Source organism: Dermacentor variabilis, chromosome 10 (genome assembly GCF_050947875.1).
Source record: "Dermacentor variabilis isolate Ectoservices chromosome 10, ASM5094787v1, whole genome shotgun sequence".
Classification (NCBI taxonomy): Eukaryota; Metazoa; Arthropoda; class Arachnida; order Ixodida; family Ixodidae; genus Dermacentor; species Dermacentor variabilis.
Genome location: NC_134577.1, coordinates 38,660,177 through 39,743,345, shown reverse-complemented (window position 1 = coordinate 39,743,345; position 1,083,169 = coordinate 38,660,177). Strand labels below are relative to the sequence as shown.

General features: G+C 48.2%; 16 protein-coding genes and 4 long non-coding RNA genes across 53 annotated transcripts; 11 read left to right on the top strand and 9 right to left on the bottom strand.

The window, feature by feature from the left end:
• Positions 1-15,895: 15,895 nt before the first annotated feature.
• Positions 15,896-39,371, bottom strand: LOC142560365 (uncharacterized). The gene is made up of 2 exons (XR_012823354.1): positions 38,876-39,371; positions 15,896-16,271 (listed from the first exon to the last, which is right to left on the bottom strand). It is a non-coding gene; the product is annotated as an uncharacterized LOC142560365 (long non-coding RNA).
• Positions 39,372-42,597: 3,226 nt separating this feature from the next.
• Positions 42,598-53,862, bottom strand: LOC142559211 (putative peptidoglycan muropeptide transporter SLC46). The gene is made up of 8 exons (XM_075670841.1): positions 52,641-53,862; positions 51,980-52,208; positions 50,693-50,781; positions 48,461-48,619; positions 47,070-47,233; positions 45,006-45,242; positions 43,681-43,764; positions 42,598-42,758 (listed from the first exon to the last, which is right to left on the bottom strand). The coding sequence occupies exons 1-8, from the start codon at positions 52,961-52,963 to the stop codon at positions 42,598-42,600; spliced, it is 1,446 nt and encodes a 481-aa protein (XP_075526956.1). The 5' UTR covers positions 52,964-53,862.
• A 6,561-nt stretch (positions 53,863-60,423) lies between these two features.
• Positions 60,424-64,409, top strand: LOC142560364 (neprilysin-1-like). Its single transcript, XM_075672410.1, has 2 exons — positions 60,424-60,529; positions 61,791-64,409. The coding sequence occupies exon 2, from the start codon at positions 61,838-61,840 to the stop codon at positions 64,313-64,315; it is 2,478 nt and encodes an 825-aa protein (XP_075528525.1). The 5' UTR covers positions 60,424-60,529; positions 61,791-61,837; the 3' UTR covers positions 64,316-64,409.
• Positions 64,410-73,772: 9,363 nt separating this feature from the next.
• Positions 73,773-120,821, bottom strand: LOC142560363 (putative peptidoglycan muropeptide transporter SLC46). Of its 3 annotated transcripts, XM_075672407.1 has the most exons (8): positions 103,790-103,860; positions 103,592-103,685; positions 94,889-95,209; positions 91,641-92,376; positions 90,683-90,919; positions 85,851-85,934; positions 84,807-84,963; positions 73,773-77,429 (listed from the first exon to the last, which is right to left on the bottom strand). In XM_075672407.1, exons 2-8 carry the CDS (start codon positions 103,640-103,642, stop codon positions 77,345-77,347), a joined length of 1,671 nt encoding a protein of 556 aa, XP_075528522.1. In that variant the 5' UTR covers positions 103,643-103,685; positions 103,790-103,860; the 3' UTR covers positions 73,773-77,344. The 3 variants fall into 3 exon arrangements, with proteins under 3 accessions (XP_075528522.1, XP_075528524.1, XP_075528521.1); XM_075672409.1 differs by lacking the exons at positions 103,592-103,685; positions 103,790-103,860 and adding an exon at positions 120,349-120,821; XM_075672406.1 differs by having other exon boundaries at positions 103,592-103,888.
• Positions 120,822-121,281: 460 nt separating this feature from the next.
• On the top strand, positions 121,282-142,199 carry LOC142560362 (uncharacterized). Its single transcript, XR_012823353.1, has 4 exons — positions 121,282-121,447; positions 123,969-124,024; positions 126,694-126,719; positions 142,077-142,199. It is a non-coding gene; the product is annotated as an uncharacterized LOC142560362 (long non-coding RNA).
• LOC142560357 (putative peptidoglycan muropeptide transporter SLC46) lies at positions 132,050-144,514 on the bottom strand. Its single transcript, XM_075672399.1, has 5 exons — positions 143,472-144,514; positions 142,073-142,309; positions 137,472-137,555; positions 134,415-134,571; positions 132,050-132,549 (listed from the first exon to the last, which is right to left on the bottom strand). Exons 1-5 carry the CDS (start codon positions 144,475-144,477, stop codon positions 132,465-132,467), a joined length of 1,569 nt encoding a protein of 522 aa, XP_075528514.1. The 5' UTR covers positions 144,478-144,514; the 3' UTR covers positions 132,050-132,464.
• Positions 144,515-154,456: 9,942 nt separating this feature from the next.
• Positions 154,457-178,569, bottom strand: LOC142560356 (putative peptidoglycan muropeptide transporter SLC46). The gene is made up of 6 exons (XM_075672398.1): positions 178,399-178,569; positions 170,508-171,558; positions 169,099-169,335; positions 160,541-160,624; positions 158,588-158,744; positions 154,457-157,153 (listed from the first exon to the last, which is right to left on the bottom strand). Exons 1-6 carry the CDS (start codon positions 178,432-178,434, stop codon positions 157,069-157,071), a joined length of 1,650 nt encoding a protein of 549 aa, XP_075528513.1. The 5' UTR covers positions 178,435-178,569; the 3' UTR covers positions 154,457-157,068.
• Cln3 (CLN3 lysosomal/endosomal transmembrane protein, battenin) lies at positions 177,751-210,012 on the top strand. Of its 2 annotated transcripts, XM_075672402.1 has the most exons (15): positions 177,752-178,047; positions 189,202-189,247; positions 190,751-190,838; positions 190,905-190,961; positions 193,239-193,312; positions 194,682-194,767; positions 195,398-195,470; positions 196,555-196,586; positions 198,155-198,263; positions 199,022-199,175; positions 201,040-201,108; positions 201,200-201,255; positions 201,363-201,456; positions 202,721-202,861; positions 206,190-210,012. In XM_075672402.1, the coding sequence occupies exons 1-15, from the start codon at positions 177,987-177,989 to the stop codon at positions 206,310-206,312; spliced, it is 1,263 nt and encodes a 420-aa protein (XP_075528517.1). In that variant the 5' UTR covers positions 177,752-177,986; the 3' UTR covers positions 206,313-210,012. The 2 variants fall into 2 exon arrangements, 1 of the variants encoding a protein (XP_075528517.1); XR_012823352.1 differs by lacking the exon at positions 201,363-201,456 and having other exon boundaries at positions 177,751-178,047; positions 206,190-206,326.
• Positions 210,013-211,627: 1,615 nt separating this feature from the next.
• On the bottom strand, positions 211,628-223,759 carry LOC142560360 (inactive hydroxysteroid dehydrogenase-like protein 1). The gene is made up of 8 exons (XM_075672403.1): positions 223,219-223,759; positions 222,416-222,538; positions 222,232-222,342; positions 222,090-222,148; positions 216,297-216,376; positions 215,429-215,510; positions 214,287-214,514; positions 211,628-212,509 (listed from the first exon to the last, which is right to left on the bottom strand). The coding sequence occupies exons 1-8, from the start codon at positions 223,457-223,459 to the stop codon at positions 212,411-212,413; spliced, it is 1,023 nt and encodes a 340-aa protein (XP_075528518.1). The 5' UTR covers positions 223,460-223,759; the 3' UTR covers positions 211,628-212,410.
• A 393-nt stretch (positions 223,760-224,152) lies between these two features.
• Positions 224,153-226,726, bottom strand: LOC142560358 (cysteine desulfurase-like). The gene has a single exon (XM_075672401.1). It carries the CDS (start codon positions 226,587-226,589, stop codon positions 225,246-225,248), a length of 1,344 nt encoding a protein of 447 aa, XP_075528516.1. The 5' UTR covers positions 226,590-226,726; the 3' UTR covers positions 224,153-225,245.
• A 29-nt stretch (positions 226,727-226,755) lies between these two features.
• On the top strand, positions 226,756-242,594 carry LOC142560361 (E3 SUMO-protein ligase PIAS3-like). 2 transcript variants are annotated; one of them, XM_075672404.1, is made up of 4 exons: positions 226,756-227,123; positions 228,073-228,173; positions 237,013-237,532; positions 241,622-242,594. In XM_075672404.1, exons 2-4 carry the CDS (start codon positions 228,133-228,135, stop codon positions 241,997-241,999), a joined length of 939 nt encoding a protein of 312 aa, XP_075528519.1. In that variant the 5' UTR covers positions 226,756-227,123; positions 228,073-228,132; the 3' UTR covers positions 242,000-242,594. The 2 variants fall into 2 exon arrangements, with proteins under 2 accessions (XP_075528519.1, XP_075528520.1); XM_075672405.1 differs by lacking the exon at positions 228,073-228,173.
• A 73,267-nt stretch (positions 242,595-315,861) lies between these two features.
• Positions 315,862-328,291, top strand: LOC142560355 (uncharacterized). The gene is made up of 3 exons (XR_012823351.1): positions 315,862-318,939; positions 324,866-324,972; positions 327,076-328,291. It is a non-coding gene; the product is annotated as an uncharacterized LOC142560355 (long non-coding RNA).
• A 14,550-nt stretch (positions 328,292-342,841) lies between these two features.
• On the bottom strand, positions 342,842-358,786 carry LOC142560354 (uncharacterized). The gene is made up of 3 exons (XR_012823350.1): positions 358,552-358,786; positions 348,803-348,861; positions 342,842-344,348 (listed from the first exon to the last, which is right to left on the bottom strand). It is a non-coding gene; the product is annotated as an uncharacterized LOC142560354 (long non-coding RNA).
• A 6,926-nt stretch (positions 358,787-365,712) lies between these two features.
• LOC142560352 (uncharacterized) lies at positions 365,713-628,249 on the top strand. Of its 16 annotated transcripts, XM_075672383.1 has the most exons (5): positions 365,736-365,913; positions 366,273-366,401; positions 433,465-433,533; positions 518,014-518,098; positions 622,882-628,249. In XM_075672383.1, the coding sequence occupies exon 5, from the start codon at positions 622,918-622,920 to the stop codon at positions 624,604-624,606; it is 1,689 nt and encodes a 562-aa protein (XP_075528498.1). In that variant the 5' UTR covers positions 365,736-365,913; positions 366,273-366,401; positions 433,465-433,533; positions 518,014-518,098; positions 622,882-622,917; the 3' UTR covers positions 624,607-628,249. The 16 variants fall into 16 exon arrangements, 15 of the variants coding, with proteins under 15 accessions (XP_075528498.1, XP_075528497.1, XP_075528500.1 ...); XR_012823349.1 differs by lacking the exons at positions 366,273-366,401; positions 622,882-628,249 and adding an exon at positions 546,904-546,974 and having other exon boundaries at positions 365,713-365,913; XM_075672382.1 differs by lacking the exon at positions 366,273-366,401.
• An 8,946-nt stretch (positions 628,250-637,195) lies between these two features.
• On the top strand, positions 637,196-937,815 carry LOC142560351 (tyrosine-protein kinase transmembrane receptor Ror2-like). The gene is made up of 10 exons (XM_075672381.1): positions 637,196-637,847; positions 782,688-782,987; positions 874,067-874,194; positions 920,856-921,021; positions 923,865-924,255; positions 926,318-926,514; positions 927,465-927,553; positions 928,174-928,327; positions 929,919-930,292; positions 932,489-937,815. Exons 1-10 carry the CDS (start codon positions 637,730-637,732, stop codon positions 933,329-933,331), a joined length of 2,760 nt encoding a protein of 919 aa, XP_075528496.1. The 5' UTR covers positions 637,196-637,729; the 3' UTR covers positions 933,332-937,815.
• Positions 937,816-948,179: 10,364 nt separating this feature from the next.
• On the top strand, positions 948,180-981,858 carry LOC142560350 (store-operated calcium entry-associated regulatory factor-like). Of its 6 annotated transcripts, XM_075672374.1 has the most exons (10): positions 948,180-948,541; positions 949,503-949,681; positions 951,658-951,768; positions 953,961-954,013; positions 954,815-955,110; positions 964,994-965,104; positions 975,689-975,794; positions 978,911-979,014; positions 979,076-979,114; positions 981,699-981,820. In XM_075672374.1, exons 1-10 carry the CDS (start codon positions 948,475-948,477, stop codon positions 981,722-981,724), a joined length of 1,092 nt encoding a protein of 363 aa, XP_075528489.1. In that variant the 5' UTR covers positions 948,180-948,474; the 3' UTR covers positions 981,725-981,820. The 6 variants fall into 6 exon arrangements, with proteins under 6 accessions (XP_075528489.1, XP_075528495.1, XP_075528490.1 ...); XM_075672375.1 differs by lacking the exon at positions 979,076-979,114 and having other exon boundaries at positions 948,184-948,541; XM_075672376.1 differs by lacking the exon at positions 964,994-965,104 and having other exon boundaries at positions 948,188-948,541.
• A 1,452-nt stretch (positions 981,859-983,310) lies between these two features.
• Rrp45 (exosome complex component Rrp45) lies at positions 983,311-985,861 on the bottom strand. 5 transcript variants are annotated; one of them, XM_075672373.1, is made up of 3 exons: positions 985,812-985,861; positions 985,022-985,242; positions 983,311-984,918 (listed from the first exon to the last, which is right to left on the bottom strand). In XM_075672373.1, the coding sequence occupies exons 2-3, from the start codon at positions 985,199-985,201 to the stop codon at positions 983,788-983,790; spliced, it is 1,311 nt and encodes a 436-aa protein (XP_075528488.1). In that variant the 5' UTR covers positions 985,202-985,242; positions 985,812-985,861; the 3' UTR covers positions 983,311-983,787. The 5 variants fall into 5 exon arrangements, with proteins under 5 accessions (XP_075528488.1, XP_075528486.1, XP_075528484.1 ...); XM_075672371.1 differs by having other exon boundaries at positions 985,463-985,845; XM_075672369.1 differs by having other exon boundaries at positions 985,467-985,845.
• Positions 985,862-986,096: 235 nt separating this feature from the next.
• Positions 986,097-1,000,111, top strand: Mfap1 (Microfibril-associated protein 1). The gene is made up of 11 exons (XM_075672368.1): positions 986,097-986,301; positions 986,789-986,840; positions 987,266-987,442; positions 989,198-989,342; positions 990,450-990,509; positions 991,392-991,519; positions 993,204-993,312; positions 994,714-994,874; positions 997,974-998,133; positions 998,293-998,382; positions 999,795-1,000,111. The coding sequence occupies exons 1-11, from the start codon at positions 986,220-986,222 to the stop codon at positions 999,981-999,983; spliced, it is 1,353 nt and encodes a 450-aa protein (XP_075528483.1). The 5' UTR covers positions 986,097-986,219; the 3' UTR covers positions 999,984-1,000,111.
• A 17,841-nt stretch (positions 1,000,112-1,017,952) lies between these two features.
• On the top strand, positions 1,017,953-1,043,242 carry Hmgs (hydroxymethylglutaryl-CoA synthase). 6 transcript variants are annotated; one of them, XM_075672366.1, is made up of 9 exons: positions 1,017,953-1,018,029; positions 1,027,701-1,028,148; positions 1,030,797-1,030,922; positions 1,031,246-1,031,410; positions 1,032,589-1,032,745; positions 1,034,194-1,034,364; positions 1,036,348-1,036,580; positions 1,037,521-1,037,666; positions 1,041,730-1,043,242. In XM_075672366.1, the coding sequence occupies exons 2-9, from the start codon at positions 1,027,704-1,027,706 to the stop codon at positions 1,041,784-1,041,786; spliced, it is 1,500 nt and encodes a 499-aa protein (XP_075528481.1). In that variant the 5' UTR covers positions 1,017,953-1,018,029; positions 1,027,701-1,027,703; the 3' UTR covers positions 1,041,787-1,043,242. The 6 variants fall into 6 exon arrangements, with proteins under 6 accessions (XP_075528481.1, XP_075528480.1, XP_075528482.1 ...); XM_075672365.1 differs by lacking the exon at positions 1,017,953-1,018,029 and adding an exon at positions 1,019,293-1,019,568; XM_075672367.1 differs by lacking the exon at positions 1,017,953-1,018,029 and adding an exon at positions 1,020,149-1,020,173.
• A 4,983-nt stretch (positions 1,043,243-1,048,225) lies between these two features.
• Positions 1,048,226-1,082,923, top strand: LOC142560345 (DEP domain-containing protein 1A-like). The gene is made up of 12 exons (XM_075672360.1): positions 1,048,226-1,048,637; positions 1,049,135-1,049,292; positions 1,051,038-1,051,142; positions 1,053,169-1,053,459; positions 1,053,670-1,053,800; positions 1,055,349-1,055,396; positions 1,056,831-1,056,977; positions 1,058,746-1,059,672; positions 1,061,831-1,061,994; positions 1,066,646-1,066,825; positions 1,078,646-1,078,801; positions 1,079,800-1,082,923. Exons 1-12 carry the CDS (start codon positions 1,048,596-1,048,598, stop codon positions 1,079,923-1,079,925), a joined length of 2,475 nt encoding a protein of 824 aa, XP_075528475.1. The 5' UTR covers positions 1,048,226-1,048,595; the 3' UTR covers positions 1,079,926-1,082,923.
• The last annotated feature ends 246 nt before the right edge of the window (positions 1,082,924-1,083,169 follow it).

Here is a 1,083,169-nt window from a genome sequence, read left to right as displayed (position 1 = left end):
CTGGTTACGAGGCCGACGACGACGCCGACGACGACGCGAAACCCAGGAACGGACGCCAAAGAGCTGCGCTCTAAAAAAAGTCCGTGCGTACGTGCACCTGTCGCTAAACGCGCTTGTCAAAGCTGGCTTTTCCGCCGTACGAGGCGACGTGGGGAGAAGCCCACTTTAATAATTTTCAATAAGGTTGCCATGGTGCTAATAAGGTGCTATGGGAAACCATAAATATGATAAAAGAACGTAAGTGCATCAGTCGGAGGTCAAACCTGGAATATCTCGCTTTAAAGAATGCCTCTCAAACGAATTGCGCATCGGCATAGCTCGTAGCCTACATTAGCTAATAGAATCGAATAAATGGCGGCGCATCGTGAAACATGCGCCAGCTCGCCACATGCCCAGGCGACTTCAGCGCACAGTAGCGGAGTAATCGTGTCACAAATGCAGTGCAGTACACGACATGCAGGACAGTGCAGGTAAAGGCAGGTAAGGCTATCGCCTATAACGATTTACGTCGCAGGTCGCAGTAAACACTCCATTTGTTTTCGCCCTCTCATATATACAGCTCAGAACCGAAGAGAGGAGATGGGGCGTCGATAACAGTAAGAACGAGTGTACGGAGTCTTTATAAAAGCGCGTCAACTTGTTCTTAGGCCCTAACCTGAAGCGCACATATATGCGATTACGGGCACACATATGCGATTCACATATGTCCTCAGGTGCTGCCAGAGCGGCTCAGTATAGGAGCAGATCTTGTTTGTTTTTTAGGAAATAAAAATAAATGCATTTGGAGACGACGTGCAGCGTCATTTTTTTATAGTTATAAGAACATTAAAGTGGCTTAGCCTTCAAGTCGACAGTATAGCTCACTCCCGATAGTAACAGCGCCAGTAGTCTGTCATAGATTACCGGCGAGTTGAGATCGAGGAATGCAGCTCATCTTTAGATGCGTATATGTCTGTTTTGCCAGGTCATGTCAGTAGTGGTAATGGCTTTATTAGTATTTAGGTGTTTGCTTTACGAGTGGACCGTAGTGTATAGGCGCAGGAACCTGAGTATTGCGTGAAATCAGTGCTGTTGTGCTCACTTTACCAGTCTACCACGTGGAGACTGCAAATGTAGCCGATATTCCTCTCCGTACGTTCCCCACCTTCGCGTCATTAAACAGGCAATTCGCGTGCGTCATCTGTTTTGTAGTCGTCACCGCTTTCGGTGACGAATTCTGCGAAAAATTCGAGAAGTATCGGCAACACCCAGCATTCGGCTATGGAGGTGCGTGCACGTGTGCGTAAATTCGTGTCAAACAGCCAACCTGTGCAAATAAGGATCACCGTCGCTTAATTAAGATGTAATTGCGAGCGAATAAACATGACGTACAAACACACTCGTTTTATTTATTAAATTTTCTAAAATGTAATAAGCTTTATAAGGAGGACGGGCGTGTTGCTGGCTGAAAAATGATGCGAACTGACAGCTTTCGATTTCGAAAACGTGTGGGTGTGCTTGAATGCATGCCGATTTCAATTAAGGAATGTGCCTGTTCGGAATTTAACCTGCAGACAGAGGGTTACCGCTATTCCTCCTGTGCTTGATCGAAATGAGTTTGGAACCAAAGCGATGGAGTATAATCAAACCAAATAATTATTCTCAAGAAGACCATTCGTACATGCACAAGCAAGCGGTTCACTGATAACGGCGTCCTGTACTTCATCCCGTGATAGCCGCCTTGGAACGCAAGACTTCGTGTATACGGTGATCTCTATAGAACAAATACACGCACGAACACAGTTCAGTCGCAATTTCCAACTAAAAAGCGTTTGCACAAGAAATACACTGGTCACTGCTATCCCTCTATTTGTTTTCTTTTTCTTTCTACGCAGTAGGTCTGAAGACACTATAGCGTTGAACGTAAACTGTACAGCGCGTTTTAAGAAGTCAGCCAAGCTAACGGTGTAAAAAGACACATAGTGACACTTTTCTCTTCGCCATAGCTATGCGGCGTTGGTGTTCCAAGCTGTGAAAGTGTGGATGGGGGAAGTTGCGGGGGGGGGGGGAAGGGCAACGAGAGCTGGCGGAAGTGAAACGGGGCGCCGACGCTGCGGGCTGTCGGAACGGAACCAGGCGCCGTCAAACCGGATGCAGATAAGGGAACCAGCAGAGAACGGGGGCGGCATAGGGCAGAGACAAAGCCGAGCCCGAAGCTGTCTACGATACAGTGTACGCATCACAGTTGGTCGCGCGGCGCGAAATGCGCGGTGCGCTTCCGCGCGAAATGCCCTCTCGTGTTTCACGAAGAAGGAGATCGCGGTCGGAGGAGATAATTGTTTCCTCGCGCGGTCACTACATGTGGACAGCTCTGTCCGAAGGCGGCGGAGTGCCTTCAAGTTTGGGCCCCAGCTGGGCTGCGTAGAAGCTGGTCGAAATGCAGGAGACGGGCGTTGCTTGCTATGCGCCGTAGTGAAACGCGAGCTTCAAGAGCGGCGATAAAGCAAAAGGAACGACCATCGCGGTAATTTACGTGGTCTTCACGCTGTATCTTGGTGAATCTTTAAAATTATCCACCAAACTTACACTACAGCCTCAAAACTCCGCGGCCGTCTAGTAACCGCTTGTTTGTGAAATAACCGTGTGAACGCGACAAGGGAAATCCGTGACGTAGACTGCATGTTGCGTGGATGTGTTTGGTTAATTAAGACTTGCGCGCAGGCGCACATGCCGAAATCCCGGTACCAGCGAGCTGGCGGTGCCTGGGAACTGGCACTGTAAGGACATATCTGCCAGGGTGTGCCCGTTTGGAGTACAGCATTATTTCCTCACCGGAAGCGGTCAACACCGCCTAGATCACGATTATCTCAAGTTCTAGAACATAGCATCGTATTTTCGCGTATGTAACCTTCCAATGCAAGTAACTTTCACGATCAGATACTTTCAGTATTTGGTCGTGAAAGTCACACAGGAAGGAGCACGCACAAGCCTGGCGTAAAGAATAGCCTCACACGTTGCTCAAATTATTGCACAAAGAAACACGCATGAATAAGGTGGAGAGAAAGGCTCCAGAAAGAATTTCGTTTTGTATGATCAGTCATTATACCCCTCTCAATGGCGATTCCCGTTCATGCTTGGTATGGCCTTGCAGCAATGCTTGACGCATTGCCGTGAAGCCATACAAACACCAATGCCCACCCCAATTCAAAGCGTCAATTTAATTGGAACATAGAGACTACAGGAAGAGAAGCTACAGCGCTATTGTGACAATGACACAATATGTTGTGCCAACTGAATAATGCAGAACATGTACCACGTTGTATTCAAGCACAGAGAGAAAAAATGACACAATGAACCTACTACAGTTCTATTCGCTTTAAGTCTTTCGTAGCTGGCTCTTTGTCGCCACGGATAACAAGGACAGAGTAGTTTCGAAACAAGAAAATTGTACTTTCCAGGGATAGTGTTGAGACATCTTATAGCGAGCTCTGCTCATCAAAGCGTCATGCCAAGGCTGCAAACGAACCGGTTTCGACAGCTTTCACAGAACGACCCGACGATCTCGGTGGGTGTTGTGCGCAAACATCCGATAATAAATGTAAGCTGCGCGCTTATGGGAATTGGCAGTCCTTTTTTTTTATGTATGGAGGCGCCGATAATGCAAGAAAGACGCTGGCCTTTCCATTCAAACAACCCTAGCTGGTTCTCAAGCCTCGTCATCGCGCTTTGCAAGCGCATCATCGTGGACTGAGATCTACGCTCAGGCAGAGGGAGGCCACTGCGTTAACCGAACCTCGCAATTCAGTGGCACGCGCGAGCAACGGAGGGACGATTTAAAAAATGAAGAAAGTAAGAAACAGAGAACCACGCGCTCTATTGAATACGTGCGGAAAGGAGCTGTAAAGAGAGACACACTACTGCTTCTCCCGTTTTTAATCCTCGGCGATCCTTTTGAAAAACAATCCGTGTCCGCTCCTCCTCGGCGCGGGATAGAGTGGGACGGCAGGTCTCTCTCTCTCTCTCTCTCTCTCTCTCTCTCTCTCTCTCTCATCTTTTTTTTTTTTCTCGACGCACGAACTGCAACACTATCGCCGCCGCCATCTTCTTTGTACGCGCGGCGCTCTGCAGAATCGGGGGCTGCGACGTGGCACTGTCGATTGGCTTTGAATTATCGTGTTGACAGAGGGAAGGTCAGGCCGGTGGCTAATGGCCGCGAAATTGGAAAGGAGCGACCGCTCTTCCCTCAACGCGCGAACGCGCAGCGGTTGCACCCGTATACAGAGCGTGCCGAAAGGAACAGGCGGCAGTCAGTCTGCGCGCTCGAGTTCCCATTTCCGCTCGTGCGGGCGCGTGCGATCCGCAAGAGGGGGCGGCGGGCGTTTTCCCACGGCAGGAGACGACTCGGCAATAGGCGGCGCCGCAGTTCAGTGTGGCGCCGGCGGATTAGTTCGGCTTCTTCGCACCCGACAACGACGCTACCACCAGCTGAGCGACCGTCGTCAAAAGAATTTGTTTCTTTCTGTGCTCTCCCTGGTCTCCGTAGCTGTATCGGTGTGTTCCCTGCCTTTCGCTTTAGCCTCGTTGGGGTCGAGATATGCAAACGCACACGACCGGACTGGTCACGACGTCCGCCGCTAGGTGACGCGCGCAGCGCTTGCACTGCACCTGCGCTGATGATATGAGCAAAGAAACGAGTCGCACGCAAGCGCGGTATCGCGATTCGCATCGAGGTTATTTTATGGCGCGTGATCGCAGGGACGAGGAGAAAGCAGTAAATTTGATACGACTACGTAGCCCAGTCATGCGCGGAGGCGTGCGCTGCCACGCGTTGGCTCTGGGGCTCCGAGGATTTGTGCCTTCTCTGTCTCCGCAAACAAGCTGAACTTGAAATACGACTATTTATGCAAGCGTATAGTGAATAGGGAGATGCGGTGTCACGCGAATCCGCTGTATTACTTGGTCCTGCTGAATACTGTTAAAGTATCGTCATTTTAACACGTATAATCATCACTACTAGCCGTTTTGACGTCCGCTGCAGGACGCCCCAGCGATCTCCAATTGCCCCTGTCAGCCAGCTCTATCATGTGCATGCAAATTTTCTAATCTTACCACACCGCCTAATGCTCTGCCGCCCTCGGCTGCCCTACTCTCCCACTGGCACCCAATATGTTCGACAAACTAATACCGATCACCTGCTGCATGCATTAAATGACCTGCACAACTCCACTCCTTCACCACAATGTCAACTAGAATATCAGGTAGACGCGTTTATCCTGTAAGCTATACTGCCCTTGTCACACCGTCACGCTGACTGTTTTCTCTTGCACTAATCGCTGCGCAGTCTTTCTCCTCATATTCAAGTTTCTACGATGCCCTACGAGTTAAGCCCCATGTAGAGCTCGTGCAGCGGTCTGCTTGCGCGTGTGCTTTTCGTCCTCTGCAAGCTGTTTGTATCACTGTCGCGGAAAGTAATACAAAATGAAAAGTCGTAGCTTCGCCCGAAAGGCAAAGCATCGATTGCGATAGCAACTTAGTGAACAGCTAGCTATACGAAGTGAGGATGGTAGTTTTATCGGCCTTATAAACTTGTAAACATAGGCATACTAACTAAATTGCCAACCATGGTGTGACGTGCGCACAAACAAACATGAACACATCTCACTCAATGACCGCGGAAACTCGCAGTCAAAGCGCTTGAGTGAGAAAGCGCGGCAGCAGCAGCGAGCGAATTGACCTTCGGGCTGTGTCTGACATCCAATGCGAACTAAGCCGCGAAAATACAGCGCGCGGCGGTCTCTGTCCCTGTGGCAGATGGCTTTCAAGATATAGCGGTCCGGAATAGGACGCGCTCCCACCCCCCTCCCCCCGGATCCCTGACTCCTCAAGTGTATTCGTTTGGATGCTGATCATAATAATTATAATTCTGTCCGGCAAACGGGAGAAACTGTAAAACACAGGATTACCATAAAATACAGTAGGGGATGATACACAGTCTTGGCGGCGCTGGAACCCTCCGCTATGGTTATGGAACTTACGGTGTCGCCGGAAGGAATTCTTTATTGTGACCTGTGCGACCTTATTTCTCCCGGCTAACACGTGACAATGACATAAGCAGAACAGAAGGAGCACTTGGCGCTTCAGGGTGACCTTGCTTTCTGGTAGATAGATGGAGCCGAATGGTTCCAATCCTTAGAGATTGGACCAAATGCGCAGATTTACAGTTTTGAGACGCACAGGATATCACCCTGTAGTGACGTCGCGTACGACTCTCAAGCGCCAGCTCGCGCGGCTCAACAGCTTGAATATCCATACTACTATAACATAACCTGAAACGTACGAGGCTTGTGCCAATGTCCACAAAAGTTCTCTTGGCATGGAATCAACGAAGAAAATAATATTTCGTCGGAGCCACCGCATCCGAGCCATAACGAAAATGTGCAGTGTGTATTTTACCCGTGGGGAACATCACACTGCATGCATCCGTGACATCTAAGACACGCCACTTCTTCGGGGCTTCAGCGCAGCGAAATTTTTCGTGGTAGGACGTACCCCATATGCGTGATTACTTCAGACGTCTGTCCTCATACTTCAAACGGCTCCACAGAATCCAGTTTTTTTTTCGAGGAATGTTGTTCGAATCAATGCTAATAAATGCTGAACGGCTGTACTGGATGCGCTCTCGCTTATCCTGATTTGTTCCTCCTTCGCTTTGAGACAGTCTACGGCCAAACCCGTGGCCGGCATTGTCGGCGCGTGACTATGCATTGGGTAATACCCGTCCGCATTTGGAATCCAAGTATATACAGTATGTCTGTTGCACGTACAGGATACACCTCCGTGTTTATAGACAGGGTGATTATATAGCTAGCTCACTAACCACAGCACACGGTCAACATCTTATGTGAAATGGAGACTCCCACTTCCTCTCCCTGTTCATCAAAAAAAAAAAAAAAAAAAACGAGCGAACCAACAGGAAAGAAAGAACAGACGAAATTCAAGCCGGTTTTAAGGCCATTCGCCCAGACTTTCGCAATTCCGCACCGAACGAGCACCGGTATTCGTCGGGATGCGACAGGGTGCGCAGAGGCATGCTTCTCCCCGGAGCACCCCTTATCTGCCGCTGCCAGGCGCGCCAGCGGGTATCGATCGGCGCACGCTGCCGCTGCTTGAAGCGCCATTGGGGAAAGAGGGAGAACTGGTAGGAAGGAGGGCTGTCCCGTCAACGAGAACCATGGGAGCCAGCTGCGGGTCTGTGCCACGCACTGAGCGACGCAAGCGAAGGAATGAACATTCCGAGAGCAGACACCGAGTCATCATCACCATCAGCAGCAGCCTATTTTACGTCCTCTCCAGGAGAAAGGCCTCCTCCCTGCGATCTCCAATTACTACTGTCTTGCGCCAGCGGCCGCCGTCTTTTATGCTTGCAAATTTCCTAATTACGTCACGTCACCCCCTTCTATACCTTTCTCGACTGCACTTTTCATCCGTCGGCACACATTCTGCCATACGCATTGCATGGCCGGCTCAACTCCCACTTCGTCCTCTTAACGTCAACCATAGAATACCGGCCTACCCTCGCTCGCTCGCCAATCCACACCGCTGTCTTCGCCCGTCTTAGCGCTACGCCTCACTTTTTTTTCTCGATCCGTCTCATAATAGTTTCATCAAATACGTGGAGTATCGAACACAGCAGCAGCTGTTCGTATTTTTACGCCACCTGTCGGATTGTGTTCGGTGGCGAATGACACTCTGCCGCCAAGTACGAGATCTATTGCGGGATGCAATGGCAGAATTTAGACGTTGGCTAAAAAAAGAAAAGAGAACGCCCATATGTCGTGCTCCTTTGCGCAAGGTTTAAAGAACCCCAAGTTGTGCAAATAATTTCGGAGCATAGCGTTTCTGCCTCTCAAATGTCCGTGAGTTTCTTCCGAGACTTTATAAATACCTTAGTCATGTCCATACATAACCTATACGTATCATAACAGTGACGAAGTCAAGTCAAGATTAATACAAGTGCCTGTGTCGAAACACTGGCTCCAGGCTGAAGTTTCCCTTGTTCAGCCCTTTCTGGTCAGTATAGATATACTATTCCAACAGGAGGACTACAGACCCTCTGTAGGCCTTCTGTTTTAATTGTTTATCTCTCTTGAAATAGTATATCCTCTCGATGGCAAGTTGCCATCGGTAGGATGTGAGGTGTTCTCTCCTCTCGGTGACAAGGATGTGTCAAAGGATGGCAAGTTACCATCGAGAGGAGAGAAAACCTCCTTTCTGAACTGTTTCTCCGATGTACAAAGACGCGTGCAGCAGCTCCTGCACTACTTTTGAAAGGATGCTCATGCCTGTTTCCAGAGGGCATTATGGCCACGACAAGGAAGCTCTGTTTGGAAAGGTCTGTAAGTTATGCACGAAAAAAAAAAGCTGTATATAGAAAAGCAAGGTAATCTACAAGATGTCCGCATGCTGTTCTAAAGGCTGCTTTAGCCCTGTAATGTTCAAAGACAGTTAGACTTAAAGGAAAATTAGTACAAACTTCCACTGATGGAGGGTAAATTTGTACCAAAAAGTAACAGAATGAATTATTGTTTGAGATAAAACTGAAATTGTATAGCAAATAATCAGTAATTGGATCGCGGAACTGTGCATAACTGAAAACTCGTTCTAGTGTGCCAAAAACGCTCTTATAGGCTATACGTTAAGTTTCTCTAGCTCAAAACAAAATTTTGATATATCAAACTGAACTCAACATAACGGGTATTTTTTTCTAAGGTTACAGAGAATCTTTAAAAATCGCCTGTGGCGCTTGGCATAGCTTTAATCATTGAGCTTGGTTAATCAAATCGCCGTACATTACTTGCACAAGAAATCGAAATGCAAATGGACTAATTAACAAGAATTCACTAATTAAATTAGTAATTTATTATTCTACTGCACATATTGTACAACCGGTGCCATCCTTAGTATTAACTCCAGATGAATATGCCTCGCAAACGCACCTTCTACAATTCCCAAATTGCAATATGTGCCGTCAAGTGATCAATTTAAAAGCTAATTTCTGATTTTTTTTGTTTTTGTTTATTCGACAATTGCGCATTTCGATTTCTCGTGTGACTAACGTCCGCCACGTCGAGAAATCCAGTTCAAACGCTACAATTACGCTGTATGTCACTGGCATGTTTTTAAAATTCTGTATAATCAAAAAAAGAAAAGAAAAACACCCCGTGAATATACGCTCGACATTACATGGAAAGATCTTTACGAGAAACACCTAGTCGCGTCCGTATCACTCACTTGTTCCGGCGCTGGGTCGGAGGCAGACAGACCCATCACGACCGAGCTGCGGGCACCGCCTTCGGAAGGGGGCGCTGCTGCTGCTGCTGCTGCCCCGGATGAAGGACGGCGGTGGCCGGCAGGACGCGTACCGCCGGTGCCTGAGCGGCCTGCACCACCGCTGGCACAGCCAAGACGCCCCCGAGCTTCCACAAAGGCTCGGGGACGACGCCGCCAGCTGCTACCGGTTCGGCAGCCGAACCCGGTACCTCGGCTGTTCCGGCGGCACCCCCGTCGTCCGCACCTCGCTCGCCAGCCGGGGCAGGCACACTGGCACTACTCGAGCTGCTCGATTCCGGCGTAGGGTTGAGGAACCTGGGAGAAAAGGAGCGTTATTGCGACCGGGCTCAACTTTCGGCCGGCTAGTAGACTGATTTATTCATTTTATCCGCTTCAGTCACGATTTAGGTATGATATGAACTGCGGATATACTTGGTAATGTTACATAATTTTGTTACAAAGCACTGCAGGATGTGTGTGCGTGTGCGCGTGTGCGTGTGCGTGTGCGCGTGTGCGTGTGCGCGTGTGCGTGTGCGTGTGCGTGTGCGCGTGTGCGCGTGCGCGTGTGCGTCTGTCTGTCTGTCTGTCTGTCTGTCTGTCTGTCTGTCTGTCTGTCTGTCTGTCTGTCTGTCTGTCTGTCTGTCTGTCTGTCTGTCTGTCTGTCTGTCTGTCTGTCTGTCTGTCTGTCTGTCTGTCTGTCTGTCTGTCTGTCTGTCTGTCTGTCTGTCTGTCTGTCTGTCTGTCTGTCTGTCTGTCTGTCTGTCTGTCTGTCTGTCTGTCTGTCTGTCTGTCTGTCTGTCTGTCTGTCTGTCTGTCTGTCTGTCTGTCTGTCTGTCTGTCTGTCTGTCTGTCTGTCTGTCTGTCTGTCTGTCTGTCTGTCTGTCTGTCTGTCTGTCTGTCTGTCTGTCTGTCTGTCTGTCTGTCTGTCTGTCTGTCTGTCTGTCTGTCTGTCTGTCTGTCTGTCTGTCTGTCTGTCTGTCTGTCTGTCTGTCTGTCTGTCTGTCTGTCTGTCTGTCTGTCTGTCTGTCTGTCTGTCTGTCTGTCTGTCTGTCTGTCTGTCTGTCTGTCTGTCTGTCTGTCTGTCTGTCTGTCTGTCTGTCTGTCTGTCTGTCTGTCTGTCTGTCTGTCTGTCTGTCTGTCTGTCTGTCTGTCTGTCTGTCTGTCTGTCTGTCTGTCTGTCTGTCTGTCTGTCTGTCTGTCTGTCTGTCTGTCTGTCTGTCTGTCTGTCTGTCTGTCTGTCTGTCTGTCTGTCTGTCTGTCTGTCTGTCTGTCTGTCTGTCTGTCTGTCTGTCTGTCTGTCTGTCTGTCTGTCTGTCTGTCTGTCTGTCTGTCTGTCTGTCTGTCTGTCTGTCTGTCTGTCTGTCTGTCTGTCTGTCTGTCTGTCTGTCTGTCTGTCTGTCTGTCTGTCTGTCTGTCTGTCTGTCTGTCTGTCTGTCTGTCTGTCTGTCTGTCTGTCTGTCTGTCTGTCTGTCTGTCTGTCTGTCTGTCTGTCTGTCTGTCTGTCTGTCTGTCTGTCTGTCTGTCTGTCTGTCTGTCTGTCTGTCTGTCTGTCTGTCTGTCTGTCTGTCTGTCTGTCTGTCTGTCTGTCTGTCTGTCTGTCTGTCTGTCTGTCTGTCTGTGCGCTTGCACCAAATGCAGTCGTCCGTAGCAATACGGCGCAAGACTATTTGAAATTGATCCACTTTGAGCATGCAGGGAGCTCGATTTAGTCGCAGCGCCTTAGTGTCGGATGTTTTGTTGCTTACTACCACTGCAAACCGAACTGGCAAAAGCAAGACGCGTACACAAATACGTACACCGTGGCCATAGACTTTCCTGAAAGGGCCACTAAATGGGCTACCAAAGATGGAAAATAAAAGTAGTAAGAGTTGTACCAGTAGTGGCTTAGCGACTACGAAGTCTTGCTACTGAACACAAGATCTCGCGTTTTTATTACGTATGTTTATTTACACTATTTTTCACAGTGCCTTGTGGCATTGCAGTGAGGGATACATTAAAAAATCACCAGTGGACATCGTGCATGTTGAGCGGAAACAACAGTTAATTAATTAAGGGAAATAAGGGTTTCCTTTGTAGCAACTGCTAAGATTGGGTGGATGTCTCATTCTCGCTTAAGTAATTACTTCTCTCCACCTTGAGGGTTTCCGCAGAACTATTACGTCGAAAACAACAGTATATGCATAATGAGAACATAAAATATCTATACACGCAACTTTCAAGAGTAACACGAAAAGAAAACGACGGTGCGCATAACGTGAATGGCATATCAGACTCCAGAGATATGAAAAGTGAGAGCACCCAAGCAGGCAGTCGAAGAGACGCGACCAAGGACTCGCTTTTCCTTCACTAACGACTCCTTCAGGTAAGCGATTTCATTCATACACTACGCTAGGGAAGAACCAATTCTTTATTTAAGTTTTTTTTAAGCAAGCAAAATAAATTTTATATGGGAAGCTAGTATGCAAATAACCTTTTTCCCTCTATAAGCATATATTTTCTAGCTTATTCAATTGTTTAAAGTGCAGAAAATGGTTCATTTTATTTTTTGAAAGTAAATTTTGTAATAAAAAGTGGTGAAAGTGCTAGTCGCACCAGCAGTGCTAGTACGTTGCTGAGTTGAATAAAGCTTTGGTATTTCTGTAGCAAAGTGGGAGACCTGTGCAATGAACTAGGATAATTTCAATGTGATAAATATTAAGAAACTAATATATTAAGAAAGTAAATGTAAAAAAATTGCTTAAGTTTCTTTTGTTCTAGTTCATCGCACACATCTTTAAGCGAGGAATGAGTGTGCAAAATTGTATATAAAAATTTTCATTAAAAGTTATCAAAGTTTGCGTAACATGATATGGAGCAAAATCTAGTTTTGAGAAAAACGTAAACAAATCTTAAACCATGTGAAGGATGTCACAAACTACACAGACACCTAACGTGCTCCAACTTCATAGCCAGAGACATCATGAGATGCATTAGTCTCTGCTTTCGTTCGTGTGACCACTAGGTGAAAATATAAAAAAAAAAGATATTTTGGATAATATTTATATAAAACAAATAGTACTGATTTTCGATTTCTCAATACGAGGGTATGGGTTGGAAAACTCACTGTAACTCCCGAACTAATGATAGTAAGAAACATTTTTTCAACATGTTGCTGAATGTTTGTTTGGGCATACACAAAATGTAATGAACAAAAAAATAAGTTAAAAAAATTGACTTATCAACACAGAAATGGACGGTATCAACACCTCCATTGCTTCGCGCGCATCTGCACCCTCTCTGCAAAGAGTGCTTTTCTGTTAAGCATATGCGCTCCAAACGGAGCCACCTTTTGCGGTGCTGTACCATGCATACACTCGGACTTCTTTCGCTTTCATAGGTTTTTCAGGCTCCTTCAGGCGCTACCGGGGTTCTAATCATTGGACGAGCTGAGAGCGATAAAACGATTTGCTTTGCGTTATTCTGTGCAAGCTGGTTCAATGAAATACCCAACGTCTTGCCCACGTCAATTTACAATCTGCCTGCAAAAGATGCTTTGTTGTAGCACAGGAGTGTTTTTGCCAAAGCCATCTTTTCAGCGTATCTGCTCGGAATGTTTGCCCACAGAGTGTGTTCGAGCAGTGATCTCGTTAGAAGCAAAACCGTAAGCACCACTTGCACATCCACGTAAGTTTCTCATTTCCAAAATACTCATATTAGTCGGTGGCTCTAACATTTTCATAGCGAAATAACCACACCTGCTCTTGACGATCACGAACGTTACGTTGCAGCATCATCTGCGCGCTTCGCGGTAAAGGAGTTATGAACACTAAGTGAATTTGCCCGAAGGGAAGACGGGCTCTTTGGCCGTAAGAGTGCCTGGGGGCTGTACTTCCTGGCGACTGCTTCCGGGGACATCACTTACGCCCGTTTCCGTGAGGTACCGTGCAAGACGTTACGTCACGCAAAGGTCAAAGCGTTCCCCCACGAAGCAATCCAACGAGAATACCTCTGGCTCAGCCGTTGTTGGCAAATGCAGTAAAGTACACAGCGTTCAAACATACTGTGCGCGACGCTACCCTAAGCTCTTTCCGTGCCTTTAAATACTGTTCGGTGCAAAACATAGGAGCTTACTAACTGTCACGCCGCGCGTGGGCAAACAAACGAGTCAAAAAGGCAGCCTCCAATAGACCAATTTTACGACGAATGTCACTACGCCTGCGCTACCGCAAACCAAGCCGGTATTAGTCCTTAGAGGGCACAAATGCAACCAAGGTAAGAAGCTGGTTGTGCTTGTTCCGTTAATTTACAAAATACAATTCCGAAAGAAAGACCTGCTTAGAGCAGCCCCTATCGCGTATGGGCCTTCCTCTCTCGGTGATTAACATCTTATCTTTTGGGGCGAAACGGAACACCTGCTGCCGCCACAGGGCGCCAGGTTAAGGGAGAGGGCATCGCCGCGACGCCACGTCACCAGCGCGCTGTATCTTTCTCTCTCACCCCCATCGGGCTTAGCTATTGCGCGCGCCTGCCGGCCCAGGTGGCCGCTGCTGCTGCTTCGGTCTCTTGTCGCGCAGGACGTCGGTGGCGTGCGGCGTTGACACCGCAGGCAGCTGCGGCTCGGGCAGCGCGTACCGCTATGCAGTCTGAAGCATCCACATTTTCGGCGGCCGCAAACTCGGTGGTAGCGAAACGTGGCCGTCCACGCCAGTACAAGGCAGACGAAGTAAGGGAGCCCAAGAATGCAGCAAAACAGGACTCGAAGGACCGCACAGGGGTGTTCAACTGGAGATTAATGCTTTCGCATTCGCAACTCGGGAGAAATGCTTCGGTGTGCTGGGAATTTCGTCTTCAGTAGCCAGCCATGCTGGTGTTTCTGAATGCGATTCTTCGCCCTTCCTTAACACGGCGCGGATTGCCCTTTCTCAGCTAGATGTGCTGCTCGGCCGGGTAGTGTGCTACTGTGGGAAATTGAAACGTGAGCAGCCAAATATGCTTTCGTGTTTGAGTAGCCTGTAACCTCACTGATTGTTTTTTTTTTTGCGTTTAGGAAGAGATCAACACTATTCGAAAGCAAAACCTAGGCTCCGTGCGACTAGTAGGCTTTAGCCTACCTGTCGCATTTGCTATACATTTGCTACCCATTCGCTATACCAGGGTCTCGGCGCCAACAGCTCGTCCTCTGCCCTCACGCCTGCCCTCGCGCACTACATAGATGATAACGCCCCACTAATGCTTGATAAGTGTTCATCACACAGTGAAAAAACAAGCGCTTATGTAGGTCACAACAACTGACACAGTTACATTTTTTCTACAGAAAACAATCTTGTTTTTGCCAGTACGTTTCGCCACCAGTTCGAGGTGTTTCTCGGAAGTGGCGCCGCCAAGCATCGAATTCCAACAAAAAATCCGTTGCTAGTAAAGCAAAAGCTTGTGTACATGCTAATGAGTCATGAACAGAAAATTAAGGCTCATACTAAATTCGCGAACTCTATTTTATGAAAACCTCCACAGGCTTTAGTGACCTCGGTGACACCTAACTTTACGTAAATATTGCATTTGGAAACGCTCGCGGGAATTTAGGGGCCCACTCCCAGCTTATTATTACTACTTACCATTAAAGTGTTTATTTATAGTTTCTAACTTCTCCTTACGAAAGCGTTCAGGTCCGACTGACGTTATCAGCAATTGAAACAACGAAGCTACAATCATTAGTATAGTTCCAAAGAAAATGTTTCAAGGCCTAATTATATTGAATAACAGAAGTTGCGTTTTGTTACTTGTTTCCCTCATTCATCATTATCATGAGCCCGTTTTATGTCCACTGCAGGACGAAGGCTTCTCCCGTCGATCAGTTGTACTCGTGTCTTGCGCCAACTGAAACTATAACATGCCTAAAATTTCCTCGCACCACCTATAGCAATCTTCCGTCCTGCAATGCGCTTCTCTTCATTTGGCAATCATTCGGCAACCATCGGTGATCCGCCCGACGCATTATACGTGGCCTACCAAACTCCGTATCTTAGAATTTCCGCTATAACTCCGTTTGTTACCTAATCCACACAGTCTTCCTAGCTCTTAATGTTATGCGCATAGCATTTTTCATTCCGTCGCTCGTTGCGCAGGCATATAGCTTAATTTCTAACAAGCTTCTCTTCCGTTACTAGCGATAGTCAAAGTACAGGCATACTCCAAGATGAAAATCTTTTGTCACATCATAACGTACTCGGCACCTTTCAGAAAGCCGTTACAGAAATATTCGCCCGAAATCTGCAGACTTATTTTGAGTAATAATGAACGCTGCGCAGGTCAACGCACGCCGTTCTGAGATCTACGAAAGCACTTTTCTGTTTCCGTTACTTTCATTTTTCGCATTACGTACATCAAGCAAGACTACCATCTTCTCAAAATCGTTTGAAAACCGGGTTGCACATCAACGCTTCGCGACGACTGACATGAATGTAGTAAAATGCAGTTCTGCCATTCACGTGTACACGACGGCACAGAAAAGTCGTAAAGAATGCAGATGCGTCACCACCACCACACACACACACACAAACACAATAGACCAAGATTAGCTAGACAAAAAATGAACGGGGCCCCGTAAACGTGACGCTTCAATAATTTTACTCCCACGCCTGCCGTCCCTTTAACCGGCAGTTGGCGCGCGCTCCACACAACAGTGCGACGTGCGGTTTCCGCCGCTAACGTTTCTATCGATCAGTCAACGGACGAGCGCCGAGGTCGATTCGCATTGGTCGCTTCACCCTCTCCACAAAGCCGTATCCTATAGGTTGGCTAATTAACGAGCACTGCCATTGGTCGCTCAGGAGCCAATCGGCGTCGTGGGGAGACCTCGCCGGATCCGTCGCTCGACATCGATTGGGAAGTGTTGCGCAGCGCCGCCGCTGCGACTACGCCGGGTCGGAATTCAAAGTCGGGTGATCCCGGGTAGTTCCGGTGTCCCGCTGCCATTTGGACAAACCCTGTGTGACGAGAACAATGTAAGTTCTTCCTCGCAGTTGAATTTTTAGTTTTCTATTTTGTTACGCGATTAAGGCGTTATGCGTGAAGTTGCAAAGGGTGTAAGATCACCTCATATAGCCGCGGTTACACGAGAGCGCTATCTGCAGTTGCGGCGCGGCCGGTTTCTAAAGCATGAATATGATTTTGTAAAAAAACAAATGAATATGCATATAGTCTGCAGTCTTTGGTGGAAGCGAAGCGAAACAACCACTAGACCTACTCCAATGAACTTCATTGCATTTAAATGAATATGGGCACATTCTCATTACTGTTAGGTACTTATCTCGAATTTAAACCCTCAATTTTATTTCTCTAATAATGCAAGTTGTCATTGCTTGCTTCCACTGATATGCTAAAGTCCATATTTCATAGCGCCGGTTTCCGGGTATTCCACCTCAATCTTTAGCAGAAATGCTCTGGATTTGCGTCAGAAACTTTCGCACGAAATATTTTATTGCACACAGTGGATGAAAACAGCGAGGAACACCAGTGAATTTCCGCATTTGTGACAGATTTTGGGTACGAGTGTGTAGGTTGGGCCTGGTGCTAGTCTTGATTTATGTACGAAAAGGAAATAAGCACTGGCTGCAGCTTCAGTTCAGCAATTAAAGCACATGGTATAAGATATACTACATTATTACAACGAAGCTGTATATGGTTAGCCGATTCGTCCGTCCGTCTGTCGGTCGCCTGTACGCCGAAAACTCCTCCGACGCAATCCCATGTGCATGCGCGAAAAGAGAAAAAAATCGGCGCACGATTAGCCAACACCACCTAGATAGCACAAGGCCACTTTACTCCGATTCATGCCGTCACGCTACCTGGCCTGAAATTTACATTGACAAGGCTGGCGTGAGCAAAGCAATGACGTCATAATTACTGTTGCCTACTCGGGAACATCTCCATTAGATGCTATGGCACTTGCGCCAGGTAACATGATGGCATGGATCGGAGTTAAAAGGCCTTGTAGTATCTAGGTGGTGTTGAGAGTAGCTGCGCCAGTAGTGACGTCGTTGCTCTCCGTCGTAGCCGAGCGCGCGCGCACCAGTTTCTCCCCGGCTCCGAAATGGGTGGGTAACGCGTCATAGGTACTCCTGAGGAGCAGGCAGCTTTCGATCAGCAACGCCGCGAGCAGAACCGGGAACGAGCTCGTCTACGCCGTGCCGATGCCGCAGCCCGGGCACAAGAGGAGGCTCGTGCAGCCGAGCGCAAGCACCAAGGGCGTACCGAGGATCCGGCATCCTACCAAGCCTCCGTTTGATGAACCGTCGGGATTAACCCAGCGATAAACACCGGGGCCGCACGTTTTCGCTTCATCGGTTAACCATCTGTACGGAGTGCTTGGGCGGTGAATTTTTTCTTTGTCTCCGTCATTTCTTTCTGACTAACTCAGAAAGAGCCTGTTTGAGGGCGCTGCTTTATGATGCGGGTGGGAGCGCAGTCACGTGGTATTCGCCATATTTCGCAGGATTTATTTATCAGTCGGAAAAAATTAGTGCGCAATTAGTATGTCGGCGAAAATATCGCAGTTAAATGTCCCTTGGCTGTGCCTACAGATGCGTCATTGACACTTTGATAATTATGACATGGTTCCTCACTTTGACGTTCGTGTGAAGGAGTTTCGCCTTCACAACTTACGAAAAAGCGCGCCTTGCTTTTGTACGGGTCGAGGGTACACGGAGTATTAATATGACGTCACATAGCTCAAAATGGAAGTGGGACTCCTCGAACTTAACTGCACATGCGCTCCGTCCTTCCGCCTTGCACGAAATCAGCCCGCTCGCGAATCGTATACAATCACGAAGGGTGCGCGCCCCAGTGGCTTCAGCAGCGAGGAACACGTTGCGCTTGCGCACCTAAGATGGCGCAGGCGCCGGAACGAAGAAAAAAGCTCGCAGCGCAAACACGCAAGGCAGCCTTATTGAGGACTTCGAAAATGTGACCTGCATGGGGATAGACTATCCAGGACCTCCTTCCTAAAGCAGCCTCTTCGCCGAGTATCTTGCGCATCCCGCCTATTCCTTGTCAAAATTTCGGTCGATGTAGCAGAAAATTGCCTTTCTTCGGTCGTTTTAAGTGTGTGCATACATTTTAGGGGGTAACATACTTTTATATTAGCAGCACGTGCACGCACCCTCTTTTGCGAGAAATAAAAAAAGAGAAAGGCACCAAACTGGAGAAAGAAATGAAACGGAATTCGGATGCATATTGTGAAAGCTATAGCATCAGCAAGCGTAGCTACGTGTTACTCCTATATCACGTCTCCTGTTACCACCTCGACAGACTAGGCTTTTGCGACAGTTTCAGCGTTGAGTAGAGAGGCCATTCGCGGATGGGCGACGTATGGGTATATACGAACGCAGGTGGGAAGCAAACACTTTTCCAACAGCGCGGTGACGATATTTCGCGCGATTTATGTCGTACTGACCAGTAACAAGAGACAGGGTGGTTTATTTCACTCGCCGAGCACGCTTTCACGAGTAAAAACAGCTCAGTGAGAAAAATAGTATCGTTGAGAAAGAAGCGAAATCGTTTTTCGGCCATTACTGCGTGTTTGCCATTCGAAAATGCATACATTAAATATTAATCACATATATTTACCGCGAGCGTACCATTTTCTGTGATAAGTAAACTGTGCGGCACCTTCAGCGAAGAAAGGCTCATTATAACGATTTATTACGGTTGTCGGAATATATTCCGTGCACGTAAGCGGCATTACTGCAAAGAAGTTGTGCATAACTTTTTTTCCTGGTAAGTATTCATCAAGCACTTTGCATCAGTCTTTGTCCTTCTATACATATCTTGCATAATTTGAAGCTTTTAACGTATATACGGCATATCGTTTTTTTTATTTACATCTGTATAATGTGTATGTTTCTGGCAACTGCAATGCTGTCAAACGTACTCTTGCTGTCTGCGGTTTTGTCAGACTTGTCAGTCGGCTTTCGCCACAAACATTTCTGCTGTAACGTACACCTTTCACGATGATGAGCAAAACGAGAACAAGGTGGAAGCGGGGAGCCAACGTTTCGACAAGTGGACTTGTCTTTTTTAAGGCGACCATATGCTTTTCCCGACATATATACTGTGCCGAGGAAAGCCTATCTCGCCTTAAAAAATAAAAAAAACGAGTCCACTTGTCGAAACGCTGGCCCCTGCTTTTACCTTGTTCTCGTTTTGCTCATAGTCTTGAATTTCCATCTCCCGCTTTCCCCCTATTTTCGCTAAGTTTCACGATGGAATGTTATCGTCATCGATGCGGTATACTGGTATTATTAATATTATTACAGAGAACTGATAGCAAACAAAAGAAATCCCATTTAGACTAACTTCGCATGGGTCGCACTTGCGTTGTGCGTTCGCGCTTGCGCGTGTGGGTATAACCCGCCTGCAGCGCCACGCCTCCCCCGTGGCGGCATTCGTTTCGTTCCGTGCAGCCGCGAGCGGTGGCGACAGCAGAACGTGAACGGCGCGTTCGCCGACCTGCGCCGCCTGGTGCCCACCCACCCGCCGGACAAGAAGCTCAGCAAGAACGAGATCCTGCGGCTGGTGTTGCGTTTCGCCTGCGACACGTGGTTTTGCCGGCGCGACTGCGGCGGGGCGGCGGACATGTTGGCCCGATCGTCGTCGCCGCAACACTCATCGCCAGGTGTTTCCAGGCGCGACTGCGGCGATGCGACCGCCTAGGGATCATCCTCGCATTCCAGTCATTGTGCCCGAAACAGGCGATGCCAAAGCAGGGATCTCATTCCAGTCATTGGGCCCGAAACAAGCGATGCCAAAGCAGGGATCTCGTTCCAGTCATTATGCCCGAAACAGGCGATGCCAAAGCAGGGACCATCCTCTCAGTACAGTCATTGTGTCCGACCGGCAGCGCCACGACAGGGTGCTACGAGATCGTGCTCGACATGGTGCTACGGCATCGCTACGACAGTGTGCGTCACCATTAGCCCATTGTACATTCACGTGCTCGTCTTTTGAGGGGTTCCTTCTTGCCCTCAACTGCGAGAGTATAAAAACAGCTGCCCCCGGACGCCAAAAGGGAGGGCTCCGATTTCTTCTGTTGAGTGAAGTGCTCTCCCGTCTCTCTACTTCGGTCAAACCTGACCGCCAACTCTTTGCGATGTTAAAATAAACAAGTTGTTTCGTTGTTACCAGTCGACTCATGCTTTGCCGGGACCTTCGGATGATTCCAGTTGTACCCCAGGCCGCCAGGCCAACGCTACCCTTGGGGCTTGCGACCCAGGTACAACCACGGGCGTCAGCGCCGAGTTCCCAACAGATCGTACCAGCGGTCCGATCCAAACATCTGGTTGGCAGCGGTGAGATCACCTCCGACTTCAAACAACTGTCTGCCAGCGGTGAGATCGCGACAACGGAGGCCAGCAGCGAAGAGATGCAGTTGACTGTATGCTGAGCAGCTCAACGACGATCCGGGAGCAGTGCAACGAGCCCTGTGTGACGACTGGTTGCCTGCAGCGGAACGACTGCGCGGAATTCCTGCCTGCGAGGTTTGGTGAGTGCGGGACTTTCTTCTTCTGAGCTTTGCCAGGCTTTTTGTTAGTGTCAGAAACAGAGCTGGTAATTGTGGTTGTCGTTGCTGCCGGGTTAGTTTGCGGCAAGACAATAGTAAGCAGTAGAGAAAGCAGCATTCAGAGCAGCCATGGATTTGAAGTCGTTGCGCAAACCGAAATTGTTGGAGCTTGCAAGAGAGTTGGGTCTGGATGTCTCAGACAAACTAAGAAAACCTGAACTGCTAAAGGCTATTCTTGAGTTAGAGGCTGAGGATGACGAGCTGTCGGAATGCCTTGAGACTATTGAAGAGAGGGAGACTGCAAAAAGACAGGAGCGCGAACTTAAAGAACAAAAAGAGAAAGAAAAAGAAGAGCGTGACCATCAACACGCTTTGGAAATGAAGCGTCTCGAGATAGAGATGGAACGCGCTCGTAATGGAAGTCAGGCACACGGTGCAGGAGAACGCGTATTGTTCAAAATGACTGACCTAATGCGGCCGTTTAAGCTTGGAGAGGACATTGGTTTGTTCCTGGTTAACTTTGAGCGAACGTGCGAGAAGCAGGGGTTCTCTCGGGAAACGTGGCCACAGCGCTTGCTCACTTTGTTACCCGGCGAGGCGGCCGACGTAGTCGCTCGCTTGGATAGAGAGGAAGCAGAGGATTTCGACAAAGTAAAATCGAGTCTGCTAAAAAAGTACCGGCTGTCTGCGGAGGCGTTCCGTCGGAAGTTTCGGGAAAATGAGAAAGGCAGAAGTGAGTCATATACAGAGTTTGCGTATAGGCTTATGTCGAACATGCAGGAGTGGCTCAAAGAAGAGAAAGCGTTTGGTGACCACGATAAAGTTCTGCAGTGTTTCGGGCTAGAACAGTTTTATAGTCGGTTACCGGAGAACGTGCGATACTGGGTCTTGGATAGGCCAGACGTTTGTACGGTGGCTAAAGCCGCTGAGCTAGCCGAGGAGTTTGTGACGCGTCGAGCTCGCGGAGCTAAGGACGGTCAAAAGGGTGAATTTGGCTCGAAGTTTGAGAGGCCGAAGTTCACACCCATGAGAGCAAAGGGGAACACGCGTAGTGCGGATGCGAGTGAAAGCAGTCCGACCAGACGTAAAGAGACGGCGGCAGCCAAACGCAGAAAGCGGTTCGAGATGAGGCGAGCGGGCGTTTGTTATACGTGCCAGAAGCCGGGTCACTTTTCGGCGCAGTGTCCGGAAACAACACCAAAAGTTGTGTTCTTTTCAATAGGCAGCACTGACGAGAACATGAAGCTTCTCGAGCCTTACATGCGAGACCTCCTCGTGAACGGGAAAGAGTGCCGAGTGCTTCGCGATTCCGCAGCTACGATGGATGTAGTTCACCCGTCTTACGTAGAACCCCATATGTTCACGGGCGAGTGCGCATGGATCAAGCAAGCCGTGGAAGCTCATAGCGTGTGTCTGCCGGTAGCAAAAGTGCTTATTGAGGGACCTTTCGGAGCGCTTGAGACGGAGGCGGCAGTGTCATCTATGCTGCCACCCCAGTACCCGTACCTATGTTCAAACAGGTCCGATCACCTCCTGCGCGAGAAGGGACTTTTGTTTGGTGAAGCTAGTGTTCAGGCCTTAACCAGATCGAAGGTTCGGGAGCTCGCTGCAAAGGCGGTAGTTGCGGGGCCGACGTTATCAAACAACGAAAAAGGGTCAGAGGCGCAGCAAGCTGATATTCAGAGCACGCCCGAACTGAATAAAATTGAGTCTGTAGCGTTGAAGGCGCCAGATACTGGAGAGGAAAATCCCGATTCGGGAAAGTTAGAAGAGCTATCTACTGATTTGCTCATCGCGCCTACGTCAGACGGACTTGATAGGTTGCTAAAAGTCAGCCGGACGGCTTTGATAGCCGAGCAAAAAAAGGATGGCAGCCTGGAAAACGTGCGCTGCAATGTCAAAGAAGGTATCGCCAGGAAAACTGCGCGTTTTGTGGAAAGAGGTGGAGTCCTGTACCGGAAGTATCTAGACCGCAGAGGAGTGGAGTTCGATCAGCTGGTCGTGCCTCAATGCTATCGTCAGGATCTGTTGCGCTTGTCACATGGGGGTTCGTGGTCCGGACACCTAGGAGTTAAGAAAACTAAGGACCGTCTCTTGCAAGAGTACTATTGGCCAGGGTGTTTTCGGGACGCAGACCATTTCGTGAGGACATGTGACACTTGTCAGCGGGTGGGCAAACCAGGGGACAAATCAAGGGCGCCGTTGAAATTGGTACCTATCATAACGGAGCCTTTTAGACGGCTCGTTATTGATACTGTGGGACCTCTGCCGGTAACAGCCACGGGGTACAGACACATTTTGACTGTGATCTGCCCAGCGACAAAGTTCCCTGAAGCAGTGCCGCTTAAAGAACTCAGCTCAGTTGAGATAGTCAATGCACTACTGTCCATATTTGCGCGAGTTGGTTTTCCTGCAGAAATTCAATCAGATCAGGGCACAGTGTTTACTAGCGCTTTGACGACAACTTTTCTCGAAAGGTGTGGGGTAAAGCTGTTACACAGCTCAGTGTACCACCCACAGTCGAATTCCGTTGAGAAGCTCCACTCCGTCATGAAGCGCGTGTTGAGAGCCTTGTGTTTTGAACATCAAACTGACTGGGAGCTGTGTCTGCCTGGGGTGATGTTTGCTTTAAGGACCGCGCCGCATGCGGCTACGGGGTTTTCGCCAGCTGAACTGGTGTACGGTCGCTCGCTTCGATCTCCGCTTCGCATGCTTCGAGAATCATGGGAAGGTAGGGGCGACGACCCAGTCGTGGTGGAGTACGTGCTTAAGCTCCTCGAACGCTTAAGAAGGGCACAGGAGTTGTCAGGTGAAGCAATGACAAAGGCCCAGCAGAGGGCCAAGGTTTATTATGATCGGACAGCCAGGGCCCGTCGTTTTGAGGTGGGCGATGAGGTCATGATATTGCGCACATCGCTAAACAACAAACTAGACGTGCAGTGGGAGGGCCCAGCACGAATTGTTCAGAAACTGTCGGACGTTAGCTACGTGGTAAGTCTGCCAGGAAAGCGGAAAGCACAGCAAGTTTACCACTGTAATCTGCTCAAACCTTATAGACAAAGGGAAGCAGTGGTGTGCATGATGGTAAACGTTCCTGAAGAGCTTCCGGTCGAGCTTCCAGGACTAGGCTCAGTGACGAACAGGGAAGACACCGGTCAAGTCATTAGTGACCTTATCAGTAAAGCACCGCTGTCGCCCGAGCAGAAAACCGAACTACACCAGCTATTACAAGAGTTTCAAGGTCTGTTCTCTGAGAGGCCTGGTAGGACTTCGGTACTTACTCATGATATAGAACTTACCTCCACAGAGCCAGTACGATCCAAGGCGTATCGGGTGTCACCCCGCCAGAGCGATATTATGGAGGCTGAGGTAAAGAAAATGCTACAGCTCGGTGTTATTGAGGCAGGTGAGAGTGATTATACCTCCCCTTTGATTTTAGTTGAGGTACCGGGCAAGGAACCTCGTCCTTGCGTCGACTACCGCAGGCTTAATTCCATCACTAAGGATCAAATTTATCCGATCCCTAACATCGAGGAGCGCCTTGAGAAAGTTAGTAGCGCTCAGTTTATTTCCACCCTAGATCTTGTCAGGGGTTACTGGCAGGTTCCACTTACAGAAGAGGCTAGTAGGTATGCGGCGTTCATTTCACCAATGGGAACATTCCGTCCTAAAGTGTTGAGTTTTGGTTTGAAGAACGCGCCATACTGTTTTTCAAGTCTCATGGATAAAGTGTTGCGGGGACAGCAAGAATTCGCTTTACCGTATCTAGACGACGTAGCGATATTCTCCGCATCCTGGTCTGAGCATATGACACACTTGCGGGCAGTGCTAACCCGCCTGCGCGAAGCAGGCTTGACAGTAAAGGCTCCTAAGTGCCAGTTAGCACAGGCCGAGGTTGTCTACCTCGGTCACGTGATTGGTCAGGGTCGTCGCCGCCCCTCTGAAATAAAAGTGGCCGCTGTGCGAGACTTTCCGCAACCGCGCACCAAGACCGATATTCGGTCGTTCTTGGGTGTCGCCGGCTACTATCAGAGGTACATTCCTAGGTACTCTGATATCGCGGCTCCCCTGACGGATGCTCTAAGAAAAACAGAGCCTCAAACAGTCGTCTGGGACGAGACCAAGGAAAGAGCTTTTAGCGCCCTAAAGAGTGCCCTAACAAGCCAGCCTGTGCTACGATCGCCAGACTATACAAAAGGGTTCATTGTTCAGTGCGATGCTAGTGAGCGAGGCATGGGCGTTGTACTGTGCCAACGGGAAAATGGAGAAGTAGAACACCCCGTCCTGTATGCTAGTCGTAAGCTGACCAGTCGTGAGCAGGCGTATAGCGCCACCGAGAAAGAGTGTGCATGTCTCGTGTGGGCCGTTCAGAAATTGTCATGCTATCTAGCCGGCTCGAGGTTTATCATTGAGACGGATCACTGCCCTCTCCAATGGCTGCAGACCATCTCTCCCAAAAATGGCCGCCTCCTGCGCTGGAGCCTCGCTTTACAACAATATTCCTTTGAGGTGCGTTACAAAAAGGGGAGTCTCAACGGTAACGCCGATGGCTTAAGTCGAAGCCCCTAACGTAGGAATCAGCCTCAAAATTGTTTGTTACTGATGTTTTTCTTCCTGAGGCAGGATTTTTTTTTAACATATTGCTTTTGTTTAGTGTTTCAAAGTGATGATATGCTTTCTAGTGCAATTTTTCAATTTGTGGACGCGTTCTGAGTGATGCTAGACTACTGTAAGGAACTAGGCAGTGGTATAAAAAGGGGAAAGAGCCTGGCAGGGCTTAGTGAGGGTTGTGCCGTGCTTGCTGACTGAGCGGTTGAGTTTCAGCGTAGTTCTAACGCTTGCCGGGAACGAGAACAAAAATGTGAACTCTCCCGAAGTCACTTTGCAGTGTCCCGTGCGAACCTGAACGAGAGAACGAGGCCTTCTCTGTGCGCTGCGCTCAAGAAACGTCGAGGGACGCCCGACTTCGGTTATGAGCATCATCGAGCGACATCCCTCCGGACAGCGGATGCAGTCCCCTGTCCATCGGGATCTCCTTCCCCCGGCGGGGCGGTCTGTTGCGTTTCGCCTGCGACACGTGGTTTTGCCGGCGCGACTGCGGCGGGGCGGCGGACATGTTGGCCCGATCGTCGTCGCCGCAACACTCATCGCCAGGTGTTTCCAGGCGCGACTGCGGCGATGCGACCGCCTAGGGATCATCCTCGCATTCCAGTCATTGTGCCCGAAACAGGCGATGCCAAAGCAGGGATCTCATTCCAGTCATTGGGCCCGAAACAAGCGATGCCAAAGCAGGGATCTCGTTCCAGTCATTATGCCCGAAACAGGCGATGCCAAAGCAGGGACCATCCTCTCAGTACAGTCATTGTGTCCGACCGGCAGCGCCACGACAGGGTGCTACGAGATCGTGCTCGACATGGTGCTACGGCATCGCTACGACAGTGTGCGTCACCATTAGCCCATTGTACATTCACGTGCTCGTCTTTTGAGGGGTTCCTTCTTGCCCTCAACTGCGAGAGTATAAAAACAGCTGCCCCCGGACGCCAAAAGGGAGGGCTCCGATTTCTTCTGTTGAGTGAAGTGCTCTCCCGTCTCTCTACTTCGGTCAAACCTGACCGCCAACTCTTTGCGATGTTAAAATAAACAAGTTGTTTCGTTGTTACCAGTCGACTCATGCTTTGCCGGGACCTTCGGATGATTCCAGTTGTACCCCAGGCCGCCAGGCCAACGCTACCCTTGGGGCTTGCGACCCAGGTACAACCACGGGCGTCAGCGCCGAGTTCCCAACAGATCGTACCAGCGGTCCGATCCAAACACTGGCCATCCGCTACATCCGGCTGCTCAGCTCGATACTGGACTACCAGCGACGCCGAGACCAGCAGCTTCGCTGCCCTGCCACCGTCGTTGGAGGCGTCGTGGGCAACGGCGTGCACGGCCGAGACGCCAACCTGCTCCTGTTGTGCTCGGTGCGCGTGAAGCAGGAGCCGCCGGACGAGACGGCCAACGGACCGACGCCTCCCAGCTCAGCCTGGGCAGCATGGCCGAGCCGTGAACAGCGCTCTCCCGCGGGAGAGCGAACAATGTGTGTGTACAGTTGGTTGCATCGCGACGTAAGTACTAGGGGTTGTTACGATCGGCCTGCGGGGGCTGGCGATCTTCGGTGAAGCGACCTCCGAACCTTTTTTAGCCCTCTGCGACGACTCGCTTTGTAAAGACAACAATGCACCTCGTCAACAGCCCGGCGGCGCCGGCCTATCTAGCCCCGTTCGGCGGGCCGAGTATTGTTAGTTGATTCGCTGCCGCCTTCACGGTTTGCTTGGAGGAAGAGAACTCCTGGAAAAGGATGTTTTGCGGTGCTTTTACACGGGCCCCAGAAGTCGTCACAGTCAAAGGACATACGCGGCGCTCACTGAGTGCGGGGTCAGCTCTGGGATCAAGAGGCGCCTGCTCGGGTCAAGACCCCTGTCTACAAGAACCCTCTCACCACGGTGTGTTGAGTGAAACCAAAGTGCGGAAGTGAGTGTGTGAACCCTCCCCCTCCAGGGCGGGTCGGCTACGATGACTCTCCCATTTAACGAACGTTGAACGGCAGTTTTCCCTCACCTAGGGATCTAGGGAGGATAGAGTGTTTTTGAGCAGCCGTTGACGGCTGCGTAGTGTGCATTCTCTTTCAATTATGCTAGACTGATGAACTGTAATGTTCTCCACCCTTCAAATAGATATTGTAAATAAATTCCATATTCCTCGTCCTCATTGAGAACAAGTCCCTCCCTTCAACAACGTCCTTACCGTGGATGAGTCGGACGATAGCATGGGCTAGCTACCGCGTATTTCATGCCCATCCCCAATCCTTACAGGGTGTGCACGCGTTTAGCGATGTGTCATGCGCGTATGAAATACTTTTGCATAGAGTAAACACTCCTTATAACGGAGTAATATCGACATGAAAATTGACTTCGTTATTAAAAGTATCTCGTTCAAAGTGAATGAGTTAAAGGAGTGTCATAGGAACGCGAGAAAATGAAAGATTTTCGAATAAAGCGATTTCGTTATAAGGAAGGTTTGCTATATTAAGCTCGATAATGACATTGTAAATACCGTCCAGACTTCCAGACAACTTCCTTGTGGTAAGCATACGAGCAAATGTGCGGCAAAATGAGCTCACCAAAAGTTGCCTACCGTCATATATCTCTTTAGCAAAGTGGCCGGCCTTTAACAAGCGCCGCCAATCACAAGCTAGTTCTGAAACGTATGTACGCGCCGGAAGAATATGACCTAGAGAATAGCAGATTCGAAAGAATGACGCAGTACTGCTTCTGGTGCCTTTATTGGGCTCACTGTGTGTGCTGAAACGACAGGCCCGTAAGGTGCCTCTATTGCTATCGCGGAAGGGGGCCGGGTTCCCGGTCAGCATCAACGCTTTGATGCGATGACGTCAGTGCAGTAAAGCGTTTCATGCATTGTTTTTGGTTACGGATAGCTTCGAGGCGCAGTATAGCACATGTAAGTTCTTCACGGAACCCCCCCCCCCTCCTTCATTATTCCTTCACGTTCCTGTGAACTGCATGGAGAATGCAGATAAACACGTAAAAGTATACGTTAAGTAATAGTTCAGTGGGTCACCCACAGCGGATACTATAGGTACCAACATCACTGCGACGCACTTTAACCATACTTAGCTTCCTCTACTCAAACGAGATCTCTACAGTGCATCGACTTCCTTCGTATACAGCGTTTTTACGAGCATTACTTGCGACGCATCCTAAATAAAAAGAAAGAAAAAAGAGGCCGTGCGTGTGTGTACCTGTGGCTAAACGCCCTTGTCAAAGCTGGCTTTCCCGCCGTGCGAAGCTACGTGGGGAGAAGCCCACTTCCATAATTTTCAATAAGGTTACAGTAAGCTTCGTTGTGGGAAAACATAAAAATGATAAATGAGCGTAGGTGCGTCGGCCGGTGCTCAAGCCTGCAAGCTCTCGGTTTCGAAAATTCCGCTCAAACAACTTTCTTATCGGGACACTTCAGGCACGCAAGGCTATCGCCTACAACGATTTAAGTCGCAGGTCGCGGTAAAACACTCCATTTGTTTTCACTTTCTCATGCACACACCTCAGAACCGAAGAGATGGGGCCTCAGTAACAGGAAGAACAAGTGTACAGAGTTATATTAGCGTGTCAATTTGTGCTTAGGTCCTAAGCTTAAGCGCGTACGGGTACACAAATACGGTTCGCATGTGTCCTCAGCTGCTGCCAGAGCGGCTCCTTATAGGAGTAGATCTTGTTCGTTTTTGAGAAATAAAAATAAATAAATTTGGAGCCAACGTGCATCGTTATATTTTATATTTATAACCACATTAACGTGGTTTAGCGTTCAATTGTACAATGTGGCCCACTCTCGAAAGTGACACCGCCTAATATTCTGCCATTGATTACCGCCGAGAAGACCTCGAAGCTTACAGCTCAACTTTATATGCGTATATGTCTGCTTGCCCGGTCCTTTCAGAAGCGGTAATGGCTGCATTACTATTTAGGTGTTTCCTCTACGAGTGGACTGAAGTGTATAAGCTAAGGAACGTGGGCTGCCTAAAACATGGGCTGTTGTGCTCACTTTACCCCTCTACGACGTGGAGACTGCAATGTACTCCGATACTCCTCTCCGTACGTTCCTCGCCTTCGCGTCATGAAACGGGCTATTCGCGTGCGTCATCTGTTTTGTAGTCAGCACCGCTTTTGGTGACGAATCCTGCGAAGGATTCGGGAAGTTAGGCAACGCCCAACATTCGTGTATAGAGGAGCGAGCACGTGTGCGTGAAATCGTCTAAAGCAGCCAACCTGTTCAATAAGGATCGCCGTCGCTTACTTAGGATAAACATGACGTCCGACCAATCTCCTTTTATTTATTTTTTAAAAATCTAACAAAGCTTTATGTGTGTGGTGCAAGGGAAGCGAGGAGGAGGGGGTGGGAGATGTTGGCTGAAAAAAAATGCAAACTGACAGCTTTCCCTTTGGAAAACGTGCGTGTGTGCTTGAACACAAGCCGATTTCAATTAAGGAATGTGCCTCCCAGAACTTTCACTGGAAAACAGAGGGTTAACGGTATTCCTCCTGTGCTTGATCGAAACAGTTTGGAACCGAAACACTGGAGTATAATCCAGTTGAAATAGTATTCTCAAAGAGACCATTCCTATGTACAAGTAGGTGGTTCACTAATAACGTCGTCCTGTACTTCATCCAGTGATAGCCGCCTTGGAACGCAAGACCTCGTGCATACGGTGATCTCTATAAAGCGAATACACGCACTAACACAGTACAGTTGCAATTTCCAAGTAAAAAAGCGCTTGCACAAAAACACACTAGTCACTGCTATCTCTCTACTTTTTTTCTTTCTACAGAGTACGTCTGTAGATACCAGCGTTGAGCGTAAATCGCACAGCGCGTTTCAAGAAGTCACCCAGGCTAACGGTGAGAAGCACCCACAGACACTCATCTCTTCGTCATCGCTACGCGGCGTTGGTGTTTCAAGCTGTGTAAGTGTGGATGAGAGAGGTCGGGAGTGTGGGGGGAGGGGGGAGGGAGGAGGGTACGAAGGCTGGCGGAAGTGAAACGGGGCGTCGACGCTGCGGGCTGTCGAAACGGAACCAAGCGCCGTCAAACCGGACGCCGATAAGGAAGGCAGCTGAGAACGGGGGCGGCGTAGGGCAGAGACAAAGCCGTGCCCGATGCTGTCTACCATACAGCGCACGCATCAAAGTTGACTGCGCGGCGCGCAACGCCCTCTCGTGTTTCACGAAGAAGGAGATCGCGGTCCGAGGAGATAATTGTTTCCCCGTGCGGTCACTATAAGTGGACATTTCTGTCCGAAGGCGGCGGAGTGGCTTCAAGTTTGGACCCCACTTGGGCTGTGTAGAAGCTGGTAAAAATGCAGGCGATGGGCGTTGCTTACTTACTACACGCCGTAGTGAAACGCGAGCTTCAAGAGCGGCAAGAAAGCAAAACGAACGACCATCGCCATAATTTACGTTAAGTCTGCGCGCTGTATCTTGGTGAATCTTTAAAATTATCCGCTGAACTTACACTACAGCCTCAAAACTCCGCCGCCGTATAGTAACCGCTTGCTTGTGAAATAACCGTGTGAACGCGAAAAGAGAAATTCGTGATGTAGACTGCATGTTGCGTGGATGTGTTTGGTTAATTAAGACTTGCACACAGGCGTACATACCGAAATCCCGGTACCAGCGAGCTGGCGGTGCCTGGGAACTGGTACTGTAAGGACATGTCTGCCAGAGTGTGACCGTTCGGACTACAGCATCCTGATCGGAAGCGGTCAACACCGCCTAGCTCACTATTATCTCAAGTTTTATAACACAGCATCGTATTTTCGCGTATGTAACCTTCCAATGCAAGCAACTCTCAGGATCAAATACTGAAAAAGCACACAGAAAGAATCCCGCACAAGGCCGGCGCGAACAATAGCCTCCAACGATGCTCAAATTATTGCATAAAGAAACTCGCACGAATTAGGCGGAAAGAAAGGCTGGCTCCAGAAATTATTTTGTTTTGTATGATCAGTGATTATACCGCTCTCAATGGCGACTCCCGTTCATGTTCGATATGGCTTTGCAGCAATGCTCGACGCACTGCCGTGAAGCCGTACACACGCGAATATATTTGTACAATTCATCCCCAAGCCAATCCAAAGCGTCAGGTTAACGGGAACATAGAGGCCAGATGAAGAGAAGGTACAGCAAAATTGTGACAATGACATGTTGTGTCATCTGAATATCAAAGAGCATCTACTACGTTGTATTCAAGCCTATAGGAAAAGCATGACACAATGAGCCTACTACAGTTCTATTCTCTTCTCTCTTTCGTAGCTGGCTCATTGTCGCGACGGATAAAAGGACAGAATAGTATCGAAACAAGAAGAGCGTACCTTCCAGGGGCAGCGTTTATCACATAGCGAGCTCTGCTAGCTCATCGAAGTGTCACGTCAAGGGTGAGGTTCTGAGGAACTCGCCTCCACGGTTATCATTGAACGATCCGACAAACTCGATGGGTGTAGTGCGCAAGCGCACAATATGAATGTAAGCTCCGTGCTTATGAGAATTGCCAGCCTTTTTTTTTTACGGAAGCGCAAATCAGGCAGCAAAGAAGCTGGCCGTTCCATTCGAACAACCATAGCAGGTCCACTAGCCGTGCTATCGTGCATTGCACGCGCATCGTCGCGGACTGAGATCTCTGCCGAAGCAGAGGCAGCCCACTGCGTTAACCGAAGCTCACAATTCAGCGGCACGCGCAAGCCACGGTGCCACGACTAAAAAAAATATAGAACCTGAGATAATCACGCGCTCTATTGAATACGTGCGGAGAGGAGTTGTAAAAAAGAGACACGCTGCTGCCTCTCCCGTTTTTAATCCTCGGCGATCCTTTTGAAAAACAATCCGTGCCCGCTCTTCCTCGGCGCGGGATCGGGTGGGACGGCAGGTCTTTTTTTCTCGACGCACGAACTGCAACACTATCGCCGCCGCCATCTTCTCTGTACGCGCGGCGCTCTGCAAAATCGGGGGCTGCGACGTGGCACTGTCGATTGGCTTTGAATTATCGTGTTGACAGAGGGAAGGTCAGGCCGGTGGCTAATGGCCGCGAAATTGGAAAGGAGCGACCGGTCTTCCCTCAACGCGCGAACGCGCAGCGGTTGCACCCGTATACAGAGCGTGCCGAAAGGAACAGGCGGCAGTCAGTCTGCGCGCTCGAGTTCCCATTTCCGCTCGTGCGATCGCGCGCGGCCCGCAAGAGGGGGCGGCGGGCGTTTTCCCACGGCAGGAGACGACTCGTTCAGTGCGGCGCCGGCGGATTAGTTCGGCCTCTTCGCACCCGACAACGACGCTACCACCAGCCGAGCGACCGTCGTCAAAAGAATTTGTTTCATTCTGTGCTCTCTCTGGTCGCCGTAGCTGTATCGGTGTATTCCCTCCCTTTCGCTTCAGCCTCGTTGGGGTCGAGATATGCAAGCGCACACGACCGGACTGGTCACGACGTCCGCCGCTAGGTGACGCGCCCAGCGCTTGCACTGCACCTGCGCTGATGATGCGAGCAAAGAAACGAGTCGCACGCAAGCGCGGTACCGCGATTCGCATCGAGGTTATTTTATGGCCCGTGATCGCAGGAACGAGGGTGAACGAAGCGGTGAATCTGATGGGCCCGAGTAGCCTAGTAATTTACTGCGCGGAGGCGTGCACTGCCACGGGTTGGCTCTGGGGCTTCGACTCTTTGTGCCTTATCTGTCTTCGCAAACAAGCCGACCTTGAAATACGACTGCGCACACAGGCGTAGTGAATAGTGAGATGCACTATCATGTGACTCCGCTGTATAGCTTGGTCTTGCAAAATATTGTTCAAGTAAAATTTGAATTAGTGGGTTGGTTTTACGTGCCAAATCCACGATCTGATTACGACCGTCAAACGCCAGCTCGCGCGACTGAGAAGCTTGAATGTTGCTCCCAGGTAAGTATACACCTGCGCGCTGATGCGCACTGTTAACAGTTCGTCCTGTACTGGGGTTGCGCCCGTGGGAGCCCTAATTGAATATGTCCACACTACTATAGGATAACGTGAAAGGCATAAGCTGGTGCCAATGCGCACAAAAGCTTTCGGGTCACGGAATCCACGAAGAAGATATTTCGTCGGAGCCATAGCATCCAAGCAATACCGAAAATGTGCAGTGTATATTTCCCCGCGGGAACTTCACGCCGCACGCAGCCGTGACGCCTAAAATACACCCGTTATTCGGGGCTTCAGCACGGCGAAATTTTTTGTCGAAGTTCATACCGCTTATTCGCGATTACTTAAGACAGCTCCGTAGAATTCTGTTTTTTCAGAGCGCGTACTTCGAATCAATGCTAGCGAATGCTGAACGGCGATATAGGATGCATCCACACTTATTCTGACTTGCTTTTGCTTGATTTTGTGACATACGGTCCAACCCAAGGCCGAAGGACAGCCTACGCAGCAACGCCAGCCTACAAACAGCAAGGTTTACAGACGCCTTAGACATAGAATGTGTGCGCTCGTGGAAGCGCCAGTTACGACTAAAATTCCAACACTCAAAACCAACCAGGAAATACAACCACGAGGGAACCTTCCATCGACCAAAAGCTGAAGCGACTCGTAGCGTTAACAGCATGCCAATATAGCCATAAAACGAGAACAAAAATGGAACTTTTTTGCTCGATGGCCGAACTAAACGAGTGTGTTTAGTTCGGCTAAAAAAAAAGAGAGAGAGAGAGAAAAGAACAGGAAAAAACACCAAAGACGGAATTCAAGCCGGTTAAGCCCATTCGCCCAGCATTTCGCGATTCCGCAGTGAACGAGCACGGGTATTCGATGGGATGCGACAGGGTGCGCAGAGGCATGCTTCTCCCCGGAGCACCTCTTATCTGCCGTTGCCAGGCGCGCCGGCGGGTATCGATCGGCGCACGCCGCCGCTGCTTGAAGCGCCATTGGGGAAAGAGGGAGAACTGGTAGTAAGGAGGGCTGTCCCGTCAATGAGAACCCCGGGAGCCAACTGCGGGTCTGTGCCACGCACTGAGCGACGCACGCGAAGGAATGAACATTCCGAGAGCAGACACCGAGTCATCATCATCAGCAGCAGCAGCAGCCTATTTTATGTCCTCTCCAGGACAAAGGCCTCTTCCCTGCGATCTCCAAGTACTACTGTCTTGCGCCAGTGGCCGCCGTCTTTTATGCTTGCAAATTTCCTAATTCCGTCACGTCACCCACTTCTATACCTTTCTCGACTGCACTTTTCTTCCGTCGGCACCCATTCCGCCCGACGCATTACGTGGCCTGGGCCGCTATTTTGTAGCGATGCCTTATGCCTTATTCTATGCTATTCTTATCATCCACCACAGACGGCCGCCTGATCCCGTTGATAATGTGGGCAGACCGTCGCTGTGACCACTGGCCAAGCGCAAAAAGCCTGAAAACGCATAGAATCGGAAAAGGCATCGATACAAAATACCGGCCCTGCTCAACTCCCGCTTCGTTAATGTCAGCCATAGAATACCGGCCGACCTTAGCTCGCTCTCCAATGCACACCGCTGTCTTCGTCCGTTTTAACGTTCCGCCTCAAAGTTTGTTTTCGTTCCGTCTCATCTTATTGTTTCATCAAAGACATTGACTACCGAGCACAGAAGCAGCTGTTCGTAGTTTTATTCTACCTGCCGGATTGTGGTCGGTAGCAAATGACGCTCTGCCACTAATCACGATGTTGCGAGTTCGATACCAGGATAAAATGGCCGAATTTAGACGTGGGCGAAATAAAAAAAAAAGAAGAAACGCTCGTATACCGTTATTTATTGCGCAAGATTCAAAGAATCCCAAGTTGTGGAAATTAATCTGGAGTACCGCATTTATGCGTCTCCTAATGCCCGTGAGTTTCTTTGAGACTTTATAAATCGCTTGATAAGCTCCATACATAACCTACAGGTATCCTAACAGTGACGAAGTCAAGTCAAGACTAATACAAGTGCCCTTGTCGAAACACTGGTTCCAAGCTGAGGTTCCCCTTGTTCGGCCTCTATATATATATATATATATATATATATATACCATTACAACAGGAAGTGTTATAAGGAAGTGTCCTCTCCTCTCTATGACAAGAATGTGACAAAGGATGGCAAGTTGCCATCGTGAGGATGGAAAACCTCCTTCCTGAACTGTTTCTCCGAAGTACAAAGACGCGTGTAGCAGCTTCTGCACTGATTTTTTTTTAAAGGATGCTCATGCGTGTTTCCAGAGGGTATTATGGCAACGACAAGGAAGCTCTCATTGGAAAGGTCCGTAAGTTATGCACGAAAAAAAAAAAGAAGTCTATAGAAAGCCAAGCCAATCTACAAGATGATGATGATGTTGACATGGATTTTATTGGCCAGGGATGGCCAAAGAGTGCCAAGAAAAATGGCATTAAGCAGGCTATGAAGTGGTAAATTGCAGACGGTAAGTGTACTATCGCTGTATCGGTGTCTAAAAGATTCGCTCTAAATGGCGTAAAATAAGTAGACACTGAAATAATGAGAATGACAAGTAATGTGGGCTGTGATCATGAATAATATTCTTTAAGTGGATGCGGCAAGTGGATGCCTCGCAGTATGCGAGAGACAGGTACAGCATGGCTTGAACAAGGTGTCAGGGTGGGCAGAGAAAAATGGTTTTAAAATCAATCCTCAAAAAAGTTCTTGTGTGCTGTTTACAAGGAAGAGAGGCCTAGTTCCGGATCCTTGCTTACAAATGTGTGGACAACAGATTCCTGTAAACAAAGAGCACAAATTTCTAGGTATTATACTCGACAATAGACTCACTTTCGTCCCACACATTAAACAACTCAAAGAAAAGTGTCTGAAAACAATGAACCTAATGAAACTTCTATCCCAGACTACGTGGGGTAGTGACAGGAAGTGCCTAATGAATCTGTATAAGAGCCTCATCCGGTCACGATTAGATTATGGTGCCGTGGTATATAACTCTGCCGCCCCAAGCGCGCTAAAGATGCTAGACCCGGTTCACCATCTAGGCATCCGTTTAGCCACGGGCGCTTTCAGAACAAGCCCAATTGAAAGCTTATATGCCGAATCGAATGAATGGTCTCTCCACCTACAGAGATCATACAACAGCTTTATATATTTCCTCAAAGTACGCTCTAATCCTGAACATCCATGTTTTGATACCGTTACCGATATGACGTGCGCTACACTTTTCAGCAACCGTCCCTCCATAAGACACCCTTTTTCGCTGCGTGTGAAGGAGCTTAGCAATGAAATGCATGTCCCACTCCTCGAGCATCGCCTAATGCACACAATCAAGCTCTTACCTCCCTGGGAGTGGCAGGTGATACAATGTGACATATCCTTTATAAAAGTTACAAAGCACGCTCCTGAGGCTGAAATCAGAATGCATTTCCTAGAACTACAGCACAAGCACTCCTGTGCAGATTTCTACACAGACGCTTCGAAGTCAAATACCGGGGTATCCTATGCAGCAGTCGGCCCATCCTTCTCGCAATCCGACGTACTGCATCCCGAAACAAGCATCTTTACGGCCGAGGCCTACGCATTACTCTCTGCCGTGAAACATATAAGAAGATCAAAACTTTCAAAAGCAGCGATCTATACAGACTCTCTAAGCGTCGTGAAGGCCTTGATGTCAGTCTATACACACAAAAATCCTGTACTTAGTGAACTCTACACCGTCTTGTGTAAAGCGTACATATCTAACCAGCGTATCATTATATGCTGGGTGCCTGGCCACAGGAGCATTGAGGGTAACGTTCTGGCGGACGAGATGGCCACGTCAATCGCATCGCAAACTGTTAACCCTACCGCTGCGGTGCCTGTCACAGATCTGAGGCCTTTCTTGCGAAGGAGATTGCGGGACCACTGGCAACGCATGTGGGACGCGGAAACGAATAATAAGCTCCACCTGATAAAACCACAGTTAGGATTCTGGCCCTCTACTACAAAATCGCGCCGAACAGATGTCCTATTCTGTCGGCTCAGAATAGGACACACGTTTGGCACCCATAATTTTCTACTAACCGGAAGTGTGCCTCCAACCTGTGGTAGATGCGGGGAGAGGCTGACCGTGCTCCACGTCCTTCTGGAATGTCGCGAAGCCGAATCTGAAAGAACGAAACATTTTTCCTTAGCTTACAGACAGCACATCCCTCTCCATCCAGTAATGTTCCTCGGTCCAGAACCGCTTTTTAACACAGACACAGTCCTAGGTTTTCTGAGAGATGTGGTCCTACATGTTATTAGCCCCATGCATTCCTAGCGCTTCCTCTCTTTAGAGGACGCCGCTGGGATAGTTGTACGGTATAGCACATGCCTCCAGACCCTTGTGTTTCAAGGGCTCCAAGGAGGCAGTAGTGCTCTGGCATTTCTTATAATCGTGATATATTTTACTTATCGTATCATTCTTTTTATATGCATCTAAATTTTCATAGAACAAGTCATACGTCATCGCCATAATTTTATCATACAGATTTTACGCATTTTAGCGCGTATATTTTAAGGCCTCTTTACAGCCACCTCACACCAACTTCACAGCAATCATAATTACACCGCAAACTCATTACCACAGACATGGCGCTCTTTGGCCACACCTGGCCCTTGCGCCATAAAACTCCACACATCATCATAAGTGGATAATACAATAAAATGTGTCATTGCTAATGGCACAGCCGCCACACAGGGGCCCTTTAGCTCATGGACCCAGAGGCATGTGCCTTACTTACAGCACTAGTATCAAGCACCCTCTAGAGAGAGGGCGTGCTACGAATGTACAAGATGTCTGCACACTGTTCTAAAGGCTGCCTTAGCCCTGTAATGCTGAAAGACTGTTTCACTTAAAGTAAAATCAGTAATTGGATCGCTAAACTATACATAGGTAATACGTTCAGTTTCTAGAGCTTAAAACTAAATTTTGATTCTTCAAAGTGATCCTAACGTGACGGTTTTTCTTTCTTTGGGGTTATACAGAATCTTTAAAAATTGCACGTGGCCTTTGGCGTACCTTTAGCCATTGAGCTGGATTAATCAAATCAACGGACAATACTTGCACAAGAAATTGAAATGCAAATGTATTAATTAACACAAATTCACTCATTAACTTCTTATTCATTATTCCGCCGCACATACTGTACAATCTGTGTCATCCTTAGTATTCGCTCCAAGTGGATGTATTTTCCAAAGTCACCGGATACAATTCCCAAATTGCAATATGTGCCGCAAGATCATAACTTTAAAAGTTAACTTGTGATTTCTGTTTATTAGTCAATTATGTATTTTGACATTTCGTGTAAGTAATGTCCGCCGCTTCGAGTAATCCAGTTCAAGGGTACGAAATTAATTACGCTACCGGTAACACGCAAGTTTTCAAAAATTCTGTCTAATACTAAAAACAAAAACCGTATTGAATACGATCGAAATTACACGAGAAAATCTTTACGAGGAACACCTAGTTGCGTCTGTATCCCTCACTTGTTCCGGGGCGGGGGCGGAGGCAGACAGACCCATCACGACCGAGCAGCGGGCGCCGCCTTCGGCAGGGGGCGCTGCTGCTGCTGCCCCGGATGAAGGACGGCGGCAGCCACCTTCTGAGCGGCTGCCGGCAAGACGCGTGCCGCCTGTGCCTGAGCGGCCTGCACCACCGCTGGGACAGCCAAGGCACCCCCGAGCTTCCGCAAAGGCTCGGGGATGACGCTGCCAGCCGCTACCGGTACGGCAGCCGAACCCGGTACCTCGGCGGCACCACCGTCGTCCGCACCTCGCTCGCCAGCCGGGGCAGGCACACTGGCACTACTCGAACTGCTCGATTCCGGAGTTGGATTGAGGAACCTGGGAGAGAAAGAGCGTTGTTGGAACAGGGGTCAACTTTCGGCCGGCGAGTAGATTGATTGATTCACTTCATCCGCTTGAGTCACGATTTAGGTATGAACTGCCGATATATGTGGCAAAGCTACACAATTTTGCTACAAAGCACTGCAGATTCCCGTGAAGTAAAGTCAAGCCACTAGGAATGTGCTTTGTATCACTTGCAAGAAATGCCTACTTTGTAAGAAAATAGCAACTCTAATTTATAACCAAAGAGTATCCGGTCCCATCTGGTTTCGTAAATAAATACCTTCGGAGAGAACACTGCCGCGACTTGTGACATACGTTTTATAAAAAGGAAAAGCTGCGCACAAACTACGGGACCCAGAAGCTTGATTACTTAAAACCAGGTTTCGTACACAAACACCCCAATGCATTGTAATTTATCGAAAGAAGCACTTCTGTCCACGCTCCGAAAAAAACTATGCATACCTACCTATTATCATTTCAGTAGGGACGGACTGTTTTCAATATTGTTCATTATATCGTCTAGTGTTTGTATAGTTACTCTTGAAGATGATATATTGTGCATCCTTGCAGCTATTATTTGGTTTCCACTATTTTCCACTTTTTAAACTTTGAATTGCCGTATTTTTTACTGTTCTCTTCTTTTGTTATTCTCACTGAGTGTTTGTGCTTATGGGCAGCTGGCACTTCGTCAGGCATTTATTTGCCTTTTCGCCAGCGTCCGCGGAAACTCTGTACATGATTGTCCGAAAGTAAACAAACTTCAAACTTCAAAAAAGAAATATCTGAAAAAACTAATCGTCGCAGTCCAAGAGGCAAGGGCTGCGACACCGCCGAAATGGGAAACTCCTCAACGCAGATTCTCGAACGTAATCGAAGTGTTTTTGTTGACGGAGTTCGCGCATCTCCACTCGTGGACACAGGACCCGCCGTGTGTGTTATGAACGCTAAGCTTTGCCGTATATACTTCAGAAAGTTACGACCCCCATTTCCGGGCTGTTCCTCCGCACAGCCAGTGCTGAGAATATTCACCCCTTAACGGCTTGCACTGCTCGTGCTGCACGTTCTACACGGCATAGAATTAATAATCCTCTCCTCATGCTCTCCTGACGTCATCCTCGGCTGGGATCTTCTCTCGCGCCACAATGCCGTTATCATTGCGCATGGGCCGAAGGAGAACTCTCGCCGCTGTATAATATTTGCCGCTCATCCACATTTCTTCGCTTTCGAGGAAACTACTTGTCCAAGCCGACTCCCACTTTCCTCCGAACGCATAAACGGTCGTACCCATGCACTACAGTGGAATTTCAGACGCTGTTGCACTACTGTCTGCATCTGACCGCTTTCTCACTCTTAGATGTCTGCTGCTACCTTTTACGACAATGGACATCACACAGGGGCTCCAGCACCAGTTTCGTTTGTAACCCGTTCCCATACCCTGTGATGCTGCTCCGGGGGGAATGTCTTGGCTATGTAGAAGCGATCGAGGATGTGCAAGTTATGGACATGCCCGATGACCATCACTGTACTAGTTACAGCGCACTCAGTGCTGTTTCTGCGTGTGACCTATTGCCTAGTGATGTGTTCCCTTCTATTGCCGATGACCTTACACCGGTCTATCGGTCTCAGCTTTCGTGCCTCTAAGAAGAATTTCGTTCTTCTCTAAGAAGAATTTCGTTCTTTCTTAGATGTAGGGCAACCTTCTTTGGGCCGGACGTCCATTGTTACCCCTACGCGTCCTAATTTTCTCAAAGATGCACTTCGGCGCTGCCAGACTTATTTGTTATAGGACGAGCTAACAGCATGAAAATGCACCTTTTTCTTGTTTCCTGACTGCCCTAGTTATAAACAGGTTCAATGACACGGTATCAACACCACCATTGCTCTCCGCGTGTCTTCATCATCTCTGCGAATAATGCTTTCCTGGTAAGCACATGCGCTCTAGACGAAGCCACCTTTTGCAGTGTTGTACCATGCATACATTCTGGCTTCATTCGTTTTCTAGTTTCCTCAGCTTCCCTCAGGCGCTACCGGATTTCTAATCATTGGACGAGCTGAGAGCGATAAAACAATTTGCTTTATCTTATTCTGTACAAGCTGGTTCAATGAAATACCCAACGTCTCGCCCACGTCAATCTACAATCTGCCTGCAAAAGATTCTTTGTTGTAGTACAGACGTGTTTTTGCCGAAGCCATCTTTCCAGCGTATCTGCTCGGAATGTTTGCCCACAGAGTGTGTTCGAGCAGTGATCTCGTTAGAAGCAAAACCGCAAGCCACATTTGCACATCCACGTAAGTTTCTTATTTCCAAAATATTCATATTATTCGGTGGCTCTAACATTTTCATTGCGAAACAACCACACCTGCTCTTGCAATCCACGAACGTTACGTTACTGCATATCTGCGCGCTTCGCGGCGAAGAAGTTATGAACACTAAGTCAATTTGCCCGAAGGGGAGACGGGCTCTTTGGCCGTAAGCGTGCCTGGGGGCCGTATTTCCTGTCGATTGCTTTCGGGGACATCACTTACTGCGCATGCTGATTGGCTAAGCCAGCAAACGTCGACGTGAGAAAAGGAACTGTAGGCTTCCTGTGGGAATTCCGTCACGTCTTCCGGTCTTTGGAGCGCACAAACAGCACATCACTCGCGCCAGTGAGGTGCCGTACAGGAAGTGACGTTAGGAAAAGGTGAAAGCGTCCCCACAAAGTAATCGTACGAGAATGCGACTTCTGCGCAGCCGTTGTTGGCAAACGCAGTAAGGTGCACTGTGTTCAAGCATATGTGCGACGTTACCCCAAGCTCCCTCCATGTTTTAAGAACTGGTCACCCTGTTCGGCACAAAACTTAGGGGTTTACTAACTGTCGCCCCGCCGCAAACAAACAAGTTAAAAGGCTGCCTCCAATAGATGAATTTCACGACGAATTTCACTACGCCACCGCAACCACAAAGCAAGCCGGTATTAGTCCTTAGAGGGCACAAGTGCAACCGTGGCTAGAAGTAGGTTGTGCTTGTTCTGTTAGTTTGCATCATGACAAACCTGCTTAGCCCATGCGACCAAAAGGCACGAAGGTGAGATTAAAAAAAAATTCCACGTTAGGAGCGGGGTTGAGGAGTCTCACTCCCAACTTTCCCCTAAAGCTCACTGAAAAACAAACCAACAACGACATAATCCTCGGCGTTCCTTTCAATGTCGAAAACTTTAGTACAGCGAAAAAACAGGGATGACTGCCGCTCGTCATGGCGTCGTCAAGACCGACGCGCATGCGCTCTGAACGCGCTGGAATGGATATATCGAGGCGCCGTAAAGGAGCGTGTGTGGGTGGATGCTGCTCGCGAAGCGAAAATGACGCACTATGCACGCTCACCCCGTGATTGTGATGACGGGTATGGCCAACGCGGCACATACGATAAAGGGCAGGCCCGTGAAGATGGTAGATGCGATGTCGAAGGTGAACGACAGCACCACTCTGCTGAGCACGGTGAACACCGACTCGCAGGCGGTCACCAGGGCCATGAACTTGCCTGGGCGCGCGGAGAGACCGCCGACGTCCATAATGAGTCGGATACATTTAAAAATGAAAGAAGATTGAAGAGTTCAGAAAGGTTATTACGAGTTAAAAAGAAAATGATAAGAAAATATAGCTGGCGCAAAAAAAGGGGGGAGGGAAGGCTTGTAGTGTGAAAACTCCTAGTCCAGTGCCTGACGGCCTGAGTTGGATTTTCTCAGGGTTGATTCGATGGACTGCACCTAATACTGTCGGTATTCAAGGGCCGGCGGCTAGCTAGGGTAAGCCACTTAGACGTAGATGTTGAGAGATCGGGAATAGTTGTGGAGTGCGGATATATCCGAACATAACGAAAAGACCAGGGGGTAAGCTTGAGAGGATCCACTGCTTAGCGCGGTAGTCGCAGCTGCGGATGAAAAAGATGGATAATGGGAAAAGTACTGAGTGACATAGGCGCAGACGTGCCCTCAGATATTTGGAGGATGTCGCCCACATAAAAGAAATAAGAAATTACTTTACTCTTTTTTTTATTCTTAAGTAAAACATGCAATCCTGCTCGGCTATATTCGGTTACTAAAGTTTCATATAAACAATAAAGTCCGAAGCAAGTCGGCGTTTCAAGACTCGCCTGCATTAGCGCTGAAGCTATAGTTTGCAAGCTGATCCGTATTCAAACGCCGCCATTATAAAACCACCGACTTGATGTTATTGGAATTACTACCGCTTAATAAAACAAATTACATACTAAAGATCAATAGAACGAGGTTTTTAGTTAAACAACGGCCCTGAATGCCTCTAAAAAATGTTGAAGAAAAAAAAGCGGATTTTGAGAAGAATGTATTTACAACTTCATAACTCCGCAACGAAACACGTAAAAGATACGCAGGCTAACTTTATCGGAGCGTCCACTCAGTCGATTCGTATCGGTCGCCTCTTACCGCATTCGTCTGCAGGAACCAGCTTGGAGAAGTACGACTTGAGGCCCACCGGTGCGACTCCTTGGGGTACGGCCAAGATGTAGCCTGCGATAGAGCCGAGCCAACGTCATCACGGATTGTGCTGCACAGGTACAAAATCTGTTTGAAAAACTTAATCCTACAACATATCCACAACCGCTTCCCGAGCCTATATATACAATTCACGTTCATCGTCTTCATCATCAGCCTGTTGTGTCTACTGCAGGATGAAGGCATCTCCCAGCGATCCCCCTTCATTACCCCTGTCTTACGTCTGTCGATTGCATTTATATGCTCTGAAATTTTCTAACCTCATCTCATCACAACGCGTAAACCTCGCCTTGTCGTCGACTGCGTTTTTATTTCCATGGTATTTAGGCTAGTACTCTAAAAATAAGGCAGTTTAGCCTGAAGGACGAAGCACTGAGAGAGATAGCGAAGGTAAACAGGTCGAGCAAAGCTCCCCTGAGCCTCCTCGGACGGCGTCCTAACTAACACGGGCGCAACACGTTGGCGCGACGCGGATCCCGAAGCAGCTGTTGCTATGCAGAAGAACAACGTCCCGGCAGCTACCAGGCGTCTCACAATGTTGGGGTCATAAGGAGCGCCGCCAGTGGATTTTTCCAGGCGTCGCAACTCGGTGCGCGAGATGAGACCGACGGGAAACCATCGGCGTTAGCAAGTGTTCAGTATAAAATTAAATAACGCTATAGCTTGACCTTTACTGTCCGTTCCAGTGCATAACACATACAACATCTCAGCAGAAACGCTGGTGTCCTTCTAGTAACTTCTAGTCAAAACTTGTATTCTGGGCAACTTGGTCGATACTCTTTAAAGCAATCGTAGTGCAAATAAGACACAAAGAAGACAAAGCAGGACACCACGAACTTCCTTGGCGTCTCTTATTGTCTTCTTTGTGCCCATTTTATTTGCGTTACGATGGATTCAACAAATGTGCTTATAGTGTGGGCATGCACACAACGCTCTTTTCAGCCGCAAAAGAATGAACGATTGCCCGCGTAACTCAACCTCATCTACCCGACCTCTACTAGAAAGTCAGCTGCACCAGCTTTCTCTCTAACCCATGCCACCATCTTGCTCTACCTCGACGTTTTCTTTTTTTTTTTCAGCGTCGTTTGCTTTCTGATGATTCGTTGCGCTGTGCTTAGCCTTATCTCAAGTTTAATTGTCATTTTCCAAGTTTCAGACCACCTGTTGGGTTCAGGCATCGAGAAAGGCGCAAACATTCTGCATCGTTACGCATGACGCATAGGTACAGTATACATAGACGGGTGTGCGTGGCTCACTGATGTAGAACACCGCGGGCAGCTGCGCCACGCCGATGACGAGGTCGCGGACGCCTCCGAAGATGGCTCCGATGTTCATGAAGGTGACGTCGTTGACGCCGCCGATGCGCATGCAGCCGACGGCGAACACGCCGATCACGCCGACCAGCAGGCCGCCGACGGCCGAGACGAGCGCGAAGTGCGAGTACGACCAGCGGTACACCAGACGGGTGTACGGATACAGGATCTCGTCGGGACCTGCACCGAGAATAGGCGATGCGCACGCGTTGATTGTTTTTAAGAGGAAGCTTTAGCTCGGGCCCAACTCCGACGCGGCCTATTCAAATACATGTAAAACGCAAAAACGTTTTTATGAGATAACCCCTGGACCGATTTTGATGAAATTTGTCGCATTTGAAAGAGAAAGTTAAATTCTAGTGACTGTTGGAAGCGGAATTTCGATTTAGGGCTTGAATTTTCTTAAAACGATTTTCAAATATTTGACCGTTTGAATAAAATAGAAGCACGAAGTTTATAAATTCATAGCTCTGCATCAAGAACCGATATCGCGGTTCTGTGAACGGCATCCATTAGATCATTCAAAGCGGACAAATTCAATATGTCATTTTACATCTTACGTGAATTTGTTACGTTGGTTACAACGGTTTTGCAAAAGTTGTATTTCTCTACGATTACATTTTTTTTATATTCATGTGTAACATATCAATTTTGTCCGCTTTAGATGTACTATTAGATGCAATTCACAGAATTGTATTATCATTTTTAGTGGTTGAGTTACAGAGTTGTAAACTTGATAGTTTCGTTTTTTGAAAATTTTCGATTTTTGCCAATTCTTAATAAAAATTTGACCATCTAACTCAAAAATTCGAAACCAACTGTCACTATATTTTAAGTTTGTCTTTTAAATGCAACAAACCTCGTCAAATTTGGTGCAGTGGTTGCCGAGAAAAACGAATTCTCCTTTTACATGTATTTAGATAGGAGCACTTGAGCTAAAGCTTCCTCTTAAATAGACATCAAATATAAAAAATATAACTTCAGCTGTGTTAGTAAACTAACATTTCTACAATACAGCAAGCAAAAGAAACCCTCTTACGGTGAGAAGAAGCTTGTTAATTAGCGAGAAAACAAGCATAAAAAATTACGGGGTTTTACGTGCCAAACCCACTTTCTCATCATGAGGCACGCCATAGGTGGAGGACTCCGGAAATTCCGACTACCTAGGCTTCTTTAACGTGCACGGAAACCTAAGTATACGGGTGTTTTCGCCTCCATCGAAATATGGCCGCTGTGGCCGGGATTCGATCTCGCGGCCTCGTACTCAGCAGCCCAACACCATGGCCACTGAGCAACCACGACGGGTAGAAAAGAAGCATGAACGAAAGTAACACGTGCATTGGCGACGGCAATGCACATTTTATATTTGTGCTGCAGCCGCGTGCGTCGCGATGGGAAACAACTCTCGAGAAAAAAATTCATCTCGATTCTACAGCGCAGGGTGCCTCGATGAGCGCGGGCAAGACGGGTGGCGACGCCACCGCCAAGTTCCCGCACCATCTCGCCGTGACGTCACGGATATCGGCAGTATCTGCTCAGGCCTAGCCAATTTATTTTATCTGCAAAGATGGACTGGCATTGCACAATAAAATAGCCAAACAGCGCACTTAAACTTCAAGTACGCCACTAACTCTGTCGTTGCGAAGTGCCGTTATATACTAAGTGTGGGAAATGGCGTGAGACTAGGTAGTAACTACTGAGACTTCTTTTCTTATTTTAAGAGTGCACTATATGCGAGCAGCATTCCGGGCAAGTTGATAATCCATTACTCAAGTAATATTGCGCAACAACGACACGGACGTGTCTTCTTTTCTTACGTCCGTGTCGACTTTTGTTGCGTAATATTGCTTGAGTAATGGATTACCAACTTGCCCGGAATGCTGCTCTAGTTCAACAGGCCCTTTTCTAAATGTTCTTCGTGATCCCTGTTCGCGCTTGGCGTGTCTTCTTTTCTTACGTCCGTGTCGTTTTTTGTTGCGCAATATTACTAGAGTAATGCACACCGACCGTAATTGATGGCGGCTATGAGCGCCTGCAGCGCGAACAGCAGCTTGAGCGTGCCCCGGATGTGCCGGTGGCCGCCGAACATCTTGGCCGCCTCGCGCGCGTTGTCTGGGCTGACCAGGAGCCGCAGCTGGTTCGGCTCCGCCGCAGTGCTCGCCGAGGAGTCCCTGCGAAGGAGGCGATGACGCGTGGGACAGCGCGTCGCCGAGAGTCTTACAGAGTTCCGGCTAGTGAAGACACACCCAGAACCCCCATGTCCGATAGGCAAAAGGCAAGACTGCCATGCCATTATACGATACCGTGTTACGACTTCTACCGGGCAGGTACGGGCCGGACGGCCAGGAACGCTCACACAGGAACGGGAACGCTGCGCCCGTTTATTCAGCGACAGCCTTTCTACAGACGTGTTGAAGCAGCGCCGGCAGGCGCGATGACGTCAGTCTGACGTCACGGCGAACGTGTTTTTCTGTCCTCGCTGTCGCTTTCACTTTGCAGCATACTGATTAGCTCAAAGCAGACTATGTGACTATTTGTCGGCGCCCCGTTTCGAAGGGGAACGTCAGTAAAGATCATCGTCGTCGCGTCCATCCGTACGCCGTGCCTAGAAACTGTGGTCGCCACGGCACGAAAAATACGCACGCTGTCAGCGATAGAATTACTAAAATCAACAACAACAAAAGAAGTACCGGAGAGTAACAGTGTTCTATGAAACATTTCACAAGAGGGTTCTCTAAAATTAAATTCTGGGGTTTTAAGTGCCCAAACCACGATTTGATTATGAGGCACGTCGTAGTGAGGGACTCTGGGTTAATTTTTGACCACCTGAGTTTCTTCAAACGTGCGCCCAATGCACGGTACGATGCGCGTTTTTTGGTATTTCACCCGCATCGAGATGCGGCCGCAGCGGCCGGGATTCGATCCCGTGTCCTCGGACTTAGTAACGCCATGCCATAGCCACTACGCCACCACGGCGGGCAAGAGGGTTTTCTGGTTCCTCCTTTCCATAAGGGTTACCCGGTATTACCTGCATGTCTGTTCGCCATGTCTGTCTTTGACATAACACTGAAGTACCTTAGCACAACAGTATACCGCTACAGCTAACGCATTCCGCAAGGTGTCGCCAGCGACGCGGCACCCCGCGTCCGCGTCCTGCGGTATTGCGGCAAGCGTGTGTGTCCTGTGTGTGTTTGTGTACCGCGTGCGTGTGTGTACCATGCGTGTGTGTACCATGCGTGTGTGTACCGTACCTGTGTCCACCACTTTAACACTATCTGCTTAATCCCTTTCCGCCAGTCAAGTGCAAGCAGAGTCTTGACCTCACCAGATGTATCTGAGCGTTTCTTCCTAGTGCTCCTTGAAGCCACGTAAGCGAAGTCACCAAGCAGACTGCGCACCTGTGGAAGGGGCTCGCCCACATCGTCGCCAGCAGGAAGCACTGCACCCCCAGCGCCGTCCACAGTGACACGTGGTGGCCGAGGACCGAGTGCAGGAACCAGCCCATGAGCCAGCCCACGGCGTGGCCCAAGAGCGCGGACACCTCGAGGAGGTAAAACCTGAGATGCATGGAGCGACACCCCGAGGGTCAACGTGTCCTCGAAACTGTCGACGATACGTTCGCGACAGCTAACGATCTCAGCGAGATGTCAGTGCAGAGTTGCGAATGCTAGGAGGCCACGGCATGTCCGGTGTCCACCTTGTCAGGGACTTGACGAGAAAATAACGCTAGCTGCGCGTGCCCGTTCGCCAAGTTTGAGTCGTTAAATCCCGCTCTCGTTCGCTGCGGTACAAACTCAAACTTATCTTCAAAATCTGCACATTGTCTATTACAATATCCAGTGAACACCAAGCCCCCCCCAGATTGTTTATTAGAATAGATCTATCACAAATTGACGGTAAGAAAAGCTGCGGAGGGAAGGAAAATGGGGGAGGGGGGCATCGATCACACAGACTGTCCTTATTTTTTTCGAACAACTCAGCTTATTGTTGCACACAGAAACTGGAGCATATATATGAAGATCAAATATCTTAAACCCAACGCCGATTCCGGTTAACAACGCTGAAGTGGGCAAAGTCCTTTGTAAAGCCATTCCCATGGCGTTTAGTCCTGCCTCCTCCTATTGGAACGAAAATAAATCATTGATTGATTGATTGATTGATTGATTGATTGATTGATTGATTGATTGATTGATTGATTGATTGATTGATTGATTGAACTCTGCATTTCGCCTCATTTCCGGTTTAATTTATGGCAGCAGGTTCTCAACGCGATACCTGCCTCGGCTATTGTCACTTCAAATAGGCCAATACACGATTTTTTTGTTTAAATGGGATTGTAAAAGGTGTAGAACTTGATGCACAAGTTAAACTTACCGCTTTGATATTACATGAGCAATAAGGCCGCGTATTAGAATTTGATAAAAATAATTTCCATGGTGCTAATGTTGTTTGCACGTATTTTCTCGCGCCTTCTTGTGTCTCCTTCTGCACTGCTCGTTCGTGCAGCTTCGCATTGCTGCTGTATCGTCTCACTTGTGTCATTTTCCTGGCCGTCTAATCACAATTGATGTCTGTGTATTCACGCATCTTACGCAAATGGTAACAGGTCCCCGCTGCAGCTTAAGTACTCTGCGAGTTCTTTCTGTATAAAACCACACCACCCTTGCACCGGCCATGAAACAATAAACTGGTACGAACCTTACTGTCATGACATGGTCCGCACATATTCGCTGTTATCGCTCCACGAAGATGTCATATTTCAGACAAAGAGTGCGGAAATAATCACCAAAGCTTGAAAAGCTTTGCCCATTTTTCCTGCGCGCAAGTCGCTTGCTATGCGTGTACACGCAATCCGCCGTGAGGAAAAATTCGAGCATGAGTCTCACGACGTCAAGTTAGGACAAATCGCTTGACCCGAAAAGGCTCACTGGAATCCCGCACAATATTCTAAGGCCTGAGGTAGTCTCGCAGTGGTCCAGGACGGTGGGTGACATCTAACGCTGACGGCAGTCTAACGGACTTAGGTGGATGTCCTAACTGAATATAGCCAGTAACTAAATCAAGCGTCTGAAGGCATATATATATATATATATATATATATATATATATATATATATATATATATATATATATTGTCTGTAGCTCGGTCTTGCTTGAGCCATGGCCATAATACCATAATATACGTGATAGGAAGAGCGTCGTTTTATGCGGTTCATATTTCGCGTGGTGCCAACGCAAAGGTGGAAAGCGTCGAAGTACATCTGTAACAAAGCCGGTGATAGCCACAATGGGTATGTTGCATAGAATATTATAACGTTATGCATGGATTGCATAAGATTCCTAACTAGAGCCTTTGTACACAAATAACAAAGTCACTGCGCGCGTGATTGTTAAGCACCCTTTTGGTCGGCAAGCTGTCGCATCTGCATTGCTTCAAATATCGAGAAAAGATGGAGGTGAACCCTCGCCTTCCTCCTCCGCAGTTTTGGGGAGCAAGTGGTTCCACAGCGGGGAATCCACGACGTAGGATGGACTTAAAAAACGTCCATGCTTTAAGCTCTAACAGCGGCTTAACAGTTTGCAATGACAATGTTTCTATACCTCGCTTAAGAAACTGAGGGAGCTTATACCTGATGGTTCGAAAGAGCCTAGCTTCGGTGCGTTTCGTCACCACGTAGTAGCAGCAGGCCAGCATGAGCACGTGACCACCTGTTAGGCCCTGCGCAGAGATTGTTAGACGAACGGGATGTTCGATGAAATGTGTTTCCTCCAAGCGAATGGTCAGGCCCAGTGATGCCCGCAGCTAGATTCACACGATGGACCAAGTCACCGATCAAGAACGCCGACGAATCGCGGAGGACATCGCCAGCGCCGAATCACGACGTGCTAAATGCGCCTCAGAACAGCTCGCCCACAGTGCGATTCGGTGGCGCAGACCATCGGTCCGAGAACTGAAGCGGCCGTTAGTTCCGTCGCGTGAATCAACCTTGAGCGTAACTATTAAAATTTTACACCCTTTAGAGCGTAACCCTGTGTTCACGACGATGACTGTCAATTTTGTAGGTATCTACAACCGCTTAGACCCGGATACGCATACCTCTCAGGTATCCTGCACGCCTGAAACTTTCGCTGTAGTGATGTGCCGGGAACAGTGCGCTACAATAATAATGAAAGGCCAATAATGACGATTATCGTTGTCGGACAGAATCGCACCTTGCAGGCTGCAACATTCTTCAGCATAATTCAACTAGGGCGAAGAGGATGATTCGACGAATTAAGCATGGCATGGCCGATGATCAATCTGAAGCCCTTCCCTTCGGCGCGCTCACATACACACACAAAAAAAAACACGTGGCTTGTACGTTATGGGGCTTTTTTTAAATGCTATCGGAGCATCTCAAGATTGCGCAGATAAATTGCGCCTTGTTGGAATTTATATGCAGCGAAGCTTTGTTTTGAATGCATAATATAATAACCATAACAAATATAAACCTGCGTTAGGCTTCTGTGTTATTGCAATATCAGTGCAAGGTAATACCGCACCTTCCACGTTACAAGCTGTCCCAAACGCAGCCCCCTTCGCATCTACTCGGGTGCGCGCGCATGTGTTCTCGTGCTCCAGTGCTACACAGTTCGATCATCTCAAAGAGCCAATTATGACGTTGACACTATGGTAGCATACGTGCAATTGTGGCCTAATGATTAGAGTACTGGGCTGCTGTGCCGGGTCACCGAGGCTTGATCCTACCACGGCTATACCATAATGCCACCACGGCATACCTACCACGGCTAGACCATAATGCTATTCCGTAAGACAGCAGCAGCACTCAGCAGCAGCCCACGGTCCCGAAAATCCCCGGAGGGTTCGCAGAGCAAAACCTTGGCTCTCGAAAGACAAGCGGCGCAACGGCTCTCACCATGGGCAGGACCGCAAACACGTAAGCCAGCATGTCGCCGCTTCCCAAGGCGATGAAGACGCGCAAGAGAGTGGTGCCTGCGGCACCGGCGATGGCGAAGCCCACGAGCGTCCGGTGTCCGTACTTGTCGCACACCGGGCCCGCCAGGATGGCGACCACGGCGGAGGTGATCGTGAGCATGCCTTCAGAGAGGAGCAGGTAGCGGCTAGAGACCACGTACGCCTTGTAGCTGCGAGCGCGCGATACAGGTTTCACGGTGTTGGCAAACGATGATGTGAGAATATCATGCACCGTTTGCGAGGCAGGCAGCATCGAGCGGGCATCAAGAACGGGACGCACGCACCCACAAAAACGCGCGCGCACACACACACACACACACAAACACACACACACAAACACACAAACACACAAACGCACACACACACACACACACACACACTCCGAGTAGAGAGGGTCGGAGGCTCAGTTTCCGACTGCGGTGGCCGCGTTCCGATAGCAGCAATATGCATAAAGCGATTTAGCGGGCGCACTCAAGCAATAAGCGATTTAGAGGGCGCACTCATGATGGCGGCGGACACGTTTTCCCGTCTAGACCATCACCCAATCAAAGTTATCCACTCATGGCCCGCCAGCACGCGCTGACGTGCAAGTCGTCGCTCACCGCTCATATTCGTGCTTGGCGAGGTTCTCGCACACGCCCTTGGCGAACGACAGGCTTCGGCAGGACTGCTCCCGGAAGATGGCCGTGATGGCCGCGGCCGGCATGGTGGCCGCCGCGGTGTACGCGAACAGCAGCGCCTCCATCTTGCGATCCCGGAGCCAGGCGCCCAACAGAGGCCAGCAGGACCACAGGACGGCCGCGTTCGCGCCCTGCTCTTCGTTCTCCTCAGAACCGGCGGCGGCGGCCAGTTGGCGCAGCAGCCAGCGGAAGGGTTGGCACGCTGCCCTGAAGACGGTTCGCAGGACGTTCCGGGTACTCGACATGCCACGGGAGGAGAGGAGGAGGCGAAGTCGTATCTGCGGCACCCGACGACGCCTCCTCGATGCACGACTGGGACCCGGACTACCCGATGTTACGCGAGCGTGGTCTCGGCGGTTGAACCTTCTTCGCGAGCTTCTTCTGCCTGGTGCACCGGCGCGAGGCCGAACGAGGATGTCGATGACGATGTGACGGTTCCTCGTTCACTGGAACAAACCCACTTTGGAGGATCGGCCACGGACCTATAGTGAGATGATAAATGAACAAAACAATGTAAGGAAAGATATCAAAAAGGCAGTAATGAATAAAATAAAGTACTGTATAACAAGGATGATGATGATGATATGTAGTGTTTATTGGCGCAAGGGCCAAGTGTGGCCAAAGAGCGCCAAGGCAGTGTTGACGAGTTCGCAATGCAGTTATGAGTTCTATGGGGTTAATGTAAAGTGGCTGTATAGGGGCCTTAAAAATAGTCGCTCTAGAGTGCGTAAAATTTATCTGTAATAAGATTATGTCGATGACAAATGACGTGTTCTATGTGTAATAAAATCCATCGTGAAAGAGTGATGCAATATAGAAAATATATTACATGGTGAAATTACCTGGAGCACCACTGCCTCGCCAGAGCCCTTGAAACACAAAGGCCTAGAGGCATGTGCTATATGAAACAGCTATCACAGCGGCATCCTCTAAACAGAGGAGACGCTATGAGTGTGTGGGGCTAATAACATGTAATACAACATCTTTCAGGAAGCCCAGGACTGCGCTGGAGTCAAACAGCGGTTCTGGGCCGAGTAACATTACTGGATGAAGGGGGATGTGCTGGCGGTATGCTAAGGGAAAATGTTTCTTTCTTTCAGATTCGGCTTTCCGACACTCCAGAAGGACGTGGAGGACGGTCAGCCTCTCCCCGCATCTACCACAGGTAGGAGGCTCGTTTCCGGTGAGTAAAAAGTTATGTGTGCCAAATGTGTGTCCTATTCTTAGACGACAGAATAGGACATCTGTCCGGCGTGATTTTGTTACGGAAGGCCAGAATCCTAACTGTGGCTTTATCACGTGGAGCTTATTATTTATTTCCGCGTCCCATAGGCCTTGCCACTGGTTCCGTAGTTTCCTCCGTAAGAAGGGCTTCAGGTCTGTGACAGGAACTGCAGCGGTGGGATTAGCAGAATGTGATGAAACTGACGTGGCCATCTGGTCCGCCAGAACGTTACCCTCGATGCCCCTATGACCTGGCACCCAGCATATGATGACATGCTGATTACCTATATACGCTTTACACAGAGCAGAATAGAGTTCATTAATTACCGGATTTTTGTGGTTAGAGAATGCCATCAAGGCCTTCACAACACTAAGGGAATCCGTATATATGACTGCTTTCTGGAGTTTTGATTTCCTGATATGCTTCACAGCCGACAATAGTGCGTAGGCCTCAGCCGTAAAGATACTAGTTTCCGCATGCAGTACATCGGTTTCCGAGAAGGATGGCCCGACGGCTGCGTAGGACACCCCGTCGTGTGACTTCGATGCGTCTGTGTAGAACTCCGTGCAGGAGTGTTTGTGCTGGAGTTCCCGGAAATGCATTTGGATTTCAATCTCTGGAGCGTTTTTTGTAACTTCCATGAAAGATGTATCGCATTGTATCAACTGCCACTCCCAAGGAGGTAGCAGCTTGGCTGGATGCATTAGGCGAAGTTCGAGGAGTGGAACATCCATTTCATGACTAAGCTCCCTCACACGCAGCGAGAAAGGCTGTCTTACGGAAGGACGATTACGAAACAGTGTAGCATATGTCATATCATTAATGGTGTTAAAACAGGGATGTTCAGGATTAGAGTGGACTTTCAAAAAATATGTTTGGCTGATGTATGTTCTCTGGATATGAAGTGACCACTCATTCGATTCTGCATATAAACTTTGTACGGGACTCGTTCTGAAAGCTCCTGTGGCTAAACGGATACCCAGATGGTGAACAGGGTTTAGCATCTTTAGCGCGCTCGGGGCGGCAGACTTATATGCCACGGCACCATAATCTAATCGTGACCGGATGAGGCTCTTATAGAGATTCATCAGGCACTTCCTGTCACTACCCCACGTAGTCTGGGATAGAAGTTTCATTATGTTCATTGTTTTTAGACACTTTTCTTTAATATGTTTAATGTGTGGGACGAAAGTGAGTCTATTGTCGAGTATAACACCTAGAAATTTGTGCTCTTTGTTTACAGGTATCTGTTGTCCACACATTTCTAAGCAGGGATCCGGGACCAGGCCTCTCTTCCTTGTAAACAAAACACAAGAACTCTTATGAGGATTGATTTTGAATCCATTTTTCTCTGCCCACCCTGACACCTTGTTCAAACCATGCTGTACCTGTCTCTCGCACACTGCGACGTTACAGGATTTGAAACCTATTTGAATGTCGTCCACATTGACGGAATATAAAATAGCCGGTGGTAAGGAAGCACGAAGTGTTGTCATCTTAACAATAAAGAGTGTGCAACTGAGCACGCCACCCTGGGGTACACCGGTTTCTTGTATAAAAGGACGTGACAGCACATTGCCTACTTTCACCCGGAAGGTACGATTGGACAAGTAGCTTTTTATTACGTTGAGCATATTACCATGAATGCCCATTTCTGACAAATCTCTCAAGATTCCGTAGCGCCAGGTCGTATCGTACGCCTTCTCCATATCGAGGAATATCGATAAGAAAAACTGTTTGTGTAAAAATGCGTCACGAATATGTCCTTCAATACGTACAAGATGGTCGGTTGTGCAGCGCCCTTCTCGGAAGCCACACTGATCGGGATCAAGCATTTTGTTTTGTTCAAGGAAATGGATGAGTCGCCGATTTATCATTTTTTCAAAAACCTTACACAGGCAGCTTGTAAGAGCTATCGGACGATAGCTTGCCACCATGGATGGGTCTTTCCCCTGCTTCAAAACAGGGAGCACAATTGCTTCTTTCCATGCAGTTGGAAAGTATCCTGCAGCCCAAATAGTGTTGAAAATTGTGAGTAGTGTAACTTGGGTGTCATTGTGTAGGTTTTTGATCATTTCATACATAATTCTGTCAGAACCCGGTGCGGAGCTCTTGCATGATCTCAAGGCAGCTCTGAACTCGGCAATACTAAATGGACAGTTGTATGGTTCATTCTTTCGACATTTTCCTATGAGTGGCTTACATTCTTCTATTTGTTTGTATTTGAGAAAGGATTCTGAATAATTTGTTGAACTTGACACGCTCTCAAAGTGCTCCCCAAGTGAGTTTGCCTGGTCTTGCAGCATATCACCCTGTGTGTTTACCAGAGGGAGTGAATATGTTTGTCGCCCTCTAATTCTATTTATGCGGTTCCAGACTTTCGCCTCATCTGTAAACGAGTTAATACTTGATAAAATGTTCTGCCAACTTTCTCTTCTGGCCTGCCTGCGGGTTCTCCTGCCTTGAGATTTTACTTTCTTAAAGTTGCTAAGATTCTCTGCAGTGGGGGAAGCGCGTAGCAACCCCCACGCTTTGTTCTGTTTCTTACGAGCAATCCTACATTCGTCGTTCCACCACGGGACACGCCGTCTGCATGCCAAACCACTTCCTTCAGATATGCATTTAGATGCGGCATCTATTATGAACGCTGTAAAATACTCCACAGCGGCATCAATTTCTAGAGAAGACATATCAGCCCATGAGATGCTAGATAGATTTCGAAATTTCTCCCAGTCGGCTGTATCTATCTTCCACCTAGGAGCTTGTGGGGGAAATTCATTTTCTTTAGATGTTCTTAGCAGTACGGGGAAGTGATCGCTCCCGTAAGGATTGCTCGTAACTTCCCATTTGAGTTCGGGCAGTATAGACGCGGAAACTATACTAAGATCTATTGACGAAAAGGATCTGTTTGCAAGAGAGTAATATGTGGGCTCTTTCTTATTTAGAAGGCACGCTCCAGAAGAAAAAAGGAACTGTTCAACGAGACGACCTCGCGCATCGATGCGAGAGTCTCCCCACAATGTGCGATGCGCATTGAAATCGCCAAGAACAACATAAGGTTCTGGCAATTGATCTACATAGGATTGAAATTCATGTTTCGTTAATTTGTAATGTGGGGGTATGTAAAGAGAGCTAATGGTGATGAGTTTGTTTAGGAGAACAGCTCGAACCGCCACTGCTTCGAGAGGCGTTTGAAGCTGTAAAAGTTGACACGCTATGCTCTTATGGATAACAATGGCGACACCGCCCGATGATGCTTTCGCATCATCGCGATCTTTGCGATAAGTTATGTACTGTCGGAGAAAGTTTGTGTGTTTGGATTTTAGGTGTGTTTCCTGTAAACACAGCACTTTTGGATCGTGTTTTTGGATGAGTTCCTGCACATCATCTATGTTTCTAAGAAGACCTCTGATGTTCCATTGAATTATTTGTGTATCCATATTGGAAGTGAATAAGTGATGTGTGTACGGAAACGGATGTTATGCCTTAGGTTACAGAGCTCTTTCGAGGCCCTGTAACCGGGGTTCTGCCCTTTCTGGAGCGTTCGAGGGAGCCTCGCCGCTCCTTAGGCGCTTGGCGCGCCGTGAGGACAGGTGTAGTGTCCATTGCCTCTTGTGAGGCGCCGGACACATGCTCTTGCGAGCGAGAAGTTTTCTGTGAGGGTCCTGCCTCGGAAGGCAAGAGCCCTGCGCCCACCAGCCCGGAGGTCGATGGCGCTCCCTGAGGGATTTGGCTGCACCGGCTGTTGCCAGCGCTGGAAGGGGCCGGGGGGGTTGGGGCAGCCTCAGCTGCGCCCACCTTCGGGGTCTGCTGTGTCGGCGTAGCAGCGTTAGCTGCAGCCGCCGAGGGGGCGGATGGCATCACTGCCGCCTCACTGGGTGTGGGTCGGGCAGCCGCCGGAGACCGTTGTGGCGCTGCCCCCTGACGCGCCACATCGGCAAAGGTGTGCTTTGGCAGGAAGGATACCCCCCTGCGTGCTTCTTTGAAACTTGTTTTCTTTTACTTTAATCGTAACTATTTCCTTTTCTTTCTTCCAAGATGGGCACGACCGCGAGTATGCAGCGTGCTCGCCTTCACAGTTTACGCAGTGGAGAGAGTTTTCACATGATTCAGAAGTGTGCTCATTAGCACTGCATTTAACGCAGGTTTGGCAGCCTCGGCAGCTCTGTGAGCTGTGACCGAAACGCTGACATTTGAAGCAACGCAGGGGATTAGGGATGTATGGCCGGACACGGAGCTTGATATACCCGGCCTCGATGGACTCGGGCAGGACACTTGTGCCAAAAGTAAGTATCAGATGTTTGGTCTGTATTTCCTTGTTGTCACGCCTCATCTTAATTCGCTTAACGTTGATGACGTTCTGCTCACTGAAGCCCTCCAAGAGCTCAGCCTCAGTCAGCTCCAAGAGATCATCATCGGAGACTACGCCACGGGTGGTATTCATAGTACGATGCGGAGTTACTGTCACTTTGGCGTCACCAAATGATACTAGGTTGGGTAGGTCTCATATTGCTTCTTGTTGCGGAGCTCCAAGAGGAGATCACCGCTTGCCATTCTGGATGCTTTGTAACCTGTACCAAAAACTTGGCTCAGAGACTTGGACACGAGAAATGGCGAGATTGTTCGTACGGGTTTGTTTGGTATTTCGGAGTGGACTACGTGGAAGCGTGGAAAAGTTTCTTTTTGACGGGAGAAAAATTCAAAAACATCATCGGTGCGCCCCCTCTTCAGGGAGCGATCAGGTAATGGGGGAAAGGAAGTAGCCATAGGAGATTCTAATTTCGGCAGTAACGCCAGCCACCCACCGTGGAGTCCTACAAGGGGACGCTGCAGGGCATGTGAAACACGGCCTGCAAACGCCAGCTGTACATTACCACTATAACCAAATATGAAATAACCTAGGTTGGCTGTTCACACAAGGTTAACCCTTGCTGCCTGGAAAAATTGGAAGTAAGCGGAAGCTAGGAGAAGACAGGAAAGATGAAAAGTAAGAGAAAGACGAAGATTGGAGGGAGAGAGAGACAGGAAAAGGCAACTACCGATTTCCCCCGGGTGGGTCAGTCCGGGGGTGCCGTCTACGTGAAGCCGAGGCCAAAGGGGTGTGTTGCCGCCGCCGAGGGGCCGTAAAGGTCCGAACACCTGGCATTGGCTCAACCCCCAGGATCCCCTTTTCCCCGGACACGGCTAAGCCGCGCACGGCTACACGCGGGAGGGTCCAACCCTCGTGTGCTCGGGTACGTGGTGTCGCAACGCACCAAACGCCTGCTTGCGCAGACGCCCCTGCGGGGTATAACAAGGACTTGTGGGTCCGCGGCTGTGATGCTGTCGGTATTACAGCGATTTCAAATACGATCGACAGCTTTGTGAAGCTAGCGCCGTCCCTGATTCCAAGTGTCGCACAGTGGTAGCGCGACACTTGTGCGAGAACGGTTGCGAGTTACCTTGGAATCCATGTCATGCCGTCTATTACAGTTCGGCTTCTCTGCTGGCTTGAAGGAGCCCATATATAATTCTGTACCCTACGAGTAGTATACCTCATTGTGTTTGAAGCACACACATGGCGAGACTGAGCCGGCAGTTTACTTCTCACATCTTTCACGTCAGTACATATAGGAACAGCGTGCACCAATACCTTCTGCCTTTACTAAACGATTTTTAAGGAAAGCAGATACTCCGCAGTACGCACGTTTTGGCCACAATGACAGCGTCATTACTGCACTGCGCAAAATGGCCACGTGCCCGCGCGTTGAGGGCGGTGAGTCTTCACGGCCTCAACGGCCAAGCGGATTGCTCGACGCTGGTCATCTTCAGCCACGCTCTGGAGCAAGGCCTCCCAAGCTTCTCTGTTATAAAATTTTTCCTTGGCCCCTGGGGAGCCAGTACACTCCCATATTACATGGTCTAGCGTACCTTTCTCCTTACAAATTTTGCAGAGGGCGTCGTTATAGTTCCTCGTCTGAGTTAAGTAGGTCCAATATGGTGTTGTATAATTGTTACCCTGGATGCGCCGCCAAATGCGAGCGTCCTCCAGAGGTAGAGAGAGACCGATTCGGAGGCCGAAAATTCTTCTTTCGGCTTTGTAATGATCTACGATTTCCCTGTACGTGATGATGTTATCTTTGATCCCTGGAACTGGCTGCTCTAGAGTTGCCCGGTGGTAACGTGTTCGGGCGAGCTCGTGAGCGGCTTCGTTACCTGGAACTTCCTTCATGGGCCGGAACCCAAATAAAAGTTGTGTCCCTCCTAGGAGGGTTTTTGAGTAGAATTTGGAGGGCCTCTTCCGAGATTCTCCTTTGCCCACGCCTGAAATCGAAAATGACGCGCCAAAAACGTGTCTAAAATGACGTAGCGTGTTGCTGCTTGACAAAGACTGCACCGCTTGAGTCACGGAGGGCCACACGGCTTCTGATTGGCTGACGTAGCAAGCGCGTGCAGTCATCACGGCGTGCGCGAACGAAGAAGAAGGGCGAGGAGGAGGCAGGCGCGACTCGAGGCGCGAGGCAGAAGAAGCAGAAGAAGCGGACGAGTGAGCCCAGCGCGCTCGCTCCCCGGCACGGCTCCAGAGCTCCCGATCCAGGACCGCAACGTGAGCCCTCGGCACGGCCGGGACATTCTCCTCGCCCCTACGTCGCGCTGCCTTTGCCCGTTCCGCGCGCTTCCCCGGGAAACCGGGAACCTTGCGCTCACGCTAAGCCTTAAAACGCTCGTTGTCACGCGCGGCCGTTTGTTGCAAGCGCTTAAGCCTTGATTTCCCGCAGTTGAATGTATGTTGTGGCTAAACCGACAAACGCATAGACCGAATTGCTGACTTGTCTTTCCGCCGTGGCCCGTCGCGCGGTTCCTATATGCTGCAGTGTAATCAGTGCGGAGTGGTCATGGAGGAAGGAAAAAGGCTGCAAGGGAGCTTCGCGTGAAGATGTTGAAGCCCAGTCATAAAGGATATAAAGAAAAGGGTCGTGGGAAACAGTCCCTCACCCCGTGATAAGCACCACGTGATTTCTAGCCACTGAGCGCTCGCAGAGTTTGGCGAGTTGCGGGAGAGCGGGTGGCGAGGCCGACCGGGACGAGGGCGTCAGTAGGGGTTACCAAGAACCAAACGATTCCCTAGATAGGTACAGCACCTCGTGGAATGCCTATTTTTCAGGAGTCCCGCAGGAAAGGAGGGGCGGCGACAATAAAGACAATTCATCGCATATCGTTTTATAGCGTTCAATTTAGCGCTTCACGAAAGCTTCTCTTCACAGAGACTCCAACATCTGCGTTGGATCTACATTTCCTATTTCCTCACTCCTTGTGAGTGGTGTTCTGTATAACGCTAACCTACGATGAAATGCAGGCCAGTTGCGTCCGGCCCTGATAACAGCTTAAACATCTGGCGGTTTCAAATATACGACACGACGCCGTGCCACAGATGTGTTAGAAATGTCGTACATGTTGCTGTCACTTAAGAGCGTCGTGTTATAAGATCGTGTTTGATTCCTTCAATGGCAGTGTCGCTGTAGAACAGCGCCTAGAGTAAAGAAACCACAAAGAAGACTTCAAAAAGGGGCTGATCGGATGACATCTGGTGCAACTGAAGGTCCACGTAAGCATACTCGTCGAACAAAGGGCTCCATGATTCGCGAAATCTTACGCTCTTGTTTTGGTCAGCCCTTGGAATCTTACAACAAATACAACCTTGGGACACCGGTCGCTGGGACGGCTCCTTCTCAGTGACTAGGTCCAGCTCAGGTGTCCGCATTGTGCGAGGGAACAACGGCGTGAGCGACAGGGTGTTATGGCCACTCGTCACAAGGGGTTGCGCTGAAGTCGGAGAAGCTAACGGGTCTTTCACGCGCGCCTTACAGGCGGTGTGCGCCGCGGGCCCCCTCAGGCAACAAAAACGGCGGGCCCAATGTCCAGCAGCCATGGCTTGGAGCGCGGCGACACGCCGGAGCCGATTCCCAAGCAGCAGCTCTTCTCCGAGATCACCTACGAGAACCTGGACACGGCTGCTTCGGAAGCTTCGCTCCGGGGCCGCCACCGCCACAGCCCGGCCTCGTCGTCCACCACCTCGTCGGTGTCGGCGGCCTACGGCGGCTGGTCGCGCTTCTCGGTGGATCACGGCGGCGACGCCGCGATCCGCTCGGCGGCCGGCAACTCCATCTTCACCGGCCGCCTGTCCTTCAAGCGCAGCCTGCAGTGGAACCCGACGGCCTCTATAGACCGCAAGCTGCGCGAGCGACGCCTGTCTCTCTGGCGCTACGGCTCGCTCGAGGGTGCCGGCTCGTCGCACTTCCGCACCTCGCAGGCGCCACGCGGCGGGGGCAAGCTCGTCTGCTTCGCCCTGTCCTTCCTCTCGGCCGGCATCGCCCTTGTCGTGCTCGTCGTGTGCCTGAGGCTCGCGGCGCGAAGCGGGGACCCGCTGGACGCCGCGCCGCACATGCCCGAGCTCCCGTGCGACCAGTACGAGTACTGCGTCCAGGAGACGGCGGCCGTCCAGCGCTGGATCAACCACACGGTCAAGCCGTGCGACGACTTCCACGAGTTCGCCTGCGGAGTCTGGACGCGGTCGCACGGCGGCTACAGCGCGCACGACGAAGAGAAAGTGGACTGGGTGCTCAACACGCTCCTGACTCGAGCGCTGGCCGAGATGGCCGAGAAGCCATCGGCGGCCAACGGCTCGACGTTCGAGTTCGACCTGGCCAACGACGTGCTCTTCGAGCAGTGCATGAAAACGGACTCGCGAGAGCGACGCAGCCTGGGCGTGGCTCGTAAGCAGCTCGCCGAGTTCGGCCTGGGTGGCTGGCCGTACACCCAACCGCTCCACCACGACGTAACCTTCACCAACGTGCTGGTCACCGCTTCTAGGCTGGCGCTCAACCTGGGTCTCGCGGCTCTCGTGAGCGTGCGAGTCTTCGGCAGCCACAAAGACCGGACGTTTGAGGTGGAAGACCCAATTCTGCTGCTGCGGAAGGATGACCTCTCCGGGTTCGAGATGAAGGCCAGGGCCCTGGTTCTGCACAGGCAGCTCATCGCCGAGTCGTTCTTCTACTTCGCGCACACATCACGCGACGTCTACAAGGTCCAGGAGCAGATCCAGCTGGTATCCCTCATCCTCGCCCACGCCACCAGGAGGGCTTCGGAGCGCCGTTTCTGCACCTTCTCGCACGTGACGACCACGCTCGGCGAACTGGGCGTCCTGGAACTGTACATCAGAAGGCTGATGCCGGACAGGGCCAACGTCTCGGAAAACGCCACGGTTCTCCTCAGAAACCCGCTCATGGCCAGGGCGCTAGACTTCGTCTTCCGCTACCTCGGACCCGAGCACCTGCTAAACTACCTCGGCTTCCGGCTGCTGGTTCACCTGTCTCCTTTCATCTTCGAGATACCCAACAACATCGTGAGGGCCCGCATGTACCAGCTGACCGGCATCGACAAGATGGTCTGGCTCAAGGCCGAGGTCTGCCTCCGGCTCTCAGAAGAGGCACTGCCACTCTTCTACCTCTACGACCTCTACGCTACCAAGCCAGCCTCGTACTGGCAGAACATCGACAGCTTCGTCGGCATGATCAAGCGAACTGTGCTCACCCGAGCCATTGTTCCCTGGAAGTTCTCTGCAGAGGACAAGAAGAAGCTTTTGCGCATATTGATGCTGATGGAGTTCAAGACGTTCCTGCCTCACTGGATGCTCAACGACACCCTGCTGGAGGCCTACAACCGGCGGCTCCTTCCCAACCGGAACGCCGACGTCTTCCACATGTACTCGCATGTGTGGCGCCGACGCATGCTTGCCGCGTTGTCACCGCGACCTCTGGACAAGTACCTGACTGAGCCGGAGTGGCTAGGCTCGGTTTTCGACACCATGCCAATCTACTCGTTCGCCGAGAACACCGTGTACGTCCCCATGGCGCTGTTCAACACGACGCTGCCCGGCACCCGCGACGCCGTCTACCTGCACGCCGTGGCGGCCACCTGGAAGCTCGCGTACGCCTTGGCCCCCATCTTCGAGCTAAGCAACTACTGGGACAACACGACACGGGCCAGCTACACCGGCTACGAGGCATGCGCTGCGACCCGCTACGGTCCGTACCTGACGCCCGGCATACGCGACAGCGCGCTACACCTGTCCTACGCCGACGAGATCTCGGTGTTCTGGAGCGAAAGGCTGCTGCTCGTCCTCACGTCCACCTCCGGCGTGAACCCTCTGGTTGGCTACGACCGCGAGCGCTTCTTCTACCTGTACACAGCCATGAGCAAATGCAGGAGCTACGGCGTCTCGCTGCAGCCCACGTCGACGGTGACCAGTAAGCAGCGCGTCAACATCCCGTACCAGTACTCGGCCAAGTTCAGGAAGCTGTGGTCGTGCAAAAACCACAACCGCTGCAAGTAGTCCGGTCAAGCCGAGGTGACCCGCGCAGAGAACAAAGGGCCGGGTTTCACCGAGTCGTCAACCTGCCGCCGCAGTCAAATAAAGTGTTCCGTCACAGGTGCCTCATTGTCGTTTGCTCTTGTTTTAAATCAAAAGCGTGCCGACTATTGAAGGCCAGCGTGTCTAGAGGTGTGCACGCAAAGATAGAGTCTCAGCTATTTTTTTAATAAAAGCTTGCCAGTGATAGTGGAAGCCGCGAAGGAAACAATGACGCGAGGGAGACTGTCTCTTGTCGCGTAGCACGACCGCAGCCAGTGTTTGGCTATTGGCGACGAGGAGTTACGGAGTCGCCATCGGAAGCGCCTCGCTGGCGTAGTATGAGGGATCACGCGGCGCGCTCCTCATAGGTTTTACTTTCAGCGCTCACTGAAAACACCACGCGCGAGCTCTCCCGGACATTTCTGTAAGTACTTTCGAAACGAGAGAAGTTGTTTACTGTCCAAATAATAATCTTGGGCAAACTGAAAGCACACAATCGTTTACAGACGTTATCTCTTTACCGAATACGTACAGTGAACGCCACTGCTCGCGGTCGCCGCGATGGAGTCTCCCGAACCGGCTTCTTGCGTGAAAGGTAAGTAAACGCTGAGAGCAAACTATGTGAAATATGTTCTTATAGTGTTTGTACAACTAAATGGAGCGTAATAGAAACAAGCCTCAATGCAGCGATCGCGCAGATTCGCAGCGACCGACTGCGCGTCTGCATGCTTGTCCGCGCACTGTTTCGCTTTCTCCGCGCGCGCGTTCTCGCACCGTGCCATAAGCTTTAGGCCGCAGAATATGAGCATTTGACACTATACAAGCAACCATTGTTGCGTGGGAGCTATCAGAGCTGTTCAAAAATAACTTCATTGTGGAGACTTCGACGCCTACAGGGACTATGATGTGTCGTCGTGACGATTCAATCTTTTTTTTCTTCTATATTCTTTGACTTTTCAATATCATTTTTCGAGTTTCGTCGCACTGAATGTTTATCGGTGTTCTCAGGGTGCAATTTCCAGCTGCTCCTTTTTTGTAATCCAGTGCATTAATTCATAACACAAACATGACCATATGCCATGCTTTTTTTTAAATGTGCTTCTTACCGCTGCCTTTCCACTCCGCTTAACTTGCCAGTATCTATAGCATCGACAAGTTGATAGACCAAACCGTCACGACATTTGTCGGGCAGCGGACTCGGGCGAGCGTCTCAGTGCGCGTTTTCAGATCATCGCAGACCGGGCGCCGTAGTAGAAATCTTCCTCGCGTCTGTACTTGCTGCATACCCGAGTTGTAGCCGATGACTGTTTGCCGGTTTTATGGTTCGCGAGCCAAGCTTCACGCAGTTTCTTGTCCTGCGGCTACGTGTGAATAAGGCTGACACCGGCCTCCGTTACGTGCGTCCGGCCCTGCGGCACCGAGCAGTAGCCTACCATGTTGCGCGCTTTCAAAGGCAGCCACTACCTATTGTAGTGCTTTCAAGCGTTGTAAAGGAGACACTCGAAGCGGGAAAATTTCGCCACTAAATGAGGACCGCAGCGTACGAGGGAATTCAAACTCGTTTTCAGCTCGCTTCGGCGCCCCCGAAGCAGTCGACGCGGCCGCTATGTCCACGTGATCCCTCCTAGCACGTCACGCCGACGGTGGCGCCAGCCTTTCCAGTGGTGGAGCTCGAGGCCAATATTAACATTTTATGCCCAATGCTTTACCCGAGAGTACAGCAAAACGAATGCGAATGTAATATTGTTAGGGGGATATTGGGAGTACAGAAGATGTATTTACAATACATATACAAAATGAGTCGGAATAGTTAAGTAGTTAACCGCAGCAGCCAGCGTCCCGCGATTTTCTTCCTCTCTTCCTTCATCCTTCCGTAACAATATGCTAACTAGCTATCTTGTAGCTGGGCTTAGCACTTCTGACCTTGTCGATTGCGAAGCCCCCTCCCTCCCTCCCTCCCTCCCTCCCTCCCTCTCTTCCTTCCTTTTATAGCGCAGCTTCCGTTACCGAGTTGAGCGTCGGCGTTGGCGTAACCGCACGAATGCGCTCGTACCACTGCTCGCGCCTTCGTCGTCGTCTTCTACAGCTGGCTCCGATGCCGCTCCTCATCCCAGCGTTCCCATACTGCCCATGCCTCTGCGAAGGCGCTGACGGCACTGACCCACTTCCATTCTGTGCAGTGATTTCAGTCTCAAAATTCTTTGCCTGCAAATATCGCGAAATGAGAATACGTATAAAGCTGCGCTCAAGTTTCGTATTAGCGATTATCGTAATCGTCGGACAATTTTCATTCTGTACTCTCCTTTATCTTGTGTAGGGTAGCCAACCACACCGGTTACTTTCCACCCCACATTTTCTATCGGCGAAGCACGGAACTCTTCTCAAGAATGCGGCGATGAAGGCATATGTTATATTAATGTTGCGAGTAGAGAATTGGAGCGCATTCCTATTAAAATTAGTGCACGAAATTCTGCACAGGGGATTCTCCACAGGCACGAAAAACCAACTAAAAAAAAAAAAATTCGGGTATAATTGCAGGCTGCGCATAGCTTAAATTCTTCGTTGTTTTCCGGACAGCAGTTTCTTTGAATCGCAATGAAAGTGAATATTTTATTTGCGGATGTGACCTATAGTATTCCGGTTGTGTATGTGACGCGTGGTATTGTTTTTGCAGCCGACTCGCCGTCAAATTTAGGGGTAGCCTCAGAGGTCCAGCAACACATTTTTTTTAATTTGGCAACAATGGTAGCAGCGGTTTCTTTGCGAACTTCGTAGCACAAGACAAATGTGCAATTCCCTATAGCAGAGTTGCTACCCGTTGCGGCCGCAAAGCAAGCCTTAAATGAATGCGCTCTAATAGTAATTTACCAGCCATTTAAAATCAAAAGCCGTTAACAGCCAGAGTTTCAGTGGCTGCTCCCCAGTCATTTACGTCAGCGTTTCGCCTAATTTAACGCAGAAGTCGTCAACCGCACGTATCAAAAGGCAAAACAATCTTGAAGCATCTACCCCGAAAACACAGACAGCACGCACGACGATTGAAGTCCTTCCTGTTTATTACAGCATATTGTTAAGGAAAAGGAAAGGAGGAGGAGGAATAAACGCTTATTTACGAAACAGTGTCCCGGGGTGTGCCCCGGTTCTACTCCAGGTGGGAGGTCTCCTCATTTCAGGCACCCTCTGGCCTTCGCTAAATGAAAAAAAAAATGTCAACAGTAGTTTCGAAACTTAGGAAAGCACGCGTCTGTTACGCTGCAGCAAAACCACGCGCTATTTCAATAGGCGTTATGTACGGTAGCTTTCAGACACGCGTATACTTTTGCAACGCGTCCATGCAGTCAATGAGGCTCTGCAGTTTTTTTTTCTTTTTCTTGCTTTTCTATGACCTCCCTACAACAAGACACTGATGTGGGTTTAAACCCATACGCCACGACGTCGTCAGTTAAGCTTTAAAAAATTATGCGGATCCAACACACATGTGAAGCGATCGATGTGAAGCGAATTAAGTTTTCGTGAATCAGTTAACGAAATGCCATAAATTTTGCCCGTTCCTGGGTCTTCGGCGTGAGGAAAGCTTGCCAAGCTTGCTTAGTCTTTGCGTACCCATGCTATACAGAATGTGACAAATCTTATATAGGCTTCTAGTTCTTCATTTCCTCTTACTTATCTTAAATGTACTGGCAACTTTGCAAAATAACCCGTACCGGGTATGTACCACAGTATACAAAGCGTAATTATTATCAAGACTCGGCGATTATCACAAAGAGCTATGTTGTCGTTGGAACGATATGTACCACCCCCTTCTTGGCTATGTGCCATAGTAGGGCATGTGCCCCATAGTATGAAAGCCATCATAATCGACCCGCAGTCACGCGTCTTCTTGGCCGATCCCCCGGTTTTAGGTACAGACCATAGTATGGAAGTCATAATCATCAGCCCACGGCAAACATCTCAAAGAGCTAGTTGCCGTTGGCACGATATGTACCGCCCATTTCTTTGCCAGCCTCCTCGCCTCCCCCCCCACCAACCCCCGCCTCCCGCTGTGGGTATGTACCACAGTATGGAAATCATCATAATAATCAGCACGTGGCGACCATATCAAAGTGGTAGATAACGATTGCACGAGGGAAGTGTAATAGTTTTCAGTTTATGTTCGTGCCGTATCCATGTGCTGTTTCCTATGTACAAAAAAAGTGACAGTCACGTAATTATGTGAAAACATTACTTCTTTAATTGGCTACGTCCATGATACGCGACGTCGCACATTGTCACGTGTCCTTCCCAACTCTTGCCTTAATTCACCTTGCTCTAAATTGTAGCAGCCTTAATCCACCGTAGTTCACTTCACTCCACTTTAATCCTCTTTAATCCACCCTAATTCACCTTCATTCCCTTTGCCTCGCCTTACTTCACTTTACTCAAACTTGCTCCAACTTTAATTCTGTAGTACTGCAGGCGGAATACAAGACTGATGACACTCGTCGTGGTTGCTCAGTGGATATGGTGTTAGGCTGCTGAGCACGAGGTCGCGGGATCGAATCCCGGCCGCGGCGGCCGCATTTCGATTGGGGCGAAATGCGAAAACACCCGTGTACTTAGATTTAGGTGCACGTTAAAGGTGCACGTCGAAATTTCCGGAGTCCTCCACTACGGCATGCCTCATATTCAGAAAGTGGTTTTGGCACGTAAAACCCGATAATCTTTTATTAGACTCATGACGTCACTGATGATGATCTTTATGACCACTCGTTGCGGACAACGCCGGTTTTTCTGCCTCATGGGACACATAATGCTTTCGAATTAATAAGAAACAAAAGTGCGGTTACTTGTAGCCTAGTGGTTGTTAGAGCAGGGGGCGGACACTCCGTATACATCCCATTGGCCGTTTTCGAGCAGACGCTCTTTCGACGCTAGCGCTAAGGTCCCCTTCAGTTACGGCCCTAACCAATGGGCGACGCATTAAGCAAAATGGCGACGTTGTCATGGCAACAGCAACAGCAGCCGCGCGGCACCTCCTCTCCCAAACGTTTTTCTTTTCTTTTTGTTTTTATTATGCCGACCCGCTCCACTCCCTTTCCCCCTTTCCCCCATGCCGCGCGCGCGGCTCACTTTTTTTTTTTGGTTTACCCGTAAGCGGCGCGTTTTTTCTTTTTTATAGCGCGCTTGTTACCGCGTGCCACGCGCCAGCTCGCAAGCAATGCGCGCGCTACGCCGCGCATTGGCATTGCTTGCGAGCTGGCGCGTGGTGCGCCGTGGGCTATGCGTTGGCACGCACGCAGTCTTGCCCATACTTATATTATACCAGCACGTGCCGGGACATAAAAAAAATTCCACTTTCAACACAACAGATGTTTAGTCTCGCTTTATTGACTTCGTTTCCGAAAAGAGATTTTTCTTACAACGTGGTGTGATACACGCTCAAAAAATGAGCAAGAGTGAGAGGTGCATGACATATACAAGAGTACTAAAGACAAGAGTTCACAGATGGTGAAATAACAAAAGAAAGTGCTAGAAAACGCGAAGGCCATTTCATGTACATACATATAAAACAAGATTTTTATATAACGTCCTCAAGACCTAAATGTAGACGAGCTCCTGATATGTGCACTAAGATATTGCACAAAATTGGACGACGTGTATGACATAGTCATGACAACTATAAAAAGGGAAAACTCACTAGTAATGGCAAAAACAATGACACGCAAAATACCTGAAAGATAGAATAAAATGCTAACATTGTTTGATTGAGAGCCATACCAAAAGACAGCTTACTTATAAATCTGCACGAAACTATATGAAATGCTTGACATGTTCATTACTGCTGAACAAATTGAAAAAAAAACATGGCAGAAAAAAATAACATTGTACTAAAAACTGAAACACACATTATCACATTATTTTGCACTTGGCCACAACTTGAGTAACGGTGGCAAGGGAACAGAAGATAGTCGGCTTTTGCAGCAGCACATAGAAAACATTCGCAGAAAGGCTTATTCCTCAATCAAAGACCAGGTAAAACAGGCCAACACGACTTTTCTTTCTACCCGAATGCAATGCTTAGCAATAAAATTACGTCACTTAAGGCACTAAGTCGTACCTACTGGGCTCTCCCTTGTATAATAAACACGCACTGCAAAAATCTGCATGTAGGACACTTGCAATGCTCATGCTTTCCAGAGGGAAAAAAAGCGTATCATGCCTACACATGAAGGTTGTTCGCGCGGTTTTCCCATCGGGGGTTACTGAGATAGTACACAAACACTAACAGTAATTTTTCAGCTGTTAGTCGGTTTGTAGAACGTGATACACAGAAAAAGCACTGAGGGCGGTATGGAAAGCTGGGCAAGTTACTGAAGTTGCAGAATGAGACTTGGCACAGAAAAACACAAGTCACAGACCAGGTGACAATGAGGAGGAACATCTATTTGTCAGCTTTCTCTACCGGGAAGAGGCAAGTGTAGCACAATCAAGGCGCAACGACGTCCGGAGCCTCATGGAGTACACAAATGGACAGGGCTGTATTCGTGTATACATGCGCCTTCTGATGTCCTTGGGTCTGAGCGCTCACCTGTTGTCTTTAGGCACCCGGAACAACCTTGCAGGACTTGTTTTTGAGGTATTTGTGCACCACTGCACGATGCACGAGCGGTACGAGTCGTGAAACGGGTGAAACATCGCGGAGCACAAGCACACAGCTACCGAGGACCACAGAACTGACGAAACTAGCCACATCGGTCAACGCACAGCAGCGCACGCATCTCGATGACAGTAGATAACAAAAATAAAGCGTTACGTAGCGGACTAAGCAGCAGCCGGGCCGGCGGGGATGGCACGGCGGCGCGGACGCGTAGACAGTCGAGGGAGTTGAGAGGGTATTTCGAGAGAGGGCGTAGAGAGAGGAGTTGAACGGGGGGAAGGGCTTGGCCACCTGGATCGGCGCGCGTGCGCGCGACGATCTACGAGGCCGTGCAAGGGAAACGGATTTTTGCGTCGCCCATTACAGAGATGGCGCCAATTTCCTGTGCCACCGGAACCGGGGAGTGTCCCCCCCCTGGTTAGAGCATCGGGCTAATGCACTGGAGGGGCGAAGGTTCGAATCCCGCCGAAGGACGCGCGCCATCTCTTTTGCGAATCTACTCGGCAAGAACCCGACAAGCGACTGGCCGGCTGACCGACCAACCTAGGCGAAACCACGGAATGGTAGGCAAAGAAAGCTTCGCCTTATAACCACCGGGACACCGGACACACTGTGTCATTGTTGTTCTGTTACAACTCGGCAGACTCGCTACTGTTACAACTCTACTTGGCAGACTGTATATAGTCTGCCAAGAACTCGGCTAATTATCGGGCTAAACTCGGCTGAAATAGCGAGCTATAAACGCCCGCTATAGCGGGCGTTTATAGCGCGATGCTAAAATAGCGCGATGCTAAACAGCGCGATGCTAAACTGGAGAGCAGGACCAGGTAGGCAGCCACATGGAAAGCATAACGTTCGGCAACTCTTGTCGGGCATTTCATGTCTCGTTACAGCGGAGAGCTGGATGACTGCTCGCTCCACGGTTCATGCAACCTTCTCGGATGTTGAGGCGGTCTAACGGTCTAACTCACGTATAGGGAAACGCACCCCAACGTAAAGCCAAGCCTTGGCTTGGAGAGCGTTGAGATGCCGCAGAAGATAACGCCTGACCTGAAGGTGCCGAAGGAGACGCAATAGAGGAATGGCTACAGGCGTTATCCCGTGCCAGACTTGGTTAACCAAGCAAAGCTGTGGCATCACGTTAAGGCGCGTTTCTGAATACGGGAGTTAGACAACTATTTCAGGAAAGCAGTGCACCACGCGTTTCCCACAAGCGGTGCGTATCGTGTCAACTCAAAGTAGTGTGGTTTTTTTTTTTTTTTTTTAATGAGCATACAGTTGACGCAGTCCCTGCAAATATGTCAAACAGTGCGTGAAACGACGGCCTTAGCAGACATGCAAATCTTCGGCGTTACGTCCCTCGTTTTACGCGCTATTGGGTTGTCAAGAATAACTAGCAAGCTTGAAAATGCGCTCTAGCATACATGTCCTTATTCATATTTTTCATGTCATTTAGCCAAGTTCCAGCTTAGTTTTCACTGTCGCAAGATGCTTCTTGTCTTCACTACAAGTATAGGCCTGGACCATTTTAACAAATTTGTGTTAAAGAAAATTGTGTTTTTTAACGGGGAAGCACTGCGTCTCCGGTTAACACCAAGCAGAAAAAATGCTGTATATTCATTCCGACCCATCCACATCTAATAAAGTAACAAAAGCAATTGTTTGTTTCTTATATGTACACGCAGAGACAAGCACATGAGTGACATGCACAAGGGTGCACTTGCCTATAGCCAGAAGGGAGAAAAAACACTAAAAAAATGGTAACCAGTTTTTGAGATTGTGTGATGTCTTTTCTTTTTTTTTACAAGCCTGTGCGTTTCTTTGCAAATAATCAAAGCATTGAAATGTTTTACGTGCGTTAAACATGAGCCTACAAGAAGATAAAAACGTACACACAATTTTCTTTGTTGTGTGCAAACAACAAATAAGAATTGAGGCTACTTGAAAACAAACATTAATTGTCAATTAGTCTTATTGCAACATTGCTCACGCCGTAGTTCATCTTGCTCACGTCGTAGCTGACGAGTCGTAATCACTGAACAAATGGATCGACGAACCAGACGCGCCACTAGCGTGTTTTAGCACGGCGTATGCAAACCAGCGATGATGTGAACTGCAATACTGGAATACATAAGGGGCGAGCGTCGTCGCTAGTGGCGACATCTATAGCGGCGGTGTGTTAAACCGAAGAGCACGGCAATCTTCCACGCAACGGCCGACTCTGTCCAGCTTATGTGCCAGCGTAAACGTGCAGACAGCCGCACAATAGCAGGAGGAAAATGTTCTTTCTATCGCCCCTCCTTTTCGGTGCCGAGAGTCTTGCAAAACAAGGACGATTTTAACCAAGATGGATGCGCACAGGAAGATGAATACGAGGCGACGAACAATGGTCAAACGATGGATGTCGCTTGAGCCAACATTTCGACAAGGAGGGAGACTTTGTCCTCTGTCAAGCCTCGACCGAAACAAGTGCCTCTTGTCAACAAACGATGGCTCAAGGTATATCCATTGTTTGACCATTGTTGACGACCTAGACAACAACTTGGTGTAGTTTATCACAGTACCACACGTCGCCAGCGGGACCAATGTCCTCCGGGTACATCTCGCGGCATTCCGTCGTAGGTAGGTCTGCCGCTGTTATGTCACAGCCACGCTTAAATCTCACCAATATGCTGTAACAAACAGACGTCGAATTCGGCGAAGCTGGCCTCGCCCTTGGCAAGGCCGTGTCCAGCCCGTTGTGAAGAACAGGTTAGGAACATCCGATTTGTGCAACACGTTTCAAACATCACAACACCGGTGCCGAATGTGTTCACCTTTCTTTATTGAGTCGTTCCAATGATACGGGTAGCAGTTTATACAGCGAAACACTTAAAAAACGAATCGCACGCATGTTTGCTCCCTAAGGGTAACGTATTTTGAGGTTAGAAGTTGAGAGAAGGTCATCTGAACACAACAAGTAGATTGCGTTGGGATACACCCTAGATTGCGTTGGGATACACCCTTGATCAAAGATATACGGATCGAGGCTTCTGCCGCCAAACCCCAAACCTAGAATCGGGAGGCCCAGTCCAGGCTCAACTGCACTAGGCAATGTTGGACCGTGCGCGTCAGGTACAAAGAAGTTTTGTTTTTCATATAACGTTGTGGTCAGCATACCTTTCATCACGTAATTTTTTTGTTTGACCAAAGATTACTTCCTTCTCGAAGTAACGCAAAATAAATATGACACGAGTAGTACTGACGATGAGGTATTTTCAAAGCTCGGTCGACAAAGAACTACGTAGCCTACCGATAAAGCGCATCATAGTTCTTGCTGGTTAAAGTAACAAACTGCTCCTGTGACCGGACCGCGCTTCACATGGGCTGCGTCCATTCATAGTTAAACGCGCTGGGAACGCAAAGACGCAAGAACAAAACTGCTGCGATATTCTAATCGCCTGCATAAAAAGCAGCATAGATTTTTCTACAGAAGTGCACACGTGAGAGGACTGTGCCCGCGTAAATCACCGACGAGCAAAAATAAAACGCACAACGTACGAAAACTAAACATGGATAGAGCACACCCCGTCATAGCTATCGTGAAATGCAAGCAATGACCTTCGGAAAGTACCATCCACTGAAAGACGCTCTTCGTGTGTCCATAGGAAATTAAGCGTACGTTAGTAGCATGGCACATAATACAGCAAGTACGTTAAAGAAGCTTTTCTGCACATGGGGCTGACATTTTTCGTCAAATATACACGGGCCACTTCCCGCTCTCTACCGGATCTATCCCCGGGCCAAATCGCGCAGGTCGCGGGACGATCAAAAGCTGCAAAGCTGCGAGCATAGCTACAACTGGTTGCAAATGTGAAAATCATGGGCAGGCATGCAGAGCGCTGCTGTTGCATTATCTATCGATTACTATCTGGTGTGCATTTATTGGCTAAGCCAGCGGAAGCGGATGTGACGAAAGCAAATGGCACGCCTTCAATCAGCGTCCCTTTCCAACCTAGTATAGTACTCAAGTCTACTGTCTATAGTTTCCGAGTCTAGTGCGGTTCTAGAGTCTACCGTCGCTACAAAGACGAGTCGCGGCGTACCTTACGTCACACAACGGTCAACGTATTCTGTAATGTGATCGATGGAAAATACCACCCCACACGCGTATGTAAAAAATGGACGGATTTTTTTTCTTTTTTTTTAGATCTTGCGCGACAGAAAGAACATGACTAACGGAGATCTACGCACAAATCGTGGGCCCTTATAAAGAGTGCAGCTCTTGGGAAATGCTTTGGCGTAACGCATGCGATTCTTCGGCAAGCGTTCGCTGCACAAGAATGAACGCAATCGTTTCTTTTTTTAATACTCCGCGCGTAACAATGTCTGCGCTTCTGTGCTGGAGAGACACCACGCTTGTTTGCAACATGGCTTTTTTGGGAAACAACTCGAGTCAGGCTGCCATGAATCCTGGGGGTGCTCCGCGGTAAACAACGGTATGGCATAGAAATGCTAAAGGGATATCGCGGCGAATGACTGCGTGGCAGCTACCTTTAGACACGATTGCTGCACCTCCCTTAGGAACGTTTCTCTGGTGCCACTCTAGAAACTTACAAGCTACAAAACATTGCACTGCTTTGGTCTAGTTTAGGAACACTCGATCACATTAGCGAAGACTGTATGAAAAGTTGCCAATTATAGCCCACAACTACACAAAACAAGAAAGAAAGAAAATACCATGCCGCCTGCGACACCGATTCAGCCGTCAATTCCATTTTGTTTTAGAGTAAACCGCTGCATTGACTGGCACGGCAGCATCGGCAAAGAAACACGTTAAAACTGCAATCATGCACTGTTGATATTAGAAGGGTAGCGCATCTGCTGCAGAAGGAAACAGCTTTCACGCGTTGTAAGTCAAATTAAAGACAAACAGCGGTACGTAATCGTGACTGTGCGTAGTTCGACGATGGTGCCACGCGTCACACCAGTCGAGATGTGCGAGAAGCTTTGACCATTGCACCGGATGCCACGCACGAGGCATGTGCAAGCGCATCGGGATCGTAGCCAGCAGACACGTAAAGGTATAGGCAATAAAACACACACACACACCGTGTGGCCCACTGTTAATCGGAACACTCAAGAGCGCCGATCAAAGTTTGCGGGTGCTCCCCAACTGCGGGCCCTGGTGGAAGCGCTGCCAATGCGAAGAGCAGGCTCGTAGGAAGGGGCCATCGCCACGTATACCTCAAGTCGTCCGCTGCAAAGCCGGCAGCTTTCAGCCTTGACATATAGACAGAAACTCTCGCCCCATATCATGACTGAGTGTTCACTGAAACAGTGGGCCACACTTTACGCATACATTCGTTACTATATAGGTGCTAATGTGCGCGTCGTGCTCCTACTTGATATGCTTCTGTCCAGTGGCTCAGAGCCGAAACTATACCGATGAGCGTCTCGATCGCGCATGAGTCGGAAGCGGGCTTCATCGCTCCTCGAGCGACTGGCGTATATAGTAGCGATTGCGTCTGCGCGCAGACCTCGGAGGCAGCCAAGCGCATGCGCAGTGACGCACTTGGGTCTGCGCCAAGTGCGTGAGCGAAGCCGTGCTCGCAGGACCATTAACACGTCGCATTGCCCGACTCCTCAGGTCAACACGACGCGGCGACGTTCCCAGTTTGTAGGGTGTCGCGCGACGGTGACGGCGCGTCGTATAATGCGTCCGAAGCACCTTTACACCAGTAGTGTCGCACGCACCCTTTCACTAACCCTGCCCTCCCCACAGCCCCACACCCCCACCTCGCGACGTGTTAGCCGTTTACATGGATTCGCTGAAGCCAACTCGCACATCGAACAGGCGTAGCGATTCGATACGTTACTGGCGAATCCATGCAAACGCTGCAGGAGACGCCTGTGACATTAGAGCGTTTTAGCATAGCGTAACTATCGCTCCGCTTTCCACCTCGGAATGTACGGCACACCCACGCATGCGCAATCGGCGGCAGGGGCTTTCGTCAACAAGAACGGCGCAACGATAACGCTATGCTAAAATGCTCTATTACATACATTAAACTATAAAGATGAAGCCACAAGTAACGCGTTTCCGACATATTTTTTGGAGTTATGTCGTCCTCCCATTCACGCTTGGCCACGATTACGCGGTAATTTAGGCCTAACACTGTCCCCACGCGTTCGCACCAGCGACAGAAAGTACTTCGCGATGCGCACTTCGGCCGAGGTAACGTCGCCGTTCTCGTGAGGTATAAAAAAATATGGACGCGCGGACGCTGTAAGACGACACTCCCGATAATACGTCAGAAATGCGTTTCATGTGGCCGCCGCTATAATATCAGCTTTCGGCGTGATCGATAGGTCGGTCGCGCCGGCCCAACTCTTCAGTCGTTGATGGGTGCCGGCACCGCCAACTGTTTGGACATGTCTTCGTACTTGACACCCTCCCGATGCACCCTCGTCACGTAGCTGTAAACAAAAAATATGTATATACATACACATATACCTTAGCAGCACTCCAGGCTGCCGCTCATAATAATAATAATAATAATAATAATAATAATAATAATAATAATAATAATAATAATAATAATAATAATAATAATAATAATAATAATAATCGGGTGGGTTACAATTTTGCCCAGCATCGACGACAGTCTACTTTGACTGCTAAGAGGACAGCTTCGCTCCCGTTTGAGAAAGACAAAAAAAAACAAGCATATGTTATCGCTGTATTTTAACACTTTCCATGTGCCAACCTATGAGAAACACTACGTAGCTTACATTAAGAGCATCAGAAAGCGTAACGTTTCCATGCGTGCACGGGCGATCTTCCCGTCGAGCTTCCAAGCACCCTGCTCTGCCGCCATCTTGTTCGGACAGCGAGGTTGCATGCATCGTTTCCGAGTTGGTGGCCGTCATTAAGAAGCTCTTGCCGGATTCGTCAGTATTGGAACGAGACCCAAGATGGGCCGCCTTCCGCTTAGCCGTCTTTTTAACCATCTATACAGCGAGCATTAGAACAATGTCATCATCATCGTCGTCATCGTTGTTGTCAGTCCGTTTGATGCAGGACAAAGCTGGAGTACCCAATAACCCTTGCCATGTATGAAATGGAACTAGCCCCATGTCGACAGACTCTTTTGTAAGCGCAAGAGATGGGAGATGGAGTGTGAGGACAGCCCGACCATCAGCGTAAAAATTCGACGTATAGCGACGCACTGCCGTCAAATATGGTAGTCCTTACACAAATAATAATAATAATAATAATAATAATAATAATAATAATAATAATAATAATAATAATAATAATAATAACAAATAAGTCACAAATAAAAAATTACACCGTTCGGGACAAACATTGTCCCCAAACAATAATCATCTGTTTTGCTCGCCTCTTCTTGAAAACTCTGTACTCGCTACTCTCGCGTCAAGGGGAGCGGCAACCTTTTTCCTATCGCGAAGCGAAAGGGTCTTGGAGAGAGAGAGAGAGAAATAACTTTTATTTATATAGCCGGCAGATTCGTGGGGGGGCCAACCCCGCCTAGATGGCGGCCAGAAGCCCTTGAGCTCTAGCGGCATCCTCGGCCTGCTGGACAGCCAAAAGTTGGTCTTCGGGGGCCGAGCTGAGCAACACGGTCTCCCACTGCTTCCCATCCTGAATGTTTTGGCCCTGTCGGGGCGCCCGAGGGCAGGCCCAGATAATGTGATCCAGGTCCGCCCTTTCCTGACAAAGTTTACAATTGGCCGAATATTGGTCTGGGTAATAATGATTGTAAGTCACCGGATTCGGATATGTATTTGTTTGAAGGAGGCGCCATGCCACCGCCTGCTGCTTATTAAGTGATGGGTGTGCGGGAGGAAAACGCACCCTCCCCAATCTGTAATGATTAGTTATCTCCCTATAGCCAACCATCCGGTCCCCTGTCAGCCCCAACCGCGGCGCCCCGGTGGCTCGGTTTGTGAGTCCTCGAGCCACGGTGTCGGCCGCCTCATTGCCGGGGAGAGAGGAGTGCGCAGGCGCCCAGATGATATGGACAACCCGCTCACCGCGAAAGTTTTCCAGGATACGTTGTGATTCCGGCGAGATGCGTCCCTTTGCGTAATTTAAAATGGCGGTTTTAGAATCACTGACTATTATCGTGGCCAGTGTGGAAGCCATCGCGAGAGCAATGGCCGATTCCTCAGCCACCTCGGCTCTGTTAGTTTTAATAGATCCGTTGACCTTACGCTCACCTTCCGAGTTCACTGCAACGATACACATATTCTGAGTAGTCGTGTACTCTGCCGCGTCGACGTACACCACGTCCTGAGAGCGTTGGAATCTCCTGTGTATAGCCCTTGCCCTTTCCTCCCGCCTCTCCCTGTGGTGTTCGGGATGCATGTTTTTGGGTAGCGGTGGGATAATAAGCTGCTTCCTTATGTCGTGGGGAATGTCTACTTTAGTGCCATACTGTGATGCGTATGTTACTCTAAGCTTGTTAAGTATGTGTCTGCCAGTAGGTGTTTGTGAGAGTCTTTCATATTGCGCTATCGTATGGGCTTCTATGAGTTCTTCGAGCGTGTTGTGGACACCTAAGGCTAGGAGCCTGTCATTTGATGTGTTTATCGGCAAACCTATGGCTTGTTTGAATGATCGTCTAATGATGCCGTCGATTTTTGTCTTTTCTGCTATTTGGAGATTTAGGTAAGGGGTTACATATACTATGCGGCTGATGACAAAAGCCTGGACTAGTCGTACCAGATTGTTCTCTTTCATCCCATAATGGCGATTAGCTATTCTCTTAATTAGTCTCATTGTTTGTTGTGCGCTGTTTTCTAGTATTCTGATTGTTTCCCCGCTGTGACCGTTAGCTGATACGTGGAGTCCGAGGACTCTAATGCTGTCGACAATAGGTATTTGGTTGCCATTTACAAAAAGCGTGATGTTTGGTTTATCCGTAGAACTCTTACAGCCCCTCCGTGTCGGTCGGTATAGAAGTAATTCTGATTTTTGCGGCGAGCATCTCAATCCTTTATCCACAACATATTTCTCAACTGTATGCACGGCTGTTTGGAGGATTTCCTCAATCTGCCCATCACTTCCACCTGTTACCCAAAGGGTGATATCATCGGCGTACAGGCTATGCTGTAATCCTGCTATATTTTCTAGTTCTGCTGGCAGGCCAATCATAGCTACATTAAAAAGAAAGGGAGATAAGACTGATCCTTGTGGTGTGCCCCGGCTTCCGAGTTTTATCTCTTTGGATTTCACTTCACCGATTGTGATTTGCGCAACACGGTCAGAGAGGAAGTCTTTAACATACGCGTGGGTTCGTTGGCCCACTCCTAGGCCTTGCAAGTTTTCTAAAATAGCCCTGTGGGTGATATTATCAAAGGCCTTCGTAAGATCAAGACCAAGGATAGCTTTTGTATCTAGTGTTTGAGGTCCCGCGTCTATTATTTGGTGTTTGATTTGCAACAGAATGTCTTGTGTAGACAGTTTTGGTCTAAATCCAATCATGGTGTGCGGGAAAAAAAAGGCCGTTATCTTCCATGTAATTAGTTAGACGTGTGAGGATGACGTGCTCCATGAGCTTGCCAGCACACGACGTTAACGATATAGGCCTGAGATTCTCAAGTTGAAGTTTCTTTCCCGGCTTTGGAATCATTATAACCCGGGCGGTTTTCCATTGACGTGGAATATTACCCTGTTCCCAGCAGGTATTAATATACTTGGTGAGGGCCGAGATAGATTCATCATCGAGATTTCTCAGGATCTTGTTGGTGATTCCATCCGGTCCTGGCGTGGATTTCGTGTTGAGCCTGATGAGTTCCGCTCGAACTTCAGCCTCGGTTATGGGGCTGTCAAGATACGGGTTTTCCTTACCAGTGTACGGATGTTGTTGTTCTTTGGTTGTATTTCCTACGTATAGACTTTGTAGTTCCTGTAAAAGTTCTTCTTCCGTGCCTTTGTATCTGTGAATTATTTTGTACAGGCAGTGTCGTTGTGTGGACTTGCTGTTTTCCGGGTCTAAAAGATAACGCAGAAGATTCCAGGTTTTAGGTAGCCCTATCTGTCTCTCCATGGCGTTGCACGTGGCCTCCCAATTTTGACGGCTTAATCTATTCGCATAGTCCTCTATTTCCTTATTGAGCATGGCGATTTTCCTTCTCAGGTTTCTATTAAGTTTTTGCTGCTTCCAGCGTTTCTGCATACTGCTTTTTGCCTCCCACATATGTAGGAGTTTGCTGTCCGCCTCCTCTATCCCTGCTTTTTCCGGAATAGTCTTAGTGGCTCGTATCACACTTTGATGAAGTTTTTTAGTCCAAATATCGATGTCATGTATGACTTCATCAGCTTCCTCCTCCCGGATTTTGCGGAAGGAGTCCCATTCGACAATTGTTATTTTTCTGCCTTTCTTTCGTGATGGGCCTGCGTGTACAGTTGTTGCTACAATGAAGTGATCACTACCCAGATTTTCTTGCGTGTTTATCCATTTTGCATCAGGTGTGTTCTTTGTAAAAGTTAGGTCTGGTGTGGTGTCATTGCTGACACTGTTACCCATTCTAGTGGGCGCCTGTGGATCCGTTATGAGAGTGAAACCCTCCTGCTGAGCGTCTAGCCATAGATTACGACCCTTGACGCTCTCCAAACGGTATCCCCAAGCCGCGTGGGGTGCATTAAAGTCCCCTACAATTACCATTGCATTTCTTTCTGCTAAATTTAAAGATTTACGAAAAAGTGGGCCGAATCTCATCTTGTGTCGAGGGCTACTGTATACATTTAAGATGAAAAGGCTTCCTTCTCCCTTGCGCATGGGAATGATTTCAATCAGGACGTGGTCTACACCGGTCACGCCAGTGGTGTGTTCTATGACCGTAAGGTTTCTATGTACGAGAGTTGTAACAGACGCCTTCTCGTCGGAAGCACCGTATGCTTTGTAACCGGAGAATTTAGCCAGTCCCCCCGTTTCTTGCAGGGCGATGACGTCTGGGGCCTCCTTGCTACTTAGGAACTGCTGCAGGTGTCCCCGTTTCCGGCGATACCCGCGACAGTTCCATTGCCATATTATGTATTTATTACGCGGAGCCATGTTTAATTGTTTGATTCTCCCCGGTGACTTTACTGGTTTCTGTCACTACGGGTCGATGATATGGTTTGGTGGTCGCTTTTACCGGTCCCACTCCCGCAGGCCTCAAGTCCTTTTGCGCGTTTTCAACAACTGTTAATCGGGTTTCAATGCCTTCTATTCTTTGTATAATTTCCACGAACTGTGCTTGTAACCCGGCGAATTGTTGTTGTAGCGTCTTGGTTAACTCCACAAACATTCCCTCTACTTGCTTTTCTAACTGCGTTGAGACGCTGCTTTGCGCGTCTGGCGCGTCTTCGGCTTTTCTTTTGTGGGGCGGCGTCCCTGTCATTTGCGCGAGAGCGGGCGTTGACTCGCGGCTAGGCGTCTGTGCCGTACTGGCGGTAGGCGTGTGACTTGGCTCGTGTGTCCTATTCTGCTGAAGCCTAGCGTTTTCTTGCTTTAATTGTTGAATTTCCTCCCTCTGCTTAGCATTTTCACGAGTAATTTGCGCTAGTAATTTTCTAATTTGGATCATTTCCTGCTCCAGGGCGGACCCTTCTATTTTAGGCGTTATATTAGATGGGGAAACAGCGCCGGAGACCGTGTCTGCCCAGCTCACCTGCGTTTTGTTGCCGTCGTACCCGCCAGAGCCCTCCGGGGTTCCGCGTAGTGGGGATCCTCTCGATCTCGATTCAGACCTGGGCCGGGACTTGGAGTTGGAGTGGCCGCCACCGCCTCCACCGGGGAGTCTTGGGAAGGAGCTAGAGCGGCTCCTGTCGCGGTGTCTGCTGCCGTGGCTGTTGGTCCATGTCGATCCCTTGTGCGATTCGGTGCTGCCCGACCGCTCCCTGGACCGACTTGGGCGATTTTCCGCCATAGCTTTCTTCGGTGGATGTTCATTCCGTTGTTGTTGTTGTTGTTGTTGTTGTTGCTTCCACTGCCTCTTTCTGAGAAGATATGGGATCTTGAACCGTTCACGGCACTTTTTGTCTCCTGTGAGGTGTCCCTTCCCACACATGAAGCATCTTGGCTCGCACTGATGATCTTCGGGTGGATTGAGAGTTCCGCACCCGCGACATTTCTTGCTGTTCGGTGTCGGGCAGACATCCGCTCGGTGGCCGAGGCGGCCACAGGTGGTACATGTTTCGTACTGCTTACGATATAGTAGGCATCGGTATTCAGCTCCACGGTAGTACACGTAGTGTGGTACGTACGTTCCTTCAAATACTATCACAACCGAATCGGTGCGTCCCATGCGTCTTGCGTGTAGTATAGTCGGGTTTCTGCAGTTCACCAGGCTTTTTTCAACGTCTTCAGGCGTGTCGTATTCTGGTATACCGTGTATGACTCCCTTGGAGGTGTTCTCCGGCGCAGTAATGTAAGCGGCCGTACTGTATGTGTTCGATCCAAGTTGGATTTCCCGTATCTTGCTGTAGCGTTTCGCATTCTCCAGTTTCGGCGTACTCATGATCATGGTGTTTTGTCTCGGATTGATGCGTAGCGTATCTTCTCCGGCATTTTCTGGTGTCAATGCGGCTGCCAGCAGAACGCCATCCTTTATGTTGGCAATGCGTTGTTGCGCCATGTCGAGCCCACCTCTCGGGCGGATCACGACCTTGTAGTCATCCTCCGGTAGCTGCGGTTGCCTCGGGGCCATTGGTCGCTGTAGAATTCGTGCGTTCGTGGTTTTCCACGCCGTTGAGACCGGCGAGTCTCCGATGTTCTTGGATCGTTCATCGAGGTCTGGGCGTCTCTTGGCGTTACTGCGGCGTTCGTGAGCCGCAATCCAGCCCTGGTCGTCATATTCTTCCGGGGAAATTGTCTCCCCTTCCACTTCTACGACGTCCATCCTCGCGTCTCGTGGCGAAGCGGGGGCCCGACCGCACCCGAGACAGGCGGCGTTCCCGCCGAAGTGGTGGGAACAGTGGCGTCGTAGACCCAGCTAGTTAGGGTTAGCCAGGCCGCCGGCGTGGCAGTGTATTAAAACTGCCTTTGTGGCTCAAAAAATCGCCCACCTGGGATAATCCCGATGTCTTCGTAGTCCGTCGACCTTCCTGTGTGAGATGTGGTAGTTCTAGACTCGAGAACTGCCTTTTTCCGCCACAATCAGGGAAAGTTTTCGGAGCCCATGTGCATCCCGTCTTGACGGCTCGGCCCCCTAGCGGCGTTTTTTCAAGGGTCTTGGAGCTACTTTTTTTTGCAGCGAAGCTGCTTATGGCTAGGTTCTGGCGTATCTCTTCTCCGTGGACACAGACCAACAATTTTTCATACGTGAGCCGATCCCGAAGATAGTGCAATACCGGGCCGACCCGCGGCGGAGGTGAAGCAGGAGTTAACTCCCCCCACGTGGGCCGACCCCGAAGATAGCGAAATACCGGGCGGACCAGCGGGGAGGTGAAGCAGGCGTTAAGCACTGCCCATACGCGGGTCAGAGTGCAAGGGCACTGACCTTTGCGGCAGGCCGCTCGCCGCCTATCGGAGAGACCATTGAGGAGCGGCAGATTCGTTCACGCGGCGGCAAAGACGCTCGCAAGCGTTGCCATGGCAATGCTGGCGCGTTGTGCCGCCTGCGGCATACCGGGCGCGTTTTTTCCCCGCTAGTGTGAATGGGGCTTTAAAGAAACGCGCGCAAGATAGGAGGCTATTATTGTTTGGGGACAAGATATGCCCCGAAGGGTGCGAATTTTTTCTTGGAGACATGTATAGACAAGGTGTGTATACATACAGACTACTATTGCAGATTGCATGCATGCGTCCCTAGAATTCTCGAAAGAATACCGAGAATACGTACGCGATGAGTCCGGCAGAGATGCAGGTGATTCCGGCGGCCACCAGGTAAGGCAGCCCCGGCAGGAAGTCGATAGACCAGTTGAACAGTGACGTGATGAACACCTCGCCCAGGACGGGCACCACCGCGTCGAATGAGGCCAGGAAGGCGAACACCTTGGCTGCACAAGGATAACCCGACCACGGCTCGGACAGAAAGTCATGTGTGTGTGTGTATATATATATATATATATAGATAGATAGATAGATAGATAGATAGATAGATAGATAGATAGATAGATAGATAGATAGATAGATAGATAGATAGATAGATAGATAGATAGATAGATAGGCGTGTGTGTGTGTTTGACAAAAAAGCAGGCTGGATCGGTTGATGACGTAAGTGGAAACACGTTCTTTACTACCTTACGTTTCAAAAACATTGGACAGTAAAGACCGTGACCGCGTTTCACGTACGTCGTCTGCATTGTTATATATATGTTATATATGTTATATATTGTTATATATGTTGTGTGTGTGTGTGTGTGTGTGTGTGCGCGTGCGTGCGTGCGTGCGTGCGTGCGTGTGTGTGTGTGTGTGTGTGTGTGTGTGTGTGTGTGTGTGTGTGTGTGTGTGTGTGTGTGTGTGTGTGTGTGTGTGTGTGTGTGTGTGTGTGTGTGTGTGTGTGTGTGTGTGTGTGTGTGTGTGGCGTGCAGCAAGACACTCGCCCCCAGGACAGCCCCCTTCACCCCCCTCCCTTCGTCCCTTGGAGCCTACCCTGGATCCGCCTCTGGATCCAGAGCCGACCCTGGATCCGCCGAGGTTGCTGGAACAGACTGTACACCGTAAAACGTTCCCGTTAGTGACACGTCTACTATTCTTTTTATAAAAAAAATTTGAGTGAACTGTGTGGTGCTCGTCTGGCCTAACGCGAATTCGAGGTAAGATTACTTCCATAAAACGTTCCCGTTGGTGACACGTCCGCTATTCTTTTTTTGAGTGTGGGTCTGATGAAGCTCGGTTACGCATGCACACCTACTGCACAGCTTACACGACACTGCGTACTCACCCACTTCGTCCTGGCCCACCAGTTTGGACATGTGGGTCCGCACACCGACCTGGCCCAGGAAAGTAGGGATGCCGAACACACAGTCTGCGAGGAGACGGAGACCGCGCGCTCAAACTGATCAACGCGCGCAATGTTCGACGCAGAAATGTAATAATCCCTCCGCGTGAAACAACGATTAAACGCGTTGAGAAAGCGGCAGCATACAAGACAGCGATTCGAAACGGGGTCGATGACCATTGGTACCGCAGTTTCCATTACTTAACGGGAGGCTTGAGAACATATATTTTTTTTTGTACGAGAGCACAATGCAAACGAGAGAAACATTAACAAAGAAAAAAAGAGAAAGCGCTCAGTTATTAACAACAATGGTAAGAAAACGCTGGTGCGGGTGAAGCTAACAAAGCGAAACACAAACGCTGGTTAGCTTTCGGAACGCGGAGATGTACAAGATCATCGAACATTCAGCGCAATAATAGTGATTAGAGTATACAATGATTCACCTGCGAGAGTGATAATACGTTTATTTTACACAAAGTAGCATTTTAGTTTATCACGAAAACAATTTCGATCGCGGCATGTGAGGACGTAATCGGGGAGATAATTTCATTAGACTTCCGAGTGTGGAGCGATTGGATTCGATACTGCTATAAGGTTCGACCAGGGATGCGCATTAGGGAGTATACGCCGCGCCCTTTTTGAATCTTGCAGCTTTTGAGGAAGCCTTTTACGGGGCGTTGTGCTTTTTGGCACTGATCGCATCATTGTGCCAGCGGCTTTCCGTAACATATACTTCATTCCCTTCGAATAAACGTTATACCAATAGTCAGCGCGTGAGTCATCCACTTTTGCTTTGTTCGGTCTCTGACGCTGCTGTTGCAACGTCAAGCTCTAACCAACTATAGCCAAAAGTCTCTCGCACATGAAACAAGGAGACAAATAACAAAAAATTCTAGAGTTTCACTAGGGTAGTAGCTTGTGCGAATTGTTCTTTCACGGCAGAGCGAGCACAGCGCCAAAGACAGGGACGCAGAAAGAAACACCATCACGCGCGGCTCTGACTTCCAAACAAGGTTTGTCGGTCATGCAAAGAAGTTTGCAGGGACGACATGGCCACAACTAGTACATGACCAGGGTTGTTGGAGAAGCATGGGAGAGGCCTTTGCCCTGCAGTGGGCGTAACCAGGCTGATGATGACGACATCGATGATGATGATGATGATGATGATGATGATGATGATGATGATGATGATGATGATGATGAAAGACCGTCCCCCCAATAAAAATCGCTCAAGTCGTGCACCGCGGACGTCTTTCTTTCTGCGCGTCCCCGTACTCGGCTCTGCATACTCGCTTGTCGCGAGGCCCATATAACGTCCAGAAACGGGCACAGCGGGTCACGAGAAAACCCGCAGTTGGGAGGAGCTCTGCATGAATCGTCACCACCTGTGGTTTATTATTCAACGCCTAAACCAACGCGCAGTGCGCGAGCGTTTACACGAATTGCACACAAATATACGTCCGTCGTATACCGCGGCAAAAAAAAATAAAAAATTTACGCAAGGAAAGCTTCCACGGGTTCCGCCGGCATTTCCGATACGCGGCACTCTTGCGACTATCACGTGCCGACTGCCGTAACGGGCATTTCGCGAATTCGTCAGACAAAAGGACACGCCCCCCTCCCATCTACCCTCCGTGGGGCACGCGGCCGAGAGCTCGATGGCCCCGTGCCATTGTCACGCGGTGAAACAAACACGTACGGCAACTTCGATAAGAAGCGCGGTCGCGGAGAGACACGACGGATAAGGCGCAAGCGCCATTCATTTCGCGATCCGCGAAAAAAAAAAAACTTTCACGCTCGAGGAACCTTGCGGAGAGAGAGTAAACCACTCCAGATATAGAGTGGGCAGCGGAAGGAAAGATTACTCGAGGTGAATTGAATCAGGAGCAGTAGAGAAGCGCCGGGCAGTCGGCGACACAATTCACCGCCCTCTTGTTGCGAACTTCCCGGTGAGATATTCGGCGAAATGTGTGTCATCGTTCGGCGATTGCGTGGCCCGCGAAATATGTCGTTTGTCTGCGCTTCCCGAGCGGCAGTAATCTTCCGAGTATACATATATATATATATATATATATATATATATATATATATATATATATATATATATATAATATTTTCGCAGCTCCCGTGTATACACTCTGATAACAGTTTACGCCCTTTGGGGCGTATCTTTGTCCCACAAAAATAACTATACCATCTGTCGTACTTGCGTTTCCTTTCTTTAATACTGCGCACACCACTGGGTTTCCTACAAAAAAAAAAAAAAAACTTAGTCACTCAAGTATCCTTACGTGATTTGAATGCGAAAGCATGGTGACTTTTCCAACTGGCTACGTCCGTGATACGTGACGTCATACATTGTCACATGTCCTTAATCCACCTTGCTCTAATTTGTACCAACCTCAGTCCACCTTAATCCACCTTTCCCTAATTCGTACCAACCTTAATCCATTTCGCTCAAATGTGTGCCAACCTTAATTTACCTTAACCCACCTTAATTCACTTTAATTCACCTTCATTCATCATCATCATCATCATGGTTACGCCCACTGTAGGGCAAAGGCCTTTCCAATAGTTCTCCAACTACCCCGGTCATGTACCAATTGTGGCCATGTTGCCCCTGCAAACTTCTTAATCTCATCCGCCCACCTAACTTTCTGCCGTCCCCTGCTACACTTCCCTTCCCTTGGAATCCAGTCCGCAACCCTTAATGACCATCGGTTATCTTCCCTCCTCATTACGTGTCCTGCCCATGCCCATTTCTTTTTCTCGGTTTTTACTAAGATGTCATTAACTCGTGTTTGTTCCCTCACCCAATCTGCTCTTTTCTTATGCCTTAACGTTACACCCATCATTCTTCTTTTCATAGCTCGTTGCGTCGTCCTCAATTTGAGTAGAACCATTTTCGTAAGCCTCTAAGTTTCTGCCCCGTACGTGACTACTGGTAAGACACAGCCGGTAGGACACAGCTGGTAAGACACAGCTAGTAAGACACAGACACCTTTATTCACTTCACCTTAATTCACTCTGCTCCAACTTACGTCACCTTACTCTTATTCTAACTTCAATTCTGTATTACAAATGATGTCATACAAAACGGTGATTACGTCGCCGATGGTGATGATCTTTGTTACCACTCGTTGCGGTAAACACCGGCGTTTCTGCCTCATGGGACATATAATGCTTTCGCTGTCATAATTCTATGGCGCACATGGTACTTCCAGATTACGAACGGCATTCGCGTTATCGGCTTGACAACGCAAGCAAGGCAGATGAGGGTTATTGTTGTGGGACAAAGCTAAGCCCCTAGAGGTGGAAACTGTTTTTAAGAGTATATCCATGTGCCTGTTAATTGTATATATGTGTTCAGAACAAATTATAATGGCAACATACTGTTCTGCGCGAGCTCCGCGGCGGCCCACATTCTGATGGGGATGGAGTGAAAAAAGAAGCTTCACGTCTAAGAGTCCGGGGTGTCGATCAAAACTGCCGAGCTGAGAAAAAGAAGAAAAATGACAACCATTCCACTCTGTGAAGAGGTGATGGCAGCAAAACCTGACGACCGTCAAAGCTCTCAAACGAAAAGCAAAGTGCTTTCCCTGCCATTCCATCTTCACATAGTGTAATGGCGGTCTTTTTCTTTTCTTTTTTCTTTTTTTTTTTTTTTTTGCTTTACGAGTCTGGCGTCGTTGCTCGTTCGGAGGTGTCCGGGCTCGCGATTGTCGTTTTCGTCCAGTACCCGCCGCGGTTGCTTAGTGACTATGGTGTTGGGCTGCTAAGCACGAGGTCGCGGGATCGAATCCCGGCCACGGCGGCCGCATTTCGATGGGGGGAAATGTGAGAACACCCGTGTACTTAAGTTTAGGTGCAAGTTAAAGAACCCCAGGTAGTCGAAATTTCCGGCGTCCTCCACTACGGCGTGCCTCATAGTCAGAAAGTGGTTTTGGCACGTTAAACCCCAATAATTTATTTTCATCCAGCATCACTAGAACGTTCTTCGTCGGTGGTCGTTCAGCGCCGGCGCCGTTTACATTCTCGTTGCTGTTCACTCCGGCGCTCCTCGTACGCATGTTGTTCTTCGGGTGTACCAACTATACGTGTCCGCCACATCGATAACGCAGCTGTTATTAGCGCCGATACCTCTTCTGCTTATATAATGCGATAACCCTGACGTCACGCTATTGTTCACGGCGAGCGTTCTAATCTGTTCCGCAATCTGACATCTGCGCCGCCGCACCGCACCCGTATGGGTTCGTGAGAAATCGCTAGGCCAGTTTCTGTTGCCAGTCACCGAAGAAACTACGGAAGGTTAGTCATATACAGCTTTCGCTGTAAAATTGGCAGTTTCGCTCGAAGAGCGAATCGTTGACAGCGATAACAATGTGTATAGCAGTGCTTTCGAGATTGTTGGCCGGCGTTCTAACGATACGCGTGGCGACATGTTGGCACGACGCGGCACCCGAAGTAACTGCTGCTGCGATAAGCCAGTGTTGCGCGACGCTCGGTACAGTAGTTACCAGGGCGCTGTGCAGAAGAAACAGCGCCCTGGCAGCTACCAGGCGTCTCACAACGCTGATACGGTGAGGCGGGCTTCCAGCGGCGAGATGGCGCGCGAGACGCGTTCCACGGAAAGGCGTCGGCAGTGCGGAGCCACTGTCTGTTCAGACCATTGCATGCACCGTGGTGTACAAGGAAGTGCCTCCTTGGGCACGCTCATCGCTGCAAAGTATGCGCGCGCGCGTGTGTTGTGTGTGCGTGTGTGCGTGTATACGTACGCAGGTAGTAGAGCCAGTCCTTGAAGGCGAGCCCCAGAATGGTCATCTGCACGACGGCAAAGGAGACGCCGACGAGCGCCATAGCGGGGTCGCTGATCTTGAGCACCTTCACGAAGAGGAAGATGATGGGCACGCTCATGGCCACGTTGCTCACCGAGGATATTGCGGACACCGTCGCGTATTGTGCCACCGTCCAGGAGTACATCTTGCGCACGTAGTAGTACATGGTGCCCAAAGCTGCGAAGGTGCAACATGTATAACGCGCAGGTTAGAGTATAGCTTCGGGTCCGAAGAAGGTTGCGAGTTATACTACTGTCGTAAAGGAAGTATAGGGGTTCATAAGGGGAATGCGGGACCACGTTACGCGCAAATTGGTCGCCAATAGCTTTGGGCCTAAAGAAAATTGTGAGCTTATACTACTGTCGTAAAGAAAGCATATATGGGGCCCATATGGGGATTTCGGGGCCATGTTAAGCGATCACACGGGCCATGCACTCGCTGACCATCCTCGGCACGTCTCCTGGTAAACTCCAGTCTGCCAAACGACGGTAATCTATACCTTCGTAATTATAAATGCGCATTAACTTAAAGTCCATGCTTGACTTGGTCAATATAACGCCAGGCGTGAACGTGTCCGGGATGCTCATTGCCTTCCCGTGGGAGCGTTCACGTCAGGCGTCCACTTGACCATGTCAAGCATGGGCTTCAAGTTGAGGCGCATTTCTGAACACCAGGGTTAGGGCGCATCGTGGTAATTACAGTGCGCTGACATAACTAAATTGATAGAAGCCGCACGGAAGGAAAGAAGGTGTGTGTGTGTGTGTGTGTGTGTGTGTGTGTGTGTGTGTGTGTGTGTGTGTGTGTGTGTGTGTGTGTGTGTGTGTGTGTGTGTGTGTGTGTGTGTGTGTGTGTGTGTGTGTGTGTGTGTGTGTGTGTGGTAAACTGCTCGCTCACTTACAGGCCAAGTCGAACACGACGCAGCAGACGGCGCCAAAGAGGCACCAAAGCTGAGCCCTTCCCTTGTTCGGTCGGGGCTTCATCGATGTTCTGAAACCTTCGGCCAGGTTGGTCACATCGAAAAGGTTGCGGAACTTCACCCAGGGTCCGTCCATGGCGTGCTCGGGCTTTACCAGGTCCTTGATGGCCACTAAAACCCACACGATGGACAAGCTGGCGATGACGAAGGACACGTACAGCACCATCATCCACCCAAAGTGACCGTACAGCTGGCCTCCGCTGAAACCCGCCAGCGGGGAACACAGCGACATGGTGAAGTTTAGAGCGAAGAAGCGCGCCCTCCTGCTTTCCGAGCCGGTGGTCAGGGTGGCCTCGCTGTAGATGGCCGTGAAGACTACGATGAAGCCGCCGCTCAAGCCGTCCGGGATGGACGACAGGACGTTCACGTAGAGAGGCATCCACATGTAGTACACGGTCATCATGGTCAGCGCCGAGCTCAGGAGGAAGCCCGTCATGGCGCTGAGGAGCGGCGTCCGGTAGCCGTACTTGTCGCACCAGGGTCCGACGAAGATGGCGACGATGGCGCCCGGCGCGAGCGAGACGACGGTGCGCATCATGCTGGTCATGCTCGCGGCCTTCTCGGCCTCGTTCTTGATGTGCTCGTAGTCGTCCAGGTGCGAGCAGATGCTCTCGTTGTAGTGCATCCGGTTGAGGCAGGCCTTCTGGAGGAGCAGGTCCTGAAGCGTGCACGAGCGAACTTGGTCAGAGCAGTGTTCGGAACAGAAAAAAAAATTTCTACAAGAGCGCGAAGTTGGGCCAGTTGCGCGAACATGATACGGGGAAGCGGCTCTACAGCAGGACCACACGTAAATGAACAACGCCGAAGAGCGGCTGCTGTCGAAAACGTCCCAATCCAGTTTACCACCTTACATGACTTGAAAGGATAGAAAAAAGATAGACAAGACGAAGCCATTCATAACAATCACGAGCGCTAGACGTGCCTGTGTAGACTGTCACTCCAGTATCTTGCCTTCAGACATACGCTGGCCACCGTGGTGGCTTAGTGGCTATGGAGTTGTGCCGCCTATGCACGAGGTCCCGGGTTGAATTGCCGGCCACGGCGGCAGCATTGCGATGAGGCCGAAATGCAAGAACGCGCATGGTTCTACCATTTAAGGGCACCTTGAAGAACCCCAGGTGGTCAACATTAATCCAGGAGTCTCCCACTGCGGGGCACCTAATAATCAGATCATGGTTTTGGCAAGTAATAACCCAGAATTCAGCTTTTTTCTTTTTCAGGTATACTGCGGAAAGAGTGAGAAAGCACAAATGAAAGGCAGGGAGCTGGGCTAACCAGGACTGAGCCAGGTTAGCTGCCCTGCATTTGGGGAAAGGGGAGGGAAAGATTAAGATAAAGAGAGAAAGTCCCCTCGTGTGGCTTTCCAGGCTCATGATAAAAGTACGCTGGCGTTGTTCGAAGGCGTCACACTACTATGAAAATCTCCCCATGCTCGGCAGAATCAAACCGCACCGACAGTGCGCAATATGTATCAAACTACGTAAGTACCTCCACCTCCACAATTACATCCGATGCCCGACTCCGTTAACATCAACCAGAAGTTATGCGTATGCCGCAGTTACGAACCAACTGGAGCTGATACTCTGATCCGAAACCAACTTACCTTCGCAATCCTCCAACGAGATCGCCTGAACGCTTCGCCGCCGGAAAAAACCTCATCGCAGCAACTGGTACAAACCGTAACGCGCCATGGCCATCACTTGTACTGCGCTGCCGGGCACTAGATGGTGCACAGCGATTGTTCAAGCTTCCATGAGTTGGTAAATACATGACACAACTTCTTTATCGAAGTTACTTTTTCCCCGTCGCACAGTAGTCCATTTGATTGACAGGATGCCTATCGCTCCAGCGAGGCAATGCATAGGTCGTTACGTCGCTCAAAAGTTCCAAGTTATTCCCGAAAGTCATGGATCGAGGATGCGGCGGCTGCCTCCACATGGCCTATTACCTGCACAACTTGGGAAAGTCGGCAGGTGACAGCAGAGTTCATATACTACACGTCAAGTGTCATTTACATTTAATTCATCGAAGTTCGGTGAGACGAATCAAGTGGTTAGTAAATGTAGACAATGGACTAAAGAGGACGTGGACACACAACTGCCCGCGTTTGTTAAACGCACCAAACATCTCATTATGTTGAACCAGCTCGCTCAACTGGCAAGTTTTGACCAACTTTATTTCTTCAGTTCGTTCATTCATTTACCTTTCATCTGCTAAAAGATGGTTGAAGTTACAAAACCGATGGAAAATGAAAAGTACCGAAAAAGTTTGCTCGTTTTCTGACCACTGTAGCCCAGTAAATTTCTTTTGCTGCTTATTTATTGATTTATTTTACCCTCAAGCGGACAGAGCTTGACATAGGGTAGCGAGTACAGAAATATATACAAACCAAACGCGACAAAAATAAGAGCAAATGAGTACACATGTGCAGCCGCCGTCATACTTAGCCCGAACACACTTTAAGTGTCCTTTTGATTCTACATGCGGGGGGAGCTAGCGACTTCCGGATGGGTTGCTTCGAATTTCCTAGCTTAATGTGCATACCTTCCAAAACACTTATTGTTTGCTCCTTACAAACATTGTTCGTCCAAGGTACATCGTTTGAAATGCGTTTTCTTTGTTCGTGTTCAGTCTGATGGCGGCCGTAATTGCACGCATGGGAACGCAACTCTCAAAGCGCGCACACAGCTCAGAGAATTCAAATGCGATGCCCAAGTGCGATCTACAAATAAGAAAAAGAAACGTGATAGCATTATTCTTTCGTTCTTTCCAATTACTCCACACTGCACTGGTCATGTACGTTAGCACTCGGGGCGGCGCAATCTTGTGAGCACGCGATGCCTGGTTACTTATGAATACATTGTTGCGCCAAAAAAAAAAAGGAAAATAAGGACTTGGTAGGGAGAGTACGAAACGACAGATTGAGCGCTAATGGCGCAAATGGTCGATGTAGCTTGACGTAGACATGGTAGAAAAGGGGCCCATTGTACTAGAAATGTAGTTGAGTGGTTGTGATCTAATGAATACATTATTGCGCAAAAAAAAAAAGGAAAACAAAGACTTGGGAGGGAGAGTACGAAACGACAGATTGAGCGCTGATCCTGCACCTCTCTCGTCCCGCACCCATCTCCTGTATACGCTCTTGCGCAGTTAGTGAATTGCGTGCGTACCTGGATGGGAGTCATGGTCATGAACCTGGAGACGATGAACAACGCGAGAAAGATCTCCAGCCTGACCAGCAGCACGGCGTCCAGTATCCGGCGCCATACGGTGGGCCCGACGACGCCGACGTCTTCGACCCGCGTGGTCGCCAGGATGCCCGAGTCCGTGCTCGCCTCCATGAGAGATCCGACCTGCAGACTGTCGCCCGCGGAGCGCGGGTAGTTTTCGGCTCCTCGATCGTCGTAGGGTGTGTACCCGGCTACGCCGCCGCTCGCGTGCTGGCTCATTTCTAGCGTTGGGATGAAGACGACTCCCTCACGGCCTTCGACCTGCATGTAGGGCGACAGAGGGTGAACGAACGAAAACGAACGAACGAACGAGCAAGCGAGCTTGCGGCCGGCCTACCGACCGACCGACAGACGGACGAATATGTATTTGTATTGAATTTGTATTCGTAAATCATTTGTATTTATGTGTTAGTAAATTTACTTACCCTAAGGATGTACATACGTCTGCATTTTTCGAAGAGGGCAATTAATGCAATAAATATATATACATGAGCAATAAACATATGGCAACGTAGGGCTCAAGGCATCAAAGAATAATGGAGGAAAACTCATTATAAACATAAAACATCCAAACGGCAACCTGGTATTGCGCAAGAACTAAGACATTAATAACTTCGTTACTACGTTTTTGAGGAGGCCATGGTCCGATATACTGGTGCAGGAAAAAGACCGGTTGTTCTAATCGGAACTTGTTCTTTATGAAAAATGAACTACACGATAACTCTGTTATGGGAGGCCCCCTATATATACGACATATAACATTACAAGCCAATATATAGAGAGAGATCATATAGTAGTAGGGCCAAATATATTGTAATAATAATATTTGGGGTTTTACGTGCCAAAACCACTTTCTGATTATGAGGCACGCCGTAGTGGAGGACTCCGGAAATTTTGACCACCTGGGGTTCTTTAACGTGCACCTAAATCTAAGCGTTCTAATCCTAATCTAAACGTGCACCTAAATCTAATCCTATGCGTTCAGCAGTTCTCATTCCAGAGCTGCCTTAATTTGCGTAACGCTGGTTGTTCTACCGTAGTTATTTACGATGAAACGGGCTTATTAATAGTATAAACGAATTAATAGCATAAGGAGGGTAGAAGCTTGGTCCATCAAACCGCAATATAAGACGGGGGGGGGGGGGGGCATTCGCAGTCGTTCGATCAAACCCATCTCGCAAATGTGATCTCACAGGGACCGAAGAGCATGCAGGGTGACATGAAAGTGATTTCCATCACAAGAATTGTGCAAACGAAACCGAACATATATATATATATATAATAGGTAAAGAGGAATTCTTCATGCTACCTTTCAAACGTAAAGAACTTGAGCGGTGCTACAAGGTAAACAGAACAAGTATTTAATTTCAACAGTTTCGATCGGTGGACCGATCTTCATCAGGGTTTACAAAAAAATGGCAGTTCGGCCCTGGTAGTGAAGACACCAGACCTCAGATACGTTCTCAGATACACCAAACCGAGAGGGACAGTTGTGACAGTGATTGACTTTCTCTCGGCGCTTTGGCAGGTTTACAGCTGCCTTTGGCAAGTGTGCAAGACAAGAGGAAGGCGGAGTCCCATGTATGTAGAGGAAAGAGGTCAGTGAGAGAAACAAAAAAGAAAAAGAAGAAAAGCACACAGGAGGAGGCAGACATAAGTCGGAGAGTGAAGGGGGCGGGAAGTAGCGGAAGCTAGGTTCCCCGTTGACACGAGGCAAGGAGGGAGAAAACGGTCGCTGCGCAGCACCAGTGCGCGTGCTGCCCGTTGTAGCATACATTTCCACTACGTGGCAGCACGTGGGCAACGTTTGTGCACGCAAAACCACCTACAGCCCGCAGGCGCCAAGTTAAGATGACTGGCTTGACAACAGCCGGGTTTGATTGACAGCCTCCGAACAGCCGCCTTCGTTGAACGCGGTTCAACGTGCACTCCGCCAGGCGCCCCAGCGGGGAAGGCGCCAGCGGCCCTTAGCTCACGGGAGCGCCTGCCACAAATCCGCGAGTCAACACGGCGTCCATCGCATCTTATCGCCTCGCCCGCGGCACAGAAAGCGTGCACACCCACGCAAATACGAAAACAAAAGGAACGACCTCCGTTTCGGCGACTCTGTGTTTAGTGTCGCAGGTCAGGTGCAAGTGCGGGACACTCAAGACCGCGGCGAAAACGCCCGACAGTGCGGCGGGCATAGAGTTTCTCACTGTATTTCCTAGAGAGAAATCTGGCGCTGCTGCGCTGTGGTATGCATGGGGAATGCCGGTATATTGCGACTTCGGAATCGGCGTCGTTCTCGGAGAGCCAGGACACCTTGAAGACGCGCCTGGCAAGCACCGTTCCGTCTGTCACAATGATTCATTTTCTACTAAAACAGGACGTAAAAAGCTGTTTTAGCTTTATTATTACACAAAAAACATGTTTTGTTTAACTATGAGAACTTGTTATTGCATCTACAATTATATGATACGTAAAAAGTATCAGCGGGCCGCTAAAGTTGGAGGACAGACGACATGATTCGTGCTCGCTTTGAAACAGTTTGTCGTCTGTTCTTGCTTTTCTTGGCTTGGTCATGCATTGTAGGTGAGTAAAGATGTAATATGCGTGAATGGAAACATTTTATGAAGATTTTACTTTAAGAACGCGTTATTTGTGTAGCCATATCCACGTTTTAGACGAAGCCTTTTACAACGCCCTCCAACAGAAGCCCCGCAGACACATATACCGTCATTCCCGTGACGGCACCAGCGCCCCTTAGGAAACTCCAATAGACGGTGGCGCCAGATTTCCCTCTAGGTGTTACAGTGAGAAACTCTATGGAGGTGGGAGAACGCAATATTCGTAAATTCCCGCGGACATCGAGAGGTCGCGAGACCGCGGCTCAGCCCGGCGAAGCCATCGGCTCGCCTCACGAAGTTTGCGGGCAGAGCCACACCAACATTCACGCAGGCACGGAACAAAACGAACTTACAGAGCACTTTTAAACCTGGCGGAATACCGTACCGAGAAGTTTCAGCGTGCGTCACAGTATATCCATATATTTGCAGCAATACTCACGCAGTTATGTAGGGTGTCCCAGCTAACTTTAGCCAGAGTTTAAAAATATACAAATGCCACGCAGCTGGACAGAATAAAGGTAAGGTCGTTTACCGTCGCTTGGAGACACTCAAATTATTATTTTCATTCCGCTTAGTTAGATAATTATTCGTGATAACTTAATAAACTTTTCGAATATTATATTTAGATGAAAATTGTCAATGAGAAAATTGTAGGGCAACATGAAAAACTCCCGATACAGCTTTCTGTTGCTCAATACATGCTACATAAAAGTGTTTTTCCGAGCGTGAAACAAGACCGCCAATGCACGCAAAATTGCCGAGCGACTAACTGGCCGCTCGAGGCCCTTCTGGGTGTATTCGCGGGTTTCTTTTACGTAGCCCGTATTGAGCAACAGAAAGATGTATCGGGAGTTTTTCATGTCGCTCTACAATTTCCTCATTGACACCTTTCATCGAATTGTAATATTTTAGAAGTTTATTAATTACTTAAGACGAATGATCTAATTAGGCGGAATGAAACTACTGTTGTTCTGCCCAGCTACGTGGCATTTGCATATTTTTAAACTCTGGCTAAAGCTATAGCTGTAACATCCTGTATAAGATTCCATATGAAATTACGCATCGTATATGAAACAAGATTATACAAGAATACGGATTCCATATGAAATTACGCATCGTATATGAAACAAGATTATACAAGAATACGAAGTGCTTACCGAAAGAGTATATTTATCCAAATTGTTGCTCGATACGCGCCAAAATACCACATCTCGCCTCAACCAGCACACACAATACGCAGCGCTGTATCATCCTCCCAAAATCAAGGCTCCAAAGAGTAATCAAGTGCAAAAATCTGACATTCGAAATCACTTTGCTTCGCTTTGGGTTCCACTGCATATGCCCTGCGTAACCAAGAGATTGAACCGAGAGGAAGCCTGACTTCTATATCGAATAAGGACAGGATCTGCTAATACACCGGCCTGGTTATTTAAGACGGAGCGAATCAATTCTCCGAACTGTAGGGCATGCAACGAGACAGGAGACATTGAGCACTTTTTGTGGTCCTGCCAGCAATTCCAAGATGGAAGAGACACTCTCCTGAAGAATCTGCAAAACAAGGACCTTCCGCATGCGCGCCTGCAACACCTTAAATTTCCCGAGGGATCAGTTATAGCCCGCAAAGAAACTTCACGTCTCCTCATCGAATTCTTAAGAGAGACTGGTTTGATGGACATATGGTGGAACCCTTCAGAGGTATTGTGCGAGACGCTCGGGCGGAGCAATTGCCGGCCTTGTTCGCCAGGCTAAACCCGCCTGTTGCTACAGTTCACCACCACCACCACCACCACCACCACCACCACCACCACCACCGCCACAGCACACACAATACTGGTTTGTTTCACGCCCACGTATAGTAATTATGAATTTCGAAGACTGCCTCAAGAAATACTTAAGAAATAAAACTTCCCATATACTTCACTGGCTTCATTGCCAGTTACTCTGTGTGGTTTTCAATGTGCAAGGAGAATATTGTGCCACTAGAACTGCAGTGTAACATATAAATTGGCTTGGAAGGGTTAAGCGGCGGCCGCAGTGGCAGGAGTTGGAAACAGCGTGCTCGTGAGTGCTGCGTATCAATTGTGGGGAAGGAGAAAGATTCACGAAATGTCGCTCAATATGCAAATGTCGCACGGCTCCCGCCAAGAAGTCCGACAAACCAATTAAGTACCACGCATGCGCTGAAATTAAGCCTCATCAACGTGCGATCAAGCCCGCAGGTTCTCGCAACCAATCGAGGGTAACATCTTAACGCGCCACTAAATATACAGCCGGTTTCCTCAAGTAGATGCCTCGGATGCAGCCAACGTGCCAGAGTCGAAATGACGTTCACACGCGAAAAAAACGACAGCTGCACGAATACCGTGGGTTTATCGGAAACGTCTTACCGCTACTCGAAGCCGCAAGCACAGCAGACTTAACGTGATTTACGTGAATACGTGCTTTACGTGATTTAATTACTTACGAAGATTTACACGCCTATGCGTACGCCTCGGCCGTAAAGATACTTGTTTCCGGATGTAGTACACCAAATTCTGAGAAGGATGGGCCGAAGGCAGTATAAGACACCCCGGCATTTGACTTCGAAGCGTCTGTGTAGAACTCTGCGTAGGAGTGCTTGTGCTGGAGTTCTAGAAAATGCATTCGGATTTCTATCTCTGGTGCGTGTTTTGTTACTTCTAAAAAGGATATGTCACATTCTATCAGCTGCCACTCCCAAGGTGGTAACAGCTTGGTTGGATGCATTAGGCGAAGCTCGAGGAGTGGGACACGCATTTCATTACTAAGCTCCCTCACACGAAGCGAGAAAGGCTGTCTTACAGAGGGACGGTTATGGAAGAGCGTAGTACATGTCATATCGTTAACAGTGTTAAAACATGGATGTTGATGATTGGAATGTATTTTCAGGAAATATGTAAGGCTGATGTAAGTTCTCTGTAGATGGAGGGACCATTCATTTGATTCCGCGTATAAGCTTTCAATCGGACTTGTTCTGAAAGCGCCAGCGGCTAAGCGGATACCTAGATGATGGACAGGATCTAGGATCTTTAGTGCGCTCGGAGCGGCTGAGTTATATACGACGGCACCATAGTCCAATCGTGATCGAATTAGGCTCTTATAAACATTCATCAGACACTTCCTGTCGCTACCCCATGTTGAGTGGGATAGAACTTTAAGTAAGTTCATTGTCCTTAGACATTTTTCTTTAATATATTTAATGTGCTTTATAAAAGTAAGCTTGGAGTCTAGTATAATACCTAGAAATTTGTGTTCTTTGTTGATGGTGCGCTACAGTCAATTCGGCCGATTGGCTCTATGGGAGTGTCCGCTCTTGTTGAAATTTCTTTCTCTATCATTGAACACCGACGGCGAATGGAATCGGCCTCGGCACTGTCCTCGTCCAGCGTTTTGGTGACGCCGAGCATGCCATTGCCTATGCCAGCCGTACGTTGAGCAAGGCCGAACAGAATTGCACCGTCACTGCGCAAGAGTGTCTCGCTGTCGTCTTTGCAGTCCAGAAGTTCCACCCATATCTCCGCAGGCGCCGCTTCATGATCGTTACTTCTCACCATTCACTATGTTGGTTGGTTGGTCTCTGCAACCCGACTGGCCGCCTTGCTCTATGGGCACTGCGTTTGCAGGAATTCGACTTTGCCGTCCGTTACGAGAGTGGCCGACATCATGCGGACGCCGACTGTCTTTCGAGGCTCCCTCTACCAACAAGGTGCATGTGACGCCAACAATTTTGACGAGTTTCTGGCCGCCATCGACGACATTCTTTTCCCCGACCTGGCCACTTTCCGGGAAGAGCAGCGTGACAACCGCAGCCTGGATGCCCTCTTCGCCTCAGTTGCTCAATCCACAGGTAAAAATGGCTTTGTCATCCAAGCTGGCCTACTCTACAGGAAGAATTATGCGGCTGATGGCACCCGCCTCCTCTTAGTGGTCCCTAAGAATTTGAGAACCCACGTGCTACGCACGACGACTCGACCGCTGGGCACCTAGGTTTCACCAAAACATACCACCACATTCAGGGCCGATTCTACTGGACTAGTATGAGACGGGATATAGAAAAGTATGTGGCCAGTTTTAATAAGTGTCATCAATTCAAGCGCCCTAATGCTGCTCCGGTCGGACTCCTTCACCCTGTGGCGCCACCATCATCTCCTTTCGAAATGGTTGCAGTGGACCTTCTCGGCCCATTCCCGCGCTCAACAAACGACAAACGTCGACCATCTGACGAGCTATGCTGAAACTGCAGCGATGGCCACGGCTTTTGATGTTTCGAGCTTCCTCCTGTCCTCAGTTACACTGCGTCATGGACCCCCTCGTGTTATTGTGAGCGATCGCGGTCGCCAGTTCGTGGCCCGACGTAGTCGAAGAGCTGTTGCGTCTCTGTGCTTGCCAGTTTCGCCACGCGACCCCGTATCACCCGCAGACAAATGGTCTCGTCGAGCGCACTAACGTAACTTTGACCGACATGCTTTCGATGTACACACGTCGATTCCAGGCACAAAAATTGGGACGATATCTTGCCTTTTGTTACATACGCCTACAATACCGCAAAGCATGAAACTACTGGCTACAGTCCTTTCTATCTTCTTTACGTCAGACCACCCCGGCAGCTTCCTTGGCACCATTCTACCTATTCTATCTGTTAAATCAAGTTGGTAGACTAAGCCAATGCACGAAATTCATAGCTGATTCGTGGACGTGGAACAAGGGAGCATTTGCATGCCGGTGACGGCAAGATGCGATATTTTAGCGTGAATTTTGCATGAATTTATTAGGGTACTTTGTTTCTAAAGGATATTTATAAAAGTACTGAAGGATTCCGCTTACTGCAAGCACTGAATGAAGTTTCGCTTTCTCTAGTGAGATGGGCATCATCTTCACTTGACTCCTACACGAAAGTGCGCTGCAGGTTGAAGTACACTCGACCCCAAGTACTACAATTTCCTAATATAGTCATTTCAATAAGTCATCTGGCACTCCCGTGGGATGCTTACAAAAGTTTCGTCCATACAGAACGTTTGTAGAAGACATTGCATGGTGCCTATAGATAGTCTACAGACTTATGGCGTTACTTTTTTTATCGACTAGTGTGTATCGACTTTCTGCCAACTGTCCTTACGGCAGACGAAAGAACAAGTTTACAAGAAAGCAAAGCGGTATACAAGAAGTTCATATAGTTATCGATTCTACGAATTTATATTCATATTGATATCCGCCAATTCATATTCACGAAGAGAATTTCGATGCCCCTACTAACAGCAGTTGTTTTGAGTCTATTGGCTAGGCCTATCTGTCCGTCTGCCTGCCTGTCCGTCTCAATCCAAATCAGATTTATCGCCACTTCAGTTAGTGCAGGATAGCCCTAGTTTAGGTAAAATACCTAATTAATATTCAACACGGTATACCTTCAAGATCAATTACATGGTATGGAAATGACGCACGGCGCAGATGCTTACTAATGAAAGCCAAGTCAGCCAAGTCTACAGGCTTTCGCTTCAAGTTAAGCTGTTACGAATCCTTGAACACTAAGGTACTTCCCGTAAATGTCAACGAGCCTGTATATCTTGAACGTCTCTCTAGTAAATGATTCTCTCCTCATTTCTATCTCTTAAAGCTTATAAATAGAAGCTACACTGCCTGTCGGTCTCTGTCTGTCTTGGTCTGCGCGCGTGCACGTGCATGCGGCACGTGGTTAAGGACACAAAGCTCAAAGCGCCAGTTTGAACAGCGACTGCTGTGCTGGATTGCATTAAACTTGGCCAGGGTTGTACGACAGCGACAACGGTGCGACGGCGGACACGACGGCGTCGCAGACACACGCTTTCTCTCGTGGCCCGACACGAGGAAACACGATTATTAATAAACGCGGCGCTGATACCAGCCGCGGATGCTACAAAGTGCGCTTGAAGTACACTTCACGAGCTGTCTCGGTGAAGTATAACGAAACGCTAATAAATTACGAGCATAACGCGCACCGCGAGCTCACCCGAACTCGGCAAGTTGGATCGAGAGAACTCACCGCGTCCTTGTTCAGTGCAGGCGCGTCCCAGTCTGAGTCTCCTCTCTGCATAGCCCGTCGGCGGCTTTACTTCAAAACGTTCAAAGGCCGCTTCCTGTGACGCCGCGGAAATCGGCAGTCTCAGATAGGCCCGGGCCCGCCGCACCGAAATCAGAATTTCTTTCCCCCCCCCGTTTTACGACCGCCCGAAAGACAAACCTTCGCGCCGCGCGTGAGCGCGCTCCGCTGTATTCTCCCTGCTCTTCGGACCGCCGTCGCAGGGCAAACGACAGACGCAAGTAGCAAACAACGTGTGCCGGAGAAAATAATCGGTACACAGGCAGCCAAGAGCCTCGGAAATGAGGGGAGGGGGAGGGGGGGGGGAACGTCGAACTACAGATGGAGCTGATAAAGGCTGGCGAAGTTATCGGCAGCGGTACGCGCGTCCTCGCTGATTGCAGCGTCCGCGGCCGTCCGCGTGAAGCGCGAAAGCCCCTATATACGTAGGTGGGCGCTGCAACGGAGAAGCGCGCGGCTGTTGTCGGCAAGCTGAATCGCGTGGCGCTCGCTGCACCTTTCGCAACTACATATCCTCCTCCCTCTCTCTCTCTCCCTACCTATCATCATCATCATCATCATCAGCCTGGTTACGCCCACTGCAGGGCAAAGGCCTCTCCCATACTTCTCCCCGGTCATGTACTAATTGTCGCCATGCCGTCCCTGCAAACTTCTTAATCTCATCCGCCCACCTAACTTTCTGCCGCCCCCTGCTACGCTTCCCTTCCCTTGGGATCCAGTTCGTAACCCTTAATGACCATCAGTTATCTTCCCTCCTCATTACATGTCCTGCCCATGCCCATTTCTTTTTCTTGATTTCAACTAAGATGTCATTAACTCGCGTTTGTTCCCTCACCCAATCTGCTCTTTTCTTATCCCTTAACGTTACACCTATCATTCTTCTTTCCATAGCTCGTTGTGTCGTCCTCAATTTGAGTAGAACCCTTTACGCAAGCCTCCAGGTTTCTGCCCCGTAGGTGAGTACCGGTAAGACACAGCTATTATATACTTTTCTCTTGAGGGATAACGGCAACCTGCTGTTCATGATTTGGGAATGCCTGCCAAACGCACTCCAGCCCATTCTTATTCTTCTGATTATTTCCGTCTCATGATCCGGATCCGCCGTGACTACCTGCCCTAAGTAGATGTATTCCCTTACGACTTCCAGTGCCTCGCTGCCTATTGTAAATTGCTGTTCTCTCCCGAGACTGTTAAGCATTACTTTAGTTTTCTGCATATTAATTTTTAGACCCACTCTTCTGCTTTGCCTCTCCAGGTCAGTGAGCATGCATTGCAATTGGTCCCCTGAGTTACTAAGCAAGGCAATATCATCAGCGAATCGCAAGTTACTAAGGTATTCTCCATTAACTTTTATCCCCAATTCTTCCCAATCCAGGTCTCTGAATACCTCCTGTAAACACGCTGTGAATAGCATTGGAGATATCGTATCTCCCTTTCTGACGCCTTTCTTTATTGGGATTTTGTTGCTTGCTTTATGGAGGACTACGGTGGCTGTGGAGCCGCTATAGATATCTTCCAGTATTTTTACATATGGCTCATCTACACCCTGATTCCGTAATGCCTCCATGACTGCTGAGGTTTCGACTGAATCAAACGCTTTCTCGTAATCAATGAAAGCTATATATAAGGGTTGGTTATATTCTGCACATTTCTCTATCACTTGATTGATAGTGTGAATATGGTCTATTGTTGAGTAGCCTTTACGGAATCCTGTCTGGTCCTTTGGTTGACAGAAGTCTAAGGTGTTCCTGATTCTATTTGCAATTACCTTAGTAAATACTTTGTAGGCAACGGACAGTAAGCTGATCGGTCTATAATTTTTCAAGTCTTTGGCGTCCCCTTTCTTATGGATTAGGATTATGTTAGCGTTCTTCCAAGATTCCGGTACGCTCGAGGTCATGAGGCATTGCGTATACAGGGTGGCCAGTTTCTCTAGAACAATCTGTCCACCATCCTTCAACAAATCTGCTGTTACCTGATCCTCCCCAGCTGCCTTCCCCCTTTGCATATCTCCTAAGGCTTTCTTTACTTCTTCCAGCGTTATCTTCGGGATTTCGAATTCCTCTAGACTATTTTCTCTTCCATTATCGTCGTGGGTGCCACTGGTACTGTATAAATCTCTATAGAACTCCTCAGCCACTTGAACTATCTCATCCATATTAGTAATGATATTGCCGGCTTTGTCTCTTAACGCATACATCTGATACATACATCCCTACCTATATCCCCACCCTTTACGCGTTTGCTTGGACGCATCTGACCGCGGCCTCAAGAGACGCTTCAGTTAACGAACTCTAGTCGACGATCTCTGAGGTAAGTGTTCGCCGCCAAAGGTACCACGCGCCTGAAGGCCAGCAGGGGGTGAAACATGCTGGACAAAGCGGTAGATTGGATGCTTTTACTCCATCAAGTACAGGGCGCACCCATGCACTGAGAAGCTCGTACGCCGCGGCCAACGCTACACCGTACTCTTAGTGACGAACGTCACCGGTCGACAGCTTCCCCGCCCTGCCCAGCCTCCCCCCCCCCCCTCCCCCCGAGCGATGGGAGACCTTGTTGTCCAACCCCGACCTACCGACCCAGCTCGCGCTGGCGGCTAGGGGCCAGGAACTGCTGGACGCATATGGGACCTGAGAAGAAGGTTCCACCCCATCTGGTGCCAGCGCGCACCAACCGTTACTAAGGGCTCAGTATAAAAGTTGATTCTCTCTCTCTCTCTCTCGACAGCTTCGCTATAACAAGCTTCAGCATGAGACGGAACACGTCCTTCCGATTACTATAAAGACGTCTATACGTTAACGCAACTGAGCCACTCAACGAGTATGCTTAGATCGTGGGAGGAAACTTATCGCACGTTGAATGATTTTTTTTTAACCCACACCAAATACCCTTCCGGAACAAACAGAGTGTGGATATTTCGAAGATTATTTGCGGCTCTGTATTGACTTTGGCTTGGATCTGTCACTTTCTTTTCCGCAATTGCACAGTTGCTGACTTTATTGAATCTCACGCAAGATACAATGTAAAATATTTTACGCCTTTAAAGGCGAACGAGGGTGTAAATGTGTCTATAACTCATACCCTTACAACTATAGCTCATCCCCTTACACCCAATGGGTGTAAGTGTTGTAGTTATAGACCAAATTACACCCTTATTCACTTTTAAAGGAGTAAATTATTTCACAGCGTAAGGGTCTTTTGCCGCTCGAAAACGTTATATGGATGTTTTCCGTGTGGCAGGGACAACTAAATATTGTAGAGAGCTTAAATTTGAAAAAAAAAATAACAAGGAGCACATTAAATGTTACGGGCGGGCAAAGACTCAGTCAAATTAAAGGCCAAATGAAAATTGCTAAACATTTGTTTTATGCCTGTTCAGAGGCGTTATATGAAACACGTAGAAAGTTTCCCCGGTCTCCTGCAGGGTGAAAAAAAAGGTGGCACTAACTTTAGATTAGGAGAGAAAGGGGGCAAACCTTTTCACTAGTGTGCGAAGTCTAAATTATAAGTTAGTTAGGGGCTTTGGAAATAATTACTAAGTGCTCGTGTTCTTTTTTCTATAGAGTTGAACGTTATACATGCTTCGTTTGCCCAATGTTATGGGAGACCTAAAGATGGCACTGAGATTAAGCTTGGATGCAGATGGGCGGTCATACTGTGCGTGATGCACGATGAAAGTTCAAACTGTGTAAGTTAATTACAGGAAATCACTTATACAAGCACTGCAGTGCATCAGAAGCGTGTTTTACGAACCGCGTAAAGATATGCTCGACAGCCTTAAAGAATAAATCTGCCATGGAGATCTATGCGTTTGGAGGAGATATAGGTTATGGGTGATGTGCTGGGAAAATTTCAAGAGCGTCAGCTAATTACAATCGTGACACAAAACGATTTATCATGTGCTCGAAAGCGTTCTCCTGCCGTTATACCGGTTGTCCCACGTAACTTGAGCGAAACATTTTAAAACATGCAAATGCTGCGCGGCTCGACAAAACCACGGTAATGTTGTTTGCAATCGCTTAAGATACTCGGATTATTTTTTTGCATTCCACATAATTACGTAATCAGTCTAAATTAATTGATCAAATTATCAACTATTATAATTAGATAAAAAGTGTCAGGGGGTAAATTGGAGAGCAACATGAAAAAACTCCCGATCCAGCTTTCTATTGCTCAATACGTGGTATTACCTCGTATTGAGCATATAATATTAACGATCAGGTATTAGGCTGGATTAAATGTTTTTTTCCCAACCGTAGTCAATATGTCTCAGTTAATGATTATGACTCGCCTCTTGTTTCCGTAACTTCTGGAGTACCTCAAAGTTCTGTGTTAGGTCCTCTACTGTTTTTAATTTACATTAATGCTCTTCCTGATAACGTTATCTCCCATATAAATCTGTTCGCAGATGACTGTGTGCTTTATCGTTCAATTACTGATCCCTCTGATGAAGCATGTTTGCAATCGGACTTGAACGCAATTTCTTCATGGTGAAGCGAATGGCTCATGACACTTAACACCACTAAGTGCAAACACCTGCGTATCTCCAGCCGTCCTCCTCAATACACCCCTCGCTATCTTCTTAATAACACTCCGTTATCATCCGTCTCATCGTACAAATACCTGGGTATTCACTTAACACACAATATGTCCTGGAAAATGCACGTCAACTACACATCTAACCAGGCTAACCGCTGTTAGGATCGGCCTGCAGCTATTTCAGCCCGCTGCATGTGCGTCGATCCACCCGCGGTGGGGGCGCCCTTCAGAGAACCAGCGAGGACAGCGCTAACCAACCGTGCACTTCCTTTGGAGAACTTCACTACGGCGGCGTTCATCCACCAAGCGCCTCGTTCGGAGAACAGGAGAAAGGCAGTTCTGGAATTTAGAGGCGCCGGCTGGGGTAGGGCGTGACCACCTGACTACGGGGACGCAGGACAATGGATACCACGACGTCTGCGCTGCAAAGGTCGTCTGCCCTCGAAAGAGCACTGAAACCTGTGCGGCACGTGTGTGTGAGCCCTCCTCCTCCAAAAGGCGGGTAGTCTGCTATGACGTCGAACGATGACGTCGAATGGAGTGCTTATGAGCAGTGGTTGTCGGCTGCTAGCGTGTGCTCGTCGTCGTGCTCTGTGCTCGTCAATGTACGCGTGAGCTGTGGGCTCGTTTGTTGTATGCTTCGTCTTGCGGGCTCCATTTGGGAGTCACGCTAGACTGTGTAAATGTATCCCATGTTCAAATGTAAATAATGTAAATAAATCCTGCTCGCCTAGTCCTGTCGCCCCAAGTTCTGCCGGTCGTCCTACAAGCCCGACTCCAAATCTTACAAATGGTGGCAGCGGCGAGATCGTTCGACAACTCCTACAACTGGTAACAGCGGTGGGATCGTCCGACGAATCTAATACCGCACGCTCGGATTCTTACGGCGCCATTTCATAGCTTCTAACAGCACCGTTAAGCTTCATCTATATAGGACGTTAATCAGACCTAAACTCGAATATGCTTGCTCCATTTGGGATCCTAATCAGATAACCTTAATTAACGCTTTAGAGTCTGTTCAAAACCGCGCCGCCCGTTTTATTGTTTCAAATTATTCCCGAACAGCGAGCGTATCTGCAATGAAATCTGCACTTGGTCTTTCCGTTCTTTCTCTGCGCCGTAAATAGTTTCGCTTATGTCTTTTTCACAGAATTTATTATACCAACCCTATTCTCAAAGATAAGTTACTCCTCTCGCCATCTTATATATCTTCACCCACTGACCACAACTTCAAGGTAGGAATACCGCAATGCCGAACTAGCCTTTGTATAAATTCATTTATTCCTCGAACTGGAAATGACTGGAGCCACCTTCCTGCCTTCATGGCTGCCATCACCGACGTCAACAAATTTTAAAAAACTACCGCCGATTTTGCATGCCCCTCCTCTCTGTAATGCCTCTGGCCCCGAGAGTACTGAAATAAATAAATAAATAAATAAATAAATAAAAGTGTTTTCTTTCTTCATTTTTCCAAGTATGAAAGAGTCCCGCGGTTTTAGGCACTTTGCGTGTCTTCGCGGGCTTCTGTCACCATTGCATGGAAAAAGAAAACATATGTACCACGTATTGAGCAATCCACATCTACACACGCCCCCCCCCTCCCCCGCACGCACGCACACATACACACACATACACACGCAATCGTGATTCACAGTTGCGCTATTGTGACGTCACACTCACTCGAACCGGCGGCACAATGGAAACGACGAAGTCCCTGCGATGAGGCACTCGAGGGAAACTAAAGGTCCTTATGGTTCTGCTTGCCAAGAGAAAGAGAGACAGATAGTCTAACAATAACATTAGATATAGCGCACTAAAACCATTTATCTCGTGAGAGCATGCTCAGGTGCATAGTGTAGAGAGGTGAGCTGTTCTTCTGACACACACACACGCATATATATATATATATATATATATATATATATATATATATATATATATATATATATATATATATATATATATCGGGAGAAGTCGCAGTACACGTGCATTTTATCATTCTTTAGACAAGCGCTGTAACATCTGCCTTTTGAATATATACGTTGTCTAAACGAACGTTAAAAGAAAAAGTAATTCAGCGTTGCTTTTAACGAGACAAGACTCCCAGGCAACGTCAAAAGGCGCACAGCAAGGAGTATTGCCCTTTTTTTATCGTTTGCGCACTACGTCAATTACCCACAGGTAATTGGTGGGGGTAGATGTCAGATGACATTGTATAACGAAAATGTGACATATAAGCAAACAACCAAACATTAAACCGCACAAAAAATATACAAATTCAAAATTAGAACATTCCTGTGCTCGTACAATCCTTAAAAGCCCAAATTGTATAGTAAACTCTAGTTATGACTGAGTTTCTGACAGATACGTAGGTCGTTCTTTAGCACTGTGTCGAACTTGTTACTGCAAGTAGATACCAAGACTTAGGGCAGTACGATTCCCATTAGAAATGGCGAACGGATTCTTTTTTTTTAATTGACAGTCACTTTAGCATACACCAAAGAAGGTGAGGGCGCAAGCCTGCCCGCTCAAGACACATTCATTAAATTACTTGACATACCCATTCAAGTGCGTCGTTACTTCTTTTTACTTGTTTTCTCCCACCAAACGTCTTGGGTTCGAGTGCCTTCATTGATGCTACTTTTATTAACTGCGCCCTAATTAATTAACATCGCCTTAACACCAAAAGTCTTGGGTTCGATCGACTCCCACGTAAGCTCGAAGGGTTCGATTTCCACCGAAGGTCGTGGGTTCGAGTGCCTGAATTAACTCTATCTTAACTAACTCTGCGGAAGGAGACGTCGACGAATACGCGAGCAATGGCACGAGCGCGCATCTGCGCGAGGCGAGCTCACGTGACTTTCTGCACCGCACGACACGTTTTCAAGGCCACCGTCTGATGAGGCCTTGGAGGCCTTCGCCTGATGAGGCCTTTGAGGCCTTCGCCTGATGAGGCCTTTGAGGCCTTCGCCTGATGAGGCCTTTGAGGCATTCGCATAATGAGGCCTTTAAGGCATTCTCCTGATGAGGCATTTAAGGCATTCGCCTGATGAGGCATTTAAGGCATTCGCATAATGAGGCCTTCAAGGCCTTCGCCTTAAATCTCAGGGCAGCGAAACTAATTTCTTTCTGGTATTAGTATTTCGTAGAGAGGCATGCGTGTCGGTTGTTTTAGGTAAGTGCGCCGGTCGATGTTTATACATTCGTGGCTGTTTGATCAAGTAGCATCGATCGTGTTCTCACTTTTACGTCACACTTTTTTGTCCAACCTTCCAGGGCGGTGACGCGGTTTTGCGACCAAGAGGTGCGCTATTAGATACGATGTAGTGAGTGGCTCACCATTAACATCTACAAACCGGGCGAGGACGCTTTAATGCGTTTCCATATCCGAACACGCGACCGTATATTCTGACCCTCATAGGAATGCCGCCGCAGTGCGCCCGGTAGTCGAACCCTCGACATCGTGCCCGCAGGCAGAAAGCCGCGAAGACTGCAGTAGGTGTAAAGAAGAACCCCGGAATGCTTATGGCCAGCCGCGGTTCTTTAACGAAACACTACCTAAAGGTAAACTACACCAGTTGAGACTAACAAAATGTTCCTTGCAAAAAAAATCGACGCTTGCTAATTTTGCGGTAAAAGGTGCATCATTAGAAGGGAAACTAAAGGACATAGTTTCATCGTGTGTGTGTGTGTGTGTGTGTGTGTGTGTGTGTGTGTGCGCGCGCGTGTGTGTGTGTGTGTGCGTGTGTGTGCGTGTGCGCGCGTGTGTGTGTGTGTGTGTGTGTGTGTGTGTGTGTGTGTGTGTGTGTGTGTGTGTGTGTGTGTGTGTGCGTGTGTGCGTGTGTGCGTGTTTGTGTGTGTGTGTGTACAGGCATATTTTTTTTCCGCGTTAAAGCTTCAGCACCGGAACATCAATGTGGTGTCACGAATTCGCATTATTGTTGGTTTAATTACTAGCTCGGTTCATTTTAGAATGGATGCCTGTGTTGAGGGAAAAAAAAGAGGTGCCAAGGACATCGCTTTATTATCGCATCTTGCCTATGTTCAAAGAATTTCGACCGCGTTCTCAGAAACACACTGTGTCAAAATTATTGCTGGAAGCGAAAGCTCAAAGCCAGACCACATTAATGTTTTATAACCACGTTTTTTAGCTGTTACTTGGGACACAGCGAATCCAGCTAATATATAATCTTTACTTGACAGGAAACGATTTTAAGGAGGGGTGGTGTTAGAGATGGATTTTCGAGCACCTCTCCTCAAAATCCACGTCTAACATTTCAGCACCGTATGAGCCAATTCGAACTGTATTTCAAGCCGCAAATTCGCGCAGTAAAGCCGAACTCACAACAATATTTTGCGATGTGGGTCTAAATTTTGTTTTAAATGTTTTTCTTCCTTAAAAGAAGAATTATCTTTTTATGACTTTCTGTGGAATTGTTTAGTGTCCTTCTCTATGATTGTCACTATTTGCTAGATATTTACAAGGACCGTCACACTGTTTTACTGACGCATAAAGAGGCCAAATGCTCTGCTTTCTTTTTTACGTTTATAGCGTGGTTTCCCGGGCCTGTTTCCAAAAATGGAAACACAAGTAAGTTTTTGGTAGATAATATGCTTTCTGGACATTCGTATGATAGAAAATATGCTTTGCGGACATCCGTGCGAACGTATTGTTCGGCTTTTGGATCCGATCACTTCTTAAATAAAATTAAATTCTCGGATTTTACGTACTAAAACCACGATTCGATTATGAGGCACGCCGTAGTGGAGGGCCTACGGATTAATTTTGACCACCAGGAGATCTTTAAGGTGCACCCAATGCACAGTACACGGGCGTTTTTGCATTTCGCCTTCATTTAAATGCGGCTACCGCGGCCGGGATTCGATCCCGCGACCTCGTGCTAATTAGCAGCGCAAAGCCATCGCCTGCTTTTTTTTTTTTTCGTGCCAAAACCACTTTATGATTACGAGGTACGCCGTAGTGGAGGACTCCGGAAATTTCGACCACCTGGGGTTCTTTAACGTGCACCTAAATCCAAGTGCGCGGGTATTTTCGTATTTCGCTCCCATCGAAATGCGGCCGCCGTGGCCTGGATTCGCTCCCGCGACCTCGTCCTCAGCAGCGCAACGCCATCGCCTGCTAAGCCACCACGGCGGACGACGGATAATCATTTTTTTTTTTGTATATAGCCTCCGAAAAACGCTATATGATAGTTATACTTAGGACGAAAGTACAGAAAGACAAATAATAAAATAGTGCTTAAGTTGTTTTTGATTAAAAGAGCCGTGCTTACCGACTGTAATAATGTAAATCAAGTGACAATAAAGGGAAGGCTCGACGTTTGGGTAATTTTTTTTTTCTTCCACGTGTATGGCGCCGTTTGAGAAAAATTAATATGACCCTCAAACATATAATTTTTTGTCACCGCTAATATTTTGGCAAAACGTTCTTTTTTCCTGTCATACTAATTTTCTTTCTTTAAAACAAAACCAAGATGTTTGGGACAGTCGGTGTGCAAGCACCCTGCTTTAGAAGAGTAACGGTATCTCATACTGTACACAGGTTGTCAAGCCCAGAGCAACGTACGGGCAACGGGGCCTTCGACTGTTTGCGACCGCCCTATTTTCAGACGTCGACCGAGCTGGCGTATATAGACAGTATACTCGGCGCACTGCAGAACGAGTGCGTTCCCGGCCGTTGGAAGCCTACGTGCCGGGTCCGAAGGCCGCACATTGCCGACCGAATGGCTGTCCTGCTGCGACCACGACTCGGCGGCTCCAACTTGCAAAACCCGAACAGCACGCAACGCACCGTTCCTCAGCGTGCTTCTGCTTGGATTCTCATTCCCAGCATATAGTGTTCCTTTACAGGCTTCCTTTGGTAGAATACACAGTAACCGCATAGCCTTCGGGGGCAAAGCGCGTTGCACGCCATGCGAAAGGCGTTCGCCACCCGAAGATCTGCTAGGAACATGTGGACACTTGTGCGGGCGTTTCATCGTCACCGCGGGGGGGGGGACGTCGTTTACGTTGCAGAGATGCCGAAGGCGCGAATCCTCAAAGATGCGCTCGCCGTCAGTTTGACGACCGTCTTTAACGCGGCAACGTTAAGGGCCACGTGGTCGCAGAAAATCGGGCATCGGCTCCCGGTGTTTAGAAGAAGTTTATTCAACAAGAGACGATACGAACACTGAGTCACAATCTCGGCACAATACCACCAGGACGATCACATATACAAAGTACGAAGCGCTGTATACACAGCACGTTTTGAAAGAAGTGTCCGAGTCCTCACTCACTAGACCACACAGACCCACGCAACAAACAGTTACGCAGAAACTAATTGTCACGTTGTATACAACGATGTTGATATATACAGTGTGCAAAATGGTTGTGTACAATGATGATGCGACAGAGACATTTTACATAATCTTGAAGTGTTTGTCGGACGTCGCTTCGACAAAAAAAAAGATTTTCTAACCACGCATACCCAACCACGCGGGCCCTCCACGTGGCGCGAGGAAGCTACTGAAGTAATCGAAGTTCCCGGGGTAAAATACGTAGAAAAATCGTAAAGTTACGACTTACACACAACCCACACGCCTGGCAGCGTCGGACTGTAATTTGAACATACGAGAAAACATAATTCTGTTAAGCGGAAATTCAAACACAAGCCCCTTTTAACGTGATAGCGCTTACCAGCTGCCGTTTGAGGTCTGTCTTAACAAGAGCGGCGTGACCCCCTCGGTTTCTTGCACACCATCAAAAAAAAAAAAAAGAACCACGAAGCTCGCCTTCGTGCATAACATTACGGTTACATAAGCTGCAGTTGCCGGGAAGCGTAAGACGCACTCAGGGATCTTTGAATGCTATCGCATTCCACTCTTAGAGGCGAAGCTTAAGCTACGCCCATTTTTTTTTATATATATATATATATACCCGCGAGTGACCCAAGCAAGTGTGGGCGCGATCGAAGAGTTGTGTGTACGGCCACTTATTTTTTTGAGAACGCACGACGGCGCCGCCGTCGCGGTGGCGTGGGTTCACTCGCCGTTCTGCGTCTGCATGCAGAGACGGACGAAGGCGGGAGCGAACGGCGACCAAATTACGGGAACATCGATAACTGCGGGAAAGATTACTGCAACGTATTGGTTCAGTGGACAACTATACGAGGAAAGACGAGGGCCAAGCTGAAGACCAATGAACAGCCTCTGGGAAAGACTATATACGACCAAGCTCGGGGAACAATGATCAATTCCTGGGAAAGGAGAACTGCCAATTGATTCGAAATTACTGTTCACTGTGGTAGGACAATTATTTTTTTTAAAGAGAATACCCTGCTTTTCAGGGGAAAAAAAAGAAAAGGCTGAACCAATAAACCCCACGAGAGCGACTTTGTGCGCGACAACGACGAGCGACGGATCGGGCTGTCGCTAGAACAGATCGCTCGGTCTTGTCGATTGATCGCTCGGTTACCGTATCTCGGTTTTGCAAAACTATAATTCGTGGCTCGTCGCCCGGAAGTGCTATGAGCGAATAGCCAATAGAGCGAAGCCGGAACTGGATGTACGTTACTCAAATACTACTGATTGTCGCATGGAACGAGCAAACGGTTGAGTTTTTATGCTGCTATTTACAGTAAAATACATCAACTTAAATTAGTAAAGCACGAGTCACGCTAGATTCGACGCGTAGTTGCTGCCCTCATGCCGGCAACACCGGGGAGACGTAGCTCGAAATCGTCACTCGCATGGGGTACGACTTGTAGGCGACGAGCGAACGCGACAGCCATCTGCATCGCATCGCTTCTCGCTGTGGCGCTCAAGATGGCTCGCATGAAATCGTGTTATGTGTAAAACAACCAAACAAAATCCGCATCACGCACCTTAATCTCCGTCTACATACATAATGTTGTAACACCGGCGAAATCGATTTTCTGTTGCGTGTCCCTCCAAGGAGTATATTGACACGTGTTTTCGAAGTTATAGAATATCTACCACGCGTTCTCGCACGTCATATAACTTAACAAGCACCAGACACTTATCAAGAATGACGATTGGGAAACACTAGTAAGATATCTTAGGCTGAAAGCGAAGTCGTCTCGAAACGCCAGACCTAGCGCCATCGACATTACCGCCATGGACAACGTGACGACATGACGCAGAGCTAAATTTGCTGACATTGTGTAGCAGTAAGGTTAGACACGGAGGTGTTGCTCGTCAGAAAACCGCTGAGCGCATTTCTCATGGCCGCGCTCGCGTGTTCGAGTATAGCAGAGATCATAGGAAAGGAGTGAGAAAGATGCATCGTGACGTCATGACGAATCCACCTGCTGGTTACTGAGAGAGAGAGAGAGAGAGAGAGAGAGAGAGTGAGAGAGAGAGGAAGGGAGGGAGGGAGAGAGATAAAGAAAAGGCAGAAAGGTTAAGCAGAAAAAAGTCCGCTTTGCTACCTTACACGGGGGAAAAGTGAAAAGTGAAAGGGGATTTCAATAGACAGGAAGGGAGAAAGGCGAGCACAGAAACGGGAATCGGCGGACAACATTGAAGCGGCCCACGTCCCTATCAGAGTCTGTCTCGCAGGGCGTAGACAGCAGCAAGCAAACTAACGCGCAGTCTATCTCGCAGGCCGCATTCTATTGCTTAGATTATTTGGACCTCTATGCACACGACGCAAAGGCTGTGTGTGTGTGTGTGTGTGTGTGTGTGTGTGTGTTTAGGAGAGAGAGAGAAAAAGACAGCTCGAAAACGTCATGTGTACTCCCTAATGTGTGTAATGTCACTGTAAATTTTAATATCGTCAAGGCTACTTTCAGGTCTAAGGAAAATTGATTACAAATATGCGAGCCTGCGTGGCTATAGCGAGATCCAGTTAGTAACTATAAAATGTAAATATGTATACCTTAGACAAGACTAGGTGGAGCGATGAAATTAGGAAACTCGCGGGCGCTAGCTGGAATCGATTGGCGCAGGACAGGGGTAATTAGATGATGATGATGATGATGAAAAACTTTATTTATCCCTCTTTAAAGGGAAGGGAGCAATGGAATAGAGGGTGGGAGGAGGAACTACTTGAAGTAGGCCTCCTTTATCCTCTCAGCCCACTCCAGGAAGGCCTCCTGAAGATCGGGCCTGGAGCTGCGCAAGGCAGCCTCCCACTGCTCCTCGCTAGATATTAATTGCTTGAGGAAAGGGGGAAGGGGGGTGCTTAGGGCACCCCCACATGATGTGGTTTAAGTCTGCTCTGGGAGAGATACAGAATTTACAAGAGGGAGAAAGGCAAATGGAGGGATGAATGCGGAGGAGGAGGTAAGGGGAAGGAAAGGTGCGAGTCTGCAGCTGTCGCCACAGAACTTCACACCTACGCGGGGATTTGCCCACGAGTGGCGGAAAGGTTAAGCGATCTAATCGGTAGTGTGTGCAGATGTCGTGGTAAGTAATAAGTCGATCCCGCGCTGTAAACGGCGCCTCCTCCGTGGCGAGGTCCGACACATCTGATGCCTGAGCCCGGACTGTAAATCCTCGGGCACTGGCATGAGCCGCCTCGTTTCCGGCAAGGCCCGCATGCGCGGGAGTCCAGATTAATGCCACAGTTTGATGGAAAGGATGGGCCAAGAGGAGAGAAAGGGCTAGCTTAGAGACTCTACCCGCTCCTAAGTAATGTATGGCTGCTTTGGAGTCGCTAACGATAACTGATGAATTTGGAATTGTGAGGGCCAGGGCTATGGCCGCTTCCTCCGCCTCTTCCGAGGAAGAGCCAGGAATGGAGGCGGCCGCAGCGACCTGGCCGTGAGAGTTAATGACTGATATTGCGTATTAGAGATCGCAGGGAGAGGCCTTCGTCCTGCAGTGGACATAGAACAGGATGATAATGATGATTATGATGATACAAGTTCCCGCATCCTGATTGTATTTATGGCTTAAGTGACTATTCGGAACATTCCCTATATACTCGCCTCCTCCCCCTACACACACACACACACACACACACACACACACACACACACACACACACACACACACACACACACACACACACACACACACACACACACACACACACACACATACACACACACACGCACGCACGCACACACACACGCACACACGCACGCACGCACGCACGCACTCACAAACAGTCAACGTTGAGTAGCAGGTCTGGATCCCACCGTTGGAGAGTTGTATTCTCACCCACTTTGATATCACTTTAGGTTATCATTTCTACGCTTCAATTAAACATACAAATAATTTCCCCCAATGATTTTCTGCTGTCTTCATATGTTTGAGGCGAACAAAAAATTGGTCCCTCAATTCGTCTTCTTAAATTAAATTATGGAGTTTTACGTTCCAAAACCATGATCTGATTTTGAGGCACGCCTTACTGGGGACTACAGAATAATTAGGATCACATGGGGTGATCTAACATGTGCCTAAATCTAAGTACACGGGTGATTTCGCCCCCATCGAAATGCGGTCACCGCGGCTGGGATTCGATCCCGCGACCTCGTGCTACGCAACCGAACACCATCGCTACTAAGCAACTACAGCGGGTGGAGTTTGCCTTCTTCTCGTATCGATTATATTAAATATATCCCTATTTTCCCATGACCTCTTTATCACATCGATAAGGATCATAATGTGGGCAGTGATTGTAGTAATGACAATGTTATTAGCAACAGGATTACTTGCTGCATGAACAATGTTATTACCAAAGCCTCACTTATTTCGCATGCTGACTGCAAACTTCATGTTTGTTTTTTGTTTGTTTTGTCGTTGCTGTTGTTTGCAACTTTACAAATTGCCAGTACACAATATCATCTATTTAAACCACATATTCAACTCTTTTAGGTGTTTCCTCTGTTTGTGTAGCGCCGTGAGGCGGTCGTATAGCGAACGATGTAGCGACGCACCGTGGCCTCCAAGATGCGAGGCTCAAAGAAGCGCGCCTATCACCAAGGCGATGCCGTACCCACGTGCCAACACAACTCCCTGCGTCGTCTGCTACCGCGCCTTGCTAGCACCACAACAGCAGGGCATTTCACATCTCATATTTTGTTATTTGTTTTGTAACAAACAAAACCGGAAAAAGTTATTTTCCACCGTGCAATTTATTGTGTAGTGACACAGCGCAAGCTTAAGTCGCCAGACAAACACGCAAGACAATAGCGAATAAATGCTTATTGCAAAGCCCTACATAACGCGATTATTAATCCTTGATCAGACTGAACACGGATTCATGGCATCTATTTATCTATTCTTAGCCCCTCTTGCTTTGGTCTCTGCCAAGACCTTACGCATACACGTACGTAAATAGACATTAGGGAGTGTATGCCGTTCAGTAATGGGCAGATGATTATGCATGCGGAAACGCAGAAGTTGGCAAACAGCCCCAGCGCGGCAACAGAGAACGAAAATGACTGCAACGTTGCAATCGCGCTTAGTGCGTCTGCGTCACGGTCTGCGTGGTGACCACACCGCTACCGAATCTACACCTACCGCAAAGGCTCGCTCATCGGCAGCTTGCGAGACTTGTGTTTGACCACTGCAACGCTAAATATACGGTCCGAAAAAATTATAGTCGAGATCAGTGGCGAACACACATAAGCTTCCAGTGCGAAAACGAAAATATACGCGTTATATATATGTCTTTTTTTTATAGAGTTTGCATGGCAACGATGAAATTGATGTCTAAATATTAACGGCAAAAGTCTAAATATTAATATATGACAATTAACAAAAGTCAAAATTCTATGCTGACACTCCTGCGGAACATTTGCCGCTTGTTCGCTACACACAGGTGCCAGAACACGCGGTGCGTACCTTACGGAAATTTTGACAGATGCGATTATTTAAAACCTCACGCACCCACGCAAGGAGGATCGAGAAACAAACTAAATTTGCTCTGACGATAGAAAGATAATCGACAGGCTCCCGATTCGTGGGGTTCTTTAATCTTTATTCGTCTATTTTTTTTCCGCCTGGCCTCTGCAGAGTGGGGAAAGCGCAACCCTTGGAACAACATTCCAATATTCTTGCTGTTTACGAGGCGTACAGACGCAGTTCGTGCCATCCTAACAGAAATCAGTCTCTCGATTTGAAGCAAGCAAGCGTCGTCTGATAGTAACATATGGGTACAAAAAAGAAATTGCCGAGAGGCGAGCATACCTGCAGAGAAAGTTTTGCTTGAGCGCTGCGCCGACGGTCATCCAGACGATATAAGTACCGAGTCAGCTGATCCCAGCTGCTCGTATGATCTTATCCTAAACAACGCCCCGATAAGTCACCGTATCACAAAGAGGGCGAGCCAATCTACTGCGGAGCTTTCACGATAGCTCGAGTTTGGAGACAGCGACACTGTCAGCGAGGCGCAGGCATATCGCGGAATATCCTTGGAATTTATGAACAGGCGAGAAGGCATTTCGGTTCTCGATGGTGTTGAAGGCAGCTGGCGCTCTTGAGAAAACGACAGCTGCGTGTGGAAGTGAGAGTTTTTTGTTTCAGTGAGCTTGACATTTGCAATACTCGTTTGTCAGTTGCAAAGGTACTCCGACTTCTTACATAAAGAGCGTCTTCTTGATTGGAATCGTTCACAATAGTGCGTCACAGTATCAACAATACGCGTAGAAAGCTGCCATGCTCACAGCTTTTCATTGTTGCTCGATGACTATTCGTGACCGCCGGTTCTCGGTAATTTTTTTAAACAGCAGTTTATTATAATACCGTTTACAATAACTAGTCAAAATTAATTTATTTTACATTTGAATAGGTGATGTCTAAAGTTTGGCATCTTTAAAGTGTTTCCGGCTTCAAAAGTATATATTTTTTTTCAACCCGCAATAGCATATATCAGTGGCCATAGAGTTTCTCACTCAGTGGCATAGCTTTTAGGACAATTTTACTTCAGCGTCGCCATCAAGTTTTATTCCTACAATTTTAGCCGCCATCTAACTCTACTTCACTCATGGAGGAATATCCAAGAGTTAACTATATATGTTCAGCACCATACCTCCACTGTCGCTTCCCAATTCGAATCGAAGGCTCGAATTATAAAATGTTGCATAAAACAGCATTTTCTGTTTTCACTACAATAATTCTTTACATTATTAATTTTGTAGAAGAATGCGCGAGATTTAAAAATAATAAAATAATTTTTTAATACGCTGCAATTGACTCAAAACTGTCGGCTGATGTTTACTCTCCAAAAAGCGCGCGCATTTGGCCTGGCTTGTTTACGTTACTGCTGGTACATTGCTACGGTTCACAGGTATGTATTTCTCTCTTTTAATGCTTTAACATGATTTAACGCTAGAAGCTTTTGCCCGGCGCAGCACTGACGCTTACTTAAACTTATGGTTCTCACTTTCTCGTGACAGTGCGAATGCTTCCAGGCATCGTACCGTCGCTCGCGCGACACTAGACCTTTTTTTCTTTACTAAGCAACAGTTGAACAGGAAATATATTTCCTTCGGGGAGGCGAATGTGTTCGCAGAAATTGAAGTGAAACAAACCTACTTCGGTGTCTACTAACGAAACATGAGGAAACTTACACGACGTCGGAATCTCGACGTGCTGCGCGTAGGCATGTTGAAATAGTTGAACTTGGTAAATGGAAGTCGGCGCACTCAGGCCCCGGTTCTCGCTCGGCGTTCTGGCGCTCTTTGTACTTCGTACACGCCCCCGTGCAACTTGTATGTGTGCGCTGTATTCGTTCGCCGGCCCGTGGAAGCTCGTGGAGCGTGATTTTTTATTGTGTGTTACAAGGCTTGTAAGTGGCAAAGTGCATGTGCGTACTCCCTAATTTGGCGCACTCATAACGTTCCACTACGCCTGACTCCGCTGTAAAGTGGTAGTTGTTTTAGCAATATAGTTTTATTTATTTCTTTAAACGACGATGCCGCATCTTTCAGAGAAGAAAACGAAACTTTTCCCGGCTCTTTTAATAGAAGCGACCATTTTCTATTCGCTGTGCCGATATAGTGTCCGCAAAGCTCTTCCTCCAGTTTTGCTAATTCGTGCCTTATTCCAAGAGATCACTCAGGCACTTGTTCAGCCCGCCAAGGTAGCCGCCTCATTGTAGCGAAAGGCTGCACCGCATATTAAATCGCACACACGAGAAATACACGCGCGATAAAAGTTACTTTGTCTAAGCGTAGCAAAATCTTGTTCTATTCCTGCCTATTTTTGAACATGCTCAAACTCACACTCATCCCGAAAGGAACCAGAACTTACCGCTTGTAATCGTGAAAGGCGCCTGGGAAAAAAAGTCGTGGAGCCTCGCCGAAAACCAGCCGTCGTCTGCTTGCAACACGAGTACTACACCGCGAGAGCGCCAGGCACCGCCCTGGAACCACGACCATTGTTTTTGCCCAAAGTCCGCCGCCAACTTATGTGATGCTCGATGTCTGCGGAGCACCCCCCCCCCCCCCTGCTCTTGTGACTCCATAAACTTTGTATCGGGACCCGCCGTGGTTGCTCAGTGGCTATGGTGTTGGGCTGCTGAGCACGAGGTCGCGGGATCGAATCCCGGCCACGGCGGCCGCATTTCGATGGGGGCGAAATGCGAAAACACCCGTGTGCTTAGATTTAGGTGCACGTTAAAGAACCCCAGGTGGTCAAAATTTCCGGAGTCCTCCACTACGGCGTGCCTCATAATCAGAAAGTGGTTTTGGCACGTAAAACCCCAAATATTAATTAACTTTGTATCGGCATCGGGTAACGCTTTTGCCAGCAGGTCTGCCCGCCAAGCGCAGGACGTCGCCCAGTCGGGCGCTTTAAGCGGGTATCCACACGGGATTCTCAAGGAACAAGAAAATTGCGTATATACGTGGGGCGATGAAAAAAGCTGTGCGCACTCTGGCGTCGAAATTTATTTTAAACAATTTTCCCAAAAGGCAAATGCACTGCATTCTCAACGCTAAGAATTTCAATGAAATGATGAGCTTTGTCCATCTGTAAACACACAGAGCCCTACAGAATCGGTTCGCGCGTAGAAGCGATAGGAACTTCGATTTTTCGTGCATACTTTTGTCCAGCTACTGATTTGTGGCTGATAGTCATGGGGAAGCCATTGTCCTCACCATGGCTGCAATTTAACTCGTGCAGCATGTGCAAACCTGCAGAGCTGTGGCTCAACAACTTCATGCTGAAAACTTACAAGGAACCAAAGGACGGATAATTATGTACTCGCTCTCATAGATGTGTAAATAGACGGAAACTGCTGTACACTTTTGCGTAGACAGTAATTTTAATATGGGCAGTGCGACGCAACAGTGGTAATCAAAAAACAAGTGCAGAAAAGCCACTACACTCTCCTGCAAACTTTTTATTGAATACAGTAAAGAAATCAGATCGTAGTACAAAGCTGCTGTTTAATTCTATTGGTTACCTTGCTGAAAAGTTACATGCACAGTTATGTCAAGCAGCCGTGCACAAATTTACATACCTCGACTAAATTAGGTGGCAGTGAGCTTACACTTGCTGATATTTTGTATATGTATGCACTTTCCTTCACTTGCATGCACACACTTACTGAGGTACACTCCTGTTCACCAGCACTCCCTCTCACTCAAGACACTCGAATGAGTTTGAGTGTCACTGGTGGATTCAGAAAGGGGGTGGGAGGAGGGATGCTCAGGCCCATAACGTTGCAAGTGCTTGCACTCAGTGGCTAGTGTTCGCCATTGAGCGGAAATGGAAACATGTAGTGGAGTATATCGCTTAACAGTGGATGCAGTTTATCATCAGGAATTAATATTTACTTATGCAAAACACTTGCGTACTTACAGGAGCTGGTCAAGTGTGCTGAATTGAGTGGCTGAGGCAGTGACCACGGAGCAAACAGGTATCACTCTGGAAACCAGGGAACTATTGTGGCCAGCTTTACATTGGTGAAATGCACGTTAAGTGCACTTCACGACTGAAGTTATGTATCTGAAAACTTCTCCTGATTCCTTAACTTTGTGGCACTTTCCAAGATGATTTCGTTACCCCTCAAACAAGATTCAATACATTACAGAATTTATCAATGGCAACATGGTTGACCTCACTGTAGATTGAAACTAATGAAAGCAACCAGCTAATATGTTAATGAATTCAGGAAATATTTGCAATGGGCAGTACTGTGGAAAATAGTTTCAAAGTTGCTTATAAGCACAGAAAACTGTGCTGCTTATATTGAACAGAGTAACATACACAAACTGTGTCACATCTCTTGTTCACTCCATGTTTTTGATGAGCAGTGTACTCCTCTGCTGCTCCTGTGTTTGGTGTTTAGCCATTCATTATAGATTCTTGTATGTGTAATCCTTGTGAATGAGCTCAAATGGCCAGGAATGCAAGCTGATTGTGACTCACTTGGAAGTTAAGACAGCAAAAGAATGTAGAATGAAGTACACAAGGTAAGACAGACATAGGTGACAAATTTATTAGCACGGTTGACCTTTTCTGGCATTGGATTCTATCGTTTAAAATGTGGTTTGACCGAAGACTATTTCTGTCCTTCTGGTGCTTTAAATAAAGACAAGGCTACTTCATTTTGCTACTCTGCTGCTATATCCATTCCTCACAAAATGCTGAGTAAGACTATATTAAACTAAAGCATCGCTTACGCTTACGAGTGGAAGTGCAGGCCTTGCTTGTGCCAGAAAACACAGGGGCTCCTTGTGTGACTTTGTTGCCATTGAATTTTTATTTTATGCATCTTGGGAACACTGTTAAACCAGAACTATCACAATTCACCAACACTATAGTGACAGCTTTTGCTTCTGTGTTGCATAAACAGTTAGCTATATAACAAGCTGTGGTGACTCATAGCAGAGCGCACACTGCTCAAGGAAGTGTAAAGGGATGCCATCTAGCTTATGGTGCTCTCTTGCTTAGTTAAGTGTTCTATACAGATTAGAATACATTCACAAGTCCTAAAGTGTCCACCAAGTGCATATTTATGAAAAAATGTTATTCTTGCCTTGACCACAGTATTTTTCATAATCAGTAAGTTCATACTAGCTCCCAGTGATAGTTTTATCTCAGCAATGAGCTGTTCCACAGTTAGCTATCTGTTCAATCTAAAGCCTTTGTGAAACACCTGTCGCACTGTCTTTAATAGTAGTTCTTGGGTGTGTGCATTGTCCAGTTCCTTGAAATTTTAAACCCATATGCACTGCAGTGCTGTGTGCAGCTTTTACATTCAACCATGTCAAACTGATTTGAATAAAGCTTGTTTAGTCTAAAAGAAGATGCTTAGTACTGCTGACTATTACCGAGTTGATACTGATATACTTCAAAACTATTGTGGAATTTGCCCCAAAGTGAAGTTTCATAAAAATTGAAGCCATATCTTTACAACTCTAACACTGCGCCAAGAGCAGCTATTGGAGTTCATAAAAGTTTGTCTATCAGAGTGTCAAAAGTCTGCAAAGCTATTCTATGAGCTAGCAGGTTATGAACTAACAGGTTACTTTCTGTGCACAGGTTTTCAAAACATCCTCTTAGCCAATTATGAGTATATTGCCAAGCATTGTATACTATATCAGTTTAGTACACTTTACATTCTGCGATTGTGTGCAGTTTACTAAAATTACGTTTTTTTTTCCAGAGCTTCATTGGTTTGAATGTGATGCTTAATGCAGATTTTTTTTTCTTTAACCTTCCATTTGCCAACTGTTTTTCTAGATAACTGAAAGCATAAAGATCTGTTCCAACAGTAACTATTTTTGAACTTTCTTTAATGCAACTAATTGCAGTCGAATCGGTTTACCAATCATTCAGTTCAGCTCTCTGTGTTATGTGTGCTATTTGAATAGACAAGGCTAGAGGTAGAGCCTTCTCTTAATAGCAGAACCATATGTGACTCATTTTGAATGTAAAATACAGTTACACATCATACATGGGCCTCCTTGAAAAACAGATTTCTGGGTCAGGGTATAATCCACTGATGTCCACTTGTCTAATTCTCAGTCCTGCAAGCCTGTCACTCCTCTAGCTACGACTTTATTTCAGCTGGTGGTTTTATCTTCTTCATGATCAGCTTCTCTCTTTTCCTTTAGCACAGTGTTCTCATGCATAAAGACGACAACAATGACTATGGCCATTCCCACCCTCCAGCTATTTGCTACACCTCTGGAGCCTATCCTTGCCACTGGTGTTATGTGCTCCGGAGCATTATGGAACACCTAAGGAGAAGTGCCACATCCTAGTTTGGTCCTCCCTAAACTGATTCACTTTTATTGCCATTTTAGGTATTTACACAGTATTCATCTGCAAGAAGAGGTCTGGAATTCAAAAGTACAATGATACATCATGTACACGTTGTATGGATGAAAACAAGCTATGCGGAAATGGCACGGAGAGCAAAAATACAAAAAGAAAGAAGGTTTGACCTCAATTGAGCAAACATATGTAAAATAGCAAAAGTATTGCCACATGACTTTAGGTGTGTAGTGTGTAACATGTGTAGTAATTACAAATGTGCAATGTGAACAGTATTCATAAATATTTATTGCCTGTTTGCAGAAAACATAAAAAGAGTGAAATAAATGGTAAGTACGATCTGAGCATGAAATTTCAAATCAAACACATTGGATTTGATTGTTCAGCGTTATATTCAGTGGCTGCAATTGCTGTACACTATCGCAAGAAGTGCACAAGAGTGCTAATGTAAACTGGAATCTGTTGAAGAGTGGTTATAGGCCAACTGCTGTGACCTGTATGAATATTGCATAGTATCGTCAGTTTGTCCCTGTCAACATAACAGCAAGTTTGTAGTTGAAAACAAAATAAAAACATTGACAAAGTGATGGGTGAGTCAGCAGTTCATATCTGCATGCTTGCAGTGCAGAAGATGAGATGATAGGGGAGAGAACAGGATGGGCAAAGGGCTGACTGCCATCTGGACTTAACTGTTCGCTTCTTCAGAAATAACATTATTTGTTTGAATTTATGCGGGTGCCTTCAGAAGGGCGAACAATAAACCTCAGTTGATAATCAATGCTACAGTTCTCTATTTTTTCCAAGTTATCTGTGCTGATAGAGACTAGCAATGATACATATGTAATAAGATGATTTATTACGAGGCACTAGGCACAGTCTAGTAGCACTGGCAGTAGATGAACGCTGATCATGCGCACAGCCGACACAAGAGCGCCTTCTTCGTCTTTCTCTTCACCACAATGGCCCCCGGGAGAGAAGAGGAGCCATCCTGGCGACTTACGGCGTAGGTAGGATGAGGGGGTCATAGTACGGCTTAAGTCGGTTGACATGAACCGTGTCACGCCCGCGATGCCTATGGTCGGGTGAAGGTGTCACAGGTTCTACAACATAGGTGACAGCGGAGGGACGGTCTATGACGCGGTAGGGGCCATCATAGCGTGCAAGGAGTTTGGTCGAAAGGCCAGGGCTGTGAGGCGGGACCCACAACCAAACAAGAGAACCAGTCGGGAAAACTGGTGTAAGCGCGTCACTGTCACGCCGCAGCTTTTGACGACCTTGAGCAGCGGTCGTAAGGGTTCGCGCGAGCTGCCTACAGTCCTCGGCGTATTTGGCGGCTTCAGACACAGGCGTGCATTCGGAAGCATCGGGTCGGTATGGGAGCATTGTGTCCAAAGTACACGAGGGCTCTCGTCCATACAGCAGAAAAAAAGGCGAAAAGCCAGTGGTAGCTTGTGTGGCCGTATTATAGGCATACGTGACGAACGGCAAAACAGTGTCCCAGTTACTGTGATCCGAGGCGACGTACATAGTCAACATGTCACCGAGTGTGCGGTTGAACCTCTCTGTCAAGCCATTCGTTTGCGGGTGGTAGGCTGTAGACTTGCGGTGAACGATGCTGCATGCAGCGAGAAGGGCTTGGATGACTTCGGACAAGAAGACACGTCCCCTGTCGCTGAGCAGTTCGCGTGGTGCGCCATGTCGAAGAACGAAGTTCCGCAAGATGAAGAACGCAACTTCGCGCGCAGAGGCTGCCGGGAGTGCGGCAGTCTCGGCGTAGCGCGTCAAGTGGTCGACACCTACAATTATCCATCGGTTACCCGCGGAACTGCAAGGAAGTGGCCCGTATAGGTCTATGCCGACGCGATCGAAGGGCCGAGCCGGGCAGGGTAGCGGCTGTAGCTCACCAGGAGGGCGAGGTGGAATTTTACGCCGTTGGCACGCCGTGCAAGCGCGTACGTACTGGCGCACGAAGTGATACATGCCGTGCCAGTAGAAACGCTGCCGTAGCCGAGTATACGTTTTCAGAACACCGGCGTGACCATTATGAGGAGCAGCATGAAAATAAGCGCATATGTCAGAACGCATGTGTCGTGGTATCACCAGGAGCCATTTGCGACCATCAGGCAAATAATTTCTGCGGTAAAGAACGTTGTCGCGGACAGTAAAGTGAGCGGCTTGGCGACGAAGTGTTCGAGAAGAGGATGTGGCGGATGGGTCGTGGAGGAAATTCAGCATAGTTGAAAGCAGGGGATCCTTACGCTGCTCGTCCGGCATATCAGCGACGTTGAAGGCTGACATGGATGCGAAGAGCGGAGACACTGAAGCCACATCACAAGGTAGCGGCGATCGGGAAAGCGCATCGGCGTCAGAGTGCTTTCTGCCCGATCGGTAGACAACGCGGATATCATATTCTTGTAAGCGGAGTGCCCATCGCCCTAGGCGACCTGACGGATCCTTCAACGAGGACAGCCAGCAAAGTGAATGGTGGTCGGTGACAATGTCAAAAGGGCGACCATATAGGTATGGACGAAATTTGACGAGCGCCCAAATAATGGCCAAGCACTCCTTTTCGGTTACTGAGTAGTTGGCTTCTGCCTTCTTTAAAGTTCGGCTCGCATACGCGACGACGTACTCGTCATAGCCGTCTTTCCGTTGTGCGAGGACTGCACCAAGTCCGATACCGCTGGCGTCCGTATGTACCTCTGTAGGCGCTGTGGGATCGTAGTGTCGAAGAATCGGTGGCGAAATAAGTAGGCGACGTAGTTGCTGGAAGGCTTCGTCACAGGAAGTTGACCACGCGGAGATGCCGTTGGTAGCGGTAAGCAAATTGGTCAGTGGTGCGATGATAGTCGCGAAATTGCGCACAAAACGCCGAAAGTAAGAGCAGAGCCCTATAAAGCTGCGGAGCGCCTTAAGAGTAGTGGGCGTCGGAAACTCTGCGACCGCGCGAAGCTTGGCTGGGTCAGGAAGCACGCCGTCCTTCGATACAACGTGACCCAATATTGTTAACTTGCGAGCAGCAAAACGGCACTTTTTGATGTTAAGTTGGAGGCCAGCAGAGGTGAGGCAGGTCAGTATCTCACGCAAGCGAACGAGGTGCGTCGGGAAATCTGGCGAAAACACCACGATATCATCAAGGTAGCACAGACATGTTTTCCACTTGTAGTTGCGAAGGATGGTGTCCATCATACGCTCGAAAGTAGCGGGCGCGTTGCATAGCCCGAATGGCATTACGGTAAATTCGTACAAGCCATCGGGCGTGATGAAAGCTGTCTTCTCACAGTCATCATCTGCCATCGGCACTTGCCAATAGCCGGAGCGAAGATCCAAAGATGAGAAGTACTCTGCGCCTTGCAAGGAGTCGAGGGCGTCATCGATCCGAGGCAGCGGATAGACATCTTTACGAGTGATCTTATTGAGTCGGCGGTAATCCACACAGAAGCGTATTGACCCGTCCTTCTTGCGTACTAATACTACAGGAGACGCCCAAGGACTGTGGGAAGGGCGAATGACGCCACGGTGCAGCATGTCGTCGACCTGCTCGTTAATGATCTTCCGCTCGGCTGCCGACACGCGGTATGGTCGCTGGCGTAACGGAGGATGGGAACCAGTGTGCACGCTGTGAGTGACGGTTGCCGTACGCCCCAGAGATGGTTGGTCACAGTCAAACGACGAGCGAAAATTCTGAAGAAGCGCGAAGACTTGCTGGCGATATGGAGGCGGCAGATCGGCGTCTACGACAGATTCAAGAACGTTGGACGACGACGACGACAATGATGATGATGATGTGCACGGCACAGGAGAAGTGAGGGCGTCGAGTTCATAACAGGCAGTGTCGTCGGAAACATCGAGAATGTGAAGCGGGTCAAGGGGCTGAACACGACCGAGTGATTCGCCGCGCAGTAACGACACATGGTAGTGAGACGGGTTACACACAAGCATTGAGGATAATCCAGACACAGTGGTGAGGACGGCAAATGGGAGAGGTAGGGCCTTGCGACGTAGAAAAATTGGCGACGGTGTAAAAAGTACTGTAGCGTCTGGCGCGGTAGAGCAAGAGACGGGCACAAGCACACACGTGTCGGGTGGTATGTCCGTATCGGACACAATAGTGAGCTTGGAGGCTTTTTGTTCAGAAGGGTCAGGCAGCGGGGCATCGGCAAGCGGGAAAAGCGCTACTTCGGCCCGGGCGCAGTCGATGATGGCACGATGGTGAGACAAGAAGTCCCAGCCGAGTATAATGTCATGTGAACATGATGACAACACGAGAAATTCAACAACGTAGACAATGCCTTCGATGACCACCCTTGCAGTACATTGAGCGACCGGGGCTATATGCTGCGCAGTCGCGGTGCGTAGAAGCATACCAGACAACGGCATTGTCACCTTATGGAGGCTGCGACAAAGCTTTTCGTCGATAACAGAAACTGCAGCCCCAGTATCAATAAGCGCAATTGCGGCGGTTCCTTCGACCAAAACGTCCAATAAATTGCGTGGCGACTGTGCAGGCCTTGTAGAAGTCGCGAAGCTTGCAGTTCGTGCCTGCGGAACTGCAGCAACTAGTTTCCCTCGCTAGGTGACTGGCGGCGACGTAAGGGGGAAAGTGAGCGACGACGTGGCGATGGCGAACGATGGGTGCCGACAGGGCGTCGAGGAGGCGGCGAAAACTCGTGGTCGGGAAGCATCGCATGCCCGGCGGTATTGTGGGAATAGGCATATCCAGGTGGTGCGACAGGAGCGTTAGCAGCTGGCATACGACGATGGCAGAAGCGCGCAACGTGGCCGGCGACACCGCAAGCGAAGCATATGGGTCGGTTGTCGCGTGTGCGCCAAGAGGTCTGAACTGGGCGTCGAGATGGAACGGGAGGCGACGCGGGAGGAGGTGCAGCAGGAAGTCGCATTGGCGCCGGAAACGAGAACGTCGGCGGCGCAGGTCGCGCGGCGACTTCGGCATAAGTCAGAGGTGCAGCCACGGGAGGGCAGGGTTGGGCGAAAGGTAAAGACCCAGCAAGTTCCTCGCGAATGGCCCGCCTAATGGGAGCAGCCAGAGATGTGTCAGGCAGGGGAGGTCCATCGTTGAGAGGCAGCATAGACAATTGGCGCGCCACCTCCTCCCGAATGAAATCCTTTATCTCAACAGAGAGCGATGCTGCTGGCGTGGTGTTTGAGCGAAGCGTGAGGCCCGAGAGAGAGTCGCCAGGAGCGAGAGCGCTGCGCGCAAGGACCCTTTGTCGACGCAGCTCATCGAAGCTCTGGCAAAGAGTGACGACAGCTGCGACAGAAGTAGGGTTCCGCGCCAGGAGCATTTGAAATGCGTCGTCCTCGATGCCCTTGAGGATGTGCTTCACCTTGTCTTCTTCAGTCATGGTGGAATCGACGCGGGCGCAAATATCAACGACATCCTCTATGTAACTAGTATAAGTCTCGCCGGGCTGTTGAGCGCGCTGGCGGAGGCGTTGTTCAGCACGGAGTTTTCGCAAGTGCGGCTGCGAAGTTCCAGGGTGAGGTCGGGGAGTGCAGCACCTTCCACCAAATGTAATAAGATGATTTATTACGAGGCACTAGGCACAGTCTAGTAGCACTGGCAGTAGATGAACGCTGATCATGCGCACAGCCGACACAAGAGCGCCTTCTTCGTCTTTCTCTTCACCACACATATACAGAAGTGTCATGTGTTAATCTTTAATCTGTGCAAAGTCTGCAAAGGAGGGTATTGCCCAAACCTTGCTGCAGGAGGAGGAGCAAGGAACCTTTGTTAGTCCTGACTGAACAAGGGGCCTATTCTGGGCACAATAGGTTTGAAATCATGGCTTGTAAGTGCAAAGGCCCTTGTAAAAGAATTGGATAGCTGTCTCAACAGGGTAGCAGTATACGTGAGCCTCAAGGGTCAGTGGCAGAAACGCGCCTGCTGATGTGGTAGTTCGTGTGGAGGCCATTGCTCAAGTCCTTTTGGTTTGCCAAAAGAAGGCAACGAGGGAACACTGCAAGGTCTTGCACACTTAATGTTAGTTGCTGCCAAGCACCTGTGTGCATCTGTCTGGAGTTGTCCGTCAGTGCGCAGGTTGGCTGATGCCTCAGTCGTTGATCGGCCCAGAGGATATCTCTGACTTGGACATGTCCTGGTACTTTATGCTGTACCGGTGAACTTTGGTGACATATCTTCAAGTAAGAGAGGTGCACGTAGGTCAAGCATTGCTAATCATTGTACACCATTTATTTGAATTAGAAGAAAAAGGAAAGGTGGATTTTAGTGGCCATTCAAATGGAGTTTTATAGATCCTTAATTTTCTTCCAGATATTCACAGATCTAAGAATTTTTAAAATGTGATGCATCAAGTTTACTGCTGTATAACTCTACAAAAGCAGATACAGTTAAGCACCTTTATAGTGAAGTGCTTGGGACCTCCGAATTCATTCTTTATACAGGTCAGTTCATTGTAGAGGTCGCGCACCGCACAACTCAAAATAGAACTGGGACAAAATTATTCTTTCATTATGTAGGACATTTCATTATAGTGGCGCTCAACCGTATTGCAGTTCTGTCAGTTGCATATTTAGAACTTGTAAAGTAGACAGAATTAGTGCATTATACATTGCTCTAAAATTTACTAACAATTTGTTATTAGGAGATCTGCAAAACTTGCATCTCACCTAAGCTAAAGTGTCTGCTTTAGTAGCTACAGCAGATGCACTTCACAGAAAGAAGTTGGTTCAGCGATCAGCATGGCCACTTCCCTAAATAAGCCTCAAGCCATCTGTGAAACATTATTTTGATGCCATCTGTTTAGAATTCATAGTAGTTTAAACCATTCTCACAAGTTGCTGCTACCAGCACTTCTACTAACTGCGCTTGCCTGGGGTGCTATTCTGTACAGTCAAATTCCACCATCTTGTCAGCTCTGATTGGCCCAGAGGGCTGCTACGGCTTCTCTTATCGGCTCAAAATGCCACCATTACAGAATTTGACAAAACCCTGTTCTAATGTAACCCTAAGCCTCAAAACTCTTATATGCAATTAATAACTCCACCTCTGGTCTTTCCGATTGTAACTTTATCACATTTACTAACGCAAGTTGTACCCGTGGGTCCCACGCCTTGAACAGAGTACCTATTATGGTCATATTAACACATTTAACTACAGCTTTTCCCACATACAATTGAGCTTTGGATTTCTCTCCCTGATAACATTCATTCACTCAGTAAAAGATTTTGTAGCTGCCACTGGTAAGCATTTTGCTAAGATGTGTTTCTATCTTATCATTCATCTTTTTGTGTACGTTTGTGTTTTTAATGCGTAATGTATAGTAATGTATAATGCTCCCACTCCTCCTATAGCCCTATATCGGGCTGCAGCATATGTAAATAAATAAAAAATTGGAGGACGCTTAAGCTTCGCCTTCAAGAGTGGAACGCGACAGCGTTCCCGTCGAGCCGCCAAGGGGTGTAAGACAATGGGCTACAGCGCAGCGACTACGCGCCCCGCATCGGACGCGGTGAGCGTCGAGCAACGCAGCGGTCGGCGCGACAACGAAATGTGCGCCTGAGCAAGCGACGCGCGCCTGAGCCTACAGCTCGTTTCTAAGGCAACACCGCGTTCACTAGAGGCGCTTTTGTACCGCTTTCAAGCATCGAACTCGTGGCTCAGTGGTAACGTCTCCGTCTCACACTCCGGAGACCCTGGTTCGATTCCCACCCAGCCGATCTTGGAAGTTGCTTTTTATTTATGAACTGCCTGCCGTGATTTATCGCTCACGGCCAACGCCGCGGACGCCGACGACACCGGCTTTTCTGCGACACGAGCTCCTTAACGCTATCGCGTTAATAATGTCACAAGAAACAGCCCTTTAGGCTGATCTGTCCAGGTTAAGTTGCAGAACAGTTCTTTCCTTTTTTTGTGTGGAGTTCTTGATTTTAGAGCAAACTTAACCATCTTAATTGCGTACCAGCTGGTGCAGAGAACTCAACAACCATCTGCGTTTCTGTCATAGGAAAAAAATTGTGGGAGCGGCCTGTGGGGGGCTTACGCAGTGAGGCCGACGGCGATGCAGCTGATTCCGGCAGCCACCAGATAAGGCATTCCCGGCAAAAATCCGATGGACTGGTTTAATATAGTGGGGAGCAGCACCTCGCCGATGATTGGTACCACGGATTCAAACGTGGCCATTAGCGAGAACACCTTGCCTGCAAAACAAGCACAGGACACTTGTGGAGCTTGCCGTAAATTCAGAGTAGCTTTGTCTCATGCCTTTCTGTTTCAGTATATTTTGCCGTATTTATCCGGCTCTCTTTCATACTAATACTGACCTGTGAGTGTTCGAAAAAAATAGCACCAAGAGCGGAGAAAAGCGACTTTCATGATTTTAGAGCGCAGCTCTTTGGCGTCCGTTCCTGGGTTTCGCGTCGTCGTCGGCGTTGTCGGCCTCGTAACCAGCTCCGCCCCCCTTTCATCCCCCCAGCGCTAGCAGCGACCGACTGATACCGCTGGATGCCGCTGACGCCGCTAGAGAGTCAAGATAACGTGACTGCATAGAACACCGTCGCCGCCATGCAGAAAGAGGAGGAAAGGGTCCCCCCCCCCCCTGTTCTTGTGTGGCGGATAGGGTGCTCTTCAGTTGCCGACGCGCCGGTTATTTCACGTAGGCCCCGGCACGTCGACGAATACGTGACCACCTTCCCACGGCTAGACCTGGTTCTTAGCGCTGCGGAAGCGAGGGTATCATATTGTTTGTGTCGGCATCGGCGGCGTTGTCCCTGAAACCAACTCCGCAGCTGGGGTTGACTCACTATCGGCGTCAGCGGCATCAGTCAGTCGCTGCTATCTCTTCCCTCCTCCCTTTATCGTGTTGTCCGCTTGCTGCGCGCGCTTCTGCCCCCATCGTTTGCCGCTGGGTGTACACGCCGCCCCCCTCCCCCCTCTTCCTGCGAGTCTCCGGTTGTCAAAGCGCCGGCTCGAACTTAATTCCTTTCTTCGCTCCTCCTCCAATGCAACCTCTGTGCGGTGGCAATCAGAGAGCCAGATCGGTGGCGGCGGATCTGTATATGTGCACCGCCCGAGCCGAAATTGCCGCTGCCGTTCGCCCTGTGCGGTGGCAATCAGAGAGCCAGATCGGTGGCGGCGGATCTGTATATGTGCACCGCCCGAGCCGAAATTGCCGCTGCCGTTCGCCACTGCGAAATTATCTGCCAGTTCTTTCTGAGCCATGAGCGAGACGACCGATGGAAGTCCTCCGTCTGCTGCTGCTGCTGCTGCTGCTGCTAAACGAGCTGCCAGAGCAGAGGCCCAGCGCCGTCGCCGTCAGAATCCAGAGGTGCGTGCCGCCGAAGCAGAAGCTTACCTAGTGGAGTCTTTGTTAAAGGAATACGTGTGAAAAATAAAAAAAAATTCTGTGATAGCGCATACATGTGTTGCTCGATTTCTTTGCCTCAATCTATCGAAAAGGTGAAACAGCTTATTTGCTGCGCTCAAATTTCGCATTAGGAAGTAACGTAATCGTCGGTAATTTTTTTTTCCTCTGTTAATTTTCTTGAAGGTGTGGGAGGCTGTTGAAGTCACTGAATGAAACTTGTGGATGGACTGCGTTCCTCGTTGCTATGTAAAACAATGTTGATTTGTGGGTGAAGAACAACCAGACAGATGCTAGCGCCTGTTGTGCACAAATATTTTTTAGCCGAGCCCGCTCAATGACGCGGAAGCCTGATTCCGCCGATTCCACTGCTCGCGCACCGTCAGCGTGCTGGCCGTGCCGTGGTCGTCTTTTGTGACCGGACCATTGTGGCACGTAGCAGTGCGCTACAGATCGATATTTGACCCAGTCATAGCGTCGTGCGGCGTGAAAGCAATATACGAGCGAATACCGCGCCGAATATGTCCCTCAAGATTCACCAACGATTAGGGTACTCCCTAATGCGAAATTCGAGCGAAGCTGTATGCGTGCTTTCATTTCACGATATATTGGCTGGTGCGGACAGTCTGTCTCGTGCGGCACTTTTCAAAAACGGAGCGAAGTACGGCGCAACTGCCTCGGTAATCGGGAGATCACGAGAGGCGGCGCGCGAGTGACGCGTGGGCGCAATTCGCAGCAACCGCCGCAGACAGACGACACCTGCTACTCTGGCGCCATCTCGTAGCCAACGTCGCCGCAAAGCCCGTCTTGCGCGGCGCACTACCCTTTCTCACGCTTTCGCCATACCCTCCTCCACTTTCCGCCTCATGGTTCCGCTGCACCCTCCTCTGCTTTGCTCCTCGCGCTCTCTTCGCTATCGCCATCTTTCATCTCCCGCTGCGCTCCACGTTCGCTCTTTCGTTCGTTGTGCTCGGTTACGAGGGACGGCGACGCTCAACGGAGTAGCGGGTGCCCAAGAGCTGCACTATGAAATGCGTTTCATATTCCTTGGGTGAAATGTTTCATTGTTCTTGTGGTGCCATTCTGGGCATTGTCAAATTCCGCCATATTGTCAAATTTGGTGATAGCGGCATTTTGAACTAATCAGAGAAGCCAGCTGGGCGAGGCTGATTGGTTCAAAATGCCGCCATTACAGAATTTGACAATGTGCAGAGTTGTACGCTTGGGCTACATTTGCGCCAGCTTTCCCGCCTCTCGGGCTTGTTTCGAATTGGCCTTTCTCTTGCTATCTGGCAGCAAACCAGATACGCTACTTCGGTACACAATGCACACGCCAAAATCTTGAGCCGCTATACCGGATACCTGTCCGAAAAAGTCGCTCACGGGAAGACGGCGCTTGGTATAAGCTGAGTCAAAGTACTCTGGTATAAGGGCCACTGAAACGCAAGAGTAAATCAGCTTAGTATATCTAAAGTATTATTTCAAAACTCTGTTATCATTTGAGAATACAAAGGTGGACATAATCTACGAGTAAAACTTTCGATGGAACTGTGCGTTTACACTTCCCTCCCTACAAATTCTGAAATATACCTAAGTTCGCTTGTGTCTGTCTCTCTCTCACCGCGTGTTTTGCGGAGTTTGTGCGCTGTCTACCGGCCATCTTTAAAACGAGAACGAATCCTCGATGAAATTTTCGACAGTACGTATACGCGCCACGTCATTGAGCTTTTCACTTACCGACTTCGTCAGGCGCCACAAGCTTGGAGAGATGGGTTCTCACGCCCACCTGGCCGAGGAAAGTGGGAAGTCCCACGAGACATTCTGCGCATAAAAACGCGTTTCTTTATTTGGTGACCTTCGGGGGCGGTACATGCGTGCAGCCTCAACATTGTATTGTGTGGAAGTGTGTGAATATTTGAGACTTGCGAATAACAAATCGAGTATTGTCCTATTCGAATCACTCACTCGAATTAAATAGTCGCCATTCGTAGATACGAATACAATTCTGGGGCAGCCGCTCTACCATCCGAGCTATCCAGGCGGCTAGCAGATGGCAGGCGAAATCGAATTTATCAACTCAGAAGCAAAGGCAAGAGTTTGACGTAATAGTTCTGCGGAAACCCGCAAGGTGGAGAGAAGTAATTGTAAAGGGAAAATGAGACATCCACCCAAATGTAGCCAAGTGCTACAAAGGAAACCCATACGGGTTCCTCGAAAGAGAAGCTTCTCAGTTGAGGAAAAATTCGTCGTGGTCCGGGACTATAAGCTTGTGTGTTCTTTCATGGCAAAGCGAGCACAGCGCCAAAGACAGGGACGCAGAAAGAACCATCACGCGCGACTCTGACTGCCAAACAAGGTTTATTGGTCATGCAAGGACCGTCCCCCCCAATAAACATCGCTGAAGTCGTGCACCGCGAGCGTCTTTCTGCGCGTCCTCGTACTCAGCGCTGTACTCGCTTTTCGCGAGGCCTATACAACGTTCAGAAACGGGCACAGCGGGTCACGAGAAACCCGCAGTTGGGAGGAGCTCTGGACGAATCGTCACTTCCTGTGGTTATTATTTAACGCCTAAACCAACGCGCAGTGCGCGAGCGTTTTCGAATTACACATAAACATACGTAGTCGCGAATACCGCGGCAAAAAAAAAAAAAAGTTTACGTAAGGAAAGCTTCCACGGGTTCCGCTGGCATTTTCGATGCGCGGGACTCCTGCGACAATCAAGTGCTGACTGTCGTAACGGGCATTTCGGGAATTCGTCAGACAAGAGGCCCCCCCCCCCCCCCTCCGCTCCATGCGGCCGAGAGCCCGACGGCCCCAAGGCATTGTCGTGTGGTGAAACAAACACGGCAACTTCGATAAGAAGCGCGGTCGCGGAGAGACACGACTGATATGCCGCAAACGCCATTCAATTCGCGATCCGCTAAAAAAAAAAGCTTCTGAGCTAAGGGGCGGCTAGCAGACAGCAATTTTTCTTCAACTGCGGGGCTTCTCGAGGTCAGCAAAATCTGGGAAGGTTCGTCTAGAGAGCCTCGCTTTACAAAGGTACGACAATTTTTTTTTTTTTTCACTGCGTTTTAAAACCTCTCGAGGTCGAAGCCTCTGTGTGAATCGCGCTTGTCGGTGCTGTATTATTATTATTTTTTTTGAACACATATACACACGTACACAGTTAACAGGAAAGGGAAAGCGAGGAGCAGGCTGGCAACTGCCACCGGAAGGGGCACAACGCCTGCCTACTCTTCTGAAGGGAGGTGACAGCAACACAGAAATGGTAGATAGGAAGGAGGGGAGAAAAAAGGAAAGAGGAAAGGAAGAGCAACAGGACAAATCTAAAGACTTAAGATGAACTCTGCAGCCGAAATTAAAGCGACGCCGCGTCGAACAGCCTCCACAATTATCAAACACATCCATGGCTAGTTCGCTATGCGGCTAATTGTGTCCTCCACGATGAGAGGCCAAGTACAGCTGCACGTAATCACCGTTTCACCGGTAGTCGGTTCACAATATACACTGCAAGGTGTTTGAACCGGCCACCTCCCATCTTCGAAGGAAGAAGCGTTAGGGCACAGTACTGATCACACACAGTAGGGCCGGTCACTGAAGGTCACGCTTACTACAGAATGTTGAATGTTCATGCTACAAACGCGAACCTAAGTTAGTTAACTCTGTAAATGTTAGTAGGGCGCGATGGGCCTGATCACGTTTAGATGCACAACCACTGGGGTATAAACATTCCTCGAGTGTCGCACACCGCAGGCCAAGGAGATGATAGTTTCTCACTAGCGACATGCGCTGCGCACTAAAAACGGGACACTCAAATATAAGGTGCTGAAGTGTCTCGTAGCAGCCACAAGACGTACACAATGGACTTTCTACACGCCCTTGTCTGTATAAAGTTCACGCAACCAATCCTCAGCTTGAGCAGTAACTGTATAAACGACTTCCTGGCAACCCGCAGTATGTGTTGGTGTTAACCAAATGAGTAGGTGATCTGAGCCCCACGGGTCGGGTTCACATGACCAGGCTAAGCACACATCTCTCATTGTTATCACAAGGTCTATAGTGGTGTGCTCCTTTCCTCTACCTATAAATGTAGGTGAACCGTCATTCAGTATTTGGAGATCGTTCTTGATAATGAACTCGTTAATCTGTGCCCCACGATTGTCTTGGGGACGGCTACACCATCGTGGATGGTGAGCACTAAAATCTCCGCATAACACAAACGATGCACCACACCGAGACACTAAGCACTCAAAGCGAGGTATCGGAAGAACGTGTAGGCCTGTTGTATATGCTTGCCACCGTCGTACACACACCTCTGAGGCTCACAGTAACAGCTACACACTCAATCTCATCGTCACAGATGCTGTCTGTGTCAATAACCGCGAAGTCCAAGTCAACACGAACGTACACTGATGCTTTTGAAGCATTGCGCGTATGCGCCGCCTCCACACACTGGAAAGAGCCACAAGCTGGTTCCGCGCTGTTGCGTTTCGCCTGCGACGCGCGGTTTTGCCGGCGCGACTGCGGCGGGGCGGCAGACATTTTGGCCCGTTCGGCGTCGCCGCAACGCTCCCGCTGCTGCGTTTCGCCTGCGACGCGCGGTTTTGCCGGCGCGACTGCGGCGGGGCGGCAGACATTTTGGCCCGTTCGGCGTCGCCGCAACGCTCCCCGCCAGGCGTTTCCAGGCGTTTCCAGGCATGTTCCGATGCCACGTGTCTTCATGTGCGTGTGTGAGTGTATGTGCCATTGTGCCCGAACGGCGGCGATGCGACAGCAGGGGGTCACCCTCTCCTTCCAGTCATTGTGCCCGACCAGAGGCGCTACGAGAGCCGAAGTTACCTTCTCCTCCCAGTCTTTGTGCCCGACCGGCGGCGCTACGACAGTGTGCGTCACCATTAGCCCATTGTACAATCACGTGCTCGTCTATTGAGGGGTTCCTTCTTGCCCTCAACTGCGAGAGTATAAAAACAGCTGCCCCCGGACGCCAAAAGGAGGGCTCCGATTTCTTCTGTTGAGTAAAGTGCTCTCCCGTCTCTCTACTTCGGTCAACCTGACCGCCAACTCTTTGCGATGTTAAAATAAACAAGTTGTTTTGTTGTTACCAGTCGACTCATGCTTTGCCGGGACCTTCGGATGCTTCCAGTTGTACCCCAGGCCGCCAGGCCAACGCTACCCTTGGGGCTTGCGACCCAGGTACAACCACGGGCGTCAGCGCCGAGTTCCCAACAACCGATGCCATCGGTGGGATCCAAACAGCGCATAGAGTATTACTGTGGACACCCACGAAGACTGGCAATCGATATTCGTCTTTCCTTACGTTAGTTTCCTGAAGCGCTGTAACGTCTGGTGGAGTCCTCATAGCCATTAGTCGAAGGACTATATCAGCGTGCCGCGGTCGCATCCACATGACATTCTATTGCAGCACAAAGGGGCGAGGCTGCTGACAACTGTTAGAATTGTTTCCGGTAAAACGTCTAGCGAAAGGCCGTCGAGTACAGGAACGAGGACGGTGCTGTATATGTGACCGGAAAACAACTGCCTTGCGTCTAATGTGACTGCAGCGTTCTTTTTTTTTTTTTTTAGGTAACATGGTGCTCCGCGCATTTGCCATGCCGGATAGAGCACGCAGCTGACTTGGCGTTTTCCGGATGGTTATTCGTGTTGCACATATGTTAAAGGTGCGTCACGTATGAGCTGGAGAACAATGTTGTTGTATGCTTGTCAGCCAGTATTCGAAGCCTAACGTTTTACACGAAACACTGTGCCTATCCTCAGTTTCGAGAAATTTTATAGTCAAAATATGTACTCAATTGCCTTGTGCTGTTCCACCTATTTTACGTTTCCGCTCTTTCAAAACATCAATGTAGTGCGAATAACTGTTAACTAGAACATCAATGTATTTCGCGACGCGCTTTGTATTTCACGAAACAGGCGTTAGGCACAGTTTCCACCGCTAAGTCTCGAACTAAAACCTGGACCTTAAAGACTATATTTAAAGGTTAATTAGTGAAATTTTGTAATTAGTAAATTATAGGTCAAATTTTGATGTCTGTCACTGCTGTGAAGAATTATTCTGCAAAAATTATCTATATATTCTCAATTTATCTGCGTTTGTTCTGGGGACAGTCGTCGCAGAAATACGGTATACAAGGCACCGCGCGTAGTCAAATTTCCCGTGTTCTTCGTCGAGAAGGGCGTACGTCGCTCTTAGTTTTGAGTCTTCGTCAGCTTGTCCGCTCGCCGTGTATTCAATACTGTGTTTTCTCTTTCGCTCGGCTGCCGAAAGCCCTTCCTTTCACAACTTCGTAGAGTGTAGAACGAATTGGTGCACTTACGCAGGTAGTACAGCCATTCTTCGTAGGCGAGCCCCAGTATGACCATCTGCGCAGCCGCGAAGCAACAGCCGACGAGCGCCATGGCGGGGTCGCTGATCTTGAGGACCTTCACGAAGAGGAAGACGATGGGCACGTTCAGGACCACGCCCACCGCGGTGGACACGGACTGCACCGTCGAGTAGTAGGCCACCGTCCAGGAGTACATCTTGCGCACGTAGAAGTACGCGATTCCCGAGGCTGCGAAAGAGCACGCGCGGTGCCCGCAGTACTTTTCGCACTTCCGGCCCTGCGGGAGCTCCCTAAAAGCAGTGCTCCCAAAGTTTCCCTAGAGGTTACGAATTTGGGCTCTTTTTTTTTTTTACGATGTTATCAACGTTGCGTCGTTTTACGGCAAATGAGTTCTACTCGCGATAACAGTTTCGCTCGTCGGTGCGCAAACCTGACGTTGGAAGCCTTCTGGGGTGAAAGAATGCGCGAGAGAGAGATGTAGTTGTTTTGAGCAAGTTTATACAGACAAGTTCCTGGAACAGGTGCATTCGGTAACACCAGACTAACCGGGAAAAAGTCACTTTGATCTAAAAACAGTCTGTTTGCGCTTGTTAGTATTTGCTGTGCCAAGCTTTTCGCTGCTGGTGTTGCTGTCTAAACGTAAATCACGTTTAATAAAGGGCGTATGTGTCCCTGAAAAGGCATGTGCTTACGGCAAGCTTTTGAAAAAAAAAATGAAGTTTCATGCGCCCTGCACTTCAAGAAGTCATTCCAATGTTTGCGTACGGAACTATTGCACAAGCCTAACGCTATCCCCCGGTCAAGGCGCAGGAAATGCTGTCGGGTCGTCTCGCATGAAGCCTGCGCTGCGTGAAACGAATGGGAACGTGCAAATACCGTTTTGCTTCGCGGTTGACACGAATAGCAGTGTAGTTCCTCTTTAATAGTTTAGGAAGTGCAGGCTGTATTTGGACAGCGTGTTTCAGAACCAGATTCAATGGCCTGCCGAGGTAAGGGAATACTCAGAACCATAGAGTCTAGGAAACTATGCTCAAAACGGCGTTGACATATGCAGGTAGTGCGCAATCAGCGATGTTGCACTGCATGACGTCACCGGCGTCGTGGTGAGCGAAACTAGAAAAGGAAAGTGTGACCCTCGTTTTCCCCACCATGCAGTGTTATTTCCCCCAAAATAAATTCAAATTAGGTTTCAAAAGAATGAGTTGGTACTCTAAATGGTTTGTAATACAGACAACGCGTTCTTGACGCCTTGTTTATAATGTTCCCTTCCGCTGCAGCTAGTGCCTCAAAGCAGCGCGTCTCGTCGCCGCATTGCTTCAACTCTTACAGACCCACCTGCGATCGACATTCGAACTTCACGATTGATCGAAGGCTTCATACGTATACTCACACGACATGTCAAATATGACGCAGGAGGTGACCCCGAAGAGACACCACAGCTGCAGCCGTCCCCTGTTGGGCCTGGCTTTTATCGCACTTCTGAAGCTCTCGGTCAGGTTCTGCAGCTGGAAGAAATTCTTCAGCCTTAGCGACAGCCCGTCCTTCGCGTGCTCCGGTTTCGCGAGGTTCTTGATGGCGACGAATGTCCATACGAGCGCGAACGACTCAAGCGCGAAAGACGTGTACAGCACGGGAATCCAGCCGAAGTGGCCGCACACCTGACCGCCGACGTAGCTGCCCAGGGGACCGCCCAGCGACATTACTATGCTGAGCGCGAAGAACCTCATGCGCCTGCGTTTCTCCCTCGTCGACAAAGTTGCCGCGCTGCAGACGGCCGTGAAGATGCTGATGCGACCTCCGCACAGTCCGTCCGGAACCATGGACAGGATGTTCGCGTAGAGCGGCATCGCCATCTGGTACACGGTGAAGATGTCCAGCAGCGTAGTGGCCATGAAACCCACCGTGGCGATCACCAGCGGTGTCCGGTAGCCGTACTTGTCGCACCAGGGCCCGACGAAGATGGCCATGACCGCCGAAGGTGCCAGGTGCAAGACGGAACGCATCATGCTCGTCGTGCTGGCGTACTGTTCGGCCTCGTTCTTGACGTCCTCGAAGTTGTCCAGATGGGAGCAGACGCTGGAGTTGAGGGCGAGCGTGTTGAGGCAGGACTTCTGGAGGAGGAAATCCTGGATGACTGTGGTGCTCATCTTTCGCGCCACCACGTAGAGCGCCAGGTATATCTCGAGCCTGACGACCAGTAAAGCGCCCACGGCACGACGCCAACCGGGTGCGCTGTTGCTGACGACGTCGACGTCATCGACAGACTTGCTACTCTCTTGTCCAGTTGTGTCCCCGGTGCTGCATTCCACGAGAAAGGCGGGTTGATAACGGTCAGGCGTCTCGGGGCCGCAGTCCGGCGTTTGAGCCGGAGTTCCCGCATTAACTTCGGCGCTCATTTCGAGAGTCGGTGTTTGGGCTGTTCCGATATGGTTCTTCGCTCTGCTTGAAGCGGAAGAAAAGGGAAAGGAGTTACAATATGCAGCAGGCTGACCGAAATAACGTAGAAAAGGTATGGTTCGGCGGCAGCTCGAGCTTAAAATCACTGACTGCGGTTCGAGAAAGTATCACGCGAATATCGACGATGGGATCGTATACATACGTCTACACAAAAGACTGTTCTTATATAAATCTATACAGGGTGTTTCAGCGAACACTTTCAAAAGTCATGAAGGTGTCCTGTGGCAGATAGCACAATTCTGTTTCATGAAGTGGCCTACTCAAAGCGGTAGACGCTACCTGCATAAAAAATTAAAATCAGAATCAGCAAATTAACAGAAATTCACTAATGAAGTTTCTAAACGGTTACCTTATGGCCCGTATTCCAATTTGCAAGTTCTAGCCGCGGATTTCGCTAGACGGATCCATTTGGAACGAATTCTCAGGGTGACACCAGTTTCGAAATATTCTAGAAATTTGCGGAGAAATGCACTGGCATTCTAGTTACTTTCCTAACAAAACGTCGTTTTACGCGTTCAAGCACTATACAAAACACGCATACACACACACACACACACACACATATATATATATATATATATATATATATATATGTATGTATGTATGTATGTATCGAAATATGTAATGTCGAGTCATTATGGGATTGTTTGAATTAATAAGTCTCGCAGCACGTTCCCAATGCAGGGTTCCGCTTGTAACGAATATCGCTTTCACCGAATTAAACTCCGAGATGCTCATTTAGCGTTTTGTCTACTTTAATCAAGGAAGAATCGCACACGTACTCAATTTGCTGGAGTTGCGCCTACGAAAGCAAAGTAAATGCCAATAAGCCGTTGTCAGCAAATGACGGTTACGTATTTTGCGATAGGAGTTGCTTATTTCATTGTGACTGAGCACATTCTGAGTAAATGCGCTACATTGTTATTTATTTATGTTTAGCGAAGTGACCTAATTCGACCCTGTTAGCTTCGCGTGCACTAGCCTCGCTTGACGCGAACGCACCTGAGGTTCTTCTTAAGCCAGCCTGCGGACGTGCGACGCAAAAAGTACTGACCGCCTGTGCCGTCGGCTCGCTACTGGAGCTGGGTTTATCTTTCCGGCATGGTTTAGAGTGAGGGGGGGGGGGAGGATCGTGCGCCTGACGCACATTGAGTCACTGCAACCTATTCTCACTAGTGAAAGCAAAGGTAACACGATGAAAGCCCTTATCGATGTCCACTTCACTTTGAACAGCTGGATGAGAAAATATTTTATCGGTAATCCACGCAGAATACGCAGGTGTGTTATCGCACGCACGGCGTCTGTTCCGATAGCTTTGTGCTCGCATGTAATGCATACTTACTCTGCACAAAAAAGCAACATCTACAGGGTACTGCAATGCTCGATGTACAGTCAACAGCAAAAGTTTACGGGATGCGGTTGAGTTTACGGGCCCTTTGTTGAGTGCTCCAGAGGGATTGTTTATGCAATTCCCTTGCACCCTTGTGGGCAGCTCTACATTGGTCAAACTGAGCGTTGTGTGAATGACCGTTTAAGGGAACATGCGCAAAAACTAAAGAAGAAAGAGGATAAGGGCGCACATTTGGTGGCTCATGTTACCGCGTGTGGTTGCTACGCTCGATTTTCTGCAACAACTATTCATGGCAGGAGCGGCAACGCCTCTTCCAGGCTCGCTCTTGAAGCCTTCTTTATCAAGAAGAATAGAGATGTGTGAGTGAGCCTTCTATCACATTACTGGATGCTGAATTTAACTTCTTGCGCAACCGCCTTTGATGTGCATGTACCGGCTACTCTTCTGCTTGGTAGGCGCATGCGTGACAAGAGGATATATATATCCATGCACTATCCTTCCTTCCTTTAAACAGTTGTGAGTAGCGCTTGTCCTTGTCTGTCTTCCTTGTGTCCGTGGTTTTATTCGCGCTAAGCTACTACTTCAAATATGGACTACCAACTAGCCCAACAGTCAACTCTTCTTGGTACTACCTAGTTCAGGGCAGAGGGCGCTTTTTAGCACCATTTTCGCAGCGCCCCCTGGGCAATGCAAGAGCCCCATCGGATCCGTTAACAGCCGCCGATGGCCAGGAGCCGGCAGGCATAGCTCGCTGGGCCATCGAATCCGGCACCGGTTGCGCTTGTGACACGATCGCTTGCAGCTCGTATAACGAAGCGCCTATGTTAGTCGGTACAACGTGTACACAGTTATGTCACGCTTAAATTGCAGCACATTTGATTTCATTGGCGCCGACAGAAGCGAACGAGCATGCCAGGCAAGCTTGCGATCGCTGGGAGACGATGTAGGCCTAGCTCGCGGGCCGTCTATCCGGGGCCGAGGGTCCTTGCGATGCGCCCGCAGCTCGTAATAAAGCGCCTAAATTTGTCAGCACAATCAATGCCTGAACATTTATGTTTCTCTTAAGTGAAAATACGGTTAGTTTTCCCGGTGCCTTTAGTAGCGATGAGTAAACACGCCAGTCAGGCGGGCCGCTTCGTATACAGATGATTGCTGGCGCGTCTGTGCTTACCGCGTCCGAGTTTAAATCACGCCAACGATTTACTATTTCGCACAACGTTTTATAACTCGCACTCTTTCGAGGACACTTTATTCTAGAAGTTATTTCGTGTCAGAAACAAATTGTAGCCGACTTATGTGCCGCCGTCAGCGGCGAAAGAGGCCCGCGTTTCGACCAGGGAGAGAAAAAAAAAACAGACATGATCAGAGCGGCGAGGCACCCGCTCGCCGGCCCCGCCCCGCCAGGTCTACCACGTGGCCATGACGTTCACGCTACCGGCGCTGTCACTGGCTGCGATCGTCCGACCGATGTGGCAGTCGCACGACAGTATTGGCGGCGAGGAGTTACGGAGTCGCCATCTAGCGGAAGCGCCTCGATGGCCTAGTATGAGGGATCACGTGGCGCGCTCCTCATAGGTCTTGCTGTCAGCGCTCACTGAAAACACCACGCGCGAGCTCTACCGGACATTTCTGTAAGTACTTTCGTAACGAGAGAAGTTTTTTACTGTCTAAATAATAATCTTGGCCAAACTGAAAGCACAGAATCGTTTACAGACGCTATCTCTTGGCCGAATATGTAAAGCGAGCACCACTGCGCGCGGTCGCTGCGATGGAGTCTCCCGAACCGGCTTCTTGCGTGAAAGGTAGCCAAACGCTGAGAGTAAACTGTGTGAAATATGTTGTTAGAGTGGGCTGTCTGTATAACCAAATGGGGCATAACAGAATGAAGCCTCAATGCAGCGATCGCACGGGTTTGCAGTGACCGACTGCGCGTCTGCATGCATGTCCGCGCCGAATGTTTTGCTTTCGCTGTGAGCGCATTTTCGCACCATGCCATGAGCTTTAGGCTGCAGAATATGAGCATTTGACAGTGTACAATCAACCATTGTGGCGTGGGCGCTATCAGAGCTGTTCAAAATAATTTCATTGTAGAGACTTCGACGCCTACGGGGACTGTGATGTGCCGTTGCGACGATTCAATCTTTTGTTTTCTTCTAAATTTTTGGACGTTTCCATATTGTTTCTCGAGTTGTGTCGCACTGTATGTTTATTTGTGTTCTCAGCGTGCGATTCCCGCTGCTTCTTTTTTGTAATGCAGTGCATTAATTCATAACATGTACAAACATGACCATATGCCATGACTTTTTTTAAAGTGCGTCTTACCACTCCCTTTCCATTCCAGTGAACTTGCCAGTATCTATAGCATCGACAAGTTCATAGACCAAACAGTCATGACATTAGTCGGGCAGCGGACTCGGGCGAGCGTCTCAGCAGGCATTTTCCGAACATCGCAGACCCGGCGCCGTAGCAGAAATCTTCCTCGCATCTGTGCTTGCTGCATACCCGAGTTGTAGTCGATGACTGTTTGCCGGTTTTATCTTTTACGAGCCAAGCTTCACGCAGCTTCTTGTCCTGCGGCTACGTGTGAATAAGGCTGACACCGGGCTCCGTTGCGCACGTCCGGCACTGTGGCACCGAGCAGTAGCCTACCATGTTGCGCACCTTCAAAGGCAGCCACTACCTATTCTAGTGCTTTCAAGCGTTGTAAAGGAGACATTCGAAGCGGGAAAATCTCGCCACTAAATGAGGACCGCAGCGTACGAGGGAATTTAAAGTTTTCAGCTCGCTTCGGCGCTCTCGAAGCAGCCGACGCGGCCACTATGTCCACGTGATCCCTACTAGCACGTCACGCCGACGGTGGCGCCAGCTTTTCCAGTAGTGGAGCTCGGGGCCAATTCAGCAAGTTGGTCGCGCACGCTGGCTGCGCGTCAGAGCACATGTCATGGCTTTATGCGAACACGTGACCACTTTGTTTACATTCCCGCGTCTCCCGTCCCGTTGCTCTCTGGAACCGAAACTTCGACTGCTTGCTACAAAAAAGACTGCAAATAATTACCTGTCGCGCTCTGAAGTAAATGAGGTTTCATGCCGTCATTACTGGGTCATTAACTACTTATAACAGCAGAAAGAACCACGTGGATTTTTTTTGTGTCAGTACTCCTTTAACAATGATTTAACGCTAGAAATTTTTGCCCAGCGCAGCACCGACGCTTGCCTAAACTTATGGTTTTCACTTTCTCATGACAGTGCAAATGCTTCCAAGCGTCATACCGTCGCTCGCGCGGCACTAGACCTTCGTTTTTCTTCACTAAGCAACAGTTGAACATGAAATATATTTCGTTTGGGGAGGCGAATGTGTTCGCGGAAATTGAAGTGAAACAAACCTACTTTGGTGACTACTAACGAAAAATGAGAAAACTTACACGACGTCGAAATCTCGACGTGCTGCGTGAAGGCATGTTGAAGTAGTAGTACTTAGCAAATGGAAGTCGGCGCACTCAGGCCGTGGTTCTCGCTCAGCGTTCTGGCGCTCTCTGTACTTCGTATACGCCCCCGTGAAACTTGTATGTGTGCGCTGTATTCGTTCGCCAGTCCGTGGAAGCTCGTTGTGCTTGATTTTTTCTCGTGTGTTACAAGGCTTGTAAGTGGCAAATTGGATGTGCGTACTCCCTAATTTCGCGCCATCATAACGTTCTACTACGCGTGACTCCGCTGTAAAGTGGCAATTGCTTTAGCAATGTAGTTTTATTTATTTTCTTAAACGACGATGCTCGCCGCATCTTTAGGCGAAGAAAACGAAACTTTTCCCAGCTCTTTTAATCAACGCGACCATTTTCTATTCGCTGTGCCGATATAGTGTCCGCAAAGCTCTTCCTCCAGTTTTGCTAATTCATGCCTTATTCCGGGAGATCACCCAGGTAGTTCAGCCCGCTAGGGTAGCCGCCTCATTGTAGCGAACTACTGCACCACATATTAAATCGCACACACGAGAAATACACTTGTGATAAAAGTTACTTTGTCTAAGCGTAGCAAAATCTTGTTCCATTCCTGCCTATTTTTGAACATGCTCAAACTCACACTCATCCGGAAAGAAACCAACTTACCGCTTGTAATTGTGAAAGGCGCTCGGGAAAGAAAGTCGTGGAGCCTCGCCGAAAACCAGCTGTTGTCTGCTTGCTACACGAGTACTATACCGCAGTGCCAGGCACTGCCCTGGTACCACGCCCATTGTTTTTGCCCAAAGTCCGCCGCAAACTCATGTGATGCTCAATGTCTGCGGAGCTGCCCCCCCCCCCTCCAACGCACTCTTGTGACTCCATAAACTTTGTATCGGAATCGGGTAACGCTTTTGCCAGCAGTTCTGCCCGCCAAGCGCAGGACGTCGCACAGTTGGGCGCTTTAAGCGGGTATCCACTCAGGATTCTCAAGGAACAAGAAAATTGCGTAGATACATGGGGCGATAAAAAAAAAAAAGCTGTGTGCACTCTCGCTTTGAAATTTATTTTAGATAAGTTTCCTAAAAGGCTAATGCACTGTGTTCTAAACACTAAGCATTTTAATGAAATGATGAGCTTTGTCCATATGTAAACACGCAGAGCCTACAGAATCGGTTCGCGCGTAGAAGTGAACCAATTCTCGCCGTGATCATAATCAGAAAGTTAGTATATCTCATTTCAGTACTATCATGGGCGCAAATACATTCTTACCAATGACTAGCAAAGAATGGAACAGCTTATCCCCGTCATTAACAGGTATAATTAATCCACTTATGTTTAGAAACGCACTTGAAAATGAAATTTTGTAATATACTTACCATTTGTCTTGCCTATGTGTATGTACCTTTCTCTATTGCAGCATTTTCATCAGCATCATGATCAAAAAGTTAACAATGCATTTTGTAAATCCACTGTACATATTATGTTTTTGGAACCTCTTTACCATTGTGTACATCACATTTGTATTTGTATCTTTTGTACCTCTGTTTGTTATCATCGGATGTCAACTCAAAATTTCGTATTATTACTGCTGTTATTTATTTTCTTTGAGTTACTTTTACCGATGTTTACTTTGTATTCTCTTAGCCGCTCCCCTCTATAATGAAGTATGTACCGTGAGGGTAAAATAAATGAGAATAAATAAAAAATGAGAAGCGATAGGGACTTCGATTTTTCGTGCGAACTTTTGTCCAGCTACTGATTTGTGGCTGATACTCATGGGGAAGCCATTGTCCTCACTATGTCTGCAGTTTAACTCGTGCAGCATGTGCAAACCTGCAGAACTGTGGCTCAACAACTTCATGCTGAAAACTTACAAGAAACCAAAGGATGGATAATTTTGTACTGGCTCGCATAAATGTGTAAATAGAAGGACACTGCTGTACACTTATGCATAGACAGTAATGTTAAAATGGACAGTGCAACACAACAGTGGTAATCTAAAAACAAATCATGCAGAAAAACCGCTACACTTGCCTGGTAACTAATACAGTACAGAAATCAGATTGTAGTACAAAGCTGCTGTTTAATTCTGTTGGTTACCTTGCTGAAAAATTACATGCACATTTATGTCAAGCAAACATGCACAAATTCCCATACCTTGGTTAAATTAGGTGGCAGTGAGCTTACACTTGCTAATATTTCGTATATGTATGCACTTTCCTTCACTTGCATGCACACACCTACTGAGGTACACTCCTATTCACCAGCACTCCCTTTCACTCAAGACACTCGAATGAGTGCGAGTGTTACTGGTGGATTCAGAAAGGGGGTGGGGAGGAGGGCTGCTGAGGCCTGTAACGTTGTAAGTGCTTGCACTCAGTGGCCAGTTTTCGCGATTGAGCAGAAATGGAAAGATGTAGTGGAGTATGTGGCTTAACAATGGATGCAGTTCATCATCAAGAATGGATACGTACTTATACAAAACACTTGCCTACTTACAGGAGCTGATTAAGTGTGCTGAATTGAGTAGGTGAGGCAGTGACCACGAAGCGAACAGGTATCACTCTGGAGACCCGGAAACTATTGTGGCAAGCTTTACATTGCTGAAATGCACGTTAAGTGCATTTCACGACTGAAGTTCTGTATCTAAAAACTTCTCTTAATTCCTTAACTGTGTGGCACTTTCCGAGATGATTTCGTTACCCCTCAAACAAGATTCAATACATTATATATACAATTTATCAATCGCAATATGGTTGAACTCACTGTAGATTGAAACTGGTGAAAGCAGCCAACTAGTAATGAATTCAGGAAATATTTGCAATACGTAATATTGCGGAAAACATTTTTAGAGTTGTTTATAAGCAGAGAAAACTGCTGCTTAGATTGAACAAAGTAACGTACACAAACTGTGTCACATCTCTTGTTCACTCCATGTCTTTGATGAGCAGTGTACCCCTCTGCTGCTCCTGTGTTTGGTGTTTAGCCCTTCAATATAGATTCTTGCATGTGTAATCCGAGTTCAAATGGCCAGAAATACAAGCTGATTGTGACTCACTGGGAAGTTAAAACAGCAAAAGAATGTAGAATGAAGTACAGAAGGTAAGACAGACATAGGTAACAAATTTATCAGCACAGTTGACCTTTTCTGGCATTGGATTGTATTGTTTAAAATGTGGTTTGACCGAGCACTATTTCTGTCCTTCTTCTGGTGCTTTAAATAAAGACAAGGCTACTTCATTTTGCTACTGTGCTGCTAAATCCATTCCTCCCAAAATGCTGAGTAAGCCTATGTTAAACTAAAGCATTGCTTAAGCTTGCGTTGGAAGTACAGGCCTTGCTTGTGCCAAAAACACAGGGGCTCCTTGTGTGACTTTGTTGCCATTGAATTTTTATACTATGCATCTTGGGAACACTGTTAAACCAGAACTATCACAATTCACCAACACTATAGTGACAGCTTTTGCTTCTGTGTTGCATAAACAGTTAGCTATATAACAAGCTGTGGTGACTCATAGCAGGACGCACACTGCTCAAGGAAGTGTAAAGAGATGCCATCTAGTGTATGGTGCTCTCTTGTTTAATTAAGTGTTCTATACAGATTAGAATACATTCACAAGTCCTAAAGTGTCCACCAAGTGCATATTTATGAAAAAATGTTATTCTTGCCTTGACCACAGTATTTTTCATAATCGGTAAGTTCATGCTAGCTCCCAGTGATAGTTTTATCTCAGCAATGAGCTGTTCCACAGTTAGCTATCTGTTCAATCTAAAGCCTTTGTGAAAGACCTGTCGCACTGTCTTTAATAGTAGTTCTTGGGTTTGTGCATTGTCCAGTTCCTTGAAATTTTAAACCCATATGCACTGCAGTGCTGTGTGCAGCTTTTACATTCAACCATGTCAAACTGATTTGAATAAAGCTTGTTTAGTCTAAAAGAAGATGCTTAGTACTGCTGACTATTACCGAGTTGATACTGATATACTTCAAAACTATTGTGGAATTTGTCCAAAAATGAAGTTTCATTAACATTGAAGCCATATCTTTACAACTCTATTGTCAAAAGTCAGCAAAGCTATTCTATGAGCTAACTGGTTATATGAAATCATTACTCTGTGTACAAGTTTTCAAAACATCCTCTCAGCCAATTATGAGTATATTGCCGAGCATTGTGTACTATATCAGTTTAGTACACTTTACATTCTGTGATTGTGTGCAGTTTACTAAAATTAAGTTTTTTTTTTTTTTCAGAGCTTCATTGGTTTGAACGTGATGCCTAATGCAGATTTTTTGTTTTTCTTGAACCTTCCATTCGCCAACAGTTTTTCTAAATAACAGAAAACATAAAGATCTGTTCCAACAGTAACTATTTTTGAACTTTCTTTAATGCAACTAATTGCAGTCGAATCGGTTTACCAATCATTCAGTTCAGCTCTTTGTGTTATGTGTGCTATTTGAATAGACAAGGCTAGAGGTAGAGCCTTCTCTTAATAGCAAAACCGTATGTGACTCATTTTGAATGTAAAATACAGTTACACGTCATACATGGGCCTCCTTGAAAAACAGATTTCTGGGTCAGGGTATAATCCACTGATGTCCGCTTGTCTAATTGTCAGTCCTGCAAGCCTGTCACTCCTCTAGCTACGACTTTATTTCAGCTGGTGGTTTTATCTTCTTCATGATCAGCTTCTCTCTTTTCCTTTAGCACAGTGTTCTCATAAAGACGACAACAATGACTATGGCCATTCCCACCCTCCAACTATTTGCTACACCTCTGGAGCCTATCCTTGCCACTGGTGTTATGCGCTCTGGAGCATTATGGAACACCTAAGGAGAAGTGCCACACCCTAGTTTGGTCCTCCCTAAACTGATTCACTTTTATTGCCATTTTAGGTATTTACACAGTATTCATCTGCAAGAAGAGGTCTGGAATTCAAAAGTACAATGATACATCATGTACACATTGTATAAATGAAAACAAGCTATGCGGAAATGGCACAGAGAGCAAAAATACAAAAAAAAAGGTTTGACAGTAATTGAGCAAACATATGTAAAATTGCAAAAATATTGCCACATATGACTTTAGGGAGCATGTGTAAGTGAGAGGGTAGTAATTACAAATGTGCAATGTGAACAGTATTCATAAATATTTATTGCTTGTTTGCAGAAAACATAAGAAGAGTGAAATAAATGGTAAGTACAATCTGAGCATGAAATTTCAAATCAAACACATTGGATTTGATTGTTCAGCGTTAAATTCACTGGCCGCAATTGCTGTACACTATCGCAAAAAGTGCACAAGAGTGCTAATGTAAACTGGAATCTGTTGAAGAGTGGCTATGGGCCAAGTGCTCTGACCTACATGAATATTTCATAGTATCGTCAATTTGTCCCTGTCAACATAACAGCAACTTTGCAGTTGAAAACAATATAACAAAAATATTGACAAAGTGATGGGTGAGTCAGCAGTTCATATCTGCATGCTTGCAGTGCAGAAGATAAGATGATAGGGGAGAGAATAGACTGGGCAAAGGGCTGACTGCCATCTGGACTTAACTGTTCACTTCTTCAGAACTAACATTATTTGTTTGAATTTATGCGGGTGCCTTCAGAAGGGTGAACAATAAACCTCAGTTGGTAACCAATGCTACAGTTCTCTATTTTTTCCTAGTTATTTGTGCTGATAGAGACTAGCAATGATACATATGCAGAAGTGTCATCTGTTAATCTTTAATCTGTGCAAAGTCTGCAAAGGAGGGTATTGCCCAAACCTTGCTGTAGGAGGAGGAGGAGCAAGGAACCTTTGTTAGTCCTGACTGAAGAAGGGGCCTATACTGGGCCTCTCTGGTGGGCTCCTGGTGTGCTTAGGTTCTAGTTAAATTATTCATGCGCACCTTAAGCACATCCACTGCAGGTGCCCATTAGACTTATACTGTCTGCATAAGCATATTTACTGACTTTTGTCCCCTGTAGATTTCTTCATTTGTATATATAGTATGTATACAGTATATATATATCAAAATAAGGTAAAGCAACAAGCATATTGCACAGTAGTATGCTGTCTATAGACACTATAAATTATAGGAGGTTCAAAGACATTGTCTATATGTACTATGCATTACGTGTGTCATACAAGCGTTACACCCGCAAGGTTCCAGGCCGCCAACATCCCTGAGATACCTCCATGGACATTACCGAGACCATTAGCGAGGCTTCAAATACCCGGAATTACGAAGAAATCCCACATTTCTTCCATTGGCTTGAAACAGCTTACCGTGTCCCATATATTTACATTATATAGTGGGACTGTACAAGTATATACCAATGGTTCGGTCACACCATCTGGCACAACGGCAGCATTTGTTATCCCACAACTTGGAATTATTCAGCGATTTCAATTAGAACACAAATCAACATCTACGGCTGCTGAACTTAGAGCAATACGGGAGGCTGTCCATTTTATGAGAATGCAGACACCTCATAATTGGACAGTGTTCTGCGATGCCAAATCAGCGCTACAGGCACTAAAATGATTTTAAAAGAAAGGACCACATTATGTGCTTGTGCTGGAAATCGCTGAACTTCATCACAGGGCCGAGTTAGGTGGCCATGTCATCAATTTTCAATGGGTGCCTAGTCGTTGTGGTGTGATGGGCAATGAACTCGCTGACAGTGAGACAAGATCGGCATTCTCTTCCTCTGATTAAGTACAGATTGCCTACTCACAACCTGACACCAACTGTATGATCAAGGCACTCATGCAAGACCTTACAAAGGTATACAGAGGCCACAATGACAACATCCACAGACGCCTACATATGATCAACCTAGATGGTAAATTCTGTTTGCCCTCGAAGGTTACGCAGAGCAATATGTCACTGCTACACTGAATTTGGCTGGGCATTGCTTTCAGCCGTCACTACTCGCACCTCATCGGCCAGTCGAACAGCCCTGATTGTGAACACTGCCAGAGACCTGAAACGCTGGAACACTTATTGTGCGATTGCCCAGCATATATGCTGGAGTGAAGGACGTTCGAAAGTTCCCTAGTCTACGCTGGTAGGCAACCACTGTCGGAGGACGCTATCCTCGGCCAATAGCCTGATACTGCAACTTCAATGTGCAGAACTAAAGTGTGGTTGAAATTTCTGCAGGACACCAAGCTAGATGAGCGACTCTAGTGGGGCCACTGTCTAAGATACATAAGCACTCGCCACTTCTCTTATCATCCATCCCTGTACTTTCGCTCCCCTTCCCTCTTCCCTAGTGCAGAGGAGCAGACTAGAGCGCACTAGCTCAGGTCGACCTCTCTATCTTCTTGTCAGTAAATTCTATCTATCTATCTATTGATAGAGAGAGAGAGTTTCTGTAAATTAATGAAAGAAGCTTCTAAAAGCTGTAGTGCCTACTGAAGGATGTAAAGGACACTAGCCCAGCCTATAGACCTTGGGCAGCCTTCACAATAGGTTTGAAATCATGGTTTGTAAGTGCAAAGGCCCTTGCAAAAGAATTGGATAGCTGTCTCCACAGGGCAGCAGTATACATGAGCCTCAAGGGTCAGTGGCAGTAATGCGCCTGCTGATGTGTTAGCTCGTGTGGAGGCCATTGCTCAAGTCCTTTTGGTTTGCCAAAAGAAGGCAATGAAGGAACACTGCAAGATCTTGCACACTTAATGCTAGTTGCTGCTAAGCGCCTGTGTGCGTCTGTCTGGAGTTGTCCGTCAGTGTGCAGGTTGGCTGATGCTTCACTCGTTGATCGGCCCAGAGGATATCTCTGACTTGGACATGTCCTGGTACTTTATGCTGTACCGGTGAACTTTGGTGACGTACCTTCAAGTAAGAGAGGTGCACGTATGTCAAGCATTGCTAATCAGTGTACACCATTTATTTGAATTTAGAAGAAAAAAGAAAGGTGGATTTTAGTGGCCGCTCAAACAGACTTTTATAGATCCTTAACTTTTTTTTCAGATATTCACAGATATAAGAATTTTTAAAACGTGATGCATCAAGTTCACTGCTGTATAACTCTACAAAAGCAAATACAGTTAAGCACCTTTATGATGAAGTGCTTGGGACCTCCAAATTCATTCTTTATACAGGTCAGTTCATCGTAGAGGTCGCGCACCGCACAACTCAAAATAGAACTGGGACAAAATTATTCTTTCATTATATAGGACATTTCATTATAGTGGCGCTCAACCTTATTGCAGTTCTGTCAGTTGCATATTTAGAACTTGTAAAGTAGACAGAATTAGTGCATTATACATTGCTCTATAATTTACTAACAATTTGTTATTAGGAGATCTGCTAAACTTGCATCTCACGTACATAAGCTAAAGTGTCTGCTTTAGTAGCTACAGCAGATTCAGTTTACAGAAAGGGCTAAGAAGTTGGTTCAGCGATCTGCATGGCCACTTCCCTAAATAGGCCTCAAGCCATCTGTGAAACATTATTTTGATGCCATCTGTTTAGAATTCATAGTAGTTTAAACCATTCTCACAAGTTGCTGCTACCAGCACTTCTACTAACTGCGCTTGTCTGGGGTGCTATTCTGTACAGTCAAATTCCACCATCTTGTTGGCTCTGATTGGCCCAGAGGGCTGCTACGGCTTCTCTTATTGGCTCAAAATGCCACCATTACAGAATTTGACAAAACCCTGTTCTAATGTAACCCTAAGCCTTAAAACTCTTATATGCAATTAATAACTCCACCTCTGGTCTTTCCGATTGTAACTTTATCAAATTTACTAATGCAAGTTGTACCCGTAGGTCCCACGCCTTGAACAGAGCACCTATTATGCTCATATTAACACATTTAAGTACAGCTTTTTTTCCACATACAATTGAGCTTTGGATTTCTCTCCCTGATAACATTCATTCACTCAGTAAAAGATTTTGTAGCTGCCACTGGTAAGCATTTTGCTAAGATGTGTTTCTATTAACATTCATCTTTTTGTGTATGTTTGTGTTTTTAATGTGTAATGTATAGTAATGTATAATGCTCCCACTCCTCCTATAGCCCTATATTGGGCTGCAGCACATGTAAATAAATAAATAAAAAATAATGTCACAAGAAACAGCCCTTTAGGCTGATCTGTCCAGGTTAAGTTGCAGAACAGTTCTTTCCTATTTTTGTGTGGAGTTCTGGATTTTAGAGCAAACTTAACCATCTTAATTGCGTACCAGCTGGTGCAGAGAAATCAACAACCATCTGCGTTTCTGTCATAGGAAAAAAATTGTGGGAGCGGCCTGTGGGGGGCTTACGCAGTGAGGCCGACGGCGATGCAGCTGATTCCAGCGGCCACCAGATAAGGCATTCCCGGCAAAAATCCGATGGACTGGTTGAATATAGTGGTGAGCAGCACCTCGCCGATGATTGGTACCACGGATTCAAACGAGGCCATTAGCGAGAACACCTTGCCTGCAAAACAAGCACAGGACACTTGCGGAACTTGCCGTAAATTCAGAGTAGCTTTGTCTCTTGCCTTTCTGTTTCAGTAAATTTTGCCGTATTTATCAGGCTCTCTTTCATACTAATACTGACCTGTGAGTGTTCGAAAAAAATAGCACCAAGAGCGGAGAAAAGCGACTTTCATTATTTTTTTCCTCTGTTAATTTTCTTGAAGGTATGGGAGGCTGTTGAAGGGTCACTGAATGATACTTGTGGATGGACTGCATTCCTCGTTGCTATGTAAAACAATGTCGATTTGTGGGTGAAGAAAAACCAGACATGCTGGTGCCTGTTGTGCACAAATATTTTTTAGCCGAGCCCGCTCAATGATGCGGAAGCCTGATTCCGCCCATTCCACTGCTCGCGCACCGTCAGCGTGCTGGCCGTGCCGTGGTCGTCTTTTGTGACCGGACCATTGTGGCACGTAGCAGTGCGCTACAGATCGATATTTGACCCAATCATAGCGTCGTGCGGCGTGAAAGCAATATACGAGCGAATACCGCGCCGAATATGTCCCTCAAGATTCACCAACGATTAGGGTACTCCCTAATGCGAAATTTGAGCGAAGCTGTATGCGTGCTTTCATTTCACGATATATTAGCTGGCGCGGACAGTCTGTCTCGTGCGGCACTTTTCAAACTGAGCGAAGTACGGTGCGACTGCCTCGGTAATCGGGAGATTACGGGAGGCGGCGCTTGAGTGACGCGTGGGCGCAATTCGCAGCAACCGCCACAGACAGACGATGCCTGCTACTCTGGCGCCATCTCGTAGCCAACGTCGCCTAAGAGCCCGTCTTGCGCGGCGCATTACCCTTTCTCACGCTTTCGCCATACCCTCCTCCACTTTCCGCCTCATGGTTCCGCTGCACCCTCCTCCGCTTTTCTCCTCGCGCTCTCTTCGCTATCGCCATCTTTCATCTCCCGCTGCGCTCTGCGTTCGCTCTTTCATTCATTGTGCTCGGTTACGAGGGATGGCGACGCTCAACGGAGGAGCGGGTGCGCAAGAGCTGCACTCGGAAATGCGTTTCATATTCCTTGGGTAAAATGTCTCATTGTTCTTGTGGTGCTAGTATGGACATTGTCAAATTCCGCCATATTGTCAAATTTGGTGATGGCGGCATTTGGAACCAATCAGAGAAGCCCGCTTGGCGAATCTGATTGGTTCAATGTGTCGCCGTTGCAGAATTTGACAATAGAGGCTTTTAGTTTAGGGGACGCAAGCGGCTTGCGTACGCAAGAGCTAGGGGCCACGTTACTGCGCATGCGCAGACCCCCAAGTCTGGCTCTGCGCATGCAGTACTCTGGCTCTGCGCAGTACCGTCGCCCCCAGTTCCTGCGTACGCAAGCCGCTTGCGTCCCCTAAACTAAAGCTCTCTAATGTGCAGAGTTGTACGCTTGGGCTACATTTGCACCAGCTTTCCCGCCTTTCGGGCTTGTTTCGAAGTGGCCTTTCTCTTACTATCTGGCAGCAAACCAGATACGCTACTTCGGTACACAATGCACACGCCATAATCTTGAGCCACTATACCGGATACCTGTCCGATAAAGTAGCTCACGGGAAGACGGCGCTTGGTATAAGTTGAGTCAAAGTACTCTGGTATATGGTATATCATTTGAGAATAAAAAGGTAGGCATAATCTACGAATAAAATTTTCTATGGAGCTGTGTTTGTGCGCTGTATACTGGCCGTCTTTAAAACGAGAACCAATCCTTGATGAAATTTTCTACTGTATGTATACGCGATAGGTAATTGAGCTTTTCACTTACCGACTTCATCTGGCGCCACGAGCTTGGAGAGATGAGTCCTCACGCCCACCTGGCCGAGGAAAGTGGGAAGTCCCACGAGGCATTCTGCGCATAAAAACGCGTTTCTTTATTTATTTGGCAACCTTCGGGGGCTATACAAGCGTGCGGCCTCATTATTATATCATATGGAGGTGTGCGAATATTTGAGACTTGCAAATAACAAATCGAATATTGTACTGTTCGAATGACTCACTCGAATTAAATAGTCACCATTCATAGATGCGAATACTTTCCGTATACTTCGTGTTGTCATTTGGGCACAATCAAATTGAAAGAAAAATGCTTCTTCTTTATTAACTGTACACTATCCTGGTCATAATCAACATAACGTAGTAGATGAATGAAATGGAAGGTTGCCATCCATTCGAATGTAGCACGAAGCTACAAAGGAAACCCTTACGGATTTCTCAGAAAGAAAAATTCATCGTTGTGCTCGAATCGAAGCGGGGATCGACCAATGTATTTCCGGGGCCATCTCTCTACATTGTCGGCTAGCCAGGACGCTAGCATATAGCAGCGCAAGGCCAAATTGACAGCTCTAAGCAGAGGCATCGTGAATATGACAAATCTTCCTCCATCTTGCGGGCTTTCGTCGAACTGATTTGATATAACTTAGTATAGTAAAGGAAAGAAAAGTCGGTTCTACATGCTGTAATTTACGATCTAATTATATTATGAGGAAGGCAGTAGTGCGCGACCCCGGAATTATTTTGTCAACCTTAGCTTTATTAACGTGCACCCAATCCGCGTTTCCGCATTTCGGCCCCATCGAAATGTGGCCGCCAAGGCCGGGATGCGAACACGCGACCACTATTCCAGCATGCGCAACGCATGCTAAAATACGCATTTTGCGCAAGCTTTGCGAGAAATATGTAACTAGCTCATGATCGTCTTTAGACAATCATGATTCGCAGAAAGAATTCTCTAATGCCATAGTAACCATTGCTGCATTGCCAATATAGAATGTTCCTTTGATATTTGGGCTTGTTGGTAGATCATGAAGGTCTTTCGGTGTATAGCACAGCTAAGCTCTTCCTTTTTTGTCCATGTACTAGTTTCGCTACGCCAAAAGACGTTCCTGTAGACTTCACACGCATTGTAATGCGTAAACTGCACAGTATGGTCTTCGTAAGCCTTTGATTCCTGAAGGGTGTAGGACGGGTGTTTTTTTATTGAGGGTTACGCCCTTTAATAAACACTACTATAAGTCAAGGTGCGTTAACAGCGTTTTGTACGGCATTACACCCTGTAGAGTAAAACGTGTTACTGTGCGAAGCTTCAGATTGAGTCACTTGCGCTTTGGGCACCTGGCAAACGGGGGGAGGGGGGGGAGCAGTGCACGCCACACGCTTTGGGGCTCACCTTGTCCCACAAGAAGTGTAATCTGTCTTGCTTGTTTTTCTTTAACGTTGCGCGCCCGGTACTTCCAGGTCACGAACGGCATGTGGATTATTAGGGTCACATAGCCTTGTTAGGAAAGTAGCCAGCGCAGAGTTTTCAAGAAAGGAGGTGCAAGCAAAGCAGGTGACGATTATTGTTCTCGGAGATAAGCCCTAAAGGGTGCAAACATTGGAGTGCAAAGCACAAACAGTATTGTTTGGAGGGTGTAGTCATACTTGAATGTAGAAGCAGCTGCGTAGACGTACAAGACACTCGGCTCTAATTTTCCGGTGGTTCTGTCACACGGCGCTCTTACATAGCCTACTGAAAAAATTACGCATACAGACTGATTAATCAGTGTTTCCCATAGTAGTAAATCCCTATTAAAAGAAATAGAAGTCCGCGTGCATAACGATAGTGTTTTCAGCATTCATCTTAACAGAATCCACACCACTCTCGTGCTAATTACACGAAAAAAAAACGCATAGAATTCTTTCAGCTTACCCGCTCTTTACGGCAATACCGTGTTGCTGTAAACGTGGACACTGGCAATAGCCACATGTGACGCTTGGTCCAACACGTTAAACGTTTTCGTGTTACATATGGATTTTTCCGTCGAAGCAATATAAAGCAAAAGGGATTGCATGCCGATTGTACCACTGCCGACGCTTTACACCAGCAGATAAATAGCACGTGGTCAGTTACTGCAATAACAACTGTGTGTACTTGGGTTAAACTCAGCGCCACGAGATGGCGTTCATATTTATGCTTTGGTACGACTGGCCTCGAAGCCCTTGGGTTCAGCGAGAGCAGTGGAAAAATAAACATGTCCGCAATAGAGATTGGTAAGAGGCGATTGGAAAATTGGTGGAAGAAAAGTAAGGAAACGACAAAAAACGGAGGCGTACAAAAGCAAAGTTCGCAATAGGGGATCAGAAAATTTGGTCGTGGGAATTCATAGTGTTTTTTTTTTTAGGACAATAGGCACTATAATAGCAAGATCTTGGTGGCGCAACCCACCGCCCCGTTCCAAAGGGGACGCTCGTAACATCCATCCATCCATCCGGTATATATATATATATATCCACCCAGCTGTCGGTTTAGCCTCTTATAGCCTCCTTGAAGTGCTTGGGGTCAGAGATATATCAGGGGGGAAAGAAGGCGAAGTTTCGCCCGAAAGGCGAAGCATCGATAGCGATAGCAAATTAGTGGACATGTATACGAAGTAAAAGTAGTAGTTTTATCGGCCGTATAAAGTTGTAAACATAAGCGTACGAACTAAATTAACAAGCATAGTGTCACGCGCTCACAAGCAGACATGAACACATCTGACTCGATGACAGCAGAAACTCGCTGTCAAAACGCTGGAGTGAGAAAGTGCGGCAGCAGCAGCGAGCGAATTGACCTTCATGCTGCGTCTCTCATCAGCGCCAACTAAGCCGCGAAAACACAGTGCACAACAGGCTCTGTCTCCATCGCAATGGCTTTCAAGACAGCCGCCCGGGTGGGCGCACGCGGCTGCACGGGCGAGTAGAACGCGCCCCCCTCCCAACGCTGCCCGCGTTTTTTCCAATTGCTAGTAGGTACAGCGGGGCGTAGCGCTTTTGACGGCGCTCGACGTTTCTGCGCAGGCGCGAGTAAGAGCGGGCGCGAGAGAGAAAATCTGGCGGCTTTTGCTCTTTTAATATATGACAGCCTAGGCACTACGGAGGAGGTTTCTTAGAGCGCGTTGTATTCGTTTGTCCCCTAGACATGCCGGCATTGCGGAGTGCGGGCGAGTTGGTTTATACGCTCCGCCGCTGGCTGCCCGCGCGGTGAGGCAGTGGACGCGGACGCCGCTTGGTGATCGCTGTGTCTGAAGGGACAATGTTCTGACAGGTGCTGTATAAGTCGCGGGTCGCTTTTTTCGTCGCGACGATAGAACGGATTTTTTACGAGCACTGCTCCAGGAGGGCACATGTAACCGGCAAACGGAGGCCTCAGGAGAGCACTCTAGGTTATATTAAAGCAGGCGGCGCAGGATCTCCGGGGCACCCAAGCTACCGCTTGGGTGCCCCGGAGATCTTATAGGTAGTATAAGATCGGCTGTCCCCATGACCCCCTGGTAAGCGCAGGCCCCAACCCACGGACCAGTCCGGCTTCTAGCTTTGATGTCCCCGTTGCTGCTTTGGTGCCCTGGAGGCGCCGCCAATAATGCGAAATAGTGACACGTTCTTTTCATTAGTAAAAACATAATCGAATAAATATAATTGCGTCGAGCCGCCAACTTGCGATGCTAAGTGAAGCACTACCGCGACTTCTGCCGGCACGCCTAGGAGAAAGCGCATACAACGCGCGTCAATAAAATCCTCCGTAGTACCTAGGCAGAGTCGTATTTTCAAGGACCAAAACTTCCCACATTTCCTCTCTCGCACCCGCTCTTACTCGCGCATGCGCGCAAACGTCCGTTGTCTCCGCAAGTACCACGCCCCGCTGTACCTACCAGCAATTGGAAATACGCACCCTGCCCCCGTAGCCTCGCGCGCGACGGAAGACGGCGCGCTTCCTCCCCGCTTTCCTCACGCTAAATCAGCGCGCGCCGTTTGCGGAGGTGTGGCCAAGGCGATAGTTTCGCGGAATGCGAACGTTCCAGAATACGGGCCCAGCATACGGCACGCGGCGATGGTTTTATCGCCCTTGGACTTTATACGGAAACTCCTGGCGACGCTGACGGCAGAAATGCGCCTGGAATGTCCATGTAATTGCTGTCGCAATAATAAACACGTCCGCAATAGAGATTAGTAAGACGCAATTTGGAGATTTGGTGGCAGAAAAATAGGGAGACCACAAACAACGCGTACAAAAAGTTCTCTGTAGTGGTTCAGAAAGTTTCATGCTGGTAATTGTGTGTGTGCGTGTGTGTGGGGGGGGGGGGGGGAGGGAGTGTGCGCGTTAAATAGATAGGTATAGGACATTAAGCAAAATAAGAACAAGAGCTTGGTGGCGCTACCCACCACCCCGTTTCAAAGGGGACGCTCATGGCATCCATCCATCCGGTAGCACGGCATTCCGTGAACGCTAACTGCGTGTACGGACAAGCTAAGACTCTCTAGAACGCGCACGTAAAGCAGGGTTCGTGAGGAAGTCACCAAGGTCTGAATTACGCGTCAATAGTGTGCATGAATGTTACTTTAAGCATGGGCTTACTGATCCCTGTTCGGAGCCTTGCAGAGAAGTGCAAACGAGCTTCGTTTCTGAGCGAGCTCACCGCGGGAAGCTGTTCGCTCGCATCAGTTCTGAACCTCCGACGCGACGATTGGCATCCGCATGCACTGTCCTCGGTAACGACCTTCGCGTCCAAAGACAAAAGGACTGGTCTCTGACCATGCTGCTCGCGGCCAATACAGGAGCCAATCTTTGTTGAGAGCGGAAGGTGATAATGCTGCACTTTCATGTCTTACTTTGTTGTAGCGCAAGCTCAACAAAGACAACAGAAAGGCACATCTGACACACACAGCGTTGTGTGTGTCAGGTGTGCTTTGCTGCTGTCCCTGTTCAGCTTGCGCTACAACAGAGTAAGATATGCCGTACCAACAAGCCCCTATAGCTACACTCAAGCACTTCAATGGCCTCGGTTGCTTTCGCTTCCTGCCACCCGCTTTGTCTACGCAGGGTCGCATAACACTGTTATTTCCGATATATATATATATATATATATATATATATATATATATATATATATATATATATATATATATATATATATATATATATACATATACATATATATATATATATAACTGTGGCTTTGCTCTTGCTGAGGCAGCACCGTACATAGTTCTCCACTATATAAGTAGACGTACACAAACTAAACCGAGAGTGGTTCGTAGAGAGGCTACTATAGTCAATTAGTTAGGGCGCTCTGAGGCTTCCCAGTCATATTTCTTTTCAGGGCATCAAGGTGCGTGACCTTCATTTCACGCAATAAACACAGAGAAGTCCAACACCATTAAATGTCAAGCCAGTACAGCTTTCAAGATGTTTTAATAAATTGCCCACTGGCAGGCTCTCCTCAAGTGCGAACTGGATTTAGTAGGGTTCGTGCTGCCTTCATACATTACGCCATACGGTAATTCATTCGCACGTTACGCAATTAGTAAAGGTTGCACCATCACGGCCTCCAAGGTCGCGCTGCGCCCGCCGCCCTGTCTTGGAGGCTATAGGTTGCACACGCACAGTTGAACAGTTCCTCGCAAGGTGCCACCAGCACGTATCATACATCTGTTATCAGGTTATTATGCAGTAATGCTAACACGATCGAGCGTCATGTACGCTAAAAAACTCCAAGTGTATGAGCCCACGTGTGGTTCACAGGTGCATAGGCTTTTATAAACCACGACTTACGCGCGCACCACCTGCAAGAGAAAAGCGGCGAAAAAATGTGTGTCGGGGTAAGCAAGAAGCGTTATTTTTGTTATTCCTGTTATTTATTCCTGTGTTTTTGTTATTTCCTGTTATTCTGAAAAAAAAATTATGTCAATGCACATCTTGGAATCTGTGTGAAACGAACTTCCAGCGAAGTGGTTAAAGAAATGCTGCAAAACTGTCCTGCAACCCGTTTTCAGCAGCAGCTGTCCGGCAAATCGGCTATACGCGGAAAACCCCACCCCTACCGTCGATTACACCGTCTCCTGGATCGGCCCGTTCCATCATGCAACCTCGGTACAGTTTACTATTAGAAACTCCAGAATCCGTCACTTGTGCTGGCAACATTGTCCAAATAAACAAAGATGGCTGCGACATCCATGTTCACGGCGGCTCTCTTGCTTGGTGACGTGCTCAGGTTTCCCTTTGGGGCGTCGAATCGAGGTCTTCCGTAGAAGCCGAAAGGGTTCTTGCTGCCCTTCACCTTACATAGATCGGTCGCAAGCATTTCAGCCACGAAATCGCGGAAATGGTTGCGCTGTGCGTGCAAACGTCCGGCCTACCTAGCGAACCGCATCAGATTTTTTTTTTTAACGAAGTTTTTTAAGCGAGCGACCGGAGTTTTAAAAAAAGTGTTTGTGCGTAGCGAGCCTCTCCGAAATGTGCAAGCACTTCTCTGCGACGTTACTCCACTGCTACAAGTACTATACTTGACTGTTTTCGACCTTCATAGGCAACTCCGCGATCATCATCACTCCGCAAGCATCACACTAATGACTGCCGTGCTTTCAGAAGACACTGCACTGATCGGACGCGGCTATAAACTAAAGTTAACCGGTCAGTGTGTCTGGATAAATAAACAAATGATAGATAGTTCCGTTTGTGGGTCGGGGTGCACCTTCTTTATATACATAGTCTGCACGTACGTCATTCAATGATACTCCGCGACTTCCAGTTTACGGCAGCGCCATCTTGGGGAACCTATAGGCCTATGCGCGCGCCTGTTGATAAGGTACCCCAAGATGGCGGAAGGTAGCGGAAGCAGCGGATGTGAGGTCACGTGCATACTATGTATAGTTAGCTGATACCTGTGACAAAGCCTTCCGCGTCCGATGACTGGCACTTGTTCGTGTTCGCAGCATGCAGTGTTCGAGGTAGGTCGATCCCGTGCTTAGGAACACAGCAAACACCTACCGCCAGTAGAAATTCCCAAACCCGGTGAAACGTGAGAAGTGAATAACAACCGATCGGACGAAGTTGAGTTTCTTTCAACAGGTTTACAAAAACCATACGAAGGTTTTCTTTTGGCAAAGTCAGTTGTATTATAGTGTAAATGCCTTGGAAACGAAGTGAACCCGTTGTATTGGAATTTAGCTGTGTGCACAGCGTCGGAGATCAAACGGTGCTGTGCGCAGGTCGTACGCTCTGAATCTGGAACGAGTGCTTTTTGCAATTGCTTCTAAATTTATTGCAAGCGAATAAACTGAACTCGCCGCGTTGAATGAGAAAACAGCATTTTCAGCTTGCACCGCTAAACTAAAGCACGCTATTGTTTGACGTAATAGTTCTGCGGAAACCCGCAAGGTGGAGAGAAGTAATTAATAAAGGAAAAATGAGGCATCCACCCATACGGGTTCCTCCAAAGACAAGCCTCGAAGTTGAAAAATACGTCGTGATCCGGGACGCGAACCCATGACCACCGCATTTCTGGGGCAGCTGCTCTACCATCTGAGCTAACCAGGCGGCTAGCAGATGGCAATTTTTCTTCAACTGCGGGGCTTTTCGAGGTCAGCAAAATCTGGGAAGGTTCGTCTAGAGAGCTTCGCTTTGCAAAGGCACGGCAATTTATTTTTCTCCGCTTTTTAAAACCTTTCGAGGTCAAAGCCTCTGTGTGAATCACGCCTGTAGGGGCTGTATATGTGACCGGAAAACAGCTGCCTTGCATCTGATGTGACTGCAGTTTTTTTTTTTTTCCTTCTCTAAGGTGACATGTTGCTCCGCGCATTTGCTCATGCCGGATAGAACACGCAGCTGGCTTGGCGTTTTCCGGATGGTTATTCGTGTTGTGCATATCTGGAATGTGCGTCACGTACGAGCTGGAAAACAGTGCTGTTTTATGCTTGTCAGCCAGTGCTCGGAAGCCTAACGTTTAGAAGAAACATTGTGCCTAGCCTCAGTTTCGAGAAATAGTATAGTCAAAATATGTAGTGAATTGACTTGCGCTGTTCCAGCTATATTTTGCGTTTCCACTGTTTAAGAGAAAACGTTCAGTGCGAAGAACTGTTAACTGGAAGAGAAACGTATTTCGCCGTGCACTTTGTATTTCACGAAGCAGGTGTTAGGTACAGTTTCCAGCGCCATGTCTCGAACTAAAACGTGGACCGTGACGACAATATTTAAAAGTTGATTAGTGAAATATTGTAATTAGTAATCGTATTGGCGATAATAGGGCAAATTTTGATGCCTGTCACTGCTGTGAAGAATTATTCAGCAAAAATAATCTTCATATTCTCGAATCCTCTATGTTTGTTGAAGTCTGGGGACAGAAATACAAGGCACCGCGCGTTGTCAAATCTCCCGCGTTCTTCGTTGAGAAGGGCGTCGCCCTTAGCTTTGAGTCTTCGTCAGCTTGTACGCTCGCCGTGTATTCAATACTGTCTTTTCTCTTTCGCTCGGTTGCCGAAACCCCTTCCTTTCACAACTTTGTAGACTGTAGAACGAATTGATGCACTTACGCAGGTAGTACAGCCATTCTTCGTAGGCGAGCCCCAGTATGACCATCTGCGCAGCCGCGAAGCAGCAGCCGACGAGCGCCATGGCGGGGTCGCTGATCTTGAGGACCTTCACGAAGAGAAAGACGATGGGCACGTTCAGGACCACGCCCACCGCGGTGGACACGGACTGCACCGTCGAGTAGTAGGCCACCGTCCAGGAGTACATCTTGCGCACGTAGAAGTACGCGATTCCCGAGGCTGCGAAAGAGCACGTGCGGTGCACGCGGTACTATTCGCACTTCGGCCCTGTAGGAGCTCCCTAAAAGCAGTGCTCCCAAAGTTTCCCTAAGGTTACGAATTTGGGCTCTTTCTTTTTTTGCAATTTCACCAGCGTTGCATCGTTTTGCGGCAAATGAATTCTGCTCGCGATAACAGTTTCGCTCGTCGGTGCGCAAACCTGCCGTTGGAAGCCTTCTGGGGTGAAAGAATGCGAGAGAGAGATGTAGTTGTTTTGAGCAAGTTTATACAGACAAGTTCCTGGAACAGGCCTGCATTCGGTAACACCAGATTAACCCGGAAAAAAGTCACTGTGATCTAAAAACAGTCTGTTTGCGCTTTTTAGTATTTGCTGTGCCAAGCTTTTCGCTGCTGGTGTTGCTGTGTCTAAACGTAAATCACTTTTAATAAAGGGCGTATGTGTCCCTGAAAAGGCATGTGCTTGGGGCAAGCTTCTGAAAAAAAAAAAGAAGTTTCATGCGCCCTGCACTTCAAGAAGTCATTCCAATGTTTGCGTACGGAACTATTGCACAAGCCTAACGCTATCCCCCGGTCAAGGCGCAGGAAATGCTGTCGGGTCGTCTCGCATGAAGCCTGCGCTGCGTGAAACGAATGGGAACGTGCAAATACCGTTTTGCTTCGCGGTTTACACGAATAGCACAGTGTAGTTCCTCTTTAACTAGTTTAGGAAGTGCAGGCTGTATTTGGACAGCGTGTTTCAGAACCAGATTCAATGGCCTGCCGAGGTAAGGGAATACTCAGAACCATAGAGTCTAGGAAACTATGCTCAAAACGGCCTTGACATATGCAAGTAGTGCGCAATCAGCGATGTTGCACTGCATGACGTCACCGGCATCGTGGTGAGTGAAACTCGAAAAGGAAAGCGTGACCCTCATTTTCCCCACCACTATTGAGTTATTTCCCTCAAAATAAATGCAAATTAGGTTTTAAAAGAATGAGTTCGTGCTCTAAATGGTTTGTAATACAGACAACGCGTTCTTGACGCCTTGTTTATAATGGCGTTTTTCCGCTACCCTGCAGCTAGTGCCCCAAAGCAGCGCGTCTCGTCGCCACATTGCTTCAGCTTTTGCAGACGCACCTATGATCGACGATTGAACTTCACGATTGATCGAAGGCTTCATACGTATACTCACACGACATGTCAAATATGACGCAGGCGGTCACCCCGAAGAGACACCACAGCTGCAGCCTTCCCTTGTTGGGCCTGGCCTTCATCGCGTTTCTGAAGCTCTCGGTCAGGTTCTGCAGCTGGAAGAAATTCTTCAGCCTTAGCGACAGCCCGTCCTTCGCGTGCTCCGGTTTCGCGAGGTTCTTGATGGCAACGAAGGTCCATACGAGCGCGAACGACTCAAGCGCGAAAGACGTGTACAGCACGGGAATCCAGCCGAAGTGGCCGTACACCTGGCCGCCGATGTAGCTGCCCAGGGGACCGCCCAGCGACATTACTATGCTGAGCGCGAAGAACCTCATGCGCCTGCGGTTCTCCCTCGTCGACAAAGTTGCCGCGCTGCAGACGGCCGTGAAGATGCTGATGGGCCCTCCGCACAGTCCGTCCGGAATCATGGACAGGATGTTCGCGTAGAGCGGCATCGCCATGTGGTACACAGTGAAGATGTCCAGCAGCGTGCTGGTCATGAAACCCACCATGGCGGTCACCAGCGGTGTCCGGTAGCCGTACTTGTCACACCAGGGCCCGACGAATATGGCCATGACCGCCGAAGGTGCCAGGAGCACGACGGCGCGCATCATGCTCGTCGTGCTGGCGTACTGTTCGGCCTCGTCCTTGACGTCCTCGAAGTCGTCCAGATGGGAGCAGACGCTGGAGTTGAGGGCGAGGGTGTTGAGGCAGGACTTCTGGAGGAGCAAGTCCTGCACGACGGTGGTGCTCATCTTTCGAGCCACCACGTAGAGCGCCAGGTATATCTCGAGCCTGACGACCAGTAAAGCGCCGACGGCACGACGCCAACCGGGTGCGCTGTTGCTGACGACGTCGACGTCATCGACGGACTTGCTGCTCTCTTGTCCAGTTGTGTCCCCGGTGCTGCATTCCACGAGAAATGCGGGTTGATAACGGTCAGGCGTCTCGGGGCCGCGGTCGTCGGGCGTTTGAGCCGGAGTTCCCGCAGTGAATTCACCGCTCATTTCGAGAGTCGGCGTTTGGGCTGTTCCGATTGGTTCTTCGCTCTGCTTGAAGCGGAAGAAAAGGGAATGGAATTAAAATATTCAGCAGGCTGACCGAAATAACGTAGAAAAGGTAGGGTTCGGCAGCAGCTCGAGCTTAAAATCACTGACTGCGGTTCGAGAAAGTATCACGCGAATATCGACGATGGGATCGTAATCACACGTGTACACAAAATACTGTTCCTATATGCATGTATACAGGGTGTTTCAGCGAACAGTTTCAAAAATCTTGAAGGTTGCCTGTGGCCGGTAATACAATTCTAGTTCTTGAGGTGGTCTACTCAAAGCAGCGGGCCCTGCCTGCACAAAGAATTGAAAGCATAATCGACTAATTAACAAAAATTCAGTAATTAAGTTTTTAAATGGTTACCTTATGGCCCGTATTCCAATTTACAAGTCCTAGTCCTGGAGTTCGCAAGGCGGATCCACTTGGAATGAATTCTCAGGTTGACACCAGTTTCGAGATATTTCCGAACTTTGCGGAGGAATGCTCTGGCGTTCCAGTTATTTTCTTAACAAAACGTCGTTTAACGAGTTCGAGCTCTCTCTCTCTCTCTCTCTCTCTCTCTCTCTCTCTCTAGCTATATATATATATATATATATATATATATATATATATATATATATATATATATATATATATATATATATATATAGTACACATGGACTGTCTCTAAATAACTAATGTCGGGTTGTTTGAAATATGGGATTGTTCGAATTAAGCCTTTCGCCCGCTCGTAGCACGCTCTCAATGCAGGGTTCCGCTTATCGCGAATTATCGCTTTCACCTAAACTTCCACATGCTCGCTTAGCTTTCTTGTCTACTTTAATGAAGCAAGGGCCACACACGTACTCAATTTGCTAGAGTTGCGCCTATCGTGAGCAAAGTAAATGTCAGTAAGCCGTTGTCGGCAAAGGACGGTTACGTCTTTTGCGATAGGATTTATTTCATTGTGACAGAGCACATTCTGGGTAAATGCGCTACATTGTTATTTATTTTTAGCGAAGTGACCTAATTCGACCCCGTTAGCTTCGCGTGCACTAGCCTCGCCTGACGCGAACGCACCTGAGGTTCTTCTGAAGCCAGCCTGCAGACGTGCGACGCAAAAAGTACTGACCGCCTGCGCTGTCGGCTCGCTATATACTAGAGCTTGGTTTATACTTCCGGCATGGTTTAGAGCGAGGGGGGGGGGGGGGGGGATCGTGCGCCTCACGCACATTGAGTCACTGCTGCCTATTCGTACGAGTAAAAGCAAAGGGTAACACGAGGAAAGCCCTTATCTTTGTCCACTTCACCTTGAACAGCTGGATGAGAAGATATTTTATCGATAATCCATGCAGAATGCGCAGGAGTGTTATCGCACGGCGTCTGTTCCGATAGCTTTGTGCTCGCATGTAATGCTTACTTACTCTGACCAAATAAGCAACATCTACAGGGTACTGCAATGCTCGCTGTACGGTCAGCAGCAAAAGTTTACGGGATGCGGTCTCTCCTTCAAATGTGAATTCCTGCACTGTTAAAGGGACACTAAAGGTTAATATTAAGTCAACGTAGACTGTTGAAATACATTCCCAGAAACCTTGAAACGCTTGTTTCATGCGAAGAAGAGACTTATTTTAAGAAAAAAATGCGTTCTGAAGCGTCCGCGTACCCCTGGCGCAGTTCAAATCGCCCGCCCTCCGATTGAGGAGTGGCGACGTCATGGTCTCATAGTGACGCTGCGTCGCCGGTGAATAAAACGGCGCCCGCAGACGGCGCTACGGCTTTTCTGCGCAAAACGCGAACGCGCGGCCAGAAACAGCCAAGGCAGAGCCGACAGCAGCGCGAAAGCGGAACTATGGTGGCTAGCGGAAGGGAAAGCGCGCGACAATAGCTGGTTCTTAATTTCATGACACCCGCCGCGGTTGCTCAGTGGCTATGGTGTTAGGCTGCTGAGCACGATCAGAAAGTGGTTTTGGCACGTAAAACCCCAGAATTTAATTTTATTTCATGACGCCAACTTTGACGCTCGTTGCAATGGATGACCCTGACAACAACACATTGGCTCGCGATGCTAGGCTCGACTTCATTGATTTAAGCACTGATGAACGTGACCTGCTGCTAAGGGCTCGCGCTGCCGGCGTCGTTGCGGGTTACTACGACAGCAACTGTATGTCATGGCGGTACATATTCGCACATTTGTAGCTTTTCCTTCGTGAAAACCAAATGCCGCACTCACCACCCCGACCTGCAGTTCTTGCGCTTCGGGGAATGTAGGCAAGACCGACGGAACAGCGCTACGGGAAATCATTGCTTTGAAAGGCACTCCACACGACTTCAACAAGTCGGTGTTGAACCCGTAATTCTTTGAACGAAATTGCAGCGAGCACACTATGCGATTTTTCGGCTATTTGCCAACGCGCTGTGGCAGAGGTACGGCACTTAACCACTTCGATCGGAGAAGTTCACTCGTTCACACATGATAAGTAACGTTGGGTTGGCCGCTACAACTGCCCTTGGCCAAGCTCCGTGGACCGTTCGCGCATCCCACGACATCACGTGGACGTGGCATTCTCGCTGCTTGTTCCAAATGCAAGTTTCGCGCGCCAGCAGAACCAGCGCAGCACGAGGCGATAACGAAACAACTGAAACTCCAAAGCGCGCGTGGCGCGATTATACTGACGCCTCAGACGTTCTACAGCATTGCTTTATCACTTTAACTTTACTTCATAGTAACATTTAGTGTCACTTTAAGGCATGTCGCTTCGTATTTAATGAATCGCTGTGTAGGTTGCGAAGGCTGCTACATGCTGGAACACTTAAATCGAGGCCGTGTGACCACGCTTCGCGAGAATTCAGCTTCGTGGCAGATCCTGCGTGCCGTAAGCGTTTGCGGTTGACTGTACGCCCGGAGCAAGAAACATTTAGGAGTGGAAACTCCGCTGTTTGCGGCGACCAGAAAAAGTCACAAGCCCGCGGAGCCGTTATCGTGCTGGCGGCCTGGAAAGAAATTACCGCCGTGGATCGGCGTCGCCGATTCCTTCTGCTTCCAGCATTACGTCTCACGGAGAGTCCGTTTTCGTTAAACTATAGGCTGCGGCTAGCTCGCAGCGTGGTCGGCGTGGTCTGTGGGAAGTATTTTTTGCACTCGCAACAGGGCAGAAAAAAGTGCGAATCGACGCTAAACTCGGGCTCAATACTACCCAATACAGCCAGGGCTCAATACTACCCAAACTGGTACTACCCAGATAACGTTTCGCGCGCCGCCACCAGGCGCCGCTACTATACCTCAAACTCCAGCGCAAGACGCCCATACTTAGTGGACGGTGAAATTTCACTGTTGCCTTGATTTTAGGCATCAAACAGATAACATCCGTTTGGTTATTTCTACCCGCTTAAAGTCTATCTTCCCTCCGCTGTCCCTAAACCCCAATGCTTCGAAAAAATCAACCCCGTTGCTTTGAAGGGTAGGGCAAAGCCCTTTACAGGAAAGTACCAGGTGTTCAGCCGTTTCCTCGTCCTCTCCATGTGCAGCGCATAACGTGTATTTGACTCGGTTATTCCGCAATACTCCCGTCCTGGCTTCAAACAAAAAAGAGCTTCCTCTAGAATTATGGTAGATGTTTTCTTTGGCAATTTCCTGCTTGAAAGTTCTGTATGTTCTATCTCCCTCTTTACCGCAGATCTCCGTCAAACCCTGCAAATCTTCCTTGTTATCAGCCCTTCTATACATGGAGGAAGAAAAGCGTAGGAGAGAGAGAGAGTCTGTGTGAGTGATTATGAAGAGGAAGAAGCGTTATTTTCCGTAGGAGAGGCCCCGGCCAGCACGACGTGTTAGAACATTGGTTAGAAGTAGTGTGGCGGAAGTCACGTGCTGTTTTTTTTTGCAAAGGAGCACTTCGACTGGTACGGCAAACCTCAACGTTGCCATAGCAACCGTGCTCCTGAAGCACTGCTCTAGGCGTCAGAAAAGTGAGTTTTTCCGGCGCATGTCTTTCTCGCAGTACATTCTGTTCGCTTGAAAGGCTGACATTGGAGTGTGGTGTGAAGTTTGAAAGTTGTGTTTTGGGTTTGTGAGCGCGAGTGGGCCAGCCAGCAACAGAGACGCTGAAGTAATCACGGCGCGAGTCTTTGTCGTCTTCTTCAACCTGCCACAGAAAAACACGCGAGCGTGTCTGCTTCACTAAACTATTACAGAAGTTTCTAGCTTTGTTTTGACGCGCGTCTATAGCGCACAGTTCCGCCGATTCGTAGCAACACAAGATAGGTGTTCTGTGATGCAAGTTCAAAGCTCGCGCCTGTCTGCTCCGGCGAGCCGATTGGAGGCGCAAAGGGAGATGGCACATCAACATGGCTGCATTTTCTCTTTGCTTAAAAAAAAAAAATGTTGAAGCCAAGTCACCTCTATTATTTCGTCTCTACTCCTCGTAGAATTTTACGACAGTCATGATTTTTTTTTTTTATGGTTCCTCCGCGAGGCTGAAAATAGTTCCTACGTCAAACTTTCCCTGTTACCCAAATAAGGCGGTAACCAGAAAAATAGAATTATAAGCGAACAATTTTTTTACGTTTTCACTCGTATATTGTAGCGGAACGGTGAAAGCCTAATTCTTTAATGAACTGAAATAAAACGCTTGCTCCGCTGCAACTTATTGCCAAATTTCACTTCAGTTAGCAGTGAAGTTTCACGAGTGAAACTGGCTCAGCAGTGAAATGAACTGTACCGCGGACTTTTGAAGAGTGAAATTCTCAGACCCCATACACTTCGTCCATCTCTCTTCCACACCTCATCGCTTCCGCCGATGAAAAGACTTCAGGAACAGCAGATGCTCGGGAGGTATTAAAGGGACACTAAAGGTTACTATTAAGTCAACGTGGACTGTTGAAATACCATCCCAGAAACCTCGAAACGCTTGTTTCGTGCCAAGGAGAGACTTATTTTAAGAGAAAATGCGTTCTGAAGCGTCCGCGTACCTCTAGCGCAGTTCAAATCGCCCACCCTCCGATCGAGGAGTACTGACATCATGGTCTCATAGTGACGTTGCGCCATCGGTGAGTAGAACGGCGTCCGCAGACGGCGCTACAGCTTTTCCGCGCAAAACGCAAACGCGCGGCCAGAAACAGAGCCAAGACAGAGCCGACAGCAGAGCGAAAGCGGGAGTATGGTGGCTAGCGGAAGGAGAAACGCGCGACCATAAGCTGGTACTTCATTCTATGACGCAAATTTCGACGCTCGTCGCAACGGACCCTGACAACGACAGAATGGCTCGTGATGGTGGGCTCAACTCCAGCGATTTGAGCACTGACGAGCGCGACCTGCTGCTGAGGGCTCGCGCTGCCGGCGTGGTTGCGTACTACGACGGCGGCCTCGACACCGGCTCTACGGAGCGGGAAAGCAGCGAGGGCTTCCCACGACATCACATGGACGTGGCATTCTCGCTGCTTCTTCCAAATGAAAGTTTCGCGAGCCAGCAGAACCCTCACAGCACGACGCGATAACGAAACTACTGAAACTCCAAAGTGTGCCTGGCGCAGAGTCGAGCGAAAACGAAACCTTTCGACCACCCATATTACTGAAAGGTAACGCCAAATGTTTTTTCTTAGAATCGAATAGACGTAGACAAGTAGCATTTTTTCCGTCTTATAATCGAATGAAATGATCATTTTAATACGAGTAGTTGAGTATTAGTAACACAAATTATGAGGAGTGTTTCGTCATCGGGCTAGTACCGGAATGTCGCTGGGGGGTCTCAAATCGTGTCATGCATTTACCTCAATTTCTCGGTTACTAAAGCTCTGTTCGCGATTATATTGACGCCTTATCTAGAACATTGCTCTACCACTTTAACTTGAGTTTCTGGTAACCTTTAGCACGACCTACTGAACTCCAGACCTGCACAGATCTCCCTCCTCCAGCACGCCTAGTCTAGTTCGCCCCTTTTGCCGCTAGGGAATGCACGTACGAGCAAAGTGGCGCTAGTTATAACCTGTTCGCTGTCGTCTGCTTCTGCGTTCTGTTCAGCGCTTGTCTTGCCATTTCGACAGGCACAAAACGCTTCTATTGGCGGTAAATGAATAAATTCACAAATATACAAAAGAAGACATATTTACGAATGCTTTTTTGTTAGGTCGTGACCTTTAGTGTCCCTTTAAGTATGACGCCATTTTGAAAAGGCTGGCCGATTAATACAATCCCGCGCGGTCCGTATGCCTTGGTTGCCAACTGCTGTCTTTTTAGGCTGTATCCCACTGTAGCGCAATCGCTTCTCGAGTTCGTCGGGTTGTTTGCGTGTTGTTGCGTAATGTTGAATGCTGCGCGGAAGTACTGATAACACGGGAAAATGCAGCCCAGCCAATTGCAGAGCGCAGTGAACTATCCGTGCAGGGTAGCTTCACGGTTATGATGGTCTAGTGCCCTCACAGCTGTTCTGCCATCGACGAAAGCAGCGAAATGCCCTCGAACCCGTCGTCCGAACTTGAATACGGAGATGAAGTTCTGCCTTTGCCGAGAGGTTCACCAAGTTTTTCATTTTGTTTTGTGCTCTAGTGATCAAGCGTTGTTCAACGTAGCATCTGAATGTGTGACGAACGCGCTTTTGGGAGTTTACAGTGCGCTGTGCCACATGACTCATAAACAAAAATTGCAGACGCGTATTCGCGCAAGTTCGATCGCGCAAGTTGCGCCTCGTACGTTGTCATTCAAAGTCGAGGCTATAACTTCGTCGGCCACTCAAAAGGAACATGCAAAGCAGTAAAAAAAGTGTGCGCAGTGAGGTTGTGAGACAAGATGGGGTTGAACAAAAGCGCTGCAAGCGAAACTTGAAGATAAAAAAAAAAAAAAAAAAAGATGTAGAACTACTCACGAGGCGTTGGAAACTTGGTGCGTTGCGACTCAGCATTCCGGATACCACCGCGTCTTCCGGAAAACAATTTTGGACTTGTCTGTATCGTCTCGCGTCCGGCGTAGCGATCTTTTCCGCCTGTACGCGGTCGTTTTCTGCGCGCCGGGCTGCGAGCTAGAGCGCATCTGCCAGAGGCTCCCTGTGCTCGATCCATGAGTATGAACGGAAACGGGAGGAAACACGCGGATGTGCCAACAATAATGTCGTTTTATTTGTGCGTGGCTTGTGTGCTGAGCGCGTGCAGATTGCGGTGTCGCCGCGGTGAAGTAATAATTCATGGCCATTTGATCGGCGTGTGCGCATGGCACTCAGACAGATATAACACATGAATTAAACTTTTTTTTTTTGCTAGAGAGGCACGATCGATATATGCAACCATGCAGATATCACGCTGGCATATATTGAATTACAATTAAGAGCGACCTTGTCCGCGTAACAACTAAGCAATTAAGGTGTATCGGGGGCACAGAATTAAGCTTGAAGGAAACAAACGAAAAAACAAAAATAAAGGTAGCTGTCTAGTATAACCAAGTTCTGCCTGGCCAGCTAAATGTAAAACCGGTTAAGTTCGCCTTGAAACCGTAACCACTAAGCAAGGTGGTACAAATGTAAACCTTTTTCAACGAGGCTGACTTTCATTGGGACAGCCATGTGCCTCTCCAGTCAGGTTATAACGTATAACCATGCTTTTCAAATACATGTAAACAATAAGACAACTACGGGATGGTGCAAGCACATGGCATGGTGCCAGTTGTGTTGCTGTTTCTGTGCTGCCGTTACGCTCTCGTAGGTACTTACTGATCACTTATATGAGTAACACATGCAAATGATCCACTTCATTAAAAACGTGTGTGCTTTGTGCTTACTTTTGGTGCATAATTTTTGAAGTGACAACTATTGATTGTACTTAGTTGTATTATGAATGTTTCCACATGTACAGTGCATGTACAATTGAACTGTGATATATATGTAACTAATACATCCTCATAACAAATATCATAACATACTACTCATAACATAACATACGTACTCATAACAAATATCAGATGCAACGAAGGTTTATCTAAAGTTTGTAACAAGGCTTGACAGCATAAGTGAAGTGTATTGTGAAGACCATAAAATGTGGCAGAAGTGTAGCATAGATGTGCAGAGCACTGGCCGTTCATAGCAACTACATTGACTTCGGAGACGAATATTTTGGGAAACTGCCTCCTTTAAGTATATGCTTGACACATGCTGTCCATTCCAAACTAATAATTATCATTGGCTGGTCGTATTCATTAATATGTCCCACATCACGAATAGCTTGCATCTGCTCTTATTGACAGTTCTAGCATAAGAACTTTTATGTGATTATGGGTACAGGAAATTATTTATTTATTTAGCAATACTGTAAGCCTTTTACAGGCTCATACAGGAGTGGGTCACAATCAAAACAACTAAACATTGTTGGTCAAAACAGAAGAAAGCAATGAAACACGCCACTTATTACAATTCAAAGATATAACACGCAAACAAAACGACAGACCAAAGCAATTAGTACAAGGCATATAATACAGGGAGGTGGTAAGAGCTACGAACAATTCAGATGTGGTGGGAAACGGCCAAAACACAGTTGCGCAACACAACGTTGTAGCGAAGCAGTGCATAATCGGAAACAGACCTAATCATAAAAAAGTGCACATATCTTGGTTGAAAATACTTCGATGGAGTCAGCATGTGCAATTGCTTCCGGCAGACGGTTCCAGGCTTCAATTGCAGATGGAAAAAATGAATATTTAAATGTGTTGCAACGCGCAGAAAACTGTCTGACGCACTTACGGTGATTTGTTCTTTCCGAATGCTGGAAGGGTGGCCTAATGTACTTTGTTTTATCAATATTTATGTGCCCGTGATAAAGAAGGAAAAGAAACTTCAAGGCAGCGATACGCCGTCCTGATATTAGAGTTGGGATATGTGCTTGTTCACGTAAAGCAGTGACTCTGTCGTACGGAGAGTATCTGGAATAAATGAAACGGAGTGCCATGCGCTGTATTCTATCAAGTTTACCAATGAGGTAAGACTGCTGCAGGGACCATACAATGCTGGCATACTCAAGTATTGGCTGAACGAGGGTTTTGTATGCAGTTAATTTGACATCGGATGGTGCTGTTGCCAATTTCCGACGTAAGAAATTGAGCTGCTTAAATGCCTTTGCACATGTGATGTCAATATGAGTGTCCCATTTGAGCGAGCTCGAGAATGTCACACCCAAATATTTTACAGTATCTGATCTTATTATAGCCGTGCCTCTTATGTTGTAAGTGAACATGTTAGGTACCTTTTTATGTGTAAAAGTGATGCATGCTGTTTTACTGATGTTGAACTTCATTCCCCACCTATCACACCAATTGGCAATGCTGTTTAGTGAGGTGTTTAGTTTAATTTGATCATCCACAGACCGAACAGTTGTGTAGACAACACAATCATCTGCAAAAAGATGTACGGTTACGTTAGGCTCAACACATGATGGGATGTCATTGATATACACAAGAAAGAGCAATGGCCCCAGCACGGACCCCTGTGGCACACCAGAAAAGACTTCAAGGCTCTCTGACTCATTATTGTTTACTGATACATATTGTGATCTGAGTGCGAGGTAAGACGCTATCCACGCAACAGTGTTAGATGCAATTCCAATAAGTTTAAGTTTTTCGATCAGTTCACAGTGAGGCACGCGATCGAAGGCTTTGGAGAAATCAACGAATATGGCGTCTCCTTGTAGTCCGGAATCAATTATCTCTGCAAGGTCATGCGAAATTTCCAATAGCTGTGTCACTGTAGAAAGGCCCTTCCTGAAGCCATGCTGTTTAGGGTATATCAGGTTGAAATCTAGATGCTTTAAAGTTTGTGGAAAGAGAGATAGAGAGAATAAACTTTTATTCTGCGTAAACGTGGTGTGTGCCCTAGGTGGACGGCCTCCTTATTCCGGGCAGCTGCGGGCCATGGCCATCTCCTGTGCCCGTTCAATCGGGCTGCGCTGTTTCTTAGGGTCCAGGTCTGTTAGCTTGGCCTCCCACCGCTCCTCAGTTAGTATTTGGATGTCTACTGTGCCATGCTTTCGTACACATCCCCATACCATATGATATAGGGTGTCTGGAACATCAAAAATTATATTTCCACACCTGTTGAGCAAAGAGCTTGCATATTAGAGATGTACAGTGGACTAATTGCACACACAACTGTGCCCTTTGCCATATTATGTTGAGCTGTTTTTAGATGAGCTTCAATAGAATTTCACATTTTTGCAACACATGTGTCATTCCCACTCTTTCTTTCTTTGTTACGTTTACTAAAATGTAGCAGACAGGAGGTGACAGTGAAGCTTTTTGCAATTCTGCCAGTTGGTTGAGCAAGAACTCGTGTGCCTATTCCGCAACTTTCTTTTTTCTTTTGCTGCACAGAAGCACATTGTGAATGTAGTTGAATTTGTAGTTTAGTGTCATAGCAACAGCCGTCTTGCAAGTAGTGCCGCCAGCATATCAGACAGACATGATGGAAGCATTGAAGCAGGAAAGGCCAGCACACATACTGAGTCGCAATGCAAGCTATGAGCTGTCAAGTTAAAGCATGGCAGGCTTCCAGTGGCTGATCCAACAGCCTACCTAGGCAATACACTTCAATGGCATGAGATTTCATGTGCCTCCCTTGTCAGGTCAAGGTTGAGGTAAATGTGATACTGCTTGTGCAAAATATGCCATCTGTGAAGTAACTCTTCATCTGCTTTCAAACTGAAATGCCCGAGGTGGCAACATAGTTTGAGTGCAACTGTTTAGTGAAAGATACAAATGGGCAGGGGCTGGCGCCTCTGGTCAGATATTAGAGTAATTTCGCTGCCCCCTCTGTGAACGATATAAAGCTATTTCATGCAAGGAAACGTGGAAAGCAGCCATATCCAACTGGTGTTCACATTAATTTTCTATGTTGCATGGGCTGTAAGATGATTTGTTCAGGCTTGCAGGTTAGTGTCTATTATATACATAGATTGAGAAACACATCAAAGATGTCTTGGTTCAATATGGCAGGTCTATTCCGCAGGATGCGCAAAGTGGAGAACGCAAAAGGAAAATTGTCATCCACTCAATAGTAGCATAAAATTAGGCAAGGCTTGAGAGTGGACTGGCTGGTTTTCTGTAGCTAGTAGAGTTGAAGCACTAAGGAAAAAACAGGGACGAAAAGATTGACTAGTGCTTCTCTGGGTCCATGCCTTTGCCCCTGTTTTTTTCCTTTGTGCTTCAAGTCTGCTAGTAGCATAGAGCTACAAAGGAAAACCATATGGGCGTTCCCTAAAGGAAGTTTTGCAGTTGAAGAAAAATTCTATGCGGTCCAAGCATCTGACCCAGGGCCAACAGCTTTCTGGGATGGTCACTCTGTCTCCTCAGCCAACTAGGAGGTTGGTAGATAACAGAGCAAGGTCCAAATCGAAGCACAAGGACTAAGAACAATTCAAATGTGTTCAACAGAAATGCGCAAGTTGAGGCAAGTTTTGTGAAAGGAAAAACTGTCTGTCATGCATTTGAGATTAGCATATAGCTTCAAAGGACCTACATATTCTTTGTCCCTGTGCTTTTTAGTTTTTAACTAATCTGGCCTTGCTTGGTGATCTGCTTGCCTCCCGGTTAACTCAGATGACTTGGCAAATGCGCAAAAAAAAAAAAAAAAAAGACAGTTGGTTCTGGGTTAAATCCTTGGAACAGGATTAACTTTTCTTCATCTGTGAATGCTTTCTTTCTGAGAAACCTTGTAGCGGGCGCCTGTCTTTTCGCAGACCAGTGGCAGCAAAGACGACGATGAAAACATTGGCACGTTCAGTCCCTGTTCATAGCCTATCCCCCATGGTGGGTTCATGCCAATAAATAAGGTATCATGATCATCAATGCATGCTGTTCGCTCAGTCGGCATGTTTGGCAGTCCACAATGTCCACGATGTATATGTGAACCTTTGTACATGTTTTGAATAAGTGCATATTTTGAACCAAGCTCTATTTCCTACAACCTATATTGTTTCTTTTTGTTGCTTCATGCTGGTTTCGAGTGAATGGCAATTTTCCTTTACATATTTTGTTGCAATTTAGCTGTTCACAAATCCAAGCTCAAAATGTCGGACCTGTTCAAGTCACCATCACCATGACAACATTCTTACAACATTATGTGTCCAACACTGTGCTCACAATTACCTAAAGGCACTACTATACTGGGTACACTGCCAAGAGAACCATTAATCTTATTTAGGAGGCCTTGCAATGGAATTAATTAAGCTTATATAGGCTTAATTGCTGCCAATCACATCTGGCATTTGAGCAGCCAGGTTTCATTGCAGCTTTGTTGAATCGCTTGACCTGTGGAATGCTGCGTACAATTAACATCTCATAAGGATTCGTGCCTTTGGGGAAACAGAAATCTAAAAAATATATTGTGGCAGAATGATGGAATATCAAGTAGATTATGGGGAGCTGGTCCATTTGACACTTGCTACTGTGGTGCTTAAGGAAGTGTACATAACTTAATAAAGAAATTGCAACTCAGTTGTCTGATTTATGTAGTACTTCAAGAAAATACAGATGTTATGGCTTGTTGCATCTTGCATAATAAAATCTTTATTTTTTCCTTCTGCTTACATGATGCCTGTAAAAAGAGTTCTGCAGAGTTACCTCATCGGCTCAATGAAAGAAAATAAATTTATGCCTTTGACAATTAGTACAGGAGGTGATGGCTAGATTTAAACTGTTAACCCCTGCTATGCCCTAATGAGCTGGGATCATCAACACATTTCTGGCAAGAACAATCTATGATGAGCTTGGCTTATTGACAGTACTTTTTATTCTCTTGCATTTTTCATTTTCCTTCACTTTTTTTGTATAGTGCTCTTGAGGTTCGCTTTCGTAATGGATGAGTAGAGATATTGTTAGTAAACACTTAAAATATTGTGGCGTGGATAAAGATTAGGCAAAATTTACAAGATATATACAGAGAAGGCACAGCCAAGATAGTAGAATAACCACAAACCGCTAACGAGCTCTTTCGATTCTCCTCTTCATCCTGCTGAGCACCTTCTTCGGAATGCAGGAGTGGCGTGTAACATAGCTCCCGGCGGCCGGAGCACCGTCTCGGTGTTTAGACAAGGGAAAGGCTGTAGGCTGAAACGTATGGCTTGAGACGGGACACGTGCATGACATTGTTGGGGGGGCACTGAAGATGACGAGTGACCATCCAACGGGGCTATCGCATATGTCAACTCAGTGAGCTGGCGTAAAACCTTGTAGGGCAGAGTAGCTGGAAAAAAGTTTCGAAAAATAGTGCCGACGTGGTGGCAAGGGTTTCAGAGAAGGATCAAGGAGTCTGGCTTGAAGTCAACAGTTCTGTGGTGGCTATTGCAATGGGCCTTTTGAGTCAGCTGCGAGGCAGAGAGACCCTGTGCAATGTTACGAGCCGTATGAGCACGAGCAATAGCATTGTGAGCATAATCTGTAGCAGCGTGCGGAGCTGATGGAAGTAGTGTCTCAAAGGGCAACGTGGGGTGGCAGCCAAACGAGATAAAAGGGGGAAAAGCTGGCAATGTCGTGACGGTCGAGCTGTAGATAAATGTCACATAAGGCAAACTTTTGTACCAGTCACGGTGATCTGCTGAAACGTACATGGATAGCATCGTGATGAGCTTGCGGTATGAGCATGCGGTTGAGCCTTTCTGCGAATCCATTAGTCAGCAGGTGGTTGGCGGTAGTTAACTTGTGAGGTGTGGAGCTTGGGCAAAAAATATTTTTGACAATGTGTGAAAGAAAAGACCGGCTGTGATCTGTCCGCGGCTGCCATGGAGCGCCGTAATGGAGGATGATGTCGTGAAGCAGGAATTCGGCAACATTTGAGGTGCAACTGGTCGGCAGTGCCTGTGTGATGGCATATCATGTCATGTAGTCAGTAGCTATGGCGATCCACTTGTTCCCTGAAAGAGAAGTCAAAAATGGCCCAACTAGATCAGGGCCGATGCGGCAGAATGGACTAGTTGGAATGTCTATAGGCTGAAGTGGGCTGGCAGGCCGCAAGAATGAACGCTTGCGACATTGGCAGGACTTGCAACCAGAAGCGTACCGGCACACTGAACGGCAAAGGCCTGGCCAAAAGAATTGACGGCGCTTGCGGTCGTACGTACAGGATACTCCGAGGTGAGCGGCTGTTGGGGCATCGTGGAGCTGGTGGAGAAGAGTAGAATGGAGGGTCGTAGGTACTACGATCAGAAGTTTGGGACTGTCGGAGTTGATATTGTGACGGTAGAGAATAGGTGGAGGGACAGGTCGGCAGGATTAGAACACAGACGATTGATGATGGACCGCAAGTTTACATCGCTGAGCTGTTGATTGTCCAGCTGTTGAGCTGTCCAGGTTGTCGCCAAAAATTTGCCAATATCCTGAGTGCAAGTCAATGGATGAGAAGTAAGTAGACCCGTGAAGACAGTTGAAGGTGTCATCAATCCGGGGTAGTGGGTAAACATCCTTAAATGTGACTTTGTTGAAGTGCCGGTAGTCGATGCAGAAGTGCGAGCTGCCATCCTTCTTTTTTACTAGGATGACAGGTGATGCCTAGGGACTACAGGAAGGTTCAATGACATTTTTGGTGAGCATCTTGTCGACCTTGCTCTGAATCACTTGCGCTCCACATAGGACACACAATAGGGACATCGTCGGATGGGCCTGGCGTCTCCAGTATGAATCTGGTGAGTTACGACGGATGTCTGGCCCAACGGGGGGTCATCAAAGTCAAAGATGTTGCGATAGGACACCAACAGGTGCTGGAGATTAGCAACATGTGCTGGGATGAGGTCAGGTGCTATCTTATTGTCAAAACTGACATCGGTTGAACTGGACGAAGAGGTGGCCATAGGAGAAGATGAAGAATCATCTGCAGCGAATGCAGAAATGGCATGCTCATCGACAGAAGAGACGTTGGCCAGAGCCATGCCTATCGGGATAATTTGCGTGCAGCGGCTAAAGGATGGGCAGTGAGGCTGTGTTATTAGTGATGGTAATGAGGTTGGGAAACGGTAATATTTCGGGTCAATAGGACATATGACATTGGAGTTAACAAGTAATCACCATCGGAAATGGAAGGTAGGGAAGTCAAGTTCACGTACATGACAGCTTGAGGTGGCAGTCGAACGTGATCGACGGAGCACGAACATAAGCAACACCACTTCCACAATCGAACAGGGTGGAATGGGCTGATAGAAAGTCCATGCCGAGGATGAGCTCATGGGAGCACTGCTTGAGCACAGCAACTAGTACAGTCGTGGAGCGGTCGGCGACACTGATGCGTACTGAGCATACCCCAAGGACAGGAAGCATTCCACCATTGGCAGCACGGGTGATAGACAAAATGGGTGGTGTGAGCACCTTCAAGTGATGACGAAGCTCTGAACACATCACAGATATCTGTGCACCTGTGTCCATGAGAGCAGCAACGTGTACACCGTCCACTTTAACGTCTATTAGGTTACGTCCAGTCAGCAATACGGCCAGAGGATTTTACTTACAGGTCGTTAATGTAGTGTCACCTCTGGGCGTTGCATCATCTAGTTTTCCAAAGGGAGATGTTGAATCAGTGATGACGGGTGGTGGAAATGAGGTGAGCGAGGCGACGGGCGACAAGAGAGCGGAAAATGAGACTGGTGTCCAAGCGGAGATGGTGAGCGTCGATACGACATGGTGGGAGCGTCATTGCTGGTGGTATGCGATTGTGCAAAGTGAGGTTCGAAATGGTCAGGATTGCTCTCAGGGCAACGGTTATGAGCATAAGGTGCATGAGGAGGCCAAGACCAATGGCTGTTGCAATAGTGTGCAACGTGACCTATACGATGGCAGCTAAAGCAAATAGGCTGGTCATCGGCAGTCCTCCATTCGGCCGGATTGCGATGACCTAGCGGGGGCCTTGGGCCTTAAGCATAGGAGACTTGGAGATGGTCATTTGGGCATAAAGAAGTGATGGCGCACACAGAGTCCAAGCCAACACTGGACAGCTCCTGATGAATGATGGCTTGGACAAGTGGTATCATCGGGGACATAGACTCAACGGCACGGGAGCACATAGAAGCAGGAGACATGGCCTCAATTTCATGTCAGACAATCTTGGTGACATGCTCCGCAGTGAGTGGTACCTGTGGTGCAGGTGTGCGTTCACATGACGATGTTGCTGTTGTATTAGACAGTCACTTGAACTGCTGAGCGGTGCATCGGCTTTTGTCATTCTCAAAGCACTGGCACTCCCGTATGGTGGAGTCGACCGTGTTGCAGTCCTTGCAAATGAGCAGATTGAATGGATCATCTGCTATTTTTAAAACATGTCCAACTTTGTCTGACTCCGTCATCTCATCTTCTGCCTTGCGACAAAAGGCCAGCACATCCTGTGTATAAGAAAGGTAGGACTGTGTGGATGTTTCACCTTCTTTGCCGCGGCCGTATGACCAGTGGCCTTTCCAAACAGATCACGTATCTTTTGCTTGCAAGAATCCCAACATCCAATTTCAGCTTCATGATTTCCGAACCAGACCTTTGCTGTTCCTTGTAAGTAAAATACAACATTCGCCAGCATGACCGTATCATCCCATAAGTTCCTTTTACTTACACGCTCGTATAGAGCCAACCAGTTGTCAGTATCGACGTCATCGGTTTTGGAAAACATGCCCGGGTCTCTTTGCTGCGTATGGACAACCACTGATGTTGCCGCCGCTGAGGCAGAGGTGGGCCACCTCTTGTGCCATTGTGGAAAAATCCAAGTGACGGCCGCTGTGGAGCTCTGTCGTAACTAATTGTTACCCTGCACTTCTATGAAAAATGTGGCATCGATAAAGATTAGGGAAAAGTATATTTACGAGATATATACACAGAAGTCACAGCCAAGTTGGCAGAATAACCACAAACCACGAACTAAGCTCGCTCTTTCAATTGTTCTCTTGGTCGTCCTGCTAAGCACTTCTTCAGAATGCATGAATGGCGTGTAACATTGTATACATTGTTATTTGTAAAGATCCTGCAGTAAAAATTTTGGGCATTTCTGGTCATGTTTCAAGATAATAAAGTGGCACGGAAGGGTTTGCCTAATATGGTATTTTAATGTCCATGTAAGAAATAAAATTGGACAGTGTAGAGCAAATGAGAAAAATAAGAAAATTAAAATTATCTTTACATGGCTGTCCTTGTCTTTGGTTCAATCAGGTTGGTTGACAGTGTTGCACATTTTAAGAGACTCCTATGGCATAGCCTCAAACTTCAAAATTTGGTGTTTTAACTAAATACAAAGAATGCACTTGCATTGATGACGTGTAGTATTTTACGGCGCAAGGGCCAGTTATGGCCAGAGAGTGCCATGACAGGTGGTAATGTTAACAAGTATTGCAGATAGCATGGACAATGAATTCTCACAGTGAATGTCACATGGCTGTAAAAGGGACAATTCCTTGTTCATGTTCTTCTGTCATGATAAGATGAGAGGATCTTATATTTAAGGAATAAAGTGCTGTGTTTCATTTGCTCTTGGATGTAAATGACATTTTTAGCAAAAACTGCCATTGCAACATGTCAACTTTGCATTACACTATTTAAAAATTCTGTTCTAAAGTAGGACTAGGCAGTACTTCAACAACAATAAAAATGTATTTGCTGCTGTCATTTACATTGCAGTGACCTTGGCTGTAAATGACCCTCAAGGTAATGATGATCCTTTCATTTCATACCACAGATCATGGAAATAAGCTGAGACGCACACGCAACCTTGTTGGCTTTTGGTAATGCCTTTTTTCCTTTCCATAATAAGCTTAACAGAGGTAATGTTGTGAGAGGTGGTGTATTGCATAATTGCATAGTTGTGAACTTACTTTGCTGTAGCTTAGAGTGTGTATGCTGCCTGTTTAGCAGGGTTGCATATAGACACATGGTATTTATTGAAAGCTTCTTTGAAAGTTTTTACTGAAATGAACACCTGAGAGAAGGTTATGTTTTGTACATTTAAGATTGTGATGTGGCTTTTTTCACATAAAGCGATATTGTAGACTGTTACAACTCTTTCTAAAATATATTATGCGCAATGCCTTTTCAAAGTTAAAAAGGCCACATATCAGAAGTGCATTTGTGACCCCATAACTGCCTTCTCAGGTGTGTTGGCAAGTGTACATGTACTGAAAGATATGTTGCAAATAAGCTATGCTTATATAGCAAGCCCTGAGACAGCCTTTTGTCCCAGTTGGTCCTTCTTTGATGTTTTTTTTTTCTCATATTATTTACTCCTCAGTAGGCCCTTTTCCAAATTTAATTCTGTTGAGCTTTACAGGCTGTTTCCCGCTACTGTGGCTACGTCCCAGTTAGAGAATGATAGGTGGTCAAAATTAAGCCAGAGCCCTTCACTATCACATCTCTCATAGCCCCCGATATGTTACTTTGGTACATTAATACACATCAATCAATCTAAGAGTCTTAAGAAATAAGCCAAAACTTTTCTTCATTTGCAAGTGTACTTCACCACTTTGCACATTTGCTCAGTTGATGGTGGCATTGATCATTGCTGTTTAAGTGAATGTGCAATATGAAACTGTGCATGCTAAAATTAACTGTCCCATATAATGTTGTGGCAGCAGCCCTGTTACCATGCATACTATTCCATTTCATAAAATTTGCCAGTAGTTCAAACACATGATAATTAGAGCAGTTTCTTCGCTCCAATTAGCTTGGTACATCATTGTGCAGAAAAGCTAGCTTCACGATTAGAAGAAAAGGGTCTGTTGTGGTTTGGCAAAGCAACTTTCTTTTGCACTCACTCCGTCACTGGTTGTAGTGTTGGCAACTCCTGAGCACTTCAAAAAAGTAATGCAATATGACAATAAATCACTTAATGACATGAACATATGGATTTATTTTTCACCACTATTGGAGTGCATTTATTGCGCTCTAGTAGGTCCGACCTCCAAGGAAAATCGGTGGACGGTTGCACAGCGAGATTCTTGTAAACACCAGTTCAGGTGTTTACTAGAATTCAGGTGTTTACGAAAAACACCAGTTCAGGTGTTTTAGGCAAAAAGACTAAAATAATTTTGTTGGCAATTGAAAGTACTCCCAGTAAGAAAACATATAAGCTAAAAGCTAGGTAAATTTCGTGCCTAATTGTTTTTAAGCAACGCTTGAGCCTACAGGTCCTTATAGCTGCAAACATTGCACGCAGACATAACTTATTGCACAGACATAAATGTGCAACTTCTTACACATTGTTTATGTGTGCCCTAATGCCTTTGTTTCAGGTTGTTGGGGCTCTGTAACAATTATGCTTATGTTGTCATGCTCAGCGCAGCGTTCGACATCCTCAATAAAGAAGTCGGCCCTCATAATGTAAGAACTGCATGACTGTACAGGGTGCCCCAGTTCATTCTCTAATTACCTGTTGTACTCACACAGGTCACGGTAGATCCGCATCCACCCAACACTACAAGATGCAATCCAATGTCCACAGGAGTAAGACTCTTTTATTGTTACCAACATGTGATGATACAAGGCTTGCGTTACGAATGCCTGCAGTTTTGTAGTTCCATACTAGTATACTAAGGACAGATCTGACATTGTCGTCTGGATGCGCTAATCCACTGCCTGGAGTATAATGACATGTGTACCTATTTATCCTTTTCACGGGGACTGCATTTCACCCACTAACAACTTGGTTCTTGCTCAGCACAAGACGCGTCTGCATGATTTGGAACTTACTCAGATGTTATCGTTGATTCTGTGTGTTGTGTGTGTTCTCGCCGAACTTGTGTCGATTGGATTGTATGCACTACACTAATTGTGTAGTACCTTCTGGAAGGCAGGTGGGCACCAGGGATTATCCTGTAATTTTTGGCAAGTCGTATAAAAGCCGACATGCTTGATCCGCAGATCAGATTTTCGGTGATCACAGACTGTGCTTGACCGCTGCTTGTTTTTTTCTGGGCACAAGCTTGCCCAATAAAGAGTCACTTTTATTATTCACACTTTTCGCTCCTGTGCTTTTCACCAGCACTACAACACGACAGTAATGTGTATATTATTACAATGTGTATATATAAGGAATTGCCTTCTTCTTCTTTCTTCGTCACAGCAGTGTTGGCATTCATACAGCCGCGCATACTTTCTTTTTTTCGGCTTCAAACAAGCTTTAGATTCTTGAATTAACATTTTTAAGGCTTATTTCTTTATTGTATTACCATGCGATGCAAAAGTTGGTCTTATTTAGGCTCTAGTTTCCATCATTTTAGAGTGTTAATAACATTGCGTACAAAAATAAGCTCTTAAAATCTAAAAGATACTCATGCTTAGTCTAGTAGAACGGGCACATGGGAATGCAGAGACTTGAAATATCAACCGTTGTTGAACAAAAGACGTTCCTGGAGCCCTTGTTTCAACAAGTGAACTGATGAAGACAAGCCCGCTGACAAAATCTTGTCTGATCACTGCTAATCAATATGCATGCTTATTGTCGCTTGGAAAGCATAACCTACATTTAGCGACATGCATTCTTAAGTATATCACAGTATATTTATAGATTACAAAGTATGCAACAAATTGAACTCCATGTGAATGTAAAACATTTAATAACTATTTTAAAGAAATGTTGTGTAGCTATCATGCAATACAGCTGAAGTGCAAGGAACAGTAGTAGTTGTAATGGTGCTTCGTCAATGAATCCATGCCAAATAGTAGAAGAATCTATGCACTACCCATGTTTCCGATGGTTGCTGGATGGTCGTATAAGAAATTCTGTGTTCATGGTGACCCTCATGTGCAGTATTCTATAATATATATTTATGGATTGCGTGTTACTGCGTATGACAGGAAAGTCATGCATGGCAATTAGCTGTCCCTGACATACTCCAACATTTGTGCCAGTCAATTGTTCAGTGTACTATTTTCATTTTCCTTAATTTACGTTAATACGGCTGGTGATAAGCGGTGCTCTGTTGGAGTTCCAGAATTGGCGCCAAGAGAGGGGAATTGCAATCGAGGACAGCAGAGAACTAGGTGGTGGGATGAAATTAGAAAATGTTCAGGCATAAGATGTGGTCAAATGGTGCAGTGTTGGGGTAATTGCAATAAAACGCTGGGCGAGGCCTTTGTCCTGCAGTGGACATAAATAAGCTGCTGCTGGTGACGATGATAATGACTCCCTGCATTATAAATTCTAGTGACATACTCATCTCTTGTACTTTGGCATTTAGAAAACTGTTCCATAAACTGCCCATTCCATAGCTTTCTCTAATGAAGGAAGTTGTCCTTGAACCACAAACTCAAGTGCACACACAATAAAACCTTTTGTTGGCAGAGAGCGCTCATCCTTGTGTTCTTGTCCGTGTTTTTCTAGCGCTCTTTCACCGTGAAAAACTCTTCCAGCTGTTGGTTGTGAAAGCTGGCTTTATGCAAAAGCAAATATTATCGAATCGCGTTCACACGAGCTTACTGTTCATTATGTTCTGGTATGGTGTATGCAGCAATAATATTTAGGATTAGTTTATTCCATCAAACACAGCTACAGTTCGTTCGTCACCCATGCAGTTTACTATACTGTCGGATCAATTTCTTATGCAGTAAACATTGGCAATAAAATTATATGTGTCCCTGTTATTTCTCTTGTTTGATGGCAGCTCTTGCTCCAGCCTTACCTTTAGGTTTCCATGCAGATTGAGTACTCAGTGAAGTGTCGAACAGTGTTCTTGTAGCCAAAGGGTAAACTGTGACTTCTGCAATATTTCACTTTTCAAGGCAATCCTACTTGCGGATATCCTGCCTGCTCTATTTATCAAGCTCACTGCTCCTTTTATCAGCATAAATACAAGGTATGGTCACGTTGAAGAATTAGTATGTAAGTTCATAATGTACTCCTTTTACAGTATTTACGGTGATGAACTGCACAAATGGCTTGCCTTTTGTGTCGGCGTTTGTCTTGCGAAAAAATTGTGTTCAGCTTGAATAGCCTTGTGGAAAGATTGTGTATTCCTGGAGTAAATAAGCTCCACAGGACATTGTCAAAGAGATGTGTAGCTTGCAGGATTTAGATTATTCTTTGTATTAGTATTAGTATTAGTATTAGTATTACTATTAGTATTAGTATTATTAGTATTATTAGTATTAGTATTAGTATTCTTTGCAGCAGGCTACACAGTGTGGTGCAGAAAGAATGTGCTAACTCGTAGGTACGTGGTTGTACACGCACATTAAAAAAAAATTTGAGATTGGGTGTGCTACCTGACTTTGCAGGTGCAGCGCAATCTCAGTGATACATCTTGAATAAAAAATTGCAGGGAAAACTTTCATATTTGGAAAATTGTGTAACAAGTATCACATCATGTGAATGGGTTATATTCAGCACTGATTACAATGAGCATATTTCAAGACCTTATATGCAGTGTCCGTGCAGTTCACATGACCGTTTGAACTTTTTTTGTAGTAAAGTTTAATTATATGTTATGCTTTTGTTTTAGTTTGCGCCTGCCATGTAGTGTTATTGCCTTGTATGTGACAGCTTATTACTGCTACTACTACTGCTATTAATTAATTGTTGTTGTACTGCTTTGCCTTAGACTTCCCTTTCTGTTCTTGCAATATTGTATGGAGCCTGGCCCCTCCCATTTTTTTATACCCTCGGCAGATAGTCTTTGAGGCATCTTGAATAACTGTACTAATAAATCAGTAAACAAGCTTGGAAAAATCTTTGGAATTGGGAAGACATATTGTGGACCTTAGAGCATATAAAACACAATTTATGCTTTCCTAAACTAAGCAAGAATATATCTACATTGACCAGGCATGCTCAACTAACCATCTCATTTGGCAAGGCTGTCCTGACTTGATTCCTTTGGTATTTACCATTTACTCAAACTGGGCTACAGTGAGCCAAGCTGCGATTGCAGAAATGCCTCAACCGTTGTGATTGTGCAAACCATATAAATTTTAGTTCCTGCTTAAGGGCTTGTTTGAGGCATCGAACAATGCCTGAGGCTTACTCACCCTTATTAAGTCATGCCCTGCATACTTAGGTTGATGGCAGCCTTGTGCCAGCTGCGCTATGAACAAAGAACTTGTAAAGGCTCCAAAACATAATTAACTTTTGACCTGGTCTTGATTGTACCTAATTCTGTAACTGGGCACCATGATGGGACAAATATAAGCCTTGACTGCACTCCTCTGCATTTTTTCTACTGCCAGCATTCAAGTTGCCACAGTTGTCCTGCTGTCCTGTTCAAGTTTTTTAATAACTTCTTTTACTATAGCCAAATGGATGTCCTTCCTTGGTAAGTGAATCCTGAATGCCCCACATGGCTTATCTTTTTGCAACAGTATTGAAAATATTTTTCAGTGCAAATAATGTTACTAAGTGCTATGTGTGTGTGTTATGCATTTCATTGTGTAACACTGCTACTTGTTTTCTTGCAAGCGTGTTTGTGTATTCATTCAGCTTATTGTTATACAAGGTATGTGTAATGAATCAAAACATTAAACATAAGTTTCTTTTCTTTACAAGCACGCTTCTATTTTGAGCTTAACTGTTGCCAATGTGTAGTGCTTGCAATTATAAATATATGTAGCATTACTTTCTCAATACTAATGCTGGTCATTCTTTTTAACAAAGGTATCTCTCTGTAAGTGAGTGCTTTCTTTTTTGTGGCATCTAAAATTTGTGTAAACTACATGTTGCTGCAGTACTTATATACATATATCATCTATAATGATTATGGTGCACACGTTTGTTACTACTTAAGTTCTCTCTTGCATGCTGCTGTTACTATATTGTTTGCACTATGCTGCTTTCTAAGGTGGAATAGAAGCTGCCATGTGGGCCTTTGAGCTGATTTTTGTCCCTGCTTCTTATGTTTGTTGTCTTATCACTGAAATTGAGCTGTATACTGCTGAACCTACCGCAGGTGTTGTCTGCGCAGCCCTGGGAAGTGGCCTGGGTGAAATTACTTTCCTCGCCTACTCTTCTCACTTTGATACGTAAGTTTAATCCTTTATCACAACATGGCCTTGGGATGACTGATATCTATATCACCATTGCCACCACTTTCATCATTGTCATCATCACCAAGTACACCACAGGATGGAGTGGTCAACAATGGTCGAACAAGGGATGTCTGATGTTCGAGCCAACTATTCGACAAGGGGACCTGCCTGTCAGATCAACAAATGATGAAGTCAAGTCCTCTTGTCGAAATGGCTCCAGCCTGTTGCATCCCTGGTCTGACTGCTCTCGATCAATTTGTCATCATGTATCTGTGTACCTCTGCATTGTTTGGATTGCTGCAGTATTAAGGCATTGCTCGCTGACCTTCAGTTGCCCCAAACCTGCATGTTCACTGAATTCATACTGTGCCTACGAATTCCCGTAACTTGTTTATCCATCTAATCTTCAGTAGCTCTTGATTGCATTTCCCTTCCCTTGGCAACCATTTTGTTGCTCTAGTGGACCACCACTTTCAGCTGTTTCACTCGCTACTTGGCACACCTAACTCCACTTCTCCCTCGCCCAATGCCTCCTTTACTAGATGCCCGCCGCGTTGCTCGCTTTCCCATTGTAGCGGCGGTTCCCTTAGTTGAAGTTAGTTCAGCATAAATTCCGTTAGGCGGCGCTCGTTGCCTTTTCAACTTCCGGCGGATGTGGCAGCGGCGGCTGAATGCATCCGCCGGCGCGTTATATGCGCGGGCGTCTGTTAGCGGGCGTTATCGCGGGCCTCCGAGACGGTGACAGATGCCACATTAATCTCAGAGGCCGCAGCACGTGATTGCAAGTTGCAGGCGTCCGCCATGAGAGGCGCTCGTTGCCTTTTCGCGGAGGAGAGAAAAGGGAGAGGGCCCGGAACCGAGCTACCGGACAACGCGGCAGGCATCTAGTAAAGGAGGCATTGCCTCGCCCTTAATAAACTACAGAACATCATTTGTCTGCATTTGCTCTCTGATTCGTGTTGCCTTTCTACATATGTCCATATGTTACATGCCTACCATTTGCCACTCTGATAACTGTGTGCCAGACTATAAAGAATGGCAACAAGGTCGCTTTGCTCACGTGTGTTCTCTCCTGCAGGGATGTGATATCGACGTGGTCGTCAGGCACAGGTATGCTCACTTTTTGATGTACAGCTGCATTAACTACATTGCATCATTCTAGAACATATTTTTGAGCACAGCTCTTAGGTACCTGTTCCTGGGTCGAGCGTGTCCATTGTCGTCTTCTTCCACAGCTGGCTCCAATGCCGCTCATCATATTCCCATACTGCCCATCCCTCTGTGAAGGCAATGATGGCACTGGCCCACGGCCAGTCAGTTCGGTGATTTCGGTCTCAAATTCTTTGCCTCAATATTTTGCGAAATGGAAACATTTATCAAGCTGCGCTCAAATTTCGTATTAGGGAGTATCGTAATCGTCGGACACTTCTTTACTCTTCCCATTAAACCATTGCTTCGTAAACTTTGTTTTTCACTGCTTCAATGGGCGAATATTGTGAAGCATACTGCTAATTTATCGGAATCCCTCAATTTTCCCACCAATACCAGGTTTTTCAGTTTTAGAAAGTGAATACAATAGCTCGAACAATTGACATTTGAAGTTTTACTTGATATTGTATGCTTGTGTTGGGTCTGAACCTGTTACAGGAAGGAAAAGAGATTGTGGATTGTGAGAAGACCCTTCCCATAGGAGCTAAGGGAGTTTGTTCGCAACATAAGTTTTGCAAACACAGACCAAAGCCTGGACGTCACAATAATCTCAGATTGCTGGATCCATAAGGGTTTAATTCATGTGACGTGAAGCTTTCAGTGTTAGTCGAAGTTAGTGAGGCGCAGTTCATGACATATTCGCCAGGTAGGGTACCTTCGCAACACCACGGCCTTTCCTAAATGTGTTATTCTTAATGGCAGTGACCCAATGTATGGGAAGCACTGCTTTAAATTGACAAAGTGCTAATAAGTAGCCATGCTTAATGAGTGCATGAGCAACGATAATATGGTTACAGTAAACTAGTGTTATACTGGTTTACTGTAACCATATTATCATTCTCAAACATAGAAACATTAATGCATTGGAAGTATTTACTGTGTTGGACAAGTGTAACTCTGAACAAATTGGGTCTGACTGGAATCATCTCTACTTTCATTGCTGCTTCACTACTACATGTAATGTCAGAATGATTTTGGCTTGCATGCTTAATTTGTAGTCCACTCTGTCCTTGCTGACTAGATGGGTAGTAGTGTAAGCTAGCACACCTGTGAAACCTGGATTACTGACATTAAAATACTAATATCTACTTGACATTAACATTCATGTTTCCATTGTTTGCAATGGCACACCATTCAGGAATATGTTATGGTGTACTTGTTCCTGAACGGTGCCTGCGAACATTGTATTGTAGTCTTCGCAATAGATATTACGACCAGATGTGATGTCTTGTTATCTTGAGGGTTTGCTACAAGGTGGGAGCACAATTCGAATGAGGCAGTGATTGAGCATGGGCAATTTTCTCCATTCACCTGTGGCAGGATATCTTGTGTTCTAAAATATTTTACAAGAGAATAGGGTGTAGGTGCATTAAATACTGATGTACCTATGTGCTGTTGCTGTTTGTGCATAGAAAGTTGTTGGGCCTCCCATATATCGTATTGTAACCCTTCGCTCTTACGTGGGCCAGGCGGTGCTGGTGTACTTGGTGCCTTTTCCTACGCGGCCATGGCATCGGTCCTGAAACCCGAGACAACCCTCCTTGTTATGCTGTGTGTGCCAGTGCTGCTTGCAATAAGGCAAGTGCGACCACCACCCCATATTGTTTATAAACTACTAGCGGCAAAAAAAAAAAAATGCAGAGAACAAATTATTTTCAAGGTTTTAGAACTTTACTACATGCTTCCCTCACATAAATGGATGATGCTTAGCCAGTATGAATGTTCCAAGACACTTATAAAATATTTCAGTTTGGTACTATAGTTGGTCTCGAAATGCTATACCTCTCTTCACAGAAACTGTTGTGATGCTATGACACCACAAAATTTGCTGGCGTCAAGGCTGTGCGTGATTATGTTGTTTACAAAAAAGAAAGAAATCAAAAGGGCTGCATGCCTTTCATGTGGCTGCACTTGCATGTGCTGTGCGTAAATCTATCCACTTTTATAAGTTCAAATGACAGGTTTGCAGCACAGAATTTACACTGACTGGCAAGTATATTTATTCGTGGCTACATGAAGCACTGACATATGCGGACACTGCATTGCCCAATAGCCAACATACTAAGTTAAAAAATAAAGCACACATCTTGCACATTTCTTTTTCTCTATCTCAGTAGCATTGAAGTGTTTCTCGAAATATTCCACTTCTTCTTTCTAAGTTCTTTATTATTTTCTGCTATTGATGATGCACACACCTAGCTCACCAAGGCATGCACACAACCTGGCTCTCGTTAATCAGTACATAGACACCATCTGACATGAAAAATTTTTGCTAGTAGTTAGCGTCCTGTCAGCAAGAGTGTGGCAGGTCGGTGACCTGGTTTCTTGTCGCGCAGCTTCTGGGGAATTCTGGTCCACCCGAAGATTCGCGCACGGCAACCTGTCGATGTGGCTGTGCGCGATGAGGAGCCGCTCCTCCTGAGCTGCAGTGGCTGCTCTGAAGATGGGGACACTAAGCTCACTTTTATTCAAAAGCTCAAGCTCATCAAGGTCAGTCAAGCTGAAACCAGTGATTAATGTACGAGGGTATGAAGTGCTGACAGATTTTTATGAAGTATGTGATTGTCTTTGACCATGTGACATTCTCCTTGAGTGCACATGTATTCAGGGAAACTTCTCTTTTCCTTTCTCACCATTCCATTCTCTCTCCCTCTCCCCCCCACTCCCTGTACAGGGTAACCATACAAATACTTTTTTTTTAACTTCCCTACTTTTGTCTCTTTTCTGTAATGTAGGGGGAGGCCTAAGAAATAGAAATCCATAAATATAATGCTTTTTAGCCAAAAACTCGAGAGAAAGAAAACAGAGAAAAGCAAAAGGAAAAAGCATCCCCCCCCCCATGTTAAGCAAACACCAACTCGCCCAAGAAGAAGTAGTCCGAAAACCATAAAGAAGCATGAAAAAAAAAAAAGGTCTCCAATCCACACTGTGAAGGTGGTTGGACAGCGAAGCTGTAAACAACAATTAGCATGATTACCCATTGCGACGTAGGCTGAAATTATTCACAGGGCGATATTCACATGCACTTTACCTATTTATTAGCCTAAAACTTTTCGACAGCCTGCGACTTGGATTGCGCCGCTACTTTGTGCACCTACAAAGAGTGGACCAGAGACAAGAGAAATTCACCGTGCCTCGTGTGCACACTGTTCTTCAGAAGTCCTCATTGTACATGGCCTTCCTGTCACAACTCAAATAATTTGCTAGGCCGGTTCTTCTTTTACGTACGAAAGTGTAGTTAAGTGACTTCTTGCTTCGTATGCTACAGTCAAGTTGCCATTGCCATGGCAGCTTGTGCAACAGTAATCTTTACCGGGAAACATATGCAAAGAGAGCTACGTGCTTCACATTGCATGTGGGTGCAGGAGCACCTTGACATCAATTGTGTAGTTCGGATGCTTCTTTTGAGTTTGTTCTTTATTGAAATGTATGCTATTCTATGTGCAGTATGACTGATTCCAAAGAATGTATGCACTGTTCAATTCACTTTGCCAAGTGCTTGTAGCCTCTGCCTTACAGGGGTATGAGCCATTGCGTTTAGGGGGTGTGAGCCATTGATGATGATAGTTTTCTGTCAACGTTACGCTCAGAAGAAATCCCAGGATCCTTGCCATAGACAGCTTCACTGTAAAAAAATAAGGTCTGGTTCCTCGTTCTTTGCTGTTGTTGCCAAGTATAGAAGAGTCTTGAGTGTATTCCTCAAAGATTTTTTTTGACTAGTGCTATATTTTTTGTGTCTTTCTGGTGTGGAATAGAGTGTATTGGCAACATAATAGGATATTGTTGTCTTCTTTTAACCTTTTCTGGGCTGCAGTGATTCCTGTAGAAATTGTAATGTTCTGCAAACATAGACATGTTCTGAAAACATCTGACATAGAGAAAAACTGACAACACAGCTATTCTCAAAAATGCGAGTGTCAGCAATGCTAAACAAAGATAGTTTGTTGACTTTGTGCCGCATATAAATGTGGCTCTCCCTGATATTTCACTAATGTATATGCATCGCATTACACTGAGGTTAAGCCTCTGTGCTGTGTCTGTGGAGCCTGCCACCTAATGTGTGTCACCTGCCTTGGGTAGGACAAAAATGGTGCTCAAATAATCTGCAACCATATTTCATGTCATTTCGAGGCAACCGGTCAATAAACCCCTACATGCTACCTGAAGGCGTCAATGTTGCCGGATTCAACACCCTCGTTATGCAATTAACGGGAAGAAAGGGGGTTAACCGAGGAGCCCGATTTTTATTAACCATAGGAAGCCAACAAACAAAGACACCAAGGACAAAGTGTGTTACACATGCCTTTTGGTGTCTCATGGTGAACCTCAAAACTTTTCGCTGCTTTGATTCCAGCCACTGCTCAGATTCATGATTCCACTTGGGTTTGTCTACTTTGCGGAATACTTCATAAACCAAGGGCTGGTATGTGTGGATACTTCTTTCTTTGAGCCTTTTAAGCATGATAGATAGGAGCACAGTGTTTATATTCATTACATCCATTGTTCTATTACAGCTCGAGCTAATAGTGTTTAGAAACACAAAGCTTACACACAAGGAGCAATACAGATGGTGAGTACGTAGCTGCATTTTGATTGCTTGGCAGCTGTGAAAACACTCAGTTCAGTGCTTTGTGCTTGACACATATACTGTTTCCATGTGGTATGTGCTTGTTTCAGGCTACAAGTTATTTACCAAGTTGGTGTGCTCATTTCGCGATCTTCCGTAAATATTATACAAATACGAAAGCTGTGGCTGCTCCCGATATTGCAGGTTAGTGAGTAGCATCTAATTAGTGGTAGTGACTAGCATTAGCCAGTACCAACAAGTGTGCATAAGGTTGTAGTGTCTTTACAATAACCTATCTATCGGAGCATTGCCTCCAGATGTCTACCGGGTATGCTGTTCTAGAGCACATGTACATGTTCAAACATGTTTGCCATTGCAATAATGAGTGTATGATAGGGCTGCCAGACCAGGTTACTTACGACTATACCACTTAACATCGCACCACAGCTTTGGCTGCAACTTCTTACACTGATTTATTTGTGCTTTCTTGGGCAAGTAACACTTCAGTTCCAAGTGTGCATATTTTAGCAATATGCATAAGAAATGCCATCTGCTGCCTCCTTATCTTTTGTCGTGCCCACATATATGGAAAGCTGGTGGAGCTCAGTCCCATGCCAATATTTTCTTTAAAAGCCTTGTACTTTGTTCTCGCAGCTTCCGAATGGGAGGTAAACTGCGAAGCACTGCCTTTGCCAGCTGAAGGACGTGTCTTGTGTGCAAACATTCTTTAAATTATTTGGTTACTGATGGGTTTCTTATGCTAAATATACGCCAGATATACTATATAGTGTTTTCATTTGTCACACGTGCACATATGTCTATTTTAGCAACAAATGTGCTATTCTTTATTTTCTTGCTAAAATGTGTGCAGTCAGTGTCACAAGCTTATCGACCATGAAATCTGAGAAATTGTTAAATTTCAAGCAGTTTGTCGCTGTAACCAGTAACACCGTGCAACACTGTTGTTAACATACGCTATTACAAGCAAGAAATCAAAGCACTGTCAGGTTGTGTGCCCAGGCTTTGGAAATATTATTCATTTTTTTCTAAAATCCCATGGTCTGTAAATTTTTGACGTATACAGTATTGGATCACTTGCCCTGACATGATTCTTTGTTAGGGTAGCAGGCAATTTCTGATAAATATATAAATGCTCTTTGCGAACAAAACTTTGAGCAATACTGCTATGCATGTGGTAAATATATTTGGTTAGTAGTAAGTAAAGAAACAAGCATGTTTTGTAAAGAGACAAGCATGAAGCAATTAAATTTTGCTATTTCGTTCAAGTAAGATGATGGCCATAATTAGGTACTGTAAGGCAAAACATAAAGGCCAACTGGTCGTTGTCAGTAACTGACAGTTGGCTTTAACTTGTTTTGCAATAGGTTATAGATGTCAAGGTGTACTGTTCCGGCGCAGATGTTAATGTGCACTTATATGGTGGTTATTATCTCCTCTAATCTCATAGTTCGCCAATGTGGCCTTCATCTTTTCGGAGGCCTATCTCCTCTTCCTGCCAAGCTTCTGGATAGTAGTTGTCGTCGTCCTATACGAAGGTCTTCTCGGTGGTGCTGCATACGTCAACACTTTCTACCGCATATCGAAGGACGTGAGTTCATAGACCTTTGCTCAGCAAACATTCACCACTCCTTGAGCAGCTGTACGTAGAGTGATTGCATGCCACAGAAAACTATCGCTATGAAACTCTGTGTCGCACTGCGAATTGCAATAGGTGTTACTTCGAACACATTATGTGGAGAATGTTTGCGAAACTTCAAATGAAGGGAAGAACTGTGCAACAATCAGTGGAATGGAAAATGATAGGGTGTACACAAGAAGATCGAAAGATGAGGGCATGAATGGGAGAGAGATATTTATTACAGTGAAAAAGCCAAAACACAAAGAGCTGATATTTTAGTTGGGATTAAAGGTAAGAAATGGAGTTCAGCAAGTCACGTAACACATAAAATAGACATCCGCTGGCTTATCGGAGTGTCACATTGGGTACCAATGGAATGAGAAAGCACTTGAGTGCAACACAATCAGATGGATGACGCGATAAAAGAATTGGCACGCATAAGCTCAATTCGAGTGAGCCAGGACAGCGATTAAGGAGAAAGGTGACATTTCTTATGAAGTTTTAATCTCTTAGCCAACTCTAATTTCCCTGTTCAAAAACATCTAAAATGCAGGAAAGTTGTCATTTGGCAGCTCCTGAAATAATTCCAATTAAATTTGTTGCGTGTAAAACCAGAAGTTGAATTTTACTTACTGTTTAAATAATTTTGAGTTAAAGCCTCAGATATTTATGAAAACATGCCAAAAATATGTCCAAGACATTTAGAGGACGCTTAGGCTTCACCTTTAACAGTGCAACACAATAGCATTCAAAGATCGCTGACTACTTCTCATGCCTCCCAGCAACTGCAGCATATGTAACCATAATCTTTACCAGGAAGTGCTCGTGGCGAATGCTATGCACGAAGGTGGGCTTTCTGGTAGAAACGTTGCCTCTTGTGTCGGCTGCGATGCGGTGGGTGCGAGTGCCATTTGGAAGTGTTTCTAGGAAATGGGCTCGCCACTCTGTGGCTTCCGAGATATTCGCACGCTGACGGGCTCAAATGGCGGATGCCGTGGCCAGTCTATGAATGGTAGAAACGCTGAAAATGGGGTTTGTTTGAGTTTTCGCATGACAATTATGTTTTCTCGTTTATTCAAATTACAATCCGACGCTATCATGTCCGTAGGTTGTGTGTAAGTCGTACTTTACGATTTTTCTACGTATTTTAGCTTCACAAATTCAATTATTTCAGTAACTTCCTTGTGCCATATGGAGGGCCTCGGTATGGATGGTTCGAAAATCTTTTTTGCCGAAATGACGCCCGACAGCAGACGCCAACGCCGTTTCTGTGACATGGGGCCCTTAAAGGGTCCCTCACCAGGCCCCATAGCAAATTTTGGTCATATACTGAAAGTTGTTACGTGTCCTCCAGGGAGCGTTCTGGCACAAAAATTTTTCAAATCAGGTCATTAATAGTCGAGACAGAAATATTTCAGTGCCGTGAACCCATGATTTCAGGAGGTGAGCTCCACTGCATAGTGAGACACTCTCTCCACTTACCCCGTCTAGCCTCCGCAAGCAAAATTCTTTCCCTGCATTCTCCGATACCGGACGTCGAGGATCGCATGATGCATACGTCACGGGCCCTGCCTTCATTTTGTTTTTTCTCACTTTTTTTTTGGTGCTGCGCACGAGCTGTTGTGATTGTCTGGTTTTACACAGCGCGCATTGTGCACAAGGACACATGAATAGCGGTATTATTCAGTGCTATACGAATACTGAGGCACAACAAGCGGATCGCAGAGCATGATCACACGCTGGAACATGGTAGAAAATGGCATAATCTCAGTACCTGCGCACATGACTGCATGACCGTGCGAACAAGCAGACGAAGCGGAAGTACATCTCTCTTGCTTCAGTACGAAGTAAAACAAAAAACATGCAGACATTTCGTTTGTGTGTTTTATTATTTCTCTAACTTTCAATTCGTCACCACGAGCAACGTCACACTGTGGACCTGAGTACATAGGTGCAGGGACACGAGTACGTCACCGTCCGGCTTGGAGCGCGGTCGCCACGAGAGAACGGGAAAACAGGGTTCGGATTGAAATTTCAGACCTTTCTGCAGCACATAGCAATGTAATTCTCTGCAAACACGATAGTTGGTGCGCATTGTATGCTCTGTGTTTGTCAGCTAAAAATGGCCAGACCTGGTGAGGGGCTCTTTAATGCTAGCGTGTTAATACCAAAAGAATTGAAACAGTATGCTTACAACTCCAGTACTCTACGCCAAAAACAGCTATCACAATCCTGTAGACTGTAGCTATTAGAATGTACATAGCAGGCAAATTGTGATGCACTAGTTTACAGTTGAGGAGAAAGAGTTCATGATATTGTTTACTTGAATTTTGTAAAAGACCTACTAAAATATTTACATATTTGACTGTGGTGTATAATAGTACCTTCATTTGTTTCCTTCAGATGTCCTAACTATTCCAGTTCTCAGGGATTCCAATAGTTCCCATCGTGGAATTGTAAACTTGATGCTTCGTTTCTTCTTTTTAAATGATTTACAGTGATTTTCTAAAAATGTTGAAAGCATAAACAAAAAAATTTGCTCCAAATGGCTGGTAAATTACAAGTTCCTCTTTTTAAATGCTACGAACCTCATAAAATTTGATTCAGTGAACAGGCAATGTGATTTCTCCATATTTATGTATGTACATATATATCTATGAGAGTTCCTTATTTCCATCTAAAGGGACACTAAAATGAAACACTACCTCAGTTTATACTGATAAAATATTCTTTGAGCACTGTATTGTCATTAATTTTGTAATAATATGTTGATTATTCGAAAAGAAAAAGTCGAAGTTCAGTCTTTTGAATTTCGTGCAGAAAATTGAAAACTGGTATATCAGTGCGACATTGTGAATTTCAAGTTAATCTTTCATATTTGGGCCATGTTAGCTTAGCAGAAGTTTATAAAACTTGCCATGTCCAATCCTTGGCTCCTTCAGAACACAGTGCAGTCGATTTTTACGAGTGAAGAAATAACTAGGCCTTAGCAGGTGCCATCAGAATCCACGAAGTCATGGCAAGCTGGTGCGGGAACTTAAAAGTGGCGGTGCCGCCAGTCTTTTCTTTTTGCATCTTTCTTAGCTTACCAAGTATCTTCTTTCGGTAAGAGTGCTGTTTATGGTATTGTAGAGGGGCAATTTACTAATACAGGTGAAATCATTTTTCCCATTCGTGCCTCTACAAGAATGCTGGCTTTAGAACACCTAAAGGTGCTGCTTGATTACCTACTGCTACCATCTGCTACCACCTTGAGGCTATTGTCTGATTCGCCAGTGTTTATTTCTCCTTTTCCTAGGTGGCGCCTCAAAATAGAGAATTTTCTCTGCGCATTGCGTCACTGGCAGACAGCACAGGCATAGCCTTGGCAGGTGCGATCGCACTTCCAGTCCACGATGCAATGTGCCTTTTGAACTACTGATCCGAGGACCACCAGCAGCCTTGTGATTGTTGTCATGTTATAACTGCACAGCTAAGTTGAAAGACACGTTAAAACCTAAAAAGATGGACACACTCATATAAATGTGAATGATGATCAATGAAAATGACAATTATTTGCGTCATTCACGTTTCCATGTTTTTGTGTTCATCATTTAGTTGTAATCACATCTTTGAATGCCTGCCAATTAGGGCGAAAACATGCTGTTCTGACGACTACAGTAAAACCTCATTGCCATTGGCAGAAGTATCAAATGAGCTAATCAGTGTGCATTCATGTCATTATTGCACTATGTGGTGACACGCGCAAAACGCACATGCTATAACACAACTGGATGAAGCAGTGCAAACTACCATCTAGTCATACATAAACGCAAGTGTTCTCTCTTCCACTTGAAACACACCAGTTCGTGACTTGTGCTTAATTTTGCCCAGTTGTATTTCCTTTGCCTGTCATCTTGTGTATTAACCACATAATGCAACAATAACATGTCCCTCTGAAAAATAATCTTGAATAGACTTCATTCAGAAAAATGTATCCTGGATCCTGGCCAATGGGTCTAAATTGTATAATCCAGTATAATGGAGTATCGTCACTGCTGTCCTTTGCAGCTATGCAATTAGCAAAATCTTGCTTTGCGGAAATGTAGCAGTGAGGTTCTGCTGCGTTGTGTAGTGACTTTTGACATTGTGGTGTGATGTTGCTACGTTTAGCATAGGAATGAAATACAGTTAAACCTCGATATAACGAAATTCTCGATATAATGAAGTATTTAACTTTTCATAACGTTTTGTCATAGAACACCATGTATCTATAACCACAATATAACGAAGTGTGTGTGCAATTTCAGCATTTCCGCCGCAAAGGAATGCCAAGACTATAAATGGAAACTTCCACGGACGCAGATGGTCAATTGATTGAATTAGAAGCAGCTGCTTGCTAACGCACTTGCCAAATTGCGCGCGGCGAGACAAGACGAGAGCGATCGCCGAAGTGGAGCCGCATCATGTTCTCTATAAAGACCAAGTACGATAAGATCCTATCGCGCCCCGCGCACTTTGTGCTATAGGTGCGAGGGTAGTGGCTTCAGGAGTACCGCCTTCCTGCGCGAGTAAAGGGAAAGAGGGGGAGAGGACCAAGCTCACAATAATGCGATCAAGCGCGTGCGAGGGTAAGTTGGTGCACGTCGCGATTTCTGACGCGCGTCTCGGCCGTGACTGTGCATAACTTTAAGCGCGGCTGAGCACATACGCAGCAGCGCACCCTGCTTCAGAGGTAATGTACCTCGTGTGCAAAGAGTGGGCATGCGAAAATTGTGTGGTATCACATAGGCTGTAATCCAGCGCATTTAGTATTGGAGGTTGCGTAATCTCGAATTTTGGTGACCTGTTGGAGCGAGAAGCATGAAGCATTCACTCCCCGCTGCCGGCGGTTTTCATGATGGCGTCGCCCTAGTGGGGGTGATGCTATCTGTTGCGGGGGCGAAGTTCATCCACAAGCACGACTGGCGTCGCTTAATTCGTGCCTCCGATGTGAATGTATCATCGATGTGGCATGAAACTGTTTCATTCGTCGCCGACTCTCAAATTCATCAAAATGAATTGTTTTCTCATTCAGATTTGCTTTTTTTTCGATTGCTCAATTATCCGAAAAATTCTGTGGCCTCTTTCTGTGTAAGAAAAATTGATCGGCGGCTGCACTTATTTGCATAAAAGGTCAAATTTCAGTACAAGTGAATTTTCGATATAACAAAGCAAATTGCTGGTTTGCAGTTGTGAGTAAATGCTTCGTCCTGTCCACTCTCTTCGTTCTCGCCTTTGTGCACTTTTACAGTTTCAAGATGCAAGTAAACCAACTAGCCCAGTTGTCCATTCATTTTGTTGCAAGCAGCCACTTGTGATTCAACCATTTGACCTTCTGCGTCCACGGAAGTTTACATTTATTGTCTCAGCATTCCTTTGCAGCAGAAGCAAAATTTCTTTATATTGAAATCTCATGCAAACACATTTTCTTAAATTGAGGTTCCAAATACACAGGTGCTTTAAGGACAAGAGGTTCTGAAAAGTTTACTTCGTTATATTGAGAATTTTGTTATATTGAAGTTCGTTATATCAAGGTTTAACTGTAATTCTAAATCTGGAACAGTTCAGTCAATGTAAAAAGTTTATGGGAAGTGGGTTCCAAGAAAAAGACGAAGCTGCAGCACAGTTTTAGCGTGCAACCAGTCAAACAGTACAACACTACTTCAGCACGCATACGTTAGCACAGGCAGCGATTTGAATTCTTGGCTCCCATGCCCAGGCTCAAGAAATATTAAACTCTTCAGGTTAGCTTTTGATACCGTGTGTTCATCTTCCTAAATATTGCAGTGAAGACTTTTGCACAGGTGTTGGTTTCCTACAGTATTTTATGGCCGCTCTTGTTCGTATTGTAATACAGCATCATCATTGCAGAACAATGAAGTACTACAGCCCCACTTTAGCATTAATAGGACTGGCAACCAATTTTCGTGGTACCTATTCTTTTTAATGCAATGGAAAGCTTACCGGTCAGAGTGTCTAATCATGAAGTGGTAATGCAGAAAATCTTATGGAACATTTTTTATCCGAGTTGTTCAATCTGCATTGAGGATGTAGTCGTTCACAGGAAGCATGCTCAAAACAATGACAGGTGAGCGCGATAGCGATTATATGCCGGCATTAGTGGGAGGCATACGACAAGTATGGCCGTTACTGTGAAAAAGCATTATTTTGTTTATCAAGTCGATGTTCCTCCTGGGATTCATGTTTTCCAAAGTGTTAAAGTATTTCTGTGATAATAGCTTCGTGTTTTCGTGGTTTTCTGTCGAACTACTTTGGTATTTAACCAGTCAAAACAAAACGACGCTTTTACCTGGGATACGCAGTTCAGCGTCTTGCTGTAGCGATGCGTGCGCTTTTGATTTCTGAAGCATAGAATAAAGTGCAAGTATCTAATAACATAGCAACTGCAATTTTAAGGGATAATTATGTTGTACTAAATAACAGCCAACTTATGTACACTATAATCTCATCGACTACATCCGAAGCACCAAGATGTCACCGCCAGGCCTAGTCACTTACTGTTTTTTGAGACTTCCTTTGTCCATTTAAAATTGTAATTCCTACTTAGATCGCAAACAGCGCGCTGGGTTCTATCACTATAAATCATAGTCATTTCATTTTCATCAACATCTCACAGCACATTCTGGCCAGTTGTCATTCTCTTTAACATTCCATAGTTTGAAAATTTTACCAATTGTGCATGCGTGTTTGTCATAGCATGACTTTGAGATGGGCATTTTTGTAACGTGCTTACAGTATGGTCCACTCTTAAATGGAGCACCAAATCAATATTCCAGTGTTGATCATGGCTCAATTTTGACATGACTGCCTCAGCAATAACTTCTTACCCATATAGGTATATCTCATCAAAATAGTTCGGTGCTTCCTTCGAGTGTACAGTACTGTATGTATGCTTATAGTTTGCCTTCTTTGTTTTGTGTGGTGCCGAATATTGCTGGTCTTAATGCTGACTTCAGGAACAATCAATGGGGGTGCCCACATAACATACATACATAATGTGTACACTTTTTGTAGTCATGTAACACCAATGTCTGTTGAAGAGCAAGAATGATGTGTGGGTAGAGGTCTGTACAAGTGAAGAATTATTCAGGCTATTATGAGCAGATCTAAACTTTTTCAGGTATGTCTTCATGGCGCCGTTTCTTTGGACCAGTGCTTAGTTATTTGGGACACCACCATTGTGATGGGTGGTACTCTTAATGTGGCCCAATATTGGATTAACTGCAACCTGAAATGTGTCATTGTGGTAACACTAGCTCATTATACGCACATTGTAACTACACTCACTCGAGCCATGATTTGCCTTCATGTTTAGCTTCTTTCTTCTGCATTGTTTTCTTCGACCAACCTTTCAACATTGCTGCATGTAGTATTCTGTTATTGCTAAATATATGGCAGTGTCATGTAATCAAATGTTATTGCATAAAACGAAGGTATACTATATCAAATAATTAAATACTGAAAACACAATGCCAGTATGGTGCTCACGCTTCATTTCATTGGATCTTTCACTCCTACAGTGAAACCATAAGTTTGCGATCTTGTCTCGTAGCAATTAGAAAAATGCCGTCGAACTAGCCTGTGGGCTGTTTATAAACTTAATCATTCAATGATTATGTGGAAGTGCACACTTTGCATGCTAACATTATTCACAAACAGAATGGAATTGTCAGCCAGTCATTGTGCCTCCAAGGTGCACTTCTGCAGTGAACTCTGAAGCCATGGCTAATGGCTTGGCGCAGTAGTGTTTGTGCAGCTACAATGACTTCCATAGCTCACTATATTACTCGTGCAGTGAAATTCTGTGCAGCACATGAAACTGATGTTGAGCACAGCTGAACTAATAGACTGCCGATTTATTCTAATCAGTTTCTGTACTAATAGACATCCAAATACAACGAATGCACTGCTGCTTTAATGACACTACATGGCTTAAGCCTGAATGAATGGAATAGTGGCAAAGGACCAGTATTGATGAAAATTAGCAATCTGGGTGTTGATATATTTGTCATTTACCTTCACCGTACTGTCTTGCTGTCCTTGTAGTTCATGTGCAAACTTGGGCCTCCAGTCCTTGTCAACTTTAGAAACACCAATGGACTCGTGCGAACTCAGAGTTGAAGAAGCAGTAATGTTTGTTTTAATTATCTGCATTTAAAAAAAAACACGAATTATGCCTCCTAAGATCTACTACTTCTATTAAAGGAGTAGAACCTGCCGTAAAATCAAGATGCTGAGTGATTTGAAGTCTGAACACTTTGAAGCTTTTCCCAAACAAAGTGAAACAGCATGTATACATTGTATGAAAGGAGCATCACAAAACCAGTGCTCTCATTCTACACTTGACCTATAAATTTAACACCCTTGGTTGTGGACGAAGCAGACATAGAAAGGTATATTTAAGCTCTCATCTGAAAGATGTGTGCACCATATTGGAGAACACATTTAAGTGGCGGTGCTTAGGCCTTTTCATTGAAGCATGGTGGTTTCTTTAATGATGAAATCATTAAAATTTAGTACTTTTGTGTTGTAGCATATAATGGTTACATGCAAAAACAATGAATTATGCACTAGTACTTGCCATCACTTTCAAATTGTTTAGTATGTCCCAAAAGTATGCACCGCTTATTGGGAAAGATTAAAATCTTACACCTGGGTGCTGTAGCTTAAGCTGCAGACTTGACCAAGACGCTGTTCTTTTAAATTTCAAAATTGTGACGTTTATTTCTGTGCATGGTAGTCCATCATGATCGTACAAACGGGGGCCAATAATCTCTTCACACTCATGCTTGAGGGATAAACATGGCATCTTCACACTTTGGCTCCAAAAGATCATCACAGCAACAGTCTGAAGGCTTATGCATGCCACTCGGGCATGAGTTAAGTGCCAAAGTGCCGGCAGTTGATTGCATAAGAGAAATTCAGGATTGTGCATTCTGCAAGGCTTGCTGTAGGCAGACAGACATGAATTGCCAAATAGGCCTAGCTGAAAAATTGGCAAGTCACCAAAATGGCAGTTCACTACAAAAGCCAAACGTTAAGACAGTTCTTTATCCTAGCATTCTCCAAAGCTTGCTGCTGGCACCAAGACAACTCGCCATGTTGTCAACAATCAATGTTGATAATAATCTCTTGGTAATAAGCACTGGCAAATAGCTGGAGGCTTGTCATTGGCAGTCAAATGCAAGTTGTCAAGCAGGCCTCGCCAAAACGTTGGCGAGGCAAGTTGCCAAAGAGAAGAGTGGTATGATTTCTTAAACAGTTCCTTGTCCATAGGCGAGAGCCCATCCCCAGCACCAACCAAATAGCTGTATGGTTGACCACTGTTGTCCAGAGGATGTTAAAATGGTCTTTCACAGTCCGCTGCAAAGGTAGGGTCGGCACTGGCAGGGTCCACTGGGATGCGAGTGCAAACCTCGCTAGGGCATGAGGACAGGCAGTCGGCTACTATCAGTGAGCAGAGAGGCCAAGAGTTGCTCATGCAAACTTTGGCTTTGGTGTGTTGTCGATGGTCTTGAACATATACCACGAAGTCAAGTTCCATGCCCACTGCGGCATGTGCTCGTATGTCCAGTACTGAAAAAAAAAAAATACATGCTGGTAATGTCAGTTTACGTAATTGACAATGTCCCTGGGCATTGGTCATTTTTTGACAATCCAGAAAATCACAGAGGAATCTCCATTGATACCGAATTTTCAGAACCTCTAAAAATATCCATTTTATCAGAAATTTGCACGATCCATAACCATAACTGGAGGATCAAGGTGAATTTAAGACACTTGTTAATATTAAATTTGTTTACATATGAAAAGTGCACGATGAGTTTCTGGACTTTTCTTCTCACAATGTTGCGGGAAAGGCCCTTCTGGATGTCTCAAATCTTATCTCACCAGCACTCGCAGCATTCTAAAGTGCACAAATTTTTGCCAGGCTCATAGAACATCTGTACACCGTGTAGCCACACTGACCTAAATGCAACTTGTGGTGGCTCAGAAATTCGCAGCATCCATCGCGACATGAAAAAGCATTCAAATTGCCCCAAAGGACAACGGTGTACATAATGTATTTTGCCTGGACATTTTACGATTGCGGTACGAACCATAGCTGTGTGCTTAGGGCAGGGAGTTTTAGCGTAGCAGTAATGTGCGATCTACTACAGTGATGTGTTCTCAAGGTACCACATGCACACGCGTGGTGACTTGCACGGGAGTGCTTCACAAGAAAGGGTATCTATCGCGCTATGCTACTACATAAAACAGAACCGCGACATGCTGTTTGGAAAGGCCAGATATATTTGCACTGTGGTGTTCACATACAAGGATTCATGGGTGCTTAGAATGACAGAAAGCTGAGCTAGTTGGTAAGGATTCATTATGCAAAAAAGAGGTGAGGCGCGCAGACAGACACAAGAGTGGACAACACGGCGTTCGTGTTGTCCACTTCTCTACTCTTGTGTCCTGTCTGCACGACTCACCTCTCTTTTCATGGGTGCACTTTGCTGGAGTGAACTGGGCCTTCAGGCTGCTGTGCACTCAATGCATGCTTTACAATTCGTTTCCCTCTCGTTTTCTTGCAAACATGCACCCCTATATGTGCATCTGTATCCTACCCCTGCAGCATCAAGACTTGCTTGCACAGCTTGGCCATCTGGTGGCTGAGTTTACCATGTGCTAAAGGGGAAAGGCTACGGTTGGCAATAAAAGTGAATATCCCATATGACAATTCATTTCCATTAATTAGACCCTCGTAATTCAACCTTCATGGGACTGATGGGATAGATCAAATTATATGAAGGGGGGGGGGGGCAGTAAATAAAAGAAGAGGCAGAAAAAGTGTCCAATCACAGCACTGCTTTATTTGGCAGTGTTTACCAGATTCAAATGCACCCCAGAATATAATTACTTGACAATGCTGAGGGCAGACCGAAAATGTATTTTAGGAGAGAGATAGCATCTTGGTGACACATTTGCTGTCTTCCCTCATGGCAAAATCGGTTGCTGAAGCGATTGGGTTCATACTATTCAGACAATGCTTATTGACCAGTCATGTTGCAATTATCCAGTGAGAGCCAATTTTAGGATAAAATTAATGACAATCCTGGCTCACAGAAATGTTTGGGTGCAAGCCAGGTCCACAGTTTGGAATTAAGTGAAACGGAATTACAAAAAAGCTACTTGCAGATTATTTACATAATGGCATTATCATCATCGCAGAGCATAAAATGTGCCTTGATGCTGTGTGATGCCATGCCGAAAAAACCCCCAAAAAATGCACCGCACATAGCGGCCACTTTAAATAAACTTGTGACCTTTGAACTGGCTTATCAGTACCACACAAAGAAGGGCACCGAACCTGTAAACCATGTGTCCAGAAGCCTGTGGTCCTTTTGCTGCCACCAATGGTCTGCAGGGAGCTCTTGACAAACGTCTCTGCATCTGGAACAATGATGCTTGGCGTGCTCAGAAAGTTGCTGAAGCGCACCAGCTTTGTTGAGATGTACGAAGGGATCAGGCTCTGCACAATGATGCCTTTGTCCCGGTACTCGTAGTCAAGTGCCATTGAGAACCAGTCGACAAAAACCTAGGGAAAAGCACGACGATGTGTGCTGCCATAAGTCACAAGAACACGAGGTCAGAGCAAAACAGTACCTAGCAGCATGTCAGTACCTTTCAGAGGATGTAAGCAAGCATGAGGGGGCAGCACCATAGCTTAATAAACTCGCTTACGTTTTGGAAATTTGTACTTTTTAAAGACTCAATAAAAATGGGTAGTTAAGTCAGCTTCTTGGTCTGCGGACTCAAGTTTATGCGACACCTAATGGCACAATTGCAGAATGCACTTTGTAGTCTGTAATAGATCAGCTTAACACAGGTATTACATGGCCAAGGTCTTGTGTTGCTTTCTGTTTATAATGCTTCAAGGTAGTGCTGCATCTATGCATTTTAGTGCCACTAAAAATCTACACTTGATATATGCAGGTGATGCACCAATTTAGTCTGGATTTGTGATTTATAACAAGAAATGCTATTTATTGGCTAAAGTGCAAAAATGGTCACTGGGAAGTACTAGGCACATTTCAAAAGTTTTCTTTGTGTCTAGAAGCAAGCTTGTCATACGCTGGTGAATCTGAAGTTGAAGCAAGATGACCCTTTTAGGGTGGCAAACTGAAAATTGCAATTCAATTTCTTATGCATACACAGATGTTTGTTTCAGCAAACAGTCAAGATGATTTTGTTGTTAGTTTTGAGTCGTCTATGCGCACTTTTCAACACAAAAATCGGGAACAGCATGAATTTGATGTTGTACAGAGTTGCTGGAACCATGGCACAATTGGCCTAAAGTTCGTATGCCATTAAATTCACCCATGTGGCAGAGTATGAATGTATTCAATGTTTAGGCTCCTGTCACATGGACACGATGCTGCATAATGACCATTTGGAATTCTGAACATGCCTAGAAATTGCCTGGTCAAATATAGAAACTATGCGACAAACCTTTGAAGCAGAGTAAACAGCCATCAAAGGAAGTGGATAGAATGACGAAATTGACGAGATGTTCACAATAAGGCCCTTTTTCCTGAAACAGAAAGTACATAATAGATAGTCTTTGGCATATGTCTACTACAACGTAAACATCGAGATGCGGTAGCTCAAATGGTAGAGCATCGCACGTGAAATGCGAAGGTTGTGGGTTCGGTTCCCACCTGCGGCAAGTTGTTTCTTCATCCACTTTAATTTCCATTAATTTATCGTTTCATTACTTCATTTATTAGCACAAGTAATTTTCCCCTATGTTGTCCTTGGTGTCAGTGTTTGTTGGCTTCTTATGATATGACTAATAAAAATCGGGCCCCTCGGTTAACCCCCTTTCTTCTCGTTGATTACATAACGAGGGTCCCGAATCCGGCAACATTGATGCCTTTAGGTAGCATATGTGGGTTTATTGACCAGTTGCCTTTACCCAAAAAGATCGCGTTCTCGTGACACCTGCGGCATGAAGGACGTTCCACGTCCGCCGCCATGGTCTGTGAGTGGCGGCGCTGGCTAACACTCCCAGGGTTCTACTAGGGCACATAAATACCCAAGAAAGTGGATGGGAAAACAGCGCCGCGGTAGCTCAATTGGTAGAGCATCGCACGCGAAATGCGAAGGTTGTGAATTCGGTCCCCACCTGCGGCAAGTTGTTTCTTCATCCACTTTAATTTCCATTAATTTATCGTTTCATTAGCACAAGTAATTTTCCCCTATGTTGTCCTTGGTGTCAGTGTTTGTTGGCTTCTTATGATACAACGTAAACATGTAATTTACAAGGTGGCGAGTTATGCTACCCCTTGCTATATTCATAAAAAATCTTTCTGCTTACCTTTCAACCATCTGTGGCATGACAATATATGTCATCATCATGACGGCCATCATGTTGATGTTCACACTTTCTACAAGTTTCTGGAACAGAGGGTATTAAAGAGAAGGGTGTGACAAGTGGAATAACGAAAATTTACTTGATCCACAGCCTTCTATATTTTTACAACGCCTGTCCGGTTGTCTACAATGCATGTGTGCCATATTCAAACATTACATACAGTCTTGTTAAAGCATAAAAAACTGTTGCCAGGTGGTGCTGCCACTTTGTACCCTCTCCTTTGCCTCTGCATTATGAGACTCTAAAGGTTTCTACGATAAACTAATAAAGAAAAAAGTGGTACCATATAAGTAGGACTCCCCTCCCCCCATCCCCCTCCCACCTCAATATGCTGGTGTAATTGGGCAGGCATTCAAAAAAATACAAGAGTTTACAGTTAAGCATGTAAGCCAGGCAGTCACAGGCACATTAAAAAAAAATAAAAAATTGCACACAAAAGGGGATAAGTGCTTAACCTTGTATGGACAAGCAAATACCCAGAAAAAGAAAAAAGATTGTTTTCACTAAATGTGCAAGAAACGTTGAGAATAAGTAACCAGTGAAAAGAACAAATATTTAGCAGAACATTCTTCAGCAATAGAGGGAAACGCCAGGCCTAAAACTGGAAGTAGGCTTCACCCCAGGATACCAATGGTTTCGCTTGTAATTTTTAGACAGCTCTCTTTCATAGGTGAAGCACAGGTGCACATTTCATTTGTTCTACATGTGACACCACTGCAACCAGAGATCTTCTTGCATTGGCCTGCCTCCTTTGACCACGCACTTTCAAAAGAAATCGATTTGCATGCTGACCTTCTTTCTTATACCCTGTTCCTGCTCTAAGCCAACAAATGATGCTTGCTGCCCGTAATTCAATGCTGGCCGAAGACATCTAGCCAGAAACTTTATACTCAATACCAGAACTCAGTAGGAAAAAAAAAAGCTTTTTCCTATGTTGCCTGAAGGCAAAGCTAGCCCATAAAGGGTTAATCATGGCCATGTGCAATCTTGAGCTAACAAAATGTGATGCCAACTTTTTGTAAGCAGACCCTTTGTGCCTGTGCAAGGCATTATAGCACGAACTTTAATTTTTAATAGGATTGTCATAAAGACTAAGAGGTTATTTTTTTCAGCAGTATGTAGTCTATGGGGCCATTGCACTCTGTGTGGTGCCTTGTCGTTTTCGTGGTTGTTCCCTCTGTGCTATACAACACGATGTCCAGTGTTATGGCACGAAAATTCATAGGGAGTCTAACCCTTGACCTTTGCTGTCAATTAGGCGAATTACGCCATCGATTTCTTTATAAAAGCATGAATCCAAGGGGAAAAAGAAGCGTCAGCACAACCTGTGGTGTTAAGGCACTCGAACCCACAACCTTTGGTGGGAGTCGAACCCACTTGGAGATTTGGGTGAAGCGGCCATATCTCCAAGTTGGATTCCAAATGATATTGTGAAAGCAGAGAGTCAAACCCACTACATTTGGTGTTAAGCGAAATGAATTACAGCACAGTTAACTAAGATTTGGCTAATTAAGGCAGTCAAACCCACAACCTTTGGTGGGAGAAAACAATAGGTAATAAGTAACAACGCATTCAAATGAAAATGTCAATTAATGTAATGACTGTCTCGTGGGCATGCAGGCTTTTGCCTTCATCTTCTTTAGCGTAAGCTAAAGTAACAACTTTTTTAGCTGGCAGATATAAAATAATGTGTAGTCATCACAGGTTAACTCCTCTATTACCCCAAGTTACAAACTTGATTATTTACAATAGGACACATGTAACTGACCAATGCTTAAGGCATGTCACATAGTAGGAATACTGAGACTACTACCAGTTAGTTCATCATCATCATCAGCCTGGCTATGCCCACTGTAGGGCAAAGGCCTCTCCCATACTTCTCCAACTATCCCGGTCATGTGCTAATTGTGGTCATGTTGTCCTTGCAAACTTCTTAATCTCATCCACCCACCTAACTTTCTGCTGCTCCCTACTATGCTTCCCTTCTCTTGGAATCCAGTCCGTAACCCTTAATGACCATCGGTTATCTTCCCTCCTCATTACGTGTCCTGCCCATGCCATGCCCACGACCAGTTAGTTTGGGTTTAATGGCACAAAGGCAACTAAGGCCATGCTGCGCCAGTGAAAAGACAAACGGAAACGCAACGTAAGAGCAGGTAAACCTGCATTACATTATAGCTGGTGCAAATATGCAGTTTTCTATAAAAAGTCAGATTAGTAAATGGCACTAAGGGTTCTCCTGCCAGTAATAGGGCAGGGTGTAATGGTATATGTAAATTATACAGGTTGTGTAAAAATCTCCCCCTCTGTGCGTCGTTGTGTGGACATGTTATTAGGATGTGTATGACTGCAAGAGGTTCATGGCATTTTTCGCAAATTGGCGAGTCTTCTTTTCGGAGAAGGAAATTATGCATCAGATGTGTGTTTCCAATCCGAAGTCGACACAAGATCACCTCGTAGAACCGTTGCTGGTGACTGCATGACTTCCACTCATAAATTACAGGTTTAATAAGATGTAGCTTGTTGTTTAAACCCTACTACCAGTCCGTAACTCTTATCCTTATCCGTAACTAAATCCAGTCCGTAACTCTTACTGACCATCGGTTATCTTCCCTCCTCATTACATGCCCTGCCCATTTCTTTTTGTTGATTTCAACTAAGATGTCATTAACTTGCGTTTGTTCCCTCACCCAATCTGCTCTTTTCTTATCCCTTAACGTTACACCCATCATTCTTCTTTCCATAGCTCGGTGCGTCGTCCTCAATTTAAGTAGAACCCTTTTCGTAAGCCTCCAGGTTTCTGCCCCGTACGTGAGTACTGGTAAGACACTTTTCTCTTGAGGGATAATGGCAACCTGCTGTTCACGATCTGAGAGTGCCTGCCAAATGCACCCCAGCCCATTCATTTTCTTCTGATTATTTCAGTCTCATGATCCAGATCTGCGGTCACTACCTGTCCTAAGTAGATGTATTCCCTTACCACTTTCAGTGCCTCGCTACCTATCGCAAGTTGCTGTTCTTTTCCAAGACTGTTAAACATTACTTTAGTTTTCTGCAGATTAATATTTAGACCCACCCTTCTGCTTTGCCTCTCCAGATCAGTGAGCATGCATTGCAGTTGGTCCCCTGAGTTACTAAGCAAGGCAATATCATCAGCGAATCGCAAGATACTAAGGTATTCTCCATTAACTCTTATCCCCACTTCTTCCCAATCCAGGTGTCTGAATACCTCCTGTAAACACGCTGTGAATAGCATTGGAGAGATCGTATCTCTCTGCCTGACTCCTTTCTTCATTGGGATTTTGTTGCTTTCTTTATGGAGGACTACGGTGGCTGTGGAGCCGCTATATATATCTTTCAGTATTTTAACATATGGCTCGTCTACACCCCGATTCCATAATGCCTCCATGACTGCCGAGGTTTCGACAGAATCAAACGCTTTCTCGTAATCAATGAAAGCTATATATAAGGGTTGGTTATATTCCGCACATATCTCTATCACCTGATTGATAGTGTGAATATGGTCAATTGTAGAGTAGCCTTTACGGAATCCTGCCTGGTCCTTTGCTTGACAGAAGTCTAAGGTGTTCCTGATTCTATTTGCGATTACCTTAGTAAATACTTTGTAGGCAATGGACAGTAAGCTGGTCAGTCTATCATTTTTCAAGTCTTTGGCGTCCCCTTTCTTATGGATTAGGATAATGTTAGCGTTCTTCCAAGATTCCGGTACGCTCGAGGTCATGAGGCATTGCGTATACAGGGTGGCCAGTTTTTCTAGAACAATCTGCCCACCATCTTTCAACAAATCTGCTGTTACCCGATCCTCCCCAGCTGCCTTCCCCCTTTGCATAGCTCCCAAGGCTTTCTGTACTTCTTCCGGCGTTACCTGTGGGATTTCGAACTCCTCTAGACTATTCTCTCTCCCATTATCGTTGTGGGTGCCACTGGTACTGTATGAATCTCTATAGAACTCCTCAGCCACTTGAACTATCTCATCCATATTAGTAATGATATTGCCGGCTTTGTCTCTTAATGCATACATCCAATTCTTGCCAATTCCTAGTTTCTTCTTCACTGCTTTTAGGCTTCCTCCGTTCCTGAAAACATGTTCAATTCTATCCATATTATACTTCCTTATGTCAGCTGTCTTACGCTGGTTGATTAACTTCGAAAGTTCTGCCAGTTCTATTCTAGCTGTAGGGTTAGAAGCTTTCATATATTGGCGTTTCTTGATGAGATCTTTTGTCTCCTGCGATAGCTTACTGGTATCCTTGTCTGTCGGAGCTACCACCGACTTCTATTGCACAATCCTTAATGATGCCCGTAAGATGGTCGTTCATTGTTTCAACACTAAGGTCCCCTTCCTGAGTTAAAGCCGAATGCCTGTTTTGTAGCGTTATCCAGAATTCCTCTATTTTCCCTCTTACCGCTAACTCATTTATTGGCTTCTTACGTACCAGTTTCTTTCGTTCCCTCCTCAAGTCTAGGCTAATTAGTGTGCTTACTATCCTATGGTCACTGCAGCGCACCTTGCTGAGCATGTTTACATCTTGTGTGATGCCAGGGTTAGCGCAGAGTATAAGGTCTATTTCATTTCTAGTCTCATCATTTGGGCTCCTCCACGTCCATTTTCGGCTATCCCGCTTGCGGAAGAAGGTGGTCATTATCCACATATTATTCTGTTCGGCAAAGTCTACTAATAACTCTCCCCTGCTATTCCTAGTGCCTATGCCATATTCCCCTACTGACTTGTCTCCAGCCTGCTTCTTGCCTACCTTGGCATTGAAGTCGCCCATCAGTATAGTGTATGTTGTTTTGACTTTACCCATCGCCGATTCCACGTCTTCATAGAAGCTTTAGACTTCCTGGTCATCATGACTGGATGTAGGGGCATAGACCTGTACAACCTTCATTTTGTACCTCTTATTAAGTTTCACAACAAGACCTGCCACCCTCTCGTTAATGCTATAGAATTCCTGTATGTTACCAGCTATATTCTTATTATTATCCGACTCCTAGTTCTCGTCTCTCCGCTAAGCCCCGGTAGCACAGGACGTGCACGCTCTTTAGCACTGTATATGCTTCATTTGTCCTCCTAACTTCACTGAGCCCTATTATATCCCATTTGCTGCCCTCTAATTTCTCCAATAGTACTGCTAGACTCGCCTCACTAGGTAACGTTCTAGCGTTAAATGTTGCCAGGTTCAGATTCCAACGGCAGCCTGTCCGGATCCAGGGATTCTTAGCACCCTCTGCTGCGTCGCAGGTCTGATCGCCGCCATGGTCAGTTGCTTCGCAGCTGCTGGGGACTGAGGGTTGGGGTTTGATTGTTGTATTCATATAGGAGGCTGTGGCCAAGTACTGCACCAGGGTGGCCAATCCTGCTCTGGTGAGGGAGTGCGTTACCGGTTCTGGTCACCGGGATCAGGCCGCACTGCAGGGCTGTTTATGCAATTTTATCAACACGCGGATTTATTTTTCTTTTTTAGTCCGGTGGAAAATTGCACGGCACCGGGATTTGAACCACGGACCTCTTGCACGCGAGGCGGATGCTCTACCTCTACGCCACCGCTGCACTGCTGCTGATGTGGCTGTGTCTAAATGCCTAAACGAAACTGATGTAGCCTTTTTCCCCCGATGTGTGGTAAGAGCACAAAAACATTTTATGAAGTGTTTCTTAAATAAGAATGTTAACCGCGGCTGAATGGCCTATGGAAAAATCCTCAAGGTGCATACCTTCTCTGGAACATTGAGGAACAGGCTGGGAGAGTCGTACATTACTCCAGCATTGTTTACTGCACACAAAAGAATAGTTGTCAGCAAGACGTGGCAATTGGTAACATTGCATAATCACTTGCATGACGCATGGTTCACTCACTTAGTATGCCAATTTCCTTGCCTTCTAACTGCTTCGCTATTTCTGGGTAGATGTGCCGCCCTTCACTGAGGTCGGCTTCAATGATTTGGGTTCGCACGCGGAAATCAAATTCTGTAAAAAATAGAAATTAATATCAGTGAGAATCGTCTCACTGGCAGTCTTCGCTAAGAGTCAAATCACTTGCCTAGTTCCTGAGCTGTGGCTCGAAGTTTCTCCATGTTTCTGCTGATCAAAATAATGTTCAGGCCCTTTTTCGCCAGCTGTCGTGCATACTGCTTTCCTATGCCATCTGTGCCACCAGTGACAACTGCAAGTCGAGGTGAAAACATATATAAACATCACAATGAGAAAGAAAAGCAGGCTAGCAAATGTCTCCTGAAAGGGACATCACGCCCACCCGCTTACAGACGTTAGGACAGCATGAATCAAACTGAAAGAAATGCAACAGTTTATAACATGTAAAGTCACGTCAAATAATTGTCTGTACTTCTCAAGTGACAGTGTATCGCGATTGCATGCAGCAACTTGTGCACGTCGTTATAGCACACTTAAAGCACCGAGTTATGTAAATTAAAGCGCCGCCAGTTACTAGTGGTCAACTGTAACACACAGTCTTAATTCAAAGGGGCGGCAACGCAGCAGCGTAGTGTAATGGGTTGCTGCTGTTTTCATCGTAGCTAAATGGTTAGGCTTATCGATCAGTCTCTTCAGTTACTTAACGCATTTTTTTTCATCAAACACCGTGAAGGCGTCACGCTTGGTGACTCTCCAGGCAAAATGTAAATTCAGCTGCAGCTAGAAGTCGAGCGAAATGCGTGCCCGAGATGCGGACCCGTCTCCGTGCGCAAAGAGGGCGAGCGCGAAGGAAGGAAAAAGCGGCGTGCAAGCCGGTTCCTCGACGCTTTTCGCACGCGGTAGCAAACGGCCGCATGAACTCTGTCGGTCAAGTTCGCGAACTCTGCCGACGGGCGCGCACTGACAACATACCTGCCCACTGGCCGTAGCGCGTGAAGTCGTGCCAGCGGAACTGCGACAGCACGAACACTCGGATGCCCTCGAGCAGACGCGAGCTCACGGCGGTGGCAGTCTTCCCAACGTAGAAGAGGCCGACGATGGCTAGGATGCTCTCGACTCGCTTGAAGCGCCCGATAACTTCTTGTATCAGAAAGAAGCCTTGGTCGACGGCTGCCATCTTCAGCCTCTCGTACTGCGTTGATGTCGATGTCATGTCGGCAGAGTGTCCCAGCTCGGGTTCGGTTCTCGTTTTCGCACCCCGTTCTTTGACGCGACCAATGTGCGCGTGTCGCCGTCACGATGCCGTACAGAGAGGTGTGTCGTTCTGCCCCGCGGCTCTTTCCTCGATGCCTCGCCCAGTGCAAGGTTTGACCGTCTTTCTCTCTCCTTGGTCTTATTACCAACTGGCGGACGAATCGCGAAACTGTGCCCGGTGGCCACGCACGTTTTCCCGTTCACGCGAAACTGAGCTGCGCGGCCTACGCAAAGTAGATATATGTTTCTTTCTTTTTCCGCGCTAGGGATGTGCAAAAGCTGGAGGAAATAGTCCGCCGCTAGATGCGAAGTCAAGGGAAGACGGCAGTGTGGCGCTTGAGCAATCCTTTGTTTCGAGGGAGACACTTTTTTTTTTTTTTAAAGGTGTCCGTCCCAACCTCAAGGTTTTCCTCGTCTGACGTGTGCGCTACACGCAAGAACGCTGTCGCCCGAACGAGACGTGTCGGAGCGCTAAATTTCCCTGACCGGCCTTTTGAAGTGTTTGTACGGACGCTATCTCGAAGAGCACCATTGTTAAAAAGTGCTCGTCGCTGTCCTTCCATTCGCGGTTACCTTCAAATAAAGAAGAAAATACTGTAATCAAGCCGTGCCAAATTAAACTGAATCGTTTCCAGACAAGATAACTCCAATCTTCGGACCCGAAGGCATCTGGACTGTTTATTATTCGCATTACAACTTGCACATGTGGAGGCCTCAAAGCCATTCCATACCTTCTACTGCAGGGCAAACATGCTGCACTCAACTCGTACAATTACCAACACATACACGCCGTGTAATAATTTGCTTAACACACAATCAATGTGTAATGAGAAATAAACATTCAGCTACATCTGCACATAAAAAAGGGAATTCACTCACAGCTCTTTCTATCCTGCCAAAATATAATGGCTCAAGTGCACACACAGACTAGCATCACAGCCTATCATGGGTAAGCTACAGCACTGCGATATATGTACATGTACATTACAAGATGCAGCTTACATTCAAAGACGATACGAAGTTCTCCTTTTCAGAACATTAAGTGGTTTGAGACAAGCACTTATGGGTAGAGTTATCGCTGCTTGCCCTGGTGACAAAAGCTTTACATTTCTATGTAGATAGTCCTTCACCGAAGTGCACCTTCTATGCATTAAATCACAATGACAAAATGATTTTAGAAACGTTTTTTTCTCTTTGCCGATATATTTATGGGATGATATTCTGCTACTTTGAATACTTCAGAGGTTCCGAACGCAAATAATCAACGTATAGTTCTCTGGTAAGGTTGTCAACATGAGTGGCTTCAAATCGTGAAACATTTGACATGGGAAGAGCACTACACATTTTATTCCCTAGTGCAGCATGCAGTTCCTACATTATTACCTGCTCTGCATGTACGTCTCTCACAGCCAGGTCAGAGCGCATGTAATTCATGATACTGAAATGCAGCATTACAGGCCTATGCGACAGCAAACAATGCTTAACGGAGACCTTGAACAAAGTCACCATGGCTCCTTAAGTAAGGACAATTTGTGCAGCAAAATGAAGTTCGGGACCACATCACAGAGTGCGTGCATACTGCCACTGACACAGGCCTAATTGAAGGGCACAAGACATCAGCCATCAAGTGACACCAGTCAGCGATGTCACTTGTAATCATAGCACACTTCTACGTCCTCCAACTGTGTCCACTCAATTTTGCTACTTCCAAAGCTCTGACCTTGCTCTAAACAATCATAGCAGCCTCAATGCTGTGTCCATTGGATCGACTTGAGGTCGACGCCTTCCTGGACCATCTCCCAGAGCGGGCTCATCTCGCGTAGCTTCTTGACCTCCTGCACGCACTTGCGCGCAGTGTAGACCACCTCTTCCTCGGACGTGAAGCGGCCCAGGCCGAAGCGTATCGACGAGTGGGCCAGGTCCTCGTCCGCGCCGATGGCTCGCAGCACGTACGACGGTTCCAACGACGCCGACGTGCAGGCCGAGCCGGACGACAGCGCCACGTCCTTCATGGCCATGAGCAGGCTCTCGCCTTCGACGCAGGCGAACGAGAGGTTCACGCAACCCGGGTACGAGCGCTGCGGGTCCCCGTTGCGCACGACGTGCGTCAGCTCGCTCGTGACGAGCGCGATCAGTAGGTCTGAGAGCCGGCTCACGTGCCGATGGTCGTACTCCATCTCGCGGACGGCGACCTCGCACGCGGCTCCCAGCCCGACGGCAAGCGGTGTCGGCACGGTGCCGCTGCGGATGCCACGTTCCTGGCCGCCGCCGCTCTGCAGTGCCTCTACGCGCACGCGAGGCCTGCGGCGCAGGTAGAGGGCGCCGACGCCTTTCGGGCCGTATATCTTGTGGCCGCTGATGGACATGAGGTCAACCATCATGTCGTTAACGTCGACGCGAATCTTGCCCACGGCCTGCGCGGCGTCCGTGTGAAAGAAGACCTTGTGCTTGCGGCAAACGGCGCCGATGTCGGCGATCGGCTGCGTCACACCAATCTCGTTGTTCACCATCATCACTGAAACGAGTGCCGTGTCTGGTCGGATGGCGTCTTCGAGCTGCCGAACGTCAATGAGGCCGTTGCGGTTCACCGGCAGGTAGGTGACGTCGAAACCCTCGGCCTCCATGGCGCGGCAAGAGTCGAGGACGCACTTGTGTTCTGTCTGCGTCGTGACGATGTGCTTCTTTTTCTCGGCGTAGAACCGACTGACGCCCTTTATACTGATGTTGTTGGATTCAGTGGCCCCGCTGGTAAATATGATCTCTTTGGGCTGCGCGCCGATGAGAGCGGCGACTTGGCTCCTCGCCTTTTCGACGGCCGCCTCACTCTCCCAACCGTACGCGTGTGTTCGCGAGTGTGGGTTGCCGTAGTTATTGATAAAGTACGGCAACATAGCGTCCAAAACGCGCGGGTCGAGCGGTGTCGTCGCCTGGGCATCCAGGTACAGGGCTCTCAAGTCGTGCGCTTCAACGGTCATGGTCATGTCGTATTCGCCAAGGAGCTTCGAAGGTATGGCGCACAAATTCCTCTGCGTAGTGATTCTCGCCGGCGGCCACCAGACAAGCCGCACGTTTCTTAACAGCGCCGACATTATGAAGTTTCGATGACTTCTGCTACACGTGCGCGGTTGGTTGCTGTTGAGGGAGTCACGCGTCACCAACACGCATCACAACAAACCACACGGCGACCATCGGTACCATCGGCTGTATAGTGACTTGACAAACGGCTGCAGAGGGCTTGGCTACGCACTTGCCTAGAAGCAAGAAACTTATCAAAACCACGACCTCATTCATACTTAATCAAAACATGGCAATCATGACGTATTGTGATTTTTTGCAGTGGACTAAGGCATGGCCTTCGAGATTGGATTTTGTTAACGTCGCTAAGCTTACCGAACGATAGCGTGTCGACTGTAGCCTGTTCTAACGGAGGCGCGCGCGGTGGTGGTAATTGTATGGGTGTTCTGTGGTTGCGCCAGTTTAGCAGCTCAGTCTATGGCTCAGTTGGTAACCTGTGGCTTCTACTGACGGTTTCCGAGAATTTTTGATGCGGATATATTTGGCGGTTTCTTTGTTTGCAATGTGCTACGACTGCAAAGGAAAACGTTAACAGCTTACCACTTCAGGTTAGTGCACCGCAAGTGTCTTTCGCGCCATGTTGTCATTTTCAAAACCTTTTTAAAAGCGGGTTGTTGCACTGTCTACAACTTCGTAAGAGAACATCTAGAAAACCTGTTTTCTTGCTTTTGTAATTTGGATGAATGCACCGTTGACTACGTTGATTTTTGTGCTCTTTTTTTGTCAGTACTGAAAATTTTTCTTTTGTGTCGTTGCGCGCTGGTAAAGAAAAGGCTAACAAGTTCACACAGCCTTCGCGATGTTCGTCTGCAGGTCCAGCCCATTGCGTTGCGTTGTTTTCCTAACAATTGCAACGTCCTAACTTGTCAACCAAAACCTGAACTGTTTTAACATGGTCTATACCTGCTGAAAGTTTCGCATTCTGACACGCTGATATGTTGGCATAGTTTTGAGTTTGTTGTTAGCGATGCGGTGATATGTAAGTTACCGGTCGAGTGATGCCTGGAAGAATAAAGCAACATCCAAGTCACGCATTCTATGCATAGCCACCCTGCACGCGATGTGCCTATGAGCGTACAGTCTTATATGGGTGTCACATGGCGCACTTTCGATCGCAATCGAGCCCGATCGGGATCGAATGTCTCTGTCACGATTGACCCCTTTGTGCAAGCTTCCGGGAGGAGCCATTCGCGGTCGAGAATTTCTATCTGAGTCCGCGATCGAAAGTGCCTGTGTGACGCCAGTATTACACTAGGCATTAAATTACAATCGTGTTTTTACAGTTACTGCACGCAAGACTTTATATACGGGGGAAAGAAAAAAACTTGTACAAGGCGGTAAATATAAGCACCTTATGAATTTCTTGACAAGCGAAATGGGGGAGTCTGCTTACCTCCATTTCAAATCTTAGTGCAGTATTTGTGGCTTCCGAAAATTACCTTTGTGAAGTTGTTACTTTGAGCAATAAATGACTTCATAGTCAAACTATGTGTGCAGGAAGTCTGCAGTGTTTCATACCAGGCATAACAGTGACTGAATTTTTTTGGTCTCATCAGCATGAGAGGTGGAAAAGGAGTAACACCCCAAACTGCTTCCAGGTACTAAAAAGCATTCTTTCATGAGCTTTTACGCATGTGACAAGCTCACCATTCAGCATCTGAATTGGTTGCAGGGATAACTACACATCAAGTTAATGCATGCACTTTGGACATTTCTGTCGAGCATTTCCATGGCCAGTGTTTTGTAGCTATGCCTTTTTCGATGCTAATGCCTTTCGATACTTTTCGCATTCGTGAGTGACCACGTTCGACGCTCTGCCAGCATCTCTTCATCCGCTAGCGAATGCTAAACATACTGAAGGACACTAGCATTGGGAAAAGGCAGTGCTACAAAATACTGACCCATGTTTCAAAACAGAGGCTGCCACAAATTCCATGCATCCTATCATGGGACATCTTGGTATGTAGACATAATGCAGCTCAGTTTAAAAAGCCTTTTGCTTGTTGATCGAAATGTTACCAGCATGCTCAGTGTAATTGAGCCTTTCAAACATAGATTGTATCTATCTAGCGGTGCACTTAACTGATTTACCTGGCAAGTGATTGTGCGAGCTAACTTGATGTCTTTTACACCTGCTAACATCCAAAAAAATTCTGCCTCCCATAATAAAATGTGATAACAGCACAGTTACGGGACATGCTGGCTGACAGACTGATAGGAATGCACATAGTAGGGTGGGTTTCACACTGACCAAGCTGGGTCATGTGTGCTGCATTTATTCACTCGAAAGTGTGACTCCCCCTTGGCGCCAGAACGGCAACTACTCTCGCATCCTTCCCCCCTTTATATAGGGCTGAAATTAAGGTGGTTAAGACGAGTAGTGCAAAACAGGTGGTCACACCCTGGTGCTTCGACACAAAACAGGAATGCCGAGTGCTGTGATAGCAGGTTCTGAAGTTTCCCTTGGTACGCCTTCATCATAATCTTGCCCAGCATTTGTATGGTCAGGGCGGTCGGGAGATCACTGCCTTTGAACCAAGCTGAGGCTTGGAGCTACATTCGGAGCCACGGTAGTGTTGGAATCCCCGGTGTTGTGACTGCGGTATGCTGAATGGATGGCCAGATATTTATTTTTAATATTTAACAAATCATTAAGAACATGTTCTCTCCAGAGCGAATAGAAAATGGCTAAGGTAATCCCATTTCTCAAAGGAGGTAACAAAACTGACACTTCTAATTTCTGCCCTATTTCACTAACTAGTACAATATGCAAGTTGCTTGAGCATGCCATCCTTAAACACTTTGCTACCTACATAGAAAAAAAAAGCACTTTCTATCACCATTCCAGCATGGTTTCCGCAAAGGTCTTTCTATAGTAACTCAAGTAACTGCATTAACACACAAAGTGTCACAAGCCATTGACAACCAAAAACAGATAGGTCTAATTCTGCTTGACTTCTCCAAAGCGTTTGATTGGGTATCCCATAAAAAACTAACTATAAGAATTGAATCAATATTCGGTAAAGGACCAAATAGTGACTGGATCAGTGCATACCTAACAAATTGTACACAGCTCGTTGAAATTAGTTACCAAAAATCTTAAATAACCCAAGTTACATCAGGTGCGCTTTGCTGAATCTTCCCAGCACTCGGCGCAAGGTGGAGGCATCGTCGCACTTTTCTGCAATAATTACATCGTACAAATAGATCTGCACACCCGGCAGTCCTTGCAAAATTGTTTTCATGTGGTCTTGAAAGAGTCCTGGCACAGAAGCTACTCCAAACGGGAAGCGGGTGAAGCAAAAAAGGCCCTTCTGGGTATTCATCATCATGAGCAGCTGCAATTCTTCGTCTAAAGCAATTTGATTGTATGCTTCACAAAGATAGACAATTGTAAAACATTTACCACCGTTCAACGTTGCCATGATCTCCTCTACATGTTATTGGATCGTGCGGCTGCTTAGCTGACTGTAGTTCTAAAATCACCGCAAAAGTGAATGCTGCCATCACGCTTTGCAACTGCCACCATGGGTGCTGCCCACTCTGCGTGTGGGACTGGTGCGAAAATTCCGCTCTCAACTAACCGATCAGTTTTGGCCTTGACTTTAGAGTGTCGTGCATATGGCACCTGCTGTGCCTTGCAGAACCAGGGAACAGCATTGTCACGCAAAGGCAAATGGGCAGGCAGCGCCTTTATGAGCCTTAGCTCTGGTTGAAACAAGTCGGAAAACATTTCTAACAGGCCTTCAATGCCACTGCCAGCTTCGTTACTGGTTGAAATCTCATCTTCCATGTGTTGAGCTGAGCACCGGCTCTCCCAGAAGGTTAAGCACTTCTACGATGTCCTGGCCAGACAGGTTTGGCCTGGAACAACCCAAAACGGGCAGTGTGCCTTTCATAGTCCTCGACCCGAAGGAAACGTCGAGTTTCAACTGGCTGCGCACTGGTCGAAGGAAGGCTGCGCAACGGCAGTGGTCTAAGGAAGCATGCCAACTGGCGCGGTGATCCTTGCAGTTTTGGCCACGCATCTTGACGCTTTACGTAGGTGGGCCAAGTGATAATAGAAACTGGGGACCCTGCGTCTAGCTGCATCTTGACTGCCATTCTGCCCCAAAGTAGAGTGTACATTATTGCCTTTACAGCTTTATCTGCAGTTCCAATGAAGAACAGACTATCCGGTCCTGGATCGTTGATGTTCCTGACTGATGGATGCACCGCATTTATTTGCTGGTGCAGCCACATTCTAGGTTTCATTGTTCTGCTGTTTGCTCATCTGGGACACATCTTGCAAATGTGACCGCATTGCTGGCATTGGTAGCACTTCGCCAAGCAGAATCGGCACATCCTGGAGTTCTGCTTCATGTCTCTGCACCTAAAGCACGGTGGCCTGGCCTCCTGACTTCCACTTCTTGCACGCATGTTTCCTAACATGTGTTCGCCATCATCTTCAGGCACTGTCGTCACGTCCTTACATTTTATTCCGCCATTTTCACTGCTAGGGCGAGTTCCTCTGCTTCGCTTTTTGCTAAGGATGCCTTTGCGAGCAATTGACGAAATACTGTGTGATCCTGGAAGCCACTGACTATCCGGTATCAGAGCATCCTGCCTAATGAAGAGCTGAAGTTGCAGTTATGCGCTATCTACCGAATAGCCGCAAGAAAATCTTTGGCTGGCTCTCCTGATGTCTGGTTGCATCAGAGAAATTTGTAGGATTGGGTTGTTTCATTCTAGTTAGGCACGAAATTCTTCAGTAGGTTGAGTGCTTCGTTGTAGGTAAGTTCATTCAGCTTACTTGGCCTGCAGCGTCCGCTAATGATGGCCACAGTGTTGCTGCAAGCGATGCTTGCTTCTTTTTATTGTCTGTTTTTATTGTCTTTTATTGCTGGGTAGCCCAACTCTGGGCTACCCAGCAAGCCTTCGAGGTGGTGAAGAGGCAATACCTCGACATCCCCACTTGGGAGGCCTAGGCCCAGCCAACTAAACTGCTGGTTTCAATAAAAGTTTGTTCCTCCTCCTCCTGATTGCCAAGCCACTCCTCTGCGGCAGTTTGAAGCGAGTTCAAGTCGTCAAACCTCATTCCCTTGAGGTGTTTCTTTAAATTTGGAAATAAATAAAGGTCACTCAGGGTCTGGTCAGGACTGTAGGGTGGATGGTCCAGCTGTTTAAAACCACTCTCTCGAATGGCAGTCTGGGCAACACGTCAGGTAGGAGGAGGATACTTCTTGTCATTAATCCTCGGCGTTTTTCCACGAAGGCATTACGCAGCTTTCGAAGAACGTTGGCATAGTATTCGCCTGTAACTGTCCTACAGTTTTCAAGATACTCAACAAGGAGGATATCCTTTGCGTCCCCCCAAAAAAGTGTCGCCATCACTTTCCTCCCTGAGCGTTGGGTCTTGGAACATTTTTGGGGGAGGGGACCTGAATGGCCTCCACTGCATAGACTGCCATTTTGTTTCTGGGTCCCACTGATACAGCCAAGTCTCATCCCCAGTCACAAGGTTGGAGGTATTCACAAGGCTTGAATAGAGGTGCAAAAGTTCCCTTGATGAAAGCACGTGGTGGTGGTGATCTTGCGCTGAGAGGTTCCGTGGCACCCATCAGGCTGAGACTCGACATACCCAAAACATTGTGGATGATAGTAAAAGCACTGCCATGAGAAATGTTCAATTCTACAGCATCTTCGGACACCTTGATTGAGTGATTATTCAGGATAAGCCTCTTTGCTGAGGCTGAATGATCCAAGTCGGATGAAGTAGTCAGCCGCCCTGACCTTTGGTCATCTTCCACGCACATGGGCACGTTTAAACTCTTTGAACTACCGAGTCACTGTAGCATGTGAAGGACATTCACTGGCATACACATTCACCATCCTACTGTGGACTTCTTTGGCGAAACTTCCTTCTTCGCACGAAAATGTGTTAACACTCCGGTACTTGAGCTTGAAATTGTGGGAGGACATTGTTCGACTGACTGATGCAGACCAAGTAACGAACTGGAAGGCTTGATATTCACACCTTGCCAGGCTGCAGAAATGACCTAAACAAAAGGTAGAGGGGGATCACCGTTAGATATTTGGTTATAGCCAAATTGCAGAACTTTTTTGATCTCCCCTCATATAAAGCACTTAGCCAGGAAAGGTAAGGGATAGAAAGGGGGTAAGGGAAAGAAAGCAATAAGAATATAAACACTTATAGGCGCATGACGTCAATGCATTTCAGATGTGCAATAATTTTTCTGGTATATCAGTTAGTTCAGGAGGTACATGAAGCTACCATTCTACTGTTTCTGAACACAGTAGGGAAAAACTACTCGGCAGAAAACTAATTTATTTGGAGAGGTAGATACAGAACATGCAATAAGTGCAGTGCTGGAAGCAGTTCTTAAATGAAATCATAATCATTCTGTCGTTCAAAGTTCAGTGTTTATACCACGACTTTTGCGAGGAAGAATCGCATGATAAAATTATATGGGCCGGAGAGTGAAAATTTGCTCCCAGCACTACACGATATAATGATTGAGCTTTATGTTAAAGTGGCCCTGAAGCACTTCTCTCAACTAATCATAGAATAGCCTTACTATTAAAGTACATTGTCCCACGAATATTATGGTGAAAATTTTTTCGAATCCTTCAACTGTAAGTGGACTTGCCGAGCCAAAAGACTTGTCGATGGCACCTGTAGCGGCCGCGCTAGACTGCGCTACATAGCGTGCTGCTGCTATCTTGGAGGCCACGCATAGCAGACACAGCTACACGCAGCGCAAATATGAAATAATCTTTTTCTGCCTTCTTAAGATACAGACAGACATATCCAGTTAACTCAAAATTAGCAATTACCGATTGCTGAGATAATTCGCAATCACGAAATCGGGCAGTAGCTTTGGTCAGCCAACTGCTTTCTATCAGCTTTCAATGACGACATTGCAGATGCGAGGGCAAGCGGCTGTTCACTGCTTTGAACACGAGTTTGTAAGTTCCCTGCAGCATGCAGTGCCATAATATTTGCCTCGCATGTTTACAGATGGCCTTGTTAACAGATCGGCAGTGTTTCTTTACTATGTCAAAAAGCGTTTCAGAGCCCCTTTATAAAAAAATTGTAGCTCTACCTGTTCTGGATCATGAGGTAGCACATCAAAAAAATCTAAAGTGACCAAAAAGCATGTTAAAAGAACAGGTGCTATTTGCACGTCAGCTATTGTTCAAATTTGGCTCGTATATATCTAATGTAAAATTGTGGCTGAAATGGGGATCTTGCCAGTTTAAAATGAAGAATGGATGTGCAAGGGTAGCTGTAAGAATTCATGAATAAAATTTTCAAAAAATAAATGTTTTCTTTTTGTTTTTTGGTCTCGAACCCACATTCCCCCTTAAAGAGGCCCTGAAATGTATCCGAAAAACTTTTTTAGGCTGGAATTGTCACCGAGTGGCTATTTCATTCACTTGTGCAGCTGACAACGCGTCTGTAACGCAGCGCTGTGATCATGGGCAATGTAATGTGCGACTTAGGTTAGCATAATATTGCTAGTGCTCTGATAAAGCATTCTAGTTTGCAGCCATCTTAGTTATCATGTACTTCTGGAAACAAACAATGCCAAATTAATTTTGCACCAGGGCACACTAGTAGGGCTGGTCGCACCATTTCTTCAGCTGCTGAATGCATCCTTTTCTTCCGCACCGTTACTGCCCGTGTCGTGAACCAACCATCCCAAATGTGTTCATTTCTGCTTCAGTACTTGCATTGGTCAGGTGTACCACATGATTTTGTAGCGGCAGCAGCATCGGCGTCGCACGAGAGATGACGTAGACGCTCGCGTCTACACGAGGCACGAGCGGCTGGCACGCTCCGGCACGGGCTAGCGTTCCGAAGGAGATTATTAAAAAGAATGCTACGCTAAGAGATCGAGGTCGGTTCTTCCTTTCCTGTGAGAACCCGAGACTTTACCAGTCTACGTGGTTGCTCGTCGCCACAGTTTGGTGACCCGGACGTGATACTGCCATACGCTCCTGTGGTAGAGACGACCATGGACCAGACCGACGCTACGAGAGCTCAAGGCCAGAACCCTTCCGAGAAACGCGGTGAGCCCTCCTGTTCCACCATTGCGGTCCGCCTCCCACAGTACTGGGACCAGCATCCTTCGGCGTGGTTTCTTCAGGCCGAAGCGCAATTTCAAGTCGCTGGTATCCGCTCTCAAGCCTCGAAGTTCCATTACGCCGTCGCAGCGCTCTCGCCCGCCGCCATTGACGAGGTAGCAGATTTGTTGAACTCCCCATTGTCTGCCGCCTATGACGATCTCAATTCAGCACTGCTACAGCGCACAGCAGTTTCACAGCGTTCTCGCATCCAGCAGCTTCTGTCTGCTGAAGAACTCGGCGACTGACGCCCTAGTCAACTTTTTCGCCGAATGAGCCAGCTGCTCGGAAACAACACGAGATCCATCGACGACACGCTGTTGCACGAATTGTTTTTGCAACGACTCCCGGCTAACGTGCAGATGGTCCTAGCGACAGCCTCTACCATGGACCTTACCGAACTTGCCGCTTTGGCCGACAAAGTCATGGAAGCAGCCACCCCAACCATCGCAGCCATGTCACCGTCTCCGGGTGACAATACAACCGCTCTGCAAACCCTTTCCTGCTCTTCCGCAGTGCAATCTCCGCTCGACTCCTTGTGTGAGCGCCTGGAACGCATCATCTGTGGAGCGGAACATCGCCGCATGTCTCGTCGCCAAACTGTGGCGACGAGCGACCACGTAGACCAGTAAAGTCTCGGGTTCTCGCAGAAGAGGAAGATCCGACGTCGATCTCTTAGCGTAGCATTCTTTTTATTAATCTCCTTCGGAACGCTAGCCCGTGCCGGAGCGTGCCAGCCGCTCGTGCCTTGTGTAGACGCGAGCGTCTACGTCATCTCTCGTGCGACGCCGATGCTGCTGCCGCTACAATTTCATCCGGCATGCGAAGGCTGGGATGAAAAAAAGTTATTCTTTTTCCGTGTCGCCATTGGTCTACTACACCAATGGCTCGCAACTGTAGATCACATAAAAATAAAGTCCGCCTCACCCTCCCCCATAGAGCACCCCATATCTGCCGTAAGGCTTCGCCTATTAAATGCAGAAATAAAAACGCTTACAAAAAAATGTAAAGAAAATGCTCCCATTGTGCAGCTAGATGCAGCCAGCAGATCGCAAAGCCCTAGATCATCGTCTGATTGACTTGGATTACGATTGAGTAACTTGTTTGAGACAATTTCCTGATAAGCTTGTGATCGCCGATGTGCCGTGAGTTAAGTGGATGCTTTTCTGGTAGTATTGCCTCTGGAGATGTGTCACGACTTCACAAATTGGTCCTTTGCTTGCAAATAAGATCATAGCAAACATGCACAACTCTACCACTGCCTATTACCTTGTAACAATGTAATAAGGCACAGAGAAAGATTTCCCTAACATGAGCAAAGGCCTGCCAGACACACTACTTTCCAGCTCAATGGCGACTCGGTATTGGTCAGCAAGAGTGGTAGGGGAAAAGAAGGGGCAAGGATACAAAGACAACCTTATTTCGTAGTGTAACCAATACCTGCCAACTCTCCCAAATTTTCCATGAAGTTTATGAATTTCAGTCCAACCTATGATTATATGAATTTCGTGTCGAGTTTTAAGGGAGATAATTTCTGTTCCCAAAAATGTCTTGTTCATTTGTCTCCATAGCTTCCATTGGAAGTCATTAAAAGGTTGTTAAAGGAGTACTTGGTTTGAGCAAGCTTATTCAGACATGTTAGTGGAGCAGGTGCAGTCGACAACAGCAGTGTCACTGAAGAGGTCACTGCGATCTAAAAACTATGTGTCGCTCTTAAATCTCTGCTTTACGAAGTTTGCCGCTGCACTTTAAGTGTTCCAGCTAAATGTAAGTGTCTGTGTACGCCATAAAAGGTGTGTGCTTAGGATAATTTTTTTTATTGCCTGCTGTTCTCCCCTTCTTTGCCATGTCTGCCGGATTTCAACGAATTTTGATGTTCATAGGTTGACATGTGTGGTAATTTAAGCTTTTAGTTTAAAATGTTTCTTAAAATATTTTACAGTACCACGCAGTTTTAACCTCTAGCCTTGATTTTGTGCATCTGTAGAAGCTTAACTGTCACCTATGCCAGTATTCTATGACAACTTGTTATAAACAGCAGGAGCAATCTGTGCGACTCAAATTTCGAAAAAATGGAAGAAAGCTCTTTTTGAGGCCATTTGAGTAGTGTTGGATTTGATTATTCTCTAGGAATGTGGTGGCTTGCAAGTAATTTGAAATAAGCTACTCAAGTACTTCTCCAAACGACAGTACTTGGTTACTTCTTTTGCACAGTACACAGTACCTCAATTATGTTTTCTGAGTAAATTGCCAGTGTCTAGAATATCCTCTACAGCCTACTTTCTCCTCTGACTTCTCTGCATGCAGTCTGCACCAATCACAGCATTTCATCAGTTCTGGCTCCAGCGTGATGCTACCGCGCCAACCGTTCTACCGCCCCCTACGGCAAGTGCCGCTTATGGCAATCCCATCACCCGAAGACAATGGCCTTTACTTTAACTGTGGGTCATACCCGGCACAAAGCCAGAGTGTGGGGGCTGCGTCACTGCTGCTTATCTGCTTCACACCAGTTGTGGAGCACTCGTCTCTGGGCGGTCGCACAGCCAGCTTGCTCCTAAACGGTCATGCATACTACAACATGCCATTCACAATGGTGAATATCTCGCCGCTTCTCAGCCACACTGTGAAGAACTGCTTTGCGATATGGGACGAGGCCATCCCGACGAAGGTGGGGGTGCGTGTTGTTGAAGCCGCGAAGGTCACCGAGGACGAGCTGCTGTCCTCATTCGACGAAGGTGCACCTTACGCCATCAGGCGGGAGAACACGGAAGCACTTGTGAAAGCTCATTTTGCTGAAGCAGACGGCACCATCGTGGAGAATTTCCAGGTGCGTCTTTTATCTTGCCAACATGTGCAGTGGGCAGCGGCAGTGTTGTGTCATCACTACAGCATTATTTATCCATGTGGGTAAACGGCTAGCTCGTTTTCACATGTATTTTATGTGAGGGACACTTGGCATCCTCCTGAAAGCGTTATCGAGCTAGAAACAAAACCCATTCAGATTTACGACTCACCTGGGTGCAGTTATCAAAATTGGAACCACAGCTATTTTGCAATGATCGCTCCATACAGAGCAGGTGCCCCGACGAATGTTCCTTACCCCTGAGGAAACTGTGTGAGTTACCTTTTTATAGCTCTGTTCCAATTTTCAACTGGATGCCAACTGCTGCATTTGCAAATGTTCCTTTGCCTTGCAGATATATCTGCCCAAGTAAATGGTTTACAGGTTTACAGAGGCACGCTTCAAAAATACGTGCAACAGAAAACGTCTCTTTAACACGGGTGCATGACCAATATGTGCCACCAGAATAAATTTAAATGGGAACAGGAAAAATCTGATCAGATTGCATGGTATGCGTAATTATATGGATGTGCAAGCTGTAATCGCTGTGTTGCTCATTTCTAAGGATGGAATAGTAGTTTCAGGGCTACATTTTGGAGGCTGACTAAAGCCACTGCTAAAAATGCAAATGAACTCGAAAACGGAACGAAACGTTGTAGTAGTCTCGAGGTTGTTCACTTTTTAATTTATGCTGATACAGTACATAATAGCAATGACACATGTCGGGGGCAGTGTTCCTGTTTCTAGTGTCAGTGATGTGTCTGGTCTGATCACTGTTCTGAAACACGGCAATGCAAGTGTTAACAGTGCATACAGGTGGTACTAAACTGGTACATGCCATCAGTAGTACATGGATTTCAGCATATATATATATTTACAGCGCCATATAGTGCCATCACAGTTTTGGAGAAGGCATGATTTGTAAACACAAGCAGAGCAGACGGCATCCAAGCAGTTGTGGCAAGCTGCAAAAAAACTTAATAGTTGTGACGCAAATAACTAATTGAACATAAAAGATACCATTTCCTTGGGCAGTCTGTTCCACTCTTAAATATGCACGAGAAATTTAATTTTTGCATGAATTGGTTTAACAATACAGTCCCGAATTTTCATCATTTGTCTGAAGATAAAAAAGGAAAGAGCATTTAAAAAAAAAAAGAACAATCTTCAAGTTTCCGCATGTAAGATAATCTTTCTGGTTGTTTGAACAATAGACCCGCAAAGAAAGTTGCCAAACAAACACAGCCCGCCTTCGTGCTTCATGCTCGCTTCCTGCTGAAGGCTTTTGCTGAGGGCAAATTTTAAAGATGTGTATGCTATTGCCTCCTGCCCCATCGGTGTCATATTCGTGGGATTTTGCAATTTTTCATGTTCACAGGTTGGCAGGTATGACACTAATGTCTCTTATGACTTAGAACAGCAGGAAACACTATAATGTTCCTGATGCTTTGTGCTTTAACAAAATACCACAGGGTGTCACTGCCGTAGCTGCTACTGCCCTCCATGTCTCTGTTGTTTCGGTAGTCTGTAAAGTGCAATATGTTATTTATTTATTCTATTTCATTTATTTATAAAATATTGCAGGCCCTAGAGCGAGCCCCACTAGGAGTAGTAATAGTTACATTTAAGTGAGAGAAAGTACACAAAAAAATATAAATCGCAATACAAACTCTTATCACATACTGCAGTAGAAGCAATATCGGGATTCTGCAATAGCAAGCCTAGAAAAAAAAGGAGTGGTAATATTCGCACTATACAACTCAAACGAACAATACAACACCAAAGTAGAAGGAAAGTATTACAATGCCCTAAACAACCAGGTGTTTGATCGCTTCAGTGCTCGGTAACGAGGCCAACGGGAGATTTCACTCACTTACAATACGTACCTTTACTTCAAAGAAATTTGTCCTAGTTTTGAATGAGGTAAGGGACTCAGTATGATGATGCTTTGTTGTTTTCGATATGAGAGGTGAAATGTAATCAAGATTTAAAGACAGTTTAATATGCTCAAGCTGAAAAAGAAACTTCAGTCTGCATTTTTCGTCCGAGCTGCAAAATTTGAATACTGTGTAGCCTCATTAAGGAAGTTGGGGGAGTATATGCTGAATACTGAAGCATGCGCTGTTTTCAAGTTCTATAATACCCCGCTCGCTCTGCAAGTTTCTTGATTATATTTTACTGTGTGAAATTTTATTGTTGATTGAGCTGTCGCATTCAAAAGCGTTCTATTTATTCCTTATACATACTGTAATACTATATTACTCTATATTAACGCATTCCTTACCCTGTATTTTTTGTATATGTATTCACATGTGTATTCTAATTATTTTGTGTTATACTCTTTCATTGTACTCTCTCCCCTTACAAAATGCCTCTAGGGGCCAGTAAGGTGTCTTTAAATAAATAAATGATTCGCAATTTCGTAGTAAAGTTTATGCTAAAGTGATGCAGAGTATGTATATGGCTTAACATTTCATTCCATTTGGTGCATGCTTTAACTTACCGTAAAATCCCGAGAGATGGCCCACGTAAAATCAAGAGAAAATCAAGTGATAATATGAGGTGGGCTTACTTTCACTGTGGTGGTTAACTTTCAGTTTTTTTTAAGCCGGGAGCTTAGTCAGGGGTGGGTTATCTTTTGGGGGTGGGGCGTCTCCTAGGATTTTACCATTTATCTGAGGTCGAATATTCTTCCTCGAGTGTGGTCGTGCCTTTACAAAACACCCTGGCACTCTTCTGAGCAGTAGAAATGCAGGCCAGCAACAGCAGTTAGGAGATAGAAAGCTTTTATATCTCTTGGAGCCGCTAGCCTTTATGCTTCTGTGAACTGCAAAGGCGAACACAATGGCGACGCCTGATGCTGTGATTCTGACAAAGACGTCTTTTGATACGAAAAGCAGCTCTGCTTGGATTTGTCGTCATCTTCGGTTTTCGTGTGTGGTCATCTAATGATAAGTGCCACGTGGTGAGGATTACAGAGTGTGTTGACTGACCACAAAGCCATGATCTTTCAAAGTTCCTTTCAAAGACATCTTTTGCAAAGATGGATGCCAAGTCACTCAACAGCTCACAGATAGGAAGATTTGCATTGCATTATGCTACCGAAGTTCTGGCAGAAGGCTTCACCACAGTGTCTTAAGTCGAGAAGCAACATAGTATGGGCGCAATGCAAAAGAAAGCACAATTGAGGAATGCGAATGATCTATGCCACCATGGTAATAAGTTGTTCACTATGGGTTCACTATGGGTCTTTATAGAAATGCATCAAGTTGTAAACAAAGTGCCATTGTCTTTCTTTCTTCAGAAGAAATAATTTTTGCTCTTCCTTTACCTCCCCACTTGCATTCAACCCTCCCCCAGGAAAAAAAGGAAATCTGCCTTGTACCACTATTGAGTCTGTTTTTGCCTAAGAATAATTTTTCTCCTGCTCTCCTCCACTCCCTGAAAAAAAAAAAAAAAAGCACGCTGTCAGGTATCTTTACTGCATCTTTTCTTTGTTTTTTCTTTGCCAAGAAACCTTGTTTCTCCTGCCCCCCTCCAATTTCTTTGCTTTTGCTCCTCTCAAAAGCTAGCTATATGTGTGACCACCACTCAGATGGTGTAGTACTGAAACAACGCCAGGTTCTGACATAAGGGTAGTAACTTCATGGTCACTGCTGTGGCTGTGACACAATGGGTTTTCAGTTTGGTTACAAAAAAGCACTGACGACAATAATTAAAATCTTCAGTGCCCATCGTGGTTTCTTAGTGGCTATTGTATCGGGCTGCTGATCCTGGTCATGATGATCGCATTTTAATGGGGACAAAATGCAAGAACACCCGTGTACTTAAATTTAGGCGCACGTTAAAGAACCCCAGGTGGTCCAAACTATTCTGTAGCCCCAACTACAGCATGCCTCATTATCAGATCATGGTTTTGGCATGTAAAACCCTGTAATCTTCTGCAATACAATGTTTATCCGCAGTAGCTACACCATTGTACACAGTGCAACCATTTGCTTTCTTTCTCTTTAAAAGGTATGTGTATACGCATAGGCTAAAACTCTGCTGCTTGCAACACCTCTGGCTGAGCAGGTGTCCCTGGTCTGCCCGCTAACCAAGAGGAAGATTCGGGTCCCTTGCCGTGGTGCCCACTGCCAGCATACACAGTGCTTTGATGCCTGTGCTTACCTTGCCCTCAATGAAGGCACGCTGCATCCATCCTGGCGCTGCCCTGTCTGCAGCGATCAGGTCCTTCTACAGGACATCCGCATCGACCTGTTCACACTGGACGCCCTCCGCAAGGCTGACGACCACTGCAGCACCGTGAACCTCTTACCCAACGGCAGCTGGGCGTCGGTGACAGACTATGACGACCGCAGCGTCATCATAATTGAAGACAGTCCAGTCAACGAGACAGAAAGAATGTTACCAAATTCTTTCGTCATTGACTTGACGGTTGATTCGGACTGACGGTGGTTCGGTTATATGATCGACCTGTGTTCTGTGAGATATTGGCATGCCCGGGGCTTATGCCTACGGTCTGCTGGGAAGAAAATGGGACTGCATTCGTGCCACAAGTGTGATTCATAGTACTTCCCTTTTGCCAAAGATTGACTTTGTTAGCAGTTGCTTCCTTGGTTAGTTGCTCCACCTGTGTAGAAGCGGTTATGAAAATTGGAAGCGGTGTATGAAACCTTGAAAAACCTTGCACCTTTGCAGCTGGATGCGACACCCGCTGCTGCAAGCAATGACCTGCGTGCTTCAGAGTGATTTTTTATAAACTTAGAAAAGTGTGCTATTTTATGCAGCTGAACACATTTATAATGAAAAGCTTGGGGCTTCTGAAATAATTTGTTATACAGGTCACCTTGTTGTAAAGGTAGGCACCACACAGCTCACAATACAACTTGGACGGAATGATTTTGTCATTATACAAGTCATTTCGTTGCGGAATCGTTCGTGGTACAGGCGCTCGACTGTATTTTCGTATATTTTTAAATCTTTTCAGCCATTTTTATCGACAGATTTTATGCATTTTATGTCAATAAAATATATTTGTGCTCCAGAGCCGCACAATTTCCTCTGAGGCTCTATGGGACCATCTATTGAACCAGCTAGTTACCCATTTGAGGATTTTCACCAACATTTATTTAAAAAGTTCTCTTGTTTAGAGTTACCAATACCGGGCATTTAGCAAAGCAACCAGGATTATGACTGCAGCATTCCCTTAAATCATTTCTCTTCATTCTCTCTTCTCGTTCGCCACCTTTTCCACCATGATACCTGTAAGTTAAGAGCCTTTACAGAGTACCACTAGTACAACCAGCCCACCGGGTGTAGTACTCTTAGACGAAACAACACCAAATCAATATTTCAGCCCTGGTGACGCCTCACTTTTGCGTTAAGGCTCTCTGTTCTGTGTTCGGCATTCGATTCGATGCCTGCATGCAGCTCGTTTATGGTCCATAAAGCTGTGTGATGGCACAAGTTAAGGGCCTCAAATTTCCCCCTTTTTACATGGAAGAGCTTTTGCGGCCAACACGGCCCTGCTACAAAGAAAAAGGAGAATTGTGTGATGGCCTAAACCCGCACGGACTGTTCATCGGCACGCGTGGACACGATTCTAATTACCCAGTGGTGCCTGCAATCCCCAGCACTCTGCAAGAAGTGAATGTCTACAAAAAAACTGCAAGTACAAAATTACTTTGGGTGAGGATATCGGCGAAGTGCTTACCGGCCTATTGCTGCCACTGTCCTTGGCAAAATCAATGCAAGCAAGGTACTTTGCATGGCGGTCATAAAAACTTTTCTGTCTCATTACTCTTTGAACTGCTCCGTACACAGACGGCCCTGCTTGTCACAGGTCCAACCATACATACATGGCTTTTTTTTGCTTGCGTCTGTGAAACAAAAGCTACATAATCAAGCACAAATCAAGTGTTTGCTGCTTTCTTAAGTTACACTTTTCCAGTTGGCAGCTACTTCCAGTCTATAAAGTGCATATTTTGTTTCATGAAGCGCAATCAGCCCCAATATACTAATGTAATCTGTTCGGATTCTTTAATTCATGTTTATTTCGGCTAGGGGTGCTCAACAAGGCTAAATATTTGATCTATATGTGTACTTGTAATAATTGACAAATATATTTAACTTGTCATATTTTACAAAGTATGTCATTTTTTTATTGAATTTTTGTTTTTAAAGTCTCTACCTTATTGAATAAAGCTTTTGAGACCTTACTGACGTACAATAAGCAGCAGCCCATTGGAATTGATTGAAATCCTGGCCGTTAATCTATTCAAATTGCATGGCGGTAAAATTTGTGAACACAGGTTGTTCTCTTTGACAAGCATCATGCAGGTTCGTTTCAAAAAAAGCAGTTTTGTTTTGATAGAAATACTATCTTAACCAGTTTATGCGTCCAACATTTGATAGCCACCACCAAGCAGACGTGTTTAAATACGGTGAATTTTATCAGCTGCAGCATATTACTGGCTCAATGATTGCACAGCTTCCATAGTTAGTGATCTGCTGTGTCTGGCTGGGTAATGACGTGTTGCTTGAAAAGAAAATGCGCTAGCTAGCGTGAAAATTCATCACTGGAACCGAGCACAGTCTGCTTGGAGAGTACCCACGAAAGTGGATTAACCTTCCAGCCTCTGGGCAGGCACACCGGTGAGTAAAAAAGCACTGCTTCACATTTCAACTTTGAATTTCTTTGTATGTGAGGGGGATAAAACAGATTCCTGTAGTCATTTCTTTAAAAAATCTGGAAAATAATACTAATTATATAGTTGCTGCTGCTCTTCAAAGGCAATTCAAACGAGGCTCTTTTATTTTGCCAAGTTGCTAAAATTCCTAACGTAAGGTACATCATGAATAATAAATAGTTTTGGCTGTTTCTGCATAGATGATTCACTGGACTTTAGGGCCAAATGTACTTCCGTTAACATCTAATAGAGGCTTGAATAACCACAGCCCACAAACCTACACCATTGAAAGAAACGCACACAAAAAACTGCTGTGTATGTGTGCTTTAAATGCTTTTCTCTCATGGAGTGTTTTGTGCGCAATTTCTCGGACATGAATTGCAGACTCACTCATGCTTCCACCTTAGTAAATGAGGCTCTTCTTTAGACTCTAGCCTCCAAGACGCGGCTCATATTTGTTCACCTCTTTGGACTCCATTGTCTCTGGATGTACAAGTCAACAGTGAATGTGTCACCACTGGATGTGACAAGGGCCAGGATCCTCACAAGGTACGTTTCTGAATACTTGACCTAGAACCACAATTTGCTCATTTATTGCGCTAACTTTTGTTTCACCATTTCTTGCTTTCATGTTTGTCATGGCTACCTCATTTCTGTTTTCAGGACGACGGACACAAGATTATTGGTCTGCAAGCTCCCCATGCCAAGCCATAAAATGCTCAACAGTCACCCCAACGACAACAGGTCCTCTTGAACTCGTGTCTCACCATGATATGTGCAAGTTTATCAGGTAGAGGGTTGTGAGCCCTTTCAGGAAAGCAGTAGTCTACAGTTTTATATTACACCAAGCAGGAATGCTAAAATTTGACATTCTAGCTTATTTAATTTTGAGGCTGTTTTTTGATGAATTGGGGAAGTAGCATGTTGAGCCCCACTTGTTTCTTTTTTTTTTTTTTTTTAGTCATTACGAAGATGAGGACCCGAACGCAAACAAGGTTGGAAGCGGCCGCATGCTAATGCATAACCTTCATCATCTGCTCTTTGCGAATCAGCTTGGCAGGCAATACCGCCAAGTATCCTGTGTTCCCTCATAGCTATAATTTATTTGTTATATGAAAGTACAAATTTTACAACGATCAAAAGCGGTCAATGCAATTTTGATGAAATTATACCTCATGGTGATTGATTCTCTGGCAGTCACTCTTGCATGGTTCATGAAAAGTTAACGTGAAAAAGTTTTTAATTGTAGCATGTGAAGCCAACAAACAGACACCAAGGACAAAACAGGGGGAATCACTTCTCCGCAGCTGGCTTTTGCAATTTTTGGTTGCGGACTGAAATACCGAAAATAGCGTGATGCTCCCAAAGAGTGCCGATTGTCTTAAAAAGAAGGTAAGAAAATTGCACAGTTCTGCAAACAGTGATTATCACACTGTCGTGTGAATCGCGGAAATGCTTTTATTCTATTAATATTTGGCTGATATTGAAGTTAATTCCTTCCAGTGAGGGGGATGGCGCACAAGCTATAGTGAGATATTAATTAATAGAACAGCAGTTGTCAACCAAGGCACACGGATTGCACGGGGTTGTTACTCCGCCATGTCAGTGTCATGCCAGTGTCATGCGACCATTTCAAAATGGCCTCGTACTTGATACCTCCGGTGCATCTGCTGTTCTTAAAAAGTCTTTTCATGGGTGGAAGCGATGAGGTGTGCAACAGACGGGGACAAGGTGCATGACACTCTGAGCATTTCACTCTTCAAAACTCTACGGTACAATTTATTTCACTGCTGACCCCGTTTTACTCATGAAATTTCACTGCCAACTGAATTGAAACTTGGCAATAAATAGTTGCAGCAAAGCATGCGTTTTATTTCAGTTCAATAATGAATTAGGCTTTCACCATTCCACTATAGTAAGACGAGTGAAAATGTCCAAAATTATGCTCCTATAAATTTATTTTTGTGGTTCCCGCCTTATTTAGTTGAAAGCAAAATTTTGAAGTATGAATTATTTGCAGCCTCGTGGAGGAACAGTGGCTGGCGGTAATGAGGGCGTGGGCGGGGCTTCACTACAGACTTGATGTATCCGACCATCTATGATCCAACTATACAAGCTTCTGTGTTCCGTGCTCTGAAAATGACATAATCTGCACTACGTGAACATTAGATAATGCATCAACATATTTGGAAAAAAGGTGTGTAATCAATTTTAGATGTAAATATTGTTCGGCGCCCAATGGGGTCGCCGAACAGTTCCCGTAGCATTTCTTTGAAACTGTCCCAACTGGTTATTTCATCATCAGGCGATTGGTGCTACGCGCGCGTGGAGTGCCGCCGAGATAAAAGATGAAATTGGCGAGCATAATCATTGGGTCCCACCTGTTATTAGCACTGACGTGTTCATAGAGCTTGATCCAGTCGTCGACATCCTGTCCCTCCAGGCCAGAGAACACACCTGGCTCGCGGTGTGGGGCAACCGTGACGATTGGAGCAGTCGGACAAGCCGAAGCCGTTGCAGAGGCGGGCTCGTCACCGGGAGGCATGGTGACAAGCTCGGTGTGCCGACCACTTCGGAGTTCCGTGGTGAGGACGGGGATCGCTGACCTCCACCAGAATGTTGTGTGTGGAAAGACACAGGCGAAATATGCTATTTACACGCTATTTACACTGGAGCCAGGCAGCCAGGCTGACACTCACTCGTGCCAAGGGCACCGACCAACTTCTTCATCGTTCTCGCGGCAGCTCGTCTCTTGAGCATCGCTCGATGATATCGTAATAATATGTGTTACTTGGTAAAATTCTAAATTTTATTTTTTATCATACTTCTCAGAGCGAAGCGGCGCTCGCATCACCTTGGGCACTAGTCGAAAGCAAAACACGATAATGGGGGGCGACAACGCAAATTCAGTCTAAATGAAGTTTCTTTCTTTTCTTTTTTTAAGTGCTTTGTGGCAGTCTTCAAACGTTTGAACGCGTTTGGCACGTGTGCAAGTTCAGCAGCTTATTCTGCTGCTGATTTTGGTATGAGTGTTGCTTTGACCCGCACCGCTGGCCCACTGCGTTTGGTTCCTTATTCTACGGCTGCATCTGGCACGACTTACTACAGAGCAACCTGCAAAATTCATGTCTATATTTGGGCAGATTCCTTATTGGCATTGCATAATTCTTGCACGGTCGCAGTAGTGCTGCAGAAGTCGCTTGGCACCTTTTTCGTTGCAGGGTGCTTTTCTCGTCGCGACAACACGTTGCATTTTGCCCCAACCGAAGGACCAGCCCTGGCTCTAAGCTTTGGTGTTTCCGTTGCCACTTTGGTGTGCCCTGGAAGGGCCACCAATAATACGAAATAACATTTTGTTACAACTAGTAAATAAAAACTGTTAAATATAATCATGTCCAGGCACCAACTTGTGATGCAGCACTGCCGCGGCCGTGTGAGAATTACGCGATGCCAACGAGGAATCTACTGAAATTTGTTTAATGAAGCGAGGATGCTTCGCAAAATCTGCGGATACATTGAAGTCTTGTCAAGAAAGCAACTGCTTGTCGATGTGTGCATCCGGGACTATTGATGAGGCTGACAAGTGATGGCTCTTCCATGGATATCCTGACGAGTACTGCACTTGTGCTGCTGTCAAAAATATGAATGTGCACGGTCCATGAGTTTTCTCATAAGGCATGAGCGCCTGAGAATCTTTGTCGTCAAATGCCGCTTAACTACAACACCCTCCTACCGTTTTGTCTGTTGAATGGACTTTGCAGAGTTTCCACACTCATGCAAGCACTTGGATCAATGGTGCGCCTACTTCATTTGTAAACTTAATGTGCTAGATGTCTCTATTCTGTTGCTACTTACGAGCCTGTCAGGTGCATGGAAAATGATCTAGTCAACAATATTGCGGTCACTGGTGTGATGTTGGGAGGCCATAGGGCCAGAGCAAATAAATTGCCAAACGTACGTGAAGCGATTTGCTCCAGAGTACTGCTATCTTATCCTTACTGAGTCCTGTCATCCTAAAGCTGAGATTTTATTGACCGCACATTGGTTTTTCCACCAGGCCGGACTTGAGGATGCAGTGTGTTTACAATATCGCAGCTTTGCCCCACTGCTATCCTCGTCAAACCAATGCACACAATTGTCACCACATTCTTCATTAAGGAGTGTCACCACCGCCAGGTTCCGCATGCAGCGTAATAATATTCTTTGTAATGCTGACCTGTTGACTGTATTTCTTCAGCTGCTCATACCCTAGCACAATAACACCTGGCAAGCCCACATTGCTCTAAAGCAACGTCTATCAAATTAGCTTCTAAGGCTCCATTATATTTGAGAGCATTCTGGAAGGCAACCGTGCACTGTGGGAATCACTGGACATGAAGATTCCTTGATGTAGATTCTGGCTTTTATGCTTTTATACTGTTATGTTAAGTATATGCTGTGTTAATGAAAAGCATCTGGTGACATAGCTGGTGTTGAAGCAATGCACGATAATGAATTGCGCTTTCTTTATTTATAGGTTGAAATTTAAGGAGTCACTGCTTCACATGTCAGCATATCCATACCTGTGACAGCTTTGAACACAATACCGAGAGGCTGTTGGCATCACAGCGTAGGTAGAGTTGCAAGCATGAGTGTATGTACTAAGTATGAAATTTAACGTCTGAATATTAGCATGTTTAATTTCTTTCCGTAGACACATAACGAGGGCAAAAGATGCCCCCGGAGAGTCCGTATAATTCCTGTCACAGTAAATGTAGGAGACACGGTACAATTTGGCACATCACAAGGCGTCGGACCCAATCGCACCCGCGGAACGTCATATCAGATGCCGAATCGTAGCGTGTGTCTCCTACTCACGGCAGCAAGATCAGGGTGTGATCATTATGCGAGAAAGAGAAAAAACTTGCTTCTTGTCTGCATTCATTACGCTAGTGCCTTCATTATGGGAGTAAATATGGTAAGCGCAGAAAGTAAGAAAGTGAGTAACAAACCTAACAAAGGAAAGCATAATGAGATCACAACACAGACGTTTACACCCATCCACAGGTCATCGACTAAGGACCCCACTTGCTGTGAATGTGATAATCATTAATAAAACGAAAAGGTGAGATACTGAAGCAAAGTGAATCATGCATGGTACCACGCAGCCATCACTGAGCCGATTGCTCAAGCACATGGTCATGCTGTTACCAGGTGTCTCAAGGAAGACAGTTGACACTAATGTGCAATACTAACTCAAACATTAACAAAAAAAAAACTGTTTGACGTACTGAATTCACAAGGCATGAATGAGACAAGTGCAATGTTAAAAACAAACAAAGCCATTCTTGTGCAGTCTTGGCCCAAGCAGCTTTTTGTGTGTTCATACAGGGCGTTTCATGTAACTTGAGCCATAGTTTAAAAAATATGGAAATGCCACGTAGCTGGACCGAACCAAGGTAATGCTGTTTGCCATCGCTTGGAGATACTCAGATTATTTGTTGCATTCTGCCAAATTGGATAATCAGTCTTAATTAATTAATCAACTGCTCAATTATTATAATTATATGAAAAGTGTCGATGAGAAAATTGTACAGCAACATGAAAAACTCCCGATACAGCTTTCTATTGCTCAGTACATGCTACATAAAAGTGTTTTTCCGAGCGTGAAAGAATCCCACGAATACACGCAAAATTGCAATGCGACTAGCTGCTCGGGGCACTTTGCATGTGTTGACGGGCTCCAATCATGTGTGCCAGGAAAATAAAGATAGCAAGTCAGACCAGATGAAAGCAGAGGCTGCTGTTGCCTTCTTTGAGCACTCTCTGTCACACCATTGTTTACACTGCACCATGGTACTTTGTAATGGAGACAGCAGATATTTACATGCACTCTAAGAGGCCAAAGTTCATGGTTGCATAAATGTAGAGAAGGAGGACTGCATTGGACCATGTGCAGAAGCGGATGGGCGCTGCTCTTCACAGCATTATCCAGTAGCGCGAAACAGATCATGGTGAGAGTCTGGGTGGCAAAGGTCGACTGACAGGTGAGCTGTCCACAAAGCTCACCAGTTATTACGGCTGAGTACTGTAGTTTAATGTGGGCAACATACATGGTATGCACAAAGTGGTAAAGTAACCTACCACCACATATCTTCAGCTGATGAGCGCCGATATAACCTGTGCCCAAGTGGTGCTAACTCGCGGTGCAAACAGAATGCTGTTGCTGCTAGGGGAGAACCATTTCCAAAGCACCGGAGCTTGCCAGAGCATGTTAGTAAGGCACTCCTGCCGGTCTATAAATGACTTGCTGACAAAATATTTGCAGAACGGCCACAGAGGCAAGACGCAAAATGCAAACGAGTCTCTGCATTCTGCGATTTGGTCCCTCATGCTAAAGACCAAACGTGGCTTCCTATTTGCAGTAGAAACTGCTGTTGCAGAAGTAGTAATGAAGTGCAACGCAGGGATGAACGGAGCCTTGCCTCGTGTCCTACGAGAAATGCTAATGCAGCAAAGCAGCAAAGGCATCGAAAGAGGGGAAGAGAAAGGCTGTCACTGTTTCACCACTTGCAGCGTGAAAGGTGGCAGCTTTGGCCACCTTCCCTCGCGCAGCAAATCGGTGACACCAAGCAAAACGCTGCACTGACTATTCACCTGGGGCTAATATTAACATGTTAGCTATTAAATTAAGCTGTTTTGTTGGTTGCACAATTCTTGAAAACAATGCCGTGTGCATTTCTTTTTTTAATTCTGTTTCAGCCATTTCACAATTTTCTGATGGTATTTTCTCAGCTTCCACAATCCAATCTCAATAATTCTTCTTTCATTTTGAAGCTTAGTGTTTGCCAAGTGCTGTTATACTGCCAAATAATGCAAGATGAAGGTACCGCTTAGACAAGGGACAATTTTCATCGAACTAAATATACGTGCACTGCATACATGAACTTCAGATACTTGCAACATTTGTTCTGGACAAGTTATGACAAAACTCCGCTTGCGGCACTCCTTGATTTGAGTAGAGTATAGTGGTATAGACTTAAACAAAAGACTGTGCAGTAGGTTTTTTAAGAAGCTGACAAAAATATTTCACTAGAACATTTCTGTTAAAAAAGACCCCGCAGGGGCGTCTGCGTCAGCAGGCGTTTGGTGTGTTGCGACACCACGTACCCGAGCACACGAGGGTTGGACCCTCCCGCGTGTAGCCGTGTCCAGGGAAAGGGGGATCCTGGAGGTTGAGCCGATGCCGTGTGTTCGGACCTTTAAGGCCCCCCAGCGGAGGCAACACACTTCTTTGGCCTCTGCTACTCATAGATGGCACCCCCGGACTAACCCACCCGGGGGAAATCAGCAGTCGCCTCTTCCTGTCTCTCCCTCCTTAAGTCTTCATCTTTATCTCTCACTTTTTGATATTTCCTGTCTTCTTCTCTCTTCCATTTACTTCCTTTCTCCACGGCGGCAAGGGTTAACCTTGTGTGGCTATACTACCTTGGGTACACCATATTTGGTTATAGTGATGGCGTACGACTGGCGTCGTGCAGACTTGTATGCAAGCTCTACCACGTCCCCTTCGTTGGGCTCCATGGTGGGTGGTCGGCGCTGTTGCCGAACAAACACATTTTCCTATGGCAGCGCAAGCATCTGTAGTCTATGACCGGCGTCTGAAAAGATGCCGCACCGAAGTACCATTCCAATTCTCCTTTCGTAGCAACGCTCCATCTTTCCCCAAATACTGTGTAGTCCACAGTGAAAGCAGCATGCCTGTTAGAAAGCTCTCTCCATTCCTGGTAGCCAAATGCCTGAAAGATAAAATCGGACAGACATACAAAGCCTCCAAAATGTCTAGCGGGGACCTCCTCCTAGAACTGAATAATAAAGATCAAGGAGATAAGCTGTCTGAACTTACCAGTATTGGCGAGGCGACAGTGACTGTTTCAGCCCACAGAACACTTAATACAAGCCGGGGAGTAATATCTGAAGAAGACTTTATTGGTTTAAGCGACGAGGAACTGCTGGAAGGTTTCCAGGAACAAAATGTCACCAAAGTACAAAGAATAGTAATCTGCAGAAACGATCAAGAAATCCCCACCAAACATTTTATACTCACCTTCGGAACAAGCATAATGCCTACCCCTCTCGATGTCAATTATGTCAAAGTCAATGTGAGACCATATTTCCGAAGCCCCAGACGATGTTTCAAATGCCAAAGGTTTAATCATGCTTCACATGCATGCCGAGGACAAACAACTTGTGCTAAATGCAGCTCCAACGAACACCAATCTGAGAATTGCACCTCTTTGCCACATTGTGTTAACTGCAAGGGAGATCATCCAGCTTATTCGCGGTCCTGCCCTTTCTGGAAAAAAGAAAAAGAAGTAATTGCACTAACTGTTAAAGAAAAAATCTCGTTCTTCGAAGCCTGAAAGCAACTATCGTACCTTTCGCGACGCAGTTATGCCGATGTGACGAAGGTGGGGGCATCGTCACAGAGGCCTGAGGAGTCCTGCGAGCCCACGCACAGTGGTCCCGTAGTGACGCCTCCCGTCCCCGTGCTGGAAGCAGCCAGTGCTGCTCCATCATCTTCGCAGGCCCTGCAGAAACCAGTCCCGCAGGGCTCTAAGATCAAACGAACCCCAAGGCCCGAGGCACGTGTCTCGGCGCCAAACTCTCGGTCCTCCAGCGCCTCAAAGAGAGCGATGGAGGTTGACACAAAAACCCTGGTGTCATTGACACCGAAGGACAAGCGCTCTCTCGAACGCGGTAAGAATGACAAAATCCCTATAACCATCCAAAATAAGAAAGCTATAACCTAAAGGTTATCACTCATTTGTATTAGCCTCTTTAAATCCATGTCACCTAACACCTCACCTCTTAATTTTTCCGTAGTGCCATTTCTTATCTTTCAATTTTAAGATGGCTTTTATGATCCGTTGGAATTGTAGAGGTCTCATACACAATCTAGGTGACATCAAAGACATCATCAACGTCTTTTCACCAGTTGCTGTATGTCTTCAGGAAACAAATCTCGGTCCAAAAAATAGTCAATTTCTCAAAGGTTTCACCGTTGTCCGAAGGGACCGCGAATGTTCCAGCCGTTTGTCAGGCGGAGTGGATTTAGTCGTGCAGGGTGGCACTCCTACCCGAAACGTCCAATTGAATACATCCTTAGAAGCCGTAGCTGTCACCATTCTATCTTAACAAAACCATCACCATTTGCTCACTGTACATTCCACCCCACACCCACCCACAACTAAACAATTCGAAAATTTAACAGATCAATTACCGGAACCATTTGTCTTAGTAGGGCATTTTAATGCTCATTGTACTCTTTGGGGCAGCGTCAAAATGGACCAAAGAGGACAGCTGGTTGAAGATTTTATCTTATCCAATGATATCTGCCTTTTAAATTCAGGTGCCCCGATGTACTTTTCACCAACTTCCCACAGTTTTAGTTGTCTAGGTTTAGCTTTCTGCTCACCATCTCTTTTTAATGATCTTAAATGGGAAGCCATCGACAGGTCTTATGGCAGTGATCACTTGCCCGCAATCATCAAACTTTATCATCACCACTAACCTTAGTCATTAGGCCACGTCAGTGGAAATTACAGCTCGCTGACTGGCCGGCTTTTGTGGAAAACGCGAAACTGGAAGCTGTATTTTCACAAGAACTAAGCATTGACGAACTCATCAAAAAAAAATCACTGAGGTCATAATATCTGCAGCAGAAAAGGCAATACCGCAGTCATCCGGTATTTTGCGCAAAAGGCTATATCCCTGGTGGACGAACGAGTGTACCGAAGCCAAAAAGAAACAAAATAAGGCCTGGGGAATCCTGCGGAGGTATCCCACTTATAGCAACCTTTTAAATTTCAAGCAGGCCAAAGCCAAAGCACGATTTATTCGAAGACAAGCAGAGAAATCATCATGGCAAAAATACATATCTTTAATTAATAGTACCGTCACGTCAAAACGAATGTGGGACAAGGTGAGGAAATTTAAAGCAGAGTACACATCATACATAGGGTTATTCGTTTTCGGATTTTATATTTTTTCAAATTCGGGGGGTAAAAATCGGGCGTTATTTTTCGGCTTGATAATATGGGAGAAATCAGGCTTTTCGTGGAAAAATTCCGCAATTCGGGTTTTATCGGGTTAAATTTGCAAACTAATAATTTATTCGATTTGCTCTAACCGGTGGGTAACAATTAGGGCTAGACTTTGGGCTGCTTTCAAGAAAATATTGCAAAATTTGGCGTTTCTTTGGTAATTAATTATTACTCGCAGTGAGAGGCAACGGTCAGTTTTGAGAAAAGAAACATTTTATTCACGAGGGCTGGTCATCGACGTTCTACACGTCCTTATTAACATACATAATCATCTGCATGTACAACATCTCTGTTTCCATACGAGACCTGTCTGGTCTCTGCAGGTACCTTAGCTGAGAGAATGTTCGCTCAACGTCACAGCTGCCATTAGCTAGGCACAACAATGGTAACGCTGCATTTGCTAGCCTTGGGTAACGCACAGTTGCGTCGTTCCAAAAGCCCATCACTTCAACACCTTCATTTGTGGGGCTTGCTTCCAGCAAGTACCGGTTGAACTCCTCGCGAAGCGAGCCTACATCGTCCATCACGGAATTAAAGAGAGGTCGGTAGTCATCAAACGACTGACTCAGAAGCTGCTTCAGGAACGGATCAAGTACGGCTCCCAGTTTCCACAATGTCAACTGGTTTTCTTCTTTGTCTGAGACGTTCCGTTTCAAAGTACAGTCCCATTTTGTGGAGATTTTGGCGCAAAACTCTTCACAACAAGTTTTTACTAATATGGCAGTGCTCTTAGGCAACAGACAAAACACCTTTCGCCCGATCACTTTTACCGATCATCGTGGAAAGCTCGTTGACAGTCTGCTGTAGCTTGACGTTTACGAGGTGATCGAAGCTTGGCGTGAGGAGTTCTCCGCTTTCAAGCGTTTTCTGTACATCTAAAAGAGGCTTGAGTGCATCTCTCATTAAGACTGCCTTTGCATAAAGAACCTCTTTTTCAGAAAGTATCGCTCGAATAGCTTCCGCTTTGGTGCTATCATGCGAGCATTCAACAAGTTCTGTTAATGAGCTCCACATTTCTATGACGACAACAAGCGCTTTGTAGAAGCTTTGCCATCTGTTCGGAACTACAGAAGGAGGCTTCTTTCCATCAGCGCCAAACAGGCTATTAGAGGCACATATTTTGATGTACTTTTGGTGCAGCTTGTTAGCGTGCTCAAATAATGCTCCATACTTGATCACTGCGGATCGAACATCAGACACGCAAGGTGGCGAAATCGCATGGTCAACGCTCACATGGATCAAATGGGCTAAGTCCTTTACATGCAAGATGTGGATCGCTTCAGCTTCGCAGATCTCACGTACCATTTTTAGCATGTACTCCGCGGAATCTGTGGCTACGGCTACAACATCCTTCCACGTCTTGCCCGCAGTAAGGAGAGCCTTGCCGACTACCCGGGCCACTGTGTAGCTGTTTGAAGCATTAACCCTGTCGACGTCGACTAAACAAACCTGCTTCTTTTTTGCTTTTTGACTATAAGAGCACAGCAGAGTGTTAATGGTAGGCACTGCGGTTGTGTCAGGGGAGTCGTCGACGATAACACTCACTTTAACGGCTTGCATATCATCACAGATTTTCGCCATGTCCTTGTCAAAAGCTTCTTTCAGGTATTTAATCCGAAGTCGCTGTCCAGTCGGCATAGTTTTAGCGGCCTTGCAGTATTTGCATACGAAATCCCCCAGAGGTCCGTCCGCCTGATGCATGCTGATTCCACTGTACGCCAGGGCATGAACGACGTCGTGAATCACGCCATCCGCTTCATTTTCTCTCGCACGCTGCCTACAGGAAACATCGAAGAGCATTGGCTGAGATGTTCCCGCCTTTTCAGCTTCTTGGACCGCCATCTTCAACTTATGACGCGATCACATGAGATGCTCGCTAATTCAGTCGTAGGGCTTCTTCGCTGGATCGGTGACCATCTTGGTGTTGCAGTACTTGCACACCAGCACGCGGCTGCCTTCAGATTCTTTTGTTGTAGACTGTAAATCCTCGTGTTCTTTGCACCAATCATCCAATGTTTTTCGTTTTCTTCCCATCGTGAACGCTAGTCAGCAGTGCTGCGAATGCACGACGTGTAAATATCGCCGCTGCGCGTGCCCAAGCTACAGGCGCTGTGTTCTGGACTCCGACGTTAGATGGCGCCATGGGGCCTCCAGTCAACGATTGTCTGTCTGTCTGTAGGCCGCTTTGGCCGCCTCTCGCCTGCGCGCCAACTGGAGGCACAGCAATTCCGTGGGCACAGTTGTTTCAGAAATCGGGAAAAATCGGGTCTTACTCGAAAACGAACAACCCTAATCATACACAATACCACTACTCACATGTCCAGGCACACAAACACCACTACAGGACCAGGCCAACTTATTAGGCGAACACTTTTACAAGGTCTCCAGCTCAGCAAACTGCTCCAATGCTTTCCTAAATTATAAAAAGTCGGCAGAGAAACAGAGGGTGCCCACTACTGGGGCTTTAAATGAACCTTATAATAACGTCCTCACAATGCAAGAAATGAACAGGGTTCTCTCTGCCGGTAAAAAAACGGCAACAGGTCTTGACTGTGTCCACTACACAATGCTGGCACACCTATCTGAAGCATCAGTAGAAACACTACTTAAATTTTTCAACAAGATCTGGGAATCTGGAGTAATGCCTACAGACTGGAAAAATGCAGTAGTAGTGCCTTTTCTGAAATCAGGTAAACCCGCAACGTCCCCAAGAAGCTACAAGCCCATTGCGTTAACAAGCTGTCTAGCCAAATCGTACGAGAGTATCATAAACATAAGGCTCACATTCATCCTTGAATCAAGGAACCTAATAGACGTGCACCAGTGCAGATACAGAAAGGGCTGCTCGACAACTGACCACCTCGTATGATTAGAACATGAAATATGTAACACGTTTCTACACAAACAACACTGTCTCGCAGTTTGTTTTTTTTTTCGATCTAGAAAAAGCGTATGATACCACGTGGCAGTGTGGAATTTTAAGAGATCTGGCTGACTTGGGAGTGCGTAGCAGAATGCTAAACTGTTTATCTGATTTTATGGCAAATAGAACATTTCAGGTGCGTCTAGGCACAATACTTTCACGCACATTTACACAGGAAAATGGCGTTCCACAGGGTTGCATTCTGAGTATGACACTCTTCATAATCAAAAGGAACTCTGTTAATAAGATCATTCCATCCTCTGTTATGCACTCAATATATGTCAACGATTTGCAAGTGGCTTGCCACGCCTCTAATCTACCCACCTGTGAAAGGCAGCTACAAATAACCATAAATAATCTTACACAATGGGCTGACAAAAATGGGTTCCGTTTTTCAACAGACAAAACTGTTATATAGTTCTCTTCTCCCAGAAAGGAGGGTTACACTGCAATCCAGTTCTCACATTGGATGGCACAACCTTGCCGGTCGAAGACAACCACAAATTTTTAGGCGTAACATTTGACACAAAGCTGAACTTCCTGGCCCACATTAACACAACTAAAATTAAAGCAAATAAAGCATTAAACATCTTCAAGGTGTTATCGCACAAGCACTGGGGAACTGACCGAACTTATTTACTACGTATTTACCGGTCCCTTGTACGTAGCATCCTCGACTACGGTAGTGTAATTTATGGTGCAGCTAGGCAGTCATGCATCAAGCGACTTGATCCAGTTCACAATGTCGGCCTACGACTGGCAAGCGGTGCCTACAGAACATCGCCTGTCTAAAGTTTATATGTCGACTGCAATAAGCTTTCCTTACAGCAACGCAAAGCACTATTTACACTTTCCTATGTACTGCGAATTCGATCATCACCACAACATATATGCTACAGCATCGTAACACAGTGCAAATCACGGATACACTACACATACAAACCAAACATGATTCGGCCACTAATCTTACGACACAAAGAATACTGTCAGACTTCTGATGTTCCTCCTGAAGCCTTGCAGGTTGCTGAAAGGCCACCAAGATTGCCACCATGGTACAACTTTTCACAGCTATGTGACTGGACACTAACACATCTAAAGAAAAAAGACATTCCACAAGAACGCATAATACAAGAGTTCCGAGCTATTCAAGAAGAATATAAAAATTACATGGAATTTTACACTGACGGCTCCAAAACTCAAGAATACGTAGGTGTCGGAATAACAACCAAAAATTGGCAAAATAGCATTCGGATGAATAATTTTTCTTCAGTGTTTACCGCTGAAGTTTTTGCGATATGGACGGCAATAAAAGAAATTACCAGCGATAAGCAGATGAATACTATCGTATATACCGATTCATTAAGCGCACTCAGAGCTCTAAACCTTAACTCCGCGTCTGAACCCCTACTTCGTGATATCCTAGACATGTTGGCCTATAATGAATACGGAAGAACTTCACGATTCTGCTGGGTCCCAAGCCATGTTGGGATACCAGGGAATGAAGCAGCAGATAGATGCGCATTCATGGCAGCGCACAAAGGTATAACACAAACAACACTTCCATACAGAGACAGTGTCCGAACGATTCATAAGGCCCTGGCATCAAAGTGTCAACTAGTATGGGACTCTTGCATAAATTGTTAAGTTACACACAATAAAACCCCTGCTTAGTGAGTGGAAGTCGTGCAGTCACCAGCAACGCTTCTGTGAGGTGATCCTATGTTGACTCCAAATAGGGCATACACACCTGACACACAATTTCCTACTTCAAAACGAAAACCCGCCAACTTGCGAGAAGTGCCATGAACCACTCACAGTAATGCACATTATCATGACATGTCCACATATTGAAACACAGAGACGGAAGCTTTTACATAATCTCTAACACATACCTTTACACCCCGCCTCAATACTCGATGAACCGCTAGTGCCCTTCACAGACTTTTTCAGCTTTCTAGAAGAAACCGGTTTTTTATACAAACTCTAAAGTAACGCAGCTTTCGCTGCTTTAACATTTGATTTCTAAATATCTTGTGGCTGGCGCAGCACAGCCTTAGTCGCTTTTGCGTCATTAAACCCGAATTAATTAACTGTTAAGAAAGAATGGTATAACTTACCTGAATATAAGCTTTAAATTTTAGACCAGCACATAAAACTACGTAAACCTTGAAATTTTCCTGATTCTAGTTGAGATGTTAAGAAAAATCCTGCTGTATTTATTTATTTATTTATTTATTCAGAATACCCCTAAAGGCCTTCTCGCAGGAGGGTATTACATGGCGGGGGGGGGGTGCAGTAACGCATAAAGATTTAATAAGTGAGTAATAAGTTGAAAACAAAAATTGGGAACTGATAAACAATAATCACAAAAGATAATAATACAAGACCAATAAGATTATTGTGGTAGTAATAATAATCAGAAGTGTACAAGAAGAATATGTATTACAAACACGAAAAATGGAGGGTAATCTGGGTCATTGAAAGCACTCAGACCATTAATGTATAACAAATCAGTAAACAATACAACACGTAAACTTAAAAGAAAAAAGGCAAAACACTGCAATAAAAATAGGAACAATAACCAAAAAATATGCATGTTACATAGAGGACAAGAACATCTTTTAACATCATTCTTAGCAGGAAGAAAAATGGGGGGGGGGGGGACATGACACAAGAAAGGTTTACGCACTTTCATTAAGGATTAGAAATTTCTGGAATTCATTTATGCCGGTGACGGTTGCGATGTGTGATGGCAAGCTATTCCACTCGGTTATGGTGCGCAGTATGAATGATCTGGCATAAGTTAGTGTGCGACACGTGAAGCGTTCGATTTTGAAAGGGTGATCATGGCGGGGAAAGATGGCAGGGGGTGGCCTAAAGAAGTCCTCGCGAAGTGATGCATGATGGTAGAGCTTATGAAGAAGTGATAAGCGAGCGATTTTACGCCGACATGATAACACATGCAGTTCAGCACGATTCTTCAATGAAGTGACGCTGGTGTGACGTGAGTAATCCGAAAAAATAAAACGCACAGCACGGTTCTGCAGGGCTTCGATGTTTTTAATATTGTAGACTTGATCGGGATCCCAAATGGCTGAGGCATATTCTATTTTAGGACGGATTAAAGTGATATAAGCCTGTTTACGTAAGTGCGATGGGGTGCGTTTCAAGTTACATTTAAGAAACCCAAGTGAGCGGTTTGCTGAAGCAAGGGTGACGTTAATATGGTAATTCCAGGACAGGTCAGACTGAAAGTTAACTCCAAGATATTTGTACGTGGTCGTAAGTTCCACTGAAGTATTATTTAGCAAGTAAGACGTTGGAATTCGAGAAGCTTTTTTAGAGAAAGACATCAACTTAGTTTTTGAAGGATTTAGTGTCATTAGCCAAGTTGTGCACCACGAAGTTAAGGAGTCAAGGTCAGATTGTAGAGATTGGCGGTCAGCTTCAGAAGAGATGTTGCGTTAAATAACACAATCATCAGCGAATAGCCTAGCTCTAGATTTGAGGGACGAGGGTAAGTCATTTATATAAATTAGGAAAAGTAATGGACCGAGCACACTTCCTTGAGGAACACCGGATGAGACTGGGACGAAAGGAGAGTCGAAGTTATTGACGGACGTGAACTGTTGTCTATTAGAGAGGAAGGCTTGCACCCATGCCAGAACAAGTGGGTGAATATTAAGATGTCTAAGTTTTAGTAAGAGCCGGTGGTGAGGAACTCGATCGAACGCTTTTGAGAAGTCAAGGAATATGGCGTCAATTTGGATGCCGGCATCCAATGATGAGTGTAAATCCTGAGTAAATCCTGCAAGTTGTGTTTCACATGAGAAGCCCTTGCGAAAACCGTGCTGGTATTTGAAGATGATATTGTGTTCCTCTAAATATGTAATTACTTGTGAGTGTATAATGTGTTCCAAGAGTTTACAGATGGTACTAGTTAACGATATAGGTCTGTAGTTAAGTGGGGATGAGCGATCCCCTGATTTAAATATGGGCACTACTTTTGCTATTAACCAGTCCTGAGGAATTGTGCCTGACGATATTGATAGAGAGAAGATGGCTGACGTTTTTAATTTTCCAAGTAGAGATAAAATACCATCTTCGTCAATTATTATTTCAGTCATATTAATACCAGAAACAACATCAATGCTAGGGCATGTAGTAATATCCTCAAGAGTAAAAACTGTTGAGAATGAATCATTTAATAACTTAGCACATTCGGATTCAGTAACAGGAGAACCATTGGTATTAGCAAGAGTTACGTCGGGGTTGTTGCTGGGATTTATTGTGCGCCAAAAGTGCCGAGGGTTATTTATTAGCAAAGATGGCAAATCACGACTGAAAAAGCGACGACGAGTAGTTTTTAAAAGCTGTTGATATTCCTTGTCACACTTTTTATAGCAACACCACGAAGCCGATAGTCTGTTTTTGTCTGCCATTCTGAAAAGTCGTTTCTTTTTATTATTAAGTCGACGTAATTGCTGATTGAACCAACCAGTACTTTCTGGAAGAAACATGCTTTGCCATACATCATGCACTTGGTCATGTAATAAAGATGTTTATCGTTAAGGCATTTCACTGTATTAGGTGAAACTACTTCAGTTAATGCACCATGTTAAAAATAGTTACACCAATACTTTCCCATTGCGAAAAATGTTAATTTTGAGCCTTTGGCTTTCACTTGTGTTATGTTTTAAACCAGTGTTATGTGGAGAAGCAGGTGCTGCATGGAGTACAAGCACTCTTTGCAGCTATACTCTGTTTCAGTAGTTCCTCACAGCAGAGCCAAGGCTATGAGACCTGCATGCGCAGATTATTGTGCAGCGAAGTCCAATGTGCCATAGTTCGGAACCTGTTGCTTGACTAAATGTCCTTGACAAGCGGTCTTACCAGCCGAAGCTTACTTGGGAGCTTCTCCTCAGGTCGCAGCTGCAGCTTCTTGCGCAATGGTGCTTCATTTCGTAATAACATTTGCGGCCAATTTCTTGCCCTTACACAGCTCTGCTTGTACATTCTTGTTCATAGCAAGCCAAGTTTCTTCATCCATGTCATCCTGGACCAGATGACACCGCAATGACTGTGAGATTATCAGGCAACACGTAGGGTTACAAGGCTGACTTGGCATGGTCTACAGTGTGGCAAGCAGAGCAAGCACATTCTTTGCTGATCGTAGCGTCATCTGTTCCACTATATCAAGCCTTCACAACTGCTACCCAGCGGGATTTGCAGAGGATTTCTCGCCCTTACACGGCTGTGTTTGTACATTCTAGGTGAGTGTGTGAATGGTCGCTTAGACGCATTATATTTGTTCAGCTGCAGATCGCACTCGTGTGTAGTTAAAGTGTTTCCCCAAAAGATGGGCGCAGATGCTGTTGCTTCGGTTGTTTCAGTCGTCGCGTACAAATGTATTCTTTTATTGGTCCAAGGGTGCCAAATGCAGACTTCCACACAGGATTCGGGATTACGTTGGTTTTGTTTTGCTTGACATATCTCCTCTGCACTGGAGACATTGAAATCAACCTTTGCCATGACAAGGTAGACCAACTGCTTAGTATAGTCGGGGACCTAGCAACGTCAAATGAAAAATTCCAAAAAGACATCTGGGGCAAGATGAAAGAAATTCAGATGAACATTACGGACATAAAGGGACACCTTTCTAAACTGGAAGAACATTAAGGTACTGCCAAGAATCTTTGTGACAACCCGAACAAAGTTGGAACCGTGCTAAAGGAATCGTAATGCAAGCTAAACAGAATTGAATCCGAGCAATCTGGGCGATCACATCTTTGGGAATGAGCCAGTCACCCTTAAGTAAGCTGTGAGCCGTTTGACTGCCTGAGGCCAGCTCACGCGTCTCGAGCACAGGGTCCCAGCCTGGAATGGGTGGACACGTGTCTTAGAGAGAAGCGCACTCATACAGCGACACACGGTCGTCAGCAGATAGCTCTTTGTGCGTCTTAACTACGTCGGATAATGTCTTGCAGGCGGTTCTGAAGTGTTCTGCGTCGCCCAGGAACACACCGCTGGCGATGAGAATGCGCCACCACTTGTCGTAATCAAAGTAGATCGCTGCAATCAAGAGGTTGCATGTCGTCACATGGTCAAACCCCCTACACAACTTAAGCACATGGACCCCGTGCTCTAAGATGGCCTTGCGCCGCATGAAGCTGAGCATATCACCCATTCGCAGGTTTCGTATGGGCCTTAGTATGCGGAGAATAAAGACGTTGGGCCAACTAATCATCGTAAACGTCAGACAGCAGTTCGTCTATCTGAGAGTCACTAGGCTCGGAAGCCTTGGCTCCGTTCACTGGATGCCGTCGCGCCACTGTCTCCCACACCTCACGCACACTCGGACAACGCAACCACTTGTTGGGGAGCAGCGAAGTGTTGGCCTCGTACAGCTGCTTCAGGCAGTCCGGGGGCTCTTGGCCATACACGTTCGCGCCACCATACTCACAAGCTAGAAACGCTGGGTCGTACGCTAAGTTCCGTTTTGCACACATTGCTTCTACAGCTACAAATTCACTCAGTCTGCCATACTCCACGACCGCGCACACTACCTCGGCCACCACTGCACTGGCCTCGGCGTCGAGTTGCACGTCAGTGAAGTACGCAGGCGAATACTGGTGCTTTACTTTTGGGTCTATTTCGAAGTGTCGCCGCCATTGGGGTTGGGGGCCAGGTTGGACGGCTCCGTCTGACTGATGACTCCACCACTGTCGGCCAGATCGCCACTGGTGTGTCCCTGCTTCTTGGAGTCTTCTGTCTCTGACCCCCTCTGAGCGTTTCCCGCCAGAAATATGAACTTCTGGATTGTGGGGCCAACGGGTGGGCCATGCCCTGCTGTGATAGGGTATGGCTTCTTGGCGGGGTCGAAAGCCACGCCCGCGGACTGGCCGTTAACGCCGTACGTCAACGTTGAGACCCACGCGTCTGGATCCCCGTCGCACAACAAAGTCGTGACTTCGCAGGTCTCGAAGTCTTGCCACCCAGACCATATCGTCGAGAAGAATGGGTAGGGCCACGATCCTGTCTCCAACCAGGGGGGATTGCCGCTCCAGTCATCACGCCCACGCACAACTGCCACTGGCGCCCATCCAGCGTGGAGGGCCCCAGGTTTGACGGCGCCAGACTTGTAAGACCTCAGCGCGTAGCACGTTCGTTGACAATGAAAATAATTAAATGCGATGTAATAACTTGATTTTTAAAGGCATCCTAAAACAAACGTCCGAAAAATTGAAGGATACGGAAGAAGCTGTTGCAGACTTTTGTCAAGAAACCTTGGCATGCCAGCTGGTTAAATTGAGTGCACTCACAGAATAGGAGAGTGAACAAGGGATCACGTGTGCCCTATCATTGTGGAACTTCTGTATTTCAAGGATAACAATAAGATATGAAAATTAACAAAGCAAAAAAATCAGACATCCACCAGTTCGTAGCAATTGCTACAAAGGAAACCCATCTGGGTTCCTCGAAAGAAAAGCCTCAGAGTTGATGAAAAATTCGTCCTGGTCCGGGACTCGAACCCGGGACCACCGCCTTTCCGGGGCAGCCGCTCTACCATCTGAGCTAACCAGGCGGCTAGCAGATGGTAGGGCGAAGTCAAATTTGTTGACAACAGTCCCGGGTTCGAGTCCCGGACCAGGACGAATTTTTCGTCAACTTACCAACTTTTCGTCTTACCAGTCATGACACACTTGTTAGCCACTTATAAAGCACATTCTTATGAACATAATTGCTTGTGTTCTCTACTTTTAATACTTTCAATTGCGGCAATGCTCTACTCTCGCGCGTCTCCTCTAATCCGGCTTCTCCCTGTAGCTTGGCGCTGGTGGCAGTCAGTGTTGTTCCAGCATATTAGGAGAGATGGCGTGAGTGTTGCGCTGGTAATGCCACCTAATGGCAGGGCGTGACAAGGAGCAGGCTCTTTCTCTTGGGCTTAGGGTTGGCGAACACCGCAGACACTTCGCACGTACGCCGACCCACTTCACGCGACCGCCCCGGGAAAGGCTTGGGAGCATGACACTGGAGTGGACGAACCCGATAGTTCGAACGCGCAACCATTCATGTGACCGTACATGCGAACAATTAGGCGTTGGTGTTCAGCGTGGGAGCAAACTTATTATCTCGCTATGCGGTCGTAGTGAGTCGGGCTTCCTCGATTTGTTGTGCACCCATCGGTAGGTTCCGAAGATAGTAATTTGGCTAGCAGGCATTAGTGTATTAAAGGTGCAATAAATGCCTTTGTGATTATTCACACTACTTTGTTGTTCCTTTTTCCCAAGGGCACGTGTGAGACGCCCACATCTGTTGCCCAATGTTGGGGGTCTTGGGGCATTGGATGGTAGCTTTGACAGTTTTGCTCGGTTCGAGACAACCTTTGCTTCAACCGAAGCATAGGCCTAGTGTGGATTGTCAGGATCGGGGGCTCAATCCCATCGCTCGTAACCCATTGTCAAGATTGGAGTCCGGCATGAATTCGAAGGTAGCTGGCCCATGCCGTCTTCCAACTTATCCACGCTGAGGACGTTGATGAAGGGAAGGGCTGCTTCTCATCGAGAACGAGGAATATGGGTTTATTTACAGTATTTATATCAGTCTAACATGACTGCTTGAGAAAATACATCAGCCTAACATGACTGCTTGAGAGAGAGTGCGCCGAGCATCCTGTTGCAAATGGGTCGCAAGCCCCAAGGGTAGCGTTGGCCTGGCGGCCTGGGGAACAGCTGGAAGCATCCGAAGGTCCTGGCAAAGCATGAGTCGACTGCTAACAGAACAACTTGTTTATTCTAGCATCGCAAAAGAGCGGCCGGTCAGGTCGACCGAAGTGGAGAGACGGGAGAGCACGTTACTCGACGGAAGAATTCGAAGCCTCTCTCTTGGCGTCCGGGAGCAGCTGCTTTTATACTCTCGGAGTCGAGGGCAAGAAGGAGCGGCTCGGGATGAGGAGCACGTGACGGTGGCGCACGGACACGTTGAGACGAGAAGTGACGCATCCGCCGGGCCGGCGCCGGTCAGACCTCCTTGCTTCACAGTTGGGGAGCTCCTCTCCCCAGCTGCCGCGCTTTGACAAGCGTGTGCACCAACATGCACGCACACGTGCGCGCGCACACGAAGACACGTGGCATTGAAACATGCCTGGACGCGCTTGGCAGGAAGCGTTGCGGCAGCGCTGAATGGGCCAAAATGTCCGCCGCTTTGAACGAAGCCCCGGCGTCCATTGCATCCGCGCCGGCTATACCGCGCGTCGTAGGCGAAACGTAACAATCTGCACAACAGTGGTTTTTAAACACTCGGTCCTCCCCCGATACAAGGTGATCCGAACGTTCGTTTAGTCATCGTAAACTGGCCGCCTCTCTCCGGGGCGGCTTACACACACACACTCACACACACACTTCTTTGCACGAGATTCGTGGTCTGGAGCTGACGTCAGCCGGACTTCGTAGAACTCGGGGCTTGTGTCAGGAAAGGTGCCTTTTATTCCCCGAGCTGACCTCCGCAGCGCGGCCGAGTGTGCATTGTCTTGCGTCTGGACGGCGCATGGGAAGGAGCCTCGAACTTGGTTCCCTCGAGTGGGGGAGCGCTCGTGGGAACCAAGGGTGGCGGTTGGGGCACAGTAACAATAGTTGGCCCGCGGAGCGTGTTTAGTCACAATGGTGACGAGTTTAGAGTGTAACGGTGGCGTTCCAAGATGAGGTTGCCACCGCTTTCATAAATGGCTGGCAAACTTGGACCTCAGCTGGGCCGTTCTTAACAGGATTTTGATTGCTAGTCTCGGCGGCATGCCTTCTTCACCGAGACAATGGTTGCTGTTGTGTGCGTGAACTTTTCAAGATGCGAGGCCTTTTCCTAAGTCTTTTTGAAGAACATTCGTCAGTACGAGAGCCACATAGTCTGCAACTTGGGAGAGCGAGGCTTAGAGCCCGCGGAACATTGGCAAGCCTGAAGCAAATGAATATATAAGCCTCATGGGTGGTCCCGAGTTTCTTACGTACATAGCTTCTTCTATCTCTTTGACTCTGGAAGTCGTGACTCTAGGAGCCGGGATGCTGCGGGCTGTCTGGTATTGCAGTCTGGCATCAGTGCTCTGCCACCGTCTGGGACGGTGTGCACCGTCAACTCGGGTGCTGTGTGCACCGAGCAGAGTAGGACCATCTCAAAGAGCTGTCTCCTCAGGGCTGTCTGATTTGTGCCCATTTTGGGCATTGTTTTTGGATGCCGGTTGTTGTCAAGGTAGCGACACAAGCTGCCTCTCGCACATGAAGGGAATCAACCTTGTGGACTGTGGCATTGAAATGTCGCACTTTGCTTCCGGCATTGTGGTTAGCCTCGCACAAATTAAACATACTCGTTCGACACAAGAAAGCGAGCCTAGTTCACATTGGACTTAGCATTTGATTAGATGCCCGATCTTTTAATGTGGATGCAGAAGTCGTTTCCCTTGCACAACTTTAGTGTTTGTCGAGTGTGTTGAGTGTACGTAGCGTGAACGGGGTCACCCCTTGTTTGCTGTCACTTGCACATTGCCTGTGTGTTTGCCCTGGACTACAATTGAGCCACGCCAGGCAATGGAGATGCCTGTGGCCAGTTCGGCGCAGCGACTTTGGCTGCCGCCTTTGTCCGGCTCGCAAACATCAGTGGTTGGGAAAAGGGCCAGCAGTCACCAATGACTACTGCGACGCTTGCTCGTGTCGACTACTACATCGGCGTTTCCGGGATCGTGGCCTGGAATCGTGCGGTCGAATCTGCAGTACTGCTGCTGTGACCAATGGACGCCAGCGGTGTACCTCAGAAACATTGTCGGCGCGCATGTTATAGACAGTGCCTGGACAATTCCTTGGTGTGGCCACGGCCGCATATACGACCTCTTGTTTGGGAAGCAAAATCTCAGCGAATCACCTCAGCAAACACACAGCAATACCACCCGAGCACTGTTTACAATAGCCTCCATACTACGGCATATGCACCCGCAATGAAACAAAGCACAGAGAACAATGCATCACATTCTACACCAAGTATATTCAACGAGCCAACACTCAAACATACCTACACACCAATGCTACCATCACCAACAGCACAGCTGCCATAGCCATTACTGATTGCCACCGTACGATCATATTTATAGATTTGGCAAAAACCTGCTGGATACGTCGGAGCAGACAACTTCCCAAAGTTAGTGTGAGGCAATCCACAAACAACTTATTTGCCCACTGAGGTGATCTGGATATCGGGGCACGTGGGAATGGAGGGCAATGAAGGAGCTAACCTGCTTGCCCGAGAAGCACTGTGCCGGGCCCCCTCCATCCCCTGCTCAGATATATCCTCTCACATGGCTCCCTCAATGCCCACATAAGCGCCATACAGAGGAGACGGAAGACAATTTGCAACTCTCAGCCGACACCTCACGAGACAATGGGGCACACTCAATTGCCAAGCACAAACCCTGCGTACACCAGTTGGGCACCTTATCTGGGGCCTGTAACACAGCCTCCGCCACAGTGCGGGATCTGTGGTGGTCACCCAAATATTCCGCACATGCTATGGCACGGTGGGCGTCCTTTCCCAACACTTCTCAACAGCTCCACCCTCACCCTTCCCCCTACAGCGACTCTGCTGTTGAGGGATGTATGAAACAAGTATAATGAATTAGGTATCGGGAAATAAATATATTCAGCTGTTAATGGAGGAGACATCTGTTATACCGGTGGCGGGTGTTGTGTACTCCAGGGTAGCGTATCATACTGCTGCTGAGTTGTAGTGACGCCTGCTTATCGAAGCTCGACCGACGTTACTATTGGGTAGCGTGGCGTTGCCGGCGGGCTGCAGGCATCCGGTAGACCATGGCGACCGAGCGAGGACGAGACGATTTCTAGTGCGAAACTTGCACGATTTATTCAAAGTTGGTGAAAGATGATAAGAGACGATGATGAGATGAGAAGATGATGAGCATCTTCCTCCCCCGGCGGGGGAGGAAGATCCCGACGCATTGGGACCAGCAGCTGCTGTGCGAGGGATCGGCGTTTCAGTAGCAGAATTCCCCTAAGAGGTGACGAACCCTTAGTTCATAGCTGGTAGATTCTTGGGAGTTGTCATCATTCCTCGTGGCGCTCTTGTGACTTTTCTTCCTGGTCTGGTTCGGTGAAATTGGTCTTGCAAGCGGGTCTCGCAACTTTTCGTCTCCTGCGTGGGCAAGCATTCCTTACGCGCGTTCTCCCCCCCTGAACAATAAAAACAGCCATTTCTTGAAAGCGTTAAGACGTGGTTATTAAAATCAGCTAACAATCGACTACACTTCGGAAAAAACATATGAACGAACGTAAAAATGCCACGGAAACCCGGGTGAGCATGAGGCTTTCGTTACTCTAGTGGCAACGACTCAAACCATCGGCATTGCTGTTAAGCTTACCCTTCATGTAGCGAATATCGAAGGTGTACTGTTGAAGAGCCAAGCTCCAGCGCAAAAGACGGCCGTTTTTCGTAGATATGGACTGCAGCCATGTGAGGGGACAGTGGTCAGTCTCTCTGGTGAACCTTGAACCAGCGATATAGCAAGCTAGCTTCTGCACCGCCCACACTACGCAGGCACATTCTTTTTCTGATGCACTGTATGCTTCCTCACGAACTGAAAGCTTTCCACTGGCGTGCAGTACAGGGTGTTCATTCTCGTAATTTCTCTTTTGACAAAGCACCACCCCCATACCCCTGTTGCTGGCATCACCCTGAAGAATGAATGACTTAGAGAGTAGTCGGGTGCGTTCAACACTGGCTGACTTGTTAGTGCTTTCTTCAGCATACTAAAAGCCTTTTCTTTGGCGTCATCCCACTTTACCATTTGTGGTTCGGTTTTTCTGAGAGCATCCGTTAAAGAACTCGCAATCTCGGATTAACGAGGGATATATCTTTGATAATAACCCGCCAAGCCAAGGAACGACCTAATGTCCCGCTTGGTTCGTGGTTGCGGAAAGTTGTCTCTTGCGGTCAGTTTAACCTCGGAAGGCCGACGATGGCCTTGCCCTATTACGTGACCTAGATAAGCTACCTTCGCGCGCACTAATTGGCATTTGGGAGCCCTGACAGTTAAGTTGGCCTCTCGTAGACAACGCAGCACGGGTTCGCAGATGTTGCATATGGTCCGCCCATGATGAAACTATTGCTATGTCATCGAGATAGGGAAGTGCAAAGTCCTCCATTCCTCGTCGCACCTGGTCCATTAGGCTAGAGAAGCAATATGGCGCATTCTTCAATCCAAAGCTTAGAGCGTTCGGCCGAAAAGTTTCCATCTGGGAAATAAACGCCGCAAGCCTGCTTGCCCTCTCGGTCAACGGTACCTGCCAGTACCCTCTGACTAAATCGAGCATAGAGATAAAATTTGCACTGCTCACTTTCTCAAGCCTTTCCTCGATGTGTGGTATTGGATAAGTCTGGTCCTTCGTGATTAAATTGAGCCTGCGGTAGTCGATACATGGTCGCGGCTCCTTTCCCGGGATCTGAACCAAGATAAGAGGCGAGGTATAATCACTCTCTCCTGGCTCGATTACACCTAGCTCTAACATCCTGTTGATTTCAGCGGCCATGACTTGACGTTGACGAGGTAAAACGCGATAAGCTTTCGAACAAACTGGGTTCGACGAGGTTAACTCGATATCATGAACGATCGCAGTGGTCCTGCCCGGTGTGTCTGAAAATATGTCTTTAAATTCAAACACGAGTTCTCTCAGTTCGGCCCTTTGATTGGGATTCAACTCCGCCTGTTCTACTAACTTGTCAATGGTCTCGTGAATGTCTTTTGCCTCAGTCACTGCTGTTAACTCCGGAAAGTCAACAGGCATCTCCTCAGGTTGGTTAAGGGACATGTTCACAATGGCTTCCCTCTGCCGGTAGGGTTTAAGTAGATTGCTATGGTACACCTGTGGTGTCCTTAGTTTTCCCGGTACTGTGATTACATAGTTTGTTTCAGATAATTTCTGAATTATGTCATCTGGTCCTTTCCATTGAACCTCAAGTTTGTTCTTCAACGAGGGTTTCAGGGTCATTACCTTTCCCCCCACTTCAAAGCGTCGTGTCCAAGCCATCCTGTCATAGTAATGCTCAGCATTGTTCTGTGCCTTAGGCATTTCGTGCTCAGCAATCATTTTGGCAGGGCTTACGTTCAATAACATTCTCCTGCCTTCTGCCTCTCGAGACATTTCAGGCTCCGGCACTTGCCTGACCTCTTCCTTAGCTGGTTCACTTTCCGCATTATCCCCTATAGGGCTGTCCTGTTTGGAGCTGGTTGACGAATCCTCCGTCAAACCTGTTTCCTTCACCACTGTAGGTTTGTACACTGCCTTGGCCACGAGCTCCTTTGCCTTGGAACGGGTTAAGGCTTGTACTATTCCTTCACTAAACCCGATTCCCTTGCGTCGTAGCGAAGCCTCTGATTTGTTAGAAAACAAATACGGATACTGTGGCGGGAGATGTGCGCAGACGGCGACTTCAGTGTCCAGTTCTCCAAAAGGTCCTTCGATACAAATCTTGACCACAGCACGACAAACACTGGAGGCCTCTATGGCTTGCCTTATCGAAGCATATTCTCCTGCGAATTGGCCTTCCTCTATGTACGATGGATGCACTACGTCCATTGTGGCCGCCGAGTCGCGAAGCACTCTACAGGGTTTGCCGTTTACCACGAGGTCTCGAATGTACGGTTCTAGCAAGTTCAGATTTTCCTCGTTACTAGTTAGTGACATCAACACTGCTTTGGAATTTCTGCACCCCACGGAGATATGCCCCGTTTGCTGGCAGTTGTAGCAAACTACTGGTTTGCCTCGAAAGCCTTTTTTTTTTGCCTTTCTGCCCTCCTTTCGGGCAACTCCTACTTTTCTTCGCTGTCCTCGTCACTACTTTTCACTGAATTTGACCCTTCCATTGTTTTATATTGACTCGACTGTGACCATCGCTTTGGCTTGTCAGGTCTGTATTTATTCATCTCCTTCTTAGGAGCTTCATTGCCTTCAAACGCACGGCGGGTTACGTACTCCTCAGCGAGATCGGCCGCTCTCGTGATAGTGTCTACGCCTGGCCTATCCCGAACCCAATACTTGGCGTTTACTGGCAGCCGGCGGTAGGACTGTTCTAAAGCAACGCACTCCGTTTTCATTTCGGCGTCGCCGAGTGCACCCCCTTCTCTGAGCCATTCCTTCAGGTTTACCTCCAATGTGTATGCAAAATCTGAGTATGACTCACTTTTGGCCTTCTCGACTTCCCTGAATTTTCGCCTGAATGCTTCCGCGGATAATCTATGCTTTTTAAGCAGATTTGCTTTGACTTCATTGAAGTCCTCTGCTTCTTTCCCCATGTGGGCGATGATATCAGGTACATCACGTGGCATTAACGTAAGCAAGCGTTGCGGCCACGTGTTTCTCGCGAATTTTGCCTTCTCACACGTGCTCTCAAACTGTACCATAAAAAGACCTATGTCCCCTCCTACTGCGTAGGGTGCCATCAAGTCTGTCATTCTGCGCTCGCTTTCACATGCTTCTGTGCTAGGTCTTTAAGTATTTTGGGCTTTCAGAAGCTCAATCTCTAGGCGCTTCGTTTTGAGGTTGCGCTCTTCTTTGGCCTCACGTGCTCGCACTCTTCAATCTCCAGGCGCTTCATTTTGAGTGCGTCGTGTGCAGCACGGTTGCGCTCTTCTTTGGCCTCATGTGCTGCCCGCTCGCACTCCTCTTTTTCCTCTAAGCTCTTACGCTCTTCCTCTTTCTCTGCAATGCTCTCTAGGCATTCCTTCAGGTCATCGTCGTCTGCCCTGATCGCCTCAATGATCTCCGGCTTTCTCTTTGATTCGGCAATTTGGAGGCCCAACGCTTTGGCCAAACTCAAAAATTCCAGCTTCTTTAGTGCCTTCAAGTTCATGGCTGCCCTTAGTGCTGCTAACTCTTCACTCTATAACAACCTTGACATACTCGAAATTCCATCAACGGTTAAAGAAAATCACTGCACTGTACTTTCTAAAAAAATACGTAAAGCCAAGTGATATCTTAGTGAAGAAAAGCCATGCGCTCACCATATGCAGTCATGCATCCAGATACCTTCCTTACGAACGTAGTCACCAGGACGAAGAGGCTACGATCTCGTAGTTGTCGTCCAAGTTGGGGTCTCCAGGGTTGCGTATCCCAGTCGCTGCCAGCCAGTTTGTTGCGTACTCCAGGGTAGCTTATCGTACTGCTGCCGAGTAGTAGCGGCGCCTGCCTATCGAAGCTCGACCGACGTTACTTATTGGGTAGCGTGGCGTTGTCGGCGGGCTGTAGGCATCCGGTAGACCATGGCGACCAAGCAAGGGCGAGACGATTTTCTAGTGCGAAACTTGCACGGTTTATTCAAAAGTTGGTGAAAGATGATGAGAAGAGAATGAAGTGATATAAAAAAGTACATTTCGGAGCCCCTTAAATAGGCTCTCTATAATCGTGGGGGGATCTTGCTTCAGTCGACATCACGTGACCGGCACAGAGTCTGATTCGGGGAAAGAGGGCCCCTCCTCCTCCGCTTAAACCGAGCCTCTGGTTATATCGAGCCTGATGCAAGGAGGAGGGCGTCCCGCCTCCGGTTATACCAAGCCTCAGGTCCGGGAATTGCAGACGCTTGTCCTTCTCTTTTGGGCGTTGCTGGTTCGTGGAACTTCCCCTGTAGAGCTTGCCAGTTCGAGGAAAGAGTCCCTCGAACGTCGCACACACACACACAAGAGGCCTGTAAAGACTGCGGGGCTTCCGCCAGACCAGCAGACACACGAGATGGCCATGGCGAATTAGGAAGTCACTCTTCGTTTCGAAGAGGCATGGTGGGTGAAAGTCCTTTCTGCACGAGGTGCTAGACGCCAGCCGTAACACGGGCCACCCCATGGTCGAACCCACCATTCTGGTCTCCCCAAACTCTTCCCTCACAAGAACTAACCGTCATTACATTGGTGCTCTGGCATGACTGGTGAACATCAGTGGCGGCGGTAAGTCAACTCTTGATACATTTTGCCACGTGTTCAACTGACCCACATACGTAGATTATTAGCACAGCTCTTACTTCTTCACATGACACTACAGCTATGTGCAGAGCACTGAAGTGCACTGAGATTTCGGTGACTGTCTCTTCAACACCGACTACACAATCTCTGGCAACTCTTTATTTCAACTTCTTGAACAAGTAAAACAGAGATGGTAGTCATAGTAACATCAAACTTCCTTTGTGTGAAACCCTTTTACAAGTACCTATATTAATTTATTAATTACCTATATTATCTTTGTTCAGTGGTGATATGCACTAAACTGAACTAACGCATTTATTGCAAGCTTTGAAGGTACAGAACAGGGAGATGCCCGGTGCGTTCTGCCCAGTGAGGCGAGCGTTCCAACTACGCAGTAGTTTGCACGCCTCTGACTCTTGAGCCACCTGAGCCCCATGCGTTGCCCTCTGTATCTACGGGCAGCTGTGACGCTCAACATTCATAAGGCATGTTTGAGGCTGGACGACGTTGGTTGTTTTGGGCCAGAAAGGGTGCCTGTTAATACTGAAGCGCAATGATATGTGACTCCCGAGTCCCTACACTGTTTGTCTACACATCTTGTTCTTTTTTCGATCACCTCACGCTGTAGTATCTGTGCAGCTTCTATCACTGAAAGTGGCTAGTGCTGAATTCAGGTCCTGAAATGCAATGCTAAATAAAGGCTTTGCAGTAGGCACCTTGATTTAATGGGTCACAAATTAAGTTGCATGTTGATCTCACATTTTAGTGTGACAAGCTTTTCAAGTGCGCATATGTCAAGCAACGCATGAAAAATTGCACGCTTGCTGTAAAATAAGTGTTCAAACACCATTAATTTCGATACGGAATAGTTTGTCAAGAAATGTATTGGATTGTATTAAGTATGATGCGCTAAACACAACGCTATTGCAAACAAGTTTGGAAAGTTACTCAACTGGGCTGAAATAAGTTCACATGGTTGTACTGTCCCTTGAGGAGAAGGTGCGCAGTACATTAATACACACAGTATATAAGTAATTCACGTGATGAACTAGTCTACAATTCTGAAAGTGACAATTAATTATGGAGCTGGAGTTTCATCACTGTTAGGCAACATTCACGCTTGGTCTCGGAGCAGGCGGAAGCGGCAAAAACTTGACAAAATCTGCCCGCCTAGGCGGCGAAATGGGAAGAAAACCAGGCGGTGAGCCCTATCGGTCTCGGACCGACTAGATGCAGTGGACGAAAGTGGCAGTGGTTTCCACTGCAGTGGTGAAGCAATTGTGAACACCTTGGACATGCACGGAAGATTTTCCGCCCGTTTGCTGCTTTACAAGTGTGAACATAGCCTTAGTGTTGCCATAGCCCAGTGGTGGAACAGCTGCGCCATTTGCACCAAACTGCGTTGGGAGCGACCCTTTGCACCATCCGGCGCCAAAAAAGCACTTTAGCAGAAAATTGTAGCGACCCTGTGCCCAAGCATGCTTGAAAGCGAAACCCTCCTTCCGTTGATACTTCGCAGCTAGCAAAACTGAAATCAAAACTAAAAGCACGCTATCATCATCATAAAAGGAAGCAGAGTTCAGAGTTTCTCACTCTATAGTGGAGACACTCAATGGGTCCATCGGAGTCATTCGGTTCGTCGTTCGCCCATTTTTCTTTGACAGACGTGCAATATAGTGCCGCTGTAGCGTCTTGCGGCCGCTTTATTTCGGTGTTCATCGAACCTGCATGTTACCGCAGAGTTTGCAGAAGGAGGGTGTCACATTCTATGAATAAAGGGAGACACTCCTCGAAAAAACATTTCTTTAATGTTCGCACTAAAGATTTGAAAATCCACCCACTTATAGAGCATTTCAAGCAGATTTCAAATATGTTATTAATTTCTATGTAGCTGCTACAGTTCTTGAGTTAAACAATGACAAATGACTGTATTGTATAATAAATTTTTGCAAAATGCTTTGTGCTGTAGTTTATATAGCTCTCTGTAGACTGCAAATATTTTCACTTTCGCTGGCCTGCGAGGCGTCTGCGACTTGGAAGTGAAATCTTGAGAAAGTAAAACAGAATTTGGTGGCGTAGCCACAATATCTGCACAGATGCAAGGAACTTCCAGCGCTTGCACTCGCACCCCTTTTCCGTCGTACTGGCTTCTGAGCCACAGCTCCACTCTACGCGTTTTTGTGTGTGTTATGATTGATTGCTCACCAAAGGCAAATATTTTAAGCTCCTCTTCCCCTAGCACCTTTAATTGCAACTTTTCGGATAGGTTGCGATGGATGAAGGTTCGCTGACTGTCACCATCGAGAAGAAGCCTGACAAGGGCACGTTCATGGGGACCCTCTGTCCAAGCTCGCCCTGTCTGTAGGAGAAACTGCTCCTCTCCAGTGCACATCAAGTTATCTCCCGTGCCTAATGAGGACTTCAGCACTGCGGCTTGCTCAATCACTGGCGGCGAAGATGCATCCCCTTCATCAGTGTTGTGGTGTCTTCTAAAGTCAGGGTCGCACATTGTCATTAAGTGTCTGCTCTTGCAATGCGCACACCTGAGCCACTCAACTTTACGGCATTCTCTTGCCACATGCCCCCTTGTTGTGCACCGGAAACACTGATTGTCGCACTTCAGCACCTCTCTCTTACCTGCCACAGACACCTTTGCGTTGTGGTTGCCGTTCTCATGGCCATTCAAATTACAAAATAGAATTCCTGTGCTGTCCTCGATTGTTGTGTGCAGTGCCGCTGCAGTAGGCATGTTCGCCGCTTTAATGTTGCTGTTGTGCCTTTCCTTTACCAATTCGGCACTGTTGTCTCTCGGAGCTTTGGCCCGCTGTATGATCTCCCGAGTCGCAACCTCTTTTCTCAAAAAACACAGGAGCTCCTCCAGCTCACTTCCCTCGTTTGTAGCGTCGTTTTTTTTTTTTTTTTTTTTGGTATCCCAGACGAAGGTCGGCAGGCACCGCTTTCTTTATTACGGTCAGTGACAAAGTTCCATAAGTGCTAACACTCACGCCTAAAGAAGTGAGGCTGCGTACACCTGTCTCTACTTCGTCGACGAGACTGCACAGTTGACCGAGATTCCGTGAGTCACGCACTGGCTTAAGCCTAAGTGTTAAGTAGCCGTGACATGTGGTCTTCTATAATTACTTCCTTTCTGCCGGACCTCTCCTTTAACAGCTTAACATTGTAGTTGCCTTACGACAAGTCAAGTCCTGCTACTGCAGCCGCCGCCTTTCCTATCAAGTAGCTGTTGAGGTACTTGAATTTGTCTATGTTTGAGAGGTTCTGGTTAGCATTGATAGTTGACTCAAATTGACTCCAGAACCCTTGCCACTCTCGAAGCTCTCCGTTGAACTTGTTGATTTCGAGCTTTGGGAGCTTTACAGTGGGGCATATTTGCGAATCGTTTGCGCTAGATTCTCTTTGATCTGATGAGTTTAGTGTGCAATCTGATTAAGCATTTGTGCAGCTAAAGTTGCGTAGCATGCGTTGTAGCTTTGTTTACGCCACGCTGAGCTTTTTTCTGTACATTTCGGAGCATGCAGCTTCCTCTTCGAAAGCTTCATCTTGAACGCCTTTTTCTATCTCCCGATCTAGCTCTTTCAGTGAGTCCTCTTTAAGAGAAAGAAGATTTATCTTTTTTCCAGCTCAATGATTGATGCGCTGCCGTCCATGGTGGCTACTTCGTTGAGTAGTAGTGTAGATGTTTGCACCACGGCCTTTCTTCGCTTGATTCTGGCGATATCCATCTTTTGACATCGCTATTCCCAGGTTTCGGCACCAAAATATTGTGGAATAAGAGATGGAGAACTTTTAACTTATGGAAAAATGACAGACGTCCGTTTGCTTCTGGCACATCAACAAGACTCCTTTATTTTTGACTAGAAGGTATGGGAAAGGGGAGAGAGAAGGGGAAAGTCATAATATTGTAGCGAAGTGACGCAGCCGTGAGATATCAGACGCATCAACTCACCAGGGAGACGGAAGATGAATGGGGATGAGCTCTGGCAGGGGCAAGTCCAAATCCGCAGGTACGACGACGAGAGTAGCATTTGAACAACTAGATTTATTCTCTTGGTATTTACCTTAAGTTTAAACTGTACAAAATATCTACAAGCAAAACGATGTCATACCCGTCGTCGTCGGCCTGCCTGACCGGCCTGGTCTCCCCTGGTGAAGATGCGCCGTCTGCTGCTGTCTACTTGCTCACTTTCAAAACTACCCCAAACTATTCCTTAAATAAGTTTCCCCAGCATCCAAGAGACACTTTTCTCCACCAATGGGCTACTTCGTTACTCCGACCAATCAGGCAAGCCGACATCATCCAATAAGCGGCAGAGTTCAAGGGGTCAAGAAATGGTCGCGTCAACACTCCGTACACAAAAGCACTCTGACCATAACTAATCGGCTTTTGACAGCCGAGCGTGGGAAGACGACGCGACATGTGCAGGTGTGACGTCAGGGGCGGCGGCCGCGCGGCAGCACTGTCCGCGGCGCCGTCGAGGTCATTTGTGTACAAAGGTTTGCCCCGCGTCAAGGACCCCACAAAATTCCCCGAAAGAAAGCAATGAGGGCCGCGGTACACTCTCTTCGCGACAATATGCCGTACCAAACAGGCATTCTTGCACCCCGCACGTGCAAGAACCTGCTCCACACCTGGAAGGCACCACCGCACCGCCGATCGCTGTTCATTGATCGCACCCGCCAGTAATGCACGCAGTTTGAGGGGTATCAAGTGTCTAGCGCCTCTGAGGGGGGGAGTCCTCCTTGCTACATCGTCGGTGGACCCTAGCCGGGGGGGGGGGGGGGGGGGGTGCTTTGGCTCCAGAATGGAGGATATACAACAGCAACCGCTTTTAAGTAAGACAATAAGTGTTCTTATACTAGACTATTGTGTCTATGTTCATTTTTACAGCATTATTCTTCTGGCTCTCGTGGACCATAAGTACTTTTTCAGGTACATAAACGTGGGTGCCCCTGGAAGAAGCCATGAATCTCATGTTTACCGAATGTCGAGCCTCTCCCAGATGGTTGCAAGTCCCCTTTTTAAGGCTCCGGTTGCTGCAATTGGAGGAGCTGCCGCCCCACCTCTGATATTGTGCGACCAAGCCTTCCCACTAACACCAAATCTCATTAAGCCATTTGGACACCACAGTCCACTGAACGAAGACCAGAGAACATTCAATTACATCAGCCAAGCGAGACATATAGTAGAAAACGCTTTTGCGAGACCTAAAGCAAGGTTTCGCTTCACGTCAAAGAGAATGGAATGTGATATTGACAATGCCTGCCTGGTGATTCACGCATGCTGCGAGCTCAACGACAATTATGAGCATTTCAATGATGCGGCTCAGTTGCAGTGGCTCCAGGAAGTACAGCAGTCTGACAACCGACTGCCCCAACCAGTGCGTAGTAGTGATTCTGAAATTGGAAATGCAGCCAGTGTGCATTCTGCACTCATGGACTACTACAGACAGAGGATGTAGACCTAGGTAGCTCACTTCTAGAAATTGGGCCCCAACATGCAATGCTTTGTGCTGACACTCGTGAGTAAAACGAAGTGACCATTCTTTCTGCCTGAGGTTTTATTTTTAAAAGAAACTGGATTTGCGAGCTTTTCTATCAGCTGCAGATGTGTGTTTTGGAGCTCGAATTCGGTTTCTTGCGCCCGTTGAAGTTGTTCTCGCAGCATTCTCTGCTCAGCAAGCATTGCACTTGGAATTTCAGTTGCTGTGGTCATGGTCCGCCGTTGCTTCCTCGTTACACACACTGCTGCCCTCGTTTCGGGGCACAGAGCACACTGCATGGTGGGAGTAAACTTTCGTTCGTTCTTTTGTCCTCACTTCTCCGTTAGAACGTGAAGCTTCCCGGACGATGGTCGGCAGTTGTTGATCAAATGCAGACAGGAAGCGATGAAGATCAGATGTACAAGAAATATTTATACGTAAACTTTTCTGTATACACGGCAGGTAAAAACAAATACATTACAAACTTGAACAATTGAGAAACAAAGTCTCACCCTTCGACTGTCTCAATGACTGTTAGAGCCCAGACTCGTTTTAACGTACATAGTACGGAAACTCACTGATCTATCAGCAATTCTGATTTCAGCCAAGTCTAACGTATATGGTACGGAGCCTCATATCCATCAACAATCCTGATTTCAGCGCAGTCTAAGGGACAGACAGCATGTCCCGATTTTTATAGCCCAAATATACAAAGAAAAAGGCGGTAGGGGGCCGTTGGCCTGTCTCACAGGTTCAGTTGCCAATGAGAGTCAAACGTTTGTTGAGCCACAACCCAAAGGGTTGGGCTTACTCTTAAAAGTAAGCATATTGGAAAACAAAGCTCTTTTCCTTCTTCCCTAAAACTCCGTTGCCTTCTCATTTCTACGTAGTCAGCGACGGCCTCAGCAAAACACTCCAGGCCCGTACAAGTTATCGCTAGGCCACCTCAAACCCAAAGTGCATCTCTAGGCCGCAAATGTCTCGGAAGCAGGGGCATCGATACCACGTACTGCAGCTGCACTCAAGGTTTGTCCGCGTGGGAGATTGATGACCGTCCTTGTCCTTCAAACTTATTGTCTACAAGACGAAGTTCTCCAAGCGCGTGTTTACAAGATGCCGCCGTCCGAATGGGCTCCTCACATGCGCACCGCATCTCTACAGCGCACACTAAGCTGTCCTTCGACACTACACAGGCTTTTCTCCGCACCCAGCAACCAAGGCCACCGATTGCCTTCCGGACGCGTAGAAGAATAGATCCCCGCTCCGTATATGCAGCACGTGGTCAAGGTTGCTAAGCTCTTCTTAACCTCGGCGGCACCTCCAATTAGTCAGGTACTCGGGAGCCATAACCACAATACCGCGTACAGCAGTCCCCTTCAAGGCTGGTCTGTGTGGCCCCGTGTGGCCATCGGCAGACGGCCAACTCGGTGCATACAATACCGACTTCCCTGAATCGACATCTCTCCCCTCTGGCGCCTGCCGCGACGCGTCACCCAACACCGCGTGGTCCTTGTGACCCCTCATAACACTCAAATGGTTGCCCCTCTGACATGAGGGGGGGGGTGAACCCCCTCTCTATACACAAAGCACGTGGGCGACTCGTGACACTTAAGACTCGTGACCTGCTTAAGAACACGAACAATCAAAGCGACCTTACAGTGGGTGAAGGTGGTGGTGGCTCTTCTGCCGGCGTTCCTGGCACTGATGTGCTTTCACTGTCGGTCAAATCTGAAGTAAGTCCGCTTTCCATGTCAGAGATCAGCTGTGAACATTTAAGAAAGAACTGCTGCAAAGATTGCAAGCAAATTATTTAACCAGAGGCAGTGCATAGCAGCCTCTTCAGCATAACAGACACGGCTACTTCGTTATAGCCACAATCACATCTGTTGATAATTACATTGAAGAAATAAATTGTACAAATGAAGATAGAATTTTTTATGATGCAGTACAATGTTGCACCAAACACGACAGCCTTTCGGAGCATCTAGGAACATTCTTCAAAAAAGCAAGCTTAAAGTAACAAAAGCACCTTTATTATGCAAAGCAAAGGTCTCTTCAATTTGGCTGCACTCCTTGAATTAGCCAGAGTGCAGCACTTGCCACTTCGATTTGGCAGTGCAGAAAGTGACTTCAAGAAAGGACAGCCAAATCAAGGAGACCTAAAGTTTCACAACGCTCTCAAAAGAAATGTAAAGTTCTGTGAGTCAAATAATGGTAAAACATAAGCATGTACAACATTACTGGTGTAAATGCATGAGCATTTACTGATTGCTGGGAAGTTGCACAATAGTAATTTGTTCATTGCATAGCTTTTCAACAGTGTCACTGCTGCTGTTGCAGCAGCTCTCCTCCATGAGGGATGAGTCATTTATAGGAAAACACCCAATAAACCTCTTAATTTCGTCAAAGTATGGCCACGTCGGTGGCGGAGACCCGACTTGGCCTTACTTTGGTCTCGATGTTAGCTCTCGTTCATGTTTTCTAAAACAGACAAGCCTGAGACACTGGTGTCGTCAAGCCCCCATCGGTCTGAGGTCACATCGATTGTAGGTCTTTCGCACGTCGAGTGCCAGCGGCCTCACCTCAAAAGGTCGCTGACGTTAGTTTTCCAGTCGAGGGCTCGGAGATTGCCCTTGCGACATCCAACTTGTACCTCTCAGATAGAATGATTGTGGTGACGGCAATCGCGACTGGCGCCTTGATGACGGCGCGCGCTGTCGGCTGATAAAATTTTCAATCTCAGGTGGCCGTTGTCCAAAACAAGGTCGGAGTGAATTACCAGGAAACCCCTGGAGTCCAAGGCGGTGGTACTGGCACTCTCGGTAGACATGACCCGGCTCACCACAGCGGTAACAGAGCGGTCGTCAGTCGGGCACCCGCCAAATGTCCCATTTACATGCAGCTGGTCAAGCCTTTCCCAAGAAACTGCTTGCACTGACTGAAGCATGGCGTACGGGGTGATGGCAGGTAGCGACGCTGGTGCAGGGATAGGCCGCCCAAATGCATCGGCATAAGTCACACTCTGGTATTCGCTCACGGTAGGAGGTGTCGCCGGCGACAGACGGTGCCTCTTAACATGTCAGCGTATGTTGTGCGTCATGGTTCAGTTGAAGTTGTGAACACCCGAAGTGGTGGGGCGGCCTGAAGAGGTGGAGCGGCCTGAAGTGGATGCTTTGTAACATGGTACGCCAAGCGCATGCTGCACTTCGTCATGAACGACGCTAGCTATTAAGTTGGCTGAAGGGGGCTGCACCTGATGCAGCTGTCGCAGCTCATTGCAGTCTATCGATCGGATAAGCTCGCGAAGCGACTAGACGTCACTCGTGACAGCTCCTAGTCCACTGGTAGTACACGAGAGATTCACTTGCCAATCATACTGGTGCGAGCACTGGTGCAGGGCCTTCTCCATGGTGACGGCTTCAGTGCAACCGTTACTCTGCAACCGATACTCTGCAACCATTTTGGGTGGGCTACGAACGAGTACACCAAAAAGCTGCTCTTTCATGCCTCGCATCAAGTGACGCAGCTTCTTGTCTTCAGACATGGTAGAGTCAGCTCGCCTGAAGGGACGCACCAGGCTTCCATGTACATAGCCACACTCTCATTGGGTTTCTGAATGCAAGATTGGTGGGCCCATTCTGCTAAAACCCAGTGATTGGAGGTGGCGTAGGTGTCCAAGAGGCTGGAACAGAACTCACGCCGTGATGTCAGAACACCTTCGCGGTTCTGGAACCATGTCTGAGCACCATCCAAAAGGCTGAAGTAGATGTTTTGGAGCTTCGATTCGTGATCTCATCCATTGAACTCTTCTACGCGCTCAAAGTCCGCCAGCCAGTCTTCCACGTCTTTAAGAAGGTTGCCATTGAAGGGACTTGGCATGCATGGTTTTTGTGGCGTGTGATGAGGAGGCACCGGAGCAGCCGTCACAGGGATAGTTGTATGGGATGTAGCATCCATACCTGCCTTCGTTCTCATTGTCGTCACAGGTAAAACCTCAAGCACGGGGGCCAATCCCAGGATTCTCCGGCTGGCGCAGTGTACTGGCGTCAGCTCCGGTATTGGTCTAAGCGTTCCCGCTGCTAGGAGGGGGTCTGTTGCATGGGTCGAGATTACCCAGCACCTCCAGCAGAAATATGTCACGTTTAGTTGATAGACGACTTCTAAAAGAGGCCGTTAAAGTACGAGTCGTTGAAGGGGCAGTGCAGCACCGACCAATGGGCGAGGTGTGAGCTCGTGAGCCAGCCTGTCCTCGTCTTCTTTTGGGAGCAAGTGGCCCATGTGCGTGGCAATAGTTCCCGCTCAGTGTCCTCTCCAATCTTCACTTTAGCTTTCCTGTTTGCAAAAGACTCTGCCTGCAATAACGGCAGCTCTGTGCCCCTCTTAGAGTGGCAGGACTCTTTAGTCATGAAATGTCGACACAGCTTTAAAAATGTCCACAGCTTAAAACTTAAATCGATGCTTCGCCTTTCTGGCTAAACTGCGGCATTTTTTTTTTCTTTTCAGCGACAGTGCTGATCTCCCACTCATGATTTGGAAAGGCCTGCCATATGAACTCCAACCCATTTTTATTCTTCTGTAAATTTCTTTGTTATGGTCAGGGTCCACTGTGAATAATTGACCGTGATAAATGTACTCCCCTATAGACTCTAAAGGCTGACTAGTGATCTTGAATGCTTGTTCCCTTGCCATGCTATTCAACATATTGTTGTCTTTTGTATATTAGTCTTCAACCTCTATCTTGCACTTTCTCGGTTAAGGTCCCCAAAGATTTGTTGCAATTCATCTCCAGTGTTGCTTAACAGGACAATGTCATCTGCAAAGATAAGGTTGCCGAGATATTCACCGTTGATTCTCATTCCTAAGTTTTCCCAGTCTAATAGCTTGAATACCTGTTCTATGCATGCAATCACTTGCATTGGAGAGATTGTGTCTCCTTACCTCGCTTCTTCATAGGTAATTTTCTACTTGTTTAGAACCAATGTAGCTATGGATTCTTTGTAGATATTTACCAAGGCATTCACCTATGTTTCTTGTACTCCTTGATTACAAAATGCTTCCATGACTGCTGGTATCTCTGCTGAACCAAATGTCTTTCATAATTTATGAAAGCCATATGTAAATGTTGATCATACTCTGCAGATTTCTCCATTAACCCCTTCAGGCACTAATTAAATCTTTTCACAGGAAAAAATATTTCTTTCATTATCCATGATTAGTAGACCATAGAAAAGTCAAGCGTATAAAATGATCCAAAATTTTCATATTTGAGTGCATTTTATTCACGTCCACAAATGCGGACATGGCATCTCAAAGTGGTTACATGAGTGTAAGTACTTAAGTGTGTGTGTGTGTGTGTATATATATATGTATATATATATATGTGTATATATATATATATATATATATATATGTAATGCGGGTCTTGGATGCGCAGCCCTTGCGTCTGCATCGTTGTGCGCTTGGTGTATTCATAACTTGAGGCCAATGGTTGCTGCCATCCTAGCGCGTTGTGTTCGTTGGCAGCGCTTCCACATTGTTAGGCTTCTTAGCGACCACCGCTGGGCCTTTGTTGCTCAGTCGGCCCCTCTTCTTTGGAATTGTTTTGTTGCTTGCAACTAAGCTATTGGCAACGTCATTCTTAAATGCGAGCACATCTAATGTGCTCTTTTTCGGCAGTTGCTCGTTGTTCGCCTCTCTAATGTACTCCAACCAGCTGTTACTGAGTGCAAATGAAACAAAATGTGATGTCACCCGCACCGGCCATTTCATAGTTCTAGTCCGCAGTGGGTAAAGGGACATCAAAACATCCATCTTGTCAACACCCCCCCCCCCCATGTGCTTGTTGTACTGAACAGTGACCTGAGGGCATTCAATGTCAATGTGTGATTTTGATGTTTCACTCCACCTTTGCACTGTGCCTGCTTTGCCTATGCCCACAGCGGTTGGAGCCATGTCTACAGTACCGTTGTCATGCCAATGATCAAGAACAATGTCCCCATTTTCAGAAATATTCTGGTCAGAGCTTCCCCTTCCTTCCTTTTTTAGTTCATTCTCAGTTTTCATTGAGCAGCCTTACAACAGATTTGCCCTTATTGTTCCACTTGCCAAAATTCCCATCTCCTTCAGCTCAAAAAAGAGCTTCACGGAAGTGTAGTAATTGTCCATGAAGAGTTTTAGACTCCCTTTTTTTAGGCAAGTTCTCAACCAGCCGCATCACAATAGAGCCGCCAAGTCCAAGATGCAAATGTTCAAGGCTGGCACCTGTGCCCTTCCCCTGAAAAAATTTGAAATCGTGGGCTGGGCCGTCAGAGCTGCATTACGCAAACACCTTCACACCTTCTGGGTTCGGTTTCTCTTCAACGAAACGTTTTGCAGGAATCCGTCCAGCAATGCAATCGTTTGCTCGTCAGTGCTGCAGGGCTCCAAAGGCTCCAATTCCAGACGTCGCTGCCTGAATATCCTGAGAAGGGGTCGTACCCTCCAGAACTTGTCATGGGCGTTGACGTCCTTTGGTGCATTCGAGTCAGTAATGTGGAGCATAGCCCTGAGTTTGAAAAAGTGCTTTGCGCTCATAGAGTCAGCTATTGTACGGATGCTGTTGCTTTTTCTCAGTACATCCAGGCTCTTGGTAATTTCAACACTCCCACAATCAAAATCCCCAGAAACACCTTGATTTCTTCAGCTGTTGTTCCCTTTTCACTCCACTGCTTTCGAGACAATACATATTTGTATATGTCGCAAAATCTTCAGTGAGAGTTGGTGTGATATACCGAGAAAAGTACACCATCGGCTCTTGTGGCCCTGAACTTCCTGCTTGAGAGTTATAGTCGCAGTTAGTGATGGTTGGAGCAAACGTCCCCTCCATCCACTTTACTGAGAACTTGGTACTTGAGCTCTTGTATTCGGCATCTTTGCTGGTAGCCGACGATGTGCTGGATGCTGCTACCATCGCTGAAGGTGTGGAGCTGCCAGCATTTGGGTCCTAGAAAAAAAAACACTACAGAGTTAGTCAATACACAACATAGCTCAGTTCATCTTACTGTGTTTTCACCTTGCCATTCTTCCATTTCATCATTGGGGAAGTCTGTGTCGGAGACATCACCATTGGCAGTTCTCGTGAACAGCACTTTAGCGTTCGAATCATCCAATGTTCTCCTTGTAGATGCATGGTTCTGAATACCCGCACGTAACCAACCAGTTTCATACTGCTCTTGTCCAAAAAGAAGTAACATTGAAGACAAAATGCGCCACTTTATATTTTCGGCATTAGGGTGCTGCGTCCTCAATCATGGACGCAAAGCTCTGAAAGTTCTTTGAAGCAATTCTTTGTTTAAGATGTACTCACCCATTCCAAATAACAAAATGCCTTATTCACTGCCATTTGAAAAGAGCATGCGAAAGTAAGAGCTACTTACTCGTCCCGCCATAAAACGTTGCGACATCCATCTTTGCTTGCTGTTTACAAACACATTTCAGTGTATTTGCAAAGGATGGCGCCACAAGCCTTATAGGGAGGGTCCAGATGTTAAGGGCGCGAAATTAAAACGCAGATATTCACCTTGTATGCCTGGATACAATAATATTCAGTTCGCGTCCACGTACGTGGACGCAGCGCCCGAAGGGGTTTTCTGATGGGTGACATGGATGTAATTCATTGTAGAATGTCCCATCCTGAAGCCAGTCTGTTCTCTATGTAAGTGAATGCTCGCGCCACTGGGCTGACTCTAATTGCTGTCGCTCTTGGACGACTGCGCTAACTTTTGCTGTGCGTTAACTAAGCTGGACGGCGTCGGCCGTGCGCGCAGGAGGCTCGAAGGAAAGAACTTCACTCGTTGGGATCCGTTTTGAGACAGGTTTATTTACAAAAGATAGATCGAAGAAAGGAGAAAGGAAAGAGAGAAGAAACACAATGTCCACATTCTCTGTTGACCGCACCGACGCCTTCTTGCCTGTCGGGGGCGTGGGCGCCTCGCACTCAGTAGGCAGTTCGCCGAAAAGCCGGTGGAACGGATCAGTTTGCGGATAGAGGCACCGGCCGGGACGTGGTGCAGTGGGGCTGCCCTCGTCCGTTCGCCGGTTCCCTCCCTCTCTTGCGTCGTCGGGCCCCCAACCACGGGTGCAACAATGCTTGACGGTCATTTGCGACTTTCAACAATCTCCTGCAATGAGCGCCGGCTCATTCCCGGCCACCATTGTTCGCACAGGCTGGCACCTCGCTGAGCTCGAGTGAGCACAAGGCTTGCACGGGTCATCGCAGTTCCCTTTGGTTCGGGAGAAGGATCTTGCAAGCGCTTTTTCAGCCATCTCTTCCAGGAAAGGTCTCCAAAACACAACACATTTTCCACATCTGGCGTGGAGTCCGATCATCCCCGAGAAGAACTATGTCCCTCTCACCGATGCCTCTCCCTCTGCCTGGCTTTGTGATATGCGTTAAGCGAAGCTGCAGTAGGGATTCGCGTCTCCGCCGTTGCCAGAATGAGTCAACAAACCCGGTGCATTGCCTCCATTGGCGTGTTAGTGTCTCTGCTGATGATCTGACTTCAATGGTTTCTCGGAAAGGAGGCAACCATGTTAGCCAGCGACCAACGAGGAAATGGGCTGAAGTCAAGGGCATAAGCTCCTCCGCGTCCGAAGAGACGAAAGTCAACAGGCGAGAATTTACGGCAGCCTCGACTCGCGTTAGCATTTGAATTTCCTGCACCCGATTGCAAACAATGGTTTCCACCTTTGCGCAGAACTCCTGATCCAACTGAGTGCGACAGTTGGGTCTGTCCAACAGTGCACGGAAATGCCGTTAGCGTTCAGTTGCTCTTTCAGGTAACTTGCGAGCCGTGTACCAATTAGCGCTCCCATCAGCTGTAGCCACGGCAGTGACATTCGCTTCAGTGGAGTGACTCAAGTGCCTCGCACTCAGTAGGCGGTTCGCCGAAAAGCCGGTGGAACAGATCAGTTTGCGGATAGAGGCGCCGGCCGGGACATGGTGCAGTGGGGCTCCCCTCGTCCGTTCGCTGGCTCCCTCTCTCTCTTACGTCGTCGGGCCCCCAACCACGAGTGCAACAATGTTTGGCGGTCGTTTGCGACTTTGAACACTCTATGTTGATGGAAGTCAAGTGTTTTTTTGGAAATTACCTTGGTAAATACATTATGCAATAGTGTAAGCAAGCTAATGGGCCTATAATTGAATTTTTAGTGTTTTATGCCACCGTAAGCTATAGGAACTCAGTATCCGATCCCTCACAACCGTGTACTGCAAAGCCAGAAATAAAATTTTAAATCTTTATACAATGACCTTGTATTTACGGTGCGCAACTGATTGCTTGCCTCCACATGGCATGGCATATTTCTCCTACTGTTGTGCAACAATTTGCCATATATATAGGTCACAAGCATGCTGCAGAAATACATACTGGTGCCCGGCCTGGGTCTACCTTGATCTGCATATAAGTCAATGCAGAGGCCATTGTTGCTGTTCTAGTTATGAATATTCCAGCCACTGCCCAGTGGGCAGTGGGCATGCCGCAAGAATGGATCCAAACAGCAACTCGGTGTGTCTGATGAATGTGCAGCTTGTGATGAATAATGGCCTTTCTTCTCCTGACAATGTGTCAGCTTGTGCTTTATAGAAGTTCGAAAGCCAGCAATTCAAGAAAAACCTGAGTGCGAGCCTGATGCATGAGAAGATTGTCCAATGATTTTGGTTTCCTTAGTGGCACAACGTAGAAGATACTGTTGGAGCAATCTGGTGGCACTGAGGATGAGATGGAACAAAAAAATCTTATAAGCAAGCACAAAAGAGACATCGGAAGAACAAGCAGGAAATTGAAACGAAATAATGCAGCGTGATAACGTGGTATTGCCTGCGTACACGTTAAGGAAAAAGACATTGCTAGAAAATCCAGTTCGACTGATTAGCTGCTTATCACACGTCTAACTATAACTTTGATACAACGCTGCGTAGTGCATTTACTCCACTTGTGGCCTATCTGAATGAACCTACTCCACTAGGGTAGGGGTCTCCACTAGGGCTGGAGCACGTTCTTCGAAAGGGAGCCCAACATGGGGCAACCATAGAGTGTTGCTACTACTTTCTCCCATAGAGATGCGTACTCAAAATAAATATGCCAGAATCTCATCTCTATAGATACGTTTCCCTTGAACAAGTGTAAATATGGATATGATAATAGGGAGTTGAACGTGCCAAAGCAAGACCGATGGCTATGTAGTGCCATGGGTAAGCCTGTGGGTTCAATACATCCACCTGAGTTTCTTTAAAACTCGCCAAAAGCAGGTTACAGGACACTCGCTACCAGAAGGTGCTCAACTGTGGGATAGACAGGTAGTCACCGCAATGGATAAAGGAAGACGGAGCGATCATTGCAGTCGAAGTTGCACAACTTTCCGAAGTTGCACTTACCCCGTTGTAGGACGGCTAGAGGAAGGGGTCATCCGTCTTCTCCACGTCCTGAAAACAATCCAAGTATGCCGACATTAGGAGGTAACCTAAAACATGTAAAAAAGCAGACAGTACATGTTGTCTTCTCTCAAGGATTGGCTTCTAAGGTGGCGCATACTACTCACTGCGGGCGATTGGCTAAAATTTGGATGGTATTAGGAAATTGCTGTTAATACTGAACTTGAATAAATTGCTGAGAGGAAAGGAATAAAAGTAACATACAGAGAACTTAAAGAAATCTCACTAAACAACTATAAATTCCTCTACGTCTGAGCAAACATCCCTGAGGTAGCTTCCAAGAAAGGAGGTTCCTGAAGAAAGAATACTTAGAATTTCATCAACTACAGCCATAATTATTCATCACGTCAACGACAACAAAAAGACGCATAGAGACATGCTTACCAGCCTTTGTAGTTATAATAATCACTTGCATGCTCCTTTGGCAGTGATACCGATATGTGACAGCTGTCCAGGGCCCCGACGCCTTGCGGAAAGTCACAAGCTGCCTGGAATTCTTTTACGTGTGCTGGCATGTCATCCGGTGAAGGCATTTTCACCCATTCCTTTTCGAGGGTGGCAGCAATAGTCGCACAAAATTTCCTGTATATGAATTTCCTGTAAATATGAACGTTCCTGTATATAACGTTCACGGTAGAACAACCAATGCTGAAGATGTCCACTATTGCTCTGTCCTTCGCGCACGAGCACAGCTTATACAAGCTGACCGCCACACACTTTTCTAGAGCGACGCACTCGCACATATTTGTCGCTTGCGTTGCATTGCTGGCCGGCAGACGTCAACCAAGTATTTGAACGCTGTTTCCGATACTCTAAACGACTGTTTGAAATGGTGGCTGCCAAGGTTTGGTGATGTTCTTTCGAACCATTCTTCATGGCAACGATAGGCCCAGACCCGTCGCTGAACTGCGCGTCGCGATGAAGCGAGTGCCGTCAACAGGCAGCTGTTGGCTGCTGTATATCATGCACCTTTTTGCTTGATGCCTCGTCGTCCATTTCTAGCAATGCCACTGCAGTAATTGCCAGTGCTACTGCATACTTTTTTTTCTCACATCTTCAGCATCGTTCATCTTCACAATTCGTTGCTTTGAAAAGCAAGGTGAGAACACTAAACAAAGCAGCTGAAGCAAGGGCAACAATGAATAATCGACGCCAACATGCGGTGTGGCCATCATTACCATAAATACATCTGTATTTGGTAAAGTAATGCTTTTACTAAGCGTGCATTTTGTTTTGATGCTTCTATATATTAGAAAAAATAAATATTACTGAAAAAAAATGACAAATTTATTATATGCATTTGGGCCATAATTTTTTTATTACTTTCGAAGCTTCAATGGAGACCATCTGGAGACCGTGTAGCACCGACACATATTCCTTGAACTAATGTGCCTTTGAAAGCTCAATGCGCCTTAACTTCAAAGACCTTTGGCATGCTCGTGTGACCCTGATATTACTCCTTTTCAGGGAAGCGCTTCGCATGCTCACTGTAAGATGTGGAGCCCGCCTTTCCGCATTTGTGTCGTGCAAGAACGCTGCTTACATTCCAAAGCACTGACCGGTGCATTTGTTTACATCGGCAAGTACAGCATACCTGCTCGTTCGCTTGAGATGCTAGCCGCTCATCGTTGACATATCAGAAAATATCAAACAGGCACATATGCATGTAAACACCGTTGCTTTGCTCTGGATTGCACTGATATGAGTGACCACACAACTTCAAAAACAGCAAGTGGGAGACTGTAGTACGGGAACATTGTTATGTTGCCTCCTTATCATTCTGCGTATTCTCTTCACATACACAATATGTTCCATAAGGTAGAGACAGATGAGGATTTTGTGTGTATGATCGCTCCTTTAGAGAATGTGTAGTTTTCTCATGGAAATGGCGATGCCAGTATTGTTTGAGGTGCCAAATTTTCTCACTTCAACGATGGTGCCTGCTCTCCAATGCACCTTTTTCTGAAGTGTCTTCATCGTGTCCGAGTTGCACACCACGATGACACCATGGCAAACGTTTCCGCCATCTTGCCGTAGGCATCCGTGGAGCGAGACCGCTCTGCGTTCGGTGTTGACAGAAAAATCCCCAATCACTCGGTCTGCCGTCTCGAGGTCCGGGGTGTAGATCACAATCAAATTTTGTTCTCTCAAAGGGAGAATCGATGCAGTCTCTGCCCGCTCGGAACCGAGGTAAGCCGTGAAAGCGGTCCCGTAGCGGTTCTTCGAGAAGGCTTCGTGCAAGGAAATATGCTCACGTGGCTTTACAACGATCACGTAGTCATCCGGATTGGGTTTTAGTAGTGGGCGAGGGTTCCACTTCGTGAAGACCTTGCCCTTACTTCCCGCAGCGTGCGAGGCGGGAGGCTGCGTCTTGTCGGCCAGGATGCCGGAGGCCGGGGCGGCGGCGGGCGCTACCACCTTGGCTTTCTCTTGTAAGTGGCGAGCGGCCGTGTTGAGGAGCGCTTGGCTTCGAATACTCGAAGGAATCGCAGAATTGAGCTCCTCAAACATCGGAACCGTCGTCCAGGACATCGCGTCCGTAGCCACGCTGGGTTAGCGTAGAGTCGGCCATGTTGCCTCGAGAAGCAGTCTCCACGCCGCCGGGCATCGGCATCGCCATCAGGCTGGACGGTGCCGCCCACGTGGCGGGGTGAAAAACTGCTCTAAAATTGCCGAAAATTGGCCCACCTGGTTGAAATCGGTGTCCATGTGCGCCGGGTGGCTTGCTTGATCAGATGGTAACAAATTTGGTGGGGTACAGTGAAGTTATCTGTGGCTCCAGCCAAGAATTGGCAGAGTCGATGCATAGCACGTCTGAAGTGAACGCTCCGGTTACGGCGCCTCCTGCGGCTGGCAGCTTTCCTTGAAAACGGCAACATACCGATGTCGATACTGCTCTGTGTCGACGCTTCTAGCTTTTTGTGTGTGCACTGTACGAAATTAAGAATGGTCTATTTCAAATCCGTACGGTCAATACTGAACTACAGGAGGCGTTTTCTGCATCTTGATAGCTTGATTACCTTCAGGTCAGTCGCTCAGGTTTGCCAGCAGTAAACGCTTGGACTATGCTATTGTGACATATTGGCTTAACCTCGGCTGAACACTATCAACATGAGCTCAAACTGTGTGTGCGGATAGAGAGGGCAGCAGTTCTTGCGGCCAACCATGGAACACAACTTGCCTCCCATCTGTTGCTCATCTACAGTGAACGCAACTTCTCGTGACAGCAACTTCTCATACCGCGCACTAGCTGATGATCATCGACTCCTCGATGCCCTCATCACTGTCGTCTGCATGATCTCGAAACGCCCTGCACAGAGCACTCCTCATGTCATACACAATGTGGCCTGTAACTGAGGAGGAGGTAAGGTAGGGTGTTCGAGGCAATTCATAAAGTCATCTGTAAAAAAAAAAATATGAACAACTCTCAAACCTGCTTTTTTGTAGACATGATGGAAGTGTTCAGAGGAACGTACCGAATGAATTTCATTGACATCCGTTTACATCGAAAAATTGTCGGAGTTGCCCTTTAACATTTCTTAATAAGATGTAATAGAGTATGCCAGCTGGCCTCATCCTCGGTGGCAAACCATTGCATTGTTCGCTTGCCTGGTGGAGTCTTCTTTGGTAGTTGCACAGGCTTCAATAATCCTCGGCAGCTACAGTCGCGGGTGGGATGATCCTCCTTGCAGACGGCGCATTCGGGCTGCACTCATGTCCTTCTGGTGGGTCCTGTACCTCACACGCGGCACACAGACAAGTCTGGTTATGGCCACACATTCGTTCCATGGCTTACTCTGCAGCAGGTGTTCCACACCTGAGTTTAACTACGGTACAGATAGCAGGCCTTCTCTCTACCATAGTAGTATACGCATCTTGGTAGGACGTTTCCGAAGAAAGTAATCGCTGCACTTTGCGAGTCCAGCTGCAAGACTGCCAACTGGAATTCGGTTGGAAGAGGTTCCAGCTAGAACTTAGCTAGACCCACAGTCCGGGCTGGCACACAGCACCGGTCGCCACAGCTGAAAAATTTTGCCCCTAGAAAAAGGGATCCTAGCCCTAATGCTGCGGTCCCTCAGGTTAGTCGCAGACAGCTGATGTTAGCTGCTTTCAACTTGCTGGAAGCTAGAAAAAAAGTGCACTGCGGCATGTGGTTTTCACCAGCAGCTCATGTGCAAATAAAGGAACACTTTGGTGCAAGATGTAATATGTATTTCATTGAAAAATATCACTTCATACATGACTAGCTTTACTCTGTTGATCCATGCATAGCTGTGCAAATATCATATCATACATATAGTTTTTCTCTCTTAATTCATGCACAGCATTGCATTTAGTTAATGCGCAGCTTTCTCTTGCAGTGTTGATTTTTTTTCACTCGACGTACGCATGACGTGGTGGGCTAGCGTAGTATCCACATTGTTCACATTGCCCCAGTAGGCCAGGCACCCTGCAGGAAAGTATAATGAAATAATTTTGAACTTTAAACTCATTATAAACATAGCACAATATTATGATGGAAGAAAGACTAACTGTAAACAACCTCCACTTTTTCTGGTGTCGGCTGCTTGGATGGCTCCTGCCCACTGTTAGCTTTTGTGGGTGCCAACCGACCGCTTATGCTCCTCTGCGCAAGCGTGTCGCATCCCCACACAACTTGCAAATCATCCCTAACCAAAATGCTCGGTTTTTTGTTCTTGAATAGCTTAGCTGCTTGCTCTTCTGTTATGAAAATGTTCCTTGAAAGATGGAACTGAAAGAACAGAGATGCATGGAGAAAGAAAACCTCTCATTTTAAGCGGTAAAAGATCCTGTACATGTCAACTTAAGCTCAACTTTTGTTTCACTCACAGGATTAAAAGATGCATAGGAAAACAGTTTAGGAGTTGTACTTACCAGCCCACCATCACATGGGGAAAATTCTGCAGGCACCATCTGCTGAGTTGCTTGGTTTGCCGTAATGTTGAGAAGTACAATTCACGAAACATGAGTATATTGAAATGTGCATGTTCATGTTATCACTGTAACGAAATTTCACATACTGAAGTCCTTACAGCAAGCAGCCTATTCGGCTGCTTTCTCAGTGCAGTCATTTTATGATGCAGTCAATACAGCTGGTGGTGTAGGTGCAGCAGCTGAGGCCACTTGCATACTGTCCCCTGCACAAGTTTTTTTTTACTTGCAGTACGCTAACTTATAGCTTTAGATAGAGCAATGAGAGGACAACATACAAAGCCAACATGCACAAAAGCTCAAGATACACAATGTAAATATTTGTTCCATTACCACAGGGTTTCTCGTGGCACCTAGCACTTTCAGGTGCTGGCTCTGATGCTGCTTTTCTTTGCAGAATCGCGCCTGCAAGAAATAGTCTGATTAACACATTTAAAGATTTCCACATGACCTCTCTTTGTGAAAACCACGCTATTGTTTACATTATTGACGAGAGAGATGAGCCGCTCTTCAGACACCTTACTGTGTAAATGAAAGCGAGAAGTTTTCTGGCCTTAGAATCAAATTTTCTCATGACATATGTGGGGGATATCAGAACCATGTTCTCAAGATGAAAAAAAAAAATAAAAGGTCATGAAAATGTGCAAGGGCGGGCAAAATTTTGTCAAAGGAGACAAAACTTTCGCATGATATACACAAAACTTGTTCAACGTGAGCATTGCCACATACAAGCAACCTGAAAACTCCCCTTTTTACATGTTTGATTTTTTTTCTTTTGATATGAATAACATCAGCCTATTAATTTTAATGCAAATAACTCTTCAGGAGAAACAGCTTAGCAGTCATAACCACTTAGCTTGCAGCTAGTCTTAAAAATATGTTTGCTGTCCCTTTTGCAGAAATTTGTTGTGAGCTTACCATTCCCACACCGACACGGCTGGCTGACAAAATTTTACACTGTCTGCTCAACTGGGAAAAAATAGAAAAGTAACTTGTGAGCCCAGTTCATGTATATTATTACCACCTCACAAAATATTTGGTAATTCAACTTACACAAAGTCATCTGTTGCCCGATTTTTTTCTCAAGAAAGTCGATGTGCCTTTTTAAAGAGGCTGAATGTTGACACTCCAGTTTGAATCTACTTTTCCAGAACTTGGCCTCCTTCTCAGAATTTCTAAGTTCTGATAATGCGATGAGGCTCTCGTCATCACTAGAGTCAGAGTCTTTCTCCAAAGTCCTCTTTCTCTGCATAAACAAGTGAACTGATGAACTTCATGAACTGATGAGAGACTAGTTTTGTACTTCCAGGTGCTTTCCTAACCTTAAAGGCAGCAGTTGCCCTTAAATTCACACATGTTAATTAAATTGGGTTTATTGGCGCAAAAGCAACTTAGGCTTTGCTGCACCAGACAAAGGGCGTCAGTCAATGGTAGGACAGTAGAACTGGCATTATTTAAAGTCTGTTCAGTTTGTCTGAAAAATTCACTACATGTTTAAGAGGCCCAAGTGTATTGTCTCCCAAAATGAGCGGGGTGTAGTGGTAAGGGCAATACGTATAAATATGCAGGTGGCTTTCAAAATCAATTTCTTTATCCAATTACTACTGTACCGATTAAACGACAGCACTGATCTAGCTGTAGCCTAAGCTAGTGCGCATTTCCGAAAACTTTCGAGGACTTATTTTAGTACATAGAGAAGATGGCAAGTTGCATTACATTTATGACAAACTAGACTAAGTGCAATGCGAACTAAAGCCAGTTCATCTATTCCAGTAATTGTGCCATCAGTCAGCACTGAGGACAATGAGGCCTGATTCAACACAAAGCAATTTTGCGCATTGCTCTTACCCTTGGAGCTGCAACGGTTTTGCTAGTAGCCATGCCATTGTTTAACAGCACATGCTTCGTCTGCTGCTCGAGCAGTGCTGTCAGCTGTTGCGTTTTGGCCCACGCCTGATTTTGTTGTTTTCTCTTTGAATCCTACAACAGACAACATTAATGCCCAGTTATGCTGTCTACCGCAGGCATTAGTTTACCCAAATTACACAATAGCTTGAATGCATCTGAACAAATACGTAAGTTTTCCTGCTTTTCCCCTGACCATTTTGATACTGCATATTGGAACATATTCCTCATCAAATTTTAGGCATCTGCCAATGCTAAGTTTTCATGTACAATACCCATACGGAAGGCATTTAATTTTTCAAATTAGCAGGTTGCGTAGGGACCTGGGTTTCGTTCTGGCATCTCACCAGCTTATTTATAACATACACACCAGCTTCGTAAATTTTGAAAAGCTTGAGCACCCCAGTTGCTCAAGCAGTGAACACCGAGAGTTGCAAATCAAGTTTGGTATAATGTAGCTTAGATGCGCAGTCATTAAAATGCATGCAGCCCCAGTTATGACAGTAGTTGACAAAACAAAGGCTCTTTCCAAAGTTAACCTGCATGGCAGTTTTTCTGCTCATTCGAACATCATCTTCTCTGCTTGCATCCTCCAAATCGAACCCATGAATTGGAGGAACAGGTCTTTGTTTGTCCGACGGCTTCAGCACTTCTTTCGTTTCTGCAACAAGTTTATCCAGTAGTGCATAAGTATTCTTGTTGCAGTATTACACAGTATTGGATCAGTAGTGTGCTGTTGTAATAACGCGCATGTTGACATATTTTAATACATTCAGGTATGATAATGCAAGTTTGTCCATCACAGGCAGTGAGTTCACAGATATTGCAGTTAAACACACGCTCCAAGGGACTTAAAATAGCTTTGATAACGGAAATCGCTTCAAGATGAAAAATTTAAGCACGTGTCCGTGCATTCTAACTTGACGTATAGATCAGTAAACTTTGACAATGCAATTGTCAAGTCTAAAATAACAAAAATAAAAAAAAAAACTTCCAATAACCAAGATCGCATAATTAATTTTGATTTGCAATAAGAATTCTAGCTGCTGAGTGAAAAGGTGCACAAGATCGCATACATATGTTAGAAATTCCGTCCGCTAATGATTGGTTGTATTTAGGGGCTATGATGACAACTAAAGAACACTATTTACGATTGAGAGCAACGTCAACAGGATGGAATGTACTGGTACACGATCTGTACGCGCAGCCGACATGCATAGCAAATCTACAGCTCACGGCTTAAGTCACCGAGCCAGCCATTCGCGCTATCACACAATTGAGGTGATCCCGAAACGCTATAGACTTTCTGGAAACAGCAATAACGCATCACATTTCACAAATAATCATAAAACCACAAGGCAAACATACAATTAACACTTACCTGCCAGCTTGAGAATCTGGACAACATATTCGCCGCTGTCCTCCTCGATGTTCAGATCTCTCCAGTTAACGACGTATGTCACTTTGTTATCAAAGTCCAACACGTGGAGTGGGTCGAAGTCGTGTATATCTTTGACGGGTATGGCATATCTTTTCGTCTTGTTAATCTCATTCACGAAGCACACAAGCGCAAACATCGTTCACGAAAACTGGCCTCAGCCTGCGATATGATACACAATACTGACGACAATGCTAGGGCCTGTCGGACTTGTCAGGTTTCTATAACACGCACATGCTAAATGACAGACGCACACCAGACAACCAGGCCATGCCAGGTGCTGAAACATGCGCGTACATGTGCTAAAACACACGTGTGATGGTGATGGCGATCAGGCCTACCCCTGGCAATGGGCGGACATGGCTATCTCAATGCTGACGCCTTAACAAAAGAAAAGAGCAGTTTTTGCGAAAATAAAACTCTAAAAAGTGCAGTAGACAAGAATAACTACTTTTTATATAAAAATCAATAATAAAATTAGAAATAGCTGGTGACTAAAGTTCCCCAGCGCTTGCGCCCCAGTGATAGTGGGGTCTTGGAGGGAGTTGTTAGATCTCAGAGGGCTGTGCTTTAGCTACCTGAAGACACAGAAAACACGACCACTGCCGCCTTGATTGAGCATACGTGTAACCTCCATCGTTGGGCACCACATACCAACGTCACTTGCATCACTACACTAAAATTAAAAAAAAAAATAATCTTGCGAGTGTGGTGAGTATCCACCCAGCTAGCCATAACGCAGCCATTAGGCCATTGGGCTTTAGCGATAGCCAGAGTGCATGGTGTGTGCAAAGGTCACTTGGCTTATCCCTCGCCACTTGGTCATAGCATGGTCATAGTTTGCGCGAGCTTCAGTACGCGATGGCTCTGCCGAAAATGCGCAAAGTCTACCTCTACCCTGGATCAAGCGGCTGCGTGCCAAAGTCAACAAAATGGCGCCCATTGACTTGTCCAACCGTCTCCCAGCAACAGCTACAACATCGTTGGCTCCACAAGACTTGCCATGTGACGACCCCTGTTCATCTGAGTGTTTGCCTCCGGAACATTACGCATGTTCAGACACATCTTCATCTCTAGAGGCAAGCTGTGATGAAGACTGCTATGAAGAGCAAAGCTAGCCTTTACCAATTGTACCAGATGAGACGGTGACTTCCTGGACATTGCCGCAAGTATAGCATGATGAGCAAACTGGTCCGCACGAAAATCATTCAGGGAACACAGCTGCAGGAGTGAGCCACTCTTTTTTGATGCCAAAGATCTAGGTGGAACTGTTTATTGAAGGAGGGACGTTGACGCGTTCATATGATTGTTGGACATCGCTATTAAGCACGGGCTGTCATGGACAGCGATTGAAAGTATTCAAAGATTGTTTAACAACCTCTTGGAAAAAAAACATTCCCTGAAAGTAAGTACCAGTTTAAGAAATTGTTTGGCTTAGACCTGAACGACATCGTGTTCCACTTTTACTGTGCAGACTGCATGGCACTGCTTGCCGAGGCAAGAACTTTCGAAGAACACAAAGAACTGAAGGTGTAGCGTTCTGTGCGCCAGAAAGAATACCTGGGTAGCAACCTTGTGCACAGCGGCAGCTTCTTCATGAGTCTTCCTCTAGAGAAGCAGTTATCATCACTATTGTCAAGCAAGACTACCAGCAATGCAGTAATGGACACCTTGGAACGTGCTCCTGGCAGCACTATGCATGACATAACTGGCGGCCAGCACTACCATGCTACACGCACTGAAATTGGGATGACTGAGCATGATCTGACGCTCACCCTGAACTCGGATGGAAGTCCTATACCAGACCTGCCAACCCCACACTGCAACAAGTACTACAGAAGATGCCAAAATATACTAAAATTGCATAGAAAAATACTAAAATGCCATTTTATTTCTCCGAAACTCGCTTAGCTGAATAAAATACATAACAAACATATCACAAAAGAGGTACGCAAGGATCTGATATCTTGGAAGTGGAGGGCTGGGCTAGCACAGAGGCCATTGCAGCCTTGGCCTTCCTCAGACAGTCTTTATCAAACACCCGCTCATGGCATTTCCCCGGCTGGGCACATCTTGCAACAAGCAACTGTGCCACTGTCTTTTTTGACATGGAAGCATGGAACTGTGTGTGCCTTTCATGCAACATGCCTCTCGTAGACTGCGTTCTTTCTTGGTGCGAAACGTGCGTTCAGCTTCGCAACTGCCGTTTCATTGTCCGAGCCTCGATCCGGAAGTGTCAGAAAAATGTCGTGCACCGCATCTCCTGCGTAGTGTAGCAGCATAGTGCATTTGCGGGCTGCATTCTGTATGCTTGCTGCTAGTAGAAAGTTGTCAAAACGGGCTTGCCATTTCTTCCACCGCTGGGCGAGCGACGTCGGGTACGAGTACAGGTCGAATGGCAGGAAGGTGGGCAGCATGGCTTCCATCTTGCATGGATTTTTTTTCTTGATTTACGTCCGCTGATTTGTTTCTTGGCCTCTTCTGGTGCCATGTGGGCTTTTTAAGATTGGATGATCCTCGTCGCCAGTTTGTAATGTCTGCTGCCGGCGCGGGAGTTACCTCTGTTCAAGATAAGCAGACTGAACTCAGATAAAACGAAAAGGAACATTTATTCCACTCTGTCAAGCGCCGGGCTTCTTCCTTGCCCTGCTTCTCCCAGCCCAGTTGTCGCACCAGGATTCTTCCGTAATGCGCGTAGGGAGCACTGCTTGTAGGTTGGCTTTTCTTGGCGATGCTACACTAACCTACTACGTGCCTTGGCTGGTATCAAGAGAGCTCACTTGATGGTGAAGATGGGACTGCGGAGACCGCAACCATGAACTGGGGAAATTACATGACTTTGAACAAAAGTACACGGATCAGAGGCTCGCTGAGAAAAACGACCTGTTAAATTTACCACCATAGCAGAAAAAGAAAAAGAGGCAGAGTCGCTGGTCCATTTACTTTTGTCCAGTGTAGTGCCTTGTTTCTGTGCCTAAATAGTAACAATAAATATGCATTGAAACCAAGCAATCTAATTGTATAGTAGACATATTTAGGACTAGCAAATAACGCACAGTTCAAAAGCATAAGGGCAGGACAATCCGCAATTTCTTGCATATTGTCCTGTCGCTTCTTGTTTGCTTTACCGTCTCTTTTACTAGTCCTAAATATGAGATCTTTTATTTCTGAAGACCGAAAGCTTGACGCAGGATTTCCATTCACTCATCGTGCATCTTGCGCCGTTCTTCAAGATGTGCCTGTCGCTCAACCTGCCTTTGAGCTCTGCGATTCTTTTTCTCGGCATCTCTGGCTGCTTTCTGATACTCACGCTTTTCATTAATCGCCCTCATTTCAGAAAAAGACAGTTGCATGTGTTGCAAGCGTGTAGTGTTTGCACGCGGTTTTACATCAGCATTTGGTGACTGGCTTTCATTTTTCTTAATGTTATCTGCATTTGGTGAGACTAGTGCTGGAGATTTCAGCGAGTCCTTGAATATAACCCTCGAGACATCTCTTTGCACTTCTGGTTCAATGCTGTCGTCAACGGTTTCTATTTTATGAATCTCATCATAGAATGGCACAAGAGTCTGTGATGCCCCAGATCTGTTGTTGTTGTTGTCTGAGGCAGCTTTGCGACGTCTGATCACAGTTTTGTACCGGTTCTCACACTGCTCGGCTGTTTTTTTTGATGCCGAGTACAGCTTCAATGTCCATGGAGATTTGCTTGAAAGCCTGTTTTTTGTTTTTAAATTTCTTGAACGGGCCAATCTGCGGGAAGTACTTGTAGTAGTACTCTAGCAGCAGCTTCGTCTGTCCCTCGGTCCACTCAACAGCTGGAATGAAAATACATCTTAGACAGCGAATAGAAACGCTAAACGCTGAGGCGCTCACCACCACCACCTCTCCTGGTTCCCAATGGTCTGGCCAGAGCTGGTGCCTTCCCGTCACATGGTGCAGGTGCAATGGCTGATGAGCTTCTATGCAGAATGGCATCTCTACCACCTATAAAGATGGAAGAACAGTAAATGTAGGGCTTAAGAAAAAAGTAATAATACTTACCACTCCCAGCTCCATTGCACGATGATCCAGCCTCCATGCACCCTCCATCACTTACTGGCATATGCACATTGGCAGCAAAACTGGTACGAGGCACTGCAGAGGTTTTTGCACATGATGGAAAGCTATTCATTCATTCACATAACATAAAATAGGCCCGTAAGTGGTGAGGTACTTTAAATGCTCCCCGCAGGGGCGTCTGCGTCAACAGGCGTTTGGTGTGTTGCGACACCACGTACCCGAGCACACGAGAGTTGGACCCTCCCGCGTGTAGCCGTGCGCGGCTTAGCCGTGTCCGGGGAAAGGGGGATCCTGGGGGTTGAGCCGATGCCGGGTGTTCGGACCTTTAAGGCCCCCCGGTGGAGGCAACACACCTCTTTGGCCTCTGCTTCACGTAGACGGCACCCCCGGACTGACCCACCCGGGGGAAATCGGCAGTCGCCTTTTCCTGTCCTCCTCTTCAATCTTCGACTTTCTCTCTAGCCTTTTCATCTTTCCTGTCTTCTTTTCACTTCTTCTTACTTCCGAATTTCCTGGCGGCAAGGGTTAACCGTGTGTAGTATATCCAGTCTTGGTTATATGCATTAGGTTATAGTGGCGGTGCATAGCTGGCGTGTGCAGGTTGCTCACAACCTGTAGCGTCCCCTTGTTGGGCTCGGTGGTGGGTGGCTACCACCGCCGCCGAATTTCAAACCATATTATGGCAGAAGCTTTTCCGCGACTTCCAGATCGGCCTCTGAAAAGAGGCCGCACCGATGCACCTTTTCAATTCACCCTCCGAACCGACATAGACAACTTCCAACGTTACCACGTCTTGCATAGTGAAGGATCACAAAGCATGCGTAAGCTATCTCCTTTCTTGGTGGCGAAATGCCTCGTAGAAAAAATTGGCAAAGACTATAAAGCCTCGAAAATGACCAGTGGAGACCTACTTATAGAACTGAGAAACAAAGAACAAGTGCCAAAGCTGTCCGAACTCGCCAGTATTGGTGAAATCAAAGTCACGATTTCTCCCCATCGCTCCCTAAACACCAGCAGGGGCGTTATCTCAGAGGAAGATTTTCTCAGCTTGAGTGATGAGGAACTTCTCGAAGGGTTCCAAGAACAGAATGTCATTAAAGTACAGAGAATTACAATCCGAAGAAACAATGAACAACTCCCGACCAAACATGTGATCCTCACATTTGGTACTAGTATTCTTCCCACTTCTCTCGACGCAGGATACCTAAAGATAAATGTCAGGCCATATATACCGAACCCGAGGCGATGTTTTAAGTGCCAGAGGTTCGGCCACGCATCACAATCATGCAGAGGCAAAGAAACATGCGCGAAATGCAGTGCCAACGATCACCCATCTGAAAACTGTAACGCTCCCCCACGCTGTGTGAACTGCAAAGGGGATCATCCAGCGTATTCACGATCATGTCCCTGTTGGAAGAAGGAGAAGGAAGTGATTGCTCTCACAGTAAAAGAAAAGATTTCATTTTTTGAAGCAAGGAAGAGGCTTTCACTCTTACCTCAAATAAGCTATGCCAATGTGGCGCGACAGGGGGCAGCGCCACATCGGTCTCAGGAGTCTACAGAGGTCACAGTCAGTGGTCCTGTAGCAACTCCATCCGCCCCCTCGGTGGCAGCAGCTAGTGCTACTCCACCATCATCCAAGACGGCCCTGCAGACAGTCGTCCCGCAGGTTCCCAGGCTAAACAGAACGCCAAGGCCCGAGGCGCGTGTCTCGGCGCCTGGCTCTCGATCATCCAGCGCCTCAGAGAAGGCAATGGAGGTCGACACTAAAACCCCGGCGTCATTGACGCCAAAAGAACAGCGCTCTTCTGAGCGCCCTAAGAAGGACAAGGTCCTTATAACTCTACAGAAAAAGGGACAGGCAACCTGAACGGTTACCGCCCATTAAACGTGTACTGTCCCGTATCGCATGTCACCTTTAGTTTTTTTAAGTTCGCAAACACCACTACATTTTTCATTTTAGAAACATGGCTTTCATTGTTCACTGGAATTGCAGAGGTCTTATACACAATATAGGTGACATCAAAGACATTATCAACACTTTTTGGCCAGTTGCAGTGTGTCTCCAAGAAACGAATCTTGGTCCAAAAAATACTAACATTCTCAAAGGTTTCACCGTTGTCCGAAAAGACCGCGAACACTCTAGCCGTTTGTCAGGAGGAGTCGCCATAGTCGTTCAGGGCGGCACCCCTACACGAAATGTTCAACTGAATACTTCTTTCGAGGCTGTTGCCGTCACCGTTCTATCGCATAAAACCATCACCATCTGTTCACTTTACATCCCACCCCATACTCATTTTACTATTAGACAACTGGAAAATCTAATACACCAGTTGCCGGAGCCTTTTATTCTGGTAGGAGATTTTAATGCCCATTGTAACCTCTGGGGGTAGCGATAGAACAGACCAAAGAGGGCAAGTAATCGAAGATTTTATTTTGTCTAACAGCATATGTCTTTTAAACTCGGGTTCACCAACATATTTCTCACCAAGCTCACGCAAATTCAGCTGTCTAGATTTAGCCTTCTGCTCACCGTCTGTTTTTAGCGATTTTAAATGGGAAGTCCCCGACACTTCATATGGAAGTGATCATTTGCCGGCATTTATCAAGCTCTCATCCACATTACCTACAATAAACTCTAAGCCACGTCGCTGGAAAATACATCTTGCCGACTGGCCGCTTTTTATGAAACATGCAAAACTTGAAGATGTCTGTTTAAATGAACTCAATGTAAATGAAATTAATGAGAAGTTCACTACAGTTTTAGTTTCAGCGGCAGAAAAGGCAATACCTCAAACATCCAGTCTTGTGCGCAAAAAAAGTTTCCCCTGGTGGACCCCCGAGTGCACAGAAACCAAAAAGCTTCAAAATAGGGCCTGGGGTATGTTACGAAGACACCCCACCTATACCAACCTTTTATGCTTCAAACAGGCCAAAGCCAAGGCACGATTTATCAGAAGGCAGGCAGAAAAATCATCGTGGAAGAAATACGTATCTTCCATAAACAGTACAGTTACGTCTAAACGCATGTGGGAACAGGTAGGAAAGTTTCGGGGAGATTACTCATCTTACACAATACCGTTACTTACAAGTCCAGACACACAAACAACAATACAAGAACAGGCAGATATACTTGGCGAACATTTCCGTGATGTATCCAGTTCAGGAAATTATACGAAGGAATTCTTACAGTACAAACAGTCTGCTGAAAAACAGAAGCTACCCACTACTGGCGCATTAAATGAACCGTACAATTCCCCCCTCACACAACAAGAAATAAACAGAGTCCTTTCTGCAGGTAAAAACACAGCGCCAGGACACGACCGTATCCACTACGCCATGCTGGCTCATCTATCCCAGGCATCTGTAGAAGCTCTCCTTAAGTTTTTCAACATAATCTGGGAATCTGGTATAATGCCCGAAGAATGGAAAAAAGCAATAGTAGTTCCATTTCTAAAAGCCGGTAAATCCCCAACATCCGCAAGCAACTACAGACCCATTTCCCTCACAAGCTGTCTGGCAAAATCATATGAAAGCATTATCAATATTAGACTCTCATTTATCTTAGAATCAAGAAACCTCATAGACCCCCACCAGTGTGGATATCAAAAGGGCTGTTCAACTACTGACCATCTTGTCCGTCTAGAACATGAAATTCTATATGCGTTTTTACACAAACAACACTGTCTTGCAGTTTTCTTCGATTTGGAAAAAGCCTATGATACCACATGGAGATACGGAATTTTAAGAGACCTGGCTGACCTCGGCATCCGTGGTAAAATGCTAAATTGCCTAGCTGATTTTATATCTAATAGAACATTTCAGGTACGTCTGGGTACAGTACATTCTCATACGTTTACGCAGGAAAATGGCGTTCCACAAGGCTGTGTTCTCAGCACGACACTGTTTATAGTAAAAATGAACTCAGTTAATAAGATTATACCGTCGTCTCTTATGCACTCTGTTTACGTAGACGATCTCCAAGTGGCTTGCCGCGCCTCAAATTTGCCAACCTGTGAAAGGCAACTTCAAATGACAATAAATAAGCTTACGCAATGGGCTAACAAAAATGGTTTCCGTTTCTCCACACAGAAAACAGTTACTGTTTTGTTCTCTCAGAAACGAGGGCTACACAGCGATCCAGTTCTAAAATTGAACGACACCATACTGCCGGTGAAACAAGATCATAAGTTTTTAGGAGTAACCTTTGACACTAAACTGAACTTCCTAACTCACATAAAAGCACTAAAGATCAAAGCAAATAAAGCTCTAAATATTCTTAAAATTTTGTCCCATAAGCACTGGGGTTCCGACCGAACCTGCCTTTTACGTGTTTACCGGTCTCTTGTGCGTAGCCTTTTAGACTACGGCTCCGTGGTTTACGGTCCAGCCAGACAGTCCTACACCCAACGACTTGATCCGGTACATAACCTCGGACTGCGACTGGCAAGTGGTGCCTACCGAACTTCACCTATCCCAAGTTTAAACGTCGAGTGTAATGAACCCTCCTTACAGCAGCGCAGAGCATTCCTCACATTTTCCTACGTACTCAAAATTCAGTCATCACCCCAACACATATGCTACAACATCCTCACACAATGCAACACACGCTTACACTACACAAATAAACCGAACTCGATTAGGCCACTTGTCCTGCGGTATGAGCAATACTGTCGGGATTATGACATTCCCCACGAAGTCCTCCAGGTTGCCAAGAAACCACAACGGCTGGCTCCGTGGTACGATTTCACACACTTATGTGATTGGACGTTAACACATCTAAAGAAAAGAGACATCCCACACGAACACATTATACAAGAATTCCGTGCACTTCAGGACAAATATCAAAATAACATGCAATATTACACTGATGGCTCTAAAACAAAAGACCACGTGGGTGTGGGGGCCGTAGCGGAAAAGTGGGAAACAAGTATTCGATTACCACAACACGCTTCTGTTTTCACGGCTGAAGTTTACGCTATCTGGGTTGTTGTTAAAAAGATTATAACTGATAAACACGAACATGTAGTCATATACACTGACTATTTAAGCTCACTGAAAGCTCTACAGTTGAAATCTGAGTGTGAACCCCTGATAGGAGACATTTTAAACATGTTGGTGCTTAACGAATACGGGAGGTCAATTCGTTTCTGTTGGGTCCCAAGCCATGTCGGGATACCAGGTAACGAAGCAGCTGATAGCTGTGCATTGATGGCAGCATACAAAAATATTACAAACACGAAACTACCATATAATGATAGCATCCATGCAATTAGAAAAGCCTTCACGGTAAAATGGCAACGCGAATGGGACCGTTGTGCCGACAACAAGCTACATCTCACGAAACCCATAGTAGGCGAGTGGAAGTCATGCAATCATCAGGAGCGGTTCATCGAAGTAGTTCTATGCCGACTACGCATTGGGCACACACACCTCACGCACAATTACTTACTTACGAAAGAAGACACACCAACATGCGAGAAATGTCAACAGCCACTAACAGTTATGCACATATTACTCACATGTATGCAGACTGAAACACACAGACGAACACTTTTGCACAAATTATATCAATTACACATACCTTTACACCCCGCTCTAATTTTAGGGGATGATCCGCTAGTCCCATTATGTGACGTCCGTAAATTTCTACACGACACTGGGTTTTTACATAAAATATAGATTAACAAAGCCTTTTCCTTCATAAACGTAATTTTTAAACACCTCGTGTTTGGCGCAGCATAGCCTCAGCCGCTTTTGCGCCATTAAACCCCCATTTAACTAACTAACTAACTTTAAATGCTGATTTGTTGGGGGCGCAGGTCATACCTGCTGCCTGAAGGTAGCTTTGAATCTTGTCTGTAGCAGTTTGCAGTATATCTTGCCATTCTCCATAGGAGCCCTTGGTTGCCCATAGTGTAATGTCGTCCGTAAAAGGCACAGCCTAGGTTCGGTATATCCTCCAGTTGTAGGACTAGTTTCCCGAGGCCGATGTTAAAGAAGAACGGGGACAGGATGGAACCCTGGGGCATGCCTTTCAGTGGGAGGTCGTATGGTGGTGAGTTTGTGCCGGCCATGCCAATCTGTGCCTTGCAATTGTCAAGGAGTGCACAAACATAGTGGAATACGCGTTCCCCACATCCAATGGCTGTGAGACCGTCTAGTATGGTAGAATGCGCGATGTTGTCGAAGGCTTTTTTGATGTTGAGCGCAAGGAGTAAGTTGTTGAGGATACCTGGAGGTGGGTTGAGTACCTCCACTTTGAGCAATAAGAATATGTCCTGGGCAGACATCCCTCACCTGAATCCATACATAGATGTTGGTAGGAGCCCCCCTTCTGTGTATTGTTCAAAGCAGGCAAGTATAACTTTCAATGATTTTGCCCATGCAGGATGTCAGTGAGATTGGTCGTAGCTGATCAAGGCTTCTCCGCTTTCCTGGTTTGGATATGAGTAAAATCATCTGTGCCAGTGTCCATTCTGTGGGTAGTTTTCCACCCGGTGTCCAGATTTCCGGATTGAAGTGATCCGCGATGGCTTGTAATGTGTCAGTGCTAAGGTTCCGTATCATGGCGTTTGTAATGCCATCCAGTCCGGTTGCCGTGTTCCTTTTGAAGCTTTGTGGCACTGCATACACCTCCGCAAAGGTGACGAGTGCATCCAGCTCGTGGTTGGATGCTCCTTTGTATTCTTGACTTTTCATCGGATTTGCGGCTCGCTTGCGTTCTCCCATGTGTACCGTTGTTTCAGTTCTTGTATTAACTGATCTTGGTCCCCTTGAAATTCCCCTGCTAGTTGTTGTAGGGTAGCGTTTGTTTCAGCTCTTCTGACAGAGGGGTCCAAAAAACTCTGTAGGATGTTTCATGTCTTTTTCGTGCTTAATGTACCTCTTAAGGAGTTCTTGGGAGTATGCATTTGCTTCCTCTGTGATTTCCGCTATTCGGATTCTGAGTTTTCTATTTAGCATCTGTCGGCGCCACCACTTGGTAAGGCCTCGACGAGCTTCCCAAAGGTGTGTCAAGTGGTGGTCAATGGCGGGGCGTGTCTGCCATAGTCTGATATATTTTATTGTTTTCGTCCTAGATGCCCTTAGTGTAGTGAGTCCATTCAGTTATTGTTACTGGTTTGGGCCCATTTCCTACTTGCTGTTGCTCTCGATACTTAGTCCAGTTAGTGAGTTCGGCTTTTCCGAGCTGGCATCGTAGTTGAACTGTTTCATGGGTTATTTCCACTATATTGCGATTGCTTCCTAGGGTGTTGTCTAACACATTCCAGTGCATGACTATGGCATTGTTGGTGATTGTAAGGTCGGGTGTAGTATCCCTGTTTACACTCTTTCCCATACGGGTCGGCCTGCCTGGTGTAGTGAGGAGTGTGTAGTCATATAGCTGTATCGCCTCTAGGAGTCTTGTCTTTGGCATATCCTCATGTCGTGTGCCATGCGTTAAAATCCCCTGTGATATTTCAGCGGTCGCGGGGTTGAAGTTGTTGGAAGATGTGGCTAAACTCTGCTTTCCAGTCTTGCGGGGATCTATATAGGGTGCATATTACCTGCTTCGGTTGTATTGCATTCCCTCGACCCCTCTATGCAACTGCGGCTGTTACCAGGGCTTCTGCAAAATGAGGAAACAATGCTGTGCCGCTTACGCTTGGGCGTCGCATTCACCAATGCATATACGTTTTTGATTGGAATGACTGATAGCGCCGACTGTAATGCCTGCAGTGCCGAGGAAACTATAGAACATCTACTGTGCTACTGCCCATCTTTTCAAAACGAAAGACATGACCTCTGCACAGCTCTCAATCAGCTAGATAGAACACCGTTCACCTTGAAGAAGATCTTGGGACCATGGCCTCGCATATCGCGGCTACAAAAGGCCACAAAAGCTCTGCTGTGATATTTGAAGGCTACTGGATTGAGTCAGCATCTGTGATCCGGACTGAGTGACCGAACGATATACCCAGTAGGCTTTCTCTTCTTCTTTTAATCTTTCCATCCCCTTTTCCCTTTCCCCAGTGTAGGGTAGCCAACTGTGCTCAGTCCTGGTTAACCTCCCTACCTTTCCTTTATCATTTGCTCTCTCTCTCTCTCTCTCGGTTGTCCCTTTTTGCCGGCCAGATCATGACGATCTGGTGCGGAGCGTCTTCGTGTGGCACCATTGTAAGTGTTGCTGCCAATTCCTTCCGGACGAGTGTCGCTACCTTCGGGTGGTTTGGCTCTATGTGTAGTCTGTAGCCCATTATCGCCTTGGGCATAGCTCCCACCTCTTGCAGGCAGATTATGTCTGGAGGAATCAGCGCTGCCTGTATGTGTAGTGTGAGTGAAGTGTGTTTGTTGTGCAAGAAACGACAGTTCCAGGACCATATTGTGAGATTCTCTTTTGTTCGAGGCCGCCTATTTGCCATGATAAGAGGTGGTGGTTGTGCTTTCAGCATCCAAGGTTAGCATGCTTTTGTTATCGGACTCCTGGGATCGCTGTTTGCTATGCGTACGTTTACGCTTCGATTCTTTTTAAGGGTTTCATGAACATATCGCTTTAGTTCCCGAAATTCTACCAAGAACTGCTGCATTTGTACGTGAGTTTGCTGCTGTATTTATTGTTGAATTTGTTGTAGTTGTTGTTGCACCGTGAGGTTTGCTTCTGGTTGTTGTGTTCCTGTGTGAACTACAGTATCTCCAGGTGGTGTAGGTTGTGGTTGTATGTGCCCGTTGTCTGGTGGTTTTTAGTTTGGGCTACTTATTTGTTGTTGTGTATCCTGTACTATGGGACTTGTGGTTCCCATAAGCTGGGCCAGCTGTTTTTCGAGGTAGGCTATTTTGCTCTCATATCTGTCTAGGCGTTAAGTTGTTTGTTTTCCGGGATTACTCTGATATTCTACGTTTTGTGTGATGGGTTTAGTATATGCAACTTTGGGAGCCACGACCTCCGCCCAGCTTACCTTGGCTGATGGTGTCTGTTGGGTGTGTCCATGGCTGCCACCGATGCTTTTGCGACCTGCTGCTGGCGAATTGTTGTGGTGGTTCTTCTGCTGAGTTGGTGTTTATGCCTTGTTCCTTGGTGACGTTCGGAGTCGTCGGCCCGGGGACCGCGAGCGCAACCGGGAGCGGCGCTTGTCGTCGCCCGACTTGTAGGCTTCTTCCTCTTCAGAGCAGAACCAGCACATGTTCTTCGTCCTCTGTGGCTGGTTGTTGTTGTCCCGGGGGGTCTTATGGGTGTGGTTGGTGTTTATGCGTTGTTCCTTGGTGACGTTCGGGATCGTCGGCCCGGGGACCGCGAGCGCGACCGGGAGCAGCGCTTGTCGTCGCCCGACTTGTAGGCTTCTTCCTCTTCAGAGCAGAACCAGCACATGTTCTTCGTCCTCTATCTGTGGTTGTTGTTGTCCTGGGGGGTCTTATGGGCATGGTTGGCCTCCTGTTGTGGCTGTCGAGGTTTCAGTGGCTTAAGTCTTTTTTTGCAAGTTGGGTCCCCTGTGGGATGGGCCTCCCCACACGAGGCGCAACTAACAGCACATGGGTGTCCATCTGTTGGATCTGTCCGTCCACACTGCCAGCCAGTAGGGCGGTCCGGATTTGGGCAGACATCCGTGCGGTGTCCTTTCTCTCAGCAGACCTTGCGAACTTGAATTGTGGGTTTGAATGGGTAGCAACGGAGCTCCCTTCCATAATAATAGACTGTTTGAGGTAGCGTGGGACTGAAAAAGGTGATGGCTGCACTTTTGGTTGTGCCAATCATTTGGGCTGTGATGATCTCTACCCCTTGCATTCTCACTTGGAGATGGGCCATGAGAGTGTCTGTTGAGGTGTTCATCGGTACACTGTGAATGACCCCTCTTAGAGTGCCGTCTCCGTTTGCAGCGTAGGCGCTGACAGCATGGGCCCTGCCGTTCAGTACGAGCTTGCGTATCAAGCGTGCTTTGTCTCCAATTTCCTCGTGTTTGGTCGATAGGATCGCTATGTTTGATCCAGGATTAATTCTAAGGATGAATTGGTCATCCTTGAAGCTTGCGTGACATGCCTCTATGATTGCTTTGGAAGCGTGGGAGTGAGAATGCTTTTTAGAGGGAGGTCCTGGTTCGGGCGAATGACGATTTTGTAATCGTCCCTCGGCAGTGACGGTAGTTTAGGCAATTTCTTATAGGTTGACATACTCGTCTAAAACTAGTTTTGGGGCCCTGCGTCCCCACGTCTCCGCTCCAATGCCTCTTGCTTACGTTGTTTGGCGGATTTCACTGCCTGCCAGTTAGTTCGCGGGAGTGAGAGTTAGCGTCTCGACCTACCGACTCATAGCTTGGTCCATTTGGTCGTCTGCTATTCCCTCCTGTTGTAGGTGGCGGGATTTTTGCTCGGTTGCCACATTGAGAGTGGCTAGGCCCACTTCCGACGCGGGAATCCCCAGCGTCGATGAAGCTGCCGTCGGCTCAATGCGTCGGCGTTGCGTTAGCATTCACATGGTGGCGAGCTGTCTGAAATCGTCCTGTCCTTCCAAGCAGTTGTAGTCCCTTTTAGGTGGTGTCCACATGTTCCTAGGAACTTTGTAACGCTGGTGGTAAAGCTTTCCGGACGTTTTCAAGCTAAAAACCACTGAAAAATCATGAAAATGCAGAGCGCGGAGAGAGTACGTTGGTACAACTTCGCGCCCCCTGGCGGCGCTTCAGCTCAGTGCTTGAGGGTATCTTGGAAAAACAAATATTTGCAACACTGGATCAAAATATCCAACAGTGGACTTGCTCACCTATGGCATGAATTTCACATCAAAACTGAGATTCTTTATGGGAAGGAAGCTATGACCTACAACATGCACCAGGTCACCCACTTAGTCTAAAGCGTTCACCAATGGGGGCTCTTGTGGTCCCATTCAGCCTTTTCATTTGAATCCCGAAATGGTTCATTGAAAAGCGACCAGTGGAATTCTGCACCAAATCTGTCGCTCACTGCAAATGCAGAGTGCAGTCCATGAGCTTACTAAGCTGACTGAAGCACCTCGAATTCTGCCGTACTGCTCAGTCAAGTGTTTTATTGGAAGTTACCTTGGTGAATGCATTAAAACTATAGTGAAAGCAAACTAATAGGCCTATAATTGAATTTTTAATGTATTATGCCACCGTAAGCTATGGGAACCCAGTATCCAATTCCACACAACAGCGTACTGTAAAGCCAGGAATAAAATTTTAAATCCTTAAACCATGGCATTGTATCATACCCCCCTAATGGGTATGAGCCAGCATTTAGATATAATGGACGGACAGAAAAAACTTTAAGGGGAAAAGGACCTGCGAGGTTGCCAGCCCTGGCTCAGGCCACCCGGCCTTTATGTGCGGTGAGGCATAGCCTTTACACTGCTGCCCGGGGCCGCTGGATAGGCCATAGTTCGTTGTGTAGTTCCGAGCTAGTCAGAGCGCTTAGCCATCGCTCCTCGAGAGGGCCCGGTTCTATCTTGTTCTCTACATATACTGATCTGATCTGTGTGCACTTCCATAAGATGTGTGCCATGTCTGCGTGATCGTGTTTGCAGAGCTTGCAGAGCTTGCAGCTCGCATCTGGGTATTGTGTTGAACTTATTCTGTTTAATTGTACTGGGTTTCGGAACGTTCTGGTTTGCAACCTTCTCCAATCTGTTTCTTAAGACCTGTCGAGTTGTTTGTGGGGTTGTGGGTATGCTTCTCTGTTTCGTGTAGTGTGTCAGTATGTCGTGGTACGTGACCAGTCTGTCCCTGTCGTCTTCTATCGCTTCTTCGTCATCGTCGCTTCCTCCGTCTTCTCTATTGCCTCTGCCGCAGTCCTTCCCCCTTCCCCGGGGGTTGCGGGGTGTTGGGCCGTCACTGTCCGTGCCGCAGTGGGTTACTTCTTGCGCGGCTCGGTGGCTCTTCTTGTTGAGGTTGGGAGGGGCATTCATGGTTGCTTCTCCCATATGTGCCGGGATCCATTTGAGGTATTTGGGTGTAATTTTGCCGTTCTTAAGGTCCTCTGCTCTGCGGTTCAGGATTTTGGCCGCCTCAGTGGAGACCCAGCCCTTTGTGAAGTTCCTAATAGCCGTCTTGGAGTCGCTGATTATTGTTGTGTATTGTTGCCGACGGTTGATTACAGCCAATGCGATTGCCGTTTCTTCCACTGCCTCCGACGGTCTGGTTCTTACGGAGCCCGCAGTCACGGTCTTTCCTTTCGTGCATACGACCGCCATTGTGAAGAGGGAGTTACCTTTGTCAGTGCCGACACCACCATTGTCGTCCCGGTTTCGGGGGTACCGTGCGGCATCTACGAAGAGCACCCTCTCTCGCGCGCCGTGGTTTTTGAGAATCATTTTCGTGCAGCATTTTCTCCTCTCGACATAGTGCACGGGGTGCATGTTGTTCGGGATATTTTCTGTGTTTATTGCAGCTCGGACGTCTGGGTCAACCTGCGTCTTGGGGCCGTTCATTCCGTGGTAGTTTATGCCTATCTTTTCCATGATTTCTCTGCCCGCCTTGGTTCTGGAGAGTCTTTCGAGTTGCGCTATCCTCTGTGCTTCCGCGATTTCCTCCAGCGTGTTATGTACCCCGAGTTGTAGTAACTTTCATTTCTTGTGTATTGGGGGAGACCCAGTGCTGTTCTGTACGCTTTTCTAATGAGCGCGTCGATCTTGTCTTTCTCAGCCTTGTTCCAGTGGACGAACGCCACCACGTACGCGACGTGGCTGATTGCTAAGGCCTGAACGAGCTGTACGACGTTTCTTTCTTTAATGTTGTTGGAGACTCTGTATTAGCCGAATGGTTGCCATGACTTTCTTTTCCAGGCGTGTTATAGTTTCCGTGTTTGTGCCCCTGTCTTCGCTCCAGAGACCCAGGACTCTAATCTTTTAGACCATGGGTATCTCCGTGCCTTTTCTCGTGGTTGATCTGATTCCCCTTTTGTGTAGTTCCACTACGTCTCTGGACGGTTTGCCGAGCCTCCTGGGGCGGTAGAGCAGCAGTTCTGATTTCTCCGGCGAGCATTCTAGTCCGGTGCCCTCCAGATGATTTTCGGTTGCCTCCACCGCCCCTTGAAGTTTGTTCTCCATATCGCCTTTGCTTGCGTCTTTCGTGGTTCAAATCGTAATGTCATCTGCATAAACGGTGTGATTAATGCCTTCTATTCGCTCCAGTTTTTCTGATAGTCTGATCATGACGAGGTTGAAGAGCTTCAGTGACACGATGGACCCTTGCGGTGTGCCAGCGCTGCCCATGTCCACCTGGATACTCTCCTCCTCATCCAGTCTGATTCTGGCTGTTCTTCCCGTAAGGAAATTTTGCATATATTTATACATATAGTCGAGGATGGCCGTGTGCTTGACCCTGTCGAAGGCCTTCTTTAGATCAAGTCCAAGTATTGCCCTCAAGCCCCGCCCCTTGGTGTCTATGACTTGCTCCTTGAGTTGTATCATGGCATCTTGTGTAGAGAGCCCTCTTCTGAAGCCAATCGTGTTGCTGTGATAAAGGTCGTTTGACTCCAGGTAGCCGTAAACTCTACTCAGGCAAGCGTGCTCCATCACTTTACCAACGCAGGAAGTGAGAGAGATCGGCCGCATGTTCTGTATTTCTAAGTCTTTACCCGGCTTGGGGATGAGGATCACGTCAGACCTCTTTCATTCGTCGGGTATCCCGCCGTTCCGCCAGCACTCGATGATGTAGTCTGTCAAGCGACTCCTTGCCTGGTCGTCCAGGTTCCAAAGCATCTTGTTGGTCACTGTCGGGGCCCGGAGCCGACTTGGCCTTGATGGTCTGCAGGATCGCCTTGATTTCTTGCTGGGAGAAATCTCTGTCGAGGTCTTCGTTGGCAGAGCCCGAGTAGTTCCGGTGTTCAACAGCTGGAGGTCTGTCAAGGTACAGCTTGACGATTTCATCACCCATTTCACGTATGTTTCCTTTGTACTTGTGTCTGAGCTTGGTCATTTCCGCTTTCGCCGCTCTCTTCGTTCCCGACGGGTCGAGCAGGTGCTTGAGGATCTTTCACGTCTTGCCCGGGTTTATGCTGCCATCCAGGCGTCGCATACCTCATCCCAATCCTGATTGCATAACTGGAGTGTGCTTCGATGTTCTTGTTTAGTTCTGCGATTTTGCGCCTTAGATTTCTATTGTGTTCTTGCCCTTGCAGACGTTTCTGGATGGATTTTTTCTCTTGTACGAGGTGCGCGAGCCTGCTGTCCATCTGCAGAGAGCGACTACCACCGTAAGGTGAATGACTCAGGATAGTTCGAAGATGGTCTTCTGGATTTCATATGCAATGCTAAGCTTTACCATTCTGATGGATTATCAACTCTAGCAGAGCAGCACGAGCGAGGGACCCTTTCCTCCTGCCCCCAATGAGTGGTGTAAGTGCTACTTTGTAAAGACATGCTACTTCGATTCCAGTGACCATAACACTTTTCTTTAACTGTTGCCATGGCTACCTCCCTCTTTCCGCATGTCGTGTAAATCTGTTGATAAGCTTTAAAGAAGCTTAGGAGGTCAAACTTAACCCACAGACCTCCCTTATGGTATCTCATAGCCACCTATCTTCCTTTGTCATCTGAATATTTGCACAACTGCTCAACGGAAAGGTATTCATGGAGATGAGATTCTGGCACATTCATTTTGAGTATACATCTCTACGCGAGGAAGTACTGGCAACACTCTTGTTGTCCCATGTTCGGCTTCCTTTTTGAGAATTGTTGTGCACCCCTGGTAGAGCACGTTCAATCGGCCACGGCACAAGCAGAATAAACGTGCATTGCAGGGTTGTACAAAAATTGTCCAAGTTAGAGCTGGACATGGGATAAGCAGTTACTTTGTCAGATAAGACTCTAGCACTGCCTTTTACGTGAGCATGTATGCATCCAATAATACGTTAGCACACTGCATTATTTATTTCTCATTTCATGTTCTTCCAAAGTGTCTTTTGTGCTTGCTTATCAGACTTTCTTCGTTCCATCTCACTAACAGAGTTGGCCCAGGAGCCCCACAGTTTCCTCAGTTTTGAGTAACTCTTGGCGACAGGACGGTTGGACTGCCATGCTTGGGATGAGAAGTCTGCTGAGGATTTTTACCGTGTCATCGAGCAGGGACTTTCTCCGTGCGCAAGTTCAGGCCTACCCACCCAGCCTACAGGGACTGTACATGTTCGCATGTTCTTGTTTAGAGAATGTGGATCCGCTGGTCAGCAGCATGTTGAAGTTGTTGCTGACAATTCGACCCTATAAATACCCACGAATGTAGGGGATCCTCGCGGCTGTCGTGATCATGGGTCACTTCACAGTGATGGCCTGTGCAACTTTTGTAAACAATACGCTACATCCTTCCGGTGAATCAATATGTATTTGTGTAGCATTCTTGTGACCTGCTTTTGTGGCGAAATTCCACGCTGTAAATAGAAGGCAGTTGTATAAAATACTGTATTTAAATGTTGTTTCTCGTTTTGCAGTACACGGTTGTGTGGAATTGGATACCGAGTTCCTGTAGCTTATGATCACATAAACCTTTAAAGAATTGAAGAATTCTTTTAAAAATTTAGATCCACCCATGCTGTTCACCTCAGTTAAAGTTACACAAGCGTTTTACCATTTCGCTCCCACTGAAATACAGCTGCGAAATGACACGGTCGGAATAGAATCCACAACCTCGAGCTTAACACTGCGACACCAGAGCCTATAATTTACCGCGGCCAAGCTCTTAAGGCTCGACGAAGCCCAGGTGCGTCAGAAACATGCTAGATGGGATTGTGGCTGTGACTAGCCACGTATCGCCCGCAGAATTTTAAGTTAATTTCTCCTTTTGGTTGCCAACTTCTGCTTCATGCTTTCTGTCCAGGACATACAGCTGGAAATATGAGGTGTGTCATATATAAGAGGCATGCGGCGCAGAAAGAAAGGAAGAGGACTATGTGCACGTATCGGTCCGAACGGCATGAGCCCTTGAGGCATTATCGGCATGGCTCTGGGCCAATAAGGTTGTAGCGTCAGCATCGCACTGGCGATGGAAGCGATGGAGGTTCGGTCAAGTCCGTGACGCTGGCGGTCCAGGGTGTGGCCGTCGACCTCGGCGACGTTCGAGTGAGGCTCCTGGGACCTGCTTCAGCCTCTCATGCCAGCGCCGGGCACTCCAGCAAGGATTCCCCTTCAAAGGCAGACCAGCACGTGTGATAGTCCCCAGGGCGTCTCGTCGGCACTAGAAGTAGTAGCAGCAGAACCTGGAGTTAGGCCTAACTGGTGCGGCTGGGATGCCATGTCACCGACAGAGTTCGGGACACCTGCATCAGTGACGGACGAGTTGACTGGCCAACACCAAGGCAGCAACACTGGTGGAGAGGACGTGAACACTGACTGGATGAAGATCTGACAAGCACCGGACTCTGAGGTTACGTGCGACATCAAAAGTCTGTAAGAATGCTCCTTTCTATTAGTGTAGTGAACTAGAAGGGGGTAGTGGGGTCAGGGAGAGCCCACAGATGTGGCATCTCACGTCGATGCCACCAGATGGTGCCACTAGAGCATGGGCTGCACGGAACGCGAAACTCTGAGAATTTTCATCATAGAGAAAGCTGTGTGCGCTTGGTGGCGCGCCGAAAAAAAGAATTGCGTAGCTCTGTAGCATGTTTTTTGAAAACTTCCTCTGAAATTAAGCCAAGGCGTCGAGAAAGGTGGAAAGGCGAACGTTCTTCAAGCTTGCGTGAAAATAAAGCCGACCCAGCGAGTGTAGGCTAACGGCCGCACGACGATGCGACTGATTTCTAAACTAAAAGCTTGCAAACACCGTAGAAGAGGTAAATATGTGAATGGGTAAACTGCTTAGTTCATTTGCCATTAACAATTTTCATACAGGTCAGGACCCAATCACATTTACAAGTTCAAGTGAGCCAAACAATTGCGGCACATGTACTAACACATTTGTAACAGAGGCCCGATATGATGAGGTTTTAATCCTTTAAGTGCGATTTTGTTTACGAAAGCATATATCCACTGAAAGCTAGGGAGTTAATTAATCCTATGGCAATGCCATTATTATGCGGTCGTAGTGGTTACCAGGGATAGCGAAATTTCGTAACACAGCAAAATAAAGAGAACTCGTGGTGGCCAAAAACAACTCTTTATTGGTACAAAAGATGGGCAGCTACTTCTTTCTCAAGGTGCATGGCTGCTACGAGAGAGGCACTATGAGGAACGACTCATGTTCACGTGCAATTTGTTTCCATTTTCAGGGTTCACGGCTGCTACGAGAGAGGCACTATGAGCAACGGCTTATCTTCGCGTGCAATTTCTTTTTATGCCGTTCCTGTCGCTATTAGCTGATCCCTTTTACATAGAAGTGCAGCGTGGTGAGCACATAAAACTTGGTCAACTCTGTTGTGAGCGCATCTGAGTGCTGGCTGCAGCCTAAGGCATAGCCAAAGTTCTCCTTCACTAGCAACATTACATCCACTATGCGGTCATTGCAGAGTTTCTCTCGGCTGAAGAACACAGGGAAGATGTCCTCCAACTTCTTCACTGCCCTGAAAAGCTCCAGCGAAGGATATAACAACCCTCCCTTGTCGCATGTCACAGTGAACTCGGAGTTTCTGCTTTCCGTATTGGGGGCTTCCGAAAGAAAGGCCTTGCAAGGCATGCAGTCATAATGCTTCTGAAACTTTCAAGCAACATATCCTGCCATGTAATGTATTAGACAGTCGTCGATCTTCTGCTCCACCAACTCTCTGTGCTCAGCAGGAATACTACGAAGCATGCACTCGGCTGAAGCTAGGTTTCCTTCCTCAATGAGATGGTCGATTGCAGCAACCCTGGCTTCTTCAGCTAGAGCATCTTGCGCACTCAGGAGAGACCTCATTTCTCCATTAGCTCCATTAAGGTCAGCATTGCCTGAGTGTACTATTTTCGCAAGGTTATAAAAGGATAGGCAATTAACGACAATTAGAAACTGCGTTGGTGTTGGGTGGTCATTAGACTCACATAGTTGCCTGACTATACCGAAAAAGTTTTCCACCGAATTCTGGCTTAACCTGGATGTCATAACATACCTAAATCCCTGGCTGACAAGATAACCAGCAGTGATATTGTGCTGGATATCATCACCCCTAGGCCATCTGCAGTTGAATCGCTTAAAAATTCACCTACTCCTTTAGCATGACTCTGCCAAGAAGGAAGAAATTCAAGAAAGTCTTTCAGTGTCTGTGCCTTCTTGGAGAAGGGCCGCAAAGCTTCTGCTGCAAAGCAGGATGTCATCATCTTGATGAGGCAGTTGGTGGTCCTGAAAGAGTACAGAAAGGGAAATTCTTTTTGGAATAAGGGCTGCCACTACACAATTTTTATATTTTATTTTATGTGACCCCTTAATACAGTCAGTATACATGCTTATTATCAGCAAGCATATGGAAAGTGAGGTAAACCAGGTTCTCGCAAAACAATACAAGGTACAATTGCTTAGATATTTCCATGGGGCTAGAAGAGTTGAAAAGCAAAATTCACTCGCATCTTTTCAAAACTATTTGGCTGCAGATGAACGGATGAAAGGCCAGACATTGCTTTCAAAGTGACATTGGTGCAGTCGATTTCGAAAGCTTCCCTCAAAGGCTGGATAGAAACCTGAAAAAATGACCAAATAATATAAAACAGGTTAGCTCTTTATTTGTGTTATTGTACTTAGAAGCATAAATAACTCTCCACTGGAACGTCCACAAGATGAAAGTGAAATTATGAACTGTGTTACAAATATGAAATTTTTCCACATACCAAGCCATGAGGTGTATTCAGGGGATGCTTGAGGAGTGTGTTCCTGAGGCACTTCAGCAAATGCAGAAAATTGGACAAGAAGTGGAGATGCCTAGCATAGTCCACAGAGTGGTCTAGCTTGCAAGTGACTTTGTTTGACTTGACTCCAATTCCCAATATTTTCCACATCTGCCTATTCCAAGACGTGCCATCGCACGTAACAAAATAGACAAACAGTCCACTTGCTTCAGCAAGAATTGTTGCCTCAATTAATATTTTCGCAAGCATTTCTGCTTTCACGTTAGTGCTTGTCGCAAATGCACCATTAACCTGGCTCCATTTTCCAGCATATGGCACGAACATTACTGCCATGCCGTGGTCGCAGTTTACAGTTTGCCCTTCAGATGTGAAAAGGCCCATATCGACAAAGCCTTCTATGTGGCCCGAAGGAGTTACCATAAGGTGCTCAGACAGTTTAATTTTATCTATCAAAAGCCGCCACGTCTATTCATGCTGCTCATATGTTTTGTTCTGAGCTTTAGCTGGTTTAGCACTTTGTGGCTGAACCCAAATCCATTCTTCTAGAGCCTCAAGTAGCACTTCAATGTACTGTTGCTCGGGAGGGAAATGATGTTATGTCTGCGAAGGTGCTCGTACAATTTGGCACTTTTTATTTTCATTAGAATACATTCAAGAATCCAGTCTTTTGAATAGATGTTTCCTTTAGCATTTTTCTTCTTTGCAGCAGAGAAACAGTGCATAACACATTCGTGCTGCTTGAGAGGCAAAGTTTCAATCTGTGCTCGCAGGACTTCTTCTGGTTTTGAGGCGTTCTCCTGCTGCATGTTGATCAGCTGGTCTTTGAGGGCTGCAGAGCGAGATGCCAGTCGTTTGATTCTATTCTTTGCTGTGCGAAGCTTCTGTGCAGTATTTGAGACTTTCTTCTTAAGTTGTCACTTCAGCCTTGACTGCCACGTTAGAGGGGCCTTTCCCAGGTATCGACAGGAGATGCATGCTTGCCCTGAAAACCAAAAACAGCAAATGGGGCAGTTACCTGACCCGTTCTAACAGACAGTGCAGGTGTTAAAAAACTATGATGAAAAATTATTTGCGTGACAGTTATAATTACAGTCCTGCAGCAGTTAAACATACCTTCCAATGGTTCTTTTCCAGCACAACGCTTGCTGAAGTACATGCCCTCAAGGGTGGTCACTTGTAGCTCAAGGCCCTTAGTTAAGTCCGCCTGTGACATTTCTCAGCTTCCGCACCGCATGGGACGTGTCCTTGGTCGACCATACAGCCTCAGAGGAACACTGTATATGCGACGCCGAGCGTCCTCGTCTCCGCATCCGGCGAGAAGATCACCACCCTTTCTGATGTTACTTCTTGGTTGGCGTGCATCATCAATTTGCAGTACGGAATGCCAGTGTAATCGGGAACACGGTGGCAACTCCAATAGATGGAGGGAACACTCAAAGCCAGGAAATACTCAGGCGCACTGGGCTCACATTGAGATGTCGTCGCAGCTGCTTCATCGGCATCTGTTTCCGTTTCACGACAGTTGGATTGCTCATCACCGCACACTTTGGACCTTTTGTACTCACAACATAACATGTCGGCGCTGCTTCGCTTCCTAGGTCGTCTTGGCTGCGCCGGCTTTCATGACAAGTAACTAGAAGCATTTGGCAGCAACGTCGGCACGGCATCGGGGCAGGCGCTCCGGCTTTCCTCGTGGATTACGCACCTCTTCACCGTTTATTATGTGCACATAGTCTCGCACAATACACAATGGGTCGAAATGAAGTTCACAAACAGCACATGTTTCGTCGAGTTTTTTGTCTAGGCGGTGCAAGTTGCGTTCCCAAATTCGCCGTCTTTCTTCATCTTTCGGCGCGGTGAACAACGATGGCTGCTTTCCTTTTTTCCACTTATATCCTGTTTCACAGCCGGGAGCGAAGCAGTGTCGTTGCCGTTGACGTTTCGATATTCCTACTTGTCACGTGTTCGGCCGACTGCGCGCGAAACAGACTCGAACGGTAGGTTGAAACACCAAAAAACAGTCAACGTCGCGAATCAAGCCCGCATGAACAAGCGCGCGAAGCCCTGTATTGTATGGCGAAGCAGTGGAGGGAGCCAGCCCACGCAACTACAGTGCCACCACCAAAATCAGCGTACCATCCGCACTCTCCTGAGCCCACTACACCCTTCTAGAACGCCATACTGTTAGTGTGCAGCCATAGGCTAAGGTGGCCTGACTTTCGAATAGAAAGCGCCAAGGACTTATGTGGCCGGCAATAAGGACATGTTCAGTCACTGTTAAGTAGGTGGCATAAGTGCTGGTATCTCTTCATGGTGTTGTAGTTTACATGAGTTTTATTTTGAGTTTGGGGTAATTAAAACCCCATCTCTCATGGCATCCACATGCCCCCGAGATCGGTGACACACGACAAGGTTAATGAATGCGCAGTGACCATTCAAAATACTGCATGCATGCGAATAAGTGGGTTATTATAGACATTTGCTCTACTTATCTAGTTATCACGGCACTGCAGAAAAAATATTCCACGTATAATGGCAGTTTGTAAGCACTATCTAGTACCTCTACCATGTGTCATATAAAAGGGAAGTTGGGGAACTAGACAGAAAGCAGTTGAATGTAGGTGCCTGTATTGCAGCACATGTTCGCGTTTATGACCTTGTTTAGGTGAGCTGTTGGAGCTTAGTTTCAAGACGAAATGCCTAGACCTGGTAGATGTGATGTTAGAAAAGTGACATGATGGTATTTTTGCAACATCATCTCTGAGCGTGTGTAGAAGTTAAGAGCTGTTTAAGTGTTGGTGCTTTGTATTTTTGGTGGTTTAAAAGCAAAATGCTGCTTTAATTCCCACAAGTCCTAAGCATGAACTTTTGCTTTGCTAAACGTGTGCCAATTTGAAGCTTACCAGTGACTGCTGCTCCGGCTGACGCAAGCTGCTTGGTGTGGTAAAGGTCCCTTATCATGAAGGTGCATGTTAATTTTTATGTGCGCAAATTTCTTCATGGTTAACTGTAGCTGCTTCATTGGCAAATGCACATAGATATTTTGTTGTGGCTATGGCAGCAGTAAAATTTATGAAACTCAAGCTTCATAATTCCTCGTCAGTTTGAGAATTACCGACTTAATAACTCACAATCACACAAGTGACATATATACTGTGTGTAACTTGTACACTAAATGCGTATTCTTGACAAAGGACAGCACACCCCCTGAACTTATTTCAGAACAGCAGAATAAGATTCCAAAATTAACTGCATTAGCATTGCTTTTTGCATATGATACTTAATACATGTCAACACATTTGTTGAAATTAATGGTGTTTAAACACTTATATTACAATAAGCGTGATTTTTCATTATAGCCTCAAGTATTGTGCGACAGACGCTCACTTAAAAAGCTTCTCAGACTAATATGTGAGATCAACATAACACGTAATTTGTGAAGCTTCACACTGCAAAGCATTTATTTAGCAATGCATTTGTTGACTTGAATTGAGAGCTAGCCACTTTCAGCTAATATGTTACAGCATGCTTTCACAAATTTTCTCTGTCGCATGTTCTGTTGCAGTGGACAACAGTGACTAACAATTATCTGGATCGCCGAAATAGTATTCTGCTTCACTGGATGTATTTAGGAAGCATAAGACATCGTTTGGCTTGATTGGAAGCTGGTCGGTAAGTATTTGTGGGTATTTCTAATTCCATTGCGTTTTTGCAAACAGACTCATTTACTTTCTCAAACGTTTTCAATTGGCAGAAATTGTGCAGATCCAACGCGCATGTTGGAATGTATCATGTAGGGTTGTGCATTATCAGGTAAAACCCGATTTCACTTGATTTTGACACTCCAAACATGTTTCAGGAGAACCGAGTTAAACACGAATTCTCTCCTAATTCCAAAACCACCATACCAACCTTCTTTCTATTCCAAGACAACAGCTATCACAGTTTGTTTCCGACTAATACCAAGGGCGACTTGTTACTTCTGCCGGGGTGCGGCAGATAAGGCACTAGCTCAATCACAATGTTTTTCTTTATTTCCTTTATTTCGTTCTGGCTAATTCGGAGGGAGCCTGTGCTGGGGCGCTGCTTCATGGTCCGGGTGGAAGCGCAGTCACATGGAATTCTCCATATTTCACAGAGTTTATCAGTGGGAAAAAAGTTAGTACGTAATTATTACTTCGCTGAATATACCACAGTTAGATGTCCCTTGGCTGTGCCTGCAAATGCCTCATTGACACTTCGATAATTCGGATAGTATGTCTCGAGTTATATAATTAGTTAGAATTACCTCATTAAATCTTGGTAACGAAAAAATTACTGGCAGCTACTCAACTGTATTGGAAACAATATGCACTAGGTTTTCTTCGAGTAATGCATTGCCCTTTTTTTAAATCTTGATGCATGATAGTTCATTTGGACACCCTGCATATATCTATAACCTTTGCATTCAAGTGACGGTGTTTCCGACCCTAATAAATGTCGTAAATTATTAGAAATATTTTTTTTTTCATGAGTCGTTAGCATTGCTCACTGAAAAGAGAATCAGTACTGAGACGCACATAATTCACGTGCATTTCACACGGCGCTGATAAGACTCTGCCAAAGAGGTCACTGAAGTCTGTAGATTTCTTTTCATAATGAAGAAAGCATGCAAAGCAATTTGAAGCGAGGTGAACATACAGTAGCATATTCATTCTGTAGGCATAGGATATTTATTTATTTATTTATTTATTTATTTATTTATTTATTTATTTATTTACATATACTGCAGCCCAGTATAGGGCTATTGAAGGAATGAGAACATTACACGTTATTATACATTACATATTAAAAACACATAAACACAAAAGATAAATGATCAAAAAGAAGCCCTTTACATGTTAGTGAGGTGCTTATCATTGGCTGCTATGAAATCTTTTAGTGATAGTGAATGAATGTTACTGTGTAGAGAATTCCAAACATAGAGTTTCATATTACATGACTAGAGGGAAATCTGGTGCTGCGATCGTTCAACTATCATGCGAATGATGGGAAGTACAGGCTACAGATTGGTATTCTCTTGACTGGCGAACTAGTCTACAAGTATTTTTTGGCAGTTTTGGCTACGCTCCAAGTGCAGTTGCTATAACCCGCAGTGGGTAGTGTGACGCAAAGCTCTCTGCCTTTGCTCTGTTGCTCGAAGTGGCGATAGCGCGTGGGGTTAGTGGCTGGGCCGATGTTTGTGTCGCGGTTTGATGTCGAAGCCCTGACAAGAAAGTGACTGTATCGTAAACTTTAAAAGAAAGTGTTTTGGCCGTTTTGAGCTTGGTTGGTTAAGTGTGTTAGGTTGGCGCTGTACCGCTACATGCTTTATGGAACTTCAGAAGAGCAAAAAGAAGGCACTACTGATACAAGACATAGACAGTTGTACTTCTAGTGGCTTCACAATCAAATTTGATTGAGAGATTTGTTACGCATTGCTTGTTTACATGCTCATTGAAATGTGTGTTTCAGGACATTTAAGAACACAAAATTAATTGTGGTAGGAAAGGTTGCTGCTTCCTGGCTGTAGTCTGCTGTCGCAAAAATGAGCAAGTGCAAAGCCACACCATAACAGCTGCTGGCACACACTGTGCATCCTTTCTGTTTACACATCAACACCACTGTGGTCATTGTGCATGTCCATGTCGTGCATATTAAAACATTGTACACGCAATGCACAGAAAGGGAATAGCACTGATATGCTTGCGCAACCCGCGTTCACGAACTGAAGCGTGTCTTACCTTTTTCTTACAGGGCAACGTCTTCTTGTGATTTTGTGAGCAGGTTCTGACCATAATTCAGCTCCAGCGCTCTTTAGTTTTGACCCATGTTCTATATGAATAGATGTTTTTGTTTGCCTGGCATTGTCCATGTGCAAGAATGTGGGCCAATCCTGTAGGTAGTGTAATACTGGGCTGACCCGCAGTGGAGGTGAAGAAGGCTTCAAGCACTCAGCAGAGTGAAGCGAAAACTACGTACATTCTTTGTTTCAATAAAGAATAAGCACAAGACAAACATCCGAACTACTTGATGATAAGGCAACATGATAAGGCAGATGATAACAATGCAAAGCACGTGCATAGCACTTAAGGCATACGTTTTCCAGTAAAGATTACATATGTGCAAGGTGCTGCGGTGATGGCAGCGAGCAATGTGGGGAGTGACGTCACTAGCCTTTCGTATATAAAAGAACCAGCCTATCAACTGATTTCATTGTTGTTGCAGCACCGCTATGAGTAGCCAACGTATACTAGTTAAAACTCCCGAGAAGCGGCAAAGGGAAAATGAAACGGAGATACGACCTGCGGTGGCATGCAGTCAAAATTGCCATTACTACCATTGCTCTAATGCAATAAAGCATTGCATATCCCCTTATCAGTTGTAGTGGTGGTTTTTCAACAGGTGGCGAGTTAATTTTTCTTTCTAGTACTTCGCATCTTGAAACACAAGATGATGCAACCGGTGGTCCACTGCACATTGCATCAGGCAAAAGGATGCAAAAGCACACAAGTGTGAGAAACCATTACCGCTTCTACCCTGCTACTGTGCAATCAGCTGTTGGAAATGCTGCTAGGCGATGAACAATAGAGGTAAGGTGAGGTCTGCGAAAGTATAGTAAATGGCATATTATGGACTGAAATTATTTGTGTGGCCAACTTAAAGGCGCAAACACACGAGAGTTGTGCCATCTCTGCCTGTAGCTTGTGCACATGTGTGAGTTGTGGAAGAGCTGTCTGGGGACTGCACCTGGGTGTACTAAAAAGGAGTATGTACACACTTTGCTCTCTTCATCCCTAGGTGGTAGCAATGCACGCTACGCAAGAACTGGCAGTTAAGTTCCGTTCAAACGTGATCAAAGCGGTCAATACAAAGTCTGCAAACGGGGAAGCATACCAAACCAAATTCGCCGTAATCACCTGTCATTGTTTGTTGGTCTGCTGCTCCTAAAGCCGCACCTACCTAAGCCACCTCCTGCGGCGCTTCGCTCCCCTTGGCAGAAACCCTCCATGTCAGCCTCAGTGAGGAAGCATAGGAAAAAAACTGCAGAAGTCAAATGGGGAACGGATATAGTAATGCAGTTTTTTTTTTTTTTTCAAAATGAAAAACAAGGAAAAAACATGTGGCAACATGAATTCGAACGAACACCTGACCTGTCACTCACGATCGCGATGCTGTGACCACTACGCCACGAAAGAACGGAGAGAACCTTTGTAGAGTATTTATGCACAGTCGCGTTGTGCAGTGTGTGTTTATGTCAGTATAGTACCTACAAGGGCAGCATAGCCTTAGCTGCTTTTGCGCCATTAAACCCCATTCAACTAACTAACAACATTTTTCTCTCTCATATGCACGCATGTCCAGAAAATGCGGGCATTGTCGGCCAGCGGGGCCAGTGAACTTCGAGTCTCTCCTGATTTACTACAACGAATCAGCTTTGTGAAGCTGACAATGTGACCCATATCAGACAGACCAGCGGCAACACAAAAACGAGACAAGTTTGACGATTACAGGGTTGATTGATGCCACTGCCGTCAACGTTGACGCTAGGACCAAGAAAGTCCAAGAGTGTTCTACATCGCTTCCTTACAGCCGCTGCTAGTCATCAAAGCCAATCGACAGGCACACTAGCTGATTGCTGGGCCATCCCAGGAGCCAAGACGCGCCATTTAAGTAAAGCTTGACACCCCCTGTCTATGAGCATCCCTTCCTTTCTCTGGCGCAATGAACCGGGTGCACCTAGTTGTATTTCTATGCTTGTGTTGAGAGGACAAAGACGCCAAAGTGATTGTGCGCGCCCTTACCCTCTCAAGCCAACTGTGGACGCTCTGATTAGGGGAAGGTGGTGGGACAGATTTCCCTGGCCTAGGGATCTAGGGAGGACGGGGGATTTAAACAGACTTTTTTGGCTGCTCAGGTGTGCTTTGATTCAGATATCTATAGACTGTTAAGATGTAACGTTCTTTACTCCTCATGTAGATAGTGTTGTAATTAAGCCCAGTACTCTTCGTTCTTGATGAGAACCTGTAGCTCTCCAATGTTCTTAGCGTGGTTGAGGCCACGCTAAGAACATTGCCGACAGCATGGGCCACCTACCCTTTTCGACATGCCCTACCCTAACTCTTACAGAGTGTGTATCCCTTGTGTCAGATGGAAATATGCTGTACACAACAATGGCCTGTGTTGCCAGCCCTCAAGCATAACAAAAATTCGCTCATCCAGCAGCATAGTATTGCTAAGCTCCAGAAAAGTGACTTAGATCCCAGAATGTCGGCAAGAGTGTGTATTGCTCGTCACACGGTGGCAAAGGGAGTAGCGTCATTTCCTGGCGTAGTAAACTTCTCACACGCTATCTCCACACATCCACCCCAACACACTCAAAATTATCCTCTATCACTGTATTGGTGCAGCTTGGGGTAGTGTTTAGGCCAGGAATCCTCCAAGCACACTGCCGAGTACGTCTGGCAGTAGGAATGAAGGAAAAATTGTTTTTTTTTTACATTGTTTATACTGGCTCCAGATTTGGAAGCCCACACCATGTAGGAGTTCATATCGGGACACAATAGCAGTCTCGCTGCACTTCTTCCCTTGGAGACTAGACTAGGGAATCTGATGACTGTATCTCAGCTAATCACAATTGTCGAATCGGTTGAAAAGTCTCTCCCATGACGTCGCACCGTTCCGCCAGACTGCCTCCTATGTTGCACCATTGCGCCCTCGTACGTGGCAACCGCGTGCAATCTGGGAAACCGAGGTTGACGCAGTTCCCACGGTAGAGCACAACGTTGGCCCCTTTTATCAATTAGTTCAGCCTGTCGTGGTCAGGTTCAGGTAGAGTGGTCTTGGCTGTAGTTGCCATTTCCACGGAAGGTGGTGTTTACTTTGTTTGTACGTCAGTCTCTGTCTGGCCCCACCGCCGTCTTGGCGCGCGCTGTTAAAAGGACAGCCTCTGAAATGTCCAAAGTATGCTCATCGTCGTATCAAGACATAACAGTAACAGTATCGAGAATAAGAATGTAATCAATGTCCTGAAGCATGGGTGGTGACTACACCGACAGCACATAGAACATTCTTTTCATAACGGTCGAAAGAGCAAGCGAGCTACTATAGCGATAATATGTCTTTGCTACAAGTAAGCTATCGCAAAGTACGGAACAGGGATGTTCTAAGCCTTAATTGTATGTGATAGAACTAATCTACCGCAGCTGATTATGCCAGCAAGTGATCAGGGAGAAAATAACTTATCTGGTAGCGAGCGGACCGAGGAATAATACCGAGTAAATATGTGACAAGCTGCTGCTCCAAAGTGACAAATGAAGAGCAAAAGACACTATAAACCTGAACTAATTTAAACGCGGTAAGATTGGACACTTTGAAATACATTTATAGCCCCGCTTCTAGTACAACCAAAGTATACGCTGCTTGCACTGTTTGCACAAGGCATAATGAGCTGAGAAAGCTCACGTCCTCTGTAACTATGGCCAAAGCTTTTTGTCCAGCCAGTGGCTACATGCAGTATCCAAAAAATTCGGTATTCTGAGCTGCGCAGCTGCACGATGCGTGCACATCCATTATAAACACAGTGGCAACACAGGTAGCCAAAACAACCAATGGACAATCACCAATGGACCGCTCTTGACTTCATACAATCCGCATACAAGAAGTGAGAAGTGACCGACACTGTACGGCACTAGTAGACACACCATAGGGTGTGAGGTCCATTCACAAGTATGTCCAGTAGTAGGAATGAAGGAAAAATTTGGAGGATGCTTAATCTTCGCCTTTAAGAGTGGAACGCGATAGCATTCAAAGATCCCCGACTGCTTCTCACGCTTCGCGGCAACTGCAGCGTATCTAACCGTAATGTTTACCGGAAAACGCTCACGGCCAACGCTATGCACGAACGAATGCGGCCTCTTGCATGGGTCGCGATGCGGTAAAGCCCCGATGCGGCGGAAGCGAGCGCCATCTGGAAGTCTCAAGGAAGTGGGTGCGCCGCTCCATAGACGCTGATATTTACACGTCGGCGTGCGCAAATGGCGGACGCCGTCCGGTCTGTGCATTGTAGAAACGCTGGACAGGGTATTTTTTTTTTTTTTTACTCAAATTGCAATCCGAGAGCTATCATGTCTGTAGGTTGTGCGTATGTTGTAGTTTACGATTTGTCCACGTATCTTGACTTGACATTCAATTCAGTGAATTCCTTGCGTCATGAACGGCCAGGGTATGCGCGGTTCGAAAATCTTTTTGCCGAAACGACGTCTGACGCGGGACGTCGAATTTTCTGCGACATGGGCTCGTTAACGCTTTCGTGTTAAAATGGTTTATTTTACGTTATTTGCACTGGCTCCAAATACCCGAGTTCACATCAAGACACGTAAGCCCCCTTCACTGCACCAAAAGTCTCCGCTATTAATACCGTCGCCTTCTCTGGGAGACTAGATTAGGGAATCTGATGACTGTATCTCGACCAATTCTATTGTCGAATCGGTAGCAAAATCCCGCCCATCACCCGCCGCGGTTGCTCAGTGGCTATGGTGTTGGGCTGCTGAGCACGAGGTCGCGGGATCGAATCCCGGCCATGGCGGCCGCATTTCGATGGGGGCGAAAACACCCGTGTACTTAGATTTAGGTGCACGTTAAAGAACCGCAGGTGGCCGAAATTTCCGTAGTCCACTACGGCGTACCTCATTATCAGAAAGTGGTTTTGGCACGTAAAACCCCATAATTAAATTTTTTTCATTTAATCCCGCCCATTATCGCACCGTTCCGCCGAACTCCGCTTCCAAGGTTTCGCCTTCGCCCCTACATATGGCGCAAGCGCGCAGCATTCTTCGAATCCGAGGTCGAAGCCGTTCCCACGGTAGCATTCGACGTTGGCCCTTTTCTTTCTTTATTTTTTTTTTATTTCACAATACTGCAGGCCCTCATCGGGCCCATGCAGGAGTGGTTACAACATAGAATACAGTACACACACACAAAAAAAAAAAGAGATAGAAGAAAATGAAACTACTGTATCAGTCAGTTCAGGATATCAAGTTCAGGTAGAGGGGTCTTCTGTTGACCCGTCAACTTTCGGAGTCGACTTCTGGATAGGCCCTGATGAATGAATGGGGGGGGGGGAGAGGGGGGGTTGCCTTGTGGTAAATGTCTAAGGAATGCTTATCGCCTTATTCAAACGTAACAACACCATGACTGTCATTGATGAGCTGCCCGGATTGGCATACATTTGTTAATTTCTGGAGGTAATGTTTCTAAACCAACACGCGAAGTGCATGTAGGGACGCCATCTTGGCGGAATCGTAGCGCGGCGCGAAGGATACGCCGCAGCGCCCCGTATAAGTGTGGTGCCACCGAGGTTACACCCGTTATTACGTTCCGTGTGGCCATTGAAGCAAACTTCGCTATAGCGAACTAGCTCTCCGTTCGCGTTCGAAGCACCCGCGGCAAACGTGCTAACGTCGATCAGTTTGCGTGGGCGGGCTGCGTTTAAGGCCGGATGACCGTAATCCGTGTATTACGCATGCATGCTTTATTATAGTACTCTCGCGGGCCGCGCGTGCGGCCGCTGAAGACGGGAGAGTAACAAAAAAAACCAGGTATGTGCATGGCGCGTCGCCTCTCCCCTCGTGGGCTAATTATTACGATGCCGAACACTCCTCGTCGTGACCCTCGCAGGCCCGGCGGCGCGAACGGCAATATTTGCATGGCCCGGGTCAGGTGCGCGAATCCGTCGGCTTCGGGAGCCCCCCCCCCCCCTCCCCCCCCGTGCTTTAGAAGACAGGCATGCATGAATTATGCAAATCGCGGCCGACAGAAGCTCACGCCGCCAGCGCTGCTCGCGAGCTCGCTCGGTGCGCTATTATGAATGATGAATTGACCTGCGGCTTGACCCCTCCGCGTGGCGGTCACGTCTCCGGTGGTTCTCTAGGAACCGCCGCGCCGCGGCTTTGTTTCTCCGTGCTTGAAGAAGTGACGGCGGGCTCTTTTGACGACAGGATTTCCAGTGGTACTTAGGGAGGCGTCGGACGTCCCCTGCATTATCTTTTTCCTCGAGAGGGCCTGAGTGTCGGCTTTGATTAAGCGGTTTTGACGGTCGTCGCCGTCAAACTTCTGTCTGGCCCGAGCAGCCGCATCGCTTGTTAGAACGTTCTATCGGTCTTTGGCCAGAGCTGACGTTATTAGGGCACTAACGCTGTACTGGGTCCGGCTGCGGTGGCCATGCGGTGAATGCGGGTACCTTCCTGAATTGTTTCGTGACCCGGACGTTGTTCGAACTCGCAGCCTTCCGCCTTAGCGCTGCAGGTTATTATGTGCGGTATATACAATGTGCCGTTGAGAGGGTTTTAACAGTACGTGCCTGTGTCGTCAACGCTGTAGTCGCCAAATACCGGCAGCGCGGATCTAAACGTGCAACGTGGGTTAGGCGCTGGGTGCAACTCGCGGAGAACTTGCTTTTGAAATTCGGTGTCCCACGGTGTCACATCATGTGCGGGTGCCGTATGGCGCCCGCATTTTGCAGATGGCCACTGTGAAACCTATGGTGAGGCTTCTTTCGACGGGCATGACATTATGGCACTGGAAGTGCAGAGTGATCGTGTTTCTAGTATTTCCGGCAAAGCTAACAATATGTGCGATCATATAAAACGGCAAAGCAAGACGCGTCCGTACACGCTGATTTCCCCATTTGAAAGTTTTGGCGTAACGGAGATGGTGTCAGCTCTGATGGTGACGTCTACCGCCGCGATGTTCAACCAGCAGTTCGTGGCTGAAGAGGTTGAAATGGCTAAAAGAAACCGTGACGATTGTGCGGCTTCTGGCACGTACGTTACACGTTTACGCCAGATAATATAAGAGGGATTCCAGTAATTCAAGTAAACCGAGAAAATGGCTGGTCCGACGAGAATTATTGGCGGTGCTGGGTATAAGTAGCGTTTAGCGCTTTCCGGTTAAACAGAAAGGAAAGCTAACGTCGATTTTTTTTTTTCTCTTGGAATTCGGTTTTAATCTGAAACAGTCATTGAAGGCAAATTCACTTCACAGCTATAACACGGTGATCAGCGCGCAGCAGCAGGTCTGCCGTCATGGGCTTCAATTAAGCAATTAGCCTGGCGGGGTCATGGTCACGCCTCAGCCTGCCGCCCAACCATGCTGTACTTTCTTTTAAAGCGACGCTTTCTTAACCTCTTCGATTTTCCCGCCGATCTTCCCGCCGATACGGCTATAGTTGCTGGCTTGACGACATGGTGAGAATCAAGGTGGCCCGCGGCGACAGGCGATGCACCTAGGCGCGGACGCGAGCTCCAACTTCAACACACCGACGTTGTCGTGCCGTCGTCGGCATAAAATTCTGCTCAGTCCATTGTCGTAAATTCGTCGTCGTCATGCCGCTGTCATCGCGCTGTCGGCGCGGAGTGGCGTCATGCGGTTGTGGCCGTTCCATCTTCGTCATTTTGTTGTGGTTCCACTGTCATTCCATTGTCGTCGTGCCTTTGTTGCCACGCCGCCGTCGTCATCGTACAGTCATTACAGCATCATCATGCCGTCGCCTTCGTATAGCATCGTCATCCAGCATCAATATCACGCCGTCATCGTCACATCGTCGTAGTCATTCTGTCGTAGTCTTGTCATTGTCACCATTACATTGTCGTCGTGCAGTCATCGTCGCGCCGTCGTGGTCGTTCCAATGTAGCGATTTTGTCGTGGTGGTTCGCATTGTCCTCATGTGCTAATTTTATCACCGCCGTCCGGTTGTCTTCAAGCAGTGGTCTTCATTTCAGCTTCGTAATTCCCATCGTCACACCGTCGTCGACGTCATGCCATCGTCGTAATACCATCGGCATCATTTCAGCATCCATGTCACGTTACGCCGTCGTATAGCAGCGTCGTCATCACACGGTTGTCATGCTGTTATCACGTCGTCATGCCGTCGTGGTCGTTCGATGATCGTCATTCGTTCGTCGTCATCCTTTGCATGTGCATGATTCGAGCGCAACAAGTTTATGTTGAATGAGGTGGTTTCCAGTAAAATACCCGTGTCCAACTGGGTCATGTGCCGTGGTCTCTACATGCAGATGGTTGCTAAACTGTAACAGTGTTCTTCGCAAACATTCGTTCCCGCTTATTACATGTCGAGCCACGCTGAAGCAGCTTTAAAACATGTCTGCTCTCTTCGCCTCATGCTAGTTGAGTCGCGCATCTCGAAAAAGAAAGAAAAATACTTTACACATATTAAAGTAATAGAAAAAGAGGGAACTAATTAATATGCCACCGTTTGTTAATTCGACCTTCTGGATAATTCGACCAAAGCTTACGTGACTTCGCGGAATCTTACGCAAAAAAAAAAAAGTGACTGCGAGGGTCACTTTATTGCTCTGTGTTATTCGTTGGAGCTCTGCACTCGTATAAAGTCACGAATATTACCTTCCCTTCTATTTTTGTTCAAATATGAAATGCCCTCGCGTTTAATTCCTGCGTGGTCACATTCCCGTATGGCGTCGCGCCCTCGCTGTAAACCGCCTTTTGAAAACTTAGAACTGCTTTTCTAAAGCTGTTATACTCTGCGTATTGGGCACAACCGAAGAGCATGATCTGCAGTCGCGCAGTATGTTTCAGCGTCAACGTTATTAGTGAACGGGATATTCATCGAGGGAAAGTTCAACTGGTAAAATAAGCACCAAAAAAAAAAAAGAAAAGGCGGAACGCTCGTTTCGTGTGCATAAGTCGAATTGGTTGTCCTCGACTTGTAGGTCTATATATATGATCCACTCCTCGTGAGTATGGCAAATAAGCTCTGCGTCTGAGGCGCGAGGAGAATAAAGCTGGTATCTCCAGATGACTAAGACAATCGTGCCCTTTATCCATGCTGTTGTTTCTGATGTACCATCAGCGTCAAATGAAAAGTGAACAGCGGAGCTCGTGGCCCATGCTTAAGGGAAGGTAAAGTGCGCGCCGTCCAGTCATCACTATATTGACAGGCACGCACATTCGGTTTGGCCGCAGCGCGTGATCCCCGATAGCGAGATATTTTCGCTTCGTTTCTGGTTCTTACATTTGAAAGGGAGAAACTGAGATAACAGAATCTAAAATATTGCAGTTTACGGCGAGTATTATCGCACAGTTCGCAGAAATCATAAGCGCTATCGGCGCGAACAGCGGTGCGCGTGGTTAATGTTTGCACCTTCATCATTAGAGATAGATTCGCTCACGTGGTTTGCCGCTTGCGCGCTTCATTCTTTGAATCGGCAAATTTTCGCAGCGCGGTATCGGTGGCAGCCGCGACGGTGGCTGGCGTGGGTGTGCCGAGCGCCTTTCGCCGTTTGACGGTTCGACCCGGGTTCGACTCCCAAACGTGCGCCGTGCGGCCAAATCGGATGCGCGTGCCTGTCAATGGTGATGACTGGACGGCGCGTACTGTATTTTCACTTAGCCTTGGGCAACGCAGTCCGCTGTTCACGTTTCATGTGACGCTGATAGTACCCGGTCAGGATGGAAAGGGCGCAAGAAGGAATCGATATCGGGTTGAAGGTCTCGTACAAACAATGAATGATTGAATGAATTCATTCATTCGTACAAACAAGTGGGCGCGATAGAAGAGCAGCAGCTGCCAGGTTTGTCTTATGCGGAGGACATTGTGTTGCTTGCTAACAGGCACATTTGTAAGCGACGTCTGGCTAATATCTGTGGAGAGAAAGGCGAGAATTTAGTATTAAAATTCAGCGCTAAACATCAGGTCTTATGGTGTTCAGTGAAAAAAAGAAACAGGCAGTGCCAATACAAAGCCGAGAAATACCTCGGTTAAAAGAATACAAATACATTGGTATATGGATAAACTTGGGCAAAATATATTTGGGAAGACGGGAAAAACAAGTAATATCAAAGAGGAAGAGAAAAGCGGCCATAATGAAACAGAGTGCTATGGGGATACAATAGGCACGGAATGCTCCGGGGTATGTCGAAAGGCAAAGCGAGGTACCTATCAAGGAAGAGAAGCATGTGCTTGCTGTGGTAACGCTAGGGAAATGATGGAACATGTTTTATTAGAATGTGAAAATATCTACACAGCTGTTCGTCGAGACTCCGCGGACCACCTTGAAGTCCTTAGTTTCAGGAATAGCAGAGGGAAAGTAGACATGTCTGCAACAGAGAGGCAATTGGAAGTTTGGTGGCAGAATAGTAGGCAGACCACAAATAACAGATGCGCATGAAAACAAAGTTCCCAATAATGGTTCAGAACGTTTGACGCTGGGAATATTAGTATCAGCTGTATAAGGCTTTCCATCTGTGAAACCCGTTTGGGGTTTTCTTTGTGTTGGCACAGTCGGGTGGATGACAATTTCACATTTCATGATTTATGTGATTTGTGATCATGAATTATGTGATCATGAAATGTGATTTATCACATTTCATGATCTGCGCGCTTTAATTGTTCCCAGCGTCACACGATGTCGCCACCATCACTGCTGCCCCCCCCCCCGCCCTTACGAGTTCACGTATACGCTTGCATAGCCTCCGTCGCACCATGTTGCATTGTGCTTTTAATAAAAGAAAGCGCAATCCCACAGCCCTCGCGGAAATCAAGGTATGGCTCACAAGAATGTGTGGCTTGCAGGTTCGAGTGTTTTTTCTTGAGCTCCAGCGCTATTTCTCGATCCCCCTCAACCTGCCCTCGAATATATCGCTCTTTGTTCAGCAGCACAACGTAATTCCATCGCTCTAGACAGAAATGACGGGGACTGGACGTCTACAAGATGTTAACCACGATATTTCTCTGAACTGAGACTGAATTTCGTGGTCACGCGAGGCCCCCGGATAGGTGTATGCCCTTCGTGCGCACTGTCTGAGCGCTTAACAGCCCCAGATCGGCACGTCTTCCAGAAGGCTGCATTAGGCCTAGTTCGAGGGCGCTTCCGCGCTCTGACGTAATACATTGCGCCGGCAGTCACTATGCTGTCGCGGGTTACCGCCGCGGGTGGTCCGGGCGTAAGTGTCTGCGAACACCGCTCGGAAAGAATGGAGACGTCCCGAGTGATCCAGTTTGTTTTCTGCTCGTGCAAGAAGACACAAAAGAAAGCGGCGGTCGGCTGTAGCTGTAACGCACTGAATGTGGCGAGAGTGCATGCGCGATCATTGTGCTGACGGAAGATGACCCTGTGCGTAGGGGGTGACCGACTCTTCATGCAGTGTGGGTCGCGCTACGAAAGTGCGGCGACACAACCACAGGGCCTTCCCCCCTTTATCCGGTGTTGCACCCATACAGGTCTGATCAGTCTCGCCTGACATTCGTTGTCCCCTATATTATAGGGGCGTTTATATATCGAAATTTCCAAATCTAATCGAATACTAATATTCGAAAAAAGGACCTCCAGAGATAAAATAATTTCTCATTTCTAAACGTAGTAAAAAAAGGAGTCCGTTATACCTTTCTTTATAACGAAGTTGCATCATACACGAAAATGCCTTCGTTATATCAGATATTCCTTATAACCGTATTCGTTTCATGCTGATATGGGCGAGAAGCATTTGACACTTGCTTCGTTACATCCGGCTATTCGTTATATTCGGCTATTCGTTACGAGTGTTTTTAGTTGCATGTCACCAGAAGCACGAAGGGGTGCTGTAAATTAAATTATAGGGTTTTAACGTCGAAAAGTTGCGCACTGAGTTATGAGGGACGTCGTGTAAAGGAAGGTTCTAGATTAATTTTAACCATAGTTCTTTTTATAATGAAAATAAAGGAAAGAAATGTAGTTACCTTATAATGGTGACGGCTACTCCTTTTCGCATAGCAGAAACAACAATATAAAACAATATATTGTTACGTCCAAGCGCGTAAAAGGGATGCGGGGATCATGAAGAGAAAAGAAGAGAAGAACGAAGACTGTGCAGCGGCCATTCCTGTTGTTCGTAGCCTGCCGTTCCTGCTCTCGCACGCCTAAATAAACCCCCTTTCCCCGTGCTTGTAACAAATTGGTGGACGGTGCGGGGTACACCTCGTAACCACGGAGCCTACGCTGCTACAACTTCGCCGAAGCCGTCGACTTGCCGGACTTCCACCACCCTCACCTGACATGCTTGAATACGCCTGCCAGATTCCCGAAGGATCTGACGCGGCTTCAAGGCCAGCACCTGGTGTTCCATGGCAATACTACCGGGTGCCACTCACTTTCGGAGGAAAAGCCGGAGAAGATGTCGACGAGTGGCTCACGAACTACCGAAGGGTGAGCCGGTCTAACGGTTGGAACTCGACCGCACAGTTGTCCAATGTTGTGTTTTCCCTTACCGACACAGTGCTCGTCTGGTATGAGAATCACGAAGACACGCTCACTTCGTGGGAGCTTTTCGTCGAGGAGCTCAGAGCGTGTTTTGGAGACTCTAGCGCAAAAAAGAAACTCGCTGAACAGACGCTTTCGCAAAGAGCTCAGATTCCCGGCGAGACCTGTACGACTTATATTGAAGAAGTGCTGAAACTGTCTAAGATAGTCAACTCTCAAATGTCTGAGGATGACAAAGTTGGACATTTGTTGAAAGGATAGCCGAAGACGTCTACAATTTTTTGATCGGCAAGGAAAGCTTGGATTCCGTGTCTGACGTCATTCGCCACTGCAGGACTTTTGAGTCGCTGAAGACGCGACGGATAATACCGAAGTTTGGTCGCCTCGCTAATGTCACAACGGTGGCAAGTGTATACCCGAGCTCGTGTGTTGACCTTCCATCAACAATACGGCAGATTGTTCGGGAAGAGTTGCTCCATCGGGAAGAGATGTACCGTTGCACACCCGGCATCACTGGTGCGTACTTACCACACGAGATGAGAAACACGGTCGTTTCGACCGCATGGCAGCCCACGGTTCACTCAGCGACCGTCGAGTATAGATCTACCCCACAAACGAGAGGGACCACGACCTATCAAGATGATGACTACGACCAACGCCCTCGCCGCACGCACGCCTCCCGGCGGCCGGTGCCTAGCCATGATGAATGTGACCCACCTGCTGGCTATGCAGTCGACAGCAACATGCGTGACTACGTGGAAGAACATCGAAATTTGCGGTATTTACCGGTGTGTTTCCAATGCGGTGTCGCGGGCCACATAGCGAGGTTTTGCAATCGTCGCCCAACAACGTGGAATGGTCGATCGGGATCTTCAACAAGGACCACACCTCCTATGAGGACAGCTCAACAGCCGTACACCACCTCTTGGTCAGCTGATGTCCCTCCCGGCAACGATTATTGGCAGAGAAGCTACCGGAGCCGCTCGCCGGCATCTGACAGGAGTTTGACGCCACCGCCATCTTCTCGTGCACCGCGTTTACGTCAATCGCCATTGCATTGCAAGTGCGCCGCTCCTCCTCGCCTTCACAACAGGAAAACTAGCTCGCGCGGCCGATGGGGGTGAGGTCGCTCGACACGTGCTATCGACAGAAATGCCCCCTGCAGTTGCTATGATTAAGAACAAAGTGCATGTACTTGTTGATGGTGTTCCTACAATGGCTTTAGTGGATACCGGGGCAACTGTATCCGTAATGAGTCTCTGTTTTAAATGTCGGTTAGGGCGCAAAGTTGTATTTCCGTGGGACCAGGCTGCAACGTTTTGTGGAGTGAGCGGCGAGTCGTTGCGCCCTGTTTGTGTGTCCACTGCTGAAGTATCCCTGGCTGGTGGAGTTTTCGCGACGGAGTTTGTAGTTATTCCCCGATCGACGCATGAAGTGATTTTGGGCATCGACTTTTTGCGGCAGTGTGGTGCGACCGTTGATTGTCGCACGGGGGAAGTTTGCGTCGATGGCCGTGTTTCGTCAGGGCTCTTAGAGGACGCTGGCAGTCAAGGTGAGCTTTGTGTGTCTGCAGATACTGTTGTGCCTGCGTCCACCTCTGTGTGCGTGCCGGTTGTATGTCATAGTGAAGTTCCAGACAGTTTCGATACCTCCGTAGAGCCAATGCATCTAAATTGTGTGAAGAACGTTTTTGTCCCTTATTGTGTGGTATCCATCGGCAACGGGCGTGCTGGCTTGTGGACAGCCAACTGTTCGGCAGAACCCGTCCTGCTTCCAGACGGCTTGAAACTCGCCTACTTTACAGAATACAAGTCTTCGTCTGTAGCCGTACTAACAGACCCGCCGTGTGAACCTGCTGACCTTCGCCACGTCTCAGACAAAAAGCTTCTGTCTATGATAAACAAGTCGCTCAGCACAAGGGAGCGCCATACCTTGGTGGATACGCTTTCTAAGCATCTGTCAGTGTTTGACTTTGCGCAGCCGGACAAAGCGTTCTCGATTCCCGAGTCACTAACGCGCCATACTATCGATACGGGATCTGCGCGCCCGATCAGGCAAAAGCCTTATTGCGTGTCGCCTAAGGAGCGGAAGATAATCGGAGAACAAGTGAGTGACATGATGAAAAATGGTATAGTACAAGAGTCCTCGAGTCCTTGGGCAGCTCCAGTCATACTCGTCAGAAAGAAAGACGGTAACTGGAGATTTTGCGTCATTATCGCAGATTAAACGCCGTGACTAAGAAGGATGTCTACCCGTTGCCCCGGATTGATGATGCAATTGATTGCCTTCATTCGGCCTCTTCAGTGGACCTGCGCTCAGGATATTGGCAAATCCCGATAGACCCGGCAGACAAGGAGAAAACAGCCTTCATAACCCCGGATGGATTATTCGAATTCAATGTGATGCCATTTGGGTTGTGCAACGCTCCAGCAACCTTTGAAAGGTTCATGGACACCATTCTGCGTGGGTTAAAATGGAACATCTTGACGACGTTGTTATATTCGGGCGCACATTCAGTGAGCACAATACGCGCCTGCACTGTAAAAAAAATTTCTTCAGTTTACGGTCAAAGTTGCAGGTAAAACGTTGCCGGACACTTTTCCGTTAAATGAAAAACGGTGTTTCCGTAGAACGGACAGGCCGTAAAAATTATTTCCGTTAAATGGAAAATGGTGTTTCCGTAAAACGGACAGGCCGTAAAAATGATTTCCGTTAAATGGAAAATGGTGTTTCCGTAGAACGGACAGGCCGTAAAAATTATTTCCGTTAAATGGAAAACGGTGAGCTCCGTAGTTGTGATTACAGAATTGACCGTATTTTGCAAATAAGAAGAACGGTGAGTTCCGTAAAACGGAAATGCTGTAAATTGAGCCCCGTACTTGTGATTATAGTACATGACCGTACTTTGGTAATGAAGAAACGGGGACTTGAATGCTCGTGTTCTCGAGCCAAATTGTTTCGTTCATTGGAATAAGTTATTTTGGGCAATGAACCACCCAAGTCGTACATTACAACGTGGATAACTTGCAACATCATTTAAGATATAGCTGGAAATGGGGCAGAAATCATAGCACACAGGAAATACACCACACAGAACGTGCTGTGTTTGCATGTTTCCTCCTAGTGTCATTGTTTTCTACACCGCTTATTCTTCGTGTCAGTGTTGTCATGTTGCACTTGGGTTCTGCATCCAACATGTACACAGCATACATACAGATTTGTGTTCGAGAAACAACAAGCCACTTGAATCTGAAAAAAACCTGTGTTTATTCTGCTTTACTGAAAAAAGCAGGGTGTGAGACCGGGCTAGTTGGTATTCCATGCTGAAGTGACCAGCACAAGAGTGAACGGGGGACACTAAAAAGGTGACAAGAACAGGTGCGAACTTCCAATTGGTGTTTATTATGAAAAGGCATGTATATATACTCTTGTGCACTTGATCATAATCAGTTACAAGAGCGCACTAAGGCCGCCCCAAGGCCTAAGGCGGCCTCCCACATACAGACCCCAGGTATGCAAAGTTTTTAATGTCAACGCTAGGGATAATTTGCTAATGCAGTTGCCTTATGCGTTATCTGCCCCCTCAATGATGGGCCTAGTGCTTTCTTGCGCGTTGCTTGCTATTATTTCTGTTTTTTCAGAGTGCATGACATTTGCATGGGGAGTTTTGGATTCCAAGGAAACCCTCTCTCCCTTTTGTACTTTTGTATTATGTTCGTGTAGTCTCATATTTAGGCACCTTCCCGTTTGTCCCACGTAACGCTGCCCACAGAAAAGAGGTGTGCTATTCACTACTCCCCCTGAGCATTTCGACGAAACCTTTTCTGTGAGCAATGTGGCATGAAATTGATTCTCTGCTGACAGGGCTGGTTTTGGCACATAACTGAGATAACTTGTTGGGTGCGGGAAAAATGACCGAAACTCCCGCCCTTTGGCCTATTTTCTTTAGTTTATGCAAGATAGCGTGAATGTATGGGATGACTGCTAGATTCCTGCGAACAGTATCACATAGGTGCAACTAAAGAAAATAGGCCAAAGGACTGCAGTCTTGGTCATTCTTCCGCACCCCGCAAGCTATCTAAGTTATGTGCCAAAACCAGCCCTGTCAGCAGACAATCAAAATCATGCAACATTGTGCAGAGAAAGGGTTTCATCAAATGCTCAAGAGGAATAGTGTATAGCATACCTCTTTCCTGCGGGTAGCGTTACGTGGGACAAATGGGAAGTTCCCTAAACTTGAGACTACAGGAACATAATCGGAGAGTACAAAAAGGGAAAGAAGGTTTCCTTGGAATCCATTGCTCCCAATGCAAATGTCATCGACTGTTTGAAAAAACAGAAATAATAGCAAGCAGTGTGAAAGAAAACACTAGACTCATCATTGAGGCAGCGGCTATTGCAGAATGCAACTGTGTTAGCAAGCCATCCCTATAGCACTGACTGTTAAAGAATTTGAATATCTGGGGTCTGTATGCAGGAAGCCGCCTTAGGCCTTGGTGCGCTCGTTTATTTGTGATGGCCATGTTGACTTGCATGATTGTAACAGATTATGATCAAGTGTGCAAGAGTACATATACATACCTTTTTGTAATGAACACCGGTTGGAAGTTTACGCCTGTCTTTGTCGCCTTTTTAGTGTCCCGTGTCCACTCTTGCGCAAGTCCTTTCCGCATAGACACTAGAAATTGGCTGACTAGAGGAAGGATTGGTTGAGACTTGGAATGACTGGCTGCTTGCAGAGGCCTTCGGCTTTGCCTGAAAAGAAAGAAACACCAATCAATTAAGGCTGTTCAATTATTTACCATCATCATCATCACTATTGTTACTCAGATAAACAATGATTTCGTATTCACAACTGTTACTACAAGTGCTCTTGTCAAAAGAAATGGTTCAGACTCAGCCATGTTGGTATATATTCATTCGTAGCCTTATAGCATAAAAAGCTTCAGATAGAAAGGACCCAAGTCAATTGATGGTTTGCCTGGAACAGCCAAAGATGTCACGTGCACATTATGACATTCGGAGATTACTTCTCCCATATTTAGGTACAGCTGCCATGGCCACATACTGCAGACCATAGCTTTCAACTTTCACTGCTCTATTGCTCCATTAAACAACCTTGCAGATTTTACTGTTTCCCAAAACAATGAAGCACTCTTGAAACAAGCGCAAACCATGCATGTTGTTTACTTCCGACCCAGAACAAGCAAGCCAAAGATATTGTCCAGCTGACAGGCTGGTAGAATAGCAACAATACAAAAAAACCATGCTTGCACCACAACTGTGTCACAACAGCCGTCAGCCCCTTTCGGATATGGTTTGTGTCACGGAAGAAGTATCAATGTGAAATATTCTTTTTACTCAAGCAGTGAAAATTGAAAGTTACGGTTGTGAATGCATCAACATACCCTTCCCATCTTCATAAAAAGTTATAATATTGCACTGTGTTCACCGAAAAATTTGCCCTTTTTGTAAAGAAGCCTGCAATTATGCCTGGACCCCATACATGGCTCTGGCAGGCAGTACTGTTTATTCTGTCCATTTCTTGACTTGCAATTCCATAACGAAACAAATAATGCAACATATTTTTTCAGATTGCATTGCTTCATGTGAATGTGCTTAATTCGGGAAATTTCTGAAATGAATCAAGACTCTCCTAAAAAATTTTAAAGTAGAGTAATTCATTAACATGCCTAAACATGAGCACTTCCCGTAGATTTTGAGAGCCAATGAGGACAGAGCTATTTGCTCAAATTTCTATGACTCATGGCAACAGGATGGCCAAATTCCGTGCTGTTAGTAAATGCAAAGAAAAAAAACTTTGGTCAATTTATGCAATGTTTTTTTCCAAAATTTTTCTTCTTTATACCGTAGTGGGGGTACTCTGTGGTAATTAGTTGGAATTAATGCTATTGGCCTGCAGTCTGGTACAAAATATTTTTAAAGCCGCAGCGACAACACTATTTCCTGCGGATCTATCCAAAATGCAGATTCGGTAAAATACAGGGAGAATGCTTCTAACTAAACAGGTAATTCTATATTGCTTTTTGCAGAGACACCTTTTTTTTCTTGGGAAAACTAAGGTTAATTTCATTGTTGCCAGGCTCGGGCAGCAAAATAAATATTAAAATCAAAATTAAAAGTGATCGCCAGGCATGTCCAGTTGAATTTATCTGAACATGCCCTACTGTCGGCAGTACATATGTTGCCACTTTAAAGGCCTGCAAGAAGGCACCAGTTACATTTTCTAGGGCAAGAAGGCAATGAAGTATGTTACTTAAGGCAATTAGTCACAGGAGTCCTGGATGAGTAGAAGAAAATTTAAAGACTATAAATTGTTTAGAAGACTTAAGTCACATAAAAGTACCATCACTGCATTGTGCTAAAACTAACCTAAGAGACTGAAACCTGACATGATAAAAATGGAGCTTGAGAATGAAGGCTTGCTCAACAAGCAACAGAACGACAAAAAATGATATGCATGATAAATTAAAAAAAACACGCTGTTGAGGACGGTAAAGAACTAGGCACCATGACGAAATTTGTAAATATGCAAGCATAGGATGGAGTCAGTTGGCGCAAGCCATATATATTTACAGATTACTTGGAAAGGCCTTCGTCCCGCAGTGGACATAATGTATGTGAGAGCACTGTGCCCCTTCGATTATGCAGTCCCAGACTGTCCGCAAACCACCTGCGGCTTCTGGTCTGGCTTGCATTGACAGAAGGGCGCATCTCAGTCATGTGATCCCGCTGCCTGGGACTGTCCAAGGTTTTGTTTGAAAGCACCGTGATTGGAAGTCGCTCTCCTGGCTGCTGTTGTCTGCTATTAGCTGCTTAAATTATGGGGTTTTACGTGCCAAATCCACTTTCTGATTACGAGGCAAGCCGTAGTTGAGGACTCCGGAAATTTCGACCACCTGGGGTTCATTAACGTGCACCTAGATCTAAGTACATGGGTGTTTTCATATTTTGCCCCCATTGATATGCGGCCACCGTGGACGGGATTCAATTCCGTGACCTCGTGCTTTTAGCTACTTGTAGATAGCGCCCTACCCAGCAAATTCAGTAGCGTGGTCATCAAAATGGTGCAGTCTCAGAGGCCATGTCGCCGACACAACCATAAAGCTTGCATAATGGAATCGCAGCCTGAGCACATTGAACATGTTAACAAAGCTCAGTTTACATCGTGCTCTCGCTCTTCGGGCCCCTTAACCGCTGTATTTAAGCCAGCTCATTCATTTCCTGTAAAATTTAAGCATCATTGCCACACAAAAATAAGCAAAAACACGGTTGTGCCACATCACTGTTCACCCACAAAGCACAGGCCGATATCCTCAAAGCTCGTGAAACCGTCTACTAAAGGCCTGACGTGTGTCTAGGACAGAGCGCGTCTACACTGTCTACTAATCCTGCACATCCAAAAGCAAAATTCCGAATTTGGGTAACAGAAGGAATCAGCACACATGTCAACAGCAATCTGTGAAGCTCTGATTATACAGGTTGTCCCACGTAACTTGAGCCAAACAATAAAAATATGCAAATGTGACGTAGCTCGACAGAACCAAGGTAATGTTGTTTGCCGTCACTTGGAGATACTTAGATATTTTTTCATTCCACCACAATAAATATTTCATCTTCGTTAATTAATCAACTTTTCAAATATTATAATCAGATTAGAAGCGTCCATGAGAAAATTGTAGAGCAACATGAAAAGCTCCCCATACAGCTTTCTGTTGTTTGAGACATGCTGCGTAGAAGTGTTTTTTCGAGAAAGAAGCTCGCGAATACACAAAAAGTGCTGCGAATGGACAGTCACGCAACAATTTAGTGTGTATTTGCAGGCTTCTTTCACGCTAGGAAAAACACTTTTATGTAGCATGTATTAATCATAATATTTGGGAAGTTGATTAATTACCGAATAGTAATGATTTAATCTGGCGAAATGAAAAAGAAATGAGTATGTCGAAGCGAGGGCAAACAACATTACCTTGGTTCTGTCCAGTTACGTGGCATTTGCATATTTTCAATGTTTGGCTCAAGTTACGTGAAACACCCTGTATGCCACGCCAGCTACCAGCATTAAATATCTACATGCAATATGATATGTTTCCTCGTCCACCAGTTTCACTCATCTGAACAGCGAAATCTACCTGTTTACTATGCATATAGCAATGAGCATGACAGATGTCGCGAAACACATCAAGAAAAGCAAGCATTTGCGCCTGATCACTGTGTTTTGCCTTAAGGTTGCAGCAATTAGACCACTCATGAAACCCTCGCATTATGGCACACAAAGCATCGATTTAACAGAAGCGATAGCTGAGTGCATGATATTTGCTGTCTGGAACGCGCAAAGTACATATAAACACACAGCCTCTTTTAAAACATAGCATCAAGCCCGCATGCATCTTTTTAAGACAGCCGCTGTCTGGTAGCTACTTGCATATGTCTGAACAAATATCTGCTGACAGCTCTGAGAGTCCGCAGAGTCTGTGACTTCTGGTAAAATGAATGCGATACTGGCTGCTCTCGGACTGGTGGATGGGGCTTCCGAAGCCGATTGAGAAAATCGAATGCGGGACAGCAGTGCTAAGCAGTCCAGGACTGTCAAGGACTGATAATCGAAGAGGCCCACTAATGCTTTGTGTTCCTATCCTATGTAATCTCTTCATACTGATCAGCTCAAGCTGCATGGCAAAGTCTCTTGTTAGTGCTCTGAAGACAAGCCTCTGGCACAAACATTGGCTATAGAGACGACCATCGTTCGACAACTGTTGATCTGTTCATAGAAGTGAGAATTCCGCGACAAACTTTTCAATGAAGTAAGCAATATGATGATGAACTTGTTTCACAAAACTTCATAAGTACACCTGACCTTTGACTCATTTTTGCATGTAAGTAAATATTATGAAATTGTCGCTGTGAACAGTTGTCCCCGACTGCTGTACACTTGTGATAAAAAATTAACCGTATTTGAAAGTTTGTATAATTAGCCAGGAGAGCCGCACTTGCTGGATGGCTCATCATTTAATTTGGAAAAAAATTCAGCAGTGAGCAGCAATTGTATCACTAATGACCTTGAACATCTTTTATAATTATTAATTTGTAAACACCTGTTGTCGAACAGCCCACCTACTGAAGTTTTGAACACATTGTACACAACTATAGCACATACTACGCGAAATAAGATCTGTAATAGACCTTACCAAATACAATATTAGTGTGGCAGCAAGTCAAATGGCTCCTTGCAATGCTTGCGTCCTTCCTGGGAGAACAAAAAACGACATTAGGCTTACACTGACAGCACCAAACCACATAATTTAAGTTGCAAACAAGTGCCCCAGAACATAGGAAGTTCTAATTAGATATGGTCAACCTGCTTGACCATGTCACAGACATTGAATGACAGAATGTACTTTTATGGAGCCGCAACTCTATGAAATACATGCTAATACAAACATGCTAGTACACAGAATCAAATTGGATGCATGAAAATTCTCAGTAAACCTTTATTTCCTAGCAACCACAAGTTGCTCTTTGTGAAGTGCAACAAGTGAGTGTCTAACCTACACTAAGAAGGTGGAAAATTCGGGAGCCTTTTTGGTGAATAACTAACCATATCTCTACCGGTACCCAGCAATACAAAGGTGAATTGTAAGTATTATATTGATTAACGAAACAGTTCAGTGCTACCAAGCAAGTACAATAAATTATTTCGAATTCATCTTCATGTCAGGCTAATCAAGTTAATTTTCTTTAGATCACATGAGAGAATGGTTGGAAAAAAATATTGGAATCTGTCAACAATGTTGAAGCAATTTTATGATGGCCTGCAGTTGTTGAAATAAGACCTGGGGCAGGGGGAGAAAAGACAAAGAAGTGTGATAAAACAAAATGGGGCCTGTGCTGTGCAGCTACTAAATGCAGTTTTATTAAATTATGATGTGCAAAACAGCAGATGTAAGAGATGAGAGACCCTCAGGTGGTATTTTGCAATGTTGTTACGGGAAATTGTTTCAAGGAGCATGACTCCTTAACCCTTCAAGGGTCAATGACGTATATTTACGGCACTATCTGTAGGTTTAAAAAGCGCGACAATTTCCTAACCTTTTCTTTTCTGTCATGTGCTGCCATTATGTGGAAATGCAGGGAATTTCTTTTGCACGCCTCGCTCTCTCAGTTTTCGTTGCATGGTTTGTTTTAGCGCTAGTTTGCTCCTGCGCGTCTATGTACTACCGCTTGCGCATTGGCGTGCGCGTGGGCGGGTGGCGGTTGGGGTTTTGTTTTCGCAGGCCGTTTCGGCTTCTTGCGCTTGCAAAACTGATGGCTATCTCGTTACTAATCGCCTTGTTTCTCGCTCATTTAGTGCTCGCAGGGGTGCGCATAGGAAGGATGCTGCCGTGCATGCGCTTCTGTTGCTCCTTTTCTTTTTTTTTGAGACTCGCGAAAACTAATTGCATCTGGTTGGCGATAAGATGAAGATTAGTGGAAGTTTGTCACATGTTTTGCTTTTTTGATGGGCACACAACCGCACAGTTTTCTTGAGTGCATGCACCTACACAGTTCGATTACACTATGGATGTACTATCATAAGCAATATGAAAGGGAACACAGGAACGCGTGGCAAACAGCCTTGAAACAGACTCTGAGCGATACGCGGATGGCGCTGTGAAAAATGAAGGGGGAAAGGGGAGTGCTCTTCCACTAACTGTTGGCACTCCCAGCACGCTGGCATTTCTACAAAGGAGCAGCTTACGTCATGGATCGTCCGACAGCCGATAAGATGGTGATCGTCACCAGTGACTTACACCGATTCACTTTCTTTTCTTTCATTCTCTTTTTTTGTTCGTGCAACCGCTTGATAGTACTCCGAGAAAAAGTTTGCCCTGTATTTCAAACCGATTCTTTATTTGAATCGACGCACTCGGTTGTCAGTGGCACCTCGAACAGTGGCGACGCTCAAACCAATGACGACAGAGGAATAGAATAAAGAGAAATTAAAAAAAAAAGAACATTGACAAACTGTCTCTCGTGCGACTGTTGCACGAAGTTCGTTCAGAGAAAATTCACGTCGCACACTGCAGTGGCCCACGCAGAGCAGTCAACCCTGAATTTGCAGCCTCAAGATGCCTCGAGTGCCTCTTAAAGAGCGGGAAGATATAATAGAAATGTCTAAAAGAGGTTATACGCAGCGCAATATTGCTCTCGTGACAAGCCGCCCATTGAAAACGGTCAACCGGATTATCCAGGCTTACCGAGACGAAGGACGCATAAACGATGCGCCGCACCGCACACCACCTCGATCAACAACGAACGACCAAGACCTTTGCATCGTGGCTGCCGTCAGCGACAAGCCATTTCAAAGTGCAAAAGACATTCGAGGTGCTCTTGGCTTGAACAACTTGAGCGACAGCACGGTACGACGAAGGCTTAGAGAAGCAGGACTGCAAAGCCGCATCGCCGCACAGAAACCTCTGCTCACCGCAGCCAACAAAGCGGCTCGCCTGAGGTTCGCTACTGAACACCGCAGCTGGAGTGAGAGTGGGTAGAAGTATGTAGTTTTCTCTGATGAGTCCACGTTCTCGAGCCGCTGGGACAAATGAAAGAGAGTGTGGTGGACCGCAAACACACGCTTTAGTCCGCAGAATATCCAGGAGGTGGCCGCCAGTGGACGTGTGTCTGTGAACGTCTGGGGGGGGGCGATTTCCCACGCAGGCCTAGGCCCACTGGTGAGAATTGATGGGAGGTTCACCAGTGCTGCGTATTGCACTCTGCTCGAGCACCAGATGATCCCCTACGTGTTGAACAGGCTGCACCTGGATGGGTGTTATTTTTTCCAACAGGACATGTCTCCCGTTCACACATCGAAGGACGTGGCGCGCCTTTTGGAAGAGCGAGGGGTAATGCAACTTCAGTGGTGTGCGAAGGGTGCCGACATGAACATTATAGAGCACGTTTGGGGCCGTATGAAAGTGAACCTTTCGAAGAGCTCACTAGAATTGGCGAACTCCGACCAACTATGGGAAGCAATAGAACATGAGTGGAAGCCCGCCTTCAGCGTGATACCGCACTCATCGAGGCTCTCTACGCATCTTTGCCTCAAAGAACAGAGGCCATCGTTAAGTCGACGGTGGCATGACGCGTTATTAGGCCACCAACGAACAAAGCAAAGGACGAGGATAAGCTGCGATAACGCTACTACCTTATTTCATTTGCTTCAATATCTTTTTAATATTCGGCAAGCGCCAATAAAATTATTTTGAACTTACCCTTAAAGACAATTTTTTCCCGGTTTAGAAGATTTACCATAAATCAATATCGAAGTCCGGAACAGTGCTATCTTTTGTAATGATTCGACGCAAAAGGTTACCAGTGACGCAATATCGAACAGTGTTATCCCTGTCTGCTGGCGATGTGAAATTCCGCACTTTGCAGACGCATGGCGGGAGTGCGAACAGTTGTTAGAACAGCGTCCCCCTTTCCACTTTGTTTCCAACGGTGGCCGCTGCATACCACCCATATAGCTGGGTCTGAGGGTGTTTTCTACGCGTTCCTGTGTTCCCTTAGATATTGCTCATAATAGTACATATTAGTGTAAGAGCAGGAACATTTGAGTCTTGCAAAGTATTCTCGTGTGCACATTTTCAAAGCCTTGAACTATAACAATGTAACAAATTTTTTACTCTTATAGGTTTATTTCCTTTTTTATTATTGTTATTCATGAATAACGAGTACCGTATATACCAACGCAAAATAATTTTTTTGTGGCTTTACGGACACCCTAGAAAAATTACGGTAAATTTTTTTCGAAATAAGTCCCTAAGAATTGGAATCTGCAATAAAAAAAATCGACCCTGGGCGGTCGAATATGGCGAAAAAGATCGACCCTCAGGGGGTTAATTATATTCATGTAATATTTAGAAACGGATGGCATAAAGGAGATACTTGTTGACAGTTTTATAGCGAGTCATGAACACGATGCACGCGGGAGTTAAAGAAGCATCTTTAAAAAATGCTCTAGAAACTTGCAAAAAGCAAGTTTCTATAACCTCTCACAACACCGAGCTTCACCTACAAGTGTTGTAACATTTCCTTGCAACGTGCAGCACTGTTTTCACAGACATAGTTTGAATCACTGTGTCACAAGCTCTGGAAACAAAAGTGCATACATAAGTGCTAAACAAGCACATATGATGCCCTACCCCTACTGCACAGACACATTTATCTACACTAACACATGTAGATGGATTATGTCATCCATTTGGTAGCTTCTGATCATGTTCCAAAGCATGAATCTCATAACTGCAAATTCTATAAGAATGTGACAGCGACTGATTACTTGGGGACAACACGAAAAGATGGGAGAAGGCCAAACAACACGAGCGCAGGCTAAGACTTTTGGTTAATTGCACACACACACACACACACACACACACACACACACACACACACACACACACACACACACACACACACACACACACACACACACACACACACACACACACAAACAAACAAATATTAGGCCTATTTGTCCTGCCTAGTTGCAGCTGCAGGACAACGGGATGTTGTAAACAACCACACAGTTGAACTGCTGCATGTGCCTCTTGCTACACTTTGCGCCAAGGCCTGGTCTGATTCACCTTTTTGAACCCAGATTTTGAGACCATGGCTGACCTTCTGAACGTGATCTAACAGTGGTCACACCACTGTAGGCCAATGTTAGACCTGGGTATAGAAGTTCTCCTCGACTTGTTGAGGATGCTATTTCGTGCTTCTGTGACAGAGCTTCACAGCCGAACAGTGCGCTGATGCGAAAGGCAGAATTCCCTCCTTAAAAGACGGGGCATAGATGCAGTGCACATGACACTCACCAAAGAAAACAATGAGGTCAAGAAATGGAAGATCACTGTCTAGTTGTAGTTTTCCAGTAGAACACGTTGTGGGGACTACTTGGTGAAGAGCTTTCAGAAGATGAAGCGCCAACAGAGACAACACAGTAAGAAAGAACAAAGACAGCACAAGGTGCTACTTGCAACTGTTTATTGAGGTCAAAAGCAGCTGAATATATAGCCATGGGGAGAAGGGGAAGAAAAAAACAGAAGCATTGCTTGTGTGAAGGCGCACGCGCGAGAACACAGAAGATGAAGGGAATCATAAGATTAGCCAAAATCTAAAATTTATCTAAAAACATGCATTCATTTGTGTAAATATTCAGACACAGGCATGCTGACACAGGCATCCCCTCTATTCTTAATCTGGTTGGCCTCCAACAGCTCACGTGCCATAGTGTATTTGCTTTTAAGCACGATCGTTGTATCCTGAAGCCTTGCTTCACATACTTGCTTATTCTCATTCCTGCAGGCCTTGCAATGAAGTGGCAAGTTTGAGCCATAACTATTTTTCAGCGGAAGCTTGTGCTCCCACAGGTGTTCGCTGATACATCAGCCAGTTTGTCCGATACACTCTTTCCCACACTTCCACGGTATACGACCGCTTCTTTACACTTCACAAAAGGATTTGTATGTTTAATAGAACACTCTACTTTTAGAGTCATGAGATCCAATCAGGCGGCACAAAGTAGCAAGCTTTCGGGGCGCAGCAGAAACCACAGGAATTTTATATTTTGCGGCGATGTGTTTAAGATTACGCGCCACTTCGTGAGAATACGGTATCGCCACTGGATACGGCAGAAATCCTTGCGGGCACGAGGTCGGTATACCGACCCTGCAATTAATTGTTGCAATATAAGTCTATGCACTCCAAGACTGTTAAACGTGCGATTGCCACTATGTGCCTTGAATTTACCCTTAAAGAATTGTGCTGTCATAAGGCACACAAAACCTTTGACGAACAGATTTTGAAGTTGAAGAAAGCTGGCTTTCCTTGTTTGGTTTTGAGCAAAGTTTCGGAGGCGTTGTTGAAAAAGGTGCAAAAAGAAAGAAACTGAAGCAGTGAAGAAGGTCAAACATTGGAAAAGAAAGCTACAGTGGTGATACCGTATTCTCACAAAGCAGCACATAATCTTAAACATGTCATCGTCAAATACAAAATTCCTGTGGTTTCTTCCGAGCCCCAAAAACTTGCTGCTTTGTGCCGTCTGATTGGATATGATGACTAAGAAAGTAGAGTGATCTAGTAAACACACAAACCCTTTTGTGAAGTACGGAGAAGGGGTCGTATACTGCATACCGCTGAAGTGTGGGAAGGAGTAAACCGGACAAACTGGCCAATGTATTAATGAACGCCTGCAGGAGCACAAGCTTTCACTCAAAAATGGTTATGGCTCAAACTTGCTGCTTCATTGCAAGGCATGTGAGAATGAGAATAAGCAAGTACGTGAAGCAAGGCTTCCTAATACAACAATCATGTTTAAAAGCAATGACACTGTGGCACGTGAACTTTTGGAGGCCAACCAGACTAAGAAAAGAGGGGACGCCTGTGTCGACACCTCGTCTCCGACTATTTACAGAAATGAACGCATGTTTTTAGATAAGTTTTAGATTTTGGTTAATCTTATGATTCCCTTCATATACATCTTCCATATTTTTGCACATGCGCATTCACATAATCAGTGCTTCTTTTTTTTTTCTTCCCCCTCTCCCCATGGCTATATATTCAGTGCTTTTGACCTCAATAAACAGTTGCAAGTAGCACCTTGTCCTATCTTTGTTCTTTCTGACTGTGCTGTCTCTGTTGGCACTTCATCTATTGAAATGTAGTTTTCCCCTTTCCATGAGCTCATCTAGCACTGTAGAGAAGACAGAAAACAAATAACTCAACCCATTTAGTAGCCTTACTTCACGTCATATAGGGTAGAAAGTTTCCAATGAAGCAGAATACCTTTACTACGCTGGTTCTTACAGCAGCTAGTGTTTTACGACTAGCTGACAGTGTTCTCGGCAGTGAAAAGTCACAATTAAAGTGGTTGAGCAACTATTTAATGTCTCCTACAAAGTGCCACGCATGTTCAAGTAAGCAAAACTACTACTGAAAGGCAAGCTCCACTATCTGGGCCTGAAGATTTTCTGTGGTGAGCATCGAGCTGGAGCTATTCCCTGCACTCAAAGGTGTTTTTAACTTTTCTATTGGTGCACCTGAACACTGAAGCATGTTGTTGCTACAGGAACACCGGAGATCACATTTAACACTTGGTACCACCCCGACGTGGAGGGGAGCTTCCATAACCAAGTACAATGTTTGCTTTTAACAGTGCGTTCGCACTGCCTTTTAGCATGCATTGCCAAGAAGCATTTAATGGAGTTGAACGTAGCTGACGTCTTAGGTCAGACAACTTCGAGTAAGCCAAGGCCTATGACTGTTATGCAATCTGTACACAAAGGCAACCATCAATTCAAGCAAATTGTTCAGAGAGTTGAAACTACCTTTTTATTTTCAGTGCCAAGCAATCTGGGCACGTACAAAATGTTAACCGGACCAGGGCAACACGTGAAGTTTACATCAAAAAGTATGTGCTGGAGTTCATAGGTACTACGGTTGGTGCTGTTTACAATATCCCACTGTCCTGCAGCAGCAATTATGTAGGACAAACCGGCCGACGACTCAAGGATTATCTTACAAAAAATGCACAGACCCTTGACACAACATGGGGGAGCAACATAGCTATTGATGCTGCTTTGTGCAGTTGTACACCAAATTTTTAGCAGTGAAGTATCTTCATGACACATTTTCATAGCAGACTTAACTTTCAGAATAGCTCCCACTATGCTAGCGTGTCATCACTTAACCTGCCGGAGCATTCTGAATTGGGCTGCTTGGTGCATGTTTAGAAGGGAACCGAACAGGGCTACAGACAGGACAAAGGGAATATGTTGCTGTGTACAACACTGTCACTTCATACTGGCAGTAGCACTGTTCGTTCCCTTTTAAATATTCATATCTTTTGGTCGCCTGACCACGCAACGCTGCTGCGAGCTCAGGCTATAATTTTACATTGTTACGTTGCCTTCCAATGTTGCACTTAATTACATCATCGCATACTCATCTGTTATAGTTAGCTCAACACTAGCTCACAGTGAGCTTATTCGTGGCTAATCTTAGTTACCATGGAGCCCATGCATGACGGTGCTAACGATCAGTGTGCAGTGTTGTTGCATACTCATTAAGCCAACACTAGACAAACAGTTATTTTATTGGTGCGTGTTTTATCTGTTGCCTCAAATTTTGAACTCTGGCACTATAAGTGTTTTTTAAACACCACTCATATGTGCAACCAAGTCAGGTATGAAACAATATCCCTTTCAAGTCGACGTGCTCATACTGAACCAATTTGTTGCCACAGGAAAACAAATCATCAATTATCCTTTGAATGCATCTGCAAAAATTACTCTACTTGCATAGGACTCGTCATTCCACCAACATTTGCAGTCACTGTCTATTAAGACTGCATATGCAAGACAGATATACAATAGAATGGCACAGCTTTCCAGAACAAAGAGCACCACTAGACAGACTGCTGTGGCACACTTTCTCAGGCCCGCTGGCTGAGAAACTGCGCACAAACCGGCACACAGACATCCTTCACTGGTGCAATAGCTGCAATTGAAGCAAATAATATCAGGTATTTTCAGACCGGTCGTCCACAGTAAAGCAAAAACATTTTCATATACAAATACTCTTGCACATAAGCTTGTCACCGAATTACCGATTGCTGTGGTATCGTTTGGTGTCTTCAATTGTATCGTTCAACTCATTTAAAAAAAGACTTCATGAAGCACCTTCTATTCGGCAAAACAGCAGACATTTTGCTCTACATAACTCACAACATGTATTTTAGAATAATTATTGTATTGATGCCTATATGCTGAAAATTAGTCTATGCAACTAGAGACAGTCAGTATTAGAACCAGCCTTTAACATCAGTGTTGACACATCTTTTGATTTTTTATACCAGTTTGGAACATTTGTAACTTTGGATGTCCATTACACACTTTTTGGCACCGCTATTCTGTGTCAAGGTTACGTTAAAAATTACTTATCACATGCACTTGCTTTACAATTAAGCCGCAGATGGGCAAAATTTACGTGGCAATCCACTCCCAGATTACGTTAAATGCTGACGTATTGCGTCAGAACGTTGATAGTCACCCTGGTAGCTGTCTGAAATAAAAACAAAACAAAAACAAAAATTCGCGAAACATCTGGTGCCGATTACCAGCTAGCAAAATAATCAATTTCTTCTCCAGCGACCCTTAATGGGTATCACGCGGACACTTTCAAGTGCGATCGCGCACGATTGCTCGATCCCAAAGTGTTCCAAGGCACCGTGTTACACCAGTGTTACGTAACACTGCAGATCGCACGAGGTTACGGCAGCAAGCACGCTACACCGTCCATTCATTGTGATGTAGGGGCATCGCATGCAACATGCTCTATGAGGTCTTCATACACAAGCAGACTTTCAATTCCAGAAGCAGTCTTTCAATTACGGATATGAACACAGCGATTATGCACGCCAAGCACACTGCGTCCTAAGCTTAAGGAAAAAGAATTTCGCTGTGATGCAATGCGTCGCCGAATACGGCTAACATAGTGTTACACCGCGCCGTGAGAGATTGCTAAGGGGAACAGTAACTTCACTTTATTTTGGAATGCCAAGAACACATCACAACACATTGCAAAACTGGAATGCCAACGTCAGTAAACCAGCTGCCACATACAGCCGATAACGAACTGCTACAGACGACATCGTCGCTGATGTTGCCTACGCGCCTCAATGTACTCTATATGAAATCAGCACAACAAACGCTACACCATTTATCACAGACTCGCAATGCCGCGGCTTTATCAATCCTCATGGCCAAGCGGGAATGTCGTTACAGGGCACTGACAGGGCATGCTCACACAACACAGTTCAGCCCGTCACCGGCCATCGCGGTGCATTTCGCACGCGCGACGTGCACCAACAACAAAAAAGGACACTTAAATCACTTACTTGCGTAGCAGTCCATCGTCGATTCCTTCTTATTCTCTCAGTGAAATCCCAAATGCAACAGGTATACCACCACCGCACACCGCCATTTCCAGCCGCTGTCCACTCTGTACTGTTGAGGCGGAGAAATGCAACCCGTCGTGTAGAAGCGATGAAGGGTGGTAAGCAGCGCCACCGCTGAAACCTCTTCCGTTTGTGCGTGCGTACTACGATTCGCCTATGAATAATGTTCAAGCAGCGTTACCTATGGTGATATTAGGTAACTGCTGGTAAACGTGGGCGGTGTCTTTTCTTTATATTCGTTGCGTGTTTATTTTTCGCTCTTAACATGCTCAGTTGCCCTCCACATGAAATTACGGACGGTTCTCCGTATTTCAAAAACAGAGCTCACGTCCGTTTTTTTACGTAGAATTCCGCCGTTTTTCATGAAACTGAACGGTCTACGTAATTTTTACGGCAGGTTTGACTGTAAAATTACGGAAATTTTTTACAGTGTGGATATTGTCCTCGACTGCATCAAAAACGCTGGCCTGGTTCTGAACTCCAAGAAGTGTAAATTTGGTGACCGTCAAACCCTTGTGCTGGGTCATCTTGTTGACAAAGACGGTATCCGACCTGATCCCCTCAAGACGGGAGCTGTTGAGGCATTCAGTGCACCGCAGTCAGTGAAGCAACTTCGTAGTTTTCTGGGTCTTTGCTCTTACTTGCGCCGATTTATTCCTGGTTTTGCTGACGTCGCTTATCCTCTGACAAATCTGCTACATAAAGACGCACGGTTTGAGTGGACACCCGAGTGCGAGTCTGCATTTCGTCAGTTGAATGGAATGGAATGGAAAACTTTATTGGTTCTTTAAGATATTAGCGAGTTGAGGACGAAGTCTTCATTCTTGAAAACTTTGGGTCCTCTTCAGCCTTGGGTGGGCCCCTAGTCCAGTGCACCACTGAGTCGGGCCACCTCGCTTGCGTGTGCTATGAGGGCCCTTTGGACCCCTAGCTCTCGCAGCTGGTGAGCCGGCTCTCCCACTGTTCCGCACTTGGTGTTGTATGTTCGTGGAATGTCTTGTTTCGCTCGCATTCCCATGTGATGTGATATAGTGTTGGCCTTGCTCCGCACCACGGGCATACGGCGCAATATTGTGTGGGGAACATCCTGCTTAGTATGTAAAGATTTGGAAAGGAACCCGTCTGCAGTCTACGCCATCCTGCGGCTTCCTCCTTCGTCAACGCTTTGTGTGGTGGGGGGTATTGGAATCTTCGCCATCTATATAGGTTTAGCAGCTCTGAATAACTGTCCCCGCAAGTAACCTGAGGCTCTCCCGGGGGGACTGAGCCTCGAGCTAAGCTGTCCGCCCCTTCATTGCCCTGAATCCCTGCGTGGCTTGGTATCCAGATTATGTTGTGTGTTGGTTGTCCTTCATAGAGCGGTGCTCTACTAAGGATCTTGAGTGCCGTGCTGCTTATTCTACCCCTGATATAGTTTCGGCACGCCTCTTGTGAGTCTGTTAGGATGTTGAGGGATTTTCCTATCCTGTATCCTTCCTCTGCTGCCAGTGCGACAGCTTTTTCCTCTGCTTCGGTTATGTCTGCAGATACCGCTGCCGTGAGACTCGTGATTAGTTTGCTTTATTAGCTACTACCGCTACTGCGTGTTTCCTGTGTTCTTTTGGATAGAGGGAAGCATCTGTGTAGACTGTGTTGTCTCTCTGCCCCATCGTTCTTTCGTAGAATTCTGCCCTAGCCTGTCGCCTGCTGGTATGGAGATTGGGGTCCATATTGCGGGGGACAGGTTGTATGCGTAGTGTCTTCCTTAGCAGGTCCGGTATTATTGCCCTACTACTTTGCGGTTTTTCTATTTCCCAACCCAACTTTGTCAGAAGCGCCCTTCCTGTTGTTGTGTTACTGAGCCTTCGCGTTTGTGCCTTGAGCTGGCATTCTTTTAGTTCTTCAAACGTGTTGCTGATTCCCAGTTGCATCAGCTTGTCATTGGATGTGTTTCTTGGGAGATGAAGGGCTGTTTTGTATGCCTTCCGAAGGATTGCTTCGGCTTCAAAGGCCCCTTTGATATCAATGGCCATGACGACATTCTCCCCGTTTTTCGGCAGTTGAAGTTCCTGCTGACCTCCCGACCTATTCTTCGCCACTTCAATCCAACTGCGCCGACAGAGATCCACACAGATGCTAGTGGCGGCGGTCTGGGTACCGTCAGCACGTGATTGCTTATGCAAGCCGCGCATTGAGCAAACCTGAACGAAATTACACGGTGACAGAGCAAGAATGCCTCGCTGTAATCTTTGCAGTTTAGCGATTTCGCTCGTACTTGTACGGACGCCCATTCCTAGTCGTCACAGACCACCATTCCCTGTGCTGGCTCGTGAACCTTCGTGACCCTTGTGGTCGCCTTGCCGGGGACGTCAATTCACGGCGGATATCGTGGAAGAGCTTGTGCGCTTATGTAACTCGCACCTCAGGCACTCGACGCCGTATCATCCGCAAACGAACGGCCTCACTGAGCGCACTAATCGAACAATCGCCAATATGCTTTCCATGTATGTTGCGTCCGATCACAAGGATTGGGATGACGTTCTACCGTTTATTACTTACGCCTATAACACCGCCAAGCACGAGACAACCGGCTACAGCCCCTTCTTCCTTCTATATGCTCGGCCGCCCCGGTATACGCTCGACACTGTCCTTCCTTTTTACCACCACGACAATCCCACGGTCGCCGATACGCTATGCCTCGCTGAAGAGGCTCGGAGACTTGCGCGTCTGCGGACTTTAGCATCACAAGAAAACTCCAAAGCCCGCTACGACGCACGACATCGGCCTGTTACATATCACCCTGGTGATCTCGTTTGGCTTTGGACTCCCACAAGGAAGCACGGTTTGTGCCAAAAGCTTCTGGCAAACTACGATGGACCGTATATTGTCATCGACAAAGGAGAACGAAGACTGTGCAGCGGCCATTCCCGTTGTTCGTAGCCTGCCGTTCCTGCTCTCGCATGCCTAAATAAACCCCTTTTCCCCGTGCTTGTAACAATATGTTGTGAGAAAATCGTTACCAAATAATCGTTACCAAATAATCGTTACCAAATAATCGTTACCATTTACCAAATAAACAATGAATGAAAGGAAACCACGTCGTAGGGCGAAATCCACAGCACACAGTCCTATACACCCATCAACATACAAATATAAAAGGCAAATCCATGTCGCATCACGATGAGTTTGCAAACAAAGTCGCAAACACTCACAAATGGCGGTGATGTACACTGCGATGAGCATTTAGTTAACGCAGGTGCAAAGGGCCCATTCAACGCTGTGAATGGGCCCTTTGGGCACAGAGGTGCTTATAGTTGGATCCTGCTATTTATTTTGTTCTTGCTGTTGTTGACCTGAGTGGTTGTGGCGCATATCTTCATCAACAATCCTCATAGACATAGTTTTCTCCTCCTTCCCTCTGTGCAGAGTAGCAGACTAGAATATATTGCCCCAGGACGATCTTGCAACGTTTTCCTCTAATACATTCTGCTTTCTCTTGGGGACATAAAACCGTAGCAGCCAACATAAGCGCCTATGTGAGAGGTGGATCACTCGCTGTTACCCTACAGAACTACTACTTGTGGCAAGCGTCAGAAAAAAATGAAATCTGGACGTGATCTTCGGCACATTCGAAATGCATATGCGTCTGCTGAGGTCGCCGGGAACCGAACAATTTGACTTCATCCTTGACCTGTGTTAGGAGTGAAATCCTTTGTCGTATCGAGTAATTGTGCGGAGCGGAAGGCTTATCTCCTAGTCTCGTGACCAAGAGAACCCGCTTTGTGCGCATGCATTGTGCCCCGCACGGTCTCTCTCTCACACATACGCACGTACGCGCACGCGCTAACACAGATAACAGAAGAGGAAGCTAAGCGCAATCTGGAGCAAAGGATCGAGCAAGCAAGCGAACTTAAATATGGCTGTTCTGCCTCTCGGAATAACACTTCCACGTCGCACTGTCGACCCGAGGCGTTCGCCCTCGAATAATTGTTTTCCCTTCCTGTTACTCCTCCAAGCCGCACTTCAGCTTTTGCCACCCCCCCCCCCCTTATCGTCCTCCTCTTCTTGCCCCTCCCCCCCTTCCAACTTTACCTTCTGTTATTGCTGTGCCCGCCCCTCTCACTCCTACCGGCGTTCCGTTCTTCAGAGAAGGCAACAAGTACCAAGTGAAGTAGAAAGTGCGCTCGCACGCGGAGGGAAAGGAAGCCATAAAAGATGCGCATTAGGTCTTTGGTGACCCAGAAACACGTGGGCCACGGGTACGGGGACGCCTCCGCAGCGACGTCCATTATGCCTAGCGTCTCGCCGCGCACGCTCCAGGGTGAGTCCACGTGTGTTGTGCGGACAACACCGGGCCGCTCTTCTTATTCTTTGCCAGCGTAGGAAGGGGGGGCGTTGAGTCATCCCGGAGAAGAACACGAAGAAGTGGGGGAGAAGGGCGACCGGAGGATGCGTCTGCCGGCTGCTTCGAAGCGACCTTCTTCGATGAATCTGCGCAAGCGTATACGTGCACGCCTCCGTGGATGGTTACGGCGCGCGCTTAAAGTTTACGTCATGCGCGCGCGCTCGGTCAGTTAAGTGGTAAAGCTGGCGATGATAAAGTCAACGCAGCAGCGCGTGTCCACTTGGTGCAACCCGTAGTCATGTCTCTTCTCAAGGCAAACGAATATGCCTTCGCGGTGGTCGCTCTGAGCGCTTTCGTTCCGCTGTCCGGTGAAAACCGAAAGCCGTCGCCGCTTAGTTTCTTGCTTTCGCACGCTGGCATGCGTGCGCGAATTTTTGTGGAATCCGATCGCCCGTTTCTTCCAAGGACTCCCCTCCTTCTTTGTCACGACAATGCACGCACGCTTTACCTGTTTCTTCCTTCCTTTCTTTGCAAGACGAGGTGTTGCGAGTGTGTGGGCGTGTACCAGACGCCTATAGTGCTGTCGAACCGTGACAATTGAACCTTGGGAACTTTGCTACAGACCTTCACCTGCATCAGTGATGTTTTACAAGATAATCTTCGGCCCGATTGGAGTACGACCGTGCAAGGTTAACCATCTTTTAGTGACTGGCTGACTGACTGACTATCTGACTGAAGGCCTCATTAGAACTGACCTGAGGCGGGCTGATTGGAACGCGAGCGTGCAAGGTTGACCATCTTTCTGTGACTGACTGACTGACTGACTGTCTGTGTGACTGGAGGCCTGATTGGAACTGACCGGAATCGGGCTGATTGGAGCACGAGCGTGCAAGGTTAACCATCTTTTAGTGACTGGCTGTCTATCTGACCGGAGGCGGGATGATTGGAGCGCGAGCGTACAAGGTTAACCATCTTTTAGTAACTGGCTGACTATCTGACTGGAGGCCTGATTGAAACTGACCGGAGGCGGGCTGATAGGAGCAAGAGCGTGCAAGGTTGCCGCCTTTCGATGACTGAATGAGTGACTTGAGCTTACTTGACAGTCTTGACCGACCAACCGGCACTGCGCATATAAAAAGAGGTATCTGGAGTATGTGGAAACCTTTTCGAGGTACTAGGAACATTAGAGTTTCCTACAATGATCACCAGGAAGTCAGTTTAGTCAATATTTATAACGCGGTACTTTCTTGAAAATGATGAGTTTGCAGAAGGTCGAATTCATGCATTCCGATGTGATGCTCATTGATAGAAATGACGCAGTCAATTCGGTCTTGAAATAGCGTTGATAGTTCTAATCAACTGTTTCACTTTGAACGTCGTCTGCGTACCCTCCCCTTTTTATAGCATGGTAGGACCCACCCATCCTTTCTAAATGCCGTCGACTCTTATCACTCACAACACGCAATTTTAGAGGTAGTGCTCCCAAAGCACATATATACGCTGTCCAGGCTGTGTACACAATAACCCCAACCGAGTTCGTTTCCTGCTCATGCTCAGTGTCGCTGATGGCGCCACCTGGATGCGTTACATCGTCTTCCCCGTCTGGACTTTCAAAGACTCTTTTGAGCTCCCCTACGTCTCGGTCAACATTAAACTGCTACGAACATGTAGCATTGCGCGTAAACAACATGGACAAAAGAATCCCGGACGCATTTCGATGGGGCCGAACTGCGAGTGTGTGCAATGCGTTGGGTGCACATCAAAACTTCCTTGGTGGTAAAATTTCATCCGGAGCCCCTCACTACGGTGTGCCTCATAATGAAGTAGTTGTTTTGGCACGTAAAGCCCCAGAATTCAATACAATGCACCTATTAGTGACTATGTCTATTTCATTTTTGCAGTTCTTAAAAATCGGTGTTGTTTTGTAACCGACCGTTCCAAAATACGAATGGGGATCGCGGTGCAAATAAATAAATAAATAAAAATTGCTGATGTTCATGTACACACCGGCGAGACGAAATTTAGATCTCGCATCGATGACGCCCCTAGTAACCCGACGGGGGCTTGTTTCTTGAGTAAACCGCGCATCAGAGCCGGCGTACCGAAGCAGGGAAAAAAAATAATGTAGCAGTCAAGCGGACAGTCATTTTCGCGCTTTTCAGAAATAAGGAGAAGGAAAGGCGTTTTGCTAAGCTGGAAATGCCTCCGGACAGATGCGTCCTGCGGCGAGGAGCCGATTATCCGAGACGGGAGGAAAGAGCGTGGCTTAAAAAAATGCTCGACAGAAAAGAAATTTCTTTAAAGACGCCGCCAGTCGCGAGGCAGGTATAAAGAAGATGGGTCGTGCCAAGGACAGAAACAAAAGCACCAACAAAAAGAAAAACCAGTTTCTGCTTGTCTGGAATGCTGAGGGGAAGGGTAGCGTGCGCTCCAGGCGGCTCTGATGTTGACGTCGTCTGCTTCGCTGCTCTCATCTGTCCACTGGAGCTCTTTGGCAACCGTAGCTGCGGTCATGTTGTCAAAGTACCAGTTATTTCAAATGCCCAACGTTGTCTTCAGAACTCTTCAAACGAGCTCACAGTATTGCGTCTGCTTAAATGTTTCTGACGTCGTGAATGCTAATGAATAGGTAAATATGCATTATCTGCGCGTGTGTGAGGGAGGTTCAAGCCAGACCAATACAGGGATGGTCAAGAGCGCAGCGCCGCCTTGCTGCAGCGGCGCATTCCGAAGTCAACGTTAGAGGTCGTCCCAGTCGCCGCGAGTTTAGTGCCCCTGCGGCGAGGAGTCGCCACGGGCGATGGCGCGCGTTTCCTCTCAGTCGTTAGCTCGGTGTCTGCATCGTTCGCGTCAGTGCGCTGTTTTGTGGCCGTGTTTGCGTCTCCTAGCGTGCGAATTGTGCCTTTGACACTGCCTGGGACCTTTACACTGACCGCTTGCGGATCGCCCCCAGTATGACACTCGCGTTCAGCTAACCGGTAAGTGCTGCGATGCTGTGTGCGGGACGTTTTCCCGGCTTTTCCCTGAAAGCTGCCACTCCGCGCCGGCGGCTGTTCCGACCGCCCGCTTCGCCGCGACGTGTGTTTGACACCTAGTTTTGGAAACTTGCCGTCGCGCGGTTACCACTGCCTGTCCGTGGCAGGTCGATTAAATGACGGTAAACGAAAGCTGCATGCAAGCCTCAGACGCCACCGTGCTTCTCATAATTTTTCCGTGGTTATTTTTGGGTCTCGTGAGAGACTGTAAAGATCGTACCGGCTTCTTTGCCCGCGAGCGCGAAAACTCGCTAAACCGTGTGGTGGGGCTGGCCTTTGCGGCTTTCCTTTTTTTCTCGCAGAGACCGCGGGCTGCCGAGATCGGAAATCGCCGGTCGCCGCTAGTGAACGAGCTCGGCGCGTGTCGGGCTTGCTCCACTTTTGCGGCCTGGCTAGACGGACGTACTAGTACACGGGCCGAACAGCGCGAGGTACGCCGCACGAGATATCAAAGATTCCGGTTTGCCCGCCGCCTGCCTGCTTCGGGCGCCGTGTCGTGCACGCGTCCTGCCGACTTGTGGTTGTGCCGGCCGGTCGCTGGGTGCCCAACCTTGAAAACGCCGTCGCGTAACCGGGAACAAATTCAAGCCCGTCGAGGGGAAGACAGGACATTAGCAATTCACTGCAATACCTCTGTGCGGGGGTTGCGGAGGCGAGATTGTGCTTCGGTTTTTATGAGACACTCTGTGCGCTTTTTCGTGGTTGGAGTAGATGATCGGCGTAGGTGGTAGTACACTCGAGGGTGCACCACTTCTCTCGCACGGGCTGCGCGTTTCCATTCTCGGGTGGCATCGCGATTGGCTTACGAATTTACTCCGGTGAGTCGCGGTGGTTGGTTCTCATCTAGTCATTTAGTTTAATTTAAGGCAAGATTCGCGAACTTCCAAGATTCCGGCCGTCGTCGTGCAGGCGCCGTTTCGGCAACGAAACTTTCGACCGACGGATTCGCCTGCGACCCTACCACGTGTTGCCGCATCGCCAAGAAGCTGTTGCCTACTGCGTTAGCGATCGTTTTTCTCAGAACCCGGGGTCCGCGACGGTATTATGTACAACGTGGGCGTGGAAAACACCGCGCCGAGCCTGCCCGGATTTGCCGTACAATACACCGGGCTGCCGCACAGCTGCTAACATCGGTGGGGTTTCACGGAGCGTTTGGCCGGTTTGGCCCGTTCGGCGTCCTTTGATCGCGTACGCGGCAGCCGAAGCCGTCGACTACGAGCTCGAGCCTCGCTGTCGGAAAACGAATCTGGCGGGGCAAGGCAGGAGCTGCTACGTTTGCCGTATCCGGCACCATCGTTCTCCGGCCGTTGCTCCCTCGATGATTAGTGTCGCAGTGCTTTCTTATTGACGTGGATGTGTCAATCTGACGAATCGTACGATCTTGTATGGAATTTTTTCTAAACCATTGGCCTGCGAGTGTCGAGGTCTGTCGCCGGCCCCTTGGCCTCCTCGGATTCTCGCAGCTTCTAAGTGACGGGGCGTTTTACGTAGATGTCAATAGCTGGGCAGACAAGTCCGTTCACAGATCTTGTGGCTCAGAGATTTAGCGCAAGGACTGTGCGCCTTCTCGAGTCGTTCGAACGCCTTGCACAAAGTCGCTGTTCGACTGTCGTGCTTTTTTCAATTGGCAGGTCGTACAGTATATATCGTTCGATGGTTTCGCTGCCGCTCGAAACTAATATTGTACCTCTGCAAAACTAGTTCGAACGCCGTGGCCAGATTTCTTCGCTTGGGAGTAGCCTAGTTAACGCTTTAAAGTTCGCGTGTCACGAGAAGCTTTGTCCCCAACGTCGGCGTACTCATCCCGAATACGTGCGTGGGACCTTTTCTGCTTCTACACACTTCATCAATGCCTTTCCAACAAATTGGTTTGGTGACCTCGTTTGAAACTGTATCAGCAGCGTGCATGTTGTCTTAGTGTTGCTGTCAGGCTTGGCCTTCCAACTGCTTATCTCGACCGCACGCGCTAGGTTACGTCGTCGTATCTCTACACGCTGTGGTTCGGATTTCCAACGCCGCCATTTCCAACTCGCGGTCGCTTCTACTTTCGCAACTGCTGCAACGGCGTTTCGTCAGATTCAATTCCTCGGTGTATATTTCAGTGTTGTGAATGGGGCTTGAAAAAAAAAAAAGAAAAGAAACGCCTCCCGGGGCGTGTGCAGCACTACCCCGATCGTGCGCAGTTTCAGGAATGGGAGTGACAATGCGTGGTCCCTGATATGCGATTTAGAAATTTCTGTGCAGGTTCGGTGCAAATATACAAGGTGTTCTTTCTAACGCGAAATACTTTGAGACGAAAGAAAGGGTAAAGGCCGGAAGGTTAACCAGAGCAATACGTTACATTTGCTACCCTTCGCTTAGGGCAGATGAAGGGAAGACGTAAAGATCTGAAGAAGGTAGAGAGGGCGACAGACACAGCACATGGACACTACTACAAACGTTCGTTGTAGTCAATGCTAAAGTCGTTAGGTTTGTTGCCTTTAAGACTTGTAACAAAGCATTCGTAGCCCTCTTTTGCGACTGCTGGTGAAGTCGGTATACCGAAACGATTTGCTCTGACGGTGATGTGACGTCAATCAGCGTAGTTGCGTGGGATGGTCTCTGTGCAGACGCAGCTATAGAATACACCCCGCACTAGCCGTCAGGTTCTCCGCCTGGAACAACGTGAAGTTTTCAAAATAACCGACTGCGCCGCATGGACTGTTCGCTCTGCCTTTGCATCTCGCCAGGACTGCATGCCCTGCTTTGTCGGCTACGGCCAGGAATAGCCTTTACAGAATCTCCTACCTTCCGCATTGGAATGGCAGATGACGCTGCTCGTGGTGTTGGTAGTCGCGAGGAGACCATTAAACACGTTTTTTTGTGACTATTTTAAGTGTATTTAAGCCACTGCCGTTTTCACGGCTAGGCGCACGTTAGCAGCTACAAAAATTTTAATCGTCATCGGGGTAATTGCCTAGAATGTGCTGAGTATGTTTTTACTCAGTCACGTTATGCCACGTGTTGCATTGCATGATTGAAGTCTAGCTGTAGTGAAGTCATGCCCGCTTTCGAGCAATCCTAATCGCTACTTTCCAGATATCCGCCTCAAAATTTGCTAAAGAAATGCACACCTAATATCTGTGGCATGGCTTCACTACTGCTCGACTTCAGCAACCGGTGGCGTTGTGAAATATATCTACTTTTTTTCTCAGGCACGTGCTTGCTCAACCGGTATCCCAGGACCTGTGCAGTCTTCCGTACCGACATGGTCAATCGCGCGGGCCACACTCTTGTAAACCATATTGACAGTCTTCAATGAAAATGGGGCAAAAGAAATATAAAAATCTAGCGGCTTTGAGATGGTGATACGGAATTTTACGGAGCAGACCTCACGTGTTTATCAACTCTTAGCCTTTGCTCTGGCGTGCGTCGTAAAGGGAACGTCAAAAAAGAAACAATAATAAAATAAAGTAACGTATTACGTAAGTAAAATTACCCCTCCACAATACCAAAGAAGGCACTCTTACCGGGAGCGTCGATCTGGTTAAGCCGGAATAGACTGAAGAACGAAAGGCGAGTGGCGATACCATGACGTCATGGATTTTGATGGTGTCTGTTCAGGCCTAGTTAACTGCTTATCGGTAAAGATGTACTGTGTTATGTCCTAAAGTAGACAAAGAGAGAACGTGACAAGTATCAAGAACGGCTTCTGAACCACAGCTGCCAAAATACAAGATACATTTAAATCCGTGACGTCACACTGACCTACCGGTGTCGCGCTTCCGGCGTGCGAAATTAAAGAAATTGCATTTTGACCGTTTTCTCTTCTAATTAATGGTCAACGTGTTTAGCGAAATGAATGAAAATAGTGTTGAAGCAAAATTATGTTAATCCAAATAGCTAGTGTTTCGCTTCTGTCGTGTTGGCTAAACTATACTCGAAGTGGACGTTGCCTTGGCGACAAGTCAGTGCGCGTTATCTAGATACGAATTAACGTTGGAAATAATCATTTTAAGACTCATTTCCTTGTTAGCGATTTGAAGTCGGAACAGTATAACGGTGAAACCGAGTGCTTCAAGCGCGGTTCTCGAGGAACGGTACGCACCTTCAGTCGTCAGACTGAAGATGTGTACCTCCAGTTCACACTTGTCAGCGCTGCATTTCGCCACAATAGACATCGTTACGATATGTGCTGCCCAGAATTACTTTTATTGCCATAGCAACTATATGGACACTGCATGCGCATTTCTGCCGTCGGCGTCGCCGTGAGGTTCCGTATAAACTTCAAGGGTGACAAAATCGTCGCCGCGCGCCGTATGCTGTTGTGCGAGTGAAAGCTTGCGAGGTTGGGCCGGCGATCGCGGCTCGATCCTGCACACGCAGCGGCGGAAAGTGGAGAGGAAGCGCGCCGTCTTTCGTCGCGCTGAAGACTTCGGGGGAAGAAAAGGGAGCATTCTACTCCAGGCGGCTGCGCGCGCCCGGCCGGACTACTGTATCTTAAAAGCGATCTTCGACGAGCAGAGTCCGCGCTCCGCCGTGTTTTCGCGCTTTAGTTCGTGTTGACGCGAGCGACAACACGAAGGTCAGTGCGCTCGCTGCTGCTGCCGCGTTTCCTCACTCCAGCGTTTTGACAGCGAGTTTCCGAGGTGATCGAGAGAGGTGTGTTGGCTTGTGCCCGAGTGACAGCATGCTTTTTTTATGTAGTATGCCTGTGTTTACATGTTTATACGGCCGATGGAACTACTGTCCTTACTTCGTGTAGCTCTCCGCTAATTCGTCATCGCAACCGATGCTTCGCCTTTCGGGCGAAACTGCGATTTTATTTATTTTTAGAATTGCGCAACCTGCTGCGGGTGATCTTCGCCTGCTTCAAGTAATTAAACAAACTGCTATATACGAATGCAATCTGTGTAATAAGTATTTTACGACAAATGGCGGTGATTCCTGCAGCCACAATGAAGTGGCTATTGCTGTACACGCGGCTGCCTTGCGACGAACGGGAACAATTAAACTAATTTCTGGTGTTTTACATGCCTAAACCACGATCTGATTATGAGGCGGCGTCGTAGGGGCCGGACGGCGGATTCGATTTCGACCGCCACAGGTTAACGTGCACCGTAATTTTTTTTCGTATTTCGCGACCGTCGTAATAATGCAGGCGGGAGTTGAACCCGCGACTTCGACGTCGGCAGCGCAACGCCATATAGGCGCTAGCGCTATACCTCGTCGCCGGGTGCGCCGAGAGGAACCGGTGCCGCACGAAAGTTACTCGTTGAAAGCCAGCGTACCGATCGCACTTTTTACAGCAGGTGTGTGGCACCTCCGGCGCTCGCCGCTGCGGCTTGATCCGCTCGATTCGTTTGGAATCAATTAGGCGACGTCCCGAAGCCAACAAGCTGCTAAGTGCTGATCGGACGCGTTTGCCGGCGGATGGCGAGCGCCCGTAGCCGTAGCGAGTCGCGCGCTCTGCGGCTTCGCGCAGCTCGTCGTCTCGTTACCGCGAAGCTTCTTCTTCTTTTTTTTTTTTTGCGTTCTTGTATGCCAGCTGTTTTCCTTCGGCCTTCGCCAATGAGGTGTCCGATATCACGATTGGATGACATGTGCTCTTACCAAGAGTCGTGTCGCGAGGCCTTGTTTTGTGAATACGAGCCCTGATTTTCGCAAGTTTTTTTTTTTTCGTGAGGTGGTGTAGGTCGGGGGCGTGCGACGGCGGGGTTCGACGTGAACTGTTGCCGCAACGCAACGTGTGCGTCGGAGCCCCGCGAATTGCTTTGAAACGCAATCATCAATGATATTGTAATAAAAACTACCTTGCCTATATCCCATTCGTATAAGTGACAACCTATGTGTTCCGCTGTATATTTTTTTTTATATTTTAGTCCTGTAATTCGTAAATTCCGTTTCTCGTGCCGCGTTTCATCGGCTTCACGACGGAGGTCAGCTGAGAGCTTGTACGGCTGCGGCAGTGATAGCCGACGACGTGGTGTCTGAAGGCAGATCGCGTGGGAGCCGTCACTCAGGACGTGTTACAATAACGTGCAAGTTGTAGTTATGTGCGGGAGACAGAAACAACCGTCATTATTAGTCCCGATGGATCTAAGGCCCCGCTCCGGACCTCCTGGTAGACTGATGCCTCCTGGCCCAGCACGTTCCTGACCTGCTGCACCAGAATCGGCCCCCATAGTTTTTCAAACTTTCGCGGGAGAGTGACCCACTCCTCCCAGCTGCCCGGACGCTGGGTGGTGGGTGGTAGTTTCGAAAGAATTGTCTTTCTGAAGACAAAGACAATTGAAAGACAGACAAGAACAAACAAAATTAGGCGAGGGGACCCCCATAGTTTTTCACTTTCGTGGAATAGTGACCCACTCCTCCAAGCTGCCTGGACGCTGGTTTTGTGGTTGGTAGTTTCGAAAGAATTGTCTTTCTATGACAATCGAAGACAGATAACAACAAACTGATGTGAGGCGATCTATGAACTATGAACTAACGTATGATACAATATACTAGAAGACGCTTAATGGAGCTTCGCTGACTTTGGTGTTACTTAAAATGGCGCACAGCTATCTGTGAAGTGACTTTTTTTTTACAAGTGTATTCGTGCGTGTATGAATGCCCGCTTTAGCTTCACACTGTAAACGTTTTCTTTTTAATTTTATTTTCCGGGAAGGCGATTTCGGCGGAATGGAATGTTCAGAGGTAGTAAAGTTTGTAACCCGAGTGCCATAATTCGGTTGCAATGTTTACTCAACACCGTGAGTGGTATTGACAGTGCTGAAATTTTCATATACCTCTGCATGTAAGGATAAGCTTTGAATTATTCCTCTAAGTAATATGTATGTTGTTCTTGATATCCTTTCTTTCTTCTAATTTCTTCTTTCTTTCATTGTGCACCACATATAGAAGGCACGTGCACTGTTATTTTTTTTTAGAGGAGGGGGGGGGGCACATTCATAAACAAATGAATTCAATCGTCGTGTCGCGCTTTCGACGGAATACCCGACAACGACGAAGGCGACGACGCTCTACAAGGAAGCGCGCCGAGGTGGAGAGAGGATTCGCCCTCTGGGGCTAGGCTCCGAAAGCGTGGCAAAATGCCTCCGGAAATGCGGAAAGAGTCCAGGCGCGACGCGCTCGGCGGGGTACATGTAGTCACTACTACGCGAGAGAGAGGGTGGAGACGGAGAGAGAATTCCCTTTCCTTTCTTCCATGTTTCGGGAAGTTGGCAAAATGGACCGCATTCCGCGGGGCGTGAGTTTAAAAAAAAAAGAACGCGCCCGGTTGGTTCTGTTTTCTGCGTGGTCGTCTGCGTTTCGCTCGGTTTGCTGCTTTTTTTTTTTTTATTGGGCCGTCTTTTCTGTCATCTTCCCTTTGTTCTGTTCGGTTTCTTGTCTTTTCTTAACCTTTCCCGTAGGCGTTACCGTATTTGCCCGAGTAAGCTGGCCTAGGAAGAATCCACCCCGCTGTGATGGCCCAGTGGCTATGGTGTTGCGCTGCCGGGCTCGAGGTCGTTGGTTCGAGTCCCGGCGGCGGCGCCGCTGCATTTCGACTGGGGCGCGAAATGCGAATAAGAGAAGAAAGGTGTTCGTGTACTTGTTATTCACGTACGCGTGAAACAAGCGCAGGATGTGAAGATTAATCCTGAGCCCTCCGCTTAGTAACACATCGTTTTTTCTTCTTCTTTTACGTGTGTATCTCTCCATGGGGGCCAAATAAAGGTGAGCAACACACGATCTTTACATTTAATACATTAATGATACATTTAATGAAGGCCACAGGATAGGAAAAAAATTGCCTAAAAACTCGTTTCTCCAAAGGTTGCGACTACTCTTTTCAATACGAATAAAATAGGCGAGTTGGTACGAGTTATTCATGGGAAATGGCGCCACCGAAAAAATAAGAATGCTTTTCGCGTCCGTGTTTTATCTGCTGCGCCATGTACCAAAATTACTATTGAATCGCCGAACATTTTTTATTATTATTATCGCATAGCCTAATACTTACACCAAGTCCCGGGTTTTGTGTTCATTCTCGAATGTGAGCATCGGCATAGGATCGAGTAACTGCGATATTGCGGCATTCCATAGGAGGGGAGATGGGAGAGGGTAGTCTGTCCTCTCCTATAGGCCTCTCGAGGCCCACAGGTTGTCCGTATCGTGATCGGCCCAGCGTCCCTCAGCGGTCTGGAAGGCTGCTTATCTAAGTTTACCTGCCATCGCTAGATGTCGCAAGCGATAACGAAGGGATGAGAAAGAACGCCGGTATGAGCGCAAGGGATTTGTTGCTTTTTTTCGTGTGGATGGCGGTAGACGACGTCTCTCGCTTCAAATCGAGGACCTAGATTTGTACGAAACTGTGTTCTTCTGAGTTTATATGTAGAAAGAAGGAAAACGGTTGGCCCGAAACGAGATTGCTCTTCGCGGAGCGGTCAACCGTGGGATTCTTTTTTTCTGAGCGCGATTGCGTAATGTCGGCGTCGTTGGTGGAGGAAGAACATCTTACTTCCTGCGGAAGGAAAAAAGAAAAAAAAAAACTCAAAAGAAAGGGAACGACGACTCGTTACGTGAGCAGTCGCGCTGCGCGACTGGAGTGCATTCTTGACTGAAGACGTTTTACGGATCTTAGAGGACAGGCAAGTTGTTCATAGTGTTGCGAAACTGGGCGTTTCACTTGACACGTGCATGGACTAGCAGCTTTACTCGACAGATCGTTTAATACGCGTTTTTCACGACCTTTGGATCATTCAGGGAAGCTATACTTTAGTCTGTAGTTTGAACTTAAGGGCAACTCGGCAGCAACATGGCGCGCGTTTGTGACTATGGCAATAGAGTTCTAACTTGGCCGATAGTTTTAAAGTAGTAAACTGTTACGGATGATGCGTGTTTACAGATGAAAGCTAGCAGACGTGACAGACATGGAAAATATCCGCTGAGACTTGTTTTTGGTGCGGTTGTTGCAGCCTCAAAACATAACTCATACCCGCGATGTGGATAGGTCACACTATGGATAGGAACCCGTATGGGTTTCCTTTGTAGCAATTGCTACGAACGGGTGGATGTCTAATTTTCCCTTTATTAATACGTAACACTAGCGCAACTTTTCTGAGGGCTCATTCATAAACATAAACAGCGTAACATCCGGACGCATCAATGGACTTCGCAGAGCAGTGTCTAAATTGTGTCTAAATGACAGGCACCGAGGGACAATATTGTCACGTGGTAGTGACGGTGAAAAAAGCGAAACGGTGAATCGCGAAACTAGCGTTTTATTGGGCGAACTTGTGCCCCCAAAGGAAGTTACACTCAAAGGACAGCAATAGCGGCTAACACGATGGGCGGTCGTCAAAATCTGATCTACCGCTCAAGCGATAGTTATACACCATTCGCGTCGCGCATACATGCAATCAGATTACACATGGAACCATCGATAACATTCCAGAAACTTCCGATACATGCAGGCGGGTCCTCGCTGTGCGATAACATTTGTTAGGCGGTGAAACGGGGTCGCCCGGTAAAGATATAAAGAAGTATACGTGTCAATATGTTCGGTGGATCCTGCCGCTGTCTCTGATAATACCGGATTATCAAACGTTCTAGCGTGAAGATCCTGCTTGATCCATTTAGTACGACTGCCTGGAAAGGCGGCGGTGTACCGGGATCTGAACTTTAGGGCGAATTCTTCACTTGGAGAGTTATTTATTGTTATATTTTTATCTGTCTGATGAGCTCACGTGAATTTCTTTTGTATCTTCCTGGAGGCTATGCACTTAAGCTATGCACGGGTGTTTCAGGTAACCTGAGCCAAAGTTCGGCCTTCGACGCGCGCAAGAGTGCAGTGACGTCATTATTTTCGTTATTCGCGTTCTTTCTTCAATGCAATAAATAAATAAATAAATAAATAAAAGCAGCGTAAGAGATAACGTCATTCAAATAGCTTCATGTGGTGTTTCTAGGCACACTGTACAACTTCTCAAGTACGACTTATGCCTTAAAACGAATATTTACGTTTGTGCTTATTTAAACTTAACTAATTAGCTAATCGATCACGCTTCAAGAAATAATCCGAATAACTCGAGACGGCTGCGAGCAATGTAGCGTTTCGGAATGTCATCCCGTTTGGACCGAAACTGCCGTCAATTGTGCCATCTGTTATGCACCCATTCGTTAAAGATGTCTCTATCAGCAAGTTTCAAACTTCGACGTTTTTGAAGCCGTTTCTCTGCGGACCCTTCATATGTGGTTTTTCTTTGTAGCGAGCGCGTGCTTTCAGGGGCACGCCAGAGTTCCCATATTTTTTTTTTTAGAACGTCGTCGGTATGGAGTAGACATAAAGTATTCCGCGCGTCTTCATCTCGGATGCTTTGTCTGCTGACGTAAGCAATCACGATTGCTGCCATATGCCGTACCACCCTATATAGCATATGGGCTACTGCTTAACGCCTTCTCTCTCTCTCTCTCCCTCCCTTTTTTCTGGTTTGAGTGGCTGACAGCTTTTGACCCTGTAGAATCTAAGTGATGTTTCCTACTTTCTTCATTGCTTTTCTTTTTGCTTGAACCCGTTATGTATTTGCTTTACCGCATTTATGGTGTTTGTGTGTGGAGGGGAGGAGGGTAAGGTCATGTAGGAATGGAGTGAGGTGTTCGGAGTGGTAAATCATCGCCAGACAACAGCCGTGGCAGCAGCAACCAGGCCACGCAGTGTGTTCAAAATTTTTCATCCCCGCGACAGGCGCACAAAAGCTGGAGAGCGCGGCGGCGCCAGAAATCTCTCGCGAGCTGCCGCTTGCTTTTGCTGCCCTGAATGCTCTAGCCGAGTGGGGAGCTTCTTCGTCTTGGCGGCTCCAGGTGAATCGCGATGCGTGTCTGTGTGCGTCTGTGTGTCACACTTGGCAGTTAGGTGACTGTGGGAGTGTACGAGGCCTGGTGTCTCCTATAGAGTGCGCTCTAGAGAACGTGGTCCTTTTCAGGACGTTGGTTCCGAGAAGGTCTTCGTCGAGATATGAAGTGAAAGACACCAGGGACGAGAAAAATAAATGTGTATGGCTCGTGGAGAGAGGGGGCGCTCTCGACTTCCAAAGTTGGTTTTTACCGAGTAATTAAACGTACAAGTCTGAGCCGGAACGTAGATTGGGCCCCTGCTGTATGCATGCACGTAGGTGCAGGAGTAAGTTGACAGCGAATGTTTATATCTGAGTAATAGGCGTATGACCAGGTGCGTTATTCTATTTTTTTTTTTTTTTTTTTTTTAGTGTCGCACGCGACGGAGACTGCCTGTACTGCAAGTCTAAACAGTTAATAACTGCGCGAGATGCTTTACGAGCATGCGCGTGAAATGCGGTATAAGAGTTTTGCGAGGTTTTTTTTTCTCTTTCACCTTTTAGCGCGAGGAAGCTAGTTTCGCACTTTAAATGGTGTGCCGTTCATTTATTAAAGCCCCGCACCGATATGAAGGTATGCCCAGGAGGCTTCTATTTCGCGAAGCACAGTGGCCGCTATTCACAGTGCGGATGCGAGGTTCTCTTTCAGAGCCGCTTCCCTATACAAGCCCAGGCTTCACGCCGTGGGCGGAGCTTCCGAGCTTTCACTGGAAAGAAAGGCTGTGATGGCATTGTGTGACGTCACATCAGCACGTCTACAGTGACGTGACGGCAGCTTCGTTGCGCTGGTACTGTGCGCTTATATCGACGGCGACAGTTACTTCGGCTGTCATCTGCGACAGTAGGTTGAAGTCATTGTCGTACACGTCGACGGTCTAGGATTTGCGTCATTTGTGAATGGTACATATACATTACTTTTTATGCTCTTTCGAGCAACAAGCTATGCAGAAAGGCACCGCTTCGATTCTCGGTCCTTCCTTTTCCACGTGGTGTGTTTGCGCGACGTGAGAATCTCTCTAGATTCCCGAGCAAGCGTAGTTCTCGAAACACAGCAAGGCAACTAGTCTCTTCGCACGTGCATTATCATCGTTAATTGTTGCAATTTTAATGCGCTAGCTCGTTGAATATGGTCGCTTTGAACAGGCGCACCGTTTGAATCCAGAAGGACGGAGGTTCTAGACGAATACATGTAACTACCCCATCATTCCCACGCAGACCAAACCGCCATACTTGCAGCTGCCGTATACACTAGCGCCAAAGTTCCCTCTAGTAATTTTCTGTATAGGAGACGTCCATGGATTATGCGTGGCGTGTGAGATCGGCTGGCGTGCGCTGACCGATCTCGGAGGCTAGGCGTTATACGTCATTCAGGGGAGAGCTCCTATGGGCGGCCTTTGCTTACTTGTGGGTCTACGTGGTCCGCCACTTTCTCTCAGCGACTAGCACGTGCATTTTACACATACTAATGTGCAACAGTCCGGAGAGGAAGGGGGTTTTCCTGCACTCAAATGGAAAGGTCTCTTAAGTTCTGGAACACACGGCTTATAAGCCGCCACCTCGTCAAGTGTGTTAGTGTGTTCCACGGTCCACCCACACGTAGTGCGGTCAGGGCGCTCACGCTAGATGCTCGCGTGACGCATGGAGGACGCCCGCGCGCTCCCTTCAGCTTTCACCCCCTCCCCCCCCCCTTCCATTCTCGCCTCTTCACGCCGTAAGCGGAGCGGGACGCTCACGTAAAAGCGCACCGCCCTCGGCCTCTCCGAATGCGAGGTCGCAGCAGGTCTGCACGATCTCGTTTCTCCCAAAAGAAAACGGTGCGTTTCAGAAAAGGACAGGCATATAATACGATAGTTTTTAGCTTGTCCGTTAGCGTATTACATTCTACGGAATACCGGGAACACAGGAGGGCGTGTACCAGTTATGTCAACTATAGAAGAATATATGCTTTGACAACAAAGAAGACAGCTTCAAACCCCCGGAACGCATTTCTAAGACGTCTCTGCGACCCGACACTATCTCGCGTCGGCAAGAAGGAGCCAAGAAAACCACGTATTATCGCTATTTTCCGGCTTTCTTTGTATGCAGACCCATGAGAAACGCAGCGTAGCTATAAGCGCGTATAGGAAAACGTAACCACTTTTTCCTGCGACAAGACGACCTTTCCCGCCGGGTTTCCAGGCCATCTGCTTAGTCGCCATCTTGTTTGGACAGAAAAGTTATAACAAGGTAGCTTGCGATGTTTATTGCTTCGATACTGTCTTCGCGAAGCTGTCTCTTTACCTGTCGCTTAGTGGTTTAACGGCTGTGGTGTTGCGCTGCTAAGCGCGAGGTCGGAGGATCGAATCCCGGCCGCGGGGGCCGCATTTCGATAACGGCGAAATGCAAAAACGCCCGTGGTCCCGTGCATTGGGGGCGCGCTAAAGAGCCCCTGGTGGCCAAAATTAGTCCGCAGAGTGCCCCACTACGACGTACCTTATAATCGTATCGTGATTTTCGCACGCCAAACCCCTGAATTCAATTCAAGCTCTCTTTTGTCGGCTTCGTCGGAACGGGAACAAGAGCTAAGGCGGTCGCTGTCCGCTTTGCTGTCTATTTCGCCGTCGACTGCGAGCGTTGGAAACGAGCCTTGTTTTTTTTTTTTTTTTTCATACACTGTGCGCCGATTTGCACCCTTAAGTGTGTCCGATTGGTTTACAGTGTAGCAGGCAACGCTGCAAAAGCTACGCAAATATTGCGGTCACGGAAGAGTCTCACTTCGCGCGTTTTGCCCAGGGCACCTGTAATTGATCTGCGACACTTCCTGCGTTTTAACTGCATGCTACGTTTTACAACTTGTTGGACGTGAGGCGCTGTCCGCAGTGAGAGATTTCTGCTGCCGCAGTAATTGGTGTTGGAGCTGGAGGAATGGCCTACTGAAGTCTCCCGATTTTCATCTTTCGAGGATGCCGTTTTTCGTTGCGCTCTTAATACACACATTGCCGCAAGTTTACCCTCAGTAAAACTTGCGGGAGGAAGTTTGTTACCACCTGTTCCATATTAAGAGGACCTCGCGTATAGGATGGTGTGTGCGACCCACCCTTTTAACTGGTGTTCACCTGGTTCAACCTAAGGGTTGATCTTCAGGACATTAAATAAAGTTCATCATACCATACCATACCACACCTGGTTCCACGTCGGAAGACCATAGGACGAGGCCCTGCTGTGGCGCTGTTGGTATTTTCGCTGGGTTATTCGGACTCGGGGGGGGGGGGGGGGGGGGGCCTGCACGCGTGCTTTTGTGATGAGGAATAAACCCGGAGCGATCAATTTTCATTAGCGTCACGCCTTCCTCGCGAAGTATCGAACGAACGGCGAACGAACGTGACCGGGGTGTTTATTCAAATAGCACGGAGGCGAATGCTATAAGACGTACCAGACAGCGGAGGTAAAGAAAGAAAACGTATTTATATATGATGTATGTATCATGCGCCGCAGCAGTCAGTTAGAAGGTGTTGTTAAGGCTTTGTTATTATTTTACTTTGTAGCCTATTTTTCTTCTTTTCCTGCGTGTCATGGCGGTCTTCGAAATGGCTGTGTATAGTATTCACGCCTTGTGTGCTCGCTTTGCGTGTGTCCAAGAATAGCTTCTGTCGGGAGTTTTCGCGCGTCGCAGGAGTATAGAAGAGACGCGTCTCCGTCGCTCACTGCAGACATCTTCGCGTGCGTGCTTTCTTGGAGACGGCAAGATGCGTATGCCGGCCGCAGAAGGCAAGAGAAAGTGTGCTAAAGACCAGTAAACAACAAGAGCAGCGGCCAGCGCGATCGGTCTGGTTCGATGTGCAATAGGCAACAGAATGCAGCGTCGAGATATGCATACGGAGGGACGTTCTGGCAGCTCGTGCGGATATCACACTGCCGCCCCATTCTTTCCTGGGAACACGGGCATCAAAGAAAACGATGGGGGGAGGGGAGGGGGGAGCGACTAGAAATAGGCGAGACCGGAACAGGGCACGACACAGGGGTCGACCGGGGCTGTGCAGCACAACACGGTTGGGTTCTTGCCGAAGGCCCCGCGCCTTGACGGCAGGGCAACGGACCAGTGGCGTGTGTACCAATATAAAGCGCGTGTCTCATTGTGTGTCATTGGATAAATGTGCGCCAGTTTCTTCTCTTCCCGATTTTCCGTCTCAAGTCTTCCTATTGCGGTCGCCTGCGTGACTTTCTTTCTCGTGCTGTTCTCTCTCTTGATAGCGGTAAAACATAAAGTGAGGGGATGGGAGGGTAATGGGGGGGGGGGGCGGCGGAAGATGACAAGGTTGGTTTGGCAGAGGCGATCGCGCGCGCCCGATGGATTGCTGCCTTCCACGTGGCGTGACCACTTAAAGGAGGACGGACGAACGGCCCATAAGGCAGATCGTGCCTGACCCCTGCTTATACCGTACACGTATGACGCGCGGTGTGTCCTACAAGCGTGTGCGGTCGGGAGCTATATACATCGACTCGGCAGCGGCGGCGCGTTGGACAAAACAGCGCGAGAAGGGCGCGAAGTGCGACCGCTTGTTCGCGCGTCGCGTCGAAGGAAGAACACGTGATGTCGTTTGTCGTTTTTTTTGACACTCGAGGAAGGCGCGCTGAATAAGAAAAATGGCGGGAGTGTCTGTGGACGAGTGTATATATGTAGGAGTGTAGGAGAAACGCTTTTAAAAGACTGGCTGCTGACCGCTGTTGCGTGTACAGGGAAAGGTTTCTAAGCGTAGAGGCGATAGCGGCCCGTGTGTTTTATAGGCTTTCTTCGAGGACCCTAACGGAAACCGCACGAAGAGAACACGGTGTAGGTGTTGGAGAGAGCTCCGGGAGGAGCGCGGGCCCCGTTGTGTGTCGTGGTGAAGGAATTGAGCTTGTGATACACAAGGAGAATCGACCGCAAGCGCCGGTTCGAATTATTTTTTCTTCGTACCCCCCCCCCCCCCCCCCCCAAACGCATAATGCGCGAATGCATAGTTCGCGTGTTGCTTTCTAAAAGTACAACTTCCGCGGTCTCGACCCTTCTTTGCCTCGTGTGTCTTTTTGCTCAGCGCGCGGAATCGCTTCATGTAGCTGGACCGAATGGTATATACAACTTAGGAGCAATCTTGTAGCCCGCGTCCTTTTGGCACGTATGCAGTATACGCGCGAGCTTAATATAGCTCCTTGGCATCGTCTCAAACGATCGAAACCCCATGTGCCGGCAATGTGTAGTGGATGGCCTGTGGAACGTTACAGCCTTCGATTCTTGTCGGTCGTAGCGTTGTGCGGTTCGGTCCGCATGTTCGAGGGAGCGCCTCAACGCGCGGCTCTCACTTGGGTTGCGCCCTATCTCCAAGACCTGGGCTGAATCTGTCGGTGCGCACTCCGCATGGGTGCTGAGAGGTGCGAGCCACCGACCACGAGTCATCTGTTGCAAAGCCCTGCGGCTGTGAACTTGCCGGATGTGAAAACCTAGAAAACAATATGTATAGAGATGAGAAACACTCACCTACATTAGCGTGTTCCATTTAACAGTGAACCGCACTGTGCATAATGCGAGTTTGAGACCCGCGCGATATTGCGGGCTGTCTGCCAATGGATATTGTGTTCTTTAGCTTCTGGATGTTGCCACACGATGGAGTCCTTGATAGCGAGCTCTTCTATAGCGTCGTATATATACGTGCTACCGCATTCTCCATTTCAAGACCAACCACGTGGAGTTCCTTTCCAAGTTATCCTGGGGTGTCTGCGGGTTTAGGCCCCTTTACAGCCAGGTCACATTAAATTCACAGAGCCCATCACACCACGACATATTCATTACCACTAGCATGGCGCTCTTTGGCCATACCTGGCCCTTGCGCCATTAAACCTCAAACATCATCAACTCGCTACTATTGGCTGCCCGCGTGCGTCTCGAATGCAACGACACTCCCTCGCCGGCCGTATAGACTTCTTTATATACGCACGTCTTCCCCGTGCTCCACCTGCCGCTGACGCCACGCATTGTTCGTCCACCGAGGCGGGGACGCCGCGCGGCGTGTCGCTGTTGTCGCGATCGGCGTAGTCGTGGTCAGCGGATCACCGCGCCGCCGTCGCCTTCGCGTTCGGGTGATTTTGTGCTCCGTGCGACGGGGGACCCGGTTTCCTGAGGCACGACCCCCTCCTTCGTGTCGGCCGGCAGCGACCGAAGGGCCAGTGAATGCGTATCCCAGAATTACAGTATTAAAAAAAAAACGATACAGAAAAGAAAGGTCGGTGCCCAAAGAACCCCCCTCCCCGCGCTTTCTGTATAGAACCGAATACGTGATTCCGGTCTCTGGTGCTTTTGCGAGCGTTTCTTTTTTTCTTTTTTAGATGGTGTGTGCGATCGTGTTGTAGTTTCAGCGGTGAGTGGTGACGATTGAAAGATTGAAACGCAGTTGCATAAGCGAACTCATTTGGGCTGATTGGTCATGGCTTGTTGATTCATGATTGGTTGTTGACGGTTGTCACACCTTGGAGTTTCTGGCGGCTTTTCTTTCTCTGAGAGAAAGAAACATTTTCCCTTAGCATACCGCCAGCACATCCCCCTTCATCCAGTAATGTTACTAGGCCCAGAACCGCTGTTTGACTCCAGCGCAGTCCTGGGCTTCCTGAAAGATGTTGTATTACATGTTATTAGCCCCACATGTTCATAGCGGGTCTTCTCTTCAGAGGATGCCGCTGTGATAGCTCTTTCGTATAGCACGCGCCTCTAGGCCCTTGTGTTCCAAGGGCTCCGGTGAGGCAGCAGTGCTCCAGGTAATTTTACTATCTCTTATATCTTTTATTCTGCATCATTCATTTACGATGGATTTTAATGTTCAAAGTATTCGTCATGAGTCACTGCCATAATTTTATAGCACGTAGATTTTACGCACTTCACAGCGACAATTTTTAGGCCAGTTTACAGCCAAGTCACATCTCCATAATACATCGTCAACATCACCAATTGTCATGGCGCTCTTTGGCCAAACCTGGCCCTTGCGCCATTAAACACCACATATCATCATCATCATCTTTCTCTTTCTTTGTTTTTCAGAGTTTTCCCAACTTTGACTGGTCGTTTTAAAAAGGTTCGACAGCGTTGCAGAGGTCGCCGTGTAAAAGAGTAAGCACTCTCAGCCGGCCCCAACACGTTTAACGAAGGCTGATTATCGTTGGCTATAACCTCCCTGTCTTTCCTTCCCTGGTTATCGTTGCCATAAGTCCGCTCATCTCTATCAGCACGCCACTCTCTAGCACTTTGCCAAAGTAGACTAATCGAAGCTGCCGTTACCGTCGCTGCGTTGACTCACTTATTGCAGTGTCCTTCCGCCGAACACGAGGTCTCGGGTTCGACTGTCGGTCGTGTGACACCCGTATATATAGCCGAGACGCGCGCGTGGCTAACCGCCTCATCCGTTGGACGGCGCACGGGAAAGACCGACTCGCACTGTTCGGAACTCGAAGAGGAAACTCGTTGGATGTTTATGGGATATGTCTCGCTGGTACTAGTCGTATGATACATCGCGCGTTTTTTACCCACATAGGGAAGGGGGGGGGGGAGTAGTTCGCGCTACAAATGTACAGTGAACACATGTGCGTAATAATGTTCGGAGTGTCGAAACCCTCGTTGGGACGTGTTGGAAACTTTATGGAAGCTCGTTGGCGTGCCTCGTTGGTTCGGCCGGTCGTGTATGACCGATCTGGTGGTTCCTGCGCGCATGCATTTCGTGCACACGCGAATGTTGCTTCCGCGGCACCAAGGGAGTGAGTGAGTGAGCCTGCAGGGGCGACGCGTTCTTCCGGCGTAGGGTGGGTGGGGGGGGGGGGGGAGCCTCGTGATGCAAACGCACTGATTCTCGCGACCGACTGCGGCGGCGACGCAGTGATTGCACCGGCGTCCTGTATCGATGAGCGATCGGCTTCCTATCGGATCGACCTTCGCCGCACTGGCGCAGCGGCAGCCTTGCCACGCGCGCGGCCGAGGCGAGCGTATGTAACGTGGGCCCGTCGGCGCGCGCGCTCGTGTGTCGCCTTGTTTCGCAAGCGAGAACTCCCCGGTCTAGTCCCGTGCCCCTCCCCCCCCCCCCTCTGTCTCTCTCTCCAGATGCGTGCGACGCTGTACTGAAGCTATAGACCTGAAGGTGTCGTCACCCAATCAAGCGGACGAACCCTGAATCAATACGTGTCTCCGTTGCTCCAAAGGCGTACGCGTTCGCGTCTGTACGTCGTCTGCTGCGAGAACTTTTCGAAGATGAAGATGCAAAACGCGTGTCGTTATGGCAAAGCGCTTGACAAAGAAAAGATCGCTGCGAACTGCGTAATCATGTTTGCTTTCTTTTTTTATATTCGCGCTGCGCTAGGATACTTCGCAATAGATTCCTTGCACAGTATACGCCGTAGACCGGGCTGATAATTTATTGATCTCCGTACACGGTTTCAGCATCGTCGATGCGATGCACTATTTACGTTGCCAAAATAGAAATAAAAAAAAAGTTGGTTCGCATGGCGAACTAACTTTTTATCACTTACAGCTGCTAGGCTTCTAAAGAGAACTGGGCGCAGATGAAGCTGTGAAACGAATGGCGTGGGAAAAGTACAGAATTTTCAGCAATAAACGTTTACAGACCGAGAACCGTTTGACTGGTTATTCCAAGTGATTAGCACAGCCGAAACGGCGCGTCATTTGCTCTTTCTAAACATGTTAACGGTTTTCCCGCGTGGTGCACAGTGAATAAGTCAGCTTGTGGTGCGCGTGCCTGTGTGGGCCCGTGTGTGTCTAGATTGATGTATCCTGTTCTGCTTATGCTGGCTTCAGTATACGTCACAAACACCTTTGAGCATGGTGGCATCGTGGCACACACTTCGACGCTCTAAGCCTCCTCGGCGCGCACGTCGTAACTATTACAGCGCTGTACGGTTTTAGTAGTGAGACGCGGGAGTGCGCCCAAATCTTAGATGCGCGAGTTGCTGCTCCCGTGGACGAGGCATTGCCGTGAGTGACGTAAGACCCTTCCTAATAGTCTGTAAGTGGGCGCTGGCGCGTATGTATAATGGAACTTGCGTTGCGTTAGGCCACTAGGCGGGTCCTGCCGGACAATCGATGACCGCGTCGAGGTCGCCCGTGTTACGTGCCCTAGCTTGCTTCCTCGTAATTGTACAGCTCGCCTCGCTATTAGTTAGGCCAATTCTATTGTTCCCTTTCTTCGATTTGACATCCTTTCTTTTTCCTGCTGCTTGTTTTCGTTTAACATCGTTTACGTAAGATTTTTTTATTGCTTTCTTTTACGGGTGGTGTTAGGCGAGTCTTAGCCCCATTGCCTGAGTAATATCAGAGTAATATTGCTTGCTGTTTTAGCGGACCTGTTGCGTAAAGTACTTATCAGGTACGCGACCTCGTAGAGACGTACAAACCGATAACGCAATACGTGCGAATGTGTGAATTGTCGCATAGTGAGACCTTCTAGCTCTTCCGCTATCATGCAGGGAGCGGGAAACGGGGATAGCCAGGAGCAATCTCGTCATTTCTGCAAACGCATAAAATCACACGCAGTCGAGGTCTGAAAAGAGGGAAAGAGAGTAACAAGCAAAGGTAGAGCGGTCTGCCAAACCGACGTCCGGTTTGCTACCCTGCACAGGGAGAGGGGATGAGGGATTAAAAGAAGGTGAAGAGAGAAATTGTTCGCTCCCTGCGTAGTAGGTGCAACATGTCTTCAAGCGAATTTTCACATCTTATCGCATCCGCGGTGTCGTAGTGGTTCCGCGTGCCGGAAAGGCGTCTTCTTATTGTTGTGTTTTCAATTTTGCACCCCATTGGCATATATTGTACTAAATGGCAATAGCGGGTATAACGAAGTAACGAGGCTCGAGTGTAATTGTTTATCGGTAAAAGAGGACTGCATAGTATTTAAATAATTTATATATATATATACACTTTCTGCCGCCCCCTGCTACGCTTCCCGTCCCTTGGAATCCAGTCCGTAACCCTTAATGACCATCGGTTATCTTTCCTCCTCATTACATGTCCTGCCCATGCCCATTTCTTTTTTTTTGATTTCAACTAAGATGTCATTAACTCGCGTTTGTTCCCTCACCCAATCTGCTCTTATCCCTTAACGTTACACCCATCATTCTTCTTTCCATAGCTCGTTACGTCGTCCTCAACTTGAGTAGAACCCTTTTCGTAAGCCTCCAGGTTTCTGCCCCTGGAGGCTTATGACGTTTAGTTTAGGCGACGTTTAGTGATCTCTTATTTCGACGCGGTTGTATACGTCTCTCGGCGACGCCGGGGCTTTCCTGTTTCGGACTGCGCAGTTCGCGGCTTGTCGCCCCGTGCAGTGCAATTATCTTCGCTCGCGCAACTGTGACGCGTCCCCCGCCGAGCTGAAGGTGATGCCGACCGGATCTGCTCGCCTGCGGCGTGCGTGTGTATATGCGGAACCGGCTTCTAGGGGGTCGATTGCGCGCATCGTTCTTCGATGGCCCCCCCCTACCTCATCGCTGCACCGCGATGACGTGGCTGTCCGGTGCGCCAAGGGGTTTCTCCACGCCTTGGCAGCGGTCCCGCAGCGGTGTACATATCTGACGGAGAAACCGGCCGCGGTGTCTGCGGGGAGAGCGTGCTGATAATTGCCGCCCGAGTAATGTAACGCGATATTCATCGGAAACGTTTATTAAGCAGTGGCGATCTGTTCGTCCGAGGCGCGAACTTAGCACGCTTCCGCACGGCGCATAGGGCAAGGGGAAGGGGGAAGGGCTGTGGGTGTATGCGCGGATGGTAGACGGTTTGCGTCATCTAGATTAGCCGATGGGATTACGGGAAGAGCAGGCGGACACCGAAAAACTAAACGCGAGGAACAATGAAAAAGTACACGTACAGTCCTGGCCCGTCTTTCTCTTAGGTGTCCCTACAGTCTTCCTGCGATGTTTTCAGACCTTTACGCACGGTCACACTACAACTTGCATTGAACGCGTTCCACACAGCAACGTAGCCGGAATTGCTACTTTACAATCGCGCAGCAGCTTGCGGACTCGTAAATTGACGAATGAGAGGACTGTTCAGTTCGGGTCGGTATCAGCCGACGCACGTCTTGGCGTTGGCTTCTTGTCCAGTTGTGCCTGCTCGCGTGTTTCCTTTTGCGTCATCAGCAGCGACTCCGGCCATGTGCCTTGTTTTACTGCAGCCGGGAAGTCACGTGAGCTTCCTTCTATCTCGGTAGTGACGTCACGTAGCCGCCTATCAGGCCAATCGAAAATTCGTTAAGAGCTCCTCCGTCCCCTTCAAAGACCTCGCGGTCACTTCTACTTTTGAGCCATCGTTGGGCTCGTATGCTGTACGATATAGCCAGTCTACATTCTCGACGATATCCCGATCGGTTTTGTGAATCCGACGCGTTGACGTTTTGCTGCCCCCTTTGACCATGCGCGTGACCGCCATCTTTCGAAGAGACGGGCTGCCGCTCGTCTAAGCGGGCCATGTCTAGAGGGAAGAGCTTACTTCGTGGCTGTGCTCAGCCACAGGGTACCTCTTGTCTTCCAGCTCTTTTGTTTTCCAGCACCGTCTATACTGATTAAAAACGCGTCTGCCTAGCGATAAGCGCCACACGCCGCGTCTTTTGTCACGTTGTTCAGAGCTACTCTCGAAGCGTCGTGAAAATTAGGGCCTCAGTCTTCTTCCCGCTTTTTGTCCGGCCGCACTTCTGACCGGTTCCCTGCAGCGGGGGGAGGGGGGGGGTGCGGTCGTTAGCCCTGTGATTGTCTCACTTCTTGCGTCTGGAACCGGTGTGCAGCAGTTAAGGCGGCTACACTGAGTTAGACGGAAAGTAACACCGTGCCAGTTCGCCTTCTGCAAAACGCCGACGGTGGAACGCACTTTGGAAGGAAACGGATGGGGACTTTTAAGCACGTGCGTCAGTGCCACAGCCACGTGCTGTCTGCTTAACGGGCGCTGCGTACGTCGGCTGTCATTTGTTAGCTGCATGCGCGTTGAGTAGCGCAAGTTCGAGTCTGTAACTGACAGTGATGAGAAACACAAAAACAAAACCAAGAAACAATCGTGGTGTTAGAACAACACGATGGCTCTCCGCCGTGGCTTAGTTGCTATGGCTTTCTGTTGCTTGAGCGCGATGACCGGGGTTCGATTTCAGACCTTGGCTTGCGCTGCATTCCCACGGGAACGGAATGGAGAAACGTTCTCGTGTTGCATCAACCCCCCCCCCCCCCCCCCCCCGTGCAAGTGATCTTGAGCACGACGGCGACAAGCGACGCGGTGGAGATGGCTGTCGCGTTTGCTCGTCGCCTGCAAGTCAAACCCCACGTGAGCAACGACTTTTAGCGACGTTTCCCGTGGTGTTGCGGATATGAAGGCAGCAAACGCGCGTCGAAACCGCCGTGACGCGTGCTTTATTAATTTGAGTTGCTGTGTTTTACAGTAAAGAGCAGCATAATATACTCAAGCGAAACTTTAATTGGTTCTCCCGATTTTCCCGGGCGCTGCTGCTGTGGTCTTGCTCGCGCGCGCCGCTGTGTTCCCTGCAACAGCACCAGATGGCGCTCGTCTCCGCGCATCCCGGGCAGCGCCGCTGCGGCAGCGTTTCACAGTGTGTGCGTATGGCATGTGCTGTGCTTGCTTTTCTGTGCCGCAAAAATGCAGTTGCTGGGTTGTCCAGGTTGCGTGCTGGGCTTTGATAGTGTAAGCATTACAATCGGCCATAGCCTGAAGAGAGCGCTTAGAGCTGGCGCTTCAACAGCGTACTGGCCACGTATGCAGAAGGAGCACGTAAACACGCGCCATCAAAATGGCTCCAAAGCTATATACGCAGCGAAACATGGTGCGGAACGCGAATGTACGTATTGTTAAGAACGACCCGCCGAGGTGCAAGTTTTGCCAGCCAGTTGCGACAACGGGGTCAACTTTTCTTGGAAAGCCACCGTTACGCTCTAGCTTAGGCGCCGTTGTGACTAAACGCGATCGGTGGACCAACTATTGTTACTGAACCCGCCACCGCCGACCTGATCTGCTATCAGCGGGAGAGTTGCCGAGAGAACGTCTCCGGAGGCCCTTCCCACGCGCCGTTCAAGACGCAAGACAATGGACAACCGGCGGAGACAAATGGAGCACGCAAGACGAAGCATACAGCACACAGCTCCAAGCACACTGCTTGTTGAGCACGAGCACACTCTAGCAGCCGACAAACACCTGCTTAAAAAGCCTCGGTCCTCCCAGATCCCTAGGGGAGGGAAAAGTGCCGTCCAACCTTAGTCCAATCGGACCGTCCACAGTCGTTGGGGCGTAGTCGACCCGCCTTTGGGGGGGAGGGCTCACACTCACATACGCACTTTGGCTTCCCAGAACCCGAGTTGGGCGGGCACGCCTGGCCCCAGCCGGCGCCTCTTATTTCCAGAGCTGACTTTCTTCGGTAGTCGCCACGATTGTCAGCAGGCTGTGACGAATCCTGGGGCCCGAGGAAAAACGTACCGCAAAGCACCTTTTTGTTAGAGAAGCTCTTCTTGCTGCAAAGAGACCGTGAAGGCCACGGCAAATCAACCAACAATACACGGTCCGCCAAACGTGGCCAACCCTGCTGCCGTCGCCGACTCTCCGAAGAAGGCGCATGGTGAATTAACGTTGCCGCAGTCTCCAGTTCTCCGAAGGATGTTCATGTTCGTTTAGCGCTGTCGTCTTCGCCGGTTCTCTGAAGGGCGCCACCACCGCGGGTCGATCGAAGCACCTGCAGCGGGCTGAGATAGCTTTGCAGAGCAGTACCCCTGCAGGCCAATCGTAACACCCCATAATTCAGTTTAGCACTTCCACCACGATGTGATGTCATGTGAGGCAACGATAATGCTCAACCCTCTGAGATTATGAACAATGACGCACAGCAACGTCTCAAGCGAACACGTCTCCCTGCGTGTTTTGTGGACTACGCAAACGGCAGCGGTGCACGCAAAGTAGCGTTTAACATCAACTCGCCATTCTCGTGTTGGACTAAACGCTGAAGAAATTACACACTCGCCGCCAACATCACCGCTAATTATCGTAATTCAAAGCAATCAGCATACATAGCTTCACTTATATCGATTACTTCGCTTGCGTCGATTCGCTTTCAGTTCCGGCTTCGCGCTATTGGCTAGTCGTTCGTAGCACTTCCGGGCGACGATCGACAAATTCTATAGATTTCCGAAAACGAGCGATCGGGCGACAAGTACAAGCGATCTGTTCGCCTGAGGGTCCGTTTCGTCGCTCAAAGCCGTCGCGCACAAGATCGCTCTCATCGTGTTTGGGCTTAAAGGAAATGTTGGTTGAAAATGGACGGTGCACGCCACTCTATGTAAAATTTCGAGTGATAGGAGGGACAGGGGTAGAAGTGCGTTTCGTTGCGTACGACTCTCTTAACTGACGCATGCACATATTTCGCGTTTTCTTTCTTTCTTACTTTTACTTTAATATTACCGAATGCAACCGTGTCGTGCGGATTGCGTGTGAAGCCCGTGTACGCGCCATATGTGCTTCTGTAAGCACGTTTCTTCTCATTTGCGAGCTGTGCGGAAGCGCTGCGATTTCCTTTTTGTTTAAAAACGGACGTACACAGTCGTACTTTGTCGCACAGATCGATTCATATAGAGTGCCATCCCTTAATACTCCGAGAAGACGGCTAACTGCGCGAATTGGTGTGGAATTCATGGTTGGGGAAAGTGCGAAGGGACCAACCACGACGTCACAACAACGCAGGAAGAGCGCTCGCGTTATATCGGGCTTGTTGGCCCGCCCCTATCTTCGTCATAAAGTTCACGTACTACATATACGTCAAGCCTGCGGTTAAAAGGATGCACCGCATCCGTCGCCATGGCCATTAGTGGCTCTGGCTGACACTCCCACGGTCAAGTGTCGTACAGATACATACATCTAAAAAAAAAAAAAAAGGAAATGTGGGTGAGATGCGGAAGATGTGGCTTCGACGCCCACCCACGGCAAGTGGTTTCTTTCGTTCACTTCAATTTCCTCTTACATTGTCGTCGTCGTTTGTCACATCTACATTTCAACCATAGCAAGCTTTTTTTTTTAATGATTTGCTTGGTTTCGCTGTTTGTTGGCTTGATATGGCTGCGACTAATGAAAATCGCGCACCTCGGTTCGCCATCTCGGTTCCCCGTTCCAATTCTGTTGTTGCCGTCTTTGCCCCTTCGCGCATTCATGTCTCGCGTACGCGTGAATGTCGTTCTGCCAGCATAGATCACTTTTAGTTCGAAGCAGGCATCGTGCATTACCCGTCGTTACGAGGGCCGTATACAACATCGAAGATGGCCGGGTATATACGTGCAGTTTCGAAACCGTGGGGAATATAAAATAATCGCAACGCTTCGCTTCTACGAACGCAACGCCGACTCTCTTCTGTATGCGTGCACGCGCGAGATTGCGAATATAGATATATACGTATTCCGACGTCTTTCGTATAAACGCGTCACAGAAAACGTGCGCGTCGCGATGTCGAACTGCGTGTCGTCCGCGGCAGCTGAAAGACGCGTCGTGACACGTCCCACGAAAACGGAGTTAGAACGAAACAGCGGATGCGTTTTTTCTGGAAGACACTGTAAATCACGCGCATCGCTCACACTCTTCGCGACAGTTGGCTCTTCTTCGCCATTAAAGTTCGCTTCTTCCCAGAAGAACGCGAGGAAAATTCAACGCGCTCTTATTAATCGTCTCTGTGGAACGGGTTTCTCGAAGCAGTTATTTTGAGTTGCCAGTGCAAGCATAGGAGTTGGTAGCCACTGAGTTGCAGTGTGGCGTGTTTATTGCGATTCGAAAAAAATAAAGGACTAAACAAGCCAGTGCGATGCGTATGCAAATTTCTGACTAAATTTGGTTCAGGTGCACAGTGTGATCATGCACACGAGGACAAAAATAGAAGCAACGAAAGGCGAGCGTAAAGATGAAAGGAAGAGAGAAAACTCTTTACTGTTGCTATATTAAGTTTAGCTACAATAAGGACGCCACTTCTCACGTGTCGTACGCACAGAACCAATAGTCAAACGCACGTTAAGTTTAACTAAATAACTGTACATACACGTGCCATGCAACAATGCTGTGGCGACCGTGCCTTGATGGCCATACTTATTACATCCTTGGTAGTAATAGTTTTTTGTGGCATCCGAGAAGGTGTAGATGGGTCGCGCTGGTCGTCGACGTCGCCTGATGCTCCGTACTGAGAACCCGAGGAATCGGCGCACGTTGCCGTGCGAGTTGTGCTGTCACATGTCTTAAGCGCTCGTACGCCATCATCTAGTAATCACAGGTTTTATAGTGCGCTAAGTTTCGACGCTTCGATAAGGTACCACATTTATCACTGCAACCTCCTTCCTTTGCGAATGAAAAACCGCTACAGACAATGCCCCGCCAACTGGCCTAAGTTATACCTTGCTAAACTTTGTTACTTGTTCTTTTCGTCCTCACGTACACTCGTGTAATCCCGCAGTTTCCCCTCACTGAAATTCCCACGCGCGTTGGCGTCTGTGTTTGTCGATCTCGTTTAGTTCCCATCTCGAGCCTCGCGCTCTGTCACACCCCGTCGAATCGTAACTTGTGTTCGCCGCCGTAACACAATGCTCAGCAACTATTCCTTATGAGCGCGTTTCTGAGCGTATGCCTCAAAACTGTTCGGGGCGTGTTCGCATCACGCATCTGTATTCGCCGCTCAGCGGCGGTTAACGATCGAACGACTTCGCCGTCTCTCGCAACTTAGTTCCGGTTTCTGCGCTCACACATGCAGGCGGAACTAGCGCCTTTCTTGGGCCCTACGCCGCCTTTTCGTGCTTTTTCTTTATTTATTCCCGCGTCTCTTTCACGTCGTTTCGCTCTTCGGCCCTCTAAAAAGTCCAACCACCTACCGACTACTACAGATATCTTCTTCTCTATACCCCGTCATCTTCTATAGTCGTATAAGCAGCGGTTTAAAGTTACCGGGGGGAGTAGTTACGTGGACATCGCTGGTCTATAAAAAAATGCCCTGTGTGTATATTCCTGCAGCCACAACAGCTCGCCGGCCTCGCCGCTGAAGTGCCGGTGGAGGCGTGGAGCGGAAGATAACGAGCGATGCTGCAGCTTGGTTTTGCATCGTCTCTCAAACAAAAACAGACGCCGCGCGGCGTCGGCACGTTTTTGTATGGTTCTGCCCAGTCGACCGTGGGTCGATCAACTTCAAATCGTCTCGCACTGTGCGTATATACGTTGGCGCGTCAGTGTAGTCTCCTCGGGTACGCCGACCCGTCGGCCCCGCTGGTTTCTTTCTTTCTTTTTAGTAGCGGCGCGGGTATATACGCGTAGGTTCACAGGAGGATATATTATACGCGTTATCGCCTGAGAAAACATGCGTCGGGTGGGCTCCTGTTGTGTGCCGTGAAATAAATTTTTTGCGGCTTCTTTGATTTCGTTCGACGGACACGTAAAGCGTTATAGCGTCTGTTCGCCGCGGCTGCCATTGAGTGCCTTTTTTTTTTCTTTTTTCGTACGCCGAGTTTAACTGCACGTTACCTATTTGTATGCTCTCCGATAGGACGCGTTTTCTATACTGCATCTTAGTATTTGTTGGTTCTTCGAAGGAGATGTTGCATGCGCACAAATTTTATGCCCTTCTCTCCCTCTCTTACACGCGTACATGCAGGGCAAATTTAAGCGAGAACAAGGTGAAAGTCGGAGCCAGCGTTTCAACATGTACTTGTCTTTGTCAAGGCGACACTCAAACACAGAGTAACGGACACATGCGAACAACGGAACCAAATCGATCTCGTTTGAAGTTTGAAGCGCATTGTTAGCGTCAGAGACGAATTAGCAGATATCAATGCCCGCGTATATGCGCGGACCTGAATCAGTCAACTCCCGAACTTGGCACGATTTGGCCAGTTTGGCGGTGGCGCTTTTGTTTCGTTATAACGGGGCCACTGCACTAATGGTCACGGCGGGCGTGATGCTTATTGCTCGTAGTGGAGGTCGTAGCTACTGTACTGAGACATACGGCAGTAGCCGTAGGAGTATATTGCCGCTTACTGCAGCGCTAATAGCATCGGATATAGGCGGTATATTCATCAATAGACGAGGCCTGTCTTGGCTATTGCGTGCGCCGCGTCGCCACAACTCTGGGCACAGTACACGTGGCGTCGTTGCAGGTTGTGGCGCGGGCCATACATTTTCCTCTCCGTACGAGCCAGATATCGCCGTTGCCATGGCGACGCTGCGCGCGCGGCACGCCAACGCGCTCGCGTTGTACCGCCCGACTCGCGCCGCCTCATCCTTCGCGATGTTGGCGTGTACGCGGGGCCCGCACCACCGTCGCTTTTCGACGAGAAATACAAGCTGCGCGGAATCCTCTTTCGCTGCCCGGAGATCGAGCGAGCCGCCTCTCCGCTTTCGTAATTGCCGCGCGCGTTAATTCCGCCGCCATCATCACGCTTCGCCAATCGCGTCACGCTGCCGGTCACTCCTTTCACCTCCTCCTCCTTTTTCTTTCGCTCGCCTCCCCGAGGCCGCGTAGAGCGACCCACGAGGAAGGAGCAGCGCGCGAGCTCGCCTTGCCTGCCTGCCTGCCTAACTTACGTGCCTGTAGCTGCGTGCCTCCCGTCCGTATGTATACTATTACCGAATGTTCCTTTCTTGCGGCGGCCGTTTGCGCATCACGCGACGATTGCCGAGGATAGCCCATTGTCTCTTGCGGAGCGAGTGAGCTGCGATGGTATACGCTCGCTCAAACTTCCAGGCACATCTCTCGTTTGAGGGCCCCTCGTCCACCCCTCCTTTTTTTTTTTTTTTTCTTCGTGTTGCGCGTTTTCCGTTTGAGAAGACGGCACGTGGAATTTATTCGTGCAGGTGGCGCCCTTGGGTGGCGTAATAACGTTTGCGAGACGCTTTAAAGTTTCCGCGTGTTGCGCGTGTAGTAAGGGGGTTGAGGGGAGGGTGCTCGTAAAGAAGGCACGTAGCTCACGAAGCGTGGACAGGCGCTTTAGCCCCATGTTTCTTAAGTCATTGTACTGCTTCCCTCCTCCACGCCCTCTCTTGACACAATTAACGGAAGTTTCGTTAACATATTAGTGACTGGCTCCCTGCAACTATCACCAACGCGCTTCATAGCCAGGGTCGGCGTAACAGCCATCGGTATGTCATCAGTATGTACGTCGCGTCGAGCCCCCGAGTGCGCCTTGGTGTTTAGTTGGAATGCCGGAAGTCAGGTCGACGAGATCGATAGCTCTTCCTTCCATAGCCTCTTTGGTATGTGTGCGCCTTCGCGCCGCCAATTAACGGTCGAAACCTAGGAACGATACGTCCAGAGATTGTGCGCTTCGTGGCAGCAGGCTGGAAATATCGTTCCTTATAGGTGCTTAATGCGGTAAGCGATATTATCAATCTACGCATGAGCTCACTTGCCTGAGCTCACGCGTAGATACCTTCGATTTCTCCGCACGTTTACGGTGACTGCGATCGCTTATCGGAACTGAATTTCTGACCCACGGTAACTGTCCGCACAGCGTGCCCTCGATGTGATGGCGAATGGATCATACTGAGTGGGTGTCAGCTTTGAATGACTAATCGAAAAATCGTTGCAATGGGCGCTGCAGTAAAAATGCTGCATGTCGGTGTTGATCGAGGAGTCGGCAGATGGCCTCACCCAACACTTTGCACCTTGCACTTTGCACCTTGCACTTTGCACCTTGCACTTTGCTCCCTACACTGTTGCTGACGCGGTAGGTGTAGACGGCTAAACTTATACCCAAGTTAAAGCACACGTGAATGCGATGACGTGCGTAATTAGCAGTAGCTCGATGAACATTGGTGGCACATTTGCTTCAGCGGGCGTTGCGCTTCTGTGCGCTCTGTATAGTTGATGTCAGCGCTGCTAGTTTTTTAGGCCCTTTTACAGCCATATAACAACTACCATGATGAGTTCATTGTGCATGTCATCCAGAATACATCGTCAACATTGCCACCTGTCATGGCGCTCTTTGGTCAAACCTGGCCCTTGCGCCATAAAACACCACACATCATCATCATGTGAGCGCTGCTGTGCTTCATGCTGAAACGCGTGTGGGCGTTCTGTGCTTCGCAAACTGTAGTACGAACAGGCTAGCACTATATACTATATAACAAGTGGCCCGATTAGAAATGTGTACTTCGTCTGCACCAACCTATACGAAAAGACAGGATTGACAAGTCTTTTGTTTCGGCTTTCGCGGTTCCGTATATCCCCGTAAGCTGCGCAAGATTCACGTCTGTGGCGCCCGCTGCCGCGTCAAGAGAAAAGTCTCTCGAAAAACGTGTTCTGCGCCGCGGAACAGGATTCGGCAGTCGCGTATAAATAGGCGCCTACTAAACAACTCCTTCTCGTCTGTACAGGTAACGCGTATATGCTCTTTAAGAAATACAGGAAACCGAGGGGAAATCAGGTGCAGGTGAAGATATGTTGACGCAACGAGGGAGGCACGTGCCCACTTTCGCTGATACGCTGCGCGCTGCGGCGGGGTTCATTGAGTCTCAAGGTTCAAGTCCGGCGCCCATAGACACAAAAGGAGTGGGAACGAAGAGGGGGTGGATGCTTGAGCGCTTGGCTCTGTTTGCTTGTTGGTTTGCTGCTTGTGCTCCTCGCGTGCTCGTGTATATATAGCTTGAGACAGGCGGTCGAGTTGGGTTCGCGTGATTTCTTTCGTTCAGCTTTTAGAGTGCGTCGAATCAAGCAGCTGCTGCGCGATCGGCGATCGAGGCCTCGCAGAACTTGCGTCTGCGCTGCGTCGACACGTATGCGATGTATATATTACGTTCGCTTTAAAGCTGCTGCGACGTCACGTCGCCACAGAACGTGACCTACGCGACTGTATAGGCAACCTTGCTTCTTGCTGTCTCGGCTGTTGTTGTTTTATGGCCTGTCGCGATCGTGCCAGAGCGAAAACGACGGCGAAGGACCCTCCACGGATCGCGCACTGCCGTACGAAACTAAGCGTAATGCGTGTATATTTTGCATTATATTGTCGAGGTGGAGACGTCGAAACTGATGCAACTCTCGGGATTCTGTGCCAAGCAGATGCGACTTCGTTGTGCGGTCCGGACCGGCGTCCATACCCCTATTGCAACGCATGCCTTAAAGCGAATGATTATAGCGTTATTGAACTGGCATTGTTAATCTGATAATTTGGAAGGTTTATTAAGTAATCGAGCATTGCAACTTGTGCAAGCGAAGTGATGTCCGCTTCTAGTAATCGGTCTCTGCGGAATTGCGCTACGCAGTAATTAAGATATGCGTGTTACGGTTGAGGCTTGCGTGATATACTACAGTTGTCATCGCGCGTGTGTAAGCCAGCGTTCCTCGTAGACTGTAAAATAATTTACACCCTTAAGTGCGAAAAAGGGTGTAAATGTGTCTAACTCACAGCCTTAGGGTTTGAGTTATAGACACATTTACGCCCTTTTTCACTTTTAAAGGTGTCGATTATTTTACAGTGTACTCTATATTCTTTGTACGGAATTGTCATACCGAGCTATAAGCCGGTGTGGCCCGACCCATATCTTTCGAAGGTGCTCCCGCGTGTTTCCCAGCGCATGCGCATATCGTCATTTGACTTTTTCCTCTCCACCATATAGCGCGACCTTTGAGTTCATTAGTCGGCGTTCGCATTGTGATTGCCCTTCCTCTTTCGTCCGCGTTATCGGCGCTTGCCTTTGCAAGCCGAATTTGTGAGCCGTCAACCGCCGTATATAGCCCCCTTCCAAGCCGTGCCGGCAAACTTAGGGCAGGCGCCCGTGATGTGTGAGTGACATCCACAGCCTCGAAGCCGCGGAGCGTTCCCACTTGTCAGGGAAAGCAGCTATCCCTCAGAAGGAAGGCTAACACACATCGATAGCGTAGTGGCCCAGCGCTTAAGCCCCTTTATTTCGCCGCTAAGTTGCGCCCCGCGTCGATAAACTTGACTCAAAGAACCCATGCATTACTAACAAGCTTATACGAGAATTAGCCGGCAGCGCATGAGGATCGTGACCCCCCCACCGTCGGGCTCGATCGTGCGCGGTGAAGAGCCGCCTGCCTTCGAGATTATGCGAGACCTCTGCTAGGGAATACGATGCCGCTTGTACGCGGGTTCCATCGATTCGCGCACGCGGCCACGCAAGTTCGTGACTCGGACCACGAAGAGAGGAATTGGATGATTGATACGGTTGCTAATTGGTTGTTTTACTCCGCGTCGATGACCTTGCGAGTCGGGCTATTCGGGACTCTTTACTGCTTTTTTCTTCCATTTGTTGTATTCATTTTTTTTTCGTTCTTTTTGTTGTTTCGGCTGAGGACACGGCTGATTCGGAACCCACCCTGATGAAATTAACGTCGAAGTTCTTCAATTTCTTTGATTCTGTTTTCTCCGTACCTTTTTTTCTTTTTTTTTTTTCTTTGCCGGTTTTCTTTACCTCGCCATGCGTGCAGCTTGGGAAGACTCGGTGGATCCCGGCTAAAGAAAAAAAAAAAACGAGGAAAAAGAGGGGGGGGGGGAGTTAGGGGGAGGAGCGAATGAGCTCGATTTGAGCGCGCGTCGACGGCTTCGCGGGCAATTAACGACGTGCGCGTTAATCATTGCTCAATTTCGACCCACCGCCCTCCCGCGTGCATGCGTGCCTCTTCTCGGCGAAAAGAAAAACCTCCCACGGCATCCTTCGTCGTCCCGCGCGCGCGGTCATCGGCCTTGCATAATACATCGCAAGAAACCGCGCGGCCGATGATTGGTCGGGACGCTTCGCAAGAGCTGGTATTCAGGCCCGGTGGATATAGGTACAGCCGTAACTTCGCGAAGGTTGGTGGGCTTCTCTCGCTGGGCCAGTAGTTATCGAGTGGTACATTCGATAACCGTGGTTCAGCGAGCAATTTCAGCCGCTGGAGATGAACGAATGAATGAACGAATGAATGAATGAATGCATCAACGAATGAATGAATGAATGCATCAATGAATGAATGAATGCATCAATGAATGAATGAATGAATGAATGAATGCATCAACGAATGAATGAACGAATGAATGCATCAACGAATGAATGAATGCATCAACGAATGAATGAATGAATCCATCAACGAATGAATGAATGAATGAATGCATCAACGAATGAATGAATGAATGCATCAACGAATGAATGAATGAACGCGTGAACGAACGAATGAATGAATGAATGAACGCGTGAACGAACGAATGAATGAATGTGAATGACTGAATGAATTCCAGGGTTCTACGTGCCAAAACCACAATTTGATTACGAGGCAAGCCGTAGTGGAGGAACTCGGTATTAATTTTGACCACCAGGGGACCTCTAACGTGTCCCCAATGCACGGGACACGCATCCAATGTGGTTGGCTGCGTTTATTTCCCTGGGCATTATTGTGTCCGTTATTCCCTCCGGTGTTGCCTCATGCTGTGGCCACTCCCACGTCACATGTTTGGTCCTTTTGTATCCCTTTGTTTGGCTCGTAAATGAAGATATGCGGAGAGCAGCACCGCTGACAAAGGCAGGTAGAATTTTGTTCTCGCCAGGGCACTGAACATTAAGGATGCCTGCTATGCAAGGTGTCCCAAGCTAACGTTACCCAAGCACTTAAAGAATGTAATATAGAATATGCGAGGACGCTACTGATGGTATTCTGTCAGCAGTGGACGTACCGAACCAGGAGCACTATTTTCCTAATTGAGCTATGGATGAGTAGAATACTTCACGAACTTTTGAATTACTGAATCGAGGGCGCTAATGTTGATAGAAAAGTTATAGTTTTGTTTAAAACACCCGATTCAGTTGTTTCCAGTGTGCTATGTCTCGCGTAATTATTTTTTTTCCCGCGTTATAAAGGAAACGCGCGAAATTTGGAAATAGCCGCATGATTTAATTACGCGAGCGCGTACCGTGACACCAGCGGTCCCAGGCGTTACACGGGAGAATTAACTCTGTTCGATGCCTCTGTCCTCATCCTCCTCATCAATGCGCACTGCATTGGCTTCGCGCGGATACGATTCTGCAACAGCAAAGCGACCACTGTTATCGTGCGAGGAGGCTTCGTAAACCAGTTAAGAAAGGCGCAAAAGCGAAAAACCGGCCAACACGCCACTCTGAAGTTACCGCTCTATGGCTCGCTGTGACGTCATGCATTTGACAGCGTCTGCTACTACTCGTTGTCCAGTTGCACTCGAGCCTCGTTATAACGAAGCGGGACATAAGGAAGTAAATTAAATTCCACTTGAAATCCGGACGAGATCCATGTATGTAAAACCTCGATCTAACGAAGAGAAATTGTCCCGCTAGTGGATATAGCGAACAAAATTCTCCTTCGAAACGAGAAAACAAAAATGCACGACCGTTGCGCTCCGAGTACATCACTTTACGCGGCGTTCGGCACTCGTTCGCAGGTGCAGTTCAAAACTCCCGCGTCAAATACGTCGTCGAGCAACACGGGTCTCTCTCATCGCCCCGCGTGGATTATCATGATCATAGAGTTTCTCACTATAACACCTAGAGGGAAATCTGGCGCCACCGTCTATGGGAGTTTCTTAAGGGGGCACCGTGCCGCCATGGGAATGACGGTATATGTGTCTGCGAGGCTCGCGTTGGCTGGTGTTGTAAGAGGCTTCGTCTGAAACGTGGATATGGCTACGCAAATAACGCGTTCTCAAAGTAAAATCTTCATAAAATGTTTCCATTCACGCATATTACATCTTTACTCACCCACGATGCATGACCAAGCGAAGAAAAGCAAGAACAGACGTCCAACTGTTTCAAAGCGAACGCGAACCTTGTCGTCTGTCCTCCAACTTTAGCGGCACGCTGATACTTTTTACGTAACATGTAGTCGTACACACAATAACAAGTTCTCATAGTTATACAAAACAAATTTCGAGCGCGTGCATGGGCACCTGCGCACAAGCAGCACTTCACTATCGCACTTCTCTACTGATCTCTCTCTCTCTCTCTCTCTCTCTCTCTCTCTCTCTCTCTCTCTCTCTCTCTCTCTCATTCATGGGTGTGCCTGGATGCGCCACGCTGCGCGGCTACGCGCGGGAATGCGAAAGATTTACTGCGTTCACTTTTGCGCCTGGGCGCAGGTAGGCGCCGCTTGGCGTTACCTCCGAGATCTCCCCGGCGAAGTCGCCCTCTCTCTGTGGCTTACTGCGCTGCAGGTTGGCAGCTGTGCGTGGCCTCCGAGATCGCACTGGCATCGGTGCAGTCTCGGAGGCCCCGAGCCGGCCGAGGCAAGCCGGCGCGGCGAATTTCGCTTCCCTCCTCGGTCACGCTGTGCTGTGCGCCACGTGCTGCTTGACCACGAAGAGTACAGTGGAAGGCGGACGCGAAAGATCATCACAGTGGAATAGAAGGCAGTCTCGTCAGGTGCTAAGTTGCCTGTTGCACACGCCGAAGATTCTTTTGTTGCTTTATTCAAATTTTATCGCATCCGTGGTCGTGTAGTGGTTCCGCATGCCGCAAAGCCGTCTTCTTATTGTCATGTTTTTAGTTATGCACCCTACTGGCCTGGCCATAGGGGCATCCAGGGTAACGTTCTAGCGGACCAGATGGCCACATCAATTGCGTCACACACTGTTAATTCTACCGCTGCAGTCCCTGTCACAGACCTGAAGCCTTTCTTAAGAAGGAAACTGCGAAACTACTGGCAACGCTTGTGGGACCTGGAAACAAATAATAAGCTGCATGTAATAAAGCCAAAATTAGGTTTCTGGCCTCCTGTGACAAAATCACGCCGGACAGATGTCCTATTCTGTCGTCTTAGAATAGGACACACATTTGGCACGCATAACTTTTTACTCTCTGGAAATGAGCCTCCAACCTGTGGTAGATGCGGGGAGAGGCTGACCGTCCTCCACGTCCTCCTGGAGTGTCGGGAAGCCGAATATGAAAGAAAGAAACATTTTCCCTTAGCATACCGGCAGCACATTCCCCTTCATCCTGTTATGTTACTCGGTGCAGAACCGCTCTTTGATACCAGCGCAGTCCTAGGTTTCCTGAAAGATGTTGTATTACATGTAATTAGCCCAGACGTTCGTAGCGCCTCCTCTGTATAGAGGATAGCGCTGCGATAATTGTTTTGCATAGCACATGCCTCCAGGCCCTTGTGTTTCAAGGGCTCTAAGGAGGCAGTAGTGCTCTAGCATATCTTATACACTTATATATTTTTACACATCGTATCATTCTTTTTAACTGCATCTTAATGTTCATAGTACAAGTCATACGTCATCGCCATAATTTTATTATACAGATTTTACGCACTTTAGAGCGTATATTTTAAGGCCCCTTTACAGCCACGTCACACCAACTTCATAGTAATCATTCTTACACTGGAAACTCATTACCACAGACATGGCGTCTTTGGCCATACCTGGCCCTTGCGCCATAAAACCCCATACATCATCATCTACTGGCACGTAGTGTACTAAAGGCAATAGCGGGTATAATGAAGTAACGGATACAACGAAGTAACTTCGGCTTCCCCTTCAACTTCGTTATAACGAGGCTCGAGTGTAATTGTTTATCGGTAAAAGAGAAATGATCGAACAACACACACACACAGATACACACACACCCGGGAGCAAAAGTATACGGACCAGGTATTGCGCAATAAAACTCATTTTTCTCCTCTGTCTGTGAATGCAACTTGAAATTAGACTCCAGTCCAGGCTTGGCAATAGGAATTTTCTGCTGCACTCGTGAGTTTCCGTTTATGCGTCTTAAATACAAAGAAATTCTGTTTTTTCAGCAACCCCGTGGTCCGCATAATTTTGCTCGCGGGTGTATGTTTGAAAGCGTATACCGCGATGACCTGAAGCACGGGTCGTTTCCGAAAAGAAGACGGAAGTTCGCGCCAAATTATTGTTCTTTAGTACATTTCGATTCAGGCTGCGTCGTTGAGTTTTCGTTTGTCTCTCAGTTTTGCCCAAAATTTGCAAGTGAAATTAAATTTCTATATTCATTAACCTGTATCCACCTGCGTTTCGGCCAATACCCCTTAGTGGGTATGAGCCACACACGTTCAGAGGACAACCTAAGTCTCCGCACTACTCGCTTTGTTTTTTTTTTTTGTTTTTGTTTTTTTGCCCTCGCATTTGCGCTTCGTACCCTGTCGTGTGGTCACCTCGACCCCCGCTGATTGGTAGCAGCGAGGAGCAACGCCCGACTTCTTAACAGCTGTTCCTCCTCCTCCGCAGCCAGCCCGCTCTGGTGGGGCAAGGAGGAAGGCACGGATTGTTGCTAGGTCGAATAAAGCGCACCAGCCGTGTAATAACAATAATGGGACACGAAAGGAGGCGCTCGATGGGAACTGGTCGGTACTGGTGCGCGCCGGCATCGATGCATCGTTCTTTCACATTTTTTTCAAATCCCCCCCCCCCCCTCTCGCTCTCTCTACTGCCTTCCCGCGCCTCCTGCCGTTGCCTCTGTGTTGAATTCTGTGCAACGATTGAGTCGACGCGTGTGATTGTGATTGGAGTGTTTTAGCGTACCGTTGCCGCCCAACAGTTCCCGCTACCTGAAAGAAACATTTTCCGCTTGCATACCGTAATTACATCCCTCTACACCCGCCTATGTTTCTTGGTAAGGAACCGCTTTTTAACACCAAGGCAGTCCTCGACTTCTTAAAGGATGCAGTTCTGCACGTTATAAGGCCATTAAATTCGTAGAGCATCCTCGCTCCAGAGGATGCCGCTGCGATGATTGTTTTGAATAGCACATGCCTCCAGGCCCTCGTGCTTCAAGGGCTCTAAGGAGGCAGTACTGCTCTGGCATTTCTTATAATCTGCTATATTTTACCTATCGTATCATTCTTTTAAATGCATCTAAATGTTCATAGTACAACTCATACGTCATCGCCATAATTTTATTATACAGATTTTACGCACTTTAGAGCGTGTATTTTAAGGCCCCTTTACAGCCACGTCACACCAATTTCACAGTAGTCATAATTACACAGCAAACTCATTACCACAGACATAGCGCTCTTTGGCCATACCTGGCCCTTGCGCCATAAAACCCCATACATCATCATCATCATGCGCCGTACCTGACATGTATTTGCGCGCGTTGGGGCTAAGCCGCTCCGCCGGTATGCGTTTGCTGGCGCTAGCAAAGCTGACGGAAAGGCCGCGGGGCGCTGGCGTTAACGGTTGGGCGGTATGGTATGAAGAACTTTATTTAGGTCCTGAGGGATCAGTCTGGGACTGATGCGGGCCGCTCCCACGTCGGTACAGAGAGGCCGAGCCCCTCTGCCAGCACACGGGCGTGCTGAATCTCCCTAACTTGATTTTTTGGGACAGTTGGTACAGCCGTTCATAAAACGGATGCGTGTCTCGCTCTACTCCTTTAGTCATACGTGTGTTGCGCTATTTTAACTTTTTAACAGTTGATTGAAATCTGAGGACGACCGTCATGAGCGTGAGACGAAACTTGCGTTCACAAGGAAGTCCTTTTATTAAGGCCGACGGTGACAATGACTGACGCGCGCCGTGGTGGCTCGTATCGGCCACAGCATTTTGGTGCTGAACCCGAGGTCGCGGCTTTGGTTCCGAACCACGGCGTCCGCATTTCGGTGGGAGCAGAATGAAAGAGCGCGAGTTTGTGTAGCTTCAATAGCAAAGGTTGTAGACAGTAATCTGGAGCCCTCCACTACGGCTTCTCTCCTACCCTCAGCGTCGATTCTGAGTGTTAAAATCAATCAATCAATCAATCAATCAATCAATCAATCAACGTGATAGCGGCAGTACAGTCGCCGCTAACTCGGCTGCTTTGCGCTTACTGCGCCGAATTAGCGAGGCGCTTCGCGGCCGCATGAATATTCCAAAGCCTACCAGCGTTTTCTCCTCCTTTCCACTCTTTATTGCCTCCTCGCCGCATCTGCCCCGCGCATTCCCTTCCCCCTTTTCTTTTTTCCTTTATTCTTTTTTTTTTCTTTTTTCCCCTTAGTTCACCGGGTCAATAGAACCCGACGGCCGATTCAAACAGGAACGCCTGTGCTGACCGTCTGCTGCTGGCGTCTTGTGTGCGCGTCTATAATGTTGGTCGCGTATTTGTATGTGCGGATGCGTTTATGAGAATTCCCGCGGCGGCGGCCTGTTCAGTCGCTCTGCGCTCGCCGGTTGAGGCTGGAGGTCTTGAGGCCCGTTTCTATACGGGCGCTTATTTCGCCGGCGGCTGCCTTCACTTACCGGAAGAGTGGCAGCTCACTGCGCTTCATATTCTTTCGTTCGCGCACCGTCCTTGGAAGGCGGTTTCGGGAGGTGTCAGTAAGGTCTATGCGAGGGGCGTCGTAGGCTTCCGCATGGCGGTTTTCACGATGACAGATTGGAAGGACGTCGTGTAGGTTTCGCGAAGTGGCCCGTAAAACGGAAAGCACGTATGTAAATCGCGAAATAAAATTGCATAGAACTCATCTCGTCCATAAGCTTTCTAACAAGTTATCGTGATCAGTTCAAGGAGATTCCATCAGTTCTCCAACAACACCACGCCAGGTCTCGAACACGTTCACGCCAGGTGTTGAACACGTTCATATCCGATTTCCAAACGGTTCCAGCATACACTACTAGTTGAAGCAGAGGTATGTGCGGCAGGTCCGATGATTATGACGCTCGTGCGCTTCCCATTTAAATTCCCAAAGACATGTGCGTCAAAACCGTCTGACCCGTCGTACGACGTGAAGCGTCGGAAAAGTGTTGATATCTGCTGAAACCCTGCTAATACCACGAAATTTGTTTATTGCCTTGGTGGAAAGACTAGTAGGAAGGGTCTAATAGTGTTCACGCATATGCTTAGACATATGATACGGCAAAGCGTCCGGTAGAACGCGCAGCACGTATCCACAGCTTGCTTTAGGTGACTTTTGGTGTCCCAGCTAACTTTAGCAAGCTGTTCAACGAAAAAAAAAAGAAATCCAAAAAGAAACACCACGATGCAAGACACACATATAGAGCCTACGGTGTTCAATCGTATCTTGCACCCTGTTTTCTAAATTTTTTTTTTCATTTTTCTTTTCATTCAGCAGTCTGAATAAGTTAGTTGGGACAACCTGTATATAAAAGGTGGTCGCTGCGCCTCTTGGAACCTGTTGCAAGCATTTTAGATGCAGTTTCTGGTGTGCCTACTCGTGAGCAGTATCGATCAACGAATCATGCCATGTCTGCTGTTTTACTTCTGGATTTCTATCGACTGTCATTGGGACTTCAAACGGTGTCACAATGTCCTGTTATGGTATATTCATCTGGTCTTATCGTTGTCTCCGGTATCGGTCACGCGTTCGCACGGGTGATGGGAAATTAATAGATTCGAAGCAAAAGAATCCTTACACGGTGCGGCGCTTGCATTGGTCTACCGATATACGTATTTGTTCACTCGGCAACTGCTGAAGAATTTACGGCAGTGGAAGTGTTAGTTTTGTTTGTCCCCCACGTTAACAACGTCGGACAGCTTTTTCTATTCATCCTATTCTCATTCATTATGCGTGCGTCGTGTGTGTACAGTCGGCCACAGAAGTTTACGGGATGCGGGTTTCGCACAGCTTGCCCCCCGGTGGGAGTAGAAGGGATGATGTGGGGGTGTGGCTCTCGCCGGCGACAAGTTCTTTTCTTTTTGTACACTCTCATTTGCCTTTACGTTATCATTTCTACATTTCAACTTTAGAACAAACAATTTCCTCAATGTTTTCTTCTTGCATCATGTGAATGTGGCTTACTATATCATGTGCTGGGGGAGCTTTAAGAGCAGGGAGGTATAGCAAAGATGGGCACCTCTATAGGCGAGCTCTATATATAGTTGTCGTTCGGGCCCGCTTACGGCAGTTCGCGCTGCTTATTCTTCGCCGATTCGGTTCTTCCCCGCGGCCACTTGCGGTTGTAGCAAATCTCGCTAGGACTCGCGCGGCTTGATGCGGCAGCTGCCCGTTTCGACGCGGCGTCCAGCGGAGGAAGCCCGTTCGATGCTAATGGACTGCGAAGTGATCAGGAACGAGTGGGCGGCAGGATATAGCTGACATTTGCTGCGCGGTGTTTCCATGCCGTCTGGCCTGGTTAAGGGGGTGTTCCGCGTATGCTCGAACCTATCGGGCGAGACTGTTCCTTTTTGGACGAAAGCGCTCTGGACACTTCCTTCCGGGGATTGTGCACTCTTTGGAAGCTCAAAATTCCATCGTCTACGATTCGGTTGCCACGTAGCTGCACAAGACCGTGTTTAGGTGGTTGTAAAGTGGACCAAAGGATAGCGTACACTTTTGACCCTTCATCTAAAGGTACCATTATCCCTCAAGAGAAAAGTGTATAATAGCTGTGTCTTACCAGCACTCACCTACGGGGCAGAAACCTGGAGGCTTACGAAAAGGGTTCTACTTAAATTGAGGACGACGCAACGAGCTATGGAAAGAAGAATGATGGGTGTAACGTTAAGGGATAAGAAAAGAGCAGATTGGGTGAGGGAACAAACGCGAGTTAATGACATCTTAGTTGAAATCAAGAAAAAGAAATGGGCATGGGCAGGACATGTAATGAGGAGGGAAGATAACCGGTGGTCATTAAGGGTTACGGACTGGATTTCAAGGGAAGGGAAGCGTAGCAGGGGGCGGCAGAAAGTTAGTTAGGTGGGCAGATGAGATTAAGAAGTTTGCAGGGACGACATGGCCACAATTAGTACATGACCGGGGTTGTTGGAGAAGTATGGGAGAGGCCTTTGCCCTGCAGTGGGCGTAACCAGGCTGATGATGATGATGATCTAAAGGTACCCAAAAAGAGTTTCACTAATTCCCACGTGCTGCGCGTCGCACTGGAGTTACCTGTTGGACCGGCTCAGTGGTCATGGCGTTCTATAATGCAGAGCGTGAAGTCTTGGGTTCGATTCCCGGCCTCATCCCTTGGGGCAGGGTGTAAAAATGCTCGCGTGCCGTTCTAAAGAACCACACGGGTGGTCAAATATCACCTAGAGCCCAACACTGCGGCGTCTCTCAGCTCCTGTCGTGCTTTGAAGCGTTAAAGCCAATCACTCAAACACTCAGGGAATCAATCGATCGATTAAATCAAGATGTGTTTTCTCTACATTTGCCGGATTTTTCGTTGTTGTTAAGCGGAATAAAGCGATCGATAGTTCTAAACTTGCGTACCCGCACGTTCCCCGGTAAATTATCAGTGATAGAGAAATAATAGAAATGCGAACATTGATAAAGAAATGTTTCGCTGTGTACATTTGCCACAGAGTTTTCCTTAGACCTCTGCAGTTGGGCGTACTGGCGCGTCCGCTGTTTCTGAATTTCTGTCGTCTGTGCATGTTTTCCCGTTTCGACTAAGGATTATCTAAAGATAACAAAAACTAAGGATTGGCTGTGTGAACGTGTGCGAAGGTTTATACCGATAAGGACACGTGGCTTGTCCATCGCGTACGTCTTGCTGTTGCTGCGCGACACTTCAGCACGTGATGTTGGATCGTCCCGCTTTCATTGCGCAGCGCATGTCGCTATAGTGCACTAGCGACTTGCGCCCCTCATGAGGGGGCTATCACTTCCTTGGCCTGCAGTGCACAATACTCGACGTGTGTTTGTACCCCAGTGGTTGTGCGTCTCGGCGCGATCAGGCTCATCGTACTCTCCTCACTTATCTAGAAGTAACTAACGTAGATTCACGTTTGTAGCCTACTCCTGCTTTCAAATGACAAGACCTCGTACACTATTCTATCGTAACATTCTTTAGTAGCGTCAGCTACAGTGACCGGCCCTGCTGTGGGGGACCTGTACTGTGTCATGTTCGGCTTTATTATGTGAGATTCGTTATCTTGCACTTTCTTATCTCTTTCCTCCTCTTCCTATCTTTCATTTCTGTTTCCGTCTCCTCCTTTCCGAAGACTACGCAGGAGTTGTGCTCCTTCCGATGGCAGTTGCCAGCCTGCTCCTCTCTCCCCCTTTCCTGTCAAGTGTATGTCTTCAAAACAAATAATGCCGATAGTGATACACCATGTCGGCAGCCGAGCTTTCAGTGTTGCGGCGTCCTGCGGCGAACTCCATCGCCCGCGTGCCCAACCGCGGCCTCCCCATTCGCACTCGTGTCCAACCGGCTTACAATCGAGTGCGCGCGCAGGCACCGAGTGAGGCGCGGGCCAGTGATTTAGCGTGGGCGGATAATGAAAAGGACCATAGAGTTTCCCCACAGTTAAACTCTACGAAAAAAAAAAAAAAAAAAAGACGGCACGCTCCGTACGCTCGCCACGACTGACCGGTGTCGACGGTGGGGCGGAAGTGTTTTTTTGCACGGAACGCTCGAATACAGTGCGCGCACGTGTGTGACCGCTTGCATATATGCGCTCGGTAATTGCCTTCGTTTGACCGTTCGCTCCGTCTCCCCCGCTTAAGCGTCTTTCACGGTCATTTCCTGCACGCGGCGACCCGCTTGAAAGCGCTCGATTGTGTACAGGCGGCCGCGAAAGTTTCTGGAACGCGGGTTCCGTGGAGGAGACATAAATGCACAAGTGTGTAGCGAGATGTAGTTATCCAGAGGTAGCTAGCTAGCATCAAAACGGCAAGGTGGGCCAGTTGGTTGGGATTCATAGTAAGGTTCGTTACAGCGCAATACAAGTCGTCGTTTTATACCTTCTTCTGTCCTTGTCTTGTATTGTCTTGTATCTTGATAGCTGGATGGAAATGAACAGTTGGGTAGAGGTAGCTGCTTAATATCTTAAATCTTATGCGACGCTGTGACGGCCAGAGGCGCACTGCAGTGGCTGCGTTCGCACCAACAAATCTTCCTTATTTCCCCCCCCCCCCCCCATTCCGACGCGGCAGCCTCACGTGCGTGTTCGCGCGCAGCGAAGCTTAAAGGGTACGCGCGGAGTGATAAATATTGGTGACCTTACTCCTTGCGTAGCTTCCACTGCACTGTGCGGTAAGCATGAAACGGGTGTTTATGGATAGAGACAAGCGGATGACGCAGGCGGATAGGCATACTTATGGACATGGAATCTTTTGGAATCTTATGGAATCTTTTGTACACGTATACGTGTGTGCGCCTGTTTTTGTGCGCATAATGTGACTACATTTCCAGACAGCGCGGGTGTGCGTTCGGGTATACGCTCCGCATTGCAAACACTCGAGTGTTTCTTGCAGCCTGTTGTGACAATTCTGGCGGTTTTCTGTGAGGAAAGTGCCAGTCCGCGTTTCTCTTATATAGCCAGCTCGGGCACCTTGTTCTAAAACCCACTTGATAGCACGTTTTTGATGCGAAAGCGTCAAATGGCTCATTGCGCGAAAAAAAGCCGGCGTCCCACGTCTGTAGCGGCGAAACGGCGCATAAATTCCCACTGACTGCGACGCCACGGCCCAAGTGCGCCTCGACGGAGCAGAGCGGGCGAAAGGTTACTCCTACTGCCGCGCTATCGCGCCAAGTGTTTAATGAAGGGAGAGGGTGTTGCCGCGACGCCACGTCACCCTCGCTCTAGAAATCTAGTTCGTGTGTACGTGCGTGTGTGTTTAGGTTTTTTTTCCTTTTTTTATCCTTCTTTCTTTCTCATCTATTGCATCCCCTTGCCCCTCCCCCAGTACAGGGTAGCCAACCGGAGATAATCTCTGGTTAACCTCCCTGTCTTTTTTTTTTGCCTCTCTGTCTCTCTCTCTGTGCTATCCGCGCGTTCCTCTTCCGCGCAAGCTCTCGCACGCGTTCTAACTACTTTACAGCCAAGTCACATGTCCATAATACATCGTCAACATCACCACTTGTCATGGCGCTCTTTGGCCACACCTGGCCCTTGCGCCATTAAACACCACATATCATCATCATCATCATCGGTATAAGGCCAAATCAAAACGTTCCAAGTGTCTGAGCGCTCTCGCCTGTATACCCACGAGGAGTTCATAACTCGAAGAACCCGCTCAGCAGCGTTCAAATGGACACTAATGCTTTCGCATTCACTATTCTGAAGCGCTTAGGCGACCTAGAATTTTCTTTCTCGCATCGCTTCTGCTCTACTTTGTGTCGAGGTCCAGTTCCACAAAGCACGGGAGGTCGTGACACAGCCTTCTAGCTTAACGATCGATGCATGACCCATCGCTGATCTCAAGAGAGGCTTGATTAACTCCTTTGCGCATTCTCGGATTAACTGTTGCCATTATGCGGCCAAAGGCGGCCGACGGTCAGTGCGCGCGTTAGAAAGAATGGATTATGCGTGGCGCAAAGATGCGGTGGCTCGCACAAGCGACAAAGGCGGGAGTGTCCACAGTATGGAGTTCGGTCTCTGCGCGGTCTGCCGGTGAGGCATAGAGATATTCTGTTGTATGCCTTGTTCGCAGCTTGAAAGCGATCTCGTTTCTCTTCGTGTACATCTGTCAAGGTTCGGGTGGGAGCTGCGGCGATTTGTACACGTTGCGAGACAGCGGTGGGACTGTTGCTCTGTCTTTCTTTTGTTTGCTTCTTTCTTTCTTCCTTTCCTTCTTTCTTCCTTCCTTTCTGTCTTCCTTTCTTTCTTTCTTTCTTTCTTTCTTTCTTTCTTTCTTTCTTTCTTTCTTGTGCAGAGAAAAGCTGACCTGTGCTCTTTTTTATTCTTTTCCGTCATCTTTATCGTTGACTCAGCTGAAAGTACGAGCACGTTAGGCGTCCCCGTCTGCCATCCAACTGCACGTCTTGCCTTCCCCTCCTCGTTACTGCTTTTCCCAACCCGCCTTATACATTTCATGATAGTCAGAACTGGCTCCTGCTACAAGACGTGGCTGTATGAGCTAGTGAGACGCTAGCGTGACCTGTGCTGTCGCGTGATCCGAACTTCTTTCTGTTAACAGAAGAAGAAAGAGAGAGAGAGACACTGTTATTGTATTTCGTTATTTCTCTCTTTATTGATGCTGCAGTCGTACCGTCAAAATTCGCGACAGCACGAAATAAATTAGGCCTTCCTTTATATTAGCTTCGTTCAAGGCGATGACTGCCATTTGTAGGCGGTGCCGGCTATTCATCTACCGAAACATTTGGGCTTAACACGATGAAAATGTCAGAAGAGCAGATCAGAACAGAAGGTGACGTCAGTTATAAGGTTTCTGGGTAGGTGCAGGTGAGTTCCTTCACGAGTGCCGCTTTACAAGCACAACGTTTGCGAACACGCTGTTACGATCGGCCTGCAGGGGTACCGACCTGCAAAATTTTCCCGGCCCGCTGCTACGACTCGCTTTGTAAAGACAACAATGCGCCGCCTCAACAGCCGTTCGGCGCAGGCATGTCTAGCCACGTTCGGCGGACCGTGTATTGTTGGTCGATTCGCGGTCGCCTTCACGGTTTGCTTAAAGCGGGGGAACTCCTGGAAGTCTTGCGGTGCTTTCCCACGGGCCCCAGAGGTCGTCCCAGTCAATGGACAGACGCGGCGGCTACTGACTGTGGGGTCAGCTCTGGGATCAAGAGGCGCCTGCTCGTATCAAGACCCCTGTCTGCGAGAACCCTCTCACCTCGGTGTGTTCAGTGAAACCTGCGCGGAAGTGTGTAAACCCTCCCCCTCAAAGGCTAAGATGGCTTTGGACGCTACCATTGGTCGACGGTTGAACGGCCGTTTTCCTCACCTAGAGATATAAGGAGGACAGAGTGTTTTTAAGCAGCCGTTTTGCGGCGACTCAGTGTGAATTCTCTTTCAGTCATGCTAGACTGATCAACTGTAACATCCTCCACCCTTCACGTAGATATGGTAAAGAAATCCCATATTCCCCGTTCTCGATGAGGACAAGTCCCTTCCTTCAACAACGTCCTTAGCGTGGATGAGTCGGACGGCGGCATAGGCCAGCTACCATCTATTTCATGTCCGACCCCAACTCTTACAACGCGCACTAACTATACTGCCACGAAAACATAACGAGATGCGGAAAGAAGAATACGCTTTTCTTGAAGAAAAAGAATTACATCCGTAAGTTATAAAACGAGCTTAAGTACCGGTATAAGAGTTACTATCTTTTTGCTATTTGTGATTCCGAAACCAATCGTCTTCCATGGACGTGCCCTCGCCCAGCAGCTCTTATCGCCGCATACGCATCGTGAGTTCGGGATTGTCGCAATTTTGGCGCGTTTCGATACCTGTACGCTTTGTGAGACCTCGGTGTGCGTTTCTATGCCTACCTAGTGATCGAGCGATTCCTCTTCTTTTTAATGTTCCTTCAACAGTATACCGCCAGGTTTGCGACAGTGTGATGTATACGTTAGGCTTTTTTCTTTTTTTCCGCATACCTATGGGCTGTCCATCTTGCACCGCGACGGTATGGAAGGCATCGCTGCCTCTCATCACTATGCGAGCTACGATAAATGTACATACATATACGCAGATGGGTCGCAATGCCCCGAAAGTCGTTTAGGAGCATTCCTGTCGACGAAATAATAATAAAAAAAATGACGTGTGAGTAGAGAACAAGACGACTTAACGCAATCTGCGATGCTTATACGCGTCTATCGCATACGAAACTTCGGCGCTCCCCTGCATGAATAATTTTATCTCGGGGGCGCGTATATGCGTATCTCGTCGTCTTCCGTTGCGGCGCCCTTTTGCCCCAAGCTGTCGTCCCAGTACACACATGTACGTCTTCTCGAACGTCTAAGCTTCCTGCCTGGCTCGCGCGGCAGGATGGAGGTGGAGGTTGGTGGTAGGAGTTGAAAGGGGGCGCTTCTAACGTAACACGTGTGCAGTCCAACTTTGGCGGGCGAGAGAGCGCGCTTATGATGTTTCTCCTGTTGCGCTCGGTCATCCCCTACGGCGCGTGCTTAATGGCCTTTTGTCATATGTGCCCGTCGGGGATGAGAAAGAAGCGAAATTGTTAAGGCTAGCCCGGCGAAGTGTGCTTCCGAGTAGTCTTTTTCTCTGTTTTCTTGAGTAAGGCTTGACTTGTTTCTTTCTTAATTCCTTTTTTTTTTCTTGCCTCTTGCCCTGTCTGTCTTCCTTTTAAGAAGCAGGAAGCTGTGATGAAGACGCAAAGAAGAAAGGGGAAGAAATGTGAAAAAGAAAAGCGAAAGCGGCGCTAAAAAAGCTCGACGCTCGTTCTGACACGCGAAACCGCGCCGCCACGCGACTGAAGTGCCTCGCGGGCGCGTTTTGCGTGGTTACGCAGTTGACAGCGCGTTGTGCGACGGAGCGAGTTTCTGCGGGGTGCGGTTCTTGATAGCGTAATCAAGGCTTGCCTGCGCGCGTGCGCCTTCCTTTCGGGCGCGCCAACAAGCAGCAGGCGATGGCTGAGCGGCGATCCCTGCTCCTATACTTTGTCTACTGGTTTTTTGGTCTACATTGTTTTAGCTTTTTTTTTTTCTTGTTCCGCTGCTTGCACCTTTGCGGGTCTTTTGACGCGCACTCTAGGACTTCCTCGCAGCCTGCGTTTTCCTCGCAGCCTGCTGTAACAATTCTGGCGGTTTTCTGTGAGTTACGTGCCATTCCACGATTCTTCTTTTTTTTTTCGTCTTTTCACCAACTTCATCGAACTCATGATTACACTGCGAAGTCATCACCACGGACATGGCGCTCTTTGGCCATACCTGGCCCTTGCGCCATAAAACATCACATTCATTCATTCATTCATTCATTCATTCATTCATTCATTCATTCATTCATTCATTCATTCATTCGTCTTTTTTTTTTTTTGCCACAACTCGGACGCTTTGTCCGACACCCGCTTGTAAGGATATTTCTTGCTCCGCATCTTCTCTATTTCTTGTGTCACGCTCCAGCTACAAAGAAAGCACGGGAGGCGTGGCACAGCCTTCTTGGGGAACGGTTGGTCCGATGGACACACAGGGCTATCAAGAGAGGCTTGATTAACTGCGGCTCGCATTCTCGTATTCACGCAAGTCCTCGACAACTGCAGTCAGCTGTCGGTGGCAACGCAAGGAAAGCTGCACAGCGCACACGAGTGACGGCGCTCCGCAGAATTGGTTCGGAAGTCCCGTTCGCGAGCTCAACGCACGTGGCGTGTTTTCTATATTCGAGCTCAAGAGCATCTATCCGCAGAATTGACTGCTGAAAGATATGCTAATTGCTTTTCTTGGCAAAATTAATGGCAAAAAAAAAAGCGCATGACTGGCGGTATATGCGAGGCTACAAGTACGCTGTAATGTAATTTGCACCATTAGAAGTGAATAAGAGTGTAAATGTGTCCAACTCACACCCTTAATTAAAGCAAAATGAGACATCCTCTCATATTTCTTTAATTAATTACTTCTCTCCACCTTGCGGGTTTCCGCAGAACTTTTATGTCAAACTCGGAGCCTTACAGCCAAAGATGGTGTAAGGGTGTGAATTATAGGCATATCCACGCCTTTTTCAACCTGTAAGGGAGTAAATTGCTTTAAAATGGTGGGGTGCGAGCTACACACATATGTACCCCCTTTTCAATTTGTAAAGGTGTAAAATACTTTTAAGATAGTGTAAGGGTGTGAGTTACACATATTTACGCCCTTATTCACTTTTGAGGGTGTAAATTATTTTACAGCGTACATTGCATATCCGCATTGCGGACGAAAGGGTCTATTCCACGGCTCTTCTATAATCGGCAATCTCCTGGAGCGCGTCGGTCGCACTCGCATGTTGCATTAATTATACGCCCTGCGGAAGCGCGCCTCATGCGGTGCGGCAATCAGCACGCATGCAGTTCTTATGCGACCTCAACATCAGTCCTAAAAAAAAAAAAAAAGAAAAAGCGCTCCCCCACGGAGCGAGGGCTACGGAAGCCATACCTGCTCCGTGTCCCATCACGACGTCACGCAAGGTCAACACGGGTCGAGTTGCAGCAACGTGCGACTCAAGCTGCTATGGGAGATGATTTAACGTGCCGTGTTTTTTGATGTCTCCTGAATGATGCGGGGCGCGTTCAGCGTGACCCTGACGTTGAAGGTTTCCGGATTCGTTTATAGACTTAGTGGCTGTTTTCTTGGCCGCGGGCTCTCTATTGAGGTTCAGGTATCTTTTTTTTTTTCCCCCGCGCAATCTTCCGTTTCATGTGTGTACAACCAGATCTCGGGCTGCTTACCGCGAAACCGCTGTTGACGTTGTTATTACTGTTTGCGTAATAACGGAGACGCGGACGCTGTTGACGCCATGTTCTGTTCAGCTTAGCTGCTTGTGGGAAGGCGTTGACAACAATCATTAACGCGTGGCGACGTTTCTTTTTTTCGGTAAGGAGCTAAGGACGCACCATGCAGCACGTTATACCTGTTGGCGGGATAATTTCACGCTTAAGACGTTTGAAGCGCTACAACCATATCCCGGCCGGGTACCCATACGCTTGGCCGCGTCGCTGGGTTGTTTTCGCGCAGTTTAGCCCCCGCTTCGCGCAGCTTGCAACGCGTGACATTTCCTCCTCCTTTGCGTCGTTAGGAAGCACCCCCGGGGCCAAGGCGAGTAACAACTCCGCGCTCATGTTGCCTTCCGGCACAGTGGCGAGGAGGAAAAACAAAGAGAGAGAGAAAGAACTAAGTAGGTAAACACATTCATTCCCCGCGCAACTCGCATAAATATATCTTCCCCGCGGCACAATGTGTCTTTGTCGCTGCTGACTGTCTCCCTAATGAATAGCTTGCGGAGCCGTGATTCTTGCGCGGCTTATAGCTAAGCTCAGCCTCTCGTGCGCGGTGATGTGGAAGGGAGGGGTTTCGGCCTGGCGCGTTGCCACTTCGCGCTCGAAACGCCCGTTGCGCGGATCTTTTCCTCTTTCTTTTTTTTATTCTCCGCAGAAGCAGAAGTCGCGTAGTGCGCGCGACTTCTGCTTCGTGAACAGCACTCGGGTCTCCACTGAAGCCACCTCGCGCGTCCACCTGTGTATGCGTATACTCGCTCATTCCTATTGGCCTCGAGCTCCACCACTGGAAAAGCTGGCGCCACCGTCGGCGTGACGTGCTAGGAGGGATCACGTGGACATAGCGGCCGCGTCGGCTGCTTCGGGCGCGCCGAAGCCACGGAGGCCGAAGCGAGCTGAAAACGAGTTTAAATTCCCTCGTACGCTGCGGTTTTCATTTAGTGGCGAAATTTTCCCGCTTCGAGTGTCTCCTTTACAACGCTTGAAAGCACTACAATAGGTAATGGCTGCCTTTGAAGGCGCGCGGCATGGTAGGCTACTGCTCGGTGCCGCAGGGCCGGACGCACGTAACGGAGGCCGGTGTCAGCCTTATTCACACGTAGTCGCAGGACAAGAAGCTGTGTGAAGCTTGGCTCGCGAAACATAAAACCGGCAAACAGTCATCGGCTACAACTCGGGTATGCAGCAAGCACAGACGCGAGGAAGATTTCTGCTACGGCGCCCGGTCTGCGATGTTCTGAAAACGCGCACTGAAACGCACGCCCGAGTCCGCTGCCCGACTAATGTCATGATGGTTTGGTCTATGAACTTGTCGATACTATAGATACTGGCAAGTTCAGTGTAGTGGAAAGGCAGCGGTAAGAAGCACATTTAAAGAAAGCATGGCATATGGTCATGTTTATGTTATGAATTAATTGCACTGAATTACAAAAAAGGAGCAGCGGGATATTGCACGCTGAGAACGCCGATAAACATACAGTGCGACGCAACTCGAGAAATAGTATCGAAAGGTCAAAGAATTTAGAAGAAAAAAAAGATTGAATCGTCGTGACGGCACATCGAAGGCGTCGAAGTCTCTACAATGAAATTATTTTTGAACAGCTCTGATAGCGCCAACGCAACAATGGTTGCTTGTATACTGTCAAATGCTCATATTCTGCGGCCTAAAGCTCATGGCACGGTGCAAAAACGCGCGCGCGGAGAAAGCGAAACAGTGCGCGGACAAGCATGCAGACGCGCAGTCGGTCGCTGCGAATCTGGGCGATCGCTGCATCTATTACGCTCCATTTAGTTATACAAACACTATAAGAACATATTTCGCATAGTTTGCTCTCAGCGTTTACCTACCTTTCACGCAAGAAGCCGGTTCGGGAGACTCCATCGCGGCGACCGTGCGCAGTGGCGTTCACTGTACGTGTTCGGTAAAGAGATAGCGGCTGTAAACGATTGTGTGCTTTCAGTTTGCCCAAGATTATTATTTAGACAGTAAGAAACTTCTCTCGTTTCGAAAGTACTTACAGAAATGTCCGGGAGAGCTCGCGCGTGGCGTTTTCAGGGAGCGCTGACAGCAAAACCTATGAGGAGCGCGCCACGTGATCCCTCATACTACGCCAGCGAGGCGCTTCCGATAGAGGGCGACTCCGTAACTCCTCGCCGCCAATAGTAGATGCACCGTGCACACCGCCATGCGCGTTCCTTCATGAATCTCTCTCCCCCTTCCCCATCTTTCATCGCCCCCATCCCTCTCCCATGTGTAGGGTAGCATACCGGTTAAGCTAAACTGGTTAACCTCCCTGCCTTTCCTTCTCCACTTTCTCCTTCCTTCCTTCCCTCCTTCCTTCCTTCCTTCCTTCCTTCCTTCCTTCCTTCCTTCCTTCATGAATCAGTAGCGATGATCAACAGCGGCGGCAAGCCGGCATGGGTGCCTCGCGAACCGCCCTTATTCTTCAGATCAAGGGCGAACCAATCGGTCGATTCATTATAGGTCGGCTGCGCGACTCTGTGCGGGAGGCCCGGCTGTGAGAGCGCGTGTATGTGTGTTTGGCGCGGTTTGCGTGTGGCGCCCATATTGAGAGACGGGCTTACACAACGCAGGCGCATATGTCGGTCTTTGCGGAGATGTCGCTGCGCGCTAATGATGTTAACGTCTACATATACCCGTAACCGCGCGCTTCCCAGACGTAAGGACGTAATATATATATATATATATATATATATAATATTTTGTGTGTCGACGGAAAAACGCCGGATTTGGGCGACGTGTCGCTTCACGGCAATCAAGAAACATTCCGGCGCTCTTGATGATATCCGGTCTGTATACAACTCCGGAGACTCGCTAACAAGGTCACAAACGTCTCCAGGTTCTGTGCCAGGTGGCGCGCGCGACAGCTTCACTGCGCACGGGGCCGCCGCGCACGGTTCTATATAGGAGAGCTATACTTTCACTAAGCCTGTGCGACTTTGAAGCGAAAGCTGGCATCAGCCATATATACAAAGGTACAGACAGACTACGAGGTTTAAGCGGTGCCCGTTGCGGCTAATCACGGGCGGCTTTTAAGGGGAAGTTCCTTCGTAGAGATCCTTAAGACACATCTCCGTTGTTGAAGCGGACATGTTCTTACTGGCGAATTCCTGTGGGGAATTGTTTAGTGCAAGTTCGTGAGGCGTGGTGTACGTGTGGCCGAGTTCGGCCCTGTTGGCCGAGTTAACATTGGCAAGTCCCTAAGGGCAAGGCCTTATGTGTAAGCTCTCCCGAGGGAAGTTTCTTAAGCGGAAGCGAAGGGTTACCCGAAGGATGAGTAACTTAAACAAGACGGGACGTACTTAGAAGGGTCACGCATACGTTGGACCTACAAGGATCGTATGCATTTCAAAACCACAATATTTCCGTATTCGCGCATCTCAGTTAAGTCGCCTCTTAATTCTCCTAGAGATATTGTCTTGTTCGAAGGCTCTACCATGCACGTATTTACTAAATGACAAACAACGCACAAAACGAGTGGAATTTGAGCGAAACCGCGTTTCCATTAAATGCTGATGCGCGAACCGGCCTTGTGTGTGTGTGTGTGTGTGTGTGTGTGTGTGTGTGTGTGTGTGTGTGTGTGTGTGTGTGTGTGTGTGTGTGTGTGTGTGTGTGTGTGTGTGTGTGTGTGTGTGTGTTCTCTCGCTGTAAGGGCAATCTGCTGTTGCGAAGCGAGTTGGCATTGGCGCTGTCTGACAGACGACGTCGAAAACTCATTATATGCTCGAACTTCGCCGCGTTCACTTTTTTTTCCGCCCCCTCTTCCCGCTACGCGATTGGCCTGCGCTGGACGGCCGTTATCTTTCTCGGCCATCAGAGCGGGCAGATCGCTCCGAGATAAGGCAATGCAGCGCCGCTGAGTCAAGCTTGCTGCGCCTTCCCCGCGGAAAGCGGTGGGCGGTCCCGTGTGCCGGCAAACGGTCGGCGGCTGCCCGGGGAGATCTCTATCTCCCCACGTTCGAGCGCCAACGCTCGGTCGCGTGTTGAAAGTGGTACCGTTATATGCGCAGCTTGACGACGATCGTGAGCCTCTCGGGCAGAGATTGTCCTTAGGAGCTATAGCTGCGGAGACAATGGCACGGCGCACGGGGCCTATAAGGCCACTGAACAGGAGAGACTCGGTTTTAATCGGCACGGCTTTTGCAACGCTTGGTGGAGTCCCACCAATACGTCGGTGGGAGATAGTCGTTCGTATTGAATTGTTTGTTTGAGATTATAACGTTCCGTAGCGGCGCATGGCCTGTGGGAGTTCGAGATTTCCGTATAAGATCTGACCACATGTGGTTCCTCATGCTATCTGGGCTCGTGTACCGTGCTTTGGGAGCACGGTGCGCGCGTGCCCTTATCGTTTAGACGAGGCCGGGAGTCGAACCCGAGACTTGCTGCCCAGCAGCAGTGCTCCATACCTACAGAGCCACCGTGATGGGCTCACGCGTGCCCTTAGCGTTTAGACGAGGCCGGGAGTCGAACCCGAGACTTCCTGCCCAGCAGCAGTGCTCCATAGCTACAGAGCCACCGTGATGGGCTCGTCCACACGTTTAGGGGGAGAGGGCATATTTTCATTCAGGAGATCACGTTCCAGCGATCGAGGCTGACGCGCTTGGTATCAGCGCTTGGTATCAGCGCTTTGCTTGGTATCGAGGCACCCTAGCTTTCGCGCGCGCGTGTGTGTGTGTGGTATTTTGAATAAACAAATAAGCAAATAGATGCACAAAGAAATAAAATTTACTTACGGCACAGGAGTGACGTGTTTTTGTGTGCATGTGACGCATCGCAGAGATCGAAATGAATGTAGCGAGTGTTCGGTTTAAGTGATATGCGGCTACACTGCAAAATTCGAGACTTGCCAATCGGATAAGCGCGGTTCATCAACTGCATAGACTGATAGAGTGGATCTGTGCCATTGCGCCATCGGCGATATCGCATATCCATGTATATATACCGTTGCGTACGATTCGTGGCAGAGGGATCTTTATCTCCGCCCGTAAATAGCTGCGCGAGCACCCTTGCTTGGTCACGAGAGTGACTCCGTTCCGCAGCCAGCGGCGGCCACGAGTCTCCGGGGCACGTTGTTCTTGGCGGAGACAGCATCACGAGCCACGCGGCCTGAAGCTGCACGGGCCACTCGATCCAGTTTCTCAGTTAACGCGAGCCTTACGCCCTCACCAGTCTAAGCGAGACACCAATGGGAGATGTATTCGAAGGGTCCGTTCGATTCTCCCCGCGCTAGTTGGAACTAGTTCCCGCCATTTCAGTGCCAGTTCTTGCTCGTGCGCGGAACGGACAGGGCTCCTGCGGCGCACTACCTTTCTGACGAGCGCAGGGAGTGCTGTGAATTCGTCTTTCTCGAAGCTCGCACCGAGTGAAACGAATAGCGAAGTGTCAGCCCTCGTAAACTGTAGTTCAGAAAGCGCAGGCTAATCGAATGGCCTTGTGGTTTGCACGCGACGTCATGGATGCAGCTCCTCACCGTGGTGCGTTTCCCAAACATCCGCATATCTTTATTCTTTTCTCTTCGTTTTTTTGACCGTGACCGTTTTTTTATACTGGATTATTGCTTTTATCGATTTCTTGCTCTGTGCAAGACTTGTCTGCCGCGCTGGCAGTTTTCTTGTTTCTGCAGCTTCTCGACGCGCTAGTACCCTGAGAAGGCGGTCGTGGTGACGTCAGTGCAATTGCCATCAATATGCTATGCGCCCATTTACCGCGCGGTTGTCTTAATCTGGGCGACGTATATCACGTGACTCGTCATGGGGACAGTGCGTCTACTCTTAAATCAAATGTGTACTACTAAGGAATAAGTCCACTTCGTTTATATCACTAACCGATAGACTAAGGTTTGAACCCCTGCGTTGACAGTTTCGAAGCCTAGTGACTAGCCTAGTAAAACAGTTTATTTGATTAATTTGTACCACTCATTGAAGGTATCCTCTGGCAGATATCGTAAGTCTGTCTCGTTAGCTGAATTACTCCTAGAAGCCTGACATTGCTTGCACGACAAATCGATGTGTGATGTTAGGTGATTAAGTCACTCACTAGAGAACTCACTAGTTCACTTTGTAATTCTTTAGGTGACAAACTTTAGGACACGCACGCACGTCAAATCGTATATCAGTTCCGAGAAGGATATCTCAATACACGTTAACCATCATGGTTTAACTGAATCTGTACAGCATCAAAATATGCATGCGTTGAATGCGACCCCCCTCCCTTTACCTATCAGTTCATCGTCATTATCATCGGCCTATTTCATATAGTCCATTACTACCTGCCGCAGTGGCTCTGGTATTGCTCTTCCGAGCAGGAGGTCGCGGGGGCGATTCGTGGTCGCGGAGGCCAAAAAATCCGATGCGTTCCGTTCGAGGCCGAAAGAAAAAAAAACGCTCGTTCACATCGATTTTATGTGCAGATTAAAGAACCCCATGTTGCCAAAACATACCCGGATCCCTCCATTCCTCATGAGTCATGACCAACTGCGCAGCCTCGGGACCACTTGTTGACCATGCATCACCTGTTCTTCGTTTTCCTTCTCCCTTTTTCTCCATTTTTTGTCCGCTATTTCCTCTTTCAGTGTAGGGTAACAAACCAGGTGCAACTTATGCACCTGGTTTCAACCACGTTAACCTCCCTGCCTTTCGTCTCTCTCTCTCGGAACGGTAATTAATGCCTCAATTTAAGACCTCATATAATCCACTACTCGTTGCATCCATCGCTTGAACCCTAATGCCACATCTTCCCGGTTCGACCGGACTACTAGCTTTAAGCAACTCGCCTGCTGCGGCCGTTTTCGTTCTGTCCCATTCTGAACGGGAAATAGCAAGATGCAGAGCGTCCTGCGGGACTTCCTGCAGAAGTTGCAGAAACTGTAGGTGGCGCCTAACGCTGGCGCGCGCTCTCCGCATTGGGCGTGAAAATGGGGCCCGCGCGGCCTTCCAGCGACCTTCCGCAATCATTGTCGCCCAGCTCGTGACCCTTGCCACCGCCACCGCTCGTGCGGGGGTACGTCTACGAATGCGCTCTATGGTAGCGCCGTGGGGAAAAAAGAAAAAGCGCGTTGGTCGAGCCGCTTATTTTGGACGGACGGTCCAATCGATCGCTGCACCTTTCGAGGTTTGCGTCTTTCGAGACGCCCTACCTTTCCCGTTTAGTCGGACCCACCGAGCTCCCGTTCTTCCTTCCTTTCTTTCTTTCTTTCTTTCTTTCTTTCTTTCTTTCTTTCTTTCTTTCTTTCAGCAACACAAGTTCTTGCGAACTTACACCCGTTGGCTTGTGTTATTTACAGCTCCGCGACATTCTTCGTTTGTTTGTTTTCTACTCTCGCGTTCGTTGCCAGGGTGAAAATTGCCGGTCGCGCTATTCCGATCGATTCGATACCGTCGTCGAGTCGTGTCACGAGCTGGTCCTTCGAGAACCGGCTTAATTCGGCTGCCCTATACTCGCTCCGGCTTCTTTCTTTTTCCGTTCTCGTCTGTAGTGCTCATACTTTGCTTTCGATTTCACGTGCCGGCCTCTTTTATTTTTTTTCTCTGCTTATTTATCTCTTTCATTTTCTCTACTCTTTGCGGGTAGGCTGTGGGTGTTCCTATCGGGAGACAAATGCCAGCCCGTTTTTCTTTTTCGCTGTGTGTTCACTTATGTACGTTTACGCGCTTTATAGTAATTGTAATAGTAATGTCATCCATGAGCGTTCTTGCACTGTTTCTCCGTGTGCGCGACGCGACGAGGCCCACGTGACGCACTGCAGGAAGCCACGCCAACGATCGAGCCTCGATTTAGCGAAAATCCAACTCGCGCACTGCCCCGATTTAGCGAACGTTTCGCAATTACGCACAAAGAGCGTACAAAGCAGACAAGTCGAGTGTTTTTTCAACACAACGCATGCCTTGATCTCAAGAGGTGCTTCGCACCTCCCCTTGTCTTGCTGCGCGCTAGACTGAGAGAGGGGGATCGAGACAGTGAGAGATAGGTGAAAGCGTAATTTGCGGAGGAGTCCGGTGCATCGCGGTTTTAACAGCCGCGAGAGGTTAGTAGAACTAAACCATAACACAAGCTGAAACAAAAGGATGGTTGGTTTTACCCACGTTAAAGCAGCCACCGTGGGAATCTGCTACGTTTCCGTCCGGTTCTTTCCGAAATAGAATAACCTCGTGACGGCGCTGCTACCTCGCCGTGTAAAACGCCGCTCTGGCCTTCTTTCGTATTCGTGCGTTTTAATCGTCCCAGAATGGTTAAATTACGCTCGCGCCGCACTTCCGAGACAAAAAACAGGTTTAACTGCCAGCTTGGCCGTCTCTGCGGACGCGTTCGGCTTCGTTGCAAGGCCCGTGCCAGATGAGCACACGGTTGTCGCAGCCTCTTCTTCCGCTTCTTTCTTTCTTCTTCTGTTCTTTATTTTGACGTCCTCTCTTCAAGCTTCACTTGCGTCCGGCGTCGCGCCCTCCCCGTGTTGTGTGCGCTCGGGGCGTGGTGTCGTTTTCGCGCTTGCCCGAGCGAATAGCTGCACTGCCGCGTCGGGAGCGGAGCCGAGCGTGTCGCGGCGTCCAGCGGTGCAGAACGACGGGACTACTATATACAGCTGGCGCGCTGCTTGCAAGTTCGGCGTCCGCGAGTCCCCCCCCCCCCCTGTCGCTTCTTTCTGAGCGAAGATGTTGCGTGAGAAAGACGTCTTTATTTGCCTTTCAGATGCGCCGCTGCAGCATCAGAGGTGCCACAACCTCTGATAGACCTCTATTGCTGGTCGTCTACGAGACGTCTTCTTTTATCTGTCGGACGTCCGTCGCCTCGTTTACGGTTGCGCGCCCGCGCTGCTCCCAGCTCGTACGCGCCCCTGTCGCGTCTTTCTAAGCGAACATACGCTGCGCGGCTAGAGATCTATCGTTGCCTTTCAGAAAAGGCTTCTTCGCGGGGTTCGTGGTAGACCCCTGGTAGACCTCGCTTCGTAGTCGTCTACAAGACGTCTTTATCTGGGTGAAGGAACACTTAATTTCGCAATTTGGCCCTAAAGTTGTGATTGTGAAGTTATATAGTGAAACGTTGTTAGCGAACGTCAAACTGTGATTCAATATGTTAGTAACGTCTCCCTTTTCAAGGAATCCAGATGATCTGGCGGAATTTCGCTACCTGCCACTGATATATTTAGTGAACATATTTGGACTCAAAATTAGAATAAAGAGGTCACCTGGTATTAGGCCTCTGGTAGACCTCTGTTTGTAGTCGTCCACAAGGTGTCTTCTTTATCTGCACTAAGGAACACTAAGAAAATAACATTATGTCAAGCTGAACTGGTAAACTGCGCTTATAAAATACCAGAAAAGTCGCCCTTATCCAAAGCGGTGGCTTTAAGCCGAAAATGACGCGGGCTATATGTCGGTGGGTTAGTGGTGAATCGTAGGCGGTCGAAATTAATTCCGAGTCCCCCACTAAGGCGTGCCTCATTATCATATTGTCGTTTGGACGCGTAAAACTCCAGAATTATTTTTTTTATTGTTCGTTAAGATTTACCCGATTCATTACCGCATGGATCTCGATCGCGTCTTCTGGGAACTGGTTTACTGCTTACTGATAAAGAATTCGTACAACTTTTTTGCGCGCAAAAATGGGCAAAATACTATACGTTGTAGTTTAAATACTCGGCCTACGGTGCAAAATTTGGGAAGAAAATTCTTATAAGTACTAAGGACGAGAAGTAACGACTAACCTTTTTGGTTGAAAAAGATGAAGGTATGTAACGTGAGTCGTTCCATACATTGCTAGTAGAAATGACGTATGGAGCAGTGCCTGCTCGAGTGTCGCTCGAGCACTGTAACTTAATCTTGCAATAACGCTTTTACTTGTTTGCTTCTGCCTCTAGCACGATAATGCGCGATAAATGAAGTACGAGTAGGATTAAGGGCGCGCATTCAGCAGACGAGTGAACTTTTCCTTCCGTAGGAAGCACAAGAGGGAGGCGAATATGACGTTTTCGCGTGTCCGCCGAGAGATGTCCATCCTTCAAGGGGGAGAGAGAGAGAGAGTAAAACATCTTTATTAATAATATATGAATGGCGAGAGCAGTGTGGGAGGAACCCTCAGTCCAGGGTCCCTAAGATGATTCCGGCGATGTTTCGAGCCCGTTGTATCAAGGGGCTGACGTGGAGCATCAAGCTCTGCGGGTGGAAGTGTGCGTAGGCCGTGGGGGCGCACAATACTGAACGCATTACTACAGCCGTTACCCACCCTCAACATGTAACGGAAATTAGTACGCCGGAAAGATATATATCCGTCTCGGTGTTATACGTAATCTGCGCGCGTGCGCTACTGAGCCCGACACGTTACGAGACAAAACGAGAACCGGAAGGGGATTAGGCGCGGCGCACGCGTCCACATCCGGGGTATGCACTATGCGAACCAAACCGGCGCGGACCGCTTTTGGAATTCGAAACGGGGAAAGGAAGAACGTGCCGACCACGCGCAATTTGAGTGACGGCAGCGTGCCTCACTTGCTCTCTCCCTCTCTCTCTCTCTCTCTCCCCCCCCCTCTCTCTCTCTCGTTATCCGTATCTGTCTTGGCGCTCTTTGGCCATATCTGGCCCTTGCGCCACTAAACCACACACATTCATTCATTTTTTTTTTATTATGCTTCATACTAAAAAAAAAAAAAAGAAACCGTCCATCATCGCAACATCGTCCTTCAGGGCGAAGCCGGCCGATTCTCTGCGTCCCTCTGGGTCGTACATTGAGAAGCCGGCGCGCACGCTCGCGTCTTGTGCACCGCATGTGCGCCATGACTTCCTTTCTTCGACCGTTGGCCGGCATCCAGGAGAAAGATCTAGGCTGAGCGGCTCCGTAACGGGGTCTCTTCTTCACCGACTTCGTATTTTTTCTTTTTTTTTTTTTCATCGTTGAAGGGCCGGACGCGTGTTGGCGTGAAAAAAGGAGCGGCGAGGTTGTCGGCGAGGTGAACTTAAAAGGCACCTTTCCCTCCTTCCCCGCTGCTCCGCTGCCAAACGATCGTCCGTTCGCTCCCACGTTCGTTTGTTTCGGCGTCCGCGCGGTACCGCCGCTTTTTCACTGCCATCTAGACTCCGTCTCCCTAATTCCGTGCACTGCGGCGAAGGCTAGCGCTTGTGTTAGCAGTGTCAGCGGGAGAATGGAGGTCGGTAATAAGGGCGTGATGGATGTTTTCACGAGTTGGTGCTCCGTTAATTTGAAAGAGAGAGAGAGAAATAACTTTTATTTATATAGCCGGCAGATTGGGGGGCGGGGGGGGGGGCAGGCAACGCCGCCTAGATGGTGGCCAGAAGCCATTGAGCTCTAGCGGCATCCTCGGCCTGCTGGACAGCCAAGAAGTGACTGGCCGGCACAAGTTCAAGAAGTCAACACAAGCTTAGCTAAGTGTTGCATTCCTGAACTTGTCGCGGCCCTTCTTTCCATTTCTGTTTATCGATCGATATGGCTGCACGAAAAAAAAAATAGTTTGCGAAGGACGTCCCGAAGTAAAAACTGTCGGAGCGACCAGCTCCTATAAGATTAGTGTACTTCAGAATTGAGGTGATTTGACAAGTGCCGAGTAAATAAGGCACAGTGGTATTTGACATTTTATAGAAAATAAAAATGAGACATTTAATCATCTTTATGCATTTTATAAATTAGAAAAAAACAAGACATTCAACATTAACAGTAGAAAAGTGCTATACAATATAAGACATACACTGTGCGTTGCTTAAACTTACTTAAATGAAGTTACATGCTTACATGTTGTTAGCTAGAAGCGAGTTCGAGATAGGTATGATGGAGATATATGGCAGTGAATCTTCCGCAATAGACATCAATTCTGGGTAAAAATAGGTTACCTTGTTGGCCGATGCGGTAAAAAAACCTTTTGGTGCTCAGGCGTGGAGGGCTCCTCCGTTGTGCCCTACTAATCCTGCCGTGAAGCTTTCATTCAGCCGGGCGGTGGGCGATCGCGTGAGGCCAATGGAGGAGCCCTTCTGATTCTCATTTTTCACGTCGGCAGACGCGATCCGCGTAGCGTTTGCGGCACTGCACGGATATTCTGAGGCGGAGTATATGAACCCGTCCGCTCGCTTACTCGTCCGTAGTGTAAGATGTAGCCAGCTCGCTCGCTTTCCTCTCGAATTAGCGCGCGGGTGCCGGCGCTTGGCGCGTGATGGATGGAGATGCGACGCAGGAAGCGAGAATCCAGTGCGATGCTTGCGCCTCCTAGTGCGCTACGCTCGGAAAACGGGGGCGCATCCTTTCTGCGCATAAATAAGCAAGCGAGCGACGGGGGCCTTCCTGGCCTCCTTATTCTTCTCTCTCCCTCTCTGTTTCCCCCTTTTTTGTGGTTGTTGGATGAAAGCGGCATGCATGGCGTATCTGGTGTAAGCAGGATTAGGATTGGGCTTCCTGGACGTTCGTGTTAGGTTCGTAATTATGCGCCTTTATTACGCTGCCTTCCGAAATCTGCTAGCCCATTTCCGCAATTGCTGTTTAGTAACTTTTTAACTATTTAGTAACTATTTTGTATTAATCATTCCATTGTTTCGTATTTGCAAGAAATTGCGGCGTAACCCACCTAACGGTGACTGTCGACGGCAATGCGTTAGCATTGGATCAACGTAGCCACAGGGTGTATCTCCACTGTTGAAGCGAGTTTTCGAAACCATTTTTTCACTCTAAGGCTGTAAATTATTTAACATGGATTTTATCGTATTTGTGCTTCAACTTTGTTCGATTACGCACAGTTGACTTTTCGAAATGTTCGAGATAGGGTATTCGTGTTTACGGGACAGTGACTATTCGATTATTCGAACACCCAGTATATTGTCACGTGGTAGTGACGGTGAAGAAAACAGCAATACGGTGGAATGCAAAACTAGCTTTTATTGGGCGAACCTGTGCCGACAAAAATAGGCTACACTTATAGCACAACGATAGCGGCGAACACGGTCGGCGATCGTCGGAAGTCTGATCACCGGTTCAAGCGCGTCGGCTTTTATAGAGCAGTCGTTGAATGTTCCATGCTAACCGTTCGGACCCGCGTGCCTTCCACAAAGTTCTACACCATTCGCGTCAGGTGATGAAATCAGTTAACATAAGGTTCGGCGACAACAGCCAGCGGATAGAAGCATCGATAACTTTCCAGAAACTTCGGGTACATGCAGGCGCGTCCCACGCTGTGCGATTACATTTGTTAGGCGGCGAAACGTGGTTGCCCGATAAAGATAAGTACACGTGTCAATATGATTCGTTGTTCGAAAGTATTGAATATGCGCAAACCTCTAAAGAGGGTCGGAAGCGAGCGAGCGAGAGAGAGCGAGACTTTTTTACGCCAGCGTCCGACGCTCGTCGGTAGCGCGAGTATCGTGTCGCCGCCGGTGACGCCAACGTTCGACGCTCGTGGGTAGCGCGTTCGGTTGTGTCGTCAGTGGCGCTCGGCTTGTGGCGCCGCCGGAGGAGCGCGCACGCTTTGCAGGTTTCTTCTAGGCGGTTCTGGCTGGCGCATCCTTGGCACGGCGTAGCAAGGAGAGGGACCGCTCGGCTCCGGTGACCCCAGATTGGGAGGAACGATAGCCTCTCATGCTTCGGAGCCGCGATCGCTTCCCGGCTGGCCGTCCGCGACGGTCGGTGCTTGCGGGCGGGTAGCAGCGGTGGCAGCGTCGCATTTGGCGGCGATCGGCGGCGCAAAAGTTGCCAGTTCGCGATCGGCCAAGGACGCGAGTCGCGACGCCGGTCTCCTTCTCCCCGAGTCGTCGCTGTGCTGCTGCCGACAGTGAGCGAGGCGGGCTTCGCGGCGACGTCGATAGGATAAGGAACTAATGAATGGAAGGAAGACACGCAGGGTTGGTCTCGCTCTCACGTGGTCGTGTGCGCGGCGGGCGCGCGTGCCTGACGATCGTCGTGTCTGCGGCGATTGTCGAGGGTGACGAAACGCGCGTCGCCCGGTGAGGCAACAACGGCTTCCTCGACAAGGTAATGGTGCCTGCTTTTGGGCGAGAGAGGAGAGGGCGCGGGGGGGGGGGGGGCAACGAATAGGAGGTAGTGTTTCGCTGTAATTGAAATTGTCTCCCTACGCGATAAAACAGATCGCAGTGGCACCCTTTATTCATGATGTTGCGAGAAATGGTGCGATAGGAGCGGGGTTTGAGGATGTGCGCCGCGCCCAACGTCCCCGTAGAATCGGTAGAAAAAATACGCAGTGGCATTGTGCTCAGTATTCCCACCCTCACTGTCGTTTCGAACCCAGATACAGAGGCGAGGATTATTTATTTCAACAGACTGCAGCCCCGAAAGGCCATCGCAGGAGGGGGGAGTGCGAGATATAAAGACGGTAAAAGTAAGCAAGACACAATGCAAAGTCAATGGCTAACAATGTGTAAAAGGAATCGGCAGGCAATAAAGATCGGAATGTGGTAACGGCGCTGACTGGGCCGGAGCGTATGGGCGTTCCCGTTGCTTGAAAACGTTTTTTTTTTTTTTTTAATGGGTACTTCTGCTACAAAACATTCGTGCTCTACTGGAAGGAAGGGAAGAGGAAGTGAGGTGTCAAGGGTACGGTACCGAAAGCAGGAGGGTGATGCCAGAGTTTGGCTTCTCTACTCTTGCCGTGATGCTCATGCGACCATCTTCTCCACACGAACTTTCAGAAGGATCGTTATCATCATCCGATTTTTGTGTCCACTGCAGGACGAAGGCCTCTCCCAAGCGCTGCAACCGACATCCGACTCTACTGGCTGTGACCTTCTACTCTTAAACTGACGTTCCAGTGATATGCGCCACGATAGCTCTTCTTTTTCTTTTTATCGCTTGCGTGGCGCCTGTTGTGGCTTGTGAATTCGCGAGCTTCAAACGAGCAAGCAGTCGATGGGAGATTATAAGATACGTGAGAGGGAAGTCCTGAAGTGTGTGGAGCTTCGCTTCGACCGTCTGATGTTATTTTTTTATTACACACAAATTATGCTACACGAGCGTTCTTTCATTCCGCCGCCCTAAAAACGCGGACGCAGCGCCTGGTAATCGAACCCGCGACCTCGTGCGCAGCAACAAAACACCCGGTCAACTGCTGGGCCGCTGAAGAATGCAGCTACCATTCTGCCGACAAACGGTCTTCGCAGTGCATAGCAAAGCATTTGTGCTTTTTCTCAGGGAAGACCTGCAATTTTCTTTTGCTTCTACTTCCGCGCTCCCGTACGCCCAGTCAGTGACAAAGTAAAAGCACTTTTGCTCTGAGCGTGTGCTCATTCCAGCGTTGACAGCCCGTCTGTCTCGCCCGGGTCGAACACGGGGGGTCGCGTAATTTTTCGCCCTACAAGCAATAAAGGCAAAGTACGAGCGGAGGGTCTACATTGTCTTATTTTTTTTTTCATCTATTCCTCGTGGAGGGTGCTGGCGTGAACGCGGTCAACGACTTATTGGTTGCTCTAGTCTGTCTGTCTGTCTGTCTGTCTGTCTGTCTGTCTGTCTGTCTGTCTGTCTGTCTGTCTGTCTGTGGTCTAGTACAGGTGTAGTCACTGCAGACAGTACATAGTCGGCGCAGTAAAAAAATTACACGATTCGCGTTGTATACGTTACACGGAAGCGCGTTAAAAAGGAGCATTTGTCCCATATCCAAAAGTAGTGTGTGTGTGTGTGTGTGTGTGTGTGTGTGTGTGTGTGTGTGTGTGTGTGTGTGTGTGTGTGTGTGTGTGTGTGTGTGTGTGTGTGTGTGTGTGTGTGTGTGTGTGTGTGCGTGCGTGCGTGCGTGCGTGTGCGCGTGCGTGCGTGCGTGTGCGCGCGCCTTATTAGCTCATCAGCATTCAAGAATGTCCTTTTTCACTTGCACTGCTTCCTTATTCGAATCCACGCAAACCGGCCGCTAAAGCGATGCTGGTGGAGTTCGTCGTGTTCAGAAGTGAAGTGTCTTGCGACTATAGAGAGTTTAAGCTCTGCGTTTACAGTCCGCTTCGCTAGGACCTGTGTATTCTGACAAATTGCGCACAGCCACTGCGCGGGAATGCTATAGTGCGCGTGCGCATAATTTTTACTGTTTTTTAACGATGTTTACTATAATTATTTTACTATAATTTTTACGATGTTTTTTACTATGCCCTGTTGTTAGAGCATGTTTTTTTCTTCATTTGCTTCACTTGGTTCGCGATGCTCAATTTTGTTTAAATGGCATTTCTAAACAATGATCTACTGCCTTTGTGTTTGCTAACGCCGCGCAGACGCCAATGTGGGGGCCTGCGCCTTCGTCAAGCTATCCATGTGGCAGCTTTTTGTGCATGCCCTCGCGTCATGTACTGATGCAAATAAACGTCACTGTCATTGCCTGCAGTCGAGTGAAATGTGAGTGGAGCGTACTGTAAGCGGCGCCTATAGCTAAAGCATTATCATATTGGTACTTGTGTGCCCATTGACGTCATCCAGCCGCTTACCCCCAGAGAAACAGCAGAATGGGGTTTAACGCAGCAGAATGGGGTTTGACTCAGCAAAATTGGGTTTGACTCAGCAAAATGGGATTTGACTCAGCAAAATGGGGTTTGACTCAGCAAAATCGGGTTTGACGACTGTTCTCTGCTGCTTCAGTTACGTCCGTATGTAGCCTGATCGTATGGCATGTCTCTTTCAGCGTGCACCGACTGGCCGGTGCTGCGGAAACGGACGTGACGCAAGAAACCTGGGGGCGGACACTGTTTCTGTGAGTGTTCTTTTTTCCTCTCAGTCAGATTGTCGACAAGATGACGTCATTGACTTTGTCTCAGCTCTCAGCCCTCATTGTTAATGCTTTCAGAACATCGCGTGTTTAGTTCTGTGCAGTGATTTACCACTCTACATGCTGTGCGATATGGGCGTTCCAGATTTTGATTCAATCTTCCTGACTTTCCGTAGCGCGAGCGCCAAGATATATTAACGTGCGCCCTTGTGAGTTACGCTGGTGCCTGACGTAATGTCGTCACTTCGTTGCTGCCTGAAGATAATGGTACCTATAGCGGATGGCGCAGGCGCGTCTTTTTCACCGTGCGCGATGACGCTTTCGCAATTCCTGCCAAAATATACTTACTGTAAATTGAAGAATATAGCAGATACCTAACTCGGAAGTGCGGACGCTGCGCTGAAACGTGCATGACTATCGCGCGCTGTTAAAAGTGCGCGGTGGCGGCGCGAGAAGTGGCGCATGAAATACGTCGAAAGTGCGCTTCACGTAGTCTCCATTTCACGACACGTCCCAGACGTCACGACGACAACGCTCGTGCTGAGGGTCACCACCGGTGTGAAATGTCAGGTTACGCTCTATCAGAAAATTAAGCATTTGCAATTGCCAAAGAAATCAGTCAGTAAATCAAAATCGAATTTTGGTTACGTCACACCGCCGTACATCACGCGTCACATTGCCGTGCCGCGTGAAGTTCGAGAAGGAAACGCCCTTTGTTTTCCGCAGCAAATATAAGCAACTTTATCCCGCCAGAGAGATTGTGGACACCTTTACAGCCTAAACTTATTCACTGTAGCACTTCAGTGTCTCTCCGAGCTTCCCGCAGTGAAACGCTCCGCTGAGGGTTACTTCCGCAAGCTGGCTTCAAAGGGCGCATGCTGCGCAGCGCCGGTCTTGCATTGCGTGCGCGACCGCCGCGCGCGCGATGCTCACGCACTGCCGACAACAGCCGAATTAGCGCGTTCCTCGCGCACTTCCTTCCGTTTCCTGTGGGAGAGGTCGGCGGCGCCGGCGCCGTGCTCACACGGCCACGCGCCTCTATGAGCCACCGCTGGTGGACCGCGTCTTTCTGACCGGGCGATCAGCGTGCGACGTTCGCCCCCACGCATGCGTCCGGAGGAAAGACGAGGCAGGTTCCCATGGACCGCGCAGCTAGCGCTGCGGTCGGCGTTTGCGGTCCGCGACACAATAGAGGGGCTGCATGGGTCCCGCGCGGGCAGCCGCAGCTGAAGTGCTGCTGCAAGCCGCTAGATTGCTGGCTGGTTCCGCGACTTTCCCAACGTATAAAAGCGCGTCTAGACGTATATAGTGTACACACTACCGCGCTTGGGGCAACTGTCGCGTATGCTCGTTCGTGTCTTATCGGATGAGGGAGGGAGACTCGACCGAAAGGGGCCGCGGGGGAAGGGAAGGAGTGCGAAACAGGGGTGGACTTTGGAAACCCGAAACTAAATTTGGGCATGTGCGTGAGCCCAGCGCGAGCGATGAGGCGCGACGCGCCCGAAAAACCTTCTGGGACGCGCGTCTTTAGGTGCGGTGCGGTTCGTGGGAACGTGAGCATGTGTGTGTGTGCGAGTGCGTGCGTGTGTGAGGAAATATGCGCCCCACGCCGCATCGCACGCTGAAGAAAAATCGCGCCTTTATACATGCTGCCCCGAAGCTTGCCATGCCTGCTGTCGCTGTGCCCTATACGTGTCTGGTTGATAGATTTGTAGCGTGTATACGAAGCAGCCCCCCCCCCCCCCCTCGTTTGCGGTGTGTGAGGCCGCATGCAGATTCTGCGTGTTGCGTGGACTGAATTCTTGTGCGGGCGAGTGTTCTGACCAGGCGGCGAGGCGGATTAGTTTTTATATTCGCACGCGACTCGCGTTTGGAGTCCGCGCGGAATTGGGCGAGGAAAAAAAGTGCAACAAAAAATCTCTCTAGCTTACTTCGCGTCCAGTGGTTGTGTGCGCGTCCTTCCTTGTAGCGCTCGCGCGGGTCGGTATTTTGCTGTTTTTGGACCAAATTAGGAGGGCGATCTACGTACGCGTTTCAACGAAATTCGCGCGCGCGGTTTTCCTTGCTTTTGTCATCGTGTCTTGCGTGTATGCGTATCCGCAGTGATGCTTGATATGCACACTGTGATGCTTCGATACACTAACGCGAAGCTGGCGTGAATAGCTAGCCAGTACGCAGAAATGGCTCGTAGCCTTGTATGCATTGAGCGTCGTGTTTTCAAGCGTTGGCGTAGGCGTTCTCTGGTACGTGCCCCCATTCCCTCCCGCTTACATATTGGGGAGTTTTAGGTTAGGGAACGCAAGCGGCTTGCGTACGCAAGAACTAGGGGCGACGGTACTGCGCATGCGCAGACCCAGACGTAGGGGTCTGCGCATGCGCAGTACCATGGCCCCTAGCTCTTGCGTACGCAAGCCGCTTGCGTCCCCTAACCTAAATCTCTCTATTGATGGGCGATAGGCGGGGCGGTCTTTGGCACTCAAGACATGCTGTGATATTTAAACCGCCTTCATGGAGTTATGAAAGAACCCTAAGCACGTGCAGCAAAGTAGAACAAACTTTACGAGCAGTAAAACATCGCGTATGTCATTCACGTTTGTGGATGTGCGCCCGGTTAATCTGTCCCATGACCTGTTGCGGCGCGACAGATGGGTCACGGTTTCGGGTTCGAACTTCAGCACGAGGTGTAAAGTTTGATCTTCCAGCTGCGAAGGCCTCATTCCCTTGAGAGCAATAGTGCAAAAAAGAAAGAACAGCTCTCCCGGTGCCTGCTAAAGAACTAGGAATGTCAAAAATGAATCCGGAGCCTCAGCTACGGCGTTTCTCGTTGACCATGTGTTCCTTTGGACGTTGACCTCAAAATCAATCAATCGATCAATCAATCAATCAATCAATCAATCAATCAATCAATCAATCAATCAATCAATCAATCTCGTTTTGCAATAACGCAGTATTGTTAGCGTCCAGTGCTAATGAATTCCTGAAGCGAGCGCCTTTATCACAAGGGCCCTACTCCCTAAACGTCTGTGCTGGTCGCCAGCTGTTTCCTCCAACTTCTTATCGTGTCGTGAGGCAACGAGCCGTGGCCAGGCAAGGGAGAAAGCTTTAACGTCCACGAAGGAATCGTGTGTAGTGTATATAACTTCAAGCGTGAGAGCCATCGGCGCGCGATGCCGTCTTTCGTGTCTGGTCCTGCCCTCACGCAAGCCGGCCGGTGGTACGGCAACGCGAATTTTGCCGAAAGCGAAGGGGAGGGGGGGCCTCGCCCAGCCCGTTTGTCGCCTGCAAACAGAGCTTGACGGGTTGCGTGGAGGCGCGCGAAGCGGACATTCTTTAAATCTTCGAAGTGGGACTGCCCGCGCGCTTATTTCTCCCGGCGAGTCCTTTGAGCAGCAGGGCCGAGCCGACCGCTTCTTCATCTGGCCAGACCGGATTCGCTTTCTTTTCTTCTACGTCTGGCGTTCTGTAGCGGCGCGTCTGCCCGTTGTCAGTGACGGGCGCTTGCGTCAGCGACTCGCCGCTTTTAGAAGGTAAATATTGTCCTGTTCAATCCGGCTTGCTTTTGTGTAAAGGGAGGGGCTGTCTTTTTGTCTGGGAAACCTGTAAGCGCGCGATGTCGCTGGGCCTCACTTTTGAGATGTTGCCGAGCTTTCCTTGTGGACGTTGAGAATACACGTAGTGGGTACGACTTGTGCTACTGTCCGTTGGAGAGGAAAACACAGGCCAAGTTTCCCGAGCGAGGACGAACTTCAATTCGGCTCGAGCGACATTGGCTGCTCGGTCAAAGTCTGCCGAAAAAATGTCACTATCATTCTACCCCCTCACTCCCCCCCATAGACCCTCGTCCCCTTTCAACGCACCAAAGTACTAAAAAATGTTTTGTATTTCAATGGGTTGTTTATTCAGGACAACGAAAATTTTGCAGAGAAACAACATATTTTATATAGACTTCTGTGCAAGGTTACCAAGGCGCGGCGCGCAAGCCACTTTTGCACCCTTATTGCGTGTCGTGATGGTGGCGTATTTTGTACAACACTGCGAAGTTGTGGACTGATCGGTTGGTTGAGCAGCATCCAGGTTTAGGAAGGAAGACGGGAATACCCGCGAAAGGCAATCGGCACATATATCGTTCAGCATTCCAGTTCTGCGGTTGCTTGCGCTGTTCGTCTTCCCTGAGATTGTTTCGCGTTCTTTTCTTTTAAGGACACTTGGGACTTTCGCATGTAGATCGCGTGGAGTCGCGTCAGAAATCGGCAGTGGCAGTCGTACGCGGCGCTGTCGCAACTGCAGCTACCGGTGCAGTTAGTCCTACCATGAGAAGAGGAGGAGGAGGGGGAGGAGGAGGAGGAGGACAGGGCTCCTCTGACAGGGCTCCACTGGCGATCGCGGCTCGCCGTGCCTGATCGAGGGTCCCCAGTTGGCTTCCCAGGTCCAGTTCGGAGAGTCTCGCCTCCACGTAGTGAGTGTGTGTGTTGTGACTCGTGGCGAAATTGCGTCACCCGGACGGTCGGTACATTTGTGTGTTATGTGCGCGAGTGTCGCTGTGTGGTTGCTACACCAGGCACATGTCCGGGACGTATAACTGTCTGGGGAGATCGCGTGTAGACCGCTAGAACGGACGCGCTCGCGCTGTTGTTCGCCCCGACTCACGCGCAAGAAGGGCTCCGCGGTGTGCCCGCAAGTGCGCTCCGTCGCATGCCAGCGGGCCGATACATAAGCAGCGTTCTTCTCACGTTTACCGCGTCGCGTCGCGCTCTCCCCGTTTTCTTTTTTTCTTTTTTTTCCTCGCGGTTGAGTGGCGCGCGTTTGGGCCGCAGCCAGTCATACCGGCGCAATTACAGGCTCCCAGCTGCCGCAGCCGTCCTGCCTGTCGCGATCTCTCGGAGGGGGGGACACCCCGTCGCAGTAGCAGCAGCAGCAGCTGGTAGAGCGAGCTTCGTGGCGCTGCCACCCTTTCTGTATGCGTCTCGCAAGACGTATATGCGAGCCCGTCGCGCAGTGTTTCTGACCCGTGCTCGCCTTCTCAAGCTGAATGCCGACCTCGAGACCGACCCGCCGTTCAATCTCGTCGAACATGTGAGCTGTCACTCCCCCCTCTTTAAATGGAAACAATTGTCGAACGTGGGAGATCCGCATAGGCCGACAAAATGCACGTTTGCGACCTCACACTCACTTTCCTTCTTTTTTTTTTTGTAGGCTTTCACCACCTACCTTTCGCAGTTTGTGCGCCGTTGACAACTCCTTACCACCCACCTTGGCGCTATTTGGCCGCACCTGGCCCTTGCGCTAGTAAACATCCAATAACCAACCAATCAATCACTCAGGCTGTGTGTCATTTGTCGGTGCTCACTCACGTTCTAAATCTCGCGTGCACTCACGCTAAGTACGCTCATCCAGCGTTCACACATCGTCACTTCCGTTCGCTCTTACCGGCATCCGGTCACGTGCATTCGTTCACGCTCGCGTTCGTGCACTCATGTCCGCTCAAAATTACCGCCACCAACTTGAGGTCGTGCTCGCGCCCACTGACACCAGGCGGCACTCGCTAGCGTTCTGTCTAACGCCTGTGGAAATGAGTGTGGTAGCGATATATATCATGACCCGGTGAAGTACACCGGCCCATGGAGATACGCTCGTCCTGCTTTGGTGACGGCTGTATACGCGATGTCACGTAGTGGGGAAGGGAGAAGTATATTGTAACATCTATTAACGGGACGACACAGCTTCGCTAAATGTTCCGATGTGGTTTGACAGTCGCGGGAAGCCAAGAAAAAATAAAAGAAAATAAACGAGGTACATATGTGGTCGCAGGTATATGTACAAATACGCAGGTAAGATAATGTACTAATATAAACGATCTCCCCATTACGCTCGTTGCTCAATGTGCTTTTCAAAAGAAAAAAAAAGGTCGATAGAAGATTATCAGTGATAGTCATCAGCCTACAAAGGTTATCAGGCTTATCAGAAGCCTATGAGAAGCCTATTTTTGGTGTCCTTCCTAAAGGAACATTCGCTAGTTTTAGTACCGGTAGAGTAATAGTAGAGGGGGGCGGGGTAGTTTTTAGCGTTGCCTAATGAACGGTATTTTGTAAAAGCAAGATAAGCCATCAAGGCAACTCAGCCATCAAGCCGCACATATGTCTGCTTCTCTAAGGGGAAACATGAAGCGAAGAAGCTGTGCGCCAAATGGAAACTAGATGACCATAGCAAGCCACTCAATAAAAAGAAAAAACAAACAAGCCTTCAAATGCTTTTTAAAGCAAATACCGATAAAATGGACTGCCCGCTACGGGCACTTGTCAATGCAAGCGACACATGGCAGGTCCTGGTAGCCTTGTTCTTGCAGATCAGGTTAGGGTGCTGGAAGTTAACAACCCTTTCATTAAAAAAAAAGAAATAAAAAATCAGAGCAGGTAAGGAAACAAGGAAACACTTCCTGCAAGGAGACACTAGGAAGGGGTATTTGAATTACTCTTTCGATTTTAAGTAATTGTATTACTCCGTTCCACACAAAGAGTTCGCGTGCTTTGCATTGAACAGTGCATTGACAAATACGGATATGTTGCATTTCCGTATTTTTGCTCTCTCTCTCTTCCCCTTCCCCATCTTTCATCGCCCCCATCCCTCTCCCATGTGTAGGGTTGCACATGGAAATGTTGCATTTCCGTATGTGCTCTCTCTCTCTCTCCCCTTCCTCATCTTTCATCGCCCCATCCCTCTCCCACGTGTAGGGTAGCAAACCGGTTAAGCTAAACTGGTTAACCTCCCTGCCTTTCCTTCTCCCCTTTTTCCTTCCTTCCTTCCTTGCATTTTCAAAACGACTCGCAGACGTATGTCGAAGCCTTCTTGGAGTTGTTGTATAAGCATCTGGAGGTCCACCTGCGTGTTGTTCTGGAATGGGGACGACTTCATACAGAAGCAGGGCTTGTATGTCGCACCGGTTCCTAGTTATTAATTCCCGGCCAGCATTGACAAAACCCTGCAGGACCGCCTGAGGAATTCGCGGGTTGCTCGCATGTTCAAGTTTGTGGACGATTACTCGATACTAGTTAAATGTGATCAAAATGGAAATCAGTCGCCTCAATCATACGTATGAGGAACATTCACCGAGCTTCAAAAGCCACTTGCTCATCACATCCGAAGAGCCACATGGGACCTGTGTTATATTGCTCGACTTAAATTATGCCTTTTATCCGAGCCACTTGTCTTAACAATATCAGTCGCGCGCGAGAAAGTATACTTTGTCGTTCGAATCTGCTCATTCGAATCTCGTGAAAAGAATAATTACGCCGTGCCGAAAAAAAGAAGAAAGAAAAACGCATGCGTTAGGAAAATTGTGCCTTCGTAGCGTTGCTGACAGCTTCTGGGAACAAACACGTACGCTCATGGCAACAGGTTTTTCCCTTCCCATGGGTTATTTGTGGCACGATCGTTGCTAAAGGAAATAAAAACCAGCCAGCCGTTATATGCAGCCAGAAACCCATCGACCCAAGCAGGCGTGACAAAATAGCGGTGGTACCTTATACGTTCATTCGATCGCGTGCATGTTAGAGAAAATCGCTAAACATCGCAACGGTCGAGTGGTTTCTTTCTACCCCTGAAAAAAAAAAACATGTGCATGAAGGTTAATCGAGGTGCCACGACGGAAAAGAAAAGAAATGTTTGTGAAAAACAACGCCGCGAGAAGTTGGTCCAATTCGTACCGAAGGATTTGTATATTGTATTCCACTATCGTGCTACCGAAAACATGTTGGACAAAACCGGGAGATGTCCGATTTATAGGTTGAGGGAACACGATGATCATGTTTCAAGTGCTGTCAGCGGACTTCTTGGAATTCACGACATTGAAGCCCAAGAGGCATGGCACGGTTTGACATAGCGATGGGCAGTGTTTGTTAATAATCGGCTTTGATTGCTTTCTTCCATTTATTTGACCTGTGCTGTGTGTCCTACGTTATTTCTTGAGATTTGTCTTCTCGCTCTCTTTCCTCTCCTTCTTGCTATCTTCCATTTCTACGTTTCTGTATCCTCCTTCCTGAAGAGTAGGCAGGCGTTGGGCCCCTTCCGGCGGTAGTTGCCAGCCTGCTCCTCGCTTTCGCTTTGCTGTCAAACGTATCTGTTTTGACAAATAATAATAATAATAATAATAATAATAATAATAATAATAATAATAATAAGTTGCATGTAGCACTCTCTTTGTGTGTGTGTGTGTTCCTCTTTAATTCGGGTTACGTGCAATCATTTGTGCTTCCCGTTAGCAAGTATGTATGCTCATACCAACTCGCAGAGTGTTCAGCTTTAGCTACGTACATTATCACGAGCAATACCGCCGAAAAATGATTGCGTGTTGTCTTTATATCACGTGGTCGGCACACTCGCCTACCGTTTTGCTGGCTTCAGAACTCTCTAACCACTGTTACGATCGGCCTGCAGAGGCACCGACCTACAAAATTCTCTCAGCCCGCCGCAGCTGCGGGGGTGGCGATATTCGGAAAAGCGACCTTGGAACCCTCCCCAGCCCGCTGCGGTGACTCGGTTTGTAAGGACGACAATGCGCCTGGTCAACAGCCCGTCGGCGCCGGTATGTCTAGACGCTGTCGGCGGACCAAATATTGTTAGTGATGTCGCCGTCACGGTTTGTTTGGAGTGGGGGAACTCCTGGAAGATGTTTTGCGGTGCGGTCTCACGGGCTCCAGAAGCCGTCAGTCAATGGACAGACGCGGCGGCCATTGACTGCGGGGTCAACTCTGAGACCAAGAGGCGTCCGCTCGGGGCAAGACCTTTGTCTGCGAGAAGCCCTCTCACCTCGGTGTGTTCAGTGAAGCTAGTGCGAAAGTGAGTGTGTAAACCCCCCCCCCCCTCAAAGGCTACGATGACTTTGGACGCTCCGAATGGTCGAAGGTTGAACGGCCGTTTTCCCTCACCTAGGGAGGACAGAGTGTTTTTAAGGAGCCGTTGGCGGCTCCTCAGTGTGCATTCTCTTTCAGTAATGCTAGACTGATCAACTGTAACGTTATCGACCCTTCACGTAGGTATTGTAAACAAATTCCATATTCCTCGTTCTCGATGAGAACAAGTCTCTCCCTTCAACAACGTGCTCAGCGTGGATGAGTTGGACGACGGCATGGGCCAGCTACCATCTATTTCATACTACCCGACCCCAATCCTTACACCACGTTATACCCATCCCGCAAATTACGAGGACCACGGGACGCTCAAAAACGGCGTCGCCCGGAGGTTTTATTGGAGAGTTCTAAATGGGAAGGGGGGGGAGACGCAAGCGTTGCCCCCCACCCCCCGCCAGCGCCTGGATCCCGTTCATCTAAAACTCTCCATATTAGCGTCGGCGGGGCGTAGTGCGTGCGGCCTAATCCGACGCGCCTTCGCGAAGGCGACTGCAGCGCTCCGTCACCCCGAGCACCGCCCGACATTTCCATTGTTTACGAGTCGAATTGAGGACGTGTGCTCTCTGGAGCGTTACGGACGCGCGTGAAGAGCCCCCCCCCCCCCCCCCCCTTCCCCACTTTTCTGGAGGCCGACGTCGTTTTTATTTGGATGCGAATCCTCGTCGCGACGCGTATAGACGCCCGTTTTGGGCAGACGCGTAATTTTGAGGACACGAGAATCGCAGTGTCCAGAACTCGGGATGGCGCTAGGCGCTTTATACAAATGGGTGCTAAACGCGACTTCAGCTTTGAATAGGTCGTAACACAAGTCGAGTGCGAGTCGAGCCAAGAGTAAGAACGGGGCCTAGCTGTAGTAGTTGTAGTCGTAGTTATTAGTGGCACGCGGCGAGAGTGCTAGAACAGTGGTGCACGATGGTGGTTGGCGGTGTAAATTACTTCGAAACAGAGTCACGCATTTCCTTGTCCTCGTCGTGCGTTTTGTTTTTGCTTGTGAGCGTTTCAAGAGAAGACTGAAAAAAAAAAAACGAAGTGCTTCTCCACGCTGGTGGAGAAGCACCGCTTTTTTTTTTTTCCTTTTTCGCATACATGTGGCCCGTGATAGCTACTTGTTGCAGAAAAAAAAAACTGACGTAATAAACGAGCGACGCAGACGTAACTACAACCAAAACACACCCGAATAATGTCTATCATATAGCGCTAAACTGTTTCTGCTGTGCCCGCACCACGTCCCTGCGCCTGGACATGCCTACCCCGTTTTCTTCCTTTTCTGTCTTTTTTTTCTTATTTGACACCTGTCACTTTCGTTTACTCTCTGTCAGGGAAAGCCGCGCAAGAGAGGGAGACGCTCAAGTCGACGACGTCATCACCTTCGCCACCCCTCCTCTCTGTCGCGTATTGAATCGGGGACGCGCACTCGTCATGAGTGCGCGCGTTTTTGCGACGGGCAACCGAGCGAGCTACAGGCGTAATGAGGTGACGCGGGTAGGGACCTCCCCCTTGTGTGTGTGTGGACGTGTTGTATGGACACCCGCGGTGGGGCCAAAGACAAAAGACAGGCCGGTAGGGGTGTGTGTGTGTGGGGGGGGAGCGGCAGTGCGGGGAAGCGGTAGACGAGGAGATGGGGGACGTGCTTGTTGTGTGTTGTGCGGCGTGCCGCGAAAGGCAGCATCGCGGGGTCCCGTCGAGCTGTGCGCAGCCGCGCGTATGTAGTCAGCACAAGGGACAAACAACAGAAGCTCAGCGATGAGTTCTCGGCGCGTGTTTCCGGACGCAGGGCGTCCCGCACGCGTACAACTCGCGCGGGAGTTCATTGTTGTGTACGTACGCGCGGTGGTGTCGTGGCTTTGCCGCCGCCGCCGCTGCTGCTGCGCCCATGCCGGTCTAAGCGCTGCCGCATCGGTGACTGTCGAAGCGTTGTTCGGTTCGTCGAGGCCGTTTGCGTCGGTGAAAAGGAAAAGTTAGCACTGGTGCTCCAGCGCGGAGTTGAATCACGTTGTCCTTGGAGCAACTGTCGCAGTCGGTCTCTCTTTTACACCGGGGTTCGACGCGCCTGCTGAGTGAATGCTGTAGCGGGAAACAATGGTACGTCCTTTCGCAGCGCTGCCCTTACGCGAGAACGGTGCGGTTCCTCTGTGCTCCTTGCGTTGCGTTGGCGATAACGCGGCTAGCATCGGTAATCAGTGCACGCGGCTTTCGGAACACTGCTCTTTACGAAAAGTTGTTTTCACTAGGTCCTGAACGTCTGTGTATAGACATTTATAGTTTGTAGAGAGTCCGCAAGAAGCATACCGTTTATGGACAACCTGTATGAACTCGAGGCTGGGCACATTCAATTAACGACTGAGTTATACTTACAACTTCTGTGCTGGGTCCGTGTAGGGGCAGTGTAAATAGAACGTAGAATAATGCACTTCCGCCTCCTTTATAAGTATAGCATCCTTTGTTCTTATAGGCAGTTGTTTGTCGATAGCCGCGAAGGAGAATCGCACCGTACACGCATCTGTATGGAGACGCAGCGTGTTCATGGCGTTCGCCGTTCAGCGCCACCGAATCGCACGGTTCTGGCTACCGTGTCGTCCGTGCGAAAGCATCGGCTGGATTGCAGTGGCGCTATCTTAAGCCTCAGCCACGGCTTACGCAACGCCTTGCGAAATCTGAGAAATGCACTGGCATGGGCAGGTGTGTAACTGTAATCCATATCGGTAGGTTCGTGCTCGGTTATGGAGGACTAAAACAGACTGAAGTGAGACTTGCGTTTTTGTCTGCTTCGTCACGAGGTCTCGTCACGTATTCGTGCGTAGATCGGCCAGGAGCCCCGCCATGCACCGCTTTCCTCGTATACCCATATCTCTGCACTTCGCAGTTCATGCACTTTTCCAAGTCCTGCGCCGGCGGTCACACTTTCAGTTAAGAAACTCGTCTGCAAACCCGTTCTGTCAAGCGTCTGGTAGTTACCTAACGTGGCTTCTTACGAAGTCATCAACAGTCGGCCGAAGCAGCGCTTATACCTTCCTGCTCTCTGCAGTTCAGTGCATGCATACTTTTTCCGAGCGCCTGCCGTCTACTTCACGCTTCAGTAAAAAGAAAAATGAAAGAAAGAAAGAAAGATCGGTGGCTTGCTCGTTTCTGAAAGCTCCAGCGTCTTCTTACGTGACTTCTTACGAATTCATATCGACAGTCGGCGCGCTCACCACTTTCTTCGTACACCTTCCTGCTTCGCCCTTGAGCGCACGGCCTCTTTTTTTTTTTTTTTTTCATTTCCTATTATTATTATTTTTTTTTCTTTCCAGTACACTGAATCATCCTCGTCGCGCTTCAGTGACCGCGCGGGGCAAGATCGTACGACCGCCGCTCGAATCGCATGCACACGCTTTCACAGGCGCACCAGCGACTTAATGAATTGCTCGGCAGGGCTTTTATGAAACGTCGCCTCTGCGCCTGCGTAATGTAATGTATACGAAAGTTCCTCCCCCAGCACTCTCTCTCTCTCTCTCCCACGTGTCTCGGAGAAGCGACCTGTGTTAGGGAAGGGCGGATGCTGGTCGCATCCGCCGGCCGGACAGCATTCTTGGCTGCAGAGATTCGCCGACTCGCGTTCTGCATCACTTAGGGATCGTTCTGCACTGGCGCTCGTCTGAGTTCCTTCTTCTTTTCTTTTTTCTTTACACACGTCTCAACCTTCGTAAACCTCTAGTCGCTGCACCAGGAGAACTCGGTCTTTTCTGTTTCGCAGTGCAAGCGTTGTCACTGCACTTCATGCTAATGCCAGTCTTTCTCGGATCCTTCGTATTTTTTTTCGCATCCAGGGTGTTTTTGACACGCATCGGCGCATCAGAACGGTCGTAGGTAGAAAGCCTGTATTCGCGCACGCGTTTTTCGCGAGCGTCTTGCGACTGCACGAGGTGTCGCGCTGTCGGCGTCGTGTGCTGCCGACGAATCGGGCCAAGCTTATGTAATATTCATAGTCGCGTGTATTGTCATGACTGCAGGGCCCAAATAAGTTGCAACTCGGGTGTGTGTCAGGCCTCTCAAGGAGCGGTGTTACGGGGTCCCTACGTTCGTTTCGTTTTGATGAAAAGAATGATTCATTCGTTTCTCGTGCGCCCAGGACCAGTGGGGAGCGGGGGGGGCATGGGTCAAACGCACCCCTTCGGTGCAGATGTGGTGTAAAGTGCTGGCTTGGTGGTGGTGGTGGTGGTGAATTGTAGCAACAGGCGGGTTTAGCCTGGCGATCAAGGCCGGCAATTGCTCCGCCCGAGCGTCTCTTACAATACCGCTGAAGGGTTTCACCATATATGTATACGGCCGGTATCGGAAGTTTACTGGCCGCATGGTGAGCGAAATATAGCCGAATAAGTTGCGCTCCCTGGTGTGCGAATTTCCTACTTGGACTATAGTATATATATATATATATATATATATATATGTAATATAATATGCTAACTACGTAGTGTTGTACGATTTTACTCTGTACCTTCGCAAACTGCTCGGAAACTCGACATTTTCGTGGAGCCCGCTCTCCGCAACCTTCTGGCGCCGACTGTCGATGTAAGCGCACCTTCTGGTTGTCCTCTGTTCACCTGAAAACATGCTCAAGTCGGCGTTGTCACTTCGCAGTTAATTAACCGCGCAGAGCGTTAGCTGATGATCGTCTATATAGTCAGAGTATATATATTGCCCTTAAGGCATAATTCTTGGAGCGTATATGTGTATTATATGTGTGCTGTGAGGCCTGTGTTGCGTATGAATTGAAGCAGTGTTTTGTGGAATCTGTTCTCATGTATCCAGCGGTCATAGCTGGTTGTGACACTGTAGCGGAGGCCGGCTGTAGCGGAGACGCGAACTAGTCAGAGTATATACTCGCATACTTGGGTTTGGGGGCGCTTATCTAGCTACGCCGCCTTGCTGTGGACATTCACGCGAGCAAAAAAACAAAAAGAAAAGACGCTTTCGGTGAACTGCGCCGTAAACGGTGTCATTTTCCATGCGTCTTTGTGCGTCGCCGTTGCGCGGACACCCGTTTATAATTACACCCGAGATCGCGTATAAGTACGTCGCTCATGAAACCGTACGACCGTCGCGACTCCCGTGCTCGAACGCTTCGCTTTGTATATCTTGTGTATGCGGGCAATCTTTCCTTAAGGGCCTTCTTCTATACGTGCCGTGACGCGTAATTTTACGCCGTTAAAGACCCGTCCGCACGCGTTATACTCTCCGCAGTGTGTCCCTGGCGCTTGGCAGAAAACTAGCAGCTGTGCTTTGACTCTCTGATGACTAGTTCTCGCACACTGCGCGTTTGTTCGTTCACCTTTCTCTCTCTTTAATGACCTGCGCAATGTCATGAGCCGGCGTCCCAAGAGCGCAAGTGAGCACGTGAACTTGGCGTGAATGCGCTCCGCGTGTTAGGGAGGGCTTATCTTTTGTGTAGTCTTGAAAGTTAAAACCTTCGAGTTCTTTTTTTTTTTTTTTTATACATAAGCGTCTCTAACAATGCGTGGTTTAGGAAGAGGTTGACGACAAAATGTCTGGCAACCTATTTCCAACCGCACTCACATTCACTCTCTCACACTCGCCCGTTCATTCATTCATTCATTCATTCATTCATTCATTCATTCATTCATTCATTAACAAAACGCACCTTCCTCACCTGCGGACAAGGTCACACCTGTGCCCTGCGCAGAAAGTACAAGAAGACAAAGCCCACTTCAACTGCGCTTGTAGGCTGTTTGCAGTAGGAACGAAGGGCATAATGCCCGCACAGAATTTCCGTCAGACTGTCATTCCTCGAATACTTGACCGATGTGAATTGACACTGCCTGTGCGTCGCTCGCAACGAAAGAGCTGCTCATCTGAATCCTCAGTGACACTGATCTTAACGAGATACTATAGTTTATCGAGCGTTGTTGTGTGTTTTGCGTCTGTTGTGTATCTGTGACCGCGCGCATCATATTATTTTTATTCGTGCCCATCGGAAGTTGAACGCCGTAAGCACGCCGTCCGGCCGACTTCTCCAGGATCCGACGCAGAGCCCGTTTCTCCTCTTGCGGCAGTCACTGTGAAAAAAAAAAAATGAATAAGAAAAGTAGGGAAAAAAGGCAGCTATGTATGCATGGTGAACCAGCCGAAAACTTTCTTAAAGATAGGTCGCACGCGCGAGACCGGGACAGCATGCGGAAGTGTAATCTGCAGCGCCTCAGAGGCGGACTTCAAAATTTGACTTGCACATTTTTATTTCCTCTTTCGCGACGGAAATAAAAAAAAACTGAAAATCGCGCTGCGGTCGTTTCAGCTGCAGCCTTTAGCAGTGCCAGCTATTCCCTCAGCCGACAAACGCGGCAAATGTGACGGCGTAAAAAAGTTGGGAAAAGGTGTCCCGATATGCGCTTCAGGCACTTTCGCTGCGGATTCGCCGGCGATTTCGCTGGCGATCTTTCTTTTCGCGAAACCGTTTGCGACGGGTACTAATGTACATCAAGCCAAGGAGTGTGAAAAATAGCTCTCAAGTACAGTTTTAACGTCGTCGAAGTATGGTATGGTATGGAGAACTTTATTGGGTCCTGAAGGTCAACCATACGTTGACGCGGGCCGCTCCCACGTTGGGACTGTCAGGCCGAGCCCTTCAGCCACATCGCGGGCCTTCTGGACTGCCCGTAATTGGTCAGAGAGTGATTCACTGTGTAGCATTTGCCGCCACCAATCTTGTTCCTTGTCACGGTCTGTGAAGACCGCGGGGCACTGCCAAAGCATGTGGTCAATAGTAATGATGCCATTGCACTTATTACAGTTGGTTTGAATTTCCCTCTCTGGATAGATCCTGTTAATAAAATATGGACTTGGGTATGTTCTTGTCTGTAGCAAACGTAATGTGACCGCTTGGGCTCTGCAAAGCTTACCGTGTGGCAATGGGTATTCCCTTCTGCTTAAATAATAATGCTTCGTGATTTCGTTATATGTTAATAATCGATCCCTGTGTTCCCCGGGTGAAGTGTAAGTTGCTCGGTCTTGAAGAGCACGGCTAGAAAGTCCTCGTGCTGCTTCATTTGCCACCTCATTGAGGTTTCTCCGAGCTCCGTCCACCACCCCCAGATGTGCAGGAAACCAGCGGATTTCGATCCTCTCACTCTTGACCTTCTCTAATAATTTTGTTGCTATCCGTGTCACATATCCGTTGGTAAAGTTGCGTATGGCTGTTCTAGAGTCGCTGTAAATATGTGTCCACCGATTAGCCCGGATGGCTAAGGCGATTGCTACTTGTTCTGCTACTGTGGGGTCCTTGGTATAGACGGTGATGGCATCCTGTATGTTACCTTGAGTGTCTACGACAACGGAGGTATACGCATCCTTATTTTTAACCCAGGCAGCGTCAACGAACACCGCCTGCTGCTTATGTTGATCTATGTCTTGAAGGAGTGCCTTCGCCCTTGCCTTCCGTCTCTCGAGGTTATGTGTCGGGTGCATGTTCCTAGGGAACGGGGTCGTCTTTATTGTTTCTCGTAGTCCCGCTTGCAATTGTGTTAATAATTCTCCTTCGTTGGTGTGGTTGTTAATTTCTACGCCAATTTCTTCAAGTAGCGCCCTCCCAGGGCGTGTCCCCATTAGTCTCTCCTGGTGGGCCACCTGTTGAGCCTCAGCTATCTCCTCTAGTGTGTTATGCAGCCCTAGGCGCAATAAGCTATCATTGGCCGTGCTGATGGGAAGTCCTAGTGCAGTCTTTATAAGTCGTCTGATTAAAGCGTTTAGCTTGTTCTTATCGGCCTGTGTCCATTGTAGCATGCCAGCCACGTACGAGAAGTGGCAAAAGGCGAATGCATGTACCAATCTGATGGCACTATCTTCTCCTAGCCCCTTATGCTTGTTGGTAACTCTACGCAGAAGCCTAATGACTTCTTCTGACTTGTTAGAGATGTATTCTATCATCCTGCAATTAGATCCGTTCGCTTGCAGGAGAAGTCCTAACACTCTAATAGTCTCCACCTGCCTGATTGGTTCTCCATTCTTGGCGCATATGTCAATGCGGGGTTCTTCCTCTGGGATATATCCGTTCGGCCTGCGCCCACGCTTACTGCTCCGTAATACCAATAGTTCTGATTTTTTAGCAGAGCAGTTCAGTCCCATACCCTCAAGTGTTGTTTCTACCACATAAATGCTTTCCTGTAGTTTGATCTCTGTTTGTCCCATATTACCTTCGGCACTCCAAATTGTTACATCATCTGCATATATAGCAAAGTGGATACCCTCAATCTGCGCGAGACCTCGAGCCACTTTTGACATTGCCAAATTAAATAACATGGGAGATAGGACAGACCCTTGTGGTGTCCCACGATTCCCAAGTTCCAGGGTTGTCGATTGGAGTTCGCCTAACCTGAGACAAGCAGAACGGCCACCGAGAAAGGCTTTGACTGTATTGTGCAATCGCTTACCCAATCCCATCTCCGAGAGGATATCCAATATGGCCCTGTGCTTGATGCGATCAAAGGCCTTTTCTACATCTAGGCCTAGAAGAGCTCTCGTATGTAGCGGGCTAGCAAGAATAAGGTGATGCTTGATTAAAAGCATTGCATCTTGAGTCGAAAGTCCAGGACGGAAACCGATCAGGTTATGCGGAAGAACATTTCTGTTTTCTACATACTTAGTCAGTCTATTGAGTATGACATGCTCCATGGTTTTGCCCAGACATGATGTTAATGATATGGGTCTTAGGTTATCTAGATTGAGTTGCTTGCCTGGTTTGGGAATAAGAATTGTGTTAGCAATTCTCCATTCCTTCGGATAATCACCGTTTTTCCAGAGTTCGTTGAAAGTGTTTTCTTTTTTTTTACCAAAATATATTAACTGCGGGCCTTTCAATACAGTTTTCACGCCGTCGAAGTTTTTCTTTATTTTTTTACCAAAAGATATTAACTCCGGGCCTTCCAGGCGCAGTTGAGAATCGCCAATTTTCTTTCAAGGTAACAAGCGTGGCGTTGAAAATGTGTTTCTTAAACCTGCAGGGTTGTACAAGATGCCGCACCAGCTAGTACACGCGGAGCGCGGAATTTCTAGCTCTGTTAACGTTCGTGCTTTTTCTGACGGCTCGATTATGCACGATGTCAATTCTGAACGATGCGTATATTTAAATTAAAATTAGATTCCGGCGGTTATTACGTGCCAAAACCACGATTTGATTATGAGCGACGCCGTAGTGGGGGGACTCCAGATTAAATTTCGACCACCGGAGGTTCCTTAACGTGAACCCAATGCGCGGTACCCACGGACGTTCTTGCATTTCACCGCCATCGAAATGCGGCCGCCGCGACCGGGATTCGATCCCGCGACCTCGGACTTAGCTGCGCCACGCCACGGCAACTACGTCACCTCGGCGGGTAACAATACGTATATCTGTATCGGTCCGATTTTATTAATCTGGGCATATTTTTTAATTGAAACAAGCGTTTTATTTTATTTTTTATATTTAGTTTTGTCGGCAATAAATTGAATAACAGGAATGGATATCTATAGTTCTGAGCGTCATCGTCGCAGAGAGCCAAGGCTAGACTGGGCGGAATATTTGCATACGTCTTCTTATAGGGCCATCATTTTGTCTGCAAACAGCCAGAGTACTTATACGGCCTTCTCATTTTGCCGACCAATGTATTTGTAGACTGCGGAAGCAAACCTGTTGACAAGTTCGCAAAATATCCCAGAATTTTTCTCCACTGCATTTCCTTCCGGCCATTGAGTCGTAAAACACCACATGTCGCTACCATCGCCGGTGCTACAGTCCGCGCTCTGTGGTGTTCTATAGTATTCCACAAACTGCATTACGTGTATGCGTACAGGCTAGAACTTTCTAATGCGTAATGGTCAAGTGAACGAAAACTTAGCTAAATCATTACAGATATACGGCGCCTGATCTCGACTATACACACATACCGGCATGCTGCAGCCTATACACATACTGGCATGCTGCAGCCAATTAACGTTCCTTTAGCAACGCGTGCTACGGCGTTGGGATGTCTTGCTTGCCCGAACGGGTTGCAGATAGCGGTTATGGGCATTCGTGAAAACTTTCGAAAAAAAAAAAAGAACAAGAAAGTACTTTGCGTAGCATGGAACTTAACTCATTAGAGGAAGGAATTGCCCCCTTCCTCTGAGCCTGCATATATAGTGCATTATATCGTAGGATCACTGCTTGCTAGTCGCGTAGCGTGGGAAGCACAGAAAAAAAAAAGAAGATTGCTAATGCCTAGGATCTGAAAGTGGTGCGGCGCTACATCCACTTCGCGCTTTTAAGCACTGAGTGACCTTTGGCCACGAATGCGGCAGACGAGTAAAAAAAATATATAGAAGTAATAATCGCGTATGAGCAGTGAGGAAAAGAAAAACTGCAAGATCAGGTTCCATGTAGGAAGGACTGTTGGGAGGAAGTTATGAAAAGCAAGAAATAGAGGAATCCTGGGGGCCTCTTCCTTTTGCAGGAGCATGTATACAGGCGACGCGATAAGCGGCGTCCTGTATAGCGCGCATCTGGAGCACGGTAACCAGTTTTTTCTTTTTTTTTTCCTTGCGTTTCTTGCCGGATGTACCGCGGCGAACTTGCGTCGCTTATGCGTGTTCAACGTCGCACAACTCCGGAGCTTGCAGAAGCGTCGGCCGATATGTATCGGCAGCTATGGCAGCGGCGCCTGGACGACGCCGACCGGGCCTTGTCCCGTCCGGCCATCGACGACCGCTTCGCTCGCTGCCTGCGCCGTGGAAAGAAGTGCGTGTCTTAGCTGTAGAAAGGCCCTGGCCTCGCATGCGCTGTGTGGCGACCGGTATACGTGTGTGATCGCCTCTTCAGCGGCTCCAAGGAGCGCGCGGGAAGAAGCTTAATCGCCTCTTCTGAAACCGGGTCAGCTGCGGCGCGATGATGCCCTCTCACTCTCGTCGTTCAATCAGGGGGGGGGAAGACCTCGGTTTGTGCCTGCGAGTGTGTGTGTGAAAAGTCTCGGGGGCGAAGGGTGCGTCGATTGCTCAGTTCGTGATCGTTTTCCATGGTATACAGCCTTCGCGGTTGGGGATCGATTTCTTCTTCAGATTGCCGTTCTTGAAGAAGCACTTTATTCGCTGCAAGCGCTTGGCACGGTTGTGTACCGAGGTATAAAGCGGCTCGGTCTCCGTGTGTCGGTTCGCTTTGCACATCGGAAGCTATTCTGGGCTCTCTCCCGGCTCGAAGTGATTGACGCTCGGCGCAAACAGTAACCGCTGTCATCCGAAGGATGAGGAATGAATGAGAGCCAATCGGTCCTGTGAATGATCCGCGTGTATAGTAGTGTCGTTGTTTGTTAGTTGGTCTCAAGTAAAATGACACAGCGGTGGCGTAGAGGTAGAGCATCCGCCTCGCGTGTTAGAGGCCCGTGGTTCGAATCCCGGTGCCGCGCAATTTTCCGGATTAAAAAAAAAATCGGCCTGCGACGCTTTCGCCTTAATATGTGTCATCGTTTAAGGCGCCTAGTGCGATGTTCGGACATGCGGTAAAAGAGCTATATCGTAGACCATTTTTCGAGACCGGGATTTTCGCATTATTGCCCCCGTGCGTCGCAGGCTTGGAAAGTGAACGCGTGCGCTGCTCTTGCTTATGAAATCGACTGGCCTCAACGACCGACTGCGGGGGTTATTGGTAGCCGATGGTTTTCTCGCTGCTAATGCTTCCCTCTCTCTCCTGTCTTTCTTTGAATCCCTTAATCGGTTTCCCCTTTCTTAGGGTTTTCCCCTTTCTAACTGGAACTAACCCTCCGACATGCACTAGGTGTGGAAGTAGACTTACAATCCTTCATGTTCTCGTTCAGTGCCCATTATTAGAAATAGAGAGAAAAAAGTTCTTCCCTTCCTTATATACCTCTGCACCCAGTCTTCTTTTTAGGCAATGACCCTCTATTTAATTTTAAATCAGTGCTCAAGTTCTTAGAAGAAACTAATACCATAGAAATCATTTGGCCAGGCTATTTGTAGCACAGCCTCTGCTTAGAGGCTGTAGCTGCAATGAAATCACTTACACAGCACATGCCTCGCAGCCCTTGCACTGAAGGGTTCTGCAGAGGCACTGGTGCTGCTATAAATTAACATGTTTTAGTATCTTATCGTTCTCAACGTACTTTTAACAGCCATAGGACTCACTTTTCATTGACCTTATTTTAATAGATACATATTTTACGCCATTTACAGCGAATATTTTAGGCCAATATACAGCCACTCGATTACCGCCATATTCATCGATACTCATTGCCATTCATCACCAAATGTCATGGCGCTCTTTGGCCATTTCTGGCCCTTGCGCCAAGAAACAATATCCATCATTAGGGTAACAATAAACCGTCGCCCGTCTCGTTGACCTTCTCCTCCTCCTCCTTCCCCCATTGCCCCCTTCGCGAGTTCGTTTCTATGGCTAGCCACTTTCCTTGACACGAAATAATGTACTGTATACTTAGGGCTTTTACGATCGATGTACACGTTCACCTACAGGGCATGCAGGCACATCGGCTTCTTGAAACGTCGCGCTCGAGGGTTCCGCGGTAAACCGCATTTTGGAGGAGGCCCGGAGAGAAACGCGTGTCCGTTCGGTTCCGGCTGCGCGGGTTTCGATTTTAATCGATCGCCTATGCGATTGCTCGGATTCTCCTTGAGAAACCCCGTGCGGATTTGTAACGGAGTGAGGGTCCGTATTCGATCCCACTGTGCGTCCATATACCGTTATCGGTTTCCTCTAAGAGAAACCTGCTTGGCCTCCAGCTCGGCGCTGTGACTGATGGAGTATGAGTTTCGAACCTGTTCGGCAGGTATGGAGGAAAATAAAAGATAGCCGACGTGGTGTCGGACATGTTTGCAGAAAATTGTTGGAGTTTAGCACGACGCAGAGTTGAGCAAGTTTGTTGGGTATTGTGTTATGAAAGGCGGGCGCACGGACACGAGAAGGAACGCACACGGGCCTGGGCTCCGAGATAACGTGCGCAGCTCCTATCTTGGAGGTCATGCCCGTGTTCGTGTTTACTTGTGTTCGCGCGTGGTTGCGCGCCCACGTTCCAGTAACATGTCGCCGGAGCGTCGTACAACTGTGCGCTGGGCATGTTGGTAAGCGTACTTGTCAGGCATTTTAGCGTAAGTGGTCATGGGCAAGAGGAATGTGTATGGATGCCCAGGTGTCTACGCCTCGTACCTGTGTGCCTGTGCTGAAATGCAATTGCGTAATGGTGAATAGCTTTGACTTAGCTTGATTATCCACGCTCTCTCTCTTCTCTCTACTGCTCTCTGCTTCTGGAACGAAGCTCTTCGAAATAAAGGAAGTTCACTTTCGCACGAAGAACGCAGCACTTTTTTCTGTGCCGGTTTTCTGTGCCGGGAGTTATTCTTGAAAAGCAGTAGCAAGAATTCAAGCGTGCAGAAATTTTATATCTGATGCATATCATGTGCAGTGCGGACAGCTTGCCGGCCCTGCCACTCGAGCCATAGACGGCCGAAATAAGACCAACCGAAACTTCGCGCACCTTACAGAGCGCCGTTCGATAATTTGGACCCGACCTCTGCAGCCTCGTGCTGATTCAGCCACCGGCTCGAGCAGTAAGAGCGAAGTAGCCTGTGTCGATCTGCAAGTCGCCTAGCGCGCTCAAACCACGGGGCGAACTAGCTGCTACGGCCGGTTATTTGTTTTTAACATCTATAGTAGTGTTAAGAGTGTGTATGACCTATACTGCTGCACCTCTGCACATCTCTCTCTTTGAGCAAACGGAACTCCTGTTAATCGGAACATATTTATCCGGTCGTTTGAGGGTGCCGCTTACGCTAACGAAATTTATACTGTATTGGGGATAGTTTTTAAGCGACAACGCTCGATCGCGGTTGGCTTGATCTGCTTCACTCGGTCGCGCCGCTTGTGAATTGTAGCTCCCGTGTAGCGACGCCGTAATTCATGTTCGGACATAACAAAACGTAACACACTGACCGCGCGTACTGTTCTTCGAGGACAATGGAAGGCTGTGCGTCCGTGGAGCGGGTTTCCTGCACTGGCAGTGAACGTGAGCGATTGCGTAACCGAAAGGAGGAACATTGTTCGGTGGGCGGATGCACTGAAAAACAGTAAGAGCTTAAGAGGTCACGAGAGGGCGCTTGCTCTGAGCGCCATGCATTTGGTATCGCGCTGTACCCGTTTAGCCGGAACCGTTAAAGCCTTTTTCGCCGAACACTCGGAAGGTGTGGAATGCCTTTGTTTGAATGGAGCATCGCGACCACGCTCTGTCTTAGCGTTAAAGCTTGCTCCTGGAAGCCGACGCTATCCATTTGCGCGGTGCCTCATATATGTCGTACATGCATTCATGGGCCTTATTTCTTCTTGTTTTTCTTGTTGTTCGAAGTGTTCATTAGCACAGCGCTATAACAAACAGCATTTTAAGAAAGGCTAAGGTGTCTTTCTTTTTCTTTGTTCACGAAAACTTATTCGAATTTGTTCATATCATTACACGATTGCCAAACCTTCAAATATTTTTTTTTAATTTAGCTTTCTAAATTTATGATGCATTTGGACAGAACATACACACACACACACACGTGAGTGGGAAGAGAGCGGTAGATGTGTTGTTGGATAATGACAATTTATTTACCGGTGGTCCTTCGCATCTAATCTGTACAGCCATCAGAATTACCTCTGGTTAACCTCACTACATAATTTCTCTTATAAACCTATGACACTGAATATTAGCGAAGTGCTTTCTTTCGAAAGGGAAGACGGGCTGTGTATATGTATACGTGCGGACTGAAGAAAACACAAAACAGCGTATTACCAACACGGTGAGCCACATGCCACACGCGAGAGTTTGCCGAGTTACTCACTGCAGTCCAAGATCCTTCCTTCTCTACGAGCTAAAATCGTCCGTGTGCATGTCGAGAAAGAATTCTCCGCGAACATGTCCCGAAGCGCGCCGCGTGTTCCAGACTCTTGTATTTCGAGCTGAACACGCTCCGCAGGGGGGAGGGGCGCTGGACTGCTAGGCTCATCCGATAAAAGACCAGCGGGTTGCGCAAAGCCTTTCAAGCCAGCAAACAAGTCAACAAACAAGTCAACAAACAAGTCAACAAACAAGTGACCAAACAAGTGACCAAACAAGTCACAAAAAAAAGTCAGCAAACAAGCCAGCAAAGAAGTCACCAAACAAGCCACCAAACAAGCCACCAAACAAGCCAGCAAACAAGCCAGCAAGCAAGCCTGCAAGCGAGTGAGCGCAGCAAGCTTTAGCCAGATCGTGTGTGCCGTCAGAAAAACTCTCGGCGCGCCATTACTCAACACTGCTTCGCGTCGCTTCGGCACTGTGTGGGCGTGCGTATCGGAAAGAACGAAAGAAAGGCTTTGCGAACGTTTTCCGACTGGCCTCGATCGGGCCTGCATCGGACGTTGTGGAGCGTGGTCGTAAGCGTCGGGAAAACTAGCCTGGTCCTTCGCGGCGCATGCATTGGTGGCCGATTACACGTGCGAGGTGTGTCCGCGTATTCGTATTCGGCTCTGTACAATTGCTTTTGTGTGCGCTGTGTGGCTTTCGCGGGAAACTTACGCAACCACTGCGTTATACGGAGCACTGTGTAAGTCAGGCGCTTGCATCGCCCCTCGCTGGGCAAGTGTGCGTCTCGAATTGCGTTCAAGGGAATGTAGTATAAGCATAGTTCCCGTACCGGTGGAGATTATGGGACTGGAGCTTTCGAGAATAGCAAAGAAGCTCGGGAGGTAAGCTAGGAGCCGCGCTACAAGCAATGGGGCCAGTTATGATAGACGTAAGATTGCGAGCGAGAGAGGAAGAAGGTGGTGTAGATTAGATATAATGTAAAAATTTACACCCTTAAGGGTGTTTTCTTGTCACACTGGTAGCACCCTCGCCCTTAGGGTCTTACAAAAGTTTATAGAGGACGACAACGGAGCTCTAACAAGACGCGCGATGACGAAAGATGTAGTTGAACACTATGTAATCATTCTGACTGCCTTGGGCACACAGAAATATTCGACAAGAGAATTTCGCAGGGAGAGATATGAAACTCTCCTGTCCGATATTTCTGTGCGCCTATATGTCTGTCAGAATGATTACATAATTGTTAACTACATATATTGTCATCGCACGTCTAGTTAAAGCTCTGTCCTCGTCCTCTCAAAATTTTTGTAAAGCCCTAACGGTAAGGGTGCTTACCAGTGCGACAAGAAAACACCATTACGGGTGTAAACGTTTTTACAGTGATAGCATACAAGCGTAGTTGGATGTTTTAACATCAGCTGCAGTTGATGGTTTAGAAAGGAGGGTAGTTGGAGAATCGGAAGAATTCGAGAAAGTTGGGATATCGTGAGATGTCTCCTTACGAACTAAAAGCGTACGGGCTGTTGCTAGCTGCAGGTAGACCGAGCTTTTGAAGACCGCTGGCGATTGCTCCAACCGAGCTGCGCGCCACCTGTCAGCAGAGGTGGAACCAGAACCGCGACACGTACGTGAAAGACTATAACGGCGAGGACGGGACTCAAGCGTGGATGCAACATGCTGCGCACCCTCTATCGCACGTCGCCCTGCTGACACGGCGACACCGTGTCACCATTCGCACTCCAATTCTGAATGCGTAGGAATTTGAGGAGGAGTCTAAACGCCTCCTTCCGAAACAACCAGTGTCAACGCGGGAACGACATGTAACCTTCGCTTGTGTATCGAACCATTCTACGCTTGAGTCCATCATATATCTGTATCAAGGTCAGGACACTAACAAATAACAGTCAATGTCACCCAGAGCTGGTATGATATGAATTGCTTTAAGTCATCTATTATTCCGCCCCGCTGGAGTGTGGATGCAATAGAGGTGGGCAGCTTGGGTTCTGTGAGGTCGCTTAGCCGACTTACGTGCAATCCGCACGCGGCCGTCCGCACTTTTCCCGCACGCGTGCGGACGTGTTAGAAACTGCCCATGCCGCACACACGTGCCCAAATTCCGGTTTACACTAGGCCCGCACGAGTGGTGTGAACTGCAGTTGGTGCACATGCGTGCGACGCGTGCAGTTTTCCGCAAGTCCGCACGCGTCTGACTGCTGACGCTCAATCCGCAGGCGGACTTCCGCACGCGTGCGGAAGAAGTGCGGAAGGCCGCCTGCGGATTGAGCGTCGGCAGTCAAACAAGGTTGGTGCGGTGTAGATCGCAACGAACGAAGACAGGCTGCTCCATCACTCCTCGTTATGTGCTCCAGTCCTCGTTATATGTCACCAGCCTCCCTCATTGGAGGAAACTGCGATTTCCACCTATACTCGAAAACAGAATCGCATGGCCGGACGCGTATATTTGCGCGGATGTCCGATCTTCTTTACACTGTGCTCGCTGCTCGGAAACGTGGGGTGTCACCTGTTTCTAGCTTGGCTGGACGTTCTTTTTTTTTCATTTCTTTTATTTCTTTATCGGGGCGGTTCCCGGAATGACAGCTCCGAGGGCGTCGAGGTGGCGAGACGATCGCGATCCAGCGCGGGCCACTGCACGACCGTGAATGTCGCGAACCGGAAATACTTGTCGCGCCTGCTCTTTTTTCGTGTCGCGAACGTGCTGGCCCGACGCCCTTCCCCTGCATCAACCGCCCTCTCCCCCGCCCCTCTGTAGCTTATTTTTTTTTTTGTAGCGTTATCAACGAGCGTCGTGTGATAACGATCGAAGAAGTGAGAGAGGACAAGCTGTGGAAGTGAGCGGTGAACCGGAGCGGCGATACCTTTGCAATCAGATTAGGATGAATTATGCGTCTGGCGTCTTTGATAGTTTAAGCGATGCGTGACGTTAAGTAGCTAGTTATCGGAAGAAGCGAAACGATATGTCACGCCGGATCGGAAGCGTCGTCGTTATGATGCAAAGGCGCTTGGGGGAACGAAGCTGTCTCGGGTGATTATTAACGCAAAGCTTAACGAATCGGTAGGAGTGCGCGATGAACAATGTAGCGTGGATGAATAACGTGGCACTTGGGCCAAAGATCGAGGCACGCGACAGCCGATATAAAGGCAGTACATTATTGCGTGCAGTATAAGGGGCACTATTTCGCGTGGTATCAGTCGCAGAAACAATTCGAGGCAGCGTGGCCAGCGTATCATGTATACGCTGCGCTGTTTTGATACCTCAAAATTCTCGTTCATAATCATAACTGAGTTTCGGCACCTGAAATCCCAGAATTGTCTTTAATCTTGGAATTCTCAATAAAGCACGCGTAACTGAACACATAGCCTATCTATATATTAACGTTTGTGATATGTTGTAGAGGGATCTCAGTTGCCCACAGCTCAGTAGGCCAGTCATTCATTCATTAAAATACGAATTAATTACGTTGCAAGTCAAATAACATTTTATTGTTAGCTTTTCGTAGAAGTGTTCCCCGCGGTCGGAAATGCAGGCAAACAAGTTCCGATTTTGCCTCCTGCATTCACGCCGCGACTCCTGCGTCCGTGAGCTACGTGATCTACGTAATGTGGACCCGATCAGCGACTAGTTCCCCCCCTCCCCCCCGCATAGGTAGCTCATTGGCTAAGGCCTTGAGATGCGCCGAAGTAGCGTGTTCCATCCCGACCGCGGCGGCTGCATTCAGAGTAGGGATACCACTTATGTGCAGTGCATGTGGTGCTTGTGAAAGAACCCTAGTTGGTCAAATTTAGTCTGGAGTCTCTCTGTCTCTCCTTACGGCGTTGCTCCTTAATGAGACCGTTGTTTTTGGATGTAAGACACGAGAAACCCGCCTCTTTTCTTCTTTCTTTACGTCATTGGGTTGCTTCGCGTCAGTGCGCATTAACGTAAGGAGGAAGCTTAAGTGGTTGAATCGGGTTTATTAGCGCAAAAGCGTCACGCGGAAGCGCCTCTGCATTCCTCCAGATCTGCATCTAACGGAGCGAGTTCTTTCTTCTCTCCTTTTTTTTCGAAATTATCCGGGGTCTTTTGTCCAGACGCGCTTCCCGATCCCTCTCTCCTAACCTCCTTTTTCTTCTCTCTCTCTTAAAGTTTTGCTCGCGCACAAGTGCGCCATCTTTTTCACTCTCCAGCGAATCCGAACAGACCGTGAGCGCCTCGACTATGTATACAGTCAAGCGGTGGGGGCGAACTGACCGCGCAGTTATACTGCGTGGCGCTGGCAAAGTCTCGCGCGGCGCACAGAAAATGGGGTCATTTGGGCAGCAGTCGTCCGCTGACGTCACGACGAGCGGCTACCGCTCTTGGGACGACGCGTCCGCAGCGTTATAGCTTAGCCGGTGCAGATTCCATCTCTGCGAAGACTCGAAAAGAAAATGAAGAGTGAAAGTCGGGAAAGACAAAAGTATAAATGAAAGAGAAAGCGAAGAAAGTGTATAGAGGAAATACCGCGAGAAAGCGTGCCGCTTTTCCAAGGGACAGCAGCTTAGAAAAAAAAAAGAATTACTAGGGAAAAAATTACACTGCCCGGCACCTCGCGATTCTCGTCGTCTGCTCTCGAGTCGTCAGCGTCTGCTAATGTGGCCCGCTCGCATACGGCCCTGCACGGGACTCGCTCTTTCCTTGCACTGCCGCTCCCCCTCCCCTTCCACTCTATCTTCTAGACTACAGAACGCCCCCCTCTCGCTGCTTCGTTATCCCCCAACGCTTCGTATCGTCTTCCGCGATAAAGATCGCGCGTTGCGTTTTGCAGTGCACGTTTCTGAAAGCACGCACGTGGCGTTTGTTGCCTCCTGTAACAGGACTTGCCGGTTAGTTAGCGCCAATTATTGCGAGCTCCCGATTGCGATTTTCTTCCGCGAAGACTGAGATAACTGCACGTGGCTCGATGCTGTCGCGGAGATTGTTCTCGGGTGGGGCGGGCGTCTTTCCTTGGCGTCGCGTGGTTGTTTTGTTTTGTTTATCGCGCTGACCGATTTTAGTCGGCATGTCTCTCTCTCTCTCTCTCTCTCTCTCTCTCTCTCTCTCTCTCTCTCTCTCTCGTTGTTTTCAGGCGCGGCCGAAATTGAACCCGCAGGTATGGGCGGCGGGAATGGGCATATCCTCAGCTCCCGCGAGCTGGCTCTTTCAACGTGGATAATTAATCGTAGAGAGTTTCAGAATTGGGGGCCCCAAGCGCCTTGGGGACTCAATTCGACCCAACTGGTCAGCCGAGAGGGTCAACCGAAATACTCGAAAAATAGCGTGAGTTCTCAAGCCGCCTATAGGGTGACTCGAGCGAGCGACGAGCAGTCGCGTGATGCCAAGAGAGACGTACGAGTCGCAGCCATCCAGAGCGTGGATCGCTCCGTCAAGTTCTGGCGCTAAACATGAATGGCCACAAAGCTTCGTTCGTGTGCGCGGTCGCTTTTTTACACCAACTTAAATCGTCATTCAACAGTTGCTTGCACAGCAAGCTTGCCGTATTCCGTGAGATTTTTGGCATATTTAGAGGCAACAGACGCAGCGTGACGCAAGAAGACGCTAGCTGAGGTCGAGTCGGCGTCCTTCCTCCCCCCATCACCCCTCCGGCTTAGAAAGGTCAGAAACAAGGCGCACAAATAATAACATCGGCATTATTTTCATTGCAAACTTTATTCCAAACCTTCTTTTTGTTTGTTTGTTAGAAGATCAATTCTTATAAGTTTCGATTGTAAAAAGACTCTTCTTGTTTTTCCGCTTTCGAGCGTCTTCTGTTTTCACCACTGCGGCGTCCCGGGCGCGCAACCCAGCGATGCTCTTGTTCCAGTTCGACAACCGTGATGGTTCCTCCGAACCCGGGAGCAACCAACGCAATGCGGGTTAGGGCCCCAAATTCTTGGGGGCCCCATTGCTAAAAAAAACTCTCTAATCGCAGCCGTGTTGTTCGCGGGTTGCGATAGGAACTGCATGCTCTGAGACTTGTGTTCGTCAGTATAGGTTTTTTATTTGGTTCCGTTTTTTCGCCTGCCACATTGTCAGCGTCCTGAATAAATCCTCTGTGCGTGTATATATATATATATATATATATATATATATATATATATATATATAATATAATATAATATATTTCGTTGAAGGCGAGTTTTATGCCCTATTTTTAATGAAGGTTAAAGCGTTGGAAACGTCTGTAATCGGTATTCCTACTAAAGCGTGTGCATTGTCCCTTTGTCAAAGAAAAGTATTACTGCACCGTCTCTCCCACTGTAATGCGAATGTTTTCGCTTACTGCATAGATAGCGGTCTTTTTCTGCCAATTATCATTTACTGTTCAATAGATGTGCTCGAATTGTTTTAGTTTGGTCATCCGCTGATAGCTTCGCGTTATCTGGGGCGCGGTAGGTGTTTACTTGCATTTGAAGCGTTTAGGGCCCGAGCGCACAAATGAACGCAAATAATAGTGCAAAAGAACTAAAACCGCTTTGGTAATGATTACAATTTCTAACTTTTATGTATACGCCTTGCAAGCGGCCTTTAGGATAACCTAAATTTGCCTCAGTGACATTGCGAAGGAGCATCACGCAAGCTTTAACGCAGCTAGAACAAATATGGAAGGGGTGGTTTTGTTTTAAAAGGAGTGTTTCAGAAAAACTCGCATCTGGTATACGGACACACATGACGTTCAAATATCTTAGATGTGATGCGCGGAGACAGTAAACAGTCAAAAACGATGACATCATTCTTTTGGCAGAAATAGGGAAGAGAGGGAAAGAGAAGGAAAGGAATGCTCAATCAGCTATCAATTCACGTAATTACTACGTCGAAGAAAACCTCCTTTTTAGGTTAGCACATGTGTCCCCTGTTGCGTTTCGCCTGCGACACGTGGTTTTGCCGGCGCGACTGCGGCGGGGCGGCAGACATTTTGGCCCGATCGTCGTCGCCGCAACACTCATCGCCAGGTGTTTCCAGGCGCGTCTGCGGCGATGCGACCGCCTAGGGATTTCGTTCCAGTCATTGTGCCCGAAACAGGCGATGCCAAAGCAGGGATCTCCTTCCAGTTATTGGGCCCGAAACAGGCGATGCCAAAGCAGGGATCTCGTTCCAGTCATTGTGCCCGAAACAGGCGATGCCAAAGCAGGGACCATCTTCTCGTTACAGTCATTGTGTCCGACCGGCAGCGCCACGACAGTGTGCTGCGCAGCGCCACGACCAGGTGCTACGAGATCGTGCGCAGCGCCACGACAGGGTGCTACGAGATCGTGCGCAGCGCCACGACAGTGTGCGTCACCATTAGCCCATTGTACATTCACGTGCTCGTCCTTTGAGGGGTTCCTTCTTGCCCTCAACTGCGAGAGTATAAAAACAGCTGCCCCCGGACGCCAAAAAGAGGGCTCCGATTTCTTCCGTGGAGTGAAGTGCTCTCCCGTCTCTCTACTTCGGTCAAACCTGACCGCCAACTCTTTGCGATGTTAAAATAAACAAGTTGTTTCGTTGTTACCAGTCGACTCATGCTTTGCCGGGACCTTCGGATGCTTGCAGTTGTACCCCAGGCCGCCAGGCCAACGCTACCCTTGGGGCTTGCGACCCAGGTACAACCACGGGCGTCAGCGCCGAGTTCCCAACAGATCGTACCAGCAGTCGGATCCGAAACATCTGGTTGGCAGCGGTGAGATCGCCTACGACTTCAAACAACGGTCTGCCAGCGGCGAGATCGCGACAACGGAGGCCAGCAGCAAAGAGATGCAGTTGACTGTATGCTGAGCAGCTCAACGTCGATCCGGGAGCAGTGCAACGAGCCCTGTGTGACGACTGGTTGCCTGCAGCGGAACGACTGCGCGGAATTCCTGCCTGCGAGGTTTGGTGAGTGCGGGACTTTCTTCTACTGAGCTTTGCCAGGCTTTTTGTTAGTGTCAGAAACAGAGCTGGTAATTGTGGTTGTCGTTGCTGCCGGGTTAGTTTGCGGCAAGACAATAGTAAGCAGTAGAGAAAGCAGCATTCAGAGCAGCCATGGATTTGAAGTCGTTGCGCAAACCGAAATTGTTGGAGCTTGCAAGAGAGTTGGGTCTGGATGTCTCAGACAAACTAAGAAAACCGGAACTGATAACGGCTATTCTTGAGTTAGAGGCTGAGGATGACGAGCTGTCGGAATGCCTTGAGACTATTGAGGAGAGGTCAAAAAAACAGGAGCGCGAACTTAAAGAGCAGAAAGAAAAAGAAGAGCGCGAACACGCTTTGGAAATGAAGCGTCTCGAGGTAGAGATGGAACGCGCTCGTAATGGAAGTCAGGCACACGGTGCAGGAGAACGCGTATTGTTCAAAATGACTGACCTGATGCGGCCGTTTAAGCTTGGAGAGGACATTGGTTTGTTCCTGGTTAACTTTGAGCGAACGTGCGAGAAGCAGGGGTTCTCTCGGGAAACGTGGCCACAGCGCTTGCTCACTTTGTTACCCGGCGAGGCGGCCGACGTAGTCGCTCGCTTGGATAGAGAGGAAGCAGAGGATTTCGACAAAGTAAAATCGAGTCTGCTAAAAAAGTACCGGCTGTCTGCGGAAGCGTTCCGTCGGAAGTTTCGGGAAAATGAGAAAGGCAAAAGTGAGTCATATACAGAGTTTGCGTATAGGCTTATGTCGAACATGCAGGAGTGGCTCAAAGAAGAGAAAGCGTTTGGTGACCACGATAAAGTTCTGCAGTGTTTCGGGCTAGAACAGTTTTATAGTCGGTTACCGGAGAACGTGCGATACTGGGTCTTGGATAGGCCAGACGTTTGTACGGTGGCTAGAGCCGCTGAGCTAGCCGAGGAGTTTGTGACGCGTCGAGCTCGCGGAGCTAAGGACGGTCAAAAGGGTGAATTTGGCTCCAAGTTTGAGAGGCCGAAGTTCACGCCCATGAGATTAAAGGGGGACACGCGTAGTGCGGATGCGAGCGAAAGCAGTCCGACCAAACGTAAAGAGACGGCGGCAGCCAAACGCAGAAAGCGGTTCGAGATGAGGCGAGCGCGCTTGTGTTATACGTGCCAGAAGCCGGGTCACTTTTCGGCGCAGTGTCCGGAAACAACACCAAAAGTTGTGTTTTTTTCAATAGGCAGCACTGACGAGAACATGAAGCTTCTTGAGCCTTACATGCGAGACCTCCTCGTAAACGGGAAAGAGTGCCGAGTGCTTCGCGATTCCGCAGCTACGATGGATGTAGTTCACCCGTCTTACGTAGAACCCCATATGTTCACGGGCGAGTGCGCGTGGATCAAGCAAGCCGTGGAAGCTCATAGCGTGTGTCTGCCGGTAGCAAAAGTGCTTATTGAAGGACCTTTCGGAGCGCTTGAGACAGAGGCGGCAGTGTCATCTATGCTGCCACCCCAGTACCCGTACCTATTTTCAAACAGGTCCGATCACCTCCTGCGCGAGAAGGGGCTTTTGTTTGGTGAAGCTAGTGTTCAGGCCTTAACCAGATCGAAGGTTCGGGAGCTCGCTGCAAAGGCGGTAGTTGCGGGGCCGACGTTATCAAACAACGAAAAAGGGTCAGAGGCGCAGCAAGCTGATATTCCGAGCACGCCCGAACTGAATAAACTTGAGTCTGTAACGTTAAAGGCGCCAGATACTGGAGAGGAAAATCCCGACGCGGGAAAGTTAGAAGAGCTATCTACTGATTTGCTCATCGCGCCTACGTCAGACGGACTTGATAGGTTGCTAAAAGTCAGCCGGACGGCTTTGATAGCCGAGCAAAAAAAGGATGGCAGCCTGGAAAACGTGCGCTGCAATGTCAAAGAAGGTATCGCCAGGAAAACTGCGCGTTTTGTGGAAAGAGGTGGAGTCCTGTACCGGAAGTATCTAGACCGCCGAGGAGTGGAGTTCGACCAGCTGGTCGTGCCTCAATGCTATCGTCAGGATCTGTTGCGCTTGTCACATGGGGGTTCGTGGTCCGGACACCTAGGAGTTAAGAAAACTAAGGACCGTCTCTTGCAAGAGTACTATTGGCCAGGGTGTTTTCGGGACGCAGACCATTTCGTGAGGACATGTGACACTTGTCAGCGGGTGGGCAAACCAGGGGACAAATCGAGGGCGCCGTTGAAATTGGTACCTATCATTACGGAGCCTTTTAGACGGCTCGTTATTGATACAGTGGGACCTCTGCCGGTAACAGCCACGGGGTACAGACACATTTTGACTGTGATCTGCCCAGCGACAAAGTTCCCTGAAGCAGTGCCGCTTAAAGAACTCAGCTCAGTTGAGATAGTTAATGCACTACTGTCCATATTTGCGCGAGTTGGTTTTCCTGCAGAAATTCAATCAGATCAGGGCACAGTGTTTACTAGCGCTTTGACGACAACTTTTCTCGAAAGGTGTGGGGTAAAGCTGCTACACAGCTCAGTGTACCACCCACAGTCGAATTCCGTTGAGAAGCTCCACTCCGTCATGAAGCGCGTGTTGAGAGCCTTGTGTTTTGAACATCAAACTGACTGGGAGCTGTGTCTGCCTGGGGTGATGTTTGCTTTAAGGACCGCGCCGCATGCGGCTACGGGGTTTTCGCCAGCTGAACTGGTGTACGGTCGCTCGCTTCGATCTCCGCTTCGCATGCTTCGAGAATCATGGGAAGGTAGGGGCGACGACCCAGTCGTGGTGGAGTACGTGCTTAAGCTCCTCGAACGCTTAAGAAGGGCACAGGAGTTGTCAGGTGAAGCAATGACAAAGGCCCAGCAGAGGGCCAAGGTTTATTATGATCGGACAGCCAGGGCCCGTCGTTTTGAGGTTGGCGATGAGGTCATGATATTGCGCACATCGCTAAACAACAAACTAGACGTGCAGTGGGAGGGCCCAGCGCGAATTGTTCAGAAACTGTCGGACGTTAACTACGTGGTAAGTCTGCCAGGAAAGCGGAAAGCACAGCAAGTTTACCACTGTAATCTGCTCAAACCTTATAGACAAAGGGAAGCAGTGGTGTGCATGATGGTAAACGTTCCTGAAGAGCTTCCGGTCGAGCTTCCGGGACTAGGCTCAGTGACGAACAGGGAAGACACCGGTCAAGTCATTAGTGACCTTATCAGTAAAGCACCGCTGTCGCCTGAGCAGAAAACCGAACTACACCAGCTATTACAAGAGTTTCAAGGTCTGTTCTCTGAGAGGCCTGGTAGGACTTCTGTACTTACTCATGATATAGAACTTACCTCCCCAGAGCCAGTACGATCCAAGGCGTATCGGGTGTCACCCCGCCAGAGCGATATTATGGAGGCTGAGGTAAAGAAAATGCTACAGCTCGGTGTTATTGAGGCAGGTGAGAGTGATTATACCTCCCCTTTGATTTTAGTTGAGGTACCGGGCAAGGAACCTCGTCCTTGCGTCGACTACCGCAGGCTTAATTCCATCACTAAGGATCAAATTTATCCGATCCCTAACATCGAGGAGCGCCTTGAGAAAGTTAGTAGCGCTCAGTTTATTTCCACCCTAGATCTTGTCAGGGGTTATTGGCAGGTTCCACTTACAGAAGAGGCTAGTAGGTATGCGGCGTTCATTTCACCAATGGGAACATTCCGTCCTAAAGTGTTGAGTTTTGGTTTGAAGAACGCGCCATACTGTTTTTCAAGTCTCATGGATAAAGTGTTGCGGGGACAGCAAGAATTCGCTTTACCGTATCTAGACGACGTAGCGATATTCTCCGCATCCTGGTCTGAGCATATGACACACTTGCGGGCAGTGCTAACCCGCCTGCGCGAAGCAGGCTTGACAGTAAAGGCTCCTAAGTGCCAGTTAGCACAGGCCGAGGTTGTCTACCTCGGTCACGTGATTGGTCAGGGTCGTCGCCGCCCCTCTGAAATAAAAGTGGCCGCTGTGCGAGACTTTCCGCAACCGCGCACAAAGACCGATATTCGGTCGTTCTTAGGTGTCGCCGGCTACTATCAGAGGTACATCCCTAGGTACTCTGATATCGCGGCTCCCCTGACGGATGCTCTAAGAAAGACAGAGCCTCAAACAGTCGTCTGGGACGAGACAAAGGAAAGAGCTTTTAGCGCCCTAAAGAGTGCCCTAACAAGCCAGCCTGTGCTACGATCGCCAGACTATACAAAAGGGTTCATTGTTCAGTGCGATGCTAGTGAGCGAGGCATGGGCGTTGTACTGTGCCAACGGGAAAATGGAGAAGTAGAACACCCCGTCCTGTATGCTAGTCGTAAGCTGACCAGTCGTGAGCAGGCGTATAGCGCCACCGAGAAAGAGTGTGCGTGTCTCGTGTGGGCCGTTCAGAAATTGTCATGCTATCTAGCCGGCTCGAGGTTTATCATTGAGACGGATCACTGCCCTCTCCAATGGCTGCTGACCATCTCTCCCAAAAATGGCCGCCTCCTGCGCTGGAGCCTCGCTTTACAACAATATTCCTTTGAGGTGCGTTACAAAAAGGGGAGTCTCAACGGTAACGCCGATGGCTTAAGTCGAAGCCCCTAACGTAGGAATCAGCCTCAAAATTGTTGGTTACTGATGTTTTTCTTCCTGAGGCAGGATTTTTTTTAACATATTGCTTTTGTTTAGTGTTTCAAAGTGATGATATGCTTTCTAGTGCAATTTTTCAATTTGTGGACGCGTTCTGAGTGATGCTAGACTACTGTAAGGAACTAGGCAGTGGTATAAAAAAGGGGAAAGAGCCTGGCAGGGCTTAGTGAGGGTTGTGCCGTGCTTGCTGACTGAGCGGTTGAGTTTTCAGCGTAGTTCTAACGCTTGCCGGGAACGAGAACAAAAATGTGAACTCTCCCGAAGTCACTTTGCAGTGTCCCGTGCGAACCTGAACGAGAGAACGAGGCCTTCTCTGTGCGCTGCGCTCAAGAAACGTCAAGGGACGCCCGACTTCGGTTATGAGCATCATCGAGCGACATCCCTCCGGACAGCGGATGCAGTCCCCTGTCCATCGGGATCTCCTTCCCCCGGCGGGGCGGTCTGTTGCGTTTCGCCTGCGACACGTGGTTTTGCCGGCGCGACTGCGGCGGGGCGGCAGACATTTTGGCCCGATCGTCGTCGCCGCAACACTCATCGCCAGGTGTTTCCAGGCGCGTCTGCGGCGATGCGACCGCCTAGGGATTTCGTTCCAGTCATTGTGCCCGAAACAGGCGATGCCAAAGCAGGGATCGCCTTCCAGTTATTGGGCCCGAAACAGGCGATGCCAAAGCAGGGATCTCGTTCCAGTCATTGTGCCCGAAACAGGCGATGCCAAAGCAGGGACCATCTTCTCGTTACAGTCATTGTGTCCGACCGGCAGCGCCACGACAGTGTGCTGCGCAGCGCCACGACCAGGTGCTACGAGATCGTGCGCAGCGCCACGACAGGGTGCTACGAGATCGTGCGCAGCGCCACGACAGTGTGCGTCACCATTAGCCCATTGTACATTCACGTGCTCGTCCTTTGAGGGGTTCCTTCTTGCCCTCAACTGCGAGAGTATAAAAACAGCTGCCCCCGGACGCCAAAAAGAGGGCTCCGATTTCTTCCGTGGAGTGAAGTGCTCTCCCGTCTCTCTACTTCGGTCAAACCTGACCGCCAACTCTTTGCGATGTTAAAATAAACAAGTTGTTTCGTTGTTACCAGTCGACTCATGCTTTGCCGGGACCTTCGGATGCTTGCAGTTGTACCCCAGGCCGCCAGGCCAACGCTACCCTTGGGGCTTGCGACCCAGGTACAACCACGGGCGTCAGCGCCGAGTTCCCAACAGATCGTACCAGCAGTCGGATCCGAAACACCCCTCTTTCCTCGGCACCGCGTCTTGCTTGCGCCTTTTCCTCGCAATACTCCGTACCAACGAGACTGAATTTCTAACTTTCTCAAATCTGAGGAAATCGGTGGATACATGCTTCGTGTGGAGCACTCTGAAACTCACATGGAAGCAACGAAGACAGCAACGAAACCAACAACGAAACAACAGCAAAACAGCGACCATTCTATACGCCCTCCGCCGATTTCCCCAACAGTGACGTGTGCGCGTATCCGGGTGTCCGTGTCGGCGTGTGCTCCGTTGACCGTGGACGCGTCTCCCGGTCAGATATCGCTCGCAAACCTGCCCGCTTCACATGGAAATAGCCTCGCTTCGGGGATCCCGGCCCGCGACGCTTATTCGCAGCAGACACACTCGCCCCCGTAGCAGCGCCGTGAGAACACCGTCTTGCGCATTGTTGTCCGATAGGCATCGATGCGCAGCCGTTCGTTCAACCATGCCACGGGCGCGGGCGCGGTGCATTGGGACAGCCTTGTCCCGCCCTCATCGCCTCCGCCCAAGTTAAGTCCTTTTTCCGCGCGACCCGCCTGGCGTATTCAATCTCGATCGCGAGGGGCAAAAGAAAAATGAAAACGCCTAGGATATACTGTGACCGTACATGCGTGTACGCGAGACTAAACGTTTTTTGCGTGTTCGCGGTCAATTCGGAAGTCTGGAGGCGCGGCGTGTGTTTCCATCATCGCGTTGTGTTGCGTGTGTGCGCTTGCTTGCGGTCGCGCTGCGCGCCTGGTGGGATTTCGGCGTGGCAACGCCTTTTGTCCGGCGTGCGCGTGAAAGGTCTGGTCAAGCGCCTTTGGCTGGAGCCGCTGCCACCCCAACCCCGAAGAGTCCTTCAGATTTCTTTCTTTCTTTCTTAAATCCCTGTTCGAAGGTGACGCAGCCATTTGTGTGTAGTGCAAGGCGCGGCCCAATCGCGGCTTTGGTTCGTGCGTGCAGAAACGCGCTATATACCGCCTGTCGTCTTGCCTGACCGGGCCAGGGTCAGTGCTCGTGTAAATGGATACGGTGTATCGCCCCCCTGACGTCTTTTCTTTGGCGATGATATTGAGTTGTGCGTGTGTGTGTGTCCCGATTTGTAACGGTGAAGGAGAACGAGAACGCCCGAGTCATGTTCCTATAAAACGATTAACGGAGGGTAAAAGAAAATACCATCTCTTCAAAAACAGCACGAAGCTACAAAGGAAGGTCAATACGAGTTTCTCAGAAAGCCTCGCAGTTAAAAAAAAAAAAAAAAATGCTGCTGGTATGGGAATCGAAACCGAGACCAACGCCTTTCTAGGGCGATCACTGTAGCATGTGCGTGCATCCTCGTTATCTCAGATGCTAGAGTGAGCGTGCCGGAAAGGCGTTGGTCCTGAGTTCGCGCTCCCATACCAGAACAATATTTTTCGCTGTAGTTCAACTGAGAAGCTTTCTTTCCGAGAAATCCGTTTTGGGCTTCCTTTGCGGCTTCGTGCTACTGTCGACGCACAGGTGTCCTCTAAAAGAGTCTCGCAGTCAGGGACAACTATTAACAAATGTTACTCGGCTACAGTCGAGACTAGAGCTACGCTTACAAAACCTCACCGCAGCCGACCCCTGTGCCTCTGCGCTCCATATCGCGTACTTAGCAGCAGATGGACTTAAGGCGACATAACCTCGACATACACGTGTAGGGAAACAACGGCGATGACAGCAGCGGCCACTGCGACAAGAAGAGAAAGATGAGCGAGATTTTATTAGATTATTAGATTATTATTAGTCGTGGTTATGGCGTCGAAACCTTTAGCGGATACTCTACATTTCTACCGCGCCTGCACGTATACGCGTCGGCCAGTCCTCCTCCCGTCTCTAAAGCAAGCGGCGGAAGTGCAAATACAACATGTCTCTAGCACAAAAGAACCCTAACAATGGTACGGCTACGTGTGGTGTGTATGGGTATGTCCCCCCCCCCCCCTTCCCGTGTCGCGGCCACGCATCTCTCCGGCGGAAGTGCAAAGGAGTCGGCCATTAGAGCACCCGGCCGTCGCCGTGGCGTCTGTGCCGTGCGCAGTGCTAAGTCGACAATGGACGCGGCGCGTCGACGAGGTAGGCGATAAGGTTGCGTCTGGACGTGGCGAGGGTAGAAATGGAGGGGGGGGGGGAGGGAAGGACGCGTATGGGTGGCATTCGACCATAGTCGCCGCCGCCGCTTCTGCTGTTCGCGTCCGGGACACCGACACGATGGGTCTCCGATTACGCCGGCGCCTGTCCATTGTAACGCTTCGCCCGCCCGCTAGCGCGCCTGGTACGGGATACGAGACACGGGGGAGCGCGTTGACGCCAACGCCGTGATTGGCCAGGGTGCCGCGTCTGCATGCCGTGTGTCCGCGTTGTCGATGGTGTGCGCTCACTGAACACTGCGCGTTCAAAACATCGCCGTGTGTTCACGTGGAGTGCGTGTGTTCACGGGTACCATGTTACCGAAGTGCTATAGCGCCAAACAGACGACACAAGAAGAGACACGGACGAGCGCTTTTCTTCTTGTGTCGTCTGTTTGGCGCTATAGTACTTCAGTAACATGCACCAACTAGCCCAACAAAAAGTTCTGCTGGAATACCATGTTACCGTTAGAGGTTCACTTGATTGCACCCAGAGATAAGCAGAAGCTAGTGGTCATTCTTTATCTGCATCGTGTTTACACTCTGTGTGAAGAGCTGTTCATAGACGGGTACCCGTCTGTGCATTGCATTAATTGTGGTTGTGTGCCATGAGGTGCTGCATAGTCACCTCCCACGATGGACAATGCATGTAGCGATTACGGAGGCAAAATCATTAAACAATGAGGACACCGTGCGTGTGGCGACACACATTCTGCTTTCCTGTAGTGTAAAGAAATATGCTTCCTCTATGTGCTACTCTTGCGGACCTGTGAGCTATAGAGACAGGCGGGGAGCATCGCTTGGCTTTGCTACGATATACGGACACGTGAAGTTCAGTTGCTAGAGCACTTCAACGAAGCAAGCTTATTGGGAACTCTGACGACGAGTGTGGTTGCTTCAGAAGCACGCCCGAATCCCGGTGTGTGCATTCAGACGCCTAATGTCATCAAACAATGTAATCATCAAACTAATGTAATCATCAAACAATTTATCTCTGGAATCGCCGTCGAGCACCACAGCGTAGCATCCGAGATCGGGCAGCGCGCGCCGACAGATTTCGGAGGCAATTGTCTCTGAAGCGCGGTGACCACTCGAAGGGCGGTGCAGCCATGGCAGTCCATCAAGTATCATCTGTTTGTTGCATCAAGCATGTTGCATGTTGCATCATATCTGTTGCATCATCTCTGTGTTTATGCAAAGACGAGAACTTGTTTCCATAAGCTTTCTCGTCAGGTAGCAGAACGATAGCAGCGCCAGAGTTCCCTCGAGTAATTTTAGTATGAAACTCTGTGGCGCGAACCTCGGCCTTTGCACCGTATGCGATCTCGGAAGCCACGGCGCGAACCCTACACGCGTTTTTCCCCCGTTTCGTGGGAGGGCAAGTGGGCCCACGCGCGGCGCCCCTGTTCTTTTTTTTTTTTTTTTTCCTTTTTTGGCGTTGGGACGGGGGAAGTGCGGGTCGCCGAAGGACCATTGTCGCCCTTGCTCGCGCTGCTGTGGTGGCAGCAGCAGCAGCGATGCCGGGCTCTGATTACGCGAGGAGACCAGCGTCAGCGCGTTTTTAAGTGGGGGAGAGCCTCGGGCCAGTTCCGGTTTGGCATACAGGCCTTTTCTTGCTCTGTCGGGTCGCTTTCCTCGGGACTAGTCGCTTCCTGGCACTCGTCGTATTTGCCAGGAATGCGCGCTACCACACAACGGTGATCTGCGGTTGCCCGCGGGCTTAATCCTCGCCGTTACCCGCGGACGCACTACATTTCGTCTCGTTCGTCTCGCCTTCTTAGTTCGGTGCAATGCCACGGCCGATACGCGGGCGGCGTTTCAATGCGATAGCGTAAACGTACAGGTAACCCTTCTTATCGTCGACGCAACATAAAGCGGTTCGATCGAGGAGGCAGCGTACTGAAAGGCGCAGTGCGGCCGACGTCGATACCAGTGGATGTGTCTGCTTGCAAGAGTTTTGACGTGGTTTGGAACGCGGACCGATCCGTGAGCTCGAAAGGGCATTTTTTTTTTATTATTGCAGGTCGTAACTAGGGTGTAGCTTGAAGATATTGTAAAGCTGTGGTCCATCACTAGATGGAGACTAACAAGTGACCACCTAGTGTTCAAAACTTGCTAAACGCTGCTGTTGGGTGAAGCACTGCTCAACATTAACAAACACTATGCGGTGATCCAAACGTGCAGACGTGATCGCAGCGGCATTCAGTCAATTATCGTCGCCGAATATGGTTTTCCTGAGCAGCCTTTAGCAAGCGGCCCTAAATGAAGCAATGCAAAATATTTTGGACGAATTCGTATATTTCGCGCACCCGGTATATCGAATTACTTCCCATATCGAACTATTTTCGGTGTATATAAGCCTACCTTGGCTATAACGGGCTTCGACTGTATGTTGCGCTTTCGGAGCAGTGCACCCAACTACGACCGTGGTGGCACATCGACGCGTCTTCGTCCGGTGTTCGCGCAAAGACGAGACGTCTCCCGCGGTCCTCGGCATATCGTGTTCGGTGCAGGCGAGTGTTTTAGTTTTGCCTTGCCGAGTGGCTTGCGTTCAGCGACTCGGATGCGGCTTAGACGCCGGAGAAGGCATAGTGGCTGCGGCGCTTCCGGACCTTCGGATCCGTTGATATGCGACGAGGGCGGATTTCCGACTGAGATGCGTCTTGCGGCACATGTAGCCAAAGGTTATTTTTGTATCCACTGGCGCGAATGATGGAATAGTCATTGCAGTCGTAGCAGCAGCAGCAGGACTGGTTGCAGCTGTAACAGTATAGCAACTGTAGTTGTCTTAGAAGTGACTGCATTTGGCGCAAAATAGCCTTGGTTGCTTTGGCGCAACAAAGAAAATAAAAACGGCACAGTGCAAGTAGAAGTAAGGTTCAGAATGGAGGTGGACGGGGAGGTTGAAGGCACTTACATCTTTGCATATTCCGTCGCACTCCTATGTAGAATACGTAGGGAGAAGCGTCTCAGTGAGCTTAAGGAACTGGTGCTAAGCAAATCTCGTTGGCGTTCGTGCATTCGTGGTGTCGTAGTCGTCCACAGCGACTCGACGGTACACAACAACAAATAACGACAACTACATGTCCCGCCGTGGTTGCTCAGTGGCTATGGTGTTGGGCTGCTGAGCACGAGGTCGCGGGATCGAATCCCGGCCACGGCGGCCGCACTTCGATGGGGGCGAAATGCGAGAACACCCGTGTGCTTAGATTTAGGTGCACGTTAAAGAACCCCAGGTGGTCAAAATTTTCGGAGTCCTCCACTACGGCTTGCCTCATATTCAGAAAGTTGTTTTGGCACGTAAAACCCCAAATATTAAAAAATTATTATTATTTTCCAACTACATGGAAAATAAGTAGTGCAGTAGACGGGTTTGCGAAGAACTCCTCGATTTCGCTTCTCTGCGACGTAGTCGACGAGTGGTCAGAGTAGCAGGAAAAATATAGTAGCATTAATTAGAGCAGCCGGCTACAGTGCACTTCTCGAAATGAGAAACTGTGCATGACATGCTGAAACTCAAACTGGCGAAAAAAAAGAAAAATCTACGATCTGCAGTTGACTTCGAGTGGAAGTTCCTCGGCGTGAGTGGCCAGACAGCGCTGCTGAAATTTCCAGTTGTACAATTCTTCTAAGTGTGCAGAACGTGTGGACACTGTATCTGCACGCTTTTATAAAGCGTTCTGTGACCGGTTCGCTGCTTTTATAAATGCGAGCGAACGGGCAGGAAGGTTCGCTTTTATTTTTTTCAAAGTTCCTTTCAAACGTTTCCCCCATACTACAGAGAATTCATTGTCCGGTCTACTGTCATAAGAAACGGTATCTTCATTTGTGGGTTCATGATCTTTTGGGTTGCCAGGATGCGAACGAAGCGGCTTTGAACGCCATGGTGGATACGAGAAATTGAAGAAACAAAATATACTTCTTTACGGAATTGTATGCGCCCTTGTTGTGGAATCGTGCAGCCCGGCTACAAGACTGCATTCGAAGGCACCCAGGCGTTTGCATTATCCTGTCCTGCTCTGAATGCGCAGTGTCCACGGTGCTCCTCTCACGGCTACATGCACGCATGGTTCTCTGGACGAAACGGATGTCCTTTCCAGGCACTCAATAAACCCAGTTTGCGTTGCGTCTACCAAAAGTGGAAGAAGAATGAAAAAGATGATGAATGTTATTTTCTTAAGCATGGCGTTAGCTTCCTCGAAAGCAGGAACAGTTCCTTAAGACCCGTTTCTTTATGGCAAAGTTCATTTTTGTTCGTCAAAGAGACAGACACCATGGCGCGCACACACTTTTGTCCACCAATCTCGATCTCGAATCGCTCGTGTGCGGTTCCACGCTCAAATTAAAGTATCTTTTTTTTTTCTTTACTGTTTGAAAGGGCTGCTTCTTTTTGAGAGCGGTATTGCTGCAGGTGGGGCGGGGGGGGGGGGGGGGGGGGTCGCATGAATTGTACTGCCGTCGCGACGCTTGCAAGTGATGCTTTATAAAGCGCGAACGCGGAAGCACGCGCCCAGCATCTTGTTTCGTCAGAGTGACCCCTCCACACATTTATTTGATTCATTTACGCCCTTTTCACTATAGCGTATCGCTTTCAACGAGGACAAGTAACGACATTGCGAAACGAAATGCAGCCGCTTTTACGCCAATCCTAATTGCAGGGACCGGTGCGTCAGTCCGTGAATTAGTTCGCACGATAACCCAGCTGCGTCGCCACTGACACAGTTTCGTAATGAGGGTTTGTTAATGAGCCGTGCATGTTTAGGTTGCCCGTTCGTGCAAGGCAGGTTATACTTCGGACGTCCTGGGATGAAAAGTGAAACCTTCGCGCGTGCCTGGCGACATGTATAGACACGCGCCAACCCGAGGCAGCTTATGGGGCCTGTGTAGTTAACGTCTATCGCCTGGGGCCTGTGTTAGTTAACGTCTATCGCAACTTATGGGGCCTGTCTAGTTAACGTCTATCGCCTGCAGAGCGCTCGAAGCTTCCTCGTTAGGCTATCTGCGAGCACGCTTGCGTGACAGCGCTATTGAGACGTGGTTACGTGTACGCTTGCGATGTTTCGTCGGTAGAATCGAGCGCGCATGTATAGTTCCCCGTGTGGGATCTCACGCCGCTGCAGAATTTGCAGATGGCACCAACGTCTCGTGCTGTGACTCTGAATGAATGGCGGTTTTATGAGCCTGATGGCCTCCGATGGCGCGTTAAGCGCGCTCTTCGGTCGCCGTTGTTCCCCGCAGACATTCTGCCAGAGTGTACCGGTGATATCTCGCTAGTGTGAATGTAGTGTGTGCTGGAAACTGTATCCCCGGCAGCCAATGAAAACGCGCAATCGGAGACAATACCCGTGGGATCGCAGTCGTTTGGGCATCAAGCGAGATCGTGAATCAAAGCGCAACACAAGGCCTTGAACGTTTCTTTGTTTCGGCTGTCTCTACGCTATACGTAACCTGGAGCACGTTAATCAGTTGCCATCACGCTGAGGCAAAGATTAACGTCCGTAGTACTCCCGCGAAGGGGGAGCGGAAGCTTTTTTGTTCACATGGCAGCGGAAACAATCGCGTGGCGCCAATTGCGAACGATATACGTCGCGCGAAACGCGTCGTGATGTGTGGCACCTATACCTGTGCGTGGGTCGATGAATGGCGCTTGCTCGCTCACCTGGCATTACCCGGTGATCCTCGGCGACGACTCTGTGACAGTCAAAGAAAGAGGCTATATGAGTGCGCAGATTTTGCACATGTATCAGATCACCAAGAAGTCCGGAGTATAGTTTCTTCTTTCTTCATCGGTCTCAATTTCGACGCCTGCGGCGCCACTCAGATGCGGCATTGTAGCACGATATCAGCGAGAAACTTTGCAATGGCCTTGCTTAGCTTCTTTCCTGTTGTAAGAAGCGGAGTAACGCAATTACCGGGGTTGCATCTTTTCATTCTGGGAGACGCAAGCAACAGTTCTGCTGATCAAACGGAAAATGGTGAGGCTACTGCATGCTGTGCTGTTCGAAGGAAGCGACCAATCTTAATATGAGTGCCTTGAATTAGTAGCCGATGGGCTTTGACTTCTTTGCGCAACTGGCGTGGAAAAACACTCGGGTTGTGGTTTGCATATGCACTGAGGGTTTTTGTTTTGTTTTTCTGTTCGCTTGCTTGTTTGGCTGCAAGTCGTGCAGCTGACGTCAACTGTGGGGATGGTATGTTTGTAATTTCTTAGTCTTTAATTATTCCAGCGCTTCCGCAGCCGCTGGAATGCTGCAGAGTGTTCGCAGAGGCCGTGTACTAATCCTGACGACTACCTGACGAGGTGATAGGTTGCATAACACGGGACATATACCCGCTGTACAGGACGACTACCACGGAAAAGAAATGTTATCACTTGCCATCTAGCTATAGTATTTCACTACTGATACTGTAGTATCTCCAAGGTGCTATCAATATTGCAGACCAGAAAATGTTAAAGCAGCAAATGCGGGGCATCATTTGTGGTCACTGGTCAGTCATGCTTGTGCTAGGTACAGCTGTCAGTCAGCAAAACGTGCACGGGGTAATAATATTCACTATATTCGAGTAACCATTTGTCTGCCGTATGGTGTGTGTGTGTGTTCTTTAATAGCGTTCTGTGTGGATACGCTCTTCCCCTCATATAAAACTGTCAGTCCGCCGAAGGAAGTCAAGGAGATATACTTTTGTATCCTTATTTAAACATTAATAATGGCTGTAGAGCTGAAGCGTCGCATTTTTTTTTTTTTTTTTTGGATAATGAACCTCCACTGTACTTGACGTAGTCTTGTTGAAGCTACTCTGTTGCCGCATAGCGAGTCGTCGTCATTTCGCAAGCGCATGCGATGCCTCGTACCACGCCACCCCGTGTCCTTCCGTTAATCCAAATCGCGTCGAGGAAGGCGCGCCGTCACGTTCGCGACATAGTATCCACCGTCCTTGCCGAAGGGGTGCTGTGGCACTCGATGCCTTAAGCTCCCTCCCTTCCCCCCCCCTCTCTCTCTCTCTCTCTCTCCTCACCAACCAACTCATCGTCGTCAACGAGGTCAAGTGCGCGAGCGAGCCCCGTGCAAGCAGGGAGGGAGATTGAGAGAGGCTGGTCGGATATCACGCCTGGCCTTTTCCCTCTCTGGGCCTCCCTGCGTATGGCCGCACTTATAAAGGCACCGGCAGTCGGGGTGGCGGCTTTTGGGCTCCGTGACCCCTTGACCTGGTGCCACTTCATAGTGGCAGCCGTCCAGCGCTTAGGTCGACTCTGTAAGTACGATGCTGCGATAGCAGCGAGTTATGGCTTGTCTGTAAACGTATTACCGTTTGCGGACTATACCGGGTTTTGCCGGAGAGGGGTGCGGCAGTGACAACGCCGCTCGCGACATCAGGTAACGCGGAGTTTAAGCGCAGTACTACAGTCGCCTATCATATTCTACTTTGTTGCCAGCGTAAAGAGTCAGCAGCGACATAATCACCGACGTAGTCTTTCTACGATTCATAAATATTTGAAATGAATTGTAGTTGGACAAAGCGTCACGAGATGTCGCTACCAGCTTTCCTAGTGCCGTTCCACGGCTCCGGCAACGCGTAAACAGCACGAAATTTACGGACAAGCTGTAGCTTTCTTCTCATAAACGGATTTGAGAGGTCGAGTCTCCCCGTACTGACCGTCCGCAGACAGTTTACGGAATACTGCAAGAGCGGAGCCGTGAGCGACAGCGCAAGTGCTTGTAGCGAAATCTGGTGCTGGTTTGCCCAACCACAAGGCGTTAGCGACGTTCTTGTGTTACGCCTGTTCAAAAGATTATATATATATATATATATATATATAAACTAGACATCCACCCAGACGTAGCTACGTGCTACAAAGTAAACTCATACGGGTTCCTCGAAAGAAAAGCTTCGCAGATCAAGAAAAATTCGCCCTTGTCCGGGACTTGAACCCTGGACCAGCGCCTTTCCGGGACAGCCGCTCTACCATCTGAGCTAACCAGGCGGCTAGCAGATGGCAGGTGAAGTCGAATTCATCAACAACTCAGAAGCAAAGGCAAGATTGTAGTAGCATATAGTACTTAGCTGCGTTAAGGTAGATGTCTCATTTTCCATTGATATTTTTTTCTTCATCTTTAATAAACTCATGTATACGCTTTTAACCGTGATGCAGTGTTACATCACCATGGGCGCTCATCATCCTACTACCACTGTCACGGATTGCATGTTCCTCTCTTTCATTTATGTTATTTTTTTATTTCGCTTCTTTTTTACTGGACATCCTGTATTCTTTTTATTATCCCTGTCTGGCTTCCTCCCGCCGCCCAGGTCAGCAGTAATGGGATGCGGAACAGCAAAGCTTTGTTCCACGTCCTTGGCTCTTTTGCGTGGCCGGCGTTGTTTTGCCTGCGCGCGCCCCTGATTTGTGGCATTTTTTTCACCATGGTGGTGTGCCCCCCTTTTCTCCTCGCTCTTCTTCTGAGCTGGACAGGGTGGGAGCTGGCCACTTGCATGCGCTACTGACTTAATGCGCCGCAGTAACACTGTTGTCAACTGGGCGAGTCGGCGCGGCTATACGTACTTGAAATAAGAGCGCGAGGATACGTACGTATGAATAGAGGAAAGATGCGACGACTCATCCTGTCGGCGATGTCTCCTCGCACTTGCGTCGTTCTCGTGTTGATACTAAACGGACTATTTTTTTGTGGTTCAAATTCAAGAAGGGGGCCGACTGATGGAGTAGCACACTGTTGTATAGAGTGTACATAAATAGGGATAAACAAGATAACTATATGTAAACAAAAAGTACCTCAGAAAGATTGGCCTATGTTTCGATTGACCTACGTTTCTTTGTCACATCTGTAACGCGAGGTTTCTTGCGTGCCTTGTGACACGGAAAAAAGAAAAGGTAGACGTGTCATAAAGCCAGGCGCAGGAGACAAGCCCCCTCGCCATTTTTGTCATTGTTGTGGCCTCAAAGCGTAACTCTTATAGCCACGAGCAGAGCGAAGAGTGACAAGGGAAATGAGGTTAACCGGGCTGAGTCCGGTTGGCTACCCTTTACCGGGGAAGGCGCATACCTGGGAATTTCGGACATTGGCCCTTCTGCTGCCTGTCGAATTTCACTGTAACGTTCGGGCAGTGCCCCTGTAACACAGGGGCACTGCCCGAAGTTGCTGGACATGGAATGAAATATGACCAGAAGCAGAGAAGGTAAATTTCCCAGTATGCGCGCACACGCAAGCGTTCATCGTTCAGACAGTCACAGGCGCACATACCACTGGTGTACCTCAAGAAGCGCAGCACCGGTTTCACGGCGTTGTAGATCGCACAGCGAGGCACAATTGATTCGAGCGAAAGAGCTTACGTGATGTTCAAGGACGTACGTCAATCATAGAACTTATGGACTCGCATGACTGTGTATGGTGGAACACCGCTTTCGACAAAACCGTCTCGCCTCCGTGTTGCTTCTTTCGTTTCTCTCGGTTGATGTCTCGTTTTACCGCTGTATTACGAGGACAACGGACCTTCTATTTTCTTTCTTTCTTTCTTTTTCTTTTTCGTTCCGTTCCGCCGTCTCCGCTCCAATCCACGCGGCGGTGCTGTTGCTTCGTGCGCGGCCGCGTACTCGCGGGCGCTAAATGAGGCGTGAAATTGCGCGCGCCGGAAACAACGTTGTATGTAGCGCGCCGTTTCCTGACCCGACTTCGAGTTGAGTTTGGCGTCCGCTGTGTGGCGCCGTATCTACCCTCGTTTGCGGCGTCAGCTTGAAACAGACCGGCGCGATTCGCATCGCTGACGCTCGGCTCCGTTGTCTTTTCATTTGCGCTGGCGGCGTATATGGAAAACGAAAAAAGAAAAAATGGTTTAGAAGGAAGAAAGAAAGAAAGAAAGGTTAAGTAGATTGGTTAATGGGCACGTCTGCCTCTGTTCAATTTCATTTTTTTTTTTTCGTTCTTGGTTGCAAATGCGGGCACGCGCACAGCAGCGTCTTTGTGTTGACTTTATGTAACAACTTCTGCATGCAAATGGGCCGCTCTTGTTGTTACTGCCTCTTCTGTTTGCACAGCGTAACTTGATTGTCTGTTGGAGGGACGTTTGCTCCCCGTAACGCCGTAGTCGGCGGTCGCGTAATAGCCAATAACACGCTCAGATGTGTAACGCGATTTGCCCCGCTGCGCGTGCATTTCGAAGAACGTGTTGTCTTTTAAACAGCTCCAGGCTGTGTGTGGGATGTTGCCGTAGCGCGAGATTTCCAAGTCTTGTACGCATTTGTGGGGGACTGCGGTTTTTTGCTGATTCTCGTGTGCGATGCCACTGTACACGTCTGAACACTCGATCGTCCCCGCTGCAAATGCGGATGCAATAATGCTGCCGTGAGCACATGCGTACACGGTTACAGCGTAACATATATATTGTTTTTTTTTTTTAACGTCAAGCGCTGCCAAGTACGGGATATACAGAACAAGAACACATAGGACGTTTCGCGGACAACCAACAGAAGGGTTTATCGCGTGGGTATTACGTGCTAAAACCACCATATGATTATGAGGCACGCTGTAGTGGGGGCACCTGATTAATTCTGGAGCTTCTTGAATGTGCATCCAATTCCCACGGCGCGCTAGCGATAGGTGTGCAGCTATAGGTCGCCCAGTCGCGTTAGTGTGGCAGACATGGCTGTCTCTGTTGCCGAGTACATCACTGTTTCCTAGTTCGGATTGGACCCGCCGTGGTTGCTCAGTGGCTATGGTGTTGGGCTGCTGAGCACGAGGTCGCGGGATCGAATCCCGGCCACGGCGGCTGCATTTCGATGGGGGCGAAATGCGAAAACACCCGTGTGCTTAGATTTAGATGCACGTTAAAGAACCGCAGGTGGTCAAAATTTCCGGAGTCCTCCACTACGGCGTGCCTCATAATCAGAAAGTGGTTTTGGCACGTAAAACCCCAAATATTATTATTATTAGTACGGATTGCGGTCGCGTTGTAATGCCTTATTTTCGCGCGTCATCTGGTGGCATTTAAAATGTATAAAACTGTCATTTTTTGCCGTCGCTATAACGACGCAACACTATACGTCTCGCACAAAAAATGAATTTTTTCTAGAACCAGTGGCAACAAAATTATACGCTTGACATATCGTGTCACCTGTATCTAGCTTTATGGTGCCCCAGATTATTTTAGCTTATCGTTCCTGATTTAGCTGCGAAAGTAATGAAATCTGTTGTCCACGGGGATTGATTGATTGATTGATTGATATTAAAGCTAGGCGTTTCTCATCGCCAACGTGTAGACCTCGGACGTTACATCTCGTCCGATCAGTACATTGAGCATGTATTGTATGCTTAGCTGCACATACGTGCAGTTAACGCATACTTGGTAACGTTCGTTATGCTATTTGTGTAGTGCAGTCCCCGAATCTAAAGCTGCACGTGGAGCGGTTCTGTGTTCAGGAATCTCGTCAGGTCTTGATAATCTGGCGCCGGAGCCTTTCGCCTACATTTCTGCTGCTCTATTTCTGTCTTGGCGTGCACTCATACGGCTGTGAATGCGGTTTTATCTTTTCTTTCGTCTATTTCATTCTACCGTGCACGCAGGGGTGGCACGGCGGCACTCAATAATTCATTACGAAGCGTGGCGTCGAGGCTAATGGTTTTTATTTGCAGGCGCAATGCGTTGTATGCCCACCATCGACTGCCGTATTTTTTCGTTGTTTAAGGCGCGTATTTTTTTTTTTTTATATATAGAAAACTCCGCAGTGCATCTTATAGTTGCCTTTGTGCCAACCAACTAACCAAATTTACCCTAATGAATGTATGAGGCTGCACTAATGCTTTCGCGTGGACAGCATTCACTTAACGTGAAAAAAAAATTTGTACGTGCGGAAAATCGTGTAAGATCCTTTCTTTATTTTGTTCGGGGGGGGGGGGGTGCCTAAATCTCTCGTAATCAGCCGTGCGTAGGAGTAGAGCGGGTCATTATCCGGTAAGTACGACATGTGAACGCGTTGGTGTCTCGCTTGAAAGTGTGCACCTTTGTCTAAGACGTGCGTCTGATACAGGGTGTCCAAGCTAACTTTAGCCAGAGCTTAAACAAAGTATGCGAATGTCACGTAGTTAGACAGAACCAAGGTAACGTTGTTTGCTGTAGCTTGGAGATACTCGCATTATTTGCTGCATACCACCTAATTACATAATTAGTCTTAATTAGTTAACCACCTTCTCAAATGTTATAATCAGATGAAAAGTATCGATGAGAAAATCAGAGCGATATGAAAAGCTCCCGATACAGCTTTCTGTTGCTCAATACGTGCTATATAAGTCTTTTTCAGAGCGTGAAAAAGGCCCGCAAATGCAAGCAAAACTGGCACGCGACTGGCCGCTCGACGCACTTTTCGCGTATCGCGGGCTTATTTCACGCTCGGAAAAAGACTTTTGTGCAGCACGTATTCAGCAACAGAAAGCTGTGTCGGGTGTTTTTCAAGTCGCTCTACAATTTTCGCATTAACAACTTTTCATCTAATTAATAATTGCGAAGTTAATTAATTGATTAAGTATAATTATATAATTAGGCATAAGGAAAAAGGTAATTTGAGCATCTACAAGGACTGCAGGCAGCATTGCCCTGGTTCTGTCCAGTTACGTGGCATTTGCATATATTTAAACTCTGGCTAAAGTTAGCTGGGACGCCCCGTATACAGAGGTGCCTCTTACGATAAACTTTTTTCGTAGCTGTTTTTTGAAGGGTGGGACTACATACAAGGGCGCCAATTATACACCCGAAAATGCGGTATATAGCCATGACTGCCCCACCCACAACGTCGCGACTCTTTGGACCGCCGCCGGAAGCGGAGAGCATGCTGCCGCCGATCCAATTTGCATCCCGCAAAGCCGGGCGCGTCGTCGCCAACAGCAGCCGTATGCTTTTTTTTTTTTTTCTAGCAACATCAGTGCAAGGATATGACAGGCTGTGCTCCAGAGATGGCCATAAACGGTGTGCCATCGTTTGTGCCGTGCTAAGTCAACGTGAGCCAACAGGAAGCAAAGTCCACAAACATCTTGAGGCCCGACGACGGTTCCTGATTGGCAGGTGCCCGTACAATGTACGACTCCCGAAATGGGGTTAAGGTTGTCTCTCGGTTGTACCTTGTATACTGCCTAGTTGTGTCCCATTAATAGGTTACTTTTCTTAGAGTAAGCAACGCAAGTTCTGTAGAGCCTAATTAAATGTACAAACAAGTATGTTTCTTTAGGCAGTCTGAATGTATCCTATGAACTGTCGGCTGTAGGGACGTACAATGTTATACTGGTACATGGGCGATACGCAGTGTGATGGTTTATTTGGTTAAGCAAAGTAAAAGTCACTAGCTCAGCTGTCTTAAGACAGATGAGCTTATATATGGTCTTGTTCACGTGAAGTGGTAAGCCCACAGACTGCATGTAGACTGTCAATAGGGTAATTCCATGAGTAACTGACTCTTCGTCACTGACCTAAGAGGACAGTCCAAGAACTTGAAACTTCATGTGGCTGTGTAATTCATAAACTTTGGCGAGCTGGTGGATTGCAGCTCGTATAAGCACTCCTTGGACGTGCAGAAGACGGGCCATATAGACAATCGAATTAAGTCGTCTGTATATAGACAGCTTGTAGAGAGAGCAAGGAGCGCATATGCAAGGAGGTCAGCCTCTACACTGGGGGTTAAGGGGAAGGGGAATAGAAAGAGGAAAAGAGGGAGAGTTGAGCGCTGTGTGCACGTGGGAGAATGCACCGGGACACTGTAAGCGGAGCTTTTAAGCCGTTTCACTTCAAGTAGTGTGCTAGTGCACGAATCGCCTTTTGTTCCAGTGACGGGTGTGGGCCACGGTCCGAGTATCTTCGAATCGGAGAACGGCCTCTAGTCTTGTATGTTTAAGGTCGACAGTTTGTAGACCTTACATATAAACGGGTACGGGTTTTCTACAAACTGTCGAGCTTTCGCGAGGGGGAGCACAAGGCCGTGCTTCGTATAGAAGAGATCGCGATAGTATATCGCCACGCCATTCGTTCACCTTCTCTTTGATTAGAGAAGTCCCGTAATGGAGGCAACCGGCTGGACATCGTCTCCTGTCAACGGCATAGCCCTCTGCTGGGCCCTGGTGACCCGGTCAGCAATTCAGGAAGCTCTATACCACATTGCACGCTATTTCCGAGACGGAGGACGTACAGAGAAGCCTAGCTTCCGGGCGTTGTCCCGCCTTCTGACCCCTCGCGGTCCGGACCCCACCGGGCGTTGGCAGGGCAACCGACGTGTCTTCCCCTTCCTCGGTATATTGAATCCCCGAAGTCCCCCCCCCCCCCCCCCCAGGCCCATGCAGAACCCTCCCTTCGGCGGGTGTCATCCCTCCCTTTCTCTGTCACACGCGGCGCAGGCGAAAGCCCAATCGATTGGCGAGGAGGCTAGACCTTCCTCCCCCTGCCTCCCCTTCTCATCAGCTCTCGCCTCCGTGCTCCCTCGACGGTGTTTTGATCGGACCGCTGGTACGATCTGTGGGGAACTCGGCGCTGACGCCCGTGGTTGTACCTGGGTCGCAAGCCCCAAGGGTAGCGTTGGCCTGGCGGCCTGGGGTACAACAGGAATCATCCGAAGGTCCCGGCAAAGCATGAGTCGACTGGTAACAACGAAACAACTTGTTTATTTTAACATCGCAAAGAGTTGGCGGTCAGGTTTGACCGAAGTAGAGAGACGGGAGAGCACTTCACTCAACTGAAGAAATCGGAGCCCTCCTTTTGGCGTCCGGGGGCAGCTGTTTTTATACTCTCGCAGTTGAGGGCAAGAAGGAACCCCTCAAAAGACGAGCACGTGAATGTACAATGGGCTAATGGTGACGCACACTGTCGTAGCGATGCCGTAGCACCATGTCGAGGCGCTGCGCACGATCTCGTAGCACCCTGTCGTGGCGCTGCGCACGATCTCGTAGCACCCCGTCGTGGCGCTGCGCACGATCTCGTAGCACCCTGTCGTGGCGCTGCCGGTCGGACACAATGACTGGAACGAGATCCCTGCTTTGGCATCGCCTGTTTCGGGCCCAATAACTGGAACGAGATCCCTGCTTTGGCATCGCCTGTTTCGGGCACAATGACTGGAATGCGAGGAGGATCCCTAGGCGGTCGCATCGCCGCAGACGCGCCTGGAAACACCTGGCGATGAGTGTTGCGGCGACGACGATCGGGCCAAAATGTCTGCCGCCCCGCCGCAGTCGCGCCGGCAAAACCACGTGTCGCAGGCGAAACGCAACAGACCGCCCCGCCGGGGGAAGGAGATCCCGATGGACAGGGGACTGCATCCGCTGTCCGGAGGGATGTCGCTCGATGATGCTCATAACCGAAGTCGGGCGTCCCTCGACGTTTCTTGAGCGCAGCGCACAGAGAAGGCCTCGTTCTCTCGTTCAGGTTCGCACGGGACACTGTAAAGTGACTTCGGGAGAGTTCACATTTTTGTTCTCGTTCCCGGCAAGCGTTAGAACTACGCTGAAACTCAACCGCTCAGTCAGCAAGCACGGCACAACCCTCACTAAGCCCTGCCAGGCTCTTTCCCCTTTTTATACCACTGCCTAGTTCCTTACAGTAGTCTAGCATCACTCAGAACGCGTCCACAAATTGAAAAATTGCACTAGAAAGCATATCATCACTTTGAAACACTAAACAAAAGCAATATGTTAAAAAAAAAATCCTGCCTCAGGAAGAAAAACATCAGTAACAAACAATTTTGAGGCTGATTCCTACGTTAGGGGCTTCGACTTAAGCCATCGGCGTTACCGTTGAGACTCCCCTTTTTGTAACGCACCTCAAAGGAATATTGTTGTAAAGCGAGGCTCCAGCGCAGGAGGCGGCCATTTTTGGGAGAGATGGTCTGCAGCCATTGGAGAGGGCAGTGATCCGTCTCAATGATAAACCTCGAGCCGGCTAGATAGCATGACAATTTCTGAACGGCCGACACGAGACACGCACACTCTTTCTCGGTGGCGCTATACGCCTGCTCACGACTGGTCAGCTTACGACTAGCATACAGGACGGGGTGTTCTACTTCTCCATTTTCCCGTTGGCACAGTACAACGCCCATGCCTCGCTCACTAGCATCGCACTGAACAATGAACCCTTTTGTATAGTCTGGCGATCGTAGCACAGGCTGGCTTGTTAGGGCACTCTTTAGGGCGCTAAAAGCTCTTTCCTTTGTCTCGTCCCAGACGACTGTTTGAGGCTCTGTTTTTCTTAGAGCATCCGTCAGGGGAGCCGCGATATCAGAGTACCTAGGGATGTACCTCTGATAGTAGCCGGCGACACCCAAGAACGACCGAATATCGGTCTTGGTGCGCGGTTGCGGAAAGTCTCGCACAGCGGCCACTTTTATTTCAGAGAGGCGGCGACGACCCTGACCAATCACGTGACCGAGGTAGACAACCTCGGCCTGTGCTAACTGGCACTTAGGAGCCTTGACTGTCAAGCCCGCTTCGCGCAGGCGGGTTAGCACTGCCCGCAAGTGTGTCATATGCTCAGACCAGGATGCGGAGAATATCGCTACGTCGTCTAGATACGGTAAAGCGAATTCTTGCTGTCCCCGCAACACTTTATCCATGAGGCTTGAAAAACAGTATGGCGCGTTCTTCAAACCAAAACTCAACACTTTAGGACGGAATGTTCCCATTGGTGAAATGAACGCCGCATACCTACTAGCCTCTTCTGTAAGTGGAACCTGCCAATAACCCCTGACAAGATCTAGGGTGGAAATAAACTGAGCGCTACTAACTTTCTCAAGGCGCTCCTCGATGTTAGGGATCGGATAAATTTGATCCTTAGTGATGGAATTAAGCCTGCGGTAGTCGACGCAAGGACGAGGTTCCTTGCCCGGTACCTCAACTAAAATCAAAGGGGAGGTATAATCACTCTCACCTGCCTCAATAACACCGAGCTGTAGCATTTTCTTTACCTCAGCCTCCATAATATCGCTCTGGCGGGGTGACACCCGATACGCCTTGGATCGTACTGGCTCTGGGGAGGTAAGTTCTATATCATGAGTAAGTACCGAAGTCCTACCAGGCCTCTCAGAGAACAGACCTTGAAACTCTTGTAATAGCTGGTGTAGTTCGGTTTTCTGCTCAGGCGACAGCGGTGCTTTACTGATAAGGTCACTAATGACTTGACCGGTGTCTTCCCTGTTCGTCACTGAGCCTAGTCCCGGAAGCTCGACCGGAAGCTCTTCAGGAACGTTTACCATCATGCACACCACTGCTTCCCTTTGTCTATAAGGTTTGAGCAGATTACAGTGGTAAACTTGCTGTGCTTTCCGCTTTCCTGGCAGACTTACCACGTAGTTAACGTCCGACAGTTTCTGAACAATTCGTGCTGGGCCCTCCCACTGCACGTCTAGTTTGTTGTTTAGCGATGTGCGCAATATCATGACCTCATCGCCAACCTCAAAACGACGGGCCCTGGCTGTCCGATCATAATAAACCTTGGCCCTCTGCTGGGCCTTTGTCATTGCTTCACCTGACAACTCCTGTGCCCTTCTTAAGCGTTCGAGGAGCTTAAGCACGTACTCCACCACGACTGGGTCGTCGCCCCTACCTTCCCATGATTCTCGAAGCATGCGAAGCGGAGATCGAAGCGAGCGACCGTACACCAGTTCAGCTGGCGAAAACCCCGTAGCCGCATGCGGCGCGGTCCTTAAAGCAAACATCACCGCAGGCAAACACAGCTCCCAGTCAGTTCGATGTTCAAAACACAACGCTCTCAACACGCGCTTCATGACGGAGTGGAGCTTCTCAACGGAATTCGACTGTGGGTGGTACACTGAGCTGTGTAACAGCTTTACCCCACACCTTTCGAGAAAAGTTGTCGTCAAAGCGCTAGTAAACACTGTGCCCTGATCTGATTGGATTTCTGCAGGAAAACCAACTCGCGCAAATATGGACAGTAGTGCATTGACTATCTCAACTGAGCTGAGTTCTTTAAGCGGCACTGCTTCAGGGAACTTTGTCGCTGGGCAGATCACAGTCAAAATGTGTCTGTACCCCGTGGCTGTTACCGGCAGAGGTCCCACTGTATCAATAACGAGCCGTCTAAAAGGCTCCGTTATGATAGGTACCAATTTCAACGGCGCCCTCGATTTGTCCCCTGGTTTGCCCACCCGCTGACAAGTGTCACATGTCCTCACGAAATGGTCTGCGTCCCGAAAACACCCTGGCCAATAGTACTCTTGCAAGAGACGGTCCTTAGTTTTCTTAACTCCTAGGTGTCCGGACCACGAACCCCCGTGTGACAAGCGCAACAGATCCTGACGATAGCATTGAGGCACGACCAGCTGATCGAACTCCACTCCTCGTCGGTCTAGATACTTCCGGTACAGGACTCCCCCTCTTTCCACAAAACGCGCAGTTTTCCTGGCGATACCTTCTTTGACATTGCAGCGCACGTTTTCCAGGCTGCCATCCTTTTTTTGCTCGGCTATCAAAGCCGACCGGCTGACTTTTAGCAACCTATCAAGTCCGTCTGACGTAGGCGCGATGAGCAAATCAGTAGATAGCTCTTCTAACTTTCCCGTGTCGGGCATTTCCTCTCCAGTATCTGGCGCCTTTAACGTTACAGACTCAAGTTTATTCAGTTCGGGCGTGCTCGGAATATCAGCTTGCTGCGCCTCTGACCCTTTTTCGTTGTTTGATAACGTCGGCCCCGCAACTACCGCCTTTGCAGCGAGCTCCCGAACCTTCGATCTGGTTAAGGCCTGAACACTAGCTTCACCAAACAAAAGCCCCTTCTCGCGCAGGAGGTGATCGGACCTGTTTGAAAATAGGTACGGGTACTGGGGTGGCAGCATAGATGACACTGCCGCCTCTGTCTCAAGCGCTCCGAAAGGTCCTTCAATAAGCACTTTTGCTACCGGCAGACACACGCTATGAGCTTCCACGGCTTGCTTGATCCATGCGCACTCGCCCGTGAACATATGGGGTTCTACGTAAGATGGGTGAACTACATCCATCGTAGCTGCGGAATCGCGAAGCACTCGGCACTCTTTCCCGTTCACGAGGAGGTCTCGCATGTAAGGCTCGAGAAGCTTCATGTTCTCGTCCGTGCTGCCTATTGAAAAAAACACAACTTTTGGTGTTGTTTCCGGACACTGCGCCGAAAAGTGACCCGGCTTCTGGCACGTATAACACAAGCGCGCTCGCCTCATCTCGAACCGCTTTCTGCGTTTGGCTGCCGCCGTCTCCTTACGTTTGGTCGGACTGCTTTCACTCGCATCCTCACTACGCGTGTCCCCCTTTAATCTCATGGTTGTGAACTTCGGCCTCTCAAACTTCGAGCCAAATTCACCCTTTTGACCGTCCTTAGCTCCGCGAGCCCGACGCGTCACAAACTCCTCGGCTAGCTCAGCGGCTTTAGCCACCGTACAAACGTCTGGCCTATCCAAGACCCAGTATCGCACGTTCTCCGGTAACCGACTATAAAACTGTTCTAGCCCGAAGCACTGCAGAACTTTATCGTGGTCACCAAACGCTTTCTCTTCTTTGAGCCACTCCTGCATGTTCGACATAAGCCTATACGCAAACTCTGTATATGACTCACTTCTGCCTTTCTCATTTTCCCGAAACTTCCGACGGAACGCCTCCGCAGACAGCCGGTACTTTTTTTAGCAGACTCGATTTTACTTTGTCGAAATCCTCTGCCTCCTCTCTATCCAAGCGAGCGACTACGTCGGCCGCCTCGCCGGGTAACAAAGTGAGCAAGCGCTGTGGCCACGTTTCCCGAGAGAACCCCTGCTTCTCGCACGTTCGCTCAAAGTTAACCAGGAACAAACCAATGTCCTCTCCAAGCTTAAACGGCCGCATCAGGTCAGTCATTTTGAACAATACGCGTTCTCCTGCACCGTGTGCCTGACTTCCATTACGAGCGCGTTCCATTTCTACCTCAAGACGCTTCATTTCCAAAGCGTGTTGACGGTCACGCTCTTGTTGCTCTCGCTCTTTCTGTTCTTTACGTTCACGCTCTTCTTTTTCTTTTGCAGTCTCCCTCTCTTCAATAGTCTCAAGGCATTCCGACAGCTCGTCATCCTCAGCCTCTAACTCAAGAATAGCCTTTAGCAGTTCAGGTTTTCTTAGTTTGTCTGAGACATCCAGACCCAACTCTCTTGCAAGCTCCAACAATTTCGGTTTGCGCAACGACTTCAAATCCATGGCTGCTCTGAATGCTGCTTTCTCTACTGCTTACTATTGTCTTGCCGCAAACTAACCCGGCAGCAACGACAACCACAATTACCAGCTCTGTTTCTGACACTAACAAAAGCCTGGCAAAGCTCAGAAGAAGAAAGTCCCGCACTCACCAAACCTCGCAGGCAGGAATTCCGCGCAGTCGTTCCGCTGCAGGCAACCAGTCGTCACACAGGGCTCGTTGCACTGCTCCCGGATCGTCGTTGAGCTGCTCAGCATACTGTCAACTGCATCTCTTTGCTGCTGGCCTCCGTTGTCGCGATCTCACCGCTGGCAGACAGTTGTTTGAAGTCGTAGGCGATCCCACCGCTGCCACCAGATGTTTTGATCGGACCGCTGGTACGATCTGTGGGGAACTCGGCGCTGACGCCCGTGGTTGTACCTGGGTCGCAAGCCCCAAGGGTAGCGTTGGCCTGGCGGCCTGGGGTACAACAGGAATCATCCGAAGGTCCCGGCAAAGCATGAGTCGACTGGTAACAACGAAACAACTTGTTTATTTTAACATCGCAAAGAGTTGGCGGTCAGGTTTGACCGAAGTAGAGAGACGGGAGAGCACTTCACTCAACTGAAGAAATCGGAGCCCTCCTTTTGGCGTCCGGGGGCAGCTGTTTATACTCTCGCAGTTGAGGGCAAGAAGGAACCCCTCAAAAGACGAGCACGTGAATGTACAATGGGCTAATGGTGACGCACACTGTCGTAGCGATGCCGTAGCACCATGTCGAGGCGCTGCGCACGATCTCGTAGCACCCTGTCGTGGCGCTGCGCACGATCTCGTAGCACCCCGTCGTGGCGCTGCGCACGATCTCGTAGCACCCTGTCGTGGCGCTGCCGGTCGGACACAATGACTGGAACGAGATCCCTGCTTTGGCATCGCCTGTTTCGGGCCCAATAACTGGAACGAGATCCCTGCTTTGGCATCGCCTGTTTCGGGCACAATGACTGGAATGCGAGGAGGATCCCTAGGCGGTCGCATCGCCGCAGACGCGCCTGGAAACACCTGGCGATGAGTGTTGCGGCGACGACGATCGGGCCAAAATGTCTGCCGCCCCGCCGCAGTCGCGCCGGCAAAACCACGTGTCGCAGGCGAAACGCAACAACGGTAATTCGTACTGCGCCCACCAGTGTCCCATCGTTGTATGTCATGTGGCTTGGCGTGACTCAACCGGTGGCTCTCTCTTAAAGTGGACCTGTTTGCGTGCAGCGGTTGAGACGGACTATACGGACTCCAAAGTTTTAAACGCAGGTGTGTGGCTCTGCCTATATATGCCGAAATTATAAATGTGCGTGCGTGCGCGCGCGCGCTTATGATCGAGTGCTACTGCCCATACATGATAACTGCCCACCTGATCACCATGTGACTGAAGTAGAGTCCGATTTTTCAATCATAAAGCTGTTCTACCTATACTGTCGACATTTAAAGCGGGTATAAACAAACAGCGGATACGTTTCTTTGTGTGCGTGTGTTTCCGCGGCACGCGACTTTACGTCCGCTCGTGCGCAGAAGCGCCCCAGACGCCAAGCCGCGCAAAAACGTTATACACGGTCTATGGTTCACCGTTTACCCTCGTTCGACAGCCCCTAATAACTGGGCGCACCACTGTATATAACGTGTGATCGAGTATATAGGCGAGGCGACGGGCGACCGGCCGCTCTCGTCCATGCCGAATTACCCGCCGTGGTTGATCAGTGGTTATGGTGTTGGGCTGCTGAGCCCGAGGTCGCGGGATCGAATCCTGGCGACGGCGGCCGCATTTCAGTGGGGGGAAAACACCCGTGTACTTAGATTTACGTGCACGTTAAAGAACCCCGGGTGGTCGAAATTTCCGGAGTCCTCCACTACGGCGTGCCTCATAATCAGAAAGTTGTTTTGCCACGCAAAATCCCATAATTTAATTTCGATCCATCCCGAATTCTGTAGCGCATTGCGCGAAGTGCCCATCCACAAGGCGCGGGAAAAAGGACCTTCGCATCCATCGCCGATCCGAGAACGGAAAGAGTGTAGAAAGAGAATAGGCGCCTTGCATCTAAAACACTGCCGTACATTCGAACGCGTTGCGTTTTCCTCTTCAGCACGTGTTGCATACGTAACGTTTCCAAGGAGCTAACCTTTCTAATCTGGCCTGGTCTATTTGTTTCCATAACTTTCGCAACTTTTCTCTCTTCCTTCGTTTTCTTAAAAAAAAAAAAAATTACTGCTGTCAAGTTTCTACATCGTACATGCACCTCTCGATATCACCGCCGCGTACGCGATCCCTTCTCATTGTTTATCTCGCTGAACATTTAAACATAGACAAACGTGACAGGAAGACGGAAGGTACGATATATATGCAACTGCATTGGACGCCATGTTCTCGGCGGCGACGGCGCTATCCAGTTCGCATTCGTCATGCGTGCTCGGGTTTTTTCGCTTTCGCGTGGGTGTATATGCTTGTCCCACCACCCGGAGATCGAATGTGTTCGAGACCTCCGTGGAAGACACGTTTTCTTTTTATTTGCCCGTACAACGCGAAAAGAAAATTGCGTGTATATCTATATTTCCCCCACATATCGACCTGCAAGCCAGCGCCGCACTGCTGGAAGTAAACGCAGAAACTCTACTCGAACGTCCTTCACTGTCACGGACACACGCGCTACACTGCCGCAAAACTCTCCCAACTTTAATAGCCTTTCTTGTTTGTTTGTTTGTTTGTTTGTTTCGATAAGCCAAACAAGCGATCAAGTCGGGCACGCCACTGCGGAGGTCGCGGCAACCCAACGCAAAGCGATCGTTTGAAACGAGAAAGTTAAATCGAGGGACCCGCGGTCGCATCGGGTGAAAGCCACATCGCTCCGGCCCCCACCAGTCGTTCCTGAACTTCCCCGCAATTTTCTGACCCGCACGCACGCATACAAACACACACACTCTCTCTCTCTCTCTCTCTCGATGCTGCTGCTGCCTTCTTTGTTTTCAAACGACGAAAGTTTAGCGCGAAACTCGCCCGACTCGTCTAACCGCCAGCATCTCTTTTGTACCCCACCACTTTTCCGGCCGAATCTGTTTTTTTCTTTATTCTTTTTTTCTGCGGCGCCGCGTGGCTTGGGGAAATTGTCCCTTCGTTGCGTCGCTCGCACTGGCGTCGTCGCAGTCGTCGCGGGGTTGGCTGTGGCGCGCGCCCACCGACATCGTTAAGCTAATGGACGTCTTCGCAAAGAAGCGTAGGGTACAGAAAAGAAAAAAAAAAAAAGGATGCGGCGCCAAAGTTTGCGCGACCCGTGTCTGGCGCACCTCCGCCGCACACTGCTTGCTTGAAAATCCGGCCACCGCTGCTGCAGCGCGCCTACCGGTGGTCAGGCACGTGCAGCACGCACGAGTGACCGGCGGCCACTGTGTCCGGCCGGCGTTGCGGCCGGCGTTCCTTTTTCCGCTCGAACTCTTTCCCCGTGCACCTTTCCGGCTTCTCTCTCTCCGTATCTGATCAGTGATGAGGAAAGCGGGATATCTCGTTAGCGTAGTGGGCTTTCTGGTCATATACCTGCTCGCGTATGCATGCAGGTTGGGCGGCCAATCGCGACGCGCCCACTCCAGCTGCTTTTTGGTGCGGCCGAGTTATCGCGGACCGGAAATCAGCGCGCGCCCAACGGACCGCCCACCTTTCGTTTGTCTACGGCACGCGCAGTGCAGGAAAGAGAGAGAGATAGCTAGAAAAATAGAATAAATGAAATGCATTCACGTTAGCCAGGACTGAGCCCTGTTGGCTACCCTGCATCAGGGGAAGTGGATGATAAGATACAGAAAAGGCCAAGTGTTCTGGAATCGCCGACATGGTGACCTACAGAACGGTCCACTATTAAAGGGGAACCCATCGTGTGCCAGCGCGTTCCCGGTTTTTCTTCTCTCGCAAGAGTGCACTCGCCAAGACTTGCAGCAGATTATAATATTATTATAATAGTGTTTTAGTTGAGCGTCTTTACGGTACGCTCCGCTCCGAGCTGCCCCGCTAAGCCACAGCGGAGCGGCGGGCGATCTTCACGTTTTAATTATACGTTTAGCGTAGCGTAGCGGACCTTTCGTAGTTGCAGCGCCCCCTGGCCAAATTCAGGGTAATGAAAGAAAAGAAAAACACCTATATAATAGAAGACACTTTTCCATCTGCGTTAGCTGGTGCTGGTGATGTTGCGTCGGGTGGGGTTGGCCTGGCAAACCTGGCCGCCAAATGCTACGCTCTGAACGTCTTTTCCCGCGCCAAGTGTATGTCACCATGTGTCCATCAGTCTGGTCTCTCGCAGAAATCTGCGAATGCGCGACACATCCTTGCGTACTATTCTCGGTAGGGCCATCTGCGTTAATCGTCAATACCAATTCATTCAGCCACTGAATGAAGCTTAGACGTTAATGCCCAGGTTAACCTTTCTACGGGCATTACTCCAGTCCAAACTATGTATTTCATCTGCAATTTTGCACAACCCCGGCACCAGCAAAAAGGAACCCGCCACCAACACAACTTTAATGTTACCTTGCACCTTGTCCGAATTAATGTAACACTTCCTGTAAGCAAATACATGAGTGGAATAACTTGCCACAAGGTATTGCTATATACTTGTCAAAACTTAGAACACGCACTATAAGCACCCTTTTCGGTTTCCCATTGTGATAATTCAGCTAGTATATTGTGAACCGTGTTTTCTTTTTTTGTCAATTGTAATTTCGCTTCTTTTCTCTTTCGATTGGTTTCCGGTGCACGTTAAAGCTACAATAACAGTTACGGATGTCTTGGTGGCTGTGTTTTAGAGCGCAGCTCTTTGGCGTCCGTTCCTGGGTTTCGCGTCGTCGTCGGCGTTGTCGTCGGCCTCGTAACCAGCTCCGCCCCCCTTTCATCCCCCCAGCGCTAGCAGCGACCGACTGATACCGCTGGATGCCGCTGACGCCGCTAGAGAGTCAAGATAACGTGACTGCATAGAACACCGTCGCCGCCATGCAGAAAGAGGAGGAAAGGGTCCCCCCCCCCCGTTCTTGTGTGGCGGATAGGGTGCTCTTCAGTTGCCGACGCGCCGGTTATTTCACGTAGGCCCCGGCACGTCGACGAATACGTGACCACCTTCCCACGGCTAGACCTGGTTCTTAGCGCTGCGGAAGCGAGGATATCATATTGTTTGTGTCGGCATCGGCGGCGTTGTCCCTGAAACCAATTCCGCAGCTGGGGTTGACTCACTATCGGCGTCAGCGGCATCAGTCAGTCGCTGCTATCTCTTCCCTCCTCCCTTTATCGTGTTGTCCGCTTGCTGCGCGCGCTTCTGCCCCCATCGTTTGCCGCTGGGTGTACACGCCGCCCCCCTCCCCCCTCTTCCTGCGAGTCTCCGGTTGTCAAAGCGCCGGCTCGAACTTAATTCCTTTCTTCGCTCCTCCTCCAATGCAACCCCTGTGCGGTGGCAATCAGAGAGCCAGATCGGTGGCGGCGGATCTGTATATGTGCACCGCCCGAGCCGAAATTGCCGCTGCCGTTCGCCACTGCGAAATTATCTGCCAGTTCTTTCTGAGCCATAAGCGAGACGACCGATGGAAGTCCTCCGTCTGCTGCTGCTGCTGCTGCTGCTGCTAAACGAGCTGCCAGAGCAGAGGCCCAGCGCCGTCGCCGTCAGAATCCGGAGGTGCGTGCCGCCGAAGCAGAAGCTTACCTAGTGGAGTCTTTGTTAAAGGAATACGTATGAAAAATAAACAAAAAATTCTGTGATAGCGCATACATGTGTTGCTCGATTTCTTTGCCTCAATCTATCGAAAAGGTGAAACAGCTTATTTGCTGCGCTCAAATTTCGCATTAGGAAGTAACGTAATCGTCGGTAATTTTTTTTTTTTTACATGTTGCTTGTGCCTAGGTCTTGTCAATTTGTAGAAACCGTGACGTTTCTCTTTTGTTTTTAATCGTTCTTATTTATTTTCACGAGCCCCCTTTGGGGTCTTTCTGCTTGCACTTCCACAGAGATATATGTCCGCACTATCTCGTAGTAAATAATTTTCGCCGCGATTCTATCGCTCGCGGCTCGCATTGTACACGTACAGCTTCTTAGGGCGTCAATGCCTCTTGACGTCACATATCGCGCTAGAAGCCACTTTTAGCCGACGGCGTTCTATTTTCAACGCAGTTTTCGCCTCGGACCGTGACGTTTTCGCACGGAACAGGAGCGTCAACATCGCTGATCGTCCGTTTAAGCTATTTAGGCCCAATGGGGGGTGAGGGGAAGGGGAGAGAGATTGTGCAAACAGCGCGTAACCCGTAATCGTGCATTTCCACGCCAGAAAGGAACATTGCGTCTATTATCTCCGCGCCGGAATAAGAGCGGTCGTGGTTGCGAACGGATTGCGAGCCCAATAGGCGGCTCTCTGATGTCCCCTTGGCACGCAGCTTTCGATCGACCGGAACACGCTACATTTGCATCTAAAAGCGTGCCACGAAAGCTGTACGCTTCGTTGTGGAATTAGGGAGGTCGCGTCCGCCAACTTGGAATAGTCTGCGTGTGCGCAGCTGAAAAGTTTGACGTCACGAACAGGCCAGTGGGGGGCGAAAAATAAAGAGAGCGAGAGAGACCGGCTTTAATGATACGCGGGAAATGTTAGCCTGGCTGTTCCGCTGACATGATATGCAGTGATACTTTAACTCCCCTCCCCCGCAGGGGCGTCTGCGTCAGCAGGCGTTTGGTGTGTTGCGACACCACGTACCCGAGCACACGAGGGTTGGACCCTCCCGCGTGTAGCCGTGCGCGGCTTAGCCGTGTCTGGGGAAAAGGGGATCCTGGGGGTTGAGCCGAAGCTGGGTGTTTGGACCTTTAAGGCCCCCCGGCGGAGGCAACACACCTCTTCGGCCTCGGCTTCACATAGACGGCACCCCCAGACTGACCCACCCGGGGGAAATCGGCAGTCGCCTTTTCCTGTCCTCCTCTCCAATCTTCGTCTTTCTCTCTCGCCTTTTTCATCTTTCCTGTCTTCTCTTCACTTCTGCTAACTTCCTAGTCTCCCGGCGGCAAGGGTTAACCTTGTGTAGCTAGCCAGCCTTGGTTATGCTGTATTTGGTTATAGCGGCGATGTACGGCTGGCGTTGGCAGGGTTTCTCTAGCAGAAACTCCTGTCACGTCGTCCTGTTGGGCTCCATGGTGGGTGGTCGGCATCGCGGCCGAAAACCCTACTGTACTCATGGAAAACGCTTTTCCTAAACTCCCTGATCGCCCTCACAAACGAGGGCGCACCGAAGAGATCTTTCAGTTTTTCGGACGACAAGTCCAGAACTTTCCTAGATATCATGTAATCCACTCAGAAAACCCAGACAAACTAGTGCGTAACATTTCACCGTTCCTTGTTTCGAAGTCTCTAACTGAAGTTTTTGGAACAGGATATAAGGCGTCGAGAATGACAAGTGGTGATCTTCTCTTGGAGCTCCACGATAAGAATCAGTACGAGAAACTGGCGAAACTTGTCTCATTTGGGGAGACCCAAATAACAGTTACTCCGCACCGAACCATGAACACCACACGCGGCGTTGTCTCGGACGATGACATGCTAGAGCTAACTGAAGCTGAACTCTTGGAGGGTTTCAGTGAACAGAATGTCATAAATGTAAAGCGAATTAAGATCAGGCGAGACGGTAAAGATATCAATACGAAGCACCTGATACTCACTTTCGGTTCAAGTGTCCTCCCCGAGTCCGTCGAGGCCGGTTATATCAAACTTCGTGTTAGGCCATACGTGCCCAATCCTCTCAGATGCTTTAAGTGCCAAAGGTTCGGCCACAGTTCACAGAACTGTCGAGGCCGGCTGACATGTGCCAAGTGCAGTGACAAAGAACATTCCTCCGAAACGTGCCAGAACACTCCACATTGTGTCAACTGTGAGGGCGAGCATGCCGCATACTCGCGGTCCTGCCCGTCCTGGAAAAGAGAAAAAGAGATTGTCACAATCAAAGTCAAAGAAAATATATCTTTCAAGGAGGCACGTAGGCGGGTGTCATACCTGTCTAAGAGCAGCTTTGCCGATGTGGCGCGTAAGGGGGCAGCGTCACAACGGCTTCCGGCGGCTGTCCGACCCACAGGCAGTGAGTCGGCAGTTACGCCATCTGCCCCCGCGGCGGTTGCAGCTAGTGCTGCTCCGTCAACCGAGGAGAAGGGACCATCCACCCCGAAGGTGGGTGCAGCCGAGGCTGCCCCAACCTCCGAGGCCCCTTCCAGCGCTGGCAACGGCCAGCGCACCCAAATCCCTCAGGGAGCCCCATCGACCTCCGGGCTGGTGGGCGCAGGGGTCTTGCCCTCCAAGGCGGGACTCCCTCTGAAAACCTCTCGCTCGCAAGAGCGCTTGTCCGGCGCCTCACACGAGGCAATGGACACTACACCTGTCCCCAAGGCGCACCAAACGCCTAAGGAGCGTCGAGAATCGCTCGAACGCTTCAGAAAGAACAAAACACCTATTACAGGGCCTCGAAAGGGCTCTGTAATATAAGGCATCCACTCCGTTTCCGTAAACACAGCACCAATTTACCTTAAACATGGATACACAAATAATTCAATGGAACATCAGGGGTCTCCTTAGAAACCTTGATGATTTGCAAGAACTCATCCACAAACATAATCCAAAAGTGCTGTGTTTACAGGAAACACACTTAAAATCTAAACACACAAACTTTCTCCGTACTTATGTTACGTTTCGCAAAGATCGCGATGATGCCGTCGCATCATCGGGTGGTGTTGCGATTCTTACTCATAGAAGTATTGCGTGTCAACTTTTACAGCTACAAACGCCCCTTGAAGCAGTGGCGGTTCGAGTTGTCCTACTAAACAAACTCATCACCATTTGCTCCCTTTACATACCCCCGCATTACCAACTGAACAAACATGAATTTCACTCCTTGATCGATCAATTGCCAGAACCTTATGCTGTTCTTGGCGATTTCAATGCGCACAGCTCCCTGTGGGGCGACTCTCGTATAGATGCGCGAGGTCGCCTTATTGAACAGTTCCTTTTTTCTTCCGGAGCGTGCCTTCTCAACAAGAAAGAACCCACGTATTACTCTCTTGCAAACCGATCCTTTTCGTCAATAGATCTTAGTTTAGTCTCCCCGTCTGTACTGCGTGAACTTGAATGGGAAGTTACCGACAACCCTTACGGTAGCGACCACTTCCCTATACTGCTAAGATCATATAAAGAAAACGAATATCCACCATACGCTCCTAGGTGGAAGATTGAGACAGCTGATTGGGAGAAATTTCGATCTCTAACTAGTATCTCATGGGCTGACCTGTCTTCGTTAGGAATTGACGCTGCAGTTGAGTTTTTTACAGCATTCATAATAGATGTCGCATTTAAATGCATATCAGAAGTAAAAGGCTTGGCCTGCAAACGGCGTGTCCCATGGTGGAACGACGATTGTAGGATCGCTCGTAAAAAACAGAACAGGGCGTGGGGGTTGCTACGCGCTTCTCCCACTGCAGAGAATCTAGTTAACTTTAAAAAAGTAAAATCCGAAGGCAGGCGAACCCGCCGACAGGCCAGACGAGAAAGTTGGCATAAGTTTCTATCGAGTATTAACTCGTTCAGAGATGAGGCGAAAGCCTGGAACAGGGTCAATAGGATAAGAGGGCGACAAGCACATGCACTCCCTTTGGTAAACACAGAAGGCGATACCCTACAAGATCAGGCGGACTCACTTGGGGAGCACTTTGAGAGCGTGTCAAGTGCCAACCATTACTCGCAATCCTTTCTCAAACATAAACAAATAGAAGAATGTAAGCCACTCATGAGAAAATGTCAACAGAATGAACCATACAACTGTCCTTTTAGCATTGCCGAGTTGAGAGCTGCCTTGAGCGCATGCAAGAGCTCTGCACCGGGATCTGACAGAATCGTGTATGAAATGATCAAAAACTTACATAAAGACACCCAAGTTACACTAGTCACAATTTTCAACACGATTTGGGCTGCGGGATACTTCCCGACTACATGGAAAGAAGCCATTGTGATCCCGGTTTTGAAACAAGGCAAAGATCCTTCCTCAGTGGCAAGTTACCGCCCGATAGCCCTGACAAGTTGCCTCTGTAAGGTATTTGAAAAAATGATCAATCGCCGTCTCGTGCATCTCCTAGAGTCCAGTAAAATGCTTGACCCATTTCAATGTGGTTTTCGGGAAGGGCGATGTACAACCGACCATCTTGTGCGCATCGAAGCGAGCATTCGCGATGCCTTCGTGCACAAGCAATCTTTCTTATCTGTATTTCTGGATATGGAAAAAGCGTACGACACAACCTGGCGGTACGGAATCCTGCGCGATCTTTCCGCGCTAGGTATTCGCGGCAATATGCTAAATACTATAGAGAGCTACCTAGAGAACCGTACATTTCGAGTGAAAATAGGTCCTGCACTGTCGCGTACATTTATACAGGAAACTGGGGTACCGCAGGGTGGCGTACTCAGCTGCATGCTCTTTGTCGTAAAGATGAACACGCTTCGTGCATCTTTACCACCAGCTATTTTCTATTCCGTCTACGTAGACGATATACAAATAGGTTTTAAATCCTGCAACCTCACAGTCTGCGAGAGACAAGTACAGCACGGTTTGAACAAGGTGTCACAGTGGGCAGAGAAAAATGGATTTAAAATCAATCCTCACAAGAGTTCTTGCGTTCTGTATTCAAGAAAGAGAGGCCTGGTTCCGGATCCTTGCTTACAACTGTGTGGACAACAGATACCTGTAAACAAAGAACACAAATTTCTAGGTGTTATACTTGACAGTAGACTCACTTTCATCCCACACATAAAACATCTTAAAGAAAAATGTCTTAAAACAATGAACCTATTGAAACTTCTATCGCAGACTACGTGGGGTAGTGACAGGACGTGCCTAATGAATCTCTATAAGAGCCTGATTCGGTCACGATTAGATTATGGTGCCGTGATCTATCATTCTGCCGCTCCAAGTGCGCTAAAGATGCTAGACCCTGTTCACCATCTAGGTATCCGTTTAGCCACAGGAGCTTTCAGAACGAGTCCCGTACAAAGTTTATATGCAGAATCGAATGAATGGTCACTTCATATCCAGAGAACGTACATCAGCCAAACATATTTTCTGAAAGTCCACTCAAATCCTGAACATCCCTGTTTTAAAACCGTTAATGACATGACATATGCTACACTCTTTCGCAATCGTCCCTCCGTAAGACAGCCTTTCTCGCTGCGTGTGAGGGAGCTTAGTGATGAAATGCATGTCCCACTCCTCGAGTTCCGCCTAATGCCTCCAGCTAAGCTGCTACCTCCTTGGGAGTGGCAGATGATACAATGCGACATATCTTTCATGCAGGTTACAAAACACGCTCCAGCGATTGAAATCCAGATGCATTTCCAGGAACTGCAATACAAACACTCCTGCACGGAGTTTTACACAGACGCATCGAAGTCACGCGAGGGGATGTCATATGCAGCCGTCGGTCCATCCTTCTCGGAATCCGATTTACTGCATCCGGAAACTAGTATCTTCACGGCTGAGGCCTACGCAATATTGTCGACCGTGAAGCATATAAGGAACTCAAAACTCAAAAAGTCAGTTATTTTTACGGACTCCCTAAGTGTTGTGAAGGCTTTGATATCGTTCTGTAAGGGCAAAAATCCTGTTTTAATTGAACTCTATTCCGTGTTATGTAAAGCATATGTATCTAACCAGCATGTGATTATATGCTGGGTGCCTGGCCATAGGGGCATCCAGGGTAACGTTCTGGCGGACCAGATGGCCACATCAATTGCATCACACACTGTTAATTCTACCGCTGCAGTCCCTGTCACAGACCTGAAACCCTTCTTAAGAATGAAACTGCGAAACTACTGGCAACGATTGTGGGACCTGGAAACAAATAATAAGTTGCATTTAATAAAGCCACAATTAGGTTTCTGGCCTCCTGTAACAAAATCACGCCGGACAGATGTCCTATTCTGTCGCCTCAGAATAGGACACACATTTGGCACACATAACTTTTTACTCACTGAAAATGATCCTCCAACCTGCGGTAGATGCGGGGAGAGGCTGACCGTCCTCCACGTCCTCCTGGAGTGTCGGGCAGCCGAATCTGAAAGAAGAAAACATTTTTCACTAGCATACCGGCAGCACATCCCCCTACATCCCGTAATGCTACTCGGCCCAGAACCTTTATTTGACACCAACACAGTACTAAATTTCCTGAAAGATGTCGTCCTGCATGTTTTTAGCCCCACATGCTCGTAGCGGGTCCTCTCCTCAGAGGATGCAGCTGCGATATCTTTTTAGTATAGCACATGCCTCTAGGCCCTTGTCTTTCAAGGGCTCTGGCGAGGCAGCAGTGCTCCATGTAATTTTAACATCCTACATATTTTTGATTTTGCATCATTCTTCTACGATGGGTTTTAATGTTCATAGTAATCGTCATTAGTCATCGCCATAATTTTATAGCACGTAGATTTTACGCACTTTACAGCGACAATTTTTAGGCCACTTTACAGCCAAGTCACATCTCCATAATACATCGTCAACATCACCACTTGTCATGGCGCTCTTTGGCCAAACCTGGCCCTTGCGCCATTAAACACTACATATCATCATCATTAACTCCCCTCCCCTCTCTCCCCAGCGTAGGCTAGCAAACCGGATCTTCCTCTCTGGTTAACCTCCCTGCCTTTCGCCTTTCCTCTGTCTCTGTGTTTTTGCAAGAGGCACTGCTCACAAGCCAGCGGTAATATCCGAGGGTAGCGTATAATGCGTCAATTTCCTTTCACGTCTTAATCAGCGCAGTTTGCGGAATTGCGATATCGTTAATAATCACTAAGCTACAGAGTTGATTTTCTTTTTTGGTTCTTTTTCTAATATCGCAACTTTCAGCGACTGGAGTGCGAGGCACATGCATTCTTTCTATGCCGAATCGCTGTAGTATTCGAATGCAAACAGGCCGTCTGTCAATAATGTATATACAAAAAAAAGAAAGTAACGAAAATTCGTTAATGGATTACCTATATCAACGGTCATCGCCTAAGTTCTTATCCCTGCCGTTGCTGTGAAGTCTCGTGTGAGCTGGTTCTCAAATCAGCTATGGTTAACGGTCGTCAGGGGAAGCGCACAGTGCTGTGGATACGAGGGCACTCTTTATACGTATAGCCTGTGTATGTGCATAGTTACGAGACCTTATTTGCGTTTTTCGTAAACGTGTCTTGCCAAACTTAGCTTCGGCGCGCCCGTATATATATTGCACGCAACCCTTCGAGTGAAGCACGTCTGTCGCCACAGCAACTTCGGGAGGACAACGCACGATATGAAGCGTGCTCCTGCGACACAGTCCGGTCAGGCTTGTTTTCCCCGTAGGTTAGTTATGTAGTCCAGCGCGTAAACAGCAAGAAATGTTTGCACGCGTACATCCGGGGCTGTATAGTATGCTGTGTACGTCTTCGTGGATGTGTTTACATATTTGGCATGCTTGCGCCGACGTCTGATGCGCCGTGCGGGCCGGGGGTCAGGGGGTGGGGGGGAATGTTCGGGCGCCCGGGCAATAATTCCGAAGTGCTTTGTTCTCGTAAACAAGCTCAAGCGGCCTCTTTCGCGTTGACGTGCCCGCTGAGGAGACCCGCTGTTTCGGGACGCGTTCGATATTTACTTGTCTGGAGTGCACGGTGTGTGCCCTTGACAGAGCGTCGCTGTCAAGGGCTTCGGGCTGTATACGCGTCGGTGCTTGAATATATATTGTCGTACGTGCAGGGTCGCCCCTTCCCCCGCCCCCCGGCTCAATGAGGAAGCACGTAATTAGTGTTCGGTCCGATATAACGTCAACACTTGCTCAAGTGTATTTTGGGGAAGGAAATGGACGACGTGCCATCTAACACCCGTGTATACTGCTAACACAAATTGAAACATGATCAGAAAAAAAAAGAAAAAATAAAGAACAACGAATCCCAGACAGATAGACAGACAATGAACTTTCATTGAGGTCCTGAGGGACTAGCCGGCGGACACCCGTTGGGGCCCCCGGCTCGCCGCTGGCTGCTCCCATGTCGGAATCGGGAGGCCAAGCCTCTCCGCTCTTTCACGGGCCCTCTGGACGGCCATGGACTGGAGCTTGGCCGTCCAGAGGGCCCGTGAAAGAGCGGAATCCCAGGTTGTTTTTTTTTTTTTCCACCCACTTATATACGTGTGAATGCCGTCGAATAGCTCTGCAGTCGTTTTCTGTTAGAAATATAAGCGAACATGGATTTGATATTCCGGCGACGCGTATCGGTCTTCATTGGATGCGTACTTTTCGTTTGAAGTGTTCATAATACCTATTCGCAAACGATTCGCAGGCAGTTCTTCCACATTAGAGAGCTGTAATCAGTATGCATACGTGCCAATTACGCGTTTTTTCCTAACAGTTATCAAGCCCGCGCGCGCACTTGTTTAAATGTACGTGTGCGTGGGTGTTCGCGCAGGTGCGCGTTGAATGTATTAGCGTCTACGTCTTCCACGATCACATGTATACGCACTCCTTGCGTAACAATTGCTGCTTGTTGGTTGCTGTAACACCTTTCGTTGGCGGTATGACGATCCAAGCCGTTGAATTGATGCCTCTGCGTACTGGGGACGCTTTCTCTATACTGGCACTTTGTAGTCGCGATTAGCGCTGCGACCTCTCGCGATCGTCAGGAATGCAAATTGCCGGGTCACAATATTGTCTCTCAGACAGAAACGCGTGCTTCAACTTCAGAGTAACAACTGCAAGCGCAGCGTTACGGTGTGTCATGCGCGTCGCTCACAGAAGCACAGCTGTATTTCTTTTTTTCGTGGTGGCTGCTGTGATTTCATTGAAGCCAACCTATAAAACGACTGTCAGCTTGTATGTAGTATAGCACGGTATCGACTTATTACCCAGTCACGCAGTTTCTATGGCTGCAGTGCTCTCTGCCTTGTAAATCCTGTTGTTAGTGGTCAGCGCAACAGCGTTGTGCAAGACTTCCTCGTGAGCACGTTTTATTTTCTTTTAATTCTTCTTTCTTTCCCAGTTGCGTTGAGGTGGAGCTTTAGGAAGTCTTCGCGACGAGCAAAATCACCGCAACCGAAGATTTGTTTTCGTCTGCTGTGACTTTTCCGGAGAGCGGGATAAGGAAGGGCAGAGGGTTAAGGTTAAAAGCAGGCTTTGTCCAGTTTAGAGTCCCTACCAGTAAAGAGGGAAAAGGGAGAGTGTGTGGCCCGCCTGCCAAGGCGAATGGATGGAAGTGAGACTGTAGATTTATTCGGCGCAGTACAAGATTTAGCGCGCCGCGCCACGGTGCGGTAACTCGTACAGGGTAATAAGAAGACAAGGAAAAAAAAAACAAAAAACAAGGCAATGGATGGAGCAGGTTTGCTAAACAAACCACGGGAATGCTGGAGTTGTCCGGTTTCCTGAGACTGCGCGGGCATACGTATATTTCATTCGGAAGTTCAAACGGGGCCTCGCCTTCGCGCCGGCCAGTCTTCCGCAGCCGGTTCGTTTATTTGCGCGTCTCCTCCCGTCGGGCTCTTCCCCTTCGATATGCGTCGCCGTATGTATATATACGTGGCCTCTCTGCCGTGGCGCCGACGAACTGCTAAGTGCCGCGGGAACGCCATCTTAACCGGTCGCCGCCACGTGACCCGCCACACGTAGCCTACGTGCACAGTTGCGCGCGGTACGAAGGTCATGATGTTTAGGCTTAACTTTCTCAGGCTGGCTCTTTTTTTTTTTTTTTTTTGGAGGGGCGGGGGGGGGGGCAGGATCGAGCGGCATTTCATTTCAGAGCACAGTTCACTACAGTCTTTACTCCCCACCATCGCTGCTTCCGGTTATCACAGTTTGCTGCTTTGTTTATTATGGTATTAAAACGTTGCAAACAAATGTATCTCGTCTGCATCACCACGACGTTAAATTGATGTCTAAATCAAATGATGTGACAGGAATTGAATTCTTACTACTGTGAGCACTGTTCATTACTGTTCTCATCTTAATCTGTATCAATACCGTCACCATTAGGCACGTCGCTGTCTTCTTTCTGGACAGCGCTAGAATAAAACTGCTGCCTCAGAAATGGAGAACTGTTCATATACATACTATACTATTTTCCTATTCGCTGCCAGACTCTTCGAAGTGTCTGCTGTGGCTGGGAGTTGCCATCATTAACGCTTACGATACATTGACTGGAATGGCCGACAGTGCTGCGTGCAATGTCTGCGGCAGCGAATAGAACGTGGAACGTTTATTGTGTCACTGTGCTCGATTTTAGTCGCGAAAAGGCACTGCCCAACGCATTGCGGCGACCGCACCATCGGCCGCTGTCCGTGCTGTCCCCATCGCTCGTCGATCCATAAGGCAGTGAAGGCACTTTAGTGCTTCGTGGTGATGACGGCCTTGCGATGAACGTCTTTGACTTTGTGGCGCCGTGCCGCACGTGCTCTCTCTCGGCCAAATCAGTTGATGCTGGCAACGTGTTCATTGAAAAAAAAATAATCTATTCTTGTTATTTCCGTGGTAATAAGATTACTAGAAGAAGAAATGCTTTAAGTTTAGTGTTTTGAATTTCCCGCCAGAACAACAGCGCCGGCATGTCAGTGAAACGTCACGGACTTTCGGGTACCTTTCTCTTTTTCTTTCTTTCTTTCTTTTTATTTGGGAAGTTGAGCTTCCGTAAAAGCTGTAGGAATTTGCTGAATTGAGTCTTTGGCTGTTTTAGGATGCAATGTAGTTCACCTTTCCCGATAACAAACAACTAGGATCGAGCAGGTAGCGTCGAAATCGGTGATGTCATGGCGTATACTGGTACGGAAAATTCAAGAATGACGTCGTCACCCGTGTTCCGTTTATGATCATTTATTTGCAAAGCCTCTTCTCACGGTAAGAGTGGCTTTCTTTTTTCTCTTCTCTTTTTCTTTTCTTTCTCTCTCTCTCTCTCTTTGTTCTTGTGTGGGTGTGTGCTGCAGTAGAGGAGTTGACTAATAAAGCTCAAATATCATTTTTCCCCTCTGTTCGTTTGGGTGCTACCTGCCTGTTACCGAAACGTCTCGCGATTGGCTCCGTTCGCGCCTGCTCGGACCGTCATCGCCTCGCAAAATAAGCGTTGGCGTATACAGACGTCCTGCCGCATGCGCCGCTGATTGGCTGCAGTACCTTTGTGGCTGGAACCGAGAAATCGACCATGCAGCGAGCGACTTACCCCTATTAGTCGCTTTTCGACCATCAGCGGCTAAAGGAACCATTCACGATCGTCGCTGCGCGACAAAATTGGTCTTCCAGCATTCTTAATCCCGTTCCACGTGAGTTCCACAAAGTGTGACATTTCTTACAAATACGTTGCACTTACTCAGCAATCTTAAGTGAAACTCTATTAATAGTGTTACACAGCAGCAATGGCGAGAAGATATACAGACTGAAGGAAATACAGGGGTGGTCGAAAGTTCCAAAAGTAACAGCTTGCGCGGGCACGTTGACTTCGTGTCCGTGTGGCGCGTCATGTACCGGATAAGCAGAGCCCCCAAGGTTCTTGTGAAAAGGGTACGGGACACTGTCTCTCGCCAACCACAACTTCCGAGTGCCAAAATTACTGCAGGAGCTCCGCAACTTACTTGAGAGCGAACGTTGTCGAACACGCTGTGGCCTGGGGACTTTGGACCACCCCTGTACCTGTTGACGCTCAATGACAGTTCAATTCATTTATTTATTCAAGTACCAGGAAAGCCCGAAAAGTGTTACATATGGGGAGACACTACCACGAATAAAACAGGGTATAGCGTTGTTTTATGTTATTCCACATACGAGCGTTCCACTGCGCGATTCGCTGGCGTGAATGCCGCGTGAAGCTCTCCTATGGAGGGCATTGACATCCAGTGAGACTATAAAGCGCGATTCCTACACTATAGCAACGTTGTTACCCCAACTGCACGAGGCCCCGGCGCTCCTTTTGTGCAGTCGTGCACGTTAACGGCTATGGAGGTTGCACGACGTTACCGCGGGCGCCGGCGCAAGTGTTCTAATAGTACTACTACTAGTAGTAGTAGTAGCCTCGCAGTGTGCAGTTCCTGCACCCCGTACGGCGGAGCATTTTCTAAATATCGGTAGCAGACCTTGAGCAGTGCCTCTTGATGGCTCTGGTGTCGTGGGCGAGGGAGAAACGTGACGCGGAGGCGTGACGCTGGGCCCCACCCACGAAAGCTCGGCGAGTCCGCTGTCCTTGAAGGCGTCCCGAAGTCAAGTTCGATGAACGCTGCTTCGGACCTGCACCCCCCTCTATAGAGATGTGATGTATCCATACGCTCGATCTGGATACCGTAACTGCGCCTGGGAAGCTGCGACCCAGGAACGCCGCGGTCGCGTGCTTAAGTGACTCGCCGCATCTGGAGAAAAGGCGGGGAATGCGGGAGATGAAAATTCAAGACGATGAGCAAAACGTGAACAAGGTGGATGCTGGAGCCTTTCTTTTTTTTTTTTTAAGTTTTAGGCTCCAGCATTCACCGTGTTCACGTTTTGCTCATCGCCGCATCTGAGCAACTTCTCGGCATAGCTTAAAAAGTAGGTACCCGTATGTTCTACCCCGTACCAGGAGAAATAACTTTCGTAGCAGAGCTGACGATCGACCAAGTTGCTTGACGTCCGGCCTGGCTAATTCACCCGTTACGAAATACTCAGGACGTGTTCTTCTTCTTGTCCTATACGCGTTTCACTGCGCTACATCCATCACGAAGAAAGAGCTGCGTGAGGAAAAAGAAAAATTAACATAAATGGTAGGCACCGTAGTGGTGTACTCAGAGAAGCCCTTAGCCTGTCCGAAGAAAGCGAAATCCTGCACCAGTACTGTTACGCAGGCTTGCGCGAAGCAACACTAGGGTATTTCACCCCTTTTTTACTCGTTTTGCATATGAAGGGGCTCGGACAGCAGTGTCTCGCCATGATGTGTACCGAGCCCCGTGCGCATGCTCAGTCCAGCTGGACTCCTCCGCGCTCGAATGCGGAACGACGGCGCACACCGCGCGGCTTGCTTTGTGCGCACGTACCGCACCGGGAATGCCCACCCCGCCCGTCTCACTCGTAAATGTTGGATAATCACAGGATGCGCGGAATGAAAAATGACGCCGCTCGAACGTGCCGCAGTACGAAGAGAAATGCGGAGGAGGTGAAAGTTTTGGCGAAGGTGGTGGGGTGGGGTTGGAGAGAGAGGTATACAGAGTGGTCGCGCACGCAGTGCTTTCGAGGAAGGGTCGCGGGGGGAAGGTGCGGAAGATGGGAAGGAACGAAGGGGGTCACTGATTGCCCACTTCGCTTCACGGACGGACGGACGGTGCTTACGCGCGAGCCGACTAGTCTTGGTTCTAGAGACGCGACAGCGGCCGCGGCGGTGCAGGTGCAACAAAAACGCTAAGGGAGAAGACCGCGGGGCGATAAGACCGGCGAGCGGGAGCGAGCGCCCGGTCTTCCGCGCGCGCGCAGTCTGTGTTAGTCCGGGGCGATTGCTCGGTCATTAGGATGTCAGATCGCCCGAGGAGGAGGAGTGCCGGCGTCTGGAGGCGAAAATGCGCGCGCTGCGCAGTGCAATCGCGCTTGTATAAGGCGCGTGCGGGCGCGTTTGACTTTCGCGTTGCGCGAAGATTGAGCCCAGTTCCTCCTGGAGCGAAACGTGCCTGCTCTCAGCCTTCAGCGGTCCCCCCTCCCTCCCTCCCTCCCTCCCTCTCTCTCTTTTTCCCTCACACACACACACACACACACACACACACACACACACACACACACACACACACACACACACACACACACACACACACACACCCCTGCTGCGTTCCTCCTCTGCTAGGGCCCATTAGCGTGCGCAGGATGATTTGCGCCTCTTGCACGAGATAACTGCGCCCGCTTGAGCCGGCGCCGGAGAGCCTCCCGCTGTCTCGTATATAGATGTCGTGCAACGGCGCGAAACGGATTGCGGCGTTCATTCTTTCTGCCGGCTCCTCGTTGTGTTTGTGCGTTTGTTTGTGTTTTTGCGTTTGTTTTTGCGTGTTCGTGTGCGTGTCCGGGCCGTCTGCGGTGTTAAACGAAACACAGTTGCATGGCGTGTGCTTCGAATACCTTTTCGCTTGCTGCGGGCGGCCGGTGGAGCCAGTGTCGATGTACTCTTGACGGCAAAGGACGGATGGATGCACAGAGGCTATAGAAGCAGCCACTTCGTAAATGGTTGACCTGGGGCGGTGGTCGTGGCCTCCGTGGTCTTATTTCGTGTTTCGTTTTAAGTACCATAGCAAGGTTGTCCTTACCTTAGGGTAAGCTTACTTCCCATGAGCGAATAGACGTCGCCACAAAAATCACGCGAGATAAAATTCAGCTTGGACGCTACTCTGTGTTTTCTTGTCGCCTTGGCGCTGCGAGCCCTGGTATGGTGATGATGATAATGATTTAATGGCATCTCCTATGAAACGGGGCGGTCACACACAGTAACCTGGCCTGCTCGATATATGTAGCATTTTTCCATAAACCTCCTTGCAATGGGTAACCAGTGCCACCTACCATACATCCCGCGCCGCACAGCTGGATGCTGCCATGCTATCCACAGAGAGAAATGCGTTCGCTTCACGCGCGTTCCTGCGGACCCTCTAAGAATGGCCGCGATTTTGTTCTCCCGCCGTGCTGGTGCAGTGGTTATGGTGTCCAGCATGCTGATCACGAGGTCGCAGCTTTGGTTCCCGGTCGCATTTCACTGGGGGCGAAACGCAAAAAGCGCTCTTGTCCCGTGCATTGTATTGGGGGCGCGTTTAAAGACGCCGTCGTGGTCAAAATTTAATCCGGAGTATCCCCCCCCCCTCCCCACTACGACATGCCTTATACAAATCAAATCGTGGTTTTGACAAGTAAAACCCCAGAATTCATTTCTCATTCGCTCTTTCTCGCTCTCTGCATGTCTTTATTTATTACGATCCGACTCTCTAATCCCTGCCTTTCGAGTTCCTTCCATCGCTTTTCCTCCGACGCCCGGGGCGGCCTGATCGTGCCGGACCGGCCCGCGTCCGATGTCGATTTCGCGCTCGCGGCGAAATTCGCATTTCCGATGAGGCGGTCCCGGCGCGCGGCGTGTGGCGACCGCTTGTCGCGCGCGATAAGGTCTCGTTCGGTCGAGCAGCCCGTCGTCTGACCCAGTCCGCGTTCGTATTCGCATCGAGCGGCGTTCGCTCGAAAGGCCTGCTTGCGGTTGCCGCCGTGACTTCTCGCACGGGTTGGTGCATAGTTAGAGAAAACGAGAGAGATGCTGCAGATGGCTGGTGTCTGGTACCTCGTGCAGCGTGTCGAAACTAACCAGTACTAAGTAAATGAATGGTTCTGAATAGGTTATGCCGTGTGATCACTCCTTACACACAGGTACTTGGGGCTGCTTCAGGTAAATATAGATTCACTAATAAAGTTCTTGTCACTGTCACTCATAGTGTCAGCGTGTTGTGGCTCGAGATGTCCTTCATATTTCCTCATTATTCAGTCAGTCGCTGTGTCTCCGACTCAAGGTAAGGCAGTGACCTGGAATCCAGGTTGTTTATTCTTTTACTAGCTGCCCCCTCTCTTTCTTCCCCCTTTTCTTTGTTTCCCTCTTTATATTCACTTGCAGCCTGCCAACGCCATCTAGAGAAACTTGAGCCAATCTCTTCCGCCTTCTTAACACCTTCGTAACAACTCGTGGATCTGCCACCTGTCCGTCTCTGAACATGTTGGAGTCTAATGCCCCTCATACTCTCCTTCCTCCATCCACTTTCATTTCCCGCTCCCTGTCCCTTGACGACGCTGCGCCGTGCTCCCTCAAAGCTTGCAGAATTAAGCCTCATGTCCTCCTATACGTAACTATCATCTTCGTCTCGCATATCATAATGACGCGCGCGTCCGGCGTCCCGATTAAAATACCACAGCGCTAACGATTAAACGCTTGCTTTAGGGGAGTCGCCAAGCCCTCCGTCAAACCTTGCTGTCATATAGGTTGCGCTTGTATGTTTACGTTCGTTGCTTCGTTTCAATGGATATAAAGTTAAGCGAAATTAAACTGTATGCACTACCACAGGTATACCTTTGTCAGCACATACAGTAACTCTAGCAGCAGCAGCAGCAGCAGCAGCAGCTCCGCCGCGACGCCAAGCGGCGGACGCGCGCACTGTTGGAATGCAGTCCCACCTCGACTCGACTTCTTGTCTGGCGCTCTCGAAGCGCGTGTTTCGAATCTCCGTCGACGCCGCGGGAGCAGCATTCTTGAGTAAACGACAAGGCAGAGACAAGCACGCGAACTCCCTCCGGCACCACGACCCGTTTGGCGTGGCGGGTCGAGCGGCTCCGAACGATCTGCATGCGCGCGTTCCTCGAGAGAGAGACGCCCCTGACGCGGCGGCGGGCGGTTCGGATTGAAGGTGGAACGCGAGCAGCCCTTTACAGCGCTGTAGCCAATGGGCAAATACACGCCGACGGCCATTCCTACTCGTGTGCGTACACACATACACACTTCGAGCCCCGATGACGTTTGGCGTTGCGGGCTTGTTCATTTAAGGGAGGCTACAGAGCGAGACTAAGCGTGTTTCTTGGGAGACCATCATTTGCGCATGCGTGGTGGCTTTGCGCGAGCGTTTAAGATATTGTTCTGCAAAGATAAACCTCTGATGATGATGATGATGATGATGATGATGATGTGTGGTGTTTTATGGCGCAAGGGCCAGGTTTGGCCAAAGAAGCGCCATGACAAGTGGTAATGTTGACGATGTATTATGAATGGCGTGCACCATGAATTCCTCATGGTAGATGTCACATGGCTGTAAAAGGGCCTAAAATCTGTAGCTGTAAGTGGCGTAGAATATATAGTTGCTAAAATATTGACGGTGACTAGGCAGTGATGTGGGCTATGGCAATGAGCTGTCGTTAAAACATTATGCAATAAATTGACACTGATACCAGAGTTTCAAGAGAGCCCTTGAATGCAGGGCTGTTAGTCACGTGCTAAAAATTGCCTGGCCAAATGATTTTCAGAATGTCGGTTTCGGCTAAAAAATCTAAGACTATTTGCAGTTTAAAAAGCGGTTCGTCACTGTTCCTCTGTTCCTCTGTAAACCTCTGTTCGTAGTTTCCTTTCTGTGTGTCGTAGTGTCCTTCTTTTTTGTGGTCGTTCCATCTGCGCTATGCAACCTGATGATCGTGACCCAACAAGCCCAAATCCCCCCCCCCCCCTCCAATATCGTAGATAAGTTTCTACTTCGCAAAACAGGCTAAGACAGACGAGAAAGAGCTACTCTGAAGAAGTAGACACAAATAAATGAAAATGTAGTGAACGTAACAACTTGGCGATAAAGCATGCCGGGTAAAATTTATGCGGCGTTGCATAAAAAATGTATTTCAGAACTCCAAATCGTTCATTCATTTTGTAGCCAGTGCTTCATTGTGGCGTGACTCACTTAAATGTACTACGACTGACTGCAGTGTATGACTCATTTCGAAATCATACTTTCAAGTGAAAGTATTACGCGGAAAGGCAGACCAGCATGTGTTCTGCGAGACCGATGATGGATTTACGACTTGGCACTTTCATATGACGATCGGCATATATAGAACCTACTGCAAATCTTACCTTGAATAATGTGCCTGAAGGCTACCGGTAACCAATGGCAATGTGCTTTGTGCCGCCAGTTTGCTGTGGCTGACCTGCTTGCTTCATTCATCGTTTATTTATTTGCTTGCACAGATGCTCTCAGTAATTCAGTTCCGCCAATACTAAAGTCCCTGGACCTTTTTCGAAAGCTCTCCTGGAGAAATAAAGAACTAAAATAACTAAAAACAACAACAAAAATCTATAGAAATGCGATTGGACAAGGCGTGTGCATTGAGAGGTGAAACATGACGATGAGGACAAAGGATCTTTTCAGTAACTGCTTTTTCAATGCCTCGAGTCAAGTGTTGCGCAGGCACTCGATCACTGCGCACATCGCACAATCGGCGAGTGGCACATAAACGCAATTTGTGAGCTCTATATTTACAAAACATCTTTTCTTTCTTTTTTTTTCGTTCCGAACGAAGATGGTTCAATCTTGAAAGCAAAGCAAGTGCACAACATTGACATAGATTAGATCCTTGATTGATGAGGCTTGGCCGTAAAAGGCTGTTCCTTGCGTCATGTGGTGTTCAATGCACCTTATGCGGAGAGCGTTGAATGTCGGTCAAGGCTCTTGGTTGGTCTAGAGAGATGGAAAAGTCTTGTGGAAACCTGTGCTAACACGTTTTGGTTAATTAATTAATTAAATTGACTACAAATAATAATTTTAAATCATGCTTGAAGTAACCAGAAGTTTGCTCACCGCGACAGAGCTCTTGTTTTCAAGAACCGACGCCAGCCATGACTGTCATCTATTTTCTGTCCTTCTCAGTACCCTTTCTAAAGAGTGTTTAGTGCCGTTGAGGGTTGTCGTTGGAGTTGAGATAAATAAAAAAATGGAAGAGAAGCTATTGCGAGAGAAATGTTGGCCGTATTCGCAATATGTATGGCGGCAAAATTTACAACAAGGTTACTTGCTGTAAGAACTCGTTCATTTAATTTCCGTTTCCGTATATAGTGCGCTCTGTTTCTTGGCGAGTTGAATGAGCATATATGCTAACTACGAACGCTTTCTTTTTTTCATTGTGTCTTGCAGAATCCGCGATGGAGTCATCCCAGCGTCTTCACCGCCACCCGGTAGACGAGACGTGATGACGGAGAGGGCGGTCCTCATCATCAAGGTTAGTCCATACAGCCGCGAAATGTTAGCCGGTGACGAAGAGCCAGGGGTTGTGTTGCGGGCCCACCGGAGGTCAGGGAGTCCACAAACGCCTGCTTACTGCGCAGTTGGTCGCCGGTAGACTCTGCTGGAAAATAAGTTATCGCGGCCTTATCGTCGTTTATATTAGATTGCTTAGCTTTAGATTGCTAAGGGTGCCGTCAAAACAAACTGGCGCCTACAGAATTTACTCGATTGAACGCGCCTTGTCAGTTATCGCGCGAGCGCTGATAAGAGGGGCGGGGGAGAGGGGGTGACGAGGGGCGTTGCCCACCGTGTTTAGATTGGAAAGATGTTGACCCGAACTTGGCTCGTCTCGACTCGGCAACTCTTCGCAGTCGCGTCTTCAGCGCAAGTGCTTGACGATGCGCAGGCCACGCCGCGGTCTTTGGTTGCCAGCGGTCGTGCTTGCTTTCATGTGCTACATTTTCTTTCTTTATCGGTGCTTTGCTTGGTCGACTGTGTAGACAAGCCGCGTAACGGGACATCGTCATGTGTGTAAAGCGGCGCCGTTGTCGGTTTCAGGATAAGAAGAGACATGTTCAAGCACCCGAACAGCCGCCATGTGATGCGTATACGAGAGATATTTAACGAGTGTATTGATATTTTTGGAACACCGGTAACGCAGACGTTGACGGCAGCGCTGGTGGCGGCGCCTTGTGGCACTGAGTTCAGTAAGCGCGCAATGCTAATATATATTACAGTGTATGATATAGCTGCTGGCGCCAGGCAGTCGACGGCAACGCAATCTATACAGAGTGGCTCAGTTCGCTCCTTTCGAGAAGAGCAACATAAAATGCAGTAAGGTTACTGACGCCTTCTGCTGGTACACATGCCCAAAAGATTGCTTTTGGTAGTGCTCTTGCTGCCGTGCCAAGTCTGCGATCTTGCAGTACTCCGTAAACTGCACTGCGTGTAATACGGACAGGTTGTCCTTCTTATTGCCACGTTTTGCGGCGTTTGGCCCGATGCAGCAGGTCTAGGACATTAGGTAATTCGAGAATAACACTACAGCGTAGAACTGCGATACCGTAAAAGATACACTGTGGGAGCATGTCCGTATCGTTGAAAAAAATAAAGCACGAGAACGGCCCTGCAGAACCCTTTCAGTTTCGAACATCCGTATAACAAAATTATTAAGTTGTAATCAAAGCGCAACTTACATTCTGGAAAATCCCAGCCAATTTCACCTGAGGATTTAGGTTTGCGGATTGCATCACAGCGACGATCACAGCGACGACGAACCCGCAGCGTGACGTGCTCTAGGGTCTCTGATGCATTTGGACGCAACACCGACCAATCCTACCGGCGTAACCGTTCTCGAGAGGCGGTAGTATACTCCTTCGAGACAAGATTTTAAAAGCCTCCTTCCGATGCATGTCGTTCGGACGCGGCTGACAGCTGTGAAGCGCACTGTTCATGTATTTAGAAAGATGAGGAGCACATCCTCGCGGTTATCTTCGGTGATGTCTGGGTTAAATTCGCGAAAACGCGGTACGCCCTCTTGCTAGAGTCTCGCACCAAATGAACCCTCGAGGAGAGAGAGAGAGAGAGAGAGAGAGAAGTTTAATGATATGAAATGCTGAGAGGTCGGCCTGAGGTATATTCCTCTAGCCAGCTACTCGGCATTGGGGGAAGGGGAAGAGGGAAAGAAAGAGGGAAGAGGTGCATGATGGGTGACGATGACGATAGAAGGAAGGAGTAGAACATATCGCAAGCAATTTGGCATGCTCAAAGTCTGCAATCCAAGCCCGTTGTTTTTAAAAAGTTCAGTAATGCCTGAATGGCCTTGAAACCCGATTGAGGATCTGGCCAAGGGCCTAAAATAACGTCCTCCGACAACGGTGCGCTGTCGAGACACGTAAGGTCGTTGACCAACCTTTCACGCTCTTCCACGTACTTAGGGCAGTCACAAAGCACATGACCTATAGTCTCAGGCACAGTGCACACCTCACAGTGTGGAGACTCGGTGCGTCGCATGAGGTGCACGAAACTCGCGGACTCAAAAGCGGGGAATCTCAGCTGCGTGGCCGTGCGGCCCTCTCCTTCAGAGCACCTTTCTTCTTCGCTGCCGAGAGGGGCCGAGCGCCGTCTCTCTAGTCGTGCGTATACACCCCGTGTTTGCTAACTTCGGGGACTCGTTCGCAGTTGGCAGAAATCCCAGGTTTGTACTACAACCTCAACGAACGCCCTGGCGCGCGCTCCGCTGCGATACACCGACGCGCCCTTCGTCACATCTTGGCGGCTCACCGTTGGTCCCGCCGCTGTCAACGGTCTGCCCCCCCCCCCTTTTTTTTTTACCTTCTATCCTTCAACTCAATCGCGGAGGAAGCGCGCAAGTGTTGTTGTCCGAGCACCGACGGAGCTGTTTCGTAAGTGAGCCTACGTTTCCACGTCCGCATGCCCTTTCGCTTATACCTTTCCTTACCCGAGTTTCGGCGGTGAAGTTCCAACTTCGTAGCTACAAGCGCACGTTCTGGGGAGTTCAGCGGGGGGAAACAATGGAGGAACGCCAATGCTAACGGATTGCATTCCGATCTGAACGAACCAGTGACCCCACCGAATGAATTTCGGGAAGTCTATTACGAATGAACATGGCCGTAATACGAGCCAAAACTTTCAGATATCTGTGAGGTCATACTAACGCACGGGTGTTCCGTCTCGAACGAGCAACTCTAAAAAGAGACACGTAGCGTGGGTGTGTTAAGCCGGTAAGTCTGCGTTTCTTAAACGGCGATGGATAAAAAACAAATATACGAGACAGCAAAATCTGACTAAACCAAAACGGCGTTGGTAGCTCGGCTGCAATTACCGGTGTGCAGCCCCGAGTGCCAACAGCGCGGCTCGGTAGCGGCGTACGGGTGATCGAGCGTGACGGGAGTTTTCAGTAATTGCGCACTAATTGCGATAATTTTTACCTGCGCAACGATTAATGCGCGCTAGCGCATATTGATCGCGTCGTTACTTTGAAGCTTAGTCATCTGCCCAACATGTCGGAATGCGCCGGAGCTACCCACGTTGGTTTCCGTAGTAACACGGTTATAGCCACCGCAAAACAAGTGGGGACGTCGGCTGTATGTTTCTAATGTTTCTGGAAGCACAAAAAGCATTCAAGTCGTTCACATTTTGACGGCACTTTAAATACGAAAATGGATTGCGGACATGCGTGAAATTGTATTTGATCATTATTAATATAAGATTGTTACGAGATTGTTATGTAGGCAAGGTAACAAAATTTTAGCCGGAAGATTTACGCATTAGACTCAGCTGGTTGATTAGAACGCTTGGAAAGAGCAGTGAACTGTTTATTCGCCATTTTTGGTACCCACGTATCGCTGCGAAGGCTCGATAATGCATCTACTTCAGCATGATATCCTATAGCACGCCGTTCAATATCGAAACTTTAGGCAGCTGACCTCGGCTGGAAACAAGGAAACTCAGAGTTCGCCGACGATGCGTTTTCCTTGTTTTAATTTCTCCGTGAACAACGCTTCTAAAGCGAAACGTACGTGAGCGCTTGAGGAAAGAAAGGGGAAGGGGGGGGCTCTAAAGTGTTAGTGCGTTTGAGTACATGTAAGCACGTGAGCGTGTTTTGTTGCTCCTCGAAGCTGCTACCAAGTTTCTGAGAAGTAATTATCACCGAGTGCGCGCCTAACGCAATCCGAGATCGCGACTAGTCCGAATAAACGCCGTTTAGGGGAAATTTTTCGCAGCTGCGCCAACTCGCGCGGGTCATGCTTCTTCAATTCCTCTTACGTTTCTTTACTCCCGCGCGGTCGCTCTATGTCGCGTTCGGGAATCTGTCGTGCTAATCTACCAATTGGTGAGGTGTATTTAGCGAGAACGTTTATTCTTGTTGTTATTTTTCCTCCGTTCGTGATCGCAACAGACAGAAAAAAAAAAAGGAATAAAGGCCTGGTTTTTTTTTTCTTCCCACTTTTTTTTTTTTTTTTTTAAGCGCCCAGCCCTATGTTCGGAGAGCATTTCTGTTCTCTTTCGGCGTGCGCTCCACAGAGGTTTGGCAGCGTTTCGGAATTTACTGCGAACGTGACTCCTTCGGCGAGCGCCGGGTGCTTAAAACGGTCGTCGCATATTTGGAATACCTGCTGCTGCTTCTTCGTACAAACCACAGACAAAGAAATTTAAAGAAAGAGGGAAAGAATAGAAAAAGAAAAGAGAGCTAGAACAGCAAGGAAAAAGGCGCGTGAATACGGAAAGCTGGCGACGTTTCGCACGATTTATTACCCTTGTCCTTGCCACGTGCGAAAGTTGTTAAAATCGTCACCTCATCGAAAACCATTGAGCACGCGAGGCGCAAATGCGTTGACAAACGAGTATACGAGGCGATGACTGCCACACGAATAGCGTCTCTCGGATAGTTTTGAGAAAGCATCCTCGGAGGAATACCATGGACTCTAGCTGGTGTTTCTACACTGTACATTCGTTGGCTGCTGACTTGACTATCAATGATTCCATCTGGGTCACCAAGGTGTGAAGAAGCTCTGTCGTACCGCCAGCGGTTTCTTGTTCGCGATTACCGAGTCTTGTTCGTTTCTGGTTGTAGTGGCTGACAGCCCTTCCTCTGGTACTTGCGATTGCGATAAATGAATCACATTACCGTAACCTGTTGTGCGTGTGTGTGTGTTGGAGAAAAGGGGGGTTCGGGTGTTGCTTGAAGGCAACGCAAACGCCGTTAGTTTCCTGCTCTAGTAAATAAAGTGCCGTTATCTTTCAGTGGATTTGCGTAGTTAGTTTGTTTCTTTTTTCTTTTTTTTAATATCTTTTGCGTTCATATTTCTGTCCGGCGCCTTCTCCCTCCGTCGCGACGTCTGCGCCTGTTGCCTTTTTTCAGACACTTTGCCTGAGTCACGCCGCCGATTGTAAGACAGCTGCGCACACCATGTCTGTATGCTATAGGTCTCAAAAGCCCTCGAGTTGCTTCCCCCCCCCCTTTTTGCATAGGTTAATTCATGAGGGTCTCTGGTTGCTACTTCAGTCTTCCCTTACAGCCGGCACGAAAAACCGTAGCCTTCATATCCCTGTCTCTCTCATTACGCGTTGGGTGAGCGTAATTATTTTGAACAACAAGCAGGAAAGCACACAAGATGGGGTTCTCCTCTGTGGGCGCGTGCTGCTATGGGAGTAAATAAGCTCGAGGCCGAAAGAATCGCTCTCTCTTTTTGTTGTCGTTGTTTCGTCATGTTTCGCGTTTTTTTTTTCGTTTATTTCATCGGATCCTTCGGCGCCATTTCTATTTCGCCGCCTTCCCTTATAGCGTGCTCGGACCCCCCCGCCTCCCACTACGCGTATCTAACCTCACGCTTCTCGGTGGTGGTATTTTCTCTCGCGTCTACGAAACGTAAGGACGCCGTCCATCGTCAGCCCCTTCGTATAGGGACCGTGTATGCCCCAGAAAAGCGCTCGCATTTCACCTTCACCCTTGCATGCAAGCTCCTTCACCTCCAGCTGCACCTTTAATGATCTCTCCTCGCAAGCCCGCAAGGCCACGGTCGAAACAAATCGTCTAAGCGAAGTCTCTCTCTCTCTCTCTAACCTCGTCCTTTTTACTTGCGGATCAGGTCGTATATGGGCCCGTGTAGACACTGCATTTCTCGCAGCTGTTTGTGTGTGCGGGTGTCGTATGCACGCCTTCGCCGAAGCTTTCCTCTGCATCATTTTCAGTACGTTTCGTGGTCGTCTGTAACGCACGGCCGTATCAGTACTGTGCAGTGAACGTTAAAACCCGAGCTCGTGCATGGCCAATCCGGAGCCTAGTCCGCATCGCAGATTGCAGGTTCGAACACCACCGTGCAGTCCTGAAAACCGACTCGCAGCGTTCATTTCTGTAACATGTTTATTCCTGCTGTATCGCCTCCTCTTCAGTTTCTCGCACAAGCTGACGCTGAAGTTGTGGATGTTTGACGGCGTTTGTTCTAGTTTAGTCAACCTTTTATCGGTAAAGGCGCATACTACCAGATGCTCAATATATACAAGGCAAGTTCCGAGACCTTTTCCTGCACCGGAATTCCCCCACTACAAGAAAGCGCGTTATTATTATTTATTTTTTCATATTTTACACAGAATCCACTCTATTACCAACACACAAGTTGGGGATCCCCCAGCGAAAAAGCTGTCGCAGACAGCTTGACGGGACCTGGGGGCCTTTGCAATCCTTTGACATTTTTGACGTGCCGGCGCTGCAACTTCGACGCGAAATGCAAGGAAGTGGTCTTGCTCATTAAGGGGAACGTCTGGCGCGGGCCCAACTCCGATGCCGGCTATTCAAATGCATGTAAATTGCAGGAATGATTTTCCGAGATAACCCCTGGACCGATATTAAGGAAACCCGTTGCGTTTGAGGGAGAAAACTAAATTCTAGTGATTGTTGGAAGCGGAATTTTGATTTAGGGCCCGAATTTTTCAAAAGTAATTTTCATAAAGTGGTAAGGTTGAAAGAAATAGAAGCACGCAGTTTACAAATTCTTGGCTCTGCACCAAGAAAATATATCGCAGTTCGGTAAACTGCGTCTGTGAGAGCATCCAAGGGCGGACAAGTTGGATATGTCAATTGGTATGTTATGTGAATTTCTTATATTGTTTACAAGGGTTTTGCAGAAGTTTCCTTAAGATCGAGCCATGCACAATATATCAATTTCTTCCGCTTTAGATGTACTATTAGGCTTAGTTTACATAATTGCGATATCATCTTTTTTCTTTATTGCTGAGTTGGAGTTGTAAACTTCATAGTTTCGCTTTCTGAAAATTTTGCGATTTCTGCCAATTTTTATTAAAAAGTTTGGCTTCCTCAGTCAAAAATTTGCAACCAACAATCACTAAATTTTAACTTTTATCATTTTAAATGCAACAAACCTCGTCAAACCCGGTGCAGTGATTGGTGAGCGATTTCTCTTTTCCCGTGTATTTAGATAGGAGCCCCCGAGCTAAAGCTTCCTTTTAAACAACAAGGCTATGGACGGAGGCACTGATTAACTTGGCCAGCTTGAAATTCGTCATACTCTTTCTTTCTTTCTCTTTAGATTCGCACTGTAAGAAGTTCGTAATGTAAAACAGCTGGCCCATATACAATTTCTGGCGAATGTTCTCCGCTAGAAATCAGCCTTTTCCCGACAAGCGTAAAGAATAGCGTTTTAGAGAGACGCGTTATCAGTCTAACCCCATCCGTATATTGGAGCTGTGTAGCGTCCCTTTAATTGACGAGCGTATAACCTGTCTTACAACCGTGCCTGGCTTCTATTGAATAAATGCGTTGCCTGGTCTGCGTGCCCAGAAACTCGTTCGTGTTCATTCGGAGTTCTCGGTCCTTCTCTGCTCCCCCCCCCCTCCCTCCCTCCTTCCCTCCATAGGAGCTGCATGCGCGTGAAGCCAGGTGTTTTTTTCGAAGCGTGTCTTGGACGCACACGTTCGCTTTCCAGCGCTAGTGTGTGCGAAGCGTGGGTATTGGCTTTCCCCCTTTATTCTTCGGGACTTGATTTCACTACCAGCTCAGTTTATTTACCTGGAAGTCCGCGCGAGGTATCCTGTCTATTGAGAACCGTGCTTTGTTCTGCATATAGTATACGCCTCTCGTATAGGAACGCGCAACGGAGAAGCGCCTTTCCCGCCGTTCGAGAGCCTCGTAAAATGGACATATAGATGCATTTATATGCAGACTAGATAGGAAGATGCGCGAACGGTATGGCGGTCTTCTTGAATACGCTTTTCATCGGCGCCATCTGGGGAATTCCGGTTCGCAGCACCTCCTTCTTTTTCCCCGGAAAATGCGATGTATGTATTCTCATATTCTCGAGGAAAAAAGACGTGCGATGCCATTCAAGTGGAGTTTGTGTGCTTGCGATCGCATGTGCTCCGTGTATGATACCCCACGTTCGCGCGATGGCGTCTTATGCTTTACGCCTTCCCGATATTGCAATTATTTCTAGGCTACTTCTATTGACGGTTGATTAGCAAATGGTATGGCTCCCTTCCTCTCGATGCACTTGCTGTTCACGACATTTACCGACCGTCTGCTTTCATCTTCAGAGAAGCGTCTTTTTGCAATTTCTTTTTAGTACAAAGTATTGAAGAGAAAAGATTTGTTCATTTCTACGAAATGGCCAGTGCGTCGAGCGTGACCAGGTTCTAGCTGTGCAAAAGGGGGGGGGGGGCAGGGTGATGCGGAAGACAGGTACGTCGTACGTACTTGCGCGCGAAGCGTCTGCAATCATCGCACGTTTTAGTTCTGTCAGGCCGACGTAACTTCGGACGTGGCTGTTTTTTCTTTTTCTCTTTTTTTTTTAGTGCTGCGCCATTGATACTTGTAATATTTCTGATGTTTGGTATTTCGGTGACGTGTCTTAGTTCTTTCGGGCCAGCAAATTGTCACGCGTGAGTGGTTTCGACACTGTGTTTCAAACAGGCACAGGAGCAGACGCTGTGTACGAGAAGCGGATCACGTGATGTTCTGGGCTGAGCAGACGGCGGCGCCCTGACGCGTTCAGCTTGATTCCATGGCGTATTGCTGGGACCAGTGGTTCAGCACTTGTACAATTCGTTGAAGAAATCGCAATTGAATACTCATTGTCGATTACTAGAATATTTCTCGATGTTGCTGGAAAGAGTTTCTTACTAATAGGGAGTCTAAAGAAGAAAAAAAAGAGGGCTCCAAAGAGTTGCGACACGCGGATAGTTTGCCGCGCCTGGCAGAAATGGTGTAATTTATTATCCTCCTAATTTATGATCAACTTGAAACTCGACTGTATGGTTCGAAAAATGCCCGCCCTCGGCGGCTGCTGTCTTGCTCGAGTGAAATCACGCGCGTCATTTCTTTTTACTGCTTCTCGTAACTATATAGACACATTTCGCAGCGTGCGGAAACTTAAAAATTATGATATCGCACTTTTGCACGCATGCGCAGAATACTTGGAAAATGTAGAAACGTCAGAACCGGTATACTGTGGCGTGTGAATGAATTTTTGCTGCTTGAAGGCTGAAATGATTCGCACGCTGACACCTTCCCTCTCAAAAGTGAACCAGTCTGCTCTCAATGCACTACCCCGCAGGGGCGTCTGCGTCAGCAGGCGTTTGGTGTGTTGCGACACCACGGACCCGAGCACACGAGGGTTGGACCCTCCCGCGTGTAGCCGTGCGCGGCTTAGCCGTGTCCGGGGAAAAGGGGATCCTGGGGGTTGAGCCAATGCCGGGTGTTTGGACCTTTACGGCCCCTCGGCGGCGGCAACACACCCCTTTGGCCTCGGCTTCACGTAGACGGCACCCCCGGACTGACCCACCCGGGGGAAATCGGTAGTTGCCTTTTCCTGTCTCTCTCTTCCTCTAATCTTCGTCTTTCTCTCACTTTTTATCTTTCCTGTCTTCTCCTAGCTTCCACTTACTTCCAATTTTTCCAGGCAGCAAGGGTTAACCTTGTGTGAATAGCCAAACTAGGTTATTTCGTATTTGGTTATAGTGGTAACGTACTGCTGGCGTTTGCAGGCCGTGTTTTACGGATCCTGCAGCGTCCCCTTGTAGGACTCCACGGTGGGTGGCTGGCGTTACTGCCGAAATTACAATCTCTTATGGCTTCTTCTTTCCCCCCATTACCTGATCGCTCCCTCAAGAGGGGGCGCACCGATGATGTCTTTGAATTTTTTGCCCGCCAAAAAGAAACTTTTCCTCGTTTCCATGTAGTGCACTCTGAAACACCAGGCAAACCCGTGCGAACAATCTCTCCATTCCTCGTGTCCAAGTCTCTTACCCAAGTTTTTGGTACAGGTTATAAAGCATCCAGGATGGCAAGCGGCGATCTCCTCTTGGAGCTCCGCAACCAGAAACAATATGAAAATCTACCCAATCTAGTTTCATTTGGTGACGCCAAAGTAACAGTAACTCCTCATCGTACCATGAATACCACCCGTGGCGTAGTCTCCGATGATGATTTATTGGAGCTGACTGAGGCTGAGCTCTTGGAGGGCTTCAGCGAACAGAATGTCATAAATGTCAGAAGAATTAAGATGAGGCGAGACGGAAAAGAAATTGCGACCAAACACCTAATACTCACCTTCAACTCCAGTGTCCTGCCCGAGTCAATCGAGGCCGGGTACATCAAGCTTCGTATAAGACCGTATGTGCCGAATCCCTTGAGATGTTTCAAATGCCAACGTTTTGGCCACAGCTCGCAGAGCTGCCGAGGTCGCCAAACATGCGCCAAATGCAGTGCCCTTGAACACGCCACTGAAGCATGTAAGAACTCTCTACACTGTGTAAACTGTGACGGGGACCACGCCGCGTACTCGCGGTCGTGCCCCTCCTGGAAGAAGGAAAAAGAAATTGTGACTATAAAAGTAAAAGAGAATATATCGTTCAAAGAGGCACGAAGGCGGGTAGCATACCTGCCAAAGAAAACCTTTGCCGATGTGGCGCGTCAGGGGGCAGCGTCACAACGGCCTCCGGCGGCTGCCCGACCCACAGTCAGTGAGTCGGCAGTCACGCAATCTGCCCCCACGGTGGTTGCAGTTAGCGCTGCTCCGCCAACCGAGCAGACGGAGCCATCGACCCCGAAGGTGGGCGCAGCCGAGGCTGCCCCAACCTCCGAGGCCCCCTCCAGCGCTGGCAACGGCCAGCACAGCCAAATCCCTCAGGGAGCCCCATCGACCTCCGGGCTGGTGGGCGCAGGGGTCTTGCCCTCTAAGGCGGGACTCCCCCTGAAAACCTCTCGCTCGCAAGAGCACGTGTCCGGAGCCTCACAAGAGGCAATGGACACTACACCTGTCCCCAAGGCGCACCAAACGCCTAAGGAGCGTCGAGAATCGCTCGAACGCTTCAGAAAGAACAAAACACCTATTACAGGGCCTCGAAAGGGCTCTGTAACCTAAGGCATCTTTCCGTTTCCGTACACACAGCACTAATTTACATTAAATATGGATACACAAATCATACAATGGAACGTCAGAGGTCTCCTTAGAAACCTTGATGATGTACAAGAACTAATCCACCAACACAATCCAAATGTGCTGTGTTTACAGGAAACACACTTAAAATATAAACACACAAACTTTCTCCGTACGTATGTTACGTTTCGCAAAGATCGCGATGATGCCGTCGCATCATCGGGTGGTGTTGCGATTCTTACTCATAGAAGTATTGCGTGTCAACCTTTACAGCTACAAACGCCCCTTGAAGCAGTGGCGGTTCGAGTTGTCCTACTAAACAAACTCATCACCATTTGCTCCCTTTACATACCCCCGCATTACCAACTGAACAAACATGAATTTCACTCCTTGATCGATCAATTGCCAGAACCTTATGCTGTTCTTGGCGATTTCAATGCGCACAGCTCCCTGTGGGGCGACTCTCGTATAGATGCGCGAGGTCGCCTTGTTGAACAGTTCCTTTTTTCTTCTGGAGCGTGCCTTCTCAATAAAAAACAACCCACATATTACTCTCTTGCAAACCGATCCTTTTCGTCATTAGATCTTAGTATAGTCTCCCCGTCTGTACTGCCTGAACTTGAATGGGAAGTTACCGACAACCCTTACGGTAGCGACCACTTCCCTATACTGCTAAGATCATATAAAGAAAACGAATATCCACCATACGCTCCTAGGTGGAAGATTGAGACAGCTGATTGGGAGAAATTTCGATCTCTAACTAGTATCTCATGGGCTGACCTGTCTTCATTAGGAATTGACGCTGCAGTCGAGTTTTTTACAGCATTCATAATAGATGTCGCATTTAAATGCATATCAGAAGTAAAAGGCTTGGCCTGCAAACGGCGTGTCCCATGGTGGAACGCCGATTGTAGGATCGCTCGTAAAAAACAGAACAGGGCGTGGGGGTTGCTACGCGCTTCTCCCACTGCAGAGAATCTAGTCAACTTTAAAAAAGTAAAATCCGAAGGCAGGCGAACCCGCCGACAGGCCAGACGAGAAAGTTGGCAGAAATTTCTATCCAGTATTAACTCGTTCAGAGATGAGGCGAAAGCCTGGAACAGGGTCAATAGGATAAGAGGGCGACAAGCACATGCACTCCCTTTGGTAAACACAGAAGGCGATACCCTACAAGATCAGGCAGACTCACTTGGGGAATATTTTGAGAGCGTGTCAAGTGCAACAAATTATACACAATCCTTTCTGAAATACAAACAAACAGAAGAACGTAAGCCATTAACAAGAAAATGTCGAGAGAATGAGCCTTACAACCGTCCTTTTAGTATTGCTGAATTGAGAGCTGCCTTGAGCGCATGCAAGAGCTCCGCACCAGGATCGGATCGAATAATGTATGAAATGCTCAAAAATTTACACACGGATACGCAAGTTACACTACTCACACTTTTCAACACCATCTGGGATGCAGGGTACCTTCCAAACGCGTGGAAGGAAGCCATTGTGGTCCCTGTTTTGAAACAAGGAAAAGACCCTTCCTCAGTGGCAAGTTACCGCCCAATAGCCCTCACAAGTTGCATTTGTAAGGTGTTTGAAAAAATGATAAATCGGCGACTCATCTTTTTCCTTGAACAGAGCAAAATGCTTGATCCTTATCAGTGCGGCTTCCGAGAAGGGCGCTCAACAACTGACCATCTTGTACGTGTAGAAGCAAATATCCGGGACGCATTTGTACACAAGCAGTTTTTCTTATCCATATTCCTTGACATGGAGAAGGCCTATGACACAACGTGGCGCTACGGCATCTTAAGAGACTTGTCAGAAATGGGCATTCATGGCAATATGCTAAAAATAATAAAAAACTACTTGTCCAATCGTACATTCCGGGTAAAAGTCGGCAATGTACTGTCACGTCCTTTCATACAAGAAACTGGTGTACCCCAGGGAGGCGTGCTTAGCTGCACGCTCTTTATCGTGAAGATGAACACGCTTCGTGCTTCACTACCACCCGCCATCTTTCACTCTGTTTACGTGGACGACATTCAAATAGCTTTCAAATCTTGCAACCTCGCAGTGTGCGAGAGACAGGTACAGCATGGCCTGAACAAAGTGTCAATGTGGGCAGACAGGAATGGATTTAGGATCAATCCTAACAAAAGCTCTTGTGTTCTTTTTACAAGAAAGAGAGGACTTATCCCAGATCCTTGCATAGAACTGCATGGACAACAGATCCCTGTTAACAAAGAACACAAATTTCTAGGTGTCATACTTGACTACAGACTCACTTTCGTCCCCCACATTAAAAATCTTAAAGAAAAATGTCTAAAAACAATGAACATAATCAAACTTCTATCCCAGACTACATGGGGTAGTGACAGGAAGTGCTTAATCAATCTCTATAAAAGCCTGATTCGATCGCGACTAGACTATGGCGCCGTTATTTATCACTCTGCCGCTCCGAGCGCGCTAAAGATACTAGATCCTGTTCACCATCTAGGTATCCGGTTAGCCACTGGCGCTTTCAGAACGAGCCCGATTCAAAGCTTATACGCGGAATCAAATGAATGGTCCCTGCATCTACAGAGAACTTATATCAGCCTTACATATTTTCTTAAAATACAATCCAATCATCAACATCCATGTTTTACCACTGTTAACGATATGACCTGCACTACACTTTTCCATAACCGCCCCTCTGTAAGAAAGCCTTTCTCGCTTCGAGTGAGGGAGCTTAGTGAAGAAATGCACGTTCCACTCCTCGAGCTTCGCCTAATGCATCTAGCCAAGCTGCTACCTCCTTGGGAGTGGCAGCTCATACAATGTGATATATCTTTCGTGAAAGTCACAAAGCATGCTCCAGAGATTGAAATCAAGATGCATTTCCGGGAACTTCAGCACAAATACTCCTGCACGGAGTTCTACACAGACGCATCAAAGTCACACGACGGGGTATCCTATGCAGCCGTCGGTCCATCCTTCTCGGAATCCGACGTACTGCACCCGGAAACTAGTATCTTTACGGCTGAGGCCTACGCACTGCTCTCGGCCGTAAAGCATATAAACAAATCACAACTCCCGAAATCAGTTATATATACGGACTCCCTCAGTGTTGTGAAGGCCTTGATGTCTTTCAGTAATAACAAAAATCCAGTATTTATTGAACTCTACTCCGCACTGTGCAAGGCATATATATCTAACCAACATGTGATCATATGCTGGGTGCCTGGACATAGGGGCATCGAGGGAAACGTTCTAGCCGACCAGATGGCCACATCAATCTCATCGCATGCAGTTAACTCTACTGCTTTGGTCCCTGTCACAGACCTGAAGGCTTTCTTAAGAAGGAAACTACGAAACCACTGGCAACGCATGTGGGACGAAGAAATAAATAATAAACTGCATGTAATAAAGCCACAATTAGGTTACTGGCCTCCTGTAACAAAATCCCGGCGGACAGATGTCCTATTCTGCCGTCTAAGAATAGGACACACTTTTGGCACACATAACTTCTTACTCACGGGAAACGAGCCTCCAACCTGTGGTAGATGCGGGGAGAGGCTGACCGTCCTCCACGTCCTACTGGAGTGTCGGGAAGCCGAACCCGAAAGAAAAAAACATTTTCTCTTAGCATACAGGCACCACATCCCCCTTCATCCTGTTATGTTACTTGGTCCAGAACCAATCTTTGACACCAACGCCGTCTTAGGTTTTTTGAAAGATGTTGTGTTGAATGTTATTAGCCCCACATGTTCGTAGCGCCTCCTCTCTTCAGAGGATGCCGCTGCGATAATCATTTTGAATAAGCACATGCCTCTAGGCCCTTGTGGTTCAAGGGCTCTGGCGAGGCTGTAGTGCTGTAAGCAATTTAACGTCTCGCATATTTTAAACAATGCATCATTCTTTTACGATGGATTTTAATCTTCACAGTATTCGTCATTAGTCATCGCCATAATTTTATATCACGTAGATTTTATGCACTTTACAGCAACTATTTTTAGGCCACTTTACAGCCAAGTCACATGTCCATAATACATCGTCAACATCACCACTTGTCATGGCGCTCTTTGGCCATACCTGGCCCTTGCGCCATTAAACACCACATATCATCATCATCATCATCTCAATGCACTAGTTGCATGCTCCTTCTTCGTCACCCATCATGCTCCTCTTATCGCTTTCATTCCCTCCCCCTTCCTCCAGCGTAGAGTAGCTGGCTAGAGTAATTCCCTCCCTCCCTCTCTATCTCTCTCCATCTCTGTCTATAGTTGCGAGTGGCGTTCTTTCCTTTCCTGCTCTTACTTAATATTATTTCCCGTCCTATTACAAGTACGATCCAACTATATACAGAGGAGCGACAAGTTCTTATCCGTTAGCTCTCTTTGCCCATTTCCACAAGTAAACGTACAGCTGTCATTTAAATGCGTTATTCACTCTCTCGTTGTAATTTTACTTGGGTCTTGAACCAAGAACTGCCGTCACGGCGACGTTACTTTCGCGAACCGCTCAACAAATTTTACTACCGGCGTCTGGCTCTCCCGTGCGAGTGTACTCGCGCACCGCCAAAAACCACGCGCGTTCGAGGCGCCACACGCAGCACGGGGCAGTGCACCCACTTCGAGTAGTCATCACCCTCTTCGAGTAGATGAGTCATCGCCTTAGGCATTCGGCCTGCAAAGAAGCCCCAGATTCGCTGACCGTTGGCCTTGCGGCTATGTTGACCGAAGACGCCCCCGGACGGATGTTTTTGCTCCTCGAGAAACTGGGTCTTCCTCTCATCGACGTCCGGTGGGCCGGTTTGGCCCGCCTGCCGAAGTTAGGAAACCAAATGGCTTTTTCGCGTTTCCAAGAATCTGTTAAAAACGCGTCCTTCCGCCCGCGTGAAAAGGTTCTGTCGTGTCTGGCTCGAGCTCTCCTACGGTCAACAGGGCTTCTTCTTCGGAACCGCGTTAGCTTTGGCCGAGTGCGTTCGACTTTGAGCCATCTTTCTTTTTCTTTTATCTTTTTCCAGCTCCTGCGCAAACAAATAAACTTCCACGCGTCCATCTGGACGGCAAGTATCGTTCCATTGCTATCCGGAAGTTGCGTGCAGTGGAGCGGAAGAAGGTAGAAGCCAGACTCGTCCCATCTGTGAAACGCACGGAAGCTGTTTGAAAGGTTCCTTCACTCGCTGTTGCTTCTTCGGGTTGTTAGCGCCTCTTATCACGCCGCGGTTCCCCGAGCCTTGCCGGTTTGCCGTGATCAGTGTTGAATGCACGCACGAACTTACCGAGATTACGCATTTTCGGCCTGGAATTCAGGGCTTCGTAAACTTCATTACGCGCTCACTTTGTACCTCTCAGCTAGTGCGCCACAACGAACAGGAATAAGTGTGAAACTAGCGCCCTATGCCGTGCAATCTTGTATGGGAAACAACGGAACGCTGTGCCAAATGAGCGCTTAGGAGTTTCTCGCAAAGAGGCTACTGTTACACTTACTAAGGTGCGCTGATTACTTGCTACGTGCTTCTTATATACCTGAATGAACGTAGCTAGAAAATCTGGCGTAAGACGCGAAGCATCGCTGTTAAGGACTGATTGGTATTGCGCGAGACGGGAAATAAGACAACACATAGAGAAGGAACACGTAGAAAGCTCTGCTGTTTGTTCCTTCTCTTTGTGTTGTCTTTTTCCCGTATCTCGTTATCAGTATCAGCCTTTAATAATGCACCGACCAGGCCCGCAAGATGTTCTGCTAAGCATCGCATTCTTCCGTTCCGCCCTCGTCCACCTGTGATCCGCTCTCACGCATTACACTGACCTGCCCAAATCTGCCTCTTCACTTTGCATCTCGACTTAACATCGCAGCTCAACGCGTTTGCCGTCACCTACGCCGACTACCCGTTTGAACGTCGCGCCTATAGCGAAGCAGCGGCTGTGACTCTGCGGTGCCGATCACGAGGTCGCGGGTTCGATCTGGACCGCGGCGACCGCATTCCGGCGGGGGCGCGGAATGCAAGAAAACCCTCGTGTAAACCCCAACCGTGCATTGTATGGAGTGCGCGTTATCCCCATGTGCAGTCCGAAAATTCATATTCACACTATGCGACGTGCTTCGTAATCGGTTCGGCGTTCTGGCGCGTAAAACCACCAAGTTTTAATTTAATTTTGCTTTCTCGGACCGCTTGATGCATAACTGCTTTCCGTTATGGTGACCCCCTTCAACGCGAAAGCGCTATAGCGGTCCTCGGCGAAATACGCGAATGAGCAAATATATGCATATACAAGATCAAGAACGCAGTAAGGCACGTGCTCGAAGCCTCTGGCCGTTCATCCGTCTCCTACTTGAGATGTGAAGGCTCTTTTGGAAGGGAGGTCCACTCGCTCGCGGGGGGGCTTCTTTCCGTGCGGTTATTTCTCGCGTCTATAGCGGCTGCGGCGCCGTTCAAAGGGCTCGCCCGGCGAGTCTTCTCGCCGTGGCCGCTTCCTGTCGTCGTCTTCTCCGAGTGGACGGCGGGCGACTTGAACGGGCCCGCTCTTTTTCTCCCCTCTTCCGCGGCTGTATTAACATTTGGCTCGTGCTTTCTTTCGAGCGCCGACGGGGAGAAATAAATAACGTCGCGCCACGGCGCGTCTCTTTCAGCCGACGAGGAATCGTTTTTTTTTTTTCTCCGGCTGGCGAGACGGCGCATGCGCGTGGATATAAGCTCGGCGTTGGAAGAAGCGCAGGTAAAGGGTTATTCCTACTTTGCTTGTGCGTGTGGGCGGAAGCGAGGTGGTTTATTATTTTTTTTTTATTGGGAAAGAAAGTTGTTTAGTAATAGTTGGTGCTTCGGCGACGCGACATCGATGCGGCGCGGTTGAAACGTGAGTACACAGGACGTGCGAGGGTGTACTTATCGATGTGTCGGCACCGCAAGTGCGCTTGATAGGCCTGCAGTCTACGCAGAGTTGGGTAGAGAGAGAGAGAGAGAGAGAGAGAGAGAGAGAGAGAGAGAGCGGTCGAGTTTCTATAGTGTAGCGATTTCTTTTCTTTCTTTCTCTCTCTCTCTCTTGAAGCCTCGGTAACCGCTGAAGATGTGAGGTGACCTGGACCTTCGGACATTTCCAGTCCCACCTTGAGGGGTGCGGGATTCGCGCAGGTTCCTGCAAGCTCGTGTTGTTCGCAAGGGAGTCGTCGGTGTCCGTTGTTAACTACGAGCGCGCGTCACCAGCCGTAGCAATAGAGCGCGATTATCAGATAGAGAGCGGGAGGAGGAGGAGGAGGAGCAGGAGGAGGAGGAAAATCAGTGAGGGTGACGAGACTTCGTTCAGTTTGATACTTACACTCCTAGGTATACGTATAGAAGTGAAGGAGAGACACGGCTAGAGTTCAGATTATGTGTGCGCGTTTATATCAATCAGCTCGTTGGTACTGATGTGCTGCTCTCTGGCGCTGGGCGAAACGGACCTCATCTTGTCGAGTTTACATTGACAATGGTCGCAGGACAGTGGACTTGGCTCGAATTATAAATTGCGCGTTTATTTTGCGGCTGTATGGCGGCTCGATGCGAAGTCGTGGCTTGGATGTCCAGCCGCTGCGCTGCCGTGTACCTTGTGCGCACGAAGATGCGGAAAATGCACCCGGTACCTATAGTTTTTTAGGTGCAAGTGAAACAACTCCGTGTCGTCAAAATTTGGTAAAGGTCCTCCATATATATATATATATATATATATATATATACAACCGTCAGTTGAGCTTCTCTCCTTGATGAGGAAGGGCGTGTGTTGAGTGAACTCCTGACAAAGCACTATGTAATGTTGTGAATACATTTTAAATCGTACAGATCCGGGACCTTACGTCGCAATCTCCAAGAGGTTGCGACGTAATGCTAAAGCATTTCTCTCGCATTTGCGGCTAAATCGCGACCGACGGCTTTTTGTGCAACTTTCACTCTGCGTATATGCTCTGCCTTTTAGATGAACAGTTTGTGTTAATTAAATATCTAAAATGATTTCCTTTGAAGTAGTAGCCTTCTTTTGAACCACCTGTGAGTCTTTTAATATGATCAGCTGCTTGCATTAATTTACTGTGAAGGGCTTTCCCCTCCCTACTCCCGCCTCCTCACTTTCCTTCTTTCTCCTTTGTTTCTTCTGTCCACCTTCTTCTAGGACCTTTATTTATGTAAGCTGCGCCCTTGTCTTGTTCTTCCTCGTCCCGTCATTTAGCGACCCTCCGAGTTGGTCTCAAAATGTACTAACACACTCCGTTTCCGCCCCCTCCTGGTTTTAACATCATTCCTCCCATTCCCTGCGTGTAGGCACAAATACGCCGGCTAATCACTCTGTTGTCAATGCAGAGCTCTCTCTCTCTCTCTCTCTCTCTCTCTCTCTCTCTCTCTCTCTCTCTCTCAAGGTCTTATCATTTGAGGAAAAAACGTGGCGCTCCCGAATACCGCGCATGTGCTGCGGGAAACGTGATTTCTTATATGTGTGTTTGGAGTTTCGATGTGTCCGGTCCGTATGTGAGCGTTGGGTCATTTTCTTCTTTTTCTTGAGGATCGTTTCGTCTTCCACTTCCCGCCACAGCTGACCGCCTCGCTCGCGCGTGCGTTCGCCACGGCCGACCGAAGAGAGCCGTAACCTTTACTTCACGACTCCTCGATCGTGGATCCACGCAAACCAACCGGTGTGTGTTTTTGCGCACGAACCTATACATAACCCTGCCGCCGCCGGCGACGTAGCAGCTATGGCTGATCACGTTCGACCGCGCTGCTTTTGGACGTGTGTGTGTGTGTGTGTGTGTGTGTGTGTGTGTGTGTGTGTGTGTGTGTGTGTGTGTGTGTGTGTGTGTGTGTGTGTGTGTGTGTGTGTGTGTGTGTGTGAACACGCGCGCGATATTTATATATGCACATCTATTTCCAACCTTTGCAAGCCGGGATCTGGTTTTATACTTCCGCGGTACCTGCACTCGATCGCAACTACGAAAGTTCGTAAAGCGCGTCGCCAATTCCTTTGTACGCGCCGCGCGGCTTTAACGAAGTTTGAAGTTCGTTTAGCAGCGTTTGTGGTGTGCGCCGCGGGAGTGTGTATATTCCGAACCGGGACGGAGAAGGAAAATTTAGAGCTGCACACGTAAATCTTTCACCTATGTCGAAAAGAAAGGGTAAGTGGCTAAGCATACGGCCTCCGCGGCGTCGTGTTTTCCGTGACGATTCCAGCAAATTTCGCTCGAAGCTGGTGCGAGCTAAAACAAACTAACCACTTGAAAAGAAATCGAAGAAAAGTAAATGATTAAAGAAGCACATGAAGTGAAATGTAATATATATATATATATATATAATCTTCGTGTGGGGGTTTTTGTGACGACTCCATGAAATTTCGCTATTCCGCTCGAAATCACTGGCAGACGAAGAAAACAATTGAAGGTAAGGAAAGGAAGAAAAATAAATCGACATATAGCTGGGTCTCTTGAAAGAGCTATTATATTTCTCAATCGAATCGGATATTCTAAGAAAGTGACCTTTGCATATAGAGTCGAATAACGAAAATTCTCTCTTTAAAAAAAAAAAGGGGGGGGGGCAGCTAGCTTACATTAGCAACTGGACTGCCAGTCACATGAGTAGCTTTTAAATGAGAGACGGCTGGCGGAGAGAGATGGAGATAAGCCGCGTATAAAGGCTGGGAGGTTAACCAGATGTACTTCCGGTTGGCTACACTGCACAGGGGAAAGGGGGTATAAAGGGAGACGAGTACAGAGTAACCACGTACACTGTACAATAATATAGCGGATGGCGCTCTTAAAGGTATATTATGCTGCTATGAGATTGCATCTTGCTCACCATGACAATGGCAGTTGTGGAACGTGGTCACGTAGAACTTGGTACGTGGCTTGTCGACATATTAGGTTGCATTTTTTTTCTTTAGATCGAGAAAACAAATTTATAGGCTGCCTAAAGTTGAGGGTGTGTTCGCTGAATTAGAAAACTATTGCGCACAATTTAAGCTACTTTGTGCGGGCGCTCAGGAACTGCATGGTGTCTTCGCAGGAATCGCCGCTTCACTAAAGCATACTTAATGCCTGACAGTTGCTACTTGCATCGTTTTTTATCCCTGCAGGCTTCCTGTATATTGTGCCGAAAATCACAATAAACAATATGTGCGCTTGAGTGCTGCATGATCATCTATAATACCCAAAGCAATGTCATAGGACTGTTCCTTTTTTTCTCTCTCTCCTATATTGGCCATTTACAGCAATCGCAAATTTCTGCTCAACATCTCTGCAGCCATTAGTAATATGAATCGTGATTAAAACGCTGCAACCAGCCCGCTTTCCCATTTGTAGCCCTTGCGCCGTAAAACCTAATGAATAGGTGATTATTCCCTTACAAGCTGATAGCAACGAATATCGAAAAATTCGAATGGGGAATTGTCGAATCTAACACGAATCAAATAGCTACCACCACCCGATTCGTATTCGAAATTTGGAACATTCACAAATAAGTAGTTTTCGATCCTGCCAGCAACGAATGTCCAATAACTTCGAATAGTTATTCTGGAACTGAATGCTTATTTGAATGTCAAGGACTGACCATCCGATTTGTATTCAATACTTGGAACGTTCGCACACTAGTGTTATTCTTTAGTGTCTCTTGTTAATGAGTGCCGTTATCCGCGCATTCTGGCGGATAAGAATGCGGTTAAGATGAGTATACTCGATTCGTATTCGCAATTTCTAATATACGCTCAACCCTGTAAGTCAACGCGAGATGAAGACGCGCGTGCTTTCTTTTGTGGTTCTCGGCACGGTTGAGTTTTCTTTTTTTCGTTTACCCGTTAAAAAGCCCTCTCCTAACCAAGCCTACCCATACGTATACAGGTAGGCTACCAAGCCTTACCTATACGTGGCCGTCGAGTTCGTGCCACCCTCAGCTTGATTTACGGTGGACCCCGCGCGCACGCCGCCTATGGAGTCCACCACGCGCAGCGATCACGTCGCCGCCGTTTGCTGCTTGCTTTTTCCAGCCGTCGTGCTCGGAGAGGCCGCTGTGTTTGCATGCACGCCGGCGCCTTCGACGCCCGCTCGTGCAAACGTGTATAGAACGTGCCTCTTGTGGCGTGCATATGCATATCTACGTATCTGTACGCACTCGCTTCGGTTGCCTCGCCTTCGTGCTGGCTTGTATACGGTGTCCGGCCTGTCGTTTGGGTTCGCCTCGCTCATACGGCGCGAACTTTTTTTTTTTTTTTTGCTTTGCGTTTACCCGTGAGTTCCTACAGCAGACTCGAGAAAGAGTTCGGAAAGAACATATACTGGCTTTCTCGTTTTCCCATACCAGAGCCGGTCCCTCAGGTTATGGTATGGTATTCTAGAAGAGTTGATTGTTGGGCTAGGTGGTTTTCCATAATTGAAGTAGTAACTTAGCGCGATCAAAGCACAGAAACGAGAAAGGTGGACAAAGACGTACAAGCGCTTGTCTCTGTCCACCTTTCTTGTCTCTGTGGTTTTTATCGCGGTAAGGTACTACTTCAATTCTGGTGTGGTAGCCCTGGTAGAATTTACCAGACGGTGGGGGACCGGCACTGGTATATGCTAGAAGGCAAGGAAACGAAGGTCGCTTGCGGACGCTATAGCCGGAGCAAAAGCGCCTACGTTTGCAGTGAAGTTCGCCTCCTGGCAGCATGGCAACGCGTCTTTTTTTAATTTCGTCTGTCTCCTTTAGCAACGAACAAAATCGAAAAATTCTCGCGGTAAGACGCCACCTGTAGACGATATGTGCCCTACAACTTCCAGTGTACGACCAAATTTTGCTACGGGCCCGGTGAGGCGCCTTCTAAGGCGCCCTTTAATGTGCCAGTGTTCGTCAGTGCTTTCCATTGTGCCGTCGTTGTCATGCCGCCGACGTCGTCGGACCGTCGCTTCATCCTCAACTTCGCCCTCACAGTATATGGCAAAGAAAAGAAACGAAACTTCGCATACCGCCGTCGCTACTGGTACTCGAACTCGTGCTCCATGGCGGCACCATTTGCAGCTATAGGAGCCGGGCGCGCTAGCTGTAACCACTGAACTAGCCACGCAACGTCCGCGCCTATGGTAACTTGACCAGGCTACAGCGGGAAATAATGTTTACAGTGAGAAGCCTGCTCATCGCCAAGTTCTTTTCGAAAAGATTGCTGTGTCCGCTGTGAAAGAACATGCGGCTGTCGCAGTATAAACCGACTTCATATACGCCGAGAATTCGCTGAAGGTCGGTGTCTTCTTTTTTTCTTTTTGTTGCACCACGGGTGTGGGCGTCCAAGAACACTCCCGTGATCTTAAACCTAACCACTTGCTTCGTGTTAGCCCCCCCCCCCCCCCCCTTGTCGTAACGCATGCCCGCCGTATTTCACGTTCCGCCCGGAGTGGGCAAATTGCTCAACGCTTTCGGGAGACGTACAGCCAGAGATTACGGGAATACGACGAGCACGTAAGAGAAGCAGCGCGCGATAAATCTTCTGCGCAAGAGTTCCCCGTGGCAGGTATAGGTATGCGTGCTATATACTGCATGCGTTCCACGAGGCATCTCATCACCCGCGGGCCCGCAAATGGGATGCAGGCGAGCGCGCCCCTTTTATACCGTGTCATCTTTTCCTATTATTATTATTCTTTTGCAACCTCTTTCGTGTCTGGTCGTATGAAGACGCTGTCGTCCGTGGCCTTGAGGAATAGATAACACCTCTGCCGAAAACGGTACATTACGCGTTGCGGGAGCTGTGTGCGCTTTCACACGTGTCGCACCCGCGATCACTCTGGCAGGCGTTTACGCATGCATACGCTTGTAACTTGCTGTTTTGTCGTGATAGAGCGCCAACTTATAGCCGCGTCTTCGAAAGGCAATTTACAAAGTCGGCGCGTGCTATCGTAAGTCACTTACAGGGCTTGTAGGCTAATGGCCAACCTCCCGCGGAGTGAAAGTACACAGTCCGTGCATTGCATGCTGCGTGCCAACTCTTACCTGCGGCGCCGCGTATACTTGGCGGCTATCGAAGGATCTACTTGGAACGCTTACAGCCTCTTCCGGCTTGATGTCGCTACTTTGAGCGACCTATAGCGAATCTGAGTTCCTAAATTCGGTAAGCGCGCTTAAGCGAGGAGAAGCCCGATTTGGAGGTCGTGCTTTGTCATTTGTCAAAAAATATGTCGGTGTGTCGCCCTCTTCGACTCGCAAGACAACGCTCTGCGCGTGATGCTTCCAATACGGGCGTGAACGTTTCAGGAGACTGACGCGGCTGAATCCATTCATGTGCGCACATTCCAGTCATCGTGTTTGCAGTGCCTTTCACAGGCTGCCACCATCAAGGTGCGAGATGGTTAGCGCGGCAATGCAGAGTTTCACCAGAAAGTTGAGACATGAAGTGGTCAAGAGTGGTGGAACAAGGATTCCTAGTCTCCTTACGTCGGCTCTGACATCTACGGATGCATGGCCGCGCACATCGCTGGTGCAGAAAGCAACGAAGGTGTTGCTGTTACAGCATTTGAAGTCGACGGGTCTTTGCGACCGTCAGTAGACTTGCACTGCTCCTTCAAGTGTATGCGCAACTATTGTTTTCTCTCTCCCATTCCCTCTTTTCATCCCTCTCTCCCCATGACAGGGTAGCAAATCGGACGTCCGTCTGGTGAACGTCGCTGCTTTTCTCTTTCTATCTCTCTGCTCAAGCGACATCCCTTGTTTGACCAGCTTTGATCACAAGTTCATCTAGCGCGTCATCATTCTTTACTGAGTGTAATATGGCCGCCATTCCCACCCCGCAGTAATACAAAGCATTATAAGCAGCACTTATTAGCACAATCCGGGGTAGTCATGGGTCGCGCAGATATAGTTAATCTGAGCAAAAAAAAAAAAAAATTGATACCGACGCTTTCTTCACGCTTTCCCGAGAAAACGCAGGGAGCGGCACTTGTACTGAATATCTCATCTCGCAGTGACGTAAGCACTCTGCTGCCTTGAACTCTGCTCTTGTAACGGTACACCTAGCGTTCTGCTCGGAATTTCAAAGTGCGTCGCAAGCTCAGTGCCTACGAATGCGTTTGCGTACGCGCAACGCGTGCAATTCTCGAAACGAATCTCGCCGTCTCTATCTCTACCGTCGCTCGCGAAGTGCGATCGCATCGCTTTCTCCGAGTCGATTGCCGCTGTCGCCGTCGCGCGGGGAGAAAAAAAAAAGAGTAAGCGTTGGATGGATGCTTCCTATTAGATGCGCTTGTGTCGAAATGAAGGTGACTCCCTAGAGGAAGGCAGAGAAGAGAAGCTAAAGAAAAAACACTAAATTATGCTTAGCTTTTCGCATGTCGAGGCAGATCGCCAACCGCTTCGTGCGTGCGCAGGCAGCATGAACCGACGTAATGTTGTACGCTTCGTGGATCGTGCTTGCGTGCGCAAGATATCGCTTTTTCTTTCCTGGGGATTTCTCGCCGTTCTGACCTTGAAGAATCTTCGAGACGTTGCTTTTGCTGCGTCCTCCCCCTCCCTGTTGCATTCCTTCCTTCCTTCTTTCTTCATATTTCTTATTTTTTTTTTTTTTTCGCTGGCTGAATTTTTTCGTTCCGCGCGTCTGTGCAACGTGGGTACAATGTGGAAGCAAATATTGCGCCTAAATCGCGTAGCTTGGCCCTTCCGTTGTGGCATCTGTGGCGCACGCATGGATCGAAGCTTGGTATTTGCCTGAATTGTATTTATTTACGAATCGATTGGTCATGTGTATGGCCTTCAGTGTGTAAGACGCAGAAAGGTGATGATGGAGTAAGCGTCTCCTGCTGTCGTCGTTTAAACACGTGACAACAACCCTCTTCCTTAATTTTTTAAACTAGTAATGCCGTGTTTACTAATGGGTGATGATGATTTATTGGTATCCTCTTTGAAACGAGGCGGTGACAAATAGTCACCTAGCCTGCTTCATTTATTATGTTATGGCATGCATGGTTTTTTATGTAATAGTTTTGTGTGCATCTCCTTAATCTTTTTTTTTTACTTCAATATCTACCTTGTACCGCTAGCAAAGACTAAGAGGTCCGGTCCTATCCGGATCTGGGCCTGGACGCCATCCGCGACCTCTGGTAGTGGTGTTCTGAACCAATACTTGCGGAAATTTTAAGCTCCATGTAACCATACACTGCTATAACCTATAGAGTGATGGGCTCTGTATAGCTACGTATAGTCCTACAAAGACCCATTGGAGTCCTGTGTCTGGAGTCCCGAAGAGTCCTAAAAGCCAACAACGCTCCTCGGCACATTTTCCAGCCGTAATAGCTGGGCCGCCGGGTCATTAACGTAACCGGCCCCGAAATAATATAGCTTACGAAGTTTCGTATCTCTTGTGTTTCTTTAGTTTCTCAGTGCTAAGTCACAAGAAACAGCGTCCCCATACGCGGACACGCTGTGGCTTCGGCTAGAGCTTCGCTGTTTATTCAAGAGCACGCCGCGGTGTTAAAAATACCTCACCGGCGCTAATAGTAAATACCCGGGAACCGTTGACCGCCTGTATGTGGCCCCGGAGGCACGTGCGTGACTCACTTCTGGCGCAAATCGCGTGACCGTGACGCCAAGCGGCGCGCGGCTAATCAGATGCGCGAGCCATCGCTGCCGCGGCGTTTCGTGTTCATACGCAGCTTAGGCGGCGCTCGCTGATCGCGCTGAGAAAAGAGCGCCACAAGCAGCAGCAGCAACAACGACGACGACAACAAAAGAACAGCGTAGGAATCGCAGAGCGTCCTGCTGCGCGGGCCGTCGATGTTAGGTATACGGTGTTTCCGGCGTAAATGCGCATACATCCGTCGCACGCCGACGATCGACGCCCGCGCGTGCCTCCGACCGTCTCGCGTCGAGGAGCACGGCCTTGGCGGCGACCTTCCCCGCTAGCCTCTTGCCCCCCCCCTCCCCCCCCCCCCGGTAGCCATGCCGCGGCCGTGTCTGGCCGTGGCCGTAGATCCCACCCCCTGCTGCTGCCACGCGAGACGTGTGACCTACAAGCCTCCTGGAGGCCTTGCGTTAGTGTACAGAACTAAGGGGCTAACCACATGGGGACGCGTCTCGGCGCGCGAACGAGACGTCACGTTTCGGCGTTCGGCGCCTGCAGCCGACCTGATCGGCTGGCTTTCTTTTCGTGCGGCACATATATGCCCCCTGTGTCGTGTGCCTGCATGTGTACGGTCATCGAGGCGTTGCGTGGTGTGTAGGACTAAGAGGCTAACCACATGGGACGCCTCTCGGCGCGCAAATGAGACGTCACGTTTCAGCGTTCGGCGTTGCAGCCGACCTGGTCAGTTGGCTTTGGTGCGTCGTGTGCCTGCATAGATGCGCTCATCTAAGAGTTGCATATATCTGTAGTACTAACAGGCTAACTACACGGAAAGCGTCTCGGCGTCTCTTGAATTGGAGAAAAGAGCACAAGGACCGATACAAGAAGTGCTACTTTCAGCTGCTCGCTTAGAAGCATATTCACTTTTGCTTTGGTTAGCGGATGTATCGCCGTTACGTAGCGAAGGTCAATTCAACGAACGTAAAATGCCTCAAGCAATTCACGTGAAATCGTGTACCGAGTTTTTTTTTAGTTGTTGTTGTTGTTGTTGTGCGGAAATCGCAGCATATACAAAGATAACTCAGCGCTGTTGGTCAGCAAATGAGCTGTCGTCTTATTTGCAATTATGAAAGGTCGGGTTCCTGAAATAAGACGCTTGCTCCCAAGGAAAAGCCAAACGAAAAAACAAAATTGATTTAATCAGTGGACCCCTTTTAGTCAAAGTGCTTTCGGTTGACTGTCAGGTGTCTAATTGGCAATGCTTACATATATGGTAATGCACTTTCCATGATAAAGAGCTCTATTAACGTCGTATCTTCTTGTATTTATCTCTTCTCTTGTTGCTTTCTTCATATATACCAGAAGACATTGCAAGCAAGTATGACTACCAGTATTGGCGCCGCGTGTTCTCGTAATTCGTGCATTTGCGTCCCTTATCTTACGCCCGTCAGCAGACGGAGACCCTGCGATGTGCTAGCGTATTTATACAGCAGTAATTTAAGTCAGCATTTCTTTCTAATCACTGTTGCTTGGATGTGCAAAGCCGCCTAGACCTCTTACTTTGGATAGAGTCAGGAATCGAAGCCGTATCTTGCACACGCCCTTGCCTGGAAGACGGGCGAGGCGTCCGAGCTTTCTGGCTGTGCGGATTGGCTGTGCTTCGTGATTTTATCGCTGGTAATATTTCAAACCTTCTGTGCAGAAATATCTCGTAGCTTAGTGGGGGAAGGAATTGGGACGACGGGCCTGATTTATTTATTTATTTATTTATTTATTTATTTATTTATTTATTTATTTATTGAAAAGGTATGCAACAAACACAATGTGTTACCGGCTTCCCCACTACTATGAAATGTTAGGTTAATGAAGGGTGATGATTGGCAAAGTGAATTGCAAAACTTTCAGCTATATAACAGTTCCCAGCCAAACGCGGGGCTGTCAATTGCAATTAAAACATAGTAAGTAAATAAATAAATAAATTGTAAATAGGTTATATATTCCATTCCGCTTAGTCTGACGTGTGGACCAGAAACCCGTCATCTAATGTATACAGACACTTCACAGATAAAAAAAAAAGTTTTCGCACAGTTGCCACAATACCACACGAATGATACATCATCAGAGCTGAGCCACAGGTGTGAGAGTGCCGTGAAAAATACGTTTCCTCTTAAAGAACCGCTGATGGATCAAAATTACGACTAAGCTACTCTTATCACGGCACTCGCCGAATCATAAATAGCCGATAAACAACGAATTCGTGCCAAGTTTAATGCGAAGAAGAAGTTTAATACGCGGAGCGCGGCAATTATAATTAATCGCGCAGCTTCTGGCGCGCGTTAACTTTTTTCTCTTTCGTTTTCTTTTTTTCCTGCGGCGGCAAGGAAACGGCGTCGCTTGGCCGTGCATGGTGGTCGAAAGAACCCGAGTCACGGAGGAACAAAGGCAGGTGGCTGAAATTATACCTAATCTGTCTTTTCGCCGACGTGCAAGCCTGTCATTTTCCTCAGAACGGCGCGTTCGAATGCGAAGCGCGCTGCAGCTCCCGTCGTCGCGAGGTTTATAACAAGGCCGTATATAAAGCCCCCTCGCCGCTTTCCTTGGCTCCTTCATTCATTAGTTCGTCGATTCTTTTACTCCGGGAAGCGGCAGCGAAATAAAGGAAAGAGCGAGCGAGTGAGTGAAGGGGTATGTACGCGTGCGTTGATTGTAGAAAGTGCGAATGCCAAGGCCACAGCATCTCTCGCATCATCGGCGCAGCCCCGCGAAAGTTGGAAGGACGAGCACATGTATATGCTTGATGCGAGCGAGCGTGCGCGTATACATGCGGCCTTTCTTGTTAACGCTTACGGGTGCGCAAGGTTACGCAGGGTGTAGCCTGTCCCCCAACGTCGCCTTACAGCCGACTTCCCGTGAAATGCATTCACCCGCCGATAACAGCGCTATACCAATATAGCCTAGAGGTGCGCCGCTGTTCACTTTCCATTTCCGCCGCCCTTCGAAATCCCAGCGACGTCCGCACGCTCGCGGATTTTTGGCGCTTTGATGCGCGCGCAGGAAACTGCACTTCGTGCGCCGCTGGCGTCGCGCTTCCTGGTGTGTGTGTGTGTGTGTGTGTGTGTGTGTGTGTGTGTGTGTGTGTGTGTGTGTGTGTGTGTGTGTGTGTGGACATGCGCGCGCGTTCTACCGCACGCTTGTACTTGTTCGTCTGTTCTCGCTTCTGCCGTCTACTCGTCTGTTGTCGTTCGTCTGTTCTCGCTTCTGCCGTCTGCTCGTCTGTTGTCGTTCGTCTATTTTCGCTTCCACGAGTCACTGCGCAATTTGCGCATTCGTCTGCTCGTTGAGGTTCGTCTGCATGCTTTCGCATTTGTGCGCGCCGAATAACCGCATGCGTATCGGAGCGACGAAAGATAAGCATCGCGGTGGGCCCCGTCGGAAACGCGCGGCGGTTCCTGCTGGCATTGAAATCGGTGTAGAACAAAGATGCGAGGCAGGACGTGCGCCCTCAGCTTCTGTCTCTTGTATCGTTTCCCGACGCCGCTTGCGTAACAGAAGTCGTGCGGAGGCCACGCCGTCTCCCTTGTCGCGTTTCCGATCGCCCTTGACGACCCTAGCACCGTGTCGCTCGCTGATCATCACGCTGGCACGATGCGCAGCAGTCGCCCGCGTAGAGGCGGAGGAGGACAACCTGTACACGTGGAACCAGGTGCAACGCGAAGGGATTGTGCGTTGATTCTATGCGATCCATCTGGAGTAGCAGGCTATAGGCATGCCGCCAGGCAAACCTCTACACGATCAAAGAAATATCTCTCCTGGTGCTGGTGTAATCACAAGAAATAATCGGTGTAATCGGAACCAGGTATCACGCATTGTCGAACGGACGATCTAATTACTATGGACAGCCCTGCGAAACATAATTGGGCCTGCTGCTTTTGAACAATGACGTGTACTCGCGTAAGTAATTAAGGATAGCGCGTGTTTGCATGTTACGGTACTGGCCTTCAATAAAAACGAGTGTTTCCTTTTGCCTCTCGAGGACGCTTGATGTTACGATTCTGAGACACCTGGAAAAAACAAACAAAAGAAAAACAGGGCACGTACTCGAAGATTTCAAAAGCGAGGCACTGTTGCAGAGCGTCTCACGCCGTCGGCATCTGGCGCAAGGCGGCAACCAAATGGTAACGTATTTTCACCATTCTCACTGGTATAGGCGTTAGTGCGTTTATTCTACATCACGCGCCAGGCCCACTTGTAAAGACTAAATTGTGCGGTGTTGACGTCTCGAAGCTGCAGATGGGGTTATGAGGCATGCCGTGGGCGCGGGGAAAGGAGGGGGGGGATTAATTTTCACCACTTGGGGTTCTTTAACTTTGAGCCAGAACACGGCACCCGAGCGTTTTTTTTTTTTTTTTTTTTGTATTTCGCTTGCATCAGGATGCGGCCGCCGCGTCGCGGAGTCGAGCCCACAACCTCGCGCTCAGCGGCGCAACGACGTATACTCACGGTGCCACCAGGCCCAACTCTATTGTATGTGTACTGATTGACGGATGGATAGGCTAAAATGTGGGGGTATTGTGATTGATTGCTTCGCTCGATTGATTGATCGATTGATTGGGGCTGTAGTAAATTCAGCATTAACCTTGCAGATTTCTTCGGCAGCTGCCCATCCAGACGGACTCGTTATCGTACGCTAGAGTTCCGTGAGGTCGGCTCCCATGATTTCCTCGACTACGACGTCCTAGCGAATGCAGTGTGATACGCCTGGCGATGCCACCGAGGCGACCGCCTGGTTATAACTATTTTTTGCCGCTGCTTCTGCTATTCAACAGACAGTGCCCTGCAGTCCTTATAGAAGCCTGCTGACAACAGACGGTTGTGAGCCAGTATTCAAATGTGAGCGTCCACAGTTCGGCTGTCTTTTCCCATTGTCGTTACTCCTCGCTGCTGGAGGCAGTGACCCTTAAAATCGCCTTGCTCTCTAAAGCGAAGTCGGGCAGCGCGCACGCGAGCAGTGCCGAAGCCATTCTTATATATTTATCATTCGTCGGCGCACGTCGGTGGCCACGCGGCTTGAGCGCGAGGCATCATTAGACGGGACGTCCCATGTCTAGGGGGGAGTGCGTTCCGAATAAAAGGCCTTCGTATCTGTTTTTTTTTTTTCGTACATCTGTGAGCTTCCATGCGACGCGATGGCCGCTGCAGTGCAGCTAAGCTAGGCGGCGTTCTTTCTTCTTTTTTTTTTTTTGCCGTTGTTCTCGTTTCAGGACACACTGCGTGTAGGGCAGAGTACTCTTATTAAAAAAGCTCCTTGTACACTTACAGTATTCGCACTATTTACTTCCTTAGTATAACTGCAGCTTGTAACGATATTGCTAGTAAAGTTAGACTAAACAAGGTACTCGCGGTTACTAATGGGTGTCTCATGCTGGCCACCAATTCCAAAGGCAGTTAGCAACGACGCATATACTAAGTCGGACCCACTCTGGAACGTGTAAGAGCTGGTCCGTTATATGTGTTGTAGGCTTATAAACTTTCGTAACATTAGTGACATTGACTACCTTGTTCAGTCTGCTACCTTACTAACTCTACCGCTAAAACTGCAGTTATGCCCAGATAGTAAATGATGTGACAACTATTAGTGTGCAGGTGCGTACCATAATTATCACCCAGCACCTGCAGTAGCTTGCCAGTTAGCTTCTCATTTGAACCATCTCTCTCGGTCAACAGCTTACACGCTGTTTCAGGGAAAGCGAGTGAGAATCTGGAAGAGTGAACGGTTTCAATGGCGGGTTAAACATGCGTTGGCAAAGACGGCTCCTGGAGCCCTGATTAAAAATGTTTGTTATTCTCGTAGCAGTTAACACGACTTTTAATACGCCCTGAAGACGTGGCGGACCGATCGCACTACAGGCACAGATCAATCTCAAGATGAGCCCCCACAAGCGATGAATACGAGGAACCCGATGTGATGATAATCGTCTGCAGACGATGAAGAAATGCATAATAAATCCCTGAAAATCTGAAACACAAAGGAAAACGAAAGGACAATTACGTCAACACGTCGTCGAAGTAAAAGCAAAACCGTGTGCCGAGTTATGCTTTATTGTCGTCTACGTCGGTACCTTTGTTGTAAATTTTTTTTGGAATAGCTTAAAGGTGACACAAACGTCGACGCCACCCACGTGGTCGATCCACAGCATGTGCAGCCAAGGCCATCCGAACTTAGCCGAAGAGCAGCTGGACAAAGTTCGATTTTTCATGCTGTCGGATAAGCCCGTCGTTTGCACAGTTGCACACCAAGTGATAGCGTATAGCCTCGTGATATGTTGTTCCTACCACTGTATGCGCAGCTGGCCCAAAGGCAAACACGATCGAAACTGCGTGCCACCAGACGCGCTTGTCAGTTTTTTTGTCGACTCGGGAGGCTCGCGTCGGTTAGGTTGGTTCGGAAGGCACCGTGACCATAGTGCGCTTCGCATGATCACATAACTGGAAAGACGCTACCAAGTAACACGATTAACGCTGCGCTTATTATGGCGCACCATGTCTTTGCTAAGTGTAGAGCAATAAAAGAAAAGAGCACAATTTGAACGCGTTGCCATTCTCGTGATTTCAAGTTTGTGGCGTTCGATTTCATGTTGTATGCGTAGCTACAACGGCAGTTTCCCTTATTTTATTTTTCCCGGACCACATTCCGTATCTCTATCACGGTTGCACATAACTTCCAACTTTACGTAAGGATTTTTCTTTTTTTCGTTTTTCTTCCTTGAGGGGCGCGTATGTAGGCTGCTAATATCACTTGCCAAGGTACTCGGAGACTAGAAGGGGAAAAGAGACAAGTTTTATTTCGGACTCTTGTTGATAGTGAGACCACCTGTAAATAACGAGCGACGCATTATATGTATGAATACGCCGTGACCCTGACAGTAGTCTTAGCATACTGCGGGCGACTCTATACCGTTACCGCTACCGTTGAAACCTTTGCACGAAGTAGCCCCCTGGAGCGGGTTAGCGATAGCACGAGAGAAGCTGACAGGGTTTAGTGCACTAAAACTCCCTAATTACTAATCTGGGTATCATTCGTACCCGCAGCATCCATTGTGGTGTACAGTGAGGTACAGTGTTAAGGGGAACACGCGGGTGTTCAGCTTGTGCGAATTTTTCCCGTCCTGCGAGTACCGCTGGGATTTGCAGCAGATGACCTGTGGCTGGTGGCATTTACACACCTTTGTGTGTGTATCTCTGCAGTGTATACCGTCATAGCTTCAGCCGGCAAAGGCTGCTAGCAGCGCCGCAGCAAATAGAGAGCTGCACATTAGAACGTTCCCGTTGAACCTGGAAAGCGTGGCACCTCTAGCTCAACCCTCTTGCAGTGCAAGCAGTCTCGTGTACCCACGCAGAAAGTGGCTTGGAGAGTTCCGTAGACGTCATGACTCTTCTTATACCTCCTTCGCTGGCTCCTACATCTCCCCTCCCCGTATAAATATGGGAGACGACTGGACTAACGGCACTGCGAAGCTATTTAAACGAAGTGTGTCCGTGTCATCTCCGCTATGTGTAAACCGTCCAAGAGGAGACGCTGTCGACGATTTCGAAACGCGCTCGAGAGACGCGTTGGCACCGAACAGAACAAAGGATCCATCTTGGATTCTCCGCAACCTTCTGGCACCCGCGCGTATGATCCGCATGAGTCCTTGACAGGACGCGCGCGCGCTAGCCGGTAGCACCGTTTGCAGGTCGAGCCGATCTGTCATCCGCTTCCAACACTTATTGGATCTTCCACGGCATACCCCTCCCCCCCCCCTCTTCCTGGTCTTGACCGGCTTTGTACGTCCCGCCTTTTTTTTCAACGTACGTGAACGCGGCGAGTCTGCATAGGTGTGCGGAGCGAAAAGCGAGAGTTGGCTGACGTAACAGGAAATGACGGCGATGACACGCTAGCGAGCTTTCTCGTGGCCGTTGTTTTGGCTTCTCGGTGTTGATGATGCTGTCGTCGGGTGGCCTGTTTCTGCGGGCGTTCCACTCGGTGCGCTTTCGTATTCGTGACTCTCGGCTGGAAAGGAAGTTGACGACCGCACGACGAAAGCGGTGGATAGGATCGAACACGATGGGGACGTGTCGTCTAGAGATACTAAGATAGCAGTACCGATTAAGGATCAAATGCGGTTAATTTAAATTGTAGTTGATATTAACTTATATTGATAGACAGAATCACAGTTGGGCGGATATCTGATCCGTGGTACAGATAACCGGCGGTCTGTTAGAAAAACTGAACTGGTGCCAAGGGTCTAGGGTGTATGTAACTTAGACGGAGCGCTGAAATTGCAAGTTTGCAAGCATAGAGCGGAGTCTTTCGGCGTAGAACACGGGTAGTTGGGCATCTCTAAAAGCGGCACTTCATTGTCCTGCAGATAATCTAAATTATGTTGGTGATATGAAATATAGTCGGAGACAGCTGCCACTGTTGGTCCCAGTCGGCAAGGCTGGCCAGAGGCGTCGATAAGGATGAACAGTTCCAGTATGCATATATATATTTTTTTCCTTCCTGTCGCGATTGTTTTCTGACCATGCAGCGTGCATGCCCGAGTGTTCTCAGCATTCAGTTAACGCGCAAACTTGACTTACTCGTGAAGTCATTTGCTTATTCGGGCAGTGTGGGAATTGACGGCCATGCGTTCAGGCGTGCTGCCCACATGGCCAGCCGTGCTCCTACGCTCCTTCCTTTGTATACCTTACGCGTGGTTACTTTACGCTTAGGTTTCGCGTTGCGTCGTCATCAGCGGAAGCACAACTTTCGGGAGTTCACGCGTGCAAAACCACACCACCTGGCGTCACTTCTAAAGCCATGTACGTCACCAAGACTGACGCCACCAGCTTGCTGTAAATCGACCCTTTACATTCGGCTCTCGAAGGAGTTGGGCTATAACTTCAGGCCCGGTAAATCTAACAAACACTAGCGCGGGGTGGCGGAATGACTCTTTCCAGCAAAGAAATGCGCGCGTTTATGGAAGTTAAAGCGTAGTGAGGGTTGTATATATCGAGCGCATAATGGCCACTTCTCTTTCACGAGCTGCGAGTACGCAGAAATATTCCGGTTTCTCTCTTTCAAACGTTCCTCATTCGTGAATTGCGCTGACGGGGTACAGCGCCCACGAACAAAGCCTTGCGTCTTGCGGCTCGCGGGCTTTCGAAGCGAAGCTCATTGCGTCGTTGATTTACGGCGAGGCTCGACGAAAGAGAAAATGGAGCTCCGCTGACAGCGCGACGAGCGTGGTGCGCCACAAATAACAAAAGAGGACACACTCCACCCCTGCATCGGCAAGCGAGAGAGAAGCGTGTCGTTTATGAGCTCCCAGAATGCCGCGCACTCCCCCCTTGGCCTGTGAAGGGGCTTGATATAACGCGGTCTATTAGTGAATTACGCTTCTGCAATCGCGAAATGGTCACTCTTACCTTGCGAAAAGTATTAAAAGCCAGAGAGGATTCCGCCCTCCCCCCTTATCTTTTTATTCGCCCAGCCATAGGAGTAGCGTTGACGAACGCACATACTCCTATCGTTTGGGAATGGCCGAGAGCCCGATGTGCGTCTCCTGTTGGTGCGAGGAAAGCGTCGAGCACCTATTGTGTACCTGCCCTCGCTACGATGTACAACGCCTCTCTCTGCGGGCAACTTTACACCGACTGGACTCACGACCGTTCACCGAGTCGAAGACGCTCGGACCGTGGCCACACCCGTCACGTGCACGAAAAGCGATTCGTGCACTAGTGCAGTACTTGAAGTGCACCTGCTTAAGAGACCGTTTATAGTGTCTCTGTGTATAGTGTCCCTCCCACACGCGCTCAGTGCTTACTCGCTCCATTTCTTCCACTTTCTATTCCCCTTTCCCCCAACCCCGTATAGGGTAGCAAACCGGGTGCTCTTTGGTTGACTTCCCTGCCTTTCCTGTCCTTGCTCTCTCTCTCTCTCTCTCTCTCTCTCTCTCTCTCTAGTGTGTTGAACGTCATATTTGCAGAGTGAAAGTCTGCAGAGCCTTCGCTGTTTTTCCTTACTCGCTCCATTTCTTCCACTTTCTATTCCCCTTTCCCCCAACCCCGTATAGGGTAGCAAACCGGGTGCTCTCTGGTTGACGTCCCTCCCTTTCCTGTCCTTGCTCTCTCTCTCTCTCTCTCTCTCTCTCTCTCTCGTGTGTTGAGCGTCATCCTTGCAGAGTGAAAGTCTGCAGAGCCTTCGCTGTTTTTCCTGTATGCATCGCGGCCGCTGCTTTGTATACCAACGTGAAATAGCGCTTATCTATGTATATGTCGTTTATACAGCGCTCAAAAGCTCAGCACAAAGGTCGCGCGCGCGCAAGATCCACCGACACGCCTCTGGTCGCAATGCTGTCACGCCGAGAAACTTCCAGCAGAGCCAATCGCCGTCCCTCGACCCCTCGTGACGCGTCCTTCGCCCGGTTCTCTAACGCCGGTATAATGCGTTTCGTAACCCCGCGGTTAACCGCGACGTGACCAGCTTTTTCAGGGTTAACTGCAAGTGGTGACCCGAGGGCTGCCGGGTCTCTGCGTGCCGACTTGCCGTTTCTCGGGACACGGGAGTGCATGCATCCTGCCTCCACGCTCCATTCTGCCCGCGCATTATATATACGTACGATGGTCGTATACACGCCTCCATCGGTTTGCTCGTTGACTTGCGGTGTTTGCGGTCGTTGTGTTGTGTGTGTGTGTGGTCTGCGTGTTCTAGGCTGCGTGCACACTGTACGCGTGTTTTTGCGTGGATGTGTGCGCGGTCAGCCCCCGCTCGACGTATATACGATATATGCGCAGTGCGCGCCATTGCACCACGCGCTATCGAACGAGCTGTGTACGACAAAACTAACGTGGGCGGTAAACAGTCAACCCGGCCCGAATGTCTGACGCAAAGCTCCCGCGTCTGCATGACGTGACGTCGGTGACCCGACTGTTATATACGCGTACTGCTCTTATTGCATTAAGGTTCCCTGGTAGCTATTGAAGAGACACGTGTCTTTCGTGCTTCTGCGTGTCTGTACGTACATGTGTCTGTGGGAGGTGGGGGGGGGGGGGGGGGGGCTCTGCCATCCGTAAACGTATGGTAGCAATGATCTAGCAATGGTCTAAAGCTTGGTAAAGCTTGGTGTAAAGTAGTGTCGTTGGTTGGTTATCTAGATAGATAGATAGATAGATAGATAGATAGATAGATAGATAGATAGATAGATAGATAGATAGATAGATAGATAGATAGATAGATAGATGAGGGTTAAACGGAATACGCAATCAATATTGACATCTAACGTGTCCTTAGCATTTACTAGTGACTGCCGCAAATGTCTAGCGCAGTCTGCTGACACCTGAGCAACATATTTACAACACAGGAACTGGAAACTCCGCTTGTGGAGCAACTTTCGCGGGAGAGTTTGTCACCCGGCTCCGGCACACCAACACTGTTAGGTGGAATTTTGGTGAGCGATATGTTGATGCGTTAATCTTACGAGTAGGTATGCTCCGAACCTTTCTGCGGGATGACGAGAGTGCTGCGAAATTGCAAAGCTTTTGCGCATCTTGAGTGAGAAACTTATCAGGAGGACCCCGGGGCTTTGATATTTTTTGTTGTTGTTGTTGTTAGTCATACGATGCGACAGACGATGGTGCTAGAGAAAGCATAGAGGAAGTTGATTGTTTAATTGAAATGTAAAAAAAAATAATAATGTGTAGTAAAAAGAAAATTGACGCAGGTGGGGGCCGTGCCTCCGGCCACTTTCTTAGGCATTTATGTATAGATACATGATTGGCCCTGGGAGCGCTAGCCAGCGTCCCTCGCGGCCCAAGTTGTGCCACGTGGTACGTGAGCTTGGGAACCGGCAGCTGGCTTTAATAAACCCCCGTATACTACTGAGTCATGGCAGCAAAACTGCCAATTAAGTTGGAGGGCAACGATATGGGAAGAACTCCCCATACGGATATTCAGATTCTTGCGCCTTGACCTCTAAGCAGAAGCTGAAACGCAACATCCTCGAGGGCTTCTATATATGCTTGATCACTCTAATGGTTACTCCGACCGATTTGGCTCGCGTAATTTCTGGTTTGCAGGCTAGAAAACCCTGAAAACGTGTCAGAGGTAAACAGCGCGAAAGAAAGAAGGAACGAAGGCCGAATTGTTCAGCACAACGATGAGACAGAGCCAGATGGCGCGAGGCACTAGAATTGTACTGTATAGGCTCCCTTAGGCTGAAGGTAGCCCGCACAAAAACTCTACACGAGGCGCGATCCGGGTATATACCGACACCTTTGCCCTCGGTCACGCAGTGCCGCGCCAAGAAACACCCCGCGACATAACTAACCCAAAAGCGACACTGACCGCGGCTCGCCGCGCATACAAGCAAGCTCGCTGTCCGAGGCCAGTCACCGCATTACTGTTCCTGTCACGCGCGACACACCGAACGGGGACCTCGGCAACTGGAAGCCCGTGCCCGCGATCGTGTTCGCGAATGGAATGCCTCGCTCCCTTCTTTTGGCTCTCTCGTGCAGTTCATTCTTCTTCTTCCACTTCTACACGTTCACGTCGATCGAACCATCGCCGCCACGCAGGACATGCAGGGAGGCGCCCTGAGACTCGTTGTTGAAGGATTTGCGACCCACGCCTAATGGCAGCTCTGCGGTTCGTTCGTTCGAACGCGGCACGGAGCTTCGAAAAAAAAAAAAAAATACGGCCCGCAAAGGGCTTCGCGTGTCAGCTAGCTGTAATGAGGTAAATATGCGCGCGCTGTACTTTCTCTTCGCCAAGCGGTATGTAGTCGGTGTAAGGGCCGCGCGCGGTACCCGCGAAAGGCCAGTCATGGCCACGTGCGTATGACAGCGCCGTCTGGGTGATCGGCGGGATTACTGCGTTTCGCGTTCGTATACGCGTATGCAGCGCATTCGTTAACGCCTTCGGACGGCGAGGCGTCCGGCGCCGGATGCGCGTGCGGGGCCCGTTTGCAAACCAAATTTTTTTCTCGACACCGTTTGTACGCCTCCGCGCTTGGAGTTCACGACGGGAACGGCTCGGGTGTGCGGGATTGGGGTGAGCGCTGCGTGGCGTCCACGTCTGGCGGGCGTCGTCGTTACCGCTTTCTCCTGTGGCGGTTGTTGTGGTAGCCGTTGTCGTCATACGCTATGGCTCATACCTTTTCTGGGGGATTGGCCAAGAATCGGGTGGATAAGGCTTCAGGCCTGTATGGGTTCCCTTTTCTTGCTTGCGTCGTCGTGGTCTTTGTTTTTGTGGTAGTTGCTGTTGCTGTCTTTGTTATTGTCGCAGTTGTTTACTGCTTCCTCTTTTGCAGTCAGTGGGATCTTAATTTTCTGGCGAGGACTCTCCCTGGCTCTGTCTATCTTAACCGAGCGATCCCCCGTCTGCTTTCCTAATACATTTTTATTTTCTTTCGCTTTGCAGATGCATTGAGCTTTTCTCCCGCCGATCCATACATTTTCCTCAAAGAGCGCGCGCCTTCGCTTTCTAGCGAAAGCGGTGCTTTCAAGGGCAGCAGGCGGCGGCTATAGGGAAAACCAATTAAGTAAACAAAGAAAAAAGAAAGAAAGAAGAACGCATCAACTGGTGTGTCGTATCGTAAAGCTGTCTTGTCTGCAAGAACCATGGCCCGCTTTTAGATACAGGACGTAGAGTCTGAAGACAGGAAGGTGACCGACGGGCGTCCGTCTTTAAAGGTGGTAGTGGCATGGCTCTCTATGGAATTAGGCCTTGCTCTTGCCTTGACTTGCATGCGCCTCGGTTGCGGCTGTGCCTTGCGGTTAGCTGCTGTATTCGTGTCTGTATTCGTGCTGCGGTATTCATGTCTTCGATACCGGCGTGACCTTACACCGCGCAGGGCTAAAAATCTGTAGACGGCGATGACGCCGGGACTCGCCGACGACACGGCGCCGCTAAAGTGTTTCCGCACAGTTCTTCATGGCAACGTATATGGTCTCTGAATCGTGGCTCATAATTTGTGATCCATTGCCTATTCATATCTAGAGACACGGAAGTTGATCGCCGGGTATTATTTGCTCGAAATTCCTCCGCTACTTTGGCGACAAACTGTCCTCTGGTGTAAATGCAAGCTCCTGCGATCGCAATGGGTGGGCAAGTTGCCAGACTGGCGGCGAGGAGATGCGACGTGCTTTGCTTTACTGTGGTCCTTGTAATGATTGGGATCGGCCATGAAATAGATGGTAGCTGGCCCGTGCTGTCGTCTAACTCATCCACGCTGAGGACGTTGTTAAAGAAAAAGGCTTTTTTTAAACAAGAACGAGGAATATGGGATTTATTTACACTATCTACGTGAACGATGGAAAACGTTACAGTTTATCAGTCTAGCATGACTGAAAGAGAATGCACACTCAGCAGCCGCGCAACAGCTGCTTATAAACACTCTGTCCTCCCTAGATCCCTAGGTGAGGGAAAACGGCCGTCCAACCTTCGACCTGGGAGCGTCCAAAGTCATCATAGCCGTCATAAACCCTCCCTCTTTTAGGGGGATGGTTTACACACACTTCCGCACAGGTTTCACTGAACACACCGAGGTGAGACGGTTCTCGCATACAGAGGTCCTGACCCGAGCAGGCGCCTCTTTGATGCCAGAGCTGACCATTCAGACAATGGCCGCCGCGTCTGTCCATTGACTGACCACTTCTGGGACATGTGAGACCGCACCGCAAAACATCTCCTTCCAGGAGTTCCCCTGCTCCAAACAAACCGAGGCGGCGAATCCACTAACAATACTTGGCGACGGGCTGTTGACGCGGCGCATTGTCGTCCTTACAAAGCAAGTCGCCGTAGCGGGCTGGGAGCGTTCGGAGGTCACTTCTCCGAATGCGCCTCCTCCCCCCCCCCCCCCGCACCTTCGGTGGGCTGGGAAAATTTTGTAGGTCGGTACCTCTGCAGGCCGATCGTAACACCTTACGGCACTGGTTGTTGCGTCCGCCTTTGGAGGTGGTATTGGCGTGGCTGTTTAGCTGTGACTATGGATTTGAGTCTTAATTGCTCTCGCCCTGACTTGCACGCGCTTTGGCTGCGGCTGTGCCTCTGGCTGTCGGACTTGCTGAGGGTACAGTGCCGCGCACAAGTTTCGCCATACGCTCGATGCGGTGACGGTATAAGCGGAAAACGCAAGCGTGCGGCACTCAAGCGCGGCTACATTCGACGACGCGTGATTATTCTTATACATACCCTCGGAAGCGTTCTCCACGCAGTAATAAGATCGGCGCTTCACGCGTCAGCTCACGCAGGGAAGGAAAGAAAGAGAAAGAAAGAAAGCTCGTCACTGCGTTATTGCGCTTGCTTCAGGTTGCGCTGGCACGTGGTTCCGCGATCGCTAATTACTTTCGCCCGAGGAGCTATTTCTCGCACGCCTGTTTAGCTCTCCGAGGTCTCGTATTTCCGTCAACAGCTTCAGCAGCGCCGCTGTGAGCGTTTCTGACAGCCCTTCTCAACATCCGTCGCTCTAAGTCAGCGCGAAAAGTCTAACGATAGAGTTCGCCTAAAAGTTACTTTCTATTATTTATAACCCGGCAGGCTGTTTCAGTAGCCTTAAAGCTTTTTTTTTTTTTCTGCCCTCTAAAACCGGCGGTGTTCTTGCCGAAAGGTAGCGAACGTTTTCCAGGTGCCGCGTTCTGTACCCGCTTGCAGCTGCAAGAATAATAATTTGTGACTTAAAATACGATCGGAAAGAAAAGTGTTTTTATATACCTTTCTCAGTTCATTATTGAGACTCGCGGTCTAGCGAGAGCTCGGAATCGCCAAAAAATTTTCCCGGTCGTGCGTGTCCCGAGAATGAGGGCTGACATTCCCTGCGTTTTCTGGGAACGTTTCATAGGTTTATTCAATGCCTTGCCACCTAATTAGTTTTTAATTATGGCGTCCATGAACTTCCGGCCTTTTCTAAGCGTCGCTAAAACCAACCGTGCACATTAATCCTTTCTTCTATTGCCTCGCACTTGATTGATTGATTGATCGATCGATTTTACCGATCAATTGTTCCAGAGCGACTCGGGGACTAGTGTCAAATACTTGGGAATTGAAGACGGCGCATAAATTTCATCGGCTAATTTTGTTCTGTGGTTTTTAACCTGCTCCTACATCCAATTACAGACAATGCTATGGGCGTAGTTAAGTTCTGCCGCCATAGCAGTACGGCCGCTGTTGTTGGGAAACGAACCCGCGACCATGTCCGACAGCGTCACCTCCTGCTATTAACTTTAAGCCAGAGATGGCTACTGTTCTATGACTGAGAATTGTGTTTGCGCTGTAACGAGTAACGTAACCAAGTGTGTGTTTTTATGTACTTGATTGATTTACATAATGAGTTACGCCTCATTACTTTTCTCTAAGAAGTGCCGCGGGTCTCTTAAAAACTTTCCGAATTAAGAGAGTTGAAAATCGCCTTGCGCGAGAGGTCGCCGTCAAAGATCGAGAAACGGGGACTTCATCGCTGCAGTAGCTTTCACGTGAATTGTCGCTTGTGGTAATGTAATAGAAATTTCATGTGCAATTCACTTTTTTGCCAAAGTAAACGTTACGCAGCGCGTCGCCATACTAGGAAGCATCCCATCCCATTCCGTACCATCGACGAATATCCCCCAGTCGCTTATCTCTTGGCTTCGAGCGTTGGTTCGAGGGTTCTATAAGGAGTCGTCGATAGTGTCGTACGCGATAAGCGTAAGTGGCTATCGACATAGCCGAGTGTGTGTACAGAACGATGTCGGCGGCGAGTCATCTTAAAATAGCCGCTTTGGAAGCAACGCTAGAGCTCCGCTCGTGGGAAAAGCAGTGGTGCAGCCAAATTTTCTCCGTCTTCTCGACGCAAGTTTCGTTGTTTATGAACGTTAAGTTTTGACTATAGTGCCATTATGCATGGTGTTGTGCCTGTATGATCTAGCGCCCTTTTAATTACAACTTTTAGTTGATGAACCAGGCGGGCTCGAATTTCCGTAGTTACAATTCCACTTGCGGCCAGTTGTGTTTTCATCCACTTTCATTTCCCTTTACGTTGTCGTTTCGACGTTTCATATAAAAATAAGTTACTTACCGTATGCTTTCCCTGGTTTCGTTCTCTGGTGGCTTCATGTTATTGGTGTGTGTGTGTGTGTTGTGTGTGTTGACTGATTTTGATTGTTTGCATGAAGGATCGGACGACTGTAGAGGCCGATCTAGTTTTCAAATTTAGCCGGCGCACTCGGGCTTCACAGAGCTCATTCGTTCTCTTTAAGTCGGCCTTGCCCGTTTGCTTGCTTGCTTTATTCACTGAATCCGTCGCGCTCTGCCTCCCCCTCCTTCCCCGCAGGGGCGTCTGCGTCAGCAGGCGTTTGGTGTGTTGCGACACCACGTACCCGAGCACACGAGGGTTGGACCCTCCCGCGTGTCGCCGTGCGCGGCTTAGCCGTGTCTGGGGAAAGGGGGATCCTGGAGGTTGAGCCGATGCCGGGTGTTTGGACCTTTAAGGCCCCCCGGCGGAGGCAACACGCCTCTTTGGCCTCTGCTTCACACAGACGGCACCCCCGGACTGACCCACCCGGGGGAAATCGGTAGTTGCCTTTTCCTGTCTCTCTCTCCCTCCAGCCTTCGTCTTTCTCTCACTTTTCATCTTTCCTGTCTTCTCCTTCCTTCCGCTTACTTCCAAATTTTCCAGGCAGCAAGGGTTAACCTTGTGTGATTAGCCAACCTAGGTTATTTCATATTTGGTTATAGTGATGACGTACAGCTGGCGTTTACAGGACCTGTTCTTACAGTCTCTGTAGCGTCCCCTTGTAGGACTCCATGGTGGGTGGCTGGCGTTATTGCCGAAAATTCAATTCCTTTATGGCAACATCCTTCCCTCCACTTCCTGATCGCCCTCAGAAAAGAGGGCGCACCGATGAAGTATTTCAGTTTTTTGGACGACAAAGACCCAACTTCCCACGATTTCACGTCGTTCATTCAGAAAAGCCAGATAAACAAGTACGCACAATCTCCCCATTTCTAGTTTCTAAGTCTTTAACTGAGGCTCTTGGTCCAGGTTACAAGGCATCAAGGATGGCAAGTGGAGATCTCCTTTTGGAGCTCCGTGACCTGAAACAATACGAAAAGCTACCTAATCTAGTGTGTTTTGGTGACTTTCAAGTGACAGTGACTCCACACCGCACTATGAACACTACACGCGGCGTTGTCTCAGATGATGACCTGCTTCAGCTGACAGAGGCAGAGCTCCTAGAGGGCTTCAATGAGCAAAATGTTGTTAATGTGAAAAGAATAAAGATCAGGCGCGATGGTAAAGAAATTCCAACCAAACACCTAATTCTCACCTTCAATTCAAGTGTCCTGCCCGAATCAATCGAGGCCGGGTACATAAAGCTCCGTGTCAGGCCTTACGTGCCTAATCCACTCCGATGTTTCAAATGCCAGCGCTTCGGCCACAGCTCCCAGAGCTGCCGAGGCCGTCAAACTTGTGCTAAATGCAGTGCCAAAGAACACACCACCGAAACTTGTGAGAACGCTCTCCGCTGTGTAAACTGTGATGGGGAGCACGCCGCGTACTCACGGTCGTGCCCATCCTGGAAGAAAGAAAAGGAAATTGTTACAATTAAAGTCACGGAAAATATCACCTTCAAAGAGGCACGCAAGCGGGTTTCATACCTGCCCAAGAAAAGCTTTGCCGATGTGGCGCGTCAGGGGGCAGCGTCACAACCGCCTCCGGCGGCTGTCCGACCCACAAGCAGTGAGTCGGCAGTCACGCCATCTGCCCCCGCGGCGGTTGCAGCTAGCGCTGCTCCGTCAACCGAGGAGAGGGGACCATCCACCCCGAAGGTGGGTGCAGCCGAGGCTGCCCCAACCTCCGAGGCCCCTTCCAGCGCTGGCAACGGCCAGCGCAGCCAAATCCCTCAGGGAGTCCCATCGACCTCCGGGCTGGTGGGCGCAGGGGTCTTGCCCTCCAAGGCGGGACTCCCTCTGAAAACCTTTCGCTCGCAAGAGCTCTTGTCCGGCGTCTCACACGAGGCAATGGACACCACACCTGTCCCCAAGGCGCACCAAACGCCTAAGGAGCGTCGAGAATCGCTTGAACGCTTCAAAAAGAACAAAACACCTATTACAGGGCCTCGGAAGGGCTCTGTAATCTAAGGCATCTTTCCGTTTCCGTACACACAGCACTAATTTACATTAAATATGGATACACAAATCATACAATGGAACGTCAGAGGTCTCGTTAGAAACCTTGATGATTTGCAAGAACTCATCCACACACATAATCCAAAAGTGCTGTGTTTACAGGAAACACACTTAAAATCAAAATACACAAACTTTCTTCGACAATATGTTACATTTCGGAAAGATCGCGATGATGCTGTCGCATCATCGGGCGGTGTCGCAATTATAATTCAAAAAAGCGTAGCGTGCCAACGTTTACAGCTACGAACGGCCCTTGAGGCAGTGGCGGTTCGAGCTGTTTTCCTTAATAAACTCGTCACCATTTGCTCGCTTTACGTACCCCCACACTACAAATTAAATAAACATGAATTTCAGTCATTTATAGACGAATTGCCAGAACCTTATGTTGTTCTTGGCGATTTCAATGCGCACAGCTGCCTGTGGGGCGACTCTCGTACAGATGCGCGAGGTCGTCTTGTTGAACAGTTCCTTTTTTCTTCCGGAGCGTGCCTTCTCAATAAGAAAGAACCCACATATTACTCTCTTGCAAACCGATCCTTTTCGTCAATTGATCTTACTATAGTCTCCCCGTCTGTACTGCCTGAACTTGAATGGGAAGTTACCGACAACCCTTACGGTAGCGACCACTTCCCTATACTGCTAAGATCACATAAAGAAAACGAATATCCACCACACGCTCCTAGGTGGAAGATTGAGACAGCTGATTGGGAGAAATTTCGATCTCTAACTAGTATCCCATGGGCTGACCTGTCTTCATTAGGAATTGACGCTGCAGTCGAGGTTTTTACAGCATTCATAATAGATGTCGCATTTAAATGCATATCAGAAGTAAAAGGCTTGGCCTGCAAACGGCGTGTCCCATGGTGGAACGACGATTGTAGGATCGCTCGTAAAAAACAGAACAGGGCGTGGGGGTTGCTACGCGCTTCTCCCACTGCAGAGAATCTAGTCAACTTTAAAAAAGTAAAATCCGAAGGTAGGCGAACCCGCCGACAGGCCAGACGAGAAAGTTGGCAGAAGTTTCTATCGAGTATTAACTCGTTCAGAGATGAGGCGAAAGCCTGGAACAGGGTCAACAGGATAAGAGGCCGACAAGCACATGGACTCCCTTTGGTAAACACAGAAGGCGATACCCTACAAGATCAGGCGGACTCGCTTGGGGAGCACTTTGAGAGCGTGTCAAGTGCCACCCATTACTCTCAATCCTTTCTGAAATATAAACAAATAGAAGAATGTAAGCCACTCATGAGAAAATGTCAACAGAATCAACCATACAACTGTCCTTTTAGCATTGCCGAGTTGAGAGCTGCCTTGAGCGCATGCAAAAGCTCTGCACCGGGCTCTGATAGAATCATGTACGAAATGCTCAAAAACACGCACAATGACACGCAAGTAACACTACTTACACTTTTCAACACCATCTGGGACGCAGGGTACCTTCCAACGGCATGGAAAGAAGCCATTGTGGTCCCTGTTTTGAAACAAGGGAAAGACCCTTCTTCAGTGGCAAGTTACCGCCCGATAGCCCTCACAAGCTGCATGTGCAAGGTATTTGAAAAAATGATAAATCGGCGTCTCATCCATTTCCTTGAACAAAACAAAATGCTTGATCCCTATCAGTGTGGCTTCCGAGAAGGGCGCTGCACAACCGACCATCTTGTACGTATTGAAGGACATATTCGTGACGCGTTTGTACACAAACAGTTCTTCTTATCGATATTCCTCGATATGGAGAAGGCGTACGATACGACCTGGCGCTACGGAATCTTGAGAGACTTGTCAGAAATGGGCATTCATGGTAATATGCTAAACGTAATAAAAAGCTACTTGTCCAATCGCACCTTCCGGGTAAAAGTTGGCAATGTCCTCTCACGTCCTTTTACACAAGAAACTGGTGTACCCCAGGGTGGCGTGCTCAGTTGCACACTCTTTATTGTTAAGATGACAACACTTCGTGCTTCCTTACCACCGGCCATTCTGTATTCTGTCTATGTGGACGACATTCAAATAGGTTTCAAGTCCTGTAACCTCGCAGTCTGTGAGAGACAGGTACAGCATGGTTTGAACAAGGTGTCAGGGTGGGCAGAGAAAAATGGATTTAAAATCAATCCTCACAAGAGTTCTTGTGTGTTGTTTACAAGAAAGAGAGGCCTGGTTCCGGACCCTTCCTTAGAACTGTGTGGACAACAGATACCTGTAAACAAAGAGCACAAATTTCTAGGTGTTATACTTGACAATAGACTCAGTTTCGTCCCACACATTAAATATCTGAAAGAAAAATGTCTAAAAACAATGAACATAATAAAACTTCTATCCAAGACTACGTGGGGTAGTGACAGGAAGTGCCTAATGAATCTCTATAAGAGCCTAATCCGGTCACGATTAGATTATGGTGCCGTGATATATAACTCTGCCGCCCCAAGCACGCTAAAGATGCTAGACCCTGTTCACCATCTAGGTATCCGTTTAGCCACAGGCGCTTTCAGAACAAGCCCGATTGAAAGCCTATATGCCGAATCCAATGAATGGTCTCTCTACCTACAGAGGTCATACATCAGCTTTACATATCTCCTTAAAGTACGCTCTAATCCTGAACATCCATGTTTTGATACCGTTACCGATATGAGGTGCGCTACACTTTTCAGCAATCGCCCCTCCATAAGACAGCCTTTCTCGCTGCGTGTGAAGGAGCTTAGCGATGAAATCCATGTCCCACTCCTCGAGCATCGCCTAATGCACACAATCAAGCTCTTACCTCCCTGGGAGTGGCAGGTGATACAATGTGACATATCCTTTATAGAAGTTACAAAGCACGCTCCTGAGGCTGAAATCAGAATGCATTTCCTAGAGCTGCAGTACAAACACTCCTGCGCAGAGTACTACACAGACGCTTCGAAGTCGAATGCCGGGGTATCCTATGCAGCCGTCGGCCCATCCTTCTCGGAATCCGATGTACTGCATCCGGAAACCAGCATTTTTACGGCCGAGGCCTACGCATTACTCGCTGCTGTGAAGCATATTAGAAGATCAAAACTTCCAAAAGCAGCGATCTATACAGACTCTCTAAGCGTCGTGAAGGCCCTAATGTCACTGTACAAACATAAAAATCCCGTATTCAATGAACTGTATTCGGTATTGTGTAAAGCGTACACATCTAACCAGAACATTATAATATGCTGGGTACCTGGCCACAGAGGTATCGAGGGCAATGTACTGGCTGATCAAATGGCCACATCACTCACATCACTAAACACTTCTTCTGCAGTTGCTGTCCCGGTCACAGATCTGAAGCCTTTCTTGCGTAAGAAACTGCGACAACACTGGCAACGCATGTGGAACGCAGAAGCCACAGCTAGGTTTTTGGCCGTTCCCATCAAAATCACGGCGAACAGATGTCCTATTTTGCCGCCTCCGAATAGGGCACACATTTGGTACACACAATTTTCTTGTTACTGGAAACGAACCGCCAACCTGTGGTCGATGTGGTGAGAGGCTGACCGTCCTCCACGTCCTCTTGGAGTGTCGCGAAGCCGAACGTGAAAGAAAGAAGCATTTTCCTCTTGCATATCGTCATTGCATACCTCTTCACCCAGCTATGTTTCTTGGTAAGGAACCGCTTTTTAACACCAAGGCAGTCCTCGACTTCTTAAAGGATGCAGTTCTACACGTTATAAGCCCAATAAATTCGTAGAGCATCCTCGCTCCAGAGGATGCTGCTGCGATAATTGTTCTGAATAGCGCATGCCTCCAGGCCCTTGTGTTTTCAAGGGCCATATGGAGGCAGTAGTGCTCTAGCATTTCTTATAATCTGCTATATTTTACCTATCGTACCATTCTTTTTAAATGCATCTAAATGTTCATAGTACAAGTCATACGTCATCGCCATAATTTTATTATACAGATTTTACGCACTTTATTGCGTATATTTTAAGGCCCCTTTACAGCCACGTCACACCAACCTCATAGTAATCATAAGTACATTGCAAACCCATTAGCACAGACATGGCGCTCTTTGGCCATACCTGGCCCTTGCGCCAAAAAACCCCATACATCATCATCATCATCCCCCTCCTTCCCCCGCGCTTCCATTTCCTCGGGGCATTCATTCGTTCTCGTTAATGCAGCCCCGCTTCCCTCCTCTTTCTTTCGCTGAAATCGTTCTCTTATTCCTATACAGATAGATGAACCGTCGAGCCATGCGCGGACCTCCACGCGTTTTCTCTATCTCTCTCTCGTGTGTGTGTGTGTGTTCTTTCCTTTATTTCTTTTCCTTTTTCGTGCTCTATGCTGCGGAACCCGGGCTTTATTGCGCGCTCTCTCTCTCTCTGTCTTTCTCGCGGTTCTCCGCTCTCCCGTGGGGAAAACACCTGCTCTCCTCGGACGGCTATTTGCGAGGCGCCGGGAACGGACTTTGCGAAATGAAAAGCGGCAGCGAGAGGAGGAAAGGGGTGGGCGAGGGGGAGATGTGTTGAGTTTGTGTGGGCGTGTGAAGGAGGGGGAGGTGGTAGTAAGGGGGCGGTCATCTTTGACTACGCATCCAAGTGGAGGGCTTCCTGCTCTGAGCTCCGAAGGAGCGAGGCCAGCGCTCGAGCTATCGTCGGCCAGCCTCCCCCGAAGGCAATAGAGAGAGAGGGGGAGGGAGGGGAGAGGGAGGGCGTAGGGGCGAGCGCGAGCCGGCGCTCGGACCCAGAGACTTCTCTTTGCGAGGCCCAAACGCGTGCGCGCTCGCGCGTCGCTCGCTCGCCGATTCAGGGGGCCCGCGAGACACCTGCGTTTTTTTTTTTTTTTTCGCGATTCTATGGATTTGTGTAGCGCCGTGGCTTACGAAGTGTCCGTGTCTTCGCTTTCTGCGATGCCATCCGCCGTTGGAACTTCTTTACCGTTGGACTCGCGTGTGCTTCCTAGACTACCCTGCGGCAGCGCGGGCTTCCGAATGTGTTTCGGAACATGTAAGTGCTCGAAAAGTAGGAATTCCCGGGGTTTTTTTTTTTTCCTTTTCTTTAACGTGCCAAAACCCCGGTCTGATTGTGGGGCACGCCGTAGTGGGGGACTCCGAATTAATTCGGACCACCTGGAGTCACGTTACTTTCGTTCAGTGCAGGGTGGCCGGGCGTTTGCATAACCCGTCGCGGCGGATGTGTAAGTGATCGATGGCTATTTCTTGGATGATTGGCTGTAGCACTTATCATGGTTAACATTATAGTGGCGTAAAATCTTATTTAACTATAACGTCATGCTGGGACTGTGCTCTTGCGCTGTCATCAGTGTCTTCATTTCTTTCTTCCTGTGTGTGCCAGCTGCGTGTATGGTGCGTATGTGCGCGCGTGTGAATCTAAAGCTGAATCTAAAGGGCGTCAACGTTCTAAGTAGCATACACGGGTGCATGGCTGGAAATTCAGTTCACTGGTGCGGAAAACGTGCTTAGGTCGAACACTGTATCCGGACTTGACGACAGAACAACACAATACAACTTCATTTTCTTTATTCCTTTTCTTTAAACAGTATTGCAAGAGTGCTAGGCGTCATGTTAAGACATGTCAGCAAGTTTTCGTACCGGTCAACTCTTAGCGTCACCCTTAGGTATGAGAATGTGCACCTTCGTACTGAATGCCATGATGATCGTTCCACTGTGACGTTTTCTTTCGCCTCAGTAACGCGCACGTTCGCTCGTGATTACAATAATAATGTATATTTAAGGGAGTAATATCTGCACAAAACCGAGCAGCCTGTGTACTCTGGCGTTGTCGTATATGTATTTCACAATTCGCCCCGTCGCGTTTTCCCCCTTCCTTTGCGCCGTTTGCACGCATTGGAGACTGCTTAATGATGCCGCCGGTGTCCTTGCCCGGTAGCGCCATCACCGGATGGTCCTTACGTCCACTGCCGCCAGAGATTTCGCTACACCTCTGTTCTCCGTCAGCCGAACGAAGCTGGCGCTCTCAGAAGTCGACATTCTGTCAGTCCATGTAATTATGTGCCGTCCTATAGACCGAGTTCCTCCCCCTTCGACGTACTCATTCCCTTACTCTATAATGTACCGCGCCCATGTGGTCTACGTACGCATCGCGTGACCCGTTCCGACTTCTATTCTTCGTGTCAAACGTTGCGTTATGTGTCCATGTGTGTTTGCTTTCTGATGTGCGCGGTCGTCTTCCTGCCTGTTAAACGTTAATTGCGCCTATCATTTTCTTTGTCATTGCTAGTTACGCACCGTTCCGTTTCGCAGTAACCTGTCGACGATGACAGCGTGTCGCAAAAAGATCGATAGGTGGCCATCCAAAATCAAGAAGGCTGCCGACAGATGGAGTAGCACACTGCGGTGTAGAAGTTACATAAGCAGGGATAGAATGTATCACGAAGGCCGGCCTACGTTCTGATAGCTGAGCCTACCTTCGTCAAAGCCTTTGACAAACATAGGTCCACCTATGAGAACGTAGGGCCAGCTTTTCAGAGGCGCTCTATCCCTGTTTATGTAACTTGTGTACCGCAATCCGCGGCAAGTGATTCGTAATGCAATCGCTATGCGACGCGAGCTGCTGCTTGCGTACGGGTGCGCCCATGACTTCGATCTGTGCCGAGGTGGGCTCCATGCGAGATAAGTAACTATACTACTATACGTGGTCTGGAAAGTGAGAGTTCGTCATGCCGTCCTTGCTCGATAATTGGGCAGGTTATCATTAATACGCACGCGAAAGCGTATATATATATATATATATATATATATATATATATATATATATATATATATATATATATATATATATATATATATATATATATATATATTGCAAAGTTTGCGGTTTTCTTCGTCCGCACCAAAAATGAATCGAGACCGCGCGACAATTAATGCTTGGATGCATCTCGGCGCGCACCGTTTCGTGTAGGGAACCAGGTAAGCCTGAGCACTCGTACACGTGCTGGCTCTAACTTACAGCTCTGATCGAGAAGGCTGACGTCATAACGCCCCAATCACACGGCCGGGGCACCTACATCCGCCGCGCTGGCTTAGCGGCTATGGCGCTGCGATGCTAAGCTCGAGGTCGCTGGTGCAATTCCCGGCTGCGGTGGCTGCATTTTAATGGGAGCGAAAAACTAAGACGCCCTTATATACTTAGATTTCAGGTGCGTGTTAAAGGACACTGCCTGGTCAAAATTAATAGGAAGTGCCCCCATTACAGCGTTTCTCGTAATCATATCTGTTTTGCGACGCGTAAAAGAAAACCAGAATTTAATGTCTAACGGGGCTCTTTCGACCGCAATCGAGCCGGATCGGAATCGAATTTATCGGTCTCTATTCGCTCTTTTCTGCGAGCTGCAGAAGTGAGCCAATCGCGATCGAGAAATGCGATTCAGATCGAACTTTATCGCGATCAAAACAGGAAAGGACTGTCCCGTGTGGCTGGGCTATGTAAAGGCAGCCGTAGTTGCCCAACGTTAGTACTGCATATACGTGCGCTTAGCGCCCAAGCGAACTCTCCAATCAGCGCGTTTCCTCGCCGCCCGACACAAAACCTTACGGCCATGTTAGTCTACTACGCGGGTTGGTAAACTCGTTCGGAAAAAAAGTCTAGTTGGAAGAGTCCGTACTTTATACATATCTGCGTACAAACAGCCTAATAATAAACGTTAGAGGACAGAAATACTACTTCTCCTTAGACCGTCAAGAAACAATGTACGGGCTGTAAGCCTTACGCATGATAGCCCTGATATACGATGCCTCACAGGCGAACGTCTATATGTTGCGCTACTGCGAACTGATAAAATAAACTCCTGTAACGGAAGAAACGAAATAACCAGCCTACATACTCGATCGGAAGGAGGGAAGGCACAGACAAGGTTAGCAGTAACAGCGACGGTAGCCGAGGAAAGAAAGAAAAATAGAAGAGGGGAGCGCGAATGTAACGTGCCGAGCGGCCCGTAATCTTTATGGCCGCAGCCGTTCGGTCTGGCAACGCGTGACGCGTGCCCACATTTCGTGTAGTCGGTTCTTTTACAACTCTCGGCCCCCGCTGCTTGTTGCTGCCTCGACGACCGGACAGGGGGGGTCGGATAGATGAACGAGCGCAAGCCCGAGAAGGACCTCGTTGACCGCCGCCTCCTCTGCGTCGGGTGAAAACGTGATCCCGGAACTGGAAGAATCTCGCGGCCGTGCGCGTGAGTCGTCATCTGCGCCTCCTGGCGGCCGCTCTTATTATTATTATATCACTCTCGTTACGCCTTTGCTCGGTGTTGACGAGGAGGCCGGGAGACGTCTCGTTCGAGAGCAGAAGCGGCGAGGAGAAACCGTACCTGGAGGCTGTCGCTGTGGGGCAAGAGAGAGAAGAAGCGTTCGCCCTTCGTCGCGACCTGTGAGTTGTCGCTGTTGTTTTTCGCGAGCGGTGTTTTTCTTTTAGTGCGTGCGTGCGACGTAGCCTGCGCCGTGAGCGCGATGTCCCGCTGCTCCACTTCCGAATGCCCTTCTCTGCCGTTCGCTTTGGTTCCGTTGGTGAGTGCGTTGTAAGTTTTGTACAAGCGAAGTGTACGTTCGTATGTGCACCCGCCGCGGTGGTTCTCTCAAGACGGTCGCTTTGCTGTTGAGCGCGAGGTCGCGGGTTCGATGCCCGGCCGCGGCTGCTGCACTTCGATGGGGGTGAAATGCAGAAACGGTTGCGGTATACTTGTGTTTATAGGTGTACGTTAAGGAACCCCAGGTGGTCGAAATTTTTTTCAGAGTAGTCCACTACGCCGTTCCTCGTGACCTACTGTGCAGTTGCGAGACATTAAAAAAACCCCGCAATTTCAGGAGCTACGATGTCCAACGCCTCTCTTTGCGGGCAACTTTACGCCGACTGGACTCGAGACCGTTCACCGAGTCAAAAGATACTCGGACCGTGCCCACGCCCGTCACTGGCTCGAAAAGCGATTCGTGCACTAGTGCAGTACTTGAAGTGCACCGGTTTAAGAAACCGTTTATAGTGTCCTTGTGTATGGTGTCCCTCCCACACGTACTCAGTGCTTACTCTCCCTTTCTTCCTCTTTCTATTCCCCTTTCCCCCACCCCCAGTGTAGGGTAGCAAACCGGGTGCTGTTCTGGTTGACCTCCCTGCCTTTCCTATCCTGGCTCTCTCTCTCTCTCTCTCTCCCTCTCAGGAGCTTGTACGTGTGCGTTTCTTTCTGTGCCTGTATTTTGCGTCGACGCGTGTGTTTCTGTGTGTGTGTGTGTGTACTGCGTTTAAGCGCGACAAAGATGAGTCTTTTGTTTGCTTTTGCGTTTCTAGGGCAGTCCTGTACTTCTTGTGCGTCTGCCTGCCAGTCTGGCTTCTCTCATTGTGTTTAAGCGTCTGTGTGTTTAAGTGTGCGCGTTCTGTTTGGATTCCTCTGTGGTTGTATGTTCGTTTTTCCTGCGCGATTTCTCTCCTCCGTGTGTGTGTGTGTGTGTGTGTGTGTGTGTGTGTGTGTGTGTGTGTGTGTGTGTGCGTGTGTTGTGCACGCAGCCAAACGAGCACAGTGCGCATAGGAAGGCAGGCAGGCTCTGGAGTCACGAGCAGTAAATTGCCGCCTGTCACCGTGTTTGTCGGAAATGCGTCCATCAATCGCGTGCCGGTAGTTATACAGCCATTAAAAAGTAAGAAGCAGAGGTGAGGCGGCGAACTGGAGGGCACATGTGGAGACACCGGTAGGAAGGAACCCAGTTCCTGACGGGCGAATAGAAACTAGGCCCGGGTAATCTGGTTTTTATTCAGTGGACGATATGAAGGGCTGCTCTGAATGGAGTTGTTCTGTGTTGCGCCAATTCACGTCCCAGCGTGGATATCTTTTATATTGTCGTTTTGATTGCTTCGTGGACTCCTACGTCAACTTTCAATCAGTATTTGCTGCGAATATAGGTCACTGGGCATTATACTTGAGCTGAAATGTCAAATGGTATAGTTGCCTGTATGACCGCTTCGCCTTTCTTTCGTTTGATTCCACAGGTTAATCCGTACGTGTTATCCCTTGTTAGCAATATATTTTATGGATGTTAAAGTTGAGCATTATTGAGTGTGCATACAATAAGAGCTTACGATAAAAGCTTTGCAACCTCGCTAGCTCTTGCAGCATGTGCGACATTTCTTTAAAGTAATGAATGTTTAACAGAAAATGTACAATGTAAGAAAAAAAAATTAAGCTGCTATGACGTCTACGCTGCAGAAAAAAAATCAAGAAAGTGGGTAAGAAAGATAAATGGGGTGCATTAGCCGAATTAGAAGCCAAGCCGCCGGTCGAACAGAGTTTTTACTTGTACTTCGCATTATACGCTCAACTTCGCACCATATACGCTGATTGATGCGCCGTTTACCAAACCCGCATAAAAGATGAAAAACTTGCGCCGCGTTTCTTGTTACGGTAAGTTTTAGAAGCCCTGCGACTCGCACGGAAGTAAATAAATGGGGTACAGCGGCAGTGGAAAAAGTTAGGTGTAACGTTAAGAGAAAGGAAGAAAGCGGTGTGATTTCGAGAGCGAACGGGGGCAGCCGATATTCTAGTTGACTTTACGAGTAATAGAACCGGGCAGGGACATGTAATTTGTAAGACAAATAACCGGTGGTCTATTACAAGTTATGCCAAGAGGGAAAGAAGTCACAGTCGCAGACGGCAGAGAATTGGGTGTTCTGATGAGGCTAGGAAAGTTGCTGGCTTGCAAGAAAGGGGCAGTTGGAGATCCGGGCGAGAGACCTTCGTCTTGCAGTGGAAACAAAAACAGGCTGAACGATGATGATGGCGATGGTCGACAGGTTCTGCACTTGAATGAATGCGCAGCTTAAACAAAAGCAATCTCAAGAAAGAAATTCGCGGCGCCGGACACATCCGGGCGACGCGGTTAGTGAAGCTGGTAACGAGCCGTCGCGTCCTAAACGCCCGACTGGCGTGTTTAACTTCTTTCTTTTTTTCGTTCTTCTTTTATCTCTCTCTCTCTCTCTTTTTTAAACACCACAACCGGCATGGTGCATTTGAGGCATTCACACCCCCCCCCTTCCCGGCTCTCTATTCAATCGGCCTTCGGCTCTTCTTGCCTCCGAGACGGCGCGACCGACTCACTTGGCCGACAGTGCGTGCATACTTCGACGCCGCGAGGCGAACGACTCGGCCGTGAAGGCTGAATCACCCCCGCCGTATGGATACGTTGGAACGTGTATAGTATACGCGGATTGCGTGCGCCTGCGGCGACGCCTTAGTTCGCACTTGGTCTACTGCCCCCTGAAGGTGCATACCACTCCTGACCTCGTAGTATCTTTTTGTTGTAGTAGTCGTTGTTGTTGTTGTTTTTTGTATCGCGTTTTTACAACCAACGCCTGCGCCGTACATAGGATGTGTATAACCCTGCACTGTGCTTGCAGTTTTGTGTGTGTGTGCGTGCCGGCGTTTAAGCGCGACAAAAACGCGTATTTTGTTTGCTTTTGCGTCTCTTGCGCAGTCCTATAGTGCCCTCTGTTTGCTCGAAGCTCAAAATGTGATTTGAGCTGCTCCAATCGGCTCCCGAAAGCTTCCCAGTCTGGCGCTGCTTCGCATTTCTCGGTATAATTTATGCGGTTCGTGAAGATCATTCGCGCCCATTCTTACATGGTAGCAACAGGCATTCGTCGCTTTCAGGGACGTCGCTGCCTGGGTTGGAACATCTGATCTTTTCAGTCTGCATTTGCATCTGGCTGATGTTAGAAAGTGTAATCCCTAACCTGTGTGGTCGCGTACGAAGGACGTTTTAGAGAGTTTTAGCACACCGTTACCGGCCATCCGTTACGGCTACTGTCCCGATCGCTCGGCCAGCTTTAGGCTTTCTAGCGAAGCTGCTCTACTTATGCACCTCAGGTGACCCGCACGAGACTCGGCATCTCCAGGACACGGTTGCAGTGATGGTACAGAGTAGTAGTAGGGGCGCGCTAAAACTCTCTATTTCGGGCGATCGCTTTAACTGCTCGTAACGCACTTCTATTTCTCAGGTAGTATTACGATTCTGGGAATCGGATGAGGAAGTTTGTGTGCCGGTACGGCGCCGTCCTGGCTACTGCTTTGCGAGCGATTAGCTTTAATTACCCTTAAGCTGCTCCTGTACCCGGCTTACTTTTCCCGTTTCGTGTCTAAAGAACGCGTGTTTAAGTTAGGCCTGTTCTGAATCGGTGCGCAGCAAAAAGAGAGAAAGCTTCACTCCCACGCGAATTTGCCTCGCCCTTGATGTTTGCTCGAGGGAAGCCATGCGGAAGGCGGCACAGCGAAGTAGTAGAGTCCCCTAACGACACACACATGCATGGACGCGAACACAAAGCAATGTAAAAAAAAAAAAAAAAACGAGAATGCCTTTCTCCGAACTGGAATAACAAGTAAAAACGCGGCGGTGTGTGCGTGTATATACATATATATATAATTTGGGATGGAGAAGTTCTCGAGATTCTCCTAACGAGGTGTCGCATTAAGAAATCATTCCGCTTCTGCGAGCAGCCCTAAGGAAAAGAAGAAAACGAAAGAAAGAAAGTGTTGTGCATTCGGGCATCAAAAAGTATTCTCCTATTCCTTCGAGCCTTGTCACAGTCAGGATGCATATGGTGCCCCCGAAGCGCACAGGCATAGCTATGGCAATTAATCGCGATATGCCCTTCTCGGAACGTCGAGGAAGTGAAGAGCGCTCCTAGATTATACTGGTGTCGGCGTCGGCTTAACGAGCACGTGCATAATTGTGCATATATGGCTGAGGTGTATGTTAATGCGGCGCTCTCCGGGGCCGCTGGGCGCGCATGCTCTATGGGAATGTTAGAGACTAAGATAGACGTTGCGCTAAAAACGGAACTCCTTATGATTCTACTTGGCCCTGGGGAAAGCGTCGTCGAGCAAATTAGCCGAGCGCCCCAATCACGAGGATAGTGTAGACGCTGTTTGGTGTTCCTTCAATTTACGCTACACGATGTCTTTCTCCAAGTATCGAGCAACTGACACCGGAGCGAGTGTTCTGCTTTGCCCTGAAAGTGAACGAAAAGAAAGTAATTTTTGTTTCCTGAGCGCTGAATATCATATTCCTTAAACATAGATTGAAGGGAGAGCAACGAAAAAAAAAATAATAACGAGCTGTATTAGTGCTGAAGTTGAGTTTTGAAAACATTCATTGTGCCACAACGGGCGAAGTGCAAGAAAATAATTTGAAAGTTGTGTCGTCGCACTAGCGCATGCACCGACGCTGAGTTTTCGTCACGAAATTTAAAAAAAGAAAAGAAGGAAAAAAAAAGCTTTGACCATTTTTTTTTTAATTATATGTGCGTGTAGGAGACGTTGGTATCATGGGTGACGACCGCTGGTCCTTCTCGCTTAGGCATGGTAGGGTACAATGCAAAGAAGACAGTCCGGCTCAAGCAAACAAGAAAAACGGTAGATATCAAATATAGGCCGGCTCGAACAAAGAAGCGAGCGAGATAGAACATTAAAATGAAATGGAAATAAAGGTAGAAACGCGCGTACTAATGCGTAGTTCACATTAACTTCAAATGAGCACATTGTACGCCATGCACAGCACGCCGATTTTCGCTCAGCAAGTAACGTAAATTAAGATTGTAAATTGGTCACTTGCAGTTCACTTTTATTTCAAGGAAGCACAATGATACACGGTTACATCACAGATTGTAACAAACTCAAGATCGAGGCATACGTCGCGTGGAAATTTGGCCTGCATTTTCTCTTCTAACAACCAACCTCTTACCGCGAAATTACCCCAAAACAGAGCTCTGAAAGGTTACTTCATCACTCAAAATTGTTTTACTATTTAGCGTCCTATTAAGCTGGCAACCCAGATTGAGTTCTAATGACCTCTGTTCTTCACGAGGATGCGGAGCCCCGAGTTATGATTGCTCGCATGTCGAAATTCGTGGTTCGGGTGCAAAGATACCATCTAATCACTTTTCGCTCAAAAACGTAAACAGAGCTCCAGTTGTCGAGCGCGAACGATATCGGCTAATTACCTTTTCTTTTCTTTCTTGCTTATTCTTGTAAACGAACGAACGAACGAACGAACGAACGAACGAACGAACGAACGAACGAACGAACGAACGAACGAACGAACGAACGAACGAACGAACGAACGAACGAACGAACGAACGAACGAACGAACGAACGAACGAACGAACGAACGAACGAACGAACGAACGAACGAACGAACGAACGAACGAACGAACGAACGAACGAACGAACGAACGAACGAACGAACGAACGAACGAACGAACGAACGAACGAACGAACGAACGAACGAACGAACGAACGAACGAACGAACGAACGAACGAACGAACGAACGAACGAACGAACGAACGAACGAACGAACGAACGAACGAACGAACGAACGAACGAACGAACGAACGAACGAACGAACGAACGAACGAACGAACGAACGAACGAACGAACGAACGAACGAACGAACGAACGAACGAACGAACGAACGAACGAACGAACGAACGAACGAACGAACGAACGAACGAACGAACGAACGAACGAACGAACGAACGAACGAACGAACGAACGAACGAACGAACGAACGAACGAACGAACGAACGAACGAACGAACGAACGAACGAACGAACGAACGAACGAACGAACGAACGAACGAACGAACGAACGAACGAACGAACGAACGAACGAACGAACGAACGAACGAACGAACGAACGAACGAACGAACGAACGAACGAACGAACGAACGAACGAACGAACGAACGAACGAACGAACGAACGAACGAACGAACGAACGAACGAACGAACGAACGAACGAACGAACGAACGAACGAACGAACGAACGAACGAACGAACGAACGAACGAACGAACGAACGAACGAACGAACGAACGAACGAACGAACGAACGAACGAACGAACGAACGAACGAACGAACGAACGAACGAACGAACGAACGAACGAACGAACGAACGAACGAACGAACGAACGAACGAACGAACGAACGAACGAACGAACGAACGAACGAACGAACGAACGAACGAACGAACGAACGAACGAACGAACGAACGAACGAACGAACGAACGAACGAACGAACGAACGAACGAACGAACGAACGAACGAACGAACGAACGAACGAACGAACGAACGAACGAACGAACGAACGAACGAACGAACGAACGAACGAACGAACGAACGAACGAACGAACGAACGAACGAACGAACGAACGAACGAACGAACGAACGAACGAACGAACGAACGAACGAACGAACGAACGAACGAACGAACGAACGAACGAACGAACGAATCGTACCTCGAGCCGTACGCGTCATTAGTGAAACTGTATATTCAACGCTGTTAATATGTATGAGGACTAAAAAGAAAGCGTACAAGAAAATTGTCTGAGAAACTTTTTAGGCTGTAGCAGTGTTCCGGCGCAGAATCAACTTTCACACCGGAAGTTGCTTCCGCTTCCTTTGCTTGCCGCTAGGCGAGCCTCCCCGCGCATTTCAAGCAGGTTGTCCTGCGTTTTGTTCCCAGGACCCCCCACAGCGGTCATCGATATTAAAGAGGTAAGCGGCGGATTATCTATCGCTGCCCGGCGACCTCTGATCGCGGGGTCCGGGGTTCCTCTCCAAATTGCTCCGGAGCGGCTTTCCCTCGCTCCATACGCTCTCGTCTCACCTACTCCGTGCGCAGAATGCTGTACGGTCCGCGTCGAAGTTGTACACATGCTGCTGTTGAATTTCAGCATGTGATTCCGACGCTTTTTGAATGTAAAAGACGTTGCACGTCGTTGCACGTGGTGTTAGACTCTGTGTGATGCGTGTGGGCAGTGTGCTGTAGTGCTCGCAGTTTGCGGGGCCGAGACCTCGACCAGGCTCTCCGCCTTATGTCAGACTCTCTTCGTGTGAAATAACGAGTGTAATTCAAAACCAGTAAGGAAAGATGGCCACGCTGCGCCCCCTCCCTCCCTCCGCCCTCCTTTCCCTCCTTTCTTGATCCACTAGTTTGTTGACGCATCCCTTAAGGAGCGTTACTGTTAAGCTATGTAACGCCCTTATCAGACCCGGATATCCGGCATTGTTCCAGCCATCTAGGTAACAGGTAGAGTATGTTTGCGTGTTTGCTGATACCGCGGCGATGAATGACGCCTTCTTTTAGTACGGAGATAACGGTTTCGGGCTATCGTTGAATTGTGCGACAGCTTGGCCGAGCACTTGGTTGTGTGGGCTCGGGTTATCTCATCTGGAGGCCTCTCATGAAGTGTAGCATCCTACGTTGTCCCTTCTCCACGGCTCATGCTTTGGTACTTGTACAACATTCCGGGCAAGTTTTCTCCGAGAGATTACGTTTCCAGGCACAGCGAGGGCTGTATTGCACTTTCGAGGTTGTCCTTGAGGGTCGGTTGCACTGACCCGTGGACCGATTTCGCGTGCACGGTGAGTAGCGCTGTTAGCCGATTTTGTGGTTATACTGATCTACGCATAGGAACCGCGTAACGAGTGATGGAACGAAAACTGGTCGGCGTAAACGTTACGAAACAGTAAGGTAGTGGCATTAATTATTGAACAAACAAGCGTAGCTCATTTTCTTGTTGATCTGGAGGAGCGACAAATGCAGTTGTACAGGTAGGACAAGGTGCAATTCGACAGAGCAGATGAGCGACGATCCATCGGAGTAACACAGCAAATACCAAAGCATGGCAAATACATGGGCTGGATGCTCGTTGAGTTTGATATTCGCAAGCATATAGGTTGAGTAAGTTGGCGCAAGATGGTGGTTATTGGGGGGGAATTGGGGATGCGTTTGTTCCGCATTGGACATAAATAGACGGATGGTGTTATCCGCCGAGGTCTCTCCGTGCTTAGCGTTATGCCTCCGATCTCAAGGTCGCGCGTTCGATTTCTTTGCCGCGACGGCTCTTACTACGATGGGGGCCAAATGCACAACCGCTCGCGAAGCACGCTTTGGGTGGCCGGTAAATAACTCTAGGTGCTCAGTTATTCCAGAGCCCTTCACCGCGCGCGGTCTCTCATAGCTCGCGCGTTGCTCCATGTAGTTAATCCTCCCATCAGTCATCTGTAGTATATAGTATAATATAGTATAGCATGTGTACTCTAGCCTGAAGAGTCAGTCCGATCATGTATCCACTATACACGAGGCGCGCAGTGCTATTGGTATCTTCGCTATTTACGACGGTTGTACATGCCAATAGTCAGTGGAGAGTTTTAGATTAGGGGGACCTCTAGTGCTCGGGGCGTCAACGCTATTGAATTACGCTCTGAATTTCGCGTACATAGTGCACCTACTTGATTATATCTATGTGTGCGCCGGGAAAGTGCGAGAGGCAGCGCCACGGTACACCCAGGAGCGCGTTGTATTTGTACTTCCCATGTCCGCCGATCTGCGGCGAAATCTTCCTATCTCAAAGGTCCTAGGAGGTCGGCGCGTTTATCTCCCGACTTTACTGATTGGCGGCGGTGGCGGCATTTCGGAGGTTCCTTCACTAGGCTTGGACGCGTTCGAAACGAAAAGCGATCTTGAAAACCCTTCGAGGTTATCCGCAATACTGTGTTGACGAAGCTGCCTGAGATTAAGCGAAGCCCGTTTATACAGCCATTTGTTGGGAGCGAAGTGGATCTTAGCAGAACAACGGCCGCATTCAGTTCGAAGCACTATTCCGCTAAGCCCGCTGTTACGCTAAACACGCTAAATTAAAACTGTCTAATGACAGGTAAACAACGACGCGCTCGCTTCGCGCGCCATTTCCTCGCGCCTCTGGGTTACGCTTAGGTCGGTGACGGGCTGCTAACGGCGTTCATTTGGTCCCGTGCGCGACGACAGAAATCTATAAGTTGCAGCGCGACGCCCGAAACGCGCCTCTCCTCCCTTCCCTCCGCCACTCCCTCTTCCCCCCCCCCCCGCGTTCGCCTCTCCGCGTGTGCACCGACCTCTCCCCCAAAACCGTTGCTTGAACGCTTTGCAACAAAAAAAGCTTCGATTTGCCGGCGTCGCTCGGCCAATGCGGCGGTATACACAGCGAATACGAAATGGCGCGCGCGTACGCACACACACACACACACACACATTCAGTCGTCGTCAGGGAAACGGTCCGAGCGTCAAAAAATTGGAGGACGCTTAAGCTTCGCCTTCAAGAGTGGAACGCGACAGCGTTCCCGTCGACCCGCCAAGGGGTATTGGGCTACGGCGCAGCGACAACGCGCCCCGCATCGGACGCGGTGAGCGTCAAGCAACGCAGCGTTCGGCGCGACAACGAAATGCGCGCCTCAGCAAGCGACGCGCGCCTGAGCCTTCTAAGGTAACACCGCGTTCACTAGAGGCGCTTTTGTACCGCTTTGAAGCATCGAACTCGTGGCTCAGTGGTAACGTCTCCGTCTCACACTCCGGAGACCCTGGTTCGATTCCCACCCAGCCCATCTTGGAAGTTGCTTTTTATTTATGAAGTGCCTGCCGTGATTTATCGCTCACGGCCAACGCCGCGGACGCCGACACCGACGCCGACGCCGACGACACCGGCTTTTCTGCGACACGAGCTCCTTAACGCTATCGCGTTAAAAATGCGCCCGCGGAGAACGCGCGGCTCCCCCGGCGCGTGTGGCTGTTCGAGGAGCGGGACGCGTTCCTCCTGCACGCCGACGGCGGCGAGCGGAGTCGCACGTACGCGTGCTGTATCAAGTGTTGGTGCGACCCCCGGGAGTGGCTCGAACTTCGCGCTGCAGGCCGTGTGACTTACGCACTGCCTCTCGTTCCGGGGCAGTGCGGCTCTGTGGAGATCTGCGGCTCGCAAACTGTGTCGGAGTTGTTGAGCGGACCGGAACGTGTGCGGCGCACGGAGAAGCTGGATTAGATGTGAGTACGACGCGGATAATCCGATCCGCTCCGCTTCCCGTATGCGAACGCTTGGGTTGTTAAATTTGTTGTAGGGGTACTGGCGCGTGCTGTCGGAATTGTGTACAAACTCCCGCCACACTCTTGTTCCCGCACAAGAGGATAGATAGCACTCGGCAAGTGTTGAGGTCGGGAAGCACTTGTAAATATATTTTACTTTGGTGCTGCCCGTGAGAGGCCGTGCCCGCGGCGTCATCGGCGTTATCGTGACGTCATGAAACCGAGCGAAATTTGATGTCGTCGTGTATCAATAAGGGAACTACGTGATGACGTGGTATATCAGGGACAGAATGCTTTCGTTTCACCGACGTGCATGGAATGCATTTCAGCCCAGAAGCCGGCTTGTAATAGGAATCGAGCAGATTTGACTGGATTGGCCCCGCCCTGCGACGTCTAGAATAGGTTCTGTGTGGTTGACGGGTGACAGACGCTGTGCCATTGTCGATGCGCAGTACACCAAAATTGCGTTTTTTTTCTGGTATCCGATCTTTCCAATTCTTCACCTTTCTATTAAGAATATGCTTGACACAGTCTAGCATACATAGCGAATCGAAGGCTACCCTCGTGCAATAAACTCAAGGGTTATCCGGACATCCAACAGGCTGTAGGAACTGCCCATACACCAGAGGCGTGAAATAAATGAAATCGCGAGAAGGCGCAGAATTAAATCGCGAGCTCATCGGCGTGCTTCATCAAAAAAACTCAATCACGCGGAGGTAATTGGCGACAGGCAAGGACAGGACTACGGAAGACCGGCACAAGACGCGGTTATCTATAGATATCGATTTGAAACCCTGCACAGTAGTCTAAAATTAGTAAGGTTCTTCCAGTAAGTTCGTGCGCGACATATTCGATTTTTCCGTAATGGTTTCATGGTTGGTTCTTCTACTTCCTTGCCGTGAAGCATTACACTTGACGCAGCTGATCACACCGCAGACGCGCATTTGAGTCTTCGCTCGTTTGGCAGGTCGACTATATAAAGAACTTGGCACCCTCGAAATTACCTAGAAAAGTCCCGAAATAACGCCGCCGTCTCCTTGAAATTCGTGTTAAAACTTCTCAACAAGTAATCAGAATCGGGTTATTGAATTCACGCCAGTACATATACTCAAGCAGGAATTGCGAGGAATCGTTGTTTACTTCTTTTTCTGGTGACTACCAATGTTTCCTCTGTCCTTCTTTCGTGATCGCTTGTGACTCCGCGTTTTTTCGTTTGCCCATGAAGATACTGTATCAGGTCACCTTGGAACCCATCTTATCTTCCACTCGAAGACAGTAGCCCCCCCCCCCCTCCCCCGAGCTTGTTTCTATGGGCATCTTTTCCCATATTTCCAACCGCACTGTAGTATGCAGCCGCTGGTTTTAGCGGTATACTATATATTTCGCCACGTTTTTTACTCCAACACGCGTCGGTGTTAATTAAGACCGATCGGGAACGGCAGGCCGCATCCGACTGCGAATGGGAAACGTGCTCGAACTCGGACATGAAAAAAATGTGCATGAAAAGAAAGGAAGCGATGCAGGTTAACTACGTATAACTACGGCTTGGGAACAGTCAAGGGAAAGTGGTAATTACCGGGTGCTGCTAGGTAGTAAATGACATTGCTCCGCTTTACCCTTATAAAAATGAACGTTAACATTCTTTAGAACTCCTACCAACTTTCTATTTACTTTATTGACAGTCTATTAACATTCACATTCTAGTAACATTTGTTCATACACAGTCAAAAGACTTCCTTCTTACTTTTGTATAAAGAAGATTTTCAATACACCGTTAACAGACTTTGTTCTTACTTTTCTATAAAGAATATTTTCAATACACGGTTAACAGACTTTCTTCTTACTTTTGTATAAAGAATGTTTTAAATACACCGTTAAAAGACTTCCTACTTACTTTTGTATAAAGAATATTTTCAATACACTGTTAACAGACTTTCTTCTTACTTTTGTATAAAGAATGTTTTAAATACACCGTTAAAAGACCTCCTTCTTACTTTTGTATAAAGAATATTTTCAATGCACTGTTAACAGACTTTCTTCTTACTTTTGTATAAAGAATGTTTTAAATACACCGTTAATAGACTTCCTTCTTACTTTTGTATAAAGAATATATTTAATACACCGTAAAAGACTTCCTTCTTACTTTTGCACATAGAATATCTTAAGGTCCCCATCAACATGTATTTTTCTAACTTTTATCTCTATAACCACTTCAGTACTGCGTCAGAAGGCTTGTTACTTTTGTCTAAAGAATGTTGTACTATACATCATCGAACTATATTTTTTTTGTTTGAAGGACATGTATCCTCAGTACATCCACAGCTCGTACTGTTTGCCAAAAAATATTTAGAATGGGAAGTAACCTCAGAGTTTTTGATAAATTTTTCTAACACACATTAATGCCGATATATGACATACTCAGGAGTCAAGCTCTTTGTTTTAAATCATAGTCCCAATCCAAGTCGGTAGCCAATTGTTGACGGAGTGCTCCTAAAATGTTTAAAGAAATATGTTCGTAAATTGTTAGAACTAATCTTTTAGAGGATCTACTGGACTACGTGAGCGTGCGGTGACGTCAGCACACTCCGAGAAAATTTGCTCGCGCTACACCACCTGACCGGTGTGATAGCGGACTACTGTGCAGGCCGCGCACCAGTTGCAGAGCTTTATTCCGACCTTGGGGCTGGTTAATTAAAGGCCGATTTACGCTTGAGCCGTGACGCGTGCGGTCGTGCAGAAAACTGTACATTTCGCCCACTGGTTCACAGATTTTGGCATACACTGGGCTCGCACATGCAGTGTAAACCGAAATGTGTGTACCAGTCTACGAAATGTGCAAATTTTCACCCGACCACATGCGTGCGGGCAAGCGGGTGGTGTGGTGTAAGGCTCGAGCGTAAATTTGCCCTTACCACGCACTGCTATTGCAATGCCACCAATTAGCTTTGCAACGAGATATTTAGGTCAGTGCATTCTGCGATATAAATAGTACGCCCTAAGCTGGAACGTGTCAGCATAGTAGCGTCACGATATTTGTTAAAAAGAAGAAAAAGAGCCGAAACTCAGGGTAACACGGCGCTGGAACGTTGCCGCTCAAATGTCCAAAAGGCTGCAAAATACAACTACTGCTGAGTGAGCGCAGGTATTGACCTGAGATGCGCACAGGTCGAATAGAAAGAAAAGCTGAACTCTGTGCAAGCAACACTTTTCTGTGAAAAAATAATTAAATTACCCTTACAGTATAAAAAATGTAGCTTTCTACGCGTTCCTATTCGCACGCTTTCGTCCCTGCCTCCTACCGACGGCTTCTGCATATTAAAGAAAATAGGACCTTGCATCAAAGTGAAGGCAAAGTAACTATGTCAACTGATGTGCTTTATGGCGATGGTAGCTTGCTGTGTGTGAAAACAGATCGAAAAGAAATAATTATGCACTCTTAACATTCAGTGATCTTGCTTCACAACACGGCGACCAAATTTTGAGCTCCGACAAGGGGTCATCATGACATCCGTAATAGTGGCATTCCGTATACCAACAGCCAGGATATCAAAGGCCATGCTTTTGCCGTGCTTCGGGCGTCTGAAAACTGCTAACGTCATAGCCGCTACGCTTCGGACATGTATTTGACTATAAAAATAGTACTACAATCTGCTTCACCGCTGGGCGCCAGGGAGCAATGTTTTGTCTTTGAAAGCAGCAAGTGCTAAAGGATGCTCTTGCGCAAAATAGAATAACCACATAATTTACCTAATATGATTTTATTGTTCTATGTTTATTACATTTCGAGAAAAAAGTCGGTTTTCAGAAGAATAATTGTCTCGAAAGATAAAATTATACAGCCCCTAAATGCCCAACAAAATTGAGCCGGTTGCCTTCTCAGTTTTTTTTTTTTTTAACCTCGTCCATGAGGTACATTCCTCCCTCTAAGTGCAGTTCCCAGAAAGGGGTGCGTACACAAAGGCCGGCCACAGCTGTCACCAAGAGGCGAGGAATGTCTAGGTGTGAGTCAACCATCGCAAGGTAGCGGGCGAGGGGGGGGGGGCATGTTTCGGCTTAAAGAGGGGCTTTAGTTCCGCGGCGGTCCAGGCGAAGCAGGTGGATGGAAAGAATGTCACATGCCTCCCCGCGCATGCGCACAAATTTGACAGTTGGCCCAGTCGAGGCAAAGCGGGAGACCATCGCAATCGCCATCAGTTCCTTTGCGACGCCGGCATGGTACGGTCGGAGCGATGTAGGTGTTTCGTGGCGTATTGTAGCAGCAATCTAGCTATTTTTGCTCCTATTTATGCTTATGGTGTGTTGTGGCTAGTGGCTAATTCATCGATGCAAGCCAACCAGCAAGGTGTTTGCGAAGCCCACGGTGCTTTCTTCGTTCCGTGATGTGAGCGTTTCTGGAACTTCTCTGCCAGCTGCGATGCAGTGTCGTGTGAAGTGATTTAATATTGGCAAAGTCCGTGTTTTAAACTGCACAAATAGCGAACAGCTGTTCCTCAAGACTGCTATGCGCCGAAGTTCTCTCTATCTCCAAATTATAATAAAAGGTATGTTCTTTTCCATCATTCTTCGTAAAGATATTATTTTGATGTTATTTTATTTCAGTTTCTAATGCCGCATTTTGGCAGGTTATTATAGCGCGAACTGCAACGACGTGAAATGTTTTAAGAACAATTTTCTTACCTTCTTCAGCTGCCCCGCGTCATGGGGTTCGCTTGAAGTTGCTATAAACACGAAGCGTACAAATACTTCGTTTTCACAGCGTTCGCAATGACCTAAAGTCTGGTAAATATTGTCTGATCATGAACTCATTCTTTGCTCTTTCCTACTCTGGCTGCACAGGATGACAAACAGTAAAATATTGAGCGTATAGCTTCACGGTTCACAATTACATATTTTTCAGCGAACCGGTTCACAATGACATAGGTTGCACTGGATAGACAAGTGCGAATGTGAAAGAAAATCATTCGCACCTGTTTAACCACTGCAACCTATGTCATTGTGAACCGGTATTTTTTGAAACTCATATTTTGTTTTCGAGTAAAAATAAACGAACACGTCAAATTACAGAAGCGTTCCATATAATAAGGCGTGCTTAAAAATGCATCAGTCAGCCATTGGTTGCTATCACTGACAAAGCATTTGTATTCTTGAATACTGCTTCAAGCTCTGTCGTCTGTTTATATAAATATGGACGACACGTTTTGCACATGCTCGGTGCAGCTAGCTGGCTCTGTTACGTTCACTCCTTCCAAAAATAACCAGCTTTGAGTAAGCGCTCGCGTGTCCACCTTCTCTGCGTCCGTGTCTATTGTGCGTGCTACAAATTTCACGATGAATAAACCATGTAATTAACTTTTTCAGTGAGTAACTCATTTATGCAGGTAATTGGTAGAGAAACCCATTTTGTACACTTTTCTAATTTTAATAACACGTACACCCAACGCACAACGACAACGCAGCAAAGGATATGCATTGAATAATGTGCCCCATCCTTGCCATCTCCTCTGCAAGTAAACAGCGATGACGGTCACAATTTCAGCATTCATGTGAACCTTAAAAAGCTGTTCTATGTATGTGATATGCTAACCTGAACATGATGTTAACACTGACAATCTTGTTTCTGTGCAGGGTTGGTTCATTCTGCAAGCATTCTGAGACATCAGCTTGCATAATCGATGCTTGCTAGAGATTATGCGACAGCTGCCATGCAGTAATCAACTAAGTCATTATTCATTTATTTTTTTAAATTTCTCTACTACTTCTCTCACAATTCTGTGTAAATATTTTCGTGTGAATAAACTTCTTTCAGTGCAAACTTGCATTTGTTTTCCATTTACGAGCACCTTCTAGGTTGCATACTGCCTTTTACCAACATGTTCACACATACTGACAAATGTTTACACTATGCTACTAGGTCGTATGTGGGACAAATCTTACTAATAGTAAGGCGTCAATAGCAAGTACATAAGCACATGTGAGTAAAATATTGCCAGAGTGTTACTAAAGAGCCTAAAGACTTGTGTTGGTTGACGGTTAGTAGAATGTTTACAGACCATCTATGAACATGCTTCAGTTGAAGGACGGTAGCCAGTTCTTGATATGATCCAATTCTTGATAGGATGTTACTAGGGTGTATAAAGACAAATGTTAATAGGTGATTGGTAGGAAGTTGGCAGAACGTTTACAAACATTGTTCAATTGGAACAATGTTAATAGGGCATATTAAGAAAGCTTGTTAATAGGGGATTGGTAGGAAGTCAACAGAAAATATATGAACATTTCTCTTTTGAAAGAATGTTACTAGGGTGTATAAAGACAAATGTTTATAGGAAATTGGTAGGAAGTTTAAAGACATCCTATGAACATGTTTCTATTGAAAGTTGGTGGCCAATTGTTTCTAGGGTGTTACTAGAGCGTTGTTAGGATGTATAAAGACAGCTGGTAGGATTTCAATTGACTGTTGGTAGGTTCTAGTAACAAAAGTCTATAGACTGTCTAAAAAATGTTGCTAGAAATTTTTATAAGGGTATTGCTCGCCTGAAATTAAGTGGAGCACAGGGGGCACCGTGAGACGAGCTTTTGTCGCTGCATTAAAAATTTAACATTGACAATCAAATGTGCAATCTGTGCCTGCGCTTCCGACAACCCGCATTGAATATTGTGTTTGAACCTCGAAGTATGTAAAAAAAGTCATCTGTTCATTTTTTTTTTTTTTATCCGGCCGTGCAGAAAGACTATTTCTGGACACCAAATAATGAACTTTACCGATCTAACCTAAACAATAATACGCTGGGCTCGATCCATAATCGCGACGCTAGATTTATTTTGTCTACGTAGATCACTCCGGCATTAGAATTGAATTTCTGGACTGTCTTTGCAAAGTATATTCGTCGTGTTTCGCATTTCGCCCAAACAGTGTGGTACTGCCACGCGAACGCACTTTATCGTTCCAGCGGTGCTGCTTGTATTCATTGCTGGCGAATAGAATGACCTTCCCAACCACACCGCTCTTATCACCAAAGAAAAAGACGTGCGCAGGTTGCACTAGCGGTGCAAGGCGCCATCAACAGCGGAGCCTGTTATCACCCAGCTCTTCTTACGTGGCTTGCCAAGTTGTTTGTGGGTTATGCGACGTTATGCTAGGTTTTGCTCAGTTGTCGCCGCGAGCTTGACGCTGGCAGTTTTCGAGCAGTCGCAGGCCGGGATCGCTTTCTCGGCGACAGCGAGCGTTCAGGCGCCGACTCTCGCGTTCCCTGGACTGAAACTCTGGATCCTCGACTCGGCGTCGCCTCTTCTCGTTCTCGGCGTCGCTTCTTCTTTGGCAGTGCGGCCATTTTCTTTCTCTATGGTGCGGCGCTCTACCTGGTAAGCTGCTTCTTCGGTCCTCCCACGGCAGCAGCAGCACGTACTCACGGAGCAGAGGAGGCGAGAGGTGCGTCTCCGCGTTGGCTGTTCCGAGCGTTTACTCGTCTGTGACGTCACCACTCCGCCCTACGCGCGTGGGGTGCGAGGAAGTTACGTGGTTCGGTGCTCTCGCAGGCGGTTGCTAGGCAACGCGACGTGGCGCACAGCTGGGCCATAGTCTGAGAGAGAGAGAGAGAGAGAGAGAGAGAGAGAGAGAGAGAGAGAGATTTATAGAAAGGCAGAGAAATCGGTGCTATAACTTGCTCTGGCCTGCTACTCTACATCGGGGAGGGAAAGGAAAGGGCAATAATCTAGTGAGTTTTCTGGTAACGCTCCACGGCGGAACTAAAATCTTAAACAGCTTCGCTGTTAAAATGCCCGCTTCAATAGTATTAAAGATGCGGACGCTTGAAGTCACGCATACTTCACATTCACTCCAATCCTGCCATTACTTCTATATGTAACCTCATGTAACGTCCCCAAACAAGGGATCTTGGAGGTATTGTCTATCAATCACTTAAGTATTCAACCTGTCCATAACAAGACTGGCTGCTGTGAACGAACTAAATAAGGTAATATAAGCACTGCCACGATGAACCATTTCAACAGCGTCACTGCAGAACCGTAGGGATGAAAACACAAACAAACAAACGAGAATCAGAAAAGGCGATTCTGCAATTAAGCCAGGCAGTCGTCAATATTTCGAGTTTCCACAACATTGCTTTCAATTCCGTTATTATATTTTTATGTCGCGGCTACGGCGTCCCGGTGCTTTTCGCGGTCGAGTGCAGGTGCGAAAGTCGTCTAAACCGCCCACACAACGAAGAGATGCCGCCCAGTGCCGAAGAAGGAAGAAGTACAGGCGGCAGGCCTGCTCACCGTGCCTCTGTGCCCTACAGTTCATATGGCATAGCATAGAGGCGCGATATGGATCATGGAATCTGAGATGGCCGCGCAGACCCGCGCTGACAATCTCGGAGGCCACGATGTGTTGCTTCCCTCCCCCGGTAGATGTAGGCGCGTTCCACGCGGGGGCGTTTCTCGCGGTTCTTTTTTTTTTCCAGGGTCGGGTCGAGGGCGTCCCCGGGTCAGACTAGGAACGGTGCTTGCAGGCGTCATCACGCGCCGTCTCACGATACCCCGTCGGACCGCGCACCCTCGTAGTGGCCGGGGTTATGCCTCTCTTCTTCACGTGTTCTTCCTGTCGCCGTTGGCACGGCGTGAGCCCGGTGACCCGAAACGCCCCCGAGATCTCGCTGTCGGTCTGTTTTATCCGCGCCCTTTCGCTGGCGTTGAACAGTCAGGAAACCAGCCGAGTTGTGGCGTGGACTGATCCGTTGTCGCGCGAGGAAGATCATCAATAACGCTCTCCCGAATCTCGAAAGATCTATACCGCCTGTCGCGTGCTACTTGCAAATTAGTTGACGTCACTTCAGCGTCGTTTCGCTCCGACCTTTATTTACCATTCCCGAATGAATCTGCGATCGGTATGCGCGTGCGTGCCGAAGTGACAGACATGGTCGCGCTGATTCAATTAACTTTACAGGAATGGCAAGGTGCACGAACACAAACATGCGCCGTGAATACCCCGAGAACTTCTTTAAGGGAACGGTTCAAGCGAAAAGAGAGTTACTTGGAGTAATTAAGCCACGTCGTCATTTTGCGTGCTTAAATATAGTCGTGGGCAAACGCAGAATGAGGAACACGAGTGTTCGCATTGTTTCTTTTCCCCCGTTTGGTCGTTTTAGACATGCGCGGATCGTAATTATATTCAACCGATGACTGTGCAATGAGTGATCGCAGCCATTATTGTCGTGGTCTGATAAACGGATTTCCCGACGTGAAATCAGCGTTGCGGTGGTGTGTCTCTGCAAACTTAGCCGTATTTGTGGAGGGATTTTCGGCGCTTGAATGCAAACTGGATGTTCCGTTTCACACTGAACCCTCTCCCCCCTCCCGTCGTCCCTCTCTTGTGTACAGGCTTGGTTTTAAGTATAATACCTCTTAAGTATGCGGAACTGACTAGCTATATATAACGAGTCTGTTTTGATCTCATGCGCTTCGCATCAAGTACGCCTTTCAAGCCTATCGTAATGCGCATCTATACCGCGGCGGGTATGGTTATCGCAGTCACCAACCATATTGTACATAGCTCCTCATGTAAAGCGCCGGCAATGATATAGTAGTTAACATGTTGCCCCCTCCCCCCTTTTTTGTCGTGAACGAGAACAATCGTGTAACACAAACATTTCTAATGCCTTCTGGTTGGACAAAGCGTCACACAATGTCGCTGCCAGCGTTGGTATACTACAGTCTACGTTTCGGTTTGCGGGGCATTCCGTAAAGGACGTACACGGACAAGCGAAAAATATCGGGGAGTATTAGCCTCCGCACAAACAACTCATCACAGTTTACGCAGGAATGAAACACTGGTTACACACACGTACGTAACAACGCTGCTAGCGCCTTCATGTGACACTGACGTCACGCTCGAGCACACAGACGAATAATTACAGCGGTCATGTTCGAATTAACTGCTGGTCATAATGTCGTGCCATAAACAATTATTATGCCGTGTACTAGATCTCTTCTTTGTTCATATTCGAAGAGATCAATGACGCAACACAGACAGTTTTCTAAAGCGTTGCGCTTCACGTATAAGCGTCACAATTAAGGTCACGCTACCGACGCTGTTGCAGCCGTATTGACGTATCTGTTATTCCGCACTGTTCAGCTAAAACTGTTTGTTTTCGCCGACGATTTCGCGAACTCCGTGGGCTTTGCGTTTACAAGGGCGGTGACGTAGCAAAGCCGGAAATATTCGTTATCTCATCTGGCCCTTGCGCCAATAAACTCTACAAATCAATCAATATTCGTTATCTGCCCAAAGTTCCGAGAGAACTCCATACGTGTGTAGATCTTTAAAAAAAAAAAAAAATCGCACACTTGTGCGCATAATCGAAGCGGTGTTTTCCATCACCGCAAGGCCCCGGTGGTCGTTGCTCCTTGATGCAAACGGCGACTTGGGGCGCAGCCAAGAAATGATCTTGCTCATGCCACGCCGACAGTGTGCAATTCCGCGAAGAGCTTTTTCCGGTATACGCGGCGTCCCTCTTGCTTCCGCTTTTGGCGACTCCCTTCACACGGCTTCAGATCGGGCCGCAGAGTGGTGCCAACTTTCGTCCGTGAAAATTAGTTAGCTAGCGCAGGTCACTGTTCGCGCCATTCCTTTTTATCTCCGCAGCGCGCGTAAATACCGCACGTATTCGTACCTAACGTATCGTAACGTAGCGTATCTAACGTATAACGTATCGTAATGATGTCGGAGACAGAATTCGGGGGTTCGTTTCGAATCAAGAATTGCGCAATTGGGTTAGAGGCGTTTAGTATGGCCCTTGATGATAATTAATGAGCGAGCCCGAACGGATCGCTGAAATATGTGCGTCAGATAAACCTGAGCGTTGTCGTCGCACCTTTCGCAACATGGCTAAAAATAAGTAAATTGGTGGCGAACTGTATAGTGGGGTGAATCGGAAACAACCCTGCTAGCTGGCCTCGCAACCGTCTCCAAAGTAGCGCACTTGAAATACAACGTATACACACGAAAGCGTGGGGACTGCACATTTTGCGCGGAGCAAACTTCAAGCAAGCCATCACCTGGCTTCCACGAAGGTGACGACGACGGTGAGTGAGCTTTCGATTCGTGTCGTGCGAAACCACCGAGGTTGTCTGCGAGACCGTTTATAGATCTTTATAAGCGGTGGTCTGCGACTTGCGTGGCGTATAGGGTAGAGAGAGCGCCTTACTTTCGTTGATATTCCGGTCGGTACTTCATTTTTTTTTTTTTTATATTTTTCCTCTAAACAGGACGCCGACGGATAGGTGTTAGCACATTGTACGCGCGTTTCTTTCCTCCACGTCGGCGGCCCGCCGTAGCGTGTGAGTCAGGCCCGTAGCAAGAGAGCGGCCACCTCGAGGAGGCGCATAGCTCACTGGGCGCTTCGATGACAGGCGGCTCACGTGCCCACCCCGCCGCAGCGCGTGGTTGACCCTGGGCGTCCTGCGTACGTGACGTCATGCCGCCGCCTTTAACACCTCCCCTTCCTTCTCCGCCGTCACCGGCGGCTAGACGGCGTGGTGCGGATTTGGCGAAATGCCTGCCGTTGCTGCTGCCGTTGCTACTGCTAGCATCTTGTCGAGGGGGGGCGCCAGCCTGCGTCGGCCGAAGAATAAATGAAAGAGGGGGGCAGGTGGAAAGACAATGCGACGAACTTTCGCAGCCTTTCTTTATTTTTCGCCCGCACGTTCCCCTCCGTAACGGGAAGGCACGAGGGAGAGGGTAGGGAAGAGGAGAGAAAGGGGAACGAGCCGCGCCGCGGGCGTCGATTCCGAGACGGGACGTCCCGCTGGCGGATCTGGCGTTTGTTGCGTGCGCTGTCGTCTCGCGCCTCTCACTCCGGCCGCTGGCTATGCGCGCGCGCGCTCGCACTTTCGCTGTGTGATTCCTTGGCCGGCCGCGCTTGGAAGATTCTTAGGCCAGGACGGAAAAGCGTACGCCGCCCTTCACCGCACTTTTTCTTTTTTTCGTTAAAACTTTTTTTTTCTTTCCGTCATCCGTTCGTCTTGGATGTCCCGCGCCGCCGCCGGTGGCGGCGTCGGATATGTGGAAAGACCTTTCTTATTCCGTTTAAAGGGGATGACGTCGCACTCGGAGAGGGCGTGCGAGTTGTTTCTCCGGCGCCTTCGCGGGGCGCTGGGCACCGACTCGCGAGGAGTCCGAGGCGCTTCCTGGCAGTTCGCGTCGCGCGTTAATGCAGTGGCTGTGATTTCGTGCTCGCGACCGAGGCAGCTACTGCGGACGTTTGACTTGCTTGCTGCCCATGGATTGGATTTGACGATATAAAAGTGAGTACTCTAGATCAGTCGCCATAGCTTGGCCGTGAAACGCAGCGCGTTTGATTTGAGTTCGGAAAGTTGTGGCAAGATTCACCCTGCGTTGTCTTATCATGAGTTCCCTTGCCTCCCCCCCCCCCACCTCTCGCTCTCGTGTGTGTCTGTTTAGTCGTAGCCGACGATTTGAGAAGATCTTGTGTTCATTGCCGACGATTTCAGTTTTGCGCTTAGACCGGACTGTACGATGCAACTTCTGCCGGCTAAACCGCACGTGTGCCTCGTTTTACGCTCTGTCGTGATAACATCGGTGCAGACTGAACAAGCTTTTCACGCGATTTAACTAAATCCGGGCGTCGATCGACGATCGCCAATCTCGCTAACTCCCTGCCTCAGCCCTAACGCTGCCACGGAGCCGAAACTCGGCTGCAAGTAACGACATACCTTACGGGGCTTCCCTGACAGTGCTGGACCTCGCGTCCGCTGTATATCACTCAACAATGCGTTCTTCCTCTCTCTCTCTCTCTCTCTCTCTCTCTCTCTCTCTCTCTCTCTCTCTTTTTCGTTTCGGGCACGCGACCGCCCATCACGAGATTAACATGTTTTCGGTATAACCCCCCCCCCTCCCCCTTTTCCCCGAGAACCTCCTTACTCGTAAAGGCACGCGCATTGACCCCTTTGTTTGACATCGCCCCGCTAATCACATCACCACGCGCGCGGCATCCACGAAGGCGCGGGCTCGCTTGCAAAAACCGTACTCAAAGAGCGGCGATGAGCTGCGCTTGTACTCTTCCACGAAGCCTTTCGCTCCGGCGTGCCGCCGACGCCAGTGAAACGAGGCGATCGCCTCCCCCCGCTCGCGCCGTTCCGAAAGCACCGACCGACACGGCGATTTGTTCCAGGTACGGCTGCTATTACCCGGGGCGCGCAACCTTGCGTCTCTTCCATCCGTTCGCTGCGTACCCCCCCTCCCCCCCCCCTTGTTTCCACGCTGGACATTCCTTCCGAGAAAGCCGAGGGGGGGGGGGAAAGAAAAATTTCGGTGTTCGCTGTTTAGCATGCGAGACCCATCCACTCCTCCCCTTACCTGTAAACGCGGCATCGGCTTGTTTCACTCGCGCACGAAATCTGTCGCCCTTTCCGTTTCTTCCCCGATACACCTTCGCAGCATCCGAAAAACCGAAACGCCTTTTCCTTTATTTTTTTCTACGTGGCCGCAGCGTCGCTCAGACGGTCACGTGAGCCCGTGCACCGCCAACATCGTCTGTCATTAAAGCGCACTAATACCCGGCCATCGATGGCTATAGCTCTCCTGACTCGCTTTCTCGTCCGTTAACCTCTGGATTGCTTTTTCGTTTCCTTTTCTTTTTCTCTCTACTGATTTACCGTGTCTCTCGGCAAGCGACCGTGGATCTCGCTTCCTCGTCCTGTGGGAAGGCGTAGGAATCGCCGAACCTGCGAGCGGTGGTTTGGTCATGCCGTGGTCCTTGTTTTGTTTCTGCCGGCGGAACCCCTTTTATTTCGACTCGCGACCCTTAGTACCTACATCTACGGCTTTCTCCCTTTCACTCAACATTGGCTTCCCCCACCCCCCTTCTGCTTTGCCCTTTCCGGATCGTCTGAATGCGTTTGGCTTCGGTCAAACGCCGTTCATCTCATTTGCTGTTTTGCTTTTCGTGCTTGTCTATTTCGATTGTTTGCAGAAGCCCCGCCAGCATGCACGCACAACAGCCACACGCGGTGTCTCGCGGTCCCCGCCCAGTCAGATGCTGGCGTCCCCCCCCCCCCCCCTTCTAACCCCCTTTCCGACCATTCCCGCTGTATTAAGAGAGTGTGTGTGTGTGTGTTGGGGGAGGGTAGGAAGGAGGAGGAGGGGATCGACGGCGGCTCCCCCCCCCCCTTTCGTCTCGTAATGCATCAGCACCTCCCGGCGGCGCTCGGTTCGTTGTTCCTTTAAACCGATGGGATTCCCCCGTTCCTGGTCTCATCTCGCGCGGCGTCCCGTCTGAGAAAGAAAGCCTCGCCGTCTCGACTCGGACCGCGCGCTCCGTCTGCCGCGGCCTCCGCCGTCTGTGTTTGGGCTGGGCCCGCCTTTGAAACTCAGTGTCTCCTGCTGTTGCTGCTGGTCTGCTATTGCTGGTGGCGCGGTCTCTCGCTCTCTCTCTCTCTCTCTCTCTCTCTCTCTCTCTCTCTCTCTCTCTCTCTCTCGTTGATGATCGACGTCGCCGCTCGGCTATTCCGCGGCCCCGAGACGGAACCGACAGCTGTGCCAAGTTTCGCGGGTGCGTCTAGTGTGTGTGATGTGCCCTGGAGTACCCTGCGAAGTGGCGGTTTTCGTTCGACAGTGGTTCTTCAGGTACGTCTTTGACGGGCGCGTGATTACTCCGGCGTCTGAAATTTCTCTCTGGAGCACCGTAGGGTGAGTTGATACTGTTGCTGTCGTCGCAGGCCGCCGTCGAGATGCACCAAGCCGTCTTTGAAACAAAGTTCTTGCTTGTGTTCAGGCCCACTTCTTATTTCCTAACTGAACGTAAGCGACGACTTGAATATGACGTCGGTGGCCGTGAGCTTCGATTCCGTTTTCGGGGGCGTCCAGTGCGCGATATCTGTTCCTGTCGCTCTCCTCGTATTGGCTTTTCTTTCTTTCTTTCTGGTGTTGGGCTGCTGAGCACGAGGTCGCGGGATCGGATCCCGGCCACGGCGGCCGCATTTCGATGGGGGCGAAATGCGAAAACACCCGTGTGCTTAGATTTAGGTGCACGTTAAAGAACCCCAGGTGGTCAAAATTTCCGGAGTACTCCACTACGGCGTGCCTCATAATCCGAAAGTGGTTTTGGCACGTAAAACCCCAAATATTATTATTATTATTATTCTTTCTTTCTTTCCTTTTTTTTTTACGTGCAATCAGCACCGTTTCGCATATTCTGGACAGCAGTCGTCAGCGTTTCATCCACAGCGGCGTATGAGGGGTTATAAATCTGTGGCCGGCTGTATCTCGCTTTTTTTTTTGTTGTTGTTGTTGTTGTTGTTTATCCCCCTTGTCGCGTTGGCTTCGTCGATGGTACGTGCAGTATAACTAGCATTCCATCCGTTGCGCGGTCCGCCGCGTATATTGTCGACGCCGAACGGACGTCATATTTAATGTTCTTACGGCGACACAAATCAGCCTATCGCACCAGGACTCGCATCGACCGTTTACAAGGGTGTGCACTTCTATAACCGGCGCCAATAGTGGCGAAACGATGAGCACGCGCAGCTGCGTGCATAGCAGAGAAACCGGGCCTGTGTAGCCTTATAGTATAGTCGATCGACGATGCCGTTACGCGACGCTTCAGCGGCGGGGTAGCGTAGTTCGCAGCGCTGCATATGCACCGATTACCACCGGGTTGTTAGTGTTCATGACCCACAGATATGCAAAAAGAAACAAATAACGAATAAGGCAGGGTTGGGGAGGTCGTAACGGTGCCTCCACTGCGGAACCGTACATATGGGCTATGCAGAAAGACCCGTATTGTGAGCAACTCAGTGCGGCCTTGCCGCTTCCTTTTACCATTCTCGTTTCGCTGTGGCTGCGACGCGTTCGCGTGCGATTGATCCTCGCGCTTCGAGTGTAGGCGCCACCAACGCGCGGGCGCCCATTTCCCGGTTGCGACGTTTGTACACTGCGCGCCCCGTGTATAGGGTTATTATACGCGCATGGCGACGTCCTTAATTGCGCTAGAATGCATTATGGTGTCGTATGTTCAGCGGCGAGGGCGTTTCCCGCGCGGTGCCGAAACGTCGCCGCACTTGCGTCCTTTTTTGCACGATTGTGTGTGCGTCACTGAGTACGTGTCCTTTCTTTCTTTCCTCGTTTTTTTTTTCTTTTCGTTTTCCAGCGCCTGTGTGTATGTGTGGCAGTAATGTTCGCGAGCCTCGCGGAAGAGTACCCCGGGCCGCTTGTTCATTTCATTTTTTTTTTATTATTTGTGTCTTTTTGCTCACTTCATTATTTTTTTTTTTTTTCGTGCGGTATAAGCCGATTTGCTTACAACGTGCGACCGGCGACGAAATGATCCTTTGCCGGAACCTTTTCAACGTGCCGACCGACGCACTTTGTCGATTCGCCGCCGTTGGAGTGCGTACGCGAAGCGGTGACGTGTGCCGGTTCTTAATATATTTCCGCGTCACCGTGCCCATAACGCTACACAGGCGCCGGGGTGACGCAAATCAATAACGTCCCTTTGGGTGTCGCGTTGCGGCAGCCCCGAAAAGAGGTTGGGTGTTCGCAAAAAGGGAAACACGGTCACGCGCTTAGCAGTAATGACCCTGCATCCGTTTGGTGGCTGCGGCCTATTTCTTGCGTCCTGCACAATACGGTAAGCGTCCCGGGGTGGTCTCAGGTGACGGCACTTAATGGAACGAGCGTTTGTGGCGTTTTTCCAATCGGTGCGCGTATACCGTATATCCGTATGGCCCCATGCGTGCGAATCGCCTAATTGACAGGCTGTCGCACTTTGTATTGTGCCTGTGTGTAAAATTATCCTAGGGATTTTGACCCCGTGTACCGTTATTCGGCAGCGCGATGACTGCTGAGGCTTTATGCGTCTCAAGAAACTTGCTCAGTCCAATAGAAACTCTCTAAACGCTTTTCTGTGAAGTGTGTAGATTGATCATATGCAGTTCGTACATTTGTCTTTTTTTTTTCTTTTCGAATGATACTTGTATACTATGTTCGCATATGTTGTGTTGTTGCAGTTTATTCGTTCCTATGCGCTTAATTGTCTGGTAGTTCGCCGTGCACTCGCCTGCCTTGGGACCTTCCTTCTATGTAAATTATGTCTAATTACGTCTAAGAAATTCTGAACCGCGGGTCTGTGTACAATGTGCAGGAGGCCAAGGGGACTGTTAGACTTCTTGGATAATGGCTTTCGCTCATAAACTTTATAGTCGTACACTACGTAGCATAAAGGCCAGGATTAAAGACGGCCGTGTTGTACAGAAGTCTTTGCGGGACGTTTATGGTAAAAGAAATTCGATTTTAGAAGTGATCTTGCCACTGTGCGCGCGCTTCGTGTGTGGGCCCGCGCTGTCGGGCGCGGAATTTTCGGTGCCGCCTAATCCGCGAGGCGCCTTCGGAATCGCGACGTCGTTGCGGATTCTTTTGCGTCGCCACTGCTGACCCTTGCGCCGGTTGTGTGGTCCCACATCAGCACGAGCTGCCGTGTGAGGCGCTTGAGTTCCCGCGTGCGTTCTGCTCGATCGGGCATTCCTTTTGCCCCGGCGTAGCCCATAAGCTTTCGATTTTGGATTACGTGTTTCGTTCCTCTTCTTTGCCTTCATTGCTCCTGCCGTGCTCGCCTAGTCGCACCCTTGCATATATACGGACTTTCTAGAACATAACAAGAAGTGCAGAGGAGTGCTTGCAGGAAAGCCCCCATAGTGTGACCTAAAGCTGGCCTTTGCATGCCTCCTGTCGAACGTGTTCGTGGCACGTGCAGCACGGCCGAGATTTGCATCTCGATTGTCTCGCAGCTGAAGCTTGCGGCACTTCGTTGCTATGGTAACTTAAGTCGTAGCTCATACATACGCGTAATTTTTTTTTTTTTAACATGGAACGGGTGCGGGGAGCTTTGTTGCTTGTTTCGTTTTCCGTTTTTGGTACGGCATGTGCATTTTCGCATGGCGTATATATTTACAGACGGAAGAGCCGAAGGAACCGTAAAAGCTATCGCTGCAAAGAAAAAAAAAAGAATGCAGCTCGGTGGCAAGCATCTTCCGTGACTTGCATGGAACGCAGGTGCGTGAGGACTTTAGGTCGGGAGAGCAGTCTCGTGACGTTTTGTTTCGCGTCCCAATGTTATAACCCGAATCATTTTCCTGCTCTGAGCTTCAGCCCCCCCCGCGCCTCAACCCGCACTTTATTTAGACTGGGACTGCTGTCTCACTCTTAAGAAAGGCGGTGCGTGGCATTGACCGTCACTTCCCGAAGCGTTCGCCTGTTCGTCGCCGAACCGTTTGAACTCGCGAACCCGGACACCCAGACGCCCAGATCGGCGACGCACGTGCGAAATGCGGTGACCTTTCTCTCTCTCTTTCCTTTATTTGTTATTATTATTCCTTCCTTTCGGCGAAAGGTGGTGGTCGAGGCCAGGCGCATAAAACCACCTCTGGTATTGGCTGGCGAAGTTCGCTCAGTCGCAGTTCGAGCACAATTGAGGTCGCCGCAACCGTGCACCAACGGCAAAGCTGTTGTTGCAAGGACCGTTACGGGGAAAATGGAAAATGTCTTGGCGCTTAGAGAAGCGACGATAGGACTGTGTACGCGAGGCCGTGATTGCACTTTAAATAAGCCAGCCAGGGGTTTTGACTCCTGCAGGCGGTCAGCCGTTCTGTGACATTTAGACTGTGACCGTTTCGCCGGTTACGAATGGGCGGCTAGAGATTGAGACCTGTGCCAGAGGAGATAGCGGCTGCATAGTAACGGTCAGGATTTGGATGACTATTCTGAGAGCCGCAAAGACGACGTCGATGATCGTTCCTTTTTTCGTATTAAAGTAAAAAATTAAATTATGGGGTTTTACGTGCCAAAACCACTTCCTGATTATGAGGCACGCCGTAGTGGGGGGACTCCGGAAATTTCGACCACCTGGGGTTCTTTAACTTGCACCTAAATCTAGGTACACGGCGTATTAAAGTAGGTCGCGGTCCTGCACCCGGACCCTTTGACACCAAATGATTGTGTAAAGACCCCGGCCTTCTTTTTTTTTTCTTTCTTTCTAATGAACGATATTTATAGAGACCTTTATGTCAGTACTACAATACACCGGCCTATATCGCCTGTCATGTGTTTATCTTTGCCTAACTTATTGTGCTCCCCCCACCCTTCAGGCTTTTCAACCGTATGGAATGTTAAGCCCTGGCTTTATAGTATAAGGTGGACATTTCTAAATTCTGGGGTTCTGCGTGTTAGAACCACGATATGATTAGGAGGCACGCTTATTGGGGGATGCCGCATAAATTTTTACCACCTGGGGTTCTTTAACGCGCGCGCAATGTGCTGTGCACGGACGTTTTTGAAGTTGGCCCCCTGTCGAAATGCGGCCGCCGCGAAGGTGGACATTTCTATAGCCCTTACTGCATGTGCTGCACATGACAATTGGAAGCGGCTGTAAGAAATCTCCTTTGATATGTACATCTATGTTGCATACAATCTAATCTTTACGCACACCTTTTATATGTGCACATGATAAATCCTTGATATGTATCTTTGTAATTGTCACTTGTAATGTAGCAGTATTCCGGCGTGTCGCATTTATGAAGGCATCTGTGACGCTAGTCCCGCTCCTCTTCGAACGTGCATCTTGTGAAAAACGCGCACAGTCGCAACCGCGTGCAACGCATTTCGGATGTTACTTCCGCCACCGCAAGTTTCGGCAACTCTCGGTTTGTATTCGTGACTTGAGACATTGATATCCGTGTCGTCATGTCGTCACACTAACTCACTGACGCTCAGGTACCGGATTAACAACAACAACAACAAAAGTAATGCTCCTTATGTAATGCCCCTTCGGAGTGTCTTTAAGTAAATAATAACGATGATGATGTCAAGTGATTCATTAAGTCCACGGAGCACCAAGCAAACCCAGGCAGGTCGAGCCAAACGTGAGTTTTCACCTCGCGCACAGCCGCAGACCAGGGCCAGTATTGCTCTTAACAACGAATTCCAGCCAATCTTGATGCTGGACATATTATTAGCGAATGCTATCGGTCAGTAGCAAAGATCATCTACGAAATAAGTTATTTGTGCATTCGGCCCCAGAAAGGCATCTGCACATTACTACTACTACTACTACTACTACTACTACTACTACTACTACTACTACTACTACTACTACTACTACTGAACGAACTATTGAAGTACGGCCTTCATTTTCTCCATTAATAACTTACCTCTTCCCGAAATGTGTTCGAAAAAAAAAATACTTCACTACCAACCACTCCAAACTTATTGTAAGGTCGCTCTTTTCTGTCCCTTTAACGACTCTGTTAACGCGTTTTATTATCCCAACCAGCGAACAACAGCCTCCGCATCGATATGCACACCTACGCTACCCGCCTCACGCCGCACGCGTGCATGTGTACGTACACCCTTTGACACCGCTGTTAACGACTCTCGCGACAGCAGCGAAGACGTCCTCGCATCGACAGCGGGAGGTCCGTCATCCTTGAACTCCCTTCCTCGGCTGCCTGGCCATCCAGGACAGCACGCTGCACGTTACAGCTATAAACGCGCCCGCCCATCGACGGCTGTGACACTTCCTCGCCCGCGTATTGCTGCGCGTGTGTAGGTGCGCGTGTTTGCTTGCCGAAGAGCCGTGTATATGGTTGCGAACAAGACAACTGTCCGCATCGTATCAAGATGTGTTTGCTCGTGCGTGCCGTACTCTCACCAACGCCTGGTCGCCATCATATCCTGGCAACCTTGAGCGTGCCTGGAGGCAAGCGCGTGATCACCTTACGTGGATAAATTATTGTCGCAAAAATTAAGTTTTCGTTAATTTCGCTGTAAGGGGCTGATCACTAAGAGAGGAAATGCAGACTAAACTGCGTTTTTTTATACATTATTATTATTATTAGTATTTTAGTACCGCAGAAGTGTTCTTTCTGGATTTCTTCCTTCGTCCTCTGCTACACGACCGGTTTAGAGAGAAGAGAAGCATTGAATCCATATGTCGCGCGCGGACTCCACTGTTTCAACTCGACTTTTTCTTTCGCCTTGTCTGTAAAAATATGTAGCGCATGGCCTGGCGCGGGGCATCATTTTAACAAGCGTATGGACGCTAGCGCGGAACTAAGCTGGTCCACGCGACTGATAGAACGTCGAGGGGCGCTAGCGCCAACATCGTCACTATAATTCTGCAGCCTGGACCTGGGTGATCGCCTGGACCTCTCTGGTATTCTTCAGCACATCTGTCGCAAAAGTTACGCATCTTCAAAATTTCACTCCGTGATCCTTTATTCCATTGCCCTCGTTAAAGCTACACGATAGCTATAGCAACCAACCTGACGGGTTCTTGTACCGCGGGGTTTTTTGTTTGTTTTTGTTATGTCGGCTGTGCTTCATGGAAGTCGGGGAATTTCGATACTGTTCATGAGTACTCCTACTAGGTCCCCTGTAAAGCTTTCTCCACCCGCAAAGCCCCTTGGGTCGAAAGGGAAGAGTTCCTTTCTTATTGGAGCATCGTCAGTGCCTGACGCGTTACTCGCCAGGTCCCAGTCACAGATTCTGTCACTCATGTAGCCCAGAAACATTTGAGGGATTCTGCACGTTGTGGGCACGTTTACCCTGCTTTCGCGGTGTACACAGATCCACATCCTTCTTGCTCTCGACAGCACTCAAGAGCCGCGTCGCCGATTATCTTTGCTGCGACCCAAGCTTGCATGTAATAGATCGATGGTGCCTCCTCTTCAAGGGCAAGTGTGCGTGTGGAGCTGCACCATGTTTACGCTTTCGAAAACGATCCCGCCCCGTGTCCGCGTCTTAGGGGGGAGGTCTCACGTATACACGAAGCCGATCGCCCGTGCACACTTGGTATGCCCTTTAGAATGATCGCGCTCGGCGGTCGTTAACGTAAACACGTGATCCCCGTGATTACACGTGTATCGAGTATCGTCGCCCCCCCCCCTCCACTCTCTCGTCCATGTTCGTCAGAAATCATCATCCCTCGCGGCGCTCCCGCGAGCGATTGAGCTATCGCGTTTCGCGCCGCACCATGCATGTCGAGGGTTATTGTTTTTCGAGGCAGCTAGCCAGCCGCCGATCGTATCTTCTCTTAACGACTAAGCATGTACCATACGCACGCCCTTCGTATGCATGAAGATTCGTGGGGGTGCAGACGCGGCTCTCGGGTGAAGCGTGCTTGCCGTCTCGGCGAATCCGTGCAGTGGAGTGAAAGCTGCTGGGTGTGTGCCGTGACAGACGGAGGTTTACGTGCGCAAGAGCGCGTAGATCCGTCGTTTGGTGTCGTCATAGACAGTGAGCATAGCGCTCATATCGACATTTGATATTGTGCTGCCCACGTATTCTCTTTAAAAAAAAAAAAAAGAAACGCGAGGGCATAGTTCCTGGCCGTCGTGCAAGCAACACTGTTCCCAGCGGACTTCGAAAGCACGAGTGTTACGTCGTCTGCTATCACCAGCAAACGCCAGACGGAGTTGCGCAGGAACACCTAGTTCCGCCATTCAACTTCGGTCACACAGTGCGCACCTTACTTAGCACTCACGCACATTTGAAAATGTGCTGCTCATGCCTTTCCACCCCCACATTCTCCCGCCAAAAGAAGAGCTTAATTCGTGTCTATCATGAAAACACACACACACACACACACACACACACACACACACACACACACACACACACACACACACACACACACACACACACACACACACACACACACACACACACACACACACACACACACACACACACACACACACACACACACACACACACACACACACACACACACACACACACACACACACACACTATTGCCATCGGACTTTAAGAAGTACGTGTGTACGTCGTCGGCTTTGCCATCGCTAGCAGACGACGACACCGCCGCGTGTCAACACGCCGCGTGTCAACACGCCGCGGAAGGTTACCGTGTCGCAGAGTGAGTTCGTTTCTCTGATTGGCTGATGAGGCTCCCAGCTTTTGTCTGCGCTGCACGGAGCATATGTATCGAGTGCCACGCGCTGCAGGCCGACGTAGGTAAAGCGAAAGGGAGGATGGTGGGGGGGGGGGGGGGGCTGTTTCCTCCGGTGCGCTCGTCTTTTCGTGCATGCGTGCGCCTTCTCGTGTACCGCATAATGATCTTGACACCGATTTTGGCGAGGCGCGCTTGACACGCATTTCGCGAGGCGAGGGCGGAGGATTCGTCCTTCGGAAAGCTACCACCGCCAATGTAGTATGTATTACCAGCACCGGGGAGCGCGGTGATTAGCCCAGGGCGCACAGCGGGCTTATTACTTATTCGTTTGCTCTTCTTTTGTCTTTGTTGTCTTTCGTTGGCGCGCGACGCCTTCAGCGCGCTGCCTCTTCGCCCTTGCAGCTGTGCACACACTTCGCGTCGTTTCGCTCTGCACCAAGCGCGGAGTGATGAATGGCAGTGACTGATTGCCTGGTCCGTTTGTCCCCGATCGTTCGTGTCTCGGCAGATGCTTCTACACTATACGGCGCTTCGCTCGGGTTCGCGTTTTGGGCAGCTGCCAGAGTCCTCATGGGAACCGATGCGCGTTGATGTTATCGACATTGGGCCTAATTGCGACGGCGACTAGAGGGCGTTGCTGTCCCGGACCTGATTGGGGACCTTAGGGACTGATTGCATTGCATCGACGCATGCTGCGTCGAATGTGTCAGCTCGGCGGTACAAATCTACCTGGCCCCACAGAGTTTGCTTTACGTAATAATTGCTGCTCGTACCATGATCGTGCTTTCTTTGCGCTATACAATCTCAGGTCATGACAGCCGCATTTTCATCGAGGTAGAAAATCCGGTCTTCCGTCGACCGTTGTTTTTTTCCCCCTTTTTCTCGGACAATAAACGAAGACACTTGATACTCTGTCGCGATTGTTGCTTATGATTCTAATATCACATCAGCACCCAAAATCTCTGTGCCTTTCACCTATTCTTTGCGTAATGTCGTAATTCTACGCAATTTTGTTTTCTTCATCTCGTTCAGGAACGTAGTTCCATCTAATTCTTTATGCCTTCCCAAGAATCCTATCCCTTTGAACCTGTCAATCGTTCATAGCACGTAAAAAAAAAAAAGGAAAGTTTCACAACTAACATGTAGGCCAATAATAATAATAAAGGATAACAACACTTAAATAAGGGCAGTGAGACTATGATGAACTGTACAATTCTTACTGCTCCGTGTTTTTCTCCCTCTTTTATTTATTTTTCTTCAGCTCTTTCATCGTGCACGCGAGCGCCAGACTAGGGTGAAAGCAAGAATCTCAATAATCAAATGCGACAGCTCGCACTTGAGAGCGGCATACGCTTAGCCGAATTTCTCTCTCTCTCGCTCTCTCTCTAGGTCTGCGAGGAAACAGTTTATTTGGCAACGCTCGTGAGAATCGCAGCTGCGTTGCGCTTTGTGGGGGGTCTTTTCCGGTATTCAATCCGTGCGGCTCGCCAGTCTGGTTCACTAAACGCTCCAATTTCGCCAACGGCGCCACTAATCTCATCCGTTCCGATGCGGCATCCGCTCTGCTCCAGCCGAATGTAAATGCCATGCGATATCGTTCTGTGCCATGGAAGCCACGAAGCAGGTAGGGAGGCTTACATTTAGGTTTGGGGTTCGTCGTATGCGCGTCCGTTCTACGTGCTTTCGCTGTACACCGAACAGGTGTGCACGGCTTCATTGTGTGGCCAGATATCCCTGGGTTCATTTATAACGGCATGGGTGTTTTGAACCTTCTATAACGATGAGAAGCACGAGGTCTCGGGCTCGAATCCTGGCCACGGCGGCCGCATTTCGATGGGGGCGAAGTACGAATACACTCCTGTACTTAGATTTAGGCGTGCGTTAAAGACCACTTTGTTCTGACCACTTTGTGTAAGCAATACTGGGTGCGTTCCACGTCCCAATAGCAAACGGCGGGAATATGCGGTTAATTGGCCAACTATTGTCGCTCGCGATCGAACCCTTGTCGCGTCTCTTGTTGGTAACGACAATTAGCGAAACTTGAGCGAGGAACGGTTCTGTCACCGCCGTGTATACTTCCTCTCATATCTAATCACCTATACCGCAGTGACTTCATGCTGGTCCATCGCTACTGCTTTCTCGCGTATTGACAAACGTTCTTTTATTGACAAACGATTTACGTGCGCTGGTCGGAGACTCTTTAGTCCAAGGCCCCGCTGGCCTCGGCCGCCAGCTTGACCTGTCTTATGAAGGGCTATTGTCCCGCCAGGTCTGAGCTGGTTAGCTGTGCCTCCCATTGCTCCATTATGTGGTGTTTTATCAAACGGGTGTGATTCACAATCCCAAGTAATGTGTTGTAGTGTTGGTATGCCTTCGCACCACGGGCAGTTGGGCCTGTAGCGAGTGGGGAACATGGCATTCTGTAATTTAAGGTGGGGGACTACCTCAGTCTAGAATTTTGCGCCAGCTGGCGGCTTCCTCTCCACTGAGTTGTGAGTGAGGGAGAGGGTACTTTTTTCTGGTTGCACGCTGATGAGCGAGAATCTCCCGGGCATTCGTTGGATTGGGGTCATTACAGTGGCTACCTGGGACCGCCACAGTCGAGTCGGCTCGCAGACAGAGCCTCTGCTGCGAACTGCCTATAGCGATTCCAATAGCGGGGTAATTTTAAAACGCCCGTCTAGAGCCAGCCGCCATCACACTAACCGAATTATGAAAGCTTCATTTATCGTTGATCAGCTTTAAACACGCGCGCTGTGAGGAGCAACCACCGAATTACTTTGATGAAAGACGCGTTAAGCTGACTTTCTGAAGGCGCCCCAACGAGAAATCGACACATTGCGCAAGAAAAAGAAAGAAAAAAAGAAAAAAAGACGCTTAAGGCTTGTGTGTTAGATACGACAGTGATTGTGCGTTGCTTTGACTGTGCGGTAAAGCGACCTTAGGTTGTCAAAACTAATCTATAGTACTTTATAGCGCTGTGTTTCATAAATTTTATGTTGCTTTAGGTCATCAAACCCAATCAAGCAATCATTCAGTTCAATCAATCAATTAATGAAATTTACTTTTTGCCAAGTTCGAGGTTGTGCGTTTTTTTTTCGTTTTTTTCCTTGTGGTTATTATTATTATTATTATTATTATTATTATTATTATTATTATTATTATTATTATTATTATTATTATTATTCCGCCAAGCAAGAATAAATGCATCCCGTTCACTCACCGGACGGCTGCTGACAGACGGGTCAGCCGGCTGGGCCTTTGTCGAGGGGCACTGCAACACTTCCATCCGAACCACGACAGCGCAGACTTTCTGCGCGAATTGAAGATGCGACGGGAAGGAGAGGAAACCGTCCAGAAATGGGCGTGCGGGTGCGTCCAGGGCGAAAGCAGGCTGCGAAGCGAAACACAGCTTTCGCGCGGTTATCTACCCGGCGCAACACACGGCTACGTAGAGGAAAGAAGAGGAAGACAAAGACGCGGCCATCGGCAGCCACGGAACAATGCTTCGGAACGCAGGGAGGCTGCCGACGCTGCATCGTCTCCGCTCCGGCCCCCGCGAGTCCCTCCCCCCGTGCGAGCACGCCGGAATCAGCGGCCGTCCACGACAGACGCCTCCGGAGGACCCGCACTCGAGTCCAGACAATGGGCCCGGCCCGGCCCGGCTCCGGGCCGCAAGACAACACGAAGAGCGCTGGCTCGCGGTCGTGGTGGTTTCATCCCCGGAGTCTCGATCGGGCTTGAAGAGGCCAGCGACGGCTTTGTGAGTTAGTTCTGCGTCTATGTCTTGCGTGTAGCGCATTGCAGGCAGCGCATTGCAGGCTTCCGAATGAAACCCAGCGTTGTTGCCAAGCGTCTGGTGTTTTGGAGCCGAAGACGAGGTCACGGGGAAGACAGCATGGAGGGTGCGTTATGACTGGACGAGTAACGCGAAAGAAAAAAACAACGCGCATCGGGGCAGTTATTCTCGAGGACTGTCTTGCGATGTCCCTCATGCGTGCTCGCCTGAGCAAAGATATGCGGACCGGGGATTCTGTTGATCAAACCAATTTTCCTCTCCGCCTGAGCGCGTAAATTGAAATTGACGACTGCGGTAAGAACTAGTCATTGCAAACTTTCCATTGCATTCGTCAATATGTTTGTGCGACTGAATGACAAGTATAAGTAAGTCATTTCTTTCTTATTCCTTTGTGGCGAGCTTGAGGTTCGCACATTTTTCTCTCGGGTTTGCGCACTGTCTGTAGTTTTGGCGCGTCGATCCCACGAACTCAGTCTGTCGAAAAAGGCCCCGACAAACGCGTATCCGCACAACTATGAACAGCGGACGCCGTGTGTCTCCATGTCACGTTTGGAGCGGGAGCACCTCGATCTGTCGCAAAGAATGAGCTCCGGTCGAGTCTCGTTCATGTGGCCGGAGTGTTCTGTCGACAACTTAGATTCTAGAAATTCATTTTCATAAGAGTAGTATTTCTACTGCGCCGTACACGTCTGCGTCCGTATGTTGCAACATCTCCTCGCTCAGCCACACGCCGTTTACAAACCCACCGACGACCTCGTTCGTGGGGCTACGTTTAGTTTCATTAGGCCGCAAACCACGTTTAAACGTCAAGGGACTGTCAGCAGCCAGCTCGACTTTGGGCCTCCATTAACGTCGCCGCGCAATCGAAAAAGCGTGCGCCGGAACAATGGGGAGACCTGTATACCCGCCCCCCCCCCTCCCCCCACAGGTGCTTGCGCGAAGACCTTGATCTTTGTGTTCTTTTCTCACGGCAGTACGCGTTAAGCGCGAGCTTCTGTCATGGTCACCGCCAATGGGCTCACGTCACTTAGCTTCCTCTTCTTCCGAATCCTGGCTTTCGCGTGCCTTTGCTTCATCCGTCTTGAATGTGGCTATGTTCGCTGCGTCCGCAGGTATGCGGTTAGGAGACTTTTTCTTTTGCCCCCTTGCTGGCGGTGCAGCCTAGGCGGTGTCTAGATTCATATTCATAAAAGCGATTCATATTTATGAAAGTGGCATATACGAGTTCGTTTCACATTACTTCCATTTCATTGCCGACTGCCCCTTACTGCTAGACTTGCGGTTAGTAGCACTAAACAAGTCGCCAGCGTCGTTCGCGCGTTGGGTGTTTTCACGCCTGTCCGCTTTGTCGAATTGTCCATTGTTGCTAAAAGCTGCCAGCTTCGGACGCGCCCACGCTTGGCACCGTTTTGTGTCGCGTCGGTGACACCGCCGGCGTGTCATCAAAAAAAAAAAAAAAGACAGTCGCAACGGTAGCACCGGTGCTGGGACGCTGCTCTTGATGTCGCCGAACACAAAACCACGACGGGGTGTCATCCGCTTGGCGGAGCTGCCTACCGTAGCGCCCTCCTGACCCCCCTCCCCTGCCCCGGCCATTCACTTTCGTTGCACTTGCATCCACTCGTTCAAACATCCTTGGCTCACCACACACGGTGCATTTCAGACAGCCGGTATGGTGCGAAAACGCTCCGCACTTGAGCTCGTGCCAAGGTGAGTGCCGTTCCCGTTGCGAAGCATCGCGTTCACGAACTCTGTACTGCTCGAGCCTACGCGTAAAGGTCGGTGACGGTAGCACGGGAATGCCGCGAGGTGTTTCACGCGCGTAGTCGCTTGTTTCGAAATCCTGGACTAAACCACGAGCTCTCATCTATATATTGTGACCCCAGCAGCTAATCGACGGTGGGATATAGTTTTTTCATCGCTGAGTATGTCGGAATTGATCGTTGTGAAGAGACCGTATTTTGTGTATGTTACGTCCCTTAATCAAAGTGGGAACGTGGTTAACTTTCACTTGTAGTTTGATTCCCATTCAAGGAAAATGTGGTGACGTGTGTGTGGTCAAAAGCGTTTTGTCGTCGGCGCCACCCTGTTGCTTCGTATACTGCCGCATGACCATACGATTTTGATTGAGCGTCTTTCTGCCTAGTATTCGTGCCTCAAATGCTCGAACGACTTACCCAACGACAGCTTTCATTAAGCGAGCGTATATAGGTCATATCCTTGCTTTTATATGCGTGAGCATACATTGCCGACCCACTGCTGAGCATTGCTATAGTAATCTATCTGTTTGTGTGAACCTTTAGCAGGCCTCTTAATTGCATGTTATTTATAGAAATATACGGTGGCGGTGACCCGGACTTGGGTGCAGAAGTCGGGATCACCGTGACGTTTTGGTTCGATTGGCCTCGCGCCCCTTTTGTCCGCGTCAGGTTTCCATTGTTTTGATTTCAAGATTGACGCAAAAGCTGGCTGCGGCTTCCTAATGAGTGACGGGTCAATGATCCCGCCTCTCCCCTTGCCCTTCTTTTCCTTTTTTTGACAGCTGTTGTTTTGTAAGGCAGGGGTGACAGCACGCACCAAGCGTGCCCACACGAAAGGCGCTGACGCCTGCCGTCCGGGGCTAGCACTCCCGATATGAACCACAAACAAAACCACAGCGGGGTGCCATCCGTTTAGGGGGGGCCAGCCCGCGAGACCACCCGTCCTGTCCCGAGTGCGTCGTCCTCACCCTCGCACCCTCACCCTTCTATAGGCGCGCTTCACACTTAACCGCTCTGGAATTCCCCGCGCCAGCGCAGCGTTGGCCAGGAACCACGTTCGAGTGACAGCGTCAGAAAAGAGCGATCCTTCGCTTCTGCGCGGCGTTTGCCTGCGTGACGCGTGCGGAGACACCCCGCCGCAATCGCTTCCGACGCGCCGTCACGCCGAACAGAGCGAACTCGAACCAGTTCGCTGGCTGGCTAGCTAGCTCGCTCGCTCGTTCCTTTGGTCGGCGCGCCAAAAATTGCGGCTCCAGCATCGTCGCTGCGCACAGCTCGCGGCCAAACACGCGCGAATCGCAGTCGAACGCACAGCGGAACGACGCCGTTCACACACGCACGCGCGGCGCGACCGGAGACGACGCGCGGAGGGAGGGGTGCGTGCTCACGCGATGTTTCAGGAATGCCTGCTCATTTTCGCGTCTCTCTCTCTCCTCCCCTCCTTCTCTCGCCTTATTTTCCCCCTCTCGATTCGTCTGCTGTCGTCCCCCCCCCCTCCGCCCACCCCCCGTAGGGCTGCGCTGAATACTTTCATCCTGTTGTATGCTTTTCGGGGCTTCAAAGAGACAGATCACTTATCGCGTTTTACGTTCGTTGAACCGCGTGACGTTCTTTTTTTTTTCTTTCGCGCTTCTCTTCCCGACTTCGTTTGTTTCTTTTTCTGTTTTGCAAATCTGCGTTGACGAATCGAGGTGCTCGCGCATCGCCAATTGTTCGCGTGCGTATTCAGTGCGCGATGTTGCCGCCATCTATAGTGAACTCGCACGTCTAAAGCGATCACAGTTGCTGGTTCTTGTATAGGGAAATAAAGCTCATCCCGCGGCACCTTGATATTTGGCTTGCCAATCCAGTAGCCTTCCTAATGTGCGCGTGGCCCGGTCAACAGGGATAGCCTGCAGTTGCCAACGTGCATGAAACAAGGAAATCGTGGAGATTCGTTTGTTTTTTGTATCACTGCACAAACTCTCCAAATATTCAATGCATTTCGCAAGCATGGATCGACCAAGAATGATGCCTAATAACTTAACATCAATTTGGGCTGCAGCTAGCTTAGCTTAATGAATACAGTCGTAGTACAACGCGTATCTGCGCCGCGCGCTGTACTCAGAAAAGCGATCTGTTAGCTCATTTAACCCTTTATGTTCAAGATCTGAGAATTCGTTCCCCTAATGGAACAAAATAAAGTGTTTCGATGACTTATTGCTTATCCGTTAGCTTATGTCATCTTGGGTTGTCAATGGAGCAGGTTCTAACGTTCCGTCTTGGTTCCGATGAAATACTTCCGCTCGGTCGACTGACGATCTAACATCTGGTCACTCATCTGTTGTATCGATAAAACCTGAGCGCTGCGATGAGAACTTTGAAGAACCAAGTTGCACATTCAAAAAGGACAACAACAGGAAAAACCAAGTTGCGCTTTCAGAAAAGACAACCACAGGAAAGGCTCCGTCGCCTTTTCCTGTGGTTGTCTTTTTTGAATGCACAACTTGGTTCTTCAAAGCAATGCACCAACTATCCCAGCGAGAAATTCTTCTAAACTACGTGAATAAGAACTACATCCGCTTTTGTTCTTTGCTCTGAAAACTTCCAGAACCGTCGCTGTCAAGCACATCTACCCGTTGACTGCGGTCAGTCGATCTAAGTTTGTTGATTGCGCTACATTTTTTTCTTCGCTCAGCTTACCCCGTCTAAGTTATCTCGGAACACATCTTGTCTCACGCTGTAATGAGCACCCGCTGTAATTAACGCCCGGAGAGAGAGAGAGACTCGTCTACACGCTTCAGCGCCTTAACTTATAGTCGCATTGCACGCCGTCTAATTATTTCGGGATCGATCCGTCGGCAGGTTGTGACAGTACCCGGAATTCGGTGCGCGATTGATTACCTGCAAACGGCGCCGCCGTGTCGAGGCCTCACATCTTGAGCCTCTGCTTGGTAAGGTGGCCGGAGTTCAATAATCCCAGCTGTGGAGTCTCGTTTCGTTTCGTTCAATCTCAGAGAAAGACATGACATGTGGACGACACTGTTAAGTCGGAGATTCAATCATCTCTAGTCTCGAAACTTCACGTGAACCCGTGTTTTATAACGTGGCTAACAGCGTGCGGGGTAAGGGGAGTTCGCAGACGGTCGCGTCACCTATAGACAACAAAAGTAACTAAAACGCCACTTTTTCAGTACAACGAAATGAAATCTATGCGCGCGCTGTATAGCGAAGCCAGACAAACGGTATAGTCAATCGACACCTCTAGCTTGGTCAGTTAGGTTAGTCATGTTTCTTTTTGCAGCAGAAGGTGGGGACATTTCTCATCTTGTTGCTCACAGGTGGCGCGTCAGTCGTGTTGCTCGACACTCTTCTAGCTTTCTTATTTACCGACTTCCAAGTTTAGTTTCTTTAGTAACCGTTAGTTGTACCGGTCCTCCGCACGTATGTTCGCACCTTCAAGGGTTACTTTCAGGGTTACGGCAAACCCCGTTCGCATGCTTTCGTCAGGAATGGCGCGAGTCGTGGCAGCGCTTCCGAGACAGCGGCAAGTCCTCCCGACGAACGGTCGAGTTCTGCCAGTTGGGTTCGATGTCGGTGGCCGCAACGGGATAGCTGACGCTCGGGAGCTGCCGTGCCGTTCGAGCTTTCGTTAACACGGTATTGTTCCAGTGAACATTCGACGCCACAGCAACCATTACCGTTTTCAACAAATAACTCGTACACCAGTCTACTGTCACCTCCCGCCCCTTTAAGTATGCAGCCTAAGTCCTTAATCTACTCTTGCCTACACGACGTAGAGGGTTTTGATAAAACTATGGGCTGACAGGCCACAAGCGTGACGTCATGCGCGTGCAGACCCCTGCCGTGAAGTTTGTCCTGCCGGTACTTTCCATAGTTCCTCTGTCCTGCTTGATTTTAATTGAACGATTGAACTTGAGTGAGTTGGGACCGTGGTTGGGACCACCGCCGTGACGTCACGCAAAGGGGCGAACGAACCGCAGCAAGTGAGAAGCGTTCAGTTTGGCGCCTTTTGTCTCGAGGGTCGACGAAATGACCCTTTATCAAAACAGCCAATTAGCGTGACGTCATGGTTGTAGCCTCGGACGTCTTTGCGCCGTCGAGGAGGCGTTGGTCTTTATCCGTCAGCTTAGCCCCCAGAAAGGCTGCCGCCGCCGCTTTTCCTGTGAAGCCTCGCCCGAGCGGCGAAACCTCGTCAGCTTTCCTTCGCGGGGACGCGCCGTCGGCTCGCGACCTCGCAACACCCTTTGGATCCACGCGCCGCTAATTGCGCGAACGAGGCGTATAGTGGCAGCATTTCCTTTGCTTTTAATGCCGCTGTATATATACGCATGCAGGCAGCTCCGCTAAGGAGCCCCGTCGCAAAGAGCGCTGCTCCCTAGTGGGCTCGCCTGACTTGTGTGTGTGTGCGTGTGTGTGTGTGTGTGCGTGTGCGTGCGCGCGTTTGTGTGCGACACAGATTAGATAGATAGATAGATAGATAGATAGATAGATAGATAGATAGATAGATAGATAGATAGATAGATAGATAGATAGATAGATAGATAGATAGATAGATAGATAGATAGATAGATAGATAGATAGATAGATAGATAGTGCTAGCGGCCCGTGCTACGTCCCTACTCCGTCTCGCCAGTTCTGTGCAGTAAAGCGAAAGCTACTAGGGTCGCGTCAGCCAATCAGAAAAGGGACTCGTTCATTGTCACTCTGATCGCCCTCCGCTCCACGCCTATTCGATTGAACCTTCACGATCGCGTTTACTCCGTTTCATAGATAGCAGGCAACGTTGCGAAGGCTAGAGAGACTTCCCTGACTGTTCGGATTCGCGACCGAAAGAAAGAGTGCGCGCACGTATGAAAGAGAAGGCATAGGTATGCGTCATGTAGTCCGATGAAACGTTTAAATCTCACACTTTGTCCGAAAGTAGGACCTATTTACTGCGTGGAAGGCTTCGCAGATGGGTACCTATTTCACACTGAACGAGCGGAGTAACACGTTTCCCCGAGCAGCGGTCGCGGCACACCGCTTGCGCTCGCGACAAAATGTAGTTCTTGGCATAGGAGCAGCACAAGTATGTACAAATGAGGCGCGATTTCACGAAGCCTTATTTTCACAAATTGTCTTCCTAACACATGAAGTTATTCCGTATAACATTCGGAGTAATTTATTTCCTGTAAAGCGTTGCAAATCGAGCGCAACTGCAGGGCGAAATGCGCGGAGTGACACTTGTACAACCGCACTACTTTTGTATCTTCTACAGCTATGCTGGCCAAGTCTGCGAGGGACAATGGCCTCCGAGATTGTCCACGCTTGCTGCAAAACCTGGCAGCGCCCGCAATCTCGGACGCCATGAACTGAGCATAGTAGCGCCGCACTGCGCGAGCCGTACTTCTTTCTTCCTTTGTCTTTTCTTTTTTCTCCTCTGGCACACTCAGCCGGCTGTCGTTACCGATTGGCTGTCGCGAAACACTTGACGTGTTGGGCTGCTGAGCACGAGGTCGCGGGATCGAATCCCGGCCACGGCGGCCGCATTTCGATGGAGGCGAAATGCGAAAACACCCGTGTGCTTAGATTTAGGTGCACGTTAAAGAACCCCAGGTGATCAAAATTTCCGGAGTCCTCCACTACGGCGTGCCTCATAATCAGAAAGTGGTTTTGGCACGTAAAACCCCAAATATTATTATTATCGTTGTATACTGCGCAGAATTGGCGAGTCAGGAGTGCGCGATGCAATGCAACACGGGATACACACTCGAAGAACAGGCGGTTGTCTTAATTGCACCCCCTGCACCCGAGCGATAGATCTGGGCCTGTGCGTTTTGCTCATTTGGCTTCGACAGTCTTTTTCTCTCGCGATGTCATTCATCTTTGACTCATCAGAAGTGATGAGGGCGTGATGAGGGGAAAGAAAGCCGGTTCGTCGTCTTTCGACTGTTCGTGTCACTTTCTTTTTTGCTTTGTGTCGGTTTCGTTAGCACTATCCGCCATCCGCAGGGTAATTAACGCAGCAACACTGTATTCCTGGTAAGCGAATCAATCCTAGGAGAACTCTGGTAAACGGGTTGGAAGCCCCACTTTTGCGAGGCGCCAACCTTTCGGCAGAGAAACTAGTTTCGGTCGCGCTGGTTATCCTTCGGGCGATTTCCGTAAGCCTGTTTCTTTATGCGCCTCCCCCCCCCCCCCCCCCCCCCGTGCAGGAGGGACAAGTTTACTGAATAATGCTGTTACGTTGAGGCCGACCTGTGATGCGGCCTCTCGGAAAGTGTTACACACGCGAACGTATTATGTAAATTTCCGCACCCTCATCGCCTTCTGCAGTACCGCGTCGCCCGATGAGAAAGCGTTGCATACGTGCAAGCCAGTATCTCCCGCAAAAGTGTTAAAGGCCACCGGTCTCGGCCGCTTGAACCGCATTAGCTCACGGTTGGAGCGGTAACCTCAAGCTTTCTAGAACTTTCCGTGATATTATATCCGGTGCCTCGTGCTCAGCGTGTTAGAACGAATCCCTGCCTCGCCGCAGACCAACGTTGGCCGGCGCAGCGATAACGTAGAGGAGCTGGCATGCTTAGGCATTTACATCTTATGCACTATAGACTTTTCTTCCGCGTTCCGATTGTGTTGAGGTGTGCTTTCGCCAGAGCTTGCGCGCGTCGCACATTGTGAATCGCACTTGCCTAGAGTGGTCGAGTGTATACGGTTTTATGTCCTCCTGAGTTCCGAGGTGCATTAAATTCACAGATTTGATGTCCAATATATTGGACAAATGCCCCATAGCCAGAACTCGGGAGCACTGTGCTATAGCACGGACTGTGCTATAGCGCCCTCAGTGGCTACACAGCGACGTAGCTGCTGGCTTCCAGATCCGTTTGTATGTTTGTTCTACTGCGGCGCACGGACCGAGCATGCTGCATGGCCATGCATGAGCGTGTACTTTCACGAAAGATGGCGACCTATTGGCCACTGTAGACAAGCGTGACTCCCGCTGTGCCGGATTCAGTGTCTCGCTTAGTTCGGTTGGATCGCTTTTCTGTGATTTCCAGCAGATCTCTCGCCGTTCGTACGAGGCCGGTTTTGAGCAAAAGGACGGGTTTTAGGCAAATCCGCCAGCAGCGGCCGCCTTCCGGTGGCTGTCAAAATGCAAAAAAAAAAAAAAACTCATTTTACAATAGTTTGTGTGCACGGTAAAGAGTCGGAGGTGTTCAAAATGAATTTGCAGCCTCATATTAAACCGCTTTGGAATTTGTGGGCATTAAAGCCCGTTTTTTTTTTTCTTAATTTCAACACATTGCTGCACCGTCCGCAGAATACCATCGCCCTGCTTCGGTCTTATTGTCTGCGTCTTATTGTCGTGCCAAACTGCTCCCCGCCGGCCTTACAGAACCATACGTATCCCGTCGGCAATCTTAGCAAACGCTACTATACTCGGTCTGTTTGTTGGCGTAAGCCAAAGCCGAAGCTCCGCGAAGCTACAATGTTTTTCCCTGGGGCCCTGCGGTGTGCTATGTAGTTTCATCACTGTGACCTTATAGCGCCGGCGTGGCCCGACCGTATATTGGGTGCGTGCGATCCCTCAACCGGCTGATACTTGTTGATTGCGTCTGCTGCTTTACTGTCTGCTGTACGTGAGGGAGCTGTTCGGTGCAATCTCGCGAGGAGTTGCGACTATGCGACCCGAATATTGTATTCATCTGTACCGGTAGACGTCGTCGTTTCGTGCGTCGCTAACGCGCACCCTATTTGTTACTTGTCGTGCATCACTCTTCGCGCACTCTAATTGACCCCGAATGAACTCCGACCCTTTGGTTCATGCGAATGGGCTCTCATTCGATCTGTAGTTTTGCGTGTGACGTATTCTCTTTCAGCAAATATATATGTAGGTTACCTTGCGCAAATGTTCATTTGAAACCTCTGGGAGTTTACTGACGTTTGGTCCGTCAGTGATTCAATCATCGGCAGGTGTCATTCCGTTCTTTCTCGCGCTACGCTCGGCTTGGAAAGTTCCGCGCATCTTGTATAACAGACGCATCTGCTCGCTACATCTCCGTCGGAAGGCATATGTACCTATGCCCATGCTTTTCCCCCCAATGTTGTCTAGGCGTTCGTCTAACTTTGCATTATTTCTTCTCGCTTGCTTATTTCATAGTGACACTCGTTTATCGCGATTTGTAGTGATTGACTTCTGAGAACTGAAAAAAAAAAATTGGAAAAAGAAACGGAATCGCAAGGAGACCTTTTCGCCTTGTTTGCTTCCCATAAAGTACGTGTGTCTATCATCAAGATGCGTCTGCCTGATTTCATTAGTGAAGAATCCGCGACGTCATTCATGCCCGATCACATGCCATGCAACAGCTTCGATCATTTAGCACAGCGTTTCGCTTCATCAACGTAAGCTTCGTTTTCGTAATCTTCATAACGTAGGCTTCGTTCACGTTACGGGCACGCTGCGCGCGCTCGTGTTGCACGCATGTGATATAGTTATTGCGACTCCTTTCTCCTGTCCTTGTCATGCTCGAAGGTTTTACGGGCCTGCGTGCAATCTTTCATCTACAACCGTGAATTCCCCTTCTCGAGCGGGGCCTGATTGTTGCCGAGGCAACTGACACGCTGTGTCGCAGCCGGAAAGGAGCCGTGTCGCGCTTCCCTTTTTCGAGCGTTCGAACCTGCACCAACTCACTCGTCTGTCGATCCTATATACCGAGACAAAGAGCGTGATCATTATAGGCGGTAGCACGTGTAATGGATCTGTCATTCCTGTGCCGTGAATAGCGTATATGTCTGATTTATTTTGGTATTCCCCGGGGGGTTGACAAGAAAGCGGCAGATGTGGCGTGCTCCGGGGACTCTATTGCAGACAAGCACTGACTGAAAAAGAAAGTTACGAGTACTGAAAAATTTAAGCGATAAATGCAAAGGATATGGTGGTTGCAGTAAAGAGGCAAGATTGTTCTGCGGCAGCTTATACTGCACACTTGAATAGCCATGTTGTTGTAGGCGATAGCCTGCGTGTGGCCTCTTTGCACCAGCCATCGATGGGGCATTTTCTAAGCGTGGTTTTGCAAGCCTGCTGCCCCGAATCTAGTGCTTGATGTCGATGTCGACAACTCGTGTGCGACTCTTTCGTCACGTCCGCACAGCATGATGGTTGAGAGTGAAATATGCTTGTAGTTGGGCTACTGAGCAACAATTGTCAGTATCGTGTTCCTGAACGCGAGTCGAACAGTGTCGTGGCTGCTAACGTGCTTAACTTAAAGAAAGAGCTGTTAATTAAATGCACGATATGCACGTGCACAGCCCGTTCAGCCCACGCCTTGATTGGCACATATCTGCAAGTTGCTAGCGCAGCTACAGCACGTCTCGGCTGTAAAGCTTAGCGGGCGATAAGCGTGTGCCTTTCCTATAGCAACAGATTGTAGAAATCTAGCTAGCAAGCATACCCGGCGGCAACAGTTATAATCAAGATGCCTGACCGCTACAGGAATGCCGTTGTGCATGGCTCTTTCGTAAGGAGCTGTTTGCAGCAAGCGGCCTGGGCGTTTTACAGGATGAGCGGAGGCGTAAACGTTAACTGCCTGCAAGCTGAGGACACCTAGTGGCACATAGCTCAACTAGGCAAACACAGCTAATATTGCGGTAACCAAGCGTATCATACCTTGCTAGTGGTGTAAATATTCGGCAGCAACCCGATTACACATGTCGATACCTAGAACTTGTCACCGCAGCAAAGTAAAATACAGCTGGTTGCCGTAATATTTCCTGTGTTTGTCTGGTTGAGCTCTGCGTCGACAGGTGTCCTCAGCGTGCAGGCAGTTCACGTTCGCGCCTCCACTCATCCGGTAAAACGCCGAGTCCGCTTGCGTTTGCCGGGATACCGGACGCGCTAAAACTCTCCCAGCTTGGCCTGAACGCCGTGACTGCCAACCGGCACAACTAAAAACGCCCGGTAATCATTCTAATCGATAAACCCGTATGTTGCCCTTCACTGGAAATGCGAGAACGCGTACGTGTTATCGCCCTATGTGTAGCCGAACCTCGCCGCAATTAAAGAGCCGCGACGCATCTGCGGCGGCCGAGTGCCTATTGATACGAAATCGCCGTATCTTTTCTTTTACCAGATTGTTCGTAGCGAATATTTAAACATGTGCACGCCATGTACAGCCCGCGGTATCTCACTCTTACGCCTTGTTTGCGAAGCTAAAGCAGATATTCTCGCTGCTTTCTTTCTATATTTTTCTGCTCTCCGAGGATTTCTAGGAAGACCGGTGCTGCGAAAACCCTCGCGCTTCGGTGGCTATACAGGGGGCCCGCGACTAACGCTCGTTAATCGCCAGACTCGGGCGCCATTAACGGCACGCTTTGCCTCCGCTTTCCTTAACGCTGCACTTTCTTGCCATGAACGAGCGGCAGTTACCCGCTTCTCCTTGCCATGGGTGTATATATACACCACCGCGCACTTACCGCGCTACGCGGAAACTTGTTCGCGACGAAGCCCCGGCATCGACGACGAAAAGGGAGGCCCGAGGTATCGCCGCGCGTGCGCAGGTGGGCGGCAGTTGACATCAAGAAGTAATTACGACCCACGCACAGAGCGCGAGCTGCTACGGCACGAAGGCGACATCCTTCTTTAAAGCGAGCACCGATACGACTCTCGGCGCGTACGGCCTGACATGCAAAGGGGGGCCCCTCAGAGAAAAGAAGCCGTTAGCGTTTTATTTACGCCGCTCTCTGGCATTCGACTCGGTCGCTGAGACTGTTGTCGTGTACGCGCGGGTAGACTTTTATTCTTTCTACTGCGCGTGTCGTACCCGTTGACTGTCCCCGCGTCGCTGCAGCTCTTGGCCCTGTTGCTGTTAGCTGCCGCAAGGGGGCGCACCTGAGTGGCCGAGCTGCGCTTTGTGAGGCTAATGATTTGAAACAACGCTTCGAGGAAAGAGGAGAAAGAAGTCTCGAGGGACTGCAGCAGCTTCGAAAGGAAGCGCTGCGTTTGCCTTGTGTGTGGTGTCCTTCGCGCTTTGCCGCTGCGGTTGACGCTGTAGAGTGATGAACACTTCTTCCGAATGTTGTCGGCATCCGCGAGTGCGTGCGTGGAAAGATTCGAGTGCGGTCTTAGTTCCCTTCGGCGTGAGCGTGCGGATTGCCGCCTTTTGAGTAACGCGGAGACCGGCGAAGCTTGCGAGGCTGCTGGCGTAGCTGTGCGAGGTTACCGATCTGTCTTCGGCCTTTGTAAGTTCTGCGGCTTGACGATTTTCTTAGCGAGCGGCTACCGGTGCAAAGCCCGCAGAACGTTGCTGCACGTTCTCTTGTAGTGCGCGCATGCGCGAGCATTGCGTCGACGATGCACGAAAGCCAGTGAACCTTTTCGAGCTCTGTGTTCAGACTTGGTCTTGTCCAAATTAGGTGGACATTCCGAAGCGCTTTCTCATATGCAACCTGGGATTTTTCGACTCATTCGTGGGATGCAGGGACTGCAGGAATTTCAACTGAGGACGATTTTCTAGTTAGGGCGTAGTATGTCACGACCAGTCAAGTCGAATAGACGAAGTGGTGTATGAACAGTCGTTATATTTCTTTTCGTTCCCAGGCCTCCGATCATGCGTTGTTTAATGGTAGATCATTTGACCTCAGCGCACTGGTTGTTTGGGTACGTGTTTATTTTCGAGGCGCTAAGCCCGCCGTGTGAGGAAGCTTGTGCGATAACGAATTTCGACGTTTTCAATGTCAACGTCTAGCTTAGGAATCTGCAGTGAACTTATTTCTTCGCTTCCCTGTTGTTCGCAGGAAAGGCCGTTGAAAACCTGACCCAAGCCAGTGACCATGGCCCGCAAGCAACTCCTGGTGGCCTGGAAGGCCCTACGGAGGGTCCTTCTACTGGTCTGCGTCTGGATGGGCGTCTGCTACGCCGTGTTCCACTTCACTCACGGAGCCGGCAACTCGTTCCTCATTGGGCCCTTTCAGCGATCCTTGCTACAAACAGCAGCGCCTCCTGAACACCACGTACCCGTGGAACCGGTCAAATCCGTGCCCACCTCGAAACCCGAGTCCTCCACGGCTTCGCAGCGCGACACGACGCCCGACAGCAAAGCACTCCTAAACCTGCGTCCGCACGTCGACATATCTCCTTCCGTCTCCATGAAGGAGTTCCTGTCGAAGCTCTCGAACATGTCGAACATACCCAGGGCCTACTGGGAGAACGGTCGCAAGCCTTCCATCAGCTCCAAGAGTTGCGTCAAGTATCCCGAACTGTACGACCTGTCTTTCAACAACCTGTACTGGCAGAAGCTGTCCGCGCGGAACGGCACCTTCTACATCTACGGCGCCTACTTCGACAACCGGGTGCGGGTCGGCAACGTTCCCCTGGTGCGCATCCTAGTCATGGCCGACAGGATAAAGCCGCCGCCGACGTTGTGTCAGTTGTGGTACAACAATGGCGCCTACCCCACCATCTCCACCACCAAGTACACCTACGCCTGGTACTCCAAGTGGGGCAACTACCAGGACGGCATCCTGCAGCCGTTCATCGTGACCTGCAAGGCGCCCTACCTGAACCCGAAGCGCGAAGCGCCAATGTCCGTCTCCTTGGTTGAGAAGCAGTGCGACAAGCCCACCAACAACGTGCGCGTCGTGAACAACCGGCCGGCCGTCAAGCAGGACTTCGCCGTGTGCGTCAAAGGACTGGACTTCCTCAAGGACGACCTGAGCGTGCGCCTCATCGAGTGGATCGAGCTGCTCAACATCCTGGGCGCCAAGAAGATTTTCCTGTACGAGCTCGAGATCCACCCCAACATATCCAAGACGCTGAAGTACTACCAGCAGAAGGGACTGGTCGAGCTCACGCCGATCACGCTGCCCGGGGGCCAGCCCAACCTGCCCGGCCTGCGGCACAACTTCCTCAGCATGAAGCTCACGCACAAGCGCCAGAACGAGCTGATCCCGTACAACGACTGCCTCTACCGGAACCTCTACTCGTACGAGTACATCGTCCTGCTGGACATCGACGAGGTCGTGATGCCCGTGCAGCACCGCACCTGGAAGGAGCTGATGACCGACGTCGTGCCGATGGCCCTGCAGCAGAAGAACTACACGAGGGCCAGCTACAACGTGCGCAACGTCTACTTCCTCGACGACATGATGAACGACGATGCCAAGCACACCGTGCACGAGGTGGGCATCCCGGGCTACATGCACATGCTGCAGCACGTCTACCGCGCCAAGAACTTCACCAAGCCCGGCTCGTACGTCAAGTGCTTCCACAACGTGGAGCGCATCGTGTCCGTGCACAACCACTTCCCGCTCAACTGCTTCGGGACGTGCACCACGTACAGCATCGACACGCCGTACGCGCAGCTGCAGCACTACCGCAAGGACTGCGTGGGGCCCCTGAAGAAGAGCTGCAACAGCGACTTCAAGGTCTACACCGTCAAGGACACCACGATATGGAGGTACAAGGACGAGCTCATACAGAGGGCCACCAAGGCGCTTAAAGACCTAGGCTTTTTCTCATAGCATCTAGTGATCAAATTTTAACATTTACGCAAGAACACAAATGATACAACGTGCCAGGACCGCGTCCGAACCTGCAGTGATTCGAGCGCATTCTTTCCGGCTTCGACTTACTGCTGGAAAGCGGCGTCGCAACAAGTCGGGACTCGGCAGTGTAATCCACGCAGCGTCCTGTGATCGAGCGTGTGGTGTTGCTTGCACAGGGAGTCCCTGCCAGTCGTTCGTGTGCCTGCGGTGTGCGTGCGTGTGTGTGTGTGTGCTGTGCTTTTCCATGCGGCCTACAAGTGCGTATGTCTGTGCGTGTGCGCCGAGGGCACTTAAGGACATCGGTCGCGCTGTGTCGTAGCGTCTAGTGATTCTCTGTGTTTGTACGCGTGACGTCAGCTCGAGCGCCTCTGGTTTAGTGCCTATAACGTGCGGGTCGTGCCCTTTGCTTAGTGCGTGGTTACAGACTGCGAATGGTAACCCTGGGCTCTTAAGGGGGGGTACGCGCGTCGCTTCTCACCGACTGCCTCTAGTAATTGCGAAGCGTACTTTTGTGCGGGGAAACCTGCCTGGACGCTGTGTGCTATATCTCGTGCCCGCCTTATCTGGAGTGTATTAGCACCTTTATCGACGTGCTCTTTTTTTTTTTTTTTCATGTGCCATAGCGTTCCTGGTCTGCCGCGCGCGTGGTAAAAGTATAACGACTGATGTTGTCACGCGTTGAAAGGAAGCGTATACGTTTTTGGTTGAGCCTGGTGAACACTTGAGAACACTTGAGAATCTTTTGTTGCTAGTGCTGTCAGTCTTGTTTGTCAAGTATTTTTTTTTTTTCGCCAGCTGTATAGACTACGTCCCGTTTATGGTGCAAGTTGCGAATGGTGTTTTTTTGTCGCATTGTACAAAGACTAACACTCATTTGTGACGTAAGAGTCCTGCAGATTGCGCTTGGAATTATTGTTTTGCGTGAGTCGTAGCCATGATGCATTCATTCCGATGGTTCTAGATGGCATAACTGTGGTCGCGCGATCTTTTTTTTTTTTATGCCTTGTCTAAGAGCGCCTTGTAGATGTTTTGGTTTAGTTATCGCGTCGTTGTTCTCACTTAAGTGTGATCAGTGCGTCACACCATTTTTTTTTTCTTCCTCCGCCTTTCCACCTGCCGTTGCGTCGCAGATGTGTATTTATTACTGTGATTCCGAGCCCAGGACGTGGAAACCTCGGGCGGGCCTAGTTAAGGTTTATAAACTGGAGTGGCATCATAGCTACTCCTAGGAGCCCAGTATTCAGCGCCGATGTGTGGCGTTTTTTTGTACATAAAAGAAAAATACATTCAGGAAAATGTTCTTTCGAAGAAACGTGCTGGTCATAACTGAGTTAATCACTGTAGTATCCTTTTTTTCTTTCGTTTTTTTTTTAGGGGGTCGCACGATGTTCGTATACGAACATGTGTACGCAGGGGGGCGTGGCGTAATCGCGTGGCATCCGTCTCTACGAGTTGTCGCTACAATAAACGTTTCATTTGTTAAAAAAAAAACTAACCGGCCTGCTGCTGTGCCTTTCTTGTGCTGTGGCGTTTGCCAGTCGAACAGCTCAAGATATATACTGCACGAAGGCTAACAGTGAATCCTTTCCTCTCCCGTGTCGAGTTCTGTCTCGCTTTGATGCTACTCGACGTGTTTTATCATCAGAAAACGTGCGGATTGGACGAGCGCACACCACCGGCTGTGCGCGACTCGCACAGAGAAGTGAACAACTAGTCCTCAAAGATGTACTTGTGAGAGTATTGCTATGTAGACTCTAAACGTCTTAGAATAGTAGAGAACGACACTTGCGGACGCGCGTTTGGACGCACATTCGGGCAACGTGTTTTACTTTGCGGTCGATGGGAGTTGTCCAATTAAAACGCGACATCGTGGGCCGATTGAACGGTGCGTATGACTTTTTTTTTTCACCACTGCAACAACAATAGTCCGAAAAACGAAGCAAATAAAAGTATGTGCTTTTCTTTTTGTAATTGTGGACGCTTATTCGTCTTCACACTCGTCGGGGTGGCTGAATGGTCACGGCGTTGCGTTGCCCAGCACGAGGTGGCGGGTTCGCGTACCGACCGAATTCCGATGGCAGTGGAACGAAGAAGCCCTGCCGCACTGCATCCTGGGTGTGCGCGAAAGAACCCCGGGTGTGGTCAAAATTATTACTCGCTTAAGATGTGGTACAGCCACACGATTGCACACCGAGAACTGTCCATCGTGTAACGTTTCCATTGAATCCAGGCACGCTGCGGCTTATGCAGAAGTGACCTCGCCGACGAGTAGGCGACGATGGCCCACAACAGCGCCCTGCGAGTGACCGTCCAGTTTTGTTCTCGATCGGACACTAATGCTCTGGTGCGTACATTATTGCGCGAAGACCATGGAACGTACCGGACGCTGCCAGGTCGTATCATTGCCGTCTTCATGGACTCGACTCGAGGTGTACAACTGTAGATACCGCCCACCGTGCAAAAGAAGTAACGCAAGCTCGCTGCGCAGGTTACGACTTTGTGTGGCGTTCACTTGGCTCTACCGACATCTTGCCGACCTTGCAGGCAGTCTGGACAGCGAGGTGTGCGAGGTAACCGAAACTGCCGAACACGTCTTGTGTCTCTGCCCGCCATATGATGTAGAAAGACGATAAACTGGCAGATTGTTTGTCCAAGTTCATCCAATAACCATTGTTTGTACGAAACGGTTCTATTGAAGTGTGGGACCTTGGCCGGGTCCCTGTCGTCGGGGTGATATCCCAAATGCTTTCATCATTCTTGCAAGACAGTTGTGTAGATCTAAGACTCATCAACGCTTTTCTATCTCTCTTTTTCACTACCAATTTCCTTCCGAAATGCTGAGTAGCAGGTGACAACTTTGATTTAGGCGAACGACTCGGCGTTTCTATCATTCTCTCTCTCTCTCTCTCTCTCTCTCTCTCTCTCTCTCTCTCTCTCTCTCTCTCCAAGGCACTGCGAGTTGAAAAAAAAGGAAGACACGGAATGTGCACGGAATCTGGAACACTGCAATTGCGGAAAATGTGACTTTTTCCAACCTTAAAAGCAAGCAGTTTTGGAAAGGAGCCTGAAACCGGAGTCTCGTGGTCTAGGTGCGGCCCGAGAGATCGTCGTGCGGCCTGTGGCACATCTAGGGAAATCTACGCGGCTTCACCCTATCAAACTTACTGGACCTAATTTGAAATGTTTGTAACACTGTGTCGCATAGCTGAGGAAATAAACATATTGTGATCGTAGTACTGCGATATTAACGTGTCTCAGCGTGTTTCTCTTTAACCACCTCGCTTCCATTTGCAGCTCGCTGACCCGCGCAGTCCACGGAAACTATTGCGCTATATATATCCCACAGCTCTAAAAGGTTGCCTGTGCCGAACTAAAACATTCATATGTCGAACCTCCTTTTTCAGTGAAACTGTCTTTCTTCGGTAACGTAAAGGTGGATCTGTAGACATAATACATGGCACGAGCAGGTATACTGCAGGTTTTTGCCCAGTAAGGTGCAGTAAGCGCAATGAAATGTTCACAATAGATTCCCGAACAGGTACGTTCGTGCAGGGAGGTTTAAAATGTATTTTTTAAAACTTCCACGGTTTTATGCTGTTCTCGTCAGTACAAAAGAAAATAGCCTATACATTCACTCTTAGTTTCATGCAGCGAACTTTATGCATTCGCCACCGTATTTTTGTTGTACTAGCATGGGGCAGTGCGTCGTCCGTATAGCAAAACAATGGGAAAACCGTGGTCGCTTCAGTGATGACGCCACCAGAAAGGCGCTGCGATCGACCGGTGTGCACTATGAAAATTAAATATATTGTGCAAAATTTTCTGCTTTAACTAAAACGCTCTGAAAACACAATTGAAATTATTATAATTTGAAAAGAGAAATAATACAAAGTGTTTGGATATATCAATAACGCCGTCTAAGCAATCGTAAGTCATGCCGCGTTCCTGATCGTCTGCTCAGTGTTTCGGTTGCAGGAGACAAACGCTCTTCTGCTCGCTCCCGTTCGGTAGGCACGCAGCTATTTTTGTTGTGAAAATATTTCGAAAGACACGAGGATGAGAAGCCCGGAAGGAGCACCTGCGCAGTGGCAGGTGAGTTTCACGGGATTCCTTTCATGCTACATCAGCCAGAAATGCGGTCAACAGGTTTTGTTGAACAACAAGAACAAAAACAAGTAATGCTCTGTGAAGAATGCTGCTGCCATAGTTAGGACATTTCGCTCCGCAAGAGAGCGCCGAATGTCAAGGAAACATAGAGTTACTGTATATGCTACCACAGGTAGCAGAGTTGCGCGTAGGTCCGCCATCTTGCCTGGGAAGCAACCAAATCTGTGCGGCGAAGCCGCACTCCGTTTTTGCAGGCGGCATGCCTACCGTATCGCCTATCGACCGGTGGTGGTTTTGCATCGCTTTTGGACTGCTTGTCCGCCTAATCGCAAACAAAGCGCATCGAAACAGCTGACTGCATAAGATCGTCAAGAAAAAGGCGCCGAGATCGGTCGCCACCGAAGCTTCGGCCTAGCGTATCCGCCGAGTCCGTCTGCACGCTCTCGGCGCGTCTAGGCTCAGGAATCAAGAAGTCTAACACGGATAAATCACTCTATATTTCAGCTTTCGCATCGGTGTTCTTAAATAAACCATTTTTTCATGTTTACAGTGCCAGCACAAGTAGCGATGAGCGCCGATGTGACGCGTCATAAACACAGGTATATATGTGCTGTCGCGGAAGGCTCCCGGCACTAGCCTGCGCTTCTCTGACGAAGATATATGACTTGACAGACGTGTCGACTGAAAGGCATCACTGAACTAAGAAAACGTTGCATATCCTTCGCGTGAAGAACAAGAAACAGCTATCCAAATCAGTAGTAACAGCCCATACAGCGTCTCGGGTCGGCGGTTCATTTAGGACTTTTTTCAAAGGTAAAATGCCAGTCGCAAGTGAAAATAGATGTTGTGGCACTTCCGAGCATGCTACTGAATACGGACAGCAAAATTTTCTTTGTGGTACAGGCGTGAGTTTTATATGCAGGGCGATAGCGCATCTACCATGACTGAGCGAGACGTCTCTGAAACTAAAACTGCTTCTCGATCCTTGACATGGCATATTATCCACTCATGTTCTCCTCCTGGCGTGCGTGGCGCAGTGGTAAAGTACCGGGCTTGGGATCTGTAGGTCCGACGATCGAATCCTGGTCGGAGCTTTTCTTTTATTGCACCAAATCGCTCGCTGTTGCTTTTTGTATTCCAACAAAATATATACAGTGTCCAGGCACCGCGTATTTAACGCGCTAGAGTTATTTTTCGCACCAGTACTCATGCCTCGGTGTACGCCGTGCCTGCCCAGCATCCAGCGCGCGGCAGTGGGCCCATAATCCGGCACTGCACTGAACACTGGATAATGGGTACTCGGTTGTGCATTAGAGATACCTGCTTATGTGCCAAAGCTCTCAACGTGTAGGCAGTCTAAAACATTACTGGTGAATCAATGACCAACCATTAGTATTTCGACACTGGTACCCCATTAGACTTGCTGTAGAAACGTACCCACCTGGCACTGGATATCAGCCACACTGGATATCAGCCACACCTCCAAGTACCACTTCATTATGTGCCTTTTCACTGCAGGGATTCCAAAAGTAACCTTCTGTGGGAGCGTAGTGAAGGTTTTTCTCTCACAGGACTGACATAGCTACACTGACATAGCTATATAGCTATCTCTCCGCAGCTAGCCCGCACGCGAACAGCGAACGCCAAGGTCGGCCAGATTCGCTTTGAATTTGACTGGCGATAACTTGTGTCAATCCAGTTCGCTGCAGCGGCGGCGTCGGGAAATACAAAAATTGGCCCGAGCATCTGCTTCTCCGCAATGCACGGTTGCTTGACTACCACGTGATGACGCTCTGCCAATAGAAGCGTGATAAAACAGACGCGCAACTCTGCTACCTGTGGTAGCATATACAAGGAAACAGTAAATGCGCCCGATTTGAAGAAGGCTGGAGTTCTAATCGCTGCGCAGGACCTAGCACGATGCTCGGAAAAAGAAAAAAAAAATACTTTCGCAAATTCAGCGCTTACTGCGCACATAAATGTGCCAACGCGGCAGGAAAATCCGCAGCAAGCAATCCGAGCTCCGCACGGATATGCATGACCTCCGCGACAACCATAACTGCTGATCCCGAAGGTCATGTGTTGCACCATTATGGCTCCGCGTGCCAGCAATGACTCCAGGCTTCAGCGTCAGATGACGCTGCGACAGACTGCCCTATTCCAGTATGTCGTAGTATTGCAGCTGACGCCTTAATATGAATTTCGGATTGCTAGACACGTGGATGGCAGTAACAACGCTAGTAGCGACATCCTGTTATGGTTTGTCCAACCACAACCCCTTGGAAACGTTCTTGTGCTGCGGATGTGCGTGTCGGAGGAGAGAAAGAAATCGCTGCAGACGCCGTAATAATTATTTCGGGTTACAGGAAACTTAGATGGCCACAACGACGCTGGTAGCGACATTTTCCCCCTGGCGTAGACACTACCTTTTATCTATTTATTTATTTTAGGTGTGGAAGGGGTTGCGCCCACTTAACCGGGGACGGGGCCTGGAAAGACCGCATGCTGGCTACGAAATTTAGGGTGGTGTTCGGGGGCGTTGTTTCACCCCATGGCTACGCCACTGCATCTTGTGATGCTTCTTCCAGCCACAGCACGTTAGGAACGTTAGAAAGCCAACGCTGCTTTAGTCAAAGGAAAACTAAAGAGCGAAAAAAAACTATGTTCAAGGAATAATGACATGTTTTCTAGGTTCCGAAAACTGTGCCACACGGTCTGGGCATGTATATGGAACACACTTGTTTAGCATGAAGGCAATATAGCACGAAGGTGATACTAATGTGAGCGTCGAAATGCCAGAGTTAGCGTCGACAGAATAGTGACGTCGCGACACTAAGCGAAAATTGTATGCTTTGTACTAATGATGGTATGGAGGGTTCGCGAATAAAGAAAATATAGTGCTGCGTGTGTTTCTTGTTTCTTCTGGTTGCACTCGCGCCTGCCAGGCACAGCAATCACAGGAGTGGAGCGAGCCAGTATATATCGTGGCGTCATGAAGCGTCCGCCTCCTGGGCACTAAAAGCTTTTTTTTTTGTGTGTGTGAGTTAGTCCTATACCTTAGTAAAAGGGCTAATGTCGAACATGGTATGCCACTGCTTCATCAACCGTTACGTCACTTCCGATGCTTTGCACCAGCAGCAAAGTTGAATATTATTGGTCACTGCAGTAATAGCTCCGTGACCTCTTTGGTTCAAGTCTGCGCAAGAAGATGGCGCCACTAACGCGATTGGTCAAGTCTACGGACGAGGAGGAGGAAAAGATATAGAGGAAAGGTAAGGAGGTCGATGAGATGAACGTCCGGTTTTCTTCCCGATAAAAGTGAAATGAAAAGAAAAGGAGATGGGGGAAGCATTAGCACTGCTTGCATGTGGGGCTGCAGATCACGCCTGCAATCGGTCACTGAGACCATTTGATTTGATATAACTGAAGTAGAGCGCCCGTGTTGCTTTGCAATCCTGCGACGCATGGTCTAAGAATCTGTCTATCGGAAAGTGGTCTTGTCATTGTGATACAGTCCTAACGTTATTGAGCTCTGCCATTAGGATGAGGAATAGGTAGGCTTTCTTAAAAGCCACCAGTAACAAGAGGTGGCACAGTAAAGTTTCGTCACTGCGGGAACGGTTGTGTGGCATTTGCAGCTTCAGCCAAGGATCAAGTCTGTGTAGGCGGCAGTTCGAAATAGTCCGGGCCTTCCAAGAAGTTTACGTCTTGGTGCGCGAAAAGTAACGAAGATCCCTGGTCCGCGTCTATATTGGAAAAGGGCAAAGGAACTGCACGGGCCCTTTTATGGGCTGACCGGGTAGCATCGTAAGCGAGGTCGTTACGGACCGTGCCGCAATTGCCCGGCAACAATTGGAAGACGATGTCATGTCCAGGGGCGTACTGGGAGCATACACGGAGCCGGCCTCCCCCTCCCCCTAATTAAAAAAATTGTGTGTACCAGGGATACTTGCCATAAAACAACGTGCTACAACACACCTCTGCCCTCCTCCCCAGGTGGAGTGCGTACCCCCCCTCCCACCAAAAAATTTCTGGCTGCGCCACTTGTCATGTCCACTAGATAGGACTGATAGAAAACTTGATAAAGAATGGTCGACGAAATAAACGCGCGGCGGGAATTCCACCTATCATCGATCTGTAATTTAGTTCTCTGGAGCCTACGCTAGCGCGCTATACACCTACTGAGATTGTCAGTTAACCCTCAAATTATTCTTTACCACATGGGCTCGCATCGCCCAGCCTTCGTAGCGAGAAGGGCACTTCTACTCCGAGACCAGCGTCAGATGCTTTATGTGTTCCTGATGCACCGTCACTGCAGACTGGACACTGAGGCAAGAGCTGTCGTGCGTGGAGACACCATCAGTGCGCATTAATTTTTTTAAAGACCGGACGCGCACTCTCCATCTGCCTTCTCTATGCGATATGCAGCTTCACGTCCTATGGCTGGGGCGCAACCGGCCCGTTACCAAAGGCACGTTGACCTTGTTTCTGGATTATATTGTGCCGGGTCGGACCTTGTGTCTGGCGGACTTCACAGACTTTCGTGGTATCACGGTACTCTGACGAAAAAAATATGGGCCGATGCCGACCGGTAGTGCAGTCTAACACAGCGTGTCAAGGCTCTAGCTGTCGCGAGGGGGTAATGTGAAAAACGGGCACGTGACACACGCACCATACGCTTTAAAGAGCGACCTTGGCAGGAGAGAAGTATGCGCGTGATCGTAGCCTCATGGTTTGAGCGTGTGGCTGCTGTGCTGGAAGACAGAGATTCGATCTGACCATCGGTCACGCATTTCTTTATGGCGTTATAGGTGAACTTCATTCTCTTTGGAGGTACCTAACAGAAAAGTGGAGGTGTGTTGACCGAGGATGGGGAGGTTGAACGGGGAGGGGAGGCTGGGCATGACCGCATACTAACACAAAAAACAATCGGGAGTGGGCCACGTGCCCGATGTTTGTCCCCATCACCTCAACCCCAGTTACACCGCCACTAGATGTTGCAATAAGCGGTGCGTTATGATATCGAAGGCCACGGTTTCGGTGTACTGCCGTGTCGGCGATCGTGTTCAGACAAGTGCAAAAACGTTGCGTTCGAGATGAAATGCATGGAAAACGTTAAGTTCGTTCCGAAAATCTGACGTGGGTCTAGCGGCGAAGCACCCCTTGGTGTCAAGCTCAAGTGGACAATAAAGCGCTTGAAAATACGCATTGAAGAGGAAGGACTGGATCTCCTTCACAACGCGAGCGCTAACTTTCAACACATGGCTCATTTGAAACCGAGACACACAAATTAAATTCATTTACATACAAATAAGCCAGTCATTGAAAGCGGGCACTCGTGTGGTGTCACTGTCTGATCGTCAACGCCTCTAACTGTTATATGCGTTATACCTGTCGCCATGTGCGATACCAACACGGCCGAACTTAAACAGTTGTCTTATACACAATTTTCCAACGGCGTTCCAATTTGACTTGCATTAAAAAAATGAGCGATTCGCTCTTAAGATCCGGGGTGTCGAACCTAAATCTTCTCGGGTTCGTTTCGGCTTCGGGTTCGAGCTTTTCGGTTCGGTTCAGGCTCAGCTCTGGAGCGAAAATAATAATATAATAGTTCGAACCCCTTCGAAGCATCCTGAACCGGTTCATTCGGGTTCTAACGGGTTCGAAGAAAGAAAAGAAACATTCGCGTGCCTCCGGTTCAAAATGTGCAATGCGTTTAGAGAAACGTAGTTCTCTTGGCTACTATACCTATGACAGTCCGTCTTCTTTTGCACGGACATTAACTTGTAAACGTTATCACAACTATTGTAGATCTTGGGGTCGGAAATTTGTAAATTCAGTGAGCTTTGTGGCACCCCGGGCGCCTATGCTGTGGTTTACCCCGATACCAGTCATCGATACATGCCCCGAAATATTCTACTTTATTAGATTTTTGAAGTTGTCCGCGCTCATTCATCCATACTGAGCAAAGTGAATATCTATTCTGCTGTTAACTAGTCATGTAGTAAATAGTCATCATAGTAAAACGGGCTGCTGGGCTAGTTCATACACAGCCAAAAACCGAGCACAAGACAGGACGAATGAGGCGAGGCGACTGGAGTCAACTCACAACTACTTATAGTTCCGGTTCGGTTCTATCATGGAGATTATACTCTTAGAACTACAGAAAAGTGAGGTAGTTGGTAGGGGTTCATCATGGACGGAGGTGAGGCGTGCAGACACGGACAGACACGGAAGACACGGAAGGAAAACCAGACAACGACAACGCCAACTATCAACTGAAGGGCGCACTGTGGCAGAGATTAAAGTAGACACGAAACTTATCTGCACGTGCGGATCTGCTCCGAGTGCCCTTCAGTTGATAGTTGGTCTTCGTGCTGTCTGGTTCTTTCGCCTGTGTGCTTCTCCAACTCCAGGAAGCAATATTCGCCACCCCCAGCACCGCTCAACTGAAGGCAATTTTTGCGGTCGACCTCGAAAAGGCTTTTGATAACGTCCACCATGACAGCACATTGGAGGAGCTCCAAGCAACTGTGGAGCCAGGCTACATAACTACGTCCGTTGCTTTCTTCGCAGCCACATATACCGTCTCACCTTATAGGCGGCGCCACATCCCCAAGCTACGACCACCGCAACGTGGCATTCCACAGGGCTCCGCACTGTCGCCCACTCTTTTCAACCTCGCCATGTGCCACATACATCGAGCGCTGGTCGCCATCACTAGACTATATACGCCGATGATATTCCCGTTTGGATGAATCACGGCTCGGCAGGACACATACAAGGCACCCTGCAACATACTCTAAGCAGCATATATCACGCTGCTTCCCACATCGGCTTGAGATGTTCCTCCACCAAATCAGAACTACTACTATAGTCCATAACCAGCGATGGCAACCGCCACGCTTAAAGCTCGAACATAACGGCCTCCCTATACCACAGCCTAAAACTATTCGCCTCTTGGCACTCCACATCCAGCAAGATATTCGTGGCTCTACCACTGCCAATCACCTACGAAAACAGGGCGAGCAGGTTCTCGGCATGCTCCGTCGTATTTCCAATTCCTCTCGTGGGCTGAAAAAAATGGATATGTTCAGACTTTGCGACGCCCTATTAATATCCCTCCTCCGCTACCATCTCCCGTACACTCGACTTACGCAGCGGCAGAAAACCAAGTTGGACGCCTTGATACGTAAAGACACCATGATGGCTACGGGGCTTCCTCTTAATGCCAGCAACCAGCGCCTGCTCGAAATGGGCTATCACAACACGGTTGATGAACTTTTGGCCATCCACAGACGCCGTCAGGAAATCCGCCTTCTTCTCACACAACAGGGACGACACATTCTGACGCAACTAGGCCACCATGTTCCACCTCCACCCTCCTCTACGCGAAGCTACTCTTCCCAATGCTACTCGCTCACAACTTCACATATCACCACTGCCTCGGCACATGTATCCACTACTAAATTCAGCCCGACGTACCCAACGCACTGCATACTACATCGCAATCCACACCGATCTTATCTTTACACAGATGCCAGCACGTCTGGGACACATACGGCCATAGCTGTCACAGATCAATATTCGCGTGCCATCCACACAGCAATTCTACCTCGCATGGACCCATGCACGGCGGAATTGCACGCCATAGCCGCAGCCATCACCCACGCTCCTTCAGCTTCCACTACCTCGGTACCCATCATATTCACGGACTCCATGGCAGCTTGCCGGCGCCTGATACATAACTCGCTCCCCCACACGACATCGCTCAACAAATACAACGTGACCTACACTCGCATGTTGAAATCGTCTGGTTCCGCAGCCACCAGGCTATGCCGGGTAATGAAAGGGTTAACCTGTGCTCGCCCGAGAAACTCTTTTCCGGACTCCCGTGATCCCTGGATCTGCCCAGACGAGCACAACAGCCTCACCCTCCCTCGAGCCATACAAGCGTTCGCGCTGCTTATTCCCTGCCCTACACCCCCACTTCACACGTCAACACGGCACCATCATCCGCAAAGCACAGACAGGCACCCTTCCAACCCCAGCCTGCCTTCACCTCCTCCACGGTCTCACAGAAGATCCCCCTCCCTGCATACACTGCGGCGACTGGCCGAAATCCAATCACATCTTATGGATATGCCACCCGCCCCTCTCCTAGACTTCTTTATCCCACCTCATTATCCCTACCTCCAAATCCCGGGTGGCTGACTACAGCGACCACATATCAGGAACAGCAATACCTGGCAGCGTACATCTCAACCGCCATCAAGCACGCTGACAGAGGCGGCCTGCACTGATGCCACCTGCTTGGTAATCCACTGAGATACAATAAAGCTTTCTCTCTCTCTCTCTCTTTCTCGCCTGTGTGCGTGTCTGCACGCTTGACCTTCCTCCATGATGAGGTTACTTGGTTCGACTACCCTGCTACAATCAAATCGCGCGCTCACAGCGAGCCGCAGGACGAGCAGCTTTTTGCCTACGCACGTAGTGCCACCTACCGAGCGCACCGCCTAGCTCTGCAATGGCATTCCAAGGGGTGACGACTACTAGCGCCGCTAGGCGAGAGTTGCGGTTTTCGCTTCAGCTCTTCGCGTTCGCTAGCTCGTGCTTTCCCCGCTAGAAGCCGCGATTAGGCCACGCTTCCGCGCATGCGCGTCTGTCCCCGCCCCGCGGCGCCCAAAGAAAGGCGCGAAGGCAGCGCGTCAGCGCTCGCAGTAAGCAGCTGCTGGTCGGGCCAATTCGACGATGCCGTGGTGTGGAGAAGAGGCGGTTTTCTCGAAGTTTGTTCGGAGAAAAGTGTCCGCGACGGTGCTTAAGTCGCGCGTTGCGCGCGTGGAGTCAGAGCCGCGATGCCGCCGACAATGAGCGGGATCCGAACCGTGTGAAAAAAAAGGTGTGCTGCGGCCGGCGACCGGTGGTCGCGTGTGTGACTCATAACCGCCGACGCCGCGTCCCATGTGAGGAACAACCGCTGGTGGATGTTTTCATGGCGAGAGTCTCCGAGTTCCCCATCAGCCGCGGGACCGGCGTGACTGGTGCCATGTTGTGGTTCATGACAGGCGTCGTGCTCGCCGTGGCTACCTTGCCAGCAGCGACTGCGAAGAGTGAGTGCACGCGACAGGTTTTGCATTTGCTTTGCGCTGACAACTGGAGAGAACTGTCAGCGAGCGTCCCAACACGGGAAAGCGCTTCGAGTCCGGTATCAACCAGTGGGCGCTGCTCAATTTTCTAATTCTTTGAACCAGTTTCGGATGCGAAAGTTGTTTGCACTGAATGTTAATATTTGTGATAAAAAAAAAGTTACGGAGAAAAGAGGGAGGAGAAATTGACGCGAGTCAACTTTTGCTCCTCCGCATCGCAATAGGAAAATCCGCGCGACCCACATGCAAAAGCTGATATTTGATTCGGTCGCTTTCCGAATGGAAATATCGACTAAGCGTTCAGAGAAGCTTTCAATGAAATGAAAAAACGGATCAGTTGGCGGGAGGAGCGTCGCTCTGGCCTGCTGCTCCACACTTCGGCAAAGTGTAAACGCAGGAAAGTGTATAGATTAGGATGAGAAGTGATGATGGAATAATAAGAGATGATGACTTTCGGTACCAAAACGTACTTGATCATTTTCCCTGACGCCCTGCTGCACAAGAAAATACAAACTATACGCACTATATATAACACATAACTGCATATAAAAGTGTATAGAAAGATAAACTATCTTCATGTTCAGAAAAAGAAATGCAACTGATTGTAATCAATCACAGATGTCACATCACCAAACCAGAGCCACTTATCCAGGCTCGCTTCACGCGAGAAAGTGAAACAGCTTTTGCTATTCACTTACGAAATTTGCCGCATGTTTCTCATCACACAGAGGCAGGGAGCCTTGAGAGGACGCAGTGAGTGAGAGGATACTGTGGGCACACGCAAATCCATGGCGAAGAATGTCTCAAGAATAGAACACACGCAGCATTCGGGATCGTTGCGTGAAAACTATTTTACATGGACCAAGTATTGGGAAGACTGAATACCTTCCTTCGCATATCAGTTTTGCCCGCCGCAGATATGCGGTGCTTGGAGTGTACTCAGTGCGATGTCGTCTCGGCTCGACTGCTGCCAACGTTTTCTCGTTAGTGATTTCACACTTGTTCATCGTTGCAATTCGCCGCTTGCCCACCAAGCTGGCAAACTGAATGACTTCACATGCGCGCGCTACGACGATACACGCGAACGGTCCCAGCGCAAACAGGGGTGCGCGTGGTTTATGTCATCCGCCCTGGTATCGCGTCCACGGAGATATACGATCTCCTCGGGGGGCTCGAAGTCTAGCTGTACGTCTAGGTCCGAACAGTGCGGTGCCTCTGTGTTCGAACGCGTGCCCTTCGCTCTTTGGGGCGAAGAGGAAATGAGCTCCCATAGAAAGAAAGCGAGCTTCTGGTGCGGCCGGACGAAAGTTTCTGCAAGCAGGCCATTCATTTGCCTGTTTGCGTGGGATCACGCGTGTATTTATCTCTAGTTGTTTTCGCCGTTTACTCGAGTTCTAAGTACTTGATGTTGCGAACCACGCCAAAGGTTGTCCGCTTTACACGTGATCAGATTTTGTACGCAGTGTGTGTGTGTAGGGGGGGGGGGGGGGTAGTTGAGATGGGGGACACGGTTACGTGCTGATTGCTGCACTGCCGTATCCTTATAAAGATAGATTTAAAAAACCAATATGCTTCGTAAATTTAGCTTTTTTGTTTGCGCAAGACCTACACATCTGTGGACAGCGGTCACTTCAGTGGTAGCGTCGTCACTCTGAAGTCCACAATGTCTCCAGACAGTCTGTGGACATGTTTGCATCGCACGTTCTAGTCTTTACGGACGCAGCCCATCCACTCACTATAGAGCGTGAACAGGTTACATATATTGCTTAGAACTTCTAGTGGCCTTGTATCGGGAATGCTATAGCTTTTCTATAGACTGGCAAACGTTTTGTCAGCGCTGCCAGACTTTGCGAAGCCGATGACATTGGGCAGATGGCTGAACAGTCGCCACTTTTATCATCTTCCCATTTCTGCTGGACTTTGTGGGAGAGGGTACCTGTGGCGCACCTTAAGTATAGTCCTAAAGACACGGAATGTAAGGGCGTGAGTCCATGTCCCCCTTCCAAGGGTGCAATACGAACAACGCCGCGCTCCCCGAAGCCAGCTCTTCAGCTGCGCGTTCAGCGGTCTGGGAACTTTTGAAAGGCACTGTGCGGCACTATCGCGGGCGTATCTGAGCCGCAACGGAGGCGTATCGCTGCGCGTCACATCTGGAACTGCGAAGCGCGCATCCGTCGCATTCTGCCTGGATGATTGTCCGTATATATTCACATATAGCCTCCCCCCCCCGACGCTTGCCTACAAGAATTTGCAAGAGGGGGTCGTTTCGCTATAGCCGTCGTGATGAACTGACTTGCGCTACGATGTTTCTGACGAGACAACGCTCCACGCGCGAGTGATGCAAAGGTCGTACTTTATTCGGATCTAGTCCGGCTTGACGCGGGCGAACGTTACACGCTACGCCGGCGCCAAGTGGACGGTCTGCGCATGCGCTGTGCCAGCAGCTCATCGTCCACAAGTGCTACTGGCACTACTGGCGTCGCCGGCGTAACGTATACGTATAACCGACTTCGTCGGCCGCTGCCAGGCACTCTGGCAACGCGCGCAGGACTATGTCCGCGCCTTTGGACTCCGTTCATTTCTTATCATTCGTTATGCTGAGTGACTGGTGGATCCCGATGACTGTGGCGTCGCCGAAGCCCATGGTGAAGGAGAGATAGGAAAAAAAAAAATGTTAAGAAGCACATCCCGTGATTGCGCGCCGAGGTAGACTTCCGTGAAGACACGACTCGTATGCCGCGAACTCCGTGGGACACGCAGCTATACTACACGCGTTTCCGTGGTCTCGAAACCTGGCCTGCTGCTAGAAGATACCGCAGGAAGCCGACGCTGTTACAACGGTTAGAGTGAGCCATTTGGGAACGCGTGATAATAATGGCCAACTCTTCGAGCCTTTTGCCGGAACCTTCCGAGGTGCGATTTTTCTTTTTCCGAATTGAGCTATAGGAAATTGAAGTAAGTGTTCCTTTCAGATGAAGTTTAATTTTAGTACAAGCGCAGTCATCGCAGTTGTCTGATTCTTGATGTCGTCGTCATCGCAGCGTTGTGAGTTTATGGCGCAGAAGTGTTATACGGCACCTGATATCTGCTTTTAGGCGTTATATCTGATTAAATTTACTTCTCCCGCTGCGCCGTTTCACTTACTATTTTCTTGCTGCACTACTTCGCTGTCGGAAAAGCAATCCGCTGCGGACACTTCCCGTACATAAACGTCGCCAAACGCTTCGCACGCTTTACGAACCTTTCCTTTAAGGGGCCATTTGGTCCGCAGCCCGCCGTCCTCCAAGAGAAAGCAAAGGGGAGGCAACTGTCACTTCGTGATTCCTCGACGGGCTTACCCCGCAATATCCGTTTAATCCGTAACAGATCAAGACGGATGATTTCGCTCCGCAGCGATAACTTCCGCGTAGGTCCACCCCCTTCCTCTTCGAGGCGCTCCTTTTCGAGCCTTTGCGCAGCTTTCGCTTTGCCTCAGTCGAGTGTTTCCTCACGAAATCCTTCTTTCCCGACATCCCGCGCCTCAACCTCCGGCGTTCAGTACACCGCCAGGCCCTAGAAGCTCTTTTCTGTGTGTGTGTGTGTGTGTGTGTGTGTGTGTGTGTGTGTGTGTGTGTGTGTGTGTGTGTGTGTGTGTGTGTTATTGTTACTTTTATTCTCATCACCCTTTCGCCAATCTCTTCTTCTGGAGTCTGGTGGGAGTTTCCCGAAAGATGCAGAACCACTCCCCCCGCCCCCCTTCCCCAACGCCGAGGTGAAACGCGGGTTCCGGGATTGTTTCAAAACAAAACCGCCCGCGATTTCTTTCCGTCCATATCTGCGCTGGAATTGGCATTTGCTTCTCTCGTCTCGTTTTGCTTATTCGCCGTATATAGGGGGCGCGCCGTACGCTGTTGAATGCGAGGGCGCGTTGCGAAGTTCTCGCGGTGTCCCGATTGTGTGTGTGTTGCACTCTTATCGGCGAGGCCGTGCTGCTTCCCTCGGAGCGGCGTTCTCGACGAAAACGCAGAGTCAAAGTTCAGGAGAGCCAGCGGCGACCGCCTTCCTATTTCGATTCCTTTCCTTCTTTTTATTCTTGTCTGATTTGTTTTGCGGGAAGTTCGAGCCTGCGAGATTTGTTTGGAAGTCGACTGTCTCCGCGACTTGACGCTTCCGCCCCCCTTAAGGAAAACGAAAGAAACAGATCGAAAGTTTAGACTAATAACAAAACAAAAAGACAATAAGAGAAAGAAAAAAAAAGAATAGATTGCAGTTAGGCAAGCGAGAAAATTGAACGGCGGGGCACGGCAGCGCGTGTTGTTAGCTGCCTCACCGCGCTGTCCTGGTGCGAAGAATTTGCATACGCCGTGATTGATGGTCGATGCTCGATGTGCCGTATAACCGTAAGCGTGTGATTCTAAGAAAAAAAAGAAGAAAAAAAACGGTATTTCCGTATTCTTGGTCCCGAAGGTTTCTTTTTTATTTCCCTTCCTTTCGCAGATTGAATTTGCCAGTGTGGTATATGTAGCGGTTCCCTTATAGTGCGTCAGTGTTTTGTTCTTTAGTAGTCGAGTTACGTGACTCCCAGCCTGAATTCGACTCGGGATTCGTCAGCTCTGATTCGGACGGGCTGGTCGCGTCGACGAAGCTTCGAGTTTTTCTGACGTATGCTAATGCCTCGCGACGCCCTAGGCTATGCAGAGCGCGCAACCGTCGTGTGACCCTCGTGCGTTCTCGCACTTTGAGCGTGTTCCTGCACTGGCGCTTTCTTTTTGAAAAACAAAAGTTAAGAAATTAAAAAAAAAAAGTGTCACGCTTCTTTGAATCAAGCAGTGAGCGAGTCTTTTCCTTGACTAAAGAGTCACAGGGTAAAGGAATTGCGCGCGGAAATCCTCCGGGAGGTGAGGCAGCCGTGCTCTGAGCGACAACTTTCTCGAGTGTCGCTCGTATGACGCGCCCCCGTCAGAGTAACGTTCCCCTCGGAAACCGAAAGTTCGGTGAGCGGTGCGGTTGTTGTGTGGCCCCGTTGCATCTGGCGTTGTTTGTTGTCAAGCCCCCGGGAGTTTAGTCTTTTTCCGCATGTCGTTGGTCACGGTTCATGAAATCGCGACGATATGGCACGCATGCCTGTGTGTAGCCCCTTCTGGTTTTGGTTGCGACATTTCTCTCGTTCGTGTGAAGACCACAGAAAAAAACAACGAGAAAGAAAGAACCGTCGACGACACGTAAGCCGTCTGTTTCTTCGCCGGTTCTGGAGTCGATAGTCGCGCCGCTACAGCAGGAACTTGAACTTGTTTAGGTATGCAGAACAGCGCGAAGACGAGGATGGAAGACAGAAACTCATTATGAGTGTGGCAGCGCAAGACGAGACGAGGACAAGGAACGAAGCAGGACTTGTCCTTGTCTTTGTCCTTCCTTGTCCCTGTGTTGTCCCGCGCTACCGCACTCCTAATGAATCATTTCCAACTAGCCAGGTTTCCAGCTCTATTGGTATGCAGAAAGAAACAAACTGGGTTCTGGTTGAGTTCCTTTGACTCTGAGGGGCACCTGTCTTAACGCTGCGCTATCTAAACATGTTCTGTCACTGACTGGACCAAACCTGAAGTGTTCTCGAAGTTTGTTTAAATGACTTAGAGATGAGAGGAACATCTGAGTAATTTGCGCGCGGTTATTTGTTTTTTAACATGAAGTGTAAGCGTGTTTGCTTTGGCATCCGCTACCTCGATATGCGCGCGAATGTGCGAGCGTTCTAATTTATTATTATTATTTTTTTTTGTACAAGAACTTTCTAAGCGAAACCGGCGTGCACTGAGTCTCCACTGAGCAATCTGTCGTTCTACCGAGTGTACCGATGACATCCTCGCTCCCGCATTCGCGTGAATATGCGCGACATCGCTGTTATTTCTAAAGGAGACTCCTGGAGTTCATGTTTGCCAAGTGCCTTGCCCCTGTTTGGACGGGTGCATTAGAGAACGTCGGAAGCCGACTAAATGGATAAGTGAGCGGCCATCTGCTGAAATGCGTCCGTCGTCCACGCACCGCGACTACGGTTCGCTCTGCGTTGGCTGTTTGCGCGGGGTAATGTCGCGATCGAGCGTCTGCTTTGTCGCTCGCAGTTTCGAAAAATGCGCCCGCGCCGATCTTTGCACAGCCGTTTGTGCCAAATGGTTTTAAGAGCGGACGCGCATAGTCAGTAAGGTAGGCGCGTTCGAATGGCGGTATAATCGAATGCGAATGTTTGAGTGAATGCACCTTGGAGTACAGGATATCTTTACATTTCTAAATAAAGTGAAATATGAAGTCTAATGAAGTCCGCTTGGCAAAAAAAAGAGAAAAAAACAGCACACTCTTTTACTCATTCTTTTTCTCACACACTCTCTCTATATATCGATTGTATCGTGTGATGCGTGTAGTACTGTTCAGAATTGGAGGTCTAGTCAACTGCGGAGCCTGCAAACGAGAAGGAACTGAGATGTGATCGTACCGAGCTTGTCGCACTATCACAGTGACGGTAATGAAACGCGGGAAGGAGCCAATTAGCAGGTTCACGCAAAGTGCTGCGGTCGCTGATGGAGCGAAGCGTGATAGTCTACAGCTCTTCGAAAATTGTTTTAAATTTATGCAAACTTGGTGAGATTGTGCGAACGATAAACTGCTTTGCCTAACTCGAACTAAACAAACAAATAAATAGATAAATAAATAAATACAAAGTAATTGTAAGTGACTGGAAATTATTGAGCAGCAGTTTACTATGCTCCACCCGCTTGCTCAGCAGTTGCAGCCAGTACATCTGTGCAGCAGCCGCTGCTCCCTTGGAGGAGTACGATTCGGAATACAATCGCCACTTGGCATCTGTTTCTCTCCCAGCGCACTCCAATAAGCGTTGTTGTCCCTCATATTCGAATGAGGACGACTATTCGACGACTTCGAAGAGCGAATTTTCGAATCGGAAGCAACTCCAATGTCAAACACTGCTGTACATACCTATTCGAAATGTGTGTGTGTGTGTGTGTGTGTGTTTGTGTGCGTGCGTGCGTGCGTGCGTGCGTGCGTGCGTGCGCTTAACACGACTGCGGCGGGGGTCTCCGCATTGATGTGAAGTCACGCTGTGCAGCTTGACGCGGAGGCAAATATTCGTCGCGCCCCTGCTGGCCGCGAATCCTGGGGGCTCCGCGTCGCGCGTATTTATATCAAAGTGCGACGCCGGTCGGTGTTCGGTTTAATTGGAGCGCAGCGATACGCCCGCCGCTCCGCTGGGGAGGGCTCGTTCGTAGGAGGGGGGGGCGGCGGGGGGGGGGGGGGAGCTCAGTAGCGTTTTCTCGCTGGCGTCACGAGAGACAGATTTCCCAGGACGGCCCGTCCACGTCTCTCTCTCTCTCTCTCTCTCTCTCTCTCTCTCTCTCTCGCCGGGCGCCTAGCTTCCGGCGCACTTTGTAATCCGGATGGATGACGGCCGTCCGTCCGGAACGGGTGCGCAGTTCACGAGCTCGTGACCTAACCCCCTCCACCCACCTCTACCCTTCGACCGTCGCTCCTCCTGCTGGATCGCGGCGACAAATTGTGCCGGCGCGCGTTCTTGTGCGTGCGCACGAATGCGCGCGCACGCTCGCTCGCGCCCTTAGTGCGCGCTGATGTGATTTGATTAACGTGGTTTAACGTCCCTACATACAACACCGTGGCTATGGGAGACGCCGCAGTGGATGACAAATTTCGACCGTGCCGCGGGGTTCCATAACGTGCACCGAAATCAAAATGCGCGAGCGTTTCCTGTCTCTTTATTTCTTTCTTTTTTTACAAATTTCGGCCTCAGGGAGTCGAACCCGCTGGCCCTTGCTCCGCAGCGGCAGGTCATAGCCAGTGAACTATATACCGCAGCGGGTAGTTGTATGCGCGGATTCCATAGAGTTTCCTGCTAAGTTTGCTAGAAGGAAAGCTGGCCCATCTTTCGACTACCATGGAAATAAAGGACATTTTACGGTAGTTACTCGTTAGAAATGTCTGAACGAATCCGAATTCGTTTCAGCTTTGTTTTCTTTTCTCTTTCATTTTTTTTTGTCACGAGTTATTCGTTTTATTCGAAGGCACTGCAGACTTCATCGAAGGATAGTTACTACTACTTACTTACTACTTACTACATGTACACGCTATCATTATACTCATCATTACAGAGTGTAATTAAGTACTTGTATAGTGTGCGATTATTCGTATCATAATTTTTTAACAAAAAAAAAGCTGACTACTGTTCGGAGAATTACGAGAAAAAGAAAAACCCGCAGTGCGTCGGATACCTTGAATAAAACTTTGCACGCACGACCTCGGACACGGTCGCCACGCCTGCAAAAAGACCGCCGGCCGCGCTTACGGTCCAACAAGTCCCGCAAACGCCCAAGTTTCTCGCGCCGTCGCATCGAATTTGTTATAACGAGGGATTCGCTTAATACATGCGCAGCGAAGCGAATTACGAAGCCTCGGGCTACGCGCTATATGCCGATCCGCGGCTGCGCGCGCACAGTTCGCTGTACCACGCCGCCGGCAGCAAGAAGACAATGAGGAAATCTGCCCGCGTTTATATATGTGTGGCATCCCCTGCGCGCCCCCGGGGCCATACAGCTTTCCCGCTCTCCCATCTCGCCGCCGATTGAAATTAATGGGAGCAGCGCCAGCACGCTCTCGCGGTCTCTCTCTGTATACGCTCTCCGTGTTGCTCGCGCCGAGCGTTCTTTGCTCGTTACATATCGCTGTGTGGCGCCGCCGTTCCAGCTTATTTTTTGTTTTTGTTTCTGCGAGTTTTTTGAAAGCCGCCCTGCTCATTTCCTCCGCGACGACCACCGCGACCGGCTGCTGCTATTAGTTATCATCGTCGCTTTCGTTCTTTATTGTTATTGTTATTTATTATTTTTCACTTCCTTCTTATATTTCCTGTCTCGAATCTCTCCTGCTCCTGTCGCGGAATTCCTCTTTGTACACTTTGAACCCGACGCGCCTGTGCTTCCGAAGCGCTTTGTGTAGTTGTTGAACGCGTGTGCGTATACAGTTATAAATGCTTTCGTTAGTTGCATCTGCATGCATGCATATATGTATATATGTACAGCCTTGTGGGTGTGCGTATAGGCGTGCATTGTTGCCGAGGTAGCGGCGCGCCCTTTTGAGCACGGAGGACGAAACGCGATTACGGTCGGGTCTCGTTACCGCGCTCACTTTGTCTTCGCTATAACGAGGAAGTTTTCTCCGGCCGCGCGGCGCGCTTTTCGCTACAAGGCGTGCGCTGCGAGTCGAACGCCCCGCGAGGGCAGAGGGGGAGACCTTCGTGACAAATGTTTCTTTGAAAGGAACCGATATGATGTATCGAATCGTGGAAGCGCGCTGCGCATTCGAGGGCGTATAATTTCCGATGAGATAGATAGATAGATAGATAGATAGATAGATAGATAGATAGATAGATAGATAGATAGATAGATAGATAGATAGATAGAGAGAGAGAGAGAGAGAGAGAGAGAGAGAGAGAGAGAGAGAGAGAGAGAGGGGGGGGTCACCCAGACGGGCGTCCGGTTTGCTACCCCACACTGGGGGAAGGGAAAGGGGCAACAGAAAGAGGAAAGCGGGATAGAGGGAACACTGTGCATGTGTGCGCGCAGCAAAGCGCCTGCAAATCAGTGAAGTCCACGCAAGTGCTCCGACGAGAAGTTCTAGCTAAAGCTACCGTGTTGCAGAAAGCCGAAGAGTGGAACCGGATTCCGGAAGCATAGCAGCAGCCAGTGCAAATAGAAACTGTCGCGCGACCGAAAGGTTCGCGATCCGGTTGGCTGTTCCAGCTAGTGGGTGAAGAAGAGAGAAAGTGACTAAGCGAGACGTGGAGGGAGGAAGAGTGAATGAATGGCGCTATTGATTGAGCGAGGTATACTAGCGACTGAGCAAGCAGCAAGTGAATGGGATGCATGAGGTGTGGTGGTCATCGATGGAGAAAGTGAGGGAGTGAGTGAAAACGAGCCTGTTAGGGATTTAGCGACCTGATTAGCGAGTGAGAGTGAACGAGCGACGTAGTGACAAAACGAATGGGTGACTGATTGCGTGGGTGGGTGTATTCAGCGAGCGAGTGAGGGAATGGATATGCGCCGTTCTATTTGTTTCGCGATGTTGCTCCGTTCTGTCACTCCAGGAACATTGCGTCTAACGAGGAAATGGGAAAAAATTGTATATTTAAAATTCAAGTATACTGTATTTTAGCTGCGTCGTTATGAAGCGTCGTTGTTTTGCCCGCATACCAAATTGACGGACATGCGTGCCGAGTGATATGGCTAATATGAAACGGTTTTCTCATACGCTTATAGTGCTGTAGTTCAAGTCGGCGCATCGCGCTGTGTTCAAAAGCCGACGGCATTATCTGCGAATTTCACCGCTTGGCGCACAAGAGAAATGCGCGGTGCTTGGCTAATCCGGAATAGACTCGTCGTAATTAAGTCCGTTCGCGCTTCCCTTCGAAGGTGTTCCGTGCCGAGTCCGTCTAGAGGGCGCTTTGTTTGTTCTCAGTGATCTTAGCTGGCGCTTTCCTCTCGTTCCTTGGAAGCACCGCTTTTGAGACCTTCGTTAGCGGCTCAGGCCTTTGTTAACGGCTCACGCCTTCGTTACGGGATAAGGCCTTCGTTAACGATGCTGCCCTTTGTTCACATGCATCTTGCCCCCTTGTTCTATTCAGAGACGGGCAGTCACGACGAATTTCCTCGCCAGAAAAAAAAAAGAAAAAGAGAAGTGACAGTGGCGTACTGTTAAATAAGGAGCAAGCCCGGCCACGGCTTTTTATGAAGGCACTTTAAGCGTGAATTTTGATTGGACGAAGACGTTTTGTTGCGAAAGCGTCAAACGGCCCATTGAGCGAGAAAGCCGGCGGTGTTTGTAGCCGCAGCGAAACGGCACCAAGATTCCCGTCGGCTGCGCGACGCCACGTCATGAGCGGTCCTCGACGGAGCAGAGCGGGCGAAAGGGAACAACTGCTGCCGCGATAGCGCGCCAGGTGTTGCGTGGGGGAGAGGGTGTTGCCGCGTCGCTGGCATGTGGCGTTCGCACCACCAGGCTGCTGCTGCTGCTGCTGCTGCTGCTGCTGCCTGCTTGCTGGCTTGGGCACCACTTACCGCTGCGTTGCATTACTCGCATGCAGCTCAAAAACTCGAAGGACCGCGCAGCGGCGTTCAATTAGACATTGACGCTTTCGCATTCACAACTCTCATTAGAAGTGCGTAGGTGTCCTCGGATATATATCTTTTTCTTCTTAGTGCGCACCTCCGCTCTCATCCTAAACCCTACGCAAGGGTTTAGGATGCGAGATACGCGTATTATCGAGGTGGACGAATCAGCGTGTTGTTCGAAATCTTGTTAGGACTCTCGCGTGGGGTCGGAATCCTGGATCCACGTGAGCAAAGGTGGCCATGTCGCCGTGGGTTCTTGATAGAGCTTTACCCTAGGGATGTCTGCCCAAAGTTTGACAATAAATTTACCAGCGTATCAAAAAAAAAAAAGAAAAAAACTCCGAACCAGTGGCCGTTGCAATCTCCTTCACAACAAGCCGTCTATTGTCAGTTGAGGATCACTTGCATGGCGCTCTCTATACCGCTGCCATCGATACGTCGCTACCGCGAGAAGTTACCAGTGATAGTGAGTGATAGTGAGTGATAGTAAGTAAGTAAGTAAGTAAGTAAGTAAGTGATAGTGAGTGACGCACGCGACAACGCGTCGTCATACACTCGTCGTCACCTCAACGTCCTCGTGACGCTGTCGTCGTTATACCATCGTCACTTCGGATTCGCCATTGCGCCGTCGTCGTACAGTGTCGTCCTGCATTCGCTGTCACTGCGTTGTCGTGATGCAGTCGCGATCGTTCCATCATCGTCATTCCAACTACGTCATGCCGTCATCGTCACGCTATGGTCGTCATACACGCGTCGTGATCCCATTGTCTTCATGCCGTCGTCTTCTCTATGTCATCATTATGTATACAATCGTCAACGTTTGAGAATCGTCCTCCCATTGTCGTCGGGCCGAGCGAGCGAGCGAGCTAGCGAGAGAGAGAGAGAGAGAGAGAGAGAGAGAGAGAGAGAGAGAGAGAGAGGGCAGGGAGGTTAACCAGACGCACGTCCGGTTTGCTACTCTGCACTGGGGGAAGGGGAATGGTGACGAAGAGAGAGAAAGAAGGAGAGAGAGAGCACTTTCTCGCGCACGTTTGAAGGTTGGCGCCGAGTCTACACACGGTTTCCAACACCAGTTGACTTGAGGTACTTCAACAACGCTTTCACTGAACGTCATGGCAGAAGCATGACGTTCTGACGCACAGGCGATTTGACGAGTTCGAGATCGGGAGTGAGGACGCCCGGCGTGGCCCGGACCACCGCTGTAACGTCAGAACAGATGTGCGCTTATTGTGCTCTTTTGTCGGTCAGCGTCCTAGGGTTATACATAAGCCTGTCCGCTGGTACTAGCATTCGGCGCACATGTATAACCTTCCACAAACAAATCCGCCGAGCTACTGACCGATGTTTGGATCCGACTGCTGGTACGATCTGTTGGGAACTCGGCGCTGACGCCCGTGGTTGTACCTGGGTCGCAAGCCCCAAGGGTAGCGTTGGCCTGGCGGCCTGGGGTACAACTGGAAGCATCCGAAGGTCCCGGCAAAGCATGAGTCGACTGGTAACAACGAAACAACTTGTTTATTTTAACATCGCAAAGAGTTGGCGGTCAGGTTTGACCGTAGTAGAGAGACGGGAGAGCACTTCACTCAACAGAAGAAATCGGAGCCCTCCTTTTGGCGTCCGGGGGCAGCTGTTTTTATACTCTCGCAGTTGAGGGCAAGAAGGAACCCCTCAAAAGACGAGCACGTGAATGTACAATGGGCTAATGGTGACGCACACTGTCGTGGCGCTGCGCACGATCTCGTAGCACCCTGTCGTGGCGCTGCGCACGATCTCGTAGCACCCCGTCGTGGCGCTGCGCACGATCTCGTAGCACCCTGTCGTGGCGCTGCCGGTCGGACACAATGACTGTAACGAGAAGATGGTCCCTGCTTTGGCATCGCCTGTTTCGGGCACAATGACTGGAACGAGATCCCTGCTTTGGCATCGCCTGTTTCGGGCCCAATAACTGGAATGAGATCCCTGCTTTGGCATCGCCTGTTTCGGGCACAATGACTGGAATGCGAGGAGGATCCCTAGGCGGTCGCATCGCCGCAGACGCGCCTGGAAACACCTGGCGATGAGTGTTGCGGCGACGACGATCGGGCCAAAATGTCTGCCGCCCCGCCGCAGTCGCGCCGGCAAAACCACGTGTCGCAGGCGAAACGCAACAGACCGCCCCGCCGGGGGAAGGAGATCCCGATGGACAGGGGACTGCATCCGCTGTCCGGAGGGATGTCGCTCGATGATGCTCATAACCGAAGTCGGGCGTCCCTCGACGTTTCTTGAGCGCAGCGCACAGAGAAGGCCTCGTTCTCTCGTTCAGGTTCGCACGGGACACTGCAAAGTGACTTCGGGAGAGTTCACATTTTTGTTCTCGTTCCCGGCAAGCGTTAGAACTACGCTGAAAACTCAACCGCTCAGTCAGCAAGCACGGCACAACCCTCACTAAGCCCTGCCAGGCTCTTTCCCCTTTTTATACCACTGCCTAGTTCCTTACAGTAGTCTAGCATCACTCAGAACGCGTCCACAAATTGAAAAATTGCACTAGAAAGCATATCATCACTTTGAAACACTAAACAAAAGCAATATGTTAAAAAAAAATCCTGCCTCAGGAAGAAAAACATCAGTAACAAACAATTTTGAGGCTGATTCCTACGTTAGGGGCTTCGACTTAAGCCATCGGCGTTACCGTTGAGACTCCCCTTTTTGTAACGCACCTCAAAGGAATATTGTTGTAAAGCGAGGCTCCAGCGCAGGAGGCGGCCATTTTTGGGAGAGATGGTCTGCAGCCATTGGAGAGGGCAGTGATCCGTCTCAATGATAAACCTCGAGCCGGCTAGATAGCATGACAATTTCTGAACGGCCCACACGAGACATGCACACTCTTTCTCGGTGGCGCTATACGCCTGCTCACGACTGGTCAGCTTACGACTAGCATACAGGACGGGGTGTTCTACTTCTCCATTTTCCCGTTGGCACAGTACAACGCCCATACCTCGCTCACTAGCATCGCACTGAACAATGAACCCTTTTGTATAGTCTGGCGATCGTAGCACAGGCTGGCTTGTTAGGGCACTCTTTAGGGCGCTAAAAGCTCTTTCCTTTGTCTCGTCCCAGACGACTGTTTGAGGCTCTGTCTTTCTTAGAGCATCCGTCAGGGGAGCCGCGATATCAGAGTACCTAGGGATGTACCTCTGATAGTAGCTGGCGACACCCAAGAACGACCGAATATCGGTCTTGGTGCGCGGTTGCGGAAAGTCTCGCACAGCGGCCACTTTTATTTCAGAGGGGCGGCGACGACCCTGACCAATCACGTGACCGAGGTAGACAACCTCGGCCTGTGCTAACTGGCACTTAGGAGCCTTGACTGTCAAGCCTGCTTCGCGCAGGCGGGTTAGCACTGCCCGCAAGTGTGCCATATGCTCAGACCAGGATGCGGAGAATATCGCTACGTCGTCTAGATACGGTAAAGCGAATTCTTGCTGTCCCCGCAACACTTTATCCATGAGGCTTGAAAAACAGTATGGCGCGTTCTTCAAACCAAAACTCAACACTTTAGGACGGAATGTTCCCATTGGTGAAATGAACGCCGCATACCTACTAGCCTCTTCTGTAAGTGGAACCTGCCAATAACCCCTGACAAGATCTAGGGTGGAAATAAACTGAGCGCTACTAACTTTCTCAAGGCGCTCCTCGATGTTAGGGATCGGATAAATTTGATCCTTAGTGATGGAATTAAGCCTGCGGTAGTCGACGCAAGGACGAGGTTCCTTGCCCGGTACCTCAACTAAAATCAAAGGGGAGGTATAATCACTCTCACCTGCCTCAATAACACCGAGCTGTAGCATTTTCTTTACCTCAGCCTCCATAATATCGCTCTGGCGGGGTGACACCCGATACGCCTTGGATCGTACTGGCTCTGGGGAGGTAAGTTCTATATCATGAGTAAGTACCGAAGTCCTACCAGGCCTCTCAGAGAACAGACCTTGAAACTCTTGTAATAGCTGGTGTAGTTCGGTTTTCTGCTCAGGCGACAGCGGTGCTTTACTGATAAGGTCACTAATGACTTGACCGGTGTCTTCCCTGTTCGTCACTGAGCCTAGTCCCGGAAGCTCGACCGGAAGCTCTTCAGGAACGTTTACCATCATGCACACCACTGCTTCCCTTTGTCTATAAGGTTTGAGCAGATTACAGTGGTAAACTTGCTGTGCTTTCCGCTTTCCTGGCAGACTTACCACGTAGTTAACGTCCGACAGTTTCTGAACAATGCGTGCTGGGCCCTCCCACTGCACGTCTAGTTTGTTGTTTAGCGATGTGCGCAATATCATGACCTCATCGCCAACCTCAAAACGACGGGCCCTGGCTGTCCGATCATAATAAACCTTGGCCCTCTGCTGGGCCTTTGCCATTGCTTCACCTGACAACTCCTGTGCCCTTCTTAAGCGTTCGAGGAGCTTAAGCACGTACTCCACCACGACTGGGTCGTCGCCCCTACCTTCCCATGATTCTCGAAGCATGCGAAGCGGAGATCGAAGCGAGCGACCGTACACCAGTTCAGCTGGCGAAAACCCCGTAGCCGCATGCGGCGCGGTCCTTAAAGCAAACATCACCCCAGGCAGACACAGCTCCCAGTCAGTTCGATGTTCAAAACACAACGCTCTCAACACGCGCTTCATGACGGAGTGGAGCTTCTCAACGGAATTCGACTGTGGGTGGTACACTGAGCTGTGTAACAGCTTTACCCCACACCTTTCGAGAAAAGTTGTCGTCAAAGCGCTAGTAAACACTGTGCCCTGATCTGATTGGATTTCCGCAGGAAAACCAACTCGCGCAAATATGGACAGTAGTGCATTAACTATCTCAACTGAACTGAGTTCTTTAAGCGGCACTGCTTCAGGGAACTTTGTCGCTGGGCAGATCACAGTCAAAATGTGTCTGTACCCCGTGGCTGTTACCGGCAGAGGTCCCACTGTATCAATAACGAGCCGTCTAAAAGGCTCCGTAATGATAGGTACCAATTTCAACGGCGCCCTCGATTTGTCCCGTGGTTTGCCCACCCGCTGACAAGTGTCACATGTCCTCACGAAATGGTCTGCGTCCCGAAAACACCCTGGCCAATAGTACTCTTGCAAGAGACGGTCCTTAGTTTTCTTAACTCCTAGGTGTCCGGACCACGAACCCCCATGTGACAAGCGCAACAGATCCTGACGATAGCATTGAGGCACGACCAGCTGATCGAACTCCACTCCTCTGCGGTCTAGATACTTCCGGTACAGGACTCCACCTCTTTCCACAAAACGCGCAGTTTTCCTGGCGATACCTTCTTTGACATTGCAGCGCACGTTTTCCAGGCTGCCATCCTTTTTTTGCTCGGCTATCAAAGCCGACCGGCTGACTTTTAGCAACCTATCAAGTCCGTCTGACGTAGGCGCGATGAGCAAATCAGTAGATAGCTCTTCTAACTTTCCCGAATCGGGATTTTCCTCTCCAGTATCTGGCGCCTTCAACGCTACAGACTCAATTTTATTCAGTTCGGGCGTGCTCTGAATATCAGCTTGCTGCGCCTCTGACCCTTTTTCGTTGTTTGATAACGTCGGCCCCGCAACTACCGCCTTTGCAGCGAGCTCCCGAACCTTCGATCTGGTTAAGGCCTGAACACTAGCTTCACCAAACAAAAGCCCCTTCTCGCGCAGGAGGTGATCGGACCTGTTTGAAAATAGGTACGGGTACTGGGGTGGCAGCATAGATGACACTGCCGCCTCCGTCTCAAGCGCTCCGAAAGGTCCTTCAATAAGCACCTTTGCTACTGGCAGACACACGCTATGAGCTTCCACGGCTTGCTTGATCCATGCGCACTCGCCCGTGAACATATGGGGTTCTACGTAAGATGGGTGAACTACATCCATCGTAGCTGCGGAATCGCGAAGCACTCGGCACTCTTTCCCGTTCACGAGGAGGTCTCGCATGTAAGGCTCGAGAAGCTTCATGTTCTCGTCAGTGCTGCCTATTGAAAAAAACACAACTTTTGGTGTTGTTTCCGGACACTGCGCCGAAAAGTGACCCGGCTTCTGGCACGTATAACAAACGCCCGCTCGCCTCATCTCGAACCGCTTTCTGCGTTTGGCTGCCGCCGTCTCTTTACGTCTGGTCGGACTGCTTTCACTCGCATCCGCACTACGCGTGTCCCCCTTTAATCTCATGGGCGTGAACCTTGGCCTCTCAGACTTGGAGCCAAATTCACCCTTTTGACCGTCCTTAGCTCCGCGAGCTCGACGCGTCACAAACTCCTCGGCTAGCTCAGCGGCTCTAGCCACCGTACTCACGTCTGGCCTATCCAAGACCCAGTATCGCACGTTCTCCGGTAACCGACTATAAAACTGTTCTAGCCCGAAGCACTGCAGAACTTTATCGTGGTCACCAAACGCTTTCTCTTCTTTGAGCCACTCCTGCATGTTCGACATAAGCCTATACGCAAACTCTGTATATGACTCACTTTTGCCTTTCTCATTTTCCCGAAACTTCCGACGGAACGCCTCCGCAGACAGCCGGTACTTTTTTAGCAGACTCGATTTTACTTTGTCGAAATCCTCTGCCTCCTCTCTATCCAAGCGAGCGACTACGTCGGCCGCCTCGCCGGGTAACAAAGTGAGCAAGCGCTGTGGCCACGTTTCCCGAGAGAACCCCTGCTTCTCGCACGTTCGCTCAAAGTTAACCAGGAACAAACCAATGTCCTCTCCAAGCTTAAACGGCCGCATCAAGTCAGTCATTTTGAACAATACGCGTTCTCCTGCACCGTGTGCCTGACTTCCATTACGAGCGCGTTCCATCTCTACCTCGAGACGCTTCATTTCCAAAGCGTGTTCGCGCTCTTCTTTTTCTTTCTGCTCTTTAAGTTCGCGCTCCTGTTTCTCTTTTTGCTCTTTAAGTTCGCGCTCCTGTTTCTCTTTTTGCTCTTTAAGTTCGCGCTCCTGTCTTTTTGACCTCTCCTCAATAGTCTCAAGGCATTCCGACAGCTCGTCATCCTCAGCCTCTAACTCAAGAATAGCCTTTAGCAGTTCAGGTTTTCTTAGTTTGTCTGAGACATCCAGACCCAACTCTCTTGCAAGCTCCAACAATTTCGGTTTGCGCAACGACTTCAAATCCATGGCTGCTCTGAATGCTGCTTTCTCTACTGCTTACTATTGTCTTGCCGCAAACTAACCCGGCAGCAACGACAACCACAATTACCAGCTCTGTTTCTGACACTAACAAAAAGCCTGGCAAAGCTCAGAAGAAGAAAGTCCCGCACTCACCAAACCTCGCAGGCAGGAATTCCGCGCAGTCGTTCCGCTGCAGGCAACCAGTCGTCACACAGGGCTCGTTGCACTGCTCCCGGATCGTCGTTGAGCTGCTCAGCATACAGTCAACTGCATCTCTTCGCTGCTGGCCTCCGTTGTCGCGATCTCACCGCTGGCAGACAGTTGTTTGAAGTCGTAGGCGATCTCACCGCTGCCAACCAGATGTTTGAAGTCGTAGGCGATCCCACCGCTGGCAACCAGATGTTTGGATCCGACTGCTGGTACGATCTGTTGGGAACTCGGCGCTGACGCCCGTGGTTGTACCTGGGTCGCAAGCCCCAAGGGTAGCGTTGGCCTGGCGGCCTGGGGTACAACTGGAAGCATCCGAAGGTCCCGGCAAAGCATGAGTCGACTGGTAACAACGAAACAACTTGTTTATTTTAACATCGCAAAGAGTTGGCGGTCAGGTTTGACCGTAGTAGAGAGACGGGAGAGCACTTCACTCAACAGAAGAAATCGGAGCCCTCCTTTTGGCGTCCGGGGGCAGCTGTTTTTATACTCTCGCAGTTGAGGGCAAGAAGGAACCCCTCAAAAGACGAGCACGTGAATGTACAATGGGCTAATGGTGACGCACACTGTCGTGGCGCTGCGCACGATCTCGTAGCACCCTGTCGTGGCGCTGCGCACGATCTCGTAGCACCCCGTCGTGGCGCTGCGCACGATCTCGTAGCACCCTGTCGTGGCGCTGCCGGTCGGACACAATGACTGTAACGAGAAGATGGTCCCTGCTTTGGCATCGCCTGTTTCGGGCACAATGACTGGAACGAGATCCCTGCTTTGGCATCGCCTGTTTCGGGCCCAATAACTGGAATGAGATCCCTGCTTTGGCATCGCCTGTTTCGGGCACAATGACTGGAATGCGAGGAGGATCCCTAGGCGGTCGCATCGCCGCAGACGCGCCTGGAAACACCTGGCGATGAGTGTTGCGGCGACGACGATCGGGCCAAAATGTCTGCCGCCCCGCCGCAGTCGCGCCGGCAAAACCACGTGTCGCAGGCGAAACGCAACACCGACCTAGCAGTCACGCCAAACAAGGAGAATGGTCAAAGAAAGCTTTGCTTTAACGGTGAAGTCTGCTATACGAGTCGTATATATGCAAGTCCCTGTGAGGCCGACCCGCTGCAGAACGATACCCCCCTCCCCAAACCCGCCCCCTGCGTACGGGCGAAGTTACTGGGAGATTTAGATAAAGGGACGAAAGCGTCAGCGCGCGGATTACCGAAATCAGTGCCTGCCTCCGGACCTCCGAGAAAGGAGGGCGGGAAAGAGGGACGAGCTCGCGCGCGAGCCGCATTGTATAAACTCATACGTAAGAGAGGGGAAAGCTTTGATTTGCATTTTTCCTGCGTTCGTCGTATACCGCGAGCAGCGATTTGTCAGGGGGCGATTAACACGTGCGTGGGGCAGGCCGGCGAGGCCGGGAGGAGACGAGGACTAGTTCGTACGCCGTCATCTGCCCGTAATTTTCGTTTTCTTCTTTCTTTTTTTTTTAATAGCAGGAGCGCGACGCTGTCCCCAATGACACAGCCGGTCGTCTAGAGCGAGACGAAGTGAGAGCCGAGAAAGAAGAAACAAAATTGAAAGCAGGAAACACAAGAAGAAGGTTTGGGGAGCAAGAGAGTTTGCTTTTACCAGTTACTTTCTTCCATTTCCGTCTTCTTTTCTTTCTTTACTTTCCCCTATATTTTTGCGCACTTTCTGTGAAGGAGAAAGAAAAAGGGGGGAAAAGACAGAGAACGAACGTAACGGGAAACGACTGAGACGATGATCTTATAGCGTCGACTTAGTAGACTGTCGTCTGAAGCTTTGCATGTTCCGCCTCTTCCTCGTTTTTTCTCTTTCTTTTTTATTTCTTTTTTGTGTCCTTCTCGTAGGTCTTTCTCTTGCCGAGTGCGGGACTGTCGTTAACTGTGCGTGCGGTTATGTAGTGTGAGATTGGAGGGGCGTAAAGGCTGTGCAATTGGGTCGCTCTAGAGGAGTGAGCGAGGAGGCTGGCGGTGACGGGATTTCGCGCGCGGTTCCCCCAGAAGCGCGAGCCGGAGGTGCTGATGGAGATTTGACGCCGTTACTTGCACGCCGTCTCTGTGTCTTCCGTCTCCTGCGTCTTATTATTCTTTCTTCTTTTTCTGTGCGTTCCTCGGCCGCAATTCCTTCTGGCGCAGCCTCATCAGTAACTCCTTTCTTCTTTCTCGTCTCGATTATACCCTCGCGCGCTGTTGCTTGCGCTTTTCTGTACACTTAAGGCGATGTTACTTTCTTTCTCGGAATCTCCGCACAGTTGCGCGTGGTACGCCAAGGGGCGGGGCGAGTAGGGAGCGAGGGCTAACTTGCACGCGCGAATTCCTGCCAAGTCGTTTGCGCGTGCTGCGGGCTGGCAGCGAGGATACTTACGCGTGCAAATGAGTCCGATGGGCTCGGTCGTCGTCGTCTGCTTCTTCTTCTTGCTCGTGCGTCGCATGCGCCTTCTGGTCGAGAACATAGCGAAATAAAGAAGAGAGAGAGAGAGAGAGCTACGGAACAAACAACAGAGGACCTTCCAGCTTACTGAGAGTGAGAGGCGGGGGACGGGGGGAGGACGATAATGGGCAATTTGGGCCCGGCTCGTTCTTTTCGAATCGTCGATTCCGGTGGCCAAGACCTAAATAAGAGCCCGCCAGAGGCACGCGCATGCGCTGCGCGGGACGTGCGGGTTGCTTCGACGTAGTTTTATTGCTTTCGTTTTTTTTTTCTCGGAAAAGCGGGAAGAAATTAAGGTGCGCGCGTGAGCGTGTCTGTGTGCGTGCGCGCGCCGAGTGGACGGGGGTGCGTTGAACGCGCTCCTCGCTCGGTTTGGAGGAGAAGAGGGTCCTTCTAAAGAAATACTGCGCGCGTGGTTGGGACGCGCTAATTAGCGGCGTGAAATTCCTGTTTCAAGGTCGCCCGCTCGAAAGCCGCACGCTTTAGAAGGGAGCACCTGTGTCGAAAGCTGACGGCGTTAATAGTTGCGGGTCGGTTTTGTGTTTGTTTGGTTTGTACGTTTCGGGCTTCTGTCTGATTTAGATTTTGTCTCTACCGGGTCTATGTTTAGTTCGGCCCTGTCTAAACGGACGGGTCATCTCCTGTAGACCTGAAGGGGCGCTGAGTGTCTGCTGCCGAGCGCGTACGTAGCTGAAGCAGACATTTGTTCTGACGAGATAGCAGTGTAGGCGCTATATTCGGTGCTGGTCTAGAATCAAGGCGTTGTAGGTGTTCGCCACAGCAGAGGGCTAATGGTAATCCGGCTGGTATTAAACCTAGCGTGCTTTGCGGAACTGCATTGAAGGTTCCAGCCGATGCACGCGGATGTTAGGATAAAGAACTTACGATGTTTAGAGTGTGTACGAGCAATCGAAGAGAGAAGCAATGATCTTTTCGGGTGTTTTGTTCCCGTCACTCTTTCTTCTTTATATATAGGCCCGGTATAATCACGCAGATTCCGTTGGTAAGGAGTCCTTTCTCTGTGTACACCTGCCCCGTTCGCCGTACTTTCTAGTTACGCCACCTCACCAAGTCGGCCAATTGATCGACCAGTCCTTCTACCGTTCCCGAGTTGTTTCCAGTGCGAGCGCAGGCAGAACGGCACGCGGTCGTTCTACAACCGACTGTGTGAGAAAGTCCGCGCGCCTTGCTACCTGCGTTTGCAAAAGGAAGAGCGATACAGGAGAACGAGTTGTCCTCTCTTTGTCTCAGTCTCGTTCCCGCTTTCGTTTGATCTAAGAAGTACCTGTTTTTACCTCATCTTGGTGAAACGATGAAATGGTGCTTTTATTTAAGTATAGGCAATCTCTCACTTCTCTCTCTCTCTCACTCTCTTTCAGTTAACGTTCTCGTCATCTTTTCGCAAACAGTTTGTTAGCACCGCGTGGCATTGGCCTCGAGGCAACAACTGCGCGAAGCTGCCGGTCCCGTCGCTGTTCAGAAGCAGAATTACATACGCTGTAGATTAAAGAAAACGGCGTCGTCGATGCAGGGCCTCGCAAGTTCCTACACTGGGATGAGCCGGAGGAGCGCCGATGAGGTTGGTACGCCCGCCAAAGTCCCCGAGCCGTGACAGCACGACGGGGAACCCAATCGATCAAAAAGAAAAGGTGCAGACCGAGCAAGTCTTCTTCCTTCTTCTTCTTCTTTTTTTTTTTTTTTTTGCTTCGTCTCCCCTGCTTCGTGTAAACTCACACTCGCGAGAAAGAAAGAAGCGAAAGAAAGAGAAAGAATAACATGAAATAAGAGAAGGGAAGGGAAAGTAAGAAGAGTTAAAAGAAAGCGTAATCGTTGAACGATCCAGAAATAAGCTTGCGAACACGCATTTATTTTTATGCCAGGAAAACGCTTCCGCGGAATCTTCGCCGCCTAGCCGGCGCGCGACACAACCCAAATTGAAGGCGGGAACCGGTTGCCGGCCAAAAAAAAAAAAAAAAAAAAAAAAAAATATGGATAAATAAAAGGAAGCAAGTAAAAAAGACTGAATAGGAAGAGGAAAGATACGTGGCAATGGATCAAACTGGAAGCTCGGTATCCAGATTTGGCGAAGAGAAAAAGGAAGGAAGGAAAGAAAGAAAGAAAGAGAGAAAGATAGCTTGTAGGAAAGACAAGGCGCGTCGTTTGTATTGATTACGAACTCGAAGACACGCTTCTGCGTGTGTGTGTGGCGTGCATGTATATAAGGCCTGACGCCTTATATATATATATATACGCAGACTCGTAAGCAGAGCTTTCGCTTTCTTATGGGCGACTCTCACGCTTGTCTTTCTATACACAGCTCAGAGTGAAGAAAGAGGGAAGAACCAGGCATTTTTCCGGCACATTTTGTTCCTTTATTTTTCTTCCACTCAATCCTTGACAAGTCGCTTGTTGAAACTTCAGGGCTCCGAAGCTGCGCGATCTCGTCTCAAAGGGAGACAAATTGCGCAGCGTTTGGCGTCTGTCTGCCGAGCCTAAGTGTGGTTTCATCGTCGGCGGGCGGTGTAAATTTGTCTTCATTTTTTGGAGCTTTGTCCCGTGCTGAAGTCTGTGTACCATTAATTTTTTTTTTTTACTGCACGTAGCCGCTTTCACCCATTTTCTACAGTCCGTCGAACGCAGTGCAGATTACTGTGTCTTTGCCACCTTAGTGAGACTTCGTCCGTGTTTATTCATTTTGACGTAATATATTACTCACGATTGCCGCTGTGTTTATGTAGAGCCGCTGGAGCAACTATAGCTTCGAGCAACTTACCATTTTACAGGCACAGCGACGAGAACCAAGCAGGCCACCATGACTTGTCAGACTGCAACGAAATTATTGGACTTTGCCTAAATTGGTCATAACATTATTACTTAGTAGTATATACTAATGAAGCAATATTGGCAAACCTACAGGGCTGGTAACGATGTAATTGTCTTGTTTGAAGTCTTTAAATAGAACCTAAGCAGACGACTCGTGCACTTGGTGGTCAACAAATATGTCGCCAATCCCAGCACGTAGCCTCAGAGATTTTTCAGCTCGCTTCGCGGCCGCCGCCTAATCTCTGAGGAAATGGAGCCGCGAGCTCATGGAGCCGCGTGCTCCGGCTCATGCGTCACGTCCGGCCAGCGGTAATGTCGGCGTGCTCTTTTTTTTTTTTTCTGCCTAAAGTTTCGGTTATCAGAAACGTCTATTTCTGCGAGTTTTTCATGACGCATCCACTCGTCTTTCGAACGCATAATCTTTCACGGACAGTGCTACCCTATCTTAAGCTGTATCCTTTTAGGCAATCAGAAATTCAGTCGCTGTTTGTCGTTAAGTTGTGCATCTACACAGCTTCGGAGGACGTCGCCGCTAGCACTCGACTACGTGACGGTGATCAATCGTTCTCTCGCGTACGCGTGCACGAGTTGCATTTTATTTTCCAACATTCTACCTCATGTAGGCGGATGATTTATTCGAATTATAATAAAGGGAACTGTATACAACTCTACTGATTTCTGATGCTGATATTCATAACCGCTTTTAGAACTGTAACCTAAAGAGAGGACAACCGCTTTTAGCGCTGTAACCTAAAGAGAGGACACGGAGTGTTGCGAAAATGACGAACGTCTCCCGGGAAACCGTCCACACCGTATAGCTTGCTCGGCAAACGTTGCGGTGCTCCGTCCTCGAACGCGCGGCGTCCAAACATTGCTCGCTCTCTGCCACATCGGAGCTTCGAACCACCCGGAGAGAAAGGGGCGCGCAAGAAACCGCGAGCACGTCATTACCAAAGGAAACGGCAGCAGAGGGGCCGACGAGCACGGGAACGAGATGCTCGCTTGGCCTCATTGACGCGAATATCCGCTGGGACGGGTGTGTGTGTAGCACGTACATTTGTACGTATTGCGTAATTGCTTCGTTAGTGCTCGCCCGCCCGACCTCCCGGCGCACTGGGGGCGCCCCCGGAACGCTGCGGGCCGCGGTCGTGTTTCAGGCCCGAATTAGGAGCGAAACGCGATCCCGTCTGTGGACTTATGGGGTCAGGGTTTCGTTGCCTTTGGGGGGGGCGGGGGGGGGGGCACGCTGCAGGATGAGCGCTAGTTGTGGCGTTGCAGTACTTTGCTGAAATTTCGCGGACCAGTGTTTGCGCGGCCGCTGTGTGGTTCGAGTGTCACGTGTGACATGTGCGCAGTGGCCACGCCGAACAAGCGGCAGCAACGTCGCTGCCATGGTTGATGCGGAATTCGTCGCGGATCGCAACCTACTAAAGCTGGAGCTGGGATCTGCGTCTTCAAGTTCCTTATTTGTTTTACTCCTCACATGACAGCAAGCGGTCGCAGAAGGCTTTCCAATGCGCAGGAGTCTCCCTTGGAATGATCCAGTCGATTAATGTAACAGTGAGCTATGTGGCCCACCAAAGCACATGTTCGGGCGTGCGGGCAGGCCAGGAGGGAGAGAGAATAATATATATTGAATGATTCCTAGGTGGCTTATTTGGGGAATTGGGTAAGGAGAATGCGTGTAAGAGCCAAGTGCCATATACTCGCTGTGGAAGCTTCACTCACGAAGCTCCACGGTGAGGCGGACTGCAAACTGCTTCGTCATTTAGAATGTACGGCGAGCGCACTGCTTGCCTCGGAGATGTCAATGCGGTGCTGGCCGCTGCATGCTGCAGATGCCTTCGTCGCACGCGCAACGTGAGACGCATATTCCGATTCTTTGACGCTTGTTGGCGGGCGCAGGGTCTGTGCCACGGAAGTATAAGTGTTGCCACGTTTGCCACTGTTTTTCAACTTTCACAACCTTTTGCATCGATTAATCGATTAGCTTAATGTGCGGTGGCGGACATGATCTGCGCGCCAAGTAAAGGTGTTTCGTGAGTTCGTTGTATACGAGAGAAGATGGCCGCTGTAGTACGTAACATCGAAGCCTAGCTGCCCTATAGCGCCACGCGGTCTGTAAGCCTTATAGTGTTATAACCCTTAAATAAATGAACCTGTGCCTATCGTAAGCTTGTTCATTGTCGTTATTGGTTTAATAGAAAGTGAAATATTACCAATAGGACAGAGAAATTTCCTGTTCTGTTCTTCACAATATTTCGCTTCCTATTACATCCATAAACCTATATACACATTGGCAACAGGACTGTACTTTTGGCACAGGTTCTTTCGTGCTCAAGCAAACTCGGATAAATCATGTAGATGCGAGAATGAAATATTGCCGACACACATACAAGAAAATGAAGAACGCGACGCGCTGACCATGGCCTCCGAAAACTCGCAGATCTCTGCAGCCTTTGCGCGAATCACAGTCTTCCACTTAAACTACTAGAACAAACTCTGTCATTGGAAACGTTCAGCTGCCTCGGGCAAGACGGGTTAGTACAGTGAGTTGCCTGACATGGCTGTGGCTTCAGGCGTTCCTGTGGTTTTATTTACTTAGCGTTGTGTGAACTCAAATTGGTCTAAATTTCGAAGCAACCCTATTTTGCAGAATGCGGAAAGCAATAAGACTTTGCGAACGTGCATAATCATTATGCATTGTTGGATTTATATATAGCTCAACATCTTCCTTGAACATGACCGATTTGCAAAGTCACAAATCCGAGTGAAGCCCGAAGGACAAAGATCAGAAAATTCCACGAATTAACCATCATTTCCATGATGGCTGAACCGCCATCCTTGCATCTCCCACTGATAACGCCAGAGTTCCCTCAAGTACTTTCTTTTTTAGGACGTTCCGTGGTGCGAAGCCAGTGAAAGCAAAGGCTAAAGTCAACCGCGGTGCTTTTCACCAAAGCGTACGCTTTTAAAAGCGTCCCGTCATATCCTATATAAACCCACTTTTGGAGAGAACGCAATAAAGCGCCGTTTAGGAAAGCCTGAGGTACTGTTATGCCGCGTCTCTCGCGGCTTCAAAATTACAGAGAAAGAAAATATGACAGAAGAAAAGAGAAATGATCAACGTGGCATTTCAGAAAGAGCGTGAAGCACGGTGACGAGGTAAAACGAAAGAAAGAAACAATACGAAAAAGTATACAGATACGAATAAAAACAACGCGAATGAGGAAACTACACTTAGAAGCGGAGAGCACTCCCTCTTAAAAGGCCGTTTCAAACCAATTACTCTCTCGCTTTCCACCCGACAGACTTATTAAAAGCCGCCGCTGGTGTTTTGTTACGAGCGTATTCCCCGCGTGCCCGTCATTCTGGCCCTGCCTTTTCGTGTTATTTCTTTGTCATTCAAAGCTGTCATAGACGTCGCTGCGCTACGCAGAGTACGCACATTTGAAATTGGGCACGTTGCTATAAGCATTTGTGTGTGTGTGGGTGGCAGCCGGCCTTGCTGTGTGGCTTATGACGTTAAGAATTTTAGTTTGTGGGTGTATGCGTAACACCCCTGTGCGAAATACGCGGGTTACTTGAGATGCAGACGTGAGCATTCGCATTGTTGTCGCCGTCTTGTGGCGGTTGGTTTAACCGCAGTGAGCCCAGCGCCTAACTTTTGATACGGTGAGTTATCTAAAAATAAACGAAAAAAAAAGAGATTTAAGCGAAATAACCTTTACTCAGAGCCCGTAGTAACGTTCGTCTAAGGACAATGAACTTACTTAAAATTCTATCCCACTCAACATGGGGTAGCGACAGGAAGTGTCTGATGAGTGTTTATAAGAGCCTAATTAAATCACGACTGGACTATGATGCCGTCGTATATAACTCTGCCGCTCCGAGCGCACTAAAGATCCTAGATCCTATCCACCATCTAGGTATCCGCTTAGCCACTGGTGCTTTCAGAACAAGCCCGATTGAAAGCTTATACGCGGAATCAAATGAATGGTCCCTCCATCTACAGAGAACTTACATTTTTCCTGAAAATACATTCCAATCATCAACATCCATGTTTTAACACTGTTAACGATATGACATTGTACTACACTTTTCCATAACCGTCCCTCTGTAAGACAGCCTTTCTCGCTTCGTGTAAGGGAGCTTAGTGATGAAATGCGTGTCCCACTCCTCGAACTTCGCCTAATGCATCCAACCAAGCTGTTACCACCTTGGGAGTGGCAGCTGATAGAATGTGGCACATCCTTTATAGAAGTAACAAAACACGCACCAGAGATAGAAATCCGAATGCATTTTCTAGAACTCCAGCACAAGCACTCCTGCGCAGAGTTCTACACTGACGCTTCGAAGTCAAATGCCGGGGTGTCTTATGCTGCCTTCGGCCCATCCTTCTCAGAATCTGCTGTACTGCATCCGGAAACAATTATCTTTACGGCCGAGGCGTACGCATTACTGTCTACTGTGAACCATATAAGAAAATCAAAACTCCAAAAATCAGCGATATATACAGACTCCCTAAGCGTCGTGAAGGCCTTGATGTCAATCTATACACACAAAAATACTCTACTTAATGAACTCTACACCGTCTTGTGTAATGCGTACATATCTAACCAGCATATCATTATATGCTGGGTGCCTGCAGCCATAGGAGCTTTGAGGGTAACGTTCTGGTGGACGAGATGGCCACGTCAATCGCATCGCAAACTGTTCACCCTACCGCTGAGGTGCCTGTCACAGATCTGTGACCTTTCTTGCGAATGAGGCTGCGAGATCACTGGCAACACATGTGGGACGCGGAAACGGATAATAAGCTCCACCTGATAAAGCCACAGTTAGGATTCTGGCCCTCGAATACAAAATCGCGCCGAACAGATGTCCTATTCTGTCGTCTAAGAATAGGACACACATTTGGCACCCGTAACTTTCTACTCACCGGAAGTGAGCCTCCAACTTGTGGTAGATGCGGGGAGAGGCTGACCGTACTCCACGTCCTCCTGGAGTGTCGGGAAGCCGAATATGAAAGAAAGAAACATTTTCCCTTAGCATACCGGCAGCACAACCCCCTACATCCCGTAATGCTACTCGGCCCAGAACCTTTATTTGGCACCAACGCAGTTCTAAGTTTTCTGAAAGATGTTGTCCTGCATGTTGTTAGCCCCACATGTTCGTAGCGGGTCCTCTCTTCAGAGCGTGCCGCTGTGATAGCTCTTTCGTACAGCACATCCCTCTAGGCCCTTGTGTTTTAAGGGCTCTGGCGAGGCAGCAGTGCTCCAAGTAATTTTACCATCTTATATATTTTCTATTTTGCATCATTTGTTTACGATGGGTTTTAATGTTCATAGTATTCGTCATTAGTCATCGCCATAATTTTATACCACGTAGATTTTACGCACTTTACAGCGACTATTTTTAGGCCACCTTACAGCCAAGTCACACCTTCCATAATACATCGTCAACATTACCACTTGTCATGGCGCTCTTTGGCCAAACCTGGCCCTTGCGCCATAAAACACCACACATCATCATCATCAACGTTCGTGATAATTTTGAGCGAGATTTCAGTCGCGGACAGTTCAGCAAACCAACTGCTTATTAATTAATTTACTAATCAATATTTTAGTCAAATTACAGTTATTTCGTTTTTTTTTGTAGAAGTGTATTCGTCATGGGGGCCAGAAAAAAAAAAGTGAACAATTTTTCTATTTTTTTAACGTGTAATGGTGCCTAGACTTTCTCGGCTTAACCACAATGCACAGCTACATTCACTGATGAACCATAACCAACTTAGCTGCATGGTGTTTGTAAGAAGTTTAGCAGTTACGTGTTTACACGAGACTCGCAGGAGAAACCTAAAACGCGACGATTATCGTACGAGCGTGTGGACCCGATGCTTTCCCTTCCGGGAAAGGCCCACATGGCGAGCAGAACCGGTCCCTCTGCAAACTCAGTCAACCGAACAGAAAAGATCGGTTAGGCGTCTGAATTTTGTACATTGTTTCGATCCCCATAAGGGGATCGGTGGAGCGTATCCAGGCGTCCCGCAATCGAGGGTTTTTGTAACGCTTTGTTGACAGTGCTTCTATGGGCCGTATAGTAAAACTGCCCTTAGTGTTGCGAGCAGTTCCCTTGCTAGCAGTGTATGGCAACCTTCTTTTTCTTTGTGAGGTGATGTGAGGCATATTGCACCACAGACCCTTCATTGTTGTGCTGTCCGCGCTGTAGCAGAGCGTTATAGTTTTCTTCCCGCCTATAACCGGCGGCCAGACGTCGCAGCAAGATGACTGGAAATCTCTGCATACAGACCACCGTAGCTGGGGGCCTCAGTTACTATTTGACGCATTGTTTATGTTGCATAGCCAGAACATTGGGCTGAGATAGAGTTTTGGAGTTCAAGCGTTTCCCGATTCTCTCAGGCTAAAGTACACGCGCGTGTTTGTGAAGTCGGCCACAAAAGCTTTATGGGATACTGGATGAAGGAAAAAAAAAAACCCGAAATACCGCGACGCCTGGACAAAGGACCACGGATAGCCAATAACGTGTAAGCAGTGTGCCTTAACAGAGCAGAAATTTGAATTTTTTTGTGGAATCTGTGTCCCATAATCTTTTGTGGCCGACACACACACACACACACACACACACACACACACACACACACACACACACACACACACACACACACACACACACACACACACACACACACACACACACACACACACACACACACACACACACACACTGTTGCTGTGCTACTACACCTGCTCGTAAGAGAAGGCGCCAGCGAACTGTGACGTTGGACAGAGTATCACCGCGGCAGACAAGCCGATGGCAAGTAGCTCTTGCGAACACAAAGCTTCGCGACTTTGGCCCCGGCCACTTCGATGCTCGCTTTGATGGCCTCATAATGTATCTCTTAGCGCGAGCACGAAGCTCCTACAAGTTTATTGCATATCCGCACGTCAAGCAGAGATGGAAGCGTCCTTTCGTCTCGGCGCTCGTAGCACCTATATAGACTACACGCGGAGGCCGCATACGCGTCTCGTGTGCGGCGTAATAAGGCCCGTATCTCATGTCACGCGCGCGTCGAGAAACAAACAAAGCGCGTGGAGCGATGTGTGCCCTCCTCTGCGCGCCTCTCCCCCAAACGTTTCTCCCCCCGCTCCACAATGGAGTCTCTTTGTGCGCATCCGAAGCCACCCGACGTCGCCTTCCAGCGCCCACGCTCGCGTTCCTCGCGGGCAATGTGGCGTGCATTTTTCTGGGGGGTGCTCTTGTGTATTGCGTATGTTTCTTTGCCGTCTTGCGGACGAAAAAAAGAAAGGGGGGGGGGGAAGAGCCAAGCCACCGTTCCGTAGGTGGTTGGGCTTGTCGGGCGCAGCCAGAACCCGCACCACTTGCGTGCCTACTCGCCTTCCCCCTCTCTCCCCATTCTCCCCCCATTCTCCCTCCCTCTCTCTCCTCGTAAGCGCTTTTCCTTCTAGCGGCCACTCTGCATACGTGGATTCTCGTGGCAGTGGCCGACCCGTGTACAGCTGTTCCGACAGCGAAAAAAACAACCGATGTAAGGGGTGCTTACATGGACGCGGCGCCGAAAAAAAATAACGGTGCAGCGCGCTGCGAAACTTGCGACGGAAAATCACATTACGCGCGTACCTTCCGCGCATGCGCGTATACTTCACGGTGTTCTCGCAAAAAAAAAAATATATATATATATATGCAGTGGTGGCAACGTTTCCTTAGGCACCGCCCTGCCGTGAGATGCACGTAATGTGACAGTGCGATGAGACAAAGACGATATGCTGAGTATTCCTTCGTTTGTGCTCTTTGTCTTACCGCTATTACATAGAGAACCCCGCGTGATCAAAAATTAATTCGGACCCACACACTGCGGCGTCTCTTACAACACTGCAGTTTCGGGACATTATTCATCACAGTTCAATTAAAGAACAAAATATTTTGGGAATAATTCGTTTCAATAGTGAGGTGGACAAAGCAAAAGTTAACGGCCCTCGATGGTTTTAGTACGCCTCAAAAGTAATTCAGGGGTACTCTGCTTAATAGAGCGCGGCGGTTCGGATGCGTTGCCGGTGTTATTGTAACTTCCAGCTACAGGTTTCGCAAGAATTCGGTGATGGACTTAGTCATGAAGCGCTTCTTCCTTATTAGAAGAGTCCGCATCGACGCAGTATTTAGTTGCCCCAAATAGAAACCCCCCCGCACTTGCTAAGTATTCAAGGATTTCTGACGCTTGGCAGTGTAGAAGTCGGTTATCTACAGCTAACACACCAGCACGTGAGATCGAAGGACAAGGCAAGTTCGTAAGTGCTAAGAACATTGAGCTATGAACAAGAACACGAACGAATACGAGGGCATAAGAAGAAGAGAACAGGCAGGGCAACACTGAAAAGCACGGTGGTAAATTCCAACGTATCATACTTTGTAGTAGCTTCGAACCATACCTGCAAGTTTCCATTAGGGCGGTGTACGAAAATGAAACGTCAGTTTCACTTACGCGCCTAAATCGTGCACCTAAATCTAAGTACACGGGTGTTTTGGCATTTCGCCCCCATCGAAATGCGGCCGCCGCGGCCAAGATTCGATCCCGCGACCTCGTACTTAGTAGCCCATCACCATAACCACTAAGCAACCACGGCGGATAAAGTTTAGTTACAAGCGACCGTGACTGGTTTTTTTCTCTGCGCTGTACAATAAATGGAATTGAAAAAAAAATGTCGGCAGAATTCATATCGCGATGTTACTGTCGAGGGTAATGCGATTAACGTTGAAGCAATGTGACGACACACCATACTGCCACTGCCGAAACGCGTCACGTACGAGGCGTGTACTACAGCACGGCTCCTCTCTCGCGCTTGCCTTTGCGAACGCCGCGCCATCTAGCGCTGCCGCGAAGTGGTTTGCGTGGACTTCGAGATTCGTGTCGCGTCTGTGCGTGCAAACGCTAATAGTTCTCTCGTTAGCCGCATACCCAGTGGCACACATACCCAGTGTACCCAAGTTGGCGTGAGATTCATTGAAGAGTCGCACACAATAGTGGCGCAGCTCGCTAAATTGTCGTGCTGCTGCGCTTCGGGAACCCTCGTGGCCTGGGTTCGGTACGACCCAGCACTGCAGAAATTTTAGTGCTTCTATTTGTCGAGGATGTCGGAAAACTATCGGTTGGACACCCAGACGGTCGCAGAGCAAGAACTCCCTGAAGTAGCCCAAGAGAGCTTAATACTATTGCATTTACAAGAGCCGCGCTGGCAAGCCCGGCTGCGACAACGCTCGCTTTGGGAGAGGATCACCGCGTCGGACAGAGGAGGAGGAGAGCGGATGCGCGCACAGTGCTCAAGAGAAGCGTGTCTGCATCCACCGCCGTGCCAGCACGCGAGGCAGACTCGGCGTCGCCGTCCATTCTCTGGTTACGGATCCCACGACTGCAGCCGCGCTGCAAAAACACGAACAAGCGGGAAGACCGAGAGGGCGACCGCGGTGTACTGCGTAGGCGGTGGCGGCGTCGCAGCCACGGGGCGAAACGGCTGATGGATGGCGCGCGGAGGACCTGGGCCGTGCATCCGGTCCCTTCTGGGCCGGACAGATTTGCCCGCGGGGCTCGCGTCGTCCGTGGGCGCGTCGCGAGGCAACCGCGACTCGTCTTGTCTTGTCTTTGACCCTTTCCCGTGTTTTCTTTCTCTCTTTCTTTCTTTTCGCCGTTTGCCCGTTTGTTCGTAGGCACGCTGCATAACGTACGTAACCATGTGAAACCGAGTGGTCTGTCTGCCCGACGCATCTTTACCTGAACTACTTTCCGCGTGGTCGCCGTGCGAGGGCCTGTACACGGTGCGACAGTAACGACAGCAGTACAAAAGCGGTTTCCGAGAGCCTTCGTGAACTTGACCCTGTAATGGCCCAAGTGCTGTTGATAAATCAAGGAAAATTAGAACAGACATAGTCCACCTTTGTGTTTGTGCGAGTGTGTGTGGAGAGAGAGGGAAAGAGAGATAGAGGAACGGGGAAATGAAGAAGGCCGTAATGCTGACTAGAAAGCGTGTGATTGGCTACCCAGGGCTGGCGATGCGTGCGCATCCTATATAACGGCGAACAAAACGCGTGTGGAAGTATAATAGACTGCATGCAGAGTGTGTTTGACGCGGATCAAAAAACAGGGATTTCAGTTATAGACGACGCAGGTCCCGGCCGTAAGTGCAACGAAAGAATTAGTAGCAAAAACAGTCCTTGATAAGTATGCATATACGCTTGCGATAAGCTAGTGCACACCATAGACAGATGACGTCAGATGCAAAAAAAAGAAAGGGGGGGGGGGGCAATGCTACCGTATCACGTGTGTCTTGTGAGCTTCGTATAAACAGCAGTTGCCAACCGCGGCTGCGGGCGTGGGCGGTGCCCCGTAATTCGTGCTTATACGTACGCAGCCCGAGCTGTGCAACCGTGAGAGAGAGAGAGAGAGAGAGAGAGAGAGAGAGAGAGAGAGAGAGAGCCTTCGTCACTGTCGCAGCCAGCCCCGTCTATTTGGTACGCGCGGTCTTCTGTGTTTTTCAAAGCGCACTGAGCCCCCCTCGCCGGCGGCGCCTTTGAAGGCCTGTGTGTGCGGGCCAGACGCAACGTCGGCTGGGCCCAGCCTATCTTGTTTTTTCCTTTTTTGTTCCCCCTCTTATTCAGTTTGTTCTTTTTAGGGAATGGCGTGTATTTTATTAGTAATCGGTGCACTTGCTCGCAGCCGAACTTGCTGTTACGTTTGTCATTCGTTTTTCTCTGGCTGTCTTTTTTTTTTTTATCCAGCGAGTGGGTGCACTACATCCCCTTTCCCGTGTTTGACAAGCTCCCAGCCTACAGTAAATTTTTAATGCGGCCGTCGCGCCGCGCTTGTGTTGTCTGGCGCTTTCGCCATTGTAGCCGCGCCGTGTAATGCAGGGACGAAGCGGTGGGGTATAAATTGAAAAAGTATATATATGCTTTATGTTCGGTTGTCATCACGTGCTTGTTTTCGTGCAGATTTCTTTCTCTGCTGTTTCGAGTGTGTAATGCGACCTTGCTTGCTCAGCTTATACAGTCGCGCGGAAGAGTTATGTTATGCACGTGTCACGTCCAGGCAAGTCCACTGCTCGTGTATATGAATATTTCGGTCTCACGCGCTGAGCTATAGAGCCTTGTTCCGAGCTGCCTCCTTTAGCGAGTTGTGTCATATATCGTAAAGAAATTACCGCCTCAGCGTGGGCTACGAACACAATATGTGGAGTTTGATTTAAAATGCTTGGTTTTAGCCGCCTGTATATATGCACGAGCATAGATGCATGACTGGCGTCTTCCGGAATAAAAGAATGCTAGCTGATATGACATATCCGACTCTATTATTATTATTATTATTATTGTTATTATTATTAAATATGTGTTAAATGAATTTTCAAATACTTGAAACCACACAAAAAATACTGCTAGGTGTCAGCGCGCCCTAGCTCGTTCACCGTAATACTTGTTTTTCTCCAACCAGTTCCGATATCCAGAAGATGGCCGCGTAATGACGTCACGAGGCAGTGGCTCCCTCTAGCGGTTCCTGCAAAACCCCTGCCGCTGCCTCACGCCAGCGCAGTAGCCACCTATATCCCTATATTGCTATTACGGCATCGCCAGATTTTGCTCTGCGTCATGACTTCACGATGCAGTCGGGGACGTCTCATCCGACATTTAGAGACAAACTTCGACATCAAAATAAAATAGCATGGAAGTTTTTCCGAGCGGGTATGCTGCCTGTCATCTTTATGACATGCGGGAAGCGTATAGAGATCTAGAACTTCGAAAATGTGTGTCAGTAGTATTATACTTGGAAGTCTCGCGGCTGTGTAAGCGCTTGCAGAAACAACGGTGCCTCACGGTGCTGCACGACTGAACTGAGTAACACGACAATGCGGCGGTGACTCACGTGTTTCCGTTCGGCCAAGTACGTACGTACGAGACAATTATACAGGACGATCAATTTTAAGTGTTACGGAATTAAAAAATAATTGCCTTGAGCTGTGTTATTCAAAGAGGCAGACATCACTAGCACGAGGAATCGAAACACATATTTGATTAGATTAACTTAAATTCGCGAATTAACTTCTGAATTAATTAATTTCGGGCACATGTAGGAATTGTATCCGGTGAGCCTGCTGGACGTTTCCACTCGAAATGAATTTTCACAAATTGTAGGACAACGTACATGGCCGTTCCTGTTACTTTTGTACTTCAATGAATAAATGAGCGTTTTGTTCAATGAGTAAGTGGAACAACAGTGCATTTTCACGGCAAGTTTGATGGCGGATGTCTACAAATTGGTGTCATTCTGTAAATTCACTACAAGTGGATATGCCTTGCAACATCACCGGCTGCAATTCGTAAGTTGCAATATGAGCCATAAGATAATTAAAAAGTTAATCATTGAATTTTTGTTATTTAGTTAAACATTTGTTTCGATTTCACTTGCAAGTCCGCCTTTCTCAATAATCCAGTTCAAGTTCTGGAATTATGTTATCTGCAACAAGCATGTTTTTATAAATTCCGTAAAACTTTAAAACGATCGCCCCTTACACAGTTGGTCGGTGGTTGCGCTTCAACGCCGGCCTAACTTCGTGAATTTCGTCAACATCAGCGCGAATACATTCATTCCGCTCATTCTATGGAATATTCAGTGAACTTGAGGCCCTAGCCTACCCCTAACAAAAGTGTATATTATATTATGCGGTGTACGAACAGTTTATCTCTCTCTCTCTCTGTGTGTGTGCGTGTGTGTGTGTGTGTGTGTGTGTGTGTGTGTGTGTGTGTGTGTGTGTGTGTGTGTGTGTGTGTGTGTGTGTGTGTGTGTGTGTGTGTGTGTGTGTGTGTGTGTGTGTGTGTGTGTGTGTGGTCTAATGGGCTCCCCTACAGGTGTGGTTATGTGCCGCTCTTCCATGAACCACTTTCACGCCAACTTGGTCACTGATATATATATATATATATATATATATATATATATATATATATATATATATATATATATATATATATATATATATATATATATATATATATATTCATTTAAATTCAATAAATTTGCTGCAGACGAACTGCAGATTTAGGGCCTCACACTTTTCCTCAGCTAACGTCAGTGGGCTCATCACGGAGAGTGCGTCCGCACGTTTGCACGCCAATTGAAGTGAAAAAAAAAGAAAAATATTGGCTGGCGATTTTTCGTTTTGTACAGCGTTAAAGTTTAAATATACCCTAAGTGAAGCGTCTCTAAGAAGTCCATATGCGGTCTGCATGGAGTCTGTAGGCAATCTGTAGGTTGCGAAAACTTTTTTTCACGATCGATACGAAACCAAACAAGACAGTGGTGATAGCCTTCCTTCTTCACGGCGTTGGGGAGATTGCGTGCGACTCGTGTTATTGCTGTGTCACCGGCATCGCCGTGGCCTTGCGCGTGAAATGCGGCCATCCAGGGCGCGTCATTGGCATTGAGCAGATATTACAGGGTGTCTGCGCTGCGTAGCAAGTCCTTGTTCTTCCGCTGATACAGTGAAATATAATGCTAAACTCTTCACTAATTATTTTCGCAGTCTCCCAGGTCTCCCTGTGCATTATTTCGCAGCGCTATACGCGAATCCCGGCAACGAGCCGCGCCATTCTCAACTCGACTTTAAAGTCAATAGTCAGTAGCCGCGTTCACACGGACGCGACACTAGCGTATTGCGTTTCTTAACCCATCCCACTAATACTTACGCGACAGCGTTCACATGTGGGGCATGTTTCCCTTCGTCCGGAACAAGCTGGGACCTCTTTTCCTGTGATGTGCGTTCCGCCGCTGACCGGTGGAGGGGTCATGGCGGCATCAGTCTCACTTTTTCTCTCTCTTCCTCAACGCGATACCGCAGTGTTTTAACATACACCGCGCTAGGCGATGCGATTCGCCTTCCTTGCGCATTATCGCCGTTTACACAGACGCGATGTGCTAGAAATGCGATGCAATGCCAGATGGTGGTGGCCTTGCATGCCCCTATGCAGGCTACCCCGTAAATCCGCGTCCCTGCTGCCGCTAGTCGCATTCACGTAAAGCGACCTCGCGCATCGCTTCGGGAGCCGATGAGAGCTGGCTTTCTTTTCCCCTTTTCTGCGCAAGAGATGCGTCACAGCTCAGTCGGCAGACGCGCATCGTATAAGTCGAGCGTCGAAACGCTCCGCATTTCGCGCACACCGCATGGGGCAGCGAGCGCCCCTCATAGTTGAACACGCATTTCGGCCCCATCTGCAGCCGTCTACGTGACCCCGCATGAGCGTTCCTATATACACCTACGCGTCCGCCTTCGCAGCCGCTACCTCGTCGCGCGGAGAGACTCTAGGTATAGGCGAGTGCGGTGCGTACACGCGTCGCCAGAGACCCCCACTCTTCCTTTGTCTCAGGCGGCCGTGCTTTATTGGCCTGTCTGTCTCTCCGGTGTCTGCATACACTGCGACTCGCGAGCTCCGTGCAGTGGAGCGAAGGCTACGCGGCTCGTGCCAATGACGCCGGTCTTGCCGATGGTCTCTGAGCTCATGCCACGGCGCGGCTATAGGCATCCCTGCCGCTGCTGCTGCTCCTACTCCTGTTCCAAACTTTTCTCTCCCTCCCCCCTTGTGCAGCGCGGTTGAGGTGTCCTCTAATGAGGCAGTTACTGCGTTGCACTTAACCCCAGCTTTCACCTGCCCAGTGTAAGAATGAGAAGAGAACGAGGAGAAGCAACACGGCGATTCAAGACGTCGCGTGTCACGACGTCTACGGCTGCAGAACTCACGGCTCCGCGCAGTTCACTTCAGTTTATTGACACAGAGTCCCCGTGTATGGACCGTGTTTTCCGCTACTGGAGGCTTTACACTGTAGTACGTTCTCTTACGTGAATCTCACGAACAACCCTGTATATAGGCAGGCACTGTCGCCTTTTCTTTCTTTTTGCCCTGCTTCTAAGTGTGTAAACTGTCATTGTTGAACAAAGATTTCAATTTGAATTGTCCATGAATTCAGTACCCGCCGCGGTGGCATATAGCGGCTATAGCGTTGCGCTGCCAAGCACGAGGTCGCTGGTTCGATCCCCGACCACGGAGGCCGCGTTCCGATGGGGACGATATGCAATAAAACGCTCGTGTACTTAGATTTACCAGCAACAACCTCAGGTAGGCAAAAAATTATTCTGAAATCTCCCAGTACGGAAGGAAGGAAGGAAGGAAAAAGTGGAGAAGGAAGGCAGGGAGGTTAACCAGTTTTGCCTAACCGGTTTGCTACCCTACACATGGGAGCGGGATGGGGGGGATGAAAGATGGGGAGAAGAGATAGAGGGCACATAACACGGCACACACATCGTTGGTTACAGTCTGTCACTCTTGTGCGGTACGTGACATCACTGTCACAGCCGCTTGTCCAAGCCCGTATCCTTCATAAACCGAAGTAGTCCCAGTACGGCGTGCCCGATAAACATATCGGGGTTTTGGCACGTAACTGCCCCGGTATTTATGACATATTTTATTAAATTAAATCAGTAAGCGTCTCGAGGCGGGTGTCTAGGAGCGGACATTTGAAGAACCCTTCTTCTGTTTGAACCTACTGTTTGGGTAACACCGACCGTAGCTTTCGCTGCGCTGTACGCAATTAGCTGGATACGCGTACCAGGCACGCGGTGTCATCGTCTCCCTCTCGGTAAGCCGCGTCTCGCCTTCTCCGTCGACACCGGCGCTTCGCAGTTCTCTTTCGCCCTTCGTCTGGGGAGAAAGGCCGTTCTTTGTGTACGGTACGCGACGCCCACTTTCCTTCGACGCTGCCTTCTTTACGGCTTTGTGTGTCAGCGATCGCAGACGCCGCCGCGCTGCCGGGCAGCATGCGTCACCCTAGTTTTATAGTCGTTTTCACCCCTCCGCAGCGGCGTCGCGCTGCGTTCGTCTGCCTCGCACGAGGTCAGTGTTTCGATTTCTAGCTGGCAGGTTCGTCGATTAACAACAACAACAACAACAACAACAACAACAAGCAACTACCACGAGCGAAGGAGAGCGTATGCTGCTTGAATCCACGCAATCCAAACCAGTGATATGGCGACAGACGAAACACACACACACACACACACACACACACACACACACACACACACACACGCACACGCACACGCACACACACACACACACACACACACACACACACACAGGTCTGCACAATAGGCAGAAAGTCACTTCGCACTCACTTCCCGATATTTTCGCAGGCTCTCAACTCAAGTTCCCCCTACTCACGCTGATTCATACTCGCCAACGCTCACTCGCACTCTTCCATTACCTGCGCTCTCTCACGTAGACATTCTCGTCCGCTAACACTCGCCGACAGTAACTGGCGATCATAGACTCACGTCGGCGGCCTAAAATCACCTGTTAGTAACTGGCAGTCACTCTTGCTCATGCTCGCCTTCCTTTATACTGACGTCCACTGACGCCTTTCTTCACCCACTGACGCTCCAGTCTCACCTCAGGATGAGAAAAAATGATTAGCAATGTTTTCTCCTAATCACTGAGGTGATTTGTTTTCACGCGATTGGGCATATTAGAAAACAAAATGCTCAGATCCAACGTGCATGTTGGAATCTATGCGAAGCAACGCTATTTGGAGCAGTTAACTAAGTGCTGTGCAGCTAACGGTGATGCGTAGAATTGTCTTGTTGCCGCAATGGCGATTTTTTATGGAGGGCTCGATATCTCTCCCGCCGACTTCCGTTTACATCACCGCCCGACGTGGTTCAGCACGGGACAGCACACGTGTAACGAGTCGCCATAAACACCGCTACAGGCGTGTCGGTCACCGGCTGTGTTCTCTGCGGAATTGCTCAACGAAACAACAAACGTTGCCTGAATGTCCTCGCTGCAACAAATACGCGCCTTCAAAGGCACCACTCCGCGTTTCTTTTTCAGCATGCGTCATGTTTATCTCAACGATGAGGGGCCGGCATTCATACTTAACGGGAATTTGCGTATTCAGTATCTTAACGTGCCTTCGTTTTAGCGTGGGCGCTTGGATACGCACAAAAAGAGAGGGAAAGAGAGAGAAGGCAGGGATGTTAACTAGAAAATTGTCCGGTTGGCTACCCTACACCTGGTGCAAATGGAGAAAGAGAATGTAAAGGAGGGATAAACAGGTACAAGTTATGAATACTCGTTGAAACGCAAGACAGAGATTTGACGGTACCGAACATGGCTTTTGTGTCAGGAAGACAGAGAGAGAGAAAAAAATGTTATCCGCTTGGAGAGAAAGAGAGATGCACAGCCGAATTTAAAAAAAGAAAAATACAGGAAAACAAAAATGCCCTGGCCCAGGGATCGAACTCGGGACAAACGCCTTTCCGGTCGTCGAATAGCATCGGAGTACTGAAACTCCGCTGAGAGGAACGAAATAAAATTAGGGAAAAAGAAAAGTCAGTTTTGGAGCCAAACGTTCTTTTACTCTTGTTTCTCTGTGGCGCGCCCATTATATGACTCGACTTTCCATTTTGCCTCCGTTCACCTCTGAACGAGGTCTTTTGTTTCTTTAATCGCATCGACAAGGAAATCCTCCGCCCCTACTCACAAGCTCTCTTGCGGCGCGTACACCGAAGCGATGAAGAATTTTCTTTACTAATTGTTTCTCTTCTTCATTCTCTTTACTTAATCGCTTCGTTTTTCTTTCCCCTTCCTCTTTCTTTCTTTTCTTTTTCCTTTTCGAAGGGCGTAACACTGTGCGGGCTCTCTTCCGTCGTCTGCTCTTTGAGCGCGTGAACTCCGGCGCGTGTCTAATCCGATGTAACTCTCGACAAGAAGCAGCAAGAAGGCTTCTCCGCATGCAGGCGTACCCCCTCCCTGCGCGGTCTTTCGTCCTACCTCGCTCGCTTGCCTGCCCGCCCGGGCCGTCCTTTTGTTTCTACCTGTGAGATGACTCATTCAGTGCCTTCCTTCCAGTGCCGCTGCGTCGAGACGGGGCAGCGTTTTAAGCCGGATTTGCGCGCTGGAGCCGAATTCGGTAGCCGAAACGTCGCGCCGTCCGCGCGCGTGCGTGTGGGTTCACGCGCGGGACCCTCCTTCTCCGCTCCTTGGGACGCGAGAACCGGCTCCCGCGATGGAGAGGGGGAATGTGTGCTACGAAAATAATAATAATAAAAGGGAAAGGGTTGGAACGGAATCCATAATGGAGACCACTTTGGTACGGCGCTCGCGTACCGAGACAAGTCGGTCGATGAACCGAAGCGAAATGGAGGAGGGGAACAAGAATCTCGACTTCTTACTCTGCGCAGATGCTGTCGAACGAGAGGTATGCGTGTTTGTCTCCAGGGCTTTTGTTCCGAGGCTGTACAGTGGAGGAAGAACATACAGTGGAATTACACCATGCGAACGAGCTTGGCGTCTCTCGCTGCTTTTGGCATTCGGCTCCGGTGTGAGCGGTCACGCGCTGGATTTGCATAAGCTCCTCGGCCCGTCCGGAAAGCAAGATGCTTTTCGTTTGTTCTTCTCTTTCTTTTTCTTGCCCCTAGTGTATTCACGCACGCGTTATTTCCTTTCTTTTTTAACTTTACATTTAAATGCACGGATCGCTCTTGTAGTGGCGGCGTTGTTGCGTGTTCGAGCGTTCAGTTTCTCTCGCTCTGGCTTTCGAAATTCAGCGGCAACGAAACAACATTGCTGGACGCGCATACGCTGTTTTAATCTCCGATGATTAGTGCCGTTATTGCTGACTCGTTCGTTGGTTCATTCGGTAAATGTAGCAGTGCTTACGCGTCGCTTGTCGCGACGCGTAAACAGACCGTTCGCGTGCCTTTAATTTTCATTTGTGGGATTGTTAGTGATGTACCGGTAGGGTACTGGGTTCGACAGCAACACAGGAACTATGAAAAGCGCCGCAGAGGGAGGATCCCTGACTCATTTTGGGGATCTCGGCACACGAGCATTCCTTTAGCGATGCGCCTCCCGCCGTGGAAGCCGTGATTTCCCATTCAACAGCATAACGCTGTATCTAATGGGAAGCTGCTGCTACTGGTATAGTTCTCGCGATAAAGGTCACGTGCGGGGGACGGCTCTAATGAGAGGTCTCTTCCTTCCCAACAGAAAGATGCTTAGTTTATCTCAACAACCAAGCGAACGTGGAGTAAAACTAGAAGGTGAATTAAGTGACTCGCTTTTCTTTTTCCCCGAGCCTGCTCACATCTACAGGCTGTCGCGAACTTGAAATTCGGTACTCGGGACATCTGTGGACCATATCAGTTGTTACAGGACCTGTCCTGTTGCCAGTCCAGTTTGGTAATTAGTAGTACAGCGATCGTCCTGTAATATAGTCCTCGTCTTCTTTTTCTATTTTTTTTCTCGCTCGTTTTCGTCTTATAGCTGGTATGTGTAGTTCGCGGATTTACGTTCTCGAGTACATCTTTCCTCTACCGCTTGCGCCGGCCCCTAGATACAACTTTGTGGCGTAGCTCATGAACACGTTTACGTCTGCGCTGCAGTACGCGTCTCGTGTCCACTTCTCTCTTTCACTTTGTTTCGTTTTCTCCTCCCGTTTTGTCTTTCCTTTCTTTCTTTTTACTCCGCTGTTCCTATGTTCCACACGTAGCGCGTGCATATTGTGGGCGTCGCGCTTCTCGGGAGTGCGCCACAGCGAGCGGCCCATAAATATTCTTTTCGGCCCGAACGTTCGTGGCGCCATTCACCCTACGCCACCTGCGCGGCTCGAACTCCTCCGCGTATAGCCAAGCGAAGCCGGTCCGTACTTTGTACAGCTTGTCGAACGTGCTTTCAGCGAAGCGTCTTTTCGTTGTATATATATATATATATATATATCATATGCATGCGCGCCGTGTGGTTCCCCGATAGTTTTCTGGTTGTGTTATTGCTACGAACGAACTGACGCATAACTCAAAGAACGACACGAAGAAAGAATGCCTCGATTTCTTCTTTTTTTTTTTTTTTCATCTCGGCATTCGTCGTTCCGGAACGCGTCGTATCTATAGTTTGTTATTTTTTTTATTTGTTTCTTGTTCTTTCTCGGCGCCGCGAACGTGGAACAGTTGGCGCCGGATGCGAGCACGAGGAAAGGGCAATTCGCGTTCAAGCGAAGGTGCCGCGACTGAAGACGGCGAGAACCGTTGTACTTGTAGGACGCGTGCGTACGCGCGCGCACGCGCACAGACACACACGCACGCTTTAGCGATTCTTTTATTTTGCGTTCCAACATGTCGTCCCAACGGTCGGTATATCGTAACTTTCTTCTGCTAAACACGACAAACCTAACGTACACTGGTTCAGCGAAACTTACGATTTCTTCGTTCCCACGTATATTCAGATAGGACCTCCCCGAGGGCAATGCTTCGTTTGAAATATTCTTTTGCGAACTCAGCCGCTGGCTGCTTTAATTATTAGTTAAATCGCTGTTTTGTTTTGAAAAAAAATTCATTCGGGACCATCCGCTCGCTCCAACTCCGACTATCTCACACAGTCGCGCGCATTTCTCGCCATTGCGGCGGGTCGGATAAGAAACATCGTCTTCCCGAGGCGGAGTGAGCTTCGCGCGCTTCACTGGATTCGAGACTGCCGGGGCCTCTTCTTGCCGGAGCCGTTCAGCGGGCGTGAAAACGAGAGAGACTTTGTTGGGTTACAACATCCCGCAGAAAGAAAAATAATACGATAAAACCATTTCACGAGTCGGAGCGATGTGTCGGGCACGCGTCTTGACAGGCGCATTTCACTTCCGCGCCGTAGGCCGCCGCAGCGTGTCGGCCTTTCCAAGATTGTGTCGAGTGGGCGTTGCGACGAACATTGTGACACAGTTAACTCCATCAGTTAGGTCGACGCCCTGGTTTCTCTGCTTTCTTTATGGTGCGGATGCTATACTCATCACTTTATGTAGGCGCGAACGAACGAACGTGCTAACGAACGTGCGAACGAACGAACGAACGAGTGAACGAATGAATGAATGAATGAATGAACGAACGGACGGACGGACGGACGGGCGATATGTGGTGCAGTGCGGAATCTCACGTAAAAAAAAAATGACGAATCTTTTTTGACCTTAAACGTTGATGTTGCCCATCGAAGCGCGATTGCCAGTGGGAGGCCGAATCAGTCGTGAACTCGAAGCACACGGACACGGAATATTTCGGTTTCGCGCTGTGATGCGCTAGCCTCCTGGTTATTCAGCTGATAGAGCGACCCCCCCCCCCGCACCCCCCCCCCCCCCCGAAGAAACATATGTCGCCGGTTCGATCCTCGGGGACCAGGACATATTCTCCATTCTCCTCCGAGTGCGAAGCTCTCTGAGGAAGCCGTACGGGTTTCTTTTGTAGCTCGGTGACACTTTGTCACTTTATCGACACCACATAAGGCCGTTTTTTTCTCGGTTAACCTCCCTGCTTTTCCCGGTTCACCTCATTCTTTTTCCTCTCTCTCCTGCGACTTTATGGTTTGAAGTTCGGCCGTCCATCTCGGGCAAAACAAATACTTCGGGGGCGCCCGCGGCTGGTCTTTCGCAATCCCTCCGTGTGGACACAGCTCGAGATGTGTCACTCTCCGCGCAACCAAGGTACACACGTCCGCACGCGCAACTGCTAGTTTCACCCAGCGGCAGCACCGCTAGATGAGCCCGCGTACCTCATTATCGTCGCATCTTCCTGCCACCCACTGTCTCTCTCTCTCTTTTCGAAAGCGGCGACCGCTATTCAGTGTCGCCCCCGGCGCTGCCGTCTTCCCCGCATCGCAAACACAAAACGCGTACGCAGCGGTACGCGGCGAGGCGTGCGATTGGGTGCACTGCCCTCTGGCGCGGGCGTGGGCAGCCGGGTGTATTCTTATGTCTCGCGAATGCTGTGCACCACAACAAAGCCTACAGACCATGCCTCGAGCAATCAGGAACTATGCTTACGTGGTTCGCGTCGAACGGTTTCTTCTTGTCTCTCGCTTGCCAAAGTGAAATACAGTACTTTCGATTGCCCGAGGCAATCGAAAGTACTGTACCAATGCCAGCTTTTCTGAAGAAGCTGGCATTGCTGACGAATATTGGCTCTACCGCATCGCTCGTCTGTGCAAGTGAAATACTTAAATCTCAACTACGTAGTGCTAAAAGCGCCGAGGCAAGCTGAAGTATTACTTAGGGGTAAATTCACTTTCGACATGCAGCAAACAAACTTCTGTACCCCGGACTTTACTTCAATGAGAGTTTTTCGAGAGATACTTTTACGCTTAGCGTCGTTACATCTACGTCCGTTTTCTTTAAGTATTCTTTAATGCAACAATTTGCATTTAAGAAAATTGTCTTACATTACTTACCAAGGGAAAGGGGTAGCCGCCGTCAACAAATGGCGACAACTTCATTATTTATTTTCAACTCAATCATGAAAAAAGAAAGTTAGCTACACGGTTAGTCTTAGTTAATCACTAACAAGAGCCGGCTGCGCGTTCTAGAGAAGGAAGGAGAACTCTCCAATTATGCGCTTCTACGTTTCCGCGTCGCGCGGAGGGCGACCGAAGGCGGGTAATGGAGGAGCCCTCCTTGTGGCTCCCTCTACGGGTCGGCCAGCGCAACTCGTGCATCTATTGCCGCACTGCACGGAATTGGCGAGAGGAGCTGTAGTCCACGCGCCGCCGCGGCAGGCTATATGCCTCAGCGTGCTCCGAATGCAACGCCGCTTCGCAAAACAAACCTCCACCCACCTGGCGCTCCTGTCGACCGTGCGAGAGAGCGTCGGGCGGTTGGGGCCAGGCGTTCGCCAGGGTGTGAAAGCGAGCCAACGCGCGTGTACTGGAGGGGGCCGCCGTTGACGGGATAACGACCCGGCCGTCAAGCCGACGTCACGTGGACATTCATATCTGGGAGGCGTTGTTGGCCGAGCTCGTCGCTCGCGGCGACGGCAGCGCGCGTGTCGCTTAATCCCTCGCGCCCTCCGGGCGCGACGGCCACGACGGCAACGGACTTCAGTTTCGGCATTGTACATACAGTTCTGTGCAGTTTGACGTGATCGTACGGCCTGGAGAAGGGCATTCGCCAGAGGAGTAGTTTATTTGTAGCGCACACCATAGATTCCTGCTCAACTTCATTGAAGACAACTGTGTGTGCGTATATATACATATATATATATATATATATATATATATATATATATATATATATATATATATATATATATATATATATATATATATATATATATATAAATAGAGAGAGAGAGAGAGCCCGCGACAATACGGTTTTGGCAGCGGCCATGTCGATTGCAGATAACTTGCTGCGTGTGCTTGTCACATTGTCGTCCATGTAGTTGATTTAGGGTCAGGTTGGGAGCCTTCCTCCCTTGTGGTAGCTTGTGTAAACAATGCTAGCGCTACATCAAACTGCCTCCGTTTTTCATCCCTCCCTGCCCCTCCTTTTCTTCCCTTTCACTTCTTCCTCAACAACAAACTAGGGAACATGTTTTTTTTTAATACCTTACCGAATTTCCTCAAAGTTTGTCAGCCTGATGTGAAACCCACACATCACAACCTACCATGCATGATTCAGTTTGGAAAATTTGGCTGCATAGCCTGCTTATGTGAACACGTTGCAGCGGCTTTTAATAAGAATCGGAGATGCTGTCTTGACTACGGGCACATCATGGTGCTCCAGATGAAGAGCGGGAGATGAGAGAGTGCACATTGATATGAGACGCGCGGACGCTTGCACTCGCAGCTACCTGTTCGATGCAGTCGAGTCGCGACACTATGAGACCGTCGTTTAAACGAAGGCCATGGAAAAGGGGACCATTGCTATGTCTCGCTTATATGCGGAACCGGCGCCGCTCAATGCGTGCCTACACGGCCCACGAAAGAAACGTTTAACGTGACACCCTGTGATTCGCGTGCACTTGAGCATCAGATATTGGAGCACTTGTACGCCTCTCAGCTTGCAGTTTTTTTGAAAGGAAGTGCGTCGTCTAGACGAAACGAGTGTACTTTTGGAGCTTTTCTTCACGTGGATATTTTTCTTTTTTTTGTCCGCCGAGTGTTTAGTTCGCGGATGAGCTATCCTGAAAATTAGTGGCTGTGGAGATGGTCTTAATTAACACACTGCTTTTTAGTAGGCCTCCTTGAGCCTGTTTGTACGGTTTGTATTAGCCGGTGTTATGAAATAACAATGTGGGGATAGTGAGTGATACGGAGTAACACGTTTGTAAAGCAGCTTTCACCTAGAGCAGGCGTGCGAAGCAGTAAAGCAGACATGAACAGCTTATTTTCGGCACAAGCGCTATCGGAAGTGCGAGCCACAGCTTAACGAACTTCACTAGTATAAAAGAAAAGCCAGTGGGGGAAATAGGAGTTTAATTTCATTTGAATGGAGTGGAGGCGAGTGGAATTAGAGTAGAGACCATCGTAATTCAACAGGAGTAATCTGTTCAGCGAAAGGCACAGGAAAATTGGTTCCCATTGCGACGGTGGAGATCGATCAGATGGTGCGGTGTACAGGCGTAGCTGAAGAATGCTGAACATTCGCGTGACGCAGACCGTCGACTGGCGCATTTTCGGATAACTACGTCGTCCTGTACCTGTATCTTTGATGTTCACTCCTCTGAAATTCACTCCTCCGGATTGTTTAAACTCGCCGAATACATAAGCAAAATCAATGCGGTCCTCAATACAGTGACAAATACAAAGATCACGACGAGCATCGTCATCACCGCGCCGTGAAACGGCTGTTGCAACTGGCGGAGCAGCACAGCTAAAATTTTTCCAAGGTGTTTCCGTGTCCTTTTCCCCCAACTATCATGGAGTTTGGCGCTGGCCCTCTCCAGGAATCCGGACTCTACGCCGCTCTTGTTTGTTTGCTTGCTTGTTTCTTTCTTTTCGTGCGTTCGTAGGAGAACCACGTATCGGCGGAGTGACGGGGGCATGCTGCAAGCACGTGCGATACTGCCGCGGACGGCGAGCAAACACTCTAACGCGGTAGTTTGTATTCTCCCCTGCGGTGGCCCGGTCCTCCGCCTACTCTCGCGGCGAATACAGCGGGGGTCGTAAAACGCTTACGGCCTCGCCGTTCGGCCACCGCCCACGCCTTCCCACGGGCGCGTGTCCACTCGAGCGTGCCCGCACCTCCGGCGGCACGTCGACATCGGACAAACTCGGACTTTGGATCCCTCTCGATGCGAGCCCGCTTCGATGCAGTCGACGCCCCCCAGATAACCAGGTTAGGCCTCGGGCCCGGCGCCGTTCCCGAATCGCTTTCCAAGTCGTTCTCGCGCCGTCAGAGATGCGGGATCCCTTCTTTCGCAGTTCCGGAGTTGGCTCTCAAGAAACTTGCCTCTCGGAACTGCTTTTATTTTCGCGTCTCTTTTCGCAGTGCGCCTTGGCGAAAACCGTGCAGCGGTCCTGGAAGTTCTCGCGCGCGCAAGGCGGTTCAGTCGCCTATAGTGTTCTCAAGGAGCGTCGTTGGTAACACTCGTGGGCTTCAGCGGGTGCATAGAGAGAGAGAGAGAGAGAGAGAGAGAGAGAGAGAGAGAGAGAGAGAGAGAGAGAGAGAGATAGAGAGAGAGAGAGAGGGGGGGGGGGAGGGCAGGGATGTTAACCAGTCATTAGTCTGGTTGGCTACCCAATGATGTGGTAAGGGAGAAGGGAAGAGAGAGAAGGGAGGGAGAATGTGTAGTTGAGTTAAAGGCCATTGCGGAATCATAGGAAATGACGCCGATAAGGCAGCTCGGACGTCAAACCAAGAAGACCGTAGCGTCCCCATTCCTCTCTCAAGGACCGACGCCGCGAGACAACTTGGCGGTCTAGCACGCACGATCTCCTTAGCAACGGATGTGTAAGTGTTCTAAAGTTCAATAGACTCAATAAGATCACGATCAACGAGCGGGGGCGACAGACAAACGAGAGATTATATTGACAAGGCTAGAGCGTGAGAACAGCATGCCTGAACTTACTTAAAGTTCTATCCCACACTACATGGGGTAGCGACAGGAGGTGCCTCCTAAATCTTTACAGGAGCCTAGTTAGATCACGATTAGATTATGGTGCCGTAGTATATCACTCTGCTGCACCGAGTGCGCTAAAAATGTTAGACCCCGTTCATCATCTGGGTATCCGCCTGGCCACTGGCGCATTTAGAACAAGCCCGGTGGAAAGTCTATATGCAGAGTCAGACGAATGGTCACTACATTTTCAGAGAACGTACATCAGCTTTACCTATTTTCTCAATGTGCGCTCCAATAAAGAACATCCGTGTTTCAAGACTGTTAATGACTTAACGTGTCAAACACTTTTTAATAATAAACCCTCCATGAGACTTCCTTTCTCACCGCGTGCAAGAGAACTTAGCACGGAAATGGATGTCCCTGTTCTTGAACATCGACTAATGCCTCCAACTAAGCTATTACCGCCCTGGGAGTGGCAGGTGATAGACTGTGACGTATCCTTTGTAGAGGTCACAAAACACGCACCCGACATCGAAATCGCTATGCATTTCCGCGAACTTCAATCGAAGTACAGGTGCTCAGAATTCTACACAGACGCGTCTAAATCACATGCTGGTGTATCTTATGCTGCTGTTGGTCCCTCTCTTTCTATATCTGACTTACTGAACCCGCAAACAAGTATCTTCACTGCAGAAGCTTATGCAGTACTGTCTGCAGTAAGACATATACAGAAATTAAAACTCGACAGAGCAATTGCTCTGCTTACTGGAAATGAACCGCCAACCTGTGGTCGATGTGGTGAGAGGCTGACCGTCCTCCACGTCCTCTTGGAGTGTCGCCATTTCTTGCGCCATCTGCTCGGCTGCTTCGCCAAATGTCGATTTCGATGGCTTCGAGAAAGACAACGCAACAGGCGTGTAGAACTCCCTTCCGGATTACTCCGGACCCGTCAGGGTACGGCATGTCTTGAAAGATCGCTTAATGAAGATTTTTTTGTCCCAAGGAACCGCTTATACTGCACTTCTAATTTCTTTCCACGCGAGTTCCACTAAGAGAAACTTTTTTGCAAATAAGTTACACGCGTTTAGTGTTGGTCCTACGTGGAACAAGATTTAAGAGTGTATTGTCCTTGCGCCTTCCAAATCGCTGTTACTAGCTATATATTTGTGTCCTGCCTATGCGAAGTGCTCCGGCGTTACATCGACAAACCCCTTTGGTACCGTCTCTCTCCGTTGCTTTCTCTATCGGTTGCTTGGTTTTATAGAGGCATAGTAAAGTACGTCTTGGACTCACCTTGTTGTATGAATGAATGAATGAATGTTTGATGTTTTATGGCGCAAGGGCCAAGTTTGGCCAAAGAGCGCCATGTCCGTGTTAATGAGTTTGCAGTGAAATCATGAGTTCGATGAAGTTGTCGGAGGGCAACGGAGGCCGTCTACGGAGTATCGCTGCCCGCTGTTTCGCTTGCGATTTCCAGAAGCGTGGATTTTGCTACATATCCCTGCCTTGCGGGTTCTGCCCTGCGCTACGTAGTTTGTTCGGAACGCCTTCGGTTCAGTGCCTTCTAAATAGCTAGCGTCTTGTTCTGTAGGTTTATTTTTCTTCGCATCGAACTTGCCATCATGCAGGCGTTCTTTACGACAGCTAAACTTCTATTACACATTGTACGCTTTACAACTAAGGTCTTCGGCTTCAGCATTGGAAGTCGATACTTCTGTTCTTTAACCTATGCATTTATTGCCGCGTATAGAGAGGAGAAACCTAATTTACCACTTTACGCTTTTGTATATATCGGTGGAGGTTTGCGAAACAGCCTCATCATGATGAAGGGCGTTCTTACGGTAACAAGTAATTCTTCTGCGGCTGTCCGCCCCTGTACGCCCCGGTACGCCGCCTCCTATCGTTATTGAGAAAATGCCGGCTGTTACAGACGTTGAAGAGCGTTGCCAGCAACTGATGTACCCGGCACTGGCATTTGTGCGCACGCACAAGACCATGCAACTCCGCTTCGCTGCCGTTCACGGTCACTGTTGACCTCGATAGCAGCGGTCACCCATAAAGAATTGCCTTCTCTGCCTATTGTGGCTTTTTCTACGCCTTTCTCTATCGCGTCGTCGGAATGAACACTGTGCAGTATCTTAGGGAGACCGTGAAGCCTATTCACGTCTTTCAGTTTAATATAAAAAGAGCGGTCATTTTTTCCTACTTGGGAGGACCGGAATGCCGTCATAGGGGAGTAGTCAAGGGGGCTGACCTGGGAGTTTCTTATGCGGTCCGCTTTCTTTGCTCTCTGCGCATTTACGAGCCAGAAAGCCATAAAGGTAAAGCCAAACGAGATTGAGGCGTATTACGCCGCTCATAGCGACTACAGGCCATCAACATGTACACGGTGGTGCATGTAATTAGGGAGCAGGATCGCACAAACGTCGCCGTACATGCGGGCGAAGCCTTGCATGCAGCCCTCTCGTGGCTGTGTAACCGCAGGAACAACCTGCATGCGTCCACAACCGCTGATGAAACTTTCTTTTTTACAGTGGGGCGCAGACGGGTTGCTTGGAAGTGGGAGGAGCTGACTCGGTTCGTTTTCTTTGCTGTTGTTTGCGAACTGGATGAACAGTGCGGTGAACAGGGGGCACGTCGAGGATGGCGTCAGTCGCCGCCTTTGGTGGAGCGCGAAGTGCCCTCCAGAGGGCGCGCCGAGACGGCGGGATTCTTGGCTAGTTATCTCAGCCGCCAGTCGTGTTCACCGACAGTTAACCGGCAGGCGCCTCCGCGGCGCTCGGTCATTAGGCGCGCCCGCCGCGCCGTTCTGTTAGCAAGGATCGTTGCGGGTGTGCTCGCGATCCGATGGAACGAGCTGTTAGCCCTTCCGGAAAGTGGCTACTGCGTTTATCCGACCAGCCTTTACTGCGGGCGCAAAGCGAGGGAAGCTTGCAAGTGGTTTGCGCGCCTACGGGTAGCCCCCCCCCCTCCCTCCCTCCCCCCCCCCTCTCTCTCTCTCTCTCTCTCTCTCTCTCTCTCTCTCTTTTTTTTTTTTCTTCTTTCTTTTTGAGCGAAGCTTGCTTTGTGAACCCTCCCAGGTCTTCATGAACGTGGCAACTGGGCGTTGCTGCTGTCTTGCTGAGTAGCTTATACCTAAAAAAAGAATAAAAAGAGAAAAACGAATTACGTGCCTAACGGTGGGATCGAACCTCGATCCCTCGGCGCAGCACAGCAGCCCGATTCTCCGACGATTAGGCCACAATCGCGCTTTTTGTTTTTCTTTAACAGCTGGGGAAACCACTCACGGAAACAGCACAAACGAAAATTTTAAAAATCAGTGCATCGCGCACAAGTTACCTAGGAATCAGGCAAAGCATACGCGCGCATTCAGCGCCTCCATCAAATCTTGCGGCTGCTGCAGCGTGCACACTTCTTGTAAGGGCTGCAGAGACTCCCCCCCCCCCCCTCCTCAGAAGAAGAAAAAGAAAGGTAGATCTTGTAGATCTCGGGCTTCGTTCAACATGCCTACCACACATCCAGCTCCGCCAGTGGCTATGCGAGCCAATGAGTACAATCAAATCGTAAGGCAGGTCACCCGGATTCCTAAATGGCAGATAGCGAATTGCGCGTAGTCTTATGTCTACGTCTTTCATAAGTGTTCTCGGTAGGATGTCGCTGAAGAAACGAAAGCACTTCTGTCGAGCCAACGCCATCCTGAAATCGCCTGATGTGGAACATTGCGTCTAGCACGTGCGCGTTGGAGCACGTGCGCGCGAGAGCGCGTGCCAGTTTGCATTGCGCCAACGACACAGGGGTGAAATGGGCAAATTTAGAGCAGTTGATTAACGGCTTCACGAAAGCTCCGCTCGACATAAATTCCAAGGTGTGCGTTTGACCTGCTTATTATTATTATTGTTATCATTATTATTATTATTATTATTTGCATGGCTCTATGTCAGTGTACCGACCATCTCAGCAACTCCATCCAGTGCTGCGAAAGCTGTGGGGCGCGTCAGCCAATCAGAAAACAGAACCGAAAGAAAGGCTCCTCAAGTGTTCACCTCTGATCGCGCTAAGGAAGAAAAAAGGAGTGACGTGTGGCGATGCCGCGTTGTAATTTACGCGTCAGCTCGCTGCGACGCCATGGATTTTGAAACCGCCTGCTAGGGTTTAGCTAGCTACTGGGGTGTCAGTCAATGTGGACTGCATCGCATTCTAAAGGAGCCAAGGACTAACTTAACACAAACGAGTTCTCACAGCTTTCTCTGCTCCAGAATAACCCAAGATAGGGATACCTATAATCTGTGACGTCACACTGGCGACATACTGGGGCTGAGATTTCAAGGGGAGATGCGGAATATGCAAGTGTGGCGTTTTATGTTAATTACTGGTAATTGATTCCTTCCTGCAAAATGAATGCTGGTAGTTTTAAGGGAATACTTTACCACGCTAAGCTGTAAACTGCCGAACTAAATGACCACCTTATGTAGCAGCTTGCGACAGGAAGATTAGAATGAATGAATGAATGAATGAATGAATGAATGAATGAATGAATGAATGAATGAATGAATGAATGAAAGCATAAGCATGGCCCAAAGCTAAACGTAAAGTTTAAAGGAACAGTGTTAAGCAACCATTCCACAGCTCTCTAACTTGAGCGAGAAAGTATTATTTAACACTACATAATCTGATTACAACTACTGCATTTCGAAAGCTGGCCGCAGGCTGCGCCGGCTTCCGCCCCAGGTATTTCCGCGAGCGTCCCCTCCCTCTTAAAACATCCAATGCAATGCGGTGTTGAGCTCCCGGCGCGCAACGAAAACATTGCTTGCCCAATGCACCGTGTTTCTCGGGCGTTATGTAGGCCTTGGCTCCTCGCACAGCTCTGGGGTCACTCCTCAATTACGTATGCGTGACGGCCGATAGGTTGTTGACTCAGCAGCCCAGCTTTGTACGGGGTGCTTCCCAGGTCTTCCGCGCCGAGTCGCACTCGGTGGCCGCCGGTTCGTTTGGTGCGATTTGGGGCCGCAGCGTCGCCTCGTGCGACGCTAAGGAAAAAAAAAAGAAAGACAACGGCCCGACATCGCCTGAGGCTAGACGCGGTGGCACGCCGCGCAGGGGCCGCTGCGGTTGTAGACGTCCCTCCTTGCTTCAGAGGGGGAGGTGATAATCGGAGTAACTGTACGTTTCCATGGTTTAGATAGCGAAAAGAATGCAGACATGGACAAATGCCTGAAGAAAAATACGTCTTTACGAATACTCTTTACAAATATGCATAAGATTGATAAATATTATTTATGTTCAAAAGTAAACTTCAGTTTGAGGCGTTTGTCCGTTTTTTTTTTTTTTTTTTTTTTTTTGTTCGAGTCTGCGTTCTGACGGTCTATACTACGGCATCGAAGCAGCGACTCGCCCTAGAACAAGCGGTTAGCTACCCTGTACGCAGGGGGAGTGGGTAGAAAACGCGAGAAGACGCAAACCATAAGCAACCTGGTTAGACCCCCTCTCTCTCTCTTTCTCTCTATCTGCGTCGCGCTGCGTGTCCCGCTGGAAGAGGCAGGCCTCGGATAAGACTTCAAGCAAACAAACGACACGGCGCTTCGAGTCGCGCCGACAGGCGACGCGCTCGGTCCGCGATTCGAGCCGAATCCAATTAGACGCGGACGCAAACTGGAGTGGACGGCGCGGCGACTGCAGCAGCTATGGGGGCCACCCCCCGGCCAGAGTAGTTCGTGGGACGGCGCGCGCGCGCGCGCTACGCGTTGTATGGGGAGGGGGATGGGGAGGGGGGGGGTGTTCCACTGGTCTTTTATTTCGCCTCGGCCGCGTTTCGCGCGAGACACGAAGCAAATGGCGCCCGACGTTATCTGCCCCTCCCACTCCTCTGCCCTCGCATCGCTTCCGGTCGGCCATCAAAGCCGCTCGCGTGTTCTTTTGGTCGCGCTGACTCCCGCGCGGTGGTCTTTTATATGTTCTAACGAAAGCCCCGAAGATGGCTGTGGGAGCAGAGCTGCCTTTTAGTTTTTGTTTGTTTTTGTTTTGCGCTACAAGGCGGTGTTATCTATTCCACCCGAACAACGCCAAATACGGCGGCCCGTGGAAATGTTTGCGGAAGATTGACTCGATACTTCGCGGCCCGTCTTTTCCTGCGATGCGCTGTCTCGGTCACAGACGCCAGAGGGCGCCCGTTGCGAGTAAGAAACATGGGCTAAGTATGAAAATGCGCGTCGCGAATATTCTGTGTGAACCGCGTTCTGCGCACACCGCGTAGGAGAAATCAATCTGAGATGAGCCTAAATGATCAAATTTATTTATCTCTTTATTTGGTAGCTGCTTCGGCCTTTTGAGGAAGCACAGAGGTGTATATATGTGGACCTTATAATACAGATCATCATCCGAATCGAAGGCACATGCTAGATAGAGGCAGCATTGGAGGAAACGGGTTGATAGCTTGCGGTGCGTGAAAGAGAACTAAACGGTAGGGTTGAGCAGTAAGGTGATGCTTTGACACAGCGTTACATCTGACAAATATAATTACATCTGACATATCTGACAAATATATATTAGCACGCGCAAAGCAAGCCGCCAGGGCATATGACTGTGAACTACCATATAATGGTTACTACCAACGCCAAACCGTAGAGGACACAGAATAGACAGACATCACCTGGCTGTGGTAGAGATAAGCGGTGATGAGAATGTTAGACGCTCTCGCTGTAATATCGACCAGGTTAACAAACATGACAGATGGACTGACAAACAGAAAAGGCGGGAATTACGTATCTCGGCGAGCTAGAAATAAAGAGCCTCTCCCGTTAATGGCGGGCTAGCTGGCTGCTGTGTCGGTGACAACTCATCCATAGCCTTTCTTTCCTTCCTTGTTTTGCGCTGGCGACATATATTTCACAAATATATTAACCAACTTGCGCGCCTAAAAGCATTAGACATATATGTGTGTTGTTAACTATATATCTGCTTCGATAAATCTATTACTAAGAGAAGTGGTAATGCAATGTGAGGGCGCAACGAACTTGCTGCGTGCTTTTAGAATCCCCCCGAACGTTCCTGTAATGCGGCGCCAGCGCGTTTAGAGCGGAGACCGGAAGATGTTTGAAACTGATGACGGTTCTTCAGCCGCAACAGTGCGCGTTCCCTATATTTCTCGGGCGAATACTTCGGTAAATTTAATGGCCCTGTCTATATCTCCTTCCCGAATGGGGACATTTCGTCTTAGAACGTCGTCTTTGCTTCGTTTTGCAGCACGCGCGTTCTTATACCTTAGCCACTCTTGTCCACTTTATTTTCTGCGTGGCCTTCATTGCTCTCTCTCTCTCTCTCGAGCAATCTATGGCTCTCGAGGCGAAGCTCATTCTTGGACCGAGTCCTGAAGTCTTTATTTGGACACCGTCCGTGTCCCTTCGCTACTTCCTTTCTTCCCTCGGCTTTTTTCCCTTTCCAATGTACGAGCACATCAACGCGAAAAAAAAAATAAAACGCGTTCACTCACGTCTGTCTTCGATGGCTCTTAGCGCGATTGAAAAACGGGAACGCGCTGGATGGAAGCTACGGTACTCAAAACCCGCACACCCACCCCATCTCAGCGGCCGCCCTTGTACGGCGAGACGGACGATATTGGGATTAAAAGACATTGGGTCGTCTCCTCCTCCTCCTCTTCGACCATCGTTCGGCACGGAACGTTCATCCGTAGAAAGGTTCTCCTCAGACAAAGCCGCCGGGGGAGGCGAAGACGGCTGCCCTCGAGGGCCCCTAGTCGAAGCCGAGGAGGAGGGTTCCGTAACGGAGACAGCGATGCAGGCGATGAAGGAGGGAGAGAGAGAGAGCCAAGAGGGCAATCATGTTCTTCATCGACCTCTGCGGGGCGCCCGCGGCCCCGGTGTGGGCGGGGTCCTAACACGGGATCCTGATGAACGTTGCCGAGCACCGCGCACCTAAGGTCGACGTCGCGGGTCCCCGGCTTCTCCGCCTCCTCCCCTCGTTCTCCTCTCCCAGCTTTGTAGGCAAGGAAGACGTCGATGAGAACGATGGCCCGCTCCAGCCGTCCTCCCCATAAAGCTCATTCATGGAAGAGAAACAAAAGCTTCGGGCTCTGCCCCCCTCGGTGCTTAAGTCTCTTGTTCCACCTCACCCCCGGCTGTTGCAGCAGCGAGCGGCAGCTATCGGTGATCCCTCGTTTTGTAATAAATATACGCGCCGCAGACTGCTGCTTTTGTTCTGTTTCTACACAGAAACACGTGCGAGGCGTTACGCAGGCTCGCTCGCTGGCACTCCCCGCCGCGCCTCACTGCGTGTCAAGCTATCCATCTGCGCTCGTGTTGGCTCGCCCCCCGCTCAACTCCCTCCGTCTCGGGCAGCTTCTTGGCGCCTTTTGTCCGTGTTTCTGTCTTTGTTTGCGTACTCGGCTCTGTCTATAACGCAGAGACGCGCGCGAGCGCGCATATCACCTCGCTTCTATTTCCTCATAGTTGTCCTTGTCTGCGGCTCATCCTCCTCCGCTTCTGCGCGCGTGTGTTCCCGTGGACGCGTGCATCTTCTGTCGTCATCTGACGTCCCCGCCTCCCCGCGCCCGGCTCCACGCGCGCATTCGGAGAAGCTGCGTCCGCACACGCGTACACGCGTTCGTTGCCTCCTTGCCAGCCGCTCGCCCGCTGTATCGCCAGCCCTGTTTCTATTCCCGACACGTTTGCGCGCACGCTTCGCACTGCTTTGGGTGGGAACCCGCGTCAGCTTTTTAAAGAGAAGCACGGAGCGTATAGAGGCCGCTGAGGGTCAGTTTGCGCCCCCCCCCCTTTTTTTTGACAACTACAACGCCTGTCGACTAGTGCGGACGTCTCCCCAGCTTACTTGTTTCATTAGATGCCGTCTTTCATCGCGTTTGTAGTGCTTTCAGTGAGCACGCGGTGGCGGGCGAATTGGTTATACATGATTACAACGAAGGGGCCAAAAAAAAAAAAAAAAAACGGACGAAGGAAGGCGCGACACGGGCCAACCACGTAGGCGAACTAACCGAGCGTTTCATTTCTTGACACAGGAATAAATAGCTGCTGCCAAGGATCCTTGGCAGCAGCTATTTATTCCTGTGTCAAGAAATGAAACGCTCAGTTGTTAGTGCGCCTACGTGGTTGTCCCGTGGCGCCTTCATTCGTCCGTTGTTTTATTTGGCGCCTTCGTTGTAATCGTGCTTTCAGGAGACACGTGAACCCTTCTGCTGCAGCTGAACATCCAAGGAAGTCGTACTTGAGGCATCTAGCCACAGGAGTAATGACCTTTTCGCACTTGACGTGCCGTCGATCCCACCGCCGTTGACCGCGTTTCTGTTGCGTGAAAACTGCGGAGGTTTCCATTCTCCTCGTTCGAGAGGGGCTTGCTCGTTCGAAATTCAGGTGGGATTGCTGTTGTCTGTTTGGTACATTATTTGATTTCGTTTGATTTACTCACTCGTGTACTCGCCAGAGGACGACTAAAGGCACGTAACGTGACGAAGGACCCTAAGCAGTTTGGCCTAAGCCTATAAGCCCTAAGCCTAGCCAGTTTGGCGTACGGTCATCATATGTATCTTGAATTGGTGCACAGCAGTCATAATGGCAGATGTTAAACGGAAACGATGCTAAGCGTGCTCTTAGCATCCTTTGTAATTCTCGCGACAATAGAGTTCGTCCTTCTCTTGTATATGCAATGAATTGACTCGATACATACACGTATGTATTAATAGGCACAGTCCCGCACAGGTGAATGAACGCTTCTGATCAGATCTCTTCCATATTGTGTGAAAACAGGTCGTCGCGATGCGTTGTCCGGGAACAAATCGGTCGTTCTCTTTCAGACACTACAACGGAAGTAACGCGTATTCCAGTTCGTGATTTTGCCAGCGCAGATAAGAGGAATACGACTCGAGCTTATGCGCATATTCGCTGTTCAAATCGAAAAATTGTCAAAACGAAGCAAATACTGATAGCCTCAAGCAAGTACGAAAGTTACCGCTGCACTGGACGAAATTCATCTGAGCAGCTTAGCGATCGCCGGAGCTCGCCATCGACAAAGAAAACGCCGAACTTCGGAGAACTTTGTTTACTACGTTGAAGTGAAGAGGTGCGCGTAGCTGTCGAGAGTGGGCAATTTCTTTCCGCGTGGGATTTTATTCGTTAGGAGGCAAGCGGCGTCCGCGCCGTAACACTTCTGTTGTACAAAGAAAGGGCGGGCAGCAGCAATAACGGGGACGTAGCTGTACTTCAAAGCGCAGCTCAGGGGGCTTTATCGGACGTGGGGGTTGCCGGCTTGGCGAGTGGCCGCGTTCTTTATAAGGCCAGCTTATTCGCCTACTCGGCCACCACGCAGAGGTTCTTGTTCTGGCCCGAGCGAGATTGCTCTCCCGGCGCCGCATCTCCGCAAGCGACAGAGGGGGCAAGCCCTGTCTTGCCAGTTCGGTGCAGCGCCGAGTCAATCGCAGCGCGTGGGAGATCACGCGCGGATGCAACGTGTTAGGCAGCGTCAACTCGGCACGCGGATGGTGTTGTGTCTTGGTAAACTTATTCGTGGGGTGTCACGTGTCAAAGTAACACTGTGACTACGAGGGATGTCTGAGTAAAGGGTTCCGGGTTAGTGTCGACCATCTTGGATTAATTAAAAGTGTTTCCTAATCTTTGTGCATGAGTGTTTGTCGCATTTGTCCTTAGAAATGCGGCAGCCGCGTCAAGGATTCAGACCGTCGACACCGTGCTAATGCATCAGAACGCCGTAGCTGCTGAGCCATTGTGGCAGGTATTTTTGGAGTGTGCTGGTGGTTTTTGAAGCTCACTCACTCACTCTCACTCACTCACTAATCAGCATTCTGGCTTCGCTTTCACCGATTCTCTCATATAGCACTTGCTTATTCATTCTCTACACATTCCGGCTCATTCAATCTTAATGACGAGAGTTAATTAAACCCTGCGCATGTTTTCTTTCTCTTTTAAATTACGGACCTTCGAATTAAGGGAGGGTGCCTAGAAATAAAGCGAGCTTAAGTCTAGTAATGCACCTCCTATCTTTACATCTTTTCTTTTTCTCTCTCGAAAGCCGATCGTTCGTGAAGAAGGCGTTTCTCGGAATCGATGGCTGTTTAAACGTATATCAATACGTATAACTAGCCCAGCTTGTTTCCATATTGGCGCGGCACGCTGTGCTGCGTTGGAACCGCTCGGGGCTCGAGCCAGCCGTCGGGCGATGAGGACGACTTTTATGCTTCGCTAACAGAAGCACTGAGCAGCGGCTGAAGCGTGCAGCATGCGTTCGCCGATTTGTCTTGGCCTTTCTCGCTTTTACGCTGCGCGGGTAGCTACGCCCAAGCCTTTTCAAAGGACCGTAGAGTTGTGCCAGTCGACCCCTGTGCGTTTAGTTATAGACAAGTCCGCAGGCCGCTTACCGTTTACGGATTGGTTACCGGAGCCGTGGAGGAAAGTAACAAAGCTTGTAGCGACTTCTGACGATTCTGCAAAACAAGAGAGAAAAGAAAAGAAAGAAATATGAGCAGTTATGTACAATATGGCGGATCACTGCAGTATTATCTCGTGCGTGATGTCTGGTTAATCTCTGTGTCGCAGGATGTCGCTAACAGCGTTTTTCGTACGCCTTTCCGGTAACCGGCATTCCGCAAACTATAGCACGCTTACAGACTAGCTAACACTCTCTCGTGAAAAGAGAGAGGGAGGGAGAGGTGGTAAGGGAGAGGCAGGGACCTCAGTCAGGCTGAGCTAGGTTGACTAACCTGCTCTGGACAAGGGCGAAGGTGTCATTAAACATGAAGAGATAAGTTCACAGTATCCGCGCACACACGCACGCGCGCTTTAGTGAATCGTTCATTATTCAGTCAGCCATAAGCAGTGTTACAGGGTGGTTCATCTCGAGAAGCTCAACAGAGATTTTTTTTTCTTTTTTTGGCTTTGCGAATCGCACACACAAGAGGCTACAGTGGCCACTGTGCCAGGACCTTATCGCCGTTCCTCGCATGTCGTGATTTTATGTGGTACACCGTTTCACTTACGCAAGCGGAAAAAGATTTGCGAGATTTCGTCCTCTTATAGCCGGAACCTAGACGGACCGAGACTAACAGTGTAATCCAGGCGGTATGTGGCCCGTTGTTTTCCTCGCCGTGTCCTCGCACTTGCGCCTCTGCTGCACCCAACTTTCCCGACACTCGCCTTAGTGACGCCGTACCTCCGTGCTTTTTCTTTGCGAACGCTTTTTTTTTTTCCTTCCGCCGCAACTCGTCCTCTTCGTCGGGCTATATGCGGGCCACTTCTCGCCGAGGACGGGACTATGGGTCGGGCCCTGGGCTCGAGTGGCCATCGACGGCCTCGTTTTCTTTGCCACGGATCCTCGGGACCGCGCGATATTCGTCTTCATATTCGGGACCTTTCCGGCGGTTCTTGTTCCGAGCCCGGGATACGAGGAGATGAGCCGGCTTTGGCCCGCGGCTCTGTGGCCGCAGGAGCTGCTGAATTGATGCCGGCTTTGGCGGTGCGGATAGTGACCGAGGTTTTTTCTTTCCTCCTCTCCCGTTTCACTTGGGCGATGAATGTGCGCATGCTCCGTGCGGGATTGCGTTCGAAAGGACCGAGGAGCCTGTGTGTATACGTTCTGCGGCCTGGTTTTGTTCGTCCCCCTCTTTGGCTCTTTTTAAACACGTAGTTTCGTACTGTCTGTAGGTGCGTATCGATGTCATTAATTCACTGCCTCCGTCATCTGTTCCACACATCCCTGAGCTCTACATCTACTACGCAGATTACAATCAATAATAATGTTGTGTTCCCGTGCAGTATTTTACGTCCGATATTACCCTCTGATGGACTGCTACTTTCTTGCATGTATTTAGCATATGGGCCCCGCAACTGTGTAATTCATTTCGGGACGTGTTTCTGTATATATGTCTACATGTGTCACTGCCATTGATGGGCAAGCCCGACATGCGGCAAACTGTGCACGGCGAGCGATTTTACCAATGCTAGCGGGAACGCCGGCATGCAGCACTAAACTTTTGTGGCTCTTCTTTAACGAACCCCATTTTTGTTCTTAGCTGCAAATCGCACCGCACGAAGAAATTAGTTTCTCCGATAAGCGCATAACGCTAGTGCTTGCTTTGTTAGCAGTCCTGGTGCTTTTGTGGCAGACGAAGTTAACAGAGCCCTCCCCCCCCCCCCCCCAAAAAAAAAAGAGTGTTTGATTCGTTGAATTTGACGTCCCAAAAAAAGCAGTGGAGCTACGAGAGACGTCCTAGTGGTAGGATTGCGGATGGTTACTTTTTTACCGCCGTAGGTTTATTTTAGCGTGCACCAAATTTTGGTACGAGAGCGCTTCTTTCCTCCTTCTTCTTCTCGTCCCCGTAGCTATAAATGTGGGCGTCGCGGGGCGGTGGGGATTCGAACCCGCGACATCGATTTCTCGGCAACGGAACGCCATACGCAGACGCCGAACCGCGGTTACGCGGCCAACGTTGGCGCAACACGGAACGGGGCGCCGTTTTATCGCCTTCGTAATCCCCGTCCTCGCGTCGCCGCGCTGCGTTTACTCTCGAGCACGGCAACGCGTGCGAGTTATGCGCGCCATGCGCACTATACGGTGGTGGCATCGCAGACGCCCCTCGAAGTCTCTCGCCTGTTTGCGGACCTCGCAGCGCGCGTGCAGTTCCTCGAGAAGGCGTCCGGCGCCCGTTCTCGGAACGGTTTCCAGCCTCCCGCCCACGTGTGTAGTGCATGTATAAACACAGCGCGGCGCGAGCTCGCGCTCTCTCGGCGGGCGGGCGTGCATGCATCACGGTTGAGGAGCGCCGATGTGACACCTGATATCAACTCGCCCGACAGGATGACGGAGGACGTACACGGCTTGGCCCGCGGCCGAGAAGGAGCGCGCGTGTTTGGCGCGCCTGCGGCGCGAGGTAGAGCTTGAGAGAAGGACGGGGACGAGAGAGGGGGCGCATGTCGCGGAGCACGTTCTGTATGCAAATCACTGCGCGCGAGCGGTTTCTCCTACGTACGTGCGCGAAGACGATCTTCTCTCGCGCGATGCGCGTTTCTGGTCTGACGCTTCGCGGGGACCTGTTTCGCGTATAGGCAGTAGTTGCGAGCCGTTCTCTTTCTCCGCTCCGACGGACCTTTCCGTGCGGCCAGATTGCGCGGCACGTTGCCGTACCGCGTACGCTGTGCGTACTGCTAAAAGAGCGCGAGAGAATGAACGAAGGGGCGACGATGCGAGGGCGTTGTTCGCGAGCTTGCAACAGTCCGAAGGACGGATGCTCTAACCGGGAAGTGTTATTGTAAGCGTGCGTAGCGTTTCTCGTGTGCACCTGAATAGCTTCGTGCAATTCTTTTTTTATTTAGTAGTGGCATCTATAAAGCTGTCCTTTTGATACGTGACCGGTGAATGACCACGAGTGACCGCCGGTGAGTGTATACGTGAAGAGTTGGAGAACGCGACGACGCGACGTCGTCGCGCGCATACGCTTCGCCAAGCAATATGGGGAAGTCAACGGCGGCATGAGGATTATTAAAGATATTTCTTGGTGGGAACAGAGTTCGATGAGTGTTTCGTGATAACGCGGACTGTATAGGGCAATGCGTGTTCTGGTGCCTATGATCATCGTCATCATCATCATCATCATCATCATCATCCTAATTTATGTCCACTGCAGGACCAAGGCCTCTCCCTCCGATCGCCCATTACCCCTGTCTTGCGCTAGCTGATTCCAACTTGCGCCTACAAATTTCTTGATTTCATCACCCCACCTAGTTTTCCTGCACGGGCACCGCGTTGCAGCTCATACTGCACGCGAGTGTACATTTTCTCATTGTTTATCGCGATAAGAGTTCACATAGCGTTGATTGCTCATTTCCCTCAACGGCTGAATCATCCGCGTCTCTCATTGTTACGCGACTTTGCCTCTTGTTCGTGGCTCGCTCAGGCACGCCGCTAATATACGAGCGCGTACGCGTTAGCGCGACTGCTTCACCACAAAGAGCCTGCGTATATATCTATCTAGAGGACGCTCCTCGCTAACGTCGCGGGAGACTGTCGCAGTGTGCTGCTGCGTGCCTGCACGAAAAGGAGGCGGCGAAGGTCTCGCTTGGCAACAGGGCGCGCAGACCTCCTACTGGGAACTTCGGCGACACGCCTGTTTTACGTCGGCAGCTTCCTATCGTATGGGAACGGAGAAATCGTTTTGCTCGGCGACTGCTGCACCGAATTTGACGCGATTTATTGCATTTAAAGGATAACTTTCAAGGGTAACCAAAAAGAGAGAGAGACAGAAAAGATTATTTCTTCTGTATCAGTAGATTAGCCCTTTTACACTACCAAAAACACCACTCTTACCATGGTAAGACGCTTGGTAAGCCAGAAAAAAAAAGCGAAATAACAAAAAAGACAGCTGGCGACGATTCCTTGAAGTTCCAGCACCAGCTTGCTATGACGTCATGGGTATGACGTCAGGGACTTTTATGGCCTAGTTGATCCTTCAGCGGTCAAGATACACTAGGTTGCGCTTTAAAGGAACCAATTATTATACGTGGCGAGTTTCGGGAACTTTTGCTGAGCCAACGCGGCCTAAATATGAAAGCAATACTTTGAAATTGGCGACGTCACAGTGAAACAACAGCAACGACACTCATGTACCAAGTTTTCAACTCCGTTACTCAGTAATAAATAACGATATCGCAATTCTGTAAACTATGCCCACTTAAGATGTATAAAGGGGACGAAAGTCTTGAGTTGTATACACCACTGTCCAAGTATTCGGATAATTTGAGACTAACACTTTTACGAAACGCCTGTAAACAACGTAACAATCTCACGGCTGCATACACGTGCATCAAATGTCTCCGCTTTAGATGTTATAACGAACGCAGCTTATAGGAACTGCAATATCTGTTTTTTGGTACAATGTTAAGGCTTTGTTAACTTCATTCTTCCATTTTTTTTTGTTGAAACCTACCGATCTTCAACAATTTTGTAAAGTATGATTTCTTGATTATTTACTTATCTACTTCAATCTACACTGCAGTCCAAGTACCAAGCATGTGCGCGTACAGCAACATACAAAATATGCCACATACAAAATACTAGATTATACAACAGGCGAGGTCTTAATTAGTCATAATAATATTTTAAAAAATCTTTCTACAGTTACTTTCAAATGAAACAAGTTTCATTCGACTGGGTCTAGCGGTTTTCTCATTAGAGCGTTTCTGCGTTTTACACGTATTTGAATATAAAAATGGGAGTTGGCCCCGAGCTTAAGCTACCTCTCAAGAAGATCTACTGTTTGTCCTGTCGCGACCCATCACTTTTAAGGATCGCGCCACACATTGGCTGCCCGGCACTTTTGATTAATATGCTGAACATCTCGTTACCTGGTGCCACATATTATTTAGGCGAATCGGCGCAACTGACGGGCTCGTTTATTGGTAACCATGCATGCATATGAAGCCTACAGACGATGACGAGGAAAAAACGCGTAGGAGAAAATCAAGTTCTTTTTAGAGCGCGGACTTCAATTGACAAGGCGGCTTCTTATTACGCTGAATTTCACGTTCCGGAAGTTGGATTTAAGCGCAGGAAATCCACTGAAAAATCGATTGTAACTCAGTATAGGGAGTTTTCATTTGTTTAGAGATCAGCAGAGCAATTGCTGAATAATTAGTTACCATGCTAGTTAGTTTCTTTTTACTCAATTATAATTTCATTTTCTTTTTGCCCGAATGTACTTCCGCAAACAAGTGTGAAACGAATTACTGTTTCGATGCGAAGGCGTCAAATAGACCATTGAGCGAAAAAGCCGGCGTCTCTCATCTGTAGGAGCGAAACGGCACCTACGTAATTTGCCACTGGCTGCGACGTCACGTGACGAGCGCGTCTCGACGGAGCCGAGCGGGCGAAACGGCACCTGCTGCCGCCATGGCGCGCTAGGTTTTGCGTGAGGGAAGAGGGAATCGCCGCGACGCCACGTCACTCTCGGAAGCGTTCACAACTCGAAGGACCGCTCAGCGGCGTCCAATTGGACATTAAAGCTTTCGCGTTCACAACTCGTGAGATGTGCTTAGGTGTCCTCGGACTTTTTTGTTTCTTTACGTGGAATGACGTTGAGGTTTTCTGGAGTTAGTCGCCAAAGCGGGTTCACATCACATTTGCGATGAGTTTCGCGTTCTTAATAAGGAAGCGCGCACGCGCGCGCGCACACGCAAACTATGTCACGCGCTGCTGGAAACCCATCGACCGCACGCGTATAATCACTGTCATTATCATCGACATCCTCAACAGGCAGCACAGAGTGAACCGATCGCAGCGTCGCAAACATCACCAGCCGCGACCATTCAAGCTACCGGGGCCCCGGGTTTCGAGCGGTGGCCCGGCTTTCGAGCGGTGCCCGAGCCCTGGGTTGGGGGAGCTGGATTCGGCTGCGCTCTACACGAATGCTCCTTTGTGTGCAGACTTCCGCGTCAGCCGCGCGTCTACGCTCGTTCGCTCGCTCGTTCTTCCGCTCGGTCACAGTTGTCGTCGCCGCTTTAGCGAGCGCGTTTCTTTTTCGCGGCGACGACGGCCCGCGTATCTGGGCACCTGTCAGAAGCACTCGCGTCGCTCACCTCGCGTCGTCGCGTGCGCCAACGCTTTTGAGCTGCTTGCAAGGGGGGAGGGAGAAAGACCTGTTCCATTCGTTCCTTTCCTCTCCTTTTCGTTTTTCCCCCCTCGTTCCACCTTTTACCAGGCTACGTGGAATCGCGCAGCGTTATGGCTGTCGCTGTCGGTTCTCTGAGAGACTGCGAAATGCTCGGGTCCTCTATTGTACGCTTGCGTACGCGGTCTGCGAGTGCGTGCGTTCGCGTTCGCGCGTCTATTCGCGCGCATGCGCGCCCCTCGCAACTATCGGACTTCCGTTGTTGCGTTCCGCTCTTTCTTTGTTGCGTTTCTAACTGAGAGGTGGCGCGGCGTGTCTGTTTGCATTAGGGATGCCTTCGGGCGCACTGTAGCCTGTGCTCGTGTGTCTGTCCCGTTATGCACGCGCCCCTGTATAACTTGCGTCTGTGTTTGTGTGCTGTCTCGAAGTTTTGGGAATTCCTTTCTGCTGGCTGTCTGTTCGTCACGTGGGCGTGTGCTCGCCGGGTGAGAGTTCGCGTGGTGGCAATGCGAAATCCCTGCGGGATAACGGGCTTTCTTCGTGAAGTGCTGGGGGGCGTGTCCGGAACTGTTTTGCTCACTCCGGTTTCCGTAGAGCCCCCCCCCCCCCCCCCGTTTTTTTTTTTTTTTCTGCGGTGAAGACGTGTTGAATTCGGTTCTGGGTCTGTCGCTACGATGAAACGCTGCTTGCTTCGCGTGCTCGTGAACGGGGGTGTGTCAGACTGGCGGCGCGAGCGCTTGCGGACGACAGCTGCTGAACGATGCGCGGTTAACGCACTCCCTGGCGGTTCGTTCCTATTTGGCGTTTTTTCGTGTGTACATCGCTTGCTGTGCGTTGCAGCCGTTATCGCTTCATTGTATAAGGCTAGACCTGTTCACGGCAAAGTGGGGAAGACATTAAAGTGTCGGTTTTGTCCCGTGGCAACGCGTGGTGGTGGCTCGCATCTCGGCTCTCTTCAGTTGTGCCAGCCGATTCTTTAACACTCCACCCTCAAACACGATGCGCAGGCCAAGTAAGTTTTTGCGTAGACGTCGTGTAAGGTTTGAGCTTCGTCAGTTTTCATCGGAGACGTTTTGCGCTCTTCGAGGCTTAACGGAGTCTAAATGTTTGGGGTTTGTCAGCGGAGCTGTCTTCTTACCAATTTCGTTCACTCGGCAATGTGCTTGTGTTTTGCTCAGGTTAAGCGCCGCTTCAGCAAGGAAGTGTGGATGTCCCGCAACGAACAACTGTTGCAGCGATCATACTTTCCCTCCATACTGTCCGCTCATCGTATACTATTGTTAAATTATGGGATTTAACGTGCCAAAACCGCTTTCTGATTATGAGGCACGCCGTAGTGGAGGACTCCGGAAATTTCGACCACCTGGGGTTCCTTAACGTGCACCTAAATCTAAGTACACGAGCGTTTTCGCATTTCGCCCCCATCGAAATGCGGCCGCCGTGGCCGGGATTCGATCCCGCGACCTCGTGCTCAGCAGCCCAACACCATAGCCACTGAGCAACCTATTGTTATATACTATATTGTTATACTATTGTTAATTTCGCAACAAGTGTCATTGTTACTATTGTGTTAAGTCTTATCGTGACATATTTATTGTGACCGTTAAACAAGACAAAGGATTGGAGGTGCGTGATTACAAGCGAACGACATTGGTCTAACGAGGCCTATGTAGCTGGAGCCAACGTTTCGAGAAGTGGTCCTCGCTCTGATGGAGACACGCCCACTTATCAAAAACATTCACTCCACCAGCATCAGTTGTACGACCGTTTTTTTTTTTATTGTGATTGTTTATTACTGATGGGAGGAAGTGTTGCTAAGCGTGCGCGCGTACGCCGTGGTCAAAACGAAAGAATTACCCGCCGTGGTTGCTCAGTGGCTATGGTGTTGGGCTGCTGAGCACGAGGTCGCGGGATCGAATCCCGGCCACGGCGGCCGCATTTCGATGGGGGCGAAAATGCGAAAACACCCGTGTGCTTAGATTTAGGTGCACGTTAAAGAACCCCAGGTGGTCAAAATTTCCGGAGTCCTCCACTACGGCGTGCCTCATAATCAGAAAGTGGTTTTGGCACGTAAAACCCCAAATATTATTATTAAAACGAAACAATTCTGCGCTTTCGGTACCTCCTAATGACGTCATCAAGAATCGGGAATCATATAAAGGTCATCGCACTTCACTCTCCGCGGGCGGCGTATATGACGTTGCCGATGACCAGGTCATACTGCCGCCGGCAACTGAAAAGCTGCTGTCACTGCGTGAAGCCATAATCGGAAGTAGCTCTATCCTCGGACTAATATTGAAAAAAAAATTACGTAATAGAGAGCGCCACTTGCGTGCCAGAAATGTTCAGAGCATAGCACGCACTGCGGAAGTGAAAGTATACGTAGGTCAACCCGCGAATAGTTAGTGCGCCTGCTGGCTGGACGGGGTTCATATTCTGCGTCGCACTTAAAATGCGCAATTAAAGTGGGACGAAGTTTTTTTTTAACTTATAACAACAATTTGCGGCCAGAACACCAGCGACAGCGTCAACAACGGCGTCGAAAACAGGCAAAAGACGAAACTTTGTCTCTCTTCACAGGGAAGGTCACCAACCATTTGAGCCTATTTTTCAAACCCTCTCACGCCCTCGACCTCACTGAGTTTAGTAAGCTGCTACCTTCTTCTAGGCTCGGATAAAAAAAAAAAAATCATTGATTTTTTTTTTACCTTCTTCTAGGCTCGGATAAAAAAAAAGATCATTGATTTTTTTTTTTCTTCACCCACTCCCGCTTTCTCCGTTCTATCAGTCTCCACTGCCGAGCGGCGGTCCTCAACCCTTTTCCTTGCGATAGGTGGCGCAGCTGTGCTCGGGAGAGACCCGCTGGGACAGAATACACACACGCGCGCCCAGGTCGCTGCCTGCGCAGCCTGCGAGGCTTATTCCGCGAGGAGTGTAAACGCGCATGCCTGCTCGCGCAGCGGGGACAGGGGTGGCCCGCGCGTTGGCCTCATAATTAACTGGCACCACGCTCGAGAGATTACCGCCGGCCCCGGGCCACCGCCTGGCCTCGCTACTCCCCCCCCCACCCCCCCTTCGCGGCGTTAATTCGCGACCGAACCAACGGCGGCGACTGCAATGCTAGCGCGCGAGCGCGCGGTGCAAGTCTAATTGACGGCCTGTTGCCCCGGACAACGACCGAGGCGAGAAAGGCGAGGGCGATGAAGAGAGGGTTCAGGCTTCGCTGGAGGCATCGCAGCTCGGACCGACCTAGGTCACGTGGTCCTCGCAGCGGGATCACTATGCCCAGTGTAAGCTGGAGCGTTGCACGCGCGTCTCTCCCCCCCCCCCCCCCCCCCCAGACTTCTCTGCGAAGACGACGATGACGACAATGCTTTGGCAATCGTTGGCTGATTTGTTCCGCGCAGTTCGCATTTCCCTCCCCCCCTCCCTCCACACACACACACACCTTCTCGCGCGAATTGTGCCGAGATCGCGCATACTTGGATTCGTCCCTGATACGGAACAACTTGTGAACTGTCTCCAGATTCCCTCGGTCTGTTCTCCTGAGCCCTTTTGCCTCCGTCTAAGGTCCCAAATCGTTTTTCCGTCATTCTGTTACATAACCCGATTGTCAATGACACGCAGGAGAATAGTGAACTGGGCGCGATGGTATGATTGCATCATGAAAACCAGCTTGGTTTGGTTCGGTTAAGCGCCTGTGGGTATGGCGCAACCGACCTCGGCGGATAGGCCACGAATCGGGCGGCAGTAGCCAAAAAAGGCAGAAAACCTAAATGGAATTTTGTAAATCAGAAATGAGATAATGAGTAATATAAATTGTCAGGCTAGGTTGTTTTAAAGTTTGAAGTTAATATTTTTGTTTTCATGGTGAGGAAAAAACAAAAACGCCGATAAAATTAACATGGCAGTCTGATTACAAATACTGCATCACATACTTTCCTATTTTAGTATCCTAGTGCCGACGTCCAAAGAGTTATTATCACAGGAACCGTAATGACCGATTCTAGTGGGCGAAGGGGGCCTTCCGGAAGTTGTTTTCGTTGCAAGTGTATCCGACGACATTCTACAAAGAAATGTCCCATAGTTTCCGGTTCAAGATTCAGAGGTAGGAGCCATAGCGGTGCACGAACACACGTCTTCTCTTCGGCTTCTCTGTCTGTGTGTTTGTGCACTGCTTTTAACGATCTATCCGTGACAGTTCGTGTTACTTTTCGTTAATAATCCTCATCTTCTCACGACCCGAACTAATAGGTTTCCGCTCCCTCTTTAGATTTCGAGAGAAATACGCACGATTAATACTTTGTGTTAGTCTCACTTGACGTTACTGCGCAGAGCTTTGATGGCTGTCTTGGGAAGGCAGTATAGAGAAAGACCTAGAAATATGTGCTTACTCTGCGGCACATTGGAGTAGTCATTTAATCTGTTCTGTATTTCCTCCTATTGCATTGGTGTTGTGGTGCCTCGATGACGAAATGAGAGGCAGGTCTTAAGTGAGAAGAACGCCACTGTGGCGGATGTAAAGCTTCACTGAAACGTAGATCGGAACTGAATCGGTTGCTGCTATGTAGCAGCCCATCTTTTTCTGCTGTTTTCTTTTTCTGAAACGCCAAGCAGTCGGTTCTTCTTTCTTCGTCCACCTTTGAAGCAAAGGACACTTGAGCCAAAAGGAATATGTTATAATAAAAGGGATTGCAGGATACCTTTAATGGCTTGTGAAGCCCTTTCTTTACGTGTGTGGAGTTGCTGTTGCTTTCACATGTTTTGTTTCGTTTGTGTGAAGTGTGTTTTTCATGAGTTGTAGACTTTAATATAGCGAGCTCGGCTCTTGAGTTAGCATGTCATCTAATCATGTACTTCTATAAGAAACGACGATGAGTGCTTCACAGTGAGTCAGAAATTATTGAAACACAGAATCGCTCTTAAGCGAAGGCTGATCGGTCGAAGAAACTGTCAACTCTTTACGTGAATGCTTGTGGACAACGCGAGGAAAAAATAAAAGAAAAACCAACTGGGACAAGACAGTTTGAGTTGTCTGATCGCGTTTTTTCACGTGGTTATCAAATATTCACGTAAGAATATGCCCGCAAGTTCCTTTGTAATCATTTTTGCATAAGCTATATTGTACCTGAACCGGTACTGCGCTATTGTCACGTGGTGGCGACGTTGAAGGACACAGTAGCAATACTGTGAAAGACAAAACTAACTTTTATTGGGCGAACCTGTGCCCACAAAAACAGGTTACACTTATAGCACAACAATAGCGGCGAACACGGTCGGCGATCGTCGAAAATCTGATGAGCGGGTCAAGCGCGTCGGCTTTTATGCATCAGTCCTCGAACGTTCTATAGTAATCGCTGGGACCCGCGTGCCTTCCACAAAGCTCTACTTATTATTCGCGTTGCGCACACATGCAATCAGATTACACAAGGTTCGGTCACAGACAGCGGATAGAAGCGTCGATAACATTCCAGAAACTTCGGATACATGCAGGCGCGTCCTGCGCTGTGCGATAACACTTGCTGTGAAAACGTGTCGCGCAATAAAGACAAGTACACGTGTCACTATGTTACGACGCATTTTAGCTTTAATGAGGGTTAAGAGTTATATACGGATCGTTTCATTGTTTCTTTTCTTCTTCTTGTTACGAAGTTGTGTGGTTTCTTTTGCCGCCTAAGACGAAGTAAAACGAGGTTTGCCTCCTGTGTGGTACTTTATCTGTTTCCCGATTCTCCAAAGTTGGGCCTCTTAGAGCGGTTTCGAACAGAAAATGAGATTACGACATGCGCTTCTCGAGTTAGCTAAGACGCGGCGCTCTTATGCAGATCGACAATAAAAGAAGAAAACGGAAAACGACGGCAGAATTCGTCTGTTCGGCCCCTTCGCCAGCTGCGTACGGTATTCGAACCGCCCCACTCTTCTATAGCAGATGACGCAAGCTACGACAGAAGAAAAAGAAAAAAAAAAGCAAAATTAGGCTTAAGCGAGAACCTAACTAGGATTGCTGGTTGCTTTTCTTTCCTAGCTCTTTCATAGTTTTTTTTTTTTTTATCGTTTTCGGTTGCTGTTTGCCCCTTGTCTTCTCCAGGTATCATTGTCGCGTTTTTTTGTTTCTTTTTTTTTTTCGAGAAGCGTCTCAGTTAAACCGATCGTTGACGACGCTGCGCCAGTATAAGCGCAGCCTGCCGGTCCTGTTGTGATCCTCCTCACGTGCTTCCTGCTCATTTGCATATCAAAGGGAGCGGCGTGCGCGCCCGCGGTAAAAAAAGAAAAAAGAAAAGAAAGAGCGCATGTTGAAAACCTCGTCGAACAGCTCGCTGTCTCCTAGCTCTCGTATTTCCTTCTTTTCCTCTTTTTTTTTTTTTGACTCCTGTCTCTCTCTCTCTCTCTCTGCTTCAATGCTCGTACTATGATGTTTCGGTTATCTCCTGCTCATCGGGGCTTTCATTTTTCTCTCTCCTTTCTTTTCTTCTTTTCTCTCACCGCTCGTGCCGGCGCATTCTTGCTTCCTTTGTGCACGCAATCCCTTGTACCTGCTCCTGTACGCCCTTCGGCTCCCGTTCGAATGGGTCTTGCACCTGTCAAGGGCTTTGTATCGTTCTTTTCTTTTTTCTTTTCTTTCGTTTCGTCATGGCAACTACTTGTTACGGTGCTTTTGCTTCGCGCCGGGCCTTGTCGATGCTCCTTGAGCTTGTCCATCGGCTACGGCTGTGAACGCTGCCGTTTCGAGCTTTTGCTCCTGCCACAGGTGCCGAGAATGGGCGAGCCTTCGTTATACTAACCCTGAACGTGCCTTATTTCGTGTTCCTTTAGGTGTGTATACAGTCGCGTACTATTTGAGCTGTAACACGGTGGCCGCTGCCAACGTAAGGAAAATTGGAGATCTAAACGCCTTTCTAATTACTCGAATTTGTTACAGATCTAAGGAAAATAAGCGCACTGGAAGACACACACAACAGCCGAGAAAGACACTGGAAAGGCGAACATGGATATGAATATGCCCCGCCGTGGTTGCTCAGCGGCTACGGTGTTGTGTTGCTGAGCACTGAGGTCGCGGGATCGAATCCCGGCCACGGCGGCCGCATTTCGATGGAGGCGAAATGCGAGAATACCCGTGTACTTAGATGTAGGTGCACGTTAAAGAACCCCAAGTGGTTAAAATTTCTAGACTCCTCCACTACGGCGTGCCTCATAATCAGAAAGTGGTTTTGGCACGTAAAGCCCCAGAATTTTTTTTTTTGTTAATGAATATCAATTTTTCCGTATCTCGCCGCGGCCGTGCGGTATTGAGGTCCCTTCAACCACGCCCACCGCGTTGCAGGTCATCACTGCACTTTGTTTCTATCACTGATGGAAATAAAGAAGTTATTATTATTATTATTATTATTATTATTATTATTATTATTATTATTATTATTATTATCATCATTAGAAACCACTGTGCGTTCGTATTGCCTCAACCCTGGCTTTGTCCTGCCTGCATGCGGCCACGCTTACGTCTCTGGCCTTTCTCTGCGTTCCTTCCTCGCTCGCGCCACGAGTTTAATAGATGAAAGTGCGAATGGGAAAAAATGAAAGGCAGGGACTCTGAAGCGCATTCTCAACGCAAATCAAGGTACACGCCTGAATCATTACATTATGTGGATCTTTCTGGTGGTGAGCGCCAGGTAATTCTTTTTTTTTTTTTCAGCTACACCAAAAGTTTAAAAATTGCCTCTGGTGGATACGTAGCAACACCACTCTATCCATTCAGCTACATCATTCGATGAGGCGGCCGATGCTTCCACGAGAAAGCAAAAGGCTTAATTGAAAAATTGTCATAATTACACTAATTATCGTTTTGATTTATTTATTTACGGCACATACTTAAATTTGCGAGTTCTAACCGCTGAGTTCACAAGGCGCATACCCACGTGGAACGAATTCTCAGAACTACTCCAGTTTCGAGATATTGATATTCAAAGGGTAAGGCGCATACCCACGTGGAACGAATTCTCAGAACTACTCCAGTTTCGAGATATTGATATTCAAAGGGTCTGTCCAAAGTTTTATGAATGCGAATTTATTTTGAGCTTTTTCTACAAAAAATTAGTAACTGTATATAAGGAGTGCTTAAAAATCAAAAGGTGTAAAAAAATTTCTTCCTTTCGCGTGAAAAACTTACTGTGACGACGTGTGCTGTCAAACAGTTCACTCGGCTGTTGACAGGCACGCAAATAAAGTATCTAACATAGCAATACATCTTCAAACACGCTGCATCGTTTCTAACGTTTTCGCGTCCCAACGTGTAACGTTCAAGTTGAACGATATTGGGCTGCAGGCAAGGAGGCGTCGCTCACTCATATAGCCGACAACCGCCTTCTGACGCCTGCATGATTGATCCTTCCGAAGCACGCCACGTAGTTCTGCCGTCTTCAGCCTCGATCTGGCAGGTTACAAACTCGGCGACGACATCTCTTCTCGCTGTCACATCTGCAGTCGAAAAAAAGAACGAATATAGCGAGTGACGTTTGTCGACGATGTTTGTAGCGATGGAGAAGACGCCGAGTCCTTTCTTTATCGCAACGCTCACGCCGACGTTCATTTCACGGTTCTCTTTCTGTCTCCTCCATTTCTACTTGCTTCTCTACACGTGTCCTCATGCACAGCGTCTTTTTTCCCCCCTCATGTTTCTCTTCATTCATGCTCACTCATCTCGCTTTCACCTAGCTGCTACAATGTGTTCTTTTCTCTCTCTCATCGCTTTGCCAACCTCCTCTCGCGCGATGTCGTCTCTCCATCTGCGCCTCCTTCGCTCTCTTATCTCTCTTCTCGGTCGCGGCGTCCTCCTCTTCGTCATTTCTTTCTTTCTTTTGGATGTTTATCACGTCATCGCTCCTTGCTTTCTTCCAGCTTCCCATTCTTCTTCGCTTTCCTCGAGCAGGCGTTGACGCGCGTTCTCCTTTCCCTCGGCGCCCCAGCGCTTCTCGGAGCGGGCCGGCGGAGACTCGGCGAGCGAGAGAAGCCGACGCCAAACACATGCAAGCCAGGCGTCCGCGGGCGCCTCCATGTGGCTGCGGCGCGCGTCAACGCGCTCGCGTCGTGGCAAACACAGCCGCGCGCCCGACCGCCCACTTCGTCTCGCTCTCTGTTCTCATCTCGCACCTTCGCTTCTTTCACCTCCTCGGCTCGGTGTGTGCACTTCCCTCCTTTGCATGCGCGCCGCTGTCGTGTGCCCGCGTCACACTCCGGTGAGCGCGCAAGGTGCTCGCGCCACCGTGCAGCGCGTTGCTTCGCGCACTGTAAGTTGCGTGCAGTGAGGCTGGAGGCTGCTTTGCCTTCAAGACCCGTTTCTGTTCCCGGCTATTTGTGCGTGAGCTATGTGGCAACGGATACCGCCGCAAAGAGTTAACTTCATCTGGGTTCCATGTTCTTGCTCGTTGCTCTTTCTTTTCTTTTATGTACGCTTGCCTGCTTCTTTCAACATACACGGCGAGGGCCGCGGAATGCAAGAAATGCGCGTGTGCTGCACTTTGAGAGCTCGTTAGGCACCTTACATGATCGAAATTATGCCGGTGTCACCTTCACCGTTTCTGGCAGCCCTTACGTTCCTTTCGCAACAAAATTAGTGAGCATGTGAGGTTCGAAATTTATAGGCAGTTATACCGAAATTCATGGATCGACCCAACCGCCGTGGTCGCTTAGTCGCTATAGTGTTGGGCTGCTAATCACGAGGTCGCGGGATCGAATCCCCGCCACGGCGGCCGCGTTTCAGTGTGGGCGAAATGCGAAAACACGTGTACTTAGGATTTAGGCGCACGTTAGAGAAACCGCAGCTGGTCGAAATTTCCGGAGTCCCCCACTACGGCGTGCCTCATAATTAGGTCTTGGACCTCCGTCGAAGAAGATAGCCAGTGTGCTTAATGATGTCCTAGGCACGCTGTTTGTGTGTTCCGAACGTCTCGGAAAGGACGCAGGATTGAGTGAGTGAGTGAGTGAGTGAGTGAGTGAGTGAGTGAGTGAGTGAGTGAGTGAGTGAGTGAGTGAGTGAGTGAGTGAGTGAGTGAGTGAGTGAGTGAGTGAGTGAAATAAACTTATATTTGTGAACTAGAGAGAGAGATCCCCTCGTCCTCGGGTGGGCGGCTTCCCCTTATTCCAGGAATCCTTCGGCTCTTGCTGCCACACTTGGCCCGGTCCACTAGCTTTTGCTGGTCATTCAGGCCTGGGAGAGAAAGCGTGACCATTCACAGCTCATTCTTGTCTTCTGTCTTCCCTTCTGTGGTTGCGAGGGTCCCGAACACTCCATTACCACGTGGGGCAGGTTGCCCCGGGAACTCCGCTAAACTTGCAGTGGTACGAGAATTGCGTTGTAGACATCCTATGCGATAGGATACCGTTAACACAGGAATTCGTTTGTAATGTCCTTCAAGTAGCGGTGTTTTCTCTGTTCAGCTTCAAGTGAGACAGTGGGTACGTTCTTCGTTAGAATCTATGCTGCTGTAGAATATTGGGCGTATTTCTTCGGGGATGTTGTCCAGCCTCGTCGCCTTTCTGGTCCGCTCTGGCAGGATAGCCGATGACGAAGAAAAAAAGATTCTTTTTTTTTTCGTTGCAGCTGTGGTCATCATACGTTTTTCGAGAGTGAAATTTTTAAAGAGCGATGCACGTAACTTTTTAAACGTGCGGCGCCTCCGTTTCGGACCATCCGCCGAAACGCAGAAGTCGCGGAAGTAGCAGCCGCATGAAGTCGCACTCGGGCCTGCTGGCGTGCCGCTGACACGTAAACTATGCGCTGCACGCAGTCTTGTTCTTCGGGAACTTCGCACCCTTCTTACTTTCTGTTTTCTTTTTTTATTTTGTGTGTGTGTGTGTGTGTGTGTGTGTGTGTGTGTGTGTGTGTGTGTGTGTGTGTGTGTGTGTGTGTTTATTCGCCTTCCTCAAAAGCTCCCCGTTTTCCTCTCGGTCGGCCTTTGTGCTTGAACCGTTTTCGCTTCTCTTTGAACACGTTCTGTGCTTGCTGTCTGAACGCGCGCCGCGTCCCAACCTTTTTCTTTCATGAAGTGCCCGTCGAAGGGGAACGACTTATTGCGCCGAGTGTCTTCGCTATATAGCGTCTGTTTTTTTTTTTTTCCCCATTTCTTTCTCTCTTCGCGGCGACAACTCTTGTCATAGCTGCCTCGGGCAGGCTCGCTACAACTTGCTCGCAGCGCTCGACATGCGAAGTGCAGAATCTTCTGAGCAACGTCTTACGCAAGCTAGAACGGCTTACGACGTAGAACGCAAGCGCGTGCGTGCATTCAACCGTACGCACGCATCTGTATGCGTGTAGCTGAATGCGCCTGTTGGCGCTCTATGCATGCCTGATGTATGTTCGATATTGCAGCGTATAAAAGGACTTGATGATGAGCAAAAAAATAAATAAAGACGGGACTTGTGTGAGAGGATAGGACAAGGCACTGCACGGCCTCTTATGTCCCGTTTTTATCGCCCCTTTTCTCGTCACAAAGCCTCACGCGCAAATTTCCAGGCTTGTATGAAAGTTTAGACTTGTATTAAAGGGCTTTTGCATGAATGGACACTTCTTGTGATACTCTGCTCGCGGGACCGTTTTGCACGAAACCTAAGTGCAGGCACATTGGCGTTACTATGTGTGGCCTGCACTATTTTCTCTTTGTGCTTTAATTACAGTTCCTATTATGAAAAATAGATTAAGACAAGCAGATGCCTCTCGCCAATGTGCTGTGCATGCAAAGCCGGTAAATTAAATGTTCCCGTTCCGCGGCTGGACGCAGTTATTTGCAGGAATTGGCGCGCGTGCAGCAATGACTTTCTCGTCGCATCTAGAAAGTATACTTCGTGCACATCGTTTTCGCATGCCTTACTCTTAGACAGAGAGGGGAAAAGAAGCGTGGTTAACCAGATGCCAGTTTCCAGTTTGCTACCCTGTACTGGGGGAGAGGGGGATAGAAAGAGGAGGCCAGATAGATAGATAGATAGATAGATAGATAGATAGATAGATAGAGAGAGAGAGAGAGAGAGAGAGAGAGAGAGAGAGAGAGAGAGAGAGAGAGAGAGAGAGAGAGAGCTTTACTCCTGTTGCATATCCTTCCTCGCTACGACGTCCAGCGCGTGTGTCTCCGGATACCTTTGTAAACCGGCTGGAGTCGAGACCATTTTCTGAGTCAAAGATACTCGGAAGATGGCCACATTCGTCGCTGGCGCAAAAAGCTATTCCTGCAATATTGTACGTCTTGAAATGCACTGGGCTTAGGGATCGTTTATATACAGTTCCCCTGCACGTTCTCTCGCGTGCGAGTGCAATGTTTACCTTCTCCCTCTTCTACTCTTTCCGGTCCCGCTTTCGCTGATCCACGGTGTAGGGTAGCAAACCGGACGCTCGTCTAGTTGACTTCCCTGCCATTCTACTTCTTGCTTTCTCTATTCCTCTCTCTTCGCCCGAATGCCTGACGGTATTTGCGCAGGCGACGGTTTTCATTAAAAATAAGGAATGTACTTGTTCGTTCTGCCTAGTCATGTGCAAAAAAAAAAAAAAAAATAAGGAAGAAGAGGAGCTAGATGTTTGCTAGCTGTGGCACCTACCAACGCCAAGCTGAAGCGATTGTGCGCCAGAACTTGCCTAAAGTTACTCAACTCTAGAGCAGCCAGCCAATTGCGCCATTCTCGCACCGTGCATGGTAACTAAGCACACCGAGCCAATTTCCCAACCCCAAAGCAGCACATGGCAACGTGATACCGGCTCGGATAAAGAGCTGTGTAAATTAAGCTGATACTCTCTCTCTCTCTCTCTAAATGTCACTCGGAGTGACATCAGAACGCCAAGACAAAACGAAACTGTTGAAGTTGTTTCAACTTCAATGAAAAGTTTGTTGATGGTATAAGAGATAAATTTCTTTGGAATCAAAGGCGGAAATTCACGAAGCTTTTATTTCCTCACTGCTGTTTCCTTTTTGCCGCCCGCCTTTACTCGTATCTATAACACTAAGATTGAACCCTCAACTGTTCTTACGAACAGGTCTAGCGCAAAAACATTGTTTTGGATACCGCGGCAGATTTGTTCATGTGGATCGTTAGCTCTACATCTACGAACGAGAACCCTCGCGAATTCGCCTCCTGATGTGCGCGTGCTCGTCTGCTTCATATTGAGCCACTTCAAGGGTTGCTTAGCGGTGAGGAGGTCTGTTTCTCGCTACATATTTCATTCCGATGGCATATTTCATACGTAGGTTCTATTATACTGACGCCTTCACATCGCGGCCTAAGGCTAAGTAGATAAAGAACGATTCCTTGAGTCACGGGCTGCCAGCTCACAAGCTCGCACGTTCTCCTTTTGTCTTTCTTTTGTTTCATTCGAGGGTACGACGCCTCACGTTCATTAAGCTATTCAGAGACAATAAGCAGGCGAATGCCAGCGCCTTCAGCTGTGGTTATGGAAGAAGAGAAAAATGACGTGAGAAGTGAAAAAAAAAGGGGGGGGGGAGGGTTCTGTAATGAAGAAGAATGCTTCAGGTGCACTTGACAGGTCTCAAATATAGCCTCGCTTAGTCTCTCTCTCTCTCTCTCTCTCTCTCTCTCTCTCTCGCCCGCCCTCTCGCTCTGTACTGTACTTTTTTTAACTGCTGCGCGCCTTGTCACGTCGCTCCCATCACGCGTTTTAATAAGGCTCACAATTATTAAACCCCGTGGCTCTGGACAAAGAGACTGCGGCGACGTAGTTCCCGACGCTTCCACCGGTCGCGGCACTATTCGCGAAACCAAGCATGGTGCTTATAGCGTCCGCATATGCTCTTCTCGGTCTGTGCCTCGTTGAAGGGCACGGTGCAGATATTTCGTTTCGGCTACGACGCGCCGAAAAAAAAAAGAAACTGGTACTGTTTAGAAAGCTCTCACAAAAAGAGCTACGTTGCCGTGTGTGTTTTCAGCAGCTAGCGCTGGGACTCGTGGTCGTGCGCCGTATAATCTTGTGGCTTCCCCTCGATTTGCTTCTCGGTACCTGGTTGGCTCAACCGCGTGATGCTTCTCTTTCGTTAGGATGGATAGTTGGGCGTGTTGGTTAAGCATGATCTGGAGTGAAGGCGCGACAACGACGGTGGACGAAGAGAGAACGGAGAGTATTTGTGTTCTCTCTTCGTCCACCGTCGTTGTCGCGCCTTCACTTCAGCTTCTCTTTCGTATTCGCCTTAGCACCTTTGACCTGGGGCAACTACGGGTCACGCTTGTTGGGCGAATCCCACCTGGGGCAGCACACCACCAACGCCTCAAGGTAGTAGGATAAATATGGTTTAATTTGGTTGTGGGGGTTATAACACCATCTACAGCGGAGATTAATTCGGCGCCTTTAGAGACTGTGCGAGGAGAGAGGCCTATGAGAGAGAGAAAAATAATCACAGCTGCCAGGCTATAGGACCTGAATGTGACATAATCGTTCCTGTGTTATGCTGTTTAGTTCTTGTCATGCGATGCAATGCCCTGCCCATGCGTGACATGCACACATATGTATATATACTACGGAGCAATAAAGGTGGGAGGTTCCTTCTCGTTCGTGTTCAAGACGGTGTCGTTCGTCGCGGAAACACGACACTGGACAGACAAACAGCTTGTTACACGCACTGACACATTGACAACTTAGTCCTATAAAAGCCACGACAATTTCTTACATTGGAAAGGTCTGCATGCTTTCATTATTATGTAGCCAAATGCCTGCGGCACTTATACAGGGTGCTCTTATTTTTTTCTTCAGCTGCCCCAAATTTATTAAGATTGCCTGTGGAAGATAACACACTTGTACACCTTTGATTTAAATTACTCGAGGTGGCGGCCACTACTTCTACGAGAAATCGAGAGAGAGAGAGAGAGAGAGAGAGAGAAAGTCAAAGGAAAGACAGGGAGGTTAACCAGAGATTATCTCCGGTTGGCTACCCTGCTTAATCAAGTAATGAACATAATTACGATAATAAGTATCTTAATTATTTTACAGCAGATATCGTAATCTACGAATTGTAGCATAGTGAGTTCGCAAGGAGCATCCATTTGGAACGGATTGTCAGTACTGCACAAGTTTCGAGATATTTATTTTCAAAGCGTCCGACGAAAAACATTGGCGTTGCAGTTACTTCTTTGAAAGAAAACGCAGCTTTATGCATTGAAGCACGAAAGTAACTGGAACACCAATGCATTTTGTCGACACGTTCAAAATAAGTATATCGTAGCTGGCGCAGTCCTGACAATCCGTTCCAAACGGATGCGCCTTGCGAACTCACTCGCTGTAATTCGTAGATTGAAATATGCGCCATAAAGTAATTAATTAAAAAGCTGATTAGCGTAATTATGTTAGCTTTTCAATTGAGCGCTTCTACTTTTCGCAGAATTAATGACTGCCTCATCGAGTAATTTAGATTAACGGTTACATTTGTGCTAACTGCCACAATTTAATAATAATAATAATAATAATAATAATAATAATAATAATAATATTGTTATTATTATTAAATTCTTTATTTCCATCAGTGATAGTGCAGCTCAAAAAAGAAAGAAACGCACCCTGCATATACTATAGCAGGAAACGGTTGAAGGATCGGTCATAAGAATGTAGGGAAACCAGAGAGCAAGAGCAGCGCTACTTTTTCAGGACGTAAAAGTGCACAAAAGACACATAGTGCACAAGGCGTTTGAATGGTTAGCACGAACCACTGATCTTTAAGGTCTGGAATAGACCCTGCTGAAAGGGTAAAGAAAGTGTAACTTGGTAGGGAATAGCGACGGCACCGCTGATAAAATTCACTCTTCCGGTGTAAGAACCCGACCAATTGAAAGAAAAACTGAACAAGCAGTGAACCGAAAAGAGGCCATACCTTTCACGCTAAATGGATCGCGCGCCTTTCTCCCATTTTTCGGCCTCGCAGTTTCGAAGAGGGGCGTTGAAAAGCGACCAGGCGGGCTTAAAAAAACCCTGAGCGCGTTCCAGTTCATCGCTGGCTAATCGCCCGATTGGCTGGTATGTTGCCTCCCAATATGAAAACCGTCCATCCTTTTGCTATATCCGATTTTCTTTTTTCCCCCGTTGGGCTTAGAGAAGTGTATGAAACGCGGTTGTACACGAACGTATTACATCAACGACGCTTCATCCAGCGCCGGGATATATACGCGCTTTGAAGTGAAGATAGGAAGAAGCAGGTTTTAAAAAACCTGGGGGAAGGGGCTCAGCTAGCCAAATATCGGTTTCACTCACCCCGTCTTCCGCTCGCTTGATCTCGGCCTCCCAGTGCTTCGAGGCATGCCCGTCTGCGGTACCATCTTATACCGGATTATTTTTTTTTTCTTTCCCTGCTGTTTACTTAGTTCTCTGCTGGTTTACATTTTAACCGTAGTAAATGAAAGCGTCTGCCTATTTTCTTAGTTTTTTTTTTTTTCGTGTCTGTTTTCAGAACGATGGTACGAGAAGTTTTCGAGGGCTTCGCGATCGACCCGCATGCTTTTCTCTTAAAGCCCGCTCATCAAACAAATCGCAGCTTTCTTTCGTGTTCGGAGGGGAGATGGGAATCCTCGATAGCGCTCTTTTCTATTTCAATAAGCCTCTTTCTTTAAAAAAATAATAAATAAAGATAAAGGAGGAGAAAAAGAAAGATATTTTGGCACTTTAGCTTAGGACGAGCGCGGGCACCATAGATTTTTTCTTTAATTTTTAGTTTCTGCATAGCGAAATAGATTGGAACCCAGCCCGGGATGTTCTCTTGGCTGCTCGCAAGCGATTCTACGTTTTTTTTTCTCTCTCTCTTTCACATCTTACGCTTATACGCCGGAACGCGCTATTCGCGTTCACCCGGTCGATCGGTGTATTGATCTCCGTTAATTCAATGATGCATTGCGGTAATTTCCCACGCCGGAATGAAACTAAATGCCGGGGATGACGGGAAAAAAAGGAAAGAAAAGCAAGCCCGAGTCTTACCCGACCCAAGTAGCTGCTTACACTCACGAACGTCGCTTCGCATACCCGCAGGCAGCGTGTTAGAGGACGGCGCGCTTTAATCAGCGATTAAAAGAACGCTTACTCAACGCAGGGCGCCGACGCTGTAGCACGCACGAGGAAGCACCTCGTGTAGCAGCTCTGCGAGGCGAGATCAGAGGAGCCGGGCGCCTGGATTAAAAGGCGTTCAAGGGGAAACCGCGACGCCCAGCGTTGGCCCGTGCTGTATGGAGAGCGCCGCGGACTCTATAGTTTAATCGAGCCCGATCCTCTTCATCGGTCTCGGGCTTCGTTGCAGGCTTGGCTTCGGCTCGTGAATGGCCCGGCTGTGTTACGTACAGACGCGTTTCGTTAGCGCGGCGAAGCGATTTGTAAGTTTGCGTGCATGGAGCCGAAGCTGCTGCCGCGCGAGCCGGCGTTCCGTTACCATGGGAACGGCGAATTGGCACGTGGACGTGTCTGACCTTCGTGATTGTGAAGCAGAAGGGAGACGCGCTGCGCGTTTGGCTGCAAAAACGAGAAGACCAAGCGGACGCACGGTCACGACCTGCTTAATCGGATCTGCAGCGGAGCCACGGCAGCAGCGTCCTACCTTTCCTTGCTATAGCTTGAATGTTGTGTGCACTAGCACTAGAGTTCCTCCCCTGCATATGTTTGCACGCAGTGGTCTGAGAGGAGCGGACAGTAAAATTCCGCCTGAGGAGCATTTGCGCAACGCTAAAGCCTTGCTATTGATTTCAATACGAAACTGGCAAAATTTAATCGTGCGTCAACAGTTAATATACTAAGCGAGGAAAGCCGTATAAAAAAACGCTCGTTTCCAGTGGCTGCAACACGACACTCTGGGATACCTCCGCACTCAGTCTGGCAGTTGACGCGAATCTTCAACTGAATATTCGTTTCGCACGTATTGCATTCATAACGACACGTCGCAGAGACAAAGTATTTCGTTCGTGGCGTGCGCCTTTTACCGCAATGCACAGTCACACTACACACACTACCAATACGCATTACACGCTATACACGCTATGCTGTCAATACGCAATCACAATACTACCAATACGCAATCACAATATAGGTGAAACTCGATTTAACGCATTGATGACCACGCTCGTATTATTTCGTTAAACCGGGAAGTTCGGAGAGTCGAGCAAGGGATTTTTCGGTCCTTCGAAATCTAAAAGTGCAACGTAGGGACACCCAAAACGTACCGCGGCATTGTATTTGCCGCTAACCCACGCCTGCGCGTGTGAAAAGTCCGCGAAGGCGGCCACTGTACCGCTGCTACCGCCGCCCCCAGCGCCATCTGGTACGTAAGAACGATAGTGACTGCCGAGTCAATTGTTCCGTGCACGGCCACGGCGTGCAGCCTTGTCAAAATAAAGCCAGAGTCGTGACTAGCTAGGATGCCCGGATGTATGGGTATTTGCCGGGGAATGGAAATCTCTTCGTTAGATCGGGAACTTCGTAAAATCGGGTTTCGGTAGATCGAGCTTTAACTGTGCTACTAATACGCAATCACAGTACTACCAATACGCAATACACACTGCCGCAACACAGTACACCTTGCCACAGCTCAAAACTTTTGTTTTCGAACCATCTCCTCGGAATGTCTTTTCTTTTCTCTGGCGTGGCCTTCGTCCAAACATGGCCGCATTTCACCAGCGCACACTGCGAGTCTTTGCGGGTGACTTTCCACCGCTTTCCCTCTGCTTTTCTCCGCTTTTAAGTCGTTTTCTTCTCTCTTCTTTTCTTTCGGTCCACCGTCGTACCGTAAGCACGAGCGGAATTCCAACCAGTGCGCGCAGTTCATCGAACATACGTCTGTTTGCTCTCACGCGCGCGTGTGTGTTTGTGTGTGTGTGTGTGTGTGTGAGAGAGAGAGAGAGAGAGTGGGGAGGGAATGAGGGAGGGAGGGAGGGAAAGCGAGAGGCGAAAGACACTTTGCAAGCCGTGGAACGCTCAGCAGCGGCAACAACCTGCCGCATTCTTTCGAGCACGTGCATGTGGCCAAGAATTTTCCGAATCGAAGGAATGGGAACAGACGCAGGAGGTTTGGGAGCTAGCTGCCCGTGGTGGAGGTGGGCAGAACTGCCCCTCGGTCGACCGTGTACTTCGCTTCGTCAAAATCTGTGCAGCATTCGAATGGTGGTCTTATAGCAGTCTCTTTCACAAGTGCGACAAGTTGGGCGTGTTGGGAAAGTTGCAGGGTGATTGTTTGCTTGAGGGGTATATATATATACATACTCAAATGTTTTACAAACTTCGCCCACTCTTGTCGCGCGTGAAGGGACACTTACCAAGTTTAGAGGTTGGGAAACTGCTGGAAGATGTTTTACTTTGATGCTAAAGTCAGTTTCGAAACATCGGACCGGCGTAATCGACGTCACCGCGAGGTCGTGACAGCGAGAGAAATTTGTTGACGTGGTGTAGCAAGGAGGCTAGGCATACGATGAAGTACGGTGAAGTTAAAGAATGAAATAAAATAATGAAATAAAAGTTTGTACTGGACGCACTATAGCGGGTGTGGCCGCTGTATACCGATATCAAGAACGGAGCGAGCCGTTGTATTTCGATGTACCACCGCCAACCGCCATGAAAGTGCCAACGGAATCTTTAAATCATTGAACGAAACTTAGTTTTTAATGTCCTGAAACTGGTGAATACCGAAGCTCCATATAGGGCAACTCAATCTAGAGTTGCTGATGTGAGACGTGCGATACATAGGGCTTCACAATAGCAACAAGGGCCGCTACGAATTCCGTTTGAAGTGCGGATTTGGCTATCTTCCATTTCTATGTTTCTGTACCGTCGTTTCTGAAGAGTGGGCCGGCGTTGAACTCTTTTCGGTGGCAATTGCCAGCCATGCCTCTTTCTTTCCCCTTCCTCTCTTTCAAGTCTATGTATATTCTTTCGCGCAAATTAATAATGGCCGCTGAGGCGCCATCGTCGCCACAGAGGTTCTCCGTTAATTCATCAGCCGTCCCAGTTTTGGCTACATACGATAGTCAATTCACAAAGGTTATGGCTTGTAAGAACTGTACCCCCTACAGCGTACGAATAACCTGCATGCGTACGTTTGTTCGCGATCCTATCGCACGAACTGCTATGTTTAGGGTCGTAAGGCTCGCTTACATCGTCAATTGTAGTGACAGCCCTCCGGATATTTGCGGTTGTCGTATCTCTGCGGTTTGATTTCGAGCTTCCGAGCCGCACTTGTGTACTTTACGCTTGCAGTGGCTACACAATGGTAGCACGGATCAAGGTTGACGCCCTCAAGTCGTAGTTCCTATGCCTAAGAAGGTTGACTGCATTGCGCGTGACAACGCATCGTGATTGGCTAGCGCACCTTTCTCTCTCACAGCTACCCGACTGCCGTGATTCGTGACGACTCCTGCAAAGCTCAGGTTTCGAGTTCTCGACATGCGACGCAAGAGGGACACACATACGCACTGATCACGCGGCGTCATGTGGATCTTGCGTGCTGTGTTGAGTGCGATGTGTCTATGCTTTGCATTATGACGTAACAACTCCGACGTAGGACACGACTTGACGTCACGACTCGATTGTTGCGTTCTAGCATCTGTATGTGAATTCAGCGCCATATTGATGGCGACGCTAGCCTTAGCGTCCACGAAGGCTGCACGGTATTAGGGACAGCGTACGTGCAGACATTCGGGAGGCGAGCGCTGCTTGTGTATGTGTTTGCGCCCCGCGCTTGTCTGAGTTCATATCTGACAAAAAAAAAGGAAGGACAGCATGGCCGACGGGTCTGCTGTAGAAGAGAATCGCTGGAGTCGTGGGAGGGAAGGCGCGCTTAGGGACGGAGGCATTCGCTGAAGAGGGCGAAAGGGGGAAGCAAGATGGTCCCTAAGAAATTCGCCGTGCACGATTCGCACACACTGGCCACCCTCGCACCGACCTGCATTGCACGCTGTGAGGGTGCTTCTGTGTCCGTGGAAGTTCGAAGGAAAGAGAGAGAAAAGAGAGTTTGAACTCCACGTGAGCGAACGTGCGTGCTCCCTAAGAGCCACAGGAAGGGAGTCGGAACTCTCGAACCGAAGGAGCAAAGGGGACGTTAGGGAGGCACGTACTACGTGGAAGGAATTCCGAATCTCCCAAGAATGCCGTTGCGCCTGCGAAAACCGGGGGACGGGAGCCGGCAGTTCGCGTTTGCACTGCCTCTACTGTTGAGAAGACAGAGGAAAAATAAGTAATAATAAAGAAGGAAGTTAGGGAAGAAGGGAAAGAATACTCGCCGAGTCGTTCCCGCCTGCGACTCCCGAACGGAGGAGTGTCTGGAGATTGTCTTTGGGCCGTCTCGGTCGTTCTCTTTGCGTTTTCCGGGCGCGCGCACGCCGTGGCTTCGGTAAACAGCGGCGCGGATCCGATTCGCACCGCTGGTCGCGCCGAATTGGATTCGGTTGCCATAGGGTCCAAGCTCGCGGGACCCCCCCCCCCCCCCCCTTTCCCCGGTCGCATCGCGAGCGTGCGCGTTTCAGCGGTTAGGTAACGGCGGCCGGCGTTTTGAGCTGCATTGCGGAGATGCCTGCGCCTAGTCGGCGTCCTCTGCGCGTAATCATTGGTCCGAAACGCAATTCGATGTTTGCGTTCGCCGGTGCCCCGTCGGGTCGGCTTTTCGCGCCCCGCAGAGCGTTTTATAAACTCGAAACGAACATGCCTGCGGTGTAGTTCTTCAAGAAGCTTATATATCGCGCATTGCCCTGCTCATACACGATGCCGGATGTGGATGCGTAGCCTGCGGATGTTTGCGCTTCAGGAACGTCCTTTCAGGTCTTTTGATGTCCGGGGTCCCACTCCCCACCCGCGAATGTCGTTGGGGGCAGTCTCTTTCGGGCGAAGCTGCGTGTGGAACTCTGCGCTGTTCGCTGTTTGACCATGCGCTGGGCCTTCGCTGTCGTATAAATCTCGCGCATATCGGAGGCTAGCGTAGCTCGGCTTATGCGTTCTATATCTATCCTTGCATTGCCGCCACTTGCGCCGCCTACCGTGCGCCGTGTGTATTAGATGGGTGTAGCGTCCTGCTTTATTGCATCGGTCCGTTTCTTCGCGTGTTTGCGCCCGCATATTGCGGCGTTCGGTTTTCCGCCTTACTTGCCGGCCGGTTCGCCTATATTCAGGATTGCTGAGACGTTTAGTAATTTCCTTGTCACTTTGAATGTAGTGATGACGTGCCTAACAGACAGAAAGCCAACAGAAGAACTGTGATGGAAGTCAATGAGAACGTACGGCTTACAACCATACAGATGGAAAAGGGATATGAAGAGGAGAGAGAGTGAGAGTTCAGGATTATGGTGCCCGTACGAAGCACTATACAGACGGCCTATGTTATCGTGCAATTATAAAATAATATAGAGGCACATTACCCAGCTCTTCAGTTATCCAAGTAGTGATGCGTAATGAATTTCAGTGTTCATGTGTAGAGGAGAAGGAAGTGTAAAAACATCGTGTTACGTTACTACTCTTCGGCAACTAGTCGCTGAATATGAACACAGTGCCTTATATCCACGTGGATAAAGGGGGGGGGGGATACGTCTACTTAAAAAACGAGTCTTGCTGCCTATTTTGGCCCACCCGATTTTTTTTTTACTTTTTCCACTGCCTTCCTTGCGTCTCTCTCCTTAACGTACGAGTGAAAACAGCTGTCGTTCTCACCGCCGCCTTTTTCCCATCAAAGGAGCAAAGACCACAGAAAGGACCCGTAGCGCCACCTATTAGAAAGTGCGGAGAACTGCTAGAGCGACGTAATATGTGCTGCAATTTAGGGCTTCTGCGAGGCGTACCTAAAATGTTCTTGATCTTGTTAGAGCTGTGTACTTCTTGTATATATTACATTCTATATACTGTGCGTACTTGAACCAAATGTGGACTGTATGTGACCGTGATAAATGTTTTATCTCATTATATTTTTTAAAGACCTGTCGTTATACCTGCTTGCCAATTGTGTGCGTTCAGCTGTACGGCGCGCCACTTCGAACTTTCAGAGAAATACGCCGTTAGTGCGTCCATAGATATTTTTGCATTATATTTAAATGCTGTGTTGTGCGTTTGCTTGTTTCTCGCTTGTTAGCTTGAAATTACCTTGTTTTGATATGTACTGTTTCCCTAAGCGAAAAGCAACAGCTGGTATCACCCATGATGCCACCCTCTCCAACACCCAGATTGAGCAGTTAGAGCGAGAGAGAGAAAGAGAGAGAGAGAAAGAGAGAGAGAGAGAGAGAGAGAGAGAGAGAGAGAGAGAGAGAGAAAATGTTAGCGCCCGTTTTCAAATCCCGGTCCACCGCGCTCCTCATCGCGTAGCCGTTCTTGCGCAGGATTCCCATTTGTGGCACCAAGCGCAAAAATTACGACTGCAAATGAAGGCACAGCGTAAGGTCCTGCTCACGTGATTCCTGCAAGTAACGCCTCTCCAGCGACGCCGCCTATCTGTGCCACAGCGTTTCAAAGAATTACTAGAGGGAACTGTGGCTCTACTGTCTGTGGGAGCTGCAAGCAGGGCAGTTCAGCCAGCTGAGGAATGAGGGGTGTAAGTACACGGATTCGCCTAAGCTTCGTACTTCTGGTTTTAAAACGGCTCCGCGACTTTGCAAAGCGATTATTCTTAAGAAACTACTGTTTTAAATAATTAAGTAAACGTTATTAAAAAAATTTGCCCACGGCAAGATTTGAGCGCAGGATCTCCAGCACAGAAGCCCGATATCGAAACCACTACGCCTCTGACGCGCGGACGAGGGGAACCGCTGCAATTTGCAGCGATTACGCGTGCTTGCAGAGTCTTATTACTCTCTGCATTAAGAAAAAAACAACTATAAAGTGCTTAGAGGTCCCTCTGGTAAACGCAGGAAGCTTTACGCTCTCTGCCACCGTTCTTTTCGAGCGTGGCCGTGTCGGCCAAGCGCCCGTGTCTGTCGCACTCGGTGCAAGGTGCCGCGCCGCGCCCGGTCATCGCCTCCTGACGCGCTGCGCGCCATCTGCCGCCGACTCACCCGTTTGCTCTCGGCGTGGCCGCGCCGTATATCCGAAGGCAGCCGTGCATAGAGTTACTGCACATGCTACCAAAGGTAGCATATACAGTAGCATATACAGCAGCATATTTACAGTAGCGTATACAGTAACTCTAGTCGTACATAAAGCCCCTTTGTCGTACATGCAACGGTGCGCCCCCTGTGTGCCCGGCGCTGAATCCGTGTGCTGTCACGTGGGAGGGGGGGGGGGGGGTTCTGAATTTAATTTTAGGTCTCCGAGCCGGTATACTCGAAGACGCGGGCTTTACTTGCAGGAGGAATCGGAATTCCTAGTCGACAAATACACTCGACAGAACATGCATGCGCATGCAGGATGGCACAGGACATGTCAGGACAGCTTTCCTGGCGTGATCTATTCGGACACGTTCGGCGCCTCATTGAACACACTCGCGCTTCAGGCTCCGGCTTTCTTCGTCAGCACCCGCTTCCTGTCCTGCCTTTAGGATTTCACCCCTCGGAAGTAGCGAGACTGCGTCCTCACAAAAAATGGCGGCGAGAAAGATCAAAAGACAGGGAGCCGTCAACTTTGTCGCAGCCAACGAGCGCGCTGGAAAAGAGACCGCCGCTTGGACAAGAAATCGTCCCCCTCCTGTTTATTTTGCGCCTGGAGCCTCGGTACTGAGTTCTCGGCTTGTTCCGGTCCTCTTAGTGCTGTTTGTTTATTTCTATTTTTTCTTCTTCTTCCGCCTCTTCGAGTAGAGCACCGCGCTATCTCACAGCTCGTGCCTTCCTTCCTCCTGCTTCGCCAGCCATGTGCGATTCATTCCCGCGGGAGACTGAGACCCTCATTTGGCCGGCCATATACCAGCGGTTTGTCCAAGAGGCGACCGCAGTCGCTGCGGAGGGCCCTATGTTAGTGCGTATATACTCTGAAACGTGACGAAGATGAGACGCGTCCAGAGAAATTTTTTTGTGGGGAGCCCTTGGCGCGACCGAAATCTCGGGCTTCCTCCCTGCGTCGCAGGACAAATTTCCGGAGCCGGAGACCAAGCCAGTTTTACAAAAGGTGGGAGGACCGGAACAACACAAAAGAAAGGAGAAAAAAAATAGCGCTCCAGGGAGTCATCTTCCCGGCTTTGAAAGACGCGAGATGATGTCACGCTGGGTCCCGCAGAGAGAGCGAGTGTGTGTACAGAACGGGCCCTCCTGTTACGACAGCTCCAGCTATCTCGATTTTCTTCACTTTCCGGCTTTTTATAGCGGTCTTTTCTGGTAATTTATTTCTTGCTTTAGAGGTTGTTTGATGCGTGGTCCATTAGGCTTTGCTAATGTGCGCTATGCTTCTTCCGTTTTACTGGGGCCTGATTTTAGCTTTTGATTGCTGACTTGATTGCTGACTCGGACCGTTGTACCTTTTCGAACCCAAGAAAGAAATACAGAAAGAAAAAAAAAGCAAGAAAGAAAAAAAAAAGTTCCGTCACGAATCCCACATAGTGACTTCTGAAGTGCGCAGGAAGCCTGAGGCTTGTCACGTGCTCCCATTTCGGGAGCACGTGACTCGGGGACATTAATTTCCAGAAACTATGCGCGACTTGACTGTATTCGACTCGTCTTTAGTCGATGCTGTTCCGCCATGCCAAAACCTGCCTGCCTTCGAGGCTGATTATTTTTTTCTTTCTTTGCCCCTTGTCTTTGCTGCGATACCGTTACGACAAAGCTTTGCCAACTAACCCATCATTAGATTCTATAACTTTCTTCACCTCCGGAGAAGCTCGCGGAACTCTGGACTGCCAGCTCAGAAATGAAACGCGAGGCTTGAAGATATGAACGATCGATTTTCGCAGCGCTTCAGAAGCGTTCCTACGACCTGGCTGTGAGATATACCGTTTCACTATCCTACCGTGTGTTTCAGATAGTCCTTTTTTTTCACTTGCTTGAGTATTCACGATTATGTGCGTAAAGAAACGTTTATAAGATCCCAGGATTCGAAGCCAAAAAATACATTTCCACCCTGGCGGGAGCTTGCGTGCCTCAGTTGTAGCTGAAGTCTATAGGAAAAGTGAGCTTCCTCTTGCGGAAGCACAGAAACAATTGGCCACGTCCTATGTATCTGTCGCCAATACGACGTAGAACGTGAAGTTCTCCGGGCAGCTCTGAACCAGCTGGAACTCTAGACCAGTGGCGTAGCTAGATCGCCTGGCACCCGGGGCCGACAGAGGTCCCTTCTCTATCGAAGGGAGCTCTACGGAAGGTGTTTTTGTTAGTACAGTGCAGCGTATCTAGAACGTAACAAAAGTTTATCGAATTGTGCGTACGCTTATAGTGCAGCGCTGGTGGGCTTTAAGATGAACATTTGCTCGCTGCATTATGTGCGCGTATCGTCTCCATTCACTTGCCACGTTGGTCCAGTGACTATGGCGAACAGCTGCTGAGAGCGTGATCGCGGAGTTCATCCCCGGCCAGGTCAGCCGCATTCCGAAAGAAGCGAGGGGGGGGGGGGGGGGCAACGGGAAAAATGTACGCTTATGGATGCTAGACGGCCAAAATTAATCCGGAGACCTCTACCACGGCGTCTCTGGTAGTGCTGGGTTTGTTATTGGACGTTAGACACTTGTTTGAATTGTCCACGCTACACTGTACATGATTCAGAAGAGTTCGTTGCTTCAACTTTGGGCGCGGGCCTCGCCTGTTCTAGTCGAAATCAGGCACTCAATAAGGATTGTGCAAGGGTTAGCTGGTATTTTTTATCCGAGTAATTTGCGGTAGGCCGTTTACTAGAATAGAAGATGAACGGTAGAAGGAATCAAGACATGGTTGCGCACTCCGGCATGTTGTTCAATCTGTCATTCATCTCGTTTGCCGCTAACCTGGGTAACGAAAATCGCCCATATAGGGTTAAATACTGAAGCCAGCAACGCTTTCGTCATCGCCAGCGTTGTAGTGGTGCGCCAGTCCTGCAAAGATATCGCTTATCACACCGAGCCAAGAGCCGGGAAGAAGTCTCCACGAGATCGAATAGACCTACCCGTGCCAGACGTTCGCCCCGCGCTACTGAGGTGGATATTCGTCGGTAGTGTAATTTTGTCGAATAATTAACGCGGTCGTGCCAAACCCATTAGTGGCTGCGGTGTTCCCACCAGTCTCGGGGTTTCGGGGGAGAAAAAGCGCGCGGTATCTCCTTGTTGCAAAATTGCGCGGGCGGCGCGTGATCGTCTCAGACCAAGCGATGGTTCCCGTCACGTCGTTTCAATCAGCATCCTTGAGCTGCACCCTACGGTGTTAAAGCTGTCGTTATCTCACTATAATTCCGTGCATCGCTTCGAGAGCAGGCTTTTGGAAAGAATAAACGAGCATTAGAGGTTCTCTTTTGTTTCGGAAGGTCGCTTAGCGCAGCAAAGTGTCCGGCGTGTGTGTGTGTGTGTGTGTGTGTGTGTGTGTGTGTGTGTGTGTGTGTGTGTGTGTGTGTGTGTGTGTATGTATGTATGTATGTATGTATGTATGTATGTATGTATGTATGTATGTATGTATGTATGTATGTATGTATGTATGTATGTATGTATGTATGTATGTATGACCGAACACTGGTCAGTAATAAAACGCTATTACGTAGGAAAAGTCGCGCGAATGCGGACGATGAATTTTTCGGTGGCCTAGGCACGCACTCCGACATCGACGAGTCCACGGCGGGTTTGCCACAGCCGGTCTCGTGTTGCATTTGGTAAATTAGGGCTCATGCTGAGGACCCGCAGTCGTTCCTTTATTTTGACGGCACATACTTCTTTCTCCCGCGCGTAGATGCAGTCACGCTGCACGCAAACTACGCAGAGTTCATCGACGGGGCAGCACGCGCACTCGCGCGGAAGTGGAAACTCTGCGGGCGGCCTCCCGCGTCCCGTGGAACCCGCGGTGGGAGAGCTCTCCCGCACGACGCACGAGCAATGCGTGGCGGCCAGCGGCAGCGAGGGCCGCACCCGTGCGGTGGTTCCCTCCCAGCCCCGAAACCGTGCGAGCGCGCGCACATTCCGGCGGCCGATAGGCCGCTCTCGCCGACGGTGCCAGCGTTCCTCCCCAATCGTCGTCCCTGCTGCTATATACGCCACGTGCGCCCCTGGGCGCGCTCTCCCTATCACCCTCGTGGATCAAGTCAATTGCCCAGCCGTGGAACAGACGCCCCGCGTTCTCCCCCACCTGCTCCTTCGCCACGTCCTCCCGTACTCGCGGATTGGGGCAGAGGAGGAACGCTGGGTTATGGAAGGTACAGCGGCGTCGAGGTGGCTGCTCGCCGCCGTGTCCGTTCCCCCTTAACGGCACATGCAGATAAGGGTTCGCTCTCCCTGCCCTGCGGGCGCGCAACGGCACCTCCCGTTGGCCGTAATATGCGGAAGGACGCGCGAGCGTGCGAGCGTAACGGCCGCGGCAACAAAAACCCCGGTTGGGATCCTACGCTCTGCCTCCACTGAGAAAGGCGAGATGCTTCGTCGCGGTGCAGCGTCCGTTTCCCAGGTAGCCGAGAGTTCGGCCCAAACTTTTCTTCCCACCACCGACACGACCAGCTTAGAAGATAGCCTGCCGGCGGTGGCAGATTCGGGAAAGCCTGCAAGTTTTGCGACGGGTGTGTCGCGTTGCGCGGGGATCACGTATGGCCCACCCGACGAGTTTGCGTGCTAGATTTTTGTCCTGTTCGAGTCTCGCTATCTTGCCGGCGCGCAGTCATAGCGCACAAAATAATCAAATGAGGGAGACTGCCGCCCGAGAGGGAGCGCTTATCGATTGCTTTCGTGTTTTCGTTATGTGCGTTGCTCGGCGTAATAGACTTCGATGTTCAAGAGGCGCGCTACTGCTCTGAATGAACATGCCTCGTGTTGTTTTGATGGCGTTCTTTGGAATCGACCTGGAGCTGCAGAAAGAAAAAGAAAGAAGAGATGTGGAAAGCGGGAATCCGGGTCACACGCTGCGCATGATATTGACGCAAGTTAGGAGCTAAAGTGATACAAGATTGAAGGCGTTTTTTTCTCGCGACTGCCGGCTCAGTCTACGTTCCTATACGCGTCATCGCTTTCCCCGTGCGTCAGAGGCGCTTTTTGGCGTTGCCTAGCCCGATACGACTACACGAGGGATGTCGCTAGCGAACCAATGTGTCAACCTTTCCGAACATCGTTTCATGTTGTTGGTTGCGATGTGATGAGAGAGGAATATGCATTAGAAAAGAGAACGCGAGAGTTAGGCCTGGGCTAACAGTCCTCTAGCCGGCTACTCCGCTCATAGGAAAAGCGAAGAGTACAGAAAAAAAAAAAAGAGTCGCATGAGGAGTAATGTGATAAAGATTGTTCACTTACAGGCAGCTAGGTGACGACGCGCACACGACGTCACACAGGGAGCCTCGCATTCCGCACTGCCTCTCCTTCCTTTCTTTTTCTCTTCAGAAGAGTGAGAAATGTATTCTCGCCGCTTTCCGCGCAACCAGTAAAAAGCGGCTCGTTCAAAAGCCTGCGATAAAGTGCGGCCATCGCCATTGTAGCGTGCAATCACGCGTTCGTGTTTACGTATACGGCGGTATTTTTCTTTCTTTATCGCGCCGCATTGTGCGCGTTGAAATCGGTCAGAAACGACCGCCGCGTTTTAATGCCTTTCTTCGCAGCGCCTTCATCGCCCGTTGCCGCAATAGCCCGCCAGGCTCACACGTGGGGGCCTGTCTCCACCAAACGCCGCGCAGAGACCCGGTGCCGTAATGGCGCAACAACATGACTCGTTTGCGCGTCCATGGCCCATTCGTATTCATTGCTAACCGCAAATGGCTGGCTTCCGCTTTTACTGTTGCCGGATAAAAGGAGGAACTGGAAGAGGGAAAGTGGGGCGAAAGAAAGTGTGTGGGGTGTGTGTGCGAGGGGGGGGGGGAGGTGTCATTGAGGTTAGCTGCCGCCGATACCTCTCTGCAACGAAGCCCCTCTTTTGCAATGGAGGAGGTGAGGGAAAATGTCCAGCAAAAGCCGGGGGCTCGCGTCAGCTGGCGGCCGTTTACGTCGTTGCGAAATCCTTGTCATTTTTTTTTTCGAAGCTCGTTCTCCTGGTGTGCCGTGTGCACATCGCTGCTGTACGCGTAGGCGGCACACCCTGCGCCCGTATACCGATACAGCCTCGCCGAGTTCTGTGCAACGTACGAAAAAGGTGGGCTGAAGCTTTCTTTTTTTTTCTCCCCTGCACTCCAGGCGACACTGCACGTTCCCTTGTCACCATTTGCATTCCCGCGTTACAACCGCGTTTTCGAGGTTTAAAACATTCGTCATACGTCGCCGACTGTCGCATGTTGTCACGTGTCTTGAAAGCTGGAGTCGCGTTATCGGTGAATTTGGTTTCCGTGCGCGTTGATTCGCTAAGCCAATCAGCGACTTCACTACAGCGTGACGTCCCGAAAAAGTGAGAAAGTACCTCCGTAACTGACCTCCCGTTTATACGACCCCCCGGGTAATTCAGCTTGATCACGGAACAAAAATGCAGCCTATAAAGGAAAGCGGCACCTTCGCTTCTCCGATTGGCTCGTTTGTCTCCCCGGCTGCTTCTCGACTTTCGCTGCGATGCACCGTACTAACGACGCAGTGCGTCGGCTCTGATTACGAGCTTTGAAAACGCGTCCGGACGGAAAGTTCTTTTTCATTATTATTATTTTTTTACGGCCGGCAGACAAGAAGAAACGACCGGGGCTTCCGTACAGCAGCGTTGTGATGTTCTTGCTTTCCTGTCGTTTTGCTTTGTTTTTTGGAGCACTTCCTGCTGTGGGGAACATATTACTGCGGCTTTTGGCTTGCACTGCGCAACACGTTCGTCTTATTGCGTTGGTTCAGCCGTTTATGGCCACGCCGTCCACGTTAGGTAACTTTCCCGTGCCTTACAAGCGCGCGCTTGTAGATGGGTGTTTCAGGTAAATTTATGCCCGTCTCCATAAACGGACAGCCGGAAGGATAAACCGAGTGACGTAATGGAGTTTTCAGGCGTGCACGACTTGCCCGGGAAGGCAGCGCAGTGTTTAAAGGAGCGGTGCGAGGCAAAAAAAAAAAGTTTTAGGCAATGGATAAGGTCAGCATAGCTTTTTTTTTTTTCTCTCGAACAAAGTTCACTGAATGTTCGTATTAATAGCTAGCATAATCAACGGGACGATTATTTTTGAGATCTACGGGGGGGGGGGGGGCGTGAAGAGATAAGAAGGCAGGGAGGTTAACCAGAATCACGTCCGGTTGGCTACCCTACACCGGGGGAATGAGAAAGGGGGAAAACAAAGATAACAGGGAGAGAGAGAGGAGGGAAGGAAAGAAGGAAATTGCAGTGAGTTCGCTGACGTGTGTGGCCTTACAGAAATTGCACTAATAGTCACAGATGGTCGCACAAGCCCGTGAGATTTACGGGATTCTTAAGTAATCACCTGCGGTAGACAGCATTCTGCTGGAGTTCTGCTGGAGTAGACAGCGTGATTGTGTATTCATTGAGCTGGAATATTCAAAGAGGCGCTGACGCTGTATACTTGCACGAGAAATCGAAACAAATATAAACTAAGTGGGGAGTATTTACTAATTACCATCTTAATTACATTACGGTGCATATTGGAATTTGCGAACAGTAGCCGGCTTGTTTGCAAGGCGTATCCACTTAGAATTAATTTTCATGATGACACCAGTTTCGAGATATTCAGAGGTCGCGCGTTCGATCCTCCGACCAACCACGGCCGCACCCCGACGGGGGCAGGATGCGAAAGCGCTCGTGTACCGACCTTTTGCTCGGTGATAAAGAACGCCAGTTCAGGGTTAACGTTGTCATCCTGTAGTGAGCGTGCAGAACCCTAGGCAATGTCACAACCTTTGAGTTAAGAAACTAATTCTTTGTTGAGCGTACTCGTGCCCTGAATGAAAACGAGAAAACGAACATTCTAATTAGAACGAGAGTGGCGCCAGCGTAGTTGTCAGTCATCGAATTTAATTAATTCGGCGTGTCGACTGTGACCTCTATCTGTACGTGTCTCGCTGTACGTTCCGGAGTGGTCGCTAGTGCTGGCGTACATTCTAAAGTTTCACTCTGATTTCATTTCATTTATTTATTTATTTTCTGAAAGTGCCCAAGAAGAGCTTTACGCCTTAATATTGGTGTCCTTGTGTTACACAAAGAACATAAAGCTGAAAAACAAAACGGAATATCTCAAGCCACGGTGCTACAAAGTGCAACAAAAAATGATATAATCAAATACAGAAGTCAGATGCGCAGTGCTATTCGCAGTGCAGGTTCAATCTGCTCAGACACGCCTCCTTTGCTATCGGTAGAATTGGTGACGACGTTCGAGGAATACACGGCACCCTTTAGGCGCTTCTTGCGCACAGCGATAAGTTGACGACGGTGATGATCGGGGAAAAACGAACACCGGCAGAAAGTACAAGAACGACGCGTGTCAATATGGAGCCCTCTGCCACATGGCGTATCTCTCAGCTCCCGCGTTGATGCGAGACTTTTCAAGCCCCCCTCCCCCCTCCCCCATTAATCAGTCATCGTCGCTAGTTCGCAAATACGGGCTTCCTTATGTACCAGGATAAAAATTTAGCCAGGCATTTTACGCTTCGTTAAGGAACTGACTATCGGTGCTGCGACACCGACGCTCGCATGTACAGAGTTCAACGTGCTACGTTTTTATACTTAGTGCCGACAGAAGACAGAGCGAAAAGCAGGAGAAAGAGCGCGTGTGTTTGATGGGAGATGGGGGAGAGTGCGACGGTGATTGATGTTTGCCTTCGGTGCGGCCTCTGCTCGTTGTTGGTAAACATATAGCACCTCGTTGTTATAGCTTTCGGAGCGAGTCCGAAGAGAAGCAACTCCCTCGAGTGTTTCTACTATCCGCGAGGCCTTCTGCTTCTCAATCCTTCCGCGACGAATTTCGCCGTATCGCGCGCGATACGCTCTTCGCGCCGCTGTCTGAATCGCGGCGGCCCGTTCGCGGCTGCAGCCTTCCGAGGTGTTGCAACCCAAGAGGCGTAGCGTTCGCCGCCATAAAGCTGCACGCGCGGGAGCAGGAGCCGCCAGGAAGCGTAACTAACGCCGCCGCCGCTATGTGTGTCGCATTTACGCGCGTATTACTCGCCCCCATGTGTACAAACGAGTTCGTCAATTACAGCCCTTAAGAAATGAGTGGGGGGAGCGGAGGGGGGAAGGCAGTGCTTGTAGCCCGTGGAACTGAGCGCATGTAAAAGATGCAGCGATCTTTAATACTGTAATCTCTTAACAAGCCGCTACACATATTAGCACAAATGGCAACTCAAGAAGCAATTTCGTTTCCTTGTGTTCAGTCTTTACCACACTTACTGTGCTCGATATTCGAATGCAGTGCGGCTTCACGGCAGTGTGCGTCGTATTGCCGCGAAGCCGCATCTCAAGGTGGATTTCTTTTTTTTACACTGCCACATTTTGTATTTCCAATTATTGTTTTCTCGAACTTGCGTTGTAGGTAGCAAGCGCGAAAGTGCGGTATGTGCGCGGAAGGCGCGGGTTTACGCAGTAGGCGGGTGCGCGCCGGGGTACGATAGATGGCGCTACGCTCCGGTGACTTCGCCCGCTCGCCACGGACCGCGGAGTTTCCAAAACTTTCTTTCTGCAGCAGCGGGCGAGCTGTTCGTGGGCGTGGACGCCGGTGCTAAAATAGCATTACAGCCCGAGAGAGAGAGAGAGAGAGAGAGAGAGAGAGAGAGAGAGAGAGAGAGAGAGAGAGAGAGAGTAGGGAAGATGGAAATGGGGATGGGATGAAGATCTGGCTCTAATGCGCAGTGCATCGGTCTCTCTGGGCTTTCGCGTTCGCCGTGCTGTCTAGGTACCCAAGTAAGGAGTGAGAGGGGAGACTTGAGATTGGCCTGATAGCCTCTGCGGCCAACCGGTATATGCGCGGGCTCGATGCGCGTGTGTGCGACCGTTTCGCGTGTGAGACACCCTTGCCTTTTGTACTCTGGTTTCTTTTTTTCTTCTTTCGCGCGCGCGTTCTGTGACGCTCGATGCTTTGTTTTTGTCAGTTATTCTTCGGGCCTGCATCGCTAGTGCCGCGGCCTTTGCGAGTTGGCCCGTCTATACTCTGTGATGGATCCTCGCGATACGCCTCCCACTTGCCGCAGTATATAGAGCTGCGTGCGGTGGACCGAGACGAATATTAAATGTCCGAAGTTTCCTGCGCGGGAGATGACCGCGCGTCGGATGTTCAGTGATTATCGCGAATGGATCGTGCGGCAGCTGTTATGTATTCATGAGACCTGACCACAGGCACACCACGGTGAAGACGAAAGGAAGCAAATGCGAGTGACTGGGGCTCTGCGGGGTTAACGGTTGTCTTCCTGCAAGTCTGCGCTTCGGCTTCTTCGTAGCTGTGCTAGTGGAGTAGACGGTACAATGATCAGCGGACAGCAGCGGTATCTCACAGTGGACTGCGCTGCACTACCTTAGTAAGAATCGTTTGCAAATTATAAAGATACTCTCCAGGTATCATTAAACTTTCACTTTCTGTCTTTCGTCCGCTGCAGTATTGCCTACCGCGGCGTCAAAAGGCAGGCACAGACGCCAACGCTTTCAGAGCCAATCTGAAGCGCAGTAACCCTGCAAAAGTTATCAAGAGCGAAAGTTGCGTGACAGCCCAACGGTATAAGCGTGTCGAGTTGCCAACAGCGCATTGTTGCTGGGCCTCGACTACGAGCCCAAGTGACAGTGGTGGAAGCAGTTGCCGTTTTCTTCGACGTGTGGTTGAGGACGAGGATGTGGCCCGGCAACGATAAACAGGGCGCGACCGAATGGAGAGCCGTCTCTCCATTCGGTTACGTCGTTATCCTCATCAAAACCTGTTAACTGCCGTCGCAATGAAGTTCAGCCTGCGTGCCGCTCGATATCCTAACACGGCCACTTGTTCCAGCTTCTTTATTCAGAAGAAATGCACGCAATTATTTAGCTATAATATGTCGTATGGCGGTCTGCGCGGTAGAAAAAAAGAAGACATATTAGAAAATGGAAGATAGGTAATACCGTGCGTTCTCACGCCGTTCTTTAAGTATACCTAATTTCGCTCCTCAGTGTTATGCAGAAGTGTCTGAAATTGGTCAATCGAAGAAGGAGAGAAACCTAATAATGGCAATACTGTATACTTGCATCTATTAGAAAGTATATGGCTGTGTGACTTTTCACTGTGCAATATGGGCAGTCTACAGCCGACACATATCACCACGCAGTCCCTATTGGACTCTCTATGGGCACAACAGAAAACCTCCCTAAAGCCCGATCGTGTAGAAGAAATCTGCAGACTGTCGAAATTTATTCTTATAAGTCGCTCAGCCTTGCGAGGATGTGGCTGCTTCCTGTCGTTCGCCTACGCACACAGAACGATTGCCACACATGCAGGCAGCTTTCTGCTAGGGACTTTCGGGCACGGGTTATTATACAAGGACTGCGCTGCAACCTCAAGCGGCATAGGGCGTCGTGTGCACCGCGCGGCGAGTCCAGGAAACAGCGGTGGCACAACGTACCGCAACGACAAACCGCAAAGTGCTCCAGCAATGACAACGTCAGCAATAGAAAAAGAAAGATGAAATAAATAATAATAGTATTGCCAAAAACGCAACGCGCTGCAAAATAGCTTACTCAGAACAGGGACGCGCTAGAAAGGCGAGGTGGGGTTGCGGCGAACCAGGATTGCGCCGAAGCGAAGCGACGCGAGGCTTCCAGTGGGGGGAGGGGGGGGGGAGGGGATTTCTTCGTGCCTTTATGCACACAAGCGGCCGTGGCTCGCAGTCCCCCATGCTATATAGTGCCTCGCTTCATCGACAATGGCTTTATTACCTGTTTGTTTGTTTGTTCGTTCGGGACCGCTGCGTGTTTATCCGCAGCTGCGGCTGTGGCCCGTGTTTGTGGCGGCGGCGGCGGCGCCGGTCCCAAAAGAGGACCCGCTCCTGACTCGGCAGGCTCTCTCAAGCAGCGGTGGTGCGTGAAATTACGTGTAGCTTTCTTGCCGCTGCGGACTAGTTTGGACTCTTTTTGGCTAAGTCCTTGGCTGCCGCTACTGCTGTGTGCATCGAAAGCTAGGGATACTCTCTCTATCTCTCTCCTTAACATTTTACGCGCACTCTCTTGTTATGGTCCTGCATTCCGAATTGAATTTATGCATGCCACCGGTGAAAGGAAATCCGTGTGTCGCGGCCAGGTGTTGGTTCTGGAATATTCACCTGGGTCGAGTTTTCTTTTCTTTTCAGCACTTTTTTTTTTTCAAGAAAGACTACTTGCTTTTTGTGTAAGAGCCTCTTACTTTGTCTATGTGCGTTCGGAGTATTTTCCAAGTATCTTGCCAGCTCGTGTGGCTTATCGTTCCCGAAGGCCTCCCCATCAGATAGGCGGGCGAAATGCGGACTCGGCATGGAACGTGCGTGTTTCAACGGGTTCCGGTTTTCTACACTGACCGACCATTTCACTTACTATGTGATGGGCATTTATTGTTATGACTCGAAGGACAATAGGCAGACTCTCAGCTCGAAATTTGATTCTTTGTTTGCTGTAAGCACTTTCAATGACATTTCTGAAGACGCCAACGTAAAGTGAGGGACCGATTTGCGTTCAAGGTTTGTTGCAGTTCGCATAAGACTGCGATTTTGTATCGCTGGAATCGACACGGATATTGTTGCCCGTAATTGTACGTGGTTGCGGGAAGGCTCTCCTCCGTAAGAGATATTGGTCGCGCGGGCTGGCCGACTTGGCTAGGAATGCGTGCGCTCTTTGTGATTGGCTGGTGCCTGATCTTAAGAGTCACTCAAGTGTATGACGTCATTGGCGATAGCGGACGTTTACGTTGCCAGGCAGCATAGGGTGATGCCAAAGAGAAGGGTGCTCTTCGCAGCGCACCTTGCTAAGGGTAAAGTTTAGCTCGAGAGCTCCTATATAAATGGGAGTGGAGAAATCGTTTTTGTCGGAAACCATTTCACGTAGTTTTGTGAGATATGTTGAAAAAAAAGGGTAAAATGAAGATACTGCAATAGTAGGAAGTGAACGTTTGTATTGATACCATCGATATATTTATCAATATTCTTGAAAATTGCAAAATTTCAAAACGAACCCAAGTGTCAAATAGACAACTCTAAGTAAAAAAAAAAAAAAAACACTGTCACTATTCTGTAAGCGGCATCTAATAATACATTCAAAGCGGACAATATTTATGTATCATGCACCGTACTGAAGCTAACGTTAGACAAGTTGGCCAATGAAAAAAAAAATAAACATTTAAGAAAACATGGTGGAAGGTAGGATTTTAGGACTTACGGTGCTGTGTCGCACACCTATCACGACCGAACAACGTACTTCTTGTGACTGTATCTCGCACCGTGTTTTTAATTGTCCCCTCCCTTGGACGGCTAAGGTTAGCTGGGCCGCACGATTCATATGGTGTATTTTTGTTTTTTATCTGCACCAAATTTTTAAAAATTGCCTGTGACAGATAGCCCGATTCGCACCCTTGAGATAAAGTAGCCATTGCATCTACGAGAGATCAAAATCTTGAATCTAATAATTAGCATACTTACACTAGTTAAATTGATTGCTTTACGGCGCACAGTTCAATCTACAAATTGCCGACGATGGGTTCGCAAAGCGTATTCACTTGGAACGAATTCTCGAGATATGGCACCTGTTTCGAGATCAGCGTAGTCAAACGTGCGGCAAAAGCTGCACTGTCGTTCCACTTACTTTTTTAACTAAACGTCGCTGGATGCATTAAAACATAAAAATAACTGGAACGCCAATGCATTTCGTCTAACGCATTGAAAATTAATATCGCGAAACTAGTGTAGCCCTGAGAAATCGTTGCAAGTGGATACGCCTTGGGAACTCACCGGCTGCAATTCGTGTATTGAAATATGTGCTGTAAGTTGAATAATTAAAAAGCCTCTTAGTGTAAGGGTGTTAATTATTCAATTTATCGTTTTGATTTCTCGTAGAAGTAATGGCCGCCTCATTGAGATTTTCTGCTCAATGGTTGGAATTGTGTTGTCTAGGCAATTTTTAAATACTTGATGCAGCTGAAAGAAAATTCCCTGGTGTACTATTAATTTGTGAGTAGGAGCTTTTTGAAAAGACTCGTAAACATTGTAACATTCCCACGTAAAATGTGAATTCGTATATCACGTTTGTTTGTTCGAGGCACGCTGAAGGATGCAGTTTTGCGCGTCCATTTATTTTTTAAAGCTCACTTTACTTTCGGCAAGGGCGTCAGTGCCACATTTTTCGCTTTCACGTTCCCGTAATACACGTATAAAAAAAAAACACTCAAACGCTCAAGCCGTCATGTTGCTTCAATCTCCCTCAGTCATCCTCGAGCGTGGTATATTGTTGGCCTTGATGGATGGTGCCTCGAGTAGGCTGTTAAGTTGATTCGCTGACGTTCATGCGATCATATCGGCGTCTCGCGTCGGCGGCATACACGCTCGTTACGGTGCTTTTTTTTTTGTAGCATAAGTGACGCATGCGTGATGAGTTAGCGTATGTATCTTCGTATCTCCGTGTTTTCAGTATCTGCGAATTTCCGGACTGTCGTTGCAATTTTCGTAGCTATGCGCCGGACCGATTCCCCGCATTCTCTCTCAAACGATCCTCCGCTCCAAGCTCTTTCTCCATTCAGCCGAGTTGAGCACAGTGCGCCATCCCGGCCGAGAAAAAGACGCAACGCTCCTCAAGAATTGTCGTGGAGCGTCAGTGATGAGCGATGACAACTTCTGTCTCGGGGTGGCGCCACCATCCACTTCCTCGAGTCGAGGCGGAAGGCTGAGGTGGAAAGACATTCTGGAATGCGGGGGTGAATTATACATCGTGCTCGGAGACGAAAAGGCGCACCATCGGCACAAATTGAAAGGCGGACAGGGAAAAAAACAGAACAGTCTAATTGGTGTACCTGTTGCGCGCGATTGCAGCAACCGGGACGCCTGCCACGGGAACACGTGTTAAGCGTGTTACGTGCAATCACTATAGTAGCAAGCCTGTAAACGCGGTTGTAGACCCAAACGTACGTTTTGGAGCCCGGGTTGAACAAGCTGCGCAAACGCAAAGTGAGGCTGGAAGCAACGGCGACGCAATAATGTTCGTGCTCGACACGTTCGAATTTCAATTTACGCTGATGGTGCATAATTTTATTCGGCGGAACACACGTCACGCGCGGCAACCTTGTGTGGTTTTTGGCGAGGCAGCTCTCGACCGATGCTCCGCGGTGCGTAAAAGAAAGAAAGAAAGTTGTAAAGAAAAGAAAAGAAAAGAAAAGAAAACAAAAAAAGAACACCTTTGCGCTCGCTCGCGTGGTTGCGCGAATTGTCATTAGCGGTTCGCGTTCGCGGTCGTTCATCCGCGCGAAGCAGAATTCGTGCGGTCTCTCTTCGTACACGTACATACATCTCATTACCGCCGTCTCCCGTCGCTCACGTTTGGTCTGTAACGTTTCTCGCGATTGAAGCCAGGTTCGTGAAATTGTGTCACCGCCGAAAGCGCCCGACTTGGCAACGTGTATGACGACCGGACACTGGAAAAAAAGAAGGGCAGAAAATGAAATAATATGGGAATGATGTGGAGAGTCTGCGTTGTCGAGAGCGCAGGACCGTTCGGCCTGCGAGATGGGACGGGAGGCCGGAAGGGAGGCTGTAAGCAGATCCCGGAGTGGCTGTCGCGGAAGCCGTACACGTGCACGGGTGAAGCCTTCTCTACACCTTAACGGTATGACCGCCCGTTATACTGTTAGCGGAAAGAACCTCAGGTGTGGACGCAGGCCACTGTCTTTGTTGCCACTCGACAACCTCCGTGCTTGTCGATTACGCTCTAGCAATATGGACGCCGCCAAGAATGATAAGCGCTAACAAAAAGGCCAGACAAGCTCGCGTATCCCGGCGTGCAACAAGTGCATTTGCATTCGGGGAGTTATGAAATTAATATCAACCGTCAAAGCACAGGCAGCTGTACCGCTGCCATCGATGAAACATCTGCTGCATGGTCGTTCGGGAAAGAAAAAAACACCCGAAAGCCTGTAACACGTCAGGTTTGCTTAGCCAGATTTGCATATCGTCACTACAGGAAGCGTTCAAGCAGCCTGCATTTCGCTGATTGTTGATGTGGATGTAACGTGGAGAGTATTTGAGGCTTATTCCCGGTGACGCCACCGTACGTCTCACGCCGGATCTTTACTGCAACGTATCACAGCCGAAATGGTTTAGTCGTGGTTTTGTGAATAAAGCAGCCGACCACTGCATCTCGCGTCGGCCATTATGAAAGTGTGCTCACCGCGCGGTTAAAAGGAGACTGGTTTCTTTCCAGGCGACGGCGTGCGCTGGACACACCCTGAAAAATGCGCTTGGCTGTCAAGAAGACTGTCGTGCCGGAGCAGAAACGATCGTTTATTCCTTGTTTCAGGCATGTAGGGTTTATTATGTGGTCGGTGGTCTTTGTTTTTTCGACAGCTGTGCCACGCGGTCCCAGCCCGCTTAATGGCTTTGCTACTTTCGTGCCTTGGCAGGCTGCACCTTCGGGCAGTCTCATCCGCTCCAGACGCTCTCGTATAACCTGGTTGGCAGCCGGATCGTCGGGGAGACGTGGACGCTGTGCATGACAAAAGGGGTTGCGAAGTGATGTTTGGGAGGGCGGCTTGGCGGTCGGTGAGGGAGAGGTGCGGCCGGCGAGCGGAAATGGTCCGTGGAATTGGGTGGACCGACGGACGCCGACGCCGTCGTGCTGCATAGCGTGCCGTCGCTGCTTGTGCCGTTGGTCGTTCTTTGAGGCCGCTGGCCCAGCTTCGACCGCGCGCACAGCATAATGGAACGAACCGTGGGCTCCGCGAGCAGCAGTAGCTCGAGGAATGCGTATATGGCCCCGTCGAGGCTGGAAAGGACAAAAATAGCTAGGATGTATTTCAGAGGGTTGCGCTGTGACGCTGAGAGAGGAGAGAGAGGTAGACCTAGTGTCAGCGAAACATCATGGTGGCGTTCCGAGTCTCTTGATTCGATCTGTATTATTTTTTAGTCCGTTTAAGGGTGCCGTCCGACTCTAACTGCAGCTTCGAAAATTTCAGCAACATTTCTGGGCCTTGGGGCTTATCCGTGCTGCGCTCACTCTTTCCGGAAATATTCCGGAAGCACCTCTACGTTGATCGCGTGAGCACGGCTGGTGGTTTCAAAGTATCCAACCGAGTACGACTAGTATGAGTCCGTAGAGCTGGCGCACTTGTGTTGCGCTACTGGATCAAGCGCAGTGGAGCACTGGGCTGAAGCACTTTTGAAAGTCACCTCTTCTTGTGCGACACATGCGTTGCAGATAACGCGCCAGATACTGCGTCGTGTTGCGAACTTAGTATTTCCTAAGAAAGAAAAAAAATGAAACGCGAAACATGCATGTTTGCTTGGCTTTGCGTCATAATTTTCTTTTCCTTCTATATGCATATTTTGAAGAGTAACGGAGGATCGTTGATAGCAGTCGAATAGGATAGAATGAATGGTCGGAGAGAGCCATGCACTTGCCTCGCATAACTTGTTAAAGTTATCTCCATAACGATTCTATATTCCACCTGGTATTCCAGCATCATCCATTGATGACATTTCTGTATCTTCTTTGTAATATGTTTACATGCTTGAAAATGTGTTGACCAAATATCCAAGTACATACTTCTTTCCTTTTACTCGCAGCAAACTATATCACGCCATCTAACATATGGTCTTTTCGATATCCTCGACATGGTATTGTGAGTTAGTGGCTATGACGCTTCGTTCCTGTCTCGGGTTTTCTTTGCTGCCCTTCCAGTCGGATTCTCGCCAGGGAAGCGTCCAAGAACTCCGACGTTCTTTGTCAAAGACTGCTGGCGACAAGTTTATTCCACGGATACCTTATTGAAAATTATCAGCGTTTTGCTCTTGTGCACCAAGTGCTGTGACAGTGTGCGTATTTCTCTCCGCAATCTGCGCGTGACTCTCCGAATCCGTTTCGATTGGTCGACGTCGAAATACTGCTGAGGATCCTGCTGCTGCGCGTTCATTATCCGCCACGCTCGCGCGGCGCTTACGATAGTACTAACCACACTAGTACTGTACCACGCTAGTACGCTCTTTACTGTGCCTTCGCACCGGTACGATACTATTAAGTTTTTGGGGAATCATCGGTTGGCTCTTTCGTCCGTAGCGAATCTTGAGTCCGCTGCTCTGCGGCATTCCTGAATCGATGACGATGACGTCCCCGAAAATTCAAAACCATTTTACATATCGTGCGCAAGAACGTGGCATGTCTCTCGCGTTTGTCATTCGCCGTGCCGTGTCGGGCGCCTTTGCTTCGTTTCTGTGCCTCCGAAGTGGACCCTACAACTCTCTCTCTCTCTCTCTCTCTCTCTCTCTCTCTCTCTCTCTCTCTCTCTCTCTCTCTCTCTCTCTCTCGTTTTCTCTAGCTTTGGCATCGCGTTCCCTATCGGACTTCGTCGTCCGCTATAGATGCGCCTTCTTCGTCGGCCAGAGAAGATGGGGATGCGGTGGTGCAGCAAAAGAAGCAAACAGGGAAGGGTAATAAAGGATGGGTGTGTCCGCCTCCTACACTACGGGACTGTATATGGGAAGGGGGGGAGGGGGAGGATGCGACGCGATGCGCTTTGCCCCCTTCCCTCTTTTCCTTTATGAATGATAGGACGGTAATGAATTCTGCTTCCTGTGTACTCGGTTATGGCGGCTCGCTTCGTCGTAGCGCGGGAGACTGCTCGGCTCTTCGTGCTGCCTGGCTTTGCGTGCTTGCGTGTACGTTTTCGGGACGGCTGCCCCCTCGCACGCATCGTCGACTATTGCGTTTTGGTCCCCGTTCCCGGGGTCCTCCGTATCATCTATGCCGTCGCTGCTTCGCTGCTCTTCTGACTGGTCGTGCACATTGCCGGATGTTGCTTTTATGGCGCGATCGTCGTTTTCTTTGCCTTTCGTATTTCTTGTTTGTTTCACTCCTTTTGGCGAAAGGCTTGTGTTGGCGTCTCGATATTGGAACGAAAGCGTGAATGCTCGCGTGTCGCCAAGAAGATTCTGAATGTTGCAGTGTGGTGCCTTTCTTTCGCCTTTCTCGTTTGTTCTGTTTGTGTGTTTGCTTGCTCGCTTGCCCGCTTTGAATTTCGCTAATATTTTCAGCGCAACCTTTAAACGCAGTTGGCATAAAAAGTGACGGCAAGGCGGTGCACGAAGAATGTTAAAATCAGTGATCCCACGACAAACTAGACTAACGGTAAGACTCGGAAGAGGGCATTCGTCAAGATCATCGACTTTGAATGAATGAATGAATGAATACCACTGTTCACTGATAAATATGTCATCCACTTTATGAAACGACAGCGCCAAGTTGTAACTTTAGTTCCCTTTACGAACGATTCATAAGATGTCATTTCTATAGCGCTGTGAAGAGGGTGAGGAAATTTAGCCCAACAAAATGACAACGCATGAAGGAATAGAAGACAAAAGCAAGTGCTTGTATTTGACTTCTTTTCCTGTGTGTGTTTTCCTTTTGTAGTGGCAATTTTCCTATATATATATATATATATATATATAATGGCATCACCGTTTCATGTAAGGAATAAAGTTCGACAGCCATTCCAGAATTGCCGCGTAATATTGGCACTATAATGCTTGCTGTGTCAACCCTGACTATATATGTGGCTTTGTCCGCAGCCATTGTGTTCAGTCTAGCGAACTGAATAACGAGCACAATTGCTTCTCTCTGTGGCGACTTCCTTTTCGGTGCGCAACAATTCTCTTTTCGCCCTGACCCAAAAGAGTGCTCGCCTTAAGGAAAGTACACGTCGGACGCGCGTGCCGAGAGTGTTTCTGGTACTTTCTTTTTCTGCCCAAAAAGCAATCGTCTAGCGCGCAAAATCTGGGTTTCCAGCCTTGCGACACGCCATTCACTCCTTGCTACCGCCTGGAGGTGACTGACCGGCAAAAAAAAAAAAAAAAATGCATCAGACGAAAAAAATGAAAGGAAATCAGGGTAGTCTTGTATTGAGGACGAATAAAGCCACCGACACGAACTCCGGAGAAGCGTTCTTACTCACGCAAGGTCGCTCGGCGCGGAGCTCGCCGCGTCCCAGTTTGACATAGGCGGCGCGTATGGGTTTCGATCGGCGCCTGGCTTTCAATGGGCGCATCCTCCCTGGCAGCGGCAGCTGAGAGCAGCGATTTGCAAGAATCGGCGAGCTGGTGGCGTTAAACGCGGTTTCTGCACTGGAGGTGGAATGGGATGCACTCTTCTTTCGCTGTTTTATCGGCGTCGCCTTTCGTGCAGAATGTACCTCCCAATTGTGTCGATGTGGACACACACACACACACACACACACACACACACACACACACACACACACACACACACACACACACACACACACACACACACACACACACACACACACACACACACACACACACACACACACACACACACACACACACACACTGCAACTTTCTGTTTTTCTGTGAGCGCTGTCCCCCCCCCCCCCCTCTTTAATGCAGCGCAATAAACAGTGGTGTCAGTGTCCAGAAAGTTGATATAGGAACGATTAGTGAAGCTAGTCAGGAGAACAACATCTGCAAATGGCCTTTTAGGCTGTTTACAACCGAGTTTCTTTATATTAGCACTCCGGTGCCGTAATTTACGGCTTTAGAGACCTGTCATGGCAAAGCATTCACGAGACTCGAGGACCTTAGCGCATGCTCGAAGGCAAGCACTGTTTTGAATGCTCGGAGACGTCGCGAGGTTCCGCACAATTGTCAGCGACAAAGCCTCCGCCAGCGTGATGTAGTGGCACTGTCTCGCACCTGCACCCTTTCAGCGAGGCCAATGAATCCGGAAATCTTTTAACGAAGTCACGCACCGTCGCTCGTAGAATACGAGGCATCGTCGCCGCCTTCAGACAATGACCGAGTGGATTCGTACTCTCGCGAGCTCTGCACCCAGCGCGCACCTCGTTAACAACCTCAATGTTTACTCGAGCCGCGCTAAATCTAGGCGTCCAAGCATCGGGGCATAAACTCGACATCCTAGTTCGCGCGCCAATGCGACCTGGGCTTCAGTTTCGCACGCGGTAGCTGCAGCTCGTTTCTTTCGGCACCGCTCGCACTGCCTTTAATTCCGACGTCGTTACGCGATGTCTCGACGTAATCTCGACTTAAACGTGGACGGGCAAACTGCGTTCTTGCTCGGTAGTTCCACGTGGTGAATGGTTTCCCGGGCCGCCCGTATATATAAGACAGGCCGTGTTTATAACGGCTCCATGTCTCCCAGGGACCGTTTGCTTGGGAGGAAACCGAGTTCGCAGATGCGACTGTGAGGGCTAGGAACTAGGAGCAGCAAAGTTGTGAGGAAGTGCGCCGTTTGGACGTAGAGAAACGCCGGAGCTCCTGGTTGTACAAGGGGTTTGTCGCTTCGTTCCCAGGCCCTCGGGGTGGAGCCGAAGCCTTTTTACGATCGCCGGAGTCGACTTCATACGCGACATTAAACGTGTGAAGCTCCGGGCAGCGCTCTTTGCTTGGATCCCGTGTTCACTTTCTACGTTTTGCGATCTTTTCTGTTTTGCGTCTCAAAGCTAGAGCAACGCTTTTCGCTCTGTCGGTGGGGGAGGTGTAGCCCCTTTATGGTCTTTTGACAAAAGGGGCAGTTTTGTAGTTGGCACGCTTCCCGCGCGTCTCCTTTGAGTTGCGGCGGAGTGACTCTGGTGTTAAAAGCGGCGCGCCAGAAAGTACAACAGAACGTATGAAATGAGTACAAAAAAAAAAAAAGCCAAAACGTGATAACAGCAGGAAATCAGAAGGCATAGAAAAAGGAAAAGACGAGTAGAAGAGAGACAAAAGCAGTTGAGGCAGCATACGTGGCCACATATTTGGGAGCAGTTTAGGAGTAACGAGAAAATTGTAGCGGAGGCGAAAAAGCGAGCGGGTCATAAAATTTTATCTCTGCCACCCCTTCTCCCTCCCCCTTTTCCACATTTTCCTGTTCTCCCTTGGTTTGACGTTTGAGGCGTTTCCAGTGTAGCTAGACAACGAGGAGGCTGTTTCAGAGCAGGATTGAGCTACACAGGGACAGATAAAAGGCACGAATAACACAATATAAAGAATACAGAGCAGGGGAATTGCCGTGCGCAGACTGTTTTGAAGCTTCAAAGAAAACTGTTTTTGTGACAAAGAAGTGCATTGCAGCCCCCGCACAGGTCGACGAGCGGCTGCTTTTCCAGGGTGAACCATTCTGGTTTGTAATATCCATTGTTGAAGTTCTCTTGCTTGCAATGTGCATAACAGGCAGGATCTTTACGATAATGCATAAACGAGTGCTCAGGCACGTTCAAACGCGAGGAATTTCCAATGAACGAGTGGAATGGGACAGACGAAACCAATTTCGCACATTCAGCAATGTCATTTCCGTGTCGCTAAGCGAAGAAATCTTCCCCCCCCTACCCCCGTTTTGAGTTCTGTTGCTTCGCTAATGCAGTTACCTCACGATATTACATTTGCCGAAATGTGCGCTGGTGAAGGTAGCAAACATTTTGTAGGATTGCTATACACCGTTGTTTTAGTATGTTTTGTTTTTCGCCATACAACGCTGAATAAATCAGCTAGCGCGTTGAGTCGGCTTCTCCGTGTGCCGACTCATATTGTGGTAGAGCACGCTTTACAGTAAAGTACTCCACCGATTTTTCTATAAGTGTTGCCAAATGCGGCTTGCGTCAAATTATGAAGTACGAAATATAAAGTACAACTTTCTTTTCATTTAGGGCAGCCATTAAATCGTGATAGGCTACATTTATGTTTGTCAATTTAAAGAAAAAGAATTCTGTGGTTTCTCCGCGATGGTTGAAAACCGATCTTCCATAGCGCACGTGAGGAGGCAAGATTGATTTTTGGTTGGCAGCGTCTGCGTTGAGCTGAGGACAGAATGCAAGAATGCTCATCTTGAGAGCTTTGGTGCACTTAAAACATATGATGTGGCCTAAATTAACCCGGAACGCCTTACTACGTTGTTTTTCATAGACAGGTTGTCGCCTCGGGCCCTAAAACTCCGTAATTTCGTTTCGACTGGTGTAAAAGGCAATAGAAGCCAGAAGTACTAAAACACAGCATAAACCTTGCATTCGGAGATATCTCGTTAGCGTCTTGAGCTGAGACCATCTCTTTTCTAGTTGCGTATTTATCATCCACAGTTCCATATTTTCTTATTGTCCTCCGTTGCGCAGGCACGAACGATCTTTCTGCTCAAAGGTCTGACGAATGGCACCAGTTTCTTGCGCGCCAAATGATTTGATTTGTTTTTCTCCATCGACCATCGACCAACCTCAATTCACTGGCCGAACGGATGAAGCGAAATGCGTACACCAATGCCAACGCACGCACGAACACAGACACTCGCAATAGCTGCTACGGAGAAGCAGAGTACCTGAAAAACCCCTTCGGGAACCTTTCGGCGGCCGCTCACAATGCCGAGCTTTTCTCGTTTGATTATTTTTTCTTCGCCCCTCCCCGCTCTATCTGCCGCCCGGCCATATTTGTCTCGACTTGTGTCCGCGGCGTTTCTCTTTGCCGCTGCGGCAGCCGCGGGCTTCCGTGCCTTATCACCACTATCCTCGAGCATCCCCCCGCATGAAAGGCTCGGACGTACGTCAGATTCGTTTTCTCTTTTTCTCTCTCTCTCTCTCATTCTCCTCCATTCTTCTTTGCCTATCTTTCTCGCTGTCGTCCCCGTGCCCGTTCCCGAGATTACTGTCCGCCGCCACGTACCCTTCGTCTTTCCTTCTCTTTTTCTTTATCTCCCTCTCTGCAGCGGTTCCTTTTATCTGCCTACCACTTTGTCCGCTCTCGCTCCTCGTTTCTTAGCTGTCGGCGGACAGGTTTCCTGGCTCTCCCCCACCATCCCCGCTTGCGCCATACCGGCGGGCTCCTCTCATTGTGAGCCGCGGCCCCCGAGGTGATGATAAACATTTGCGCGCCTGCGGCTGCCGCGGTGACGCGGCGGGCGCCGCATCCTTGGGACGCTCGCTGAGAGGATGCGGGGGATTTCTCTGTGCTTGCCATTGTTCGGTAGGGTATGGCAAAACCAACGTGGTAGCATATATATATATATATATATATATATATATATATATATATATATATATATATATATATATATATATATATATATATATATATATATATATAGAGAGAGAGAGAGAGAGAGAGAGAGAGAGAGAGAGAGAGAGAGAGAGACGATAGAGTTGGACTGCTCCTCAGCGCACCTTGCGGACATTCGGGGCAGTAAGTGGAGTTGCGGCCCTACGGTCCTTGTCTCCCTGATGTCTGTCCTGGCACGCTGTTTGCGGGAACGTGGACAGGTAGTAGGAGGCAAGTGCACAGGCACGCAAATGTAAGGATAGGGGGTGGGCGCGGCGTTGCGCGCAACCTTGCGGCCTGTTTTGACGTTACGTGCAGTCTAAATCTGCGCAGCGGTGTGGAAACGGAGTTAGCGCAATTGTGCGGAATTTATGGCATGACGGAAGCAAAGTGACCAAACCGAGACTCTGAGGGAGGGAGAGTATGCAGATGGGCTGCTTGTCGGCGCACCCTGAGGATATTTGTGGCACTAAGCGATAGCGCGCCTCCCCGGGCCCTCGCCCTTCACCCTCTGACTTGCTTCCGTTGTAGCAACGTTGTGAACGAGTGCGAGAGTGTTAGGAGAGGGTAGCAAGCGCACCTTTTCCGCCACTCGAGGCTCAGTGTGCAATCCGCTTAATTCCGTGCGAAGATGTGTGATAGTAACACATGTGAAAGTATGTCTGCTGCTACAAAGGATGAAACAACCGATCGCTTTAGGGTGTGGGTGCCACATAAAATTTGACGCCTTATGTGCAGTTTATGAATGCGCGTTGTTGTTGCTGCTCCTGTTTTGTTGTTGTTATATGGCCTTGAACTAGTGTTGAAGGCCTACATTGTTCCACATTTTCTGACAGCACTAGTTGCTCGTAATCGTTCGTTATCATTCATTATCTGCCCGTATTCTTCTCCTCACTTTGTTTTGTCTATTAAATACAATGAGAAACCGGCTTTTCAACCCTATTACATCTGTGGTTGTTTATTAAATGACAACATTTTTAACCTATACGCCACCAAAGGGCAACGCAGTTTCCTTGTTGACGGAGTTGATTCGAGCAAATAAAAGTATGGATTCATAAGGATGAATAGGAGTTCTTACAGGTACCATATTCAGGAATTTCAGGTATGCAGAATTCGGCGATAAAACTCGAACTAAAAGCAACGGTTACAAAGTCAAGTTGGTTTACCATGCGTTCTCCGACACTACTACTACTACTACTACTACTACTACTACTACTACTACTACTACTACTCTCTGTTAATGTTACTGTCGAGCAGTGCGCAGTCATCGACCTTTACGACAGTGCACCGTAATGAAGAAGCCAGTCGCATAGGTGCGCACACATAGCTTCCCTGCTGTGTCCACCGCGAGAGCCAAGTGTGCTCGAGTCTGGAGAGGAGGCTTTCAGGAAGGGAGGCCATATTTTACCTCTCGAGGTAAGAAAGAGCACGGGACTTGGGTCTGGGAACGTGGGAGAGAAGGGGTGGCAGTGTGCGGCAGTCGCAGCTGGGATGACCTGCCGGAGCTTGCGGAATAATAAAGGATAAAATTGCGAAGAACAGGCGCCCTACAAAGAGGGAGGGCAGGATGTGTTGGAAGAGGGGACAGCAGGAAATAGGGAGAAAGACTTCGCGGCCGAACCGCTCCTTTTATTCTTCCTTTCCGCGTAGAAAGATAGCAGAGGCTCGGCGAATAGCTGGAAATGTAGCTGTTGTTCGCGATGTTTTCGTGTGGTAGTCTTCTTCCTTTAGTTTTCTCTCTTTTCTTTCTTGGCAGTTTTCCTTTGTTCGTTGCATGGTAGTTTGTCTCCTTTCTCTTTGAGGTTATGACGGGGCCAGCAGGTTGGCCGGAGATATATGACGATATGGCAAGGTTATTGAACCTCGTATTGTTATCGTTGCTGCGTCGGGTGGTGAGAGCGAACGGAGGAGTTGAAATGAAAGGCTCTTCCTCATGATATTTTTTTTGTATGGGTGGCCTGTTTTCGCCGCATCAGACGCAGTTGTAAAAATATAAACGGAAGTTGACGTGGCAAAAAAAAAAAAAGGAAAACACGAAAGAAAAATAAAACAAACGATATCATATGTGGCCCACCGCGAGGCGGTCTTCCACCGCACTTCCCGGAATTCCAAGTTGCTGTTAAACTCTACTGCTTGTGGTGTTCAGCTCCGCGCTTCCAAAATTGATTTCTTTTCGTTATCGTTATGAATTCCATTTCGTGCGACCGTCTGGTTCGTACGTCTGCAACCTTTTGCTCTTTACGATCGAAGCTCTTGGACATGGTTGCGCTGAACTTTAGTTTCTCTTGGCGACAGGCCGAAACTTATCGGCAACTGCTTGACCAGTGTGCCGCCGAGCGGGAGCCAGGCGAGTTTGCTGCCTGGACTCTTTCTCAAAAGAAGACTGGCCATGCTGTCTGCGATGGCCAGGCTGACTGCGTAGGCCAATTTCTTCGTTATGCGAAGATCCAGTGCCTTGGGAACTCACAAGCAGGAGCTCAGTTCGAGAGTGTTGAGACTGCCACGGGAACTGCACCACACAGCCGAAAAACGCATTTCGTGAAGGCGCCGTGTAGCCTGTGTACGTTTGAGAAAAAAACTGTACGTTCGGTATACCGTAAGAAATCGGAGTTTCTGTTCAACCGGTTGCTCATTTGCCGAATTGTGAATGCGCTTTCGCAGTTATTAAAATCAAATAACTAGCTTTCTGTAATTTGTAAGAGGAGATATTTCCTTGTCATCTTCTATGTGACGGACTTGAATGTACGTCAACGCAAGCGATCTGCTTTCTACGTTTATTTTTCGGCCGCTCTTGAGTGCTGTGCTTCTAAATCACCACAGCGTGCTTTTTATAAAGGAAGCGTGCGTGAGGTTATGTGCTGGGCGATTTCACTCGAAGATATCAATGCGCTATTCAGCGTTCGTTGCGAAAACAAACTTGTCACATTTTCATTTGGTCAAATGCATGGACATCTTGTTGCTTACACTGACCAGTCAGTACTTAGGCTGATCATGCGTGACATGGTGGACGCATTTCCTAACGGACAGGCCGCAATCACTCGCAACTAAAGCTTTTCATATTCTTTTCCTCGTATACCATATAAACACAGACCGTAAGGTTACGTCCGGCGTGCACATCCCAGATCGTTTGGCATTACTGTATGCGTAGTGCCTTTGGCATGCCACGAGCTCGCGCACGTCTTATCTACGCGTAGCTCTGGGATCCCCATTTCGAGCTCTATCTAATTAATCTAAGCGTTCTGGAAACTTGCCCGGAAGTTGGAGAGCAGGAGAAAAGGAGATGGAAGTGAACGGCGAACCTGTTGGTAAAGCCCTATGCAGCCGAGGAAAACAATTTTTTTTCACCAACATTTGGAAGGCACCTGGTAGGGAGATGGATATGAGTCTCGCGAGGGCTGGGTTATATGCTAAAAGAGGCTGACGGCGTGAGATAAGTGTTTTCGGCGCGGACGGAAAGGGTGCCGAGCTGGAGTGACGGACGCTCCCGGCAGCGAAGCGAGACTCTCCCGAGCTTCTAAGCGAAGCGAGCTCGAGGCCGGCGAAAGCACGCGCTCGTGGCTATCCGGGCGCCCTGCTCCCGAGATTGAGTTATGCAAACAATGCGGAAGGGCCTCCAGACGGCGGAAAACACGCGAGACGCGCAGGCGTCTCTTCAACTATTTTGATTCGTTTGTCCTTTTCTTTCGTTCTTTCTTTTTTTCCCGTGATTCCGTGCTTGTTCCTATATAATGGTGCTAACCTGTGCGCACAAAATGAGCAAACTTTGCCGCTTCTGACCTGCGGGCGAATCGTTTATTCGAAGCGGACCGTCGATGAATTAGTTTGATGTCGCTGCGTTTGACTTTGCCCGAAGGCAACCGGTGAATTTGAGAGCCCGCCTTCGCTGCAAAATTGTGGGCTCGGCAATAGTTATGGTGACGCCTAAACTTCGATTCAGCAGCGGCTATACGCGAAGCGATATGCGTATCTGCAGCCTTGCTTTAGGGAAAGGCTTCGGAAGTTTCACATCGTTCATGTCAGGCTGCTTGCATTAGCTGATGTCAGCGTTTACACATCTTCTAGTCGTTTGGCTATATTTGAATGCATTTAATTCTTGAGCCGCTAGCACTGTGAAGACGTGTGTGAGGTAATGAGTCAGAAGAGTTACTGATGGATGCGAAATTCTCGTCGATAGCATAGTGCTGTGGGCATCGCTACAACGCTTTTTTTTTTTTTAAGAGCGCAGCACTCAGGCGCCCGTTCGTGCGGCGAGTGTCGGAGTAGTCCGTCGGCCTCCTCGTAACCGAAAGCACGAGCTCAGCGAAGGGTGAAATAGCGAACACGCAGCGCGGTTGAACGATGGCGATAGCGAAGAGAGCGCGAGGAGGAAAGCGGAGGGGGACGGTATGGCGAAAGCGTGAGAAGAAAAGCGTGGTGCCGCGAAATACGGGTTTTGCGACATCGAAGGCTGCGAGATGGCGCCAGAGTAGCGCGCGTCGTCTGTTCAGCGATGACGCCACTGATACCATATATGGAAACAATGCGTTACAAGGCTGCCAACGCGCTGCTGAAATGTTTCGGCACGCAATCAAATAATTCCGTACATTTTCAAACGACATATATACCGTTTTTATGAAGTTGATATGGATTCTGCTTAAAGCTTCTAATTTTTCCTGCGGAAAATTCGAAAAGCAGAAATGCCGTAATAATGGACTGCGTGTGTAAAGTTTCGTCAGGGCGCTGTTCCTGCTTCCGGGTGCAAAGAGCGCTAGCTAGAAATATGGTCGCAAACGAACGCAGGCAGCGTGAAACTGTAGACATGGTTTCACCTGCAAATGTACACCCTACAATGAATGTACACCCTACAGTGAATGCAATGTGGACGCCCAATGAATGTACACCCTACACCGAATGCAATGTGGACGCCCGGCCGGCCATATCTCCTCTTTCTGTTCATTTTCCTGCCGCTAAATACTGGAAGAGGGAAGCACTCAGCCCCACCTCGTCCTCGCTTTCTCTCCCATAAAGCAGCGCGGCTGGACCGCGTGGCCCAGCGCTGATAAAAGCGGAGCGTGAACGCCGTTTTCCCCCGTCGCTCTCTCTCTCTCTCTCTCTCTCTCTCTTTGCTCCTCACTCTGTTTCGAGGAAGGCACGCGAACGAAAGGCATTCTCGTCGACGGAGGAGAGGAAAAGGTAGGAAGGGGTTTAGGCCTAACGGTTTTTCACGCGCACCATGAGGGGTGGGGGTGGGGGGCGGTTGCAGTGGCACGTGACTAGCCAGGGTGTCCACTTGTACGGCGTTGCTACGGGGGGCGGGGGGGGGGATTCAGATTCCGCGGAGAGGCTTTAAAAGGTGAGGGCCGCCCGCGGTCGTCCATCAGGGGCTGACCGGAGCGGATTGAAGCGGTGGCCCCGGTATAACTTCTAGACGCAGTGCTCTTGCCTTCGAAATAGGACCCCGGCGTCCGCGGTTGTAATGTATGTGTGCGACGTTAAATCTTGCTTTCAGCTCCGCTCTTCTTTTTTTCTGTTTCCAGTAGGAAGGTATAGCGCTTCAGACAACGTGGATGCTTTAGTGTACTTCATGTTATTTCCTCGTTTTGAATTTCAGAGATACCCAGGGGAAAGAAACAGCGGGAGGTGATGCGCAAGATGCTGTGTTGTTCCGGACAGGATTCGGTCTATTCCCAGGTGGCGCGGGGGAAGGAGGCAAGGTGGGAGGGAGGAGGTGTTGTACTCCTGTGTGAGTTGCGATTAGGAACTGTATATTCTTGCTGGCCGTCTCGGTGATGTGATTCTTGTGTGTCGTAGATCCTCATTAGTTCTCTCGTGAGTGAGTGAATAGCGGGTAATTGAGCTGTGATAGGCGTAATTTCTGTCCTCTTTCTCTTGTGCGTATCAATTATATTTATTTTTTATATTTTTATATTTATATTATATTATATTATATTATATATATTATAATATAATATTATATTATATTTAATTTATATTTTTACCTGGCCATTTACACCATTTTACAGAATTTAAACAAATAAGCTAATACGAAAATCATGTTCTTGGCGCATTATAGTCTGCACGGCTGCTGCGCCATAAAAATCCCAAATCGTCATCATCATCATCATCAACTCAGTGCTATGACCTAATTACTGCACCGAACCAACTATCCTTAAAAATCTGTACTCCTATGATAGGCGGTGTTAGCTTCGCTGGTTACTGCCGGCGGAGCTAAAGCACCTCTCGCGCGATGTTCGCGGTGGTGATGAGCTCTTGTCTTCGACGAATTGTAACAGCCGCCGTGACACCTACTTGCTTCCGCATCCTGGTCGCTGCGGCCGGCAAGATGAGAAAATTGAAGGAATCGCATCGCAATCGTCGCTATAGCACCTGCCTCGCCTATATAGGCGACTACCTTACGCAAGCATTCCTTCCGCGCTGGCGCAGGGAAGAGTTAAAATATCCTTGTTTGTCGTGTCTTCGTTTCCAGATCGCGCTGCACGGGGTATTCTTAGCGCGAGAATTTTCTTGCGCGCGGCGCCTCTTTTCAACTAGATTTCCGGGCCGACAATAGTGCCGCATAATTCTGTTCTACAAGAGCGCCGAACGCGACAGACTGAAAAAAAAAAAAGAAATATGAGAGCAGACGAAGCGTAAATGTGTTCGGCAGTTCACAATCAAATATCGCGCGCAGCGCGAACTTGTAATGAGACCGTCCCTGTACTTGAGCCACGTGCCTACCTGACTATACTCCGAAATATCGCAGCGAAAATCTACTCAACGCGCTCATCCTTTCTGTCGTTCTGCGCACCTCTCTGTGCAAAGCAATCAAAGGAAGAGGCTCGGTCGCGATGCGGCTCAGATTTATTTAATCCCCGGTACTGGGCGCTATTAGATTCCTCACTCGTGAAAGAACCCTCCTTTTCCATTAATCTCAAAGCGCAAAACGTTATAACGCTACACAAGTGCTGTAGCCTAGTGCCGCGGGCGGACTTAAAAGAGGCCCGTCAGCTCCGAGCTACGCGTAGGTGTATTCGGCACGTATCCGTTTCGCGTCTCGAATTGTCTCTCTCGCGAATTTAGAAACGTATGCTCCGTCTCAGCAGTTCCGTGCAGCGCTGCTAAATCTGTGCGTCTCGCCTGCCAACCAGAATGCAGAGTTAAACGTAGAGTCCCTCCCATTGCGCACCTCGTATCGCCCTCGGCGCGACTCTGACTGAATAGAGGCTGAACGGAAGGACTAGTAATGCACATTGGGCGAGCACTGTTTCCTTTACGGGAATACGCAGCCGTCTCTCGCTTCTGATTGGCTGACACGAGCCGTAGTCTTCGCCACGCTGCATGGAGTTTTTTTGAGGCCGAGTATAGGGACGTGGAGAGGGTATGGACGGAATAGAAGAACGTGCAATCGGAGCCTCTCTCGCATGCAGCCCGCGGTGGGCTCCCCTTTGGTCGTGTACTTTTAAACGGCCGTAAAAAAGCCAGCGCGACGCTGAAGTTGGGAGCGTAACCTACTACACCTGGAGTGCAGGGGGGGCTTTGCGATGCAAATGAATGCTCGTTCGCTCTGGTACCGTCGCTGCGAGGCCCGAGTCTATTGGATGGGAATTACGCGAACTCGCGAAGCGAGATTCCTTTGCGAGGAGGCTCCGACAAATTTTTGCCGTGGCACGAGCGCTGATTCAATTTCCTCCGTATGCCTCGGAGGCCGTTACATTATACTCCCGCGCATTAAAGAAGCAACGCAAGAAAAGAAAGGATAGTCCACTTAAGAAGTAAAGAATTTTTAATGGAGTGAATGGAAGGAGTGCTCCGTATGGCAATTCCCTGTGCGCACCTCTCCCGCTACGGAGAGACGCACGTAGCGGCGCCGTTGCATTAAGTGTATGACAGCGAGATGGGTAGGTAGCGGATGAGAGCCACTTCCCTGACCGGCGTTCGTAGGTCGCGAGGTGCGGAACTTGGAGAAGAGGTGATATTTCAAGAGAGTCCCTGATAGGAGGCGGGATTCTGGTAGCTGGAAGATGGCAACGAAGATCACCGGACGAGCAATTCGCATGAAAGCTGCAGCTGTATATCGCCTATGCGGGCGCCTTCAAGGATATACGCTCGCTCGTGCCAGCTTGTTCACGTTCGCCGCGTTAACCTACTACATCGGCTCGGCGGTTCAATGTCAGTAGGATCGCGCCTAAATATGCCTGGCGAAAGCTGTGCAAAAGAGCGAACAAAATGAATAGCGGTGGCTCAATCGTTATGGCGTTTTGCTGTATCCATCTGTCTGTCTGTCTGTCTGTCTGTCTGTCTGTCTGTCTGTCTGTCTGTCTGTCTAATCTCTCTCTCTCTCTCTCTCTCTCTCTCTCTCTCTCTCTCTCTCTCTCTCTCTCTCTCTCTCTCTCTCTCTCTCTCTCTCTCTCTCTCTCTCTCTCTCTCTCCCAATCTATCTATCTATCTGTCTAATCTAATCTAACCTACTTGAAGCTTTATCTCCACCACCTAAACTCTTTTCTGCGTGGCCTCCCTATTGAACAGGAGCCTTATGCTCGCTCTGTGCTCCATCAGCGTTACTTTTAATCAGCTTTTTTAATCAGCGTTACTTTACTTCGACGAGACGAGGCGAGGCATGTGTATGTATTCCTTAGGACGCCTTCCGAGATAGTCTTGCAGGCGCCGTTTGGGTTCTCTGCGCTTCCTGGAGTCGATCGTTGTCGCGGGGTCGCCGAATTTTTCTTCCTCCGATGTAATGGCCAATTTGCTAGGCGCCGCGCTTTTCCTCTTCGCCTTTCACCTTTCTGCCTCGCTTTTGCCCCCCATGCATGCGCTCATTTCGGCTGTAAGATGGAGTTATGGAGCGTGTCTGTCTGGCGACGCGCAGCTTCCTGTCGTACGTCTTCTCTCCTTTCTTCTTTATCTATTTCACTATGCACGTGTGCCGATGTGCCGATGTCGATGTGCTTCTACGAGTTCCCGGAGCCTTCGGAACGCCGACGGAAAGTACAACCGTAGTAGCATCGCTAGTTTCGATTGAGTACGCCGCTGATTTTTGCCCCCATTCGTTGTCGATGAGTCGGCGACTACGTGCGTGATTTGTGATGTACGAAACCCCTGCCATCCTTGTCACCTATCGAACCGTACGAAGGCTCGTTTCGTTCGCAGTCTTCTCTGCCCACACGAGAACGCGTACTCGAACGTCATAACCAGTGTTGCCACCATATATGCAGGTTTGTATGGACATTTCTATAGTATACGGGCCCAGGGCTCGTATTCATAAAAAAAAGAAGAAAGTGTTCAGTGCACAAGCACTTCTTATGCATATCCACCGAAGAAACCCGACCGCCCGTCGCGTAAGACGAATCGCTATCAAGAAATTAATGCATAAAACAAAACGCATTCCAAAGCGTTGGCGGTGGCGAGTTAACTGCTAACGCGCCCGAAACACAACGACGCGAACCCTGCACTAGCTACAGCTGCCGAGGACACGGCTCCGACGTGTGTGGACTGATTCCTGTGTCACTGCGATACCGGGCCTGCCCGCGTCATCCTCACTGCTGAATTGCCATGTTTAGCAATCTATCTTAAAGCGCTGTTGATCTACATCAATCGTTTTGTGATGCTCTGACTGTATACAATTTTGTGAATATATATGCCACTATGGTCCGTACTTATTGAGCAATTTATAGACTTCTTTTAATGCCCCTCTAGGAATGCTACTTTCAGCGGACGTATTGCTGATGCGTGCGAATTGGCCGCACAGCCACCTTCGACCTGGTGCCTTCGCATGTGCTCGCCGTTTTCGTATGTTGAAATGTGTGAAACGCTACATGAAAAACAGTCAGAGACGGCAATTATGAGTGGTCCTGCTACTTCGCGGTAGGAAAAGTCGGCTCCGTGCAGTTCATCAAGTCGGAAAGACATTAATACTTTCGGCAAACACCACTGTGGCGTTTTAAATGTCAGCTATATGTTACTAAAGCAGTCATGGCAAATCTGCAAGGCTGGTAATTGTCTAGTTTTCTTATTAGCAGCTTTCTTATTATACTTTTTTATAACGTACGCAGACGACCCGTGCACCTTATGGTTATAGCGGCTATGACGTCAGTTCCGGAGCGCATTCAAAAGAGACTCTTAAGTGCGACGCGAGCAGCCGAAGCCCGTGCTCGATCTCGGAGGCTATGCCGAGGACTCGCGTGATGTGAGTGAGGCGTCATTTCCGGCCAGCGGCTAATGGCAACGTTTCCACCGTTTTCTTTTTTTTCTCCTTCATATTTGGTATTGAAAACGCCAACTTTTGCGAGCCTTTCCTGACGCAGTTGCTCGTATTTCAAAGGTAAAACTTTGCTCGAAGGTCGTTCTGTACCTGCGCTATTTTAATCTATGCTTCTTCCGTGGCGCTAGATTTCGCTTCACTTGGCCTTTAAGTGCATGTGTTTGGTCTCATTTGGCGGTTCTTAACTTTGTCTTTCTTTTCTTGCGCCCTAATTCTAGGAGGTGATAACACGTGAAACCTAAATCTAGCAGCGTGAGAGAGAGAGAGAGAGAGAGAGAGAGAGAGAGAGAGAGAGAGAGAGAGAGAGAGAGAGAGAGAGAGAGAGAGAGAGAGAGAGAGAGAGAGAGAGAGCATAATTCTAATTTCTAGTACCCAGCAGCATATGTAATCTTTACTTTCTTCTTCCTCTGGCAAAATTCGTGTCTCCTATTTTTCAGCAAACTGCTAATTTTCTTCTCTGGTGTAGGGAAAGGTACAGGGAATGGAGGGGAGTCTTCTAACGCCAAGAACAAATGCCCGCTGCTTATTAGAACTCGCTCAATTTGCATAGCGGCGGCGCTCAACTTTCTTCGCCCTACGTCTGTTCTCCGTCGTTATCTTTCATTTTATCGGAGGTTGTTATTTTTCTATTTCTTTTTCTGCTCTCCGAAACGAAGTTATGATGCGTTACCTCTACGGCAAAGAAAAGGCGGAGCCTTTAATCTTGATCCCTGTGCGTCTTCAAAGAAGGGACATCTTCGTAAGTAATTCTGAGCGAAGCGAGCAGCAGTTGTGCGGTGCAGTAGCCTAATGAGCTTAAGGAAAAGGGGGATAGGGAGGGAGGAGGAGGAGGCGAAAGCACAATCGCGATCGCCTATCCCACTTCTTCTATGCGCACCTCTCCCTTCTCATTCAAAATGTCGCCGTGCCTCTTTTTCCCAGTGCTCCGGTTGCTTGCAACGAGAAGCGACAGAGAGCGTCGTTTGGTAGTGGCGGTCACGTGTCAGTCAGGGAGCCGGCCCAGATGGGGTGTCAGTGTGCACCGTTTACGGTTCTTATTGTTGCGGTTTTGATTGTTTGCTTCGATCCTACTTGGCCTGCTTGAGTGTTATTCTTTCTTCCGCTGTACAATGTCAAGTTGTGTACGGGCCCCCAGGCACCTTCAAGCTACATTTTGTCGCTTTTCGCCCCAACTATATTGTTAGAAATAAATCTTTAGGTTGATTGAATATCATACAGAATAATGCGAAAGCATGCATTCTCGCTTTTGGTTTTCTTTTATTTCGGCAGTAAACCGCGGGATTACCGCTGTCACATTTAAGGTACGCACGCTTTCTCCATCGTCGTGCATACACAGAACACCTGCGCCTGCGACGGACCCCTTTCGGAGTCGCCGCTGTTAGGGTTGGCTTCTGACACCACGTGGCGACAGGTCATTCACCCCACCCTCTGGGCCGGAGCCCACGGGCGACAGATCGTCTCCCCTTACCCTCTCATGGTCGTGGCACCGTGGGTGCTACGTCATCCCCTTACCCTCTCTTGGCCGGACCCGACGGCGCCGGAGAGGTCATTCACCCGACCTTCTCCCCGGATTCGTCGAAAAGAGGATCGACTTCTCCTTCCCGTGCTCTGTATTGCAGGAGGAGGGGCCCTCTCTCGGTGCCTGTCACGTGTCATCGACGGAAGCAAGATCCCGCCCACACTTGTAGAGAGCCTATTTAAGGGGCTCCGAAATGTACTTTTGATATACTTCATACTTCATGCTTTTCTTATTTTCTTTCAACTACCTTTGAATAAACAATGCAAGTTTCGCACTAGCAAATCGTCTCGCCCCTGCTTGGTCGCCATGATCTACCGGATGCCTGCAGTCCGCCGACAACGCCACGCTACCCAATAAGTAATGTCGGTCGAGCTTCGATAGGCAGGCGTCGCTACTTCTCGGCAGCAGTACGGTACGCTACCCTGGAGTACGCAACACCGCATACGGGCACGTCCTCTCAGCGGCAGCGTCAAGAGCTACTCGCGGTGTTCTCTTCCTTTACGATGAGGAGCCTCTCCTGTCCGTCTCTCGAGCGACGCCATTCGCATCTTGCGGAATCTCGATCAGCGCGTGTAACAGCGCGGTACAGGTGCGATAAACAGTCGCCCCTCCCCCCATCTCTTGTGTCTTCCCCTCCGCGTCTTTTTTTCTGCTCTCCCTCCACCTTCCGCTTCGAACCTTTCCTTCGGTCGCGTTTCCTAGCCTCTACCCTCACCCTTGCCGCCACTAATTAGAACCATTCCGGGAAATTGCCAATTAAGCGGAACGTATCGCCCGCGGACTTCGGGGGAGTAATGGCGAAGAGAAGATGGACTTGCGCCGCGGGAGAGGAGGGGGGCGAGGGTCTGATGCGCGCTCCACCGCCTATCGTAAGTCCTAAGTGGCTTATGCGGCAACCTCTCTCTCTCTCTCTCTCTCTCTCTGTCTGTCTGTCTCCTCTATTCCTCTCTCTATCTCTATCCCTCCCCACTCCGACAGGATGGGACGCGAGATGGCCCGCGGACATGCGCTGCGACAACAACGTCCTCTATGCATAGATGCGAGCGCTCACAGACTCTTTGCTCGCCGTCCGTTCTCCGACTGTTCCCCCCGTTTCCATTTTTTTCGATTAATGCCGTTTCCCCGTTTCGTCCAGAGCGCGCTGAGAATTCCGGCGGGGCTCCGATACAGATGGAGATATGTATATATACAGTCGCGCTATATCATCTCGGCGCGCGCGCGGGTTCCTCGATTGCGGCGTGGGCTTTCGGTGTATTGAGATTCGGTCGGCCGCATAAAAAGAGGCGAGGAGGAGGGAGGCGAGGAAGAGTTTGAGGTTAGAGGAGAGGCTAGCGCTCGGACCCGAATGGCCGGCGGGAAGAGTCGATTGTAACGAGCTCGGCAAATATGGCAATACGTGTTTGCAATCGCCGCGCTGTGTGCAGTGTTTGCGGTTGTGTGGGCTAACTGCTCGCGGCCTGCTGATTGAATCGACTATTGAAATTGCGCGAATTAAAACGTCTCCGGCGGCGGTTTGTTTGACCGCGCGAGAGATGAAATTGCGTTGGCCGAGTGCAGGGCTTTAGAAACGCTTTCGGGCTTAGAAGTGGGAGAGGCGCCGATGAGGGGCGTTGTTGAAACGAAGAGAGACGATTCGCGGAAATTGTGCGCCGCGAGAAAAAAAAAGAAAGCAGGTTTAAACCGCGACGCTCTCTTGCTAGTGCCGTAGACGTTTGCTTCGCAGTTGTGCGCACTGTCGTGGTCTAAATTAAATTTTGCTCTCATGTAGCGGCGGGCTAACTGCGATGTATCGCGCGCAGTTTTTTTTTTAATTTATTGCTGCGCTTGGCTGGGGTTTCGTCAACACACACGACCTCGCTAGCCTAATACACAGCGGCACACGAACGCACACGTGAGCAACCACGCACGCGCGTACACCAAGCATAGACCCATATGCAAACGTGCCCGCGCGCACGAATACGCACGCAAACAAACGTGGGCGCACGCGTAGGTCAATTTGTGTAGCGCGTTTTTATCTTTTTTTTCTCGTATTTCAACCAACATATTTCGACCGGCTAACCAACCGCAACGCATTGCTGAGCCGCCATGGCGCGTCGTGCATAGCGCGCGAGGCAATCTGGGCGGCATTGTTTAGCTACGAGATTTAGGCGCGCGCCATCTCATCGCGTGTGTAAACACCGCGTCGTCGCCGACGTCGCAGCGGGATTAAATTACTGCGGACGCTGTCAGCGCGTCCGAGACCGGCGGCGGTTGACTGACCTCCTAGTGCCACCACCGCCACCATGCACCGTTCTTAATTCACTCCAGCGATTGGCTGACGCCACAACAAAACAACCGCGCGCAAGTTCCTCCGGCGCGCTGGGCGCGTATGGGACAACAACCCCGTGCCTTAACGTCACCACCAACGCGGGCCGCTTTTCCTTACGCCCAGCTCGGTCACTCGCGCGCCCATCTCGGCCTCCTTCTCACCGCGTTGAGAACTCTCTTTCGAGCGCCGCTGCTCGGAAGCGTCCCACGTCTTACGGATCCTCCTCCTCCTGCCTCTCTTGCGTGCATCCCGGATTAGGCCCCAACAAAGCAGTAATGCCGCGCTCTATCACTTTCTTCGCGAAATCCCCTAATCAGCGAGCGCCTCTTCTCAACTTCCTCAACTGAATCTGAGCAGGCCTGCCCTGCTGCTAGCGAGGCGGGCAGCCAGATTAAATTTCCTCGCGCTCCGCGCGTGTCCCAACGTTAGCCTACAGCGTCTGACGCCCGCTGCGTTGTTTATCTCTCTCGCTCTCTCTCTCTTCGTTCAGGGCACAGCTCCCTTTAGCGCCTCGGCCGACGCCGACACCCTCGACTCCGTCGCCCCGCTCTCGCCTAATTCACCTCTGACAACTGGATTAAGTGCTCAGGCCGCGCGCCCGCGAGGTGACGCCAACAGCGACGAAGATGACTGGGAAGTGGCTCGAGCGATGAAGGATAGCGAGAGGACGAGGTGATGACGCGGGCGTTGGTTGGCGGTAGACGACCTCTGCGTTCCCTTCGTGTATACCCCTGCCGCCTAGCGTCTCGTAACGTGGAGCAACTTGCGCGCTTTATGCGTTGGCGAGCCGCGGCGCAGAGAAAGCGGCAAGCGCTGTCTAGGTTGGATATGCCGTATTTATTCAAATATAGCCACGCCGGTCTCGATTGCTGGCCGGTACTGGAAAGTCAGCCGGTAGGCTTACTTATTTATTTGCTCGTTGTTATCATTCTGCGACTCGCGTGTATTGTTTGTAATCAGTATATGTAGTCCCATTTGAAAGCCTGCACTTCTCCTTATCATGCTATTCGGTCTATGTCCTCTTCAAAAAGTCGCGCTGCTACATGAAGAATCACGTAGAACTAACCACGCAGCCTAATCTTTGACATTGCTGGTTCCGGCGTAGTCGGGAAGGGCTTCTTTTCAACCCGACGTTTTAGAAATCTAGCGCGAACGTAACGGGAAGTGATGAAACAGGCAGCCTGTATACACTGCGCTGAGATTCGGCGATCTTGCAGAAAGCCGAATCATCAAGTTGGATTTGAGACGCGATTGCTCCGATCGCAAGCCTACAAGGAAAATGTGTCGGCAAGACAGAAGGGAATCGCTAGTTCGGCGTGTAAGTTTGCTACATAGAAAGTTCTCTGGTGCAATATTTGGCACCGCATCTGTTGACTGTCGTAAAAGCAAGGCGAGGTGAAGGGATGAGCTATTATAAGCGCTGCCAAGGAAAGCAGCTGCTGCTTTAATGAAGGCTTCATCGTAAACTAATTTACACCCTTGTGCACTTCTATGGCTGTAGATTAGATTACAGTGGTGTCGAAACCTTGGCTCCTGGCCGAACGGCTTGTCTTCTTTGGACGTCACGTCGTGACGTTGCATTCGAGAAAATACGGTAGTGGTGCGCCAGTGGCGAGGGTCGCGAAAGAAACAGCTCGCGTGGCTGGTTCAATGATGTCGTGGGTGTTGACAGGTCGCCAAACCCACTCTCGACGCTCGCTTAACGCGATGAGAGTTGGTGGGGTTGCAACTCTACCGGAACAGTCCTTTCTTTTTTTCAGGCTGGCACGGTGAGTAGTAAGGCAGCGAGTGACGGAGCCCCGCCCCCATAATCCCAGTACCTTCGTCCATCTTTCCCAATTAGGCCAGATTAAATGACGCTGACGGTGCGTCGAGCAAAATGAGCGCGGTTGTCTCGTGCTTTCCCCGGTACACACAGGGCGAAGCGCCGACGACGTCGTTCACAGCGTGCACACGTGTTTTCCGTTGTTGCGTAATGACGTACAGTTATGAAGAAGACACACAGACACACCTCACAGGCGGTTCTTCTTTGTAAATGTGCCTTCGCGCTGCAATATGTCGTTAAGCAAACACCGACTAGGGGAACGGCGAGTCCTCGCGCCGAATATCCCGTTGTTGCCCAGACCACTCGGCTTCCTGCCGACGCAATGTGGGTAGCATGCCGACGGTGCTACAGAACCTTGGGTTGAGCGAATTTGTACTCGCTGAGGCGGGTGTTCAGTGCTGTGCACTGGCCGTCTATCCTTCACATTAGCGCCACATCATCATCATCATCATCATCATCATCATCATCATCATCATCATCACCACTACCTTTAATCACCTCCTCCCGCCAAATCGCCGGCTACCCCTGTTTCTGCTACACTGCTATTGCGTGGACTGTGCCTCTGCCGCCGCCGCCACCGCTTACGATCCTTTAGTGGTTGGTCAGTCTAAGATGGCGAGCCCGCAATGCAAATGAAAAGTGGAAAGTTAGGCTTGCTTGGTAAAGTACTTGACATGCTACTTGAGACGAAACCGATGACGAATTTGGAAGTTTGGAACGTGAAGTGGCTGCGAGGTCAGGTGAACTCGGCCACGTCCACCGGCTCGCGGACGCGGCTGCACATTTCATCGGCTTAGTTTTAAACAAGGAGCATTTTCGTGCAGTGACAATACGAAAGAATAAGGTGCGTATAGATGTTCCACATCGCACGTTTCAAGGCCACGCATCTTCCGCAACTCGTACGTGGGCTCGCGAATTCCCAATACGTCCCTACGCTGCTGCTCCGAGATCGGTCCAGACGCCACACCGTAACCGCCTCGGCCAAACCGGGAGAAACGCTCCTGTTCACTATATTATGTACATCTGCGCCCGCAGAGGGGATGGCTGTTTCTGTAGCACGCGCAGTTAGGCCGTCAAACCCAGACGGCGCGCCCCGGCCGAACCCAACTGATTGGGTTTTAATCGCCCAACTCGGCGCCGGTTTTGGCCCGTAGCAGCGTTCTCCCCCCCCCCCCCCCCCATGCAAATGACTCGAACACGCGCTCGCATACAGCGACGCTGCTGGCGCTCGCGTTACGTGTGCACGATTGGGTCGCGACGCCGCGTCCCCTCCCCCCCCCCCCTCCCCGCCTCCTCCCTTCGCACCCTGGAGTGTGCTGTGTGCGCGTGCTACGAACAGCCGGAACGAGGGACCGGCACTGCGGCGGTTTCCTGTGCAGAGCGGAGGATCGAGGCCGCGTTTCCCGAACAGGATCGTGTATAGAGTCTTTCGGGAACCGAGCTCGGTGCGGATCGATGTCCTCCCGGTTGTGTGTGTGTGTGTGCGCGTGTACACAGTAGGCGGTGCGACGCGGTATATAGCGTCCGTACCGGCACTCCAGGAGGTAACGTAGCGTAGTTTTTTTACAGGCTGTTAATTTGCGATAGGTCCCTTTGGTGCGCACCGTTAGACGCAGGGTGTTTACGGCTAACTGGTGCCAAAGCATTTAAAAACAAAGAAAGATCTTCGTGTGCGTTACGTTAATGCAAGCGATTTAGTATCGTTCGCTATCCTCTTGAGCAAACCAAGCTAATTTTGACCATGAGATATTTTTTTTCTTTTTTTTAAAGCGGTGTTTCGTTCTAAAGCGTCGATTGTGTGAACAGGAGGACGGCCCAACAAGTTTCGAACTTGTGATTTGATCACGTGTCCTCTGTTTATCGCGCAGCGTCGTTTCACCGCTGTTGACTTCAGTGTTTGTTGCGTTTCACACGACGCGGTTACCTGACTAAAACCTAGTCCCAAGGTTTGCGCTGATCTTTATCGCTAATCGCATGTTGACTGCTTCGGATGTTATATTGTCAAAAGAATGTTGTAATTTGTTTGTCTATATTTTTCTATTTTAACATTTGCGACGCGAGATAATTTTTTTTTTTCGAGGCTCGACAGAGCCATACCCGAGTTTCGTCTTCCTTCGCGCCAAAATCTCTGAAGTGCGTTCACGCCTCGCTCAAGTTGTTTGTTCACTTTTGCGCGTTGAACTCCGGGATAGCGGGAGGCCAAACACCGGGCTTCGGCTCCGGCGCGTGCAAAACACAAAGGAACACTGCGAGCTCGAAGGGTGTCGTGCTGAAAGGTTGGAGACGGAAAAAAAAAAAGAACTCTTCGTTCATAACGCAGTGGAAGTGCGGCGTTGTCAGGAAGCGACGAGAGTTGTTCATTTCATTTTCTTTTTCTTTCGGTTGCTGTTTTTTTTTTCTCTCTCTCTCGGCCGAACGGGCGTTCCGCAGTGTTTGCTCAGAAGGTGGTGCACAACTACTTTTGCGCTTGGGCAAATTTAATATCTCCCCCAACTTCGCGCACTTTCTTCTGTCTACGTCGCGAGAATTAAAAAAAAAAAGACAGAAGAAAAAGAAAAGACGCTCATACTTTTTCGCTGCACTCACGTGGCAGTTGGCTTAGCGCTGTAAGTGAAACAAGCGTGCAGCGAATCGCGCGGACGCTGGGCGAAATTAAAACGCTCGTCTATTTCGCTCGAGAGACTGTCCTGTACAACGTTGGGCAGTCGTCGATGGCCAACCGGAATCGGTACCGACGCACTGTGTCTACATTCGCATCTATAATCTAAGCTCCTTAACCAAGCGTGTTTGCTAACACTGAAAAGAAAGAAATAAAGAAAGAAAGAAAGACAGAAAGAAAGCACGAGATTGTTTACATACCAGTCTCCGTTGCGCTCATTCAGTCGTGCCAGACAAAGAGAAGCTTTCCTTTTGTTTGCTTCAACGTGAAAAACAAAAGACAGGTACAATAGCCTGTCTGCGTTGTTCGGTCGCAGCGGAATTAACGAAGTTTTTTTTTTTTTTTTAGCTCTTATGGTTCCACGTTCTCTCTGCAGAATAAGATATCGTGCCTTTGGCGCCCTTTCTCACTCGTCTCTGCTGCAGATGTTTATAGCTTGCAGTGTTTGCGTTCTTTACATTCTTCAATAGCGCATTAATATAACTCGCGCTTAAAACTTGTGCATCTCGGGCGTTTGGCGACCGTTGGTGCGAAGCTCCATTTTGTTTTATGCGCGCTCGCCAACCCTCCATGGGTGTAGATAACTTTTCTCCGTATCTGCGCTGAATAAATTTGATTCGTTCGACCAGGCGTTCGGCCTTTGTGAAACGGCGCTCCCGTTGACCTTTCTTCTTTCTCGCTTTATTTTTTTCTAATGCCTCTGTTCGAAATCGAAGAAAGTTGAGAGAAAGAGATGAAAAGAAAAACAAGGCGGATAGATTTGCATAGCGCAACGAGTGCTCTTAGGCCAGAGAGTATAAACGAAGAAAAAATAAAGATAAGAAAGAATAGTGTTGCCAAAGTATATATAGATTCTTCTTTATGGCGATACTCAATACAATTTCTTGTTGCTTCGAGGACGTTCACGTTCTTTCTTGTTTTTTGCGGCACCTGCATTTGCGCTGACCTCTTCGCATGAAAAATCGATCTCTCCTCGCGTCTCTGGCCTGTGCATATTGATTCCCTGGAGATTACGTCAAATTACCATGATCAGTAGTGCCTGTGGATGACAAGCTAGCTCTGCAGGTACTGAGGGTACACGTACGGAAAAACCCCGCTGCCTTCCCCCCCCCCTTTTTTTTTTTACTTTACAAAGTTTACCGTAACAGGAGTATACTATTATGTTATGTACTGTATTAATTCTAGCAAATTAAACAGTTTCCAAGCCTTGCAAGGGCACTGACCTGTACCAGGCGAGTGCGAGCGTACTAAGGCGGCGCACAAAAGGATGTTTTAGGAGCCACATTTATTACACGATCCATTGATTTTCGGGATTCCCTACGTCCTTTCTTTCCTCGCTGTCGTCTGCAACTGTGCTTTCGTCTGCTTTGTGGAACGCCCTGTTTTGGTGATTTTCGTTTATACTAGCGTTATGGGAACGTGAATAAGTGCTGGTGTTTGGAGGTCTGAGACGACCAAAACCTGCGTGGGCAGTGACAAATGAGTGTTTCTTTCCCTGGCGCCTCTGGTTTGTTCCGCCGTCGGTGCACGGTGATAGATTTGACGTGGTATCAACGGGCGCATTGATTGCCACAAACTCTAGCACTGCTGCTGTGATAAATGTGAAATTTATCGTCTTTCGCTGTTTGTGAGTATTGATTGGGAAATCTCGCTCTTAGGGTCTTTAATCTTGAGACCTCCTTCAGTATATATTTCATGCCTAAATGTACTTTAAATGTACTTTTAAAAATTATACTATATGCAGTACATAATATTAAATTGAAATGTTTCTTCGGGTACGGCTAGAAAACGAATTCAGTCCACTTTTTTTTTTCGGTCCTGTGATAACTCGCTTGCTGTGAAAAGGTACTTGTACTGTATTGTGCAATCTCACGAGAAATAGAATACAGTGAAAAAAAAAAGTTTTTAGAAAGGAAAACGGAAGACATTTGACTTTATTGCAGGGGTGGCACGTACAGCAGTAAAGCATTAGCCACCATAGAGAGAGATTCTGAATTTAATGAGAAGCTGGGCAGGTTAACCTACCTGATCTAGTTAGATCTATTTTGTCAGTTAGAACCTAGTTAACCTGGCATGTTATTTCGAGTACTGGGTGATGGATATAGTATAGACTACGACCATACAGACACACAAAGGTCACGTATACACCCACAGACACACATGTATACACACTGAAGCTGGCCACAAAACAGTCCGCAGTTCGTTGATGACATCGCAGAAGCCTACGGCTGAAGCGCTTCCTAGGAGACTTGTAATACTTGAAGTTCACCATGGCCAGAGGCACATCGACTTTAGTGATCATCAACCGTGCCGCTGGGTCCAGGTACTACATTTATTCCCATGCTATCCGGTTCTTAAACTTAACACGCCAAAAAGGTTAGATCGCAAGAATGCAGGGAAGGATTGCGAAAGTAAATCTCAAGCTTTCTTATTTCATAATGTACATACTTATATACACCACAGCGTCGCTTGTGTCGAAATTTCCCACTTTCTTACATTTCTCCACGCGTCGATCAGAACAATAAAGTCGGTATTAACGCACGTCGCACAAAGGCTTGCCTGTGCTCGCTCTTCCACGGACTTGGGAGGACTGGAATCTCCTTCATGGATAAATCGCTTCCATGCAAGACATTGTTCGTTTTTGAAATTTAAAATAAATAAACGAAAGAAAAAAAATGAAGCTGATATTGTGTGATCAGGAACGTTATCCTGTTAGCGCATTTCTAAGTTGTTAGACTCCTTTGTGTACTTGCACAGTGCCTTCGATAGCCTGAATGCTCGAAGCCATTACATCAACGAATGCCTAAAATAAACTGTATTTCTTTTTTATTTGCAAAGGGGGAGGGTTGTGAGAGGGACAAATAAAGACCGTTTCGCCACCGTTGAAATCTCGCTTGGCAAACGACTGACGACTTGCGCGAGTGGCGCGGCATTACGTCGTAAAGAAAAAACACCGCGAGAGAATCGCCGGCCAAACCGAAGCCGCCGCCGCCTCTGCGCGAAGTCAAGGCCTCTGGAATCCGTGATTTACACGGTGCTGCGGCCGGCCGTGGTCGGAACCCCCCTCCCCTCTTCTTGCTGCTCGCTCCGAAAAGCCGATAAAAACCGCTGCTTTCCTGAACGGCGCGAGCTATTAGCCTGAGTGCGCTCGTGAGACAGAGTGGCGGCGCCGGTTTGCCGGTGTATAGTGGTTCCAACTTTACGCGCGGAGACCGGAGATACGATGTGTTTCAAGGTGTTCGCCGCCAGGGATTCTTGCGTTCTTTCTTATTTCTTCTTTTTTTTTTTTTGCAGCGTTGCAGCTGCACTGAGTTTTATGGCTACAGTAATAAGCTGAAATTGGATTTCGTCGGGAGGACGGAGCAGAGGTATCATCTACATGCGTCCTTCGCGACAATGTTGGCTTGATTCGTGGTGGAATAGGTGCCGGAACTTCGCCTTGAAAATGTCAGCTGCGACGCCTCGTAGCCCGATTGACAGGTTCGCGTAGTGCGTCTTGCGATCTTTTTCTCGCGTTTGAAACGTGTTTCGACCGACCCATGTGCGTATTATTTCATTTATCTTCGATTCGATCTGGAGGCGTTCTTGCCTGTCTGTGAACCGCAACACACGCGTTTCGGTAGGTTCGATACAGCTCTGATACGATCGAGAAACTAATCGTGCGCTTCGCGACTTTCGTCCCGCCAGACCGCGGCGTATCCGATTTTTATATGCGTAGCGTTACAGGGCTAGTCGGTCGAAAAATTACGTGTGAAGCCAAAAAAAACCCATCTTCCGATACAGTGCTAGGAGCGTGGTTTATATCTGCAAGCCGGAGTCAACTGACAAACGACCCACTGTCTGCGATAAGATTAGGCGCACCTAGCTTAAAACATTCTACGAGTCCATGCACTTTCGCCGTTCCCCGTACGCCATACGTAGAAATAAGGCGTCAAACCCACGCCAGAAATTACTAAGCCTATACTAAAAGGGGAACAGCAAACAGTACGGGACGCCCACGTAATTTCCCAATCGGTGAGAATGGAAGGCGACTAAAGGGGACCCAAAACGAGAGGATACGTTAAGCAGAGGCAAAGGTGTGTTGAGAAGTGCCAATATGGGGCATCTTTCTGCTCGCGCTAGTCGCGCACATTATAAATAAATAACCCATATTGACTGAATGAATGTTTGATGTTTTATGGCGCAAGGGCCAATTATGGCCAAAGAGCGCCATGTCCGTGGTAGAAACCCATATTACATCCGCAATTATTATTATTATTATTAATATTATTATTATTATTATTGTTGTTATTATTATTATTATTATTTGTGTTGAAGACGCATATACATTTGACAGGACATGGAAAGCGAAGAGCAGGCTGGCAATCAACTGCCACCGGGAGGGGCACAAGTCACAACGCCTGCCTACTCTTCAGAAAGGAGGGGACAGAAACATAGAACTAGAAGATAGGAAGAAGGGGAGGAGAAGGGAAAGGAAGAACAAGGTGGCAAATCTCAAAGAATAAAGTAGAACACGCAGTAAAGTGTAGGAATGGATAGTTGGGCGTGTTGGTTAAGCATGATCTGAAGTGAAGGCACGATAACGATGGTGGACGAAGAAGGAACACACACACACAGGGAACCCTGTGTTGTGTGTGTGTGTGTGTGTGTGTGTGTGTGTGTGTGTGTGTGTGTGTGTGTGTGTGTGTGTGTGTGTGTGTGTGTGTGTGTGTGTGTGTGTGTGTGTGTGTGTGTGTTTCAGATCACGCAGTACAGGTCACACAGAGTAGGGCCAGCCACTGCAGGTCACTAAAGGATGTTAACTAAAAGAAATGGTGTCTGAGTTACAAACGCGAACCTGCACACACATCATTACCACGCGTAACACGCTCACCGCGCCATATAATGCTACGCGTATCTCTCAAGAAGCTGCTGCAAAGCCATGCGCACTGCCTACGATTGGCTTCGACATATCGACTTTCGTGTAGCCGCGTTTCCAGAATGCTGGCTTTCGCCGATAATTCGTGCCGCAACGATGTCTGGCTGACATCCGGTACGGTCTCGTGAATTCTGCACACGGCTTTCACGAATTTTTTACAGAGTAAAAAAATGTGTGATCTTGAGAGTGCTGGTTATTGCTAACACCCTTACCGTTACAGGTTAGAAAGAGAGACAGGGGTAGAGGGGCAAGGAATGGCAGGGGGGTTAACCAGACGCACGTCTGGTTTCCTATTGAACCGTTGATAGGGGGAAAAATCACCATTTTTTACTTAGTGGCTTTGTCTGCAAGTGACCACGAAAACTGCATGAATAAACAGACGACACGGTGGGTGCATGATATAAACTTTCATAGTTATCACTGTATCATTCTGGCGTCGGTATCACTCTTGTCCAAGATATATCGGTACGCACTAGGTAATTATTACAGTTTTAAACTACGGCTTTTTGCATCGCAAATCTAGTTAATGTGGCTTTGGTGAAATAAAGAATACAGCCGCTCTTAAGCGCGCAAACATTTTTACTGTGTATACAGCGTCCGAGTGAGACTTTAGCGCACGAAACTGTGGCGTACGAAACTGGGCTCAGTCTTGATGCCAGGTGCGAGCACAGTTTCGCGCGCCCAAAGTGCGTCTCGAGCCTTCCAATCGAGTAATACCTCTAAGCGACAGCCCCGTTAACCGAACTCGAGTCAATATACGTAAGACGCTACATGCAATCCATCCCACTAGTCACCGCATCGGGGAATCTTTTTGTATTTTATATTTCCTGGCAATTCGCATGAGCAAGCGTAATTTAGTTTCCTCGTTTATGGCGCCAGTGTTCGTGACTCGCCCCTTACGGTGGGCAACACTGTACTGCGCTATTACACCCTGTCCCGATATTTATTATGACCGACTCGCGTGGCTTCCGGATTACGCAACCTTTTTTCTATTTTTCGTTTTCGTTTTCTTTCTTTTTTTCTTCTTTTCGCGCTGTCTCATTTCTCTCGCACTGGCTACTTCCAGTGCTTTCGTTCACCGCTTCAGGTTCGCGGGTGTCGTAAACGGTTTACGACTTTCCTGTGGTACCGGTGCTTACTTTTGTCCCGCGTTCGTAGGAACGCTGAAAAAAAAAACCTGATAGAAGGGAACAAACGAGTTGTGTGGTGGCTTGAAGCGGTAACGTTTAGTTCATTGCATCAGGGGTGGTGTTCATTCTTTTTTTCCTCTGCGGAGTATCGCAATTACTCGTTTTCACACATCTCTCTCTCTCTCTCTCTCTCTCTCTCTCGATATTGCTTAAGATGAAATTACACGTTAGCATGACGAAGTGGACAAGTCGTTAGGACGATCAATTGCTGGGGGATATGTTGTCCCCAAACAACAGACGTCATCAATATTGCGTGTCTTTCTTCAACGCTGCGTGCCCGGTACTTACAGGTCACTGACGGCAAGCACGTTATCAGCGTGACACATCATTGTTGACAGGAAAGTAACAAGCTCAGTGTATTACAGTGCAACTATATATATATATATATATATATATGGTCGCTGGGTACATGACAACAAATACCACAATACACTGCTCCAATTTATGCGCAATACAAACCCTACAGCACATACAATACACTCCAAGCATTGTGCCTTAAGGCAAGTCCTCAATGGGTGCATGCGTTTCGACGTGCTGCCTCATTACGCGCTCTTTGCCCCAATCTCTACCTTCTGGCTTTGCCTCTGCGTGTACGGCGGAGTCGTACCAACTTTTCCTAATTTACCGGTTTCCTCCTCTCCTTTATACGAATACCCTTCGCCCTAGCGTCAACTCACGCAGTACTCCAAAGTTTGTCCTCCGCGCCCAAATTGCCTGTCCAGCCGGCGTCGCTAGCCTCGCAGAGTCCACGTATCCATCCCGCCACCCCTCCCATCTTCCCTCTCCAGTTCGAGAAAACCGCAAGCCTGTCACCCTACACGAGGCCGGTCTGTCGTTTCCACCAGGCCTTACAGCAGCCGACTGCCGTAAGGCCTCAAATGAGCTACGCACATCTAAACCTCCTGCCCTTCAGTGCAGCACAGGCTGAGGTCTGCCTTGAAGGGTTCATTCATTGTCGCGCCGAGATAGTTTCTTTTCGGCAGCTTTAGCAAACGTGGTTGCCGAGTCCCTGAGGGACCTGCTGTCGCACGCAGCTGACGCTCGCAAACAACGGGGGTCCACAGAGTTGTTTAGGCTTTGCGCGCAGCATGTAGTACGCCAGACAGCGCTACATCTAGAAGCGTAAAGCCAGGCACGCAAGGCAAGGAGGTCGAGGCACTCCTGTTCCACTGCCAATTACAAAAGGTGGATCTAGCCATCAGGCTCCCCAACGAGCCGGAGACAAGCTGTTCACTTTCCTCTAGCAGTTCCCGCGACTTCCGGGGCGCTGACCAAGTTTGACCAGCTTTTGGACAACCTTACTCCCCACTTCGCTCGACATCTGCGGATAATGGAGCCATCGTAACGAATGAATGCACTGTCTGGCTCGCTTTACTTTCGCTCAGAATCTGACCGACCGTCGTCTGCGTTACAATCTCGATCGCGTCTGCCTTTAGTTTTTAGTAGACTGTCCAAAACACTGGGCGCGTTTCACAGGCATCTTCAACGATCACCCCCCCCCCCCCCCCTGTCGCAGATCTGGTCACATTACCTACGTGCAGTGCGCCCTCTTCGTGGCGGTCTAATTTCGGCGCCTGGGTAAATGAGCCGCATTTGTGCCCGCGACTACTTTGCGGCGACTCTCTGAATTGCGGAACGTTGTGAACACAGCCGCATCGTCTTCCTAAGAGTCCACGTGAGCTTGCGGAAAGGGGAAATTGCGCGCACGGCCGCTGCGCCTATCGCCTTGGGGGGAAGGTCCTCATGTTACGTATGTATAGACGCCGCCTCAGTTTTCCTGCATTTGCACTCGCTGCACTCAACTCGCTCGCAAGTCGTTTGCTCACTCCTCCGGAAAAAACAGCGTCCGTAAGCGGGCGAGGAGAGCTCCCGCAGTGCGCGGCGTTAACGTTGTCTCCCAATCCCAGTTCCTTCCCTATAATTTGCGACTGGTAACGACTTCGTACGGACGGACCAGCGTGCGACCCGCGAACGCTCCCGAGCGCCGTTTGGTGGCGCTGGCAGCGCATGTTCCCGAAGCAAAGCGCGACTGCGGAGCCGTCGTTTTTGCCGAACGCTAAAGAGTGGAGAGGGAGTGAGCATAAAGAGAGGGAGAGCGAAAGGGGAGGCAGAAAGCGGGAAGAGGCGGAGGGGGAAAACCTGTGGGAAGGGAATTGGGGATGCGAGAGGGGCAGACAGCAACCGAAATGGGCTTTGTAATTAACGCTTTCGGCAGCGCGGATGGCAATGAAAAGGGTTTCGCCGGAGGAGTCCCCCGAGTTCTCTCTCCCTTGTTTATTTTTGCTTTTTGTTTCTTTATCCTTTCCCCGCCGCTACGGTCGTCGTCCGCGCACCCTCGACTACTTTATGGTACTACTCCCCCCCGTGTACTTCTGCCCATAATTATAATCAGCGTTTTGCAGGCGCCTCTGGTTCCGACGTTGACGACGATGGAACCCGTCCGACGTAAGCGGGATGTCGCGGCAGCGGGGGTTGTGAGGGCCTGTTTAGGGAAAGGGGCATTTACTTCCCGCGCGCACTCTCGGGTTTGTCCCTCTCTTTCCCTAAATCTTTTTCATTTCGCCCGTCATTTTTCTTTTGATTCCTTCGCGCGCGGTGCATTTGAATCTCCGCGCACTCCTGCTGACGACGTCTCTCCTCCGCGCACGAGCGCGCGCTGCTTCGTTTCCCGAACGCGACTGATGAATACGAGTCTTGTTTAGAGCTGGTGCGAAGGGCGCACGCTTTACTTGTGCACGTGTGTGTGTGTGTTTGCGTGAAAATTTCCTGGCTTGTTATCGGCTGCCTCGGCGTCTGAGAGTTTTCTAACGCCGAGCGACGCCGCTCGTTCGGCGGTGGCCCAGAGGAGTGCTTAAAACGCCGGCGCGTGTGTTCTTCGCGCTCTTGGCGCTCGGGAAAAAAGAGGCCGCGGGGGAGAATGAATGGATGTATCACTCGACGACGAGTTGTTTCCGAGACGCTCGACGGTATTTGATGGAGATTGCTCCCTAGAGTTAACCCTCGCACGCAGGCGAGCGATGGGAATGAACGCGGCAAGCGGCTCTTGCATCCGTCTTTCCGCGGCTGCTGCCTGCAGAAGTTACGGTACCGGCGTGAGCTGTCAGTTGCGGCTTTGGGTCTCGGGAAGGACGCGCGTATTTCGCTGACGTCGTTTTTAATTCCGTGGCAGTCGCCTCGCTTCTGAGATCTTTGAAGCAAGTCGTCTGTAGCGAGGGCGCAACGTTTCCTTCTGTACAGTTATTTCATTCCCCTTTTTTTCCGCTGAGCAGTTACTAGAACTGTGTAATTTGTCTCTGTGTTATGGGCGTTGCTTCAATTCAACCCTGATTTATCGTTACCTGTATACGGTAGACATTGCCAGTTTTGTAGCTATCTGTGCAGGGTTAGCCTCGCGAGACACTTTTCTAGCTTTCATGGTAATTGTTTAACTTCACCTACCCCACGCTGGGACGGTTTCTTAGAATGCTAAAGGATTGCCGGTTCTTTGTTGTATGTATATTAATAATATGGTAAATGACTTGACTCTTTAGCAGCCTCCTTTCAAAGATCGCGATTTCTCCAAGTCTTCTGCAAGTTGTATCTAGAGAGACCAATCTCAATAGTAAATCAAGTGTATTCGTTTATGGCAACTCCTGCCGTAGCCACGCTAACACTGTCGGTAGCTTGAGCGCGTAATTTCTTCATATATGCAGGCTGGCGCACGCATTAGATCCAAGAAAAATTGTGAAGCTGGCTTTTCCTTCCGAGAACTCTGCGTGTGGTGAAGCCAGCTTTGAGTAACACTTCCTAGAGAGAGAGGAATGGAAGACAGGAAAGGCAGGGAGGTTAACCAGACGCACGAACACTTCCTAGCGAGCTGAACGGACACGCAGGGACGACTGACGCGCTGCTAAGCACAGGCTATTTATTAAAATACATGTGCAGGATCAACAGCAGTCGAAAAGGGAATGCCAGTGCAACCAATGACAGGGAAACCTGTCTTCGTCAGTGCAACATCCCTTGTCGAAACCTTACGCTAACGACATTTAGCAATTTAGTAACTGCACAGTCGTGTCCACCAGCATTTGTTCACCGAAATCAGTACACTACAATCAATCGTTACTTACAGGCTACCACTTATAAAATGGTGCAGTAACAATACAGATGACAGTAGCTCTTCTTGTTGTATACGCACTCATGCCGTACGGACATTCTGAAGGCTGTGTTTATGCTTGTCTTTCATTAACGACACACGATTTGCGTACTCAACACATTGCGTCCTTCCAGGCGCGTAAATTAAATACCATTTTTATAGGGAGTGATAGTCTTTGACTACTGCTTTCTATTTAACGCTGTCAATCGCACACTCGTTTCCCAACTCTCCGACGTGTGTAAGCTGCTCAGCGTAGCATAAGGGCCAATGTGAAAACCCGGTAAATGAGAAATGGCATAGCGTCTATTCTGGTAGCCGCCTCTAATACTTCTGCGATATTCCATTGTAAGAGAGTGACAGGTTGAGGAAATCTCAAGATGTCAGTTGGTACTCAGGCTAACCTTGCTACTTCGGACGGGGGTGAGTGAGATTACATAAAAATATCTAAAGTAACATGTAAAAAAAATACAATATATGTTATCCCGGCTGATTGCCTGGCATACTACTCCAGGCGCAGGACGATGAATGAGCGCTTTGCTAGACGCGTCCTAAATGCTCGTATTTCTTTTCTGTTCTGCTGCGCAGAGCCGGTGATCGTTGAGGGACCCCGGAACCGGACAGTCTTGCTGGGCTCCAGCGTCACGTTGCCCTGTCTCGTGGAGCCATCGCCGTCGTCGAGCGGGGGCACAGCGGGGGCCACGAGCGTGCTGTGGTTGCAGGACGGGCGTAGCCTCGCCAGCCAGGGTAGCTCCCCGTGGCGGCAGCTGGACACCGGCGCCCTGCTCCTGCACCGGGTGGACGTGGCCGACGCCGGGTCGTACCGCTGCAGCGCCAGGAACGCCCACGGCGTCGCCTACTCCGAGACTGCGCAGCTCGTGGTGCATGGTGAGCGTCGAGTCTCTTTTTTTCGTACGCAGCGATCTGGCATTGCGCGTTTTTTCGCGCAGCTGCGGTTTCCGCGCATGCGCGCTTCACGGTACCGTTTCGCGAGCACCGATCGCGACGGCCACAATTTGTCGCGTTTGTGAGCAGCTGGTAATGGATTGAATTATTATTAGCGTCAGCCTACCTACCACCCAACCCTGAACGCTGCGCCGCCCCCTCACCCGCTCCGGTAAAAATAAAGCAAAGCAACTTAGAAGCTCTTTCGGTAAGACGTTTTTCGTGTTTGAACTGCTATTTCAAGAAAGAAAGAGCCCTTGCGCTCTTATTTCAAGGAAGAAAGAGCCCTTGAGCTAGCGCAGCAAAACGCTAACGCGTTGCGAGCGCCTCATTAGCACAGATGTTGTGAATGCTAATAATGAAAGGGTCTATCTACTACTAGAGAACGTTGACAAGCTCCTTTATCTTCGCAGCTGGAACTTCGATTCCGTCTGAGTGAGCTTGATGTACTTAACATGTCCACTCACGCAAGCGTCGCTGAGAGGCAACTGTAGATTCAAAAGGCACGTTTTACTTGCATAAATCACGAATTTTGTTGATCTTTTAACATCAAATTTTAGGTCTATGTGAAGCCCTAAGTCGAAAATCTTCACGATTATTTTTAAACCTCAGTGAGAGATAATTCCGCGGCTGGAGCCGAGTGCCAGTTCATGATGTTATCACTTCAAGTTACGTCACTAGCGATATCATCATTTTTAGATTGCGTGACTTGTGCGAATCGATTCGTTCTAGTTGCGTACTTCGCTCGCGATAACGCTGACCGGCCTGATAGCAGCATTGTTCTTCCTACAATCACAGATATGATATAACGACCTCGTGTCTTTGAAGTTAGAGCGCCTACGTATGACGGCTCATCGTTTAGTCAAGCGGATAAAAATCTCACTCGGAAAGTGTGCGTGCCTGCGGCGTGCCAAAATTAGAACACCTAACTGAAGCACCAGATAGGATCAATTATCGACAAGCTGGATTGCGCTGATTTCACTGCACTGTACGATTTAGGTATAGTTATAGGAGTGGTTGGTGGGGGGGGGGGGGGGGGGGAGGGCAAATCGCCGAAATGGTTATGTTCCAGACCATTGCGCCAGAGCGCACGCAGAATGCGCTATGTGCTGCTGGACCTCCGAGATTTGAAGTTTCCTTCAGGACGGTACGCCCGGTAGTTGCCTCTGCCAGGTCAACATCATCTATGCCAGCTCTAAAGCTCTGCGGCCAGAGATGATGATGTGTGCTGAGGAGGGCTGACGCCTGGATAAGAACCGAATAACTTGACTTATCTCGCATTTTTGCAGCCATTAGGCCAACAAGTAAAATAAATATAAATAAAGAAACACGGTACGACAGAAAAACGCGCGCTGGCTTGAAAAGTCTCAGGAGTGGCTTCCATAGCCGCATGCTCGCCGGTGAAGAGCACCCTTTGGTCAGAAGGACCGCCAGGCGCAGTAGCTCCGAGCAGAGACAGCTATCAGGCATCCGGCAGGCCGTGTCTAACAGTGCTAGGTAGCGCTCAACCCCTTGACGAGACGTGGTGGAGCGACGAAACTCGGTGCGCTTAACGAAGTGGCTAATGGTTATCGTACTTGTTGATCCAACGAAATTGACGGAAGAAGATAACCACTGCCAAACGAGGGGAAATATTGAAGCGCGGAGTGTAGAAGAAGAAAAAAAGAAGTAAAGATGATGGAGTGGGGCGTGCAGCTGGAACAGGTCGGATACGAGCCCCGCGGGATTCCTTCCCCATCGGAACTTTGAGCTTCCTCCCCTGGCATCGCCCGAGTTCATTGCGTTCACTTCCAGAGGTACTCCCTCGCCCGTCGTCTCGGTATAAAGAGCAAAGATAAGCACGTTTTAGGGAACGTGCAGCGGTGAGCGGGTCGAACCTTCCGCGCCGCTTCCCCGTTTCCCCCGTTTCGTCCTTTCTTCTGGTTGCCGGGGTCACGTGACACCCTCGTTTCTAATGGGACAGAATTAAATTACGAATTTTTGCCCCCCGGCACCCGCGGGACCCGAACCGCCGTGCTGAGTCCTCGGCGGCGGGAGCCTATGCTTTGGGAATGAAGGGGATGGGGGGAGATCTTAGGGGATAGGGAAAAGTGTGCGCAACGTTGGACCGGTACGCGCGCTTATACATAGTACGGCTCTGTTACGTCGCTATACCGTTCGCCGTTGCTGCTCTCGGGCTCGCTTCCTAGCCGCCTTTCGCTGTGCGGCGCCTAATTAATCTTAGCTGATTACGGCGGGCGCCTTGTGGAAGCTGGAGTGCACGCAAGGAAGGAGAGGGAAAAAAGGAAGAAAAGGAGCTGGAGCCAGTGAAGGTAACAACGGGGAATACGGGGAGAAATGGGGGAACGAAAGGGACGGCAGCTCCCGCGAGTGGCCTGCCACAGCGTCGTACGACAGCCGCGAAGGAGTCTTCATTCTTGTCGTTGCTATAGCTCGTGTACTGCGCGCGTTCCGGCTATACGCGCGTTTTTGCGTTCCCCTCGCCGGTTTCGCTGCTCTTTTCGCGCCTTGCATTTCCGCAGCGATGCGCAGCGCGTTAGAAAGCGCGCCGTGTGCTTAGTGTCACGCTTGAAAAAGTGGCGGGCGTGCTATGCTAGCAAGCTGCTGATTAGGATGGCGAGCAAGCTGTCATCTCCTGCCTCGCTATCTTTCTTCTCTAGGTGCTTGGCGCCCTCCTCCCTTACCCCCTCCCCCTTGTTTTTTTTAGCGGGTTTCGTTTCGACAGCATGAATTGCCACAGTCGACATACTAGTGATTGTGTCACGCTTCGTTTCACGTGGCACGTCGAAAGGAGAACGCCCGTGCGTGCTTCCTTAATCTGTGTGCAGTTAACAGCTCAGGTATATTGAAGCTTCGAGAGAGAGAGAGAGAGACAACTCATTGTATTCGGGAAAGCCGTCGTGGCCCAAGTGTGACGACGACAATGTACAGAACACGAGAAAAAGTGTACTGTACTCTGCAGTATTTCTTCTTCTTTTTTTTACAAATATTGCTCTACAATGCCTTTCCCGAGTATCAACCAACTTTCCCAGCAGCAAGTTCTCTTGAGTTAATTTCTGGTGCTAGCTCTAGCATTAGTTAGACTTGGGAAAACTTTTGTTGCATCGCGCGTGTTTCGAGCGGGCAAATTTGGCCTACGGTGTGTACATCGCTTTAGCCACTTGTCGGAACCTATCACCGATGAAGCGCATCGCTGCATATGTATTTTCGACACTCGTGTGATTGCATAAACGGACACCTAAATTTAATTACACGAAATTTCCTTCTATTATTATTATTATTATTATTATTATTATTATTATTATTATTATTATTATTATTATTATTATTATTATTATTATTATTGTTGTTGTTATTGCATCCCTCTTTGAAAGCCGCCACTGCCAGATGTCGACCCCACGTCCTCAGCAGAAAGCCACCGTCATTGGGTTACCAAGTAGGCTCAGCTGCAAGCTACATGTCTTTTTGTCTTGCTTTACTTTGTTGAATATGCGTCCAACGCTTTCTGGTACCCTTATTCTAAGCTGCATATTAATTTGCGATGCTTTGCGCTCTCGACGCGTCGTGATGCCCAGTGTTGCAGCAACAAACCTAGCAACGCTTCAGTTTAGCGAGCTTTTAAGATGTATTTCGCACGTAGCACCCGCATCTCCCTGGATATCTATGTGTACACGGAAATGTCGCACAATATTTTCCTAGACTCGCCTAAGAACGCAATTTGTATTTCTTGAAGCATTTCAGCGTCGAGGCGCCCCACAGTATAGTCTAGCAGACGACATCTTTGCGCGAGGACACCATTGAACATCCAGCACCGACGCATGCCCCTGCTCCTCCTGAAGTTCCTGAGTGATGTGGACTGGTAACGTCCAGCAGGCTTAATTCGGGCCGTTGTGTTGGAGGAGGAGGTGGGCGGGATGGCGCGGCCATCGTGCGCAGGGTGACTCGTAAGCCGCGTGCGGTCTTGCGTTCTAATCCGCATCGCTGTACGCGCCCTCTTTTGCGCCCGTCTCGCTCTGCGATCCTTCTCCTTCCTTCTCCGCGTGCTTCACGCGTGAAACCAAAGCTGTGCCTGTTTTCACAGAACTACGCGTAAGAAATCCGATCGTGTTACAGCAAAGAAGCAGAAGACGATGAATACGGTTTGAGTTCAAAGAATGGTCGTGCAATCCGCGAGCGCAAAAGGATTAACGGGGCGCGTTGAACAAACTAAGCATGTTATCCTGCGCTGTCGATCAGGACGACTAATTGCTCGCAATCGGAGGGTTTCTCGGTGGAACGCCTGCCTGCTTGTAAAGTTGTTGCAGCCACGATGCTTGTTAGCCCTAAGCTGCCGATGCTGCAACCTGTCGACGGATTAGGGCCATTCGGGCCTTCCAGAACAGGGATGAAACACACTGCGCAAGAACACTTTAGTTTACGGTTCACCAGTTCTCTGATTAACTATTTGTTATCACCATCCGCCTAAGCAAACACGCTATCGTGCCTTTGTCCTGTATGCACCTGTTAGCGCTCTCGCAGCCCTCCTCACATTTGTCTGCGCGCCTTTGTGAATTTGTACGTTGGGTCTGTCGGAACGGGCTCAGCGCAGCGAAATGGACAGTTCCCGTTTTTCTCTTCTTCTAGACATTCGCCTTAGAAGTTGGACTTGTTGGCGCCAGAACGTGTTTGTCCATTAATATTGAATGCAACAGCATCACTGGAAAGCATGCAGACTGTCAATCGAGAACTGTGTTTCTGCGCCAAATTCGTCTCTGTCGGTCTCGTCGTTTCTTTCTGCCGTTGTTTACATCTGTATCCAGAACGACTGACAGAGTTCAGTGTCCCGAACCTGCTCGCGCAGTCTGCGAAAGACGCCGCATTGACTGGTTGTGGGTTATTTGGGAGCCCCAAATGTAGATATTGACCTCGGTAAGCTAGCCCTTCTTTTTTGCATACCAGGCCCCGTCGAAATTCCGTCGCCTCCTCGTGCACGGAGACGAACAATCCAAGCCGTACTCGGCCGATGTGCTCTAGCCGCAAGGCCATCGCGGTGGGCGTGCGTTCCACCGTGGACTCCCGTCCCCCTGCGGAGATCCGACGGCCCTGCAAGCTCTTTCGTTTCTCTGTAGCCCACCCTTTCCTTTTCGTGTTTCTTCACCGTAGATGCGAACAAAACAAACAAATGTGTTTTACTTCCAAAGCCGCGCGGCATCCTTATATGGGGACGTGGCCGAAATAACCGTCACTTGTTTGCCGACCAAAAATCTCGCCGCCAGCTGCGCTTTGCCCAGATTTGAAGAAAGGAAGGCAAGAAAAGGAAAGGAGGCAGAGAGAGAGAGAGAAAGGTTCGTGCAGTTGGAAGCGCGCGCAATCGAATTGGGAGCCAGATTTGGAGGATAAAGGGTATATATAGGGGACGACGCCTGGCGCGTGGGTTCGAGCTTTTGAAAGCGCCCTCGTCGTAGCGGCAACCCTATCTGTAACCCTGCTCTCGTATATTGGCTATACGGGGGTTGGTGCAAGGAGCACGCTTTGGGGGCTGCGACTGTCTCTTTTTGTAGAACCTCCGCTTCTCTTTCTTCTTCTTTTTTTTTCTCTCTCTTCTGCAAAACCTTATTCTTTCTTCACTCCCGATTGAGCTTCTCTTCGGGCTCGGGCCCTTCGCTGGAGGAAGCGCGGGGACAAATTTGGAGTCGGTGCAGGGACTTGCATTCCTTGAGGGCGCGACGGTTGCCGCATCCTTGTCACACGCGGAAGTAGAGCGGCTGTCTTCGTTCGTAATTGTTTTATTACGGATAGATAAAAGCGAAAGGCAGACGGAAACGCGAGGAACAGACGACACGGTGTTGTTGTTGTTGTTGATGATTTTTTTGCTAACGAGGATGAGTTAGGGGCGAGATAACATAGGGGAAGTTACCTATAGAAATGTAGATAAGCAACCACTGCGATAGATCTAGTTGCTACGGATTCATGGCTAACAGGTAGTGCATTGCATATGGCAGAAGACGAGGGACAGTCGACACGAGCCCTACTGTTCCCGTCTCTCAGGCGCTACTTGGATGGCCATGAATCCTTTGCAACTGGACCGACCGCAGTGTTTGTCATTTTTCCGACCCTATATGGGATGGTAGTGCGTTCAGGTGTAATCGACTTCTGCAGCCTGTATCGCTCCGTAAATCGGTGCAGTAAAAGCAATGCTTGAGACGGCATAATACTGCGTAGAAATTAAGAGTTCGTGTCATCCGGCCTTCAAGTCATCTAGCTTTGCTGCAGCAACTTAACGACGCAGCGTATTCCTGAGCGTTGCCATTGACGCAGCGTCGGCGCCCTTATTTGGCGGCTTGCAATGTGACCTGCGCGCTACGCACGACCGAATTGAATTCAGGGCGTTCACTGACTAAACCTATCTTACTGTATTCCATGCAAGAAAATGCTGCACATTGCGTAGGAGCTCCACTAACGCGTACTACGGCCCTCTACGTTGGGACTAGTTTTCCATCTTCACAGGTACGCCATATCCCAAAAGATTATGCAGGCTTTTTTTTTTATTAAGCTAACTGAATGTTTATAGATGCATCATGCATGAGTCTTTCCTGAACAATGTTGAATATGCTAAATTTCGCTTTTCAAACGTGGTTGAAAGTTGTGCGCGATAAGAGGCCGTCAAGTTGCGTTTCACATTTGTAGACCACAGGCTTGCTCTTAAGGAATGTGTTTCCTTAAGAAATGTTCGGTCGTTAGCTGAGCGCTTGTGTATGCGTTTTTTTTTTCTCGTGTACCTTGTCTTGTGCGGCTGTTTGGTATTTGAATAACTACCAACTACCTCAGTTTACCTCCCTCAACACTGTGAAAGGTGGCAAACCGGAGACTCGCATGTGGTTAACCTCCTTGCCTTTCCTCTCTCCCTCCTTCTGATCTCACTTTTCGAACTGGAAATCGCTCTCGAGATTGTGATGGAAACTGAGGTGTTATATACCACGTGGTTTCACAGTATCGCGCCACCCGCGATCAGCTCAAGCTGATTCATAGAGCTGAGAAGATGGCAAGAACCAGCGGAGCCTTGTACTAGGGGCCCCGACCATTAGCGATTCTGATTATGCTTTCAGTAAAGTTTACCTATCCAATCCTATCCTATCCTTAACGCGTGAGCCGTAGCCTTCACTTCAGTAGCTCGTTATCTCTATAGAAGTAGAGCGGACTTAGTCGCCAGCCGTGGGTGCTCTCGGAGCTTCGAACAAGAGGACCCCGATTGGCTCAATACGAGGCCCGCAGCTTCCGCGGTGGCAGGCGCGCTTTTCTGGCAAGACCGATTGCCAGAGGAAAGCCGCCACGCTGAAGATGTAAAAACAAATCGCTTCGCGGAAGTCGCGCGCGCTCCACGCGACAGAAAAGCCGTTTACACTCGGCTGCTCGCACGGCGAGTCCGTAACGCGGTAAACGTCGGCAGCAACGCTCGCTTGCTTGCTCTCTCTGTGTAGCCAACGTATATACGCGCTAACGAGCTTTTGAGCCGAGGAGAAGTCCAAATTTGACAACCGTGTAGCATCTCTGCACGCTGTCCCATCGCCGCTAGCCGCGTGTTTTACGTTCGAGCCCTGTTTGTCTTTCGCTTTAGTACGTTGTCGAGCAGCCTTCGCCTTCCCCCGCGAGCGATTTCTGAGAGACGTGTTTCGTTTTTTTTTTCTTCTGTCTATTGGAGCGAGAAGAAGTAAGCGTTCGTACTTTCGCCCGCGTCGGAAGAAGCGCCGCAGCGTTGTGTTCCGCTTCCGAGGAGTACCCCTCCCCCGCAGTGGGGGGAGGGGGAGGGGGGAGTTGCCGGAAGCTTTTCGAATGAAAATCGGCTTACGCGTCGCGCAGCGACGCCGTTCCCGCGTACGCCTCTGCGCGCTGTTGGTGGCGCGGCTTCCGCGGCGGCAAATCCATAAGCCTCTCGGACTGAACTGCCACTCCACGTCTCGCCGATCGACCGTTCTTAAAATTGTTTCTTTCTCTCCGCTGCACAAAAAAAAAAAAAAGAGGAACAAAAGAACGGGCGCGATCCTCTTGTAAATACTTGGCCGAACACGTGAGCTGAGCTCTTAGGCGCGGAGGCCTATATCCTCTCGCCTCTGTTTCTTAACATTCATTCGGAAGGAAAGATAGTGCGATGCCATAGAGTTTAAGTGTTTCAGTTTATATACATGTGTATATATATGTATACACTATGTGGACAAATGTGTCTTGCAGAGCGCCTTGTCGGCTTACATCAATGCATTAAGAGCGCGAGAGTGCGCGCGACTGTCGTGACACGTCTTGGAAAGCTCGGCTATATTCTCCGGCTTCCACTGCCGTAGGGCGCCGCCCTGCCCGCTGTTGTTTCCATGGCAACAAATGGATCGCTTACGCCGTAGTGGGCATATATGAACGGGCTGCAGAGCTGACTGTCACCGATCTCGACGACAAAAGTGGCTTTGCGTTAAGAACTTATATGGAAATACGCGAGACCTTTAGTGCTGTCCAATGATCGCGGATAACGGTTCAAGCTCTGGAGGAACGAGAACAGGAAGCGAAACAGCGGCCGGAAGTGGAACGATAGGAAGCTGCAGGCAGCGGACAGGTATAATTTTTTTGCTGAATAGCTTACGGGAGCGGAAGCGAAGAAGAGAAAGAGAGGTGGGGGGATAAGGGAAGCACGGAGAGGTAAACCAGGCTGATCCCGGTTGGCTGACTTGCTCTGTGGAAGGGGGAAGTGTCGCTTCAAGGTGAAAGAGAAAACGTTTGCCCGGGAGTAATCGGCGCGACGGAACGTCAATATGTCGCCTGCGTGTAGTACGTTCGTTTACGAACGCCTACTCAATCCTCATAGGAATGGTGGACAGTGGTTACCGCCACGCAATATGGCCGTAGAAGAAACCGTAAAAGACCTCCTGCGTGATTTCCCGTGCATCGTGCGATGATGAGAGGCTTACCCTTCGGACGGCTTTAAGGCACTTGTACGACAGGTCTTTTGCGGGAGATCCTGAAACCGTGCCTGGTACGTATATGCGGCGTGTGAAGGCACTTAAGCGCTGCGGTTATTCTTGAGATGGACCAGCCTACAGTATGTGACCGCTTGTGATGAAATGAACAGTGAACTTCGCGTTTAGTGTATTCCGCGCAAATTGGGATCCTCACCGGGGCTAAACGCTGTACTTTCAAGGAACGTTCGTTCAACCGTACGCCGTTCATAGGGCAGTCATGCATTTTTGTTTTATCTTAAGAGAAGAAGAACAAGAAACTTTACTAAAAAGAGTGGTCCGGCAGTTTTTGTTGTGGAGGCCTCAGGTGGCGGCTCGAAGTCCTTGTTTTAATGCTAAACGATTTCTTTTAATCGTCTCTGGCATATAGCAACATTTTATTCGTTGAGCTGGATTACTCGAAGACGCCCATATTACTGACGCAATAAATGGAAATACAGTATTGGCCGATTAAGAAAATGTCACTAATTGACTTTGAACTGATTGCTTTCGGGTCAGAATGGGGCTGAAAATGCGGTCAAATCGCCTCCCCATTGTCACCGCCACCAAGGGAATTCTGCGAGCTTCTGTGTTCCTTCGCGGCATTAAACATAGTCCATCAATCTGTAAATCAACATGTGCGTGTGTCAGGACCACCAAGAGGAGTGTTCTTCCGTTTGGGGAATAAACAAAACCGCTTCGTTATTTTTCCGTCGCACCAGGCCAGCGTGCGCCTCGCCCTAAAACACGCTATATTTTTGCTTACTCGTTGAAAAGGACAACTCACCTCGTTATCCTAGTAACTGCCAGACAGAGTTAATGAAATGGCGAAGAGAGAAACGCCACTCCTTTCCATCGTGCTCCGCCTCCGACGCATTTTAACTGCGATCGCGAACCAACGTGGCTTCTTTTCTTTCTTTCTTTATTAAAACATAAAACACACAATCAAATATTTTATCAGCCCGCCAAAAGCAGTGATGCTTTTGAGCGGAACTGGGCAGTGCTCTGTCCCGAATGACACAGTCTCGTGCTCTAAGAGCAGAGGAAACAATAGGCATAGAGAAAAGAAATAAAAGAAAGTACAATAACAAAATTAAATTTCTTATATGTGCCACAAACGGTGACCTGTAGTCCGCGAAAGCATCGATGCTTTTATGCGGACCGCTGTGTATAGGCAGAATACAAGTACACAAGTTCAATCCCTCCTCCCTTCCATTCCCTCTCCCTTTCCCTCGGATTCAGGCCCGTTTGCTGGTCACCTCGTTTGTCCGCTCTGATTGAGGACCGAGCGCGCAAGTAAAGGCGAAAGGGGATTAGTTCGTCTTACGTAGTTCTGCGCCCGTCAGAGAGAGAATAAGAAAGGAAGAAAAAAAAAAAAAAAGACGCCGCTCAAACTCTCTTTTCCGCGTCGTTAGCAACGGCTTTCTTTGCACTCACTCGCGTCATTGAACCTCGTCCTTTGCTGTCTTTTTTTTTTTTTTTTTACTTCTTCCAGGTTTTTTGCGCTCGCTTCCGTAAGAGCGTCCGCGGGGCCCGAACCTGCGAGTTTTGGAACCGCTTGGCGGGCTCAAATGTCGTTGTACGCAACTAGTTCTTGCTTCTTTTCTTTTCTTTCTTTTTTCCTAGCAGACTCGAACGTTGCAGTCCTCGGCCATCGTCATTATGCCGAGCTGCGTAGCTATGACTAAGCGCCTGACATCGTCGGTCAGCGGCAGCGTTTTAACCGGGTTGAGTTTTAAAAATAAGTTCGACCGCATCGTAATCTCGAGGCAGCCGTGGGGCGAAGTTTAAAATGTCTCAGTGAAAATCGGAGGGGAAGGAGAATAAAAAAGAAGAAAAGGGAACGAAGAGAATGAAACAGCCAGACATGCAATACGTTTCGACGAAGCAATATTCGCTGCTTTTTTGCTCGCCTTCTGGAAACAGCGTTAAGTTCGACTCGCGTCTTTCGTTATAGCTTCGTCGCGCGGTGTAGTTACGTTAATGGAGGCTCCTCCTTGATCTAGTACGTCCCTAGTGCACGTGCAAATTTTTTTTTTAGTCGCGATCTTTCCTTTAGCTTTTTTTAAAACAAAGAAAGAACAAAAAAGAGAGCACGAACACTTCATTATTTCTATTTGAAGATGGAGGACAGCGTGCGACAAGGTTTAATAAACGTCCAAAGGATCCCGACATCGTTATCTCGGGGCTCATTAAAAAGGGGAATGGAGCGTTTCGCTTTTAGCGCCCCCGAGTGGCGCCAGTCAGGAACTTTAGAGGACGAGAAATGATAAAATTATTATTTAGAAAAATAAAGGGGGAAGAGGACGCAGAACACGAAAAGCACCGCGTAGCGGCATGTTTGAGCAGCCGCAATATTTCTGTAGATTTTTTTTTTTCAGCGAACTTTATCGATAGGGCCTGCTTCCGCATTCGTTGCTGTTATGTTGTTTTTCCCCCGTTGAACGCACGTGTATTCTGCTCTTGCCTTTTGAATTCGTGTAGGTTACACACACACACACACACACACACACACACACACACACACATATATATATATATATATATATATATATATATATATATATATATATATATATATATATATATATATATATATATATATATATATATATATATATATATATAGAGAGAGAGAGAGAGAGAGAGAGAGAGAGAGAGAGAGAGAGACATTAATTGCTAACGAACGCATCATTTTTTATCGTGCTACGGGCATTACGCGTGGCTTTCATAAGGACGCCGCGGGCTGCGGTCTAGACGTGGTGAAACATTGGTAACATTGCGCTTCATTGCTGTTGTCAACATCATGAAGAACACACAATAACTACTCGTACAGCTAAATGGCAGAGTAACAGAGAGAGAGAGAGAAAGAGATAAAGTCAAGCATGGATACCGGTAAAGTTTGGAGGAGGTCAATGTACTACGCAGATAAGGGAAAAAAATATCGAAAGCGCTTTATACAACGAGAACTCAACACTATTCCTCGGTGGGGTGCCATTATGTGGAAGCGGCGTTTGGAAGCAAAGTTGGCGCTGCCTGGCTATTAATACGACTTCTATTAAAATTTGTGCTCGCCTTTTTCTCTACAGCACCGGTGGAGTTATCCTGACTGCTTTTTGGATTTGGGATCGCGGTGTCCGCATTGCGATCAAGACGGAATGAAAAAAAAAAAACATGAAAGGAAGGGAAAAAAAAGAAAACACCGTTTATGCGATGGTTTCGCATCGTGACAGACCCGTAATCGCCGTCGCTGAGGAGTCTGTCACCGCGAGCGCAATTTATCATGACGTCAGGACCGGTCAGACGACAACATTCATAGCGACAAATCAATCTTGGCAAAGCTCTCGTAAGACTTACCTAAACGAAGACGTTCCTTCTTTCGCTAGAAGGGAATATGAAAAAAAAAAGACAAATGTACGTAAAGAAATGATAATGACCACAGAGCGAAAGAAGAAAATAAAATTAAAATTGATTCTCCGCGCACTTAACGACACACGAGATCACCAGAAATATCTCTAAAACGCTGTTTTCACTTGTATCTTAAGAGGAATCTGATATCTCGGTTTCGTCCACGCCGTTGTTTTGGCGGACTGGAGCCTCGCTCCTGTCTCATTAATACGTATATATTTTTTCTAAATATACAACGAAGGAAACGGCAACGTCCTGCTCGATTATATTGCTCTTGGCACGTCTGCGATGGCTAGAGTCAGTGTGCAGGCGATTGTGGGCGCGTTGCCCCAAATGAGCAAGCTCATCAGGACGACGGCGTGGCAGATGAACGCTCACAAACGGGCGAATAAGCGAGAGAAAAAAAACGAAACGTAAATGACCTCAGTTGATCTAAAATCACATGCTGTAGACTTCCTTGTCATACCCAAACAAAAGGTGGCGCGGCAGTGCCGATATCACACTCGCTGCAGAGAGAGAGAGAGAGAGAGAGAGAGAGAGAGAGAGAGAGAGAGAGAGAGAGAGAGAGAGAGAGATCAAATCAGGTTGTTTTTCTTGTATAAGGATGGAGTCGAGCCGCGAAAAGCTGCTAATTTCAGCAGCTTGGCGAGGCTGCAGCCCCGATACATGCGGCAGCAACAGACATATCGTACAGACGAGGTACAGACTCGCGAAAAACCCAGGCATACGGACGGACAGACGAACGGACTTACCGACAGACGCGAAGCTCCATAGTGAGTTAATTGACTCTGATTCGAGTCCCTGGTCGGATCAGGTCTTCAAACGATGTCACCTCCTTAGGCCGGTACATTTCCCTAAATGTCTTCAGTCCGTTGTACCCTAACACTAAGTGACATATATATTTGTTGTTGCCTCCCTTAAGCTTCCATAGTGCTTCACTTGCGGAAGTGATTGCGCTCGGTCGGGTACATTGCGTTGCCCTTGCCGCAGTCATGAGGCGACGATGCCGCCTGTCATGGCGTGCCCTCCTTTTGCCTTTGTTGTAGACACTTGTGGCCCTCGATATAGCCTTCTCGGAAGGGGGGCGTCTGGAACAGGGGTCGCAACCTGAAGATTGCGTGTAGACTGTGGCGTTTGTCGTCCTTTTTCATATTTACCTAGATGACTACGACCAAATGCAACTCTGCGATCCGTCCACCGCCAGAAGAAATACGAGTAGCACACGTGCTTTTCTGTTATTTATCAAGGTTTCACACAGGAAGCACATTGCGACCCCTTTTATTAGTAGAGCGCTCGAAGCTCCTCTAGTGTTCTTGTTTTACGCAATCTTAGGGAACGCTTCGCTTGCTATACTCCGTCTCTGAAGTCGTTTGCAGCGCTGTGGAACTAGCAGGACTGCTCAGCCAATAGGAAAGCCGAAAGCCCCTCGAGGTGTGTTCATCCGCGTCACGTAGTCTGCTGAAAGCCGCATCAATCCGCGGCATACGACGAGCATACGCAAAGGTCGTAACCAATAACGTATCGCTGTAACGTTGCATGTACCAAAGAAAAGTAAAGCTCTATTCCCGCCAATAAGCATTTAGGCCAGGAACTATATTCCGCTGCGCAGTGTTATTATCTGTGCACGCCTCGTTCCTTCGGAAATGCCCCAAACGCCTTGCGAGATGCGAGTATAAACTGACGTCAGCGAGCGAAAACGCATCGAAGGCTGTCCGTGAAAGCCCTTGCGAGACGCCTGGTGCATTATATTGCACATTATGCTTTCATTCGTTTTCAAAGTTAATTCGGTGTCGATAACAAAAAAATGTTATCCGGGGGATAAGGTCGCGAGCAGCTTGAACCGTTATGGAAAGGGTCCAAGCATGTTCTTGCCTGACAGCTTTCGTGAAAATTGAAGCATATGTGGCCTAGACAGTTGTGACGTAACACGGCGATAAGCATCTATGCCTACGTTTCGAATACCGCCATTTCACACGAAGGTCCAAGACGCAGCATCAGCGTGTCAACCTAAAGCACACGATGTTCATTGGAGTCACGCCTACAACGTACAAGAACGCGGCGCTTAGCCGAGTGATAAAAAAAAAAAAGAATCGTGAGCTGTTCGACTCTGTGAACGTGGTTGACCAGCGAAGCGAAGGTGAAATAATTTTGAACAAAGGAACGAACTCATTTATTTTCTTGATGGGTGGTCATGCATCGTCACGAAAGGTAGGCACACTCATTTATTGCCTATTGCCTAATCACATTCTTTGTTAATGCCAAGTCGATGCACGTATGCCGTTGGGTGGTCAGTTGGACCGGATCGGTGTAGCATCGCAAGGAATATGTCTGCGACACGGAATGCCTAAACTGCTCCCTTTTCGGTACCAACACATCCACAATGAAATCACCGACAACGACAATAGGGGTAGTGTCATCGCAGCTAATTCACGCAAAGTGACTAGCCATGGACCTTGCAGGACTATCAGTCATTGCATTTTTTCTTTGCTTACGGGGGTATGAGCCAATGATGATGACAGTTTTCGAAATGCTGTTATGTTGTATGCGTGATTAGAAAGAATTTAAGCACCGTTCGCTTAAGTTTGCTGAGTGCTTGTAGCATTTGCCTTGCGGGGCTATGAGCCATTGCATAGTTTGCTTGCTTACGGGAGCATGAATGCTTACAAGGGTATGAGCCATTGATGATGATAGCTTTTGTTCACGAAGAACAAAAATGCTTGGAACCCTAGTCATATACAGCTGTAAAACGCGTGACCTTCTCAATGGATTATACCCCCGTAAGCGATGACTCATACCCCGGTAAGGCTTATTAATTTTTAAATAAAGTGTGTTTTTGCTTGTCGCTAATGTGCCAGTCGGTATTAGGAACTGACTCTGAAAGTGATCATTAACTTCAGCTGGCTTCGGTTTTGAGAATGTTATAGAGGTTGCAATGCACCCATATCAGCAAGAAACGCATGGGTGCGGTCAGGAGAACGCGGCTAAGCGGCTGTGGTGTTGATAAGGAACGTCGCCGTGCTCTGCTAGTTCTTTTTCCTAGAAGCCAGTCTTGATAGTCTGCAAGCTCTTGATTAGCACGCATGTATTTGAAGGTCTTCGACCCCACGCGCCGCGCGCGTATTTCTTTTTCTGAAGTAAACCTAGGATACTTACCGCGGGAAAGTAAAAGAAATAAAAGAGGGTGTGTGGGGAAACGACGCGAACACTGTCCGCGCAAGAGTTACGCTGACGCGCCAGCGAGGTGTAACGGCGCTACCCGGTTCTTGCACCCCGTGCCCATACCCCAAATGCAGAAACACTATAGCAACCGTACACTGTCGGCCAGTGTATATCCTCTGCCAGTATCCCCCCTTCCTTGCCCCTTTTCTCGCCCGCCATCCCTCCTCCCTCTCATCCTTTTTATTTTCTTCGTCGCTCAGCACTTTCTTCCCGGACGCCTCTGGTCCCGGCAAGCAGCTCATTATTCTCCGCGACTTCCCCGCCCCGCCACCGCGCTTGACCCAACGAACCGAAAACGCGAAAATGATGCCCACCCTCCTTCCCGAGATCGGTCGTTTCTCTTTTTCACGCCCTCCACCCGCACCCACCTCCCCGCCCTTTTTACTTTCTTCTTCTCTTACACTAGCTGGCCGTCGTCTCACCGGACGCCAGCAGCCAGTTGCGGGCACATAGCATCGCGCTCTCACCACCTTGGATCCGAGGCAGTATATAATACCGGTCCACGTGAGTGCGTGTGGGGCAGTCACGCGTCTTCTAGTTTTCCCTGCCAAACTTTTCTCTTTTCCTTTTCCGCTTTCTTACGCGGAAATGACGCATAACCGTGATTCCGCTTTGCAATGGGCTGGACAATTTTTTTTTCTTTTTCGCACAGCCTTCTAACATCTAACAGTTATACCCGGACTCTCGACGTTGCTCTCGACCACCAGCGCCAACAGCACAGGCTCCAGCGGTACTGGCGCGCCATCGCTTATCCGCAACCCCTGCCGTACACACTTCTTCCTGCGATATTGCGACCGTTTCCTCCGTCTAACGCGCGACGGGTCCGTTCTTCGGAACGGATGCGTAAGTGTTATGTGAGCAACTCTTCCGTGAACAGGGTGGAAGAAGAAGATGATGATGGTGAGGACGATGGCGGGTCGTTGACCGTGTTCGTCTATGCTTCCCTTTCATCTCCCGAGCCCGCGGTACTCCTTTTGATTGCTCGGGTGCGCGCGCGAGCGAACGGAGGGAGTGTGTTCTTTCCCGCATGACTTTGGCTCATTGCGGCGTAAGTCATCCCCCGCGAAACTGCCGCTGGGCTGTACTCTCGGCTCACGGTGGTATATAGAGAGACCGTGGCACAGAATGGAAGTACCGCTACTCGTTATTTTTTGTTAGCCCCCTGCCTTGCAGCTTTGCGAAACGAAGATGATGTCTGGGTTTTGCATCGAGTGCCCGAGAGAGTGTATTTTCCCGTGGTGTTTCTTTATGGCGCGCCGGCAAGTGTTCACATTGCCGTCCTTCTTAGTGTCGAATATCCGTGTCCGCGCAAGGTTTAGAAATTGGCAACGAATGTTGGGTATTCTTGCGGGAGAAAGGCAGCGAAATCCTTCTTACCGAGGTGGACGTCGTCGACAAGGCGAACGCTTCAGAAATAGGCCGTTCTTTGTTATCTTGGTTTTCACTAGACCAATTGTCGGAATGCAGCCCTCGAGCCTTTCGTTTCCAGTCTGTCCTTGCAGTTTTGTTTGTTTGTTTGTTTCGCGCTAACACATCTAGAGATTCACAAGGAAACTTGACGGCAACCGTCGTCAGAGCATGACGTTTCAAATATGCGTCGCGAGAAGCCTTACCGATGTCAGTCTTATTACAAAGACGAAAATAGCACTGATGAGCAAATGTGGCATCTGCCGAAGATTATTGTTTGTTGGGTTCTAGTAACGAGGACGAAACGTAGTGACGACTTTGTCGCCGGCGTTTTCTTTTCACTTTTCTTTTTCAATTTACCTAGATTTTATGCTTCTATACGCTTTCTATGTTTGCAAACCTGCGACTTGTCTGTGCGTGACAAGCAGTGCCGCACTTTTTTCGTTATTCGAGCATGGCAATTTGCCAACATGCTTCTTCTTCAATTGTGCGCTGTACTCGTGTAGTGCATGCCCTTCTTATTCAGATTGCTGTGTCACTTAGGCTGAAGGAGAGCCTTGCTCTTGCGTTCTTGCTATTCCACCCGCCGTGGTGGCTTAGCGGCTATGGTGTCGCGCTGCTAAGCACGAGGTCGCAGGATCGAATCCTGGCTGCGGCGGGCGCGTTTCGACGGTGGCAAAATGCAAGAAAAGAGGGAAAGAAAAGAAAACGCACGTGTCCCGCGCATAGGGAGTGCGTCAAAGATCTCCTGGTGGTCGAAATTAATCCAGATTCCCCCACTACGGCGTGCCTCATAATCAAATCGTGCCTTTGGCGCGTACAGTCCCAGAACTCATCATCATTCATTCGCTCCCACTATTGTCACGCGCCCCTGAGCGTTTCGCTCAGTGGGCCCGGCCCCTCCGACAGGCGTGGGATCCTGGCTCGATCTCCGATTTCGCTGAGTGCGCGTAGCCCAGACAAAGCAAGTAGTTCCAAGACAAACAACGGCAAGCTATAGGGGAAAAGAAACGAGAAAGCTACAGCAAATGAAAACAAGCGGGTATGTGTAGGGAGAAGCGACTAGTCACGGCGTGGTCGAATAAATCCGCCGGCTGCGGTTTTTTTACCGAGGTTGCATCTTTCCTGTTCGCTTGAGCAGTTCGATGCGCTCGTCTTGGGTAAGGAAAACCGAGCAAGACTTCGATTGCGAGCATTCGAAGAAACAATCTCGGAAATGCAGAATGTGAAAGTTTCTATTTCATTTCTTTTTTCGTTCTGGAAGAGTAACATAGCCGTGTAGGCCACCCGAAAGAGGAGGTAACTGTAGCAGAGGAGTTCTGGTGTGCTTGGGACAGACGGCTTCAGGCACGGCGGTACAAAAACGTAATGCGCACCCAGAAAGTAAAAACTATTTGTCCAAAGGGGGAGCCAGACTTGCGGAAACTGAGCGAGCAGAAGCGCGGTTGTTTTCATTTTTATTTCGCTTGATTATGGGAAGCAAAGATGCAACTGGCAGGACAAAGCAAATTCTTTGTGGTGGCAGGGAGTAAAAGAAGTTGGCTCGCGGGCGGAGGCCTTAGCCATAACCTCGCTAGACAGACCAGAACAATGCGGAGGCGGCGGCGTCTGCGACTATCGTCCTTGGGCTTGTCTAGGCTCCGCGCCGTCTCGACGGCTGATGCTATGCTCCAAGTTACGCGTATTCTTTGCCTCAGAGCGTGGGCGCGCGTCCGCAAAACGCCGCGACGGCAAGCATGCAGCAACACCCGGGAGTTGATGATCCGGAAAGTGAATGTGGCCGTGGCGCCGGGTTCCGGTCTCGGCTGGGCTTGGCTTGGCTTGTCGTCTGTTACTTTTTTTCTCTGGCTGTGCTTTTTGCGTTGCGTGCGGCCGGTGAAAGCCTCTTGGAACTTGGAAATAAAGACCCTCCAGACGGCGGTTTCTCGCTGCCGGGACGGGGTGAATGAATTCATGCGACGTCTCTGGAGCAAATGGGTCTTTGCCGAGAGCTTTCATTGGATTTGTTTTTTTTTGTTTTTTCTCCTTTCGCCTCTCTTCCGTTTTCGAGATATCTTCATTTCTATTCGCCTGGTCGACTTGTACGAGGGCTTCCCCGCATTGCATCGCAGCCGTCTCGGCAAATGGACCTCGTGCAAACCGTACGGCCGACGAATATTGACGCCGTCTGCGTCGTTCACTTTCCTCCTTTCTTTCTTTCTCTCTTTCTTTCTTTCTTTCTTTCTCCTCTGAGTGTACGTGCGTTTGTTCCGAGTGAACTGGTCGGCATCCTGCGTAACACGAAAGCAGTCTTTTCTTTGTGTGCTAAGGAAAAACATGACATGAGCGCCGGACACGTGGCGCGGACAGTTGGAGAGAAGAAATCGAAAACGTGAAAAAGTGCAGAGAAGAAAGGAGTCGTTCTTAAGGGAAAGAAATAAAGCAAGAGAAAATAGCTAAAGCCGAGGTGCAGTATCACGGCAAATAAAGGGTCATCGACATGAATGCATCGCAGCTTGAAGAAAGAGGAAAGAAGGCTGGTGTAGCCATCAATATTTCTTGTCGCCTCGCCAATCTACATGGAGCGTGTTTTACGTAACTTGCGCGAATTTAAAAAAAATATATATAATACGCCAGTGCCATGTAGCTGGACAGAACCAAGGCAATGTTCTTTGCCGCCACTTCGAGCAGGTCAGACCATTTCTTTGTTTTTTTTTTTTTTTTTGCCGTTACGCAATTAGTTATTAAGGAACTTCTCGGATATTATAATCACGGCAAGATTGTCAATCGGAAAACTGTACGCCATTATGAAAAATTCCCGATCTATCTTTCTGTTTCTCAACGCGAGCCGCATAAAAAAAAAATTTGGAGGACGCTTAAGCTTCGCCTTTAGAGTGAAACGCGATAGCATTTGAAGATCCCTGACTTCTTGCGCTTCCCAGCAACTTATGTAACCGCAATGTTTGCCGAGAAACGCTAGCGGTGAACACTATGGTCGAATGCGAGCTTTCTAGTAGAAACGCGGCCTCTTCCGTGGGCACACTGCTACCTTGTGTGCTTCAGTGCATCAAACGACGTTTTGTTAACACATTCACTGGAACGCCAGTGCAATTCTCCGCAAAGTTCGGGAATTTTAATCTCGAAACTGGTGCCATCTTGACAGTTCGTTCCAAGTGGATCCGTCTTGCGAACACCGCGGCTATAATTTGTAAATTGCAATATGGGCCATGTTGTTATTGGTTAAAAACTTAACTAGTGAATTTTTATTATTTAGTCGATTTTGGATCTCTTCTCTTTTTTGTGCTAGTATTGTACGCCGCTTCGGGTAGACCAGCTCATGAACTAGAATTCTGATACCTGTCACGGGCAACTTTTAAAAGATTTTTGAAAGATTTTATTTTGAAACACCTTATATATATATATATATATATATATATATATATATATATATATATATATATATATATATATATATATATATATATATATATATATATATATATATATGAAGAATCCCGATGAATTTAATCAAGAACGGAGACCACTCTCAGCAGACGACGCGGCGCGGATAAACACATCTCGACGGGCGTTCGACGTTCCTGTTGGCTGAGGAGTCCTGCAGCCTCCGCAATGTTGGAAACGAGTTGTGAGATGCAGTACATGTTACAAAAAGGGCGTCGCAGATCGTAAACAGTTTTACGGGATGGCCACTTCGCGATAGGTTCGCTTCACATAGATTCCAACGTGTGCGTGAGATCTACCTAATTATTTCCTTCGTGCATAGTGCAATATCCTTGACCCTTTGTCTCGCTCATTTACAAAAAAAAAAAAAATGAAAAAAATAAGCGTCCCCAAGAAGCGAGGAGCCAGGGGCGCATCGCAAACATTGCTCTCTCTCTCTCTCTCTCTCTCTCTCTCTCTCTCTCTCTCTCTCTCTCTCTCTTGCACGCTTGATAGAATTTTCGCGGTGACACACCGTTGACGACGCGCGCGGGCGAGTTGTCGAACGCGGCCAGGGTGGGTGCTTCGAACGCGGTGATTTGATTTCGAGCAGCGCTTGCGCGTGACGTCGAGGGCGGAGAGCGAGGGGGAGGAGGGGTTGACCTGTTGGGCTTTCGGGGCTACGGGTTAGCACACACGAGCGCTCGCTCTCGCGCGCGGTCGTTCTTGACAGAACTCATCAGCGGGCGCGAAAGAAAAACGCGGAGTGGAAAACGAAATCTGAAAGGAGTGCGTTGCTACCTACGCAGGCCTCCGCCGTTGACGTTCGTCAAGGAGTTACGAATGAGGTTCTCTCTGCAGTTACAACGCGCATAGGGCGCGTGGACTGGGTTGTGTGTGTGTGTAAAAGGGTTCGGGGTCTGTGTAAAGAAGGAACGGCGCGTATGTGTACGTGCGTGTGCTCTGTGGCGGGATGTTGGAAGTGGGAGGGAGGGAGGGGGGAGTATTTTGTTCGGGGGATCGTGAATAAAATAAAAATGGTTGAGAATTGATAGGCATGGGGAGTATGTCGTCATTGCACTGTGCAGACAACCTCGCCAACAGGACAACCCGTGCTCCACTGGCGCAAATGAGAGCGGTGTGGGATGGACGGTATGTTAAAGGGAGACAGATGCGTCGTTCTTTTTAGCTTTGGCTGCGCACGCAGGCTTGGAGCGATGTAGACGAGAATGTAAGGCCGGGATAGACAGGAAGCTCGGAGGGGGAGGGGGGGGGGGAGTTCAGGACAGGGTCGTGTGGCTGATGAGCTGGGAGATGACTGATGGTGATGACGGCTGCCTTGACACGGGGGAGGGCGGTCCCCCGTCCCAATGCTCGTACGCAGTTCGCGTGCAACAGCGCAGCGTGCAACCCTTTGACCCGTCTTGAACCAAATCCCTCCTTCGACCGAACCGACCTTGTAAGGCACGTGTGGGTTTTCATTTTCTTTTTCTTTCTACCGTTTTCTAGTACAGTATATTCGAGGTGCTTTGTTATAATTGTTAGCTCTTTAATTTTTTCTCTCAGTATATCTTGCATTTCTTTTTCTTTTCACTTTTGCGATGTTAGTCCCCAAGTTTAACGTCGAAATTCTCATTTTCTTCTTGCTTTCGTTAGACGGGGCTGATGGTTGAATTTTCTGTCTTGTTTTCCATGCAGTATTTCTGTTCTGCGTACGCCTTTACTGAGGACAGTTACATGGGGGTGAGATTTGAGCGACTCCCCACCGCGCGTACATCTTCATTAGCCTCCCAATTTATGGTACTTCTTGTCTCGCCTTTGCTCTACCTTTATTTCGTTGTTTTCCCTGTCGTTCGTTTTGATCGCCGAGTCTCGCCAGGAGGGTCGCCCAATCCTACTCTCGTATGCGGGTGGTTTTGCATTTGCGTATGAAGAGGCAGCAGTTTTGATTGCGTCCTCCAGACCGCGTATCGCAAAGAAGCCATTCGCATTACGCACGTAAGGCGCCTTGCGCCTTCGAACTTGCCGGTCTCAATCAGTGTGTTGCTCGACTCTGTTCGCATAGCAGTCGCCGTCTTGAAGGCCCACGCTTTGCCACGCCTAATCCGGCAGTAATAAGCGATGTCTTGGTCTGATATGTGTGCTCGGGTGCCCTTACTATGAAATTTTTATGTCGACAGAGTGGAATTCGAGGCGGGAGAAGAGAAATACTTCTCGAAAGTTATTCAGCACGTGTGCTTCGCGAAGTCATGCCCCGAACACGTGAGCAAGCCCGGCGACTGAGATCGTCTAGTCATAAGCCATGCAGGTGCTCCCTCCCGTCGTGATGTTGCCATCTCCGGACACTCACCCCTGAACCGCTCTTCTCAGTCGCCCTTGCCGCTCCTGCTGTTTCCAGCACGAGTCGAATTTGCATACGCTACGTATAGGGCAACACTCCGAGCGCATGCCTGCCGTGCCGAGATTCACTTGTCTCTTTCGTCTTTTATTTTTTATTTCGGCGTTGTTCCGTTGCTGCTAAATTATTCGGCTTTAGTATTCGATGCATTTTTTACTTCGTTTCGTATTCGTTGACGACGCGTGCGAGCGTGCGTTTCCCGTTCTCTCTCTCTCTCTTTTTTTCTTTTCTTCTTAGTCGGCAAACTGTCGGGAGCTCCAGCGAATGTCAGTCATTGCGAATTCAAATGCTCTGAATATATAGCGCGATCTCTGCTTTTGCCCGCGCCATCACGTGACCGACCGCCGCGCGCGCGTTCTGGCATCGCGTATGCGCAGAACCACTGCACGCGCGCAGCCTGTTGAGAGGATTTCCCCGCGTTCCGACGACACACCTTCGTTTGTTTCATTTCTCTCTCTGTCGCTCTCTCTTTGAATACCTTATGACAAATGCGAAACCGCAAGTAGCTTGTCTCCCCAAAGTCTTCGGCTTCATCTATCTTAGATTTCTTAGATATCTTAGATCTTAGATACCTCAGATTTCTTTCTTTTAACTCCAAAAGGTGCCTCCCGACGTTCTGTTGTCCCGCCCTCTGCCTTTCCTTGAGCGCAGTGCACGGCTTTGCTTCCGGTTATGCCATGCGAGCGGCGGTTCTTTCGTGGCATATGCGTGCTGCACGCTTCTTTCTTTTTTTAACGCTGCGCTCATCTCTCCATCTGACTGGTGCCGTTTTTTCGTTATATGCGTTGTTTTCTCTCAGCACCGCTTGCGCCGTTATTCCGATGGCTCATTATTATAGAGCTCGCTGAATGAAGCTTGAGACTGGTAGCCAGCGTCGCCACAGCAGCTATAAATAATATAGAAGTGGTCATTACGACGTTTCAATTTCAATTACCAATCTCATTTCGTTTTTATCGTCAAACATTTAAAATGGTCGCAGTAATGTATAGGAGGAGGCCTCAGAGTTGAAACTATAGGCGAGACCTTCTACGTACGATTAACTGTGAGTACAATAAAATGAAGCATACCGGACAAAATGCATAAATAATGTGGAAATAAACTAGGACGTATAGCGTAACGTAGTGTAACGTGCTGTGTTAGTTAATCACAGCGAACAATTGTTTTCGTTCTTTTTTAGATTGGTGTCTATAGTTCTCAGAGTGTGTACTGAAACACAATGCAAAGAGAGTATCCTTTTAAGTTGAGCGAGCTTGACTGGAAAGCCGTTTTGACAAATAAAGCCCCCCCCCCCCTTTCCTTTTCTATTTTTTTCTTGAAGGCATTTCGTTGATAGCGATCTTTCGTTTATCTTGTCATTTGTTTTACGTTGAGCGCCGCTCATTTCGTGTTGTTTTGAGAAAGTTAAACGCTTGTCGGGGGCCCGGTTGCGTATGAGCACCCGTGATCACCGTTAACTTAGTACATTTGAAATGCCTCTCGGTGTTTTTGGGCAGCGTTCGCGTTGTTAGTAGCTCAGATGTTGACGTGGCTGCATTGGGAGCCACCTTATCATTCTTCCAGTTTTCAGACTCGCGGAAAACGAATTCGTCACTCTGTTTCTCCTCGGCTAGCGTTTTACTTACGATATTGCAAGTGTATAGCCTCTCATCTGAAGCTCTTTGCGTGTCGCATGTCTAAGCACGCAAAAATAAGGCGAAATCTCGGAAGACAAAAAATCTTTACTCGCCCATTTCGCGGTAGAGGGCGCCACAGTACAGCGCTGCATCGAACACACAGGCTATCGCCTAGGCGCGCACCAGCTTCATGACAGCGCAAGTTTGTCAACGTGTACCTGTTGTCGTTCCTTATTAAGTGACGAGCAAGTGGGAGAGTAGCGACTGAAGGGCCGGCTATCTGAATCGTCAAAAAATTAACTCCAGTGACTAAGGAATATATGGGGAAAAAACAAAACCGAAATGGTGATTATTGAGCAAGTGCGCATCCTTTATCGACACCGTGTGCGATGAGAGACCTCGGCTTATCATTGCAGGTCTTTTCAGTCGCTATATCAGTCTGTTGAAGTATCGTACAGGCTCGCGTCCTGGAAATAATTTGATGTATCGTGGAATCGGTATGTAGCCATAACTATAAATAAAGCTTTCGTTCGTTAAATACGTATTTAACATTTTGTTCCTTGTATACGTATTCGTTATTTGTAGTGCAAGAAAATGAGACAGGAAGGGAGTCCATTTCTTTAAAAACTGAATTATGCTAGCAGACGGTAATGTCTTCATGTCACTTCATGTCACTTCGGTAACTTCATGTCAACGGGCGCGTCGATTTCGATATATGTGAAGTCCAGTTCGCTATAACGGAGTTATTTCACATCAGCGTCAGCGAGCAAGTTTCGCGTGTTCATTACAGAGAGCAATTCGCTTATGCAGGTTCGTTGTATTAGGGCTCGCCTGTAGTCGTCGTTTTCGACAATTCCGTGGTACTACTAGCCGGATGCCGTTGTTCAACCCCCGGAAGAAAAGACGTGAAACCAAAATGCACGTTACCTCGAAGCGGAGAGAGTACTGCCGGGGTAGGAGCACCTGCACTGGCGCGCGACACACACTCTGGCATCGTAGGAAGGAGACAGCACGCCTCTTAAAAGTCGACTGAATATTTAATGAGCCTGGCGGAAAATTCTCGCGCGCGTGTTTACGAGTTTGCCTCCTTCTCAGAAATGCGCGCTGCTACATCGTAGCTGCAATAAGGCTACATTCCGTGTCTCGAGCTTCTTTCTTTCTTTTTTTTTTCGCCTAACACGTGCAGTTCTCGCCTGATGCAATCGACGCGCATTCGCCCGAACCGTTTTACACGCCGTGTATGTCTAATACCGTGCAGCATTGCCGAAGCTAGAACCAGAGCGGGCCAATCACGGGACAGAGTTCAGTGGTTATTCTGTGCCCGCCTACTCTAGCCGCACAGAGTTCCTCGAAAGTTCGCTTTTACTTCTTTATTATTTTTTTTCTTGCCCCTCTTGTACAATTACAGAATGCAATGCCTTCCTGGAAACGTACTTATGGATGATTATACAAGTAGTTTGGACATGCCTTGGAATGTCTTTTGCAGTAATGTTACCATGTTTTTTTTTTTTTTTGTCTTGCTATAAACTTAAAATTTGTTTCTTTTTCGTTGCTTTTTGTACAACGGCGCAAAACTTGAGTTCTGTGTACTTCCTTTATTTTTCAAACCCACCTGCTATGTCTTTCAATAGACTGTGGTATTCATATTAATTAATTAGTAATTAAAACAGGTACAACGCAGGAACCGGCCCCGACTCGCCGACGTCCTTGCGCTAGCAAATCTTGGTGGTCTTGTGAGGCAAACAATTATGGGTTTACCTGTTTAATGAACTTGCTCCGTATTTTTGAATGATTCTTTTTATTATTTATTATTATGCTCCCGTTCTTTGTCGCTTATTGAGTTCTTACGAAACGAAAATATTTGTTATTTCCGCCTGCGTATCGGAACACTGCGAATCGTCACGATTATGCTTTTCCTTATTCCTCTAGAAAGAGCTCCTAGTCGTGTCATTAATATAATGCTGCGAATCATAAGAGGAGGTTATAACAGGCTTTCACCAACCATTTCTCCCTCGGACCACATAGGGACCTTGTTAAATTTGCTCTTCTTGGCTCTATTTGTGCTTGATTTTCTAAACCCCTAACGTCCAAGTTGTTTTTTCTTTTCGTCATTGCTACAAAGAAAGAAGCAGTCGCCACCGTCTTAAAGTGATTACGCGCTTTCGTTTTCTTTTTAATAAAAAACTTATCTGCCTAACTCTACTGGTGAATGGAACCAATGAAGAGCAAACCGGACTACTATGGCCGACAGCCACGCCGGGAGGGTGACTTCAATAGTCATTCGATCTTTGGTGATATCATTGTTCTTACGATGCGAGCGCTTTGCTATTCGCATGTATTTGTCGCTTTTTTTTTTTCTTCTTCTACATCTAAATGGAGCGGGCCGCTTTTCTATAAAGGGCGCGTCGTGCAATGGTGCACTGATGGAGCGTTGTTTATGCCGTGGTTAGCAGCACAAACGTTTCCGTTGAAGAAAAAATAACTGGTACTCGTAACAAGGGATACAGGCCGGTTTAGTGTAAGCGTTTCCTTCGCTATTTTTCATTTCTCCATCATCCACCGCTCACTACCACCTGATCAGGGTTCACGTGGTGCCGTTCACCGAGCGGCAAGAACGAATAGAAATGAAAATTTCTCAGTGCCTCTTTCCTAGCTTCATTATTACTTATACATACATATATATATATATATATATATATATATATATATATATATATATATATATATATATATATATATATGTTTTCAAGGCTAATAATAATAATAATAATAATAATAATAATAATGATAATAATTGCCTTGATCCATTATTATGGACACTGGGTATGAACCCAGTGGTAGAGCAGCTGCGCCAATTGTGCCAAACTGCGCGAAAAGGGCATTTAAGCGTAAAATTGCGCCGAGCCTGCGCCAAAGCGTGCATAAGAGCGAAACCCTCCTTCCGTCGATGCTTCACAGCTAGCAGCACAACTGAATTCAAAACCAAAAGCACGCTATCATCATTATTACACAAGGAAGCAGAGGCATGTCCGTAGAGTTTCTCACTATATAGCGACAAACTGTGTCAGCCAGTTCGTCATTCGCGCATGTTTCTCCGACGGATGTAGCACAATGTACTGCCTGTTGCGTTTCGCCTGCGACACGTGGTTTTGCCGGCGCGACTGCGGCGGGGCGGCAGACATTTTGGCCCGATCGTCGTCGCCGCAACGCTCATCGGCAGGTGTTTCCAGGCGCGACTGCGGCGAGGCGACCGCAAAGGATCACCCTCTCATTCCAGTCATTGTGCCCAAACCAGGCGATGCGAAAGCAGGGATCATCCTCTCATTACAGTCATTGTGCCCGACCGGCAGCGCTACGACAGGGTGCTACGAGATCGTGCTCGACATGGTGCTACGGCAGCGCTACGACAGGGTGCTACGAGATCGTGCTCGACATGGTGCTACGGCAGCGCTACGACAGTGTGCGTCACCATTAGCCCATTGTACAATCACGTGCTCGTCTATTGAGGGGTTCCTTCTTGCCCTCAACTGCGAGAGTATAAAAACAGCTGCCCCCGGACGCCAAAAGGAGGGCTCCGATTTCTTCTGTTGAGTGAAGTGCTCTCCCGTCTCTCTACTTCGGTCAAACCTGACCGCCAACTCTTTGCGATGTTAAAATAAACAAGTTGTTTCGTTGTTACCAGTCGACTCATGCTTTGCCGGGACCTTCGGATGCTTCCAGTTGTACCCCAGGCCGCCAGGCCAACGCTACCCTTGGGGCTTGCGACCCAGGTACAACCACGGGCGTCAGCGCCGAGTTCCCAACAGATCGTACAAGCGGTGCGATCCAAACATCTGGTTGGCAGCGGTGAGATCGCCTCCGACTTCAAACAACTGTCTGCCAGCGGTGAGATCGCGACAACGGAGGCCAGCAGCGAAGAGATGCAGTTGACTGTATGCTGAGCAGCTCATCGACGATCCGGGAGCAGTGCAACGAGCCCTGTGTGATGACTGGTTGCCTGCAGCGGAACGACTGCGCTGGACTCTTGGCTGCGAGGTTTGGTGAGTGCGGGACTTTCTTCTTCTGAGCTTTGCCAGGCTTTCTGTTAGTGTCAGAAACAGAGCTGGTAATTGTGGTTGTCGTTGCTGCCGGGTTAGTTTGCGGCAAGACAATAGTAAGCAGTAGAGAAAGCAGCATTCAGAGCAGCCATGGATTTGAAGTCGTTGCGCAAACCGAAATTGTTGGAGCTTGCAAGAGAGTTGGGTCTGGATGTCTCAGACAAACTCAGAAAACCAGAACTGCTAAAGGCTATTCTTGAGTTAGAGGCTGAGGATGACGAGCTGTCGGAATGCCTTGAGACCATTGAAGAGAGGGAGACTGCAAAAGAAAAAGAAGAGCGTGAACGTAAAGAACAGAAAGAGCGAGAGCAACAAGAGCGTGACCGTCAACACGCTTTGGAAATGAAGCGGCTTGAGGTAGAGATGGAACGCGCTCGTAATGGAAGTCAGGCACACGGTGCAGGAGAACGCGTATTGTTCAAAATGACTGACCTGATGCGGCCGTTTAAGCTTGGAGAGGACATTGGTTTGTTCCTGGTTAACTTTGAGCGAACGTGCGAGAAGCAGGGGTTCTCTCGGGAAACGTGGCCACAGCGCTTGCTCACTTTGTTACCCGGCGAGGCGGCCGACGTAGTCGCTCGCTTGGATAGAGAGGAAGCAGAGGATTTCGACAAAGTAAAATCGAGTCTGCTAAAAAAGTACCGGCTGTCTGCGGAGGCGTTCCGTCGGAAGTTTCGGGAAAATGAGAAAGGCAGAAGTGAGTCATATACAGAGTTTGCGTATAGGCTTATGTCGAACATGCAGGAGTGGCTCAAAGAAGAGAAAGCGTTTGGTGACCACGATAAAGTTCTGCAGTGTTTCGGGCTAGAACAGTTTTATAGTCGGTTACCGGAGAACGTGCGATACTGGGTCTTGGATAGGCCAGACGTTTGTACGGTGGCTAAAGCCGCTGAGCTAGCCGAGGAGTTTGTGACGCGTCGGGCTCGCGGAGCTAAGGACGGTCAAAAGGGTGAATTTGGCTCGAAGTTTGAGAGGCCGAAGTTCACACCCATGAGAGCAAAGGGGAACACGCGTAGTGCGGATGCGAGTGGAAGCAGTGCGACCGAACCTAAGGAGACGGCAGCAGCCGAAGCCGAACGCAGAAAGCGGTTCGAGATGAGGCAAGCGCGCGTTTGTTATACGTGCCAGAAGCCGGGTCACTTTTCGGCGCAGTGTCCGGAAACAACACCAAAAGTTGTGTTTTTTTCAATAGGCAGCACTGACGAGAACATGAAGCTTCTCGAGCCTTACATGCGAGACCTCCTCGTGAACGGGAAAGAGTGCCGAGTGCTTCGCGATTCCGCAGCTACGATGGATGTAGTTCACCCGTCTTACGTAGAACCCCATATGTTCACGGGCGAGTGCGCATGGATCAAGCAAGCCGTGGAAGCTCATAGCGTGTGTCTGCCGGTAGCAAAAGTGCTTATTGAAGGACCTTTCGGAGCGCTTGAGACGGAGGCGGCAGTGTCATCTATGCTGCCCCCCCAGTACCCGTACCTATTTTCAAACAGGTCCGATCACCTCCTGCGCGAGAAGGGGCTTTTGTTTGGTGAAGCTAGTGTTCAGGCCTTAACCAGATCGAAGGTTCGGGAGCTCGCTGCAAAGGCGGTAGTTGCGGGGCCGACGTTATCAAACAACGAAAAAGGGTCAGAGGCGCAGCAAGCTGATATTCCGAGCACGCCCGAACTGAATAAACTTGAGTCTGTAACGTTAAAGGCGCCAGATACTGGAGAGGAAACGCCCGACGCGGGAAAGTTAGAAGAGCTATCTACTGATTTGCTCATCGCGCCTACGTCAGACGGACTTGATAGGTTGCTAAAAGTCAGCTGGTCGGCTTTGATAGCCGAGCAAAAAAAGGATGGCAGCCTGGAAAACGTGCGCTGCAATGTCAAAGAAGGTATCGCCAGGAAAACTGCGCGTTTTGTGGAAAGAGGTGGAGTCCTGTACCGGAAGTATCTAGACCGCAGAGGAGTGGAGTTCGATCAGCTGATCGTGCCTCAATGCTATCGTCAGGATCTGTTGCGCTTGTCACACGGGGGTTCGTGGTCCGGACACCTTGGAGTTAAGAAAACTAAGGACCGTCTCTTGCAAGAGTACTATTGGCCAGGGTGTTTTCGGGACGCAGACCATTTCGTGAGGACATGTGACACTTGTCAGCGGGTGGGCAAACCAGGGGACAAATCGAGGGCGCCGTTGAAATTGGTACCTATCATTACGGAGCCTTTTAGACGGCTCGTTATTGATACTGTGGGACCTCTGCCGGTAACAGCCACGGGGTACAGACACATTTTGACTGTGATCTGCCCAGCGACAAAGTTCCCTGAAGCAGTGCCGCTTAAAGAACTCAGCTCACTTGAGATAGTTAATGCACTACTGTCCATATTTGCGCGAGTTGGTTTCCCTGCGGAAATCCAATCAGATCAGGGCACAGTGTTTACTAGCGCTTTGACGACAACTTTTCTCGAAAGGTGTGGGGTAAAGCTGTTACACAGCTCAGTGTACCACCCACAGTCGAATTCCGTTGAGAAGCTCCACTCCGTCATGAAGCGCGTGTTGAGAGCGTTGTGTTTTGAACATCGAACTGACTGGGAGCTGTGTCTGCCTGGGGTGATGTTTGCTTTAAGGACCGCGCCGCATGCGGCTACGGGGTTTTCGCCAGCTGAACTGGTGTACGGTCGCTCGCTTCGATCTCCGCTTCGCATGCTTCGAGAATCGTGGGAAGGTAGGGGCGACGACCCAGTCGTGGTGGAGTACGTGCTTAAGCTCCTCGAACGCTTAAGAAGGGCACAGGAGTTGTCAGGTGCAGCAATGACAAAGGCCCAGCAGAGGGCCAAGGTTTATTATGATCGGACAGCCAGGGCCCGTCGTTTTGAGGTGGGCGATGAGGTCATGATATTGCGCACATCGCTAAACAACAAACTAGACGTGCAGTGGGAGGGCCCAGCACGAATTGTTCAGAAACTGTCGGACGTTAACTACGTGGTAAGTCTGCCAGGAAAGCGGAAAGCACAGCAAGTTTACCACTGTAATCTGCTCAAACCTTATAGACAAAGGGAAGCAGTGGTGTGCATGATGGTAAACGTTCCTGAAGAGCTTCCGGTCGAGCTTCCGGGACTAGGCTCAGTGACGAACAGGGAAGACACCGGTCAAGTCATTAGTGACCTTATCAGTAAAGCACCGCTGTCGCCCGAGCAGAAAACCGAACTACACCAGCTATTACAAGAGTTTCAAGGTCTGTTCTCTGAGAGGCCTGGTAGGACTTCTGTACTTACTCATGATATAGAACTTACCTCCACAGAGCCAGTACGATCCAAGGCGTATCGGGTGTCTCCCCGCCAGAGCGATATTATGGAGGCTGAGGTAAAGAAAATGCTACAGCTCGGTGTTATTGAGGCAGGTGAGAGTGATTATACCTCCCCTTTGATTTTAGTTGAGGTACCGGGCAAGGAACCTCGTCCTTGCGTCGACTACCGCAGGCTTAATTCCATCACTAAGGATCAAATTTATCCGATCCCTAACATCGAGGAGCGCCTTGAGAAAGTTAGTAGCGCTCAGTTTATTTCCACCCTAGATCTTGTCAGGGGTTATTGGCAGGTTCCACTTACAGAAGAGGCTAGTAGGTATGCGGCGTTCATTTCACCAATGGGAACATTCCGTCCTAAAGTGTTGAGTTTTGGTTTGAAGAACGCGCCATACTGTTTTTCAAGTCTCATGGATAAAGTGTTGCGGGGACAGCAAGAATTCGCTTCACCGTATCTAGACGACGTAGCGATATTCTCCGCATCCTGGTCTGAGCATATGGCACACTTGCGGGCAGTGCTAACCCGCCTGCGCGAAGCGGGCTTGACAGTCAAGGCTCCTAAGTGCCAGTTAGCACAGGCCGAGGTTGTCTACCTCGGTCACGTGATTGGTCAGGGTCGTCGCCGCCCCTCTGAAATAAAAGTGGCCGCTGTGCGAGACTTTCCGCAACCGCGCACCAAGACCGATATTCGGTCGTTCTTGGGTGTCGCCGGCTACTATCAGAGGTACATCCCTAGGTACTCTGATATCGCGGCTCCCCTGACGGATGCTCTAAGAAAAACAGAGCCTCAAACAGTCGTCTGGGACGAGACAAAGGAAAGAGCTTTTAGCGCCCTAAAGAGTGCCCTAACAAACCAGCCTGTGCTACGATCGCCAGACTATACAAAAGGGTTCGTTGTTCAGTGCGATGCTAGTGAGCGAGGCATGGGCGTTGTACTGTGCCAACGGGAAAATGGAGAAGTAGAACACCCCGTCCTGTATGCTAGTCGTAAGCTGTCCAGTCGTGAGCAGGCGTATAGCGCCACCGAGAAAGAGTGTGCGTGTCTCGTGTGGGCCGTTCAGAAATTGTCATGCTATCTAGCCGGCTCGAGGTTTATCATTGAGACGGATCACGGCCCTCTCCAATGGCTGCAGACCATCTCTCCCAAAAATGGCCGCCTCCTGCGCTGGAGCCTCGCTTTACAACAATATTCCTTTGAGGTGCGTTACAAAAAGGGGAGTCTCAACGGTAACGCCGATGGCTTAAGTCGAAGCCCCTAACGTAGGAATCAGCCTCAAAATTGTTTGTTACTGATGTTTTTCTTCCTGAGGCAGGATTTTTTTTAACATATTGCTTTTGTTTAGTGTTTCAAAGTGATGATATGCTTTCTAGTGCAATTTTTCAATTTGTGGACGCGTTCTGAGTGATGCTAGACTACTGTAAGGAACTAGGCAGTGGTATAAAAAGGGGAAAGAGCCTGGCAGGGCTTAGTGAGGGTTGTGCCGTGCTTGCTGACTGAGCGGTTGAGTTTCAGCGTAGTTCTAACGCTTGCCGGGAACGAGAACAAAAATGTGAACTCTCCCGAAGTCACTTTGCAGTGTCCCGTGCGAACCTGAACGAGAGAACGAGGCCTTCTCTGTGCGCTGCGCTCAAGAAACGTCGAGGGACGCCCGACTTCGGTTATGAGCATCATCGAGCGACATCCCTCCGGACAGCGGATGCAGTCCCCTGTCCATCGGGATCTCCTTCCCCCGGCGGGGCGGTCTGTTGCGTTTCGCCTGCGACACGTGGTTTTGCCGGCGCGACTGCGGCGGGGCGGCAGACATTTTGGCCCGATCGTCGTCGCCGCAACGCTCATCGGCAGGTGTTTCCAGGCGCGACTGCGGCGATGCGACCGCAAAGGATCACCCTCTCATTCCAGTCATTGTGCCCAAACCAGGCGATGCGAAAGCAGGGATCATCCTCTCATTACAGTCATTGTGCCCGACCGGCAGCGCTACGACAGGGTGCTACGAGATCGTGCTCGACATGGTGCTACGGCAGCGCTACGACAGGGTGCTACGAGATCGTGCTCGACATGGTGCTACGGCAGCGCTACGACAGTGTGCGTCACCATTAGCCCATTGTACATTCACGTGCTCGTCTTTTGAGGGGTTCCTTCTTGCCCTCAACTGCGAGAGTATAAAAACAGCTGCCCCCGGACGCCAAAAGGAGGGCTCCGATTTCTTCTGTTGAGTGAAGTGCTCTCCCGTCTCTCTACTTCGGTCAAACCTGACCGCCAACTCTTTGCGATGTTAAAATAAACAAGTTGTTTCGTTGTTACCAGTCGACTCATGCTTTGCCGGGACCTTCGGATGCTTCCAGTTGTACCCCAGGCCGCCAGGCCAACGCTACCCTTGGGGCTTGCGACCCAGGTACAACCACGGGCGTCAGCGCCGAGTTCCCAACAGATCGTACCAGCGGTGCGATCCAAACATGCCGCTGTATACCGTCTTTCTGTCGCTTCGCTGTTCATCGGACCCTCTTGGTACCGCGGAGTTTTATGAAGGAGGACGTGACATTTTAGGATTAAAGGTAAGCTTTTTCGATGTTTATGGGTGATAGCGGGACTTTGCGAAGCAGCCCCTACGATCAGAATTGTACGTGGTGCACAGGTAATGGTATTAGCGAATGTGGTACAAGGCGAGAGCCGCCACTTCGATGGGTTGCGCCATGTTCTTCGACGCAAAGCTTTTGCGTCGAGTGTGGGTCGCTGCGCTATATCGGTGAAATAGCGCCGCCGACGCAAACGCGAAACCCTATTTCCGTCTCGCGCATGCGCAGTAGCGCTGATGCTCTGCCTTGCGGCCGCAAAGCCCTTGCGGCTCCTATTCGGAAACTTCCTAATGTTCATGGCATGACATGAGTATCTTGCATGATGTCACGTTCATTGCAGGCGCTCGTACTCGATCGGTCTTGCGGTGAGCCTTTGCCCACAAGCCGTGACTTTCGTACTGTTGCATGCTAGGTTAATAAGCACGCGTTCGTTGACAATCTCTCTGTGCCGCCTTCTCTGCGCCGTGTCGATGAACCTGGCCGTAGCGCCCTTTCTGCGTCCGGTGTGCAGGAGCTTCTCGCCCTTTCCTGACCGCGCTTGCAGGGTAATCCGTCTCCACAACATATCGACCACATCAGTTAAAATTTGCGTGATATATGGTAAGCATACCTGCGTTCGACCCTGCGCCAAAAGTGCTTGCTGCTGCGTCAAATCGGCTTTTTTGCCTGCGCCAGGACCTGCGACGATAAATGGAATGGCTGTTCCACCACTGTAGGAACTTCGACATCGTTGTCTTAATGACGTGTAAATAAAAGAAACGATAAATGCAGTTTATTGCGAAATTGAATCGTTACATCATCCATCCCGGCCATGGAGTCCAAGGTATACGTTCCCAGCTACGCCAGTTAACCGAGATCGTCCCCTGACTATCCCACGCTAGGTGTACTTTCCGCAGCGATGCACCGTATTTCTGAGATGGGAGACTGACACTTCGCATTCATTCTCTCTCTCTCTCTCTCTCTCTCTCTCTATTTGTTCTTTCAACTGGCGACATCGCGAGAACATCGGAAGCCACTCTCCATTTTCGCTCGGCTCTCCCGCCTGCCCGCGCAACCTCGGCGGCTTCGGAAAACGTCTTTGTCTCGCATGCGCAATGTGCGGGGCGGGCGGTAAATTCTCGTTAATTTCGGGGTTCAGGGGCAGCGATACCTTCTCTTAGTTGTGTACGCGCCTGTGTGAAGCGAGTTTGCGTGCACGGTGAGCGTCCATGGGCGCAGTGCCAGCCCTCTGGCAATTCTTGTCTCCCATGCACGTGAAATGGCGTCTGCAGGGCGCGCGACCGGCGTCTCTCTTTGCGCGCTTGTGTTTTCTTTTTTTTTTTCTCGCGGGAAAAGAAGCGCATTCGAAATTCTTTTTCCTGCCGCTCGCATGCGTTTGCGCCGCTGAATAATTGAGCCCGTGTGCTGTTTGCAAGTGTGGCGCTGTCGAGCGTCTTTGTTGTACTAAGAGACCCTTGGTGCACACTTCGCTGCTTTTATGGGAGGCGGGTCCTTAATTCTGCTGACAGCTGTTCGGTGTCGCGTTCCCCGAACCTTTTCTGTTTTTAATTCAGGACACCTTGCCCTGGGGAATATGAGGGTACGTAAATGAAAGCGTGAAGGCCAGCCTCGCCATCCTTTGTGCAATACTCGATTCTTTCTCGCGAGACATCTATCGAAACATCTATGAGCAGAAACGTAGCTCTGACTTAGCTGTTTCTTACCGGTTGTTTGATAGAGTTGCGCTAACCTGATGCTTGCGCCAAGTTACGAGACTGATTTCTTAAGAACGTCCCATCGACGGGAACGAGGATGGGAGGGTGGTAGCCGGGACCTTGCTCGCATTGTTTGAGGAAGTGACGCATTAAATTTGATTTCTACGGCGTCCCCTCGGGATTGAACTTACCAAAATTGTGTGCTCGACAAGGCGTTGAAGGATATTCGTGATAACGAGCGCAGTATCTCCAGTAAAAAAGCTTCCTTCCAGTAAAAACTCACGTTTTTTTGTTTGCAAACGTCATTTCACGATGTTAAACATGCCCTTTAGCAATCGTCAGCCAGCCCTACAAAGCGCTCTTTCGCAGCGAAGTGTTCATTCTATCCATTATAAATATTTGTGCGCGATTGACATTATGGTATAGGCTGTGTGATGCCCCGTAATAATAATAATTAGAAAGAAAGCGTGCCTACTTGCCAACAGACTTGTATCATGAACAAAACTCTGCTATGAAAATTGCGTTCTGTATTGTATACTTCCTAAGTATCGCTTGGCGCTCCCCAGGTGCAGCCTAGATCGACGTACAAGCTGGGGAATTCAATTGCTTGCAAGGCTATAGTTTGATGCAACACGTTCAAATCGGGGCGTTTTGCAGTGTTCTGCATAGTGTCCTCTCTGCCGTTTATGCAGCCCCTAGCATACTGCACCGTAAACAAACAACAATGTACCAGGCATTTCCAGTCTTCCGTCTTAAACATCAGTAGTCCAGTTCTGGTACAGCTGTGCTGAGTACTCCAACGCGACGTCAGTTCCATGGAAGTGCCTTGCGCTTTATACGCGTGAATTAAAGCACAGTCTTGTCTGTACTCGCTACCCAAACTTCATGACTGTCCGGCGAAGGCATTCTTAACGTTCCTACACGTAGAAACACTCAGGCTACGTTGCCGCAACCGCACGCTCTACAAAAACTCCCGCCGCAGCTCGCGCTTGTCTCCGCGCGGTGTCCTCGTGCGCGCCAGTTCACGCGTTTCCTGCCTTCCTTCGCGCGAGCCAATTTTCTCTCCGCCGTAAAGTGTCGCGAGAGCGCACGCCAGAGCGCTTCTGCGGCGTCACCTTCACGTTGGGGGAGTCCGTATACCTGCACAGCCTGCTTTAGACATCGCACGGTGGCTGCTGTACAGCGAGCTTCGACGGTCCGCCGCCCCGCTCGTTACATCGTGCCATTCCTCGCGTCGGGTCTCCTCTTGTTCGCTGCACCAACGCCTCGCCTCGCTCGCTCGTTCTCGCGGCGACTTCCGCTCGGCTAGCGTGCTCGTGTCGCGGGGACGCAGCCGAGCGCGCGTAACAGGCTGGCGTGCACGCGAGCCCGCCCTTCGAAGCCTATGCGAGCAGCCGGCCTCGCTCTCTCCGCACGGTCGCGCGGGAACCCCTCGGCACCGGAGTACACGATGAGGGAAAGGACCGGCGAGCACACCAGGTCTGGTGACGCAATACACTAAAGGAGCGCCCCCCCCCCCCCCCTCGCAGAGCCGCTGGCCCTCACCTTCCTTTGTTCCCTCGTGCTTTCTGTGGGAAGTTAAGTGCACCACTAACTACGTACGCTGTACAAAGCGAGCGGTAACCTCGCGTGGCAGGTGAGTGGAGAGAAAAGTTTCCAAGGCTGCGGCGACAGCTTCAAGTTGGGCGAATTACTGCTAGACCGTGCCTTCCTGATACTTTGTTCGCAAAGAACGTGTGTTGGAGCGGGGGGAAAAAATGAGCACGCGCCGGTGCAACGAAAGCGGAACGACAACGTGAAATTGGGAGAATTGATTAAGTGTGCGCCTTCACGTAAGTCGGGCTCATTCAAAGTGACTCAACGGTCGCAGAAGGCATTGTAGTCAACCTGTCCCTGAAACGCGACCGCCCCTGCTGAGAATAGTCTCGGGGACCTCGTCTTCAACAACTCAATACCGCCATGGGGCTGTGTTTTAAAATTACCACTCAGACGCGACCCGAACGAAAACTCACGCTAGCAGAAGCTGTCGAGAAACTTGTGTCCGGTCGTCGAGGGCTTTATTAACGCTTTTTCTAGACTCCAGACGACTTGCGGCTATGCGCTACGCCCGTGTTCTCTACGTGGACTCTGCGCCCGTGTTCGGAAAGGAGTTCGTGCTTTGATATAGTTCGGAAGAACAAGCGCCGGCGAATCGCAATAACACGCATATTCACATAAGTTGCCAGCCCGATGATGAACCGTTCTGTACAACATGAAGATTTAGGAATTCAGCATCTAGTGCCAGTTAGTTTCAACCTGTATCGTAGGCTAGGCGAGTAGAAGCGGACTTGATAACAGGCATTTCAAGCGGGACATTTGTTACGTGCGAACAAAGAAAGCACTGCAGGTAAGAAGAGACAGATATATAGCTGCAGGGATACATCCATTCGCCGTCAGCTAGGGAGGGTTGTTTTCGAGCGATACATATCGCCTTAGGGACTCGTGGAGCTAGGCTACATGTCTCATCACGACATATAATCGAGATGCTACCTCTTCTCGCCAGCTTAGCTCTTCTGTGAGGTCTCATCTGCGGTAGAGTCTTCAAAGCTGGGCCTCAGCCACGTTAAACGAGTCGAGGAGACAGGGACAAAATAACACACTCCGCTCGTGCTCGACCAAACGGCAATAACATGGACGGAAATGATGACTTGCTAGAACGTACAGATGTGTGTCCTTGTTTGAGCTAAACAAGAGACGGGTTCACATGGGTATGGAGACTTCAAGTGATGAACAGTGGTCGAGCAAGGAATTTCGCACGCTGGAGTCCACTGGTAGGCAAACGGACTTGTCTTCCTCGGTTCCCTTGCGAAGGCAAGTCCCGTTGCCGCAGCAGCTGTCTCCAACCTGAAATATCTCTTCTTCGAACACTGTTGATCAGTTGTTGAAGCTGGTAACTTCTACCGTAGAAAACTTGGGCTTCCCACAGACGGTGACTCTCCTGGCTGCTCGCGCACGGGATACGAGCGACGTTTGCCCGACACGAAGCAGTCGCTGCTTTCGCCGCGCTGCACCGAAGCCACGCGGTGAAGTTTGGCTTCCTCGTCTGTCGTTCGTTTCTTACCCGCACCCACCACCGCCACCAATCGCCGGTCTTTTCCCTGTCCCCGACTTCGCCTTTCGACAGGAAACCGGGGTCGTTCACGTGATCCCTGCAACACAACCGGCGCTGCGTGCGCGCCGTGGGTTACTAACACCGAGCTCTGCTAACACGATGCTTTCCTATCCCGTCCTTCGTCTCATTAGAACACGCGTGGTCCCGTGCCTGTGTGTGCCTAGGGCGTATTTGCCTGATCTAGCAGCGCACCCTCCTCCCTTCCCACTATTCATCCCTCTCCTCGCCTATTCGCACAGCCTGCTCTTGGATTGTTGCAGCGCACTTTTCGTCCTGCTTCCCTTTGTCCTTTAAGCTCATTGTGAAGTAGGGAGGGTAAAAGAGGTTGGGAAAGGATATGGCGAGTGGTATGGGGGGAGAGGAAGCATGGAGGGAGGGCTTTGCTTCCTCGTCACGCACACCGCTGCTGAAGCTGTTCCCATGAAGAGGCGAAGCGGTGTAGCAACAACGCTGGTAGCTACATCTTGTGACGCAGAGTTTGACCAGAGAGCAGACAAAGCTAATACGACAGTGAACTATGATATTTTACGCAAACGCTGGTGTAAAGCCTTGGTAACGACATAATAGTTAACGTGAAGCCCTGTTATGATTTGAGGTTCTGGCGAGAACAGTCGCGTGACAGAAAAGTGTTTAAAAGGCGTTGTAGTTGGACAAGGCATCACTCTAATTCGCAACCAGCTTTGTTACTGCCGTCCGCGGCTCTAGTATGCCAGTAATCCGTAAGCTTTAGGACGTTTAAAGGGACACTAAAGCGAAACAATAAATCAGTTTAGTCTAATGAAGCATTGTTTGAGAACGCTGCAGGCAGTCATTTCAAAAAAATAGTTTGATTATTAGATGCGAAAATGAAGGCCCAAGTATCAGTATTTGAATTTCGCGCCGAAACCCCAGCGCCGATACGTCAGCGTGACGTCAGGGATCCGAAAGTACGTTTTCGCATTTGGGCCGCGTTGGTTGAATAAAGGTTCGCGAAACTTGCCACGTTTAATATTTGGTTCCTTTAGAACACCATGTAGTCAATCTGTACCGATATATATGGTTAGTAGGCCCTAGAAGAGGCCATCAAAATCCAAGACGTGACAGCCCCCAGGTGCGGGACCTTAAGTAGGCGTCGCCACCCGTATTTCGTTCTTGCGCTTTTTCTGGCTTACCAAAGGTCTTACCGTTGTAAGAGTGGCGTTTTTGGTGTTGTATAACGGCAATTTACTGATGCAAAATAAATCATTTTTCACTTTAGTGTCCCTTTAAGGACAAGCTAAAGCTATCTGGGAATAAGGGTTCACTGGGAAGCCTCGTTATCGGCTCATGTTGGGGTACTTGTACATTTTGCAAATCTGCACAAGATACATGCAGCCGTCTACAGGAGGACAACGATGGCACTGCAACGACAATAGTGGCATGACGACAAACTGACGATGATACATCGTTCCAAAAAAAAAAAAACGACACAACAGTGTTACTATAGGGTGTTACAATAGAGTGTTATGCCAGAGTGTTACTCTAGAGCGTTACACTAGAGCGTCACGCTGAAATTCAGTTTCCTATGGCATTACTGCTTTGTGAAGTAAAACAGCAGTGTGTGTATACATACAAACATATATATATATATATATATATATATATATATATATATATATATATATATATATATATATATATATATATATATATATATATATATATATATATTGTAACCTGTGCTTTTGCTTTGCAGCCCACACATCATTTCTGCCTTGTAAGAACCTGTGAAGTTCACGTGTGGAGTTCTCATTAAATGGATCACGATTATATGTGCTTACACGCGTACGTCAACTTAAGAGCCGTTTTCGCGTCATTCATCTTGACTTTTCTTCCACACCCGCTCGACATGTCAGACGTTTGTTCCCTGGACTGTTCCCTGAGGATTTCCTTGGAGAACAGAAAATCCAGCTGCGCCTAAATCACGCTGATCGAACGTTTTATTAGACTTTCGTTCGAAGTTTTCTTATCTTTTTCCATTCCGCATCAAGCCTTCTCAGCAGCAACGGAGTGCCACGACGCATTAATCTGGAGTCGACAGCTCACCCATCCCATCTTCGCCCTGCTGCATTGAAATGCTCAATTGTGGCGCAGGCTGCCGGCGCACATAACGTGTATTTCCGCCGAAGCAAGAAAAGCAAAAGGGTGAAAAAAGAAAAAAAGATTGAAGGAATACATCAGTAGAAAGCATAGGGAGCCAGCAAAGTACTTGCACACAAGAAATCCCTGTCGGGGCTTCTCATCCGGCTATACGGGCGCTGAAGCTTGGGCGTCGCGCCGGTGTCGTGACCGTGTCATCGACTCTGCCCTCTCAGGTCGCGATGGTCCTTCCCCGCGGCGTCTGGCTTCACCTTGTCGCGCGAGAACGGCGCAAACGAAGAAAACGAGGAGAAAGGAACAGAACGAAATGCAGACGCATATGAGGCGGAAGTACAGAAACGAGACGACGAAAGAACAAAGCGGCGCGAAGAGCGACGGGACCACTAGTGGGGGGAACAGCTTGGCCGAAAGAAGCCGGGCACGTTTTCCCTATTGACTCCTGTCGTGGGGTCAGGAAAAGAACAGCGGGATCTTTCGCTCCCTCTTTCTCTCGCTTTCCTCATACAAGTGCCCGGCACTGCCTTGTCGGGAGACGCCGCTACTGTAGGCAGCCGAGGCCCCCCGGAGAATAAGCTGCACAAGAGAGCCAGCAAGGCGCGAGCATGCAACTCGGCAGAAAGGCCGGAGAAACTTCGCGTGTAGTGCGAGGAAACACGAATACCATATAGACGGCTCGCAGGGGCAGCGTCGAGGTAGAGTTCCGCTTTTATGCTACGTATTCTCATTCCTTTTTTTTTTTTTTCGAGACAAAGTCAACGCATGCACTTTAGCATTGCGAGTGACAAGAGCATTTAAATTGCTCTTTACCGTTTGCTTGAATTAAAACCTCATTCGTTTCATTTCTCAGATTCTGTGCGGCGGTCTTGGGAATTGCATTATATGTATAAAATGTTTACACTCTCCCCCTGGTATCTGATTAAGTAGTGGCCCGTTGTGGATGACGAAACCTGACGCATGCTCGTCAGCGTATATGTCACGCAAACTCGTTTCCCGCAAGAGTCTGCGTGCGTGCGTGCGTGCGTGCTCCTATGCCAGTGTTGTGGCGGTAGTTATAGGCGTGTCTGTTCTGCACCGCTCAACTATCGCGCGTGCAGTATCGCTGCGCAGTAATTGCTACCCACCCATTCTTTCTCAAAGTGCAAAGCTTCTTCATGCTCCTCGAAAGGCAAGTTCTGCGCGCGGGGTCCCGTAGAAATATTGGCCGCAAAGTTAAATTGAGGTTTTCTGTGACATGGTTTAGAAGGAACCGCGTATAGAAATGCGCGCGACGCTGCCTCTATATATAGGAAAGTTGTTTTCATTTTCTTTGCTCTCTTTCGTTGAGGAGCAAGTTGTAGCACGTCGCGGGCTGTACACTTGCGTCTTACCCCTCGAGGGCTTGTAATTGAATTCGTAAAAAGGATTGCTTCGAGGAGCTGCTCGCGTACGTAGCGATCCGGTCCCCCCTTCTTTGCCGGCCGCCGGTGTCTGTCGTATATTTCACTCGTGGCACAATGAAGGAGTAGAAGAGGGGTTCTATTTGAGCGCTCCCACTACAGGGCGCAGACGACATTCTGAGGATCGCCGCGGGGCACTTTAAAGAAATTGTCGAAACGAGCGAACGGCGCCGCGGTTGAAGCGGTTCGCGCTGGGGGTAATTGCCTTCGTATTAGTCGCAGTAAGTCAAACTGCAGTCGCACGCGTTCGGAGCAAGAAGTTAGCGAACTCCACTATTCTCTCTTTTTTTTTTATTTCTCGTTGGAGAAGTTGCAATGATTAAACTGTATTGGTATTGCCTGGAAACGCAACTTCGGGATGTTTGTTCGTAAATTAGCGCCGCTAGCGCCCTTTAATTTGCGCTCTTTGAAGTACTACGCTCTTCCTCAGATCGCTAGTACTAGTTAATCTCCGCGGCGGGTGATTGCGAGTTGCCGTCTCTAGTTAATCGCGTGCCGTTAATCTTGATGTCGCTAGTAAACCTTTAGTTATTTCATTATCGTACACGGTGAAGGCCATAGCCAGCCTTAGACGCTGGCTTTTATGGGACATCAGCAATGCAAGTGTTGTAACATTGCTCAAGTGCACTTTCCCGCAGTGGAGCTGACAGGTGAACGGAGTACTGCAGAGACGATCTCTTTGATATTGGGTGCATGCATCCAGATAGGCGGTGCTGTACACGATGGATACGCTATTCGGTGTGTGTGAAGGCCGCTGCACCCACCGAGTTAATCAATGTCACAGTGAGGCCCCGTTAAATTTACCACGAAATCATGGCAGGAAGGACTTACGTGCCAACCATATTCTTAAGTTGCACTCAGTGCTCACTCTCTCCTTCTTTTCCTCTTTCTATTTTTATTTCCCCCAACCCCAGTGTAGGGTAGCAAACCGGGTGTTCGTCTGGTTGCCCTCCCCGCCTTTCCTGTCCTTGCTCTCTCTTTCTCTCTCATGAAGCGCGCATAACTCTGCATACATTCAGTAATTACAATTCGTTGTTGCGATCGCAATCACATGGACACTCCAGGTGAATTTTCGTCGTCGACGTCGCTGTGCTGTTCCTCATAAAGTTCACGTGTGACAACGTCGTAGCCGCACGAAATATGCTGTAGGTGCGAGCGAAAGCTTGCGAGGGTGAGCCGAGTGGCGCGGTGCCTTGATGCCGCGGTGCCTCCTCGCTCTCGCAAGGGAGGTAGGCAGGAGGCGCGCGCGTTGTCTTCTCTCCCGCGCATGGGGCGTAGCGGGAACACGTGCGCGCGCAAGGAGGAGGAGGGGGAATCAGCTTATTGGCGCATCTCTTCCACTCCAGCTTCGGCGGCTGACCACGGCAGCGCGCGTCCTACCTTGGAGGCGATGTACGCTGGGTTCGAAGGTTATCCGACCTCAGATAGCTGATGGCTCCGTGTGCGCGGAGTTCTCGCGAACCTAGGTTCGCGTTGAAGCGAGAGACAGCACTAAGTGGAATTCTGACGGCTAGCGTCCGCGGTCATTAGGTGAGATGTGTTCGTGTTTGTATGTGCGCGCGGTGACAACGTGCTTGTTAATTCACTTCGTAAGCCAATGTTTGCAGCGCAGTTTATGCAGCTGATAAAGCTATAATTATGATAAAACTATAGATGGTAAACGTATTAATTCAGTATCGTTCTTGCCCGTTTCCACTGGTGTTACGCAGTTTAACAGGAAGAAAAGTAGCGAGAGAAAAGAACGAATGACAAAGGAAAGGAACGTCAGTGATCATGAAGATGTGAATTTCAATCCACGCAGGTTTTTGGGCTGGTTCCCTCACCAATATTTTCATTCTGTGACAGGGCAGAGACAATATATTATTTCTCTTTATCCGGTAGACGTACCCTCTGCAATGAGAAAACGATGATTACAATCTCCTCTCCGCAGTCTTTGTCTGGATTTAATCCGTGCCTGTAGATCTGTATTTCTGAGCCTCTGTTTTTGGGGCTCAGCAACAGAAATTTTTGCTTGGCTATCAAAACTTATCTCACTGCATCCAGTTGATTACCTCGTAAGACCGAATCTTCTTTGGTGATGTGGTGTTCCAGCGGTGTTCATTTCTCATTTCTACCTATTCCGGTTACCTGGATTTTTCATCTAAGTTGCAATCTACAAATTGTTAACTCCCTTGTACCCTGTCTGTTTGTCTTAAAAGTACGATTCACAGGCAATCTTCCACTGTGGGTACTCGCCACGAAAACTCAGCACGACAACAGGTCGCCCACAGGGCAACAACAACAACGAAGCAAAAACAAAACTACTACTACTCTATAGCGACTATTTTTAAGGCCCGTTTACAGCCACTTCACATCAACCTCAATGAACTCATAACTTGCTCTCTTTGGCTTGGCGCTCTTTGGCCATACCTGGCCCTTGCGCCAATAAAAACCAAACATTCATTCATTCATTCTCTAGTTACGAGTTCTCTTTATGTCCTTCCACATCCCAAATTTATTTCTCTACGCCTATTTGCACTCCCTCTCTTCGTTTATTTCTTCCATTCGCGCGTTCTTCATATCTACACACCTACGTGGCCCGGGGTGAGGTGGTGACCTCTTCCGCCCGAACGCAAATTCTCACCACTCTTCCGAGGCCTTGGGTCCTTTCGATGGCTCACTAAGGATTCGTTCTACCGTCGCCATCTGTCTTCACAAAAGATAAGGGAACGCGCGCTCGCGCTCTCCGAAGCGCGCAAACGTGCTCGAGTGGTTGCAGCGCGGTGGTGGCGGTGCGGAGCTATATAGGTACAAGAACGCGTCTCGCGCGCATGTTCTTGTTCCGACTGTGCCCGTCTGAGTGCGCGCACGACGAAGACCGCGGGTTCTGTAGAGCGTAGCCTTCACTTCGTTCTCCGGCGTCTGTGTCGTTTTCGCGCTGTTGGTTTTCCTTGTTTCTTCTCTTTTTGCACTCTTCAAAAGTTCACGAAGCGTCTCTCTCTTTCGCGCGCGCTGTTACTACAAGTGTATTCACCGCGTAGGCTCGCAATTTGGTCGGCGCACTTGCTCCGTAGGATAATTATGCCTAAGCTCCATGTATACGAGTAGCGATGAAAGAGAAGATTTCTAAATATTTTACTTTCTTTTTGCCCCTCTTTTTTTTCTGATCTTTACACTTTGCACACTCGCGCTGCTTTGAAAGCGTGTTCCTGCGCGGCTCGCTTCGTCGCTCCGCGCTCGAGCACGTGTCAAAAGATGTTTGCCAAGGCTGAGAGCGAAAGGCTTTTCTGTATCGCAGCCGTTCCTTCATCTTCTCAGCTGCTTCAACTGTTGAGGTGAGCCAGAAGCACCTCTGCGCGTGTGGTTGTTACGGTGAGCTTGAAAAAGCTCCATCACGCGCTTCACAAAGACTGAAAAAGTGAAAATATGAAACGCCTCAGTTCAGGTCGGAAATACTACGCGCGCACCACTCATGTTTTCTTTTCTCTCTCTTTTTTATTTCCTTCAATTTCTGTGCGACTTTTCAGTGCGTGTAGTTTGGTATTCTTTGCGAGCCAAGCTTTAGGTGAATGCGCGGAGAAGCTTGGCTCTCCTTTCATGGTTCAGCGATTGGACTGAATGCAGGTCGTTAGCGGGCTGCGGTCGACGCGTCTCGCGGCGTCTCTTGAGTGCGGCGACGTTGGTCGTTTGCGTTGATACTAGCTGAAACAGTGCATACTCGCTTGCGTATACTTGAAAACCGTCTTTATAGAGAGCGCTGTATTGTCACGTGGTGGTGACGTAGAAGAACACAGTAGCAATACTGTGAAAGGCAAAACTAGCTTTTATTGGGCGAACCTGTGCCCACGAAACAGGCTGCACTTAAAGCACAATGAGAGCGGCGAACACGGTCGGCGATCGTCGAAAATCTGATCAGCGGGTCAAGCGCGTCGGCTTTTATAGAGCAGTCGTCGAACGTTCCAGACTAATCGTTCGGACCCGCGTGCCTTCCGCAAAGTTCTACACCATTCGCGTCACGCGATGAAATCAGATAACACAAGGTTCGGCGACAACAGACAGCCCGGATAGAAGCATCGATAACTTTCCAGAAACTTCGGATACATGCAGGCGCGTCCCGCGCTGTGCGATTACATTTGTTAGGCGGCGAAACGTGGTCGCCCGATAAAGATAAGTACACGTGTCAGTATGCTTAGTTAAGGCGAGCTTTAGTAAAGCACGATGCCCGCATTAGTGCTTCCGCGTTCGTTTTCATATTCAGCTGACGACGACCGTACGCGCGCCGAGGTTTAGCAGTGAGTTGTGTCCTAGCGCTAGCGCACTGTGAAAGTGCCTTAGATATTTAAAAAAATGTGCGAGATAATCTCAGCTTCGCTTGGTCCGTCAGATTTGAATGTTTAGAGAGTCTGAAAACGTGTGCGACACGCGTATGATACGCGTGGCTTAGAAGATGATGCGACGATGGTTGCATGTGACCGACGCACCAGCGCACGCATAAACGTCGGATGTCCCACACCAACCGTTTGCGCGAGCTTACACTTGCGGTCGTGTTGCTGCCATTTTTCTGTCCCGGTTGTCAGTATATACCTATTGTTCTCTGAGCAAAAGTTGATTAAGAAATATGCTCAATAGTGATTTAGCAGGATGCGTCAAAGTAGCAGACCCGCCGAACGGAACCTTTCTGTTGCCTTCATTCCACGCATCACGATTGCTTACGACAGCACGCTCGTAATAGAGTGGGCTGTGTCGCACACAAACCTTGAATGAAGGAAATGAAGGAATGAAGGAATGAAGGCAATGAAGCGAAGGAAAGCGCTGAAGAAGTAAGTTACACAGGGATAAAAAGAACCCCGCCGGCAATAACTGCATACTCGAGATAATTAACATAGAGAAAATTAATTAATCGTCCTCCGGGAACTTGTAAGATTGAGCGTACGGGACGATGATCACGTAGACATGCAAGGTGTGTCCCGCTCACATTATGTTAACTGAATTTTAAAATTCGGCGAAGTTAAGTTTCTTTTCTATTAATTTTTACCACTCCTCTAACCTCCAAGATTTCCTTTACTCCTTGATATGTCTATAATGACGTCGTTAGCACGACGTTTCTCTCAACTTGTTCGAGTTAAGTCAAGCGTAAGTCATTCGAGAAACGAGAAGATGAGGTCAAAAAATAAGAAAGCGAAACGAAGGAGTGGAATCCGCGAATCCAACCAGACAAGTCCTTATGCGTGTTACGAACAGCGTGGAATTTTGGCGCATCCTTCCCCGCTTCACCTTTGACCCACTTTCGGAATCCGCCCAATTATTCGGAGATTAGACCGGGGGCTCTCTCAACCCTTCCTGTCAATCCGCTTTGCGCAGAGTTCGCCCGAGCACCGTTAATGCCCGTTCCCGAGCTACGGCAAGTTGCAGCTGAAGCCTCGGTCGCGCGTGAAACGCAACAAGCTCACCCGACGGGGCCGGCCCTTCTAGAGGTAAAGGGTTAGCGTTTCTTTCGCCACCGGTATCTTGGGATGACCACCTTATTACGCGCGACTGTAACTGTGGCTGCACTCCGTTTCAACAGCAACGTGCATTGTAGCGTGTAAAGATAGCGTCAGTCAATCGGGTAACGAGAGCCGGTTCCACATTTCGAGAAGGCGGCAGGATGGACTTGCTCACTGCGCGCCACTGCTCTTTCCGTGAAAGTTCTGTTCAGTCTACAACTACGCGGTTGGAGACTATAGGCGGACAGTGGAGAAGCCCTCCTTCTGGTTCTCGTTTCTGATTGGTTGACGCGGCCCGTAGCGTTCGTTGTACCGCACGCAACTGGTAAGGCGGAGCTCAACGCTTGCGATCGGAAGGCAGACGTCTCGAAGGCGTCCCTGAAGACGCCTTGCCTTCTCTCTGTGTGTTTGTGTTTTGTTTTTGTTTTTTTGTCCCAGCTTTCCGAGTTGAAACAAAATGTGCTTGTTCGAGGAGATGGATTGGTCGCGGAGGCTTTCCGTGGATCAGCCGGTGTTTCTCTTTTGGTCACAGACGAGGCTTGAAGCGCGCCAGTCGCTAACCGAAAATACCGTAAGGAGGTGCGACGAGAAGTAGCGGTGGCAGTAACGATCGAAGTAAGTCGTTAGATTGGGTAAAAAGGATAAGGACTTTAACTTGTTTCTGCTTCGCCGAGACGACAGTGGATTGCGAACGCCTTGTGACTTGGGCTTTCATTTTTGACTTCCTTGTATAGGCGTTCAGAAGACTCTGTTTCTGCGCCGCCTGCAAGTTCAGTTGGCGGTAAAAGCTTGCGAGATGCGATTCCCGCGAGAAAGCGGAATCGCAGTTCAATTTTAGCATGCAGCCAGCAAAACAGTGCAAGACTATGTTGGCCGCGTGCGCCAGTGAGTGTAGTAAATCTGAAATCCAAACTGCGTGCCCCCAGATTCAGGACACAATAATGTTTTGTCTCAGATTGTGCGTCTCTTGTGCATTTGGCTTTGACTGCACGCTCAGCTCTTTCGTCGCCTTGAGACAGTGTCCATTTAGTACAGGAGACAAAAGGGAAAGTGGGAATTGAAAAAAAAATGAACTCTGGGGATCGACATTAATTTCCATCAACCAGGCAGCGGCGAAGAAGGCAGTGTCGAACGCTGAAGTAGGACTCCGCCCATGGACGAGACAAAAGTGCGCTGTATCGAGTTGTGCATTGAGCAGCACAGTTGTAAACAAACGTGACAAACGGGATGAAGATATCTCTAATAGTGCAGTCGGGGCGTGTATACATCGAAATCATGTCGGATAAAGTTCCGTGAATGCGTTCAGTCAGACCATTGACCATTCGTCTAAGTGTGGTACGTAGACGCGCGTGCTCTTGCATTTCGCCTTCGTCGAACTGCGGCCATCGCAGCCGGGAATCCGTTGAGGTAGCGCAATCAATCAATCAATCAATCAATCAATCAATCAATCAATCAATCAATCAATCAATCAATCAATCAATCAATCAATCAATGGAAACGTGATTAGAAGATGACCGTAACTGAGGTATTTGGACCTATATAACAAATGATTAGACTCTAGAAATCAGGCATGTTTACTGCTGAAGGTGAAGTTTCAACGCTAGATTTCACGCGTATGTGAAGCGTAATTTTGCTATGATTGCTTAACAAAGGCACTTACACCGGGATTAAAATTTTAGTTCTGAACGCTTATTTGTAACCCAAGTAGCGTAGAGTATAAGCGCAAAGACGGCCTGTTTCATTTCTAGTCTTGAGAGAAGCCCGTTTATTGAACGCGCAAGAGAACACACTTCTTTCTCGGACATTCAGGCGAGCCTGTGCCAACTCGCTCCAACCCGTAGGCCGGCCACGTCCTTGAGGAGTGGCTGGCGGACTCCTCTCCCGACTACGTATAAAAGCCGTTACCTAGATGATCACACACCTCGGCTTGGAACACGACGGCTGGGACAATGCAACTTGGGTCAAAGTTTCTAAAAAATGAAGTTTACTGTCTCTCTGTCAAACCGGAACGCAAACGCCCGAAAGTGGATGTTCCTTCGTTCACTGCAGTCAATTAGAGACAAAAGAAGCGTCACTTTGGGCCCTGAGAAAGAGCGTGCGGGCGTCTCAGGACTCACCTGTCAGCACTGTTACAGCCGAACACTGGCGAGCAGGATGCTGGCCCCATAGCTCTTTGTGACGCCCACTTATGAAAACTTGCCATGAAGCGCTACGTTTGATGTATTTTTTTAAGGTAGCACTAACCCCCTCGCTTTTGTCTAACCGGCACGTTTAGATGTCGATGTAGTCGCCAGCCTCCCATCACTGGAACTTGTGATATGAGAGCAGCAGTACTCATACGGCGTTTACCGGGTCTCGATTCAAATTTTCTCACTGTATCGCTAATCCCTTTCCGTCCGCGGGATTCCACCAATCTGGTGGACTCTCGTCCCCAAATCGCTTTTGTCGAAGATTGTAGGGCAAACAGCCAAAACAAGGCAAATAAAGTTATATACGCCATTTATCGAGCTCGGAATCAACACAAGACCGGTGCTATAACCAAGGATATGAGGGGCTTGATGCCGCTATTGCTGCTTGAAAAGTAGATACAGTAGTATCAAATTATGCGGTTTAACGAAGGGCATTTCCAATTGCATTTGGCCTCCCTTTCCTAAAGCGCAGCTCGTAAGTGCCCGTTCCTGCGGCGAGCGTAGGCGTTGTCTTTCGTAACTGAGCGAACGAGCACAGCGAAGGATGAAAGCGAACGCGGAGCGCATCGACAGATGAAAGACGGCGACAGCGAAGAGAGTGCGAGGAGGGAAGCGGAGGAGGAGGATGCAGCGGTCCCATGAGGCGGAATGCGGAGGAGGAGGGTACGGCAAAAGCGTGAGGAGAAAAGTGTAATGTTAGAGTCTCCAGTAATGCCTCCCAGGCGGCTTTGCGGCGACGATGGCTACGAGAAGGCGCCACAGTCGCGCGCGCCGTCTGTACGGAAACAAAGCACTGCGTGAGCGGAGGTCTGTCTCCCGAAGCTGCGCTAAATTGTGGCCACGGGTAACCCACGCGCCGCCCCTCGCAATCTCCCGATCAGCGAGGCAGTGGCACCGCACATCGCTCCGTTTGCAACGTGCCGCACGAGAAAAATCGTCCGCGCAAAGAGTAAATCGCGAAGCGGAAACACGTATGCAGCTGCGCTCAAATTTCGCTTTAGAGAGTACCGTAATCTTCGATTTTTTTTCTTTCGGCGTTCTTTACCCCTTTACTTTCTTCATAGCTATTCTGAGTCCACCGTAAAGACAAGACTTCGCTGTCTCAAGCGACCCCGTCATGTCAGGGGTGACTGACCTCACCTCTCACGATACACCGCCGTGACGACCAGAGTACGTGTTGGCGTGCACTATATGGCGCTGTTTGTGCCAGAGCACAAACTGGGAACAAGGTACGATCGCTGGGTACGTGGTTGCGACGACGGGAGCGGCAGCCTGGGAGATAGACTATCGATTATCGACCTTCTCTTGTTTACTTCCGCCGATTCGTTTTCCCTTTTCTATTTCTCTCTCTCTCTATCTCCCCCCTCTCCCTCTCTCTCTCTCTCTCTCTCTCTCTGCCGTGTTATCATTTTCATCGTTTCGTCCATTCCGGCTTCCGCGTTCGGATTCGGCGATAGAGCCCACTGCTATGCTGCCGTGTCGGTGGTTTGTCTCCACCGAACCACGGGATGCCTCGCGTCGGTACCGTGGGGTTCGACCGCTGGCAAGCGTATATTTTCGGGCGGAGATGAAAATACGTTACCTAATCGATGAAACAGCACGCGCCGTTCTTGCTTCACGAGAAGCGTGCAGCGGTGTAGAAGCGATGGCCAGCGTCACATTCGCGGGAACGAATTCCACATAGCTCGTCGACGCCCTACGACGTCTAGAGGATGGCACACGCTGACCCCGTCGCTGGTTCAGAGGCCATTCGACGGTGGACAATCGATAGGCGGCGATAACAGATAGCCGGCAGTAAATTCCTGCGGTCGATGACCGATAGTCGACACTTGATAGCAGGGATTCAGTAGGCTTCCATCAGCCGATTGTCGATAGTCGAGTTGCGGCACTCGATAGCCAGAAGCTCTAAGCCTGCACTCTAGATAGACGATAGCTGGTATTCTGTAACGCACAGTCAATAGCTGATGGCCCACAATCGACAGCTCTGCGCAGGCCTTTCTACAAATTTTCGAGCCTGGCACTTTTTTTTTTTTTTTGAGAAACTGAGTTACTTTCCTTTAGAGGTCGTTCCTCTGCAGTTTTCCTTTATGATATAATCCCCCTACTAAAGTTTGCAGAGTAGCACTGATTTTGCTAGCACATTCTTTCGCTCATCGCGCAGTTCAAGTTGTCAACTGATTCGGCTCACCGTGGTTAACTCAGTTGCGTACAGCGGCTGTCCCTTTGATTAAGCTAGGCGAGCGTTCTATTCCTGAGTCGGTACGAATTTTTTTCGTGATTCAAGGCGCCTGCTTCACCAGGCACACAGTGGATTACATTCTGTTGCAGCTCGCTCGTGCTACACGTAACTGGTCGGCGAAGTTTAGGACCCATGAAATTACTTCCATTTATCTGGGAGCCGTTCTCTGTTGCTGCTTAAAACACGTTGAAGCTCAGGCGGATGCGCCTCACAGTCAACCACAACAGACCCTTGTCAAAACTGTCAACTTGGCTTCGTTGCGTAGCGGTCACTGTTGAAATATGGAATTCGTTATTGCGACGCGATTAAAATGACTAGAATAATAAGACTATCACATGTCAAACACGCGTCACCTACTTGGTGCCAAGTAATTCCGTGCACTACAAATAAACATTCAGTCTTTATTTCGCATTAATTCATTTCGTTCCGCGAAGAATGTTGCAGTGGCAGCCCGAACATGCGCCAGATGAACGGCACCACGCTGAGTGCCATATCTTAAAGACCGGGCATTGCAGAAAAGCTACACTGCAGTTCATGCAAAGGCTCTTCAACGCTCTTAGCACGGTAACGTGTACTCAATGTGCACATTTTGACGTTTTTCTGCGCTCGTAATTAGAAGTTATACGACACAGCCTGTACGAAAGTAACATGTAGTGAGGTACGCAGGCTTGCCTTTCACTTGGAAGTTAGCGTGAACTTTATTACAGCGTAATGTTTCGTAAAGGCACACAGTCTCAGAAGCGTCCATCTAAATGGAAGAGTTACGTTTGGTGCCTTGCGTATAATACTTTGGCATTGCAGGTTAAGTATACAAGCGTTAGATGAAAGCCCCGTTACAATGTAACGCGTTTTCATGCTGACCATCAGTTTCCAAATAATGTAAACGCTTAACTCGTCAGTGTGTTAATTTTCTTGTAATATCCAAGAACCGTTGTTCCTGCGTCCTAATAACGAAGAAGGCGGTAAGCGAGGCGCTGCGTGTCTTAACGCTCCCGAATGGCTGAGCTCGGGTTCCGCTAACACTGCCATGCTGCACGCTCTTCCCGAACGAATCAGTAGACGACGTCGGCTTGCGAGAACCTGACAGTAGCCATTAATTCGCGACACTGGCGGTTCGGATTCTTGTTTTCATCGTCGGTGCTGCTTTCATTTTCAATGCTGTCCTTATCTCGTATAGTGCAGGACACGGCACATGCTCGCTGGCACGCGAAAGAACGATCGCATCTCGCGTTCTGAATGCATCGAGCAAAAGCTCGTCTCTCTCTCTCTCTCTTTCTTTTTTTTTATGTATAGATACGCGTGTTTGGCAGTTACGGTATCTGCGTAGTTGACGAGGTACTTGCAACACAAGCTCATTCGCTGCTGGGCTAATGCGCTGGCTGTGGTCATTGACATTCAGAGAGTTCGTTGACCTCGGAGAACATGTTTCTCGCAGTCGCGTTCTCGTTGGCAGCATGTTACCTCGGCGTGCTATTGCTGAACTGTTACCGCTTATCACGAACTGCGGAATCTGCTTTAAATGGATATAGACACATGTCTGCCCCATGTATTGCCGCGCAGAATATTCTTCTCGAACACTTCTCTAATCGTTGAGCTACGCTAATATTTGTGTATCAGTAGTGGAATAGTTTTTCCATTAAATTTCTTTCGCATTGTGAACGGCTTGTTTGCAGATGTAAAGTCCGGTTTTTTTTCTTCCGAGCCCAAATATGCACTAAAGCTGCGCCTTTGAAGCACGATTACATTGACATTACTTACCTATTTAGCTAACTTATAGTTGGTTGGTTGGTCAGTTATTTTCTCACTCAGTCCGCCCGTCCGTTCATTTATCCGTTCGTTCGTTCGTTCGCATAAAGTGAAGTACATGTTCGTGGGTGGATAAGCATGCTTAGTGTCACGCATATTCGCAATTTCTTTTTAGTCACTGCCGTGATTCTCGGCACATAATGGGGGCATGTTTGATTCGAAATAATTTCCCACCAATCTTCGCCCACAGTGCGAGTAAAAGACATACATAAGCTTCAGCTACTGCGAACCTTAGATCGCTTGTTTCTAACGGAAGGCTTCCACATATTCAACCTAGCTCGTGAGTGCTAGCAAGCTAGCTCGTGAGTGCATTTGATTTTTTTTCTTGCTCCGTACTCGCGGCGATTCAGGTCTCTCCCTATTTTGCTAACAGGAACGTTTTTTTTTTTTTTGTACTCGTAGTTTTTAATTTTCCCCCAACACAACCATCGTGCGCCTCACGTGCGACGGCGGATCGCGGAAGCGTCTTGACAGGGAGAAGGGAGATGCGTAATTGTTCCGAATAACGACCACAGAGAAAGTTTGAGGCAAAGCCTCCGCACCGTAACCGGCCCCCTCTTTTCTTTACGGGCAATGAGTCCGTTTCTCATCCGCTTTCTTCTCGGCGAGCGCACACTCCTTTATATTCTCGGAAGCGCCTGGCGCTCCCGGGAAAGATGTACGCGACCGTGCGCGGGGGGGAGCAGGCAGCGTATCATTGTGGGGGAGCCTTATTATCTACGCTTCGTGGGTTTCTCCAAAAATTGAATCACGTAAAACAACGTAAAGGGAAGATGAAGAGCGCACGCTCGAAGGACGCGAGTACGTGTATTCCGTGTCTCGACGTTTTCCTTCGCGGCCCGCTACGAGAACAGAAAACCCCTCCTCCTCCTCTTCACTGCCTCGCCGTCCGCACTCTCACTGTCTTCTTCATCGAGCATCCCCGTATTCTGAGCCCTCGCTACCCGCACTGACGGGGCGCGCTACGCTGACTGAGTCGGCTCTCCACGCACCGCAGCGTCGGGTTAACGAGGCAAATCCCGCGCGCCTGCGCTTCGCTTCTCCGCTTCTCCTTTTCCTCGAATGTATATATGGTGCGCCCCCTGAGCAAACAGGGTTGGGCTCGCCCGCCGAGCTTCGGAGCCACGCAGTGAAGAGTACACTTCGTTGCCATCTCACTTTCTCTCGTTCGCCGCTCTTTTGCATGCCTCTCACGCTTGCACGAGTGTCACGGTGAAACCCGTGCAGCCCTGTTTAACTATGACGGCGAAGTGCTTGTTAGTGGAACGCCCGTGCTCGGAATGGCGAGGGAAGTGTCTTATCGAGGGGAATGTTGTGATGAAAAACGGTCCAGCTCTGTGGCGTCTATGGTATCCCCAAAGAGATTATCCGCTTCGACGTACCGGTCTGCTTTACGGCTTATCAGCTCGCATGATGTAGTTGCCTCTTACGCGTGTGCTACGCCTAAACTCGGCGAGCGAATGGCAGGAACGATGCAGCCGCACGGCCGGCGTTTCTTGAAAGAGCCGCCCCAGTTAGAACACACGCGCTGTCGTTGACAAGATGTTAGAGCCCGCTTGAATGCCTACGATAGCGGAGCTCTTGAAGAACACGTAAACGAGGCATAACTAACCAAGGGCGTGGTAACCGGCTGCCTTATCTGCGTGCCTCCGTACACTTGACAAATAGCTGTTAGCTATCTACGCAGAAGTGTCTTACTGGAAACGGGAACGATAAGCGCGTCCTGACCTCGTCTCACACGTATGTTTAGACTGGTTTCTTTAATTATAGCATAGACATGGTATGATGGTCTCTTCTTTAAATTCGGTAGTGGCTGACGCTACCACGCTCTTCCTTCTTTTCAACATTTTGCTACTCCTTGTCATAAGCCATAAATCTTTTGGTGAAGAATAACTGAATCGTTAAATATATTAGAGCGCGGCTCTTAGGCGCCCGTTCCTGCATTGAGCGTCGGCGTCCCTTGGCGTACCTGAGCGAACGAGCACAGCGAAGGATGAAAGGGCGAACCCGAAGCGCAGCGGGAGATGAAAGACGGCGACAGCAAAGAGAGCGCGAGGAGGACGGTATGGCAAAAGCTTGAGAAAGAAAGCGTAGTGCAGCGCAAGACGGGCTCCGCGGCGACGACTGTAGATGGCGCCAGAGTAGTGCGTCGTCGTCTGTTCGCCGATGACGTCATCGATAAGGCATGCGGCGAGCGCGTCCACTGATGCCATATATAGAGACAAAGCGCTGCGTGAGCGGAGGTCTGTCTGCCGCGGCTGCTGTGAATCGTGTCCACGCGTCACCCACGTCCCCCCCTCGTGATCTCCCGATTAGCACCGCACTCGCGCCGCACATGGCTCCGTTGGCAACGTGCCGCACGAGACACATATTCTGCGCCAGCGAATACATCGCGAAATGAAAATACGTATAGATCTACGCTCAAATTTAGCATTGCGTAGTAACCTAATCATCGATGAACGTTTTTTCTGTACGTTGACTTTACTAGTATAAAAGGCAACGTTCTCTTGTGCGTTCTTGGCGTATCTCAATTCCTAGCTCGGTAACGACAGCCCACCTCAGCTCTGACCGCCCTCTCCCCGGTGCCGTCTGTGGGAAAGGGTTCCGGCGGCGCAAGGTGAGAATGGCAGTGGCTTCACACGCCGGCGTTCGCGCATCTTGAGACAACCCTCGCATTACTGATCGGCTTACATGTATAGTCACCCACAATAACGCGATAGATGTGCGGCTTAGCGGCTCTTCTATCTGCGAAATCACGCAGTGAAACAACAAACGCTGCCAAGGCATTCTCAGTGGAACAAAGATATGTCTTCGAGCACACTATAGTTTTCAAGAAACGTTCGGCTAATCGCCTACATTGATAATAATCGTTGGTGGCTTCCGTACAACTTTTTTGTTTCTTGACTGCCATTCGTAGCGTAACGATATGTTGTTCCCTGGCGACTTCGATAAAGAGCTTTCTGACAAAATGAGAGCTTGATGTTTCGTAGAAGTGTTGCGCCGAGTCAGTTCCTTCACCTAAAGAGGAAAAAACGAACATTTGCTGGTACGACTTCGCCGGCATAACTCCCGCGGGTATAGTTTCGTTTCCGCTTTATTTATTCGTGCGTTGTTTGTTTCTTGTATACGCGCAACTTGAAAGGCGCCAGACAGCTCCATTACACCTCCGACTGGCCATCTTCGCGATTGCACATCACTTTCGATTCTCCCTCGCGAGCTAGGAGCGCGAAAATAGGTCGAGCGTTCGTAGCAGGACACACGTATTTGTTCTCAAGACGCTCCGTCGCCTTTCGCTTCTCGTATAATAACGTACATAGACGCGATTGGACGTCGCTCGTCGAAATGTTGTTACACCCGCGGCCTCCCAACGCCGAGGCAGCCTCTTTAGTGCGTGCGGGGAGGATCGTTCATTTCTCTAATGGCTTAAGAAAACGTCGCCGGAATTTAGCGCACCACTGAACAAACTAATCGACTGGCCGATAGGAACGAACATGAACACGCCTTCTTGTTTCGCCCTTGGCTACGGCGGTGTCTTTCTTTTTCTGCGTCCTCTTCCTCCCTTCGTTCTTTCTTTCGGGTCTCTCGACTTTGTATAATAAAGGGCTGTAGGCGTGAGAAAAAGGCCTGACCGTGGGCAGAGCACGTTAAGGCGAGGAGGATGAGGAGGACAGAGGGGAGAGAGGTGGAGGTGATTGATCCGAGTGTGTTTCTTTATTTTTCTTTTCTTTCTCTCTACTCGGGACGATGTGGATCGGCTGCTAAACGCGGAACGACTGGATGTCCCTCAGGGGCCCGTTGGTCTTCGAGAGAATGGCTTCTCCTCGGGGTGTTGTTGTTATGTGCGGAAGCTCTCTTTCGGAGCGAAGAGATCGCGCTCCGTGCCGTGAAGCTAACGACGAGCGCGGAACTGAACGGACGGAAACAGCGAGATTGGAAAGTAACTTTTTCCTTGACGCTGGGTGCACTCGCAACGTATGAGAGCGATTATATCTTGATGGAATCGGAAAAGGCGCTGACCGATGGGGTGGAGGTCGCTGAATGGCGCCCGGTCTCTGGCGTAATGGTTACATGCTTCTTGGGTCGAGGTAGTGGACAGTACTGGCGAACAGATCGCTGCCACACGAACTAAGTTGATTTCAATCACATTTGAGATAGTGACTGGAAAATATCTACTTCGTAGGCTGGCGCTGAAAAAAATAAAGAACACCGTTTCTTCATGTTTAGAAACCGTTAGCAGATAGGCGCTAAGGGTGAATAAGCAAAAGAGCGCTAAATATCTGTAATATAAGAAAGCAACCTTCGTATATAAATGATCGAATACATGGCAGCCGTGGCTGCGACAATGACTACAACGACAATTACGTAGATAATTAGAGCGACGATTACGTAGATAACGGAATAAAGAAATAACCACAAAGGCAGTAATGTGGCTCGCACTATGCATCCGCGGGCAGCAAAGCCTTGGATCGAAGTGACGCCCCAGGTGAAGCTCGAATGATGGGAACAAAAAGAGGCTAAAAAAATGTTGATCAGCGACAAAACTGAAAACTGCTTCCCTCGCACATTCTTTGGAGCGGGAAAGACCGGGAATAGGGGTGCACTAAACTATTTACTGTAATTATGTAAAAACAATTTTTGGTTAAAGATTTCAACTGACTCTTTCAGTGATTACGTTTAGCGTGCGTAGTTGAAGGCTTCGTCTTAATTTTGGCACATGGAGTTCTTACCGAAAGCACTGTACACGAACGTTTTTTTTCCATTCCGCCTTTATTGAAAGGTGGCCAGGAGTCGAACCTGCTACCTCGTGCCCAGGAACAGTACTCGATAGCCCCTGAAGCCACCGCGGTGGGTTGTGGTTAGGGGAGGCGAAAGATCTGGGATGTACCGTCAACAGCCGGAAGACGCTCCCTAACGCGACAAAGAGACTGAGAACAACGTGGAGCTTCCGACTTATGAAACAACTAAACTTCACGCACTGGGACGCTTGCGGAAAACCACGATCGTGGTTTGTTGAGTCGAAAACGAAAAGAGGGAAAAAGTGAAAAGAGATCGCTGGGAGGGATCCTCAGTAAAGAAGTGGAAGCTGGCAGACAGGAAAAGAAAAAGAAATGTAGTTGAACAACTCCGGCAGCGACCATTTCGAACAGGAGCGACGCCGGCGTGGCGGCTTCACGCAGGGAAGGGAAAAAGGGCCACGCTCCTTCTGATAAGCCCTGCTCGGCCTTCGGCACGCATTCGCAGCTCTCCTTTACTTTTTTTTCAAGGATGTGGAGAGTAACTTCCCTTTTACTTTTTTAGGGAAACGCGCCGAGGGAGTTGGGGAGAGGGGACCACCTCGAGAGGGAACTCGGCGACCGACGACCGCATATTTTTTCCCCGCTCTCAATTCCATCTTACTGCTTCCCACTATATTTCTCTTTTTTCGTTGGAAAGCCGCAAATGCTGTCTCTAGCGGTGCCGCACGGACGACGGTGAGATGGTGGCGTCGGTGGTTAGAGCAAGACATAGGGGCCGGCATTATCTGCTCCTTTTTTTTGTCGGTGGTCGAGAAGTGGGGAGAAGGGTCGCCGACGCCGCTACGACGGCGTGTGCCCTGACTGCTCTTTACGCGAGCTCGTTCGGCATCGCGCTAGTCGCCCGGCTCGGAACCCGAAAGGAAATGGCAGATGGAGGGAGAGAGATAGAGACTGAACGAAAATGGGGAACGAAAGGGGAAATGTGGAAGCAATGGGGAGCGAAAGACGGCACATCGAAATGAGAGGAAATGGGGAAAGTGGTTTCTGGGGAAAAGTGGGGAAGGGGGCCGAAGGGGTGCTGCAGTTCGGGTGGTTTGGAGGAGCGAGGGAAGAGGAGGGAGGGAGCCGTTTCCGGTCGGTCTTCATCAGCGCGAAAGTTGGGCGCCGTCCCGCAGGCGCCGGGGACCATTCATTTCATTTTATTTTCCGAGCACTTCCCCTTCCTTGGCTTTCCTCTCCCGATGCAATTCCTTAGCTTTCGCTGGTTTTTTTTTTCTTTTTCACACCGTGTTGATGTCCGGCGCTTCGTCACTGCGTTCCTAGTTAACAGTTTGCTATTGTGTCCTTTATTTCTTAAGATTTGCTTAGTAACGAACGCTCTTAGCAGCTCCCCTTTCATCCAATCCTGCTTCTTTAATGTTCTACACATTTAGCGGCTTACGATTATGCTTGTTTTCTTTTTTTTTCTTTTTTTTTAGTCGCCTCTTAACGGTCGTTCAACGCCCTTTCGAGTTCGGAGCTTGTTAGGCCAAATAGGCTGCCTCGGTGAAACGACTTGCTTTTTCTTCGTGCGCTTGCTCTTTCTTAGCTTTCGCTCGTTTTCCGGTGGAGCACCGTTCATTTCCGAGGCCTCGCCTAATGGTCTCGCTTTTACCTCGCGCAAAGCTTGTGATCTTCCGTCGCATCTGATTCACCAACTCTACCCTCCCGCAGCCACGAGTATGTTTTATCTATCCAAGCTCTCAGGTAATTCGTTCTTTTTCTTCTTTTTTTTCTTTTCTGTACAACTGACCTCGTGGTTTCGGTTTCCATACCGAAACGGGGGCAGAGCAGCGCCTCGCTTCGCACGCTATTTGCCGAACAGTCTCACTGAACTCGTCGAAACATAATATACGTTTGCTTGTCTCTGACTGTCCACAACGTATTTCACCGCTCTTGATTAGTTCGAGGACGTGAAGCCCTTTCGTGCTTAGCTTTTAAGACCGCTTTCCACCGGCCGCACCCCGCCCTGCCATTTTGTTTCAGGGAGGGCCGGACGGAAGCGATTTATGCCGCGTCCGCTGACGGCGCAACGATGGCGCGCCTTCATATCTGGTGGTGCAGCGAAAAGGAAGAGGGCGACAGTTGGGTGTACGAAGTGCCAGGAAGGTCGGAGAGATGGAGGCGGGGGGGGGGGGGGGGTTCTAACTCCGCGATGCGGGTGGCTGGAGAGGATCGTGCCATGGCTAAAGCACCGTGTTACTATGCCTCGGCCTTGGTATTGATCCCGTAATGGCAGAACAGAAAGGATTTGAGGACGGGGCGGGCCGGGCCCGGCGAAAGTCATTTGTGATCGGTGAGCGCCCCCCCCCCCTCCCCCCCCCACCCGCTTCGGCGTCTCGGTGTGTGTCTCTTTCGTTCTTGTGTTTTCTGAGCATCGAGGCGCCTTGTTTGAAATGGTGGGAGGAAAATGGGGTGGGTGAGAGAGTCTAGAACGACAGCAAGGTGAATTCGGGTCGCTCGTAAAAGGGAGAGAGCGAAGGGTAAGCTGAATCGGCTTGGCGTTTTGTAGCCTCTCGTTCGGTAACTATAGGAAAGCCACGCCGCCCACCGAGACAAAGTTACGAGTGAGTTAGAACACCGGTGCACGCGAAGCCTGCACGGAACGTCACACTGTGGGCGTAATGACGCTTGAGGACAACGAGTACAGGCAGCGAGAGTGCGTCGTCTGTAAAACGTTTAAGCATCGTCGTAACTTCGTTCAGCGTTTGAGTACGCTTTCAAGTGGACCTCCTCTCCTATGGGGCCTTCGTGACTTTGAGCATGCTCTTTCAGCCCCATGTTGGCATGTTGGCAGCCCCGTGTTGTCAAACGATCAGAAGTTGTGGAAAAAGAATGTGAAGGATATGCGGTGCCGTACACATATCCGCACAAATGTAAAAGAGTTCGTTAGAAGGGAAAAATTACAGGTTGTAGCATACTACATAAGTAAACTGCCAAAAACACTTAACGACAGACTACTGTATCCTACCGTCGCAAAACCGAAAGCAAAGCTTGCATTTACCCATTTCGTTGCGGCATTTCTTAAATCTGCTGTAGCTGTTTCACATCTGGTAATTCTCGGTTCTTTGCGTAGCACACGGCACAACGGTAACCATACTTACAACAGTCGTTTGTTAAGAAATACAAGGTTAGGTTTTTAGTAATATTTGAACATTCGGAAATACTGAAAATAGTTTCTTTGCGAACACGAATACGAATCGTTGATTGCGTAGTATTGGATTCGTATTCGAAACTTCGGCTGTTCGCCCACCCCTTTAAAAAAATATATGAACAGCTGCGACCGCTCGCACCATTTACAAAAAATATAAACTACTGTTTGAGTGCCGAGTCACATATGCTTTCTGCGAAGCTCAAGTCCTCGGCCCTGGCATTTCCCGGAATCGGTTTTTAGGAATGATAAGATCTCCAGATCATATCCCTCAAGTCCTGGCTGTCCAGTACGCCCGTGATAGGGCTAGGAGGCTTGACCTCCCGGTCCCAACATGGGACTAGCCAGGCGGGTGGCAACACCTTGTACAGGACAAGAATAAAGTTTTTTCCTCCTCCTCCTCCTCCTCCTCCTCCTCCTAGCGTCTTCATGTCGGTCGTCCCGCGAGACGCGACTTCTCGTAACTGCGTCTCCAGGAAGAACTGCTGTCCGCGCTCACGTCGTCGACTCATCGAAGCGTCTCTGTCCGACGAAATAACAATCCGTGTAGGCAACTCGTATATACAGACCTTGCGGAGAGAGGCGCGCGGCATCCATGCGAACGGGACGACAGGCAGCAAAGATTGGGTGGGTCGGCACTGAGAAACGGGGATGTTAGGGGCGGGGGGGAGGCGAGATTTTTCATCGAGGAGCTCCGGGAGACTCTGGATGTCGTTTGGGGCGCCGAGTCTTCTCGCAGGCCACCGAGGGGGAAGGGGTGTCGAGAGGCCAGCGATGGACCAACGTCTCTCCGCGTGGCTGCGGGATTGAGATGGCTATTGATTCCTACGCCTCGTCGCTAGACTCTTCTTCCACGTCTTGATCTTCCTTTTCTTTTCTTTTTTCTTTCTTCCTTTCTTTCTTTCTTTCTTTCTTCGAACAAGCCGATGACGCTGTTTCTGTTCGGAGGCCTCCGATGCTTTGCTGTACAGCTTCTGCGTGCGTATTTTCTTTTTCGGCTCCGCATTTATTTTCCTCGTCGCGTGTTTATGTGCGCGCCCTGCGTGTATTAGTTTGTCGTGTAGAGGTACGGCGCGCGACGCTCATTGACGGACCGGCCCGTCCCTGCGGGTTTTCCCCTCTGCGGTAGTGTCGCTTTTCGACGAACTTTGCTCCTTTTTTTTTTTTCTGTGTCTGTTTCTTGCCTCATCTCCAGCCTTGATTACGGCGTTTTCTGACGTCTTTTCTTGTTTATTTTTTTTTTCACTTTCTGCGGAAAATGGAAGTGTCCACACTGCAGGCAGCGCTCTCGGAGCGGATGTCTTCCTCACACTCCTGTAAGCGCTCTGCGGTAATACAAATTTGCCACGTCGGGTGTCGTCAGCGCGCACAGATGTACGAACTTAATGTTGCGAGCAATTAAAGCTTTCAAAACGCGAGACAGATAGTAGGAAAAGGCAGAGACGTTAACCATGCAGTTGAATGTTATTTGCTAGCCTACACTGGGAAGCGCTGGTCTTGGCTGACCGATTAGGTTAATTAGTTTACTTTTGTCTAGTGCTTGCGTAACAGCGCAAATGCAGGACACAGGACAAACTAACACGCAATGAGGATAAGCGTCGACTGGTGTGGTGTATTGCAAACAATCTATCGCTATTTCGGGCAAGGAATTGATGTTTAACTTCTTCTCGAGGGGGGGTGACTTAGCGCATGCGTGCGGGTGATGGTGAAATGTTTTTTTTTTTTTTTACTTCGCTCATACCTTTTTCTTGTTTGGTTTCTTGCAGGCTGTAAATGTGCTACCGTACGCAATAAGGCACAGCAGTTTGCATTCAACGCTTGTCCGTGTAGCGTGTTATTTTGTGCTGTGTGTTGTATTTAAGTTGTTACTCAAGCAACTACACCGGGAGGGCGACAGCGGGTAAGTCATAAGAGCTTATGAAGGCGCACGGACCTACAGTGCAATTAAAGGGGGTCCTACAGCCCAGTCGTGTTTTCCCTACGAACTGTCTGACCATATAGTGGTCGACTACAAGGTTCCAATGACTTATTCCTCTGTCTACCTCTAGTACTCGTGTTCCTCTAGGGAAACACGCAAAGACGCTCCTTGGTCAACCAAATAAGGGCTGTAGCTGGGAAGTGATCAAGGTTCTCATATCGCGAACACAAAAGTGACACGATTCTCTAAACGTATGGTGGAAGGAGACCTGGTGCTGTCATATCTTGCCAGCCTGATCAGCTTTATCCGGACACAACGAGTGAATTCGAATGTCATCATCATCAGCCTATTTTTATGCCCACTGCCAAGTCGAAAGCCCCTCCCAGCAACCTCCAAATCACCTTTGTCTTGCGCTAGCTGGTTCCAACTTGCGCTTTCAAATTTCAAGGATTCGAAAACATGCAAAGCTAAAGAAAAAAGAAGGGGGGAAATTGCGAAACTGACTGTTGGCATTCACCTCGTTGCTTTCGGATAATAGCGAATCAAACATAGTCGAACTTTGTTGCCTATTTTTAAAGGAAATCGATGGGACCCAGCAATGCTAAGCCTTTTTGGTTTTTGTTTTGCTGATGAAGAGCAAGATACTCAGAAGGCAAGGAACTGCACGAGGTGGTGAAAAAACAAGGAAGAAATAGACTGGGCGAAAGCTTTAAAAAGGTTCCTTGGGTGCAGTAACTGTAATGTTTGCTCAGCCACGCAGAACTTCCGTTAAGGTTGCATGCGATTTGATTGCCAAGTTCACTGCATTTTCTTGCTTATTTGTTTGTTTTATTCCTTTATTTTTATTCGGTGCTCTTCTTCCTTTCGACGTTTGTCTGTCTATGTTCAGTTTGCGTTTCTTGTTGTTGTTGTTTCTCATAACACTCGAATTTCGTACATTTCAGCTATTCTAGAGACTCCAAAAGTGGGTATGTGTCATTGCCACAAAATGATCTGCTCTAACTCACGCTACTCTAGAAGTGTAAGCGGTTAAAACAAAAAAACAAAAGATTTCAGAAAGAAAAACGGGGTCTTTTTTTTTTCTTTCGTTCTTTTCACCCAGCATGAAATCGGAAAAAAAAGAGAGAAAGAAACAGAGCTTCCCCGCAGAATTTTTATGTTGCGATGCGACTCCCCTTTCGACGTATGTAAAAAAGTTTGGTCCAAAGAAGCAGTTTGGGAGTCTGCGAAGCACCTCGTGGTGAGGTCTTAGCTTCAACCAACCCTTGATCGACTGTCGGGCATGCTGCAGATTCCCCCTTCTTCTGCGGCACGTGAGAGAAACTGGTCCGAGCTTGGAAATGTGCACACCAAGCTACGCAACAGGCTCGCAGGGGATCGCGTGCAAAAAACTTGTGTACGTGCACTGGAACCTCAATGTCCGGTAGGCTTCGTCGGCTGCACAGTGTAGCGTTGACGCGTCAAGCGGAAATGAATCGGACACAGATTGATACAAATGTCGGTCTTGACGCTTTGACCTGAAATCAGTGCCTTGACGTGAAATCGTGCTGAGATTTTGAACGCGGAAGCTCTGCTGGGACTTTTGCGATGCAATAATGTAACAATTATATTATTTTTTTAAGTGTTGGAGAAATAAGTGTGTCGGGTTTTTCGTAGCTCTGTGCGCAACCGTCTTTCTTTCAATGTTTCGTATCTCTCGGAAAAGAAACATGAAAAAAAAACCAGCTTTTTTTCTTTTTTCAAGCCCCTAAAATTTCACGAAATTTTCCGTCTCTGCGCTACCCCGTCATGGTACGGAGCATTGGGGGTCTAGTAAATATATGCTGCTCACAAACAATCTTGAGCGCATCATCCCAGCCAACTGCATGCTTCCTTTCACTAACGCGAATGCATTATAACGTGGCTAATACCGTGACAGAGCATGAATAAAAGACAATTGTTTCCGATATATTAAACTGTACGTACAATAAGAAGGGGAAGTACGAGCAAGCGTAATACCCAATACACGTAACACACGCAATACTTTTGACCAGTTGTCGAGTCGTGTAGTACTTTACTACGATGCATTTGTCTGAGCCTCCCAGCATAAAAGCTATAGCCAATCACCAACCACGTTTACGTATACTCAAGCTTTGCTATCCTCATGTCCCGCGTGCAACAACAAAATAAATAAACAAAAGAAATTAGAGTTATCCTGCGTATGTGCAAACCGGCGCGCTCCGCTCCAGTGACGCGCATTCAATACACATCCTCCCAGCTAAGATTGTATGGGGTCCAGATATATAACGTTGGCCAGTGTATCGGGGGGGGGGGGGGGGGGGGGCAGCCATCGCGTACACAGCCCAGCGCGGTAGATATACTTATATATGAGATCAGGCCCTCTCCAGATTGCGGGCCGGCCCGACTGTTTTTGCAACGGGGCTATAACCCCGTGGGTCGTACCCGCGGAGCCGGCGGCTCGGGTGTTGTGTGTATCAGGCGCACTCGGGAAAGGCGTTCGGTATCTCCACTTCCAATCATCCCGTCTCGGCTGCTATACGACGACTCGCGCAACCATAGGAGGGACAGAAATTCTTTGTGCTTTGTAGTTCGGATTCTGCTACAACCTCCCCTCTCCCCCAACCCCTTCCCCTTGCTATTGGGCGTCTCGGATGAGCGCGCCTTACAGATGGAACAAAATGAGAAACGAAACCGAATGAATAGAAGTCGACGGTGATAGAGAGAAACGCTGTATGCTATATATCCCCGAGAACCCGCGGGAACCGCAAGACTCTTCCGAGTTCGCCGACGACCTCGGCTTGCATCCACCGCTCCGGCCTCCACGCCGCACTACATGACTCCTCTTGGACCGGAGTCGGAGTGTCTGTTCTTGGCTAGATTGGATGCCAGTGGTTCGAGTGACTTCGCTGCTGTTTCTCTTGTTCTTTATCTCCCCTCCCCCATTTTCTTACTGCGTATTAGAAAGCTCGGGGGGCGGGGGCAGTAAGGGCCGAGAAAGAAGCGAGTTTCTCTTAGTTATTTTATGTGCTGAGGCCGACATCTATGCCTTCCTGTAATTAAAGTATTCTTTCTGAATGTGCCCACCGAAATGAGGGACCTGTAATACCAAGGCCGCGACTGTCCTCGCTTGTGAGGGTAGAATAGTGGTTTTGGAGCTCTTCGGGGCGGGCAATAACCGTTATTAAAGGACAACTCTGGCAACTTTTCTTTTGAGATCGACGGATCTCAACAAAACTTCTGCTGCGTGCTCTCTTCGGCGTGCACCGTGATCATCTGTGCCACTCAGAATGACTCGAAAGACAGTTGGTGCCACTTAAAAAGAAACTTTAGATATTGTCGTACATGGGCCAGACTCCTGCACGCTAAATGCGTGATTGTTTTATTGGCCACCCTGTGTTTGTCGACGTCAGCGCCTATTATAGCAGACGACGGTTACCGAGGCGTCAAGTAGCCGATTCGCTCAAAAACGCTCGTCGTCGCAAGGATCATTCTTTGCGTTGTAGGCTTATATACATCATTGAAACATCGAAGACCCAGATGTTTTCGTTGAATAGCGCATGATACCCTACGGCTTTTTTCATTTTCTCATGTTTGTAACCTTTGAACTTGATTGACGCTTTCGGACTAGCGAGTCTGGTGACGCTGTGCCGACGTTGGTGACAACTTCAGGACCAGCGAGCTGGCTATTTCAACAGGCCCATTCATAAAGACTTGTCGCGAAGCCACCTCTGTTCGCAGAAGGACAGCGGTAACGCTACAAATGAAATATCACGGGCAGCTACCGGGCCGGATGACATCGCTGCGCGCCCTTTGACATTTTGAACGTATACAACCATGCCGACGCGTTGCTATCGTTGATGTTAGACTCGTTCCCTTATTCCATCTCCTGTTGTTTATCTTCGGCCACAAAATGTTTGTGTTTGTAGGTTTGTTATACGGCATTTTGCATTTGTATTTTTGAAGTTTTAGTTGATCCTCGATGCTTTTATCTCTGTAATAAATCGCTTTCAGGCTTAACGCAAGGTTCTGTTAGCATTAGACAGTTTTGAATAGCGTTTGGCTGCCTCGGGTACGTTAAATGCTAGCACCTTTGCGGGACATTATGGTGCGTGTCGCTTTAAGACCTGTAGAACGGGAACGCAAATGTGTCATTATAGAAAAATCAGTGGGGCTTGAAATATTTCTTCTTATTATTATTATTATTATTAATGATCTGAAGCATACGTGAACTCATCATCATCATTAATCGCCATCTCAAAGTCAGACCTCCCTTCGAAAACAACCTGAAACCGTGCCTGGTTGTAAGCACCATTAACTAACCTGTCGGTAGTAAGCATTGGTTAAAGAGGCCCTTACTCGCAGGCGACGCAGTAACAGTACATTTAGTTGAGCTAGTTGCGCAGACGTAGTGCTGCAATCGTTAAGGCGAGACCTGGCGCCGATACTGTCGATCTGTGTTCTTTGTGGTAACATTTCTTTTCCTTCTGACTCTTAATCCTTCTCCCAGGACGCACAGCTACGTCGATTCGCTTCGACTGAGACCTTTATCGTGTACTGCACGAAGAACTTTGCCTTACCCCTGGCTTCACGACAGGAAACAAACTTTGCGCTGAAAAGTTTGCAGCGAGGGGGCGCCTGGCGCAACCCTTGTTTAAACACGAGTCTCAACGGAGCGAGCTGGCGAGCTTCATGCGTTTGGTGGGTGTATCTAACGAACGCATCCGACTTGCCGGGTACAATGACGACAGATCAACGGCAAAAACGGCAAAAGAAAGACAAAGAAACTGAAAAGAAAGGCAGCGTCAAGCCTGCAGTTCTCGTCTCACTGCGAGCAACGAGGAACAAGTATAGAGCAGTTCAAGAGCCGCTTCCTACGCGTCGCTGCTCCCTCCCCAGCCTCTCAACGCCCTCCCCCCCCCCCCTTCCTTCATTCGCAAAGAACGAAGTTGTGCAGCAGTCTAAAAAAAAAAAAAAAAGCCCCTTACAAACTCTTCGGTCTTCTCGTTTTCTCTACGTCACGGCAGCACGGCTGTCTTGCGCGTCTGTGGTCTGTTGGTGTCACAGAATCTCCCGTAAGCCGACGAAACACCGGCGGTGGACTTTCTTTTCTTCTACAACAGGATTCGCCAGTGCGGCTCTCTGGTATCCCGATTCCGGTCAGGTCAACAAGAAACAAAACAAAAACTGCGCTCCCTACGTTCCGCTGTTCTTATCGCTGAAGAATACAACAACAAAAAAAAAAAAAAGAGAGAGAGACGAAACTAGCGGCCAGATACGGCGCGACGCGCAGTGGGTGTGGGTTCGCTACGTACAGTGTGCGTGCGGAGCAACGAAAATAGCGGCAGCGACGGCGGAGCCGGCGTCGTCTATCAGCGTGTGGAGCGTGGCGCCTTATCGGGAGAGTCCCACGCGCGCACACACGCACACACGCACACACCACACACACGCACGCACGCATGCCTGTACACCGAGGCTTTTCCGTGTCGCCGCGTCTCATTCGTTTGTCTTTGCCGTCCGCGCGGTCGTTCAGTGTGCGGGTGCCGCGATCGGTTTTTTTTTTTTTTTTTCGATTTCGGCGGGGTCGAGCCGCAGGCGCCCGCTCGGCCGTTTACGCCGCTGCGCCGTATGCACTCTTTCTGGGTTTTTGTCTTTCTTGGAGTTTTTTTCTTTTTCAAGTAGTTCGTTTTTAGTTTCTCGTTTCTTTTCTTTTTTCTTTCGACCGAAGCGGGCGCGGACGCTCAAACTGCGGGGGCGACCCCGAATTGATTAGCTCGAGGCGTTGGCGAACTTAGTCGTGGAGTGAGCGCGCTCTTTCCTTTCCCTTGGAAACCCGAAACCTGCCCGTTTGCGGTGTAATGAGGAGAAAGGAAGAGGAGGGGGACGAGATTGGTGGTCTCAGTAGCTGTGTTAAGAAGTAAGAAAACTGCAAACTGCACATCAGCCTTCATGGTTTGAGAAGTGGAATCAACGTTCGTTGGAGAGAGAGAGAGAGAGAGAGAGAGAGAGAGAGAGAGAGAGAGAGAGAGAGAGTGTGTGTGTGTGTGTGTGTGTGTGTGTGTGTGTGTGTGTGTGTGTGTGTGTGTGTGTGTGTGTGTGTGTGTGTGTGTGTGTGTGTGTGTGTGTGTGTGTGTGTGTGTGTGTGTGTGGGCGTGCGCGCGCGTTCGCGGCAGTATTAGCTGAAGTGTGGATGGAGAGAGTGACAGAAAAGGCGAGAGAAAAAGTTGGGGACGACATGACGTGTGGGGCGGGAGCGGGTGACGTGGAATGAGGCGGGCTTGGTGTTCTGCAGTGAGCGCATCGCAAATATGGCGCCGCGCTGACCGCGCTGTTTGTTCCCCACTTGGCTGCCGCTGTGGCTGGAAACGCGAGCGCGCGATGCTGTGAGGGGCCGGCTCGTTCGTTTGCTCGGACGTTAGCGGCGGTCAGGAGCCAATGAAGGGGGAGAGCGCGCCCCGCGGGCTTCACCACGTGACCTGACCAACACGCTCTGTTTGAGTCGATGGAACTCGCTCGCTCCCCGACCACGACTGTGCTTGAAGCGTAAAGAAACCGACCATTTGTAGCTGTTTTTGTTTTTCTATCTATCTATCTATCTATCTATCTATCTATCTATCTATCTATCTATCTATCTATCTATCTATCTATCTATCTATCTTTTTTTCTCAGCAATTGCTGTCATGGGCTCTCCCCCTTAATGCTTTTGACGTCCGCCGGTGTCCTGTCACTGCAATTCCAGAATACCACTCTCAGAATTTTATAAATAAGAAAAATTAGTGAATCCTACCTAGATTCAAACTCAGGACTCGCAGATTGGGAATAGAAGATTCTTCTTCGCAGCCACTGCACTTTTTTTATCAAATTTATTGTCAGCAGCGTAGCGTGACAGTTATTTACATTACCTATACACATACATACGCACAGGAACGCACACTATGCTAAATATTTCGAAGAAACGTTTAAAATCTGGCAAACACAAGCACAAGCGCGCAGAAAGCGCTGATGCCGCAGCAAATAATACTGCAGCACTATAACTGGCGTCTGTAGGGCTCGCGAAACGACTGGCCGTTGCCATAGTTGCCATCATAAACCTGAGGCCTGTGAATAATCGGTGCGGTGCCAAGCAATCAGAGGTACGAGGAGAAACAAAAAAATCGTGCATCTTCTTTGATTTTCGCCACAATCGAGCGCGCAAATTAGATTGGATTGGATTGGATTTCCTTCTTCGATGACGCGTACCCACTGCGGGGTATTGGCCAAGATTTGGATGGTATTAGGAAGATTTTGGTGGTACAAGAACTGGTTAAAGCGTCATATGGATAAAAATAATGTTTGAAGAACTTAAGGAAAACGTCTTGAAACAACTATGAATTCCTCCACGGCTGAGCAGACATCCCTGTGGTAGTTGCCAAAAATGAAAACGACTCTTGCTCTTCGCGTGCCGAGCGAATGGCTCGTACCCACTACGGCAGATTGGCCAACAAGCAGGCTGTCTTAGGTGTCTACCTTATCCAGATTGTAACTAAAATAAAGCTTCGCATGTCAGAGCGTGGGTTAAAGAAAAGTAAATGTAGAAAGGACAAAGAAGGCTGTAAATAATTGTGAGATAAAATTATTCAGCAAGAAACGATTGGTAATTTTAGAACATTACCAAGGCGTATATTTTGTGTGGCTGAATCCCAGCGAATTAAGACACCCCAAGAAAAAGAGTGGCTGGCGAAGCTAGTAATGGCCTAATTTTCTCGAAACGATACTTCTCAAAGTCCAACTTCACCATTTCTTCAATCTATTCCTGTTCCTTAATTCTTTAAGCCTGCTATCACTGCGAACACTATCGAAAAGAACAAAAGTGACGGTGAAAACGGCAAACGTCATCGCAAAAATAATAATAAAATAAGGCTACTATTGCACTACTTCGTTTCCTGCGGCTAACCGAACTGCGACATCAGCTGCGACCGTAATGCCTGCCGCCCCTGATATCTGCACACGGCTTACGTTCCTCTAAACGTCCCTTTCCACTCGCTTTCTCTTCCCTTTGTGGTTAACTTCTCTTCCCTTTCTTCGGTTAGCCTCCTTGCCTGTTCATTTTCTTTCTCTCCACTCATACAAGTGCAGAAGAAACGTCTACCTCGGGAACCCAGCTGAAGGTCCACGCTCCATTTATAACGTTTGTAAAGCATGTAAATCGAACATGAGGGTTAAGGTACACCCTTTATAACACGTACCCTTGTAATAGCTCGACTGATGTTTGAGGAAGCAGCAGGACATTCTTGTTCAACAGCGTTTGTCTCCTTAGAACACCGCAGTGTGTTTATCAACGCCTATCGCACTCGGGTGTTCTTACGCGTACACCTCGCGGGTTTGTTTTCCTAAAATCCGCATCACTTTCCGCTCAGAATCCCCCGAAAGCCGTTCAGTGCCCCTATTTCAGGCTCTCACGCTTTCTTCTGTGTACGGGCTCTTTCTAGATCGACAGAGCCTTTTCCGTCCCGAAGAACACACACGCATCCTCGAATAGAGAGATATGTAGTGTTTCGGGCGGCGCTCTCAAAGCGAGAGAACGCGCGCGAACGGGAACGCTGGTGCCGAAATCGTCTTTTAGAGGAGGACACTGCCACGCCCCCTTGCATCGAACGTATAGCGAAGTGCACCACTCTCTGCAGGGCGAGCGGGAGGCGGAAGGCTTTGTTCTCCATCTCGCCGATGGCCGTACCGACGCGGACATTCTGAGCTTGCCGCCGTCGCCGGGAGAAGATTTTTTACGGGTCCTCGGAGAGACCGGGAACGCTGCGCAAGGGGCCCACCGGTTCGCTTTCAGGGGGTCCTGTGTACAGCTCTCTACCAGTTTCCTTAACGCGTCCATCTTGCTTCCGTCGCTGGGGTCGCTCTCTTTCCCGGACGCCGCATCGGGTTTTATATCGAATCTCGTTCCCCTCTTTAATCCTCCGGCGACTCCGCGCGCACGAAATAAGCGAGTTTTCGACGGCTCGAACAATTTTCAACCTCTCTCTTCCTCTCGCCTTCCTTCTCCCGTTCCCTACTACTTAAAAGCCGGAATATATAGAAGGGCTTTGCATGCTCGCCAACATCTACAGAGGGGGGCGGCGCCCGTAGAAAGCATCCTTAAGCTCGTATATAGAGTGCGTCACGTTCTCTTGTCTCTCTAGCTCTTCAGACGTCGCCGGAGGCTGGGTAAGATGCTTTTATCGCGGCTTTGTTTTGATCCTGGCCTTCTCTTTCGGCCGTGCTTTTAAGCGATATAGGCACTACGCCACTCCCCGGGCCTCCCATGTCTTCATCGATGTCCCATCCCTTGCTCTATTTCGCGGCCTAAGTGGTTTCGGCTCGCCGACATGTCGAGCCGCGCGGCGTTCTCTCTCATCTCTCGCTGCGGGATTCGTTTTAGGCTTTTTTTTTTCGCACCGTCCATATAAACAGCCGTTTTTAGGAGATCGCGCTTTCTTGGTGAAAAGCGCTTTGCTCTTATTTTGTGCGCTTCCGATGAGCTTTTCGCCAGAACTCGCGACTAGAGGGAACCCGGCGTAACCTGGGCGCAGCGCGCGACGTAGCATTCGGCTCTGTCCTGTATGCTCAGAACCGAAAGCCGCGGAGGGACGCACGTAGAGACTTTTCAAGTAGTTCCTTGTTACTTAGTGCCATGTACATGAAAGTGTAAAACGTAGTTATTGTTGTTTTGCCCAGGTTAGATGCTGAATGCAGCGTCTCCATGCAAGTGGAAAAACTGATCCTCGTGATCCTCGCCGTAAAAGAAGTTTTTATTGTCCTACCAGGTTGGCATGTTAACGCCTACGTCCAGAATCTCGCGTGTCAACTCGCGGTTTTCAAGATGCACTTCACGGGTGCTTTCCGTCGCCTGTGACGACGAAACAGACTGGACGAACTGAGTGGGAACATTCACGGTAGCCAACGGCGATAACGCGCGTTTATATGTTGCGTAATCTCAGGAGGCTGAAGTGTACAGCGTGCGTGGTCGCCTTTGTGTGTGACCCGGATCGCGGTAGTTATAGGCTGCGACGCATGTTAGTAACGCCGAATGTGGTGGTTACATGAACGATCCGCTCTATAAGCCTTCGCCCGCGCACTAAAGCAAAACGCTAAGGCCACGTCTTTTAACGGCCTTTTTTCGGTAAACGAGAGTCGTTGAAAGCTAACATCGATTCATTTTTGCGTGCTCTCGATAGTTTAATCCCTTCGTAGCGAATCTGAATGGTATCCGACTACCTCAAGAAAAGCTTTCGATGTGCCTGGACATCGTTTTTTTTTTATGTTTTCGACATCCTTGATGCCCTCCTCCGCATGACGTTATGTGCGTTCGATCGGCTTGCTGCGTAATCGGTTGGATCCATTTCTCACACGGCTGCCGCAATAGTGCACGCGCCTATCATCTGCGGCGCTCAAATTGGGGTTCGTTCAACCCAGAGTGCGTCGCAAAGGTATTGATTCCGTCCTCTTACCGAAGGCAGGTACCCGACGTGCTTGCGTTCCGCTCCCCCGTGTAGTGAAGCCGAATGCAGAAGCGCGCTTCTCCCCATAAACACCCTTACTGTGAAAGAGCCAACTTTACAACGCTTTTTCGGCATCGGCGTACACGCGCGTGGACGACTTTCGAGGCGTGCCGGAATTTTTTGTAAAATAATAATAATAATAATAATAATAATAATAATAATAATAATAATAATAATAATAATAATATGTGGCGCACGTCGAGGGACTTCTTGTCCGGTCACGCACTGGTAGTTCAGCAGCTTGCTTGCTTGCTTGCTTGCTTGCTTGCTTGCTTGCTTGCTTGCTTGCTTGCTTGCTTGCTTGCTCGCTCGCTTGAAATAATTGAGAAAGAGTCAAAGGAATAGAATATAGCGCAAATAATTAGAAATTTATTCATGCATTATCTTTTAAACAATATTTGCTCTCCGACGGTTGAGCAATCATTCCTGTGACATTGCCCGGGGGATGAGGCTCCGAGACGGAAGAATTCCTGAAATTTTGCAGATTTATAGCGGCGCCGTCGTCTTGCTCCAGTTCCAATTTAGACGCCCTACTGCGCCATGCTCGGGGCTCCTCGATGCGCGGGCTTTTGCGAATAGATGAGTGGTGGCCTCTGGTTGCTGGTCTGATCAATCGCCTACGCGTCTGCCTAGCCTACAGCACCTGCTTTAGCTGTAGGACCTCACTTCGGTTGCTCAATTCCAGTCTAGCTCCACAGATTTAGAGGGACATCGCCGGTCGCTCTCCCGAGCGTTGCTGGAATTCGCAGAATTTATTGCAATCTTCGCGGGATGGTTGTACGCATAGAAGCTGTAGCCTGGAGTACTCGATAAAGCGTGTACATGTTCAGCGCGAAGGCGGTGGTGGTGGGGATGAAGAAGAAGAAGAAGAAGATGATGATGATGATGATGATGATGATGATGATGATGATGAGCATGATGAGCATGATGATTGGCGATTGCGATTCGTAACTCAGCGACGACAGGTAGTCACCTAGCCTGCTTGAGCTGAACAGGTATACTGAATACGTGCGCAGCAGTGAAGCATGTTGCCTATCTCTCCTTGATCTTTTTTATCTCTTCATTAAAACCTCTGTCTCCACATTTCACAATTACCCATGTCTGGGAACACACTCCGATTGTATCAATGTATTGCCTGTTTTGCTTCCTTTTCTTTTTCTTTCCTTATTTTGGATCAACATTCTTAACATCGCTAATTATATCGACTGAAGACCAGTTGAGGTATACAGCCGCGTTGAAACCCAGTGATTCTGGAAGATGGACGTTTCGGACGGGTCTTGCTGGTTGAATATCATTTCATTCCATAACGATTCACCGAATCGCTTCCGGACTTTGGCTACAGCAGTCACATGCCTCCTTCTGTCGCGAATATTTGCTCCGGTACGTTCTTCTTTTTTCTCTCTCTCTCCCTCAGGCAGCCACCTCGGGCTGCAATCTAGGAAGGCACTGCCCTTCGTGTTATCGTACAGATATTTTCTCCTGATTTCTTTCCTGTCGTATCTGTAAACCTCCGTGGTCTTTTTTAAAATGTTATTATACACTATCAGCGTGACCTGATGGCGCGCTGGAAATCCCTTCGTTCGTCGACAGACTCGGGTGCGAAGTTCGAGATTGCCTCGACCACTGGTGCGCCACTCGCACGACCACCAGCACTTCGTTTCATAGGCGAACGTCCCCTCTGTCCGGTGTCACCGTCTCTTCATCTTGCCGTGCACCGCCTGCCCCACCTAGCCGCTGTTCAGGAAAGCTGAGCGTCTCATCCAGCGTCTCATCCGCGAGCCGCGGATGAGACCTGTCTTACTCAACGGCTAGGCAGCTGTCATCTGCAGCTGTCCTCCCGCAAGCCTTCTCTTGCACGCGGGAACGCGCCAAAGAAAAGAATAAGAAGAAGCATCAGAAACGAAGCAAAGCGAGCTAGCAAGCGTCGCCCAAAGCCGGTCTGCCTGACACTGCGCGTACGTGTGCGTGTGTATATGAACGCGTTTTCATCCACCCCTCGTGTCCCACGTCTCTATATATCTGTACACGACCTCGCCTTACCGCGTTACCGTGCGTGCCTTCGAATCTCACTTTCTTTCATTCCCCCCGCCCCCCCCCCCCCTTATACGTGTAGCGATTCCACGCGCGCGGGCCGCGCGATCGTTCTGCTTTTCTATCTCTTACGACAAATCGCAACTCGCTGCAACTTCGAGAAGTGAGAAACGAAAGAAAGAACGCCTCCCACTGATGCACAGGCGCGCACGCCTGTGGTTGCGACATCCACTGCACGTCAAGATCCTCTCGGAACCCATCTTGCGAGGAACAATGGTGCGAGCTTGGCAGTGAAGCCTCCCCCCTTCACCTCTTCCCGTCCCCCCCGATCCCCGCTCAAACGCAGCGGCGGTGGTCCGGCGTGCCTTGCGTCTCCGCGATGAAAGGGAAGCCGGCATTCGGCCCGTCCTCAGTCGTGGCCCTGATGGCGCGCGCCGGGAACAAAGCCTTCGCCCTGGCCTTTGTGTACGTGTATGTGTGCGTCCGGGGCGCTCAAATCTGTCGCCGCGGGCTCGCCGGGAGCGGCAAAATCTTGCGAAGCTTTGTCGCGGGTCCGCTGCGAACTTCAGAAATATATATATATATATATACGGAAGGCTCTGCTTAGACCAGAACAGTGTGCAGACAGCGTTAGTACAGGTAACCAAGTTATACGAGTGCGCTAACCTTTCTTTTAGAAAACGTAGAGAACTTACCGCCCGCATCTTGCGCATGGAAGGATGACACTTAGCGTGTGCGAACGTTGGGAAAACGTTTGCACGACATTTTAGTCTGATGCTAAAGTTGGCCTCGAAACGCCGGACCTGCTGTTCATCGACTTTACCGTGAAGTGAGGACACAGGACGAAACTCGCTGACTTAATAATAATATTTGGGGTTTTGCGTGCCAAAACCACTTTCTGATTATGAGGCACGCTGTAGTGGAGGACTCCGGAAATTTCGACCACCTGGGGTTCTTTAACGTGCACCTAAATCTAAGCACACGGGTGTTTTCGCATTTCGCCCCCATCGAAATGCGGCCGCCGTGGCCGAAACTCGCTGACTTCGTGTAGCGATAAGAATAGGTTTGATTAGGCGCTGTTCGTTATCACTGCGCTCACAGGTGGCAGCCGCGGCAGTAGGTGGTGTTCGAATGCGCGTCTCAGCGACGCCTATCTGGATAACAAAAAACAGATCTCGAAGGCTGTTATTTTGCTAGCTGCATGCGCCGGAAGGGATTCGGGAGCTGGGAACACGTTGTGTACGCGATATTTTAGCCATGACATATTGCAGGAACGGTGCGAACAAATATGTGATGACGTCATTACGCATCCACCTCCCAGTTACCGAAACCGAAACTTCTCAGTGCAAACCATTAATTTAATAAATTATCCAAGGCGCTCTCGCGCTCGTTTGAATTTTTGTTAAAGCTTGGACCTTCGTTAGAACACAAAAAAATATGAAAAGTAAAAAATTTCATGACAATAGCCCTTCACGTAACACGCGGAGTTCGAAGCGCTTTCAGAACGACTGTACGGATGATTTCTCGATACTTCACATAACTCCTCGTAGCTATCGCTGAAATAGCAGTATCGCTAAAAATTCAGCTAACTGACGTTTTTCTTTACTTTGCGCTTGCCTCGGCAGACATTAAGGATGGCCTGCATAGATGGGCCCGCATAAACGCACAAGAGAGAGAGAGAGAGAGCAAGGAAGGATAGGAAAGGCAGGGAGGTCAACCAGAACAGCATCCGGTTGGCTACCCTACACGGGGGGTGGGGGAAAGGAGAATAGAAAGAGGAAGAAAGGGAGAGAGTAAGCACTGAGTACGTGTAGGAGGGACACCTTACACAAAGACACTATAAACGGTTTCTTAAACCGGTACACTTCAAGTACTGCACTAGTGCAGGAATCGCTTTTCGAGCCAGTGACGGGTGTGGCCGCGGTCTGAGCATCTTTGACTCGGAGAACGGTCTCGAGTCTAGTCGGTGTAAAGTTGCCCGCAGAGAGAGGCGTTGTACATCGTAGCGAGGACAGGTACACAATAGGTGCTTGATGGTTTCCTCGCACCCACAGGAGTGGCACATTGGGCTCTCGGCCATTCGCATACGGTAGGAGTATGCGTTCGTGAACGCCACTCCCAGCCACAAGCGGCACGGCAAGGTTGTTTCGCCGCGGGAAAGGCTAGATGGCAGTAGTAGCCGTAGCGTGGGGTCCAGTTTACGTAATCTGCAATTGAAGGCACTTGAACTTCAGAGATCTTGTGACTTCTTGCGTGCAAGTAGGCGAAGTTCCCTGGCAGCGTCCGACCTCGCCAAATGTGTTGGACGCGTCTTGATATCTTCGTGGGCACACCGGGCAGCCTTGTCAGCTAGGTTGTTGCCGACGATGCCACAGTGAGCAGGAATCCATTGAAATCTAATCTGGTGTCCTCTTTCCAGACCTTGGTGGTGCACTTCCCTGATGTCAGATATCATCTGCTCGTCAGTTCTGTGATATAACGCAGATTTTATACTGTGAAGAGCTGCCTTAGAATCACAAAATACGACCCACTTCTCTGTTGGCTGTTCAGTGATGTACGTCATAGCGGCATGGAGAGCTGCAAGTTCTGCCGACGTAGATGTAGTCATGTGTGACAATTCGAATATAACTGTAACCTGCCTAGCTAGAACGACGAAAGCGGCAGTTGAGCTGGTAGGTGAGGTCGAACCATCGGTATATATATGAATGTGGTCATGATACGTCTGGTGCAGTAATAGGAGCGTAAGTTGTTTCAGAGCCGGCGCTGGATGATAGGACTTTTTTGTAATTCCAGGAATAGCAAAACTCACTTGAGGCTGTCGCAGGCACCATAGGGGAGATGAAGGCTTCGCCGCCGGTGTAAAAAATGTCGATATGCACTCCTGATGAGCGCTAATCACTCGTGAAAAGGTCGCTTAAGGTCTCTTGGCTGGTAGGGAGGCCAAATGATGGTCGGCGATCCTTGACAGATGCCGAATATGTGCTCTGAGAGAGTCGACAGCTACATGTGTCTGGATTATATAGTCTCCCACGGTGGCAATTGTTGCTGCTGTTGAGGTGCACCGAGGCAGCCCTAAACACGTGCGTAGGGCTTGACCTTGTATGCTCTCCAAGGCGCGAAAGTTCGTCTTGCACGCATTTGACAACACTGGTAGACTGTAACGTAGGAGTCCGAGAAACAATACCCTGTACAACTGCATCATAGAATGGACTGGTGTACCCCAGTCTTTCCCGCAGAGAAATTTGAAGACCTGAGCAAAAAAACGCACAAAATAACCTTTAATATTTTAGAGCTTCTGAAACTGTATTCTCTGTATAAGAACGTGCGTCAACGAAATGCAGCCGTAAGGCTTCCTCGAACTCATAGCACCCCCGATAGCCTACTACGCGCAAATAATAATAATAATAATAATAATAATAATAATAATAATAATAATAATAATAATAATAATAATAATAATAATAATGCCACTCTAGGGTTACAAGGGACGCCGTAGTACATGCAGGGCGCGGGATTAATTTTGACCACCTGTGGTTCTTTAGCATGCACGTATACGCCATCTCGCAAGTCGTTTGCATCACTTTGGAAGCTGCAGCAATCATTAGCCAATAGGAAGCCCGAGCTCTCCTTTAGATGTGTTAATCCGCGCAGCGTCGTCTGCTCAGCGGCTGCTGAATTCGCGGTATACGACGTGCATGCGCAAACGCCCTTACATGTCACGTATCGCTGTAAGGTACGATGCACCAAGCAAAAAAAAAAAAAGAGCACCCTAATCCAGCCAATAAGCAGACGGCTTCGTCCGGGACTATATTCAGCTGCGCCAGGCTATTTCTTGTGTACGTATCGTATTTGCGGGCGGCGTTGCTGGAAACGACTTGTGAGGTATAGTGAGGTATATAATTTACATAAGCACACGACCGTTTTACCCGTTTTCGGGCAAATACTTAATCCTGAGAAACTTTAACATGAAAGACGGGCGCTGTCGGCGCCTTGCTTCGTTGCATTCGTATGCGGGCCGTCACCTCCAAAATTCCGAGGAATAACTTTGTCGAGAGTGTAAGACAAGTGAGAGAATGGTTTGGCAAGGAAATCCGTATATACACCGCGTGTCATAAAGCGAGGCGTGGCGTACACGTTATACCTAAATATATGCGGGAATTTTCGCTCACGGACACGCCGGCGCCGGACGCCGCTGCCGGATTTTCTGCGAGACGGTGCCCTTAGCCAACACCACCTAGATAGCACAAGGTCTGTTCACTCCTATCCATGACGTCATGCCACCAGGCCCGACTGCCATAGAATCTCATGGGGATGCTCCCGAGTAAGGGTGACATTGACGTCGCCGCTTTCGTCACGCCAGCCTGGCAATAGAAATTTCGGGCCACGTAGCGCGACGTCATGGAGCGTAGTGAACAGGCCTTGTAGTATCAAGGTGGCGTTGCCTTAGCGCTGTCGTGTTAAAATGCCGCCACCCTCCTGCAACGCAGCGTTTCTACTGTGTTCGAGCACCGTCGTGGCTCGCCGATAGTGATCGACACCCTCGGATAAGGCTGCACGTGTATAGCGTCGCCGTGGCTGGCTGTTTTACTCGGTGACGTCTCTGGCGGCGGGCTGCTGTTAGGGTTGGCATCTGACAGCACGTGTTCAAAGGAATTTCAACCGACCATCTCACCCTGCCTCGTCGAAATGAGGCGTGACTTCGCCTGCTATTGTGGGCTTCCTGATCCACGTGCAGAAAGAAGTTTCTCTCACCGGACCTTTTACCAGGCCTCGTTGAAATGAAGCGTGACTTTCTAATTCGCCATGACCGTTTCGAGTGTGTGTGTGTGTGTGTGTGTGTGTGTGTGTGTGTGTGTGTGCGAGTTTAGAGAGGCCCTTTCCTCGAATGGGACCTAGAAGAGAGCTTCCACGAACCCGCAAAGCGCAGAAGAGGCGGACAGGCGTCTACAATTCCGGGAGGCAGGACGACTTCTTCCTTTCAGCAGGCTGGGTATAACCAGAGGACGAGGGGCCCTCTTTCCGTGCCGGTCACGTGACATCGACGGAAGCAAGATCCCGCCCACGATTGTACAGAGCCTATTTAAGGGGCTCCGAAATGTACTTTTAATCACTTCATGCTCTTCTCATTTTATTTCGTCTACCTTTGAATAAACCGTGCAAGTTTCGCACTGGAAAATCGTCTCGCCCTTGCTTGGTCGCCATGGTCTACCGGATGCCTGCAGCCCGCCGACAACGCCACGCTACCCAATAAGTAACGTCGGTCGAGCTTCCATAGGCAGGCGCCGCTACTTCTCGGCAGCAGTACGATACGCTACCCTGGAGTACGCAACACTGCGCAGTGTTAAGCTCACGCCGTGGTGCCACAACGCGGGCAGCGTGCGCGGGAGCCCTCGCTACAAGAACGGCCGGCGTTGTACGACCGGGCTCGAACGCAGCAACGACGCAGTTAGCAAGCAGACCTCTTTTTACAAAGTACTTCCCAATGGCGTAAGAAATAGCATGCATAGTTTCGTGTTCTCTGAATTATCAGCTGTCAGATTGGCACACATCTGTAAAGCCTTTGTATTTCTCTCTCCCTCTCTCTTTTAATCAACTTCATCGAAAGGCGACTGCCACGGCTGGGACTCGAACCCCTGTGCTCGTCACCACAACGCCACGGCCACTTAGCCACCATGGCGCGTACGCGAACAGAAGAAAAAATGACAAAGAAAGCACAAAAAGACATGAAAAGAAAAAGGTTTCTAGTAAAGTGACTCCCGCATTGCAAATAAAATTTCCAACTCAAAATTCCAACACCTGATATGGTGCTTTCTTTTTTCTTCTTCTTCTTCTCGGGGTGTTTTTCCGTTTGTTTATATTTTCTTACAAAAAACGTATCCAGTGAAGCGTGTTTTAAAATTTGAACATCGCGCACGGTCGCGCTCCGAGATGATTCCCAACGCCTCGACCGCTGCGATCTGCTGCCGATAAGTGCCAGATCGCAGGATCGGAGAGAACCCACAGGAGGGTAAAAAAGAAACCGAGAAGATCGATCAAGCCTTACAGAGCCGCGCAGAACTACACCGGCCGGAGAATCATTAGTGCACCACCGATGTGTTCCGGAACATTGCCGCACTAACGTTGGCGCTAGATTTGGGTCACGGCGCGAAGAAAATTAACGGTTTGAACCCCCTTGTGCCCTGCGAAGACGCTTATCTCGCGCACGTTTATTTTATTCATTGCCTTTTTTTTTCGTGGAAACCGTGCATGGGCTTGAAGAAAAGAAAGAACTGTAAAGTGCGCCGAGGCACTCCCGATGGAACGAAATCGTTGTAAAGTGAAGCTTTCTTTGCCTCTTCACCTGCGGTTTGGCATGTGTGCCTCGCCGGATATATTTGTGGATCATTGAGTAAGTTCAATAGACTGGTAGCATAATATATCGGAATGACGGATTCAGTTCGGTCCTCAAGTACTGCGTGACAAAAAACGTGGGAAATGCAAGGCTCCTTGGATAGCTACGAATAGAAATGAACATACGACAGTAGGTCCATATAACCCGCAAACAATTAGTTTGAAGGACAGACAAGGAAAATGGGTACGCGCATAAGCATTTCCTTTTTTATTATTATTATTCGAGGATACATATACGGAGCTCGTATGTGCTGTGAATACAAGTACTAGCAAACGGGCTTATACAGGATACAGGGTGTCCCAGCGTTCGTGCATCGTGTTTCAAAAAGAAATAAAGGAAGAAGGAAGGAAAGAAAGAAAAGACTGGCCATTCTACGCTAAGATTACGAAGTACATATTGTTCACAGTCGAGTAGAGTAGACGCCAGTAAATTTGTTGTTGGTGCCATTCAGTTTAATAATTGCGATTAGATATTTTCTTTAATTACTGCTTTCATTGCCGTGCGGTCAATGAAGAATCCGTAGAAAATTTAAAGAAACTTAAAGCTGGCATGCTTTCAGCCAGGTACTTTTTTGCCCGTTTATCATTATCACTTTTTTTTTCCCTGCTGGTAAAGAAGCCCCGCGAGAAATGAAAAGGTCTCCCGTGAGTGACCCTGAGCGCCCGTGTCACAAAGCATCGGCCTAAAACAAGCTCCATAGGGGCTGTTGCAAAGCTCTCTTGTGTTGTCGTCTGTCATGCGGCGTTACTCCGTACGATTCTCCTTGTGAACCTACGGGCGCCCTTTCTGTTCTTGAAAGCAGACGAGGCAGTCGCAAAAGCTCTCGTGAGTCGAGAAACTTGTTTTCTTCTTCTTTTACTTTTTTTCAACTTGTCATTGCATTCAGTTGTTCATATCACGGCGTTTAACTCACGGCCTACAAGACACGTCACTGTAAGAGGCTTCGAATAAAGTTTTGCCACCTGGTATTCTCTAACGCGCGCCGAAATTTAAGTACACGACTGCTTTCGCATTACGTCAGTATCCTAAGGAGGCCGTCGCTGCCGAAACTCGAGTCTGTGAGCCCGCGCTCGGTGGCAGGATGTCATGTCCAGTGGGCCACCGCGGCACATTGCGCTGATTGCGCTGGTTTTTATGACTGTTCTCCTGTAGGCACTCTTTCTTTTTTTTCTTTGCCCCTTCGCGCGTGTGAAACCGTTGTTAAAAGCATTAGTGATACTCCCCGCCTGCACCGTTATATCACTCGGGTATTTCGCGTACTTTCTGTGGAACTCCTGACATTTCAATCCTCTGGCGAGCAAGTACGTATGTTCCGTTCCCCTGGGCGTTAGAAATATCGCCATACCGCAGGAACTTGTTTAAAGACCCTTTAGCCAGCACGGCGGTCCCAGGCAACGCAGCCCGTATATTTTTGATAAAGACTCTATATCTTGTCGGCTTACGAAGGCACAGTCATCAACGACACTGCTCCGTGACCAATCCTAGCCTCATAAGAGGCGCTAGCTCTTTGCGAGGAGACGCTGGAACACATTCTGTGCGACTGTCCTGAATATAATGTTCAGAGACAGTCCATGGCGTCCGTTCTAGCGCACCTTGACAATAGACCATTGTCAGTTGCAACCATTTTCACATATCGCCGACTGAAGTCATCGCAGCTGAAGGCGACGAAGGGACTACTTCGGTTTATGAAGGATACGGGCTTGGACGAGCGGCTGTGACAGTGATGTCACGTATCGCACAAGAGTGACAGACTGTAACCAACGATATGTGTGCCGTGTTATGTGCCCTCTATCTCTTCTCCCCATCTTTCATCCCCTCCATCCCGCTCCCATGTGTAGGGTAGCAAACCGGTTAGGCAAAACTGGTTAACCTCCCTGCCTTCCTTCTCCACTTTTTCCTTCATTCATTCCTTCTTTCTTTTCCATTTCTTCCTTTATTCATTTGTTGCTTTATTTTTACTTCTTCCTTTGTCGGAATTGCGTGCCCGTGGGACCGGTCGTCGTTGGAAAGGTCCGTCCCGCGGCGGCCCGATTCCCATGGGTGGAGTCAAGTAGCCGGCCTTCCAATCTGGGACGACGAGCAGGTCACGCTCTGCGGCCATGGCCATCCAGATTACACACTTGTACGCCATTGTGTTGCTGTCGCGGGAGGTTTGCACCTCGGATAAGTGCTCGTTGCTTTTGGCGCTTCGACACTGTTATGCAAACCTTACTGACGCTCATACCTTGCTGGTATACCTACTGACACTGACGTGCCAACTTTCCTGGCTGACACTATTCCGTCAAATGAAAGCGCGCAGAAAAGGGCCTGCGTGTTTCTTTCATAAACGATAGCATTCGAAGGCGCCGTGATCGCGCACTAACCTTCGTGCTCGACTTTCATCAGCCAAAAGAGAAAGAGGGAAAGACACAAGGGTGCATAGAAAGGCAGGGAGGCCAACCAGAGGTAGTTCTGATTGGCTATCCTGCAGGGGAGAAGGGTTAAGGAGGATAAAAAGAGAGAGAGTGGAAGGAGGATAGAAAGAGAGCCGAGCACGAACAAACCAGAAACTGAATGTCTCCTTCAGGGCCTTTCGATTCGTCATCCCCTTCACCGTGAAGAGTAGCATGTAGGAATCTGTAGGCATGGTGGTAGAGAGAAAGAGAGAGTTAACGCTTTATTATGGATGTAACTTCGGCCTAATTGGGTAAGGATGGGTAAGGGTAGTCAACGGGATATATTAGTCCAGTTTCATTCGCGAAGGCCACCAACGACTGAGGCACAGCCTTGCAGAGGGTGGAGTCTCCAGCCGGGCAGATACAGTACTCATAGCTGGTGATGATCGACGCAGTGGCAGCACCGGACATGCATTTATGGCGTTGACTGGCTGGCGCGTGAGCGTGCAGGTCTCAGACGAAGTGGCCGGCTGTTGGTCTGGTGGCTTCGTGGCACAGGCTAGAAGAAATATCTGCGTGTCATTACAGAGCTCTCTCTCTCTCTCTCTCTCTCTCTCTCTCTCTCTCTCTCTCTCTCTCTGTCTCTCTCTCTCTCTCTCTTTCTGGAACGTCGCTTTCTACATTACTGCCGAAGCATTTCCCAAGTTCTGGAATGCCAGAAATTTTTTTCTGGAATGCCAGAACATTCGTTTTTGGTCATCGTCGTTTCTGTAAAGCGTTCGGTAGACGGATCAGCCGCAAAACTAAAATCTCCATGTGATCGTTTTAATTTATATATCTGCTTATGTTCAATAAGTGCGGTGTTCTGTTCGCTCTAACTACATAGACAGCGTCGTCTCCGTCCATTTCATTTCCATAATAATCCGCTTTGGTCGTTTGACTTAAATGCGCGCGCAAAATAAGCCACAAAAAAAAACGATGCAATAAACTAGGGCGAGGGAGATTTAGTCGTAGACTCGTTACAAAAGGAATGAAACTCTAAGCCGACACCCGAACCGGTATGCAATATCTTCATTGCCGGCAACGTGCGCGGAAAATTAATACCGAGGGCAGTGGGGAGGTTTCCAGGTGTATTATTATTTCTTAGGCTTACGCGGGCTTCATTATTGCAAGCTAAGAGGGCGACAGAGAAAGAAAGAAAGGATATAGCCCATTGTATGAGAAACGACATTCCAGAAATAAATTTCTGTAATTGCGAGAGTTCCGAATGAGCGGAATGAGCGAGCGAAGAAAGCAGGCTTGATTGAAAAAGAAAAAGTAAAGAGAGAGAGAAAAAAAACCACACACTCAAGAAGGAAAAGAGAAGCAGTTGAATATGAGAAACAGGGATACAAAAATGGAAACTCTGGCTTCATTTTTTGTCTCCGGGCTATGGCTAGTGCTACAGGCCATTCTGTTCGGTTTTCGCCCTTCTTTTCTTCTCGTTCCGATCTCTGCTGCGATGGCCCGGCGCTCTTTTTCGTCACACTGTGTTTTCTCAGCGCGAGTTATTTCTCGATCGACTCGGGGCTGCTTAAGGCTCCGTATACGCGTAATCCCGTTGACGATTGGTCTGCTACATCCGTCTTGTTTTTCTTTTTTGCTTACCCCATCTTGGTCTGATCTGGAATTCCTCTTGTCCTTACTGCCGAACCTATAACCGAAATTAAAACAATGACGCCCCCATCGTGCTCTTCATTTCGTCTTGTCTTGGCTGTTTGAGAAACATTGGCTGCGACTCTCGTGCGTGCGAGGGGGGAGTACGGGACGAGGAGCTGTGTAAACGCCCGAGATACTTTCAACGTCCTTTGTCATTTTCTTTTCTTCTTTTCTTTTCTTTCGTTTCTTTTTCTTTCTTTCTTTCTTTCCTTCTTTCTTTACGGGCATTGTCATCCAGCCTAACATTTTTCTCTCCGCCCTCTGTTTCCCGTGCTCATTGTGTTGCGTTTGTTTCGTTTTGCAAACTGCGCGGAAATGAACCGTTTCTGATTGAAATTAGAATAACAGCCTTCGCATTGTCTTTTCACTGCGTCTCGAGTTCCCCTCCCCCCCACTCGCTCTCCTTCTTTCTTCTTTTTAAAAATTTTATTTCGGCGATTCCCTTAGGCCGAAAATATGCGCGGCCGCCTCTTTGTCCATACTGGATTCTAAGTGAGTGCTTTGTATAACACAGTTTGGGTTTCGAAACATTCGTTCTATTGGCTCAAGAGCACAAATGTCCTTTTGTGCACTTGCTCGCTCTGCGTAAGCTTATGCTTCGACGTTTCCTTTGCGTCACAGTTTTATTTTGTTTGAAAATTTGAAGGGAGCTCCGCGCCTACGCAAGAAATCTTGCCCGCTGAGAGCTTTGCGTAACACGCGCTGCGTTTCGAAATGCGCTGGAACCAAACGCCACCTCCGCGTTTATCCGCTTGTATTGGCCCGACCCTTTTTTTCTCCGCGTTTCTTTTCTTTTCTTTTTCTTTTTGTGGGTATGTCGTAATGCAAATTTGCTTTCGCATTTTAAAAGCGGTGGATTGAGGTTTAAGTGAGGCTTCCTCGCACAAGTAGAGTCCATTCGTCGAAGAGTCGAGGCACTACGTGAGCGCTTGATCGCTGATGGCGGACGATTCGCAGAATTAAAGTTACTCTGCGCTCATCCGGACCTACCTGTTAATAATATTTCATAAGTGCAGGTATTTAAGTATCCGCACTTAAAAAATGTCTCGTTCCGTGCCGTAGTCTCTTTTTTTTTTTTTTTACGTGTTCATTTCAGTCCTGCCCATTCGTAGCTCAGCCTGTCGGGAAGTGGCCATTTCGCAAGCACTGAAACTGGTTTAATCGGATGAAGTGGCTAGACACCGGAAAAGCGCGTAGTAGTAGTATGCATGCCATACTCATTATCTTAAGTGTATCTTGCGCAAAGTTTATGTTCTCATATCTTCTCAAGTCCATTCGTCCGCCACGGTGGTTATAACGGCTATGGCGTTATGCTGCCGAACTCCAGGTCGCCGGTTCGATTACCGACCGCCACGGCTGTAGAAACGCCCGTGTACAGAGACACAGTAATAAGATTCCCGGTTGCTTTTAAACTTCACCCTGCATCCTCTGCTACCACGTGCCCCATTCCCCAACTGACACCTCTGTTCGTTAGATCCAATCAGGGAACGGGTTGCCTCATGGACGGATTGCATCATGCATGCGATGTTGCTCAGAAAGCTGTGCTGTTTGTGTCATCATGTTTTCGTAGCCGTTATTCTGTTAGGACTGTAAATCCTTGGGAAGCTAGATCAACCAATCAATATACCACCCGACGCTGACAGCGACACCTACACCTTGTCGACTTGTCGCGCTTTTTTCAGGGCCCCGTATTCTGTAACGCTGCATTTAATTTCCCATTTTTGCTCTTCTTTATTATTCGTCACGCCGCGTGACCGAGCTTATTTATAAGGGCATCCAATGACGAAAGTGCGGAAAGTAATGTAAATTGATGCTGATGAGTACGCATTTGGGCTGGCTGGTTCATGATTACGAGCAGTAAGCGGCGCTAAAGAACGGGACGAAGGGAGGGACACAGACCAAGTTGATCGTTTGACAAATACGGCTCCTGGATGCCTACGAAAACTCGTGTGCCCGTTTCGTTTTACGCGAACGATTCACAGTTTCTCTTTTGTTCCACCTCGACCATTCGGGCCTTTTATCTTCTCCGCTCCACCCATACGCTCCTCAGTTGGCCGCACGCTTGTTAATAGCGCGGCCGAACAATTGGGAGTCGCCAATAAACGCCTAGCCTCAGGCGCCGACGGCGAGGCGTCGTGTAAGGAAGTGTGAATGGCGGGGACAAGTTGTCCCATTTGCGAGGGTGTCTGCGGCGCACGCGACCGTCCGTTCCTTCGATCGCGCTTGCACGGTTGCCGAGAAGGGCCTCGGCCATAGGTGTGAACCCTGCAACCCTCCGCCACACCTCCGCTCGACTTTTCTCTCTCTCTCTCTCTCTCTCTCTCTCTCTCTCTCTCTCTCTCTCTCTCTCTCTCTCTCTCTCTCTCTCTCTCTCTCTCTCTCTCCTTTTTCGTCGGCGGCGCATTAGGGATTCGACAGGGCGACAGTAATGAAGCGACAACAAATCTCCTCGGTCCTGTAAGCAGGCTCGTCAGGGCGGCGTCGTGGAGTGCCCCCTCCATCTAGCTTTCTTTTTTATTATTGTTACTTGTATTTATATCCTTCGCGTGAATCAGCAAAGGCCCAAACTTAAAGTAAAACACACAGAAAAACGAGACGAATGTCTGGGAAAAAAAAAATCGCAGACAGATCGGTGTGAAGAAACCGCGCGGTTAACTTGCGTGAATGCCTGGCGTCGGCGAAAATGGTAGGAAGCGGCCATTTGTGCGCGGAACGGAGATTGCTGCTTAGGTCGGCGAGGCTTCTTGAGCGCGGGCCGTGGAGGTCGTATCCGACGTGCGCTCTGTTGTAATCGCCCGGCGAAAGTGGTTTGCGACATCGCCGCACGGTAAAAAAAAAAAAAAAGGGACGGGGACGCCCTTGTGTCCCCAAGGGAGCGGAATTCGGGAGCGGGCCCCCTTTTTTTTTTTATCCAGCTTAGTTTTAGGTTTGTTTCCAGCTTACTTCAAACTGTCGCGGCTGTCGCATCTGGCGATAGCGTTAGCGCCATCAGTATATGTACGCATTGTCGAAAACGAGACGTCAGCTTAAGTTAACGAAGAAGCAAGACGAAATAGGACTGCAATGATAATGCAGTCATTGTGCAAGACGATTTAGTTAAGCGATAGAGCACCAACAACAAAAAGAAAGCAAGAAACTAAATCCACAGCTCGTTCTTAGCTGCAACCGACTGATGTCGCGAACAGCCACAAACACAGAAGGGCATTTTCTTCTTCGCTACAATTTATTTGTCACACAATAGCAAAAGCCACCTGTGAGAGCAGGCTGCCGAACTACGCTACACCTTGCAAGCCTTAGTGACTGGGTTAAATTACAGCACTAAGGTTCAGTGCTAACTCGGTGTACTAAGCTGAACAACGAGGTTTAAGTGTTGAGCATAGCTCGGTTGCTAAGAAATGAAAATTCGCTCTAAAGGTGCACTGTAAGGCTTAAGTCAAAATGCAACACATCTCTTCCCTGGGTGTTGTTTCTTCATATGTGTACGTCATACTGACAGTGGAACCCCACTGAATGCAAAATCAAAGCTATTGGGTTACGGTTTTTTAAAAAATACGACAATGAGGGCTTCCGCTTGACCTTAAGCGACGGCGGGAAGAGGTCAATCTTTCGTCCTCAGTGTTGTGCAAATGCAATTGACGGTGTTTGATGAAATCCTGACTGAGCTCTCTTGCTTTTTTTGTGTGTTTTTTCAGTGCCGGCCAAACTTGAAGGACCCCCTCGGACTACGCTCAATGCATCAGCGGGCACTACACTGGTTTTACGATGCGACGCCGAGGGCGACCCACCCCCTGTGATAACTTGGTGGAAAGACGGAAAGAGGGTGAGTTGTCGGTTTCAGTAGGGCCCACGTTGTACCAAGAATTTGTTATTTCTTTTGGAACGTTAAGCCTATAACAAGGCGTCTGGGCATCAAGGTGATACGTTATTGTCTATCATGCTTCCTTTATGTCTCTTGCGTAACCTTAAAGCCCTTCCCATCCCGACAGTCATAGGGCAAGTGGCTGGAAAGAAACCTCGCTCGTCTTGCTAATTCGCTTGGGCTTCAAATGTGTCTCGGCGAAGACGCAGCTTAACCAATTTTGTTCGGTTGGTCGCGGCCTTCCCTTAGGTTTACTTGATTTCTTGCTGTTCTGGTTGACCTCCCTGCCTTTCCTACCCTTGCTTTCTCTCTCTCTCTCTCTCTTCATCGGTTCACTGTCGCTGCAGCGAAATTGGCTAACGAAGCCCTACAGCCCAACATAAGAGTAATACTCCCCTCTTGCTACGTGTCGGCTTCTGGTTGGCTCAGGTTTGCCCCGCGTAACTTCACCCCTGCGCGTCCCTGACTCCCGGCGAGTCCTCACACTTTCCCCTTACCGTCTTCCTTTTTTTCTTTTTTAATGCAATGTCATTCCTTCGCCGCTTAGGATGCTCGACTTAGTTCTTTCTTCTATTTTACTACGTGCACGTGCACGTACGTACCTCACCTACCCGTCCTACTTGTCGTTACTGCGCTCTATAGGTGTACTTTCCCACATTTTAAGTTGTTGTGGGGTGAAGCTAGCTTTACAAGCTTGCACGTGTATCGGCTATGATTTGTGTGTTTCTATTTTTTTTATTTTTTTTTGTACATTTCATTTACATAAATCCAAGATTACAAGTTGTTACGGAGGGAAGCGACCAAATACGTAGTGCAACACAATAAATGTGAACACAAAAGTGAACGTAACACAGCAGCGTTGTCTCATGGACGAGAGAGTGACTTCTACATTACTGTATTGACACACTGTAGCCCCATGGTTTCTAGTGTGGTTGCTACGACCGCTTCCCAGAATGCGCCGGCGCATACGCAATGAACCTTCGTCGTTCAGTTAATCCTCGCGTCCTTCAATCTCCCTTCTCGCTTCCCCAGTGCAGGGTAAGCCAACCGGCATCAGCCTAGTTGACCTGCCTGCTTTTTTCTTAACACTGCGCTATATTCTATCTATCTATCTATCTATCTATCTATCTATCTATCTATCTATCTATCTATCTATCTATCTATCTATCTATCTATCTATCTATCTGTCCGTCCGTCCGTCCGTCCGTCCGTCCGTCCGTCTGTCCGTCCGTCTGTCTGTCTGTCTGTCTGTCTCCCTCTCTCCCTCCCTCTCTCCCTCCCTTGCACCCACACCTTCATCTTTTACATTCGCTCAACTTCAGCCGGTAAGACTATTAACACAGGCAGAACAATATTGTGGACGAGAGCCACCACCGGAGGTATTGGCGGGTAGTCACCGTCGCCACAGCAGTCGTGTCGGCCGCTTCGGAGGCACGCGATAAAAAATGAAACGTTTTTAGCACCGTCACGTGAGCCCTAGGTGCTCTGTGGTTTGTGGCGTAGCCACGATAATTAACGAGACGTCGATGGATGCAGAAACATACCGAATCGTTGAGAAGGGCTTTTTCGCGGCCCCGCAGGCGCTGAAGTTCTTAACTGCACAACAGCAGTCTTTTTTTTTTTTTCGAAGTCTTCTTCGTACGTGCATGTCAGTTCCCTCCTATGCAGCTCCCAGACGTTGTGCACATATTTTTTTTTCTTCCCCCACCGGTTTGTAAACAAAACAACATTCACGCATGTAATACTTTTCTTTTCCACGTTCCATAGGGTCAAGTTTATGAATAGATAACAGGAAGGACTAGCCCCGCCCGTTACAGCCTGATGAGCTCGCTGTGCTGTTTTTCTGCAAACCGTGCGATTATTGGGACTGTCTGCCCGTTTCGTTAGGCGGTAATATAACTTGACGTTTGCGTAAGTCTGTCGAGGTAGCGCCGCGTTAATACTTCGCTGTGCCGCTCTAGGATTATTCGAAAATTCCTGTACTTTTCCTACCCTGAGCTCTCGTCCACTTCTGATTAACGCTCTTTTGGTTTATTTAGTTGTTGCGTGTTTTTTGTTATATGCGCGTCACTTGCCGTCTATGAAACACTGCGCCCCCTGGAGGCGGTGTTTCGTTAGTTAGGGAATAACCGACCTAGCACACATGCATATACCGATCGTGTTTAGGAACGTTGTCGTCCTAACTAGATTAATAATTCGTGCGGGCTCGTTGGTTGTTTGGAAGTATTATGACGTACCCATGACGGTACTACATATATATTTCTTTAATTATCTCAGGGAAATAACTCCCCATGTTGCGCATGCGTGAATAAGAAGAACAAACGTAAGGAAAACCGAACAGTTTGTCAAGCCTCGTCTGGGTAAACTCAGCGAGCCTACTTTTTTTAGGCGTTTGCGAGAATTGGAGCGCACAGAAGAAGGGAAAAAAATGTAATGTCAAAGAGCTTGTTTCCTTTTATGTTTCGTGATCCTCGCAACCACCACGTCGGTGATGCCCTATGTGGCTAGTAGTCGTGCAGTGCTATCGATAATACTGTCGATGCCATCGATAGTTTAGTCGTTATCGAAGTTTTGATAGTATTATCGATACTATCAATAGTACTATCAATACTATATCGAGGGTACCAGCAACAGTAGTAAAAAAGTTAAATTATGGGGTTTTACGTGCCAAAACCACTTTCTGATTATGAGGCACGCCGTAGTGGAGGACTCCGGAAATTTCGACCACCTGGGGTTCTTTAACGTGCGCCTAAATCTAAGCACAAGGGTGTTTTCGCATTTCGCCCCCATCGAAATGTGGCCATACAGCAGCAATATTACTCTCGATAGTGCACTATTGATATCTACACAGCTATCGAGGACAGTGTTGATAGTACTAGCGTTAGTGCACTATCGATAGCATAAAATGACATGACGCGCTGCACGTAAACACTGCAACATAAATTTGGCGATGTTTCTCTGTTGCCGCTTATATGAAGTAAGCGTTATCAAAGGTCGGATATCGCAAAATTTCAGCACATTATCACTATAGCCAAGAATCGCCAAACTGTAGATAGCGCTGTCAATCCCAAATAATCGTAACACTACAGAGTAATACTACTACCGACAATCTTTTTTTATGCAACTGATAGTTTAAGAAAAAAATACTGTTGATAGTCAATTTATCGATAGCTTTGCATCACTACTGCCTGTTAGTCTTCGCGACACCTTCGAATCTTTGTCCCTTTTTCCTTGGCGTTTGAGCGAATCACAAGGGCACTCCCGTCGAGGTCGCGTTATTAGAGAGAGACAAAATACTCCAGCAAACCTAAAAAAAAGATAAAGATAAAAGAAGAACAAGAAAGCGAATAGCAAAAGCTATCTCTAGCAACGTGCGGCACCCTACTTAGCCAGCTCGACAGAAGCGGTAAATTTCGGCGAACAGGAACGCGGAAGCGGCCTGTGCAGCCGGGCGTAGCGTATTTCGCGCGCGTACAACATAGCGAGAGATTGGCTGGAGCGGTTCGCGCTTATGCAGTGGCGTGTTATAAAGCAGCGAGTGATTCATCGTTTCGACCCATCTCGCCTATAGTGAGCGGAATGGCTTAACGCTTTGGCGGAGGTATTGCGCGTGCGAATCGACCGAACGCTGCGTGTTGGAAGCGCGCTTTGCACGCGAACGCCGCGGACGCGAGGTGCGCGAATGTGTAGCGCGGTGGTGCGATCAATACGTGCGGAAGTGCGAGAGCTGTTGCCGCGCGTCACACTAACGCCACTCGAAGCAAATCGGGAGCGCGTAACTTCTGGGAAACGCGTCGTTTTGCGTATCTCGTTGCGATTTTTCGGGAAGGCTCGGAAATTGGACTTTTGCTTTGTTTCGGATTCACTTCGAGCGTTACGGAACTGTGCGGTAGGCGCATCGTTAATGCGGAGAATTCTGAGCTGTGCGAGCAGAGGGAAGAGTTATTTAGGCCACTGGCTTGACGCCACAGGCGTGATGGGTTATGCGTGAAAGTTAAGCGCGAGGAACTGGAGTTGTGTATTCTCAGCACGTCCGCTCAATATATTGGACGAGATTGCCAGCTCTCCCGGCGGCACGAGGCCATGCTGCTCAATACGGAAGTAGATCAACAGCAGCTCTGTCCTAGTTTACGCAGCAGCCACCGTGGAGAAGATTGATAGCGCGTTTACTTCTCGGAGCTCTGTCTATCGAGGTCATAGGTGTATATCTCCGGATTAACTTCGACCTCCCGCACCTCAGATTAGGCGGGGAAGAAGGGGGGGGGGAATCTTCAACATCCGCTTAATTCGAAGGACACGATTGTTTTCTCATTCCGCCTCTATCGTAACTAGGCTGGGAATCGAACCTGGGAACTTAGTGCTCCGTAACGAACGCCACAGCCGCTGTGTTGCCGCAGCGGATAACCTTGCGGAGACGCCCATCTCCGCAGACCACAAAAAACCAAGAGTCTGCGTTTACGTCTTTCCGAGCCATCATAACTCAGCTCATTTCTGACGCAGCTCCTGTCAAACGTTGTGACACCATTTGTCACCTATAGCTTGTGCGAGTACTCCCGTGTGTGAAGTTAATACCATTTCGACTTCGACGTCGCGTCTAGCGTGATTGCTCCTTCGCGTTGGCAAATTTCTCACCGTACTAAACTCCGTTATTTACGCCTTTGCTTCGCTGCGAACGACTTTATTCTTATTTTCGTCCTCGGCAGGGTAAGACAAACGTCGCCGTCGACGCCTCGGGAACCTTGCTGCTGACGCTCTTGAGCCGGCAAGCGAGCTCACTAATGGCAAGCGCGGTGCAGTCATAAGAAAGAAAAAGTGATGAGGATGAAGCAGTCACTCGAAAACGGGGAGAATAAAGAGAAAGAGGTGCACAGACCAGGAGAGACTGGCGTGCAACCGCTGCAACACGCCAGAGAGCGGCCGCTCGTGCGTGGTTGGTAGCGATGACGTGTATCGCTTTTCTCGACGGATCGGGCCGGAAATGACGGCTTTCCCCCGAGTTCCGCACCCCTCTCCTCCATCCAACCAACCAGCCACTCGTATCCAGTGGCTCACGCAACTCGTTAACCGGCGTGGTCTGCATCCAGGTTGCCGGGCGAAGAGATGGCGTGATTAATTATACGTCGACGTTCGTCTGAGGAGAGGGGGTGGTCCTTCGTCTCGTTGCTGCTTTTGTTCCGCTAGCCGCGCGAGGGATAGCCTGTGCTTACGGGGCCAGCGTTGCTGACTAATGAGCAGCCGGTCCGAAGGCCGCGGTATGAGGCGTTCGCTAGACGAATGACTCCGGCAGGCTTGTTCTGCTCGGGGAAGCAAGCAGGCGACGGGGATTTCTTTCGCGACGGCGCGTCCTGTGCGGGAGCCGACGCACGGCGAGATGCGGGAACGGTCGTCTCCTCGCTGAAAGTGCGATGCTCTTGTGTGTAGTCCTTGTTTTAGCAGGGTATACGGTTGTTGGATGTATCGGTTTTGGCGGGCGGTAGTGCGGGAGGGGCGAGTTGCTGAAATATACTGTGTGTGCGGACGGCTCTGTGTGTTACCGAGTGAGTGAGTGAGTGAGGAGTGAGCGAGTGAGCGAGTGAGTGAGTGAGTGAGTGAGTGAGTGAGTGAGTGAGTGAGTGAGTGAGTGAGTGAGTGAGCGAGTGAGTGAGTGAGTGAGCGAGTGAGTGAGTGAGTGAGTGAGTGAGTGAGTGAGTGAGTGAGTGAGTGAGTGAGTGAGTGAGTCAGTCAGTCAGTCAGTAAAGCACCTAGTAGCCAGTCGCTCGGTGAGTCGGTTAGTCGGTTAGTTAGTCGATCAGTTAGTTAGTCAGTTAGTCGTTCAGTTAGTCAGTTAGTCGATCAGTTAGTTAGTCATTTAGTCGATCAGTTAGTTAGTCAGTCGATCAATTAGTTAGTCATTTATTCGATCAGTTAGTTAGTCATTTAGTCGATCAGTTAGTTAGTCAATTATTCGATCAGTTAGTTAGTTAGTTACTTAGTTAGTTAGTTAGTTAGTTAGTTAGTTAGTTAGTTAGTTAGTTAGTTAGTTAGTTAGTTAGTTAGTTAGTTAGTTAGTTAGTTAGTTAGTTAGTTAGTTAGTTAGTTGCGTGTTTGTGGCCAGGCTGCGCCTTAAAAAGCGACGTAAGAACTATTGCTCCTGTGGGTTTTCTCGGTTTCGACCGTATAAGTACGAAAAGTGCAGTTGACGACAGGGCGTATTTTCTATTTTCCGGTGTGTCACCTGCACACACACCGCCAACAAATGTCGTTGCCAAGTTTTCAACGTTCGTATATTCGCTTCCCACTGTCACACAACGTGAGATGTCAATATTCCTGTTACGTACTATATCCGAAGCTCTCTGTTCAGTGATTTCGCAGACATCTACGCAGCTGAGAGTTATGTAACTTTCTTAGTCGGAACAATTGCTCCTGTTCTTACGAACGTTCGCCAAAAGCCAGTTTTGGGGATCTCAATTAGGTTCTTCTGTAAACGCTTTTCGTGACTCAAGTTGAGGTTATCACTGTGAATATGCGTTGAAGACGCTGACCTTTGAGTCGAGATGTTTTATTAATGATATAGAAGGAACCGGCCTTTTATTACCTAAGATATCTAATGTTTTCTATGCGACAGGCACGATCAAATGATGTTCAGCGAATAAGTCAGAGTTACGCAATGACTGTATCTATTTCGATATGCCAAAATTCCGATACTTATGTTTATGCTAGTGGTCGCTGCACCTTTCATAACGTTGTTTCGCAAGCATCTAGGAAATTGTGCGGTCTTTCGGCGAAACAATTTTCAGGTGTTATTCAGTTCCACAGATATTCTTTCTCGTGTTCTTCGCGCTCTTTACGTAATATCAATCAAACAGGTTGTCTGATTTCGATTTGTAACGCACTGTTTGAAAGGTTACCTCTGCGTTAAAGTGCTACCATTCTATCTCTGTATTCTTATTTTATCTTACTGCGTGTGACGACAGTTAGAGTTCGAAACTGATTGACCGTGCCTTTCTCCTTTCGTCTCTACATACATACATACATACATACATACATACATACATACATACATACACACACACACACACACACACACACACACACACACACACACACACACACACACACACACACACACATACATACATACATACATACATACATACATACATACATACATACATACATACATACATACATACATACATACATACATACATACATACATACATACATACATACATACATACATACATACATACATACATACATACATACATACATACATACATACATACATACATACATACATACATACATACATACATACATACATACATACATACATACATACATACATACATACATACATACATATGTCGATATTTTTTAGTAAGTCCACTTTGATCAAAACGCCAATGGATTTAATTTGTCGCTTAGATTGAAAGGCTACTTCCATCGAACACAGAAAAAGTGAGGAGGCCGATATAGAGGCCTGAACTTGCCCGAACAGTATAACGTGGCTATCAGTACGGTTGCCAATGAGAAATCCGGAATATGTTTGACAAGTGGGGAATCAGAGGAAGTCGCCTATTCGAGACTGCGAATCCTTCTTGGGCGACCTATTCGCGGCTGTCTTCTTTTATTTAAGGGTTTTATGCTGGTCACGTGACCACGTCGCACCCTCTATGTCTCCATGCCTTCTGCCGGCGCACAGCGACCGAACGTAGTAAATGGAGAATCAATAGCTCAGCCTGTACCCAGCAGCGATCTATAAAAGGCGAAAAAAAAAAAAGAAACCATGAAGAAATATGATAAATCGGTTTCTACCTCGAGCCGCCAAAACCCTGACCGCGTGCGTCTTCCCCTAGGAGTCTCGACCCTCTTTCGCCACGTGACAGGTCTTGGTCCATGGTTACGGCCGTCCCCCGCGAAAAGAACACAGCGTTGAACGTAAGGTAGAAGCGGGTGCGTCGCGTGTGGATCATTAAAATTCACAAGTGGCTCCATCAATCCGCGGCTCGAGTCGTTGATCCCGTCCATTCATCTCTGTGGACCTTGAAACACCGGCGATGGGGATCGAAACAGGCGCGGTAGGGAGAGAGAGAGAGAGAGAGAGAGAGAGAAAGAGATGAAGCCGATCACATTTGCGTCACAACGCGCACAGCTCTGAGGAAAGATTGCTCGCTCACCACGACAAGGTTCAGAGGGCGAACTTGGGGTTGTGAGCCTTACGTCGTTGGAATCTTTTATTTCGTATAGTTCTCCTTTCTTTTGCGCAGTCTTTTGTTGTTTGAATGTCTCCTCTATCCCGCATTGTGTCACTGAATTCTAATGGATCTTCCTTTTTGTTGTTTTTATGTCGTCGGAAATTCCTGGACACAAATAGAAAACGCAGTAAACACAGGCTGCTGTTTTGTTTGCAGTTTGCGGTATTCTAGTTCGCTTTGAATCCCGGGAAAAGCATTACGTGGGCCGTAGGTTTGTATAATTGATATAGGAGGCCGAAAGCAACGCGTATTTGCTGAACAGAAATATATTTGATAATATTAATAGAGTTTTAACTCTTGCAGCATAAGGTTAATAGCAAGCGAATGTTCACAAGTTGATGCGGCCGGTAAAAGTGTTATCCTTACTTCATATGGCTGTCTGCTAATTCGCTATCGCGATCGATGCTTCGCCTTTCTGGCGAAATTGCGATTATTTTACGTGCCTGAAAGGAGGAGGCGGATGAGGAGGGGGGCAACGTCGTAATGTATGAGCTGATTACACAATGAGTTGCATGAATGAGCTCAACTTCACTTTCACGTGATGGCCCTATCCGTCGTTCGAAACACGCCCATTGTGCATCTTCAACCGCGATGTGCGATTTCTTGTGAGGATATGTAAATGCGATTCGAACTAAGTTCGGCATCTGTGACACTATTATTTGGCATGATCGCTGTTCGGTTCACACTATTAGCAATAGCGGGGGCACTTCCGACGGCATATGTGACGTCTGTATAAACGCAGGTCATTCACAAATCTTGACGTTATTAGTTTAGCAGCCATGCTTCTCACCGGATCTTATAGTACGTCATCAGGCCGCATGTGTAGAAGAGAACGCGAAAAGCCCTGCTATTTCGCACGCAGCCGCCATGGACTTTTCTAGCAGGAGCAAGTGTTGACGCAAGCGAACCCTTTAAGGCAGGAGGGCCTGTTGTGAATCTTTTGGGGGCTTGCTTATAAGATCGTGACGCACTCTGAAAAAACAACCGCTATGAAAGACAGAGCACGAAGGTCACTCTGCTCGCTGCTGCTGTCGCGCTCGCTCAGGCCACCTTATTGATAGCTAGTGTCCGCGGTCATCGAGCGTGATGTGTTCATGTTTTTGGGGGAGCAGATAGTTGGGCTGGTTAGTTTAAATGCATGCTGAAAATGTTTGCGCGGAGGCACGAGGACAAGCCGAGAAAAGACAAGGACGAGCGCTAACTCACAACTGAAGTTTATTCCAAACGCATACGCAAATAGATAGGAAAACCTGAACAGAACAAAACAAGGCTATCATTTTGAACATCACGTGTTACCCTGCGTACCTGATTGAGTTGGCCAAGAACCGAAACTCCCTATCAGAGAAGCGGACGGAAGTCTGACTGACACACTTATCTCCGCTGATACGCACATGGAAGGGTTCCATGAGCTCTCGCACGAGTTGAACCCTGTGTCTGAATAGGATTGTTGTTTTGTCGAAGTGTTCATGTTCACACATGAACCCCTACTAGGGCTGCACGTGTGACGTCTGTGACTATCTATCTGTCTTTCATCATGATGTTACACATAGATACATGTCTCGTGTGGATTCAATAACTATACCGTGTTATATGAAGTCACTAGTGAATTCTCTGACTGTATATGCGTTTTAACGCTAGCTTTAGCGAGAGTTTTAATATGTGCGAATGTCACGAAGCTAGACAGAACTAAGGTAACGTTCTTTTCCGTCGCTTGGAGATACTCAAATTATATTTTTCATACCGCCTGATTATGCAATCAATCTTAATTAATTAATCAACTCATCAATTATTATAATTAGATAAAAAGTATCAATGAGAAAATTGTAGAACGACATAAAAAACTCCCGATAAAGCTTTCTGTTGCTCAATGCGTGCAACGTAACGTAAAACTGTTTTTCCAAGCGTGAAAGAAGCCCGCAAACGTGCGCAAGACTGGCGCGCTAATGGCCGCTCGAGGCACGTCGTACAGTATTGTGCCGCGTTATTGTCACTCCGCGTATTGCAGACACCTCGCCTGCTAGCTAGGGCAAATAAAAAAAAGGGACACTGATCTTGATTCACCTTCTGTACGCATTGTGCCGAAATAGCGCGGTGTAGTACACACACTAGGTTTTTTTTTTTTTTAATGCATACTGATGATAAATATTAAGTCGAGCTAAACTAATCAATTGCGCGTTTACGCTATCAAGACGTCTAATGGTAGGTTTGAGGATGAATGTGCACAAGACAAACTTAATGTTGAACAGCCTGGCATGAGAAGATAAATTTCTGATCGCTTATCCGCCACTAAAATCTGCGAAAGAGTACGTCTGTCTAGTTCACTTAATCGCTGGGGACACGGATCGTGAGAAGGAACTTTCCAAAAGCATAAAATTGAAGATAAGTGGCATGTGACGGGAACTCAAGAAAAGTGTGAGTCATTCCAGTCTATCGGCGCTAACACGTTCTGCAGAAACTTGGAGGGGAACAAAATTTCCGAATCGAATACGAATATGCGAATAAAACGGTCTTCGAATATCGAATCAAATGTCAAATATTTTCTCACTTCTAAACAGGAGAAATATACAGGTTATGCGGAGTCGATTTGCTAAAATATATAAATAAAAACAGGGAAAGGCTGACATCACCTTGTCACAGGTAGCGCATTTGGCGAATCGACGGCCGGTCAACTGAGGAGCTTGTAAATAATAAATAACTGCTTTCATCTAAGCAAGAAAACTGCACGTCGCGAGAAGCGCAGTTCTGTGGCCGTTGAAGGAGCAATCTAATACTACAATGCCGTGCTTCGTTTTTAAGGGTACATATATGATGTAATTGTATGATTAATAAATTGATTTACCTAAATCGGCAAAGAAAATTTGCTGTCCAATGACGAGGCGCTCCTATTGAACGAATGAAAACCATTGGATAGACGTTAACTACTCCGTTCGTTTGCGAAGCAACCGCGACTCCTCTGCGCCAGAATAATTCGGTGCAGTTCGGACAGTTGCGAAGTTCGTTCTTTCGCCACACGACTAAATCTGACGTCAGCCGGAGGGAAATTTACAAGCGCGAAGCATGTGACGCCAGGTGCCAATGTTACAGCATCTATAACACACCGTCCGAGCATGAAGTTGCGTACATAACCCCTGCAAAAAAAAAAAAAAAAGTCGGCAGAATCCATCTCGGGATGAACGTCGATGTTAATCCGATTAGCGGCAAAGCAATGCATTGCGACACAACGCGTTAGGGCTACCAAATAAATGCGTCATGTATGAGGCAAGCACTGCAGCGGGCAGCTTCTCCCCGCTGGCGAATTGCGTGGACTCCGAGATTGCTTGGCCTCCAAGATTGCTTGGCCTCCGAGATTGCACCAGTGGCGTGCCGGTGCGTATAGGCTGTGTACTGTAGCCGAACTCCTCTCTCGCGTTTCATTCTGGACACGCTGCGCCATCCAGCGGCGCGCTCGCGAAGTCCTCGCCTGGCCTCCGAGATGCGTGGCGCTCCGGTGCGTGCGAGCACTGAGAATCTCCCTCCTCGCGACGTTCGTGGCGCAGCGTGCTCAAGTCTAGGATTGCTGTGATTGAGTAAACCACTCGGGTTCGATTCTTCCCAGCACCAGAGAAATCTTAAATGGTTATTTTTCGCTTTATTAGACGGCGCCGTGAAAGACGTTAGGCCAACATTACTAAGCTGTGCTACGTTTGGTATCAACCCGCATTTTTTTCATTAAACAGAAACTGGCAGACCGAAAAGTTCTTGAAGTATCGCAATAATGCTAATCGCATGACAAATCGACCACGAAATCAAATCGAGGCACCAGAGACGAATGGACAGGGGCACTTTTCCAGCCATCTGTCCTGCCCTGTTTCGATGTCGTGTTTCTTTTCTTCTTTTTTTTTAGCTTTGAATGTTTGCCAACTCGTACATTACTCCACTTTATTACCCCTGTAAATTTTAAAAACATCCATGCTATACATTCGGACATAATGCAAAGAGATCAAAATATTAAAGACTATGCGACTGTTTCCAATACTTAGAATACAGACCACTGCTTACATTTAATACGTGAGCTGTGCGCGTAAATGCCTTTACTGTGCGTGGAAGGCAAAAAAAAATATTTTTGGTTTCTAAATAAAAGCCTCGAGGACGGCCTCAAGTGTAAAGTGAAGTAGACGCTTACATAAAAGTTATTGTCCGTGAGCCAACGCGTAGATCTCCTACAGTATTACGAGCAGCTGTATCTCTAACCAAGTCCGCTCATCCGTTCATAAACGGAATTCCCGCTACAAGAAACGTTCCGCTCGTTCCCGAGTGGTCTATTATGACAACATTCCACCGTGTAGTCTCTTCTCGGACGCTCGGGCCTGTGAGTCGTCGCTGGCTGCTCCTGACGCGTTGTCGCCCGGCCGCCACCGCGCGTTATGGATGAGTTCGGGCGAGGCTTTGATTAATTGCGAAGCGCCGCCGAAGGATTTGCCGCTTTCCCGTACGCGCGCCCCGCGTGTTTAATATAATAAATTATTCGCGCCGTGCCCGACGCGCGCTTTCTCCTGTTGATGGTTCTCCACTTCCTTTCCCTCGCGCTAGATCTCGCGAGACCCTTCTCTTTTTTTTTTTTTTTTTTTTTCGGGGACGCGCGTGGTCGCTGGCTGGCTGGCTGGCTGGCTGGCTGGTCGGTTGGTTGGTTGGTTGGTTGGTTGGCAGCAGTGATTGTTCTGCGTCGCCGTCGTCTCGCCGAAGGTCGCTCACTCGTGTAATTGGAAAATTCCTGCACTCTTCGTTCTCTTTCCCTCGCCTCTCTCTTGTTCTTTATGACATCCGTGTCGCCCGCGTGTACAACCCCACCCCGCCCCCCCCCCCCAACCCCTTCACCGTGCTGACTTAGCGTCTATCGCGCCATTTTTGTCTGTCTGCCTTTTTCTTCTTCGCCTCCGTTGTTCTTCTTTTCCTTCTTTTTTTTTTTTTTACGTGCTAATGGCCTTCCAGTATTTGCTTCGTGGGGGCCTCTGGTTTTCTGCTGATGACTCGAGTTTGGCGGTTAATTCGCACTGTCTGCTTTGGTGCGTGTGTGTGCGTGGGGCAGTGTTGGGGGCAGGGGAGAGGTGGCCTGTCGACTTGCTTATGCGCGTTATTACGAATAGCGGCGACTCGAGAGGCGGTGGTTAATCATTTTGCTCGGCTGGGTTTAGCCGTCATAACCGCGCGTCGTGTTGGCAGTCTGTAAACGCTGCTTACTTCGCATGACTCCGCCTGTCGGCGCACTGAGAGCTGCTGTTTTTCAACAGCACCGACGCCAGCTAATATTGCATGCCTATGAAGGAGTGCATGCTCTCGCAAAATAAATAATAAACGACGTGTTTCCTCAGCAGTCTAGAGATGTGATGTCGCTCTTACTTTTGCTAAACTTTTTTTTTTCATATAACACAAGCACCGAGAATGACAGGAAGGTTCTTTCTTTTTTTCTTACAAGGATGAAAGAAACATTCATATTTCTGTTGATTGGAAGAGTGGTAGTGTGGAAGTGAATTCCCTGCTGTTTACTACTCTACTACCTACTACTACTAACTACTGCTCTACTCTACTACTACCCCACTCAGCCTCAACCTTTTCACTTGAAATTTTATTGTGGCTAATAGCTTACTTCATCATTCTTGGGGAGGACGTGCGCGGCTTTTAATTCATACTTTCACTTTATTTCTGCAAATTCTGAAAATAGGAGGGCAAGCGCATTAGAAGCACTGGCGGCGGCTGCCTCATCCATATTTTCTCACTTCAACATTGTTTTAAATTTGAACTGTAAACACCATGCACATATACAATGTATTTAAATATACACAGCGGACAAAGTTCATTATTTTTTCGAAAGAGATGGAGGTAGCCAATTAACAATTATTTCAAAAGATGTGTGGATAGCCTATTCCTAGAGAATGAGTACGTTGCTGTGTGTTCACCTCGCTCCCAATTGCTTTGGGAATTTTTTTTCACTATGAAAAATACCTATAGACTTCATTGACCCTTCGGCAGAACCTTTTATCAATGGCGTGTGAAATGCACGTGAATGATGTATGTGTCAGTATTGCTTGTCTTTCCAGTAAGCAATGCTAACGACTCATGAAAAAAAAAAGCATTTCTAATAATTTACAACACTTATTAGGGATGGAAACATCATCACTTGCATACAAAGGTGATGAATATATACCGGGTGTCCCAATTAACTTTCGTGCACCAAGATTTAAAGGAAAAGAGCTATGCGGTACTCGAAGAAAGCCTAGCGCATATCGTTTCCAGCACAGTGGAGTAGCTGCCAGTAAATTTTTTCGTAACTGATATTCAATTACGTAATTTTAATTAATTAGCTAGCTCGAGACATACTAGCCTAATTATCAGTATCAGGAGTTTGTAGGCACAGCCAAGGGACATCTAATTGCGGCATTTTCAGCGACGTACTAATTTTTTTCGCACTGATAAATAAACTCCGTGAAATATGGAGAATACCACGTGACTGCGCTCCCATCCTGATCCTAAAGCAGCACCCTCGAACAGAGAGAGAGAGAGAGACTGCAGTTCTGCCGGAAATGCGAATCAGTATTAGTGATGGCCAAGTATGCGACAATTACACGAAGGCAGATTACACCACCGGGAGGACTCAGGCTTTGAAATTGAACTGTCTCCTACTATGAGGTCTTGTATATACTCATATAGCGCCGTCACTTCAGCGATCAATTATTCGAGGTCACACGAAGTTTCTTCAAGTGCAAGAAATATATACACGGGGTTCGGAAAGCTAGTCAGGCCCCAGCTACCCCTTCCCCCCCCCCCTCCCCAGGAAAAATGAAAACTCTCCGTCCATGCCCTGAACGGCAGCTCAGCATCAGTTTGCTAAGATGTTTCATTCTGAGTGTGCACCCGTTAAAGCCTTGTCTCGTGAGCCTCGCGTTCCGTCATTCCCTCTGTTTCGAAGCGATCTGTTCGATCCGCCCGCCAGCTGTTTTCCACCATGAATATTCAACAGCTCGCCAAAGCGTTTTAAAGCTGCTCTCTGTACGCGTGCGTATGGTAAACTCCACTGGTCGAATCCAGCAGTCTCTCTCTCTCTCTCTCTCTCTCTCTCTCTCTCTCTCTCTCTCTCTCTCTCTCTCTCTCTCTCTCTCTCTCTCTCTCTCTCTCTCTCTCTCTCTCTCTCTCTCTCTCCCCTTTTTTTTCCGTGTTCGAGTTTTCGTTGTCACTACTTATGAGGGGAAAACAAAAATGCTATCCGCGCGAGAACTGGTCTATTCGCCTAAGAAACTGACTATTGGTGTGGCAAGAAAAAAAAATACGACAAAAATACACGGACGGTTGGCGACTCTACCGTGTAATTCGCACGCCAGCTTCTAGTGACATCATTTGCTGGAGTCTCCCCTACTTTACTCGCTTAATAGCGAACATGAACTGCGCTCAACTGGGAAACTTTTCTACATATTTGCCTCGCAGCAGGAAAAATAAAAATAAAAGGTGCTCAAATACCAGTGTATACGAAGCTAAATCTCTGACGTCACGTATCGATGGCATGGACGCTTCTGTTTTAAGCGAAACTCGTGTCTCGGCTCAGACTGAATTTACGCTCCCGCCTAGTGTACCTACTCTGCGTGCTGCGATGTGCCTCTTCTAGCCGTGGTTTCGTATGCTCTCCCGACGAAGCTCGCGTTTCGAGCAGCGGATGGGGCGTCTCGTTTGGCGACAATATGGACACACTGAAAATGCTTGACGCTTTTTCATAGTTCAGTGTTCCTCCAATGGTGAACATTCGTCGACAACAACGCACACTCGCAATGTACGAGGTGTAATTCGTCATTCGTAAAAAAAAAAAAAAAAGAAACGTAGACTTAACGGATAAGTCTGTTCTGGCGAGTCTGCCGTCTGTTTCCGGCAACGAGCCGCTTGCGGGGACAACTTCTGCTGTCGTCTGAACCCGGAGTGGTTCGTCCCAGCTGTAGCAGATGTTAAATTTCGAATTCATGCACGCGCGTGGTGGCGGGTGCAGTGAATTCATCGTTCGAACTGCATTTTCGCGCCCACGATCCTTTCCTCCGCACGGAATGGTTTGAGACCGCAGCGGGTGCGACACGTCACACTCGCTGGTCGGCATCGTTGGGTCTCTGGGGCAGATTTCTTTTTTTATGTTAGCGCTTTGTTATTCTCGACCGCCGTTACTTTTGTCTCCTCGGCACCATTTCCAGTGGCCGCGATCGCCGGTGCAGAACCGTCGTCGACGAATGCGAAACTTGCGTGCCTGTTTTGCGTGTGTGTTTGTGTGTCCACACAATAACGTTCTGTACGGCGGAATCAATTCGCCGGTTCGACGGAGCATCTCACTGGAGGCTGTGAAGCTCGTGCCGGAACCTCGGGCTGGGCTTTCTCTCTCTCGCAGTCGATACTTGCTCCTCTCCTTCTACCTCTTTACTGCGAACTGCTAATGGCCGGCCGTTTTGTCTCGGACACTTGGCTGCAGATGCTTATGGAAAATCGAAGGCTCATTCTATTATCCCCACGGGGGGAAAACAGTCGCATGCCGCCAATAGTGTATGCTCGCGAAAAAAAAAAAAAAAAGAGAGCCCGCGCTGCCTGGAAATCAATGCCCCGGTTCCTTCCTTTCGGTTTATTCATTTCGTCTCCGCGCTTTGCCGCCGTTTCGTAAACGACGTGTGTTCTTTTTTTTTTTTTAGCTCTTCTTTTCGCCGTTGTTGTTCCTGCGGCCCTTGTTTGGTCGTTGATTTAGGGCCTTATCTTCGAGCTATACGTTTCAAAGCCAACCTCTCTCTCTCTTTCTCTCTCTCTCTCTTTCTCTCTCTCTCTCTCTCTCTCTCTCTGCCGTGTCATCATTTTATCGAAATCTCTCTCACCACAGAGCCGGGGAAATCGGCGAAAGAAAAAGGCATCCCTTTTCTCTGACCTCGAAATGAGCCCGACTTTCATTTTTTTTTCCTTCTTTTTTTATGTTTCTAGCGTTTCTGTAACTATCCTAAAATGACGCTCAACAAATGGACTCCGTGGCCAAATGAGCTGCTTTTCCTTTATAATTTTCTTTCTTTCTCTTTTTCTTTCTTTCCATCATCCGTGCCGAGCTGGTTCGCACAAAAATAATATTTAAAAAGAAACTCGTACGCTGCGGTACTGTAGCGCGAGCTATGAATACACTATGAATGGCCGAGACAGACCAGCTACGCATGCCGACGCTGGACGTAATATGCTAAAGAAAAATCCGTTAAGTTCCGTTCCGTCTCAATTCCACTGCTTCAGTTTCGTTTTCTGCATATTTGCGCTACTACTTTGGTGTTAACCCTCTGGCATGGAATTGGAAAAGCGCATAGGCGTGCGTAAATTTCGCGCAGAAAGTTGCGGTTTCCGTTCGCCGAGATAATCGACATGAGCGACGTCGCTGCCGCTCTTTATTTAACAGTTGGCGTGGACTTGTCGCTGTAGCGGCACCACACTTTCTATGCCTGCCGGGTGACAGAACGGCATGGTGCTTCCCTGGTGCTTATAGTCAAGGTTTCGACGGAAATTCGTCTGGTCAGGCATTAAAGTGAAAAAAGGTTTGCAGCCACTGACCAAGTCAAACGAAAAGAAGGACGTTTCGGAACCCGTACGGGTTCCTTGTTCGCAATGGGGCGGAAAAGACGAGTAGTGAGTAGCGCTTCTGACAGTGGTTTCTCTTTTTTTTTTTCTTTTTTTTTTTTACGCCTTCAAGGCTACGGTGAGGAAGAATCGATCAAATAGGTTATACTCGTATTTTCGCAAGATAGGCTCTGTCGTGGCTTGGCAAATGTGTTGTCGTGTTCGGTAGCGCTCAATTAGCTTGTATAAGGGAGCCATCTTTTCACAAACAAATAGCCAAGTGTCGTCGTCTGGCGCCCGAATGTCGTGGGCCAGACATTAGGCACGACGGCAGTGTTTGTATACTTCTTTATTACACGCGAAATATTTAGGAGCTCTATTTCAACAGTCGTCTGGTAAAAGCGGTGCGGGATGACGTGTCATATAAAACCGCTTGGAAGTGATCAGCGTGGGCGTGCGTAGCATTGAACGCAGACAGCTGCAGGAGTTGACGTAATCACGACGCTCACAGCTATCGGCAGGACAAAATTGAACGTGTGCTGCGACTTAAACGGAGGTAAAAAAGAACGACAGAGCTGCAGATTTGGAGGGGAGTTCAGGGAGACTAATCACGAAAGCGAATTCAATTTTTTCTTATCTCAGGGACTTATAAGCGCGCGGTTTTCCACCGCGAAAGCAGGGTCGCACATATATAAGCCACCCAGAGACACAGTGCGAGTTGTAAGCTCCGGACCCGGGCACTCAGTTCGTTCCGTTGAAAGCCCGCAAGTTCGGGAACCCGCGAGAAAGAGCCCAATGTATTTTCTCTATCCCCCCTCCCCCCCCCCCGCCACTCTCTGGGCGAAGCAGCAGGCGACCCGTCCGCCTTGCTGTTAATAAAATCTCTCTCTCTCTCTCTCTCTCTCTCTCTCTCTCTCTCTCTCTCTCTCTCTCTCTCTCTCTCTCTCTCACACACACACACACACACACACACACACACACACACACACACACACACACATTTTCTCTCTCTTTATATTTTCTTCTCTCCTGTTTTACTTTCCTTCCTTCAACTTAGTCGCATTAGGCTCGCTAACAGAACGCACGCATAAGCGCGCAAGCTCTAAGTAGCTAAGCGTAGAAAAAGGCGAAGGAAGACCGACAGACGAAGATACAAGTATACGCTAAAAGGAACAGCAAGCCCCGGGCACACACAGAAAAAGAGTGACGCGGAGAGAAGGAGGCGGAAGCACTTGCGGATCGATGATTGTCCCGTTGAAGTAGGAAGCCTCGGGTTGCGATTGGCCCGATGGACCCCCGCAGCCGCTGCTGCTGGATATGGTGAAGGTGGTCGAGGGTGCGAGTGAGGGTCACAGCCTCCCCGAACGGAAAAGAGGGGCGTCGTCAAGACGTGCGCTAAGAGAGAGATAGAGAGATAAAGCCAACGGCCGAACGGGCGACCGACCGACAGAGTGTATGTATCTCACGTTCGCATTTTCTTTCGAGAGAGAAGCAGTTCGAATCCGTAGCCGACTAGTCGCCAACAGTCTCGGTCTTCGTAGTTCGTTGATTGCGCTGCGCGAGAGATGTCTTGCCGAGTTTCTTTGCCAATCGCTATAACTATAGTTAAGAGACAAAGCCGGCAATATTGTTACTAATATGGATGAGATAGTTCAAGTGGCTGAGGAGTTCTATAGAGATTTATAAAGTACCAGTAACACCCACGACGATAAGGTGAGAGAGAATAGTGTAGAGGAACTTGAAATCCCACAAGTAACGCCGGAAGAGGTAAAGAACGCCTTGGGAGCTATGCGAAGGGGGAAGGCAGCTGGGGAGGATCAGGTAACAGCAGCTTTGTTGAAGGATGGTGGGAACACTGTCCTAGAAAGATTGGCCGCCCTATATACATAATGCCTCATGACCTCGAACGTACCGGAATCTTGGAAGAACGCTAACATAATCCTAATCCATAAGGAAGGGGACGCCAAAGACTTGAAAAATTATAGACCGATCAGCTTACAGTCCGTTGCCTACAAAGTATTTACTAAGGTAATCGCAAATAGAATCAGCAATACCTTAGACTTCTGTCAACCAAAGGACCAGGCAGGATTCCGTAAAGGCTACTCAACAATAGACCATATTCACACTATCAGTCAGGTGATAGAGAAATGTGCGGAATATTACCAACCCTTATATATAGCCTTCATTCATTACGAAAAAGCGTTTGATTCAGTCGAAACCTCAGCAGTCATGAAGGCATTACGGAATCAGGGTGTAGATGAGCCATATGTAAAAATACTGCAAGATATCTATAGCGGCTCCACAGCCACCGTAGTCTTCCACAAAGAAAGCAACAAAATCCCAATAAAGAAAGGCGTCAGACAGGGAGATACGATCTCTCCATGCTATTCACAGCATGTTAACAGGAGGTATTCAGAGACCTGGAGTGGGAAGAATTGGGGATAAAAGTTGATGGAGAATACCTTAGCAACTTGCGATTCGCTGATGATATTGCCTTGCTTAGTAACTCAGGAGACCAATTGCAATGCATGCTCACTGACCAGGAGAGGCAAAGCAGAAGGGTGGGTCTGAAAAGTAATCTGCATGAAACTAAAGTAATGTTTAACAGTCTCGGAAGAGAACAGCAGTTTACGATAGGTAGCGAGGCACTGGAAGTGGTAAGGGAATATATCTACTTAGGGCAGGCAGTGACGGCGAATCCGGATCATGAGACGGAAATAACCAGAAGAATAAGAATGGGTTGAGGTGCGTTTGGCAGGCATTCTCAAATCATGAACAGCAGGTTGCCACTAGCCCTCAAGAGGAAAGTGCATAACAGCTGTGTGTTACCAGTACTCACGTATGGGGCAGAAACCTGGAGGCTTACGAAAAGGGTTCTGCTGAAATTGAGGACGACGCAACGAGCTATGGAAAGAAGAATGATGGGTGTAACGTTAAGGGATAAGAAAAGAGCAGATTGGGTGAGGGAATAAACGCGGGTAAATGACATCTTAGTTGAAATCAAGAAAAAGAAATGGGGGGGGGGGGGGGGGGCATGGGCCGGACATGTAATGAGGAGGGAAGATAACCGATGGTCATTAAGGGTTACGGACTAGATTCCAAGGGAAGGGAAGCGTAGCAGGGGGCGGCCGAAAGTTAGGTGGGCGGATAACATTAAGACGTTTGCAGGGACAACATCGCCACAATTAGTACATGACCGGGGTAGTTGGAGAAGTATGGGAGAGGCCTTTGCCCTGCAGTGGGCGTAACTAGGCTGATGATGATGATGATTCATAGCGCATTGCTAATTTATGTCGTTTAAATATATTCCTGGATGAAAACGCGATCACGCTAAGGATATTGCGAAAGCGAAAGAACTGGATACACAACAAACAGAAAAGCAGCAGGATGTTAGGAATAGAGGGTTGTTAACGTAGGGTTCTAGGATTGTAGCTTACCCGTCCATCGGAACACAGGACAACCCGGGAAATAGCATCCATGGTAATGACATTCTATGACTTGTAAAGTATGATGCGCAAAAATGGTTCTTGCGGTGAAGGGCTTTTTTGATGGAAAAAAAAAGCTAGAAAAGGGAAATACAAAATGATTTGTTCACGATGATGAGGATGTTACTGCAGTCACGTTTTCGCCGTCGTACGAAAGCTTTCTCTGCTTTGACGGAACGGAGTGTCGCAAGGCGGCACAAGATGGCGTCTTCCGGTATAGGACAACGCGCTGTACGCACCCCCATATCATCATGCACTTTCACGGCAAATCTCAACAGTACACAACCAACTTAGGTATCTGGTTTGCACACGAGTAGCCCGGCTCTTCGATAAAAGCAAAAGCCTCGAATGCCTTCCTTTGTCCCAGTGCGGTGATGCCGACAGAGGCAAGAATCGAGAAACGCGATCGTGTGTTTCTCGGTCGCGCGGCTTCCTTGCTTTTCTGCGTGGCTAGGAATAGCAACACCATCCGTCGGACCCGTGCTCCTGCACCAAACGCGAGACGGACGTTCGCGTCGGGTGTACATCCCGTCTCGCCTCAGACAGATATCGTGTTCCGTCTGTCGCGACGTTGTTCTGAATACAAAGGGGGGCATGCCGGCTCTTCTGTCACGTGGTCCGCTCGTACTTCGGTATACCTTTGAGGCTGGCATTGTGGAGGAAGGGGGAAAAAGAGGAGAAGGAAGCGTCGCGTGGCAGTTTCGAAGCCTAGTCATAAAAGATAGATATATATATACACGTATATGTACAGAGAAGAGGCGCACGGGAAATAGCCTCTCGCTCACCACGTGATACGCAAGGGGTAATTTCCAGCCGCTGGGCGCGCGGAGATAGTGGAAGGAGAGTACAGTGCAGAACGTGTTGCGAGGGCCGATATGGACGAGTTAAGAGCTACCACGAACCAAAGATTGCTTCGAAAGGCCCGGCAGTCTTTTAGGCCCTATATTTCCCGAGATTCAAAGCCTAAGTAGGTCCCCGAAAGAAAGGAGGGGCGGCGTGAATGGCGGTTGCCTTGATTGTTGAGATTGGCTCCCTAACGTAAAACTCCGTCGTTGTTTCTTTCCTCCGTGGCTGACATCGCTCTGCGACTGAGTAACGCACCGCATACGCGGTGATAGGCTCCGTGCACCGTGTTATTGCGACGCTGAAACTGTGACCGCTCGATTGGGACGGCTGCTGTCCAGCTGAGGCGGCGCCTTTGTGGCTGCAACGTTCATTAATGCATGGCCTCAGGAAACATACAGCACGCTGTTCCATCTCGGAGGCATAATACTATTACCACAGGGAAATGTAAAGCTACAGTTCGCGTGGCGCTAGAAGCAGCACCGAAATCAAGCGAGAATGACTCGCAGTTACGTCAACGTTTAACTTCTGGCTCAGTGTAACGGGCCCCACGGGTGAAAAACCCGATTACGGCGAGGGCAGAATTGGGAAAGAAAACGAGTCAGTTCTGGTACTGTGGCCGCAGCTGACGTGTAGGCTAAACACGTATCAAAAACCAGCGGTGGCCAGGATGCGCAATCGGCAGTTTGAGTGTACGACTAAAGTATATCTCAACGCTGTCCGGTAGGGTGGCCACGAAAAACTCTCGACATTTTGAACGATAACGTTCGCGCGCCTGTGCCAACGTCTGGTTCAGCCCGATACGTCCAGCCAAGCTAGCGCCCATGGCCGTGCGTGTTGCGAGGAGCGCACGTTTCCCTACGTTCTAGCACGTCATATCAGCAACTGCAGACGTGGCCTAAAGACGAGCGCGGAATTTGCTGACGCGAAATGGCAGCATGTACTACCTGAGTGAGAACTGGCTCCGCCAACGTTTTTCGCTACCGCATTCTGGGCTTAAGAGACCGTTTATAGTGTCCCTGTGCATCCTCCCACATGCACTCAGTGCTCACTCTCGCCTTGTTTTCCTGTTTCTATTCCGCTTTCTCCCAACCCCTGTGTAGGGTAACAACCCGGGTGCTCGTCTGGTTGACCTCCCTGTCTTCCTAGTCCTTGCTCTCTCTCTCTCTCTCTCTCTCTCTCTCTCTCTCTCTCTCTCTCTCTCTCTCTCTCTCTCTCTCTTGCTGGGCTGAGTGTTATGGCACTGCTGTGGGCATGCGAGGTTTCAGCAGTTTCAGCGCTGATTGCCCCTGAACCGTGAAGGCGTTACCAAACAGTTTTCGTACATCAATTGGCTTCAAGTTGAGAAGGACGCGGACACTATGGGCAACCTGCGCTGAATTTTTCCACGATTGACCGCAGCGCCGCAACCCAAAGCCTAGCGATCACAGGAAGCAAGAATTTGAGGGACGCGACTCAGATTTGGGTTGACACATTCGATCGCTCATCACCGAGTAAGAGTGCCCGAGACGCGCAAACGTTATATTACGCTTACCGTGCTGGGTTGAGAACGCACGGTCGCGTTTGTAAACGGCAGAACGAACGAACAACCGCACGGGCATAGAGTTTCCTACAAAAACTACTGGAGGAAACTCTGGCGCTAGTGTCTACGGGAGCTGCAATGGGAGCGGCTGTCCCTGCAGCATGGGAATTATGGGAAGTACATGGATTTGCCTAAACTTCGTTCCTTTGGCTTCAAACGGCTTTGTGACTTTGTAAACTCATTATTTTCAACAGTGTATTGCGTAATAAATAATTTAATAAACATCATTAAAATTGCCCTACGGCAGGATTCGAACACAGGGACTCCAGCACAGAAGCCTGATATTGAAATCATTAAGCAACGGACGCATGTATCGACAAGCGAATGAAACGCCTTTATGAATTTATCGCAGGCATGCCAGTGCCTTCAGATGCTTGGCGCGTTTCGATTTGGCCACCTGGATAAGCTCAATCGTTGCAATTAATAGCAATTGTACGCGTTTCAGGCGTCTTCCGCACTTCGAGGAATGTAGATTGCGCTGAAGTAAACGACAATAAGATTTATATAGCGTAATATACAAAGCCACAAGAACGTCTGAATCCACAAGCACGAAGATCAGACAAATCCATGTACTTCCCATCATTCCCGTGGTAGGACAACGACTGCAGCGCCAGAGTTCCCTCTAGTAATTTTCGTAGGAAACTCTACGCCCACGGGTGGTCAGCGTAACCTTCAAGCTTAGCCGTGAAACGAGTGAACATGTGCAAGTGCGTCGCTTTGTTTTAGAAATGTTTCCTTTTCATCGCCACCCTAGCGGCTGGTGTGTGCAACACTGGCGTGATAAATGGAAGAGTTGCAACGCCATGTTGCCGATGCAGGGTGCGTACAGCTCACGGAGGCTTAGGAGAATGTCGTGTTTGAATGGCAAAAATCGGCATCCACTCGAATTGTAGCACGAAGCTCCAAAGGAAACCCATACGGGTTTCTGAGAAAGAAATCCTCGCAGTTGAAGAAAAATTCGCCCTGATCCGAAAGAAAGCCGTGGGCTTTCTTTTTGAGAAGCCCGTATGGGTTTCCTTTGTAGCTTCGGGCTAAAATTGGGGCGTAAGCAACCCGCCGTAGTTGCTTAGTGGCTATGGTGCAGGGCTCCGAAGCATGAGGTCGTGGGAACGGATCCCGACCACGGCGGCCGCATTTCGATGGGAGCGAAATGCGAAAACACCCGTGTATTTGGATTTAGGATCACGTTAAAGAACCTCAGGTGGTCTAAATATTCGCAGTCCCCCACTACGGCGTGCCTCATAATCAGATCTCGGTTTTGGCACGTAAAACCCCACAATATTAATTTTATTTTTTGGGTGAATGCCAATTTTTCCCTTTCATTTACGTTTCCTTCTCCTTGTGGGCTTCCGCAGAACTGATTTGCCTGAATTTCGCGTGTCCGCGTAAGTTGGGTATACTGCGTAATAAACGGATTACGTCACGCTGGCGGAACGAACGAATACTCGGGAATGTCGCCAGGCACCAAGGGGAGAAATAAATTTAACGTCAAAGCAGCGTGACAAATGCAGCGCCCTGTTGCGCATCTGTAGATTGAACCGTATTCTTCTCAAGTTACAAATTGTGGCTTGATTGTAACGTAGGCACATATCTAGAAATTACGATTTTTATAATTTTACCGTTTTCTACCGAAAGTGACAGCTTTCTGTTCTTTCTTTCCTCGACCCCCCCCCCCCTGCTTTCTCTCTCCCTCTCCCTCTCTCTCTCTCTCTCTCTCTCTCTCTCTCTCTCTCTCTCTCTTTCGCGCTACCAGAGTCGGTTCTTATCAAAAGGCTCCCTTGACCCGCATATTGTGTTGAAGCACGTAGGAACAAAGCGATGCAACCATCCTCAGCGGGCGCCACATGGGTAAACTCAAGGGGGGGGGGGGGGGGGCGGAGAATAACGGAGGGGGATATGAAAAGAATACAGTAATAAACGTACAGTAAGAAGGAAACTGTAAAAGGATCGCCCTCCGTGCCATTGCCATACAAGAGGCCCCAGCTTCAGCTAGGAACCACCGTAACCCACAATCCACGGTTATAAATCAACCGTCGCACCAGCGGGTGCTTGGCGGTGGGTCGGGAAGGGGGGGAACTAAGGCATAGACGGATAGATAGACGATGCCCGGGCCTTCTTTATTCTCTTCCGGACCGCTGCTGCGCTGGTTTCCTTTTGTCTTCCACTGTTTTTTCCTGCTTTCTTTGTCTCGCTTCTTCGCTTCGTCGTTCTTTTCTCGAAGCGCTCGCTTCTAGACGGCGCGTATTTATCGTTTCCTCGGAAATATCGGCGCATATGCATGTACACAGATTCGCCCGGTCCGGCAGGCCATTCATGCAGAAGGCCTAGCCTCGTCGTCGTCTGCTACTGCTGCTGTTCTGTCTTTCTTTTTTTTTTTCTTTTCCGTCTGCTTAGCAATTCCGAACAGCAGACGACTTACGAGCTGGCAGTAAGGGTAGCCCTTTTTTTTTTTCTTTTATCGTCTTTTTGCATGGCATTTCTGTACCACTGGCCGTTGTCGGGAGAACAGGCTATATGGCGTTCTTATACGCAATGTCTGAGTTCGTGTTTTTCGAGGGCTGCACGCCCTGCCGATCACCCTCCAGTCACCCGTGACGTGATTTTCGCTCCCCTCTGAAGAAAAAGGTGGACGAAACAGTAAAAAAAAATCGTCTGCGTTCTCGTTTGTTGACGAGCCGACGCCGCTGCCGCCGCGGCAATGATTCGCAGGCGTATCGGCGGCGACCTGGCAAATTCATTCTCGCACACACAAAAAAAAAGAAAAAGCAAAACAGCCTTCTTCTGAGGGCGCCGCTGCTGTAACGCACGTCTCCATGTGCAACGTACGTACTTAGGCTGCAACCAGAGCGCCTTTTCCACGATGCCGATTCTCGTTCCTCACCACTTCGCCGCTTTTTTACGCACGCTGAATTGCAAAGGGCGCCCGTGAACGGTTTCGCCTTCTGAATGGGCACCGCTCCGTTCTTATTCCTCCGATCCTTCTTTTCGCTTCGATGTCAGCTCCGGTTTTCCCCCGTTCAGGACGAATACGGCTCGCGACTGCAACCTCCTCCCTCCGTGTGGATAGATGAAACGGTGAAGACCACCCGTCTTCTTTCTCGCTTCCTCCTCTCCCAAATGAAGACAAATTGCCGAAGGGAACCGTTTGCTCGAGGGACAGTCTGGAAAAGGAGGGGGGAATGATGCTTCTTTCCGATCGACGTGGTAGAACTTGGAGCGGCTTGCGAGGACCAACTATAGGGACGACGTCTCGGAGCCGTCTGGAACTTCGCCCGTGTTACAGCGAGAGAGAGAGAGAGTCCCCTCGTGTGCCCGAATAAGTGGGTTTGTTATGGTCTCTGCAACGCCGGAGCCTCTGTCGCCGATGTGTCCGTCCGTCCGCGTCTCGCTCCCGAGGCGACATCTGTCTCTCTCGGGTTTTCCCCGAGCTTGTAGCCGCACTCCGCGCTGATGTCTGACGCACGCCTCCGCGCCACTCTGTCATCGTGGGTGTCGATGCGCGTCTGCATCTCCGAAATTAGTTGTATATTTGTACATGCGCGAGTCGAGGAAGAGGCGTCCTATTTCTATATTTCACTATTTTTCCCCGGCGTAAGTTAAGCGATAGTTGTGCTCGGTGAGCTTCCTTGTCTGCATACGGGTGCTGTACTATTACTGCAACGTCAAAAAAGGAACGTTAGGTGGATCAGGAACAGGGGGCACACAACGCACGGATTTAGTTTTCTGCTTCATTTCAAACATTTATTTGTCTATTTGCACAGGCTAAACTGACTGGCTTCTCTCGCAAATAACGCAGGCGAGGCCACCCGAATGCGAAAGCGCTTTGAATTAGTCGCATTCGCAACTGTTCCCTGCTCACCTGCTTGCTTCTGCCGGCGATGCCCGTGGCTATCGCCCTTCTTGCCTACACTACTCGTTTTGCCGGACACCGACGATTTGCGCAGACGGGTTTCACAGGCTGCAGCCTGTAGGTGGCATTTGCTGCGGATCTTCACCACTTTAGGTATGGTTCGCGATCCACAGTCAACTCTGGCAAATATCATGCGGCGTACCTCACGGAGCCCATAACCTTGCCTTAAATATGGCTCTCTCTCTCTCTCTCTCTCTCTCTCTCTCTCTCTCTCTCTCTCTCTCTCTCTCTCTCTCTCTCTCTCTAATGCGGCTTTCAAGGGCCGTTCTCACCCCGGCCTATGATGTGATAGACACGCGTGACAGCTCGCGGGCACCAGGTATTGGGCGATTGTTTATGGTCATGAGTTGGTCGCTTAGTCCAAGCCAAAGCATGCACGTCGCACCTTTTGGGACTTGTAGCAAGCGGTGAAGTGGCGGTTGTCAACGCGCCCTGAGTGTCCCACCACCGCTACTACGTCGTTATCGGGCACATTTGTCGGACGCCGACCTGCGTATAGGTCGCCGTAAGCGCACAGCGTAACGAAGAAAAAGACAGCAGCAGTAGGCATGGCATTGCCGTTGGCCTACATTCAGCTGAGAGAAAACGCGTGTTGAAGAAGACCATGGAAATTGAACGTTGCGCTGTTTGCATCTTCGTTATTGTTAGGTCCCTTTTTAAGATTTTCTGCTGGAATATATTCATTGAAAGGCATTGCACCCGCCACTCCTGTGTACTGCACTCAACTCCCGTTAATTCGGCGCTGGCGGACACGGAATATATAGTGAAATTATCGGAAAAGTCGAATCACCATGCAGCGGCAAAATGAAATGTTTGTTTGTTTGTTTGTTTGTTTGTTTGTTTGTTTGTTTGTTTGCTTAATTGCTTGCTTGATGTAGTCTGCAGTCGTCGACGGATTACTTCAGTGCAGTGAAGGGCGCAGCGCAAAATATCATTACAGGACGGGTTATTGCCGTCACGGTCGTCGCCTAGTGAAGCAGCAATACCATCTGCTTAACTTCTTGTTTTAAAGCTTTTTATTGACCGCTTTGCAATGAGGGGTCGCCGGCTGGGCTCAAATAAACCGGAGCGGTATGCTTTCGCGTTGGATTCATTTTTACTCCGTGGCAATGTACGGTCACTCCCCGCGACATTACAGCGCGTTTAGATTAAGCGAAAAGTAGAATTACGCGAGGTTTCATTAACGGGAATCGACTGTATTCGCAGTTTTTAAGAGAATGTGTTGCGGCGCTCCTTTATAAAGATTTGCCCCTTTCGAGTTAGTAGCTCTACAGCGAAGTTTTTACTTAAAGCTGGCTTTCCCACTATAAGAGACACTATGTGGAGAAAGCAGCTTCTCTCATTACACTGCTGCTAATTCCCGGAAATTGACATGCTTGAACATCGTGAGTGCGGGCAGTACAGGTTATGAGACTCCGTAAATTTACTTCTACTTCCCGTCTTTAGCCGCCCATTATCTCGTGTGACGCGGGCTGGGGTCGCAGCGGAGGTCGAAAATAGGACCCTCACAAGATTAGTTCTTTTTACTTTTTGTTTTGTCTGTGTGTGTAGGGGGGGGGGGTGATCTTTTTTTTTAATTGCGATAACAATCATATGGACACTCCAGACGAATTTCCGCCGTCGCCGTCGGCGAGGTGTTCAGTATGAAGTCCAAGTGCTATAAGACCGCGGCCGCGCGACGTATGCTGTAGTTACGAGTGAAAGCGTACGATGGTGAGCCGCTTAATATGGTGGCTTGGTGCGGTGGCGTCTTCTCGCGTGCGCAAGGGAGGAAGGCTGGGAGTATGCGTGCCGTCTTTTCGCTCGCACAAGGGGGGGTGGGGTATGTGCAGGGTGGCCGTGTCGCCGCTTCTACTCGGGCCTGCGCTTGCTCATGGCGCGGCTGAGCGTGGCCACGCGCATCCTATCTCGAAGGTAATCAGCGGTTGGTTCGAGGAATAGCCGGCCCGGCATGGCTGATGGCTTCTGGTGCTCTGTCTGCTCGCGCGCCATTTTCGCGTCAAATCGAGAGCCAGCGCGAAGGTTAAATTCGCTCGCCGCTGCTGCCCGTCTTCGTCACGCCGGCGACCTGACAGCGAGTGTCCGCGCTCGTTGAGCAAGGCGTGTTTGCCTGTGCGCGTGCAACCGTGCTTGCTGATTTAGCCAGCTTACGTTTACAGCATTTCATACAGCTGATAAAGCTACTAACCTGACTACGTAGCTGTCTAACACTTTGTTAGCGCAATCAATGCTTCGCCTTTCGCGCACAACTGCGACTTTTATTTGTGACTTCCTTACTTCAACTTCCTCGTTGCGATAGGATGCGGCACCCGTCGCCGTGGTTCAGTGGGTATAGTGTTTTTACATTGGCACGAAGTCCCGGCAGCGGCTCCCTCGTTCCTTTAGAGAAGGAAGGCGAAAGCATTCGTTTGCCGAGCGTTGGCAGCGGGTAAGGGGAACCCGGGCGGTCAGGAAATAATTCGGAGCTGTGCACGCTTCAAAGACTCTCATAGTCTCACGTGTGGCCTTTGGAATATCCACACGGAATATCAACTGCCACCTCTGCTGGGTCAACCGAAAGTGAGGAATTGGTCCTCCTTTGATTGATTGATTGATTGATTGATTGATTGATTGATTGATTGATTGATCTTAACATCTTAAAGCTACAGTGTGTATGAGGCGCACCGTTGTGAAGAGCCCCGGCATAATTATGACAGCCCTGCTTTCTTTAACGTGTACCTAGACGCTAAGCGATACACTAACATAGACACTAGACACTAAGATACATCGACACCAAGCGATACAGCGGTGGGTGGTCTACCTTTGAGTACCACTTCGTTACTCCGAAGAAGGTCCTTAGCACTTTCTCTTTTGGACTTTTGGACAAAGTTTCGGAGGTCAACCAGGTGCTCGTCAGGTTTGCTACCCTACACAGGTGGCTATAAAGACAGAGGTGTAAACCAGAGAGGGAGAGAGGGACAATAACTGCGCGCTCAAGCAGGACTGTGCGTCGCGCCTGCAAACGGTCTCTGATGCTAGGTCGATCTGAGAAATTGCAGCCTAATTGACCTAGTTGATGACTTAGTTGATGACCTAGTGAATGTGGCCTAGTTGGTGCAGTGGTCTCTGATTTTTTTCTCGTTCCTTTGCCGTTTCTCTCCTTTATTCTTTCCGTCTTTCATTTCCCTTTACCCTTACCCCAGTGCAGGGTAGCAAACCAGTATCTTTTCGGGTTGGTCTCCCTGCCTTTCCTACCCCGTCTCTCTCTCTCTCTCTCTCTCTCTCTCTCTCTCTCTCTCTCTGGTGCGGTGACCTTTTTTTTTTAACCAGGGAAGCCAACACGGACTGGACGCGAGGAAGAGGTCGTAGTACACATAACGCACCCGCTCGTCTAACAGCTGAGTTTACTCCAAGTACGGCTCCTGCATGCGTAAAATAAGATAGTCGCGCGTACTTATCATGAAGGTAACAGCCAGCCATCGCAGAGAAGGTTCACCAAAGCGCGCTAGAATCGGTGCTGAAATTTCTGTTCACAGCGACATGTTGCGCTTACGTTGTCTTCTTCGTGTTCGCGCTGGTTTTCTAGTGTAAAGAATTAAATGACGAGATAGACGCTTCGGTTGGCTTCACTGCAGGAAGAAGCTCAGGGCACACGCTCGTTTGCATTCTGTGGATTTTTTTTTTTCTCCTTTCCTTTCCTATTCCTTTCTTAATGCGATGAAGTTCTTTTTTTCCGCGTGCCATAACGTTTAATGTCCACGCTGCGAGCCCTGTGTCGCGTACGAACTCGTGGAGAGCCTTGGCGGTATCCTTTATCGTGTAATCAACTATGGTAGCTGCATGTGGCTTTCATTATCTTTCCCCCACACGCTGGAAATGCCGATACCGCCCCTACACAAGGCCAAGAGAGCCGGAACGCCGAGAACATAATACCACCCGGCGCGCGCTACGCACGGGGTCGTCGTAGTCGACGGCGACGCCGTCCTCCCGTCTCGCCTCAACCCCCCTCCCCCCCCCCCCCCCGTCGCGGTTTATTTATGTCCGCGCCCTTTGTCCCGACCGTGTTTCACGTCTTCCTCTCCAAACCCGTCCTCCCCGCACTCCTCGCGTTCCTTTTCTTTACTCCCTTTCTGCTTCCTCATAATCTTCTTCTACTTCCGGGTCCCCGATTCCGGTGAGACGAACGAGCTCCGATGTCTCGGCGAGGTCGATATCTTTTAGCGGGCGCGCTGTCCTTTCTGTCTCTCTTTCTCTCGGTTCGGGTCCTCGGCATTACTCGTCTCTGTGCTTCGCCCCCGCTGCGCTCGCCTTCGTCTTTCATTCCTTCCTCTTTCTCATCTTTCGTCCATTCTCTTGTTCTTTCGAACAGTTCCCTTTTATTTTTATTTATTACAGCGTTCCTTGCATGGTTCCTCGCCGACGTGGTGTGCTTTCCCGCAGCTTCTCGCGTGCCTCGGCGTGGCCTCCTAGGCACTCTGCTCGGCTCACGCTTTTATGCGCACGTTCTTCCTCTCCCCTTGGTTTTCATCCCCCTTCCCCTCTGTTTCCTTCATGGTCGATGTAGTTCCTCTTGTTGTTCCCCATTTTCATTCGGTGCACTGTTTCACCGTGGCATGTAGTGACCTTGCACTTTCCCCGCTCTTGTCTCTGGTCTTCGCGCTTGCATGCGGCGAGAAGTTCTCTTGTTCTCTTTGCCTCCTTCGCATCGCCACCTCGGTCAGCGCCCGGTTCTTTCCGGGACCAAATGCGTGCTGCATCGGAGAATCCACGCAACCTCTTCGCGTTGATTTCCCCCTCTCTCTCTCACTCTCACTCTCTCTCTTTTATCGCTTCACCGTCTTATATTATGGCTGCTGGTCTCCTTTTTTTTCTTTTTTGCTTCAACTTCGTCGCTGCTTCCCCCTCGCTTTATTTGTCATCGCACTTCGCGTTCGCAAACGGTTGTGCTTCCGTAATCAGAGCAGTAACCGCTAACACCCCATCTCACCAGCCATCCTTGTCTTCCTCCCGTATTCGCCCCCCCCCCTAAGAAAAGAAAGAAAAAGAAAGAAAGAAAGCAGGGCGCACTCAAGCCTTTCCTCCACGATTCCTAATGTTCATCCGGATAACGACTCCGGCACAAAGACTGGCCGGACCCCGTTCTGAATAAAAGGGGAGGCCGGAGAGAGCGGCGGCGTCCCGCACTGACTTCGCTTGAGGCTTCGACTGGGTCTCATTGTGAGGATGTGTCTCGCAATCGTCTGTTTCGCGACAACCAGAGGGAAGTGGCCGTCGGAGATACGGCCTAAGATTGGGACATTGCGTTCGGGCTCATGCTTATATGCATTCGGACGCCTCCGAGTCCTTCAGCGTCCCGGGGGCTCGGGGTTCCTCGGACGGCGGGTTGACGCCTAGCTTTGGTGATTCGGGCATCGGCTGTCCCGTGCTCGGCATTTGCTCTTTCACCCAGGAACTGTATAGAAGGATGACGTATTCAAATGTTATCTGAAACGCAGAAAGGCAGTCGCGGGGCCACTTTGAGGGGCATTTGTTGCGTCTCAAAGACGAAGCCGAATTATGGGGACTGACAGTCGCAGATAATTGTTTAGGCGTTCTCAAATTTTATAGATATTAGGGAAAGAAATCGCTAATTTAGAAAACAAGAATGAAATGGTACGCTTACAATTTTGTAACCCTTGCAGAAAAAACAGACGTCGCATCCCTCTGAGACGCTACTTAGAGGGAGCTAAAAGCGTACAGAGCAAATGTCTTTACAGTTTAAACTGTTCCCCCACCTCACCCCACACTTCCCCTTGCCTTTGTTTCTTCACGTTGACTAGGTGAGCTACGCATTGGTCATATTCACAACATAGTAACTTCGCTTTAAAGCCGTGTGTGAAGCATTGCAGATGTAATTAACAACAATACAAGTTATTCAATATTGATTTTCGAGTAACTCGAACTTCCTTTTTCCCCTGTGAGATGCAGTGCAACAAATTTTAGCGAAATCGTTTAGCGATTGCCTAATTACAGTATTTTCTTACGTTTCACGTTTCTTGAAAGGCGAAATCGTAGTTTGGCTCGAGATAAAGCCTCAGCTCTGGAGAATGCGGTGGCGACTTGCTAGACAGAAAAGTGACATGTTTGGTAACGGAGGTGGTGTGAGCGGGGCGAAGAACAAAAAGACTCTGCCTCGACTCCACCAACCTCACTGCAGTGTCGCAGGCAAAAGAGAAAGTGCGTGGAAAGAAATGAAGTGAAATTAAAATCTTTCGAAAGCAGTCAAGGCTTGAACCAGGTTGAGGAATTTACAAAATGGGTTATCCTTGTGGATTACCCGCTTGGGTTATCCTAGTAAATAGCGCAAAAGATGAACAGACGTTTCGTCTGTGTGGAAGGACTCAAGAAGAAAAATATTTAGCGCCCGTTGGTAACTCTTGTTCTTGGGATAGCAGAGGTGTGATTCTTAACGGGAATGGACGCTTTATGCGCTAATTAAAGTTAGTAGCTTGCTGGTAGACACTAAGCTTTATCAGTTCTTTAATGAGGGGGAACCTCGACGATTTCATTTAAATATTCAAATATGCCGCAGGGCGAGCTGTTTGAATTTAAAGGAAAGGTGGGAGGAAAGAGAGACAGAAATATGCAGGTCGAGAACAGAAACGAAGAGAAATACGAATATAAAAGACACGAACGTAAAACATTACTCGCTTGGTGATGATACTGCGTCAAGTACAACTGACACTTATTTGCGTTAATACATTGCTCCGCAGACTAATATATTATTTGCTTTTCCTTTTTCTGTTGTCGTAACAGTGATCGTGTGCTTAAACCTGGCGCTCGCGCTCGGTTTGAATAGAACATGACGGCTGTCCTGGTGATGTACAGGGATCAGCTTTAGCTGATACCGTAGCAGCAGCCGATATAGGGTCACGTTGATTGGAAAACGAGCTTTTGATTCGCATAATTTCAATCGCCCCCTCATTCTCTGTCGATCCCTCTCTCCCGAGCTCTTGACAAAGAGGCTTACCAGTTCACCAAAATCCCACAGCTACGTCGCTGTCGTTCTCAAAGACTCCGTCAGCGCTGCGGATCTGTACGCTGGCTTGCGCCTCGGTTCCGGAAGGAAAAGAAAGCCAGCGGTTCTTGCGCCCCCCCCCCCCCCCCCGCCATACCCTGTCTTCACCCTGGGCCCCCAGAAAGAACCCCGACGCAGCCCATGAATCATTCAGATGCCGTAACGGCCATTTCTTTTTGCCCAGACTGTATACTCCCGCGTCCCAAAGCCTTTGAAAGACGCACACACACACACACGCAGGCTTGTACATAAAACAGACAGCGCGCCGGCGTCGTCGCTGTGTAGTTATAGCCTGCGTCTTTTCGCGGGACCGTTCTCGAGAACACTTAAATCAATTATCCCTCCCGGGCCAGGGTTGATCCGAGGCCCGCGGACGCAACGGGAGGACTGGTTGAAGAGGTGGTGGGATTGGGGAGGATGAGGAGGGGGATGCGATGTTCCTTCGCTGTTTCCTCCGAGAGCGCAGCTGCTACTTTAATTTGCGAGGAAGCGTCGGCGTGGTCCGCTCGCCGCCGCTATTGGAAGGACGTGACCGGAATATCTCGCCGGGGCGCTGTCGACGTGCGCTTCCCGAACGCGTCGCTTGGCTGTCTTTCTTGAGGAGCGGCGGGGCAACGCATATGCAGTTGCGCGGGAACGGCGACGGAAAGAGATGCAAGACATACTGGACTTTTTTTTTTTAGCTGCGAAGCTGTCAACTTGATGGACTCTCTTTCGGCCGGAAGGTTGATTCGTGGTGCTTAAATTTCCATGGCAACGCGGTGGCGATATGAGATACAACGCAGCGGGGGAAGCTTCGGGTGAATTTTGACCACCCTAAGTTCTTTAACACGCACCCAAAGCTTGGCACATGAGCGTTTTTTTTTTCTTTCTTTCTCTTCTACGCCGCTTCCTTCGAAATGCGGCCGCTTGGTCGGGAATCGAACCCGACACCTCGTTCTCGGCAGCGAAACGCCACAGGCACCGCGCCATCTCGTCGTGGGTCTTTCGGCCAAAACGATAACGAGCGACATGTCGAGTTGGTTATTACGTAACCGCGTATTATCTCGCCTGTATGCGAAGTATGGGCTGCTCGCGAAGCGAACACCTTTGTAAGCAATCTGCCATCACTCGTCGCTTCGGCTCACTCGTTCTGGCGTTCCGTTACAGAGCACGAGGTTGCGGGTGCGAATGCCGGTACAGCGGCGCGGCCGCGATTCGACAGGTGGTGGTGTTCAAAAACGCTCGTGTGCCAAGCTTTGGATGCGTTTCGAGCAACGTTGGGTGGTCATAATTATTCTGGAGACTTCCACTGTCGCGTATCGTTTAGCACCACCCTGCTGAGTCAAATGATCATTATTCCGCCATCAATTAAAGCTGATTGTAAAGGCCTGCAAGCTATGTTTTAGTGGTTAGAAGCCTGACTGATGGGTCATGTATGACACGTTCCTTTCTTCTTTTTGGCAAAGTTCAGTGAATTTTGCGATTATGTTTTCTGTATTGCAAGTTTGATGTTCCGTTTTTTAAGAATGGGTTATACTGCAGAACCCATCGTTTAGAGAAAAAAACCACTGGGAGCTCAGCGCTGCACTTCGTAGCACCCGCGCAAATGACGCCATAAAGTGCCATGAAATACAAGCTCGACCCTTGCGCTTCTTTCCCCCGAGCATTCGAGCCGTGCAGACGAAACAGGAGGCTGAACAGACGACCCGACATTAGCTCCCAACGCGTAGATATAGATAGATCCTTAGAAATATTCCCACGTGCCAACGTACCCTACGTGCCTGCAATGGCCCATTCCTTGCCTTTTTATTTTTTCTTGTCGTAGACCATCGCTTAAGGTATAGACATCGATCCCGAACAGCGACTTGGATGAATTGGGCTCTTGGTTCTTCGTTCGATGTTCTTGGTTAAAGCGCAACGTTGAGGCACGAAGCGCGAGGAACAAAAGTTTGAAGGTTACACAGAGCAGTTACGTGTGCGGACTGTTGCCACGTGTTCCTTACCAATGTTCGATAACGCCCATGTCCTGTCAGTTTGTGTCGTGCTCTGTCCAATTACGCTCTGGTTCCTAGTTAGTGCCTGTGTTATGTAACTCTTTCGTCTCGCCCATCATCTTTCCTTCCTGGGACTTCGCGCTCTCGCGCTGCTTTTCAGTGCAGAGAGTATACTTACAGTTTGTCGCAAAAGTACAAAGGCCGCCGCCATCGTCGCCGGAGTATCAGCGAGCGTTCGTTGTCGGGGCCCGGCAGCTGGAAGGCTTTATACTTTAGTATTGCCGTGAATAAATGTAATTCTTCACATACCGATTAAGGTCCCAACGACACTTTAATGCACACTCTGCAATGTACAAGGCCTCGAAAGTGCGCGTCCGGTGTGCTGCAGTTTCACAAGAGTCGCCAAACATAATCGGTACGTCCTATAGCTCCACAAGAATCGTGAAACAGTAGAAAAGTCAGCCAACTTTAAGTCCAGCATAATGTGGTTAGCATACGGCGAGTACGATAGCAATGCCCTCTGAACTTTTAACACATACTTTGACTGCTTCTTTTTTTGGAATAGTCTGACGATTTTCGCTGCTTCTCTGACGTAACAGAGCAGATTCAAGACGAGCGCAACAAAGAAATAACGCTGAGCTCCTGCGTAACTTCTTGCAGGTCAGAGCCGGCTTATGATAAAGCAGAACATACGCACATATGCGCGTGCAGACAGTGGTGCCTACAACGCTTCCTTTGGAAAAGAGCTGAACGTACCTGCCGTGGCTGTTCAGTGGCTGTGGTGTTGGGCTGCTGAGCACGAGGTCGCGGGACCGAATCCCGGCCACGGCGGCCGCATTTCGATGGGGGCGAAATGCGAAAACACCAGTGTATTTAGATTTAGGTGCACGTTAAAGAACCCCAGGTGATCGGAATTGCCGAAGTCCCCCACTACGGTGTGCCTCATAATCGGATCTTGGTTTCGGCAAGTAAAACCCCAGAATTTTAGAGCTGAACATATTTACATGAAGTTTGTTTCATTTAAGAGAGAGTGAAGGGGCCCTACCGGCTGTTGGAAGCGTAATTTTGATTAAGGCATCGAGTTTTGACAATAATTGCCGAAAATTGACGGGTGTTCAAAAGTTTCAGCTCCAACTTTAAAATTACTTTCCAACAACCGATATCACAGTTCTATTACCTGCATCTGCCGAACTTTCTAAAGCGGTGTTTGGGATCGCGACACTGGAGCGATCGGATGGGAACTCGGCGCTGACGCCCGTGGTTGTACCTGGGTCGCAAGCCCCAAGGGTAGCGTTGGCCTGGCGGCCTGGGGTACAACTCGAAGCATCCGAAGGTCCCGGCAAAGCATGAGTCGACTGGTAACAACGAAACAACTTGTTTATTTTAACATCGCAAAGAGTTGGCGGTCAGGTTTGACCGAAGTAGAGAGACGGGAGAGCACTTCACTCAACAGAAGAAATCGGAGCCCTCCTTTTGGCGTCCGGGGGCAGCTGTTTTTATACTCTCGCAGTTGAGGGCAAGAAGGAACCCCTCAAAAGACGAGCACGTGAATGTACAATGGGCTAATGGTGACGCACACTGTCGTGGCGCTGCGCACGATCTCGTAGCACCCTGTCGTGGCGCTGCGCACGATCTCGTAGCACCCTGTCGTGGCGCTGCGCACGATCTCGTAGCACTCTGTCGTGGCGCTGCGCACGATCTCGTAGCACTCTGTCGTGGCGCTGCGCACGATCTCGTAGCACCCTGTCGTGGCGCTGCCGGTCGGACACAATGACTGTAATGAGAGGCTGGTCCCTGCTTTGGCATCGCCTGTTTCGGGCACAATGACTGGAACGAGATCCCTGCTTTGGCATCGCCTGTTTCGGGCCCAATAACTGGAATGAGATCCCTGCTTTGGCATCGCCTGTTTCGGGCACAATGACTGGAACGAGATCCCTGCTTTGGCATCGCCTGTTTCGGGCCCAATAACTGGAATGAGATCCCTGCTTTGGCATCGCCTGTTTCGGGCACAATGACTGGAATGCGAGGAGGATCCCTAGGCGGTCGCATCGCCGCAGACGCGCCTGGAAACACCTGGCGATGAGCGTTGCGGCGACGACGATCGGGCCAAAATGTCTGCCGCCCGCCGCAGTCGCGCCGGCAAAACCACGTGTCGCAGGCGAAACGCAACAGACCGCCCCGCCGGGGGAAGGAGATCCCGATGGACAGGGGACTGCATCCGCTGTCCGGAGGGATGTCGCTCGATGATGCTCATAACCGAAGTCGGGCGTCCCTTGACGTTTCTTGAGCGCAGCGCACAGAGAAGGCCTCGTTCTCTCGTTCAGGTTCGCACGGGACACTGCAAAGTGACTTCGGGAGAGTTCACATTTTTGTTCTCGTTCCCGGCAAGCGTTAGAACTACGCTGAAAACTCAACCGCTCAGTCAGCAAGCACGGCACAACCCTCACTAAGCCCTGCCAGGCTCTTTCCCCTTTTTAGACCACTGCCTAGTTCCTTACAGTAGTCTAGCATCACTCAGAACGCGTCCACAAATTGAAAAATTGCACTAGAAAGCATATCATCACTTTGAAACACTAAACAAAAGCAATATGTTAAAAAAAAATCCTGCCTCAGGAAGAAAAACATCAGTAGCAAACAATTTTGAGGCTGATTCCTACGTTAGGGGCTTCGACTTAAGCCATCGGCGTTACCGTTGAGACTCCCCTTTTTGTAACGCACCTCAAAGGAATATTGTTGTAAAGCGAGGCTCCAGCGCAGGAGGCGGCCATTTTTGGGAGAGATGGTCTGCAGCCATTGGAGAGGGCAGTGATCCGTCTCAATGATAAACCTCGAGCCGGCTAGATAGCATGACAATTTCTGAACGGCCCACACGAGACACGCACACTCTTTCTCGGTGGCGCTATACGCCTGCTCACGACTGGTCAGCTTACGACTAGCATACAGGACGGGGTGTTCTACTTCTCCATTTTCCCGTTGGCACAGTACAACGCCCATGCCTCGCTCACTAGCATCGCACTGAACAATGAACCCTTTTGTATAGTCTGGCGATCGTAGCACAGGCTGGCTTGTTAGGGCACTCTTTAGGGCGCTAAAAGCTCTTTCCTTTGTCTCGTCCCAGACGACTGTTTGAGGCTCTGTTTTTCTTAGAGCATCCGTCAGGGGAGCCGCGATATCAGAGTACCTAGGGATGTACCTCTGATAGTAGCCGGCGACACCCAAGAACGACCGAATATCGGTCTTGGTGCGCGGTTGCGGAAAGTCTCGCACAGCGGCCACTTTTATTTCAGAGGGGCGGCGACGACCCTGACCAATCACGTGACCGAGGTAGACAACCTCGGCCTGTGCTAACTGGCACTTAGGAGCCTTGACTGTCAAGCCCGCTTCGCGCAGGCGGGTTAGCACTGCCCGCAAGTGTGTCATATGCTCAGACCAGGATGCGGAGAATATCGCTACGTCGTCTAGATACGGTAAAGCGAATTCTTGCTGTCCCCGCAACACTTTATCCATGAGGCTTGAAAAACAGTATGGCGCGTTCTTCAAACCAAAACTCAACACTTTAGGACGGAATGTTCCCATTGGTGAAATGAACGCCGCATACCTACTAGCCTCTTCTGTAAGTGGAACCTGCCAATAACCCCTGACAAGATCTAGGGTGGAAATAAACTGAGCGCTACTAACTTTCTCAAGGCGCTCCTCGATGTTAGGGATCGGATAAATTTGATCCTTAGTGATGGAATTAAGCCTGCGGTAGTCGACGCAAGGACGAGGTTCCTTGCCCGGTACCTCAACTAAAATCAAAGGGGAGGTATAATCACTCTCACCTGCCTCAATAACACCGAGCTGTAGCATTTTCTTTACCTCAGCCTCCATAATATCGCTCTGGCGGGGTGACACCCGATACGCCTTGGATCGTACTGGCTCTGGGGAGGTAAGTTCTATATCATGAGTAAGTACCGAAGTCCTACCAGGCCTCTCAGAGAACAGACCTTGAAACTCTTGTAATAGCTGGTGTAGTTCGGTTTTCTGCTCAGGCGACAGCGGTGCTTTACTGATAAGGTCACTAATGACTTGACCGGTGTCTTCCCTGTTCGTCACTGAGCCTAGTCCCGGAAGCTCGACCGGAAGCTCTTCAGGAACGTTTACCATCATGCACACCACTGCTTCCCTTTGTCTATAAGGTTTGAGCAGATTACAGTGGTAAACTTGCTGTGCTTTCCGCTTTCCTGGCAGACTTACCACGTAGTTAACGTCCGACAGTTTCTGAACAATTCGTGCTGGGCCCTCCCACTGCACGTCTAGTTTGTTGTTTAGCGATGTGCGCAATATCATGACCTCATCGCCAACCTCAAAACGACGGGCCCTGGCTGTCCGATCATAATAAACCTTGGCCCTCTGCTGGGCCTTTGCCATTGCTTCACCTGACAACTCCTGTGCCCTTCTTAAGCGTTCGAGGAGCTTAAGTACGTACTCCACCACGACTGGGTCGTCGCCCCTACCTTCCCATGATTCTCGAAGCATGCGAAGCGGAGATCGAAGCGAGCGACCGTACACCAGTTCAGCTGGCGAAAACCCCGTAGCCGCATGCGGCGCGGTCCTTAAAGCAAACATCACCCCAGGCAGACACAGCTCCCAGTCAGTTCGATGTTCAAAACACAACGCTCTCAACACGCGCTTCATGACGGAGTGGAGCTTCTCAACGGAATTCGACTGTGGGTGGTACACTGAGCTGTGTAACAGCTTTACCCCACACCTTTCGAGAAAAGTTGTCGTCAAAGCGCTAGTAAACACTGTGCCCTGATCTGATTGAATTTCTGCAGGAAAACCAACTCGCGCAAATATGGACAGTAGTGCATTAACTATCTCAACTGAGCTGAGTTCTTTAAGCGGCACTGCTTCAGGGAACTTTGTCGCTGGGCAGATCACAGTCAAAATGTGTCTGTACCCCGTGGCTGTTACCGGCAGAGGTCCCACAGTATCAATAACGAGCCGTCTAAAAGGCTCCGTAATGATAGGTACCAATTTCAACGGCGCCCTCGATTTGTCCCCTGGTTTGCCCACCCGCTGACAAGTGTCACATGTCCTCACGAAATGGTCTGCGTCCCGAAAACACCCTGGCCAATAGTACTCTTGCAAGAGACGGTCCTTAGTTTTCTTAACTCCTAGGTGTCCGGACCACGAACCCCCATGTGACAAGCGCAACAGATCCTGACGATAGCATTGAGGCACGACCAGCTGATCGAACTCCACTCCTCTTCGGTCTAGATACTTCCGGTACAGGACTCCACCCCTTTCCACAAAACGCGCAGTTTTCCTGGCGATACCTTCTTTGACATTGCAGCGCACGTTTTCCAGGCTGCCATCCTTTTTTTGCTCGGCTATCAAAGCCGACCGGCTGACTTTTAGCAACCTATCAAGTCCGTCTGACGTAGGCGCGATGAGCAAATCAGTAGATAGCTCTTCTAACTTTCCCGTGTCGGGCGTTTCCTCTCCAGTATCTGGCGCCTTTAACGTTACAGACTCAAGTTTATTCAGTTCGGGCGTGCTCGGAATATCAGCTTGCTGCGCCTCTGACCCTTTTTCGTTGTTTGATAACGTCGGCCCCGCAACTACCGCCTTTGCAGCGAGCTCCCGAACCTTCGATCTGGTTAAGGCCTGAACACTAGCTTCACCAAACAAAAGCCCCTTCTCGCGCAGGAGGTGATCGGACCTGTTTGAAAATAGGTACGGGTACTGGGGGGGCAGCATAGATGACACTGCCGCCTCTGTCTCAAGCGCTCCGAAAGGTCCTTCAATAAGCACCTTTGCTACTGGCAGACACACGCTATGAGCTTCCACGGCTTGCTTGATCCACGCGCACTCGCCCGTGAACATATGGGGTTCTACGTAAGACGGGTGAACTACATCCATCGTAGCTGCGGAATCGCGAAGCACTCGGCACTCTTTCCCGTTCACGAGGAGGTCTCGCATGTAAGGCTCGAGAAGCTTCATGTTCTCGTCAGTGCTGCCTATTGAAAAAAACACAACTTTTGGTGTTGTTTCCGGACACTGCGCCGAAAAGTGACCCGGCTTCTGGCACGTATAACAAACGCCCGCTCGCCTCATCTCGAACCGCTTTCTGCGTTCGGCCTCGGCTGCCGCCGTCTCCTTAGGTTCGGTCGCACTGCTTCCACTCGCATCCGCACTACGCGTGTTCCCCTTTGCTCTCATGGGTGTGAACTTCGGCCTCTCGAACTTCGAGCCAAATTCACCCTTTTGACCGTCCTTAGCTCCGCGAGCCCGACGCGTCACAAACTCCTCGGCTAGCTCAGCGGCTTTAGCCACCGTACAAACGTCTGGCCTATCCAAGACCCAGTATCGCACGTTCTCCGGTAACCGACTATAAAACTGTTCTAGCCCGAAACACTGCAGAACTTTATCGTGGTCACCAAACGCTTTCTCTTCTTTGAGCCACTCCTGCATGTTCGACATAAGCCTATACGCAAACTCTGTATAAGACTCACTTTTGCCTTTCTCATTTTCCCGAAACTTCCGACGGAACGCCTCCGCAGACAGCCGGTACTTTTTTAGAAGACTCGATTTCACTGTGTCGAAATCCTCTGCCTCCTCTCTATCCAAGCGAGCGACTACGTCGGCCGCCTCGCCGGGTAACAAAGTGAGCAAGCGCTGTGGCCACGTTTCTCGAGAGAACCCCTGCTTCTCGCACGTTCGCTCAAAGTTAACCAGGAACAAACCAATGTCCTCTCCAAGCTTAAACGGCCGCATCAGGTCAGTCATTTTGAACAATACGCGTTCTCCTGCACCGTGTGCCTGACTTCCATTACGAGCGCGTTCCATCTCTACCTCAAGACGCTTCATTTCCAAAGCGTGTTGACGGTCACGCTCTTGTTGCTCTCGCTCTTTCTGTTCTTTAAGGTCGCGCTCCTGTTTCTCTTTTTGCTCTTTAAGTTCGCGCTCCTGTTTCTCTTTTTGCTCTTTAAGTTCGCGCTCCTGTCTTTTTGACCTCTCCTCAATAGTCTCAAGGCATTCCGACAGCTCGTCATCCTCAGCCTCTAACTGAAGAATAGCCTTTAGCAGTTCAGGTTTTCTTAGTTTGTCTGAGACATCCAGACCCAACTCTCTTGCAAGCTCCAACAATTTCGGTTTGCGCAACGACTTCAAATCCATGGCTGCTCTGAATGCTGCTTTCTCTACTGCTTACTATTGTCTTGCCGCAAACTAACCCGGCAGCAACGACAACCACAATTACCAGCTCTGTTTCTGACACTAACAAAAAGCCTGGCAAAGCTCAGAAGAAGAAAGTCCCGCACTCACCAAACCTCGCAGGCAGGAATTCCGCGCAGTCGTTCCGCTGCAGGCAACCAGTCGTCACACAGGGCTCGTTGCACTGCTCCCGGATCGTCGTTGAGCTGCTCAGCATACAGTCAACTGCATCTCTTTGCTGCTGGCCTCCGTTGTCGCGATCTCGCCGCTGGCAGACCGTTGTTTGAAGTCGTAGGCGATCTCACCGCTGCCAACCAGATGTTTGGATCAGACTGCTGGCGCGATCGGTTGTGAACTCGGCGCTGACGCCCGTGGTTGTACCTGGGTCGCAAGCCCCAAGGGTAGCGTTGGCCTGGCGGCCTGGGGTACAACTCGAAGCATCCGAAGGTCCCGGCAAAGCATGAGTCGACTGGTAACAACGAAACAACTTGTTTATTTTAACATCGCAAAGAGTTGGCGGTCAGGTTTGACCGAAGTAGAGAGACGGGAGAGCACTTCACTCAACAGAAGAAATCGGAGCCCTCCTTTTGGCGTCCGGGGGCAGCTGTTTTTATACTCTCGCAGTTGAGGGCAAGAAGGAACCCCTCAAAAGACGAGCACGTGAATGTACAATGGGCTAATGGTGACGCACACTGTCGTGGCGCTGCGCACGATCTCGTAGCACCCTGTCGTGGCGCTGCGCACGATCTCGTAGCACCCTGTCGTGGCGCTGCGCACGATCTCGTAGCACTCTGTCGTGGCGCTGCGCACGATCTCGTAGCACTCTGTCGTGGCGCTGCGCACGATCTCGTAGCACCCTGTCGTGGCGCTGCCGGTCGGACACAATGACTGTAATGAGAGGCTGGTCCCTGCTTTGGCATCGCCTGTTTCGGGCACAATGACTGGAACGAGATCCCTGCTTTGGCATCGCCTGTTTCGGGCCCAATAACTGGAATGAGATCCCTGCTTTGGCATCGCCTGTTTCGGGCACAATGACTGGAACGAGATCCCTGCTTTGGCATCGCCTGTTTCGGGCCCAATAACTGGAATGAGATCCCTGCTTTGGCATCGCCTGTTTCGGGCACAATGACTGGAATGCGAGGAGGATCCCTAGGCGGTCGCATCGCCGCAGACGCGCCTGGAAACACCTGGCGATGAGTGTTGCGGCGACGACGATCGGGCCAAAATGTCTGCCGCCCGCCGCAGTCGCGCCGGCAAAACCACGTGTCGCAGGCGAAACGCAACAGCGGACAAGTATTAGACATTATTATACGACTTACATGAAGTGTTTACATTGTCTATGTGAATTCTGCGAAAAGTCATATTCGCAAATCGATTGCGTATTTCAGTGCGATGTATAATTTAACGATTCCGCTTTGGCTCTCTTAATAATTTGCAGTATCACGATGTCTATAGTTAAGTTAAAAAGTTGCAAATCGAACGCTTTATTTTTTTTCGTTTACGATGCGCCGATTTACGACAATTTTGTCAAGACAGCTGAAGGCCTAAATGAAGAATGGGCGACAAACAGTTAATTTTACTTTATCTGCTGCAAACCTCTTCAAAATATGTGTACAGAAGGCCGAGCGAAATAATTTCTCTGTTGTGTATTTAGGTAGGGTCTCCCTTTTTCTTTAATTTTCTAGTTATCAAACCTTGAAAGGCTAAGGACACACATCTTAGAACCAATATTAAAAAGAACAGCTTGAGCACGGCGCTGATGAAGTCCCTTTCACTTTTCGATTGCCGCCTCAACCGCTTCTCGTGGTTCTCTTGTTTTTCTGTGGAAACAAACCTATACGTTTAGAACAGGGGCACTAAAATATTTCGATGAAAGACTCAAAGCGGCAGTCTATGATCTACTAAATACGATCGCAGTATCGTAACGAAGACGCAACCACAGTTTCTTTCGCTTAAGCAATTTGTACGTCCGTTTCCCTTCCTCAGTGTTATCCGCTGATTTTCAAGCCACGCCGTGGTATCGCCGTCTTCATACTTTATCGTGCTGCCTATAGTCAGCTTACTACATGTAACCTACGGTTCACAAAGCCGCAGACAAAGCGTCACCAACTAATATGTCTCTATATTCTCTCTCTCTCTCTCTCTCTGGATCTCTGCGAATAGAGCTGTGGTCATTTCACTGGTATCTTGCAAATCGGACACCAAATTCACAAATGTTTCTCATTCGTTCGCCGCCTGTCTTGACAATATGTTCATTGTCACTTTTGGCATGGTGCTCCGCTTTATAACTGATCAGGCGTAATAGCTTTTCCTCGTCAATACGGGACTTCGACCTGTTTACCTCGGTTTTTCACGTAACCTCTCATCACGCTGTTTCGCCCGTCTTCGTGTGCCGTCCAAAGTTCCCGCTTCTTCAAACCGCCGAAAGTGTCTAGTTCATAGGCTCACCGCCAGTGGGCAGCACATTTCAATGAAGCTCTTGGTGCCATCTGATGACGACTTGCGGAATCAAGAGCGAACTTCCGGTTCGAAAACGGTGGGGAAACACGGGAAGTGCGGGAGAGAATGGGGGGGAAAGAGAAAGTGAGGGTCGCTTCCCCCGAAGGGGGAAAAACGTTAGCCAGGCGGCCCTCGGCGCTAACGACGAACGCCGACACACGCGGGCGTTGCGATCGCTCGCGCGCATGGCGTCAGCGTCGTGGTTGTGCGCTCGGGGCCCGTGAACTGAGAAAGACGCGATCGCGCGTCCTCTACTTTCGCCCCGCTCCCAGGTGTCCACGGCCGAGTCGTCGGGAACGTCGGAGTCCCAGCTGAGCGTCAATGCGACCGGCAGCGCATTGTACGTGTGCCGCGCGACCAACGTCGTCGGGGAGAACCGCACTGAAGTGAGCGAGGCCCGTGAGTTCGTCGTCCAGGTCGAAGGATCCCAGGCGCCAGGTAAGCCGAGCGCCGTGCACCTGCTGGGCTCGCTCTGTTTTGTTTTCGCACTCAGCCTACGCAGTGCTGGTGTACCGACCGTGCGCTAGAATTCACTAGTGCTTTGCGTCGAGGAAACGTTTGGTTTCGGGGTTTCTGAGCACGGCGGTTTCGTGCATCGTACACGTTCGCGCCGCGCCCTTTTAAGTTGGAGCTTCGGTTTCACGTGCATTTTCCAAACCATGCGAGCTCTCTAAACGGTGCATTATTAATGCTGTGACGTAAGCGCGGAAGTGGCCTCGCCGTGGAAAGTTCGCGTTGATACCTTCTGTGGAGAGCGCCCTGTGTAGGACTCCATCTGCTGGTGCTGAGAAATCAAGCGCTGTGCCGTTCGGTTAACCGCCGCGATTTTCCATTACACGGTGTTTATATGTGCATATGACATTACGTAATACTTATTTTTCTTTTTTCTGGTTTATTTAGCAGCCACACCATCTGTACTGACGTGTCCATGGTTGTTTCAATCTATAGTTGTGTTCCCTCGGAAAGCCCAGATTTGGCGGTTTTGAGCTCGACGGTTTCGCGCATCGTGTATGTTATATACCTCGCGCCGTGCTCAAGCATTGCGTTGGAGTTCTCAGCTGAAGTGCGTTTCGGGACACCGCGTTGTGCAACTCGCTCGTTACGAGAAAAAAAATAAAGCTGGCGGATCGAAGCGAAGTGAATGCGGAAGTGGACTCGTGCAATCAGAATCCTGCTCGTGGTGTAGAATTTGCGTTCGGTACATATGTGCCAAGAGTATTGTGCCGACGACCTTCAGTAAGGCGCGCTGCGTTTTGTCGGCAACCGGACACTCGTCGTCGCAGTTCTTAATCTCAAGCTGCCTCGCTGTAGCACATGGTCGCTGCCTATCGGGGTTTTCTTTTTTTTTTTTCTACTTTCCACTTTGCTCATATTGTACGTGTGGCCAATAATCTTGCCTGCCTGCTTCTGAAAGCCGTCGTATATAAAGCGAGTGTTTGAAGCAAGCAGGTGCTTACGTCAATTGCTGCACACGTTGAATACCCGAGTCTACGAGAGGCCGCAGGGGGAAGTGCAAGGGTGAATATACAGACAAGACCTGGCGCACTGTATGCGTTGCATGCGTGCCAGCAATTCTTGAAATTCTGAACTGAATTGCGCCCTCATTGCCGTGCGTGCTTTTTCACTACACAATGCACGTTTATTTTCTATCTTTTTGTTCAAGAAAAGTATTATAGCCATCGATTACCTTTCCGTATACCAATGCTTTCGCTGCCCAATTCCTTTAATTTTTTGCGCCAGATCTCTTCTTTCGAATGACTCACATAATCCTCCCTCTCTCTCTTTCTCAATGGAACTGGTGCCTTTTTTGTGCATGCTATCGAATAGTATTGTCAAACATCGCTCCATCGATCATTATCAGAAATAGAGCGTAGTCACAAGTGTGTGTCATTCTTTCTACACCTATCACTCTTTGAGCTCTGTGTCATCCACATCCGTTAATCCAGAAAACTCAGCGCTGGATTTGTATGATATACCTACTTGCGCGCGTTAAGACACAGCCAGCGAAAAGTATTATGCGTGTATCCCGTTAATGCTCGCTCCGTCGTTGCTGTTGTTAGCAAAATTCACTCTCTAAAATTAATTACAAATAGCAGGTGTCGTTTATTGCTGTGCAGAGCGTTTTACCGCCCAACAAGCCGCGAAAACTGCTGCGCAGGCACTCGCGTTCGCTCATTTTATTGGCCTGCAGTACTCCTGGCGCCATCTGCGAGGCGTCTCGTGAATCGTTCTCTCGGCCAATTAGGCGGCGCTTTTGAATTCTGCCCACGTGATCTTGTACAGCCTACCCGTTCGACGCTCTCGTAGGACCGGTCTAGGTTAGGCGCTTTAAACTTTGTTCATCTGTGCCGTCATTTCCGGAGATGTCATTAAAATATGATTATAAGGTAGCACAAGAAAAACAGGGACGATAAACATACCTCTATTCCCTGTGATTTTTCTGTTATGTTTAATTTTGGCCCATCTACGACATAGTCTAACTCCGCCTAGCGAAAATTCCTGGCAATCAGGCCTGGCTATTTCGCTGGAGCCTTTACAACCCAACAAAACTGCGTAGACCTGATACATGGAAAAGGCGTCTGCATGACGTCAGCAGTGTCAGGTCGCGCTCCTGCGTAAGCGATGGAGGTGCCAGAAAACGCTGCTGCTAACTCAGCTTTCTCTGACCACGGCTGCTCATAAACTTGAGCACGGCCTTGCTCCGACACATTCCAGCGGAATAAACTTGCTCCGTGTTAGAATTACTGTGATGGATTTAGAACAGATGAACGTGTTCAACTCGGTTATTCTCGTTTCATATTCATGCAGCGTAGCACACATATGTTCTGCCGTTAGGAGATTTCTAGTGCGCTGACTTCTTGGTGATTTGGCTTGGGAACAATGCTGAACACATTACTGTGGGCGAACAATGGATGCTTCAGAGTGGAGCTAACGTTTCGACAAGGGGACTTGTCTACGCCCTGACGTAGGCGTCCATTGTTCGACCACTGTTAATTACTTCAAGCCCCCCCCCCCCCCACCGTCGGGTAAACTTCTGTCTTGATTGGTTGAACGTTCGAGTGTTCGCACCCTGTGTTTTCGATAATTACTCCGTCCACTTACGATCTTTCACACACGATGTTGCCTCCATTCCACCTCTCTTCGTTGCGTATCGGCGCTCAAGAGGAGGGCGTGCGGAGGACTTCCTTTTTCATTTCGTAGGCCATCTTGGGCGAGCGGGGTCTTTTCCGTAAAAGCTCCCCCGAGAAATGCTTGAACGGCGGCGCTTCCTTCTTTTTCAGCGTCCAGCACCACCGAGGCAGCCGTCGAACCGCGCAGCAGCGACGACTCCTCGGTCATGGTTCAGGCCCAGCAGTCGCGACCCGACGACGAGGACGAGGCCTCTTCGGTGACCGGGTCGTCGGCCGCGGAGGACGTGCCGCAGGGCTTCTGCTCGCCGTACACGGGATCGGCGTGCCGGCGCTTCCTGGGCACGGGCCTGGTCTACTACAACATCAGCCAGGACGCGTCGCCCGTCGTCCTCAACGAGCAGCTCACGCAGCAGCTCTGGGACGAGCTCATCTCGTCGCTGCTCGAGCCGTGCCGCTCGGCCGCCGAGGTGATGATCTGCCACTACGCCTTCCCGCAGTGCGAGTGGCGCGCCCGGCTCGCCATCGCCAAGCCGCTCTGCCGGTGAGTTTCTTTCTTTCTTTCTTTCTTTCTTTCTTTCTTTCTTTCTTTCTTTCTTTCTTTCCTTCTTTCTTTCTTTCTTTCTTTCTTTCGTAAGCATTTCTGTGCTTGCCCAACGAGAAAACCGTCCGTCCCGTAAGACGACCGCTTTCAAGATAGCGCCCGCAGCAGGGAGTGAATTCGCCCTCGTGCTGCCTCTTGCTTCAACGCCAACGATGCGGCGAGAACACAGCGCGCGAAGCTATCAGCAGTCGGCACTGTTTGTCGGCATCGCAGGTCGCTTTCAAGGTGCGGTCCGCGTGGCGATGCCATAGGAAGCCGCCGCCTGAGTACGTTTGGTCACGGTTCATAACGGTTCGACGTGGATGGATAAGGCGCTAAAGAGCGATAACACCGATAACATTTCACGTAAAAACGCCACGTAAGTGATGCTCTTGGACGGGCTTGTTGGTTGCTATGCTGTTGACAAAGAAAGACGTACACCGACCAAGTAAATCTTATTAAAAGACAAGACGTTTCGGCTTCCATACGGAAGCCTTGCTGATTCCGTGTTAATTTTCAAAGTTAAGATACTGTTGATTCCACGCTATCAGCGCAACAGAAAACGGGACGCAAAGAAGTCTGTAAAATAGTTGACATTCATAAGAGTGAATAATGGTGTAAATCGGTCTATGTAACTCGCACCCTTTCACGCCTTCTGGGTGTAAGGGTGCTATAAATCGATGTACACCCTTGCATTTTAAGGGTGTAAATTATTTTGCTGTGAAGATACATATGCACCACAAACACTAGTGATGTTGGGTCCAGGGTTTGTCGTGTCTCCCTGTTCCTTGTGTCCTGTTTTACTTCGCGCTGGCGACATGAATCAAGTAAACACCATACACCATCCATACACTACCATATACCACATACCATACACTTAACCGAATTCCCAGTGGCGGAAATAGGCGGTCGCCACCCCAATCTCTGCGAATGGATTAATTAGCACGCATGGCACAACTGGATGAGTGCAGAGCAAAACGTGACCTTGTTACCGTTTACAGTAAGCCTTTACATGCAACGTGGATGCAAGCACAGAGACCTCCTTGTGTGACCGTGATACGCAGTTTGGGAACCTAAAACCTGGAGCTATAATATATAGTGTAGTTGTGGGAAAGAAAGCGCTGCAATCGTGCTCCCTGCTAAGGTAATAATTAGCAAATTGGGGAGTGCTTCATGAGCGCAAATCGAAGCGTGATACTCCACCCTACTTCAGGCTATACTAGCTATCTGTATATGCGAACTTCGACGCGGCTTCGATTGTGCCTCCACATTCGCAGAAGGCACCTGAAAAGCTTGTTTCTCTGCAAGCATAGGCATACTGAGGGAAAGACCGCCTCTCTGAGTAGCTTCGTTCAATTGCTGACAGGCAGTATATGTGGGAGGTGTGCGCACATTTGTGTAACCTAGAAAGTTACTATGTCAGCTTTGAGGGTCAGTATAAAAAATAAATCCGTGCTATATAAATTTAGGCACTCCGGCCAGTGCCGAGCATCATTGCTATTGGCTGAAAGACTGGCCCTGTATCGACATCGCAGTCGGGCCAATAGGTTGATACCTCAACGTGCTAAATGTTTCATTGCCTCACGGTGAGGCATGCAGAGTGCACGACGCATCCTGCACGTTGGGGATTGAGGTGTCTGCGTTCTCGCGGTCGAGAGCACGCAGACATCCTGTTGGTGATGATTACACAGGGCCCACTATCGGCGTAGTGGCACGACAAAGGGGAATATCGATGTCGCGATAGGCTGCAGGTGCGAAAACGCGCAGCGTGTAGTACGGAGGTGAGTCTGATAGCTGTCGGGAGTATAAATCTGAAGCTCACCGATGGCAGCCCGATGGTTTTCGAGGACCAGCCGAATGCTATCTAATTCGACCGGAACGATGTGGAATGCTGCGCTTTACCAGGGCCCGCAGAGTTTTGTTATCGCCTGTCCATCCTATCACAAAGTAGCGCGAACGGGCTGCAGAGCCTTACTCGATGTGGCCCGCGTTTGTGACCGTGTTCTCCGCGTTTCACGCGCAGCGAGGACTGCATCGCAGTTCGCGAGCTCTTCTGCTACAACGAGTGGGCCATGATCGAGGACAACAAGCAGCGCGGCATTTTCTTCAAGTCGCGCGGCCACTTCCGGTTGCCTGACTGCGACCTGCTACCCAGTTACAAGGAGAACGGCCTGTGCTCGCATGCACATCTCACGGACTTCCAGGAAGACGAGGTCACCGGTACGCGAAACGTTCCTATCATATCGTTAGATAAAAAAAAATTATGAAAGTCGTTGTCGGCATATGGCGGCATGACTACTGTCCAGTGTCAAACAGTTTTGAAAGTCCCCCCCCCCCCACCCCCATATGTATAGCCAGCCTAGCGTGCTGAAATCCATAGAGGACACATTTCTTTTATTGCGAAAGCAATTGTATTGGACGCTGTCGCTGTGATGTACTGTATAAAGTCCAAGTGTGATAAGATCGTGCCCCGTGCGCTGCGTGTGCGAGGGAAAACGTGTATTAGCCGATAAAAACGGGTGTTTGAAGAACGGTGGCGTGGTGCGCGCGCCCAGTGTTACAGGTCACGTGACCAAGCGCGCGCTAAAAGATGAGAGCGCGCGTCTCCTCCTCTAGCTCGGCCGTGACTGCGTAAGGCTGTGCGCGCGGCTGAGCCAGAGTGAGGTCATCTAGTGAGATCTGTTCATGTTTGTCTGTAGAAGGATCGACATTTGGGCGAGTTGGTACTGGTTGAACATCTTGAAAAGGCAGCGCTAAAAGACGAAGACAGAAGGCAGGAACACACAGGACAGCGCTGACCTGTGTGTTCCTGCCTTCTGTCTTCGCCTTTTCGCGCTGCCCCTTCAAGATGTTCATGTTTGTCTGTGCGTGCGCGACACCACGCTCGCCAAGCTAATGTTTATGGCCATTTCTACGGCCGATAAAACTAAGAACCTTGCTTTGTGTGAGTATCTAATAAGCTCTCGATGCTTCGCCTTTCGGGCGAAACTGCGATTTTATTGTTGTTTGGGCCTTAGTTTTCCAGTGCTTAGCGCACAGACTTGTTGATTACGTTCCAGTTGTTTGAAGATATTGAACCCTTACCTCAATTTTTTATGTTCGTCCCTTGTCTTTTTGATGTTAATCGTGCTGATTTTCTTGTTATCCTTTCCCTGTTCCCTGTAAATCAGTGAACTGCATCAAAGGCCGTGGTCGCTTCTACCAAGGAAGTGTCAACGTGACCAAGTCTGGCATTCCGTGTCAGCGATGGGATGTGCAGGCAAGTTAGTTTGGAATTTATTCATGGTGGTGTACATTTATTGTCTCTTGTTTTTCACATATGGCTGGCTGCGCACACGATAGTAGAGTGTATGTCAATGTGACATAGAGATGACGTGCTGATGGGAGTGAATCAGCACATGTTGTCTGTGATATTACCGCAGAAATGTTTGCAGCCTGTGTACTGTATACGTTTGCAGCATGTGTACTGTGTGTAAGTGCCCGAGTGTGCTTGCAACACACCCGGTCACTTGGCTGGTTGGACCTTAGAGAGACGTCATGGTGACGTATACATGACGTGCTGAGGAGTGAATCATCACATGTCGGCTGTAATGTTACCACAGCAATGTTGGCAGCCTGTGCACTTGCAACGAACCCTGTTTAGATACTTTAACCGCGATAGATAACGCGTATGTTAGTCTGGACAAAAAATAGATGTGTTGGATGTAACTGTACCATGTGCAATCGTTAGTGCTGACGGTAATACAAGCAAGCGAGTAAAGTAACCTCAAGCACTACAGCACTGGCGCAGTGCCTTTACGGACAACGAAATGCTGATAATGTCGTTTGCAGTAACTACATATTTGGTGCGTTTTTGTTTTACTCATGTACTACCCATAGGAGCCCCATCATCACAACAGACCTCCAATGGTATTCCCTGAAGTGCTCAACTCTGAGAACTACTGCCGAAATGCCGGTGGTGAAGAGCCCATGCCCTGGTGTTATACAACAGACCCCAGGAAACGATGGGAGCACTGTTCCATACCCCAGTGCGGTAAGTCAGGTCTTTTAATATGGATCTATTATAAGTTTCATGTGTGCCCTGATTAATTAATAAATATACACAGAGTGAAAACCAATTTCAAGGCTTTTTCAAACATATGCTTCAATAAACACTCACTCACAATTTGGCGCTCGTTGGCCCGAAGTGGCCCTTGCCCCATTAAAACCGAATCATCATCATCATAATAATAACTGGTGGTTCCATGCCACAACCAAGAGTAACATTGTTTGCTCCCACCTTTGCTTTCTTTATATACTTCATTGTAACGCAATATTTCTTCTCCAGCTGAAACATGCACCTCGCGTAGTGCTTCGAACCCTGCTACAAAATAATTCGAGATATTTATTTATTTATTTATTTATTTTGAATACCCTAAAGGCCCCGAAAGGCATTACATTGGGGGGGGGGGGGGGGGGACACAATTCACACATGATACGTTAACGCAATAAAAAACGACTGAAGACAACAATCAAGCACAGATTTCGGTAAAAGATAGTTTGTAAAAAAAATTCAAAAAACGAAAAGAAATTAGGGTGAGAGTACAGGGTACAATTCATATTTGCAATACATGGCACTCTTCAACAAGACACACGCGGCAGGTAGGTGTGCGAAAAATGCACATTTAAAAAATTTATACATGTATATAACACAGGCCAGGCAAGAACTGGCAGCTGAACATTTTTATACATGTGCGCAGGGCAGATTAGAAGACAGACGGGTCAGTGATTGTTACAGTGATTATAGTGATTACAGTGACAGCGATTGTATTATTGCCCTGGGGGCTCAGAAATAGACTAGTGTCTTATTAATGTCAATTTTTTTTTCAGTTCACTGCCTTAACATGCTAACAAAGTGTTACAGGTGGAAGCGATGCGCGTTGTTTCAGGTGCTGTTATTTGCCGTATTTGCCGGGAACCGTTGTCACATAAGTTTCGAATGCTCCGCATGCGAAAACTTCCTGCAACATTCAAGACGAGACATTCGCACGCGGTGCTTAGTCGCTAAGCTTTAGGTCCTCACAGCACAAGAAGGTGGACGATGTCCTGATTGTATAGCCGACTCAGAGCCAGCCTCATAATCGAGATGGCTCTGAAATGAATCCTTGTTGGTGAGCACTCATTTATTTAATAAAGGCAGCGACGCTTACCGTAACCGTCGTGACTGTGTGGTTGCACGCACAGTTTCACGAAGATGTGTAGCAGCGCTGCCGTCGGTTCCAACCTAAACAAAAAGAAATCAAGAAATTCTGTCGTCATGAATTTTCTCTAAAAGCATATAACGTTAAATGTTGGAGGTAATTAAACTTTCAATTTATTTGGCCAAAGTCATTGTCCCAAGCAGCGAATAGCGAAAGGCAAGTGTATGTGTGGGAGGGGGGAGGGGTCAGTCCGGTCGTTTTCTCTTTCCGCATGCACATTTGCGTACGCAGGCAACGAACATGCGCTAAGCTTGCTTCCCCTCACGAGAACTGTTGATGTGGAGAAGACAGCTTCCGGTGCTGCAGAGTTCGACGCTCGTCGAAACAGCGTTCGCCCCAACTCAGAATAAACGGTCGGACGTTCGTTCGTTTTTTCTCCCGCAGAGAACACAACCCTGGGCGACGTGTCGGGGCGCGACATCCTGGACCTGTTCGAGCCGCCCGGAGAGCCGTCGTTCGCGCCGGCGCTGGTTCTCCTCGTGTCCGCCGTGAGCTTGGCGGCGCTGGTGCTGCTGCTGTCGCTGGCGCTGGGCTGCCGCCGCCTGAGGCGCTACGGCGGGGCCCGCTCCCGTAGCGGCGGTTACAACGCAACGCCGACGGCCGACGTGGAGATCGATCTGGACAAGCTGCCCTCGAATGCCTCCTACCACCACACCGCTGCCAGGCTCCACCCGCGCCTGGAGAAGCTCGAGTACCCGCGAAACGACATCATCTACCTGAGAGACATTGGGCAGGGGGCTTTCGGACGCGTCTTCCAGGTGCGCCTCGCTGGTTGTTTTCCGTGCCATGCTTTCAGTGCTCCGGCGCAGAGAGAAAACTGTTTATTTCGCGATAGCTATCATATAGACACTCCAAGCGCATTTCTGCCTTCGGCGTTGCCGTGAGGTTCCGTATAAAGTCCAATGGCAATAAAATCGTCGCCGCGCGCCGTAACGTGCCGGCTCAATCACGCGCACGAAAGGGAGAAAAGCGGGGCGGAAGCGCGCCGTCTTCCGTCGCGCGCAAGAGTAGAATGCGCAAGGAGGCGCATTCTACTCTGGGCGGCCTGGGCGGCCGCGCGCGCCAGGCCGGGCTGTCGTATCATGAATGCCAATCTACAACGGGGGTACAGTCCGCCGCGCGCTGTGTTCTTGCGGCTTAGTTCGCGTTGGGGGATGCAAGACGCAGCACTAAGGTCAATTCGCTCGCTGCTGCGTTGTGACAGCGAGTTTCCGCGGTTATCGAGTAGTGTGTGTGCAGGTTTGGTTGTCCGCGCGTGACACCATGCTTGTCAATTTGGTTAGTACGCCTATGTTTACAGGGTTGTACAGCCGATAAAACTATCTTTACTTCGTACAGCTAGCTGTTCACTAATTTGCTATCGCAATCGATGTTTCGCCTTTCGGGCGAAATTGCAACTTTATTTATTGAGTAAAAGTAAAGTCGAGGCCCTCATATCGGGGCTTCGCTTGCGTTATTCAACAGGTTCGGCCCTGATAAGTTATGCAAGGTAGATTTCCGATTAGGTAGTAGCCTGGGTCAGCCGCTTAGCCATGAATGTGGAATGCATGAATGTAGTGGGAAGTGGGTGCTGTGGGAGTGGTGATGGTGGCAATTTATAGGGCATTACATTGTTAGGCTGTCCAGTGCGCTTTTGTGATTGCTCTGAAGACGTAATATTTGGTTTAGTATGTATATGGTGATAACTGAAATTGCAGTGACAGAGTATTATCCGATGTAAGAGACACAGAAAAGAATTTTCTACGTTTAGGTAAATCTATTTCTTACGCTAGGTACATACAATATGCAGAGGTGCAATGTTGTGCCTTAAACGTTCTTTATTACGTGGAAGCTTGCCGAAGAAAAAATAATAAATGTTTTAAATAGTATACTCAATCTTGGCTTCAATCCCACCAGAGGAGATTAACAATTTTAAAGGGGGCCTCTTTCTCCAATCTATAACTGGTAGCGTCATGGGTCCGACGACATCTTGAAGAAACTGACCACTGCCGTCCAAGCTTGGCACACTTTCTCTTCCCAGGCTATCGGAAATAGTAGTATCAATTCTTCAGTGCTGTTCATCTTGAAGGGAATTTCAGACAGGAATTCGCAGTATGCCTTTGCATGGACTGGACAGCCCCACACTAAATAATCCTTGGTAGCCTGGATGGTGTACCTCTGGCAAACACTTCGAAACGCCCTGATGTGAATTGCCGACAAAAAGAGCGTCGCTTCACAGGTGATAAAGCGCTGTCTGTAGCTAGTGATCAAATGTGAGTCTATATCTTCCTGATGAGTCATTGTGGGAAAAGGTAATAATCAACCTCTTGTAAGTAACACCATCGACATTCTTGTTCTTTAACTCAGTGTCACTATTTGACAGTGTAGTTCCAATATGAGCATTTGCGTGCTGTCCCTCTCACTAATGCAAGTGCAATCATACTTTTGTTTAATACACTCTAAAAAGGTCAGCCTTGTTTTCTTTTGAAAAATGTTTTTGTAGACATCACATGTGCTTCAAGCAAATGATGCTTGACCATTGTGCAAATTTAAGGGAAAGCCAAGTACCACTGCCTACATAACATGTGTTTCAGGTCTACTTGGAGCAATTAATATTTTTTGCCAGTCTATTGCTCTGTAGTTTGCAATTGCGTTATTTGCTGCTGTGGTCCATTTGGTGTGGCATTCTCCTCCTGAACACGAGGTCACGGGTTCAATTCCCGACCGCGAGGGCTGTATTCCGAAAGAGGTAGAATGAAAAAACCTTCGTGTTCTTAGATTTAGGTGCCCGTTGAAGAACCCCAAGTGGATAAAATTAATCCAGAACCCATCAAAATGATGTCTTTCAAATCCCGCTAGTCAGTTCGAAATGTTGAACCCTATTATATGCTGTTTTTTTTTTCTAGTTTTCTGCCCTCGCACTGAGCTGTCTGTCCTGCAGTGGAAGAACTTGAACGCCTGTCTCCTTCTCGCAGGCCAAGGCCCCCGGCCTCATCAAAGGTGATGACTTCACCACGGTGGCGGTCAAGATGCTGAAGGAGGAAGCATCTGAGGACCTCCAGAGCGACTTTGAGCGCGAGGCCTGTCTCATGGCGGAGTTCGACCATCCCAATATTGTCAAGCTGCTGGGCGTCTGCGCCGTGGGGAGTCCCATGTGCCTGCTCTTCGAGTACATGGGCAAGGGAGACCTGAACGAGTACCTCAGGTCCTGCTCTCCCTCCAACTACATCGTGCGCAACCCGTCGGGCGGCTGCGGCGACATGTTCAGCGACGTCCGGCTCAGCCACCTGGAGCTCGTCTCGATCGCGCGCCAGGTCGCGGCCGGCATGGTGTACCTGTCCGAGCGCAAGTTCGTGCACCGGGACCTGGCCACGCGTAACTGCCTCATCAGCGACGACATGGTCGTCAAGATCGCCGACTTCGGCCTCTCGCAGAAGATGTACGCGGCCGACTACTACCGCGGAAGCGAGCACGACGCCATCCCGATACGCTGGATGCCACTAGAGGCCATCCTCTACAACAAGTTCACTGTCGAGTCGGATGTGTGGGCGTTTGGCGTAGTGCTCTGGGAGATCTTCTCGTTCGCGCTGCAGCCCTACTACGGCATGACGCACGAGGAAGTGGTGGCATTCGTCAAGGAGGGAAACTGCCTCGGCTGCCCAGAAGGCGCGCCGGCGCCGGCCTACGCGCTCATGAGAGCGTGCTGGAGTCGCAAGCCATCGGGCCGGCCCAGCTTCAAGACGATCCACAGGGCACTCGGGACACTGCATAACGAGCTAGTCAAGCACAGGGACAAAGAAAACATGGTCCACGTATGAGGACAGGGACTCTAAAACTTCTACATGTATTGCGACACCAGTGGCTTCGGAAGTCATGTGCTCTCGACCATGGGGCCGCTCGTACGAACTTCTCAGCAGTACGGCCTTTTAGGCCACGAGGACTTGTTGGTGATCCGACAACCACGGCTTTTGGTGTGCCGCCCGTTTATGTTCGCAACTTTGTAAAGATCAACGTCGAGATTGCGAGTGTTGGAGTTAGCGAGGCGAATTCGTCGGGCATCGGGCCTGACCTGTCCTTTCTTTCGCGCCAGCATTTTTTTTTTTTTTTGTTCGCCCACCGCTTTAAAAAGCAGAATCGTCGTTCCGGTTTTACAGCTCATACAGTTGAATCATGTACAGTCGGCGTCACCCTAGTGTAGAGTGCGGGAACGGAGGCCTCCGGAGCACTCTGGGGGCAGCCAGCGATGTCTAACGCTAGCTGCTGAGCCCGAAGTCTGACGGCAGCTGCTGGGCACGTTTGCGCCTAGCAACTACCGTTAGACGTCGCTGGCTGCCTCCATAGCGCCCCGAATGCCGACGTTCCCGCGCTATGCACAAAGCTCGCGCCGACTGTACTGTGCATTTTGCATGATTTGACTTTTGGGCATCCGCATCATTACAAGAAATACTTTAATTCACGGTGCCAAAATTTCAATCAGCAATGCCCTGCATGTGACTTGTGAGGTACACAGCAACAGTATTGCCTCTGTGCTAATCTTACATTCAGTATAAACTCTGGGCACAAGTGAAAAAGCATGTTGTAGCCCATCAACCATGAATTATTTATTGTGATTTTGGTTTTATAGAGGCAGTTAAGAGGGCAGGCATATGCACCTTGGTCTACAAGTCATTCACTGTAGGTGTTGCACATTCCCAAAGACACTAACAACTGACCGAAACACCAGTAAATTAGGGTGCAAATGAAAAGATCTCTTCTTTTACTGATGTGTTTCAGGTAAACAAGAAAGTTTAAATCTTGCATGGACCACAAAAGCACTGTAAAACACTTTGTGTGAGACTGTCATAAGTTGCACATATACACCATGTGATCACATGCTTTATAGATTCCTGAGATAAAGATGTATGCAGTTCTGTTTTTCACAACATATTTTAAATTTTCCTCTTCCCACATGCAAGGGTTGAATTATTTTTTCACTTCAGGAAACCTTGGCACGAAAATAGGCACCAAGGATACTGTTACTCTCAATGACTAGTATTTTTATCGTACAATGACACACAGGCAGATTTCTTTACTACAGAATTTTTTCGAAAATTTTTCCCTACATTTGAATTGGAGTCATTACTAGGCTAGCGTATTCTGGCAATTATGTTTTTGCTGTTCTTTGCAAGATCCTAAAATTTCAACTGCCAGTTCTTGCAAAATGACCACACTGTTCGGATATGCATTATTTAAGGAAGCACATCAGTGCTAGTAAGTTACAGAACTTGGCCAGGCAGCTTAATTTGTCACATTTATGATATTCAAATTTCCCAGTTTATAGATCTTGCAGTAAATTGATATGTGCACCTCATAAACTGAGACACGGCACCTGGGAAGAGCCTGTCCACACCCAGTTCTTTGTGGCACCAGGTTAGAGTAGCACAAAATGCACTGTAAAATGTATAATCCGTGGTGTTTACAACTTGCGGAATCTTCTGGGTCATCTCTGAAAGCACAAAAAAAAGGCTATTTTGTGTACTGAATGCAAGCTGGACTGCCATTTTTCAGCACACATCGTCATTTGCATGTGCAAGACACCACTACAGTATGACCTCACTTAGTGTTTTCTATTCTGTTACACAGACATCACCTTGTCTGGAATAACAAGCACAAGCTTTAGATGGGACAGTCAGGCCGACAAGGGACAGGCCTTTATTATTATTGTCCCACACAAGGATGAACCAACTAGCCCCGCAGCATATTATGTTGAAATATTACCTTCGTGAAATTGCACTGTATGTTGTCTGTCGACCAGACTCTTTCAAGTGAGGAAGTATTAAGATAGCAGGTGCACTTGGTGTACTATTAAAGGTGTCATACTGGAATTCTAGCCTTGGCTTCATAAACGCAGAACTTGTGAAGTTTTCTTCCAGAATGTTGTCATTTATTAATGTCGGTTTTCACGTAATGCATATCTGCATTCTTTTTCTGTTCACTTTATGAGAGGGGGAGCAGCAGTGCCCCAACATGCAGGCAATATTTGTACTTCAAGCAAATCATACCTTATGGTGTTTAAGGCTCGTTTGTGGCTTGAAAAAAATGTCATTCTGGTGATGTCATGAGAAAATAGCTTTCCTTAAATGTTTTCCTACTCACTCTTCTCACTGCTACCTAATTATGGGCACCGATTGCTGGAAGTCCTTTTGTGCACTTGGTACCAAACTAAATGCAATAATGTTAGTTTACATGCTTGCTTACGTTAAGCTTTACATTGCAAGCAACAGGAGTTTTATGCTCATGTGTAGCTTAATGACAGGGATGTGATCATGTACGCATTAATAGAAAATTTTTGCCATTTCCCGAGGCATGCTGTGCTTTGCCAGAAGAAAGAATATTTGCAAGGCTGGGCACTCTTTCTATTAAATTTTATCCATTTGCTTGTACAGACACGTCGCTGACTACGAGCGCAACTGAAAACATTCCAACAGATCAGCCTACACTACTGTGGGCTTGCTGTACTGGGATAGAGCAGGGACCAAGTGCCTGATCCCATCTATCAATACTAAACTCTGTTGTCCTCTGATGATTGTAACAAGGGCTTCCGAAATGGGGCTTCTTACACAAGTGACCATTTTAGTGTAGCCGAATGTCGTTTTTGTCCTTTTTTTTACGTCAGCAAAGACCTTTGGCTTCTTGGACGTGTACATGCTTTTAAATCGTCTTGGCAAGACACCATTTATATTTTATATGTTCTATTGTTTTTGTTATTGCTTAGAAAACTTTATCTTCGTGTATTTTACATGTTTACTCTTTTCTTTTGCTCATGTCTTTTACTCATGAGTTGCATCTTTGCGACTTTTACACAAAAGAAAATATGAGGTAGTGATGGTAATTGGCTATTTTATAGCATTTGAGTGGCACTTGTCTAGACAACCTTTTGAAGAATGGCAGGAGTGATTGAGGTTTTTTTTTATATGAGGGCAAGAAGCGTGTGTATATAATGTATGCTGAGATTTTTTGCAGTGAACTTGTGTGAAATGCTTGTTATTGAACTACTTGCGAAATGAGGTTCTCAAGCACTTCCAATTTATGAGAAGAAGTCTCAAAACTAGCATGACATGAGTTAAGTACTGTTGACTGTGCTCAGTAAATTATGATTTTTTGAAGATGAAGCCCAGGCCACCCCAACTGTTTGTAACATACACAAGAAAATGTTGTGTCACATTTTTTTTTTCGCACGTTAAAGTTTGGTGTGCTTAAGTGCTAAAAGTTGTGCATTGTACAGGCTCACTAGATGAGCATAATAATTTTTCCAGGTACTAAACTTTTATTCTATTCTGCAAGCTGAACCAATTCTGCAAGCACTCTTCGTTGCAAGTTCTTAGGTACTGCTCAATATCTGTGTCCAATATACTCTTTCCTAGTCATTCCATGCTACAATGCTGAGGTGCTACTGTTGGTGTCTCAGCTTGTTATGTGGCATTATGTTTAATCAAAACAGCAACCTTTAATTCAATGGCAACACGATTTCCTAAAGCCTGCCATTGGTTTCTGTCATTTTCTCTTGCATTTAATTGCAGCCTAAACACCCAGCAGTTATTCTTACATTGTCAATGTAACCTGCAGATTTCCACATTCAACAGAGTCAAACTTTTGATGGAAAAAAAGCAAATTTCGTACACACCCTGCACTGCAATCGTTAGAATGTGTTAACTATATACATCTAAATAATCTTACTGTCATCAATGTTAGAAACACCAGAGCTAGAGTAAGCTGGACTAAAAGCTCCAGGTGGTAACCTTTTTTATTTGCATATTTAGTCTTTCAAAGTGTTTGAGTTATTTTGGTACTGGCCAGAAAACGTTCGTGTGTGACACTGGGACAATTGCAAACAAGCATCTTTGTGCTGTTGGTTTTTTGGGTGGGCAATTATTCCACAAATGTGCACGTCGATCACGTCTGCGTTTTATACATTTGTCTACATAACTGCACTTGCCGTAGGGTGGCATTTTCAGGTCTGTTGTTGATCACGTTATATGCCGCCTTCGACAGAGCCGTTTTCTGCATGAGTGCTGTGCTTCTTCGGAGGAGTGCGAGCTCCGTAGGCGCCGTGCTGTTGTGTATATGAGGTGCTGTATGGTGGCACTGGACACATCAAATAAGCAACTCTTTCACATGTGTGTACAGGAAAGTCACAGGCACCGCTCGTGGCAGCATATTGTTTCTTCTTATCTCGTCACTTGCATGTATGTCTGGATGTACAGTTTGGGAAGTGGGAAACATGTTGTGGCATTTGTACATAAAAGCACCATGGTACTTCTAACGGATGTAAGTGTGCTTTCTCTGCTGTCACCCGCTAGGTAAATAACACATGCCGAAATGTGCAGTCTCAGTGACCGCATTTGAGCATGTCACTTGTATTCTTGATAAGACATCATATGGCAAGAGAAACTTTTCTACAAGTCGCCTTTGCATGAAATTCTTTTTTAAAAGAATGACTACGCATTGAAAATGATAACAGGGTTCAGCGTTGTGCTTCAGCTCCTCAGACGGTGTTATAACAATACGCAAAGGCGACATATTGACGCGACGCGCCACGCAAGGCAACTGCTTCTGCGCAGCAGAAACATCGCCTTGGCAGATACCAAGCTTCTCAGAATGCTGGCCTGATGAGAAGTGCCGCCAGGTGATGTTTCAGGCTTCGCCCCTCAGTGGTGAGCGAGACGAGACCGACAGAAAAGCATTGGCGTTCGTCAGCTCCCAGTGAAAGCAGACGGACTCTTGTGTTGGAACGCTGCTCTATCTGACTCTGGTGACGAGTCGATTGAACGGAGTGCGACGGCGAGCCCATTTCACGTTTTTTTGCAGCTAAACCGAGTGCGCGTCGTCAGCGCTTCCGTATAACCAACGCGTTTATCAAACAAGGCCACCTGGCTCAACCCCACCTATATAGCACAAGGCCTGTTTACTCCAATCCATGATGCCATGCTAATGGCCCGAAATTGCCAATTCTGGCGCGACGAAAGCGGTGACGTCAAAATAACTATTGGTTACTCGGGAGCGACCCCTTTAGATTATAAGGCAGTCGGGCCACTAGCATGACGTCATGCATAGGAGTGAGCAGGCTTTGTGACATCTGGGTGGTGTTGCCTGTCTTCTACCCTTATCGCTCTTGCCGCCGCAGCGAATCGCATGAAGCTCAAACTGAAGCCTTTCAATATGCAAAGGGAGATACTGTTCTTAGATACATCGCCATCGCAGGTAGCGGTACTAACTCCTGTGACCACAGAAAACCAACACGCCAAGGATGACAAGGCCGCCTTTCACATAGACGGGTTTACCTGTCGAATCGTCGGCCAGTTTGTCTGAGGCACTTTGAGCATGATCCGTTCATTTTCCAGCGCGATCAACGTTGTTAGAAATACGTACTCCACGCACTTCTGGCGACTCTCTGTCGGTGTGAGCGTTTTCCCGCCAACTTGGGTCCCTGGATACAGTGACCCAAATGGGCAGTACATTGGACAAGTGGGCAGCCATGGGCAACTGGATATGTGACTCCCGGTATGTGCCGCTCTTCAGTGAACCCGCGGTGACGCTGCTGCGCTGACGACGAAAAAACAAAAACAAAAAAGAAAGACGGCGCGAGCGAACATCTAGACGGCGCGCGCGCTGCGCGCACTAAAAAAAAATTGCAATTTGCAAATTTTGCAATTCTTCAAAAAAGGAAATTTCTGAGAACTCCTCGGGTATTGGGCGGAAAGCGAGCCCGCGGTATATATAGCGCAGGAATGTCGCGCCGGCACATCTGGATGACGCAGCATGTTTAGACGGAAGAGCATAGAAACGGCGTAGAAATGTTAAGGGCGTAGCAAACAGTGAATTAGGGTTTGGTGTTACGTTACATTAGTAATGCGCAAAGGGTGCCCCGGAAGGTCCTCGAACTGATGTATGCCGATGACGTAGCGTTACTCCAGCGGACTATGCAAGATATTTAGAGAGACTTGCAGAAAACTCTGGCAAAACCAGTAACAAATCTAGGCCTTAAGAGGAAGCTTTAGCTCGGGCCTAATTCCGACGCGGCCTATTCAAATACATGTAAAACGCAAAGACCATTTCTGAAGTAACCTCTGGACCAATCTTAATGAAATGTGTTGCATTTGAGAGCGAAAGTTAAATTCTAGTGACTGTTGCAAGCGGAATTACGATTTACGGCCTGAAATTTGTTAAGATTGTCAAAAATTCGCAAGTTTGAAAAAAAAATAGAAGCACGAAGTTCACAAATTAATAGCTCTGCATCAAGAACAGATATCGCGCTTGTACGTGTGAACCCTTGTACGTGTGAAATATGGAATGAATTAAAAGGTTGATTAGCGCAACTATATTTATTATGTAATTAGGTATTTTGAGTTCTCGTAGAAGTGATGACCACCTCACCGATCAAGGGTTAGAAGTGTGCTATCTGCTATCTGCGCCGGCAATTTTTAAAAATTTGGTGCAGCCTAAGAAAACATTCTACACAACACCTTCTTTATATTTACGCGGCTGTTCAAAGTTTTAACAGTTTTTGGCGCAAATAAATGCACGACACGAGAGAAGGCACAAAGGACGCAGCAGTGCTAACAACTGATTCATTATTGCACTTGGTCGCTGTATATACAGCACCGTACAAAAAAGACGGAAAGGGAGTGTAAGGATCGTTAATAATTTTTCTTTCTTTCTTTGTTCTTCATCTGTTTGCTAAACCTTCCAACATGACGTTTACTACTATTTAACCCCGTTTCTTTTTATAGAACATGTATAATGAATATAGAGTGCATATGTACTGCCTTGTTCACCTAAACTTATCTATATCAGCGCCTACTTGAACCGTGTTCTCTTGAATATGTATCCTGCCCCCTTCCTGAAACAGCCTCAAATGTGAGGCTAGCAGTATGTTAAAATAAATAAATTAATTAATTAATAGTTAATAATCCCAACTAGAAACGCAATGCTCCTGATACAAATCGTCGCGAACAGTTTGTTGTCCCATGTGCGGAAGGTGTAGTTTACTGCATTACATTGTCATGAGGGAAATAATACTTCGGACAAACTGGTCTGAACAATCGCTTAGGAGTGCACTCAAACAATGTTGATAAACTGGCAGTAACCGGTCATCTTGCTGCACACTGCACGCGCTGTGGCTTCAAAACTTTGTTTAAAAAGACTAGAGTGATGGGCAGGCATTCTGATCAACTGACAAGGAAAATTGTAGAGGCGTTTGAAATGAGCAGAAACAAAGATTGCGTGAGGCGCCCATCTGTCGCGGTGTCGGAGAAGGAGATACTGTTCTTGCCACGGTAGCGGTGGCTTGTTACGCTGTTAGGCGATCTGTCATGCTGTGGTAACGTTGAAATCCCTTCCCGTCTTTTATTGTACGGTGCTATATATACTGTAACCAAGTGCAATAACGCATCACTTGTTAGCAGCACTACGTCCTGTGTGCCTTGTCTCGTGTCGTGCGTTTCTTTGCGTTAAAAACAATTATCATACGGTACCAACTAGCCCACGAGTCTGTTTTGTTCAAAATTCATAAGCTGGCAAGGCCTGGAGAGAGAGTTGTCGCTGTTGCTGATTAAAAAGATCAACTATTAAAACGCCATTCGGAGCACTAATTATTATTCAATATCGATACTGGTGGTGTAGACATGCTAGAAATTAGTGTTATTGCTTTTGTCGCGTTAAAGATGGAGATGATGAAACGCAGCGATCTTTTTTTCAGACCCGCGCATCAGACACACCATGAAGAGGACCTCTCCTCTGAGACGCTTCTTAATTTCGTCAACGCCATCATTTTTGTTCTGGCGGCGATTGGCTTCTGCTTTGTGTGCCTCTGCTGCTTGGCCCTTTGTGCGGAGAGCGCCGATCGTAACAGCCATACGCAACTCGTAATCGTACCCGAAGCCGGCCGCACTATATTGCATCCGACCTTCAATCTGTACTACTATGCCGCGTCAAGAGAATCTCCGTTCGGAAACTACGGTAAGGACATAGTACGGAGTTTTAGACTGTCAGTAAGTGTATGTCAGTTTAAGGGACACCTGAGTACACCACACCTGAGGACACCTGAGGACACCACAGCGCGCTGAGTATGTTGACTTGCTCCCCCCCCCCCCATTAGTGCGCGCTGTTCTCACTCAAAAGCCTTTTAAAGACGATTTTGTACTGCATCGTTGTTCTTGCAAAAGAGGGGAAAAGAAGAACTGCTCTTCATTAATGCTCTTTGCTGACAATGCATCAGATAAGTAGAATACGAATGCTGCAAATGTAGTCCCGTTTGCTCCACTTCACATCCGCATCAATGGAGGACACCACGAGCAATGCTGGGCATTTTTCGTGGAAGGTCAGTTGGAAGCTCTTTTGGAAAAAGTAGAAAAAAGAATGCAGATTCAGTGCATGGAGTTGTCTTATTATGCGTAAGCAACCCCCAAACTTCAGTTCGGCCTCGTCCAAATTTCAAGTTGGCCCACCCCCAAATTTAACATGGCCCAGCCCCAGATTTCAACTTGGCCCATCCCGAGATTTCAGCTTGGTCCATCGCCAAATTTCAAGTTGGCCCACTTAAACAGGTCCGCCCCAAAATTTCAATTGGCCCACGCACAAACTTCAAGTATTCCCACCTCCAAATTTAATTTGGCCCATGTCCTAATTTCAAGTTGGCACACCCGCAAATGTCAGTTTGGCCCACTTGGAATCTGAAGTTGACCCACCCCTGAATTTAAGATGCCCACGCCCAAATTTCAAGTTGACCCAACCCCAAATTTCAGTTGGCTTGCCCATATATAAGTTTCCTCGTGCATTTTCCAAGGAGCTCTATGTATCTCTATGGGTATTCTCTTTTAATTTTTTTCATTGTTCCTTGTCACCTATAAAACGACCAGTTATCTACATTTACATTATTATAATGGTTAAATGTCCTAACTTTGCAACTCACGCATTTTTGTGCAGATACAGGGCATTAAACGTTTCGCGTGACAGGGCTGGGGTACTGGCCAAAGAATGCTTACGCATTAAAAGTTTACGAGACAGGCGAATACAAGACAGTTGGCGACAACGTAGAAGGAATTTAATTTATAAAAGGCAAGGGAGGAAAACGCAGAATTCACTTACGTAGACCGTTGACTCTTGCATCCGTAATATACAAGTTAGCAATGCAGGCGATTAAATTAAAACTGCAAGCATGGGCAGAATAAAATGTCATATTGGGAGAACTTCAGAATGGCTTCGCAATCGGTAGGTATCTGAATGACAAACTTATTTGTTCTCATTCAGTCTATAGAAATATCCAGAAAAGAAAGGAGACTATTGCCTGAGGCTTTTTCTTAGGCATTACCGGAGCGTATGACAACGTATACCACAACATATTGTGGGATATTCTGGAAAGCGAAGGCATAGGCAACGACTGTATAAAGCTTTTGAGGTAGGTTTACCGAGAAAATACCGTTTGCGTTGAATGGGAAGGGAAGAGGAGCGAGGCGAAAGTTGATATCCACAAGGAACTGAGGCAGGGGAGCCATCTATCCCTGCTGCTGTTTATGATGTACATGGTGAGGATGGAAAGGGCGCTAGAGGAAAGTAATATCGGGTTTAATCTCTCAATCAAGCAGGCGGGTACAGTAGTGGAGCAAGAGCTTCCAGGTTTGTTCTATGCGGACGGCATAAAGTAAAGTGATATGCAACGTCTAGCTGATATCTGTGGGCAAGAAAGTGAGAATTTGGGATTAAAACTTAGTGTTAAAGAAGCAGGTTTTATTGTATTTAGTGAATGTAGTGAACAGACAGTGTTGATAAAGGGCTAGGAATTACTGTTCGAAATGCAGATGTTCATGCCCGGCCTGCCAGAGTGTGTTTCATAGAAAATGCCACGTATATAAGAGAAATCTGCAGAAAGCAAGACGAGCCGCCGGTATTGATTAATATGCTGGATGACTTGGTGTCATTGAAGCGCTTTTAACTACAACAGGCCAGCTAAGAATTGCTGGGGTGCCTTTTTAGCATTATCAATGTTATGAATTCTGTCTCGTATTAATAAGAGACAAACTTAGCTTGATCGGTTTTGTACCCTAGTGCGACGCCGTTGACTTCGTTGTACAGTCATGAACTTCAGCGGCGTAATGTGCGTACGTTTTCACGCAGATCTGTCGTTTTAATGTATTAATTTTCCCACATAGTCCGCCTGCATACTTAAGCGTGTATACTTTCGAATGCGCAGTTATCATTTTAAGGCAGAAGCCTTCTTGCCCACATACGAACAGGCACTTCGCGTTCAGTAAGTCTACACATTCCTGTCCCTCCTCGTTTGGGGCCTATCGGATGAAAAATAATTGCATGTCAGTTGGTATAATCTGAACCAAGGTGTCCCCAGCGCATTGACCCACGACCTCATGTATATGGCACCAAAGGATAACAACGTCACCACATCCCTCTCCACGCTCGAGCTGGTGCTTTGAAACTCTATGCGGAAATTCATCAAAATCGGGATCTGCAAACTTTGTCCAGTGCACATTCTGCGGGATCGGCTCAGACGGTAACGAAACAAGTTGCAGTGCAATGCCATTTGCTTCCCTTTGTAGTTGCATACCACTCGCGTGCCCTACACAAGCATGTTCCGCCGTCTATTGCACACTTTGCGCAACACAAACTGAGGCTATATACGCAGCTATGTGCAAACTGCTTCGTATAACAGTGAATGTCATAGTGCGTGGGATCCACATAATTTAATCAGTCCATATGGCTCGCCATGCAAAAGTCCAAACATCTACGGAAAACATGTAGTGCCATATTACATTCGAGCATGAAAGTCTGAGACAATTAAGCATCGCGGCCACTTGGTATGCGCTGAAGATTATACGCCGTCCGCCCAGAGCACGAAAGGTTGAGGTCACAAGGGGACAAATTCACAAACATGTCAGTTCGTAAGGATTGTTTGCCAGTGGGCCGGAGGCCTCCGCTAATAAGTATTCCCTTTCATGATTTGGTGGCACCTGATCTTTGGATTGCTTTTGCGCGCAGCGATTCGTAGCCTTTCTGTCGATCCGTTATACCGAGGAGACCGTATGTGCCTTGTCAATCGGGATACGAACGCTGCCTTTACGCATCGTAATGCATGTATGTTTTCTCCCACGAACTCGGCAAGGTGTGGTCCGGATATCTGGCTCGGAAGCTCGCCGGGAGCAGCTGTTTGTGGATCGGGTGCCACGACAGGTAGCCCGCTAGGCCGTACGCATGGAGACGGGGCCTCCTGGTAAGTAAAAAAGAAATCGCACCGCCATGTTGCGGCTGCACCGTTCACAACTTATGTAATGCAAGCACTTGGTGTTACATCGCGGCTCAATCTCGCCTGCGCGAAACGGAGGAAAGCAGGAAGGAAGCGCGCCGTCTCCCATCGCGTGCGAGGCACCCAACATTGCGAGGCGCCGGTGGGGGAGGGGGGCGGCTTACATCGGCTGCAACTGCGTATGTGGCGGCATCGCGCCGTCGCGCGGCCGTATCTTGAGAGCGATCGGCGTTGGGGGCAGGTGTGTCGACGGCTCGTAGCTTTGTGCGTGCTCTCGGCGCTTCGCAATGGGTCGGCCACGCATCGTCCGTTCTCCCGAGGAGCAGCCGGCCTACGACCAACAGCGCCGAGAGCAGGAGCGCGAGGGATTTCATCGACGTCGCGCCTCGGCAGAAGGTCGGGGCCCGCGATGCGGAGAGCAAGCTGCAATGTCGGGCCGATTCGGCGGCTCGTGCGGCCGAACCAGTTGGCGAAGCAGAGCAACGACAACATAAACATCAACATAAACACCGGGGCCGCACATTTTAGCTTTGCTCGCTCACTATCTGTACGCAGTGCATGGGCGGTGTTATATATATATATGTATATATATATATATGCAACATTCCACATAACGCACAGGCATGCAAGCATGATCGGCATTAATGTACCCAGCGTTCGCCGGTATTGTAAATATCGGAATGCTTCAACCAAGCGGCACTCACAATCAGTTTTATATCTTGTTTCTTCGTTTCAGACTTTTGAAGAACCGACAAGAGGTCGTCGCGAAATGTGTCGTATACATATGCGCTCGACAAATAAAAATTACCAGCGCGTAATAAATAAAATCACCGTTTCATTTAGCGTGAGCATTTGAAACGGTCGCAGTAGGGAAAAAAAAGATTAATGAAATATGCGATGCGACGCCTGAAGCACGTCGGAAACGTATTATTTCTGTGCTGTTGCTGGCACAAGTGCGCCTGAACAATGGCCGGACATTATGGACCAGAGGCAAGTATCATCAGGCGCGTACAGCTAAGAAAATATCTCTAACAAGCGTAGCACTTAACGAATAATAAATAAATAAATAATATCAAGTTATTCAACGTACCCAGAAACCATACAACTAATTATTAATTATATTAATAATAGTCTTTATTACAATTAAGCAATTAGCACAGATATTTTTGCTGGGTCTGCCGAAGCCTTCCACGTGCCTCTATGGGAGGAGCCTGGATAATTATTATTATTATTATTATTATTATTATTATTATTATTATTATTATTATTATTATTATTATTATTATTATTATTATTATTGCAGTGTCCAGGAACAGCTACGGAGCCTTCGTGCTGGTGCACATAAAAGTGATATGCCAAGCAAAATGTACAGAGAAGACAAATGTGGTGGACAAAACAATTTGACATAGGGAATAAAACAAACGGGGAAACAGAAAACGAGGAGGCGGACGTAAAAGAGAGCTAATCATACAACATGATTATCTACATATATACAAGACACCAGAAATGAACTCTGAAGTACATCAATACAGACATAATACTTATTGCATGTTTTTTTTTTCTAACTTTTAGGGGTTCTTTTAATGAAATTCTCAGGCGCCAGTTGAAATCTTCTTGGGTAGGAGTTGCCTTCCTCCTGCAGTAGACATAAAAATGGGCTGATGATGATAATGATGATTTATTATTTCAGGCACTGTGAGTCTATCTATCTAGCCTATTACGCCGACCCAGTGACCCAAGCTGTCTGCTAGCTTGGGCCACTGACTATGTGCTGAGCTGGTTGCTGTTTTGCCGAGCAGACGTGACGGACAACTGGGCGTTGATGCGATGCAGGAATGGAATAGCGCATGACATTCCACGGTTTCCTTGATTTACTTGATTTGATTTTCTTTCATCCGACCAATTGGGTACGTGCCACTGAATATGCGTCTGCACCTTTACAAGTGTGTCCATGAGTGGCGTAAGAGATGTGGGTATACGGCTCGTAACTTCCGCATAAGTCGAGTATGGTGGCTGACTGGTTCGACTTGGCATGGGGCTTGCCCGCCGACTTCAATAGCCACACTAAGTGTCTGTTGTGCTTCAGGGTCATCTAGGAGGAAAAACTTCGGGCCGTTGACGAGGAGCTCATCTATCGGAATTCTGTACTGTGCCATTACGTGACGTTGTACTTGCTGGCGTCAATTGCAGCACCCCGTGGGTGCTTATATTGTGCTTCTAGGCCGCCTGCAAAGAAAGAGAAGTCCGGAAGCTGGCGAGAAGACACTCTCTTCAAAATGCAATTCTAGGAAATCGTGCTCACAGACGTGCTTTGTGGTGGTTCGAAAGTTGCTCTGGTCACCCGTACAAGGGATATCCTCTCTTAAACAGTGATGCGTTTCGCTTGGGGCAAGGGAACGACTTCCTGGCAGCAGAAACGACAGGAAAAGGAATGGTCACGTGACCCGGCGACCAATCAGAACTGCGGCGATCATGTCTAAGTAAACACTAAAGCACAGTGATGCAGCAAGCGCGAACGATGGTTAGCACATAGACATGCGAAACTTCGTCTTTCTGTCTTCAAGCGGTTGTGTCATTTCCCAATTTAATCAATTTAAACAAAACATGCCGTTATAATTCCACCAATTGGCAGCGACTATGAGTGTGCGCAGAGTCTTACCGCCATTTGCGTTTAGGAAAGCAGGATTGCTTCGCTGTTTAAGGCAATTGATGAAGGCATATACAGAACGCCCTACCTATCATGCACCGAGATTTAAAAATATGTAAATGCCACGTAGCTGGACAAAACCAAGAAAATGTTGTTTGCCGTCGCTCGGAGATACATCATTTTTTTTCGGTCAGCCTAATCACATAATTAGTATTAATTAATTAACCAACTCCTCAGTTATAATTAGATGGAAGAGTCAATGAACAAAATGAAGAGCAACATGGAAAACTCCCGGTACACCTTTCTGTTGCTCAATACGTGCTACATAAGTGTTTTGCCGAGCCTGAAAGAAGCCCGCGAATACATGCAAAATTGGCTATCGTAAAGCAAAAAATAATCTGAGTAACTCCAAGCGACGGCAAGCAACAATACCTTGGTTCTGTCCAGCTACGTGGCATTTGCATATATTTAAATCCTGGTTACATAATAGTTGGGACGCCCTGTGTACAGCACAATAAACGAAGCGACGAGAACACCTGAAGCTACAAGCATGAAGATCAAACAAATTTATGCGCTAGCCATCATTCCGCACGGTAGCTAAGCGATTGCAGCGGCAGAGTTTCCTCCAGTAATATTTGTAGGATACTATGACTCATCCATGGCCTCCGAGATTTCCACTCGCGAAACGTTCTTACTGGAATAAATGTACGCCTGCGAGCGCAGCGTTCCTTTAATAAAGTGAATACCTTTCTCAAAGGGTTAGGCTTATTCGCTTGCGGTGACAGTCGTCGTCGATGCTATAATTTTCTATAATTATTTATTTTCATGTGCAGGTCCTGTTCAAATTTGCAGCTTCAATCAATCCTCCCTTTCGGTATATGCCACGTCGGTGTGAAGAAGAAGAAGTTGGGCTGAGGGTGGAGTCAACAACAACATGTATAGCTGATTTTCGATCCCCTTTCTAAATTATAGAGACAGGCCACCGCTGAAGCCCATCGCGAACCCTCCCGTCACCTCTCAAGATGCGTCACACCTTCGTATTCGGAGCGCTCCTTTGCCTGTTTTTTCATTCGTCAGACAGTTTGTCAGGTATGTATCGCCCCCCCCCCCCTTTTTTTTTCGGTGCAAGTGCTCCCACTGCACAATCATCTCCTTACTCTGGCCGCGTTTAGCTCGGCTCCTAATGCCGGGTTAAAAGAAATTTCAGCAGTGTGCAGGCAACAAAATGGTCAAACTGTGCTAAAGTCACTAAAGAGAAATATTAGAGAGAACCGAGACTCTTGCTGTCACAAAATCCCTGCCCGTACTTGTTTCTTAGCACTTCGTTTAATTTTGCTACTGAACCTTGCGCCAGCAGAACTACATGTAACTTCTGAAAGACCATTTCATCCACTTTATTATTTGTCGCGCACAGAAGACGCAATGACAGATATTAGAAGAGCCCAGTCGCTTTCACTATCGATGCAACACCAGCTGCTGCTATACATAGACGGCAAACGTAGACCCATGTGTACTTACAGAGTTCGCCCAACAAGTATGCACTGCGTTGTCGTTCAGCTACACAACGGTCGCTCGCGCGCCAAGGGCTATGACGTGATGCACGTTCTTACGACCAAGCAGAGATATTGTTGCGTTTGAAAACAGTCAAAATCTAAGAACACGATGTGTATGTTCATCGTGAGAGAACACCGTTGCAATGTGCCACGACAGCTCGGCTTTTCACTACCGATTGATCTCAATTTATTGCATTTACATTCATCCACTCGCATTTACGCCCCAACTCCACCAAGGCGGGTAAACCGACTGTGGTTTATTGTTTAGGCCGTGGTCGCATTAAGTGATGATCTAATTAGCATTAATTGTCTTGCGCGCTCAAGAAACTGAACATTCGCACTGTAAGAACGCTATCGACAGCAACCTACTAAATCAACAACAAAAAATACAATGCAAATTTTACGCGTGTGTGCTCCTTAAAGGCTATCGGTGAAATCTTATGGCAGTTGAGTGCTAGGGTGCGAACAGTTATTGGCCAGCGCGCTGACGTACGCAGGTGACAAAGTGAGGCTGAAAGACGTTCAGGTTCTCACGTTGCGGCAGGGACAGTACACCACCGGTCGCCGGTCTCATCCGGTTCCTCAGCTGAACTGCCGCGGTGGCAGCGCTGGCTGCAAGGATCAACCTTCGGTTGTTCAGTGCTACAACCGTGGAAGCGACGGCCAAGACGCACAGGTGACCTTTCTTGCCATCCACACCTTTACAGCGATGCGCACGCGGCTGGGTTACGACGTACGCAAAAAAAGGCGTAACGTGAAATCGTTTTCGGGTGTTCAAACAAAACGATAAGCTTTGGCATGAATAAACATGGCATAACTGCATTGAAGGGGCACTAGTATGAAGACTTCGTGATCTTTATATACAGCGCTGCCATGAACATGCCAGCCAAGTATTACTCCTTCGCATACAGCCCACGATCTCGCATAAATGATCGCCCACTATGGTCTGCGGCTTTCGAGGTCTGTTCGATATAATGTCGTGGCCTATGACGTCACAGACTACGCGCCAGAGTATAGTGCCATTCATTGGGCGATTGTTCGTGGCCGTCAGCTACTCCCGAGCGAAAGCTCGCGCATGCGTACAAGCTCCTTCGCTCATTTGGCAGACGGAGCCGCGGCAGTTGTTAACACGTCCCATCCGTCATGTTACGCACTCTTTTGTTACATGCGGAAAGAACAAAAATTAAAAGGTGAATTTCTGTGACGGGGTCGAGGCAGTTCCAGCCCAAGTTCTGGTGGGTCCTGCGGATTTTGGTGGAGTAATCCGGCCGCTGCTAGGAATCATTTCAGCTCGAGAAACGCCCTGGGGAGCTGCCATTGGAATTGCCATGCTTTAAGAAAGGATAGAAAGTGTTGCACTAGACCGTATGAATGGAGCAATAGGAAGAGCATTGCTATCGACGCCGCTCCAGCTGAGAGGGAACGGGGAAAGCAACCCATGGGTTCTATATATTTGCTTTACCATCGAGGCCTTTTGAATAATGTATTTTAGAATATGTTCGTTGAAAGGCACTGATTAGCTCAATCCGGTAATTCTCAGTTTTCAAGACAAGACATTGCATGATTCCTTGAATGAATGCATCTATAAGCAGGCTTCCGGTACGTCCTTCACACTGCGAACCAGAGGCGGAATTCCGAAAAAAAACTTTTTTTTATTGCGATAACAATTATGTGGACACTGCAGGCGCATTTCTGTCGTCGGCGTCGCCGTCGCCGTGAGGTTCCGTATAAAGCCCAAGGACGATAAAATCACAGCCGCGTGCTGCATGTGCAACTGAAAGCGTGCGAGGGTCAGCCGGCGATAGCGGCTCAATCTCGCGCACGCAAGCGAGGGACGCAACCGCGCAACGATCCGGGGCGGAGGGGAGGATGGGGACCCGTTCTACTCCGGGCGGCCGAGCCCGCCCGCCCGGGCCGCTGTATCTTGAAAGCCATCTGCGACGAGGACTGAGTCCGGCCGCACGAAGGTCAATTCGCACGGTGCAGCTGCCGCGCTTCCTCACTCCAGCGTTTTGAGAGCGAGTTTCCGCGGGCATCGAGTGGCATGTGTTCATGTTCGCTTGTGCGTGCGTGACACCATGCTTGTTAATTTAGTTAGTAAGCCTATGTTTACAAGGTTATACGGCCAATAAAACTGCTATCGTTACTTCGTATAGCTAGTTGTCCATTAATTTAATGCCACAATCGATGCTTCGCCTTTCGTACGAAACTGCGACTGTTTTTGTTCGTATTTGATGGTTGCCATTGGCCGGCTGCCTCCGCTAATAATATGTCTGACATCACGATTTACTGTCATCCGCTCCTAAAAACAGTTCCAGCGTAAGAACATTTTTTTGTAAGTTCGAGTCCTGGTGCTCCAACCAATGCAATGCGTCAGCAGGACATTGGCGAGGTTCACCTGATAAGGGAAGCGACGCGGTGCTTGTGCAGCTGGGCTTGAGAGAGCAAAGCGAGATTAAGAACGTGCCACGTGACATCGACAGCACGTAGCACGTAGTTCAAAGAATGACGCAAATGGTGCAGTGAAGAGACAGGAACACAGTAGAACATATCGGTCAGTCTATAGCCTTGATAAGGTTTCGCCAACCCGCTTGGACATTGCCTAAATGGTTAAACGCTAGCTCTTTAATGCTCCCTCTTGTTTATTTCCAGTGGGAATGCAAGGCCGAGATGAAGAAATCGCAGAAATTCGGTTTGATTCAAGTTACATGCGAAGGGTACGATTATCCTCAAGACGAATACATACTGGTGGGATCTTGCGGGGTGAGTGTCTTGCGATTTTTTGGTATTCCTTCGGGTGCGTCAAATGTTAATGCTTGCAAGTACCGCATATTCTGTACTTAAGCAGCAAACAGGGGCGCCATATATTATAGCGATGCCTTCCACTCGATTATACGCCACTCTTGTCATCCCCGGTCAGCGGCCAGCTGTTTCCATTGGTAACGCGGGCGGAGCATCGCCCTGACGAAGCACAAAAAAGAATCGTCCCACAATCGCGGCACTTGCGATCACAAGCCGATAACGAACAAATCTGACTAAAAATTCTGGGGGCTTACGTGCCGAAACCGCGATCTGATTACGAGACACGCCGTTGCGGGGAAATAACAGATTGATTTCGACCACCTGTAGTACTTTAACGTGCACCTAAACCTAACTACACAAGTGTTTTAGCATTTCGCCCCCAATGAAATGCGGCCGCAGCGGCCGGCATTTGATCCCGCGACCTCGGACTTGGCGGCGCAACGCCAAAGCCACTTTGTATATCAGGGTGCTGAATAATGTATGCTTTAACTTCGTGTTCTCACTGCCTTGCAAACCGAAGGCGTCACGCCGGCGGGGAGAGGAATTCACGCATAGACTCCTCCGGGAGTTGTCTGTAAGTATGCGTAAGCATTGTGCCACTTTCTCATCTCCACGCAGCAGGGTGTCGTCATCAATTTTATGAAACTTGATCCGACCAGTATAAACGACAGCGCTGCGGCGACACGAACAGCAGCGGACGGCGGCGCGATGTGAATTGATGACGCAAGCAAAGTACTTCAGGTGGCGGCGCCAGGCGTGCTGATATGACGTTCCGTTCATCGTAAGCAACCCGCCGCGGTTGCTCAGTGACTATGGTGTTGGGCTGCTGAGCACGAGGTCGCGGGATTGAATCCCGGCCACGGAGGCCGCATTTCGATGGCGGCGAAATGCGAAAACACCTGTGTACTTAGATTTAGGTGCACGTTAAAGAACCCCAGGTGGTCGAAATTTCCGGAGTCCTCCACTACGGCGTGCCTCATAATCAGAAAGTGGTTTTGGCACGTAAAACCCCACAATTTTTTTCATCGTAAGCAGTTATCGCTATAACCAGCGCGATGGATTAGAGGCCGTGATGTTGCGCTGCTAAGCACAAGTTCGCGAGATCGAATCCCGGCCGCGGCGGCCGCATTTTGATGAGGGCGAGATGCAAAAAGGCCCGTGACCCGTGCATTGGGGGCACGTTAAAGAATCCCTGGGCCAGGTTGACCAGGCCTTGCGTGAAAGCATCACGTCACGCTCGCTCTTTCAAGCCTATGTGTTATCCGCACGTTTTCTGTCCGCGCAAGCTCTATCGCCTACGCTCTTACTTCGCCCCCGGTAGTCACTATAAGAAAATTAATACATAAAATAAACATAATAAATTCGAAAGGAGAAACTTTGGTGGTATAGTGAGTTTCGGGCCCACGACCCCACGCTCAGAGGCCAAGTGTCTTGGCCACTTGGTTAAACCAGCGCCTCCTAGACAGCAGGCTTGTGCACTCTGCCTGATGACATCGTGCTATTTGGACCGAAATCTGCTTTGCAAAGACCGGCGTGACGAAAGCGGTGACGTCAAAATCACCGCGGCTTGCTCGGAGGTTCCCCCACTTGATTCTGTGGCAGCCGGGCAAGGTAGCCTGACGTCACGGACTGACGTGCACCGGCCTTGTGCTATCTAGGAGGCGTTGGCCACGCGTCTCAACTTAGTCTCAACGCTCTCGCTCGCCCGCGAGGAGTCCTTAACCCGAAGGAACGCTCACTGGAGTTCAGTTGGACATTTAATGCTTTCGCATTCACAACTCATAAGAAGTGCTTAGATGACGTCGGAGTTTTATCATCGTTGATCAGGCAAAACAATTTGACGGCAGTGTGGCCGTGTCTGTAGCTTAAGTGTAACGCACGGCATTCGTAACGCGGAAGATGTGGGTTCGGCTCCCGCATGCGACAAGTTGTCTCTTCGTCCACTTTCTTTTGTCTTTCCGTTAATATTTGTAAATCTGAATTTTTAGGATGTTTCCCATATGCTTTCCCTGGCTTCGTTGTCCGTTCGCTTCATATGGTTGCAACTAAAAAAAATTGAGCCCCTTGTGTCCATTACTCCTTGTTCAATGCAGATAGTGTCGTTTAGTCTTTGTAGCTAAACAGTCATTTTTCTTTCTTACGTTCACTTACAGCTGGAGTACTATCTGGAGAAAACAGGTTTTTTCAGTGGATCATCGCCGAGCGTGTAAGTTGGTTTCTCTCTTTTTTTTTTTTTTGCTTTTTGTGGGGGGATATAATTTGCGAGTCTCAAGTCAACACATACACCTTCTTACATGTGGCCAACCGGATGTTGACCTTGACACAGATGTCCCGGTAAGCGGTTAAAAAAAAACTATACACTACTGTGTCATGTAGAGGCGTACTCGGGCCATAAGAGAACGGGAGGCGTTATCAACGGGGTGTACCAATACTATAAGCATAGGAAGCGCATTGAACCAGCAGTGTTGCGTTTCCTTTCACCTGGTTGTTAATGCAAAACGCTCCTCTTGCCAGGAACGAACATGCCGCATTTATGTTTGTTTGCTTCAAGAGGAATAAATATACGCCCATTTCAGAAAAAAAGAAAATCAATCGCCGTACGTTCTTGCAATTGCCATTCAAGGACGCCAGAAAGCTTAGCTTCAAGGTCAAGCACAAACACCGTAGCTCTTTCAGAGATCTGATATCCAAGAAGACGGAAGCCATTGGCACGTCACACATATCATTTAGGGTATGTGTTTATACATATTTAATGAACCCACAAATACCCTCTTGATATCTCCGTGGGTGTTCAAAGTTCGATGAGTTATCGAGACCTGGAGAACTGTTGTTGGTAATTATTTAACAGATGGACTAGCAACACGCAATTCAAAGCACTAAAGATATATGGTCACCCAACTGTTAATCAAAATCGAGATTCAGGTCTTTCTTGACACGCTAACATTGGCTCTCTCGCGTTTCCCGCGGTAGGGAAGGTGACAACGAAACGTGGCGTTCTTTTTTTCAGAAGTGGGCAGCACAGGCACAATGGATACACGCGCTCGACCAGCGCATTTTCGTCCGTCCTGAACGTGATCTTTCTCGTTCTTGCGGCGCTCGGATTCTGCGTTTTCTGCCTCTGCTGCTTGTTCCTGTGTACTGCGGACACCCACCATTACAGCCAAGGGCGTTCAGCGTACGGCGCTGGCTACCGACCACTCGTAATCCAATCCGGGGCCTGCCACAGTTCACCGCCCCCTGTTCACGGCCTGTACGACATCCCTCCGCCTTACTCGGCACGCCAGTATCTGAACACGAACTACGGTAAGGACACATCGGAGAGCTTCGATGTATATTTGAACGCATTGTAGTTTACAGAATACCGAAACACTGGATACGACAGCCGCGGATCATGAAGACCCTTCGGTATTTCTGCTGCATACCCTTGGAAACGGGGCGGCAACAAATAACCAGCTCGCCTACTTGAAGTATTTAGGTACTGTATACGTGCGTAGCAGTCTGGCATTTTGTTTATCCCCCCTTGATCTTTCAGAAGCCAATCTTTGTGAACCTTGCCGAGTTTCGTGACAGTGGCTGCGGCGTGGCTGTCCTCTTGCCGAATAGGCCAACCAAACACAGCGGAGTACGCACCCCGCGCGAGCCGCTGCGTTCCTTGAACTACCACCAGATGGCGCTCGCCTCCGCGGTTTAAAAGTAAGGGAGCGCTGTTTAAAGCAATAGAAGAAAGTTCAAAAGACAGACGAATACCAGACAGTTGGCGACAAAGTAGAACGAATTTGATGTTAAAGGCATGGGGGAGAAAGGTAGAATTCACTCGTATGGACCGTTGACCATTACGCCGGTAATATACAGGTAATACAGGTAATATACATATATATCATATGCTTGCGCTAGTTGGTTCATGCTTGAATGAGTAAAGATTAAGGCGCAAGAGACCAGGACTGAAGAACACAAACGACAGGATCGACCGGCGCCACCCGAGACTGGCAAGCTGACACGGCGATCAAGCTGACGCACAATATGGCAGGATCGGTGCGAAACCTTCGTTGAAAGAAAGGGCCCAACGTAGCAACGTAGCACGGTGCTAGAATAGGAGAGGTGGGGCCAAACGAGCGCCCCGGGCGCGTCGCCGCACCTCGCGAGTTTCTACAGCAGCCGCTAAGCGGCGAAATGGGTTTATGGGCTCAAAGACGCGCATCGCAAGCTTTCGCTGCGCCGTAAAAGGTCGGTTGTTATCGCAATTTTTCTGGCTTTAAAACGCTGTTTATGAATTTAAATAATAATGTGCAGAGGCCGTCTGTTGGTCTTGCCCACAAAAATGAGTGTACCAAGCTCTGCGGAGCTTAAGAATTTCTATTCGCCGCGGGTAATCGCAAAAAGGGACGCCGGTGTATGTTTCTGAAAGCGTGAAAGTTCTTTCCAGCGAGTGTACAGCGTGAACAAAATATTTGGTTTTCACGTCATTGTGGGTAGCATTGGGCTTATGTACGTAGTCGATTTATGATCGCCTGGCTGTAACTAAATTTCACTGATGCGCGGCCACCAGTTTCGTTTTCCTTTTTGTTCAGCTACAACGGTTCCAACTTTACAAAGTGAGCCGAAATACCGATGTTGTCGCGCGCACAGCTTGCACAGGAGAGCCAGAAATACCACATATCTAAGCGGATCATAAGCACGACTCCGAGGCGCTCGCAACGCTGTAATGCAGTCGGACAACGGAGGAAGCTAGTTGTGCTCCTCCTTTCAGGCAAGCACGCGCCTACGAAATGCTGGAGACTTGGGGAGAAGGGAATGGAAAGAGGGATGAGGAAGAGGAGTGAGAAAGAGAGGTATCTCACCTAAAGCCTTTTAAACTTCGTAAAGTAGTGCCACGCTTCGAAGAATGCCGCCTCCTCCTCGCGCGCTCTGGCCGAGGCCGACGCCGCGTCGCTATTGGCCTAATAGCATCACGTGGGCCCTCGCGCCGTGCATCAGCGCCATTTTTGCTCGAGAAGCGTATACGGAGTAGCGAGGAGCGCATGTTGGCGCCGTTGCTGCGTTTGAGCTGTGTAGGCGGCGCCACGGTCGAGGATGGAGCGTGAAAGAGAGAAGCGAGCAGGAGTGAAGGCGGAGGAGGAGAGTGTCGCTACTTTAAGAAGTTTAAGGCACGGCCGCTCAATGGAAACAAGGTGTTGTTTCCATTGAGCGGCCGTGTTTAAGGGGACAGGGTAGGTCCTATTCTTGCCATGCATTTTAGGCTATGTTCGTGACCCTTTTTCTCATGGCCTGCTGGGGTTAGAACATTAACCTTGGTGGCATGGTAATCAGCAATGTTAGGTAGTGTTACTGAACTAGGATTATTTTTTTTAAAGATTAGATTGTTGTTTTCTTTTTTTTACTGGACCCACCAAATTTTAGAGCCAAAATCTGCAGTAAATAGCCTGTAAATAAAAATCTTAAAATAATATTTATAATACTAGTTCAGTAGACTGTCTGTAATGTTTGCTCGATATCTGGAAAATATTATCTCCCTAGCGCTTGTAGTTTCTGGAAAAAAAAGGGTCAAATGCAGCAAAATTTGGTGTTTTGAGATAATCGTGGCTTTGAAGTGGAAGAGCTTTATTGCAATATAGGACTATAGAAACAAATTCTGACGCATTTTTTCAATAGCCGCCAGCCTGGTAGTCCCCTCCATCATCAACGCTTCTTTTCTGTGCTAGCTGCCTTGTTTTCCGGGCCTCCTTATTGACCAGTCGTGTAGCCCTCTCTGCACAATACAGTCGCCGCCGGTCAGCTTCGCGCAACCACTGGACTGTGAACCGTCCTGGAGAAACTTCGAATGACCTCAAAATGTCGGCTCGAGCAATGCTTCCGTCATTAAAAGTTAGCACAGCATCCATTGTCGCTGTTTTCAGCGTCTTGAGGCCAAGAAAGACATTCTTCGGAGCGCGCTCCCATACAACGTTGTTGAACGCCTCATTAGCGTTCTGAGTTTTTCAAGGCACACGAGAGTAGGTCAGTGTCAATCGGGCCATAACCGCGGTCACAATTACTTGCCTTTAGGTTCTTCAAGCGTTCCGCCGAGTGCGAAAGCTTCGATGCAGACGCGCACGTGGTGGCCGCGGTGCCCACTCCCGGATTGTGTTGCGGAGAATTGGCGTCATTGGAAAACGACTTATGCCGGTTTCCGTGGAAGAGACGTTTTTTAAAGCACTTCTTTGGCTTCGTCATTGCATTACCGCTAAATAACCAGCACCAAAGTATAAACAAATTCGATTGTCCGCGAAAACACGAGCAAAAACGCCGCGCGTTGCGAGTAATCCAGCTGCGTCTTAGGATTCGTTTGGCTAAGTGAAATATGCTAGCTAGGTTTTCACTGTTGTCAGATGAGTGTCAGCCATTCCGCTAAACGTGACAAAAAAATAGGCGTTGAAGAAAAAAATTTTTTTTCAGTTTAGGAGAGGCACAGATCCCGAGCATGTGTCAAAGGGGGCGTGGCTGGATGCTGCCTAGGTTTAGAAAAATGTTCATATTGAGGTAAATATTTTGCGTGCGCGCAAATGAAACACTGGGCCAGGTTAAGGAAAGAAGAGAGATTTTAAATTACACAAAAACAAAAAATCGATTTTTTTCATAAATTTTGCCTACCCTGTTCCCTTGAGGGGCTTTACGGAGAGACGGTTACTTCATCCCATATTTTCAAACCCTTCTATTAAGAATCTCCTCTCAAACGACGGGAGTAGACGCCGTTGTCTACACAGAGCGGCACCGCCTCGTCGAATTCCGTGTTCGCGGCCTGCCTTGACCGGCCACTCTGAACAAAGATGAACAGAAACGGCGTGAAGCACGCAGTAAGCGGTAGCCGTGGTGCCCGTTGGAGATTCAGCGCAGAGTACTTCACTTGGGACGCGCAATGCAGACAGATCGCGCATGCTGAAACTTGCATAAGGAATATATTGCGGTCTTGCAGAAAGCGTCGATGAACTTTTTTTTATTTCTAAATCAGCCTGTCGTTCCAGTAATCTTGCAGTATGTAACGCGTTTGGAAACTGATGATTTTTTGTCCCAAAGTTTTTTTCATTAGTAATAGTACTATACACACACACACACACATATATATATATATATATATATATATACATATATATATATAAAGACAAATTCTTCAGGCTACCTTTCAAGCGTAAAGAACTCGAGCGGTGCTAGAAGGTAAGCAGGACAAATATTTAATTTCACCAGTTTGGACCGGTGGACCGATCTTCAGAGTTTACAAGAATATATATATATATATATATATATATATATATATACATATATGTTAACACCTCAACAGTACTTTTGGAAAGACAGTAAATACTGTTTCTGCATAGTCGTACATGCTAATAAATAATTTTATTATTGTTATTATTATAAGGAAGAAAAACAGATGTACTTGATCGTGAACATATTAAAACGATGTTCGTTTCAAACGTGATTCATTTGATAATTACGCATTAGTCGCCGCATAACTCCCAGCACCAATCTGCATGTATCCAGCAAAACAAAGAAATAAAACAATCAAGTGAAGAAATAAGCGACACGTCTGAAGTCACGCGTAAATCCGCGCCAGAAGTCCGTTTTAAGCGAAGGTAACTATTCAGTGTGATTGAAGATCTCTCTGGTGTACGGTACTACGATGCGGAGCTCTTTTTCAAAAATCACAGAAGTAAAAACACAGTTTGAATGCTCGTGAACGCCCGCCGGCTACGTACTTTCAAGTACGGCGGAGCGTATAGACTGGCCCAGACTTTAGGCCCAGACTACCCCTGCTGCCACCTTACGCAAAGCGGCGGCAACTCGAGAGCCATCGCGTATTGCGCGGCGCATTGCTGGAGCGGCGCCGTTTGGCCACCTCTCCTATTCTACCACCGTTGGCTGCAGAAGCGCAAGCGCGCTTTGGAGACATCCGACAGCTCAGCTAGCGAGGAGCGTCGGCCGCACGGAGTTTCCTTCCTCCATAGTCGGCCGTTTTGGAGCGCGAGGGTGGCGCCATCTATTTGGCGCATGCGCAGCACGCGCGCCACTCCGATGTAAAGCCCCTCAATTTCCCAAAGTAGCGCCATTCGCTTCCCTCCTCCTCCGCTCGGCGCGGCCTCGACGGTGGCGCCGCCGGTGGTGGGCCTACCGTAGCAGACGACGGCTAACACGCTACGGGTGGAAATCCGCAGAAAAGTTCGTTCGAGCCCTGCGGAGCAGTTTTTTCACTCGAGATCTTTCTTCGTCAGTCGGTAACTGGCCTTTAGAATTTCGTGTTGGAATTGCGGAAGAAATAGCGAAAAGGACCATTATTCAAGGCGTATTTAAGGCATAAAGCGCGCGACGTTGAGAGTTCGTGTTGCTGAAACACGACGCAAGCACGCGGTGTACTCAAATACGCGCGTAATTACCAAAGTTTCAGGTGTTGACGGCGTGAAAGTATGTGTACGTGGTTTCGTAGGTTCATTTACGTACCTGAAGGATACTTTTGTTCGGCCGGCGCGTGAGAGATTGCTGACCGCACACAGCCATTCCGGCTGTGTGCGGTCAGCAATGCCTGGCAACTGGGCCGTTTCTTTCATTGCTGGGTGCTTTGGTAATCGTGACGATATATTGTTTTTTTTTACAAGTACTGCTCCAGGAGGGCACATGTAATGGCTAACGGAGGCCTCTGAAGAGCACGTGACATTACAATAATGCAGGCGTCGCAAGGAGTGTTCGCATACAAAATTGGCTGTCCGCGATCTTATACCCCCTTGGCATGTACAGGCTTCGGCGAGCCCCATCCAGCCCTGGTTCTAGCTTTGGTGTTCCCGTTGCCGCTTTGGCGCCCTGGAGGCGCCGTCAATAATACGAAATAATGACAAGGAGTTACAACTAGTAAATAAAATTTATTGAAGAAATACAATCGCGCCGAGGCGCCAACTTCTAAAGCTGCGCTAGCGCGCCTGCGCGAATATTATGAAACGCCAACGAGGAATTTACCGGCCCACGTACGATTCTACGATCAAAGTGCACGTTAAACATCCCCAGGTGAGCTAGATAATGTTATCCGGAGCCATCCACTACGACCTGCATCCTCGCTTTAGTCGCTTCGGAACGTTAAAAACGTTAATCACCACAAACCGAATCAATACATGCGGGCGTACATTCGAAGCTAAAAGGCTGCATCGTAAGTCATATTGAGCCTTGCAAAGGCCTTGAGAATGTGCTAACTTCTGGTGGAGCCTAAAACAGACCCTGAGTAAAGTCGCTTTTATGTCACAGGCCAGCTGCAGATGCGTGCATTTCACCGCAAGACGAAATTACATGAAACAAAGAGAGCACATTAAAAAAAAAAAGTCAAACAACGCGCTAAAAACCACGCAGAGCATGAACACACTTTTTCGAAGCGGAAGGCGTGAACTAGGCTCGAAATAAGAGGTTGTGAGTAGCCGTGGCTCTTCACTAAGCCGTGCGTTCTTTGCCACTTCCTCGAAGTCAGCCCGCCCGATCCTGCGAATCCACACTTCTTGCGTTGCGCCCGCCGGACGGCAAAGCAAAAAGCTTTTTGCCCTCGCTGTGTCTGTTGCGGCAACCGAAGGCGCAGCAGCAAAGCATCGCAATTAAGTTCTCGGCCCGACACATTCTATTACGCTAACGCACTCCGCCAGTCCGCCTGCCGTACTTTCGTCGCGCAGGCCCAACAATGGAGGTCGGCGCGCGCTGGAAAGAAAAAAATATACAAAAGCGCGGCGCCTGCTCCGCGCTGGAAAGGAAAAACATAAAAAAGCGCGGCGCCTTCTTTCACGTGACACAGATTGGCCAATGGGGGAGCGGAGGAGGCTGGGGCGACAGGAGACGTGGAGGAGGACGCGCCAGGGTGAGCGGGGTGGCGGAAAGATCTAAGAATGGCGCTACTTTTGAAAAATTGAGGGGCTTTACTCCGATGACGTCACGAACGCCCCCTAGCGGAGTGTGACACGTTCTGCTAACGGACGCCGTTGTGGCTATGGCCGCGAGCATGAGCCGTTAAAGGCTTTCGCCTTAATGGGCCAATCGAGATCGAGAAATTCGATCCCGATCGCACTTCATCATGATCAAAACATACCGTGTAACACTCGGTTCAATACTTGATACAACTAAATAAATAATTAAGAGCACAAAAACATTGTGATTGTGGAAAGAAGGAGACGGGGGGGGGGGGGCGTCTACGCAAGAACAGCAGAAGCTTCTCGAAGCCCCGGACATACGGCGACCGCTAAATCGCCTAATTTACTAAGAAATCACAAAAGAAGTAACACTAAATTAACGAGCTCCAGAAAGACAAGCTCGAAACAAATCATGTAGCAGTTGTCGCTCCACATGCCTAGCCGCCGAAGCTGCGCAGTTAGACGAGCAATGCTGTTTAAGGCTAACAAGACCGCCTTTAATTATGACAACCCCGCTTCAGTGGCGTTTTCTGATGAGACGCGAAGGCACACACATCTATAAGTCCGTCAGCGGAACGCAGACAACTACAGCAGAGAAGAAATGTTTTGCTCATCAACACTCACATTTGGCGGGCCCTCCTCCAGTAGTGCAGCGAGCAGCGATGTTGATCCCGTAGAAGCACACGAATATACAATACCGCCGAGGAACACAATGTCCACCACTGTAGTTGCAATATTCGCCGGTCCGCCAGCACCAAATGCCATCGCCCAGGCCAATCGGGTCCATGCTTTCCCGCCAAAGTCAAGGAAATTCGGCCCAGCAGAAGCACACCAATATGCAAACCCACCGATTAACGTACGTCGACCCTCCTGGATGCCTATCGATGCAGTCGAAACTCTCACCGTTAATCCGCGAACAGTGATCGTCAGCCAGCGAGCCTACACGGAAGTCCATCGCTTCCCGCCAATATCGCCGCCAAGTTCAACGGCCGCCAGCACCCAAACGAACCCACCGCGCTAATGGCTTGTTTACCACTTTCCACTGTTTCAGTTGCAGTTTTCCCGCGCGCCAGCATACCACGTGGCACGATTTAACCAATTAGACAACCTTTGCGCACGACACCCTGTGGCAGAGCGGGCACTGGGGCCAACGACCCTAAGACCTTGGACAAGACCTCCTGCATTTCCTTCGGCCTTCCCGGCAGCGACAAGTCTGGGGTAGCTTGGAGGGCGCCACATTCCCAGCAAAGCATACACGTTTTATGAAGTAAGGTTATAGGGTCACGTCAACTTTTCTCTGTAACATTCAATGCGGCAGTAACTCAGCGACAATCTATAGCGCGCAGTGACAGTTGTTCAAGCTATACCAACAACCGATAACCATTTTTTAGTAGCGTGGCGCCGTCGCGGTGGACTACTGGCTCCCAAGCATTGCAGGGAGACTTTCTGGGCATAGAATAAATGCCTTTATTCTATGATAAATGGATGAGGCTTTGACTTGGGGAATTAGCAGTGATTATTTCAGTCGCGGCCGCCTACCGGTGACTTGACGAAAAGCGCGGTTGAGTTGTTGAAATGTGAACGATTCAGACGATGGGGTTGTTTTCTACGTCGTAATGGTGTCCCTTTACGGTGTACACCTGCTTGGGTGGAAAACGACGACTGCGCCTTAAGTACGCTGCTTTCAGTTATCGAAACAATACGGTCTGCCCTTATATGACGTGATCAGTGTGGGGTCACTGTGAGATTAGTAGTGCACACATTGTGGAGACCATGTGACATGTAAATGCTTTCGAAAAATACTGCGGTTATCTGTCGGTAATCTTGCTCTGTTGTGTCCGCGTGATTTCTCTGCGAAGGAAAAAGGGAAAGTACTGAACAAGTTTTTTTTTTAATTGTAAACAATATTCGATTAGTATAACCCCCGAAAGCTTGTTTGTTTAACAAACGGGCCGATGAAAACGCTCAAGCCTGAAGAGGTGCGAGGATTGATTGTGGCACGTGTGCGCCATTCCCGTCATTGTCGTGTGACCTATAATACCAGGTTGCTCTTCTGCGGTCACGTTTCTCTTTTGTGGCGTCGAATCCAAGTGTTTCGCGGAAGCCTAAAAAGTCCTTGCTGCCGGTCACCGTATCTTGATCGCGGTCTCACAGATTTGGGCGACGGAGTTGCGGAAATAGTTTTCAGGCGAGCCGGGAATTTAAAAAAAAAAAGGACGTGTTTGTGCGCAGCGGGTCTTCGAAAGGTGCAAGCACTTGTTGGAGGAGTTGCTGCACTGCTACATGTGCGATACTTGACTGTTTGCTACCTTCACAGGCAACTCCATGCAGCAACCCGTGTTGCAGTATATCGCATGTATCTCAGAATACATAGGCAGTAACGTCTGTCGTGCTTTCAGAAGCTATATACGGATATACCGCGCCGTGTTAGATACGGGACCTTTTCCTGAGCCTCCTTCGAGTTCACCAGACCACATCGAATCGCGCCACAGCTAATTAAGAAACGCAGAAGCACGGATACCACATTCCCGAGGCGCGGCACATGCAAGCAAGTTGGCGGCCCCCACCTCGTACGCCGCATCTGAAGCTATTCACTGCTTGAATCTTCCCGAAAGTGAAGCGAGAGCCTGGCACTGTTCCAGGTAACTTGGGTCCAAGAGGCAACACAGGTGTAATGCACCCTGAAACCCTGGCAGCGTCGCCCCCATCCGCCTATTGTGACGGCGCATTGCAAGTCAGCAAGGCAAGACCGCAGGGAGAAGTAAGCCCTCGGACAATTGGGGACCAAGCAGCGACCCTCTCCGCCGGGTGTGACACCATCGCACGGGCGCCTACCACTGGCCGAAAATGGCGTCACCTGAGCGGGCTCTCCCATTGGCTGAACGTGACGTGTCTTCGAGACACCGAAGGGCTTAAAAAGACACAGACCGGGAGCAGCCGGAGAGCTTTCCTTCGTTCATGTCTTTCGAGCTTCTTGCCACGGGCCGCAGCGTCCGAGTTGCTGCCGGCCCGTAATAACTTCTATGACTGTTAATTTCTCGGTCGTCTCACTGTAAATAATGTAAATAAACCTCCCAAGTTTTTCATCCCAAAGTCCTCCTCATCTCTTACAGCCGATAGAACGAGGCTAGAAACTGTAAAGTTACCTTGTCAGTGCGTCGTGGTGTAAAAACACACGAGAGTTCCGTTTGTGAAATGGGGTGTACCTTCTTTTGATAGTTAGCTGATACGTGTGACGAGGTCGCCTGCGTCCAGTGACCGGCGCTTGTTCGTGCTCGCAGTGCGCGGTGCTCGAGGTAGGGCCCGGACTTTGGTACACAGCAAACACCTGCCGCCCGCGGGAACTCTCAAGCCTCAGCGAAAGGCAAGAATAACAACCAATCGCACTATAAGTTGAGTTTCTTCCAACAGGTTTTCAAATTTTAGTGGAGGTTTTCTTTGGGGCAAAGTCGCTCTTAGAAGTGTAAACGAACATGAAAACGAATTGAACCACTTGTAATGGAATCTAGCGGTGTGCACAGTGTCGGAAAGCAAACTGGCGGCATTGTGCGCAGGTCGATCGAACGCTCCAAAGCTGGAACGAGCGATGTTTGCAGTAGCTTCTAAACTTCTTGCGAGCAAATAAACTAGCAACTCACCACGGTGAATGAGACATTACCTTCTGCTTGTGCCATGCACGCTAAACTAAACCATGCTATGAAAATTATATATATATATATATATATATATATATATATATATATATTGCACACACAGGGTGTTTCAGCGAACACATAGCACACATATCACAATCCTGTAGCACACATAGCACAATTCTAGTTCATGAGATTCTCTAATCAAAGCGGCGGACACTACTTGCACATAAAATTGAAATGCATAACCGACTAATTAACAAAATTAACTACTCACATTTTAACTAATTACCTTATGATTCATATTGCAATTAACAAATTGTAGCCATGGAGTTCATAAGGCGGATCCACTTGGAACGAATTCCCAGGAAGACACCAGTTTCGAGATATTAATTCGCAAACTTTGCGGAGAAATGCATTGGCGTTCCAGTTACTTGTGTGCTTCAATGCATGCAACGACGTTTTTTTTTTTAACAAGTTAACTAGAACATGCATTTCTCCGCAAAGTTCGGGAATTTATATCTCGAAACCGGTGTCATCCTGAGAATTCGCCTGAGAATTCGTTCCAAGTGGATGAGGCTTGCGAACTCCACGGCTAAATTTGTAAATTGCAATATGGGCCGTGAGATAATTAGTTAAAAATAATTAGTGATTTTTTGTTAATCAGTAGATTTTGCGTTTCAGTTATTTGTGCAAGTAGTGTCCGCCGCTTCGATGATGATGATGATGATGATGTGTGGGGTTTTATGGCGCAAGGGCCAGGTATGGCCAAAGAGCGCCATGTCTGTGCTAATGGGTTTGCAGTGTACTTATGATTACTATGAAGTTGATGTGACGTGGCTGTAAAGGGGCCTTAAAATATACGCTCTAAAGTGCGTAAAATCTGTATAATAACATTATGGCGATGACGTATGACTTGTACTATGAACATTTAGATTCGAGTAGACCAGCTCATAGACTAGAATTGTGATATCTGCCACAGCCAACTTCTAAAGATTTTTTAAGGTTTTCGCTGAAACACCCTGTATATATTGCTTCACGGCATAGCATCTGTCATGATGAACTTCAGGCCTTGAGAGAGTTATCCTTCCTGCTACCATGCATGCATACAAACGTACATGAGCAGGAATATTCCTGCTGCTTAAAGCATTAGTAACACTAATGCTGGGGCAGAAAAATATCAAGAAACAAAAAACCAAATAAAGATTCAGCGTGTATCAAAATAGTTACAGCGAAGCTGCATAAATCTAGGATCCCGGGATTCTTACGCGTCCGTCGACAGAAAGCTATCATCAATGGCGCATGCCCCCTGTTGCGTTTCGCCTGCGACACGCGGTTTTGCCGGCGCGACTGCGGCGGGGCGGCAGACATTTTGGCCCGTTCGGCGTCGCCGCAACGCTCCCCGCCAGGCGTTTCCAGGCATGTTCCGATGCCACGTGTCTTCATGTGCGTGTGTGAGTGTATGTGCCATTGTGCCCGAACCAGGCGATGCGACAGCAGGGGTCACCCTCTCCTTCCAGTCATTGTGCCCGAACCAGGCGATGCGAAAGCAGTGGGTCACCCTCTCCTTCCAGTCTTTGTGCCCGACCGGCGGCAGTGTGCGTCACCTTAGCCCATTGTACAATCACGTGCTCGTCTATTGAGGGGTTCCTTCTTGCCCTCAACTGCGAGAGTATAAAAACAGCTGCCCCCGGACGCCAAAAGGAGGGCTCCGATTTCTTCTGTTGAGTAAAGTGCTCTCCCGTCTCTCTACTTCGGTCAACCTGACCGCCAACTCTTTGCGATGTTAAAATAAACAAGTTGTTTTGTTGTTACCAGTCGACTCTTGCTTTGCCGGGACCTTCGGATGCTTCCAGTTGTACCCCAGGCCGCCAGGCCAACGCTACCCTTGGGGCTTGCGACCCAGGTGCAACAACGGGCGTCAGCGCCGAGTTCCCAACAACTCGCGCCAGCGGTGCGATTACAACAACTAATGGCAGCGGTGGGATCGCGACAACGGAGGCCAGCAGCGAAGAGATGCAGTTGACTGTATGCTGAGCAGCTCATCGACGATCCGGGAGCAGTGCAAAGAGCCCTGTGTGATGACTGGTTGCCTGCAGCGGAACGACTGCGCTGAACTCTTGACTGCGAGGTTTGGTGAGTGCGGGACTTTCTTCTTCTGAGCTTTGCCAGGCTTTTGTTAGTGTTAGAAACAGAGCTGGTAATTGTGGTTGTCGTTGCTGCCGGGTTAGTTTGCGGCAAGACAATAGTAAGCAGTAGAGAAAGCAGCATTCAGAGCAGCCATGGATTTGAAGTCGTTGCGCAAACCGAAATTGTTGGAGCTTGCAAGAGAGTTGGGTCTGGATGTCTCAGACAAACTAAGAAAACCTGAACTGCTAAAGGCTATTCTTGAGTTAGAAGCTGAGGATGACGAGCTGTCGGAATGCCTTGAGACCATTGAAGAGAGGGAGACTGCAAAAAGACAGGAGCGCGAACTTAAAGAGCAAAAAGAAAAAGAAGAGCGCGAACTTAAAGAACAAAAAGAAAAAGAAGAGCGTGAACGTAAAGAACAGAAAGAGCGAGAGCAACAAGAGCGTGACCGTCAACACGCTTTGGAAATGAAGCGTCTCGAGGTAGAGATGGAACGCGCTCGTAATGGAAGTCAGGCACACGGTGCAGGAGAACGCGTATTGTTCAAAATGACTGACCTGATGCGGCCGTTTAAGCTTGGAGAGGACATTGGTTTGTTCCTGGTTAACTTTGAGCGAACGTGCGAGAAGCAGGGGTTCTCTCGGGAAACGTGGCCACAGCGCTTGCTCACTTTGTTACCCGGCGAGGCGGCCGACGTAGTCGCTCGCTTGGATAGAGAGGAGGCAGAGGATTTCGACAAAGTAAAATCGAGTCTGCTAAAAAAGTACCGGCTGTCTGCGGAAGCGTTCCGTCGGAAGTTTCGGGAAAATGAGAAAGGCAAAAGTGAGTCATATACAGAGTTTGCGTATAGGCTTATGTCAAACATGCAGGAGTGGCTCAAAGAAGAGAAAGCGTTTGGTGACCACGATAAAGTTCTGCAGTGCTTCGGGCTAGAACAGTTTTATAGTCGGTTACCGGAGAACGTGCGATACTGGGTCTTGGATAGGCCAGACGTTTGTACGGTGGCTAAAGCCGCTGAGCTAGCCGAGGAGTTTGTGACGCGTCGGGCTCGCGGAGCTAAGGACGGTCAAAAGGGTGAATTTGGCTCGAAGTTTGAGAGGCCGAAATTCACGCCCGTGAGATTAAAGGGGGACACGCGTAGTGAGGATGCGAGTGAAAGCAGTCCGACCAAACGTAAAGAGACGGCGGCAGCCAAACGCAGAAAGCGGTTCGAGATGAGGCGAGCGCGCGTTTGTTATACGTGCCAGAAGCCGGGTCACTTTTCGGCGCAGTGTCCGGAAACAACACCAAAAGTTGTGTTTTTTTCAATAGGCAGCACTGACGAGAACATGAAGCTTCTCGAGCCTTACATGCGAGACCTCCTCGTGAACGGGAAAGAGTGCCGAGTGCTTCGCGATTCCGCAGCTACGATGGATGTAGTTCACCCGTCTTACGTAGAACCCCATATGTTCACGGGCGAGTGCGCATGGATCAAGCAAGCCGTGGAAGCTCATAGCGTGTGTCTGCCGGTAGCAAAAGTGCTTATTGAAGGACCTTTCGGAGCGCTTGAGACGGAGGCGGCAGTGTCATCTATGCTGCCACCCCAGTACCCGTACCTATTTTCAAACAGGTCCGATCACCTCCTGCGCGAGAAGGGGCTTTTGTTTGGTGAAGCTAGTGTTCAGGCCTTAACCAGATCGAAGGTTCGGGAGCTCGCTGCAAAGGCGGTAGTTGCGGGGCCGACGTCATCAAACAACGAAAAAGGGTCAGAGGCGCAGCAAGCTGATATTCAGAGCACGCCCGAACTGAATAAAATTGAGTCTGTAGCGTTGAAGGCGCCAGATACTGGAGAGGAAACGCCCGACACGGGAAAGTTAGAAGAGCTATCTACTGATTTGCTCATCGCGCCTACGTCAGACGGACTTAATAGGTTGCTAAAAGTCAGCCGGTCGGCTTTGATAGCCGAGCAAAAAAAGGATGGCAGCCTGGAAAACGTGCGCTGCAATGTCAAAGAAGGTATCGCCAGGAAAACTGCGCGTTTTGTGGAAAGAGGTGGAGTCCTGTACCGGAAGTATCTAGACCGCCGAGGAGTGGAGTTCGATCAGCTGATCGTGCCTCAATGCTATCGTCAGGATCTGTTGCGCTTGTCACACGGGGGTTCGTGGTCCGGACACCTAGGAGTTAAGAAAACTAAGGACCGTCTCTTGCAAGAGTACTATTGGCCAGGGTGTTTTCGGGACGCAGACCATTTCGTAAGGTCATGTGACACCTGTCAGCGGGTGGGCAAACCAGGGGACAAATCGAGGGCACCGTTGAAATTGGTACCTATCATTACGGAGCCTTTTAGACGGCTCGTTATTGATACAGTGGGACCTCTGCCGGTAACAGCCACGGGGTACAGACACATTTTGACTGTGATCTGCCCAGCGACAAAGTTCCCTGAAGCAGTGCCGCTTAAAGAACTCAGCTCAGTTGAGATAGTCAATGCACTACTGTCCATATTTGCGCGAGTTGGTTTTCCTGCGGAAATCCAATCAGATCAGGGCACAGTGTTTACTAGCGCTTTGACGACAACTTTTCTCGAAAGGTGTGGGGTAAAGCTGTTACACAGCTCAGTGTACCACCCACAGTCGAATTCCGTTGAGAAGCTCCACTCCGTCATGAAGCGCGTGTTGAGAGCCTTGTGTTTTGAACATCAAACTGACTGGGAGCTGTGTCTGCCTGGGGTGATGTTTGCGTTAAGAACCGCGCCGCATGCAGCTACGGGGTTTTCGCCAGCTGAACTGGTGTACGGTCGCTCGCTTCGGTCTCCGCTTCGCATGCTTCGAGAATCATGGGAAGGCAGGGGCGACGACCCAGTCGTGGTGGAGTACGTACTTAAGCTCCTCGAACGCTTAAGAAGGGCACAGGAGTTGTCAGGTGAAGCAATGACAAAGGCCCAGCAGAGGGCCAAGGTTTATTATGATCGGACAGCCAGGGCCCGTCGTTTTGAGGTGGGCGATGAGGTCATGATATTGCGCACATCGCTAAACAACAAACTAGACGTGCAGTGGGAGGGCCCAGCACGAATTGTTCAGAAACTGTCGGACGTTAACTACGTGGTAAGTCTGCCAGGAAAGCGGAAAGCACAGCAAGTTTACCACTGTAATCTGCTCAAACCCTATAAACAACGGGAAGCAGTGGTGTGCATGATGGTAAACGTTCCTGAAGAGCTTCCGGTCGAGCTTCCGGGACTAGGCTCAGTGACGAACAGGGAAGACACCGGTCAAGTCATTAGTGACCTTATCAGTAAAGCACCGCTGTCGCCTGAGCAGAAAACCGAACTACACCAGCTATTACAAGAGTTTCAAGGTCTGTTCTCTGAGAGGCCTGGTAGGACTTCTGTACTTACTCATGATATAGAACTTACCTCCCCAGAGCCAGTACGATCCAAGGCGTATCGGGTGTCACCCCGCCAGAGCGATATTATGGAGGCTGAGGTAAAGAAAATGCTACAGCTCGGTGTTATTGAGGCAGGTGAGAGTGATTATACCTCCCCTTTGATTTTAGTTGAGGTACCGGGCAAGGAACCTCGTCCTTGCGTCGACTACCGCAGGCTTAATTCCATCACGAAGGATCAAATTTATCCGATCCCTAACATCGAGGAGCGCCTTGAGAAAGTTAGTAGCGCTCAGTTTATTTCCACCCTAGATCTTGTCAGGGGTTATTGGCAGGTTCCACTTACAGAAGAGGCTAGTAGGTATGCGGCGTTCATTTCACCAATGGGAACATTCCGTCCTAAAGTGTTGAGTTTTGGTTTGAAGAACGCGCCATACTGTTTTTCAAGCCTCATGGATAAAGTGTTGCGGGGACAGCAAGAATTCGCTTTACCGTATCTAGACGACGTAGCGATATTCTCCGCATCCTGGTCTGAGCATATGGCACACTTGCGGGCAGTGCTAACCCGCCTGCGCGAAGCGGGCTTGACAGTCAAGGCTCCTAAGTGCCAGTTAGCACAGGCCGAGGTTGTCTACCTCGGTCACGTGATTGGTCAGGGTCGTCGCCGCCCCTCTGAAATAAAAGTGGCCGCTGTGCGAGACTTTCCGCAACCGCGCACCAAGACCGATATTCGGTCGTTCTTGGGTGTCGCCGGCTACTATCAGAGGTACATCCCTAGGTACTCTGATATCGCGGCTCCCCTGACGGATGCTCTAAGAAAGACAGAGCCTCAAACAGTCGTCTGGGACGAGACCAAGGAAAGAGCTTTTAGCGCCCTAAAGAGTGCCCTAACAAACCAGCCTGTGCTACGATCGCCAGACTATACAAAAGGGTTCATTGTTCAGTGCGATGCTAGTGAGCGAGGCATGGGCGTTGTACTGTGCCAACGGGAAAAGGGAGAAGTAGAACACCCCGTCCTGTATGCTAGTCGTAAGCTGACCAGTCGTGAGCAGGCGTATAGCGCCACCGAGAAAGAGTGTGCATGTCTCGTGTGGGCCGTTCAGAAATTGTCATGCTATCTAGCCGGCTCGAGGTTTATCATTGAGACGGATCACTGCCCTCTCCAATGGCTGCAGACCATCTCTCCCAAAAATGGCCGCCTCCTGCGCTGGAGCCTCGCTTTACAACAATATTCCTTTGAGGTGCGTTACAAAAAGGGGAGTCTCAACGGTAACGCCGATGGCTTAAGTCGAAGCCCCTAACGTAGGAATCAGCCTCAAAATTGTTGGTTACTGATGTTTTTCTTCCTGAGGCAGGATTTTTTTTTAACATATTGCTTTTGTTTAGTGTTTCAAAGTGATGATATGCTTTCTAGTGCAATTTTCCAATTTGTGGACGCGTTCTGAGTGATGCTAGACTACTGTAAGGAACTAGGCAGTGGTATAAAAAGGGGAAAGAGCCTGGCAGGGCTTAGTGAGGGTTGTGCCGTGCTTGCTGACTGAGCGGTTGAGTTTCAGCGTAGTTCTAACGCTTGCCGGGAACGAGAACAAAAATGTGAACTCTCCCGAAGTCACTTTGCAGTGTCCCGTGCGAACCTGAACGAGAGAACGAGGCCTTCTCTGTGCGCTGCGCTCAAGAAACGTCGAGGGATGCCCGACTTCGGTTATGAGCATCATCGAGCGACATCCCTCCGGACAGCGGATGCAGTCCCCTGTCCATCGGGATCTCCTTCCCCCGGCGGGGCGGTCTGTTGCGTTTCGCCTGCGACACGCGGTTTTGCCGGCGCGACTGCGGCGGGGCGGCAGACATTTTGGCCCGTTCGGCGTCGCCGCAACGCTCCCCGCCAGGCGTTTCCAGGCATGTTCCGATGCCACGTGTCTTCATGTGCGTGTGTGAGTGTATGTGCCATTGTGCCCGAACCAGGCGATGCGACAGCAGGGGTCACCCTCTCCTTCCAGTCATTGTGCCCGAACCAGGCGATGCGAAAGCAGGGGGTCACCCTCTCCTTCCAGTCTTTGTGCCCGACCGGCGGCAGTGTGCGTCACCTTAGCCCATTGTACAATCACGTGCTCGTCTATTGAGGGGTTCCTTCTTGCCCTCAACTGCGAGAGTATAAAAACAGCTGCCCCCGGACGCCAAAAGGAGGGCTCCGATTTCTTCTGTTGAGTAAAGTGCTCTCCCGTCTCTCTACTTCGGTCAACCTGACCGCCAACTCTTTGCGATGTTAAAATAAACAAGTTGTTTTGTTGTTACCAGTCGACTCTTGCTTTGCCGGGACCTTCGGATGCTTCCAGTTGTACCCCAGGCCGCCAGGCCAACGCTACCCTTGGGGCTTGCGACCCAGGTACAACCACGGGCGTCAGCGCCGAGTTCCCAACAACCGATGCCATCGGTGGGATCCAAACACCCCGAAAGCAAGCAAAAAATGAAATGGCTCGTACACCAGTAAGGCAGAGGCTATAAGCGCTCAGGAAAGTGCAGCGAACAGTGCATACATTCTTTGGAATCACGCATACAACATACAGAACAACGTACGCTTCAATAAAGAACAAGCTAAAAAAAAATCACCGCCCAAGCACTCCGTACAGATGGTTAACCGGCGAAGCTGAAACATGCAGCCCCTGTGTTTATCACTGGGTTAATCCCGATGGTTCATTAAACGACGGCTTGGTGGGCTGCATGAACTGCAGAAGGGCAGCGGATTGGGCGAGTTGGTGTTGCATGGTAACAATAAAATTCAAACAGCGCTAAACGACAGGACCAGAATGAGGAGGAGACAAACACGGCGCTGAACTTACAACTGATTTATTTGAAGTAAGAAGTCAACATTTATACGTACAAAACTGGGCACGCATGCGCCCGGTCATACATCGATGATCAGATACAAACTCCGGATAGGCAACATTCGCACGCGTTGTACCTGCCTTACAATCTACCCTTTATGCAGCAAAACATCTTTAATCTTGTCAGCGAAAGAAATGGCATTTCTGCATAAAGGGTAGATTGTAAGGCAGGTACAACGCGTGCGTATGTTGCCTATCCGGAGTTTGTATCTGATCATCGATGTATGACCGGGCGCATGCGTGCCCAGTTTTGTACGTATAAATGTTGACTTCTTACTTCAAATAAATCAGTTGTAAGTTCAGCGCCGTGTTTGTATCCTCCTCATTCTGGTCCTGTCGTTTAGCGCTGTTTGAATTTTATTGTTACCAGGCTGCATGAGCCTGTTGCCCGGGCTGCACCATCGGCACGGCGTAGACGAGCTCGTTCATGATTCTGCTCGCGGCGTTGCTGACTAAAATCTGCCCGCTCCTCACGAGTGCCCTAACCATTTCGGAGCCGGAGAGAAACGGTTGCGCGCGCGCTCGGCTGCAACGAAATGCAACTACGTCACTACCGGCGCAGCCAATCGCACGCCGCTTTTTTTTTTTTTTTGCGCATGCGGTTTGCGCCGGAGTTTTCGGCGTACAGGCGACAGACGGACGGTCGAATCGGCTAGCCATATATAACTTCGCTATAAGAAAAAGCATCCGAACCACAAAATTAATTATAAGGCGCTCGTAATAGCAATGCGAAGCACGTAGCGCTCCCCGCATACGTTTCTCGGTAGAGATTACTGTTGCGCAGGCGGCCAAACTGAGCTCAAACTGAGCTCGAATTTAGTTACGTACGTACCAGTCTACCATGAACATATGGCGGCAATAGCATTTTTGAAATGGTGCAGTAACAGCAAGGTTACAGGTCTAATAAACGAGTACGCGACCCAACGCTGTTTCTCGCTCTCTTTCGTTGCCCTCCCCACCCGCGCTCTCTCTCCCCCTTACCACATACGCTCACCAACTCTACGCAGTGCCAGCGAAGGCTACAGATTGCGTCCGCACTCCTAAAGAAAGCCTCCTCCATTATCCGCCCCTGATTGTCCTGCGCGTGAAGCTGAATAGAAGCTCCATAAAAAGTTTAGTGTCCCCCTAAGGGCAGGGTGGCCAGACACACTACTATGGGCGAGCCAATCTCCGTTTTCCGAACACACAGTCGGCTCTCTCCATGTTGGCGCTCTCGTTCCTCGACGACCGCCCAATCGACAGCTTCTACCCCTGATGACGTCATCTGGAGCACCCTGTTGACGTCACGACGCGCGAAGAAAGCGTCTGAAAAGCCAGTAGAGGAGCACGTGGAATTGTTCTTCGAGTTCGTGGCGGCGGCGCGACGCGCAGCGCTGCCGCGTTCCCCATAAATTATGGTCACGGCATTCTCGACGCGATGAGTGCGTTTGTTTGAAATCTGCAAAAAAAAATGTCAAGAGTTTGTTTCATGATCGCAGACAGTCGGTGCGCGCCGAATATTCTCAGCTGCCGACCTACCGCAAGAAAGCTCGGGCTCACAAGGGGACGAACTATATCTTCATTCGTAAAGATATTTTGTCAGTAGGCCGACGTCTGCGCTAGTAAACGCTGTCATAATCTGGTGGCGCCTGGTTTTAGAACTACAGTTCACGAGGGTTGCAATGTGGGCTTGTTGGTAATGCATCTTCAAGGGGAGTGCGGTAGCGCGATTCAAAGACGGGACAAAAGAAGACACAAAGGGACACACATAGCGCTGTGTGTGTCCCTTTGTGTCTTCTTTTGTCCTGTCTTTGAATCGCGCTACCGTACTCCCCTTTAGAACTACCTTTAGCGTACAACGACTCGCGGCAACTTGTAGCCTTCGTATCCGTCACTGAGGATGCGGAATGCGTTCTGTCAGTTGGAACACAAATACTGTCCACAGACGTGATGCGCAACTTCGCGATGTATGTGTCTTGTCGCATCAACTCGGCAGGGTGCGGTCCGGTAATCACGCCCGCAAGCACATCAGAAGGACCTGGCTTCTGGACTGGTGCGGCTACGGGCGGTCTACTAGGCTACCTGTTCGGGAATAGGGGCCGGTAAGTGGAGAAAATCCCATTACCACGTTGCGACTGCACCATTCCCCAAAATGCATGATAGAAGCACTTTATTTTCGTTTAACCCGTTCCTGCGTTGAGCGCCGGCGGGGCTCGGCGTAACCGATCGAACGCGCACAGCGAAATGAGAAAGCGAACGCGGAGCGCAGCGGGAGATGAAAGACCGCGAGGTGGAAAGTGGAGGAGAGTGTGGCGAAAGGGTGAGAAGGAAAGGAGATCGGCGCACGGGACTACGAGATGGCGCCATAGTATTTGTAATCTGATTGTATAAGCGGCGCGAAATGTGCAGTACTTTCTGGATTACAGCGGCACCTTCGACGAGTCATGTATAAAAGCCGACGTGCTTGACCCGCAGATCGGATTTGCGACGATCGCCGACTCTGCTAGCCGCTATCGTGGTGCTTGAGCGTCACTTGTTTTGCAACGCTTCTCTCCGTTTGCAACGTGCCGCCCGAGACATTTTGTCCGCGCCAGCCAATATATCGCGAAATCAAAAACACATGTAGAGCTGCGCTCAAACTTTTCATTGGGGAGTATCGTAATCGTCTGTGATTTTTTTTTAACTGACCAACAAATTTATTATGTGCATCAGTACAGTACGTTCTACAAAAGATGCGGCCCACATATCACCATTTCATATGCACATTTCCCATTCCATCTATAGACGTGCACACCTCATCCAATGACGACCGCTGTTGACTTCTTTTTATAAGAGAAGTGCTCTTCACGTAAAATTAGAACCGGACTTAGGGTTCTTTTTCCTTTTTTTTTTCGTTGGTCTCTTTAGTACGAGCATTCGCCTTTCACATGTCATTCGACCTACCATAAATCAGAATTCTACGTCGCAATTTCCATAACAGTCTCTTGAACTTCCTCAGTTACCGCAACATGAAATATACCTTGTATAGCATGGATGTGCGAATATTAGAAAGAATTAAATGAACAATCAAATAATGGCCTATATTCGCTTTGTTCTCGAATGAAAGTCATAATTTGTAAATGCAATTGTTTTTCGAATATTCAATAGTTTAAAACCTCTAGTATATACAGCTCAACCTAAAATTAGAGTAAAAGCGCAATGAATTTCGCCCCTGCGCCCACAGTAGACATAAAACGCGCGAACTTACTCAGAGGAGCACGTTCAGAGAGCCTAACTTTTCCCTTCTGAGTAAAGTTTATTTGGACTAACTGAAGAACTTCTGGCATGCAGACAAACTGCTCATTTGCTCCGAATGCTCCATTTGGAATTTAAAGAAACAATGCTTCACAGCGTCCCATGTTGTGACATGACCTGTCATGTCCAGCGTCAGTAAATTCCATCTTAATTAATCCTGTAAATTTCTTGTTCCCACAGAACTACCTCTGCTTTCCTCGATTGTGTTTTCCTTCCTTTGGCACCAATTATGTAATACTAATAGACAACCGATTCGCTCCTGTACACACTATACATGATCTGAGCAACTCTGCTTCTTTCTGTTTATCATAACTAGAAAATTTTGTACCTGCATGCATATGCTTTGTTATCTTAATGTCTCTTAATGTTTCGTCTATTTTCCAGTCCGTCGCTTGTCGTGAGGTCCTTGACATTTCGCCTGGCGAGGGAACAGAATTTCGTCATTGGTAGCAATTGCCTCTAGAAACAGTTAAAAGAATGTTTACCTAGGCAAAGTATTAGCATACTACCCGGATACAAGAAGGAAATCTTCCCACGAATCAAAATGGTTCTTAGTGCCTCTAGCGAGCACTGTTTAGTTGTGAATGGCAGCTTACCGATATTCGTGGAAACAAAAGTGTATTTTTAATGAATGCACTCTGCTTGCCTATTAACACGTACATAAGCTGAAGCATGCAAAGGTGTTGTTATACGACCACATTTTTGTTGTTGTTGTTCCACAAAACGACAATTTTTGCATCTCTTAGAAACCGGCACATCAACGCTAAAATAAAATAAAAAGAAAGCTTCCTTGAAAATTCTGCAACCTCAACGAGCGTCTAAAGCTGATAAAATTAGCATGTTGTAGGTTGCTCATCAATATGTCGCTCTTTGCGAATACGACTTGTACGAAAGTCACGCAAACGACATAACGAATATAAGGCAAGCTGTTCTTTAACATGTTTATGCCTGCTTTAAACACACTATCAGGTGCCGCTCAGTAAATTGCAGAAATTGTAGAGTAAAATTTGTAAATTTGTTCTCAGCATCTCTGAAATTTTGGAGTCCTAATTGTTTTTTGCGACAGCAATATATGACACTGCAGGCGAATTTCTACCGTTGTCGTCCGTGTCGCCATGGCGTTCCGTATAAAGTCCAAGTGCGGTAACATCGCGTCCGCGCGCCGTATGTTGTAGGTGCGCGCTGAAGCTCGCAAGGGTTTAGCCAACATGGATGGTGGCTTGATACAGCGGTGTTTTTTTTTTTGCACTCGCAAGGGAAGAATGCGGGGATGATGCGCGCTGTCTTCTCACGCGTGCATTGGGGGGGGGGGGGAGGGGGTACAGGTTAGACCTGCAGCTGCGGCAGCTGAGCGCGCCTCCTATCTTGGAGGAAACCTGCGATGGGTTCAAAGGCTAGCCGACCAGGTATAGCTGATGGCTTCGTGTTCTCGCGTGCCCAGTTCGCATTGAAGCGAGAGGCAGCTCGAAGAGCAATTCGCTCGCCACTGCTGCCGCTTTTCATCACACCAGCTTTCCGACAGCGAGTGTCCGCGGTCGAGTGGGCTGTGTTCGTATTTGTTAATTCAGTAAGCGATTGTTCACAGCGGTTTACACTGCTGACAAAATGACTAACCTTACTTCGTATAGCTTTCTAATAATCTGCGACCATGATCAATGGTTTGCCTGTCGTGACTGTGACTTCTTCCTCGTTTTTCAACTCGTGTAACGCAAAATGAAATTTTTGTGGCAGTCAATAATTAAAATGACTTCTTTATTCAAAGTGAAGAAATTTTATGCTAATCAGCTTAGCTGTGAGATACAACTTCTACTCCTTATGTAATGCATTACAACATTTAGAAAAGTGCGAGTCGTGAAAATTATGTTAATTTGCCATCTTCGATGAATAACACTACTCACTCCTAACGTATTGGCAATGCTTTCAGCGACACAGGCGAAAGGACAGTGCATGCTGCTCCCGTTGAAAGAGCTTTTGAGCCGACGTCGTTCTTTGGAATCGATTGTACGAGTGGCGATTACACAGCTACTGGTAAGGTCACAGAAAGTTTTGTAGGGAAATATTTGAAAGTTTTTTTTTTTTTACTTTACAGATGTTGGTAACGTGTTGAGCGATGTGATTACATCTGCTGGTAAGGGACATATACCATATATAGACATATATTACGGATGAAGTTGTGCAAGAGTGAATGTATTTTGTTTCACAATTAGCATATGTAATTTATGATTGAAGCAGTATGAACCTTTTAATAGATGAAGCACAGGAGCCTGGCAAGTGGAGAAAAGGAGGATTAAGTTGGAATATATGTACACAAGATCGACAGACAAGTTCCACAGCAATGTTTTAAGCCTATTGCGTACTTTTAACTAGAAAAGCTACAATGATAACATGAGATCACCTTAAGAGGAAGCTTTAGCTCGGGCCCAACTCCGACGCGGCCTATTCAAATACATGTAAAACGCAAAAACGTTTTTATGAGATAACCCCTGGACCGATTTTGATGAAATTTGTCGCATTTGAAAGAGAAAGTTAAATTCTAGTGACTGTTGGAAGCGGAATTTCGATTTAGGGCTTGAATTTTCTTAAAACGATTTTCAAATATTTGACCGTTTGAAAAAAATAGAAGCACGAAGTTTATAAATTCATAGCTCTGCATCAAGAACCGATATCGCGGTTCTGTAAACGGCGTCCATTAGATCATTCAAAGCGGACAAATTCAATATGTCATTTTACATCTTACGTGAATTTGTTACGTTGGTTACAACGGTTTTGCAAAAGTTGTATTTCTTTATGATTAATTTTTTTTTTATATTCATGTGTAACATATCAATTTTGTCCGCTTTAGATGTACTATTAGATGCAATTCACAAAATTGTATTATCATTTTTAGTGGTTAAGTTACAGAGTTGTTAACTTGATAGTTTCGTTTTTGAAAATTTCCGATTTTTGCCAATTTTTAATAAAGAATTGACAATGTAACTCAAAAATTCGAAACCAACAGTCACTAGATTTTAAGTTTGTCTTTTAAATGCAACAAACCTCGTCAAATTTGGTGCAGTGGTTGCCGAGAAAAACGAATTCTCCTTTTACATGTATTTAGATAGGAGCACTTGAGCTAAAGCTTCCTCTTAAGAGTGTTTGAAAAGACGCCAAAGAAAAATATTAACTTAGGTCATCTTGAACAAAACATTCAGTTGTAACCCACCTAATCAAAATGTCAAAGAATTTCACGTTGTCTGTACAAAAAATGCTGCTTTCAATATCTTCACGCTTTCGTTATTTGTATATCTGCGCATATTGCTGTCTTAGTTGTATGCTTATGCTGGAGCAGTGGGTAGTTATATTGAGTAAAGTAGGCTTTTTTTCTTATTCTTGCTGTCATTTTCAAACTGCTCTGCCGTTGCGTTGTGCGTATATTTCCCAATGGCATTAGCCGATAACAATATAGATCTAAGCACTATTGTGTAGTTTTAATATTTGTTATACCTAATAAAATTTATATGAAGCATAAACAGAGCATGATAACTTTATTTGGAATCCGGCGATAGGGAGGCCCAGGCCTGGGGCCGCCTAGATGGCCCCTGGGAACTGCTGCTCCCATGCGGCCTCCATGGCTCGCTGGACGGCCCAAAGTTGGTCTTGGAGCTCTGAGCTGAGGCAGTGGCTAAATTTTAAGATAGTGAAGAAATCTAGGCTTGTGAAACAATAGGAACTAAACAACATAAACAGGGAAGACAGCTGGCAATGACACTTATTTCAGAAGCTGCACACCATGACATCACTAATTGCAGCACAATCTTTCTGAAGCTAGTTAATTGTTAATTACCAAAATAGAGCCTTGCCAAGTTACAGTAAAGTGCCAAATTGGTCCATCTTTTTAGACTTTCATGCACAAAAGTAGCAAAATAAAATGCAACAAAATATGACGTCACACATTTACACCACGAAATTAACCTTCACATGAAGCTTGTTCATCCATGCATCATCAGCTTAGCGCGTTTTCATGATCGGAAGTTACTGTGGTAAAGATAACGCACAGGAGATTGTGATGCAAAGTAGCGCCCTAAACAGCAAGAACAATAGACTTAATTTCCAAAGACTTTTGCGAAATGATTTCAGACTGAGCATGTTTCATCTCACCGTATCAGCATGCAAAGCCATTGTGTAGGACCACGCTCGGAAGCGCAGTGAACATCTCGAGCTTCCATTAGTTATTATTAATGCGAATAGTATTCTTGGCATACTTGGACCAGTTTTCTTTCCGGATAATCTATCCACCTATTTCATAAAATATAAGAGCCAATCGCCATTCGCATCTGTGCGTGCCACCGAGTATGTGCCACTATCCAATAAACCTCTTTCATGCCAACTTGGGTCCCTGTGTACATGCCACTGGGCATGCATGTCCTCAGGGAAGCTTGACAGCATGCACAGACTTCACGGTGGGGCGCAGCATGTCCTCAGGGAAACTCGACAGAGGAGCCTGGCTGTGGCACATTCCTTACATCACGCATTTTGGCTATTTGCACATTTGGATAGTCGTTGCAGAGGAGCCCTTGCCCGATTTTATCTATTTTTGCAACATTCCAAAGAATGCAATGGCAAGCAAGTGTAATTGACATTAACATACCTAGTATTCCTTGAGACTGTACATATCAGAACGCTTGAAACAACCGGAACACATATGTAATCTTTTTCTTGTTTCTTCATTTCAGGCTTTGGAGGAACCGACAGGAGGTAGTCGTTCTGACTCGGCGAATGAAAATTACCAGCACATCGTAGTTCAAATTACCACATTATTTACCATGACTATTTAAAACAATCACAGTAGGGGGAAACAATGCAATAAAACTGTGACACAATTTCAAAAGTGTGCCTGAACTGCGATATTTTTTATTGCCACTTAGGCATTGTTTCTCAAAGCAAAGCATGACGCACATGCATGCATGCGCCTCATGTACCTTCCAATTTATATATAATGTCAGGGCATTCCCTGACATTATATATAAACTAGAAGCAAAAGTCACCAGGTCCACATACACAAGAAAACGTTTCAAACAAGTGTCGCATTTTCACAACTCTGATTGCTTGCAACGGCGTCATCGTGGTTTCAACTATAGCAAACTTGAGAAGCTGCACATTGGTGTAATCTAATTATCTTTGGCTTATCTCCAACAGTACGGTCGAAAGCCCGGTTCAGGCCACAAGCAGTTCACTGATAAGACGTCACATGAAAGCCATCTGGAAACGACTTAAAACAATCTTGTGATTTGGGCAGCACACACACATAAAAAGGGAGATATTAGAAAAAGAAGAAATCACAACATCAAAAGAAAAAGAAATCACAAGCACGCCATTGTGAGGAGGGGTGATGCATTATAGTGACCTGAACCAGGCATTATACCATGACTCAACTAATCAGTGAGCATATTGTAGAAAAATAATTAAAAAAAGCTCAGTGATATGTTGAGAGATCTGTGCATGTAGCAATAGGGCACACAACATAATGTTGAAAGTGCAATAGTAACAGGCTTCTTTCACTTCATCAGCTAGCAACCACCACAACGATGACTTTGGGCACATTGGCATTAGTGCTATTTTCTAGTAAACTTTGAAGTATTCTGTGCACATCTACCTTCGTGGGCACAAAATATTTTATCACAGATTACAAGCGTTATTTATCCTTGATCACAGAACCACATGCAAGATGAGACAAAACAGAAGGTCGATCCACCACTGCCGTCTCAACTTAACTCATTGTTATGTAAGCATTAGCAACCAACTCACCAGAGAAGTAATTGAAGCGCTTCACAAGTGACACACACATCAGCCATTTGCTTTGCTAGGAAAATGTAAACGTTTTTCTGGTTCAAGAGTATAGTGTGGCAACCTGATTGGATTCTTGCTTAGTTCTTTTCTTCATAAGTGGAATCACCGTACTGGTATATATTTGTTTATTGCTATGTGTATAAATGTAGACTTTCAGATAATCTTTTTTAGTCTGTGAGTGAAGTAGTGGATCACTTCCCTTTCTTCTCTTAGACATGCTGCATCAATTATGAAACATTGCCAATTAAACCAAATGCTGGTGTGACTAAACAAGGACTTTTTTTAAACTTGCCTGAACATGATTGACTACAATGACTCGAGCATATGAGTCAGCCCTACAAGCATCCATTCATATGGCCTGGTTGGGACTGCTGTGCACAACAGCAATAGAAATCATTCTGCAACTCTGAGCACCATGCATTTGATGAGCAACAAAATAATCTGCATTCATGCCGCAGCTAAATGGAAGAAGCCCTTTTCCACACAAGACCCAGGACCTCGGGGCATGACACATTTTATTGTTTTCAAACATGAGCAATTCCAAGTGCCTTTCAGGTTCCACAACCAAATGTCAATGCACACGCATTGCTATGCAACATCTCCCATCATTCCATGTTCACAAATGCCGATAATGGTTTGCAGAGAGCATATTAACAAATATATAAAAATTTTCATAACCTAAACTGCCACCTGTTGACTTAACTCTACCACTATCTAAGTGGCAAGCAGATTACCTAGCTTAGGTTCTGGAGGCAACAATGGGACACAAGATGTTCTGATCCAACATCACAATCTAAGTGAATCCTTAATTTTATTAGTATGTGCTGCTTAAAAACCTACGGTCAATTTTCTGTCCATGCTTAAAACAGCCATACACACAATGACATCATAAAAACCTTACCCCGACATTTTGCTGCCACTAAGAATAAGACCTATAGTATGGCACAAGCATACAGACACACACGCACCTGGCATTCAAAATGGAGTCCTTGGATACCACCCACGAGATGAACCACCTTCATCATCCTCGGCAGTGCTTTCCATTTGTTGTGCAGCCCTTGTATTCGCATTGGTGTCTTCAGGTTGAAGTACAATAACCTCTTCCTCTTCGCTGCTGTCGCTTCTGTCTTCTGCCATTTGTAGCGAAGGCCCTCTCCTCTTTCTGCTACCTTTTCCTGCATTTTTGCCTGCATTGTCTGAATGCTCCATGACACCCCATTTACTAGGACCACCTTTTCCAATCACCGCCGTCCCTAAGCCTTCCAAGAACACCTTGGCTTTGGATACAACCTCCGGTGTGTTGACTGCTGTGATTGATCTTTCAGTAAGGGGTGTAGGGGGTTTCTGTAGCTCCATGTCGTCAATTTCGATGCTTTCTGGCTCCAACATAGTTGTCAGATGTTCATCCTCATCAACTTCAAGGGCAGCAGCAAAACCAACCCTTCTGTTCTTCATCCTACCTTCATCATCCTTGGCAATTTCAGCTTTAATCTTCTCAGCGAGTGTCTTGGCGCGCACCGAGGCCAGTCTGGAACAGAGCAACACCAAATCCCTGCAAACAGTGCAACCGTGCTGATGCAACAAACAGATCTCTTCATGGGCATTTGCAGCGATAAACAAAAGTCCCTCAGCAATCCGTTCTTCCAGATCAGTAGGGTCAATGAGCACAGTCTTTCCGTCGTCATAGAAGGCAAAGCACACAAGGAAAGGATAGTGGTGTAGGTGCAGAGGAACTGGTTCACGATCTCTTGGGTTGTGGACAGTCACTTCTGTCCCAATGACAGTTACATCAGGCCTACGAAAGTGCATGAGCGCACCGATCGTTGCTATGCCAGCACATTCAACAATGTTACCCTGATGGTTTAACACTTGCGCATCGACTCGAAGTGCCCACACCTTCTCACCAGACACCACACACAGAGACTCGAGATCAATGCAGTGAGAGTCACGAATGCAGCGCTCCAAAAGGCGAGAAACCTCAACACCATAGTCCCCAAGTCGACCTGCTTCAAAGTGTGGCGCTGCCATCGGTGACAGTTCAAGGTTCACAAAGAGTTCTCCTTCCGTCGGCCTTCCAGGTTTGGGTACTATGATTTCAGCAGACACCTGCGTACCAGTTGTAGAAAGTTTGATTATGTTCAACAATCCGGGCTAGTGTCATGTCGAAAAAAAAACAAAGCAACATCGATCAACAATTGGCTACCCTTACCTGCACCAGCACCTTGGTGTCACCGAGCGAGGCAACGCAGCATCCCCTGTCGAGGCCAAAGGAGACGCGCACGTTTCTGCTCTCCTTGGAAGTCCGGCGGTCGACACGCTTATCTTCCGAGACTGCGGTCTTGATGAAGTCACGCTCACAGTTGGAAAGCAAGTCGACGTTCGACAGCATCGTGACTTCTGGACGTGTGTCGTGGTCAGTTTGTCACGCACCTGAGGAATGGAAAGCCCGTTGATTACTTGATTGCAAGTGACAATAAAATCTACGTTACACCGCTAGCGTTACGCTATGCGCGTAATTAAGGTGGCAAAGACGGTTGGCTAAAGTGTTCCGCAGCACTGCTGCTCAAATTAACACCAACGACTGCTGCAAGTAGACAGCCTTTACTTTTGTAGCGCGGGAAACAAGTTTTTTACAGCAGTCTGGAGATACCTGCCCCCAAAGACACCGGATCCGAGTCACGCCAGACTCTTGACGAGCGTTTTTCAGTTGGGCATCGAATAGCACTGAAGAATTGACATGATACCCTGAGGGCGTGAAGATCTGATCGGCTTTCCGCTTCAAAAAATTGGCTTCGGCAATGAAGGCCCAAGTTCAAGAAACTGCGACCGTACGGCACTGTTCGCCTTGCCAATTATTTACCACGAGCTCTCTTGATAATATGGCAGATCAGCTTGCTTGGCAGGCGTCAACGACGCCTTTGAACGCGATCAACGTGTAGAAAACATGCACGTTTACAAAGGCGCAAACACCACATGGGTATCACGTTTTTTGAACGCACGCAGCAGCAAAGGTGTCCATTTGCAGTAAATCGACTTGTGTGGACATATGGCACCACTACGGCGCTAGTTACCTTCTCTCAGGCCTTCCCTAGGCTATAAAGTCAAGCTAGAGTAATACCATATCCCCAATTATAATTTTATTACACTTTATGCACTATGTAACTAAATTTACATTAAAATATTCGTATACTATTTGGCACGTTATGTAGTTTTATTGCTTTTTTTTACATTTAGGTGAAAATGAGTCAATCAAACAATCCATGTAAAGCCGAGTTAGGGCTAAATCCACTAGCCATGTTTATGTGCGATTGTGGTGCGATTTCGTGCGCGTCGGACTAGTCTGAAGTCGCAAGTGGAAGTAGTGTTTGCGAAGATATTTGCACGTGTTACTATAAAATCGGGCCGCAATGTCGGGCACGATGAGTGCCTCTCAGGCGTCAAACCTCATTCAATCAACAGCAGGCGCCATCCCCGTCCTCAATGAAAAGGGTAAGTGCTTTTGATTCATACTACGCTGACCGTTCAAAATGACGACAGGGTCTGCCAATCCAGCTGGAAAATGAATGCAGTTTAGTTTATTGGCTCATGTATTCTTGTGGCAGTTAGTTGTACGCCTCTACATTCAGGAGTGGATTGTTCGTATACAGGAGTGGGGAGTATGACAGCGTTGTTGGGCCGGTATGGCCCACTTGAACATTTTCGTTTCGCGAAAGTCTTGAGTATGTTCAGCTTGTTTCGTTTTGTTCTTGACGGAGGCTCTCGCGGATTTCTATCTTTTTACCGTCAGTTCCAAGCGCTAAATGTTGAACCATAAACCTGAACTTCTATTCAGCGACCAGGTACCGAATATTCCGTGCTTTAACTAACGGGCAATTTACACTCCGTAGGAATCTCTGCCGGCTATCAGCTTGCTAAAATAATGCGACTCTTCACTAATAAAGAGCCTGATAATCTGATTTTGCCCTTTTGTTTCCAGGCGAGGTTTCCATGCAAAAAGTGAAAGTGCACAGATACATATCTGGAAGAAGGTAAGTGGACTCTTTCTGGAAGACTCTTCCAGATAACTAGTAGCCAGCCTCTGGAACATAAGCTCACAATGCCGTAATTGCATGCAGTATTGACAAAGCGGTGGAGCTGGTGACTGTGTTCATAGAGGTGATATTCTGATTAATATTGCGGTGAAATGAGCACAGTTGAACTTATCTTTGGACTAGCAGCGTTACCATAATTTTATCATTTCGACCTGTGCTCATGGTCAACTGAGACTGAACAAGGGAAGCATCAGGCTGGAGCCTACATTTCAACAGAAGAACTTGTCTTCATCATGGTAATGAAGTTCCTTTGTCAAACATTGACTTCAGGCTGACGGTTCCCCTGTTAACCATTGTTTCTCCCTGTGAACCATTTATTTTGCTTGGCACCCTGTACTTATGACCCCCTTTGCTACCCACAGACCTAAATATGCTCCTAAAGAAAGCAGCGATGAAGAAAGTGGAGATGAGTTCACATTCGAGCGGCGGCAGCAACCAGTCATTCCGGAGCCCATTCCCATCGACGAGGAAGCCGAAAAAAATGACCCACGTCTGCGCCGTCTCCAGCGAAGAGACCAGCAGCTTAACGAAGAGGAACGGTAAGATTGTACTTTTACCGTGTGTTGAAAAGCTCTGTGTAGTAAAGTCAACTATTACTTTAAACTATTGTAACATTTTAGTGCAGTCTGACTTGTGATTGAAAGGGCGTCATCTGTGCCATGGAATGAGTCTTGCTCCAGGAAATAGGTGTAGGCTAGGCAGCTGGTGCCATTATAATGTGATAAACTGTAACAACTCAGAGTTGTCCCTTCAGCACCGATTATTTATTGTCACTTAAGAGCAATAATTGTGAACTGCTAAGACCGCTATATGTGACATAAGTAGTTACTAGCGATGCCTCATTACCAAGTCTCATAATGCGCAAGTAACTACATTCAACACTGATCACTTTTCACTGTTGGTTTGCTGTACATTCATGATTTGCAAAGAAGTAATCAAAGGGAATAAAATGGCAGGGTGTCGGAATTAAATGTTTTTTGTTCTGGTTTTAGTTTCGTTGCACTGAAAAAAGTTCCATTCCGGTTCTGCTCTGGAAAAAAAAAATGCATAATGGTTCATAACCATTTTGGCTCGCATGCAAAAATTTTCGAAGCAATAAAACATAGTATTTATTTTTCTCAGTAAGTGAATTATGAACTTAGATATTATGATCAGTGCCTTGAGTCAAGGCACAGAGCGTGATCTCAGAAACAGTACGTCATCGAGTCTCCTCGCTGAAATGAGAGACCGGTGTTCCGATAAAACTTTGGAAATAACGCGTTGTACCTGTAGAAAGCGAAACAACAATCTCTTCAGCATGGAAGCTCTTGGTTTTTGCTATGATATTGATCTGCTATTGCACCGAGCAACAGGCTTAGATTAATGGAGTGCTCGACCAGCTATCGCTCACACTATCCCTGCCCGAGATATATGCGCGAATTCTTACATTGCCTGAAGTCGACTCTTTCATATTGCTGATTTTTCCTTTGGACCGAAAACCGATCAAAAATATTTCTATTTCACTCCGAAACAAAGCAATAAATAACGTTTCAGTTATGTTTTAATTCCGAGCAAAAATATTGCTTTTTTTTTTTCATTTTTCGTTTTGGCTTTCATTTCATTCCAACACACAGGAAAAATGGTATGGAGGCATTACATAGTTCTTTTCCTTTTTTTAATTTTGCTTCATTTAGAAACATGGCATCTTTATTTTTGTAATTATGAGAGTCTGATCACTATGATGGCAGTAGTTTGAATGGAACGTCATTATCGCATAGAAATTGTTTAAGATCGCCCCCTCCCCCAGACGCGCACATACACACACACACACTCCTCATTCCTGGAGCATTTTCTCCGTTTTTTTTTCTCATTTTTTTTTTACATGCCATTTTATTATCTACACTGGTGATGATGTTTCACCACGAGACAAAGGTCTCTCCTAGAGCTCTCTCAGTAGACCTTTCCCGTGTCAGCCAGATTCATTGTACATAGAGCGATGAGAAGGAAAATGATGGACATAACATCAAGAGAAATAGGAAGGCTGAAGTGTGCAATCAAAGCCACATGTGAGCAGCTGATATTTTAGTTTAGTTTAAGAGCAGGAATTGGTGTTGGGAGGTCACGTGATGCATAGAACTGATTGCTTGTGGTCTTATTAGAGTAATAGAATGGTTGCTAAGGGGAAAAAATGTAACCAGTAGCGACAGGTAATTAGGTGCAGTGATGCGGTTAGGGATATACTGGTGATGTTAACCACTATTACTTTCACTGAGTTCATTTGGGTGATCCTTTATTTTTTGTGTTTTGGCTATTAGAATGGAAAGACACAGGATGATCCATGAGCCAGAGGTCATATCTGTTGGTGCTGATGGAGAAGAACCGATGGACGAGAGCGAGATGCGTGCTGCTCGGTGGCGAGATGGAGAAGAAGACAGCGATGCTGAAGAGCTTGATGATGAGGTGCATTTGAGTTTCATGCTTTCATGAAAACAAATTGTACAAATCTTAACATTTAACATTTCTTGCACTTTCGCCTCTGGAAATGAAAAATTTATGCTGTGCTGTATGTTACTCAACTGCTATATAATACAGCCGTATCTTTTCACAAAGCTGACACGTGCTAACCGGAACTTCTGCGCACTTTGTTGCACATTTTGAGTATGTATTTCTTCAAGCAGGTGTAGGTATAGGCACAAGACATCTAGCAGATGGGTGGTTTTTATGGTTTGGATATTGAAATTTTTCACTGGCCATGGTAAAATCGGAAAGTAAGAAGTTAATCGTTAATTGGTTTTTAATTGACACAATAACTCAACATCTACAGATGTGTTGCAAAAAAACATCATTTAATATCTGTTACTCACCATTTTGTAATAACTCAAGTTCGTTGTTGAGAAACCTGGTATTTAAGCTTAGTTGAATAACTATATATGTAACTCAACTAAGAGAAATGTTAAGTTGAACTAGATCAGCAGATATTACTTCTGGAACTGCGACTGGGTAACAAATACTGGAAGCCACAAAAGAAAAGATCTGAGAAGATGCTACAGTGAAATGTGTGATACACAAATAGCCACCATGCATGATCTGTGGCACCCTCTGACCAAGGCTTTTCAATTGCATATTGGTTAAAAAAATAAAAAAAAAATTATGGGCCATCAGTAAATGACTGAAATCACTGCATATAATGTCTTTAGACTTTTTCTGTACTGAGAATGACTCTAGGGGGCAAAAAGGCCTTTGACGTGCACTTTCAGCTTCATTTTCTTCATTAAGGAGGCATGTCTCTCTCTTCTTCTAATTTATTTTTCTTTCACTGAATGAGTGTAAAGAAAGCAATGGTGTGGATTCCAGGTTTGAATATTGTTACGCGCGTAACAATATAATCAGTGTGTATTAATAACAGTGACATTGTGCCACTTTTTATATTTTTTTAGACTGGAAAAACATGTACTTGCTTACTCAGATTATGGATCACTAGAGAATATATATATATAGAGTTAGAGAATATATATTATGCAAACAACATGGTTTTACAGAGCACTCATCTTAATGCCATCCTTGCAGGAAATTGAGCGCCGACGTCTGATGCTGAGACAACGGGCTTTGGCAAGAGCTCAAGAAGAGGTGAGTAGGTTTACATACATCATGTCTTGGGCAAGCTTATTCAGTGATAGTTTGCTGGTTTTGTTATATAGTCTAACATTGGAGAAGTATAAATATTTAGTGCTTTATTCAATTTACCACTCAGTTTGCTTCACGTAGTCCAGGAATAGTAACCTCATTCACGTCTCGCACAAATTGAATTCATTCAAAAATTAAAAGGATGTTGTTGGAGCATAATTATAGCAGTTTTACATTGTTGCAGTGAGTTCTAAATGCATGGTAGAACCTTGTTGATATGTTCCTTTTTGTTACGTTTTCCCGGCTCTTAAAGCTCAACGCCAGTGCCGATTAGTCCCGACGAAATCATTTATATTAGCTTCCTATTTGTAACATTTCTCTTCCTGGTTGTTACGTCCAAAAACTATTTTGGCACAGCACTGATTAGGCATCATCCATCGGTAACACTTACATTGGTTACTAAGGCATGGATAGGAGCTCAAGTCACCTATCATAAATATCTGTCCTTTGATGATGGTGTTGAGGCATCGTAACTGCTTAGTATATTGGACATAATCGTCGGTCTGAACGCTGCTCAGAATGTTGAAAGTGGAGATCACTTTCACCTCAAACACATATTTACTAACACTGTCATGGACTTGGATACCCTCTTGCACTGTTACATTGACTCAAACAGCTTTTTGGTACACTCAGTTTGATACTGTTTAACATTGTTCTAATAAAGTTGTAATTACTGAAGCTTGTAATAAGCTTCAGTAATTTGGTAGAGTCGAATCAAAGCTGCCTAGTGTGATGCACGTCATTGCCTATAACGTTGCTTTTGGACATTTATTTCATATATTTATTTGCATATGTGTACATGCAAATAACTTCTCTCTCTTTCAGGAGCTGCTTGATTTGGAGGAAGAGGGCCGCTCGGATGAAGAGGAGTCCGAAGAATCTGAGTATGAAGAGTACACTGAGTCTGAGGAAGAGGACACAGGACCACGTCTGAAGCCTGTATTTGTGCGAAAGTAAGTCAGTGAATCTTTTTTGTAACTTACATAAGTCTCTCTCTCTCTCTCTCTCTCTCTGTTTCCTTTGTTATTGTTATTATTATTTTCTTTCATTATTAAGGGTACTCTGAAACTTCTGAAGTAAAAGATAAGTGTTTGCTCACTTAATAGGTCGCATAGTAAACATATCCGCTATGCGGCCCCAGGCAAAAGTTTAAAAGGCCAAAAGATTTCACATTTCAGTCACATTATTGACCCACCACAGTAGCCTGGTTACTATGACCTTGTGCGGCTGAGCTCAAGGTCTCGGGTTTAATCATATCTGTATTGGCCACATTTCACTGGGGCCAGAGCACTTATTAATCTGCACATTAGCGAACCCCAAGTGGTCAAAATTCATCTGTAGCCTTCCACTGCGGCATGCCTCATAATCAAATTGTGGTTTTGGCACATAAAAGAACAGAATCTAACTTTTTTTTTTGTTACTTAACGGTTGACAGCATTCCTGCTAAAATATTATGGTCCCTTTTTTGCACAACTATAAAGCTTGTAGTCATGTCAGTGTCCTTTCTTTTTTTATTCCTCTACTACTCCATCTTATCCTTCTCTTTAACCACCATGGGGCACAATGGCTATAATGTGCTGCTAAGCCAAAGGACATGGCATGAAATATGGGCCGTGGCCGTGTTATGATGGGAGCAATATGCATAAACATCCATGTACCATGCATTGGGTGCACATTAAAAAAACTCAGGTGGTCAAAATTAATCTGGAGTTCCCCATTACAGCATGCCTCATAATCATATCGTGGGTCTGTTGCATAAAGCCCCAACATTTGAATTTTTCTTTTCTTTGCAAGTCTCCTTGAACAGTTTGGTTCTGTACTAAGTTGATAACACGAAACTGAGAAAAAGATATTTGCAGCTAGTATTTCTCATGTATGTTTACTGTGACCATTTTTCAGTGACCTTTGACATTTTCACCTTGGCAACGCATACGTGACCTCTCTTTAAAAATTTGTTTTTCTAGGGCTAAAGATTCATTGGTCTGTTCTCTACTATGGATAAACAGTAGGTGCCTGTTGGCATGTTTCAGGCTGTTACATTTTCCTGGCTATGTTGCATTCACACAGTCCTTCATTTCGTTTGTCAGGCACCAGCTCTTACATGTTCCTGCACCTTCCGTATTCTCATTGTGGTTCTGTGAAACACATGTCATTTTAGCAGTCCAGTGGCAATGAAAAAAAATGGCATAATTGAGCATTGACCAAAGCTACTAAATTAAGATAGGCAGCACTGCTGTGCACGAATAAGTAGATGGGCTCTTCCCACGTTTGCAGGATGGGTGAGGTCACCTGTGACCTGCAACAGCGTTCAAACAGTCACAAATATATATCGCCATCTTTCCATCTCTCATTCATGTGCTGGCCAGCTGTGAGAATGAAAAATAATTCCTCCCGACCTGCAAATGTCCACCAAACTACTCTTGAGTGTGAGAAATGGCATTGGCCTGGTACTTTTGCTATCTGCATATCAGCTGCGCCAGCACTGCGTAGTGCAATTTAGCCGCTGTGATCACCATTCACTTGCGCTAATTTCTTTCTATTTCCCCCCCCCCCCCCCCCCCCGTTGCCACTGTACTATGTAGTTAGTTTCAAAACCTTCAAATCTTTGACCTCTGACTAATCTCTTCCTGAATCCAGGCGTGACAGGGTCACAATCCAGGAGCGCGAGAGACTGGCTCAAAAGGAGAAGGAACTCGAGCACGAGGCAAAGCGCATTGCCGAAGAGAGACGACGCACCACACTGAAGGTGAGAAAAAAAGAGTGGCAGACTTAAGGCGGTTGCTTCAGCGTTGAACTCATTAAATTTAATGAGACAGCAGCAAGTTCTCTGAGTTAACATCACCATTTTCCTCAAAAGCTGCTAATTTGCAACACACACATCATTTTTGTCCACTACAGTATTCTCCTCAGAAGTACAATAAACATGGCAATTTTTTTGTTCTTTTTTTTTTTCTTGGCACATTCATAGCTGTCTTGTGCTAGGTGCTGTGCACAAAAAAAATATGGGAAGGGTCAATAGAAAGGGAGGTATTAAAGTGCGAATTGCCAACATTTTTATGTGCTTTTTATATATGGGGATGAGTGGGTAATGTCAGAAGCTAGCATTTGCAATGCATTATCACTGGATATCTTCACCATTTTCTTCAGGGTGAACAAGCGTGTTTGAACCATGCTTACATTAAGTATGATGGAAGCTGTGCCTTTGGTCAAAAGCTTGCTTTACATTATAGTTGCATGGTTATGAAGCATTACCAGGACAGCAGAGCAGACCATTCCTAAAATCTTTAAGCTAGCATTTGCATACCATGGTTAGTCAATTTCATGTAATTTCAGTCGCCCTTTAAACCAGCCTAGATGGTCGCGCTTCATGGGTTTAACGAGATTGAAGATGTTAACATCGTTATGACAATGACCTCATGGGTGACTCCCAGGCATTTAGTAATTATCAGCCAGCACATCTGGCTGTTTGTCACCATGGCCACTTACAATCACTTGGGCCTTCATTAGTTGCCAAGAAGTTTTCAGAATTCCAGGGTGAAAAAGACATTTTGGACCGTGTTCACATTAATGGTGCATTTGGCTGGTCTTCTTCAAGTGCTCCAGAGCACTGTGCTTGGAGGCTCTCTCACTTTAAACCTGTCAACGCGGATGAGATCTGGTAGAATTTCGGTCATGTGGCTCCTGCAGCTTCCATAGTTGGCATGATGTCAGCCACGGTGGCATGCCTTGGCACCTGAGCACTTTTTTTTTCTTTGTTTGTTTACAACAGAAGACCTGCTCACGTTTTTCCTCTTCCAGCCTCCAATTGCTCTGGAGAGCAGCTGCACGTTCAGCTCGATCACGCTTTATTTCGCTCCAATGAAAAGCCGTCTCTACATCGTTGCAATCCATGTGAGAGTGCAGTAAGGGACCAGCTGAATGGTATCATATGTAGGTATTGTAAGCACAAAAAGATCAAATTGTGAGTTGGTTACAATAAGATATCAGTGCAGTTGTGACATACAGCAACAACCATTAGTTATTAGGCTTAGTGTACAGTAGCTTTGAGGATGCTTTTTCAGCTGAAATACTCTCAGCCACCCATCACATTCTCATCCCTCCACCCAATCTAGAGGCTCATAGCATGTTCCTGCGTCTAATGTTTCAGATCGTGGAAGAAGAGACTAAGAAAGAGTTGATGGAGGAGAAGCGTGTTGATGACTCGGAAGACTGGGTCAACACGGATGACGAAAACGACGAGGCAGCATACGAAGCCTGGAAACTACGTGAGCTGAAGCGCATCAAGCGTGACAAGGAAGAAAAGGAGCAGTGAGTTTTTCATCTTCTTTGTTACTCAATGTTTTTGCCACGGTGCCTCAGTGATTAGGGCACAGTGCTACTTACCTTGAATTCATGCGTTCGACTCCCAGCTGCTGTTGCACTGCAGCACCTTTTGAACACAGTAAGAAATCCACTGCAGTGGCTAGGTCACTATGGTGCCGTACTGCTGAGGTCAAGGATACGGGTTCGATCCTGGCTGCGATGGCCACATTCTGATAGAAGCGAAATGCAAAAAAAAAACGCTCATGTATGTATCTAAATTTAAGTGCACATTAAGAGAACCCCAGGTCGTCACAATTGATCCAGAGTCATCCACTACGGCGTGCCCTGTAACCATATCGTGGTTTCTGCAGGTAAAACCCCAGGATTTAATTATTTTAACTAATTGGTTTGACTACTGGCACCAGCGATGTTGTCTTCTCTTCCACTTTCATATCCTTTTTTTTTCCTTTATAAGAACATAAAAGCTTATCATAAACTTAAGCATCATTTGTTCTATACATATGGTTCATCAATTTTAGTTTTATATTTTCCAGAAATTCAGCATACTCTGTTTTTATTTTTACCTAAAAATGTAGTCTTTGTCGGTCAACATATTTTTCCAAACTCTTGCAGAGGATAATTTTTAGCATCAAGCCTAGCATCACATTTTTGCTCAGTGCACTTGAGCATCTCTACAACGAACACCTGCGTGATGAGATGACCTGTATAACATAGGAATAATTCTAAGTTCCCCTAAGTGACCTGTATAATGAAGGGTCATTATAAAGGTGTTCAACTATATCTGGTTCACTAATTTTGTTGAAACTTAAATGTGCTGTGTAATTGCAGGTCTGCGTTTCAGTGGTATAATTGCATTGAATAAACTGAATAAAATTTTCAAGGACTAGACCAGCAAAGGCACAACGCCATACAGTGTTGAGATAATGCAGAAATTAAGAGGGGTGCGCTTCATATTAAAGCACAATTTGAATTAGGGTTCCTTTGTTGCACCAGCTGGACATAAAGCTGCAAATGAGTATGGAAAAAGAAACACTAGGTAGATGTGACCAACTGCTAGCATCTGGGAACTTGCCATTTGATGCACTCCAATGGTAGCAGCACACCCGGGCCCTGGCTTAAGGGTTGGGGGAGACCACTCTCGGTAGCACACGCTGCAGCCCCCCACTTGCCCCCATCTCTCTTTTCCCCCACTGCTTTTGTTTTAATTACGGTAGGGCTGAAAAAAGAACTATAACAAATAACAAAAATATACAGATGCCATGCACTGTGGGAATTGATGTAAGTGAAGCTTTCTGTGCTGTTTGCTTTGACTGATGATAATTAGCAGTGATGTTGAAAGCAAATATTTAATTTCCTGAATTCTTAGTCCAACATGAGAGTGGCTGTTAAATAGAGTGGAGTTGATGTTAAATGTTACCTTGCGTGCACCACTGCTGTTTGTCTACATAGTACACAGAACACACAGGGAGACGTGTATGCTTGAGTCATTATTATGCGCCACTTTTCATAACCTCTGAGAGGGTTGAGCATTGTCATTGCCTCACATGGCACACCGCATGGTAGCAGAAGTGTTGAAGAGATAGTACGTGCCAAAATCACAATCTGCTTATAAGGCACGATGTTCTTTAATGTGCACCTAAATATAAGTGCAAGAGCATTTTTGTATTTCGCTCCCGTCGAAATTCGGCTGTCGTAGTTGCAATCGAACCTGCGACCTCAAACAATGCCACAGCCACAAAGCTACCGCAGCAAGTACAGAAGTGTTGATTTGACGTGCAACTGCTTGTGTAGCGTCGCCTAGACTATGCGATTCTTTAATGCAGCTTTGTGTCTGCATGCCCTGCATCAGTTGTCCATTCAACAAATTTGCATGGTGTTTATTTTTTAGAAATAGCAGAAACGTGCTGCACCGTTCCTTCACTTTGCCCACAACTGCTGTCATGTCTATAGCAGTAGTGTTTCCTTGCTTTCTCGCGTCACCTTTTCCCTCTCCTGCACTCCCCCTATGTGTGAGAACTGTGACCGAAGAGTGGCAAGGCTGTTATTCACTCGTTTTGTGAATTCGTCAGTTCTACCCCATTCTCTGCCTCCTCTCTACCATTCCGCCAACATCCCCTGTGGACTTGCATGTTAGTGCAAGTCCACAGTGCAACTTCTGCAATGCTTTTGTGGGGGGATCACGGATAATTACAGCTGTCAAGAGGCAAATAAGGCAATGGCCAGGGAGCTTCAGAGGGCATTGTGCTTATGTGAAGCAATGAAAAGATCCAAACAAGTTTTTCGCATCGCCTTTCTTCTCTGTGACGCTCCTTCCATGTATACACACGTTCTGAACCTCCCCCCCCTCGACACGACGTGGAAGACAGCCATAGGCAGCAGCAGCGGCAGTCCAAAAGATGAAGGAAGAGGCAAACAAAGCTTCGCATTAAAAATATTGCTTTGGCTGGAGGATTACGCATGACTTTGACATCGCCAGGCTCCTTGCATTGAAGTGTATAGAGGATTGCAGATACGTGCAGGTTGCTGTCTTAACTGTCCAATAAATTTTTTCACTGAGTCCTTCCAGTTCCAACCGAATACCAGAAAACAAGATTGCCCTACTTTTCTCTTTTGTTCTGTTTTGTTTAAGACAAATATGCTGAACCCCAACTGTACAGCTAAATGATGAGAAACATATACCTTTCCCTATGCTTTTCTTAACTTCATTGTCTTTTTGTTTCTCATGGTTACTAAAGATCGAACCCCTCAGTACCGCTTATTCTTTTCACTGATTGTGTAGCAAGTTTCTTCACTATGACAGCCTCAGTGGTTCAGGCAGCTTATAAAAGTTTATCAGCCAATTGCATGCTGACAGATCATGTTTATGTGATGCCTGCGGTTTAACAAGTGCTCCGCAAGTGCCACTTTGGCCATAAGTGCAAGGTTGTCAACGTTGTTCAAAGGTCCTGGAATTTTTTTTTTTTTTTTTTGGAATCTGGAAACGCAGTGGCAGTGGCTTGGTGGGCATAACTTTAACAGGACTAAGTTGGCAAAGAGAAGGCTGCAGTGTTCTGACGCAAGTGCGTGGCGTTCCTCGTTCTGCAGGTACGAGAAGGAGCGCATGGAGGTTGAGCGCATGCACAACATGACGGAAGAGGAGCGACGTGCCGAGCTCCGGGCCAACCCGCGCCAGGTCACCAACAAGGCGTCCAAGGGAAAATACAAGTTCCTGCAGAAGTACTTTCACAGAGGTGCTTTCTTCCTGGTGAGATGATTGACAGCCGTTCTCTTTTTTTTTTTTCTCGGTGCTTGCTGAATTTTTTTTACTGGACTGTAAACAGATGTAGACAAAAACATGCAGCTTAGTTATGTGAAATAACCTATCGCTACCCGTTTTACATCCTGCTTTTCATTGTTACTGCAGAACGAGGAGGACAATGTCTACAAACGAGACTTTTCTGCGCCCACCCTGGAAGATCACTTTGACAAGACTGTCCTGCCTAAGGTTATGCAGGTAAGTGTTTGAAAACTGCAACCATGTTACCCTCTTCACTACTTAAGGCAATTTAGACAGGGAAGTGAGTAACCATCTTTAAAACCTTATTTCGCCTAATTAAAGGAGCCCACAGAAAAAAAATGGTGACATAATGTTTTGAAACCAAGCAACAGTGTCCCCAAATGTGAATGTGACTCCGAATTACAGTAGAACCTCGTTCATACGTTTTGGAGAAAACCGTGAGAAAAGCGTACTAACCGGGAAAACGTACGATCCCAAGCAACTAAAAAATTTGACAAACTCAACTGTTGTTGGCATTTACGTAATGCAAAGCGTCGTGCGGATCGTTGCGGCATGGGATGCCAAAGTGAATCGAGCTGGTGGTAACCCTGGGAGACCAAGACGCGTTTTGTTGTTTTCCTATTGCGTGGTGTATTAAGAGGGCTACTGGAAACCGAGTTGAAATTGAGCTGGTGAGGGATGCCGGATGCCACTGAAGCAAAACGTGATGCCCATATCTCGCTGTCTGCAGCAGGGAACGGCAATGCATGTTGATTATCGCCTACTAAAAGCATGCAGTACGCTACGAATGGCGCTATGCAGTACGTGCTGTAAAAGAGATAGGTGAAAATGCTGATCGCAAAAGGCTGGGCAGCGATAGCTGTGAATGCGCCGTGCGACAACCCAGGCGGAGATTTGCTGGTACCATAATAAGAAACTGTACACCGTCGTTTTAATGTGAGACTGATGGCTATGTACTCTTCTATATCGCGTCTTTTCTTGTTCACATCCGACCTAGTATTCGGAAAACGTATACGACTGCAATCTGCAGCAGTTAACAGTAGTGCATTTGGGTTATTGCCTATTAAAAGCGTGCGCTGCGCTTCTGATGGCACCACGCGCTGTGAACGGGGTAGGCGAAGATGCTTATCACAATGGGATTGGCGGTGATCGCTGTGAATGCTGCGTGCGACGACCCCGTAGAAGATTTTCTGGTACCAAACTGAGTGCGCGCCTGCGTTTTCACTTGAGGTGGGTGGGCGAGTATTGCGGTGAAGCTGCTGCGGTGGGCAGCTATATACTGTTTTCGATCGTGTGCGCGCCTGGCACATTTTCTTGTGCACATGGGATCAAGCGGCCCGAAACCTCATCATACTATCGTATTTTGGCGACCTACTGAACGTTGGTGACGAAAGACCGTGTTTTCTGGGGATGTATGAACCGGGAAACAATAATCGTAACTTTATTGGGTCATTTTTTGTGTTCTCGATTGTGAACATTGGCACTGGGAAAATGTATGTAACGGGAATGTACCAACGAGGTTCTACTGTATCCGTTGGCGACTGTACCTTGTGCCCAGCCCCCAGTTCCTTTAGTCATGTTTTATTTTCCTTAGGTGTGAGTTCATACTCCTCTTGTGTTAAATGCAGGTCAAGAACTTTGGTCGGTCTGGTCGAACCAAATACACACATTTGGTGGACCAGGACACCACTCTGTTCGACTCACCGTGGATGTCAGAAACAGCTCAAAATCTCAAGTTCCATGCAAACCAGGCTGGAGGAATGAAGCAGCTTTTTGAAAAGCCAAGCACCAAGAAGCGCAAGACAACGGCCTCTTGAATCATGAAAATGGGTAGCTTAGCGTTGCCAGTACCTGTACATAGTCACTGTATTGTCATGTTGTTGTTATCGAGTCACCACACTTATACACAGAGAATGGTTTGTCTTGATTAAAAACTGGCACCGTAGTTCCAGGGGTCATGTTTACACTAATACTGTTCAGTAGTAAACATGTTCAGTACATCTGGTTCTCTCTGTGAGGAGTATCAGTGCTGGTGCAGGAACTTCATGGAGACAAGAATTAAACAAAAGTTTTCAGTTCAAAGTGTGCTAGTTTGTTGGGGCCTGTCACCTTATAGTTCAGAACGAGCATAGTTGTTGGCAGTATAAGGAACGTCATAGCAGTGGTAATCTGGACTGATATTTATTTTGCACATCATTGGCAGCTGCACTGCGATACACGCTGCTAGTTTTTGACCCATTCTTGATCTGCATCGCCTGAGCAGGGTTGGAACTGTATGTTTTAGCCACTATATATAAATAAGTTCTTATGTAACGTTTCAAACATTAAAAAAAAACAGCATATGCTGGTTCTGAATACTTGTCTTTAGAGCAAATGTTTATTCAAAAGTGTTTGGATGTCTCGCAACATCTTGCATGCCCGCCGCAGTGGCTTGACTGCTACAGGGTTGCGCTGCTAAGCACGAGGTCGCGGGATAAACTCCTGGCAGTGGTGGCCGCATGTCGATGGGGGTGAAACCCAAAAACGCCCGCGTCCCGTGCATTGGAGGCACATTGAAGATCCCCTGGTGGTCAAAACTAATTCGGAGTTCCCCACTATGGCGTGCCTCACAACCAAATCGTGGTTTTGGCACGTAAAACCCCAGAATTCATTCATTCATTCAACATCTTGCATTTAGCAGTGCTTGAGTGACATTATAATTTCCCTGTACGCATGTTTGACAGCAATAACTGTATGAGAGATATTTTTTATCTATTCAGCTTTGCATGTTGTTATGTTGGTGTGATCTCCATTAAATTTTATTTTATTCTGAAGGCAACACAAGCTTTGGTACTTGTAAATACAGTGCTATGGCGTGTCAATATTATGTTGTTGCCATAGCGACCCGTAGCATCCAGGAATCTGCGTCGGGCGGCTCCTCCAACACTGCCATTGCCCTACTCCCTATAATCCTCAACGCCACTTTTGCTACTGCACAAACAGCGCTGCATGGCTTCTCTGTGCCATCGCCCTACCGCTATATGCTGTTCACTCCTGTCACTTTCATCACCCGAATCTACATGATCTCCAATAATCCCCAACCTGGTGCGGGCTCCTATAATCCCCAACTTGGTGCAACGCCACCTTCATCATCCTATTTCACGTGAACCCCACTAATGCCCAACTTGGCGCAACCCCACCTGTGCCACACGTCACCCTACTTCGCGTGATCCCCAACTTGGCGCAACATTGCCGGGTCACGATATTTTGCATTTTGGAGTTAGTTAACAAAGCCCATAGCTGCCACACTACGATGGAGACACGGTCGGAATGCCTGAGCGTGGTGTTGTGATTGCGTCGCGTGGCACTGTGTAGTTGATTAGTAGACTGTGGATGAACAGTTCCTCCACTGCAGGTCTCGCTGGCTTTGTACTTTTCTGCTGCCACATTGTATATGCGGAAATGAATGATCAATGCCATGCGTGTGCTGTGAGCTATTGGTGCCTTATATTAGCTGAAGTGACAGCAGTGATAGTCCTCTGTGATATCCAGGTGCCAGCGGTGGAGGAACCAGCAAAAGAAAGTTGACAGTCGCATAAGCACCCTTACGTGATTTGAAGGCGAAAGCATGAAGACTTGTATAACTTATCAGCTTAAATTAAAACTCCACCTTGCTGTAATCTGTGCCAGCCTTAATCCGCTTTATTCCACCGTAATCTAATTTTGGGCGAGGGCCAGGTGTGTTTTGTGAGTGGGCCACGGCATCCGGCCGACGCTGTTCACCGTGGGATTTCGCTGTGCGAGCCGCAGCAGGTCCAGAGCCGGGAACGTGACGTCATCAGTTGGTCACATGGGTTTTGATACCATCAGATGATAACGCCGGACTTTTCGCTTCATGGGGCACACAATAATAATAATATTTGGGGTTCTACGTGCCAAAACCACTTTCTGATTATGAGGCACGCCGTAGTGGAGGACTCCGGAAATTTTGACCACCTGGGGTTCTTTAACGTGCACCTAAATCTAAGCACACGGGTGTTTTCGCATTTCGCCCCCATCGAAATGCGGCCGCCGTGGCCGGGATTCGATCCCGCGACCTCGTGCTCAGCAGCCCAACACCATAGCCACTGAGCAACCACGGCGGGTAAGGGGGGGGGTAGGGGGGGGCACACAAGGCTTTCGCCGTAAGAAGAAAGAGCGCAGCAAGAACTGGCAGAACCACCTGCTAAGCGGGTGCATCAAACACACAGCCTGTTGCCCGCATTGCCCGTTTGACATGTAACGTCCACCGGCGCCTCGTACGGTAAGTCGCCCTCCGTGTTCCCTTAGACGTCACGCTGTGGCACGCGAAGAGCCACGTGCTACCACTAAGAATTAGGTGCGAACTCCGCCCACAAAAACCGCATTGCACACGCTGGCGCTCCGAAATATAGTCCCAGAAAGATGCCGGTATTGAAAGTTCACCTCGGCCATTTCGTCACGGACATTAGTGAGCATAATTTATTCACTGGCGCGACCGCATGAAATTCCGAGTTTGACAGCGGTGTATATTTGCCGCTGCGTTCTTATAGGCTAGGTATAAGGATCGGGCTAGGTTGGGATCGAGTTTAAGCGCACCCGGCTGGTACCTTGCTTGAGCTGAGGACCAATGCCCGACTAGCACGTTGCGCATACAGCCCAGTAATAGTTTTCCCTGCCGTATCGTAACTATCGGAAATTATATGTGAAACACTGACTTATCTATTGGATACGGTTCACATTTTCGTCGTCTATATCGTATATGCCATACGTAGCCCCGAATGGCAGTGCCTTCGGAGCGGTGAATCCGAACACACGCACTATATTCGCCAATCCGATTGAAAGGTGCAAAAAGATGCCTCCCCTCACGACTAACTCATTGCATGCTCAACTTTAAATGTGATGTAGGGGGGCGAAGTATGGAGGAAAGGCAGCTTTTCTTTTTCCCCTCGCCGATTCGCGTTTCCGGAAACTGCGGTCGCCTGCGTACGTTTCGATAACTTCGATATCAAGCTCCGCTCGCAAGGCCTCCCCCCTTCCCCACACACAGTATCGGCGCGGCTCTCGTCGTTGCCGCGAGCTGATTAATGCCACGTGCGCTGCAAAAGTGTGCCGACGTCCAGCGTCTCTCGTGCATGCACGCGCTCTTCGTCTTGCGAACGATGACGAGTCGCGATGCGTGCAATGCACGTGCCCGCACGTCTCCTCCGTACACGTTTACTTCCCCGAGCGAGAGTATTCATGAGGTGACGCGCTCTCGGCCGGTGATGGATGGACCCGCCTACAGCCCGGTCGTAGAATAAAGGCCCGGTCAAGGCTGGAGCTAACGCCCAGCGCTGCTGCGGCTGCTGCGTGCGCGTCTGTCAACACTTGGTGTGGATGTATGGGTGGATGGATGCTATGAGCGCCCCCCTTTGAAACGGAGTGGTGCGTTGCGCCACCAAGCTCTTGTTATTATATTGCCTAATGTCTTACCTATGAAGCTTTCTGAACCCCTATTGTGAACTTTGTTTTCGCGCGTCTCCGTTGTTTGTCATTTCCCTACTTCCACCAATCTTCCGATCGCCTCTTACTAATCTCTACTGCGGACATGTTTACTTTCCCCCTGCTCTCGCTGAACCCAAGGGCTTCAAGAAGGCCAGGAGTGCCTAAATCGACCGCTTGGCAGATATATTCACATTCTAATAACACGTGCTCCATCGTTTCCCTATAGCTTTGCTGCAGCAAGCACATGTTTCTTCTTGTTGTACATCGCTTTATAAGTGCGTGTTCTGGTAATAGGTGTATATAGCTCCTCCTACCGTCAGGCACTGTGAATCAAGTTACGTTGTAAGAGTTGGAGGACAATCCCGCCGCTGGCAACCAGTTGTAGGATTTGTAGTCGGGCATGAAATAAGTAGTAGCTGGCCCATGCCGTCGTCCAACTCACCCACGCTTGGGACGTGGTTGTAGGGGGGAACTTGCTCATCGAGAACTAGGAGTACGAGATTTATTTACAATATTTACATTACAACAGGAGATACATTTCAACAGTCTAGCATGACTCCCAAATGAAGCACGAAAGACGAAGCGCACCGAGTAGCCGAAAACGGCTGCTTAAAAACCCTCTGTCCTCCCTAGATCCCTAGGTGAGGGAAAACTACCGTTCAACCTTCGTCCGATGGGCGCGTCCAGAGTCATCGTAGTCGACCTGCCTTTGAGGGGGAGGGTTCACACACTCACTTCCGCACTTTGGTTTCACTGAACACACCGAGTGGAAGGGGTCCTCGTAGACAGGGGTTGATACTCTTCACCCAATCAGGCGCCTCTAGATTCCAGAGCTGACCCCGTAGTTAGCCGCCGCGTCTGTCAATTGACTGTGACGATTTCTGGGGCCCGCGAGAAAGCACCGCAAAACACCCTTATCCAGGAGTTCTCTTGCTCCAAGTAGACCGTGAAGGCGACAGCGAATCAACTATCAATACTCGGTCCGCCGAATGTGGCTAGCCTTGCTGACGCCGCTGAGCTGTCCGAGGAGGCGCATTGTTGGCTTTACAAAACGACTCGTCGCAGCGGGCCGTGAAGTCGTCGGTTCTCCGAAGATCGCCACCCCCGCAGGTCGATCGAAACAGCTGCAGAGGGCTGGGAAAGGTTTGCAGGTCATCACCCCTGCAGGCCGATCTTAACAACATCCTAAGGGTGTTTTAACGTTTTATGTCCGTTACAAGCTTTCACGCCTCAAAAAAGGGTGTTTTGTACGAAGTGACATCCTTATTGATGGTGGAGTTCACCTTACACCATTGGAAATATACCCTTTGACAAAGCTGTATATTTATCGGTGTAATTACAACATTTATAGGGTTATACCCTTCAGGAATGTTCTTCTGTTCACGCTGTTAAGCGTTCACCGTGATCCAGAGCCTACTGGCCCACCAACAAGCCACAACAGGAAAGAACACGGCGTAATTTTAGAAAAAGGTAATTATAGAATCATCACAGTTATGGAGTAATATGCTTCACATCAGGTTGACCTCTGTGCAATTCCGTTATAATTATATATGCTGTCACCTGCACACGTACATTTACACAGTCTATGTTGCATGCTTTCACATGCTGATTATCACACTTTATCGTCATCTAAAACCAGTGGTGTGTAGAAATAATGTAACGGTGTCGTCAGTGTCGCTACATTACCAAAATAATGCACCCTTGCGCCATTATAAGGCATAACCTACAAAATTAAGCTCTTTGCACACTCTTGAATCAGGGCTTCGCCTGGTTTAAAAAGGCTATGCTACCACATTTTCGTACTTGAATTGTGCATTGCGTAGTTCAGGTACGCATTCGTACACATCCCACAGCAAGTGCTAACATTTGAGCGCATTCATTGTGGCATATAATCTATATGCAATTTTTTTTTTACATATCCCGCTTGTACCGTACAGCAGTTTGGCGACTCCAACGCGCGGCATCACGAGTAGCGTTGCACATTTATAATTGAGTTTCGTTATCGCGTGTGCTTTTCGGCATAGCGTGTACATGGTTTCGGAGAAGGCCACACAGCGGCGGCCCTGCGACTGGTGACGTCATAGATGATGTGCCAAAATGGCGCTTGCTGGCGGTGGGAGCTAGGGATTGGAGTAAGATTCGAAGCTTAAATTTAGGTTTTAGAACCTGTTCTTAGAGCCCAGTTTTTTTGCGTGTGTTTAACCATATTCTCCCTATTATCAGATGTGTCTGATAATAGGGATTATCAGATGAGATCAGTTTGACGATAATGTCATGGCGCCTTCAAAAGGGCACGGAGAGAAGTATGTACTCGGTTTCAACTGATATACAATGCTACTTTAAAAACTATATTTTCGTTAATTTCGCGTCAGCAGGTTGATTATTAGATGAGCTAATGATTGCTATAGTTTACTGTTTGAATTTTGCATCGAAACCCAAGTGCCTGCGTGTCAGTGTGATATCACGAATTTCAAACTATAACTTCGTATGTATAAGGCCTGCTGTGGGTGCAGTGAATGGTCTTACAGCTCTGCTAAGTATGCGTATCCTTCAGAATAGAAGAACGTGGGCGACCTTTACCGTTAAATAATTAACTATCGGTCCGAGGAGAGGTCGTCGAAATCCATGACGTCACGATGAATTGGTGCGAGAACGTGAAGGCGGGGTCGCCACCCGCGTTTCGTTTTCGCCGCTATTTTCTGTTTAACCAAGCCTTTTCTCGTGGTAAGAGTAAATTTTTCTTTTTCTAGAAGCGCAGTTTACTTATACAGCCCGAACAAGCTTTTCCCATTAGTGTTATGCCATTATTGAGCGCAGTTCGGCGAACACTGCAGCATTCGTAGCTAACGGCCATTCCCGTTCACGCATGGCCTTCGAGATTTGCGCGCCGCTCGATCACGGAGGCTGTGGTTCACGCAACGCAGTGCATGCACCCACCGTGGTGGTTGAAAGGTTGCGACGTACCCTTCTGCCGAACACGAGGTATAGTGAGTCCTATCTGCGGCCGCGGTATGCATGAAGCGCTCTTTCGGTGCGCGTTATAAAGAAAACCGCGCACAGTCCGAAATAATCCGGATCCTTTAAAGTTGCATTACGTTCATCATCATGATCAGCCTATCTTATGTCCACTGCACGACGAAGGCCTCTCCCTGCGATCTCCAATTACCCCTGTCCTGCGCCAAGTGATTCCAACATGCGTTGGTACATTAAAATTAGTTAAATAAAGAACACGTGCACGCGCAAGGATCATCATGTACGCTCCCTTATAACTCGCATGGTCTGTTGTGTGAACAGTGTACGATAAATGAATAGTCGCGACTTCACTTCCAAGAGCAGTTTTCCTTCCCTCTCGTAACCTATCCCCATAGAGGAGTGTTCTCGATTGACGAAATTTCAGGAGCTGTTGCGAATGCGTTACGTTAAATATTTGCAATCTTTCCAGAAGTGCCAGTGGCAGGGCTGAATTGTTTCGTTTCGTAAACGGACGGTGCAGACTAACGTAGCTAGCTCATTTCTTTGCGCACAGCATGTTGCACGAACGCAGGGTAATTCTTTTGAATTAGCCTTTATCTGCTTCTGCTAACGTACACACTATAACGGGAGCTGACGTTTAAAGCGCGCCGCTGACGCGGTCACCGAGGGATCAACCCTTTCGCTGACGAATTTGCGAAATGAGCGAGAGGCAGACGACACGGAATTTCCTCGTTCCTCCACGGTAGAGGCAACGTTATTTTTCATACCCGATATTCTAAACCAGTCACTGCGCTCTTAAATTTCTTTACCACGTGAACGCTTGACAGCAACTCGGGGCCTCTACGCCGCGAAAAATAGCACGCGACGGCGTTGAGACTTTGTTGCAGAGATTGACTCCTTTTGCGTCACGAGCAAGTGACAGCCTCCCGAGCGCTGTTCCGCTGAACGACCTTCGAGAAGACAGACGACACCCAAATGTCTTTGTTTACGACACGTCCACGCGAAACAGTGACAAATTGCGTAAGAAAGCGCGCAGGGGCCTCGTAGTGTTCCCTCTCTCTCATTTCGCGGCCTGACTGAGGTCGCCAAAGTTAAAGGCTCCTACGACGTCACGAGGCAATTTTGGCCGTTCTTTTGTCGGCGCCACATCCATCTCCTAACTATATAAGTAAACTTCCGCGCGTAGTTTAGCAACCAGAAAATTGCCAAGACGCGCCCGCGACGCGATAAGGCGCCTATTTATGGCCGTTCCTTTGTCCGCTCTTTCCTTCGGTCTAATTGTCAGACAATTTCGCGCGCTTGCTACCCCCCCCCCCTCCGAGTATTCGTCGCGTGTTTCGAGTTTACGTCAGTCGCTACGCAGTGACGTCACTACAAGATTACAGCTACATTCCGGGAAATAGAAGCAAAAGAAAATGAGGAAAACCAACAAAGACGACCACGCTTGAAGCAAAGTTAGCTGTGTTCGTTTACGCCAGCGGATAGCTCGCGCAGCTGAAGTGTTGGAACTACGCGGACATCCAGCGCACTTGTTGTCTTTGCAAATAGCGTCTCCCGCGACGTCACGGTCAACAGAGAAGAGGGCCTTCTGTATGGTCGCACCCGCCTCTCGTGTTATGAGAAGTCCACGTTTGCTATTTTAGTATCTACATTTTCCTTTGTTAGCCGATGTCGTGGCCTACGAGTTCCAAATCGCGGCGGTGCAACTTCAGAAGCCGCGGTTGAAGAAACTATGGTAGCCCGAAATCGGACACCGTGCTATACCCTCCGGCACTTTACAGCTCCTCGAAGAAAGCCTCATTCCAATTATAGTGCCTACGTCTCTGCAGCCATTAAAGCCTGAAACATGAAAGTCTGTCATCTCCTCTGTGATCGCTACTAGATGAATATTAGAAGAACGCCGAAGAGGAAGGATGGGTAAATTATTCACATCTGTGACTCCGAAAAATAGGCAGTGTTACTGTACGCGGAAGTCAATTGGTAAGCAAAAAAAGACGCAAAAATTGAAAGGGGAAGGAAGGGTAGCGACGCAGCTTTGAGTTCTATATGTGAACATCTTTGACAGAAATCTGCCTGACTCAGCGAAACGATCGGAAAGAAACGCATCTCCAGGTATAGTTTCTGCGCGATAGCAACGATATGGACCCACCAGGCGAATTTTTGCCGTTGGCGTCGCCGTGAAGTACCTTATGTGTCTATGCAGAAATATGCTACGTTATTACTTATGCCGTATATCCAAGGTACAATTAACCGCCAAAGTTGATGAAACGAGGTCTCCATTCCAGTCTGAATTATTCCGCAGAATTTTAAAGAATTCCAGCGCTTTTTTTTTTACCTGCGCCATGACAGTCGCTCTTCATCGCGGTGATCGTGGATCTCACGATCGGTGTGCTGCGTAGCGCGATCAAAAAGAGCAAACTGCGAGGGAGAGCGGCGAGGGGAGGACGAATGTCCCTACCTTTAGTTTATTCAGGAGGCTTACGACGTGATAGGGTGTCTCGATGTCAGCGCCCGCGACGTGAACACGCTACGCAGGACCCCGTTACGCTGGATCTACGCTACTCAGCAGCGTAGTTATGTGCTGCACACAACTGCAGCGCACACACATCACACAAAGCAAAAATGGCGCGCGACGGACTTGTGCTCCAGTACAGACGGGGCGAGCGAGACGGCCCGTAGGACGGGAGGAAGTGACGTCACGACGGAAAGCGCAGGCCTTGAACAGGTCTAGGAGGTAATGGTATGTAATGGCCGAGGAGCCGCGCCGCGTTAGGTTGTGTTAGTGCCACAAGCTGTCACTGCCGGCGTTCCTGTACTGTCATCCACAACCCGGAGTTCCGTAAAACAACCCCGGGTTTCTTCACGTTTCCACGTTTACGAACAAAGCTCCAGATCTCTAATATCTTGCAGATACTGAACTTCGCAACGCGAACCGCACAGCGTGCTAGCTTGGACCTTTCATGGGGATACTAAGCAGTAAAATATGCTGAGTTGAATTAGTACATTACACTTCTACAATGCATGAAAAAAGAAGCACTCCTACCGTAAGAGGAGGCAATTTATAAGCCAGAAAGGACGCAGAAGTGATCGATGGGTGGCAAGGCCGCCGCGATGTTCCCGCGTTAACTCACCGTGACGTCACACATTTGGACGGTGTCCGTTCAAGCCAACTTAACATTTTTTTTATCTGTAAAGATGGACTACATCGTATTTTTAAAGAGTTACAAACTCATGAAGTCTAGAGAACTTTTACTGCAACACAGCGGCCCGATACGAGAAATTGCTTTGAAATCTGTGGCGTCATACTGAAGCGCGGCGTAGGCGTTCCCACGCGAAGTTCGAAAAGTTGAGGCTTCGCCTTCATTTTTCCTTGCATTGTTCAACTTGTCACCGCGACATCGTAACGAAAATAATTTTGAAATTATGCTTTATCAATCTTACCCGGCTCAGTGTTTTCCTTTGTCCCTTTAATTGTTCTGCAAGTCGCCTGTAAAGCGGGCTTCTCTCCAGAAGGACCCTTATCGCGGAGAAGCCAAATTTCAAAGGTGTCGGCTACACACGTGCAGACACATTCGGAACCTAAAATAGGTCCAGATAAGTGAGCGTAAAGAAAGTCTACCGCAGCACGCACGCATTTTATGGTCGTCTATTTTAATTAATTAGTTGTCCTGTTAGCCAACTTAAAATGAACATAATCCGCAGCTCGCGATGCACCTATAGCGCTAGATACTTTCGTGCGAAACAAGAGCTCCCAAGTTCACGTACCACGTGACACCTATGGTTGAAAAGATGCGCCGCAAGAACATGTATGGCGCTGGCTAACATTCCCAGGCCAAAATCTAATACACATTTCAGTACCTCACGGCACGTTTTTTTTTTCTTTCTTTCTTTCTTTATTTGTCCGCGGCTGGTTTTCAAGCCTGTCCCCTACCCGACCCGTGCACAAAACATGGTGCAGCGCAGTGCATGTACAGTGCAGAAAATGCAGATTTTTTTTCCTCCGTCAAGATGTCATATACGTATACGTCTTCGTTAACGCTATTTCCCAGTGAACCTGCGTAGTTACAGTAAGAACGAACACAAAGCAACGAACACGGGGACCACGGCGTTGAACGCGTGAAAGCTCTGTTCAAAAGAAAAATGCACCGAGGGACAAAATTTTTCGGCGTCTTGTTTTATTTTCCACGTCTCCTTCACCAACGTTGCAAGATTTTGCATCATCCGCTTTGGTTTCAAGTATTTTTTCTAAGAACACTTGAGCGTAGCGGGTGTGCGAATATTCGAAACCATCGAATCACGGATCGAACAGTGTTCAATCCGATTCGGTCTTGGAATCGAATAGTCAGTATTTGTAAATGCTAATATTTTCCGAATACTTTTTGGAATATTTCAAGACGTCCCATTCCCCCGGTGTATACATATGGGTAGCCAACCGGACCTAATTCTGGTTAACCTCCCTCCCTTCTGCTTTTCTCTTTCCTTCCTTCCTTCCTTCAAAACGTAAACTGCGCCCAAATAAACATAAAATCTGAGCGAAAGTACGGTAAGTTTTCACTCCCGCTGGCATATATTATAGACATAAAACGTGAGAACTTGCACAGTGGGGCAGGCTACGTCACTTAAGTAGCCATACTTTACAGGCTGCACAGCGATCATTCGCACTCTGAAGAGACGTGCAGAGAAGCTACTTGTTTGCTTCTAATGCTCCATTTGCGCGTTTAACAACGCTTCATAACGCACTACGCAATAACAGAAACCTACCAACTTTAGAGATATCGAGGTGTGAACATTGTTTTGTATTAGTTGAGATAATGGCTGTTCATTATTGGAAGACTATTCGAAAGGTATTCGATATTCGATTCGGTCTCAAAAGTCACCCCTACTTGAAGAAAGCGGGTTAACCGTGGCGCCCGATCTTTATTAGTCGTATCATAAGAAGCCAACAAACACTGACACCAAGGACAACATAAGGGAATTTACTTGTGACTAATAAATGAAATATCGTTTCCTTGTTTATCGCTTCTTTATTTCATTTATTAAGCACAAGTAATCTCCCCTATGTCGCCCTTGGTGGCAGTGTTTGTTGACTTCTTATGATACCCCTACTTGAAGGTATGAAATAAGTTATATTGGACTAATTATGCGATGAACTAAGCTTGAACAAGGAATGAAAAAATTAAATGGAAACGAGTCGGGAGTTGTGCTATCCCTCGCGCGCAACCACACCGCGCACGCAACACACTTTGTGAATGCATGTTCAGGAATTTGTTTACTGGTATAAGTTAAGGAATTGCTTAATAAAGTCTTCATTGGTGTTTAAAAAAAAAAAAAAACGTTTAAAACGTGTTTCACTTTTTCCGTTAAAATGATTACGGATAAGGCAATGAAATGGAGCAAAAAATCGAAAAATTTAACCGGCTGCACTGAAATCTATTTTCAATGCTCCTGCTTGCATTCGTGGCTGCTAGGGTGAATAATGCGTTTGGCATGACAAAGAAAGACGTACTACACCGACCAAGTCAAACGGCGTACGCCTTTCTTTGTCATATCTGATCCCGACCAGACGGGCTTCCATCGAACTCTCGATTACAATGCGTTTGGCAACAGACGACAGTCTGGGGATTTTTTAAATCTTTCTGCGAACCTCCCGCTCCAAGCCGTCCAGAAGGCCCACGATTTTGCGGTTGGTCTCGGCCTGCCAGTTCCGTCATGGGTGACGTCATCGGCTCATCCCGGCTCCCCACAGTGGGCTTCTTCGATTTTCGGAGTTCTGGCAGCCCGCTGGCAGCTAGATGGCAGCCAGTTAGTTCCGGTTCTGACAGGAAGTCACATGGGCTGGGACCCCAAGACAACCCGAACCTGCCCGAAGTTGGCAAAATCGAACGCCGGTGCAGCTGGCCAAATGTAAACATGCTACCAGCATGGCAACGCCCGTCGAGGCCGGCGCGCGCTCGGCGTAGTCGGCCCATTTATGCGTTGCCAGCTTGAAAATATATTGTTGCATTCAGGGATACGATCACTTTCGCGCGATTTCGCGCGACTCGGCGCAGGACGCGTACTCGGCCAATCTCGCTTGCGCAGCGTAACAGATGGCCTCCGACGCGGCGGATGAGAAGACGCGAAATCGTGATTGTATACTCGAAAGCGATAGCTGGAGGATCCCTGCTCGCAGCGATCACGTCGACCACCGGCGACATTTGATGAGTTGGCGTTGTGTCATAACAAGACATGAAAAAGCAGGTTATCGGGTACGTCTAGCTCATACGCATAAAATTTCGCGTCGACCTGCTTGGGCTTCGATTTCGTAAAGTTTGTTGTGGCTGATGGTACTTCTCATTTAAGGAGCTGGGGACGCGGCTGGCGCATGAAAATGCACGTCGCCTGTGACGAGCGAAACGTTTCACACGAAAAACAACATTGGTCGCAATCATGAGAGCAATAAGCCAATGTACGTGTGTCTAAATGTACCGAGCTAGTGCAATCAGTGTATTCTTAGATCAACGGCCTGCAGTTCGAACACATATCGGTTTCGAGCTGCCACAGCATACGACGGAGAGACGGAGCAAACACGGGCTAGCTGCAAGGCCTTCGCTAACTGCAGAGAAAGGAGATATACATACGCGAGATATGTGAAAAGGAACGCCACCAGAGAAATACGAACCCAAAATGTACCGCAATGTGTGAGTGAGCGTCTACAACTTGCGTGGAACACGATGCAGATAACATGCACGCATGAGAGCGCGGCGCGCTGTTCACCGCCGCGAAGAAGCAATCAGCTGGGGACACGCACACAAAAGCTTCAAACGGTTCACCACGGCTCGTATCACACCGCTTCGCGATGCGGAACGGTGCGTTAGTACCTAAAAAACGCTAGAAGTAAGGAAATCCGAAGATGACCGTAGACGGTTGGCTGAGCGAGGTAAATTTAAGTCCTCAAGCACCCGCGTTGCAATCCGTGAAGTCCCCGTAAAGATGGCGGCGAGCGCCCATCGCCTCTTTTAGTCGTCTGCTAGCCAGAAAACTTCCAGAGAGCAGCCAGACCAAAATCGTCCTGGCAGGTTCTGGCAGCCCGCGGGTAGCCAGAACCGTCCAGCGCGAGCAAAACGAACGCCCGGCGGAAGTGCGTAGCGCAGTGGCCGAAGCAACCCGAGAAAAACGAAGACGCTCTGGCTGGCTCTGGCAGCCCGCGGGTAGCCAGAAGTGGAAAATCGAAGAAGCCCAGTTTTCCACAGCTGTCTTGCAAGCCATGTAGGGGGGGGGGGAGGAAGGGGGGCTGACGCGTGGAATGTACGTGGCGGCAGGGCGGGAGACCTTTCCAACGAACTTCGGGGGCGTCGCAACAATGCCCTCTGGAACTCCCTGACCGCTGTCACAGTGCTCTCTGGAATTCCCTAACCGTCGACACAATGCCCTCTGGAAAGCTCCCCGCAAAAGCCTTGCAGAAGCTGCAGCGCACTTTGCACTCGCGCGCAAAGCCCACGGTGAAATAGAATGGTAGGCAGAGGAGACAAGATCTTTTTTTTTTTTTTCTGCTTCGCGAGTCATCGCCGTGACGAAACGGGTGAATAACGACCTTTGGCTCGTGGCAACTGGCATCCATGGGATGATCGCAGGAGAAGGGAAAGGCGTCGTCAGAGATAATAATAATAATAATCAAGGGGCACTTAGTTATCCCTACGGGGATGAATGCGAAAGCATTGCGGCCACGTCAACAGAAGCGCCGCTTCGTAACCAACGGTGTCTGTCACAAGGTCGCGGGTCCGAGTGTCTTAATTAATTATATCCTAATTAACTGCGCCTTAATGGGCTTTGTCTTAGTTAACACCAAAGGTTGCGGGTACGATTCCGACCAACGGTCGCGGGTTCGTAGCCCTTTCGAACCGCTGCGAGGTCACGCCAAGTCCGGATTTTCCGCCTCACGAGCCATATAATGCTTTCGCATTAATAATTCAAGGTATGTCACGGCACGTTTCTGCTACTTATGAAAAAAAAAAGAACACCTTGAGCAAGTTTGTCCACGCCGAGAACTGACGCGGGGCGTCCAGACGCAAATACGCGTTAAAGCAGCACGCTGCGTCGAAACGATAGCACGCAAGTGGTAGCCCAGCATAACCGACACTTCGGCCACGATGTCCCTATTACCAGCGAACACTTTCAAAAATTTTTAAAGGGTGCCTGTGGCAGATAGCTAAATTCTAGCTTATGAGCCGGTCTATTGGAAGTGGCGGACACTACTTGGACAAAATTAATTGAAATGCAAAATCGACTAATTAACAAGAATTCGCTAATTAAGTTTCTAACTAACTGCATTATGGCCCGCATTGCAAATTACAAAATGCTAGCCGTGAAGTTCGCAAGGCGGATCCACTTGGAGCGAATTTTCAAGATGAGACCAGTTTCGAGGTATAAATTTCCCGATCTTTGCAGAGAACTGCATTGGCGTTCCAGTTGCTTGTGTGCTTCAGTGCATGAAACGACATTTTGTTAACAAATTAACTGGGACGCCAATGCATTTCTCCGCAAAGTTCGGGAATTTTTACCTCGAAACTGGTGTCATCTTGAAAATTCGTTCCAAGTGGATCCGCCTTGCGAACTTCACGGCTAGCATTTTGTTTTTTGCAATACGGGTCATAATGCAGTTAGTTAAAAACTTAATTAGTGATTTTTTTCTTAATTGGTCGGTTCTGCATCTCAATTTTTTTGTGCAAGTGTTGTCCGCCGCTTCGAGTAGACCAGCTCATAAACTAGAATGGGGATATCTGCCACAGGCAACGTTTAAAGGTTTTTGAAAGTGTTCGCCGCAACACCGCGCCGGGTGACGGAAACCCGGGTGGCCAGAAGACGCTGGTCCCTCGTGCACGGTACCCTACGCGTCGAAGCAGGCATTTTCTCCTGAGGCTTCAAGTAATCTCTATCTCACCCGCCGTGCGATCCGCTGTGTGGGAGAACGAGGCTGCTAACGTTCTCGCAGGGCTACGGACAAGGGCGCGCAGCAACGCCTCGAGCAAACACGTCTCGCCTTGCGCCCCCTGTACTACCTACACGGGAGGACTGTGTGGTAACCACTTGGATAGACGCAGAGTGGTGCGCCTGGAGGGTCACACTTAACGCCACATCGTCACTTGTCGCGTGGCGTCGAAATCGCCGCCCAAATACCGTCAACGAACGCAAACAGCGCAGAAAGCTTCTCCAACATCGATTCCCGCAGTGCGTGTTATCGGAATTCTTTATTATTTTTATTATTGTTATTATTGAATACAAAGAAGATAGATTGGATTTTAGGTATACGTCCGTCACTTCCAACCATTGCACCGGAGGAGCTGCATGTCTCCAACAGGCGGTTTTAACATACCTCTCAGAATATAAAAAAGAAAGTGGATGAATAAAAACGTGGTATTATAGGCGTATTGTAACCTTTATGCAAAGTCAGCGGAGGTTGAAAAGCTCAGAAAAAGAAAATACACGCGATAATAATCGCTTATTGGCATCCCCTTCGAAACGGTACGTGCAGTGACAAAAGGCTACTTAACCTGCTTGAGTTAATCAGGTTTGATATACATGCTTTACATACATTCTACATTGTTTACATACGTTCTATACATACATTGATTGATTGATATAAACTGTGAATAATTAAAGGTAGATTTAGGTTTGAAGGATGTGTAAATCAATTCTACATTCTTTACATACATGCTATACATACATTGATTGATATAAACTTGGAATAATTAAAGGTAGATTTAGGTTTGAACGATGTGTAAATCAGTTGTCCCACTTTAGCAACCTACTGAAGAAAACATTTCCTTAAAAAAAATTTAAAAGGGTTAAAGGAAGGAAGAAATGTCGACTTACAGCCTCTTATGCCTTCTTACTTCCTATAGCTAAAGCCCTCTGGACGAGCTTGGTATTGGCTGTGCGGGGAGTCTGCATTGTTCAACGGCCAGCTATGAAGCCCGGACAGCGTCTTGCGAACGCTCGATCCCTTCGCCATGGAGTCGGGCATCCCCCCGCATATGGTGCGGTTAGGAACATCTCTAGACGGCTAGGCCCTCTTATTCGCTACCCAAAGCCGCTGTCCATCTACCATTTAGTCCTACCGGCCATCGTTTAATGAATAAAGCTTAATCATATAATTCAACAGCCGCGGTTCTTTTATCTGCTAGTAAACCTGATAGTGATTACTTTTCCATCTCTCCTCTCCCCGTCTCCTTGAGTATTTTGAGCTCCTTTCGCTTTTCTGTGCAAAGTAACACGTCAGCGGTCGTATGCATGCCGGCAAGAAATGAGCTCGTAAAGGCGAAAGCAGGCGCAGTGCATTCACGAATTGCATACGTGCATTCGATCTATACCGGATAAGTAAAGAGAGACGAAATGGATTTCGTCTAGCTGCTGGAGCGCGACTAAATTTGCCGTCCGGCACGCGAGCGGGTCGAAACAGAAGTGCAGCTGTGCTATTGTCACCATAGCCCGACATGGCTGCGTGTACAACCATCGTGCCAAGGCGGCTTTGGCACGTCTACCCACCCCAACCATGTCAGCCGGCTTTACCGAACTCTCGCCCCGACACTACCGTGCTCGCAGACGTGACCAATTTGACTGTGGCAAATCAGTTCTTTGAAAGCCCGCAAAGTGCAGGAAAGTTCGTGAAAGGCTCTTTCTGAGAAACCCGTATTCTTTATGTTTTTTTTTTTTTCGTGCAGATGACGCTTCTACACCGCGCCCGACAGACAAATATACGGAGCTTTACCAGACAAAGAGCTGATCACAGGTTTCCTTCTCTCCTCGCCCAAATACTTTTGTTAGCGATCGCGCAGCACGTCGCGTTAAGTTAGCGCGACTCCCGCCTTGCTTATTTAACGCCCCGTCTATGTACGCAAATGTTTTTCCTCGTTCCGCAATACGTCACCCTAATGTATTGAAACCTGCCTGGATCAGCTGCCGCAGGGCCCAGCGACTGACCTTGCCGCTCGCAGAACGGCTCGAATACTTTTGGCGAAGAGTGAACATGACCGAAGGCAAAGGGGCATTCGCCTTGCTTATATCCGAAGGTGGCTCAAGCTTGTTTCAGGCTCAGAAAAAACCAGTCGCAGGTAAAGCGTCGTGTTCCTCCGGTCACCCTTCATTCAATTAGGGGAGGAATGCAGACAAGGCATCCGCAGGAGACGATAGTGCATGGACGTCACGACGGTCGAGTTGCGGGGGGTTAGAAGTGGGAGGGAGGGAGGGGGGCTGCGGAGGAGGGTGCGTCGGCGAAGGATGGTGTCTTCCCGAGTGGTGACATCACTGACACCTGACACATTCATCCCACCTCTTGCCGCCCGGCGCCACTCGCGCCAGCATCACTCGCCGCATGCACTCGTGCAAAGCGAGTGCTCGTTCATAAAGGGTTGCTGCAGTGGATCAACGGTGAGTACACTTTTTTGTGTGTCAGCGCAGTAGAAGAACGTTTTACACGCATTGGTGATTTCATTCTCCGTTTTGCTTTTGATTAGAACTGCGCACCTTCCGGTGCATATTACACTTGTTTTAAAGGAAATTTAATCTCCGCTTGGACAGTTCGATTTTCAGGGGTCGTTGAGCAAGAATTAAAAAAAAAAAAATGGGGAGAAAGAAAGCGAACTCCATCAAGCATTGCTCGATAGAGACGAGATAAGGTGGCTCTGCGGTGGCTGGGCCTACACAGCATCGTCGATTTACTCAAGAACAGAGGCGCGCTTATGCAAATGTAGCTGCATCTTTATTTATGCGTCTTCCGCATAATCGAAGTTTCAGTGAAAATCCCTGCTTGCGTGACGCTGCCGCCATTTTCCTGCTTTCAAACTCGCAATGAAGCAATGGGTAAATAGGACAAAGAAAGCGCGGGATCGAGGGACACACCGAAGATCGAATCAATGGCATTTCTCGCAATGCAGATATTGACATGTGACGTCTTGTTTATTATGACACGCGGTTATTTCAAAGATAGCTTCGTGCGCTATATCCAATGGCGTCCACATCTGGTGCTCGGTTCATATTCTGGGACGTACACAACCTTTCCGTGGGGGGAAAACAAGGTGCAGCGAACCGAAATGCCTCTTCCCCGAAGAGAAAGAAATGCTCCGAGGAGAACAACGCGTGTGTGTGTGTGCGCGCATACCATTGTGTGCACTGTTCTGACGTTCATCGTGACGCATATCGCAGAGTGCTTCGCGGCCAGAAGTGCTCCGCGAGGCAGGGTTACGGGTACGTACCGCACGTCTTATTGTTTTTGTTCGCTCTCGGCAGGGCCCGCGCGAAGACGCGCCTGGAATTGATTGCCTTCATTCTATATTTATTTATACGCAAGGGCCGCGCTCTGTACACAAGGAAAGAGCATGGTCGCGGCGCGCGGCGTGAACCTTTTGTTTTAATTTTCCCAACAGACGACACATGAGGCACGTCTTCCTCCCCTCCCTCACGGGCTGGTGGCCTTGAAGTGAAAGTAAAGAGGGTGGAGGAAGAGGAGGGGGTGTGATAGCAGCAGAGGCAGTGGTGTCCAGGGCCTTCTATCGCTGCCTTTTTTATTTATTTTATAATCTCTTCTTTGCTTTGCGCTTTGTCGCCGACTTAAAACGTTGTCAGGAGCGGGAGGGGGAAAAAAATAAAGGGACGCGCTGGCTTTGAGTTTCGCGTCTTTAGTCGGGGAGGAAGCTGGTTATAGCGCGGTCGAGGCTCGCCTGGCACCGATACACAGTCACTGGAGTCCAGTGTCGTAGTCGCGCTTACTTCGCCGGAAGGTTTGCGAGCTAGGTTTACGTACGCGAGTCGTCGCAACTGCTACGAGCCACTCGTCCAACCCTGCGTGCTTTCGCACCGTTTCAAACCGTGCGCGTGTTGTGTGCGTGTGTTTCTCGACTATTTTGACGTACGCGAGAACCTCGAGTAAGCCAGAGGATACCCGGGGGAAAACTCGGCGGGGTGGCAAAGGTGGGTTCGAGAAGCGGGTTCCTTCAAGATTTTGTACGCTTGCCTAGATAGAAACGAGATTGTGCATTTGTTGGAAGCTTTGATTCTGTGACCGGAAACTGTTTTTGAAGCTATTCAGCAAGTTTGCACTTGCGTTTCGATGTTGCATCACGTGCTTTCTACACCACATGCGCGACGAGCAAGGCGACATGATGTGCTTTGGCTTCTACACGTCTTGCTAGCCAGCCCATCAATAAGTTTATTGGTGGTTCATTGTAACTAGATCGAGTGAACGTACGAGCCGCGTGTGGTCGGAAAGCGAACCGTTCGCTTGCCCTCACGTGATTGATAAGAATAGCGCTTGCGTCAACAAGAGCGCGATTACGACCAATTACCAAAAGGAAAGGGAACGGTTCACTTGCGAAACTGCTATAAAAATAGCAAGTGATGTTGCCTCACTAGTGGAAGTGTTGCGCCGGTTGCGCTTTGCCGACTGCCTCCCGAGTCTTTTTGAATGTGACGCCACCACATCCGAGACAGCCAACAGCCGATTGGGCCGCACAGGGCGATGGCCTCTGAGATTGGCAAAACCTACCAGCGCGTGCAATCTCGGAGGCCATAACAAGGTAGGGATTTCGGGATCGGAGAGGAGGGTCAGTGGGACGTGTCTCGCCTAAATCGAGACGTCACCTTAGTAAAAACGCGTAAAGCAACACGCTTTTCAGTTCCGGTTTCATTTCTTGCAGTTTCTTTTCGCGTTCAATTGTAAGAGCTTTAAAAGCATGCATGTCTGATATTACAAAAATGAAATGTTAATTTTTTTGTGTTATCTTGCCACTGGCGTCAAAGAACAAAACAAGAGTTTTCCGAATATTCGCCGAATGTCGAGCTTGTGATCTGGCAACGTCACTAAGCGTCTGACCCACACTTCCGGTTTCGTTCTTCCGTCTCCTACGTGTAGTGGCAAAGTTAAAAAAGGGACAGAACTGGAGGAATGCTCGTGTCGGTGCGGACTTTCGCGTGCCTTGTAAATAGCGAGAGCTGACTGCGGCGGCAGCGGGGACCAGTGTCGGAATCGTCGGTAAATGCTCAAAAGCTCGAGGTAAGCAAAAGCGTCTTGCAAAACGCTCGAACCTTCGTCCGTACGAAGAGAAGAGGAAAACGAAAAGACAGAAAAAAAAAAAGCGCGAGCTGGGCGATGAACAAAACGAAGAAAAGAAAGGAGAACCCGTGTGTCCCGTTGGAAGTGCACGCGCCGCGCGTCTGGATCGTGCTTCTTCTCTTTCTTTCATTTGTTTTATTGCTAGTTACGGAAGCATGACAGCCCTTGCAAACGCCCTTGTTTTACTGTTGAACGCTTCGCACTTTCCGGCGCCCTTCGCTCGCCGCTATGCGGCCCGCTAGATTCCCGGGCTCGCCCGTTTTGATCTTCTAGCCAGGTGCGAGGGAGCTTCGCTGCATTTGACCGGTCGTTAACACGACCCGAAAATTTTCCGCACCTCACCGGCGCGCACGCGTTATTTCACGCTGCCGGACGCGTCAGTGATCACCTTCGTAGCCGCGTGTTTCGCAGAAGGATTGCGTCACTTCTCGTGGACGCACGCAGTGGTGAAAACTATATGCACAGCCAGGCGACGACGGCCGGGCGTAACGCCACTGCCTGCGCTGTCGAAGGAAAAGGCCGGGCGACTTGCGGCGGCGGCGGCCTCGAACTTGAAAAGCTGGGTCACGGTCGCGCGTAACCTAAATAATGCCCGATGCGCGTAGTACGGTACTATGTTATTCCCGTATCCTCTGGCGTGAGCGGAATACTGCGCACCACTCTCGAAAGGAGAGCGTGATTGAATACGTCTTCGTTCGTCCTACGGACACATGCTGACACGTAACTGCGCATGCGGTTTCTTTTTTTTCGGTTCCGCGAGACGCAGCCGTTCAGCGGATCTTGTCACTCGCCCGGCGTGTTCCCGAAGAGCAGCGCTTACGTGCCTGCGCGCTGGACCGCAATCAGCGCATTTGCTCAACTGTGGTTTGCAGACGGATGACTAAGGGAGGGGCAGCTGTCTTTTTGTGTGTGCGTGCCCGTGTTCTTTATGTATATATCTTGTTTTCATTCTTCGAGCGTGTCAGAGGCCTTTGTCTTTTTAGGTCATCTTGGAGGATAAACGCGGAGAAAATACGCACCGCGCTAAGGAAAGGTCGCTCGATCCGGCCGCGCTTGGCGCGAATATGTTATACAGTCATGTTGTGTTGTTGCAAGTTCGGACAACGTTATAACGTGATTTCCTCGCATTAATCACCGCGTCCTAAAAGGTACGTAGTACTTACGTCACGTTTCCGATACCCCTCGTCTGGCGATCGGATAGCACATGTGAGCGCACTGAGAGTGGTTCCGGCTTTGCCGATGCAACGCCGATCTTGCAGTTAATTAGTTTGACGTCTTCCGCTGCATCGCTCGTTCCGCGGAGTTTATATAGATTCGGGTGTGTTTTCTTCAGCGCCGACTTGCAAACTGGCCCTGGTAATTGCACCCGGGCCTGTTTATATTTGCAACTTTATGGAACGGTGCACACATATGATTCATGCTTTCCAGAATCCAGTTTTCGTTTGCCCGCTTTATTTGTTGCGGTCCACTTCACGCGTATGCAATGGCCGCAGCTGCCAGTTTTCATATAAATAGTGATGATAGATATTTCAAAATTCGTCCTATTCGCCAAGTACTTAGGTAAGCCACTTTAGTTTTCCTCGTTCGAATAGGCACTGCGGGAGATGCGCATCAATTGCCTGCAGTACCCGAGCAAGCGTAGAACATGTACTTAGCGAACTTTAAGTTAAATGGCACCGAAGAATGTGTTCAGAACACATTCGGCTCGTTTAGAACAAATATCTTTACATAGTGGCACATCAAAATAGGAGCTACTGCAGCATTTCATGTGTTGTGCTAAAGTAAAAATGACAGGGCGAGGTGGAAATGCCTTCCAAAGCCATACCGTACTGCAGATTTACAAACGAGAATACACACTAGGCATGTTCTCGCTGCAAACTATTCTCAATTCTGTGTTTAATGTGCTGGTAATGCTAGAGGTGTGTCTTTATATACAAGTTTAATCTGCATGTACACATTCACTTGTCACACCACTGCTCAGCTAAAACTGAGGGCTACATCCTGCATTTCAGGGGCCACCGCACAAGAGTGAAATCCGATAATGCTAAATTGTCAGGTATAGCCATGCAGTTATAAATAGCAGCAAGTTGTCCGTACCTCCTGGTTATGGCTACATGGCTTGAACTCTCTGAGGACACTCTTTTGTTTCTGCTTTATCCACGACAATTTGAAACAAATTCCTTACAAACAAAATGCATAAAGATTTTCCTAATACTTTGTTTTCTTCATAACCTCTGGTGTGTAAAATTTATAACATCTTTCGGTCAGTTTTGCTAAATGAAGTCAAGCTTGTTTTTAAAGAGAACTAATTTTCATGCAGCTGGCTATTGCACGTAGAATGCTGCTTGACCGGCGAATAAATTTCTTTTTGATACTGACAGTGATAAATGGTTATTCAGTTCCCATTTATTCATTTACTGTTGCGGTAATATTAAGAGCTAGCATTTTTGTTGCATACTACTCTACATCTGTACAGTAATTGCATTTGCAGAAACACAATTAGCAATATGACATCTGTTTGTTGAGCCAAAAGGTGGTATAAGGTCTTTGTTTTGTTGTTACACTTACTACCAATGTGTGTATAGTTCATCTGCTATTTGGTGAAGTTGTGTTTTGCACCTTTATTTTAATTATAGCATGTGCATGATGCCGCTGAACAAAATAAAAAAAGAATTGAGGTAAAGAACATTATCTCATTCTAGCACTAAGAACTATTTTGTAGCTTATGAATTGCTTTGATTACATTTAATGTCAGGACAACAGTTTATTGCTATCCGAAATATAAAACAAGTGAGAAAATCAATTTTCTGTTTTACTTTATTAGTGTAGAGCAAAAAATAAAATAAGGTTGAAATTGCTTCACTTCGGTGACTCAGGTTAGGCATGTCTAACAAAAGTCCAAGCTGTTGTATATGCGTTGTTAGACTTCGTAGCTTTGACTGCCTTTACCATGCATTAGCACAGTATGAAGCTTGCAGTAGGCAAGTTTAACAACTAAGCTACAAAAGACTTTTCTACTCTTCTATCAACTTCTATCTATGAACTAACCAGCTCAGTTGAATACTAATCTGATATTCTGTGCAGTAGCCATGTGGCAAATTAAACAGTAGCCGATTTCATACATCCAAGAGGCTTCTGTAGCTCCTTATCTTTGTTCTGCCATGTTTCTGTTGCTTATCAGCTCAGTTTGTACTACACATGTTCGAACAGCATTTGCACTGCCAACACTTCATATCAGGGTTTATAATCTTGGCACACTAGCCAACTGTGATAAAGACAACACTGTAGGAGGCAGATTGCTACGTGCAACTGTGTTCTAATCAGCATCGACCCTCGAAGCTTAGTGGGAATAAAACAGTTGACTGGCTTTTAGGCAATCTAAAGCACTGGATCTAGAAACATTTGCACCTTTTTAATGAAAGCTGTAGCACTTGTAGCATCGTGCACGACATAAGATAAATGGTTTTGATGGGCAGATGACACCGGCGGCTTCCTCCATGAATGAAAGACTTAATTGATTCTGAGTAGACAGTATACCTACGTTCATTTTCGTCTAGTGCACTACAACCTGCTGCAAGAATAGCTGGCAGGAGAGAAAGAGAAAGCTGCTCTGTCGCAGCTTGACCAAGCTGCTGCGACTTGCATAGCGCTATTCGTATGGAAATGCACACCTTGCTTTTAGAATTTCAGTGTTCAGTATCACCCTCTGCATATATGCATCTCGGAGTCACTATATAATGTAGAGGATGCACAGCAAATAAGCACGACCAATATACTGACCAAACATGTAATGAAGAGCTGTAAATAAAAATGGATGAGAAGTATAAGTAGACAGAAAAGCATAATGAACAGTCATATTTACGTACAAAACGAAAGGTTGCGCTACAATAGTATACAAAAACTTCAATATAAAAGGCATTATAAATACTAGGAACACAGGAAGCCAGAATTTTCAAAATTATGCAGACTTGTAAATAAATTAATTTGCTTACAAGAAAACATTAAATTCTTGTGAAAGTCGGGACAAAATGACTTTTATTTACACATTCAATTCTCTTTGGAAATTGCAGAGCATTGGTAAAAACTATTAAGATCATTATTCAGGCACCGAGTCTACAGCTCCTTAGCTCTGCGACAGACAGATACATTGATTCCGGGAAATGACATATTCGAGCATCTAAATTGGACAGATCAAATGTATTGATTCACAGTTTGCGCAAAAGTGTTGCTCTGTCTTGCACGAGTTTTGCAAGAACCTTAGCTGCACAATGTTTGTATATTTTAGTGATTTGTAATAATTTTGTCTGTTCGGGGTATCCTGATAGATACAATTCTCAGTTTTGTTTTTATTCTTTATTGCAGTTGGCCTTGTAAGCTTGATGCTCTAATTTCTTAAACATATGTAAAGATTGAAGGATTTTTTCTTAAAATACATGTGAAGAGCAAAACCAAACTGTTATCAACATTCTATGAAATATAGCGCTTTCTTTGAAATGTAACCTATTTCATTCAGTGGTTTTAGTGATATTCTAATGACAGCACTTTCCCATTTTCTGAAAATTGGTAACAGGGTGGGCATAAAGTGAAACATTTTCTTAAGACTGATTTGGTGTTTTAGAGGCAGTTAACATCTTGTGCTTTGACTTCCATGAGGCACGAGCAACTGGATTTAAACTATCCTCTGTTCAATTTTTAACAAGCATATTAATGCAGTGACGTTAAGGGGCATGTGTCGCAGAGAATCTAGTGTCCCACATCTAGCATCAACCATCTTTTCGCGAAAAATCATTCTGAACCACGCATACTTAATCACCATTCTATCACCAAAGTTTCTCATTCCTTGTCTTTCATTCTTTACAATGTTATTCCTTGGGAATTTTGAGAATGACCGCCCACCAACAAATGTCATGAGGGGGAAAAAAATCGACAGCGCATACCTTGTAGGTTAGGTCTTCTCAGAATGAAATATTAAAAGTGCGAAACAATAAGAGGCGATCAGCCCATGCAAGAGGCCAGGTTTCTGCCAGGAAGCTCGCCTTCATGCACAGCGTTTCCCGCCAGCGTGTTCCAGTAAACATTACGGTTACATAAGCTGCAGTTGCCAGGAAGCTTGAAAAGCATTCGGTGATCTTTGGATGCTGTCGTGTTCCACTCTTAAAGGCAAAGCTTAAGCATCTTCCAAATTTTTAAAATGCATAGGTGCTTTTGAGACTAAAGTACAGATGGGGACAGAATAATATGGGATCGGCGTGGGTGTGCCAAACTGCATACTTGTCTATTATAAAGAAGCAAGTGCCTGAAGGCAAGACATGGCATCGCACGTGCACACCTTTTAATGCTAATGTGCCTGCCAACACGTCCACTTTTTGCTGGTCTGCTGTCGGAAGCACGGTGACTGCAGAAGATTACGCTACGAAAGCAGCGTCTGCACTCTCTGACATCCGATACAGACACCCCTTTCCTTTCTTGCAGTCAGTTACAGCACTGTTCGTTCACTTGCATTGAAAGCTCAACATTTGCAAAATGCAGTGAACTGAAAAAGGTACATGTCAACAGGAAAGGAGATAGTTGTTGTTCTGCAGTTCATTTGTTTTATTTTATGCCTTTTCCCTGTCAAGGCGATCAAGATTAACGTCGTACTACTGGCCCGTGATATAGGGTTGCTGACCGTAAAGTGACAGTACAGAAATAGAAGCAAGGCGAAGGGTCCATATGTAGTTGGAGACTTGGTGTGATAAACACTGGGCAAACAAGTCTAAGCCGCAGGCTAGAGCCAACTTTTCAACAACTCATCATCCTCTTCTTCTTTCTCTCTCTCTCTCTTTCTCCCTCTTTTCACTGATGTTATTGTACAGCTAACATGAGAACCAATACAAGCACTCTTTAGTAGTTAATTAAAGTGTTCTGCGAATCGCACTCCTTGGAGGCTCAGCCATGCCTTTATTAGAAGGAAAGGCATGCAATGCATGCAGCTGAGTCTTCACCTACAGTGCCTGTCAGGTTTCACGTCAAGCATAATTTGCAGCATGTGCTAGCCTGCCAGACGGCATGCAAGGCCTTCTGTTGTTTTTCCTTCCTCAAGTTAAACAGCTGTTGGAGGAAAACGGCCCGCAGTTGTACAGCTAGTTCAGTTCACCGCCCTGTGCTGAGCTCTGTTGTGCCATCTAGTAGCCTTCTTGCTTATGGTTCTTTATTAAGTGGCAGCTCACTTTGCAAAAAATGGTTGGTCACAAATTAGTGCCCTTCTGTATTTGTTGTTGTGTTGTTGTTGTTTCTAGCAGTCGTTCATTATTGTTCTAAGCTATGTGCATGGGGAATCATTATCCCACTTTGAATGCAACAGAATGTGAGCATTCAGTTAGCTTTCCTGTTTGCTTTTCCTGATATGAGTCCTGGCATTGCATTTAAACTAATGCTTCCACTTGGTCTCATAAGTACATAAGTACCACTTGGTCTCAAATTACTGCTTGAGGAGGATGAAATACCGATTATAAAAGACTGTATTGTTCCAACCATGAGTAAACTGTGTTATGCATCATGTGAGATTTTGATACAGAGCCACGGTTTAGTTAGGTGATTGACGATGTCCGTTTTCTTGCTCTTCTACTATTGCAGTGGTTTGGTGGTTGTAGTATTCTGCTGCTAAGCATGGTGGTTGGGGGTCCAACTACCGGCTGTGGTGGCCACATTTCCATGAGGGCAAAATTTTAAAATGCTGATGCGCATAGATTTAGGGGTGCATTGAAGAACACTAGGTGGCTAAAGTTGTTCTGGAGGCTCCTAATGAAGCGTCTTTCATAGCCTCAGTGTTTCTTTGCTACTTTAAACTTAATCAATCAGTGATGTAGTGCACTTTTTCTCATTTCCTCTTCAACAGCTTTTGTTCATTTTGCAATGACAGTATTTTATGGCTCATTCGTTTTGATAGGCTATTGTCATATTCATTGTTTCTTGTTGCTTGTGTTCACTGATGCTTTTGACTCCTGCACAGACGATGCCCAGTTTTAAGCAGAACCAGACGCGCGGCTGGCCCGAGAATGTCGGCATCCTCGCCATGGAGATCTACTTCCCGTACCTCTACGTGGACCAGACCGAGCTCGAGGCGTATGACGGTGTCTCGACCGGCAAGTACACAATTGGCCTCGGTCAGGACCGCATGGGGTTTTGCTCCGACCGCGAGGACATAAACTCGCTCTGCCTGACTGTGACAAGCCGCCTTCTGGAGCGGACAGGTGTACCCCCCAGTCGCATTGGCCGCCTCGAGGTCGGCACCGAGACTCTCGTCGACAAGTCCAAAAGTGTCAAGACGGTGCTGATGCAGCTGTTTGAGGAAGCAGGCAACACGGACATTGAGGGTGTAGACACGACCAATGCCTGCTACGGCGGCACTGCGGCATTGTTCAATGCGGCCTCCTGGGTGGAGTCCAGCGCCTGGGACGGTAAGCTCCCCATGCTGTTAGCAGGTTTCTAAGTGTTCTTGGCATGCTACTGTGACAAAAGGGATGCTAATATCAATCAATCATTCAGTGAAAGCAAACTTTATTACACGATTTGGACTGATATCCTAAATAGCTAGTGGTTGGGCCAGTACAAACAATGACTGGCAATACTGTGCAAACTTAATAGTAAGAAATGCAAACAATTGCTATGCATAACTAATTAGTAACAATTTGTACAACACATACAACCACATAATAATAGGGTAAAACAACATAGCTGATGTTAAATAACTGCATGAATTGTATAATAAAAGTATGAAAGGAAAAGCAAAGACAATGCTTGGTTAGAGAGGAAGTAGTACTTACATATGCGGTAGCCACATTTCGAACGAGGTGAAATACAAAAATGCTCATGTACTTAGATTTAGGTGCATGTTAAAGAACAGATGCTTAAAATGATCCATAGTCCCCCACTACAACGTGCCTCATAATCAGAGTGTCGTTTTGGCACGTAAAACCCCAGAACCTGATTTTAATTAGTGCTTACATATTATGTAGAAGTTTGTTGCAAGTATTATTTCAATGGATAAGTCATTCCTCACCTTAGCACTGGAAAATTAAATTAGCCTCTCAACGTATACATTGATGCACAGAGCGCACGTGGTCCTCCAGGTGGTCAAAATTTCTGGAGTCCTCCACTACAGCGTGCCTCATAATCAGAAAGTGGTTTCGGCACATAAAACCACATAATTAAAATTCCTTTTTTATTGATGCACACAGGAAGAGTGAGGTTGCTCTTGCTTTCATTTCTTGTGTTCAGCGTTTGGAATATGAAGATAACACAAGACACTTAGCTGTGTATCTTCTTCAAACCCAAAAACAGCTCTGCGACTCAATCCTTACTGAAATCAGTTCGTGTTAACAACTGACAATTTGAGAACATGAAAAACCCACTCTTTTTTTTGTTTAAACACTGCCGTCAGATGTGGAAAGCAACATCTTCATGTACAGGAACAAAATAACCGTCTCCTCCTTGTGTAAAAGTTGCCTTTATCTTTTTTCTATTATTTTTTTAACAGAGGTAATGTCAGATTACTATGTGGTAGGTGAATTTGTTGGTGCATCCTGAATTTTCATATCCTCTCGCAGTACTTGAAACACCACATCATGGATGCTTTTCATTGTCACCCATCACAGACATATGTCTCCTCCAAGTATGGCTAAAACTACTTTCATGCAGTTGTGAGTGTATCAAACTTCATATCCTGGATGAATATTTTATGTAATTGCCTTGAAGTTAATCTTGAAAAGGATTCAAGGCAATGTTCTTTTAATGTACAAGAGGTTTCGCAATGATGTGGTTAGGTGTGCCCAAACCTATGCGTTAAGAATTTTCACTCTCCATTGTGGCTGGATATTGTAAAGCTCTCTGGATGACATGGTCCATTGCACACAGCTGCCTTTCAGGGCCTGAAGAGGGAACCTTCTTCAGCTTTGCTATGCTAACTGAACATTGGAAGTTTTCCTCCCTGCATCGTGTGCCACCAGGTGCATACTTGCCAGCTCTTCTGAACTTTTTCGTAAACATTAAGCATTACAAATAAATCTTGTTAACAAAAAGGTCTTACCCGTTAGTCTCCGAATGTTTCATTGCAACTCTTCTGACAGGGAAAGGACACCAGTGTGTGAAATAGGCAACAGTAAAGTCGCTGAAAAAAAGTCATTGTGATCTAAACGGTGACGTGTTGCTTGTCCAAAGTTTGCTGCTGCTTGTGTATGTGTCTAAAGCTAACTCATCGTTAATAAAGTGTGTATGTATTACACAAGAGATGTCTGTGCTCAAGACAACCTTTATCTTTACCATGTCATGGCCACCTCTATTGGGTGTGCAGGTGTTGCCTATGCATGTCTTTCCAACCTGCCCACAAGCTTTCATCTCCTTTTTTTCCACGTGACGTTAGTTGATCATTCACTTTCGCTGGTGCATTTGTGCATTTAATTCACTGCTTGGGTTTGTTTCTCCGGCCCACCACTTATTCTTGACGTCGAAATGGCTGACAGAGTGGGATGTCATAGTTAACTTCATCTCATTAAACCGGCACTAAAGGAATAAATACCATGTAGTGTCCATTAATTCGTTGAAATTGTCCTATGCCACCTAAGGATGAGAACATTCATCTTGCATTTTTTCACTATAGAACAGAAACACTCTACACATGTGAAAAATGCCAGAAAAACTTGGCAATCAATGTCATCTTGACACACCCAGCACTTGGGTCGCAATGCAAGACATACTTCCAGGAGTTATACCAAAAAGAAAATACCTTTCCATCCATTTGTGACATTTCTCGTGTTTGAAAGTGTGTTGCCTTTGTTTTAGCCTTGTGCATCATAGCGTCAGTCACTTTAGTACAATTAAATCTTGCATGCCTATTGCCATTTCCTAAGTCCTTAGTACATCGGGGCAGCCCACTTCACATGGTATTCACATTTTTACTGTAATAAAGTCGAGGTTGTTGACAAGCAGTGGGAATAAATTTATGAAAAGCTTAGCTGAAGAATCTCATGCCACTTCGATTTTTGAACTTCTTCACTTGTGGATCCTGTAAAGCGGGGAATAAAACCCATGTTCCTATGGTACTGTGCAGGACGCTATGCCATCGTGGTAGCTGCCGACATCGCTGTGTACGCCACAGGCCCAGCCAGGCCCACCGGTGGCGCTGGCGCAGTGGCCATGCTTGTCGGACCCAATGCAGCTCTCGTCCTGGAGAGAGGTGAGTTTTCCCATGAGATTCGCTCCATTTGCCACAAAAGCTGGTGTCACCAAAAAGTTAATCTGAGGGCACTCTGTTTCGACGCATGGGACACGCTTTAGTGGGTCTCTTCGATTTGTCTGGCTTGGGCAGTCTGCTGACGTCGATGGCATCTGCTCCGGCAGGAGGGCACATCAGTCACATGACCTAGCTGCCGGAGGCTGCCCAAGCTTTCACTAGAAGTGCGGGACAGCAGTCCCAAGCGGTCCGGGGCTATGCGGGACTGAACAATTAACAAATCCAAGTGTTGTGATGCCAGTCATGAAAGTTCTCTTGTGCCGCAGGTGTAAGGTCAACCTACATGAGCCATGTGTATGACTTCTACAAGCCAGACCTCATGTCAGAGTACCCACGCGTCGATGGCAAGCTATCTGTTGAGTGCTACAGCAGAGCCTTGGACAAGTGCTATGCTGGCTTCTGCAAAAAGGCGCGAGCTGTTCGTGCTGGAGGTTAGTGCTCACTCTCGAGTGTTCTTTCCGAAACTTTGTTGTATATTCATCGTAATTGATGATGATGATGATGACGACGACACCGTATTGCACCCATTTGTCTATCAATGCTACAAGATGCTTCTACACAAGAAAACGTACATTTTATGTGTTATAGACAGGGATGTGTGAATAAATTTTGTGACTGAAATGAATATGAATCGAATAATGCCAGAAGCAGCCATCTTCGCAATTAATATGCTAGGATGTGAACATCCTAGCATCCGTAACATTAGCAAGTTTGTATCATTACATTGCATGCTGTGCAGTGTTGTTTATTGAAAGCACAAACAAAGCATAAGTAACAAATAAGCAGTTTGTTCGCATATTCGAAACTCTAAAGTTAGTGCAAATGGTAGTGGTTTAGCCATGTTTTCCAGGTTTAGCCACATTGCAATGTTTTCTGATTGTGTGCTAGCACTTCTTTTTAGCTTGCAGTGCTTCTTGTAGTTAACATTGTTTGCATATGTAGAAAGCACAGTGCAGAGGCACTTTTAAGAAATCTGCTTCATGTTAGGAGGTCTTGCTCAAAATGTTTTAACCTTGCGACCTTCTAGATCACTAGGCATCTTGTGATAAGTATTTGTATGCAACAAACCTGAAACTTGTGATCTGGATTAAAAGGTTTTGCATTTAACATTAAATTTTCCTCTGTGATGAGTGTTGCCAAATACACTGCCTTACATCTAGATGCGGGAAAGGGGGGGGGGGGTGTACTCATATGAAAGAACTATTGATATCCACAGGTTGATTACTGCAGGAGTGTGAATTTAAACAAGGTTGCCGTGATGGTGCAGTTGCCTCAGTGTTGCGCTGCTGAACACAAGGTCACAGGTTCGATTCCCAGCCGCTGTGGTCACAGTCTGATGGCGGCAGAATATAAAACACTTGCTTACTGTGCTTTGGGTGCGCATTAAAGAATGCCAGCTGGTCAGAGTTGGTCTGGAACCCTCTGCAGTGATGCTCCTCATAACCCCACAGTGCAGTTTCTGGACGTTAAACCCCACAATTCAATTTATTGTCGTTTGAGTAAGTCAAAAAGGCGAGGAGGTTTAAAGGTCTAGAATGCAGTTTGAGCGTCCCCTTTTAAGCTTGTACAGCTACACACACACCCACCCACCTCTGCTCCCTTGCTGCAGAGCACCACGACAGGCCAGTGACCTTAGATGACCTGGACGCCATGCTTTTTCACGCTCCGTACGGGAAACTCGTGCAAAAGAGCCTGGCCAGGCTTGTGCTCAATGATTTCCTGCAGGACTCGACGTCTCCCAAGTATGCCAGCTTAGCTGGCTTCAGGTGAGAGCACTTTTCAAGCTATGAATGTTTCATGCTAGAAATGTCGTGTTCTGAAGAACACTGTTGAATACTGAGTGACAGCCTACCAAAATTAGTAGCACATGGCAAGAAAACGAGGTTGGCAGTGTTAGCTACATAGCTGAGATGCGTATGCGACAATGGACCTATTTCACGATGCATTTCACTACATCACCACTCTTGCAAAGCATGCCAGTAGTAGTTCTTAGCGTGCTGAATGGCAACCATGTAAAAAGCCTCTTGTGTTCGTACCATGACAAACATGCTTACTCTAGATATCAAATAGAAAGGAGGTAGAAATTAAAAATTGTACAATGAAAGCGAAGTTGTACCGATGCAAGCTCGCCTTCTCCCTGAAATTCACAATGAAATTGTCTTCAACCTTCCCCCTCAGCATTGTCTTGAACCCAAGTTTTACAGAGAATTACTGTCATCACGGCGCCGATAGGGCCCCTGCCCATGATGAAACCGGTCTAATGATGAGGTGGGCAGTTGCAAGGTCTGATAATTCAGCAGCATAGCCATATGACATGTTTTCGAGGTCAGTGCTTATTCACATGTTGCACTAAGTTCCAACAAAGAGTGAGAAGCGCATCGGCAAGCCATCCATTGCACTGCAACAACAGGAAGTTGGCAGTGGTAGAACAAGGAACATCTCGAATTGAAGTCAACATTTCGACAAGACTACTTGTCTGTGTCCGGATGCAGTTGTTGCCCGGATACAGAGAAGTTCTCTTGTTGAATTGTTGTCTCCAGTCTGAGACATTCTTCTTTCAACCAGTGTTGGCCCCTTTTTCTCCATCTTCTTGTGAACCTGTGTCTTGCTTGAACACCAATAAATGTCATTTGGGCTGAGTGAAGAGCAAAACAAGGTTTGTTTTGATGAGGTATTCAATTGCTTTTGATGCATGTTTCTTGCATGGTAATTGGAACTTCTGTCACATGGATGCTTGCTTGTAGGCTGTATACAAATTGTGAGTTTTGTTGTGCATAATCTTCCATATTTCAGTCGCAAGTTGTAAAGACACCATGAAAGTGGTTCAAGGCTTAAAGTTGGGTATTTGTCATTACAAGGGAATGGCGCATACATATGATAGACTGAGGGAGGCTCAGAGAAGACATGCATAGTGCTATCTTTTCTCTTCTTGTTTCTTCTATTACACACAACACTAAGTGTTTTCTTTGTCTTTGTCAAATTTCTGCATCCCTAACGATGAACGAACAACTAGCCTAATTGGAAACTCTGCTTAAATATTTGGTTCACGTTCATTGTAAAGCAGTGCTGCAGACATCACAGGTACAGAAAGAAGGGAACACTTAGTCAGTGTGTCCTGTCTCCGAATACCTTTCTACAAGGCAGGATCTCGTGAAGTGCAAATTCAGGTGTGATAGGAGTGTTGCTTACTGTTTCCTGTCTCTCTCTCTTGCAGCTCTGTACATTTAGAGGAATCTGTGTTTGATCGAGACGTGGAAAAGGCCTTCATGAAGTTCAGCCAGCAAATGTTTGAGGAGAAGACTAAGCCAAGCCTCCTCGTGTCCAACCAAGTGGGCAACATGTACACACCCTCTCTGTACTCCTGCCTCGCATCTTACCTCGCGAGGTGAGCTGCTTGTGGCAGGTGGCACTAGTATGTACATATATATGTGGCTGAGGAAATCACGCTGGCCCTGGTAGTAAAATGAAAAATAAAAAGAGAGTACGACGTACATTGAATTTGCACAGTACGCTTCACTGACGGCTGGTGGCAACTTTGTCAGCAACTTTGACAAAGGCTGGTCCAGCAGCTGAAACCTCAGTGAAATATACTGTGCAAATTCAACGTATATGTCGTACTCTCTTTTTCTGTACTACTTTATTATGTACTATATACACACTTCAATGCTGTCAGATGCAATGGTCAAAGACAAAAGCTGCATGTGAACTGTGAGGATGTTTGTTCAGAGACGGCGTCTGGTCACTTCCGCCATGCAACAGCACCAACCTGTAACCGATGGTGTCCAAGGCATTTGTCACGTTGGACTAGGCATGGGCAACAAGTGGCATGCACTGGGAACTTAAGGTGCACGCTGGCAATCACTGCAGCTGACTGTAGGCATCCTCGCATGACCGCCAGCCAGTCGCTCGTTTCGATGGTCTAGCTCACTTCGATTGCAGCTTCAGGATTTTCACACTCTGTTTGAAAACTACAGTCTCTGATGAGACTTTTCTGCACTGCAACTTTGTCCCAGAAGGTAGTCATTCTCCTACACAATGCTTGCGAATAAATTTCATCAGGGGGAATAAATTCCACTCACTGTGATTACACCATTTCACAACCAAAGGATGCAATACTGCCATCCTCTAGTTCATGTCTGCGAGTTCTACCGCATCGTTTTTGAATGCAGCACAAAAATGCAAGCCTTGACCTGTTAATTTTGCACCCAGAGGACTGTAATAACCCACATTTGCAGGTTGTTTGCAGAGTTGATGCAGTCGCAATGGCAAAAACAAAATTCGCGACACTGTTTTTTTTAAATTTCTTCTCCCATAGTGGCCAGAGTAGTGCATAGTGCAAATCAAAAATATGTCCCTGCTGAGCCAAACTACATCGGATTACCGTATTTACTCGTTTCTAACATGCTCTCGATAATGTGCACTAAAATGCTGTGACCTTAAAAAAAATTACCGCGCACCTCATTCTTTCATACAGAAATACAGCTTTCTCTCATTTGGAAAAAACAGATTTACTCCCAATGCACTAAAGTTGCAATAAATAAAGTCGCAGTTTCGCCCAAAAGGCTGTATAAACTTTTGAACATTCGCTTACTAACTAAATTAACAAGCATGGTGTCACGCGTGCACAAGCTAACATGAACATGTCTCACTGAATGACTGCGGAAACTCTTTAAATACTGGAGCGAGGAAGTGCAGTTGCAAGAGCGACGGGATTGACCTTTGTGTGGCCTCTCCCTTCAACGCGAACTGAGCGACGAGAACACAGTGCGGTGCACCTAGATGCGTAGAGTTGTCTCCATCACAAGTCCTTTTCAAGATAGAGGCCGCACGGCTGCACCTATGTGGCAGCCGACGGTGTAGAAAGCCTCTCCTGTTTGCGCCAGTCCCGCATGCAAGTTTCCGGAACTCCGAACACCAGCGATGCGGCCCAATTCCTGTCTGTCTCTGCATCGTTATGAACTTGGCATGTCTCTGCAGTCTGCACTTCCATGCTGATAGAGCAAACACAGAAAACTGGAAAATGGACTGTGTGCCAACCCAGGCCAAAGGACGCATTGCCTAAGCACACATACTATAGCACATGGAGGAAGCCACAGGAGCGCGTACGAGGCGGAAATTTTGAAATGCCAATGGCGATATGGTAACACAGATTTAGGGTTGTACTCGATTCTAACACACAGGTAATTTTTGGAGCCATTTTGTCATTGATCTTACTAAATTGAGGTTTAACTTCAGCGTCAAATGCCGCTTTTTTCTTGCATTATTGTGAGGATTTCCATAGCCAGATGTTTTGTACTTTACATGTGCGCTGATATCATGAACCTAACATGTTGATGGTTGTCGTTCTTGTTCTCTTTGCTTGTGACAGCTTCCCAGTATCCCATTTGGCAGGCAAGCGCATTGGGATGTTCTCGTATGGTTCCGGCCTGGCAGCCACCCTGTTCAGCCTCTGCGTGACAAACAATGTGGGGCCAGACTCCCCGTTGCACGAAATGCACGCCAGCCTTGTCGACCTGCGTGCGCGGCTTTCCCAGCGCCGCAAGGTTGACCCACAGGAGTTTGCCCTCATCATGAAACTCCGGGAGGAGACTCACCATCAAGGTAGTCAAAACATTTTTTAACACTAATCTCTGTCACGCCAGGCTCTAGTGAATATCTAGGCAATGTTCATATGTCAATAAATGCCAACTGCAACATAAGTTTGGTTTCGTTAAATTGGTTATGAGTAGTACTTGTACAACAAAATCTCATTATAATGAAGTTGAAGGAGGAGCCAGAATGACCTTGTTATATCCATTGTTTTGTTATATCCATTATTATTATTTATTATATCCATTTCCAGTTTATTATATCCCATTTCGTTACAACCAAGTGTGACTGTATATACAGTAGTGAGCAAAAATATATTTTGCACTTGGGTTTTGTGAGGTAAACTGCTCAGAATGTTAGTCCTGCGTTATGCCAGACCGTTAGCCTAGGGCAATAGTCTGTTGATCACACACTGCCATTGTACTTTATTTACATCACATGTACATGTGATGCAAATCCACCATGTACATTATTTACGTATTGCAAGAAAACCATAATATCAGCCAGTAGTGAAAGTATGTGCAGTCTGGTGAGAGAAATTTGACACTTAAAGAACAGGTGAGTCACATCATAGGTACATAATTTACATAATGCTGATTTTTAACCTGTTCTACTTTAACATAATTTTCTAGCTTACAAAAGTGCTGCTCCTCGTAAAGCTGTCGCTTTGGAGTAATACACGGGCTTGGCTTCTAGCATTCCTATAACGAAATAAATGTATATAATGCAGGTGGCTAGGATTGAATTGGCTATTTCATAATCATGATCATAATCCAACCATTACAGCACAACTGCTTCATGAAAATGAGGAAACTTTATTATTTGATCCTTTTAGGACTGTGTTGTCAGTTTCTCATTTTAGGGCACATTGGGGAATCTAACATTGTAATCATCAGACTGTTTCTTAAGCCCTGTGGCATAATCCAAACACGCATGTCCCAAATCGGTGCAGCGCCATATGCACCGGTCGGTGCCCTGGACGACCTCTTTCCGGGCACGTGGTACCTGGCATCAGTGGACAGCATGCACCGGCGACATTATCAGCGCCTGCCAGTTGCAACTGCGAATGGAAAGGCTCCGGTGGCAACCACGCTCAAGGTACCTTTGCTTGTTTGAATTCAGTTCAAGTCAGTTCAATGCATCTTATTTACCAGGTACTTCTGGTTGGCTACTTGAGCTAAAAGCTTTATGGACAGCTTGAAGGAGACTTGCGTAGCTGCCACAATACAGATGCAGCGAAACAGCATGTTTTGTACACAAATGAGCAGGACTAATCAAAATTAATGATATATATATGTATAAAGCCTTACAATAACAGGAATGGTCGCTTAAAAAATTTTGCCGATGATTGCGATACTCCCTAATGCGAATTTTGAGTGCAGCTGTTGAGGTGTTTTGAATTCCCGATATATTGTGGCAGAGAATTTGATTCTGAACGATGGGGTGGTCTCGGCGATGGCGCTGGGCCTCCGCTCGGGTCGCAGCTCGTTTAGCAGCAGTGGTAGGCAAAGCATTTCACCGATTGCATCGCTCCTTGCTCAGAAAGAAAGCCTGAAGACGGGAACGCGTGGCTTGCGTAGGGTGCATTCTCTAGTGGCGGCGGTGCCACAGGCGAAGTAACTCATATCGCATTGGGGGGCCCACGCCAGCGCATTGTTTCTGTGCTGGCTGCATGTCTGGTCGCCGCCTGCACTCCGCTCCCCTCCTCGCCCTTTCACCATACCCTCCTCCACTTTCCGTGTCATGGTTCCACTGCACTCTACACTCCTCTACACTTAACTCGTCGCACCTCTTCATTCACTGCTTTATTCATCCCCTGCTGTATGCCGTGCTTGCTCTTTTGCTGCGCCCGTTCACTCGGTTACACTGATACTCGCCGCAGGAACGGGTGCCTAAGAGCTGTGCTCCAAAACCTGAACGCAAACAGAAATAGCAACATTAACTACCTTGATGGTACAGGGTCTACTATGAAAGTAATGCAAATTTTCTGGGAAAATTAGGTTTATTGACTGGACCTGCACAAATGGTTAAAATTCTTCAAGATACTCTCCCCCTGCATCAACACACTTGTGGAGATGTGTCTGCCACACCTGGGAGGCACCCTGAAAGTCTCTCAGAAACGCTGTAACATGCTTTTGAATGTTTTCCACGGTCTTGCAATGCTTCCCTTTCAGCGCTCCCTTCAGTCAGGGAAACAAAAAAAAAAGTCGCACGGAGCCAAGTCGGGTCTGTAAGGGGATTGGGGACCACCAGGGGTGTTGCTCCAGGCAAGGAAGTTGGTAACAATGAAGGACGTGTGGCTGGGGTCATTGTCATGGCGGAGCTTGACCGTGTCTTTGATGTCAGACCTTGCGTGTGCAACCTGGCATTTCAATCTCTTGTGCACCTCCAGGTAAAAGGCTGAGTTGAGTTTCTCCCTGCGATACAAATTCAAAATGGACGATTCCTCAGGCATGAAAGAAGACAATGAGCATCGTTTTGATGTGAGAGTTGCTCATTCGTGCTTTCTTGGCGTGGGGGATGATTTTATGTGCCACTCGCTGCCCTGCATTTTCAATTCTGCGTCAAACTCGAACATCCAGGTTTCGTCTCCGGTTGCGACAGAGTTAACCCTTCAAGGGTCAATGACGTAAATACACGGCGCCGCGAACAAGTCCCATAATGGTCGATGCCGTATATTTACGACGTCGTCTGTACATTTAAAAAGCGCACCAATTTCCTAACTTTTTCTTTTCTGTCATGTGCTGCCACTATGTGGGAATACAGGGAACTTTTTTCGCGCGCCTCCCTCTCTCGGTTTTCGTTGCATGGTTTGTTTTAGAGCTAGTTTGCTCCCGCACGTCTATATACTACTGCTCGTGCATTGGCGCGTGCGTGGGCGGCGGTTTGGGTTTCATTCCGCGGGCAGTTTCGGCTTCTTGCACCTGCAAAACTGATGGCTATCTCGTAACTGATTGCTCAAAGGGCGACCGCTTGTTTCTCGCTCGTTTAGTGCTCACATGGGCGCGCACAGGAAGGATGCCGCTGTGCACATTTTTGTTGCTTCTTCTTCTTTTATTTTTTGACACGCAAAAACTAATTGCCTCTGGTTGGCGATAAGATGAATATTAGCGGAAGTTTGTCACACGTTTTGCTTTTTTGACGGGCACACAACCACACAGTTTTCTTGAGTGCGTGCACCTACGCAGTTCGATTACGCTATGGATGTGCATATTAGTGTAAGAGAAGGAACATTTGAGTCTTGCGAAATATTTTCATGTGCGCATTTTTAGAGACTTGAACTATGTGTATACCAATGCATCAAATCTTTAATTCTTATAAGCTTATTTTCTTTCTTGTTGTTATTCATGAATGAAGAGTACACATATACCAAAGCAAAATATGTTTTTATCACTTTACGGTCACCCTAGAAAAATTACTGTAAATTTTTTTCGAAAAAGTCCCTAATAAGAGTTGGAATCTGCAATAAAAAAGGATCGACCCTGGGCGGTCGCATATGGCGAACAAAATTGACCCTCAAAGGGTTAAGGAAGTCCGGCTCATTTCGAATCAAGACGTGCAGACCTTGCACATTTACAGATCCTCAGAGTAAACTGACGACCGGCTGCATTGGAAGGGCAGAACCCTTGCCACATTTCCGGACCGGTTTTACCGCGCTGCCATGTATAGTCGCATCGTAATAAAATCATGTGCATTACTTTCATAATGGACCCTGTATGTTTTACTGCAATGGCTATCAGCTGCACCAGTACTACCTTGTTTTGATTTAATGAGCATTTCCTTGACCTATTTGAGTTGAGATAGCTGTTAGTGGCATTTCACCAACTCAAAATACAAAATTATGAACTTAGTCTAATTGAATCAACCACACAATTGTCCTTGAGTCTCGTGCGACACATACAGATATGGCAGCAGAACCAGACTTGTTGGCACAGCAAAAGAATGTCGGGCTCACTAGAATACTGGAAGTGAGACACCTACAGCTCTCCAAAGGGTCGACGCTCTTGCGTCGACTGACCCCACAGTCGGCACCGTGTCGCGCAGTGCAGCTACAAAAGTAGTGACGGCAGCTGCACGTCTAAAGAGCATACTCCTGTCTAAGCATCGTGTATGCTAGGCTATTCCGGTAAGCTCCACGTTACTCCCGCTGCTTATCCACTTCTGATGCAAGCAGAGATACTCGTACATGCTTTGCTCCACACGAAGTGGCTAGAATAATTGGTTGGAAGCGATAGATGCGCTAATAAACAGCAGATGCTATGCCGGATTTATTGGCACAGCCTAGCATACAATGCTCTGATGCCAGAACGCTCTGCATGCATGCACATACCCTCACTACTTTTGCAGGAGTACTGATCGACACTCCTGTGACATTCCTTTTCTTTTCTTCCAAAGACCTTTCCAGCGAGCACTCCGTAGGTGGCGCCATAATTCCTCCTGGACTGTTGTGAACCCTGCACGAGCCCCCTTTCAAAGGCACTGGGGAGGCAACATTGCATGTGCTTTGTACTCAATTGTAAGAGTCCAGAGGGGAGGCGTTCCGTCTCCCTATGGAAAAGTCCATACCGGGTCAGTTTTTGTGACTGAGACAGGCCAGAATTTCATGGCCAGTCAAGAAGAATCTTGTGTTGAGATTTGAGCTTGTTGCTACGTCATCATGAAGGCTTTTCAGTGTAGCACAACTAGTGATACGTAGATGCAGAGAAAGAACAAGGCGTGCAATGTGCTAGCTTGCATCACAGACACGTGTCTATCCAGTGTTAAGAAACGAGCACTAATAGTTAAAAGATGGCAAAACAAACCAAATAGTGACTATTATCGCTGACGCATGTGTAATAAATTGCACGGATATAAATGGTAAATTGGTGCTGTTCCCTTTGTCTCTCTTGTGTCCATGTGCTAGTCGCACTGCACCGAAAAGCCTTTAGGTTTGAGGATGGATGCAGATGTAAAGTTTCGCAATTGAAGTTATGTGGAAATCTGCAAAGTGGCGGAAGATTCATAAAAGGGAGAAATGGTCACATTGGAGAGTGCTTCCGAGAGTACTACGGCACTCATCAGTGGAGGAAAATTTCTCCCTTTCAAGGTGTTAAGTTCGAACATTTGTTCATTTTGATCGCATTCCTGACGTCTGTATCTTGTCCTCGTGTCTTCTTTTCAGGAATTCAACAGCAGCGAGGTCACTACCAACGGTCAAGCTATCGCCCACGAGACCTAGCGATGTGGGGCAACTTCTGACGTTGGCGAAGACCGTCCGTGTGCTTCACTGCCTCTCTCTCCTTTCCTTCCTTTCTAGCTCGGTTTTGTTATTCGTTTCCTTAACGTCAGTTTATCAGCCACATTATTACTTTTTTTTTCTCTTCATCCCACCTTTAATTTACCCTGCGTTAACATTGTAGCGACGGTTATTTTAATGAACATTTTTCACTACAAAGCTGAGCAAAGTACTCCCGCGAGCCTCCAAACAAAACTATCTCCATGTTGCATTGCCGTCGCGACTCTCCTGCATGGTATCTCGCCGCCTCAGAATGTCCGCGCATTGTGTCGGAGAGCCTGAATTTGTATCGTCACATGTGCCGCGCAAGCGGTATGCAGCAAACTATAGTGGCCTTGGACGAGGAGCGTGTTGGAAGTCTCGTAGCACATGTTGGGAAGGAAAGAAGGAAAGCATGGGAGCTGTGGTGTTGCTTGCATTTTGCGTTGTTGGCTCCATCGTGGCAGATAGATCATCGTATGCGATGGCATCGTGAGAAACGCCTGCTGAAGCTGGGAATATGTAGGGATAGATTCCAGTGTACATATGCCTCACTCCGCACCCCCTTAGCCTCCACAGATGAGGACAGTTGCTCTTTCATAGCTTGTTTATTCTTTTTCATACTGCCTGCCCGTGAACAAAATGCTGATTGTTGTGTCGATAAGTGAACCATGTTGTTGCTGTGAACAGAGCGATGAAATCGCAGTGCACAGGGTTTTCGGAGGGGTAGTCGCACAGTGATTGCTTTCGCCCATTGACCATTATGGCATTGCTTTGCTTGTGGGGGTTTTGTGTTTTGCAATTCCCAGCGAATTAAATTTACCCTGTTGAACTCCACCGCAAGTGCCATAATGGTCTTGAACGAAGGAAAAAAAAGTGACAGAAGAAACGGGGAAGAAGGGGCAATAGGAGCCTGATGCTTTCTTAATTAATATAATGATAAAAATTTCGTTGTGGGCGTTTTACTTTTCTGCACTTTGTAGAGGAGACGGTATGAGAATGTGTTACCCATTAATGCATTACTGCTAAACCTATGTGGAGGTGTTTTTTTTTTATTTATTGTTTTTGTTTATGGAGCACGTTTTAATACTTTTTTTCTGTTTGGTATGAGGGTTATCGCGTAATATTTTACATAATTTAGCAGAGCACGTAGTGCAGCTTTATTCTGAGATTATTGCCGTTTCATTAGGTGAAAGAAATGAGTGAACATTGAAGCACAAAATTTTTATACTCGCGGATGTAATAGCAAGGAATGCGTCATCTTTTATGCTGGAAGAGTTGGGATATGCATTGGTATCCTCCTTAGATTTTTTTTTTTCTATGACATCCGATTGTAACCCGTAATTCCATGATGATACCTTTGATCTGTGATGCAAGGCGCAGCTTGTATGGACAAATAAAGGTTGTAATTATCTTTTTATGTGGGTTGTATATTACTTTGCATTCCTATGCATCTAAGCTGCATGTATGTCACTTATGAATATCTTTCCAGAGAGCATTTATTGCAGAGTTTAACAGGTGGCACTTGGACAGCTTGCACCTGACTTTTCCTTCTCTAAAATATTATACATTTAATTTGACTGAAACAATGCAAAGAGCGATGGAACAAAGAATGGTAGGCATAATGTTGAGAGACAGAGAGAGAGCAGGTTAGGCCAGAGAACAAGCGGGTATAGCCAATATTCTAATTGACATTGAGAGAAAAAAATGGAGCTGGGCAGGCCATGCAATGCATAGGTTAGACAACTGGTGGACCATAATGCTTGCAGATGGGTGCCAAGGAATTAAGGGAAGTGCAGTCAAGGACTACAGAATAACAGGTGGGTCGATGAAATTGGAAATTCGTGTGCGCTAGTTGGGATCTGTTAGCACAGGACAAGGGTAATCGGAGATTGCAGGGAGGGGCCTTCGTCCTGCAGTGGACATAAAATAGGCTGATGATGATGATGATGACTCGCATATCTGCAATCCGGAGACCTCTATCCAATATGGCTCACCTCATAGCCCACAGTTTTCGGCGAACAGCGCTTCGAAACTCTTGGTAGGCTGCCTCTTGGCCCCCGCAAGATGTCTGCCACCGGCTTCACCCGAACCCATATAAACCTCCTTTGGTATAGGTGAGCCCATATAAACCCCCTTGTATATAGGTGACTTCCACTGCAGTATTTCTTCTCTAACCTCCTTGGTTCATATTCTCAATAAATTGAAAGGGGAAAAGGGTGCACCTTGCAGATCTCAAAAGCCATGCATTGCGGGCTGCATGAGCAGGAATTGAGTGATCGTGGAGCTGCAAACTCCTCATGGCAAGCATGTTTTAGATATCGCCTATCAGGAAGTTTTAGAAATAGGAACCCATAAGACGGGGGACACAATTTACTGGTCATACAAAAGAATGCAAGGGGCCTACAATGGAATTTGGCTTTTTGCATACACTAGGTTGCTTGGGAAAAGAAAGTCTATAAGTCCCTGTTGCTGTAAATAGGTGCTATGCCTGCTTGCGATTCCTCCGCAATCCCGAAAAATACTTTTATGCAGACCACGAACAATTCGAGCATGCTGCAGTCATGTTCCACACATGCACAAATAGGTATTGACTGATTTTTTTTCTTTTCGAATACGCATAGCATTTAAGTAGCTGAATTAGGTACTTGAAAAGGCGGACCTTACTCGTACTAGAAATAGAAATGCATTATCTGCTAGTTATTGAAACTTCGCTAAACAAGCTCTATACTACTCTACATGACATTACATGACGTGCCGGCCAATTTGCAAGGCATATCTGCCTGGAACGAATTCTAAGAATGAGACGTGCAGTTTCAAGATGCGCGCCATCAAACATGAGGTAAGGTAAGTGGTAACTAATTTTTTAAGACTTTTTTTATGCATTTTAAGCACAAAAGTAACGGGAACACCAATATATTTCGTTGCGCACTTTGTCCGTGAACATTCCGAAATTGTTGTCATCCCGAGAATTTGTTCCAAGTGGGACTTGCTTAGCAGACTTGCCAGTTACAGTTAATAAATTGCAATACACACTGTAAATTAATTAAGGTATTCCGGAACATAATGCATTTCGGTTTACTGTGGCAGTAACATCCGTCTCTTCAAGCTATTCAGTTCAAGGATTAGAATTGTGCGATTTGGGACAGGCATTTTTAAAGAATCTGTTCAGTCTCGAAATAAAAAAGACATCTGTAAAGGCTTGAAGAAATATTCTTGTCCCGCAATAGAATGCTAAGAAATTTTGAATAGGAAGAGCGATTGCAAAGAGTAAAAAGCACGTGGACAGCAAAGAGATAGAGCAGGGAAAAAAAATCACGTGTGGCACGTTGTTTGCTGGGTAACTCCGTAAACGTCCTTAAGCGTTCTTGCACAACTTTATAACAGGTGGTGTCCAAAACCCACCCTGTATGACGTCGCGTAAGCACAGCCTTTATGAGCCGCATTTCAAATCCAGAGGGCGCCACCCTATGGGACGGCTATTTGTACAGGAAAAACATTGAGTCGCAGTGGAGAAAAAACTAGGAAGCTTACCAGAAAAGTATGCGGCCGATATAGTAAGCAACATGTCAACAAAGAACGTCTAACACAAAGTCAGAGAGGCTGAGAATCTCCTGAATGGCGGCAATGAAGAAGAAACCGGCTATGATTAACAACTACCTAAGAGGTAAAAATGAAATCAGGAAACAAACAATTCATGGCAACTCAAAGGGCAGCTCATTGCTTTTCGAAGCCAGCTCACAGGATGCCTTCGAATGCATAGTTATGAAGCGAAGTAGGCTAAGGAAGAAGCATGTGCTTGATGTGGTAAAGCTAGGGAAACGATGGAACATGTTTTATTAGAATTTGAAGATATCTACACAGCTGTCTCTTGGGCTCCTCTGGCTTCCTTGAAGACCTTAGGTTCATTGATAGCAGGGGAGCAACCATGTCTTCAATAAAGGTTGGTAAAAGGCGATTGCCACAAATGCGTACGTGTGTGTCTATGTGCACGCGCGTGTGTGTGCACGATTAAGATAGGTAGGACATTAGGCAAAATAAGAACTTAGTGGCGCAACCCAGCGTGCCGTTTCAAAGGAGAAGCTCAGAGCATCCATCCGCTCATTCAACCATTGATCCATCCATCCATACATCCGCGGATTTGGGCACCACCTTAGAGACACCACCTATTGTGGACAGGGCCGGTGGGGCCAGTATTATGCTAAAGCAATTACTTCATTCAAATAATAATAAAATAAATAAATGGAAATTTATGTAGGGGCTGACTTTCAGGGCACTCTGGCTGTATACAGAAATTACAATCGGTGCATGTTGTTGGATCTCTTTGGACGAAGGTTCATCCCTAGCGCTGCCACCAGTTGTTGGATCTCTCCGTTGGGTGCGGGAGTTGGTCGAGGTTGAGGAGGACTTTGAGATGAAAACTGGAGGTGTATTTACATTATTTACAGTGCGAGTACCAAGAAATTAACAGTCATAAAGTCATTACAGGCCGGCAGCAACTCGGACGCTGCAGCCCGTGGCAAGGAGCTCGAAAGAGATAAATGAAGGAATGCTCTCTTGCTGCTCCCGGTCTGTGTCTTTTAAGCCCTTCGGTGTCTCGAAGTCACGTCACGTTCGGCCAATCGGCGAGCCCGCTCAGGTGTCGTCATTTTCGGCCAATGGTAGGCGCCCGTGCGATTGTGGCACACCCGGCGCACAGGGTCGCTCCTTGTGCCCCAATTGTCGGAAGGCTTACTTCTCTCTGCGGTATTGCCTTCCCGGTCTGCCACTGCCTTCACAAAGGCGGATGGGGGGATTGCTGCCAGGGCTTCACGGTGCATTACAGCCGTCTTGCCTCGGGACCCACGTTACCTGGAACAGTGCCAGGCTCTCGCTACACTTTCGGGAAGAGTCAAGCAGTGAATAGCTCCACCTGCGGCGCACGAGGTGGGGGACGCCACTCGTTTGCACGTGCCGCGTCTCAGGAACGGGGTAGATCTGCTCCTGCGTTCCTTACTTAGGTGTGGCGCGATTCAATGTGATCTGGTGAACTCGAAGGAGTCTCAGGAAAAGGTCCCGTATCTAACCATGTGTAGTGTATTTCACGTACTTCATTACAGTGGTATCTCGATATAAGGAACACGAATATTACGAACTAAGTCAAGCGTCTCTCACCAATATCAGCACGTAACGAATATATGCTTATAACGAATGTTGGATATAACGAAGGTATATATTTTTGAGTGGGACACGGATTCGTTATAATAGAAGGGCTTGACTGTATATGCACTGCGTAGCTTATCTAAGTAGTGCTAACTGAATTTTGGCTAAACTACTCGATCGTTTATGCTGCAACAAGCTTTGAAACCAAGACGTTATATAGTGGTAACTATCACGCCTTTTGTAGTCTACATGATTGAGGCCATGCCGTCATCTGCAGAGCTAGCAAAGCACGTGCTCAAGTTATTTTCAAACTGTGCGACTTTAATATACATACGTTTTATTAAAGCACACTAGAGTGCGAAAGAAAATACAAACCATGTGGTAAATATTCTGCAAACCATTTCACTTCTAAAGATTTGGAGAGAAGACAAAAAAAAAAAAGAAGAAACGGTGCTCTTATCCGCAGAGCAGAAAAGGCTGGCATATTACTAAGCAGTGGCTTAGCTAGAATTATTAAAGTAATTTTTTACTGAGGGAGGGGGGAGAGGAAGGAGGCACGCATTTGACCTGGGAGAAAGGGTGCAGCGGGGAGGGAGAGGGGTGAGGGTGCCCGGTGTGCCAGTTACCAAGGTAACAGCGCCAGACAAATATACTGACGCCAAAATCTGTGAGGATGTCATATATTCAATTATGATCATATTCATTCTCGTCGTAATCCGATCAAAGCATTTCGATAATAACAACAACGAGCTAAAGCGCGAAAGTTGCACTGTAAACTCGCAAGAACTCCCGCAAAGCTGTCTCAAATTAATGACAACTGACGCGAATTCGAATGTCGTAGCGAGGCGCGGCTCTTGATACTTGTGGAACTGGGTGCCAACTATACACACTTGTCTACGTTCTTAATATGAAGAAAGCCACATAGCGTCCTACGTGAGGCTGCCGAGTTTGTTGCGGAATCGGCTCAAATTAAATATGTAACGCACTCTATCCTCTTGACAGTTCTTCAGCCTATGAGAGTCCAGCAATTCTGGCATAGCCTTGATGATTACATGCTTTAATAGTGTAATCATATTCCTCAAATTTGAAGCTCTTATTCTCCAGTATGTATTTATTTATTTATTATTATTATTATTTTTTTTTTTTTGCGAAGTGCTGCGCCAGTTGCGCTCCAGCAGACGACGCCGTAGACGTCACTGCCCTCTCGGGCTCAGACCTTCGTTGCTCAGATTAGCGTCTCGCGGGTCAGTCAGTCAATCACACTTGCAGCAAATCACTCCATACGCTCCTTACAGTATTATTACAGGCAAACATAGGTGCCTTAGTTGCTAGTAAAAGAAAAATATTTGTTTGTCATTCATTGCTGTTTTGAATCCACGGTTCTGGGCTGTTGTCCAATCAGCGTCCGAGAAAGCTGAGCAACGCCATGTTTTTTTGAGCACGTGATCGCTCGCCGGCCGTTTTCAAACTGGCGTTGCTGGTATCTGAAGTTGGTCTTTATTCTATGGTGTGTCTGTTGGCGTCGTTGTCCTCGCTGTGTCTACACGGACACGGTACAAAAATGTTCGTGTGGAGATGACTGCAGTGGCTTCACTTCTTGAAGTATCCTGCTATTGCGGAGAGAAGTCACCATGAGTGACACACGGGATCGTCAGTACAGAGCGACGAGGCTGGTACGCATAACCGTTTTGAAACTCGCAACCTTCTTAAAGACTTGGACACAGTAAGCTGTCGTCTTGATTTGTTTTTAATGTTTCGCTTCATCGCATGTATATCAACTGGTTTACCACTTTTCTTGTGCAACAAGTAATTTGCAAGCCTGTCTTTAGTAGTGAATATGATGATATCGAGGCTCGCTTGCCGAGCGTCGAACGCTAATGTCGTTATTCTTTTATGACTTGTTGAAAATGTAACGAAATCAGCACTACTTTTCATCGCGGAATGTGTCTTCGAAGCTCACGTCCTTTTGAGTACTGGCGCTCAATTTTTGTATAATTCGGAAAGGTTTCACTTATGCTTGGGAGCACATTGCATGCGCTTCCATCGTGTTTTCTCCCCTGGCCTTCAAGACATTGATATTGCTAAATTATTTCAAGGCCGTAGAAATTAAAGTTATCGAAGCTTGCGGACTCCTTTTTTTTCTCTCTCTAAACGTCTCGCAATTTTTCAGTGGAATAGCGTCATCAGGTCCTTTCGGGATGGCATGCCCAAGGGTAAACACAGGCGGCACATGAGGACTTTTGACAACTGCTTCGTAGCGAGCGATGCGATTTCGTGGCTTCATGAACACTTGCAGGGTGACCCCAACTTTGGACCCGCCGTTACCAGGTATGTGAGGAGTGATCAGCAGATATTCCAGTTTTTTTTTGTTTTTGTTTTGTAATACTGATTGTTAACGTTTAGAAAGAGATCTCCCTTTCAGCAAGAGAAATTCTTGGCTGATACGTCTAAACTTTCTTGTGAACACTTATAGGGCCTATATAGAATTTTAAGATGGCTTAAAATTTCTCCGCTATTCTGCAAAATGAAAGTGGTTTCACCGAAATCCACTTATAATCCTGCAAATTATAATAAATTGTTAGTCATGTTACAATGTGTACTGACTTTCCAAACAGCATGTGTAGTAGACTTCCATTAAGATGAACCTGGCCAATCTGAATGTTAGGGCACCAGAAACAATGTGTAAACATTTGTTTAGTTTCCCATAGACCCAACGGAAAGAAAAAAAAAATCTAATAAATGCAAACCATCAATTCTGTTAAGCCAAACTTCCACTGCTGCACCTTACGCTTGTTACTCAGCTCAGTGGGAGGCCTGTACTGGTAGACTTGGAGAAGGTGACTGTGCTAGACACGCAAGAAGCAAACGGTGCTTCAAACCAGCATCGACAATGATGTGGAACGTTGTAGAACTGAAATAACAAACAATAATTGAGGAAGTCTTCAAGATGCCTCTGCAGGTTTATGACACTGCCCAAGAGCCACAATAATTGGTGCTGTTCACACAGGATGCAGGTGATAATGCCCTGAATACCTCGGTGATCTTATTTTTTTTCAACATGAAGCCACTGAAGAATTCCTGAGCAAGCTAAGAGAAATGTCAGCACACAAATCGACAGCACACAGGTTTGCTGGCAAGCAGCAATTGCTCAATATATTAAACATCTGTGCATAAAGCAATACTTTTTATCATGCAAATACAATAAATGCCTCCTTTTACGTATATGCCTTTTGGTTTTAATACTGCTTCATTTATGTTTTGTATTCTTGATATTCTCCATGGACCAGAATTAGAAAATTCTTATTTCTTGCAGATCATATCTGTTAAGATAAACCTGTGATACGATGAACAATGAATGAATAAATGTTTTCATGGTCCCTTTAAGTTCGTCTTCAGATATGACAAACAGATGTTCATGGTCCCTTCCTTCAAGTTCGTCGTAACAAAAGGCTACTGTATACTGGACCAAAGTGTCAACTTGCACTAGTTAGCTTGTTACTCTTGTGGAGCAGTGCAGCAAACATGGCTGTAAATATACAAGCAGAACACAGAAGTGCTTGCTTGTGTCATTTCATTCCTTACAATTACATTCTGTGAAGTTTATTAGATTAGGTTATGGGGGTTTTACTTGCCAAAACCACTTTCTGATTATGAGGCACGCCGTAGTGGAGGACTCCGGAAATTTCAACCACCTGGGGTTCTTTAATGTGCACCTAAATCTAAGCACATGGGTGTTTTCGCATTTCACCTCCATCGAAATGTGGCCGCTGTGGCCGGGATTCGATCCCGCGACCTTGTGCTCAGGTGCCTAACACCATAGCCACTGAGCAACCATGGCGGGTGTGAAGTTTATTAACGCAGCATAAAGATACAGAAGGATTTGCTATTAAGTGCTGCAATAGGAGGTTTCAATGTAAACCTGTCAATGAGAGCTCCTACGAGTACTCCATTAGTTAATTATGCTGTAAGGCGGGTAACATAGCAGTAGACTTAAAAATAGCACTATGGTGCTGTGTGCTTAAGTGTGCTTGCACAAGGTGCTTCTTGATGCGCTCTTTTGGCACACGTTTCAGGCACCAGACGATGCAACTCCTGCAGAAGTTCTTGGAAAACAGGATTATAGAGGCTGTGAAGAGTGGCAAACCCAGAGTCATTCAAGACGACAAGCAACTGTATAGGTATGTCGGAGACGTTGACTTCTGCAATAGTAGACTATAAGGAAGCATCTCCAGAGAGGCGTAAATCGATGTTGTTCAATTAAGTTCTGTGGAAATTCACTAGGCGGAGCAAATGTCATGTAGACAACTTTGCCACCTACCCGACATGTGGAATGCTACAAAGCGATCCCTCTTATTGCCTGGTCTAAGGAGACACAAAAATGGGTTTTCAATGCAATCTGCTAGTAAGATGGGTTGCAGTTTTTCTTTTCTTTCTTATCTTTTTTAAATGGTGAAACAAATGTGTGGCCACTGCGATGGCTATGTGGCTGCGGCATTCTCCTCCTGACCATGAGGTCGGGGGGTCAATTCGTGGCCACAGCAGCCACATTCCGATGGGGACAGAATGTCAAAATGCGTGCATGTCAAAGGGACACTAAGACGAAAAATTATTTGAGCTGTGTTCACAAACTACCGTACCAAAATTTAAACAAAGCCACTCCTACTGCGAGAAGAGGCCTTATAAGCCAGAAAACGTGCAATAAAAGAAGAACAGGTGCTCAAAGTTCTCGCACCTGTTCACCATGTCAGGGATTTTTAAGGTATTTGCCAAGGTGTGTTATTAATATGTTATCAGTGAAAATGGACTACATTGTACTCTAGAGGAGCCAAAGGCTGAACTGAACAAGTTTCAAGGACGTTTAGTGAGCCACAGTGGCCTGTATATGTAAAAAAAAAAAAGTAATGCTTCAGAATAGTAAATGAATACTTTAATTAATACTTGAAACAAGATAAGTTTAAATTTGTTATGTCACACTGTTGTATCGATGCTGGGGTTTTGGTGCAAGATTAAACATATTTAGCTTTTGGCCTTCATTTTCTCATCCGCGCCAAGTTATCTTTTTGCATCCACCTTCATCTTCCGTTTGCTTTGTTATTTCTACCTTTTGAATGAAACATAGCATTTACCTTTCCCGATGCTTTCTTTGGCTTCATTGTGTGTCATGTCGTATAACTGACTAACAAAAAATGTAGCCCATCGGATTTCCTTCTTTGCACTCCCTCTAAGTAACTCAGAGGCTCTGTGGTTAACACTTGAGTTGCTTCACTCACTGAACATGATGACGTGCATTCAATTCCTAATTGTTGTGGCTGCTTTCCAGTGGGACCACAATGCAAAAACAGTTGTGTGCATTGCATTAGGTTGCGTGTTAAGGAACCCTAGGTGTAAATTGTGCCCAAGGTCACAATCTGGGCTTGTTTGTGATCAATTAAAAGCAGCAACCATACAAAGGAAACAGACAATGAAGCCAGAGAAGGTAAAAAGAGATTGAAAGTGAACAAATAGCTCATTTGCCACGAAGGGAGCTGAACCCACACCTTTCACATTAAGCATTGTTATATTTGGCATATTAGCTAAAGACCAAACGCAAGAGTCACGGGACTGCTGACATGACCAGCATTCCAGCTGTTACGCATGGACGACAGCAGGTCCACATATAGGTCAATGTCCGTTCAAGATGTGTGCAACTGCCCCATTCGGCGAAAGGTGTAATGACCATCCGGGCCTGGCTCAGCTAATTACTGCAAGGAGCCAATGTCTTAGGGTGTGTATGGCGTCGACGGCCGCTTCCCGATTATTTCGTCATTGCATCATATGCAAGAGTGAAAGTGCAACATCAGAGGTGGAGTCCGGCAGGATGGTGTGACCTCTTAGGTGGGATGCTGCAAACAGTTTGACCGTTCCGATTGGCTGACGATTACACGACCTCTTTCCCTAGCAAGTGATCTGGGGAAGTGTAAGTCCCTTGGATCCCTTGTTGTTCTTGCTCACTGCAAGTAGTAGATGTAGCCTGCTGGTAGATCAGCACAAACAATGAAGGAACAGGACACACATAGAGCCAAGTGTATCCTGTCCCTTTTTTGGGACACCCAAGGTGATCCAAGATAGTCTGCATGCTCCCTCCCCACCAAAGCTATTCTTGCAGCCAGTGAATTGCTTTGGGATGCTAAATCCCATATCATTTATTTTGCTCCACTTCTACAGGTTCACTGTCTACTCCCCTGCAAAGACCCCACCTTCTTCGAAGTTCCCGACAAAAGTTGGTAGCGGCCGAACACCACTGTTGGCTCGAGAAAACCAGGCAAACTTCCCTCCCGAGGCTCACCGTGTGTCAGCGAAAGCTCTAGTGTTCTTGTTTGGAGCCAAGCCAGACACCAACAGGCCGCTAGCTGCCGAAGTCGTCAAAGACCCTTCTAAAGGCTCGACCGAACAAGATGCTGGTCTAGTGACTCGTGAAGAAATTCAAGGCATCTGGGAATCAGTGGTTGTGGCAAGGTATGCTTATCTCTCATCGCACCAGTAGTAATTACAATCGTTTGTGGATATGGTCGGCTCCCGTTAATGAGCACTAGAGGGAAACATTAAGTCAAGCTAAAGAATTGTCATTCTAAGTTGCATTCTGAAAAATTTGTAAAAATTTTATTCATTTGGCATTTTATATGTTAATAAAAAAAAGTGAAATTTCCCCATGTTTTGCTCTTTTAGGCTAAGATGCCTCATTGGAGAGGAAGCCACAGATGGAAGCTTGAACGGTTTTCGCATTTCCGGAACAGATATACTGCACAACATGTATCGGCTGAGCCGCAACGGCGTCGTCATTCTTCTCGACAAGTCTGGTGAGCCAACTTTTGCAACCCTTTCTTTGTTACTTTCTCATTAAGCTCCTGCTGAAATTTTCGCTTTGCTGTGAAGACCTTTCACCAACTCTCTTGGAAATTTTCACCTTAAATGGAACATTTTTGTGTTGCTGCAATTTATAAACTTAAGTTAGATGCAGGTTAAGTGATGACGTGTGATATGGTTGGCACTTCACTACACTATGGAATGTTTTGAAGGACTTAAAAGGAAAAGCACCTGAAAATTTTTTGCAAATGCATTTTACATTTTTTTCTCAGTTTACAGTTCTGCATTTTACAGTTCCCAGTTTTCAGTTCACTTTGTAAGCTGCGCGATGTCAAAATACCATGTCATCAAAAACACGTGCAGATGCGCCTGACTTCTGTATTTAGTAGATTTACCGAATGAGTTCAATCCATAGCTGCAAAGGATGCCCATACAGTTTTCTCGAAAAAGAAGCATCATTCTAGCAAAATAATTGTCCTCACCTGTGGACTGAACTTCAGACTTCCATATGACTGCAGTATAGAACACAGAAAGGTGATTGATGTCTCCTTTGTAGGTTTATGCTCTGTTTGGCCAAAGAGCAGCTCTACATTTCATGATCAAACGTAGCTGAACTCTGATGTAAGCAGATGTAACAAATTGTCAAAGTAAGTACTATAGAATTTTCAAGGTTGCGCATTATTTCAATGAGCATCTATGCTGTAATGAAACTGAAAATGCAAAATCCAAGACAATGTCCATCATATTGAAGTAAGTACTTGTTCGTCGGCATATCCAAATGTGTATTCTGGTAGCTAGAATGTGAATTATATAGAAAGAGCTAGTTGAAACGGAACATGCTGTACTTGCGTGTGTCTCTTGGTCAATGACTTGGATTAGCTAGCCGACAGCCAGCGAGCCAATGGGACGAATCCTGTATGATTGCGCTGTTACATGTGAGTGACAGTGTAAAGCATGTATTTGTAACTTATCATTGCCGGCGTGCTGCATATCTGCACAGCAAGCCACCAGTGCGTAATCAGAACTTACAGGGGACCCTTCGCTGGCCTGTTGAAGGCATGCTGGCATTCTTCTCATATAGAGCTAATCACATATTTTATTATGATTGTCTCTAAGGCTTAAAACGAACATTGGATATAACATAGGCATTTTTGTGTTTGATGCAACTTCGTTATATAGGGTTTACCAGTAGATTGTATTTTTATTGATTGTTGAATGCCTTCCTCTAGGTCACTTCTTAAATATAAGATTAGGCAGGTTTCAGAGAGCATCACAACGGCCGCAGCTGTAGTGCAATAGAGATGAACCTCGATGCACCAAGGTCGCGTCTGATGCAAGATGTGTTCACTTAATTCAGTATTGTAAGCAAATGTTTGCTACACGTTGATATTGGCAAGGGACACTTTGATATACATCGCTACATCCAATAATTTGTTACATTTGTGTCCGATATATTGAGGTTGAACTGTGCCACACTTCTTCGCCGCTCCAGTATAACCTGGTCAAATTTTTGAGTCATCTTTCTTGCTATTACTTTGCAGATGACCTGCCAAAATGGATAATCAATGCAATGAAGTGCCTAATCCACTGTGAGTCCCTGTACTTTCTGTTTATGAGAATGTGTTGTCACGTTGTGACGATGAGCAGGCCGGTAGTTAATAAAACAAAGCAGGAATAAACTTTTAACAGTTTATCTTACGTTTATTTATTTGCATACTCTCAAGGCCCGAAGGCATGACAGAGAGGAGTGGTTAGAAATATATATGATGTAGTGTATTTTTGAAAGGGTAGAATAACGTGTACCAGTGACGAAAGGTGGTTCCAGGTTACATTGGAAAATTAGTTAATTGGACAACCTTGTACCCTCAAGGAAAGCAAAGAAAGAACAACTCGGCTGCCGTGATACGCGCAACCGTCAGCCATGCATTCAAATGCTGGGGCTTGCTTTTGGCCACTTCTATGCAGGCATCACCAAACCCTTTAGATGCATTCACATTGGGGAGGTAAATTCTAGAACACGCCACAATCATCTATTAGTGTGCCTACAAAAAGATACGACAAGCCCCGCTTTTCTAGAATGGATAACGTTCAAGAATTGTGTATTTACTGACATCGCAAGCATATTTTCGAATGACAACAGGAACGTGATAATAAAGGTGCACAGCGAGATCGAATGATCGGCACTGAATGAAATTTGCATGGAAATGTGCTTATTGGTATTTGGTATTCCATCAGTGATGATTCACCTTTTATGTTTCTTTTTTTCTGTCTGTGCCTGCAAAAGCATTATGGCAGATGGTAAGTGTATAAATAGCATGTTTTTTTTTTATGTGAATCTCCGGTGTCCATCCATATAAGAATTTGTGGAAGAACACTGTCTTCGTGGCACTAATCAAGATTGGCATTATGAATCTAATACAACCTTGCTATTGTTTCAGAACTTGTTTCAGGCTTGTTTAGGTAAAACTGATTTAAAAATACAGTTGTCGACCCAGTCTGCAGAGGCATGAACCTTTGCATCCGCTAGGTTATTCGGATCTACTCTCAGACCCACTCCACATAACTAATGTATGACAGCACCCAAAATTATGGCCGTTATTACATGAATACTTCGTAAACGCACTTTATCATGTCTACTTATCTGCTATCCTGGTCATGATGGCTAAAGCTGATAGAACAGTCTGCCTGCTAGCAGGATCTCCACAAACAAAGTCTGTAAATTTTTACTTACACAGTCGACATCTTAAATAATAAAAAAAAGGTTTAGTATTTTTGATCAAGTTTTAGTGTTCCTTGACGTTGTAATGGAACATTAAAATGGCTATTCTTGCAAGCTTTTTGTGATGCTACCACTCATATTTCAAATGTCATGTTTTGCATGGAGGCTGCTCTATATTTACATTATCTTAAACCAGACTTTCTTGTGGTCCAAAATTTTGTTGCTGGTTGCCTTTAATGTTACTGCTCAGAAATATCAAATTCATGACATTCCTTTCTTTCTTTTTGTCTTTTTTTTTTTTCAGGGCCTCGAGCATCGGGGGCAGGAAGCTGCCTGCCCAATTACCCAGGTTTTGAACTGGATGTACTGAAGGTGGTCAGCGAGTTCTTCAGCGACCTTGGAACTGCTTTTGTCCCCCATCCTATATTGAGGCTGTTCTACCATGCTTTTGGTAATCACTGGCTGTAATTTCTGCTTCTATACTAACCTCCCTCGATGAATGGTCGTCATAATTATGGCATTGTAAGAGCTTCTTCTTAGTGTAAGACTTCCTCTTTTGTGAGACGCCGCTTCAGTCTATGGACAGTCATGACACTGCAGCCTTGGCATCGACTAAAGCTTTAAAGCTGATTAGTCAAAAACCTTTAATAATTTGGTTAAATAAGTTTATGGATTTACATTGTAGTAGTACCTTTACTTTTCCCATTAAACAAGGGAAAGGACCCCAGACGAAAAGCTACTAACTTGGTAGCTTGAGAGCGTCCGAGACATCGAAAGTCAGCAACAACTCTCAGCTAGACATTCAAATACTATAAATAACCGCTAAGACAAGCAGTTACACTATTCCTTCAAGGATACAGAAGAACTCAAGGGCATCCGTTGGCGCACAATGAGCTGAACAGGCACAAATAAAAACATAAGAATGGACAAAGCATTGAGAAGAGCCACACCAACGTTTGCTAGGAAATAAATAATTGAGGCTAGTGACCTGTATAGACAAAATACAGTTCAAATTTTTGCTGCCAAATAAATCGATGGAACTGTTCAATTATGTGCACACACTTTTCAGGTAAAACAAACCTCGTTATTTAATATTGACAGTTGCCTGTCACTGACGATACCTTAGTGGGCATATCACGCTCACATGAATGCAATCAAACATGCAGCAATGGAGGCAAAGAAGCTTGTTGAGGGTTAATTTGCTTGTGAACAGTCGTGCAAGCTGCGTTACATGTTCGGTGGCTCCATCGAGAAGGCACTCATGCGAATTTGGAGTTTCCCTGAACTGGTTACTAGCATAGTGCAGCATGCATGGGTGACATCTGTCCTGTGAGAATCGCAGGTGCTGTCTCGATCAGAACATCGGAGCCCAATCAATCGTTGCCATTTTTGCTGTTGAGCAAGCACGGCGTTGACATCGGCACCGATGCTTGCCTGATTTTGCTTGAGTGAGCTGAACCGATTACCCGTGATATTAAAGAATGTTATTGTGATTAAAGCATTCATTGAATATTTGGAAGGTTAATCGATCAATAGCCGTCCCTACTTTGTAATGATTATAATCACTCAGTATTAAGTTCATTGTGGAAGAAGTTCCTCTCCCAGAGACTTCCAATAACCCATGTCCCACATCAGGTGAGCCTGTCCTGTGCCAGAAAATAATTTTATTGCCTCATCTAGTGGGAATAGGTGAAGACGCTTATCGCAGTAAGGTTGGCGACAGTGCTGTCAATGTGACGTGCGACGACCCTCGAGGAGATTTTCTGTTACTGGAATAGAAAACTGAATGTGCGGCAGTAATTTCACATTAGATGGGCAGACTAGTATTGTGGAGAAGCGGCTGCGGCAGATGACTAGTGTACTTGATTGTACGCGCCTTGCGCCTTTTCTTGCTTACACGAGATCTAGCAGCTGAAAAACGTATCATACGATCACACTTTGGCGATGTACTAAACGTGGGTGCTGAAATATTGTGATTTCAAGGAACGTATGAACTGTTAAACTGTTAAAAAAGAAGCACAGCTGAATTGGGTAATTTTTTGTGTTTTCTATCGCGAACATTGGCGCTAAAAAATTGTACGCAGCAGGTTCATTTCAGCAATGTTCTGCTGTACAATGTTTTTTTTTTATGCATGGAGGCTTGTAGCCAGGTGTTGCTGATTAATATTAGTGCCATAATTTTGCTCTAATCATTCTCGTTGTCTTGGTTTTCAATGCAGGTCCACTTGCAGAAGGCTGCAAGGTCTCAGAGGAGCCACCAACCCCAGATGCATCAGTCGAAAATCTTCTCCACAGCATGTCGATCTTGGCACAGCCGGTTGAAGCAACGGCAAAGGAACAGCAGACTGTTAGGCGAGGTCTTCAACCGTCGCTTTCCGGCCGACATTTGGTCTATCGCACTGCCTTCGAATCGGCAGAGCCTGTGACAATGCTTGTCGAGTCACAGGGCTCGGTCGGCTCGGTCGGCTCGGTCTGCTCGGTGGAGCGTGCATTTGCATTGAGTGCTGAGACGGCCAGCACCATCAGCTCGTGCAGCGGTGGCTTTGCTCGACCTTTGTCCCCGACCTACAGTGATATTTACAACGATGTCTACAACCAAGCCTGTGGCGTTGGTGTCACTGGCTTCAGCGGCGGCTTTGACTCTGATAAGAAACCCATAGGAAAACAAGAGGTGCCGCGAAGCTCGTCTGTCGAAGATCTGAGAGACGCAAGACTCTTTGCTCGCCCGACAGTGTCGGCACCCAAAGAGGCGTTCGTGCGGAGCACGGCATCGTTGAACGTCGACGGATTCTTGACGTTGAGGCAAATCAAAAGGGAACAGGAAGCGAGAAGAGGCAACATCCAAGTGGGGGAAGGGTATGTGAACTTCGGCTACGGGTCTAGCGGCAGCTTGAGCAGTGACTGGCAAATGGCGCTGCAGCGTTCAGCCGGAAGTGTATCATACACGACGGCACCGACTCAGATCAGTGTGGCGTCCTCTCGAGACAGCAGCTTCGTGTCGGCGAGTGACAGTGTGATGTGCTTGCGTTACGCTAGATCGAATCCTAGTTGCGAGAGCTTGCCGGTCCTGGCGCACTCCACTCCGGCGGAGACAGGAAAGACTGCGGGGCCCTTCTATGCGAGCATCTCTTCATTGAAGCCCAGGGGTGAGTACACGTGCCGAACTGTTTTGCAGCCGCATAATTCCTCTGTTGTTGTTGAGGTAAATGTCAGCTTGATTTTACCTACTGCTTGCTCTTTGTATTCAATGCTTTCATTTCTCCCGCTTATGTCAGTTGTCTTCTTTCTCTCTGCAAGTAATTTAAGCCTAGTATTATTCTAGGTTTTATTTTGAAGGCAAAGTGTTTTCAGGGAACAGTCACAAGGCATTTTGTGGCAAGCAAGCCCTAAAGACTATGGCAAGTGGCTGGAAAACTGTGCAAGTGACTCAGCAGAGACAATTTAAAGTCCTTTTTTTTTGGTTAGTGAACGTAAACAGTTTAATGCCTTTAGTTTGGTGAAAGCATGAAAGTGAGATGTAAGTGAGCTGGGGAACACATAAACACGAGAGGTGTTCATTAAGTTTGTTCTATCTACTTTAAATTTAGAGCACACATACACAATTGGCATCAAATGAGTGCATGTCTCAAGTTTTAGCGAAATATAAAAATTGTATTCTATGTACCGGTACGTCACTAGGGCACCAAAACAAAATAGGCAGCGTTCATTGGGAGAATTTGTTGATTTGTTGAAGCACGGGCAGCAATCTGCTTTCAGCATTTCAAGGAACATAAGCCAAAGAGATTGAAGCCATGCTGGTGGTGGTATACATTGGTCTTCACCATACAATGTCGCCATACAACACCACCAGCTTGGTTCCGCCATACAAGGAATATAATTTTATATTCCACTAGAATGAAAAAGAGTTGTGCTCATTTTGATGCCTGTTACGGTTTCGTAGCTGTATCTTGAGTATAACATTCTAATCTTTTGGTTATGAAAATCAGACTTAAGTTACACTTCAGCAGGATCGTATACAATAAACTGCTGATATAACAACTGCCTTATAAGTGTATTATATAATAGATTTAATTATCAATACAGTAGTTTATATGAGTGCAACATAATTGCATCTGTTGATTACAATGCTCTCAATCGGTTATGATTACCCGCCGTGGTTGCTCAGTGGCTATGGTGTTGGGCTGCTGAGCACGACGTCGCGGGATCGAATCTCGACCGTAGCGGCCCCATTTCGATGGGGGCGAAATGCGAAAACACCCGTGTGCTTAGATTTAGCTGCACGTTAAAGAACCTCAGGTGGTTGAAATTTCCGGAGTCCTCCACCACAGCGTGCCTCATAATCAGAAAGTGGTTTTGGCACGTAAAACCCCATAATTTAATTTTTAGTCGGTTATGAGAGCCTTGTTTAATTTATACCATGCTAACCCCTGATGTAATGACTACTTTTCATGAAATTGTTGCATTTGTTGGCTCAACAATAGCATACAATGGATTTATATACAATAGAATATACGAGTGCATAATGATTAAATTACCTGTGGCGCCAACGTGATGAAATGAAAGAACGAAGACATTGAGTAAAGGAGTGGATTGTCAAAGCAATTGTGACAGCTGGGAGTAGCAGGAAGCGAGAATAATCACCTTGAGCTTTTCAAACTCAAGAGGAGGCTTTGGCCTTCTTCTATTCAAATGCATGTAAGACATAGAAGCACTTTTATGAGGCCATCGCTGGACCAATTTGAATGAATTTTGTTGCATTTGAGAGAGCAAGTTAAATTCTAGTTACTCTAGGAAGCTGAATTTTAATTAAGGGCCTGAAATGTTTTACTAACTATCCCTGAAAAATTGGTGTTTAGAAAAAAATTCAGGAACCAAGTTTACAAATCCGTAACTCTGCATCAAAAATGGATATCGCAGCTCTGTAAACTGCATCTGTTAGAGCATCTAATACAAACTTGATATGTGAATTTACAGTTTATGTGAAATTGTTGCAATGTCTATGAGGGATTTACGAATTTCCTACTCACAAATCAGTGGCATATTTCTGAGTATGTAGTGTATAATACAAAAATTTACACTTCAATATACTTGAGTCTGCTTCTACAGTCATTATAGTTTAGCTTTTTCTTTTAAATGCAACAAACCTCATCAAAATCAATGCAGTGGTTGCGGAGAAAAACGATTTGCCTGTTCCCGTGTATTCAGATGGGAGCTCCTGGGCACAAGCTTCCTCTTAAGAGTAGCCACCCAGACTGCTCACTGTGTAAGATCCCTCACTGCCGCTTCACGCGCACTTTGTTGCAGAAAGCGCCGAAGACCTGCGGCGGGCAGTGAAGGTGATGCAGGTGGCATCGCTTCTGCTTCCGCCCTGCAGACGGCGCTACCTGCACCTGCTCCTGCGTTTCATTTACAAGACATCAAGGAATGAAGTGCTCACCCTGAGCCCCCACCATAGCAACATGAGTGTGGTATGCCTGTTCTCCCAAGTTCTTCTAAGGTCCTGCAGCGGTATTTCAGCGTATCATGACGTGCCTTAGCGGCCCAGTTGCTAGGGGTCTCTGTGCCGAGCATGGGGTCGTGGTTTTCATTCCCAGCAGCAGCAGCTGCATGGGGGTTGGGGGAGGAGAATACGAGAACATATGTGCATTGAAAGTTTGGTGCATGTTGAAGGGGTCCTGAACCACCCCTCGAGCTAAGTGAAACCTCGAATAACATAAACTGCTGTGAACACCTCAGGCAAAATTCTGCACTCATGCACGGCGCATGGGGTTCATAAGCGGAGCGCGTGGTCACCTTTTTCTCAAGAACACTCTCTTTTCAACAGAAGCAGTCTTCTCACTCTTTTTGGGGCTATATTTCATTATATAGCAGATTCCCGTACAGTGCCACTATTGGCCAATAAATAGTTGACATCAATCAAGAAGCATGACAGACGATAGTCAGCTCACGCTCAGTAGCACCTGCCCTCGTAGGAATGAAACTTTGGCCACACTGCTTATCGTTGTCATAGCTGTCATGGCTCGCTAATTTCAATTAGTTCGGAACACTCAACTAGCCTCAAACTGCACACAACTTCAGGCCAGACCACACGTACGATATGCCCTTGCAATGAATTGCGATTAGCATCTACAAGGGACACGGGCCAGTGCGCGCTCACTCCCAACTGCTCCTGGCTAGATGTCCTTCTTATTGAGTGCCACAAAGTTTGCAATTTGCATTTGCCTACTATCCATGCCAGGACAAAGCCGGTCTGCGCCATGTAGCATGGCCAGGCTGGAGCATGTGAGCGCACACTCCACCTCTGCTCTCCGCTTACAGTTGCATGTAGCCACACATAGCTGCTTTTGCTGCGCAGTGTAAGCAGTGTGGCTGCTCCAACAAGTCCGCTAGCCATAAGGCCGTAGGTGGGGTACCACTGCTATATTGCCGCCAATGCTTCTATGGTCCTTCAGAACGGATGACATTGAGGGTGTATGGGAAAGGTAAATACGGTGCCCGAAGTATCTACGCTCGTACTAGGTCTTTTTAAAAAAATTATTTGGTAATATATTTTTGGGAAGTACTATACTTGTTCAAAGGTTTTGAAGGCTTGAAAGAAATATGGTTCAAGACCCCTTTAATGAGTCAAGTGGTCAAAGTCCATTTGGAGGATCTCACTAAGGCACCCCTCATAGCCAAGCTTTGGCTTTGGGGCTTTTTGCTATAAAAGCGCACTGCTTAGCGAGTCTTACTCATTATTATTGACATATTGTGTTAGCAGATTTATACATAGAGGTAACAGTTCATTTTTAAAGATTTTAATGGCTTTCTATTCTAATGTGGGCAGAATGTCGGATTGCCTATAGCATCTAGGCTGAAGTGCACTATAACGATTCCTAGTTAGTCAAAACTAATCAAGAGGCTTCTACTACAGTGCGTCTCTTAAAGTCCAGGTGTAGCTTTGAGGCACTGAATGCCGTAAATTACTGCAGTGGACTCTGGATAAACGAAACTCGCTTAAACACAAATCTTGCATAAACGGAACGTGGGTATCTACTTTGGTTGGTCGCCCATAGGCACAATGTTAACAAACTTTACTTAAACAGAATGCCATCTTTTTTTTTTCTTCTTTTTCTTTGAAACGCCGGTTAGACCGAACTGGAATTGAAACTACCAAGTACTTTATGGGCCGCTATACCACATAGCAATCGTGAACAGTCAAACAATAGTGTAATATGCTGGCGTTAAGCAGTCAAGAATGACTAATCTATCAGGCAATTGGGGTGCTGTGGTGACAACTGCTATGTGACATTTGCACTGCGTAGTTTTCACGTTATGTGCTTTGTGATGGTGCCAGCTAAAGAATGAGAACACAGAGTGCTCACGCTAGCTTCCAAAATGGAGGTCTTGAAAGACGTTAAGCACGGAAATCTCTTGTTCACCGAAGTTCTCATTCTGAAGGGCAATGAAATGCAAAGACAGAAAATACACGTGACCTCGAATGGTGACCTCTTTAAAGGACCAGATGCGAATGCATGCATCCAACTGGGAAAAGTTACTGTTTATGTAGCTCAAGCGCACTTGTAGTACTGGTTTTCTTATTAGTTGTCCACATATTGAAAGAGAAGGCAGAAGATGGTTATTTTTAAAATGGGCATCAATGGCTTATGTGTGAGCAGCGATATTCAAAGCAGTGCAAAATAATGTTGATTTGTTCTCTGCAATGAAGCTAAAACACTTGCAGCTTTTAAAATAAGTTATTGGTCTTCAGTTTTTTGCCATTCACATAAACAAAACTTTGCATAAATGGAACACTTTTTTTCCATCCCCTTGAGTTTCGTTAAAGCAGATTGTGCTGTATCATTACATTGTTGCCGATGTAAGGCTACATCACTACAGAAGCTAGGAGTAATGCTTTCATAAATGACTTGACATCGGGCATAATCTTAAAACGTACAATATGCCCTCATTTTCATCAATCTAAGCAATGCTTATCCTGCATCATTGCAGTCAAACAAACTGTGGGCTTGTCATACTACATGTTGCATGTGAATTGTGCTGATAAAAGAAAACGTTTGGAGGATGCCTAAGCTTCGTCTTTAACAGTGGAACGCAATTGCATCCAAAGATTCCTGACTGCTTCTCAAGCTTCCTGGCAACTGCAGTTTATGTAACCGTAATGTTTACCAGGAAATGCTGGCGGCGAACATTATGCACGAAGGTGAGTAGGCGAGCGTTCTGGTAGAAACATGGCTTCTTATGCGAACCATGGATGCACGGAGGCGCGTGCCACCTGGATGGTGGTGTTGCAAGGAAGTGAGCGCAGCGTGCCACCCTATGAATGGTAGAAATGCCGGAAAAGCGGTTTGCGTTTAAATTTCCGCGTAACAGAATTACGTCTCCTGGTACATTAAAATTACAGTCTTTAGGTTGTGTTTAGGTTGTACTTTATGATTTTAATGAAGCATCTTACTTTGAGTAATTCAGTTGGTTCAGTAATGCCTTTGTGCCACATCAAGGGCCTGTGTGGTTGTGGTTCGAAATTATTTTTTGCTAAACGACGTTCGATGAGGACGCTGACACTGGATTTTGTGCAACATGGAACGCTTAACACTATCGCATTAAAAAAAACAGAAGACTGTAATTAATACTCATGCCACACCTGTGGAAGAAGTAACATTAAATGGTTAATGCCCAAAACTCCAGTCCCATTTGCACTGTGTTCAAGCAGGGTGTTTCCTGGCATCACTCTCAAAGAAGCCCCAAGAAAATCTTGGAGATACAAGGCTGGTGCAATGTATGCAGCATAACTACCACTGCATTTAAGAACTGCCTCTTCCTTGGCAATAAAAACATCATTCAGATGGCAGTTTCATCGCTGAACATATATATTTTAATACATACTGCAGACTCAAGGTCCAAACAGGTTAGGTATAGAAATACAAAAATACAAAAACACAACAGCGAGAACTTTTTACTAATACATTAGAAAACAACAAGACGACATGTTATGGCGCACATTCTAAACAGTTCCAATCATTTATGGTGCATAGGAACAATAAGCATTTGAATAAGTCAGTTCTGGCAAAATACCTACAGTTTGGGTATGGTGGTGGTGGTGATGCCTCATAACAAGTGGCGTTACATACAGTGAAGGGTCAAAGACTAGCTTTTTGTTAATTAGTGGCGGAGAAGTTGAAGTCATAATTTCTTCCTTCTCACTTCAAGTGAGGGAATGTTATCAGAGTTCATTAGCTTTGATGGTGAGTCAAATGTAGAGAATTTGTTATACACAAACAGACAGCTTGTCTTTAAATTCGTTCAAGGCTATAAATATTAAATTGAGTGTACGGGTCCCAGACTATGCAGGCATGCTCCAAGTTTTGCCGAATAATGGTGAAATAGGCTAGTAGTTCAACATTATAAAGTACTTTTCTGAGTTAATATTTCAAACAACACAGCTTGCAAAAGGCGGAAGCATGATGTTATTAATGTGAAGATTCCAGGACAGATTACTAGTAAGGGTGATGCCTGAGTATTTGTAATTAGCCAATTTTGTGAGCGGTGAAGAGTATAATTTATAAGTATGTGAAAGTGGTGCTTTTTCCGAGATATAGGAAGAAATATGCTTTTTTCCACATTAATAGTCATTGCCCATTGTTTGAACCAGTGAGAAATGTTAGACCTGTGTTGAGGTCATCCTGGTCGCTAGAACTAGTTATCAATTGGTATTGATGTTATTTGATGATGACTTTCATTTGCAAGCAGGTAAGACTTGCATCCACGAGATTTGTGCAATGGTTGCAGTAAATGCTACTGCATTTTCAAACTGCATCTGTCCTTGGCAGTAAAAATATTGCACAGATGTCTTCGTCAAGTGCTAACACGGGAATTGCGCAGTGATTGCAGTAAATGCTAATGCATTTGAGAACTTTGTCTGTTGCTTGACAGAAGAAAAAAAAACATTACACATATGGTATTCTGTGGCACAGCTGCCGAACCCTTTGCATGCTGAGACGATTCTCGTGCAGTAAATGCCACTGCATTTGTAAATGCCACTGCGTAAATGCCACTGCATTTAAAAGCTTAATCTCTTGTTTGGCAGCAAAAGCACCTTACACACGGCATTGTCTGATGCAGTTGCTGAACACCTTTGCGTGCATTCTGATGAGCACCAACGGCAGCTGTTTGGACGCCACTCCCGACACAGCCCAGGAACTCCTCGCTTTCCTTGTAAAGCACTGTGACCGGATATTTGCTCCCCCACGGGAACTGCACCTGGAGGTGGAAGCGCGGCTCGCCATTCTGCGAAGGGAACGGGTAAGGAGCGACACGAGGTGACCCTTGCCTACCGTTTAGCTGTGGTGCACGGTGCCAGTTAAACGGTGGTTCCACGAAAGATGGTCGAATGAAAGGTTGTGTTTAGTACTTGCCAGCTTGCGTATTTGGGCCAACAGTGCTGGCTTGTTGACTTAAAAATCTTGCATGCAGTTAGCATTTTTGCAGTCTGTTTTGTGCACTGTAGAAACTCATTAATGCCTTCCTGATCCATATGATTTCCCATTTTGTGCACTCATGGGCAGAGCACATTCAAAGCACCCCAAGAGGACTGCACATTTGTACGTTTTCCCAGATTATGGCATCTTTTCAAGCTGTTTTTTTTTTCTTTTCCAAATGTATGTCTGTGGTTCTATCGTGATAATGCATTTGGCATTGATATTCGCCTGGTTTGCCAAGCATAAGGGGACTGCTGCCTGTGAGCCTGACTTTTGAAGAAAGTAATTCAGCTGGCATCCTGCGCTAGCATCACTCTGCAGGGAAATAAACTAAAGTAGGTTTGCAGACAGAAGTTTTCCATTCTGAGGCCAGCCAGGCAAGCATCGATTGGTGTCAAATCTATCGCTGTGCAAAGTAGAACGCAAAGTGCTACCACAATATGCGTTTATGCAAGATTTGAGTGTTAACAAGCATGCAATAGACACAAAATATTTTGAAGTTGTTTGCACTAATACGCTGCTGTATGATTTGTGTGCTTGAACTGGTCTCGCCATTGCCTCCTAGGTTACACAAAGCACATGTACTCTGAGCTGTAACATCGCATGGGAATGCCAAGATAAGATCCATGCAATATGTTGCGTTTATAAGGGACTCAAGTTTAGACGCCCATTTCAATTAAAGTGCTGGCTCATTTGCACTTCGAGTTGATATTGGGGTACCATTTTCTGGTGCATTCGTCTTTATCAAGTTTGGTGGCAGCATTCACTTGTTAAGTCCAGAATAAACCAGAATCACGGGTGATCTGCAGCGATTCCAGATGAAAAATTATTTTCTTAGTGGAAGGAACGATGGAACCATTTGTCTCCGAAAGAGTGCAGCAGATGCACATTTTGTCATAGCAGTAGGCATTTCACCCATAGGTGACAGTGTGCCATTTCTTCACTGAGAAATCTGAGACTTCTTGTCTGGCATCACTGCCAGTGACTTGTAGTTATATTAAAACCTCTGTGCAAAATTTCAGGGCAAACTTGCAGCCAATTTAGCCAGGGAGGCAATTCATACCGAGCGGGGTTCTTTATCAACGCAACGCTCAGTACATTTCTGTTGCAGGCACAGCCAATGCTTATCACAGTCATCATTTTTTTTAAGAGCTAGCTTTGAGGTGATGTTGCAGTCAGCGTTCATTTATATTCTGTTATCTAGGAGGCCTCAGATTGGTTCAGTCATTGCTGAAGGTCGGGAATTAGTAGTGGAACTGTCTTTCAACAACTTCGGAGAGGGAGAGAAGTGAACTTTGTCAGAGAGATGGAATTTTACTTTTATGTGTATATTTAAAAAAAAAATATTAAACTGTAATGCATTCAAAGGGAAATCAAAGGTCTCAAACTTTTGGGGGGGCTTTTGGTTGCACTCTAAAAGATTGCTTTACTTGTCCGGCCCCTGAACGGCCATTGTAGCTATCTGAAGTAAGTGTGGTGTCTGAACAGATTGTTTAGTAATGTGTTTTGCAAAACCTGTGAAAGTTGGTTTATAAGTGGATGAAAATTAGCTATGTATAGGAGGCTATAACATTCTTGAGCAGAGTTGCTCAAGAATGTCGATAGTTCAACGTAATGAAAGCAGCACAACAATAGGACAAGGGCAGCGTTCAAGAGGCCACTGCGTTTGTGACGGTTGTTAATGTGATTAGCATTCTTTGGGAACGTTACCCACTTTCTGGTTTGTTTGTATCTAACCTCTTTCACGCCAACTTGGGTCACTGGGTATGTGTTGCTCTTCAATGAAAAAAAAAACTTTAGAATTTTGTTAGGGCTGCACGCAGTCGAGTCCACATCATATACTGTTAAACCTCTATATAAAGAAGTCGGTAAAATTGGCAATTTTCTTCGTTATATTGAAATCTTATTCTATCGAAATTCAACCTTTTATGCAAGTAAGTACGGTCGCCGATGGATATTCCTTACACAGAAGTTGGCCGCAGAATTTTCTGAATGATCAGACAGTCAGAAAAAGCAAGTTTCACTAAGGAAAAAAAAAAAAAAATTCTTGCATTTGTGAGTCGGCGATGAAGATATGCTTTCATGACGTGTCGACGATATTCCCTCATTGGCAGTAGGAAATGAAGCCAGCCATGCTTTCACATCCACTGTGCTCCCACAGCTGATAGTGATGCCTGCAGTGGGATGGTACTATCATGAAAAGCACTGGCAGTGAGGAGAAAGTTCTTTGTTTACCTGTCGCTTCATCACATATTCAAGGACATGCGTATGCCAGCGTGTCCCTCACTCCCTCTGTCCTCCCCCCTGTGTGCTTGATGTCGTTACCGCAAGCTCGTTCTGCCGCTCCTCCTCCTTTCCCCTTGCTCACGTGGGAATACAGTGCTCATCAAACCACCATCCTTCTCAACTCACAAGCGCATGCTTTCACTCACACCCAAAGCATAAAACATGCGGGGAGAAATAGGATCTTATTGCACTTGAACTTTATAGTACAAAACGTACCGCTCGCTCCATTACAGTGGTCACGCCGTGCACCAATTGAGAGGTGCGTTCGCAAGCAGCCTCACGTAATTCAACCATTTGGTCATCTGTGTCAACAGAAGTTGCCATTTATTGTCTTGATATCCTTCGTGGCAGCAGAGAAATTTCATTATATGGAAATCATGTTTAGACACACTTTGTTATGTCGAGGTTCTAAATACATGGTATGGTGGTCTGTGGACAAGAGGTTATAGAAAATTAAATACTACTTCATAATATTGAAATCCAAAATCAAAATGGTGGTCTGACAAATAGAGTAACACACATGGTATAAAGGCTATAAATAGGGATAAGGTGCCTCAGAAAGGCTGATCAACATTTCGATAGGAAGGCCTATCTTCGTCAAAGGTGGCCTAGTGATCCTGGCGTAGAGAGTTCTGTTGTTGTTAATGTCGACAGTCATGCTGAGATAGTTTCTGCTGGAATATTTTTTCACTCCGATGTTAGCAGTACACAGTGGAACAAAGCAGTAAAATGAGCAGAGTTAACTATCGTTGAGAGTATGGCACATTGCACTATTCCATTTGGGCCTCAAGCTACATCCTTCCTGTGTTCTTGTGCTGCTTTCAGAATCGTTACCTTGTTTGGGTACTGTCTACGGCAATTATAGTCAGTTTGTGCCAAACAAATGTATATGCATTCAGTTTCAGCCCATTGTTTGTACAGAGTAAAATAATGTCACTTCGAGGCCTTCTGATTACATTGCCAAACACAAAACATTCATTGTGTCATATGAAGTAAAAGCCCATGGAGTTTTGTGTGTGTGTGTTCCGTCTTGCTGTGATGAAAATATAATTTTCTTTACCTAAGTACATCGAAGCGAATTCTTACGGCATTCCGATACATTCATCTCCATTAGCTTACATGCAGCAGTACATTAGTGGAAAATGCTTTAAGAAAACCTGTGTATGTCATTTGTCCTTCTCTTTCTCTATATATACTTATGCTAAATTGTTGATAATTGTGCATTTAAAGGGCCCCTGAGACGGTTCGGACAACTTTTGTAGATGCGTAGGGTACAGCTTAAGAAGAACATTGGCTAAGCTCTGCCTTCACAGGTTCTGCGTCACGATGCGACGTCACATCGTCCACTTCCGGTTGTTTTGGAGCCCGCCTGCGCTAAATGTCTCCGCTAGCGGCTTGGCCGTCAACCCCAATTGAGAGCTACCGAAGCAGCGTGCGTTGTGAGCATTCTGTCGCAGCGCCGAGCGTGTCTGGTATTCCGGTAACTACACACTAGCGGAACGTTTCAACGGAACGGTGGAGGCATAAACTCAAGCTGATGAAGGAACTTTAGCGTAGACGTACGTGAGCTGCCTGATCTGTCTCCACAGTCCAGCCACCCGTTGGCGCAGAGCTTAACCAGCCAAAGAAAGAGCTAATATTGCTCTAACCAAGTGTAAAACATTTTAAACATTTACAAAAACAATGTGTTAACAATTACACTCCTGCGAAAAATTTACAGCAGCAGCAAAGAAGAATACATTTTGTTACTGCTACTGTGTCTGGTTGAGCTCTATGCCACCAAGTGGCTACACCGTGCAGACCATTTACATTTGCGCTTCTGTTCAGCCCCTGAAACGACACGCAAGGGGACATCTAGTAACGTTGCAAGGGGACACGGCCAGGCCTTGTTTCCTTTACGCTTGCGTTTACCCTAATACTGGACTCGCGAAACGCTATTGCATTAGTAGTCTTCCAGTGTAAAGTGACAGCCGCAATCGCGCAAATCCTAGCGCCCATTGGATAGCGGCTGTCCAATGTGCTGCAGCCAGTACGCTTGTCTACTGGCTTGCAGAGGGACTCGATATGTCGCAGCTTGACGTATTGCCAGTCGCTACGTTTTTGTCCACAATGCAACAAAGTCAAATCATAGCGCTCGGGAACAGACAGATCGACACTGACGGCGGAGCTCTCGTCAAAGACGGAGCACGTTGTAACACAAGCAGACGACACTTGCCGTGTGCCGGAAGTGCTTAAATGTGTACCGAAAAATTGTTCTTGTACATTCCCTTTATGTTACTTTCTTTTTATAAAAACAAATTAACTAACATTCCAACTATTACGAGCATCATTTGTTTACCATAAAGTTAGAAAAATTATCTATCACGCGCCCTGTTCAGCTAACCGGATAGCTTGCCCCACTGACGTCATATGGGTGATTTAAATCGTATGGGTAGGGACGACTTAAAATTCTGCAGCACAGTGCCCTGCGATCGGCAGCGACGTGCATTTTTAAAACCTTATAATAAATTACATGCCTTACGCAAAGCACTTAGATGTGTCAAATAATGATCAGAAGGGCCTACTCTAACGACTCAGTATGTTTGTAGAAAATCGTTAAAATCATTTCAGGGTCCCTTTAACTGCACCTTCTTGATACAGAAGCTCTCATTGTTCTAAACTTTACAGTGCTAGATGCTTGTGTGTGTTCTGCTGCATTGCTAATATTCAGATTTCATTTGAAGGGGTTCTGAAACACACCTTTAGTGAAGTTAAAAAATGTTTTGCATATTAAAAGTCATAATGGCATGAATCACAGTCAACGTATAATTTTTCGGGCTCCCTAGGGGCCATGAAAACATCAGAAAAATCGGCAGTCCAAAAGAATGAATGCGTGCCTTTTCACTGCCCCTAACGGCTCAAATCACTACAGGCACATCTAAGATGACTTCCAAGGCCTGCCAGTACACCTCTTAGTCATATATCAGTGCTCGTACAGTGACAGGAGATGGCAGGGGCACATGTGTATAGTTGAATACATATGCTTGCATATATGCAGTCAAGCATATGTGTTGCATATGCTTGACTGCGCAACATCGCTGTACAGCGGCGAAGCTGACTTACTGAACCGCATTTTGGCACGATTGGGTATTGCCATACTTTTTACATTTAAAAGCCTTCAGCACAGGCAGAGTCAGTGCCATTGCTGACAGCGGTGAATTCTTTTAATGAAAAATATGGCAACAAAAACAAGGAAGCTTGGTAGCGAACGTCTAAGCAGCTAGGCCAAGCATTGCTGCGGTGGCTACATCAGAGCTTCGATGAATATGGCTGCTGCGATGCTGTGAGATAATCAAAATGGGGGTCAATGATGGCTTGGTCAATGTCATTTCAAACATGCGGTCACAGCAACAAGTCTGGAAAATTGTATTGCAAAGGGTTTCAGCCTCCGAAATTTCAGTCGTTCTTATATCTTGGCTGAAGGAGGTAGGTAGTGTTGTGAAGGCCTCTGAATTACTGGGCATGTCCAAAAAATTGGTTGTTGACTGTACTTTGCTCAAGAAACCTCTTTTGCTTTGTCGCCAAAGTGCTCCATAAAGATAGTTTCCAAGAGACGGTGGAAGTTTGCCTCCACCTTGACGTCACGGAAATGAGTGAACAATAATTGGCTAGTACGTCTGTGCAAATTCTCCTTGACTTTGGCAGGAGTGCATTTGTCACTGCACTCTTCGGTTGTTACCGACTAAAGTTTTTCTTTGCCTAGTGAGTGCATTGTAGTAACCTGCATCAATATTGTACGATGCATTTTGTTTTCTATTGCTGAACAACACATAAAGGTATTTCCTTGTACTACTTGCACACTTGTGTGCACCTAGCATTGTGAAAATGCGTGCACGTGGTTAGCAAGCAGATCTGCATCGTGGTGTATACTGTTTACTTTCGTGGTTTCCAATGGCACATTGTCAAGTCATGACTCAGCAACATGGACACATTTTACTGTGCCTCTTGCTATATATACATATTATACAAAGCTTTACTTTTAGTTTGGACGAAATTCAAATACTGGTTACATGATGCTAAACACAAGTGTTAATTTCTTCTTCTTCTTTTTTTTTGCGAGCCTTATTTTATAGTGCTACTCCAAATGAGTCAACTAACAAAACTAAATTGTTAGTAATATCAACAAGTGGTGCAGTGAGTAAAGATTTATGAAACAGTAAGTGGGATGGTGTGTAAATTTGTTTAAAGAAAAGTTTGTGGTCTAGTGTGAGCTGTGACTGATGGTAATGTGGCCGAGCAATCAGCTGCTGCGAAAAGACTGAGATCGAATCAAAACTTTTGCTATTCTTTTTATACGTGTCATGCTGAGGAGCAGAGTGATTTAACTCGAGGCAGAGAGGCTGTGCAGTATGATTTGTTGCCTCTTTCCTCTCTCTCTCTCTCTCTCTGCGTTATGCCTAGTATGCAATCTTCCAGAATGCTTCTTTGGTGTAAGCATGCTTCGCAGTAGTAAAGCCAACATTGGCCACAGTGATGCTTGTGTATGGCTAACATTCACGGATTTCAGTGTGTTTTCTTGTTGGTTTTGCATTATGTGTTGTTGAAACGTGAGTTGCTGTGGTATTGCCAGTCCACAGTCGCAGCAGCATCTGCAACACGTTGCGTTGATAAACGAGCCCTGTGTGAACGGATCATCTGGCTAGACTTCTTACTCACTTGTGCTCAAGATTAGTGCATAAATGTCATTTTGCAATGGGTTTCCTTCAATGTTGTGTTTGGAAGCACTAATCGCTTGTTTTATCCAATATAAATTCCGTATCATATGCATAAAATAAAGCATATGTTGTCTGTGGTGATGTTAAACCCGAAAGTAATTTGTGCACTGGTGAGAAAAGTGTCAATGTCTGGACATAGATAGTGCCAGTGCTTCTTTGACTGAGAAAATAACATTATTCTACTGGCATCAACACAGACAATGTGAACTTATGTTTTATTTGCAATGAAACAAACAGGTACTATATGCTACAGCTATTTAAGAAAATTCATTGAAAAATGCTAATTTTGTTGAAATGTGGGTGCAAACAAGCCGACAATTCAGCTGGAAGAGCGATTCACACAGGTTTCCCTTATCGGCACAATATTTGGTACAGCTGTTCTTGACTTGATGGCGGTGCTGTTAGTCATGCCAAGTCATAACCAGGTCATGCCTGCAGAATTTGTTCCACCCGGGATTCTGTGTTGAAGGCTGAATGTTGTTTTGGATGGCCGCATTGTTTTTGTTCATACCAGGAAAGCACTTCTTCCTAAGGGATATTCGCACGAAGGAAAAATTTGGACTTTTTCTTCTCAGAGGGCACATCCTATGACAAAATTCATCACAATAATGTGAAGCATTGTTCATGACATAAACATCCAGAAGATGGTTTGCTTTGCTGCTACCATGTGTAGGTTCTGCAAAGGTGGTTCTATGCTGTGATTGTAGCCAGTAGCAGACAATTTTACTTTGAAAAGCTACAAAATATGATATTCAAACTTCCAATGTTGCGTCCTTTGAATGATGCCCACACTTTTTTTTATTTAATAATGAATTTTTGTCATTTTTTTTGGCAGCAACTAGTACAAAAAATGTGAAAAGCACACCAGACACACCCCATGTTATGTGGTGTCATAGCCATAGTTTTGATTATGGCTGCTTCCCATTACTTTCCGGATGATTGGACAGGCATGGAATATAGAGGAGACTATGCTGCCGCAAACTTCCTTAGTGTTCCCAGAGTGGGCCAGATTTAAGAGTGCTGTCTGCTACAAAACATTGTGCAGATTGTAGCACAGACGAAGCTCGCACATGGAAATGTGCTGAGCATCCTCTTTAACATGGAGGATGGACATTTCGGAGGCAAACCATCTCTGCATCGGCTCCGGCGATGAAATGGTGTACTTGGCACTTTCTGAGGCCTTGCTCGAAAACCCGCACTTCCACCCGAGCGCTTTTCGAAATTTGTCCGACTCCACTGAAATCCTTAAAGGGAAAAAAAATTGTGCAGAAACCATCGACAATAATTGTGAATGGAAGTGAAGAGCTGAATGCTTCCAGAGAGATATTTGCTTTAATAGAGGAGTGATCTACTTGAAGACCTATATTTCTTGCTGTGAGTACATTTAGGTATTATCTGTAATTTGATTCCGTAATTCCATTGAGAACAGAAGCGTTAACCAGTAAATCTGTCGCAGTGCTGGAGCCCTCACCTGCAGCTGCGGCTGCAACTCAGCTGCGCGTAAGAGTGCGCCCTTTGTATCGGTGCTGAAGTTCTAACGAACAACCACAAAAACAGCCAAAAGAGCAAAGGAAAGCTATTTGCTTTAAAATTACCAACCAGCTAAGAGTATCATGAAGTTACTAGGGAAATGCATACAGGTTTGCCAGAAAGGAAGCTTCGTGAGTGAAGAAAAATTTGTCCCCTTTCATGGGCCAAATTTGGGACCCAAATGTTTCCAGAACAGTCACTCTACCATTAGAGCTAACCATGAAGCTAGAAAATCGCAGATTTAGGCTGAATTAATCGACAACTCCAAAGCATAGGGATTATGAGACATCTTTACAGTGCTAAAGAAGACAAAACACAAACACTGAATTCACAGGATGAGAGCTGTTTGCTTTTCGCGTATGCATTTCAGCTTACCATGGTGCTGGAACCAGGTTGATAATGCCAGAAACCATCTTGCCCTGCTTTCAGCAATAGTGAAGCACTGGGACACTGAATAAGGCAAATCAGCTTTGCTGAAATCCGCAAAATGGAAGAATGTTACAGAAGTGAAAAATTGTCGTTCACTTGAGAGTGGCATGAATCTATGAAGGAAAACATACTTTTTTTGCTTTCAAGAAGCTTTCTGCGCTTCGCAGGTTTCTGCATAACTGATTTACCGTAGAAACTTAAATTTCTCTGACATCTGCTCCATCTGCTGAAAGTGAAACTCGCTGGATTTCTTCATTGGAGCGAGAGCAGTGGAGGGACATCCCATCCATCGCTGCTAACCTCGTGTGCACCCTTCAAAGAAATTCGTCAGATTTCTCCTTCATGTGAACATCCCTTAATCAGAGATATGTTCAGAGGTGTCAGCATCAGTGTTTTGCCATATTAGAGTGCAAATAAGGAGGGCTTTGCTGATAGCTTTTGCAATTCAATGTTGCCACTGTTGTGTATATTGATTGTGTTGCATACATTGTAGTGTGGCACCTTGAAGGGACACTATATAGAAATGCTGAATCAGTCTAGACTGGTACCTTACTCTTGCAAAGCTTTATCTGCATTTCTCTTATAGAAAAAGATGAAATCTGCCGTGGTGGCTTAGTGGCTATGGATATGAGCACGAAGATCTGGATTTCTTTCTAGGCCATGATGGCCGCATTCCAAGGGGGGCAAAATGCAAAAACACTCATGTACTTAGATTTAGGTGCATGTTTAAGAATCCCAGATGGAGTAAGTTAATCCTGAACCCATGACTATGGTATCTCTGATAGCTGTTGCATTTAATCTCATTATTTGATTTGAATAAATGGGGAAAAAAAATGACAGCTAATTTTTTTCTTTCTGAATTCAACTGTTGTGCTGAGGGCGTCGGCGGGACATGAGACATGGCAAGTTATATATTTGTAATAATTGAGTCCATCTCCACGCAGAAAAATATTCTGGGGTTTCATGTGCCAAAACCACTATATCTGATTTAATGAGGCATGCCCTCATCGAAATGGGGCCACCATGGCCCGGATCAAGCCTGTGACCTCAAGCACAGCAGTGTAATGCCATAGCCACTGGGTTACTGCGGCAGGTTTAATTTCTGTAAATAAAATAGGCCGTTAATGTTGCCTGATTGAGTTCTCTATATACTTTCACATGCACTTTAAGAGAGCTTTATCTAGTCTCAGCCGGACGATACGAATATCCCTGATATCGCAGGGTGCCGATGCATGAATTCCAAAGTGGTGTTCCCACCCACCTTTCATTTTTGTGTTCATTTTGGATTACCAACTTACTCGCAACTCTAAAATAGCAAGCTAGCTTAACAAAGCTTTTCACTTTAGTGTCCCTTTAATGGATAATGTAGTTTGGAAGCTCTTTCTTTTTCTGTGTACATTGTACCGTAAGCCTGTGAGAACTTATATACATCCGTTGTGCCATTTGTCATTTTCATGCACGAAGCATCAAAATAAACTTATTATTTTTATAAACTGTGTGAGAACATTTAATAACAGTGTGAGATGAGAGCATTGTAGACTTCATGTCAAGAAATTTCACTGCTCCACCAGAGAATACCCCTGTGCCTGCCCTGCTCTTAATTTCACGACACTCTTTTGCATCTATGATTAATCATATTATCTGCACTTTGCACTTCTGGCTTGAATCTTTTATTCTCATTAGGACGTCGACAACCTACTACTATGCCACCTCTTACAGCCCACGGACTGCTTTGAGACATTAAACCCCATAAATAAAATTCCTTTTTTATCTGTCACTCTGAGTCGCTGATCCAACCACCATAGCATGCAGTGGTTTACTGCTTACGTGAATAATGACTGCACCAAGCTGTTCATCCCACTTAAAACAACATCTGGTGACATGTGCAAGATGTTAGATAGTTTATCTTGTCTGTACACATACTGCCCTTTACAATGTAAATGGATACTGGAGACATGGATGGCAGTAGCACCACTCGTGGTGACATCTTGCGACTCTGTCCAACAGTGTGATTAAGATGTTTTTCTGTCACATCGGTGTTCCCATTGAAAAAAAAAATTTGCATGTTAACAATTATGTTGCCAGTGCTTTATATCAGCAGCTAAGTATACTATGGTTTGCCACTGCAGTTATGTTTTCTGTCCTCTCTACTCAAAATAAGTTTTACACCAAAAGGTGACACCATTAATGCGGCTGATCGCTCCTACATCTCCGGTGAATTGGTGTTCCGCGAGTGGTAATATGTACAGACATGCTAAAGCTGTATGCTCGATAAGAAGTTCAGAATTTAGTACAAGCTCCATACACAAAACCGTACTGTAGCATCCTTCTGTACCTTTAAGCATAGTTTCATATAAACTCTTGCATCGAAAATGATTCGTTTATGCTGTGATGTCACAGAAATGAGTGAACATAATTCAATGATGCATCTGCATAAATCCTGTTTCAGTTGAACAATTGACTAAAGTGATAAGAGGGGAAAAGCAGTTATGAAAAGAACAGTTAAGAAATCAGTCCCTCTCCCTAGCCCGCCATCCCCATCTGTAAATGCGACAGGACACAACCCCCCCTCCCCGCATGCCGTCCTAACTTTGCCTGCCAGCACCTCTGATGGGGTGGTGAGACGGAACAATGTCCTTTCGCAGGGCGATGGGATGGTCACCTACTGCCAGCGGGTGACACGCGAGCAGTTCGAGGCGCAGAGGCATACACACTCCGAGCAGGCTCTGATGGACCTCTTCGACGACATCCTCCGCGACCCCAGGATATCGGACAAGGAACGCAACACAAGGATGAAGCAGGTATGTGCGTGTAGCGCAGGTCTGATTAGATGCCTTTGCATACCAGCTGCGTCTCTTGCACGTTCAGTATGCTTCAGTTGTGCTTTAGTTATGGTTATCATGTTATTGCATTGTTTCCATCACCTTTGCTGTGCTGCCATCAACAGTGTCATTGTACCATCGGCCATGACTCAGTGGTTATTGTGTTGTGCTGTTAAGCACAAGGTTGTGGCTTTGATCCTTGGCCATGGTGGCCACAATTCGATGGGGAGAGAAGGGAAAAATGCTTATGTACTGTGCTTTGAGTGCATATTAAAGAAACCCAGGTAGTCAAAATTAATTCGGAGGCCTGTGATGCACCTCATATGTGCATCTTCGGGATGTTAAACCCGCGCAATTGAACATTGTTGTAATCACATCACCTTTGTTCATTGTCATTGGTTCTGTTGTCGACAGGTAAGCTGTCACTTTTATGGGTAGAACTGTAAGTGACCCTCTATGTATTTTCCTCAGGTCAGGAAGGCAATGCGAGTACTCCCGTTGAGTACTCCCGTTGTCAGTACTCCCGTTGCTAGTTTACTCACCATCTTGTATCATCCAGAGCTCGTAAATGACTTTGAAAGACAAAGGATCTAACACTGGGTCACATGGTCTCAGGCAGTATAAGAGTGCTGAATAATTCTGCAAGCTCTGCTTTCCTTGATTCTTGATAAAGTAATTGAGAGTGGCAGTTTGGAAAGTTTGGTAAGGCTTTGTAGTTAGCTCACAGCTGAGGAGGCAAAAAGGGAAGGGGGGGGGGGGGGGGGGCTAAAGGTTATGGTTCTTAGGCACTGCTGTGCACGTCTATGCCTGCTTGTTGTGATTATTTTTTAACGGACATTGTTTAATTTAGGATAAAATAAGTTTATGAACATTTGGCCGTTATGAATGGGTATGTGTAGCTTACATTTTGTCTTGTTAGTTTACGAACTTTGTGGTTAACTAGTATTTACATCCACTGTGTTTTCCATTTCTTGCAGTTCCGACAAAATTACCCCGACATCTACAACAAGAAGACTTGTGACGAGACCGTTCCAGTGACTTTCAAGCGGAACAGCCGTTCTAGAGCCACTGTGATTGGTTTGCTAAGGAGTCTGAGATTGTGATTTGGCTTGAGATTTTTGTGTGCCTGAACTTCTGACCCAAGAATATGATCTGAGCTAATAATCAGCTGTTTGACCAATTGGCTGCTTGGCACAAGGGAATGGCCCTTTTTCTTTACTGCATTTGCTGCTGTTGTACTTGCTTTGCCATATGCAGTTATAGACGTGCACCTTACATGTTGTTTTATAGATTCATCAGGTTAAATGTTGCATGGCGGCAAGGACCAGTGTCTACAAAAAGCTGGCTGGGAACACATGGAGCTGTTGCGTTGCAGAATTCAGCTCAGTTTTGGTTACCTTTACCTGTTTTTGTTTTGTATTATAGGAAAATTGTCCATATTCCGTCTTGCAAGTCGTTTGCAGTACTGCTGAAAATATGAGGCGTACACAGGCTTGTGTACATGTTAATACACTTGTGAGATAGAGTATAGATCACGATAGTTTGTGATTGTTTCATTCTCTAAATTGTGTGCAAAACTATGTAGAATTGACATGTAAATAACATTAACGCTATGCAACTGCAACAAAAACAGGGATTCATGTTCGCATCTCCCTTTTAGTGGTTTTCTCACATCTGTAGAGAACAGGCTCGGCAGAAATTAAAATGTGAGCAGGAACAAACGGCTGTTACGCGTAATTACATGGAAGTGTGATGTGTATAGTCAATTACTGATTACTCAGACACTGACATTTCAAACATGCTTGTTTATACAGACAGCCCTGAGTCATCGTCACTAGCCTTATAGACTTAATGTGTAAGGATGAGTGAAATTTTGAACACCTTACAACATGTCGTGTGATAACTCAAACTTCAACTGAACCGCCTCCTGCAAATTTGACCACCATGCTAAGCAGAAATAGCAATGTTGTAGTTTCGAAACGTCGCCGGTGCTTCGTGAAGCTGAAACTAGCGAAGCCTAGTGAATCTAGTAGTTGGCAATGAAAATTCAATGCATGCATTGACTTCACTTTCGTCTATCTATAGCGACAGCATGACAACGGTTGAGATTGAGACCTTCTACTCTTATCATTCACTGTTTATGGCCAGTTCATCTCATTAATAACGCATTTGGAATGTCACTATGATCACTGACAAAGCATGAAAGGTCTGAAAAGAGACAGCATAAATGGCATTGCAAGAAAATCACGGCGCAGCATATGTAAGCCAAGGGCAAGCATATCTACACTTAGCAACACATATTTACGAACTTGCGCCATATTTGTGAACAATAACTTTCGAAAGATCCCTTCATTTTCGCAATATTTCACCTGACTAGCACCAGTTGCTTCGACAGCCTGCACTGTTTCCACAAAGTGATACGATAGCATGCTTGGAATTATGCCAAGAACATCTTGCGCTATAGTCATGCGAAATTGAAAGTATCTCCGAAAGTGACAATCCGATTGACCACTTGTGGAATCGGGTTACTTATTTTTAGGTGAATCTGGTATTTCGGATTCCCAATTATTCAGATGTTTTGGCAGTCCCTGTTGAGTCCGAATTATCGGCTGGCGACTGTAATCGCTCTGTAGCCAGTTACTAAGCATAAATTAGTCCCTAATGTACGTTTTGGAGTTGAAATAAGCCGTTGTTTCGAATGTAGGTGAACCTGGAAATGAAACAATGCATCAGAGTAGTTTCAGGATTGTTGGCGTTTGAATTTATGCCACTAGTATGTACAGTGAATATCTGCCTGTTGAGGGCTTACTGTCCTATGCTTTGCTTTATTTATTGCTCTTGCATTAACTTGTGCATAGTGCAAGCCATGCTTAAAGGAACATGTGATTCAGAGCGAGCCAAAACAAACTTTACATTTCATCTGGCTTCTTTGTCATAACTGGTCACCATTGCATGCTAATGTCAGTAAAGAAAAACTAGTATTCATGCAGCTCTTCATGTCTCATGTGGCCTGTACTCACTGCCTGAGTAGTAATTTAGTGTTCGCACTGGATGAGACATTTTCTGTACATTTTGACACATTGGATTTTAAGGTGGGCCTGATTGGCTCATGGCACTACAGGTACAACCCGCAGGCTGAAAACAAGGAAAGTGCGAAACAGCCAAGGATATTCCTCGACCAGCATTGTCTTTGTGCGCTTCTACCCTTATGGAATGCTGGAGGACTGTGTTGAACGATTTTCCTTGCTTGTTTCTGCAGTGTGGAATGCTGTAGCATTGTCCTTATCTTGTCTTTTGCTGCCATGGAATGCTGGAGGACAATTCTGTACCAGCATTGTCCTTGTGCGCTTTTGCCGTAATGGAGTTCTAGAGGTCAATGCTTAGCCAACATTGCCCTTGTTTGCTTCTGCAGTATAACATGCTGGAGGACAATTCTGGGCCAGCATTGACCCTGTCATCTTTTGCTGGTATGGAATGCTAGAGGACAACGGTTCACTAGTGTTGTCCTTCTCTACTTCATGCATCTTTTGTTTAGTATCTGCTGGTCACACATGTAAAGACACTTAGGGTAGCATGAACTATGATCTTTGTGTTTGAAACCACAGTATTGCTGCTATTTTATGTACTTCTATGTTCATATTTGCCACAAATAGTGTACTCAGGGATTTTGCTTGCATTCTGAGTGCCCAGTCATATTTACTTGATGTGTTCCAATGCAGAAGGTATTCTGGGTAACCTTCCCTTCCAAAGATCTGTTGGATGTGCCATACACTTATGCTCAATGAACTACTTAGGGCTGATGGCCTTATATATTTCTGTGGCGTTTTGAAGTATTAACATGAAACTTTGTGGTGCTATGAGAAAAGCGATTTGAGCTTTTGATGACCTGCAATGTTCTTCAGTCAAGGTCAGCTACACTTGTATGTGATCATGCTACAGACAAAGCACTAGTCACATATGTACAATTTTAGTTTTTATTGCAGAGCGCTTTTATTTGCCATTATTTGATAATTTGCAGTTGTACCTGCTTAGCTTGTTTTGTGCTATCATATAGCACAATGCAATGTAATACACATTGAATAAAAGCATTGTCATTCAACATTGTCTTGTACCTAGTCTTTCTGTGGTAGATTTTAATCTCATTTATAGACATACGCATTGGGGTAGCTTTTCTGGGCAGATAGCTTTGTCTACGGAACTGTGGATGAGCTCATACTTTGTGCCTTCTTCTTTTTGTTTCTTTCCACTTTTTTGCATTTTACTTCATATTTCCTTGTTCCGTTGTCCATGATCCATTTGTCCATTACTGCAACTGAACTCTAACAAGCGCTACCTTAACTAGTAAGG

Excerpts from the sequence above, each read along its gene's own strand:
- LOC142559211 (XM_075670841.1), bottom strand. The coding sequence starts at position 52,963 with ATGTCGAGTACCCGGAACGTCCTGCGAACCGTCTTCAGGGCAGCGTGC. Across the intron at positions 50,782-51,979 it reads TGTTTGCGGTCCTGCCCATG|GGCCTAACAGGTGGTCACGT; the intron begins GTGAGAGCCGTT and ends ATCTCTGCGCAG. Across the intron at positions 48,620-50,692 it reads AGGCTCTTTCGAACCATCAG|GTTTTACCTCCTCGAGGTGT; the intron begins GTATAAGCTCCC and ends CATGCATCTCAG.
- LOC142560364 (XM_075672410.1), top strand. The coding sequence starts at position 61,838 with ATGTCCAGCAGCCATGGCTTGGAGCGCGGCGACACGCCGGAGCCGATT.
- LOC142560363 (XM_075672406.1), bottom strand. The coding sequence starts at position 103,642 with ATGCAGAGAGGAGACTCAGACTGGGACGCGCCTGCACTGAACAAGGAC. Across the intron at positions 95,210-103,591 it reads CTGCACTGAACAAGGACGCG|GTCGAAGGCCGTGAGGGAGT; the intron begins GTGAGTTCTCTC and ends CCCTACATGCAG. Across the intron at positions 85,935-90,682 it reads GGACTGGCTCTACTACCTGC|ACTGTGTGTTCGGCATCCCT; the intron begins GTACGTATACAC and ends GTCTCCTCGCAG.
- LOC142560357 (XM_075672399.1), bottom strand. The coding sequence starts at position 144,477 with ATGAGCGCCGAAGTTAATGCGGGAACTCCGGCTCAAACGCCGGACTGC. Across the intron at positions 137,556-142,072 it reads AGAATGGCTGTACTACCTGC|AATGTCTCGTGGGACTTCCC; the intron begins GTAAGTGCACCA and ends TTTTATGCGCAG. Across the intron at positions 134,572-137,471 it reads TGTGGCGCCTGACGAAGTCG|GCAAGGTGTTCTCGCTAATG; the intron begins GTAAGTGAAAAG and ends CTTGTTTTGCAG.
- Cln3 (XM_075672402.1), top strand. The coding sequence starts at position 177,987 with ATGCCCTCGAACCCGTCGTCCGAACTTGAATACGGAGATGAAGTTCTG. Across the intron at positions 193,313-194,681 it reads TTTATCAGCATAAATACAAG|CATTCAAGTTGCCACAGTTG; the intron begins GTATGGTCACGT and ends TTCTACTGCCAG. Across the intron at positions 194,768-195,397 it reads CAAATGGATGTCCTTCCTTG|GTGTTGTCTGCGCAGCCCTG; the intron begins GTAAGTGAATCC and ends AACCTACCGCAG.
- LOC142560356 (XM_075672398.1), bottom strand. The coding sequence starts at position 178,434 with ATGCTGAGTCGCAACGCACCAAGTTTCCAACGCCTC. Across the intron at positions 171,559-178,398 it reads CACCAAGTTTCCAACGCCTC|AGCGAAGAACCAATCGGAAC; the intron begins GTGAGTAGTTCT and ends CGCTTCAAGCAG. Across the intron at positions 160,625-169,098 it reads AGAATGGCTGTACTACCTGC|AATGCCTCGTGGGACTTCCC; the intron begins GTAAGTGCATCA and ends TTTTATGCGCAG.
- LOC142560360 (XM_075672403.1), bottom strand. The coding sequence starts at position 223,459 with ATGACATCGACATCAACGCAGTACGAGAGGCTGAAGATGGCAGCCGTC. Across the intron at positions 214,515-215,428 it reads CTGTTTACTCTGCTTCAAAG|GTTTTTGTCGACTGGTTCTC; the intron begins GTTTGTCGCATA and ends GCTTTTCCCTAG. Across the intron at positions 212,510-214,286 it reads TCTGGACACATGGTTTACAG|TACTGGACATACGAGCACAT; the intron begins GTTCGGTGCCCT and ends TTTTTTTTTCAG.
- LOC142560358 (XM_075672401.1), bottom strand. The coding sequence starts at position 226,589 with ATGTCGGCGCTGTTAAGAAACGTGCGGCTTGTCTGGTGGCCGCCGGCG.
- LOC142560361 (XM_075672404.1), top strand. The coding sequence starts at position 228,133 with ATGAGAGGTGGAAAAGGAGTAACACCCCAAACTGCTTCCAG. Across the intron at positions 228,174-237,012 it reads ACACCCCAAACTGCTTCCAG|TCTGCACCAATCACAGCATT; the intron begins GTACTAAAAAGC and ends CTCTGCATGCAG. Across the intron at positions 237,533-241,621 it reads CCATCGTGGAGAATTTCCAG|GTGTCCCTGGTCTGCCCGCT; the intron begins GTGCGTCTTTTA and ends CTGGCTGAGCAG.
- LOC142560352 (XM_075672385.1), top strand. The coding sequence starts at position 622,918 with ATGGCCCGCAAGCAACTCCTGGTGGCCTGGAAGGCCCTACGGAGGGTC.
- LOC142560351 (XM_075672381.1), top strand. The coding sequence starts at position 637,730 with ATGGCGAGAGTCTCCGAGTTCCCCATCAGCCGCGGGACCGGCGTGACT. Across the intron at positions 874,195-920,855 it reads GGTGGAAAGACGGAAAGAGG|GTGTCCACGGCCGAGTCGTC; the intron begins GTGAGTTGTCGG and ends CCCCGCTCCCAG. Across the intron at positions 930,293-932,488 it reads CTTTCGGACGCGTCTTCCAG|GCCAAGGCCCCCGGCCTCAT; the intron begins GTGCGCCTCGCT and ends TCCTTCTCGCAG.
- LOC142560350 (XM_075672374.1), top strand. The coding sequence starts at position 948,475 with ATGCGTCACACCTTCGTATTCGGAGCGCTCCTTTGCCTGTTTTTTCAT. Across the intron at positions 965,105-975,688 it reads AACAACCAATCGCACTATAA|GGTGCGGTCCGGTAATCACG; the intron begins GTTGAGTTTCTT and ends TCAACTCGGCAG. Across the intron at positions 979,015-979,075 it reads TGGCGATTACACAGCTACTG|ATGTTGGTAACGTGTTGAGC; the intron begins GTAAGGTCACAG and ends TTTACTTTACAG.
- Rrp45 (XM_075672373.1), bottom strand. The coding sequence starts at position 985,201 with ATGCTGTCGAACGTCGACTTGCTTTCCAACTGTGAGCGTGACTTCATC. Across the intron at positions 984,919-985,021 it reads ACACCAAGGTGCTGGTGCAG|GTGTCTGCTGAAATCATAGT; the intron begins GTAAGGGTAGCC and ends ACTGGTACGCAG.
- Mfap1 (XM_075672368.1), top strand. The coding sequence starts at position 986,220 with ATGTCGGGCACGATGAGTGCCTCTCAGGCGTCAAACCTCATTCAATCA. Across the intron at positions 986,841-987,265 it reads AGATACATATCTGGAAGAAG|ACCTAAATATGCTCCTAAAG; the intron begins GTAAGTGGACTC and ends TGCTACCCACAG. Across the intron at positions 998,134-998,292 it reads ACAGAGGTGCTTTCTTCCTG|AACGAGGAGGACAATGTCTA; the intron begins GTGAGATGATTG and ends TTGTTACTGCAG.
- Hmgs (XM_075672361.1), top strand. The coding sequence starts at position 1,021,586 with ATGACTAAGGGAGGGGCAGCTGTCTTTTTGTGT. Across the intron at positions 1,030,923-1,031,245 it reads AGCTCTCGTCCTGGAGAGAG|GTGTAAGGTCAACCTACATG; the intron begins GTGAGTTTTCCC and ends CTTGTGCCGCAG. Across the intron at positions 1,036,581-1,037,520 it reads GGAGGAGACTCACCATCAAG|CGCCATATGCACCGGTCGGT; the intron begins GTAGTCAAAACA and ends AAATCGGTGCAG.
- LOC142560345 (XM_075672360.1), top strand. The coding sequence starts at position 1,048,596 with ATGAGTGACACACGGGATCGTCAGTACAGAGCGACGAGGCTG. Across the intron at positions 1,048,638-1,049,134 it reads AGTACAGAGCGACGAGGCTG|TGGAATAGCGTCATCAGGTC; the intron begins GTACGCATAACC and ends GCAATTTTTCAG. Across the intron at positions 1,059,673-1,061,830 it reads CTCTTCATTGAAGCCCAGGG|AAAGCGCCGAAGACCTGCGG; the intron begins GTGAGTACACGT and ends ACTTTGTTGCAG.